The sequence below is a fragment of the Manis javanica genome, chromosome 16 (genome assembly GCF_040802235.1).
Source record: "Manis javanica isolate MJ-LG chromosome 16, MJ_LKY, whole genome shotgun sequence".
Classification (NCBI taxonomy): domain Eukaryota; kingdom Metazoa; phylum Chordata; class Mammalia; order Pholidota; family Manidae; genus Manis; species Manis javanica.
Window position 1 is genome coordinate 32479536 of NC_133171.1, and position 1153433 is coordinate 33632968.

The 1153433-nt window shown below is 36.8% G+C and overlaps 1 protein-coding gene, 2 long non-coding RNA genes and 1 pseudogene across 4 annotated transcripts; 3 read left to right on the top strand and 1 right to left on the bottom strand.

Moving 5' to 3' along the window:
• Window positions 1-231853: 231853 nt before the first annotated feature.
• KHDRBS2 (KH RNA binding domain containing, signal transduction associated 2) lies at window positions 231854-767948 on the top strand. 2 transcript variants are annotated; one of them, XR_005056018.2, is made up of 11 exons: window positions 231854-232170; window positions 332073-332200; window positions 424949-425065; window positions 517137-517283; window positions 588336-588463; window positions 594360-594558; window positions 719290-719372; window positions 747098-747156; window positions 764208-764381; window positions 766309-766368; window positions 766904-767948. XR_005056018.2 is itself a non-coding variant. In XM_036998403.2 (9 exons), exons 1-9 carry the CDS (start codon window positions 232080-232082, stop codon window positions 764303-764305), a joined length of 1050 nt encoding a protein of 349 aa, XP_036854298.2. In that variant the 5' UTR covers window positions 231854-232079; the 3' UTR covers window positions 764306-765399. The 2 variants fall into 2 exon arrangements, 1 of the variants encoding a protein (XP_036854298.2); XM_036998403.2 differs by lacking the exons at window positions 766309-766368; window positions 766904-767948 and having other exon boundaries at window positions 764208-765399.
• Window positions 767949-777596: 9648 nt separating this feature from the next.
• Window positions 777597-786190, top strand: LOC108401666 (uncharacterized). Its single transcript, XR_012126247.1, has 6 exons — window positions 777597-778707; window positions 780084-780166; window positions 782749-782782; window positions 783300-783470; window positions 783547-783633; window positions 785894-786190. It is a non-coding gene; the product is annotated as an uncharacterized lncRNA (long non-coding RNA).
• LOC140846811 (uncharacterized) lies at window positions 785218-787038 on the bottom strand. Its single transcript, XR_012126248.1, has 3 exons — window positions 786956-787038; window positions 786135-786191; window positions 785218-785537 (listed from the first exon to the last, which is right to left on the bottom strand). It is a non-coding gene; the product is annotated as an uncharacterized lncRNA (long non-coding RNA).
• Window positions 787039-1125579: 338541 nt separating this feature from the next.
• Window positions 1125580-1125675, top strand: LOC118968388 (U6 spliceosomal RNA; annotated as a pseudogene).
• Window positions 1125676-1153433: the final 27758 nt, after the last annotated feature.

Below are 1153433 nucleotides of genomic sequence, written 5' to 3' on the forward strand. Positions count from 1 at the left end.
AACAACCACTTGTAACCTGTGAGAAGTATTTTTCAGGATATAGGAAAAAAAAATACTTTGGTTAAAATTTTGAAAATCCTATATATAGGTACTGAAAACTATTTTAAAATAAAAGCCATTCAGAGAGTTCATAGGTGCATTTTTTACATGTTTTATTGAGGTCAAATACACATAAAATGTACAAATCTTAAGTGTACAACTCAAGGAAGTTTTACATATACACCATATTACATGTAAAGTATACTTAATAAAACACTAAAACTTTAGCCCCATGTTATATAACAAAAGAATCTAGCTTTTCTTTGATAAGCAAGAAAAATGGGTGTGGCTAAGCAAATGTATTGCTTTCAGGGATGGCTGGAGGCCAGCTGTGATGGTCAGGTTTACGTGTCAACTTGACTAGGCAACAATGCCAGTTATCACTAAACACTTGTCTACATGTTGCTGTGCAGTTATTTGTAGATATGACTGGCGTTTACAATCAGTGGATTTTTTAAAATTAAAGTATCATTGATATACTCTCTTATGAAGGTTTCACATGAACAACATTGTGGTTTCAAGATTCACCCATATTATCAAGTCCCCACCACCATCCCATTTCAGTCACTGTCTATCAGTGTAGTAAGACGCTATAGAGTCACTACTTGTCTTCTCTGTGCTGTACTGCCATCCCTGTGACCTACTTATATTGTGATTGCTAATTATGGTGCCCCTTAACCCCTTCTCCCTCCCTCCCCATACACCCTTCTCAACCCCTTCCCTTTGGTAACCTCTAATCCCTTCTTGGAATCTGTGAGTCTGCTGCTATTTTGTTCCTTCAGTTTTGCTTTTTTGTTATACTCCGCAAATGAGTGAACTCATTTGGTACTTGTCTTTCTCCACCTGGCTTATTTCATTGAGCATAATACCTTCTAGCTCCACCCATGTTGTTACAAATGGTAGGATTTGTTTTCTTTTAATGGCTGAGTAATATTCCATGTGTGTATGTACCACTTCTTCTTTATCCATTCAATTGCTGATGGACACTTAGGTTACTTCCACATCTTGGCTACTGTAAATAGTGCTACAATAAACACAGGGGTGCGTCTGTCTTTTGAATCAGGGATCGTATTCTTTGGGTAAATTCCTAGCAATGGAATTCCTGGGTCAAATGGTATTTCTAATTTTAGTTTTTTGAGGAACTTCCATATTGTGTTTTGCAATGGTTGAACTAATTTACATTCCTACTAACAGTGTAGGAGGGTGTTCTTTTCTCTGCATCCTCACCAACATTTGTTGCTCCTTGTCTTTTCAATGTTGGCCGTCCTAACTGGTGTGAGGTGATATGTCATTGTGGTTTTAATTTGCATTTCCCTGATAGTTAGCAATGTGTAGCATGTTTTCATGTACCTGTTGGCCATTCGAATTTCTTCTTTGGAGAAGTGTCTGTTCAGATCCTCTGCCCATTTTTTAATTGGGTTGCTTGCATTTGGGGTGTTGAGACATGTGGATTCTTTACATATTTTGGATGTTAATCCCCTGTCAGATATGTCATTTATAAATATATTTTCCCATACTGTAGGATGCCTGTTTGTTCTGCTGATAGTGTCATTTGCTGTACAGAAGCTTTTTAGTTTGATGTAGTCCCATTTGTTCATTTTTGCTTTTGTTTCCCTTGACTGTGGAGATATGTTTATAAAGAAGTTGTTCATGTTTATATTCAAGGAATTTTTGCCTATGTTTCCTTCTAAGAGTTTTATGGTTTCATGACTTACATTCAGGTCTTTGATCCATTTCAAGTTTACTTTTGTGTATGGAGTTAGACAATAATGTGGGCAAATCTGTTGTTCATGTGAAACCTTCATAAGAGAGTATATCAATCCAGTTTTATTCTCTTACCTATAGCTGTCCAGTTTTGCCAATACTAGCTGTTGAAGAGGTTGTCATTTCCCCATTGTATGTCCATGGCTTCTTTATTGTATATTAATTGACCATATGTGATTGGGTTTATATCTGGACTCTGCATTTTGTTCCATTGGTCTAAGGATCTGTTCTTGTGCCAGTACCAAATTGTCTTGATTACTGTGGCTTTGTAGTAGAGCTTGAATTCATAGAGCATAATCCCCCAGCTTTATTCTTCCTTTTCAGGATTGCTTTGGCTATTCAGAGTCTTTTGTAGTTCTGTATGAATTTTAGAAGTATTTGTTCCAATTTGTTGAAGAATGCTGTTGGTATTTTGATAGGAATTGCATTAAATCTGTAGATTGCTTTGGGCAGGATGACCATTTTGGCAATATTAATTCTTCCCATCCTAATTCTTCCCATCCAGGGGATAGATTTCCATTTACTGGTGTTTTCTTTAATTTTTCTCATGAGTGTCTTGTAGTTTTCAGGATATAGATTTTCACCTCCTTGGTTCGGTTTATTCCTAGGTATTTTATTTTTTTTGATTCAATTATAAATGGAGTTATTTTCCTGATTTCTCTTTCTTCTAGTTCATTGTTAGTATATAGGAATGCCACAGATTTCTGTGTATTAATTTTGTATCCTGCAACTTTGCTGAATTCATTTACTAGTTCTAGTGGTTTTGGCGTGTATTCTTTAGGGTTTTTAAATGTATAATATCATGTTATCTGCAGACAGGGACAGTTTAATTTCTTCCTTACCAATCTGAATGACTTTTATTTCTTTGTGTTGTCTGATTGCTGTGGCTAGGACCTCCAGTACTATGTTGAATAAAAGTAGGGAGAGTGGGCATCCTTGTCTTGTTCCTGATCTTAGAGGAAGAGCTTTCAGCTTTTCACTGCTAAGTATAATGTTGGCTGTGGGTTTGTCATATATGGCTTTTATTATGTTGAGGTACGTACCCTCTGTACTCATTTTATTGAGTTTTTATCATGAATGGATGTTGAATTTTGTCAAATACTTTTTGCAGTGTCTATTGAAATGATTATGTGATTTTTGTCATTCTTTTTGTTGATGTGGTGTATGATATTGATTAATTTTATGGATATTGTACCATCCTTGCATCCCTGGGATGAATCCCACTTGGTCATGATGGATGACATTTTTTATGTATTTTTGAATTTGGTTTGCTAATATTCTGCTGAGTATTTTTGCAACTATGTTCATCAGGAATATTGGTCTGTAATTTTCTTTTTTTGTTGTGTCTTTGCCTGGTTTTGGTATTGGAGTGATGCTGGCCTCATAGAATGAGTTTGGAAGCATTCCCTCCTCTTCTATTTTTTGGAAAATTTCAAGAGGATGGGTATTAGGTCTTTTTTAAATGTTTGATAAAATTCAGCAGTGAAACCATCTGGTAACAGGTTTTATTCTTAAGTAGTTTTTGATTACCAATTAAATTTCATTGCTGGTAATTGGTCTGTTCAGATTTTCTGTTTCTTCCTGGGCCAGCCTTGGGAAGCTTATATTTTTCTAGAAAGTTGTCCATTTCTTCTAGCTTATCCTATTTGTTAGCATATAATTTTTCATACTATTCTCTAATAATTCTTTGTATTTCTGTGGTGTCCGTAGTGATTTTTCCTTTTCATTTCTGATTCTGTTTATGTGTGTATATTCTCTTTTTTTCTTGATAAATCTGGCTAGGGTTTTATCTATTTTGTTTATTTTTTCCTAGAATCAGTTCCTGGTTTCATTGGTTCTTTCTATTGTTTTATTCTTCCTAATTTTATTTATTTCTTCTCTGAGCTTTGTTATGTCCCTCCTTCTACTGACTTTGGGCCTCATTTGTTCTTTTTCTAGTTTCATTAATTGTGAGTTTTGACTGTTTATTTGGGATTGTTCTTTTTTGAGGTAAGTCTGTATTGCTATATACTTTCTTCTTAGAACTGGTTTTGCTATATCCCATAAGTTTTGGGATGTTGAGTTATTGTCATTTGTCTCCATACTTTGCTTGCTCTCTGTTTTATTTGGTCCTTGACCCATTATGTAGGAGCATGTTGTTAAGCCTCCATGTGTTTGTGGGCTTTTTTGTTTTCTTTACATAATTTATTTCTAATTTCATACCTTTGTGGTCTGAGAAGCTGATTGGCACAGTTTCAATCTTTCTTAATTTACTGAGGCTCTTTTTGTAGCCTAGTATGTGATCTCCTTAGGAAAATATTCTGTGTACACTTAAGAAGAATGTATAGCTGGCTGCTTTTGGGTGGAGTATTCTGCAGATTTCTGTTAGGTTCATCTGTTCTAATACATTGTTCAGTACCTCTGTCTCTGTGTTTATTTTCTGTCTGGTTGATCTTGATCTGTCTTTTTGTGTGAGTGGTGTGTTGAAGTCTCCTAAAATGAATGCACTGCATTCTATTTTCCCCTTTAAATCTGTTAGTGTTTGTTGCACATATTTTGGTGCTCTTATGTTGGGTACATCGATATTTATAATGGTTATATCCTCTTGTTGGACTGACTCCTTTATCATCATGGAATGTCCTTCTTTGTCTCTTGTTACTTTCTCTGTTGAAGTCTATTTTGTCTGATGTAAGTACTGCTATTCCTGCTTTTTTCTCCCTATTATTTGCATGAAATATCTTTTTCCATCCCTTCACTTTTAGTTTGTGTATGTCTTGGGTTTGAAGAGAGTCTCCTATAGGCATCATATAGATGGTTCTTATTTTTTATCCATTCTCCAACTCTATGTCTTTTGATTGTTGCATGCAATCCATTTATATTTAGTGTGATTATTGATAGATGTGTACTTATTGCTATTGTAGGCTTTAGATTCGTAGTTACCAAAGGTTCAAGGTCAGCTTCCTTGCTATCTGACAGTCTGTCTTAACTCACTTATTATACTATTTCAAACATACTCTAAAGGTTCTTTTTTTACCCCTTCTTCTTCTTCCTCCTCCACTCATTATATATTAGGTGTCATATTCTGCACTCTTTGTGTATCCCTTTACTAACTCTGTGAGTAGTTGATTTAATTTTTTGTTTGTGTAGTAATTAATTGGTCTACTTCCTTTACTGTGGTCTTATTTTCTCTGGTGACATCTATTTAGCCTTAGGAGCACTTCAATCTTGGGCAGCCCCATTAAAATACATTGTAAAGATGGTTTGTGGGTGGTAAATTCCCACATCTTTTGCTTATCTGGAAATTGTGTAATCCCTGCTTCAAATTTAAATGACTTGCTGGGTAGAATATTCTTGGCTGAAAGCCTTTCTGTTTCATTGCATTAAATATATCTTGTCACTTCCTTCTGGTCTGTAAATTTTCTGCTGAGACGTCTGCTGATAGCCTGATAGGGTTTCCTTTGTAAGTGATCTTTTTTCTTTCTCTTGCTGCTTTCAATACTCTCCTTGATCTTTGCCATTTTAATTATTATATGCCTCTGTGTTGTCTTCCTAGGTTCCCCTGTGTTGGGAGATCTCTGCACTTCCATAACTTGAGAGACTGTTTCTTTCCCCAGATTGGGGAAGTTTTCAGCAATTATTTTCTCAAAGATACTTTCTATCCCTTTTTTCTCTCTTCTTATTTGGGTACCCCTATAACGTGAATGTTGTTCCATTTGGACTGGTCACACAGTTCTCATCATTCTTTCATTCTTAAGGATCCTTTTTTCTCTCTCTATGCCTCAACCTCTTTGTTTTCCTGTTCTCTAATTTCTATTTCATTTACCATCTCTCCTACCTGATGTAAACTATTTTTAAATCCCTCCATTTTATGTTTCATTTCAGAAACTGTGTTTTTCAAAGTTTCTATCTCTTTCTTCAAGTCCTCCCTGAGACCTTGAATATTTTTCTATATCTTCATGAGCATGTTTATGATTTTTATTTTGAAATCTTTATCAGGAAGATTGCTGATTTTAGTTTCACTAATCCCTCTTTCTGGAATATTTTCTTGTACTTTTGTTTGGACCATACTCTTCTGTCTCTTTTTTTGTTGTTTTAATGTTTCTTATGTGATAATAGATTTGTGTAGGAGGCACCCTCTGGTGTCCTGAAGCTGTATTCTGTGGAGCTGCCGATGACCTGTAGCAATGGTGAGTCTTGCAGGTGAGCAAAACTGGCTCCTGCTGGGAGGAAAGAGCTCTTTCCTGCCTCCCGGCTGTAGTGCCTACCTCCATTGCTAGGCCTGGTGGGCCCCGCATGCAGGGAGGAGCCTTTGTGTTATGCCCCTGTAGCTGTCATATGCGGGGCCACCCTCTGGCTCTACTGGCACCATGACGGGGGCTGCAGGTGAGTGGGACTGATGCCTGCAGGAAGGATGGAGTGACAGGGTTCCCACTGCAGTGGGGGGCCTTGGGGTTGTGCTGCCAGCCAGGGGAATGGAGTGTCTGAAGTTCCTGAGAGTTCCCAACCTGCTGGGATGAGAGTGCCAGGATGATTTTGTCCACCTGCTCCTTCTCCTGAGCAGCAAGCTCTGTGCAGTCTTTGCCGCTTTAGCACCCCTCTCACTGCTGGGACATCTTTCAAACTGCCTGCCTTTCTTTTGCCCTAGGGATGCCTGTTGTGCATACCTGTTCTCCACAAGTGGCTGGGATCTCAGTTTCTTTGAGTATTCCACTTGTCTTTGCTTTCCAGTCCTACTAATATCCAGAGCACCATGTAATGTGGGTTTGTGCTCCTGGAGTAGATCTCCAGGGCTGGGTGTTCAGTGGTCCTGGGCTTCTACTCCCTCCCTGCTCTGTTTCTCTTCCTCCCACCTGTGAGTTGAGGTTGGGGGAGGACTTGGGTCCCACTGGATCACAGCTTTGCTACTTTACCTTTTTCTGTGAAGACTTCTCTTTTTCCCAGATGCAGGCAGTCTGTTCTGCAATCCTCTGGTCGCTCTTTAGGATTAGTTATATTTTCTGTGTTTTCATGTTCTATGTAGTTTGGGGTGGAGGTTTCTGCCTCACTTCTCACGCTGCCATCTTTCTCCTCCTGCAATCAGTGGATTTTAAATAAAGGAGATTAATTTTAATAATCAGAATGGGCCTCATCCAATCAGTTGTGAGGTCATCGGGAACTGAGGTTTCCTTGAGAAAGTAATTCACCCTGTGAACTTTAGCCTGAGGTAATGAAATCAGGATTTTTGCAGGAGATAGGCTTATGGCAAATTATAAAAGGTGATGCTTCTGCTCCCCAGTAACTTTAATTTCAGATGTCCTTAATGCAGCAGTGGGCTGCTTTCTGACTCTGAGTTCTGGTTACCCTCTCTGTGCAGATTCACTGCATGCCCATTCTCTATTTGCACCTAAGTGGTATGTTTGAAAAGATCGAATCTTAAGACACCTCTCACTGTTCTCTCCTCCTGGGCAATTTACCCATTATTGTGAGAGCATATTGTGAAACCAACTGTAACCACATGTTGGTTTCCAAACTTAGCTTGTCAGCCCAATCCCTTTTCTGAAACATGGATACACATAAATAAATCTCTATCTGATAGCTTGACTTTAATGTCCCCAAGTTGTTTGGGAATTAACATGTACAAATCCCATCTCTTAATGGTTCCCACCAATGGCTGCCACCAACAACTGAGGGTCCTTCATTGTCCAGGAGCCTTCAAAAATCAGAGCAAATGCATATGTGCCAGTAAAAAGGGCATGTTGAAGAATAAGATTTAGAAGAGTTAGCGTTCACCACCTTTAACACTTATTCCTTAGCATGTCTGGGTTGACAACGAGTCCTTTCACTCTGTATATCAGCTTAATTAGCTTCATCATAAAAAATGCAGTACTTTTATTTTTGAGTCCTTGAACATGCTCCCCAAAGTATAGATAATTTAATATTGTATAATGTGTATAGTTATATATACATATAAAATTTAATATAATGTGTATAGTTATACACGGTACAGGAAATAACAGATCAGAATAATGAACACTTTCAAACATTATTTTACTTAATTCTCATAGCAGTTCTCAAAAGAGGTAGTGTTACCCTTATTTTGTAGATATGGCATGTGGGCACAGGAAGATAAAGCATTTCCTCCAAGATCATACAAAGTGTCAGTGAAGATTTAAATATAAATGTGTCTGACTCAAAAGTCCCTGAGTTTTCAACTTCATGAATACAAGAATTGATGTTCCCTTTGCTAATCTACAATTTAAGGGTTATATATTCAAGAATGTCTTAGCTAATTGCGAATTTTGGAAAAATTGTATCTAGTGTTCACATATATTCCTAGAGACTGTAACTTTATATATCTTACTATATAACATAAAATGACACAGATGTGGATTTATTGTAGCAAAAATATTTGTATTCTAACATAGCAACTCTTTTCCACTGTCTTTTTAACTCAGAGTAATATATGATGTCCACACACTACTGTGTGTTTAATATGTCACTTTCCTTTTGACTATTTCTTGTTATTCTGTGTTTTTAGATTCTGTAACCAATTTGTTCTCTTACCCATACTATTTTAAATAAGGTTCTGAATTAGCTCAGGTGAAAATGTTGTTAACTGACTATTAACTTGTTCTTCCACATCATGGCTCAATAAAATATCCTGTGGAGAAGAAATGAGAACAATACTTTTTATTTTTTTTCTTACACACAATTGAAACTCATTCAGTAAGTTTCCTTAATAAAAAGTAGACATTTTCCTCTTACAGTTTTAAAATTAGAAACACCTCAATTCTTAGTATGCAATAAAACTGTCATTATTTCTCTCAATATAGTGCCATTTGCAAAGAGGAAAATTTGAATACTTTGATTTTAAAAAGATGAGGTTTTCTTTTTCCCTCAGGCCATATGCTTTAGGTGTTTCCTGATATCTATTACATCTTCTTTACAGAATTAGATTGTTTATTACTAACCACTTGATAGACTATGCTTTGGGTTGCCAATTGTCCCCATACACTTCTCTCAATCCCAGAGAGCTTTATGTAGCAGCCCCTTGCACACCTATGCACCAACCAAATGTGTCCCCTACCACACCCCCTAACACCAAGTATCTGCTCTCAATTTCTTTTTTCTTAGTGTTCTATTTCGACATTGTATCTGATTCTTCCAAAAGGGTGTTTAATAAGAAGAAAAGAAAACACAAGTTAATGGACCATATATATCAGAAATAAAATAAAATAAAATAAAAAGACCCCAGGCATATGTATCAGAGGATGAAAACATAATCTAGCTTTTTGTATGTGACAGTGGTTTAAAGAGGACATCATTTGTCTTTTCTTTCTTTTTCTAGATGTTAAAGTTTCAACAAGAAATAGTAAAATGTAGGATTATATTCTTTGATGGTTGGATTTGAATCAGGACATGAAAAAAAATTTTTGTATTGCTTTTCACTTAATAATATAAGAATAGCCAACATTGGGAAGACTGTATGCAATTTTTTCAACTAAAGTGAAGTTATACATACCTAAAGTTTATTTGTACTTCTTTTATTCTGTTAACTCTGCCATTGAAGATATATTTTATCCATTATATATATATATTTTTATTTTGCTATCATTAATGTACAATTACGTGAACATTATGGTTACTAGACTCCCCCTATTATAAAGTCCCCACCACATACACCATTGCATTCACTATCCATCAGCGTAGTAAGATGCTATAGAATCACTACTTGTCTTCTCTGTGTTATACTGCCTTCCCTGTGTCCCCCCCCACATTATACATGCTAATCATGATGTCCCTTTCACCCCCCTTGTCCCTCCCTTCCCACCCATTCTCCCCAATCCATTTCCCTTTGGTAACTGTTAGTCCATTCTTGGGTTCTATGAGTCTGCTGCTGTTTTGTTCCTTCAGTTTTCGCTTTGCTCTTATACTCCACAGATGAGTGCAATCATTTGATAGTTGTCTTTCTCCACCTGGCTTATTTCACTGAGCATAATACCCTCTAGCTCCATCCATGTTCTTTCAAATGGTAGGATTTGTTTTCTTCTTATGGCTGAATAGTATTCCAATATGTGTATGTACCACATCTTCTTTATCCACTCATCTCCTTAGGTTGTTTCCGTTTCTTGGCTATTGTAAATAGCACTGCAATAAACCTAGGGGTGCATCTGCCTTTTTCAAACTGGGCTGCTGCATTCTTAGGGTAATTCCAGAAGTGGAATATTCCTGAGTCAAATGGTATTTCTATTTTGACTTTTTTGAGGAACCTCCATAATGCTTTCCACATGGTTGAATTAGTTTACATTCCCACCAGCAGTGTAGGAGGGTGCCCCTTTCTCCACATCCTTGCCAACATTTGTTGTTGTTTGTCTTTTGGATGTTGGCCATCCTAGGTGGTGTAAGGTGATATCTCATTGTGGTTTTAATTTGCATTCCTCTGATAATTAGCGATGTGGAGCATCTTTTCATGTCTCTGTTGGCCATCTGATTTTCTTCTTTGGAGAACTGTCTGTTCAGCTCCTCTGCCCATTTTTTAATTGGCTTATTTGCTTTTTGTTTGTTGAGGTGCATGAGCTCTTTGTATAATTTGGATGTCAACCCCTATTGAATATGTCATTTAAGAATATGTTCTCCCATACTGTAGGATGCCTTTTTGTTCTACTGATGGTGTCCTTTGCTGTACAGAAGCTTTTTAGTTCAATATAGTACCATTTGTTCATTTTTGCTTTTGTTTCTCTTGTCCAGGGAGATATGTTCATGAAGAAGTAGCTCATGTTTATGTCCAAGAGATTTTTGCCTATGTTTTTTTCTAAGAGTTTTATGGTTTCATGACTTAAATTCAGGTCTTTGATCCATTTTGAGTTTACTTTTGTGTATGGGGTTAGACAATAATCCAGTTTCATTCTCTTACATGTAGTTGTCCAGTTTTGCCAACACCAGCTGTTGAAGAGGCTGTCATTTCCCCACTGTATATCCATGGCTCCTTTATTGTATATTAATTGGCCATATATGCTAGGGTTTATATCTGGGCTCTCTATTATATTCCACTGGTCTATGGGTCTGTTTTGTGCCAGAACCAAATTGTCTTGATTACTGTGGCTTTGTAGTAGAGCTTGAAGCCAGGGAGCATAATTCCCCCTGCTTTATTCTTCCTTCTCAGGATTGCTTTGGCTACTCGTGGTCTTTTGTGGTTCCATATGAATTTAAGAACTATTTGCTCTGGTTCATTGAAGAATGCTGTTGGTATTTTGATAGGGATTGCATTGAATCTGTAGATTGCTTTAGGCAGGATGGCCATTTTGACAATGTTAATTCTTCCTATCCATGGGCATGGGATATATTTCCATTTATTGGTAACTTCTTTAATTTATCTCATGAGTGTCTTGCAGTTTTCAGAGAATAGGTCTTTCACTTCCTTGGTTAGGTTTATTCCTAGGTATTTTATTCTTTTTGATGTAATTGTGAATGGAATTGTTCTCTTGATTTCTCTTTCTGCTACTTCATTGTTAGTGTATAGGAATGCAACAGATTTCTGCATATTAATTTTGTATCCTGCAACTTTGCTGAATTCAGATATTAGATCTAGTGGTTTTGGAGTGGATTCCTTATGTTTTTTTTATATACAATATCCTCTCATCTGCCAACAGGGTCAGTTTGACTTCTTCCTTACCAATCCGGATGCCTTTTGTTTCTTTGTGTTGTCTGATTGCCATGGCTAGGACCTCCAGAACTGTGTTGAATTAAAGTGGGGAGAGTGGGCATCCCTGTCTTGTTCCAGATCTTAAAGGAAAAGCTTTCCACCTCTCACTGTTAAGTATGATGTTGGCTGTGGGTTTATCATATATGGCCTTTACTATGTTGAGGTACTTGCCCTCTATACCATTTTGTTGAAAGTTTTTATCATGATGGATGTTGAATTTTGTCAAATGCTTTTTCAGCATCTATGGAGATGATCATGTGATTTTTGTCCTTCTTTTTGTTGATGTGGTGGATGACGTTGATGGATTTTCGAATGTTGTACCATCCTTGCATCCCTGGGATGAATCCCACTTGGTCATGATGGATGATATTTTCAATGTATTTTTGAATTTGGTTTGCTAATATTTTGTTGAGTATTTTTGCATCTATGTTCATCAGGGATATTGGTCTGTAATTTTCCTTTTTTGTGGTGTCTTTACCTGGATTAGAGTGATTTTGGCCTTGTAGAATGAGTTTGGGAGTATTCCCTCCTCTTCTACTTTTTGGAAAACCCAAGGAGGATGGGTATTAGGTTCTCATTAAGTGTTTGATAAAATTCAGCAGTGAAACCATCTGGTCCAGGAGTTTTGTTCTGAGGTAATTTTTGGATTATGAGTTAAATTTTCTTGCTGGTAATTGGTCTGTTCAGATTTTCTGTTTCTTCCTGGATCAGCCTGCCCTGGGAATAAAAAGTTGTCCATTTCTTCTAGGTTATCCAGTTTGTTAGCATATAATTTTTCATAGTATTCTCTCATAATTCGTTGTATTTCTGTGGTGTTCATAGTGATTTTTCCATTCTCATTTCTGATTCTGTTTATGTGTGTGCATTCTCTTTTTTCCTTGATAAGTCTGGCTAGGGGTTTATCTATTTGGTTTATTTTCTCAAAGAACCAGCTCTTGCTTTCATTGATTCTTTTAATTGTTTTCCACTTTCATTAATTGTGAGTTTAGACTGCTCATTTGGGATTCTTCTTCTTTCTTGAGGGAGGCCTGTACTGCAATACACTTCCCTCTTAGCACAGCCTTCATTGCGTCCCACAGATTTTTCATTGTTGAATTATTGTTGTCTTCCATCTCCATATATTGCTTGATCTCTGTTTTTATTTGGTCATTGATTCATTGATTTATTTATTTTTCCTTTTTTTTAATTTTGGTATCATTAATCTACAATTACATGAAGGACATTAAGTTTACTAGGCTCCCCCCTTCACCAAGTCCCCCCCACATCCCCGTTCACAGTCACTGATCATCAACATAGTAAGATGCTGTAAAATCATTACTTGTCACCAAGTTCAGAGTCACTGTCCTTCAACATAGTAAGATGCTGTAAAATCACTACTTCTCTTCTCTGTGTTGCACAGCCCTCCCCACACCCCCCCAGCACTATACATGCTAATTGTAATGGCCCCTTTCTTTTCTTCCCACCCTTATCCCTCCCTTCCCACCCATCCTCTCCAGTCCCTTTCCTTTTGGTAACTATTAGTCCATTCTTGGGTTCTGTGAGTCTGCTGCTGTTTTGTTCCTTCAGTTTTTTCTTTGTTCTTATACTCCACATATGAGTGAAATCATTTGGTACTTGTCTTTCTCTGCCTGGCTTATTTCACTGAGCATAATACCCTCTAGCTCCATCCATGTTGTTGCGAATGGTAGGATTTGTTTTTCTCTTATGGCTGAGTAATATTCCATTGTGTATATGTACCACATCTTCTTTATCCAATCATCTACTGATGGACATTTAGGTTGCTTCCATATTTTGGCTATTGTAAATAGTGCAGCGATAAATATAGGGGTGCATCTGTCTTTTTCAAACTAGAGTGCTGCATTCTTAGGGTAAATTTCCAGAAGTGGAATTCCTGGGTCAAATGATATTTCTATTTTGAGCATTTTGAGGAACCTCCATACTGCTTTCCACAATGGTTGAACTAATTTACATTCCCACCAGCAGTGTAGGAGGGTTCCCTGTTCTCCACAGCCTCGCCAACATTTGTTGTTGTTTGTCTTTTGGATGGTAGCCATCCTTACTGGTGTGAGGTGATATCTCATTGTGGTTTTAATTTGCATTTCTCTGATGACAAGCGATGTGGAGCATCTTTTCATGTGTCTGTTGGCCATCTGAATTTCTTCTTTAGAGAACTGTCTATTCATCTCCTCTGCCCATTTTTTAATTGGATTATTTGCTTTTTGTTTGTTGAGGTGTGTGAGCTCTTTATATATTTTGTATGTCAACCCTTTATCGGATCTGTCATTTTCGTATATATTCTCCAATACAGTAGGATACCTTTTTGTTCTATTGATGGTGTCCTTTGCTGTAAAGAAGCCTTTCAGCTTGATATAGTCTGATTTGTTCATTTTTGCATTTGTTTCCCTTGCCTGGGGAGATATGATCAAGAAGAGGTCACTCATGTTTATGTCTAAGAGATTTTTGTCTATGTTTTTTTCTAAGAGTCTTATGGTTTCATGAGTTACATTCAAGTCTTTGATCCATTTGGAATTTACTTTTGTGTATGGGGTTAGACAGTGATCCAGTTTCATTCGCTTTCATGTAGCTGTCCAGTTTTGCCAGCACCATCTGTTGAAGAGACTGTCATTTCCCCATTGTATGTCCATGGCCCCTTTATCAAATATTAGTTGACCATATATGTTTGGGTTAATGTTTGGAGTCTCTCTTCTGTTCCATTGGTCTGCGGCTCTATTCCTGTGCCAGTACCAAATTGTCTTGATTACTGTGGCTTTGTAGTAGAGCTTGAAGTTGGGGAGTGAGATCACCCCCACTTTATTCTTCCTTCTCAGGATTGCTTTAGCTATTCGGGGTCTTTGGTGTTTCCATATGAATTTTTGAACTATTTGTTCCGGTTCATTGAAGAATGCTGTTGGTAGTTTGATAGGGATTGCATCGAATCTGTATATTGCTTTCGGCAGGATGGCCATTTTGACTATATTAATTCTTCCTAGCCAAGAGCATGGGATGAGTTTCCATTTGTTAGTGACCTCTTTAATTTCTCTTAAGAGTGTCTTGTAGTTTCAGGGTATAGGTCTTTCACTTCCTTGGTTAGGTTTATTCAAATATTTTATTCTTTTTGATGCTATTGTGAATGGAATTGTCTTCCTGATTTCTCTTTCTATCAGTTTATTGTTAGTGTATAGGAAAGCCACAGATTTCTGTGTGTTAATTTTGTATCCTGCAACTTTGTTGAATTCCGATATTAGCTCTAGTAATTTCGGAGTGGAGTCTTTAGGGTTTTTTATGTACAATATCATGCCGTGGCTTGGACCTCCAGTACTATGTTAAATAACAGTGGGGAGAGTGGGCATCCCTGTCTAGTTCCTGATCTCAGAGGAAAAGCTTTCAGCTTCTCACTGTTCAGTATAATGTTGGCTGTGGGTTTATCATATATGGCCTTTATTATGTTGAGGTACATGCCCTCTATACCCATTTTGTTGAGAGTTTTTATCATGAATGGATGTTGAATTTTATTGAATGCTTTTCCAGCATCTATGGAGGTGATCATGTGGTTTTTGTCTTTCTTTTTGTTGATGTGGTGAATGATGTTGATGGATTTTCAAATGTTGTACCATCCTTGCATCCCTGGGATGAATTCCACTTGGTCATGTTGTACGATCCTTTTAATGTATTTTTGAATTTGGTTTGCTAATATTTTGTTGAGTATTTTTGCATCTATATTCATCAGGGATATTAGTCAGTAGTTCTCTTTTTTGTTGGGGTCTTTGCCTGGTTTTGGTATTAGGGTAATGTTGGCGTCATAGAATGAGTTTGGGAGTATTCCCTCCTCTTCTATTTTTTGGAAAACTTTAAGGAGGATGGGTATTATGTCCTCTCTGTATGTCTAATAAAATTCCGAGGTAAATCCATGTGGCCTGGGGGTTTTGTTCTTTGGTAGTTTTTTGATTACCACTTCAATTTCGTTGCTGGAAATTGGTCTGTTTAGATTTTCTGTTTCTTTCTGCGTCAGTCTTGGAAGATTGTATTTTTCTAGGAAGTTGTCCATTTCTCCTACGTTTCCCAGCTTGTTAGCTTATAGGCTTTCATAGTACTCTCTAATAATTCTTTGTATTTCTGTGGGGTCCGTCATGATTTTTCCTTTCTTGTTTCTGATTCTGTTGATTTGTGTTGACTCTCTTTTCCTCTTAATAAGTCTGGCTAGAGGCTTATCTATTTTGTTTATTTTCTCAAAGAACCAGCTTTCAGTTTCATTGATTTTTGCTCTAGTTTTATTCTTCTCAATTTTATTTATTTCTTCTCTGATTTTTATTATGTCCCTCCTTCTGCCTACCTTAGGCCTCATTTCTTCTTTTTCCAATTTCGATAATTGTGACATTAGACCATTCATTTGGGATTGTTCTTCCTTCTTTAAATATGCCTGGATGGCTATATACTTTCTTATTAAGACCGCTTTAGCTTCATCGCACAGAGGTTGGGGCTTTGTGTTGTTGTTGTCATTTGTTTCCATATATTGCTGGATCTCCATTTTGATTTGGTCATTGATCCATTGATTATTTAGGAGCGTGTTGTTAAGCCTCCATGTGTTTGTGAGCCTTTTTGCTTTCTTTGTACAGTTTATTTCTAGTTTTATGCCTTTGTGGTCTGAAAACTTGGTTGGTAGGATTTCAATCTTTTGGAATTTACTGAGGTTCTTTTTGTGGCCTAGTATGTGGTCTATTCTGGAGAATGTTCCATGTGCACTTGAGAAGAATGTGTATCCTGTTGCTTTTGGATGTAGAGTTCTGTAGATGTCTATTAGGTCCATCTGTTCTAGTGTGCTGTTCAGTGCCTCTGTGTCCTTACTTATTTTCTGTCTGGTGGATCTGTCCTTTGGAGTGAGTGGTGTGTTGAAGTCTCCCAGAATGAATGCATTGCATTCTATTTCCTCCTTTAATTCTGTTAGTATTTTTTTCACATATGTTGGTGCTCCTGTATTGTGTGCATATATATTTATAATGGTTATATCCTCTTGTTGGCCTGATCCCTTTATCATTATGTAATGTCCTTCTTTATCTTTTGTTACTTTCTTTATTTTGAAGTCTATTTTGAATACTAGTATTGCAACACCTGCTTTTTTCTCTCTGGTGTTTGCATGAAACATCTTTTTCCATCTCTTGACTTTAAGTCTGTGCATGTCTTTGGGTTTGAGGTGAGTCTCTTGTAAGCAGCATATGGATGGGTCTTGCTTTTTTATCCATTCTATCACTCTGTGTCTTTTCATTCGTGCATCCATTTACATTTAGGGTGATTATTGAAAGGTATGTACTTATTGCCATTGCAGGCTTTAAGTTTGTGGTTACCAAAGGTTCAAGGTTAGTTTCTTTACTATCTTACTCTCTAACTTAACTCGCTTGTTGAGCTATTATAAACACAGTCTGATGATTCTTTATTTCTCTCCCTTCTTATTACTCCTCCCCCTCCCTTCTTCATATGTTGGGTGTTTTGTTCTGTGCTGTTTTTAGGAGTGCTCCCATCTAGAGCAGTCCCTGTAAGATGCCCTGTAGAGGTGGTTTGTGGGAGTCAAATTTCCTCAACTTTTGCTTGTCTGGGAATTGTTTAATCCCTCCTTCATATTTAAATGATAATTGTGCTGGATACAGTAATCTTGGTTCGAGTCCCTTCTGTTTCATTACATTAAGTATATCATGCCATTCTCTTCTGGCCTGTTGGGTTTCTGTTGAGAAGTCTGATGGTAGCCTGATGGGTTTTCCTTTGTAGGTGACCTTTGTGTTTTCCCTGGCTGCCTTTAATACTTTGTCCTTGTCTTTGATCTTTGCCATTTTAATTATTATGTGTCTTGGTGTTGCCCTCCTTGGATCCCTTGTCATGGGAGTTCTGTGTACCTCTGTGGTCTGAGAGGTCATTTCTTCCCCTAGTTTGGGGAAGTTTTCAGGAATTATTTCTTCAAAGACAGTTTCTATCCCCTTTTCTCTCTCTTCTTCTTCTGGTACCCCTATAATGTGAATATTGTTCCATTTCTATTGGTCACACAGTTCTCTTAGAATTCTTTCATTCCTGGAGATCCTTTTATCTCTCTCTGCATCAGCTTCTCTGCGTTCCTGTTCTCTGTTTTCTAGTCCATTAATGGTCTCTTGCATCTCGTCCATTCTGTTTTGAAGTCCTCCCAGAGCTTGTTTTATTTCTGTATTCTCCCTCCTTAGTTCTTGCACATTTCTCTGCAAGTCCATCAGCATGGTTATGACTTTTGTTTTGAATTCTTTTTCAGGAAGACTGGTTAAATCTATCTCCCCAGGTTCCTTCTCAGGGGAAGATGTAGAAGATGTCTGGGTTAGTCTTGTCTGGATCAAATTTTTTTGCCTTTTTATGTTGATAGGTGCAGTGGAGTGCTATTTACATGTCTATCAGCTGGGAGAGTCAAGCCTCTTTCCACTTAACTCCTGTCCTTTCTTTACTGGGACAACTGTGACCCCTAGTGGCTTGTGTTGGGCAATTGCATGTAGACTGGATCCCTGTGTCTTGCCCGGCCGGTATGGGGGAAGCTCCCTTGCTGTGGGCGTGGCCAGCCTTCGGCTGCTGCTCTGCTATGGTGGGTCCCTGGAGGGGTAATGGACAGGGGGCTGTTTGGCTGTTTACCTCCGTGAGGGGTCTCAGTGCTGTTGCCCAGGGGCTTAGTGTCCAGTGTTCCCTGGAATTTCCAGCTGCTGGACTGTGACCCAGGATGCTTCCATCCAGCTGTGGCATCCCTGTCCCTTTAAGACTTTCAAAAAGCACTCGCTTTTCTTTGTCACAGTGGCGCCAGCTTTGGGACCCGCTCAAAGGTCTTGCTGTCCTGTTTCCCTAGTTTCCAGCACTCCATGAAAGCACTGTGTCTGCGCTCTGGTCAGATGGCTGGGGCTGGGTGTTTAGCAGTACTGTGCTCCCTCTCCCTCCCCGCTCTGACTCCTCTCCTCCTGCTGGCAGCTGGGGTGAGGGGTGCTCGGGTCCCGCCGGGCCAGGGCTTGTATCTTACCCCTTTCACCAGGTGCTGGGTTCTCGCAGGTGTGGATGTAGTCTGGCTGTTGTTCTATGTCTTCTGGTCTCTCTTTTAGGATTAGTTGTATTTGTTGTATTTTCAAAAATATATATGTTTTTGGGAGGAGATTCCCACTGTCCTACTCATGCTGCCATCTTCTGATCCATTGATTTTTTAGGAGCATGTTATTAAGTGTCATGTGTGTGGGATTTTTTGTTTTCTTTGTGTATTTTATTTCTAGCTTCACACCTTTGTGATCTAAGAAGCTGGTTGGTACAATTTCAATCTTTTTGAATTGACTGAGTCTGTTTTTGTGGCCTAGTATATGATCTGTTCTTGAAAATGTTCCATGTGCACTTGAGAAGAACGTATATCCTGTTGCTTTTGGATGAAGTGTTCTGTAGATGTCTGTTAGCTCCATCTGTTCTAATATGTTGTTCAGTGCCTCCATCTCTTTACTTATTTTCTGTCTGGTTGATCTGTCCTTTGGAGTGAGTGGTGTGTTGAAGTCTCGTAAAATGAATGCATTTCATTGTATTTCCTCCTTTAATTCTGTTAGTATTTGTTTCACATATGTAGGTGATCCTGTGTTGGGTGCATAGATATTTATAATAGTTATATCCTCTTGTTGGACTGATTTCTTTATCATTATGTAATGTCCTTCTTTGTCTATTGTTACTTTCTTTGTTTTGAAATCTATTTTGTCTGATACAAGTACTGCAACTCCTGCTTTTTTCTCCCTATTAGTTGCATGAAATGTCTTTTTCCATCCCTTCACTTTCAGTCTGTGTATGCCTTTGGGTTTTCAGTGAGTCTCTTGTAGGCAGCATATAGATGGGTCTTGTTTTTTATCCAATCAGTGACTCTATGTCTTTTGATTGGTGCATTCACACATTTACATTTAGGGGAATTATCAGTACATATGTACTTACTGTCATTGCAGGCTTTAGATTCGTGGTTACCAAAGGTTCAAGCATAATTCCCTTACTATGTAACGGTCTAAATTAATGCACTTCATATGCTATTACAAACACATCTAATGGTTCTTTTTTTTCCCTCCTTTTTCTTCCAATTCCATTCTTTATATGTTAGGTATCATATGCTGTACTCTTTGTCTATCCCTTGATTGACTTTGTGGGTAGTTGATTTGATTTTGCATCTGCTTAGTATTTGTTCTACTTTACTGTGGTTTTATTTCCCCTGGTGACATCTATTTAGCCTTAGGAATACTTCCATCTATAGGAGTCCCTCCAAAGTGCTCTGTAGAGGTGGTGTATGGAAGGTAAATTCTCTCAGCTTCTGCTTATCTAAAAATTGTTTAATCCCTCCTTCAAATTTAAATGATAATCTTGCCAGGTAGAGTATTCTTGGTTCAAGACCCTTCTGCTTCATTGCATTAAATATATCATGCCACTCCCTTCTGGCCTGTAAGGTTTCTGTTGAGAAGTCTGATGATAGCCCCCATAGGTTTTTCTTTGTATGTGATCTTTTTTCTCTCTCTAGCTGCTTTTTAAAGTCTGTCTTTATCCTTGATCTTTGCCATTTTAATTACTATATGTCTTGGTGTTGTCTTCCTTGGGTCCCTTGTGTTGGGAGATCTGTGCACTTCCATAGCCTGAGAGACTATCTCCTTCCCCAGATTGGGGAAGTTTTCAGCAATTACCTCCTCAAAGACACTTTCTATCCCTTTTTTTCTCTTCTTCTTCTGGTACCCCTATAATGTGGACATTGTTCCCTTTGGATTGGTCACACAGTTCTCTCAATATTCTTTCATTCTTAGAGATCCTTTTTTCTCTTTGTACCCCAGCTTCTTTGTATTCCTTTTCTCTAATTTCTATCCCATTTACTGTCTCTTCTACTACATTTTATCTGCTTTTAAATCCCTCCATTGTATGTTTCATTTCAGATATGGAATTTCTTAGTGATTGAATCTCTGTCTTAAATTCATCCCTGAGTTCTTGAATATTTTTCTGTACCTCCATGAGCATGTTTATGATTTCTCTTTTAAACTCTCTTTCAGGAAGACTGGTGAATTCAGTTTCATTTGGCCTTTTTTCTCAGTTTGTTATATTTTGGTCTGAACCAGGTTCCATTGACTTTTCATAATTCTATGTGGTGCCCTCTAGTGCCCAGAAGCTCTAGTCTCTGGAGCTGCTCAGCCCCTAGAGTGAGGTTGGGGGTCATAGGGGAGTGGCACTGGTGCCTAGGGGCAGGAAAGAACTGTTTCCTGATTCCCGACTGCAGTACCTGTCTCCAGTATCAGAGCCAGTGGGCCAAGCACACAGGTGTAAGCCTCTGTGCTCGGCATCTCTAGCTGTTGTAGGCAGGGCCTCCTTCCAGCTGGCCTAATGCCAACACAGTGACTGCTGGTTTGTGAGCAGGTGCCGGCAGGAGGAAGGTGCAGCAGGCTGCATGTCACTGTGGGAGGCCTCAGAGCTGAGCAGCCAGCCAGGGGAATGGGGCGCCTGAAGCTCCTCAAAGTTCCCAGCCTGCTGGGCAGAGTGCACCCAGATAGCCTTGTCCACCTATCCCTTCTCCTGCGTAGCATGCTCCATGCAAACGCCGCCTATCCAGCAGCCCTCTCGCTGTTAGGAAGCCTCTCAGACCACCACTTTCCTTTGTCCTAGAGCAGCCTGATGTGTATCCCCTGCTCCACAAATGGCTGGAATCACAGTCTTTCAAGCACTCCACCTGTCCCAGCTTCCCAATCCCGGCAGCCTACAGAGTACTACATAATGTAGGTCTGTGCTCCAAAGCAGACCTCCAGGGCTGGGGGTTCAACAGTCCCAGGCTTCCACCCTCTCCTCATTCCATTTCTCTTCTTCCTGCCGGTGAGCTGGGGTGGGAGAAGGGCTTGTGTCCCACAGGATCAAAGCTTTTGTAATTACCCTGTTTCGTGAGTTCTGCTCTGTTCGTGAAGTCTGTATGCAGTCTGTTGTAGCCTTCATTCCTGTTGCTGTTTTAGGGCTGGTTTTATTAACTGTATCTTCATAGTATATGTGGTTTTGGGAGGAATTCTGTCTCATCTCTCATGCCACCATCTTGAATAGAAATCTATCCCTTATATTTTAAATTGAGCAAAAGAAGCGCATTTCTACATAGATTGCATTGCTATTGAAAGATGTTCTACATGTCACATATTTTAGTGTCTCCCTCTACATTTAAATGCACTCATTCAATCAGAGTCACAGGACTTTTCTACAACAGTCTATTCAAACATTGGTAAAATGAACCTCTAGAAAATGGCACTTTCAGGATGCTATATCATTGGCCTCCATTAAAAATAATTTTCTGTGCATGATGTCAAGAATGAAAAGTGTTGAAAATAAATATAATATGTAATTCTTAGAGTGTTCCACATGTAGAAGGCCTTCTAGTCTCCTCAATTCAGGAAGAATTGATTCCACTTGAAATATTCAGATCCCATATCTCTTTGGCATAGATAATTTGGAAGGTTTTACCATTTTAATAATTGAGTGTCTGTCAATTCAATTAGCCTTGTGGGATTCTGGATCAACCATTTAGACCACACTCCAATTGAATCTGCTAAAATCCTTTTGTGTGTTCAATTCCTAAAGCTCTCTGAATCTTGTCTCTGTACTGTGCTTTATAGCCTGAATAACAGCAACTCTGCTTACTTCCTTCAGGGAAGGTGTTTTAGTGGCTGTGAAATGCTGCCTTGTTTTTAAACGCATAATTATAGGTTTTGCATTTGCCTGAAGATTTTAATAATTTAAAAGATACTTTTCTAGTAATCAAAATGAAATAATTTTTTCCAATAATTACCTCAGTCACTTTTAAAGAGTCAGTGATGAACATATTCATCCTGTGAGATGTAAAAAGGTGATTAAATAGAATTTAGCATTGAATATATTTTTCTCTGCCATCTATGGAAATCACTACTTAAATTCAGTACTTGCGAGAAATCAGTATTTTCTTAATGGAATATAATTAATAGAATCTTTTTCATTTGAGGAAACAAATTGTATTTGAGTTTTTTATTTTCATCATTTATGATTACAAAGTGAGGGAGCTCAAGCAGACATATGCAGAGGTGTGAGGTGTGGAGAATGGATTCCCTTCAAGGCCTGACTTCAGGGCTGCTTCGTAGACTGGACATCATCTCCAAAGAGGCAGAACTCTCTCAGTCTTAATCTGAAGATGGCTCAAGATGCAGAGAGTTTAGTATCATGAGCAGAGCATACTAAGGAATCCCTACAAAAGTTAATACATAGAATTCATTAAGTAGAACTAGATCTTAACTCCTAGACTTCAGCCTTGAGTTAAGACACAGGACTAGTAGATTTTATTACCTTAAATAAGATGATAAAATCAAGGCTTGGAAAATAAGATGATAACATCTCAACCTACAGATTGCTATTTAGATATATCTAGGTAAGAATATAAGTATTTAGAAAGTAAAAAGTATTTAGTCCTTTGGTTCTTTAAACTAAACTAGTGAGAGTGTCTGGAGACAGGCCAGATAAAGAGAATACTAGGTTATTGGTGGTGGATATGAATTAACACAAAGTCTAAGATTAATTTCTTAAGCAACTGTTGGCAGTAAAAATATGCAGGATATCACTCCAGAGCTTAGTGGTCGTGATTGAACAGCCAGATTGCAAATATTTAAATTTGGGTTATTTAATTGTGAGTTTGATTTGGAAATGGAGAAGGCCTGGGCATCATTGGATGTTGTTATAGGAATTTGAAAAAGAAAATATTGGGAGATGAGGCAAGGATGAAAGAGTCTTCCCTACATTGCTATTAACAAAGTCTAAAGATGCACAGGCCAACCCTGTCTGTCAATCAAATTTAGGACTAAAGAGCCTCACAAGATTCTTTTCTTCATATAATGAGGTTTCTCAAATATCTCCTTTTTCTGGGAGTAATTCTAGCTCACCTACAGAACTGCATAAGTCTGCTTTATAAAATCAAACATTAATGAATCCTGATTTCCTCTTCAAATAGACAGGTTTGTAGAATCCAAGACTTCAACATCAACTAGTTGGCATTGGTTAGAAAAAACTGAGCACAGAAATCAAAAGAAATTATTACAACATTGAAAAAGATAATCTAAATGTAAACTCTTTTCAGAGAAGACATTAGCAATGTCTTAAAGCTCTTGGAATTTAGATGTGTGGGCATTTTTATAGGTGAGGAAATTTAAGTCAACGTATGGTTTCTCTGTATTCTTGTTTAATCAATATTCATTTAAATATATTTATGTAGAGCTAATTATGTGTCCAGTACTATACTAGAAACTGATGTACAATGATAATAAAAAATAGTCATACTTTGTGGTTAGGTTAGTAATATTGTACCAATGTTAATTTCCTACTTTTGACAATGGATTCTATTTATTTAAGATATTATTCTTGAGGAAAGCTTCATGAAGGGCACAGGAGAACTCTATACCACTTTTGCAGAGACAAACCATTTTAAAATAAAAGATGATTACAGACAGAAAGACATGGTGGCTGTCCTCACAGATGTTACAATTTACAAAATGGGGTAGGAGTTAAGTAAGCAGTTACAACATTCTCAATTTTAACAGTGCTACAAAGCAGGACAGGCAACTCTAAGAGCCTCAGAGAGATTTACTCTAGTTAGATAACCAGGGAACACTGCCTTATGGAAGTCAAGGCACTGATTGAGAATTAGCTCAGTGATAAGGTGGGGGAGAGCTTAGCAGGCGGGTGGGATAACACATCTCAAAACTGCGGTGTGAGAGATCTTGGAAAGTGGGTGGGGCTTAAAGGAACTCCCAGTCACCCAGAGTACTGGCAGAGTGGGGAGGGATGCTAGATGTAGCTGGGGCACCAGATAATGCAGAACTTGAGGATATGATACAGAGTGGAATCATCATGCATTCTTTTGTATCTGCTTTCTTTCACCCCATATTATGTTTATGATTCACCACATTATTGCATGTAGCGATAGTTCGCTCATTTTCATTATTACAGTTCCATTGTGTGGACATATATTGAGATATCAGTTCTACTCATGATGGAAATTTATGCTGTTTCGATCCACTTACTTTTAAGCACAGGGTACAGCCGTTTTTGGCATTATATTAGTGTATATTATGTTGGGCATATATTAGTAAATTTGGTATTATATGAGGTTCATTTGTGAACTTTTTTGTTTTTACAGTTTTAGCCACAAATGAATTTAATTAAGAACAGTACTTAATATAAATGAAATGAATTTTAACAACATAATTTTACAACAGTTATAATATTCTAAGAACACCAGAGAAAAATAGAAAATTAAGGAATTTCTTAATGATGAAAGAGTTTGAAATATAAGTAGAAACAAAATTTATAGACTGTAGGATAGACACTTAATTACAAATGTTCAAATCAAACATTTCATTTTACACTTTGGTGATTCATGTTTAGGTATAGAATCTCTTAATTACATTTCTTGCATAAAATGGAGAATAAATCCTTTATATGGTTTACAAATAATGCAAGATTTCAAAATTTTTTCTAATAGCTCTCTCATTTTTTTTCTGGAAACTGCTGTGTTTGCCTATTTGCTCTACTGTCCATTCACTGCCCTTCCCCACCTCTGCTCTATTGAAATGTATTGTAGGGAAGGAAATATTTCAGTCTGTGTCCTTTGAGAGCAGGTGTGAAGGAAAGATTGGGTACACAAGAGGTTTTTTGGGGGAAAAGCTGTGAAGGGCAAATGGAAAGGAACCAGAGAAAGTTGGGAGAGTGTTCAGACCAAATTGTGCATCTGACCCCTGGGAAAAAAAGAGAGCAGGAGAGAGACCTGATCAGGTAGAGACTCACAAGATGAGACGGCGTCTGCCAGGACGAGGTGGAGTCTTTGAGCCAAAGCTGCCCATTCAACAGGTTCCAGGTTTGCAGGAATGGGTCTGCTTTAGTCTCCTGTCATCGACAGGGAGCAGCACACATGAAAGGTGGTACAGGGGGGTGGGGTGGGGTCTAGAAGGGCGGCAGCTGGGGCTCTCAGTCACTTATGCTCCCACAGCAGGAGATCTGGATGCAGCATTTTCCTGGCTGCCATAGGCCATCCCTAGAACTACACTCATCTACTTCCACAAACGGGGTTGTCAAGAGCAGCTCCCTGGTGTTTCCGGTGGGCTTCTCTTCCTGAAGAGACTTAGGAGAAAGGGATTGCTGGGATGAACGACTACTGTCATCACTGGAGGTGGTCTCAGAGGACATTGACACACGTCCTCTCACTCCACTACCCACTCTCAATCCCACTAAGCTTTGCTATCACTGGCAGGTCTTGATGGCTTACCTGGTAATGTGATCCAAATGCCATTCCTACAGAGTGAGACCTCGGTAATAACAAGTTTTGCAGGCTGAGGTTTCTGCATGTATCAGATTGCAGTAACAATGTGACAGAGGTTTATCAGGAGGCCTTCTAGTGGGTCACCTGTGATCTGTAACTCCTCGCTGACCCCATTGTATAGCAGCAGCCCTAGCTTCTTTGCTGATTCTTCTTTCATCTGCTAATCCTTGGACATGAGAAATCCAAACAACCCTGGAGGCCCTCTTACCTCTCTGCACAATTCCATGCTGTCCAGCATCTTGGATGCCCCTCCAGTCTTGTAAGTTGCTATAGAACTTGCAGGGCCCTTGTATCCAGAGGGGAGGTTAATCACCACCTGCCTTCTGTTTTGGGGAGTTGGGGGAGGGGAAAGAACATCATTTCCTGGACATAATGAGCCTAGCTGTGTGATCATTGCTTCTACTGTCATCCCCATCTACCTGTCACTGAACTACTTACTGACACCCTTGCTGTGCTCAATGACACGTTTCTGATGGTCTGGGTGAAGTCATGCCCTCTGCCTTCCAGTGGAGCATAAGCCATTGTGGTCTTACCTAATATGTTTACTCTAGCATGCCCTTCTCCTTGGCCCCCCTTACTCCTTCCTTCCCTGTCTTCTAGAACAACTCAGGTATCTCCACCTCAGCACTGGCTCTTGATTCCTCGGGGCTCCTAAAAGCCACCTATCAGCCAGTTTGCCCCCATCCTCTGGAGCAAATACCCTGAGATGTTTTCCTGGTTATTAAGTCCTATGTCCTGAGAACGTGCCAAGTGAATGAATTCTCAGATACCCAGTCTGAGGACCCAGCCCTCCGATCAAGGCTCCTCAGCACTCCCCCGGTTCTTGTCAGTGCATGCTGGGTAGGTCTAGCAGCTGCTTCGGCATATCCTCTTTCCTTTCGTATTGGGCACAGCAACGCCTCAGCAAGGTAATGTAGGGATTTTACAGTAGTTAAATATCTTTCTGCAAGGGGAAACGGTAGGGGCCATTCCTAAATGGGGCCTGCTGTGAGCTTGCAGGAAGCAGGCCTCTGCAGTCTTCCAGCGTGAACGAAGTGCTAACTCTTGTCAGGACAGGGTGAGCTGATTCTGCAAGCTCAGATCCGCAGAGCCTACATGTCGAGGGGCATCCGCATCAATGCCTTTGTCCTTTGTTTTACATTCTCAGGTTTTCCCAGGCCATTTTTTAAGTTACCAAAGACACATAAAGGAGATTTATTAGAGGACGCACCTATAAAGAAGAAAAAGAAGGGAGCAAGAGATGACGCGGAGTGCCGTCAGATGTTAATGCACATTGACCTCTTGAACGCGCAGGAATGTAGAACTGCGGAGCAGTACTAAGAAAGTTTGCCTAGGCCAGTGGGGAGGTCCTTGAACTGCAGCCATGTTTTTAAAAAGTCCCACATCTTGCAGGGATGGGCCTGTATTAGTATCTCTGCTGGGCTAATTGGCTGGGTACAGCCGTCCAGAAATACAGTGTGAAAGTGAGTACAGGTTCAGAAGGGAGGCAGGTGAGGCCATCAGTCGTACTTTTTCCCCCTCAGCAGATTTAGTTGCACTTTAACAAGAACGCCACAGACACATTTCCAGCCTCCCTCTTCAACTGGCTGCCTAGTTAGCCCATGGAAATCACTGGTCGGATATCAGGAGGAGACAGGGAGACGCTCGGGAATTCCTCGGCCTCCCTGTTACTTTTGGCTGACCGACAGCAAGCACAGCTCTTCTGTGGCTTCATCTCTGATGAGATGCCCCTCTGGCTACTGTCCCAGCAGTTTCTGGGCAGCCTCTGCTACGGTTTCAGACAGTGCCTGGGACCTCTGGCTTCTGTGCTCTCAGTTGGCTTCTCTCATTGTCCCTGTCGCTCTTGGGCTGGTGGCAGTTTCCCACTACATCTCTGGATTCAGTCACTGCTCTCTCTTTGGCTTCATAGTTTTTCCATCATCTGAATAATCCATTTCTTTTATTCAATTTTTTTTGATTTATAGTTTAAGTGGTTTCTATTTGTCTTCTTGGCTCCTAACCTATAAAATCAGGATAAATAATGTAAAAGCCCATATCACTTTTATAAAATAATGTCTTTTTTCTTTAGCTCCAGCTTTTTAGAAAAGGCAAAGATTACAGTTTTCTTAGTATACCTTCCTAAGTTAATATATGAAAATTATTATCAATTTTAGGGATAGTCTATTCTCTATAGCTTATATTTCTAATTAACATGTTCATATAAACCACAGCAAAAATTAGTTAAGAAAGAACAAGAAATTACATTCCATAAAACATGTTTAATTGTTAAAAGATATACAGTATTTATACTTAGAGACATAATTCTAATTCTATATGGCTGATTCTGACATTTTAAAAAATGTATTAATTAGTTTAAAACTAAATCAATAGACATATACTGCAAAATAGAAATGTGTATTAATTTGGATATTTTTCTTCTCTACTTATTGAGTTTTCAAACTGATAGGTAAAGGTAATAAAATGCTCAACGATGCATTTAAAATTGTTAATGCCTTTTTAAATGGACTGTCCAAATACAGATTTATCTACCAGATAGATTCATGTTCACCATTTAGACTGAACTATAATGAACACATTTATCTGTATCTTGATCTCTCCTGATACGTTTGACTAGACAAGTAACCTTTCTCAGTGTTCTGATCAGTCTGCATTTCAACCATTATCAGTTAGCAGGACTCGTACAGTCTAACATCATCTCTGATAAAGAGTGCTTTCGATGCACACCAAAGAAAGGGGGAAGAGCTGAAAAGGAAAGTAGAGGTTAGTGGAAATGGAGGTTTTCTTTATAAACCTACTATTTTATATGCAAGGTGGGGGTGAATTATATAAATTTTGGCTTTGCTGTTTAGCTTAACTCTGTGGGCTTGTCTCCTGGACATTGGTATCCCGCTCAGGGGCTACCTCACTAGACATTTTTGGCCATGCCTGAACTCAAGACATAACCAGTCTCCCAGTGGAATTTACAGAGTATGTGGCCCAATGGCACTCTAACTAGAAATTTTTCCACTCATGTCTTTAATAAATTCTCTACTATAAGTAAGCCAGTGCCCAAATGCTTTAAATATTCGGTGCACTGACTGGCTGTCATCTGATGCTTAAATTAGAGGATAAGCATGAAAATGAAGAAGTCTTTGAAGATCTCAGAGAATTTCTAGCTCTAATATTAGTGAAGTCTTCCTGATACATGAGGATTTTAGAACCTCTCGAATTTTTCTTAGATCAAAAAAATCAAACGGGGATACCAATTCCTTTTTATTAGGTTGAACCATGTGAAATTGCTAATATGTCACTATTTTTGACCTAAAAAATAGCAATTTAATGAAGTTCAACAAAATAAGTCCCTAAGAACTGGAACAAGTTCACCTAAGAACATCTTTTGAGCACGGGAGACTTTCACATACATGTGTAGTTACCCGCGCTACTTATAAAATAAAGACAGTCAGCAAATAACTGTAATCTGCCTGCATTCACCTGGATTCTGCAAAATGTCAAACACATTTCCTAAAGCATCAACTTTTTCTCTCTGTTTGCATGGCAATTTTGCAAGGTTTCAAGGTCAATGTGCCTGTAGAAGCGTTAGAGCAAATCCACTTAGGTTTAGAGTCTTTCTTGACTACTTTTTGTGCCGTGCCCAATTATGCAGAAAAAAAATCTGGGTGCTTGTTCCAGTTTTGTACCAACTCATCTTGTAAATTTTAACAAATCACTGCAGAACTATCCTTTGGTTCACCTGGAAGGAAAGGGCATTGACCTGACGATGTCTAAAGTATTTTTCATACTAATAAGTGATCTATTATATGATTTTGTTCTTGAAAACTGGCTTAAATTGGTAAATTGCAACCTGATGCTGCTTCTTGAAACATCCTCTGAACTAAATTCTCAATTTAATTAGGGCACAGTAGTGCTTAATTTTTTTTATCTTTGTCCCACAATCACAGAACCCCTTAATCTGACTTCGTGTTGTTTCTATCATTCATGAAAGGTTTCTTTTGTAAATTTGTAATCCTGCAATGTTTGTTAAAATCATTTTGCTAGTTTTTTATGTGTTAAATAACACATTAAAAATTGCACAATGATTTTAACAAACATTGCAGTTATAAATTTAAGTTAAAGCTGGCTGTTCTTGGTATGTTTTCATATCCCTCTTATTTTCACAGTTCTCTGGGGGGCATGTTCCCACACACAGCCTACATAAACACCATTCATGTGCTCACACATGGCAGAAGACTGAAGATCTGACATTGCCCCCAGTGGGCACTGTCTCGGCACACCAGGACCACAAAGCTGCTTTAGCAGTCCTGCCATGGCTATGAATATACCTGGAAATACAGATTTGCCCATTCCTGCTGTTGTTGCGGAGGCACCCCTGTTGTTGCAGGAGAAAATCACTTTCCCCTCAAACGTTTTATACTAGGCTAGGATGTCCCATTAGCAGAATGTAGCCAGGAGTCAGTTGTGAAGGAATCTGGAATGTGTCATTTACTGGCTGCCCGGCCCATGTTTCGGCAGAAAGTCTGGAAGGATGGGAATGAATCTGAGAGCCACAGAGAAGTGCCTGGTGGTTTGCCTCTAAGCCTCATGAGCATCTCTTCTTGCCATGGCACCACTATTTATCTCCCATGTACGATGTACAAAACCACTTTATGCTTTCACCTAATAAGGAAAGCATTCTTTGTACAAGTTAAGTTGCTCTCATAAATAGGGGAAATATAAGGACCCAGAATTCTCCATGTCCATCTCTGTGGGTTGTTAATTTCTTTTTTAGTTTATCCTCTGTATTTAAACTAAAGACTATATTTTCTTTTCTTCAAATGGTTCCTACCCATACTTGAAATTATTAACTATATAGATGGGTAGGTGCAGAGAGTGAGTGAGATCAAAATGGACATAGACACAAAGATGAAGACCAGAGAGCATAAATACTTAAACACTAAGAGGTATTTACTATCTGTGGCTTGAGACCCATGAAAACTTTTTTCCCCACACACCAGTTTGAGAATCTGCAACAATATAGAACAAAATAAAAAAAAATACACAGGAGCAGATACATGCAGTATTTCTCACACTCTTTGAGAAGGTTCACTGACCTTCTGAAGTCCATCAATCCACTATTTATTTTCTAACAACATTTATTTTCTAACAACAAAACTAAATAAAATGCTCTTAAGAGGAAAAGGAAAGGCAGCTTACCTGGTAATAGGGAAATCTATGCCTCTAGGAAATGAAAACAAGGTCTTTCTAAGATTAAAATGACTACATAATATCAAAACAAGATTATTAAAACAAATTAGTAGATGGTCACTCATTTTGAACCATTTCAGAGGACATAAGATTCTGTTCTTGAATGCTACATCATCTTTGTAACATTGTAAATTTAACTTACTAGGTAATATAAAATGAAACAAATTTTTCAGTCAAAATAATTTATAATAACTCCAAAATCATCCATAAGACATTGTATTTTATTTAGGAAATGGGCTCACTTAAGAAACTCATCGGCATTAAGAATTAGCAAATACAGAGAATCTCTGTTGTCGGAAGAATGAAAGATCGTTTTCTTGTATATGATAACATTTCAGTGATTAATATCTGATATATGTAGAGATATAGTTTCTGTTTTCTTTGAAAATGGAGATCAAGTATTTTTGCTGGAGGAGTTTTCTATCCAATATTTTCACTTTTTTCAGATTCTGTGGGTGGCTTCACAGCCATGTCCATTGCCAGTGATTCTTCAACTATGTACCTTTCATCATCAATCATCAAATAGGGATTGAATTTCTTCAAACTCATAAATATTGTATGTAATTCAATTGACTGGTGATATTGATGCTATTTAAGAATAGTCTATGTTACCAAATTAGCAGAAGAAAGTACTATCTGAAAGTAAGTACCCAAAGAAAAGATAATTGTATGTTACTCATTTGATTTAATATGCAAACTTGAATAAGTTAATTGCATTTTTCTCCTCAGTACTGTTTCCAAGTTATTTTTGGAGGTAGAAAAGAAGATGGTCTCAATAAAACTAAAATGTAGTTTTTATATTAGTTATTATAAATTCATGTACATTTACAATAGTTGTAACTTTAGTCAAATACCCAAAATTCAAATAAGAAAAATACCTAATTCAGACAATGAAATTAATTTATTCTGAACCCAGTTTGATGATTTTATCATTATTAATATTCAGCCTTTTTTCACATTGGGTTCTATATCATATTTTGTTCCCTATTATTTTCTTTTCAGGTACCTGCTTTTAACCAGGGACTAATGTTTTCTCAGGTATCAGCACAGGAGTTGATTGTGTTGATAATAACTTAGTACTTTTCTGGATATCAGTCAGGTACCATACATAATTCAAGAAACAAATCAACTTACAAAACAACAGTATTTGAGAGCCCCCTAATTTCCTATTTTATTTACTACTTTTATCCCTGAGAATTCAGGTTATCTCCTTTAAATTGAGAACTATTGGTTCTATATTTTGATATTAGATACAGAAGCAAAAATGACCCTCTCCTCACTAAATGCCCAACAAATATTTACCAGTGTAAAAATTTGTGAAATCTCTAGTCTGATCGGTAACCTGTTTGAACTCTCCATGCAGGAATGATTTTATAACTTACCTGCACACATATTTATCACCATCTTTCCTTTCTTTGAATTATCTTAGTTGTTCTACTGAAGCTTTAAATCTATCCCATAGATCAGATCTTGCACCATTATTAATATCTTACATAAATTTCTTTTTGATTTGTTGGCCTTTTTTCTCCAACATAATTATAGGCAGGAATATTAGCTGTGTTTTTCAGCAACTTCCTAGAACACTTAAACTATATGTTCTTGTTGAATGAAGCATAAGGGGATAAATTGAGTAAGTAAGCCAAATGCATAATGGATTGTAGATACTTATTCAACCCATATTTATTGAGAACCTACTCTATGTGAGATACTATGCTTTTGATGTAGGTTCAAAGCAGAGTAAACAAAAACATTGACCTCATAGAGCTTACTCTATTGATGTAGACAGGAAATCACACCAAAAGTTAAGATTTGAGGCAATTAGTACTGTGGTAGAGGGAAACTCTACCACAGAAAAAAGGGGAGATTGTGTGAAGGGCAAAGTTAGTGGGAATTTGACAGATGGCATGGGACTAAGAGTCTGGACTTCAGTTACCTTTATTTGTATAAAATAATCTCTAGTTCACTGGTAATAAGTCTCATTCATATACATTATTTTACCAATGTGAAAGAATAATTTATTTGTTGTTAAAGCCATATCTATACTGAATGTAACAACACAGTTAAGGACAATTAGGGAGCTTTTAGATCTTAGTTTTCTTATGAAAAGAAAACGAATAGCTACAATAGGAGTACATTCTTATGTCAAGAGCAGATTTATTTATCAATTTGTTTTTAATCCTATCCACAGAGCAGCACAACCTGTAGGCTCATACCTTCCATTGTAGACATGATTCATTCAAGCAATCCCAATGAGATCAACCTCAGGACTGCTTTATCATCCATGTTCATTTACTCCAAGTGCTAAACTTAAAATGTAATCCAATGTTGTCTTATTTAAAAAGTGCATGTCACATGGTCTTGTGAGTTAGCAAAATTGTGCCGTTTCATTTCAATACTGGCTTAATGTAATTTCTTTATATTAAAACACTACAAAAAATTCTTAATACGTACAATAAACATATGTGATTTCCCTAATATTTGGAAACAAGTTTGAAAATACTTCTGAGCCTCCATTTTGTAGCTCTGATGGCCAGGGTTTTAGAGTTTTAGAATAGATTCTATTACAGTTGTATTTGGGAGATACTGAGTTTGAGCTTAAAGTTTGCTTTTCAGATTTTGTAATGAGTTAGGAAGTACACTCTGATCCATACAACCTTGGCCTCATCAACCTATAACAAAATCAAATTTTGTGATTCCTTCACAAAAACAAGTTATTAAAGCAAGCGCCTTATGCTAGCTGAATGGAAGGGAGTTATCCCAGCTAGGTTCCCAGCTCTGAGGATCACTCCCTCCGTCCTTTGGCCCCCTAGCAGCTGCATCTTACCTGATCGCCCCAGCTGAGGACAGCTCCTTTCCTCTGTATGGTGTCCCCTCGCTGCCCTTACTGCTCGGCAGGACAGGAGCTCAGGAGCTCACAGTGGGGGATGAGGTGCATGGCAATCATCAGTCATCTCAACCTCCTCCTCGCTGCCTCTCTTAACTGCAAGAGACTGGAAAGCTAAAATCTACTTTTCACCCTCCCTTGTAGCCAGAGTTACGGTTGCAGATTAGGGTCTGCCAATTAAATGCATTCCCGGGAGATTAGGCGGCTGGCACAAGGCTGCAGATAGCTGCCGTTGCTGCGGGCACAAGGGTGGTGGAGATGTGGTGCATCCCTGCTGCCGTGTTCCAGCCACCAGCTTAGGGCTGCTCAGAGGCAGGTATGCTGGGTCCCTGCTGCATCAATGAGTATCTGAGCCCCACGGAGGAAGGGGCAGCTTCCAGAGGCCATCCGCCCTCACTGCGCCAGAGGTGGCCACTCTACTGGTAGGCCAGCTAAGCAGTGGGTTTGGGGGTTTACTCCTCAACACTCAGCCTATAGTTCTCAGGACAACTTCCTGCTTTAAATCCGTTTCTCCTTAAAAAAACTCGAATGGCAGCGGTTTCCTGCAGTTGAACTATGACAGATAATCACCAAATATTTTGACTCTCACTCATGGCTGCCCAAACTTGGCTGCTTCAGAGACTTTCTGCCTCATTTCACTGCGTTTGCAGCTGTTGCCATCGTTGATGAATGACGCGCTCATTTAAACAGCCTCATTCCCAAACTGCTTTCATGTGGTGAGGACGAGTTGATTGTCACTCCTGAAATAGTTCTGGGACACTTATAACCAGGAACCTGATAGCTCCAAAATACAGAGAGAGAAGGAAATCTCCTACTTTACCCCCACACTATTCCAAAAACCTCCCTCATTAATTGTTCTAGAAATCACACCTCCTCTAATAGTTGTCAGTGTCAGCATCGATGTCCTTCAGTTGAAACCCAGCGCCCCACTCATTAGCTGTCCTATATCCTCAAGATAATCATGATAGAAACTGACATGTCTATACTTCCTTAATCAAAAGTATCCTTTCTATTTTGTCTCTGTTTGGTTTATAATGCTTAATACTTATCATATCAGAACAAGCTCTAACTATAATATTACACCTGTTGGCAAAATCCTGAGCCAGAAAAAACTTAGTCCTTACTAACACAATAGTGGGTATTTCTTATATACACACTTATTCTTATGTTTTCCAGGATTTAAAAAGCTACCTATTTTCTTAAAGGCCTAAACACATTAGCTAATGCTAAAATCAATTTTTGTTTCTATGAACATTTTCACTTCATGCTTTTAATGAGTTTATTTCTGATAAAATAATGTACTCTCTTTGTGTATGGAATTGGGACTGTGATTTTGACTCCCCAAGGCCCACAAATCATTTAGTTTGCCTAAATTAATATGCTATGTGCTACACTTGAGTGCTTAATATTTTAACTTTATAATGGAATTGTTTTGAAATTTTGTTTTTAATTATTTGGAAATATTCTCTACTCAGACCACAATGATTTCCTTCAAATATCTCTAGTCTACCTATTATTTATTGTGACAGATCACAGGTACTACTTCTCCCACTGGCAGATGGACTCTAATTCCCTTTCCCTTGAAACAGGCTTACCCTAGGACTTGTTTAATAGTATGCCGCAGAAGTAATACCCAGGGCATCTGGGGTAACATCGTAACCAGCTTTGCAGATATTCCTCCCAGACTTTGGCAACACTTCTTTTTGTGTACTTCCTCTTGGAAGCCAGCTGCCATGAAGAAGTGCAGTGACACTATTTTTTTTTCACTATTTTATTGTTAGTAGTTGTTAGTTTTATCAACGATTCTCCTGGGTTTCCAAAATTCACTATTATATCATCTACAAAAGACAGCTGCTGCTTCCTTTTCACCAAATATTTTGCCTCTCATTGACTTATCTTGTTTAATTTCTTTGATGGATTTATATAGTAGAGTGTTGAATAGTAGTAGAGACTCTAATCAGGCTTGCCTTGTTCCTTGTTTTAGTGTTTACGCATTCTATAAGAACTAAGATATTGTCTATTTTCTCCAGTTTTTAAAATTTTTAAATCACGAAGAGGTATTGAATTTTGTTAAAGAGATTTCAGCATCAGTGGAAATACATGATTTTTCTTTGATACATTTTCATGGTTTGTGATATTAAATTATTTCCTAATATTCAACCAAATTTTCTTCAGTGAATAAATCCCACCTGACCACTTGTATTGTCTTCTAAGTGTGCTGTTGGATTCAGATTTGTAATATTTAATCTAGTATTTTTGTATTAATATTTACAAATATGTTTCTATACTTATCAAGTTTAGTTATACAGAATTCATAGAAAGAATTAAGGAGTATAATTTATTATAATTCCCTGGAACCATTTACAGAACATTAGGTCTGTGTATTCTTTAAAGGTTTAATAGAATTGTCTTTTAAAAATATCTGGGTCAGTTGCTCTTTAGGAGGAAGTGAGGCATTTACCAAATTATTTTCTCTATTTTGTCTGTGAAAACCAGTCTGTTCAGACTTTATATAATGAAATCAATTTTGATAATCTGTATTTCTGTAGAAAATTGTCTACTTCAATTTGTTCTCAAATATATTCACGTAGAAGTAAACATGAGTAATCTCTTATGATCCTTTAAATTTCTTCTGTTTCATTGATTCTCTAATCTTCCATTCTCTTAGGTGATTTTCAAACTTTCTCAATAATCCTTACTAAATTGTCATTTTAGTTTAATCTTTTACTTGACTTTGTAATTTAATTTTTTTGGACATAACTTTTCTCTTTTACATTTCTTGACTTCTAACATTTTTATTACTTTTTTGTGTGCATTTCTGTCTCTAGGTTTTAAATTTCTCATTCAACATGGTTTGTCCTACTGACCGATGCTTATTGAGACCTATTATTCAGTTTGGAGTATTGCCCTACAGTTTCTTCTGCTTTGCAGTTGTGTTTCAGAAAAAGAATTTTCAGAAGTCGAGTTTTGTTGGCTTTCATTTCTTGATATTTTTTGTGATAACTCAGTAAGATTTGATGATGAATTTAATTGGGCATGAGGAAAGTTTGAAAGCGTACTTCTGGCTTGAGCAAATATGTCATTGGTAGCAGCTTTGATTATAGGGAGAAAGACTGTAGGAGAAGCATATTTAGGATTGAAGAATTCGGCTTTAATTTTGACATGTTTACTATGCATCCATTTGGAGATGCCAGTTTGACTATTAGGTTTCTCATTCTGAAATTCTGGAACAAAATCAAACTCAGAATTATCTTTTTATGCTCTTTTGTCATTGGTCTTTGAGCTCTTGTTCTGTTAAGTTTTCTAAAATGTAAAATATTCGGGGGAAATTTTAATCTTTGATTTTTTCCCCCTAGATCAATACTTCACTTTTTGTTTAGAAGTCCTATTTCTTCACTGTACTTCCTCCTTACTGTAGTAGGTTTCTACAGTGGCTGCTATGCCTTTTTTTTACATCTTATTCATATTGATATTAAACAGTTTGGTCTAATACAGAGAGTTCAGCTGGAATTACATGTACTTCTGGGTTCTTTGCTGGGGTGACTATTTTAGCTCTCCTGTGCCCAGATACTCTTGTCCTGGTAGGGAATTCAGCCAGTTACCCTGAGGAGGTCACGTGAATTCTGGGGGCACCCATCATTTACCAGCAGACCCTACAGACTCTGTTTTTGTCAATGAAAGTCAGATACTGGTTTTCATTTCTACGTGTAGCCATGCCCTCTATGGCAGTTATTTCTATTTTCATGCCACCATCTTTGGCCTCCTGCCTTTCTAGTCCTCATTTCTGAATCAATCAGAGATGATGCCTAATTACTTACAAATTTGAATATCTACGTGAGAATTTGTTTACTCAGGGTATAGCTTCTGAAGTGGGGTTAGGGGCCTTTAAGAAATAGTGTTACTCCAGAATTTACCTGTTCTTTTCCTGGCTGTCACCTTTAGAGGTGTATGGCATACAGTTAAAATATTTTTCTTGTTTGTTTGTATTTTCTTACTTGATAGTAGATAACTTTTGGTTTAAAATATTTTTAATTTTGCATACTATTAGGTATTTAGGAAGAGAGATTTTGTAATCTGCTATCACTCTATCACCTGTACATGGAAGTCCTAAATTGATGGATTATGTAATGTAAAGGCTGCAAGTCACTTACAAGGGTCTAAAGGACTCAACAGAAAAGACATGGAAGCACTAGGTTAGGCCACTTTTCTTTTTCATTTTCTTAATAATGATTCTGAAATATAACGCAAAAGTCATAACTGAAGGAAGGAAAGAAGCAAGTTCAAGCCACTTTTTGTTTGTTGTAACATTGGAAAAATATATATGCATGATACAAATTTGAACACAAAATAAAAATTTTAATCTAACTGTAAGTCACCTATATTGTGGACATTGAGTTTTAGCCTCTCACAATGAGCATAATACCTCTTTTTTTAATTGATTAAATTTTTTATTAAGGTATCATTGATATACAGTCTTATGAAGGTTTCACAAGAAAAACAATGTGGTTATTACATTTACCTTTATTACAGAGTTCCCACGCCCATACCCCATTGCAGTCACTGTCCATCAATGCAGCAAGATGCCACAGATCCACTGTGTGCCTTCTCTGTGCTGCACTGTTCTCCCCATGACCCCCCATACCATGTGCAACAATCATGATACCCCACAATCCCCTTCGTCCTCCCTCCCCTCCCACCCTCCCTCATCCCTCTCCTACCCCTCCCCTTTCATAACCGCTAGTCCCTCTGTGAGTCTGTGAGTCTGCTGCTGTTTTGTTCCTTCAGTTTTGCTTCATTGTTATACTCCACAAATGAGGGAAATCATTTCATATTTGTCTTTCTCTGCCGGACTTATTTCACTGAGCATAATACCCTCGAGCTCCATCCATGTTGTTGCAAATATATCTCTTATTTTAAAGTGTTTCATGAGAATCAATGCACCAGTGTCTACAGAGTCACCATAAAACTGAATATTTTTATTATTTACTGTGAGTTTGCATTCTTTCCATGCATTCTCAGCTCTTTGGCAATTCTGGTGCATTTCCAGGAATAAAAACTGTACAACCTGGGTATAACTATTTAGAAGCGAAGCCTCATTATTCATAATAAGTAAAAGAAAGCAGATCTCGAAGAAATCGTGGGTATTCCAAAATCCCTCTACAAGCAGACACGACTTGCTATCTTAAAGGATTTTATGTAGGAAAAAACATGAACCAAACAAGCAAACAAAATACCTAATGCATGATGGCAAATCTGTGGCAGCAGGCGCCCCCCTCAGCTGCCCTCTGCTCGTGATGCCCACCGCTGATATACTGTAGTTCTTCATGCTGAACAGAGCTGTGGTCTCAAAATCACTCTTGAAAAAGCGACCTGTTTTCTTTTCCCTCTAATAACTGGTTTGCATAATAACTTGACTGAAGGTGAGCATGCCGGTCGTGCTTGCGATCAGTGGTTCTCAGCGTGCCTGTACGCTGGACGCAGCTGACAGTCACCTAAAAACCACTCTGCGTGTACTCCACCCCCAAGGGATTTGCCCTTGCCCTCGGTGTGGCTTGGGCATCACTATATTTTAGAATTCCCTGGGCCCCGGTTCTAATATGTGGGCTTCCTAGTAGGCACGGACTGTGCATTCAGCCTGGGCTCACCTTCATTCAGGGAGAACTATAGTTCTTTTCCCAGTGCCACCGTGGCTGCCCCTGTAACGCAAAGGCTTTGCGCTCCCCACGAGATGAGGCTCCCGTCAGCAGCCATGGGCTGCCTCGGCTGACGGGAGGAAGCCCACCCACACCTGAGGGGCGCACTGGAGGAGGGTGACTGAAGGTAAACCTCCGTCCTGCTCAGCCTGTGTGCACACTGCTCCTAGAGTGACGTTTTACATTAATCCGTTTGCATTTGTGCCTCTTTACAAACATACATATCCAACTCTTTATTTTAAAAAAGTTTAGAGGTGCCACCTAGTCTGTTTCTTTCATCTTACAGAAAAACATTTTGAAGATCAGAGCAATCGGTGATTTGTGAAAAGTAACAAAGCTTAGCTGAGAATTCAGTGCCCTTTTTCTAACACCCAGGATGGTGGCTTTCTGAGTTAAATATTTCTGAAAACATTCGGTTTCACTGTTTGCTTCCAAATGGTAGAAATAAAAGCATCAGCCACTTTTTTTATGGTCTCATGTGAAGTGCAGAAAAATAGTAACGAACAACATTTTGCTGATTTGACAAGAAGATCCTAAGTAAAAAGTATTACTGTTCAACAGGTTTTTTCTTCCCCTGAAATACTAATTGACTGGCAGTGCTAATGAGATCAGCAAGGATTAATAGCACCCCACCTTACCAATTTCTGCTGTCTCATTTTTTTCTTCTGGAACTCCTGACTTTACTGAGACTCAGTCCTCATTTCTAGTCCATGTTGTCTCATATTATTAAATCATTTACCCTGGCAAGTAGTGATACTATAGCTAATAGTTGGCCAGATGAATTCAACAAAGACTAAAGATAAGATAAATAAAAAAATCATAAAACAAGAACAAACCCAAGCTTAAAGAACTAATAGATGGCACAACTTAATTTTGTATTTTATAGGTATGCAAATCAGAAATATATTTTTATGTAAAACCAAAAACTTTTGAAATAAATACCATAAAATAATGAGTTGATTTTTCAAAAGCCATTGTTGGGAAAAATTTATGAAAGTCAGATTTCCAGTATGACATAACTTACTACTATACTGAATTATATCATCAAGTTTAAATTATATTCATAGGCTAATATCAACAAACAGGAAAAGTTTGACATCAAACAATCAGTGTACGAGGCATTAATGAATGCTAATCTTCTCAAAGATAATCATATTAAAATTGTCATTGTAGTTGTAAATAAGTATTCTGTATATAAATATGCCTCCTGAGCAAGGTTAGAATTCTTGTTTAAAACTGTTTACCATCATTTGAAAACAGTAACTCTGAAATGCAATTCTTCATTATTCTTAAGATGTTTTAAGCCTAGGTTTATTTAGGCTTATTCAGTCACTATTCCAACAGGCAGACAGAATAAGAAAGCATATGTAAAGGACAAGCAAATAACATATAATAACAATAATACACAAAATGTCAAAGCACCTACCTTGGATATTAATTTTTAATGAAGATTGTAGATGAATAGGTAAAAAGAAGAATAAAATGATTAAAATTAGATTATAAAAGAGTATGGATTGCAATAAAATTTCTTGTTGAGAGGTAGTATGGTCTAATCCAAGAAAGATTCAGTCTTCTCATTAGCTAGCTCTATAATCTTAAGCGTGTCTTAATATTTCAGAAATATGTGTGATTTAACAAAGATATAGCTTTCAAAATAAGCCTAATGTGTATGAATTTGCAGGTTAAATAGAAGGACTTCCTATCCCAAATGTTAATATGTAAAGTTATCCCAGTATCTGCTATTTCAAAATGGTGTTTTGGGGGAAGAAGAACTCTCCTCTACACCTTCAAGTTTCTTCTAGTTGGTCTAAGAATCAAATTGATGCAAGACTGACAGGGGGATAAAAACAAAATTTAATTTCTTATGTACGGGGAATCCATAGATATGAGATTCCAAAGACAATAAGGATCACTGAGATATGTATGTCATGCTGAATTAAGGACAAGCCGTAGGGGCCCTAGGCTTCAAAGGAAAAGGAAAGCAATTCACAGCAATATGATAAGTAAATATTTGGCAAACAATGTTCGATGGGTCACACAGAAACAATGGGACATAAAAAGGGATTTTAACAGATTTAGCCTTATTCCTCCCTGTCTGCCACCCCTAGGTTATATGATAATGTATTTATTTATAATGATACCTCCCTTCCTGCAGTAGGTCCTCTAAACTCTTTTTATGCCCTTGTGGGTAGTGGAGAAATTAAGTTTGTTTTGAGCATTTGGGGCCTTAATTGTTTGCAGCTCACAGTAATCTGGCCCCTGTAACGTTTCCTCCTTTGCATTAAATTTTGCCTTATTCTTGGCAACCCTCCTTGAAAAAAAATCTCTGAATAAACAAGGAATTTCGGGGCTGCATTCCACCAAAAAAGAAGCTGGTAGTGATTCCTGGGTGAAAATTTCTTCAAAGAGGACAGAATGAGAATACCATGCCTCCAAAGACAGAAAGGTCTAACAGAGGGAAAAAAATGTGTTATAAAGAAGATGGAGGACATATAAGACATTTATCATAAATTTTCCCAGGACTTATTCATCAGAGATCAATTTTACTTAAGGTAGAGAAAGTCTTTTTCACTATCATTTAGTTTTGGGGTTGTTCTAGATTTGAGTTAAGAAGAAGCCAGATTGCATTCTGAACGTATTATTGGAATTTGTGATATTCAGATATGTTAATGACATTAAAATGAAAGAATTGCATTTCATCTCAAGGAAAGACATATTTAAGAAGGAAATAAAGCATATAAACATATGGACAGATGAAAATAGCAAAAATAGAAAGAGAAAAAATGTCCACACTTTAAGCGTTTTTACTCACCATTTAAAAATCTCCTGCTATTAGTTTTTCTGAGACAATTTTTCACCAGAACAGGATTTCAAAGAGATAAAAGGTCATCCCCTTTGACTATAGCACTGCCAGGCTTATTGAAACACATCTCTTTATTTTAAATGAATTTGTCCTTATGCTTTTTTTAATCTTAAAAGTTTTACAACAGCGTGTCAAAGTAATGTAGTAGCCTCTAAAAAGAATCTGAATCTTGTGCTAGCCAAGTTGTTAAAACAAGAATCTCACCACCGACAGCAGAAGAATTTGAAGTAGAGATGCGGAATGTAGCACTTCTAAAATTCTGAGAAGCACCATAAATGATACATTATTCCAAAAAGAGGACCTCATGAATCGATAAGTTTAGGTTATAATATCTGCTCTATAAGGTCATGTACTGTGAGGTCTACATAAGTAAATATAGCTGAATGACTTAGTTTTAGGACTAGATCATGGAGGTAATAAATACTAATTATACGTATGCACTTTTATATTAGTAAACTTGACCTGGAGAATCCTTTATTACTAGTCTTGGCAATCAATAAAGATGTGGCCAAAACATTACTTTAAACGTTTATTTTTAATGAAGTTTGGTAGATTTAAAAGTAAGAGAAAGAGGATAAGTTAGTGGTCATTTCAACAAAAGTTCACCTTTCAGAGATAGTATGGCCCAATGGAAAGAAAATATGTATCAGCTCTGTCGTTATTTAGCTATGCAGTGTTAGCAAAGCTTCTACTCATGTTAACCACAACATAAACACTCAAAATGATTTAGCACCTCTTGTGACCTCTCACCCTAATAACTTATTTCAAGATTGTTCCTTACCAATCCTAGATTCACTTCATATATTTATTTTATACATATACTAATTTTATTTTATACAGCTAGAAGATGAAATCAGAAGTCCCTGACATCCAAGTCCTCCTCCTTGTAAATACCATCACTGTTGGGTTTGTGTGGGTTTTTCTTTGTTCTTTTTTAGAAATTTTCTGTAGATCAGCATGTGTAGGTATACACACACCCCACATAAACAGACACACATAAATTCATCTAAACAAATAGGGTTGTAATATACATACCGTTTTGTATCATTTGTTAACAACTAACGATTTCTTAACAAGAAGAATTATAAAATGTATTCTAATTGGGGATAAACAGAGGTGAGGCTTAGAACCTCACCCCCCCTGTTTTGAGAGAAATTTCTGCATCCGTGGATGTTTTGTTGCCCTTTTCTAGCTTGGATTAATACTTAGCCCATAGGCACACACCTAATCATCTACATTTGCCCTCTTACAGCACTAAATTATGTTTTCTACCTTTATCTTGCATCTACCACTTCAGCATTTTATTAAAAAAGGAAATAATAATAATAATAAGGGAGAAATGTGGGATTCACATATAAATCAAGTATAAAAATCAAATGAATAATCATATTTGACCTGATTGTTTATAGTTCATGATGTGTAAAAATCAAACAAATAATCATATTTGACCTGATTGTTTGTAGTTCATGATGCATGAAAGTTTCTGTGATATGACTGCCCTTGCACTGTTCACCATGTAAGAATTTATTCACTATGTAAGAACTTGTTCACCATGTAAGAACCTGTTCGTTATGCTTCAGAAGATAGGAGACTCTTGAGAATTAGGCTTGGGGTTGATTAATGATTATACATTGAGTCCCCTATACAGAATTTTATTGTTGTTAACAACCATTTGATCAATAAATATGAGAGATACCCTCACAAAAAAAAAAAGTCAAACAAATAAAATAAAATAAAATGCATTCTACCACGGTCAATCCAGATTTATCTCCTTATTCTTTAATGGCAACTTGGCATGAAGGTGCTACAGCTCTCTTCGCCTTGTTATCACATGACTGGTGCCCTTCTCCTCTAGCCACACCTCCCATGCCACCTCCTCAGAGTCCTTCCTTGACCACCCACCTCCCATAGACCATCCTTCTCCTCTCTCATGCTTATTAATTTTGTTTCCTTCATAGTATTACAAACTGCATATGCATATGAATACAACATGAATGTGTATATTTATTACTCATTCAGTTCCATGCCCCCCAGTAGAATGTAAGCTTTTATTTTGTTCACTTTGAAATAGAATGTTTGAAACTAAACCTGGCCTATATGGACAATAATTATTTATTGAGTAAATGACTGATATAGTCACTTTTTTGTAAGTAGTTATCTCAGGATTACAAGTAATAATGGAAGTAACATCTTTTTATTGTCTTTACAATTCAAATGTACGTGTGAAAAAATCCCCAGGGGTTGATTGGCTGGATTAAAGAAAATGTGCATATTAAAATGTTGATAAGGGTTGCCTTCTGAAATTCACAGCACTATGTCCTCTTGCCAATAGGAAGTGAGAGGAGTGATTTCTCAGTACCTTGAATAAAACTCATTGTTATCAAACAACTTAATCTCTGCCTATCTGATAAATTAAAAATGATATCTCACAGGTTTTTATATTCACATTGCATTTATAATGATAAAATTATACCTCTTACCACATTTTTATTATTTTTCAATGACTTACCTTTTGAGATATTAGTCTTTTTTTCTTAGTAATTTGCAAGAGCTGTTTGTGTATTAAGAAACTTTTCCCTTAGTTAACTAAGTGAATTGATTTTTCTATATTTTCTTTGGCATCTGAAAATTTTCCTATACAGGTGGTTTAAAATTTATGGAGGCAAACTTATCAGTAGTTTCTCAGCTTATTCATTTTCTGTCTTTCATTTTAAATTATTTCATTAGGACCAAAACCAGATCCTGAAATTATTAGGAAAGAATGATACACATAGATTATGAACAAATCCATAATCATGTCCAGGAATAAAAGTCACAAATGTGAAGCCACAAATTAGAAGGAAAATGAGACACAAGTATTAAGCCCTTGGCAGAATGACTCATACTAACATTTAAAACAGTCTTGATTTTTTTCTTGAGAGTGGTTGAAAAACAAGAGAATTAAATTTAGTACTGTCTAGCTTTATTCATTTTTTCATAAATGAAATTACAGACAAGTGTCTGAAGAAAACTTACTATTTCTTGGAGAGACACGTAAGAGAAAAAATAGAACTTAAAGTCGGGCAGAAAAACCTTTTTTTTTGAGAATTCATGTGGCTTAGAAATGGTACAGGTAATACACTCAGAAAGGGTTTAAGTAAGTAGCTTATTTATATCCCAAGTTAATCCACAAAGGATTTAGGATGGCTTGTAAAAACACAGCCAACAAAATGGTAAAACATAAATAAAATATCAGGACTAGGGAAAATATAAGTTAGGATAGAAGAAAAAGACCAAGGGGAAAAGAGAACACAGATAGGAAGACATAAGGTCCAAAATGATTGCTATAATTGAGACATAAATTTGGGTCTGATTTCCCAAAAAGTCAAAGCAAAAAAAAGGAAATGTTGTTAGTTATATAGTTTTCATTATCTGTGAGGAGAAAACTTCCAGGCTTTAGGAGAAACAAAGCTATTCCCAGGCCCCATTTTAAAACGCATGTCTTATGTGGGTAAGCAGCATGTGATTTTTAGTTGCAACTTAAATTGGTAATTGGGAATACAAGTTGCGCGTCACACGTGCCTTTGCCTCCAATACTAGCTGAAAAAGTTAGCCATGGTACGACACGCTACCTCCCACACTCTTCAGTCGGTCATTGACCTGTGTTCACAGCTAGCTTGCTGGGACCCTGGCCAAGCCCAGAGTCTAGTCAGGGACATGGGGTCCCCGGAGAGGAGCAAAGCAAGAAACATAAGGGAGCTTGGAGTTTAAACAAACTGGAAGGAGGAAAGGTTTTGCTTGCAAGGTGGGAATTTGAACTGAATCTGGAGGAATGTACACAAATCTTCAAGGTTAAAGAAAAGGGTAAGGTCATTATCACTAGGAAAGATGATAAAGGTAATTTCAGTACACTTTAAAAGCATGCAACTTCAAATACGTTTATGTTTTGATCCAATAGGTAGAATTAATCTTTTCCATTAGCTTTGTTTTATTCAATAAACTGACAACGTTTCCTAAAGCAAATCTTGGATGAATTGAATTAGGAACATTAAATAGAAAACTGCAACATATAAAATTCTATTTGTATAAAAGTATCTTCATTTTGGTTGACCTTGCCCATGAAGAGATTTAGCTGCTGATAATGAAGACTGATGCTGCAGACACAGAAGCCCCCCATAGAAACTTTCCCGCCATTCTCTGTCAGAGCACCTATTTTCATCATTACGGTTCTGACTCTTATCCTTATTAACTTGTTGATTATCAAGTTCTCCTACATAGTGCACACTCCTGAAGGCAGAACATTGCAGTGGTGTTCAGCATTGCTCAACTAATAGATGTTGATTAAATAGATGGATTCAGAGAGCCGTGATGTAAATTTCTTTTTATTAAGGTATCATTGATATACAATCTTATGCTCAGGTTTCACATGAACAACATTGTGGTTACTACTTTCCCTCCTATTATCCAGTCCCCAGCCCATACCCCATTACAGTCACTGTCCATCAGTGTAGTAAGATGCTGTAGAATCACTACTTGTCTTCCCTGTGCTATACTGCCTTCCCCGTGCTCCCTCCCACTACATTATGTGTGTTAATCATAATGCCCCTTAATCTCTTTCTCCCTCCCTTCCCACCCACCCTACCCAACGCCTTTCCCTTTGGTAACTGTTAGTCCATTCTTGGGTTCTGTGAGTCTACTGCTGTTTTGTTCCCTTAGTTTTTGCTTTGTTATACTCTACAGCATGATGTAAATTTAAGTAGATCATTGTAAGGAGGGACAAGAGGCAAGATTGGAACACAGTACAGAAAGGGAAGATGCCATGTTCCCTGGCAAGGACTTACCACTAAAATGTTATTTTGAGGGGTACTTCCCATATGTGCAATATCATAGATTTCAAACATGTGCATTTCTTTGTTGCCTGTTTAGATTCTCTGATATTGCCCACAACTTAATGTGTTCTTTTTTTAAATTTCAGTAAACATGTTATTGAGAATAACAGATGTACAGAAATGTGCACAGATCCTATGCAATCAACTTGAGGACTTTCCCAAAAGTGGACTCACCCACAGAACCAGCGTGGATCAGGAAACAGAGCGTGACCAGCAGTCCAACAACCCCACCAGACACCTCCAGAATGTGGGTGTATTTTCAATTTCCCAGGGGCAGTTGAATTAGATCTCTTATTCTGTCTCTTACCTTGGTCTGCAGGCACCGTGTGTTTAAGGTGCATGCATGTTGCTGTTCAGATGACCTGTTCAGCCATGGAGACCCAGGACATGATTTTAGAAATTCAGAGCTCTGAATTTGTATGCTGGGGGAAGCTTTTAAACCTGAAACACTCTTTTTTTCTGGTTCCCACATCTCTAGGAATGAATAACAAGAAACTGAAGATAAGTATGTCCTAGTTTGTTGGAAACAACCAAATAAACACATAGCATATTAACCCAGTATTTTCCAGAAGGAGAAAAACAAAAAGAAAAATAAAAAGTAAACTTTGCTACTAGAGATAAGTTGAAAGCTGCAAGATAGATCACAACTTAGGGGAAAAACATGCTTAAACATTGAAATTGTTTAACAGTGTAAGGAAGTCTGTGAAGTAAGTAATGGTTCACAAGTACTAAGCGGAGATCAGATGTCTAGTATTTACACAGGGATGTTTACACAGTCTGATGTGTTGTGTGTTCATGAATTTGGGGGTAGGGGTGAGTGACAAAAAAAATCTATTAATCTATTTGCCAACAAATTGTGACGCATGTATGACAGAGCCAGATTAATATGTGGCAGCTCTCAGAGTCTAAATTAATTTGATTCAAAACCATATATTGATTTTTGTACATTCGTTTTCTCCATTTGTTGCTTACTGGTATGACGAGACATACCAGTGTCATGATTAAAAGTTCACTAGCTTGGCACATGCTCACATCTTTGACTTAAAAGAGGAAAAACATAAACAAGGCCTTGTTACTATTTGTAGTTTAACTTTCAGTGCCTGGCATCCCATGAGTCCTTCAATGTAGGGGAGCAGGTCCCCCGTGGTGTACTGGAAACTTTGCACGTGTCCACACAGACCACATAGGCAACAATTGGCTGCAGTCCAGCCCAAGTCTTTGCAGAATACTCTGAGGTTTCTCTGGAGCAAGGAAAGGTGAGAAATTTGGTGAGGCGTTGCCAAAAAGCCATTTCTCACCCCCCTCCCTATCTTGAGGAAACTGTCACAAGACTGTTTCTATTCCATCTCCCTAGTTCCAGGTGAGCACAAGACTTTCTACCTTCTCCCCCTTTAGGGTATAACCGCAGGCTTTAAGACCCCGTGGCTCAGAGTCGAGACGTGACTCTCCAGCGTCTGGGTGACCGACCACTCACGCATTGTTTTCTGGCCCTTCCAGTTCGGTCTACTCCTGTGGAATGTGAATGCAGGGCGCTGACCCTGTGCTCATCTTGCTGTCGCTGTCTGGGTAAGTAGTCAACTGTCTGAATTCATTTGGGCATCGTCTCCTTACTAGCCAGAGCCACTGGAGTGTGGCAAAGCAAACTAACAGCAGAGATAGTGGCCTGGTCGCCACCGTGTTGCTGCCCAGTGGCTGCTTCTCCCTTAGTATTCTGTATTCAGTAACAGTTACCTTGGCTCCAACCCTTTCCTCCACCTGCTTAGACTTGTTAACCGGCTGTAGACTTTCTGAATGTCATGGAACTTAGACTGGGTGCTCCAACACAGTATCTGTCTCTGATACACTCCCTTTCCACTTGGGCATGACAAGATGGCCCTCTGACCTCGAGCTACAGGTTGGCGGAGAGGTAGGACAGTGTGTGGTGGGAAACTTACTCTTTCTCTGACATGTGTGTTACTGCCTGAGGTACTCATGCATACATGCATGGAGCGGAATTTACCTCTGTATTCCAATCTCAGCTCTACCTTGAATTAAATAAACTCTGCAACTGAGTTTTGTGTACATATAATCCATTGATTCTCTAGTGTCTCTTTGGCATCACACTGAAATGTGCTATACGTTTCAAAGATCTGCCTCTTCTAACAGCATAGTGGTTCTTATGTCTTAACAATTTTTGCAGCACGGGAAAATTATAAATAAAATACAGAGTTTAAATTCTCTGAAAATATATCATACATGCAACTATTCGAGCTTTCAGATCCTGCATTTTGATAAGATCCAAAGACTAGCAAGTCTTCTTAATGAATATTTCATTTTTCTTTTTGAAGTCCGCTGAATGTAAAAAAAAGTATTAAAGATGACCATTTTGCTTCAGTCACTATATTTGTAGTTCATAGCAAAAGAGAAAGGGCAGCATATCATGCCAGACAGGCTGTCCTGGCAGCATCTCAACAGGTGTGAAGAAGAAATATAACGAGAACCTAATACTGTGTTTAGAACTAACAAAATCACCATAGCAACTCTTCTCCAAGAATTTTGTTAAAAATATATATCTCTTACTGATTAAAAGTTATATATGTATATACCTATTTACTGTATATATATATATATATAGATAGGTATGTATATACACACATAATATATAAAGATCATAATCATTCTATCATTAAGTATTTTTAAATGGCTAATTAAATTAAATGATAGATGGTCCATCATTACACAATGTGTATATAAAATACATAATTATATAGAGAAATACGTAATTATATAGAAAATATACATTACATTATTGGCGATAAAGCAAGACACTAAATAAAGTAGGACCCAAATACGTATTCATCCAATCATAGAGACACACAAAGAGAGAGTAAAAGCTGTAAAGGAATTTATCTAGCTGTTACTAGTTGTTAATGCGCTATCATGGGGGGAGTACTAAGAAGTGAATGCTTTTTAAATTTCTTTTCTAATTTTTTCCCAACATGCATGTATTATGCATCTTGGTGACAATACTTTTTTAAATGCACACGCAATAAAATCATTCTTTTCCTCCTTCCCCTCCTCTTTACCTCCTGGATTTCTCCTCCTCTTTCTTCTTTGATATTCTGAGTTGTAACCCACGCGTAGATTCTGGAAACCACCATCCCCAGAGAACACAGAGCAACTCCAACACCCCAAACAATCCCCTTTTTCCTATGCCTTTGCATTCAGCCCCCCTTCCTAACCCCAGTCCCTGGAAACCACTAATCTGTGCTCTGCTCCTATAGTTTTATCTTTTCCAGAATGTCAAACAAATGGGTAAACACCATTTTTATTTCCTCTTCAATGTTTTCTTATTGTTTCAAACTAATAAGGAGGTTTCAGCAGAATTATTTGTCCGCAAAATGATTATTTTCAAAGAGGTGATTCCTGGATTCAGAATTGCTTATCCAATGGTCATGCCTTTTAATTGTTTCATACGTATTTCAAATTGCTTGCCAGGAATTTAGCATCAACCTTTGTCTCTACCACCCATGCACAAGGCTGCCCGTGCTTTGTTACCATGGATTGAAAATATAATAGGCAAAAGTTACATTTTATTCATTTGATTTTGTCTTTTTCATTACCAGGGTGTTGGATTTTATTCAAAGCACATTGTTAGCCACACACTTTTTTTCCCTTTGGTTCATGTCTTTTGCTCACATTTTCTAGGATGTTAGTGATATTTTAAACTATTAACTTGTAGAAATTCTTTAAAAATTAGAGTATTAATCTTTTGCCTGTTTTATTTATTTCAAAATGTTTCCCAGTTTGTCTTTCTATTTTGATTATTATTTTTTTAAATTTATTGAAGCTTTATACGTTTCTTTGTTAAACCTGTTGCTCTCATGCTTTGTAACTACTCCCATTGATTTTATTTTAAGGAAGATCTCTCCTACCTCAAGAATAGTTAAAAATTCATCTCTATTTTTACTTTGCAAAAAATTTTATCTGTTTTCTTTCATCGAAAGCTAAGTTATTAGATTTCTTTCCTTTTGGTTTAGTCAGTGTCCACTTGGTTGCATGTAGATCTATATTTGGAAGCAGGTTAAAGTATCTGATACCCAGTCCTCTGCAATTCACCCTCTGTGCTAATCCAGTTCTTAGGACTGACGAGGAATATAATCCAGTAGTCTTTGTCTGCTACTGTTAACTGCCTTCCCTTTCTCTCCTCTCTTTTTCTGACAAAAAAAAATTCTTTTTTTCCAGACAACCAATGTGTATAGACCTGAATGAAAAACCGTAACTGACTCAAAGTAGTCATGACTATATTAATATATTAATTGATTTCCCAACTTTCCTTGTAAGAGGGTAGCTGTTTGACCCAGTTAGGCTTGTCAGATAAAGTGCAGGATGTCCAATTAACTTTAAATCTTAGGTAAACAGTGACTACTTTTTATGTCCCAAATATTGCATTGGACATACTTATAGTAAACATTTGTTAAAATTTAACTGAAATTCAAATTTAAGTGGTGCTTTATATTTTTATTTGCAAATTCTGATGCAAGCCTACACCCAGTTCTGGCTGATGAAATCTAATGTAAAGTTTGTTGTAAGGATTTCTGGGAAAGGTATTGCTTTCCTAATAAAGGGGTTACATATGATTAGTCCTACCTTTTGCCCACTCTTGAATGCATATGCCATATAAGGCGGTGTTAGTAGCCATTTTGCCATGAGTGTTACCCCACAAGCATTGGGAATGAAAACCACCCACTGAGAGGCAGATTGATAAGGTACCTGAAGCTGGGGCTCTAGCATCAGAGGCACTGGAGACTGACCCCTGAAATTTTTCCTTTATAATAAAAACAACTCTTATTTAATGAAACCACTGTAATTTGGATTTTCTTATATTTTAAGCTGAATGCAGTCCTAATGGTTACATACTGCTTGGAGACTGTTTCTTCTTCTTTATACACCAGAAATTCTTTACTTATAGTCATAATAGAATATTCATTCATTCAGCAATTACATTTTGAGCACTGGCTTCATGTTGGAGAAGCACTGACTTCCTATACCACTCTCCCGGCTCTCTGCCAATTATTTTCCAGTATATGGTGCACAGTATAGAAAGTTGATGGAGTTACTAACATACAAGTTCTTCGAAACCATTATCCACATACCAGATGCAATATTTGGGTCAGGGATCAGAGAACAGAAAATTTATAGTGTATCCTCCTAGTTTTTTCTGACAGTTAGCCTGCTGTTTTGACATGAAGTAAAAAATATGTGGTCTCTGATAATTCACTCAATCCAGTATCTTTGGTCTTATAAGCAGTGAAAATTCTTCCTAGATTCTAGAAAAAGGACATCAGTCTTGGGTTTGGTAGTATGGCTTTTGTAACTCATCATTTTGAGTGTCATCTCACAATTTTAATGGGAATTCAAGATAAACTATCCCAGGGCTTCTTGGTAATGCTATTGAAAACCTGACATTCCTATTCCTGGAAAACTTGACACAATTGTCTTCTAGTCATGACTTGGTTGCTGATAAAGTTTCCATCCATGTCACTGTGAAAGGTAATTCCCTCTAGCAATTGGCACATTTTTCTAGTGCATAGGTTTTGCATCCTGTTGTGAACTGAGGGAAGCTACATAAGAAATCACAAGCCAAACACAGCCAGTTAACTTCAGTCCCAACCAGATAATTTTCCAAAAAGAAATCTAAGCCTTATTTGTTTAATATTTTTAAATGCTGTATTTTAAAGACATTTTTTATCTTAAAAACATACTGGAATGCCACCTACTCTATAAGACAGTAAACTCTTTAGTAACTGAGAACATTAACAGCAAATTAATATAGTGATATTTCTATTACCTGAAAAACTGGTTTCTGAGGAAATCTAATAATTATATGTCATAGATTTGGTGATTGCAAAGGTGTATTTAGCTTTTCAGTGCCTACTCATTAAAAAATTACCTTTTCCAAGTGAGGTTACTCAAGCTTTATTCTGTTAATAGTAGTATACATGATTTAAGAGCATAAGTTATGTAGTTTATATGCTGAAGAGAGCCCTCCAAAAATGTCCATGTCCTAATTCCTAGGACCTGTGAAATCTATCTTACATGGCAACAGAGGCTTGGTGGGTGTGGCTAATAGAGACAGCAAGTGGGGATATCACCCTGGATTATCCAGGTAGGCCTATATAATCACAGGGATCTCTATAAGAGGGAGGCCAGGGCTCAGAGGGACGTAAGGTGATATACAGGATGTGAGATGCTACACCTCTGGCTTTGAAGATGGAGAAGGGGCCCTGGGCCACAGAATGCAGCTCTAAAAGCTTTGAAAAGGGGGCCAACATGGTAACATAGGTTGTTCCAGACTTCACTCTCCCTCGCAAGAAGAACAGCTACCCACTATTCAAGAACAGGGCACCAGTGAGAGGATCCCAGAAGACAGATGAGGCTGAAGCAGCCCCCTGCGCCTCAGAGACCAGACAGAATGCATTAGAAGAATGAGAAAAGCCGCTACACGCTGACAGCATTGCCCCTCCTCCAGGACAGAACCCCATGGAAAGGTCTCCCCAGAGCCTCCATCTCCACACCTCACCTCGGAAAAGAGAATCCAGGGGGTTCAACCAGCCTCCAGCACTTGTGGGTCGTTTTGTGAGGGCCACTACTCAGATCTCACCCCAGAGGTTGCAGGGGAATCAGCAGGGCTCAGACAGTAGGTACATGAATGTGCAGATGAAGGAAGGGGTAGGGACTTGACACAACCAGGGTTCAGACCTTGGCGGAAGAAGTTCACACCCCCAGCGCCCCAGCTGTAATTCCAACCTGCAGCTTTGGGGATGCGCAGAGCCACGTCAGCGATGCGCACTGACCAGGGAACTCAGTGCGCTGCAGAACTGCTTGATTCGGATCCTCAACTGTTTGCCAGCGCTAGAGCCTGGTGTGCAACACGCGCAGGAAGGAGCTGACCGCAGCCCCACCTGCCGTGGAGAGAGTCCCCCAGCCCCATCCGGCCAGAGGAGCTGCTGGGGATGGCTGAAAACCGGGGGTCCAGCGGGGCTCCAGCTGCGAGGCGGGCAGGCAAAGCCAGCACCAGGCGGAGTGGCGTCCCGGGCCACAAGCAAGGGGATTAATCCGGATCCAGCCGACCAGAAAGCCTATGTGGGGAACTGAGGGTTGCCTGGAGCGCCCTGCCCTCCCCCCGCCACCCAGGCGAGGGAGCTGAGACGCAGATCCACGCGCCCTAGCGTCCACCACCACGGCTTTCCCGAACAAAAGCGGAGGGAGTTCATGACCCAACAATAAATACGGAAGTAGTTCTTCGAGTGAAAGTGACAGAATGCTAATTAACATCACAAAAACATAAAAACGTTGCATAAAGCTCACTAGTCACGGTAAATATATTGTCAAAGTTAGAGTCTGTGATTTGGTAAGGGTGGTGCGTAACTTGCAACTCTAGTTTAAAAGTTAAAAAATAAGCATAGTAAAAACAACCATAATGAAAATAATCAATTATAAGTTATGTAATTAAAAAAATTAAATTGTAAAAACAATAATATAAAATGTGAAAGGAAGGAGAAGTAAAAGTATAAAGTCCTGCAATTCTGTATAAGTTATCAGCTTATAATCGTGGGTTATAATTTTAATAAAATTTATGTAAGCCCCCTGGTAACCACGAGGGAAAAACTTGTAGCAATTACATGATGGTCTATACAATGGAATATTATTCAGCCATAAAAGGCAAGAGGAAATCCTACCATTTGGGCAACATGGATGGACCTTGAGGGCATGATGCTCAGTGAATAAGCCAGAGAAAGACAAATATTGTATGATCTCACTTATATGTGGAATCATTAAAAACTCTAAAAACAAACAAACTCATAAAAAAAGAAATCAGACATGTGGTTACCAGAAATTGAAGGGTGGGAGGAGGGGAAATTGGGAATGTGGTCAAAAGGCATAAATGTCCAGTTATGAGATAAATAAGTACCAGGGCTCTAATGTGCAATGTGATGACTGCAGTTAACACGATGTGTTGCATCATCTGCTGTGTGATGTATAGGAAACTTAGGAGCGTAGATACCAGGAGTTCTCATCACAAGGAGAAAATTTTGTTTTCCATTCTTTTTGTCTTTCTCTCCTTAATATTGTATTTATATGAGATGATGGATGATAGCTGTACCTACTACCATTTCAAAATACATGGAACACAAACCATCATGCTGTACACCTTAAACTTATACAGTGATGTATGCCAGTTATTTCTCAATAAAACTGGAAAAAAATAAAAGCTTAAAAAGGCAAAGAAGCTTATTCTGCCCTAGAACCACTGCAGAAGGGGACCACCAGTTTGGCCCAGTGAAACCCCTTTCAGACTTCTTACCTCCAAAACTGTTCGATAACAACTTTGTGTTGTTTTAGCCACTAAATTTGAAGCGGATTTGTTCGTGATTAGTGAGAAATTGCTTCTCTTGTATTTGAATATTTCAAGCAAAAAATGTGTGCTGTGTGATAGAAATAAATCACTGTGGTGGGTATAGAAAAGACACAAGAATGGGAATTAGGTCCAGATATTCATTTAACAAATCCTATAGTACTAAGGAGAAAGAAGTAATAGCAGTAAGGAAACATGACATTATGAGTAAAACTGTCTGATATAATGCTAGTAACATAAACTTTTTAAAGAACTTTTTGTCCAATAAACATCCCACCACTATTTTTCAGCCTCACTTTCTCATTTCTCAGAGTGCTTAGATATCTAATACAATTTAGGTATTCAGGAAACAATTAGCCTTTCAGCCTAGTACAGATTCTGAAGATATTTTGTTTTAAGTAATATATTCTTAGTCTCAAAATAAAGATATTTAAAACCATTTAACTAATGTATCTTGGATATGTTGAATACAACTCAAGTCACATCTTGCTCATTATATATATGAATGGTTTGCACTAGCAGTTATTTCAAAGAGAAATACTACAACTGAAATTAGTGTTGTCAGTATGGTTTATTTACCAGAAGTTTTCAAATTGTTTGTTTTCTCACTGAGTTTACCTCTGGTACAAAATTGTGGAGGGTACATGCCTGCAATCTTTACAACAATCAATTCTAAAAATTACCTTGGAAATTTTCCTATGTATGTTTAAAAATAACCTTCAAATCATACCTTTTGTCACAGTTCTATACCAAATTCTAGAGCAATGGCAAGTTTTGACTGTAAAAGTACTCCAGGCCATCATCAGTGAGATGGAAGAACCTTAAATCCAAACATATTTAGTCCTGACCATCTCGTAAGCTTTCTGTAGTACATGGGGTGCAACATTTTATAATGCAGCTTTAGAATATTTCATGACATTAAATTTTTTACATTTTTTTCATAAAGGATGTTATATCTTTATTAATAGACTTGCTCCTGCATTTTATGAATATATGAAAAATGATGGCATTGTTTATATTATCATTTTACCTTATTAAAACTTAAATATTTGTCTGAGTTTATTTTGGGCCATAAAAAAGATTGAAAAATCCTACTTCACTGAAGAAAATGGGAATATGAGATAGTTTCCAAGTGTTTCTATTACAACTCATATTTCTGAAGAAAGCAAGATTCTTTCTGTTATGATAGTTTCATAAAGCTAACCCAAATAACAGATTGTAAAATCAAAGCAATATTAAAAATGTGCTTGAATGAGAGGTTTTGGATTTTTAAGGATATTATTACAGAGACATAATTTGTTGATGGCATAAGAGTGGCCATTGAGCCATATCATCAGGACATAAACATGATGAACAATTCAACTATTTAAAAATCTTATTTTGACTTCTTTTTAGATTGTATTTCAGCTCTATATTTAACTTTTAGTAACTTTTTTGACTTTGAAAAGATAAAGGTATTGCAAGATATAATGTATAAGACAAAAATAACAAAACTGAATCATTTTCCAATAACTCAAACTCATAATTTAGAGGTAAAATGAATCATATAAACATACATGTGTGGCCTCAATTTTCTACTATCCCAAAGTAATTCACATCAGTTATGATTTCTGTTCAACACTCCTCTTTGCCCAGTCCCTGGTCACTGACCCCTTCCACCCTGTGTGTAAGGTTAGACCACCAGTACTAATTTCAGTCTCTGTCCTTCCTTTAGGCATGGTGATTAGATACGTGGCTGTGGGTTTGGCCAATAGGCCAATCTATCCCAGAGATTTCTATGTTAGAACTGGTGGGGCAGATCTCTATCTTTCTGTTGTTGCAAAACTGTTTGCAATGATAGTTGCCTATTTTCCCCCCAGGTTTATTGAGATACAACTGACATGCAACACTGTAAGTTTAAGGTAGACAATGTAATGATTTGATATATGTATGTATCTCAACATGATTACTATGGTAAAATTAATACATCATCCCCTCACATAATACTATTTGCTTTTTTGTAATGAGACTTTTAGAATTTACTCTCTTAACAGCTTTCAAATATACCATTCACTATTGTTACACCGAGTTACCATGCTGTTACGTTACATCCCCAGATTTCTTATAACTGAAAGTTTGTGTTCTGGGAGTCCACTTCTTTCCCCCATTGCCTTGCCCCTCCTCCTAGAAACCATCTATCTGATCTCCATTTCTATGAGTTTGGTTTTTTATATTTCACATATACTTGAGATCATACAGTATTTGTTTTTCTATGTCTGACTTATTTCACTTAGCATAGTGCCCTCAGGGCCCGTCTACATTGTAGCAAATGAGGTATGATTTCCTCACTCTTTATAATGAAATAATATTTCATTGTATATGTGTACATATATTATGTATAATATGATATGTATGTGTGTGTATTTATATATATACACATATAAAATAAAATATATAACCTCACATTTTCTTTACTGTTCATTCATCAATGGACACTTAGGTTTTTATTTCTTTTTCTTCAGATAGCTGTCAGTTTATAGAAATGAAACTAACTTTCTATGTTGGTTTCGTATCTTGGAAATGTACTGAACTCATTGGTTAGTTCTAACAGTTTTTTGGCAGAAAGTTTAGTATTTTCTATATATAAGATCATGTCTTCTGCAAACAGAGACAATTTTACTTCTTCCTTTCCAATTCATATGCCTTTTATATATTTTTCTTGCCTGATTGCTCTGGCTAGAACTTCCAGTAGCATGTGAATAGGACTGGTGAGAGTGGGCAATCTTGTCTCGTCTTAGAGGACAAGTTTTCAGACTTTCATCACTGAGCTTTATTAGATGTGGGTTTGCCACTTCTGCCCTTTGTTATGTTAAGGTGCATTCCTTCTATGTTTAATTTGTTGAGAGTATTTTTTATCATGAATGGATGCTGAATTTTTATCAAATATTTTCTCTTCAGCTATTGAGATGATCAGATGGGTTTTATCTTTCAGTATATTAATGTACTGTGTATTGATTTGTGTATGCGGAATCGTCCTTGCATCCCAGTGATAAATCCCATTCACCATGGTATATGATCCTTTTAATGAGCTGTTGAATTTGGTTTGCTAATATTTTTGCATCTATGTTCTCGGGGATATTGGCCTTTTCCTATTATTGCAGTTTCCTTGTCTTGCTTTGGTATCAGGGTAATGCTGCCTTCATAAAATGAGTTTGGTAGAGTTCCTTCCTCTTCTATTTTTTGCAAGAGTTCAAAAGGGATTGGCATTAATTCTTCTTTAAATGTTTGGTAGACTTCACCCATGAAGCCATCTGATTCTATGATTTTCTTTGTTTGAAGAGTTTTGATTACTGATTCAATCTCCTTACTTGTCAATGGTCTGTATAAATTTTTTATCTCTTCTTGATTCAGCCTTGGTAATACCTCTAGGATTTATCCATTTCTTCTCCTCGGTTGTCCAATTCACTGGTGTACAGTTGTCTGTAATAGTTTCTTGGGATGCTTTGTATTTCATAGGATGCTTAGGTATTATTGTAATGTCTTCTTTCTCATTTATGATTTTAGTTAATTGGGTCTGTCTAGTTTTGGTTAGTCTAGCTAAAGATATATGCTCTGATTTCTCTTCCAATTATATAGGTGCTTCTGACCATTATCCCTGTTTCATCAAGAAGCTGAAGCTTGAGAATGGAATGAAAATGCAGATTGGTGTAGAGAGGAGAGACTGAGAAAATCCTAATTACATTTGAGTCCCTGGGCCAAACTGCCTCTAACTGAATGTCTGAGGCCATCTTTGAAGAATGTCTGGTCTATAAGGAAAGACATGATGAAGAGAGAAACAATACCTAGATCAGGATCTATAAATAGATCCAATTTTTCATTGCCTTCATTTAAGAAAGGGTGAATGTTTTGCTGTGAATAAATGAAAAATATTAACCAGGACATTATTTGTAATCTGTATTGGAAAAGAGTAGGTGTGTGTGTGTTTGGGGGTGGGCAGGGGTTGGCTATCTACACTGGAATGGAATATAATAGGCATCAATTGATTTTATCTGCATTATGTCCTTCTCTCCTTCCTTTGATAACGGACCCTTATAAGCTGACCTCAGGGTGAGTTAGCTGAAACAAGGACAAAATTCCTGCCTAAGCAGCAGTCTTGCTGTTACTCCAAGGCCAGCACCATCTTGACCTTCCTGTGCTTTAGATACAAAAAAAAATACAGTCTCCTTTAAAACTAACCATGTTTAAACTGAATTTCTGTCATTGGCAGCCAAAGTGTCTGACAGTTGCACCTTCCTACAGTAGTCTTGTTATTCACCCATTTTTACTTTTTTTAAGTCTTCGCACATTAATCACCTTATAGTTTCAATATTTCTGAGATTTAAACCATCTCATTCCCTTAGCCTGATATTCACTTTCTTCAAATATGTATCATTTACCTTAAAACAGCTAAACATCTTAAGATATAATTTTAGTATCAAAATAGCCTGTCTTAAAAAGTTTATTCTGATTCTTGTAGTTACAGATTAACCTCCCTGTTCTTAAAGTGCTGATTTCCTTCAAACTTGGACTTGCAGAATGTGTTCTTCATTATGTGTTTAAATACTTCCCATTCCCCAGAATCCATATCCTAGTTACTTTTACTGAATTCCCTCTCAAAAACATTTCTCAAAATTTTTATTAATACTAAGTTGTGAATAAATGATTGTCAGTGATAGCGTCATTACTAACAGTGATTTTTTTAATATTAAAAATGATCCAAATAATAAGCAGTAGGTTGTTAAGTTCTAGAAATAGGAACTCAGGTATTAAGAAACAATGAAGGTGATTTCATGGACTTTTTATCTCTCATGCCATGCTTGGATTTCTTAACTCACTTCTGTGAAATATACAAATTAAATTGTGTATCATTAGGTAACTTATAACAGCACAGTCTTTAGAATAGCTCAGAGATATCTGAAATATTTGTAGATGATAAAAAATCACAACTGAATCAGTATGTATGGCAACTATCTTATATTCTTAAGGTTATCTTTCTAAAATGCAATCATTGATTTATGATGCTCAACTTTAAGTCTTTAAAGAGGCTTCTGGCTCTAAGATGGAATAACGACACCTCCTGTTTTCCTGTCTGACTCTTAACATGTAACAAGAGGAATGAGAAGAAGTGGAAATCTATCTTACTGACAAGAAAAAGTATGTGTGTGTGTATGTATATATATATGTATATATACAGCTAATATATAAATATATCTATATGCATACACACACAGGCTTCCTATGATAGTAAAAATAATGTGGGAATGAGATTGAATGCCTAAAAATCATGCCTGCAGGTGCAGATTTCAGCCAAAGGTGTTGGAATGCTGGCTTCGTAAATGTCGAGGTAGAGCAGCCAGGTCAGTGATCCTTTACTTGGAAAACTAGATTTGTTTGAATGATGAGAACTAATGCAGAATTGCCCTCACTAGAATTTCATACTATTTCATACTAGAATATATTGCAAGGGGAGCTGAGGTGACTAAAGAAATCCACCATCTTTGCAACTGTATGGCAAAATTCAAGAAAACCTGTGGGTGGGAAGCATTTCATAGTTAAAGACATTTGTTTGTAAGGGAGAAAAGATGCATTATGTACATCCTTAAAATCAAATGTGTGTTCTAACTATATGAAAGTAACCTCTAGAAAAATCAAGTAATACATAACCAACAACATAGTACAGAGCAATGGAGACCACAGAGGTGGAAATTGATGTGTAGACATTTCAACATCACTTAAAGTGGGAAATCAACAGACATTGGTAAAGAAATACAGTAGTTACACTAAATAAATCACAATTATAAAGGGACACAATAACTTTAAAAGGCAAAAACTTAAAATTATCAGAACTAAGCATACACAGTGAAGGAAACACAACTTATTGAGAATGAAAATAAATAATAAAATATGAATGCTAAAGAAATAGCATAAATTAAGATGGCAAAATTAAACCAAGCAGTAATCCCATCTCCATAAATATAAATGAGATTTGCTTACCTATTGCAAGAAAAAAACATGCTTACATTGAATAATGAAGCAGAACCCAACTACATGTTATGTACAGGAGCTATAAAATAAATAGCTCAGGGGGTGGAGCCAAGATGGCAGCGTGAGTAGGACAGTGGGAATCTCCTCCCAAAAACATATCTATTTTTGAAAATACAACAAATACAACTAATCCTAAAAGAGAGACCAGAAGACACAGGACAACAGCCAGACCACATCCACACCTGCAAGAACCCAGCACCTGGTGAAAGGGGTAAGATACAAACCGCAGCCTGTCAGGACACGAGGCCCCTCACCCCAGCTACCGGAGGGAGGAGAGGAGTCAGAGCAGGGAGGGAGAGGGAGCCCAGGACTGCTAAATAGCCAGCCCTAGCCATCCGCACCAGAGCGCAGACACAGTGCATGCGTGGGGTGCTGGAAACTAGGGAAGCAGGACAGTAAGACCTTTGAGTGGGTCCTGAAGCCGGCGCCCCTGTGACAAAGAAAAGCAAGTGCCTTTTGAAAGTCTTAAAGGGACAGGGACCTCACAGCTGGATGGAAGCATCCCGGTTCACAGTCCAGCAGCTGGAAATTCCAGAGAACTCCAGGCACACTAATACCCTGGGCAACAGCTCTGAGACCCCTCATGGAGGTAAACAGCCAAACAGCCCCCTGTCCATTACCCCTCCAGGGACCCACCATAGCAGAGCAGCAGCCTGAGGCTGGCCATGCCCACAGCAAGGGAGCTTCCCCCATACCGGCCGGGCAAGACACAGAGACCCAGTCTGCATGCAATTGCCCAACACAAGCCACTAGGGGTCACAGTTGTCCAAGTAAAGAAAGGAAAGGAGCAAGTGGAAAGTCCTGGCTCTCCCAGCTGACAGATGAGTCAATCGCTCACCATTGCACCTATCAACATGAAAGGCAAGAAAATTTGATCCAGACAAGACTAACCCAGATTTCTTCGACATCTTCTACATCTTCCCCTGAGAAGGAACCTGGGGAGATAGATTTAACCAGTCTTCCTGAAAAAGAATTCAAAACAAAAGTCATAACCATGCTGATGGCCTTGCAGAGAAATATGCAAGAACTAAGGAGGGAGAATACAGAAATAAAACAAGCTTTAGAAGGACTTCAAAACAGAATGGACGAGATGCAAGAGACCATTAATGGACTAGAAAACAGAGAACAGGAATGCAGAGAAGCTGATGCAGAGAGAGATAAAAGGATCTCCAGGAATGAAAGAATTCTAAGAGAACTGTCTGACCAATCAAAACGGAACAATATTCGCATTATAGGAGTATCAGAAGAAGAAGAGAGAGAAAAAAGGATAGAAAGTGTCTTTGAAGAAATAATTCCTGAAAACTTCCCCAAACTAGGGGAAGAAATGACCTCTCAGACCACAGAGGTACACAGAACTCCCATGACAAGGGATCCAAGGAGGGCAACACCAAGACACATAATAATTAAAATGGCAAAGATCAAAGACAAGGACAAAGTATTAAAGGCAGCCAGAGAGAAAAAAAGGTCACCTACAAAGGAAAACCCATCAGGCCAACATCAGACTTCTCGACAGAAACCCTACAGGCCAGAAGAGAATGGCATGATATACTTAATGCAATGAAACACAAGGGCCACAAACCAAGATTACAGTATCCAGCACGATTATCATTTAAATATGAAGGAGGGATTAAACAATTCCCAGACAAGCAAAAGTTGAGGGAATTTGACTCCCACAAACCACCTCTACAGGGCATCTTACAAGGACTGTTCTAGATGGGAGCACTCCTAAAAACAGCACAGAACAAAACACCCAACATATGAAGAAAGGAGGGGGAGGAGGAATAAGAAGGGAGAGAAATAAAGAATCATCAGATTGTGTTTATAATAGCTCAATGAGCGAGTTAAGTTAGAGAGTAAGATAGTAAAGAAACTAACCTTGAACCTTTGGTAACCACAAACTTAAAGCCTGCAATGGCAATAAGTACATACCTTTCAATAATCACCCTAAATGTAAATGGACTGAATGCACCAATGAAAAGACACAGAGTAATAGAATGGATAAAAAAGCAAGACCCATCCATATGCTGCTTACAAGAGACTCACCTCAAACCCAGAGACATGCACAGACTTAAAGTCAAGAGATGGAAAAAGATATTTCATGCAAACACCAGAGAGAAAAAAACAGGTGTTGCAATACTAGTATCAGACAAAATAGACTTCAAAATAAAGAAAGTAACAAAAGATAAAGAAGGACATTACATAATGATAAAGGGAGCAGGCCAACAAGAGGATATAACCATTATAAATATATATGCACCCAATACAGGAGCACCAACATATGTGAAAAAAATACTAACAGAATTAAAGGAGGAAATAGAATGCAATGCATTCATTCTGGGAGACTTCAACACACCACTCACTCCAAAGGACAGATCCACCAGACAGAAAATAAGTAAGGACACAGAGGCACTGAACAACATACTAGAACAGATGGACCTAATAGACATCTATAGAACTCTACATCCAAAAGCAACAGGATACACATTCTTCTCAAGTGCACATGGAACATTCTCCAGGATAGACCACATACTAAGCCACAAAAAGAGCCTCAGTAAATTCCAAAAGATTGAAATCCTACCAACCAACTTTTCAGACCAAAAAGGCATAAAACTAGAAATAAACTGTACAAAGAAAGCAAAAAGGCTCACAAACACATGGAGGCTTAACAACACGCTCCTAAATAATCAATGGATCAATGACCAAATCAAAATGGAGATCCAGCAATATATGGAAACAAATGACAACAACAACACAAAGCCCCAACCTCTGTGGGACGAAGCTAAAGCGGTCTTAAGAAGAAAGTATATAGCAATCCAGGCATATTTAAAGAAGGAAGAACAATCCCAAATGAATGGTCTAATGTCACAATTATTGAAATTGGAAAAAGAAGAAATGAGGCCTAAGGTAGGCAGAAGGAGGGACATAATAAAAATCAGAGAAGAAATAAATAAAATTGAGAAGAATGAAACTAGAGCAAAAATCAATGAAACCAAAAGCTGGTTCTTTGAGAAAATAAACAAAAAAGATAAGCCTCTAGCCAGACTTATTAAGAGGAAAAGAGAGTCAACACAAATCAACAGAATCAGAAACAAGAAAGGAAAAATCATGACGGACCCCACAGAAATACAAAGAATTATTAGAAAGTACTATGAAAACCTATAAGCTAACAAGCTGGGAAACGCAGGAGAAATGGACAACTTCCTAGAAAAATACAATCTTCCAAGACTGACCCAGAAAGAAACAGAAAATCTAAACAGACCAATTTCCAGCAATGAAATTGAAGTGGTAATCAAAAAACTACCAAAGAACAAAATCTCCAGGCCAGATGGATTTACCTCGGAATTTTATTAGACATACAGAGAGGACATAATACCCATCCTCCTTAAAGTTTTCCAAAAAATAGAAGAGGAGGGAATACTCCCAAACTCATTCTATGAAGCCAACATCACCCTAATACCAAAACCAGGCAAAGACCCCAACAAAAAAGAGAACTACTGACTAATATCCCTGATGAACGTAGATGCAAAAATACTCAACAAAATATTAGCAAACCGAATTCAAAAATACATCAAAAGGATCGTACATCATGACCAAGTGGAATTCATCCCAGGGATGCAAGGATGGTACAACATTTGAAAATCCATCAACATCATTCACCACATCAACGAAAAGAAAGACAAAAACCACATGATCATCTCTATAGATGCTGAAAAAGCTTTCGATAAAATTGAACATCCATTCATGATAAAACTCTCAATAAAATGGGTATAGAGGGCAAGTACCTCAACGTAATAAAGGCCATATATGATAAACCCACAGCCAATATCATACTGAACAGCCAGAAGCTGAAAGCATTTCTTCTAAGATCAGGAACAAGACAGGGATGCCCACTCTCTGCATTGTTATTCAACATAGTACTGGAGGTCCTAGCCACAGCAATTAGACAAAACAAAGAAATACAAGGAATTCAGATTGGTAAAGAAGAAGTTAAACTGTCACTATTTGCAGATGACGTGATATTGTACATAAAAAACCCTAAAGACTCCACTCCAAAACTACTAGAGCTAATATCGGAATTCAGCAAAGTTGCAGGATACAAAATTAGCACACAGAAATCTGTGACTTTCCTATACACTAACAATAAACTAATGGAAAGAGATATTAGGAAGACAATTCCATTCACAATTGCATCAAAAAGAATAAAATACCTAGGAATAAACCTAACCAAGGAAGTGAAAGACCTGTACCCTGAAAACTGTAAGACACTCTTAAGAGAAATTAAAGAGGTCACCAACAAATGGAAACTCATCCCATGCTCTTGGCTGGGAAGAATTAATATCATCAAAGTGGCCATCCTGCCCAAAGCAATATACAGATTCAATGCAATCCCTATCAAACTACCAACAGCATTCTTCAATGAACTGGAACAAATAGTTCAAAAATTCATATGGAAACACCAAAGACCCTGAATAGCTAAAGCAATCCTGAGAAGGAAGAATAAAGTGGGGGGATCTCACTCCCCAACTTCAAGCTCTACTTGAACAAAGCTACTGTAATCAAGACAATTTGGTACTGGCACAAGAACAGAGCCACACACCAATGGAACAGAATAGACTCCAAACATTAACCCAAACATATGTGGTCAACTAATATTCGATAAAGGGGCTGTGGACATACAATGGGGAAATGACAGTCTCTTCAACAGATGGTTCTGGCAAAACTGGACAGCTACATGTAAGAGAATGAAACTGGATCACTGTCTAACCCCATACACAAAAGTAAATTCAAAATGTACTTTTTTGACTTTAATGTAAGTCATGAAACCAAAAGACTCTTAGAAAAAAACATAGGCACAAATCTCTTGACATAAACATGAGTGACATCTTCTTGAACATATCTCCCCAGGCAAGGGAAACAAAAGCAAAAATGAACAAATGGGACTATTATCAAGCTGAAAAGCTTCTGTACAGCAAAGAACACCATCTATAGAACAAAAAGGTACCCTACAATATTGGAGAATATATTCGTAAATGACAGATCCGATAAAGGGCTGACATCCAAAATATATAAAGAGCTCACACACCTCAACAAACAAAAAGCAAATAATCCAATTAAAAAATGGGCAGACGAGCTGAATAGACAGTTCTCTAAAGAAGAAATTCAGATGGCCAACAGACACATGAAAAGATGCTCCACATCGCTTGTCATCAGAGAAATCCAAATTAAAACCACAATGAGATATCATCTCACACCAGTAAGGATGGCTACCATCCAAAAGACAAACAACAACAAATGTTGGCGAGGTTGTGGAGAATGGGGAACCCTCTTACATTGCTGGTGGGAATGTAAATTAGTTCAACCATTGTGGAAAGCAGTATGGAGGTTCCTCAAAATGCTCAAAATAGACTTACCATTTGACCCAGGAATTCCAATCCTAGGAATTTACCCCAAGAATGCAGCAGTCCAGTTTGAAAAAGACAGATGCACCCCTATGTTTATCACTGCACTATTTACAATAGCCAAGATATGGAAGCAACCTAAATGTCCATCAGTAGATGAATGGATAAAGAAGATGTGGTACATATACACAATGGAATATTACTCGGCCATAAGAAAAAAGCAAATCCTACCATTTGCAACAACATGGATGGAGCTAGAGGGTATTATGCTCAGTGAAATAAGCCAGGCAGAGAAAGACAAGTACCAAATGATTTTACTCATATGTGGAGTATAAGAACAAAAGAAAACTGAAGGAACAGAACAGCAGCAGAATCACAGAACCCAAGAATGGACTAACAGATACCAAAGGGAAAGGGACTGGAGAGGACGGGTGGGAAGGGAGGGATAAGGGTGGGAATAAAACAAAGGGGGCATTACGATTAGCATGTACAGTGTGTGCGGGGTGGGGGGCACAGGGAGGGCTGTGCAACACAGAGAAGACAAGTAGTGATTTTACAGCGTCTTACTATGTTGATGGACAGTGACTGTGAGCGGGGCTGTGTGGGGGACTTGGTGAAGGGGGGAGCCTAGTAAACATAATGTTCTTCATGTAACTGTAGATTAATGATACCAAAATAAAATTTTAAAAATGTAAAAAAATAAATAAATAAAATAGCTCAGAAGGGTTGAAAGTAAAAGAGCAAACAAAACATTAGAAATTGGAAGCCAAAGATCAGAAATTTCTCAGTATATTAACATCAGATAATACATAATTTTAGTAAAAAAATCTGAAACAAATACTTTATAAAATATTTGACCATATTGCAAATTTTATAATCATGACCTTTATATAAAATAAATGTTTCAAAAATCATAGAGCCAAAATCCATTAATATGGACCCCTCTCAGTCTATAACAGATTGAATTAGGAAAAGACCTACATATTCTTATTGCTGATATTCACATAATTGATAAAGTTCAACTGAACATAGAAGTTACATTTTCCAAATACCTATAAGCAGTTACAGTATTTGACAAAAAGTTCTCAGTAAAGTCAAAACAGTAAAAATACTGGAAACATTATGCTTTGTTTATAATGTAGTAAAACAACAAATTAATCAGAAAAATTACTAAAATAAGCAAGAGCAAATAATTATTGCTTGTATTACTTCTCAACTTCTATCATCTTTATTTCACAGCTTATGTTTTAATATTTAGTTCTTCTTAGGATAAATTCTTACGTGAAAAAGCAAGGGATAGTCTAGTGTTTCATTTTACATGTTTATAATATGCTACCTTGTGTTTTATAAGGGAAGCATAATTATATGCATATCCTTGGATATGCATAATCATGTCTGAAATTATGTATCAAATTATGTATATAATTTTTGGACAATGAACTTTGTGAAATGCAGAAATAGTAGGATGAGACTTACCTTTCTCTTGAATTTTTTATCATTTGTAAAATCTATTACGTATTTAATAAGTTCTAAATGGGTTTGCAAAACTGCTTTGCAGCATATAGATACTCGTTTTAAGTGCAAACAAACATGAGAGGCATACAGCAAAGTATTGGCTGCTGTTATCTCTGTCTAGTGGGATTTCGAATAAAAGTCAATTCTTACTTATATTTTACAATATTTTATTTTTAGCCTAGTATATATATCACAGTTACCTTCCAAAAAACCAACTATAAACATTTTCCATTTTGGAAAAAAGTAGCAAGAGTATACTGAGATGGTGTCCCATAGTCTCTGGGAAAAATTTTAAGTAACTTAGTGCAGCATTCAAGGCCCTTCACAATGCTATCCCATTTTGTGTTCCCAGCATTAGTACCTGCCTTATCTGGTTTGTGCACCCTATCTTTAGGCAGAAATTCATGATTCCAAATTTTCATAATTTATTGATTTTTTTTGCTGCCATTTTTATGCTGCATAGAATAAATGACTTTTCCTAAACTGATTATCAATCCCCTCATTTTTAGAAGTTCATTTAAATTTTACCTTAGTGATATTTACAGGTAAAATTCATCACCACTTCCTCTGATTTTATTTGTAATACTAGAATTAAATCATGCGTCTTATATGATACTGTGTAGTGTGTGTGTGTGTGTGTGTGTGTGTGTGTGTAAGGAGGGTGGGAACGTGCGTGCGCACACATGGGCTTTGCAAAAAAAGTGAATGGTGCAGAGAAGAGGATGTAGTAGAGGAGCCATTAAGTATCCAGAGCGACTTACGAGTGTTAGAGTGAGAGAAGCAGAGAGAGGGAGGAAGGGAGAATGAAGGAAAAAGATACTAAAATTATAAATGATCATTCCTTTGAGGTCTTGTCTTCAACATAATAAAAGAGCTTGAGTTGAGGCTGGAAATATTCAAATTTCAACTTTCCCAACTTGTAAATAATTCTGTTAGCTCCAATAGGTGAGATAGGTGATAACCTGACATTCTGTCAGCCTATCACTGAGTTTGTGACTGTGATTTTGACTAGATTGAAATTATCCTGTGATAATCAGGTCTGGAAATCTAGAGATTGCTTTTAACTAGATCTTATACTTGCTAATACACAGGAATTCAGTCCAAAAGTCCAACTGACCCGTTTTTTATTAAGTCACAATTAATTCTGAAAACTTTGATGAGAATTAGCCTAACAATTGGTTGAGAATGAGTCACATCATTAATTTCTTCATTTTGGCACCAATATTATAAGCATTAAAAAAGATGTCTTAAATTATGGGCTGCTTCAGACCGGATTTAGAAGAATAAAAAACTTTTTCCTGAATTTAGAAGAATAATCTACTTTTAGTCATTCATTTTAGTGCCAAGGTATATTCATATGGCTTCCATAGTGTTCTAATTTTTAAAAACTATATTGCTTCTTTAATTATTAGTCAATAATAACTTTTTTGTTTGGAATTTCTAAGGGTTTTCTGTTTTGAGATATAGTTACATTAAAATAAATAGAGCTGTATTTCTCAAAGAACTGTTTTTTTTTAAATACAAGTTTCAGAATGTTTAGATTATTTTTGAATTCTGAATTAGTTTTTGGCAAAATCTAGCAATATTATGACCCTGTGCAAAATACCTAACTCCCAAGTCTACTCTCAATTAAAATAATAGTATTCACCTCATATGGTTCTTGTTAATGATTTCAAAGTAGATAGTGCAATAATGATTCCCATGTTGAGCTTCTATTCTATTTAACTACTTTTTGGGAGGCAAAAGGATTGTTTTTATTGAAGTATAGTTGACATAAAATCTTATAATAGTTTCAAGTATACAACAACACAGTGGTTCACCAGTTACCCACATTATTAAATCCTCACCCCAATTAGTGGAGTTACTATCTGTCAACAGAGGAAGATGTTGCAGAATCATTGGCTATATTCTCCATGCTGTACTACCACCCCTATGACCAACTTATATTATGATTGAGAATTGTTGTGCCTCTTTATCTCACTCCCCTTCTCCACACTTCCCGGGAACTATGAGCCTACTGCTATTTTGTTCCTTTTGGTTTGTTTTGTTTTTAGATTCCATAAAAAGTGAAATCATATGGTGTTTGTCTTTCTCCACCTGGCTTATTTCACTTAACATGATATCCTGTAGGTCCATCCTTGTTGTCACAAATGGCAGGATTTCTTTCTTTATGGTGGCTGAATAATATTCCATTGTGCATGTGTACCACCTGTTCTTTATCCATACATCTATTGATGGACGCTTTGGCTGCTTCATATCTTGACTATTGTAAACAATGTGACAATAAACAGGGGTGCATATATCTTTTCACATCAGGGATTTTGCTTTCTTTGTGTAAATTCCTATGAGTGGAGTTGCTGGTTCGTATGGTATTTCTATTTTTAGTTTTCTGAGGAATCTCCGTACTGCTCTCCACAGTGACTGCACCAATTTACATTACCATCAACAGTGTAGGAGGATTCCCTTTCTCCACATCCTTACCAACACTTGTTATTTCTTGTCGTTTGGATAGTTGCCATTCTGGCTTGTGTGAGGTGATATTTCTTTGTGGTTTTGATTTGCATTTCCCTGATGATTAGCAATTTGGAAATTTGGAGCATCTTTTCATGTGCCTGTGGGCCATATGTATTTCTTACTTGGAAAAATGTCTGTTCAGGTCCTTTGCTCATTTTTTAACTGGGTTATTCTCTCTCTCTTTTTTTTTTTGCTGTTGAAGTGTATGAGTTCTTTATATATTTTAGATGTTAACCCCTTATCAGATCTTATCAGATAAATCATGTACAAATGTATTATCCCATTCTGTAGATTGCCTTTTTGTCCTGTTGATGGTGTCCTTTGCTGTAGAGAAATTTTTTAGTTTGATGTATTCCCAATTGTTCATTTTTTATTTTGTTACCCTTGCCCAGAGGGATGTATCCAGAAAACTGTCTGGTTTTCCCAACACCAGTTGTTGAAGAGACTACCATTTTCCATTGTGTATTCTTGGCCCCTTTTTCATATATTAATTGACTATATATGCATGGGTTTATATCTGTGCTCTTTATTCTGTTCCATTGATCTATGGATCAGTTCTTGTGCCAGAACCATGCTGTCCTGATTACTGTAGCTTTGTAGTATAGATTGAAGTCAGGGAGCATGATACCCTCAGCTTTGTCCTTTCTCAGCATTTCTTTGGCTATTCAGAGTATTTTGTGGTTCCATATGAAATTTAGGATTATTTGCTCTACTTCACTAAAAAATGCTATTATTTTTATAGGGATTGCATTGAATCTATAAGTTGCTGTGGGCATGATGACCATTTTGACAATATTAATTCTTCTTACCCATGAGCATGGGATGGATTACCAATTATTTGTGTCTTCTTTAATTTCTCTCATCAGTGTCTTATACTTGTCAGAGTACAGGTCTTTCACCTCCTTGGTTGCATTTATTACTAGGTATTTTATTATCTTTGATGCAATTGTAAATGGAAATGCTTTCCTGGTTTCTCTTTCTGCTAGTTCATTGTTAGTATATAGGAATGCAACAGATTTCTGTATATTAATTTTGTATCCTGTGACTGTTGAATCCAGTTATTATTTATAATAGTTTTTTGGTGGAGTCTTTAGGGTTATCTGTATATAGTATCATGTTCTCTGCAAATAGTGACAGTTTTACTTCTTACTTACCAAATTGTATACATTTTGTCTCTTTATCTTGTCTGATGGCCATGGCTAGGAACCGGGAGACAAAAGGATTTACAATTCAATTATTTATTATTTAAATCCTGAAATAAAATCTTGTGGAAAATATTTACAGAAACAGGAGTCAGTGCCTCAAATGGTGACACATGCACAACTGAAAGCAATTTTGATTAATTAGTGAAAGAGCCCTAGTTGTACTTTTGACAATGGTCTAGTGGCTTGTGTGAGACTCATCCTGTTGTACGTAGCAATAAAAACTTGGGGGAAGAAATCTGAAAAAATAATTATTGACAGCACTGGAAAGCACCCTAAATCAGGCTGAACTGGAGGATTGACGGATGGTCCTTGAGAGAGTTTCACTTTATTTGAATTTATGTGGCTTTTCTCTCCATACAATGTGGGGTGCCTAGTAGTAACAGAAAGTCGGAGTCCAACTAGTTTGAAAAGGTAAGAGCAGAGTTCAGGGGTACCAGAGGAATTAAAATATCAAAGGGATACTGGCAGTAGGGGTATCCACAAAGAAGATAGCCCCCAAACCTGTGTACAAGCTTTGCTGCTTTCTTGGCCCTGCTATAAACTCTGCATACATAGAGAAGCATCAGAGGCGCCCTGTAGACAGCAGTAGACGGAAGGTCAAAGCATTGAGCAGAGATGGTAACTGTTTCCTCACTACAGATGAGACAGAGTTTAGAGTTAAGTTCAACTGAATTAGTTTTTGATGTATTTTGAATTATACAAATTATAGCTAAATATGTGCTTGTTAAAAATGTCAAATAGTACAGAAAATATAGAACAGGTCTGCCTCCACTGTAGCCCTGCATCTATATTATTTTCTTCTCCAGATATAAACATTGTTAATATGTTGTTTGTATTTTTCCAGACCTTCAAAATATTACACACTTTTATTCATGAATATATATGTGTATATATTATATACTTCCCCTAGTGAGAACTACTAAATATTATTGTGAAGCTTGCCTTTTTACTTAATAATATACCAATGCCATCCTTATCATAATAATTCCATGTCTATTTGCTTCTCCTTAAACTATTGTTCAGTATCTTATTGTGCATATATAATACTTATGCTATCAGTCCCTACTGAGGGAAGTTTACATTATATACAAGTTTTTCTACTACAAACTTGGATTCACTCTATCTACTTGTTCAGATACCATTGAGTACAGGTGAACTGCAGGGTCAGAGTCTTTCACAGATACTGAAAATCCGACTTCAGTAAGATCGCCGATTTACAATTCTATCATTAGCATCAGAAGTACTGTTTGCCATTCACTTTGAAATACTGAATATTATAGAAATGTTCAGTATCCTAAAAGACCAGAACAATAATATTTGGGGGCACTAATTTACATTTTCCTTTGATGAGTACTTTCATTACCCATTTTTTTCTTTTCTAAGAAATTTTTTTTTGTTTTTATTCTTAGGACATTTTTCTACCATGCTGTTAACTGTTTATATTGATTTTTTAAGAATTTTCCTTACTTAGAATTTATTTTTCCTAAACTATGGGTGTAATCCATGACATTCAATGATAAATAAAACATAAAAGTTTAATATTTATTGATTCGCAGACATTAATAATCATGATAATCTGGCAAATGTAGAGCAGGATTTACTTTCATATCCTTGAACCTAGACACTTGTCTGGGAACACAATAGGCACTGGTAAGGGCCAATGGATGATCTGATCTCTGTAGCAGACAACAAACTTTCTCAGTATGTATGATAATATTTGCGCTTCTTCATGCGCTTGTTTTTTCACTGGGAAGATCACTGATAGATTTATTTATTTACTTACTTACTAGATTACTGGTTTATTTAAAAGGATATAACTCAGCCAGATGGAAGAGACGCAAAGGGCAAGGTATACGGGACATGGCATGGAGCTTCTATGACCTCTCTTACTTTCCAGTATTGCTACTGAGTGTTCACCAAACTGGAAGCTCTAGCTAGGTGGCATCAGACTCACAAAGGGGATCCAGAGCTCAGGAGCTCATCCCTGTTCAGGACCAAGCATGCACATATTCTCACAATTTATTGTAGCAAGTCATCTAACTTTGATTCTAAACAAGTAAAAAATTATACAAAATGAAAAATTACAGAAAAATATGACTCATGAACATAAATGCAAAAATCTTCAAATATTCATATATAGAACTCATCTATGTCTGAAAGAGATAATGTACTATGATAAAGTTCAGTCAACCCAGGAATTCAATAGTTTCATTATAGGAAATTAGCGAATGTCATCCTCATTCTAATAGGCAAATATGATTACTTAAATCTATTTAAAACCTTTGGAACTATTAATGAAATAGCAAAAGCCAACTATCTCCATTTTTATTCAACCTGTAAAGTCTTAGCAATAAAACAAGGAGGAAAAAGAAAGATTAAAATCCAAAGCTGTAATTATTTGCAGATGTTTTGGTTATTTGCATATAAAACACAAGCCTGTAAATAAACTAATAGAATTAAGAAGAAAAACTAGTTATGTTTTTATTTACCAGAATCAAACAGAAATGTAATATGATGTCATGTATAATTGAGTATCTGAGAATAAGTGCAGATTCTACATAAGCATAATTACATTCCTGTGATACTTTAAGGATGTGAAAGAGACTGTCAAAGGTATCATCAGGGAAAGTAGATATGATACCACTGACGTCAGTTATTTAAGTGCATATGATTATAGGTATTTATGTATCTACATAAGACTGTGGTGATTCAGTAAGTTAATGGTTATCTCTGGCTCCTAAATTTCAAGTCATTTTTATTTTCCCATATTACTATGTATTCAATTTTCTCATAAATTTGTTTTTGCTATTTATATAATTAAAATCTAGAAAATGCAGAAAGTAGACATAATATCATTGTTAAAAGCAAAGCTCAAAAAGCCTACAAAGTACTATAAGAATATACTTAATCATCATGTTAGAGTGATTTTTTTTTAAATTAACACAATTAATGTGGTTAAATGGTTGCATATGATAAGCACTGCAGTCCACATCATTCTGAAAATAAATTTGTTCCAAAAAAAGTGAGCTAATGCTCCACATCTTACTATAAAATTGATCTGGTTCAGAAATCACAGCAGAGAATGACATACATTAAGAGGAATATAGCAAAGTCCTTTGTTAGCTGAAAAACATGAGTTCACTGATGAGAGGAGAATGAGCATCAGAACTATTGCGGAAGAAGTGACATTTATGCTGGGACATTGACATAATCTGTGGAGTCATCTGTGAAGAATACATAATTGGTAATTTAGGATCCCGCCGAAGAACAGTACAGAAAGAAGATAGCCAAGCATGGAAACCTAAATAGTCTCAACATAAAGAAGAGCTAAAGAGTTTTATATATAGTTAGAAAAATACTCCTATGGAAGGAAAACATCTTCATTTAACAGAGAGTGGTGTCAGTTGCAGACATAGCAAACTACGGGGCCAAGCCATACTCACTTAAGGATCTGCTGGAAAATTTCCAATGCTACTGCCTTTCACCTAAGCCACTCTGCATGTGTTCATGACAGGCTGAAGTATTCAAGAATTAACACCTCTTCTGGTCCCCCCATTAGCCCCCAGTCAATAACTGTTGGAAGACTGGTGTATAAATAACCCAGTTCTCTCACCCCATGGGTGAATACTTCCAATGTATGTGTTCTGCACTACTTCCCAGTCTCCCCATGTTTCTGCGATCTTGTCACCACAGTGCTAGCTGCTTTAGTAATGGACACTGTTGCCTGCCGTCCCTTCCCCATCTCCGTTCCCTTCGCTCTGCCACCATTTGGTTCACTTGTGCTTGAATCCTCATCTCATGATCGACTTCTGGGTAAACCCAAACCAGAAGGGCAGAGAGTTTACGAATAAACTTTAGGAAAGGTGCAAAAGTTGACAATTCGCCAGTCGTTACTGGCCCCAAGATAACTTTTTCAGATGTCAAATTTTAAGTCTAATGTTGACCTGAAAAAATAGTCAAGTGACTAAGTGGAGAGGAATAGGTAGGGAACACAAGAGGGGATTTTTTTGAAATATCTCTAAGAGAAAGGGGAAAAAAACATTAGGAATCCTTACTTGCCATTTAACACTCTGTGGAATGTCGTAGGCCTTGCTGACCTCCACGGTCGGACCGCCTGCCCCTCCTTTGTACTGTATGTAAATAAGAAAATGTATCCGGTTAGTGACTGAGGCAGCCTTGTATTCAGATACCAGTACCGTAAGCCGGGGAAATGGGCGGGGTGAGGAGACAGTGTGGACATGCAGTGCTGGAAGAAGTCATTCTCAAAGCCTCCACTTCTCTTGGTATTAGAATTGGTGCGTCGGTATTAAAGTGTTCTGTTAATGGAGACTTTTGTATCAGAAACTGTTTTCTAAGCAAGATGATTTTGGCAAGTCACACTTAAATCTGATTGAAATAGTAGCTATGGAAAACTTGAAGAGAAGCAGCTCATCTTTTGGACATAAACTATGTAGTACAGTAGCAGCCCTGTGGTAGGAAGGGGTTGCTACTCAAAATTTAAAAAGCTTTTATTTTTTTAAAAAGACACAGCTATGTTTTAGACTCTTAGAGTAGCAAAGGGAACATTCATAGGAACTGGCTCATTGTATTCATAAATAAATTAACTGGATTCTGTCTTATCTTCCTTTTTATTTTAATTATTTTAGAAAGTCACCTTTATAAATAATGCTATCTTATTTACAGACAAACTGTTTTAAAAATCAGTTTAAGAATTAAAATCCTTAAAGCTTTCTTAGCTTCTGGAAAAAAATGTTTGCTCTGATTCAGAAACCTCTGGTGTTTGGAGTGCAATATCCAGATGTTTGTTCCAAAAAGAATGTATATTTAGGACCTAAAGCTGTTACTGAATTGCGAGACTAGTACTCAGAGTCACTCTCACTAAGTAATGGTCAGTAATTCTTTCTTAATTCAATGATTTACACATGTTGAGATGTACAATTTACACTAAATTCTTAATAGACATGGCTGGATTATTAATTTAATTGTCATTATGGTGAAGTGTCAGGCTTATTTTGTTTACAACTAAGCAAAAATTCTTAGCTTATTTTAATTTAAAGTTAATAATTGGGAATGGAATATTGCAATTAGCTTTAGAATAGCCGATAAATGACCATTTTTTTCCTATGATTGGGTTTAGATCATGATGCCTTCAACTCCCTGTTACCAAAGTAGAGGCCAAGCTTCACTCCCTGCAGCTCCCCATCCTAATGGATCTCCTGGTTCATATTCTTACTATGCTCTGTCAGTTTTGTGATACCCCTTAGGAGGTTTCCAGCAGTCTGCCCTACCTCTCCAAGAGGGAGGATAGCAGTATTCATTAGGAGAGAATCAGACAAAATGGTTATCTGAGCCATTAAAAAAAATGTATATATATATATATATATCCCTTCTTGGGAAATAATACAGTATGATATTGAAAACTACGGTGTCTTGAAGAGCAGCAAAGGTCTCTGTCTTACAGCTTCATACATGCTGCTTGAAAAGAAATTACCTGGAATAACATAATTCATAATCTGTATAATGCAACGCACTGAAGTCATGGCTGGCTCCTGATTCCTCTCCCATATCACTTCTGGAATTGTTGTTCTGGTGTCTGTATTACCTTTTTGATGACTGATGTTTATCCTGGGCAGTCCACTGCTATGAAATCTGGTTGGCTTAACCTTATCCCATCAGCAGCAAATTGGACTCACTGTGTGGGAAATGAGGCTGCACTTAATAGGGGCCTTGGAGGTAAGGAGTCTGCTTTCAAGTATGGCGGAAATAATGTGAGAAAAAATAAGCAGTTTCAAGGTACACTTCAAGAAACTCTGTCCTCTGAAATCCACACGAGGGACTTGCACTCCTGAAAATTGCCTGTCTGGAACAGAGCAGTAGAGCCTCTTAACATTATCCTTTTGAGATACGTAATTGCTGGTTATTGCCCTTGTATAATCACCAGGATTCTCCAGGAGAAAATGAACATTCTACAATCACGCAGCAAGACTAAATGAGGCGGAATATTTTACCTTTATGAACTGAATTTGTTCAAGTAAGTTTTCTCTAAATTCTGGAACTAGCCAAAGAGCAAAATAATATTTTCCATGGTTTCAAACATGACTTCAGAGATGACTAAGTGAGACTTACTTAGAATTGAGCAACATAGCTAAAAACACAAATAGAAGGACGCATTTAAAAGTGGTTTCAGTTCTGGCTCTTAGTTTGGTTTGATGTTGGGGCTGAATTTCAAATGCTTTTAAAGGAGACTTTGGGGTGTGTTTTAAGGGTACAGGAAAGATGAAAATGAAAACAGCAAGAGAAAAGAAACAGATTCCAAAGCAAATGAAATATTCTTGTCACTCTTAAATGTCACTTGACTTCAAAGACCCTCTTTGCTATCATTTAATGACATAGAAAAGAGTGTGTCTTATTAAAATATTACCAGCTTAAGCAGGAATCTTGAGACTCAACAAGAGATCACACTTAAACACATAGCCTAGAGTACAGTGCATTTTATATACTGGCTGATGCCATCTCTTGGCAGTAACAGTCAATCTGAGATTGCTTTAGGAAGAACTATAAAGATGTAAATTACTGAGACCTGATTTGGTCTTATTGCCTTAGCTAAATTCTAACACTTAAAATATATGGCTGCTGGAGCTAATTAATACTGGTTAATTTGCATATTCAAGAGTCTTCCCATAGTACTCCTTTCCTCTCTTAATATGTGATGACTCTTTCAAAGCTCATGAGGCCAGTTAAATAGTGAACTAGATTGAAATATGTGCCTCTTTTAAAAATGTTTCAAATTTTTCTTAAGGACCATATCCCGGTTTGAATTCTATCATACATCCCTTGCTAGTTTTCTGCCCTAATATACAGAAGACAAGGATTATTCAATATCAAATTACACAATTTAAATAGAAAGTAATATCTTAAATTAGCATAATAAAAAGTTTTAGAAGTCATTGTATACTCATAAAATGATTCAATCATGCATTTAAATACTAAAGAAGCAAGCTTAGTATTTATATTTATAAATAGGTCATAATAAAATATCTACCAGATTGATAACACAGCAGAAATAGGATTAAAATAGTTAGACAGTTGAAATAAAGAAAAGATGTTATATACTTGATATCAATATTAATTTTCCCATACTCTTAACAATCTCTGATTTTGTGGTTATTTGGTTTTCCAAATAAATGAGATTTAACAACAGTTAATGTTAAAAGAATGTAAGGCATATTACAAATTATGAAATGATAGTAGCTGCATATGCCATTATATGTTACTCACATAATTCAAGGCATATGTAGACATATATACTCTCCATACAGAAAGAGAACAATGTGATGGTAACTAATATCAAATGCAAAATCTGATAACTCAGACTTAATCTTTCATAATAGTTATTTAACTTTTCTTCATAAAATCCATCAATAATAAGGTTCTTATTTTTTATTTTGAAAACTTGAAAAATCATCTCAGAATTTGTTATTTTACAAAGTTAACATTAGCATTTACCAGAGGACATTGCACCCTTCCTACTAACACCACTTAAGTTTATGTGGACAATTTGAGGACAATGACATTATCAAAGTGTATGTCCATACCGAGTGACTGCTTTGCAAGGAAGAATATGATACCCATAAGAGCATGTAGTCATACATGACCTATAAATGGCTACATTAGAGATAGGTAGCTGAATTTACCTTGATACATAAATCAAACTTCATTTTGATAAAGCAGTTGTGGTACGTATACACAGTGGGATATTATTCAGCCATAAAACAAAAAGAAATACTGTCATTTGCAGCAACAACATGGAAGGACCTAAAGGGTATTATGTTAAGTGAAACAAGCCAGGCAAAGAAAGACAAATACCATTTGGTTTCACTTATATGTGGAATCTAAAACCGAAACAAAACAAAGTGAACAAAATAGAAGTAGACTCAAAGACACTGAAAAGTGACTAGTGGTTACCAGAGAAAAGGAGTGGTGATAGGTGGGTGGAGAGGGGAGGGGGAAAAAGGGGCACAAAAATTCTCATTATAATATAAGTTGGTCAGAGGGACAGTAGCACAGCATACAGAGTATAGCCCATGATTCTGTATCATCTTACCATGTTGGCAGATAATAACTACACTAGTTGGGGTCAGGATTTAATAATGTATCTGACTGTTGAATCACTGTGTTGTATTCTTGAAACCAACATAACATTGTACATCAACTATATTTCCTTTAAAAAAATTAATAAAAAAAGGAAACAAAATGTTAGGAGCTGCTACCTTTGAGCCTGCTCAGCCAAGCTCAGAGATAGCTATTCCCAAAAGCACTCACCCTGCCTGGAGACACGTGCACGGATAGGATATGAATCTTTCATGTCACAGTAATCTTGCACAGGCTCTTATTTTTTCTATTCCTTGACATTTTTGACATTTGCTCAATGGATAGTGAAACTTCTCCAGTGTTCCAGAAATGCAGTATCGTTTCTTCTTTTTGCAGATTAAAAGGCTAAGGACCCTATCAATAAAATGAAAAGACAAGCTACTGAATGGAAGAAAATATTTGCAAGTCATATATCTGATAAAGGGTTAATATCCAAGATGGGTGAAGAACTAATAAAACTCAATAGCAGAAATCCAAACAACCCAATTAAAAAATGGGCAGAGGATCTGAATAGACATTTTTCCAAAGAAGACATATAGCTAGCCAATAGGCTGTAGGGAAAATGGAAGTTACCCTGGCCAGGATCCTCACCTGATCCTAATTTACTCCTCCATTGTGTACATGTGATGATGTAATACTTAGCCTACTGCTCAGGGACATGCCTGAATACCCATTGGTGATAAGCCATTATTGCCTGCTTTGCTATAAAAAGAGCTCCACCAGGTGTTAAGGGCAGAGGGAAGCAGGAGAGGAGGGCAGAGGCTGGAGACAAGGGCAGACCCTGGACCACAGGCAACACCTGGGGCAGAGGCTGAGCCAGAGCTGGGCAGGGTTCTAGTGTCTGACCTGCCACTGTGAAAATAAAGCTTGGTAAAATCCCCTTTTTACCCCCAAATGTTCTGTTGTCATTTTTTGGTCTTACAAAATCCAGACTGAACTTGCCCAGAGCTGAAACCCTCTTTGGCCTGGAGCTACAAGACCCATGGAAAGATGCTAACATCACTTACCATCTAGGAAATGCAATTCAAAACCACAATGAGATACCATTTCATGACAATCACAATAGCGAATTTCAAAAAGACAAGAAATAACAAGTGCTGGTGAGGATGTGGAGAAAAGGGAACCCTCGTGAACTGTTGGTGGGGATATAAATATGTGCAGGCACTATGGAAAATAGTATGGAGATTTCTCAAAAAATTAAAGATAGAACTACCCATATGACCTAGCAATTCCACTTCTAAGTATTTACCTGAAGAAAAAGCAAATGTTAAGTTGTAAAGATAAATGTACCCCCATGTTCATTGCAGTGTTTTTACAATAGCCAAGATATATCCATCAATGGATAATTGCATAAAGAAAATAATATATATGTGTGTGTGTGTATGTGTATATATAGATATATATATATATATATTCCACTTCTACAGAATTTGATCCCTTAGATCTCTGAAAGGCACCAATGAAAGTATATCTCCTAAGTAGCCACTCACAGAGAATTTGATGGATAAATAAATACATACCTTTGAGCACAAGCATCTAGATCTTGCTTTGTAGTATGCAAGCTGATTAACTTAATCAATGGGCTCTGAAATACTTTACACCCCCAAGATAAATTTTCTTCCACTCTTTCTTCATGTGTTCATTTTCCCAAGTAGATGGCCTTAGTCTCCAAGACTATGCCCTTTCCTCCCACCTCGTCTCTGAAAATTTGTCCAGGTCCTTGCTTATACATTTTTTTCCAGAGCTACAACAAAATCTCTAGAAGCCAGAGTGGTAATAGTAAGACTCCCCTGCGGAGGGTGGGGGTGGTGTTGGTGACAGGGATTTGCACAAGAGACAGAAAAGAGACTGGGCAGAGAATAGTCTAACCATGGGAGGAGGGAGAAAGAGGAGAAGCTAGAAATACTAGATTTTAGCAGCATGATGCAGAGGATATTTTTTAAAAAGCTGGGCATATCCAAAAAAGGTTTGGAGTTTGCTTGATAGTAATGTTCGGTGCTAGTTTCTTAGCTTTGATAACAGTACTGTAATTATGTAAGACATTAACATTAAGAGAGAGTGATGTCACTGAGATGGCAGAGTAAGAGACCCAGCCTCCAGCCTCCCACAGAGATCAGCAATCAGGCATCTATCCAAAAGGAAAAAGCAAAAACCTTGGCCTGATCTGTATGTAGCATTTGTCTGGGTAACCCCTCTTTCAAGTCCCTCGTCCACTATTTTGAGTGTCACCCCCTTCTTTGTGTTCTTTGGCATTGTGCTTACATTCTACCCTTTGCATATGTCTGTGTAGTGGGGGAACAGATAACCTCATTTACCCCAGATCACACTGAAATTAAATACAAAGAGTTTTCTCAAAATTAGTTTATTGATAAACATAAAATGATCCCTTTTTGTTGTTGTTTTGGGTTTTTAGTTTTTTTAGACATCTCATATAAAATAATGTTAACATTATCTTAGTCTATGTCTTTAATATATCAGAAAAAATGGACTATATCAATTCTACAATTATAATATCACACTTAGTGTGCATGATTGGTGTATTTTAATAAGGAATAGGCATTTTGAGCAAAGTACCTAGTATTAGCAATCCAATCTTGGGCATAAAGGACTGGATGGAATTGTCTATGACCTGCTGGTATGTGGCTGAGAGCCTATCTAAAGGATGGTTTGAAATTACATTTTGATATTTCATTATAGACACAGAAAAATCCTCATCATTTGTCTTATTCTTGTTCTCGTATTTATTGATACATTTATTCATTCCTTCAATATATGTTTATTGAACATTCAATATGTGCTAGGCACTGTATTAGTTGATGGTTATATGCTGGCTACATAAAATAGTAAAGGTTCTGGTTTTGTGACACTTATAGCCTTTAATTTTGCCATTCATTACAAATGCACTGCCAACAATATATACCAGATGAAGAGAAAGTGAACATTTCTGCTCTAAAATACCATTTACAGGTATATGATACAAAGACATACTAAGTGGTGTCAACACTTAATTGAAGCCAGAAATAAAATTTCCATTCGATTTCTCCAGAAACTTCCACTTAATCTTTATATGAATGGTTTGCCAATCAGACTCTTTATTAGAAAACATATATCTACCTTAAAGCAGAAAGAAACTTGCAGTTCTTAGTAGATATACTAGATCAGGGGAAGTGTAGCCATCTCCTACTTAAAAAGAAAGGAATAAAATAACTATTGTCAAACACTGAGTCAGTGTGCTACCCATTCACATATGCTACCCCATTTCACATAGCAGGCTTGCTATTTATATTCTTACACTTATTTTATAGGCAAGGTTCAAATATTCAGAAAAGATAATATTTTTTTCCAAAGGGCACATATCCAGTAAGTATTAGGCCAGTATTTTAATTCAGGACAATCCTCTTTCAATTACCTAGGCTGCTGTATGATTAACAACTTGAAGGTTGAACACGTTTTCATGTGACCAGTGACGAAGCACCATAAAAAATTCCTTGCTGAAGTGTCTGTACAGTAGTAAACCAGTGCATCAAGGAATTAGGGTGAGAAGGCTTCTTTGCTTTCAAGGAAACCATACTCCACAGTCAGCAACAAAATAAAAAGGGAACAAGAGTCAGTAAGAATGTTTCAGCCCTCAGTAAATAGGACAGTTGAGAAGCAATTCCACAACTGCACAGAATGAATAACATCACTTCATGGAGATGTCAACAGGGAAGATCTAATAGGTGAAGATATGTGTTCATCTGATAGATTCTGAGGACAAGTCGTTGGGAGGATTATTTCAGGAAAATAATACTTTACTGAATGAATTAGTATCAAGATCTGGTCCTCATGCTTCCAGAATTTTTTTGTCAGAATTTAAATCCTCAAACCTGTCCATGAAGTTCCTTATTTCTGCTTTAGAGCACGGATAAACTAGCCCAAGATCAATTTACATCATTTCTATGTTCCTGAAATGTTTTGTGAGAATCTTGAATGGCACCTCTTCCAAAACTATTAAATATCTTTTATTTGAACCTCTAGAATTGACTTGCATATTTGTATATATCTTTCTTAAAATAATTTCAACATTAAACAATTTGTTTTTTAGCTGTCATAAAGGAAAGAGATTAGAAAGCTCTGTACATAATTAAAATATTTTGAGTAATTCAGTAATTTTTGAGGGCCTGTTTTGCACCAGGCTCTGGCATGTACTAGGAGTTCAGAAATGCACAGACATGGTTCCTGCCTTCAGAGAGGAGCAAGCTAAGGGAAATAACACTTCACAACCAGTGTTTAAAAGAATACTTTACAGATGTGTGCCATCTTGCTATATAGTCCAAGACAATCCTTCCAAAACATATGCTGGCTAAATGAATCACATAAATAAATCAGGAAACCCCAAGGCCCTCCCTGTCTTTCTTGCTAGGTGGGATTTTTGAGATTTGTTGAGCATAAAGTTTAATTTAGCTTATATGGGTAGGTAAACATGAATTCAAAACGAAAGCTCCAGGAAAGCAGAGTGCTAACAGGTTGCATCAGCAGTTCTCATTCCTCTGGAGGAACCTGTTGCATAAGCAAAATTTATTGTTCGGTAGAACACTAACATAATGAAAACTGAAATGACAATGAATCAAAAAACTATTGAACTTATGTGTAATGAATAAAAGGCATGCGACACTTCAGCATTGCATACTTAGAGCATAGGTACAGCTGAGAGATAATTGGAGATTATAGGATGGTAAAGCAGCTGCCTTTACAATTGTAGAAGATATTGCTCTACATTTGTAGCTTTTTTATTTAAGCTTTATGTTTCCATGGCAAGAAAGATAGGCATGTTAGTATTTCTTTACAGAAATAATTTTTACAGAAACAAACTAATAAACCAGAAAGTCATTATCAAAAAAAGAAATTCTCTAGAACACTGAAAATACAAATTTAAGTAAGAAAGGTGAAATTTCAGATTAAGTATTTATTCACTTCGATTAATCTTCCTTCCTAATATAATGTGCATATAACAATAAACAGCAACTGTTAGAGCTAATGCATAATTCTATAAATTCTTAAACTCCTTATTTGTTTAAAAAGATGTATAGATGAACTAATTACCTCATCTGTGTCTTTATAATACTCATTAATCCTTAAAATGGAATTCTGGTATAATATTGTAAATATTAGCAATAACATTAGTTATACATCAACAGTAGTTAATCCAAATCTAAGGGGAAATTTCAGATAATGATTTGCAATATGAAAACAAGTGTCAGATCATATATATTTCTTTCTGATTCCAGCTATATAGACACTATGCACTTGCAACTATATTTTTCATCATTATCTTTTTAATCCCTCTAAGGAAAACTTAATGTTTCAAGTCTTTAAGAAAATCATGTTTACTAATTTAAAAATTTTCCCTGGTGGATCCATGAACATACATCTAGGGATTCCATCTAAAGCTTGTGGGTCATTCCTCAATGCAAAAACTATGGCACCTGTGTTGTACCCCGTTTTGGTCATTAGACACACATTCTGAATATATCCACATTTCATCAAGTATATTAATAAAACATGATTTTTAGTTGATGCAGAGACTTTCATTCATTTCTAAGGATATATCACAATTTACTTAACCAATATAAGGTAATGGAACATTTCACATTTTTCTGTTTTTTTATGATAGATCTGCAGTAAATATTTTTGCAAGAATACTTTTGCATGTGAATCCGATTATTTTCTAAGGATCAATAATTAGAATTAAAGTCTGGTTTGCATTTGTGTAATTTGATATTCTAGAACTGACTTTTTTGTTTACTTTCCTTTCTTCATTGCATATTCCTTACTTTCAACCAGAATTAATTTCATCTGACATGTAACCATATTTCGACAACTGTTTAGAAAATGGTTATATTCCCCATCTTTTTAGATTACAAGTTTGTATTTCTGAAATTTTTTTTTAACTCATCTTTCAATTGATTGCACTACATGGATACTACACACCCTAAACCCTTGTTTATGAAGACTGTCTCTCTTTTGGCATCATTACAAGGTAGTTAGGAAAGGATGAATTTGATTGCTTCCACACTAATATGTCTTTTATCTTCTGTTGTTTAATAAAACTAAAACTAAAACTGAGATAAGGTAACATTTTCCTGTAATGAAAAGTTTTGTCTATGCTTATGCCATACGTTTTGTTTTAATTTATAATTGAATAATTTCACCAGGATTTACTTAGGAATTTATACTTTTCTGGACTATATAGTATTTGATTGATTTTTTAGAATTCTTTAAATGTATAAAATTAAGTCTTTAGCACAGAAAAATTGTTTTCTAGTTATCTGAAGTTTTATTTCTATTTCATTTGTCCTCATCTCTTCCTTAAAAATACCCGTTAACACTCTTAGATCCTTTTTATCCCCTTCTTCATAACTATCAACTTTAACTATTTCCATCTATCATTTTCTTTCAATCCTTTGACCAATTTTATTTCCATATAAATATTTGATTTTTTACAGTGTCAATTTTGCCTATATTAGTACAAAAGGGATTGTGTTTTGTACAATTGTAAATTGTCGCTCCTTACAATTTTTCTTATCTCATTCAGCTGTCATCTTAAATGGCATTTTATCTCAGTAGATTTTATCATCCTTCAATTGCATTCTATATAAAATTTGTGTTTTCTTGAATTTGGCAGAGATCACAAAGCTGATAATACTTGAGAAGGATTTCTTGTTTTATTCAATTTTATCCAAACTGTGCTTGTCTTCTATTCCAAATGTTATACTTTTTGTTGATATTTTCCCTCAGAGATCTCTCTTTCCTATTTCCCATGCCTCGAATGATGAAATGTCTATTCACCCTGAATCCTCCCTCAAGCCTCACCCCCGGCCTTGATACTGTAATTTCCTTGAATTCTAAGACTATCCCTCTGCATGTTTTTAGGATCCTCTTTTCATATCTTGAGAAATTTAGATGGTTAATGTAAAATAGGGTCATCAGTTCAAAGAATTCAATATTTTGAGATAAACAGGGCCTTAAGCCAGCAATTCTCTTAGTTTTCTTCCCATTATTAGCTAAACTATGGCTTTCAAATCCACTTGTTCTTTCTGTGTCTGGAATAGAAGACTTGTTCTCTAGAAGACAAAATGATTAACAGTACAATATGACTTTGTAAATTCAACAAATGTTCAGATAACCCCTTTGAGACACTGCTAGAGACTGGGGATTACAGCAGCCAGGACAGTTGGCATGACATTAGCCCTCATGAAGATCATAAAACTTGGTGGACGAAAGTAGATATTAAACAAATCATAACCACAACACTGATAAATGATGTAAAGGGAAAGCATATGGTAACTTGTGATTGTCTAGCAGAAAGAATTGGCCTAAGCTGAGTGATTTTTAAAGCTGAAGAAATAGTTAGGAGTAACTAGGCAAAGGCAATTTGAAAGAAACATCCAGAAAGAGGAAAGTATAGATGTGAAGGCTCCAGAGGGATTTATTTATAGGAATAGTGAGGTCAGAGTGCCTGCAGCATAGCAAGAAACACAGAGACTAGCAGGAAATGAGGCTTAAAAGATATACAGGGAACACACCATGCAGGAATTTGAGGGCACAAAAAAGGCCTGGCTAGCCATGCAAAGAGGTGAGACACTACCTTGTAGGTAGAACTGGGGAATCAATTTTGGTTTTTGTGAATAAACAGATTTATTCAGTAGAACCATGCAGACATACCTTTGGGTTCTAAAACTGCAATATTGGTAATGGTGCTATCCTTTTAAACATTTTTTTTTCCCACATGGATTGGTTGATAAGTTTCTTTACCATTAAAAGAAAAAAGGTTAGCAAGATACGACCATTGTCATTCTGTAAGGAAAATATAGCAAAGTAAGTTAAGTGATTTACCTAAATTTTCATGAAGTAAGCTGACTTGTGCCAAGGAAAAAATTCTGAAATGTCTTAAATTATGTAAAATAAGGGCCAGAGAATGAGGGAATGAGACAAGGGAAGGTCATTAGTCAATAGCTGTGGGCCACGGCTAACCAGAAATTCCACATTCCCTGATTAAGTCACTTCAACAGTCATCTAGAAGGTTCCCAGGACCACTGCATCCCCCTTGCTACTGACCAGTGTCTGCCTGTCATCAACAACCAATACACTAGCCTTCTCTAGGGACTAACCCCCTATCCCCAAACTTCCCCAACTTCACATCCACCCGCCTTCCTTATCTGCAGCCAGTGTGAATTTAGAGAACTTTCTTTCCTTGAGACCCTCATAAATGGGCCCTGTTTCTTGAATCTGGCAGATAGACTGGTTTCTGTTAACTGGCCTTACTGCTGACGGAGCAGAAACTTGCTGGCCAAGGACTCAGTCCTTATATGCATAGCATCTGCAATGTCTGAATAAAAACTTTTTATTTCAGAGATTGCTCGGTCTCTAGAGTTTTTGATTTGTCACATGATAGGTGATTCTTAAATTAATTGTTTTCCATTAGATTACGTTAAAGACTAATATGCAAAAACAAATTTGAAAGATCTCAATAATAAAATGTTTATAGATCTTTATTGTCTCTACCTTGTTTCTTGTTTTATTGGTGATGCAATGTTCCTGTTCCTCATAGTTATTCTCTTACGAGTTCAGAAAGTGGTTTAACCACTTTGTGCCTATTTTCCTTATAAAATAAAGTGGGATAATACTCAGCCCACAAGAGTGACATCAAGACTCGTTAGATGCTGTTTATTAAAAGCTCTGAAATTGGAAGCATTGTATAGTAACTAAGAAAGACTTACTTTACACGGAGTTTGGGGAGCAATAACTACTTAATGATTACAAATTGCCCTGAAATTTGCAGCATAAGGCAAATGGTAATTAAGTGCAGAGGATGTAATAGATGTAAATCCTTTAAATACAGTAATAAATGCCCAATGTGTTATTTATTTCCTATACCTAAAGAAAGTTAAGTATGGGAAAGGCATAGCTTACTACAGCCTTATGCTTTCAGTACTCAGAATATATAAAGAATGAGAGTGAGGAATTCTCCTTCAAAATGATTTTGTGAATGACAAAGACTCTCCTTGACCAACCTTTAGACAGGCTCCTCTGAGCTTTTTTCTTGACTAGGCCTGGGCCCTGTCTTCAGCCTGCCTAGCCCAGTTGTAGCAAGAATTCTGCTTGGTCAGTTTAGCAAGAGTCCCCTTCTCTTAATACCTGAACATTCTCCATCTCTGATCAAATTCCTCATCCCTCACCTGTAGTATCTGACCCCTCCGGCCTGCCATCAACAAGGATCTTGTGAAGTCTGTTTAGCAAGAATCCCCCTGCCTTTGCAGTCTCCCCCTGCCCACCTTCCTCTGCTCTTTGGTTATGAATCCCCAGCTCTCTTGGCTGTATTTGGAGGTGAGCCCATTCTCTCTCCCTTCCTGCAATAGTCTTGACACCAAGTCTTCCTTACTATTTCAATACAGAATAATTTTTTCCTAAAATAAGCAGTTGCCTTTTGGAAACTCTTTCGCTCACTGCTAGTTTTCCACCCTCTCTCTAGAAAATGAGGAGTCCCTAATAATACAAATCATACGATTTAAAATTATAATTTCCTCTATTTTAAATAGCATGGTTTTTATTTACCCTGAAAATTAATTTAATTAGTTAAATATCTAATATAGATACCTTGAGATATATTATGAATGATTTGTGTGTACAATTCAATAATTTGTAGCATGTAAAGCATGAACTACAGAATCTAACCAATGTTACATATATAAAAGTGCTGAAGCCAAATTGAGAAATCGCTTTTTAATGCATATCCTGACTAGTCTTTTATTACTAATCCTATATAGACAAGTTCTGTAAATGTCAAAAATAATATTATTACTGAGTTTGAAAATAGTCACACTTATTTCAACCTTTTACTCACTTAACCATTTATTTATTTATTGACAACTATGTGGAAATATTTTAACATGTAGACACTAATGAAGGGAATTCTTAAAGTTAAAAATCACCTTTTTAAACTTAAAAAATAAAATTTAGTCCATGGATGGAAAACAGTTATTTAAAGTAAAATGGTATTAGATTTTCCCAGACCTCTATGAAGCTCTTTTTCAACTTGAATCTTTTAAATATGTATTTCATTCATGAGGTACAGACAACTGCATGCATATATTTCAGCTGAAGAACAGATAAGCATATCTAAACATTATTTCATTTACCCAACTGTCAACTTACATTTTATTACCAAGTTTTTATCAAATGGCAAGAGTGGCATTTTAACTCTCAGTTGATGAATTATTTAAAACATATTTTTTTTAAGAATTATAATCTTTGGGAATTTTGAAAGTCAATCACCAATAAAATGAAAGAAAGTGACAAGATAATTAAAATCATCCTTTTGATAGATAAATTTATGACCTGACAGATATGTGTCATTTTTCACCAGGAGTTTATTTTGTAGATAGACTCTAAATCTGAAGTCTTTCTATTTATTTTCATGTTCAGTATAAATTCTTTCTAATCGATTCCTTGCATAATTTCTAGTACTCCCCAAAACTGCTACTTCTCCTTCCCCACTCTTATAATGGTCACGTACCTTGTCAAATAAAAAACTCTGGTAAACATTGAGGTGTCCCACAGACGTGGTTCCCTTCAATTCACTTTTTTTGTTACAAATTTGAGGACTTTACCTCAGCCAAACAAAATTATTTGTTACAGGCAAAAATCGATTACATTGTAGGAATATAAAATTATGAATCTACCTTGACTTGTAACTCGAATTAATAATGGCCTCAAACACGTTGCAGACTAGCCCTCTGTGGTCTTTGATTTGAGCTCCCCGGTCTTTGTATTTCCTCACCTCCTTAATCCTTTGCACCTTCGTATCCCCCAAGGATTGTCCTCCAGAATGTGCAGCATTGTGACATGAGGACAACGAACAGAATATATATACTAATTTAAATTTAATTTTGTACATTGTAGGAATAATAGATATAATGTCCATGCTGGGTTATGAGTATAGCCTATCTTTTCAAAAATCTGTGTGTTATCATCCACTGTGATTTATTTTACTACAGTGTGTTTGCACTTATAAAGAATGGCCACTAGAGTTCTGCAAGTGTCCATTGAAGTTTGTGTCCCTGTGCTGTGTGGCTGTTCAATTAGTGATAAAAACAATAAGGCTGATACACCTTTGGAACTTACGGACCACAGCCAGTACAGAAATTCTGAGAATCATTTAAACCATGCATAGTTTTATCTGCTTGTACATGTATGCTTATAACTCTTTCTCTACTCATGCTCTGTACACTCAGAAGATACAGAAATAATTGAAGTCAAGTCAGTGTGTCAGTTAATAAAAATTCATTTCCATTTTGCCATCTTGCCATCAGGATGCCCACATCTTTTAATATGTAGGCTTATTTGAATATTTATACATATCCTTTACATAACATTTCTTAATTTATATGCATTAAGAATATAGGTCATGCTAGAGATGAACTCTGATTATTTTTTCTTTAAAGATATGATTTTTAGTTCCTATATTCATTCATTATATCAATGAATGGATTTTTTTAAAAGTCCTTCTTGTTTGCATGTTTACTAGCTTGAATATTAATGTTCAACTTACCACCTAATGCATTTTTTGTTACTGGAAGTGAGTTCTTTGAGAATCAGGTATATATGAACTTCATATCTATAATGCCTCCTATATATCATTAAAAATAAATATGAATATTAATCATTGAAAAAACAGAAGAATAAAATATATTTCTTAGCAAAATCAAGGAAAGCACTTGCCCTAGCATCTGTGTTTATTGTCTATATTGTTCACTGATATCTGATATTTACACTTGAATAATATTTTACATGAAATGCCTAGTAATATTTTTAATTATAATAAGAAATATATATTAGATCTTCATTCTGGCTTCTTAGGGAAAAGTTTCTTTTGGAGCACAAAGCTCCTAAAGCCCTTGGAATTGCATAGGTGATGGGAATGATAATGTGTCTTTTGTTATGCTAATGAGGCAGCTTTGGTATTGCCTTAAATAGACTAAGGATGCGGACTGATCACTAGAGGAACCAACCCAGTGATTAGGAGGTTGAACTCTGTGTCCTATCTCCCTGACCTTCTGGGAGGGGAGAGGGGCAGGTAGTTGCATCAATAGCCAGGGGTGAATGATTTCATCAGTGGTGACTATGCAGTGAAGCATCAGTAAAATCTCAAAAGGGCAGGTTTCAGAGAACTTCTGGGCTGGTGAACTGGGTTGCAGATTAGGGAGAGTGGCCTGCCTGCAGAGGGCATGGAAGCTTTGCGCCTGTCTGCTTGCCCCGATTTGTGCGTCTCTGCTAGCCTGCTGTTCCTGATGTATCTTTTATAATAAACTGGTAATCTAGTGAGTGGACATGTTTCTTGAGTTCTGTGTGCTGCTCTAGCAAGTTAATCAAACCCAAAGAAGGGATCATGGGCATCTCTGGTCTATAGCCAGTCACTCAGAAGCACAGGTAAAAACCTGGGCATCTGAAACTGTGGGTTGGGAGGCAGTCTTTTAGGATGTTATATCGGGGTAGACAGAGTCAGAATTGAGCTGAATTCTCAGACACGCTGCTGATGTCTGACAGCTACTGAGAGTTTTGTGAAGAGAGCCACCCCCTAAAGTTGGAACTGATCCAAAACCACCACAAATATATTTTATTCCCTTTGATAGGATTTGAAGTATAGGATAATGATATTTTAATTTTAAGTGTAAAGAAAATTAAGGAACAGAATTTACTTCATGTATTAAATTATTGATAGATACTATACCTGAATTCCTGTCTCCCGACTGAGAACTATTTTGATGGTCTTCGTGCTTGTGGTATAGTCTTGAACTTGCTGAAATTTCTTTATTCAGTCAGTTCCTATCAGCAACATGTGATATACTTTAATTGCAATATACCACTACACACTAATTAGAATCAGTTAGCTTCAAATCAATTAAACATATTTTGAATAAGACCAGAAATTAGTATTTTCCTCAAAGACAAATGAGTAAACAAGAAATCACAGTCCTTAAGATCCTACTTCTGTTTATTTCTCTCTGAGAATAACAGCTTGCTCAATGCGAGATGGGACCAGTTGGTGAGATAGGCATTCATCTCCATTAAACTCACTGACTTCCCACTGCTTGCACGTGTCCAGTGTGTTAACCTGTAATTTCAGTCTCATTTTCCATAAGAATCCTTCATCAACAGTATCCCCTAATTCCTTTCTGCCGGCCTCTTTATTCATATGCCCTCTGATTCTGAAATACCCCTTTTCCAAGACTACTCAAATGTCAGCTCATTTGTGATATTCTCCATAAAACCCAAATTGGAAATAACTGTTTCTCACAGGGTTTTGTTTGGAGATTCAATTATATTATTATGGTATATATTTCTCCCTTGTTTTACCATTGGGCTTTTTTCCCCAAATGTATTTCCCTCAGACAATTTGTTAATGGAAATATGTATCCATTCCTTAAGTATTTGATGAATACCTACTGTGTGTGACCTCAGAAGTGTTCTAGGCGCTGAGAATAAAATAGTGAGCAAGACAAAATCCCTGCCTTCATTAATTGTACTAGGATGTAGTTCAGGCAGATCACAAATAGATACAAACATGAATATGTCATTGCAGAAGATACATGAGATGAGAAATGTAAAGGAGGCTGAAAGAAAATAAGGGTGATGAGAAGCTAAGTAAGTAGCTTCTACGGAGAAGACTCCCAGAGATCTGAGCGCGCAGGTGAGGGAGGTAACCCATGACGCCCGAGGAGGGAGCCATCCAGAGGAAATAGCACCTGCAGGCCTAGGTGCACAGTGACCTCTGCAAGGTGAAGGACAGCAAGGGGCTAGCAGCAGGGCTTCATGGGAAAATGGTATCTTAACATCAGGCCTTATCTTCTCTTGCTTTCCTTATCTCATATTGCATTTAAAACCAGAGTTTTACACAGGATAATGGTATATACTCAGTGGTCATGTAATATAGTGATTTAAGGGTAAGCAAAATCTGGGCTTTAATTGGGTTTTATCTCTCTTTATATATTTGTTTAGTGACCTTGAGCAGATTGTATATCCTGAGGTTTTGGTGACTTCCATCAATGTTTTCACTGTCCAGTTGAAAATCTTCCATTAAGATAATTAATTAAGAAAGAAAGAGACAAGTTAAAAAGGTAAGTCCTCATAGAATAAAAATATGTACATTTAGGATAATTAGTTGAGCAGAACTTTTCTACTAAGATAAACATTTCACAGCACATTAATACTCAAAAATCAAAGTTGTTGACTTATTTTAACTGGTGAAACTCCTTAGAGAACCTAGCATCTCTCTCAGCTGAAAATCAGCTCCAACAAAGGCTTTCTTTGCTCCAAAGAACAAAGCTCTCCCCTTCCATCAAGAAAATACCAGTTGTGTTCATCTGGACTCAAATTTCCTTCCAACTTGGTCTGCATTATATTCTGAACTCCACTCTTTGCATTTTCATTCTTAAGACAACTGAAAAGATTAACTCAAATGATATAAACTACCAGTCAACAAACATCATATTTTTCTGTTCAGTTTGCCTATGACTTAAAAATATTTTGAGACAACTAAACAGCTGTAGTCATACTCTTCTATTTTTAATGGGTGGTAAAAATCAGGATCCTTAGGGGAAATAGTTTTCCTAAAATCTGAAAGGTAAGACAATTGCTATCAGTCTACCACATTTGGTTTATTGTTCTCTTTGACACAGAAGAATCTTCTGATAACATCTTATGTCCCACACATAACATGACCTCTCCCTACCTTCCTACATTTATGAATGAAAAATATTGATCATCTTAAATGTGAACTGAAGCAATGTGTTCATTTCTGATACAATCTCCAGAGCTAACTGCACACTTAGTATGCTTGAGAGACCAGGGATAGCTTTACCAGAATATAATAAAATGAATAAAATCATTTTGCTTTTTTTTTTTTTATTTTATTTTTTTATTTATTTTATTTTTTTTTTTTAGGAGAGCAAAGCAGAGGCTTTATTTAGAGAGAAAGCGAGAGGACAGAGCTCCTGGCTCACGCCTGGAGGGGACAAGAGAGCCCCCATTTTGCTTTTTAATACATTTAATTATACCATATGTCCATAAAAATTAATATTGCCTAATTAATTATGAGTTTGGGGATGAATTTCTAATTTCATTTCCTACTAACATCCTCTTTATTTCCCTCCCTTTGTATCTCGTTACCCTGGAAAACATTTCTTTATATCTCTGTGAATCCGATTGTCCTTTGGTACCCTTATGTCCCTTTACCCCTTCTCATCTTTGAAAATTCCTAATGGCATTAATTTCAGAAAGAAAAAAACACATTCTCTGTGAAGTCTTTCTTCACCTCTCCTTCTCCCATTAGAATCAATCAGATATCAATATCTGCAATGTTCCTTATCATTTTTTAGACATATTCTGCTACTCTTTGTGCTGTGATATAGTTACTGGTTTACAGATTACAACCCTTCACTAGACTGCAAAACACTCGAAGCCAGAAACCATGTGTTATTAATTTGTGTAACCCTAGAACTGAACCCAGTGAGGGGCATAGAGTAGGTACAAAGTGTTTATTGGATTAATTCCACCTTAAAAAAGCATAGTATTTCTTTTGGAACAACAGAATTTCTCCTCTGTAAAAGGATTAGTCCCAGCATCTCTATTCTGAAAGAGACAAAACTTACCGATCTACACGGTATTGGCTGATAATTCTGCCCTTCTTCACCTAGAATTTATCTCATCTTTTTACCTCTTTACCATCTGTTTGTAAATATACCTCCACCCACTGAGTCCTAGCACAAAGGCATTCTGCATCATGAAAGAATTTGCTGAGATGGCGGCAATCCTCTCCTGCTGGGAACTCCTGTACCACCTACGTACCTCTCCACTTTGGCAGATATCACACGTGATCTTGTATTATAATTATTTGCATAGAGTAGATCACTCAAAATTTCTAATAGATTGTAAGTCTCTTGAAGTTAGAAACTGTGTCCTACTCTTTTCACATCATCCGTTGCATCCAGCGTGGACATACCCTGGCTTTATTGTGCCTCATTGATTGCGCTTTGCAGATATGGCATTTTTTTACAAATGGAATGTTTATGATAACCCTGTGTTGAACAAGTCTATCGGCACCATTTTCCCAGCAGCACTTGCTCACTTTGAGTCTCTGTGTCATATTTTGGTAATTCTCACAATATTTTAAGTTTCTTTATTATTATATTGCAGTGAAGTATTTTTTTAATAAAGATATGGAAGGGGTTCACAACAAGCCTTCCCAAAATGTGCCGCTTTGTCACGTGGACTGTTTTGAGCTGAAAAAAGGCAATCAAGACCTGCGGACTCAAGAGAAGCTTTTTTCCCTCCTTTAACTACCTAGGAGAATCTAAATTAAGGGTCTTTCCCAGAAATGAGAGTTCATAAGGGAGACAAGTTTTATCTGAGTGGCCCATCTGTGAGGCAGAGCAAATATCTAATTACCAACCCCCTGCTTTTCTTACTGCCCTGTGAATTGCCCTCCTCCCCTTTGAGGCTCAGGCCCTTGCCCCATTCCTTAGCTCAGGATGGCACATTTACCTTATTTTACCTTTCTGTCTTTGAACCTCTCAGTATGTGGGGTTCCCGTATATAAGAAATTAAATTTGATTTTTCTTCTGTTAACCTGTCTCAGGTCTGTTTGAGTCTAAGACCAGTGAGAAGTACCTTGAAGGGTGGAGGAAAATTTTTCCTCCCCAACAGTATGTACAATTATTTTCCATTTTGGACATAATGTGATTGTATACCTAAGAGACTACGATATAGGGCGTAACTCTTATATGCACTGGGAAACCATTCATTGGACTCACCTTATTGTGATATTTGATAATTATGGTGGTCTGGGACCGAACATGCAATATTTCTGAGGTGTGCCTATAAATGCTTTGCATATGGAAGATAATTAACAAACATATCTTGAGTGAATGAGTTAGTGTACTTACTCAAGGACATATTGTAAATAGATATTTACTGCTCTCTGTTTATACCTGTCTTATAAATTAGAAAGTATTTGTCATGGCCACCCCAAAGCTGTGGGAGATAGGTAAATTAGGTTTAGGCGGATATGGGAAAATATTCCCTGGAAGCGGACTACCGCCTGATTTTGCATTGCCCATGAACCAAGAATAGTTTTTACATTTTTTAAAAAGGTTGAAGCATAATCAAAGGAAGAATATTTTATGTCACATGAAAACTACATGAAATTAAAACTTCAGTGTCCATAAATAAAGTTTTCTTGGAATAACAGCCACACCCATTTGTTTAATATTTTGCCTATGGCTTTTTTCATGTTACAATGACAAACGAGTATTTGCAACATGTTTGCCCCATATAGTGAAAGCAGCTTACCAACTGGCCCTTTACAGAAAGAGGTTCATACTCCTTGCATGAAAGACCAGCACCCACCGATAAAGCAAAATTGAAAGTAACCATATTTGCACTCTTCATTCGCAGCAGACTTTTCTAGTTGTTTCTCTTACCTTTCAATAGCGCAATCCTGTATTTTATAGGATTAGAGTTTTTAAATTCCATGTACAGCAGTGGTGTGTAGACTTTGCCTGCAAGGAGTTGAAATGTACATGTATATTAAAATACATTCAAACACACATATGTACAAAATCAATTCAGTGTAGGAACTGGTAGAATCATGGAGCAATTTTTATGCTCAAAACTACTGAGCTGGAATAGTGTATAAAACTAGCACAGATTTAATAATTTTGATTATCTGATAAAGATAAAGGTTAATATTTAAAATATTGAATCTTACTGGTTTCAATTTTAAAAGACTAAAAAGTACTAAGTACTAATGTGTTTATGCTCCCCCTGAATATCACAGCATGTGATTAATTTTGAATGAGAACACGTCTAACTTAAATTACATATGATCATTTTAATTAAAGAAGTCACAAAGAATTTACTGTGCTTCCTAAAATCCAAATTCCTCAATTTGTTTAAAATAACTCATTTTGATTTTTTCATTTCTTTGAGGACAAAGTCAGATAAAAAAAATTCTATTGGTATTAAACAGGAATCTTACAATGAGCTGAATGTGTCCTTTTAAAACAATATGAGGTTAAATAAATGCATTCATTTTAGCTACTTCTTTTCTTTCCCACCACAGGGGTATCTCCCAATAATTTCTTTGCTCAGCAGTCTAGCAGACTCTAAGCAGCTAAATTTATGAAATGAAAGAAAGCACTTAAGCCACAGAGTTGAGTGGGTAATCTTCCTCTTTTAGCAATTACATTGCTAATGCAGTCTCGACTTCCAGTGATGAACTGTTTAACTTTTGCCTAGTTAAGGATTGCATATGTCTTGGTTTTCACAGCTGATGTGGCAGTGAAGGTCTACCATTACTCCATTTGTTGTGTGTGTATTGAATGAAAAGTTTCACCTACATACTCTCCTTAATTGAAATTTTCTGTTGCATTACAATAGGCATCGATTAACGGTAATTATTCCAAAGCTAGTGCACATGGTAATTATCAGTACCACCACTAAATACTTGGCAACATTCAGACCCTCAGCATAATTTTAATTCTATGACACACTGTTAGCTTCCTTTTTGAATTTATGTACACTTCTGACATCCTCACAGTGGCTGTTATACTTGATGCAAACTTTTAGCTGTCAAAAGTCCCTTTGGTGTTCCTTGCCTCAGCTCATCCTGTGATAAAATGCCCTCACCGATTACTTTCCCTTTTATTATGTGAAAACATATGCATCCATTTCCTAAAAATTCCATGCCATCGTACCAATTTTGGCAGGAATTAGAATGATTTATAGGCTATACCTACAATAGGTTAAAAAGCATACATACTCAAATAAAACATGAGTAATCAGAATAATTCTGTAATAATTGATTGGATAATGATGACATACGAAGAACTCCCTGACATTTCTGAGAATTCCCAGGAGCTACCATTAGAATTTTCTCCACATGACTGGTCATCCTTTGTGAAAGTGGTGCCCTTTATTAATTTATGAAGTTTATTTTTTGAGGCATTGTGTTTTAGAATAAAGGAAAATGGGGCCCTAATCAGTCTTATTACCAATTGACTCACTTGGAAAAGCTCTACTCCTTTACCTTTGTCTGACTCTCTCATCTATTTAATGAAGTCAGAAAAAGTATCTATAAGATTTTATCTTATTCTCACTAGTCTCTACATTTGCAGTGGTAGAATTTTGTATATTTTACAATTTAAAAAATACCTAAAGTCAGGATCAGAAACTTCATGTCTTTCTTAAAACTATATTTATCCCATGTTACACTGATTAAATGGCATTATCAAAGAGATGTCTGGCATTATTATAGAAACCCATTCAAATTTTATTTTATCAGACTCATCTTAAGCATAACACATTGAACAAGCATATTCTTTTTCCCAATAAATAAATAAGGAAAACAAAAATTAACCAATCAAAAACAGCAGTCTCTGTAGGAAGAAAACTGAAGCAGAAGGCGAAAGAGAAGACATGGGTAACAACCGAAGAGATTGGTAAACATTTCTCTTCATATCCCCTCACAAATGTTTTAAGACTGTGGACAAAACAGACTGTTGCTTGACACAGAAGCATGAATTACCCAGCTGAGGTAAGCAGAAGAACAGTCCAGCGGAGCTCATCCCAAATCAGGAACCTACAGAATGATGAGCTCAATCAATGGTTGGTGCTTCAAGCAAGTACATTTGGGGAGTGGTTTGTTGCACAGGAAAGGCACAACTGTGACACACTCAGGTCACTACCTATCCTCACTCCCAAGCAGAGCAGGGGCAATAAAGGACACAGGAACGTTCAGCTCATTTACATGGACTCCAGCTAAATAGGGAGCAATACAATAGGTGTGCCTTAACCAAAAAGTCTTAAAGTTTTTATGCTCACTTCAGGTCTGTTTGATTTTATTTTTTTGTTTGTTTAGATCCCAACTGCATGTCTTCATCACCTAATTTACAGTTCTCTGAACAATTTTTTTCCAAACAATATTCTCCACCCCAATTCTGTCTCTATCCCATTTCTTCTTCTAAGTGATTCTCTAGCCATTTTTTTCATCATATTAATCTCATGAGTACCAAAGCCTAATCAGCTGGACATTCTTGAGAAATATGTGTATAATTTGTGTTGAATATCATGACAGAGTTTTTTTTTAACTTGCTTCACTTCAGTCTCTCATGCTGTAAAAAAATTAAATCATTCCTTAGTCTGTTATCAAAATATTATGTGTAGAATATCATTAGTAATCAGTGTGAAAAAGATTATTAAATATGTTTAAATCTTTAGTCAACTGATAAAATGCTAATGTTATGATGTAGTAAATTTCAAAATTGACTTAAGTTTTGTACTTTCCTACTTGGTTCCCTTGATTTATCTAGTCCTATAGTAAGAAATCTCTTTATTCTGCTTTTAAATCTATTTCAACACTTCCTAGAACTTCACTGTCCCATTCGATTATTCTTTTCATAAGTTAATTTCTTCAGATATATTTCTACTATTTGTCATGCTCCATGATAATATTCTAGGTGCTCTGATTGTTTTGAATTTTATAGAACTATAGGACTCAGTGGTACATTTAGGTTCATTACCCTATTCTATTTAATTTTCCATATGTTTGAAGTCCATTATAAAAATATAGGCATTTTATTCACTTTTTACTCAGCCTTTCTTTGCTTATAAAGATGTTACTCTTCCCAGAAAATAATGTACAGTCACCACTCTGTCCCTATGTACCCTCAGTGGCTTTCCTTGAGTTTTGTTTTCTTAAGTTTCTGTACTGATTGCTTATGTCAAGATGACAGGAAAGGAGGAAGGTTAAAAGAATGTATGCTAATAGACTCTGACAAGTTCACAGATCAGAGGGGCTGGAAGAGGGTCATAAATAAACATCTGCACACATTTCTGGTTGGAACTGATACCGTGATTCAAGATTCCAAAGCTGATGGATCTTTTTTACCTTTTTCACTGTTAGTTTCTGCTCATAAATTGAACCCTGAGAACACCATGGTATGAAATCTGCAAGTAGAGATCCTTAAAATGTTTCCTTTGTATAACCCACTTCTGACTAATTCTGTCTTTTACAGATCCCTTTAAACTGAGCCCAAGCCCCAATTTCATGGCTCATGAGAATACAAGGTTCTGCTCACACTTTTTTATCGATTCACACAAATTTCTTGATTTTTCCCCTTTCTTTCTATGTTTCTTCATCTACATGAAATTCTCTTGATTTTACTAAATATCATTCCTTTGGGGATGTTAGCGCTTTTGATAGCTTCCATGAAAATATGTTCTCAGTACACTGACTCTCTTAGTAAATTTTCTGAAGGTTTTGAAATATGCAAGTCTAATTAGAAAGCAAAATAATCTTCTGTCATATTACTGTCTTCACACTCCTTCTCGCTCCACCTCTCCAAAGAGACAAAAAATTGTTTCCTACTGACAAATTATTTCTTCCCACATTCAGGCCCTGGGGACTTATCTTCTGTCTAAGAGGTCTTGCAAATAATTACTTAACCTGATTATACTACCCTATTATACGTAGAAGAAACCTTCTTGGTCAGTTTGACCCAAAGTTACATCAAAATAAATTAGAACAAATTCTGCTGATGCAAAGTAGAAATGCAGAAACAGACTGGTCCTGACATGACCAATGTATGAATTTATCGCTAGTGGGATTGGAGAGAGCATTTAATTAATTCCTCATCATTATTATGAGCAACACAAGGGTTAAAGAAAAAACAGCCTTGCTTATGGCCACAGAATTGGTGACAAAGGCAGAGCTGGAATATACATCTCTGAATGGTGGTCCTAAATGCATAGGTCTACTATGCTGCCTCTAATATCAAAGTCCATATCTTTCTCTCCTTGTGAAAATGCCAGAGTTTAAAAAGAAAAGCAAACTATTTTCTCACTCAAGTACAAAAAGATAAACTTCCCTTGAAGTATGAATTGAATAGCTATTGAGAAACATGGTAAAGTCCAGTTTCAATGGCAGAGATTACAGCTCCTATTCTTTTCAGGCTAGATAGATAATTAGGTTGGTAAGGCCTTGGATAGTGAAATTTGACAGATGGCAGGAGGAAAGATTTGAAAGATGTAATTGAAACTGCAGGTCTTTGGAGATGATGTGCAAAGATTTGTGTGTGTGTGACAGACCAGAATGATTTCTTGATTCAAGGTTATTATCTATACATTAGGATTTATTCAAGATCATAAATGAAAAGAAAATTATGGTAAGGGTGACAGGCATTTTAACCATATTGTCAACTATTATACATGAGTATGTAATCAACAAGTTGAAAAGCCATGTTATTTTAAAACATAAATAACAATTAGAATGAAACAAATCACCTATTCTTATATTTTTATTTCAAGGGGAACATAGGTAGTTTTCAGCCAGCAAATATGTATAACATCCTTAACTCAGGTTTCTTAAATCGTGATACACATCAGAAGCACTTGGAGAGGTTTTTAAAGCACATATGGTTGGTTCCCACTCTAAGTTTACTGCCTCAAAGTATCTGTAAGGTGAAGTCCAAGAATGTCTATTTGAAAATGTTCCCCATGTGAACTTGATGCATGCATCCTTAAATGCAATGTTCATGATATACCTGGTTGCTCTACAGAATAGAGGAGAGATTTCAGGCACCATTCACTCTCTGTTGGTCGCTAGATGACTTTTGGTGTTTATACAGCCACCTCTCTGGGTGGTGAGTGATACAGGGTACATGTCTACTCACAAAGTCAGAGGATTTCTCTGTTGAATTAATTTTTCTTTGTCTTAATATTCTGCAGTTCAGATAACCTGGTTACTCCTTTGTGTTCATTCAGAGTAATCTGATCATTCCAAAGAAGCTTAAATAGAATTTATTGATTGGAGATGCTCAGAAAAATATTCACATAGTGAGGAAATTAATTGATCAAAAAAATGTAATATTAAATATTTAAATATTAAACAAAAGAAACTTACAGAAATGAATTGAAAAGCAACAATGACTTAATTTCATAATATTTCCTGTACTATTAGTACCTATCAAAATGTTGATTGATGTATTTAAAATAGTAGAATGAGTAAAGAAATTATAGTGCAATAAAGTATAATGGTCATTTGGGTCTCCCTAATCTAAATGGGAAAACTATGAAGAATGAGTTTTTAAAAATGGTTTTATTATGTAAAATTACAAAAACACAAAAAATAGAGTACCCATCCTTACTTCCATTACCCAGCTTCAGCAATGATGAAGACTGCCGTTCTTGCATTACCTGAAATTCTATTCACCCCTACCCTTCCACTGAATTTATTATTATATGTTAATGCATTTTTTTAGGTAAAAGGTAGATAATTGTACAAGTCTGGGGGTTCCCAAAACCACGCTCAGGCCCAATAATTTGCTAGAAGGAGTTCTAGATTTCAGAGTGATTATACTCGAGTTATGGTTTATTACAGGGAAAATATATATTAAAAACCAGCCAATGAAAGGGTCTGGGAGGGAGAAGTCCAAATGCAAAACTTCCATTGCTCTCAGTGTGGGACAATACGGAGTACTGTCAGCTTGGGAGCCTCATCTGAGCTTCAGGGTCTAGAGATTTAATTTGGCTTTCATTATATAGTCAAGGTTGACTGATTGATTGACTGTTCAAAGAGCTGTCCTCAAGTCTCCAGCCTCCACCCTAAAGCTCTGGCTATCATATGTCTTGAGAAGCCGACCGTAGTTACCCTGTTGGCATAAACTATGAGTCTCCTTGTTTGCATAACTATCAGTCGTGGTCCAAGGGGCCCACTATGAAGAAGAAAACATTTTGTTATCTGGAAAATCCCAAGGGTTTAAGGTGATCTCCCAGAATCAAGGGGCCAAATGACAGACATCTCTGGGCAAGTCCGAATTTTTCACTATACAAACTGTAATATACCAACCCGAGCTTTCAATTTTGGAAAGTAATTACATACCTGTATAACCCACACAACTGTAACAATACATAAAGCTTACATTTCTCCTGGAAATTCCCTTGATTTCCTTCTCATTCAACTTCACCTCCATTTTGTCTTGCAGAGTTTGTTTTTTTTCTATGTTATATTAGCCTATGGAACACATCAAAATGAAGTCAGGGTAATCTATTTCTAGGTAGGGAGGCCTGACTAAGTTGGGCAATTTCCTTTTGTAGAAGAAAAATATAAAACTTGGTGATATCGTTAAAACAACCATGTCTGAGAAAGAAACAGGCCACAGGGCAATCAACAAACAGAAAGGAGTGTATTCATTTAAAACTGAAAGAGTGGCTCTGAGTTCCTGGCCTTCTGGCCTTCTATTCTGCTTTAACTCAGGATGCAAAACCCCAGCTTAATCAGTGTCTTAATATGTCAGAGTGGGGTTGAGGCTGTGTGTGGAAACCAGCAGCTTTATAACACTAGGTAGTTGATTTCATTTCTGGGTAAGGGGTAAAATTTGCGATTTTCCTGACTAAACGTGGTAGATTCAAAACAGGCAGAGAAAAAAATTCCCCCTCTCCCACACACAAAAATAACAGGAAAAGCAGATTTATAGGCACAGGTTTTAGTCTCCATTTAGGCAAATGAAAGATCGGGGAGAAATTCAACAGAGTTCCTGCAATTTAAAGAGACATCATAGGGTTGACATAATAAACTCTCCACTAAATCCTGGCAGACTGCATCCATGCAAAGAGGAGATCTGAAAGTGCCAGGACAGAAGTGAAAGCACCTGAAACTTGGGAACTTGGAGCATTTTGATGCCGCACCACACAGTGCTTTCTGGACCCCACACTCAGCTGGAGGTGGCAGAAAGTGGAAGTCTTACAGGCTCTGTATGTCTGATCTTAACCTCTTTCCTTATATCCAAATCATTGGCTGACTGGTGAACTAAACTGCACAGAGAAGATCTTCAGTGGATGTGTACATAAGTAAAGAGGATGAACACCCATGAGCACAAACATCGATGGATGACTGTAGACTGTCAAGGGGGTAGTTCTACGGTTAAGTCCAAGGAAGTTAATAAAAATAAAATCGCTTGGAAGAGTAGTATGAAATTCGCTTCTATCTCATTGACAATGCATAGTTTTGAACCGAAAATTAGTAAACATTACACATAAATAGGGAAGTATGACCAAAATTCAGGAAAATAAAAAGCATTCAATAAAAACTGACTGACTGGGCTCCAATGTTGATTTTAACTCACACAAACATGAATTTTAACTCACACAAACAATGAAAAAATCATTGTAAACATGTTCAAAGAATTAAACAAGATGCTAATAATAACATAAAAATGAGAAATAGCCACAGAGAAATGGAAACTATCATAAGAATGACTTGGAAGTCAGAAAGCTGAAAAGTACAATAACTTAAATGGAAAATTTATTAGCTGGGACCTATATAAAACAAGTAGTTTCACTTACGGCTCCAATGTCAGTGAGACATGGATGGATGGATGAAATATAAGCTTCTATTCTTTCTCTGAAGCAAATCTACCATTTCTCTGCCTGCGGCAGCATTCCCTGTGGAAAAACCCTGGTATAATTCCTTATGCTGACATTTGTAATCTCTGGCCCATTTTCTTATGTCTTTGAAAAATAATGCAGTAATAGCTTTAACCTATCTTGTAATTTATTTGGTAAGAATAATGAATTGATCTATACAAAACACTATTAGCATAATGAAGCATATTCATGTTAAGTACTGTAATTAATACTTCTAATTTTGATGAGAATGTGTATAAAAACTAGTAGAAATTTACAGCTCTATAGAAAAATCCTATAGACAAAACTCTCTAATGGCTCATCTTAGTTCAGCAAAGAAAAAATTATTGGCATTTATAACCATTATTTAACAGTATCTTTACTGTACAAAATTCAAGTACTAGGATATTTTAATTTTCTGCTTTTCCTATTCTAGGGTTCCAGGTTCAAGGGTAGGTAGGATAATTTTTAGGCATGGACTAATTTCAAAAATATCATATTATTTGGTCAAAATCACCTTCCTGAATTTTCTAATGCCCCCAAATCTCCCCAAATCTTTCTAGTCATACATGCCAAAGCACATATACAAAGATATATACAAACAATGACTCATTTTACCCTAATGAGCTTTTGAAGATGTCTTTATTAATACAATGCTTTTGGTTCCATTCATTGTTTCTTACAGAACCCCTTTAGTTGAACAGTACTTACAAAATATCTTTTTCATAAAACGAGTTTTAAGGAAGAATTACAGATGCTATTTAAAAATGATAGCATTTCAATCTTAAATACTGGGAAGATGTGTTTCTTTCTTCTCCATAATGAGATTTGAATATAATGACAGGAAGATATAATTTTAAAAGGGATAAACTAATAACAAAAAGAATATCAGAAATATTATTGGGTGAGATTTCTATCAAATTTCTAGCAGAACAAAAGCTGATGGAACAGTGTTGACCGATAAGGCAGAAGGAAAGAAATCTCACGTAGAACAATATGCATAGTGTGATGCATTTCAAGAAGGGACAATTTGTAGCAGTGGCTGCTAATTTTCCCCAATATCTATTCTGACTTCCTTCCTTTTTGTAATTAAAGAACAGTGACATCCAGCCTCCCATTCCTAACAGGGAATATGGCTCAGCTAGATATTACTTATTCTAATTGCCCTAGTAGCTGAATACAATTATGTGGCTAAATTCACACCGGGGAAATGTCAACAGAATTTCATGTATGAAACTTCTGGAGCAAAATCTTAAAAGGAAAGATGATTGTGTCCTTTGTCTTCTTTCCCTTTTTGATTGGCAGGACAAGGACAACAAGCAAAGAGAGTTGCCTTGGCCATAGAGACAGATTCATTACACCAAACATGGTCAATCAGCTAGCTGGAGTCTACAGGTAATGTGGAATAGTCCCGTTTGCCCTGAATTACCCTCCCACTTCTGGTCTTTTATGTCACAAAGAAATTAACTTCTGTTTGATTTAAAGGATTGCATTTTGGAGTCTATTTGTCCAAGCAGTTTGACTTTTATCCTATCCAATAAGTATTATTTTAAAATTTTTAAATAGATAAACAGTCCCCCCTTCCCTACCCCTACAACTCCCCCTTCCTCAATACCCTCATCTGCAGTCTGTTACCTGAAAGGAAAAATGACGTGCTGCTCTCTGAAAATTGAAGCAACTCTTAGGGAAGAAATAAGACCGTTAAGTTTAGGTTTATCCAGGGCAAGATTAAGGATAAGTTGAGTGAGCGTGAAGGTGATCCAGTGAAGCAAGTAGTGGTTTGGGATCCCGTCTTTATTTAAACTACTGACAATTTCCACCATGGATTTATTTGCATTGATTTTGAGTTTTTAAAATATTGCATTAGAACTCTCTTGATGACTGAGTTTTTGTCACCGTTTTAAACTCTGTGCAAAGGCTAGTGCCTCGCTCACCCCGCCGTAGCTCCAGCCAAAGTTTTAGCTACCCAGTGTTCCCTAGAGACCATTTAGATCTCTTCCAGTGTTAACGGCTTACTGACAGCTGCCGTAAGCACATTCTGACAGTAGACAAGCTCCACACAAATGCACAAAGGTACTAATTTCCTCATTCTTTTGTTTTTAATTATTTGTCATTTTTATTTGAATTGAACAAAGATTTTCAAAATCAAATACTACTAAAAAGTTTGTGTCCAGTAATTTTGATAACAATATTTATTTTTTATTTTAGTAGTATCTGTTTATTTATTCAATAATTTATAGAACATTTAGCTCCCAGTACCCATTACCCTGTGTGCTCTACACTACGTTCCAATACTTCCAATATAGTTATATTGTGTCTGCCTTCAAATAGTATTTAATTTGCTTTTACTATGTGAATATCTTTAATAGTACAACAGAATTGTGTGTCTTCTCTTTTTTTAGATAATTTTTTTCTTTCCTTATGTTTATCATTTACATAGTTTTCCTTCCCAATAAATGGTAGATGGAAAAATATTTTTTGAGTCCTTGAATCTGCAAAATATCTTAATTCTACACACATATTTGAATGATGTTCTGAATGGCTAGATTTCTGGACTGTAAATTTTCTTCCAGAAATTTGAAGGCACTGTATCCTACTTTTTTACCCAGATATCTGTTGATAATGAAAATGCCATTCCTATTACTGTTTCTTTTCATATGACACAAACTTTTTTCTTGTTGGAAGCTTTTAGGGGTTCCTATAATGCTGGTGCTATAAAATTTCATGGTGATGTGCCGTTGATGTGGGTCATTTTTCATTATTACCCTGTGTATTTCATGGACACACTTTCAGGTCTGAAAAAAATGTTCTTGAATAATTTCTTATTTTGGGGAGTTTTCCCCACCATTTTCTTATTTGTCTTTTCTATGACAAATATTATGATAGTAAACTTTTTATTTATCCTTTATTTTGTTTCTTTTAATTTTTACAATCGATATCTTTCTTTGGGGAGATTCCTTGGAATTAGTCTTCAAACTCTTCGATTGAATATTTAATTTTTAATATCTCAAGAATAACTTTCAAGATTGTATCCTCACTGTCTTATTGTTCTCATTTTAAAGTATGTTTTTTTCTTAGAGAAGTAGTATTTTTTTGAGGATGTTCTTAGCAGTATCTTTGACATTTTCTTAGCTGTAGGCATTGGATTTATATTTTCTGAGTTTATTTTGTCTTAAAGTTTATTATTACTTCTTCTGTGTTAGAGGATTTTCTGAAATCCTCTGGTTATTCTTGACTCTCTGCTTCATCAGTTATATTTCAGCCCTGTATTTCATCTTTATGCTTCTCTATACTTGATGTTTCCAAGTACAGAACTCTTCTGGTTTGTTTTGCAAGAGAAAAAAACCTCCTGTAGGAACTGAAAATTTCTTTAAAGCCATTTATCTAGATAAAACTAGATTCCTTATTGCTTATTCTTATGCATGAATAGACAAAAAATAATTATCAGACACTGAATGGAAGTCAACAGTATATTCCACTGTGCCTGCTGCTTACTTTTAATATATTTATGCTTGTATATTTAAAGTGGGATTCATGTATACAGCACATGGTTGCATCTTGCTTATTAAATCTGACAACCCCTGTTTTTTTTTTTAAATTTTATTTTGGTATCATTAATCTACAATTACATGAAGAACATTGTTTACTAGGCTCCCCCCTTCACCAAGTCCCCCCCACATACCGGTTCACAGTCACTGTCCATCAACATAGTAAGATGCTAAATCACTACTTGTCTTCTCTGTGTTGCACAGCCCTCCCCGTGCCCCCACCCACACTATACATGTCAATCGTAATGCCCCCTTTCTTTTTTTTCCGCCTTTATCCCTCCCTTCCCACCCATCCTCCCCAGTCCCTTTCCCTTCGGTAATTGTTAGTCCATTCTTGGGTTCTGTGCTTCTGCTGCTGTTTTGTTCCTTCAGTTTTCTTTTGTTCTTATACTCCACATATGAGTGAAATCATTTGGTACTGGTCTTTCTCCACCTGGCTTATTTCACTGAGCATAATACCCTCTAGCTCCATCCATGTTGTTGCGAATGGTAGGATCTGTTATTTTCTTATGGCTGAGTAATATTCCATTGTGTATATGTACCACATCTTCTTTATCCATTCATCTACTGATGGACATTTAGGTTGCTTCCATATCTTGGCTATTGTAAATAGTGCAGTGATAAACATAGGGCTGCATTTGTCTTTTTCAAACTGGAGTGCTCATTCTTGGGGGTAAATTCCTAGAAGTGGAATTCTTGGGTCAAATGGTATTTCTATTTTGAGCATTTTGAGGAACCTCCATACTGCTTTCCACAATGGTTGAACTAATTTACATTCCCAGCAGCAGTGTAGGAGGGTTCCCCTTTCTCCACAACCTCGCCAACATTTGTTGTTGTTTGTCTTTTGGATGGTAGCCATCCTTACTGGTGTGAGATGATATCTCATTGTGGTTTTAATTTGCATTTCTCTAATGACAAGCGATGTGGAGCATCTTTTCATGTGTCTGTTGGCCATCTGAATTTCTTCTTTAGAGAACAGTGTATCCAGCTCCTCTGCCCATTGTTTAATTGGATTATTTGCTTTTGTTTGTTGAGGTGTGTGAGCTCTTTATATATTTTGGATGTCAGCCCTTTATCGGATCTGTCATTTACGAATATATTCTCCCATACTGTAGGATACCTTTTTGTTCTATTGATGGTGTCCTTTGCTGTACAGAAGCTTTTCAACTTGATATAGTCCCATTTGTTCATTTTTGCTTTTGTTTTCCTTGCCCGGGGAGATATGTTCAAGAAGAGGTCACTCATGTTTATGTCAAGAGATTTGTGCCTATGTTTTTTTCTAAGAGTTTTATGGTTTCATGACTTCCATTAAAGTCTTTGATCCATTTTGAATTTACTTTTGTGTATGGGGTTAGACAGTGATCCAGTTTCATTCTCTTACATGTAGCTGTCCAGTTTTGCCAGCACCATCTGCTGAAGAGACTGTCATTTCCCCATTGTATGTCCATGGCCCCTTTATTGAATATTAATTGACCATATATGTTTGGGTTATGTTTGGGGTCTCTCTTCTGTTCCATTGGTCTGTGCCTCTGTTCTTATGCCAGTACCAAATTGCCTTGATTACTGTGGCTTTGTAGTAGAGCTTGAAGTTGGGGAGTGAGATCCCCCCCCACTTTATTCTTCCTTCTCAGGATTGCTTTAGCTATTCGGGGTCTTTGGTGTTTCCATATGAATTTTTGAACTATTTGTTCCAGTTCATTGGTAGTTTGATAGGGATTGCATTGAATCTGTATATTGCTTTGGGCAGGATGGCCATTTTGACGATATTAATTCTTCCTAGCCAAGAGCATGGGATGAGTTTCCATTTGTTAGTGACCTCTTTAATTTCTCTTAAGAGTGTCTTGTAGTTTTCAGGGTACGGGTATTTAACTTCCTTGGTTAGGTTTATTCCTAGGTATTTTATTCTTTTTGATGCTATTATGTATGGAATTGTCTTCCTGATTTCTCTTTCTATTAGTTTATTGTTAGTGTATAGGAAAGCCACAGATTTCTGTGTGTTAATTTTGTATCCTGCAACTTTGCTGAATTCCCATATTAGCTCTAGTAGTCTCGGAGTAGAGTCTTTAGGGTTTTTTATGTACAATATCATGTCATCTGCAAATAGTGACAGTTTAACTTATTCTTTACCAATCTGGATTCCTTGTATTTCTTTGTTTTGTCTAATTGCCATGGCTAGGACCTCCAGTAGTGTGTTGAATAACAGTGGGGAGAGTGGGCATCCCTGTCTTGTTCCCGATCACAGAGGAAAAGCTTTCAGCTTCTCACTGTTTGACAACCCCTTTTTTTAATTCCATGTTTTTAGAGTATGTATATTTAATGTAATTGTCAAAATACTGCTTATTTTCCTTTTTATTTGTCCTGTTTCTTTCTTTCTACTTTTTCTATTCTTTCCTTTTTAAATTAGTTGATTTTTTATGACAAATTTTTTCTCAAATATTGGTTTACTGGTAATACTTTTCTGTAATTTTTAGTGGTTGATCTAGGGTTCACTACAGATGTCTATAACTTATTATAACCTAATTTTAAGGAAAATATCATCATTTTATTATAGTGTAAGCTTTAGAATAAGACAGTTGCATTTCCTTTCTTCCATTTTTTTTGGTTTATGTTGTCAAACATTTTATGCCTATATCTGTTGTAATCCCCATCATAAATTATTATTTTCATTTAAACAATTATAATGCATTTAAAAATATTTTAAAAACTGAGGGTTTTGGTATTGCACACATTCTTACTCTATCTTGTGGTTATTTTTTACTGTAGATTAAAATGTTCATTTGGAAACATATTTCTTTTTTGCCTGGAGAAATTCCCTTAACATTTCTTTAGTACAGCTCTTATGGAAATAACTTCTTATGGTTTTGGTTTTACCAAAAACATTCTTAATTAAGCTTTCATTTTGAAAGATGATTTTGCTGAACGTTCACTTCTGGATTGAAAAGCCTCCTCACTATTATTTTAAGGATATCGATTTTCTTCAATTTCTGGTGAGAAGTCCACTATCGTAATTTTATTGTTGCTATTTTCTTCTGCTAACTTCGAGATTTTCTCTTTGTCTTACGTTTTCGTCAGATTAATGATGATCTTCCTTGATATAATTTTTTGTGTGGGGGGATATATCTTGCTTAGTTCTTTAAGTTTCTTGGGACTTTGGTTTGCTTTCTTCCAACAACTTCAGGAATTCTTGGCTTCATCTCTTCAAATATTTCTTCTGTCTATTCTCATCCACTTCTTCTGGGACTTTAGTTGCATATGTTAGACATTTTGATACAGTTCCAGTTTTGTTCTGTTCTGTTTATCCCTCACTTTTTAGCTCCTTTTTATTTCACTGTAGGTAATTTCCAAATAACTAGAAATGTAAAACATATCAGAGATAAAGAATTACCTAGTATTTCCATGTGAATTTTTGTGTTAATTTGTTATCCACCTTTCCATTAGATATCTTAACAAATGAATCATACAGAATGCTACTTTCATGAGACTTATGCAAAAATATTTTGAAACTTATTTGAAGAAATATAGATATGTGATAAAAACATATCAAAAATATTTAAAGACAACTTCATTTTAAATTAGGCTGATTACTGTAAATGCTACATGATTAAAAGTGTGTCCATCAATAATGATCTAGTCTAAATAATAAATATCATATAAAGTACTATATACTTGGTCTTCTGAACAAGTATATAGAGATATATCAAAAAACAAGTGCCTAACTTTTCAGAGAGGAGCTGGACGCAATTTCATGCAGCAGGAGCTAAAAGATTTAGTTCTGACAAATGGTATATACATTTTCAGGGTAAAAAAAGGAAGATTATTAAAAAGCAAAAGGAACAAGTGGGTAAAAGAAAGGAATTTTAAAGTGTGGGATACATTTATCAGATAATGAAATTTTTAGTGGGTTAGGATATTATATGCCCAATTAATATATCTGAAACATTGAACTGCTCAAAGTTTATTGGGTAAATAAATGGATTAAGGAAAAAAGAGAAGGTGGTAGGAAAGAAGAAAGGAAGGAAATGAGAAGGGAAACAAGGAAGGCCGGCTGGGCTATGCATCTTGAAGAGAGGAATGGAAGTAACAAACAAATACCATAATAGGTAAGCCTACCAGCGACAGGAAGGGAGTGGAGAGATGATAAGGCATTATTTTTTTCTGTGACATAATTGATGGTTAACATAAAAATTAATAGGAAGTTTTTTTCAAGGTTACAGTAAGAATGTCATAAAAACTGTGATAAGTTCAAAGATTTGGGAAATAGCCTTAAAAGCCTTATTGATTCAAATCAGAGAACTCTCCCAAAATACTAGACTCATCAAGCAGTTGATTGGAAGGAAGTGGCATTTAGTATCTGGTTTCAATTTAATGGAAGCAAATGGAAATATGAATTAAAATTATTAGTCTCTTGATTCCTTCAGCTCTCTCAGAGTAATTGGGTGTGTCCACCCTCTGGAGTTCCTGAATTTTCTCTTTCTAATAAAGCTTAAGATATCTGTTATTTCAGTTACTTTCTAAGCTGGACCTGTCACAGTATGATGAGGATAAAGCTGAACAAAGTGTATTTAATATATGCACTTGATAAAATTTCAGAACAAAATTCCTTCAACATTGTTATTTTTCACCAAGGATCAGAAATTATAACCAATTTGTAAACTCACACAAGCAATTAATAGCAGAATCTAGACCACAATCTAGAGCTCTTAACACCCATCTTCCTCCCTTCATCCTCTGAGTGAAAGGGATGCAAATCACTTTCTAGTGAGGTGAAGCTTAATAGGACACAGCTCATGACGAGAAGCTGGGAGAAACTCTTCCAGCTGGAAGGGTATCGTGAAGTGTATGAAGAAGAAAGCCATATACAACTGACTACAGTGTGGGGTGGTAGTGGGGGTTGTGGGAAAGGGGTCATTGTGTACAGATAAATTGCATGCTCAATGCAAGGAAGTTGAGCAATTGAGACAAGACATCAAGTAGTCAAAAATTACACTTCCTATGTGTAAGTAAAGAAGCCTCTCAGATATAAGCGTGAGCACTCATCAACAAAGAAGGTTGACAAGCCCTTTTCCAGCTTCTGGAACACAGAGATTTCAGACAGGTAGGGAATTACGTCAGGTGAGATAGAACCAGAAGACATAAAGCTTAACTGGGGACAGTGGTTTGTCACGAGCATGAAGGAATGAATCTCAGAGCAATAGGAATAAGGAACTTGGATCTGCCCCTAGGAAATATGCTAAATTCTGGAAGTACCAGGCTTCACTGTGAACATTAAGCAGGTATAGTTACTAAGGGAGTAAACCATTCCTACATGCTTGGAGTGCCAGTAGCAGAGACAGTAAGGAAGGGAGAGGAGTAGGGTGGAACTGCCCCAAGGGCAGGAGAAATAATGATACTGTAAAGCATAGGCATGTATTGGAAAGCAGTCTATGTTCTAAGTCACTAATCAGAGGGAGATGTAGCTTGGCCGTGAGTGGAAATACCATACTAATTGTTTTTAAATTAATGAGTCTTTGCTGTTGTATTTAGAGATTAGGGAATTTACACATAAAGAACATCTATACCAAATTTATTAAGTCACCAGTTTTTCCATGAAGTTTCAGTTTAATTACACATATATGAAATTTTTGAAAGATAAGTAAATATCTCCACAGTTCAGAGATTTTCCACTTTTTTAAAATCTTTTTTGGTTTTACTCATAACAGGTCATTATGATGAATTAAAAGTTCACTTAACAATAAAAAGTTTTTATTAAGGAGCAAATTTGGAGCATGTCCATGAAGGGGAGCAGAATATACCACACCAAAATATACCTCTGGTATAAGGAATATCCTGGGCTGATTATTTTTAAGAAACTGCAGACACGAGAGCTCTGAAAACCAAGTAAAGATTACCCTTTTGTAAAAGATATTTTGCATTTATAAGAAAATCTCTATTTATAAGGCGTCTCCCTAGCTGTTAGCAGAAGAGGAAGATGACAAAATAGATACTTTTATTAGTGGAGAAGGCAAAGGCTTAAGTCTGCAAAACAATCATACCTTTGTTATAATACTGTGGTTTTCCCTAGTCACCTCCCATAACTGGCCTTTCTCCCCTCCCCACCCCACCCAACATCATCCTTTTGTCTTTGGCTGAAAATGGCATTTATTTAAGGTGATGGCTTTGGCCAGTTCTCTTGTTAATCCATCTTTTATTACAGGGGGTATATAGCCAACAACTTAGATGTTGAAAATAAATTCAACAGAGTAAATATTAAAGATATTGTTGGCTTGATTCAGTGATTCATGAATCGGGCAGCATTCAATCTAGCATAAAGAAGCTCTGAGGCACCATACAAAAGGGAAGACTTGGAGGCAGAAAGGAGCAAGAATAAGGAAGTTATTCTAGATAGAAAAGGGAGTTGGTTATTGCAAAGTCACTTTCCTTTAGGCGATGGCCGGGGTCTATCAGAAAGATGATCTAACTAGTACTGGTCAGGTGACTCTTGTTTGACTGGTTTAAGATTCCAACTTCTAGAAGAGCCAAAACTGAGTTAAGTCTTGGTTTGGTAACAAGGGACTTAGTATAAGGGACTCTTTGGGGGGGCTGTTTCCTTGTTTTTAACAAAGATAAAAAATGAGCATTTAAACCACTTTGATTTATTTGAGCCATCTGTGTTTTTTTTCTTCTTTTTATTTTTCTTCTGTGGAGGAATCTAAATTTTTATTTTGATAAATATTTTTCTGAATGAATTACTTATCCCCAATGCTGTTTCTTCTGCTTATATAAGATACAATCATATGTCATAGCAAATCAACACTATACATTCTGACATGTTCTGATTAATAATGGGATCTGAGTATTTATAATGAGAAAGAGCTAAGCAGAACTGCAGTTTACTATAAAAGCTTTATGGAAGCAACTACAGTATAGTTGTGTCCCAAGTAACCACTCAGCCTTTTCTAGAATACCCAATTCTCCATGTGAACGAAGAGAAGGGAGTGGACATCTGCTCCCAGTGGCAGGGCTCTTCTTACCAGCAGTTACTTAAAGCAGTGCTTTTTCTGGCACCAGAACTTGTCCTATGCACTTCCACAATGGTCTGTCCATGATTTCTTTGCACTTCCCCTCTTTATTTATTCAAGACCTTTTAATTCACATGAGTCAACAATTTACTATATACTTTTTCATGAATAAGACATGTGTGTGTGTGTGTGTGTGTGTGTGTGTGTGTGTGTGTGTATATATATATATATATATATGGATATATATTCATTCTCAAAATGACTCATGAATCATATCTTGCTATATTTTTACTTTGGAATAATCCCTAGTAACAGTGAAATTAATTTTCTTCTAAAGGGCTACAGGGTTGCAAAACTTTTTGTGTATAGATTATTTCATATCTTATTTTAAGCAAACTTGGAGTTATGAAAGACCTGAACTTCAAATAAGTAATAGAGTTACTTAAATAGAAATTATGTTTATTTGAAGCTTTATTGGAAATTAATTAATCTGATCTTAAAACTTGACTATTCTTTTGTATTTTTAAGTTGACTTTGGCTAATGGTGATGATAAAGCAAAAACTCTGGAATATCCTAAATTAAGCGACGTAAAGGTCAGAGAATGAGGGAGAGAGATAAGGGAAGGTCATTGGCCAAAAGCCATGGGCCATGGCTAACCAGAAGCTCCACATTTCCAAATTAAGTCATTTCAACAATCACCTAGAAGGTCCCCAGGACCATGGCAACCCCTTGCTCCTGACCAGTGTCTGCCCGTCATCAACATCCAACCCACCAGCGTCCTCTAGGGACTAACCCCCTATCCCCAGACTTCCCCCCTTTATAGCCCACCTTCCTTACCTGAAGCCAGAGTGAATTTAGAGAACTTCTTTCTTTGAGACCCCTCATAAATGTGCCCTGTTTCTTGAGTCAGGTGGACAAGTTATTTCTGTTAACTGGCATTGCTGCTGGTGAAGCAGAAATTTTCTGTCCCAGGACTCAGTCCTTACCTGGCTAGCATCTGGAATGGCTCAATAAACTGTTTTATTTCGAATATCTATTCCTAGTATTTTTGATTCATCAGGGATATCATCTAAAATTCTCTGTCAAAGAAAAAAGGCATATGGTTAAACAAATATTTTTTTGCCATCATTTACTTCTGGAACTGTTTAATTTGAAAAGCAAGAGGACTGAATGATATGTGTTTCCTTCATTTAATTTACTTTATATACTCTTGTAACCCATCCAGATATGCATGATCCAAAAATCATGATGTGTGTTTGTGTGTGTGAAGAAGTTAATCTGAAGAAGAGTTTGCAAGAATCAGAATGTACACTTGGAAGAGATTTGTATAGTTTTAGGGACAAAAGTTTTTTTTTTTCCTTAGAAAACAACTTTATTTTTGGTTTACATATGTAATTATTGTTTATAGTATGAATGCTTTCCAAGTTTTTTTATATTATCCCCTGACTCCCACCTGAGTGACCTGTGTTATATTTCACCTGAAAGCAACATAACTAAATGCCTGGTGAATCTTCTGATTCTGATTCTGGGGCTCTTGACATCTCAACCAGGCGATGACGTGGCTGGTGCCATGACCTCAGCAGTACGAGTTCTCAAACAGCCATCTTTCTTCTACCAGTGACAGGCCAGTCATTAAGCCTAAATTATCTGAACATAGGCAGGTATTTCTGAAGTACTTAAATATCCATTATTACAATGACCAAGTTCTTCAGAATAGAGCTGAGGCTAAGAAAAGAAAAATCGCTTCGTGAAGAAGTCAAGGAGAAAAGACTCGCTCCTGAGATGTACATTAAAGGCACTGTTTTTAAATTCTGTGGTCTTACTCTAAGTATCCAGCTGTCTGGCTGAAAACGTAGGGACAAAAGTTTTTCTCTTTTGCTTTGATCTGAATTTTTACAAATGAGAAAATATTACTGGATATAAAACACTGAGAATAATTTACGAAGTATAGATTTCATATAATTTTATCTCCAAATTTAGCAGTTGAGAATTCACATGCAAAATATTGCTCTGCCTTTTTCACTTATGACCTACATTTTTCCTACTTTTAAAGTAGCCTCCCCCCAATAATGTTTTGCATCTTGGAGTGAAATTTTTAAAACTCATATATTTTCTTTCACCTTTTCCTCACCTTTACCCCACCCCATGCTTAATCTCTTCACATCAATATTCTCTTCCAAAGTAGATATTTAGGAAAATAGTTTGCACTAATAATGTAAGATAATTGCTTAGCTTATGGATGTCCTTGTGGAAACATGCCTTGCTTTTGCCAATACACAGTGTGAGAAAGATTATCCCCCTCTGTTCTCACTATGCATTTCTCTGCTCTTAGCACTTTTTATCATTGTGTTACAATAATTGATTTTCTCATCTGTTTTTCTCAACTAGTTTACAAGTTCACTGAAAGAAGTTACTGTTACTTATTCATCTTGGAAGAGTCAGCACAGAGCATTTTGTGTAGTACTGTTCTAAGAACTCAATCCATATTTGAAATAATGAATAAATGAAGGCATAAGTAAATAACATGTTTAAAGAGTTAAAATAATGGAAAGCTACATTTCTTCAGGAAATATATAGGAAGAGAATTTTAAGCACCCATATGTCTATAATTTTTTGCAGAGACAAAAGTGGACTAACTTATGATTCACTCTTAGCTCTTCAGATTTTTCCTGCCTTCACAAAATCTCTTGGAACATGTCATATATTATGGCTTAATACAATGGAAGAATTCCAATCATTGGATTGGTTAGAAAAATGGTGAATAAGTAGATTCCCCTACTGATAGTTCTTGTTAAGATAAATGCATTGCTATATTTTTTGTTCTTTCAGTTTTTTCAGGCTTCTTTTACATCATCATATACAATATAAGACCTGTTTAATCAATGACATGTTTTTAAGGTTCAAGTCAATGGAGAAGCATAAGAAAATCAATTAGTCAGTTTATATTTCATGACTCAGGCTGGAAAACGGTTCTCGTTTACAGCTATTTCTTTATGATGTTAACTAATTGCTACTATGAGAGAGCATGTAACAATTATTTTTGGTTTCTGTCTGTTGATTCCAATAAAATAGAAGTTGAGCACAGTGAAATTTCACCATTTGGTTGTCAAAGCACAGCATAATGTTATTATATAAGCTAAGGTTAATTATGCATTATTTTGAATCAAACACTTAGAGTGGCTAGAATTTAGCTCACAGGCATAGGGATGAATACGTTTGATATTAAAGCACTAAATCATCAGGTAAAGTTCTAAAGCTTTGTTTGCTTGGGTACTTTTAGGGAGTACAGGAGAAATAAGAATAGGTGTGAGATGTTCAAAATACAAACAACTTTGGAACTCACCTCATGTTGACATTTTCACATTCCTGTATGCATTAAGAAACTGTAGTGCATGAATCATGTTCAAGTTATTCTTAATGATTCAGTTAATCTAAATTTTTGAGGGAATAACCAGCTTTGTCATTTTCTGTTTTCACATTTACTGTACTAAAGGATAACACTTTGTAAAAGGATATATTTAATTTAGCATTTTTATATACCTTCAATAATTTTTTCACAAGCTAAAGTCAATGATGTTGAGCAGGAATATTTTTCCTCTACCCTTGAAAGTGTTGGGGCTGATTGACTTTATTTTCCTCCATTCTTGTCCCCACTGCAGCAAAGATTTGAAGGGCAGAGAGACAGTAGTGAAGCAAAGCAAACGTTTTATTTGAGTGCACTCCTAGAGAGGAGCAGGCCTGAGTCCAGGTGGAGAAAGGAAGGTTTGTTTGACTAAAGCAGAGGGGGGAAAAATGGGAGGAGGCATGGGAAGCTCATTGAGCTGCTGCTCGGCATAGGACATAATCTCCTGCCAACTCCTGAAGCCAGTGTCCCCTGGCGTCCAGTGTCTACTTGGGTCTGCACAGCATGGGAACTAAGTCCCTACCACCCCCAGGATTTGGGGGAGCCGCAGAGCACCGGGTGGAGTGAGATAATGTCTTGAGAACTTCCCAAAGGCAAAGAAAAGAGATTACAGGCAGGCTACTCAGGAGCATAATCGTCAGCTGCAGTCCTGTCCAGGTTCACCAGGGAACCTGCAAGCCCCATATCAGAGATCTCAGCAGCCCCTCTACTTACCTGAAGTAGGATGGAGAGAGTGACACACTCATGTGGGCAACCTCAGAGAGGAGGCATGCTTAGAGGTTTGGGGTCTGGATTTTATAGGGTTTTTTTTGGGTAAGGGTCAGCATAAGGTATGATGTATGCAAGAGATTCATAATTCCTTTGGAGTTTTGTTTTAAGAATAGAGTTACTGAGGTGACTAGGTTGGCTTGGGACATAAGCACTCTTTGTCCACTTAGGTTTACTTACACTTCTGAGGTCTGTCTCCTGCCCTGGTTACAAAGTTGCTCAATTAGAGGTTAGAAGAGGAAAAAACAGCATATAGGTTAAGTTAAAGAATAAACTGGGCCTATTAGCAGGCTAAAGTAAATCTTACAATGGCATGATCTAATTGGTACAATGAAGACATGGGCTGTGCTCAGATACTTTTCTTTATCTGGGGAATATCTAGACATTCCAAGTTACTCCTGGCCTTTGGAGCGTCAGCTGATTAACTCATTAACTCTGTCAGTCCTTTCTGGCTTTGTGGTTTTATCTGGTTAACTCTTTGAGACCCTTCTAGTGGACTTTACTGGACTTATTCTCCCTCCACCTACTCATATCTATTTTTCTGTCTAATAAAAGGTTCTTCTGGCTATTCTAAGAATTAAATTGACATGAGACAGTTTAATAGGAGAAATACAAATTTAATTTTGTAGGTACAGGAACTCCACATACATAAGAAGTTCAAAGACAAAAATGTAAATATAAGGTTCAGTATATATGCCATTCTGAGCTAAGGAATGCCTCGGGTGCTAAAGGGGAGGAGGACAACTAGCAGGACGATAAGAAGAGCAGATGTTTGGTGATTAGATATTTGCCCTGCCATACAGACGAGTCACTCAGATAAAATTTATCACTGGCAGTAACTCTTATTCTGGGAAAGACACCTCCCACCCCCCCCAGTTCAGATTCTTCCAGGAAGATAACGAAGGAGAGAAATTTCCTCTTGTGCCCACTGGCTCTTGATTACCTTTAGCTCAAAATTGTCCATATGCCAAAGTGGCACATTTTGGGGATGCCTGTTCTGAACCCCTTCAATCACATACTTAGTTTATGATCATGGGGTTGAAAAGATAGCTAAAAGTAGGGTTTCCAGATAAAATACAAGACACCCATTTAAATTTGATTTTCAGATGAACAATGAGTAATTATTTTAGGATAAGTATGTAATATTTGGGATATACTTAAAAGATTATTGGTCATTTATCTGAAATTCAAGTTTAAGTGGGAATCTTGTATTTTTAATTACTAAATCTGGTAACACTAGCTATAAGAGTTCTCAGGGTAGATTGTAATAAAAAGATTTTTTTCCAGGTATTTTACTCCTTTTAGAGTGTTTACTATATTAAAACTATGAGCATCAATCACCAGTATATTCTTAGTGCTGCCTAAGATTCCATATATGAGAAGCTGTTCATTGGCCTTCAGAATATTTGGAAATTACTGAGTCTTATGGTTAGGCAGGAGGTAAAGAGAAAGACGTGAACTGACAGGGTTAGGTTGTGCAGATACAGCAGTTTGTTTTCCTCTGAGGCAATAGTTTAATGGAATGTGCTGGAAAGATTTGCTGAAATGCTAAAACACCCTTTTTATAGAAATGAGTTTTACTTTACCCCAAAAGAGGTCTTGCTTTTGTCCTTGGCTTCTGGAAGATAATATCTAAACCCTCGGAATGCTACACCTGATCAGAGCATCCTTGTTTGCTTGGAGGCCTTGGGCCAAACAAGTAACAAAATCACAGCAATATAACTTAGGGTGGAAGCTTTGAGCCATATCGAGAACGTGAAGTAGGGTAGCAGCTTTGAGTCATGGGGTGTCAGTTCAACCTTTAAAGGGCTAGAGACTGAGGCAAACCACTTGAATAGTCAATCACTTAGGTGATGGAATCCCAATAAAAACTCCAAACATCACGACTGGGGTGAGCTTTCCTGGGTAGAAGTGCTCCACCTGTGTTTTCACACTTGCTTCCAAGAGGCATTGCAACTGCTTAGGACTCCATGGGGAAAGGACAACTGGAAAGTCTGGGTTTGGAGCCCCCTGGGCTCTGCCCTCGCCTTTCTTCCCTAGGGTGATTTTAATCTGTATCCTTTCTCTGTAATACACTGTAACTCTGAGTACACCATCTTTCAGTGAGTCCTGTGAATCCTTCTAACAAATCATTAAAATAGAGGCTGGTTTGAGAACCCTCTCAGACCTTCAACTGAGAATGGACTTGTGATTCTGCACCCTCAGACTTCATAGTTGGCTAATTCTCATACCCTTCAATCCTGTTTACCAATAAAGTAATATCAATTAAATTGGTAAAAAAAAAACCCCAAAAGAGCAAAAAGGAGTGATCTAATTGTATAATAGTTATATATTGCTGCATGATAATGTAGCTCAAAGTTTTGTGTCTTAAGACATTTTATTGTCTATCAGTTTTGTGAGTTGATCAACTCAGCTAGAAATCTCTGTGTCTCTCTGAGACAGGTTTGGGCTTACCAAGAGCATGGTGGGGTCAAGGTCAGACTTCTTATAATAATCAGACATCACTCCCTGGACAATTGTTCTGAGACCTTAGGACAGCAGCCAGACTTCTTATGACATGGCCTTGAGAGTCACACAGCATCAATTCTTCTGCATTTGGGGTATAAAAAGTTAGTTCATATTGCTAATTCTAGTTCAAAGGGAGTTGCCAATACAGGAATATAAATGCTAGAAGTCATCATCTACTGGGTGACCATTTTTGAAACCATAACAAAGTATTCAGTGTGACATCAGGAAAATGACTATCTACAGTAATTTACAAAATACCAAAATTATTTTAATACAGTTAAAATAAAGATGTTTTCACAAAACAAAAACTGAGAGTGTATGTAACAGATTCTTTAAAAGAAATTTTAGTAAGTACATTGGCCAGAGGAAAATAAACCCAGTTGGAAGTACTGTGATATCAGTTAGAAAGATGAGCAAGAAGATTGATGTTTGTTGCCAAATCAAATAAGCATTGGCTGAGTAAGACAATAATGTCTTATAGGTGAGATTCAAATAACCAAAAAACAAGATAAATATAAATACTGGAAAATATTGGTATGTAATTTGGTACAGGATATTTAGAATTAAAATATTCTAAGGTGATTATACTTTTGTAGAGATGAGAGAGACATTAACTTGAGATATTGATAAGTATGCTTATCTAGGGAATAATCAATCAAAGAGTCAGAGTAACATTTCCAAATAAGTGGAGGAAGAGAAATAGAATTTGAAAATCTACTCAGTTGATCCCACACATGTCAAGGAAAGGAAGAGGCATCCAATTAGGAAGCATAAGCCAGAATAAGAAGGATTGTATTTAAAGCCCAAGTGCACCAGCCAGAAGCAAAGACTTTCAGCCCAGCTATGTGCTGTTTAAAAAAGGTACACATAAAGCTTAAATATACTGAAATATTAATATTTAAAAGATTCAAAATTAAAAATCTTAAAAGGCAAATATAAACAATAAAAAGTATATAACTAACAATCTCAAATATGATAGACTTTAAACAACAGTCATTATAGGGACAAAGTGATCACCAAAATTTTTTTCAAAAATTTCAATTTAACAGAAAGTTATAACAATTCAAAACATGTATCACTCATTAATGCAGCATCACATTATATAGAACAAGGAAAAATATGATAGAATTATGAGGAGAAATAGCTAATTCACCAACATAGTGTGACACTTTAACATACTTGGTAAGCTGCTGATTAAATGGAAAAAAAATTAGTAAGAATTTAGAAAAATTATACAAAATTTGGTAAGAATTTAGAAAAATTATGCAACATAAAACAAGCTTGATCTAATGGACTTATGTAAAATTCCACTAAAAAAGTTGATAATACAAGCTTTTTCAAGAATATACAAAACATTAAGAAAGGTGATTTTTGAAAATACAGATATGATTATTTCAAATTAAATTTAAAAAATATTATTTAGCCAGAATTAGAATGTATAAGTATATAAACATTAAAGTGTGTAGTACTATGATCTCATTTTTTATAACATTAAAAAATTAATACCTCCCATTGGTTGTCTGTGTATCAAGAGAAGAAAAGCATAACTTTAATTATATTCTGAGGATGTAAAGCTTACTAAGATTAAACCAAGTAGGAATTTGTAAAAATCTGGATAAATCAACAGCCATAGAAGACATTGAAAAAGTTATTAAGGAATCACCTCCTAAAATGGCTCTGGGACAGACATTTTTAAGCTTTAATTATTTTAAACTTTCTAGAAATAGAAAATTTACATGTTGTGATATGTGCAATAAAGCATAAAAAGCGGGAATGTTAGGCAACTTGGTGCTAAAACTGACAGTGAGAGCATAAAAATATAAGAGAAACGTAGGTTAATGACAGCAAGTTTCAGGTCTCATTCCAATTCTGATTCATTAGTAGTAGCTGCTGACAGGTATTATGTAAATAATGAATCATTAGCCTCATTTGCTTTCACCAATTATGAACACATGTGGTTCTACAGAGGAAGGCATTTTCCATTCTTTCTATAAATAACTATTTCAAAATAATGTAGATGTAAATTCCTACATAACATCATCAGAATTAATTTCAAGACTATAATAGAAAATAATCAACTTCTGTGATTAAGAAGTGTTCATCCCAGGAATCAAAGAATGGTATTATCTTGGGAAATCTATTAATCTAATTTATCACATCAGTAGATCCAAAAGGGAAAACATCTAAGTCTCTCAAATGATGGTATAAATTTAACAAATATTCCTGGTAAAGAATCTTAAAATAGGAATGGTAGGATCTTTCCTCAATATAATGAAAATTTTCTATCATAAACTAATAGCCAAAATCATATGTTATGGTGTAACTCTGCTGGTATTACCACTATCAGCATTACATTTTATTTGTAGTTGTTTTATTTCATTGTAGAAGTTCTCGCCAATGCAATAGAAAAGAAATGAAATAAAGTGGTTTAACTTTTGGAATTAAAGAAGGTACAAAATTATCATTCAATTAGAAGTTATAATGCAAAATAATTATTTTTGCAAGAGGAATTAAAACATGAATAGCTAACAATAGCCCTAACTATGAATGCTTATAGACTTTTTCCAATTCGGATGTAGGAGGATATGAAAGACATTTGTGTCATGATAACAAGAAAATATGAGCAAGTAACTATACCATTTTCCCTGGCTAGCAGAGAGTAGCAGACAGAAAATTTGAGGAACTTAATTCCAGAGAAAAATAAGCCTCTCTGACATGAGTAATAGCCTATAACTTTCATATGCAGGGAGAGCCTAGGGGTTGAAATAGGTAAATTGAGGAATGGCCCTGCCATAGAGAATCTTTGCAGGGACAAAGAGAACTGAGCTGAGCCTGAGATGAGGCATGGGGAGGTAGAACAGATTAAAATCAGTAAGAGCCCAAATGCCAAAGCAAATCAAATGGCCAGACAATCCTTCCTCTGCCCCACACACTCAGATTTTACCAAGAAAGTGCCCTGGAGGAAGGGTAGGTAGCAGGGACTCATTGCACAGTCCCACACATTGTCCTGGTGCTAGATGCCAAAGCTCGGACAGAACTGAAAGGTAAAGTGGACAAAATATATCTCAAACTGCTGCCCCAGTAGTCCAGCTGATCAAAGAGTAAGACCAGTGCCACATACGGACAAGGTGGTAGAAGTCTGGGCTCGAGCACAGGGAAGCTCATTCCAGGCTCAGCCCGGTTTGGATTGAGGAAGAAGCAAAATGACCAGCTGTCCCCCTGACCACCTGAAAGAGGTCAGGGCTCAGGTTACTTGGGAAATAAAACTAACGAAAAATACGGTTCCAAAATATTGCTACATTGCAAACTGCCTCATATGTTATGGCTTAAAACTACCAATTCTGTTATATCTCACAATATGTTATTATGGTTTACATGGACTGGGCTCTTCAAAAGCATCTTGTAAACAGATAAATGTTTCTTATAAAACAATTTGCAAATAATTTTAGGTTCATGCACAACAATTCAGTGATGATTTTGCTTTTGTAAAAATCTTTCAGAATTCCTAACTTGAATTTTAAAAATCCATTACCAGTGTAAATTAGGAATCTCAACTTGATGAAAAAAAATTGTGTTTTGTTTTCCTGCAAACTGCTACCAGGGAGCTCTCTGTAACTGCCCTTTCTTGTGTTTGGCGTGTCCCTTAATGATATCTTAACCCGAGTCTATAAAATTTTAGTTCCTTTAGTTATGAAAAGAGTCTCCTTTCAGCAATTAAAACTTAGTCTTGTTCATTTAAATACTTAACTTTCACGTTTGATTCAAAGTCCACCAGAATTAATTACAAGTTAAAGGCATGGTGAATCTGAACGCATCCCTGTGCTTTGCAGTGGGGGCAGGTCAGGATGGCTGTGAAAGGACTTCGGGCAGGCTCTGGAGGGAACACACTAGCCCCAAACGAGAGCGCCCGGAGTCTGGGAGAGCCTCTCACTAATCATCAGACTGTCACCGCGAGCATTGTAAACCAAGGTACTTTACAAATGTAACAAGTAAAAACAGAAATTTGAGACAGATGCTATAAAGTTTAGGAAGGACCCAGCAGATAGGAACACACGGTGAGGTGAGTTCCACCAACACAGAGCTAACTTATTCCATCCCCTTGATGGGTTAGAACATGTCATCTGTCTATCGAGGAGAACTAATAAAGATACCCTACCAACAAACAGGTTAGGAATGTTCCTCTGTAAAGCCTTTTGGAATCATAAACTGTAAAAGCAAACTGAATTGCATTTTTTTTACAAAAGGTGTCAAAACACTTCTCCCCATTCCTGGGGCTGTTAGGCTGAGAGCTCCAGCCGCGGGGGCGGGAGAGGACAGCGTCCGCCCTTTCCTACCCTGGTCCTCCCGCTGTTCCGTCTCCTTGTGGCCCAAGCATTTCTTTAGGTGTTTGTTCCTTTTAAAAAGGACGACGTGAGTAGCCCCACACCTTACCTGTCAGAATGGTGACAGTGCTGTGGGGACGTACTTGTCATTGTTTCTCTGCTTAATACCAACAGGCTCTTTGATCTTCCTGTGTTTTGGGTGTCCTAATGCCATCTCCTGCCATGCATCCGCTGGTTCGTCTAGCGACTGGATCCTGCCCGACATGGGAGAGCCACTTGCCTTGCGACCTCCTCCTTCCCCCCACTCCAAGCCTTGCCACAGGCCGTCCACCAAGGTCTTGTGCAGTTGGAGTTCTCTCCCACGAGGTGGCCCTTGCGGAGGTCCTGGCAAGAATGGCACAGGGCTGCAGCCGTCCAAAGGGTCCCGTGGCCCATGGTGAGGCACTTAGCTTTGCCACATTAAATGGAGGGGACCTAGGCTCTAAATTCAGCTCTGCCTCCTGTCTTCTGCCCCCTCGGTGTCCTAGTAACAGAAGAAACCGAGCTGTCCTAATGACTCAACAATTTCCTGATAAGAGGGCATCATTGATTGGAGCGCAGGAAAAGCATGTTTCAGGCACTTCCTAGTGCAGAAGTTTGAAGGAAAAGAGATGAGATGGTTGTTGCTACAGAATACACATTCTTATAAAAGACCACATTTTCTTACCCCTGGGGTACTTGTTACATCTCTTGATAGTTGACCCAAAGAGTTTAAGCTTCCTTCTAATACCAGGGAGCATAACGATTTCATATGAAGATCCAGGTGTTCTTCTGACTCGAGTATTTAGCAACCTTTCTGTATCTCCACTTTAATCACCCATGTTTTGAGTTAGCCACTACCCTGTACCAAACAAAAATAGAAATTTCAATCAGTACCTCACAAGCACGTTTACAAGGGTAGCTATGTGTTGGAGATGTATGAAAAGAGAGATAGGCGATCTATAGGATGTTTGAACCTCTGTAATATATCTCTAAACATAAAGTGTATGCAAACCTGTATCTTAAGAGCATTCTGTATTGTCAGGGGCTGATATAGGTACATTCTACCCAAAGAAATGGATGGCTAATGTTCCTTTAAGGCCATTTTCTGTTGCATAGTTAACATTTCAGCATAAATAAAATATTCGAAGTAGCATGAAAGGTGCAAATTAGGATTGGTAATAGCTCTGGTATCAGATGTATTAATATCATTTTCTGAAGTTATTATCTCATACAAAATTCTCTTGAGAAAGACAAAGAATGAGCTATATAATTACACAAAATATAGGCATGTTACAATTGCTTCCTGTGATGGCTCTTAAAATGATTGCTCTGTGTGTGAATATTTTAGTAGTTGTAACTATCTAATTAGAAATACTTAGGTATAGTAAATTAAAAAGTTTATTCCATTTGCTGTAACTCTTGGATAAATCATGCCAGCAGTTAAGCCAAGGAAAAGTATTCAGAAGTTTAAATCAAACTGAAGGAAAATGTACCATTTTCTGTTTTGCAGTACTTTCTCAACTTCTCTGATTGACATGACCACACCTATGCCTCCAAGGAACAGGGCTGGTTTTCTCACTGTCACAAAGCAAGAGAGTGGTTTTCTGGTAACAACACTAGCATTTCTGCTAAGCTTTAACACCAAATTTGACACAGATGGAACACAATACCCTATAATTTTCCAAAAAGGGGCACCAGAGATGTGATACCATCTTAAATTACTGTCAACTCTATTCCCTGAACTGATGGATTTCTGTTGAGAGAGGCAAAGCTGGAGATGAAATTCTCTCATGATGCTGCATATGGGATCTTTGTCAACACTTGGAATTCTGGGAATTTTCAGTACCCTGATTATCACCATACACCACCCCCAACAAAAAAAGCAAAAACAAACAAAACATAAAGACATTTGAGTATTAAGGAAGGTTTATGTTTCTTTTCTTAGAAAAGAAACTCTACAATCATAATATATATTATTATCAATCACACCTCTATGGTTACAAAGAATATGTAGCTGAAACTCCATTGCAAGGAGATTATTTGATTAATATGTTGAATTCTATATGGCAAATCCTATCTTTGTCTAGTTTATCAATAACTGCAGAGCACATTGTGTCACAGAATTCTGTCCACCACATTACCTCGTAAGGCAAATGGTTTTCCCATTCTATAAAAAAAGGAATCAAGATACACAAATGTTATTACTTGATTTAAGCTCACATTGCTAGTACCTGTTGGGCATGGAACTTGAAATTAGGTCCACTTCAAGATTCATACCTTTGTTTATATGTCTCTACAGCATGGAAGGGGCAAAGGGTGAAGTGGTAAGAGGACATAACTTCTCAAGGTTTCAAGCAAATGCAGGTAGAGGACTTGGATGCTGGAAACATACAGGGCATTGGCTTTGAACATATGTTTTTGAAAACACTGAAATATCATGTGTTGATTTCATATGGAAGCACCTATAAGAATTACTTACCTTCAAAAACAAAGGCAGACAGGTAGGTGCTAGATACACTTTTATTATTAATTGTAGAGAGCAGGAACTGAGCCTGAAATACAATTTAAAGTCAGATTTCAGACATGCACTTCTCTCTTTAAGGACAACTCTTTATTTCTGTTTTGACTTTGCTACTTATGGCCTACAGTGTCTGAGCATAATCTCTCCCACCAAAAAAATCAAAAGAAAATACACTCTGCTGCAGAGACTTGAGGGTTTTTTTCCCTTTAGTTTATTAAGTAATTCAAGTTATATATAGAACTCCAAAAACCAGGCTCTTAGAAGTAGCAAACAGTCTAAACTGGCAAATCGGAAAGGGACATTATGGTTTGATGTACTACATTGGCACTCACAGCCCTGCACTGATTAATGCCGAGGCCAAGATGGAGGAAGATGATCCTGGTCCTAAGTGCTGTTACCAAATATCAGACCAAGAGAGAATAGCTTCGGTGTTTTCAGTGGCCATCTCTTATCTGACCAAGGCGAGTGAGTCCCAACTTTGTGATCTTGAGTCCCAAACCACCACTTGATTTCTCTCTCTCTCTTATTATACTACATGATCAGAATAGAAGACAGATTTTTTTTAAAGTCAATAAAATATAAGCAATAGTGTCAGAGAGGAAATTGGCAACTACTCAGCCATTTTCTTTCGGCCCTGCAATTTTTTTTAAGGGCATCCTCCAATTACAGTATAAAGCCTTACTCTGACTATAAAGCCACATGGTCCTCCCAAAAACAATTCGCCAGGGGCTCCAGATACTGTAATCAGCACCAAATGCTAAGGAAATTGTGTGGTAATGACACCCTGGGAGGTAGTCAATATTCTGACACTAAACAAATGCTCACATCCACTTGGCTTGGTTTAACTCAAGCCAATCACAAGCCCAGCAGGCAGAGACTAGGGCAAATGGTGAGAGGAAGTACATTTTCAGCAACGGATAACCAGGCAATAACAACAGTAGAGAGCAGCAGACTACAGTAGACTGTAGATGAGAAACTCAATTTGATCTGAATTATGTGGCCATTCATGAGGCATATTCATGAGTCACCCTTTGAAGTTCAAACTGCATTAGTCATTTCCATCATTGGCAGCCTCTCTGTGCACAGCTACACCAATGAGTAGACAAGGAGGAGGTAAGGTTTATAAAATAGATGATGACAGTTGTTGAATTATTAAATTTGTGTTCCCATTGGTAAACAGCTATTCTGATGTGGTACCTTTGAAATTACAAATAGACTGTCATTATCATATTGCAACTTGAGGTCATGTTTAAGGCCTAGGCTTCTGTGTGAACATTGAATCAAAGGGAACCTAATAAGCAGTTAACACTTAATGGAAAGTTGGGACTAAGAGCCACATTATATGCTATGATTATCGCATATACTGAATATGCTCATTTTTTGGTGAAACATTGCCTGACCCATGTGACAGCCACATTTTTTAAATAATGGTCCCCTTTTTATTGATGCTATGTTTTCTTTGGATAATTATACGTTTAGTTCTCCTCATTGTAATTTGTGTGAAAATAGTTCTATCAAAGTATTCCAAACACTCTGGTAATAAGTGGTATGCAAATGAACAAAGTAAGAATCAAATAAATAGTTTTAATTAACCTAGTAACAGGAGGAGCCCATGTTGAGTGTTCTGGAAATGCTCAGTTTGACTGGCCAAAAATGTTCCTGTCAATTACTTGAAAAGTGAAACTATAATGGATTTTAAAAATGTATACCATTTAGCCACCATGAAATCCATTATAAAGGAAATTATCATCGAATAATAAAGTTCCCTCGTGCCAATTTTCAAACAATCTCCAACACCTCCCCCTTTCAGAGGCTGTTAGTGTTCTTATTTATATCACCAGACCTTAGTTTTCTTATTCTAGAACTTTATATAAATGCAATTACACAGCATATAATCACTTATGCCTGGCTTCTGTGGCTCAGCGTAATTTCTCATTATCGCCACCAAAGGTGGGAGGAGAGCTGACATACTCACTTCATGAAATTCTGTAGAGTGACCAGCTAGCCAGGTGACACTGTGGATTATGGTAGAATATCATCGCATTTGCTTTACATTTTGTAATTTTCTGACCTAAGGCAAAGCCAAATCTATACAATGAATTGATCTTGAAATCAAGAGAAGTGTTTTTATCATTTAGTAGCTGAATAATGTTGGGCAATGATGTAAATTTGCTACAACTCAGTTTCCTTATGTATAAAATGGAGATAAAAATATACAAGAGACAGTGCTTTAGTAAAAAGTAAATAACAATGCATATCAAAATGCAGGATTTCTGGTTTCTGCTTACCATATAGAAAACAGATAATCTGCAAAAATCATAACTTTTCTTCAAACCATCAGAGATGTCAGATCATAGGGAAACTAACCAGTCTGTAATCCAAGGAAAGGTAGGCATTTTCAAGTAGAGATGGGGTGTGAGCATTGCCTCATGTAGGGCAGACCACAGGAGGAAAATGAAGCTTTCGTACAAGTGGGAAAAATAATTCAGCTAAAACTGTTAATGAATGCAAAAGGCTCTGTATGGGCTAAAGTAAGCATTTAGAAGCTCTGGGAATTGCAGACACATGGGAAGTTTGCAGTAATTCAATGGCTCTTCTACATAGACCTTCCCTGAATGCTCATGAAAAAGTAAGAGCACAGTGATTGACCCAAGAAATCACCTTAAATTTGCAGATTTAGTGGAGAGGAGTGTTTACCACCTGGGGAAAGTCAGGAAACCCCACTTGGATCCTTATTTCCTACAGAATAAAAATCTTCATCTCTTGGGGAAAAGGCAGCAAACACTACTGACCCCAAAACACAGGTAAGGCCCCTTTGTGGCTAAAGAAGGGAAATAAGAAAAATCCCTCTGTTCTTGAGAAAGAGACAAGAAATAGTCCTGAGTACAGATCATTAGAAATTCTCTATAGCAGGAGGATAAACATTATTATTTCCAAAGTCCCATCGTGAAGACATATGGACACAATGTGAAACTTAATGTCACTAAAGTCACACAGCTGATGGAGCAGAAGCAATTAGTTAAGAATTCAGAGGTTACTAGGAACAATTACAAGGGGCCAATTGAAGATGTGAGAAGTAGTATTTTTATAATTTCGTGTGAAGTTATTTTGGGGTATCTAACTTAATTAACTTACTGCTATTTTTAAAGTCATTAATCATCTATAGTCAAGAGAACATTTCAACAGCCTCTGAATCTTGGAATAAACAGAAAGCCTTTTATTAAGCAAAACACTGACATATTTAATACTTTGTTAGTTGATGTTTTGTGAGCAAACTACAGCTCATAGACAAAATCCAGTATATTGCTTGTTTTTGTAATGAGGTTTCACTGGACCACAGCCACACTCATTCATCTACATAGTGTTGGGGGTCTACTTGGCATTACAACAGTAAGAGTTGAATATTTGTGGTAGAGGTTATGTGATCCACAAAACCTGAAATAGAGGCCAACCCCTACCATCGAGGAATAGTTCTATATGTAATTTCTCTATTGAAGAGCATATTTGGTGATATTTTATGATATATGGAATGATGATACAAGAGACAGTATTGCGTGATGGTTGAAAATCTAACTTCTAGAACCAGGTGTCCTAATCGTACTTCCTAGCTCTGTTCATATTAGCTATGTGAACTTCGGCAGATTACTTAGCCTCTGCATCTTTCAAGCTGCCTCTCTATGGATGATGAATAGCGCCTCTTAGAGATATTGTGAGGATTTACTGAGTTAATATATATTAGCTAGTTAGGGCAGCGACTGTCACGTAATGTGCACTAACTGTTAGCTAATATTACCATCAACACCACCACTATCATCGTCATTAGGCATGTGATATTGTCAAGAACATGTCAAATAAAATTGTTTAAATTAAAGGTCTATTCAGGTGTATTACAGAGATGATGATGGAGAGAAGCGGCATAAAATTAACATATTTTTCATTTTGCAAATAATCAATTTAAAATTTACTGTATTTTCTTTTCATTTCATATGCATTTATCTTTTATTTCCTGTTAGCTTTATGGTCTTGCATTACTGGAAAGTTTTTTTTTAGCTCACAAAGTTTTGAGCAGTTCTATGCATGTAGTGGTTATTCAATATTATTGGCTGACCAACAAACAAATGAATAAAGTAATTGTTACCATTTCTAGCACGTAACATTGGAAATGAAGCATCATTCATGTTTAACAGAAAGTTAATTGGAATAACTAGCTGTTTTTGATTAAGCATCTTTTTCAGTTATTTAAATCCTTTGGAAACATTGGATTTGGCTGTGATATAAAGGGATTACTTCTATTGGGGACATGAATTAAGATACATTTGTTTGTGTTTAATTAGATGAGGATCTTTACCAATACTAATTTCACTGAATTCAAATTACAACCCTATTAAAAAGTGCGTGTTGAGTTCTCTTCTTAGAATGCCATTAAACAATGATCATCTCATTGCATCTCTGAAGGATATTTTCTTATCAGTAGAGTTCTTATTTCATTACTAATTAAATAAAATAAAGTAAATACAATAAATTTTCAGAAAGTGCTTTAAAACACTTTGTTAAACATTTTCCTAAATGATAACAAATATCCATTTTATGTTCTTTCTGGTGAGATGAAATAGATGTCTTTACATCCTTCACTTGGTAATTCATCTTCAAAGTTCACAGAAGAGATACTTCAGTAACATATTCTGCAATAGTAGAAGATAGTAACTAGGTGATTCACATACTAATACAAAAACTGCTCATCAGATGAAAATATTCTCCCTCAGTGAAGATTCATCCTGGAATTGTCACCCACATGGGAGCATCATGTGCCTCTTCTCTATATTCCTGTTTGGATAATAAGTATATTCATATTGATATACAACAGTCAACATCACAGAAACATATGTGCTCACTTTTTCGTATGAAACAATTACTCTTTGAAATAATCTTTTGAGAAAACTGGAAGGCATGGAGGTAAATTTATCATTGAGTGTAACATTCTGTGCTAATGAAAACAGTGACCAATGCTTATAGTCTCAAAAATATTTTGTGTTGTAAATCCAGAGACATCTTCAATATTCTGATATCATTTATGATGGAAAAAAGATAGCATATATTAAGCAGACTCTGAGAGTGTGTGGAAATGACTGCTATAAAGATAGAAAGGAGTATATTTTGACAGATGAGAATTCATTATTTGAAAGTACAAAGCAAATGTGTGCGTATGAAAAAAAAACCTGACCAAGGTCTCTTTGAAAGTTTCAAACTATAAAAATGAAGTCTTCAATACATATGAATCAAATGAGCAGAAAATTAACAAGCTAATTCGAAAATAAATTTGGGTTAGAGCTTATTAATTATGGACATTGAAATACTATGTGTTTTTTATCTTATGAAAATATTTCAGCAAAATGCTTTTAATAGAAAAATGATATATGTAAATCATTGCAATGCTTTATTAATTAGAATAAAGGACTGAAGGAGCAACCATTAGTAAAATTGTTAGAATAAAAGCTAAAAATCTATCTCACTATCTTTCCAAACTTTAAGCTTCCTGATAATTTAGGATAATAAATATCCTTATTGTATGTAGTGCATTTTACATATATACATATATACAGAACATATTATATGTGTGTATACATGTTTCATTTAAATGTTTATTTTAAATTTTTAACAAAATTTAAAGATGCATATTCATTTATGTATGTATGTATGCATTACTCTGAGAATTGTGAGGCTCTGTATGATGTAAAGCATAATTTTGTTATTATTATATTAATTATCCATATGGGTATCAGGTCTAACTACACCTATGCCTATGGACATTAGAATTGTCATACTTTTAGTATCTCCATTTCTACAATTTTCTGGAAACAATCTCCATAGCTCCACTTCTTAACTAATTGCCATAAAGCGGCCTTTACCTATCGCCATTGCTCTAATCCCTCAGCCTCTTCTAGACCTTGACTTCTGTCCCTAGAACCTGGATTTCCCCCTTCAGCTTTTTTTCCTTTGATCTTGGGCTGTCAAACATGATCTCAAGACCATGAAATAATCTTTTCTGAGTTGAGGAGAGCCTGCTATTTTCCTAACAATCTTTAAAATAAGGAGTCTACAACTTCTTATTCCATGTTCGCGATGTCTTGACGATCTTCTAAATAACAGAAATAATAATGGAAAGCAGTTCTTTCATGCCCACAATGTACCCGACATAGTTCTAAGGGCTTTACATATATTAAGTCATTTATCCTCACATAAACTTAAAGGTGTTTGGATGGGAGGATTCTCAGGAAAAGGATTAGCTAGTACAAATGGGGGGGGGGGAGTAATTAAGGCTTTTTAATGTGATTCCCTGACCCACTTTTTCAATGAAATTCTTCTATAGTCAATTTCCTTCTCTCATTAACCCAATTCAGTACACGTTTGTAAGCATCTCATTCTTGAGGATCCTGTAAAATGCATATTTGACCCTACTTTCTTCTGACATTCTTTCCTTCCTTTGCTTCACTAATATTGCTTTGATTTAGTCTTTGCCTTCACACTATTTAAGCTCTTCTTATTTTGTCATTATTCTCCACCTCTTGCGCCCCAAATAAGGACATTCTAAAGTTTATGCTTTGACGCATGGATTGAGGCAGACACCTCTCATAAATGCGTCCCATGCCCTCGGCCACCTCTGACTCATGTGTGTTTTGTGGTATCAGTTCAGAGCCACCCTAGACTCATCGTGACTGTCAGTGTCCACTTCAAGTGCCTAATGTCTTTCAGCATTTTGCCTCAGAACATTCTAGCAACTGGACATTTAACTCAGGGAGCAGTCCAGAAATACAGCATGAACTGACCTCCTCCAGGAGCAATCCTCTACCAATGTGAACTGATGGCTAAATGCTCTGGCCTCTGGCTTTTAGGTGGACAGTTCTAGGCAATAATTTTTATGCTTCCTTAAGTCCTGGTGGAACTGAGCCTTATCATTTACAGCAGCAGCTTTGATATGCATCTTTATATTGGCTTTTTTCCCTTCCCTCTCCAACTTTTCCTCCCCTCTCTCTCTTGCTTCGTGGGGTCCTCTTCCAAATAAATGACCTGCATTTAGTCTTTGTCTGTGGTTCTGCTTTCAGGAGAATGCAAACTAAGATAAGCAGATAAATGTTTTCTGACACCTGGCACTTAATAGAATTGAGGGGGTGGCTCTATCTTCAAAGAAAACAATAAAAAATGTTAGTTTTACAAATTTTAAGAAAATATGTGAGCCTGTGAAGATATTCCTAGGGACCTCCTATGGCCCTGGAAAGAGCCCTTGCAAGTGATGGGCCCAGAAACTTAAGCAATACTGACTTCTTGGCATCTGTGGGTACTCTTTGTCCACTACTTTTCTCTCTTGACACTCTCTTCCTCAGCAGTGTTAGCTATTATTTCTATGTGTATTTTATCCAATTCTTAGCTATAGATCTATATAAATAATGCCATGTTGGATACACCATTCTGGGTAATCTTGGGACTTAATGTAATGTGCCCAAATTGAGCACATTTTCTCTTAGCTCCTTTTGTCTGCAATCTTAATATTTGGTCCCTCACTCCTTATATGCAATTATTTTTACAGTATTTTTAAATAACTCATGATTCCCATTTCCAGTCCCATCCTTTCTAATCAAGAATAAGTTCCTGACATGTTTTGTCTTGATTTTTAAATATTCCTGAGCATAGAGTATATTCTAATTGAGGTCACCAGCTGCAATGTCCAACCCACTAATTCAGCCAACACATTGCTTACAAGTATGTATCTTCTGTGTGATTCTGATCATAGCATGCATTTGCTTATATATCTTTAGGTCTTCCCACTGCCTGAATTTAACTATCAATCTCCAATCCTTTCTATCTATCATCTAGCGATCTACTATGCAATGCTGAGCTGGCAGAGAAAGAAGGAAAACATTTCTGAGGCCAGAAACAACAGGGAGGGGTAAAACAAGAAAAGTTTTTGTCCAAGATTGTATGATTGGTAAATAGAAGATGTAGGATTTAATTCAGTCACTCTGACATCAGACAAGTACTCTTCACTCTTATGCCAGTCTACTTTCATAAACTCCAGTGAAAGAGAATTTATTTGGAAGTTATATCTGAAGAAATTATATGAACATAGGATACTGAGAAAAAGGGACAATTATATGAAAGAGAGAATCAACAGTTTCACCATAAGTTATATATCTACATCTTTTTATTTTTACGGATTGATAACTGTTGGGTTTCCTAAATCTGTGAAGTGGTACCTTTCATTAGTTCTGTACAGGAATTTAATGGGTTTGGTGAAGTTAGTGGGGCCAAGGGTAATGGTGCTTGATTCCCATGCGTGGACTCATTATGAAGATAAGATGATTTGCTTTACTACTTGAGTAAGGACTAAAGGAGAGTTACTACTACATTGAAACTGGCCTGACTTCTGGAAATTGCCCTCACAAAATAACTAAAAATTTTCCATGGATCAAAGATGAGTGATGCAGGAAGATAGCCTGAAGTCAGTTTAAATCCTCAAAGAAGGTTGCCAGAGAAGGAATGGGAATCTAAGGAGCAGAGTGAAATTGTTAGAAAGAAGGATCCTGAGAAATTCATGCCCCATATTCCGTTAAGTGCAGTCAAATGTCCCCACTGGGAATCCCACAGATACTTTGGAAGTATGTATGAAAGAAAAAAAATCATCTTTAAACACATAGGAGACCCTGAGAACACAAATCCATCTCAGAAATTTTCCAGTCTGTGTAAGAACGTGCCTTCCCACTTAATTCAACTCCCCCATCCTGATTGCACCTGCTTTATAACCATAATCATCAGGCTTAGAGAGAGAAACAGAGGTAGGATGACACCCTTCTACACCACATCAAGCGGCCAGCAGCAAAGGATATGGAGAGAAAGGAGTGCATTTATCACTAAATGTAAGTCAGAGTTTTGATTATTATTGAGTCTATACATTTTCATAAGTGCTTCGAGATTGTGTTGGGTCCTAAATAACTATAGGTTTTTCCTAGTGCCTAATATTGATTAGAAAAGTCATAGTATACAAATAAAGGGGTTCTGCGCAATGAAACAAAGTCCTTTTGCAAATCAATACTATGAGTTCTTATTCAACATACCAGTTACCTATGAGCAATGGATTCTCAATTTAATAGATTTAACCTTGATATTAAAACACTCATGTATTCAACTGCCTAATCAACACATGCAAGATATGCACATCCCGTGGAAGATAAATTTCTTCCTCCATCTGGAAACAAGTCTTTTTTAAGTATGACTGGACTAATTTTGTCATGTGTTGACCTCTGGACTAATACCATTAGTCAGAAAATGTCAAGTACTGATTTGCTTAAAATTGGAATTCTGTACCTGGAAAAGGGGAAAATATTAACAAGATTGATTATGACTAATTAACAACAGTCCTGAAAGTGAAAAAGGAGCCAGCTTCCAGGGAGTCAGATTGGCTAGTTTGTGAAGAGATAAATATATAAATCAAAACAGCATTATAACATCAGGAGGACTGTTAAGATGGATGCTATGAACTATCAGCGCTCTTTTCCCCTATCTTACGGGTCCATTAAAACTTCTGCCCACTTCTCCTCCAACATCTTTCTCTAATCTAAGTCCTTCTCAGTCTATCCACCATTCATATATTAGTGTAAGCCGCCATCCAGTCTTGCCTTAACCACAATCCTTTGCCTTTTATCTCAAGCTGCTGTCCTCTGTCTTGTTGTTAAATTTACTTATTGTTGTTGCAGCTGTAGGGTCCATTCTTTATGGAAAATGTGTTGTGTGTTGTTACATAAACACTAGGGAGAACTACATTATGTAAATCATCTCTCTTACTCTTCATCTTTACTATATTCTTTACCTTTAATTGTACTGGTTTTCCCACTCCATCCTGACTTTTGGTCATAGCCATACCTAAATACAATGGTGGCTGCTTTCTTTTTATTACCTGTGACTCAAGCCAGCTAGTAGCTGAATAATAGTAAGGGGATCGTGTGGAGGGAAGGCATCTGGGAACAGTTCGGGATTGCTGTTTGGAGAGCTAAGTCTCTGGTGTTCACTATCCTTCAAGACATTCCCCCCCAGGTTGCTGCATAAGGAGTTGGTTAATATGACACATAATAATGCCTCTTAATTCATGGGGACTTTATGTTATGGTAACTGTTTTTTCCCCTCCTTTCTTGCTATTCATTTCTGCAATCTCCTTTGGAAAAATCTGTCTCAGACTGAAAAATCTCATAGGTACTGTAATCTTTTCAGTTCTGATTTCCCTGGCATTTATAATGTGCCACACTAGGCAACACCCATATTTCTTTTATGACCCCCCACCTCTATAAGAAAACCCCTGGACATGTCTTTTAGGAACCTAGTTCATACTTTTAAGGACAGCTTAGTCTTCTTTGCCCTCTCATATCTAAAGAGGTACATGTAAGGTCTTCATGTCATTCTATATTTCAGTTGAAAATCAGAGTCTGACAATTTTTTTATGATTTGAAGTTATCTTTTAATGCTTCATTAAAGGAATATTTCCTTGACTGCATTTTGTTCCTGTGTTTTATAAGAGTCAATGGAAGTAAAGACAGTTAAAATATTCCCATGTTGTCCAGTTTAGACCTGCATTTAGAATTACTTACTAGTACCATTTACTAAGAATCATTTTTACAGTACTGATTTTTTTTAACTAATGTGATTATACCACAATACTTAGGCTTTTACACAATGTATTGTGTTATAATAGGATTATACTATATCCCATTGGAAACAGCTGTGTACCTAACTGCTTTCAAAATCTCAATTCATAAAAAAGCTCATCTTCAGTGTGATTTTCTGTTCTACCAGTAGCACAGTGAAGTGTCTCAAATAAAATACTATCTAGGGAGTTACACTTAAAATTTGGCTTCAAAATCCCATTTTTTTCTTTTTTAAAGGTCTCTCCTTGAAAATGTATTTACTTGGCTAAAATATGACTTGAGATTTACAGCTAATTCATGCAGGGAAGTGTGTAGTCCAGCTTTATAAATATTCAAGACAGTAATAATGGGAAGAAATATAGAGAATACCTTAGATCTTATTAGTGGTCAGTGGTTCTTTTTACATTATGCTGTAGATTAAATTCCTTATAGCAGACATGGAAAAGAAGAAAGCATTTTGCTTTGCAGAAATAAAAAATGAATCCTAGCATTTCCACTTCTACATATTCATGTGCTCCTTGTATTCTCAGGATTTATATTGAGAAAATAATAATCCATTTTTAACACATAGGATATATTTAAATGTTTTGAATATCCATGTTCCATCTGAAAAAACTATCACTCATAGCATTTTTTTGTCCATCCACAATTTCTAAATGTAGTCTCCCAAATAAAATTCTTTGCCATTTAATTTAGATGGCATATATTAGGGCCTTGTTCTATTATGTTTTGTGATTGTTTTTGATATGAATATATTTTTCTCAGTTGGCATTCAAGAGGGATAATTACTCAATTAGCAAAATTACTTTATTATAAGGAAGTCCTGTTACATGGATTCTAGAGGTTCAGAGACTCCAGTATGATTCTTGTTTATTGTTGCTGACATCTATTAGATTGTGGTAACTAAGAAGACTGCATTCCTTTCTGTAAGAGAGAAGTATGCCTGTTTCATGTTTACAGGCTTCAGCCTGCTTACATCTCGGCTTCCGCCCGTTACAAGAACCATCCTATCTCAGATCACTAAAATGCCAGCTGGTTGGCTGGTTGCTATGGTTTCCCAGCAGCCATTGGCTATGCCCTGTTGCTGGAAATTACGCTTAGGCATTCCCTCATAGAAATTCATCTTTGTACCATGATTGGGTTGTTCTCGGTTTTGCATAGAGCAGTGCTCCATTTTTACACTGAGTTGATCTGACTGCAGCAGAATGTAATGTCTCAAAGATTTGGTTGGCTTAGGATTTATGGGGGCTTGTTTTGTTCATGGCAGACACTAGACTGGTACCTCCCTGCTGCTCATGGAGGGAGCAAATGGCATGAACCCTGAATAGGTTTTCATGCCCTCAAGAATCTGCAACGTACTGTTTACCTAAGATGAGTTTCAGTGGTGACACAGCTGTTCGTTTAATCTAAGGGTTGACCCTTTTGTTCACTGTGACATGATGGAAGAATGGCATCTGTGAAAATTTAGGTCTCACAGTCAAATTACAAATTGCCTACTACCACCATTCTATGGGCTATTAGCTTGGGTAGGAGCATTTAGCTCTGTTGGCATCATATTTTGTCAGCTAGTCTTTCTGGGAACATGATGGCTTTCTTTATTTTGTTCTCTATTTCCTGGATGGCATGCTGTTTAATGATATTTGGCCAAAATAGTAAAAGTCAATAATCAATTTTTATTTTTCCATCTCTGATAAAGGTCTCATGCTCTTGTGCTATGATGTGATTTTCTCACTTCAATGGATTTCACACTCATTATTATTATTAACATTACTGAAAAAAAATTACTAAACATTCATTAAAGTCAGATCCTTTGAAAGAGAAGAACAGAATCAAAAGGAAAGATGATAACCTAGATTTTTTTTTACTACTCAAAGTTAATTTTTACTTGATACTTTCAGCAATAGTAAAAAATAAAGAGAAAAAACAGCAAGGACACAGGGAAAATAAATTTAGGCTCAGCAATGGTGTGATTTGTCTAGATAGAACAATTAAATGTTATGTGAAGTTACAAACTCATATACTTGGCATATAAACATTCATATTAAAGTTTTAAAAATGATTTGATTACATCTCTCTCTCAGTGCATCTATCTACAATTCACGCTCAGCCACTCTCTGAGAGTGTCTTTGAATTAAATTTGCATGAGTAGTGTTTTAGATGTGAAGAGACAAAAGTACAGTCCCTATATTTAAGTTGGCCATGTTTAGGGAGTATAACTTCACTTTTGATTAATAAAAAGCTTTAAAAGAATGATCGATTTTGACATAAGTAATTTGAGAGGCCAACCCATAAGCTAGACAATTCATTCTGTTAAAAAAAACACTTGAGAAAGAAGTTAGCAAATATTTACATATTACCTTAAAATTTAAGTTAAATTTAAATACATTCTGTATCTTGGCATCACAAATGTGAGTTTCTATCTAGGTCCATTTGCTAATCAGGGCAAAGAGTTCTCCTGTAATGTTGAAAAAATTGATACTACTATGTTCAAAGATTACTGACTTGTAATCTCTAGATTTTAACCTCTAGAGGATGTTAGTTATAAGGAATAACATTTATTAGGATATTTGCTATGTATAACCATATTTACTCACTTATAGTTTTAAACTATGTTTCTATAAAGGGCTCATTTTCACCATGACCTTGGTGATAAATTAGCTCCATTCAGCTGTAACAAAACCAATCTGTAAAAAAAGACAGCACAGAATTTCTTTCTTGTAAGAACATAACTGAAGTTCTATTCCTCCTCCTAGAATATAATTACGAGTAAAGTTAAAAGGTAAATAAAACAAAGACAGCCTTGAAAATGATACAGACATTCACTTTGTCTTCTAGGATTTTGATAATATTTACTTGGGCAAGCGCGGTAAGAGAACCATCTCCTAGACTCAAAATCAGCCTTGATGTTATTACTGTCAATGAATTCCTGCCCATACGGCTGCTTTTACAATGTACAGCATTCTGTATTATTTTATATGCATTTCCCTGTGGTTGCTGTTTGGAGTCTATGTGGTATATCACACAAAATCTGGAGTCACAAGTACTGGAGTATAGACACATTGTGCCATTTGCTTCCTCTGTGGCCTCTATATGTCACTTCAGTTTTTTGATTCTCTGTTATCTGTAAATTGAAGAAGCATTTTGTGAGAATCACATGGAGGGAAATTTTGACAAAAATTTTAAACCATAAAATAACAACACAAGTGTTAATTGTTAATTAAAGAGTTGTGAAGGCTTATCTCAGATTTCTGAAGATGGCATATATTCTAAGCTTGTAACTGTTTAATGCAAGAACACAAGACCATATTTATTTTACTCTAGATATGAAGAATATTCTCTCAGTACAGAAACTAGGAATTGAGATGAATGAATATTACTATTTTCAGAGAAAAATACTTTCTTTTCCTTCAAAAAATTTCCTTTGTCCATTTGCAAGCCATTTTCTGCTTTTACTTCTAGGCTATCAACATAACTCAATACTTTTGGAATATTTATTGTTTCAACTTAAACACATTTCTCTTCATCAGAGTAATCCATACTCATTACAACAAATATAAATAAATGTGAAAAGCTGAAAAAAGAGCATATCATATTGGAAAGAGTATGGATTAGAGAGTCCAACAGATTTGGACTCATTTCCAGTACTTTTTCTTACTCAGAACTCTGGGAAAGCTGATCATACTACTTTGTGCTGCAATTTGCTAATTATATGATAAGAACAATATTTCTTTTTGCAAGATGTTCTGTGTAAGAGATATGAGCTAATACATGTAAACTGTGTTCCAAGGTGCATGGCACATATGTGCTCAAGAAATGACAGTTTTTTCATTGCAAGACACCCATTCCCATTATTCTTATTTCTTTGTTTAGCATTTTAAAAGTGCTTTTGAGCTATAATAAAATCAGAAAATTTAACTTCTGGAGAAAAAAACAAAGTTTATCTATCCTCCAAACTTTGTTTTCATATTACATGCCTGCTTAGTCTTCTAATTTGCAATTTCATTTAACTTTTGCTTAAATAACAGTTTCCAAGCATTTTTACCTTCTAGATAAACTATTATTTCTTGATTTCATATTGAACATGTGAAGCCCAGAATTATATATATTATACCATAAGTGGCTTGATTCATGAATATTGGAATGGAATTAATCTCTCTCTTTATCTGGACATTATGTTTCTGCTAATAAAACTCCTTTTCGAATTTCACTTTCATCCTTATAACCACATGAGGGTGACTTTTGGTTAAAAGTGAATTCCACTGAAGCACCCTGCCTGCTACCCCTCAAAGACCTGTCAGTCTTCTCTCACCTGATGTCTATGTTTTTAAATTGCAGTGTAAATACAAAATATCATATTTATACTTAATAAGCTTTATCTGCCTTGTTTTCATTTGCTAGTATAGCCTAATTTCATATCCTTTTAATCTGATTTTATCATATATTTTAACAATCCTTTCTGCTTTGGAACATTGACAAATGCTTAATATATCTTCAGAAGTATTTGACTTTTAAAATGTTTAAATGGAATAAAGCCAATATATAATCCTATGACATCCCCCTAGAGCAATTTCTGCAGGTTAACATTAAATTAATAAATACTCATTTTTTGAGAGAGTTGTTCAAACAGCCATTAATCCATACTCTTATAGTATGATCTGGTGTCCATTTCTCTGCTTTATCCATAATGCTACGAAAATATTTTTTGAGCATAAACTAAAATAAAAACATGCTATTTATGAGCAGTCACTTCATCCATTGGTCTAAAGACCCAGTCAGGATGTATAGTAAGCCAATTTAATTTTTACATGATGTCTTTAGCAATGTATATTACATTTGCATTCCTTAACAAATCATTTATATAATAATCTGTTGTGGAATTTTTATCTTGATTTCAAGCATATTGGTTTGATAGGATAAGTTCTAGGGTCCATTATTTTTTCTACTGAAGAGTCCATTTTAATTGCCCCAAGTAGCATATTGTTGTTTTTATTTCACAGAATAATAAACACCTACTATGTGCTGAGCCTAGGGATGATGCAGTATTGAACTAGATAGACTAATTTCCTTTCCTCATAAAATTTATATTACAAGGAGTTACACAATAAATGCATCACCTGTTACATAAACAAAGGACATCTAGAAGGTAGCAGAATGAGAAAAGAAAAGAAAAAAGTAGAGGACTATGACAGAGAACAAAAGAGGCGGTTTTTTTCATAGATAAATGGGTTGACAATGATTAAAATAATATAGTAATATTTTAAATAAAAAAGGACCAGCTAAAGTGAAGAACCAGGAAAAGAATATTCCAGGGAGAGGGAATAATAAAAAGACCCTAGCCAGAAAATAGTTGGTCTTTTCTGGCACGGCATAGAGATCCAGGCAACCCAAGTGTGGTAAACAGGGAAAGAGCTGCCCAAGACAGAGTTGGACATAAAGGCAGGAGTCAGTCAAACCACCAAGGGGACTGAAGCCTTCTGACAAGGAGACTAGATTTTATTGTGCAGCTTGGAATGCCATTGGACTCTCCCTGGGCAATGATATGATCCTCATAGCATTTTGAGGCGATTGTTCTGGTTACTGTGAACAGAGAGGACTGGTAGATTGCATAAGAAAAAAGGAGAAGGGAGACTAGTTAGGAAGATTTGTAGTATTCTAATGAAGACATAATTAAATATTTTAGTTCAGTCTGCCCAAAAAAGTACATGCATCAGTTACAAAATAACTTAATCTTTAAAAATAACTCATAAATATGTTGAATGATCAATAGGCTGAAGGGTTGATTTGCCAAATTTACCAGTTTACTGGAAAACGTTATTTATTCATAAAGCTTAGAGATATTTTGATTGAAATGAATGGTTTTAATAAACTTTGAAGATGTCTGAGATATTTTAGTCAAGCAATTTAAGTTTTGTTATTTTTATATTTAGTTTATTTTTTATTTATATGAGCCATTTCACTCTGGCAAGCCAAAATCTACTGTATTCCCAGTTGCTTTACTTATTCCCTGGTTTGGAAAAGAGAATTTTTTCTGGTATTTTCAATGACAAGTCTTGAGTATATATTGAATACTGGGGCTTTAAAATCTAAGAGTGTTTCTATCTTCCAATAAGTTTACAGTCACAAATTCATCAGTAAGCTCAATCAAATTAATATTTGAGAATTTCTTAAGGACTGATGTAAATTCTTCTTAAAATAGACATTTAAATAAAATTCAACAAATTCACTGCAAAATAACTCAAGTAAGGCGTAATGGTATGAAAACTGTTGTAAATTAATTCATCTTACAGACAATTAAAAACCCTCAAACTTTCTTGAAACCATCCAGGCACAACAGTATGCTAGAAATGACACAAATATTTATTATAAATGTGTTTGAGTAAATTTTCACTTTTGATCATTGGATTTTTATGAACTGGCTCTCCCACAATTGGTTCTACACAAATTTGTTCTTTAAAAAAAACACCCAAAGCTTGGGTACATTGATCATTTGTCTTGAACTGTGATAGTGGCAAGGTAAATAGAGGGGAGTGGGTAGGATACTCTGATTGGAAAGATGACAAGTTTTGATGCTGGGCTGGATTTGAAGGACAGAAGAAAGGAGAGGTAAGTGGTGACTCCCACAGCTTGGGGCTTGAAGACAGGGTGAGTGCTAGCACTATCCACTAGCAGGGAGATTTGTGGTGCAACCATGTTTGCTGGCAAGCGAAAGGCATATGTCCAAATTGATCTTTTTTATCTACTTGGGATGCTAATATAATAACCATGTGAAGATGTCAAGTCGAGCAGGATAGTCCAGCCTGGATCTAACAGGAGAGGACTAATATGGAGATAAAAATTTAAAGGTCTTCAGAGTAGGGAGGGCACTTAAAACCAAGGATGGGAAATGAAGAAAGAGGCACTAGGATTTAACCCTGAGTTTCTTCCACATTTAGATGGTGTGTAGGGGTAACATAACTGGAAAAGAGTTTGAAAGGATTATCCAGTGAGATGTGCTGCTGCTGAAAATAAGAAAATATAATTTTTCAAGAAGGGTACAGTTGTCAAGTGCATTCTATAAAAAATCAGTTTTATCAGTGTCATCACATTTGCTCCTCTGCTCTTTGTTTTACAAATTAATACATACATCAAGATCATGCATACACACATACACCTATGCACACATACATACACACGGCATCTATGAGTGTGAAAAATGTCTATCTTCTGCTTCATTTTAAACTATGAACTCTTTAAGGGCAGGCTCTGTCATTCATTTCTATATGCCTAGCCCAATATCTTTAAAATACAAAGTTCTCAGAAATATTTTTTGAATTGCATCATATCATGTCTGATTTCTAGAACTTCATCTCAGTCACCATCAAGATACAATCAGAACTATTGATGAAACATGTAAGTGCATCTTGCATATCCAAGCCAAAAGCAAGAGTATATATAGTTCAGTCCTTACCAGGGGTTTTAATCTTCACAGCTGAAAGTCAGGTATAACTCTTTTGGTCAAACACACTTTGCTTTTTGTTTATTTGCGAAGTTCTTTCTTTGGCTTTTTATGAACATCTCTTAACATCACGCTGTTAAATCACAAAGGCTGAGCTCATGGCAAAGAGCCATGTCTGCTTGCGAGCCCAGCTCCTGATCTGAAACTGTGCCCCACACCTGTGTGCCAAGACTGATTTTACTCATCTTTGTACATGACATCAAGATCAGCATGCATTTTGAACCATTACTGAAGATTTTGCTATGAAATGTTGGAAGTGTCTGTCTGTGAGAATGACTGGCTTTCTGAAAAGCTCCTCTGCTCATTTGCACACAGGCAAAGGTCACGTGTAAGCTCCTCCACAAAGCTGTAAGGTTGGCATTATGCCATTAGCTGAGTGAAAATCCTAAGAGATTTGTTTATTCCTGAGATTGAAATATTCACTGAAACAATGTAAATGGGAATGAGTTCCATTCTGTGAACTAGCAAAGTGAAATAATAGAAGAATGCAGCCTAGCGTACATGAGAATATTTTTTAAAAAATGAAATAGAGTGCAACTGAGCCTTCAAAATTGGCGAGCATAATCCAAAGGATAAATGTTTAAATTGGCCTTTAACATAAATCTACATATAGTAGATTTTCTAGCATTTCAACCTCATTTTTCAGGGTTAAGTCATCATAAAACCACAGAATATCAGCATTAAGGTGGATGGTCCCATCCTATACTCGAGGAACAATGGGAGAAATCTGCGTTTATACATCAACTTACATTGTTTCTCCACCACACCGCATGCTCCTCAAAGAAGAGATGAAAGCTTTTATCCCAAACTAGTTCAGTGCCTCGAATGTTCCCAATAAAAAATAATATGACTGCTAGATGGTGCTCTGCTTTTAATTATGCTTGAAATCCAGGTAACAACAATAATGCCTCCTTTTTTTTATGTGCTTTTGTCATGTATTATATGACAAATAATTGTGGCATATCAACCTAATATTAAAATTGGTCTCCTAACTACACCCTGGGAGAATTAAGAAATGTGTGTCAGGGGCATATTGTGGAGAATTCAACAATTAACATTTGAAATTGATCCACCATAAGAGCACCCTTTCACATATAGTTATTTTTGAAAGATTTGTACTCTCAATGTTTATTCCGCATCTTTTCCTATGAATTTTGCAAAACAAAAGGAGAGATTCCTTCAAAGCGGACAAAATAGAAACCAACTTTTAGTTTATTATCTTTAAAGTATGAATCACCTATAATAACTGCCATTAGCACTAATGGAAATTTACATGTACTAAATCCTTTCGGTGCCTGGAGAATATACCGATGCTCTTTTAAACTGTCTACTGCTTTTACCCCTGGGTCTCTCAGAAGTGATGAGCCATCAGATACAGTGTTCCTGGAAAGGAACAGGAAGATAATTAGAGTATCTCCAATTTTCTGCCTTTGCATGCAACAGTCTTTTTTTTTCCCCCCCAGAGTACATGCACACATATCAATGTTGCCACAGAATTACACTCCAGTGCTGCTCGGGAAAAAATATACTGGATAAGATGAGAGTTCCTATGGTTATTATTTTGAGAAGCTATAAGAATTTTTTATAATTATAGTTGGTTATATAAATTACAGTTGGATTATAGAAGGTTATCTATATTTTAAGTACATACTATCTGGTTAACTTTAAAATGACCATTTTAGAAAACTGAAAACTCTATACCCATTAAACAACAACTTCCCATTACTACCACCCCCCTAGCAACCAACATTCTACTTTCACACTTTAAAAGAACTAGAACTGTGGGAAATTCATAAACTTCTTTAAGGTTAAGTTTACTCAAGTATAAATGGAGATTTGAAATAGAAACCATCGAACTCCTACTTTGAATAGATGTGTGGCACTGTGTTCATATTGCCTAAAAGTTAGACCTATTTTTCAGTCCTTATATTAGTTTATTATGTTGCTGTCTGTTCAGAAATATTGATATAGTTTAAATTTCCTGACATTTCAGAGTGTGTATTTTCTCCTCAAGAGAGGATTTCAAATGTTCAAGAAATACAAAGATAATTTGCCAGTTTATATATTCCAAGAGAATATAGCATCATATATTTTAATTTTATTAAAGTATCATTGATAGACAATCTTATGATGGTTTCACATTCACATAGACAACACAGTGGTTTCAACATTCACCCATATTATCAAGACCTCACCTCTCCATTGCAGTCACTATCAGTGTAGTAAGATGTTATGAGTCATTAATGCATGCGGTGTGCTGTACTGCCCAACACCTTCCTCTTTGGTAACGACTAGTCCCTTCTCAGTGTCTGTGAGTCTACTGCTCTTTTGTTTGTTCTGCTTTGTTTTTATACTCCACAATTGAATGAAATCATTTGGTATTTGTCTTTCTCCTGACTTATTTCACTGAGCATAATACCCTCTAGCTCCATCCATGTTGTTGCAAATGGTAGGATTTGTTTTCTTCTTATGGCTGAATAGTATTCCATTGTGTATATGTACCACATCTTCTTTATGCATTCATCTACTGATGGACACTTTAGTTGCTCCCATTTCTTGGCTATTGTAAATAGTGCTGCGATAAACATAGAGGTGCATATGTCTTAGGGATCTTGCTTTCTTCAGGTAAGTTCCTAGGAGTGAAATGACTTGGTCAAATGGTATTTGTATTTTTAGCTTTTTGAGGGACCCATATTGCTTTTCACAGGTGTTAAACAAATTTACATTCCTACCAACAGTGTAGGAGGATTCCCTTTCTTCACATCCTCACCAGCATTTGTTGTTTCTTGTCTTTTGGAAAGTGGCCATCCTAACTGGTGGCAGGTGATATCTCGTAATGGTTTTGATTTGCATCTCCCTTATAATTAGCGATGTGAAGCACCTTTTCATGTGCCTGTTGGCCAGCAGTATTTCTTCTTTGGAAGAGTGTCTGTATAGATCCTCTGTGCATTTGTTAATTGGATTATTTGTTTTTTGGGTGGTGAGACACATGAGTTCTTTCTATATTTTGGCTGTTTACCCCTTATTGAACAAATCATTGGCAAATATATTCTCCCGTACTGTAGGATGCCTTTTTGTTCTGCTGATGGTGTCCTTTGCTGTACAGAAGCTTTTTAGTTTGGTGTAGTCCCACTTCTTCATTTTTTATTTTGTTTCCCTTGCCCAAGGAGATGTGTTCAGGAAAAAGTTGCTCATGTTTATATTCAAGACATTTTTGCCTATGTTTTCTTCTAAGAGTTTTATGGTTTCATGACTTACATTCAGGTCTTTGATCCATTTTTAATTTACTTTTTTGTATGGAGTTGGACAGTAATCCAGTTTCATTCTCTTGAATGTAGCTGTCCAGTTTTGCCAACACCAGTTGTTGAAGAGGCTGTCATTTTCCCATTGTATATTCCTGGCTCCTTTATGATATATTAATTGGCCATATATATGTGGGTTTATATTTGGGCTCTCTATTCTGTTCCATTGATCTATGGGTCTGTTCTTGTGCCAGCACCAAATTGTTTTCATTACTGTGGCTTTGTTATAGAGCTTGAAGTCAGAAAGCCTAATCTCCCTCACTTTGCTCTTCTTTCTCAGGATTTCTTTGACTATTCGTGGTCTTCTGTGGTTCCATATGAGTTTTAGAACTATTTATTTTAATTCATTGAATAATGTTGTTGGTATTTTGATGGGGATTGCATTGAATCTGTAGATTGCTTCAGGAAAGATGGCCATTTTAACAATATTAATTCTTCGTATGTGAGCATGGAATGAATTTCCATTTATTGTTGTCTTCTTTAATTTCTTTCATGAGTGTCTTGTAGTTTTCAAAGTATAGGTCTTTCACCTCCTTGGTTAAGTTTATTCCTAGGTATTTTATTCTTTTTGATGCAATTGTAAATGGAGTTGTTTTACTGATTTCTCTTTCTGCTAATTCATTGTTAGTATATAGGATGTAACAGATTTCTGTGTATTAATTTTGTACCTGCAAACTTGTTGAATTCAGTTATTAGTTCTTACAGGGTTTTGGTGGAGTCTTTAGGGTTTTCTATGTATAATATCATGTCATCTGTAAACAGTGACAGTTTAACTTCTTCCTTACAAATTTAGATGGCTTTTATCTCTGTGTTGTCTGACTGCTGTGGCTAGGACCTCCAGGACTATCCTGAATAAAAGTGGTGAGAGTGGATATCCTTGTCTTGTTCCAAATCTTAGAGAAAAGCTTTCAGCTTTCCTATAACATCATATTTTTAATCAATAGTGTTATATATGGGAGTTGGATGATAAGAAGAAAATGGAAATGAGGATATTAGTTAAGGAGCTGTAACAATATTTCAAGTGAGCCTTAAAAAGTCTTGAAAAATATGATATGGAGACATAGGAATATATCTGAAAATTAGAGGAGTAAATTCAACAGGGTCTGTGGACAATTTTACTTGGGAAACAGGAAAGGAGAACTCACTTGGCATATTTGCTATTGTGTCTGATGTGTCTCTCACTTGGTGGTGCTTTTAAGACAGAGAAGAGAGAGTATTAACAGGTTTGGGAGGGATGGAAATGGACTTATTTGTACTCACTGAGTTTGAAGCACTGAAAAATATGTATGGGAAGAGAGGTACAAGGCCTAAAACCTGAGGGAATTTAGGAGCCGGAAAACAAACAGATGTGGGAGGAAAAGCTATCAGTGTGCATGACAGGCAGGAAAAATTAATACAAAAGGGGCAAAGACAAGCCAAGCAGAGATATGCCTAGGACAAAGTTAGGGGGTAACAAAGAGAAACCAGAAGCAAGAGTAACAACTGACAGAGAGGTCCAAGAAGCCTTAGGAGGACGCATTGTCATGCACGACAAAAATAAGAGTTTCAAGACATAAGAAAAAAAAATACGATATATGAAATGAAATGAAGATTAACAAAAGATCTTTGAAAACAATAACCAAAACTCTATAAAGCAGTACAGTAGAGACAGAAGCCAGAATGCATGGAATTTAAAAGTGTCTCACTTATCATATACATTTCCACTTACAGCCACCTTTATCAGTATTTTGGAGACACTGAATAATCCATACCTTAGAGAATATATTAGACACATTTCAAAATTAGGTTTCTTCAAGAAATTGAAATAATCTCTCAGCTTGCTAAAATTTTGTTTGGCAATACAAGGCCCTGTGAATGTTCCATATGTGTACGATCTATTTGCCATGAGTAGCTAAAGTGTGGGTTAGCCACTCAGTTATTTTAGGTAAAACTGGTGTCCGAACTTTACTGGGAATTTTTCCATTTATTAAGGACCATAAGAATATTTAATAATGTGTGTCACATACACACAATTGCTACATACCTTCTGTATTTTGGACTCCTCTTTCTCCAAAATAACCAATTGTAATAAAAATTTGGAAAATAAGCTTGCCAAAATCTCAGATACTATCAGACATAGAGAGGAAGTGGTAGTACCTTGGGTATAAAGAAGAGGATGAGCTGTTTCTTTAAGGGTGAATAGCTGACCAAGTACTGGACTTGTAAGAACACATGGTGAGCAAGATTGTTCTGGGTCTTCATGCAGATTCAGTGCAGCTGTGGGAATTTTAGGGAACAAATGTCACCTATTATATTATCAACACAGAGCAGCCTGGAACTCTCAGATCATCTGGGGTCCTTGCCACATTATCTGGGACTATAATGACCTGGAATGGACCATAATTCACGTTCTGTTTTAGGCCTGACCTGTGCTTATTTTGCATCTTAAGAACAACTGATTACAGGGCTTTGGATCTTTCAGTTCTGAAGTAAGGATTTACTAGTTTTTGGAAAATAATGTAGGCTCAACTTCTTCACTAAAAACTTTCATTGAAAAAATCCTACGGTTAAAGATAAGTTTGTAAAAATTGTGCTTATATTTTAAGTAACAATATCCATGACTAATTAACTATAAAACAAAGATCTGTGAGCATTGTCTGTCTGTTAAGGACGCCAGAACAAAATAATCACCTACTGTTAGCTTAAATAACAGGCAATCCCAAGGATCTTGAATTCCAAACTCACAGTGCCAGCGGGGCTGGCTTCTGGTGACATGACTCTTCCTGGCTTCAGCTGCCTTCTCTCTCTGTCTTCATATGGCCTGTCCTCTGTGCCTCTGGGGGTACAGAGATCTCTGGTGCCTCTCCCTTTTCTTGCAAATACACCAGCCCTATTGAATTAGGGCCCCATTCTTTTGACCTTACTTAACCCTAACAACCTCGTTAAAGGCCCTGTCTCCAAACAGGCAGACTTCATTTTATTGTGCTTTGGAGATACTGCAGTTCTACAAAATGAAGTTTTGTGGCAACCCTGTGCCATACAAGTCTGTCGGCACCGTTTCTCTAACAGCATTTGCTTACTTTGTGTCTCCGTGTCAGATTTTGGTCATTCTCATATGATTTCAACCTTTTTCATTTTTATTGTATTTGTTGTGGTGATCTGTGATCAGTGACTATGACTTGCTGAAGGCTCAGAGGGTGGTTAGCATTTTTTAGCAAGAAAGTATTTTTTATGCCTGTATAGTTACATTCGGGGTTAGGGTTCCTACATGTGAATATTGGAAGACAGAGTTAAGGTCATAACAGATGGGCTCCATCTGAGACAGAACTTCTTTCTGACAGGAATGGAAGGTTTCAAAGATAAGTAAGCTCTCTCCTAGATGACTTGTGAAGTAAAGCTCTGGATAAAAGACAGGCTAACTACCAATTAAAATATATTTATAAAAACGTTCAATTGTCTTGGGCAGGCAGTCACCATACCCGAACTCATCTTTAGTCAAAACATACAAAATTACTGATTTGTATTGATCCTGATAATAGCAATAATATATTGTATACATTTAAATCATAATTATGTGTTAAATAGGGATAGTGGTTGTTAACTTTCAAGTATTGTAATTGAGTCTCCAGCTAAACAATCAGTCAGATAAGAAAAGTCCACGAAGTGGAGTCATAATTCCCTTATATGAATAATGCATTCTCCCCTGATTAGGGATTAATGTTTACTGTATCCCCTTTAAAAGCATCATGGATAGGAAAATTCCTCTATATTTATGTATCAATGGAAATTAATGTGTGATTTTTAATAAGTATTTTAACATTTACTTGTTTATAACACTATTTATTTCCCAAACACCAGATAACTAAAGCCCTTAAAATTAACAAGCTAGAAAATATTTATTTTAAAAGGAATTCCATTTACACATGCACTTTTTTCAAATATGTTTAATGAAAATAAAATGACATTTAAATGCACTGGTAAAGTTTGCAATGAATCTTTTTGTAGAAAAGTCAGTATTCAAAGTGAAAATTCTACAGAGTATCTTGTTTTTAATTCCATTGACTCTAGCAGTTTTCTAATAGCAAAAATTATTTTAAAAATAATATTCAATACTATAAACATATGTTACACAGAGTCATAAAGAGAAACAACAAAATTATCCCTAAGCCCATCAACCAGGAAATCCATATTGATTTGCTAAAATGGAAGTAAAATCCATATAATTTGAAATTAACAAATAATAAATAAAAGCCCATCTATCCCAAACCTGCACCCATTTTTTTTGCTTTTCCAACCATAGCCACATTAAGGATTATTTATGTTATCTTACATTTAAACATAGGAATATATTAATTTAAGTGATACGAAATTGCTGATTGTTGACCAGCAATTTTATGTGACTCAGACTAAATGTGTGATCCTACATCTTGGTTATTTAATCTAATAATATATTTTAGAGATTTTCTATATTAGGAAATATAATACTGCATTTAGATTAAAAATTACTACACAGAGGTAATAAATTTAATTTGATGCTCCTGATGAAAATTTATAGTTTTCATACCACGACATTTATAGATGTATCTCTATATGTATATTTATGGTTAAACTGTTGTGTCAAAATGATGCACATTTAAAATTTTTATAGATAGAATTAAATTACCCCTCAAAATGTTTGTAGTAGTTTACAGTAACACAGACCTACAAAAATACTCCTCCCGTACCATATACCTTTGCCAGAACCAAGTATTGCTTATGATTGATAAAAATTGGTATGCTGTTTCTTTAATTGAGCATTCATCTGTATTCATCTACCATTTGTGTTTCTGTCTCTTGCCTGTACATACACTTTGGTCCTTTCTATTTTCTTATTGGATTTGTGTATCGATTTTCATAACTCCTTGTAAGGCGATTGGTATGCTTTATTTATCTTATAGTTTAAAATTGTTCTGATACTTGTTTTCCACCACTCTCACATCACAAATAAATTTATCCAATTTGCTTTGAGAGGCCCCGGGTTCATTTTTACATTCAAATCTTTGATCCATCTAGAATTTATTTTGATATAGTCCTAGGTTGACATTTAGTTTTATAGTTCTTTTCAAAAAGTCTGTTGTCCCTTCAGTTTTGCTTCATCAGAGGGAAGGGTTACCAAAGGGGAGGGGTGGGAGAGGGTGGGGGGGGCGAGGGAGAATGGGATTGAGGGGTATTATGATTAGTAGACGTGGTTGGAGAGGATCATGGGGAAGACAGTGTAGCACAGAGAAGGCAAACAGTGACTCTGTGGCATCTTACTATGTACTGTTGGACACTTACTGCAATGGGGCATGGGGGGGGACATGATAACATGGGTGAATGTAGTAACCACATTGCTTTTTCATGTGAAACCTTCATAAGAGTGTGTATCAATAATACCTTAAGAAAAAAAGTGTGTTGTCACTGTTGTGAATGGCCCATTATTCTTGTTAGTACGCACTCCCCCAAAGTCTCTCATTATTTTACATAGATTTTCTAATTTGATGATCCTAAGTATCCCAAATAAAGTGGTGTTTCACAAATAATGGTAATTTTGGCAGATGAAACACTGACAGTACAGAAAAGGGATTGGGAGTAAAAAAAATAATAATTGTATTAATTTCCCTATAATCACTGAATTCTCTGGGAGACAAAACTTATAAAAGCATAGTTCTAAAAATGAACTTTTGGAGAATACCAAATGTCAGTTTACATTTGATACTGAAGAAGGTAAAAACAAAGAAGTTTCTTGTAAGGCTGGAAGAGAACCATGGACGTCTGTCATCACCTAAGACAGAGAACTTAAGACAAAGAAAGACATTGAAACTGGTAAGAACAGCAGTTTGGATTCAGTTACATGCACAAAATTAACGTTAGGGAAGATCAACGGTACGAGTAAAGGATGTCTGAGTTTGTACATTTTTCTTTTTAGAAGTTTGAGGAGAAAAGAAAAGAGATAAACAGTACAAATGCTCTTTGAGTCAAGCAATTGAAATTCTTCCCCCAATCAAGTTTTTTAAATACCAAGTTATAAAGATTAAGGGCACTCATTTTGTTATCTGTTAGGTTTCTGCCGTTACATTTATAGGCTGACAAATCTTAGATTTTGATAAAATTCCTTATATCAATAAATATTTTCAGGTACGTATGCCTGTCAGGACCTTTCAGGACATTTCTATATTCTTTGTGGACACTAATGGGCTTTCCCTATTCCGTATGTATGCATACAGACACACACACACACACACACACACACACACACACACACACACACACAACGTCTGTATATATGTGTTTATGTGTATTTATACATAAGCGAATAAACGTCTATATAAATATGTTCCTAGAAGTTCTTCTGGAAAACTTATTTTCCAAGATAATGCAGCATTCGTCTTTTATCCAGAGGAAACTTCAACATCAGAGGTGGCTTTCAAGTAATTATGACAAAGAGTTAAACAAATGTTTCTCTCTTTTTTTGCTATCTTCTGTATTAGGTGGTATTTATTTTACTTTGATTGGCTTTAAACCTGATTTTATTGCTCTGTTTCCTGAATATTTCAAAGTAATTTTCAGAGTCTAACTGAACAAACATATCTTATTAGTCTTTCCCTGAGCTGTAATAATTTAAACCATCTTTTTTATCCTTAAATAAAAAGGGAAATTCAATCTAAAAGAAAACAGCAGCAAGACAAAGGGCCACTGTAGTTTAAGAATCATTTCTCCCAAAATTTGACTGGCATTAATTTGATAAAGAAAAGCAGACAATGAGGAGCTTGGTAGCATTATCCCTTACATTTGATAAAACTTGCCATAAATATTAGCAGTTTCCTGAATTACAATTGCTGTTGCTTTTCAGTCTCCATGGAATATAAATTCTCCATTTGGGGAGCCTGCTTGGTCTGGTTACAGTTTGTGAATCATGAGAAAACAGGGAACATTGACATATCCAGCATATGAACCCTCCGCTTCTCTGCTAATTTCGTATTTGAAAACAAAATATACTACATGCATTCTTGAGTATGTCTTTATATCAATTTTTTGAATGCAAAATAGCTCTACTTTTGGTCTTGTTTAATTTTCATGATATTGGAGTTTTCAAACATAGTAGGATGCTCACCCCCTCTCTCCTGAGGTTGCAGCTTCCACAAGTACAAGCAACTATGTTACAGACCTACTAGAGTGAGCCTGAACTTTCCGAGTTCCCGAGAACATTCACTTGAGAAACTGTATTTCTCAAAATAATTCAGCATTCATCTTTCCTCCAAAGTAAACTTAGATATTCATGGTGGCTTTCAGAGAATGATGACAAAGCGAGTGGGTCTTATTTTTTAGAGAAATACTTCAGCTTAAAAGAGTTCTGCTTATTTTTTAAGAGATGCTGAAAACACATTGCTCTGTTATAACTTTCATGCACCTACTAGGAACTTAATATGCAAGGTCAGGTTTTCATTGATAAGGGATTTCCCACTTTTCATTTCAAAAGTAATTATTAATTTCCATATATGTAATGTTAATATTATAACACTTGTGTTCTCTACTGTAGAGGCAGTTCAGTGTTGGGTTTTTTCATAGATGCCTTTGATTTTGATCTGAAAGAGCTCCTTGCAGCAGAAGCTTAATAATTTAAAAGCACAACCTTGACAAAAATCAAGAAGAAAAATTAAATGAGGAGAGAAGATAAAAGGGTAAAAATAAATAAATGCAGAGTTATACACTTTTCTTAAGTAATCAGCTCTCAGGTGTTCTCGGTTGAAGAAATTATGCCGGGAGTATTAGGGGAACAGTAGATGACATTCCTACAAGTTATAAACTGCGTGTGAAGCAGCGACAGCTGACTGCATAACTGGGCCGTAGATGCCAATGTGTGGATGTGGGAAGTACTGATAATGAGGGCTAGCAAGAGGGGGAAATACTACCTTTCAGGAGTGCTGAATTGTTCAAATTCTTCCTGACAACTTCTATTCATCAATATCCAAACTAAAATCCCATGCTCTTATCTACACTGGCCAAATGGGAAATATTGGCAGTAAGGACTCAAGCCAAGGAAATCCTCCAAATCATGAAGTGAGGGCTGGAAGGCTGTGCCAAGGTAGCTTTTGGGATTCTAGAGAATAATCTTTCAACTCAAATATCTGGCAATCAGGTTAACCCAGCCTTGAGAATGAAGCTCAAAATAAATACTTGGGTTTTCCAGACTACAAAGTTGGTTTGTTTTTTAAATAATGGATAGAATAGGAGAAAATAGATAAAGTGGAAATAGAAAAAGAAATAAGATTAGAGGATATACTCAGAAAAAAAATCCCTTGTAATCGATTATTCAGTCATATGATTCCCATAGTTCTTATATTTAGCAACAAATGAGGCTAAAATCATCATTTCTTGATATATTTTATATTAACAATATTCCTTTTGCTAGTTTGTCTTTCTAAAAATCTAGCAACTAGAGTAAGTTATATCTCTGAGATACTTTCAACTTTTTGAGTTAGCAATCTAAATTTTGTATTCAAGTTCATACTGGTAACCCTTTCTTTCAATAATGTATACAAGCTAACATATTCATATTTTCCAGGAATCAATTCTTATCCTGGAAATATGAAGAGATTAAAAATTGATTCATGACATCATGACATAAGTCTTACACACTGAAGAGAGGATAAAAGAACTAGGACAGGATGAAACTGTATCCTTCTATTAACATTTTTTAAGCATGGATTTTATGCAAGGTAGTTTGCTAGGTTCGATAAAATATAAAAAACATGGCTCTCCTTAAAGAATATTGCCAATGACCTAGTTCTGATGCCCATCAATTCTTACCTGGATTTCTGCAATAATTATACAGCTGTTCTTTCTTCATCCAGATCTTTCTCCTTTAAAGCCACCTGAATTCTCATGTCACACTCTGCTCAAAATATTTCTGTGTCTCTTTTGCTCTAACGTGCTTACCATGGAGACTAAGATTTTCCAACATGTGATTCCAGTCTGGCTCTCTAGCTTTACCCTTACCAATATCCTTCCAAAGTATGCTACACGCACACACCATCAAAATACTCATTCTACAAGAATTTTGTGACTTTGTAGCTATTCTCTTGACCTGCTATATCTCCCCTCTGCATTTTTACTTTTAAATGGTATATGGCAGGCCGCAGGCATGACAGGCAATGAGTAGGTGAAGAGCCAATGGAAAAGTGTTCAAAAACCCCTGTGTTAGCTAACAGGTTTCTCAATGTATCACTGTGGCCCATAGAGAAGGCTGGAGGACGTAGCAAGGAGATGCTGTATCAGCTACTGCAGCCTTAAAACAAAGTTGGTGTCTCCTCGGACTTTAAAATTGTTCCTATGCAGCTTATTTTATTTTTGTTTAATCAAATAAACAAGAGGATTGTTATTTATCAATTCTTTTTTCAGTATAAAGGTCTTTTACTGAGGAGTACTTCACATTTTTTTCAGGAATAAATATATTATAACAATGACTAAATGTCTTTCCCTCTAGGTTGGGCATTACATTAAGGCAGGACCACAACGTAGTTATCTTTGTCTTAATCATAAATACATACTAATTAGATTGAAGGTAATATAAATTGAATTGTTTTCAACACCAATTAGATGGAAAATGCTTCAGAAAGGCTTTTTTTAAAGAAGGAAACCTGAGGTTTGATACACAAATTAGTACAGAAAGTAATAACCCTTTGAGTAATAAATCACTTTGAAGTTTCATGTTTTGTTGGACACATTTTATAATTCTAATTATAAAGGGATTGAAAGAATAATTTCTGATACAATAAAACATTGTCAAAGCAAATGTTGATTCTATAAAGAATGAAGGGGTTATATAATCCTAGTATTTTTGTTTGAATTTTACTGTTAGACCTAACGAATGAGAAATGAGAAAGCACAGGAGCACAGGTGTACGCCAGACTTAAGAAATTATCAGAGTAAGAAAGACCTGTAGTTTATCTAATTAAATGTTACAAATATATTTGATGGCAGGGACATTTGCCTGGAGGGCAGTGTTTTCCAGGAAATCAATATTTAAATATATCTGTTACTTTATTAATTTCTAGTAAGTCATTCATCTATGTATTTTTCAGATTCTCCTTGAACCTCTTTTCAACTTGTATCACAGCTCTAACAGATTCCACATACTGATTCAAATCCAAATAACATTTACCAAGTACCTATGATAAGCCAACCTCTATTCTGAGCAATATATATATAAAGACATAATAACAGCCTCTGTTTTAAAAAAGTTGGCTAAAGTATAAAAGAGCATCATGCTCAGTCAAATTAAGCCAGGGAGAGAAAGATAAATACCATATGATTTCACTTATTTGTGGAATATAAAAACAAAGCAAAACAGAATGAACAAAACAGCAGTAGACACAGAGACACAGAAGTGACTAGTGGTTACCAAGGGGGAGGAGTTGGGGTGCATGGGTGAGGAGGGTAAGGGGGGCAAAGGGGCATAAAAATTCTGTCATAATATAAATTGGTCAGAGGAATGGTAGTACAGCACGGAGAATATAGCCAATGATTCTGTAACACCTTCCTATGTTGGCAGGTAGCTGCATTAGGGGGGCTGAGGATTTTATAACATAGGTAACTGTTGAACCACTGTGTTGTATACTTGAAAGCAATATAAGATTGCATGTCAATGGTACTTCAATTAAAAAAATAAAATAAAGAGATGATGAAACAGTGATAATTTTACACAAAAAGTGCTATAGGAGCCTTGAAGGGGAGCACTTCCTGTAACTGTGCTGGTAGGGGTGGCAATGGCTTTGAGGCAGGACTCAACTGTGAGAAAACCCGAGGCAGAACCAGGCAGCTAGAGGAGAAGGATGGAGGAGGAATTGGAAATGCCGAGCGGAGGAGGAGGAATTAAACGCAGAAAGAAGCATGACTCGGTGGCGCTACAATCCACTGACAGCTCAGGGACGCTGAAACATAAGCCGTTCCCAAACCGACATCGAAGGAATGGCTCGTATTCCTCATGTCTTAGAATTTGTAGAATAAAACTATGGTTGCTTTTTATTTTGATTTAGACATCTTAAAAAAAAATCTGACCTTTTAAGAACAACAGTCATAATAAGTATAGTGATAATGACATATGTAATATTATTATATGATATATCTAGTATGTATATCTATACGTGAATATAGATGTATGCATTAATATATTGCATATAATTAATTATAACATATATATAGATATATAGATAACATGTGTTGAAGGCTTATGTGCCAGATATTACACCAAGTATTTGCACATGTCATCCAATATTATCCTCAAAATCGTGTAATGTTACTAACCCCATTTTATAGAATGAAGAAATAAAAATGAAGGTAAAATGACTTGTCCAAGTCCTTGCTGTTACCGATTATTGGAATCTAGGTAATTTTAGTGGTCTTTGCGGAACACTGTTTCTGAACAAGTTTCTGTATCTGAACCAGTTTTTCTGTATCATTTTGAGGTAGTAATTAACCTTTCACTAATTGCATTTTCAAGCAAAGAACTTTTTAAGTGATGAGTTTTCAGTTCTAAGGAATTGTTTGTCATTTGCTCTGTTCTCCAGAATGATGTGGAATTTTCAGTGGAAAAAATAGCAACCCCATTTGTCACTGATGTTCTTTAAGAATTGCTTTTGCTCCCCAAAGGTCTTTAACTCTCTACCTCACTATTATCACTTTCTAAATAACCATTACCCATTCAGGATTAGATCACAGTTATTATATTTTAAAATCTGTTGTCTCTTCCTTCTTTGAACTGGCAGGCCTCCTCAAAAATAGATGCACTTTTTCTGCTTTTTGAAGGAGATGATGTACCTAGCACTAAGACAACACCAATACTGTGACTTCTTAACCTTGATTAAATTAACTTTCTATTCTGAAACTACTCCATATCATATCTCTCCCTGGAGCTCAGACAAAATTAGTATTAATTTGTTTTATCCTTACCGTGTTTTCTACCTTTAGAAAATTTGAAGTATATTTCTGATAATGACAGAACTGTGTCAACAACTGAAGCAACCGCCCTTTGCTTTGTTACAATTAAATCCCATCCAGACACACCAAAGATTCCTTCATTACTTTTCTCAATGTTTCTCCATTAAATCATTTATTTTATTACATGTGAGGCTTTTACCCTGTGCTGTAGGTTTGTATTATTTCATAAAGTATCTTGCTTTTGACACTTGAAAGTAATTTATTTCTATTATTTTCTTTAACTGTTTGACACAAATCATGGCATCATGCTTTAAAAAAGAAATCCTAGCTGAGCAGATAATATCCAACTTTCCATTTGTCCCTAGCTCAAATCCTTAATATACTGCATTGTTAACCTGAATTACCTTTCTCTTTTGACCAGGGGCTGACAAATGTTAGTGTGAAAAATAATCACTTGAAGAACTATTAAAATGAAAGCTATCTGATTCCAACCTAGGATGCTGGGGTGGGGTTCAAGAACATCTGTAACAAACTGCATTACGTAGTACTCCTGGAGAGGGGTCTTCAGGCCGCACTTAGAGTCACAGCCTAAGCCTGCTGTAAAACACTCATTGTCACAGAGCTAGACTCTTGCTAGGGAAGCTCCTTGACGCACGTTCCCTGGAAGCTCACAGAACTTATTTATGTTTAATTAGCCTTACTGAGGTAAAAGTCTACATACAGTAAAATGCATTCATTATAAGAATATAATTCAAGGGTTTTTAGTAAGTTTATTAAACTGTGTAACCATCATCACACTCCAACTTTAGGACATGTCCATTAGCTCAAAATACTTCCTTAATACTCTTCTGCAGTTTACTTTCTTTTGCCATTTACTTTCTGTCTCTATCATTTACCTTTTCTGGGTATTTCATATAAATGGGATCATTTATGTGGCCTTTTTCATCTGGCTTTTTTCACTTAGGAGAGTGATTTGATTAAGGTCTATCCATGTCATAGTATGAATTAGTGATTCATTCCTTTCCATTAATCAATATTACTCCTTTGTGTGGATTTATCATATTTTAAAGACATCTCTTGACCAGTAGCCAGACATTTGAATTGTTTAAAGTGTTTGGCTATTATGAATAATGCTGCGATAATTTATGTATGAGTCTATATGACATTATGTTTTAATTTTTCTTGGGGACCTTCACAGAATCTGTTTTTAAAAGCAGCTGTCCAATGTTCAAATATTTTATTTCTATTATCAAAATTACATTAAAAATAATTTTTATTCTTCAAAGAGTTCATTTACATGTATTGCTTATGTCCCATTAACTATGTGAACCAAGTACCAGAAATCAATAGTTGTTTAATCCAAGATTTATTCTTCCTTCTTTAAGTAGCAGAATTTTGATATTTGACTGGATACTTGTCACTGAAGCAAAAGACTTCCCAGATTCCATTGCAGTTAAAGGTGGCCTCAGGATGACTTTCCAGCCACAGAGCCCTAACTAGATACACTGTGTGGAATTTCTGGAAAGGCGACGGAGAGCAAGTTTACTTAAGCCTGCAGTGACCGCTATTTGTGGTTACACCTTTCATGTGTCTTTCAATCTTAGATGATGATACAATGTTTGGGATTTCAGCAGTCATCTTGGGCTGTAAAGTAACCTAGAAGTTAGAAGCCAGCTACTTGGATAGAACCAATAATAAATGCTGAGTCCTTTCCAAATTAGAGGGAAGAGCTCCCAAGAACACCGTCACTTCTGACACCAGTTGCAAATTCAGGAATCTCCAAGACCACTCCTAGGTTCAATAATTTGCTAGAAAACTCACAGACCTCCTTGAAAATTCTTGGTTATGGTACATTACTTCAGTTAAAGATTAAAATCAGCCAAGGGAAGAAGGAAGACAGAAGAGAGCAGAGGAGGTTCCAACACAGAGCTTCCAGCTCCCAGCTCCCGGGTTTTTCGTCCTCGTCTGATGGAGTTGCAGAGTTAACTTCCCATCAGCGCTGTGTGACACTTAGCACTGACTACTGCCAACCAGGAAGCTTACCCGAGCCTTGGTGTCCGGAGTTTATAGGCACTTGATCGTGTAAAGCTTGTTGAGCCCTTCAGTCTTCAATTCCTCTGCTAGTCCACCGAGACCATGTGACCCAAAGCCTCATCCTAAATCCCCCTGTACTACATAGTCTGGCTCAAGGTCCCCAGCCTAAATCATATTCTTGGTGTAGCACGAAGCTCTCCAGCTAAATCCCGTTTTCACAGATGATTGGTCCAAGGCCCCAACGTCAACCAAGACATTTTTATCTGGCAGATATTCTACAGGCATATAAGTTACCTCCTAGAAGCCAAAGAGAAAGGCCACACTTCTTTTCGGGTAGGGTTAAATTCTTTATTACAGACTTTACTGTAGTCTCTGATGTCAACTTGAAGCCACAATAATGGACTTAGGCTGCCCATCTCCAGCCTTTCTTAACATGACAGATTTTTATCTTATTTATGCGATTTTGTGGAACAGACTTTTTTTTTTACTGTATTTAGCCAAACATCATCCTAAACAACCAACACGATAATATGTAACATTGGGTAACACAGAGAATAGAGTATACCCTGTAACTTCTTCCTAACAATATATAAAATAAGAAGAATGACTAGTATATAAAAACTATGCTTATCAGAAAATAGGCCATGGTTGTGAGTGCATGAAATTATATAATTATTGGGTAACTATCCAAATGGAAGGCTGTTATATGAAGAAACAACCAAAGAATTGGATAATGACAACATTATAGAAGGGAAACATAAAATGCAGTCATATACACTACAGTAAATAAACACTGATATGATGTAGGTGATAATTTTGAAAGATTTCTCCATGTGAAATGGAATCATCCTTTAACTAAGAGAGAACATTGAAATGGTCCTGCGGTGTGTATGAATTTTAGAGGAGAACAGCCTCTATACTTCTTAAATTCCCAACTACAATGAAAGATGCTATAAAACTGTTCCCCTTCTGTGATTAAGAGTTTCAATATCCAGTGGATTATCATTTCAAACTAAGAAGGAGCAAACTGATGTGTAATAAATATCTGGCCCAGAATATAATGTACAGGATGATAGCATTTACATGCCACAGAAATTTAACAATAACAGTTTGACAAAACAAAAATTTATATTTGTCAGTTATAAGAAATCTGCAAGCAGGCTCTCCAGAGCTGAGTAAATTGCTTATGTAAACAAGCAGGGATTCTGATTAGTCATTCTTCAGGTTCTACTTTCCTAGACATGTGTCTTTTGTCCCAGTGGTTTCGAGATGACCGATGTACCTCTGGGACTTGGTTTATGTCCCACACAGGATGAAAAGAGCAAAGAGCAAAGAGCAAAAGATACATGCTGGCCATGACTTTCCTCTCTATTAGAGAAACTGTGTGTTCTTAGAAGCCCCTTCTCAGTAGACCCTGTTTACATCCTGTTGTGCACAGCAAAGTCTCATATCCACCCTGAACTGCAAGGGATTCTAGAGATGTAAGCATTCTCATGATGCGTATTCCCCTAAACAAAGCCAGCAGACAGAAGATATTAATTAGGAAACAAGCAAAGCCTGTCACAAGAAAGGACAGGGGGCAGATGTACAATCTGGTCTTTGTAAATTTAGAAGATAACCAATAGAAATTATTTTTCATGATGTCATTTTTTTCTATATATTCCCATACATTTTAATAATATCGTGAGTCAAATATGAAATGAACTGAGCTAGGTAAATATTATTTAACCAAAATTTGTTATTTTGTTATTTTTCTTACTGTCTTATAAAGATATAAAAAGAATGTTACAAAAACTATTTTTAATTTTCTTGTAGAACATGTTTTGTCAATGTATGTTGAAAATATCAGTGATGTAGACATAAAGACTCTTATTAAATTTGTTGGTTTCCTTACTTTATTTCAAATAACCTGCTTTTGCTACCAAGATATTTATTTCCAATACTTTGTAACCAAAATTTAGCACAAATATGTCAAAAATATCAGGTTTGTTTATAGATAATTTTTGTGATACTTTGAATAATGTAACAGAATTTACATGAACATCCATAAAATTCCAATTAAGATCTTATTTTCTGGAATGACTTGAGATAAAATGAGAGGGGAAAAAGCCATAACATGTTACATATTCTTCTGCCTGATTTTAATGTCTTCAGGATTTTTGTCGTAAGAGTTGAGGAACCATGACTTAGCTAATGTCCAATTTGGTTTCTATATGCAAGCTTTTCTCTCCAGTATAAGGTAATATAACTTTCATGATTATTAAATTGTAGCATTTTTCTTATTTAATGAAGATACTTTAACCAATGAAATTTTTTCAAAACATTGATGTCACAAATGCTTCTCAAATCTTTGGCATGTTTTCATGACTTAGAAAATAGTGACTGTAAGTAAGTAGTTTCTCTTTTGAAAGCAAATTTTTATTTTCAGGTACTTTTAGACTCATAACCAAGTTGCAAAGGTAGTAAAAATAGTTCCCAGATACCTCACATCTAGTATCACCCATTTTAATGCCTTACATTTCTGTGGTACATTTGTGAGAGCCCAGAAACAATATTGGTACATTACTATTAAATCAATGCCAGACTTGTATTAAGAGTTCATCAGTATTTCCATTAATGTCCTCTTTCTTTTTTAGGATTCAGCTGAAGGCCCCACACTGCATTTAAGTGTTATGTCTCCAGACTCTCTTCGGGTCTATGACATTCTGTCAGGCTTAGCTTGTTTTTTAAGGCTTTGGCTGTTGTGTGGAGCCGTCTGTGTGTCCTATACATTATCTCCAAATCTGAGTTTGTCTGTTGTTTTTCTTAGGCTTAGCCTGGAGTGATAGGGGGAAGAATAACAGAAGGCAAGTGCTTTTCTTGTCATGTCACAATGAGGGTATGTGCTGTGCACATGATATCACTAATGATGCTAAGCTTCATCACTTGATTACCAGAGGGATTGCTAGGTTTCCACATTGTAAAGCTATTAAAAACAATAGCTTTCCTTTCCCTACTCAACTCTTTTGAAAGTGAATCATTAAGTCCAGCCCACCCCTCCTGGGTATGGTGGAGAGGGCAGTATTTATACATATGACTTGGAATTCTTCTGTAAGAGGGATTCATATTTCCTTCCCCATTAATTATTAAATATAAATATTTTCTCAGCAGAATATTTTTCTGCACATTCTGTATTGTGATAACCTTAACAATATGTTAACTTTACAATACTACATGAGGTATTAGAGTTCTCCAGGAAAGCAGAAACAATAGGATATATATATGCGCACACATACATACACAAATCTACATGCATATACACATACACATACCCTCATAAATACACATACATGCATTTATGTATACACACATATACATACATATACACATACAGATACATATATATAAAATAAGAGAGCGTTACTTCAAGGAATTCGATCATGTGATTATGGGACTGGAAAGCCTGAAATAGGACTGAACAGCAGGCTGGAAGTTCTTGGACAGGAGTTGATGGTACACTCTTGAGGCAGAATTTCATCTTTGGGAAATCTTAGTTGTTGCTTTTAAAGTCTTTCAACTGATTGGATGAGGCCCACCCACATTCTCAAGGGTAACGTCCTTTACTTGAGGTCAGCTGACTACAGATGTTAACCAAATTTAAGGAAAACCTCCGCGGTGACACCTAGATCAGTGTGCGTAACTGGGGACTATGTCAAGACCATAAAACCACCCATCACACGTGGACTATGAGTTAAATTTGTGCTCCCACAGAGGAAGGTACTGCTGCAAGTTTTGGGTTTCTTCCTCCAATAAGCTTAAATGAACTTAATTTTCTATCATTTTCTTTTTTAAACAAACAAATAAACCAGTTTAACAAAATGTAGAGCTATCTGACCACCTAGGCAAAGGGGCTTTGATTATTTTCTGAGAAAGGAAAAGAAGTAAAAAGAAAAACTAGTATATCAAAGTCAGAAACAACTGTTCTCTCTTAGCCTAGCATCTCCCAAAGCAGAGCTTGAGACAGCAGCTTGGGGAGCTTAGGTTATTGGGGCGTGTAATCTTAGGATGTAAGAGTGAGGGACAGGTGAGTAAAGAGGAAAGACGTAAAATTATAAGCATGTGTCTGCTGAGGTGGCTTTTGCTCTGAGTGATGGGTACTCAATCCTACAAGACCTTCTGAGGAATCTTATAAAATGCAGCTCAGAATGGACCTCCATTGGTCTAGGATAGCCACCCTGGCCAGCGTCCCTGTGAGTGTCGAGTGTGTTTCTGAGAGACTGAGGCAGGGAGTGAGAAGTCCTGTGCAAGCTCAGGAGAGAGGACCCATCAGGCTGGGTCTGTAGTAAGCAAACAAGCCTCAGGGGTCTGACAGTTGTGGAGCAATGGCTATGGAGAGATGTTGGGTGGACAGGTCATGAAGGGGTAGACAGAGGAGTCCAGACATGCTCCTAGGTTGTGAGGTCATGTTCAATAAAGTCAGCCTCACTGTCTATCTACTTGGAAATCAGTGAAAGCCTGTATCATGAAAAAGATTATTTTTAATATCTCACAAGCAAACACCACAGTTCATCCTAGTTTTGGTAGACTTTTAGGGCCAGAAGAGACACTGAATGCTGGGAGAGATGTATTTTTCAACTGTTAAAAAACTGAAGTCAGTTTCTCCAAGACATGAGTTCATTATTTCAGCCTAGCGTATGGCCTCCCTGTTGAGGTTCCTGACTCCAGGGTCTCTCTCTTCCAATTCCTACTGCATTCTTCTGGCAGACCCATCTGCTCATTCCATTGCTTTTGAACAAATTGATACATCCAGTGTAGTGCTTTTGGGAGCATTAGAGCTAATTTTGAGCATTAACTGCTTTCAGTATTTGGATAATTCCCAGAACTTATTTGTCAACTTCTAGTGTTCCTTTCTCTGAGACATAAACTATTAATTTTATTTCCCTGATACCCTTATTGATAATCGATTCAGTTACAGTACCTCAATACAAGGAAGTTTCAAAACGATTTGCTTTAAAAATTAACTCCTCTTTTTTGGCTTGACATTTTGTCCGTGAGCCATTGGTCATGAATGCATCCTGCTTACTTTACTTCTTTTTAATTCAAGACATTTAGAATTTCACCAAACATTTTCTTTGAATTTCAATGACTATTTTCTCTGACAAATAATACTATAGTGAAAGGATTGTACACATATAGTTGCCAGGAAATAGTAGTTAGAATAAAAAGCCTTGAGTCAGTTTTAAACATTACTGAAAAAGTATAAACTGAAACATATACCTTTCTTATTTGTCCATCTCTTGTTAAGTGGAAAACTTTTTCCTCACTCTATTTTTGTGTTTGTTGACCTCCTGCAGATCTTACCAAAATAAGTCTTCAAATGTTTCCAAGAATTGTCAGCATTTCAGGTAACTGCAGATTAGTAATGACAGCACAATCCATTGTGTACCTACCATGTACCAAATACTGTGCTAAATACTTCACATACAGTAGTTCTCGCAGTCCTTACAAAGACCCAATCAACAGATGAGGGCACTGAGGCTTGTACAGTGACCTAGCTTATCTCAGGCCACAGAGTCAGTAATAAGAGTGCGATAAAGATTCACTTGTCTCCATAATCAACGTGATAGACCAGATTTCAGAGACACTCCAGAAACTTGTACCATCCTACCAATATATTTTCATTCCAGCCTGATACACATCACTTCCTCACTTACTAGTACTTTGGCATTTCTCATACCAGAGCTTCTAAGCTTCACAACTTTGACAAGTAACCTTCCTGTAACCTTCTCACAATCTCATTGTCTCCCTTAACTTAAAGACACATACTGTCTTTCTTTTTACCACCATGGAAAATGTATCTTACCTCCCTAAGTATTAACCCACTGTTTAATACTGCTACCACTATCACCCTGCCACTTCTTTATTGCTTCTGTCTTCTCTAATACACTTTGTTCTGAATCCTTCTCTTTCTCCCCTGTAAGCTTAATTGCTTTATTTTCTAGTTCCTTCTCTTCACATAGAGAAATGCTTAAGTGTCATCTATTCTTTTTTTAATACTACATTTGAAACTGATGGCATTCCTTTAAAAACTTTTGATTATTTTTAGAATTGAGTTAATGGTGAGAAGGAGACTAACCTTTATTTCATTTTTCTATTGAATTATAATGGACATACAATATTTATTAGTTGCAGGGGTATAGCATAGTGATTCAGCATTTTTTTTTGAGAGGGCATCTCTCATATTTATTGGTCAAATGGTTGTTAACAACAATAAAATTCTGTATAGGGGACTCAAACCACAATCATAAATCAACCCCAAGCCTTGTTCTCAATAGTCTCCAATCTTCTGGAGCATAATGAACAAGTTCTTACATGATGAACGAATTCTTACATAGTGAATAAGTTCTTACATGGTGAACAGTGCAAGGGCATTCATCACAGAAACTTTCGGTTTTGATCACACATTATGAACTATAAACAATCAGGTCAAATATGAATATTCGTTTGATTTTTATACTTGATTTATATGTGAATCCCGCATTTCTCCCTTATTATTATTGTTATTATTATTATTATTTTTAATAAAATGCTGAAGTGGTAGGTAGATACAAGATAAAGGTAGAAAACATAGTTTAGTGCTGTAAGAGGGCAAATGTAGATGATCAGGTGTGTGCCTATGGACTAAGTATTAATCCAGGCTAGACAAGGGCAACAAAACATCCACGGATGCAGAAGATTTCTCTCAAAACGGGGGGGTGGGGTTCTAAGCCTCACCTGTGTTGATCCTCAATTTCTCACCTGATGGCCCCCCTGCGACTGTGCCTGTCTTAGGTTGTTCCTCCCTTGAGGAATCTTACCCGTCTCTGGCTAACCAGTCATCTTCTGGGGCCATACAGGGAAATGTAAAGTTGGTAAGTGAGAGAAGACATACTGTTTGAAAAGGTTAGTTTTTTACTTCTTTGCAGATTTATGCCCTGTGGCTTTTATGCCCAGCATTTGTCTTGAGGTATCTTTACTACTTGGAACAATTATGATACTCAGTAATTTCGTTATGAGGCACGAATTCTACTTAAGGGTTGTAATTAGGAAGGAAGAAGAAAAGCTATAGAAGTAGAAGATGGAAGAAAACATGGGAAAATTGATTATTTCTTTGACATATCTTCTTGTAGAGTAACTTAAGTATGTATAGGTTTTAAACTACTAATTAAATTGCGCACACACATTAGCATAATAGGAATACAGCTACATAATGAAAGCAGACCTACAATTACCAGCCATCTCCAGTGAAACCAAGAAAACCAGTTAGGTACCCTAGGCATTTGTGAAAACTTATCAATGATATGATGGATATTGTTTAACTAAATTTGAATAGTTTGAGAAAAGTCAAACAAATTAAAACAACCCATTCCTGTGAACTGTTCACATCCCATATGTTCTTTTACCAGTAGATAGACTGTAGTTGTAATATTTTGGAGCGCTACAACTTGCACTTCTCCTAATTCTTGGTTGAGTTCCAACAGTATAGATCCAGTCAAATTTGTTGTTTTACTGTATGCACAGGCCAGCTTAGATATCTCCTTCCTCATTCCAATGGCAATTCCAGGAACTGGTGGGATGAATTCAGCTACAACTGCAACAGCACCAGGATCTTTGTTGACGTTTTTTGATGATCATCTTCTGGAATGACTCTTCCAGAGAATGTTGATGTTGGAAGTTCTTCTTCATATCGTATCTTAATTCGTTTTCTGGGTAGCCAAATTAGGCTTTGATCCTCTGTATAAACACAAACAAACCCTTTGCCCACACTTTGATATGCCCTTTATATCATTGTGAAGAATTTATTGGAGATCACCACACAGGAAATGCTTTTTTTTTTCTTAAGAGAAAGGAATATTATCAGAAAAATGTACTTCCATAGCTGATCCTCTGACACCCTTTAAATTATCAAAATTAAGGATATTTAAAGCATGCTTTAATCGTTGATTTACAGTTAGTTTTATCCTATCAGGGAGTTATCCCCCTTTTCTTTTCTTTCCATTTTTTTTTTGTTGTTCATCTACAATTACATGAAGAATATTATGTTTACTAGGCTCTCCCAATACCAGGTCCCCCCCCACAACCCCTTTACAGTCACTGTCCATCAGCATAGCAAAATGCTGTAGAATCACTACTTGTCTTCTCTGTGTTGTACAGCCCTCCCCTTTCACCCCCCCCATTATGCATGCTAATCATAATACCCCCTTTCTTCTCCCCCCCCCGATCCCTCCTTACCCACCCATCGTCCCCAGTCCCTTTCCCTTTGATACCTGTTAGTCCATTCTTGGGTTCTGTGATTCTGCTGCTGTTTTGTTCCTTCAGTTTTTCCTTTGTTCTTATACTCCACAGATGAGTGAAATCATTTGGTATTTCTCTTTCTCCGCTTGGCTTATTTCACTGAGCATAATACCCTACAGCTCCATCCATGTTGTTGCAAATGGTAGGATTTGTTTTCTTCTTATGGCTGAATAATATTCCATTGTGTAAATATACCACATCTTCTTTATCCATTCATCTACTGATGGACACTTAAGTTGCTTCCAATTCTTGGCTATTGAAAATAGTGCTCTGATAAACATAAGGGTGCATCTGTCTTTTTCAAACTTGAGTGCTGCGTTCTTAGGGTAAATTCCTAGGAGTGGAATTCCTGGGTCAAATGGTAAGTCTATTTTGAGCATTTTGAGGAACCTCCATACTGCTTTCCACAATGGTTGAACTAATTTACATTCCCTCCAGCAGTGTAGGAGGGTTCCCCTTTCTCCACAACCTCACCAACATCTGTTGTTGTTTGTCTTTTGGATGGTAGCCATCCGTACTGGTGTGAGGTGATACCTCATTGTGGTTTTAATTTGCATTTCTCTGATAATTAGTGATGTGGAGCATCTTTTCATGTGTCAGTTGGCCATCTGTATTTCTTTTTTGGAGAACTGTCTGTTCAGTTCCTCTGCCCATTTTTTAATTGGATTATTTATTTTTTATTTGTTGAGGTGTGTGAGCTCTTCATATATTTTGGACGTCAAGTCTTTATCGGATCTGTCATTTACAAATATATTCTCCCATACTGTAGGGTAACTTTTTATTCTATTGTTGGTATCTTTTGCTGTACAGAAGCTTTTCAGCTTAATATACACCCACTTGTTCATTTTTGCTGTTGTTTTCCTTGCCCAGGGAGATGTGTTCAAGAAGAGGTCACTCATGTTTATGTCTAAGAGGTTTTTGCCTATTTTTTTTTCTAAGAGTTTTATGGTTTCATGACTTACATTCAAGTCTTTGATCCATTTTGAATTTACTTTTGTGTATGGGGTTAGACAATGGTCCAGTTTAATTCTCCTACATGTAGCTGTCCAGTTTTTCCAGCACAATCTGTTGAAGATACTGTTATTTTGCCATTGTATGTCCATGGCTCCTTTATCAAATATTAATTGACCATATATGTTTGGGTTAATGTCTGGAGTCTCTAGTCTGTTCTACTGGTCTGTGGCTCTGTTCTTGTGCCAGTACCAAATTGTCTTGATTACTGTGGCTTTATAGTAGAGCTTGAAGTTGGGGAGTGAGATCCCCCCTACTTTATTCTTCTTTTTCAGGATTGCTTTGGCTATTTGGGGTCTTTGGTGTTTCCGTATGAATTTTTGAATTATTTGTTCCAGTTCTTTGAAGAATGTTGCTGGTAATTTCATCAGCACCAAATCTGTATATTGCTTTGGGCAGGATGGCCATTTTGACGATATTAATTCTTCCTAGCCACGAGCATGGGATGAGTTTCCATTTGTTAGTGTCCCCTTTAATTTCTCTTAAGAGTGACTTGTAGTTTTCAGAGTATAAGTCTTTCACTTCTTTGGTTAGGTTTATTCCTAGGTATTTTATTCTTTTTGATGCAATTGTTTTCCTGATTTGTCTTTCTGTTGGTTCATTGTTACTGTATAGGAAAGCCACAGATTTCTGTGTTAATTTTGTATCCTGCAACTTTGCTGTATTCCGATATCTGTTCTAGTAGTTTTGGGGTGGAGTCTTTAGGGTTTTTTTTATGTACAATATCATGTCATCTGAAAATAGTGACAGTTTACTTTCTTCTTTACCAATCTGGATTCCTTGTATATCTTTGTTTTGTCTGATTGCCATGACAAGGACCCCCAGTACTATGTTAAATAACAGTGGGGAGAGTGGGCATCCCTGTCTGGTTCCCGATCTCAGAGGAAAAGCTTTCAGCTTCTCGCGGTTCACTATAATGTTGGCTGTGGGTTTATCATATATGGCCTTTATTATGTTGAGGTACTTGCTCTCTATACCCATTTTGCTGAGAGTTTTTATCATGAATTAATGTTGAACTTTGTCAAATGCTTTTTCAGCATCTATTGAGATGATCATGTGGTTTTTGTCTTTTTTTTGTTGATGTGGTGGATGATGTTGATGGATTTTCGAATGTTGTACCATCCTTGCATCCCTGGGATGAATCCCACTTGGTCATGCTGTATGATCCTTTTGATATATTTTTGAATTCGGTTTGCTAATATTTTGTTCAGTGTTTTTGTGTCTACATTCATCAGGGATATTGGTCTGTAATTTTCTTTTTTGGTGGGGTCTTTGCCTGGTTTTGGTATTAGTGTGATGTTGGCTTCATAGAATGAGTTTGCGAGTATTCCCTCCTCCTCTATTTTTTGGAACACTTCAAGGAGAATGGGTACTATGTCTTCTCTGTGTGTCTCATAAAATTCCGAGGTAAATCCGTCCAGCCCCGGGGTTTTGTTCTTGGGTAGTTTTTTTTATTACCATTTCAATTTCTTTGCTTGTAATTGGTTTGTTTAACTTTTGTGTTTTTTCCTTGGTCAGTCTTGGAAGGTTGTATTTTTCTAGGAAGTTGTCCATTTCTTCTAGGTTTTCCAGCTTGTTGGCATATAGGTTTTCATAGTCGTCTTTAATAATTCTTTGTATTTCTGTGGAGTCTCTCATGATTTTTCCGTTCTCATTTCTGATTCTGTTGATTTGTGCTGATTCTCTTTTTCTCTTAGTAAGTTTGGCTAGCGGCTTATTTATTTTGTTTATTTTCTCATAGAACCAGTTCCTGGTTTCATTGGTTTTTGCTATTGTTTTATTCTTCTCAATTTTGTTTATTTCTTCTCTGATCTTTATTATGTCCCTCCTTCTGCTGACTTTAGGCCTCATTTGTTCTTTTTCTAGTTTCGATAATTGTGATGTTAGACTATTCATTTGGGCTTGTTCTTCCTTCTTCAAGTGTGCCTGGATCGCTATATACATTCCTCTTAAGACTGCTTTCACTGCGTCCCACAGAAATTGGGTGACTATTGAGAGATATGTACTTATTGCCATTGCAGGCTTTAAATTCGTGGTTACCAAAGGTTCAAGGTTAGCCTCTAGTATCTTACTACCTAACTTAGCTCACTTACTGAGCTGTTATATACACTGTCTGGAGATTCTTTTCTTCTCTCCCTTCTTATTCCTCCTTCTCCATTCTTCTTATGTTGGGTGTTTTGTTCTGTGTTCTTTTTAGGAGTGCTCCCATCTAGAGCATTCCCTGTAAGATGCCCTGTAGAGGTGGTTTGTGGGAGGCAAATTCCCTCAGCTTTTGCTTGTCTGGGAATTGTTTAATCCCGCCATCATATTTAAATGATAATCATGCTGGATACGGTATCCTTGGTTCAAGGCCCTCCTGTTTCATTGTATTAAATATATCATGCCATTCTCTTCTGGCCTGTAAGGTTTCTGTTGAGAAGTCTGATGATAGCCTGATGGGTTTTCCTTTATAGGTGACCTTTTTCTCTCTAGCTGCCTTTAAAACTCTTTCCTTGTCCTTGATCCTTGCCATTTTAACTATTATCTGTCTTGGTGTTATCCTCCTTGGGTCCTTTCTGTTGTGAGTTCTGTGTATTTCTGTGGTCTGTTCAAGTATTTCCTCTCCCATTTTTTGGAAGTTTCCAGCAATTATTTCTTCAAAGACAGTTTCTATCCCTTTTCCTCTCCTTTCTTCTTCTGGTACCCCTATAATGTGGATATTGTTCCTTTTGGATTGGTCACACAGTTCTCTCACTATTGTTTCATTCCTGGAGATCCTTTTATCTCTCTCTATGTCAGCTTCTATGCGTTCCTGTTCTCTGGTTTCTATTCCATCAATGGCCTCTTGCATCTTATCCATTCTGCTTATAAATCCTTCCAGAGTTTGTTTCACTTCTGTAATCTCCTTCCTGACATCTGTGATCTCCCTCAGGACTTCATCCTATTGCTTTTGCATATTTCTCTGCATCTCCATCAGCATGTTTATGATTTTTATTTTGAATTCTTTTTGCAGGAAGTCTGGTTAGGTCTGTCTCCTTCTCTGGTGTTGTCTCTGTGATCTTGGTTTGCCTGTAATTTTGCCTTTTCATGGTTATAGAAATCGTTTGCAGAGCTGGGATGAGTGACGGCTGCAAGTGCTTTCCTTCTTGTTGGTTTGTGGCCTTCCTCTCCTGGGAGAACAGCGACCTCTAGTGGCTTGTGTTGGGCTGCTGTGTGCAGACAGGGTTTCTGCATCCTGCCCGGCTGCTATGGAGTTTATCTCCACTGTTGCTGTGGGTGTAGCCTGGCTCGGGCTGCTGCTCCAAAATGGTGGGGTCACATGGAGGGGGAGTGGCCGGGAGGCTATTTATCTCCATGAGGGGCTTCCGTGCTCCCTGCTGCACAGGGGATTAGAGTGCCCAGAGATCCCTGGATTCTCTACCTCTGTACTAAGTGTCCACCCTGTCCCTTTAAGACTTCCAAAAAGCACTTGCCATAAGAAAACAACAACATCAACAAAAAAATTTAAATAAATAATTACAAAAAAAAAGCTGCTCGCTTTTCTTTGTCCTCAGGCACCAACCTCAGGCACCCGCTCACCCGTCCTGCCGCCCTGTTTCCCTAGTATCCAGCACCCCACGCATACACTGTGTCTGCGCTCTGGTCCGGATGGCTGGGGCTGGGTGTTCAGCAGTCCTGGGCTCCCTCTCCCTCCCCGCTGACTCCTCTCCTCCTGCCAGGAGCTGGGGGGAGGGGTGCTCGGGACCCGCAGGGCTGGGGCTTATATTTTACACCCTTCGCGAGGCACTGGGTTCTTGCAGGTATGGATGTGGTCTGGATGTTGTCCTGTGTCCTCTGGTCTCTATTTTAGGAAGAGTTGTTTTTGTTATATTTTCATAAATATATGTGGTTTTGGGAGGAGATTTCCACTGCTCTACTCACTCTGCCATCTTGGCTCCACCCCCATATTCAGCATTTTTATACATTACAAAATGATCACCGCAATAGGTCTAGAATCATCTGTCAGCATATGTTATTATATTATTCATTATATTTCTTTGCTGTACATTATATCCAGTGATGTATTTTATAATTGAAAGTTTATGTCTCTTAAGACCCCTCACCTATTTTTCCCATCCCCCATATACCACCTTTCCTCTCACACCAGTTTGTTCTCTTTATCTCTGAGTCTATTTCTGTTTTGTTTTGCTGTTCACTTGCCTCGTTTTTTAAATTCTACAGATAAGTGAAAGCAGATGTTATTTGTCTTTTTCTGTTTGACTTACTTCACTTGGCATAACACCCTCTAGGTTCAGCCATGTTGTCAAAGTGGCAAGATTTCATCCTTTTTTCTGGCTGAGTAATATTTCATTATGTATATGTGCCAAATCTTCTTTATCCGTTCACCTATCAGTGGTTACCTAAGTTGCTTCCATATCTTGGCTATTATAAATAATGCTGCAATGAAGATAAGGGTACCCATATCTTTTAGGTGCTCAGAAGTGAAGGAAATAACCATTTGCTGAAAACCATTAGTGCAAGACCCAATACTTAAAGCGCTCCATGTGATTTAACTCTCTGAACAATCCTATCCCATAATATTATAGGTCCAATTTCATACCTGAGGAAACTGGAGTTCAAATGTATTGTCACTCAAAATGGCTACACAGATATATGTAGGGCTTCTTACCTTTGGGACAGACCTGGAAAATGGAAGAACATGGGCTGAGGTGCACTGTACTTCCCATATTTCCATAGTAATTCCAAAATATCCAAGAATTCTAAATTTGAACATGGACTTCCAGGACGTTATGAAAGTAGGAGGATAGGACACATTTATTTAACAATGTACATTTAATTTATAGTACATATGTAGACACAGGGTATGTAGCCTCCACTGTCCTCTTGTTCCAGACCCTTCAGTGTTGGGCTGGGCCCAGTGTGTGTGTGAGAGAGCAGGGGTTGCAGCAGAGACAAGGGTGGGGAGAGGTTGCACAACTGAAATCATATTTACAAACACAGTATGTGAAGACCAGAGGTTAAAGTATTAGGCAGAGAGTCTGGGGGGAATTCCTCCACTCTACGGAGAATGCTTCTCCAAGTTCCTCTGTAAGAACAGACTTGCACCTGAAGCCAAAGATCAGAGATGTCGCAAGGCTGTGTCTAGCTGGGGGTCAGGATACCTGTGAGTCTATGTAGCTGGGGATCAGGGTACCTGTGAGGCTGTATGTAGCTGGGGGTCAGGGTATCTATGAGGCTGTATGTAGCTGAGGATCAGGGTACCTGTGAGGCTGTATGTAGCTGTGGGTCAGGGTACCTGTAAGGCTGTGTCTAGCTGGGGGTCAGGGTACCTGTGAGGCTGCATGTAGCTGGGGGTCAGGGTACCTGTGAGGCTGTATGGAGCTTAGGGCCAGGGTACCTGTGAGGTAGTATGTAGCTGGGGATCAGGGTACCTGTGAGGCTGTATGGAGCTGGGGCTCAGGGTATCCATGAGGCTATATGTAGCTAGGGTTCAGGGTACCTGTGAGGCTGTATGGAGCTGGGGGCCAGGGTACCTGTGAGGCTGTATGTAGCTGGGGGTCAGGGTACCTGTGAGGCTGTATGGAGCTGGGGGCCAGGGTATCTATGAGGCTGTAAAGCTGGGGGCCAGGGTACCTGTTAGGCTGTATATAGCTGGGGTCTGGGTACCTGTGAGTCTGCATGTAGCTGGGGGTCAGGATACCTGTGATGCTGTATGTAGCTGGGGGTCAGGGTACCTGTGAGGCTGTATGTAGCTGGGGGTCAGGGTACCTGTGAGTCTGCATGTAGCTGGGGGTCAGGATACCTGTGATGCTGTATGTAGCTGGGGATCAGGGTACCTGTGAGGCTGTATGTAGCTGGGGGTCAGGGTACCTGTGAAGCTGTATGTAGCTGGGGGTCAGGGTACCTGTGAAGCTGTATGTAGCTGGGGGTCAGGGTACCTGTGAGCCTGTAAAGCTGGGGGCCATGGTACCTGTGATGCTGTATGCAGCTGGGGGTCAGGGTCCCTGTGAGGCTGTATCCTGGGGGTCAGGGTACCTGTGAGGCTGTATGTAGCTGTGGGTCAGGGACCCTGTGAGCCTGTATGTAGCTGGGGGTCAGGGTACCTGTGAGCCTGCATGTAGCTGGGGGTCAGGGACCCTGTGAGCCTGTATGTAGCTGGAGGTCAGGGTCCCTGTGAGGCTGTATGTAGCTGGGGGTCAGGGTACCTGTGAGGCTGTAAAGCTGGGGGCTAGGATACCTGTTAGACTGTATGTAGCTCGGGTCTGGGTACCTGTGAGGCTGCATGTAGCTGGGGGTCAGGGTACCTGTGATGCTGAATGTAGCTGAGGGTCAGGGTCCCTGTGAGGCTGTATGTAGCTGGGGGCCAGGGTACCTGTGAGGCTGCATGTAGCTGAGGGTCAGCATAGCAGGTGACATTGTGCCTCCTCCCACCCTGACAGCGACCGCACACTGTCATCTCAGTCCTCTTTCTTCTGGAACAGTTCTCAGCAGAGCAAGACATTGGCTGACTTCCTTTGGGTTTTTATAAGGAAATGGGGATTCCTGTGGGAAAAAGAAATGAACCCCACCCCATCACAGACAACGTTTGAAGAGAGAATGGTCTCTGGTTGAGAACATAACAGAATGCTTTGTAAGCGCTCATTTCCACTCTATGGGTGTTGGGATGAGCCTTGTGAAGTAAGGGTTTTCACTGACTATTTCCACAGGCCAGGGGTATAACTGAAGGCGTTTAGGGGTGGTAAGGGAAGAGCAGGAACCCCGTTCTCCACTGTAAAAGGAAGTTCAAAATCCACTGTGAATCAGTAGCCTAATCGATTTTGGGTTGTTAGGATATTTCTCATTTTTCAAATATGTTTAGACCAAGGGTCACAGAACAGCAATTCACAGACTGAATTCAGCTTGGTGACATTTTGCTTTCTGTGCACTATGCATTTGTACTTGATGTATTTAGATAAGCATATATTCTCCAGGTCTCCATGTCCTAAAATTCTATGTATTATCTGTTTTATTCTATAGTTATATTACCTAGTTAGCCCTGGAAGCATTTGAATTTGTAGCCCTTGGAAATATTTGTCTCTGGAAATATTTGTTCTTGACAGATGTGGGTTTGTGTGTATGTGTGTATGTCTATGTTTATTCAACAGAAAGAGTTTCAGAAAGGTAAAGAAAAAAGGCAGAGAGAGAAAGAGAGACAAAGTGGCAGAGACAGGGATGCCGAGAAAGAAGGCAAAGTCTAAGCAGACAAATCGAGAGAAATTTATGCAGCCATTGGCTGTAGCATACATGGATATGGACCTCGTAATGGTCCTGATGTAGAGTGCCCACTCTCCCCCTGGGGCCTCTAGGAGACTGGGACCCAGATTATAACTGAATAAGATGCATTAAATGAAACATACTGCTATGGACTGAACTGTGCCCTCCCATTCATACCGGCCCTCACCCCAATATGATTGTGTTTGGCAATAGGGCTTTTAGGAGGTAATAAAGATTGAATGAGGTCATAAAGGTGGGGTCCTAATCTAACAGGATTAGTAGCCTTTTAAGAAGAGAGAGAGACAGCTGTCTTTCTCTGCAAGAGCACAGTGAGGAAAGGCCCTGTGTGGGCCCAGCAGGAAGGCGGCCTCTCCAAGCCAGGAGAAGAGTTGCCACCAGAACCCAACTGTCCCGGTACTTTGAGTCTCATATTTCCAGCCTCTAAGCTGTGAGAAAATACCCTTCTGTTTAAGCCCCCCAAGCTATGATATTTGTTATGGAAGCTCAAGCTGACTAATACACATACTAAAAACAAAGAGGGATGAATTTCACAGTGAGCTCACTCCTGCAATGGTAAAATTTCCTCCCACAGTGATCAGAAAAAGGACATGTTGGAGGGTGCATGTTGAGAACAGGAAACAGAAAATATGGGTGCATCTAACTGTGGGTGCTTTTCTCCTGTGCTTGGGGAAATAGGATTTAGGGCAGTGTTTGAAATCTCTCCACCCCCTTTTTATAATGAAATTACCTATAGTAACCTCATGTCTTAGGTAAACTCTGACTAATGTTGGTCGCTCATACAGAGAATAAACAGAACATATCCTATAGGCTTTTGTTCAGAGAGAGAAGTGGGCTACCAGGAAAGAAAAGGAGAGGGAGACAGACAGACAGACAGACAGATGGTGGGCAGTGAGACCATGGCTCAGCTGGGGGTGGGAGGCAGAGCCTGCGTCGTTGAGGAGCAGCTACACCGCAGGTGAAAAGTCTAATGGAGCCCTTCTCTTTCCCAAGTTAAAAGGGAGAAAGTTCATCTCAATAGAATCCATAGGGTTTGGAGAGACTGAAAATTATGTAAAGTAATATAACATGAACTGATTAGACTCGGACAGAATTATCTTGCAATTTTAACTCCTCAGCTCCTAATTCCCAAACAGAGATGATGTAAAGGCATACCTGGAGTTGCATGTGCTTCTGTCATCTATTTGTGGACTGATAACTGGTCACACCAAGAAGACTGGAAGGGATCTGAAGGCAAACCATCGCAGTCACTCTGCAGTGGCTGGCCCTGGGGACGGCGTGTGGTGATGGTGGTCAGGTGGTTGGGGGTGGGGGGGCTGTTTAAAGGGCCATGTCTCACCTCCCTACCTCAACACTGAAGATTCCAGCATACATCTGAGATGTAAAGGATGGCTCAGCATATAGGTTAACTGCATTCTCAAGTTCCTATTATCGATATATACAATGCATAGTATTAGGAGTAGAAATAAATGGAAACTTTCGTTAGTAAAAGATCTGCATTAATTTGGGGGACGTATCTACTGACACTATGGATGATGTAATGTTAAATCAACATTAGCTACAAAGCAGTGATGAGGTTTCCATGAAAAAATAAATAATACTAATGCTTTGCATTTGTATTATACTTGATAAGACTATCACAGCAATCACATACCTAAGACCCTTTAATTTTCACAATAACCCTGTAATCTAAGCAAAAATAGTTATTACACTGTTTTAGTATTTTTGTACATCAAAGTTTACTAGGCAAATAAGCAAGAACTTATTGAGTACACACCTGCTCTCCATCATATACCACAGCTGTTCCCTGTAGTAGTTGGACCAGGAACGGAGGGAGATGTGCACTGGGCTAGCCAGAGCCCCCAACCTTCACTCCAACTGGCATTTTCTGTTTTCATGGTTTAAAATTCTGTTGAGGCAATAATCTAAGGAAGAGTGCCCTAGGTCAGCTCTCAGAAGTGCCAAATAAATAATCAGAATCTTCTCAGCAATGGAATTCCCTAATGCCTTGTCAAACTGTTTAAAGTCCACAGATACAGTCATCTTTAAGCCATGAGAACAGTTTGAAAGTCAAAATCCAGCATTGATATTAGGCTTTCTGTAACTTAACCAAGACTTACTGAGATTATGGAACTGTCAATGATATATTGAAGTTTAGGGATAGCTTCATGAGGCAGTGTTCATGTAATTAATTAATGTGTATGTGTTTTTTTTAAATCTTTGTTGCTCTTTCACAGTTGGGTATAAATAGGTGAAAATTTCAGCACTCAGTTGTAAGCTTCATTAATAATTAGCTTATCAATAGGTAGATGACAAACTATAGGTGCTATAGTAATTTCTAAATCTGTTCTTGATATAAGTACACTAAATTTATTACATTTTCATAATTTGCCTCTTTTTTCTTTGCCTTCAGACCTGATTGCAACAAACAATATGAATTTAGTATTTTCACTCGGTCATTAGATACTATAAATTAAAATTTTATTTAGCATTTTATTTTAGGGTTGGCTAGTATTTATTATTGACACCACAAACTCCTAGAGACATTTAGGCCATGTACCTATTGTTAATTCCTTAAAAATGGAATGGTTATCTTTGATATATTTCTAGTCTCAGCACTGAATGCATACCTGGCATGTGGGAAGTGTTGAGTAAACGTTTAGTAAATCACACTGGAGACAGTGAATTATCACATTTAAGGTGTTAGAGGTATCACTTTAGATTATAAATATTACAATATTCCAATTAGAAACAAGTCCAGAAACAAAATCAGAGAGTAAGTAATTACTAATGGTTAGTAACATGTAGCTATCTATATATATCTGCAAATCCTTTCCTTTCCTTTAAATTTGAAATTTCAAATCCTATGGAAAAGCTAGGTTTCATTCAACGTTTATTATGTATTGTGTTCCTCAGTGGATGGTGTGTTTCTTAACACTGAGAACTGCGATGGATCTGTGGATACAGATCGGATTTTTCAGAGCTCAAATCCCACAGTAAAATGTATGAAAGTGATCCACTGATCACTCTATAAAATAAATTCACATATGAATTGCACATTAAGTTACAAATCAAAGAAGCCAGGGAATGATATTTGCTTTGTTTCCCCCAGGCCTGGCTTATAATAGGTATTCGATAAATATTTGCAGAATCTTAAAATTATAAGTATTAACACATAATTTTGCAGTTTACATAATCTCCTATAGCAGTATCAAACATAAATCCTAAATTAGAACATTTATTGAGCCATCATCCTGTGTAGAAAATCGAATTGCACACTTGGAGACAAAAGAAATATTTTACAATGATGTTATAATAAAGCACATGAAATTACTTAAAAGTCTTACAGAATGTAAATAGATTATTTTTGTTTTACCCACCTGCAACAGAAGTGGCTAGGAAAAAAAGGTTTTTAGAGACCCAAATTAATAATTTTTGGGTTCCAGGGCTCTATCTGTGCTTATACCCAGTCGCATGCTGTGTGATTTACACTGTTACTTCTGAGGCATTCTTCAGTCAGAATCCAGAAGCCCTTCTCTCTTGTTCTTTTTATTCCTTTTTTCCTTCCTCTCAAATCTCAGGAAGCAGACGGTATGCATAAGGAAAAGCTCGTATGAGGGCAAAGGGTTTCACTTTTTTAAAGTGAACTGAGCAAAATGGTGATTTAGGTCTCCCCTTTTGTGTTTCCTTCTGTGGTTGAAGCTGGACGGCAGCTTCAGACTCTAAACCTGTAGGGAGTCCGCTGCCTAGGGGCTGCCGCCTACCTCAGGCAGAGCAACGCAACAGCTGGCCCCATGCTACTCTTTGACTAAATACCTCACTTCGGGGCTAGGAAGAAAATGAATCACACAGGGATTGAGGAACATAAAAACAAAGTCATAATTCTAGGTGTACCTACATCCCCATATCACACAAATGCTGACTACAATTGCGCAGAACAAAAGTAACAAATTTATTAAATATAAGGAAAATTCTTAACCATGACTGTTTAATATCTCAAGCAAATACCCACTGGACTTGTCAACATCTCTGTTTTTGGTCAGTTTGACTTGAAAATGGCTAAATCAATCTCTTAGAAATACAAAGTCTCCGAATATTCATAATTTTCTTGTGTCTTCTTTTTTTAATTTTAAGCTATCCACCCTCCTGTTAGTGCTTTTGCTTCTCACCCAAGTTGCTAAGATCATTTGCAGCTGGTCTCCATGTTGCCAATTTCTCAAAGTGTCCCAAATACAGTTGACAGAATAGCTTTCTGCAGCATACAGTTTAAGAAACTATGTCCGCCTGTTCCAGAGGCTGCTTCCCAGGCAGAGGCGGGACAAGATGCACAGCCACGTAGCTGGAAGTCCTGAGTAAACACCTCTGGGAACAGAAAAGAACAACCTTTAGACCTGGACAGCTAAAATGCGAAAATACATCATCGTCAAGTGTGGAAGTGATCTGGGAGTTAATTCCTAGAAAGAAGAGTAAGAAATAGGAAACAGGGAAAAAAAATGGGGAAATTCCACTGGGCCCAGGGGGTTTATTTAGATGGATGATTACAAGTTATAGAATACCCTAGGAAAATATTCAGTGTAAGATCAGAGCTTTGGATATAGCACGGTGACAGTTGTGTGAATAGTTTTCCAGTCTAACTCAGGACTTGGTCTGAGTGGCAGGGTGAGGGGAAGCGCATTGGGAGAGTCAGTTCACTGACAGAACATCCACAAGCACAAGGAGAAAAGGTGTCCTCAGTTCCCTCCTTTGCTTTGTGTAAACACGATCCCACAGATGCACGAAGCTGGGCTTTCTCGACATTAAGACTAAAATGAGCTATGCGTGAATAAACTGAAGCAGAAATGGCTGACAATGGTGGCTAAGAAGACCAAAAGGGTTAACTTAATGAAACCTATTGTCAGAAGCACAGTGCAGGAGGAAGCCTTGGGGGATGGCTGAGGGGTGTGGTGTTTCCTTCATTCCTGAAAAGATCATTTATTCTGCCAGGGATTTTCTTCCATCTCCAGAATTCAGTCTGCCTATGCAATTCTAGGATTTATATTTCTCTCCCTCATCTGTAAAATGCATTTTCAACTGCATAATAACTGCTCTACCTGTATGACCTACATGTACCTTGAAATTCGCATGAGCAAACCCAAATTTATTACTTCGGCTCCAAAAGCAGCAACTCCTGGTGATTTGCGTGTTCTGATTAATGGCACCACACCATCTCTGACTTACCCAGAATGAAACCTCTGAGGCATCTTTGACTCCTTCCTACATCCACCTAATAAGTTGAAAATTTCTCAGTTACCTCCAAAACCTCTTTTACTTTCATATTCCGCTTTCTGTTTTCACTTCTGCAACCACCTTTTAGTGAATACTCAATAATAACAATAGCTGTGACTATTTAGTGAGGGCTCACTTACTAGGTGTCAACAGTGCCCTATGGGCCATTCATGACTTACCTTATGCAATCCTCAACAGATCTAAAAAGGAGGTATTACTGTAGTTTCTGTTTTCCAGATAAGGAAAATTATCCTCAAAGACATTTAATTATTTGCTTAAAGCCACCAAACTATTAAACAACGGGGTGGGGCACTGGCACAACAACTGAGCTCTGTAGCCCAGAATGTTAAACATGGTTATCTGCTTTCCATGACACATGTTACTTTTTAAAAGAACAATTTAAATAGACTCCTGCCTGAATCCTGTCCCCTAACAGCTGCTCGCAACACGAATTTATCCTAAACATTGTTGCCAGAAAAATTTTGTGATAATGTGAAATTCCAATTATGTCAGCCCCACATAAAACCCTCAATGGCTGCCCATTGCCAACTCAATTAGATAAAACTCACCTGTTTGTAACTCTAGAACTTTGTTTTAGCCATAATCTAGAGTTTTCACCTTACTACCTTCTATTTTTCCTGTATAATAATTCCTAAGCAATTTCTGTAATTTTTCTGAAATCAAAACTCAGTGCCTTATAGTTCCTTCTACCTTGATTGCCACTGTATTGATTTCCTACTCAATCTTTAAAGATATTTTGAAATAAAGTCTTAATGATTAATATATTCCTGAGAAAAGCTTTGTAGGAGGGCATTGTGTCTCTTGGGCCCTTAGGACCCATTATGTCTCTATGGGTCTCTAGTATTTGGTCTGTATATCACTAAAACCCTTAGCTATGTGCATGGTGATCACCTGTGTGTAGGTACTATTCCATTTATCAGACAGTAAATTCCCCTAACATTGGAACTTGGCCTCACTAGTCATTCCCATTTTTATTTTACACATTGATTAATTACTTAGTTAATTAATTGTATATTGAATTAAACTGAGCTGACCAAAGGGTAAAGGAAAGGTATTTGGTGTGGGAAATAACTGAGCAGAGATGAAGAGAGGCAGTAACAAGGGAAATGGTCGCGTTTGCAGGAGGAGGGAGTCATAAGTGGCACATGGCCTCCAAGGCAGGAAGGGGCAGAGCGGGGACAGAGCCCTGTCCGGTCAGAGTCGTGGGCAATGTCAATTGTAGGCTGGAGGAAAAGTGGAATTAATGGAGAACGTTACCAGGATGATTTGTGACAGTACAAAAGTAATTAGGACAGTGATGTGTTGAGGAAAAAACAGAAATAGGGGAGACTCACACTGGATGGCTTACTTTTATAAATAAATTGCCAACAAAGCCATCTTCTGGAGTTGAAGAAGAAAGAGTAAGTTGACTGAAAAAGAAGGGAACAATTTCACTGTATCTCCTATGGAAAAGGAGATAAGAATCCAAGAAAAGTGAAGTGAATGAAAATATTGATTGGCAGCAATGAGACCCACCTAAAGGAAGGTACCATATTCTAGTAAATCTAGTAATCATGATTCCTTTACTTTTATACACAATGCTTAGATGTTTGGACAATTAAGAAGCTTTGTTATCAAATAACACTATAAAAATTACATAGAAACAGATAATGTTGAATACAGATTTTTAATAAATAGTGTGTTGTGTATGTGTGTTCACACACAGTCAATTTGGCACTCTGTGTTAATTCTTTTAAATTGTGTATTTTATATAAGTAAGATGTATAGATATGTGAATTAAATATATAATATAATTAAATTATATATTATAAACATAACATACACATATACATATTAATTAAATGCCAAATTACAGATGAGAGGAGAAAGTAACCAATAAAATGACACTTCTAATAATGTATTACATTAATATTCAAATGCAGCTGCATGTAATAAAAATAAGTATATTTGACTAGGAAGATAATGATTCAAATTACTCAAAATGTTATAATTTTTCCAGAATAAAAAGCTATCTTCTTACTTAATGATGGCAGATTCCAGCTGAATATGGATCCCTTGTTCATTTTCTATTGTCTAAAGTGTTCCCTGCTTTCAATTTAATGTATGATATTTATATGTGTTTTACTTTGGAAAAAACTTTTTCTATGTTATATGGTTACATCTTTTTTCCTAAGGAATACTCGTCCATACATATAACAAACACTGATTCAAAGGTGCCATTAAGCACTTCTCTTCATCATCAGATAAGCAAGATCTTTATACTATAACATTTATAAAGGCCACTGATATTTGAAATGTGCTCCAGGCTGTCTCTCGGTCCCTGCTTTCCTCCTTCTCACGGCTCTCATCAGATAAACTGCTACTTTGCCCCATCCTATTTTTTTTTTTGCAATAATATATTTTATTAAACCCAATATATCCTATTATAATTTCAAGATGTAATCAATATAAAGTGTTTTCTGTTTTAACATTTTTAAAATTTTCTTTTATGTTGGTATCATTAATATACAATTACGTGAGCAACACTGTGGTTACTAGATTCCCCTCATCCAGTCCCCCCACATACCCCATTACAGTCACTGTCCATCAGTGTAGTAAGTTGCTATAGAGTCACTACTTGTTTTCTCTGTGCTGTACTGTCTTCCTCGTGACTCCCCTACATTATGTTTGCTAATCGTAATGCCCCTTATTCCTCTGCCCAATCCTATTTTTAAGTAGAAAAATTAAGAGGTGTTCTAGTTTTGTAGCTCAGAATATAAAACTAAAATCAGCAGTATGTTAATCCTACTCTGACTTTGGGCCCAAATTCTATTAACTAAGCAGCTGTGCAATTGCTTGTGACCAATTTATTGCCTTCTATTAATATTTCAACCCTGCAATCATATATTGGCACATAACCTATAACAGCTGCTGAACTAAGCCCTCTGGAAACAATGCTCTATGCTATCCCCTGCCCTGAGGAGCAAATAGGAGAGGCTATCTTTCAGGTTTTTTTCAGGGCTCAATACCTGCCTCCATGTTACAAACTTGCTTGCTCCATATACTCCTCAAATCTTGAGAGATCTTGAGTTCCCAATTGAGGTTCTGCAATCCTGCCATCAGATAACCCCTCTACTGGTCGGCCTCAGCGTGCTTCTGCAGTATACTTTTAGAGCCCTCAATGGAATCCTCATCCTAGATAGTCATCCTTGACCATCAAGTGATGTCAGTGTCTTGCCCTCTGTGTTCCCATGGGGTCGAAAGCTCAGCAGTTGTCCAGTAATATCCAATAATTCTAGCAATTTTTTTTGGGACCATCTTTCTAGATATGATTGGCTGGCATATCCTTTTCAATCTTTTTAATATTAGCTTATTTATTTATTTGAATGTAAACTGTTCTACTTACAGAGAGTAATTGAATTTTTCTTTGTTTTTATTCAATCTGACATTCTGTGCCTTTTAATCAAAAGGCTTAATCTATTTATCTTTAATGTTATCAGTGGTGTGTTTGGATTTCCATCTGCATCATGATTTTTGTTCCTCTGATTCTCCTTTTTTTACCCCTTCTTTTCTACAAAGTAGCTTTTGTTAGTGGAACATTTTCATTCCTTTCATGACTTTTTTTTTTTTTGAGAGGGCATCTCTCATATTTATTGATCAAATGGTTGTTAACAACAATAAAATTCTGTATAGGGGAGTCGATGCTCAATGCACAATCATTAATCCACCCCAAGCCTAATTCTCGTCAGTCTCAAATCTTCTGAAGCATAATGAACAAGTTCTTACATGGTGAACACATTCTTACATAGTGAATAAGTTCTTACATGGTGAACAGTACAAGGGCAGTCATCACAGAAACTTTCGGTTTTGATCACGCATTATGAACTATAAACAATCAGGTCAAATATGAATATTTGTTTGATTTTTATACTTGATTTATATGTGGATCCCACATTTCTCCCTTTATTATTATTATTTTTATTTTTAATAAAATGCTGAAGTGGTAGGTAGATGCAAGATAAAGGTAGAAAACATAGTTTAGTGTTGTAAGAGAGCAATTGTAGATGATCAGGTGTGTGCCTGTAGACTAAGTATTAATCCAAGCTAGACAAGGGCATTAAAACATCCACGGATGCAGAAGATTTCTCTCAAAACAGGGGGGTGAGGTTCTAAGCTTCACCACTGTTGATCCCCAATTTCTCACCTGATGGCCCCCCTGCGACTGGGCATGTCTTAGGTTGTTCCTTCCTTGAGGAATCTTACCCAACTCTGGCTAACCAGTCATCTTCCAGAGCCATACAGGGAGATGTAAAGTTGGTAAGTGAGAGAGAAGCCATATTGTTTGAAAAGGTTAGCTTTTTATTTCTTTGCAGAATTATGCCCTGTGGCTTCTATGCCCAGCATTTGTCTTGAGGTATCTTCACCACTTGGAGGAATTATGATACTCGGTAAATTCGATATGAGGCACAAATTCTATTTAAGGGTTGTAATTAGGAAGGAAGAAGAAAACCTATAGAGGTAGCAGATGGAAGAAAACATGGGAGGATTGATTATTTCTTTGACATATCTTCTTGTAGAGTAACTTAAGCATGTATAGGTTTTAAACTACTAATTAAATTGTGCACACACATTAACATAATAGGAATACAGTTACATAACCAAAGCAGATCTATAATTACCAGCCATCTCCAGTGAAGCCAAGAAAACCATTTAGGCACCCTAGGCATTTGTGAAAATTTGTCTATTATGTGATGGATATTGTGCAACTCTACTTGAACAGTCTGAGAGAAATCAGACAAATTAAAACAACCCATTCCTGGGAACTGTTCACATCCCATATGTTCTTTTACCAGTAGATAGTCTGTAGTTGTAAGATTTTGGAGCGCTACAACTTGCACTTCTCCTAATTCTTGGTTGAGTTCCAAAAGTATAGATACAGTCAAATTTGTTGTTTTACTGAAAACACAGACCAGCTTAGATATCTCCTTCTTCATTCCAATGGCAAGTCCAGGAACCGGTGGGATGGATGCAGCTACAACTGCAGCATCACCTGGATCTTTGTTGAGGTTTTTGATGATCATCTTCTGGTATGACTCTTCCAGAGAGTGCTGATGTTGGAAGTTCTTCTTCATATCGTATCTTAGTTCATTTTCTGGGTAGCCAAATTAGGCTTTAATCCTCTGTATAAACACAAACAAACCCTTTGCCAACACTTTGATATGTCCTTTATACCATTGTGTAGAACTTATTGGAGATCACCACACAGGAACTGCTTATTTTTTTTTTTTAAGATAAAGGAATATAATCAGAAAAGTGTACCTCCATAGCCGATCATCTGACACCATTTAAGTGATCAAAATTAAGGATATTTAAAGCATGCATTAATCGTTGATTTACAGTTAGTATCCTACCAAGGAGTAATCCCCCTTTTCTTTCTTTCCTTCTTTTTTTTTTCTTTAATCAACACTTACATGAAGAATATTATGTTTACTAGGCTTTCCCCTATACCAGGTCCCCCCTATAAACCACTTTACAATCACTGTCCATCAGCATAGCAAAATGTTGTACAATCACTACTTGTCTTCTCTGTGTTCTACAGCCCTCCCCTCTCTCCCTTCCTCCATGCATGCTAATCTCAATACCCCCTTTCCTCTCCCCCCCTCCTTATCCCTCTCTACCCACCCATCCACCCCAGTCCCTTTCCCTTTGGTACTTGTTAGTCCATTTTTCGGTTCTGTAATTCTGCTGCTGTTTTGTTCCTTCAGATTTTCCTTTGTTCTTATACTCCACAGATGAGTGAAATCATCTGGTATTTCTCTTTCTCCGCTTGGCTTATTTCACTGAGCATAATACCCTCCAGCTCCATCCATGTTGCTGCAAATGGTAGGATTTGCCCTCTTCTTATGGCTGAGCAGTATTCCATTGTGTATATGTACCATATCTTCTTTATCCATTCATCTACCAAGGGACATTTAGGTGGCTTCCAATTCTTGGCTATTGTAAATAGTACTGCAATAAACATAGGGGTGCATCTGTCTTTCTTAAATTTGATTGCTGTGTTCTTAGGGTAAATTTCTAGGAGTAGAATTCCTGGGTCAAATGGCAGGTCTGTTTTGAGCATTTTGAGGAATCTCCATTCTGCTTTCCACAATGGTTGAACTAATTTACATTCCCACCAGCAGTGTAGGAGGGTTCCCCTTTCTCCACAGCCTCACCAACATTTGTTGTTGTTTGTCTTTTGGATGGCAGCCATCCTTACTGGTGTGAGGTGATATCTCATTGTAGTTTTAATTTGCATTTCTCTGATAATTAGTGATGTGGAGCATCTTTTCATGTGTCTGTTGGCCATCTGTATTTCTTTTTTAGAGAACTGTCTGTTCAGGTCCTCTGCCCATTTTTTAATTGGATTATTTGCTTTTTGTTTGTTGAGGCATGTGAGCTCTTTATATATTTTGGACGTCAAGCCTTTATCAGATCTGTCATTTACAAATATATTCTCCCATACTATAGGGTTCCCTTTTGTTCTATTGATGGTGTCTTTTGCTGTACAGAAACTTTTCAGCTTCGTATAGTCCCTCTTGTTCATTTTTGCTGTTGTTTTCCTTGCCCGGGGAGATATGTTCAAGAAGAAGTCACTCATGTTTATGTCTAAAAGGTTTTTCCCTATGTTTTTTTCTAAGAGTTTTATGGTTTCATGACTTACATTCAGGTCTTTGATCCATTTTGAATTTACTTTTGCATATGTGGTTAGACAATGGGCCAGTTTCATTCTCCTACATGTAGCTGTCCAGTTTTGCCAGCACCATCTGTTGAAGAGACTGTCATTTTGCCATTGTAAGTCCATGACTCCTTTATCAAATATTAATTGACCATATATGTTTGGGTGATAGTCTGGAGTCTCTAGTCTGTTCCACCAGTCTGTGGCTCTGTTCTTGTGCCAGTACCAAATTGTCTTGATTACTATGGCTTTGCAATAGAGCTTGAAGTTGGGGAGTGAGATCCCCCCTACTTTATTTTTCTTTCTCAGGATTGCTTTGGCTATTCGGGGTCTTTGGTGTTTCCATATGAATTTTTGAACTGTTTGTTCCAGTTCTTTGAAGAATGTTGCTGGTAATTTGATAAGGATTGCATCAAATCTATATATTGCTTTGGACAGGATGGCCATTTTGACGATATTAATTCTTCCTAGCCACGAGCATGGGATGCGTTTCCATCTGTTAGTGTCCCCTTTAATTTCTCTTAAGAGTGACTTGTAGTTTTCAGAGTATAAGTCTATCACTTCTTTGGTTAGATTTATTCCTAGGTATTTTATTTTTTTTGATGCAATTGTGAATGGAGTTGTTTTCCTGATTTGTCTTTCTGTTGGTTCATTGTTAGTGTATAGGAAAGCCACAGATTTCTGTGTGTTGATATTGTATCCTGCAACTTTGCTGTATTCCGATATCAGTACTAGTAGTTTTGGGGTGGAGTCTTTAGGGTTTTTTATGTACAATATCATGTCATCTGCAAATAGTGACAGTTTAACTTCTTCTTTACCAGTCTGGATTCCTTGTATTTCTTTGTTTTGTCTGATTGCCGTGGCTAGGACCTCCAGTACTATGTTAAATAACAGTGGGGAGAGTGGGCATCCCTGTCTTGTTCCCGATCTCAGAGGAAAAGCTTTCAGCTTCTTGCTGTTGAATATAATGTTGGCTGTGGGTTTTTCATAGGTGGCCTTTATTATGTAGAGGTACTTGCCCTCTATTCCTATTTTGCTGAGAGTTTTTATCATGAATGGATGTTGAACTTTGTCAAATGCTTTTTCAGCATCTATGGAGATGATCATGTGGTTTTTGTCTTTCTTTTTGTTGATATGGTGGATGATGTTGATGGATTTTCAAATGTTGTACCATCCTTGCATCCCTGGGATGAATCCCACTTGGTCATGCTATATCATCCTTTTGATATGCTGTTGAATTCTGTTTGGTAATATTTTATTGAGTATTTTTGCATCTACATTCATCAGGGATATTGGTCTGTAATTTTCTTTTTTGGTGGGGTCTTTGCCTGGTTTTGGTGTTAGGGTGATGTTGGCCTCATAGAATGAGTTTGGGAGTATTCCCTCCTCTTCTATTTTTTGGAACACTTTAAGGAGAATGGGTATTATGTCTTCTCTGTGTGTCTCATAAAATTCTGAGGTAAATCCGTCCGACCCCGGGGTTTTGTTCTTGGGTAGTTTTTTGATTACCGTTTCAATTTCTTTGCTCGTAATTGGTTTGTTTAACTTTTGTTTCTTCCTTGGTCAGTCTTGGGAGGTTGTATTTTTCTAGGAAGTTGTCCATTTCTTCTAGGTTTTCCAGCTTGTTGGCATATAGGTTTTCATAGTAGTCTTTAATAATTCTTTGTATTTCTGTGGAGTCTGTCGTGATTTTTCCATTCTCATTTCTGATTATGTTGATTTGTGTTGATTCTCTTTTTCTCTTAATAACTTTCGCTGGAGGCTTATCTATTTTGTTTATTTTCTCAAAGAACCAGCTCTTGGTTTTGTTGATTTTTGCTATTGTTTTCTTCTTCTCAATTTTGTTTATTTCTTCTCTGATCTTTATTATGTCCCTCCTTCTGCTGACTTTAGGCCTCATTTGTTCTTTTTCCAGATTTGATAATTGTGATGTTAGATTATTCATTTAGGGTTGTTCTTCCTTCTTCAAGTGTGCCTAGATCGCTATATACTTTGTTCTTAAGACTGCTTTTGCTGTGTCCCACAGAAGTTGGGGCTTTGTGTTGTCATTGTCATTTCTTTTTATATATTCCTTGATCTCTATTTTGATTTGTTCGTTGATCCATTGATTATTCAGAAGCATGTTGTTAAGCCTCCATGTGTTTGTGAGCCTTTTTGTTTTCTTTGTAGAATTTATTTCTAGTTTTTTACCTTTATGGTTGAAAAATTGGTTGGTAGAATTTCAATATTTTGGAATTTACTGAGGCTCTTTTTGTGGGCTAGAATGTGGTCTATTCTGGAGAATGTTCCATGTGCACTTGAGAAGAATGCATATCCTGTTGCTTTTGGATGTAGAGTTCTATAGATGTCTATTAGGTCCATCTGTTCTAGTGTGTTGTTCAGTGCCTGTGTGTCCTTACTTATTTTCTGCCCAGAGGATCTATTCTTTGGGGTGAGTGGTGTGTTGAAGTCTCCTAAAATGAATGCATTGCAGTCTATTTCCCTCTTTATTTCTGTTAGTATTTGTTTCACAAATACTCGTGCTCCTGTGTTGGGGGCATATATATTTAGAATGGTTATATCCTCTCATTGGTCTGAGCCCTTTATCATTATGTAGTGTCCTTCTTTATCTCTTGTTACTTTCTTTGTTTTGAAGTCTATTTTGTCTGATTTTTGTACTGCAACCCCTGCTTTCTTCTCACTGTTGTTTGCCTGAAATATGTTTTTCCATCCCTTGACTTTTAGTCTGTACATGTCTTTAGGTTTGAGATGAGTTTCTTGTAAGCAGCATATAGATGGGTCTTGCTTTTTTATCCATTCTATTACTCTGTGTCTCTTGATTGGTGCTTTAAGTCCATTTACATTTAGGGTGACTATTGAGAAATATGTACTTATTGCCATTGCAGGCTTTAAATTTCTTCAGCTTTTGCTTGTCTGGGAATTGTTTAATCCCTCCATCATATTTAAATGATAATCAAATCATGCTGGATACAGTATCCTTGGTTCCAGGCCCTTCTGTTTCATTGCATTAAATATATCTTGCCATTCTCTTCTGGCCTATAGGGTTTCTGTCACGAAGTCTGATGATAGCCTGATGGGTTTTCCTTATAGGTGACCTTTTTCTCTCTAGCTGCCTTTGAAACTCTTTCCTTGTCCTTGGTCCTTGCCATTTTAATTATTATGGTTCTTGGTGTTGTCCTCCTTGGGTCCTTTCTGTTGGGGGTTCTGTGTATTTCCGTGGTCTGTTCAATTATTTCCTCCCCCAGTTTGGGGAAGTTTTCAGCAATTATTTCTACAAAGACAGTTTCTATCCCTTTTCTTCTCTCTTCTTCTGGTACACCTATAACACGGATATTGTTCCTTTTGGATTGGTCACATAGTTCTCTTAGTATTGTTTCATTCCTGGAGATCCTTTTATCTCTCTCTATGTCAGCTTCTGTACATTCCTGTTCTCTGGTTTCAATTTCTTCAATGGCCTCTTGCATCTTATCCATTCTGCTTATAAATCCTTCCAGAGTTTGATTCACTTCTGTGATCTCCTTCCTGACATCTGTGATCTCCCTCTGGACTTCATCTCATTGTTCTTGCATTTTTCTCTACATCTCTGTCAGCATGTTCATGATTTTTATTTTGAGTTCTTTTTCAGGAAGACTGGTTAGGTCTGTCTCCTTCTCAGGTGTTGACTCTGTGATCTTTGCCTGTAGTTTTTCCTTTTCATGGTGATAGAGATAATTTGTAGAGCTGGTATGAGTGACGGCTGGAAGAGCTTTCCTTCTTGTTGGTTTGTGGCCTTCCTCTCCTGGGAGAAAAGCAACCTCTAGTGGCTTGTGCTGGGCAGCTGTGCGCAGACAGGGCTTCTTCTTCCTGCCCAGCTGCCATGGAGTTTATCTCTGCTGTTGCTGTGGGCGTTGTCTGGCTCGGACTGCTACTCCGAAATGGTGTAGCCCCGTTGGAGGGGAAGCAGCCGGGAGGCTATTTATCTCCGTAATGGGCCTCTGTGCTTCCTGTTGCCCAGGGGGTTAGAGTGCAGAGATCCCCAGATTCCTTGCCTCTGGACTAAGTGTCCTTCCCTGCCCCTTTAAGACTTCCAAAAAGTACTCTCCAAACCAAAACAACAATAGCAACAAAAATAAATAATTAATTAATTAATGAAAAAAAATAATAACTCACAGTTTTCTTTGTTGTCAGGCATTGGTCTCAGGCACCCGCTCACCGGTCTTGCTTCACTGTCTCCCTAGTATTGGGGTCCCTGTCCCTTTAAGACTTCTGCAAAGCACTCGCCAAAAAAAAAAAAAAAATGGCCGCTCCTGTTTCTTTGTTCTCTGGCATCAGCCTCAGGCACCCGCTCACCAGTCCTGCCACCCTGTTTCCCTAGTATCCAGGACCCCATGCATGCACTGTGTCTGCACTCTGGTCTGGATGGCTGGGGCTGGGTGTTCAGCAGTCCTGGGCTCCTCCCTCCCACTCTACCTCCTCTCCTCCCGCCGGGAGCTGGGGGGAGGGTCGCTTGGGTCCCGCCGGGCCAGTTCTTGTATCTTACCCCCTTCGCGAGGTGCTGGCTTCTCGCAGGTGTGGATGTGGTCTGGATGTTGTCCTGTGTCCTCTGGTCTCTATTTTAGGAAGAGTTGTCTTTGTTATATTTTCATAGATATATGTGGTTTTGGGAGGAGATTTTTGCTGCTCTACTCATGCCGTCATGTTGGCTCCACCTCCCTTTCATGACTTTTTAGTTATATTTTTGAGTTACTGTTCTTAGTAGTTACTCTAGGACTTATAATATACTTCTTAACTTATCAGAATGTTCATCAGAATTATATTTAGTTATAGTAAGATGTAGAAAACTTACTCCTACATAACTCAATTTCCTCCTCCTCACTCAATTAATTTCCTATCTATCTACAATTCTCTACAATCTCTACCATCTTTGCATCTGCTAGCGATAAAAATGTTAAACTTTTTTCTTTGCTTGTTTGTTTCATTCTGAAAATATCTGAATTTTACCTTCATTTATTTCATTTTACCTTCCTTCATTTTTGCTAAATAATATCATACTGGATTGAAATTTTTTTTCTTCCATCACTTTAAAGATGTTAAAGGTAACTTTTGGCATCCATTATTTCTTTGGTTGCTTATTCAATATATTGAGCATTCTCTCTCTAGCTGTTTCAAGAGTATGCTCTCATCTTTGATTTTCAGCAATGTGAATATAATATACCCACGTGTGTGCGGCGATGTGCCTCTTAACCTGATCAGGTTTGTGAAATGTCTTGAATCTGTGCGTTGATATCTTTCTCCCTTCAGATTGGATGCTCTTGCCATTATTTATTCAAGTATGGCTTCCATCCAATCCTTTTCCACTTTTCCCTTTGGGATTCCAATGACCTATATCCCAGATCCTATGAGTATGCCCAACATTTTCTCTTATGAGTATATCCCATGTGTCTTTTTTACTTTGTCTTTTTTTTTCCATGCATTTTTTTCTCTGTGCTTCATTTTGGTGTTTTTCTATAGTTCCTATCTTCATGTATATTAATTCTGACTTCTGCTACATCAAGGTTGTAGTGTATCCCACCCTATGATTTTCTGAATTTCTGATATTGTATTTTTGGTGCTAGAATTTCTATTTTATTTTTATTACTCAGCTCTGTTGAACTTTTTGCATCTCATATGTTTTGTCCATATTTTCCTCAATTGTTCTTTTATTTCCACTATTTATAACATATAAATTACTTTGAAAATGCCACTTGCTAAATCCAATATCTGGATTATCTTCAAGTTTATTTTGTCTCTTCATAATTGGACATTTTTTCCTGCTTCTTCAAATACCTAAGTGATTTTTATTATTATGCTGGATGTTTTGGGCAATACCTTAAAGAGTTTTGGGGTTATTTTAATATCAACTCCATAGTATTAATTTTCTTCATGGATGTAGTTACATTGCCTTCAGATCATACCAATTCAGACAAATGGTTGATTTCAAGCTTTATGAAAGAGGGAGAGTTTGGATTTGCACACACTCCTAGAACGTGAGCCTTACTCTTACGGGATAGTCCTCATTTGCATGGTACATAACTTCTTCAGTATCAGCTGAAAGCCTAGGTGTTTGTCAAGGTCTGCCCATTCCAGAAGGGCCTAAACTCCAGTCTGTAGCTCTTCACCACTATGCAGGCTCGGAATCTCTTCCTTGTTTCTTGGTCTTTGGTAGCTGTTCTTTACTAGAGATCCACCTGCATATTCACAGCTTAGATGCCAGCCAAGAACAAAAGGGAGGAGGACATTTTACAGAGATTTTTAGGGCTAGCTTTCCGAGGCTCCTGATACCTGCCCTTAAATCGCTTGGCATCCCTGAACACAATCTCCATCTTTTTCACCCAGAGAACATTGCTGATTTCTCAGGTTCTATTTCCCTTAGCTACAGTTTGTAAGAAATCCTCACAAGGAAATCTAGGAAGTAAGCACCATTAAACATGTGTTATCCTTTACTATCAGGATGAGAACCTCTAATGGCCACTAGATAAATCTTAAACAGTGTCATACATAGGTACAATATATAGCTTGAATTTAGCATTGAATTTAGTTTCAATACTATTTAACATGTCACAGCTATAAATGGAAGTGGTTCTCATTTTTTTCTGGTGTTGGTTTTACTCATTTATTATATTCCCCACAAGGATCTTGCCCCTATCAGGTAATGAGGTACTCCCTCTTCCAAATACTAACTTTCTGAATCACTTTCTATTGCGTGTTGCCAGAACCACTGACATTATATGTTACCTACCTTTTTTCCCCCAGTAAATGCACAAATCTTGTCTTGATATTCACTTTCTCTACTGTTTGGTTCTTCTCACATTATCATTCCCTATCCTACTTAGGTGTCTAAAAATCAGATCCTATTTGCCCTGAATTCCCAAAATATATTATTGATTATTTTCTATGACTTCTGCCTTACAGTGAAAACTTCTTGATATTGTAGAACTTAACTTGCTAGAAAGGATGAACTTGCCTTACATGGAATTGAGCTAATAGCAAAACGCATAACCATTGTTTCCATGGCATAAGTTAAATGCAACATATATTTTAACTTAATTGGTAAGCCATTTAAGTGAAATAGAGGAAATAGGGGTCAGCTTGCTGGGGAATGAGGAATTAGTGGAAAATAAAAAGAATTCAATATAGATAACTCTTTGTAGATGTTGGTCTGTGAAACATAGGAAAGGGGTAAGTCAATAGCTCAAGGATTCAGGCCCTCAAATGATTCCTTTATGATTTTTCCATTCCTTAATTCAATTACTATTTATTGAGTGCCTACTGCATATCAGGCACTGAGACATTATGATGAAAAAGAAATGGACATGAGGACTTGCCCTCATGGAATTTATTTTGAGTGGGAAGAGAAAATAAACAAGTAAGTAGAGCATCAGATGCTCATAAGTGCCATGGAGAAAAATAAAGCAGGAAATGGAAATGGCAAGTAGGGAGGGGTTGTGCAGTTTTCAACAGAGCAATCAAATCAGGGGAGCCCTACTGATGAAGTGACTTTAACCAAGACCTAAAGTAAAGGAGGGCATGAGTCATATTGAGACCTGTTTACTGTTGAACAAATATTTCTGATAAGAAAGAGTCAGTGCCTAGAGAAAAATGAAAGATCCAGGAAAAGTCAGGTAATTGAGAGTGAGGTCCTCAACAAGGTGTAAAGTGATGCATAGTGCAAATCAGGTTAAGCCACTGACCTCAGAGAAGGAGGGGACAATTAAGCATTTATATTTGATTTCATAATATTAGTAACACTTGTAGGCTGCTTCCTATATTCTAAACACTGTCTAGGCTTTTCAACACATTAATTCAGTTACTCACAAAATTGCCTTAATGTAGGAGTTGTTATTCACATTTTATGGTTGAGGAAACTGAGATCCCAAAATGAGCTTGTCCAAGATCACAAGCTAGTAAGTGGTAAAATTAGGTGAAAACCTAGACATTCCAGAAATGATTAAGCTTTTGAGGAAATCTAATATAAAGATGACAGTAATGTTGTGAGGGGTAAAATTTTAGTGAAGAAGGAACTACAGTGGGAAGAGATAATGAAAGGCTAGGCCTTATAAGTACACATCAAATTATCTGTTCCCCTCTAACACAGCAAACAACTTCTACAGCTGTAGACTGATGGAGAGAAATGAAGGGTGTGTTGAACAGTATTTCTGTGTATTTACTTGAGATACAAAAAAAGGCTCAAATATATTCTATGCAACCAAGATTTTTAAATGCTAAGATACTATATAAAGTGTTTCATTGTGTGTATAAAATAAAAAGTGGATAAGAACCTGAATTAGTCAATGGTTCACTAAGCGATAAAGTGAATTAAGTATTGATTCTGAATACTTTAAGAATGAGAGACTAATTCACATCTGAATTTGGCACAAGGTATACCCTACATAAAAAATATTCTTTTATTAAGAGAAATAATATAAAGATTAGTAGAAGGAATTCTTAACTTAATGAGTGCTGAAGTGGCCTCAATTGGTTGAGACCGGAAGTTAGTTCAACACTGTGGAGAAAAGATTACCTAATAAAATAACATTTGAAGGATTAGAAGCTGTCAGAAGAAACTTATGAAAACCAACCAGCTTTACATTTGTATTTTATTATGACATTCTCTTACTTAAGACGGTGACAGTGGTAGAAATCAGAAATGGATCATCTTGAAATCCACATCGAAAAGCTTGAAATTAGAAAATATAAAGTGTGAAATGGAATAATCAGATTTGAATTAGAAAAAAATTCCATTATCTCTAAAGAAGGTGCTAAAACTGGAGGGCCAGGGAAGTATTTAAGAGGTTATAATAAAGGGCAAGGAAACATGGTGACAACATGGATTAAAACAGTGACCAATGGGGAGGAGGCGAAAGCTCAGTAACATATGAAAAGTAGAATCTACAGAATCGGTGGCCAGTTGGAACAAGGATGTGAGGGACCTTGGTTTATACGCCTACAGGTGGAGGAATGCCTAAGCGTATCTTGTGCCGGGTAGCTTCTGTTTCCTTTGCAGATCCACTTTGCTCTGCGCTCTAAGAAGCTGACCTATGCAAACTGTTCCATGCTCTTTGGCTTCTGGCGTAGATTTAGCCTGTAGACAGAAAAAAAGAGGGATGGAAGAGAGTGAGGTCAGTATGTGTCCCTGATCACGCCCATCAGAGCCACCTCAGGTCATGCATCCTCTCAAGAAAGGCTTCTCACCTGGATACTCTACCTCAGGGTTAAAGAAAATACTTTTTGTCCCAGGCTCAAAGGGACTAGAATTAGTAACAGCACTGCTGCTATCAGCCTAGGATTGCTATACTATTTTTTGTGGCCTCCTTGTATACCACCAAACCTCTGTGAATAACCCCTTTGAATATAAACTTTAAAAACATTTTTCTAATTCATTTGCCATCCACTTCTGTTAGGACCCTGATGGAAATAGGAGTGTTCATTTTTTTTTATTTTATAATTTTAATGGTAGAATTCTGCATTCTACCAAGATGGAGAAACAAGAACTAGATTTATCCTCCAACTGAAAAAATAGAAATAGTGGACACCAGATAATAATGGACAGTGATTCCTGAGAGGTAGGAAACAACAAAGGTGAGCGCTGTGGTTACTCCATCACTTTGATGGCTGTGAGGGGGCTTCTAAGCCGATGAGAGCACCCAGCTGGAGGTGGAGCGGACAGTGCAGAGAGATCAGGAAACTGCAGGTCACAAAGCAGGGTGCCGAAGAGGAGAGAGCTGCACACACAGGGTCTCCTTTAAATATTCAACACAAAGCTGATTAGTTCATAGGTGTGAGAAAACTACATGGGACCTGGGGAAAGAACCATCTGGAAGTAGTAAAGGAAACAGTGCTCACTCTTTAGGAGGACCAGGAATAGTGCCTGCTTCACTCAGCCAAACCAAACAACAACAACAACAACAAAACTCATGATTTAAAGAGTATTGGGCAGACCACTCAGGGAATCCCACCCCAGTAATGGAGAATGAGCAGTCTTAGACTTAGTAATGCTCCAGAATCACCTAATAAGTCACAGAAAGAGAGAAAAAATAAGCAGGGAAAGAAGAGGAAGACTATGGAAAAACAGAAATGAACCAGCAAGAAGGTAGATATCAGCCCATATATATTCATGTTTATATTAAATATAAATGGTAATTATTCCAATTGGAATATAGATTTTGTCAGAGAGAGTAAAATAATAAGGCCCACATTCACGCTATCTGTAAGTAAAGCAACTTTAAACTTTAAAAAATGCCAAAAATGAAAGATTGGGAGAAGAAAACCTCATCATTAGAAATTTATAGTAGCAATATTACATAAGATGGAGAAAAAGTATGGAGAGATAAAGAGAATCATTTCATAATGATAAAGGAGTCAACACCAACAGGCTATTAAAATCTTAAATGTGATACACTTAACAACTAAGCTTCAAAGGATCTGAAAAAAATTTTATTGAACTTAAAGAATAAGCAGAAAATTACACAATTTCAACTCTTTTCTACCAACAATTGACAGAAGAAATAGAAAGAACATCAGTTAGATAATACATATGTATATTAGAAATATATATGTATATCACATTTTTCTTCACATTAATCATATGCATCGCCAATATCACATACATATCACACCCCATGTGGCGAAAGAACCATCTGGAAGTATTAAAGGAAACATTGCTCACTATTTAGGAGGGCCAGGAATAGTGCCTGTTTCACTCAGTCAAACCAAAAAACAATTAAAAAAAACAAACTCATGATTTAAAGAATATTGGGTAGACCTCTCAGGGAATCCCACCCCAGTAATGGAGAATGAGTAGTCTTAGACTTAGTAATGTTCAATAACAGCCCAGGGAACATTAGCAGAGATGGATATTATAGTTAGAAATAAGAGGTGTCTCAATAAATTTAATAGAACTTACATGATACTATGTTCCCTATCACAACATAAGTAAATTAGAAATCAACATAAGAAAAATATCACAGTGTCTTCAAATATTTAGAATGTAAATAAGATTTATGAGTAGAAGAATTTTGAAGTAAATTACAAATGATTGGGAGTAAATTAAAATGACAATTCAACAAACAATTCACAAAAATAATATTCAGTAGGATATAGTTAAGGTATAGCTTAGTAAGATTTATGGCTTTTTTCTGTTTATATTAGAAAAAACAAAGCTTTTAAATCAATAAAATGAACAAAAACTTTGAACATACACTTCACAAATGAAGGTGCACACATAGCTGGTAAACATGAAAATGTTCAACCTCATTTTTCATCAAGAAATGTAAATTTAAGTATGTAAGATACACGGCTCTTTTATTAAATGGCTAAGATTGAAAAGAATGACAATATCAAGGGCTGATAAGAATTATATATACCTGGCAGGAATGTAATTTATAAAATTATTTGCCATTTTACTACAGAATTAAATATTTACTTACCACGTTACTGAGAAATTCCACTCTTGGGAATATATCTTGTAGAAATGAAACTATATGTCCACACAAAACTTGTACATGGATCTCATACCAGCTTTATACACAACAATAAAATATTGGAAATATTCCAAGCACCCAGCAACAGGTGAATGGGTAACAAATTTGTGGTATAATGAAATAAGAGCAAAATAAGGAATGAACTACATAAACCTCCAGCATATGAATGAACCTAAAAAATTCTATGTTGATCAGGAGAAACTAAATATATAAATTATATAATATATAATTCAGTATATATAAAATTTTAGAAAAGACAACAAATTCATTAAACTATTCATTCATAATGAGTGGATTTTCTTATATGTAAATTTTATTTCAGTAACATTGATTTAAAACAACAATAAAAATATTAAAATTACATATTTGAAATGCTGAGGGGAAAAAAAAACCCTACCACTATTGAGTACCATATTCACTAAAGTATCTTTTACAAATAAAGTCAAGTAATAAATACACACAACCAATTTGCATTATAAGAAATACTGAGAGAGTTTTTTCAGCTAGAAATAATATCGGTCTATCCAAAAATTTTGAAAAATGTGATTGATAATGTCAATTGATCAGGAAGATATAGATATTATAATCCCAAATTTATATTCTTGCAGTAAATTTAATAAGATATGATTCAAAACATTATTATAAAGGAAAAATTGAACTAGAAATATAAATGTAGTTATCTACAATATTAGTGAAATTTTAACATAACTCTCAAGAGCTGAAATGATAAGAAAAATGTTAATACAAATGATTGAAACAAATTTGACATAATAAAATATTTATAATATATTATTTGCATAATTAGCAAAACACTGAAGCCAACAATGAGAATTCACAAATTTTGTAAGTATATATGGAATCTTACCAAAAAATGTAAGTTAAGTGATAAGGAAAACAGCAATAAATGTCACAGGACTGGATTAACTCAGACTGTGTTTCAATTTTTGGTTTTTGATTTTTCTGGTTTTGTTGAGATATATAATATAACATTCGTGTGCTCACCCATTATTATTTTATTTTTCTCTTGGTGACACTACATTTTTATTCTCCCCTATTATTAGGTCAGACCATGTGGCTGAGTTCTGGGGGTCAAAGGAATGTGGGCAAAGGTGATGTGCCTGATTCCTGAAGCCTCTCTCAAAATCCTCCCCTCTTCTATCTATACTCACAGTGCCCTGTGTGCAGGGGAATTGGGTGAATGAATGGGTTGGAATAAAAAAAAAAGACTACACTATTATGCCAATAATGTTATATAAGTCATTAGTTTAAGCTTTATATTTTCTCTTGATATAAGTATACTTACCTTCCTGCTGTCTTTTAAGTTTGTAGTAATCAGTATTGTATTTTATTTAATGCTTATTCCAGATTACATTTATGTTTATTTTTTTCAATGTTTTATTGTGTTGCATTGTTATTAGTCCTTTTCCTAATAAATATAATAACTACTACTAATAGCTAACAAATATTGAACTCTTACAATTTTCCAGATACTGTCATAATTGTTTAACAATATATTAATTAACCTAAATTTTCACAACACGTGTCTAAGATACATAATATTAGCCCTGCATTGTAGATTAGAAAAGTGAGGCATGTTAAATTTCATTAACTTGACAGAGTTAAACATCCAGTAAGTAGCTGAGCTAGTCCTCAAGCCCTCCCTTAAACACAGGCTTATATTCTCTTATTAAATTACCTTTGCATTCCTAATAATTGATCTCACTTGGTGATCAGAAACTATTTTAATATACTTAGTGTACTTGCTTATATTTTTATATTTTATATTGTATATTATAAACCTATGATTTTTACATATCTTCTAAAATTGTAATTGGGATGTTAAAAATAAAGTTTTGGGTCACTTACCTTAACTTCTCAAATGATAGCAATGCCTTATTCTTTGCTGAAATACATGCTATGGGGTATGAATAAAGCTGCTCCAGAAAGTTGGGCTGAACTTGTCTTCAGGACACTCAGACTGGCAATTTCAGGAGGCAATTCTTTCAATCCTTTTCATTCTTTTCCCTAATTATCGCCTACTCAGATTGTGAAATTTTCTTGTGCCACGTTTGGTAAAATACATTTTCCCATAGAATTATTCTGATCCTATAGTCTTATAACTAGAAAAAGTAGAATTTGTTTGCTGATATTCTAGAAGCTTTCTCTGTGAAGTGAGAAAAAAACTTTTTTTATCTGACCTGTAATTTGACCTTTACTTATTTGAAACAGTATCCAGTGTGAAAGTAGAATTTTCGGTGTTAAGAAATCTTTCATCTGCCTTCATAGGGTAAAGATAATTTATATATTTAAGCCTCCCAGAATAATTGCTCTTCATGTTCTATATTAACACATAAGGACATATTACTGTTTTTCACTGTATTAAATTTTTAACTTTAAAACTGTATGTTACATGTAAAATAATATTCAATTTTAAACTAAAAAATACTTTTTATTGAGTTTTAAAAATGCATTTTTATATTGCAAGTTGGCATATTTTCCTTGGCATGAGAAAGAAAATATATCCAAATGTCAATTAGAAAATTTTCTTTTTAAAATTTCTAATTTAAAACTTAGAACTTAAGTGTCTGTCAAACTTAAATATCTATGATACTTAAAAGGAATGCTTATGTATATTAATTTAACTTTTATAGATGTCTCTCAAAGTTTGTTTCTTTTTCCAACGCATTAAAATATACTAAAAAATACTTATAAACTCTATTCTGATTACTTGAAAAAATACTGTAATTTCTGTTTTGATCAAAATAATCAATTCCAAAAATTGTACTTATTTTAAGAAAAAGTACCTCACCAGACATCAGACCTCCCCCCACACCTCCTCGATCTTAGATTTCCAGTCTCTTGAACTGTGAGTAGTGAATGTTGGCTGCTTAAAAACAGAAGTATTAATAAAATAAATTAATGGAAGAAAACCCAGAAACATGGAGAAAAGTTTTTATTAAGAAAAACATATTATGAGGGCTACAGTTTTTTTAAAGCAAAATTACCGTCAAACAGTGATATAACTTCAAGTTAACCAAAGAAAAAATGTCTGTCTGGAAGTTTGGGGTCCAGACTGCATAAACCAGGGGTTAAATTTGGGAGAGGGTCAGGGTTACTAACCCTTGCTCAAGCTGGAAATGTAGCAACTCCCAGGTGACAAGCCATTAGCCTGCCTGCCTCAGGTATTTATTTCTTCAGCTCCTGACAGGGAGCCAAGCAAGGAACTTGTCCCTCAGGCAATAGGACACAGCAAGGTAGGCTACAGATGGAGAAAGTGTCTGTCCATCATTGAAAGTAGATAGCTTCCTGAGTCAAAAGCGAGGATAGAGTAGGATTAGGGAGGCCTGATGTAGCCCCAACGAAGTTAGGAAGCATCCCTGAGAAGAAAAAATACAGAAGGGGAGGGGGTTGTGTTACTCAAATTGTTCAGTCATCAGCTGAAAAGTCTTCATTTAGATTTAAGAAGGATTGGATGATCGATACACAGTGTTCAGATATGCAAACTGAGTGCAAATTGAAGCCCACTTAGGCTGACAAAGAATTTATTTGTAGACAAAATTATTGTTTATTCTTCTCACACAACCATTAGCAGTGAACCATTGTTGGCAGCCGTGCTCAGAAAATAGCGCCCCATGCAGGGCAGCCGGAAGGCCCCGAACTTCCTAATGACAAATCATCCCACACCACTAAACTACATGCTAATTGCGCCTTGGCATAAGGACCAATGAGACCCACCAAATGGTTATGCTAATAAGGCATATGGAGCCGCACCAACCAGGTCAGAGCATGAGAACTATATAAGCAAGCCTCTCCTTCCCCTCTGGGTCCTGCCCAACTCATTTGTTTCACAAAGAGCTGAAGAATAAAGCTTTCTGCAGAAGAATCCTGCTGTTGTTGCGTGCTGTTCTTGCCGGCGAGGACGGGGCGCGCGACAAGTGGTGCCGAAACCCGGGAACCAGAACATCACCGGCACAGGGAGGACCCTTCAGACATCTGGAGAGGATTCAGAACTGCAGGTCAGAAGAAAGCCCGGAGGGGTAAGTTCCGAGAGGCCCCTGCTTTTTAGGATGATGGTTGATGGTTCTCTGTAAATAAGGAGGCACCATGGGGAATGCACCGTCATTAGTCACGGCGCTGCAGACAGCTCTCAAAGAGCGAAACTTGAAGGTCTCCAGCAAAGTCTTAGGATCTTTTGTGAAGGAGATAGACCGTGTGGCCCCCTGGTTCATTTGTTCAGGGTCCCTCTCAATCCCGAGCTGGGACAAACTGGGGAAAGATCTTGATAGAGAGGAGGAGGAGGGTAGCCTGAGGGGAGGCACCAGGCCCCTCTGGAAACTGATTAGAGCTTGTCTGCAAGATGAGAGATGTGAAAAGGTAATAAAAGAAGGTCAGAGAGCATTGACAGATATCCAAGAGAGCATGTCAGAAACGGAACGGGAAACAGAGAGCGCGCGCGGCCAAAAAAAGGCCACAAAAACGAAGGTAAAGAAACCTCAGAGTGAGGGAGAAAGCCCGCCTAGGGCAAAAGCGAAAGAGCCCCGAGAAGCGAGTGACAATCGCCTCGGAGAAAATAGTAAATACCCCTGGAAAGAGTTGAGGGACCTCCAACTCTCCAATAGGGAATCTGAGGAGGAATTAACGTCCGCAGAGGAAGGGGAAGAAAATAAAACCGCAGAGTGTAGAAGTAAGGGAACCAGCAAAGTTGAAAAGCGGACCAAGGAAAAAATGAAAGCAGGGTGTCCCCCGACGCCCTTTGCCCCGCCACCTTACGTGAGTGGCGCACTCTCCTTTTGCCACCCAGATACTCTTCAGGCAATTAGACAAATGTTTCCTGTATTTGAGGATAACGGTGTACGCTCTCACCAGCCCCTGAGCCATAAACAAGTTAAGGAGTTAGCAGAATCCGTTCGGGCTTATGGAGTCAGTGCTAACTATACCATAGCACAAGTTGAGAGATTAACAGAGACAGCCATGACACCCGCAGACTGGCAATATGTAACTAAGGCATGCCTTTCTAGTATGGGGCAATACATAGAATGGAAGGCATTGTGGCATGATATCAGCATGACCCAGGCACGCGCAAACGCGGCCGAAGGACAGCCTGCATGGTCATATGATATGCTGACGGGCCAAGGACAGTGGGTAGCCGACCAGACCGCCTTCCCCTTACAGGTATATGCACAAATAAACACGTGCGCCGCCAAGGCATGGAAAGCCCTCACCAACAAAGGAGAAGTATCAGGCAATTTGACAAAAATTATTCAGGGGCTGAGCGAGCCATTTTCTGACTTTGTCGCTCGTATGATGGAGGCCGCAGGCAGAATATTTGGAGATCAGGAACAAGCGATGCCCCTGGTAGAGCAATTAGTATTTGAACAATGTACCAAGGAATGCAGACAGGCGATAACACCCTGGAAACAGAAAGGGATACACGCTTGGTTGAAAGCCTGTAGAGAAATAGGAGGGCCACTCACCAACGCGGGCCTAGCCGCAGCCATATTACAGAGCCACAAACAAGCCAGGATCACTAACAGAAGTATTAAATGCTTTCACTAATCTGTCACGAGGCCTGTCCCAGTATCTTTCAGGAAACTGGTCCCAGGACTTTGATGGAGCACTAGAAGAACTGCGGCGAGAAATAATCCACATCAACTCCACCCGTCTAGATATCTCTGTAGCAGAAGGACTCTCTTCCTGGTTCCTCAGAGCTCTCTCCCACGTCAAGGAGTGGGCGGGCATGGCTGGGATGGGCGTGTTCATGCTTGGAGGTCTCATGCTCCTACTCTGGTTGTTATGCAGACTCCGCAATCAACATAAGGACAAGGTGATCCTTGCTCAAGCCCTAATGGCGATAGACATTGGCGCCTCTCCCCAAGTGTGGCTCAATATGCTTAAGAAGGAAGCTCAGCTTTAGCTTGAGGTAGCTCTTGCACCCTGAGCCCATGTGGCACTGCACCAGGCCCGAGTACCTCAATGCTTAATCACAGCTTTCTTTAAGAAGCTCATGGTGCAAGAGGGTTGAGAAAAAGGGTCCAAACCCTTTGTACCAAGCGGTCCCAACGCCAGCCAGAGGATGCGAGGCAAAGCACTGCAAGAGGTCTTGGACCCCTCTGAGAGGCATGCCTGACTGCATAGGGGTAGATGCCCAGAACCCCTCTCCAAAAAGGGGGCATCAGGAAGTATGATGGAGGTCAGGCCTCTGTCTCCGCCTCTGCTGGCAAGTTCCGCCTTGAGCTTCTGTTAGACAAAAAAGGGGGAGATGTTGGCAGCCGTGCTCAGAAAATAGCGCCCCATGCAGGGCAGCCGGAAGGCCCCGAACTTCCTAATGACAAATCATCCCACACCACTAAACTACATGCTAATTGCGCCTTGGCATAAGGACCAATGAGACCCACCAAATGGTTATGCTAATAAGGCATATGGAGCCGCACCAACCAGGTCAGAGCATGAGAACTATATAAGCAAGCCTCTCCTTCCCCTCTGGGTCCTGCCCAACTCATTTGTTTCACAAAGAGCTGAAGAATAAAGCTTTCTGCAGAAGAATCCTGCTGTTGTTGCGTGCTGTTCTTGCCGGCGAGGACGGGGCGCGCGACAAGTGGTGCCGAAACCCGGGAACCAGAACATCACCGGCACAGGGAGGACCCTTCAGACATCTGGAGAGGATTCAGAACTGCAGGTCAGAAGAAAGCCCGGAGGGGTAAGTTCCGAGAGGCCCCTGCTTTTTAGGATGATGGTTGATGGTTCTCTGTAAATAAGGAGGCACCATGGGGAATGCACCGTCATTAGTCACGGCGCTGCAGACAGCTCTCAAAGAGCGAAACTTGAAGGTCTCCAGCAAAGTCTTAGGATCTTTTGTGAAGGAGATAGACCGTGTGGCCCCCTGGTTCATTTGTTCAGGGTCCCTCTCAATCCCGAGCTGGGACAAACTGGGGAAAGATCTTGATAGAGAGGAGGAGGAGGGTAGCCTGAGGGGAGGCACCAGGCCCCTCTGGAAACTGATTAGAGCTTGTCTGCAAGATGAGAGATGTGAAAAGGTAATAAAAGAAGGTCAGAGAGCATTGACAGATATCCAAGAGAGCATGTCAGAAACGGAACGGGAAACAGAGAGCGCGCGCGGCCAAAAAAAGGCCACAAAAACGAAGGTAAAGAAACCTCAGAGTGAGGGAGAAAGCCCGCCTAGGGCAAAAGCGAAAGAGCCCCGAGAAGCGAGTGACAATCGCCTCGGAGAAAATAGTAAATACCCCTGGAAAGAGTTGAGGGACCTCCAACTCTCCAATAGGGAATCTGAGGAGGAATTAACGTCCGCAGAGGAAGGGGAAGAAAATAAAACCGCAGAGTGTAGAAGTAAGGGAACCAGCAAAGTTGAAAAGCGGACCAAGGAAAAAATGAAAGCAGGGTGTCCCCCGACGCCCTTTGCCCCGCCACCTTACGTGAGTGGCGCACTCTCCTTTTGCCACCCAGATACTCTTCAGGCAATTAGACAAATGTTTCCTGTATTTGAGGATAACGGTGTACGCTCTCACCAGCCCCTGAGCCATAAACAAGTTAAGGAGTTAGCAGAATCCGTTCGGGCTTATGGAGTCAGTGCTAACTATACCATAGCACAAGTTGAGAGATTAACAGAGACAGCCATGACACCCGCAGACTGGCAATATGTAACTAAGGCATGCCTTTCTAGTATGGGGCAATACATAGAATGGAAGGCATTGTGGCATGATATCAGCATGACCCAGGCACGCGCAAACGCGGCCGAAGGACAGCCTGCATGGTCATATGATATGCTGACGGGCCAAGGACAGTGGGTAGCCGACCAGACCGCCTTCCCCTTACAGGTATATGCACAAATAAACACGTGCGCCGCCAAGGCATGGAAAGCCCTCACCAACAAAGGAGAAGTATCAGGCAATTTGACAAAAATTATTCAGGGGCTGAGCGAGCCATTTTCTGACTTTGTCGCTCGTATGATGGAGGCCGCAGGCAGAATATTTGGAGATCAGGAACAAGCGATGCCCCTGGTAGAGCAATTAGTATTTGAACAATGTACCAAGGAATGCAGACAGGCGATAACACCCTGGAAACAGAAAGGGATACACGCTTGGTTGAAAGCCTGTAGAGAAATAGGAGGGCCACTCACCAACGCGGGCCTAGCCGCAGCCATATTACAGAGCCACAAACAAGCCAGGATCACTAACAGAAGTATTAAATGCTTTCACTAATCTGTCACGAGGCCTGTCCCAGTATCTTTCAGGAAACTGGTCCCAGGACTTTGATGGAGCACTAGAAGAACTGCGGCGAGAAATAATCCACATCAACTCCACCCGTCTAGATATCTCTGTAGCAGAAGGACTCTCTTCCTGGTTCCTCAGAGCTCTCTCCCACGTCAAGGAGTGGGCGGGCATGGCTGGGATGGGCGTGTTCATGCTTGGAGGTCTCATGCTCCTACTCTGGTTGTTATGCAGACTCCGCAATCAACATAAGGACAAGGTGATCCTTGCTCAAGCCCTAATGGCGATAGACATTGGCGCCTCTCCCCAAGTGTGGCTCAATATGCTTAAGAAGGAAGCTCAGCTTTAGCTTGAGGTAGCTCTTGCACCCTGAGCCCATGTGGCACTGCACCAGGCCCGAGTACCTCAATGCTTAATCACAGCTTTCTTTAAGAAGCTCATGGTGCAAGAGGGTTGAGAAAAAGGGTCCAAACCCTTTGTACCAAGCGGTCCCAACGCCAGCCAGAGGATGCGAGGCAAAGCACTGCAAGAGGTCTTGGACCCCTCTGAGAGGCATGCCTGACTGCATAGGGGTAGATGCCCAGAACCCCTCTCCAAAAAGGGGGCATCAGGAAGTATGATGGAGGTCAGGCCTCTGTCTCCGCCTCTGCTGGCAAGTTCCGCCTTGAGCTTCTGTTAGACAAAAAAGGGGGAGATGTTGGCAGCCGTGCTCAGAAAATAGCGCCCCATGCAGGGCAGCCGGAAGGCCCCGAACTTCCTAATGACAAATCATCCCACACCACTAAACTACATGCTAATTGCGCCTTGGCATAAGGACCAATGAGACCCACCAAATGGTTATGCTAATAAGGCATATGGAGCCGCACCAACCAGGTCAGAGCATGAGAACTATATAAGCAAGCCTCTCCTTCCCCTCTGGGTCCTGCCCAACTCATTTGTTTCACAAAGAGCTGAAGAATAAAGCTTTCTGCAGAAGAATCCTGCTGTTGTTGCGTGCTGTTCTTGCCGGCGAGGACGGGGCGCGCGACAAGTGGTGCCGAAACCCGGGAACCAGAACATCACCGGCACAGGGAGGACCCTTCAGACATCTGGAGAGGATTCAGAACTGCAGGTCAGAAGAAAGCCCGGAGGGGTAAGTTCCGAGAGGCCCCTGCTTTTTAGGATGATGGTTGATGGTTCTCTGTAAATAAGGAGGCACCATGGGGAATGCACCGTCATTAGTCACGGCGCTGCAGACAGCTCTCAAAGAGCGAAACTTGAAGGTCTCCAGCAAAGTCTTAGGATCTTTTGTGAAGGAGATAGACCGTGTGGCCCCCTGGTTCATTTGTTCAGGGTCCCTCTCAATCCCGAGCTGGGACAAACTGGGGAAAGATCTTGATAGAGAGGAGGAGGAGGGTAGCCTGAGGGGAGGCACCAGGCCCCTCTGGAAACTGATTAGAGCTTGTCTGCAAGATGAGAGATGTGAAAAGGTAATAAAAGAAGGTCAGAGAGCATTGACAGATATCCAAGAGAGCATGTCAGAAACGGAACGGGAAACAGAGAGCGCGCGCGGCCAAAAAAAGGCCACAAAAACGAAGGTAAAGAAACCTCAGAGTGAGGGAGAAAGCCCGCCTAGGGCAAAAGCGAAAGAGCCCCGAGAAGCGAGTGACAATCGCCTCGGAGAAAATAGTAAATACCCCTGGAAAGAGTTGAGGGACCTCCAACTCTCCAATAGGGAATCTGAGGAGGAATTAACGTCCGCAGAGGAAGGGGAAGAAAATAAAACCGCAGAGTGTAGAAGTAAGGGAACCAGCAAAGTTGAAAAGCGGACCAAGGAAAAAATGAAAGCAGGGTGTCCCCCGACGCCCTTTGCCCCGCCACCTTACGTGAGTGGCGCACTCTCCTTTTGCCACCCAGATACTCTTCAGGCAATTAGACAAATGTTTCCTGTATTTGAGGATAACGGTGTACGCTCTCACCAGCCCCTGAGCCATAAACAAGTTAAGGAGTTAGCAGAATCCGTTCGGGCTTATGGAGTCAGTGCTAACTATACCATAGCACAAGTTGAGAGATTAACAGAGACAGCCATGACACCCGCAGACTGGCAATATGTAACTAAGGCATGCCTTTCTAGTATGGGGCAATACATAGAATGGAAGGCATTGTGGCATGATATCAGCATGACCCAGGCACGCGCAAACGCGGCCGAAGGACAGCCTGCATGGTCATATGATATGCTGACGGGCCAAGGACAGTGGGTAGCCGACCAGACCGCCTTCCCCTTACAGGTATATGCACAAATAAACACGTGCGCCGCCAAGGCATGGAAAGCCCTCACCAACAAAGGAGAAGTATCAGGCAATTTGACAAAAATTATTCAGGGGCTGAGCGAGCCATTTTCTGACTTTGTCGCTCGTATGATGGAGGCCGCAGGCAGAATATTTGGAGATCAGGAACAAGCGATGCCCCTGGTAGAGCAATTAGTATTTGAACAATGTACCAAGGAATGCAGACAGGCGATAACACCCTGGAAACAGAAAGGGATACACGCTTGGTTGAAAGCCTGTAGAGAAATAGGAGGGCCACTCACCAACGCGGGCCTAGCCGCAGCCATATTACAGAGCCACAAACAAGCCAGGATCACTAACAGAAGTATTAAATGCTTTCACTAATCTGTCACGAGGCCTGTCCCAGTATCTTTCAGGAAACTGGTCCCAGGACTTTGATGGAGCACTAGAAGAACTGCGGCGAGAAATAATCCACATCAACTCCACCCGTCTAGATATCTCTGTAGCAGAAGGACTCTCTTCCTGGTTCCTCAGAGCTCTCTCCCACGTCAAGGAGTGGGCGGGCATGGCTGGGATGGGCGTGTTCATGCTTGGAGGTCTCATGCTCCTACTCTGGTTGTTATGCAGACTCCGCAATCAACATAAGGACAAGGTGATCCTTGCTCAAGCCCTAATGGCGATAGACATTGGCGCCTCTCCCCAAGTGTGGCTCAATATGCTTAAGAAGGAAGCTCAGCTTTAGCTTGAGGTAGCTCTTGCACCCTGAGCCCATGTGGCACTGCACCAGGCCCGAGTACCTCAATGCTTAATCACAGCTTTCTTTAAGAAGCTCATGGTGCAAGAGGGTTGAGAAAAAGGGTCCAAACCCTTTGTACCAAGCGGTCCCAACGCCAGCCAGAGGATGCGAGGCAAAGCACTGCAAGAGGTCTTGGACCCCTCTGAGAGGCATGCCTGACTGCATAGGGGTAGATGCCCAGAACCCCTCTCCAAAAAGGGGGCATCAGGAAGTATGATGGAGGTCAGGCCTCTGTCTCCGCCTCTGCTGGCAAGTTCCGCCTTGAGCTTCTGTTAGACAAAAAAGGGGGAGATGTTGGCAGCCGTGCTCAGAAAATAGCGCCCCATGCAGGGCAGCCGGAAGGCCCCGAACTTCCTAATGACAAATCATCCCACACCACTAAACTACATGCTAATTGCGCCTTGGCATAAGGACCAATGAGACCCACCAAATGGTTATGCTAATAAGGCATATGGAGCCGCACCAACCAGGTCAGAGCATGAGAACTATATAAGCAAGCCTCTCCTTCCCCTCTGGGTCCTGCCCAACTCATTTGTTTCACAAAGAGCTGAAGAATAAAGCTTTCTGCAGAAGAATCCTGCTGTTGTTGCGTGCTGTTCTTGCCGGCGAGGACGGGGCGCGCGACAAACCATATACCAAGGAAGTTCATGAGCAGAGAAGCTTGTTTTTATCGATTTAGAACTAGAGCCCACACATAATGACAGCCTGCACTTGAAACCAGTTATTTGTGTATGTGTCTGTGTGTTACTTTCACAGGGTATGGGACCTCCTTGAGGTAAGAAGCTGTAAATATCTCTTTTGTATCCACTTACCACTTAGTGCTCTCATATAATGAGCTCCCAATGATTGTAAGCACAACATAGTTTATGTTTTTATATAATCTCTTTACATTTGAATCCAATAACTAGGATGAGCAATACGCATGGTTTTGTACTATATAGATAGTGAAATAACTGAACTCTAGGATATTGAGCAATTGATTTACTAAAGAAAAGCAGGGCTTTTTAAAAAGAAGGAATCTGGGGGAAAGAACTCTTTATATCACTAAACTATTATTTTTTCTATAAGAAAGTATTCTAGCCTTCTCCCAGTGGATGCGTTGTAATTTCTCCTTGCTAGAATTGGCAATGTCCTTTTATTTACTCCTCTTACTTCTCATTTAAATATCATGCACTAGACTATCATTCCTGATTTTACTACTTTTTACTGCCTGTGGGCTTTTTTTTCAACCCATTTAAAAGGCATTATGCTTTGATAATGGGCTGTTTGAAAATGAAGCTAAATTATAATTTTTTTAAACTTCAATTTAATCAATGCCAGAGGCTACCCAGAGATACCGGACTTCTCATGAAAAGTTCTGCTCTAGTTGGACTCTCTCTGTATTCTTTATTGGAAGTTTTACAGAGCATATATACATGAATATGTGTGGATAAATATGTAAATATATTTGCAAAAGTAATTTTCATCATTTAACTAATTAGCAATAAGATAGTATCTTGGAATTTGTTTGGCTTTATTTATAGGATGAACAGACAAGAAAGAAGTGATTTTTAACAGTAGGAACACAGGCCTTGGGGTTTGACAGATCTGGCTTGGAATTCTTGTTCTGTTTTTTTTCTAACTGTGTAACCTTGTTGACATTACTTAACTTCTCTGAGTTACCCATCTGGAAAATGATGATGACAAATCCTGAGAGTAAGGACTGAATTAGATAACACTGTGAATCACTAGACTTCAAAAACATTAGTATTCCCCCTAGAGAAAAATGACAGAAGCTACTGGTCTAAGAATAGGTCCTGTTCAGGTTTTTTTCTCCCTCTCTAGAATACATAATGATCAAAAGAAAATGGCATGTTTGTCCAGCAACTTAATCTATTTATGAGTAACATAAAGAAAAAAAGAACTCGGGTTTCAGTGAGAATTTCTAAACTGGCTATAGATCTTCTGGTAAAATTATAATTAACTCTGACTTTTATAGTGAATTTGCCAAATACATTCATTTCAGAAGGTATATATGCATTGCTTGATGGATTTGACATAGATTTAAAACAAATATGATAGACGAACTTAGCGTTTCTGAAGTATATCCAAATGGAGTCTTTCTTTTCCCTCAAATCAGTGCCTCCTCTGCTTGTCCCCATTCAATAGTGATGACGCCATTGTAGAGAAAATGAAAGTTCCTGTGGCCAGGATTCTCTCCTGGCCCTGGGCGGCTTGCTCACTGAACACGTGTGGGCAATATTTACTACTGACTCCAAATAAAGAGCTCTGCCCCATGCTCTGGGCTGCACGGCTGCAGAAGAGCAGAGGCTGGAGTGGTGGCAGCACCAAGGACAGAGACTGAGAGGCTGCGGGGGCAGAGAGGCCCAGAGGCAGAGACAGGCTGGCTGCAGGCAGACTTGCTCTCAGGGGAATGGGATTCTAGCTCTTGACCTGCCACCGTGGGAGTAAAGTTGGGTATGAACATTTTCACCCCAAGAACATTCCATTGTCATTTTTTGGTTTCATGAAATCAAGAGTGAACTTTCCTGGGGCTGAAACCCTCAGGCAAGACAACCATCTACTAAATGGTTGCTCAAGCCACTTGGATTAATTTTTGACATTTCTATTTCCCTCACCCTCCTACATCCAATCTATTGTTATGTCCTTGGTTCTCTACCCCCAAAACATATCTTGAATATATCCTTTTCTCCCTATCCCACTGCCATTATATACAAGCTGCTGTCATTTTTTTAGCTGAACTGTTGCATCAGTCTCCTGTATCAGGCATTGGCTGCAATCACAGGAACACCTAAAGTCACCACTGCTTTAAAAAGTTACTCGTTTCTTTCCTAAAATAAAAGAAATGTAGAGTTAAGTAATCCAGAGCTGGCAAGATGGTTCTAGGAAGCTGTTAGAGAACCATATTCCTTCTGCTCACCACGTAGGTATGATTCTCAAGCTCACGGTCTGTGGTAACTAACTGCAAGAGCTCCAGCCATCACAGGCTGCAGTATGGAGGAAAAAGGGTGGAAGGGTGTGCTACTTCTCCCTAAAGGGGCTGCCTTAAAGTACACAATTTGTGTAACTTTGGCCAGGAATTAATGCCATGGCTCACCAGTTACAAGGGCCCCTGGAAAATAACTTTAATTAGTCAGTGTGACAACTATTAGTTGCCCTTCTCTTTTTATCTGGTTCTTGACTACCTCTCTGCATAATGTTGCAGTATGCTCCCATTATGCCTCCAGTTACCTAAGTATATAGTAAACTGCCTCCCACTCCATAGCCTTAGCACACTGTTTATTCTCTGCTTAGAGGGATCTAATCCTTTCTCCTGGATAATCCTTATCTTTCAAGTTTTATCTTAATATCTCTTCTCTGGATAGATGTTCCAGTCAAAATTACCTTCACCCATCAACCCCCTGTTCCTCTCTTTCAGAGGTCTCAAAGATTCTTTCAGAGGACTCAAAGATTCCCTTCATAGCACTAATTACCACTGACACTTATTTATCTGTTTGTTCTCCTTATTTGATTTCAATCTGTCTACCTTACATACTAGCCTAAAAGTTCTATGAGGGTGGGAACCATATTTCTGTTTTCTCAGTGTACAATGCCTGGTATGTAGTAGATGCTCAATAAATATTAGAAAGAAAAAAAGGAAGGGAAGAAGGAAAGGAGGGATAAAGGAGAGAAGATTTGGAAAGCCCAGTGATGCTAATATCTTTAGTGTTCAGCTGTCATCTTCCTATTAGGCATGTTTCCATTTTCCTTGTCTCAGTTATAGTTCAGAAAAAATACATTGAATTCAACAAATATTAATTGAGTAATTTTGTCTTAAATGTGGAAACAATCAGATTGATCTTAAAATGTTCTCTTCTGAAATAATGTTTGGAAGTCCACATCCATTGGTTTCAGTTCTCAAAATGAGTATGGAATAGAGTGAATCCAGAAGTTTTCAATCAGGTTTAGACATTGCCTCCCAAGAAAATACTCTGAATAGCTTCTGGAATCCTGCTTATGGATAAAGATTAACAGACCTCTCTACAAGACCAGGCACAAAAATGCAGAGATTAAATTCATGGATGCCTTCTAAAGTGCCCCGTCTGCTGCTGTAATTGTTTGTAAGGAAGTAACAATACATTAAAAGGCCTTTTGCCTATATAGTAATGAGTATGACAGAATTTATGTTCTGCTGAATATACAATCACTTATTTTCCCTAGAAATCAATCCAATTGGATTGTGTCCCTGAATACCTTATGAAAGTTTGTCAATCCTAAACATCTCTCTAAAACTTGCTTTGTGTCCAATTGCCAATAGTAATATCTTGTTTTGCCTTTCCCTGAATGACACTTTTACATTCAGTAATGAATATAAAAAACTAATTGAAACCAGTGTTCATCTTGAATAACATCAGACTATTCTCGGTGCTCTTAGCTATGCCACGCTGTGCATTGATTAGTTTTATTTAAAGATTTTTCTGTCACATGATGTTGTACCATTTGGATTTTTCTCTATTTCTTTTTTTTAAATCATTGATCTGGTTTCACTTGTTTTCTTGGTTTGCTTTGTAGAAAATTTAAATTTCCCCTCATTTTACTTTGTACAAGCCATCTTTGAGACTTAGTCCATTTTTCAGACCTTATGCCAAAGAATACTTCATAATCATTGGTGAAATAGTACGCTGCCAATATATTTAGTGGAACTCTTTTATTTTTAATGAAAGGATGTATTAGTATTCATGGGAGAATATTATATATTTTGAGCTCAGTCACATTTCCATTTGGCTGCTTTGTAGGAATGATTTTTCTTTTTATAAAGGATTTATCAGAGAATTTTAAGGAAGCAAAAAGCTTTTGAAAGCCATTGCCTTGACACCAGCAAGTGAGTACATTTTTTATGGAATGGCCATCATCATATATGAAAATTATTTTTACCTAAATAGAATGTGATTCTTCAGTGACTCTAATCACAAAAATGCATACTTAGTAATTCATTTGCCTAAAAATATAGATGTGTATTAGGCAGGATAATACCTCCCAATAAATGTCTACATCCCAATCCCAGGGCCCTGTGAATATGTGAGGGTTGCATTGTGTTAGTGCCATACAGAAGCTGTACCAATATACCACAAACTTAGATCAAACCAATACAATTCTGTTATTTTATAGTTCTGTAGGTCAGAGGAATGAAGTGGGTGCGTAGGGCTGTGATACTTCTGAAGGCTCTAGGGAAAAACCTGTTTCCTATCTTTTTTAGCTTCTAGAGGCCACATTCATTCATTGGCTGATGGCTCCTTCCTTCATTTTCAAAGGCAGCAGAATCACAGCTTCAGTCTCTCTCTCTCTCTCTCTCTCCCCTCTCTTTTTTGCCTTTCCTCTACCTTCCTCTTCATTCATTTCCTCCCCCACTCCTTATTCTTTCTCGCTCTCTTTCTGTTTCTATGTCTGTCTGTCTGTCTGTCTGTCTCTCTCTGTGTATGTATGTGTAATTGTCTCTCACTCTCCTGCCTTAATTTTATAAGGACCCTTATTGGTCCTTTACCTGAGTAATCTAGGATAATCTTCCCTTTGCAAGGTCCTACACTTAATCACTTCTTCAAGGTCTCTTTTGCCATGTAAGGTAACATGTTCACATGTTTTGGGGATGAGGATGTGGACATTTTGTAAGGGGGTTACTTAGCCTACCACAGTTGCAGATGGACTTAAGGTTGCTAATCAGCTGGCTTTAACATAAGGAGGTTGTTCTGGATTATATAAATCAGCCCAATGAAATTATAAGAGCCCTTGAAAGTAGATGGGGTCATAGAAGAACAGGTCAGTGTGATGCAATGTGATAAGGGCACAGTATGCTGTTGCTCTTGTTAAGATGAAGAAGGGGGTCCATGAGACAAGGAATGCATGCATTCTCTGGAAGCTGAAAAAGGCAGATCTCCCATTAGGCAGTACAAAAACATCCCTGACCACACATTGAGTTTAACTTAGAGCCATATGCAACTTCTAACCTATAGAGCTATAATATAACTTTTTACTGTATTAAACCACTGAAGTTGTGGTCGTCTATAACAGCAACAAGAGAAAACTAAAATAGATGTACATTTTTTTAAAACAGAAAACTGGTAAATGATCTCAAAACATTTTTCATGTACTTCATGATACATTTCAAATAATAAATCGGCTCATGGCAGGTATAAACTTACCATGAGGTCATAGTGAAAATATGTTAGTACTTTACTTATTCTTTGGACCACTTGGATAGCTCTGGTATCTGAAAAGAATTTTCCTGAGTTGATGGTTTTGTGTTATAATTATTGTCCTGTTTTGAATAACACAGGTAGAATACAGCAACTACTGTGAGATTCAATGTGTTTGATATTTTTCAGATATATTTAACTAGAAGTTCATAATCTTTGAATAGCTATCAACAATTCCAGGCAATCAGAAAATTTCTACTTTTGTAATTCAATGAAACAGTTATTTTATGAAATAGCTAAATTCAGTTCAAGCACTAGTCTGTAAGCCATGAAAGTACATATATTGACTTTACATGCTTTATTTTGTTACATGCTATATTTTAAATATTCTCCTTATAGTGTTTGGCTTATGTAGTATTTAGCTAATACTAGCACTTAACAAAAATTCCTGACATGGGTGGTATGTTTTATCTTGAAGACAGGTTATTCATGAAGAGATGGCTTTTAAAGTAGCATTGATTATAGGTAACATAAGAGCTATTCACGTTTCCCACAAGTTTAGGAATTCTGTGTGTAACTGTGTTACAGACTACAGTTATGTCATCTGTAACATCATTTGGTTCTCAGGTGCACAGACTCTTGGGCCCAACTACCTGTGTTTGAATATTAATTCTGCTCTGTGTTAACTTTGAGACTCGGGGCAACTTAAATTTCTCATGCCTCAGTTTTTTCTCATTGCAAAAAGGGGAGGCTGGCAATAGTACCCACTTCAAAAAGAATTAAATGGATTCTGGTAGCCAGCCTCAAATATGTCCCTGTAAGATCGATTTCTGACTCCTGGTACTGACACCGTTGTATAGTCCCAGACATTAGCTGCCATCCTGAAGACAGCTCCACGGAGCTCTCAGTCATGACAGACAGAGGCCTCTGGCGAAGAGCGATGTCTTGGTCAGGCCTTCAGGTGGGCATAGCATTCGCCAAAACCATTACTGCAACCTCATGAAAGATCGTAAGCCAGCACCACCCAGCTAAATTGATCCCAGATTCCTGAGTCTCAGAAATTGTATATTGTAGTAGGTATTTATTCTTATAAGCTGCTAAATTCAGTGGTAATTTGTTGTATAATAGATAACTAATACAAAAATTTGTATGTCTGGCATATAGCAAGAATTATATAAATGGCTGATATATATGTATATATGTATTATATGTGCCTTATTTCATCTACCCATACCTAAGGGAATTCCTAAAGTCAGAAAAGAGATGAACCTACTTAATCTGTATGGTGAGTCTCCATGTTCACACAGACTCATTAGTGTCTCTGGTATTTCCTTAGGGCTCTGCCCATGTCTGCTACTTAGAAGTGTTAGGATTACACTTCTAGTCCCTGACCTCTGCCTGCAGAGTTAGATTATGATTGTTTAGGTTGAGCCCACCAGAAAGTGGACAGATGAGGCTGACAGAAAGTTGCACTGAGAAACTAAAAATTAATAAGTAAGAAGGACAAAGTGTTTGTGTGTGCGTGCGTGTGAATGTGGTGAGTGAGTGCATTAAGGATTCAACATTTTGTAAAGAGTGCTTTACTTGACACTCAGGGCAAAATAATTTGAAAATCTATTAATTGAATAGGAAAAGAAGCTTAGGTCCAAACAAAACTAAGTCTCTATTGTGGTGAAATCCCTTTCAAAAATTCTTGGTTGTTGATTTGCTGAATAAGTAACTTTTGTGAAGCTAGGTTTCTAAGGAACTAATATTTAGAAAATACTATGGTCTAAAGTATTTGTCTATTTTCAATTTACAGCAAATCAGGGTTAAATTTGAAAATTATTTATTTTATTTTTCATTTAAATAATGCTGCTCTTAAAGTCTTAAGTTTGCTAGTACAGGATAAACATGACATTACTTTTATTCCTTTAAAATTTACAACTCCCTGGTTAGATTGAGGAGCATATGCTTCTATCTTGCTTGTTTCTCTATTACACTTTTTAAGAAATACATGAAATTTTACAAGCCCTCTCATGTAATTAGTAGGCATAACTTGATATTACATGTGGATGAAGGTAAATTCTTTTTTCCCCCTGTGTGTGTGAATGAGTGCATATGCACACACTAACATAAACCCTTTAAACCAAGTGAAACTCCAATTTTGCTGTATCATTGCTTACTTTCAAAAAAGAGTTGAATGAAATATACAGAACAGCAGTTGACTAGATAAAAACTGAACAGCCTTGTTATCCCTAGAATCTCTTTCAGTAAGTGGAATAAAGATGTATTACATATTTTCAACCTCGAGGTCCTACAGGAGCAATTTTTGCTATTAAACTTTTTAAAAAACATCATTGCATTTGAAAAATTTAATTTCGGCATAACTTATGTAACATAAAATTAACCAATTTGTAGTTAACAATTCAGTGACATTTAGTAGATTCACAATGTTGTATAACCACCACTTTTATTTAGTTCCAAAACATTTTTCTCACTCCAAAAGGACTCCCAATTCTCACCTCCCTCCAAGTCTGGGCAACCCCTACCCCTCCAAGTCTGCATTCTGTCTTTATGAATTTATCTGTTTTATATGTCTATTTCATATAAATTGTTTCATATAATTCATAATTTTTCATCTTTTTTTACTTAGTATAATATTTCCATGTCTGTCTGAGTCATAGCATATATCAGTATCTTACTACTTTTTATGGCTGAATAATATTTCATTGCATGAATATATCACATTTCATTTATCTATGCAATGGATGATGGCCATTTTTGCTATTTACAGCTTTTGGCTATCGTATGTAGTGCTGCAATGAATATATGAGAACAAGTATTTGCTTGAGTATCTGCTATTTTCTATTCCTTTGCTAATATATCTAGGAGTGGAATTGCTAGATTGTATAGTAATTTTAAGCTTACTTTTGAGAAACTGTCAAACTTGTTCCCCTAGCTCCTGCACCATTTTACACTCCCATCAACAATGTATGAGGATTCCAGTTTCTCCACATCATTGTCAAATTTGTTATTTCCTTTAAAAAAAAAAACAATACCCTTCAGAAGAATGTGAAGTTGTACCTCATTGTAATTTTTATTTTTATTTTCCTAATGATTAGTGAAGTTGAGCATCTTTCCCTGTGCTTGTTAGCCATTTGTGTATCTTCTGTAAAGATGTGTCTATTCAAGCCCTTTGCTAGGTTTTGAAATTGGGTTGTCTTTATGTTGTTGAGTCATAAGAGTTCTTTATATATTCTAGATACAAGGCCTATATCAGATATTTGGCTTGCAAATGTTTCCTCCCATTCTATAAGTTGTCTATTTTTTCTTTTTTGATAATTTCCTTTGACACAGGAGTTTTAAGTTTGGATGAAATCTAATTCATCCATTCTTCTCTTTTGTTGCATGTGCTTTTGGTGTCATAACTAAGAATCCATTGTCAATCCAAGGTCATGAAGAGTTATTCCTGTTTCCTTCTAAGAATTTTATGGCTTTAGATCTTAGACTGTTGATCCATTTGGAAATGATTTTTGTATACAATGTAAGACAGGCATCCAACTTCATTCTTTTGCATTTAGATATCCAGTGGTCCCAGCACCATTTGTTGAAAATACTCTTCTTTCCCCTTTAAATATTCTTGATACTCTTTTTTTGAAAATCAATTGGTCATAGATATATGGTTTTTTTTTATGGACTCTTAATTTTATTCCACTATCTATATGTCTATGCTTATCCTAGTACCATACTCTTTTGATTACTGTAGCTTTGTAGTGAGTTTTGAAATTAAGAGTTTGAGTCTTCCAATTCTTTTCTTCTATTTCAATATTGTTTTAGATATTGGGCGTCCTTTGCAATTCTTGGCCTTCCCTTCTTCCATTTGTGAGGATTCAGACTTGCAGTGTTTCAAACACTGACTGTAGGTCAACAAATATCAGTCAGTTTCTCTCTGTCTCTTTCTGCTGCCTTTTAATTATACATTTATATTTATATCAGCTTAAATTCAATATGCTACTTTGAAACCTTTCTAATCAGAAGACACTTTTTCCTGTGTGTGTCACATGATACACACACACACACATAGGAAAAAAGTACATGTATATATTCCAGCTTTGAGTGGTGAATTGGTGAATTTTCAGGCACTGTGGCGTATCAGCATACGGCATACATTTTGGCTCTGAAAACATAACATATGGGGGATTTCTCACTGCACTGCTACTACTCTGGATGTCACCAGAGCCAAGTCCCCATTCCCTTCCTCCTTTCTTTCAATCCTTAAATACGCTATGGAAGTAATAAAAGAAACTGAAACTGACTTCACTTATCTAATTAGTGAAACTAAAATAAATAGAAATATTAAAACAGCACCTTCTGATAGGCTCTTTAGGAGATGAAAATGAGGCAGTCATTATATCAGTCCTGTATTACACTCTGTCCTGGGCACCTAGGCATTAGAAAGCTTAGTAAATATTAACACTTTAAGATTCTACCATCATGACATGAATGATTGGACTGCTATAGTTTTATAAATCCAGGGTTCTATTATGAATGGGTTCCACTGAGTTCTTGGAGTAAGTAGTCAGGCTAGTAAGATATCCTTAAAGTTGGTGAGAACTCTGAAATAGAAACTATGTTTTATTTAATAATATAGTTTGGGTATTTTTTATTAGTCTGCAAAGATAAGCCTGATTAAATGCCCTTTAGCTTGGCCTTTCTTATAAGAGTTTGTGAAAGTATTGAATATACAGTTTGTGCATTAACTAGAGGACATTTTCTCTACTGCCTGCATTTTTCATCCTTTAAAACCAAATTTGCTGGTGCAAAATTTTCCACAATATCCCACTGTTGGAATAATAGTGCAGTAAATGGAATATGATTAAAAAAACTTTCAGGGCTAAAACTCATATTTAAAATGAGATAAAAATTTATCTAATATATAAAAATCAATTCATTGGTGATTTTAGTTATTAATGCCATTAGAAGAAGAGTTAAAGCTTACCAGTTGTTATAATCTATTTATATATAGGCACATGATACTCTCCAACAATCATCCATAGAAGGCTCTCTGTTTGCATTTATGTTTATAAAATGTTTGCATTAATAAGATTACTCTGAGAATATCCACTAAATAGTTGTGGTACCTATAAAATATTTATGTGTGAAATAAATGGAGAACACACAGTGACATAGTCATCTATTGAAAACACATGCGTTTGATGTTGGATCAATGTATGTGTAGGATACTTGGAGAGTTTACCTTTATTCAGCTATATGCTGTTTGGAAATATACAATATTTTGTGAGTCAATTCCAAGCACATCATTTATTAAGTGTCAGTGTAGCTTATATGTTTTTATTTTATTTTATAATGCCTGTTATGTGCTAAATACACAAACTATCTTAAAGGTTGGGTTATGAGTCCCTTTCTTTTAATTTTTGAAAGCTACATAAATACATTTATTTTTCTGCTAGAGTGCCTTTTAAGCATTTGTTGAGAGTTTACCTGAGAAAATAAAATTATAAATCTTTTTTGGTAGTAACTAGGAAAAGTAATATTTAGCTAGCTTCCCATATTTATAATGACCTAGATATTCAGAGACATTGTAGGATACAGTCAGCCCTTGGATAGCTCTCCAAGATATCTTCTTAGTGCACCTTTAATCATGGAAAAGAGGACTGCGAATGGATAATGTAATTGCTGTTGCTGGACATATCAAGAGCTACTGCATCTTTACGATTCATGAAACTGGGTTTGTGCATGTCCCTATCAATACCATATGCTTTTCATATCTTAGTATGCTAGAGAGAAAAATGTGATTGCTATTACTGAGCAATAATTTTTCTAATTTATATTCATTTCAAAATGTTTACAGTTTATTAGCTGTGGCTGGCATCTTATCTACCCTCCCCTGCTAGGAGGCCCTGGCCAACGCTCCAAACGCTGGTAGCATGCTCTTCCTTCCTGCCTCTCTCACAACCCAGGTGCTAAATGCAAGGCCCTTCTACTACTTACTAAACATCCTGCCCTCACTCAACTAAAATAGAATCCTTAATTCTAAACTGTAAACTTCTTCTTTGAAAGTCAGATAAGGGCCAGAAGAGATCGATCATTTGAGAAGCACATCCACAGTGATGACAATTCCCTATGATCTCCCTAAACTTGGAATGGAATCCAAATTATTTTCCATCCACCAAATCTTAGGTAGTTTGTCCCCATCCATCCCATCCCCTCTCCTTGTTTGTCTCATCTCTCCCAGATCACGGCAGTCACATGAACTCGGGTCATTTCCAAGAACAGACCAAGTTCTTTCTGGTAGCTTTTGCAGGGGCAAATTCACCTGGCCGGAGTGCTTTTCTCTGTTCATTTTACACATATGTTCCTTCTTTCCCATTAGATTTTGCTTTAAATGTAAACTGTTTAGCAAGACTGTGTGGCAAAAAAAAAAAAAAAAAAATGGCTCTTCCCTTATATTCTCTTTCTTCACTCCTCGCTTCATTCCCTTTTGGCCTTTATTGCAGCCAGCAATTACCAGTTCTCTCATGTATTTGGCTTGTCTCTCCCCATTAGAAAATGTCTTTGTGATGATAGGGAATGAATGCCTGTTATCTCGTTCACCAATGTTTCTCCAGTTTCTAGCACGGTCCTTAGGTTATTTTCAATATTGAATAAACATTTATTGAATGCATACAAGCATAAATGAATTAAATATTTAATGTACAAAAAGATAGGCTAACAGTACAATCTGGAGCTAAATGGTACTAAATAGACTTGAGTTTTAATCTCAGCTTTAGTGTAAACTAGCTATGAGCTTAAAAATTTGTTTTCGTGTGGTGAGAACTTTGTGTGTGTGTGTGTGTGTGTGTGATGAGAACTTTTAAGATTTATTCTATTAGTAACTTTTAAGTATATGATACATATAGTTAATTATAAGTCACCATGTAGTACATTACATCCCCAGGACTCATGTATTTTATAACTGGAAGTTTGTAAATTTTGACCACCTTCACACATTTTGCCCATATCCCTATTATGGGATATTTTTATAGGCCATGAGTGATAACATTACAGGGAGCAGACCATTTTAAAGTGTTAGATTTTTACATAAGAAAACTCTTGATTAAAAAAGCCCTGAAGAAAAGTGATTTTTTCCCCCCCAACTGTCAAATAACAAAATTATCAATGAGCGGTTGTCTCACAGCTTACTTAGGAACTTTGAATGTTCTACCACATTTGTCAGCCACATATGCCCTCACCATTGGTACCACCGTAGCGTAGACTCCGCTTGTGGGTGGCATGAACATGGCTAGTGTCACATGAGGTCAGATTTGTTCCTTCTGGGTCACTGGACTCCTCGGCCTCTGTCTTGGTTTCTGCACCTATGCCACAGAGAACTCAATGCTTGCACCACCTTTTTCAGAGTGCTTCTGTGAGGACAAATCGAGAAAATGGAATTGAGGGCACATGAAAATTTAAAAACATTATGTAAGCAAAAGATAATCTCCCCACTTTGTCATGAAAAATAAAGATTTGAATACAGTCAGAGAACTTGGAAAAGTTTCAGCAGGCTCTATTTGTAGGAAAGTTAGCGTTGCTTTGCTTCTTCCGCACCGAAAATAGCGGAGGAGAGGTGAATTGGAAAATGGTTTTTTATGAAAAGATACGGTGGAAAGATTGTTTTGTAACATCTGAAGCATGCAAGCTGCATTTTCAGGCCCATTGGTGAGAGAAGGACGGGTACTGCCTTTCCAGCATTGCTGACACCTGGAGGGTTTAACTCTCCTTAAGTAGAGGCGGGAGAGATGCAAGTGGTTGAGCGACAGCATCGGTGAAAGAGACCCACATCTACAATAAGGGGAAAGAGGGAAATTGGAGCCGCTGCGGTTCCCTATTTTCTAGTCTCTTCCTTTTTCACGTGTCTTCCCAATTCCTTCACAAACGGTGGTCAATTGATTATGTTGATTTCCAGTTTTAAAATTCAGCTCCCTTCCTGAACCTTTCCGATAGATAGGGATTGGGGGAGGATGGATGGATGGGAGGGAAATCACTAAGTCAATACGGCAATGATTGTACACTGGAAGCGTGTTGCTGTACGACATCGCCCAGAAGCTGCTTTATTTGTTTATCAATGAACATCCTACTGCGTCCCCGAGATGTAGGTCAGCCGCGGATCACAGGCAGTCTTCGCGGCGTACCCAGACCGGGAGCCCTGCTGATTTCTGCACCCTGGAGTGCGTCTGAGCTGCAGGAGCGAGAGGAGACACCTGTGCCTGAGGGACGCAGGTGAAGTCCCATCAACCTTCCTGAGACTTTTCCCCGGGGCTTTCCCATCCCTCAACCGCTTACGCCTCATCCTCATCTCTCCTGACGTCTGGGACCCGAGCTTCTCTGTTTAACCGGTGCTTTTCCCGCTCTCTCCCCGCTCCGCACCTCAGCTGAGACACAGTGCTCCGCACAACTGGGCATGCCTAATACGCTGGGAAGGCTCGGGCTGCAAGAAGCAAGCATTTGCACCGTCTGCGCTCCCCTCCCCGCTGCAGCTGCCTCCTGCCAGTCAGGCGACCCGACGTGCGGCGAGGCCCAATGAGGGCCCGCGGCCTTCGAGGAGGCCCCGCCTCCCGTGGCACCCTCACCAATGAGGGGATGGCGGAGGTGGGACGCACGCCGGTTCCGCCTCCCCAGTTAAGGCCGCTGGTGGGAGCCGGGGCCCCGCGCGAGTGAGGGACGACGGAAGGGACCGGCCGCCTGGGCGCGGGGCCGCGCAGCCCGACGGCGGGAGTCGCAGACGCGCGCCGCATGGGCCAGTGAGGACGCGCGGAGGCCCCCTCGCCGCGGCGGAGGCGGAGCCGCGCGGGAGCCCGGCGCTGCCCGGCGACCCTGCGTCCGAGCGAGCGGCACCTTGCGCTTCGCCCGGGGCCGGTGCGAAGTCCGCGCTATGGAAGAGGAGAAATACTTGCCTGAGCTGATGGCCGAGAAAGATAGCCTGGATCCATCCTTTGTGCACGCATCGCGCCTTTTGGCGGAAGGTAGGACTTGCCCCCACGGACGGGCACACGCCGCCCGTGTCCCCCGCGGCTCGGCCAGGGGAGTGAAGTTAGGCGGGGACGCCGGTCTCCCTTGCAGGGGAACTGGGAGGACAGAGCCCGTCCCTGGGGCCGGCAGCAGGGGTCCCCCCCTCTACGTCTGAATTTGGGGAAGACCAAAGCTATGAGATCTGATGGCAGTGGTGATGTGACCTGTGAGGACCATTGGCAGAGAAACCGTAAAGTGTAACGCGGTCTGCGGGGATATTTTCACTTCGCTGAGGGAAGAGAAATCAATTTGGAAGTGAATGGTGATCAATGTAGTGTTCTAAGAGCTTAACTACAAATCAGCATTTTCTTCTTTTTTTTTTTTGGTCTACATTTGGGAAGTGATTTTGATACCCTTTTGTCTCATTACTGTCTTTCCTATGCAAAATGTTAGAATTAACCTAGATAAAACTATGCCTTTTCGTCTCCGTTTGTAAATGTGGCAGAGGCTGAAGTGCTTATCAATTTATTTGAAGTGTGATGATTGGGTACACCGTGAGATATTGGTCCCCGGGAACACTCCACAATTGATCAACTGTTTTACCAACTGTGCATTTTCTTTTGTGTACCTGAAATGTTAAAGGAGATTTAATTCCCAGAGAAACATGTATGTCTAGGTTTTTGCGTTGCTTGGAAAGGCTGTTTAGAAACACACACACACACACACACACACACACACACACACACACACACACACACCACAAACTTCTGTGTGAGAGAAACATTAACTAAATTTCTCCATTTGTCTTGAAATAATGCCGTGTACATGCCTTTTTAAAAACAACTTCAGATTTTTTTTTTTATGAATGCTTCATTAGTAATGAATTGCTTCATCATCAAATTGACTACCGTGCAGTTTTGCAGCTGAGGTGGTTATGGACTGACTTGGAGCAAAACTAAAAGTGGTAACTTCTCTTTTATAGTCCTTCAGCATCAAAAGAAATATTTTCTTTTTTTGAGACATAGTTGCACATGGAAGGAAAAAAATGTAATCTTTCATGTATGATTCAAATGGACCACTAAGTTTAAATATTTTATTGATCGATTATTATTTGCAACCACAATAAAGTGTAATGTGTTTTTCTGTTTTTGTGTACTGAGGAATTAAGAAAAGATTTATTGTCAAAATACTGAATGTGTCAAACAACAACTGTTTTGCAAGGAAAAGTTGGTTCTGTAGATTTAGGAAGGTACAGTGCAATTATGCTTACTACTTTCTTGGTTCCTGAATAAAAAAAAGAGTTAAAGTTGAAAAGTAAAGTCAATTAAAAAAATTAAACTCTCCCTCACTTTATTACAAAAATAAAAGTAACTTCATAATAATAACTTCATAACAGTATTGAAAATCAATGAGTTAATACATGCTTAAGATTGCTCAAAATGATTAAAAATGCAATTAAGCCTTCTCAAATAATTTACTTAAATATTATTTTCCAGATAGGTCTTCATTTAACTGATAAAGTCTTTAAAATGAAAACAAAGTTACAAATTGATCATATTCTCTGACTTGCTAATTGGACTACTTAGGACAGCAGTCTCAATGATTAATTCATCAATCATTAATAAAAGTTAGTATACTTTTGAAAACTGCCAAACTAAAGAAATTCTTAATAGAGTGGGTAAGTATTTATGTGAAGCAAAAAACAGACACACAAGGCTGTGCACCTGGTTCCCTAACATTTTACCTTTCCCAGGAACTTGGTTTCTTGATACTTAGGAACATGTTCTGACATACCTTGTAATTTAGTTTTTTCCCAGTAGGGGGAAGCATGTCCTACTTTTGTAAAGAAATGGAAGGAAAAAGCCCCTAAAAAAAGAGAAAAGCATCTCAGTAAGAAACAAAGAGGTCTCCAAATTTCAGGGAAATTCATAATGGGGAAAAGAGAATGGAAGAGGTCGTAATAATCTTGGAGTATACAAAGGGATATGCAAAAAAAAGATGCATGAGGCTTAAATTCCCAGATTGTACCTGAGGCTCCTTACATGTGCTTATTGAAGAGTATAAGGCGAGTATACTTTGGAATCTCCAATAAATCTTCTTGTGCATTTTACATTATATATCTTTCATAATCTTTTCAAAGGTCATTTGCCAAGATTTTCAGGCTTTGTTTCAGATCTCTATAGGAGAGTGTGTTGAGATGATTTTATTTCTCATACCTGGATTGGACTGATTGAAGACAGTGGCTATAAATAAACCTGACATAGATATTCGTTTGGAAAGAAGGTGCACAGTGAAGTACATTTCAGTCAGTAATGTGCAGACAGTCTCAAGACTGAGTGAGTAATAAAAATGATCCAGAGGATTCAGTTCTTCAGAATGATTTTCCGGAAGCTAATATATATAAGGGCAGTGATGTAAAACAATGAACTTGCACGATGATTTATGTTGCTTCCTTGATTGGTGATAGATGCAAATCAATGCTCAGTTGTGACTGTTTCACTTAGAATTGAGGGCCATGGGTTTAGAGTACTAGTTTGTTGGTTATTTTGTTCTTTTCGTTATAGTTTGTCTTATTTCACTTGTTTTTTGCTGTATTTTCAGTAGTGAAAGCTAATGGAGGAGCCCAAACATTTTATGTATTTGATTGTTACTTAGAAGCGATCTTGAATAATATAGTTTGAAGAATGTGTATAATATGTTCGATTGATTAAAATAATATTTCTCCTGTGATTATGATATTGTTTAATTACCCATTTGTTAGGGAAGGTACTCCTGATACGATAAAATAGCAGACTCAGCATGATCCTTAAAGTCCCACTCGGCCTCTGTGTTGTTTGCCAGATGAAATTAAATGAGGTTATTTATATCTGTGTTACTCTGGGAAGTGCATATATCTGTGAATCCAGATACCTGGAGTTTAGTTCCACTTTTGATTAAACTGAGTCTTGGTAAACTTCCCTTCCCTGGGCCCTGTTTCCTTGTCCCTCAAAATTAAGGAGTTTGACCAGATGATCTGTATGTTTCTTTGTAGTCCCAGATGTCATTAGATTTACAGAATCCTCTGGTTGGCAAGATTTCCTCAACTGAATTCTTCACAAATATTGGTAGATTCATCATTGCTTTGGTTGGCTCATATATGATTAAGTCATATAGTGCCAAATATTCCAATACTTCAAATGGTTTCTTAAAAGCTCTAGGTGCTGTTTTCAAATTTTGGTGAAAAGATTGGCCATCCATCTAGGATTGGCCTTCGTGTTTGCACATACGGATTACTTTTAAAACCATGAGAGAAACAGGGTTTTGTATTGATCACAAATGCTGACTTGTAGTGATTTAACTGCATGAAGGTTCTCAGTAAGGGTCATTTTAAAATTTAGAATCACTTGAAAGTTTAGATTGTGTTCTTTAAAATATTTTCTATAAAGCATGCTGAGTTCTTAAGGAAAGGTGTTGGTGTAATCTCTAAAACCAGCTTCTGAGAAAAAAATAGAACTTATGTGAGTTTTTCTTTTATTAATATAATCTCTTTTTTACTCCCAATAAATTTGGGATAATCTTATGTTTCTTAAATAAAAAACAAAAATTGGCAAAAGAACTAAATTATGTATCTTTGATCTGCTATTAGAACACAGTTAAGATTTAATAGAAAAATTATGCTTTTGCAATTAAAACACATGGGACAGAATGTTAACATTTCTGCTTCCTGTAACATATAGACTATGTCATTTTTTAAAATACAAATGGAAGTTATATAAATGTAAAATTTTGCTTTTAAAATTTTCCTTAACACTTTAATGGCATTGTGGACTTGACCTCAACTTGGAGCTTGATTTTTCTAAGAAAAGTAGCACTGCCTTACTTTTTGAATCACTGCTGAGTAGAATTTGAATTCATAAATCAAATTATGAAATAAATTATCTTATGAAAAACTATTTCAACAAGGGTTTTTAAAATACCATATTCCCTATGGTCACTTATCAGTGTTTTACTTGAACTTCATTTGCCCTTTTCCTGTTTCAAGGGCAATTCCAAACCTTGTTAAGCCTCCTCATTAACCCATGTGTCCTTCACTCGTGGCAGCTGATCTCATCCTCTTCTTCAGTGGGAACGATGGATATAATTCTGACATTCTTCAACTTTTTACCGCCTAAAAACTCCCATACTCCTCCTTACTGTCTTGCATTCCAAAAGATGAAATGCTTCCTTTTGTTCAAGGCTGACTTGTTCATCCATATCCTTGACCCTAATGCTCTTCCTGTCGTTACATGCTTTTACCTACAATGTCTTCCCCCTGGTCCACTCTTGTTTCGTGGCAGCCTGTAAACGTGATCCAGTGAATACTTGTTTCACTGTCAAAAGTAATAAAAATAATCTCTCTTGACACTTATCTTCCCTTGTTTCCTTCAAGTTTGTGATTATCTTGGTCATCCTGGCTGCCTCGCTTTCTCAGTTTACCTCTTCAGAACTTCTCAGTCTGGCTTCTTCCTCATCACGGTCCTAAAACCAGCAACCCTCGAGCTCAAATCATCTCATAATTGCCAAGTCCAGTAAAATTTTTCTGACCTCTCATCAGGTCTCTTGGCTGCACTTTCCGCTGTTGATCTTTTTCCAATTTCTTGGTTTCTCCATTGGCTTCCAAGCACTAACAAGCTATTGGTTTTACTCTTCTTTGTATCTTAGCCTCACCATCCTACAACCTCTGCTCCCCACCCCAACACACACACACTGTGCAGTCACAGTGGCTCATTTAAAATCGGAGGCAGACCATGTCACTCTTCAAACAATGTTCTTCTAGAGCAGGCTCCTCTGACACCCTGGTGGCAGAGGGAGGGGATACCCCCTTGATCTTCTGGGTGGAGGTGAAAGCACAAGATCCCCACTAGGCATCCATTAACACCACTCTTGCCAGGAGGGCGAAGAGCACCTTCTTACTGCTGCCTCCCTGGCCTCCAGCGGCACGAGGAACCATAGGCAGGCCTCACTCCTATCGGAGCATGGTGTAAGTTCCCGCAGGGGAGACCACGGACACCACCCTGGCTTGGAGGGAGAAGGGTGCCCACTCATTGCCACCACTATTTATGATGTATACACATTACTAGGAGGTAATAATAACTTATATATTGCTATTCATGAGGGTGGAAGTCCAGCATCTTCACGTGGCCTCCACTGCCACCGGGAAGGCTCCCTGTTGTGGGTGGAAATGAACTATTCCCCCTCCAGTCTTCTCTGTTTCCCCCCAGAGGGGAAAAGAATTCTTCTTTAGGGATGGATGAGATTGAAAGTTTAGCCTCCCTGTTTAACCTTTCTTGGCGGAGGTGAGGATGAGACGCTGGTTTTATTTTGTTGTGTTTACTGTGTTGTTTGACCAGAGGAGGATGTTTGCTGTCTAGAAGTTTGCTGTCTTGCTAGGTTGCCCTCTTTCTAGTCCTTTGGCTTTTTCTGAAGGCTGTTTTGGGTCTGCTTGTGTTGATGTTTCTGGATTACCAGCTTTTCCAGTACCCATTTTGGCACATGTGAGGCGCAAGGAAAACTAGGGCGATCACTGCTGTGTCGCTCCTGCATCTCGCGGTGCCCAGCCGCCTGCCTTCTTCTTTTCACCTTCCACGAAGTCTTCTCTATTTCTTACACCTATACCAGTCCCCGTGCATTTGTGTTTTAATGTATTTCCTTTTCAAATTTTCTTGTGAATGAATGTCAGGCCTTGTACATTCATATTTCATTAACTCGTTTTATTAAAATGAGCATGACCAGGATAAATCCATCTGGATAAGGGGCAGCATATTTTTCTATCTATTTATTGTAGAGAGACTTGGTGACACAGTACCTGAGAGTGGGAACACAATAAGGACTGATTATTGTCCTTAGTGTCTAAGTAAACAATCTAGATTGAAGCTGTTTGTTCCCATAGCAGCTCTAGAAGGGAAGGAAGTTTTAGAGGAGGTTTTTAGAAATCCTTAGAAATAGCTTTATAGTATCACCAGTTTTTATTAAGTACTTATTTATTTGGATACCTTATTTGATCTCCTTTTTTGGTCTGAATATATATTATAAGAAATGTATATTAATTGCCATTATGTTCTGACAATGGCTTGTTTTTTAAAGTTATAAGCAATATAATATCTAACATACCCATTGATTGAAATATGATATCTTTTCTCACAAAAAATGGTGAATTTCCATAAAATATAAGCATGATATAGAAACAGATTTTTCAAAAAGGATGCTGGTTAGTAGCAGACCTCCCAAATGAATGTTGGTGAATAACCTTGTTATATGACTTGTTCGTTTTCTTAAGTGGCAAGCTCGGAAATGATTGCATGTTTTATTTGTTAAAAACTTGAGAAGTCATAGCCAAGCAACCTGCTGCTCAGTCATTATTAACTATTTTGGGAAACAAGTCATCTGTAGCATAACCTCCGTTGCTTACATTTGTGTCGTGGACACTACTTCGAGAAAAACTTGCAGTAGAGAGAGATAATAAACACCTGAGTGACAGAGTTTTAGGCCATGTGCTATAGCTAAAGCTGACAGTTTAGCTGCAGTTTGGGGAATGAATCTCACTGGGCTAGCACTCTCCTACATTTGACTCTATCCTCATGCTTGCCCTTGAAGGTGTGTTGCTAATACCTCTCTGCAGTATGCGCTACAATATATGGAGAAGAGTCTGATGTTTAATTTATTAGGTTTTAAATATCTGTGGGGGATTCACCATATACATAAAGTACATAAAGAACAGTGCAAGGGAAGATCTGCTGGGTTTTACAGGTGATGACATAGGGATTCAGAGGAGGTCATGCCTACTGTGAGTCATGGTAACCATAGATTCAGCAGCAGCAGCAGCATTGTTATTGCTCTCAGCACTTATTGGAAGGTTACTCTTTGTCAGGCACTGTACTAGATGCTTTGCATGCATTATCACACTTAATCTACATGCATTCATCTTATGAGATAGCTATTAGCATTATCTTTGTTTTGGTACTCCCAAAAAGATTTGCAGTAGAGAGAATAAACTCCCGAGAACACCTGAGTGACAATCTTTTAGGATATTTATTATAGAAAAAATTACAGTTTAGCTACAGTTTAATGAAAAAAGGTGAAGAATTAGAGAAATTAATTTATCTCAGGTCATACAGTAAATAAATTGCAAAGCTGAAGCCCAGACTTTCTCGCCCAGAGGCCATGTGTAACCATTAAATCACCATGATGCCTCCTGTGGAGGGGGCAGGATTTCAGTCAGGCTTTGAAGGAAAGTCAAATATTAATACGCAAAGTATGTGTACGAGTTCATGATTGTTGCCATGAACTTCTGAAGTACATTCCTCAGCAAGTATTGGATGAATTATTCCAAATAAGTATAGTATACAAAAGGCAAGTAAATTTACAAATGGGAAATTTATGTAAGTACAGAATTAGGTTGAGGATGATTAAAACAGCCTACATTATCTCAGTGTCTTATATTGACTATTGTTTCTGAGGGAGTTTGGTGATAAAGTCTGGTAAGGACAGGAGAACATTCCATGCCTTTTTTTTTTAATCCAAAAGGGATTGGAAGACTTTGTTCGGCTTGCTGAGGCAATTTCTTTCCATGTTTTTTAAAGAACTGCTTACATTTCCTGAATTCTTCTAGGGAGGAAGAAACAGGTCCTGTGTTGTATCTTAAGCAGGGTTAGTCTTATTTAAAATTTGTAAGTGAGCAGATTTCACATGTGGTCAGAAAGAGATAACGTGGTAACGTGGCTTGATTTAAATGTTATCTGTAGGTTCTAAGGTTTTAGGATGTAATAACTTTGAAACAGATTGGTTGGTAGTATTACACTGTTATCAATTGATTCCCATTTCCTTTAAAAAAGATTAGATTTTACTCTTCTCACAGAAAACAGAATGAATGTGTTTTCTCTAGAGCGTGGTTATTTTTAGCAGATTCATAGAATTGTATGTCAGAAAATGACGCATTTTGACTACAACTCAGGAGAGGGAGCTTCCGTGACAGAAGCTCAGTGAAGAGGCTGGAGGAGAAGAAATTTGTTAATTTTGAGGAGAAGGGGTGACTAAAGTAGTGGCTGCTTTGGCTGAGCATACACTCTGGCTCAGGTCCTTACGTTATATCCACAGAGGCAGGTAATATCGTCCCTGTGTTATGAGAAAAGATAGAGACAGACTGGAGGGTAGCAAAATCAATTTGGATTTTGTAAGTAATGAACCAGAAATTAAGTAAATGTCCAATTATACTGTGAAAGAGTGTCAGAAAGGAACCATTAAACCTTGAAACATTAAACACTATTGAAGAATATTGCTTGTTTAAGGAAATACTAAGATCTTTCTTTGGAAAACTTTGAGAAACATTAAATACCTGTTATGGTAGAATTTATTGTTTCTTTTAAAATACTTGTCTCCAGGAAACTTAAGGAATTTGATTTTTTGGAAATTTTCTTTACATGCAGCAATAACACTCATGTATAAGAGAAGACTATAAAATGCAAGCAGATGAATGAATACCTAATAGAATATACTTTTTATTAGACATTTAGGTAGGTAACTGTTATAAATGAGGAAATGTAAGTGGGTGTTAAATTGAATTAAGGATCATACATGTCTTCAGATAGTCTTAAGTTTTTCTTTTTGGAGGCAAAAACTGGAAGCTGCCTTTTCATCCATCCAAGATCTGGTGGAAGAAGTGATCTTTAAGGAATTGTGTGAAGATGAAATAACAGTTGGTGGCTGAGGCATTTTATCATATGATATTGTTTTGGAATGGACTTTAGGATGGTTAGATGACTTTTTAAAAAAAATTTTTTATTAAGGTGTGATTGATATACACTCTTATGAAGGTTTCACATGAAAAAACAATGTGGTTACTGCATTTACCCATATTATCATGTCCCATCCATACCCCAATGAAGTCACTGTCCTTTAGTGCAGCAAGATGCCACAGATCCACTATGTGCCTTCTCTGTGCTACACTGTTCTCCCCGTGATCCCCACACCATGTGTACTAAATATAACACCCCTCAATCCCCTTCTCCCTCCCTCCCCACCTGCCCTCCCACACCCCTCCCCTTTGGTAACCATTAGTTCATTCTTGGAGTCTCTGAGTCTGCTGCCATTTTGTCCTTCAGTTTTGCTTCATTGTTATACTCCACAAATGAGGGAAATCATTTGGAATTTGTCTTTCTTGGCCTGGCTTATTTCACTGAGCATAATATCCTCCAGCTCCATCCATGTTTTTGCAAATGGTAGGATTTGTTTCTTTCTTATGGCCAAATAGTATTCCACTGTATATATGTACTACACCTTCTTTATCCATTCACCTGCAGATGGACACTTAGGTTGCTTCCATATCTTGGCTATTGTAAAAACTGCTGTGATACACATAGGGGATATATCTTTTTGAATCTGAGAAGTTGTATTCTTTGGGTAAATTCCAGCGAGTGGGACTCCGGGGTCAAATGGTATTTCTATTTTTAGTTTTTTGAGGAACCTCCATTTTGCTTTCCACAATGGTTGAACTAGCTTACATTCCCAACAGCAGTGTAGGAGGGTTCCCCTTTCTCCACATCCTTACCAGCATTTGTTGTTCTTAGTCTTTTTGATGCTGGCCATCCTTAATTGTGTAAGGTGGTATCTCATTGTGGTTTTAATTTCCATTTCCCTGATGGCTAGTGATGTGGAGCATCTTTTCATGTGTCTGTTGGCATCTGAATTTCTTCTTTGGAGAACTATCTCTTCATATCCTCTGCCCATTTGTTAATTGGGTTATTTGCTTTTTGGGTGTTGAGGCATCTAAGTTCTTTATACATTTTGGATGTTAACCCCCTGTCGGATATGTCATTTACAAATATATTCTCCCATACTGTAGGATGCCTTTTTGTTTTGTTGATGATGTCCTTTGCCGTACAAAACCTTTTTAGTTTGATGTAGTCCCATGAGTTCATTTTTGCTTTTGTTTCCCTTTCTCGAGGAGATAGGTTTAGGAAGAAGTTGCTCATGCTTATATTCAGGAGATGTTTGCCTATGTTGTCTTCTAAGAGTTTTATGGTTTCATGACTTACATTCAAGTCTTTAATCCATTTTGAGTGTACTTTTGTGTAAACAATAATCCAGTTTCATTTTCTTGCATGTAGCTGTCCAGTTTTGCCAACACCAGCTGTTGAAGAGGCTGTCATTTCCCCATTGTATGTCCATGGCTCCTTTATCATATATTAATTGACTAGATGACTTATTGCCTTAAATTAGAATTCTGAAATTAGTGAAAGATTGGAAATGATATCATATCCATATTAGGAATATTTGGTGGACTAAAACATTATGGTGATCAAAAGCTATTAATGGCATTAGATGAAATAGTAAGTATTCAGAATGAGTTACAATTAAACCAAAGTGTCTCTTTAAATAAAATGAGTAGAGTATATGTGTGTGTGTATGTGTGTGTGTGTGTGTACATATTAAGTATATACTAGCCATAGTACTCAATGAGAAACAGTACAGACTTGGTGCAGGTGGTTGTGGTTATCTGTGCTCAGTATTACTATCTGAGACCTATGTTTAGGTTGAGGGAGGGCACAAGAGTTAAAGGCAATTAAATAAGCAATTTACATAGGATCTGCTAAATGCAATGGTAAGGAAAACTTGATAATTTAGGAATCCCAAGCAGGTCACTTAAAGAAGTGTACAGACATAATGGAAGGCTTCCATAGGAAGGCACTTGTTAGTTGATATCTAACAAACAAGTAGGATATGGACAGGATTCAGTGAAAAAAGGGCTGCATTCAGAGAGAATTATACATTAATACAGCAAGCAGCATCTCCAAAGCCTGCAAAGACAGAGAACACTTATTTGAATAGATAGAAATTAAGTTTGATATTGTGATTTAGAATAATAAATATATATTTGGTCTTCCTCACTATTTCTGACACAGAGCTCCTAAAACCTTTGGAGTTTCCTGAAGGATGAAAGTAGTAAAGGTTTTAATTAGGGGACTTTTGTATGGTGGGAGCCAGGAGAAACAACCTTTTAATCACTACCTCCAGGGAGGGGAAAGGGGCTTGAGGCTGAATCAGTAGCTAATGGCCAATGATTGAATCAATCATGCCTATGTAATGAAGCCTCCAAGAAAACCTATAAGGACTGGGCTTGAAGAGCTCCTGGGTTCATGAACACATGGAGATTTGGGGAGAGTGGTGAGCTCAGAGGGTGGAAGCTCTGAGCTCCTTTTCCCTCGCCTTGTCCTACATCTCTTTCGTCTGGCTGTTCCTGAGTTATATCCTTGGCAATATACCTAATAAGTAGATGTGTATAATAAACTAATAAGTAAGATGTTTCTGGGAGTTCTGTGAGCCACTCTAGCAAATTAATTGAACCTCAGGAGGCAGTGGAAACCTCTGGTTTATAACCAGTTGGTTAGAAGTACAAGTAACAACCTGGGCTGGCAACTGGCATCTGAAGTTGGAAGAGCACAGTTTTGGAGGATCAAACCTCTTAATCTGTAAAATCTGATATGATTCTGGTTAGTGTTAGAATTGAGCTGAAATCTCAGACACCCTGCTGGTGTTCTTTGGGGAGACTGCACCCCTCCACCCCACAACGTTGGATTTGGGTCCAGGAACCCAAAAGATTAAGTATGCTTGGAAAACACAGTAAAAGAGAAAGCATCAAGAACAGTGGGTCTAAAGAGAATGGTAGAGGCTCACCACACATATCTTGTAAGCAATGTTACAATGTGCAGACTTTATACTAAAATCAACGGTAAAGCATTTAAAGGTTTTAAAAGCCTGCATGTGTGATATCAGAATTTCATTGAAAGTATAATGTGGCTGCTCTATTAAAGAATGGGTTCAACAGAAGTAAGACATAGGCCATTAGGTAGCTAGAGCAGCCGTCCAGGAGAGAAGTTGTGGTGACCTGAATTCAACTTAGGAGTGAAGAAGGGGACACAGCTAAAGTAAATTTAGCAAGTAAAATATAAAGAATCAGCTTGGATAGAGGTGATGAAAAATAAAGGTTGGTCAAGGCTGCTTTCTAGGTTGTTCCTTGGTAATTGGCTTAAGGGTGGTACCTGTTTCTGAGATAGGAATTAAAAGGAGGTTAATGCTGAGTTTAGCTGGATTTGCGTTGGAAGGTGTGTGTGGTGTTAAAGTAAAAATGCAGGTGGAAAGTTGTGTCTGGAGAAAGATATGTGCTGCATGTAATGGCTTAGGTTTCATTAGCATGTGCACAGTAGTTGACCTCCTGAGTAGAAGAGTTTACCCAGGAAGAGTGTACGGCGCGCAACAGGAAAGGGGTCTTAGGATAAAACCCCGAGGAACATCAGCATTTAAGGAAAGACAGAAGAAAAGTGATCCACAAAGCTGACCAAGAGGAGCTTCCTAGAATGTAAGTAGGAAAAGTCAAGTGAGTTCAGTGTCAGGTAAATAGAGTATTTGAAAATGAAATATTCGGTTAATGTTTTCAGGTGCTGCAGACAGGCCAAGACAGACAATTAAAATTTCAAATGGATTTGGCAACAAAGAACAAATTGAGGGAGGAGTTGGAGAAAATCCCAAATTTCTTCAGGTTGAGGAGGTAGTAGTGAGACTATGAAGAGAAGGAGGTTGTAAAACTCCTCCAAGAACTTGGAGTTCATAGAGGAGAGAATTAATTGATTGAAGTGCGTGAAATGATTATATTATAAAAGCAATCACTTTGTTGAACCATAGGAAATGATATTTAATCACTTTGACCTACAAAAACAGCAGTCTTTACCTATGGAAGGGGACAGTAGAATGAAAAAGGCATTTAGATGTAGTTGGTTAACAGCATAGATGCTGGAAATGGACTCTCTAGGTTTCAATTTTGTTCCTATTATTAAAGGTCTGTGTTATTTTGGGTGAGTTACTTTACCCTCTATATTCCTCTTTTCCTCCTGTGTAAAATGAGGACACTGTTAGCTCTAAATTAACAAGATGAAGACAGCTACATATTGTTTCTTTTTCTCACTTCAAATCACAGTGCAGTTCCTAGACTGCTATCATCTCTGCTCTCCATTCCCTCTGCCTCCACCATGGTAACTTAGTGGAACATGGAGCAACCTTATACAAAAGTACATCTTATATCATAAAATTGTAATATTATCCCTGACTCCTAAGACTGTCTTTGAACTTCTGAGTCTTTCTTACCCCAATTCCACCTTTTATGCATCTATTTCTTTGCCAGGCCTTACTGACATGATGGTACATGTGGCTTTGTTGATCATGCCATCTTCTTGATGCATTTTCCCCTCAAATTTGTGATTCTGCAGTTAGTATGGAAATTTAGTGCCTGCATGCTGATCCTCTGTGAAGCTGTGATCCGCAGTGAGCATGAGATGAGTGCCAGAATCTGCTGTACGCTTAGATCCTTACAACTATAGTATAGTAATTTCTCTGTACTGAATGACATTATAGTGTGAAAAGATATATGTATTATCTTTTATAGGTTTGTTTCAGGACTGGAGAAAATATGGACTATGTTGAACCTGAAAGTAGACATGTGCGTGTGCAAAATTTTAATTATATATTTTAAGATTAAACAATATTTTATGAAAGATTTGTTATTGTGTGTGTGTGTGTGTATGGTGTTTCTTACTCTGGAATGAGGTAAAAAACGTTCAAGAGCTACTGTTAGAGTAGAAAGAACATGATAGGTGAAGTCAAATGCCAGTGTTTGAATCCCCAATCTGCTTCTTGGTTGCTTTGTGACTATGGGCAAATTTCTAAATCTTCTTGAGCCTCTGTTTCCTCATCAGTGAAATATGTTTTTGGCAAGTATACCAGAGGTCAACCAATCATCTCGTGAATCCTATGCAAGTGTATGTGTGGTATTTATCCAATGGCAGAAATTAATAAAGATTCTTCTCTTCACTCCACTTTATCTGGTTTTCTTACTTTAAAAAACTGAGGCAAATTTTAAGAAAAATGCAGTGCAGTTTTTAGGTTATACAAATTTATAAGTTTTGATAATTGCATAATGTTGTGTAAGCAGCACTCTTGGCAAGACAGAGAACGTTTCTGTTGGCCCAGAGACTCCTGATACACCCTTCGCATTAATCTCCATTTCCTTTGGCAACCACTATTCTGATTTCTAGCATCACAGATTACTTCGACTGTTCTTCAACTTTATGTAAATGGAATAGTGGGGTATGCACTCTGCCTTCTTAAGTTCAGTATGTTTTGTAAGTTATCATGTTGTTGCATTTATCAATAGTCTTTTTTTTTCTTGCTGAGTCGCAGTGTTCCATTGTATAAATATGCCACTATTGGCTTAGCCAATCTCTTGAGGGTGGACATTTGGGCAATTTTCAGTGTTAGTTTATTATGAATACTTCGCTATGATCATTCATGTACAATTTGCAGACATATTTTTCTTTCCTTGGAGTGGAACTCCTGGGTCTTAGAAAGTATATATGGGTAACATTATATTATATGGGAATGCCAAATCGTTTTCTGAAGTCGTTGTACTATTTTTTTCTCCTCCCAATGAAGCATGAAAACTCTGGTTGTTCCATTTCTTTGCCAACATTAGAAGTTCTGTCTTTTTAATAACAGTCTTCTCGTGGTTTCGAGTGGTAACTTACTTTGGTTTTAATTTGCATTTCCTTGATGATTAATGACACTGAGTGTGTTTTCATGTGCTTTTTGACCATTTTTACATACTCTCTTATTTGAAATACTTGGTTATAATGTTGACAAATTTTTAATTGGATTGTTGGTTTTTTATTGTTCTAGCAGTTATTTGTATGATCTGAACTTGCATCCTTTGTTAAGTGTATGTATTGCAAATATTTTCTCCCAATATGTGGTCTACCTTTTAATTTTCTAAAGTGTCCTTTGAAGAACAGAGCTATTAATTTTTTCTGAAGTCTAATTTATCATTTGTCAGTTTTTTCTTTATACTTAGTGTTGTTTATGTCCTATTTGTGATGTCTTTGCCTACCTCAAGGTCACCAAGTCCTTCTCAATATTTTCTTCTAGGAGCTCTATGATTTTAGCTTTTAGTATAGGCTTATGACCCATCTAGAAGTAATTTTTGTGTATGGTGTTAAGATAGGGTCACAGTTTTTTTCTTTTCTTCTTTTTTTTGGGATTTGAATATGCCGTTGTTCCAGCATCATTTGCTGAAATGGTTTCTGTTTGCTGACTGTCATGTTTAAAGTGTTCAAGGGTACAGGGTATACATGATGAACGTATTGAGTTCAAACAGATAAAATATAGGAATGGGAAGATTAGTGTTTAGGTGTATCTGAACTGTCTTAAAATGTTGACCCTTCATGGGTCTGTTCCCACACAAAAGGAAACAATGACTGCATCAGAATTATCAAGCATGACTTATTTATACTGTGCTTTAAAATTACCTAGATCTGTATTAAATTTTTGCTCTTTTCTCAGAAGTTAGAGCATAATCTTTGGAGAAAAAGTGGATATGCTATTCTTCTTGTAACCAAGGGGACTAGCCATCCAAGAGGACCTGGTTTTTACTGAATCTGACAAGTAAAACATTCCACCAATAAAGAAGTAAGGTATTTGCTGCTATTGAGTAACAACGAAAGCTAGAAAATCCTGGGCACTTGCACTGTACTGAATAGCAAAGTAGGTTCTAGTATCACAAAATAGTAGGGAATAGTAGACACATTAAATATTTCATTAAATAAGACCATATCATTTTAGATAGTCCTTTATATGATTTTCCTGTTTCTTCAAGAAAAAATATACAGAAACCAATATATTGTACCACATTGACAACCCTCTCCTGGGTAAAATAGATATGCCTGCAGATGAACAAAGACCTGCCTCTGCGCCCACAGTGATGGCTCACTTATGTCTACGATCTTCAGTGGCATGTTCACTGGCAGCATTGCTGTCACCCGGAAAGGTGACATAAAGTTTTTGGAACTGCCCAAGGGCATAAGAGACTGGTGAGTTTACACAGGGACCAAAGTGCCGTCACTTAGTAAGCACGCAGGTACTCATCATGTCAACACTAATAACCAAAAAGAAGATTTAGCAATGATCCAGACTGACAGCATACATCAGTGCTGGCATCAGACAAGGAAGTTCTTGGGGGAGTGTGTTAATACGAGCTGGAAGGCTGCTCCCTGAAGGAAAAGTACCGTGTTGTGGGGTTTAGAAAGAGGGATGTGGTAGACGATGTCTGTCTGCATTTGGACAGGAAGAAAAATGGCTTTCGATGCCATCGAGTGATACAGTGTTATGAAGTTCTGAAATGTGTTCCTGTGGGGGTATTTAGAACCTTCTATAGAAAGTTATGAGGAAACAATAAACATTTTGTTTTCCTCAAAAGATATTTATTGATACTTTCTTGGAAATGGAAGTTTTGATTAAACGACCTATGATTATCCATTTTATCTTATATCTTTCCTTTTCCTTTTTCTTTTTACATTCAAGGTGGGAGAGTGGGCATGCTCCAGATATGAGAGCCATTTTATCTCCAATTTTAAAAACTTCATACTATTGAACAATAATTCTTTATGTTATTATGAAGGAAAACTGTTTTTGAAATTTGTATGAACATGAACTGTTAGGATGTGTGCCTTATATTAGAAAGTAGACCATAGACATATATAAATCCCTGGAAGAAAATATGTTTTTACATATGTTTCAATCTTTTTAGTCACTTTGAGATTCACGTTGGGTGAACAGGAGAGAATTAAGTTCTTCATTCATCTAATACTTACCATTAGTAGCTCATTTTGACCACTCCCTATTAGAAATGCAAACATAATTTTAACTTTTTTCTTTAGATGCAACTCACTTTCTAGTCCCTAATAACTGCTGTTGTATAATGGATGTTTTAGAGGATTCTCTACGTTTGTTCTGACCCCTATTCTCTTGGGTCACCAATTCCTTTCTTGGAGCACTGCATTACCAACTCTTGTTCACCTGGCTATTGTCAGATGAACCAGAGCAGCCACCTGACTCTCTCTGGTGAGAAATTGGCATTAAAACTGAGAAGAAGCCAACCAGGTTGGGCTGATTCCTAAAAAGTGTAAACTCTGGAGTGTAGGTCTAATCTTTAGACAGAGCAAAACATATGCACAGAGTGAGGCCAATTATGAGAGAACATTTCCTGAATTTCCTTCCTAAGGCAGTCTTTCAGGGGACCCAGCTGACTTTAGTTCCTTGAGACACCCCAGAGTTTTCACAGATATGCGCCTTTCTGATAATTACTTAAGATGACTCCAATCGATTTATGCAATTTGCCACCACAATATCGTTCACTAAGAGAAAACATTAGATCTGGTCCTAGGAAAATAGCAATCTCTTGTAGTGTTTCAATTTTGGTTCTTCTAAAAGCAGACCCAAGATGAGGATTTGAATGTAGAAATTTATTTGCACTAGCGATAATTGCTAGCACTGAAATGAACTAAAAATGCCTAAGCAACTGTATTAATCTCTTAAGAGTTGGCATTTTTCTTTGTTTGCATGCTAGTAAGTATAACTATAATTATGTATGCATTAAAAATACTTATAGTATGCACTGTTATTTAAAATGTCTCCCTTTCAAAGTCTATTACTCCTAGGAGACAGAAGGACAAAGAATGCAGCTCTTTGGCTGCCCTCTTCTGTGTCGGCATCCTCATTGCTTGTGGTGTGTTCGGATAAGCATGTATTTCAGGTTTGGTCTCTATTCATTTTGGGTGAAATTAAATCCAAACTTACTTAGCAAGAAGCACATAATGTCTGGACAGTTTTCTAGAAGTAGACCCTGAAACAAATATTGGAGCCCAAGTAATTTATTTTGGAGGTGATCTCAATAAATGGGGAAGTTAGACATGAAGGAAAGGCAGCCAACAAAGGAGATTTTGGTTTTCTTTTTTCAAATGAATTACTGGCATAGGCAACTGATGCTGAAGCACCTTGAGTAGTTTTGGGAGCCAGTGTAAAGCGTGTTCAAGCTGAGGGATGAGGGAGCTGGAGTATTTACCCCCAATTCTATTTCCTATTGTTTGATAGTAGCAATTAGCGAGCATTATTTCCTCCACATGTCATGCTCATCATTTGGGGGCAAAAAAGCCTGCTCTGACAGCTGGTGACAACCCTTAGGCTGCTGGGATTTGGGCCAGTGTGTCCTGAAGTGGAAAGGATGGGGAGAGAGAGGCAAGCACAGACCCCGGGATGCATAGGACACGGTGCTGTAGGATTGCTCCAATGCCTTGTTTGGCTGCCCAGGACAGACAGCATGCAAGTGTCCCTTGTGAGTTAGAAGAGAGTCAGCTAGATAGGGATGGGGGTGTTTAGTTTACCCCACCCCTCCAGCCCCCTCAAACAACACGTGGATAACAAGAACTTGTTTCAGAGTACCTCCCTGAAATGTTTCTATATGATTGAACTTCAGAATAATGCTGCTCTTTATTGAACTGAGGCAAAATATTGTAGCTGCCTGATAACAGCCCTCCACATTACAAATCACCACTTGCAAGGTTACAGAAGGTGCCTTTAGAAAAAGCTAAATGAATTACTTCAAATAGTGTGTTTGTATTCAGAAGGGAAATAGCTGGTAGTTTGGGAGTGACAGTCTTCGTTTGGTTTCAAAAGGCCTGTTGCCATGCCCTGACTTTCCCTTTGCTGCTAGAAGCTGAGAGCCTGTGGCGAAGGGGTGAATAGAAGATATTCCTAAAGAGAAAAAGAAATAAGAAAAGAATTTTTGTGAAACAGTCACAAGGTCTCTTGTTGTACTGTTGTGATATTTATAGACTTTCTGGTTGGTTAAACTGAATTTAATTGAAAATACAACATTCAGCTAATTCATTTTCTTAATCCTTCTTCAGTTAGGTGTGTTTTTAAAACTATACCCCATACTTTGAAATCCTTTTTTATGTGCTAACTCTGGAAATGTTTGTTTAACTACTGATGATATGTCTCAAAAAAATACACACACATGTACATGCATACATGGCATATAGGAGAGGTAATACATGGTCACGCACATATACACACACAGGCTTACACACACATGCACATTTTTTACAGTAATCCCATCATTTTCGCTTATCAAGGTGGAAGCTAACTGGAAAAATTGAATTGGAGTTGAGAGGGACAGTCACTTGTTCAGCAAAGGCGGCAGGAAGGAGACTGTTTTCAGTCGTATGGTTTATCTATTGCTTATCATTTGATGACATCCTATGGGCAAAATCAAAGAAGTTCATTTTCTGTCTAGATAATGTTTTAATATATATATTACACCACAGATGCTTTCAGGGATCCCTATTGTCTTACTTAGTTTACTGCACAATGTTTTAAGTAAAACTTTGAGCTTGAAAGCTTACTAAAAAAGATCCTTCTCTTTATTGATACTGCCAAAGTACACATTTTATGTTATTCCTCTGGCTCTATTGTATTTTAGAATTTATTTTCATATTGTATAGTTGGAATTCTTGGTCTGATGAGCCACAGTGTAGGAGTGGGGACCTGAAATACTTCCTATTTAATTGTTAGAAGTGAGATATCTAACATTTGTGGGATTTCTGGAAGACAGCACAGCCTTGAATGACTATCTTTGAGCACCTTTTCAACTAGTAGATTCTATTATTCTAATACAGAATAAGAAACACGTAGATTCAGTAAATGGGATGATAAAGGAAATAATGAGCTAAAAAGTTAGATTTCAAAAAGAAAAGGGTTGAGGAAAAGGCAAGATGACTGATCAGTGAAGTTGGAATTACGTGCTTATAAACCTCTAGAATAACTCTTAATAATTGCAAAGTCAATCTGCTATTACATTTCACAATGTGAAGGAGATAACTTGAAACTGTTAACAGTTCTGTGTGAGTTCGTGCAAGAAGAGGGATCTGTAGGGTTATGAGAGGAGGCAGGCTTCAGTAAAGGAAGAGGGCATAGCTAAGCTATGCCCTTTTGTAATATCAGTGCTCTGAGTGTTGCTTCAAAATGCCACCAAGTTGAATTTGAAGATCTTTATGCAAAGTCTTTCTTCTGAATGACTGTCAGAGCTATATTAGAATATACAGAATCAAAAAGAGTTTATGGATATATTTGTTTTGATCTTAGAGCTTTTGGTGAAGGGGATAAGTAATGAGCATTTTTGGTATGACGTGTCCCTATAGAGAGATCCTGTAACATATATTAAAACATTATCTAGACAGAAAATGAACTGTGTATCAACAAAATATAGTTGATAATGTGTGTTCTTGAAATACTGATCATTGTTATTATTTTTAAAACTGGCATTAAAATGCAGGACATAAAGGGAATAGTAAAGTTACAACCCAGTATTTTATGAAACATATGATTCAATCCCTTATAGTCACTGATTTTCTTTTTTACTACCTGATTTTAGGTAATTATAAAGAGTATGTATTGTTAACATCTATTTCTTCCACTGGATGCCCAATTTAGTTGTCATATTAAGTCAGATTTACTTTAAAAGAGAAGTAACTTCTTATTGATGTTTTCTGATTGCATTGTGTATGCAACTATGTATCTGATTGTGTTTTTTTGAGAGAACAGCTTCCTGTGGTACTTTCATTTGGAAATAGGAGGGACAGTGATGTCTTTGGTTTCCATCCTTACGTACTTACTACATCGTTACTTATATACTTACTACATCAACTAGTGTAGAAAATGAAAACATACAATTCTAAGTTACTAATGAGCTCTTTCTTTGAATGTTCTTAGCACACAGAGTAGTGCAGTGTATGAACATCAACTTTGTTTCGTAATTTTTATGTTTATACTCTTCGTCACACTTGATCTCTTGCTTTTCACTTGCCAGCAAGTTTAAATGTAGACATGATGGACTGTCAGTGTGGCTTAGAGAAAGCTGATCAAGGCACCAGTTTTATGTATATTTGACTTTAGAGAGAACGTTTTCTTTCTAGAGGGTTCAGATCATATTACTGAATTAAAGCAATTTCCGACTTGCACATTTGTGAACAACTCATTGTAGTGCATGGATTAATTAAATGCAACTCTGTGGGTACAGATATCAAACGAGTGAGTAAAGGCCAGTTCACCTCAAGGCTTGGTGCACAATTGTTTAAGTCATTCTATATGAAGTAGTAATTAAGAGAACTTAATATATAGATATTATTTAAAGAAACCCTATTTCTTAAGTAAAAGAAATCATTAATTATGTAACTTGTAAAGAGATGTTCACAGTTTTGTGGTACTGAGTGTGGTTCAGAAAAATATGTATATTTGCAGTGATTTGAGAGCTGAGCTGCAGTAATATTTTAAAATGGTAAAATGTGAAAAAAACTTGGTATTAATGAGTGTCATTGGAATTAAGATATCATCACTCTGCTAAACAAAAATAATGTGTCATTTTCATTGCATTTGACCTTAATCATGTGCAAGTAATATTTGGGTGAGACAACAGGCAGCACATCTTAGTTTTAAAAATAATTTCAAAACATATAGTTGATAATTTGTGTAATGGGAAAAAAATGAGTTGATATAGCAGTAGCTTGCTAGATTCTAAAAAAATCTAGAAGAGGTGCTGGATGTTTAAGCATGAAAAATATTCCACATCTTGTGCCGAATTTTACTTTTATGAGAAATAATTTGTAAAATTACTCTAGAAAGAAAATGGGACTTTTTTTTTTTCCTATGGAAATTGCATAGCACTTGATGTGCTTTTTAAAATTAGGTTGAACAAAATATACTACAAGTCGTGTAGAATATGAAAATATAAAATTATAAGTTACTAATGAGCTCTTTCTTTGAATGTTCTTAGCAAAACATTGTACGGCAGTGTGTGAACGCCAGGTTTATATCATATAATTTTTGTTTATATTCATCTTCACACTTGATCTCATGCTTTTTTGCTTGGCAGCAAGTTTTAAATGTAGGTATGATGGTCTGTCAGTGTGACTTAGGGAAAGCTGATGAAGGCACCAGTGGTATGTGTATTTGATTTTAGACAAAATGTTTTCTTTCTAGAGAAAATTTTAAAATGTTTTTCTATGTATTTGTAGTTTATTTTTCTACTAAGGTTAGTTCATTTTAACAGGGATGTGCATATGCTTATAGGTACTTTTGTATATTAAACATATTCTAAAATTCAACTTAGCAGATGTCCACTGAGTATGACTATGATTCAAGCACTGTGTGAGATGTTAATAAACAAAGATGATAAAAGCAATGCTCACTAAAAGTAAGCTCTTAAACCCCCATGAATTCAGAATTTCAGAGTTTCACTTAGTGCATTAGGTTAGATTCCAGTTGAAGTTTCATGAATTTCGATAGATCTGTGTCAAAGCCTGTATTTCAAATTCTACAGATACTTATTCAGTTTTTAACTTTATATCTACTTTTATTACTTAACTATGTAGATGAACATAAAATGCTTGATTTTGCTGATAGTGATAGAAATGACTAACAGTGACATAACCTCAAATGGTATGGCCGACAGATGTGTTATAACGTAAGTTCACTTGAAATGAATTGCACCTGGTATATACAAAATTGGAATTCTTTTTATAATGTGGTTGGTGAGGATTATAATGTGATTGATTACTGGAAATGCAGAGTAGGCCCTTGAGTCTTCATTTCTGGAGTCTTGTACTGAAAGAGTACTCTATTTCCAGAGGTATTCAGATATTTGCATCTGAATACTGGGGAATATCTCCTGCCACTTCTTGATAGAATAAACAAAAAACTGTAGAGAAGTTGAAATGTGAAACAGTTGAGACTGGAGAAGTTATAAGGAAAAAGTCAAGGAGAAATCTATGCCTTAATAATTTATTCTTTTGGTAAAAAGGAGCAATTATAAGTAAAATAATACTTGCTTAAATCTACTCAACCACTGCTACTTAAATAAATAAGTTTAGCCCATTCATTTGGAATCTCTTCTATTTTTTGTATTAAAAACAAGAAATTGTGGATTAATAAAATGAGTATATCTTTTCAGTAGACTAGAATTAGATATATTGCAAGTAACTAGATTTCAGGAGGAAAGAATTCTGGTTGTGAGAAAAGAAAATAAAGTTCTTAAAATAGAATATGGAAAACAGAGGCTACTCTAACTCTGTTGTGAATTGTTACTAAATTACTTTCTTCTCATAAAAACAGTATTTCTTAATTTTGCCTGGTTCTTAAACATTTATTTAGCTATTTTGCTTACCCATCATAATTAAAGTAAAGGGGATAAAGCAGTAGAAATGGAAAAGCTCAGACCTGGAGCTTCCCATAATCAGTTTTGGTTAAATCCTCCACAGAGAGATTGAAATTGTTCTTAAAGTGATTTTCCCGTAGAATGTAGCTTCAAAACTTGATATGTTTATCCACAGTGTCATAAAAGAGGTCCCTAAGCATTTCAGGTAAAAAGGCTAGACTGATTTCTCTGGACCGGAGAAGATAAGCAAAGATCAAGGACTGCTGGAGAATTGTGCGGAATTTTTATTTTCTTCGAAGCACTAAGGAGTGGCCCACAATCGGTGTGGTTTAGGAAGGGTCAGAAGGCAGCTGCCGCTGTGTTCCATTGGATGGAAATACATACAGCTTAGCTCACACTTCTCTGATAATCAGGTTTCGGTAATGGGATCAAGGGTTGTATTTGATGAGAAAATCATTTTTACCTTTTATGTAGAAATACAATGTATATAAATCTGAGTTTTTATAAGATTAAAGTTCATGTCATTTCTTGAGCCTCAAACAGAGCTTTATATGATACATAGCAGTGTTTGCATCTTCCCGTTAGGCAGCCAAGGTCCATGAGGCTGGGGACTGGCCAAGCTGGGCTTGAACCCCAGACCTTAATTTCAGTGAAGCCTAGGGATTCCATGTACAGCATAACAAGGCCTTCCTGACAGTGAGAGCAGGTGACAAAGTGCACCCTGAATAATGCTGACCGCTAACAACTGCTTCGAGAATTAAACTTCATATGTAACATAATCCTGACATAAATATTGGAATATATACACTGGAAGTTTTTTCTAAATTCTGGAATTAGCCATTATTATTTGAATTATATTTTTAGTCATTCTCAAATTCTTTACAATCATCACTTATTTCCTTTAGAATCAGAAAACTATTCCTAAAAGAAAACTGTGCTCTGCTGTAAATTGGTAATCCAGGGTCTGTTGAAACCCATTTGCCTTCATCTGTTAGAGCACAAAACTGGTTTCTCTCCTGGCTGTGCTCTGGGACCCTAAAGAAGGACGCATTTCCCCATTCCTCATTTTTTCCTATGTGAAGTGAAGGCATTTGCACCTGGTCATGTGAGATATATTCTGTACTAGCACTGGGCACTCTCCAGAACGCAATCTTACCAGAGAAGTCACCCTAATGGGAACTTGAGCAGAGCGGAGCCACCTGCTAAGGGACACTGGTAGGTACACTACTCGATACAGTCAACTAGTTAGACCTGCTTCAGGTCTGAGGCCAAGCCAGTCTCCCCAGGGTTTTACAAGGTAAAACATGTCTTGTTATTAGGTAAAAACTAGAAAATAGATGTGAGTTTATGCTTCCAGGTAAAAAGCAAGGTGCTCCCTCCAGGGCTTTTGTGTTTTAGAAAAGCCCCCCAAAACTAACCACAACAACAACAGAAAGCATTTGAGTGAGAGGTTTGAAACTCTCAAGGTAGTTCAGGGCAAGAGAGAAATAAGTGGCTGAAGGTAGCTGTTCAACTCATTAGCATAAAAAGATGTGAACCTGCTCTTATTTAGTGGAGAAAGGCAGCCAAGGATTGAGGACTATAAACTGCCTAAAGATTTTCTGACACTAAGTATTCGAAGTGAGTTTTCAGAATAAGTATGAGTTATTAAGGGACAAATCAGATTTAGTAATACATGATTCAAATGTCTACTGTAGCAGGGTTAATTGCTTCATGTTTGTATAAAATTAATCTGCTTTCATATTTATTTCAAATATTCTCATCTTTGATAGTTTTAATAAATCCAAACAGATAATACACCACTTGTAGAACAGAAAAGGCAATTAGTGTGTGAAGCATCAGTTATGTGCTCATCAATGCTCTAGTGCTTTACATTCCCTTGAACCCATCTAATAACCCAGTGATGGGGTTGATAAGTGACATAGCAATACTAACCATAATTGGGGTTTTATTGCTTACTGTGTGTCTAGAAGAATGCTAACCTGGAGTGGTTAAGATTGGGATTGGGGATCCAGATAGACTGCTAGTGTTCAAATCCCAGTACTCACATTGTGTTACTTTGGAAAAAGTTTTAGCATTCTGCACATTTCATTTTCTCTTCTGCAAAATGGAAATGACATTTGACCTAAACTTTATGGTAGTTTTGAGAATAGATCCGTATGAATAACTGATAAAGTGCATGGCATGTAGGAAGTGCTTAGTGAAATAGCTGCAGCTGCCCTCTCCTCCCCCACTACCTTATAATTATTCATCTGCACTGCCACCTCAGGCAGAAGATACTATGTCAGCCCCATTTGAGGGCACGGAGAATTAGAGAACAGACATAACTAGCCCAAAGTCAGAGCTTATATGAACCCCAGGTTTTCTGTCCCCATATTCCATATTTTTTCTCCTCCCACGTATTCTGAATGAACAGAAATGACTGTACTGGTCCCCTTCCCCTGACTTCTGGATTATCATTGTTGCCCATCTGGCAGTTTCGGGAGGAAAAAATAAATTCTTCAAAAGTAGATGCAGGCAAGAAACTGGGCCAGACAGTACCAGGTGACTAGGTTCCCTGAGATGACCCAGCCTGGAGTCAGGTACCTGGGTTCCGGTACCCTGTAGGGGCTGCTTAAAAGTCTCAAATTCTTCCTTAGCCCTGAGATGAAGGTTTTTGCTTCGGGTTGGTCTTTTAAATTTGTGTCAGTGCAGTATTTTACTAAAGATTTAGTTTACCAACTTGTCATCTCATTTTTAAGTGCACAGGATGGTTTTACTTGGGATAGTAGAGAAGGATACCGTGTGTTCTCAGAGGGAGCACTATGATATAGGAATAAATTCCAAGAAGGGCTTCATAAAGATTCACAGGCAAACAATGACTATTTCTATAGGATTTTTTTAAAGCATGAGAAATAAGAATAAATGTGGTACTGCATAGTTGTTAAGAGGGTTTAAAAGAGAGCAGGCTTGGCTGGAACAGCCAGGGCTTAACTCCTTTCTCTGCAACTACTACTGGATGCATAGGCTGGTGAACCTGTGTTTCTTAGTGTCTTGTCTGTAAAATGGGCATAACAACAATGTCTACTTCATGATATTGCAACAGGCTGATATTAATTAGAGATTAAAATAATGTTTGTACTCATTTAAAATCAATTTAATTGATATGAAATATCATTGAATATCATTTAATTCAATGGGGGTAGTTGCATTTATTGTCCTCTTACATATCATATGGATCTCTGAATCAAACCAAAACTGCAGACTAGTATTATTAGCATGTTAATCGATTACAAAGAACTCTCTGGGGTACCCTGGGAAAATAGCTGACATTCATTGTGTCTGTGAAAGTGTGTGCTCTAGATTTCCAATTACAGAGGTATGAGGGGACTTTTAGAAGATGATCCATTTGTCAATTGAGAAATGCCTGTTTATTTTTCTCTATTTCTAAAGTGCCACCATGTACAGTGATTATGTTTGCATGGCCCTGAGTGGAGTTTACCTTTGCTTGAATCTCAGGATTAGGTCATGACTCACTACTCAGATATCAGAACTCATGGGGACAATAATAATGATAAATTATCATTACTAACATATTTTTTATTCATTTTGTTATCATTAATCTACAATTACATGAAGAACATTATGTTTACTAGACTCTCCCCTTCAACAAGTTCCCCCCACAAACCCCATTACAGTCACTGTCTATCAGTGTAATACGATGCGTAGAATCACTACTTGTCTTCTCTGTATTGCACATCCTTCCCTATGCCACCCCCACATTTTATATGCTAATCATAAGGCCCCCTTTCTTTCTCCCCACCCTTATCCCTCCCTTCCCACCCTTCCTTCCCAGTCCCTTTCCCTTTGGTAACTGTTAGTCCATTCTTGAATTCTGTGATTCTGCTGCTGTTTTGTTCTTTTGGTTTTTCTTTGTTCTTATACTCCACATATGAGTGAAATCATTTGGTACTTGTCTTTCTCCACCTGGCTTATTTCACTGCGCATCATACCCTCTAGCTCCATCCATGTTGTTGCAAATGGGAGGATCTGTTTTCTTCTTATGGCTGAATAATACTCCATTGTGTATATGTACCACATCTTCTTTATCCATTCATCTACTGATGGACACTTAGGTTGCTTCCAATTCTTGGCTATTGTAAATAGTGCTGCGATAAACATAGGGGTGCATCTGTCTTTTTCAAACTGGGCTGCTGCATTCTTAGGGTAAATTCCTAGAAGTGGAATTCCTGGGTCAAATGGTATTTCTATTTTGATCTTTTGAGGAACCTCCATACTGTTTTCCAAAATGATTGAACTAATTTACATTCCCACCAGCAGTGTAGGAGGGTTCCCCTTTCTCCACAACCTCGCCAACAGTTGTTGTTGTTTGTCTTGTGGATGGCAGCCATCCTTACTGGTGTGAGGTGATATCTCATTGTGGTTTTAATTTGCATTTCTTTAATGTCTAGTGATGTGAGCATCTTTTCATGTGTCTGTTGGCCATCTGAATTTCTTCTTTGGAGAACTGTCTATTCAGCTCCTCTGCCCATTTTTTAATTGGATTATTTGCTTTTTGTTTGTTGAGGTGCATGAACTCTTTATATATTTTGGATGTCAACCCTGTATCGGATCTGTCATTTATGAATATATTCTACCATACTGTAGGGTACCTTTTTGTTCTACTGATGGTGTCCTTTGCTGTACAGAAGCTTTTCAGCTTGATATAGTCCCACTTGTTCATTTTTGCTTTTGTTTCCCTTGCCCAGGGAGATATGTTCATGAAGAAGTCACTCATGTTTATGTTCAAGAGATTTTTGCCTGTTTTTTTCTAAGAGTTTTATGGTTTCATGACTTACATTCAGGTCTTTGATCCATTTCGAATTTACTTTTGTGTATGGGGTTAGACAGTGATCCAGTTTCATTCTCTTACATGTAGCTGTCCAGTTTTGCCAGCACCATCTGTTGAAGAGACTGTCATTTCCCCATTGTATGTCCACGGCCCCTTTATCGAATATTAGTTGACCATATATGTTTGGGTTATGTTTGGAGTCTCTCTTCTGTTCCATTGGTCTGTAGCTCTCTTCTTATGCCAGTACCAAATTGTCTTGATTACTGTGGCTTTGTAGTAGAGCTTGAAGTTGGGGAGTGAGATCCCCCCCACTTTATTCTTCCTTCTCAGGATTGCTTTAGCTATTCGGGGTCTTTGGTGTTTCCATATGAATTTTTGAACTATTTGTTCCAGTTCATTGAAGAATGCTGTTGGTAGTTTGATAGGGATTGCATTGAATCTGTATATTGCTTTGGGCAGAATGGCCATTTTGACTATATTAATTCTTCCTAGCCAAGAGCATGGGATGAGTTTCCATTTGTTAGTGTCCTCTTTAATTTCTCTTAAGTATGTCTTATAGTTTTCAGGGTATAGGTCTTTCACTCATCACTAACATTTTTTAGGCCTTACGATGTGCCATGCATTATCAGTTTAACAATAACCTTATGACAGTATTTTTATCCTTTTATATCCCTCCATAATCCATTCCTTCAGCTGCACTCAGAGGTTTCAGAGCATATTGTTTACCTTCTCCAAACCCTAACCACCCATTGCAGTTAGAATGAAATGCAGCGTCTAAACCGTGGCCTGCTCTGGTGCCCTTGTCTGGCCTTGTCTGTCTTTCTGATCTAATTTCACACTACTTTTGTTCCACTTGCCCATTTTGTTCCGGCTTTCTTGTTGGCTCTTTCTTGTGTTAGGGCCTTTGTATTAAACTGTTTACTTTTCTGGGAAACCATCACCCCCAGAACTTTGAATGGCCCATTCCCTCTCATCATTCTTACCTCAGCTCCGAGCGGCCTTCTGTGGCCAGTTCATCAAGTGGTCATTGTCATCCATTGTCATCTCATTGTCATCTTTTCTTTTATTGAAAACATTTGTCACTGACTTGATTAATTTATGTACATCCTTATTGGCTGTGTCTCCTTTTGGACTCTGTGAAGTCCCTGACCATAGAATCCTTCATCCCTTTGGTTCACTGTACCTAGAAAAGCACTTAGAATATGTTAAGCATTCGAATGTTTGTGGAATGAGCAATTGACCACAGTTGAGAAAGGTTAAAGTGTGTCTTTCATGTTGGAGCTAGTGAAGTGACAGAACTCAGTATATCTGAATGTAAGCTTCCTGCTCTCTCAGGTAGTTGGGCATGAAAAATGCATTAGGAGCAACCTAAAACTATAAAAGCTATATAACAGCTTTTGAACACTTGTTTTATTTTGTCAACCTTTTGTAAGGAAGAAATATCATGTTTTACTTCCCATGCATCTGAGTTTTTGCTAACAGTGATGTTCTAGGTCAGTCATTTCAGTCTCTGTTAAAAGTTGGAATTCTTGCCTGTGCTATTCTGCACATCTGCTGACTAATGAGAGAATTCCCCAAATGCAAGAACTCTGGCTTCTGGTCCCCAAGTCTATGTGTGTGCAGGAACAAAAATCCCCACAGTTATACCAGAAATAGCGAAGTTTTATTATTTCAGAAAAATAATGCTAATTTTAGTAGTTTGTAAGCCCAATGTCCCAGTCATTTAAAATCATTTAAAGATAGGTGGAAGAGCATTTGGGTGTCAGGGTCCCTTGAAAATATAGACTGCAGGGACACAAACTATTATGTATAATTATTATACATATTATACACATTATACATATTCTGCACAAATTATTACAATAACCAATTATTATAAAATACTTTTATTTATAAGAATTACTACAAATCTATTACAGTGATAACAGGATTATTTTTCTTTTATTCTTTCTCCTCTTCCTGTCCCTTCTTCTTCTGTGTGTCAACTTTATTTATTCATATAATAGATCATTTTTTTTAGAAAGGGACCCTGAATGCCAAACAGCTTTCAGATTGTATATTTTGCATTTTTATTTGGGAAAGAGAATGAAATGCAGAGAGAGGTAAAGGGAGAGAGGGGAGTGACAGGGAGAGAGAGGGGGGTTGCCTTAATGGCTTTTCTAATTCTCAAAGCAAAGAGTCCCAGAGAGGCGTCTCACTGACCCAGCTTCAGCTCAACCAGCTCTTTCCTGGGCATGGTCAAGAGGAGAACAAGATAAATATCCCATGGATGTCTGTAATTTTGTGTCAGTGTGAGTAAATTACTTATAATTCACATGTAAACACACACAAGGCGAGAAACCTCCCTTGATTAAAATGTGAAGATAACCTTGAAACCTGAAAGCATTACTGTGTGCCAAACACAATCCTAGAAATGGTGTCAGGGAAATAAAAGAAGAAGATGTTCATTGGCCTCAAAATCTCGTAATGAAATTCGGGATGCATAAAACAACAATTACAAAGCCAGAATGATTTTCTTAATAGAGTATAATGTCATATATGATCTTATGTTAATGTGTGTGTGTATATACGTAGTATATATGTATATACACACATTATACATATTATACACATTATGTATGTTACACACAAATTATTAAAAGAAAATAAAGCAAATAGCAAGAATGCTCTTTTTGAACTGGATTTTAAAGAAATTGAGTATTTTAACTAGAGAGAAGAGGAAGGATATTCTTGCTATTTGTTTTATTTTCTTTTAAGTCATCAAAAGGACTGCCAAACAAGGTTTAAAGTCACTTTAACTTTCTTTATGAAACTTTGGAACAAATTAAAAATCAAATCATAATTAAATATTGAATTGATTCATTGAGAGACTGTTAGACATTATGAGGAATGCAGAGATTTATGGTCCTTTGTCTCAAGGAGTTTATAATCAATTTGATTGAAAAGGACAGAACTGGTAAAAAACAAAAGCCAATTTCTACAATGAAATGTTAATAAGCTATTCAAAGGAATGAGAATACATATACTAGAAGTTGATATTTATTGCTTAATGAATGAAAACACTTGAGTCTGATATAGGAAAAGTTTTATTCAAAGAGGTGAGTTAAAATTATTATTAATGGATGCATAGAAAAGAACAGTGATGTTATTCTGGCTGGATGAAAGCAGAGAGACCCTGAGAGTACAAAGTATTGCTGCAAACTCACTGACCGTGAAATGTTCCTCCTAGAGTAAATCTAGCACTTATAATATTGAGTGGTATCATCAAGCAATGAATATTATCTTTATTGTTTGTCAAAGCCTATTAAAAATATAAAAACCTGAGGGAAAGAACACATTTCTATGAAATTTATTACCCCTTTCCTCTTATAAATTCAGTCAATAAATACTATTATGTGAGGTGCTCTGCGAAGAATGTTCTCCTCCTTGGTAATAGGTAAGCTATTCATTCATGTTCACAAATGTCCCCCTTTGATATATTATAAATGACAATGGGATTGGATTTTAAATTACTTTGAGCATTTTAGTATTCTGTAGGATTCCTATTCATCTCACAACTTTAAATATTGTTTATTCCCTTATCTTTAAAACTACATTTACTGCTTTATTTCTTAACAATTGTGACATTGAAGTAAAAAAGGCACCATGCATGGGTTCAAAAATCATCATCTGTTTTTTGTTATGAAAATGATTTCCATAATGTATGATTACATCAAATGTAAAGAGTTAGGTGTCTGTGTGGGTAAGAGTTTAGTACCTTGGGTTACTGAGTAGGCTTCCTCTAACCCATCGGTAAGGAGAATTGTACTACTTCACGGCCTTCTTCATTTATTAAGATGAAGCTTCCTTGGCTATTTTTACCAACATGATATTCTATTTATTTAATGAAACAGAATTGTTAGAGTAGGAACTTTGTCCTCAGACTCTCTAGGTTTTAATCTTGGTTCTGTCCATTATAAGCTATATGATTTGAGGCGAGGTGTGCTTTAGTTTCCTTATTTGTAAAAAATAGGGTATATATCTCAAGAACAGGTCTTAAGAATTCAATGAGCAAAGCGTTATAAAGTAACTCACATACCACCTGGTAAATGCTTCTTTTGTTAAATTGAAAAAAAAAATGCACAAAGCTACCAAAAGTGTCAGTCCACCTGACATGGCATTCTTTTCAACATTTTATTGTAAAATAATTAAAAATTCACAGAGATGTTGTAAAAATGAAAATAGTGCAGAGAATACCGGGTATATCCTTTATCCAAATTCAAATGTTTTTAACATGCATCATGTCTCTTCGTCCCTAAGCAGTATACTGGGTATTATCTAAGATTTGGGATATTCTCTTCCATAGTTATACTTCAGTTGTCAGCCTTAATAATTTAACTTGGATGCAATACATTTATGTAACCTACCTTTCTTAGGGCACTTGTATCAGATAACACAAAAATGTCCTTTATAGCATTTCTTTCTCCAATGCAGGATCAAACTTGGGATCCTGTACTCCATTGAACAATTACGTATCTTTAGCCTTTTTTATCTAGAACATTTCCATAATCTGTCTTTGCTTTTGACTGACATTTTGAAGAATACAGTACCACTGTCTTCCCCATACACTTTTTAAAATGGAACCTTCCATATTTATGATATGATTAATATTTTTTTGCTCTTGCATCCAGTAAAGCACTCTGTGTGGGTAACTTCAGGATCCCTCTAGATTTAGTATAAATGAATAATTCATTTCTGATACAGTCTTTACTATGATGATTAAAAAAATGTTCATTTTCCAATTCTAGCATTTACCCCATGTTTATTAGCCAGGCTTCATTCTATTGAGAGCCAGACTCTTCTTTTCCTCCCGCCTTCCCTCCCTCCCTTCCTATGTTCCTTCCCTGTATATGGGCTCTACTTTTTTGTAATAAAAGTCTATATTTCCTATAGAATTTCTCATTGGAAGTTTCCTATTTAAATAGAATTACAAGATACTTGTCTAATTACATGTAGATAAATCAAGGCTAGTTGTATTCTGAAATTTGTATATTGTCTGATTTGCAGAGAAATGTCATCAACAGAGGATATTATGTACCTGTGCAAACAAGTCTAAACATGCCTTATAATTACAGTATTTCATCAACAATGGCTGACCTAGAGAAAGTACTTTGTCCTCTTTTACAACTAAACCTTTATTCATCTGACAGGAGAGTCAGTGTTCATTTTACATTACCTGGGGGTGATTTCTGAAGGTTTTTCGGAGAGTAGACCATTGCCCCTGCAACTATTTCCATTTATTATCTCAAGCAATAACAAAAGCACTTAATTTAATTCTGGTCATCAGTACAAGAACAGAGCACTACAGTTAATGAAAGATAATTAAGAGACAACATGTGGATAAAATTGGTGCCTCAGTGGAACTTCTGAACATCTGAGGAAGCTGCCTCTTTAAATGTGTACTTTAATTAAATAAATCTATCATATTAGTTATCTAAAGCAAGGCTTTTTTATGGAAATGTGCAGCATGGAGTTAATCATCAGTAGAGAGTAGAAGAACATTTCCTTTTCATAAACATGAAAGCCACTTTTCTTAATTATTCCACATTGAAAATAAACCCTTTAGAGAAAAATAGAACCTACATATGCAATGTATTGTTTTGCACATGGATAGCAAGATGGCGTTTTCAGTTTGGGTTAAATGTTCACCTGCATCCCATGAACTATAGGGTAGGTGAAGTGAAAATTAAACATTTTGGGGAGTTTTATTTTAATGTATACTTCTTACATTAATAATTGTAAGAGTAATTAGTAATTGTTATCTATTTTTATTCTATATTTATTTTTATTTTCCCAATACTGCATGTTTCCTTTTGAAAAAATAGAGTAGCTATTAACTATATAATTATCTAAAAATGATTTTGGTCCATTAATATGTGTGATTTATCACAAATATCTTGCAGTGTTCAATACATCTTCATATAAATAGATGTTTAAAAAGAACTTTCCCATTAAGGTATGCCCTCAGTACTTTTTAAAATGTACATTATGAAATTTTGAGGGAGGCTTACAGGTGGGAGACATTCCTTAGTGATAAATGGATTTTCTGTAATTTTGATCGTTGGGAGCACAGATAAATGTATAATGACAGATAGAGATATAAATAATCATAGCAGTTAAGTGATAGTGGAGAACACTTACACTGAGAAATTATACACGTTTAGCCTATCAATTACTTTAGAAAATTTTATGGGAATGGCTGAATGGATGTTTAAAGTATCTTTTAAAACAGATTTTTCAGCACTCAGTTACAAAAGATTGATGAGACTCGTTTTTTTTTCTACAAACATTTGTGCTAAATGTACATGGCCCAAATGTAAAAGATTATTTATTCAAAAAGACTACATTTAAGAATGATAGCATTTTAGGTAGTTTTAGTCTGTCTTTCTCTGTCCCAGGTCCTGAATGTAAGCATCCTCATTCTCCCAAATTGAGAGACTTTACTCATCTAAATCAGCATGACTTAGTTCTCTGATGGTGGTTTGCCCCTGTTTGCAGTTGAGTTAATACAGTATGCTTATTTTGTAATTACTTTGTAACATGCTTTTACCTTTGGGGATTTTCTTCCAAGGAAAATCAAGCAATTCAGTTGAGCTCTCTGCACCAGTCATGAAGCTGGAGACATATTGCCATTATAAAGGTGAGGCTAGGTCAGACATCTTGCAGGATCCAAGTTTTAGAAAAAAATTCCCTTTGTTGTATTAATAATTTCATCTAATTCTATTAATTTCCCATGCTCTTGTATTAGTAACTACCTTTCTTTTTTCTGTAGTCACGGAGATAATGGAAGTTAACATAGATACAACCACATTTTATGGTAATTTGATTAAATTTATCTTTTGACTATAAAGTGGAGCTAATGGCTCTAAGGTAGGCAATAACAGAATTGTTAATTTGTGTGTAACTTCTTTCCTGGTTAACAATTCTATCTGAAAATAATTTAGAGACTGATATTTCAAATTGTGTATTTGTTTCAGGCTGGTATTCCATTAAATATAAATATGAAGGGTGACTCATTTTATAACATTTTAGGAAAACTTCATCCCCACTGAAACTTTACTGCCATTTGAAAAATGGAGCTATTCTCTATAGCATCCATCAAATAGAAAATTAATACCAACTTAGTGTTTCTTTATTAACAAGAGGAATGATGCTATTTATTGACTCTATTTATTTAGTAGTATTAGCTGCAGTTTTTTAAGTACTAATTTTGTACCAGTTATTGGGCAAAGTGCTTATATATTTTGTCTCTCTTCATTAGTGGTGATTATCCTGTAAAGCAGGAAATTGCTATTTGCTTTCTTTTACAAATGACAGGTCTGGGGCTTAGAAAACCTAAAGTAAAGAGATAGTGAATGAACGGCAAGCTCTAGAATCCAGGTTTGCCACACCCCAAAAAGGCTATGCTATAACAAATTTTTTTATGCATAATATAATATTCATAAAATATTTAGCACAGTTGATTTCTCTAAGTAAGATATTTGATACAATTTTAGTGTAATTCTGCAAAATCTCTTTTTTGTATAAAGCTAGAAATTTCTTGTTTGTGTTAAATGACTTCACTGTAAACATACATTCTTTTTTGGTATAATCTATAATATCCATGGAAGTAGAACCTAACCTTCCAAATACAATTGTAGCCATAGTGGATCGATTTAAAAATATACCAGAAATGCTCACCACAATCCTACCGTTTACCAGAGTCAGACCTGAAAGGGCTGCTATTTCCTTAAGCATTTTAGAGGAAATCTCTCCCCCTTCTCTCCCAGGAAACAGTTTCTCTATGAATGTGTTTGGGAATTGATCAGATAGCCTTCATCTTTATGAGGAATTGTTGATAAAATTATTTCTGCTAAATCTTCGTGCCTAGGATTCAGTGGTCTACATATTTCCCCAGAAAAACCTAAAGTAATGCACTGCAAGTACATAGTCAGCATTGCCACTTTTTATGACTTGCCTGATAAATTCAGTTTCATTAAAAAAAAAGCTTTATGTGTAATTAGTGTATTTGATTGAAATTGAAATCAGTTGAGGGAGGAATGACAGTATAACATTTTGCTTTACCAAATGAGGGAAAATATTAAAGAAATCAGAAACCCCCAAGATATGCATAGATATATTTCCCTGAAAGCTTCATTAAAGATACATGGGGTTCATTTTTCTTTTCCTACTTTGTCAGCATTTGAAAATGGCTCTATATCTTTCTTTTGAAAGCTGACTTTGATTAAATGCCCTATGTACTATGCACTGAAAAGTTTCTTCCTTTATTTGGTAAAGCAGGATATTTAAAGTTGTATGCTGTAGATTGCAAGAACAAGAACAGAATTCCTGTTACATATCCTTCTAGCCCAGCTGATAAAAAAAATCTGGAAACCACACTTGCAAGATGAACTATAAGCAGTAGAAAAGAGAAGGGAGTGGAGGTTTTCCTTATAAAGATACCTCAGGTTTGTTTTAGCTGAGAAAATATGTTTTCTAAGGTGCAAAATCATGTAACTCCATCTCAGTTGTATAACTTCCTGAATAATTAAGTAAGATCTTTTCCATATCGTGGTACTCCTCAGCCTGGCTATGATTCTTTGTCCTGGTTCTCTGGCTGTTTTAACCTCTCTTGTCCTTTTTTGGAGATAGTTCACTGTAACAGGATCTCCTCATTTTAATATATATTCCTTCATTTTGATGATTTTCTTTCACAGATCAAACAAGGTAAGTGTTAGGTTATGGGGGTTATTATAACACTGGTTTGTGTATATCAATAAATTAATTACATTAAGATTTGTAAATTCTCCAGTTAGAGCATATTTCTAGAAATTCTCAAGATAGGTATTGGCACATGACATCTCTCTATTTGGTATTTATAATATTGACAGACTCTTTTGAAAATGTAAATAGACATGGTCTGAGCTGATTCTTGCCAATAGCTCTTTCAACAATCACATATATTTAGGCCAGAACACTGCTTTCAACTGAAAATACTTAAGTAGAAACAAATAAAATCATATGTCATTACTTGATGTTGAGTTTTCTAAAGATTTTAGCCACAGTTTTGCATTTAGAGAAACTACATTTAAAACAATATTCAATAAAGTCTCTTTTAGAGTAGTGAAACTAAAATTTTCCTTGTTTAACCTGCAGACAGTTACAACATTCAGTTAGAAAATTTTTAAGATCTCTGGGCTGCAGAGATGACAATTATGAGATTAAAATTCTAGAAATTCTAAAATTCTTCTGCTAGAAGCCAGAAAATATGTTTAAAAGTAACAAAGAATAGCAAAAACAGAGAATGCAGCATGCCTCCTGGTATGCCCTCACATGATGAAGAACATTCCTGAATTGCCCTTACCACCTTGTGTTCAGACATCTGTTCATCAGTCTTGAAAACTCCTTCCAGCTGCTTGGATATGTTGGCTGTGTTTTTAGTTCTCTAGTAGATGAGGATCTTGGGAATAAGCTGTAGAACTCATTAAATGCCATAATTCCCATCTCTTCCTGAGCAGAAAGTCACCTGTCCTTCCCTGGTTTGAGTTGAGCATTGGGCTTGCCTGCTCTGTCACTCAGATGACCAAGCCCATGCTGCCGTGGGGTGCAGATATTTATCTGGTTGTCTCTGCCCGTTATGCCCCTACATAGTCACAGGCTGCTCCAGATGCATGTGCTGAAACACAGAAAAGCAAATGCAAACTGAGGTGTCTAACAGGTTATGTTCTTCAGACAGGAGATTTGGCTGCAAGGAGGCTTAGTCCAGAGAGCTGTACCAGAGACCTTTAGAAACAGGTTAAATCTATTGTTTAATCTATTTGTATGTATGAGTGTGCAGTAAGATACTGGGTTGATAGAAGGGCAACTTAATTCACCCACTGGCAAAGAAAGTTGTTGGATATCAGAAAAAAATGCATTTTCTTCTTTATACCTGAGCTATACTTCCCCTGCAGTCCAGCCCATTGTCTTTACTTTATTCTCAAAACAGTTTTTTTTTAAATTGCCACCTACCAAGGCCTCCGTGTTTCCTTTGTCACCTCATAATGCTGACACTTGTTACACTTCCCTCATCTCTTCCTCTACCCTCTTTGTTGTTTATGGCAGACTGACACCAGGAGGAGACGTTGTAGGCCATGGATTTCAACTTCCTTTGACATTCTTTTTAAAAACTATAGTTGCCTAACAATGGAAGGAGCCATTTAACAACAGGCAACCCCATCCAGCTTTCCTTGAACTTATTCCCTTGGTGACTCACGAAGACTTCCCTAACAGAAAAATTTGGAAATATTTGAACTAGTATTTATGCTCGCTGGCAAAACCCACTGCAAGAAACTGATAAAACAAACTGAGCAAAAAGAGAGTAATTTCATGTGTAAATTTAGATGGAAAAACCCTAAATAAACTATTAGCAAACTCAGCCATCTTTTTAAAAGAAGCAGATGACAGGAACAAGTAATGTTTTGTTTCTGTTTTGTTCCAGGAAGGACAGCATGATTCAATAATTGGAAACATGATTCATATAATTTATCACACTAATTGATTAAAAGGGAAAAAGGAAGGCATGAGATGCTCTTGAAAACTACAAAAAAAAAGCATTAAAAAATCTCTAATTCATCTTAGTACCCTGTGCGCAAGATGTTTCCTTTATCTGTTAAAGATTCATGTCTTCCATTTAGTCTGTTGTGTCAAGCTCCTGGCTTCATATATTACATACCCCCTAACCTATCCTCCCAAATGTTTGGTGAGGTCAGCAGTGACATCCTTACTTATGACTAAGTCCCAAAGGATTATGAACAGAGAAGTGGGGTTAGAACCCACAGAGTCTGACTCCAAAGTGCATACTTTCCCTTTAGCCCATTTTTACACTTCTGTTCTTTGTAGTTGAATTGTTTCCTATCCTATTAGAGTGCATTTTCTTTTGGTTTTATTTTTCAAGGAGTTACTATGTCTTGTTTCCAAGTCTATTGAACATTGTGCTCTTTCTTTACACTTAAAAGCAAAGATTAGATGTAAGCAAACCACCCTGGAAGGGTGGACATCTCAGCATAATCACTTCCCACATCTGCACTTGGTTTACAGGCCTGACTAGCCCTGTGATGGTTTTCATTTTAGATTTCTATGTTGAGGTCACTGCATCTTAGTGTATCTACTATATTATAGGAGTAATATTTACATTATAAATTTGAAATTGACCCCCAGGCACATATAGCTTCATCGTGTCAATCTTTATCACAAGGTTCTCTGACTGCTCTAGAAGTACATAGGAACTGCATGTTTCTGGCTTTATAAAATAGTAGATTTTTCATAACAAGTATCCTATTAAGGTGTGTGCGTGTGCTGATTAGTTCTGCCGCAACAACTTGTACCATGCCCAAACAGGTAGCATCACATGTTGTATTTAGGCCACTATGTCACTTCCCATCAATTTCAGACCCAAGGCTAAACTGATGCGAAGCTCACAGGATGGGAAGGCATTTCTGAAAAAATGATCTGAGTACAAACACTGTTTCTTCCGTACCTTTTGTCATTCTGTGAGGTTTATGGTTGTGGGACCTGACAAAGTATGTAAGAGCAAATAGGCATGTCCTGCAGTCATAACATGCAGGCCAGCTTTGGATTGGATTTTAAATTGTGTCGATGCCATAAGGGCAGATGTCTTGAAAGAAACAAGAAAAGCATTGGTTCTGAGAGGGCGCATAGTGTTCAGTTCTCTATTTGTGAAGATGTAATTTATAAAAGAGATGTATTTTTCTTTTTTCTTCAGTGTTACTGAGGTCGACTCTGTTTTGGAATAAAATTTAGTCAGTTGGCTCCTAGAAAAAAGCTCTGTCTAATAAAACCTCTTCTTTGCTGTATTGTCAAAGGGTCTCTTATTTAAATTCAGAAAATAGCTTTCCTCCAAAGTGTTGGTTCTCAAGCAGGTGCTATTTTCCCCAGGGGACATTGGCAATCCTGGAGACTTTTTGCTTGTCACAGAAGGGGGAAGCTACTGGCATCTAGTGGGGAGAGGCCGAGGATGCTGGTAATAAATCTGCACAGCCAGCCACCGTAACAAAGGGTTACCTGCTCCGAAATGTTAGTCGTTGAGAAGCCTTTGCTCAAAAAAGTATATCTTCAATTTTGCTTTCAGTAAGTGGAAAGAAAAGGGTTATTAAGTAAAATGAATAGCTTATTTTAAGATTTTGTTAGGACATTTTTTTATGCACCTATGGCTAAAATTTTTAGCAAGTTAACAGCTCATGCAGCTGGTGAAGAATGGCTGATGTTTGAATGAACTTTGTTAGTTAACCTTGTCTCATTACCTGTTCCTGCCACAATATCTGTATGTAAAAACCCCCAAAATATGTTTTTGTTGGTTGAAGTAAAAAGGAAAAGCACTTAAACTCATTAAAGAAGGACTACAGAGTAGAAGTTTTCAGTTGTCCTATCAAAAATGTAACTTTGGGACGGACTAAATTCCCCGAGGTGGAAATGCTGCGAGCTGACATTTGGGAGATCCTTCCTGAAACACTTCCCAGAACATACCCCTCATCCTACAGAATAGAAGACCAGCAAAGCAAGCCTTCTTTTCAGAGCCAGACCATATATACACCCATTCGTCCTTCTGCTATACTCAGCTCACAAATTTGAGATCCTGTAGAATCATGAGATATACCTTCTTTGTTAACCTTTTTTTGAGCAATAACTGTGTGCCAGGTACCATAACAAGGGTTTTATTATCCCCATTTGCAAATAAAAATTAGGCATATGGTATTTAACTAATTAATCTAAGTTACACTCACAGTTAATGGTGGAAGTGAGATTCAAACCATCTGTTTCTACAACTTGTGCTCTTAACCATGATGGCCTCCTGCCTCTCTGGTTTGTTGCAGATACTCACCTTCAATGCTTTTATTAAGGATAACCGAGCACTGTTAGAAAAAAGATTACAAAAGTATGTGGACTAGTACAGGTGTAAATATATTTTCCAACCCTTGCTGGTTTACTTAATAATCAATTTATTCTGTTTTTCCTCTTATTTTCAGGTGCACTGGTTAGTGCCTTTAGCACTTCCCTAAAGTTTATTTGGAACTTCTTACTTGAAGTATATGACCTTTTACCTTTTGTCATAGAAAAAAAGACACTGTTTTGGGTTTTCTATTAATTCTGGATGAGCACCTCCTTCTGCATCCTTATGTGACATCTACTCTTATCACCACCTTTAGATTTTCCTCATAAGGTTGTTATGAAGATACTGAGAAGGTGATAACATTTATGCTTTAGGGCCCCTCTTTGATATGCTCCCTCCAAAGGCACTTGGAATACCTCTAGACACGCATTCCCATAGTTTTATGAATTATAAGTTTGCCAAAATAAGATGATTTTACTTTATTACTTCAACAATTTTTATTTTGAAATACCTCAAACCTGCAGAAAGGACACAAGAAAAACACCTGTATAGGGAGAAAAAGGCGCTGATCTAAGTAACTTTGGAAATGAGTGCCGTTTATGAAATCAAAGGCAAAGGAACTGAATATAAGCACTGTGTTCTTCTGGTGAAGTCGTGTCCTACAGAGATAAGGGTTGATAATTCTGAAACCACTTCTACATGTACAGTGGACCTGCACCGTGAGGTAGATGGAGGCTGGTAGAGGCCATGCTTCTCATCGTTGGAGTGAGAGGCTGTAGACAAGCAAGGTTAGAAGGCTTGAGTGATCCCTGTGGTAACGGATTCAGGGTGAAATATGAACTCATGTTTAGCATAATTTATATTATATTATACTATATTATTATATTTTTATATATTTATAGATACAGTTTATTGTGTATACATGATTAATGTGCACATGTCTATTTTCTAGAAGCAGTAACACCCCAGAAGCAATAAGCTTACCCTGCATCCAGATCTTGCTTTTGAATAAACTTCTATGATTATGAAAGAAACCAGGGTCCTTGGACAAATTACTGATTACAGAACAGGGGCAGGATATCTACAAGGTGAGCCTGCGCATCTTATAGTGCTAGAAAGTTAATGAAGTTCTTTAAAAATAAAAAAGAAAGTCCACACTGACTGGAATATGTCAGAAGGACATAGAAGCCCACTGAGAACTCACCATGACAAAACTGGAGCAATTTGAGTAAAAAATATAAATAAATAAATAAAGCAGTAGTGGATTACAACTCAAATTATAAAATACATATCCATGGGTCCACACTGATATAAATAATTCATAAATGGAGAACATGCACAAATGTCCTGTACAAGAGAATTCCAAATAATTTCTGTAGAGATTTGCCATCAAGGAGGAAGGAGATGAAGCATAACTGCTCTCTTACTGGGTGTGGGCTGGGCACAGAAACTTCCTTCCAGGGGCCATGGGAAGGGAGGCGAAGGGTAGCTGCACTAAAGAAGCCTGACAGGTGCTACCCCAGATAGGGAATCATGACGCTTGTGATGTCATGTCGACAGTACGTATGCGTATTACAGTGTGATGAGAGGGGCATTTTAACTTTGGTATTCCTCCTAAAATCCCAAGACCCCAGTCTAATCATGGAAAAGCATCAGTCAAATGCCAGTTGAGGGAGACAAAATACCCAGGCAGTCCTCCTGAAAACTGTCAAGGTCATCAACAATAGAGAAAATCAGAGAAAATATCATAGCCAATAGAAGCCTAAGGAGATTGACAGGCTTAATGTAATGTACCATCCTGGGTGGGATCCAGAAACAGAACGAGGACATTAGGCAAAAGGAGGGAAACCAGAATAAAGCATGGCTTTTAGTTAGTAATAATGTGTCTGTTTTGGTTTATTAATTATGATGAATGTACCATACTAATAAATGTAAGATGTTTATGATGGAGAAACTGGGTGTGAAATATATGGCAACTGCCCATGCTATTTCCACAACTTTTCTGCACTAGATCTATTCTAAAATAAAACACTTAGAACGTTTAAAAAAGTACACCTGTCATCTGGATTGATGGCTTGCCATGTAGGTGCTTTAAACGTGTGTGTTACTGTGTATCGTATACATGTTTTTGTGAACTACTTCAGAGTAAGTTACTGACCTCAAGACACTTCACGCCTGCACTGAACACTTCAGCCTGTACCCCTGAGAACAAGGACATTCCACATAACAGGACCACTGCCACACCCGAGAAATTATACATTGAGTCAATAATATTCAATTTGTATAGTCTCTTTAAAAAGAATCAGGATCGAATCAAGGTTCATATGTTGCATTTAGTTAAAATGTCTCTTTAATCCCTTTATTCTGAGTTCCCTTACCTTCTTTGTTCTTCATACCATTGAATTTCTTTTACAGTTCAGCCCACTGATCTTATTATATGTTTACTTACTGATTAATTCAGGTTAAATATTTTGGGCAAAATACTACATAGGTGTAAATTTCCCATGGCAGCACAATAGAAGGCACTATAATTCTGTCTTTTTTTCCCTACATTTAGTGCATTCTTCTGTAACTAAGAGTTTTTGCTTTCCTCCTAAACTGTGTATTTGAGTATTGCTATGATTTCCTGAATAACTTATTTCAATATTTTATACTCCATAACTTTCATTGTTCTTTTTCTATTCAAGTTTTCCCATGTTTGGAAGACATTCGAGACTCACTTTGTACTTTTTTCCACTAGAACTCTGCAATCAAACATTCCACTAAAAATTTTAGAATTTTATCTGATTTATTTTATAAATGAAATCCAGGGTTATGGGTTTATTGTAACTGAGGTGGTTTTTCTTCTGGACTTCTTTTAGGGTGCATGGCTATGAAACACACATATATACATACACTGGTGTACATACACAAATAAGCATTTAAATAATCAACAGATTGTTTTCATACTTGTAATTCAAATCCAATGATTCAGAGTTCTTCCCCATCTCTCCCCATTTCATATATACACCTGCTTCTCCTAAAGTGAAAATTCTGGTTCCCAAAACATCAGTGTATGTAGTCATTTGCTCTAAACTCAAGTATTTCTAACTAGTTGCAGAATTTCTAGATGCCACTATCTACTAATTTAAAAAGGTCAACTAATTAAGTTATGATTGCTTGGCCGTTTTTTTATTCCTTAACTATATCCAATGCAGATGTATGATCAGAGCACTGCATCAAAAGTAACTTGAATTATTTTTGCATGTGTTGTTAAGTTTATGTTATTCATTTGATATACAGTGAGGCACATTTTCTCTTTGTATACAGTTTTAGGTTTTCATTTTTGGTTTATTTGGGTGAGCCATGTAAAACATCTATTCCTGTAGTTTTTTTGTATTTTCAAATATCATCTAAATTGAATCAAAGAGCATATTGCTTTTGGATTCTGGTTTCTTTCATTTAAGAAAATGTATTCATGTTTCATCCATGTTTTGCATAAATTGGTAGTTTGTTCCTTTTTATTGCCAAGTTGTATTCCATGATATGGATGTACCACCGCTTGTTTATTCATTTACGTAGGTTGTTTCTGATTTTTGGCAATTATGAGTAAATCACACAAGATATTTTCTTTAGATGTTATGTGAACATAAGTTTTCACTTCATTTGTGTAGTACCATGTAATGTGATGACTACACTGTATAGTGTGTTTTTAACTTTATAGGAAAATTCCAAACTCTGTCCAGACAGGTTTTTTTTTTATGATTTTATCACCTTATTCATTTTATTCCTTGAATAAATATCCTACAACTATGGCATTTAATGAAATGCTTTTCTTTTTATAAAGTGAGACTATTTTCTGAAAAAATATGGAAGAACTAAAAATAAGACAGAATAAATGACTTTTTTGAGAATCTTTTGAAAATAATTCCACTGAAGTATTAAGTTGGGACTTACAACCAAAAAAATCCTGGTTCTCTTTACTCTAAGGGCAAATATATGACCTTTTTAAAAGTGAGAAAGTCCAGAAAAAAAAAGATAAAGCAAAATGAGAGGGAGATAGAAAAGAGATGCCATTCTGACAATAGGAAATTCTACATTTCTACATGAAATTTGCATTAGATGCCATGTTAGAGAGTGGTGTGAGAACTGGGTTGCATGGCAACAGTTTGGTTTAGATGTGTGCTTTCCTGGGAAACACCAAAATGCGTGTTTTGGGAAGACTTCCTGACTGTGTTAATCTCATACACAAATAGTTTCAGCCTGAACATATTTTAATATGCTGCACTCCATTTTCTCATTTTTGTCTTATGTCTAAGGACAAACTTAGTCTTGGGATCATTGCATAAAACACAGTGGCAGTTCGTCATTTCAATGTTCCCGCAGTGGGTAGGACTGGGGACAGCAATAGCCAGGGCAACACAAATTTAAACAGTAAAATGGGATTTGATCCAGAGGAAACTGATAGATGAGAACTGCGTCAGTCCGTTGGCACAACTAAGGACTCTTAATGAATGAGTATCTAGTGGTATTGAGTGAGATCCTGGTATATAAAGATGCACATTTTCCATTCATAGGCAAAGCTGAACTAGTATGCCAAGTAACGTATCCCAGACTATCTATGTGTGTAAATTAATGTATAGCAAATGAAACTTACATTTAAGAAATTTAGGTAATTTTTAAATGATATTTTTGTCTTATGTATTGATATTTGTGTCTAACCCATCTTATCGTGAGTCTGTTATTCTCTCAGGTTTAACTATTAATGGTTAATGTGCATAAAACCCTTAATTATTAATGTTTTAGCAACCAGTTTATGAGGGGTATACAGTATTTCCTAGATTTTGAGAGTAAATTTAGTTCTTTGGATGTGTTTTTTTCACTTTAATCAGAAAATATTTTGATTAAGTTTTGTATGTATTGCTTTGCGAATTTGACCTCTGATATAATATTGTCTTGAAACTATGTTATATGTTAGAACAATAAATACTTTAGGGTAATGTAAGTTCTATTCAATACATTCAGTGGTTGACTGCACCAATAAGTTAATAGGATGGTAAAGTAGATGAACTTAACTGTATTTTCTTTTTAATAAAGGAAACATTTTTTCCCATATGTAGTACAGCTTGCTTCTCATATCAGATTATATTGTATTTCAAAATATAAGCATTAACATATATAAACTCTATATATGTATGTATCCCTGGGAAATTTTATAGGGCTAGAATTTGAATATATTACAAAAATCACAAATATTTTAAGACCTCATAAATATTTGTGAGTACTGACTAGTGATTTTCCTTTTAGTATCTGTATGATGAACATTGGCTATTTGTTCATATATATTTTGGGAGTCAGCTTTGATTAAAGTTAAGATGTGATTGTAACTCTTTTGTGTCTAAAATGTGTCATTCTAAAAAATATATCATTCTCTTTCAAAAGGATATATTATTGGAAATGCATGATGTTAAAGCTCTCTTTATTTTCTGACAAGATCATTAGGTCATTTAATCATGCTCTTAAATTCTAATGATGAAACTGAGGGTCAGTTTTAATGATTTGTCCAAGGCCATGCAGTTGGGTATTGGTGGGACAAAGATAGAGCTCCATTCCCTTGACATCCATGGCTACTCATTACAATAGATTAGGCTGTGATTTAGTTCTCTGTGATATTTTAAAGACACAGACCCTCAAATATTTGCCAGCCTAAAGTCTCAGGAGGTGATTACAGTAAAAACTATCAATATGCTCTCTCTTCCTCCTTCCTTTCTTTCTTATTTTTCTCCTATCCATTGTTCCTTCCTTCCTTAGTTTTCTTGAGTATGAAGACCCATTTGTTTCAGGAAAAAAAAAAGGTGTTAAGCAATATACATAGTAGACTGGTATTGTAAAATTTAAGCCAGAATTTGTATACATCCTTTGCCCTTGTTTCTCATTGTTTCCTACCATATTTGTAGGTCAGGTCCTTAGAAACTTATGAGTTTCCATATTTTTACCATAGTAAACATTCTTATTTATGTTTCTGGTATTGATGAAGTTCTGATTAGATCTCTTTGTTCTGACCAAGACACTCCACCAGCCCTCATCTTGGTTTTAAAGCAGTGATGGAATGTTAAACTCACCAGATAAGGTGAGCATTTTCCTACTTGTGGCAACAAGTGGTATATTTTTTCCCTTTCATCATCCTGGGCATATTATGAGTGAAATACTTGTGTGATCTTCTCCTTTATTATTGAGGTACAGAGAGTGCTATTGCAATAAGCAATTCATAAAGAAGTCTGATGCATGTATTATGGGGTATTTTTTATGGCATATCAAAAATAATCTGTAATCAATAACTCTTTTGAAAAATGAAAAAAAGTTAGTGGCCTGTGCCAGGACAGTAAATAGTTTTGATGATTACTTGCATTAAGCCAACTCTATAAACAGAGACTAAGGAAAGGCCTTAATAATCATCTAATATTGGCATAAAAAATGGTAGTCTAGGTAGGTAATGTGACTTACCTAAGATAATGTTAGTTTAAAAAATGTTAGGAGAATCAAAATGTTTGATCTGATATTTCTGTAGGTTCCTTAATTATTTTCAAAGTAAGGTATAACAAAGGTTTGTGATACCTTGTTTGTTTTGGGGAAGTAGATGGTGGTGAGGGAGAGAAATAAAATACTTCACCAGTCTTGCCATTTACTTGGTTAAGTTTTAAATGGGTTCAGAATGTTTTTCTATTTTAATCTTTTAAATGAGTGTCACTGAAAACGTTGTACTATTCCATCACATTCTCAGGGGAAATTTTGCATTTCTATTGCCTTCCTTGGGAAGTCATTGGGAATATATTCAGTGAGAAAACACAAGATAAGTGCACATTATATCTGATCCCAGAGGAAATAAATATAATTCTGGGGGCAGAAGATAAAATTAAAAAACAAACAAAATTCTCTGTAATAATTATCCTCAGAATGATTTGAGAAGACAATGTGGCTTCCAGTTTCAGGACTGCTAAAGTAGAGGCAGAATGTAGGCTGGTAAATGGGTAGGTTAGTGGGACCAGTTGGAAAGTGGCAGGTTGTGGTACCAGTTGACTAAACTTGTAAGATCCAAACAATGTAAGAATATCAGAAAGCAATGGAGAGAGAAATATAAAACAGAAGGTGGGGGATGTGAGTTGGAGGCAGAAAAAGAGCGACATTTCTTTAACCATTTACCACCCGATGTATCGAGTTTGTGGTCTTCAAACTGTGAACTTAAAATAGAAACATATCATGTGAGCATTAGTTCAATGTTTTGTTATTTTGACTTGGATCAAAAAAAATGAAAATAAATGGAAACATCTTCAGTTTGTAACATAATAAGCATTCTGTAATTTCATAGAGCAATTTGTGTTAAATCTTTTATTAGGTGTTCATCATTACCAACCAAACTACTTAAAAATGAAGCATTTTAATATTTAGAAAATAATTATTTTTTTAGTTGAAATTCTTATTTGAGTTTTGGTGCAGAAGGAGAACCTCAGGGGCTTTAACCTGACTCAGAAGCTCAGCTTTAATCTTTCTCAAATCTGTTTTAGCCATTAGAGATGGTAATGGATAATGATTTTGTGGTAGTGTTAGAAACTCTACTAGATGATTTATTTTCAAGCACTCCTGTGTACTGGTCACTTCTCACTGCCCAAGACAGGGAATGAGACAGTCAGCATCAGAGAAGCTTTTAGGATTTAATGGCATTAATGCCTATCCTTGCTATTGAATTTGTTTCCACTCCTGCATGGCTATTGAGTTAGACTTTTCAAACTAACACTTCTAACTTTAACACAATATTTCTAAAATGGCATTTCAATTTTTTAAGTTTCAGATTGAGATATGAGGAACATTGGATATAATTCAATGATGTCTTTTTTTTCAGTGTCCCCCATACCTGGCATATGAAAAGTGCTCAGTAAATATTTGTTGACTAAATTAATATATTATTTGATTCATTTGTATTGAACTTTACACGTGCAAGTTACTTAATCTTCACAGAAAATGGGTTGAAGTTAGTAATAAAACTACATTTCACATAGACAGAGGGCATGTGGGAGATTAGATGACTTGCCCATGGTTAACCAACTGGTAAATAGCAGACTGGGACTCCTTTTCCTCCAAACCATAGGTGCTAGCTTAAGAATGGTGGCCTGGAGTTCTAGTATTAATGTTGTTTTTTATCAGTCAAACTATTTTGAGCCAGGCATTTAACTGTATTTTGTGCATTATTTCGTATTCATAAAATCGCAAATTTGGAATCCATACATAATTTCTGAAAAAAACTTATCTGCCTCCAAACTTACATGATTATAATAACTGATAAATCCATCTTTAATCATTCTACAATGTTTAGCTGTATGTGGAGTGAGTCATGATAAAATCTTGTTTAATTCATTGATACATATTCTAAATCCATGGTGAGTTCCTTATATACAAGACACCTATCTCCAACTTACTTTTTAAACTGATGGTCTTTGCCTAACAAAATGTACCAACAGTAGAGAACAACCTTCTCCAATCCTGCAGTTTGCTTTTTGTCGTGGTGGTCTCTTGGTATAACCCTGGACCTCTCGTGCATTCCATGGCTGGAGGTGGACTGATGTATCTGGTTCATGAATGTGTGAGTGCTCCGTTCTGCCCCACCTGGTTCAGCCTGGAAGGCAAGAGCGTCCCCCGAGCACGCATCCGGATCTGTTTCCCCAGGGGCAGACCATTGTAATGCTCTCTGTGGGTTAACCAACATGGTTAGCTCACAGATTCAAACTACATTCTCCAATCTGGCCCCTATCAGTAATAAAGGGGATATTTTTACCTTCATTTATAGTCTTTTTGTTAGTTCTCATCTTGATCATAACTGAGAGTGGAATAAAGGTGCTATTTTTTGAGGATTTCATAGAGGTCCTGATAGCACTTGATTTCCTGATGATTGCAGGCAATTATCAACCTGAAACCTAGTCTGGCCCTATCTCATTTTTATTACTAGGTTTTTAAAACTGTGCTATTCGTAAACCATTTATTAAATTTCTTTCAGGGTTAAAAGCTGAACAGCAGACTATATTGGTTGGGTATGAAAAATTGAATCCAGTTTGTGTAACAGTACCTTTTGGAGAAAACTCTACTGAATTTCCATTTCATACTTTCAAGAGTCTGGAAACATTGAGACAGTAACGGGGTGGAAGGACTGAGGAAGAGACTGCTGGCTGTAGATATTGCCTGCTTATCCATCATGCCTTCTTTCTGTCCAACAGAAGCCAGATTTTGCTCTGGTATCTGAGCCGCCTTCACAAGCTTTGTGCTTCTGAGAAAGGTACCCTCCCTAACCACAAGGGTGGATTCCATTTAATCTCAGTCAACCATATGGCTTTTTCCTAGCAACTCTGTGCAACCTGATATATAGTTAGTCCAGTGAAGCTGAAAGAAAGGACTGTGGTCATGGTTCCAAGAAGGGTTTCTTTCTCTTCCTGTAAGACGTGACAAGGAGCCAGGACTATCACATGTTTCTCTTTGGCTGGGTGGCAGGACAGAGAGAATCACAATCTCTGCAACCAGTTCTAGTTTGTTGGTGGACTCGCTCCCTGATGGCTTGCTTTAATTCTGGGCTTCTTAATATGTCAAATGATCAATTTTCTTATTAGAACCTGTTTGAGTTTGTTTTCTGTTACTGGCAGTTAAAATCAATCTAACATATTCTTGTATGACATTTTGAGAGAAAAAGCTTGAGAATAGAAAACAGTGAACAGAAGAAGATAGGACTCTATTTACTTGGCTCAGTCTATGGAGGTGTGTTTAAGTAAAGTATTAAAGCACAGTACAATCATGTGGTTTCAGGTGTGTGCATGTTACAAATAAGTGTGTGCCAGTTTCACAGGTGTGTGTGTGTGTGTGTGTGTGCTGGTTTGTGTTGTTTCTGTCGGAAAGTGATGGGTACCTTTTTCTGTTTTGGATGTAACTTTGTTAGTGGCAGCTGAAATTAATCCAATGGATCCTTGTAAGACATTTTGAGAGAAAAAGTTTCAGAAGAGAACCCAGTGAACAGAAAATAGGAATCTATTCACCTGGCTCAGTAATCCCATAATTGGGTAATAGCCTGGTCAAAAGAATATAATCATTCCATTCTGCACATAACGGGCTTGGGTTAGATGAGAATCATTCTCAATTACATGCAGGGAGGACAGTTAGACTTATTTTTCAACAGCTATTTATAAAGTGACAATATTTAGCGGACACTTTTTTGAGCACTGCAAGTAGAGGTCTCAGCCAGTCACAGTTCTTTTCTTCATGAAGCTAAAAGTCTAGATACGCACAAATTATCTGATATTATAATGTTACAGAATCAGTGCGGTTCATGTCAGTTTGAAATTTAAGTAAAAAGCAAAGTGTTCTCTCCCTTCGAAGAATATTCATTTGTCCCAATAATTTTTTTTCTAACTAAAAATGATGGTGTAACCCAGCTTCTATAGCATAGCTGCCCTTATAGAATACTGCAAATGAACACATTAGAAAAGCAAATGATTTAAAAACATAAATCTAGGAAACCCTGTATCAGTTCATTGCTATGAAATGTGATAAATTAATGCTTATAAGAACTATTTAATTGGGCTCTGTAAGAATTCATCAGGAGGCAAGACAGATTGGTGTCATGAGCAATCCATCATATCTAGGTAGACCATTTATTCTAACTTATCACAATATAAATGCTTCCAGAAAAAGCAGCTTCTTCAGAAAGCAAAAGCAAAAGGAAAAATGAAAGTTTTGAAGATACTCCTTGGAAATGAAAATGTACTGCGAACAATATTTTATAATTTTTGCCAATTATTTTTCAGGTGCACCTAGATTTGCATGATTTATTATGCTTGATGCAAAGTACTTTTGGTGATTTTATTTTCCTTACTGTGGAATATTCTTGGTGTGTTTGATATTGCTGAGAAGTTTTGTATTTGTGCTTACATTGGGACCTTTCAAACAGTGATTGGACTATGAGGAATGACCGTGAGGCTTGGGCTGTTCTATGTCCCAAAGCATTTGCTTTGACACAACCCTGTCAATTACAGTCACCACACAGTTACATGAGTTGCTGATCACATGGTGAATTAATCAAACCGGTTCCGGCTGTTAACATGTACCTTTGTTAAACTGCTGAGAGTAACAGTATTGTCTGATTTAGTCAAGCTGAAGCATCATAGTTGCTAAATTGATCTTTCCTCCCCCTTACTTTCCAGAAGTTTTGGATGGTAGTGAATTGGATAGGTACATAATATTTAACATTAATTAAAATATAGGATTAGGAATTTCTTTTTAGTGCTAGGAACTGTTCTACCCACTCTCCGCATATGAAATCCTCTTAACTTGCTCTAAAGTAGCAGTGCCAGGATTTGATCACTAGCAGTCTGGCTCTAAATTCTTAGTGACAGCCACCGTGGTGTGATACTGCTACAGTCTGTTCAAAACACTCCTGTTTAAGAGGAAAGATAATTGCCCTCTTATAAACTGGAAATCCCAGCAGAATCTTGTAGTTTTAGGCTTTTAACAATTCACTTACATTTTAATTTTAACAACTTTCTATTTATTTAGAGACTGTGAGCCTCTTAATGGAGAGAGAACACTGCAGAAATTCCATTCTTAGGCATTTTCTGTCTGTCATTTTATTTGTCATTTAATTTTCTGCTAAGTTTCTTCACAATCAGCCAAAAGATATTTCGTGCCATTTTGTGGAATATTTTTGCTTTGATAACTTATAAAAGACTTATAAGTAATTAAAAGGGAAGTTGTGGATAAAGCAAATGAGCCTCTTTAAGGTCTATGTATTGCATATTGAAGGACATACTGTGTTCAGATTTTCAGAAAAAAATTCGTTTGTTCTCCACCGACATGCCAATTTCAGATTCTTGGTCTCTAGACATGTAAAAAGGGAATCTCCAGGTTTCATGATGTTTTATGTTTATAATGCCAATATATAAATATGAAATAATTTGAATATTTAAATCTCTATTTAAATGAATACACCAAATTGACACAGTAACTGTATTTCTTCCACTTGTCAGATATATAATTAAAATATTCTTTCATGGAAGTGTGATTAGTTCACTAAAGTTACATTGAGTCTATAGATGATGAGAATAAGTATATCCCCTACCTTACATTTTAATTTAAATTTTGTTTTTTATTGTAAGGATGGTCTCTGTCCAATCTAGAAAACATGGAAAAACTACAACAGTCCCGTCACACTAAGGTCTGACTGGTCAGAGAACCCTGCTGGACTGGTCATTTAGACCACGATTTCCCAGTGTGGCATTACTGACATTTTGGGCCAGATAATTCATTCTTGGGAGGGACTACCCTGCATATGGCAGGACGTTTAGCAGCTTGCCTGACTTTTATCCTCTAGATTCTGTTAACGTCTCATAATGTTATTAAGGAAAAAAATATCTGGACAGTGTCAAATGTCCCCTGGGGGTAAAATTACCCTCAAGTGAGAATTCCTAATTTAGCCAGTATTTTAGGGAATATGCCAGTTCGGGGTGATGGGCAAGCCACCAAGAAATGTGGTTTTCTTTTATACTGATATATCAGATATGGGTATCTTTGAGCATGCAACTTTTCTTTTTGTTGATATTTGGATAGTGAGTCACTTCATCATTCCATTCACAGCAGTGTAACTCAGTCACAAAATGACATATAAAAGATTTTGCTTAGCTAATTTTGAGAGAGTAACAGCAGAAACCCAAGCCATGCTTCTATTCTTAAACACTACACTCTTAGCCAGTTCATATAAAATGTCAGCGATGGATTGGACTAACACCTGTTTAAATATTGCATAGGCATAAACTCTGAAGTTAGTATGTAAGGAGAAAATGGTTTATGTCAAAATAATTACTGAAATCCATAGGACAGTGTCAGGTTGAAAAATGATAATTCAGTCTCTCAGTAGGTCCTATGTAAGTAGTGTTTCCAACAATGTTAATAAAATTTAGCCATTTCTTCATCAGAATACCAGCTGAAGAAGTGTTTAGGGAGTCATATTCACATGCATACCTTCATCTTTCTCTTACAAACACACACACACACACACACACACACACACACACACACACACACATACGCATGTATACCGTATCTCATGCAGATTTACAAAATACTAATGCTATGAGAAACACATCAAATTCATTTCTGCTACCTGCACACAATTTCAAATTTTGCATTTTTTATTATTCAGTTAAAACATTCTCTAATTTCTGTTGTGATATCTTTGGTCAATAGTTTATGGTATATATTTCCTAATTTCCAATTATGCAAGGATTTCCAGTTACTTTTTGTTTTTAACTGAATTGTGTTATAGTAACAGATACAAACTGAATATTTATTTGTTAAGATTTGTGAAAATTAGTTTTCAGCTCAGTAAAAAGTCAATTTTATAAATTTGTGAGCTCTCAGAGTGTGCTTGAATACCCTATTCTATTAACAACATCAGTAAAAATTAGTGTTCTATATGGTCATAAATTTAAGTTTCTAATTGTTTTGCCCAAAGCACTGATTCCTCTTTCTTTCTGATTGATCTGTCAGTTATTGAGACGTAGAAGTCTAACTCCAACTGTGTTGGTGGATTGTTCTGTTTTCTCTTACATGAAGCACTCTCAGTTTTTGCTTTGTATATGTTGAAGCCCTGAAATTAAATGTTTATTAATTTAGAAGTGTTGTTTCTCCCTAATTAATTAAAATCTTTCATCACAGTGAAGTGACCTTTTAATCTAGTTTGTGAGTGCCTCTTTGATATTAATATGGCCATTCCTGCTTTCTTTTCTTTTAGCGTATGCATAGTATCTCGTTGCATGTACATCCACTTTATTCCCACTGTTTCCTTAATTTATACATTTTTTAAATAAATAGCAAATCATTAGATAATTCTTTCTATTCTAACCATCTTTTTCTTTAAATTGGAGCTTTAATTTCATATCCAAAGTAATCATCGATATGTTATGTCTATGTATATATTTATATGCATATATATATAATAACCAATAAAATCTTGTTAGCATTTTATAAACATGATAAGTCATTTAGTTTCACTATATAGCTACTATTTATATGACTCGGGTTTATCTTTTTACGGTTGTGTTTTCATCTGACATTTGTCTTCTGGAGAGCCGTCTTTTTACTATTTCAGTTGCTTGAGTTTGTTGGTAGAATATTCTCTCAGGTTGGTTTTGACAGATTGTTCTTTATTTCACCCTCATTTTGGAAATATTTATTTCGTATAGAATTCGAGGTTGCTGTTTAATTTCTTTTATATATTTGAAGACATCATTCAGCTTTGTTCTGGTTTGCACTGCTGTGATTGAGAACTTTTCTGTTAGTCTATCTAATGCTCTTCTCCAATAAATTTCTTCTTTCCTGTAACTACTTATAACATATTCTCTTCATCTTTAGTTTTTGCTATTCCCTGTTATCAAAATCAGACATGTGAGTTTGTTTTTATTTATCTTTCTTGGGATTGGTTGGAATATTGAACATGTGCATTGTTATCTTTCATCAGTTTTGGGAACCTCTTAGTATTTCTTCATTTTTTGCATTAACTCCGTTTTCTCTGTTCCTTCCTTCTGGCACGCCAATTAAATTTACATCAGATACTTCTCTCTGCCTACTGTATCTTTTATACCCCTATATATTTCTTTTTTATTTATGCTGCTTTCTGTAGCTCTAAGTTCATTACTTGATCTAGTTATGTTTTCGAAGAGTGTTTTTTGAAGCTTTAAATATTACCAATTCCTTTCTGAATTTTTTAGTTTCACATTTTATCCTCAAATATTGGATGTCAGTCTATTGTTTTATCTCTGTACTTCTTAGGAGTTTGTGCCTGTTTTCTGTTGTTTTGTTCTGTTCATACTGTGTTCTTTATCTGTGTACATGGTTTTCTGTGTTGCTGGACATTGTTCTTAAAAAAATTCCTTGAGGAAAATATTATTTTTCTAGGATGATAATATCTTATTTCAAGGAGGATACAGGATATTCTTTTGCTTTGCCAGGTACCCAGCATACTAGAGATTCAAAAATCACATCAATCGTATTTCAGGACCTGAGGTCTTTCTGGACTTTTCTGATGACTCGCAGCCTGGCTGCCACCCACCAAGGGCTGCTTTCTTTCGGTATATCCTGACTCCGTTTTCCCTTTACAAGTCCTTGCCTCTACATTTCGTCCCTGTAGCCCGAGGGACAGTCAGCATGCTATATGGGCCCTTTGCTCTTTCTTCTGTGTGACAAGTGTCCCAAGGGCCAAGCAAACCCAAATGCTAGACTTACATCTCCAGATGACACTTTTCTCTTGGGTCCTGGCCCAGTAAACTCTTCTTTCTTTCTTGTTAGTCCTTTGTTGTTTTTAACATTTTGTAAGAATTCAATGCAGTAGAAGGATTGGTTCAAATTATCCGGTCTGCCATTTTGAAAACAGAATCCTTCCCTAATCAATAATTAATTTTAAAACTTCATTTACTTAAACTTTCAGGATACTACATTTTGATGCTTTTGGGTTTGATGCTTTATGGTTCTATGTTCCTGTATTTTTCCTTTGGCTTTTGTAAAACAAGTCCTCATGATTATGAAAAGCAAATTGTGTTTCCACGTTACATTTTTAAGAAAATACAATCCATTTTTTAAAGACCCAGGCTGTTTTAATCAAGAGAACAGTTGGTCTTCTAGAAAATATGGTCGAAGTATCAGTTTACTTATGAGCCTATCTCCAAACACTCCAGCTAATTTTTATTCCTTCACTCCCTTGGTGCTTTGCTAGTTCTTCTCATCACATTACATTGTATTGCCAAGTGCATGCCTGGAAACATCCTCAGTAATAAGATGGAATATCATTAATATTTGTATCCACAGTGTCTACCACAGAATCTGAAATGTAGTAAGCCTGCATTAAATGATAACTTTAACATTTAAGTCAGAAATGTTAATTGAGAAAAATCAATACCATTGAATGTATTTGAACATATATCCTTTGCCTACAAAACCCCCGCACTTCTTCTAAGCTTTTATTCCTGCTCCTTTGGATGTAGGGTTGATTGATCAGAAAGAATCTTGTGATTTTATTGTGGGATTTAGGTTTGTGAGAGACTCAGCTTCCTTTTGAAAAAGGCAGAGGGACATTTCTCCTTCTGCGTTATTAAAGCACATATTATTCTCTTTGAATTGATTCAATGTTCAGAACAAATAATATTGTAGTAGAGATATTGAGCATAACAAGAACATAGTCTCAAATCTTGTGCTTTGACACCTTATTTTTTAATCAGATCATCTCTTTTTGAGAAGATAGAAAGACCTTCAGGCCATACAATTTCTGTAGTCTGGTAGTCCATCTGGTCTTGATACTAACCTCTACAACCACTGTTACCATTTTGGGTCCCTGATATCAGTAATAATACCTCGCTCTCCAGTGATTGAAAATTTTGTCCAAGTGCAAACATCAGGCTCTTTAGTCCAGCCAAGAACTAGGCATTCAGGCACTCAGTCTACTCCAGTCTACCCTGTTCTGCTTTAAACTTGCTCTTCTCCCTTGGGAGATGAATTATAAGTGCTGAATAAGAAAAAAGAGAGAGGAAAGAAAAAGAAATATGTTTGAGCTATTTGAAGAAGATGGATCAAATCTTTGTTAAGTGACTTTTTTGCTTTGCTTCCCAAGACCACCATCATTGCAATGAATCGTTATAATGAATCCTGTGGAAGTTCAGTTTCCCAGAGACCTTTGGAATAAATATATTGTAAATGATGAGGGTGTCTTGTTTGGTGCTTTTAGTCCCCCAGCCTTTAAATGGTCTATTGCTTGTGCTTTTGTGGCATATAAGCATTGATGTGTATTTTGTAAGAGTTTTTAGATTTCAGGTTTAAAACAAACAGATTAGATATGCTCTACTGAGATTTTAAAGGTCCACAGAACAAATCATTGTTACTAGTTTTATTTAGAAATATCACTCAACCTGATTCTTGATCATATTATTCAACCCTTTGTTGACTGATTCCAAATTGTCATTGAATATTATATGTAGCAATGTAAACATTTTTATGTACAGTGATTCTACTACCTGAAAGTCAGCTTTATTTAGTTTGTTTTTGTTACATAATGTAAAATTCAAAGGAGTTTTAAGTCAAAATTTTTATAACTCATGTGCAACTTATATAGCTTATGACTAAAGATTAAAATGTTGAATCCAACCACCATAGGATGTGTATGAAAATATTTATTACACTAAAAATGTTAAAAAATTTTAGCAATTATACAAAGTGAAATTTTTCGTTTTTTAGTATTATTTCCAACTGAGAATCAAACATCCTAGAGAGATAGTTTATGGTGTATAAGCCATCATAGAATGTTAAATTCACCTTCAAATGCGTGACTTTGCACAGTGAACATCCTGAGTGGTTTACATTGATTTCGACGTTATCTGTGATTTAAAGATCTCAATTTAGTGAAGATGAAACCCAAACTGTAAAAAACATGAAGCATTTACTCTAGTGAGTTGGGAAAGTTATGCTGAAATTTGTAAACTCAGAATAGCTTGAATAATCTAAGAAAGCTTTATTTTCTAATTTAAATATCCTGTGCATTATTTTCTAAAAGGATATTTCCTTTTTACTCCCTTTGGGGATGGCTTCTTCCCCATACCTATGATTTTGCTTCATGTGGGAGATTCTTCAATGACTTAACACACCAGATGGCTCTTCAGTGTGCGGTCTTGTTTCACTGAGCATAATACCCTCCAGCTCTATCCATGTTGCTGCAAATGGTAGGATTTGCCCTTTTCTTATGGCTGAGTAGTATTCCATTGTGTATATGTACCACATCTTCTTTATCCATTCATCTATCAATGGACATTTAGGTTGCTTCCATTTCTTGGCTATTGTAAATAGTGCTGCGATAAACATAGGGGTGCATCTGTCTTTTTCAAACTGGAGTGCTGCATTCTTAGGGTAAATTCCTAGAAGTGGAATTCCTGGTACAAATGGTAAGTCTAATTTGAGCATTTTGAGGAACCTCCATATCGCTTTCCACAATGGTTGAACTAATTTACATTCCCACCAGCAGTGTAGGAGGGTTCCCCTTTCTCCACAACCTCACCAACATTTGTTGTTGTTTGTCTTTTGGATGGCAGCCATCCTTATGGTGTAAGGTGATATCTCATTGTGGTTTTAATTTGCATTTCTCTGATAACTAGTTATGTGGAGCATCTTTTCATGTGTCTATTGGCTATCTGAATTTCTTCTTTGGAGAACTGTCTTTTCAGCTCCTCTGCCCATTTTTTAATTGGATTATTTGCTTTTTGTTTGTTGAGGAGCGTGAGCTCTTTATACATTTTGGATGTCAAGCCTTTATCGGATCTGTCATTTACGAAAATATTCTCCCATACTGTAGGGTACCTTTATGTTCTATTGATGGTGTCCTTTGCTGTAAAGTAGCTTTTTAGCTTGATATAAACCCAATTGTTCATTTTTGCTTTTTATTTCCTTGCCCGGGGATATATATTCAAGAAGAAGTTGCTAATATTCATGTCCAAGAGAATTTTGCCTATGTTTTTTTCTAAGAGTTTTATGGTTTCATGACTTACATTCAGGTCTTTGATCCATTTTGAATTTACTTTTGTGTATGGGGTTAGATAGTGGTCCAATTTCATTCTCTTACATGTAGCTGTGCAGTTTTGCCAGCACCATCTGTTGAAGAGACTGTCATTTCCCCATTGTATGTCCATGGCTCCTTATCGAATATTAATTGATCATATACATTTGGGTTAATGTCTGGAGTCTCTAATCTATTCCACTGATCTGTGGCTCTGTTCTTGTGCCAGTACCAAATTGTCTTGATTACTATGGCTTTGTTGTAGAGCTTGAAGTTGGGGAGTGAGATCCGCGCCACATTATTCTTCTTTCTCAGGACTGCTTCGGCTATTCGAGGTCTTTGGTGTTTCCATATGAATTTTTGAACTATTTCTTCCAGTTCGTTGAAGAATGTTGTTGGTAATTTGATAGGGATTGCATCAAATCCGTATATTGCTTTGGGCAGGATGGCCATTTTGACGATATAAATTCTTCCTGGCCAAGAGCATGGGATGAGTTTCCATTTGTTAGTGTCCCCTTTAATTTCTCTTAAGAGTGTCTTATAGTTTTCAGAGTATAGGTCTTTCACTTCTTTGGTTAGGTTGATTCCTAGGTATTTTATTCTTCTTCATGAAATTGTGAATAGAATTGTTTTCCTGATTTCTCTTTCTATTGGTTCATTGTTAGTGTATAGGAAAGCCACAGATTTCTGTGTGTTAATTTTGTATCCTGCAACTTTGCTGTATTCTGATATCAGTTCTAGTAGTTTTTTAGTGGAATCTTTAGGGTCTTTTATGTACAATATCATGTCATCTGCAAATAGTGACAGTTTAACTTCTTCTTTACCAATCTGGATTCCTTGTATTTCTTTGTTTTGTCTAATTGCCGTGGCTAGGACCTCCAGTACTATGTTAAATAACAGTGGGGAGAGTGGGCATCCCTGTCTTGTTTCCTATCTCAGAGGAAAAGCTTTCAGCTTCTCGCTGTTCAGTATGATGTTGGCTGTGGGTTTTTCGTATATGGCCTTTATTATGTTGAGGTACTTGCCCTCTGTACCCATTTTGCTGAGAGTCTTTATCATGAATGGATGTTGAATTTTGTCAAATGCTTTTTCAGCATCTATGGAGATGATCATGTGGTTTTTGTCTTTTTTTTGTTGATGTGGTGGATGATGTTGATGGATTTTCGAATGTTGTACCATCCTTGCATCCCTGGGATGAATCCCACTTGGTCATGGTGTATGATCCTTTTGATATATTTTTGAATTCAGTTTGCTATTATTTTATTGAGTATTTTTGCATCTATGTTTATCAGGGATATTGGTCTGTAATTTTCATTTTTGGTGGGGTCTTTGCCTGGTTTTGGTATTAGGGTGATGTTGGCTTCATAGAATGAGTTTGAGAGTATTCCCTCCTCTTCTATTTTTTGGAAAACTTTAAGGAGAATGGGTATTATATCTTCTCTGTATTTCTGATAAAATTCCGAGGTAAATCCATCTGGCCCAGGGTTTTTTTTTCTTGGGTAGTTTTTTGATTACCGCTTCAATTCCTTGCTGGTAATTGGTTTGTTTAGATTTTGTGTTTCTTGCTTGGTCAGTCTTGGAAGGTTGTATTTTTCTAGGAAGTTGTCCATTTCTTCTAGGTTGTCCAGCTTCTTAGCATATAGGTTTTCATAGTAGTTTCTAATAATTCTTTGTATTTCTTTTGGGTCTGTCGTGATGTTTCCTTTCTCATTTCTGATTCTGTTGATGTGTGTTGATTCTCTTTTTCTCTTAATATCTGGCTAGAGGCTTACCTATTTTGTTTATTTTCTCGAAGAACCAGCTCTTGGTTTCATTGATTTTTGCTATTGTTTTACTCTTCTCAATTTTGTTTATTTTTTCTCTGATCTTTATTATGTCCCTCCTTCTGCTGACTTTAGGCCTCATTTGTTCTTCTTTTTCCAGTTTTGAAATTGTGATGTTAGACTATTCATTTGGGTTTGTTCTTCCTTCTTTAAATAGCCCTGGATTGCTATATACTTTCTTCTTAAGACTGCCTTCGCTGCTTCCCACAGAGGTTGGGGCTTTGTGTTGTTGCTCTCATTTATTTCCATATATTTCTGGATGTCCATTTTGATTTGGTCATTGATCCATCGACTATTTAGAAGCATGTTGTTAAACCTCCATGTGTTTTTGAGCCTTTTTGCTTTCTTGGTACAATTTATTTCTAGTTTTATGCCTTTGTGGTCTGAAAGTTGGTTGGTAGGATTTCAATGTTTTGGAATTTACTGAGGCTCTTTTTGTGGCCTAGTATGTGGTCTATTCTGAAGAATGTTCCATGTGCACTTGAGAAGAATGTATATCCTGTTGCTTTTCAGTGTAGAGTTCTATAGATGTCTATTAGGTCCATCTGTTCTAGTGTGTTGTTCAGTGCCTGTGTGTCCTTACTTATTTTCTGTCTGGTGGATCTATCATTTGGAGTGAATGGTGTGTTGAAGTCTCCTAGAATGAATGCATTGCAGTCTATTTCCTCCTTTAGTTCTGTTAGCATTTGTTTCACATATGCTGGTGCTCCTGTGTTGGGTGCATATATATTTAGAATGGTTATATCCTCTTGTTGGACTGAGCCCTTTATCATTATGTAATGTCCTTCTTTATCTCTTGTTACTTTCTTTGTTTTGAAGTCTATTTTGTCTGATACCAGTACTGCAACACCTGACTTTTTCTCCCTATTGTTTGCATGAACTATCTTTTTCCATCCCTTGACTTTATGTCTGTGCATGTCTTTGGGTTTGAGGTGAGTCTCTTGTAAGCAGCATATAGATGGGTCTTCTTTTTTTATCCATTCAGTGACTCTATGTCTTTGATTGGTGCGTTTAGTCCATGTACATTTATGGTGATTATCGATAGGTATGTACTTATTGCCATTTCAGGCTTTAGATTCGTGGTTACCAAAGATTTACTTTCCTTACTATCTAAGAGTCTAACTTAACTCACTTAGTATGTTGTTACAAACACAATCTAAAGGTTCTTTTCTTTTTCTCCTCCTGTTTCTTCCTCCTTCCTTCTTTATATGTTATGTATCAAATTCTATACTTTTTCTCTATCCCTTGATTGACTTTGGGGATAGTCAATTTAACTTTGCATTTGCCTTGCAATCAGCTGCTCCACCCTCCTTACCATGGTTTTACTACCTCTGGTGACAGCTATCCAACCCTAGGAACACTCTCAGCTCTAGAAGTCCCTCCAAAATAGACTGCAGAGATAGTTTGTGGGAGGTAAAATCTCTCAGCTTTTGCTTATCTGGAAATCGTTTAATCCCTTCTTCAAATTTAAATGATAATCTCACCGGATAAAGTAATCTTGGTTCCAGGCCCTTCTGCTTCATGGCATTAAATACATCATGACACTCCCTTCTGGCCTCTAAGGTTTCTGCTGAGAAGTCTGATGTTAGTCTGATGGGCTTTCCTTTGTATGTGATCTTATTTCTGCCTCTGGCTGCTTTTAACAGTCTGTCCTTATCCTTGATCTTTCCCATTTTAATTACTATGTGTCTTGGTGTTGTCTTCCTTGGGTCCCTTGTGTTGGGGGATCTGTGGATCTCTATGGCCTGACAGACTATGTTCTTCCCCAGATTGGGGAAGTTTTCAGCAACTACCTCCTCAAAGACACTTTCTATCCCTTTCTCTCTCTCTTCTTCTTCTGGTATCCCTATAATGAGAATATTGTTCTGCTTGGATTGTTCATACAGTTCTCTCAATATTCTTTCATTTTTAGAGATCCTTTTTTCTCTCTGCCTCAGCTTATTTGTATTCCTCTTCTCTAGTTTCTATTTCATTTATTGTCTCCTCCACTGTATCCAACCTGCTTTTAATACCCTCCATCGTGTTCTTCAATGATTGGATCTCTGACCTGAATTCATTCCTGAGTTCTTGGATGTCTTTCTGTACCTCTATTAGGATGTTGATGATTTTTATTTTGAACTCCCTTTCAGGAAGAGTCACGAGGTCCATATCATTTAAATCTTTCTCTGGAGTTGTATTAACAATTTTACTCTGGACAAGGTTCCTTTGGTGTTTCATGTTTGTATATGGCACCCTCTCATGTCCAGAAGCTCTATTCTGGAGCTGCTGAGCCCCTGAAGCAATGTTGGGGGTTGCAGGGGAGTGGTACTGGTGCCTGGGGGTAGGAAAGAGCTGTTCCCCGCCTCCTGGCTGCTGTGTCTGTCTCCACTGCCTGAGCCAGTGGGCTGGTTACACAGGTATAAGTATTTGTCCCAGAGCAACCAGATATGGATCCCTGCTTTCCATAAGCAGCTGGAATCCAGTCTCCCCAGGAACTCTGCCTGTATTAACTTTCCAACCTGGTCGTCATGTGAGTCTCATGAAAGCACCATGAAATGTACGTTTGTGCTCCCAGCGCAGATCTCTGGAGGTAGGTATTCAGCAGTCCCAGGCCTTCCACTCCCTCCCTCCTCCATTTGTCTTCCTCCTGCTAGTGAGCTGGGGTGGGGGAGGGGCTTGGTCCCGTGGAGCCATGGCTCTGGTACGTTACCCCATTTGCTGAGGTCTGCGCTTTTCTCCAGGTGTGTGCAGTCTGACGCTGTCCTCTTTCCCGTTGCTCTCTCAGGGTTAGTTGTGCCAATTAAATTTTTTAATTGTATCCAGTTTTAGGAGGAAACCTCTGTCTCTTCTCTCACACTGCCATCCTTAATCTCCCTCGATTCTTTGTATTTTTAAAATTCATTTTCTTACACTTTTATCTTGACTTATATGTATATCACTTTCCTGAAGTTATCTGAAAAAATAAACATTGTTAGTGACAAATGAAGAGAAAAGTATTTTGGGGGTTGTTGATGAATGTGATGAAAGCTAGTGGAGTTTGGAAGAAGTGGAACTGAGTGAAATAAGAGCAAATTGATTATTGTGACCTGTTAGGGATGGGAGGAAATTATATGTGAGAAGTACCTATTATCCAGCTCGATTTTGCTATTGTGGGTAAAATCTCTATGTGACACAGACTTGCTAGATGCTGCTCAGCCTACTTCCTCTTTCTGGGCACTCAGAAAAAAGGAAAACAAAACTACCTTTCTAAGTCTCCTTTCAGATAAGCTGCAGTCATGTCTAAGGTTTATTTTCTGTTATCTGAGGAACAATTGGTTTAGTAAGATCTTATTCAGCTATTAGCACAAGTCAGCTTCTAAATGGGTTTATAGTTCCTGTAAATTACTGTTTCTGGGAAGTTTATTCTCCAAAATTTCATATTGCTATAGCTTTCTAGGGTGACTAAATCCCATTATTTAGTGCTAAAATAAGCCCATAATGTATTAAAATTTCATACCTGCATTTATATAATCATGAATGATCTGTTCTAATATGATATATAATTCTTTTCTGCATATGGTGATATAGTATAAAATGCATATAGTGGAGTTCAAAAACAAAGGATGTCAACAGTTACAACAATATTTTGCACAGGGAAGTTTTTTCACGGATGTGTTTTCTGCAACATAAATGAAATCTGAAGTAAACACGTGAAGTATCAAAAGGCATAAAACAGGATTTGAGCATACAGTTAGAAAGACCTGCAAGGTTACAAGACAAGGCTGTCCAGTCTGCCATGGATAAATATCTTGCAGTTTGATAGATATTTTCTAAATACATTTTATATTTAATTAAATGCCAAGGTATTTTATCATCATGTATGTCTCTTGGTCTACTTGAGAAAACAGACACACATATATTAGAATAAGAAGTTTGAAGTATTCATTTTCTATTACAGCAAGGATAATTATTTCCCACATTTATTTCATCTCTGAAATCTTATGACTATACTCTGGCTTTTCTTCACCCTGTGACTCTACTAAATTCATTCTATCAAGGGTCTGTTCTTCCTCTGATATTTTATTTATATAGTATTTCTTTTAATATAATTTGCTTCAGGATAATCATTTGACATATAGAATTCATTAGCTGTTTTTAGTACAGACTCACTGATATTTACAAGAATTCAGGTGTTTCATTCATGACATGTTTGTTTTTCATAGATATCCCAATGTAAGAGATAAATTGAAGTGGATATTTTAGAACTGTGTATTTGCACACATGTGTGTTTAAAGAGGAGGGTTGGGCTTGAAATAGGTATAGCTTTATTTATCTATATTTTGAGTGTTTATTATGGATGGAACTTTGTAGTACATTAAAATATGTAGACAACAACATTTCAAATTTTTCCTGGTAGTCTACACCTAGTCTTCCACCTCTTGCTATATATAGTTTTAATTTTTTATTAAGGTATTATTGATATACACTCTTACGAAGGTTTCACATGAAAAATTACTAAATTTACCCATATTATCAAGTCCCCCCCAAACCCCCCAATGCAGTCACTGTCTATCAGTGTAGTAAGATACCACAGATTCACTTTTTGCCTTCTCAGTGTTACACTGTTTTCCCCGTGACACCCCACACCATGTGTACTAAACATAACACCACTCAATCCCCTTCTCCCTCTCTCCCCAACCACCCTTCTACACCCCTCCCCTGTGGTAACCACTAGTTCCTTCTTGGAGTCTCTGAGTCTGCTGCTGTTTTGTTCCTTCAGTTTTGCTTCATTGTTATACTCCACAAATGAGGGAAATTATTTGGCACTTGTCTTTCTCCACCTGGCTTATTTCACTGAGCATAATTTCCTCCAGCTCCATCCATATTGTTGCAAATAATGGTAGGATTTATTTTCTTCTTTTGGATGAATAATATTCCATTGTGTATATGTACCACATCTTCTTTATCCATTCATCTACTGATGGACACTTAGGTTGCTTCCACATCTTGGCTATTGTAAATAGTGCTGCGATAAACATAGAGGTGCATATGTCTTTTTGAATCTGAGAAGTTGTATTCTAGGGTAAATTCCAAAGAGTGGGATTCTGGGGTCAAATGGTATTTCTATTTTTAGTTTTTTGAGGAGCCTCCATATTGCTTTCCACAATGGTTGAACTAGCTTACGTTCCCACCAGCAGTGTAGGAGGGTTCCCCTTTCTCTGCATCCTCGCAAGCATTGGTTGTTCTTAGTCTTTTCGATGTTGGCCATCCTTACTGGTGTGAGGTGATATCTTATTGTGGTTTTACTTTGCATTTCTCTCATTATTAGTGATGTGGAACATCTTTTCATGTGTCTGTTGGCCATCTGAATTTGTTCTTTGGAGAATTGTCTCTTTATATCCTCTCCCCATTTTTTAATTGTGTTATTTGCTTTTTGGGTGTTGAGGCATGTGAGTTCTTTATATATTTTGGAAGATAAACCCTTGTCAGACATGTCATTTACAAATATATTCTCCCATACTGTCGGATTCCTTTTTGTTCTGTTGATGGTGTCCTTTGCCTTTCAAAAACTTTTTAGTTTGATGTAGTCCCATGGGTTCATTTTTGCTTTTGTTTCCCTTGCTCGAGGAGATGCATTCAGGAAGAAGTTGCTCATGCTTATATTCAGAATATTTTTGCCTATGTTGTCTTCTGAGAGTTTCATGGTTTCATGACTTACATTCAGGTCTTTGATCCATTTCAAGTTTACTTTTGTGTATGGGGTAAACAATCATCCAGTTTCATTCTCTTGCATGTAGCTGTCCAGTTTTGCCAACACCAGTTGTTGAAGCAGCTGTCATATCCCCATTGCATGTCCATGACTCCTGTATCATATATTAGTTGACCATATATGGTTGGGTTTATATCAGGGCTCTCTAGTCTGTTCCATTGGTCTATGGGTCTGTTCTTGTGCCAGGACCAAATTGTCTTGATTACTGTGGTTTTGTAGTAGAGCTTGAAGTTGGGGAGCATAATGCCCCCAACTTTATTACCCCTTCTCAGGATTGCTTTGTCTCTTCAGGGTCTTTTGTGGTTCTATATCGATTTTAGAATGATTTTTCTATAGTTCATTGAAGAATGCTTTTGATATTTTGATAGGAATTGCATTGAATCTGTAGATTGCTTTTTGCAGGATGGCCATTTTGACAATATTAATTTTTTCTATCCATGAGCATGGGGTGTGTTTCCATTTATTGTTATTTTCTTTAATTTCTCTCATGAGTGTCTTGCAGTTTTTAGAGTATAGGTCTTTCACTTCCTTGATTATGTTTCCCTCCTGTATCTTATTTTAGGGTATAGCTCTGGGAGAGTTTCTTAACCTCATCTTTATAATCATTTAAATAAAATCAGTGACTATGTTATTACTGTTTATTGAATCAGAGTGTTAATTTCACCATTGATATTCTGGTTTCTCTGATAAAGTAATTTGTCCTAGGAATAACTTAATTGGAAACAAATGAAAAATTATAACATTTCTAGGGAAAGATAATCTATTTTCTGAGAACTTTAAGAGTAGTAAAATAATACTATTTTAAAAATTTTTCCATAGTGACTAGCATGGGTTAATTGTTTATCAGGAATTTATTCTCTACCCAGATAATTCTTTATAGCATCACCTCTACTTTCTACTGTTCTGCCCAATAAAATTAGGTGACTTGAGATTGTTTGATAATTTTTCTGAAGAGATAAATAATAGCCAAACCATTTTCAATACTTCCTGCTTACGAGACATGAGCTTTACATAGCACTTGGTATAGTATTCTAAATATCTAATGGTAGTGTAGTAGTGAACATGTATGTGTGTGCATACATCTATATACATATGGTGTATGAAAGATCTTATATGATACCTGGAGGAATACTCTGTAAATCACAAAAAATGAAGCTCAGCCACTCTCATAAAATAATATTATCTGCCTCTATCTTAGTATGTCTTTAATTCTTCTCTTCAAATCTCCTTTCCTTTCATGTTTTCCCCTTACCAGAAGGAAGAGTAGTGGGGGTGAGAGATATTGAAAAGCACTTTTCGCTCTTCCTAGTACCATCCTTTTCTAAGAAATCATTTACTACTTCCTCCTGTCAAAAATACAGTATATTTTAAAATAATCTCTGCATGGAATGCTTCTCAAAATATAGAGATGACCTTATATTTAGCCACATGATAATCTGGGGGGGTGACTGATGTCAAAGACAGCTTACCTTTATATAATGTTTAGGTAACAATAGAATTTTGTGAATTCCTTTTAAGTTTCATTGTTTTTTATGTACATCTTTTATTTGTTGCAAAGCTTCCTTGGAGTCTAAAATCTACTTACACAAGAATTTTCACTTTGCCTTCAGGTAGTTTGTCACATAAATTGTTAGTTTTTATGCATTCACCATTAGGGCTAAATAGGTAGCAGAGTTGTAATGTAAGGATACTGGCTCCCAGTTACTGAGCTCAGCTGATAGAGCGAGCAATCTTGCTAATCATATAAACCAAATTGGTCTTTGACTTTGTGGATAAAATAGACATTTACTCTTACCATAATATAAGTTGGTCACAGGGATGGTAGTACAGCATGGAGAATACAGCCAGTGATTCTGCAACATCTTTCTATATTGACAGGTAGTAACTGCACTAGTGGGAGTGAGGATTTAATAATGTGGGTAACTGTTGAACCACTGTGTTATATACTTGAAACCAATATAATATTATATATCAACTACACTTCAATAAAAAAAAATACCTTCTTCTATTCTACCTCTCACATTTGTCAGGAGACTCAAAAAAAGTAGACATTTATGACACATTGTAGGACATATTTCGATAGAAATTACACAATTTGAAATAATTCATTTTGGTATTATAAAGTGCTTGTTTATATATGTACCTATGTGATACTCTTATTTTTGTGTTATTTATGGATGACAGAGTCTTTTAAACATTTTTATTCACTGATGTGTGCCCAGCATATTGAACAATCAGTGTCTATCGCATAATAAACAGTTTTTGTTGGATATGCAAAACCATGTCTGCAGTGTGGATGCACAGATAAAAGACTGGTAACAGCAACTGTGGGATTATTTCATCTTTTATATTCTGCTGTTATCTTACTTGTATGTTACTCTTTTTCTGCCAATAACATTATTATTACATCTATAATATAAATTCTTTATGTATGTGTGGTTAGGCAGATAGATAGATAAATATGGGTAGGTGGAAGTTTTTAGATTTGATTTGTTAAATTGTGCATGTTGCTTATGCCCTGGCTTAGGTGTTTGGACATAGAGAAAATAGAGTAATAGTAGTGTGTTTACATATGAAGGAAGAAAGTCAGTCAGTGGAGAAAAATCCCATCCGTCCATCCATCCGTCCATCCATCCATCCATCCATCCATCCATCCATCCATCCATCCATCCATCCCTCTCTGTGTATCTATGTGCCTATCCACGTAACTATCAATCATCTCTTTCTCTGTATCTATGTATGGATTATAACTCTTTTTACCTCATACTTGAATAAGCATGTAAATATTTTGTATCCTGAAAATATTTTTAAAAGAAACTGGAATGGTTGAGTGATATCTTTAATATAAAAGGATGAAGAAAGGGGATCAGGGGAATTACCATATAATTTTGAGGTATGACAGATTACAAAGTTGAATTATTAGTCAATGTTGTTGTAGGAGTCTGAAGAACAGAGTTTTGGAAAATTTAACAGTAAAATTCCTACTCATTATAAAACCTGGGAAATGGTGTAACAGTATTATAAAATACTATTTACAACTATAATAGATTGTTTGCAGCAGTTCAAAATGTGTAATTGGAATAAGCAAAAGCTCTATATTTAGTGCTGATTTCCTTAAAAGTGAAGTTATTTTCACAGACTGGAAAACTATCTTAAAAAAGAAATATTTATTGCATATACATTTAAGTAACTGTATAGCATTTTGACCCTAATGGTTTAAAGATTATTTTTTGTATAACCATAAGAAAAAATTTCTAAAACCAAGGAGATAAATTACACACCCTTGAAACATTTATATTTTTAATTTTATGAAAGTGTATAACTCTAAAATGTCTAAACATTGCAATTACTGAACGTTAGCTATCTTTTATAAAAAAGTCTCCTCTCCTTATAGCTGAAGGCATTATGCACAAATGACTTTATAATAGTGATTAGTGTTTTTAAGGTCATAAAACAGAATATTTAATTCTTCTAATCCAATTGTTCAAAGCAAAAGTGAAAGCTTGATTCACAAATTAATCTTGTTTTGTTAGAAGCATGTATTTTCCCATGTGTAGCTCATTGTCTCACATCATGTATACTAGCTAGATGTCACTTATGTGATGTCCTAAAGTATCTTGGACATTTTAATATGAACTACATACTGGTGTTCTAAGCATATTTACAAATTCACAACCCTTTCTTACAACTTTCAAAATGTCTTTCAAATGTCTGCCGTATCTGCCACATTTTAATTATACCTTTTCTGTTCTATTTTTGTATAAGCTTCTTTCATCTGTTTATAAAAGCATTAGAATTCTTATCCCTACTCTAAAATCTGTAAATATAAATTCATTGACTTTGTCTTTCCTAGACACACTAGAGGACTTCCCTGTTTGTTAGTCCAAGAGACTGGGCTCAAGCAAGCTCATTTTTAATGCTTAATGTGATAAATACTTGAATTGGCAAATACATGTTCTATTAGAAGAGTAAACTCCTTCAGGACCCATTATTAGAAGCAGCGTTCTTAGACTAATCTTCAGGAACAGTTTCTGTCAATGATTGGTGATGTGTTGTTTATGATAAGTTAGAATTTATACTGATTTGACTGTGCCACAACTTTTTCTCAGTAAAATACACGTTTTCAGAAATACTGTTTGATCTATATTCATAATTGAATTTTCAAGTTTTAACATAATATTATGGTATATATCTTTATTACATTTGCATCAGGTTGTAATGGAATCTTAGGTAAAACATAAGATGTTAAATTTACTTATATATCTAAGAGACCTTTAAATTACCAATATATGAAAAATTCATTTATCAAAATCTAATACTCCATTTTTTGAGAGAAATTTTCATGTTCTGAATCCTTGTTCTAAATTTTTTCCTCAAGATTAAAAGCTTAAGTAGTTGCTTTAATTATTGTACAATTCTTTTTGCCATTGTGTTTTTTTATCTTGTTTGGTAAAATGTAAGAGGACAAAGTAGCTTATAGAATTATGGATGTGGTACCATCTTTATTAGACCTGGGCCAGATGGGCCCTTGCTCTGAGCTTTATGCTTTATGGAAACCCCTTATGATTCTCCTCTGACTGTGCCTTCCCTGTGGACCAAGTAGTCTCATTACAACCAAATTGTTGTGCCCTTGTAGATTCAATGCCCCCAACCCTATTCTCTAGAACGTATTCTGAGCGCCTGAAACCCCTGAATTCCTGTCCAGTTGGCCCCAGACCCACTTGTGCGGTCTACTTAAATATATTCTCAGGTCCATCTTCCTGAGAGCAGACCTCAGTGTTAGTGTATGAAAATCTAGCCTAAAGGTTTCCAAGGAACGGATTTGTGCAGGGGAGGTGGATGACTGAGGCTTGTTGATGTGGGCTGGATGTCTGGCTTTCCAAGCATAGACCATATAACAGTTGTGCAACCTCAGGCCTAAAGAATCCCAAGATGGCTCTGTGAAAGGATGGAGTTTGTGGTGCGGGAAGAATCTCCAGACTAAGTGGGCATGGCCTCTTGCAGGGCTACACAGAGCTGAGAGTGAATCTGCCTCTTCTCGTACCATTCTGTTCTGGCAAGAACTTGGAGGAGTTCTAGACATCTAAGTTCATCAGGCCATTTACCCAATTGGAATTATACTGATGAGGAAGTGATGAGTGCCAGTACCAATATTAAATTGGAAAATCTGTTTGTTATAGTAGAGAAATAGGACTTATTTAGTAGTTTGTTAACTTGGTTTATAACTTTTTTAAATTTAGGGTCTTATGGTATAGGGGCTTTTATATGCACTTCTCTACCAGGCCCTGAAAATGATATAGGAGTTGTTCTAGAGAGAGGATCCAAATTTTATTTTCTAAGAGCAATGTTCACTTTTTATGAAAGTCCTGAGTTTTTGCGATTGTTGTTTTTATTTATAGCATTACAGATCTTAAGGGAATTTTGAGGTCATTTGGTCCCCTGACCCACTTAGAATGGAAAAATCACTTAAGGATGGTGTTTCTTTAATAGATTTCTACAAAATCACTTTGTAGAATCTATGACAGATGCTTATTCTGTCTCTCTTTTAGTATTTCTAGACACAGATGGCTTAGTAACCTACAAAGCACTGCTTGCAATTATTTCACTAATTTAACTTAAAAAAATAATTTCTAATGTTCAGTCCTATTCTTTTTTTCCCTTCCTTGGTTCATATCAAAGGCTCAGTGTCCCTTCTGTCCAGCCGAGGCCAGGAGCCAGTGCTGGGCCATCTTGTCTGCTCTGAGACTTCATTCTGGGGATGAGAATTCACTGAATTTTCCTAGTTAGACTGTGCATATATTATGTATTTTTATACACACCATTCATTTTTACATTCATTCAATGAAGATTTATTGAGTGTCTAATCCCCAAGGGCTTTTTTTATTCCTGAGCTCAGAAAAGATTCTGAGAGTGCTGTCAATATTTCTCAGTATTAATTTTAATTTTATTAGAATAAACAAAGTAAGCTGTGCTTTATAATAAATGTGTTTATTTTCTAGGAGATAACTTTTGTTTGATGACTAAGAAATTTCTCATTCAGACATTGCTTCTTACATTTATTTTATTAAAAACTTAGCTGATTTGGAAGAATAACATGATGATACTGTCTCTTCTAAAGGATTTTGGTGGGAAACAAGGTAGATAAATGTCAAAATATAATTGATATAGAAAATCATGAGGCATCCACACAAAAATACTAGAATAAAAAAGTACAGCAGGGTTGCAGAGTATAAGAATGTACAAAAATAAATTGTATTTCTCTATCAGAGATGGATTGAAAATGAAAATCAAGAAAAAATTCAATTTAAAATATTATCAAAAAGAGTAAATTATTTAAAATGAGTTTAACAAAAGAAGTACGTGGATTGTATGCTGAAAATTATAAAGCATTGCTAAGAGACATTAAACAAGACCTACATAAATGGTAATGCATCGCATGGTCATGATTTGAAAGACTAAGTATTATTAAGAAGACAAAATTCCCTTATGGACCCAAAAAATTCAGTATAATCCCCATCGAAATTATAGCTGCTTTTTTTTTTAAGTTCTGTCCTTTTTTTATTTATTAACATTTTAATGGAAAAGTTTGAACATACAATTATAGCAGTATAATTGCATAATGACCTAGTAGAGAAACTGGTATTATGAACCCATGTACCCAACAATTAGCAAGGTTTTGCTGCATTGGCTCCATCTATCTCTTTTTTTTTCTTTGAGAGGGCATCTCTCATATTTATTGATCAAATGGTTGTTAACAACAATAAAATTCTGTATAGGGGAGTCAATGCTCAATGCACAGTCATTAATCCACCCCCAGCCTAATTCTCGTCAGTCTCCAATCTTCTGAAGCATAACGAACAAGTTCTTACATGGTGAACGAATTCTTACATGGTGAATAAGTTCTTACATGGTGAAGAGTACAAGGGCAGTCATCACAGAAACTTTCGGTTTTGATTACTCATTATGAACTATAAACAATCAGGTCAAATATGAATATTCGTTTGATTTTTATACTTGATTTATATGTGAATCTCACATTTCTCCCTTTATTATTATTATTATTTTTTTTTAAGTAAAATTCTGAAGTGGTAGGTAGATGCAAGATAAAGGTAAAAAACATAGTTTAGTGTTGTAAGAGAGCAAATGTAGATGATCAGGTGTGTGCCTGTAGACTATGTGTTAATCCAAGCTAGACAAGGGCAACAAAACATCCATGGATGCAGAAGATTTCTCTCAAAACAGGGGGGGTGGGGTTCTAAGCCTCACCTCTGTTGATCCCCAATTTCTCACCTGATGGCCCTCCTGCGACAGTGCCTGTCTTAGGTTGTTCCTCTCTTGAGGAATCTTACCCGTCTCTGGCTAACCAGTCATCTTCCGGGGCCGTACAGGGAGATGTAAAGTTGGTAAGTGAGAGAGAAGCCATATTGTTTGAAAAGCTTAGCTTTTTACTTCCTTGCAGATTTATGCCCTGTGGCTTCTATGCCCAGCATTTGTTTTGAGGTATTTTTACCACTTGGAGGAGTTATGATACTCGGTGAATTCGATATGAGGCACGAATTCTATTTAAGGGTTGTAATTAGGAAGGAAGAAGGAAAGATATAGAGGTAGCAGATGGAATAAAACATGGGAAGATTGATTATTTCTTTGACATATCTTCTTGTAGAGTAACTTAAGCATGTATAGGTTTTAAACTCCTAATTAAATTGCACACACACATTAACATGATAGGAATACAGTTACATAACCAAAGCAGATCTATAATTACCAGCTATCTCCAGTGAAGCCAAGAAAACCAGTTAGGCACCCTAGGCATTTGTGAAAATTTGTCTATGATGTAATGGATATTGTCCAACTGTACTTGAACAGTCTGAGAGAAATCAGACAAATTAAAACAACCCATTCCTGGAAACTGTTCACATCCCATATGTTCTTTTAACAGTAGATAGTCTGTAGTTGTAAGATTTTGGAGTGCTACAACTTGCACTTCTCCTAATTCTTGGTTGAGTTCCAACAGTATAGATCCAGTCAAATTTGTTGTTTTACTGAAAGCACAGGCCAGCTTAGATATCTCCTTCTTCATTCCAATGGCAAGTCCAGGAACCGGTGGGATGGATGCAGCTACAACTGCAGCATCGCCTGGATCTTTGTTGAGGTTTTTTGTTGATCATCTTCTGGTATGTCTCTTCCAGAGTGCTGAAGTTGGAAGTTCTTCTTCATATCACATCTTAGTTAATTTTCTGGGTAGCCAAATTAGGCTTTGATCCTCTGTATAAACACAAACAGACCCTTTGCCCACACTTTGTTATGCCCTTTATACCATTGTGTAGAGAAAGGAATATTATCAGAAAAGTGTACATCCATAGCTGATCCTCTGACACCCTTTAAGTGATCAAAATTAAAGATATTTAAACCATGCATTAATCATTGATTTACAGTTAGTTTTATCCTATCAGGGAGTAATCCCGCTTCTCTTTCTTTCTTTTTTCTTTCTTTTTTTTTTGTTATCTTGAATCTACACTTACATGAAGAATATTATGTTTACTAGGCTCTCCCCTATACCGCGTCTCCCCTATAAACCCCTTTACAGTCACTGTCCGTCAGCATAGCAAAATGTTGTAGAATCACTACTTGTCTTCTCTGTCTTGTGTAGCCCTCCTCTTTCTCCCAACCCCCCATGCATGCTAATCTTAATACCCCTCTTCTTCCCCCTCCCCTTATCCCTCCCTACCCACCCATCCTCCCCAGTCCCTTTCCCTTTGGTACCTGTTAGTCCATTCTTGGATTCTGTGATTCCGCTGCTGTTTTGTTCCTTCAGTTTTTCCTTTGTTCTTATACTCCACAGATGAGGGAAATCATTTGGTATTTCTCTTTGTCCGCTTGGCTTATTTCACTGAGCATAATACCCTCCAGCTCCATCCATGTTGCTGCAAATGGTAGGATTTGCCCTCTTCTTTTGGCTGAGTAGTATTCCATTGTGTATATGTACCACATCTTCTTTATCCATTCATCTACTGATGGACATTTAGGTTGCTTCCAATTCTTGGCTATTGTAAATAGTGCTGCGATAAACATAGGGGTGCATCTGTCTTTCTCAAACTTGATTGCTGTGTTCTTAGGGTAAATTCCTAGGAGTGGAATTCCTGGGTCAAATGGTAAGTCTGTTTTGAGCATTTTGATGAACCTCCATACTGCTTTCCACAATGGTTGAACTAATTTACATTCCCACCAGCAGAGTATGAGGGTTCCCCTTTCTCCACAGCCTTGCCAACATTTGTTGTTGTTTGTCTTTTGGATGGCAGCCATCCTTACTGGTGTGAGGTGATACCTCATTGTAGTTTTAATCTGCATTTCTCTGATAATTAGTGATGTGGAGCATCTTTTCATGTGTCTATTGGCTATCTGAATTTCTTCTTTGGAGAACTGTCTTTTCAGCTCCTCTGCCCATTTTTTAATTGGATTATTTGCTTTTTGTTTGTTGAGGAGCGTGAGCTCTTTATACATTTTGGATGTCAAGCCTTTATCGGATCTGTCATTTACGAAAATATTCTCCCATACTGTAGGGTACCTTTATGTTCTATTGATGGTGTCCTTTGCTGTAAAGTAGCTTTTTAGCTTGATATAAACCCAATTGTTCATTTTTGCTGTTGTTTTCCTTGCCCGGGGAGATGTGTTCAAGAAGAAGTCACTCATGTTTATGTCTAAGAGGTTGTTGCCTATGTTTTTTTCCAAGAGTTTAATGGTTTCATGACTTACATTCAAGTCTTTGATCCATTTTGAATTTACTTTTGTATGTGGGGTTAGACAGTGGTCCAGTTTCATTCTCCTACATGTAGCTGTCCAGTTTTGCCAGCACCATCTGTTCAAGAGACTGTCATTTTGCCATTTATGTCCATGGCTCCTTATAAAATATTAATTGACCATATATGTTTGGGTTAATGTCTGGAGTCTCTAGTCTGTTCCACTGGTCTGTAGCTCTGTTCTTGTGCCAGTACCATATTGTCTTGATTACTATGGCTTTATAGTAGAGCTTGAAGTTGGGGCGTGAGATCCCCCATACTTTATTCTTCTTTCTCAGGATTGCTTTGGCTATTCGGGGTCTTTGGTATTTCCATATGAATTTTTGAATTATTTCTTCCAGTTCATTGAAGAATATTGTTGCTAATTTGATAGGGATTGCATCAAATCTGTATATTGCTTTGGACAGGATGGCCATTTTGACAATATTGATTGTTCCTATCCATGAGCATGGGATGAGTTTCCATTTGTTAGTGTCCCCTTTAATTTCTCTTAAGAGTGACTTGTAGTTTTCAGAGTATAGGTTATTCACTTCTTTGGTTAGATTTATTCCTAGGTATTTTATTCTTTTTGATGCAATTGTGAATGGAATTGTATTCCTGATTTCTCTTTCTATTGGTTCATTGTTAGTGTGTAGGAAAGCTACAGATTTCTGTGTGTTAATTTTGTATCCTGCCACTTTGCGGTATTCTGATATCAGTTCTAGTAGTTTTGGGGTAGAGTCTTTAGGACTTTTTATGTACAATATCATGTTGTCTGCAAATAGTGACAGTTTAACTTCTTCTTTACCAATCTGGATTCCTGTATTTGTTCGTTTTGTCTGATTGCCATGGCTAGGACCTCCAGTACTATGTTAAATAGCAGTGGGGAGACTGGGCATCCCTGTGTTGTTTGCGATCTCAGAGGAAAAGCTTTCAGCTTCTCACTGTTCAGTATAATGTTGGCTGTGGGTTTATCATATATGGCCTTTATTATGTTGAGGTACTTGCCCTCTATTCCCATTTTGCTGAGAGTTTTTATCATGAATGGATGTTGAATTTTGTCAAATGCTTTTTCAGCATCTATGGAGATGATCATGTGGTTTTTGTCTTTCTTTTTGTTGATGTGGTAGATGATGTTGATGGATTTTCGAATGTTGTACCATCCTTGCATCCCTGGGATGAATCCCACTTGGTCATTGTGTATGATCCTTTTGAGATACTTTTGAATTTGGTTGGCTAATATTTTGTTGAGTATTTTTGCATCTACGTTCATCAGGGATATTGGACTGTAATTTTCATTTTTTGTGGGGTCTTTGCCTGGTTTTGATATTAGGGTGATGTTGGCTTCATAGAATGAGTTTGGGAGTATTCCCTCCTCTTCTATTTTTGGAAAACTTTAAGCAGAATGGGTATTATGTCTTCTCTGTGTGTTTGTTAAAATTCCGAGGTAAATGCAACAGACCTGGGTGCTTTGTTCTTGGGTAGTTTTTTGATTACCGTTTCAATTTCTTTGCTCGTAATTGGTTTGTTTATCTTTTGTGTTTCTTCCCTGGTCAGTCTTGGAAGGTTGTATTTTTCTAGGAAGTTGTCCATTTCTTCTAGGTTTTCCAGCTTGTTGGCATATAGGTTTTCATAGTAGTCTTTAATAATTCTTTGTATTTCTGTGGAGTCTGTCGTGATTTTTCCATTCTCATTTCTGAATCTGTTGATTTGTGTTGATTCTCTTTTTCTCTTATTAAGTTTGTCTAGAGGCTTATCTATTTTTTTTCTTTTCTCAAAGAACCAGCTCTTGGTTTCATTGATTTTTGCTATTGTTTTATTCTTCTCAATTTAGTTTATTTCTTCTCTGATCTTTATTATGTCCCTCCTTCTGCTGACTTTAGGCCTCATTTGTTCTTCTTTTTCCAGTTTCGATAATTGTGATGTTAGACTATTCATTTGGGATTGTTCTTCTTTCTTTAAGTGTGCCTGGATCACTATATACTTTCCTCTTAGGACTGCTTTCTCTGTGTCCCACAGAAGTTGGGGCTTTGTGTTGTTGTTGTCATTTGTTTCTATATATTCTTTGATCTCTATTTTAATTTGTTCATTGTTCCATTGATTATTTAGGAGCATGTTGTCAAGCCTCCATGTGTTTGTGAGCCTTTTTGTTTTCTTTGTAGAATTTATTTCTACTTTTATACCTTTGTGGTCTGAAAAATTGGTTGGTCGAATTTCAATATGTTGGATTTTTCTGAGGCTCTTTTTGTGGGCTAGTGTGTGGTCTATTCTGGAATATGTTCCATGTGCACTTGAGAAGAATGTATATCCTGTTGCTATTGGATGTAGAGTTCTATAGATGTCTATTAGGTCCGTCTTCTTTACTGTGTTGTTCAGTGCTTCCGTGTCCTTATTTTCTGCCCGGTTGAGCAATCTTTTGGGGTGAGTGGTGTGTCGAAGTCTCCTAAAATGAATGTATTGCAGTCTATTTCCCCCTATAGTTCTGTTAGTTGTTGTTTCACACATATGCTGGTGTGCCTGTGTTGGGTGCATATATATTTAGAATGGTTATATCCTCTTGTTGGACTGAGCCCTTTATCATTATATAGTGTCCTTCTTTATCTCTTGTTACTTTCTTTGTTTTGAAGTCTATTTTGTCTGATCTTAGTACTGCAACCCCTTCTTTCTTCTTGCTGTTGTTTGCCTGAAATATATTTTTCCATCCCTTGACTTTTAGTCTGTACATGTCTTTGGGTTTGAGGTGAGTTTCTTATAAGCAGCATATAGATGGATCTTGCTTTTTTATCCATTCTATTACTCTGTGTCTTTTGATTGGTGCATTCAGTCCATTTACATTTAGGGTGACTATTGAAAGATATGTACTTATTTCCGTTGCAGTCTTTAAATTCGTGGTTACCAAAAGTTTAAGGTTAGCTTCTTTAGTATCTTACCACCTCACTTAGCTCGCTTAGTGAGCTGTTATGTACACTGTCTAGAGATTCTTTTCTTCTCTCCCTTCTTATTCCTCCTCCTCCATTCTTCATATGTTGGGTGTTTTGTTCTGTGCTCTTTCTAGGAGTGCTCCCATCTAGAGCAGTCCCTGTAAGATGCCCTACAGAGGTGGTTTGTGGGAAGCAAATTCCCTCAGCTTTTGCTTGTCTGGGAATTGTTTAATCCCACCATCATATTTAAATCATAGTTGTGCTGGATACAGTATCCTTGGTTCAAGGCCCTCCTGTTTCATTGCATTAAATATATCATGCCATTCTCTTCTGGCCTGTAGGGTTTCTGTCGAGAAGTCTGATGTTAGCCTGATGGATTTTCCTTTATAGGTGACCTTTGTCTCTCTAGCTGCCTTTAAAACTCTTTCCTTGTCCTTGATCTTTGCCATTTTAATTATTATGTGTCTCGGTGTTGTCCTCCTTGGATCCTTTCTGTTGGGGGTTCTGTGTATTTCCATGGTCTGTTTGATTATTTCCTCCCCCACTTTGGGGAAGTTTTCAGCAATTATTTCTTCCCAAATACTTTCCATCCCTTTTCCTCTCTCTTCTTCTTCTGGTACCCCTATAATACTGATATTGTTCCTTTTGGATTGGTCACACATTTCTCTTAATATTGTTTCATTCCTGGAGATCCTTTTATCTCTCTCTATGTCAGCTTCTATGCGTTCCTATTCTCTGGTTTCTATTCCTTCAATGGCCTCTTGCATCTTATCCATTCTGCTTATAAATCCTTTCAGAGTTTTTTTCATTTCTGTGATCTCCTTTCTGACATCTGTGATCTCCCTTTGGACTTCATCCCATTTCTCTTGCGTATTTCTCTGCATCTGTGTCAGCATGTTTATGATTTTTATTTTGAATTCTTTGTCAGGAAGACTGGTTAGTTCTGTCTCCTTCTCTGGTGTCTCTTTGATCTTGGTTTGCCTGTAATTTTGTCTTTTCATGGTGATAGGTATAGTTTACAGAGCTGGGACTAGTCATAGCTGGAAGAACTTCCCTTCTTGTTGGTTTGTGGCCTTCCCATCCTTGGAGAATAGCAACCTCTAGTGGCTTGTGCTGGACAGCTGCACGCAGACTGAGCTTCTGCTTCCTGCCCAGCTGCCATGGAGTTTATCTCTGCTGCTGCTGCTGTGGGCGTGGCCTGGCTCAGGCTGCTGCTCCAAAGTGGTGGAGTTGCGTTGCAGGGGGAGCAACTGGGAGTCTATTTATCTCCGTAAGGGGCCTCCGTGCTCCCTGCAGCTCAGGGGATTAGAGTGCCCAGAGATCCCTGGATTCCCTACCTTTGGACTAAGTGTCCCGCCCTGCCCTTTTAAAACTTCCAAAAGCACCTGCCAGAACAAAACAATGACCGCAAAAAAAAAAAAAAAAAAAGGCCGCTCGTTTTTCTTTATTCTCCGTTGCCAGCCTCGGGCACCTGGTCACCGGACTTGCTGCCCTGTTTCCCTTGTATTGGGGTCCCTATCCCTTTAAGACTTCCAAAAAGCGTTCGCCGAAACAAAACAACAACAACAAAAAAAAAAACAAGAAAGAAAAAAGAAAAAAAGAGAAAAAGGTCACCTCTCGCATTTCTTTTGTTCTCTGGCGCCGGTATCCGATATCTGCTTGCCGGTCTTGCTGCCATGTTTCCCTAGTATTTGGGTCCCTGTCCCTTTAAGACTTTCAAAAAGCACTCACCGCAAGAAAACAACAACAACAAAAAAAAGATGTCTGCTCGCTTTTCTTTTGTTCTCTGGCGCCGGCCTCCTGTACCCACTCACCATTCTTGCTGCCCTGTTTCCCTAGTTTCTGGGGACCCGCGCATGCACTGTGTCTGCGCTCTAGTCCAGATTGCTGGGGCTGCGTGTTCAGCAGTCCTGGGCTCTTTCTCCCTCTCGCTCAGACCTCTCTCCTACCCCCAGGAGCTGGGGGGAGGGGTGCTCGGGTCCCGCCAGACCGGGGCTTGTATCTTACCCCCTTTGCGAGGTGCTGGGTTCTCGCAGGTGTGGATGTGGTCTGGATGTTGTTCTGTGTCCTCTGTTCTCTATTTTAGGAAGAGTTGTCTTTGTTATATTTTCATTGATATATGTGGTTTTGGGAGGAGATTTCCGCTGCTCTACTCATGCCACCATCCTGGCTCTGCCCCTATAGCTGCTTTTTTTGCATAAACTGGCAAACTAATTTATAAATTCATATGGAAATCCAAGGGTCCTAAATAACCAAAACAACCATAAAAAGATAAACAAGTTTGTATTACTCATTTGTCCTGATTTCAAAACTTACTACAAAGCTACAATAATCAAGGCAGTGTAGTATTGACATAAGGATAGATGTCAATCAGTGGAATAAATCTGAAAATGCAGAAATACACCTTCTCATTATAGTCAACTGATTTTTTTGACATGGGTGCCAAGAACATTTAGTGTGAAGCAAATAGTCTTTTCTTAACAAATAATGGTGGGACAGTTGGATGTCCACATGCAACAGAATAAAGTAAGGACCCCATACCTTATACCATATACAAAAATGAATTCAGTGTGGATCAATGAACTTTAAGAGCTGAAATTATAAAATTCTTATGGGAGTAAATCTTTGTGACCATGGGTTCTTCAATATGACACAAAAATTAGATGTCGAAAAGTAAAGATAAATTGGACTACATCAAAATTAAAACTTTTGTGGTACAAATCATACCATCAGAATATCTGTAAAAAGAAAATACACATAATAGGAGGAGATATTTGCAAACTTCTTGTCTGATAAGCATCTTGTATCCCAAAGTATAAAAAACTCTTACAACTCAAAAAAAAAAGCAATTCAGTTAAAAATGTGCAATGGATTTGAGTAGCCATTCCTCCACATTAAAAAATATTCAACATAATTAGTTGTTAAAAATGAAAATCAAATCCATGAGAGTCAACTTCACATACACTACAGAGGCTAACATAAAGACAGACAATAATAAGTGTTGCAGAAGATTTGGATAAATTGGAACCCTCATACATTGCTGGTGGGATTTTAAAGTGATACAGTAACTATGGAAAGCAGTTTGACAGTTCCTCAAAATGCTAAACATGTAGTTACTATATGACTGAGTGAGTCTACTCCTGGGAATCTATCCAGGAGAACTGAAATCATATATCCACAGAAAAATTTGTGCATAGATGCTCAAAACAGTGTTATCTATTTTAGCAAAAAAGTAGAAACAATCTGATGCCTACTGACTGATGAATGGGTAAACAAAATGAGGTATATCCATGCAATGGGATATATTTGGCCATAAGAAGAAGAAATGGACTATACTGATCATGCTACAACATGAATGAACCTCGAAAACATTAGGGTAAGTGAGAGAAGCTTGGTACAACAGGCTATGTATTGTAAAAGTCCATGTGTACGAGAAGTTGAGAATAGGCAAATACAGGATGATAGAAAGCAGTTTAGTGGTTGCCGTAAACTTTGGTGAGGGGAGCATAAGAGCGTAAGGAGTGACTGCTAAAGGGCATGGCATTTTTTTTTTTTTTTTGGTGAATAAGATATTTTAAAATTAGATAGTGGGGATGGTAGCACAATTCTGTTAATATATTTAAAAAACCCCACTGAGCTGTAAATTTTAAAAGTATGAATTTTTTTGGTATGTGAATTATATCTCAATGAAGCTGTTTGTACACATACAAACACAAATCCTCTCAAAAAATGTTAATTCAAGGAATCCCAAGTAACTGTTTATCTGTAAAGTACTGTTTTGATATAGGAATATCTCTTTTGCCTCAGCTGAGATTCAGGAATAAAGATACAAAGTTTCAGCTATTTAAGTAGTCAAGTTAAATCTGTGAACTACTGACAGAAATGTTACCAGGATAGAATGTCTTAGGTTCTTTTTCATCTCTTTTATCTCTTCCTTTAGCTTTAGTGCTAATGGGTTTCCAGTTTAGGACCATAGTGTGAGCATGGGTGTTTCTTGTATCAACTAATAGTCTAGGTAATTTAGTTATTATTACCATTACTTCCAAGACAGCTGTGTGAAGTACTGATATCGTTACCTCCATTTGATAAATGAGGAAAGTAAGGCATGGAGTGGTTAATTAACCCCTGAAGCCACACTCTTAATTATTATAATAATTATAATAATATAGAATCCAAGTTATAGCAGATTGAGAAGATAGGTATATTTTAGCCACCCAAGTTCAATATGGGAATAATAATGAAACATGGACTTGATGTTCTAGGAAGCTGTCAAAATAGTAATACATGGCAGTGAGAAGTTAGAAACTTTTCAACTCTTGTTTATTTCTTCATATCTTTAAAAAAGGAAAGTGTTTCTCTGACAATGTGACCAGGGGAGTGCAAAACAAGTGATAAAGTAGAAAGAAAATAGCAAACAGTTACCCTTTAGTGGGTTCTCCTGAGTGCCTGGTACAGTGTGTTTTTGTTGAGAGAGAGATTGCAAGATCCAAATTTGCACGCCTACAATTGGTTATGTGTTTCCACTGCATGTTCCTGAGTGAGGGATGGAAAGAGTGTTTTCTGGGACTTTGGCACAAAACACTTTCTAGTTTATCATACGATAACTTGTGCCATTTTTGACATCTAGGAATCTTTTTTCCCCAATACTAATTTGAGATTAAAGACAGACTGAGTGTAAATCAGACATTAGCCACTTCCCCTCCTGGCCAGGGACTGAATCCATTCATCAAGGATTTGCTGCTTCAGTGATGAGGAAGGATATAGGAAGATGGACTCAGAAAATAAAACATTTTGCACTACATCTAAAGAAGGGCAACCAAACATGAGCCTTTAGTGTGCATGGCAAGAGGCTTGTTCATAAGGCAAGGCCTGCTCATAAGATGATCATATTAGCTGCATGGTGTTAACTAAAAAGAGGAATGGGAAGAATAAATGGGAGTAGAGCATCGTCTTTAAGGACTATACAAACAACTTCTAATGTGGCCCCTGATCGTTTGACCTTGATTCATTAAAGGAGCTTCCCTCTTTAGAGCTGGGGAAAGATAATGGGAGCAAAAGGAAAAGGTTCATAGAAATCAGCACAAACGCCAACCCCATCATTTATATCCTTCCTGTGTTATTTTCGATACAACCCAACAAAATAGGATATGTATGCATACACACACATATATATATACATACACACAGAGGGAATCTCTTAATTCCTTCTAGTGCAAGTGCCATAATTGATTATTATTTGCATATATTATATTCAGCAAGAACATTGATGCTAAGGAAGATGGACTTCCAATTTATATTAATGTCATTCATAAATACTACGAATGTGTTTACTAAACTCAGTTTGCCCTCAATAGTTTGGCTTATTGAAATACACAAATAAATTAGGAATAGTATGGACAACAATAAAATATGGGTTATTTCACTGTGATATTTGCAATTATTGGTCACTACATAATTAGCCATTGAAGACAGTGTTACTTCTTCTCCCTCCCAATGACTTACACACAGTAGGACACTCTCCATAGCACTGCTGAGAGAATGAAACTATTGGATGAAGAAATTGCACCCTGGAGCATGATGAATGCGAAGCAGGTCACACTCAGTTCTATTTAAATACCTCCTGCTACTGACATATCAGGAATCTTTAATGCCAATGAATAAAAGCTCACCTTTATTCAATTCAGAAAAATCTATTTTTAAACACAAAGAATACCTAATGTAATTAGACTTTTGATCATCTTGAAAATAAATTAGTTCAAATTCAAGCACATCTGGGTGGTATTTCTGTAAAATTTGTCTAAGTGGTGAGTAAATGCCGATTTAGATTCTTATCCCAGTAAAAGTGGTCTCAGAAAAGATTCTTCTACTTTGAACCAAACCAATACAGCTTGAGCTGCTGATTTTAAATGTTATTTTCTTGTATTGGGATAGTATATCTTAAGATACCTTTGTCAAAAACAAAGTCATTTTTTTTCCAAAAGCGTAGAGCTTATGTTTTACTCATACCCTGGAAATATATATACTTAAATATCATTATGAGTAACATCAATAATCACTATAGACTACTCCTGCTTAACATTAGTAATTTATTTTAAAAAAATCAAGTATATTGAATAGAAATGCTATCTGAGAGCATATTTTACATGAAAAACTTACAATGCATTATATGTGAATTCAAAAGCTTCAACCAATTTCTTAAAATATAATAAAAATTACAGCTGAGCAGCAACATATAAGTAACAAGAGATCTTATTTGGTTGTAAAGTGCTTAAAATATCACTTAATGATCCCTGAACAATAAGGCTGTAAAAAAAGTTGCTTTGAATGCTTATCCCTTCTTTTAAATATCACTTTTTAGGCTTTTCAAAGCATGAACATGAGATTAAAATGCCTCCATATTATAAAATGTTGCAGGTACAACATTTTATAATATGTTGTGTTTATAAACAATGTTGTGTTTTGTGTAAATTAACACAAGTTTTTCCATATAAATAACAGTCTAAAACCATTGTATTGAAAGCTCCATCTATTCTATGAAGGTTTGGTATTAAAAATGAAGAAACATTCTTCTAGAAAAAAGTTATTCAGACAGAGAGTATGACAAGTACGCCGAGTTTATACCTGGTCGTCCATTGTAAGGGGTGCTGGGAGTAAAACAAAAATACGTGTGATGTGGTCCCAGCCCTCGAGGAAGTCACAGCTTACTGGTAGGAAACTTTGTAAATAGCACATTACAAAGTGATAAAAGTGCTATATTTCAAGATGTACAAAGTGCTAAGGGAAACCTCAGGTGGGTAATCACTGAAAATGAGTATCCAGACTGGGCCTGCATTGAAGAAGGAGTTATCTTCACTGGTTAGAGGGGGAAGGAAAGATTATGAGCAAAAGCCTAAGTACTTAGAGCACACAGTGCAGGGTACAAGCGAGGTTAGAATGCAGTGTTTGCTTCACGATGGCAAGGTACTAATCTAAAATGTGGCAAGGGGCAAGAAAGGAATGGTTTGTCAATTTTTAGTGACAGGAAAGAAATTAAAACTTTAACCTTCAGACACTAAGATGCAGGTATGGGTCAGAGTAGTGACATTCATTCAACAAAGAAAATCTGAATGCTCAGTACAGACAGGGAATAAACACAATATGTATGTCACATTCCAGTAGAAAAGGGAAATGTGTAATGCTCAAATCTCTGTTTTAAAGACAGCTTGATGGGAAAGGTAAATCATTCATGGGGTCTTTAAGGAAGCTAGTTGAAAGGCTTGTGCCAGGTAAAATGGATGGCAGGGGGGTTGGAGTGGTGGGGAGAACCTGGCGTGGAGAAGCTGGGTTTGAGAGGGACTCCAGAGATGGAGTCAGTAGGACCTGATGCCTACTGCATGTCAAGTGTTCTTGTTTTTCTTGGGTGACTAGGAAGATCATGGTGGAAGGGAATACAGAGACAGGCTTTAGAGTGGAAGTGAACTCAGTTTGAGGGATACTGAATTTCATGTATTTTGGAAGTTTTAGAGTGGAAATGGAGAGTAAGAAGTTGAAGAAGAGATTTAAAAGTCAGGAGGATAGTTTGGGCTTGATATCTGAGAAGATGAAGGATAGCAGGTAAGGATTGTAGGCGTAGGTGAGATCATCTGGAAGTGTGCTTAGCTCCAATCACCTTGAAGAAAGTGGTTTAATTCCAAGGATAGAAAGGGGAAAATGTTATCAGGTTGAAGGGGCTGCAGTACAGGTGGGTATCAAGGAGTTTAGAACAGGGTTCAGGAAGGCAATGAGCCAGAGTTGCTGTAGAAGGAAACTTCATATTCACTGTATCCACACACTCTCCATCTGTTCTCTTATCAATCTACTCCAGCGAGTGTCCTAATTCATCCTTAGAAAGATCACTAGCATCCTTTACCTTGGCAAGCACAGTGGTCAAACTTTTAATTAACAAAACTTCTTGCTGTGATGAGTCAGTTGATTTTTTTCCCCTTCTTAAGGCATTTTCTGAACTTGAATTTTGTGATCTACCCTTGCAGCCCTTTGCTGGTTGCCCCTTACTTCGTTTGTTGAATTGTCCTCTTCTTTTCCTAATTCACTGGGCTCAGCCCTTGGTAATCTTTCTTTCTGCATCCTAATCAACAGCTATGAGTTTGAGCATCACCCATATGCTGATGACTAAGAATTTATATGTGAATTCCCAACATTTTTCCTGGGCCTCAGAATTATATTACTAACCCCCATGCATACATCTCCACTTAGATAGCATCTGAATATAACACAGTTACAACTCATAATTTTCCCTGCCAGACCTGCTCTTCTCCTAATCATTTTCATGTCTGTAAGTGTTGGTACTCTTCATCGACTTAGGCAAAAAGCTGAGAGCCATTGTTGATTCCTCTCTTTTTCTTAGACTTCCATTCCAATCTGTAGCAAACTCGTACCTTCAAAACGATCCAACCAAGTTTTAGCCCTTCACCTCTTAGACCATTCTCTTCATTATTTCCCACCTGATCTAGCGTAACTGCCTCACAGACTGGTCTCCCTGCCCCACCTCTGGCCCTCGTATGTAGGATTGCCAGAATCATCTCTCAAGAGCACAAATTGGATTAAAACTACAGCAAAACTCTTCAAAATCCTTCTATCGCACTTAGAACAAAATAGAAATTCTATGTCATTAGTTGTCTATTGCTGCATAATAAACAAATGACTTCAAAACATAACAGCTTATAATGACAAACATTTATTATTTTCATGGTTTCTACAGGTAAGGTATTTGGGAGAACTAAGGTGGGTGACTGGCTCAGGGTTTCTGGAGAAGTTGTAGTTGTCTGTATGTTTCACTGGGGAAAGAGCATCTCCATCCGAGGTGGCTCCCGTAGATTCAGAATATGGGACTCTCTATAGGGCTAGTTGCTGATCTAAGGGAGAGAGAGAGAGCAAGGAGGAAAGAAATCACAGAGTTTCGTATGACCTGATCTCGGAAGTCATACGCCGTCTCTTCTGCCTTATTTTAATCATTTTTGGTACATCCCCATGCAGACTACAAGGGCTTCACGATATTACCCCTTCTACAACTTCTGCCTCATCTAACCATTTTCTCCCTTATTTACACCATCCTGACAGTTTCTCAGAGAAGCCAAATTCTTTTTAGTCTCAGATGCTTTGCTGTTCCGTCTGCCTGGAAAACTCTATTCCTAGATGTTCGCAAGTTTACACTCTTAATTAACTCAGGTCTCTGATCAAGCCTTACCTTCTCAAAGAGGCCTTTCTTAAATTATTCCTATCTAAAAATCACACCCTTCTCACTATCTTCTGTGCCGTTATGATGTTTGTTTTTCTTCAAAAACATTTATGCCCACACAGATTATATCATCATTTACTTATTCATTTATTTTTTAAGAAAGCAGTAGCTATCATCATTCTTGATGGCAGGTGTTGAATAAATAGTGACAGATATGATAGTATATCAGAAAGTCTATGGTCTTTTTAAGATTAAAACAAATTATTAAGTTTTATTTTACTTTACTTAAAAAGGTTGAGATACCTACAGTCAAATGCACATGTCTTAGTGTACCGCTTGATGACTTTGGACATGTGAATACTCTCATGTAACCATCATCCAGATCAAGATATCAAACATTCTCACTCATTTTTTCCCCTGTCAACTATTTTACCCATCCTCCCGCTCCCTCCCTTATGGCAGCCCCCAATCTGCTCTCTGTGTTTTTGAGTCTATTTCAGTTTTGTTTGCTTTGTTTTTTTACAGTCCACATGTAAGTAAAATCATATGGTATTTTTCCTTCTCTGTCTGACTTAATTCACTTAGCATAATACTCTCTAGGTCCAATCTTAGAAGATTTTATGCATTTCTATGACTAATATTTCATTGTATGTACCACATGTTCTTCATCCATCTTTCGATGGACATTTATGTTGCTTCCAAGGAAATTTGTGATATTAAGAATAAACTAGGAAGCCCTTCGTAAGATTTGATTCCTGTTTTAGGGTAAATCGGTGGATGGATGGAAGGGAACAGAAGAAGCCCAGGATGCTTACATGGCTTGGCCAAGGCCACAGAGTCTGCTAGGACTGAAAGGTAGTACTGACAATACATAATGCTAATAACAGGAATTAAATGATAGTAGTTCACAAAGGAAAAAAGTCTCTGCAGGTTACTCTGTGTAAGTCCATGAGGGAAAGGAACTGTGAGCTGAGCTTTACAGTGGTTGGAATTTGGTTAAGCAGCCAGGACAGGGGAGCAGGGTGTGTGTCAGACAATTTCACAGTTGTAATAGGTTCAGGGTATTAAAAGGAATTAGTAGCGATTAAAATACTTAACTGTCTTATGGTTAGTCTTGTAGAAAACAAATACTTGGATCATTTTTAAATCACATTTACCGGTTTCTATTTCAGTTATCAAAATAATTACTAGTTCAGATATGTAATATTATTTGCAAAATTTTACTACTGATTTGCCATCAGATTTGTCAACCTGCAGTAGTTATTCTACATTTGTAGAAAGGATACTATTATTTCATGTTAAACAACAACTTCCCATTCCTTAAGTGCTTTTGGCATTAGAGCAGTATCCAGTGGATGTTGACCTTGAGCCTGAGAGATCCATTATTCACAACATCAGTTTTGCTAGCATCATTGTCCATACGTAAGGTCACCCACTTATAATTTAAGTGCTGTTTTATAAGAAAATACCCCTTTCATTTTTCTTTGGTAGAAAACACAGGTTTAGGGCATAATTTCCTCTTTTGCTTAGTTAGTTACTAGGCTGAGTTACAGAGGTGAAAATGAGTAAAATAAACCTGCTCAGAGGTGACAATATAGAAGGAGACGTAAAATGTAATATCAAACAGTCTGGTAATTATTTCCAGAGAGGTGTACACAAAATACTAATTCCCATAATGTCATTATTTGATAGATTTATTTTCTTTAAAAAGAAAAAGGAACTGAGGCTAATTAACTTAAAATTATGTAGCAAGTGACAAAGCTGCTTTTACAACCCAGATTTAACCCCCAAAACCACAACACTCAGGGAAATTGTACATTAGTGGAGACTGTTGGCTTAATAATTATTAGTGCAAAAATATTACAAATTTTAAAATAAATTGCTATTTATCACTTACTTCTGAGATGAGTTAAAATAATAAAAGCACATACAAAATAAGGATAGAAATAGTGCAAGATAAAACAAACAGAGCATTGTAAAGAAGGTGAAAAGATTAAGAATTATACCAGAAAACCGTATTCAAGACAAGTTAGAGCTATTTAGAGACACACTTAGCTCCCAGCTTTCTGGAAGATTAAAGCTAAGGCAACACATAAATGTTAATTACTCCCTTCCCAGAATATATTTTCTATAAGGACACATTTCCAAATGGTATTTTAAAAAAAAAGACTGACTCCTTTCTTATCTTTTTTGTTTATATTATTCAATATAAAGCTATACTGAGGACTATTCAAATTTTTAAATCCTTTTTCCCCTACTTTTTCCTCCTTGTATTTATATATTACTTCTCTGCTTTCCTGTTTATTTATTTGAACAGTTGCATAATTGTTACTGACACCACTGGGTTATGATGCTAAAAAACAAATAAACAAAAAAACACAAAAAAACCTGTATGTCAAAGGACCATGAATGTTTCTTCATGCATTCTTTGAGACTGAAATTTGAAATTGTGTATCTTTCTGATCAATGTCTATGAGGTAAAATTTGTCCCGTATATCTTTGTATCATTTTCGTAATGTTTGGTTTATGTTTCTCAACAAATAGTTCTTAATGGTATATTTGCCCATTCATTCTGGAATTAGAATTTGAAATGCTGGAATCCTACTGTATCGTAGTATACTGAGCTCTGAAATTTCACTTGGGAGATTCTAAAAGGAATAAGAAAATTATTTTGCTATTTGAACTCTTTTGTTCTGTTAACACACTAATTATTAAATGTTTAGTTCTGTATTCAAATACAAAGAGCAGAAGGTTTTTTTTTACTCAGAAACTCAAAAGGTAAAAGTTGAAGGTCGAACAAGTAGGGGAACCTTTGTTCAGTTAGATTATGTAAGTGTCTTGTTCATGATCCATTTATAATGAGTTCTAGTCACCAGACCGTGGAGCAGCATGTGTATAATAAAGTCCCTTCTGAAAGTCTCCATAAAGAAAATGAGTTTTTACAACTTCTTAGTGAGTTTTGGTTCTAGATGGGCATAAATTTCAAAACAACTCCATACTGGCATCATTCTTTGTTGTTATATTTAAAGCCCATTTACATTTTATTGATAACTTGTTTTCTTCCCAGAATAATTCCATGTTCTTTGCTTAAATATATTTTATAAGATACTTTGCATAGAGATGTTCTTCTTTATTATATTACATTGAAAATTATTTTCAAAGTCTACTTGGTAATTAAGTGTATCTTGTTTCTTTAAAATTTCCCTTTTACTAGAGTTTATGTTGTGCATATTTTAAGTTTGCCCTTCCTTTTTTCAAAGTTTAGAACTATAATTACCTGGAAGAGTGTGTATTTCACTCTCCATAAGGAAATTCAGGCATAATGAGCTTGATGTACTTTGCTTGACTAAGAGTAGATTTATATTATATAGTGTATAGTTCTAAGAAGATTGGTTATATGATTTCTGGTTAAATAAATCAGTGTACATAGAGGTGATATACTAACTAAAAATGACTAAAATACAAAAAAATAAACAAGCAACAATTAATTGCAGAACTAAAAACTTGATAACTTGATCAGATGAATATTGCAAACACACACACACACACACACACACACACACACATGTGATTAACCTTTTGCTAGAACCATTAATCTAGGGGCTGTTCTTCTATTCTTCATCCTTTTCACTTCCAATACATAGTTAGCATAGCACGTCTTACCTTCAGTATTGATCCTGAGTCTGGTTACTGGTAACTCTTCAACCTCACCTATATAAGCTAAGTTTCCCTCATTCCCCGGCTTTTACTCTTTCCCTTCTATATCTAATCCTGCACACATAAGTAGATTATAATTCATTAGTATTTATTGAATTAATGAAATAAAGTTACTGCTCCAACTCAGTAGCATGATAGGAAAATTGACATACATCATAAAGTCCCTGGATCATGCAAAGTATGGTCTCTTTGAAATGACTGGGAAGTAGTAATTAATTTTAGAAAGATTACTTAAAATATGTAAATGCCCAATTTAAAATTTGATTTTAAGAGAATTCATTTATATTTAAAAACTGATTTTCCCATGGAACCAGATAGTTATAATTTCTGTTTATATATGTGTAATTATATGCCATTTATAATTTAAAAATATGAGCCTCCATAATGTGCCAGTTACAAAAATAAATAAAACCAATATAAAATAACCTCTGTAAAACATTAATGTATAGACACAGACTAACACATTAACATTATAGCTATGAATGATTCTAAAGTCATAAACTAAGTGTATTTGGATGTCAGAAATATGCTAAGTAGCAGTATGTAGGATGCCAGTGTTAAATTCTAAACATACCTAGTTTAGGAAGTATGAATTATTACTACAGAAAAAACTGTATGTGTTAAGAAAGTAACTTGAATATAAAGGTATAAACTCAGATATTCAAATAGAATCCATTTCACTGAAATGAGTTTAATTTTTAAACTTTTGACACCAAATTAACTTGAGATTATAGAATATATTAAACTACAAATATTGGGCAGATGTTAAAAATCCTAAAAAAATTATTATCAAAGTGAAGGGAGCCTTTCTTGATATATAAGAATTAGGTAGTACGATTCTTCAGCCCAGCCAGTTACATTTTCCATTTCCCTAACACAATGCTCCCGTTACTTCAGGGTCACTTTCTGACTCCCTCCTCAGTGAAATTTTGACTGACTCCAGTTCAAAGATTACTTGGTCCTTTTGAGTTTAATATAATAAGAAGAATAGTAATAAAAACAATGATGTTTTTCACTTTTCTAAACACCTTGCTTAGGTTAACTTATTAAATCCTCACAATATATCAAGAGTTCTTTCCTAATTTCTAAGTGTGAACCTGAGGCGGACATGTACAACTTGTATTCTACAGCCTGACTTGTAACCACTGTCTGGAACTAATAATTTTATAGCAATTATTTCTAGGCTGTTGAATCTTGTAGTGTTCTTTGCACCTCACAGTCTCAAAATCAGTCTGTCTGTCTCTCATCTCTTCGTCTTCCACTCTTCTTCCCTCTTCCTCTCTCCCTCAGATCAGAACCTTGGACTAATTATACGCCTCAGTTCATGGCATATCATGTAGTTATTTTATGAAACAGTTGTTGCGTTATAACTTTTTAAAGTTTCTTCAGTTTTACTGCTTTAGTTTTCCTTTTTAAGGAACCCCAGTTACATATATCTTGGTTCTTCTTTGCCTTTCTTCTACATCTGTCATTCTGAACTTTTTAACTTTCTGATTTTATAATAGTTCTTAACCTTTTCTCTATTTCTACTTGTTTTTTTGTCATTAGTATTGTTTGACTCGTAGATAAATCATTTATGAAATAAATTCTATCTTATGAGCTCTGCCAGCTCTCTTTACATGTTCTTCTAATTTGCTTCTTATATAACCTTTTCTGTTTCTGACATATATACTCTTACACTGCTTTTATAGTTTCCTTACTTTCTTTTCTTTCATTTTTAACACATTTTTTCTTATTTTTTAACACTGTATCATGCTATATATTTAATACTGTATTTTTTCCTGCTTTGTTTTATTCTCCCATTTCATTTTCTGAGACTATATGATTTAGTTCATTTCCTTTTTTGTTTTCTATAGTATACTTGTAGGTCATTCAACACAATCTGCTTCTTGTGTTAATGTTTAAAATGATACAGTTTTGCCTGTGCTATTGTAGATTTCTGTCAGACTAGACAGTTTAGCTATGGCACTGTGCTTGCTTATGCACCCTTAGGATTTTTCTTGAGGCAGTTTTCCCACCTCAGGAAGGGACTTTGTCCTTAAAGAAAGAAAATTTTAATTTTTTCCCCTTTGTTTCTGAGATCCTGGAGTGTTTGTGCTACTTTAGTAGCTAGCCCTCTTTCCTCATACATTATATGCTCTCTGTTGTCTACTTCAAAATTACTGGTAAGTTGGAGCATGTGCAGTCTTGTTCCAGTTTTACATGTGTGTTTTGTTTTGTTTTTTTTGCTTTCACATCTTGTTCTAGAATTCTTAAGAATTCTACTTTAAAGATCATTTCTCCTTTTGAAGGTAAATACTTGCTTAGCACTTCTGTCTTCTAAGACTTTTAGAACCATCAGAATTTTCCTTTTTCCATGATCTCCCCATAACTGCTTCCCCTCCCAGGACCCAGCAGAGTTCCTGCTATTGTCAGTGTTTTGAGAAACCTACTTTTATTATAGGGTTCTTGTAGAGCACCTAGATTGTGGGGATATTTTCCCAGTTCAATTTTTTTCTTTTATTATTCTAAGCCCTCTATCTTGTTTCTATAAGAGAATTAGGTGATCAGAAAATAAGCCTTTGAAGGGATATGGAAGTCATAGAAACACTTCTGCTCTGTTTCTGGGAATGTGCCTGGCATATTTTATAGAACAAAATAGCAGGTTTAGTCAAATTAAACATGCATAATTCATGAGCCCAAATCCCACTCTTGTATACACATTCCAAAGAAATTCTCATACATCTCACATATGCAGTGCTGGTAAAAAACATCTCATTTATTTATATCTAACTTTTAACCCAACAACAGAGAATCTATGCCCTTTTCATGTAATATTCAAGAGGCCTGCCCAAAGCATGATCTCTGATAAAGGTACCAAGAACACAACGGGGAAAGGACAGTTTCTTTGACAAATAGTGTTGGAAAAACTGGATATCCATACATGAAAGAATGAAGTTGTTCCTTTGTCTTACACAATACACAATACACAAAGCTTAACTCAAGTGGACAAAGACCTAAATGTAAGATCTGAAACTATGAAGCTTCTCGAAGAAAACGTAGGGGAATATCATCAGGACATTGGATTTGTCAGTGATCTCTTGGATATGACGCCAAAATCAGGCAACTAAAGCTAAAATAAGTGAGACAACAGTAAGCTTTAAAACTGGTGTGCATCAAAGAAACAGTCACCACGGTGTAAAGGCAACCTACGGAGTGGGAGAAGATATTTGCGAATAATAAATCTAATAAAGGGTTAATAATCCAGCATAGATAATGAACTGCTACAACTCATCAACAAAACACATAACCCAATTAAAAATGCGCACAGGACTTGAATAGACAGTTCTCCAAAGAAGATATAGAAGTGGTCAACAAGAAGATGCTCAAGACCAGTAATCATAAGAGAAATTCAGATAAAAACCACAGTGAGATATCTCCTTTAACCCATAGGAAGACTACTACTGAAAGAACAGAAAATATCAAGTATTGGCAAAATGCAAAGAGACTGGAACTCTTGTGCACTATTTTTGAGAATATATAATGGTATAGTCATTGTGGGAAACAATGTGGAGGTTTCTCAAAAAATTGGAAAAGGAATTACCCTATGACCCAGCAGTACATGGGAATATATCCAAAATAATTCAAAGCAGGATCTTGAAGAGATGTTTACACACTCACGTTCACTGGAACATTATTCACAATAACCAAGTCATATGTCCATTGTTGGAAGAAGGGAAAAAGAAAATATGGTATACAAACAAGGGAATATTACACAGACATCGAAAAGGAGGAGGTCCTGCCATCTGCTATAACATAGATGAAGCTCAAGGGCTTTTATGCTAAGTGAAACAAACCATCATAAAAACACATACTGTGTTATTTCACTCATATGGGGTATCTAAAAGTGGTTAAAACCATAGAAACATTAAGTAAAAAGTGGTTGCCAAGGTCTGGAGGAGAGAGCAGGGGAAATGAGTGTTTAATGTGTCTTGAGTATCAGTTTTGCAAGATGAAAAAGTTCTAGATATCTTTTGCACAACAGTGTGAATACACATCATTATTGAACTATACACGTAAATAGGATTAAGATGGTAAATAATGTTATGTGTTTTCTATGACACTAAAAAAATTTACCTTACTAAGTAGCTTCCATCTGATCAAAGCCAATGGGTGAAGTGTTATAAGGTGAATACAGGCATGACCAAAGGTTAACTCTGTTGTAATCACCACATAATCCTAGTAATATGGTGATAACCACCAAAAATAAGTCAGTGAATGCTAAAATAGACTAATGAGTAAATAGATGCATTAACAGATAGTGAAAGAAGAATAAAAAATACTAAAGCCTATGTAGTTTAACATTTTTTCAACAGAAAATAAGCCTGTTCCATATACTGAATATGTTTTCCCAATCGTATGGCAGCCAAACTTACTTTAAAAAGAGACTATGTAGACACATAGAAAGAATGACTTAACACCTCTACACAAAACTGTTCAGGTATTGCTGGATGGTAATGGGTGCCTTCTAATTTTTATGGATAGTTATATTGTCTAAGCATCTCACAATGAGCATGCATTAATTATGAGATATAAAAAAAATAAACTACATTAAAAAAAAAGAGAGGTGCTGTATATATTGCTTTCCCAGGCTTTAAAACCAGGGAAGTTTGTCATCCACCTTTCTGTGACTATGCAGTTGACATATGCAATTACTGAGCTATGTGTCATGTAGATATGTCAGGGAAAACAAGATAACTCCCTGGAAGTATCAGAAGGGCAGAAAATAAATAACAAAATTTAAAAAGAAAGGGCACAAAAAGTATTGGAAATGGTATTTCATTCAGCTCCATTTCTTGATGGAATTTTTTTGGACTTAATCATTAATCATATTTCAAATGTCTAAAAATGCATAGAGTAGTAGTTTTGTAGAGAGAAAATGATGTTAGACAAATTCAGTTTATTTTTATGACAGAGTGACCAGGGAGAAACCCTACGTTTAATAGATTGGAAATTGAGACCAGTATGTCCCCCATTACAATGGCCCCAGCGTGCTAGAAAGTATGATATTAGGTAAGTACATGTACACAAAAGGCAGTGATCAAAAGTTCATTGCCAGTATCAGAGGATATAAAAAATATTCTTTCTTTTCAGTTTTAGAATTCTATGTAATAATTATATGAGGGATTGAAAGGCCTGAGTAGAGAGTACTTCTTGGTTGAAAAGAGTCAGGTAAAGTGACTTGTTAATACTTTGGAGTAGAAAAGTAAAAATCTAGTGCCATCATACCAAGTAGAAATTACAGGCATATTTCATGTACCTTCTTTTCTTATAGCTAAGCTTAGGATAATTGTCTTTAGGGAAATCATAGCATATAAGAAGTGAGTGTAAATGACTGTGTACAAACTATGCAGTGTAGCATTATCTGAGTAAGTAACGCAATCTTACTTCAAGATGATTTTTAAAAAATTCAACTCAGGACAAATATATAATATGCTAAAAGATTACTACCCAGAATGTTACAGGGATTTTATATAAGCCAAGTGAAATCATTTCGGGAAAGATGCTAATTAAAAATAAAATAAAGAACAAAGCTGTTGGAAGCAAGATAGTATCCTCTTAACCTCCACAGTAGTCAGATCTTTAAAAAATAATTGTTCCAAAGTACAATATAAATTAATATGAATTAAGAATTTCTGTCCTTAATAACTATAATCACCTTTCTGTACTTCAAACTAACAGAAACAGAATGTTCTTGTTCTAGCTCTAGAGAAATAAAAAAAAAAAAACCTGTCACATTCACATTCTTAATTTGGTAGTGCTTTGAAATAGTACAATTGGCCAAGAGCAAGGAGGGAAGAAATATTTACAGGTGCTTTTATGGTAATAATAATTGTCCAAGAGGCATACAAGAAATAAAAGAAATGAACTTTTCAAGATTTCTACAAAGTCATCGATTTTACATAGTGAATTCCATGAAGCGACTCTACCTACATACACTTTTCTCACTTTAAGTCCAAGTCAGCACGATTTCTCAGCTACACTGATAGTTTGGTTTCATTGTTCGCTTGCTCTCTGTTAGAATTGGTTTTGTGTACTACCTGTGTTGTTATCTCTACAAATAAAAAGCAAATATTGCTGCCTCCCTTCCCCACTAAAACCACTCCTTGGCTTCCCATGACATTCACAGTAAATGTAGAAAATGTCTTGTGTCCCACAAGGTCTTAGATGGTCAGTCCTATAACCCACCCATCAAACCTCTTCCCAACATTCGCTCTTACTTCACCCATACAAGGCTTCTTTGTTTCTTGGTATTTCAAGAGTATGTCCAGCTGCTTCTCCATCAGATTGTAAAACGAGGCTTCTCGGTCCTCTTAGGGCTTACTCTTTCTCACCATGCAGGGCTCTGCTCAGATTTCACCCTGTATCTGAAGCAGCGGGCCCACTCCTTGACTTTACTCTTCTTTATATTCGTTATAACTTTACTGTATATATTCTTTACCTCCACACGTAAGTGTATTTACGCACACACATTCATTTTTGTAATTGTTTATTTTTTTCCATCACATCATACATTCCATAAATACAGAGACATTTTCTTGTTTTCTCTTCCATCTTTTGTACTAGTAGGAGAGATGCAAAAATATTTGTGAACTAAATTTGATTTCAAAAGGAAAAATATGGATGAATAGTATACATTTACTCAAAAATGTTCATTTTGGGAACATTTTTATAGGGCAAAATTAGGAACTCCTCTTAAACATCTGCACAGATAATTTTGTTGATAAATATAAATAATAGCATTTATAGATATCTATAACTTTCGTGTGACCCCCTTTTTTATTGCTTAGAATGTAAAATAACCTAGTGTTCATCATTACCCTATTTTGGATAATGAATTATTAACATTTTCAAATATTTTTTTCTTAGGGATAATTTCAAGTACAAATAAAACACAGAGCCTTAAAATACATTTTGTTGTATTCATTGCTCCTAGGAAAGTTATATTTGCTTAGATATTTTAAATAGTTAAAGGGCAGTATTTCCCTGTATTTCATTTGAAAATGTTGAAAACTAATTAAATGCATCATTTGTGTCGCAGAAGACATTACATCATCAATTCTCAACTTTAGTTTTAGTTGACAGAGGCCATCTTACATATGGAGCAGCATTCGCACAGCTCTCAACAAGGTGCCATTTCAGTCCATTTATCAAGATTCTTCAAAATCTTATTTAAGATGGAGAGTACTAAGAACAATCAGCATATTTATGAGGGCCTCTCATTTTATTTACTGTTTTCTTCTTGTGAATTTTTTTTCAGAGATTGAAAAATTTCAAGGTTCTGATGGGAAAAAGGAAGATGAGGAGAAGAAATACCTTGATGTTATCAGCAACAAAAACATAAAGCTCTCAGAAAGGGTATTGATCCCCGTCAAACAGTATCCAAAGGTACAACAATATACGCTTTGTTCTCATAGATTTAAGAAAAAAATGATACAAATGAGGTGATATTTTATTCATTGCCTTTCATGCAATCAATATTTAAAGCTTCATTATATTAGTAAATAAAAATATACTGACACAGAAAGGAAAACTCTGAAGGTACGATGATGAGAGTAATTCTCAGTTTAAGGCTGTATAGCATTTTTATTCTGTGAATGTGGGAAACATAAGTAGGTACTGTAATCATTTATTTAACATGTAAATTATTCAACAGTTTGTCCAAATATGCACACCCACTTGCTTATATTTTGGTTCATGTTAAAATGTACATTCTTATTATCAAAGGGAGTAGAATTTTTCATGATACCTAATATATAGCATTAGCCAATCAGCAGGGAATTACTATATCCAGGAAAGCAATATAGTCTGCTTTAGACCCTTGGATTATAACCTCTAGTTTCTCTTTCTTGAATTATAAAATAATTATAAAAATAATTGTGATACTGTTCTCTTGAAAGTATTTTTTCACTAGACATTTTGTTGTCATATGAGATGTGTATCATCAGAATCATGATGATAAAATATAACACACAATGGCATGGTTTCACCAGTTATAATCATGAATTACAACACGTGAAAAGAGTTTCTTTCTATCTTTTTTTTATCTCAAATAAATTGAGCTCAAGGTGGAAACTCAAAGATTCAAGCTGGTAACTTAATTTCTGAAGAGGGAGTCTGAAACAAAGACCATGTAATTATCTTAAGAATAAAGATTAAAGAAATAAATGCTGCAGCTTACCAATTGCCTTCTAATATGATAAATTTTAGTAAATATAATTAAGTAGACTGCTGTGTTTATAATTATTTTAAATAAGGATAAACTGTTACAGCCCACCAAACCATAAAATTTAACTTTCAAAAGATGAGGCTTTGGGTATGCAAGTTTTTTTTGTTGTGTTACTTTTCAGCTAGGTTTATTCTATTGTAAGAAAGGTGCATTCGCTAGATATATACTTTTAATTTAAATTTTGTTAGATTTGCTTTATAATCATGTTTAATGAATATTAAGTTGAACACTCATAGAAATGTACATGAAAATTTTTACATGGTAATGAAATATGGTAGAAATAATGAGGTGGTTTTAAAAATGTGGCTTTTAAAAAAAGAACTTGATTAACCCATTATTATCTAGAGTACAAGTTTCTTCCTCTAGCCCCTGTATTTAAATATTCTATAACTTGACACTTATTTCTCAGAATAACACTTGTTTTTTCTCTGGATATGGGAAAGCCAGTGACAGACTCAATATCTGCTTCCCAGTAAAGGGCAGCTCTTTGTCTCTGACCAAATGAGGGTGGAAAGGGTGAAAGGCATTTAAGTCCTGATGGCTCTTCAAGTGACAGTATGAGTGATTTATGCTGAGTATTACTATATTTGATTCGTAATAGTGAATCTTGAAACAACGTTTCATGGCATCTAATTTTTGTGTGAGGTTTAATTTCATAATTTATAGTAAGATGTTCAAATGACAAAACTGCCTGTTTATATTGAAATAAACCATGTCTCACTGGAAAATTATTGTACCTCTTGAAATTTTTAGAACCACGGAATGCTTAAAGTGGGATGGGAACTAATCTTGAAAATCACAGAATATATAAAACATTATTTTACAGATGAGGTAACTGAGAAATTGGGTATTCCTCAAAGACATATCTTTGTTGTAGATAAAGATACTTAGGGAAGAACCTATTATTTTAGGTTCTTCATTTTTGTGAGCCATTACATTTTTAACTTAACTGATAATGCTCACACATTTGTATTGCTTTTTCATATAAAATGTGGATGAATGTGAAAAATGATAGTTCCTAATTATTATTAGTTTTATGAAACTTTACCAAATAAGAAGTTATGCCTTAGGGAATTCATTTTTAAAGCTGTGAATAGAATGCCAAAGCACTTTATTTTTTAAAGGGATATACATTTTATGCATTCAATTATCACACGTGAGAGGATGCTTGGGGCCTTTTACAGAAAAAGAATACTGAGAAACACAGCAGAATCATCTGTCTAGTTGATGTACATTTGTTTTTGTTTGTTTTTATACAATAATAGTAACATTAAAATCAGCCATTTGAAATGTATTTTATTCCAAAAGTGGTGATTCTCTCCTGCTGAGTGATTACACCCCGCTTCTCACACACAATTCAGTGGGATTGAGTCAAGATCATGATCCCTAAACTTGAGCCGTATTTGATGTACATTTGTGAGCTGTAAAATACATTGGTATGGTGTGATACAGTGAGCTGTTGAACAGAGCACAACAGTATTTATGGATTTAAAGTTTAATCTTTTATAATAAAAAGTGATTTATCCCTCTGGGGGTACATTGGAGAAGACCTGCGCTTCACAACCCCTCTTGGAGCCATCTCCCCCCTTGATACCTGCTGCCTGTGTGAACTGGTGACTGGTGTGGAGATGCCACAGTCCCTCTCCCACAAAGAGCAATAAATAACTATGGGAGTTCTTGAGGAAATGACCTTATCCAGACTTTTCCACATAACCTTTTTGGATGGATTTTGTTTCAATTAGTCTCCAATTTCAAGTTAATTCGCTGACTTTGTTGAGTAATACAAAGAATGAAAGAAATTTAAGATTTCAAATTATATAAAACATAAGAATGCTGTTTAACTACATTCAGACTGATTTATCCAGCTCAAGTGCTTTATGTTTAATTACTTAAGTTGGGGGAAATACGCCATATTAAAGTTATCTTAATGAGTAGTTTTTCTTACTGTTTTTAATATTTTTTTTGTAGGAAGATTGATAAAGAAATAAGCTTTGTTTGCATTGTTTCCATTTGAAAATATTTTAGAATCAGAGCAATTATTTCTTGATTGTTAAGTTTCTAAGGAGGTAACGTGGCAATGTGTGCCTCCGTAATACTAAGAAGACCCAGGAGAGATTGATACACAAAACTCACCGTCTTTTAACATTAACTCTTCCTCTCTAAATCTACACATCCTCTATTTCATAATCCAATGCACATTTTTTTTTCACATTTTAACGTCTCCAACTGGTATGCCTATTATAATCAGAATAATTTTACAGTTGCTGTCAGGCAGGTAGTGGTGATAAACTTGTTTTTGTCTGTAAATTTTGCACGTTATAGCTTCCTCCATGGGGTTGTTTGTAGTTTAAAAAATACATGTATTGAGTTTAGTTGCTGTTTGAAATGTCTTCAGAGATTGCATCGTGGTTTACTGTTGACATGCAATGCTATTACACATACAAAAAGGAAAAGAACCATAGCTTGGCCTATAAATTTGATATTAATTAAGATGATATTTATCCTTGGAAGAATGAGATAAATGCTGTAGTTTCTTGGCTCTCAACAAACAAGTGCCTTAAAGGACATAAGAAACATAGTTAAGTGGGTGAAACTGTATTATATTTTGTTACTGTTACATATGCCAAAGAAATGCCTCTCATAAGCTATAAGAATGAGAGAGCGTTAGATGGGAAGGTGCCCCCTCCATGTGCAGAATCTGCTTGTTGCTACTGTCCGTTTGCCACCTGGGCAATTTAGCCTCTCAACGCCTTTTAAAAATGTCTTTTTGATGTTGCCTTCAGTATTCTCTGAAATATATCAGACCTTTTCTTCAGTTAAATTTGCCCCAGGGCCCACTTTCTATTTCTTGACATGAGTTACTGCCAACTTTTTAAAGTGATAGATCACCAGGAATGTAAATCAGCCCCAAATTTGGCCTCTTTTAAGATCAAACGCACCGCTTTCCCTTGTGATGTCTTTCTAGTCAATTCCTTATGTAGATTAATGCAGAAAATTAAAGTTCCAAAATATGTTAGAAATCACTACACTTGCTTTTTAGTGAATAGCAGTATTTCACCTATTCTGCTCAGTCCCAGAGAGAGGAGCTGCCACCCATGCCCGGTTGGAAGCAGTCCCTGCAACCTGGCATTTCTTCCCAGAGCTTGTTTCCTTTTTCATATTTAGAAAGATGAAAATACAAATCCATTAATGTTTTTTTTAACTTTATAATTAATAAGAGACCATTTAAGAATAGTTAATGGAGACTTAGAATTACTAACTTGGAAACTATGACCACATTTCAAAGACAATATCACCACTTACAATCTGGGAAACACCTCTGTGTTTTTCTAAGCAATGTGGCTTTCTGAAGCTCCTCTGTAGCATCTTAAACCCAGTTTATCTTGACCAGGCAGAGACCATTCCAGAGCATTGCTTTTATTTTTCTAAAGGAAATGAAAGAGAGGATTTGATGGGCTTTGTGATTTCTGTTTCATTTGTATCGATTTCCTAGTCCCACACCTGTGAATCTAAATTTCAGTTGAGAAAATAATATGGCACTTAGATTCCTATTTCCTATGAGAAAGAAAAAAAAATCTCACGACTCTTGTAGACTGCATTCTCTCCAGTCAAATGTCACCAAATGAGCCCTGATTTCTAGCAAAATTTAGAAATTTGCAGTGATATTGTCTAGAACTTGTCTTTTCCAGTGACTTTTAACTAATGCCCGTCCCATGTATTTAGATATTAGTTTTCCATCTGGCACTTAAAATGTTTTTTTTTGTCTGTGTCTCACACTGACCTATGTGTTCCTAATTATCGTTCTGTGTATGTACTGCTTTCCAAATGCCCTCACAAAATATGTCCTCATGCTTCCTGAAATAATCTCTTTTCCTATGTCTAGACCTCTTAGAGGATCTTCAATTTGTTTTAACCTGTTTCCATTCTGCTGGTTACTTCACATTTCCACAGCTGGAAAACTGAAAACGAATTCAAAAGGATCATTAAAGTGCAAGTGCCTTTTGAAATGTACTCAAACTTGACCCTTACTTAAGGGTCCCTCGAGGTCCAAAAGATCTTCCACCTCACATCACTCCCTGTAATCTTGCCATTCTTTATTTGCTTGTTTGCTCATTAGTTTGTGTAATTCAGTGAACCTTCAGAAAGTTTCTCTCCACCCAGTAGAGCACAGATGACCCCGCCTGTTATTTCTTTTGTAGTTGCAGAAATGGCTTTTCATCTAGATAGATCTTTAAGAAACTAAAGAAAGATTTCTTCTTCATACTAAAATGAAAAGGCACTACATTACCAATTGAATGGATTCCTGTATTATTGACTGAAGAATTTACTGAGATTTGGAAGCAAGTAAATCTGATATAATTTCAAGCACTGCATATTATGAGATAAGCAGAAAGCAAACTTATATGGAAAGCGTACAGGAAATAATGTATCCTTTACCTGCTCCAGAAACATCTAGATAAGGGATTAGTGTTACTTGTACTAAGTTAGGGCCTAATGACAGCCAATTTTTTGAAAGAAATCTAGAACCATGTAGAAAAATTCTGAATGAATTTTATTTGCTCTTTCAAATTTAAGTGATTATGAAAAGATATTTCTATTTCTGTAATATTTAGATTTATACCATTTTCTAAGTAATTTCTTTAAAAATATATGGATTTCACAAGGATATCACAAAATAAAACACTGCAAGAGTTAAATTATGAATATCAATGTGAAAACTTAAAAATACTACCAAATGTGTGTACTAGTACTTGTAACACTATTATGCACAATAGCCAAAATGTAGAAACAACCCAAACATTCTCAGTAGGTGAAGGATAAACAAAATCTGGCATATATGTACACTGGAATATCATTTAACCTTAGAAGGCAATGAAATTTGGGTACATGTTACAACATGGATGAATATTGAAAACATCATGCTAAGCAAAATAAACCATACATAAAAGGACAAACATTGTATGATTCCACTTACATGAGGTACTTAGAACAGGCGAATTCATAGACACAGGAAGTGGCGTAGGGGTTACCAGGGGCTGTGGAGAGGGATGAATGGAGAGTCATTGTTTAATGGATATAGAGTTTCTCTCTGGGATAATGAAAAAGTTCTTGAAAGGGATGTGGGAATGGTTGCACATCATCATGAATGTCCTTAATGCCTCCCAATTTCACACTTAAAAATAGTAAATATGTTATATATTTATTTTATCAGAAAAATCATGTTACCAAACTATTACCAAATGTATTTCAATAGCACATTATAGGCAAAATATAATTTATTTTAGGGACACATGACTGGTTGAGTACTTAATGATTTCACTCATATGTAGAGTATATGAACAAAAGAAAACTGAAGGAACAAAACAGTAGCAGAAAAACATAACCCAAGAATAGACTAATAGTTACCAAAGGGAAAGGGACTGGGGAGGACGGGTGGGAAGGGAGGGATAAGGGTGGGAAAAAAAGAAAGGGGCCATTACGATTAGCATGTATAGTGTGGGGGGGGGGGCACGGGGAGGGCTGTGCAACACAGAGAAGACAAGTAGGGATTTTACAGCATCTTACTATGTTGATGGACAGTGACTGTGAACGGGGATGTGGGGGGGACTTGGTGAGGGGAGGAGCCTAGTTAACATAATGTCCTTCATGTAATTGTAGATTAATGATACCAAAATAAAATTTAAAAAAAAAAAGACTGGTTGAGTACTTAAAAATATTTTTAAAAATTTACTATATTTTAGGATTGAATTGGCATTTAATAAAAATCAAATTTCTACTCATAAAATAAGCGAAGACATATATTATAGGTGTGTATTTATAGTAAGTGTGAAGAAATCGTTTATTCAATAAATGTGGAAGAGAGATAAACTAGTGAGGTATTTGGGGCCAAAAGAGAAGAAAAACTAAATCCTTAACAACTCATCTTTTACATTAACATAAATCTCACTGAGTCTAAGATTAGATGAAAAAAAAAAAAAACAGAACAGAGAGTAGAATCAATCATGGCAAATTCACTTCATAGTATTTAATAGAGAGAAAAACATTTTTAAGGAAGACAGGAAATACTGAAGCCAAAAGTAAATGATTAAAATATCTTTTAATGTAAAACTAAGATGCATATACCAGTGAAAACCATGATGATTATCAAAAGTCACAATCAAAATGCCCAACTATAATGACTATTTGAGAAATATTTGAAACACATGACAGAAAGTTCATTTTTTTATAAGTAATGGATCCAGTTTTTCTAATTAAGAAGCCAGTGATATCAACAGCTATCATGCGTGTACTATGTATAGGAAACAGGAAAAGCCTGAACTTATTAGAAAAGTCAAGTTAAGGTGAATTTGAAATACTTCTGTTCTCTATAAGATGGACCAAAAAATTGATTATAACCAGTGGTGTTAGGATGTGGGGGAAAAAATACATTACCTGTTGTTGAGTGCATGGAGATTCAACCATTTTGGGAAATAATTATGCAAAATCAGTGAAAATCACAAAGGCATAGACTTTTGGAAGCAATAAGCTATCTTGAAATTTATTGCACATATATGTACTGTTAAGTGAAAAGTAAAAGATTATAAATAATTTATGCCTCAAGTGTAAAAGGGGTATATTTACATTTACGTATCTATGTACGTTGACAGTAAGTAAAATCGAGTAGGCCTTTTTTATTGCAGGCTCTTTTGTGCTCTTTGAATTAGTTACTATTAACATTCCATTTTCATAATAATAAAGATATTTTTTAAATAGTTTGAACTAATTGAAAACATTCAAAATTGAAAAAATTAATCCTGTTTAGGATTTCTTTTCCCTAGAATACAGGAACAAATAATAAAACTGAGGATTATAGATACTTAAACATATCAGGTTGTGTGCTCTCATCTTCTACTCCATTTAGGAATCATTTCTCTAATATCTGTGATACTCATCAGCCTGAGTATGAATACCTCTAGTGATTAAAAAAAATTTTCACTGCATTTATGAACAGCTAAATGGCTGGATTTAATAATGAGTAGGCAGTGCTGTTAAATTTTTTTTTTCTCTTTGAAATAAGATCTTTATCCCTTAAAGCTGCTGCCTATGGTCCTTGTTTCGCCTGAATTCTTGCTTGGTCTAAATTGAACTCTCATTGATACATTGTCTTTATTTGGCTTCTGGACACCACAGTTAATTTTTATCTCCTGTAACAAAACTGGTTCCCTTTCTCAGCCTCTTCTGCTGACTCCTACAACAGAGCCTCTTCATACAACTTCTCAGGGTTGGAGTTTGCAGGGATTGTCCACGGTGTGCTTCTCTGTCTGCATGCACATTCCCTCGGTCATCACATCCATGGCATGGGTTTATGTGCCATATAAGCTGGTGACCCATCTAAGGCCTCTCTCCAAGATTCAGACAGGGGGTTGCCCACTTGACATAACCCTATGGATGTCTAGTTATCTCAGATTGAGCAACATTCTCCTCATCCCACATATCCTTCACTCGTTGTGGCCACCTCAGTTGTTGCCAATACCATCCTTTTATTTGGTCAGGTCAGAAACTTTGGACTCCTCCTTGACCTTCTGTCACACAGCCAGCCTATCCACCCTGCCTGGCAAACCTGATAGTCTTATCTTCAGAATACATCGAGAATCAGCCACCTCCACTGCTATGACCCTGGCCTAAATCATCATCTTCTCTTACCTGGGTTATTGTGATAGCCTCTTACCTGATCTCCTGGCCACATGCGTCTTCATCTGTCCCTGCCCAAGTACTCATGGTCTCTTTGTTTCTAGTTTTTCTTTCTTCCGTCATACATATCATCTTCTAATATACTTGGAAATTAACTTACATGTTATTTTTATGTCTCCACACTGGAACATAAACTACAAAATTCCAAGTTGTCTTGCCTTTCTTGATCAGTCATGTATCCTAGTCATCTGGGATGCTGAGCACATCGTTAGCTGGCTAATAAATATTTTCTGAATGGATATAGAATAATGAATAACATGGGTTTGAATTGGGTAGGTCCACTTATGCACATATTTTTTTCAATAAACATATTGGAAAATGTTTTGGAGATGTGTGACAATATGAAAAAACACATTTTCTTTTCTTCAGCTCGATGTAAGAATACAGTGTGTAATACACATAGCACAAAATATGTGTCAATCAACTATGCTCTCAGTAATGCTTCTGGTCAACAGTTAAGTAGTTAAGTTTTTGAGGAGTTAAAAGTCACTGGTGGATTTTGGACTGTGTTGGGGGTTGGTGCTCCTAACCTTTGCACTGTTGAAGGTCAACTGTTCACTAAACTCCCCTGACATACTCTCACTGGAGGAAATACAGCTGCTGTAGAACAGATACAGAACAAGAATCTCCCTGTTCTTGCCTCACGCCTCTTCCAGGGGACCTATCACAATCGCAGTTGTGAAATCACAGGTTCCTTTGCAAGAGCCCCGGTGTCACTGTCTTCACTGAAGCCCCAGGGCTACTCTAATCTTGGCAGAGTGAGTCCAAGTACAAGAAGAAAGCAAGTACAGTGAAAATTTTACTCAATTCTTATGCCTGGATAATTGGTTACTTTGCTTAACCAAATTTTCTAATTAAAACGAAGTTAAAAGGTTAACTCAGAAATTACTTTCAACTCATTTCTGAATATCATATTATGGTTTTATTATTTAATTTCCATTTTTAGTAAGTGCAATATATTGAACATTAGTTGACCTTTTATAAAAGAGTCTATGAGGCCTCCATATCATCATTCTGAATATTAATTCCTGCTAATTCATTCAGTTATTCAGGAGGTATTTATTGGAGCTATATGGCAGTTACAGGGTATTTGACTCATAAATGTGAAAATTAAAAAGGTGTTTTCACTGGCCTCAGGAAGTCCTGTAATAAATTTCAGCAGTTGTCCTGACATGGCTTCTTATGAAGATGGATCTAGGAGCTTTGGGATTGTGCTAGTTTGCATAAAAGCCTGAAGTCAGATTGGAAATTTAACAATTTCCCTTAAACTTTAGAGGCTAAAGCATGAAAAAGAGGCAAGGATAAAGAAAAAATAGACCGTTATTTGAAAAACAGAGCTGAGAAGAGAAACAGAGTATTATTTGGGATGTAGAGTTGAGAGGAGTAGAGGGGTAGGTTCAGAGTACCTTACTGTCAAGTCTTCTCATCAGAAAAACTTTAGTTTGTGTGGATGTTTTCATAACCTGGTAATTTTTAGGTCCGGCCTCTTCTCCTGTAGAGTTTCTTTGTTTCTAGAAAAACGACTATAAGAATAGATTAAGCTGTAGAGTTCCTTGAGATGCTAAAGAAAGTTGTGAAGAGACAGTAAATGTAAAGAGAAAATAATAGAATTTTGAACCAGGTAGAGCTGTGTGTGAGTCGTAGCTCTCCTTTCATTCACTGTGGCAAAGTTCTGTGAACACCTTTATTCTCAGGGTTTTTCAGCTGCTGCACAGCGTAATGACATGCTGTGAGGTTTCTTCAGGCATCATGAGAATGTATGTACATGTTTGGCATGATATCAGGACATGGTGTAAGCTTGCTCAAGGGTAATCATTAACTAATTATCAATTTCTTCTTTTTTTCCCACTTAATAACATTCTTTTTGGTGGGGAGGCACCTACCCTGTTACAGGTTCTGTGTATGTGTGATAAAACAGAAAGTTGGAATTATTTCCATAACAGTTTTGTAACACCATTCTTGAAAGGGAGAACAATTAAGACATTAATAAAAATTGGGATAAAATGAATTAAAGACAATAATGATTATATTGGTGGTAATAACATTTCTTTTATTGACTGTTTACTATGCATCAAGCAATTTTTTCTGCAATTTATGCTATTACCTGGTTTAATACACTTAGTATCTCTCTGGAATATGTACTATAAAGAGAGGGAAATTTAGGCACATATTAAATTGCTCAAAGTCACATGGACATACAATGAAGAATCATGACTGAAGAAAAAGAAAAAGCTTAGGCATAAATGTCATCCTCAATATCTACAATGTTTGTTTACAGAGTAAATTTCATCCTTATTTATTAAAGTACAGTTTTAAAGCATTGTTCATGTATTCCCCACCTCCTTATTCTAATGTTTGGAATTTGAGACTGAAATCTGTGAATTGTCATAAGATGAAAAAGGAATATCCTGCATATAATATTAAATCATGAAATCATTACATTTATATAAACCATGTTATTATAATTTTACATATTAGATCTTTGACTCATAGTTACATTACCACTTTGTATTAAGACATATGAGTACATACCCCAGTGTGTTTACTTCCTATGCTCGCATCTGAGGACACATCTCCTAGAGGTAGAAACTAATACTGACGAGAGTTTACTTTTAATTATGTATACTGACTAAGTAAGAGTAAATGTTCTGTGTTTCAGTTAGTTGGATATTAGCTGGAAATTGCAGAACTACTAGCAGTAGTAACTTTGCTTCATTTATATGATAGGCTATGTGATATGAAATGAGAGATCATTATCCATGTTGGGCTTGGCTTTACCTCATTTTTATCTTACTCTTCTTTTAGAGTAAGTCTATTTGACTTAATTTCATGGTGTCATTAAAAGATGCAAAGTTAACTTTTTAGAAGAGTGACTTCCATGGCCAGAAAAGTCTAATAACATATAGTTTTGATATTTGGACTTCAATAGAATTTAACAAAATGCCTCGAAGAATATTTCCCTTTCTATCCTCTATCCTATATTACAATTCAAATAGAATACTACTGCCAGGGCAAAAATGGGATTTACATTTTAAGGTAAAATTTTAATGAGGAAAGCTTAATTTCTGAAGTGGCCAATCCCCATGTGCATTGTTCACCAAATCAAAACCCTCAAAGTTATAACAGTTTTCATCTGTTGGGGCCTAATTTCAATGTCTTGAAATATTTTTGATTTTATAGTTTCATAACAATCATGCAGTGAACTTTATTACCGACAATGATCATGTATCCCCTTAGTCTATCTTGCTGTAAGTCAATCTAAGCCCACCAAACTAGTCAAAGAAATGTTGTATTGTAAGATCCAGTGTAATCTTCAAACATTTTCTCTAAAATTGACTATTAAAATGTAACTTCTTGTTTGATAACAACTATATAGTACAAGATACATAGAGAAGCACACATTTGGTGGAACTTGGAAACATTTTTACATGTTTTATCATTTTTATATTTGCATCACAGATGGTTTGAAATTATTAAAAGCTTCTTTACACACAATGATTATGTACCTAAACTATCAGATATAATTGTATCGATGCCATTACTAAGAATGTTTTATTTTTTAGTATGTATAGAATTGTTTCTGGCTATGTCCTGGGAAATGTATGGGGAAAATGCACTAAATTAACATACCAACTTCTGCTGCCAAAAAATGTATTGTCTAAATAGAGAAATTGCTGCAACCATATTTCACACATGTGAGGAAAAGAGTGAGCTCATTATATACTCCCTAGTTATGATGGGGTTTTTTCCCCACCCACTGCTGATCTTTTCCCACTCCAATCTTTACAAAAATGGAAAGATTATGCAGAAACGATCTCTTTCCCCCTTATTTCCATCCTTTCTTGCAAGTGACTTATGTGAACTTCTGTATTTTTATAAGTTGTGGAAGACAGATCTGGGACTAGCTTATTCCGTGTATTCCAAAAACAACCATAGGAGGAGAGTTGTTCTGGATTATATGAATAGTATTCATGCATTAAAGAAAAATAATAGTTTAGCAATGAAGTTTAATAAAATGATACATGTGTGTTTTGCTACTCTGGAAAGTGTTGGAAACAAGGCCGAACCTAGCGGCCTTCAAGTCTGCGTGTAAGGCAGAAGATGTATGCCTGTGGTCCTGGCCCAAGGGCTTGATACTGCTTTGACCAATCCCTGGTTATTTCATCTCCTGCCATGATCTTCAGAACCACGTATGTGTTCATCTGCACCTTCAGCTGATATCTTTTCTTGATTTCCAGATCTGTGTATTCAGCAGCTCAGTTGACATCTCCATCTGAATGTCCCTGAGGCCATACAAATTCAGCAAGATAAAAACCCTTTCATTAGACTCTGCTCTTACTCTTTGCTCCTGTTTCAGTGACTGTCACGTAATCCTCCTCATTGCAAGCCAGAAATGTGGGTATCACCTTTGACTCTTGACGTTAGTCACCAAATCCTGTGCATTCTTACCTCCTAAACCTAGCTCAGAGCCATCTCCAGCACACTGCCACTCCCTTCTGCCAGGCTGTCATCATTCTCAACATGTGTTTCAACAATAGCCTTCTAATGTGTTTTGCAAAATTCTGTCTTTCTCCTGCTGATCTATTCTTCACAAAGGATCTTGAGTATATGCAAATGCTAGATCTGGGAAAGGCAGGCATAAGGATGGAAAGCATATGATGATGGAAGTTCTTAATGCCTGTTTATTGTGAAATAAAATCTGGTTAGTAATAAAGAAAAGACATGAGGATAGAGTTACAGTTTTTGAGCCCATGCATAATTTCCTTCAATATTCCTCCATTACCTAATCTCCATGATACTTCTTGTGTTATTTGAATAGTTCCACTCTCACCTGAATCCTACCATCAGTTGCTTGCACCTTTCGGTGTATTTGTGGCATGACTGATCCTCAAAACACAGTTTTGTGGCTGTGTAACCATAATCTAAATAAAATATAGGCAGGTGGTCTTGTGCTTTTAAAACAGTGATCCACTTCAGTTGACATTTTCTTCTCTTCATTAGCATTTGTGATTTTCTTACAATTTTATCTTTCTTTGACATCGTTACCAATGAAACCTTAATTCATATTCTGGTTTTCCCCTCCACTTCTTAAGATAGATAGGAGAAACTGAGGGGATTCTAAGAAATGACTCCTTCCACAAAGAGAAAACCAGCAGAGATTGAGAGAGCTTGCAAGTCAGAACCCTGCTTTTTTTAATGTATAACCTAAAAACTAGGGCTTATTTTTTTTTCTATTTTTTAATTAGAATTTGAATTATTCTAGAAGTATTCTGGCTAGATGTCTTATAAATCACTTGGGTGAAATAGTTTTAGGGCTTTTCATTCCTTTTTTCTTTCATCCTCATCTAGGTTGGAGAGTAATGCAACAGACAGAATAAGGCAGAAGAAAATAGGAATGGAAGAGGGGAAGTGTCAAGAGTGAACACAGACAGAATATCTGGGTGATGAAGTGTCCCTGGAGGCCAGGCCTATGCTTTCCGTCCCTATGCCTGCCTTTCCCAGATCTGGCATTTGCACATGCCACAGGCTACCATCTGTAGTACCCTGCCTGACTTACCTGATTTTTTCTTGTCCAGGAAGTTCTGTGGCCATTATACTACGTAGTCATAAAAGATCTGCAAGTGAAACAAAGAAACCAGAAACCAGGATTCTCATAACCCGGACTCCTTAAGAAAGGTCTGTCTTATGACTTCAGGACAGGCAGGTCAGCGAAGGTGTTGATAAAGTAGAATGCCTATGAAAAATGTTTGAGATTTTTGCCTTTAAAGTCATATTAGTAATGCTTTAGGGAAAAAGTCTGGGCGGAGGACTTTCGGTGGTTGCAAAAGAATCTCCCTTTGTCTATATTCATGGTTCAAGAGAACTGAATATAATTTTGCCAGGCATTTAAAAAAAGACAAAAGCCAAAGAGTATTCTTTACAGGTTTAGGGAACAAGAAAAATGTGGGCCTGAGGAAGGAGCGGTGGGACTGACCGAGGCCGCTGTGAGGTCACCGCTACCCTGCCCAGCACAGCGTGATGAAACCACGGCCTCAGGAGAAAGCACTGATCGTCTCCTATTACTGTCTTCCTGTGTTTTAAAATATCAACAAATATAAATACTGCAATGAAAATTTATATCATTTTTCTTTAAATGAGTACTCTTTAAACAATGGAAACCACTGTGCTTAATTATTTTTCTGTGCTTTTTTTTCATACTCTTTAGGCTAAGACCTCTTCTGTTTTCAAGGACTACACATTATGCTTTTTATCACGACACCAATCATAGCACAATGCAAAAAGAAAGTGCTCTTTTGGTATTTGAGATGAAATATGTATGGGCTCAAAAACTGTGACTCTATCCTCATGTTTTTTTCTTTATTACTAACCAGATTTTATTTCACAATAAGCAGGCATGAAGGACTTCCATCATTTTCTCAGCATTAGAATTGTACAAGCAAACTTGGATTTGTAATTTATGCAGCATGTTCTGTTTAAAACACTAAACAGGTTATTCCCTCATGTTCCATTCATTCATTGTTTATGATAATGAATTTGAATCTTGGAAGAAAGTGAAACTAATCCTTGAGACATGACCTTAAAATTGCCAGGTTTAGTGTTTATCCCATTGAGCAAGCTATAAACTCTGAAATAATGTTTTAGAATCCAGGGTTCCCCTTCCCGGTCCTTTATTAACATACATAATCACCAGTGAGGCTCACGTGGGCCCAAAACCCCAGTACTGACAAGTGGGTCCAGGCCTCCGTATCTTTACACTGCTGTGTTCATGGAATCTAAATACGCAGTTTAAAGAGCTTGTAACAGGCAGAAGATATTAACTTGTTTATTTCAGATGTGAGTTAGGTTCCCCGAGGTTGCTTGTCATGCACAAGTTGCTTCTCAGTCATTCCTGAGGAGTAATGCGTGTGTGGGAATGACAGCCACAGAGCAGCCCGTGCAGATGTATGCTCACCGCCTCCACGGAGCAAGCAGGTGGCAAAGGGATAAATGAACTGCACAGAGGAGTTAGTCAGGTCAAGATTTAAATATGGATGTTCTATCACATCTCTAATTACATTTTACTGTCTTCTGTGACATTTCTACATCTTCACCTTTTTAAATAACTGGATTGAGGAGTCTTATCTCACATTAAGAACAGTTCTTTTTGTCTCATTTATATGTTTTCTTGAGAGCCCGTGGATTAAGTAAATAAACTAAGATAGTCAACCTCATTTATCTTAATATGCATAAGAATTAACTCAGTAAATCTTTATTGAATGCCAAAAGCTATGCTAACTGCTTTACTTGTATTGTCTTAGTTTATGCTCACATTAGCCCCTGTGGTATTATTTTTGTTGCCATTTAACAGATGAGGACACTAAGACATAGAAGAAATGTATATTGCTTAATCACATAGCTATCAAGATAGGGATGTAAGTCTCAGACCCAGGCAATTGGCTCCAGGCCACCTACTTACATTAACTACTTATATTAAATACTATTGTACATATTTTTTCTTCTTTGCATGTTTTTACCCATATGATTAATGTTTGCTGCATAAACTATATCTTTTTTTCAGGTACTGCCTTTTGGCTTAATGTATTACATGCCATGTTTATTCAAAATTATACACCAGTGTTGATTGTTAGAATAATCTCCTGACATTTTTTATTTATGCTGCAGTTCTTGAAGGAATGAGTCTGTGTGTGTGTGTGTGCATGTGTGAATGATCCATCTTTCTTCTTGTACTTATAGAGACTAATTCACACTTACTAGAAGTTTGATTATTGTGTTGTCACTTCTTTCAGTGTTTGTTTAGTTAACTTGTGCCTCCAAGATCACTGTCCATTTTAGATTACACAGGATTTGAGAAGACTACATAGCATTTTTCTTTTCTATAATCCTAGAAATATTTTTCTTTTTACTTAAGATAAATTTTCAAGGAAGCACTGTTCACTTAAGAGGAAAATCTCAAATCTAGAAGCAACTCTATCATTTTCAAAAATTTTCAAAAAGCAGCACTTCAGGAATAGTCCCAGAGAGAAAAAGGTGCATTCTGGAACTGTGATGTGAAACATGGAAACAGATGGGTTTTATGTGACAGTATGTGAATCTAATTTGTTTTCTGTGCCAGAAGAAGGAAGGCAGAGTAATAAGTATTAACTTTATAATACGGGCAAGTTCTGACATAGTAAATTCTTATGTCTAATCCAAAGACGAGGAAATGAAGGGTAAGGGAAATTAATGCAATATTTTGCAATTACATCAATAGTATGTGGCTAAGCCAAAATTCGAGGGTCTGTGTCCAGAGTCCGTATGTGCTCCCCAACTCCACCCTGCGGTCTTGTAAGAAAAGACTCAGGTAAAATCCTTGGGGGATATGAAAGTTAAACAGTGAAGCTGAAAGAGAGATTGTCCTGGGAGGGTTGAGATCAAATTAAGATCAAGCATGAAATATAACACAGGGTTATCTTTGGTTTTTAAATATGATAGCGATCTGTCAGTTGCTTGCAAGACTGTAAATTAAAATCATTAACATGTGAATTTGATGTGTCCTTTATACATAGTCATTGGACCGGAGAATATAAAGTCTTTTATGACACAGCCCTAGGCCCGAAAGGACTAACAAACTTCTTGTGGGAAAAACAACTTACACATTGAAGCAAAATATTCGAATAAGTGAACAGAGAGAACTGGCATTTTCAATTTGGGTGCTTTAAAAGTTGTCTATTTGGAAGAAATGTTTTACTAAATAATTCAAATTTCAATCTTTAGTGAAACAGCATTTCTAAAGAAAGGACAACAGTATGGTTTGGTGTTTCAACACTGAAATGTGGCCAATCTGAATTCAAACAGTCACTCTACCACTTACTAGTTGTGTGGATGCAGGCAGTGTACTGTCCTTCCCCTGTGGGTTTTCTGTGGCCATCTCTAGAACGGGGATACAAATAGTACCAGCTTCCCAGGTTTTTCTTGTCTTTTATTTCTTTTTTAAAAAATTAAATGAGGTAATAGTTTCTTGACCCTAGGAAGCAAACTCTCAGTGTGTGCTATTCTAAAGATTTTTTTTTTTTAAATGATCTCTTAAGCATTACCCCTGTATCAACTGCGACGAACCACATGGTGGCAGCAAAAATATTATCAGGGCCGTAAGGAAGCATTTACTCCCCCGAGTGTACGGAATGGAATGTGGCAATAAATGAAACAGCCCAAGTGGTTGGATGCAGTATTTCCTCTTGGCTAGGTGACTTTCTAAGATACCCACTCCCATGCTGATCTGTTTTCACCGTGGGTTTACAGCGAAGAGAGGAAGATTAGTATGAATTCAGGATGCACTGCATGCCAGCCACAAAACTAAATGCTTCCCATCTGTTATTTAATCCTTTTAGCAATTTATGAGGTAGACACTATAACTTCACTTGACATGTTAGAAAGAAAAACTGAATTCAGTTGGGTTAGATAGATTGCTTAACATCTACTGCTAGTACATATTAGATGTAAGAGGCTAGAACACAGCTTTGTCTAACTACAGTTTTCTCAGATGAAGACGCTAGTAAGAGATATCCTTCTATCGCCATGTTTCTCATATGCCTCTAACTAGGGTTATTAAATTTTTGTTTTTTTTTTACCGTGGCTTACTGAGTTCTTACATGCCATACCATAATATACTTGGTTTAAAAGAACTTACATCTGTTGACTTCTTAGAAAGCGCCTATTTGTATTGTATCAGTTAATCATCACAGATATTTTCCATAGCTTAATTTATTTTATAAATATTTGTTGAGCAAACTGCTTTTGTCATGCACTGTGCTAGGCAGTAGAACTACAAACATGAGTAATACTTGTTTTTTAAATGCTCACTTTTCCTTGAAGAGCTTTTAGCTTGAGTAATAGACAGGTAGCAGAGTGTATCAGTACAGTGCGAAGGACCCCAAGGGGTGAACTGCAGGGTGGTTTGGAAGCATGTATGCCAGCCCCTGCCCAAGACTCCATAATCAGGAAAGGTTCATCCAAGGATCTGAAAAAGATTTAAGGCATTTAGGAATTAATTTATAAAGGGGGAAGAACGGTAAAAGGATAGTGATGAAGGGTTAAGATTCTACTGGGGGCTACAAGTGAATACCAAGAAGCCTTTCTATTGCTGTGTTGTTAAGGCAACATTGAGTACAAATGAGAAAATTCTGGGTGTTTACTTTTTACTTTTTTTCCCTCTTGTTTTAGTTCTTATGGTGAACCTTGTGCTTACATATATCATCATGCTTATCACACTGCACTGTAAATCTCTCTTACTGTATATATAGTATCTTGTCTCCAAGACTTGTGAGCTTCTTTAGGCTGAGGACTGCCTTTTATTTCTTTGCTCTTAGTGCTGAACAGAGTGCCAAGCTCATAAAAAGCAGTCAACAAGTGCCTTGGTTTATTAGTTAGTTTATGCCCATATTATGGGTCTTGCTATTTATACTGGTAAATAATAAGAACTAGAGGTTTAGTCTATGGGCAGAGAACAGACCCTTTAAAAAGGTGATACCAGGACTTTGGTATTATTTGTATATTGGCTATAATCAATTAAAATATATAACCAAAGATAATGTACTTACAAACAACTTTTTATTAATTTCTAAAGTCAATTCATGAAGTTAATCTTTTTGGTAAATGTTAACATAAAAATGTATCTTAACCTGTTTGCCATGAATAGTGCTTATGATTTCAGTTTGCTTTATTCAGAACATTTCACGTTTTTGCTATATCCTGTGGAGCATGTTTGTCGTTGTTTCTTTGCCATTATTTCCAAAATGGGTAGCACTTGTGAGAGCTCTGTGTTACTCTTTCATATGCAGACTTTTAGTGCTGAAATGAATTACTTAGTCATTGGCTATTTGGTCTCCTCAGACACCAAATAGAGGAAAAAGCAAAAATCCTTGGTATAAAGAAAAAATGTGTAATCACCATTCTCTCTCACATACATACATAAGAAGACTGTAATGGTTTAATCATTGTATTTATCATCACCTCCAGCCACTGTACTTTCCATATTCCAGGGAACCCTCTTGAATATGTTGGCAATTCCTAGGATTGAGGATTTTTTTCTTTTTTTTGTTATACATCCCTCTTCCAACATACATTAAAAAACAAAATTCAACTGAATATATGTGAAGATCTAATTGGCTTTATTAAGTAATTCAGGCAGCATCCTGTCCAACAAGTAGAGTGATGCTCCTGGGAGTTGTGCAAATTGGAAGATTTTTATGGGAAGGGGGTGGGGCAAGATGTTATTAGCAAAAGAAAAGAAGGGATTGGTTCAGGCAAGGTCTCTTCCCCTTGGTGGGGAAAAGCAGGTGGGGTTTATCATGCAGATGACCTCTTTTTTTGGGAAATGGACAAGGCTCATGTGACAGATTACCTCATTGGTGCTGAACAGAAAATAACTGATTGACTGCTAAAAGGTCACATTCCTGGAATAGGTCGAGACTGCAATTAAGTGCTGGTTTGTGGTCAGTGGGGTGGGGCATATGACTCCTTTTCAGGCTTGTTGTTTCTTTCATAAACACATATTATTGCTGTAAAAGGCCTTTGAATAGCAGCAGCTTCTTTTGTGGTGTCCTGGAAGAGTCACCGCTGCGACCTAACTCAATTTTTAAAAAAAGAGGAAACCCTGATGGAACTGAACAAAGTGAAAACAAGGTCCAATGCCCAGTGACTTATGGGAAGTAGGTGGTTTTCTCTCTCTCTTTTAAAAGATATATTGATAATTCAATTTATAAAATAAGAGAATACTAGCTTACTAAACATATTGCTGTTATTTGTCAGATTTACGGAAACTCTTCTGCTTAGCAGAGCATTTCTGGGAAGAGGTAGGAAAACAACTTGCTTATCTCAGGTGGGCATCTCTGAAGTCTTTGGATCTCTAAGAAGGATCACCCTTGGTAAATGGAGGCAGCACAGCTCAAACTTCTACACTCAAGGGACTACACAACTCTGTAAGCCAGAATGGCTAACGGACACCCAAAATGTAATTTCTGAAAAGAATACAATTTGAGGGCTCCATCAGTGTGTGTATGGTCATATAAATTACCTTTTGTAGCTATCACGTGGTAAGCATTTTTAGTAGTAAGAGATCTAAATAACTGAGTGTAAATGTAACTGCTTGGGGTATGGACTTGGGCATAAAAATGTAGCCTCTTACAATGGGAGTGGCTCATCCCCAGGTTTATTAGGTCGAGGTCGGTGTACCTTTACCAGTGGAGGAGTCCATGGTTATACCATTATATACAAAAAAGATTTTTTGTATCTGCACGTGAGTGCGTCTGCTGATATTTCAAGAAGCTATCATTGTCTTAAGTGTGTAGACTTGCCATTTTTCTTACTCCTTGAATTGGGGTTGGTGTAGAGGAGATAATTTCGCTTCTTGCTCCTGGGGCACAATGCCGCAGTGAGTTCTCTGGCTAATCGGAGTGATCGGTCTGTAACTACGCAAGACAGGTCAAAGTAGGATTTAGGAGACAGCTTTATTTTGGTCACTTTATACATGTGACATGTAAGTGGAGTTCTTCTGCATGAGCTTCTTTTATTTTTATTTTAAGGAAAATAACTTACTATGTGGACAAGAGACCTGAGCAGTAAAATGAAAGCATGGTAGTAGAGAATATGTTTTATAGGAATGGGAATCAAGTTGGTGGAAACTCAGGTAAAGGCCATACTTCCCAGTTGAAAAGTAGGTAAGGGAATTTTTAAACCTTTTAGTTGTCTTTTAAAATCCATCTATAACTTAGTTACTTAAAAGCAAGACTTAATGAAGTAGGGATAGGTGAGAAAAGAGACAGCAACCAGTGAGTTCCTAAATCTTTTCTTCGTTTGTTTAGGAGATTTGGGACACTGGTCGTCCCAGATACAACCTTAGACAACATGCGAGATTGGGGGGAGGTTCTGGAAACAGGAAGGTAGTCAAAACAGTTTAAAAATTTTAGAGGACTTTTTTTTGTTTCTGGAAGGTAGTAATTCATAATAATCAATGGTAGTCTGAGAGTAGTAGGCAAGCAGTTTTACTTCGTAGGTAAAATAAAGATATGAGAGGCTGGAGAAGGAAAGGTAAGTTGGGAAGGGAAAAAAGAGATAACACTAAAGCATAGGTGCTGCAATAGGAGTTTCTTTACTCAAAGGAAACAATGTCTGATGCTATGGGCTGAATTGTGTTCACCGCACATTTATATGTAGAAGCCCTAATCCTCATTTCCCCAGATATGAGTATACTTGGAGACAGGACCCCTAGGTAATTAAGTTAGAGCCATGCTATTCCGGTAGTCCTTAATCCAATCTGACAGGTGTCCTTACAAAAAGAGGAAATTTGAATACACAAAGAGTCACCAGGGATGCACGTACACAGAAGGTAGGTGATTCAAGGACAGAGTGAGAAGTGGCCATCTGCATGCCAAGGAGAGAGTTGTCCAGAAGAAACCCTGACCACCCCTTGATTTTGGACTTCTAGCCTCCAGGACTGTGAGAAAGTGAATTTCTGTTGTTTAAGCCACCCAGTTTGTGGTATTTTGTTATGGAAGTCCTAGAAAACCAATATATATCTCATGTCCATAAAGCAGTTGCATTCAAAAGGAATCAAATACTAATTAGAGTGGAGTGATGATGTTAAAGAGGAGGAGGATGGTTATGGTTGCACAAGTCTATAGAAATGTACTAGAAATTATTGAATGATACATAAAATAATGGGTGGATTTCATAGTATGTAAATACACCTCAACAAAACTGTTTGAAAAAAAGTATAATTAAGAGATCTCTTTCAGAGGATAGAACCAGAGAGATTACTTCCTAACTCATTTTATGAGGCCAGTAGCATCCTAACACCAAAACCAGACAAACATTACAAGAAAACTACAGAGCAATATCTCTCATGGACTTAGATGTAAAATCCTCAACAAATTATTTGCATTTTAAATCCATAGAAGTATGAAAACAATTATACACTATGACCAAGTGGGATTTATGTTAGGCATGCAAGACTGGTTCAGCATTTGAAAAATCAATCAATGTAATGCATTACATCAATAGACTAAAAATTGAAAATTATGTGATTATTACCAATAGAAGTAGAAAGCATTTGACAGAGTCCTGTAACATTCATGATAAAAATTCTCAGTAAACTGGTATAGAGGGGGACTTTCCCAAGTTGATAAAGACTATCTACAAAAAACTTGCAGTTGACGTTGTACTTAATGTTGAGAAACTTGAAGATTTTGCATGATGATTAGGTGTAAGGCAAGGATGTCCCCTTTCACCACTCTTTTTTACAGCGTACTGAAGTCTTTGCTAATGCAAAAAGGCACGAAGAGGAAACAGAAGGTATACACATTGGGAAGGAAATCTTAAAACTGTCTTTATTCACAGATGACATGCTTGACTATATAAAAATGCAAAAGAATTGACAAACATCTCCTGGAACTAATAAGCAGTTATAGGAAGATTGCAGGATTCAAGGATGATATACAAAAATCAATTGCTTTCCTATCTGCCAACAATGAACAAGTAGAATTTGAAATCAAAACCAAAATACCATTTACATTGCCACTCCTCAATGAAATACTTAATGTATAAGTCTAACAAAACATATTCAAGATCTCTGTGATAAAAACTATAAAACTCTGATGAACAAAATTGAAGATTAAGTAACTGGAGAGATATTTGATGTTTGTGGATAGGAATACTCAGTATTTTAAAATGTCAGTTCTTACCAACTTGATCTATAGGTTCCATGCAATCTCAGTGAAAATCCATGCAAGTTATTTTATGGATATTGATGAACTTTTTCTGCAGTGTATATGGAGAGTCACAAGACTCAGAATAGCCAACACAATATTGAAGAAGATCAAAGTTGGAGGAACAATAATGCCTTACTTCAAGACTTACAAAAAACCATAGTAATCAAGACAGTGTGATATTGACAAAAGAATATACAAATAGATAGTGGAAGAGAATAGAGAACCCAAAAGTAGACCCCATAAATATAGTCAACTATTTTTGACAAGAGCAATGGAGCAAAGGTATTTTATTCAACAAATGATGTTAATACAATTGGACATCCTCATTTAAAAAAAATCTGCATTCAGACCTTACACCCTTTATAAAAGTTAACTCAAAATGGATTATAGATCTAAATATAAAACTCAGAACTGTGAAACTCTTAGAAGACAACAAGAGAAAGTATAAATGACCTTGGATATGTTTTAAAAGATGCCAAAGGCATGAACCATAAAAAAAATAATTGATAGCTAGAGGTTATTAAAATGAAAATCTTTTGCTCTGTGAAAGACAATATCAAGAGAATTAGAAGACAAGCCACAGACTGGGAGAAAATATTATAATAGACACATTTGATGTAGAACTCTTTTCCAAAATTTAAAAGGACACCTAAAACTCAACAATAAGAAAACAAACAATCCAATGAAAACATGGACTTAGACCTTAATAGATGACTCACCAGTGAAGATATACAGATGGCAAATAAACATATGAAAAGATGCTCCCTAACATATGTCATCATGGAAAGGCAAATTGAAACTACAATGATATACCACTACACACCTACTAGAATGGCCGAAATCAAGAACACTGACAACACTCAATGCTGGAAAGGATGTGGAGCAACAGAGCTCTTATATCTTGCTAATGGGAATGCAAAAATGGTCCAGCCACTTTGGAAGAGAGTTTGGCAGTTTCTTACAAAATTTAAATATATCTTACCATGTGATCTAGCAAATGTGCTCCTTGATATTTACCCAAAGAAGTTGAAAGCTTATGCCCAGATGAAATCTGCACACAGGTGTTTGTAGCAGCCTTATTCATAATTACTAAAACTTGGAAGTAGCTAAGATATTCTTTATCAGGTGAGTAGGTAAACTGTACTACATCTAGACAATGGCATATTATTCACCACTAAAAAGAAAATGAACTATCAAGATCTGAGACATGGAGGAAGCTTAAATGCACATTAGTAAGTGAAAAAAGCCCATCTGGAAAGGCTTCATACTGTGTGACTCCAACTTTCGGACATCCTGGAAAAGGCAAGACTGTGGAGACAGTAAAAAAGATCAAGGGTTGGGTAGGGAGGGATGAATGCGCAGAGCACAGAGGATTTTTTGGGCAGTGAAAACAGTCTGCATGATACTGTGATGATGGAACCAAGTCATCATACATTTGTCCAAACCCGTAGAATGTACACCAAATGTGAACTATGGAGTTTGGGTGATTATGATCAATCAGCGATGATCAATCATCAATTCTGGTGAGTGATGGTGGTGATGGGGGAGGCTATGCATGTGTGGGGCAGTGGGGATATGGGAAATCTCTCAATATTCCTCCCAATTTTGCTGTCAACCCAAAACTGCTTTAAAAATATTGTCTTTATTAGAAAAGAAAAGGAACAGAGGCTAATTTGTATCTGGCAATATTTTAAATATCTATGCTCTCTTGTAGGTGATTATCTTAGAAATGTGTTCATATATATGGAAACTGCATTCCTGACCCTGTTTATAGTGACAAAATATTGAAAACATCCTAAATGTGCATCAATAGGTATGTGGCAGAAACACTCAAGTGTGCTCACCAATATTATTTTGTTTTTCTCTTGGTCACACTACATTTATTATTCTCCCTATTATTAGGTGGAACCAGGTGACTGACTCTGTGGCAGTGAAAATACTCTGTATGATATTGTAATGAATTGATATGTATCATTATACATTTGTCCAGATCCATAGAACATACAGCACTAATGGTGACCCGTAAGGTGACTATGGATTTTTGGTGATCATGGTGTATCAGTGTAGGTGTATCCTTGGTGAAAAATGTATCATTCTGATGTGATGTTGATAATGGGAAGAGTGTGTGTGTGTGAAGGGAGGGAGTTTATGGGAATTCTCTGTGCCTTCCTCTCAGTTTTATTATAAACGTAATACTGCTCTAAAAATAGTTAAAAGAAAAAAAAAATCCCGTAGTGCTCATGGCATACATTGATGTCCAACTAGAAAGTGGAGAAATAGGCATAGTATGTGTGGAAATTTATGATGTGAAAGTATGGCATGTCAAGTCATTTTTAAGAGAGATTTTATTCAATAAATGATATAATTGCAGTAAAATTAGTTCTTTTGTCCCATACCTTATCCCAATATAACTTAGTATATTGAAAATTTAAATATAAAAAATTGGAATAAATAGGCCTGGATTGAAAGTTCTAATAGAGTGAGGCCTTTCAAAGAATTCTCTGGAGGTCGCGTCTCAAAATAAATAAAAAGAATGAGAATTTCTGCATTAAAATAATAATAATCAACAAAATGGAAATAAAAATATTTTAAATATATATCAGAAACTATTACAAATCTGTAATAAAAAAATGAAATCTGAAGTTGAAAACAAAGAAATATAAACGGATGTAAACTAGATTATGCTACAGGACTAAACAGCTACCTAATAGTCTAATAGCACAGTAAAAGGTTCTTTGTATCACTACTGCATATCTCCTATTGGGAGGCCAGGGCGATCAAGAACCCACACTGACAGAGGTTCCGTGTGACCCACAGTCCCTCCGTCTCCTGCAGCAGGAAGGCAGTGCCGTAAATCACATGCGGACTCTCAAAGTTCTGCCCAGGACTGACCTATTTTTTCTGGGAGAGTTCACTGACCCAAGTACAGCACATAGGCAAGCCTAACTCCCAGGGACTCAGTGAGCCCAGTCTTACCCGGTACTGGAAAGAGGACTGGACTATTTGTTTCTAAACAGCTGTAAGAACGACTACAGGAGCCATACAGACAGTTGAAAAACATACAAGTAACTGAAAATAGATCAAACAAGTGTTCAACCTCATTAATACTGAAACAATGTCAATATTAATATTATAATAAATATATTACTCATTGTAATAATCATTCAGTGTAATTGAATACCCCTATTTGACGTCCCTGGAATTCCAACTTTTCTGTCCATGCTCTCTCCGACATATCATATTACTTGATTATCATGGCCAAGTATATCATTTATATAGACTATGGGCACAAGAAAAATTGATTCCATTGTTTGCTTCTCATCTCTTCTTGCATATCTCAGTTATCTCAAATGACATATGTGTACACTACACTACACAAATATTCTTCCTCCATAATTTATTCTTATTTCTAATTACAGCCTCTCTGTCCTTCCAGGTGTTTGGTCCATATATTTGGATTTTATTTTTGACACTCTTCTTTTAATCCTCACAGTGATTTTACTTCCTCAGTATAGTTGAATTTGCCCATTTTCCTCCACCTATTCTGAGATTTTATTTGTACTAGTCTAGTTTGTATTAATGCAATAGCTGGTCTCCCAGCTTCCAGTCTTGTCCCCTCTTCTCACCCAATTTTTGAACAGCAGTCAGGTGATCTTTCAGAGGAATACATTCAATCATGAATGCTGCTTAAAGCAATTTGGTGGCTTCCTAATGCACTAAGGAAATATCCTTAATGTTTGACTAGGTTTAATACATGGTCTCCCTCCCAAACTTTATGAACATGCTACTGGTTCCCTTATACACTGTTATTCTTGATGCGTTACACATTTTATCCTGCACAGTCTCATCTCAGAGCCTTTACATACCCTGCACCTTCTTACTGAAATATTCTTTTCACTGTTCTTCTCCTATCTAATAATTGCTTATCCTTGAGATACTAGGTTAAATGTTATTTTTGCAAGGCAGCTTTTCTTAAATCCTCCAAAATAGATTAGGCCATATACCTGTCATTCAAAAAAAATTAGAGTAAATTTTGAAGGCTAAAATGATACTGAGATCCAAATAGTTGAGTAAATTAGTAAAGAGCACATAGCTGTTTAACATGAACCCAAGTCCCCTGGAACACAGAAATTACATATCCAGGTATGAAGGGAGCTTGCAAATAAGATTATTGAGCCATTCTCAATATTTGTTGAAGAAAAGAAACATGAGTATTAGGTGGAGTTCTGAGGCATTCAGTGTGGGCAAATTGCCTACTAATTTATATAAAACATTAAAGGATTGAGTTTACAAACTACTCACTGGTTGACTTGCTATCAATCCTGAATGCTATCTTAAAAGAGTTTATTTAAAAAAATATCTATTTTGCTAACATCTAAAACAGGGAAATACATGTGTGGTTGCAGCTATCTAGCTTAGGTCCCCAAATGTCAATCATGTCAAACTAGCATTTTAGGCAAGAAAATATGGTAGACTTAACATTCTTGTCTTTATTAAGGCATTTTGCTAATTCCTTCATGATATGATAGAGGATTGCAGGACATAGGTAAAGTAACTAAGATTGGTGCCTGATTGAAATAATGTGCTAGTTTTAATTGTCAAGTTTGAAAGGCATGTTATGCCATGTGGCAGAATTTGTTCACTACTTTTATCATGGGCTTGGATGAGACACTAAGAGTAGTCTCATCACACTTTGTTGTTTCAAACTGCAAAGGATCGCTGTTGTGTTGAATAACAGATTAAGATGTATATATTTTGCATCTTAAAAAAGGTTAGATTTCAAAAGGGATAAACAATAAGAACATACATTGTTCCTAACCTATATGTCATAAGTACAGTGTATGTAAAGACATAATGTAGGATAGCTTTAAGAGCAGCATGATATTTAGAATAAATGAGTCAGTAATCCTATTCTGCATTACTCAGACTCTTAGAATATTACATTCTGTTCTAATCCGGGCATTCTAAAATAGAGAAAAAAATACCCTGAGATTTATCAAAAGAGAATTACTGTTGTATGATCAAGAGTTGCTCAAAACCACCTCCTATGAAGAAGAGTGTGCAAAACTGGAATTTACATTGGAAAACAGAAGACTCAGGGTAGGGGATTTGCAATCTTCAAACGTTTGAGGTTTATATCTGACGTGGAATAAATAGGTTCTGTAAAGTCCATGTGGTATACCTAAGACTGATGGGTGTTAAATAAAAACATTTTAGCCCAATGCAAATAATGTCAATGATGTTGACTCTTTTTAAACTATTAAATATATACATTAAAACAATTTTCATCGATGTTAAAATAGCTTGTTATAGAAAGAGCAGGTCATATGAATTTATGAGCACAATGTAATAAAAAAAGGCTGAGTAGTCTCTCAGAAAAGGAAAGATTTTGTGGAAGGTGTGGAGATGAATTAGGAATTGCACTCATTAGCTTTATCATAATAACTTAGTACTACAGTGGTGTCACATGAATTTTATCAGAATAATGCAACATCAAGTGTATGCAGAAATTTTGCTAAAGTTTTTGATGCATTTTCCCATAGGTTTAAACCAGAATAAGTTAATGATGTGATAATTAGCTTTATTTAATGCAACCCTGTTTTTAGAGCTTAAGATTTTTATAGATGCTAAAACAAGTGATTATAAAAAATAGTTTCTACCATAATACGTGTGTATGGCACCCTTGTAGCTTAGATCTTGATGAAGTAAAATCAGTTCTTTGTTCTCCATCCTTCTCTGTGTGTATATAACATGTGTGTATATATATACATCAGATATACATATGTGTGTATAATATACAAATAAATATAAAATGTATATGATGTTTTCCTAGACACATTTTACCACCCACTTGTTTGTGCTATGTAGATAATTACAGGACTTCAATGTGTAGTTCTTTCAAATTGTATAAGCATATAGCTGATAGAAGCTTTAGCCTTCATCTAATCCTTCCTAAACTCGTGGACATATTTATCCTGACTTAGAGTAGTCCCATTTCTTCAAATGTTAAAGTTGCTTATTCCATTGTGGCATTGTAGCTGTTTACTTAAAGTTACAGTGCTGCTGACGTTTACTTAAGAATAATTACATTGATTACATTTTTTTATGAAAAAACCCATATTTACATATAAAACAAACACAATAGTTAGATACTTAGAAGAGCTAATCATATCTATGGATGGTAGTATTTAAGAGTTAATTTTACCAAGCATTTATTTGGAATGACAGTATATCATGAGACTTGCGTTCTTTAAAATAATCCGAGTTCTTGTAGTGCCTATGTAGTTTTTGGGTATAGGTTCAATTTATTGGAACCTAAGTCAAATCATAATTTCAGGTCAGTAGAAATAGATATGTTCAGATACGTATTTTTGGATGTTTTAAAATACAAATGGAATTGATTTCGCAATTTCTGACTAAATGCTGAGGTCTACAATGTGAAATTTATATTTCAAGCATGTGAATAAACTAATACCTTGTCAAAAGCACCTATAGTTGACACTGATTATACTCTGTCCAGTATGTGCCAATGTTCTCCTACATGAAGGACCTTTAACCTGCTATTTGAGAGCTTTTTCTCAGTCCAAACACAGGTCCTGTCAGATGTGCCAAGGAATTAATGACTTTGGTTGCAGCCCTTGACCAATGACAGATGGCAATTGGGGATAATTACTTAGTTTCTTCACTAACTGGCTAGATAACCATGAGCAATAGTCTACACTGTCTCAGAGGTACCCAGTGGGATTGAGAGCCACAGCAGCTCACAGAAATAACCTAGTGATTCATAGCTTTTTCTTGGCTGTCTTATTTTCTTTTTCTCACTTCTTCATTTCCCAAGTACTTCCTGGCATCCCTTCCCAGTAAAACACACTAAAGCCTTTATCTTAGAGTCTGCATTAGGGTGATCCAACCTAAGGCAACTGCTTGCTGACCCTCCCAGATGTTCTCATTGAAATCTGTGGTAATCTGCCCAGAGAAATAAGCTGCAAAATTGTACACTCAAGGACTATTAGTCGGTAATCTTTCAGTCCACAAGATACATTTCTACCCATCAGAACACAAATAGAAATCTAAAGCAAAACCTTTGGGTAGGAAGAAGGCAGCAGGTTTCATCCTATCCCAATTTCATATCCACTTTGCATAAACCTTGACCTTTGATAACCAGGAACTTAGGTACAGTTAACCCACTGCTATTTTACAGTATCTTAATGGATTTCCCCACTTGCCTGTTCTCATCAGTATCTTCCTCCTATAATCCCCACAATTTAGTATAATCAGGAAAAAAGTATAGAAGTTCTACAGAAACAGTACAGATGCAAAGAGCCCTAGGACTGATGATTGTCCTATTTCTTTCTCCATTTTTAGTGAGTTAAGATGTCAGCTATTTAAAATACTCAAGTATGTTTCCCACTCCATATATTGTTTAGGAATAAAGCATTAAGAAAGGCAAAACTTTTAGCTCAGGGAAATCACACTAGAAAATATGCCTTAGATAAAAAAGAAATTTAACTTAAAGCCCTGCAGATCAGCTTTCCTGCTAACTTAAGTTCTAGGGGTAGAATAATTTTAGTATCCATGTAAATGATAGGCACCAAAGGAAATCCGCCTACCGTGCATGCAAGCGTGTCCCAGAGTAATGCATGGGATAAAGTAGGTGCTCAGCAAACAATCATATAAATAAGTAAATAAAAACTTACAGATTGCATAGAAAAATATCTAGACTAGATATGATTATCATGAACCCATGATACATGCCTTTAAAAAACTAAAAATGGAGCATTATATTCATCATGTGTAGAAAAATGATATTTTAAAAAAGAGATTTGCTACAGTACAGGAGAAAATTGAGAAGCATCTGCTACACCAAACTTGAACTTCAGTTCTATTAGTTGAGTAAATTGAGGCCATCAGAATTTTAAATCTTTTTTTTTTGTTTGTTTGTTTTCAATTCTCAGCTCATCCTCCAATCTCCTTTAAGTCCTGGTTTTATTAATATTGTTTGTTAATATCACCTTTTCTTTGTACTTTTCCTCTTAGTCAATATAGATATCTAAACCTTTCGCATTCTGAAAAGGATGTATATATCTAGCTGCTGTCTAATATCTTTCCCTTCTTTCTCATTTTAGCTTTACAAAATAATCCTATTCCGTGTTTATTTCTATACTGCCACTAATCTCCAAGTCCACCCCATTCTGGCTTTCATGCTCATTTCTTCATTATTCAAGACTGGTCCACACTCCTGAGTATGTTTATTATCCCTTGATCCTGTGAGTTAATTTTAGTAGCACTAACAATTGGAAAACACTCCATGTATTTCTAAATGTCCCCTGATGTAATGGTGTCTTCCTGATTGTAAATCATTGTTCTTTCAAAAGTGTTTTTTTATTTAAGGGCCTTAGTGGCATTCTAGTTGTAAACACCAACGGAAGTTCTTTCTCTGCTGGACTTTCATTATACATTGTACATAATTAAGTTCATTGTCTTTTTTAAAATGCTTTATTTGCTTCAATTCCAAAGTAGTGAATTCCCCAGTTTCTCCTTCTCTTCTCTGGTTTCCCTTTTTACCATTTTTCCCCTTTGTCTGCCCTGTACTTATCAGTGTTTCTCAGAATTTCATTCTTAATCCACTGCATGTAACACTCTGTCTTAGCGGTCCTTAATGCTTTTGATTTTAATTTGTTCATCTCATTGACAATCTACTGATGACTAAGGACTTTTTGTACCAAGGAGGATGAATGAGTGGTTATGTGTATCACACAAGTACAAGGAATTATATGTTCATTTCAGAGGGTTTATGAATTTTCTGAAGCCCACTAACGGGTAATTAAGAACACCTGATTAACTACACTCTAATTTTCCACTGATAACCCAGAAATTTATATCATTTCTCTCCATCTATGTAACAGAAGTCTCCCAGCTGTCTCAGCCCCTAGTCTTGCCTCCAGAAATGCATCTTCCATTCAGCTGCCAGAATTATTTATCTAAAATGAAAATCCATCTGTAAAATGTAAGGTCCTTCGTGTCACATTGGATGTTTCCCATTATTTGTACGCTACCCATCTCTCCTTCCACATCTCTTGTCATCTGCTTCATATAAATACTTTTCATGGTGTGCTTGCTGTGAGCCAGAAAGTGTATTAATTTTTTCACCTTGTTTATCTCAAATAATTGTATCATTTTTAAAGGGTTGCTAAGGTATTTGGAATTCTTCATGGAAGCAACAGAAAGCTAAGGGCTTAAGTAAAATACGGAAGAAAAGTAATATTAAAGGAAATGATTTCCTGGAAAATTTGTATCTTTGTAACTGTAGAGTAAGATCAATAGACCATGGAGCTTGGTGTGTTTTTTTGTTTTTGTTTTTTGTTTATATCCAGACATTTTAGATACTCTAAATGAATATTTGCAAGTAAGATGAATGGGCAGGGTGAAAAGATAACAGTCGAGAAGGTGAAATCTCTTATGGCAAAGTCAAAAGGCGGAACTGGCATTAGGGGGCCGTAGCAGGGCATAAATTATCTGCAGAGAAGCTGGGTTAATTACTACCAAAGCAGACCTAGTTGATTGTCATTTTAGTGATTTGTTTGACTGACGTCATCTAGTGATTTAAAAGTCACTGACCTTCTCATTGTTCTCATCAGTATCAAACAGCTTGGATGAAGTGTATGTTGTGCTGATGAAAATGCTGTATAATGAGAAAAATGTAGATTGAATCAACATGTAGGAGATGGGGCAATAAATTTTAGTCTCAATGTATTTGTATGTTTCCAGCTTTGTCATTATATATAAATAATGAAAAACTTTTTAACTCAGATTAACAAATTCATTTTTAGAAATTAATATTTATTCCCTCTCTTACCCTCCCACTGGCATCTAATGAAACATTTATTTCTCTGAAAATTTTTGTCAATGGCTCTTTCAAAAGTAATAAAATCTTAAACTAAATGTTTAAAAATACTATTGTTTTCCATTTAGAAAAAAAGTCAAGCCATTTGTTTTCATTTTAGGCTAAAAAGAGCAACATTGTATTTGCTAAGGGAAAAGTGCACAGCAAACAATTACTTATGACTTGCCAGGGGACATTTTATGTACTGTCTTGAAGTAATTTAAAATCTCTATTTTGCACTCTTCCTATAAAAACATGCTGGCAGTTTGATAAGATAAAACGTTAAATACGCAGATTGTTTGTTTTTAACCTTATATTTTGTTGTTATGCCAACACATACAGTTTTTGGTGATACATCTCTGTTTTCCTTAAATTTTCCTAGAGGGAGTCATCTATAAAAGTAATATCTGCAAAGTATAATGTGTCCGTAAAATTCTAGTTCACAGTCAGTTTCACACTGAACCATTTCCAGGTTTAATCAACCTCCTAGATGGTCTTGACAAGCTTCAGTTATTTGTTATTCCTTCTGTTTGGCAACAGAATGCCATTTTAGGATTAGCTGAAAACGCAATATGAGCAACTCATTGTAGAGTCACTTTTTTTTATTAGCTTTTGAATTGGTCACAGTAATAAGAGATACCATCTTTGGTTAAGTTTTGCATAAGTAGAAATGTAGAGGCCCAACTTGCTTTACAAATAACAAGAATTTCACATAAATCACAGTGGATAGTATGATTTTCTCCTGAAATACAGATCCTTTAAAATACCAAATGACTCTTATCAATATTGGTTTTATTGCAGAAGTGGCACTGCATCTTCAAGTTATCTGATTAGTCAAAAGAACAAATGCATTCCAAGACATTACTGTTGAAAAACGGATGCAATTACAGAATAATTGAAGCTTGTCAAGATCACCTAGATGGCTGAAGAGGAGTAAATGATAACCTTTATGCATACAGTATTTGGAATCCAGAAGACAGAAGGTTATTGCGTGGCTTTGCATGCTGTTGCTTTGACTCTTAGTCTTATTCAGAGTGTAGTAATCAATCATGGTTGTGCTTCTAGACAAGAGGATTCAGCCCACAGGTCTACCATTAACACCTGTCAACTATGAGCCTAGGAAACAGGGAACAGGGAATGGGAAAGTGAACCCTGCAGCAGAACAAGCATACAGAGCACCAAACAGAAAGACAGCCCATTGTGAGCTTTTTACTATGATTTGAAGATCTGATGTAATTAAATCTCACTGATTAATAATTAAACCACTTAGAGGAAACTTTGTTTATATAACTTTGGGAACATCAGGATATGAACGCAAACATCTTAAATAATTTATTAAACCTTAGAATTTCTAAAATGGCAGCCTATGAAGTATGTTCAGTCCTCATAGTGTTTAATAATTAATGGGCAGCATTTAAAACCAATGTATTTCACATAGAAAAATCTGTTTAAAAAATTATTTTATGATACAATTAGAAGAGAGGTCTTTATAAGCCTAAGGTCTTTTAGCCTAAGGTGATTACTCAGTTGGTGAGAATAGTGGTTCTTTCCTTTAGATAGGATAGGATGTTCCCCTCCAGTTTACCCAAGTCTCCACCACCCCCTATTATTCACAATAAGGCCAAATATCAAATCTTGTAGTGCTTTTGTTTTTTAATGCCTGGCATTCAATTTTATTATTGTGACCTGAATTGCCTCTGAAGAACTTGAGTTTACAATTCTGCTCTAAATAAAACTGATAATTGAAATTATATACCTAACATGACATCCCTAATAGATGGTCTACTTTAGATGCCAGAACTCATATGAGATGAAACAGTCACAGAATCTGAGAATTACATTGATCTAAGAAAGAGCTGAAAGTCAGTTATCCAGGGACCCAGACCAACAGGAGGGAGTGGGTAGAAGCACATTTCAAACAGGGAGACCAGGCCAGCTTTGCAACTGGTCTTAGTGAGTTTGTACATGTCACCAAAGAGCTACGAGCTTTGCCTTGGTGAACAAACTATAAGACTATATGTCTAAATTGTAGTATTTTGAAGTGCTTGGCAAGCATTTGCCAGGTAGAAGCCAGAAATCTCACATGACTGGCTGTTTACTGTGGTAGAGAGGTCAAGTTCACCACTTACTGGGATTTTAACATTAGGGATGGTCTTTATAATTGGTTTTCTAATGTTTTTTATTTTCATAAGGGGGAAAAAAATCAAAGCCTTAAAGTCATGAGACCTAATTTCAAGAAACCAAATCTGTCATCTGAGCAAAAGCATACACAATTCCTTATGCAATGATCATACAAAATTAAGATAATTTAGAATGAATTATAATGGATAGAAACGTATTTATATAGTAATGGAAGGTTGCTGAATCTTCATAGTAATAATGGGTTCATCATATTTAAAGGAGCTCCTGACTGGGAATCATTTAGTGAAACTGCCTTTTATTAACTATATGATTTAAACAAAACCCTTCATCTACCCTACTTCTATTTTTCATGTGTAAGGTGTTGTCATTAGATCCTTTAGTCCAAGAGTTGACAAATTATGGCCTATGGGCCAAAACATGACCAGTTTGGAAAAGTTTTATTAGAATATAACTGCACTCATTTGGTTATGTATTGTCTACAACTGATTTGTGTTATGACGTAGTTGAGTAGTTTCTAGGGACTCTATAGTCTGAAAAGCCCAAGGTGTTTGCCACCTGGCCCTTTAGAGAAACAAAACATTGGCCCAGGGCTTAGATACTTAACTAATTGTCATGAACAAATCAGACCAAAGCAGGCCATGTTACTCTGGTTCAAAACTATCTGCATTCTCATATTGAGGTGCATAATTTCTGGTCTTGTTGATGAAATTTATGGGAATTCTCTAAAATCTATTACAAGGGAAGATAATAAGAGACCTGGTTTCTTTTTAAACACATTACACTTGATGGCATAATGAAAATACCACTACTGTGTTGTATGCTTTTACTAGGTATCTTTCTGGAAACAGAAACATAATGGTCAGTTGGTTAACATGGTGACAGATTCATCATTTTAATTAATTAATTTTTCATTGAGGTGCTTACAATACAATGCACACATCTTAGTGTACAGCTTGATGAATTTTGACATGCACATATGCTCATGTAACCTTCACCCAGATCATGATATCAAACATTCTAATTTTTCCCCCTTCACCTGTTTCACCCATGCTCCCACCATCTCCCCTATGGCAATCACAAGTCTGTTTTCTGTGTTCATGAGTGTATTTCTGTTTTGTTTGTTTGTTCATTTGTTTTGTTTTTTAGATTCCACATATAAATGAAATCACATGGCATTTGTCTTCTTCTGTCTGACTTATTTAACTTAGTATTGATACCCTCTCGGTCCATCCATGTTGTTGTAAATGACAAGGAGAAATCTGCATTTTAATAATAAGTGCCTTTTTTCTGGAAATAATAATATTAATATGGTTAAAGTAACCTCATTACCTTTATAAATGACCATATAATTAACATGTTTTCTGTTAGCTAATATCTTCATAATAATCATAATGCAGAATATACCATTCTTATCCTCTTTTTACAGATAAAGAAACTGATGAATGGAGAATTTAAGTAACTTGATTAAGATTATATATTTCAGTTCGTTAACTCAAGTATCTGACTATCATCAGCCCATGTCTTTGAAAACCCCAGTACTCAGCTGACGTTTGGGCCATTTTTAGTGGACTGCAGCAGACTACCTATAGGTCTCCAGTTTCACCTCCTCTCAATTTCCTCACTGCCACATGTCTCTAGGTACTTTTTAAAGGGGATGATTCTCCATGATTATGGCTCTAGTAGTTCTGATGCTCTAATGCACCTCCTCATGCCACGGGCTGTGAAAGGAGTACTAATAGCACATTATCTTGTTTCTTTGTTAATTCACAGAGTTCTCTCTCTTCTAGGCATTTTGGAATTTAAAGAAATGACCAGAAACAATGACGCTAGTGTCTTTATATCTAGATTTAATAGTTATGTCCAGACATGTATCCAGTTTTAAAATACACACATGTTCTTTCTGCTGATCACATTAAAAAACTGCCAATTTTTCTGTTTGGAAATATCATATTAAAAATCTACAATATTGATTTCAGGTGGTAATAACAATTTAGGTCTATATTCCTGATTTCTAGAGTAGTGTTTTCTCAAAACTCTAGAATACTCTTCTCCAGTGGAACTTTCTGTGATGACGGGAATACTCTGTCTGCATTAATATGTTGGTCACTTGCCACATGTGGCTATTGAGCCATTGAAATATGGTTAGTGTGACTGAGGAATTGAATATTTAATTAGTTTCCATTAATTTAAGTTTAAATAGTCACATGTGACTAGTCACCATCATAATGGATAGCACAGTTCTAGAAATTGCATTGAACATCATCCTTTGGCCATTGTCTCTTTGGTTGACAGATTTAAAGAATATTTTAAATCTAATCCTTTTTCAGTTTGGAACTGGTTAAGATATTTAAATCATTGAGAGGATTTAGATCTTCTTCATTAATGGCTCTCTTTCTACTATTTAAATTGAACCCAGGGTATCAAAAATCTGATTGTTTTATGTATTCTGTATCTAATGACTTCCTCTTTTTTGTTCTTGTGTTATATTTTTTGTGACTGTCTTTTTTCCACTTTGGAACTTTCTGTGGCTGTGATGGATGCTGTCAGAGTACTCCAATATTTGAGCATTTCTCCATGAGATCATGAGAGTTACCTTTAAGAATGTAGTCCAATGTGTCTTCCAAAAAGTCTTAATCAAGTATATAACATTTGGGGTTTTAATAAAGTTGTAAACATAGGAAATTTAAAACCATCATTTCACACTGTTTTAATCCACAAAATGTAGAAACATGGTTGTTATTTTATCCATCTACAGCAAAACAGAGTAATTTAACAAGACTTGGAATAAACACATTGAATATGTTGCACATTTTTCAGTTGCATCTGATATCCAACTTCGTGAATAAAAAAGGTCCTGTTTATATTGCAGTGATAGTCACACACATCATACTTGTCATGTGTATAAGGAAGTAAGTTATTTCCTAAAACTCTCATGTTACTGCATAGTAATTATAGCATAGAAAGTGATTATAGTCATATTAGGTATATGAACAGAATAACTACTCTGAATTTATGTTTAATTTTATATTAATCTGTTGTCTGAGATGTAGTTTTAAACTGTTGATGTTCTTAATGTGTCCTTACAGTTATTTTCATCTGAAGGACGTTATTAATTCTGTCATACATTTGAATATCTACATTAACTATATATTTGCAAAGATATAAATCTTAAATGTACCAAACTGAATTAAAGAAGTAATGTAGCTCATTCACTGAACAGGTTTGAAAGGCAGTTATTATTTTAAGAGAATGCGATACTTCCACGTTCTCCATAAAAGACAATATGTGAAAGAAATTTGGAGTCTTGGCTCCTAAAAACTTCTCTCCTGTGTTTCCACTAAAATACTTGTTAAAACACATTCCTTCAAAAGAAAATCTTACACAGTGAATATCTGGACTCACGGTCCATCTATATCCAGAATCACAGAGATCTTTATATCAATTATAAGTCCAAAGGAAGTACACTGATAAAACTCAATAAGAGAAATCATTGCAGCAGCCCTGTGACGTAGCTACTGATAACATTCCCACTTAACAGCTGGGGAAATGGCAGCACAGAGGGACTTGCCCAAGGTCCTCCAGGGAGTAGGTGGGAGAGTCATGACTTGAACCTAGTCTGGCTCGTAAGTACGTGCTGTTAACCACAGCTTTATATAAATACTTAACTGCCCCTTCCCTGGAAGAAACTGTATACTAATAGGAGGGTGTAGTTTTGTGAGCATTTAAATGCAGGACACTTGCTAGTTATAGGTTAGACTCATGTAGGTTGATATAAAAGAGTGAAAAAAATGTTGCGAATTTTATAAAAGGGGGGAAGGATGTACGATAAACTGTTTTTAAATGTAATGATTAACTATTTTCAGTGGCTTTTCAGCACAACCCAAAGATGTTGGCAAATCCTAGGCATGTAATAATTGCATGAACTGAATGAATGAGTTATCAATCAATCGATCAATGGGTCATCAGTGAATGAGAGACTTTATAGGGATCATAACCAGAGTGTTCAAGGGATCTTGAAATGTTATAAGGAAACTATAGATGGTAGGCTTGAAAGATAAAGCTTTCTTACTTGTAAAAATCTTTCAGGTAATTGAAAACAGGATAGATTTGTCTTGTATGATTATAGAGGGCAAACGTAACACAAATTAGTAGAAGTTAAAATGCAGCAAATTCTGACACAAAATAAGAAGGAATTAATCTAAGAGTTCTTTCCACTTCTGTCTCAGTTTATGAAATGTGAGAAACCCTAATAAAAAAAATTTCAGTTTTTTCCACATTGCATGTATTTTAAACTATCAATTTGTAACCTGTTAATATATTAGTGAAGTTTTAGGGTAAGGATTCTTTCCAAATTACATGTATTTTAAACTATCAATCTGTAACCTATTAATATATTAGTGAGGTTTTAGGGTAAGGATTTTTCATTTGACCAATTCAGAGATAAAATTGGCTAGTTTTAAGTACTTCATTTTTCTTTCAAATGCTTAAGTATGTGCACAGGGAGTTTAATAATGTTGGAGAACACAGTTACTTTGTAAAACAGTTTGGTAATTTCCTACTACTAAACTAAACTTTTATCATACAATTCAGCAGTCACACATTCCTTAGTACTTACCTAAAGGGGTTGAAAATTTATGTCCACCCAAAAACCTGCACATAGATGTTTATAGCAGCTTTAGTCATAATTGCCAAAATTTAGAAACAACCAAAATACCCTTCAGTAGGGGAATGGATTGATAAACTGCAGTACATCTAGACATTATTGAACATTATTCAGTGTTAAAAAGAAATGAGCTACTCAACCATGAACAAACATGAAAGAAACTTAAATACATATTACTGAGTGAAAGAAGCTAATCTGAAATCTGTATGATTCAACTATATGATTCTGGAAAGAGCAAAAGTATGGAGACAGTGAAAAGATCAATGGTCATTAGGGGTTGTGGAGGACAGGGAAGGATGGAGCGCAGAGGATTTTTTAGGACAGTGAAAATACTCTGTATGATGCTATCATGATGGATACATGTCATTATGTATTTGTCCAAACCCCTAGAATTCACAAGATCCCAAAAAACCAAAATCACCTTGAGAAGAACAAAACTGAAAAACACACTCCCTGAGTGTAAACTGTATTACAAAGCTACGGTAATCACAATAATACAGTATTGGCATAAAAACAGGCACATACTTTGAGGGAAAAGAGTCCAGAAAAAACATGAATATATGATTGATTAATTTATGACAAGGGAGCAAAGAATTTGTAATGGGGAAACAATAGTCTCTTCAATAGGTGGTGTTGGGAAAACTGGATAGTCAAATATGAAAGAATGAAACTGGACCCCTGCCTCACAACATACACAAAAATAAGCTCAAGAATAGAGACTTGAACCTATATGGAATATTAAAAAGCAAGTCAAAGTCATAGAAACAGAGAGGAGAAAAGTGGTTGCCAGGGACTGGTGGGCGAGGAAAATAGGGTGAGTTTGGTAAAGGGTACATACTTTCAGTTCTGAGATGAGTAAGTCTGGGGATCTAATTTAAAACACAGTGACTGTAGTTGATAACACTCTATTATATAATTGAAATTTTTTAAGAGAGTAGAACTGAAATGTTCTTACACTCAAAAAGAGATTAAATAAAATAAAAGCAAATAATGTTGAAGGTTTGTTTTTTGTTTCTTTTCAACCCATGCTCCCAAGGGAGGTTCAATATGTAAATCAAAGTAACATTGGTAGCACATAGAATTATGAATATTTCTATTTTAAAACACTTCTAGCATACACTTAGTCATCGTGTGTATCTTTTGATTCTATTTCTGTGTCTTAGGTTTTGAATCTTTAATTATATCAAGATAAAGAAAGTCCCTCCTTACCATGCCCCTACTCTAATAAGTCCCCGCAAATGACATTTCTCTAGAGTCAAACAGGCCCTAATTGCATGGTAGGCTTTAAAAATGAAGCCTTCACACCTGTAAAAATCTTTCAGATAATTGAAGACAAGGTAGATTTGTCTTGTATGACTCCAGAGGACAAAAGTAGGACAAATTAGTAGAAATTACAACACAGCAAATAGAAGATGAGGGAATCTGTTTAGCTCCATTAAAAATAGAAAACTTTGAGATGTGGGAGAAGAAAAGTCTTTCATAGAAGATATATTCTTCTAAACAAGGAGGCGGAATATGCCAGAGGTCTGTAAATAGTGATTGGTTCATTAAGGTACTTTACAAGGTTACCAGATTCTTTTCCAGATACTGTAGTTTATGTGGACATCACTTTTATTAGACTCAAATATTAGTGCTAAAATTACCTACAGTGGACAATGTTCTTTTGAATTACTGAACATCTACATGTAATACTGAATTGCATGCTCTGATAAAGAGAGAAAGATAAAAGTTCAATCCCTGTTTTAGAGTTGTTAGCTTTCAAACAAGGGAACACTCCTGCAGTATGGTGGCTGCAGAGGCGAACAGGAGGCTGTGGTGAGGAGGAGGTTTCACAAATGATTTCATAATAGAACTGATTCTTAAACTGAGCAGGTTTCTCTAGAATTAAGAAGAGGACATTCCAGGAAAAAAAAAGGAAAGATGTGAATACAGCATGAAAGCGGTTTGTGTAGTAAGAAACTCCAAATGTTTTTGTGGTTCACAGCAGAGTTCAAAGTGGTGTTAGTTGAGAGGAACACTTGGAAGAGTGGTGTGTGGCCCCCAAGTCACAGAAGAGCCATAAGTCCATCTCCAGAAAGCTTGGACTAAATCTTATAGGTGATGCAGAGTCATGGGCAACCCCTATCTTTTAGAAGTTGCAGATTGCTCAAGATTCGTGCTCAGGATTAAGGTTCCAAGTAAACATTTACTGTATGACTTTGAGGTGAACAGGGTCACCCAGGTAGGAGCAGTAGGCTGTGCCCAGATCCCTGGGGTTACCAATGTTTAGACTATCCAGCTCTACCAACAGTCAAGTAAGATGAGAACAGAAACATGCCCATCAAATATAGCAATTTGGAAATCACTTGTAGCCTTTGCCAAGTCAGCTTAAAGACACACACTGAAAAGGGCATGTGCAGGGAGAAAACAATTAATGAATCAGTGTGGTACTGTTTTATCTACCCCACATCTTAGCAAAGCTCAATAGGACACTAGTTTTGCAAAGAACATATGTTGCTTGTTTGGATTTTAATTGACAAATACAAATTTGTCAATAAAACACAACAAATAACAAAAGGAACAGTGCTCATATGTTCAAAGGATCAAGACTACCTGATATTTTCAGGTAGCACCATAGGATTTGCATACCTAACCACAGGCATCTAAAATGCATCATATTGCAAGTTGCTACCTGTGATAAAATTCAGATGTTTTCTTTTGTGACTCCTTAAAAAGTTAAATATAATTTTGAGCAAATATAATTTACTGAGTGGTGTGCAATATTAAAAAAATTATGACTGATAATTCTAAGATATTAGGGGTCTGGCTGTACTGTTTAAAAAAAAGAAGGCAGAATTTAAGGGTATGGGATAAATTTGTAGCTTGTTTTAGAAAACTTGAAAAATACATGATTAGAGCTTATCTGCAAGTAGTTTGATGATGCTGATGAAGCTGACCTTGTTTAAAATGTACACCATTCACCAGTGGTGGACACTGATGTTTTAAGAGCATGAAAAGTAAGGACATATTGACTGTATCAATTAGAGCATGGAAATAGCATCGCAAAATGAGAAATTTGCTAAACAGAAAGAAAAAAGTTTCTCTGGAGTTTTGAAAGTTAGTGTTCCTTTACCAATTGCTTGCAGTAATAAAGCCAATACTTACATAAATAGATATTTTCCCCCTGATTGATTCTCCCATTATTTTATTTTTAGGGAAAGACCATTTCACAGTAAGTTTAACTAAGTTCAGCAAGTTGCTTAAGATTTTGGTGTTTGACTTTCAAGTTACCTGTGCCGTTTGGCTTTAGACCTTGGAAAAGTTGCTTGTCCTCTCTAAGCTTGGATAAAGCTTTATCTGTAAAACTGAGAAAATGTTATCACCAGCCTCCAGCTCCATTCTGCTTCTGACATCAGGACTAGAAAGCTTGGGGTAGCTGGACCATTAGTGTGTAAGGAGCTCAGCAGAATCTAAACATGTTATCTTTCGGCTCTTCTCTATGGCCTCCTTCATGGATACCCTTAATATAAGAATTAAATGTGTTTTATAGTCAAACTCATTATTTCATGAAATAATGTGGACTTTTGAAATAAATCAGACAGCAATCAGAACATTTTTAGAAGTGGAGAACCTACATCTTTTGGTGGATATTTTAATAGAAGGGAGAAACTGGTAAATTAGAATCATTTTAGTTCATTCACCTGATTCTTTATCTGTAAAATGGGCATAAGAAGAGTGTTAATGAGTTAATATAGATAAGATACTAAGAATGATGCTTATTATATGATAATGTTAAATGTAAGCTGCCATTGTCGTTATTGATAATACCAAGATTTACAACTTCTGTCACTCAGATCATAATATAATTAGGTTATGAATAGTATTTATAGATTTATAGTCTTTTGAAATTCTTTATATATTTTATTCTATTTTATACACCTTGTGATTATTATTATTGTCATCTAATTTCTCAAACAAGGAATTAATAAAGTCAGAAAGGTTTAATGAACTCCATATCTCAAAACTATTACAGTATAAAAGTAGGTCACTAAAATATGCTGTTTTTCCTTTAGTTAGCTCAGAATTGAAGAAAAAAGCCCTACTCAATCGTATTATTTATTTCCTCTTACGCAAATTAAATGTTTTGTGCAAGTACCATTTGATTTGGTCACTGACACATTTTACGGGCGCCCTCAATAATTCACCAGAATGGGAGTAATTTTTTAAAAATTTCTTTGCATTTGTTTTTTCCAGCTTTATTGAGATAAAATGCTAAATAACATTGTGTAAGTTTAAGATGTACAACATTTTCATTTGATACACTTATATATTAAGAAATGGTTATCACAGTAGTGTTAGCTGACATTTCCATCACCTCACATAATTACCATTTCTTTTTTGTAGTGAGGACATTTAACATCTATACTTGAATCAACTTTCAAGTATACAATATGGTATTGTTAACTATATTCACCATGCTGTGTATTAAATCCCCAGACCTTATTTGTCTTATAACTGGAAGATTGTGCCCTTTGACCAATGTCACCCCATTTCACCACTACCCATCCCCAGCAACCACCGTCTACCCTTTGCTTTTATTATTTCAGGTTGTGATATCATATAGTACTCATCTTTCTCTGGCTAATCTCACAGAATGCCCTTGGGGTCCATTCGTACTGTCACAAATAGCAGGATTTCCTTCTTTCTCATAGCTGAATAATATTCAATTTTATATACACATACATGTATGTATGTATGTATGTATATGTATGTATGTGTACACACACACACATATATATATATATCTCTCGCACCTTCTTTATCCATTCATTTGTAGATGTTCACTCAGGTTGTTTCTCTCTCTTTGGGTATTACGAATAATGCTGCAGTGAAAATGGGAGTGCAGATATCTCTTCAATATCCTGGTTTCATTTCCTTTGAATATATACACAGAGCAGAATTGCTGGATCATATGTTAGTTCTAATTTTAATTTTTTGAGGAAACTCCATACTGTTTTCCACAGTGGCTGCAACAATTTACTTTTCCACCAGCAAGGACGTTAGTTGCCTTTTCTCCATATTCTTGCCAGCACTGTTATCTTTTGTTTCTTTTTTAATGATAGCCTTTCTAACAGGTTTGATATGGTATCTTACTGTAGTTTTGATTTGCATTTTTCTGATGATTAGTGCTGAAGAGCATCCTTTCATTTACCTGTTGGCCATTTGTATGTATTCTTTGGAAAAATGTCTTTTGGATCCTTTGTCCATTTTTTAAATTGGATTGTTTTTTGCTGTTGGGCTGTGTGAGTTTTATAGATTTTGGATATTAGTGGATATTAATCCTTTAACAGATATATGATTTGCAAGTATTTTCTCCCATTCTGTTTTATTATTTTGTTTATTGTTTCTTTTGCTGTGCAGAAGCCTTTTGGTCTGATATAGTCCCACTTGTTTATTTTTGTTGCCCTGACTTTGGTGTCCAGTCCAAAAAGCCATTGCCAAGGTCGATGAAGTTGTTCACTCCTTCTTTTCTTCTAGGGATTTAATGATTTTAGGTCTTATGTTTAAGCCTTTAATCCTGAGTTATTTTTTTTGATGGTGTTATACAGGGGTCCATTTTCACTCTTTTGTATGTGGTTATTCAGTTTTCCCAGCACCATTTATTGAAAAGACTATCCTTGCCCCATTGAGTATTTCTGACTACCTTGTCAAATATTAGTTAAGCATATATGAGACAGTTTATTTCTGGGCTTTTGATTCTATTCCAGTGGTTTCTCTGTGTATATTATTCCAGTACCATATTCTTTTCATTATTACAGCTTTGTAGTATAGTTTGAAATCAGAAATTGTAATGCCTCCAGCTTTGTTCTTTTTCAGGATTGCTTTGGCTATTTGGGGTCTTTTGTGATTTTGTACAAATTAAAAAAATTTTTTTCTGTTTCTTTGAAATATGCCATGGGATTTTGGTTGGGATTGCATGGAATCTGTAGATTGCTGTAAGTCATATGGGCATTTTAAGAATAATAAATCTTTCATTCCATGAACACAGGATATCTTTCCATTTATTTGCACCTTCATCAATTTCTTTCATCAAAGACTTGTAGTTTTTGGTGTAAAGATCTTTGACCTCCTTGATTAAATTTATTCCTCAGTAGTATATTGTTTTTGATCTACTGTAAACTGATTGTTTATTTCTTTATTTCAGATATGTCATTGATATATAAAAATACAGTTGATCTGTATATTAATTTTGTGTTCTGCAACTTTACTGAATTTGTGGATTAGTTCTAACAGTTTCTTGGTGGAATCTTTCAGATTTTTTATATACTAGATCATATCAATTGTAAGCAAAGATTATTTTAAATCTTCCTTGCTAATTTATTTATTTATTTATTTTTTGAGAGGGCATCTCTCATATTTATTGATCAAATGGTTGTTAACAACAATAAAATTCTGTATAGGGGGGTCAATGCTCAATGCACAGTGATTAATCCATATCAAGCCTAATTCTCGTCAGTCTCCAATCTTCTGAAGCATAATGAACAAGTTCTTACATGGTGAAGGAATTCTTACAAAGTAAATAAATTCTTACATGGTGAACAGTACAAGAGCATTCATCACAGAAACTTTCAGTTTTGATCACACATTATGAACTATAAACAATCAGGTCAAATATGAATATTCATTTGATTTTTATACTTGATTTATATGTGTATCCCACATTTCTCCCTTTATTATTATTATTATTATTTTTTAATAAAATGCTGAAGTAGTAGGTAGATGCAAGATAAAGGTAGAAAACATAGTTTAGTGTTGTAAGAGAGCAATTGTATATGATCATGTGTGTGCCTGTAGACTATGCGCTAATCCGAGCTAGACAAGGGCAATAAAACATCCACGGATGCAGAAGATGTCTCTCAAAACGGGGGGGGGGGTGAGGTTCTACGCTTCACCACTGTTGATCCTCAATTTCTCACCTGATGGCCCCCCTGCGACTGTGCCTGTCTTAGTTGTTCCTCCCTTGAGGAATCTTACCCGTCTCTGGCTAACCAGTCATCTTCCGGGGCCATACAGGGAAATGTAAAGCTGGTAAGTGAGAGAGAAGCTATATTGTTTGAAAAGATTAGCTTTTTACTTCTTTGCAGATTTATGCCCTGTGGCTTCTATGCCCAGCACTTGTCTCGAGGTATCTTTACCACCTGGAGGAATTATGATACTCGGTAAATTCGATATGAGGCACGAATTCTATTTAAGGGTTGTAATTCGGAAGTAAGAAGAAAAGCTATAGAGGTAACATATGGAAGAAAACATGGGAGGATTGATTATTTCTTTGACATATCTTCTTGTATAGTACCTTAAGTATGTATAGGTTTTAAACTACTAACTTGCGCACACATATTAACATAATACTTCCTTGCTAATTTTGATGCCTTTTATCTCATTTTCTTGCCTAATTGCTCAGGCTAGGACTCCAGTACTATGTTGAATAGGAATAGCAAGAGTGAGAGCTGTCTTGTTCCTGATCTTAGAGGAAAATCGTTCAGCTTTTCACTGTTGAGTTTCATGTTAGCTGTAGACTTGTCCTATTTGGCATTTATTATGGTGAGATGTGTTCCCTTTATACCCGTTGAGCATTTTTATCATGAATGGATGTTAAATTTTGTCATGACTTTAGTGCATCTATTGAAATGATCATATGATTTTTTATCCTTAGTTAATGTACTGTATCATATTGATTGCTTTTCAGTGTTGAACCACCCTTGAATACCATGGATAAGTCCTTCTTGATCATGGTGTAGGATCCTTTTAATATAGTGATGAAATTGGTTTGAAAATATTTTTGAGAATTTTTGAGTCTATATTCACCAGGGGAATTGGGCTATAACTTTCTTTTCCTGTAATGTTCTTATCTGGCTGGGTATCATGGTAATGTTGGGCTCATGAAATGAGTTCGGAAGTATCCCTCACTCTTCAAATTTTTGGACGAGTTTGAGAAGACTTGGTATGAATTCTTTTTTAAATGTGTGGTAGAATTCACCGGAGAAATCATCTTGTTCTGGATTTCCTTTGTTAGGAACTTTCAATTACTCATTCAGTCTCCTTACTAGTAATTGGTCTTTCAGAGTTTCTGTTCTTTTGTGATTCAGTCTTGGTAGTTTGTATGTTTCTAGGAATTTACCCGTTTGTTCTAGGTTTATTCATTTTGTTGGTGTATCTTGTTCATAGTAGTCTCATAATCCTTTGTTTTACTGGGGTATCATACTGATGTCTCCTCTCTCATACCTATTCTTATTTATTTCAGTATTCTCCCTTTTTTTCCCCTTAGTCTAGCTAAATATTTATCAATTTTGTTTATCTTTTCAGAAAACCAGCTCTTAGTTTTGTTGATCTTTTCTATTGTTTCTCTGGTATCTATTTCTACTCTGACCTTTGCTATTTCCTTTCTTCTGCTAAATTTTGGGGTGTTTTTTGTTATCCTTTTCCTAGTATCTTGAGATATAAGTTAGGGTTTTCTTTTGGATCTTTCATTTTTCTTCACGTAGGTATTTATTGCTATATACTTCCCTCATATAACTGTTTTTGCTACATCCCAGAGCTTTTGATATGTCGTGTTCACAATGTCACTTGTTCTGAGCTTTTTTTATATTTCCCTTTTGATTTTTTGTGTTAGCCATTGGTTGTTGATGAGTGTGTTATTAATATCCACATATTTTGAATTTTCTAATATTCTGTTATTGATTTCTAGTTCATAGCATTGTGGTCAGAAAGGATACCTGGTATGATTTCAGTTTTCTTAACTAGGCTAAGACTTATTTTGTCTTATTAAATGATCCATCCTTTAGAATGTTCCACGTGGCTTGGCTGGACTTAAGAAGAATGTGTCTTCTGCTGGTGTGGATAAAATGTTCTGTATAAGTCTGTTAGGTCTGCTTGGTCTGAAGTATGGTCAGGTCTGCTGTATCTTTATCTGGGTGATCTATTCACTGCTCAAAGTGGGATATTGAAGTCCCCTGCTGTTATTGTATTCTTGTCTGTTTATCCCTTCAGCTCCATTAGTATTTGGTTAGCATATTTAGGTACTTCAGTGTTGGGTACATATATGTTTATGATTGTTATAGCTTCTTGATGACTGACCCTATTTTCATTACATAATGACCTTCTTTGTCTCTTTGTTACTGTTTTTGGATTAAAGTTTATTTTGTCTGATACAAGTTTAGCTTCCTTTGCTCTGTTTTGGTTTCTACTTGCAGGGACTATCTTTTTCCATTCTTTCACTTTGATCTGATGATGTTCATTAAAATTGAAATGAGTCTCTTGCAGATAGCACATAGTTGTGTCTTGTGTTTTTATCCATCCAGTTATTTACCTGAGAATTCAATCTATTCACATAATTATTGATATGTAAGGACTTGCTAATGCCACCTTGTTTTCTGGCTTTTTTTGTGGATCCCTTGTTCCTTCCTTCCTCTTTTGCTGCCTTTCTTTGTGAATTGATGATTTTCCACATTAGTATGCTTGAATTAGCTTCTATTTATTGTTTGTGTGCCTACTGTGGAGTTTTGCTTTGTGGTTGCCATGAGGCTTATACAAAACATGCATATATAACAGTCTATTTCTTGCTCACAACAACTTAACAGATTGCATACAAAAAATCTACTCTTTTACTTTTCCCTTTATGTTTTTAATGTCACAATTTTCTTTTTTGATATTGTGGTCATTAACAAATTATTATAGCTATAGGTATTTTAAATACTCTTTAACTTGAACCATTATACTAGATTTAAGTGGTTAGCACCACCATATTACAGTATAGAGTATTCTGAATTGAAGTACTCATTTACATTTTATCAGTGTGTTGTCTAATTTTCTATGTTTTCTTGTTGCTAATTGGTTTTTTTTTCACTTCAGCTTGAAGAACTCCTTTCAGCATTTCTTGTAATGCACATCTAGTGATGATGAACCTTCTCAGCTTTTCTTTGTCTGGGAAAGTGTTTATCTCCCCATTTCTGAAGGATAACTTTGCCAGATGGAATATTCTTGATTGACAGTTTTTTCTTTCAGCACTTTGACATTCTCCTGGTCTGTAAGGTTTCTGTTGAGAAATCCACTGATAGCCTTATGTGGACTCCTTTGTAAGTTTTCTTTTCTCTTGCTCTTTTAAGATTCTTTGTGTTTGACTTTTGACAGTTTTAATGTTACTTAATGAGGATCTCTTTAAGTTGATTTCATTTGGTGACCTATGATCTTCATGAGCTTTAATATCTAAATCTCTCCCCAGGTTTGGGAAGTTCTCAACCATTATTTCTTTAAATAATCTAACCCTGCACCTCCACCCCCTGATGTCTTTTCTCCCTCTGGAACTCTGACAATTCGCAGATTGTTGGTATACTGTAGTTCACATAGACTTTCTTCACAATTTCTCATTCTTATTCCTTTATTCTCCTCTGATGGGATAATTCCAAAGTTCCTATCATCAAAGTCAGAATCATTTTTCTGCTTGATGTATTGTGACATCGATATTCTCTATTGCATATTTCATTTCATTCATTGTATTCCTCAACTCCAGAATTCGTTTCATTCATTTTTAAAAATTTCTATCTCTCTGTTAAACTTACTGTTTTGTTCCCATAATGTTTTCCTGATTTCACTGAATTCAAAGATATCTCTTTGCTTTGTTGTAGGTCACTGAGTTTCCTTAAACAATTATCTTGAATTCATTATCAGGTAAACTGCAGATCTCCATGTCTTTTGGATTGGTTACTGGAGGACTTTTGTGGTCCTTTGGTTTTGTCATGTTTTGTTGATTTTTTTCATGTTCCTTGAAGTTTTACATTTGGTGTAGCAGTCACCTCTTCTAATCTTTTTCTATTCTTGGGAGAGAAATATCTTCCATCAGTCCTGCTGTGAATTGAAGGCTTCCTTAGCCTTCTGTGAATACACTGGTACCACTTCTATTGGTCTCTTTTCTGGAAGAATTCTTTAATTTGTATGCCTTTTGATCCTGCAAAATACCAGGCCAGGTACTGACAGCCTCTGTTTTATTTTCCAACATGTGTCGCTAAAGGTCAGGTTTGTGGTCTTTCCCTGGCCTTCAGATTCAGGCTGGCTTTCTGCATGTGTTTACTAGCTATCTGCCAAAGCCCTCTCTCCACCACTATTGGGAGTGGGTACACCGAGCCACGTGGGACAGTCATGTGTGCGGGTAAGGCATGAGAGGGCTAATGGGAGTATCTGTGAATGAGGCTTCCCTAGTAGCCTATGGGCAGACTCTTAATGGAATCTGTGGTGCAGTTGGTAGGCTGCAGGTCCCTTTAGTGCCCTCTGTCTGCCACTTTCCTAACCTTTTCCCACCCCCAATTATACAGCTCATGATTCTTGTCCCTTTAGATGGGGCAAGAGAGAAATGCCTTTTTTAGCAGCATCCTACACAGCTGAAGAATCTGGGTGCTGCACCCACATGCTCACATTTCCTCCTGTGGGAGAAATCATGATGTAAGCAGTTCTCTCTTGGTCCTGAACTCTGCCACCTTGGCAGAGTGATGCAGATAAAGTCACACTGTTCCTTCTACCCTCTCCAATGCAGCAAAATTATATAGTTTTGCTTAAATGGTATACTGGATCTTTTTGCTTAAAGCCCTGGGCTTCCACAAATGGCCTCACATTTGTAGGTGATTGTCTAAGACAGTGTTTTCCAGAGGATCCATGGCTGAGAGCGGCAGAGCCAGTTCATGGGCCATGGCAAAATCCACAGCCATAACTGAGGTCTGTGTCCATACACAGGTGGCTAAGACTCTTCCTGGGTCCCTTGACGTGGCCCTGGGTCACACAGCTTCCTCAGAGGCACTTCTGTCCATGGATGGATGCCAACTTGTTGGTCAGGGTGAATATGGTGAGGGATGTCTTATACAGCCAAGACGCTGCACAGAGTGGGAACCTTGCCATCCTGCCAGCTCCTGAGTCATTACCAACTGTGTAAACTGTAATCATATTAGAGTTCAGGATTTACAAATTCCTTTTTTTGTGAATATATTTTGCCAAATCTCTGATTCTTCTTGCTAAATTGTCAGGTAGCTTTCCTCAATTGATAAATGCAAATTCTACAGATTTTTTTAAGTCTCTAAAGAGAGAGTCAAGTGTCCACAGTATCACGCAGTTATGAGAACAGAAGCTGTGCAATTTTTAAAACAGAGCATTTGGAGAAATGTGAAAGGATGGTAAAGTTTGCTATCTTCCATAAAAAGGACTCACCATGATTTTCTCTGAAAGAGTTTAGAGCAAATCAAAGCAACATTTTAATTTTTTTTCTATATTTAGTATTAAGCCTAGATGTATGTTCCTAAAATCATTTTTCCAAATTAACATCTTGTGGTTCAGTTTCTCTCAGGGATTCATTTTATTTATATATATACCACATTAAATATTATATTCTCATGTGTCAGCAGCGATTCAAATCTGACTGTAACACTGTTTGCCCTTTTTCTTAATTTTAGGCCTTAGTTGCCCTGCATTTTATAGAAGTCAGTATATTCCATGAAACATTTGTTCAAACAGCGCCTGAATACTGTGACATAATGTATACTTAAAGAATATCAATTTCTAATTAGAGAATTCTTCCAGGCTTTAGTATGTAATAGACTAGTCTTTGTGCCAGTGGGCACAATTCCCTTGGATTAAATCCCAAATAGATATTTGAAGTAATCCATCCACCAGACAGCTTCATTTGCTTTAAGCAAATAACCTCAGAACATTTTGAGTGCTATGCTTAGAAATAAATGGTACTTAAAAATAAACTATAGCTAACTGTATAGAAATGTAGGTGGGTGGGTGGATAGATGGATGGATGGGCATAGAGATAGCCATCACAACTTTGGCTTAGTTTAGTTTTTCTGTGAAGTATTTCTACACATATAATAATTCCAGGAATGATCTCTGGATAAAGATAATTTTGATGCACTAGCTGCTCTGTCACTCTAAAAAATGTTTGTATTGCACAATTTTGCTAAAGGCATGGAATCTGCTGAACTTTTTGGTGGACAGTCATTTTTGTTTGTCACTACAATGTAGTCTATATTTGTTACATAAAAATATATAGGAAACTTATAAAGCAATTTAGTAGCTTTATTAGGTGTTAAGATAACTCTTTTCAGTTTTGGAGAGGATTATTGTATAAGATATGGGCTTGATTTTATTACCTTTTTCTATTCTATTTTGCTCTCCTCCTCATGGGAACTCAGTGAACAGATTGGCTGGTGTATAAATCCCAGTGGAGATGCACTATTTGTTCAGTGTTGCCTGAATCTTTTGTACTTAAAGGATTTCTTCTGGTTCTGTTGCTCCACTGTGATATTTTAATATTCTTAGGGTAGAGATATAGATGACACAAGCCGCAAGGATACTCAAACATTAATAATTCGCCCCATCAAAGTTACTCTAATATGTCTATCCCATTAACTGGGGAAATCAGATTTGGGTATTGTAGAATTTTTGTTTCCAACTTTATGAAGAAATGTGGGAAGTGTTAAAGCTAAATTTAGGAGTTTTGGCTCAGTTTAACTACTGACTTTCACATTTATAATAATGATATAATATGTGAGATGAGATTTAACATGAATAATAGGTATTTCCTAAGTAATATTTCTTTTTTTCTATTGAGCCACCTTGCCTTTATTACTTCTCAGGTTTAAACTATATTCTTAATTATTCACATGGCAACTGCAAAATGATTTCTCATAAATCATTGCTTCTAAAAGTATGGTTCCTGGTCCAACAGCATCAGCTTCACCTGGTAACTTACAAAAAAATGCAAATATCTTGTGTACCCCTCAGGCCTCCTGAATCAGAAACTCTGGGGTACACATTCAGAAGTCTGTTTTTTAGCAAACTCTCCAGTCATAGAAAAACAGAAAATATCACTGCTGGTCTGTCTCTGTGCACAACTTCATTAAATCATACTGGAAAAAGGTTGAAATGCATTGATTGAATACATTTAGTACAAATGGTCAAGTGTTATTTTGCACTTGTGTTTTCTCTGCCTTTGTGCTTGGTTGTTATTCTGTTGTTTCAATTATTATGTCCAGTGGTTACTGATTATTTTGGAAAAATTTGCATCAAAACAATATGTATATGCATTAAAAATTTTATATTGTTTAATTATGTAATTTCTAAAAAGAAAAATTAAATAGAAACATATATAATATGTTTACCACTCAGTTATAAATATTTAAATATTGCATTGGGTTTTTGGGAATCATTCTAATTATATTCAAAGTTCATGGATTTATTATTTGATAAGGCTAAAGTATCCTGTGTTTAAAATCTTATTAAGCAATTGCTGTTAGAATACTATGTTTTACTATTATTTTATAAAAGTAGTTGGAAAAATAAGCATAGGCAAAAAAATTTGATTTAGTCATTCTAATTAAAGAATGTTGCTGAGTATCTGAAACGATGACATAACCAGTGCATTTGCTTCATTTCAAGTCTTACTGACTCAGGGAAAAGCTTATATTAATATTAGTAAACTTCGTGGTAGAGTTGTAATGCCTGTGTACACTTTTTGAGGAATGTAAGATTGTGTAATATTAATATGATTGTTTCTTTGGCTTTTCGAAGCTATTTGGAGTGAAGAATGACGCCAAAACAAAGAAAAGTCAGGTGGTGCTTGCATTGAATTTTAGGTCCTTAATGATGAACTTGCATGTGTCAAAATGAATATCCCCTCGGTTTATATGTTCAAAACGCAATTCCTGATCTTCCACCCACTCCTAAATTTCCTTTACTCTTTGTTCTCCCGTTTGCTCAGACCGAAACCACTTCGGTTGCTCTTTGTCTTACACTCCATATTGATCATCCTGCTAAGTCCACCTTTACTACCTATCAAGAATCTGACCACTTGGCCATGGCTGCGGTCCTTGCCAGAGCCTCCACCATCTCTTGCCAGGATTATTATGGTGGCTTCCTAACTCATCTGTTTTCTTATCTCCGTGCACACCTTTGCCTATTCACAGCACAGCAGTCAGCGTAATCTTTTAAAGTGGAGTGTGTCTTTCCTGTGCTCAAAACCTGTGGAGGTTCCCATTTAATTTCATAAAAGCCCGAGACTTCACAATTGCGTAGAAAGCACTATGTAATTAGTTAGATGCTCATTCTCTCCCTTTGAGTCCATTGCCTCAAAAATGGGCTTGTTGGCATTTTGCAGTATGAGACTGGTCATTGCAACGAGGTAGGATGAGACCTTCAGACAGGATTATTTTAGGCATTCATTTGATGATTTTGATTGTGGAAATCTAGGTTTTTGTAACTCGTATGTTTTATTTTCCCTGTATTATAAATAAGTATCAATTATCTGATCAACTACCGAACATTTTAAGCACAAGGCCACATTATGAATGAGCTCTATTTCTCTTCTTGCTGTAAAAATGATTTTAAAATTCCTACTTTTTCAGGCCCTAGAGATAGATTTTCTGCCCGTGAACTTATTAGAGGACTGCTCTGAGTGGTAAGTTTCCATCCTCATCTGTTAGTCATCATAAATATACGTAGCTGTGACAATAACCTCCATCTCTTTCTTTCGTCTACAATTTTTATTTTATTCCTACTACATGACAGGCACTTAGCTAGAGGCTGGGTGAGCAAAATAAGCAAATATCATGCCCTCAGATATTTTATATTCTCATAGGCAGTAATGACAGTAGTCAAGCAGTTACAGAGATATTTAATTATAGTGGTTTTGATGGATTTAATCACAGGGACCTAGTGTTATCTAGAAAGTCAGGTGTAACTTCCATAAGAAGTGAGATGTGTACTGAGGTCTGAAATATGAAAAGGATGTAAGTTTGCAAAGCCTAGGGAGGGGAGGTAGACCGACAGACGCAACAGCGGAGGTTCTGAAACAAGACGGATAGGAACTGGATAAAGGTTAGTTGTGGCTGGAGAGCAAAGAGCAGTGAAGGGTGTTGTGGGAGGCTAGAGACAGATGATGGAGATTACAGGCCACACAGATGAAGGATTGAAGTCTGCATTTTAATCACACGGTTGAAGATTTTTAGCAGGGGAGTGACATGTTATTTATTATTTAAAAATTAGTTACACTGAAAGCCGTGTGTGTTACAGATTTAGAAAGGGAGGGAATGAGTGTGATAAAACTAGCTAGGAGGCCAATTCAGTGTGCCAGCCTAGAGGTGGCAGTTCTTGGCTTTGGGTGGTGACAGTGGAGATGGATAACAATGAAAGGAGCTTAGAGGTGTTTAAGAGATGAAATCAGGAGGATTGAATATTACTGCAGAATGGAGAGGTGTATCAACAGGACTTGCAGGTTTGGGGTTTCACAGCTGCATTGCATGTAGAGTATAGGACCTTTTTCTACAATAGGAAATGTTGGAAAAGAATCATTTCCAGCCGATTGAGTTCTGATTTAGATACAATGATTTTAGACATGTACGAACATTTAGAAGTTGAAAGTTGGAGATAGTCATTGGCAAATGGAAATTCACACATGGAGTTCAGAATAGGTGCCTCTACTAAAGATGAAAATGTGGACTCATCAGCATACAGATAGTAATTAAAGTCATTGGCACAAATGAAATGACTACTACTGAGTGAAAAAAGAGAATGTCTGTACTGTAATATATTCTGTTTTAAATATGGAAACTCTCTAAATACCCCTTTACCAAAATTAGAGGCTTCTTGTATTGATTTACATTCCATTTTGAGTGTGAACTTCTTCTTTCTGATGTTTGTAAATCTGGCCTTTCAAGATAATATCCTATATGAGAAATAGGCATGCACTGAGCGCATTTGTTCTGTTATTATTGATTAGTATAATACGATAACCCTAAGGAGAAATCTTTGAAGAAAGTGTATACATGTTTGTGATATTCAATGACTTTTCCTAGACTTAAAAGGTATGAACAGTAATTAGTATCTGACTAGATGTGTAAAGATGATATAGGCACCTGCTTTTCTAAAATCTTAAATAATTCTCTTTAACTGTCATGGTCTGCGTGAACATTTTTGTTGTAGTTGTTGAGGGGGTGTAGGGGAAAGAGTAAGAGCAGTATAAATAAAGCTGTAATTTTCAGAGGGACAAAACCAAGGTGTGTTTTAGCATATTTTCTTTTGAATTTGAACCTTAACAACTTGACTTGACTCTACTTTGATAAGATGAACAAGTACCCTCTCTACTTTGATAAGTTGAACAGGTACCCTCTCCACCCTATTACCCACAATTCACTATGGATGCCACACATAATACCTTTTCTTGTATTTATATTACATCTTTGTTATTTCGTTGATATAAATTTGGTAGAGGCCTTACTAGACAGTTGTATAAGTGGCCCAGCTCTCTACTGGTTGACACGTCATATACATAAAGTTATTCCATTTATGTTTCCTTTTCATCTGTAGTGATAGCTGGGATGGGTGCCTTGGAGAATTCCAGAGTTTTGTGACCTAAATTAAAGACTCTCAGTCATTCTGTGTAGCTAGGGATTTAGAATCTTTGTAATATGCATGGGTAATTCCTTTCTCTATCTACTTTTATACAGAGTTAGCTGGTCATCTCTTCAGACTTACAGAGGATTCATTTTTATTTTAAATAAGAGAAATGTCAGTCCTATTCTCAGCTATTAGCCCCGTTTAAAAAATGTGGATCTGACCTTAATAGCAAACTAAACTATTGAATTCCAGGTAATTGTCAGATAATTAAACCTCAAACTTACTGATGTTTAATACTATAAAAGCTTAGTTGGGAAAAATTACATTTAGAGAGAATTTCCTAAAGCTATTGATTCATATAGAAACTGAATTTTTGACCTTGGATTTGGTGAAGCCATTTGAAACTTCTATTTTGTATATTATTCTTTCTCTTGACTTTATCTTAAGGCCAAAATCTTTACTTAAGTTCAGGGCAGTTTCTCCACTTATTATTTTTATCCTATTTTATTATACATATTCTTGAAAGTTGCTTCCTACTATTTTTAATAGTTTGTGCCTAATGAACAAAATAAAAGATGGAACATCTTAATTTGTTAGTTGTCTGCAGTTGAATGGGATATACAAATTTTTAACATCAATTATACAAAGATAAATGTTATAAGTGGCTTATTGATTTCTAAATATTAAATAAACTAGTATTATAAAACTCTTCAAGTCTTACCATCATCTCTTTAAAAATTAACCTGATTATTCATAGGGTTTTATAGAAACTAACTCTGAAGAATAGAGGGAAGACAGTGAACATTATTTTTCCTTATCTAGCATTCATATGCCTTACATATGCCTTACAAAACTGTTAATTGATCCTTAAAAAAGAGTTTCTTTTTCAGCAATGGAAATCAAATGATTATGTTACCCTTTCATTGTTCAATGCATTTTTCAGTTTTGCCTATAAATTAGAGTCAGAGAAGGGTGATTATGATAGAGGTAATTCATAGATTCATATCCATTCCAGAGAAAGAAGGTTTTAGGAAAACATGTAATATTTCACTGAAACATTATAAAATATTATATTCCCTCAAATATAAATATGAAATATTATGTTCCCTTGAACCTGGTAGGTAAAGTTTTTTAACTAATTTATTTTATTTTTTTAGAGCAGTTTTAAGTTTGCAGCAAGGTCAAGTAGAAAGTACAGAGTCCCTGTATACCCCCAATCAGGTAGGCCATTTTGATTAACACAAATTATCTATTTTTCCGATAGAGAGGCCAGAGGGGCAATAAAATAAAAGAACAAGCATTAGTTCTTATCATTCCAGTTTCATAAGAAAATTTTTTTGGAATCTAGCAACGTTGCTCTGCGTGATGTTCAGCTCAGTTGTGCCAGTACTTTCTGGAGTCAATGGGAGCTGAGAGAAAACATTTGAAGCTGATCATCTGTTTGGAGATGTTTATGTCCTTAAAGTTATTACCTATTTCCAGGTTGTGTTCATCAAATCATTCTCAAGAATGTGATTATGTAGGGCTCTCTGTGGTTCTCACAGTGTGGTAGATGCCATTTGCAGGAAGTGTGCAGTGGGGTCAAACCAGGGGCAAAACCCAAATCCACTCAGTCTAATTCCTGGGCAATGAGATTGCTGGGAATTGTAAAGGGCTATTTATAGGGTGCACAAACACCCTATAGGGTAAACAAACAAACAAACAAAAAGCCTGGAGAACACATGAAGGAAGACTTTAGGAAATGTGTGATTGGACCTCACTAGAGAGTAGCAATAGTGGCCCTAGCAGGCAGGTAGGGCAGCTTTATGTGTCTTTGCATCGTGCCCTCTAAAACCCAGCTCTGTGCATCCACATAGAGGCTCCTTGATCTAGTGAAGTTTCATCAATATAGAACCTGGATAATAATAATAATTTAAAGTTAATCTGTAATAAGCATTGCTAAGCATTGTTCTTCATGTTTGATGTATCTCATAACAAACCATGGTGTTATTATCCGTCTTGCTTGACCGCTGAAGCAATGGCAGCATAGGGAAGTTAGGTGATTTCTCCAAGGACCCGAGAAGCAGAGCAAGACTGGGCCTAAGTCGTCTGGCTCCAGCATTTATAATTTCCTGCCCCTGATGTGTAAATCTTCTGGTGAAAACTTAGTTATCTATTATTAATTAGTAATTCTGACAGCTCACCTGAAACCATGAATTGCAATTTACGGACTACCGAGAAATTGTAGAAAGACGTAGTTCAGTGAAAAGAAAAAGAAAAATGTCAGCAACTTCCATGACTGGCATCAGTGGCTTATTTAAGTAAATTAGTTAGATAACTTTCTATCAAACACCTAAGGAACTATAGTTTCAAATTGCTATTACTTTTTTTCTTAATAAGTAGCAGCAAGGTCATTAAGTGAAAATTGTTATTTCATGTATTAGAAGAGTATAATTCTTTAATTTGTGTTAAAACATAAGTAAAAAATGTGGAGTACTGTGGTATGTTTATATTATTAGCTGGTATGTGTATGACCCCATGACTCCAGAGGCCAATCTAGCTCTGAGGTTTTATGAACCTACTCATTAGGTCTCCACCTAATGGTATAACTTCAATGTGTTGTTCGGTGAGATCAGGCCTATCACAGTGTTTGTGCCTTTGGAAGGGTGCTGTGCTCTCCAGTGACCCGAGCAGGCACCCAGACGGCGGGGCAGTGATGTTCCCCATGGCAGAGCTGCGGTTGGGCTGCAATGAGGGACGTGACATACTCTGCCATCCCCAATTACTGTGTCACCCTTAGGTCGTGGGAGTGATATTATGCCTGTGGTAACTTTATTTCCCATAGGAGGATCTGCCATTCTAATCCTAATGAGTGGTATTTAAAGAGCTCACTGGTCAGTATTATTTGTGATGCTTGCCAACATCACATGCCTAAATATGCCTTCATAATACAGTGATGTTTCCCGCTTTGTTTGCGTGAGTTTCAAATAAAATTGAAGTCAGTAACATACAACCCTGAGTCTCTGGAGAAAACTTCCTATTAAATGCAGGGTAACATTTGTAGTGCATTTTATTTTAGTGGCTTCTATTTCTTTTAAAATCAGACTCAGATAATAAAAATGGTACTTCTGTTCTCTCCGGCACATAAACATATGCAGGTCTTTTTTTTTGGAGCATCATGCATGACTAGTGCTCAGAAAATGTTAAACAATTTCTTTCCCATTGTCTCAGGGGGTTACTGGCAGATGCAGCATTGCACTGTCACCAGCAGACACAATGTATGCACCAAAAGGGGATTAGCTTTGCCATTAAATTATCTGACAATATAATGCACTTAACAGTGTCAAGCAAAGAGGTGTTGACTAATATATATTAGTTTATCGTGTTTATTACTCTTTCACTTTCTTGAGATAAACAAATAATACTTATCTTTAAAACCAACCACTCTTTGGCCTTAAACCAGCAACTGTGAAAAGTGTAGGATCTCATTGACAATTCCTAACCTTCAAAAGGGATTAATTTCTTGAGTAGAGTCAAGGAGCTCTTTCCTTAAATAGCTTTTATTGATACCCACTCCTGTCCCAAATTATTTTTAAAAGAACTTTCTGTTTCATTTTTGTTTTTGCTGTTGTCTTTGTTCTCCTGCCATTTCTTCACCTCTTACACCATTGTGTACCAGCTCTGGGCATCCCATACATTTACTGAAGCCATTTCTACCTAGAGAAGTTTTCTGCCACAGTCCAAAGCCCAGCATCCTTGTGGGAGGCATTTCCACCCATCTGGATGCCCCTGTCCACATGAAGTCTTTACAGTTCCTTGGCTGCCGCTATTTACCCTACCTCAGAACTTACATCTATGGCTGCAGGATGGCTGTTGCCTAAACCTAGAATTTTTCTAACTTTTACATACCACATTACATAAACACAATCACATAAAGAGTGAAATAAAACATGGATTTCAGAAAATTACATAAAACAAATGCATAGTTTGATTAATTATTGTAAGACTGAAACCTTGTATTTACCACTCAGCTGGAAATAGAATTTTTGCTGAACTCTCTCCGTGTATCCCATTCCAATCAAAACCACTTGCCTCCCACCAAAATTAACCAGCATTCTGACTTTAATAGTAATTTATATTTTACGCAGATCATTTTCTTGCAGTTCTGTAAAATTTTCTCACTCAAATGTGTGTTCTTCAAAGTTAACACCTTGCCCGTTTTTTGTTTCCTTCCCAGCCCTGTCTTTTTCTTACAGTTTAGTTATTGTGGAGGACGGTTGTAGAGTTTCTTACAGGCTAATTTTGTTGCTTGCTTGCATCTAGTATAATCTAACATGTTCCTCTGACCCCTTTATTTTTGCACTTTGGCAGCTAGACCCCATAGACTTTGCAGACTCAGGACTGAGCCGTAGGCGGGGCTGTACCTACTGTGTGGTGGTATGGCTCCCTGTTGTATGATATCAGCATTGTTGATTCCCAGTGCCTGAATCTATTAATTCACTGGGGGATGCAAATTGGTAGTTTATGAAATCTTCCATTGCTCTGTATTTATTCACTGGAGCCTTATTTATTTAACTACTATTTGGCAGGATATATGCTTGCTTCTTTCACTTGACTCCCTATCATTCATCAAAGTTGGCAAATTCATTTATTTTAATGATTCTTGGTGAGTTTGTGGATTAAAATATATTTGAAAGGTTTTAATACATTACAGTTTTAACCTTTGTTAAAGCTCAAGTTATTCCATTTTATGCCATTTGGAATTGTGTTCAGTTTTTAAGTCGATTCCTGAGTTCTTTTCAATCATCTTTGATAACTTCCTCCTTATCTGCTATGGCAAGAATTCCATAGTATTACTGATTTTTCCACCCCCAATATGCTAGTCCAATAAGCTCTGAAGAGGGTGTACAAGGCCACCACCTTGGTGTACCATATGTTGGTCATTTTTTCAGGGACTTTTCAGATGCACTGAACATGGAACAGAGCACAGAGTACTAAGGGATAAACAGGCTCACACATTCCCAGTGATAGATTCAATTAAAACCAGCACGATGGGATTTTTTTCTTAACTTTTCTACATTGCATCTGTACAACATCCACACCACAAACCCTGATTGTCCAGGAGTATCCCTCATGGTAGACAGATTTCAACATGACCCACAATGATGGCACCTTCTGTTATTCAAATTCTTACAGTCTCTGTTTCTTGACTGTGAGACTTGCTTCTAGAATATGGCAAAGGTGATGGGTGTCACATGTGCTGGTTATGCTGTGTAACATAAGGTGCCATCTTGTTGGCAGATTTACTTTCAAGACTCTCTTACTGGCTTCATTAAATAAGTGGCCATGTTGAGGAAACCCTGTGGCAGGGAACTTCTGATGGCCTCTGTCAGCAAGAAAACCTGGAGCTGCCAGTTTTATAGCTGCAAAGAACTGAATGCTGCTGATAATATGGAACTGTATGAAAGAATCCTTCCTAGTAAAGCCTCCCAAGTCAGAACCAGCTATGGCCAATCTTCTAATAGCAGTATCTGAGACCCTAAGCAGAGGATCCAGGTAAGCCATGCCTGGACTTCTGATCCATAGACCCTGGAACAATGTGCACCGCTTTAAGCCACTATGCTTTTGTGGTAATTTGTTACACAGAGATAGAAAATGAATATATCCCCATACTTTGCGTTATCCCAAATTATACACGCAGTAGTCTTAGAATAACAATTTTAATACTCCTCACCAGTATGACTGTTGTGAACAGTGAAAATAAATAAAAAGAAATCATATGCTCTCCCTTATCCACCTTTTAATAGTTGTACGGTACCTACATTGTCAGACTGCAGCCATTATACAGTATACGTCCTAGCTTTTAACTCTGAGGGAAATGTAACTCTTATGTTTTACATGTGACTATGTTTTTTAATACTCACTACCAGTTCTTATTTCAGTGACCCATCACTTATTTTGATTATCCCAAACTGCTTCTCCGTGGGATTCTTCAGGACTTGCGTACATGTTGAGTTCCTAAATGTTGGTAAAGTTCAATTATAGCCTTTTTATGCTTGAAGATTTCACTGGATATGAAACCTTGCTTGTCTCCTATTTTATTTTTCTGAGCATCTTCAATGTGTTAACTATATTTTTTGCTGGTATAAAGTTTTGCTGTTGAAAGCCTGGTGATAATTTTATTTTTTATCCCTTTTAAGTCATTCTTGAGTAGATATCTAAAGGATATTTTTTCCTTTTAACTTAAAGTTCTGTAATTTTATTAGATGTATTTTTCATATTGATTATTTGGGGTCAGTCTTCCCACATGCATGGTAAGCACTTTCAGTGTATAATAGCTACAGTTGATTTTTTTTGATTTCATAAAAGTTTTTTGTAATTAACATTTTTAATATTTATTCCTTTATATTGCTTTGCTTTGCTTCTTCAGGAAACATTATCATTCCATTTGGTTCTTCTTTGCATATTTTCAATATTTATCAATTCCTATAAAATTTTATTTCATCTCATTTTTCAATTATTTCTGACCTATTTTAAATATTTCATTTTCACCTTTGGTTTTTCTTTAGGCATTATCTATTGTACTAATTTGACTTTTTGTTCTTTCTAGATTAGTTTCAATTTACAAGATGATTTTTTTCTTTTGTTCCTAATTCTTTCTTTAGTTTTAAAAGTCTTACCTTTGAATTTTTCTAATTCTGATTTATCTTCACCTCTAATATAACTTTATTAATGCATTTTAGGTTATTTGAAATAGTAAAGTGCAGTTTTGCTATGTTTTGTGGCCATATATTTCTGACCAGCTTTTAATATTTGTAGGAGTCTTATGTAGATCTGTGTTCTCCTTTTGAGTTGTAGGAGATTTGACTTTGATCCTTTTCTGTTACTCATTTATATATGAATTCATATTTTTCTGAACTTTTAGAAAGAAGTATGGTTCATGCTGTTTTCTAAGTTCATAAATTTTCCTACTCTATTTTTCTATTGAGTGAAACAATTTATGATATATTGTTTTTGTGATTTCCTGGCTTTATACCTTCTCTCACTTTTTTTTAACTTTTCTTCCTTCACTTGTATTGTCACTTTGCTGTTCTCATTTCGATTCCACTTTTGGCAACCCTTCCTTGGTGTGATAATCTATCTGCCTTGGGAGGAATCCCTGTCTGGTCAGCTTTGAGAGGCTCTAAGAGCTGCAGTGCTTCTCAGGACTTAACACTGGATGCTTTCTACCCACCCACTACTGGATTGGGGAAAATCCAATATTTTTTTTTCGACTGCCAATCTCAAGTTGGCCTGCCCTGTGAGTACCACTGGACTCTTGGGGGTTCCCCTGTTCTCAGGTTTGTCAGACACCTGCTTCTCCTCTCCAATTCATCCCAAACAGATGCAACAGATGCTGGCACCAGGCAAGTCACCACCATTTGTTTTGTGGTTCTTCGAGAAATCTGGTCCCCTGGTTTCATGATATATGTTTCCTAGGGTAGTTTTGTGTTTGCTGTCTCATTTCACAGTTTGGATTTATCAGTGACCCAAGGAGATTTGAACACTGTGCCACTACCATGCCTCCACCTTCCAAAATTCTCTTCTCGCTTATACCTAAAACCCAAATTTCTCGGTTTTCTCCTACTCGTACTCTGTAACTTCAGATCTCCCACTGATGTTCTCCACTAAACATTTTTTTCAGCTACACCAAATTTTCAAGCCTCTCCTTGCCTTTCAATTTTTAGTGTCTCTAAGTCTTTTCCTACGAAGTCAGATTCCTGGGATTAATCAGTCACTTTGAAACACTCAATGGTGCTGTCATTTCCCTAGTCTCTCATCCTTTTTCTGAACAGTTGCTGGGAACTCCCCTTTTGTATTTTAACTTTCACACTTCTTTACCCTTATACATATATTTATTCATATATATCTGAAGCATCACTAATGCTAAATGGAATTGATCAGCACAACTAGAGCCATAATTCCCAAACTTTTAAAAACATCAAGGGTTGAGTTTTTAATGTGCACTGGCAATTCTTTTATGTATCTCTACTTAGCACCCTTTCAGATTATCCATAGCAAATTCAAATCAACTCCAGTCTTCAAAAGCTCTTTAGCCACTCCTCTCAACCATTAGTAGGTTATATCATGTCTTTTACTAGTTCGCAAGAAAAGTAGACTCCATCAGATACTCTTCCTTATTTCTAACCCTTTTGTTCAAGTTAATTATCTTTTCCTTCCCGTTCCACCCTTTCAGTGCACCCCTTGCATGCATTTTCAACATGCAATAACATTCCATGATCATGCAACCTTCCAGGTAACCCTAACGCTACTTCTCAGCCCGGCCCTGTTTTCCTGTTTGTTTCTCAGCCCATTACCAGGAGGCCATGACCTCTCATCATTCTCCTGAAGATGCGTTCCTCAGTAATCTCCCCGGTTAGTTCTGTGAACTTGGCTCATTCACAGTGCTTTGTATTTAATACATGATTTTATTTCACTTGTCACTTTAAATTCCCTATTTCCATAGGTTCAGTAATTTTAATTGTGAATTAAAACTGGGATTTTCTGTAGCATAGTTTTCTATGACCTTTCCCCTTTTTCGCAAACTCTCTTTGCTTCCTTAGCCCCATTCTTCCCTGCTCCTTTTCAGTTCCCGTTGATGTGGATTCTCTTCCAGTTTGACCCTCCACCCCCCACACTTAGGTGATTCTCAGCCTTCTTTCCTATGTTTATAGTCTCATTCTATGTAGTCTTCCTGGCTCAGCTATTGAATTTTTGCTTTTTTTTCCTGCATCTGCATTCTTCATTGTCTTAATTCAGAATTTCATCTTATCTAGCTAAAACAATTTTACCTAGCAAGCCTCAGGACTTTTTATGTCTCAAATAAATGATTCTTTCCAAAGCATCTTAACATCCTTAACGTGTCAGACATAACAGATCCTTCATCTCGGAATGAGTAGGTTGAGGGGTATTTCTTTAGAGTCCTGAAGAATAGAGTAACATCTGAATTTTAATTTCTAGAAACTTAATACATATGCAGACAATTTTATGATCCTGCTTTATTGGTGGATGGTTGGGTTTCACCTGTATATATTTGACTCTTTTGTTGTAGTGATTTTTATAGGCACCAGTGTTGATTAAATATGATATAAGAATTCACTGGATCACATATCTTTTTTGAAGGAAAGGTAAATAGTTGTAATTTAATTTGTCATGAAAATCATGTTTCTGTAGTGCATAAAATAAATCTAATGAACTATTTAATGGGAGTGCTTTTCTCAGCTGAAGCGTACTTTGAGGAATGTGAGAAATCATGACTATAAATCCACATAATACTTCATTAAGGCTATTTACAGAAAACACACTTTTTATCTTTAATGATGCAATATGAATAATGTCATGTGTTTCTGTTTTTAATCTTTGTTATTAGTTCAGAATAATTGTGTTGATTCCAGAAAAATCTTCAAGGGAGTACTACATCTTTTACTTCTTGTCATTTTAATCATGGCTTGGAGGTAAAACATGAATAGCATTCATATTTCTAGAACTGGAAACTGAGTTCAGATCTGCAGATTCTCTTGACTCTCTATTGTTCCTCTGGGGAAGTGCCGATTTCTACAGGATTCCCTCCCTGGGTATGCACTGCAAAGTGTCATGGCTTCTCTTCACTGTCTCCATCCTGGGAGCTATGCTTTATTCCACCTGGAAACAGGGAGAGTGTCTGTCACCAGCGGTAGAGCTTTAGCAGCATAGCTCTCCACGATCATTGGATAGTGCTGTATCTCCAAAAATCTCTTTAGCTTTTTTTTGTCTTCCTTGAGATCCAGACCCATTAGAGAGCTACTAGGTGTCTGTTTTATTTTTTATTTTTTATTTTTGCTTAGTATTTTTTTTTGGTATCATTAATATACAATCACATGAGCAACATTATGGTTACTAGATTTCCCCCATTATCAAGTCCCCACCACATACCCCATTATAGTCACTGTCCCTCACCATAGTAAGATGTTATAGAGTCACTACTTGTCTTCTCTGTGCTATACTGCCTTCCCCGTGCCCCCACCACCACATCATGTGTGCTAATCATAATGCCCCTTAGTCCCCTTATCCCTTCCTTCCCACCCATCCTCCCCAGTCCCTTTCCCTTTGGTAACTGTTAGTCCATTCTTGGGTTCTGTGATTCTGCTGCTGTTTTGTTCCTTCAGTTTTTGCTTTGTTCTTATGCTCCACAGATCAGTGAAATCATTTGGTACTTGTCTTTTTCCACCTGGCTCATTTCACTGAGCACAATACCCTCTAGCTCCACCCATGTTGTTGCAAATGGTTGGATTTGTTTTCTTCTTATGGCTGAATAATATTCCATTGTGTATATATACCACATCTTCTTTATCCATTCATCTACTGATGGACACTTAGATTGCTTCCATTTCTTGGCTACTGTAAATAGTGCTGCGATAAACACAGGGGTGCATATGTCTTTTTGAAACTGGGATCCTGCATTCTTAGGGTAAATTCCTAGGAGTGGTCTTTAGCTTTTGTATGTGGTCACCTGTTTCTCAAAAAGTAAAAGCCAAGCCATGAAGGTGAGCAGGTGCAAACATTAAATCACCTCCTTCATTTTCTTCCTCTTTTTCACAAATCACTCCCCACACCTTCTTTAGCCAAACATTATGCAAATAGGTAGCAAAGGTAGAGAGGAAGCTTTGCAATCCCCATTGTCTAATATCTCTTTAGATTTGCATCTGATAAGACTGTATGGCCACACAGATATCTAACTGAAGGAGTGCAAGAACAGCATAAAAAATGTTTCTCTTATATCTCTCACTAACATGAAAATTAGGAATGTGCTCCATTTACCATGAAAAGTGGTTCATGATTACATTTAGTATTTCTTCATCTTTTGCGATGGTATCTATTTTGGTCTTCCTAATTGTTTCCAATGGGACTAGTTAAATGTGGCCAAGAAGTGATATGATGTAGTACTTTGGTGATAGACAACCTATCATAAGACTAAAAAATACAAGCCTCTATATATTAATTAGTTTACCAATTAATCTACATTTTTCAAGATTCTTTTGATTACACGTGACAGAGATTCTACCTGGGCTCACTTAATAATAGGTAGATTTAGTAGGAGGATTCTGGGGGTATCTCCCACATTTGAGGGAAGGATTGAATATTCAAATTTTTGGACAGGTAGTATTCAAGCTTGGCCTTAAGAATAACATGTAGGCAGGACTCAAACATCTGAGAGCTCATTATTCATTTCCTACCTCTGTTTTTCTCTAACTTTTAGCTGCATTCTCTCCCATCTACTTCATACATGCAGTAGGAAACATGACTACTCTTAGCTCTAGGTTTCATATTTAGAGATCATACCAGAGAATAGGCTTTCTTGTACAAGTCCAGTTAAAAAAAATCTCAGGAAGAGCCATGACTGGCATGGACTGGGTCATGTGTCTACCACTGTATAATTCAAATGTGCAAAGATTGATATGGTAATGAAAGAATATGAAATAGTTCCCCAAAAAGGTGGTCCAACATAGAATAAAGAGGTAGAAGTGTATTCACTAGACATTCTTCATAGTTATCCCTTTCCTTCCATTTTTTCCAACCCAGGCCAGGACAAAACACACTTCTTATAAATACGCAAAGTTTCAGCAGTGTCTGTTTAATGTGCACTAAGTTGGGTTGTTAACACACACAGATACATGAACATAGGCTGTGTATCAACTCTTTCAATAAACTAAAGGTCTCAGGGTGGGGGAACTTTTCCTTATTTGAAGATTGATTTTAATAATCTTTAGTGATTTGTTTAATAATTTTTCTTAGAGTGGAAATCTGACTGAGCAAGAGTGCAGCTCTAGTCGTAGAATTCCGTTAACTTCCTTCCTCTGTTAACTTCCATTAAATTCCCAATTTTGACTTAGTTGCCTCCCGAAGTACCTGTTTTAATGAAAGTTTACCAATTCCCATTGGTTGTACAATGATTTTTTCATTATAAATTATCAGGTGAATATCCTTTAGTGTTTATGATTTATTGCAATATTGAAATTTAATTTCTTGAGTTATTTCCAATGATGTCAACAGCAGTTTCTATTATTCTTGACATTTTGCTTATATTAGATACTTAAATTTGCTTCTCCATAGATAGAAGGAAAAAAGAATAAGTAAATTTAAATAAATACATGTATATGAACATTTTTTATTTTCTCTTAAAATGTGTATGAAAATTTATAAACATCTAGATCTTAGCAATAAAAACACTGATAGTAGCTACAAATAAGGAGAAATAAATGAAAAAAGTAAGACCCAAAGGAACAATTTATAGTTTTACATTACTAATAATGAAGATATTTATTTGAAGATATGTTTTAACTTGAAAAATGTGTTGAACTGTTTTCTCTTTTTGACAGCATATGTCTTTCAAACATTTGAAATTTACTGTTCAGATACAACTTCAACATACAAGAAAAATATTCTTTCTCATTGTATAATGTTAGGAAAACATTTTAATCCTCTCATTCTTCAAGGATGAAACCTTACTTTTCTCTAGAAACTTTTCCAAACCTCTCCAAGTAGATATGATCTCATTTATGTTCTTCTTTAGTCCCAGAGAACTCTTTTTTTATATCCTTTTTTGACTTTTGTACGGTATTCCTTGGCACATGTCTGGATAAATGTGACATGGCCATCTATTAAGTGGAACCCTTCTTTAAACTTAAGTGAAAAAATACATCAACTTTACATTTGTTCTTCATGACTGTATAGGTCAGATTCTCCAAAGGAAACAGTATTCCCAAAGACAGTAATTGACAAGTTTATTAAAGGGGATATTTAAAAAGCACAGTCAGTGTTCAGGAAAGCTAACAAGGAATGGTGAGATGTCCAGGGATTGTGACCGTGAGGAACCTTTGTACTCCTAAACCTACAGGGCCAAGGAGGGAGAGAGACTTTAAGCTATAGAAAAGGTCGCCAGACAGGAACTGTGTCCTATAATAGAGGAACATACATAGTCGCTGCCAAGCTAATGAGCAGCAAGGAGGGAACCAAGAAAATAAGCCCTCCGATTTCTCTGCTGTTCTCACCCATTACTGGAATTGTCTCTCTTTGGCCAGGCCCAACTAACAGCCAACGGGAAGGAGCATGGAGATTCCAGGTTCCACGGACTTACACAGAGAAGGCAGGGCCGAAGAACAGGAGAGAGAACAGTCAGGGCATCAGAGTGGGCAAATGGCAAATATGCAGAACAGTAGTTAATATACATCTTAGTTCAGTTGTCACAAAACATAACCACAAACATCAGGTCACTGCTTGTTTTATTACGTACTTGATTGAGGAAAACAATATATTGGTGCTACATTATAGGTGTTTTGGCTCATTTATACATCTGTAAAATCCATATGTTACCGCTAAATTAATCCCTATTATTACAGATCATATTTTCTTGAGTCCTTGTGCCTAGACAATAATTGTCCTTGAAATGTTCTTTGGTATTATTCTATCAAAGCTTAGGTATATTACCTAGTAACTCCATGTCTATATTCTTGTCTGTAAAAAAGTACTCCCTCATAGGTTTGGCTTAAGAATTAAAGAAGTTAATGAATATCGGACATTTAACATGGTCACAGCATCTCACAAACATTCAATAAGTATTACTTGTTGTGTTTTTGGCCTACCTTGAGAAATGCTACAGTAAGCTGCCTATGAATCATGTCTTTGGATGTATTACTGCATGTAGTTGAAAATCTATTTATAGTGCCATAAAACGATGTTTTTATATATTTCACAAACACATTTTAAATTTGTATTTATTTATAAATACATATTTTTCATATCAGGAATATTATGAATTTTATAAAAACATCATTCATTTAGCTTTGGCTGAAGAAAGCTCTTAGTCAAATGTGTTTGTGTCTCAGAAACCTCTTTGTATCCCCATACTTATATGTCTACAGGCACTAATTTTTGGTATTTTGTACACTATCTTATTGTATGACTTCTGTTTGTCAAAGTTTCCTTTGTAAAATGAAAGGTTATAAACATATAAATGAACACATCTTCCTGAGACTTGAGTGGTTATATACAAACTTGGGAAGATGATGTCTTATCTTCATCCATCTTAAATTAGACATTAGGGGTACAATTAACACTTTTTGAAATGAGTTGGATATCATTCTGTTAATGACAGTAATTCTATATTTTCCAAATTCCATTGGATGAAGTAAATGGACATGTATATTTGAAGCAGGTTGAATTAAACGTTCACTCCTACTTTATCAGTGAAATTCCTTTTCTTTTGTTTGAAATTGAACAACTGAATCCAGTACCATTTAGAAAATGTTCAAGTGTTGTAACAGTTTTTCTAAAACTAAGCATGAAGTGTTGCATTTTTCTTAGAATTTTCTGCAGTGACAAATATAAAACACAATTTAAATGGTCTGATACGTAATTCTAGGCTATACAGTAGGACTAGATATGTAGTGGCTGCCTACAAGATTTCTAACTTATATTCTAGTGATTATTAATTTCAGTAAAGTCATCCTTTTGTAATGGTCATACTTTACAAGAATGGTTAATATGTTAATCTGTAAATACTAGTATATCAAATCCATAGAAAAATCACTTTTCTTTTAAAATAAGAGAGAAAGAAACAGAGCATACTAAATAAAACATAGTGAAATATATAGCCTTACAAAGAGAAACCCAAAACCTACTTTATGCACAGTGGACAGACAATTATGGATCATGGTGAATTATTGTTTTTCCTTAGTCCATGATTTAAAACAATTGTTTTCAGATATCCTGCCCAGAATTTTACTCGTAGACTTTGCCACATGTATTATCATCACTCTTGCAGGGCAGTTGGGGATGCAATTTGCCTATGGAGAAGTAAGATATTATAATAAAGATTTTGAGAAGAAATCGCCTAAAAATATAACTGGTCTCTCTTCTGTGAGCAAGTCTGCCAACAATGACATACTAAATGTTCCCTTTTAGTAGCAAATGTGAAAAATATTGATTGTCTCTAAAGTATATCATTTGCCATTTTGCATCAAAGCACTTTAAAGCCTTTTAACACCACGGAAGTAGAAACTGAAGTACATTAAATGTACTTTCTGTGGTATAATTTTCTTCATATTAGATCTTACGTATAAAATAATTATTGCATTTCATGCACACTTGCATGAATTTAGTGAATTTTTATTTCAATTCCTGTCATGATTTCTGTGATTTAAATAATCACAAAGAAGTTGTCCTTTTCATGCTGCCTCTGAAAAAGAGTAAATTATAAAATCAGGTGCTTTGCCTTGAAAAGTCAAAAGTAGCCGTTTCATCTTTGTTTTGGGGAAAATTGTTAAAAATTCTCAGCTACCTAGAGATGAAATCATATTTAACTAATCAAAACTATTTACATGTTTAATAACATAAAAATGTTTGAAATAACCCATAAAGCTGTGCACCCCTGATAAATACGTTAAGAACATTGATAAAATAAAAACTACACACACACACATACACACACACACACACACATGCACAAAATAACATTATTTCATATTATTGTTCATTACTGATCAAAGGATCTAAAGCATGGTCAAAACTTTCTAAATTTCTCAATCACTTGGAATTCACATTGAGGTTGTTTTATTTATTCATAAAATGTACCAGGGCATTATGTGGTCAGAGTGAATCACAAAACTGCTGAAGACTATTTTAGGTGATTTTCAAACAAGGTGTCATGTAAATATTCTGAGCAGCATTTATTAAGTTACTTGTTAAAAGCAACAAAAAAAGCCACCATTGTAATTATATAACATTAGCCTTTCAAATGTATGGTAAGGTGTGTTTTCCCTTACACTGTAAATGCAATCAGAAAGACATATGTTCTATCTCTTCCTTTTTTAAATCCAGGAAACACTGTGCCTGTTGCTCTTGTGCATTTCTGATGTATTCCATGCGTGCCCCAATCTCATATTGCCTTGTGACATACTGTCTGTTCTCCCAGATTATCCCTTATTTATCAGTGCATTCCTTCCTTTAAGTTAATTAGTAGAGGACCTACTCTGTGTGGAGCTGCCAGATGTCAAGGTGATCAATTAAGGCAGTGAATCAAGCTGAAGGTAACAATCAGGTCTTTATTGACTTGCTGTGACAATGCAGTCAACAGGTAAAAATTGGCATCCGTCGTCATTCTCAGTGGAATAACCACCAGACAAAGGTTAAATGGATGCAACACAGATGGGGAATTGTCTCCCTGCCAGGGAGCCCCAGTGAAAGACTCCTGCCTACTTGTGGATATAGGAACCTGGGAGAAGGAAAAGAAGAGTGTTTGAGAGTGGAAATGACTGAATCAGACCTGGAAAAAGTGCCTCCTTCAAGACCCCAAAGAAGAAGTTCTCCTTGGAGATTCCTGGGATAGGAATGCAGATGTGCAGATATGCACGTGAGCATGACTGGTCTGGTAGGCCTGAGTCCTCCGCTGCGGCTCCTTCCAATGAGCTGCAGAGCTCTAGCTGTGCACCCTGTTTGGTGTGGGAAGAGCACTTTCTTCACAGGACACCTGCCAGGCAAAACCTTGTATCGCCTTTCGTCAGGTCTGAATGATCAAACACAGGACTTTGGTCTGGAGCTGGACTTCTTGCTATGTGATGTACACAACTAAGAGTAAAAGAACATAACATAGTCATTGTTCTTCTGGAAATCATGTTTTGTCAAATACAACACTTGTTTTATTTTCCAAAGCCAAAAACAGATTCTTTAATTATATACTCTATAACTAATGACAGATGTTCTGCAAGATCTTGAAGTGAACCTTCATTTGCCTTCACCACACATACTCTCAGTCTGAACTCACAATCTGAAACCATAAACCCTACAGGATATCAATCCCCAAAATATACTCAGGGGTAGGAGATATATACACAGTATACTCTTTTGGGGGTGGACACCCTATTCCCATAGGGATTTGGGCTTTTTTCATTCTGATAGCCTTACCTCCATATCCATCTATGATAGTGGGAGTCCTGGGTAACTGCTCAAGGTTACCATGAATCAACATTCAGCCCCTGTGTCCACCAGAGCCAGGACACATTGTATGTTCACTGGGGACCAATGGATAGCTGTTTCAACATGTGGCCTCCGGTCGACCTCAGGGCAGATACCTTGACCTTTCCCTAAGTCAAACCATGTTCCCCAACCACCTTCCTGTGTGGGCTCAAGTGAGGTTGTCTTGCTCTCCAGCAGGAAATCTTGCACACAGGTCAGACTTGTGGCTCTCTCTCTGACCTCTGCCTCTTTGGTCTTAATGGCTGGAACTGCTGCTCTGGTTTCACTGTTGCCATAGCTCTAGTAAGATCCTACTTGACTTCCCATCTGATTTCCTTCCATCTGCTCCTGCCCATATTAAATCAACCCACATCTGGGTCCTCGTAACCTTCATGGGGACCTTTAAATTCTTCTTGTAACAGATCTTATTTCTTTCTGGGTTCTCATTGCTTGAGCCTCTCCTAAGTCTGCTACTGTACGTGTCATCTCACTTATGGGCTGCCCTGAATGAGGGGAAAGAATGGCCACTAGAGTCCCAAAGAGAGATGTGGGAGCCATTTGAAGCACAATATTGCTCATCCCAGTACTGAAAATCTCTTCACTTGGGCCATAATTCTCTGGACTATAGATGGCATTTCTTTTTTTTGGCATTTTCTTTTTTTTTTTAATTAGTTAAGTAATTAATTTATTTTGAAGAACGTTATGTTTACTAGGCTCTCCCCTACCCCGAGTCCCCCCCACAAACACCATTACAGTCACTGTCCATCAGCATAGTAAGATGTTGTAGAATCACTATTTGTCTTCCCTGTGTTGCAAAGCCCTCCCCTTTACCCCACCCACCACATTATACATGCTAATCATTATACCCCCTTTCTTCTTCCCTACCCTTATCCCTCCCTGCCCTCCCATTCTTCCCAGTCTCTTTCCCTTTGGTAACTGTTAGTCCATTCTTGGGTTCTGTGATTCTGCTGCTGTTTTGTTCCTTCAGTTTTTCTTTTGTTCTTATACTCCACAGATGAGTGAAATCATTTGGTATTTGTTTTTCTCTGCTTGGCTTATTTCACTGAGCATAATACCCTCTAGCTCCATCCATGTTGTTGCAAATGGGAGGAGCTGTTTTCTTCTTATGGCTGAATAATACTCCATTGTGTATATGTACCACATCTTCTTTATCCATTCATCTACTGATGGGCACTTAGGTTGCTTCCATTTCGTGGCTATTGTAAATAGTGCTGTGATAAACAGGGGTGCATCTGTCTTTTTCAAACTGGAGTGCTACATCCTTAGGGTAAATTCCTAGAAGTGGAATTCCTGGGTCAAATGGTAAGTCTATTTTGAGCATTTTGAGGAACCTCCATACTGCTTTCCACAATGGTTGAACTAATTTACATTCCCACCAGCAGTGTAGGAGGGTTCCCCTTTCTCCGCAACCTCGCCAACATTTGTTGTTGTTTGTCTTTTGGAGGGTGGCCATCCTTACTGGTGTGAGGTGATATCTCACTGTGGTTTTAATTTGCATTTCTGTGATAACTAGCGATGTGGAGCATCTTTTCATGTGTCTGTTGGCCATCTGAATTTCTTCTTTGGAGAACTGTCTGCTCAGCTCCTCTGCCCATTTTTTAATTGGATTATTTGCTTTTTGTTTGTTGAGGAGCATGAGCTCTTTATATATTTTAGATGTCAAGCATTTATTGGATCTGTCATTTATGAAAATATTCTCCCATACTGTAGGGTACTTTTTGTTCTATTGATGGTGTCCTTTGCTGTACAGAAGCTTTTCAGCTTGATATAGTCCCACTTGTTCATTTTTGCTTTTGTTTTTATTGCCCAGGGAGATATATTCATGAAGAAGTCACTAATGTTCACATCCAAGAGATTTTTGCCTATGTATTTTTCTAAGAGTTTTATGGTTTCATGACTTACATTCAGGTCTTTGATCCATTTTGAATTTACTTTTGTGTATGGGGTTAGACAGTGATCCAGTTTCATTCTCTTACATGTAGCTGTGCAGTTCTGCCAGCACCATCTGTTGAAGAGACTGTCATTTCCCCATTGTATGTCGATGGCTCCTTTATGGAATACTAATTGACCATATATGTTTGGGTTAATGTCTGGAGTCTCTAATCTGTTCCACTGGTCTGTGGCTCTGTTCTTGTGCCAGTACCAAATTGTCTTGATTACTATGGCTTTGTTGTAGAGCATGAAGTTGGGGAGTGAGATACCCGCTACTTTATTCTTCTTTCTCAGGATTGCTGTGGCTATTCGGGGTCTTTGGTTGTTTCCATATGAATTTTTGCACTATTTGTTCCAGTTTGTTGAAGAATGTTCTTGGTAATTTGATAGGGACTGCATCAAATCTCTATATTGCTTTAGGCAGGGTGGCCATTTTGATTATATTAATTCTTCCTGGCCAAGAGCATGGGATGAATTTCCATTTGTTAGTGTCCTCTTTAACTTCTCTTAAAAGTGTCTTATAGTTTTCAGGGTATAGGTCTTTCTCTTCTTTGGTTAGGTTTATTCCTAGGTATTTTATTATTTTTGATGCAATTGCGAATGGAATTGTTTTCCTGATTTCTCTTTCTATTGGCTCATTGTTAGTGTATAGGAAAGCCACATATTTCTGTGTGTTCATTTTGTATCCTGCAACTTTGCTGTATTCCGATATCAGTTCTAGTAGTTTTTTAGTGGAGTCTTTGGGGTATTTTATGTACAATATCCTGTCATCTGCAAATAGTGACAGTTTAACTTCTTCTTTACCAATCTGGATTCCTTGTATTTCTTTGTTTTGTCTAATTGCCATGGCTAGGACCTCCAGTACTATGTTAAATAACAGTGGGGAGAGTGGGCATCCCTGTCTTGTTCCCGATCTCAGAGGAAAAGCTTTCAGCTTCTTGCTGTTCAATATAATGTTGGCTGTGTGTTTTTCACTGATGGCCTTTATTATGTTGAGGTACATGCCCTCTATTACCATTTTGCTGAGAGTTTTTATCATGAATGGATGTTGAATTTTGTCGAATGCCTTTTCAGCATCTATGGAGATGATCATTTGGTTTTTGTCTTTCTTTTTGTTGATGTGGTGGATGATGTTGATGGATTTTCAATTGTTGTACCATCCTTGCATCCCTGGGATGAATCCCACTTGGTCATGGTGTACGATCCTTTTGATATATTTTTGAATTCGGTTTGCTAATATTTTATTGAGTATTTTTGCATCTATGTTCATCAGGGATATTGGTCTGTAATTTTCCTTTTTGGTGGGTCTTTGCCTGGTTTTGGTATTAGGGTGATGTTGGCTTCATAGAACAAGTTTGGGAGTATTCCCTCCTCTTCTATTTTTTGGAAAACGTCAAGGAGAATGGATATTATATCTTCTCTCTGTGTCTGATAAAATTCCGAGGTAAATCCATCTGGCCCTGGGGTTTTTTTCTTGGGTAGTTTTTTGATTACCACTTCAATTTCTTTGCTGGTAATTGGTTTGTTTAGATTCTGTGTTTCTTCCTTGGTCAGTCTTGGAAGGTTGTATTTTTCTAGGAAGTTGTCCATTTCTTCTAGGTTGTCCAGCTTCTTAACATATAGGTTTTCATAGTAGTCTCTAATAATTCTTTGTATTTCTGTTGGGTCAGTTGTGATGTTTCCTTTCTCATTTCTGATTCTGTTGATGTGTGTTGATTCTCTTCTTTCTCTTAGTAAGTCTTGCTAGAGGCTTATCTATTTTGTTTATTTTCTCAAAGAACCAGCTCTTGGTTTCATTGATTTTTTCTATTGTTTTTTTCTTCTCAATTTTGTTTATTTCTTCTCTGATGTTTATTATGTCCCTCTTTCTGCTGACTGTTGGCCTCATTTATTCTTCTTTTTCCAATTTTGATAACTGTGGCATTAGAGTATTCATTTGGGTTTGTTTTTCCTTCTTTAAATATGCTGGGTTTGCTATATACTTTCCTCTTGAGACTGCTTTCACTGCGTCTCACAGAAGTTGAGGCTTTGTGTTGTTTGTTGTCATTTATTTCCATATATTGCTGAATCTCCATTTTAATTTGGTCATTGATCCATTGACTATTTAGGAGCATGTTGTTAAGCCTCCATATGTTTGTGAGCCTTTTTGTTTTCTTTGTAGAATTTATTTCTAGTTTTATACCTTTGTGGTCTGAGAAGTTGGTTGGTAGGATTTCAATCTTTTGGAATTTACTGAGGCTCTTTTTGTGGTCTAGTATGTGGTCTATTCTGGAGAATGTTCCATGTGCACTTGAGAAGAATGTGTATCCTGTTGCTTTTGGATGTAGAGTTCTGTAGATGTCTATTAGGTCCTTCTGTTCTATTGTGTTGTTCAGTGCCTCTGTGTCCTTACTTATTTTCTGTCTGATGGATCTGTCCTTTGGAGTGAATGGTATGTTGAAATCGCCTAAAATTAATGCATTGCAGTCTATTTCCTCCTTTAGTTCTGTTAGTATTTGTTTCACATCTGCTGGTGCTCCTGTGTTGAGTGCATATATTTTTATAATGGTTATATCCTCTTGTTGGACTGAGCCCTTTATCATTATGTAATGTCCTTCTTTATCTCTTGTTACTTTCTTTGTTTTGAAGTCTGTTTTGTCTGATACTAGTACTGCAACTCCTGCTTTTTTCTCCCTATTGTTTGCATGAAATATCTTTTTCCATCCCTTGACTTTTAGTCTGTGCATGTCTTTGGGTTTGAGGTGAGTCTCTTGTAAGCAGCATATAGATGGGTCTTGTTTTTTTATCCATTCAGTGACTCTGTGTCTTTTGATTGGTACATTCAGTCCATTTACATTTAGGGTGATTATCAATAGGTATGTACTTATTGCCATTTCAGGCTTTAGATTCGTGGTTACCAATGGTTCCAGGTTACTTTCCTTACTATCTAAGAGTCTAACTTAACTCACTTAGTATGCTGTTACAAACACCATCTAAAGGTTCTTTTCTATTTCTCCTCCTTTTTCTTCCTCCTTAATTCTTTATATATTAGGTATCAGATTCTATACTTTTTCTCTATCCCTTGATTGGCTTTGGGAATAGTCAATTTAATTTTGCATTTGCCTCGCAATCAGCTGCTCCAACCTCCCTACCATAGTTTTACTACCTCTGGTGACAGCTATCCAACCCTAGGAACACTTCCATCTATAGCAGTCCCTCCAAAATAGACTGCAGAGATGGTTTGTGGGAGGGAAACTCTCTCAGCTTTTGCTTATCTGGATATTGTTTAATCCCTCCTTCAAATTTAAATGATAATCTTGCCAGATAAAGTAACCTTGGTTCCAGGCCCTTCTGCTTCATGGCATTAAATACATCATGCCACTCCCTTCTGGCCTCTAAGGTTTCTGCTGAGAAGTCTGTTGTTAGTCTGATGGGCTTTCCTTTGTATGTTGTCTTATTTCTGCCTCTGGCTGCTTTTAAAAGTCTGTCCTTATCCTTGATCTTTCCCATTTTAATTACTATGTGTCTTGGTGTTGTCTTCTTTGGGTCCCTTGTGTAGGGGGATCTGTGGATCTCCATGGCCTGAGAGACTATCTCCTTCCCCAGATTGGGGAAGTTTTTAGCAACTACCTCCTCAAAGACACTTTCTATCCCTTTTTCTCTCTCTTCTTCTGGTATTCCTATAATGCGAATATTGTTCCGCTTGGATTGGTCACACAGTTCTTTCAATATTCTTTCATTTTTAGAGATCCTTTTTTCTCTTTCTGCCTCAGCTTCTTTGTATTCCTCTTGTCTAGTTTCTATTTCATTTGTTGTCTCCTCCACCGTATCCAACCTGCTTTTAATACCCTCCATCATGTTCTTTAATGATTGGATCTCTGACCAGAATTCATTCCTGAGTTTTTGGATGTCTTTTGTACCTCCATTAGGATGTTGGTCATTTTTATTTTGAACTCCTGTTCAGGAAAAGTCACGAGGTCCATATCATTTAAATCTTTCTCAGGAGTTGTATTAACAATTTTACTCTGGACAAGGTTTCTTTGGCATTTCATGTTTGTATATGGCTCCCTCTAGTGTCCAGAAGCTCTATTCTGGAGCTGCTCAGCCCCTGTCTAGTGTCCAGAAGCTCTATTCTGGAGCTGCTCAGCCCCTGAATCAATGTCGGGGGTCTCAGGGGAGCGGTACTTGTACCTGGGAGGAGGAAGGAGCTGTTCCCCGCCTCCCAGCTGCTGTGCCTGTCTCCACTGCCTGAGCCAGTGGGCCGGTCACACAGATATAAGTATTTGTCCCAGAGCAGGCAGATATGGATCTCTGCTTTCCACAAGCAGCCGGAATCCCAGTCTCCCCAGGAACTCTGCCTGTATTAACTTTCCAACCCGGTAGTCATGCGAGTCTCATGAAAGCACCATGAAATGTAGGTTTGTGCTCCCAGCGCAGATCTCCAGAGCCAGGTATTCAGCACTCCCAGGCCTTCCACTCCCTCCCTGCTCTGTTTGTCTTCCTCCCGCTGGTGAGCTGGGGTGGGGGCGGGGCTCGTGTCCTGCAGAGCCACGGCTCTGGTACTTTACCCTGTTTGCTGAGGCCTGCTCTTTTCTCCAGGTGTGTGCAGTCTGATGCGTCCTCTTTCCAGTTGCTCTCTCAGGATTAGTTGTGCCAATTAAATTTTCTTACTGTATCCAGTTTTAGGAGGAAGCCTCTGTCTCTCCTCTCACGCCGCCATCTTTAATCTTCCAGGGTTTCTTTTTTCTATAGATGGCATTTCTTTTGCCTAGCTCTCGTAATACCTGTTGGAGCTCAGCATTCATCTGTCATCTAACAGGAGAGGATGGTAGATTACCCGGATTGGGCCACACAGCACGAAGTGCCGCCATAAGCCAATTGAGGAGGGAGTGACTCCCTGAGGTCTGATGTGCATTTTGTAATCGCTGCCTCAATAGGTGACATGAATGAGACCATATTGGATACCTGCATATGCAGTGGGCTGCATTTCAGAAGAGTAACTCTTAAGCTGAATGATCCAAAATGTGAGAATAAAGAGAACAGAGTATGGTATTTTTAAACTTTGCCATAACCATATGGATGAGGTACTATTAAACTTGTTATTCTAAGTTAATTGGATGTGTAATTTGGGATTAAGCAAATGAATACATGTAGGATGAATTAATTTTCTATTGCTGTATAACAAATTGCCACAAACAGTAGCTTAAAACAATGTATTTATTATCTATAGTTTCTGTGAGTCAGAATTCCTGGCATGGCTTAAATGAATACTAGCTTTTTATTGTTAGCATTTGGTCAGAGTTTGTGTTTAAGCCTTTTGTACCAGTGAGGATTCAGCCTCTTGTTAATGGGTCTGTGTGTGATTTGGGTAATGCTTTCTAATCTGCCTGTTGTTCTGCTCTGATTGCTCTAGAAAGGTGCAGCCCATGGCATGTTCATAGCCTTCCCAACCTGCAAACTTGATTCTGGTCCTCAATCATAGAGTGGGGTGTTACTACAGGAAAAGTGGGTTCCATATCTAGTTTGAGATCGTTTGGAAGTTCTGCTCAGAGGGAAAGAGGCCTTAAGTACAAAGTGATCTGCAGGCTTCCCTGTGAAGAGGGGTTTTTATTTTGGAACAGAGTGGACAAGTTCATGTTGATGAACATGGGGACCTTGGTGGATAGCAATGAGGAGGCTGATAGCTGTGTGATTAAAAACCAAAAGGCATACCAACCAGAAATTTAATAGACAGGAAAAGGTGGAGAGAACCAAGAAGAACCCTTCTGGGATCACAGTAAATGCCTATATTTAAAAGGAAGAAAGATCTCAAATCAATGTACTAAACTTCTACCTTGAGAAACTAGGGGGGAAAAAAAACCTGAAATGAAAGCAAGTGAAAGAAAGAAAATAATAAAAATTAGAGCAGAAATAAAGAAAATATGGAGTAAAAGAAAAAAAGACAGAGAAAAACACCAAGTTCAAAGTTGTTTCTTTATGTAGATTGGCAAAATTGGCAAACATTTACAGACGGACCATAAAGAGAGTCAAACTACTGAAATAAGGAAAGAAAATGGAGACATCACTACCAACCCCAGAGTATTGAAAAAAAAAAATCATGAAGGAATGTTGTAAACAACTATATGCCAACAAACTAAATTACTTATTTAGGTGAAATGACAAATTCCTAGAAAGATGCAAATTATCAATAAGGGCTCAAGAAGAAATAGAAAATCTGAGTAAAACTATGACAAGTACAGATTAAAATGAGTAATTAAAAAAACAGAGAATATCCCAGATTCAGATTCTTTCCTGTTAAATTTTACCAAACATTCAAAAAAAGAATTAATTCCAACTTTCCTAAACTATTCCAAAGATTAGAAGGGGAGGGGATACTTTGCAACTCATTTTACACAGCAAGTGTTATCCTGATGCCAAAGCAGACAGAGCCAAAGAAAACTACGTATCAGCATCCAGTATGAATGTAGATGCAGAAAATTCACAATGAAGCACTACAAAACAAGGCTGGCAATGCTATATAAAGGATTGAACACCATGAAAAAGCAGGACTTATCCTAGGAATGCAAGTTGGTTAACATCTGTAGATCAGCTAAGGTAACATGCCTTAGCAATGAAATAGGGGACAAAACCCACATGATCATCTCAACAGATGAAGAAGAAGCATTTGACCAAATCCAACACTTGTTCATGATAAAAACAGAAACAAAACAAGAACACGCAACAGACTAGGATTATAAAGGAACCTCCTCAGTCTAAGGGAAGGCATCTGTGAAAAACCAACAGGTAACATCATACTCTATGCAGTGCAATATTATTCAACAACAAAGAGAAAGTACTAATAAAGCATAGATGAACCTCAAGCACGTGCCAAGAGAAGGAAGTCAGTCACTGAAGACCATGTGTTGTGTGACTCCATTTATATGAAATGTGCAGACGAGGCAAGTCTATAGAGACATAGTTGTATAGCTGGATGAAAAACAACCTGCTAGTCTACTTATAGCACCCAGTATTTTAACTAATGTTTGAAGGTGTTTTAATAAGCTGATCAAAAAATTAACTTATTCTTTATTACTGAATTCATATCTAAGGGAATTAAGGCATATCCCTTTAGAATGGATTTTTTGGGACTTTTTTAGAATTTAAATTACACACAATAAGATAGTAAACAATACATAGGTGTTTTTTAAACAACCCGAACTTTAAGAAAACTAGACGCCATCCAGGAAACAGAAATGCAATTGACTATTTAAATACGTTTAATTTGGAAATAAATGTATATTTGAAATGTAAGCTCGATAAGGGCCAAGAAATTTTGTTTTATGTGCTTCTGTATCCTTAGTGTACAGAGCAGAGCCTCTCATAGTGGATTGTCACAAAGCTCTTTTTGAATAATCATGTCTTTATCAAACATAAGCTCATATGTTGATTTCATGACATTGAACAGAGAAGGAAAAGTCATATAAAGACCTGATATCTCATTTGGACAGATAAATGCAATTTACAAGAGACTTAATGGACATTTAAATGAAATATTTACCTTAGAAATCCAATATTCTATATGATGGCACCATTGTGGTTTCAAGATTTAATTTTTTTTCAATATAAGTATACAGTGGACGCTAAGGTGTTATATTCATGATTATTTGAAAGGCCAAAGAAATATCTGTTTAGTATTAAAAATGCAAAGATGTAGATTAAAAAAAGAATTATATACCTGTGTGTCGCTGTACTACACATTTAATCATATGTTTCTACAAATGTGTCTGTTTGATTGTATGGTCTCCAAAACATTTTTACTCAGACAAGGTACGTGCTGAACACATCAGGTATTGGGTTTTAACTGTGGTTATCATTAAGATTAGAGCTGTTTGTTAACGTCGATAGTTTTCACTTAACAATGGTGTTTTAAATCAATCTTTTCAAATAAAAATAACTTTAGCTTGGAGAAGGTGCCCTTGAAGTTGTATAAATAAAGCAAGAATGTGTCTCAGAAGATATTTAAGGATGCTCTACACAGGATGAAATACATTTAAAACATGACCAAAAGCTCTTTAGTTGTCTATGAAAGAAGAATATGATTTACACACACACACACACACACACACACACACACACACACACACACACACGTGCTAAATCATGTAGAAAATTATAGCAGAACAAATGGGACATAAATTGTGTATGCACAGTATTAAAACTCCTGTCCAATCATTTTTATCAGCATATTTGCTAGTTTCTTTGCTATTCCTGTAAAGTACAGGCCATTCTGTAAAATACAGTGTAATTTTTAACATCAACCATGTTACAGTATTTTGAAACATTAAAGACAAATATTAAGCACGAGCTATACCCAATCAACACATTTTAAAGGACCCACACTTTCATACTTGGTATAAATGGATCCTTCTTCTCCAACTCTCTATGCTTGCTTCAAATTCGAGTATTTCCCTCTGAAAATGGGAATCTCAAATGGGATTTTTGAATGTTAGAGTAAGCAAGAGTAATTGCTGTTCACATTTTTGGTAAAATTTTCTATTTAAACTCTTTCAATTCACTTATGTGTTGACTTTTCTGTTTTATTTTGAAGTGTTATGCGAATTCTGAGATTAAATAAATGGTAACGATAGGTACTTTGGCACAGAATCAAAATTCTTCCAAACTGCCAACTCCAGTGAATAATTTGTCTTTCTCACACCCTCGGCTCCCTCCCTCGGTAGCCTCTGCTAGAACCCTTGCTTCCTAATTCCTCTACCCCTTTGCTCACTCCTTCCATTCGTCACACTGCGGTTAGTTAGATGCTTTTAAAGAAAAAGTTAATCATGCCACAGTCACACCCAAGCCACCCCTGCCCATTGCCCATTCAGACCCTCCAGTTCCTTTACAGTACTTTTTACACTGAGACACAAAGTCCAAAAACTTCAGCAGAGTCAGTAAACACCTGAATATTCCTTCTGCATCTCCCCACCAGCGCCGTTTCTCACAACTCCGAAGAATTTGTTTCAGTTTTATCCAACTGGGGTTGCCTATATATACATCATTCCCTCTGCCCGGAGAGCCTCCATCAGAGCTGCTCTCTGCACCCGCCCCGGCTGCCCGTACACCGCATCCCAGCTTCCACGCTGCTCTTCCCAGAAAGGTTTTCTCAGAACTGCGGTTATACGCTCCTGTACATTCCTCAACTTCTCTAGCACGATACGTGGCACATAATTTTCACTTGATACATATTTGTGCATTAAGTGATTTATTCCAAAAAAATCTCCTTTTTTCTGTTTTTCTCATTCCTGTTCCCCCGGAAACTGGGCTTTTGTCCTGCTTCCTTATTCTGTCTTCTAAGTGTCAAGAGTTCCTCAGGCGTTTCCGGGCTTCCCTTTCTTATTCTTCTCCCTGAGCAATTTCAGACGTCAAGCAGCACTCACTCCTCTGTAGAAAATTGCTAGCTAGGCCCGCATCTTCATCTTCTTTCTCTCAGTGTCTATCCACACGTAGCTCCTCGATTTCTCCATTTGGAGGGCACTGCACATCGAATGTGCCCCAAATTTCTCTCTAAAACTTTTGTCCCTGTCTTTCACACTCTTACAAGAGAAACAATGTATTTTCAATCCTCTGGGTACAGAATATGTTGAGATTACTCATTCACTCTATGCCCCTCGTAGCCCCCCAGTTCAGTAAACTGCCAGGTCTTGTCGAGGGGCCACCCCAGCATCCCTCTCATTTTGCGTCCTCTTCTATTTTCTATTTTCCGTGGCCGCCCTTGTGCTTTATGCCCCATTATCATTTATCAGGATGATGCGCAACAACTTTGGATGGGCTTCTCCCTTTTTAATGTCTCCCCATCGCACTGCGTCTTTTCCAATCTCTCTCTTCGGAGCTCTTTTATGTCCCTGGCTTTTCCAGGCCTCGTTCATCATTCAGCAGAGAAGGTCCACCTTCCTCACTTTCCCATGTGGAAACCATTTCTTCTGTTGAATTTTCGTCATGCTTAATGTGTATTTGTGTTATGGCATTTGTCGGTGTCTTTTTTAAAATTTAACAGCCTATTCCCTTTTTTAATATTTAACACTCCCTTTTTCCACGCAGGAGTGTAAGTTTCCTGAAAGACATATTTATATCTCATTCACTTTGTATCCCCCACATATTTCACAAGTTCTAGATGCTAAACCAATGTATTTAGTCATAACTGAATTGATTCAATCCTTGATTGTATATTGATATATTTTTTGAATAAAATTTAGTGTATGATAGCAAATTGATAGTATCTTTAATGGTTAGTAAAGCATTCTTGTTTTTCTTACCTATTTTCTTGACTATCATCATTGTCTGTTTTGTTAAATTGAAAGTAGTTTTCTTAGACGGAGTGCTTTGTAAATTCCAAATGGTGATATTTAATTCTATAAACAAAACTTGATATATTTGGATTTGACTAAAATTCTATTCCCTTGCTCACTGCTGAGATGAGTACCTAAAGTTCTGTCTTTTCTTGCCAGTTTATACAGGAATATTTTTTGATCCACAATGTGGTCTCTGTGCAATCTTCCCAAAATTGCTTTCCTTTGTTTTAATAGCAATAAGCACAAGGGTAGAATACTAAAGGGTGATTTGATGTTGAATTCCTAAAACGAAGAACAGCAGCTCCTATCCTGATTAAGAAGGGGATTCATCCCCAAATCAGGGAAAAGATGGAGATGAAAATAGTGTTCAAATATTAGCAAACGTGAGGACAAGAGGAACTCGAAGGTCAGAAATTGTGGGAGTTCAAGCATATCCAGGGTGGTCCTGGGAAAGAGGAGGAATGATGTGAGGCAGCAGAGGGGCCAGCAGGTCAGAGTCCTCACAAGTGGCCCTAGTGACCAACACTGTCTTTTCATCACAAAACAGGTGAACCTTAGTGCCCCCCAAAACAGAAATTAGACTAGGTAAATTGTGTCTCCTATTTGAGAAGGAACAGAGTTGCTGGGATAGTTTATCAACGTGATCAGAGAAATACCACGTGTAAAAAAAAGGGTGATTTCACACAAGTATTGATGAAATATTGTTAATCAGAGAAATATATTATGTGGAAAGGGTAAAATGGGAAACTCTAAGTAAGACATTTTGGGTTACCTGTGCTTAGATGATGAATTTGTAAATTTTGAAATATATAAGCCCAACATTATTGAAGTTGATTTTTACCTAATTTTAAACTTGTTCTTGGGTTTACTATGTTAAATATGTCTTCAAATATTTTTCTTAAAATGTCCCTAGTTTTATGGGAAGCACTTGCTTTGCCACAAATTATATTTTGTTAATTTACAAATCCATTGAAATGCATTCCTTTTGGTTCATTTTGCTCAACACAATTTAAATATTTGCTTTTAGAAAAATAATTAAAAATATGATCATAATTGCTTAAAAAACGTTTTGCATATAAAAATTATAAAACAATTGTTCAGTGACTTAAGCATAAATGAATTCAACACACACAAATTTAATTTTCTTAAAACCTGGAGATAAAATACTTTCAGATTATTTGAATATATTTGACATACTGAAAACACAGCTGTTCACTCTACCAAGCCTAAGAATCTTAGAGCTTCCCAAATTACTAAATTATGGCTAAATAATGAAGACACTGCTGTATGTTGGAGTTATTTTCTGTGTTTAAAGGGATTTCTTTAAGGAAAAGTTTAGAAACTGATTAATTCTCTGAACTGATAATTCATCTGTCATGATTATATCAATCTACTTTGTTTGAAAGGGGACTGAATGTAGGATGAAACCAGAGGGGAAACATGTCTTATTAGGCCAACTCTTATACTGGCTGTTTTCAGAGTTTATCTTAAAATTAAGTTTCCAAAAACTAAGCACAGCATCAAAAATACATTACCAGCTTCATAATTACATCTGATGTTTTAAAATCTCAAACAGAAATGATAATCAGTTTTTTCGTGAAAAATAAAAATCCTCTTGAGGAGCAAGCAAGAAAGGCTGGAAGCATTCTCTGTGGGCGTGTGAATGCAAGTGCCCTCCTTTGCAGCGGAGACGGGCATATGAGTGCGGCTTGTAAACATTTCTTCTGCCCACCACACACACACTTGCTGTGAGATCATCCTCTAGAGGACTTAGCACAGTGCCTGCCCCATGGGGAGCCTTCGGAAAATACGAATTTTAGCAAGTAATAGTAGCATCTAATTCTAAAAAATAATTCTCTATCATAAATATGAAAATATTAACGATATAAAAATAATAAAAGAGTAATGCTTACCAAAGTCAAACTTCACTATGTGTCAGGCACTATGACAGTATACTGAAACTATAATAATCATGTAGCAAGCATAACATAACAGTCTACATTTATTGAGCACTTACTGTGCATATGTTATTGTCTTTATCATCCCCATTTTATGGATAAGAAGAGTGAAGTTTAGTGTTAGGTTAAGTTAGGTAATACAGCCAGATTTATGCAGCTAGCAACTTTATAGACCCATGCAATTTGACTTCAACACCATGCTCTGAAGAATTATGGCCTAATTATTCACTAATGTGGGAGCATTTTAGTCAACCAAATAATTGGAATAAAAAAAAAAAGTCCTTGGAAGCATTCCACAGTGTTGGCTCCAAAAACTCCAGATATTAGGGAAGAGAGAAAAACACTTAAGTCAACTTAAACTATGATAAATAAGCACTTGTTAGCAAAAGCAGGTGGTAGATGGTGCATGTTTAAATTTCAGAAGCATTGAAAGGAGGACTGCTCACCTAAAATAATGTTGTGTAGTTCATGTTAATCATAAAAGATACTTTCCATCAGCTTGTGAAATTAAATCTCTGATTATATAATATCTTCATTCTGTTGGATGCCTGTGTTCTATTTCAGAGGGTAGAGTTAGTGAAAAAATTCAGAGGGATATTTTTCTTAGCACTTTAAGACAGTTTGTTTTCAGATTGGTCATTCGTTAGAAATAAAGTTACTGTTGAAATAGAAGTGTTGGGAAATGTGTCAAATTAATCATGACAGAGAACAGAAACTTCTGAGGGTAGGGACCATGTATATATTTTGGGGACCATGTATATATTTTGTCAGTAAATTGTCCTCAGTCAGGAATGTGTGAAATGCTCTCTCTTCCCTTCAGTCATTAACCTTCCTAGTGGAGACATCACTTTGAATGCCTTGATACTTTTGTATTCTATATTTTATTACTACTTGGAAAAAGGGCAAAAAAAGTTCTGAGACAGAGTACTAAAGAAAATGTCAGTCAAATTTTATTCCACTGGAATTGTTCTATCTGATTTCTTTTAAAAGTTGTATCATATTTAATGCAGTCAAATAATATGTGTAATTTTCATATGCAGTAAAACAATATTAAAAAATGAACACTTATGAACCCCTAAGTTAAACTAAAGTCTAAAATATTGCCTATTTGTCAACTCCTGTATGTTTCCCTTTGATAATATTTGCTGATATCCATTAAGGTCATGAAGTTTCCCTTGAAATTTTGTATTTATTATTATACCCGTTATTTGAGGATTAGATTGACTATGTATGTATTCATAAGCAAAATATTTTTAAATTTTGTTTGTAGAGTTTTATAAAAACAGTGCCATTTGTCTAGAGCTTGAATTTTTCACTCAAAATATTATTTTTAGGATTTGTTAACAAGATTTCATATGATGGGTAATTCATTTTCACTGCTGCTATTGGTTGGCAATCTTGGGAGTTACCCAGGTGAAATTTGAAAGTGGCCCTTGTATATGAAGGGCAAGGAGAGACCAAAGAACTAGGCCGACTGCCCCAGATTGGTTGGTAAAAAGCAAGGGAACTGATGTCTAAGACTTGTCTTGGGCAGCTGCAATGAGTCTACCTTCATACCTGTCCTCCAGAATTTTAAGAGTTGACAAAGAGGATTTATGGCATCCAATCACCTATTCTGCTCAGATGGTCTCAACAACACATTACTTAAGGATCCTTGAATTGGCTACTACTATGGGAACAGTGGGAAGAATGGAAATTCTAAAGATGGTGAAGGGAGTAAGGAGTGTCTGATTCCCCAGGTCCAGTTTGTAGATCAACCAGCATTTTGATGACCTCCAACCTTTGCATAGATTAGAATGGCATATTTCCTAAAAGTCTAGTGAGATTCCTTTGTACAACAACCTGGGACTAGACATATCATTATGATATTACTTTTTAAAACATATTATGAGTTCTCAACCTTCTGATTTTTTTCCCCACTCTTAATTGAAGTACTATTTACATACGGTAAAATGCACAGATCTTAGGGGTGCAGCTTGCAGTTAAAAAAAATATATACCTATACTGTCAACAAAATAAAAAACAGTCTGTCACCCCAGATGTTTCCTTCATGCCATTTTCCAGCCAGTCCAACCTCAGCCTTCTAGTCTCAACAGGTAACCAGACTTATGAATTATAATGTCATGTATTATTTTTGCTTCTAGAATTTTGTATTAATGGAATTTGACATGATATACTTTTTTGTATCTGGCTTCTTCCAGCATAATGTGATATGCATCCATGCCATTGTGTCAATCAGTGACTAATTCCTATTTATATATAAACTTGGTTATCTTTTCTCCTTGAATGGGTGCTGGTTTATTTCTAGTTTAATCATAGTTGCGAATAACATCTCACAGACATTCATGTGGAAGTCATTTTGTGAATGTGTGCTTTTATTTCTCTCGGTTAAATACTTATGGATAGAATTACTGGATCATAGAAGAGCTCTATGATTAACTTCATAAATAACTGCCAATTTTCTTTCCAAAGTAGTTGTATTATTTTAAATTGCCAACAGTGATTGCTTCAGTAGTTCACATTCTCAACATTTGAGCTGTTTTTTCCCTTTAGCAATTCTGATGTGTGTTTAATTATTTACTTGATGGAGATTTTTATAGATTCTAAATTCTAGTCATTTTTCAGATGTATGTATGGGGAGTATTTTCTCTCAGTCTGTGGCTTAATGAAAAAGTCTATTCAATTTCTTAATGGTTTTTTGATCAGCAAAAGTTTTAGTGAATGCTCTTTGCTTCCCAGTTAAGTAATATTTCCCAGTTTAAGATTGCAAAGACATTCTTCTGTGCTTTCTTCCTAGAATGTTTATAATTTTAGCTTTTATGTTTATATCTATTACAGATCTCAAAATAAGGTTTACCTAACTGTGAAGTAGGACATAAAAAGTTTTCTGTGTTTATTTTGTTTTTGCTTTTTTTGAGGGGAGGGTATATGAATATCTTGTCATTCCAGGGCCATTTGTTAGACTTTTTCAAATCTGTTGTCTTTGGCACTTTTGTTGAAAACCAGTTGACCTTCTAACTGTGTTCTTTCTGAACTTTATACTGTTCCATTTATCTATTTGCCTATAGGTACAACAATCCATGCTCTAGTAGAACACTGAAGAGCTGTAAGAGTAGACATGCTTGACTTCGTCCTGGACTTGGGAAAGCATTCAGTCTTTCACTATTGAGTGTAGTCTGTTTCTTACTGTAGGACCATGGATTTAAAAAACTTGGAAAACTCTGCTTTAGAAAGCAATTACTTAATTTCATTTATCTTTATCCTTCATGTGCACAATATGAAGTATAAATACAGTTTTTGGTGCATTTTCAACCTTTTACAATTTTTAAATTAATCAGTGTATGGGTATCTGAGTCATTTGGTTTGGTAATGTTCCTTTTTCTAGCTGACAGCATATTCTAAAAACTTCTCTTAGTTTACCTGTTTTTAACCATGTTTCAGAATGAATAAATAAATTGAAAGGTCCACCCTGATATTTTTCCAGATTTAGACAAAACTGTTTTCTATATGTGTTCTATCCGTAGTGCTTAAATTCTTGTCTATGTAATCACATCTTTTATTTGCTCCAAGAACAATGCTTTAACATAGAAAACTCTTTAATATTGAAGAAAAATTGAATCTCTTTATTCCTAATCATGAAATTTGGAATAGAATATTATGGATACAGACAATGCTTAATAAACATGAATATTAGATTTCATTTTAAAAATCAATTTAAAATATTACGTTTTGCAATTTTGAAGGTACAAAGTTAAATTTGTTTTTTATTTAATAATCTGATTGGAGATAAAGAGCCTCTAGAAAGTTTGTAAACCATTGTTCTTTTCCCTATTTGTGTATTTGATTATATATTAAATGATATATTCATTATTGATTTTGACATTCCTTTGGAATGAGGCATCCTTTTTCAAATGGATCCTTGATAAGAAGTCTGAAATGGTTTCGTGTGTGTGTGTGTGTGTGTGTGTGTGTGTGTGTGTGTGTGAATGGCATAATTCTCTATTCCAGGTAAAGTTTGAAAAACCCACTCCCATCAGTTATTCTCGGTACACATTATTACTTTTCTCTCCTTTAAAACAAACATTCTATTGATTTTGTTTCTAGTTCAATTTTGTGGGGAAATTGCTCGGACCAAGAGGAAACTCCTTGAAGAGGCTACAGGAAGAAACAGGTGCTAAAATGTCCATCCTGGGCAAAGGATCCATGAGAGATAAAGCAAAGGTACCGGACTTTGAATTTGGTACTTAAACATACAGGAGGTTACCTGTAACAGCCATGGCCAAATTTTACAAGCACATCTGAAGTGTTCTCCATTATTTCCTATGATTTTCACCTTCTGGAGCCATTCTGTCCCACTTTCTGATGTCTCATCCATTTTCATAAAAATCCATTTTTGGTCTTTTTTTCCCCCCAGAACATTGATTTCTCTATTTTTATTCTCATTAGTCCTTTATGTAGGTTGCTGTCAAATCTTACTGCTTTTTCTGTGTTCTCTGTAGGATGTTTCTGTATGTCTATGTTCATTTTCTTACATTCCCTGGCTGGATTCCTTTTCTTTCTTCAACCATATCACCTACTCCCGTCATTGTATTGCTCTCATTTTATCTCTATGCTGTGTTTCACTCTGATACTCCTACCTGACACAATTTAAAATACTTATTTGCAAATCTAAGAGAATTCCATTTATGTTTGGAAATGTTTCAGTGATAATTAAACAACTCACCTGACCCCAAAAGAAAAGTAAAGAAATATTTGAATTTTGATGTCTGAGATGATTCATTTCACAACTGAACTACACAATTTTCCCATCTTGTAAAGTGATAGCAATTTTCTGTGTTTTAGAATTCAGCGTTTTGGGAAAATAACAACCATTCATTGAAGTTTATTCATGAAGGATATTTTAAAATTCATTGAGAAAGGGTGGATGTGTTTTGATAGTATCATTTGGTCAGGCCGTACTCTTTTTATTTGATAGGTTACCATGGAAAATAAAATATTCAAATACTTATTTCTGACTATGGGAATTACTTAGAAAATTATTTAGGAGTTCTGTCTTTCAACTATTAACTTGAAATCTTAAATGAAGAAATTTATAGTGAGAAATGTTACTGAACAGGTGAATATATCATAGGTAACATTTTATCTTGATTGTAGTAAGGCTATGTATGGTGTTTGAGCAAAACACTTCCTATGCGTACTTTTTGGGAATAGATCAATAGTCAATTCTGTGAATTGCAGAAGGGGTGCTTCTTATTACTCTTCTATTTTGAGTAACTTCAGGTTACTATCTACTGTGTGTTCTCTTTCCAATCCTCCTGGCTCTTGTTTCTCTGAGCACATTAGAGGAAATAAAAGGTTTTAAGAGTTATAACACCACTATCTAGTCAAGAGATTAGCTTTTGCCCTCTACCACAAACCCACTGAGATTTTCTATATGTATTAGGGGAGACTGACACATGTAATCTATGTCTATATTTTCATATGTTTTTAAAATATTTGTTTTGTTATGTTCTCCAGAAATCTCATCGTCTTACATTATTAACTTCATATTGTGTACTTTTATACTCTTAATACATTTTTTAAATATTTAACTCAGGCATCATCTTCCAGCAGTATTTTCCCGAACTTCTGTGATTAAAAATTCAGTCTTACCACTTAACGTATTAACATATTTCATTGAAATTTTCTGTTCCTCTCATTAACCTATACACTTCCACAGGCCAGAGGAATGTCCTAGTCAGCTTTGCACACCCAGTACCTCTGTGTAGTTTATCCATATGTTTCAAAGCAAATGGGTGTGTATTTTTCATTCCCATGTATTTTGACTTTTTTTTCCTGTTCATAAAGTTTTAAATTGGATTTGCTTTTCCCTGTGAGCATGGTAGGTGCCAGCCTAAGTATTTGAAAATCTAGTAGGAAACAAATTTGCTTCTATTAAGTTTCCATTAGGTTTAATTTATTGATAGAACCTGTAACTTAAAATCCTATTCCTCACTGATTACTTTTGGGGTGATCTATCATTTTTGTCTGTGCTTTGAGTTCTTTCATTGTTCCTTTATAAAATGAAAGAAATGGAAACATTTAATAACAGTGATAATGTATTGCACTCTAAAATATATTTTATAGAATTTAGAAAAGATTTTAATGGCCAACAGTGCTAGACTCATAGCGGAAATAAAACCACAGACATGGGAATAAAAAATTTTACCTTAGTAAACACTTGTTTAAAATAGACATAAATCCTGGTAAATTATTGATTATTATGCTGTTATTTTGCCTCTCCTCAGTATGACCTGAACAGGAAGATTTTATGTGATTTTAATCTTTTTGCTAGTAAGTAAAACTCATCTGATTCTTCAATGGAAGTATGTAGTGTGTATGTACTTATACAGCCACACAAGCATATATTCATGGATAAATGCAGAGGTATTTGTTAGACATACTATGTGTAGTGCACAGTTCTTGTTCACAGGAATAAATGTGACAAATTTTTTTCCCTCCTGGAATTTACATTCCAGTGGGAGAGACAGAATAAATAAGGGAATAAATACATTTAATACCATCAGGTATTGATAATTGTGATGGATTAAAATAAAACAGAGGACAGGGAAAGGGGTTAATGGTGGTGGAAGCAATAATTGGGTGTGATAATCTAGTAGAACACTGGATAATGAGAAAGAACCAACCAGAGAAAAATCAGAAATAGGAGCGAATACCAAGAATAATGACCCGGAGGGAGAATCCATATCTTTATCTAAAACTGTAATTCTCATGACAACTGTAGCCATATCTGTTTCTGTCTGTATTTATTCCCATACAGCCACTATCTGATTTCTTTGCTCACCTTTATAGCAAAGCTTGCTGAAAATGGTATTTGCAGTCAGTCGCTCTCATCCTTTCGTTATTATTCTCTCCCTCAGCTCCTGTGACTGGGGCTCTTCCTCCAGACCTTGAAGCCCAGGACTTAGTCTTCAGACTTTTCTTTCTTGCATGACCTCATATCATCTACATGCTTCAGAACCCAAAATGTGTATGTCCATCCCCAGTCTCTCCCTAATGTTCTGGATTTATATTTAACTACCTCGTCAACATGTCCTTGTGGAAATCTAATAGTCACTGAAATGGATTATGTCTAAACACATGCATATAAATATATGTATGCCTTTGTTCTCTGTGTGTATATATGTGTATATGTGCATATATGAGTTATATGTGTATTATATATATATAAAATATATTTACATATGTATTTACCTATATAAATACCTACATGTTATTTATATAGTTACCTATATTTAGCAAGTACATGTAAATACATATGCAGACTGTCAGGGGGATAAACCAAAGGACTGAAAGAGTAACAGAGAAAGATTGGCAGATTGAGAGACATACTTTTGCCAACTTTAAGGGCCTCGGTGAATGCATTATGGCCATGACACCTTAAGATTTGGGATACATCTTCTTTTTGTCCTGTGTTTGTTAAACAGGAAATGCAAAGAGCCCATACTCAACTGCATTGTGCTTGGGAACTCAAGCCTACAGAGGTTAGATGTGTTTATTTCAAGTTTCTATCAGCAGACATTGAGGAGATCGACACACAGCCGCAAGTCTGTTTTTCACATTCTGTGCAATAAAAAACTAAATAAAAATACTGAAGCATTGCAAGGCGCTCTTTGGACACCTGCAGGCAAAGTATGGTTCAGCAGCCTCTTGTGCAGTCCTAGAGTCAGGCTCCTGCCTCTTCAGACAAACTCGTTTAATAGCCTCACTTGCAATGACTGGCTTGCCTCACCTTTCTAGGACATAATGCACATTGTCGTCCTGTGCTGAGTACACCATTACGGTGCTACACACAACGCATGTCTTAAACTGGATAATATTTGGATCATTGTGTAAGTCAGGACAAAATAACTGTGCAAAAATATCTCCTATACATTTTCTATGTGCTCAACTGGAGATTAAATATTATGCTGTGTAGGGAATAAATATTAGACATCACTGAAGCCCTCACAAAATTTTTAATTAAACATCCTGATGCGTTTAACACTTTCTTTAAAAAAGTATCAATCATTCAGTTAGTCGTTGGAGAGGATGACATACTCTGTTATTTTTATAAGTGTAAGAATTCTTAATCTTTAGACAAATATGAAGTTTTAGACTTGTTTTTAGATATTATAACATTAACTGCATGATACAGAAAACAGTTCTAGTGGTTAGGGTAGTGAGAGGAGTCTAACAAAGTTAATGTTTTTATTTGGGTTAGTTTGTTTTTGATGGATTTGGGAGAAACATTCCTTTCTATTTAGTTGTACTAAACCAATAGCTCTATAAGCAAAGAAAGAAAATCAAACCCAAATGGCAGTAAAATACAGTAACATCCTAGACAATAACTGTAGACAAGTCCTACCTCATTATTTCATTCCCATATTGGTCAGATCACAGAATACATGGACTCATATTCTGCCAGAAACACTCCAGGAATGATTGAACAGAAGCTAACTTTAAAGTTGTGATGATAAAAGGTATTCCTAGAGACATCCAGGAAGTAAAATATGTTTGCAGTGTTTCAAAATACCTCAGAAAACTAACTGGCAGTTCAGAGATTTCTTTACAGTCTAAGTCCTTCATATGCCATATGGCCAGCTGGTTCTAAATAACCGTGCAGCTGCCAGCTTCCCTAGCAGTTGCTTCTGAGCAATCTTCAGGGGTAACTTACTGTAGCTTGGACGGAGTGTAGCTATTTTTAGTGAGGCTGATATCGGAGATTGTTGAGGGAGAACAGAGGAAGCAATGGTTTTACTCGCTTATCTTTGTAGAGAAGAACAAATGTATTAGCCCCAAGGAAAAAAGGTTCAAGAGGTTAGAGAAAAATCACACCCAGATAAGAGTGAGGGAACAGCAGGAAAGCATGAAGGCATATCTCTTGCATAATTACCCGTTGTTCTCCAGTGGAATTCAAAATTGGCCGTGTAGCAAATAAATTGTGTTGCAGTGAAAGTTGAAGAGACCAGTGTATCATGATATTCATGAGAAATCAGTTTCACATGAGCAACTTCAACCCTTTTCTGGATAAATAGTTTGTCAGCCGCTATAGTGTGCTTTGACATCAGAATTTTAAAAAAAAAGCCATAAATCAATCCAGACTCTTCATAAGCATTTCCATTAATAAGCTTGGTTGAAATTATGGAATGCTGTGGTCTTAAAACAAGCTGGTAATTATATGTTAAAGGTAAAGTGCTGCTTGTGGAGTTTTATTTCACAGTGTTATCATTCCCAAGGCAAGCCTTTGCCTAGTTGATGGGCTAATACCATGTGTAGCTTCTCTCTTATAATATATCTTCAGTATTTGGGGATGGCTGCTTTCATAAAGCCTTTCTGATTTTATGGCATGATTGATTTTCATCAACAATAAAATCAACTAAAAACCTTCAAAGTGATACTGCTTCTTGGTAGGCAGTGTGGGTATGAACCATCCTCTCATTCGGCTCCTGAGCGATGCGTCACATCAAACAGCACGCTTAGTCTCTCAAATCCTGAAGGGCAAGGCCGTGCTTGCTGCTTGTCTGTCAGGCTGGGGTTGCTTACATAGACTCCTGTTTCAACTTTTTAACATCCCCAACAACAAAGCAATTTGTAATCCCACAGAATCAAGAGCCCAGATGCTCTGATTATAAGTTTAGTTATGCCCCTTATACATTGCAAAGTAGATAGATAGCAATAGTTTTTTCTCAACTTCTTTTCTGCAGAAAAGAATACCTATCCTGTCTTGATGTCCAGAGACAGAGGAATGAGCATATACTTGGCTTAATTGTCACTTGGGTTTGTGAAGGACAAGGAGTGTGTCATAAATTACAGAGAGTTGGGATTTTATTTTAGATCTGTTCATGGCATTCTTTTGTTTTTCTGACCTGAATTTTGAGAACGTAGAGGAGCAGCACAAAAGATACCCCCCTGAAAAGAGCAGCTCGTGGGGCAAGGGGCATTGCTTCACAAATATGTATTTTGTGAGGACACAATGAAACCTGTGTTTAATGGTGAACCCCTGTAAGGTGATTTCGACCTGTGATACATTTGGACTCCAAGCGGTCAAACAATTACAATAGTCTTGAGTTGAAGAGTATCATCAATGTATCATGATATTCATGAGAAATCAGTTTCACATGAGCATCTTCAACCCTTTTCTGGATAAATAGTTTGTCAGCCGCTATAGTGTGCTTTGACATCAGAATGAAAAAAAAAAGCCACAAATCAATCCGGACTCTTCATCAGCTTCAGTGACAGAGCGCGGGCTGGCAACGTTTTATGTATTGTAAATCAAAGTTATATATTACTTTAAATCATTCATTTCCTCTAGTCTGATTTTACTCAGAGCTAAACACATTTAATTTTTGGAATTAAGACCTGCTGCAGGAAAGCTTGCAAGAACCTCGTGTCTTAGCCATAAATCAAGGAGTATAGAGAGCAATTTTTTTTTCATGTTACTGGTATAGTCACTTTTCTCCATGGTCTGTCACGTGTTATTTGGACTATACCCTTGTTTCCCATGAGGAGTGACATGAGGGAATCAGAATCAAGACCTCTCATACCATGTTGCAGGAGATTTTTATTTATTAAGCTGTTAAAAAATAGAATGATGAACACATAGAAAGGGACCGGGTATGTCTTGGGTACTTTAAATTCCGCGTCTGTGGCAGTTGACATTTCTTTCCGAGTGAGATGCGTGGGGCCTACTCCTCCTCCCCTGGAATCTGGGTAGTTCTAGTGACTTGCCTGTGGCGAAGGGCGGAGCAGGCGGCCCCCGTCGTTTCTGAGAGGAGCTTAGAAGATGAAAGGCGCCTTCTGCCTCTCCGTAAGAACACTCTCTTGGAGTTCTCTGCTGCTCTGAAAGGATTCTGACACCCCTAAGGCTGTCCCTAGTGAAGAAGCCGAAGTGATAGGGAGAGGCCATGTGCAGGTACCAGTGGGAAGTCCCGTTCAACCCAGGCTTCGAGTCATCCAGTCCAGCAACTGCACATGCAAGTGAAGAACCCTCCAGACATCATCCGTCTCTAGCCGTTTGAATGAGCACAGGTCTCATGAATCCCCTTCTCTGTGGCCCCAGACCTTGGGAACGGGACAGGCTATCCCCATTGTACTCCAGCTAAATCACGCCTCACAGACTCCATGCACGTGATAATGATAATAACATGGTTGTTTCTTTCGGCAGCTAAATTTGTCATGGTTAGTCTGGAACCTATTCCTACTACTTTGTTTATAACATTAAAAGATGCTAATCATTGTCAGCAATTTTCCAAATCACACATTTATTGTCTTGCATTTGTACTGCCCTGTCATGCCAATTACTACAGACTTTGATAATTTCTGGGGTTTTGTGTGGGTTTGTGTGTTTGGTATTTCGATTCTGGGGTTTTTTGTTTTCTTTTGTTTACTTGCAACTTGCTTTGAAACACATGTCGAAGTTTTATTTCAAAGTTATCAGTAAGGAAAAAAAACAAAGTTACCAGTAAGGGAAAAATAAAAGTCTTCCAAAAAAGTCAATCCAAAGATTTCTTCTTGGTAGAGGCATTTTTATGAGAGACCAGACACCAAACATAGAACATTCTACTTAAAAAGTATTAGACTACTCATAAATCTGGTTAAGGTCTTTGTGCCTTTGAATGTCTATCTTAATGTCACAAGATTCTAGGTTAATTGGGTAGGTAATTCTAATTTCTCTGTAAGGCTTCTTAATTTTATTACAACCTGACAAAGCAAGTGCTCTGGCATTTTATTAGAGATCCTAAATGGACCCAGAAGGGGAAGGAAATTGCACCGTCCAGAAACTACTGCCCCAGATCAAGATTGGCATGGTTTTCTTTCTTAGTTCCTCTTTGGCCAAACTGGATCACTGAAGGTTTGTCTTAGCCAAGAAGAGGATCATATGACATTTTGGTGCTGATAACATTAACTGAATGTGTTCCTTTATTAGTCATTTCTTACATTTCTTATAAATGGTGAAATTTAAACATGAGATAAGTTATATAATACATACACCGTCAAGATTACCTCCAGTAGATGTACCCATTGACATTATTTCTTTCTTTACCAGTTTCCTATATTAGGGTAGAATTATCAGCAGAACTTAAGGTGATTGATTTTAGTGATATACAAATATGTTAGTATATTTTATATTACTCAGTGCTACACATATATTGTATATTTAGTTGTCTATCTCACTATTTTAAATATTAATGTTTGCCTCATTTTTTTAAATTGAATTCTATCTTTGCCTTGGCTCCACATTCCAAATGGATATAGACACATATGAATAACCAAAGTAAAGTAATAGATCCATAGGAATAGACCAAATAAATATATTGGGTCTATATAATGATATGTGGGCAATCAAATGATTACATCAAATGATACAGGGGTCCAGTAGACCTATTTAAATATATCACAGCTTTAACAGGAAAATTGGATATTAGAAAAAAAATTCCTGAATAGCTTAATTTTGCTCACTGTAAGAAATAAGACATTTGTAATTTGTGGGTAATTTTAATGTCAAATCAAGTAGGAGTAGTTATTTAGAAGTCAAATACTAATGATATTTACTCTCCTATAAAAAACTTTGATGAAAGGGTGGTTGTGTTTTTTAGAAAGGTGCTGTTAGATGTTTGTTTTAAATCATTGAAACTTGACCCCAATATAAGCCAGTTCTTTGAAGAAAAAGTCAGACATCTTGTTCTAGCACAGCTTGGGGAGTGGAGATACAGTTAAGAGGCTAATGGACCCAGAGTGGGAACGCTGGAGAGAAAAATCCTGCACTTAACTCAAGTGTACTATCAGCACCAATTTAGATTCTGAATCTTATTAGCTGCAGAGATGTTTATTTGACTTAGTATTCCGTTTTCTCCTTACTAGTTTTTTAACTTTGCAAGTCATTCATTCCAAAGTTACATAGCAATCTAGTTTTATCAGCCACAAATAACCTGAATCATTCCTTAGCTGACTAGAGTTGTCATAAACACTTGAAAATTAAGCTCTTGACAACCATTGATACAAAGTAGAAAGCTGTTTCCTGGCTCTAGTTAATGATGCTCAACTGAGCCCAGATAAAGACAGAGAAGTCAACTGCTCTTTGGTGTAACAGGTAACATGGCTGAGTTCACTTTTGCTTTCTGTGTGTATTGGTTCACCAAGAGTAAAATAAAAAATTTTTTAAAAAAGGTAGAAAATGAAATGCCCAGGATAAAAATGAAATTTTACATATTTTGTTATGAACATAATCAGTTGCACCACTTGACTTTTTGTAGCCAGTACAAAGTTTTATACACTTCTAGGGACACCATTCACAAGGCATTCTCTGTGAACTGTGCCCCCCGTTGTCCAATACTGCCTGTCACCAGCACCTGAGCTAGTTCCGGGAGTAAGCACCAAAAGTCAGAACAGGAAACACCTCCATGTCCTTTGTCCTCAATATCTAAATATCATAATCACCTAGACTCCTTATAAATATATTTATTTATAAAATGTTATCTGCAAAGATATTATATATTTTTGTGCAAACTTGAGCATTTGTTTTAATTTTGATATTGCTAACATTTAACTTCTCTCTCTTTTTTTTTTTTTTTGCTTTTTGAAGTGAGGTTTTTGAGATGGGCTGTGAACTGGTACCCAGTATTCTTTCATGTGGTTTACCCCAGATAAAGCCCTAGCCTATATGTGTGTGATTGCTAACATCTGCAATCCTGGCAACACTGTGGTGTTAAAAAAACAAGCTAACAAGATGTGGTCCTTGATTTATAGAATTTGAAATGTCTCCAAAAGCTTTTGTGTTCATATTTCTGCATTTATCATGCCCTGTATTGCTCCTGCCTCTTTGTTAATAGAAGGCTTCTTGTTTTTTCTTCATTTTGCATGTTTTGAATTTTTTTTTATATTTCTATCATTTGGCACTTTTACAGAATCTTTTTTCCAGCTCTTCTTAATTTTCTTCCTCTTCCCTATCTACGTTAAAAAAAACGTAAAGCTAAAATAAATTGAAATCAGAATAGTAGTTTCTGTGCTTGAATCCTGAATGACTCTTATTTCGATCTTGAATATTACTAGAATGTGAGAGATGTTTATTTCCTCAGTAGCATCACTGGTATCATATTTACTTAAATCAAACTCGTCTAAGTCATTAGTCACCCCTACCAACCCAGGAGCATAAGCAATAAAGAATAAGATAGTAAGCCATCAGCTGAATAAAAATATCCTACCATGTGCTGAGTTAGTATTTTCAGGTTTCCAATTCCATATACTTTAGACTAAAAAGTTTTATACACACTTTAGTTATGATAATAATCTAAATCAAAGCATGTGGAAAGTTTTGTTATGATTATCATTTGTCTAACTGTTTTGTTGACAATGCTTTAGCTTTAACATAATAATCTGGGACATAATATTTAGACTAGAGAACCCTTAATATTATGTGGGTGATTGTGGGATGGTGTTCACTTCCTTTGAACTGATGGAAAGAATAAACTACGTGCTTTCATACCATACATATACATATGCAGGGAGCACATTGTCTTCTACAATTTTAAAGTTGACAGAGAAAGTAAAAATATTAGTTTATTTCATTCATTCATTTTTTTTAATGCCTGGTATATAATATAGATTTTTTTTTCACTTTTTTTTTTGAGAGGGCATCTCTCATATTTATTGATCAAATGGTTATTAACAAAAATAAAATTCTGTATAGGGGACTCAAAGCACAATGTACAATCATTAATCACCCCAAGCCTAATTCTCATCAGTCTCCAATCTTCTGAAGCATAATGAACAAGTTCTTACATGGTGAACAAGTTCTCACATAGTGAATAAGTTCTTACATGGTGAACAGTACAAGGGCAGTCATCACAGAAACTTTCAGTTTTGATCACATATTATGAACTATAAACAATCAGGTCAAATATGAATATTCATTTGATTTTTATACTTGATTTATATGTGAATTCCACATTTCTCCCTTATTATTCTTATTTTTAATAAAATGCAGATGTGGTAGGTAGATGCAAGGTAAAAGTAGAAAACATAGTTTAGTGTTGTAAGAGAGCAAATGTAGATGATCAGGTGTGTGCCTGTAGACTATGTGTTAATTCAAGCTAGACAAGGGCAATAAAACAACCACGGATGCAGAAGATTTCTCTCAAAACAGGGGGGGTGAGGTTCTAAGCCTCACCTCTGTTGATCCCCAATTTCTCACCTGATGGCCCCCCTGCGACTGTGCCTGTCTTAGGTTGTTCCTCCCTTGAGGAATCTTACCCGTCTCTAGCTAACCAGTCATCTTCCGGGGCCATACAGGGAAATGTAAAGCTGGTAAGTGAGAGAGAGGCAATATTGTTTGAAAAGGTTAGCTTTTTACTTCTTTTCAGATTTATGCCCTGTGGCTTTTATGCCCAGTATTTGTCTTGATTTATCTTTACCACTTGGAAGAATTATGATACTCGGTAAATTCGATATGAGGCACAAATTCTTTTAAGGGTTGTAATTAGGAAGGAAGAAGAAAAGCTATAGGAGTAGCAAACTGAAGGTAACATGGGAAGATTGATTATTTCTATGACTTATCTTCTTGTAGAGTACCTTAAGCATGTATAGGTTTTAAACTACTAATTAAATTGCATACACACATTAATATAATAGGAATACAGTTACATAACCAAGGCAGACCTATAATTACCAGCCATCTCCAGTGAAACCAAGAAAACGAGTTAGGCACCTTAGGCATTTGTGAAAACTTATCTATGATATGGTGGATATTGTCCAACTGAACTTGAACAGTCTGAGAGAAATCAGACAAATTAAAACAACCCATTCCTGGGGACTGTTCACATCCCATATGTTCTTTTAACAGTAGATAGTCTGTAGTCATAAGATTTTGGAGCACTACAACTTGCACTTCTCCTAATTCTTGATTGAGTTCCCACAGATTAGATCCAGTCAAGTTTGTTGTTTTACTGTATGCACAGGGCAGCTTCGATATCTCCTTCTTCATTCCAATGGCAAGTCCAGGAACCGGTGGGATGAATGCAGCTACAACTGCAGCATCGCCTGGATATTTGTTGAGGTTTTTTGATGATCATCTTCTGGCATGAATCTTCCAGAGAGTGGTGATGTTGGAAGTTCTTCTTCATATTGTATCTTAGTTTATTTTCTGGGTAGCCAAATTAGGCTTTGATCCTCTGTATGAACACAAACAGACCCTTTGCCCACACTTTGATATGCCCTTTATACCATTGTGTAGAACTCATTGGAGGTCACCACACAGGAACTGCTTTTTTTTTTTTTTTAAGAGAAAGGAATATTATCAGAAAAATGTACCTCCATAGCTGATCATCTGACACCCTTTAAGTGATCAAAATTAAGGATATTTAAAGCATGCATTAATCATTGATTTACAGTTAGTTTTATCCTACCAGGGAGTGATACCCCTTTTCTTTCTTTTTTTTCTTTTTGTTATCATTAATCTACACTTACATGAAGAATATTATGTTTACTAGGCTCTCCCCTATACAAGGTCCCCCTATAATCCACTTTACAGTCACTGTCCATCAGCATAGCAAAATCTTGTAGAATCACTAGTTGTCTTCTCTGTGTTGTGCAGCCCTCCCCTTTCTCCCACCCCCCCATTATGCATGCTGATCTTAATACCCCCCTTCTTCTTCCCCCCCACCTTATCCCTCTCTACCCACCCATCCTCCCCAGTCCCTTTCCCTTTGGTACCTGTTAGTCCATTCTTGGGTTCAGTGATTCCACTGCTGCTTTGTTTCTTCAGTTTTTCCATTGTTCTTATACTCCACAGATGAGTGAAATCATTTGGTATTTCTCTTTCTCCGCTTGGCTTATTTCACTGAGCATAATACCCTCTAGCTCCATCCATGTTGCTGCAAATGGTAGATTTGACCTCTTCTTATGGCTGAGTAGTATTCCATTGTGTATATGTACCACATCTTCTTTATCCATTCATCTACCAATGGACATTTAGGTTGCTTCCAATTCTTGGCTATTGTAAATAGTGCTGAAATAAACATAGGGGTGCATCTGTCTTTCTCAAACTTGACTGCTGCATTCTTAGGGTAAATTCCTAGGAGTGGAATTCCTGGGTCAAATGGTAAGTCTGTTTTGAGCATTTTGATGAACCTCCATACTGCTTTCCACAATGGTTGAACTAATTTACATTCCCACCAGCAGTGTAGGAGGGTTCACCTTTCTCCACAGCCTCACCAACATTTGTTGTTGTTTGTCTTTTGGATGGCAGCCATCCTTACTGGTGTGAGGTGATATCTCATTGTAGTTTTAATTTGCATTTCTCTGATAATTAGCAATGTGGAGCATCTTTTCACGTGTCTGTTGGCCATCTTTATTTCTTTTTTGGAAACTGTTCAGTTCCTCTGCCCATTTTTTAATTGGATTATTTGTTTTTTGTTTGTTGAGGCATGTGAGCTCTTTATATATTTTGGACGTCAAGCCGTTATCGGATCTGTCACTTACAAGTATATTCTCCCATACTGTAGGGTTCCTTTTTGTTCTATTGATGGTGTCTTTTGCTGTACAGAAGCTCTTCAGCTTAATATAGTCCCACTTGTTCATTTTTGCTGTTATTTTCCTTGCCCAGGGAGATATGTTCAAGAAAAGGTCACTCATGTTTATGTCTAAAAGGTTTTTGCCTAAGTTTTTTTCTAAGAGTTTTATGGTTTCATGACTTACATTCAGGTCTTTGATCCATTTTGAATTTACTTTTGTGTATGGGGTTAGACAGTGATCCAGTTTCATTCTCTTACATGTAGCTGTCCAGTTTTGCCAGCACCATCTGTTGAAGAGACTGTCATTTCCCCATTGTATGTCCATGGCTCCTTTATCGAATATTAATTGACCATATATGTTTGGGTTCATGTCTGGAGTCCCTAATCTGTTCCACTGGTCTGTGGCTCTGTTCTTGTGCCAGTATCAAATTGTCTTGATTACTATGGCCTTGTAGTAGAGCTTGAAGTTGGGGAGTGAGATCCCCCCTACTTTATTCTTCTTTCTCAGGATTGCTTTGGCTATTCGGGGTCTTTGGTGTTTCCATATGAATTTTTGAATTATTTCTTCCAGTTCATTTAAGAATGTTGCTGGTAATTTGATAGGGATTGCATCAAATCTGTATATTGCTTTGGACAGGATGGCCATTTTGACGATATTAATTCTTCCTAGCCATGAGCATGGGATGAGTTTCCATTTGTTAGTGTCCCCTTTAATTTCTCTTAAGCGTGACTTGTAGTTTTCAGGGTATACGTCTTTCACTTCTTCAGTTAGGATTATTCCTAGGTATTTTATTCTTTTTGATGCAATTGTGAATGGAATTGTTTTCCTTATTTCTCTTTCTATTGGTTCATTGTTAGTGTTTTGGAAAGCCACAGATTTCTGTGTGTTAATTTTGTATCCTGCAACTTTGCTGTATTCCAGTATCAGTTCTAGTAGTTTTGGAGTGGTGTCTTTAGGGTTTTTTATGTACAATATCATGTCATCTGCAAAGAGTGAGTTTAACTTCTTCTTTACCAATCTGGATTCCTTGTATTTCATTGTTTTGTCTGATTGTCATTGCTAGGACCTCCAGTACTATGTTAAATAATAGTGGGGAGAGTGGGCATCCCTGTCTAGTTCCTGATCTCAGAGGAAAAGCTTTCAGCTTTCAGTATAATGTTGGCTGTGGTTTTATCATATATGGCCTTTATTATGTTGAGGTACTTGCCCTCTATTCCCATTTTGCTGTGAGTTTTTACCATGAATGGATGTTGAATTTTGTTCAGTGCTTTTTCAGCATCTATGGAGATGATCATTTCGTTTTTGTCTTTCTTTTTGTTGATGTGGTGGATGATGTTGATGGATTTTCGAATGTTGTACCCTCCTTGCATACCTGGGATGAATTCCACTTGGTCATGCTGTATGATCCTTTTGATATACTGTTGAGTTCTGTTTGCTAATATTTTATTGAGTATTTTTGCATCTACATTTATCAGGGATATTGGTCTGTAATTTCCTTTTTTGGTGGGGTCTTTGCCTGGTTTTAGTATTAGGGTGATGTTGGCTTCATAGAAAGAGTTTGGGAGTATTCCCTCCTCTTCTATTTTTTGGAAAACTTTAAGGAGAATGGGTATTATGTCTTCTCAGTGTGTCTGATAAAATTCCTAGGTAAATCCATCCGGCCCAGGGGTTTTGTTCTTGTGTAGATTTTTTATTACCATTTCAATTTCTTTGCTCATAATTGGTTTGTTTCACTTTTATGTTTCTTCCTTGGTCAGTCTTGGAAGGTTGTATTTTTCTAGGAAGTTGTCCATTTCTTCTAGGTTTTCCAGCTTGTTGGCATATAGGTTTTCATAGTAGTCTTTAATAATTCTTTGTATTTCTGTGGAGTCTGTCATGATTTTTCCGTTCTCATTTCTGATTCTGTTGATTTGTGTTGATTCTCTTTTTCTCTTAGTAAGTTTGGCTAGAGGCTTATCTATTTTGTTTATTTCTTCTCTGATCTTTATTATGTCCCTCCTTCTGCTGACTTTAGGCCTCATTTGTTTGTCTTTTTCCAGTTTTGATAATTGTGATGTTAGACTATTTATTTGGGATTATTCTTCCATCTTCAAGTGTGCCTGGATCGCTATATACTTTCCTCTTAAGACTGCTTTCACTGCGTCCCACAGAGGTTGGGGCTTTGTGTTGTTGTTTTCATTTGTTTCTATATATTCCTTGATCTTTATTTTGATTTGTTCGTTTATCCATTGATTATTTAGAAGCAGGTTGTTAAGCCTCCATGTGTTTGTGAGCCTTTTTGTTTTCTTTGTAGAATTTATTTCTAGTTTTATACCTTTGTGGTGTGAAAAATTGGTTGGTAGAATTTCAATATTTTGGAATTTACTGAGGCTCTTTTTTGTGGGCTAGTATGTGGTCTATTCTGGAGAATGTTCCATGTGCACTTGAGAAGAATGTATATCCTGTTGCTTTTGGATGTAGAGTTCTATAGATGTCTATTAGGTCCATCTGTTCTAGTGTGTTGTTCAGTGCCTCTGTGTGCTTACTTATTTTCTGCCTGGTGGATCTATCTTTTGGGGTGAGTGATGTGTTGAAGTCTCCTATGGTGAATGCATTGCAGTCTATTTCCCCCTTTTGTTCTGTTAGTATTTGTTTCACATATGCTGGTGCTCCTGTATTGGGTGCATATATATTTAGAATGGTTATATCCTCTTTTTTCACTGCGCCCTTTATCATTATGTAGTGTCCTTCTTTATCTCTTGTTACTTTCTTTGTTTTGAAGTCTATTTTGTCTGATATTTTTACTGCCACCCCTGATTTCTTCTCGCTGTTGTTTGCCTGAAATATGTTTTTCCATCCCTTGACTTTTAGTCTGTGCATGTCTTTGGGTTTGAGGTGAGTTTCTTGTAAGCAGCATATAGATGGGTCTTGCTTTTTTATTCATTCTATTACTCTGTGTCTTTTGACTGGTGCATTAAGTCCATTTACATTTAGGGTGACTATTGAGGGATATGTACTTATTGCCACTGCAGGCTTTAAATTCCTGGTTACCAAATCTTCAAGGTTAGCCTCTTTAGTATCTTACTGCCTAACTTAGCTTGCTTATTGAGCTGTTATATACACTGTCTGGAGATTCTTTTTTTCTCTCCCTTCTTATTCCTCCTCCTCCTTTCTTCATATGTTGGGTGTTTTGTTCTGTGCTCTTTTTAGGAGTGCTCCCATCTAGAGCAGTCCCTGTAAGATGCCCTGTAGAGGTGGTTTGTGGGAAGCAAATTCCCTCAGCTTTTGCTTGTCTGGGAATTGTTTAATCCCGCCATCATATTTAAATGATAGTCGTGCTGGATACAGTATCCTTGGTTCAAGGCCCTTCTGTTTCATTGCATTAAATATATCATGCCATTCTCTTCTGGTCTGTAGGGTTTGTGTCAAGAAGTCTGATGATAGCCTGATGGGTTTTCCTTTATAGGTGACCTTTTTCTCTCTAGCTGCCTTTAAAACTCTTTCCTTGTCCTTGATCCTTGCCATTTTAATTATTATGTGTCTTGGTGTTGTCCTCCTTGGGTCCTTTCTGTTGGTGGTTCTGTGTATTTCTGTGGTCTCTTCGATTATTTCCTCCCCCAGTTTGGGGAAGTTTTCAGCAATTATTTCTTCAAAGACAGTTTCTATCCCTTTTTCTCTCTCTTCTTCTGGTACCCCTATAATACAGATATTGTTCCTTTTGGGTTGGTCACACAATTCTCTTAGTATTGTTTCATTCCTGGAGATCCTTTTATCTCTCTCTATGTCAGCTTCTATACATTCCTGTTCTCTGCTTTCTATTCCTTCAATGGCCTCTTGCATCTTATCCATTCTGTGTATAAATCCTTCCAGGGTTTGTTTTACTTCTGTAATCTCCTTCCTGGCATCTGTGGTCTCCCTCCAGACTTCATCCCATTGCTCTTGCATTTTTCTCTGCATCTCCGTCAGCATGTTTATGATTTTTATTTTGAATTCTTTTTCAGGAAGAGTGGTTAGGTCTGTCTCCTTCTCAGGTGTTGACTCTGTGATCTTTGCCTGTAGTTTTTCCTTTTCATGGTGATAGAGATAGTTTGCAGAGCTGGTTCGAGTGACAGCTGGAAGAGCTTTCCTTCTTGTTGGTTTGTGGCCTTCCTCTCCTGGGAGAATAGCGACCTCTAGTGGCTTATGCTTGGCAGCTGTGCGCAGACAGGACTTCTGCTTCCTGCCCGGCTGCCATGGAGTTTATCTCCGCTGTTCTGGTGGGTGTGGCCTTTCTCGGGCTTCTGCTCCAAAATGGTGGAGCCCCGTTGGAGGGGTACCAGCCGGGAGGCTATTTATCCCCGTAAGGGACCTCGGTGCTCCCTGCTGCCCAGGTGGTTAGAGTGCTCAGAGATCCCCAGATCCCCTGCCTCTGGACTAAGTGTCCTGCCTGCCCCTTTAAGACTTCCAAAGAGCACTCACCAAACCAAAACAACACCAAAAAATAAATAAATAAATAAGTAAATAATTTTTAAAAAAATGCATGATATTCTTTGTCCTCAGGCACCAGTCTCAGGCACCTGCTCACTGGTCTTGCTGCCCTGTTTCCCTAGTATTGTGGTCCCTGTCCCTTTAAGACTTCCAAAAACCACTCGCCAAGAAAAAAAGAGGAAAAAAAAATGGCCGCTCCCGTTTCTTTGTTCTCCGGTGTCGGCCTCAGGCATCCACTCACCGGTCCTGCTGCCCTGTTTCCCTAGTATCCAGGTCCCCACACATGCACTGTGTCTGCGCTCTGGTGTGGATGGCTTGGGCTGGGTGTTCAGCAGTCTTGGGCTCCCTCTCCCTCCCTGCTGACTCCTCTCCTCCCACCGGGAACTGGGTGTAGGGGCGCTCGGGTCCCGCCGGGCCGGGGCTTGTATCTTACTCCCTTCACGAGGCGCTGGTTTCTCGCAGGTGTGGATGTGGTCTGGATGTTGTCCTGTGTCCTCTGGTCTCTATTTTAGGAAGAGTTGTCTTTGTTATATTTTCATAGATAAATGTGGTTTTGGGAGGAGAATTCCACTGCTCTACTCATGCCACCATCTTGACTCCTCCTCCTATTTCATTCGTTTTTATAGCTAAAATATATTATTGTCCAAGAGACAGTAATTTGCTGGAGATTACTGGGAAATTGCTAGGAAATATTTAATTATTTGATATAAAAAGAAAACATAAATATAAGGACCAGTTTCATGAAAGTACTGGCTTAAACCAGCAGATTAATTTCAAGGACCCATAAGATTGGAAGAAATAGACTCAAGTAATTTTTTTCCTGATGCTTTTTGAACTGTAAATACCCGAGATTAATAAGTAGAAAATGGACCCAAAGGACTTCACATAACTTAAAATTGCCTATAGGATACAGAAGATTCAGGCTTTTCATCATGATCTGGCCTCTATAAAATTTTCATCTTGTTTAAATGTAGTTTATTTACGAAAAGGTTGTGATCCATCTTCTGTCCCGTTTATCATCGACAGTATGTGCACGGAGGGAAAAAGGGAAGGAACAGCAGCCTGTCCTTTAGAGTGTGACAGATGTCTGCACTTAGTCAGTCAGCAGCTCTAGCCCCATCTCAGGGAAAGACAAGGAGCAGCAGGGGCCCTTCTGGGAAATCTTCCTGTCTTTAGAGCCCAGAGTTGCCTTTTCTGAAGGAAAGAGTTTATCTCCCTTCTTCATCCCTAAGTAGTTTTATAGGCTACAGAACTGATCACAGTCGACTTAACTGTGCAAGTAATAGAGATTTTCTTCCACATTGCTAAAAATCACTTTTAAAATTATAAGCCAATAATCATGGGTTTTATTAGAACTACCAGGGATAGATCATTATATATTTTTTGGCTTACTTTTATTAAATAGGTATTATTTACATATACAAAAGTATATGTAACTGTTTAACTTGTACAAACATATATATTCATGTTTGTACCAGCACAGTCAAGATAAAGAATATTTCTGTCACATCAAGAATTTCTTCTGCGTCCTGCTCTACGTGCTCCCTGGTGATCACTGATTTGCCTTCTGTTGCTACCTTTTAGCCTTCTTCTACAATTTCATAAATTGATTTATACAGGATGTAGACTTGCTCCTGTATTCTTTCACTTAACTTGCTTTTGAGGATTATCCATATCGAATGTGTCAGTAGTCTGTTCTGACATCACTGAGAAGTTATTCATTGTACCGCTATACTACAATTAGTTTATCTGTTCTTCTTTTGATGGTAATTTAGATTGTTTTTAATTTAGACTATTATGAATGAGGCTGCTATGAAGATTCATATGTCAGTCTTTGGATATATGACTTCACAAAAGAGGATTTGGGGATTATTCATCAAAAGTTAAAACACAAGGACATTTATATCATTTTCTCTAATGTAACATTTATCACAGGACTGTATATTTTTTAGAAAGTTAGAAGTACTATGCATTGGTTATATATTTATTCTTTGTTTTTTGGTATGGCTTACTTGATATTAGTAACATCATTAGCTTCATGAAAGTTCTTTTATTAGTTATTCATTTTTCATTCTGCAAATAATCATTTCTAAATTAAGGTTTGGAAGACTGTTTTTCCAGCAGTGCCCTAAATTAGAATACCAGAGTTCAGGAGCAAACTGGAGATTCTGATTTCCTAGGCAGAGAAATTATATTTGTTAGATAAATGAAGCCATCTGCATCAATTTAAATAGTTCTACCAAATTGATTCATGAAGTGTCTAATATTTCCATGTAATTAGCAGTGGCATTTTCAAAACTCTATAACTGAGAGGAAAATTTAACCTTCTCTGAAGAATTGCTCACTCTAGGGTTGTTACTTTAGACAATTATATTGTTCTAAGGGAATACTCACCAAAGAATTATGTCAGACTTTGAACAGATGCTGCAAGATCCCTGTTTTATTGCTGGTGCAGCAGAGTGGTGATATTAAAAGTCTTCATCTCCTCCCTCGCATCTGATGTTAAAGCAGACTTCCCGTTTCTCAGCTCTGACAGTTCAGTGGTGAATCTCCTGTGGCTGTTCCAAAAAATTTTTTGCCTTCCCTTTTCTTTTCTCCTTTACTGTAAAATTGAACTCTGGTTATTAAGTTCAGTGTCTGTCTTTTTTGGGGGAAGTCTAAGAAGTCTTTTTCTCTAAGGGAAGGTGAGGGCTTATTTCAAAAGATAATATCTGCTTTTTTCTCACTCAAAGAATTTTCTTTCTTAGTAAAACATATCTACATACTCACATTAACTTAAAATACCTGAAAATGTAAAATCTCTGTATAATAGTAATAGACTTTTATCTATGTTATTGTAATCCATGACTTCCATATCTCCCAAAATTGCTTTACTAGGAGAAATCCTGGAGATTGATTTACTATGAAAATTCACAAGCTTGTTAATATGCCATACTCTCTTCTATTTTATCTTTGCTGTTTTGATTTCTGATCTTTTTCTCCTTTGTGCTATAGTAGGGGTACTGAATGCAAATGGAGCACTCAGCTATTCTATGTAGTGGAGGATAGACATTCTTCAATAATTAATCTAGAGAATGTTTGGAGTTACAAATTAACTTCTAAACCTAGATATGTTCCCTCATAATGTTACTAATTCACAATTTTTTTTGGCATTGTAGTATACAATAGACATAGTTTATTCAGTTAGAAAATATTTGATACATTCCGTGAAAGAGTTTCCTAAGAAGGATGCTAAATAAATTGGGCATATCTTAAAAGTTATTTCAAGGTTTTCTTCAGTGCTTTATACAATACCCATGTTAAAACAAAAATATCCTCGCCCCAAATGTCAAGTTGGTTATATTAATTTGACAAATAAGTTTTATTTCTACATCTAAAATTTTCTTGCACCTGTTACTTAAATTTGGTTATGAGTTTTTTATATTTTAAACATTATTAAAGTATGTGCTATAAAAATTGTGTTTAGATAATTAGTATATAAACTCTCTAAAATATAAGGGCCTATATTACCCACACTTGGTGGACTGATACTATATGATACTGCAATTTGTGAACATAGGATTGCCTACATCATTGGTTTAAGGATATAATTTGCCAGATCCATCTGCACATGAAAATGCTACCATTTTTATTGTTTGTTCACATAATACAACAAGTCTAGTTGCAGGTCAGAGAACGTAACTTCAAGACATAAGAAAAATAAAAAATTATCACTTCCTAATCTTAGTTATTTTGAAGACATGCTGTTGATAACCTAAAGCCAAAGGTTTTGTGAGTTTTCTCACATGTTGACGAGCAAATTTTCACATTCTGCCAAACCGATTAGTTGAGAGTTGAACTTAATCTATTTAGGCAAGTTATTTGCCAACATCTTTAAGAAAACAAGTTACCAATGAGCATTACTAGTTTGATATTCTACGTGCATACCAGGATACTGACACATTCTGGTATTTTAAAAAAGGGATGCTAAAAATATAGTACTGGAAAATTTGACCAAAGGTTTATGGTGCATGTAAGCATGTATGAAAATTAGTGGCTTTATAGTAAACACGGATTTTCAATTGCATAACAAATGATACACTAACCAGAAAGATCTTATAATTACTATATGTAAGCACAGGGTTCACACAAAATAAGTAGTTCATTTTCAGGTTAACCGAACAATCAACAAAGAGTCAAATCTGTCCAAATATAGATACAGATGACATTCTAAGATATTGGGTTCTCAGATATTTTCATTGAAATACTCTGTCCAAAAGGAATTAATAGCAGCCAAAAATCTTTTCCAGGTTTTGCCATGCTAAGCTCAGTATTGAGGTTTGCAGTTTTGTACTGTTTATTTAAAAATGTACATTGCATTTATGTCCATATGTCTCTGATTATTTAATTTTTAGATAGGTACTTACTGAATACAATTGGCATAACAAATGCAGTGTTGATTGTTCCTATGGTTTTATGAACTTTATAATGTTCTTCAATGCATTCTCCCTACACAGACCACCTACACAGATCCAGCTTTGATCCCTCCCTCATATTGGAAGAGAAAAAATAAGTATACTGTGAGCAACTTATTATCTTTTTTTCTTTTTTTTTTGATAATTATTTTTTTGAAGGGTAGTTGACACACAGTATTACATTAGTTTCAGGTGTACAACACAGTGATTCAACATTTATATATATGATAATTCTAGCTACCAGCTATCACCATACAAAGTTGTTACAATATTTTGACTATATTCCTTATGCTATACATTATATCCCCGTTACTTATTTATTTTACAATTGGAAGTCTGTACTTTTTTTGTGTGTGTGAGGGCATCTCTCCTATTTATTGATCAAATGGTTGTTAACAACAATAAAATTCTATATAGGGGAGTCAATGCTCAATGCACAATCATTAATCCACCCCAAGCCTAATTTTCGTCTGTCTCCAATCTTCTGAAGCATAACGAACAAGTTCTTACATGGGGAACAAATTCTTACATAGTGAATAAGTTACATGGTGAACAGTACAAGGGCATTCATCACAGAAACTTTCAGTTTTGATCATGCATTATGAACTATAAACAGTCAGTTCAAATATGAATATTCGTTTGAGTTTTATACTTGATTTATATGTGGATACCACATTTCTCTCTTTATTATTATTTTTAATAAAATGCTGAAGTGGTAGGTAGATGCAAGGTAAAGGTAGAAAACATAGTTTAGTGTTGTAAGAGAGCAAATGTAGATGATGAGGTGTATGCCTGTAGACTATGTGTTAATCCAAGCTAGACAAGGGCAATAAAACATCCCGGGATGCAGCTGATTTCTCTCAGAACAGGGGGGAAGAGGTACTAAGTCTCACCTCTGTTGATCCCCAATTCCTCACCTGATGGCCCCCCTGCGACTGTGCCTGTCTTAGGTTGTTCCTCCCTTGAGGAATCTTACCCGTCTCTGGCTAACCAGTCATCTTCTGGGGCCACACAGGGAAATGTAAAGTTGGTAAGTGAGAGAGAAGCCTTATTGTTTGAAAAGGTTAGCTTTTTACTTCTTTGCAGATTTATGCCCTGTGGCTTCTATGCCCAGCATTTGTCTTGAGGTATCTTTACCACTTGGAAGAATTGTGATACACGGTAAATTCGATATGAGGCACGAATTCTATTTAGGGGTTGTAATTAGGAAGGAAGAAGAAAAGCTATAGAAGTAGCAGGCGGAAGAAAACCTGGGAAGATTGATTATTTCTTTGACATATCCTCTTGTAGAGTAACTTCAGCATGTATAGGTTTTAAACTGCTAATTAAATTGCACACACACATTAACATAATAGGAATATAGTTACATAACCAAAGCAGACCTATAATTACCAGCCATCTCCAGTGAAACCAAGAAAACCAGTTAGGCACCTTAGGCATTTGTGAAAACTTATCTATGATATGGTGGATATTGTCCAACTGAACTTGAACAGTCTGAGAGAAATCAGACAAATTAAAACAACCCATTCCTGGGGACTGTTCATATCCCATATGTTCTTTTAACAGTAAATAGTCTGTAGTTGTAAGATTTTGGAGCGCTACAATTTGCACTTCTTCTAATTCTTGGTTGAGTTCCAACAGTATAGATTCCATCAAATTTGTTGTTTTACTGTATGCACAGGCCAGCTTAGATATCTTCTTCTTCCTACCCATGGCAAGTCCAGGAACCAGTGGGATGAGTGCATCTACACCTGTAGCAGCACGTGGATCTTTGTTGGGGTTTTTTAATGATCATCTTCTGGCATGAGTCTTCCAGAGAGTGCTAATGTTGGAAGTTCTTTTTCATATCATATCTTAGTTCATTTTCTGGGTAGCCAAATTAGGCTTTGATCCTCTGTATAAACACAAACAGACCCTTTGCCCACACTTTTATATGCCCTTTATACCATTGTGTAGAATTCATTGGAGGTCACCACACAGGAACTGCTTTTTGTTTCCTTTTTGTTATCGTTAATCTACACTTACATGATGAATATTGTGTTTACTAGGCTCTCCCCTATACCAGGTCCCCCCTGTAAACCACTTTACAGTCACTGTCCATCAGCATAGCAAAATGTTGTAGAATCACTACTTGTCTTCTCTGTGTTGTACAGCCCTCCCCCCATGCATGCTAATCTCAACACCCCTTTTCCTCTCCCCCCCTCTTACCCCTCCGTACCCACCCATCCTCCCCAATCCCTTTCCCTTTGGTACTTGTTAGTCCATTTTTCCGTTCTGTAAATCTGATGCTGTTTTATTCCTTCAGTTTTTCCTTTGTTCTTATACTCCACAGATGAGTGAAATCATTTTGTATTTCTCTTTCTCCGCTTGGCTTATTTCACTGAGCATAATACCCTCTAGCTCCATCCATGTTGCTGCAAATGGTAGTATTTGACCTCTTCTTATGGCTGAGTAGTACTCCATTGTGTATTTGTACCACATCTTCTTTATCCATTCATCTATCGATGGACATTTAGGTTGCTTTCAATTCTTGGCTATTGTAAATAGTGCTGCAATAAACATAAGGGTGCATCTGTCTTTCTCAAACGTGATTGCTGCATTCTTAGGGTAAATTCCTAGGAGTGGAATTCCTGGGTCAAATGGTAAGTCTGTTTTGAGCATTTTGATGTACCTCCATACTGCTTTCCACAATGGTTGAACTAATTTACATTCCCCCCAGCAGTGTAGGAGGGTTCACCTTTCTCCACAGCCTCACCAACATTTGTTGTTGTTTGTCTTTTGGATGACAGCCATCCTTACTGGTGTGAGGTGATACCTCATTGTAGTTTTAACTTGCATTTCTCTGATAATTAGCAATGTGGAGCATCTTTTCTTGTGTCTGTTGGCCATCTGTATTTCTTTTCTAGAGAACTGTCTGTTCAGTTCCTCTGCCCATTTTTTAATTGAGTTATTTGTTTTTTGTTTGTTGAGGCATGTGAGCTCTTTATATATTCTGGACATCAAGCCTTTATCGAATCTGTCATTTACAAATATATTCTCCCATACTGTAGGGTTCCTATTTGTTCTATTGATGATGTCTTTTGCTGTACAGAGCTTTTCAGCTAAATATAGTCCCACTTATTCATTTTTTGCTTTTGTTCTTGTTATCTAGGGAGATATATTCATGAAGAAGTCGCTAATGTTCACATCCATGAGATTTTTGCCTATGTTTTTTTCTAAGAGTTTTATAGTTTCATGACTTACATTCAGGTCTTTGATCCATTTTGAATTTACTTTTGTGTATGGGGTTAGACAGTGATCCAGTTTCATTCTCTTACATGTAGCTGTCCAGTTCTTCCGGCACCATCTGTTGAAGAGACTGTCATTTCCCCATTGTATGTCCGTGGCTCCTTTATCGAATATTAATTGACCATATATGTTTGAGTTAATGTCTGGAGTCTCTAATCTGTTCCACTAGTCTGTGGCTCTGTTCATATGCCAGTACCAAATTGTCTTGATTACTATGGCTTTGTAGTAGAGCTTGCAGTTGGGGAGTGAGATCACCTCCACTTTATTGTTTTCTCTCAGGATTGCTTTGGCTATTCGGGGTCTTTGGTGTTTCCATATGAATTTTTGAATTATGTGTTACAGTTCATTGAAGAATGTTGGTGGTAGTTTCATAGGGATTGCATCAAATCTGTATATTGCTTTGGGCAGGATGGCCATTTTGATGATATTAATTCTTCCTAGCCACGAACATGGGATGAGTTTCCATTTGTTAGTGTTCCCTTTAATTTCACTTAAGAGTGTCTTGTAGTTTTCAGAGTATAAGTCTTTCATTTTTTTTGTTAGGTTTATTCCTAGGTATTTTATTTTTTTGATGCAATTGTGAATGGAGTTGTTTTCTTGATTTCTTTTTCTGTTGGTTCATTGTTAGTGTATAGGAAAGCCACAGATTTCTGTGTGTTGATTTTGTATCCTGCAACTTTGCTGTATTCCGATATCAGTTCTAGGAGTTTTGTTGTGAATTCCTTAGGGTATTTTATGTACAGTATCATGTCATCTGCAAATAGTGACAGTTTAACTTCTTCTTTACCAATCTGGATTCCTTGTATTTCTTTGTTTTGTCTAATTGCCATGGCTAGGACCTCCAGTACTATGTTAAATAACAGTGAGGAGAGTGAGCATCCCTGTCTTGTTCCCGATCTCAGAGGAAAAGCTTTCAGCTTCTCCCTGTTCAGTATGATGTTAGCTGTGGGTTTATCATATATGGCCTGTATTATGTTTAGGTACGTGCCCTCTATTCCCATTTTGCTGAGAGTTTTTATCATGAATGGATGTTGAATTTTGTCGAATGCCTTTTCAGCATCTATGGAGATGATCATTTGGTTTTTGTCTTTCTTTTCGTTGATGTGGTGGGTGATGTTGATGGATTTTTGATTGTTGTACCATCCTTGCATCCCTGGGATGAATCCCACTTGGTCATGGAGTACGATCCTTTTGATGTATTTTTGAATTCGGTTTGCTAGTATTTTGTTGAGTATTTTTGCTTCTATGTTCATCAGGGATATTGGTCTGTAGTTTTCTTTTTTGGTGGGGTCTTTGCCTGGTTTTGGTATTAGGATGATTTTAGATTCATAGAGTGAGTTTGGGAGTATCCCATCCTCTTCTATTTTTTGGAAAACTTTAAGGAGAATGGGTATTAGGTCTTCCCTGTATGTCTGATAAAATTCCGAGGTAAATCCATCTGGCCCGGAGGTTTTGTTCCTTGGTAGTTTTTTGATTACCGCTTCAATTTTGTTGCTGGTAATTGGTCTGTTTAGATTTTCTGTTTCTTTCTGTGTCAGTCTTGGAAGGTTATATTTTTCTAGGAAGTTGTCCATTTCTGCTAGGTTTCCCAGTTTGTTAGCATATAGGTTTTCATTGTATTCTCTAATAATTCTTTGTATTTCTGTGGGGTCCATCATGATTTTCCCTTTCTCATTTGTGATACTGATGATTTGTGTTGACTCTCTTTTCCTCTTAATAAGTCTGGCCAGATGCTTATCTATTTTGTTCATTTTCTCGAAGAACCAGCTCTTGGTTTCATTGATTTTTGCTATTGTTTTATTCTTCTCAATTTTATTTATTTCTTCTCTGATCTTTATTATATCCCTCCTTCTGCTGACCTTAGGCCTCATTTGTTCTTCTTTTTCCAATTTTGATAATTGTGACATTAGACCATTTATTTGGGATTGTTCTTCCTTTTTTAAATATGCCTGGATTGCTATATACTTTCCTCTTAGGACTGCTTCTGCTGTGTCCCACAGTAGTTGGGGCTTAGTGTTGTTGTTGTCATTTGTTTCCATATATTGCTGGATCTTCGTTTTGATTTGGTCATTGATCCATTGATTATTTAGGAGCGTGTTGTTAAGCCTCCATGTGTTTGTGAGCCTTTTTCTTTCTTTGTACAGTTTATTTCTCGTTTTATACCTTTGTGGTCTGAAGAGTTGGTTGGTAAAATTTCAATCTTTTGGAATTTACTGATGCTCTTCTTGTGGCCTAGTATGTGATCTATTCTTGAGAATGTTACATGTGCACTTGAGAAGAATGTGTATCCTGTTGCTTTTGGATGTAGAGCTCTGTAGATGTCTATTAGGTCCATCTGTTCCAGTGTGTTGTTCCGTGCTTCTGTATACTTACTTATTTTCTGTCTGGTGGATCTGTCCTTTGGAGTGAGTGGTGTGTTGAAGTCTCCTAGAATGAATGCATTGCATTGTATTTCCTCCTTTAGTTCTGTTAGAATTTGTTTCAGGTATGTTGGTGCTCCTGTATTGGGTGCATATATATTTATAATGGTTATATCCGCTTGGTGGACTGAGCCCTTTATCATTATGTAATGTCCTTCTTTGTCTTTTGTTAATTTCTTTATTTTGAAATCTGTTTTGTCTGATACCAGAATTGCAACACCTGCTTTCTTCTCTTTGTTGTTTGCATGAAATATCTTTTTCCATCCCTTTACTTTAAGTCTGTGCATATTTGGGTTTGAGGTGAGTCTCTTGTAAGCAACATATGGATGGATCTTGCCTTTTTATCCATTCTATTACTCTGTGTCTTTTGATTGGTGCATTCAGTCCATTTACATTTAAGGTGATTATTGAGAGGCATGAACTTATTGCCATTGCAGCCTTTAAGTTTGTAGTTCCCAAAGGTTCAGCATTAGCTTCTTTACTATCTTATGTCTATCTTAACTCGCTTGTTGAGCTATTATAAATGCAATCTGATGATTCTTTATTTCTCTCCCTTCTTATTCCTCCTCCTCCCTTCTTCATATGTTGGGTGTTTTGTTCTGTGCTGTTTTTTAGGAGTACTCCCATCTAGAGCAGTCCCTGTAGGATGCCCTGTAGAGGTGGTTTGTGGGAGGCAAATTCCCTCAACTTTTGCTTGTCTGGGAATTGTTTAATCCCTCCTTCATATTTAAATGATATTCATGCTGGATACAGTAGTCTTGGTTCGAGGCCCTTCTGTTTCATTGCATTAAGTATACCATGCCATTCTCTTCTGGCCTGTAAGGTTTCTGGTGAGAAGTCTGATGATAGCCTGATGGGTTTTCCTTCTTAGGTAACGTTTTTTTTCTCTCTGGCTGCCTTTAATACTTTGTCCTTTTCTTTGATCTTTGCCATTTTAATTATTATGTGTCTTGGTGTTGCCCTCCTTGGATCCCTTGTCATGGGAGTACTGTGTACCTCTGTGGTCTGAGAGGCCATTTCTTCCCCTACTTTGGGGAAGTTTTCGGCAATTATTTCTTCAAAGACACTTTCCCTTTTTCTTTCTCTTCTTCTTCTGGTACCCCTGTAATGCAGATATTGTTCCTTTTTGATTGGTCACTCAGCTCTTTTAGAATTCTTTCATTCCTGGAGATCCTTTTATCTCTCTCTGCCTCAGCTTCTCTGTGTTCCTGTTCTCTGTTTTCTAGTCCATTAATGGTCTCTTGCATCTCGTCCATTCTGTTTTGAAGTCCTTCCAGAGCTTGTTTTTTTTCTGTATTCTCCTTCCTTAGTTCTTGCATATTTCTCTGCAAGTCCATCAGCATGGTTATGACTTTTGTTTTGAATTCTTTTTCAGGAAGACTGGTTAAATCTATCTCCCCAGGTTCCTTCTCAGGGGAAGATGTAGTAGATGCCGAAGCTTGTCTGGGTTAGTCTTGACTGGATCATATTTTTTTGCCTTTTCATGTTGACAGGTGCTATTGACTGTCAGCTGGGAGGGCCAAACTTTTCACTTGCTACTGGCCTTTCTTTACTGGGACAACTGCGACCCCCTAGTGGCTTGTGTTGGGTAATTGCATGTAGACTGGGTCTTTGTGTCTTGCCGGCCAATATGGAGGGATCTCCCTTTCTTTGGGCATGGTCTGCCTTAGGCTGTTTCTCTGCTTTTGCAGCGCCCAGAGGGGTAATGGACCGGGGGGCTGTTTGGCTGTTTACCTTCATGAGGGGTCTCAGAGCTGTTGCCCAGGGGGTTAGTGCACCCCATTTTCCCTCTACTTTCCAGCCACTGGGCTGTGAGCTTTGTTGTTTCTGTCCAGCTGTTATGTCCCTGTCCCTTTAAGACTTTCAAAAAGCGCTCGCTTTTCTTTGTCACAGGGGCATCAGCTTTGGAACCCGCTCAGAGGTCTTGCTGCCCTGTTTCCCTAGTTTCCAGCCCTCCACGCATGCACTGTGTCTGCGCTCCGGTGCGGGTTGCTGGGGCTGTGTGTTTAGCAGTCCTGGGCTCCCTCTCCCTCCCGCTGGGAGCTGGTGGGAGGTGTGCTCGGGTCTCGCTGGGCCGGGGGTTGTATCTTACCGCTTTCACCAGGCGCTGGGCTCTCGCATGTGTGGATGTAGTCTGGCTGTTGTCCTGTGTCTTCTGGTCTCTCTTTTAGGATTATTTGTATTTGTTGTATTTTCAAAAATATATATGTTTTTGGGAGGAGATTCCCACTGTCCTACTCATGCCGCCATGTTGGCTCCACCCCCCATGGGCAACTTATTTTCAAAGTGAATAGTTATTTCTTAAACTCCAGTGCACTAGACCTTTCTGTGGTACCTAGTAGTCTAGATTACTATTTATTTTCATTTAAAAAGTATATTTAGTACTTCTAATATGGAAAGACTTTTCATATGTGCCAGTCAAACAGCAGTTCATTTAAAAGGAGACAAAAGTCCATACCTACACAGGGTTGAAATTATCCTTCAGGTATTGAATATTAAAGGAGCTAAGTAATATATGTAAAGAGAAAATAAAACAGTATTAAAATATAGCAAAAACAAAATATCTGTATTCCAGAAACTAAAGTAACAGTTAAAACCTTCTCACACCCCAAAATGCAAGTGGGTTGAGATAAAACCCAGTAAAACCTACAAGATCCTTGTGCTATCAGCATTTGTGAGGGAAAAGTGGAAAAAGGCAGTGCAGTGTCTGGTGGCACATGAACAGGAAAATCCCCAAATGACAACATTTTGTCAGGTAAATCTCAGAACAGAAGCTGAAATGAGATTTTTTTTTAAGCTCAATTCATTGGTAAAGTCATTGAATCTACTTCAAGATCTGATGATTCTGGAAAAGTCTTGGATCCTGTGAACACTCAAAATTGTAAGACAGAGCCACATAATGAGAGAGGCTCCTGGAAATAGTCCCCAAACTGAACAAGGGAGAAAAAACAGGAGTAAAAATAAATGGAATATTTAATCAGAAAGCAAGAGACTGTATTTTTTATCCTTTGGCAAAAAAACAGAAGAGGTGGTAGTGCTTACTCCACGTACTAAAAAGTAAAAGAAAATCTCATTTCACTTAAAAAGGGGCATAAAAGGATTTGGGCTAAATTTTAAAGGAAGTTATTTTAAGGACAAGATAATGAAACCTCAAAAGGTAAATGAAAACAAAGATGAGCACAAAAAAAACATTATCTTATATTTAATGACAAGCTAAAAAATGAAACAAGTATTAAAATAAACTTGAAAAGACTTAATTGGGGAAAAGTGATTTTAAAGAGAGGTGAAAGGACTTTTAATTATTATTAAGGTATTATTGATATACACTCTTATGAAGGTTTCACATGAAAAAACAATGTGGTTACTACATTCACACATATTATCATGGCCCCACCATACCCCATTGCAGTCATTGCCCATCAGTGAAGTAAGATGCCACAGAGTCACTATTTGCCTACCCAGTGCTACACTGTCTTTTCCAACACCCCTCACACCATGTGTACTAAACTCCTCAATCCCCATCTCCCTCAATCCCCTTCTCTGTCCCTCCCCACCTGCCCTCCCACATCTCTCCCCTTTGGTAACTGCTAATCCCCTCTTGGAGTCTGTGAGTCTGCTGCTGTTTTGTTCCTTCAGTTTTGCTTCGTTGCTATACTCCACAAATGAGGGAAATCATTTGGCACTTGTCTTTCTCTTCCTGGCTTATTTCACTGAGCGTAATATCCTCCAGCTCCAACCATGTTGTTACAAATGGTAGGATTTGCTTTTTTCTTATGACTGAATAGTATTCCATTGTGTATATGTACCACCTCTTCTTTATCCATCTACTGATGGACACTTAGGTTGCTTTCATATCTTGACTATTGCAAATAGTGCTGCGATAAACATAGGGGTGTGTATGTCTTTTTTAATCTGAGAACATGTATTCTTTGGGTAAATTCCTAGGAGTGGGATTACCAGGTCAAATGATATTTCTATTTTTAGGTTTTTGAGGAACCTCCATACTGCTTTCCACAATGATTGAACTAGCTTACATTCCCACCAGTAGTGTAGGAGGGTTCTCCTTTCTCTGCATCCTCACCAGCATTTGTTGTTCTTAGTCTTTTCGATGCTGGCCATCCTTACTGGTGTGAGGTTTTTATTTATATTTCTCTGATAATTAGTGATATGGAGTATCTTTTCATGTGTCTGTTGGCCATCTGAATTTCTTTTTTGGATCATTATCTCTTCATATCCTCTGCGCATTTTTTAATCGGGTTGTTTGCTTTTTTGGGTGTTGAGATGTGTGAGTCTTTATATATTTCAGATGTTAACCCCTTGTTGGATATGTCATTTACAAATATGTTCTCCCATACTGTAGGATGTCTTTTTGTTGTACTTTTTGGTGTCCTTTGCTGTACAGAAGCTTTTTTTTTGATGTAGTCCCATGTGTTCATTTTTTGCTTTTGTTTCCCTTGCTCAAGGAGATGCATTCAGGAAGAAATTGCTCATGTTTATATTCAGGAGATTGCCTATGTTGCCTTCTAAGAGATTTATGGTTCCATGACTTAAATTCAGGTCTTGATCCATTTCGAGTTTACTTTTGTGTATGCGGTTAAACAATGATCCAGTTTCATTCTCTTGCATGTAGCTGTCCAGTTTTGCCACCACCAGCTTTTGAAGAGGCTGTCATTTCCCCATTGTATGTCCATAGTTCCTTTATTGCATACTAATGGACCATATATGGTTGAGTTTATATGTGGCTCTCTAGTCTTTTCCATTGGCCTGTTGTTCTGTTCTTGTGCCAGTACCAAATTGTCTTGATTACTGTGGCTTTGTAGTAGAGCTTGAAGTTAGGGAGCGTAATCCCCCCAGCTGTATTCTTCCTTCTCAGGATTTCTTTGACTATTTGGGGTCTTTTGTGGTTCTGTATGAATTTTAGAATGATTTGCTCTAGTTCATTAAAGAATGATATTGGTATTTTGTTAGAAATTGCATTGAATATGTAGATTGCTTTAGGCAGGATGACCATTTTAACAATAATTCTTCCTGTCCATGAGCATGGAATGTGTTTCCATTTATTGGTATCTTTAATTTCTCTCATGAATTTCTTGTAGTTTCCAGAGTATAGATCTTTCACTTCCTTGGTTAAGTTTATTCCTAGGTATTTTATTCTTTTTGATGCAATTGTGAATGGAATTGTTTTCCTGATTTCTCTTTCTGCTACTTAATTGTTTGTGTATAGGAATGCAACAGATTTCTGTGTATTAATTTTGTATGCTGCAACTTTGCTGAATTCAGATACTAAATCTAGTAGTTTTAGAGTGGATCTTTAGGATTTTTTATATATAATATCATGTCATCTGCAAATAGTGACAGTTTAACATTTTCCTTAACCATCTGGATGCCCTTTATTTCTTTGTGTTGTCTGAATGCCGTGGCAAGGCCCTCCAGAACTATGTTGAATAAAAGTAGAGAGAGTGAGCATCTTGGTCTTATTCCTGATATTAAAGGAAAGGCTTTTAGCTTCTTGCTGTTAAGTATGATGTTGGCTGTGGGTTTGTCATATATGGCCTTTTTAATGTTGCGATACTTCCCCTCTCTATCAATTTTGTTGAGAGTTTTTATCATGAATGGATGTTGAATTCTGTCAAATGCTTTTTCAGCAACTATGGAGATGATCATTTTTGTCCTTCTTTTTGTTGATGTGGTGGATGATGTTGATGGATATTCTAATATTGTACCATCCTTGCATCCCTGGAATAAATCCTACTTGATCATGATGGATGATCTTTTTGATATATTTTTGAATTCAATTTGCTAGCATTTTGTTGAATATTTTTGCATCTATGTTCATCAGGGATATTGGTTTGTAGTTTTCTTTTTTTGTGGTGTCTTTGCCTGGTTTTGGTATTAGAGTGTTGCTGGCCTCATAGAATGAGATTGGGAGTATTCCCTCCTTTTCTACTTTTTGGAAAACTTTAGGGAGGATTGGTATTATGTCTTCACTAACTGATAAAATTCAGCGGTGAAGCCATCTGGTCCAAGAGTTTTGTTCTTAAGTAGTTTTTTGATTACCAATTAAATATCATTGCTGGTAATTGGTCTATTCAGATTTTCTGTTTCTTTCTGGGCCAGTCTTAGAAGGTTGTATTTTTCTAGAAAGTTGTTCATTTCTTCTAGGTTATCCAATTTGTTAGCATATAATTTTTCATAGTATTCTCTAATAATTTTTTGTATTTCTGTGGTGTCTGTAGTGATTCATCCTTTCTCATTTCTGATTCTGTTTATGTGTGTAGACTTTCTTTTTATCTTGATAAGTCTGGCTAGGGGTTTCTCTATTTTGTGTATTTTCTTGAAGAACCAGCTCTTGCTTTCATTGATTCTTTCTTTTGTTTTCTTCTTCATGATTTTATTTATTTCTGCTCTAGTCTTTATTATGTCCCTTCTCCTACTGACTTTTTGCCTTATTTGTTCTTCTTTTTCTAGTTTTGTTAATTGTGATTTTAGACTGTTCATATTGGATTGTTCCCCTTTCCTGAGGTAGGCCAGTATTGCAATATACTTTCCTCTTAGCATGGCCTTCTCTGTGTCCCACAGATTTTGCGTTGTTGAATTATTGTTGTCATTTGTCTCCATATATTTCTTGATCTCTGTGTTTATTTGGTCATTGATCTATTGTTTATTTAGGAGCATGTTGTGAAGCCTCTATGTGTTTGTGGGATTTTTCATTTTCTTTGCATAATTTATTTCTAGTTTCATACTTTTGTGGTCTGAGAATCTGGTTGGTACAATTTCAATCTTTTTGAATTTACTGAGGCTCTTTTTGTAGCCTGGTATATGATCTATTCTTGAAAATGTTCCATGTGCACTTAAGAAGATTGTGTATTCTGCTGCCTTTGAGTGTAGAGCTCTGTAGATGTCTGTTAGGTCCATCTGTTCTAATGTGTTGTTCAGTGCCTCTGTGTCCTTACTTATTTTCTGTCTGGTTGTTCTGGTTTTGGAGTGAGTGGAGTTTTAAAGTCTCCTAGAATGAATGCATTGTATTCTATTTCCCCTTTTAATTTTGCTAGTATTTGTTTCACATATGTAGGTGCTCCTGTGTTGGGTTCGTGGATATTTATAATGGTTGTACGTTCTTGTTGGATTGACCCCTTTATCATTAAGTAATGTCTTTCTGTATCTCTGTAACTTTGTTTTGAAGTCTATTTTGTCTCATACAAGTACTGCAACTCCTGTTTTTTTCTCCCTATTAGTTGCATGAAATATCTTTTTCCATCCCTGCACTTTTAGTCTGTGTATGTCTTTGGGTTTGAAGTGAGTCTCTTGTAGGCAGCATGTAGTTGGGTCTTGTTATTTTATCCATTCAGTGACTCTATGTCTTTCGATGGTTGCATTAAATATATCATGCCGCTCCCTTCTGGGCTGTAAGGTTTCTGCTGAGAAGTCTGATGATAACCTGATGGGTTTTCCTTTGTATATGACATTATTTCTCTCTCTGCCTGCTTTTAATAGTCTGTTCTTATCCTTGATCTTTGCCATTTTAATTATTATAGATCTTGGTGTTGTCTTCCTTGGGTCCCTTGTGTTGGGAGATCTGTGCACCTCCATAGCCTGAGAGATTATTTATTTCCCCAGATTGGGGAAGTTTTCAGGAATTACCTCCTCGAAGATACTCTCTATCACTTTTTCTCTCTCTTCTTCTGCTAGTACTCCTATAATACAAATATTGTTCCATTTGGATTGGTCACACAGTTGTCTCAATATTCTTTCATTCTTACAGATCCTTTTTTCTCTGTGTCCCTCAGCTTCTTTGAATTCCTCTTTTCCAATTTCCATTTTATTTATCCTCTCCTCCATTATATCTAATCTGCTTTTAAAACCTTCCATTGTATCTTTCATTTCTGATACCATGTTCCATAATGATTGGCTCTCTGACCTGAATTAATTCCTGAATTGTTGAATATTTTTCTGTACCTCCATGAGCATGTTTATGATTTTTATTTTGAAACCTCTTTCAGGAGAATTGATGAGATCGGTTTCATTTGACTCTTTTTCTGGTGTATGTAGGATTCTGCTTTGAACCAGATTCCTTTGACATTTCATATTTGTATGTGACACACTCTAGTGCCCAGGAGCTCTACTCTCTGGAGCTGCTCAGCCCCTGGAGCAATGTCGGGGGTCACAGGGGAGTGGTGTTGGTGCTGTGGCTTTCCGGCTGCTATGCCTGTCTCCACTGCAGAACCAGTGGGCCAAGCACACAGGTATAAGCTTCTATGTTTTGCATTTGTAGCTACGTAGGTGGGGATTCCCTCTAATTAGCCTGACACCAGGGCAGTGTTATCTGGTTTACAAGCCACATGTGGGCTCGCTGGAAGGAAGGCATAGCAGGCTGCAGGCTGCATGTCACTGTGGAAATCCTTGGAACTGTGTAGCCAGCCAGGGGGCTGGTGCGCCTGAAGATAATGAAAGTTACCAACGTACTGGGCAGAGTGCACCTGGACAATTTTGTCTACCTGTCCTTTCTCCTGATCAGTAACCTCTGTGTAATCCTTGCCCATTTAGCAGCCTTCTCACTGTTAGGAAGTCTCTTAGACTGCCCGCCATTCTTTTGTCCCAGAGCAGCCGGTTATGAATCCCTATTTTCCACAAGTGTCTGGAATCTCAGTCTCTCCAGGTTTTCTGCCTGCCTTAGCTTTCCAACCCCTGTAATCACCAGAGCACCATGCAATGTTGGTTCGTGCTCCCAGAGAAGATCTCCAGGGCTAGGTGTTCAGCATTCCCAGCCCTCCACTCCGTCCCTCCTCTGTTTCTCTTCCTTCTGCCAGTAAGGTGGGGTGGGGGAAGGGCTTGGATCCTGCCAGGTCATGGCTTTGGTATGTTACCCTGTTCTATGAGGTCTGTTCTTTTCTCCAGGTGTATGCAGTCTGGTGCAGCCTTCTTTCCTGTTACTCTTTGAGGATTAATCATATAAATTATATTTTCATATTATATGCAGTTTTAGGAGCAGGCCTCTGTCTCACCTCTCACGCTGCATCTTTAATCTAAATCCCACTGGTGGATCGACTCTGTGGCATCTTACTACACTTATGGACAGTGACTGCAATGGGGTATGTGGGGGGACTCAATAGAATGGGTGAATGTAGTAACCACATTGTTTTTCATGTGAAACCTTCATAAGAGTGTATATCAATAATACCTTAATAAATATTTTAAAAATTATATTAATAATGAAATCCTCCCAGATGGAAAAGCACCAATATCTTTAAAGGTATTTCATGAAGCATTAAAGCTTAGGAAGGAAGAGGAAACTTCTAAGCAATTGATAATATTAAATTTGAAAAAATAGTGATTGAGGGAAACATGCAGTATTGAAATATGATATCTGAGACAATAAAATTAAAATCATCATTAGCATAGTATTTTATAAGAATTGAATGTCATTGTCAGATTGCCTCTTAGAGAAGGAAACTGGGATGAACACTCATGAAAATTAAATTTCTATTTCACTAAGCACATGAAGTTGACAATATTGACAAATTTTAAAGAAATTAGAAGTGATTTTCTTGTGATTTCTAGATATGAAAATGATTAATCTTCAATAGTTGATCTCTATAAGATAAATTTGTATTTTATTCTTTACTTGCTATTTTGTGACTTTTTTACATGTAGACAAATGAAGAGATTTTTCTTAATTATTTGTACTGTTTATGTATCCCAGGTTTCTATTTGTGTGTTTTGGTACTCACGAGGACCATGATAAATACTTTTAATATACTTTAATGGGGTACTGTTACAAGGAATTTTGTATTGCCACAAAAGAGACAGCATTTACATTAAACTATATTATAAGACTACAATTAAACTGAATGATGAAAAAAATAAAAGCTCAGAGCAGCAGTTCTTTATAGAGCCCAGAAAAAATGAGATTCCTTCATAAACAATTCTAAAAGATGATGAACAGAATTTAGATAACTAAAGAAAGTCATTTTCTTTGTAATATCGCTATTAAAGATTAATGATCCCTTTAAAAGATTGATATGTCTATAAATTATTTTATCTTGATAAATTGCAGTAGTAATGTATTTTTCCTTCACCTTGTATCAACAGTGAATTATTTTAATTTTAAAGTTATTACTTTCAGAAGGTTTAGATATGGCAAAACTGCCATAATTTATTGTTTCTTTAAAAAATTATTTAGAGGAATTTTCATAGTCTGCACTTCAACTACTTTGCATGTGCTTGGAAATAGAAAGGAAAATGATGTTACAAAAATCTAAAATGCATATTTTCCAAGTAAATGTTTAACTGGTGTTAATAAATTGTTAAAAATATTCATGGTGCTCTGCCTTTGACTCTTTATTAAGATCTAGTTCCTTTGTGCTTTACAATCATGGGCCATTACACATTTATTACAGTAATTTAGTATAGGTTTCCAGACCTTGAGAATTATACAAGATGATGGATGGAATGGAAAGTAAATATTATAAATTATGTTTTTAAGTTTTATGAGAATATTAATATTTACTAAAATGTTAATTGAAATTATATACATATATTATTTATCTATGTATTTTTTTACATAAGGAGTGTCTGTTCAGCCAACTATTTTGGCAGAGCTATATGAATTCCATATAAATATTCAATAAATTTCATTCAATAAATTTCAGAAATAATGGTCTAGTGCTTCAAAGATGCAAATAACTACAAGATACTAAAAATGTAATGCTGTAGTTTTAAAGAACAAAGGAATATAGAGTGAAAAAAACTTGTTTTTTTAGCAATATTTACATTTTAGAGTTATTCTTTGCATACTTGAGTAATTTCTAAGTAATTTAAGACTTTCTTACTTATATATGCCAAGAATAATGATTATATCAAATATTCTCAAGTTTATTATGATTACAGTCCTACTCCAATTTCATGCACATTGTAAATATATTGCTGAGTGAAAATTTAGTTAACACAATGGTGCAAAATGTTGTGGAAACCACAAATTTATTTCCTTTGATGGTTTTTGTTTTTTACTTTTTCAGGTAAATGTTTTATAATAAACATAATTTCTCTTTAATAACACTTCAGACCTTTACTTATTTAGTCATTTCCAAAGGAATTAGTCACCGAATTGATAATTCTTGAGTAAAAATATTATTTCCAAAGGAAGTATTCTTTTGGGTCACATTTTTGCAATTAACAAGAAAGAAAAATATCCATAATGTCAATTAAGTATGAAACATGAAGACTGGAAAATCAAAATTGTCTTTATGATCAATTATGATTCTATGTAGAACATCTGTATCCCAAACCCACATTACCTGAAGACCATTTGACTCTGGAACTGCCTGAAGTGTTCTTACTATCAGGCCTTGTTGTTTTGTACCAACTCCACAAAAATATATATAAGCATATGCCCAGATTGTTTCTTGAGGTGGACAGAACTTACTTGATAAATCAATATTGTTTGACAACCTAACACACATTTCAATATACTCAGTTTTCATGAATCCTTACATATGAAATAGTAATTTTTAAAAAAAGTTCTCTTAATCTTAGTTGGACCTCCTGGCTTAATGATGAAATGCAAAATACCCTTTGAAGGTGTTACATATTTTTTATTTTCCAGTTTTCAAGCAAAGCATCCTCCAGTATTTCTAAGGCCATACAGGCCTGCCCTTTAAAATACAAACTTAAATGTTTAATATCTTATTGGAACTTATTCTTGATGATAGCTTCATGTTACTTCATTTCAAAAGCTGCTGCTAGCTTTCTGAGAGCTAGCAACATATTTTTTTAACTACCAAATGACATCCTGAGATGACAGGAAAACAAGAGAAACCAAAGAACTTGAATTCTGAAATAAAGCAAATATTATCTGATACAAGAAATTTTTATACCATGCACAAAACAGGAAGATTACATGGGTGAAGTGACTATCCACAAATTTCTTGGAGTTTATTGAAGTTTGATTATTGCTTATGGTGAATTAGAAAGTAGAAGTTGAGATAGTAACCCACCAAAGAAGATAATAAATTTGGTTAAGATGAAATAGACAATAGAAAAACAAAAATTCTAATGAAAAACTACAACTTAAAGAAACATATAAGTAAAAATTCTGTCTTTTTTTGATATAGCACACAATTCACCTAGAATTAGTTCACCTATTAAGATAACCAATATAATATATTAACTTGTGGTTGCCTAGAAATTGAAATGCAGGTATATAAATATACTCTCCAGAGTTACTATTTTGATACAGACAGATTGATTAACTCAAACTGGACTATAACTTTGGCAAACCTGAGGATTCTGTAGAATATGATAGATTTCTACAGTGGTTGGTTAATTGAACTTTTTTACTTCATGAAGAGAAATTTCTTTTCCAACTCTAATGGGTAATCTGTTTCCAAGGTGAAACCCTAATCATTGTTTTAGAGGTTTTCTAATACCTTTTCGAGCACATGAACAAATTTTGTTTTTTGGCATAGACTATATATGCTTTTCCAAATGTCATTTGTTTCCTTCAATGGCTCACCATCCTTCAGAAGAGGATCTAGTTCTTATTTCCCTTTTACCTATTTAAAAAGGTTTTTTCCCTTCCATAGACTAATTTTGCTTCAGTTCTATCAATAGGACTAAACTGCCTCTTGAAGGTAATGTATGATGTGCTATGTCAATCTATTTTAGAATTTCACTTGCTTATGTCTACATTTTAATCTTTAAAATGAAAGTGTAGTATATCAATGCATTTAGGGTGACATCATTTTTGTGACATTAAAAACTGTGAATGTGCCTTTGGTTGGCAAATCTATTGGTCATGACTCATTAACCTGTCACAGACATGCTATTTCTATAGACAGAGAACCTCACACCTTCTCTATTTTTAGTGCAAATCATAAATTCTTCACTTCTTCAATTTATGTTATTATTAGTCACAAGATACTATTGTTCATAACTAAATTATGAGTTACACAAGGTGCACTTCATATTCATGTGTTGACAAGGTATATTATTATTTTTAAATTAGAGTATTTTAAAGTTTTGGTAATACTGGGGTAAATTGTATATTTTTATAGTATTGTTTTCTTTAATGCTTACATTCTCATAATTTTGGGAAAAAACACATTAGATTTTTTTTACAAATTAATTGGCTTTAGAAGTCAGTGGAAAAATATATGATGTAGTTTTTCTTTTATGAAAGGAAGTTTCCAGAAATGAAAGGTTACCCTTTCGTATCCACATGACTTATTTTTAAATCTAAATTTGGCAATGCTATCAAAATTTCTTCAATTTTCCTGGGCAAATTGAAAGTGACAGATTTCATCTTAAGAATATGATTAAAAGTGGCCAAAAGACAACATAAGTGAATGGTTATCTTGATGAATATAAGCAGTGCTCTGAATTAGACCCTAAATAAGCAATGGCCCAAGAGCTTCCATACCTTCAGCAAGTAGATAAAGTAAATTCTATTAAGTCCACTGGACATAGCCTCTGGCAGTTAAAACAACCTGTAAGTATTAAAAAAAAGGATTTATCGGAAGACAGATATATGTGATCACTTAAGCTTTTATATACACTCCTGAGACCATGACTAAAATAGAGACTAAATATATAGACATAGAGATAGATATACCTCTTCAGTAAAGTCTTTTCAGGCCATTGACCAGAAGCAATGAAAAAAGTTTTTCCAAACAAAATATAATCATATGACCCTTACTATACCACTGTATCAGTTTTATATATTTATCTTTTAGTAATTTTTATGTGATTGTATATACTTAATTAGTGCATATAACAACTTTAATGGAACGAGGGAAAAAGTTAAATAAAGTTTACAAATGGTTTTACTGAGATTATATATGAAAAGATTTAGCTAACAAACAGCATTATAGATAGTAAGATATATTGGTGTGACATGCTCAAGTCATGGAGTGGTATAATTTGAGACTAGACTCTAGTAAGTTAAAGATGTATACTGTATACCCTAAAACAACTAAAAATATATCAAAATAGAGTTACAGCCAATAAGCCAAACAAAGAAATAAGATAGAATCAAAAACAAATATTCCAATAATCCAACTGTAGGAAGAAAAAGAGTAAGAGGAAACAAATGATAGATGGGACAAATAGAAAATGTTTGATCTAGATCTAGCCATATGAATATGCACACTAAATGTAAGTGTTCTACACTGAAGTTAAAAGGCAGAGATTGTCAAATTAGATGAAAACACTAAGTCCCAACTGTATGATGCTAATAAGAAACACACTTTAAATAAAAATCACAAATAGTTAAAAGTAAAAAAAATATGGAGAAAGATATGCTAACATTAAGTAAAAGGAAGCCAGAGTGGCTATATTCATATTAGGTAGCTTAGATTTCAGATAAAACAATATTATCAATGATGAAGATGGTCACTGTTTAATAATAAAGGGTTCAATTCAACAAGAGGACATAATAAATCTAAAGTTTATGCACATAACAACAGATTGAAAATACATAAGGCAAAAACTTCTAGAAGTATAGTGAGAAATAGACAAATCCACACAGTTACAGTTGAGAAATACCATCTTTCAGTACTTTATATAATACGCATACAGTCAATAAGAATATAGAAGAGGTGACAATGTTATCAACCAAATTGACCTAACTAACACTTATAGATTCATTCTCTCTGACCAGCAACAGAATGTACATTTTTCTTTCAAATGCACATAGGACATTTACCAATAAAAAATACACCACATTCTGGGCTATAAAACAATTTTCAATAAACGTATGAAGATTCAAATGTTAAAAGGATATTCTTTGATCAGAATCACATAGGAATTAAGTTAGAAATCAATAATGAAAATTCTTTGGAAAAAGCTCAAAATACTTGACAAATAACATTCCTCTAAATAGCCTATCTTAAAAAGAAAAGGGATTTTAGAAAATATAAAGAGTTAAAATGAATACACAACATATCAGAATGCAAGGGATGCCACTAAATCAATAGACAGAAATTTATAGTGTTAAGCATTTATATTAGAAAAGAAAAAATGTCAAATCAGTGACCTCAGCTTCCACCTTAAAAACTAGAAAAATAAGAACAAATGAAACCAAGATAAAGAAAGGTGTTAATAAAGATAATGGAGAACATCAGTGAAATACAAAACTGAGAAACAATAGAGGATAAAAGAAGAAAGAATAAGCTCTGAGGAAAAAAACAATATAATTTATAAACTTCTAGCCAGACTGTTCAAGAAAAAAGAGAACCAAAAATGATTAATATCAAGAATGAGAGGTGACATTACTGTGGATCCATGACTGTTAAAAAGCCAACAAGAAAATAGTCTGAACAACTTGATGTCGGTAATTTCTATGACTTCAATGAAATAGAAAAATTCCTTAACAGATACAAGCTACTAAAGTTCACTCAACTTTAGTCTTTAGCCCTTTATCAACTAAAAAATTTGACTTTGTACTGAAAAGCCTTCCCTATAAATTCTGTCAAAATGGCTTGACTGATGAATTTTATCAAATAAGGAAAATATAATACCATTTCTACACAAAATCTACCCGAATATTGAAGATGAGAGAATATTTCCCAGTTCATTGTATGAGGCCAGCATTACCCTGATACCAAAACCAGAAAAAGACATCAACAAGAAACATACTGAAAGATTAAAAAAAGGCATAATCGCAATTGATTCATAAAAAACTTTTGACAAAATCCAACACCACTCCTACTAGAGGCAAATTTTTTCGACCATATAAAGGACATCTATGAAAAAAATGGAGTTAACATTGTACTTAATCCTGAAAGACTGAATACTTCCTCTCAAATTTAGGAATAAGATAGGATGTCTGATCCCACTATGTATATTCAACATTGTACAGAAGGTTCTAGCCAATGTAATAGGGCAAGACTATTGAATTAAAGGCACCCAAATGGGAAAGGAAGAAGTGACACTGTCTTTATTCACAGACAATATGATTCACTATAGAAAAATCTACTGGAATGTTAAAAAAAACTAAAATTAATAAAAAAGTTAGCAAGATACAAGATACAAAGATACAAAGTTAAAAGATACAAAATTAATATACAAAAGTCATAGTCTATATTCTTGCAAAAAAAATCCAGATATGTAAATTAGGAAACCATACTATTTATAATAACAGCACAGATAAGAAATACTTATGACTAAATCTGAATAAAAAACTGAAAGAACTGTATATTGAAAATTATATTGCGGAGAGAAGTTAAGAAATATAGAATGTCCTTGGGTAGAAAGGCTCAATTTTGTTAAGATGCCAGCATACCCAAATTAATCTATAGATGAAGCACAATTCCAATCAAAGTCCCGGAATTCTTTCATTGAGGAAAATGATAAACTGATTATGAAATTTATGTGGAAATGCAAAGGACCGAGAAAAGGCAAAGCATATAAGAGAATAAAGTTGGAATGTCAACATTATTTGATTTCAAGGTATATAAATTATACTGATAATGACAATGGGTTTTGGTAGCAAGATTAGAGAAATAGATCATATTTACTATGCAATGCCAAGGGGATATAACCCTGAATTTTAGACCTAACAGATACAAAAACTTAGCTAAACTCTGGATCATTGATAGCATTCTGTTGGCACACACTCCGGAACTAAACAGTCTGACTTCTTATTCCAGATCCCTCACTGATTGACTTTATCGATGGGGGCAGGTCACCAAATATCTCATGTATCAGTTTCTCCATCTGTAAAATGGGACTAATACTATAAGTAAACTCACAGAGTTAATTGAAAATATAAAATGTGTTAATATATATAAAGCATTTGGAAAAGTACTTGGTGCATGATAATCTTCATGTGTTCATTTGTTGCTTTATTACTATTTCTGTTATAATTACTATTAGTTTATATTCAAGAAGAAGGAAGCCAATCTCTCCAAAGATGCCAAGAAACTGATGGACACAAGATTAAGTATACAGAAGAATCAATTATTAATTTGAGATTACTTAAAAATTTCCTCAAAGTATTCTCATTTGTTATTCACTAATTTACATAATAAATGGTACAGATTAAAAGGAGTGTGTTAAAATTCATTTAAATTGTTTTACTCTAATGATCTAATTTTGATTAGTTTATGATCTAACTATGATTACTTTAATAATAGTTTGCTAGGCTACTGAGTTATAACAATTTGACCTTGTGTATATTATTTTTCTAATGTCAACTGTATATATGTTCTTTCTTAACAATGAAAAGAAATTTTATCTCTGACACTAATAAACTTTAAAGATGAAGACACAATAAACTAATTTATGTTAAATAGACAGTAACAAATAACCCATTTTAATATAAATCACAGTTACGTCGTTGAAGATGTTGATCCACCATGGCATTTATTTTCAGTTGTAACTATGATGGTTCTAGTCAAACAGCACTATAATTTGAAATAGATTCACTTTCAGAATAAAATCATACCTTTTCATAACTTACAGTAGGGAAAAATGTTGTAGTATCACACTTAGAAGAACCAAATTGATATGTTAAAAATAGCTATGATTTTCCCCTCTATAATTATATAACTCAGATCACATTAGTGTTGTGAGCATGCTTACATTTGGGAAGTGTTTCTTATTTTGCCGCTTATTTACTTGAAAGGAAAAGGTTATAATGTGAATTCATACTCCAAGTTACTGTTCTAAATTAACTTTAGAGCAGTTAAAAATTCAGTATCTCTGAACACTGAATTATATAAAGCAAATTTCAGTATTGATTTCTATGAATTTTCCTTTTGGTAAAATGAAAAAGATAATCCCGTTTGATAGTGGTTTTCAATTTGTGCCACTCATGTTGATAGACATAGATATCACCTTATCAGAATATAATATTTTTGTATGACATTTTCTTTCATATGATGTTTCCTTTCAGAATTTTTGAAGAGGTTGTTCAGAGACAAAAAATGGGTGTTTTATTTGTTTGCATTTTGAGAATTGATGGAAAAGGTTTACAATTTTTCATATTCACTTTTCAACTACAACATTTTGTGTCTTGGTTAAAATTTGATCATACATGTTTCTTTTGCTATTCCTCTTACAGAACTGTATCATGTTTTGGTGGCACGTCTGCCCATTCTACTTTGCAGTTTCATTAACTCCTGTCTGAAGCAGTTTCACCTTCCTGTAAGGATGCCAGGGCACTACTGGAAATCACCATGTTATGTGACCTTAGGAACAACTTCATCTGGCTGTGGTCCATCAACTGGAAGATTAGAGAGGGGGAGCATAGTCTATATTGTTGACTTTGCTTTTGTGTGTTTTTGGTTCATTAGTTGTACCTTATGAAATGGAAACTAGTGGTAGAAAGTGAAAAGAGATTAGAGCATGAAAATTATTTGATAGAAGAAAAACCAAATTGGTTACATCAACACATAATTGTTTTTGCTTTATTATTTTGTTATGATTTGTTATTTCTTACATATTCTTTGAGTAGTAAAATTTGAGTAGAAGAAACAAAGCCTTAATACATTGTTGGGGTGAGAGACTCTGCCTTAGAAGTAGTAGCATTATACCAAGGCTGACATTTAATGAGTACACAATTATGCCCGCTGTTTATAGCCAGCATGTCTTTGGATTACTCTGTGTCCAGGATTATTTGCTCCGTACACATCACAGATTGCTCATTGCCCATGTTTTACTGGCTCCTAATTATTTTAAATGTCATTCTTAATCAGACATTCCCTGTTAGATAATATATATATGTATATATATGGGCCGTACTTGTCAGTATTTGTGTTTTCATTCTGCGTCTGGCTGCTTGGATTAATGCTTGATCTTAAACATATTTGAAATTCTAAACTTGGTTGAGGGTGTTCAGAGAAGAGGCTAAGGTATCAAAGCATAAATGGCACCATACAGCTTTGCTGATGCTGAGTGAAATTATTGAAATCATCAGAGCAAGGACAATCCTCAGACAGTTCAGCCTTTGCGATTCCAGGGGGAATGCTAACTGGACATAAACTAAAAGAAACTCAGAAATAACATTAAATCCATCGAATTGTCTGCCCGTGGGTAATAGTTCTGACTGTCCTCAGTAGGACTGGGAAATAAGGACTTTCCTTCTGTTTTCAAACATTTTAAATCAAGATAGAATTGTTATTTTGCCATCCATGTGGTCTCCCCTGGGTCTCTCCCCCAAGTACCTGACCATGAATCTGGAGGTGGAGTAGGCAGGTGGAGACACAAAGCTTTCCAGTTTTGTCTGGTGTTGTGGAAATACATCCACGGAGGATCACAGGACCTTTGCATAAGAGGATGATTATGAGCTAGACTGATTGTGATAAGCTGTTGCCAAGAAGGTGGCCTATGTAGTATTAAGGTGGAGTAGAGTGTGAAGATACTGCAGCAGACATTATCCATGCACTAATGTCCCCCTTTTTGTTCTTGTATCTTGTGAAGCTAAGTGGACCAGGAAGTGAGTTTCCAAACTGAGTCCTAGCTCTTTCAAACTATGTGACATTACACATTTTTTTTTTATATCGCTAAGGCTGTGTCTTTTTCTGTAAAATTCAAAATGCAAAAATAGGAAATTCTTCTAACTCTGTAATGTCATATGCACTCTGTGGGTGTATTAATCTATAATTATAGTATCTTTAAATATTGAACTAGTAGAATAATAGCTAATTATGTAATTTAGAAAAATGCAAAAAAGAAGAAAAGAAACACATATGACCCTTTCTGTGGTAGCATCATGCATGTCCAACCCTAAACTCATTTCATGGTTATGATTTGTCATCATAAATGCTTTCTAGTCTTCCTTGAATACATTCTAGGTATGTTTTGCCAAGAAAGAAAACCTCATTAAGAAAACCAAGGTCAGGCAACTGAAGGAGAATAGATTTGCAGATATATCTTTGTATATTATTAAGAATATTTCTAAATGAAATCAGATTCTTGTTTCCTTACAGAATGTGATTTATATAAGTCATTAAATATATGACAGTTTTCTGACTAGCTATCAAAAATGATTATATTCAAATGAAAATATTTCATGTATTGTATGACTAGGCAAAAAAAATCTAACATTTTTCAGTTCAGGAAATTAATACTTTTAGAATCCAAATCAAGTGTTGAATATTAGTTAAGAATGAGAGATTATCCAGTTAATCTTTGTTATGCAGTAAAATTATTTAGATTTCATGTTGCTTAAATTACACTTTTAGATCTTTCATTATCATATGAATTAAATTATCATTTTTTTCCTGTTAAACTCTATCTAGCCGATAATGTTGTAAAATGTGCAAAGGGAATCAGATACAATTTGTTATGTCTAGATCCAGGTAACATAATTGTCATTTAGTTAATCACAAAACAATTTGGAGCTTGCATTTTGACCAAAACAGGATTCCCTTGATAAAACTAATATCTTGACTGAAAGGTTGAATACAAAAAGCCAAGCCAGAAAGAAAACCCCTTTCTATCTCTAGGAGGACAGGATGCAAGATCTCCCAGTACCTTTATCCTCTATTTATGAGAAACAATAAGAAAGAAAAACAAGTATAATTGATTCTTATCAAACATATTTTAAACTAATATACTGAAGACTGAAAAAATATACAGAACCCACTGAGAGCTGACATGCCACCTAAGAATTATATGGAGAAATACGTAATGTGTATTAAGTAAGATATGTTTACAACTAGTATACACAACATGCATTGAATACCATGTTTTAATAATATTTTCTTAGAAATACTAATCATGAGCATCATTCCTGTCTCATTCCAACAATCTACTTAATTTTTCATATCTTTTAATCAAGTCTGCAGAGAGATTCAGACATACATACAGTTTTGTGATCTGGGAAATGATGAAGCTGCCAAATCAAGAGTGGGAAATACTTCTCTTCATGGCTGCTGGCACCTCCCTGGTGTGCTCCTGGTTCTGAGACCTGGCTCTGCCACCTGCTGCGTCAGTGAACTTTGGCAAAGTCTTTAGTATTTTTTGTGTTCTTAAAAATGAGGTATTAACAGACTAGTGTTATAGTGCATGAATGGTGCCCCAGTGTTAGGGGGCGCACTGCTAACAGATGGTCCCAACTTCCCTAAATCATTATAAGGTGTAGACAAGTGAAATTTATGAAGTTACATAGAACAGTGTTTGTCTGAGTGTCTATTCATGATGAAAGTTGTATTGTTATCATTGGTGTTATGATCCTGAGAAATGTGGGCACTGGAGGCATCAGGCCCAGCACACATGGCACCTGCTATCAGAGACAGGGTAGAAAAGACGTCAGGTGGCTACTTGGGTAGCAACTTTGAGCAGAAAGAATGAACTTGTTAGAAATGTGGTCTGTCCCTTGAGACTCTCAGGTATCTCGTAGGTGTTAAGTGTAGGCAAACCAGAGATTTTGCCATCTTGCTGTAAATGTTAAGATTTTTGTAGAACACAGGCTGGAGAAATAATGGCAGACAGCATACACTGGCTCACTCTACCCCCACGTCCATTCCCTTTGGGCTGGAGGCTGAAAAGGCTAACCTGCCTTTTAAAGGTGCTCTTGCAGCCCAGTTCCTCCAGTCACACACATAGGAGCCCTGAGCAGAGGCAGCTGTAGGTGTACGGGTCAGATATTCTGGTGAGAGTGATGGTGACAGACCTGATATTGGGGACTGGGTGTGGAACAGCTTCTGGCAACATTTTGTGGGTGTGATGAGGGCCAAGTGGTGGACAGCAATGGCCGTGTCGCCAGAATAGCCCCACACTGTTGGGTGTCATTCCTGGCTGGTTCTCTAGACCATTTAGAGAACCACTGATATACCTAACTGCTAATGTATCTCTTTGTCAGTAAGCCACCTGGAACTCTGATAATATGTCATCTATCTATCTATCCTGTATAGATAAGGATATGGTTGATTTGACCATTTAAAATTAAGATATGTGTGATAAAAGTCAACTAATATTAACACCTGAATCTGTTAGTGTTGCAATTAGCTTCAATTCATTTCAATTGCATTTAGTATTACTATTTCCTATATGTGGCAATAGTTTTTAAATCAATACAAAACTATCATCCTTGCCCAAACTGACGGTGATATTGAGAAAAGTAATTTCAATCACTGAATGTTTGGATCAGGTGTTTGTTTCTCCTTTAAATAGTTCTATTATGAAGTGAATTATCCAGATTCTTTAAATAGCTGTTTTGACTTGATAACTAACACATACATCTTTAGATGAAAAAACTCACTTATAAGACACCATTTTCTTTGGTCCCCAATTTTCTTTCTCTTGTTGCTTTACTAATATGTTTCCATCCTCTCCCCCCAATTTAAACCCCATTCCTATTCCATCATTACTATATTTTTCCTTGGTTCTATCCACATCTGTGCAAATCTCTGTTCTCTTTTATCCATTAATATTCATCAAATATTTCATTTTTACCTTTTAGTCAATTCCTTATAAAAGTATTAAATAAAATTATTATTAAATAATTATAAATTTTATAGTTTATAAAAATGTTTATTACACTAATCTTTAAAGCTATTCATGAAATAATGTAACAATAATAGTACTAAAATTTATTACATACTGATTATGTATCAGGCACTATGCTAATAAGTGTGTGTGTATAATCTAGTTGTATCCTCACAATCTTATGTGAAAGGTTCCTATTCTACACATGTGAAAACTGAGCCCTAGAAAGGTTAAGAAAGTTAACCAAGGCTACCTACTAGTAAATGTTAAAACAAGTATATTAACCTAGGCAGTATGCTTTAGGACTTTTATCCCATACTGTCTCATTTTTATAATAATAATAGTGTAATACTTGATAATTGGCTTAGCTATGGTTTTAAATTATTCTAAATGCATAATCTTGGGACAATAATAATGATTACAATTTTGATAAAATTTGACTCTTCTATGATTTTTAAATTGTAATAAAGAGGTTAAAGTGCAGAGTATATAATATAAAATTCTGTTTCCATTTGCAGTCTGGTCAAACTGTATTACTAAATTATAATTAATGCATTTGGGGCTTAAACATTGGAAATAATTTAACAAGATTACCAATTATAATTTTTCAAACAGACTGAAAATTATGAACACTCTGTAAATTCTGTTCACGCTTATGACTCAGTAGATACCATATTTCCTGCTTGGCTTGTAGCTTATAGCTTTCGCTACTGGCTGTCTAGAGATATGAATAAAATACTTATAATCTCCCACCCAAGGAAAGGGCATTAGAAATTGTACTAATAAGATTTGCTCCTTAGGTTTGTATTTGAATTCCAAAGAAATTTCATTTTTGCAACCAGACTGTTTCTAAAATGAAGCTATTAAGCTTATAGGAGCATTATTCATGATGGGATCCTCTCTCTTAGGGTCATCTCAGTTCCCAGTCTTTCTTCCAACATCATTCATTTCTTCAGCCAGTATATATTGAGGACTTGTCATATTCCACTAATATTCTAGACTCTAGACACTGGAGATATCACCCAAACAAGACAAACATCTTTCCTACTTTCACCAAACTTTAATTCTGTTTAATGGTAGTGGGAGTTAAAGAACACAGATAAGCAAGCAATAGAGAATCATGTTGTGATGACTGTTGTGGCGGTATCTGAAATAGGGTGGTGGGATGGGAGTGGTTGGTCAGCTGTTCTAGTTAGTAGAGTCAAGAAAGGCCACTCTGAGGTTGTAGCTTTGAAGCTGACATAATAAGCTGAAAAGAGGGACTCAGCCACCTGAGGGTCAGGAGAAGAGCACTACAGGCAGGGGAACAACTAATGCAAAGACCAAAAGTAAGGCACTTACTTGTTGTTTGGACACTGATACTTTCCTTAAATGCAGTGGATAAAGGAGGGAAGGGTCACAAGGTGAGGTCAAGGACATTCGCAAGGATTGAAATCAAGCAGGATGTTTAAGCCAGAAAGAAGAGTTTGGATTTTACTCTTAAGGAAACTGAGAAAAACTTGAAATGAATCTGATTTATATTTAAAAACACTAGTGAAAATTTTTGTGGGTAAACAAGAGTGGAAAAGGATTATTAGGAAACTGCTACCATGGTAAGCAATCGATGGTGAGTTGGAATAGGAGACTTGGAGAGAGAGAGGGGCATGGCCTCTGAATGTGTTTTAAGAACAGAACCTGCAGGGCTTACTGATACACCTGATGTAGATAGTAAGGCAGAGCGAATAATACAGACAGCTTCTGGGTTCTTGGGTAGGTAATGAGAATGAACAATTGCTGTCTGGTAGGGCTATACTGGTAAAGTTTAGTTTGGGTGACCTGCAGGCATCCACATGGATGTGTCAGGAAAGGAGTTGTTATATGAGCTTAAAGATCTGGAGAGATGTCAGTTCCTCAGTTCAAGTCAAGAAACATTTATTAGATGACATTTTCTATGTGCTTATTTTATGGGAGTACCTCCTGCCACTTTCTTCCTTTTTGTTTATGTAAATATTGCCCTAAATCTGTTTCTAGGTCATTTGAAATCTGTACAACTCTTAGAAACAGTTTTAACAGCTTTATTCACTGATCTCATTTTCTCATAGTACATTTAGGAAAGTTTATAATGAAGGAATGCAAATAATACACTAAAACAAATAGTGATAATGATATAGAGTAAACATTTATTGAACACTTAGTTCGTGTCAAGCATTATTACAAGTGCTTTTTGAGAAGTCTGTAAACCAATTTAATGATCCCAACAGATCTAAAAAGAAACTTCTAATAAAAATAGGAAATCAAGACCTTGAAGATAAAGGAGAAAGTGTGGTAGCCAAGATTATTAATGGTATCACTGCCATTGAACCCAGCATGAAACTTGTTTTCTGTAATACATTTAGCATAGTTTTTGTGGTCAAAAAAGAGAAAACACACTAGTTCTTTAAGTGAGAAAAATATTTTCAGAGCACTATATAATGAAAGGACATCCCCACATGGAATGTTACTTAGGGAGTATTATTTTGCATTGCTCATTGATTTTAACATGCATATTTTTCACATTTCCACATCTCTGAAATTGATATAACTATTATAATTACAAAAAGACAACAAGCAGTCATGATGCAACTGTCATTTCCCATGGTCTTCAAAATTTGCAAAATGTATGTTTGGAAGAAAGCCCCGGGGACAACAGTGAAGCATTCTAGTAAGAAATGCTGATTCATGAAATATTCTTGATAGCATGGAGGTCATATTGTGACTTGTGGTGGAACAGGTCCATTGATGGTTTCCAGTTGTTTACCCTTCTCTGTATTCATTCCCTTTACAATGTAATTTCACAGTGCCCACCCATGATGGGTGTGTAGGCCTCCCCACACCTTGGCAATGGACCCTTATTTTGACTAATGGAGAATTAGCACACTTGATGTAAACAAGGCTTGAAAAGGAGCTGTTCTCTTGCGTATATTCCATCAACATGAGAACATTCCTAGGTTAGCTTGTTGGAAAGTGAAACACAGGTGGAGATGAGACACATGGCCACAGCCAACCTCCACTAGTCAACAGCTGGCAAGCCAGCCCTCAGGCAACTAAGTAAAACTAACCAATACCAGCAAAGTCATGTAGCCTGCACCCAGCTGACTTTCAGATGCAAGGGCAATAAAACTCAATACGCCATTGAGTTCTGGCAGTTTGTTACTTAGCAAAAGGCAACTGATACTTATAGAAAAAGAAGAGATATCAATGATTCTGAGTTGAAAGTAATTCCCAAAGTTCATGCTTTGAATGTGAGAAAGTTTAAAGAATGCCCGAACTAACTTACTTTGCTTATATTTCAGTATTTTGCATTTGTGCAAGAGAGATAACAAAATTTTTTAAATCTGCAAATAAGAGTAAAAGCCATGTCAATAATATAAAAATTCTTAGAAAGGAGAAAGCAGTATTTTGAAGTCAAATAAAAGCATCTGTGTTCTTTTTCAATAGTGTATTAAATATAGTTGGGTTTTACTATTATAGTACCCTTACATTACACAAAAATATATGATCATATCATTTCCTTGGTCATTTCTTTCCCTAGAAAGCAAGGGCCACCTCACGTATATCATTGGATTAATCAGATTGGATTGATTGGCCTTGTAATTAGTACATAATTAAGCCAATAAATATTGCCCAGTCTGTGTCTACAGGACAAAAACATTAATTTTTAATTAATTAGCATGTGTTCCTCACTATTACTATCTCTTTTCACATGACCGAATGGAATTCAGTGTTAAAGTAGAAAAGCTATTAATTATTTTATCTGCTTTTAATATAGCAGGATGTATGAGGAATAGAAAGAAGATTTTGAGGGTTGGCTGGAATTAATTATTTCAAGATATTGTTTATTGGATATTCAGTTTTAATGCAAGTAGAAATAAATTTACTTCACATCCGAAAACGAATTAGTTCAAAATGTGATCTATCATAAATTGTCATTGGTTGAACTGCACTAGCCTAATTAATTACTTTTCATTTTCATTTTCACATGCATTGTGTTATTGCTTTGTAATGTTGACTCTAAGCATAGCGTTCATGTTTGTAAATGGTGTCACTTGATTTCTCATGACAGGTTTTGTCAGCATTACAGGAAGAATTATAGACTCCATTTCTACCCAACTCATTCTGCATTCTAGGACCTCTTGGAGTTCAGCATTTGTGATTCTAAACAGATGGCAGAGTGCTTTTAAGATCAGTTCTAATAATTTCCAGCCTGGTTGTACATTTTTAGGGGGAAATGTAAGTTATCAAAATGCTACTATCCTTATATTCCTGTTTATTGTTGAATAATGAGCTCTAGATAAGAAAACACAATGTGAAGACCTGTGTTAGTAAAGCACTTTAAAGTTAGAATCTGTAATGAGAGGAACATGTTTTTGGAATACTAGAGGTGGAATATTTAGACCTCAATTTTCTTTGCTTATAGGTTTCTCTTCATTTTTTTTTAAAGTGATTTTCACAAAAGCAGATGTTTGGATATGCATTGTCTAATTAACAGTTTAAGAAAAAGTTACCACTCTTTCCAAACCATTATCATTCCTTAATGTCTCCATTAAGCCTTGCCCAGCATTCTACCTACTTTGGTTTTTAAATTGTATAAATTGTTGTTTACTTACATACATTGTCACATAGTAGTTTCCTTGTTACAATTTTATTTTGCCACTCAACTGTTGCATATAATATTTTAAGTAAAGCTATGAGCTTCTAGATGACAAGTTTATATTTTAAATGTGTGCGTTCTATAGCAATTCACCCAAAGCAAGAAGCTGTATTTAATGTGTGAAAGTGTATTTAATGTGTGTAAGAATAGAGAGATGTTAACTCCCTTTTTTAGGGTTGGCCTCATGGGGGAGGTGGTTGTTAAATGTTAACTGTGCTGTTGTATTATGGAGGTTTATCATCTCTGTTTTCCCAGGTTGATAATAATTATGATGACATCAACAATTGTAATCAAGTAACTGTATAGGCCATATCCTTTACCATTTTACAAGAAGGCTTTGAGGTGGGAATCCCCTGTTGTACAGTGGAGGAATTTCAGGATTTGGAAATATTGAACAACTGGTCAGATGCTAAATTGTAACTACCAGATGAGAGACCTGGGACTTAAAATCCGACGTGTTTACGTGCAGAGCTCGTTCTTAATCCACTATCATATTGGCATTGAGCCTTCGATGCTAATACAAGTTTGGTAAATCCGAAGGGCAGTTCATTACTTTCCAATGGGAAATTTAAATTTGCAAGTGAAGATTGTCTTACAAACTATTATACTTTAGAAACTTTATGCTTTTGTTTGTATTACTCATTAATGTTGTTTATCAGTATTGCATTTATGTAGTATGTCCATCCTCTCAATGAGAAGGGATATGAGTCTTCAGCAAAATGCTCCATAAAATGTAGATAAAATATTGTCTATTTCACTTAAGGAGGTTCACATTTCATGATTCCGTTCCCTAAATCAGATGTTATACACTATTTAGAAATGGAATTCCTGTCTGCACTGATTATAGTTAAGATTTATAGATTTGTGATAAAAATATTACTATTTAGTGGTAATATATCCTTATGTTGTTTGGGTTTCTTGTAAGTATCACAAAACTGGATTTTTTTTAAAGTCTGACAATTCCTTTGTGCAATTTGGGATTTTATAGTATTTGTGTTCATAGTAAATAGCTCAATTTACTATTGAGCACTACTGTAAATTTTATACACATTTCCTTTACTCTTCACAAAATTTCAATGAGATCATTATATCCTCATTTTCAATAAGCAAATTAATTTAAAATATATAAGGTAAGTTGTTCAAAGTCGTATGGTTAGGAAAAGACAAAAGCCTTTTGTTTGATTATTTTAGGCTTAAAAAAATTCCTCGTAAGTGGCAAAACCTGAAGTATTTCATACTTTTTATTTTACCTTACTGAGGCAGGTTATATGCAGCTAAAATCTATATTTTATTTGCTTTAGGTGACCCTGGATACAAGTAATATTTTGTCCTAAATGAGAACTTTTGTGATGATAGAAATATCGTGTGATATTTCAGTCAGAATGTGTTACTTTTTCAACATTTTTCATTTGAAGAGCTCCATGCCTATAAATTTTTGCAATTGGCAATTTTTAATATACAAAATTAGGAATTCCTTTCTGCCTGGTACTTTCTTTACTTTTGCAGATTCTCTTCACTAGATTTTGTCATTGTACAGTACAGTTAGCACAACATGTATATTGTTGTTTGTTTCTCCAAGCGTCAGATATGCCTTTAAACATATTACACAGGTAAGACATAAAATAACAGTTTTTTGTTTTTTTAATGTATGATATTGAAGGTCTGACCTAGAGAAAAGCTTTGTCCCTGACTAGGCATCTGCTTTTCGGCCATTAAATTTGCTTGCAGTGAATTTTAATTGATATTCCTCAAAGAGTGGGAGATGTGGTGGGAGCTTGCTCCTTCTTAACATAGTTATATATTTTAATGGTTTTCTTCAGAATTTTAATTACACTCTAAGTTTCACTTTCTATTTTTGAGTGGTAATAATTAATTCAGCAAATTAAAATTGCACGAGAATATAAGCATAAATACAAATGTGATCTGTGGCATCAATTTTCATACATCTGATGAGTCGGCTGTGAAGTAAATTCATGTATTTTTAAAAACAGGTAAAGCATATCATGACCAAAAAGGAATCAAATGTGATAAAAAATGAAGTAAACTTTCTCTGGAATTTTAAATAGTGGTGGCATAGTAAAGTGTTCGTGAGGACTGTCCCACAGGAGTAATTATAAAATCTGGACAAAATATTAGAGAAGAGACAATCTAAAGGTGGTGCTAGAAGGTGTCTAAAAACAAGGAGAAGCTGAAGGAGAATTAATTTTCAGGAAGCTGCCACTGGAGGGGAACAGGGTCCTTAGTTTATTGCCTTCTGACTGAGGCTTCCCAGGTCCCACGCTACAGTGGAGGAAATGGCAACAGAGAGCCAGCCTGTCTTATCAGTGAAGCAACGTCTGTTTCGTCTTTTGTATATGTAGAGAGACAAGTTTTATTTTGGTTACCATTACTGTCATAACTTCCTCCATTTTTTTCCTTTTAATGTGATTATATCCGTATGTTGTTTGGGTTTCTTGTTAATATCACAAAACTGGATTTTTTTTTTTAAAGAAAAGCCTGACAACTCCTCTGTTCAATTCGGGATTTTATAGTATTTGTGTTCACTGATTTATTTAGTCCTTCCTACAGTCATTTTTATTGATCTTGGACTATTGAGCTTCATTATACTTCTTGACTTTTTTATGTTCTTTTTAATTCCAATTAGGAATCTGAAAAATTATTTTCCTAAAATATGTTTGAAAAGTATATACTCTGTGTCAAAATGGGTTACCTTTGAAATATTTACTGTATCCACTTAAAGGATAATCAATATTTTAATTAATATTAAACATTAATCAATATTTTAATTCCACTCATAGCAGATAGAAGGGATAAAGGACACTTCAGTATTGCCTGCTAAAGCTATACCTTGTGGGTTCCAGTATTTTAGGTTTGTGTGTGTGTGTGTGTGTCTGTGTGTGTGTGTGTGCGTGTTCAAAACCATCTTTTATGCATTATGTTAATGTTATCATTTTTACGAGAGCCTGTGTTTGATTAGATTTCCCAATATGTTTTCATATTTATTTGCTTATTCTTTGAATCTCTAGCCTTCATTTGGAGATCACCTCCTCCTTTTTGAAGTGTATTTTTTAAGCAATTTCTTTGGAAACTTAGTGTTCATTAACCTGAAAATGTTTAGAATGCCCTCCTTCATGCAAGACAATTTTATCTTCAGTTGTTTTTCCCTTAGAATTTCAAAATTATTCTTGCATTTCCTTCTGGCTTCCACTGATGTTTTAAGAAGTCTGTGCCGGTCTAACTGTAGTTTGTGCACAAATAATCTTTCATTCTGCTCTGGCTACTTTTCAGATCCATTTTTTTTAAATCTCTCCTATAGTTTCACTGCTGTATTCCTAGGTGGCTTTCTTGTATTTATCATAAGTGATTCATCTTGATTCCTGAGTAATTTCTTAGAGATTTTCAACCTTTGGAATGTGTCTTCTGTCTCATTCTCTCTATTTTCTCCTTTGGACATGAAAGTTGGGTATACGTTAGACTTCCTCCTTCTATTCTCCATTTCTCTTAGTCCTGCTTTCACATTTTTCATCTCCTTGAATATCTGTGTTACAATTTGGATAATTTCTTCAGTGTCTACTTATCTCAATCTGTGTCTCATCTTTTTATTAAGATATAATTAACATATGGCATTATGTTAATTTCAGGTATATAACATAATGATTTGGTATTTGGATATCTGTATGTATTGTGAAATGATCACAATAATAAATCAAGTTAATATCATCACCATACATACAGAATTCTTGTGATGAGAACTAAGATCTACTCTTTATGCAACTTTCAAATATGCAATACAGTATTTTTAACTAGAGCCACCCTGCTGTACATTACCTCCCAATGACTTATTTCTTATGTAACTGGAAGTTTGATTCCCTTCACCCATTTTGCACATCCCCCATTCCCACCTCTGTCAGACCAGTCTCTCTGTGTATATATTCCCTGTATATGAGCTTGTCTGTGGGGAGGCAGGAAGGGGGTTAGAATCTTCAGGTAAAGGATCATACAATGTCTGCCTAACTTGGTTCACCGAGCATAATGTCTCCATGGCCCATCCATGTTGTTACACTTGGCAAGATTTCATTCTTTTCTGTGGCTAAATAATATCCCATTGTATAATATACCACATTTTCTTTATCCATTCATACATTAATGGACACTTAGATTGCTTGCATATCTTGGCTACTGTTAATAATCCTGCAAAGAGCATGGGTACATATATCTTTTCAAATTTGTGTTATCATTTTCTTCAGATAACACCCAAAAGTGAAATTACTGGATCATACAGTAATTTTTAATATTTTGTAATTTAATCCTTTTTTTAATATTTTGATTGGACCAACTTACCTTCCCTCCAACAGTGCACAAAGTTTCTCTTTTCTCCGTATGCTCTTTAACACGTTATTTCTTGTCTTCTTTGAAAAAAGCCACAGGTATGAGATGATAGCTCATTATAGTATTGATTTGCATTTTTCTAATGATCAGTGATGTTGAGCACCTTATCATGTGCCTGTTGGCCATCTGTATGTCTCTTAGAAAAATATCTATTCATATCCTCTGACTGCTTTTTAATAAGATAGTTTGTTTGTCTTTAGATATTGAGTTCTACAAGTTCCTTATATATTTTGATATTAACTCCTTATCAGATATTTGACTTACAAATATTTTTTCCCATTCAATAGGTTACCTTTTCCTTTTGTTGATGGTTTCTTTCACTGTGCAGAAGCTTTTAAGAGTGATGTAATTCCACTTGTTTATTTTTGCTTTTGTTTCCTTTGTGTTTGGGGTCCAATCCAAAAAATCATCACTCAGATCAATGTCAAGGAGCTTACTACCCAAATTTCCTTCTATGAATTTAATGTTTCAGGTCTTACATTCAAGTCTTTAATCCATTTTGAGTTAATTTTTATGTATGGTATAAGAAATAATCAAGTTTCTTTCTTTTGCATATGGCTGTAGTTTTCCCAACACCATTTATTGAAGACAGTGTCCTTTTCCCATTGTATATACCTGGATCCTTTTTCATGTATTAGTTGATCTTATATACATGGGTTTATTTCTGAACTTTATTCTGTTTCAGTGATCAATGTGTTCGCTTTACTCCAGTACCATACTATTTTGATTCTATAGTTTTACATACAGTTTGAAGTCAGAAAACATGATACTTCCTGCTTTGTTCTTCTTTCTCAAGATTGCTTTGGCTCTTCAGGGCTTCTTGCCGTTCCATACACATATTAGGATTTTCTGTCCTATTTCGGTGAGAACTACTATTGGAATTTTGATTAGGGATTACATTGAACCTGTAGATTAATGTGGCTGGTATGGATATTTTAACAATATTAATTCTTTCAGTCCATGAATAAGAATGTCTTTCCAACTATTTGTGTCCTTTTCAATTTCTCTCATCAGTACATTATAGTTTTCATGTACAGGTCTGTTCTTATATTTATTTCTAGGTAGGTGTTTTACTCTTTTTGATAAAATTGTGAAAGGGATAGTTCTGTTAATTTCTTTTTCTGGTAGTTTGTTATTAGTGTACAGAAACATGACATATTTCTGTATAATGATTTTGTATTCTATAACTACTGAATTCTTTTATTAGTTCTAAGAGTTTTTTAGTGTATAGTGTTGGAGTCTAGAGTTTTCAATATATATAATGTCATGTCATCTGAAAATAGGCACAGTTTTATCTCTTCCTTTCAAATTTGGATTCCTTTTATATATATTTCTTGCTTAATTGCTCTGGGACTTCTAATACTATGTTGAATAAAAGTGGCAAGAGTGGGCATCCTTGTCTTCATTCTGATCTTAGAAGAAAAGCTTTCAGCTTCCCACCATTGAGGATGATGTTAATTGTGGATTTGTCATATATAACCTTTATTACATTGAGGTATGTTCTCTCTAAGCCTACTTTGTTGAGCATTTTATAAATGAATGTCGAATTTTGTGAAGAACTTTTTCTGCATGTATTGAGATAATTGTTTGATATTTGTCCTTCAATTTGATCCATTTGTGTATGTTGAATCATCTTTGCATCCCTTGAATAAATCCCACTTGATCATGGTGTATGACCTTTTTAATGTATTGTTAAATTCACTATGCTAATCTTTTGTTGGTGATTTTTACATCTGTGTTTATCAGGTATACTGGCCTGTAATTTTCTTTTTTGTAGTGTCCTTTTCTGATTTTGGTATTAGGGTAATGCTGACCTCATAAAATGAGCTTGGAAGTTTTCCCTCTTCTATTTTTTTAGGAGAGTTTGAGAAGTATTTGTATTAATTCTTATTTGAATATTTTGTAGAATTCACCAGAAAAGCTCTCTGGTCCTACATTTTTGTATGTTGGGAGATTTTGATTACAGATCCAGTCTCTTTACTGGTAATCAGTCTTTTAAGATGTATTTCTTTATGATTCAGTCTTAGAAGACTATATGCTTCCAGGAATTTATCCATTTATTGTAGGTTGTACAGTTTGTTGGCAATTATTAATGGTAGTTTCTTATGATCCTTTGTATTTATGTGATATCAGTTGCAATGTCTTCTGTTTCATTTCTGGTTTTATTTGAGTCCCCTTTCTATTTTTCTTGGTGAGTGTAGCTAAAGGTTTGACAATTTTATATTTTCAAAAACCAGCTCTCAGTTTCATTGATCTTTTCTATTGTCTTTTTAGTCTTTATTTCATTTATATATGCTCTGATCTTTGTTATTCCTTTTTCTGATGATTTTAGACTTTGTTCTTTTTCTAGCTCTTTAAGTATAAAGTTAAGTTGTCTACTTGAGATTTTTCTTGTTCCCTGAGGTAGACGTTTATTGCTATGAACTTCCCTTTAAAACTGCTTTTACTGCATTCCACAAGTTTTGGCATATTATATTTCCATTTTCATTTGTCTCAAGGTATTTTTGCATTTCTCTTTTAATTTCTTGGTTGTCCCATTGGTTGCTCAGTAGCATGTTGATTTATCTCCACCTTCTGGGAATTTTCCAGTGTTCTTCCTGTAATTAATTTCTAGCTTCATACCATTGTTGTCAGAAAAGATTCTTGGTATGATTTCAGGCATCTTAAGTGTAAATTAAGACTTATTCTATGGCCCGACATATGATCTACCGTGAGAACTACCCATATGTGCTTGAGAAGAATGTCAGTTCCATTGCTTTCAATTAGAATGTTCTGTATATATCTGTTAAGTCCTTTTGGTCTAACATGTTAGTTAAGGACAATTTTATCCTACTGATTTTCTGTCTGGATGATCCATCCATTGACGTTAATGGAGGATTAAAGTCCCCTAGTATTATTGTATTGCTGTCAGTTTCTCCCTTTAGGTGCTAATATTTGATTTATACATTTAGGTGGTCCTATGTTAGCTACATGAATATTTACAAATGTTATATGTTCTTGTTGGATAGACCCTTTATCATTATGTAATGCTCTTCTTTAACCCTTATTGCAGTTTTTATCTTATTGTAATTTTGAATGATGTAAGTAGAGTTACCCCAACTCATTTTTGCTTTCCATTTGCATAGGGTGTCTTTGTCAAATCCCTTCACTTTCAGTCTCTGTACATCCTTAGGTCTGAAGTGAATCTTTTCTGGGCAGCAAACAGATGGGTCTTGTTTTCTTTTTTAATCCATTCAGCCACTCTGTGTCTCTGACTGGAGAATTTAGTACATTTATATTTAAAGTAAATTATTGATACACATACACACACACACACACACACACACACACACATATAGCTATTTTAATTGTTTTCTGACTATCTTGTAGTTCCTCTTTTTCTTCTCTTTTTCTCTTCATTGCAGTTTGATGATTTTCTTAAGTGGTATGCTTAGATTCCTTTCTCATTATTTTTTGTGTTTCTTCTGTTGGTTTTTGCTTTGTAGTTGCCATGAGGCTCTCCTATAACTGTATTTAAAACCATCTATTTGACACTAATAACAACTTAACTTTGAACACAGTCTTAAGCTCTACATTTCTACTTTTCCCCCATGTTATGGTTTTAATGTCACATTTTACACCTTTTTTCATGTGTATTCCTTGACTAAGTATTGTAGTTACTGTTATTTTTACTACTTTTGTCTTTGTACCTTCATACAAGCTTTATAAATGATTAATCCACTACTTTTACTATATATTTCCTTTGCTGGTGAGATTTTCATGTTTTCTTGTTACTGATTACCCCCCTTTCTTTTCAGTTTAAAGAAGTCCCTCTAATATTTCTTGTAAGGCTTATTTAGTGGTGATGAATTCCTTTAGCTTTTGCTTGTTGGGAAAACTATCTTCTTCAATTCTGAATTATAATTTTTCTGGGTAGAATATACTTGGTTGGAAGTTTTTTTTTCTCTCAGCACTTTGAATATGTTGTGCCACTCCATTCTGGCCTGAAAATTTTCTGCAGAGGATTCTGCTGACAGTCTTATAGGGGTCCCCTTTTATGTAACAGGTTATTTTTCTCTTGCTGCTTTTAAAATTCTCTCATCTTTAACTTTTGATGTTTTAATTATAATGTGTCTTGGTGTGGGTCTCTTTGGATTCATCTTTTTGGAGACTTCCGGGATATCTGTTTCCTTTCCCAGGTTAGGGAAGTTTTTAGCCATTGTTTCTTGAAATAAATTTTCTGTCTCTTTCTCTCATCTCCTTTTAGCACTAATTTAGTTCAAATATTTGTTTGGTTGATATAGTTCCATAAATCCATTAAGGTATGTTCATCTTTTTGTCATTATTTTTTAACTTTTGCTGGTATGATTGGGTTACTTTGCCCTGTCTTTGAGTTCACTGATCCTTTCTTCTGTTTCATTGAGTTTGTTGTTACAGTTCAGTTATTGTAATCTTTATCTTTGTGATTTCTGTGGAAGTTCTCACTGTGTTCATGGATTATTTTCCCAAATCTGGTGAGCATCTTTATGACCATTGCATTGGACTCTTTATCAGGTAAATTACTATCTCCATTTCTTTAAAGCCTTTTTTCTTGAGGCTTATCTTATTATTTTCTTTGGAACTATTCCTTTATTTCTTCATTTTCTTAACTCTGTTTTGGTTTCTATGCATTAGATGAAATAGCCACCTCTCTCAATATTGAATGGTTGGCTTTATGTAGAATATGAAACTTGTCCAATGCTACCCTAGCTCCTAGTTGTCTCTCAAACCTTTGTTATTGTGTGAACAGCCTATTTTATTCTTAATAGCATGCAGCTTTTATGGGTGTGCCAAGACCAGTCAGCACCTCGGAGTGGAGGATCTCAGTCATCATTTAGGCTGATTGGAAGCCAAACATTCAGGCAAAAACAAATACATATAGTCCGGTGAAAACGAGCATGTAAATCCCACTAGCCAGCCAAGCTTTGTAATCTTAAGGCTTCCCTTGGGTGGCAGTTGCAAAAATTGGGGCCCATGCAAGTGTATGAGCATCAATTTTGGAGATACCAATGAGCTGTAGTGAGGTAGAAGGACAGAGGAAAGCTGGTATCCTCCAACCTATGTTCCCTAAGAGCACCTTCATAGCTTCTAGACATGTTCCAAATTTGAAGCCAGCCCCAAGGTTGGAGCCCCAGGACAAATAAGAAGCCCTCTTCTATAGTAAGACTGTGGTGTGTTTCAGTCTGCTGTCTGTGCAGTGCCCTAAGAGTGGTAACTGCCTTGAACTGTATCTCTAATTTTTATAGACCCATGGGAGCTAGGAAGGCAAGGCCCCCAAGCCACTTATGCAATGTGATCAAGGTCTGTTCATTGAGTGTCAGCTCCGTAAACCAATGCACTGTACATAAAAAAAACCCAGGTGCCAAACATGTATAAGACCTCCCATCCAGGGGACACTGAAATGCCAGAGAGGGAGAGTGTGAAGATAGGGCCTGCTCTCTGAGGTCTCAGGAAAGGGTTATAGTCAGCCATTAGATGTGTGTTTAATTAGAAGCCTGCCACTTAGGCTATATCTATCCTGATAAAGTAGCAGGCCTCTTTATTTTTCAACTCCTTGCATGCCTGTGTTACATTTCGGTTAATTCAGTATCTAGTTATCAAGCTGTGACTCATCTTAGATTGGTCCATTAATTGAGTTTTAAATTTCACCAATTTTATTTTTTTATTTCTATTTTGTGGTCTTTAACTCTGCTTTATCATTTTCATTGCTTATTTTTAATTTCCTATCTATGGTTTTCCTTTTCATATTTTACTTTTAGAACATTATAAAATATAGTTATTTTATATTCTTTATTGATAATTTCAAGATATAAAAGCTTTGGTTTATGTGTTTTTTTTCAAATTCACTTGCAACAGCTTATTTTTTAATATTATTAATATTTAATTTAATTTAATTTAATTTAATTGTTGGTCCCTGAAGATTTTCCTTCCTTTCTAGTAAGCCCATAAAATTACTGGGTATTATATCTGTTGCAATTTCTATGAGGACAATTTCTATTTTAGGGAGAGAGTTCTTTAAAATATCTCATCCTTCATGCTGCCAAAGCATATTTGGATAATTCATTCTCATGTTTTTCATAAAATAAGTAAATTTTAGTGTTTACTTTTTATAAAACTAAAGAGTATTGCAGTGGTAGGAATGGTATTAACAAATGACAAGATGAATCGTAACAATAATGCCCATGCACAGAACCTTTATTTTCATATATACCTGATTCTTTCCTTTGAAGTAGCTCTTTCGCAAATGTTACTTTGTTGATTAGGACTTAGAGTGGGTTGAAAACCAATTTGTTGTATTTACAGATATGCCCTACTGATTAATGCCCATTAATGTCAAATTTATGCACCCAAACATTAAAAAATTATAATCAGATTTACAAATCTCTTAAGTGAATTTTGTTAATGAATGGGGATCTTTGCCTAAATTAAAGAAAAAGACCAAAAGAATTCTCAACCATGGAGGTGAAAGATTTTATACTTGAGGTATTTTGGTTTAGCTAATTAAGAATCATATTTTAACTGGAAAACAGCTTTTGTTCTCTTTTTCTACTATATACAATCTATGTAAGTAAAGATTTTATTAACTTAGTTGGAAGTAGCTCTATTTTGTCTTGAGTTCATAATTATTCTATTTTGGTAATGTTGATTTAACTAAAAAATATAACATATTTTTAGGAAGAAATAGCAATATATTCTGCTAATAACATGTTGCAAAAACAACTAGAGTGTTGCAAGTTGGAGAGCTTCAGCAGCATTAATTCAATACCATTTACTGAGTGTTAAGTGCTTTTCTTATTATTGACTTTAAATCATTATTCTCCATTACACCTTACTGCTATAGTTACATGAACATTTTTAATATGACTTTTTTTTTACGGAGAAGTTGGGTCAGAGGGGAATAAGGCTACTACCATAAATGTCATATTATATATAATCAATACTAATAAATATTAATATTAGCTCAGTGTACCAGAATGCCTATTATTTTATTCACTGACAAGATCTGGAAAAATTACTCTTCAGGGATGAATTTAGGTTCAAGTAGTAGGCTATCCTTCATATCATCAAAGTAAGCAAAGTTCTAATAATCGAGGATTATTTTGAATGATACAATGAATAAGACTAGTGACCTAGTAAAACTCTCAAGTGTTCTGTCATTTTAATTTTCTTTTTTTATTACTTCTGTGTTGAGGAATTTCTTTTGTAAAGTGATTTTTTTTGCTGTTATTGTTTTTTTAATAAATTAAAATAATTTCACAAATATTTAGAGGAACTCACTGCTTAAAGACAATGGTATTAATAGACACGGACTGTTATCTTAATTTAAAGTGTGACTATATGCAAAGGAAAATAAATTGAAAAATCAGTTAGAAGAATATATATGTTAGCCAAAATGAAAAGGGATAAGGTTTCGTTAAACATTATGTTTATCTGTGAAAATATTTACATGTGTTAGATTGTAGGAAGTAGCATATATACTAAATTATCAAAATGGTTTTGTTAAAATGCAGGAATTATTGGATTTTAACTGTCTCAATTTTCTAACTTATATAAGAGTTATCTTAAAATTATTTTATGAAATCTCACATATTAATTTAATATATAGGATATACAAATAACCAACAAAATTAAATATTATAAGAAATTTTACATGTGCTGTATTCTCTTTGTTCTATATTTGTGATTAAAGTATATAGGAATAAACAACTTAAATGAGACTTTTATAATAGCCATTTCTAGTCCCTTCTTTGTAATTTTTATTAAATCAGTGAAATTTTAAAATAACTTTAATGATTTTATATTGCTTATTTTTATTTTATAATTTAAATTTTCAGATAATTTATCTTAAAACTAAGTGATAGATTTCATATTTAATAGGTTAAAACAGATGTTTATATAAAAACAAATGTTTTTATAATTATTACAAATACAGTGATTATTACAGATATGAATGGTAGAAAAGAGAGGTATTTATGATATTTAGTTAATAGATTTGAAGATAACATTTTTATCACAAAAATTCCCCAATGCTAACTGAGTAATAATATTTAGGGAAAAAAAATTAGCTGTTATTTTATCCATTATTTCTGGAAATAGCAATGTACCAAGAAAAGTACCTGCATCCAATATAATCATTGGCTTTCACACATGATCCATCTTTAATAATAGAAAATTTTGGAGAATCATGGAAAAAAATATAAAACACTTTCATGAATTAAAAAAAAAAATCCCTATGGTGACTGTGCTCATAATGCCCATAAAGAAAAGTTAATAACAAAACTGAACGTTTCAATAGAATTCACTTTCTGATTACTCAAGGATAGCACTCTATTTGGTAAACACCTTATTGAGATCAGGAACATTACACCTTCTGTGCTTCATCTAAAGTGAATTCAGTGCCATAATGTGCTAAAATTTAATTTCTCTCTGATCTGCTTTGCAAGTCTGCTTGCTTCTTTCAAATAATTCCTCAAATAACCTTCTCTCAGTAAAAGCTGTGCCAGATAATCCACCTCTCTACAATTTAAGGATGAAATAGATGTGTTGGTAGTAAGCACAAAGAAAATTGGAACAAAAATCCAATAACTTTTTTACCTCTGAGATTTGTTCATTCCAGTGTCATTTTAGTTCATCTTCTGTATATGTCATTGTGTTTGCACAGATATTATTCCCTTGGTATTCAACAGATATAAAAAACCATGCGAGCAGAGTCTATGACTGACTCGCATTAACACTCAGAAGTGAATGCACCCATCAACTGCCAAAGGTTCAATCTAATTAAGACTGGTCCCGCTGCCATCACTGAAGCTTGCTTTGTTGTTTAAGTCTTGGTTTTCTAATTTTTTTTCCTACTCACCCTGGGCAATTTCAAGTGCACATTTTTATACTAGTCTCTCAAAAGTACCTATCATTTTGAAAAGTATTTTATTTTTCCTAATATATTTGGTATTTCTAACAATATTGTCACAATAACAGGAGCCCAAATACGTAAAAACCAAGTTATTTAAAGGCCTTCAATTCATATCCTCAACTAAAGAAGTAGATTTCCTTAGCTTTCCTCCATTCATAAATAGTAGTGTGTTACCTACTTAGATGAAACCCTGGGTATATTTGACTGTATTTAAACTTTAAACTTGAGATTATTGACGCATTAACTCCACTAATTAGGCTGAAACCTAATTTGCATGTTCTTTAAGGACTTTGCCCTTGAGTTGCTCATCTAGTTTTACATTTCACTAATCATTTAAATTGTCCTTCTCAAGTAAGGTGACCAAAATACAGTTAGGTACTCCAACAATGTTCCGAATGATGCAAAAAAGAAAGCTTGCTTTTTCAAGAATAATAATCATTCTTCATATGTAAATGTTACTTTCCCAGCCAATATTGCTTTCGTGATTTCTGATTTTTTTTAAGAAGTATTTCTTTGTATGTCAATTGAACATGGTTCTGCTGAATAGTAGATGGACGTAACAGTACCAGTTTTTCATAATAGCTAGATTTATTTTTATTATTGCTACTGAAGGATCATGCTTTCACACTTTTGAATCATTCGAAAAGTATAAAACCTATACTTGACCCTTTACAAGGATGCTAATTAAATCTCACAAATCTGTATGATGATTTAATAATTTCATTTCCCTTTCTATCATTCACGGTCAATACCAAGTCTTTAAAAATAGTCCTTCAATTTAATTTGAGAGCCCACTGTTGCTCATTCTCTTATCTGGTTAGATGCAGTTCAAAACTAAATAAATACATAATATAGTTATATCTACATATATGATAAAGCTATACTTAGGTGAACATATAGTGAATGGAATGAAATGGAGGTAAATTTTGGGGTGGGAAGGGTCAAGAGGAGAAGGGGGCAATTTCAAATGTTCCTAAATTTTTATTTATTTTAGAACCAACGTGGTCTATTTAATATTTGCATGAAATTTGGAAAAGATAAAACAGAAGACATACAAACAAAATATATTTTTAAATGAGCCAAAAAGGAAGATCAAAACAATGCTTTCTAGAACTTGTATAAATGTAGGTTGGTTTAATAAAGAAATTAGTTTTCCATTCTGGGAAAGAAACTCCATCAAATTTGGCATGTTTGGCCCATTTGGTTTTGTTCATAAGACAGAGAAAAATTTCAGTACTATGTAAAACAAAAATATAAATCCTGTAACAAAAAGAAATATTTTTGCTAAACAGAATTAGATGCCACCCAGAAACTTTTGACTAGATCTTTCAGGAGAGTAAGAAATAGCAACAGTATATTATGGGTAAAATTTGTCAGTGAAGATGATTAAAAAATGGTGGATGAAAATACTTATTCACTGAATAATCCAATTGCTTTTCACTCTTTAAAATTGCCCTAATTACACTGCCTTTTTATTTCACTCATGGCCTTTCAGAATATCTTGAAGTTTTCAATGATTCTCCTTCATTCAGGTTTTGAATCAAACCAAGTATTTTTAATTTAAACAAATTTTTTGTTTCTAGCCCCACAACATGCACAAAAATTAAGCTGGTATTAATTTATACCTATAATTCAGTTATAAAATTAATTTTGATTACAGTGTCTCCAGTCTGAGTTACTTTGTCAAACATTAGTAAACAAAACATAATTGATTAAAGTTGATTTTAGGCTCCAACTTCTGCATCCAAAGCTTCTTTCTTAGGCCTTTTTTGTTGGAGCATCTAATGCTTTCTGCATGTGCTACTGGCGTTTGTCTCAGTCATAACTGTGCATGCTTGTTGAAGGGTGCTATTCATCTTTGAAACATGGCAACTGAATGTCACTGGCGCTTATGAAAAGAACATAAAACCTAGACTGGGAGTTATTTTGGAGAAGGCCTAGAGAGAATATTCTTCCAAGTTAGTCATATATCATATACGTTGCCTCTCACTATGCCCTAAAGAGCTTTGTTGAGGATTAGAAGGATTCATAGCTGGTGGAACCCTCAGAGTGCTAACTCAATGGATTGGTATTAAATTTGGAAGAAGGTGTTAAATTGAGGCCAGATCATTTTATCAGTAGACTTAGGTGAGAATGTCAGTACTTTTTTTTAATTAAAGTGTCATTGATACACAATCTTACATTGATTTCAAGTATACAACACAGTGGTTCAAATTACCCATATTATTAAATCCTCACCCTCACTAGGACAGTTACTGTCTTTCAACATAGAAAGATGTTACAGAATCATTGGCTATATTCTCCTTGTGGTATTATCATCCCTGTGAACAACTTACATTATGATTGAGAATTTTCTCTACATGGCTTATTTCACTTAACATAATATCCTGTAGGTCTATCCATGTTGTTGCAAATGGCAGGATTTCTTTCTTTTTTTATGGCTGAATAATATTCCATTGTATGTATGTAATATCCATTCATCTACTGATGGTCACTTTGGTTGTTTCCATATCTTAGCTGTTGTAAATTATAGGACTGTAAATATAGGGTTTCATATCTTTTCAAGTCTGGAATTTTGTTTTCTTTGGATAAATTGCTAGAAATGGAATTACTGGGTCCTTTAGTTTTTTAAGGAACCTCCATACTGCTTTCCATATTGGCTGCACCAACTGACATTCCCACAAACAGTGTAGGAGGGTTGGCATTTCTCCACATCTTCACCAGCATTTATTTCCTACCTTTTAGGTAGTAGTCATTTTAAATGGTGTGAGGTGATATCTCATTGTGGGTTTTATTTGCGTTTCTCTGATGATTAGCGATGTGGAACATCTTTTCATGTTCCTGTTGGCCATCTGTATTTCCTCTTTGGAAACATGCCCATTCATGTCCTCTACCCATTTGGTAATTAGGTTATTTGTTTTATTGGTTTGAGGTGCATAAGCTCTTTATATATTTTGTAAAAATATATACTCTTATTGTATAAATCATTTACGAATATATTCTCCCATACTTAGGTTGTCTTTTTGTTCTGCTGATGGTGTCCTTTGCTGTACAGAACGTTTTTAGTTTGATATAGTCTCAATTGTTCATTTTTTAATTTTGTTTCCCTTGCCCAAGGAGATATGTCCAGGAAAAATTTGCTGATACTTATGTTCAAGAGACTTTTGCCTATGTTTTCTTCTAAGTGTTTTATGGTTTCATGTCTTACATTTAGGTCTTTATTCCATTTTGAGTTTACTGTTGTATATGAAATTAGACAGTAACCCAGTTGCATTCTCATGTATGTAGCTGTCCAGTTTTTCTCAACACAAGATATTGAATAGACTGTCTTTTCCCTGTTGTATATTCATGGCTCCTTTATTATATATTAATTGATGATATATGCATGAGTTTATGTCTGGGCTCTTTATTCTATTGCATTGATGTATGGGTCTGTTCTTATTCCACTACCATACTGTTTTGATTACTGTAGCTTTGTAGTATAGTTTGAAGTCAGGGAGTGTAATATCCCCAGCTTGTTCTTCTTTCTCAGGATTGCTTTGACAAGAATGTCAGTATTATGTTCACCAAATTTGCAAGAGAACTTGGAGAGAAATGTGTGGCACAAACAGGTGTATATAAACGAATAATGGACTGCACTTGATTGATTCTTTCAATATAAAATAAAGCTAAGGTGGCTCATTAGTCCAGTAGGTAGCATGTCAGTCTCATAAAATGTTAATAGCTGATTTCAAAAATGTTACTTATGAGCATTCAGCAATACATATGAGATAAAGTTCTAGAAGCATTTGTTGAATAAAAGTTAAAGAGGACTCAAGGGTGGGGCAGACTATCTCAGCTGGTATTTTTGTACTTTTTCACCCAGAACCAATAGGATGATAATTATTTTCTCTCTATTTTGATAAAATGATACTAAAAATAAAAATTGTACACAGTTTTAAAAGCTACACTTTAAAAGGAATGTTAGCAAAGTAATCAGAATAAGAGTTCAGTATTTTCACAAATCCCTCTCTAGAATTCAAGTGCAAAAACTTTGTATAGCTCAAAATACAAATGATGGAAATGTTTTGGCTTAAAACTATGTGTGTATATACTTATTTATTTAATAATTAAAAGACTGTCATAATGAAATACTAAAGTCTGTGTGATTCAAGAGAGTAAAAGTCACAGTAGGTATAAAATTTAAGTTCTAGATTTCAACATAGTTTAGAAAATTTTATAAGAAATAGGGGTGTCCTGAATGGGAATAAGTTGCTTTTTTTAGAGGAAAAGTATTTCAATTTTGCTGTCTACTAAACCATTCCATGATACAATATAAATCAAAATATCAAGTAAATACCTCATTTTCTAATAAGAAGCTCTAAGAAAAATAAAAAGGTTTTATAAGCAAACTTGGTTATGAAGACATTTAGAAATATAGATATGAGAGCCAAATATCTACTTATAATGTAAAACTAAATTAGTTTACAGAGATAAAACTTAAGTAGTGTTTTTCCTTTCATGTTTCCCTTAGTCTTGATATCAGCATCTTCATTAACCAATATTTGTATCATATAAAAAATTTCCTTACCATATCATCTTCATTCTTATGTAAGTTATTTGTGATACAGCACTTTTTGAATTTCTGAATGACACTCTAATAGGAAATTTCATCCCAAATCACCGATACCCTCTCATAAAGCATTAAAACATTTTTAACATTTGCCCTATAAGCAGATTAGACATGATATTACTACTTTTACAAGTGATCTTTAAAAGACTGTTTACATCTCCAATTGTGAGGTCATATCCCAAGAAATAATTATATTTATGCTCAATTTATTTTTTAATCAATATTATTAGGTGACCAGTAAGTGTCTCAAGCTAACATGCATTGATGGAAGTCTTTTAGACTGATTTATCTTCCATAAACAGTATTTTTTTTAAAAAATGAAGCAATCGACAAAGCCATATGTAATATAGAGTTTGAAAGACATAATTTTAAAGCATCTCTCAACAGAGAGATAATTGGTGGAGAGAGGGTGAGTGGGATAATTAGTAACTCAGTGTAAAACTGGACAGATGAAACAGTTTATGAACTGCCTAAATGAGATTTTTTTTCCTCCAAAACATGGTACTAATGAACATTACCCTTCTCACATATCCTCAAATATCCCTTCCTTGATTACAGAAGTGAAGTCCAGGTCTCCAGTGGTGTGACTGCAGCCTCAGATCTCAGACTCACCCCAGCACTTCCCTCTTTGATCACATTGTGCTCCTGGCACCCTCCTTGCAGCTTTAATGGGGCTTTTGCTCTTCTTACCCCAGTGCATGGGTTCCTTCCTCCGTGACCGTCTAATTCATTGACCCAGCAGTTCTGAGAATGAAAGGAGGGGAGCTGCTGTTAATGACTAGGTGCAGACAGTAGTGTATACCATGACTCTCCAAGGTCACAGGTATAAATGTGATTGCATTCACAATATTCCTCCTTCACCCACCACTTCCTCATTTTCAAGTCCCCAGCCATCTTTCAAAGCCCAGCTGAACCAATACCTCTTGTGCAGTACTTGGTAGGTCATCAAAGTAGACATTAAATGAGTTGAAAAGTAAAGAAAATGTAGTCACTTCTAATAAAATACTTTCCCTAATGTTTTAAAATATTAATTACCAATTTTATGATTTGAAAACCAAACAATTATTACTATTCTAATCCTCTCCATTAATTGCACTTTTTGCACTGTATCTGGCTACTTTCACAACATTCAGGAGCAAAGCGGCCCCATCTGCAAGGAGACAATGTATGCCCATTGGTTTCAGAAACATCTCTCCTGTTTTTAAACTCTTTACCCTGGTCTGCAAAGCTCTGTAATTGCTTACATACATCTCCTTCGGACCTCCTTCCTATTTTTTCCTCTGTGCTCAAGTTACACAGGTTTTCTTTCTGTTCCCCAAACATGCCAAATTTTCCTGCCCGAAGTCGTATTCTCTTATCTCTCACTTTGCCTGTGATACCGCTGCGGCCCGCCCACTCTCCCTCCTGCTCTGGGCACTCAGGCACCTTCTTATCACTCAGCACTAAGCCCACAGGAGGGCCAGACCACCCTCTCCAAAGGAGACGGCCTCTCCTGGATCCTCCCACCCCTCCCCTTTGTTTCTTTATTGCACTTGTGATGTGAAATACATACACATATATATAAATGTCTGCACCCACTTATTATTGGTCTCCTTCCTCTAGAATGTAAGGTCAGTGGGCACACTGGCCTTGGTTACTGCTGTGTCCCCATTGGACCGTTGCTCCCACAGCAGAGGGGCCCAGGAAACATTGCTGAGTAAATACGTATGCCCAGGGATACACTCCCGTAACTTTCCTTCTGAACTCTGTCACTTATCAGAATTTATTATTTGTCGTTGGCTTATCCCGCATAAACAATGAGCTCCCTAAGGTCAGGATCTGCTCCTAAAACTCACAGCACAGAGTCTTTGCATGAAGATGCATTTTAAATATTTATTACCTAAGTAAATTAACATATATATTAGTAACTATTTAGAGCAGTTTTTCCAGTAATAATTTTTCAGAAAAATCCAGTTTGTATCAAAAGGGAAATAATAAATGTTTCTGAAATAAATGGTTAGATTTCCTTTTAACCAGAGTTGACCTCTGGAATAAAAGTAATCTGCTGTCAACCCCGCTGGCCCTGAGAGACTCTGCCTCTCCCAGTGTCTGCTCTTGTCCCGAATGGACTCTTTAAGGTGGGTGGCTATACCCCTGTCCATGTAGAATTCCTTTAACCTTTGAGAACAGGGAACTTCTAATTTATTTGGTACCTTTCCTTTGCTCACTGAGGAGAGGTTCTTTGCACTAAGAGCCACTGTATTCCTGCCAGCTAGTTTCTCTAATAGCTGAGACAGTAAGTAAAGGGCAAAATACCCTGGAGGTCAGAATCTAGCCTCAGGCTGATTGCACTTATTTTTGTGATATGGAATAAGATAAGATTATCAATTGTGGTCTTAGCTGTTATCAATGAGCCAAATGTTTAAGGCAATCCATTTTCTAAACTTTTGTGTGGCTTACTGGAAAAAACATCATTTGTTTCCCTAAAAATTGTGCTGTGGGGCAGCTGTGTGTGGGAGGTCTCTCCCTGCACAGCAGGTTAAACCTCAAACTAGATGGGGGCCAGTTATTGACGCTGAACGAGAGAATTCTCGAGCAGGTCAGTGGAGTGTAGGTAAGGAAGGGATTCATTATAGTGAGAGTAGAAATGAATGGCAGCGGCCTTGCAGGCAGCTGAGAGGAGGAAAATGCATAGGTGCAGAGGGGAAGTTTGCTAAACATTTTCTTGGTATAGGGCAGATCCCGTTGCCATCTCTTAAAGCCAGGGTCACTTAGTGTCCCATATCCACGTAGATCTGCACTGCATGGAGACTGCCTACTACCACCCTGGGATTTGGGGAGCTGCAGAGCACAGGATGGAGTGAGATTATGTTCTGAGAACTTCCCAAAGAAAGGAGATTTCCAGACAGGCTCCTACAGCTGCAGTTCCGCCCGGGTCACTCAGGCGACAGGAACTCACAGGCACAAATCTGAGCTCTTAGCAGCCTCTCCCTACTTATCAGGGGTAAAATGGAGACTTGCAGATAAAATGAAATAGCAAAAAGACAAGCCGCAGTAGGTTGAGCAGTGAGAAAACTTTATTGAAAGGTACACACTTAAAGAGAAAAAAGTGCGGGAGTCCTCAGAGAGGGGGTGTGCTAAAAGACTCGGGTTGCTGTCTTTCAAGCATTTTTCAAAGGGCCAGGAGGTATAGACTTGTAAAGTGGTTTCAAAATGCTTATATCTGGTGAGAGACCTTAAGTCTCTTCTATTAGTCCCCAAGTAATTCTTAGATCAAAAACCACATGCAAAAAATTAACAACACAAGAAATTGGTCAGTTCCTCTACGGGATAGCAGCTTCCTTCTGGGAACATACCAATTCAGACCTCTGCCTGTGCTGCCCCCAGAGTGGGTTGAGTTATTGTATGTTTGCTTAAGAATAAGTTAGGAATTTTGCTTCCTAACTTCCTGGTCTTTAAAGTGGAATCTTAGCTTTAAGATGGAATCCTTCCTGTTCTTACTATACTGTTTATAACTCAGCATTTTTCATCATAGGCAGAAAAACTTAACTATGATGCTTGTCCCCGGTCCCTGCCCTACATCAGTTGGAATGCAGGTGATATTAACCTATTTTGAGGTTTAAATAGATCATAAGTGAGAAAATCCATAGCACACTCTGGGTAGTCAATATATGTTCATTTTTTTCACAGTCTTAATTAGTAGTGTTACCTCAGGGGCAAGAAAGCTGAATATATATTCTTAGATCAAAAACCACATGCAAAGACCTGTACTCTGAAAACTACATGACACTCATGAGGGAAATTAAAGAAAACACCAATAAATGGAAACACATCCCATGCTCATGGATAGGAAGAATTAATATTGTCGAAATGGCCATCCTGCATAAAGCAATCTGTAGATTCAAGGCGATTCCTATAAAAATACCATCAGCATTTTTCAATGAACTAGAGCAAATAGTTCTAAAATTCATATGAAATCACAAAAGACTCCAAACAGCCAAAGCAATCCTGAGAAGGAAGAATAAAGCTGGGGGCATTATGCTCCCCGACTTTAAGCTCTACTACAAAGCCACAGTAATCAAGACAATTTGGTCCTGGCACAAGAACAGAATAGGCCAATGGAACAGACTAGAGAGCCCAGTTATAAACCCACACATATATGCTCAATTAGTATGCGATAAAGGAGTTATGGACATACAGTGGGGAAATGACAGCCTCTTCAACAACTGGTGTTGGCAAAACTGGACAGCTACATGCAAGAGAATGAAACTGGATTATTGTTTAACCCCATACACAAAAGTAAACTCGAAATAGATCAAAGACCTGAATGTAAGTCATGAAACCATAAAACTCTTAGAAGGCAACATAGGCAAAAATCTCCTGAATATAAGCATGAGCAACTTCTTCCTGAATGCATCTCCTTGAGCAAGGGAAACAAAAGCAAAAATGAACTCATGGGACTACATCAAACAAAAAAGCTTCTGTACAGCAAAGGACACCATCAACAGAACAAAAAGACATCCTACACTACAGGAGAATTTATTTGTAAATGACATATCTGACAAGGGGTTAACATCCAAAACGTATAAAGAACTCATATGACTCAACACCCAAAAAGCTAATAACCTGATTAAAAAATGGGTGGAGGATATGAAGAGACAATTCTCCAAAGAAGAAATTCAGATGGCCAACAGACACATGAAAAGATGGTCCACATCACTAGTCATCAGGGAAATGCAAAGTAAAACCACAGTGAGATATCACCTTAAAACAGTAAGGATGGCCAGCATCAAAAAGTCTAAGAACAAAAAATTCTGGTGAGGATGTGGAGAAAGGTGAATCTTCCTATACTGCTGGTGGGAATGTAAGCTAGTTTTACCATTGTGGAAAGGAATATGGAGGTTCCTCAAAAAACTGAAAATAAAAATACTATTTGACCCAGAATCCCCACTCCTTGGAATTTATCCAAGGAACACAATTTCTCAGATTCAAAAATACATATGCACCCCTATGTTTATCACTGCACTATTTACAATAGCCAAGATATGGCATCAACCCAAGTGTCCATCAGTAGATGAATGGATAAAGAAGAGGTGGCACATATACACAATGAAATACTATTCAGCCATAAGAAAGAAACAAATCCTACCATTTGCACCAACATGGATGGAGCTGGAGGATGTTATGCTCAGTGAAATAAGCCAGGCTGAGAAAGACAAGTGCCAAATGATTTCCCTCATTTGTGGAGTATAACAATGAAGCAAAACTGAAGGAACAAAACAGCAGCAGACTCACAGACTCCAAGAAGGGACTAGTGGTTACCAAAGGGGAGGGTTGGGGAGCACGGGTTGGGAGGAAGGGAGATGGGGATTCAGGGGCATTAGGTTTAGTACACATGGTGTGAGGGGTCACGGGGAAGACAGTGTAGCACAGAGAAGGGAAATAGTGAATCTGTGGCATCTTACTACACTGATGGACAGTGACTGCATGTCCATCAGTGAAAGAGGAGCGGAGGGTAGTCATAACCCTCTTGTCCTTGATCTGTGTTCTCCAGATGTTTCCATCACTGCTGACTGCCATAGCCATAGACATGCTTGCTGCTGTGCTAGCAGTGGCAGAGAGTGTACTCTGTTGAGAAGAGTTTGGATTAAAACTTTTAGATTCTATTAATGTTTTTATATTCATCCTCTATCAGTGCTATAGGACAAATACTAGTTCTGATTCCACTTCCCCATCTGTGTATGCAGTATCCAAAATGTTCATTGTCCTGAGGTAGAGACTGAGGGAGTCTATACGCCACGTAAGCATTGGTAGGTAGTGAATAAAGGTTTTCAGATCTTTCATCTTTCATTTTTAGATGCCATGAAAATAACACCTGTCAAGGTTAATGAGGGAAAAGTTCCTCTCCTGGGAAAGATATTTTCTGGGTGATGTGAGCAAGATGTGCATCAACAAATAGTGCCACAAGGAGCCCAAGTCCAGGTCCTTAGCTCGCCCATGCTTACTCCTCCTTATACTTTCTCCAAAAAAGTGAATTCACAGACTTTAAGAAAAGGTTTTGTAAAAGGGCTTTCCATGCTCAAGAGAAGTATTGTCATATTAACTCTAGTATCGTCCAAGTTCAGATTCCTGGTAAACTGTGGCTCTTGAAATTAAGTTGCAGAGCCTGGGAAACAGGAACTAATATGATCTGGAACCCTTTTTATCAAAAGCTAAAAGTGGTATCAATAATATTCTGCTCAGGGTATTTATTGACCTTGAGTCTGTGCTGTAAATTTGGATGCCCTTTCACATGGATACGAAATATATTCTAGTGAGTGGTCAGCCACTTTACAGGTCCTAACAGTGTTTGGTTTTCAGTCTGCTTGCTTTATGAACAGCAAAATGCATTTGTTCAAAGTCAGCCATCCATATCATATCTTGAAGGGCCAGACTGATCTGTCTGCCCCCATTGCATTTCCAGGGGGCAGCGTCCCTACAGCTCTGTGGGAAATTCTTTACTTGTTTTTGCAGCCTTTGTGTTGTTTTTGTTTTCTCCTCCCTGGCAGTGGTCACTCCACTTCAGCACCTGGGTCAGCGCTGTTTGGGTATCCTGTTGCTGTTTCCTGTTCAAACAAGTCTGGTTGCACAAGACATCCTCCCCCAAATTGATATCTCACCTCTAAATTTGCTTTCAGAACCAGGCACTTCGCCTGTTGTTCCCTGCCAACTGGGATTCACTAGTATTTGCTTTTCCATTACTGCTTGGCAGTGAATGCTTGCCCTTTCAGTATCATGAGGCTCAGAAGCAATTCTGGCAATATCTATTAGTTAAAGAAGACCATACCCAGCTCACGATTTGCCTTCTTCACTTTTTAATTGGTTCATAGGTTTCCTTCCAGCGCACCTTTCTTCCTAGGCCATATTCCAAATTCAAAAGATGCCTGTCTCAGGCTTCAGTGAGCCTTTCCATCCTTGAGGTTGCCTCTTGTTCAAAGGGAAAGCAGGATACAGGTACCCTGAGAATCAGCATGCTAAGTAAAGAGATTTATAAAATACTTTGCACCTTTACTCATGTTCTTGCCAAACAGTTTTTGTTTTGCTTATTGCTTTAGTTGCCATATACTCAAACAATTTAGGCCCCCATGAATTCTAGACTACCGAGCCTTCTATACTATTAAGCAGACTTACTTCCAGGTCATCCAGTCATTATATTTCTTGGAAGAACATAGTAAATGCCCTAGTATTTTATAGTGGAATTGTTAACATAATGAATTATCACCTTATTATTTCATCAGCATCAGCATCCATGCCCTGGGAACTCTGCCATCATACAATTCTTAGTGCTTGGGAGGGGTTATTGAGTGCTGTTTATCATTTCTGGAATAGTAAATAAAGTTAGGCATGTAAAGCACTCATACCGCAGGTCCTGGTAAGTACTTACTGATAAATATGTTATCCTTATTTCTAAATTCAAAATTTTTTGGATTAGAAGTCCATTGCCAATAATACTTTTTCCCTTTGTAGATAGTTTTAGAGGCTTGTAAGAGTTAGTTCTTTGTTTGCCTGTTTGCTTTCATTTTACTTGAAGTCCAGAGATTTTCCTGAGGTACACCTCAGTCCAGGTCTTTTTCTCTTCAGTCCAAGATGGAATTAGGTGAGCGCTTCTAATCTGCAAACTCTGAAAACTTTTCTTCTATTGTTTTTGTTTATTTTTGTTCTCTCTTGTATGTTTTCTCCTGTAGAATTCCTGTTGTTTTTACATTAGCATTCCTGGACCTATCCTCCATGTCTCTGACATTTCCTTCATGACTTGACTCTTTTTTTTTAGCTATTCATATACTTTAATTTGCTTTAATTCATATACTTTAATTAATCTTTCCGGACAGAAATTCTGATTTCAATCATTCTCTCCTTAATTCAATCTACTGAATTGTTTCAGTTTTAGTTCCCCTAGAAAAAGACAGTGTGGCAAGATTTAGTTATGGGAAGTTTATTTGGAAGGACATCTCTGGAAACCATAGTGAAGGAGTGAGGAAGTAAAAAAAAAAAGCAAATGAAGGAAACCCATGTAATGTGCCTTCTCAAACAAGTTAGACCTGTGAGCAACCGAAGCTCATCCTGTTGGGGTACTCTGAGAAAGGAGACTGTGCAAGTTACCCCAGCTAACAATTGAGCACTCTGGGGTATTTATAAGGCAACCCTTCCCAATCCCTAGTTGAGAGCTGCTACTAGAAAGGGTTAATTCCTTGTCATTTTCTCCCTGCTACATGCATAAGTAGGGCTGTCTCTCATGGGCAAACCGAACCCTCTGACAAAAAGATCAATAAATGCTGGTTACATGAAGAGTAAAGCAAGGGGATATGAGGAGAATATCAGTGGATATTTCTTTAGAGTATAGATATTTATTTAGAATAGAATAGTAATCAATAGACTACTATTTATTTCAGTGGGTGTTGGGGAAATATAATCAAAAATAAAATCTTCTTCCAGCCAGAACTCCTTCCACAAGAGTAACAGAGAAAAAAGATATTTTTATTATTGAATAATCATTAAGCCAGAAGGTGGTGGACATCACGCACATCCACTAACACATTAAAAAGATAAAGAAATCTCACTTTTACATAGCCTTGCAGATACAACCCATTACACATTTGTTCTCAACATGAACAGTAACTACTCCTTAGGTAGGTCTTTACAGCACCATTTGTCACACCGAGTTCATCCTAACTTTACCTGTTACTGGGGTGACCGTGTGTGTTAGCAAATTGGCTCCATCCAAGGGCAAAATGAACTTCTCTCTTTATGATGGAAGGTAGTTTTGCAACTTGGAGCAAGGCTCCCTCCAAAGTTATACTCTTACTCTCCCACCAAAACTGGGAGACAGGAATGTTGTCAATCCTGATGCTTACATTTCAGAGATGGCTCCCATGTCCTTGAGAAAGACATTTCTAGGTCATAGAGCTGACAAAAAGCCTATCTAGTCTTCAAAAGGATTTATATTCAATTTAAAGAGAATAGAAGTTCCTTATAAATCACAAGTTTTCTAAAGTTAAGAGGTCTGAGATAAAGGAGGAAGAGAAATATCTTCCTATTTTTAACAAGGAGAATTAAGCCTCTTATTTTTTTATTTGTATTTGTTCTTACCTTGGAAATCATGTCTTTCAAGGCCATAATATTTTTGTGCCTGCATTTTATCTCCTCACCTGCTTCCTAAAATGTGTTTATTCAAGTGTGCATCTTTGTCTTCCTGCAATTCAATTGGCATGTATTCAGATGGTCTGCCTGATTTTCCTGTCCATGGCCTGCTCGTACTGTATCTTATTATTTTACTTGTCAGCTTAGATATGGCTGTTGAAATCAAATAGTAATGAAGGCTTCCCATAGTGAGCAGAAGACGGAGGGATTCCCACCGCTGTCAGCCTCTGCTCCCTGGTTTCCCTGATGTCTCCTGGCCTCAGAAGCAAGGCATGCTCAGTGTACCTCTTGGTCTCTTCTCAGCTTTGGAGAGCGAGAGCCAGCATGCCCACATGTCCTTCCCCCACCGTCCACAGATCTCTGGATGACAAGTTCTTCCCAGGGTCCCCTCCCCTCTTTCTTTGTCTCACCCTTGGGCTCCAACACTGTCCTCTGAGTGCTTTCACATTCCCTCGACAGTTACAGCTGCTGAACCTAAACAAAGCCCATTTACATCCAGTTGGATGTGGAAAAGAAAAGGCTAGAGACGTGTGTTTAGATAACTGATTCCCAGATTGTTTTATTCTTACAAAATAACTGTTTGTGAGTATCTTAATTACTAAGCAAATGACTTTTAAATAAACAGTAGATATGTAAGTCTTCCATATGTTAATTCAGAAGGAGGGCCTGTGGGTCTTCCTATAAGCTCCATTTGGTCAAGACTGATTGTCTTCTTTTTCTTGAATAGTGAAATAGTCTTCGATTATGTGGAGACACTCATTTCACTGTTTTGGACAATACTACTTCATAGCTTGAGAAGTTAGACAATTCTTGATGTAACCTGGAGTATATGATTTGATTGTCCCGAATTGAGGTTCATACCCTTAGTAAACCCTCAACCTCCAAACTCAAGCATAAGGAATCTTCTGTTTGACCCCATCTTCTTACCTGGTTTTAAAATCCTGACCACTAAAAAGTATCATCCTTGATTCCTCTGATGCTTCTGGTACTTTGCCTCTAGGTAGTGTTACAATGGTGTGCAGTGGTGAAAAGATTCCTCTCCTCTAGTTGTTTTGAGTATGAATGGCTACAGCCTGGGAGAGGTCTTGACATATTCGACTCACGCGAGCTGGGATTTGTAAGTGAAGGTGACAAGAAGCAGAGGAGCTCTTTAGGATCCAGTCATTACTTCTCTATCATTTTATGAAATCCATTTGCACAAAAAGCTTTTATGTGGATACATTTTGGACAACTAATTTGTACAGCCAGAAAAGAATTTTCACATATGTATATTTAAAAATGCTTTTAAATTGGTGATTCAGGCAAATCCCATTCAGGCCAGGGGATAAATAATGAATGTGTGTTTATTTGAATTCCTTGATGGAGAAAGCTGTGCAGACAATAGACTTATTTCTGAAGAGGATTAATGTTAAAAGAAAGTTCCCTGGGGCATTAAGAGAAAAGCCAGTAAAAAGCACTCTAGTAAATTATAACTCTGAGGATAAAATATGACAGTAATTGTTAAAGTGAAAATCAAAGTATAAAACTTGCATGCACTCTTTATCAGGTGTTTTCAATATTTTTCTTCTTATTATTTAATTTATTCCTGTCACTGAAAGATCTTCACCTGGGAGAACAATTAGGATCTTTGAATACATTAACTCTTTCAGTTCACATATAATTTTGTATATTGTTTTCAACCCTAGATATTTAGCATAATAATATTTAGCAGTAGTTGTATTCAATTAGTGCTTACGATGTTACTGCTGTTATTGCTATCATTATTTTATAGGTCAGGAATTTAGTAGCTCAAAATAGTGACGTCACTTACCCAGTTGTACACATTTTTAAGAGCTGGGGTTTTAACCCTGACCATTGTGAAGAGAGCACGAGCTGTTAACTGCATGATATGTGGCTTTTCAATGTTACATGATCCATGTGACATATTGTAGATTATAGATATATAATTTATTTGAAAGTTAAAATTCAAGAAAGTGCACATTGGTGATGTTAATTTAATATTTCCTTATCTTTCCAAAACAAGTCAAGTTTTTGGCTTAGAGTAATTTCCAAATATAGTTCTCTAAAAATGTTATACATTTAAATTAATAATAAGTAAACTAACATTGAATTAATGCACTCTTGGTAACATCAAAGCAACACTTACTTTGAAATTTTTGTAATTATAGACTTTCAAGTGAATTTTATGTTTATAATAATAAACATCCATTAACATAAGAGTGTGGCTTTGAAATAGAGCAGACCAAATTCAAATGTCTTACTTACTGAATAAATGCAATCAAGTTACTTAGCTCCTCTGAAAGAAAACCTTCAGCTTTTTCTAAACATTTATTGCCAGGCAGTACTTGAAATTTATAAGCTTTACCTCATTTCATCTTTACATTAGAGATCTAAAGCTTTTTTATAAATCAAGAAACTAAATATCAAAAAAATTGGTACCTTTTTTCTATACTATCAATGATAAATATTAGAACTATGAATTCAAATCTGTATCTTCCTGATGAAAATCCTTTTTTACTTACACTGCACCCTGCTTTCAGTGCCAGGTAAGTGTGGCATTACACTTACATAGAGATTACATAATCTCTATGAAGATTAAATGACTAATATATGTAAAATATGCAGAAGCAACCTCATTGTAGATGCTTAGTGATTAACATGAATAGTTGGCATTTTGAATTTTGAATTTTCTTAGGAATATATCTTATTTTTAATATTAAAATTCTAAGTAGTAGGACTGGGATGCCAACATGAAGGAGAGTCGACATGGAGATTCAGGAAATTCTAAAGCTATGAGAACTCTTAGACATCATCGTGTCTAATGTTGCCTATTGTTTGTAGTTTAGTGAACTTGTGGAACAATATTCTCTTACCTGGAATTTTTATACTTAAGCTGGTCTAAGTAGAGCTCAGGTAGGTGAATGGGATGAGGGACAATCCTCATTTTGCCCATGAGCCACCTTTCTGAAACCTTCACGGATCCACATAGCACCGTTTGAAAATTACCTCTGAGGTAATCTCATCTCGTTTTGCAAATTAAGACACTGAGAGCCACAGGAGCAAAATACTTGCTAAAGTTACAATTAGTAGTGGAGCTAAAACATGTGGCATCTTGTAAGTCCTGGTTCAACAACTTCCTTGGACCTGTGGCTACAGAAAAGTGCCTGCAGGAAAGTTTTAATCATTGAGATTTGTCTATGGACTCTAAAAGTTGCTATGACTGATACCTGGATGCAAAGATTAAGCACTGTATTTATACAGCTATTGATTCTAATAAGAACTAGCCTAATTGAATTTAATTAGCCTAATAAGAACTAATTCAACTGCCAGTCCCATTTTCCAGTAAGGTAAAGCCATAGGGGGGACTAGATAGGAGAGGCTGTTTTCAAAAAGTCACTTATTCTAAATACTTAAAGGTTTGCACTGAGGTACTCTTTTGGGCTACAAGCTTTCCTTGTTTTTTTTTTTTATTTACACAGATGGTGCTTACACTCACAGAACAAATATTGATGTGGTACACATTGCAATTGCTTAATTATTTGGTTACAAAATTAATTATCACTGAATATGCATGCATATGATCTATATATTGTTATTCATTTATTATGAGACCTACCAAATATACTAATAATTTGGAGGTATTTTTCCTAAGCTCAAAAGAAAATCATATTAGTAAATATAGTTCATTCTATTCTAATTTCTCAGGACAATAAGTGGTTGATTGAATATTTAGAGAAAACCTTAGCATAAGCCACAGAATGAAGATATGTTTTGATGGTAGAAGAAAAATCAGCATGATTTTCACCCATAAGTAATTCATTCAACAAGAATTTATTGAGATTCTTCCATATGTCCTATAAGATATACCTGTATATGCAAAATAATTTGAGAGATGGGAAAATGATGCTGCAATTGACCTAGGAACAAAGTATTGTGAAAAAATACTACAAAAGCTATTGAGAGTACAGTAAAATTTAACCTACAGGTTATTGGTCTGGAAGTTTTTTTATAACTAAAAAAGTTGAACAGGGAATAAAAATATAATAAAATACAGTAACAATAAAAGATACCACAGATATACAGAAGTTTGGGAACAAATACCACTGATTCCTGGTTTATAAAATTTAGGTGCTGGAAGCTTGACTAGTCATCTTATCTTGGTTACTACCTTAAATATTTTATGGAGGAATAAATATTTGGTAAATCTGATGAGAATAAAGGCTACTTCTTTAGTTAGATGCTTAAGACAATACATATATGCCATCACATATTATGTGTACATGTAGATGAATATGTCAGTGTTGAAAAAATGATGAGAAGGGGTGGGGAATGAGTCAGATAAGGTGAAGAGGTCAAAGAGATCCAAACTTCCTGTTATAAAATAAGTAAGTCATGGGGGTGAAAAGTTCAGCATAGGGAATATAGTCAATAATATTGTAATAAGTTTGTATGTTGGTAGATGGTAACTATAGTCACCATGGTAACCATTTCATGATATATATAATTGCTGAATCACTGTGTTAGAAACCTGAAACTAATTTAATATTATAGGTCAATTTCAATAAAAACATTTTTAAGAAATGATGACTAGGACATTAACTCCGTGACTCGGGTGTTCTCTCTGCCGGTGGTGTTGGTGATGGGGTGACTTCAGAAGGCTCTGGAGAAATATACCAAACTGTGGTGCAGCATAAAGGAGGGATACATGGTCTCCATCGTATTATGCATGATTTATAATCATTCCAACTAGCAAATGATGATCACCACTATGGCTTCTAAGGAAAGCAGGGACAATTAACTGGTGTGCCCTTTATCTCATTGAGCTCCATAATGAGCTGGGCATGTAAACTTGAGAAATAGCATTCAAGAACTAAGTTACTCTGTTTAATAGAGGTGAAAATAATTTGAAATTCCCTAGGAAATTCCAGGTGGGAGGAGAGTGTAATACAAAAATCAGAGATGGAACAGAAAAATAATAAAATTGTGTAGTGAAGCAGGAAGGGCTAGGGATGAGAGAATGAGGATGTTTTGAGTCATCTGTGATGAGATTATTAGCATGAGCACTTTGCTTTGTGCTCTGTCATATTTTAAAAGAAGTCTGTGTCACTCATAAATGACTTTAAAAGTGAATCCTTTAGGGTGTTATAAGAAATTCTGAATTTTATAATAAGATTGGCCTCTGAGAAATCCAGAGACCAAATGGCTGGATTCAGGGGCAGAGCACAAGGAGACCTCTGATCCTGTGTGCTATTTTGAGACATTTGCCTTGAATCACCTGAACTAAGATGAGATGCCCAGCTGTGAGCTGACTTGAGTCCCTACCGCAGGGTGGAATCATGGTCCTAAATATGCTGTCCCACGGTTGGATAAATTGCGTGGGGAAATAGAGACTGACCCTTCATGAGCACAATTGTTTTAGGAATACAACATGAATATCCATGAGAAATTATACAAGCTAATCTGAGCACAACCTTAAAAACTTCATATGAATTCCTTGGTTGGAACTGATGGTTGCAAACAGAGTTGGGGAAAACAGTGTGATGTGAGATCACTAGCATTTTTAAATAAACTTTTCATATGGTAGGAGATGAGTGAAACCCTGAAAATAATAGTTTTCACCCAGCACAGATGGGCACACAGCTCCTAAGGAATAAGAACCTTTTGGGAGAAGGGAAAGAAAATTCCTGGCAGATGTGCTTAGTGAGTAAAGGCCCATAATCTGCTGTCGGCTGCCCTGGAGAGCACAGAGCTACGTGAGACTGGCTACCAGGAAATTGCTGGGAGACCCCTGGGCATAATCTTCCATAAACTAGAGATGTCCATGGGGAAATCTGGATGTATAAAAATGTACTTCCACTCAAGTGCCTATATCAGTGACATACCTATAGTGATTAGGAGCTTGACCTTTTTTCTGAAATTACCTGGATTCCAATCCAGTTCTGTGATTTTTAGTCTGTGTAGCTATGGAGGAGTTTCTCTCACTGTTCCATTGTTCCCTCATCAGTAAAAGGAGAGAAATAACATTATCTAGCATAAAGTATAGTTAAGCAGATAAAATTAGATGATACATGGAAAGTAGTTTACGTACCTATGACTTAAGAAGCAATACAGAATCAGGACCTCTATTCCATTACTATTATTAATGTGAAAAAAAGACTTGAAGAAAATACACTGAAATGTTTAACAGTATACCTTGAAAAAATATTTGTATTTTTTGGTGTTTTCATGTTGTCTTCAATAAACATGCTACTTTAAATTAAGGGGAAAATTTCCTAATTGTCAAATTATCTCCAGGTCAGAAACATTCTTTTACAGAAGATAAAATACAAATGATGATGCCTGAGAAAAAGTTTCCATAAAAATCCTTGTAATGTTCAAATATGTGAACACCATTCAAATTAGACACAGCTTAGAGCTCTGCTATTCTCTATATAAACACTGACATGTTTACTTATGCTTTACCTTAGGGTATAATACATGGGGAGTAGAAAGTTTGGGGATATGTAAAACTAGATTTGATATTCCCTAATGATGTTGCTTAGAGTCTCTTTTGTTTTGCAACTAATAATTTCACTTAAAATAATTAGCTCATGATTCCTTTGTAGTGATAGCTGAATACTATGCATTGTTTTTTGAAGGTCAGTGGTTAAAGTAAGTACCCTCAGTGGAATAAATATACCTTTTTCATGAAAAACTAAATAATATCAACTGAGAGTGCACTCTTCTAAACAGAATTTTGAATCATGTCAAGCAGATTCATCTCGTGTGTCCATCTTATATTCTTGTGATTTACTCCCTGTACCCTTTTCTGTGCCTTTTTTGGCTGGATATTCAGTCTTCTGTAGTCTTGGAGGACTGTAGTAGGAACTATTCATTTCAATTTACACCCAACATTTTTCTAGCATTTCCAATTTTTGGAATCTTTTTCTCTACTCTTCTTGTTATTATGTCCCCTGTTCTTCCTACCTACCAGGGTACTATGGTCTTTATAATAAATATGCAGAAAGATTAATTGGACAGAAGCATGAAAATACTGCTTTCCATTCATAATAAATGTATCAGATAATGCATTTATTGCAAAGATAAACAACTTTTTCCCAAAATTTATTTGAAACTCTTGTTTAAGAAATCCCTCAAGATACTGTATTCAATTACTGTAAACACATATAAGGGATCCCTTACATGTATTTGCACTCATTGAATACACAATACAGGAGAGCTGTGAAGTCTCCATGTATTCAAATGAAACCTGGTGCTTTATGCTTCAATCCAACTTGTGGGGATATCGCATTGTTTTCAAAAGTACAATTTGGACATTCTGGAAAACTATTCACCCCAAGTAGATTTCATAATGGAATGCCATTTTAACTAGCCCTGAATGAGGATGAATGCAAAGACAGTTCACTGTCACCCAGTGTCCTTTCTCACTGTTTCGGTCATAAGTGCAGCCCTCCCATTTTAGGGGTCTCATGGCTGCTCAGTCCGAGACGAGATGCACAGTCTCCATTTGCATCCAAGGCTGCCATGTGAGCGACTGAACTCCTGCCAGAGAGACGTGAGCAGAGATGTAGGAAACCTTTCACAGATGTCCTTGAAAATAAGATTTTTTTCGTCCGTGTTTTCTTTTCCTTTCTGTGGAGTGGAATTCAGAAGTGATCACAGTCTCCTTCCTCAACACACATGAGAGCAACCTCCTGGGGGCAGCTGGTGCTGAGAGCAGGGACCAGGATCCCAGAATGACTGTGCGGGAAGAACCCCCTGCTCTGGGAGCCGCTTACAGCTTGGACTTTCCCGTGAGAGAGAAATAGCTCTTCTACGTGTGCCAGCCCCATTTATTTTGGTCTCTTGCAACAGCCAACAAAATACTACTTGAGGATATAGGAAACAATATTTTTTTATAATAATCAATTTGTATAGCATTTTTTACTGTACAAAACATTCTTCAGTTTCTCAAAACTCACAAAATTCTGTGAAAGAAGCACTATTACCTTAATGTCACAGATGAAGAAGCTAAAGCTTAGGAAAGGTGGCTTTGTCAAATGTCACCCCAATGAATGAGTCTAAATATAAACACTTCTCACGATACAAATCTAGTTTTAACAACAACTGGTAGTAGCTACCATAGACACTGCTTGTTAATGTCTCTTCTCTGTGAGTCTATCAGTACTGCCACTTTACTGAGTCCTGGCTGGAATCCTGACTTAACCTTTGACCTCTAGTAGGTTGCTTACTCTCTAAGGACCTCAGTTTCCTCATCTGCTTATATAAAGGGTGGGCAGACGCGTGTTTTTTAAATAGCAAATTGCATTTACTTATGAACATCATCAGTCTATTGGCTCAACTGCAGAGATACCCAATCAGGCTTATTTTATTTACATAAAATAATCTTTAAAATACATATTAAATTCTTACTGGAATGCCACAACTCATAGTATGCAGGTCTTACACAATTTGGCTAGCAAGTAGTCCTTAGTAATGAGCAGAAAATCAGTTTGGGTTGTATTGAGAAAGGGACAATATCCGGACACCTCTGATTGAACTACCCCAGCACTTAGGCACAAACAACACTGACCCCAGGGTTACAAGCAGCTTGCCTCCCAGCAGAACTCAAAGAGGGAATACATGTTTACTGCACCCTGTGGGTGCATGTATGTTCTGCATCTCTTCTCCAAACTGAGCATTGGACACTAAGAAAAACCCTTTTCAGTGTAAATTCCTACGTAGAGATAAAAAGCATGCTTAGAGAGGTGGACAGTGGGTTCCCTGACTGGAAGGTGCTGCTATTAGAAAGATTGGAGTGGGTGAGAGATGTCTAGGAAAGCAGAAATCAATAGCAAATTTGTTTTTGTTTACCCCATTTAGATCTAGTCATGTTACTTTTCCAATTTAATCCCCATGTTTAACTAAAAATTACTTTTTTATTTTTATCCTTTGAAGTTTAGTGAGACATCTCCTAATTTATTGCAGAGGGGCTCAGGAAAGAAGAAAACATAATTGATATTATTTATGTTAATTCTTTAACCAAATTTTCCTTCCTTGAAATACTAAAAGAATGCAAATCTGGCTGCAGAGAGATCTGTGCTGTAGTCCCAGCTTTGCTGAAACCACGTTAAGTCTTTTAAACCTTATTTTCTAATCTGAAGTATGTGAATAATGTGCAAGGTTATGCGAGATTAGAGATGATATGTGTAAAATACCTAGCACACATTAGCAGAGTATATGGATCATACGCTGATTTGCTGTGCACCTGGGCTAAATTAATCAAGCTTCAGTAATGGCTTGGGTACAGGACTGTGCAACAAGGGATCTAACAGAAGTGTGTTGATGATTAAGCTGAGGATATATGTAGCTCGTGCAGAATCAAAACCAGCATAATGCTTACCCACCATTCCTTAACTTACTCCTATTGGCCCAAATGAGGCAGCAGTGGTAGAGAAGACGTGGTTATGAAGCTTGATCACGGTCTGGACCAGTGGAAACAAAAGCTGGGAGATCCGCCATGGTTTTGCATGCATTAGTGGTGAACTGCTGACCCTTTCACCGCTTCTCAAAAAGTAGCTAGAAAGTCTTTGTTTTTTTAAAGGACAATGATAATCTTTAGTTCATTGTCTGCAAAATATTTTGTCAGACACCAATACAATCCTTTTCTTTGGTGTACACTGAGGAGTTAAAGGCATTCTGTAAACTTTTTTCAGGGGGTTTTAGCATTTTCATTTAGCTGATTAGAATCTGTTATAGATGATAATTATGCCAGGTTTAAAAAAAATTATTCAAACACTCAACAATGATTTTACATCTTTAAATGTCTTATACCAGATTTTTATTCCTCAAAGAGCTTCTGCTTAAAGAAAATTTGCTTAGATTATGCCCTTTTATCATAGTCTCAATAAATGTTAAATCAATGCAAAATGAGTGGATTTGTATTTCTAAAAATAACGTCTTTCACAGGAAGAAGAATTGAGGAAGAGCGGGGAAGCCAAATATGCCCACTTGAGTGATGAGCTTCACGTATTAATTGAAGTGTTTGCTCCGCCTGGGGAAGCTTATTCACGCATGAGTCATGCACTGGAAGAGATTAAAAAGTTCCTGGTTCCCGTAAGTGTTTTTCATTTCTTAAAAGGATGTTTTTCATCAGTTTCTATTAAAAAAATGTGCCTTTGATCGTCACTGACTTTTTAGAAGCAAACGTATATTGCAGACTAATTACTTATAGAGTTGATATGAAAGTAAAATAAAATAGAATACAGAATTAGCATGGAGTCTGGCATGTTGCTACATAATGATGATTTGACAGCATTATTTGTCTTCAGTACGTTACATGCCTTGTACCAGTTCATCCCCATGAAGAATAAGACAATAAACACATAAACACAAATACATAATTGAAGTTGTATATTTTCCCTTTTGTGTTTTAATCACTTTGTATTTGACATGTATTATCTATAATTAATTAATAGAGAAATCATTTGTAGTTAGAGTGGGAGGGGAGAGAGATTAGAAATCTAGTATTTATAAGAAAATAATGGTATTATTTGAAACTATCAAATGTATTTTTATGTGATGGTATGCCTGGTACTGGCTCATTGCAGAATGTAATGTAAAATAATCAATATTAATAGAGCCAGACATTTGTCAACATTAGGCAAAAATTGGAAAAATAAACTCACTGCACTATATGAGAGCAATAAAGAATATTCATTTAGTAAGGTGGTAAATTCAGATTGCATATTGAATAGAATTCTCTGCTGATTTTCTAAGAACCAGAGAAAAGTTGAATGAAGCTTTTATAAAGGTTGACAATTTAGCATTCTAGGAAGAGGTCATTCATACAGAAATCTCGGCATCAGGTTTTGAGCTGGGAATAAGATTTTTGGAAGAGAATGCTGAGTAAAGTTTTCTGGAGTGCCTACACAGAAGTCTTGGGCAGAGAGAGAGAGAGAGAACTAAGATTAATCTATGCAATGGAGAAACACCATAGATTTCCAAACTAAGTAATAAACTCAGAGGAAATGGTAGGTAAAACATTGATTGGCAGTGATTTTGAGAATGGGAGGAAAAAAAACAATTTCAGAATGTTAAAGCATCAAAATCTAACCACATAGCCTATTTATATGCCAGTTTAAAAATTCTATCATGACAAGGTTATAGAATAACCTGTGATTATTCCCTAACTTTATATGCACACAGAATTTCTGCACAATTTATTACCTGGTGCTTATCTGAACCCCTCCTTAAGTAGATCTCATATTTCTGAACAATGAGGATGCTATATTCTTTCTTCCTTGTGTGTGTGAACTAAATCCTGGTGCTATTGGGTAAACAGTTTTACCATGTTTAACTCAGATCAGACTTTTGGTGACACAGAGGTATTGCAAAAGGCTAGGACTACCTGTAGTACTCATTTCATGACAAAAGACAAGTCTTCTAAATTCTCAGAGCTTCAGCCTATTCAGCTTTAATAAGAAGATAATTATAATTGACTGACCTCTATCACAGTTATTGTGAATAGTAAATGGGGTAATAAATATGAAAGGGCATAGAAAGTTATAAAGCACTATATAAATGTAATAATTTTGTATTTGATTTTATTGTTATGGTAGATGGAATCTTAGAGTGACTTTATGAGATGAAATATGTAAGATGAAATACTATTTCATTGCTATCTGTATATTGGGCCTAGGCTGTAAGCTAGGTTAAACTTGCTTTATTATAATTGCCAGTAATCCATATCTCATTTACTCACTTCTTAGACCTAATGATACTTGTAATCACTTCATTTATATCTTCTCCACTGAAATGTGCCCTCTCACAGGGCAGGGCTGGCTGTGTCTCTCTTGTGTTCCAATGTTCAGACTGGCACAGTAAGTGTTTGAAAGTCTGACTGATGGAATGGCGAATAGCCTCAGCAATTATGCAGAAGGATAAAACAGCGATCTTGGTCACTTTTGGGACTAGATCAATGTGCTCTGCAGATCTGGATCCAGATGAACCAAAACCTTGGCCGTGTGACCCGACGCTGCCTCTTGCTGTGCTCCAGACACGCTGGTCGCTCATCCCACACTCCAGGCTCATGTTCATTCTGGGCCTCTGAAGATTCCTCTCTAAAATATCAACACAGCTATCTTCCCGTCATTCAGGTCTTGGCTCAGTGTTAGCCACACAGTCTATAGTAGCCTCCTTACCTTTGTGTAATGCTATTATATTGCGTTGCCAGCATCACTGGCCACCCAATCTAACATGGCAATTTATTGTTCCACCATGCCCTAGACCTCTTCACTTACTTTATTTTCCTCAAAGCTGTTATCACCTTCTGATGTACTCTATTTCTTAACTTAACTTGTTTATTGTTAGCTTCCCTGCTAAAATATAAATGTCATGAGACAGGGATTGCTGTCTAGTTTCACTGTTTTAAATCCCCCATTTTAAACTATGCCCATCACATAAGCACTTAATGAATATTTTTTTGTGAGTGAATGCATGATTGAGTGAATGCACTTTTAAAAAAGAAATAACTTTTCTGGTACCTCTCAATGTCATATTAGCAAATTTTAGAATCAATCAAAGTTCTTCTGTTTAATAGAATTTCCCCATTTGCCTTGCTTGTCTCAGCCTCAAGCAAAGGGTAGCATTTGGCGGCTTCCTCCATCACCAGAAGCCCAAGAGGGATGTATGAACTGCTACTTCTTTATTTAGTATATGAAATCACTTGGTGACCCAGGTTTCTTTTGACATTTGATATTTAAGTCCACAGAAATGCTGAACATATTGAGACATTAACATTAACTAACATTATAGGTGAAGAATTCTAGCCAGTAAGGCACAACTTAGAAGGCTGATGTACAGTAGAACTGGAATTCCGCAGCCTTCTAATTCCTTTCAGAATATAGAGTGTCTGCCCATGGCTAGAACTTCTTCCTCCCCTTCTTCTAAGTTATTCAACATTTACACAACTTGTTGTACGTTCACGGATGATCATCATCGATGACTGACAACTTTAGAACATAATTCCTCAAGAAATGTATAAGTGCTGTAAGATGTTGGAAACAACACAGTTTCAGGTCTTTAAGTAAAATGTTAAAAACAAAAGAGTTATTATTGCCCTCGGGAAAATTTCCAGCTTGCTGCTCTCCATTCAGTCACTATCGCCTTATCAAAATGAGTAGCAGGTCAGTAAAACATCAATAAATCGAACCTTCCTAATTTTAAATCTCTAATGCTTTGAGCAGGTGTTATATTAAAGTTTTCACTGTATTTGCTAATTAGTCTTAAGAACAGATTAGGATTGTTAAATAAAGAACATGACAAATAATGACAAAGGGATATAACATCTTAATGTTTGTCTCAATGTTAATGACCTTCTCTTCCCTTTATAAGCTCTAAAGGGGTAAACAAATACTGTCATTATCATTTTTTATAATATGCCTTTCTTTTTTATTTTAGGCATTAGGGTTGCCACATATGGTCGTGCAGGTTGTGCCTTACACAATGCGAGGGGGCAAGTGACATTCACATCATAGTTTGTGATGACACCTCCTGGTATCCCTGAATACAACTTCCTTTTTCCCAACCCCATCAGCAGATTACCATAAAGTAATAATACTGTATTGTATTTCCTTAATTGACAGACTCTCACCTTCAATTAAATTGAATTAGTAAGTATTTTTAATGGTTAATAAAGAACTCAAGATTGAAACATAATACATTGTCTCATAATTAGAATTTATGAAGGTTCAGTTCAAATCCTGCTCACTGAATCTTCATCCTTTGATAAAAGAGATGAAAAAAGATACTTCCACACACACAGAAATTAGATTTAGGTCCCAGATAAATACTTCACTTTGTTATCACCCCAAGAATTCATTAAGACATCAAAATACTCATTTCTCACAAGCCCCATCATGGCCTCACAAGCCTTCCCAGCACGGAGTCCTCCCGAGCACTGTAATATGATTGGAGTTGACGGAACTTGAAAAGTATTTGTTATGTTCAGGTGAAGTTCCTAATGATCATCATGAGACGTTTGTATCACTTAACGGAAAGATATAATATATATCTCAAATCTTAACAAATAACTCTCTCCTATAGAAAATAAGCCAATCCAGAGGGCCATTCACAACTCCCTGCGATTAGTTCCTCCTGAATGTCAGGAAAGAAGACATACTGTTTGAAGCATTTTTATGCCTTCTATAATAACACCTAAAATGGTGTGAATAAACACATACACACACACCACACACACACACAGATATAAAATTTTACATGAGTATGAAAGTTATATATATGTATACTAACACATGTATATATGCTAACATATACATATTAACAAAAGCTATACATACATACATAAAACATTTATGTTTCATATATGTATGTACTAACATAAATATACTAATATATGTGTATATATACACACACTAAAAATGGACACATACATACAAATATATATAGTATCTTTTACATCTGTGTGTGTGTGTGTGTGTGTGTGTGTGTCCTTTGTTAGTCTGACCAGTGTCACATATAAGACTTTACATCAATTCAGCACAGGAAAAAAATACATCATTCCAGGTTGTTTATTTCTTTCCTGCATTACATTGGATGTATGTCTTGGTGACAGCTGAAATTCTTGAAATGGGGCAGTTAGGGCATATTATATCATTTTGAGTTTGAAATATTGGAAACCTATGTAGGAAACCTACTAAAATTGTAGCTGTGAAGAAAAAGCAAAACCCTTTTCCTCTTGAAGGTAAGCAAATACAGGACATTCTTGCTTTCTACTTCAAAGACTGTAATCCTAGCCCTGAAATTGGAAAATGACACTGATTGCTAACAACAATCATACAGAAAAGTAAGTAGATATAAGGAAAACAGAAAAGAAAAATAGTGCATTTTCAGTCTAGGAGATGGAAAAAGATCTAGACTTCCATGCACTGAAAAAAATATTTTATAAAGTTTTGGAAGATGATAAACATAAGAATGTGTTCCTGAAGTTCATGCTGTAATTTGGTTAAAAAATGAAAATTTGGTCAGTTTTTTATGCAGATAAATATGTAGAGAACCAGTGTGTTGAATAAAACCCACTAGCCAGCCAAACCAACATTGATAAATGACAAGACTGACAAGGTGGGGACTGGCAGGTAATGACTGGCCGATGGCAGTTCACATGCATAGCAATGGCATTTTACAGGTGAGAGAATGATCAATAACAGACTAAAAAACAAAGTTCAAGGCAGAGAGGGAAACGGAATCCCTACTGGATTTCAGTCCTTCATTGTTGTGGTTATTATTAGAATGTTGTCAAGAGTTGCCTTGGATTGCTATCTTCAAAACCAATTAATTCCCTTTTCTTTCCCATAATTAACCATATTCTAATAGTGTGGCAGCTAATAGCAGTAAGGATAAAACCGCATGTATTGTATGTCATTATTACTTGCTCAGAAATGTTTCCTGTATTGCTATATCACTGTGATCAGATTCTGCTTGTATTTGGAGAAATTTATGATCACCTGATATTGAGTATTTCTTCTTAACTGATAAGTTGTAATAGATAATACCAGCATATGACTTAGTAAAAAATTAAAATTGTTACTACCTCTTAGAACTGAAATGATAATATAATTATTATCATATAAGCAATTATGATTTTTTATTACCATCACTATTACTCACACTCAGGGCCACTTTAGCATTGCTAATTGACTGACATAACCTGGAAAACAGCTAAAAAGAAGCAGTGGATGACTATTTGAGAGTGATTTTTCTACAAACCCTAATGCAAATGTCTTTTTATTCCTCACCATTACAGATAATCAAATGTTCACCTCATGAATTTAGGATGAGGATGTAATCATCTGCTTTCTATCTTAAGAAACAATTTATCACTAATTATCTCTGGTCTCATTTGTGCCAGGGTTCTGAATTCTCCAAGGCGACTCTTTTTATGAACTTTTATTGCTTTTAGATGCCCAACATAATTTTCCCATTTCTATCAATACCTTGATTTCATCCTGATGAGTTACTTCTTCCCCATTAACTGATGTTATAATCAAAAGGACTGCTTTTGCAATTCCATATGTAGTCATTAACATGAAGGCTTAGCAGCATCCCTAAAAAAGTTATCTGTGTTGTTAAAAATCTGTAGTTCCATAGGATATAGGTTTTATCTCTAAGCAAGAATCTTACCTCTTAACTGTATCAGATTCTAGTACAAGGAAAGTCTTAGAGGATTAAATAGAAATTTTATATTATATTTAAACGTTCACTGGATGCTAGCCCTGCACTTGTATATAGGCACATAATAAGCATATGCCAACACTGACTTGCAAATACTTTTATTGATGAAAACAACTCAGAATGGCTCATGATTATGAAAGAACTTGGTCCAAAAAAGGAATCAATGAAAAAAAAAAAAGGCTCAATAATCAGAATTGGTTAAATAAAATATAATTTTAACTGAGTAAATAATGTAAATAAGTAAAATAAATGGTGATAATTTATGCAAGGTGAAAAATCTGTTTAAATTCAATTCAACAAATATTTCTGGGCATCAAATATATACCAGGAAGGATTCTAGGAATTTTTGTTACATCAGTCACTGCTTTTATAGAATTTAAGAAACAGAAAACTGTTTTCAAGATTTAAAAGATAAATATTATGGAGAAATAATTTGCAAGATAATTGGAAATGGGAGAACATATTATATAATAAGGACTCTATGGACAATAGTGTTGCCATGCAACACTTATCAAACAAAAAGTGTTATTTCTAGAATCAAGAAAAATCAGCATTGTCTTCCAGGAGGGGTTCAAGATGGCACAGGAAGATCCTGAGCTCACCTCCTCCCAAAAACACAAATTTACAACTATGTATAGAATAATGTTCTCTGGAAAAGACCTGCAAATAGGATAGGTGGAGCCTCCACAACAAAGGATAAAAGGTTAACATTGAAATGGGCGGGGAGACAGAGACAGTCTCGTGGGGAAAAGCTCCACCCCAGGCATGGTGATCCACAATCAGGAGGGAGCTCAAAAATGAAGAACTTTTCTGAGAAGTGAGAGGTCTGTGCTCCACATCAGGCATCCCAATCCCTAGATCATGTGTGGGAGAGACAAGCCCCACAACACCTGGCTTTGAAAACCTATGGAGAGTATGTCCAGGAAACTATAGATGTGTCGCAAAGAGAATCCACTCTTAAGGTGTTCACCCACAAACTCACCCTGAGACCCAGTGCAACAATACCAGTTGGAAACATGCCTGGACTGTGTGAAGGAGACCCAGCTACTAATATTGGAGCATCTGTCAGTGAAGCAAGAATTTGTTGGGACTTTCTCTAGGGACATTGGCAGGCACCATTTTTGCAGTGTCATCCTAAACTTTTAATGCCAGCATGGTTGGTACCATTTGGAACTCTTCTTCTAACCTGTGAGCACAGTAGGGTGTGCCTCACTGAGGGTGCCACACACCCCACACCATAGCCACAGCCTTACCACAGTAGGTGGGCTCACACAGAGGATGCCCTTTAAGGGACTAGCTCTGGTGGCTGGGAGGATAGCATTTCTGAACCTCATGGGACATTTCCTACACAGGTCACTCTGTCAGGACTCAGAGAGGTAGATGATTTACCATAGGAAAAACAGAGTTAGGCAAGATGAGGACCAGAGGAATCTGTTCCAAACAAAAGAATAAGACAAAACTTCAGAAAAGGAAAGTAATGAAATAGAACTGAGCAATCTACCTGATTAAATAATTCAAAATAATGGTCACAAATATGCTCAACAAGCTCAGGAGAAAATGGATGAGCGCAGAAAGAACTACAGCAAAGAGAAAATATAAGAAACTACCAAACAGAAGTTATGGAGCTGAAGAATACAATACTACACTGAAAAAATACTCTATAGGGGCACATTATCAGACTGGTTGAAGCAGAAGAATGGATCAGTGAGATGGAAGACAAAACAATAGAACTCACCCAGACAGAGAAACAAAAACAAAACAGAATTTTAAAAAGTAAGATACCTTAAGGGACCTTAGGGAAAACATCAAGTTGAAGAATATTCACATTTTAGAGGCCCCAGAAGAAGAGAGAGAAAGAGGACCAGAAAACTTATTTGAAGAAATAATGGCTGAAAATTTCCATAATATGGGGAAGTAAATGGACATCCAAGTCTTGGAAGGCCAGAGAGTACCAAGAGATGAACCCAAAGAGACCTTCACCAAGACACATTATAATTAAAATGGTAAAATTTAAATATAAAGAGAGAATTTTGAAAGCATCAAGACCATAACAACTTCTTATCAACAGAGGTCCTGGAAAGCTATCAGCAGATTTTTTAGCAAACACTTTGCAGGTCAGAAGGGGATGGCATAACATATATAAAGTGCTTAAAGGGACAAAAATTAGAACCAAGAATTTTCTACCCTGTAAGGTTATCATTCATATTTGGTGAGAGATTAATAGTTTTCCAGATAAGCAAAAACTAAAGGAGTTATTCACTAGTAAATTGGCCTTATAAGAAATATTATGGGAACTTGTTGAAGCTGAAAAAAATGGCACTAATTAATAACAAGAAATATGTGAAAGTAAAATCCTCACTGGAAAAGGTAAATATATAATAAAGATAGTGGATCAATCACTTATAAAGCAAGTCTTAAGGTTACGAGAAAAAATTAGTAACTAAAATCACTATAATCACTATAATTAACTAAAATCACTATAATTAGTGAAGGATACATAAAATTTTTGAAAATGTAAAATGTGAGATCAAAATATAAAACATGGAGGAGGGGTAAAAATGCAAAGCTTTGGAATGTGTTCAAATTTAAGTTCCCATCAACTTAAAATTGACTCTTATATATGTTGTATGTGAACCTAATGGTAACTACAAAGCAAAATCTTGAAATATATGAATGAAAAAAAAAAGGAGAAAGGAATCTAAGCATAACACTAAAGAAAGCCTTCAAAGTACAGTGGAAGAAAGAAATAGAGGAAGAAAGGCACAGAAAGAACTACAAAAAAAAACAGCCAGAAAACAAATAACAAAATGCAGTAAATACACCTATCAGTGATTACCTAAAATGTAAACTGACTAAATTATTGAATCAAGAGACATAGAGTACCTGGATGAATTTTTTAAAAAAATTATGGACCATCTATATGCTGCCTGCAAGAGACTCCATTCAGAAGAAACACACAGACTGAAAGAGAAGGGAAGGAGAAAGACATTCCATGACAATGGAAATGAAAAGAAAGCTGATGAAGCATACGCATATCAAACAAAATCAACTTTGTAATAAAAGACAAAAAAGGGCATTACATAATGATAAAAGAGTCAGTGCAGCATGAAGATACAATGTTTACAAATATATATACATTCAATACATTCAATATACCAGAATATATTAAGAAAATATTAGCAGTCATAGAGGGAGAAATTAACAGCAATACAGTAATACTAGCAAATTTTAACACCACACTTACTTCAATGGATCGATCATCCAGACAGAAAAATCAGTCATAGGGGAACATCAGCCTTAAGTAACACATTAGACCAGATGGACTTAACAAATATACCCAGAACATTCCAGTCCAAAGCAGAAGAATACACATTCTTCACAAATGCACATGGAGTATTCTCTGGAATAGTTCACATGTTAGGTCACAGAACAAGTCTCAATAAATTCAAGAAATTATGAATGATACCAAGCATCTTTTTTGACCACTATGGTATGAAACCACAAATTAATTACAGGAACCAAACTGGAAAATCCACAAAAATGTGGAGATTAAGCAACACACTACTGAGCAACCAATGGAAAATAAAAAAGAAAATCAAGGAAAAAAAATAAATGCAAACAGAAATATGACATACCAAAATCTATGGGATGTAGCAAAAGTGGTTCTAAAGGGAAGTTCACACCATACTGGCTTACCTCATGAAACAAGAAAAATCCCAAATTAACAGTCTAACTTTACACCTAAAGGCACTATAAAAAGAACAAAAGAATTTCAAAAATAGTAGAGGAAAGAAAGAATAAAGATTTCAGCAGATATACATGAAATAGAGACTAAAAAGATCAATGAAACTAATAGCTGATTCTTTGAAAAAAGACAAATAATATTGACAAACCTTTATCTAGACTAAGCAAGCAAAAAGGGCTTAAAGAAATAAAATCAGAAATGAGAGAGAAGTCCTAACTGACACAACATAAATATAAAGGGTCATAAAAACTGCTATAAACAATTATATGGTAACAGAATTACAAAATTTTGTCTGTATTTTCATAGACAACCTACAAAAATTGAGAAAATGTATAAAAGTAAAAGTCTCACTGGAAAAGGTAAATATATAATAATGATAGTGGATCAATCACTTATAAATCTAGTATGAAGGTTAAAAGAAAAAATTAGTAAAGTTAACTAACTTATAATAATCAGTGAGGGATGCATAAAATTTTTAAAAATGTAAAATGTGATATCAAAATATAAAAGTTAGAGGAGGGGTAAAATGTGCACATTTGTAAAGTATACAAATTTGTTTCCATTTACTTAAAACTGACTCTTACATACATGGGATTATGTGAACCTCACAGTAACTATAAAGCAAAATCTTATAATAAATTGTTTTGTTGTTGGGAAAAACAAACAAAAGTGCAGAACCAGATGTTTTCACTGGTGAATTTTACTAAGCATTCAAAGAAGATTTAATACCTATCCTTCTCAAACTTTTCCAAAAATTTGAAGAGGAGGGAATGCTTCCAGATTTGTTTTATGAGGCTAGTATTGCCCTGATGCCGTTATCAGGAAGGGATACTACAAAAAAGAAAATTACAGGCCAATATACTTGATGAATTTATATGCAAAAATCCTCAGGAAAATATTAGCAAATCAAATTCAACAATACATTAAAAGGATCATATAACATGATCAAGTGAGATTTATTCCAGGGACGCAAGGATGGTTCAACATTCTCAAATCAATCAATAATAGGATATTAATCACATTAATAAAATGAAAGATAAAAATAATGTGATCAATAGATGCAGAGAATGCATTTGACAAAATTCAAAGTCCATTTATAATAAAAATCTATCAGCAAAGTAGGAAAGGGAACATACCTCAACATACTAAAAGCTATAAAAGACAAACCCCAAGCTAAGAGACAAATCCACAGCTAACCCACAGACAAACCAGCAGTGAAAAACTGAAGACTTTTCTTTAAGATCAGAAAAAAAGACAAGGCTTCCCACTCTAACCACTTTTATTCAGCATGGTATTTGAAGTCCTTGAGAGCAAAAAATCAAAAATAAAAAAATAAAAATTATACCAATTAGAAAAGAAGTAAAACTGTCAGTATTTATAGATGATACAAAATATAGAAAACCCCCAAGGTCTCCACCAAAAAACTGTTAGAATTAATAAATGAATTCAATAAAGTTGAGGATGTTACAAAATTAATATACAGAAATCTGTGCCATTTCTGTAAGCTGAACTATCAGAAAGAGAAAATAAGAAAGCAATCCCGTTTACAATTGCATCAAAAGAATAAAATACCTAGAAATACGTTTAACCAAGGAGGTGAAAGACCTGTACACTGAAAACTCTAAGACACTTTTATGAAAGAAATTGAAGAAGACAAATAAATGGAAAGATACTCTGTGCTCATGGTGGATTAGAAGAATTATTATTGTTAAAATGGCCATAGTACCCAAACCAGTCTACAGATTCCTGGCAATCCCTCTCAAAATCCCAACTGCAGAACCAGAAGAAAATATTGTAAAATTTTTATGGGACCATAAAAGATCCCAGAACAGCCAAAGCAATCTTGAGAACGGAGATCAAAGCTGGAAGTATCATGCACCCTGATATCAAACTATACTACAAAGCTATAGTAATGAATCATGGTATTGGCATAAAAATAAGCACACAGACCAATGGAGCAGAACTGAGCTCCCAGAAATAAACTGACAGATACATGGACAATTAATTTATGATGGGGAGCCAAGAACATACATTAGCGAAAGCATAGTTTCTTCAGTAAATGGCGTTAGGAAAAATAGACAGCCACATGCAAAAGAATGAAACTGGACCTCTATCTTATACCATACACAAAAAATTAATTCAAAATGGATTAAAGACTCGAATGTAAGACACAAAACCATAAAATTACCAAAAGAAAACAGGCAATAAGCTTCTTGACATCTTTTAGCAATGTGTTTGTGGTTCTGACTCTAGAGGCTAAGGGAAAAAAAAGTAAAAATAAACAAGTTGGACATCAAACTAAAAAGTTTCTGCACCATGAAGGAAACCATTATCAAAATGAAAAGTTATCTACTGAATGGGAGAAGATATTTGCAAATGGTATATCTGATAAAGGATTAATATCCCAAATAAATAAAGAACTCATACAACTTAACAATTAAAAAATCTGATTAAAAAATGGTCAGAGGATCTGAATACACATTTTTCTAAAGAAGACATATACATAGACAACATGCACAAGAAAAGATGTGCAAAATAACTAATGGTTAGAGAAATGCAAACAAAAACTATAGTCAGATATTACCTCACACCTGTTAGAATGGCTGTTATCAGAAAGAAGAAAAATAACAAGTGTTGATGAGGATGTGGATAAAAGGGAACCTCATACACTGTTAGTGGGAATGTAAATTGGTTCAGCCACTATGGAAAACAGTACGGAGTTTCCTCAAAAAATTAAAAATAGATTTATCATATAATCTAGCTATTCCACTTCTGCATATTTATTTGAAGCATGCAAAAATACTAGTTGGAAAAGATAATATGCACTCCTCTGTACGTTGCAGCATTATTTACAATGGTTAAGATATGAAACAATGTGTCAGTTGACAGATGAACTGATAAAAGACAATGTTTTTTATATATAAATATTTTATTTACATATCTATAAGATGGAATATTAAGCCATAAGGCAGAATGAAATGTTGCCATTTGCAACAGCATGGACCGACCTTGAGGGCATTACCTAAGTGAAATAAATCAGATGGAGAAGACAAATACTATTTGATTTTGTTCATATGTGAATCTAAAAACAAAAACATAGTATTAACAAACAATGGAAAGATAAACTCAGAGATACAGAAAACAGATTGATGGTTACCAGAGGAGGAGAAACTAGGGCAAAATGGGTGAAAGGAGTTGATTGTATGGTGATGGATGATAACTAGACTTTTGTTGGTGATCACTTTGTAATACATACAGATGTTGAATTATAGTGTATACCTGAAACTTACATAATGTTATATGCCAATTTTACCTCAAGAAGAAAAAAAGTCAATTTATGACAAAAGATCATTACCATACAGACCAAGGTATGTTATTCAGTGAAACAGAGAAAATAAGAGAGAGGAGGGATGGTGGAGTTAGCTGCTCAAAGGTGTTGACCCACAGTCAACCAGTCTATTTCATTTTGAAAATTTTTAATAAATTACAAGAAAAACTTAGAAAAACATATTTTGAAACTGATTAGTTCTGCAAAATTATGTATTCCTGAAACGTGTCTTCAACTTCTAGCTGAATAAAACTTTAAAAATTCTTACTTTTAAAACAGCTTATTTTGCAGCTACATAAAATACAATGTGAGCTTATTTTGAATTGCCCTCCTTGATTGACTGGTCTCATTTTACTCCTCTGAAGCTTCTGTCAACAAGCTATAATGGCAAATATATTCTTCCAGACACTATTCAAACTACATATAGAGGCTACTTGGAAGATACATTTTTCTCCCAAGAAATTTATCTTCATCTCATCTCTAGTCATTTTTTGTCCCTTTCTGTCTGCTCCACCCAACTTCTCTACATAGTGTATGTAAGGATGTATATCGAAAAAAGCCCCTTAAAGTGTAAGTAGAAACGGCCTCCTGGATGGTCTGTGCTCAATATGATACAAACAGGAATTGGTTTCATTTCTCTGTAACCGCTGTCATTCTCCCTTTCTTTTTTCTTTTTATAACATTTTATTTTTTATTTTCAAGAGTTTATATTGCTCATATTTCACTAGTTTAAAAAATCTTTTAGAAAACAGTTTATTTGCAAAGTAGATTCTTTCTAACACATTCTTCTAGTTTCTGCAGTAAATGAATAACCAGTAATTTTCTCTGTGTGTTTTATGGCACTGACTTACATTACACTAAATTTTCCAATTATCTGATATTTTAGGTTGTTTTCTATTTCTTATTCATATACCAAAAAATGCATCCATATGCATATTCTCTTTGATACTCTTACTGTCCATCTGGGACAATGTCTTTTTGACATTTTATTTATTTATTTATTTATTTTTTGAGAGGGCATCTCTCATATTTATTGATCATATGGTTGTTAACAACAATAAAATTCTGTATAGGGGACTCAATGCATAATCATTAATCAACCCCAAGCCTAATTCTCAACAGTCTCCAATCTTCTGAAGCATAATGAACAAGTTCTTACATGGTGAACAAGTTCTTACGTAGTGAATAAGTTCTTACACGGTGAACAGTGCAAGGGCAGTCATCACAGAAACTTTTGGTTTTGATCACGCATCATGAACTATAAACAATCAGGTCAATTATGATTGTTCATTTCATTTTTATACTTGATTAATATGTGAATCCCACATTTCTCTATTATTATTATAATTTTTTTAAATAAAATGCTGAAGTGGTAGGTAGATGCAAGATAAAGGTAGAAAACATAGTTTAGTGCTATAAGAGGGCAAATGTAGATGATCAGGTGTGTGCCTATAGACTAAGTATTAATCCAAGCTAGACAAGGGCAATAAAACATCCACGGATGCAGAAGATTTCTCTCAAAACATGGGAGGTGAGTTCTAAGCCTCACCTCTGTTGATCCCCAATTTCTCACCTGATGGCCCCCCTGCGACTGTGCCTGTCTTAGGTTGTTCTTCCCTTGAGGAATCTTACCTGTCTCTGGCTAACCAGTCATCTTTCAGAGCCATACAGGGAAATGTAAAGTTGGTAAGTGAGAGAGAAGCAATATTGTTTGAAAAGGTTAGCTTTTTACTTCTTTTCAGATTTATGCCCTGTGGCTTCTATGCCCTGCATTTGTCTTGAAGTATCTTTACCACTTGGAAGAATTATGATACTCAGTAATTTCAATATGAGGCACGAATTCTACTTAAGGGTTGTAATTAGGAAGGAAGAAGAAAAGCTATAGAAGTAGCAGATGGAAGAAAACATGGGAAGATTGATTATTTCTTTGACATATCTTCTTGTAGTGTAACATAAGCATGTGTAGGTTTTAAACCTCCTACAGAAGTACCTCCTACAGGTGGAAGGCGGATAACTACTATCCTTAATGCGTGCACACATTAACATAATAGGAATACAGCTACATAATCAAAGCAGACCTGCAATTACCAGCCATATCCAGTGAAACAAACAAACAAAAAAAACAGTTAGGCACCCTAGGCATTTGTGAAAACTTATCAGTGATATGATGGATATTGTCTAAACGAATTTGAATATTTTGAGAAAAATCAGACAAATTAAAACAAGACATTCCTGGGAATTGTTCACATCCCATATGTTCTTTTAACAATAGATAGTCTATAGTGGCTAGATTTTGGACTGCTGTAACTTGCACTTCACCTAATTCTTGGTTCAGTTCCAACAGTATAGATCCAGTCAAATTTGTTGTTTTACTATATGCACAGGCCAGCTTAGATATCTCCTTCTTCATTCCAATGGCAAGTCCAGGAACCAGTGGGATGAATGCAGCTACAACTGCAACAGCGCCAGGATCTTTGTTGAAATTTTTTGATGATCATCTTCTGGAATGACTCTTCCAGAGAATGTTGACGTTGGAAGCTCTTCTTCATATCGTATCTTAATTCGTTTTCTGGGTAGCCAAATTAGGCTTTGATCCTCTGTATAAACACAATTCTCCCTTTCTTATTCATTACCAACAGCTTGAGCAAATCACATCATTTCCACTTATTCTCTGATAATAAGAGCCTTAGTTTACACAAGTCAGGTTTTAAGCCCAGTTTATTTCAATTTGTCATTTCAATTTCAAATCCAGTTTGAAGCTCCACTCTCCCTGACTTTACAGAATGGGGAGTAGCAACAGGGAAGGAGGCATGGCCCACTCACTCTCTGCCCTCCACTTTCTCCCCCTCCAGCTTCTCGTGAGTCCAGAGCTTTGTGAGTGGTCTTGGCAGGTTAGGTGGGGGGATGCTAGGACATCAGAGAAAAGGTGGGCTGTACAACTGGTCCTTTAATAATCTCTGGTTAGTTTGCTTGGTCTGAGTCTGTCTCATGTGTTTTCTTCTGATGGGATATATGAGTGATAGACTCGGGGAGCTGTTACCCCTTGTTTTCTGCCTTTCTGCTGAGTGACCTCTGGGAGGAGCCCAGGGTTGTCAGTCTCTTGACGCTATTCTGTTGTCCTCTTGCCTCCAGCGTTGCAGGTAAGATTCGTCCTGGGTGCCCAACTTGTCCTTTCTCTTGGAGAGCTTGTAAGATTCTTTGACCTTGTCCTTAGAGTTCAAGAATTTTACCAGTCTAAGCTCAGGTTTGGCTCTTTACTTATCTGCCCAGCCTGGAACTCTTGAACTCTGTCAATTGGCAGTATTGGTCTTCCTTTCAGAAAAATTCTCTCCATGTTATTATATATTTCCTTTTCTCTATATTTTTCTCCTTTTGTAACTCCTGTTACTTATGGTAAGTCTTCTGGATCTTTTCCAACTGCCTTTTTCTTATGATTTCCATTGCCTTATCATTTTGCCCATGCATTCCAGAGATATCTTCTACAAGGTCTTTCCAGCCACAAAGTCAGGATTTAGCAGTGACGATGCTCTCTGCCATTCCCTCGAATTGTTTGAATGTACATCCTGTAGACAGTGTACTTACTTTTTTATTTCATTAGAAAGTACTATAGCTGTATTGCCTTAGGTGTATTTTCTGTTTTTCTGTCCAGATTTATTTCTATTCTCTCTGACAGCTTTATTTCACAGGGCAAGCTTTTTGACTGCCTCTTTGTCTCCTCTCTGGAAGTTCTTCCCATTTCTTTTTCTTTCTACCTTGATTTAGGGCTATTTTTCAGGTACCTTTAGTGACACTAGTCCTGTGAAGTATGAAAAATATCTTCCCTACATGGACCAGTAATGTAGAACTAGGCAGGTCACCAAAACGTGGTGAGGATCTGAAATATGCCTTGCTGTTTTCCCATGTTCTTGTACATTTTTCGGCTTGAGGGCTCACCCATTCTGGTCCATCTTAGCCTCTTGCTGGCCTGGGAGTAGAGCCATACTCTAATGGATCTGTGACAGCTTTCTGCTTCGATGGAGCACAGATCTTTGCGAGTCAAACTCTTTCCCAAATATCCACGCTACCTTTACCATTCTGGGGTTTTCCAGCACTGGGATTCATGTACTCCCTCAACCCACAGGCACGAAAGGCCATACCCATCAGTTACCTTACCTGGACCTCTTAGAGAACTCAAGGCCCGACATGCACATAAGCATCTGAGGATCCCAGACTTTATTTTACCCAATATATGCTGGTTTCTTAGAGTCGGTAAAGAAACAGAAAAGATGAAAGGAATTGTATTTAGGTCTCTGTTTTCCCAGAATTACTACGGTTTCCACAGTTAGTTTGATAAGTTCTCTTTATATTTACCATGTGGAAGAAAGCATCCAAAGTAACTTTATAAGCATCGGAGGCTCTAAGTGTGAGCACTTGATATCATCTAGCACTTTTAAGATGAGAATTTTGTTTTGTGATAAATCAGAAATTATGTATTTAAAATAAAATAATGAAATATTCCACAGGAGAAAAAGCATAGTATTGCATGAACATGTGTGTCCATACAGACTAGATAAATATACTGTTGTTTCCATATGTTTTATACAGGTGCTGTCAAGTTAGTATGCACAAATACTAATGAAAGGCCTTTCCCTAGGTGAAAATATTGTGATAAATCTATTTGGAACTTCAGAGCTTTCACTTAAGTGATAAATATGTTAATAAAATTTCCTATTTGTTTTCTTAATAGCCAAATCTGAGGATAATTCCCATTTTAGTGAGTTTTTCAATAGAAAAATCTAAAATGCTAATAGCATATTCCTACTCTCCTTGTATGCCTTTTACCTGTAGGGTTTTTTTTTAGGAAAGGTACATTGACATGTATTTAGAATCGATGACCTGCTACACATTCTGGTCAGTGGCTTATAGACATTACCTTTTTTATTCTCACAGCAAGTCTGAGAAGGATACATAATGCTTATTCTATAGATGAACAGATTGAGGCTGAACAAGATCATGTAGCTACTTAGTAGCATAAGTACCTTTAGAAATACATGTAAGCAAGGATGGAGAATCAGTGGAATTCTTTTAAAAGGGAAAGAAGTACCTCCTACAGGTGGAAGGCAGATAACTACTATCCTTAAGCCCATGAATAAGCAGGCTACAGCTAGGACAAGGTTGATTTCAACTAAATGCAAAGTACAGACATCAGCTTATCCCAAAAGCATTTTAAAATGCAAAACCGACCTCCTGGATAAGAAATGAATGAAAGACCACAATAAAATTAATATTTTTTTAAAGAAGTACACTGAATTAGCAAGATTAACAATTTAGCTAATCAGTGCTCAACTTTGGGATACAAGAGTAGGTACCCCAACCAAAATATGGCGAAACACAGATCAAACCTATAAGAATGATAATATCAGCCTTAGCTTCTATGAGCACAGATAGTCTTTTTTTCCAAAAATGTTTTTAGATACTCTGGCACCTAGAATTAAAACCAGTCCATTCTATCACAGAAAACATTTTCTTTGTTAAAGCTTTTATCCCCACACCCATCTAAATACATTCATATAATTGTAGAGCTGGAAGTTGGGAAGAAAATACTTAACTTTTTTGTCAATTCCCTTTAGAATTCTCAGGGTCACGGAGTTTCAAAGAGGGTAGTTGGAAACCACTGATGCAATCCAACAGTCATGTTAGCAGCGAAAACACTAAAGGCCAGAATGGTTGCCTGACCCATCCTAGGTCAGGCGACAACAAAGGAGGAACAGGTCAGATGCCTCCTCATCAGGAAAATATCAGAATACGAAGGCTGAACTGAGATTTCTCACACTCTACTGAGGAGGACTAAGCAAGTCACCTGCAGATGGCAATAGTTGGGTGATTAGCATTACGTTCCTGTGTGCAGTGGGCACCCTGTATGCCTATTTCTTGTCACACAGACAGCTCTGGACTTCCCATTCAGTAATCATTTGCTGAATAAAAGTATTCTTTTTAGTGGTAAAGTAGGTGCACTTTTTCCTGCTCATTCTTATATAGAGTCTGTTCCGCTTAGAGACCTCCTCCTCGTTCACTTCCTTATTCTCATGGTGCAAATGCGTTGTGGCCTTGGTGAACGCACTTTGCCATTACTTGAAACGCAGGTAAGGACTCCGCGACAGGACTTCCATGGTAGGAGTAGAAGCATTAAAATAACATGTTGAAATTATATGCTGCCAGATACTCAGAGGAGCACACTCCCATCTCTACCAGCATGCTGAGGCTGCGTGGTCATTCTCTCAGTTAGTGGCAATGGTCAATGCAACATATTAAAATAGATTTAGGAAGGAGACTGCAGAAGGACCAAGGGGCTAACACAGTAATGAATGTGTATCACTGGTTATTCTGGTAAGAAAAACAAAGTACTATTTGCAGTTACCATTCTGGAACTTCAGAGGTCCTCTTACCTGGGTAATGAATTTATACACTTAACCAGTATTCTACACACTTTGGCGTGGGTTCTGTTTTAGTTAGATGCTTTTGGTTACAATGAAAAATGAGTCAGATGAGATCATAAAAACATGCGGAGGGAAGGGACATTTTATGTGTTTTATGAATGAATAAGTAAATACTTATTTAGAGATATGAATATAAATATATATCATACATTATATATAGAGACAGAGACAGAGAGGAAGAGAGAGAGAGAGAGGGGCAAGGAGGGAGGGAGGGAGTCTGGACACAGATTCTTATGGAAAACAGGAGTACAGGCCTCATCAACAACTGCATCTCGGGTGTCCCAGGCCCAGCAGGGAGTCGGAAAAGCCTCTTGGACATTAAAGCGGTCCACCTCTTCCTGTGTGCCTCTTCACGTCCCCACGCCTTCCCAGCCCTGCTGCCCTTACCTACCACGGCCTCCTCTGCCCTGCTTCACGGCTTCTCCTGGCTCGTGTTTTGTGGCTCCTCCAAACTTTGGTCTGCCAGCAGCACCCCGTGCTCTCCCTCCGGCCCTTAGGTCTCTCCCTGCGGCTCCAGCTCCCACTGCCGCCCTCTGGTCTCATACGTGTCTTTGTATGTGTCTGTAATCCCAGACTCAAGGCACACGGCTTGGAAAACTGGCTTAAATAGTAAAGCACTTTCAAATCCATGTCTGCCTCAGATTTCACTGATCTGCTCTCATAAGGTATTTCTTCACCTTTTTTCTTCCTTCATTTCTTCTTTTTTAAAAATATTTCAGTGGAGGCATTCATCTGTTTGTATCTTATAAACATACAGGGAAGAAATACTCCTCTAGTCTAATAATTCAAACATTATCATTGTAAATTCTTATATATTTTTATATTTTTATGGCTGTAACTGGACAGGATAATTTTTAAATTTCAAAAGAGATAGCACAAGCCTATTTTCCTTTAAAATACATTCCAATTAAAGATATATAATTTTGATCTATCTTTGTTCATAACACTATTCCCATCCATTTAATAAATATATATTGAGAATTGCTTGAAAAATGGCCCAAAAGTATTCTTACTGTTGGTTAAATTAGCTTGATTTTTTTGGAAATTATAAACACATAGATAGATAGATAGATAGATAGATAGATAGATAGATAGATAGATGTCTAACTATGCTATTTATGGAGAAATTTTATGTAAATACAAGATAGGGAGAGTCAAAAAAAATGAAATGATTGAACCCCCTTTTCCTTCAGGTGGTTATTATTGGAGCACTCACCTTATTCCTTTCTCTCATGGATGCTTGGGTCGATATTAAGAATTTAGGGTAGAAAAAGATAAATATGTGAGGTGGTAGATGGAATTAATTCATGGTGGGGGAATCCTTTCACAATGCATACATATATCAAACCATCACATTGTACATTTTGAATATATTATGGTTTATTTGATAAATATGCCTCAATAAAGCTGGATAAAATAAACTTTGTTATTTATAAAACAAAAAAAGTATTGTACCATCACATCATATGACATCACAGGACTTTGACTTCTTAAGATATTGTCATTTTTATTTCCTGCTTCCAGGTACATCACTGATCACTTTAAGATCTCTTTAGAATCAGATGAAAACTCCAGATACCCTGAACAGGAAAATACACAGGAACATTAATATCTTACACAGAAATCCAGGGGATTCACGTTCATGAATCTAAGATTAAGGGCCTTATGTTGGGATCATCAAACTCTTAGTATGGGAGAAGAAACTATAAAAATGCATGACTAAAACTTCATTAAAATGATAAATTTATTCTATATTGGAAAATTAAATAACCTCTGTTGAAAGAACCGGTCATTTTGCCTCAAACTACCTGAAGATAATTATAATGGAAAAATAGTTTTTTTTACAGTTATCTTCTTAAATGAATGAATATTTTATCTTACAAGGAGGTAATTTCACCACCAAACTATAATTCATTACCTTTCAGCATAATTCTTACTTCCAAATTTCACTGTAAGAAGGATACCCGTGCTATATTGATTATAGTACATTTAGAATGTATTTCCTCCAGAGATTTCTTTTCCCTCAAAATCAATCATAAGACTGTCTGATTGAGCAGGAAGATTCTGTATATACTGAATAAATAAGAAGCTTTACTATCTATTGCCAACTTACTCTAAACTTCTTATTTTAGTAATAAAATCAGGAAATGTAGCTCATTATAAAAAAATGTGCACAAGGGTGAAGAAACTAGACTATGGACTATCTCTTACATTTTAGATTAATTTATTGCAGTCATTCAAACTTCAGCTTCTACTTGAAGTGATTCTCTAAACATTATCTGCCAGAATATCAGTACCCCTATTGCTCTGTCCGCCTCTGAGACAATGCCTTAACTTCCTCTAAATTATAACTATCATGTTTTAATGATTCTTTGGGAATCACACTGATTGTATCACATGATAATGGATGAAATGCTTCCCTGTATTGGTGACCAGAGTGATCAGATTTCCTACTACCCCACATGCCAGCCAGTGTGGGAAATATCAATCCTCCCTCACTTTGTTTTCCCACCTGCATGCACTGAACATGGGGTCCTAGGGGAGAAAAAGTAACTGCAGGAAGGAGTTTGATCTCAAAACGAAACCTCTAAATCCCACTGGACTTTCATTATCTGAATGTAAATAATCAAAGATAAGGAAAGAGCAGCAAGCCTCCTGTTCTCTTCCCAGACCTGTGCTGGGACATGCCTGCAGCCCTCTGGAATCCCAGCCTCCTTGGGCAGATGCTTCAAGGAACTGGCCACAGGCACATGGCAAGCAAACCCTCAGGCCTCCCAGAAGGGCATGGAAATCCCTCTGAGCTCCTGTCCTTGATTTCCACATTTTCCCTTAATTTTTTCTATCTCAACTGTAGGAAGCCTACATCAAACTCTTCATTTCCAAACAGCAATAAAACTTCACTTATCCTCCTCATCCAAGTTCTAGGATTAACAAATTCTCCATTATATATACTGATATTCATGAATTACATACACAATGCAATAGAAACATTAAAATAAATATTTTGAGGCATCCAGATGTTTGCCCAAGTATAGAACAAAACAAACATATATGACTAAAGATTTTTTTTATCCTTTCGACAGACTATTTTTGTCTAAACACCTGTGTGGAAATCTGCTTAAATGGTTTTCTTTTGAAGCACATTTCCACCACTGCTGTTTGGCTCATTCATCTGTTATTTATGTTATGACTCGAATTTCACTTTTTTCCAAGTGAAAGCTTTCGTTTCACTTGAAAGCTAGAATAAGACAATGATTGCTTAATTTATTTTCTCAGATTACTCAGTGTCTGTAAATCGCATTAGCTAATTAAATTCCTCCTAAGTTACCTTTTAAAAAATTCAAAAATTTAACTATAACAAGTAATAATAGCCTGTTAATTTCAAGGTGGAAAGAGAACATTTCTTTCAGAAATAGTCAATCTGCTTTCAGGAATTAAAACTTGATCAACATGTTCATTCTGATCTAATAGGCTGGAGAGAAGTATGAATTCACAATGGAAGGGCTCTTTGCACATGTATCTATCCTCTTCTCTCCTTGACTCTCAGCTCCCTGGAGTCAGAAATCAGAGCTAGATTATATTTTATAATCCCTGGAGTCAGAAATCAGAGTTGGATTATACTTTACAATCCCTGTGCTGTCTGACACTACTGTGTAGCACTGTCATCCTCCATCAGTATTGACTGATGGAAGTAGCCTCTTACAATGTGAAAATGTTCAAATGTTTATCTCAAGTTTTGCCTTTGTCAGAAATTCTTCTATAACATTTGTATATGCGATATGCGTGGTTTTCTAAGGAGCAACTTGATCCCTCTGCAGCACCAACTTTAATACAATGAACCCTAAGTGATAGACCTTTAGCTTCACTCTTGATTTTTTTCTATAAGTGAATCCACGTGGCAATGAGCTGCAGTATTCGATATTTTGTATTGCAGTATATTCACAGGGAAAGAAGTACATTTATAGATCTATAGTCTATCTTTGGATATCATTACATTTCATAAAATTAACTGAGAAACAGAATAAATATTGGCCATCCATAGGACACAGAATGAGATTCTTAAAAGCTGGCTTTATTCATGGGAAAACCCATCTAGTCAGGTATAAAGGAAGAAAGAAAATTTCCACAGGCTTATTTTTTAACCTATTTCTAAGAAATTATTCTAATTTATGGATCACAGGTGTGCTTATCAAGGAGAAGCCTATCTCTTGGATTTATCAGGGCCCAGGTACAGGCTTTCACATCCACATGCAGAGGATGAGGGGGACCTGTAAGACTTTACAGGCTCTGTGCCCCAATCAGTCTGCATGAGGGAACATTCTGAATTTAGATCAGGTTCAGAACATCATTTCCCAAAATATCCTGTCAAACATTCCATTCTATAGAACAGTGGTCTGTGGAAAAAGAAAAAAAAATTTTAGAGGGTTCCTGTGCTCAAGTAAGTTTAGAAAATGCTTCCTTCAGTATTTCCTTCTTAGAGATTATAACACGAATTTCCATTTTAAAGGCTCTGAGGGGGCCTAGTAAAGAATCTGAGCTAGCTCTTTAACTCAGGTTTTGCAGTATTTATTTAGCCAAGAATACCTTTGTTTAGGAAGTTATCTCATTCTCAACATAATTTAGAACACGTTATAGCAAGACCTTAGCTTACCGAAAGTGAGTTCCTAAAACAACTTTCCTTATCCTGAAATTTCCGTATTCTCAGGTGTTCTCTTAGATTCTTTAAATGCCATTGTTCATTTTTCAATAATGTAATACATAACACTAAATGCCATAATTTATAATTACCTTGACCATGGCTTCATCTCATCTGAACATAGTCTTAGGTAACTAAATTGACGTGGAATATTCTGTTTTTCCATATATTTAACTGTACCAGTGCCCCGCTTTAAGCATGTTTACTGCCATGTTTTTATTTCTTTATGAAATAGTAACCACTCAAGTGGTGTTTGATAATTAACAAATATGTTGTTACCTTTGTGGGAAATAAGAACAGAATGATTAACAATCTTGCTTAGCACTGAGAGTCATTTCTCTTTAATCATACCTGCCTCCAAAGAACAGACTTCTTCACACATTCGATATCTTTAAATGTCAATTTAAGATATCGACAACCTTTAAAATGTCAATGAGTTTCGTAAGTTGAAAATCTGGCCTTCCAGAGTCAGTATTCTACACAGAGAGCAAGTGGGATGTAGGTTGTACATCTGATTTGTACATCAAGTTGGCATATTATTTTATTGTCATGGTGTAAGAGTTATGTGTCCTAAGTAACTGGCATTACTAGCTAATTTTTGTCACATAGCAAATATGAAAATTGATAATGAAAATTATCATTTTGGGCATATGTCCTCCAACTGTTTTTATCATAATTAATTTATTGGTCATCGTCTAACTATTGAAAGAGCCCCCTACATTCTAAACCTGTTTAAGGTTGGAAAATTTAATGGATCTTCCACAATGTAGTAGGTGTACTTTTATATTAATTAAAAGGTAAAATCCACATGAAAATATGAATAAATAGACACCTTTGAAAAACCTTGACACCTCCCACAAAAAATCTGACCTCCTAAGGTCTGCAGTCTGTGGGTTTGGGAACCACTGCAATGGAGCATAGAATTGGGGTCAGACATGTTATTTTATCTATGTTAGAACAACAGTTACCAGAGAGTAGTCTCGGATATGTCCACAGTTACTGCCTCCTCACAGAGTGATTGAGATGTAAGGTCATGTTTCTACCAAGACAGGCATCCTAGGGAGAAGCTTTGTTTATTTTTCCTGCCATTTATCTTCCCTACCAGTTCTTCTGTAAATCAGTGATAACCAAAACTAGCCCTGTGTCAGTCAGTCCAGCTTTTTTTGAACCTTAACTATAAACTTTCAAAGCTTATGGTTATACCTTTGATTGGCAACACAGTAGACCTGCCCTTCAGATCCTGCCAGAGATTATGAACTCAAATGCTTGGCAACCCAATTGCTATCATAGCAATAGCATAGTTGTGAGACATAATGTTTATTGAAGATGGTCTATAAGATATGCTTGGCTTTGGATCATAAATAAATTCATGAATTACATTTCCTAAAGTATTTCCATGGATCAGAGTTCTTAATAGGTTCTCTGCAAAGAGGAACATGCATGCACACACATGTAATATGTATGCATTTGTGTATGATCACATTTCCCTCCAAAGTAGTATTTTATAAGATAGAATATGTAAAATGTGCTATTGTATTTACTGTATTTATCTATGGACTTCACATAGTCTATTTTAAGCACAGTAGCCAGAATGATCCATTTTAAACTCTAAGCCAGAAAACATTAATCCTGTGCTTGAAGTCCCACAATGGCTCTCTGCTTCAAACTGGAAAAAACGAAAAAACATTTGTAATTGTCTTCAAGACCCTACATGAGTTACCAAACCCACAGTTTCTCTTTGACCTCATGTTCTCTGACTGCCCATCGCTCATTCTGTTCCAGCTACTCTAGCCTCCTCACACTACCTTGAGCCAGCCAGGCTTGGTCCCATTTTAGGACTTTTAGACAAGTTTTTCTCCATATGAAACCCACTTCCCGTGTTTCAAATTTGTAGATTCCTTTACCTCCTGCCAGTCTTTATTCAGATGTCATTTTTTTCCAGTGAATCCTTCCCCAAGTCCTCCTTGAAACTTGACCTTGCCTCACCTGCCAGCACTCCCGGTTTCCCTTACCCTGCTGTATTGTCTTGCCTTTTATATATCACTTGTCACCTTCTAAACCATCACATGATTTGCTTAATTTCAGGTCTATTGTTTACTGTGTGTCTCCTTCTACTAGAATGTGGAATCCAGTGACCTCTGTGTTATTGTTATCGACACTCATTGTAAACCCTCAGCGAACAATTGTCAGATGTATCAGTGAATGCAAGTTTATTGTTGGGCTATTGTCACAGCATAAATACAATGGGCGCCTTCTTGGGAACTGGGAGAATTTCTCTCAGTTTCTCTTTATCCATGACGATGCCCACTCCCAAGTTGTAGATGGACTTGAGTCCAAGAAAGAAATAAAGGAAGGGGAAAAAACATCAACCTCATCACCAGTTCAGTGTTATTTCAAATTTTAGTCATCTTCCCCATCTATATGATATTTTTTACAGTCTTCCAAAACCTGCTTCCTGCATTCAGTGGGAGAAACCGTGTGCTTTGATTACTCCATCCTGCCCTGAACTGGAATCTCTCAATGTGTTCCTTCTACTCTTTACCTCATTAAGATACAGCCTTTGGGCTCAAAATTTAATCTCAAAATAAATTTGTGTAGAGGGAAGAAAATTGGTCAACTTCGTAGAGTAAATTTGTTAAAATGCTTAGAATAGTTTATCTGTAATTGTTTTTTTTTTTCCAGTGGAGACATGCTGCTTCTTGTTGAACTGTGCAGATCTACCTTTCTGATTTATTTTATAAAACCTATCAGTGAAAGCTGGTCATGTTTTTATTGATCTGAGGTCCATTGTGTCTATTGCTCCTGAATTATCCCACTTCATTTGACCACAGTATTGTGGAACACATCAAACCACACATAATTGTGATTACTAACAGTCAGTTGAGCATAAAAACTCGCTGATTTTAATGTAGCTTTTCCGTGTTGCTTCACAAATGTAAATTAGGAAAGCATTTTAATATTCTTACTTGTAATTGTTCCAAAAACTAGTAAGAGGCGATTGTGCTTATCATCTTTTTAATATTCTTTAAACATCTATGATGTAACATTTTTACAATAGTAAGCCATAACCAGTTTCCAGAGGTTCTGCTTTTCCTATTATTCCAGGGCATAAAAATCATCATGATGCTTCAGTTTGATTTTTTTTTTCCAGGGAACATCAGCTCATAACTGTCAAGTTTTTTTTAGCAACTGTGTGTTTAAATTAAGTGTTCTTTTTTAAAAAAAATAGATTCAATGGAAGTGTATCCACATTATTTTGACTCCAAATTTGACTTACATTAAACAGTTAAACTACTTTCGAAATTATAAATATCATCTCCAGGAATGGTGTCGAATTTTATAGGTCCAATGTGTATATAAACATATTCCTCCTCTGTAAATTAGTATTTGAAGCATGAAATAACAATTAGCAAATTGATTGAGTCCAATACTATTAATATTAGTGTGAATATCTACATTAGTGACCTAAAACTTTATGTGGATTATCACGTAAAATATATTAAAATATTTATTGAATCTAGATTGCACTTGAGTGATTCAAAAAGAAAATACAGTTTTATTGTTCCAGAAATTTAATGACTTAATACAAAGAAATGGATTAAACTATCCTTGCAAATAAATGAAAGATACGATGCTAAGTTCCAATTTTCATCTTACCCTGATACAGAATTCAGTTGGTATCTACTGATTACTCTGGACTATGGCAAAAATTCTGGGGTGAACAGGATTTTTGCCATAGTCCAGAGTAATCAGTAGATACCAACTCCACAAATCCTTTCAGGAAGTGGGGAGTTCTTGCTAGCTGTTTCAAATCAAAGAAGGATACAAGTCTGAAGAGATCAGGGGCAGAGGAACTGAAAGATATCCACGGTTGATACAAGTAAGGGTTACCTGTGGCCAGGAAAGATTACTTTGTGACTAAGTGAAAGAGCATAGGTGCTTTAAACCCAGGCAGGGAAGCCGATTTCAGAGTACAGTGGATCAGCTCCAGTAAAAAATAAATGAATACAGTGTCTAAAAGTAGGATGCCCTCTGTGCCCACAGGATCATCACCGAGAACCAAGCAGCCAAGCCAGAAACCTGGAGTGCAGAAAAACATCTGGCAACAAGGGTCAAGAAATTAAGCACTGATTCTAGTCTCTATGTATCACTGACCAATACTGATAGAGTTTTCTAAGACAAGAGACCCTTACATTTGTTTGCTTAAAATGAAATCATAATCAAGTCTTGAGTTGACTGAAAAGGAAAAGGTATATACTTAGCTGGAATCTAGGAGCACAGAGGCAGGGAGTCAAGGAATTCCTGACAGGAGCACTTAAGCATATTTAGCATTTTATTGTAGAGCTCAGATTTGGTTTTTTACTAATCTGTCTGCCATCAAATGCAGGCTTTTGAGATGAATCTAATGCTATATTGCATTTTACCTAACCTGTAACGGTCTTCATGTTTTTGCATGCCCTTGGCAGAGTCTACTTTCTGTTGCATTTTATATTTTACTCTTAGTCCTATTATATAATTAAGAATAGTATAAGTATCACGACTCTAGAATGTTTAATGGCATGCAACCCTTAATTGACTTTCCTATTAACTTTTCCATTTTCCCTGCAGAAATTGTTTCTATCGATATTTTAATTTCATGTGAGTCAAATGACAGAAAGTAAAGAGATTTCAGCAGATGGCTGCCACAAACTATATGCTACATTTTGGAATTGGTCTACAAAACTCTGCAGCTTGGCAGTGTGTGGTGGATCATTTTACTGCCTGTTAATGCCAAAAGAAATCTGGCTGAAATGTGTGTGTTTTTCCATTTAATTTATTCTCTGACTTTATTAAGAGCTACCAAACTTGATTTACTTGTGTCTGATGTATCCATAAAATTTAAATTCAGGAGTTTCACAAGTCAGTGTTTCCCATTTGCATTAACTGAAATTTCATGGCATCTAAGATTAAATCTTTAAAGAAACTACTTATAGCTTTAAATATTCTTTTCCACAGGCAATCCTTAAAGGCAGCTAGTTGAAAAGACTGGAGAGTGAGTTGGCAACTAAGAATATAGTTTTATATTTTAACCCAAATCAATTATTTCCATTCTTAAAGAACTCATCCAATAACTCCTTGTGATGTAGGAGGTAGTGTTTGCTAAGTGTGAAGGTGGAAATGCTCGGTTAGAAGACTGTGGGTATGCAAAACACATGTAAACGCTGTGGACAATAGAGATTAGGCAAAACCTAAAATGACTGAAGAACTAGATGCTGTTGGAGTGGCATCATTTGAGATTATAGGAGTAACATTTACATTGGAGGGCCTCTTGCTGCAGGTTGTCTGTCCCTCTAGCTGTCCATAGCAGCCTGAGTGAGGACACTAAGAAGCAGAGATTTGGACTGACGCAGAGTTGGGTTTGTGTCAGGCTGGTTTGATATAGGGACAAGAGCCAAGAAAACTGAAGGTACTGTCAGGGGCATGGTTTGAATTATAGACCATGGGGGTCAAAGCTCAACAGAGTGGGGAGTGAAGAGGACAGAAGGGCTACAATAAAGAGAATAAATCAGGTAGAAAAGAGTTCTTCTACATTAAAGAAAATAAATCTGTAAAAGAGAGTACACCTGAGGTAGAATAGGAACAAGGATGTAAACAAGGATGGTGGTACTTAAATGGGATATTTTAGATGCAAAGCAGTTCTAGGTAATGCTAACTCAAGAGTATGACCATTAGCGTGGGTCATTGAAGTGGAACTAGAAGTAAATACCACTCTGATGAGAGCTAGGAAAATGGGTGAGATCTTCATATGGCTGTTTAACATATTTTCTATTAATGAGTTGTTTGTTATAATAAACCAAACCTTAAAGTCACAAATGAATGAGGTGACATCTAAACAGCTTACAGACATCATCATATAAAAGCCGAATGTCCTTCTCTTTAAGAATGTAGGCATTTTTTTTACACACCAAACAGGAATTTAGTCTTTCAAAGCAACATTGATGAGGATGGAGGAAACCTGCTCTTCTCTGTGACCTTGACAAATGCAAGATGTACAGAAACAGTCCACCTGATTTCAGAGAAAGGAAAGCCATGCTCCAGATAAGAAGATGTGAACTGCGTCCACCAAGAGATTGAGCAGATAGGGTGTTTTGTTCTATCATAACCTTTGCTATATCATATGAGAAAAGAGAACAGAGTGAAATGGTTCAGGTGTGAATAGAAAGGTCAAAGGCTGGCTTAGGGACTAGAACCTTAAGAACATTATGAGTGAGAGTGGGGGACCTTACAGCAATAAGGGTGATGAAGAGAAGAAATAACACAGACCGAGCGCTTGCTTCTGGTAAGGTGCTGTTCTACCTGACTTAACTCAGACCTCGGAACAATCAGGTGACGTATTATTAACTTTAAAATGTGGTCGAGCTGAGGCACAGAGAGTTTTAGAGACTTTGGACACACCATTAATATGTGAAGAAGCAAATGTGTTTTTTGCAATCAAGCATATAGGGTTATGTGGAGAATAGTGAATTTCCCTGATTCCATGTCTTTCTTTATTATTTATTTATTTTTTAATACTAGCCTTACTAAGCCCTGGTGGGCTTTTCTCTGTGGTGTGTAAGGAGGGCAGAAGGCAGTCGGTGGCGTTCTGTGCTCTGTTCCGTGAGTGCTCACGGCGGCTCCGATAGCGGCTGCAGCAGTGACAAGCCTAGAGAAGCAACGTAAGACATCCTGGTCAGAGGCGTCTGAGGTGACTAAGTAATGAGGCCGCCCCATGATCCATGCAGTCTAGGAGGTAGATGAGACAAGCTGTTTAGATTCCAGTGTTGTCATTGAGTCATACAGTGTTTAGAAGTTTACATCCTATGTTGTTCTCTAAATGTACTAGTTCATGTTACATAGTACACGTCACTAACACAGATTCATGAGGAACAATTACATATAAGGAGAAACATTGCATATACTGGTGTGCTCTGCTTTGAACATAAACTCCAGAGCCAGGCTGCGTGCACTCAAATCCTTGCTCCTGCGCTTCCTGGCTAGGGCTGTGGGCAAACTTAGCTGTTCTGTGCCCCAGTTTCATCATCTGTAAGGCAAGGACAGTGATGGGCTGACCTCATAGGGTCTTTATGAGCATTGAGGTAGGTGTTGGGCACTTAAAAATACTCAATAAATATTAATGATTATTACTTACAATATTATCTATCCACACACACACACACATACACACTAACACTAACCACATACCTATGGGCCAAGTTCTCAGAAATGAAATCTAAGCACCGAAGACGATGCCAGAGCTTGCCAGGTGCTTCAGGAAACAATGACATACCCCTGAAGCATGTTTCTCAGTGCTATGCCTGGTGGCCCTCTGAGATGCCTGTGGAGACTCCCTCTGCCAGAATATTTCTCCGTCCCTATCTGACAGACCTTGATTTTGTGGCAACTTTGTCCTGATGTCTGGTTATTCACTGTGGTGTTTCCATCACCATCTGTTTCCTTTCCCAGCCCATTTTTTTCCCAGTCGAGAAATTTGTCACAGCTCTCCTTTAAGCTGGCTGCTCACAGCTTTCTTTCCTCCACGCTAGCTGCAATGTTAGCCGTAGCGTTACACTTGGGTTTTATTTGCTTGTGGCCCATGCCCTTCCCCTCACTCTTTCTGAGTCAGCCTCTACATTTTTCCTGTGTCAAGCTGCACTTTGTGCCCTCTAAGAAAGGCAGACAGGCCATGGCCCTCTCTCTCTCTCCCATAGTATCAGCAAATGGATTTGATTTCTAGAGCATCTATGGATCATATGCTTTTTGTTTTCCTATGGAGGAATGAATTTCATGGACATGGAGCGCTTGGGTTCTTCCAGTTGTGCGGCTAAGAGCGGTAGATACCGTTGCGGCAGCCTGCTCTTTCAGTTGGCAGGCAGGCATCCTTGTCTGCAGATGTGAAAGCTGCTTTGTCAAAATGCTAGTAATATTAAGTGAAATGCTGCACTTTCTGTCAAAGCTGAGCTGACATAACAAGGGTTTTCCTCAGACAGTCTTAAGTGTTGTAATGATGCTCCTAAATCTACATTTTCCATTTTCAGTTTAGATGCTTTTACGTCAGCCTATATGGGAGCATGTGTGGGGAAGGACGGAAGCAGTTGCAAAAATACCACCATTCCAATCTTTGGTTTTCTAATGCTTATCAATGTATATACCAACGACTTAGTCTAACGTTTAAAACCCATAGCATGGAAAAATCACACTTCATTTGTCAGAGTTACAGTATATGGAATCTAAGTAGTATCACTTAAGTTATGATTTTCTCATCTTTAAAACAGAAATGAGAATAACATCCCTACCTTCCGCTGAGCCATGGTGAATCTCTAGTTACCTAATCTATATGAAAATATTTTGAAGATCCTAGATAAACATAAGTTTTCATGTTTAATGAAACTTTCAGGAATTCTATATATGAGCAGGTTCTTTATTTAACTTGAAGCCAGTGTCATTATTATAGTCACTTTTTTTACACATGTCACCAAGAAGTAACTTATAAAGTCTCTATTTCGAACTAGACATGATCGCTGTATTATGATAACACAGCTCCTCTGGAACTGTGAACTCTGAACACACTTGTGAACAGAGAAGACAGCAGGATATCCACCCAGGTGTTGGGAGTTGAAATGTGCCAAAATGGTCAACAGGGCAACTAAACTGTTTGAAGTATTCATTTTGTTTAGTTTTATTCATGACAATTGCATGTCATGGTGACCGTTTGGGAGCATGTGTAATGCATTTGACATATGAGACTGCGGTAATCATTATGCAATCCTCATAGTTCTGTTTCAGGTATTTATTAATATCCAGGTGGAAAACTTGTACACGGTTTGAGAATACTGTGTGTAGAGTAAGGACATGGGATAATCTATGAGCTCATAAAGACTGGTTTAAATGGTAATTACTAATTCTGAACTTGTGTTCCATACCCTCAGTGCATAGACTTAAAAGTCCAAACTGAGAAAATAAAAATATCATTATGGCAAAGTGACAGAAAAAATAGTAGGTGGAAGGTCCAGGATTGTTCTGTCATTGCAGTCAGCGGAGTATGGACTGCAAAGCCATTTGTCCGGAGTCAGGTCACTCTCAGGGTGCTTCTGACTTGGGTACCTCCAAGTTTGGCTTTTCAATCTAAAGTTTTTTCTGATAAGCTCTCTTAACTTCAACACTTCAAAAATAATTAGTTTAAGTCATCACTCAAAAGCGCTGAATGGAGCAAAGTGCTCTCCTGGGCAGCCTTATATTGGTTGTTAATAAAAATGAACTAGGAAGTGTTGAAGGAGTCATGAGTTTTGCCTCAGTCATGATCATCAAAAATGTGCAGTGTAATTCATGGCAGTTACATCATTGTTCTCCAGTGCAGTGTGTTGGGTATAATTACAGAATTCTGGTAAACAGAATTGGTCTTAAGGAGTGGTTTTCTTTGATTGCACAGATAATGTTTTACTTCACTTTAGCAAGGCTATTCGAACTGCAAAAACTATAATTATAGAACCTCTCTAATGTGTTTTCTGAACTTCTCTGACAGTATAAAAAAAAAAAGTTCCTCAGCAAGAAAATGAGGGATTATTTATGCAGACATTGATGTGGTAAACACCTTTTATTCGCTTCAGGTTAAATTGTGCATTTTAAACGTGGCTGTAAAAAGCTTTGTCAAGGTCACTTTACAGCCCCTAACCCAAGACTGGTGCATCCTATAAAAGTGTTTATAATTTACGCTGTGTGCTGATTTTCTAATCCTGCCTTTGAATGTCTTGAAGTACCTCCCTGCCAGGCTAATACATTTAAAGGAACTGGCTGAGTGAGCAATCAAGACCTATTAGCGTGGCAGGACATTGGACAAGTGCCCTGTATTCTTGGCCATTATGTTGGAAGGCAAGTTTTCAAGCCTCTTAAGAAATGCTTGTGACAAAAACATGTAGCAACAATCCTTGACTATTTCAATACAATAATAGTACAGAAAAGGAGCTGGTTTTTAAAAACTAAAATGTGCTATTTTGTATGTTGATTAAACATTATTGATAGATTGGTAATGTCAACCTGGAAATAGCCACAGCGAGAGGCAAATGAGCATTTATTTGGGATGAAAGACTGGCAGTGCGGAGGGCGCAGGTTCAGGTAGATTCCCAAATAGTGTTCCCACTTACAGGGTGAAAGCACAGGGATTTTTATGAGGAAAGAAAGTAGAAGGGGAGGGGGGGGGCGCAATTACATGAGTTAAGAAAAAAGTTCTCTCTGGGCATTTTAACATACCAAGCTATTCCGAGTTATGCCTTGATGGACCGCTGATACTGTTTTCAGAAAGCCCACGGCCATCAGAGTTGTGATCAGCAAGTCCAATTTCCCGCTAATTTCTCAAGCAATTGCTTAAAACAGTTGTTGTTTTGCACAGTGCAATGATTTTGCCCAGGTTCAAACAGGGCAATGGAAGGCCTTTCTCTGCAATGGCCACTCAACCGCCATTTAAAAATGGCTCCAGACACGTCAGTTTTTCACGATAACTATGAATTATTCAGTCACCCCCTCTCCCTCCCAGTATTTTTGAAAGCCTCTCTAAGTCACTCCGAAGCCCTCTTCTCCAAAGGGATTTACCCTGTTAGCACATGGAGCGGTTGGCCAATTTCAAGTCTGCCCCTTTAGAGCAGCAAAGACACTTTGCCTAAGTTATTGTCTTAGTATGAAAAATCTGCTCCCAATAATAGGTTTATTGGTAACAAAGTTTCTCTCTTACTCATTCTTGCCCAATTTTGAATGATGTTTACTTACTGTTTTATACTTAAACATGAAAGAAACATCGAAGAAACCAAAGAGCAGAAATAGTATGAATTTGCTGCCCATCTCCATTCCATCTTAGCCTCCTGCTTCCCTGGGCCAAAAATTCCAGACATGCATAGCTTACCTGGCATTGTATTGTCACTTCAGTCTCCCCAAATGGGTGCCTGGTAAAATATTCCCTTATCATGAAAATAATATCAGTGAGATTTCATCATTATAAAAATTTCCTGAATTGAGTATGTAGCATATTTAAATTTATTAGGTACCCATAAACAAAGAACAACAACCACACACACACAAATGCAGTGGAATTTAGATTCCTTGCCTTTTCTGAATGGAAGTTTGACATTAAGCCTTACTGCAAGGAAAATCAACATAAAGGAAAAGAAAATTCCACTTAAAATCCTCAAGGGATATCTTGTCTTACACATTCTAAGTCTTGTAAAGACAAATAATCCTACTCCAGGGAGGACAATAGACCAAAACTAGCATTGTATAAAAAAATAAAGACAAAAGAATGTCACAGACAATATACACTTTTCTACCACTCATGTGAAGCATATTAACATGGAATCCAGAATCATGTCAACATCGCTGATTGATGAGGGGGGAACAGACGGTAGCTCTATCAAAAAGAAAAAAAAAGTCTAAGTTTAAAAGAGCGTTGGAACATCTGGAATGTTAACTTTTAGTGAGCATTCTACTCTCTTAATTCAGGAAATTCATTTCCTAGCATCTGTTTCAGAAGGAAGTTGGTGATATCAGTAGTGATTACTCTACGATCATTTACACCCGCATAATATACGGAATTTTCAACCTCAGCACTTACAGCTAAGTAGCAAACCATTCAACTCTTGGAGCTCTGCTGTATCCAAGGGGAGAGAATTGAGATGCAACAGAATAGAATTTTCACACAGTCTTTTCCGACAGTACCTCATCTCTCATCCACAAAGTTTGCCTAAGACACCTGTTCTCTCAGATTCAGGAATTCTCAGTCACACAGCCACCCACCATCCTGTTGATGCTGTTATAAGGCATTTTTTTTTTTTGGAAGAAGTAATAACATGAGCAACAACCACTATTTGATTTCTTCCAGAACTTTCCTTCTGTACAGAACACCATGTTTTAGGATTGAATATTCTGCTAACTCAAGAAATACATTTCATTTCTTTGCAATTAGACTAGCAATCGGTGGTAATACCTATATCTACTTAAGGTTTAAAATGTAAGGTAAAAGAATAGGAGATAAAACAATTTATAGGTGTTTTTACCTCTGGGAAAATATCCTTAAACATGGAAAACATTTATGCCTGAGAATATATATAAGTCAATTGTTGGGCATATGGGTTATTATTTTGAAAGTTGATCTTAACAATTTTATATAAGTACACAAAATCTATCTATCTTGCCTGTAAACATAAATCTATAAATAAAATTACAACCTTAGGGTCATTGGAAATGGTACCATTTGAGTTATGTAATATACATAGAACTGCATAATTGTGAAATATGACCTATAGCTTCCTAACAGACAGATCTCAACCGTTCTATTTGAAAAAAATGTCTTTTACTAGGGGAAGATCATCTATGTGTCCACCTTAAAACAACATGAATTATATAGTGATAGCAGCACAGGAATATTAATCTCTGTGACTTGTTAGGAATATAGGGGACTAATAAACCTCCCTTACTCCTCCTCCAGAGTTCAAAACAGATGGAGAATCAAGACACAAGTCAAAGAACTGCCAGCTTTGTTTAAGATAAATTGAGTGGCTTAAAATCTTCATTTCAAAAGGGCTTGATAATACTCTTAATTAAACAGAAATACCCCCTATTCAGTGGGGCAGAGGGACAATCACATGCTTCCCCCAAGGAAGTCTTCTCTTTGGTTATTTATGGTGTAGGGAGACGAGAATCCTCCTGGAGCAAGGGTGGCTCTCGGAAAAGGTAGGAAAGAAAGGGCTGAGTCAGATAATGTAGTTTCATCTCACAGATCAGCTTAGCCATTGTGTCTCCCAGGAGTGCATGAAAAGACCAGGAGTTTTCTTGCTGAAAGCTTTCCATGTGAAACCCAAAAGGTGGGGCATGAGGACTTTGCTGTACTATTCTTCTTACCACCACCACCACCAAACTAATGCCTGCACCAATGATTTATTATGGCTTATAATATTTGTATGAACACATATATACAAAAATAATGGCCATGCCTTATTTCTAACTTAATCCTCATAATGACACTTCATAGCAAAAATTAGAATCTCTATTTTCCAAAAAAAAAAAAAAAAAATTGGATGACAGAGTTTTAGGAAACTTGTTCAGAGGTAAATGGAGGGTTGGATATGCCAGACTTATCCCTTCTGTTCTGCAATTACCAGGATGACATTTCTGTAACTTGAAGAAATAGCAACCAAATGGCAGAAGTCTAAGTATATTTTTAACATTGACTAAGATTTTCTTCAGCTAAAAGAGAGAACTCTGGATTTTAAATCACCCTGTCAATGCAATCATAATTGATTATAAAAATGTGATGCTATAAAACACATGGATGAAATAATGAATAATTATTAAGAGAAAGTTAGACTCAGAGACCATTTAGTTACATATATCATTTATTTGTACAAATGCCCCAATATTTGTCTTAATATTATGTAACTTGCATTTTTTATAGTCACTGCCTTCTCAGAATAGTTTCTTTCCAAGTATCTTTTCAGTGTAAGATTTAACTAAAATGCCAGCCTTCATAGGCTTTTGTTTCTTAAATATTGTTCTTGGGTGAGATTTTAGAAAATTATTTTCTCTTTATATACTGTTAAGATATCCATACTTACCCATCTACATCTACCCTAGACTTCATTTTCTGATGGTTTTTCATGTGTGTGTAAAGGGCTATGCACCAAGGGTGCAAGGATGCACCTAACTAGCTGCCATATGCCAGTTGTTCTAAAAACTACTATAAGATATGCATTTCATATTGATTCATTATATTCATATGTACAAATGTGAAAAGTTTCATAATACATGTCCTTACTGCTTGTGCTATACACTGAAAATTCACATTTTTCCCCCTTTCATTCTTTATTTAAATGCTTGTCTGGACCCACAAGATTGAATTTTGCTTCACTATTGAAGTGTGACCAACACCATCCCAGAGCACAATTTTTAATCCCTTTGTCCGGACTCTAGGCTACAGAGTCAGATGCTACATTTTTCTGTAGCCGATCTGCTCCTGTTTTGCTCCCTTTTGCCAAAAAAAACTCATCTGTTCCCTCACAATACCTCTACCTCATACTACAGAGCTCAATTCAACAAATACTCAGTGAGCTTTTCACTTGTATTGGGACTGTGCCAGGAACTGGATTTATCAGGTGTCAATGTCTGTGCCCTGGAATTGAGTACTGATTGTACAGTGTTGTTAATAGTGAAATTGGATCACCTTGTGTAGCCTATTCCAAATTATTATTTCAGGGCTGTTGTTCTCTGTTGAGATTTTGCCTGCCAATCTACATTAACTGACACATGAGTACTTATCTTGATTTTGCAAATGTTTCATCATAGTGGTAGGAAATGGACAATTGTCAGCTGTCTAACGTCAATGGGTAACTTGTAGTAGACAAGACTGACATAGTTTTAGCTAGAAGCTTTGGTCAAATCTTCCTTCTTGATTCCTAATGCCTTTAATTTGGCTTAATATGTATTTTTAGAGTGAAAAAAAGAATACAATTTTAAAAGAACGGGTATCTCTTGACCACTTTATCTACATGCCCACCCCAGATGGATTTGCTTTTCTTTTTTTCTCTGTTCTAATACCAGGAAGGCTTGTACCTACCTTCCTTCTAGCCCTCTGCCTTAGGTGGGGTACCTAAATTTGGTAACAGGAAGGATGCAGAAGATGGGAAGAGAGAGTGAGAGGCCTGGATATTTCACCGGTCTGTCCTTGCTTCAGAGCTGTGCATTTAGCAGTGGCTACATCTCCCCAGGACTACACATCCCCTGGGGCATCCCTCCCCGTGGGTCGCAGCACTCCTGCAGCTCTCGGCCCGCCTTGTTCCCTCAGTTCCAGTGATGGTCATGTCTGCCATGTTGCCGCATTCAGGAAGGCTTATCCTCTCCAGCCCACGTGTCTCTGAATTGCCCTTTTATTAAAATCTGTCCATATGAACCATTTGGGTGAATTTTGTATATTTGCTAGGATTTGACTGACATGGTTTTTTTTTTCTCTTTTACTTAAAAATAGATTTAAATAATTTTAGGACAGGCCTGACTTTGATAGAGTCTTCTGCACTATTTGAAAGCAACTGAGAAATAACACGTCCTATGCAAAGGTCTGGTGTCAAACATGATGGCAGCATGGATGATCTGAGATTTTAACTCATTTTGCTTTTAAAAGCCTGTTTTTTCTCATTCCCATTCTATCTTAAAACATGAGAGGAGGAGGAGGAAGATGTAATTCTTAAAAGGTAGATTTGGTGTATTTTCAAATGTGATATTTTTCCATTATGATATTGCCAAAAGAATCTAACCTGAGCGATTAGTATAGTGGACAGCAGAGTGGGTTGCAGTCATAATTAGATGTACAGAAGTGATATACAAACAGGTTTGTAGTGTCCTCTTTTAAACATAATAGAAAGCACTGATTCTGTGATCTGTGTGAAGATTCAGAATTGCATCTGATATCTATACCTGGTCCTTTTATCTAATACCTTTTATAAAAGTACTAGAGTTCATTTCCTAGTACCTTTACAAAAGGATTAGCTGTATCATCTTTCCTCTCTCCTACTTATTTTCTTTCTTGCTGTCTTTCTGTCTCTCTTACTGTGATTTTGTGTACACATACATGTGCTTAAGCTCTTGTGTGTGTGTGTGCACGCATGTCCACACACAGACATAACACACTAATGTGATTTATAAAGGCAGATTTACCAGTTCTTTATTCATTTGGATTGTGGCATTCTGTTTACAATTTTAGTCCTTTTTACTAAGTGGAAAGTTATTTTTTCATGAACGACTGGTTATTCTTAAGGATCATAAATGGATTTTATGTATTGATGTACCTATTCTAGGAATCCTATCTTATATTGTTTTTTCTTGCTTCATGCTTAATAATATCAATTTGTTTTATTTACACCTAACACATTTCTATTTATTTTGAGAAGTGTTATTTGGCTTGATTTTATATAATAGAAAGAAAATTAAAATCAAGGAAAGAGATTTAGACTTAAATCCATGGAAGTTCAATTTCCAGGGAACAGAGAGAAACACATTTCAAAGAAAATGCTTCTAAATGAACAAAATTTTACATGCAGACATTTCTGTGTACACTTGAATATGAAATTCCATCAAAAATAAAGATGTGGTTCAAAATATGTCTTTTGTATCTTGCTACAAAATATAAATAAAGCTTGTAGGAATGAAGGAACTGCTGGGGAAGGGGAATTGGTCATACATTCTCCCTTCTGGTGATTCTCGGCACATTTTTCAACACAGTAAATATTTGAACATAATTATTGCCTTGTGAAAGTATTAAATTTAAAAAAATTTTAACAAAAGACCTTCCAAATAAAGCAATCCTGTTTTATTTTCATGAAATCTATTCACTTTAAAAATGGTTTTAAAGTATTGAGATGTTTAGTGACAGCTCTTTTATATTTAATAAAATATGACGATTTAAAATACACTTCAGGAACACAAGCCTTCTTGTACACATTTCTTATGATCTATATTGTCTCATATAGGTTGTCTAATATAGGTAAGACATCATTTTTGGGACATTCATTTATCAATACACTATTATCAAAGGCCTTTCTATTATATTCTTATATTTCTAATATCAAATCTTATTGCTTCATTCAACCTCATTTATCTGATATTTATCTTTACCTTTGATGAGTAATAGAGTTAATATCATTTACTTCAAGGTAAATTTAAATATTGAATAGAGATTTTTGCTAACCATATGGCTTTGAATTATTAGTTTTGCTTTTAATATCATCCTGAATAGTATCACTTATGATTAGAATATTGATTCTGAGGAAGTTCCAAGGGAAAAAGGAGGGGACTTTATTCTGGATTAAATGTCAGGGGAACAAAATATTCTGCTATCACTTTTTTCCTAGAAACATACTAGAATACTTCTGCATTGATAGAAAAATCTGTAATTTTTTCAGCTACAAAGGCTTCGACAGCTTTTGTCTTCCTTCCAGTATCTAAAGAGCCAGTATGTCCTTTGGCTTCTTCCCAAAGTTTTATAATCAGCTTTGAGAAATTCGACCCATCACATTTGTTCTTCAAAGAAAGGATATTCTTAGAGTCTAAAATCCAGCTTCATTTAAAAGCATAAAGAAACAAAATAAGATGTGAGGAAGATCATTTATAGTCATAACTACTCTGCCTTCCTCTAAGTACCTTAATTTCTAAACATGAGTGGCATTAGTTAGATCACTATAAATCTGTGCATTTTTTACCAACTTCATTCATTCATTCATTCATTCATTCATTCATGTTAAAAGTATTTATTAAGATTCTACTCTGCGCCAGCCATTGGTGTTGAGAAATAGAAAAGCACAAAACTTACAAACATTCCAAAGTTGATAGTACTTGTGTTTAAGCAGTTATGGGGGGATGGACAAGAAAGAGATAGGAAATAAAAATAATTTAGAATTTAACATATGACTAAGAAATTTTAATTTTGATAAAAATTAGAGCATGTGCCACTCATAGAACTAAGTTTAATACTTCAAATTTATTGAACACATGAACATATAAATAATGGCCAGATTAACCCTACTGAGTTTCATAATCTCTATTAGCATCTTGAGCCAGCTAATTCTTTGGTGTGAGGGCCACCCTGTGCATTGGGAGCTATTTAGCAAAATCCTGTACCTCTACCCATTAGATGCCAGTAGTGCACGCTTCCCCACCTCAGTGTGATAATCAGAAATGTCTTCAATGATACATGCCCTCAGGGGAGCAGAAGAGCCCTCAGGTGAAAACCACAGGTAAACATGAGTAAGAGAGCTTTTTTCAGAAGTTGTGTCCAGAAAAAATGCTGCCTCTTTTGAGGAGAACACTTCGTGCATTTTCTTTCTTTGTGCACTGCCAGCTAGAAATCATGGTGCCATTAGATCAACAATTTTCTTTATAAAATTTCCCCATATGTTTCTAGTTCATCCTTTTGCATCTTTTCAAAAGACACTAAATGCAGACAGTAGTGTGTGTAAATACAGTAGGCTGCCTCTATCATTTTCCTCTAGCTTTTCTACTTCCGTTACTAATCTACTAGTCTGATTTATCCTTTTACAATTGAGTTATTGCAATGACTTCCTGCCTCTGGTCTCCCATGCCATGATGTAGGCTAACCTCTTCAGAGCAATGACTTCACAACATCACATTCTTACTTAAAATATGCTGAACAAAGAAAGTTCAAACTCTTAAAAATAAAATACTTCAGAATCTGTTCTAGGTCTTTGCTCTCTAATATAGTTGGTCTGTTCAAGGTGAAGCAGTAATAATCATTATCCTCACATCCATAGCATATCTTGTTTCTTTTGACTGAAACACTTCTCCTAACTCTATGGCTTTCTTAAATCTCTGTGTTTTTGAAACCATTGTTTGCTTATAGCAGTTTTAGGTACACAACAAAATTGAGAAGATACGGAGCTTTCACATATACCCTCTGCCCACCCACATGCCTGGCCTCCCCCACCATCACCATCACTCACCAGAGAGGTACATCCGTTACCAAGGATGAACCTATTTCGATGTATTATAATTACCCAAAGTCTATAGTTTGCCTTTAGGTTGATTCTTGGTGGTGTACATTCTATAGGTTTGCACAAGTGTATGATAGCTACATCCATCATTTTAATATTATCCAGAATATTTTACTGTCCTGTGTGCTCTGCGTATTAATTCTTCTCCCATCCACCCCTGGCAACCACTCATCTTTTTGTTGTCTCCACAGTTTTGCCTTTTCCAGAATGTCCTACAGTGGAAATCATACAGCATGTAGTCTTTTCACTTCATAACATGCATTTAAGTTTCTTCCATGTTTTTCATGGACACTTCATACCTCATTTCCTTTTAGTGATAAATAATATTCTTTTGTTTGAATGTACCACAGTTTATTTATCCATTCACTTACTGAAGGACATCTTATTTGCTCCAAGTTTTGGTGATTATGAATAAAGCAGCTATAAATATCTGTGTGCTGGTTTTCGTGTAATGTTTTTAAATTCCTTTGGATAAATATCAAGGAGTACAATTGTTGGGTTGGACAGTAAGAGTATGTTTGGTTTTGTAAGAAACTGCCAATTTTCTTCCAAAGTGACTATACCATTTAGCATGTTCACCAGCAATACATAAGAGTTCCTGTTGTTCCATGTGATTGCCAGAATTTTAATGATGTCAGTGTTCCAGATTTTTCCATGCTAGTAGGTGTGAAGTAGTATCTCCTTGTTTTAATTTGTATTTTCCTGATGAACTACGATATGGATCATCTTTTCATATGCTTATTTGTCAGCAGTACATCTTCTTTGGTGAGGTTTCTGTTGAGATAGTTGACTGTTAAGCTCTGGCAGCGTGTTTGTGAAGATCTTGTTGAGTGTTAAGATTTCTTTATATATTTTGGATAAGAGTCCTCTATCACCTTTGTCTTTTGCAAATATTTTCTTCCAGTTTTTAGCATGTCTTCTATTATCTTTACTTGGTCTTTTGCAAAGCAGAAGTTTTTAATTTTAATGAAATCCAGCTTACCAAGTTTCTCTTTCATGGTTCATGTCGGGTGTTGTATCTGAAAAGGCATCACTGTGCCCAAGGTCCCGAGGTTTCCTCCAGTGTTATCTTCTAGGAGTTTCATTGTTTGCATTTTACATGTACGTCTCTCACCCATTTTGAGTTTACTTTTATGTAGGATGTAAGGTCTTTGTCTTTCTCTGGATATGGATGTTCAATTCTTCCAACACCATTTGTTGACGAGCCTGCCTTTGCTCCGTTTCTTTGCCTTTACTCCTCTGTCAAAGATCAGTTGGCAGTATGTGTGTAGCTCTGTTTCTGGGGTCTGCATGCTGCTGCATTGATCTGTTTGCCTATTCTGTTGCCCAGCCACACAGTCTTGACTCCTGTAGCTTTACACGTAAGTCCTGAAGTCAGGTAGCATCTGTGCTCCAGCTTTGTTCTTCACTTTCAAAATGGTGTTGACTATTCTGGGTCTTTTCCCTCTCCATATAAACTTTAAAACCATTTTTTCAACATTCTCAGAATAACTTACTGGGATTTTGGTTGAGGTCATAATGGAATCTATAATGGCGTCGATAGATCAAGTTGGGAAGAATTGACATGTTCACCATATTGAGTCTTCCTGTCCATGGCATGCGAGATCTCTACATTTACTTATTTATTCATTGATTTCTTTCATCAGAATTTTATAACTTCACTCATACAACTCTTGTTCGTATTTTGTCACATTTGTACATAAATGTTTCATTTTTGTGGGTGCTAAGATAAATAATACTGTGTTTTTAATTTCAAATTCCATGGGTTCATTGCTAGCATATAGGATAGCATTTGACTTTTGTACATTAATCATGCATCCTGGAACATTGCTATACTTGGTTATTATTTCCAGAAGATTTTTATAAATTCCTTTGGACTTTTTACACAAATGATCATTTGTCTTTGAACAAAGACAGTTTTATTTCTCCTTCCTAATTTGTGTACCTTTTATTTCATTTTCCTGCCTTAATGCATTAACTAGGACTTTAAATGGAATATTGAAGAGGAGTGGTAAGAAGGGACGTCTTTGCCTTGTTACCATCTGAGTGGGAAATGTTTGAGTTTCTCACCATTATCTATGATATTAGCTGTAGGTTTTTTGTATTTTTTGCCAGTTTCAGGAAATTCCACTCTATTCCAAGTTTCCTAGGATTTTTTTCTTTTAATTCATGAGTGAGTATTGGATGTTGTGAAATGTTTTTCTACATCTATTGATATGATCCTTTGGTTTTTATTTATTTTTATTTTTTATTTATTGAGAGGGCATCTCTCATATTTATTGATCAAATGGTTGTTAACAACAATAAAATTCTGTATAGGGGAGTCAATGCTCAATGCACAATAATTAATCCACCCCCAGCCTAAATCTCATCAGTCTCCAATCTTCTGAAGTATAAGGAACAAGTTCTTACATGGAGAACAAATTCTTACATAGTGAATAAGTTCTTACATGGTGAACAGTACAAGGGCAGTCATCACAGAAACTTTCGGTTTTGATCATGCATTATGAACTATAAACAATCTGGTCAAATATGAATATTCGTTTGATTTTTATACTTGATTTATATGTGGATCCCACATTTCTCCCTTTATTATTATTGTTATTTTTATTTTTAATAAAATGCTGAAGTGGTAGGTAGATGCAAGATAAAGGTAGAAAACATAGTTTAGTGTTGTAAGAGAGCAAATGTAGATGATCAGGTGTGTGCCCGTAGACTATGTGTTAATCCAAGCTAGACAAGGGCATTAAAACATCCACGAATGCAGGAGACTTCTCTCAAAACAGGGGGTGTGTGGTTTTTATTTTTCAGTCAGTTTATGTGATGGATTACATTGATTTTCAAATGATGAAAAAACATTGCATACCTGGTAAAAATCCACATTGATTATGGTGTGTAATTCTTTTTATATCTTGTTGGAATCAATTTCTTAATATTTTGTTGAGGATTTCTGCATCTGTGATCATGAGAAATATTGGTCAGCAGCTTTCTTGTCTTGCAGTGTTTTTGTCTGACTTAAACACTTGGCTTCATAGAATGATTTGAGGAATATTCCCCTTTCTATCCTCTCCTCTAAAAAAGATTAGATAGAGAATTGGGTACAAAGCTGTTTCTATACAACCTTAAGAGATGTTTAATTCTGTTTAGAAGTCAGAATAAAGACAATAGGCCTCTTGTATCTAAAAGTTACTAAAGCCAAGCTTCTTTTAGAAATACAGTTACAGGACAAAGGAAGTGGAAAACCTCAGCCTTTTGGCCCAAGGCTGTGAGTACAGAATCAAATGGAAAGCCCGTGTTTTCTAGCTTTAACAAATAAATGTGTGATCTAAATTCTAGCCTTATACAAATACAACAGAAATTCCCAAAGAAGAAGAAAATTGTACCCAAGTTAAAGGAACATAAGCCACATCAGACCCCAGAATAAATCAACAATAAAATATTGCAAAACACAAATATGTCCAGTGACATCATGTAGCAGTCAGAAATAACAGCAGCCAAGGACCCACTGATAGGAGAGGAATCTGAAATATACTTTAAAATAATAATTTTTAAATGGTCAAATAAATAAAAGAAGAAATATGGTTCCCAAGGCAATAAAAAACATGATTTAGAAAAGAGAATGCTTTGCAGAACCCCAAAATTGGAAATCTAAACAACAAAGTAAATTAAAATTCCAAAAAAGAAAACTTAATAAGATAGGTAAAAATTCAATTCAAACTGAGTTCAAATTGAGAATCAGGAAAAAGGGAAAACTTCAGTGTTTGAAAACATATTTTCTGAGAATTCTTTAAACTGAAAGTTAAGTCAAAAAATAATTTAAATTCCTGGAAGGGATAAATTAGACACACCTTTGCCATTCTATAGAATATGAAATGAAAATGATTTTTTTTTAAGTTTTTAGGAAAAAAAAATCACAAAGAAATAAAATTAGAATGAAAATTTTCATAACCAATGCTATATAAAGAACATAAAGGAATAACGTTTTCAAAGTACTGACAGAAAATAATTATTTTCAACTTCCAGGTCAATTCCTGGCTAACTTGTCATTCAATGCATTAGAGAACAATAACGATATTTTTCAGATCTGTAAACAGCAAGCTTACCAGCTACAGACCTTAACTGAAAGAACCAGAAAAGATATACATCAGCCCATCAGAAAATTAATGTAAAAGAAAATAAGGGGATGAAAGACACAAAGATGAACCCCAAATTGAGAGCGCATGATTGTCAAATCTAAATAATTATTGACTTGAAAAAAATAATAGTGAGAGTACATTGGGGGATGGCTAAAATAACATAAACTAAAATGAAATCTAAACAGGGGGTTGCAGTTCCAAATATAAACATCTCAGCCCCTATGGCTAAAGATGTTAATGAATGTTATATCTTGCTGGAACATTTGAAGTTATTTGCATTTTAAAAATATATAGTAGAACATATAGTTTCCAAACTTATGAGGCTGAGTTTTGGGGATGGGAGAGGAGAGAGAAGAAAGAAAATGTGATCAATCTGTTAGAAAGCAAAAAAAATGGGGAGTGGGAAGCAAATAATAAAAGGTCAAAGGTAAAATGTATGTACAAACTATAATTATATGTGTCAATATAGATATTTAAAAACAGTATTGACTGGAAACAAGTTGCTAAAAGAGTAGCAGAATATACAGAACCTCTTGTTTGTGAGTGCATACACAGAAGGTAGAATAGAGATAGAAGAAAAAATTTAAAACATGAATTGGATGAATGCACACCTCAAAGAAGACTTAAAATGGAACTGGTAAATTGGAATTTTCACTTTAATATTATTCTTGTATAGCCTATACAGGGATTAATAATGACAGAATTGTTATTATCTAAAGTTCTCTGTAGTTAAATATTCAGAATGTTAGCTCTCTGAAATTCTCTGTAGTTAAAGTTCGTTGAAATTTAAATTTTATTTTGATTCTAAAAATAGAGATGGGGGTGAGGAACCAATGTTTTCTAGTTCCATCCTTGCCCTAGTAAATGGTTGTTTACCTTACTGGTCCTGAAATTTCATTAATTTTAAGATGAGTAAGTTGCACTAAACCGTCTCACAAGGCTCATTAAATCTTAATACATTGTGCAGAATATGAATAATATTGAGGATATAGCAGCATTGAGCCAAACAATTTCACTCAGGGGAATTTCCTTCCCTTTTGCAGAGTATGTGCATAATTTCTATTATAATACTGGAAAACCTCAGATAATACACTCCGTGACTGTAATTTTATGGGTAATGAAATATTAAATACTCATGCCTACTCTGACAGTTTCCACCACAGAGGAGCAGAGGAATGACCTCCGAGGAGCTCCCTGGTCGGACGGATTATCTCCCTTCCTTGGGTCGCGCCTGCACTTGCTCGCACCTCTTCTCTCTGCGGATCTTCACTCAATCACCTTTTCGATACCCGAACACTTCTCAGCCATTGTCTCCCTCCTACGTTCTCCTTTTGCTAGTTGAGGACAGAATTGATAAGAGTTAAGACTTGTAATGGCAACTGGAGAGAGAAGGATACATAAACTTGATAAACATCTCTTGTTCGAAATCCCTGGCTTTTGCTTAATTCCAGGAGTGGTGACTTCAGGGAACATTTACTGTCTCATGCCCTTCTTAAAGGTCTGTTCATCAACCACAGTCCTCAAGCCTACCCAAATTCTTTCAGTGGAAAAATAAGTCTTAGGAAACAAGAGGAGACAAACAATAGGCCCAGGAGATTACCGAATCTTAGAAGTATTTCTCCATCTTCTGAATCTTTGCCCCGGTACATCGGAGAGAGCTGCTGCATTCCAAGTTTCTATCACCCAACCTGGAATTCTGAGTGCATTTTTTTTCCCATAAAAGTGTAATACAGTCTTTGACAGCTTGAAATTAGATTTCTTTTAGTTTCTAAGATAAAAAACCTTGGCATTCTTAATCAGCTTTCTGTTGTTAATTAAGAAAAACTGACCTTTGAAAGTCAAGACTAAATTTCAATAGGTAGACCCATGCTACACAGGATTACATAATTTATATAGAAAAGAGAGCCTGCCTTTTTAATTAGGTGGGACTTGTTGGGTGTGTGTCTGTCTGTCCTGGAGAAGGGAGAGTGACCTGTGTATACTCTACAGTGTTGTGTAGCAATGTGTGATATCTCACTTGTTCTGTAAGATTCAAGAATTGAATAGTTTGCAATGCTTTCTCAAAAGCATGGAATTCTAATATTTAGAAATTATTTTAAAAAGTGAGGATATAAAACTGCTTAAAATAATCTCGTTAATTTTATCTGAATCTCCATATATATCCATAAGATTTCAAATAAAAATATCTAAGTCCAATATTCGGTTTTTTTTGTTTCATTTGATAGTAGTATTCTTTTAGCCTTTATAAAACTTCTGACCTTTATAAAAACTTGAAGTTTCAGCAGATGACTCTCAGAGGTTTATGGATCTGTGATCATCTACTCTCAATCAACTTCATTTACCCTTATTATGCGATAATGCACAAAAAATCAAGTGATATTTTCTTATAGTTATTTTCAGTGAAGATTCATGTGGATGGTATTTTAGGCACAACTTTTTATATTTTTATTGAAATATCTTTTTGCCATTATAAAGATGTATAGAAATACCTTATTGTTTTTGTGTAATATGATTGAATTCTTCAGTTATTCATATTATTATATAAAATTGAGGAGAGTAAATTTAAAATATGTAAAAGAGTTGCTTGTTTGAAACAAAAATTGTCAGCAGATTATTTCTATTCACTTGAGTCTATATTAATTTTGAATTATCTTTAAGTGCAGAATATATTAGTAGGTTTGACATTGAAATGAAATAAAATTCTACTGAAGTTTGGTAATTTGTTTCCTTGAGACAGCTCTTGAATTAACTTGCTTGAGTTAACTCCCCCTTTGCTTGTTTCCATTATAGTTATCCTTTATATATATATATATATATATATATATATATATATATATATATATATATATATATATAACATTAAATTTAATTACTAGTTATTTTTCTTTAGGGGACTTGTGGAGTCTTGGATCACCTGCAGTTCAGTCAGAAAGTCCATTGACACATGGTGTAAGTTTTTTGAGCATTTCCTATAGGAATTGTCATTTATAAGAATTTGGCCATTTCTCAACACTTTTATTTTCATTGCCTTTGCAAGTAGAAATGGCAAGCTATAGGAAGTTAGATTTGGGGAGCAGAAGGTTATGAAATCAAACAGTCTTGATATTTTATTCAACGAATGAGAAGACCAAGAAAAACCAGAGAGATTACGTGTTTAATGCAAAAAGTTAATGCAAACAGCATCTTCATCCAAACATTTTGAAGCTGGTATATTATCTATTATTTACTAAACATAGATTAACTTTCCTCTGTTTAAGCATTTATTAAAGGACAGTTACATCCTTTTCAGCTTGTTACTTTTTTTGTGTGTCATAGAATTTAGATTCACAGTGTAGATTTGTTGTATTTCATGATATTGTCAAAGAACTTAATACATGAGTCCTGCTAAATTAATCCATTCTGTGTAGGCAATTTTATCTCTCCCAGTGACACATTCCAGGTTGCTAAAATTTTCCCTGTATCTCTGGATTTTTTTCTCCTACGTAGTAAGTTGCATGTGAATGATTGAGGAGGTCTTAATAACCCAAGGTATCCAGATGGTAGAATATGGCCTTTAGGCAGACTCGTATTATAGTGCTATTAAGATGACTAAGTGATGCAAATTAGGTACTGTAATAAAATGTTCCCTAAGCCAAATTCATGCAGGTAGAAAAACTGATGTTAGTTTTTGATTCTGGCCTACACCCACACATGTTAAAGATGGCTGTGAAGAATCAATTCTAAAAAATTTGCTTTTAAGATGTAACTATCAGTAAAATTAGAATCTTCTTCCAAAGTTGTTTTTCTAATAATTACTTGAAAAGACTTTACAATGATCTGATTCAGATAGAACATGACATCAACTGGCACATTTCTTTAACATGTAAGATTTTTAAAACTTAGTTTTAACACCTTTAAGACTAACAAACACAACAGAATATTGCAAAATGATGTATAAGGCTTCCAAGCAATAACAGATATTAAATGGCACTGGCACTTAGAATTTGTATCATGTTCAAAAGATTGATTGAGTGAGGATGGTCAATATACTAGTATTATGGAATATTTTAAAGCTAAATGCCTTCTAGAAATAAACAAGCAAAAAGAATAATGTTGGCCAGTAACTTTAGATTGAGTGTTTAAGTAAAACTATTACAACTATAAATGCAGTAGAACATTACCATTCACTAAAGTATAATGCAATAATAGATGGAAAAAATATGCAAGCACAGAGCTGACATGTGTTATTCTAATAAAATGAGAAACCCCTGAGTTCTGATATCTAATCCCCCATGACTATTTTTCATGGCTTCCCACATTACCATTTGCTTCCACTGTATTTTTCTGGTGACTTTGACAACCACACAGGAGTTAAAACTGCAGTATATTCAACTTTCCAAAGACTGGTATTGTAACCCATTGCCTAATTGGATTCCTCTTTCTTTCAGTCACTGCTAAAGGAAATGCATTTGTTTATTACAGACATAATTTTTTGTGTAATGGTTAAAATTTGATATTTTGTAATAAGTAGTACTATTCACTTTCATATTTCACTACCTACCAGAGAACTACCCATAGTCTTTAAAAAAATGATAACAACAGAAGAGAAAATCTGGCAGAAAATAAATATTATGGCCCATCAAACGATCCTAGTTTTATAATATTTCCAAAACATATCAAATCTATTTTCCAGCTATAAATATTATATAGATCATAAGCTAGATTTTCCTTAAAAATATTAAGTAGGAAAACCAAGCATGATAAAATATAAGGAAATATATATGCCCCATATGAATAATTGTTCTTCCTATGATCCAAAAATATAATAACCTGTATGTAGTCCTCTTTTAAACCTATGCCCTAATAATACCCCACTAAAATGCGTATTTGTTATGTTTATATAATCTTAAAATATACTGGGAAATATATGTAGAGTCAGATTAAATAAAATAGATGAAGTAATCATATGGATATTTGATCCTCATAAATAGCAATACAAATAATTTAGAACCTTAAACACTCATGCTTCAATAGACTGGGAATTTTACAAATAGCAGACTCATGTTTCCTCTTCACTAACCTGTTTCCACACAGCAATTTTATAATTTTATCATGAAAACAGTGTTTTTCTCCTCTGGAGACTGGAGAGTTTACAAATAAGGAGGAGGAGAAAGGAATGATTTCCTCTAGAATTCACTCAGATTTGCTTAACACTTTACACTAAATACATTCCAGGGACTATAATTACTCAGACTGTATAAATTTGAATGTAAAAGCCAAAAAGAATTGCCATATTTTATGCTGAATTTGAATAGACAATCAAAATGTGAATTGATAACACACTTTTCTGTAGGAAACTTTCCTTTTTCTTTGGGAGTTTTTAGCATTTTCTACAATGAGGTAAACACAAGAACACGGTTTAGTCACCATCAAGGAGCGGGTAGAACCTTGTCGGTATTTCCCTTGACAACTGAAAGCACGCCAAGTGCAGGGTGTGTCCAGGACGGGGCAGAACTCAGGGAGGGAAGGTCAACAGTGTCTGTGAAATAAATTCCAATAATTATCTGCTCTCAGAGCCTATTTTATTTGTAGATATGGAGCTATCACATGCTACACTTTTAAAAGCTGATTGAAAAACTCAACTGTAAGATTTAAGATACATTTCTCATCCCTGTTTTCCATTTCTGTGCAACAGATGGACATCATACAGTATTATGCATTACCACATATCTCCATCTATTTATTGTGAATTGTTTTCCAAGTGATAGATTATGAATATGGTCATAGGACTCCCTTGGGCCACCAAATTATTAGGATGTTCAAGGGACAGACTGGGGAGTTTGCAACCCACTCTTTACCTGAGGCACCTAAGGGAATTTTACTTGTGAGATGGGAGAATGTAATTCTATTTATTTAAAAAGACTGAAAAGCCCTAAGATAGTTGACTTGGAGACTTGAAATCCAGTGCTTTGAAACTGATGGAGATTTTTAAAATATATTTTTCCACTTTTATTTCAGATGGAAAAGTAAATCTGTTCCTAGTTACCCCATTTTCATTTGAACCAAAAGTCCTTACAAACATATTCTTAATAATTACAAATAACCAATAAAAATGAATGAATAGTCCTCCCTCAGAAAGGAGACGATCCAAATAGCTTGTTAAAAGGTAATTTGTCATGAGATCAATTTTCTACTCATACAGATGGCAAATAAGAAAAGATGAGGACTTATTAGTAAAGTTGTTAGTAAAGTTGTGGGAAATAATTACTTTAATATCCTGTTGATAGGGCTGTAAATAATACAAACCATTTTAGAAAATCTGGCAGTATGAATTTAAAGCAAAACAAAACACATCATTGGCATAACAATTCTTTTTCAGAAAAATCTAACCTCAGAACAAAAAGGAACCATGTATTAGAATAACAATCGTATTATTGTTGTGGCAAAGCAGTGGAAAACTCTTAAGCACCCATAAATAGAATAGTCAGGTGTATTAGTAAAGTACATGTACACTATGGAAAACTAATTAGCTACTAAAACTAGTCAGTCCTGTTTCACTGACCTCAAGGAATGGCCATGTTATATTGTTGTGCAGTTAAAAGAGAAACTTGCCATGCAACCTGAATAATGTAACAATTTTTTTTTAAGAAATTGAAAAAAGAAAAGAACAACAGAAAAATAAAAGGATAAGCACTATCCTGTTTGTTTTTTTAACTCTCAGGGTATGTTGAAGAGATGTTGTGGAAAGATTATTAACTTCTAAAAAAATTATTCATCTTTGTACCACATGACTTGCTCTACTAAGAAAATATTCCTTTCAAAATTAAAAAGAAATAATAACAACTTAAAATGTCCCAGGAATGTTGCCAACCAGTGTCCAATGTAACTTGCTAAAATATGCACATACATATTGAAGGAAAACCAATAAAGAAGGCCACTTTAATGTGTATGCAATGAAAGTTAGGAGTGAATAGAATATTCTCTTCATGTAGAATCGCATGAGAAATTACTTAGTAGATGAATGATATAAGAACACTGGCTGATAACTACAATTTAACATTTATTTTAAAACTGAGACACGGAAATAACAAGAACTTTTACTACTACTTTAACATATCCTGTAGCTTTTACGCGTGTTGCTCATTGTCCAAGGATATTACCACATAATGTAAAATGAGAGTACTGATTTGAACTTACAATTGAGTCTTTTGTTCTCCTTGTTGGTACATCTTTCCTAATGAATTGAATTTAAAATTTTTGTCTTGAGTCTTTTCTTTTAAACTTTTCTTTGTACTTTTTTATTAAAGTATGTCTGATTTTGAAATGGGTCATGCACCTGGCATCCATCTCCCCTAGCCCCCAAGAACTATTTTGACTTATGTTGACACTTTACTAATTTTTGCTATTATGGAGTGATTTCCATGTGTTTCCTCTTTCATCATAAATGTTTCACTTTACTTTCTTTCCAGTTGCATTTCTATACCACCTTCTTTTAGAAGTCAGTATTTTTTGGTCTTTCTTAGACCTGCATCTCATACTAATGATATTGGAATCACTAAGTCTAAATATGCTCTGGCTGTAGACTTTTTTGAGGATTGGATTTTTTTCCAGGTACACTGTCAAGAAGAGTTTCAGATCTGACTGTTTGTTAAATGTACTGTACAGAAGCAACCCTAAACTGATTTACGGCTATGATTCTTCTTGAATGCATCTAATCAGGGTTTGCTTACAGCACATTCTCATGAAGACCCTAACCTTTCAAGGTTAAATAGCCCAAAATAAGTTTTTTCATATTTCCTAATTTACTGTAGTCCTAAAATTCCCTACCACTTTAGAAAAATGTGAGATAAGATATATTCACATACATTTAACACTTGCGGATTCCCCACATGGCTTGAGTTCTTCTAAGAAATAAAATGAAGTAGGTATAACAGGCTTACCTGATTTCAAATAAGTTGGTATATCAGAATAGGGGCTCCTCTAATCTGCATGGGGAAAATAATAGCTAACACTTATTATGTGCCCGGTGTGTGAGAGACACAATCTTAAGCAATATACATATGTTCATTTATTTAATTCTCCCACCATACTATTTTGTTTATTACTATTTTGTTTATTACTATTACTAATCCCATTTTACAGATAAGAAAACTTAGGCCCTGGAAGGCTCAGTGCATAGATAATAAATGTCAGTGCTTGAGTCTGCCCCAAGCAGTGAGATCACACAGTCACATTCATAATTTGCTACATGACATTGTCATTCCAGAGTCCAATATAGATCATTTTATTTTTGCTCACAGTTTTAAAACTTAACTCTACTGAAAATTGGCATGGCATCTAAAAAATTATGATATAAAATTAACTTAATTGTCCCACTGTATAGCAATGCTAAAATGATGTTTTTATCTCCTTTATGCTCTTGGGGGTTTGTGTCATTATTTTTTTAAGTAGAAATTGATTTTTGTCCTAACTCAAAATACATAAAAATAGATTTTTTTATAACATCTTAAAATTGTAGGAGGGGAGAAAAAGGTACTAAAGTGTTATTTTGGCCCTTTGTCCTCGTGAAACATCCAGTGACAGGGCTCCATGTGGAGAATACAAGACTTACAGCTCCCACAGAGAGGTCTTTTCTTGTTTCTTAAGTAGGGCAGGAATAGTGGTTTGGTAGTTATTCTTTTTAGATTTTAAGTCACAGTGAACATGGCCAGAAATACTTCAAAATCAGGACGAAAGACTTCCTTTTAGATGGGAGACCCTAAATGAAAGATCATGTCATAGTCTTGTTTCAATGAATACAACTTATGCAAAAACTAGCCAGTACCTATGAGCTCAAGAAGTAAAAACAGGTCTTATAAGCTAGCTGGTTTACATGAATAATTTTGACATAACATTTTCATCTGATCACATTGTAAAATTAGATCTTATCAAACTTTGTACAGTCCATTTCCAACATACCAACAAATGACTATGTCATCATTTCTTGCCCATTTTGTTATAATGTGAACTACTCAACCCCGTTTGTCTGTAACCCTCCCCTGACTCCTTTAGATATCTTCTATATTTTTAAAATATGTTTACATAATCACCTGTTTCCTAGAAACCCCAGGCTGCTGTGTTTTCCTTTTCTGTTTACCTGATCCTTGCCCTCAGTTTACATTCTCTATATAACTTTATACAGTCATGTACATATAAGTGTGTACTATACAGACACACAAGCATGTAAATGTACATTTGTGAGAATAATCTGTGGTTATCTAGAGGCTCACAATATAGTTTAAGTTGTCTTAACATCTCCAGAAGTGGAGTCAGTTTTTATTTAACTCCATTGAGAGATAATAAAATAGGTCACAGAGAAGAAAGGTGATTTTTGTAATGTCACACAGGCAGAGTCCAAACTAGAGCTCAGAATTCCTATCTGTAGGCCTAGAAAGCAGTCTATCTAATGTATACCTTTATTTATATCATTTGCTTACCTAGAATCAAACCATTGGTCAAACAGCCAATGCACATACGTTTCTCACACTGTCGAACAAAGACAGCGTGGTGCCCTTTGATTTCTTTCTGTGTTTTCAAAAAGAACTCCAATGATTCAGAAGGATGGCCCCCATACAGCGCATTGTAATGTGCGTAGAGTAAAGGACTTGGAGCTGTGATTCAGAAATCTGCTCTTTTAATTTCAGCATGCTTATTAATTCCCTGATTAGGTCTAGGCTGGCATGAACAAGAGGAAATGAAGAAGGAATAATTTAACTGGGATAAAAATGAGAAATGTAAGGCATTTAAAATGTTTTGTACCACTAAATCCCTGCTTATGACTTGCCTCACATTCATCATTTAACCTCTGAGTCTGTAAGTGGGAGCAACAATCCGCCTCAGTATCATCATTCACCAAGGTGCCGTAAAGATGGATCTGGTCTGTTCGTGATGCATGTAGGGCTCTGTGGAGAAGGACACTGTGTGGAGGAGACTTCAGTAGCCTCCAGCCTCTGGGGATGAGCAAAGAAATACTTGTCTAGCACCATGACTTTTTATGCTTGTGTAAGTTGTTTCAAGTTGATGAAAATCGTCTTTATTTCATAGTAGCATGATATAAAATTTTACCCTGGCTGATTTTTTTTTCAACTTTATGTTTTTACAGCAGTTTTAGGTTCACAACAAAATTGAGCACAAATTATATAGAGTTCCCATATATCCTCACTCCCAGTATGCATAGCTTCCCCCATTATCAACATCCCCTACTGGAGGGGCACTTTTGTTACAACTGATGAACCACATTGACATGTCATTGTCACCTATGGCCTGCAGTTTGCATTAGGGTTCACTCTTGGTGTTGTACATGCTGTGGGTTTTGACCAATGTATAAAGACCTGCGTTGCTTTAAGTTGAATGCCTGTCTTCCCCAGATTTCATATGTTGAAATCCTAATCTTCCGGGTGATGGTTTTAGCGGGGGGAAGACCTTTGAGAGGTGGTCAGATCATGAGGGTGGAGCTTTCATGAATGGGATACAGCCCTCATACAGGAGGGCCCGAGAGATCTGTCACTCCTGCCTTGTGAGCACACAGGTCGTCTGTGAACTAAGAAGCAGGCCCTCACCAGGCCCTGGTCCCCCAGCTCCTTGATCTTGGACTTCCCAGCATCCCAATCTGTGAGAGATCAATTTTTGTTCTTCATAAACCACCCAGTGTAAGGTGTTCTGTTACAGCAGCCTCAACAGACTTAGATATGTAGCCACCAGTACAGTATTACACAGAATAGTTCCACTGCCTTTAAAATCCTCTTTCTTTCACTTACCTAACTCCGCTCGTTCCTCCCTCCTGGCAACCGCTGATCCTTTTTCAGTCTCTGTAGTTTTGCCTTTTCCAGAATATCACATAGCTAGAATCATAGAGTACAGAGCCTTTTCTGATTAGCTTCTTTCACTTTGTAATATGTATTTGTTTCTTCCATGTGTTTTCATGGTTTGATAGCTCATTTCTTTTTAGAGCGGAGTGATATCCCCTTGTCTGCTTGTACCACGGTTTGTTTATCCATTCACCTCCTGGGGGACTTTTTGGCTGTTTCTAAGTTTTGATAATTATGAATAGAACTGCTATAAACATCCATTTGCAAGTTTTTATACTGACCTGAGTTTTCATGTACTTTAGGTAAATACCAAAGAATATGATTGCTGGATTACATGGTAAAAGTATATTTAGTGTTGTAAGAAACTTCCAAAGTGGCTCTACCATTTTGCATTCCCACCAGCAATAAATAGGAGTTCCTGTTGTCCCATAACCTCACCAGCATTTAGTGTTATTGGTGTTCTGAATTTTTACTATTTTAACAAGTGTGTAGACATATCTCCTTGCTGCTTTACTTTGCAATTGCCTAATGGCGTATGATACTGAGCATCTTTTTGTATGCTTATTTGTAAATTATATATATATATTTTTTTGGTGAAGTATGTGTTCATATCTTTCATCCATTTTTTCAATCAAGTTTTTCATTTTCTTATTTTTGAGTTTTAAGAGTCCACTGTATATTTTAGATAGCAGTTCTTTATCACATGTGCCTTTTGCAAATATTTTTTTGCAGTCTGGCTTGTCTCCTCAGTACCTTGAAATCCTGATTGATTCTTTAATTTATCCTAAATAATTCTTCAGAATGTTTATTAGCTTTCCGTTCAGTATTTGCATTTGATTCTGAACATAAACATTTCTTTGCAATGCTTAGTTAAGTGGGACTTGATAATTCTTCCAATATTGATTTGCGTATGTAAATATACAACAATTATATTCTATATAGGGATTAAACAGAGGTTGAGAGATCCAGAAAGTTTGGGTAGCGTCACAAACTCTAGTTGTGTTGCAAATAATTTAGAAGAATAACAAGAGAAATTTGCTGAGAGTTGAACTCTCTGCCTTCATATGCATACCTTCACCTGTGTAAACACCAATAACTTAGAATATAGGCCTCTAAACCAACAAGAGTTTACAAATATCTTTTACCTTTTCAAAACAAGGCTATATGAATATCACTCAGATTGAGTTCTAAGCCTCAAAATGGCTGATCTATAAGCATCAGGCCAATTAAATTTAGAATTAAGTGTGTTTTAGGACCTATGAAAATCCAACCTCCTGGAAGAATGTTTTGTTTGTTCTAAAAGCAAGATCTGGGTATGTATTTCTAATCTATAAATTGCCTGAAGGGTAACAGAGGAAAGAGAACCATAGATCTGCTCTGTACTTACTGAAGCTTTATAAGCAACATCCGTGATAGGGCAGAAGACAGCCAATTAATGGCTTTTGTGGTTTGCTAAATGCCTGAATAAAGTTGAGGTATTTAATAACTACAAAAGCCCTTTACTGCCACTAGAGTCCTAAGATTCCAACTGCAGTTCATATTCTACACCAGCATTAAAGCTGGTACAACAAATCAAAGCGTAAATCTCTTTTTAAAACATTGTTTTTTTCCTCAAGAGGTTTTGTTCGTACTGTTTTTTTAAATCTGTTTATTTTTTATTTTTTGTATCAGTGACTTTGCAGTGAAGAAGTAAGTATAATAAGATGCTTGCAAAACAGAGTCCTTTGACTATGAGTTTTATGAAGAAATTATTATATAGACAAACATACAGCTACATTCTCATGTGTATTTCATTTGTATTTGTGTATGTATTTTGATTCTATGGTAGGAAACTAAAAATTCAGTAGCCAGCCCTCCTTTTGATACCCAGAGCAGCCTTCTTCATAAGAAAGGCTTGTGGAAGCACCTGGGGATTATTTAATTGGGTTATTATGACCACCTTTCCATTTTCCTGCTATGGAAATAAGGCCAGAAATGACCTGTTCAAAGAGAAAAAACTGTTTGGTTTGGTTTTTTAAGCCAAGCTAATTCTGCCTTCATTGTCTCATATCTGGGCTGCTACAAAAGTCTTCCACAGTAACTGGGTTTCTGTAAACTAGATGACATCCTTCCAACTTCAATCTTTCATCCATATTCCTGAGTGAGTGATCCTTCTAAAGCCTGTCCATGGTGATGCCATTTTGTGAGGACTCATTATGTAGAAAACACAAGGCTCCAGCCTCTGAACCTGCATTCTGTCTACACATCCATGTACTGTCCACCTCAGACATGATGCTTTAGAAAAATGGATTATTGAACCTTCAATAACCCTATCAATTTGTTCATGACTTCATGCCTTTATACATGGAAATCTGCCTGGATCTCTTTTTAATCTCAAGCCAACTAACAAATTTCCCCCTCTCTTTTTGATTTCTAGATCATATAAAGGTATTTATTTTCCCTTTTATAATTAACAGACTTTGTCTTCTGTCTTAAAAAAAAAGTTAAGTAGGTTTCTTAAAGATGTGTGGGTCTACCCGTAGCTATCCTGTGCTACCCACATAGGAAAGAATCACGTTACACTTTTAAAAATCCCAATGTAAAAAGGTACCTTGTCTATAAATATTATTTGCCTTCTTTTTTTAAGAATAGAGAGAGAGAAGAGGGAAACTCACACTCATTATCTTTCCCATCTCAGTGTTGATACCACAGTTGACTCAGTTGCATAAATCAAAACTCTAGGAGTCACCTTTGAGTCCACTTTGTTGTATCTAGTCTATCAGCAATCTCTGCCAATTCTACCTCCACATATGTCCACAAATATCCAATGATTCTTCCTGTCCACCCTGTCCATCGTAGTAGCAACAGCTTGTGCATTTACTGCTATGATAGTGTCTTAACCCCCTCCCAGTTTCCATTCAGTTCCAGTTTAGCCCATTTTCCTAATAACACCCTGAACATTCCCTTTAAGATATAAAAGTGGTTGTGTCACTTAAATATTAAGTGTAGTTAAATATTATCTAGGCCATCTATTCTACAGCCCTATCTCATTTTGTTGCATATTGCTTCACTGCACTTCACAGATACTGAAGTATGGGGCAACCCCGTATTGAGCACATCCATCAGCACCATCTTCCAGCTGCATTTGCGCACTTCATGTCTGTGTGTCACATTGTGGTAATTGTCGCAATATTTCAGTTTTTCACTATTATTATGTTTGTTATGGTGATCTGTGGTCGGTGATTAAGGCTGGCTGAATGCTCAGATGGTCACTTGCATATTGTAGCAATAACATATTTTTAAGGCTTTTTTTAGACCTAATGCTATTTCACACTTAATAGACTACAGTATAGTGTAAACATAAATTTATATGCACTGGGAAACCAAAATATTCACTGAACTCACTTTACTGCCCTAGGTCTGTAAGCATAGCCATGGTCTCTGAGGTAGGCCTGCTATAAAACCAAGAAGAGCCAGAATGATCTACCCCCTGCCTACTTCTCTGACCACGTATCACTCACTCTCTTGCTCACTAAATTCTTGATGTATATGTGCTGGAATGTCCTATTGCTTAAGGAGGCTCTGCTCCTTCCTGGCTCATAGCCTTTCCTTTCCAGCTACATGGAAGACCTGTGACCCAGAGCCTCATGTGATGGGCTGCTTTTCGTTCAGGTCTCAGTTCATGTATCACCTCTTCAGAAAGGACTTCTCTAAGTAGTCTCTCAGCCCTGTGGCTCTGCTCCCGGCATGCCACTGCCTGAAAGGAGCATGCTTATTCGTTTGCTTGCTTTGATTGGGCCTACTTCCCCACTTTAGAATATAAGCTCAACGAGGGCTATTTTGTTTGCTGTATTCTCAGCACTTAGAACAGATATATAAGCAAATAAGCAGATTTGTTATATTTGTTACCTACAGTGTTAATATACTTATTGATAATATATTCCTTCACTGAGGAAAACAATTTAAAAAAAGTAGTACAGGCTCCCTTCCTGGCCTTGTTATGTCAGGGTCAACAGAAACCCTTTTTTCTCTTCCCCCAGCTCCAAGTGGTAGGAGCCTGTGCCAGAACCCTAGATCTTTACCACAAAATAAGAATCCCACCTCGGGCAAAGGAGAGACCATTGTGGATAATATTCAGATGTGGCTTGATGCTGCCTTTCATAGGAAAGAAAGGGAAACAAAGCTCCCTTGACTGATCTCCACCTCTTGAGAGCTTATAATTTCTCTTGTGAAAATGAAAGCGAATCAAAGTATAGCCTTCATCACAGAGCATAGAACTAATTTTGATGAATGCTGGAGCATGTTCTTCATAGAACAATTAAATGGTTATTTTATCCAAAGCAGAATTTACAGAATGCATTTTTTAAAAAGTGGGGTGGTGGTTGGGGAAAGTTGGTGACCTGAATGCTAATTCTTGCCACCACTTCTCCCATGTCTTTGATGAAAGGACTTAGCAGACACAAGCTTCTGGTAGGGAAGCTTAATGGTCTGGCCATACCTGGCATTGGTTCCAAGAAGGCAGGCATTACCTTTACTTTGAGATGCAGGGTTAGAGAGGGAAGGAGCTTTAGAAAGTACCATCAATCCCATGGTCACTGAGAGGCTCTGGGGGCTCCCTGCCATGAGCCCCTTCTGTGACATGCAGAATAGGATTGATTCTGACTACCTGCTGTATATTCTTACCATGTGGAGGAAAGAAAGGGGAGCTTCCTGATTCGCTAGAGCTCTTGAGAACTATGGAGGTGGCCTGTGGAATTAGGGAATTCTAGGGAAGCCTGAGAGAGATGTCCCAGCCCCCTTCAGAGGAAGGCCAGCATGCCGGCTGCTCTACATGGGCCCGTGAGAGCAAAGAGAGCAGGTCTTTCTTGCCTGAGGAGTTGCCCCTGACAAAGAAGGTCCAACTCAAAACCCCTGTGACAAATAGGCTCCAACTCAAAATCCACCCCACTGAGAGGCAAATACAATTTATAACTCCCCAAAGGGCCTTGGTAAACTGAGGAAGAGAAATCCAGTTAAACAGTCCAACAGATGGTTCCTACTGAGGCAGAACCCAGGGAAGGAAGAAAAGGAACACACCCGAGTCTCCCATCTCTGAATCGGTGTTCTTTTCACTTTGCGATTCAGATTCATTTCACCAGCCTACTCGGGACATTTCACATCACATTTTGACACATCATTTCTATTTTTTTTTTCAAATACTTATTTGACTGTATTACACTCAGACACCACAAGTCCATTTCTTCAGTTCCTGATCACGGAGCTACGGTTTTTCATCAACTGCTCCCCTGATCCCTTCCTGCGCATCAGTAGCTGGGCCTCTTCACTTACTGGTCTTCACCCTCCCCGGATCCTCCCAGTCCTGCTGGGCTTCGCTCATCTCCTGTGCTAGATTCACCTTTCCCACCTGGCAGGATGATTCTGCTCCCCTCTAATGCACTGTTTGAAAAAGTGACACTCTCATTATTTTCAAGGACCACTCTATTCTAATAAAAGTAACCATTCAGGAAGAATACTTGCAAAGATTTTCTTTTCTAAGATTAATTTTGGAGGGAACTAGAAGCTGCCAGCCCAATAAAAGGATAACTTTTTTTAAAAGGCATGCACAGCCTATTTTATGCTCTTTTCAGAGAGCTTCAAAAAAGTTACCATGACTGAGGAGGTTGTTGTTTTACTTATCAAAAGGTGCATTGGGAAGGAATCATCACAGCATTTCATCTGGGAGAAAACAAATTACTTCTAGGAGAGATTTTCTCATGAGCCAACTAGGTAGCTCTCCTCAGTTAGTACATTTTTTTCTAAAATAGAAATGTAGAGTTTGACTTTTTCTTAATTAACAAAATAAAAAAGTAACAGCCACTAAAACCATTCATATGATATTGGGGACAAATTATTTTTTAAACCCACAGAGGGAATTGAACTTGAATTGTGCACATACTGATTTTGAGCATATTAAGAAGCCTCTGTTCTTGCTGACGTACTGAAATGTTGCTTACATTTCATGAACAAGCATAGGATCTAAGCATCTACATTCACTCAAGTCCCACTGGTTCGGGGCCTTTCTTGTGCTGTCTTCCCACCATCTGCATCAGTGCCTGGCACTTATTTGCTGCTTAAAAATACATCGAGCAAATAAAAGGGCAATTTATTTAAGCAAAACTCCTTTAGACATTTTAAAAAATCTGAGTGGGTAGATACATTAGTATCTAAATATATAAATTTTCCACATCTGGGACAAGGCCTGGGATCACAAGCTTATTTATAAAAAAATCACCCACGTGGGCCATTTCCTATCAGTGCTTCTCATGAGCAGTGTTTGCACCCTCCTCTAAACATAACCCTGTCAGGATGATTTCTTTGTTAAGAAGAATCTGAGCCCATTGGATCAATGTACCAAAAATGATCAGGAATTCTGTGTTAACAGAGTTCATTTTTTTATATTTGTAAATTAAGGTAGATATACCAAAATATTAGCTATTTCAACTTAAAAATGCAGACAAAACTCCTCTACCACATGTACAGTAGGTTGCCAAGAAAATTTGCCGAAGACAAGCCATTTTGACTCTACCTACACAAGTGGAAGTTGGCATTTTTAGAATAACAGCCCAAATCTCTTTATTATTTATTATCTAAATATTTACCTACCATCTTAAATCTAACCTGAGATAGTGGCTGATTTTATAAGCTAGGGTGGATGAAGTTACAACACCAAATACATGAATCCTTTTGGTGCTCATTCAAAAGGTTTCAGCTTCTAGACCTTACATATCAGTGGGTAATATTTACTAAAGCAAAATAAAACAAGATAGAAAATAAGCCTTTCTGATATTCTTGCAGAGCTTCTATATAGAATCTGTAGTTATCTCATTCTTTGGTAATTTTTGTACAGTGTGTAGTATGACTTTAATACTGGGAAAAAAATAGAACATCCTTGAGTAACAGAAATTACGATCACTAGCAGTTCAAGGTCTGCAACATCTTTACTTTGTGACATTTGACGTCCTTTGATGAATAAGCTTTATATAAGCCTTTATCTAGATCTGATGTAGAGTCCTGTACCAAATAGATTCCTAAAAAAATCTTAATTGACTGTTTTTTGACCATGTTTTGTTAATGAGTTTTTCTGGTCCCAAGTCTGGGTTGGTTAAAACTCACCGTGTATTGGATAAGATATGTTATCTAAGAGCTAAGATGTTTTACTAAGTAATATCCAGCACAGTTCTGGTTGCTTCCTGAAATAGCTTCCTACCTGTTCCAACTCAGCTACAGATTTGATATTGGCACAGGACCCACACTTTTTTGTTCATTACTCTGGTGAAAGTGCCCTAACCTAATTGTTTGTAGGAGCTGAGGAAATCCCAGGTCTCTTTGTCTTTGCCCAGGCAGGTTACAGTCTACATTTCATCCTCCCCTGATGTTGTCTGACAGTTTTGGCATTGGTAGAGCCAAATATACATTCACATGTTACTAGTGGTTATAATCACAGTTTCAAATGTGCAGCACCAGGGCCCATCAGAGTCTTGGAGGAAGGAATTTGGCAGGAAAATGGTCCCTCACTGCACCCCCAGGTAGCCCATCTACACCTGTCATTACCTGGCATCTATACACAAGTGAAATAATCTCCCCAATTTGTATTCGGGCAAAATGCCATCGTAACAGATGGACATGAGTGTATGTAACTGGGAAATTATGCATATGCATTAAATAGGTGGACTATGAGCATGAGTCCTTTCTAGGAACATCCAAACATCTGTCTGCTCTGAGCTTTTGTGTGTACTGTTTATACCATGTGCCATCTCAGTGGGAGGGCCTTGTCGGAGGCGCAAAAGGGAGCACTCCTGAATTTCATGGAAATTGTTTCAAAGGGTGAATTTGCCTCACCCTGAGCAAAAGGAATATAACCAATAGAATGGACACCTTTGTCATTATTTCAAGATAACAAACTTTAAAAACTGGTATTGGTAGCAAAACAAAATTTTGGACACTATAGGAAAAATATTAAAATTTGAATCAACTCTATATATGTCTTTATATGATATGCATGTGTTATTTAAGCCTTGGTTGAATGATTAAAGGTTCTCTATTACTTACTTGAATCCCTTCTATCTCAATCCAAAGCTACAGCTTTGGTTAAACCAATCAGCAATGTTAACATAACTTTATAACTTATCTTGCAAGGCAGAAAGTATTTTTCGTTTGTGCCTATTTTATTACCTGTATGTATACCCCAAAGGAGTAAAGCATTCTTTATTACTTGCAGTGTGGATTCCCAGTAATTGGAATCTGATCTAAAATAATACTAAGGTTTATCCATAAGTATTACTTCTATACTTTTTTTTTTTACAAGAACATTGTCTTCATAGTTTGGGTAAGCCTTATTCTTAAAATTCTGGAATATTCCAGTTATGCATACAAACTAAATATATATATTAAGTCATCTTTCATTATTTATTTATTTCTTTTAAATGATTGAAAATTAAGTTTTCCATCTGTTTTAATCCTGAATTATCATGACTTTACCTTTCTTTGTCCTTTATGAATTATTTACATGCTGAGGTGATTATTCATATATCTCTATTTCTCTAAGGCCTTTTGATATTTAAAGAAGTGAAATAATACTAAAATAATATGATAGTATAAACCATCATTATTACTACTTATGAACTTATATTTTTACTTTTCAATAAATATCTGTGTCAGCAAATTGAGTATAAAATATACAAGTGCTATAAAATAGCAATCAATTACTCATATGTACATTGAATGACTCCAGAATCTTAGAACTCAATATTACTCAAGTAAACTAACATGTGATATGTTGATATATTTCTGAGAAGGTAACATTTGCAAGGTAAATTTGGAATATTTTATTTACTTGTATCTTTAAGATTTAATATAACTGAAGCATCAACAATGCATGCAACAATTAAATGTTCACTAGGGTATACTAGTTTCAGCTAGACTTATGTACTAGCTATAAAAGATAAACACAAAGTTAAATCTGTGATTAATAAACGACTGGAAATAAGCACTATAATATAAAATTCCAGATTTGGGGTCTCAGAAAATTATATTTATATTATAAAAACAGTGCACAGGATATATTCACTTTGGAGAATATTTAGAGTTTCAACTATCTTCACATTTGGGCATTTAAAAAACTGTCTTCTGTATTTCTTTGAAGCATGTGGATACTTCATAACCTCAAATACACTAATATATATATTTTGGTTGTCTAATTAGACAAACTTGAGTCTATCAGAAGACCTAGTCACTTAACATTTGATGATCCAAATATTGCAATTGATAAGTCAACTGATTATCTTCCTTGATGTAAATTTGCATTGGAAGTATGATTAGAAAGTTTCCCTCATTACATTAGTTTGCTGTTGGGCGATCTTTGTGCTTCTGTTGTCGCACATACATGCCGTTGACATTCAGATTTACTCCCTCAACCCAGATCTGAATTTCCAAGATAACCCTTCATGTCTCTGGCTTATTAAACTTAAGCTAATCAAACCACATATAAATTCTCCAACTACAAACATTTTCCCTTCCTTCCTTCCTTCCTTCCTTCCTTCCTCTGGTTAACGGTGTCATTATACTTCTAGCCATCTCTGCACCTAAAAGCTCCTTGTGTTCCTACTTTTCCCAGTCATACTATATGCTTCCCACTAGAGCATTCTCAGATATCTTGTGGTTGCTCGATCGTCTTTGCCTTTTACCCCACCGCACGCATACCAACTCTAGCTTTTTCATTGTTGCCACAATTCATCTGTGTCCCCCAAGTTCTTCGAACTCACTGGCCCAAAATATGGCTTGTGATTGTCCATTTCATGATTCTTTCATATTTTCTGATTAAGTGAAGGGTTAAAAAATATTGGCAACATTGTTTATTTTCTTAAAAAATATTACTACCCTTTTTTGGTCATGAGTAATCAGTTTCATGTTTAACCTGTGCATGACTATTTTTAAGTAAGAGAATGGCAAGTACTACAATTTAATCAGAGTATAACGTCTGTTGAAGAGAAGAGGCTCCATCCATCAGCATTAATAATAATAATGGATTTACCAAAGCTCTCAGCTTTGTAATCTTAGGAACTTGATTTTGTCAACACTTCTTAAGTGTTGAAGAAAATGCAAAACTGTCATAATACATGTAAGGATTAGGGAAGTTGCTCTTGTGATAGAAAAATAAAAACAAAGAGGGTGTCAAGGAAGGCTAGAGAGCCCGCACCTTACAGTGTCTGCCCGAAAGGCGAAGTGCAAGGTCCTAGCCTGCTCTGGGGCAGTGACATTACAGGAATCCTTGAAGCTCAGACAGAGGAGTCCTGTGATTTTTCCCAGGAATGGGCCTATTTTAGCATCTCCACCACATTTGCTCATTGGCTAGGAGCCACGCTGAGGTCGCATGACCTAGGGAGCAGCAGGTCTCAGAACACAGCAGCTGGGATTCCTATCTGATGACACCTGTAGTTAGAGATCTGCATTGTCTTGGCCACCACAGCGCTTAAAGATGATCGTATTTCTTAAAACAGAGTGTATCTAGCTAAGCTCGAAACAGTCTTGATTAAACATCAGTAATAGCTGTTTTGCTTACACTAAGAATTAACTTAGACTGCAGTGTCAGAGACTCTGGTTATAAGCTAAACAGATTTTCTCCATGTTGGCAGATTTCTATCTAGGAGCTGAATTCCAATTTGCAGTCATATTGGTGAGCATAGACTCAGAATAGAGACATAAGTCGGCAATTCAAACTTTAATTACACCAGGGTGGGACATCGTTCTATTTGCCTCCATACCAGGGCTACGCCTGCCCCAAGAAACATGCAAATCTCTTCTGAGCCTAAGCACCCTCGGTCTGGACAGGACGGGAGCAAAGCTGCTGAAGTACGCCTCTCGAAGTCTGGTCTCTCAGGTTCCAGGCAGAGCAGTCCCCTCTGTGTTTATTAGCTATTGAACAAAGCAAACCAACAGAAGGTTGGCTTAAAGCACCAATTTGTCATCTATAACTACCAGTTCTGGGGCCAGGTAAGTGATTGTTCTGCTCACCATTAGCCTGACTGGTATTCATGGCATAGGATGGCTTCACTCAAATAGCTGGGGACTCAGATAGGATGGCGGGGAAGGAACGTATGGCCTCTCTCCACATGGCCTTTCACCCTCCGGAAAGCCAGTCCGGGCTTCTTTACCTGGTCTCATAAGGATTCCCAATGACAAGAAAGGGAAGGCCCTGATACGTAAACACTTTTCAAGTCTCTCCTTCTGTCTCCTTCAATGTTTTTTATTGTCCTGTTGACTAAGGCAGATCACAGGGTCAACCCCAGAGTCAGTGTGACGGGATCTGTCTGCAGGTATGGAGGCAGGGAGGCCTGATCTAATCAGGAATGATTCTCTCACACCCTCTGATTAGTATGTTTCTCCTCCTCACCCTCCTATTCTTCTTTAGGATAATACAACAAATGAGACTATTTACAAATTATTGCATTTTCTGATCCAGGCATAACAATATTTACGCTGTAAAGTAAACTTTTACATATATTGAATTCATCTGCAATTTGTTAGTTTTTAATTTTCAGTGTTACCAACAATGAAAATCTGTCTCTTTTTATAACTCATAAGGACCCTGAGAGTCTGTGGGTTTTCCTCAGACAAGAAGCTGTGAAGATTCCCTTTCAAATCAAGATTATACTTGGGAAAATTATGAAAATACTTTTTTCATTTTGATTCAGCTGGTCAGTTCACACAGAAGTAGCAATTCATCACATTCCCTGATCCTAGTAAAATAAGAGACGTGTTTATTATTTAGGGTAGTTATTGCTGGAATGTGAAAATTAAGAGGTAGAAATTGAGTAATATCTGACTTGTTAGAAACAGTTATTTTCTACTGTAAAGCTCTTCTGTCAGCCAACTGTGTTGAGCCCGTTATCACTATAATCAGGCGCTTAAGAGGATAAACATGAAAAAATATGTTAAAAATGAAGTAAATGCTTCGGAGTGACTAGCACTTTTGCTTATAATCCAGGCATATTTGGCAGTATGAGGCAAAGCTGTGCATTAGAAATCCTGTTAGTCTGAATGCATCCTGCCATTTTCTAGACAGAGGAGGTATGGGTGAGGGTACACAGATTTCATTTACCATCACACTAACACATGTATGCAGAGCTAAAGTAGAATCACTGGGTGAGATTACATATCTGTTTTGGGCCTACAATCAGGTCTCAATCATCATTTTTGTTAGCCTGCTCTTTACAGGTATTTCTAGTCACAACCCCCAGACCTCCTCTGGCACTAAAAAATCCACTAGTTAAACATATGCTTGCTTAACATATGTTTCCTGAAAAAAAAAATCAATCAGGTTGGCCATTTGGCAAAAATAAGCAATTACTCAGTTTCATACTGTTCAGGCAGGTGTGCATGTATGTGAGTAAAAGAAGAAACAGTCAGAACTGACGCTCGTGTTTGAAGACAGCATCCGTCTTCAGAGCCTCAGACCTGCTCTTTGGTCCTATTGAAATGACTGGTACATTTCCACGCTGATGAAGGAGAGAGGTAGTGCCTTTGACTTTGACTGAGTCTCTGGTTATTACAGTGAAATTTGGCTTCTGCTATAGTTATTGCTTCCCATCAGCCCAGTGCCAGAACATATAGAAAATTCCTTATTTTTCAACATTGCCCATCAAGTGGCTGGGCTGGTTTGCACAGCTTCCCAGTTGTCTGAACTGTGCTATATTATTTGTACATCTTCATGATTTTAACACAGACCTCCTTCGGGCCTCGAGATTGCTCCCCGTTGGTTTATGCGTCCGGTGCTACTGGAGGGCCATGCCGCCACTCATAAGGTGTGCATATTCATCCCAGGGAAGTTGTAAGCCTTGTGTGAACAGTCATAACCTGGCACATTCCAAGATGTTGTTCGATTGCTCCTTCCTTTTCTGGCTAACACATCGAGTGATATCCGAGAAAATCTCATCTGATTTCCTGCTGAGTACTTTCTTGATAAAAGAAGCAACTTCAATTTCTCTCCATAAAAATAGGAATTTAAAGTATGTACACTTGTACGATCATTTTAGATTTTCATCTGCGAGGCTGAATGAAGCATTTCCGTTCTTACTGTGTTCGCTCGGCTCTAAGGCCCCATGCCCCATTTTAACTGATCAGGCCGTGTTTTTCCTTCCAGGACTACAATGATGAAATTCGTCAGGAACAGCTACGTGAATTATCTTACTTAAATGGCTCAGAGGACTCTGGTCGCGGCAGAGGCATTAGAGGCAGAGGAATCAGAATAGCAACCACAGCTCCTGCAAGGTACATCGGTCCTTACCTTAAATAAATGCACAGCAAACGAGGATGGCCAACCTTCACTCACCTGCTCTGTGTCACGATCATGCTGCCCATAAATAACTTCAACATCAGTAACGACCACCACCCCAAAATAGTAACAATGAACATCTACATAGCACCTGAGAATTTTCATAAATTAATCAAATCCTTTGTAGTAAAGTTGAGTATTATTTACAGGTGAGAAACTGAGGTATAAAAAGGTGTGAGGAATTTGTTGCAGGCTGCACAGGCAGTCTGACTCTAAAATTCAAAGTTTGATCTCTTAAGAACTATCCAAAGAAAGTAAATAGAGCAGACCTGAGACTTCCTACTTTCTGGTTCTGTCTCCCTTCTGAGAGCATATAGATGATACAGTCCTTTGCCTTGAAACAGGATGGCCTTGCATGAAGTGAAAGTTATAAATTTTGCCTGTGCCTTAAATGGCCCTTTAATTGCTAAGTCTTGCCAGGTAGGTTGAAGAGAGAGGCGATGATAGATGATTGCTAGATAGATAGATGGATAGATAGATATCATTCACTTTGCAAAGAAATTGGAATCTTTCTGCATCAGAATTTTTTTGTAAGCTTCTCGATTTCTCAGGATTTCAGTAGAATGCATTGGTTTGCAAAGAGATGAAGCAGTACAAACTCACAGCCCTCATACACAGACTGTGTGATTCAGTTACTCTCTTCACCCTAGTTTAGTTGGCCTTCAAATCTCGAAGGAACATAGATCTAGAATATTATTTCATACACATAGAAATCATCTCAAGATTCCAAGATACTTTGCAGATTCAATTTATTTACTAAAATATGCCCCAAATATCTTCAGCTACCACTGTCAAGAACACTGTTTTAACATTTAAATCATAAACATCTCAATCAGTTTCACACTTATCAGAAAAAAAGTTAAGAATGATAAATTTCCAAGTAAAATACCAAGGTAATTACTATCTAAATATAAGACAGGACAATTCTGGAAATTACATCTGACTAAAGGAAAAAACTTCTGAAAATATTCTAGAGCTTATTCTTACATTTTTATTTATACAAAATTTAAAAAATGGAACTCTCTAAAACTAACTAAGAACATTTGCTTATTGCTAAAAATCATTGCGACATAACATTTTTAATGGACACACTTTTTTATGGAATTAGTCTTTTATAAAACCTTGCATGTTTCTAACCACATCATGATGGGTTTTGAAATGACATCATTGCAGGTAATCTTAAATTAAATAAGTCATATGGTTTACTAATTGTCACTTTTTTAGTTCAAAAAAAATTATCAGTTTTGACAGTTTTATATGGTTTACCCCAAGTATATCTTCAGAATGTCTACAGAGGGAGAGTGTTTTCTATTCTATATTCCTTGGAATTGGGTCCACTTAAAAAAAATAATGCACTAACCTGCTTTTGAGATTAAAAAACCACCATAATAATAGATTTTATTTTGTTATAGTGGTTCTTTAATTTGCCATGCTTGAGTGGACTATATAGGATTTCACTTTCAATAAAAGTTTTATTCTGGAACATTAATCTCTTTAATGATTCAGTAAAGAATAGCATATTATGGGGTAAATTTTTTTCCTTTTTTTTAAATTAAGGTATCATTGATACACACTCGTATGAAGGTGTCACATGAAAAACAATGTGGTTACTACATTCACCCATATTATCAAGTCCCCCCCATACCTCACTGTAGTCACTGTCCCTCAGCATAGTAAGATGCCACAGAGTCACCACTTGTCTTCTCTGTGCTACATTATGGAGTAAATTTTTAAATGTTTTGGAAGAAAAATCTTGATTGAAAGCTTTTGCTTTTTAATATCCCATACAGGTCTGACACTGCCGTGTAAAAAGAAAAAGAAATGAATGTTGAAAAGTAAACCTCACTTCCAGTGCTATATTGGTATCATTAATGTATTGACATTAATGAAAGTAAATGGAACAGAACTCTTGTTTTCTATTTCAAACCACATGATGGAATGTATCTACGACTTAAAAGGAATAAGGAAAGAGCCACACAAAACAGAAAATCATACTGTTCAGAAAGCTCTTGAAAATATGAGTTAATAGATGCTAATTTATTCACATTTATGAATTATGATTTTATTCAGTTATTCAGTTATACTTATATTCTAAAGAAATGATGCCTGGCATATTTTTAAACTTCTATAGTAATTTGTCGAAAATTTCTTTAGTTAAAGGAATTTACATTTCAATAAACATATCCATGAAAAACTATCTAACCTTCCAATAATAATGAATACCAGAGAGCAAAGCATTACATGTATATATTATAATAATTTATTTTACATAATTGAAGAATTTAAAACACTTGGCATCTCTAACACACATCACCACTACATGTTGTATGAGGGCAAACAGAATAAAACATCAGGGGCAGGTTTTGAAAGCTTTTGTTTACTGCGGTAAGAAATAATACATAAAACTAATGGAGTTTATTAAAGAGATGTATAATCATATTGCTTCTAGAAGGGCTACTTCGTCATTGCTGTGGGTGATAGAGAAGCATTAGAGTAATGAGAGATGGTGAGACAGATGCTGACTTACAGCGGGAAAGCCACTGAGAAAAAAAAAACAAATCCATTATCCAAGATAGGCGTGAACACCACTTGGAATGCCGAGTTATAGGATTAGATTAGAGATTAGAATTTATAGGATTGGTGCCCAATTAGATGATGGAGAAAAAGAGTGGCCCAAGACAAGGTTAACTCTCCAATGTGTAGCCTGGTTAGAGATTAATGATACCATAACTAAGATTATGAGAGGGACCAAGTTAAATGAAGAATAAAATTATTGCTATTATTCCTCATAGGTCTGTGGACTGCTGGTGTGACCTTGGGCAGGTGATTTGTACTTTGACTTGGTACTCAACCTTTTAGCTTAGAAATGGTTACATAACAGGCTTGTCAATATTTTAAAAATTAGATGATGCATATAAGGCAGTAGTTCCCAAACCGATCTGCTCCTGGGAATCACTGAGGGCTTCTTGCCTGTGTAAAGACTGTGATTTAATTGGCCTGGGGTATGGTCTGGAACTTGGAATTTTTCAAAGGTCTCCAGGTAACTCTAATATGCAAAACATTAAAGCACACCTGACATAAGGCACATAATCTAGGGTTTGGCATGTGTTAGGAATGAAACAGGGAACATAGCCACCACTAGAGTTAGAGACTGCATGGGTGCCCTCTGATGGGACAGAAATAGGGTTGAGGACAGAGAACGGAGGTAGCCATGTCCCAAGGTGGCCCCAAGAATAGTAGCCAGTGCAGGAGTCTGAAGAGTAAGAAATAGGAAGGAGGAAACAGGGCAAAAAGCAGAGCCGTACAAGTCCAAAAAAGGCGTTTTCCAGATAGTAATCCACAGTGATAAATATATCAGGTGCAGTGGAACAGGGATCGTAAATGAATCTAGCGCATTTGGAAACCTGTAGGCTGGTGAACTCAATCAAAAGTATTTTCAACCAACTGGGGAAGCAATTACTAAATTGCATTCATTCAGTTCAGAAATGAACAAGAGGTGAAGAATTAAGGATGGAAAACATTTAAAGAGTCAGAAAAATAAAGGAAAAAATACAGAGCCGTGGACAGTATGCTAAAATAGCTGATGTGAATCTTGGGTTGAATTGGAGAAGAGAGACATAGGGCTAATATTCCAGGGAAAAGACGTGGTGTAGAGGAGATAATGAGGCGAGTTTGCGAGACAGGTTGGCTAGGACTGGGTTCGGGAGACACTTGATGAAGGAAGGAAATGAGAAATGAGATTTTATGTGAGCACCATATAATTTTAAAGCAGGAAGAATTGTTACAGATTCATACATCTAATTTTACCCATTAGGAAAAAAAAAAAAGCCACCTCAGGCTCAAGGAGCTATACTGCTGTAAGTATAGCCAGAACTTGCAAATATAGTTTAAAGGAGGGGGACATAATTTACTACCACCACACGGACACTTGGGAGAGTGTTAAAATGCTAAACTGAACCGGAAGGTAGGATAACAGCTGTAAATCAGAAGTGTTCCAGACAAACCTGGATGTACGCTCACTGTGCTTACAAGGAAACAGGGAAATGCTTGGAGGCACATGAAAATAAAATTGGTTTTTACATTCCTTTTTTTTATAGATGTGTTCTTATATTATCATGATAATATAGAATATTGTATTCTCAGCTATGTTGTGCTTGAAGCGGGCCCTGGGACTTCTGGCTCTTTCATATCTCACCCCCCCCCACCCCAGTCTAAGAGAGCTTTCTCTATACATTAGACTCATAATACATTCTCTGATAAATTCTCTATTCATCAGTTCTATAATCTATTTAAAACTTCTGAAAGCTTTACCAGCATTATTACTGTTCATTTGTAAAAGCGCATTTTCTGCAAGCAAGAAAGAACCAGCTGACCGCTATTCCTAGCAGAAGGCATGACCTACCTCCCCCATCTGTGCAGAAAGCCAAACTCTGCGATTGTTGACATCCGGAAGATCATCATTTTTCCCAAAGCTTTAGTGTTCCTGCTGAAAGCAGAGCTTTCTGGAGGCCAGCCTTTCAGACATAATAAAAAGTGAAATAACCGCATTTTTGCCCAGACTTCAAACAAACACTCAACGTTTCCAGAAGCCTTGGAATACTGTGAAAGTTGGCAGCAACCATTTGATCTTAAGCTTTTAGTACAAGTTACTTTTGTGTCAAGCACTGCAGTGCAGAAGATTCAGTTAATGCTTTCTATTGCAGAGTCCTAATGTATTTCACTAGCACCAGAGATACCGTGGGAAAGCAAATTACAATCAGGGACTCTACCAGTTCAGGAGGTAATGTGCATGATGAAAAATCAGTGACAATGAGCTGGGTTTCAGGTAACCTCAAGCTTAATCTACTATAAAAAGCAGAATGATATCACTATGCTTAGAGTACATTTTATTAAAGTGTTAAAGTGCAAACAAATTTTTTTGGTTGTTGCTTTGTAAATGACAGTATTGCACATCGCTGTTGATAACCTCCAGCACGGAGGAGACGCTGACATTTAGCAGCTCAGTTTCATAGATGGTCCAGATAATCATACAGGTTCCCTGACTGAAAGTAGAGCATTCCCATGAAACCTTTTATGAGCCAAAATGGTGTGCAGCAAAGAAGCAATTACCATTAATTTATAAGGAAAAAAATTGAGTGTTTCCAGACCCCAAAAATGACCTCTCTTAGGCTTTTCTGATACTGTAGGACACATCTTGCTAGGGGTTGTTCAAAAATCACTCGAGATAAAGCACCGATGCTCACGGACACAGTTCAGAGCTCTGGAGGCCGGATGCTGAGCGTGGTTCCCAGGAAGCAGCTTCGTGGAGCTGGCGCCATGCAAAGCAAACACTGAAACCATTTTGGCTTCTTTTTGCAAAAGCAAAATCCTCTTCCGATTTCTTTAAGCGGGCGCAAGCAGGCTCTAGCAGAGGCCTTTCATAAAAACAAAGTGGCCTGATGCAACTTCCACAAATCAGGGGATACCTGTATATAGACAATGTTCTGATGGGGGTCTTCTCGGCCAATTTGGGTAAAATGGGAATGGATTGGTTTCTGTTTGTTTGGGTTTGGCTTTTTCATTTCAGAAAATATCAAAGTATTCTCACCTGGTTTTAATGATAACTAAGTCATAACCAGTATTTACAAAATTTATTCTCTGGAGGTCAAACTACTTCACATCCTAAAGAATCTGAATTAAACATCAACACTCATGCTCACACTCATGCATGAAGAGATAAACATAGTTTTCTCCCCATCATACACTGGCTGTAAGCTGAGAGCTGTATCTATTTTATAGACCCCCTTCTCCCATCCCCTGTTTCTCACCTGTACCCCTACCTGCTTCTCCTAGGGGCCGCGGGGGAGCCATCCCTCCTCCTCCACCACCGGGACGAGGGGTTCTCACCCCTCGAGGGACCACTGTGACTCGCGGAGCCCTTCCAGTGCCCCCTGTCGCAAGAGGTGTGCCCACCCCTCGAGCCCGGGGGGCACCAGCAGTGCCGGGATACAGGGCACCTCCCCCTCCATCCCATGAAGCTTACGAAGAATATGTAAGTACCCTCGAGAAATCAGTTGTTAGGAAGCGTTAAATTGATTGGGTAACAAGCTGAGCCTCAGAGACATTGAAATACCATGAATATAGCAGATGATGTTTGTAGCGGAAAACGAATGTCGTCTGCAACAGAATTTCAGCAGCGCATTTAAATGACAGTGTTTCGAGAAAAGCTTTCATTTTACAGCTGCCGTGGTGGTTGTTAGTACCAGTTAAATAGCTTCCACTTTTTCAAGAATCAAAGCATTCTGAGATTTTCTTATCTTCAGAAGACTTGATCAGTTTTAAAAAGGAAATAATTATGAGCATGAAGTGAATCATTATATATTCAGGAGAATTTCCTGGGACATGAGAAAGATGGCATGAAACTCAGAAATATTTGACAAATACAATGTGATTATGTTAGAAACTTTGGTAATAATGTAAGAATGTGAGGCTGGTCTTTCAGTTAAATATCCTTGTTCTCTCTCAGTATGAAAGAAATAATTTAAAAAATAGAGAGAGAGAATGAACAGAAGAACTGCAGTGTCTGTAAGCAGCCCCTCCTTTTCCATCCACTATAGTGCTTGATACAGCCTTTGACCTTTCATTGAGGTTGAAATATCACCAGTATTCCACTGGTGACATTCTAGTTCCTGTATGCATTCTCTGCTAGATTGTGAAAATTAAAAGGGACAGTGTCCCGCTCACTTGTGTAACCATAGTTAAGCCCGCTGTAAATGTTAGGTTTAATTGATGCAAGCCAGGCCATCATTCTGTGAAACAGATTCATTTTGCCGTTAACCTCTTCAGCATGCTCACCCTCTGATCAGCCTGTTTGTTTCATTCAACTGCCCACAGACAGGCTGTCCCCTTAAAAGTCCTCTGTGAATGATTACTTGTCGGTAATCTTCAAGGACAGTTACTGTCACAAGCTGGGCACTCAAAACATATAAATGTTTTATGGACTGGTTAACAACCAAGTAAAGCCTAATCTTACAATAAAGTGGACATCACTGATGGGTGTTGCTAAGAATATATTAATGCTTAGATTTTGTTGGCTTTCAGGAATAATGCCACTGCTTAACTATGAGACATTGACTAATATCTGCAAGGATGAAAAAAATTAAGTTCAGAGATCCGTTTCTACTGCAAAAGGGAAAATGTGTTCCTCTAAAGTATTTCTTATAAGACATCAAATATCAATGTTTAAGATCTCAGACAATCTGAATATTGCAGAATCACAAACAGTAACATATTCTGCTCTATAAACATGCCCACAGGTCAGGAAACAAAGAACCTAGTCCTGGGTCTGCCATCTCATCCCTGAGACATGCTGTGTATAAAATAAGGACCTGTTCCATTAATGAACTAAAAATTCACAGCAAGGGTGATGGAATCTTTTTTTTAATCTCTGAGGAACCTTCTAGCTCTACCATCTTTATGTACATTGTCACAATGGTGTTTTTGTTTTCCAAATAGATGCTTAAACAGTCAGATCTTTACTTCAAAAATTGAAAGGGAGAGAAAAGCTGCCAGGTAATAGTGGTCAACATTGTTATTAATTGGGGAATTTACAGGACATATAGGACACCTTGAAAGAGAACAAGATTGGCAAAACATCATAGTCTTTCACGTAGCTACGAAAACTTGCATTCCAATTTATAGTGAATGAATCCCTGGAGTACCAGGCAAACAAGTACAGAAACATGGGCAGAAAGATTATATTCTGAATGAGGAAATCAAGAAGGAGGGTGGTTCTCAGAGTAAGTAGAAGAAATCTTAAAGCCATGCAGTCTGAATGTTTTACTTAGGTTTTAAAGTATCCAGTATCTTTATTCATGTACTGAGCCTCTGTCTTCTTTCAAACACTGTTCTGAAGATCCTAGAGATAGAGCTGTGAACAGAACTGGCCAAATATCTGTTTTCATAAAGCTTACTTAACATTTTAGTGGGAGGAGACAGAAAGGAAACATATATAAATAAATGAATCCAGCAATGCCAGGGAGAGAGAAGTACTGTGGAGAGGGGCAGCAGCAGGGCACAACCCCAAAACGGGCTGTTAGGGAAGGTGTCTGAAGGAGAGATGAGCACATGCCTGAATGAAGCGAGGGTCCAGGCCACGGGATATCTCTTTAGGGAATCCTGGTGAAGGACGCTGCAAGCACACATGCCCGAAATGGAACCTGCTTGTGCTATTTGGGGTTGAGCAAGGAGGACACTACAGCTGGAGCGGAATGTGTCAGGGGAGGTAGGAGAGAAAGTCAAGGGATGGACAGGCCAGTTCCTGCTGCTATTGGGAAGACTGGGACAGGAACATGATATGATCAGTATTATGTTTTAAAAGGTTTGCTCTGCCTGCATGTGGAGAACAGAATATGAGGTGGGGGTGGGCACAAGAGCAGAGACAGGGAGACTGCTGATTAACTCCTTGTAGTATTTCCCCCATGGAGGAGGGTTTGGAGGGGATGCAAAGAGATTTGATTCCGAATGCACTGTGAAAATCATCTGTTAGGACTGGATGATGGAATAGATGTAGGATGGATGAAAAAGGAAAGGAGTAAAAGATCGTTTTTGTGAAGTCAAGGTTAAATTGAACCTTGGAATGAACAGGGGTTAAACTGAGGTGTCATTCATTGAAATCAGAACTGGAGGGTAATGGAAAGTTCAGTGGGAGATCCTATTAAAGATGTTTGGCCTTCAGGAAAATCTGTCGAGTTGCTGGGTGAACAGGACCTGACTTTTAAAACAGCAGTGTCCCGAGATTGGAATTTTAGCGGTGTATTTATAAACACTCTGAGGCTTGGATTTTCCTTTCTGTTTAATGGGGTTACTATTTCAGCCTCACGTGACTGCGCTGAATAAGTATGAATAAACTCAATATGAAATAAGCGTGCAGAAGTACCTAGAACATTACAGTTATTCAATAAAAAGTACCTAGTGTAAGAGCTCATCTTGCATAATATTCCTTAATTTCTGCTGGGGATAAGCTATGGACCCCATTACCTACTTTTAGTGAATTAATTAGGTATCCTTGATTGCAAATAGCAGAAGCTATTTTCTCTTCTTTTATAAATAAATAAATGAGTAAACAAAGAAACAAACCCGGGGACCTTATATGAACATCGGGTCGTGAAGTCCATAATAGGAATGTCATTAGCCTGAAGAAAGATCTGGACTGAGAAACTAGAAAACTATCAAGAATCTCTCCCCATATCTCATTTATGTCCTTTGTAAATATATTTCCATTTCATTTTAACCTATAGACTGGATTTTTTTTTGCTTCTCAGATCAACCCGGCTCCGCCCATGGTGACCTGTGTCCACTCTAGGGCTGCCACGTTTATGTATCCGGGTCTTATCGCCAGCACACGTGAACTGGCTGGCTGTCTCTGTCCTCATCCAGATCCCCAGGTGGGAGCATTAGACTCACCCAGGCTTGTCGGTGTCTAACACTAGTCCGTCAGCCATGGCTGTCAGGCAGGGTTTTCTGGAAATTAGGTCTGGGATCTGCTACTCATCAGCCGTCAGTGGTGAGGAAACAGGAAGAGTGAAGTTTATACAAAATGAATATGGTTACTGGGGACCCAACACACACAGAATAGGGGGAGACACTAGTTTCCAGAGGAGAAGCTATTATAAAGTTGGGAAATATCTCGAAATATATTTATGATAACTCACAGTTGATAACAGGAAAAAATAGATACTTAAAAAAAACTTTTATGCCATATTTTATTAAAACCTGTCAAATGCCGTATTTCAGTTCTTTTTCTTATAAACGATTCAGTGAGTACATACAAAGTTTAATACGTGGCTAATGAGCTGCTGACAGTAATCTTTGAAGTTTCACTACCAAACACAGATTAACACTCGAGCTGCTACTCTGCTCTAATTTTTAAACTATTGATTCCTGTGAGAGTGGTAAGAAAAACAAAAGTTTTAAGTGTCTCAGTAACAAATAATAGCTTCATGCTGAGTTAGGGTGAAAATGTCAAAGGAGTTCTTAACTTTCAGATAAAATTCCTTAGAAAAGGTTTCCTTTATTATAAATGACAGTGTGAGCCACTCACTCTTCAGACTTTTCTTTCTCCCCTGCTAAGTCTCAGCAGTAAGTCTCTGACCATTAGACTGTATATAGGTAATCCAATCCACTCCTCGCACCTCCCCTGACAAGAAGCAGCTTACTGTAAATGAGATTGCTGCTTAAAACCATCATTAGTGTTAGCTGAGTCTAAAAAAAAAATGTGAATTTTAGTTTAATTGTTACAATCCTAATCCGAACTTCAACCATTAAGAAGCTCCTTTCCACTGACCTTCTGCTAAGAGGAGTATATTTACATTTTACAGATTCATCATCATGATTGATGTGGATTTGAGAAATTGAAAAGCAGACTTCAAAAAAACTCCCACACAACAAAAATGAAACTGATCAGCTTTGTCAGTGGATAATTTGTTAGACTAAGTTCTTAGTTTAAGTAAAACTTAAACTTTTAAATATCTACTAGGTAGGTTGCAGTCACCATATATTAATTCACTTAATCTCATGGTAACACTACCAACCAGTTGATGAACTATTTGAGTAGATGAGGAAACTGAAGCTTGGAACTGAGTCTTGCACCCAGCTTTCTGTCCCCGAAGGCTCTGTATCTTTGTCATCGTAAAATATCCTACATAGGATTTGTCTCCCAGAAAACTCACACACATATATACAGATTAGTTGGACTAAATACCTCCCATCCGGGCAACTAGTGGGGGTTTAAATCACCTCAGCAATAATTAGGACATCTCTCAACCCTTCATGAACACTTACAACTATGGAGAACTCAATACTTCCAGAAACTAGGTGCTGGAAATACAAAAGCTGTGGTTGAAGAGACTGCTTCTATTCTCCAAAAGCTGCCTTCTACTGGGAGCAAAAAAGAGTTAGTCTAACAATTAACACAGAATATGTAATTTCGGTAAAGGGCTCTTATCTTCCTCTACACTCTATTAGAAGTGATGTTTGCACTTACCCTCTCCCACTGAAAAGATTCAAACTTTCTAAAGGCAGAAAGTTTTTCTTACATTGATTTTATCTTTGCAGTCATAAGTGAAGTGCCTGGTGGTAGCAATTGAATTGAACCTACTTGGACATTGTTGGAAAGATGTTATACATATGCATATTCACATGCCTATACATATTTAATATAAATACTAAATGAGTGAAAGTACAACATAACATATATTAAGTGTCAAAAGGAGACTATATTTGATGAAGTAAAAAGAATAATCACTGTGGCTGTGGGCATTTTAGGAAACCCCTAAGAGGATAAAGAAAACAAAAGCAGATCCAGAATAAGTATAACTTTGGGAAGTAGACCTAAGAGGTAAGAAGCTCCATGTAAAAAGGGACAGGAAGCAGGAGGCAAGAAGAGGGACTTTTCAAAGCAAATCTAAAGAATCCAGGAGAATCATTTGGGGAAACAGAGATCATTTAAGATAGCAGTGGTAATATACGGGGTTACAAATGACCATAAAGGCTGAGGTTATAACATCACTGATTGTAATAAGTTTTTGAAGATAAACTAAAGTTTGGGGGAATTTCATATTCTCAATTTCATAATTCTCCATTGTTAGTGTAAATTGGAGAACAAAATAAAAAAAGAGAGATGATTTAGGAATCAAGGATGGTGAGTGACTGAGATGTGGCCTTGGCTGTGAGCATAGGAATGGGGTTGAAAGTATCAAGGTCAAAGAAAACACTGAAGATAGAAACAGTAGGGTCTGATGATAAACAGATGTGGGTGGACTAAGGGAATCAAAGCAGTCAAGGTTCACTCAGACGTAGGACTGAATGAGGTGGAAGTCGGGGAGGCTGGAGTTGGGGAGGGGTAGGCAGTGAAGATTTGAAGTTGAGGAAGCTCCTTTCCAAGGCTCTGGGATAAATGTGCTCACAGGATCCTGTCTCTGTTGCATAAGTAAGGTGTTTAACCTGCTGTCAGTTGAGCTCACTTCCCCACCTATCACACTTCCCCTCAGGTCAGGTGGTAGTGTTAGAGTGGGCAAGGCTGTGAGACCCTGCTAAGGGGAGTTTGTGTTGGAGACTGATTTAGTTCAGGTTTTGTGGAATACTTCCATTTGTATAATTTAGGTACGTATTGCTAACATTCTGTTGTAGAAATGATTTCAGGAACTCTCTTTCCATTTCATCTGATGTCATGACACAAGTATTCATGGACGGAGGTCTGACTGCTATTTGATTGTGGACTGGGGCTCTAGTGCTAGAAGTAGGTGGTTAGTGGTGAAGAAACAAGATTTGAATTATGTCAGGCCAGAAATACTCTGTTGAAAAATCTTCCATAATATTCAGCTCAGCTGTGAAAGGAACTATAATGTAACCAGCCATGAGTTGTAAAACTGAAAGAAAATTTTCAAAACTACTACTAATAACAATTTTTTTCTATAACCCATGCTAAAGGGGGAAAATATACTTCCTTTCCTCTCTATAGAATATTATAAAATCATTGTAATATTAAAGGTAATAAAAATTATGCCTTCGAAAAATAAGAAAAAATAGTATAAGGGCATATCAAATAGTTATTAAAAATACAACATTGTTTTCTGGATTGGGGGATATTTGTAGTATTTTCAATTTTAAAATATTTTATACTGGTAGTTATTGCTGTTCTCACTCAAAATAAATATTCACTTTCATGCCTAAATTATATCAATAATTTTGTAACCTTTTTTTAAATGATAAAATGCAAAGTTATGTAATCTTGAGGACCCATGAACTCTGTACCCACCCCTGTAGAGGAGAACAATGGCAACATTTATAGGAAAGAATATAACCTACCAGAGGGACAGAGTAGGGTATTGTTCAAAGAAAAAAACTGACTGTGTAACCTTAGTTTCCTTCCAGTACTGAGAGTCTGTTGCTATGCTGGACTATAGTACAGTTGCTAGTGTTGAAAAATATGCTATTCCTTGTGGAGATGCTTTTATAAAGGTTGTGTGGGAGAATTAAATGGGCAGATAAAGGCACACAGCTTTTGGAGGTGTCCATCAGAGCATCACACCTTACTAAAACATACTGAGAACATAAATATTTGCTTAAATAAACACTCTCTTATAGCTTACATGTTGGCGTAGCAGAAAAACAAAAAACAAATAAAAACCCTCTGGTATACACAAAATTGTTTCTTGTTTCCAAAAACATTGGCCAATTTATTTTTAAATTACTTCATATTTTTCCATCAGTTAATGCCCAGATATCAATAAGGTGTACAGGACCGCGGGAGCGGAGCACCCTGCAAGAACAGATGTCAGGGCGATGCTGCGTGAGAAATTTTGGCCATGTATAATCACCTTTGTTAACCTAATTTATAAAATTCATTTCGACAAAATTTTGAGAAGCTTTTCTTTCCGTGATTCTTAACTAAGCCTATCAGCATTTCAGACCATCCTATCACCGAATTCAGACGCTGAGGCATCTTACCAGTAACAATGAAAGAACTAGAAAATTCACTGGTAAATCAATAGTCCTTAAAATTTCCATAAATGAGTTCAGGCTGCCAGCCTTCAGTTTCATGTGTATGGAACATTTTTTTGACAGGAGAGGGAAATAAGTATTAAATGATAATTGAAATCAATTCTTGTGCCATTTTTGTGGAAGGAAAGATTATGAGCCTGATCTATAATACATTTTGTGGGGAGCTACGTATGGTAGTTTTCTGTGTAATAGCCAAGAGCCTTTGCCCAACAAAGGGAGATTTTTATTAGAGTTTCTAGATTGGATATTTGTATTCCATTAAACATTCTTGTTTGAGTTTCATGCTCTAGTCTCCTATTAGTAGAGGCTAATTTAACAGGATGTATTGTAAGATTTTGTCTTTTGAAATGCAACTAATATTTAAAATAACCAAAACTTGTGAGGTTAGTGAAATATTTTTTGAAACTATAGGATGGGCATACTAGCTCTGTGGTTCAGTTCTCCATAGGAAGTTAGTGGTTTTTAAGCATTATTAAAGTACCAATTTATTTCCCAATTAGCATAAGATGCTGCCTTTTAAAATTGCCTGCATTTTTCTTCTGAAGTCAAAGGCTGAATAAATCATCCTTCTTCTAGCATTATGTCTTAGATTTTCAAATCATTTTAGAACAGATGCAGATTATTCTTTTGGCCACAACACTTAAAATTGTATCCAAACCTGTACCTTATAATTACCAGGATGACTAAATGTCTTTTGTAACACTTACAAGGATGAAAATAGGTTTCCTCTCTGTACCTTTCTGAGATGACTGTAAGCTGATGGAAAATATTATATCATAAAGTATTTTAAAGTTTCCTGTAGGCTCTGCTGTTGTGATCTTTGCAGTGTGTGCTTCAAGGAGGGAGCAGTAACAAACATGCCAAAACCCACCCCTTCAGGCTCAGGAAGTTCTGCCATTATTTTGTTTTTAACATTACTAGTATATTTTACATTATATTACTTTCCATCTTTGGTTCATACATGTAGCCTAATGATTAATGATGAAAGTGAGTTGAGCCTTTATTTCTATAGTATGTTCCTTAAAGGCTCTGATGGATACAAATTAATAGTTTGAATAACATTTTTTTCTTCTCAGTTGATTATGATTTTGATGATCAAATCCCACTGAAAAATTAAGACCCTGTATAGGGCAACGAATCATACTAAAAAATTCTAAAGTCATGTTTCTTTTTTTTGGCTGGTTGAAAAGCATTACTCTGTGTGTTTTGCCAACACTATCCTTATCATTTTCTGGCAAAGAAAACTTAATTAAATACAACTTGCCTTCCTAGATTTCCAGTGGCTTTTGCAAAAAAGATAAATAGAGATGATTAAATAAGGTTGAGTCCTTGTCCATCTTTTGGCCCTCTTCTATGATGGATTCCCCATTAGGGGCAAATAGTGACTGCTAAATCTTTCCATTAGAACATTGTGATTATTTTCTGTGATATGACCTAAAGGCTTTATTTATTGGAAGAGCTGAAAGTTGTTCTTTGCAGTAACTTTTAATAATCTCAATATTTGAACTAAGAAATTTTTCTTTGCTACTGAGGATGGGAAACCATACTTGCCTTCTATGTGCAACCTTATTACATATGAGTTTGGCAAAGGAGGGGCACTGGAAGGACCTCATTTAACCCTTCTGCTGATATTTCTTAACAAAAGAGAGAGTATACGAATAAAGGGCTTTTGATTTTTCCATATTCCTTCATGTGTTCATAATCATTCTTCTGTAGAACCTCTGACTTGTAAACATCCATGTAAAGTCATTTGTTCTCGGTTTCACACTGTCATGGATACGAAAAGAGCTGGATAGCAGCAGATACAACTGCTATCGATGTTGGATAGAAGTTTAGGATGAGAGGACGAGCAATTTTTTCTTCCAGGTGATCTTTTTCTTCTTCTTTTCAACCTCTATGAATAAGGCCAAAAATGTCCCCTTTTTTTCTCTAGCCTTGGTATAAGAAAACTTTTAAAACAACAAACTCACATGATATGAATCATGGAGATTGTGTGCTGTGGAAGAAAAGATATTTGGCCTTTAATATTCTTGCAATTCTTCCTCTGCACAGTAGCGCTAGATGTAACTACTTGAAAACAAAAGCTGATGTCCTCTGCTGTCATTTCAGCCCATGTCATGATTTCTGGTGGTTATTAATATTGTGTATATTTTATTAAATAACACTGCTGGAATTCATGCCTTTGCAGAATAATAAATAACCAGCCAGAATAGTAAGTTGTACCCACCACTGATAAATATACATAGCTGATCTGCTCAAGTAGAGAGCATCATTTGCTGTCCATGTTGACTGGTCAAACCTCAGGTCTGACTGGTTGGGCCTGAGTCATGCTGGCTGTTAAGTGCTGTACCACTTCCACACTGGTGAAATTTGAGTAAAAGTACAATGTAATCATTTTTCACAAATAGACAAATTAAGTCAACTAAGCTTAGAGATTAGGAGGATTCCTTAGCCAAGCCATTGGGGCAGTTATCCAAGCCAAGTGGTTATATTGCACCAATACGTCTTTCGGTCAGACCTTAGAGCTAATGGCACTGAGACTTCAGAATTCCCTGTGCTCTGCCTGTCATCATGCAGAAATTCATCATAGTGTCTTTCCTGAACTCCCCAATGTGTTCCACATCTTTAGAGAGAGTTGAATGTAATCTGATGTGCCTCACCTACCTCACTCCATCATTTATGCATTTTCTCTTGAATGCAAAACATCACCAGGTCGTTTGGGATGCTATAAAGTGTCTTATCCATTCCTCCACCTTATTCTAATGTTGAAGAAATTAAGGTTCAGAGCATAGATGATTGGACTGAAGTCACACACTTGGTAATACCAGTCAGCGGCTTCCTGACTTTCCCTGTAATACTTGTTCTAATGGATATCACCAGGTCATAGAAGGAAAATCACAGAGGTGCTTATTCATGTGTCTTCCAAGTAACTAGACTATGTGCTCCTACCACCTGTGTCGAGCTGCGTTTCAAGCTCTCCTAAAATTTGCAGGCAGCAGGCCCAGAGGAGGACATGTGAAAATGTTCGAGTCCTCACGCCGAGCAGACTTACGGGGAACAAATTTCTCTTGTTATCATGTCTTCCTTCATCAGAAACCTGAAGATCTTCTAGAAGTTATATACACACACACATACTCTCTTATTTATTTAATTATTAACACTCCCAAAGAAATGAATATTTGCCACAAGCAACATATACAAAATATAATAAAAAGGGGGACCCTAGTTTTGCCTTATTTATCGGAATAGTCACTTCTTGAACACAGGATTTATGCAAATCATCTAAGAATATCCTCTTCCCATGTTCTCTCCCACTTTTTTCTAAGACTGCATCCAGCAGTAAAGATTTACGGTTGTGAAGACAGGAGTGTAATTTACTGCAATGTAGCAAACATACCATGGAGGAAGAAAAGTTTTCGGGAGATATCTTTAGGGGATTTAGTAGGTTAAAAAAGTATATACTCATTAAACAAGAACTGATTCCTTCTGTGTTTGAAACCAGGTTTTTAGCAAACGTCTACTTTGTTTAACATTCAAAATCCAAGTTCAGGCATTTTAAGCAATAAACTATAGAGTGGAATTATCCACATACAACTCTAAATATAATCAAACAAAAGCTATTTCACTCCATATCTAGATTTCATTTAAGATTTCTTTTATGTAAGAAAATACACTCTTAAAATGTAAACAACAGTTTTCATATGTAATTCAGGCAGCAAGTATCCTCCCAAATAATATCTCCCAGTTCCTCTTCTTCTGAAAAAGCAATCTCCACTAAAATTTCTTCCCAAGCTGACATTTTTATCCAGCTATCCTCCCCTTTTTCTCTATTCTAAGCTCCTTATAGGGCTATCATAACACTTCAGCTTTCGTCTTCAAAAATATCTTAAACCTTGACTCTTTCTATTGACCTATTCATTCGAGAATCTCCAATTATTTGTGGTCCTTTCCATTCAAACAGTATCTCTCTTATACCCAAGCATCTAAACCATTCAGCAACATTTCCCAAGTTAGATTCCTCTTGGTTTGTCTGTTCATTCAGTTGAACCTCAGTAACCTAAAAGTCATCTTTTGAGTCTTTCTTTGCTTTGTTGCAAATGCTAAGTTCAGATTAGTTTTCCTAAAATGGTAAATTAATCATGTTAATAAGTAAGCTCATAAGACTAAAGTACTTACCTTCATCCCATTATACTGTGTATGTAAAATTAAGAAGTTGGGATTTTAAAATAGCTGCTAAATGTGTTAATATACAAATTTAGGGATTTTAGAATTCTTACTTTGTTAAAATGTATTGTACTATATGATCGATTCAACTTAACATTTACTGAATGCCCAGTCTATATTATGTTAATTTCACAGGAAGAGGCAATGAGAGATAAAGAAAAGCTGGTTACCTTTAACAGGTGTTTATTGTATGTTAGGGCTTTTACATACATCATCCCACAGCAATAATAAAAGGTAAGAAGAAGTGTAACCCTTGTTTTTCCATTAAGGAACTTTGGGATCAAAGAACTAATGACTCCATCAGGCACCTGTCTAATAGCAGAGCCAGACAGGTCTGACTTCCAAGCTAACACCTTGTTGGATATAATGATGTAAAAGGAAAAGCTACTCTCTTTAAAAGGGCAACAGGTAGCATACCTGGACAAAACACAAAGCTCATAGGTTCAAGGTCAAGTATAATTTGTGAGGATGGATTCAAGACTTCACTGTTAGATAAATGCTGATGTTTTCCTGACCTACTTCACAAACTGGGTGTGAAGCAGTTATAACAGCTGCTGGAAATACCATTAAACATATCTGTAATATTTTTTTATTTGTCTTACTTCCATGTGGAAAGGTCAAAGAAATGAATAGTTACAGTACTATTTTATATAATGCAAATATAAAAATTTAGGGAAAACCAACCAATAGTCTTCAGCTCCATAGTAGTCAGAAAAAACTGGGGCAGGTACTCAAGTTGTTTTGAAGTGTAGAATATTAAAAGTAGCAAAAAAATAAAAAATCCAGCATTTGTAATAATAATACTGATAATAGAACCAGCTAATACAATTGAGTACTTATCATGAGCCAGACATTATTCAAAGTTCTTACCTTCACCATTTAATATTTGCAACAACCTTACTGTGTTGATATTATTCCCATTATACAGTTGAAGGAACTGAAGTTTAAAGAGGCTGAGTAGTATGCCAAAGTTACCTAGCCAGTAAGCCACAGAGGTAGTATTTAAGGGCAGTGCCATAGGCTCTAAGCTATAACCATATGGTATTTAACACATGGCAGGCACTTGCCTAAGCACTTTGCATACAGACTCAAGTTACATGTTTGGCTCCTCCATGAGTTAAGTACTATTACTTCCTTAGAAAAGCCTGTGTGCAGAGAGAGATTCAGTAGCTGAGCCAAGATCCAGTGACAAGCAGCAGAACTGGATCCCCAACCAAGCAGACTCGCTCCTATCCAGCACACTCTGCCACCTCTGGGGAAGCTAGCAAACATATCTTTGGACAGGAAGTTGCAAATGATGCCAATAAAAAAGAAATGAGTGAAAGATTTCAACGGATCACCTGGTAAATCGAGGGGGTCTCTAGCGAATAAATAAGAACAAAGACTGTGGTGGGTGGGGAGAAGGCTTGAAAGGTGGATTGGGGCAAGATAACAAAATGAGCTATGGAAAAAGTACTTGCAATAGAATTTAATCATTAATTGTCTTGTTAGTGGGGACAGGTTGAATGTTTCCAGGACATCTAAGAATTAATGTACCTGTACACATCAACAGGGACTGAGGCAGGTAGACCCCAGAGGAAGAAAGCGTTTGACACCAATGGAAGCCTATGTAATAATCTCAACAGGAGTGGGACAGAGAGGAGCGGACACGCTGGTGGACAGTGACTGTGACGGGGCGTGTGGTGGGGACTTGATAATGGAGGGAATCTAGTAACCACAATGGTGCTCATGTGACTGTATATTAATGACACCATAATAAAAAAAGGAAAGAAAAGAGAGGACAATAGGAAACATTATGGAAGACACAGTAAATTAAACTAAACTGCAACTACTTTCAAAATTCCAGTTGTGCAAAATATTTTAAGTAATCAAAAAATAGAATGTTATTCAGTATTATTTCTTACGTTTTGGATTGAAAATAATTTATTCTAGAAGATATTTTATTTAAATTAATTTATGTATGTGGCAATGATTTTTTTCCAGCTTTGCTTACCGACATATAACATGTCTAAGTATAGGGTGTATAATGTGATGATTAGATATGTGTGTATATTGCAAAAGAACTACCACAAGGTTAAGTTACACTCCCATCACCTCACATAATGATGTTTTTTTGTGTATATGGTGTAGTGATAATATTTAAGATCTACTCTCTTAACACTTTCAAGTATGTAATACAGTATTGCCAAATATAATCACCACACTGTGTTATCAGATCCCCAGGTCTTATTTCTGTTACAGGTGGAGACCGTGCTCTTTGACCAATATCTCCCCTTCTCGGTATCATTTTTTCACAACACTTCTTTTTATTGTAAATCTTGTTTTCCAGTTTACATTGTGATAAAAGCTTTAGTTAGGAAACATTTTGGACAGTTGTTTATGAAGACTGAAATCTTTAATAAGATTAAAAAAGATTTAGAAGAGAAAACTATTACTGATTTTTTTTTGCTATAAGTAAAATAATATATCATATAATGAGTACAGGTTTCCTTTCAGCCAAATGCTTGAACCACTTTCTAAAGAGAAGTTTTAAACATAATATCACTATAACACAGTGGTTTTCACACTATTAATTTTTTTTAGAGGCACCCATCTGTTAAAGGCAATTTTAGCCTTTGCTCTAGTTGCATAATAGTGAGAAACAAGATTTTTGTCATGGTTTCCTTAGTACCTTTATCTTAACTACCTGTTAGAAGTCATTTCTCTGTTTTCAGGACCTCTGCAGCCCCTCAGGGGAACAGCGTAGGTCTGGGCGAGCTGTAACCTCCTGAGGGAAGTGACAGGGACAAAATCAAAGGAGGGAAGCGTAAGGCCCAAATGCAGTGCAGCTAATGCAGAAGGAAGAAAGTCCAGGACTTTGTAATTACTGGAAAGAGTCTCTTCCTCTTCCCTGTAGCCTCCCCTGAATTTCCTGTTTGCACTCCTAGGAAAGCACTGAAAAGATACCCTAGAGGAACTGTGGAATTGTCGTCATCCCAACCCTTCTGGCTTTCTGCCTGTCTTCCTGTTCCTTCAGGTCCTTCAGCCAGACTACCACCAGAACACCTAGAGAGGACCTGAGACTGCTGGTCTCGTGCAGGGCTCAGCTGACTTTTCCTGTGGAGGGCCTGAAAGGAAACGTTTTTAGCTTTACGTGAAATGCAGCCTCTCAAAACTCCTGCTCTTTGCTGTTGTAGCGGAAAAGCAGCCATACACAGCACACAAATGAATGAGAGTGACTGTGTTCCAATAATACTTTATTTGCAAAAACAGGTGACAGGGTTATATTTGGCCCATGAACCATACTTGGCCAATCGGTGGCCTAATATGTCGCATCCATCGTATTTCGTATTTATCTTATAACAGATATCAGATTTACACTTACAAGTTATATATTTATGCAAAGGCGGCAAAAAGAAGGCCCTGAAATGTTAGCTTATGTGAATAACCTATGGCTGCTCCTTTTCTTGTAGAAGCTGAGGGCCAAAGAAGAGGGGTAACACGTTACGTAAAACCGTATTGAATTAATGCCATCAGTTCTCAAAGATGGCTGGTTGCACCGAATTCTTTTCATTTCAAGCCCTTCACAGCCTTTTAGTTTCATGATGTGCGTGTGGTGCAGTACATACACTGACAACTTGCTTACGGAAACAGCAGACTACTATTAGAGAAAACAGATCTCACTGTCAGCAGACTTCTGAAGGCTGGGTGATGAAGGCGCTGTGTAGAAGAGCGTTTTGCTAAATGATAAATGAGCCAGGATCCTCATAATGTTTAGAAGAATGTAGGTACAGTAATAGCAATATTCTATACAGCTGCCTACTTCTGATGATAAATTCTTCTGTGTCACCTCCCTGGTAGTGCCATGTCCCTGCCATTTATAATAATCTAGTATTGTAAGCTGCTGTCAGATAAATATTCACACAAGTGTACTACTTGTGTTCTTCTGAAAGAGAACCTGTTAGCCACCATGCTTCAGACAGACTCAGATTTAATGCATCCTTTAAAAAATGTTATTTTCCAGTAAAAATGTTGTGGAAATTGATCTTGTTATAAAATTGAGCACCTTGGATTTGACATTAAGGCCACTTAGAGACTTCAGCAATCAGTAAGGCAGAGAGTGAACAACTGAATTTCAAGGTAATGGTTCGGAGGCCATAAAGTGAGAAATTGGAGCAGGTTACAAAGCCTCATCTTTCAAGTTGGTCATTTATGTGTCAACTACTCCAGCTCTAGGATACTACACGTACACAAACAAATAAATAAATAATGTCTTCCTCTCTGGCATTGGTTTTAAATCTCAGGAGAATAGCCTGAGTCTTTTAAGACTGCCTCCACCTCCCAGAAGGTCAGCTTGAAAATGTCAGAATGATGCAGCAAATGACAAGAAAAGAATATACTAATCTAGTAAGTAAACATAATTAGGTGATTATAGCTAAATTTAAATCTGGAAAGTCATAACCAAATGTGCTGGTTAGACTTCAGAAATGAAGTAATCTAAAGTTAACTATATGGGCACGGAGGTTAAAAGAATTATCACATTGCCAAGAGAGGATGAAAAGTCATATTTGTGTTTGATGCCTGTTAGCAGCTTGATTTTCAGGACATATGTTATAGTCATGACATAATTCAGTAGAAGCATAGATGTAATCCTTCATGGAAATGTGGACAATTCCTTATTCAAGGCTCCTTCTGGACTGTGAAGGACAGGCAGTTATAGAAATGTAATTGCAACCCATTTCTCAGAGTTAAGCCTGAATCAGTCCTGACAGTGTAGATGGTACAATTTCTGAAGAGCTTCACCCACAGGCAAGAATGAGGTCTGAGTGAAACAGATTGAAAAGACTTCCCTTACTGACACCTGTAACATGCATGTATTATACAGCATTTTTGTTTACCTTGGAACTGGGTTTTCATAGGCAAGCTTGACTTCCTGCTTCATTTTCCCTCACATCCTGATTTTATGAACACCAGCTTCAGCCTGATCTGTTTCCTATCCCAGGACATTACGTGCACTTTCGCTGCTTCTTACTTTTACTCTGTATTCTTTCTATCTTTTAAATACACATTTACGCACATTTACATATGATGGGGATCTACTCAACTTTTCAGGTCCCCAGCTCGGAATTCACACCACCATTCCTTAACTAACATCTGACAAAAGCTATGCTTGGTTTAGCGTGTCTTTAATGTAGTTAATTACATACTGCCTGTCTCTTCTGCTAGATTCTGAGCCCCACTGAGGACAGTCCAAGGCTTATTCTCATTTATTTCTTACATTATTTTGCTAATAATAAGTGATCAATAAAAGATCAATGAAGTAAATGACTTTTATCAGTCTAGCCACACAGTTGAAAAGAGATGTAGAACCCCTGTCCTGGGATAGGATATAAGAAATCCCGGGAGGCTTTTGAATTGTGGCATCAGGAGTTGTGACTAGACTTCTGTCCGTACCGATGGTGTTGGGGGTAGCTGTACCATATACGTTTAGGCTAACTAACGTCCACCTGGTTTCCTCACTTGTTCAGATCTCTTTACTCTCATCGCTGAGATCTTCCAGTCACATATAGATGAGGGGCTCACCTTGTCACCTATGTTGAGCTGTGTATTCTTGGAGGACACAACTTTCTTTACCAGGCTCAACACTCTAGTGGAGATCCAAAGAATAAAGAGGCATCTAAGTGAATACTGTCTAGTTACTGACCAAGTAAACAAAGTGTTTGCATGGTAGTAATTGCTGGTGTTGGTGGAGAAGGGGGAATAAAGTGTGCACATTTAGGTAGGAGAGAGCTAAATTACATCAATTAATTCCTGATCTAAATTAGAGACTACTTTTATGCTTGCTCTGCTAGCTACTCTGTTTAATCAGTATGAATTCTTATACAATATTGACAAAAGTTCTAAATGAAGCACTTCATGAGAAAAAGGTGTCCATTATTGGACTTCTTAGATAAATGACTTCTCAGCATTTATTTTTGGTGAAGACATTTATTTTATTATTATTATTTTTTATTGATCATATGTTCTTATTTACTTTCATGTCTCATATATTTTTACTGAAAACTGGACATTTTAAATAACATAATATAATATCTGGAATTCAGACTGGCAATCTGGAATATAATCTGTAAATGAGATTCTCTCCTCAGGGTTCACCATTGCTGTTGCTGTTTGTTATTGCTTGGCCAGTGAATTTTCTGAACAAATTCTATAAAGTCTGTATTCCGTGTTGCATATGAGCACTGAAATCTCTGCCCCACTAGCTTAGTGGTCAGCTAGCAATAGGACTGAGATTTCCTTGGAACCTATAGGTCTTTGCAGAGGACCTCATTGTGTATGTTGGGGTACACTTTCAACACTCAGTCAGGCAGTTAAAAAGTCTTCCTTTGACTTCACTTCCTACTTGCGTAGATCGTCAAGGTCAATCAAACTGAGCTCTTAAAGTCTTTGATGATCATGTGCACGGCCCTAAACATAAGCATAGACCCACATACGCTTGTGGTCCTCTAGGTTCTCAGGATTATGCCCATCTTTCTGCAGCCCCCAAATGTCTGCAGACATTTATGCCCATATTTTCCTCTTTAAGCTCTTTCATTAGTCTTGTTATTTGCCCCGGTGATTATCCAATGACTTAAGCAGCTGTGAAGTTAAACAATTATTTCCAGTGGTTTTTGACAAATGTCCTGGGGAAAAGGTTTTTTTACACTGGATGAACCCTGAGTTAGTCAAATAAAGCCATGAAAATGGGGTCTCCCAGGGAACACCAGATAGGTCAATAGTGACAATTCTTTATGAATGAGGATTTGAAGGAGCTCCCACTCCATTCTGCCCTCCTGCTGACTGCCAGGCTTCTGGTTTTCACTGTGATTGTGAACTATTAATCTTCAAGGCTACCAGGGAGAGTTCTGGAAGCCAGGAAGTCCAAGATCAAGGTGCCAGCAGATTGATCTTCTGGAGAGGGCCCGTTTCTTGGCTTGTAGATGGCCGCTTTCTCACTGTGCCCTCACAGGGTAGAGAGAAAAGGGTGAAGACATTTATTACTGAAGTTATATTCCTGCATCTGTTCAACGAATGTTAGTTACTATTTCTTATCTGACCGTAGTGCTGCAAATGAACTAATTTTATATATTTAATATAAAAACAATATTACATAATCAAAGGCAACTTTTAAAATTAAAAATGCAATAATCCCATCATTCTAACAGTGATGGGATTCCTATTTTTCCTTCTTGGTGTGAAAATGTTCATGTATATGAGCATTTATATCATTAATATGTACAACTTAAAGAATGATAATCATAAAATGAACACACATAAAAATACAGATTAGGAACTAAATCGTTACCAGTCTGAAGCCTCCCATGCCTCCTTTTCCAATCCTATCGCCCATTCAGATATAATATCCTGAACTGAATGGAAATCATCCCCTGGCCTATTTTTTTTTTTTTTTTGCCAGTTCTATATGTATCTGAAAACTATGTATTGTTTAGTTTTGTTTCTTTTCAAACATTTGCAGTAAAAATGACTGCAAATAAAAAGAGACTCAGACTATGCATATTCTTAATTTTAAGGTTTATTCCAGTTGATTGAGGTAGCTGCAGCTTGTTCAGTTCCAATAACAGATAAACCAGAATTCGAGAAATTCATTTTGTTGTGCCTAAACATTTGGATGGTTTCTCTTTCTTTGCTTTTATGAACAACACTGCCAGGAACATGCCTGTGCTTTCTTCCTGGTCCTGGGCCATAGAGAATTAGAATGTTCAACTTTTTGAGATAAATTGTTCTTCCAAGCAGACACATGAAATTACCTAGCATATTATTATAGTCTTTATTACTACACATTCTTGCCAACTGATCAAATACGAAATCAAATTTTATTGTGGTTTTAATTTGCATTTTTATGACTACTAATGAGATTTGTTACATTTTCATATATTTATTGGCTTTTGCTATTTTTTCTTTGGGGAAATGCTTGTATGACTTTTGCCTGTTGGATTGTCTTTTGCCTTTATTTGTAATGGTTCGTTATATGTTCTAAATACAACTTTTATCGTTTATAACATTTATAACTTTTTCACTCTCTTTTGTGATGTTTGGTGAGTATACATTATTCTTTGAATATGGTAGAATTATCCTTTTTCCTTTTACAGAATGTGATTTCTGTGTTTTATATAAGAAGCCCTTTTTTATATAAGAAGCCCTTTCTTATATAAAATCCTTGTATTCTGTGGTAATAAAAATCTTTCCATACATTTTCTTTTAAAAAGGTATTGTTTTTCCTTCTACATGAGTTGATCAGGAATGGATTTTATGTATGGTATGTAAAGATATTTAATTTCATTTATTCCCCCCTCACAGATTGCCAGTTAAATCAATGCAATATGTTACGTAGTCTGTTCTTTGCGTGCAAGTGTGCGTAACAGTTCTTTTATATGTCAGGCTGTGTATAGGTGCTAATCCATTTCCCAGCTTTCTGGTCTCTTTATCTTTCTGCAAACCTATATAACACCAACTGAATTGTCATAGCTCTTTAGTTGAGTTCTGGTATCTAGTCTTGCAGGACCTCTTGCTTCCTTTTCCTCCTCAGACCATCTCAGATTCTTTGGCTCCCGTTTTCCTTCCTATAAAGAACTGGTGTATTATTTGGGAAGTAATTAACAACTTTACGGGACCAAATGCACCACCCTTGTACATGGTCTATGTCTCCATTTATTTAGCTTTCCCTTAATTACCTTCAAAAAGGTTCATGTTTTTCCATGTCTTTTACATTTACTGTCTTTACTATGAAGTACCTAAGTGTGGATTTTTTATTTATTCTGCTTTGGATTTTTAAGGTTTACTAAATTTGTAGGCAAGCATTTATCAATTCTAGGTTTTCTAATTTCCAAAATCTCCTTTTCTCATTCCCTTGGTCATGTCCCTCTCCAACATTGATTCTAATACATTGAACTTTCTCATTCTGTTCTCTATGTCTCTTAAATGCTGTTCCTTATTCCTCTCATTTGAGGGATGTAATTTCTCAGATCTTTCTCCCAGTATACTTTATTTAATCTGATATTTAGTTTATTTATATCTGATCTTTAAAAAAGTCCTATATATCAATTCAATCAAATTCTACTGCCTCCTGCTGCTTCTTACCGATTTCTACCATCGATTCATATAAATGTATTTGAACACACATACATCCTTTCTGTGATTCTGATGTATGCAGTCTTTCTGAATATCATCCTACCCTTTGATGTGTATGTTGATTCATATAGTGGCTTATTCTCTCCTGTGTTTAGTGAAGTGAGAGCTTAGAATCCTTGGAATCACACTGAGGCCTATGTTTAAAGTCCAAAGGCATACACATTGTACCCCCCAGGCTTGTGGGCGCATGCCGAGCAGGACTACCTAACCAGACTTATGGCTTCAGGGACTTTGGGCCAGTTGATACTATGAATAAAGGCCAAATCCCATGTGAATCGGAGTCATTTCTTTACACTTTCACACATAGATAGTGATCCCCTTTCAGGAAAACACTTCCATTTCTTTACTCTGTTAGTTTAATTTTTTTCCTACTTACCCACTATTGTGTCATCTTAAAAAAGTTTCCAACATTGTGTAGGATTTTTTTAACCTAATTTTTACCTTTGTTAAAGGCACTATATTTCCCCTCCCAGGCACATATGCAGCCTATTAAAAGTCAAGCATTAAGCAACATGGGTAAGAGATATTCCAAGAAAAAACTCTGGCCACTGAGATTTTTAAATATTCTGGACTCACTTTCTAATCATTAGAGGCTCCGGAAGAATTCCTTGATTTTTATATTAGCTCATATATATATATATATAATTAAAAAAATATATATATATATATATATTTTTTTTTTGAGAGGGCATCTCTCATATTTATTGATCAAATGGTTGTTAACAACAATAAAATTCAGTATAGGGGGGTCAATGCTCAATGTACAATCATTAATCCATCTCAAGCCTAATTCTCGTCAGTCTCCAATCTTCTGAAGCATAAAGAACAAGTTCTTACATGGTGAACGAATTCTTACAGAGTGAATAAATTCTTACATGGTGAACAGTACAAGGGCATTCATCACAGAAACTTTCGGTTTTGATCATGCAATATGACCTATAAACCATCAGGTCAAATATGAATATTCATTTGATTTTTGTACTTGATTTATATGTTGATCCCATATTTCTCCTATTATTATTATTATTTTTATTTTTAATAAAATGCTGAAGTGGTAGGTAGATGCAAGATAAAGGTAGAAAACATAGTTTAGTGCTGTAAGAAGGCAAATATAGATGATAAGATGATCAGGTGTGTGCCTATGGACTAAGTATTAATCCAGGCTAGACAAGGGCAGCAAGACATCCACGGATGCAGAAGATTTCTCTCAAAGCAGGGGGGGTGAGGTTCTGAGCCTCACCTCTGTTGATCCCCAAATTCTCACCTGATGGCCCCCCTGCGACTGTGCCTGTCTTAGGTTGTTCCTCCCTTGAGGAATCTTACCCGTCTCTGGCTAACCAGTCATCTTCCGGGGCCATACAGGGAAATGTAAAGTTGGTAAGTGAGAGAGAAGCCATATTGTTTGCAAAGGTTAGCTTTTTACTTCTTTGCAGATTTATGCCCTGTGGCTTCTATGCCCAGCACTTGTCTCGAGGTATCTTTACCACCTGGAGGAATTATGATACTCGGTAAATTCGATATGAGGCACGAATTCTATTTAAGGTTTGTAATTAGGAAGGAAGAAGAAAAGCTATAGATGTAGCATATGAAGGAAACTTGGGAGGATTGATTATTTCTTTGACATATCTTCTTGTATAGTACCTTAAGTATGTATAGGTTTTAAACTACTAACTAATTTGCACACACATATTAACATAATAGGAATACGGTGACATAAACAAAGCAAATCTATAATTACCATCCATCTCCAGTGAAGCCAAGAAAACCATTTAGGCACCCTAGGCATTTGTGAAAATTTATCTATGATATGATGGATATTGTCCAACTGTACTTGAACCATCAGACAAATTAAAGCAGCCCATTTCTGGGATCTGTTCACATCCCATATGTTCTTTTAACCATAGATAGTCTATAGTCATGAGATTTTGGGGTGCTACAACTTGCACCCCTCCCAACTCCTGGTTGAGTTCCAACAGTACAGATCCAGTCAAATTCGTTGTCTCACTGTATGCACATGCCAGCCTAGACATCTCCCTCCTCCTTTTTATGGCAAGTCCAGGAGACGGTGGGCTGGATGCAGCCACAACCGCAGCATCGTCCGGATCCCTGTGGAGGCTTTTTGATGATCATCCCCCGGCATGAGTCCTCCAGAGAGTGCTGATGCCGGAAGCTCCTCCTCATATCGTATCTTAGTTCATTTTCTGGGTATCCAAGCTAGGCCTTGATCTTCTGCGTAGAAACAAACAGGCCCTTTGCCCACACTTTGACATGCCCTCTATACCACTGTGCAGAACTCATTGGAGGTCAGCACACAGTAACTGCTTTTTTTTTTTTTTTTTTTAATTAAGAGAAAGGAATATTATCAGAAAAGAGTACCTCCATAGCTGATCATCTGACCCCCTTTAAGTGATCAACATTAAGGATATTTAAAGCATGCGTTGATCTTTGATTTACCAATAGTTTTATCCTGTTAAGGAGTAATCCCCCTTTTCTTTCTTTCTTTCTTTTTTTTTTTAAATTTTTAATCTACACTTACCTGAAGAATACTATGTTTACTATGCTCTCCCCTATATCAGGTCCCCCCTAACAACCACATTACGGTTACTGTCCATCAGCTTAGCAAAATGTGGTAGAGTCACTACTTGTCCTCTCTGTGTTGTGCAGCCCACCCTCCCCTTTCTCCCTCCCCCCCATGCATGCTAATCTTAACACCCCCCTTCTTCTTCCCCCCCCTTATCCCTCCCTGCCCACCCATCCTCCCCAGTTCCTTTCCCTTTGGTACCTGTTAGTCCATTTTTGGGTTCTGTAATTCTGCTGCTGTTTTGTTCCTTCAGTTTTTCCTTTGTTCCTATACTCCTCAGATGAGTGAAATCATTTGGTATTTCTCTTTCTCCACTTGGCTTATTTCACTGAGCATAATACTCTCCAGCTCCATCCATGTTGCTGCAAATGGTTGGATTTTTCCACTTCTTATGGCTGAGTAGTATTCCATTGTGTATATGTACCACATCTTCTTTATCCATTCATCTACAGATGGACATTTAGGTTGCTTCCAATTCTTGGCTATTGTAAATAGTGCTGCGATAAACATAGGAGTGCATCTGTCTTTCTCAAACTTGATTGCTGCGTTCTTAGGGTAAATTCCTAGGAGTGGAATTCCTGGGTCAAATGGTAGGTCTGTTTTGAGCATTTTGATGCACCTCCATACTGCTTTCCACAATGGTTGAACTAATTTACATTCCCACCAGCAGTGTAGGAGGGTTCCCCTTTCTCCACAGCCTCGCCAACATTTGTTGTTGTTTGTCTTCTGGATGGCAGCTATCCTTACTGGTGTGAGGTGATACCTCATTGTAGTTTTAATTTGCATTTCTCTGATAATTAGCGATGTGGAGCATCTTTTCATGTGTCTCTTGGCCATCTGTATTTCTTTTTTGGAGAACTGTCTGTTCAGTTCCTCTGCCCATTTTTTAATTGGGTTATTTGTTTTTTGTTTGTTGAGGCGTGTGAGCTCTTTATATATTCTGGACGTCAAGCCTTTATCAGATCTGTCATTTTCAAATATATTCTCCCATACTGTAGGGTTCCTTTTTGTTCTATTGATGGTGTCTTTCGCTGTACAGAAGCTTTTCAGCTTAATGTAGTCCCACTTGCTCATTTTTGCTGTTGTTTTCCTTGCCCGGGGAGATATGTTCAAGAAGAGATCACTCATGTTTATATCTAAGAGGTTTTTGCCTATGTTTTTTTCCAAGAGTTTAATGGTTTCGTGACTTACATTCAGGTCTTTGATCCATTTTGAGTTTACCTTCGTATATGGGGTTAGACAATGGTCCAGTTTCATTCTCCTACATGTAGCTGTCCAGTTTTGCCAGCACCATCTGTTGAAGAGACTGTCATTTTGCCATTGTATGTCCATGGCTCCTTTATCAAATATTAATTGACCATATATGTTTGGGTTAATTTCTGGGGTCTCTAATCTGTTCCACTGGTCTGTGGCTCTGTTCTTGTGCCAGTACCAAATTGTCTTGATTACTATGGCTTTGTAGTAGAGCTTGAAGTTGGGGAGTGAGATCCCCCCTACTTTATTCTTCTTTTTCAGGATTGCTTTGGCTATTCGGGGTCTTTGGTGTTTCCATATGAATTTTTGAATTATTTGTTCCAATTCATTGAAGAATGTTGCTGGTAATTTGAGAGGGATTGCATCAAATTTGTATATTGCTTTCGGCAGGATGGCCATTTTGACGATATTAATTCTTCCTAGCCATGAGCATGGGATGAGTTTCCATTTATTAGTGTCCCCTTTAATTTCTCTTAAGAGTGACTTGTAGTTTTCAGAGTATAAGTCTTTCACTTCCTTGGTTAGGTTTATTCCTAGGTATTTTATTCTTTTTGATGCAATGGTGAATGGAATTGTTTTCCTGATTTCTCTTTCTATTGATTCGTTGTTAGTGTATAGGAAAGCTACAGATTTCTGTGTGTTGATTTTGTATCCTGCAACTTTGCTGTATTCCGATATTAGTTCTAGTAGTTTTGGAGTGGAGTCTTTAGGGTTTTTTATGTACAGTATCATATCATCTGCAAATAGTGACAGTTTAACCTCTTCTTTACCAATCTGGATTCCTTGTATTTCTTTGTTTTGTCTGATTGCCGTGGCTAGGACCTCCAGTACTATGTTAAATAACAGTGGGGAGAGTGGGCATCCCTGTCTGGTTCCCGATCTCAGTGGAAATGCTTTCAGCTTCTCGCTGTTCAGTATAATGCTGGCTGTGGGTTTATCATATATGGCCTTTATTATGTTGAGGTACTTGCCCTCTATTCCCATTTTGCTGAGAGTTTTTATCATGAATGGATGTTGAATTTTGTCAAATGCTTTTTCAGCATCTATGGAGATGATCATGTGGTTTTTGTCTTTCTTTTTGTTGATGTGGTGGATGATGTTGATGGATTTTCGAATGTTGTACCATCCTTGCTTCCCTGGGATGAACCCCACTTGGTCATGGTGTATGATCCTTTTGATATACTGTTGAATTCTGTTTGCTAATATTTTATTGAGTATTTTTGCATCTACATTCATCAGGGATATTGGTCTGTAATTTTCTTTTTTGGTGGGGTCTTTTCCTGGTTTTGGTATTAGGGTGATGTTGGCTTCATAGAATGAGTTTGGGAGTATTCCCTCTTCTTCTATTTTGTGGAACACTTTAAGGAGAATGGGTATTATGTCTTCTCTGTGTGTCTGATAAAATTCCGAGGTAAATCCGTCCGGCCCCGGGGTTTTGTTCTTGGGTAGTTTTTTGATTACTGTTTCAATTTCTTTGCTTGTAATTGGTTTGTTTAACTTTTGTGTTTCTTCCTTGGTCAGTCTTGGGAGGTTGTATTTTTCTAGGAAGTTGTCCATTTCTTCTAGGTTTTCCAGCTTGTTGGCATATAGGTTTTCATAGTAGTCTTTAATAATTCTTTGTATTTCTGTGGAGTCTGTCGTGATTTTTCCATTCTCATTTCTGATTATGTTGATTTGTGTTGACTCTCTTTTTCTCTTAATAAGTTGGGCTAGAGGCTTATCTATTTTGTTTATTTTCTCAAAGAACCAGCTCTTGGTTTCGTTGATTTTTGCTATTGTTTTATTCTTCTCAATTTTGTTTATTTCTTCTCTGATCTTTATTATGTCCCTCCTTCTGCTGACTTTAGGCCTCATTTGTTCTTCTTTTTCCAGTTTTAATAGTTGTGATGTTAGACTATTCATTTGGGATTGTTCTTCCTTCTTCAAGTGTGCCTGGATTGCTATATACTTTCCTCTTAAGACTGCTTTCGCTGCATCCCACAGAAGTTGGGGCTTAGTGTTGTTGTTGTCATTTGTTTCTATATATTCCTTGATCTCTATTTTGATTTGTTCATTGATCCATTGATTATTTAGTAGCATGTTGTTAAGCCTCCATGTGTTTGTGAGCCTTTTTGTTTTCTTTGTAGAATTTATTTCTACTTTCATACCTTTGTGGTCTGAAAAATTGGTTGGTAGAATTTCAATATTGTGGAATTTACTGAGGCTCTTTTTGTGAGCTAGTATGTGGTCTATTCTGGAGAATGTTCCATGTGCACTTGAGAAGAATGTATATCCTGTTGCTTTTGGATGTAAAGTTCTATAGATGTCTATTAGGTCCATCTGTTCTAGTGTGTTGTTCAGTGCCTGTGTGTCTTTACTTATTTTCTTCCCGGTGGATCTATCCTTTGGGGTGAGTGGTGTGTTGAAGTCTCCTACAATGAATGCATTGCAGTCTATTTCCCTCTTTAGTTCTGTTAGTATTTGCTTCACATATGCTGGTGCTCCTGTATTGGGTGCATATATATTTAGAATGGTTATATCCTCTTGTTGGACTAAGCCCTTTATCATTATGTAGTGGCCTTCTTTATCTCTTGTTACTTTCTTTGTTTTGAAGTCTATTTTGTCTGATATTAGTACTGCAACCCCTGCTTTCTTCTCACTGTTGTTTGCCTGAAATATGTTTTTCCATCCCTTGACTTTTAGTCTATGCTTATCTTTGGGTTTAAGGTGAGTTTCTTGTAAGCAGCATATAGATGGGTCTTGCTTTTTTATCCATTCTATTACTCTATGTCTTTTGATTGGTGCATTAAGTCCATTTACATTTAGGGTGACTATTGAAAGATATGTACTTATTGCCATTGCAGGCTTTAGATTCGTGGTTACCAAAGGTTCAAGGTTAGCTTCTTTAGTATCTTACTGCCTAACTTAGCTCGCTTATTGAGCTGTTATATACACTGTCTGGAGAGTCTTTTCTTCTCTCCCTTCTTATTCCTCCTCCTCCATTCTTCATATGTTGTGTGTTTTGTTCTGTGCTCTTTTTAGGGGTGCTCCCATCTAGAGCAGTCCCTGTAGGATGCCCTGTAGAGGTGGTTTGTGGGAAGCAAATTCCCTCAGCTTTTGCTTGTCTGGGAATTGTTTGATCCCACCATCATATTTAAATGATAGTCGTGCTGGATACAGTATCCTTGGTTCAAGGCCCTTCTGTTTCATTGCATTAAGTATATCATGCCATTCTCTTCTGGCCTGTAGGGTTTCTGTTGAGAAGTCTGATGTTAGCCTGATTGGTTTTCCTTTATAGGTGACCTTTTTCTCTCTAGCTGCCTTTAAAACTCTTTCCTTGTCCTTGATCCTTGCCATTTTAATTATTATGTGTCTTGGTGTTGTCCTCCTTGGATCCTTTCTGTTGGGGGTTCTGTATAATTCCATGGTCTGTTCGATTATTTCCTCCCCCAGTTTGGGGAAGTTTTCAGCAATTATTTCTTCAAAGACACTTTCTATCCCTTTTCCTCTTTCTTCCTCTTCTGGTATCCCTATAATACGAATGTTTTTCCTTTTGTATTGGTCACATATTTCTCTTAGTGTTGTTTCATTCCTGGAGATCCTTTTATCTCTCTCTATGTCAGCTTCTATACGTTCCTGTTCTCTGGCTTCTATTCCTTCAATGGCCTCTTGCATCTTATCCATTCTGCTTATAAATCCTTCCAGGGATTGTTTCACTTCTGTGATCTCTTTCCTGACATCTGTGATCTCCTTCCGGACTTCATCCCACTGCTCTTGCATTTTTCTCTGCATCTCATCCCATTGCTCTTGCATTTTTTTCTGCATCTCTGTCAGCATGTTCATGATTTTTATTTTGAATTCTTTTTCAGGAAGACTAGTTAGGTCTGTCTCCTTCTCAGGTGTTGTCTCTGTGATCTTTGTCTGCCTGTAGTTTTGCCTTTTCATGGTGATAGAGATAGTTTGCAGAGCTGGTACAAGTGACCGCTGGAAGAACTTCCCTTCTTGTTGGTTTGTAGCCTTTTCCTGGGAGAATAGCGACCTCTAGTGGCTTGTGCTGGGCAGCTGTGCGCAGACAGGGCTTCTGCTTCCTGCCCAGTTGCTTTGGGGTTTATCTCCGCTGTTGCTGTGGGCTTGGCCTGGCTGGGGCTGTTCCTCCAAAATGGTGGAGCCCCGTTGGAGGGGGAGCAGCCAGGAGACTATTTATCTCCGTAAGGGGCCTCTGTGCTCCCTGCTGCCCAGGGGGTTAGAGTGCCCAGAGATCCCCAGATTCCCTGCTTCTGGTCTAAGTGACCTGTCCTGCCCCTTTAAGATTTCCAAAAAGCACTCTCCAAACCAAAACAACAGCAGCAACAATGAGAGAGGGAACAGAAACAAAGAGAAAAAAAAAAAAAGGAAAAAAAAGGAAAAAACAAGCGATTTTTTTTTTTTTTTTTTTGTCCTCAGGTGCCGGTCCCAGGCACCCGCTCACTGGTCCTGCTGCCCTGTCTCCCTAGCACCAGGGTCCCTGTCCTTTCAAGGCTTCCAAAAAGCACCCACCCACCGGTCCCGCAGGGAAGGAACGCTCAATATTCTTTGTCCTCAGGCACTGGTCCCACGCACCCGCTCACCAGTCCCGCCGCCCTGCCTCCCTAGCACCGGGGTCCCTGTCCCTTCAAGGCTTCCAAAAAGCACTCGCCAAAAAGAGAGAAAAAAAAGGGGAAAAACGCGCGATTTCTTCCGTCCTCAGGTGCTGGTCTCAGGCACCCACCCACCGGTCCCGCAGGGAAAAACGGGGGATATTCTTTGTCCTCAGGCGCCGGTCCCAGCCACCCGCTCACCAGTCCCGCCACCGTGCCTCCCTAGCACTGGGGTCCCCGTCCCTTCAAGGCTTCCAAAAAGCGCTCGCCAAAAAGAGAAAAAAAAAAAAAAAAAGGGGAAAAACGCTCGACCTCCTCCGTCCTCAGGCACCGGTCTCAGGCACCCGCCCCCAGGTCTCGCAGGGAGAAACGCGGGATATTCTTTGTCCTCCGTCGCCGTTCCCAGGCACCTCCTCACCGGTCCCGCCACCCTGCCTCCCCAGCAACGGGGGCCCGTCCCTCTAAGGCTTCCAAAAAGCGCTTGCCAAAAAAAAAAAAAAAAAAAAAAACCGCTCCGGTTTCTCTCCACCCGCCGGGAGCTGGGGGGAGGGGCGCTCGGGTCCCGCCGGGCCGGGGCTTGTATCTTACCCCCTTCACAAGGCGCTGGGTTCTTGCAGGTGTGGATGTGGTCTGGATGTTGTCCTGTGTCCTGTGGTCTCTATTTTAGGAAGATTTTTCTTTGTTATATTTTCATAGCTCTATGTGTTTTTGGGAGGAGATTTCCACTGCTCTACTCACGCCGCCATCTTGGCTCCGCCTCTTAAAAATATATTTTTTAAAATATATGTTGTCCCTCATTTTTAGGTCTAATATATAAAAAGGCTTTCAGTGAATTTCGAATGCATACTATTTGTGGGAATAACTTTCGTTTTTTTCTCTGTGTTTTTCAGTCTTTATCCACTTCTAGACATAATTTTAAATGCATAAATTATAACATATATGCAACTATATAATGTAAATATTGATCAGATAGATAATACTGCTTATATAGGTTCCTAGAGAATGTGGCCAATATACAACTCTTACATAGAAACGAGCTATTATACATAACATTATAAAGTTAATAATTTAGAGAAGATACATTTGAATATGAAAGCTTATTCCCAGATTTGTACATGTACTGATTTCCTTAGTTACAGACAAAAAAGTAATGGTGGCAAGTTTTTGTTTTTTCTTTTTGTAGACTTCAGAGAAAGGAAAGCAAAATTTTGAACTTTAAGAAATTCATATGGCCAGCATGTTGTAAAATTGATTCAGTAAGATAGGAAGCTATTGTGTCTTTTCCAGCTTTTTTGAGAAATAGTTTATATACATCACTGTTGAAGGCGTACTGCATGATGGTTTGATTTGCATATATTGTGAAATGATTACCACTATAGTTTGGCTAACATCCATGATCTCATATGGATACAGCAAAAGACAATATAGAAGAAAAGAAAAAAGATTTCTCTTTGTGATGAGAATTCCTAGGATTAACTCTCTTAACAGCTATCCTGTGTATCACATAGCAGAGTGAACTATAGTCATCACGTTGTAGGTTACTAATGTACTACTTATTTATCTTGTAACTGGAAGTTGGTGCCTTTTGACCACTTTCCTTCTATTCCCCCTCTCTGATCTAGTAGCCACACATCTGATCTCTTTTTCTATGAGCTTGTTTATTTGTTTATTTATTTATTTATTTAGATTCCACCTATGAGTCAGATCATACAGTATCTGTTTTTCTTCTGTCTGAATTATTGTACCTACCATTATGTCTTCAAGGTCCATCCATGTTGTCCCAAATGGTAGGATTTCCTCATGGCTGAATAATATTCCATTGTGTATGTATATATATATATATACCATAACTTCTTTAACCATTTATCCTTTGATGGACACTTAGCTTGTTTCCATGTCTTCTTGTCTATTTTAAATAATGCTGCTATGAAAATAGGGATGCAGATATCTTTTCAAGTTAGCGTTTTCATATCTTTTGGATACATTCTCAGAAGTGGAGTTACAGGCTCATATGGCAGTTTATTTTTAATTTTCGAGAGACCTCCGTACTACTTTCCATATGGCTGTCCTAGTTTACAATCTGACCAACAGTGCACAAAACTTCCCTTTCCTCCACATCCACACCAGCATTTGTTATCTGTCTTTTTTTATTTGAAGTATAGTTAATATATAATCTTATACTGGATTCAAGTGTGAAAACACCGTGAGTCAACAGTTAATGACATTTTTAAATCCTCACCCCAATTATTGTACTTACTATCTGTCAGCACAGAAAGATGTTACAGAATCATTGGCTCTATTCTCTGTGCCCTGCTATCATCCCCATGACCAATTTACATTATGACTGAGAATTTTGTGCCCCTTTATTCCCCTCATCCTCGGAGTCTACTCACCCCAACCCTTCCCCATTGGTAACCACCAGTCATTTCTCAGTGTCTATAAATCTACTGCTATTTTGTAGGATTTCTCCTTCTTCTAGTTCATTACTAATATGTAGGAATACAACAGATTTCTGTGTATTACTTTTGTGTACAGCAACTTTGCTGAGTACAGTTATTAGTTTTAATAGTCTTTTGGTGGAGTCTTTAGAGTTTTTGTGTGTAGTATCATATCATCTGCAAATATAGACAATTTTGCTTCTTCCTTACTGATTTGGATTCCTTTTATCCCTTTATCTTTTCTTAGTGCCTGGCTAAGACTTCTCATGCTATATTGAATGAAAGTGGTGAGAGTGGACATTCTTGTCTTGTTTATGATTTTAGAAGAAAAGTTTTCAGTGTTTCACCAATGAGTATGATGTTAGATGTGGGTTTGTCATATATGGCCTTTATTATGTTGAGATATGTTCCCTGTAAAACCATTTTTTTGAGAGTTTTTATTGTGAATAGATGTTGAATTTTGTTAAATGCCTTTTCAGCATCTATTTATGTCATATGGTTTTTATCCTTCTTGTTCAGGAGGTATATTTTCTCATCTTTTTTATGTTAGCCATTCTAAAAGGCATGAAGTGATATTTTACTGTGGTTTTACGTTGCAGTTCCCTAATGATCAGTGATGTTGAACATCTTTTCATGTGCCTGTTGGCCTTTTGTATGTCTTATTTGGAAATATGTCTCTTCAAGTCCTTTGCCCATTTGTAAACTGGGTTATTAGATTTTTGCTTTTGAGTTGTATGAGTTTTTTATATTTTTTGGATTATATCTCTTTATCAGATGTATGGTTTTGCAAATATTTTTTCCCAAAAAATTAATTGTTTATAAAGTGAGATGGCCTTGATACCAGATACTGCAATAAATTAAGCAGTATAAGTGTATGCCTTTCCATAACATTTTAAGCGGTTATACTTTTATAAGATTCAAAAATAAATAGCTAAAAATTCAGTTATAAAATAGGTTTTGAAAGTAACCTACAGAAAGATCTTAAATTGAAAAATAATTAATAATCTATAATATGCCAGATATTTCTCAGTTGATAAAAATAAAAAATGAAATAATAAATTTCAATATTGAGTGATATTATGAATAAATTTAGACTTTTTGGATCATAAAGAAACAAAAATGTTCTATTACACTATATTGTGTTTTGTTTATTTTTTTAATTGCATGAAAGGTCCACGGAAGTAAAATACTGTCTTTTGGATACAAATGGCTATTAAACAGAATGCAGAATATGGAGTAGGAATAAGTGCTTTCGAAGTGCTCATTGGGTTGTGACAAAGAGAAAAATCAATGAAATAAGTTTGGTGGGTTTTTTTTGACAGTGTGACTATTTAAATACATGTCATAATGCCAAATATGAATGCAGTTTAAAGTCTTCACAGTGAGTTCATATTACTTTACCTGTAAGTATTTGTTGATTCTAGAATTTTTCAGGTATTATATAATTATAACATAACATGATCTGATATGATATAATATGACATAACAATGTAGATGTAAATAATTCATTTAACAAGTTGAATAGATTCACCATTCACATAGGATTATACCATTTACTCTTAGTGAAAAATCCACATTATATTGTACTCTGTCTTTTAATGGAGGAGGTTATTATATACCATGAATTTCAAAGTATTACAGAGAGCAGGAATTGCCACAAATGATTTATAATCTCATTGGCAATACCCTGCTTGAGGTTTATGAGATCATGTTGTTTGATCAATTCCAAAAGCTACAAGCGGAAGTTCTGTGAATATAAGTCGCTGGGATGCACACTAAGCACAGTATCAGTATGTTACTTAATTGACTTTTTCCTAAGATGCTGTGGCAATTTTCAAAATATGTAATAATTAATTATACTTTCCATTATCTATGGAAAGATTTATTATAGATTTTATCAGAATCCAGAGAAGAATATTTTAAAGAGACATGGAGAGAAAATAAGGCTATAATACATGTCCCTTCCTATCATGAGTGCTAGTTGATCATTTGTGACAATTTTAAAGCAATTGTTATAGTTAAGTTGATGACTTATACAAAAAGGAATGTCATAAAAAAGTCACAGAAATTTTAGAAAAAGCTTTAGTTCTTGTAACCTATATAGTAAAAGATATATTTTGAAATTCTCTTTAGCCAATTTGTATAGCCATTTCATTATGTAAGTTGAAAGAATAAGTCTGCTGTTGTATTCAAGACATCTAGCATACAATTTTCCCTTTGTTTCTGAAATACATAATTTACAAAATTACTGGAACCCATGATTCTAAAAACAAAACAGAACAAAATGGTTGGGGAATGGACTCCCAGGATGGCCAGTTGCTCAATGAAAGTCTATTTAGCACTATTATCATTATTGGTATTACTATATTAGATTATTAGATGTGTCCTAAAGTAAGACTGGAGACATGCTTATCAGCACAATATTTGAAAAAGTCCAGGGACTTTCCTCTTATAATAGTTCTTAAATTCTGGACAGAAAACCTATTTCTTCCAAAATTTCTGCCAACACTCTTTCTTCCGAAGACATCTGCCATCACTGTGGGTAGAAATACAGAAAGATTGGCAACATTTCTGCATTGTGCTGCTGGCCCCACTCTACCTCCAGCAATCCCAGGAGTGTGCCTTGACCTCCTCAGGTACCTGCCAGTCTTGAAACTCACTGCTATGAAGTCTCCCAGAAAATACACCTGTCTACCTAGGGAAAAGTGTGAGAAAAAATATGATGGTTCTAGAAAACAGCATACTAGCTCAATAACCTGGGAAGAAACCTTCTAAATCTATCTTCTTCTGAAAACCTAAGAGGCCAAAGAAACTCTCCAAAATAAATCTCTGAAATAAGAAACACTACACAATTATCTTTCAAAATAAAGCAACCGCAATGTGAGTTATTTATTATACGCCCCAAAATTCTTCTGTGTTCAGGTAATTTTAAGCCATGAAATATTTAAACAGATTCATGAAGATTTGGGGAACTTCATACTCAGTCACCTGCCCTGAGTAAAATAAGTGACTATCACAAATAAGTTGAAAAAGTAAAGGAGGTTTTGTTTCTGCTATTAGCAGAGTAATAAAATAGCCAGCAGTTTTCAGACAAATCAGGGTTATTTGTTCTCCATACTTGTAGTGAAGATTAGACCCTGAAGTGTGAAGACACATAATAGGCGTCCCAGTGTTGATACTGAATGAAATACTAGGGGCACGGAAGAAAAAGCGCAGACAAGTTAAGATACTAAATGGAAAATGAAAACAGTGAAAATTTAACATCAAACATCAGAGATGGGAAAAAAGTAAATGTGGTAAAAACTCACCATCTGTAAGAGAAAGGGGAAAATGGTGAGGTTAGCAGGTGTTGGACAGAATCACAGATGTAACTCCAATTGAAACAAGAATGCTAATAACTCTCTTAGTTTTTGTTCTGACACAATCAGAGCACGAAACAAGTATTTAGGCACAGATAGCTTATTTAAAAGGTCTAGGTTATCCAAGAACAAAATTTAAGTTGTAGGCTGAGTGAAGGAAAAAGCCAGTAAAAGGTGTGTCACTACTGCAGGAAACAGGAGTTCGTGCCCACTGGGGACCCTCTAAAGAGCCACATGGAAGACCCCTCAGAGTTGTCTCATCAGAGGAAAGAGAGGTTGGAACATTTATCTGCTGTTCCCCAGAGCACTGAATGCCCTTGAGTCTCTGGATTCTGCCTGTGTGGACTCAGTGGTGTTTCCCAGGCTGCAGAATAAAACCATAAGAATAAAAACAACCCAAGCATATACTTCTGGCTCTGAACACATATTTAAATTGCAAAAGGAAAGAAGAAAAGAAGGTAAGAATAATATGAATAAAATTCTAAAATAATTAAGAAATTCAAATCAAGATGATATAAGCCAAGGGAGATGTTAATAGAATAAGGACGCAAGAGAAAACTTCATAGAGTACATAGTAAAATTGCTGTGTAGGGAACAAAATTCCAAACCTTGAACTTGGCAACTACATTTAAAATTTGAAGAGTTCTTGAGACTGTAATGGTGAGTCTTCTCTCCAATCACTCTTCTCTGCATCCTTCACGGGAATGGATATTTAACTGTGACCGAACAATCCTAAGTAGAGACTAGATTATAGCAATTCTCTGGACTTCCTTTCAGCCAGGTGGAGACATATCACCAGGTTCCCACAAATGTAGAGTGTTCTCTAGGAGTTTATAAAAACCTTAAAAGACGGTATAAAAGATAGTTTTTCTTTTATTCTCCATTCCTTCAGCCAGTTGTCAGAAAAACAGCTGCAACCCACGTGGACCTTGAGGTCAAAGTCATGCAGGGGAGAAAAGCTGTAATAGAAGGAGCTGACATTTAGAAAACCACATCCACCCTAAACCATTTACCTTGATCTTTAGGCAAAAGAGCAATGAAATTCTACCTTGTTTAAACTACCACTATGGGGTTTTATGTTTCCCACCCCTGGATCTAATCGTACTGGATACAGAGACAAAATTTAGCAAATACAAAACATTGCCACTCTTGCTGCCGATGTGTATCGATCAGCATTTGAGATAGGTGTGTGTGACATGGCTGTATACACACACACAGGTACATACACGTCATTCATACATATGATATATAAAAATATATAGTTGATATATACATTTGATGTAATTTATATGTGTACATTTTTACATCTGAGTATAAAATGATATACATTTTTGATGTACATCAACTTGCCTAATAACCTTTGCTTTTTCTTTTCAATATATTTTTACATTCAGTAAGTTCCAAAATGTCGGCATGATGAAACAAGGAAGGAGACAAGGATTTTATTAATGTTTTAGTTCACTTCCTTCTAGTCTTTTCTAACACCTAGGCTTTGGTTACATAAATGTAATTATGTTTATATAATTTTAAAATTATTTTTATATAGTATTATATAGTCTTAGTACATGCATTTTTAATAGCCATAAGTTTTTGGTAAATACATTTAATGGTTATAAAGTATGAAGTTGGTAAGCAAGGATAGCTCTGTGAGGCAGTGAACTCCGGGAATAGACTGGGGATAGCCTGTACAGCTGCAGCTTAAGCTAGAACTCACCGGAACAGCCTAAGGCCCAAAGAGCAGGGCTACTAAAGCAGAACCCATAGAGAATAGCTGAACCCAAGACCAAGGAAAATACAGATATCAAGTACCACTTCCTTAAAGGCCAGTGTCAGAGCAGTCTGTGATCACCACCAAGAGGTCACACCTCAAGGGCAAGATCCTGACAAACCAATATCCCCAAATATGTGTGTAAATATATGTGGCATGTATGTGTGTGTGTGTGTGTACAAGGATGGGAACAGGACCTTGGGTTCCCTAGGTTGTCCTTGCTTAAATGATTGGGTATGGCAAGCAGAGTTAAGATTACAGTGATCCTTAATAAACCATGGTTGTGTTTGTAGGTGGCTTTTAATTTTTCATTATAAATAATACTTCAATCAAGAAAAGCAAACATAACCCCATACATATACACATACAAAGACACACAGGCTCAACTTTTGAGATTACTTCCATAAATCATTGAAGAGAAATAGAAATTGCTGGGCCAAAGTCTATTTTATGATTTTGCTAAATCTCTTTATGAAATTCTTATTAATCACTTCCCATACAGTTTCTGGTAAATATGGCTGCCCCCAGTAATGTATTTGACCTTTTGTTTTAATCACACTGGGTATTATCAGAAATAATTAAAAGAACAAAGATATTTATTTGATAGGTGATAAAAATAGTGTTATTCTGATTTACATGTCCTTGATTAATACAGAAAGTGGACACTTCCTATAATTATTAATTGCAGTTCTTCAGTAAATTGTATGTGAATATCCTTTGTGTATTTGTCACACACACTACATTCTAACTCACTGATATAGCAATACATAAGGAATAAAACTTAGCCACTATTTCTTCTAAGATATATGTATTAGTTTGCTAAGATTGCCCTAACAAAATGCCACAGTCTGCGTGGCTTAAACAACAGAAATGTGTTTTCTCACAAGACTGAGGCATGTGAGGCTTAGTGTCTTCTGAGGCCTCTCTCCTTGGCTTGCTGATCACCTTCTCATTGTTCCCTGGCTTGGTCACCCCTCAGTCTAGGTGTTGTCTGTATTCTGATCTTTTATTATAAGAGCACCAGCCGTATTGGATTAGGGTCATACACATGACATTATGTGACCTTAAGTACCTCTTCCAAGGTCCTGTCTCCAAGTACAATCACATTCTGAGGTACTAGGCCAGGTGAGGACTTCAAAATAGGAATTTTGTGGAGACACCATTCAGCCCATAACAATATCCAAATGCCATAAAACAGGATTTGCATTGCTTTGAAGCAAGTAGGGTATATTTTTGCTCATTTTTCCAGAAGAGGTTTTTAGGCAAGAAAATGAAATAATTCCATTTTTGAGGGGGTAGTTAATCCCAACAACATTGTAGAGGGTAGGCTGTTTTACAGGAAAAGTGGAACTGAGTGACCAAGCAGAAGGCTGCTGGAAAAGCCTAGGAGAAACCCCGATGCTCAGCCAGGTTGTGGCCAGGGTACTGGGTAAGAGGACCATGCTCGAGGCATTTTCTCTCTTAGACAAGTTGTTGACAACTTCCAGCATGAACAGGCCTGGAGGGCATAACAAAATCCCAATCTGAAATCAGACTAGTACTGAAATTACAATTCAATTTTAATAGCAAAGACTGCATGTTTTAAATAAATTTTGTGTCAAATGACCCTCATGAATGACTTCAAACTTCTCAGAGAACAGATGCCTAAAATCCTTTTTAGAACTGTGAATGGTATAAATTATAAATAAATAGTTTCATGTGGCCTCCTTGGATACTAAATCAACATCACATTGACTAGATAAAGCTGGGAATATTAACAGAAGTCTTCAAGCTGGGATAGACTAATTTTTCATGAGTAATTTTCTCCTTGCTAATTACTCATAATAAATGTAAATGTATTTCCCAGTGGTACAATAAAAATGACTATTTTTTTCCCCGAATACTAGGTACCTATATTTAGTTAAGATATAATAAGAGTGACTTAGGGCTGGTCAAAAATCAGATGCCAAAAAGTTTGTTAAAGTAATAGCTGAGCTGCATTAGAAGTCCACCCTGTGGTTACCAGATTTTGGATGAAGTATTTACATTGGTTTTCTCATTTGTCCCCACAGGGGGGCTATTAAAACGCAGGTCTGTATCTCCATTCCACCTGGTAGGAGACTGAGGTTCTCCATGTTTACCTGAAGATGGAGACTTAATGAACATCAAGACTTAGATGGAACCCAGGTCCCTGGGTGACAAAGCCTGACCCCCACTGCTCTGAGGAGCTTTGCTTATAGAAAGCATTCATACCTAAAAATTCTGTTGCTTTTCAAAGTTCAAACTAACCTGAGATGTTAGTAAGCTAATTTACATTAAGATGGTCCATGGATATTGGTGCTTCCATCATAGTCAGTGAGCCATGGATCCTTTCCCAAGGGCAGCTGTCCAGCGTGCTAGTCCCTGTTTTCCCCATAAGGTTAAGATTAGTTCTAATAAACTTTTAAGGACAAGGAAGCTCTTAAGAGATCTTTATCCACTGTGAAATTCTAAATACTTGATCACGGTCTAGATTCACATGAATAGCATTTTATGAACCTCACTGAAAGCTCCTCTGTGTCTTTGGCAAACAAAGAAACAAACAAAAAAAAACACACCTCATTTCCATAAGAGACATTTCCTTTCAGGGCCATTGAAACCCAAAGTCAGTTCTAAGGATGGTTATATTTTATTAGACTTATCAAGTTAATGGTTAAAATAAGCCCATAATCGATCATATGAAAAAGGATGCTAAATTCTCTTTCAGAGGTCATTAAGGAAATTTTTTTAGTTTGAATAAAATTTATGTACTTCTCGGTTTATTTTTTTAATAGAGGGCAATGTCTCAACATAGCATGACTTTAATTAACATGCAAGCAACATCTACATGAGGTTTAAAAACAGAAATAGTTCTTTTAATAAAGAAAAGTATTACTGTTAAAGTTTAATTTTCAAAGAGGTAAGAGCAATACTCTCAGACAAATGTTGCAGGAATCTGTCAAAGATTCTATTTAACTCATGAATTAATGAGGGAAGCAGTGATATTGTGATCAGTTCAAGAGCATTTAAGAAGTTATTTATAGGCAATTTAACAAAGAAATGTTAAGATAGCATACAAACTGGTTAATTAGATACAAACTGGTTAGTATCTAACAGACCATCAATCGTTATGGTTATCTGTTCCACCAGAAGGAAATTATGGAGAAATAATTTGGGAGATTTCATCTGTACTGGAGAAAAGCTATGAGTTAACAAGCAAAGTCTGGGACCTTTAATGAGGAGTAAGCAGTGAGGTGAACCAAATTCATCCCTAGATAATTCTTGGGAAGTCGTTGCTCCTGTGTGCTACTTAAAGACTGTGTTGCTGATATTTTTGCTTTCCTTCAAAGTTTTGAATGATTTTTATGGCAGCAAAATGTTTAAATTCATATTGTAGATACACATATGTAACTCTTCAAAATTATACATTGTGAATCTGCTTTTCAACTCGGCACAGGTTGAAAAATAACAAATTTATGCTCTCTTCTAATAGCTTACTGTATAAAAAAGAAATGCACAGGTATTTGATGTATTATAAACACAATGAAAGAGATATGGGTGGGTCATGGTAGGATTCTGAGGCGGGAAGGGATTTCAGGTTTCAGTGGTCAAGGAAGTTCCTTAAGAGATGACATGAGCTAAAGTGCACTGAAGAACAGATAAGATATATGAAACTCCTGGAATCCAGTAAAAAGAAAATATTCTGCCATCTCAATTTATAATGTTTTGTGCATTTCCTTCTATCTTCATTTCTGGATAGGGAGTTTTATAATGTTAGTGTTGTACATGCAATATTGTGACTTGCTTGTTCGCTTGCATATATGTTAAGCATTTTTCTATAGGTATGTTAAACTTTAGGAGTTTGGATATAGAGGGAAATAGAGGCAGGATAGTCAATTTCATAAAATGTGGGCTACACACCACCTGTGTTAGGAATAGGACACGTGTTAGAAAGCAGGCTCCTGACCACTTCCACATGACCATCTTGCTTTGTCTTGTACTCGCCGCCCCTGGCATGTAATGATACTCATGCAATTGCTTACTAAAGAGAGCTTTAGTGGCTAGGATGGTAACAGATGATTGGCTGTGGGTTAGCGATTACCAAACGTGTACCAGCCGGTAAACCAATGAGAAGAATGCAAAAGGATCTGACAATACCAATGATTTTTCAGTTTAACAACAATAAAATCAGTTTATAACATTAAGCAGAAGCAATCATTTTTAAAGGCTTCATCAAAAGTTGTGAAATACAGTTAATTACCTTCAGCGCTCTGAAATAACATACCTGTATATGTTAACAACTTACAAATTGTTGAGTAAATAAAATTAAAAGCAAAATCTCCCAATCCAGAAATCCTCTCCACAAACATACTAGAGAAAGAAAACACTTTTATGAGTGAATACTTATTAAACCAGAATGAGATGCACATCACGGGCAATCTACTAAAAGAGAACAAAGACGAAAAGAAATCCCACCCTTGTATACAGCCAAGCAGATACAATCTGTTCCACATATGCTTTCAAGGTAAACAATAACTAGTCTTCAAGTCAGAGGACTTGACAGCACCATTTGTCACACATAGTTCATCCTAATTTTATTTGGTTATTGGAATGACCATCTGTGTAGTTAATTGGCTTTATCCAGAGAGAAGAAAAAAATATTTCTCATATCGTTATGATAGGAGGTAGTTTGCAACATAGGGCAAAGTACCCACCACAGTTAAGTCCTACTGTCCCACAGAAACTAGGAGAGATGGGTGCTATCTCCTTGATGTTTACATCTCCCAGGAATGACTCCCAGGTTCTTGAGGATAACCTGTCTGGCTCATGAAGCTGAAAAAAGGCCTGTCTGGTCTTCAAAGGATTTATGTACACTTCAAAGAAAGTGGAACTGGCCCTTGAACAATGGGGTTTAGAGGCACCAACCACTGCAGTTGAAGACCCGTGTCTAACTTTTAACTCCTCTAAAACTTAACTACTCACAGCTTACGGTTGACCAGAAGTCTTACTGATAACCTAAACAACAGATAATGTTGTGTGTTGCATGTATTATTCTGCATGCTTACAATAAAGTAAGCGAGGGAAGAGAAAATGTTTTTCCACTTGTCACACATCTCTCCCACATTTTCCAATATATCTACTGAGAAAAAATTGTGTTAAGTGGACCTGTGCAGTCAAACCCCTATTGTTCAAGAGTCAACTGTACTTACAATCACATGTTTTCTAAAGTAAATGTGAGAAAATAGGAGGGGAGGGAAATCTCTTCCCTTATTTTTGACAGGGAGAATTTAGCCTCTTATTTTTCAGTTGTGTTTGCCATTACACTGTAGAAGGTAATACTGGGAGAAACAATGTGTAACCTTATAAAACAAATGGAAAAATTAGAACCACTTTTTTCATCCAGGTAAATTTGTGTACTTTGTATTAAATGACCATAATAGATTTTATGTAAAGTGAAATTTTTACTCAGTAAATATTTGAAACTAAGGTACATTTCTCAGAAAAAACTATGATAGTCATTATTTATTTTCTCTCTGTCTCTCTACCTCATAGAAAACCATCATATGTGAATTGCTATAACCATCATTTTACTGGAACAAAATAACATTTTTTTGTATTTTTAAAAAGCATTGAAAGAAACGTTATTATAAATATAATTTTTAAAATGTTTTAATGCAACAAATTACTCAATAATGGTATTATCAGGTAATTTTTTTTTTTGCAAGAGCTTTATCATGTTTTTAGAACCATCAAATTCTGTGTTATTTATTTCTGGAGTCCTTACCTTATGCAACTATTTAAAACCTACAAAGAATGTCTTCTAGTTTTGAAAATTGAATTATAAATCTCTATAATTATTACAGGACTTCTTGGTGGATAGAGAAAATCATTTTTGCAAATGACTCATTATTAGTATTTTTAACTCTAGTTTTTCAGGTGGAAATAAACTCACATAGAGAAATACTTCAAATAGAGAAAATCTCAGCTCAGGCCAGACTTCTCTGACCTCATTGCCAACAGGTAGACACTAACCATATACTATGTAACCGGTCAAGAAGATAGTAACACATGTATGGAACATGTCTATATGACAGAAATTGTAGCCACTTTTGGGTAAAGGAGGGTAGCCACTGTGGTTTGGATTTTCTATTATATTACTTGAGAAATTCACTTGTAAACTGACATATAAATTATTCTCCATGCAGAATGTTATTTGATCAGTAGTCTTAGCTGGTCTGCCTTTGCCTAAGAATGGTAGTTACAGTAACATCAAGGAAATGAAGGGTGTATGATGTCTATGAAACACTGCTGTTCCTTTGAAAGAATGATGGCTAGAGAGGCTTTCTCAGAATTAGTCTCCCCACAACCACTATTGCAGTTAGTTAGAAATACTCGAAAACTCCATTGGCATCAACTCTGATCCTAAAGGTGAATCATAATTAGGAAGCGATGGCCCTGCCATCACAGACGATTGACAAAGTAGAAAAAATGCTTATCATACATGCTTGCCTTCAAAAGCCACAGCTTTGAGATGCTTTTTATTTGTGTGGGCTCATATGTCCATCATACTTCTTTTAAATAGATTCCATAAAAATCAAAATTCCCAATAAAAATATATATGATTTTAAAAATTTAATTAATAAAATCCTATGGTCTAATTTATCCATTGTTAAGTAAAATTTTTCTTTTTCTAAGTTTGTAATATTTATGTAAACCAGTCTGCAAGGCAAAAAAATGTAAAGCAGGAACAATTTCCAAAGTGGGGATATTAAGCTCTGTTGATTAACTTAATTCAGCCCCATTGATTGACTTAATTCAGCCAATATTGACTGGACAGAGACCACATGCAAGGTAAAGTAAAATGCAGGAAATAAGAAGTGAATAAGAGACAAAGAAGGTAACTATTCAAATAACTCAAATAGCAGAACATTAATAAAATGAAAAAGTAATTTCATAGAGAGAGAACTGAGACATCAAGAAGGATATATAAAAGCTGTTACTTCCTTCATTTAACTATAAATTAATTTTTGTGTATTTACTTACTTATGTATTATTTATTGCTTGAGTTTCTACTTTGTGTCAAAGTAGTGTCTTGAGATAGAACTGTATTTCCGCTAGACTTCTAGAAACAAAATCACAAAGTAGCAACAGCAAGATCCTCTTCCTTCAGCCTCCTACCCAAAGGCAATAGCCTAAATCAAAAAACAACTCAGATTTTCAACCAGTGTGAATATCAAAAATGGCTCTCATCATCTAAATCAGAAAAGATTGCCACATTAAGCACATTAATGAAATCCAAACAAAATCCCTATTGAAGATTTAGGGATTTGTTCAATAAAAAGAGAGGTGAAAAATGAAAAATGTGATAGATCAAATAATAATGAAAATATTCTGAAAACTAAATCCTGGGCTTTTTATTAAAAATATAGACTAGTGGTTATTATAACTGAAATACTTCTTAAAAGGAATTAATGCAAATAAGCTTTCTATGAGTTTAGTGGAAAAACAGTGGCCAAACAATATCTAATGTGAGGATGTTAATAATGTGAACTTTTTAAAGATGTCATTCACATGTCATTTGTCCTTTTAAAGAGTAAATTCAGTGGTTTTTAGGGTATTCACAGTTGTGCAACCAACATCACAATCTAATTCCATAATATTTTTATCCCTTTAAAAGGAAACTGCCCATGGCCAGTCACTCACGACCCTTTCTGCTCCCCACCAGCCCCTGGCCAACACCGATCTGCTTTCTGAACCAGGATTTGCTTGTTCCTAAAATTGGAATCATGTCATCTGTAGCCTTTTGTATCTGACTTCTTTCACTTCACACAATGTTTTTAAGGTTCATCCATGTTGTAGCAGGTTTCAGTACTTGTACTGCATTCCTTTTAATGGCTGAACAATATTCTATTGTTTGGATATACTACATTTTGAGTATCCATTCCTCGGTTGATAGAAAGGTGTATTGTTTCCACTTTTTGGCTGTTATGAATAATGCTGCTGTGAACATTTGTATACAAGGTTTTGCAAGGATATATGTTTTCAGTTCTCTTGAGTATATGCCTAGGAGTGGAATTGTGAGGTCATTTTATAACTGAGTTTAACTCTTTGAGGAACTGTTAGTCTGTTTTCCAAAGCAGCTATACCATTTTATGTTACCTCCAGCAGCACGTGAGGGTTCCAGATACACCCCCTCCCTGCCAGCACTTGTTATTATCTGCCTGACATGTACATTTTATTAGCAAATGTAGGCACATACTTAACACTGTTCCTCACTGTGGCCTTTTCAGCTCTTTAGACGTACCAGGTCAATACCAGGAAGTGTTAGATTCTTTCCTTTCTTCACTGTGAAAATTGGGTCACACATGTGAAGGTGACATAGACTATCATTCTTCAAAACAAGTTTTGAATGTGAATGTTTTTGTCTCATTGAATAATGAAAACATGTCCCACACAGCTAGGATGCCAGGCCCTGTCAGCCTACACAGCAGTAACCAGTTACACTCTTCAGTGTATGTGTCACTAGAATGCTGCATAAGTAAGAGCTGTTAGATTCCCAGGCTGAATTGGTGTTCTGACCTTGTTTTCTCATAGGCGGCAGCATGAGGAACCTTCGCGGCTTTCAGATGGGGTAGCTAGGTAAACACTGCTTTCGGTTAAGATCCAGCAGGAAAGCAATACGGCAGCAATTTCAGATGTTGTAGAAGCCAAGAGCACATAGGGTGAGGTGCATTGTCTTTACACAGCTAAGAATATAAAGGAAAGACATTCTTCATCTGCCAGTGCACTGAGGAAAGAACCCAAATGGTTTTAGCATTGTTTAAAGCTCATAAACTGCAATCATAAATCAGCAAATTAGCTAATGGTCGCCTTTGGGTAGTGATACATGATGAAAAACAAATGAGGAAAGGTATTCAAGCATTGCACTTGGTAGCTACTGAAAAAATTAAAGTTCCATCTTCATAAGAAACACTGTTTAAGGAATGTTATAAAGGGTGGTGCCCCGGTAGCAGAACAATTACTGCGTCAAATGAGTGTGGTTTATAATAAATGCTCCCACATCAACTGTGCTGTTCAGTGCTAACTGTTATAAATGGTTCACACTTCCTAGAAAGAGGCAAGTGTGGGCTCATTCGGGAAGAGACAGCCAGTCCTGTCTCAGCAGAGCGCATGGAAAGCACGAGCGTTTAATCCGTAGTACCGAGACCAGGGCCACATCATCAGTGAGGACCTAATAAATGTTTACGAATGAGGTTGCTTATGAAATCAGAGAGTAACATTAATCTTTGTAAAGCCAAATTAATCTTCGGGATCTTGTTTACTCTCTGTATCTACTTTGCTGCTTTATTTTAAGCAGAATGATGACATTCTTAAAGGTTCCATTCTTTGATGTTGGAAAGGTATTCAGGAGGTAGTTTGTAAATATTTCCCCCATGCAAGAAGCACCATTATGGGAGAGCAGGTAAATTTAAAGACATGGAGCCAGTGGAGCCTGGCCTCAAAAGGGCTTACAATCTAGGAACCATACAAAACAATGCTTAGTACATTTATGTTATTACCTATTTGCAGAGTGTTTAAATAGCAGGTGGGGAAAGGGAACTGGGAAAGAATGCTTTAACTGGGATCAGTTGGGTCCAGTTAGCTGCTTGATAGAAGCTACCATTTCTTTTGATTAGTACTAGCAGAGCTCAACTGCCCTGAGATTTTAGCTCCTTAACTTGTTTTAAGAGCCACTATAAGGCTATAAATTCAGATTTATTTTGATAAAAATATTAACTCTCACATTTAATTCCCTATCATAATAGACACACATGAAACAGATGGCCCCCAGCAGCCACTGAGCCCTGTTGCTTATGCAGCATATCTTCATTTCAGTTTATAAAGGTCATTTTCTATGTGATTAGGGAGAGAAAGATGGCAGCTCAGTTAGGGAGCCATTCTGTCTTCCCACAGAGCAACTCGAGAGCTGCTTTTCTTCTTGGTTCCAACTTGGGAGCTTAATGAGCTCGGTCAGGATGCCAACGTTGAGGTCTCACTCTGGGATGAAGCTGGAGCAGAAGCCACCACATATGCCAGCATTACCAGGTGTCACCACACATGCCACTTTGGATGAGAAGGTATCTTCTCCCTCTGGCTCTGGTCACCCACACTTGTTTCTGTCGCTAGCTGCCCAGGACTTCTAAGAGAAAGCCAGCTTAGCATAAGCAAGTTAGAATCAGCTAGCTTTATTTATTCTCACATATTAGCATCCTTCTTGCTGCAGAGGACTGTGAGCTTCAAACTGTCCCCTCCTTTTTCTTTTTCAGTTTTTGTTTCTTTGGGGTAAACCCCTGTCCAAAGAATTGAAAGTACCTTTAACTATCTTTTGTTGTATCAATTATTAAGAAAAATCGCTATTATTTAACAGTACTAGATTATGTGTGACAGCTGAATCTTGGAATATGTGAGCTGCAATGTTGAGAGCAAACAAAATCATATTTATATATTCTATTTTTGCAATGCCAAAGTCATTATTTCTGATGTTTTTAAAAAGCCCCTTGCTACTAGTTTGACATACGCAAATAATATATTAAATATATGCGATTTTAATATCTTTTTCAATGTAAAACCCTTTTTTGTTCAAGTCTTAACCCATTCAAATTGAAAATGATATTGTAACATCATTTGAGAGTTCTTTGAAAATGGCCCTTTCATTTTACCCACATGAGTTTTTGTTTGTATTTGTTTTCTTGCCCTAGTAATAATTGAGGACAAATACCATTATATAAAGATTATAAAATAAAACTGGATAAATTATTTCACTGAAAATATTTTTGCTTAAAATTATTTGCACACACAATGTGTGTATATTTTCATTCTAAAATAAATATTCCATCCAGTGGGAGAAGAAACAAAACAAGCAAAGCGTTAGTCATGAACGTCTACATTTCTTTTCTCCTCCTTCTTATCCTGCACCCTTCCTTCCTTCCTTCAATGTCCATATGATATGCTCACTCCTCCTTTTAGGAAATATTTTTGCTTCTTCCTAATGTAAATCTATCCAAGGACCTGTGTTCTTGATCTTTCACTGACTTTCAATAACTTACTAGCATCAGTTTCTCCTACATTCTTTCCCTTTTTACCTCTTTGCTAGCTTTCTTATTCTACAAATCATTTCAATTTTACTGTCATAGTAAAATCAAAGACATAAAGTTAAAAAAAACTTAGAACGCTTATTAACTTGTCCAATTTCACAGAGAAAATAAATAGCCAAGCTGTAAAAACTAGCCAGCAGTGGACCCTGTCCTTCTGACTGTTAAACATTTTTGCGTCCTTGGATATTAACCTTGGGTTTCACCCTTCCATCCACCTACCTATCTCTTCAGTCATGTATTCACTCACAAATGTTTATTATTTACTGGTTTGCTACTAGCCATGCCCACACTATGGTACATGGTGTTCAACACAAAGCAACTAGAAACATTTATGAAGTAGGGTGAGGCAATAGAGAAATTACATGGATAATCACAGCAATAAATACATAACTATAAATAATAATCCAATTGCTATGGAAGAGAAAGGTATTGCCATGAGATAATATAATGACAATTTTAGATTGGAGGCTCAAGAAGCTTTTATTCTGAGGAGAGAGCTTTAAGATGAGATTTGGAGGATATGAAAAATCAGCCAGTTATAGCAAGGGGAACACTATTCCAGCAAAGACATCTGCAGAATCCCTCATGTGGGCCAAGGGTTGGCCTATTAAAAGGAATCTGGAGTTACGGGAGCTTTGCAAGCCTGGAGGAGAGAGATGAGAAATGACCTGGGGAGGTAGGCAGGACTAGTCAGCAACTTTCACTTATGCTGAGTTTCTGGGTTTTGTTTTTACCTTATGCAATAAGAAATCTTCGAACTCGTAAGCAAGAGAATGTATGAACACATTTGGATTTTTAAAATGTTACCCTCATGGCAGCATAGAAAATGAACTCGAAGTAAGCAGCTGAAAAAATAGATCCTGTTATGAATTGATTATATGAGTCCGAGTGAAAGGTGACAGTGACTTGGCCTGCTGTGGTGATGATGGGATGAAGAAAAGTAGATGGATTCAAGTATATTGTTATTTACAAGCAATCACTGGAGCCTGGGCAAATCATAAATCATTCTGGCTTTAGTGTGTCCTTTATATCTTTACTCAACTCTCCTCTGTATACTTGTTGAAAAAAGAAAAATAAGTTAAAGAGCTTTGATGTCTTAGAAGAGACAATAAGGTACTTTCATTATTCTGTAGATAATTATTTTTGAAGATAACTGCATATAGAAGAACTATTTCCAAGGTTCATGGAGTAATATTAAGAATTATAAAGCATGCCTTTTGCTTATGAGAGGGTTAGTGATATAATGATGTCCTTTCCTCCATTTGTTTTTGTATCTTTGACTTAGGCATTAGTCAAATATTACTGTAATTTAAGTACTTTTTCAGTTTGAACATTTCAGAAATTTTTACATAATGTTTGACAGCATCTGCTTTTTAAAACAACATTGGGTGTGCATCCCCAATTTTTAACTTCACAACACTTTAACCTATATATGGGGGAAGTATTCCATCTCAACACTGAACCGAGACCACCTAATCCCTATGGAAAAAGTCACACATAGGTAGAAAGAATTTGATCAAACTGATGTGTTTCCTTTGTGCCTTTTCTAAATTTTCTCCTTCCCTTTTCTTAGTTTGCTATGTTTAAATTCTTACTGACTCATACCTATATACCAGAAGAGGATCTTTCTGTCATTGTCTAGGATTAATGGGAGTTCTTAGTTACATGTTTTCCCTCCTTGGTCACCTGAAGGGACAACTGCTTTGTACTCCTACAGGTGTCCAGGTTCTTCATCTCCATTTCTGGTTAGGATATTAGGCAAGCGGAAGAGGTTTGCTGAGTTGTTGAATTAGGGTTGTTCCCGAAAATTGGTCAGAATGGGTGTGCATGTTCCTATACATCAAGCGGTGGTCTTCCACAAGCTGTTCATTGGTTGTCTTTTCTGGAAAAACAAGAAACAAAAAATAGTGGTAACTAGTCATTAACTCAGTTTGCATATGGTTCCTAGTGCTGGTGAAAAATGGCAGGTGATTTTGGACCCTTGTAATCATCGAGTCAAGAGACATCCCAGCCGGTGCCACCCTCCTCATTTGTTCTCACCAATCATATAATCAAAACATTGAAGGAAAGAGGAAATAGGGCAGAGGAATTCACTCCAAGTAAATATGTCTGAACGTTTCTATCTCACACCAAGGCTGGGGGCCTTTTTGCTTCATAGTCATGAATCCATTGCCTTGAGATCTGGTTTTACTGTCACTCTTCTCTCCCAAAACAGTAGCTTGCTGTTTGTGCCTAAGGAAGGGATGGTCTCCAGAGTAAAAAATTTGGTGACAATGGATACAGAAAAGCATCAGTATGCTGTGTGAAAATTATATACCACATGCTCCTTATAATGTCACTAGCTACTAAAACATAGAACAGTAATGTACACTTCGAATAGTTATGTGACACTCAAATACTAATGCTGTCTTTAGTTAGTGATAGAATAAAATATCTTCTGATGTATGAATTATATTTTCCAATTGCTTTTTTATTGGAATAGAGTTGATAGACAATATTGGTTTCAGATGAATAGCATAATGACTCAGTGATTATATATATTACTAGATGCTTATGACTCTAAGTATAGTAACCCCCTGTTAGCATCCCAAGATAGTATATTATTATTGATATATTTTATATATTGTATGTTCATTCCTATGACAAACTTATTTTACAGTTTGCAGTTTGTATCTCTTTATCCCCTGCACCTATTTCACCCATCCCCATGCTACCATCCCTATAGTGACCAATAGTCTATTGTCAATGTTTATGGGTCTATTTTTTGTTTGTTTGTTTTGTTTTTTAGATTCCACATATAAGTGAAATCATATGATATTTGTCTTTCTCCGCCTGGCTTATTTCACTCAGCATGATGCCCTCTAGGTCCATCCATGCTATGCAAATGGCAAGATTTCCTTTTTTAAGGCCGAATAATAGTCCATTGTGTATATGTGCCAAATCTTATTTATCCATTCATCTATCAGTGGGTACTTGGGTTGCTTCCATATCTTTGCTGTTGTACATAATGCTTCAGTGAACATAGGTGTGCATATATCTTTTAGAATTAGTGATTTTGTTTTCTTCAGGTAAATTCTCAGAAGTGAAATTACTGAGTCATATGGTATTCCTATTTTTAGTTTTTTGAGAAACCTCCGTATTGTTTTCCCCAGTGGCTGGACCAGTTGACCTTCCTACCAGCAGTGTAAGAGGGTTCCCTTTTTTCCACATCCTTGTCAATATTTGTTACTTCCTATGTTTTGGATGTAGCCTTTCTGACTGGTGGGAAGTAATGCCTCATTGTGGTTTTGATTTGCATGTCCCTGTTGGTTAGTGATGTGGAGCATCATTTCATGTGTCTGTTGGCATCTGTATTTCTTCTTTGGGAAAATGTCTATTCAGGTCCTCTGCCCATTTCTTTGAATTGGGTTATTTGTTGTTCGGTGTTGAGGTGTATGAGTTCTTTATATACTTTGGATATTATCCCCTTATCCCCTTATATATCCCCTTATATATCATTTGCAAATACATTCTTCCATGCTATAGGTTACCTTTTTGTTTTGTTGAGGATTTCCTTTGCTTTATAGAAGCTTTTTAGTTTGATGTAGCTCCACTTGTTTACTTTTGCTTTTGTTTCCCTTGTCCGAGGAGCTGTGCCCAGAAATTTCTCATGCCGATGCTCATGAGATTCTTACCTATGTTTTCTTTACAGAGTTTTATGGTTTCATGTCTCAAATTTAGGCCTTTGATTCACTTAGAGTTTACTTTTGTGTATGATGTAAGACAGTGATCAAGTTTCATTCCCTTACCTGTAGCTGTCCAGTTTTCCCAACACCATTTATTGAAGAGACTGTTTTTTCCCATTGCATATTCTTGGACTCCTTGATGTCATATACTAATTGACCATATATGTGTGGGTTTATTTTTGGGCTCTTTATTCTGTTCCGTTAATCTATGGGTCTGTTCTTGTGCCTCTTACTGCTTTCTAAAAGTTACAGTTCATATTAGCATATCCAAAGATCTATGCAAGTTTAAAAAATAGGAAACTTGCCTTATGTGGAGTCTGTGCACAAGGGAAATCTGGGAATGTATATGGAATGCATGATCAAAGGTTCTTGCATTTAGGGTTAAACCTAGAGTGGTACTCTACATATAGCTTCCTTAGAACAGCTTACTATACATTTAATACCTTTTTTAGATACCATATATACCTGGTCTAGATAGACTGTGTCATGAAATATTGAATTCTGCTAATACTGCCCAATAGATAAGTTCTTAAACTTCAAAAAATTAATTTTCTAATATACAGATGCTTAAAGAAAAAATTACATTCTATCTGCATAATATGATAGAAGAATTTTAAGCCTCTTGTCAACACAAAATAATTGAAGTATAAATACTTTGGTCTCCTAAAAGTAATATTGTGATTATGGCTTACTTAACCTTCATTGTTGTTTAATCTATTGTATGTATGTGTGTATATGTACACATTCCATCTCAAATTTCTATCTAATAGAAATTCTATCTGTAACACTATAAATAGCCACAGCATCATTACCTTTAGCCAATTGACACTTCATCCTCACTAAATAATTGAAGAGAGGTCATAGACATCCGTTTTATTTCTCTAGTTAGTTATAGCACTGATGTCTGAATACAAATCAGATCCATCTGTGGCAGATAACACAAGGCAGTCATAGGATTTTCCACGCTGCAGGCACATTCTCTTATTTATTAGAAGCATTAAAAGTGTGACCCACCTAATTTTATCTGAGCAGATAGATAAGAAAACATGAACATTTTCATAAAGTTAAAAAAAAGGTAGGCTGCCTGAACTTCCTGTCATTTTGTCAGCTTTTCAACTTCATCTATTGATGCATATATTTTTCATATGAAATTTGCCTTATGTGAAATCTGTGTATGAGAGAAATCTGGGAAAGTATCTGGAATAAATGAGTTAAGCTTCCTCTCTTGACTTCCAAAACAGCCGTATGGAGAGAAGAGGGTTTCAGAGAAGTCTGAATCGCCTCTTCACGGCAAATGAAATGGTGACATAGAAGACATGGTACGAGTTGTTATGGGGACGCACATAAATCCCAAGTGTGATTCCATGCAGTAGATGGTGCAAAGGAAACCTAGACTGAGAATTAGAAAACGTTATCACTGCAGCTGTACTTCTCCTGAGGCAGGTGCCTTTGGGTGGGGGGCTTAATCCTCCATGAAACTCAGGATTATCTCTTTAAAAACTAAGGAATGGAGTTTGTCACAGATGGTTTATTAAGTTGTTCACAATCCGTGTTTGTCATCCAGGAAAAAATCCTCCAAATTTTAAAATGATAAAAAAAAAAAACAACAAATTCTCAGTATGTGCTGAAAGGCTGAGGAAATAAACGACAATCACAAGATTTGCAAAATTCATTCATTCATTCATTCATTCATTCATTCATTCATTCATAAGGCTGCAGCATATTCTTAATTGTCTTAGTACCTTAGCTGTTTCTGTTGGAGTTTGTCTTAGAAGAGAATATATATATATATATATAATGTGCAGTGACTTTCAAAGTATTTTTACATCTGTGTTTTTGGAATTTAGAAGTTATGTCCGTACAATATTGTTTTAGCCTTGGAGAGTAATTCAGTCCTCTCAAGGGTTTGGGCAAACATCATGCACATTCTATGTCAAAATAATAAGTCCCTGTCTTTCCACTGTACCCTGTACTGTTTGAATCTATTTCATGTTCATCATCTCAGTAGGTCCTGGCCATGGCACTCTGAGATGGCTGGAGCTAATGGCAGTATCTCTATGCCATCACAGAAAAGAGAAAAATGCAACACCATGATTAACAAGCTGTGTCCAAGGTTCACACATCACAACTGATTAGTAAAAGACCCCTGACACTTACAAAACAACTCCTCTTATACCTCACTGCTATTGTAGTTAAAACATGTTCACAAGAAACAATACAAAATTCTACATATGCATGAAAAAAGAGTGTTTTTAAGGCATCATCTCCATCTGCATTAGTCAAATGTCAGAAGTAGATTTTGGCTGCATCTCTGCACTGTTAAAAGTTCCAAAATTCAAATGATGAACCTCAAGCTTTTCTCACTTTACTGATCAAATTGGCAAATTTAAAAACATGATGAGAGTAAAATTTGTGATAGTGGAAGCATCATTCCGGCAGAAAGAATCCCGCTTTAGTAAAGACCAGATAAGTGCACTTTGCTTCCCTTGCCTTTGCTCAGTGTGGGTGCTTAATGTTTAGAAGAAATAAAGGAAAATAGAAGGAAAGTGAGGGAGAGACAGAGGAAGGAAGAACTGAATTAAATAATTTATAATTTTTCTATCAACAAATCATATATTGTATTTATTAAAATTCTTCAACACCAAGTTTCAATAAACCCTGTGCTAAGTAGATATGACTCCAATTTATCAGTACACATAAAAAGAATTGCACATTTTCTATTGAATTATCTTTTTCAAAACGGATTAAGATTTAATCAAGTTCATTTATTGTCAGCAGGCCCTTCCTTTTGAGAAGAATTGCACGGTAAACACTACAAACTATCAAGAGGGGACAGCTGAGTTTGTGTCTTGTGATTCTCATCTGCTAAGGATGTTGGCAGAGTGACATCTTTGCATTTGCTTAAGTAACAAACATAAATGCAAATACAATTGATGTCCTTAAACCAAAAGGAATTAACTTCTGAGAATATTCTTTACCGCAATTATGACACAGAAAATTAAAACAGAAACAGGACCACCAAAGGTGAAAAAACTCGTCCTGTCTGCTGTTAATTAGTTTTATGATGCTGCATGATTACATGTATGTGTTTTACTTCATTATGTAGTTTGATATGCTGGCTAAACACATTTTTGTTCTTAAATAACAATATTGAAAAAGCTTGGGTTCAAAAAACGCAAATACATTTGGCCATCCAAAACAGTTCTCTTTATTAGATCAGCTCTACCTAAGCATTTCTTTTTTCTAAACTATTAATGTTAGCAATGTATACAGGAATAATAAGAATGATTAAATAAAAGCAAAACAGAAATGCTCCTGAGGTTCATGGAATTATAGGTGAAGGCTTTTTTGCAAGGAAAATGCAAGTAAAATGATGTTTCATTTAGAAAATCTGTCAGATACAGATTAATCATGAGTATTTATCAGATGCTTGTCCATTTCTATGTTGTGTCCATGTGTTGTATGCAAACTTTGGTTGCTGTATAGAAACACTTGTAACAGTCATTTGAAAAAGATTCAAAGGAAGGATAGAGAAAAAGAGGAAGGTGGAAAAGAGAGAAAAACAGAGAGAAAGGGAGGGAGAGAGGGAGGGAGGGTTATTTCTTTTTTATAATCTTGAAGAGATATCAAGTTGCTCAAGGATATTATGTTCTATGAATAGGTTTTCTGAAAAAGTCCAGAAATATATTTTACTGGAGAGAAACTGAACACAAGTTCAGTGTAACCATAGTATTTTGCACACCAAAATGTCTGGAGCTGCACTTGCCCTTGGAAGAGCTTTTCAAGTCATTAAAACCTGTCTTGTTCAACTACCTTGAATGATGAATGATGGATAACTATACGCTGGGGTTTCATTTAATTTGTATCTGGAAGGACTGTCATAGCTCACCACAAAATATCTTCCAAATAAACACCTTGTTGATTGATGTGATGTATCATAAGACAGAAGGTTTTTTGAATTGGAAATATATGATGGAAGTTGAACATATGGCATTATATAGGAAAAGAAACTCTTCCAGAATGTGTGCATGAAATAGCATTTTCAAAGCTATTTCAAAAAATATTACATTTTGGAGATGTTAGCAATTGCCTGGCCTAGAATTTAATCAACAGCAAGAGCTTTGAAAAGACTCCAGGACAAAGAATGTAGGTAATGTGAAAAATGTCACTCAGGCCAGAAAGCATTGCTAACAAATTGTTGTGACTCTGTGCTATGAGAATCATTCATAACAATGTCAATAATAGCTCCACAAACTGTAATTTCTCAGATACCAAGGTATTTCATGTAAACAGCCTGTCCATGTTGTCCTTTAAGCATCTGGTAAGTCCATTGAAATATTAAGAAAAGAGATGGTGCTTTATAGGACAGTGGTAATGAAAAGAAGTTGTCACATGGCAGCTTGTTTGCATAAATGAGAATGAGCAAAAATTGAATGTCTAGTCTAGATATTTGTAACTTATTAAGATATCGACACAATTTAATTTCAATTTACTAACTTTCAATCGCTGTTATTTTTTTTTTTAGAGATAAAAACATGGAACCTAAATCTGATCTTCAGAAGTATTTAGGAATTATATTCTTTACTATAAACTTAAAACCAAAACAGTTGTGATTCAGTCATATGAACCCATTTGGACACAAAAGGCATTGAGCTCTCTTCCCACAGGTCTTTTAGGTCCTAAATATGCAAAGGGTAGGCAGACTGGGGTCCAGTCACCCATCTTTCTCCATTCGGACCATTCTTAATGAGTTGGTTTATCATCAGCTGCTCTAGTTCTTTCAAAGAGCTAGCTGTCAAACATGACATTTCAGTTTTAAATAGGCTTTTACAAAATTTTCTCCTGTACTTCCCCCAGCAATCCTTTGAGGGAAGTATTTTAATCATCTGGTTTGGGGAAAACAAAGTCAGGGCTTCCCCAAGGCAGAAATAGCAGCTGAATTCAGATTTCCTGATGTTGAATTGTCGCCTTTATTCACTTTATCATGTTATTAATACTTTTGAAGCTATTTGAGGATTTGAGACACAGAGAAGGAAGACAAGAGAAAGGAGGCTTTAAATAAGAAGGTATGCAGGCAACACTCCAAATCATGACTTAAGTGGCCTCATTTCTAAAGCCAGCCCTGACTCAAGTAGTTATTCATTATAATACTTAGAAATAATTTAGAATGTTCAATACACTTTATTAGCAAACAAATATATTCACTTCATTTATTTTCCCTCATTATTAGGGTATGTTTACAGTTTATTATCCCTCATTATTACGGTATGTTTGCAGTTTATTATGGTTAATATTGCACTAGGAAATTGTTTTGGAAAATTATATAATTAAATTAATTCCTAAGTTATTCTATATTGGCACCATTGAATAGCTAATTTCATTTGTGTTTGCCAATAAGGAATTTTTTGTTAATAGAATGATATTGTCACTGTACAATTTAAGAAGGAATTTGAGAAATTATGGAGAAATCTACTGGCCATATCATGTACATGTAATGTGTGCTGAACATATTAATCACATTCATAAAAATACAGGAAGCTACCAACTTTTAAGTGAGTGATATTACAAAATTTCTTGCATTATTCAGTTGCTTGGAATTCTATTTTTCTGTGGAAAATGGTATTATAAATATTTACTAGGATATCAGGATGCTCTTCCAAATTCCTTTTAAGTCACAAGATAAATGAAGTATACACAAAAATAATAATAATATTTGGTAGAAACCTGTAAACTATGGGTATATTATAAACCCTAGTGTATACACAAACACACACATTTTTTCTTTATTGCCTTCATGAATCGTGCAATTGGTGATATATTAAGTATAAATATATATGTAAATGTTACTTTTTTATTATTTTGGTTTTTTTAGTCTATAATGTATTAAGATATTAATAACAAACAAGTCATTTGATAATCTTCCAAAATTAAAACAGCACAAAGATACTTCTGGATGTTCTTTATAGCTAAGAATTCCTTTGGTATAAAAACTACTGAATGTGTGATACAAAGGCTTAAGAAGCCTTAATGCTAATAATAGATATAACAAATTTTAAAAAAAGGGAAATCACTGAGCTTCTGACCTGTCCCAGTGTTCAGTGCATTTTTAAGTATATTAAGAAGAAAAAAATGATACGATCCAACTACAGTTTTTCCCAAATTCTTAAATGTATATTTTTCACAATCTTACATCTCTGAAAAAGAGCTACAACTTAGAGCTGAGAATTTAGGGGCGTTTTTTCCCCCCTTCCTTAATGATATACAAAATAATAGCCTATCTTATAACCATCTTAGATTTGATGAGATAAAATGTTATCAGATGTCCAAATGATCCACTTCTCTAATATTATCTTTATTTTAGTATCATAACTATTAAGCCTTGAGAGTGTATTGTTACCGACAAGCAAGCATGTATTTGAACATCTCCTCTACCATGTGGCTGGGAGGTGGCTGGCAAGCTGTAACTGGGACTAGGCCATGAACACACACACACACACAATCAGTGTTACACTAGCAGCTATTTCCAAATTAATGTGAATAGAGAGGAGGGCTATAGACCTCTCTGGAATCAGAAACTAAATAAAAGCCAGGGAGCATGTGCCAAGTTAAAGCCGACAGACTAATGAGAAGAGGCTGGGATGCCAGCCTCTTTGTCAAAAAGAAGAGAAAGGAAAGGGAATTAAAAGCTTCAAAAAATAAATTCTGTACAGGATGCAGAAATCCAGAATCCAAGAATAAATGGAAATATCAATATTCATCTTTCTCCGTCACTTAGGGAAAATTGCAGGTAGCCTCCCCCAGATTTTCTATTGCTCATGATAATTCCTTCCAATTTCTGTTCAGAGTCAGTGAGTTGGGAAGGACGAATTTGGAGATGACTGGGGTAGGCGTTAGGGGAGATCCCTAGTGACTCCTGGATGCATGGGTCTCAGTGTGTCGTTCCGCTACTTCACTCTTTTCTTGCCCCAAACAGGAAAAGGCACAAAACTAACCACTCAAAACCTGACTAGGCTGAGGTGAGTCCGCACTCCTCCAGCCTAAGAACTGCTCCACCCACACAGTACACCCTTCAGCTTCCTGCATTATCTGCCTCAAGAATTTAATTGGAGGTGATGAAGAGCATGTTGTAGTATTTTTCAACATGGCAAATGTTTCATATTCCTTTTCCTTGAAGCTTCACAAGATATTATCTGTACACAGCTAAGACATCCACTGTTTTCATTTTTTTCCAGAATAGATTCAGAGTAGTAGACAACTCGAGTAGGAATGGTAAGACATTCCATTTTACTCATTCTGGAATAATAATGAGTGGGCATAGAAAAGAAAAAGATAAAAAAGGAGATTTTACAATCTGGCTCCTAATTTTTCTACGCTGCTTCCCAGTCGGGCTCATGCAGGCAGCACAGCTGTTGTTCTCTCACTCTGGCTGAACTCTCTGCAAGGCCCCAGACCAGGAGTCCAAGCTTTACCCTGAGCATTTGTATTGCACTAGAAATTGACTATCATGTAGGACTCAAGTTTTAAATTGATACTTGGCTTTTGACTCTTATGAAAATGGTTTGGTACATGAGTTTATGGGGACCATTTTCTACTTTTGGCCTTACCTGTAGTGTAACTGTGTTTCCCTGTTTCCCAGAGTGCTTAATAGACCTGTTGATACATAGTTTTCATAAATATGATTAGTATATTTTGTTTTATTAGATCTTTTTGATTAGTAAGCTTCTTAGGTTTATCTTTCCCTGATTCAGTTTACTTTTCTAAGTAAAGTCAGTAAGAAAGAGAACTACTTACAATCCTCAGGCGTGCTACGCACACACACACACACACACACACACACACAAAATCAGTGTTACACTAACAGCTATTACCAAATTAATGTGAATAGAGAGTAGGGCTATAGACCTCTCTGGAATCAAAAACTAAATAAACTTTCCACAATCGTTTTACTTCCACTTAGTTGTGTCCACAATATATTAATAATCCTAACCCATTACATATTAATGAATATGAATGCTTTCAACACCTAACCCTAAGGTTCATTTATTTATTTGGCAGACGTTTGTGGAGCATCACCTATGTGCCAAGTATACAGTGATTACAAATATAGATAAATGCACATAAGGAAAAATGAAAGATAGCAAAAATAGACAAAGAAAAATAAAGGTCTACATCTGACATCAAAATCTGGCAAGGAGAATTAATACGATAAGTGCTATAACAGAGGCACATCAAAGGGCAGGCAAGGGGCAGAGCAGAATGCAGAGATAAATGAAATTGTGGAAATGATTACTTCCCAGCCACCTGGGAAATATGGACAAGATATGTGGAATAAAGAACCTTTGAGCTAAGACTTGGAGAATGAATAATACTTGTAGCAACTTAATCATCAGTTGTGATGAGCTCTTGATGTCTTCCTGAATGCTAGGAAATGAAAGAAAATTGAAATCAATTAACTATACAAAGAGTAATTAAAGAAAAGTTATAACCCACTCCCACCGCTACATACACACCCAGCCTGGAACCCTCTTTGCTAAACTGGATCAAACATTCAGGTCTTAATCCTGAAGTCACCTCCTCAGAGAAACCGTTGACATTCAAATCTTTATTTGGTCATCTTTTTATACTCTGTATACACCTTTGCTTTAGAGCCTTTGTCAAAATTTGTGGTTAGATGTTGTCTATGTTTATTTGTGCACTGCCTTGACATTAGATGCAGGATCAGATTGTCAAATCGTACCCATTGATGGAAGATTGTACCCAGTATGAATGCCCACACAATCCAAAGGTTCTGGCAAAGGGCAGAGAGTTCTGGAGCTTCAAAAACTTGACTCATGTCCTTCCTTCCCACATCAGACATGTCCCAGAATAATCAGTGATGTCTCTAGGTGAGTCTTCAGGGCTAACTTTCAGAACAGAGAACATTTAAATTATACAATACCGCTATTTTGTATCAGCTGTGAACTGAATTGCATTCCCCCAAAATCCCTGTGTTGAAGCCCTAAGCCCCAGTGTGGTGGTGTTCAGAGATGAGGCCTCCGGAGGCAATTACGTTTAGATGAAGTTGTGAGTGTGGGTCCTGCATGATGGGATTAGTGCCCTTATAAGTTGAGATACCAGAGAGCTTCCTCTCTCCCTTTCTCTGCTCTGTGAAGACACCGTGAGATGGTTCCATATACAATACAGAAGAAGAGCTCTTACTAGGATTAAACCATGCTGCCACCCTAATTGTAGACTTCTAGCCCCCAGTACTGGGAAAAAAATAAATTTCTGCTGTCTAAGCCACCCAATTAATGGTATGTTGTTATGGTAGCCTGAGCAGATAAATACAGCATTCCAGAGAGTTTCCAAGTTACGTGCACTCCCCAAAGATTCTGGTTGTATTAACTTTTGGGATCTTTTACTAGAAACATCCTGCCTAGCACTTTCAATAAAGAAGATCCCTTCCCCCAAGTAAGTGTCACGCATCTGCCTACTTGGAGACCCAGTAGACAAAGGAAATAAACTGGGTTTTCTATCTTCCTCTTTCCCAGAAAGCAGCACAAGGGAGTGAGGGGATCTCTGGCAGGATGCTTTAACACTTTCCTCCCAACTGTGAACTCAATGAGGACAGGGACTTGGCCCATTTTGTTCACCAGTGTTTGTCCAGCACTTTGCACATTGCCTAGCATATAACTAGTGAGAGGATCAGTAAATATTAATGGTGCCTGTTCACTGCTGTGTAAAACTATATTTGTCTGTGAAGCCCCAAGAAGTATACTCTATTTCTAGTACTTGGTGATTCAGTTCATCATGGAACTGGCTGTCCTGTTTCCTAATGAAGTAAACAGTTGGTTTAATTTTATGTAATCTAAACTATCTCCTTGCTGAAATTATATTCTTATAGATTTAGGTAATTGAAGAAAAGAACAGAGGCTTCAATGCCTTCTAGCTAGCAGTTATTTTTCTATATAGTTTTACAATGGGCTCATTTTTAATACTACATTGGGCTCTGCCACACTCTAGAACAATTATGAAAATATTTGGTTTTCAAAATACTTGCCAAATTTTATGTTAAGGGTTTGTAAGGAAGTAGAAATAATCTCTCCAGAGAATCACTAATTTTATGCAAATAAGCATTTTCATGGCAGATGGGAACAATGAATTGTCCTATTATCTTGAAAACTCAGCATGAGTGTCATGAGAGGCCAGAAGATCAAATTTATAACTAATTAATAAAGAGTACCTGTATGGGTCATTGCAGCAATGACCAGGTGGCACACTCACCGATGCAATTCAAGAGAGCTCAGCGAAAGGACAGTCTGCCTAGGTGAAAGGATGCTGAAGCAGCCCGGGACAAGTGACAGCAGGAAGCGCCTTTAAAACTCCATCCTGAAGACACCTTTTCGGAATCAACGCAGGCAGCCATGGCATGGGGAAAGGGCTCTCCCCAGGAGCCACTGTCAAACGTTGGTACAGCAGAGGAGAACAGACGTGGTTTGGAGGATAAAATGTCTCCCTTTCTCCTCCTGTTCTCCATTCTCCTGCCAGTACCTCCCCTTGGCTCAACCCAAGAGAAAGCCAGGTGTGCATTACAGCCCACAGAGGTCAGCCTCCCTAGGGCACAGGTAGAATGGACGAGGCCAAAGAAGAGATGTGGGAAGGCAAGCAGAAAATAACCATCAGAAAACCCTTAAAAATGCCACAATTCTTTATATGAAGAGCAGGGCCAGTGTGTGAAAACAAGTTAGGGAAAAAGCAGCACATTTGGAAAACCCCTTCTTTCATTGTTTGCAATCCAGAAGTCGTCTTGCCTATTCTGTCAGGTTAAGGATGTCCTATCTCCTGTTTCTGGAAGGAAAAGGAATCTTTCAAGTGCAGACATCCTGATCTTAAAAGTGCTGACATCACCGTTTCTTAAAAATGTTATTTCATAATCAGTTTTATCATGCTTAGTACATGAAAGATGATGCTCTTAATTTTTTTACAAATACTGACACTTAACTTAATTCTCATCTAGTGACAAGAGGTGGACTCTGTTCTCATCATCCTCATTAAATATTGAGCACACCAAGATCAAAAGAAGACAGCTGGTTTCCCTCGGTGTACACGGGCAGGTGGTGGTGGAGCCGCCGTGGGGACTCAGCCTCTTGGGCTGCCGTGTTCGTACTCTTAGCATCTGCAGAACACCACTTCCTTTATGGGAGATTTGTTGCATGGCCAAATGCCCAACACAAATAAACTTTCAGTGGTGACTTGTCAACAGATTAGAGATGATAATATTTTGCCCATGAGTTTTCGCAACCCTCTTTACTATATTAACATATCTGTAAGACCCTTAAAGAAGATTCGTTTTCTGTTCACAGTCCAACCTACTAAAAAAACTATTCAAGGTAATTTCGGTATAAGTACATACAGATTGGGGTACTATTTGTCAGAGCTAGAGATTTGAAAGCATATTAGAGGAGTAAGTGTGATTAGATGCAGAATTATGACAGCTGTTGTTGTGACCCAATCCCACATGTATAGATAGCATCAGTCCCAAAGACTCAAAATGTATTTCCCAATATGTAAACATTATTTAACTTGGTAATTCATTTGCTTTCCTAAGAAAGAAAATATATACATAGTCAGATGAGAATTCTTTGACAAACCTAATTTTTCAAGACCTCGATGACATTTTATAAAAATGCCCCTTTAACATAAATAGATTCTATTTTCAGAACCTAAATTTATCCTCTTCCACATGCTTTTGTCTAATGAAATAATTTATCCCTTGATTTCAACTAAAATAAAATGAAAATTAAAGTGAATACTGAATTAAATTTTTAGTAAAAAGATGAGTCTCTATGAAACTTTTCTAGATAAGAACTGAGATTATAGATTTAAAACCCACAGCACAATTAATCTGCCCAGTTTAATATTGGCAAAGTGGACAATAAGCCGTTTGAATGACATGACTATGATTAATGAATTAATCTCATTAGAAAAATATGTAGTAAGTTTTATTTTTAGAAGTTTAGGTTTCCAGTAAAGGTCTGGCAGTCACTTGTAGACAATGTAACTCAATTTGGACCACATCCTAGTATCACCTAAAACAAACAAATGATTTGATGCCATATTATTAAAACTTAAAACAAATCTCCTTCCTATTTATATGTGTTGTGTGTATTTTCAAGGTACCTTAATTTTCCTGATGTATTTGAAAGCGAAAGTTGCAAAGTACAGGTTTTCCAATGCACAGATTCTAGTACAAAATAGAGTCCTGTGCTTTCAACAGATTTTTTTTATTGAAGTATCATTGATATACAATCCTATATTAGTTTTAAATATACAACGGAATGGTTCAATAGTTATCCACATTGTTAAATTCTCACCCCAACTTGCTTAGTTACTGTCTACATAGAAAAATGTTACAGAATCTCTGGCTATATTCTCCAAGCTATACTACTATCCCTGAGACCAGCTTATATTATGATTGAGAATTTTTGTGCCCCTTTGTCCCCCTCTCCCATGGTAACAGCTAGTCACTTCTCAGTGTCTGTGAGTCTATTGCTATTTTGTTCATTTTGATCTGTTTTTAGATTCCACAGAGAAGTGAAATCATATGGAATTTATCTTTCTCCACTTGGCTTATTTCACTTAGCATACCTTCTGAGTCCATCCATGTTGCAAATGGCAGGGTTTATTTCATTTTTAGGGCTGAATAATATTCCACTGTGTATATATACTACTTCTTTACCCATTCAGCTATTGATGAACACTTAGGTTGCTTTCTTGTCTTGGCTCTTGCAAAAAGTGTGGTGATAAACATAGAGGTGCATGTATCTTTTCCAATCAGAGATTTTGTTTTCTTTGGGTAAATTTCTGAAAGTGGAATTACTGGGTCACATCGTATTTCTATTTTTAGGTTTTGAGGAACCTCCATACTGCTCTCCACAGTGGCTACACCAATTTACATTCCCACCAACAGTGTAGGAGGGTTCTCTTTTCTCCACATCCTCACCAACACTTGTTATTTCTTGTCTTTTGCATAGTAGCCAGTCTAACTGTTGTGAGGTGTTACCTCACTATGGTTTGATTGGCATTTTCCTCATGATTAGTGATGTGAAGCATCCTTTTGTGTACCTGTTGGCCATCTATATTTCTTTGGGAAAATGTCTGTTCTCTACCCATTTTTTAATTAGTTTACTTGGGGGTTTTTTGGTATTGAACTTTATATATTTTCAATGTTAACCGCTTGTCTAATAAATCAATCATGAATATATTCTCCCATACTGTAGGCTACTTTTTTGTTTTGTTGATGGTATCCTTTGCTGTACAGAAGATTTTTAGTTTAATGTAGTCCTACTTGTTCATTTTTTATTTTGTTTTCCTTGCCCAGGGAGATGTGTCCAGAAAGAAAAACTGCTCATGCTATGTTCAAGAGATTTTTGCCTGTGTTTTCTTCTAAGAGTTTTATGTTTATATGTGTTACATCTATGTCTTTGATCCATTTTGAGTTTATTTTTGTGTATGGAGTTAGACAGTAATCCAGTTTCATTCTCTTTCATGAACCTGTCCAGTTTTCCCAACACCAGTTATTGAAGAGGCTGTCTGTTTCTCATTGTATATTCATGGGTCCTTTATCATATATTAATTGATCATACATGCAGGGGTTTATATATGGGCTATGAGTCTGTTCTTGTGCCAGTACCATTGATCTATGAGTCTTTTCTTGTGCCAGTACCATACTGCTTTGATTACTGTAGCTTTGAAGTATAGCTGCTTTCAATTGGCTGACTACACAGCATGAATAAAAATAGGAGCACAAGCTTTACTCGACTCAGTGAGTTGTTGACCACTAACCCAGGTGCTTGATGATCTTAAAATACTCTTCAAACTTTTAAAGTCATGCATCTCTTGTATTATTAAAATAAAGAGAAAAAAAATCTTGTCTTCTGGGAAAACTGTGAAGATAAAACTAAGCACTTTTTCATATCACCAAATTCATAAAGGATTGATAATAAACATTTCTGCACTTTTTAAATTGGATTACAGATCTGATATTTTGGAGCATGGTATTTCAGGCACTGCTTCTTTATTAAGAGACATACATACATGTTTTCTCAGCTCTTTGTCTTTCAGTTTTAATTTTGTAATTTCTAGATTTTGTAGTAGCCACACATTTTTGAGAACTATGAATCTGAGTAACCTGTACTTCCAACATAGTCATACAAACCACATATAAATACTCAGGAGGTAAACTGCACTCACAACAAAGTGAATATTCATAGATACTTCTGATAGGAAAAGAAATAATGGAAAACCATTTTAATGCACTTACCAGTAATGAGTAAAATCATTAATAGAGTTGCTAGTTTTGCTTATAATGTGCATCAGATTCTAAGAGAAATAGCCCATGTTTAGGATAACATTCTGGAAAAGATAACCTGTTTCTGAGTTTTTTCACTTGGGGCGTTGTGCTGTTATCTGTAACCATCACACAAGTTCTACCAATCTCTACCTCCAGAAATGAGGATTTTCTGAAGAATAGCAATGCTTCTGTACAAAAGATGGAACCCACATACTTTAGCATAACAATGTATCTAAAATATTTTTAGCTTAAAATAAAAATTATGTACAATGCTTTAAAAAATCCCAATATAAACTCCTAATTTCTCCTCCCTAAAAAGCTGGTCCTTGTGAGAGCTAAAAGATGGCAGCAATGTGGTCTGTGTCTCACCAGTCCTACCTTCTTGACTGTGGCAGACGTGGCTAACCCATCCTCATAGCCCCTTGCTTCTGAGTCATCAGAGGCTTAGAATCTACCTTAACTCAGTAAACCCAGAGAACAACACCTATCAGTTAGAATGAACACAATATTCATTATTCAGGACATATATGTTATTCTAAGCATCATGTCAGGCACTGAAGAGACAATAGTAAAAAATAAATAAATAGGACTGGTGCCTCTTCTTGTAGAGCTGATCAACTGGTGGAATAAGGAGTCACAAAAACAGCTCATTATAGTAAACTGTTTCAACAATTGCAGTGAAAATAATACAGGCTCTCATGGGTACAGAGAAAGGAGATTTTTATCTTTTTGTAAAGGGATGAGAAATAAAGAATATTATAGGCAAAGAGTAAATGCCATTTTGCAATTTGGAGAATAAATATAGAATCTGAGAGAGGGAGAAATCTCTATAAGACCACATTGCTGGTACACTCATGTAACTGAACAGAAAAGTATGAAGTGTGGAGTGGAAATAGATTAGCCTTTAGAGCAGTTAATCTAGGGCCGTTTAAAAAAGAAAGTTTTAGAATATTTTAAGAAGTTAGACATTATCCTAAGAAGAATGGAAAACCATTAAAGGATTTTAGATATTTTAAAAAAAAGACTTACGACTTTCATTATGGAGAATTAGGGAAGGAGAAGATGGGAGAGGGAAACTGCATTAGAAAGCAGAAGTACCGATCAAAGTGAGAGAAAATGTTGATCTCATATAAGGCCAGTGGTACTGGAGATGAAAAGACGTGCAGAGATTCAGGAGACAACAGAGGATAAATTTCATAGGACTCAGTGGTCGACTGGATGTGGGAAAGGAGAAGGACAGAGGGTCCAAGGATGATGCATAGTTTTCTAATTTGAGAAACTGGGTAAATGTTGGTGTCATTCACTGGCATAGGCTACACAGGATGAAGAACAAAAATGGGGAAGTAAGATGACTTCAGTTTTAGATAGACTCATTTGGAGGAGACTAGAGGACAGCCGAGAAGAGACAGTTAACTGGCAGTGGGAGGTATAGGTCTAAAGTTCATCGGAAGAAGCTGGTTTCGGACCATATAATTGGGATTTATCTATAGAGATGGTTACTAAAGTCATTTACATTAATGAGGCAGTATTGGCTTTGAGAATATTTTAAGAAATGAGAAAACAGGTAAGAGCTTCAAATAATAAAAACATTCAAGGGAATTCTTGAAAACTCTTTGGATACTTATACATTGGGCCAACTGCGTCTACTGACTTCTTAAATGGAGAAACTTTTAGCTGGGTGAGCTTCCTAGCAGGGTCAAGCCTTAGACTACTCTAGTCCCCTGTAAAACCCAGACTTGGTTAAAGTGAATTCTTTCTCTGTCAGGAATCCCCTTCCTTGGTGTTGCACAGTGTGTTTCTAGTATTATATAAAGATAAAGAGACTGTTCGGATAGAAAAAAATTTTAAAAAAGACTTAGAGATATGATACTTGACAATAACAGAAGCAGTCTATAGGACATCTAAAACCTAGCTAAAAGGAATTTGTTTTTTCCATGGCTTTTAAGTGGAAAAAAAAAGTCTTTCCAGTAGTAAAATGAGCTCCTGCCTCCCATCACTATAGCAACTTATACAGAGACAGTAGGAGCACAATCAAGGAGAGGTGGAAAGACTAAGTTTGCCGATAGAACCTTCACCTTCATTTCAGAGATAGCTGATCTTAGAACTATCATCTTACCTTTTGTATGCTGCAAGCATTTTGGGTCATGAATCCCTGTCTATTAGCATTTGAAAGTTTCTAGTGGGTCTGGTGAGTCCCCACTTATATTGTTGCATCCACTAATGAGACAATACAATTACCAATTAAAGAAAGCAGTTATTCTCAAATTTTACCAAAAATAAGAATCATTTGGAGAATTATTAAGACTGTAGCTTTCCAAGCCCTAAATCTAGACTTCCTGATTTAAGAAGTCCTGTTAGGGCCTACATTTTTATATTGTTTAAATAGCATGCCAGTAGATTCTGACAGGTCAACATTCTGAAAAACCTCTGAAATAGGGAAAACTGAAAGGCAAATATTTCACAGCAGACGTGATTGAAATGACTGAGGGATGGACTTGTTTAATTGATAAGGAAATAGGTCTCTACTGGTACTCAATCTTAGGAACCTAGGGGTAAAGAAATTATCATTTTAACAGGTTTAAATCAAGATTTCATGAGCTTAAGTAGTCAGTCTATAGAGATATCCCAATTCTGAGTAAAATTCTCCTTATATAATAATTAGGAATCTATTGAGTTCCATCATGGTTGTTATTACAGACTTGAGAGGAAGGAATGGTAGAATTTTGTAGCTGTCCACATAGTACTTTGCTTCTTCCAGTTATCTGGTGTTTACTGCCATTTCATTTATCTCCAAAAAGCTGTTATGAAAAACCACAGCTCTAGTAAATAGTTTTATTAAATGTCTTGTACATGCATAGAGGAAGCCGTAAGAAATGAGATACTTTCTGCATAAACGGGTTGTAAAACTTTGAGATACACAGATTTCCATCAAACGATTACTGATAGCAAATGTGACAATCAGAGAGTTCCTAAGGGTAAAAATTATTCCAGACAGGAAGCATGGGCTGGTTTGAGCCTCCAAATAGTTTGTCTATCATCAAGCCTACATTGATTTTTCAGAATTAAGCTCTCCCCAAAATCCAGATTGATTCATCTAACTTCCTGCTTAGAATAGTTAGAGTTTCTGTTCTATGACCTCTGGCCCTGTCAAACCTTTCCTTTTTCTTTATCCAGTATTCTTCCTCTTTCCTGTAGTACCTGGAGCACAAAACATGGAGAATCATTCTACATTTCCCAGTTTTTTCAATTCCTACATCAAATCCATCACAAAGTTATGTTAGTTACACTTACAAAACATATCCCAAACCTCCCCATTTACAGTGTGGCCCGATCTGAGCCATCGGAATCTCTTGCCTGGAATTTCATGAGTCTTTTAATGGCTTTTCACTCCTAACATCCTCCAATAATCCATTATTTTCCAGCAGCAGGAATCCCTTTCTCAAATGTAAATCAGATATCACTCAACTGCTTATAACTCTTCAAAATGTCTTCCCATTGCAATTGGATGAAGCAAACAAAAAATGCAGTCTCCTTCCACAGGAAACCAAGGCCTCTTGTTACCTTTCCTAGCACACCTTCGTTAATTCTCTTTCTTGCTCAGCCCATTAGGTGTATGTGTGTTGAGAGCGCGTCTCTGGTGACATGTTATCTAGGCTTGCATGTAGCTTTACCACTTTCTAGCCCGGACAATTGAATGCACCTTCCTGTGCTTCACCTGAAAATAAATCATCAAACGGAATGTGGTTCAGAGGGCATTTGGAGATGCATATTGAAAAGCTCGTGTTTGTTCATTCTTCAGGACTTCGGCACCTACTATTGCCTTTACCAGCACCGCTCCTTCCTAGAGCCTGGCTTGGCCATCTCCTTCTTCTCAGCTGGTCTCAGTTGGAGGTCAGCTGCTCAGACACATCTTCCCACATATTCCTATTGCAGCTATTCCCGAGTATCTCCTAACTTCAGCAATTGGCATGTCCATTTGTTTATTTCACTGTATTTCTTCACTTAAGTTCTAGGAGCGTGAAGAATTGCTTTCTCTATTATTGATCACAGTATCTATAAGCAGGAATCACATATGCCGTAAAGTCCTATTTGGAATAAAGGAGGGGGTTTGTGGGTAGCACTTTATCTCAGGAAAAGCAGTGCTCCCCGTTTACTAATCAATAGGCCAAGCAGCAGAATGTTGTGAGCGATTCCTCCAGAGCCTCCTAAGTCTAGAAGGAGAGTAAAACTGGGTTTTTAGATCCACAAAGTGAACAAAAAACACAGTGTTGATATTATTTATAGATATTTCTGTATCCAGCATAATAAATGGGCAGAGAAGGGACCTATCAAACCCAGAATTTGGATCTCTCTCAGCAAGGAGGGTGGGGTTAAAATAGGAACAAACTGAGCTCTAGAATTTTATTTTCCTACGTTACAGCATATTAAATAATATTTGGCAGAAATTAATATGAATTTTTTTAATTTAAATTTTCCATTAAAATTGGACGGAAGAAAACTCTTTCTTCACCCCTTTATTAGCTTATGACCTCTTTTGGCCTCATCACTCACATTCATTTCCCTAAGATCATTTGTCTGAATGAAATCATTATTTTATATGATACAAATGAAGTACTGCCTGCCTTACAAAAGGGCTAAATGTTTTTCAAATAGTAAGAAACTATAGCTAAAATAAGCATCTTTAAAAGAAAAAGATATTGCGGGAAAATTATGAGAGAAGAGAGAAATTTAAAGGAACTAGTTAATTCAATTATGCACCAAATTTACTATTGAGGATATTATAGATTTTCCCAAAAGTTTTGGGCATCTGTAAAGAATTCATACTAACAGATGTGAGTATGTGCATTTCTTTGATCTATTCATCAGACTACTGGCACATCATCCTAAGACAACAATTGCTAAAAGAAACAAGAATAAAAAAAACATTGTTAGAGGGAGACAAGACTGGGTGGTATAATCTTTTATGCTTTTTTTGTTCATTTTGTGGATCTAAACACCCAGTTTTACTCTCCTTCTAGACTTAGGAGGCTCTGGAGGAATTGCTCACACTAACCAAACCCACAAGAAGTGTATGCTTATAGTAAAAATGTCACTTTTGCGGTTTACGAAAAGAGGCACCCATTTCCAGGGACCTTCATGTTACCACCATTGTCTGGTGTCAAAACTGGTGAACATGGCACAGCAACAAAGGAAGGTATATAATCTCGAAGTGTATGTGGTCTATAGACTCGATAAAACCGTACGAATTCACTCTAGCTCAAACCAAACGCACCCATCCAGAGACGGTGCCCTCCATCCCCCGGATGCCGACCCCTCCGTCTCTCAGGAGCGGTGCACAGCTCAGTTCCCCGCATCTTACTACAGGGGCTTCCGCTTTTTTGTCCTTCCCCTTATCGTCATCTCATGCTGTTATAAGTACTCCCAATAACCCCTTAGGTGTCCCTAGTACCCTTCTTTCTTTCATCCTTTGTTGGCTCCCTGACCCTTCTGTGGCCTTCTGTCCCTTTCTTTTACTTCATCATGCTTCCCTTGTCTAATATTCTGATTTTAAAAACGGAAAGGTATTTTTTTTTAAACCAGGCAGCAAAGTGTCCTTTCTGGATTGGAAATGATGTGAAGAACTAATAGAGCTGCATCTTACTTATCACAGAAGATCTTATCTTGGCAAGACAAATATGAAATAGCAAATAAATTCTTATTGTATATTATGTGGCATTTGTAGGAATTTCCCCTCTGATTCAAGTCTCTGGATTTTGAGATGGGCCATAGGGGTTGTGTATTAAAAAAGAAATCGATGCCTTTAACATGTGGAAGTTGTCAATCAAAATATAGAACTCCACATAGACAGCCTTGGGCATATCAGCACCCCAATTATGGAAAGTCAGGCTCGTCACCAATGTTTTAACACTTGATTTATTTCCTGTCCAATTTGTTCAATAGAGCCAGAGTTAATTGGCTTTCTAAATGAGTGTTAAAAATATAAAGATCTAGCTTCATTAAGTGGAGGCTATTCTCATTATGCACCAGTGACTTGTTTAAGTCTATGTAAAGGTTAGTAGGGTGAGGTTTCAGGGCACTGTGTACAAAACCATAGCTTTGACTAAGTACTAATATGGCTAATAACTAATAAATATGGAAAGCCAGAGTTGCTGGTAAAAAGAGAGATTTTATGAATTGAACTTTTTCCCAAACTGAATTCATATACTAAACAGACTATCTAAAAATATAGTATTCTCTTTTTCAAATCAAATGCATTTTATTTTTCTTCCAGAAGTATTTAGATTTGTCCTATAGCAAAAAAAAAAAAAAAAAAAAAGAATAAAAAGTGTTTTAAAAAGCCTGTGTATGTACCATGGATATTTAGCATACTGTGAGCTTTTTAATATAGTGCTTAGCATTTCTATAATTGCCATTCTTTTCGATAGAGCAGTGCATTTACTGTGATATTTTGATACTGTACTTAACAAATGGAAAAGTAAACAAAGAAAGCTAATGTCTACTGGAATAGTTTTGGACTTCTCCACAGGCACAAGAAAATCATAAACCAGTGATTTTCAGCTTACTTTCCAAAAAAAGTGATATTTTTTTTATGCAACTCGAACACCATCAACCAGTAATGCTGGTTTTCAGTCCGGTTAAATGTACTTCGCAAGAAATATCATCATCCTCTTACAGTAGAGGCATCAATTTGGGGGAGCATTTGCATTCTTTTAGAGAAACAAGATAACTCAGGTTGTGTTTGGGCAATATTTTTCAGAAAAGCTGCATATTTCCCACAAGAATAAGTGCTGACTTCATACCCCTGTGCCTCAACTTTTGGCAACCATTTGCATGTTCATTGTTTCTGGAGACCATGGCAGAAATATCACTGGTAAATTGTCTTCAGTAGAAACACTGAAATTGAAATCTTCTCACTGCTAGCTCTATCAATTGTAGAAGCTACATGGTTTAATTTAGGAGGCTTCCATAGATTGAAGAGAATATTTTGCACATAAAAATATTAAGATTAAGAAATTTCACGTGGGAGGATTCTATATGTCACCTCATGTGGATATGGTGAGTGAATTTTGTTTTTTACATGTCATGGCATTCTACATTTTAGTAGATTTATTCTCTGAGAGTAAACTAGTCTTTCTTTAGCACATTTGACTGTTAAAATTAATATCACTGTTATATTCGTTTCCTAAGACTGTGGTTACAAAGTATTACAAACTGGTCAGCTTAAAATGATAGAAACTTATTTCCCCATAGTTCTGGAAGCTAGAAGTCTGAAATCCAGGGTCAGCAGCGCTGCACTCCCTCTGAGAGGTTAGGGAGAATCCTTCCTTGTTTCTCCCTGGCTTCCGGTGTTAGCTCTGAATCGTCGGCATCCCTTGGCTTGCCGATGCATCTCTTCAATCTCTTCCTCTCTGGAGACTGGATTTTCCTTGTGTGTCTGTCTTTACATGGCATTTTCTTCTCGTATGAGGACACAGACCACATTGGATTAGGGCCGCCCTGATGACTTCATCTTCCCTTGATTGCATCTGCCAAAAACCTGATTCTGCAATAAAGGCACATTTACAGGTTCCAGGTAGTTAGAATTCCAACATACCTAAGAAGAAACAATTCAACCCAGCACAGCTCTTAATGTGGAAGTGCTTTCTAAATCAGAAACATTACATGTATTTATTTAACTCAAATTCATTTGTTGTCTTGGCAAGTGATGAGAAGTTCTGAGAGATGTAATCATTCTTTCGTCTTGGATTTATCAGGGGGTGAGGGTGAGGTTGGGTTCACTAAGGAAGTTTCTGTATTGATGAGACGTCTGTTTAGTTGAAGAACGTGGTTCAGAAATCTTTCCCATAGTGAAGTCTGTCTTGCTAATTGATTCTTTTTTACTATTAACAAATATTCTAGTAGAACACGTTTAAAAATACCTCCAGCAGGGTTTTTGAATGCACTGGTTATTATCAACATAGGGTTTTATGGGTGAAATTCATGGACAAGTTATACAAAGCCAAGAAGTTATGTAACCTGGCCAAGGAGAGTAGAGTCCCCCAAAATGAAAGTAAACTGGTCTTTCTAGTAGAGTCCAAAGAATCCGGGCTCATTTACTTGATTGAGCAAGAGCAAAAAAATTTTTACTGTCAATTCGGGGATAGAAGTGTTCATGGAGAGCAAGTCCATATGAGCCTGCTCATAATATCCAAGGTCACGGACTTGAAAACTCTGGGACCTTACTTTCTCTAATATCTGTGGCCATTGGACCTAAAGATAATACCAACCAGCCTCCTCTTACAAATGCAAAGTCTAGGCCACTGTAAATGTATGAATAGATCAGCAAGAACCCATAACCTTTGCTAAAACCTCAAGTTAAAGTATACACGTAGGTGCTTATGGGCAAGAAATGGTATTCGGAGGGATAGAACATTTTTATCTTCACCATGTGATTCATGCTCACTCCCCATCGCAGTCTTTTGAACCCAAACAAACTGTTATAATTCCAAATTTTAGTAATGGCTACACCTTCTGAGCATCATACATTGCAGTCTATAAGAGTGTTTATTTTCTTTAGCCTATGGACTGGCTTGTAGTCATTTATTTTAATTTCAATCATGGTAGATTATTATCTTATATTACTAGAGAAGGCAGCGTCAGCTCAAAAGCACAGTTTTTGCTGAATAACTAAACAACTTCTTTACCTTGAAGAATCCATTGGACTTATTTTTGCCTCTGCAAAGAATCATAGAAATTCTTATTTGAATGGAACTTGAAGGTCAGCTAGTATAAATTTTCAGCCGGGTCTCCATAAAGGAACAAATTCAGTACTTTCTTTCTTTAATCTTGACGGAGTTCAACCAGACTAAACCCAGGACTGAATCCTTTGTTACTGATGTGGGGGTATGAGTGAGATGGGATAGTCCAGAAGATTCTGCACAGCACTGGGAAGTGAGGGAAACAGTAAGCAATAATGAGGGGATAGTGCCAGGTATGTGGACAGTACCACCTTTGTGAACTGGGACGTCACCGAGAAGGAAAGAAATCTTTCTTTTACTATAGTTAACTACTGTCTAGTTCCTTCCAGAGCATGAGTTAATTTCATTCAACCTGTATGGGACTTGACTACATTGATATTGATGAAGTAAAAGCAGTTCTGTTAGTAGCAGATAATGAGCAGGGAAGTGAGCATTCAAATACCGCTTTGCAAGATTATACTGTGATCTGCAAAACAGATAAATTGTACCACATCATGATATGCAAGACAGACTATCTAACATCAAACTCTTTTAGTATCGGCTCATTCAGACTTATAAGATCTGAAAACTACAGCAAACAATAACTCCTCACAGATTCATTTGGTTCCAGCTATTCCTTAGTTAACAAATTCTGGACCAATCCCTCCCAGCTCAGTGGTCTGCCTAGTTATGGGGTCCTCCCTGCAACAAGCTAATAAACCCAATTTTGTTGGACTCTAGTTGGGTTCCTGGTGGTCAGTGGGATTTAGTAACATCCGTAGAATAATTATAAGCACAGTATTTTCACTTAGTCTCCTATCTGAGTAGTAAGTACCTGACTCATTGACTCAACTAACCATTAATTTCTCATGTTGGATCATCTTGCTTTTTCTCCTCTATGTCATTCTTAAAATACTGTAATGCTTTTCTGTTTAAAGGCCTGCATTTGGTTTCAGATTTTATTTTCTTGCAGTTTTATTTTTCCCTTATTTCCTTTTCCATTAAATTTGATTTTCAGTGGAATTCACCCAAACACATTTACATGCACACATGATATTTGATGGTGGATTCCAAATTTTTTATGGGGGACATAAACCCTATTGCTTGCAAACTATGTTAGATTTTGAGGAGTTCTCCAAATCAAACAATGGACGCCTTCAAATAACTTGAAATACGGTGATCATAAAGTATATGTGAAAAGATATAATATATGTATAAAAAAGTGAAAATATGCTAAGGTCAGGGATGAGTATATTAGAAAAATATGTAAATGCTCATATCTCTACTCTCAAGTTATAGTTTCCTAATAATATTCTTTTTATTTTTGTTTCCTTATAAGGAGATTGCATCACATTACAGGTGTATTTATTCTGTTTTTCCAAAGTGGCAATTCATTTTATATTTTATTTTTATTGATAATGTTATTGACATGAAATACATTATGGATCTTTGTGATGTTAACAGTTTCCTTAGTAAAAAATATTCAAATACATTAGCCACTAAATTATAAACTAGCTAATTGATGGGCATTAATATTTATATTATTATAATACATTTATACAAATTCTGCCACTTACTGCTGACTTTGAGTAAGTTACTTAGTATTAATGGGCTTTAGTTTCCCCATGGGTTGTTAGAAAGATTAAATCAGATGACTTGTGTAAAATTCTTCATGAAGGGTCTGATATTTAGTAAGCTTTGTCTTTATAGTGAGATTTATAACACGTTTTTTATCACGAACCATGTACCAAGCAATGTATCAAGCACTAGGAAGGCAAAGAAGTTTAGGACACTTTTTATTAATGAACAATTCATGGCTTAATAATCCAGAGGACACAGAATCACATGGGTTATTTTATAAAGTTCTGAAAGGCTGGCTTGTCTTTATAGTTGGAAAGATATAAGAGATCAAATGCTTTCTTTGCAGGATCCTTTAAGTAGGATTTGAATTACAGCCTACATTTCTGTATTCCAATCAGTGCAATTATAACTAAAGAAAGTAAGATATTTTAGGACTTGAAATGAGGTAAGAGATTGATTAGAGGAACATGAAAAAAATATTCAGACTGCCACTTCACATATTTTTAGTTTGTTTGTTTGTTTTAGTTACATTCAAAATTTTTTCTCTGGGTATATATATATGGGTTAAAGCAATGCATGCATTCCTCCAGGAGGAAGAAAGGAAGAAAAAAGAAAATTAAATGGAATCTAATTAAATTTGTCATGAGAATGTGTTTCAAGCAAGGCAAGGGCAATTAGTTGTTGTGGTTATAAAGGAAGGTAAACTCTCTAGCTTTAGCATGAGGCCCAGCAGTACAAGCAGGAAGAAAAGCTGATTCATACAAAATCACAAAGATGCAAAGATTTGTTCTATCCTCTGAGACAGGAAGAGAGGGACTTTATTGCCTTTTGAGAATAATAGTTAGAAGGGCTAACAACTTCTTTTACATCCCTGTGTAAAAGACATAGAGGCATTTTAATCCAGGAACTAAAAGGCAATTCATTCAATGGTATTGAAACTGGAGTAAGAAAACATAACCCAAGTTGTACATGGAGAAACTTCAGATTTGATCATGGGCTGAATATAAATCTCAAAGGAGTGAAAGTTGGAGTTTTGTGACATTTAGGTATCTGAACTGATAGAACTATAAAAGGCAATGAAAAAAATGTTAAATGGATTCTCCCCCTGTACCCCCAAAGCACCTTGGTTTGTTGCACGTCAGATCATAATGCATCATTTTACTACTCTTTCTGGCTTATAAGAGGCAGCTTATTGTATTCCTGGACAATTTCTAAATGTTTTAGAAGGATTTGGTTTCTAAGTCAGTATTTTTTGCCACGTTTCGATATGCTTTCTAAGTTTTTAATAAATAGTACCTGTTCAATAATCTATCCAAAAATCTTTTATGTATGTGAATGTTCATATTGTTTTAACATGCGTTTTCTTGAGCTCCTATGACATGTGCTGTAGATTTTTCTCCTATAATATATTACAAAATTATCTTTCCCTTACAGATCTTTCTTTACAATGATAAACTAAAAATATGCAAAGACTGATGCATGAGGATTTCCCCAATGATTTACACAGCTAAAATCCTAGTTATCATATAAAAATTGCTGCAATATTTATTTATTCATAGCCTTGAAGTGATTGAAAAGAAGAGGCTATCAGAGTAGGGTCTTGATGAGAATGTGTCAAAGATGCTCCATCACATTTGTCAGATGATTTTTTGAGGCTGACATTCTCTGGGCATGAAAGTTTAACCTGACATTGGTTTGCAAAGCTTAATAAAAAATTTTGCAAACCACATTAATTTAGATATCAATAAAACACTGGCTTTAGGTTTCTTTATTGATTTGACATCAGCTCAGAAGAAAACGGAAGTTTGAAGGTCAATGTTTTCTTAAGATATTTTTCAGGAACCTATTCTATTAGCTGGCTCAGGCATTAGAACAGCTAAGCATTTCAGGCTTATGCGTAGTAACACCCTTTTGCATGAAAAGTTGCCTAAGTTTCTAGCTATCCAAATGTCAAAGCATATACTTGGGCAGTAAACTAATTGTTAGCAAACCTCATTAAGAATTCTGGATGCAGTAATAGCTTTTCTTCAATTGCCACTGCCTTTAATGAGAAGCAGAACAACAGAAGCCACATTACTGGTCTGACAATTTGTCCTATTGATTTATTATGCCTGTTCTGCCACCAGCTACATGAAGGGACTACAAAACATTGGTTGATATTAGTACCTTTTGTTCTGCAAATATAATGAAAGGTAACTGGTGCTTAAATATGACACCATTGCTTGGTGATTTACCTTTTCTCCAGTGGAGTCCACTATCTACAATTTAGGTAAGAAATTTGTATTCAGGAATTCATTATTACAAATCAGTTTTATTTCATTCCTGAAAATGAAGAAAGAGGTGGTACATTTAACCAGTTGCTTTAAAGGCATTTTTATGCCAAGTTTAATTAAATTTTATTTAATTTTCTACTTTTTTCTTCCCTTCATCTTTTTAGAGGAGAGGAATTTGTGGGTTGTTTCAATCTATATAGATATCACCAAAAGAAGGGAAAAAAAGAAAAATATAATTTAATTTAGAAAAACAGCTAAAAATGTCTGAAATAACAATCTGGATATTTTTTCACATTCCTGTAATCTCTTATCTCATTTCAAAGTCTAAAATGCCCCATTTTTCCTTTAGTTACAGTTCCTCTGACTGTAGCCATGACTCCTTTGGTGCCATTTTTTCGGAGCTACATTTAGTAGAAAATAGATCATGTCACTGAGAGAAATCACATTTGCCCTTTGGTCAATACTTCAGAAACCTAATGCTGAAGCTCAATTTCATTGTAATTACACTGACTTCTAGTAAAAAAAACTTGCTTAATGAAACTAGAGCCAGAATTCTCGATTTATAGCCTGTCATCATGTAAAATCTCAGTTTTATATTTTGTTTTAGGGCCCATTCAACTACTCCAAATTCGTATTAATGGATTAATTTCCATTTCTGTATCTCTCCAGTAAATATAACGTGGAAGCTCGGTACTTCATAGAATTGTCCCTGGAAATAATTCTACCCTTAAATATTTAAGATGAATCCGTTTTATAGATTTAAACTACTAATGGTAGTTGAGTTCATGCTCTGACATTTTATTGGATGCATATACTTAAAATCTTGAAGTAAATAAATTTGCCAGTGGGAATATTCCTTCTCAAATAAGATGCCCACCAAGAGATGAGATGATGCCTACTGGGTAAGCAGTTGCTTTATTTGAGGGACTGAATGGGAATTCAATTTGTTCTTCAGATTTCCCTTTAGCATGACAGTTGATTTAATATTGTTATCCAGCAGGGGTCTTCTGGCTCAATTATTTATAGTAATGTGTGGTACCTTATTCACAGAGTAGAAATATGTTTCACTAAGAGGGGATATTTTGCAGGAATGTAGAGTACTTTAATCCTGAAGAAATGATTTGACATGGAAAGTAAGTGAATTATGTTAATTTAGAAAGTTAGAACTGCTAGGCTCTAGTTACTATAGTTTCTGTAGACATTAACCCTTCCTTTAAAGTAACAAAAGACTAAGCAAAACTGGTAAACTGGATTGAACTGACTTTTGAGGTTCAAACAATGGTAACATAGAAAGAACATTTCTATTTGGGAAATAGTACATATGTCAAAATATAAATTTTAAAATAGGTCAGATATAGGAACTGTACATCCATTTGAAACTGAATCCATTGATCTTCTATAGAAAAGACATTGCTATTATCTATTACTGCGTAACAAATCACCCCCACATCTTGTGGCTTAAAACAATAACAGCTGTTTTATTATCTCTCAGGGGTTTGGGGGTCAGGAATTTGGGAATGGCTTGGCTAGGCAGTCTCTCATGTGACTGACTTCTGGTGGGGACTGGAGCTGGAGTGGGGGGGATGCTGCAGACCCTGCGACCTTCCTCAGCGTCTCTCCATCTTCACTTAGACTCAGGGCCTCTCCATGTGGTCTCTCTTCTTATGAATTAATTAGGGCTTGCTCACATCCTGGTGGCTCCAGAATGTCAGACTGCTTGCCTGGCAGCTCAGGGCCCCAAAGGTGAGTAGGCCAACAGAGGATCGGGTGAATTATAACCTGACCTTGAGAGTTACACAGTGTAATTTCTAACAGTCCTAAAACCCTGTTCCAATTTAAGAAAAAGGAGTCTAGAGCTCACACCCGGAGGGGAAGTGTGTCAATAATACATTGCAAGAAAAACAGCTGATATGAAATATCATTGCTGACATCTTTGGGAAATAAATTCTGCTGTAGCCTCAGCAGTCAGAGCCTAGTCTCTGAAGCCTGACCTCTCAGGGTTATATCCCAGGGCTACGACTAACTGTGTGTGTGACCACGCACACAGATTGTTGAACTACTCTGTGTCGAAGTTCTTATCACTGAAACAGGGATAATAGCTATGCCTGATCCACAGATTATAAAGATTATGTGATATGATATGTGTAGAAGTGCCATGAGCAGTGTCTGGCATATACTAAGTATGATTAAGTGTCTTGCATTATAAGTATTCAATTGCATTTGTCCAAGTAAGCTTGAAAGTATACGAACATATATGAGTCGGTGGGATTCTTGATAACAGGTTGTGAATCTAAATTATCACCAGGGTCAAAGGGCTTTTAATATTTTTTTTCTTGCAAGGATACCCCTGGGCATTCAGTCCCTCTGTGGAAGGGGTACTGCGAGCAGCCTTGATTCTTAGGCTTCTGAATAAACATTATAACCATAGGCAACTGGGCTGCCTGTGAAAGAGTTGTGTCTGTATCTACAAACAAAGGACAAACTGTTCTGTTCCCAATTCCCAGGTGCATAATTAAATTCATTATAAGGAGGAGGAGGAGAAAGGAGGCAGCACGATTCAGAAAATACATTTTGAATCTGTAAAAACAAAGTCAAGATTTAAGCTAAGTCAGTGTCAAAAAAGCTCAGGTCAAGAAACCTCTCTCATTTCCCTTCTTTTATCCTTATAAATTTTTGAGATAAACACACACACACACACACACACACACACACACACACACACACACACACACTTTATCCATCTGCTACTAATCCTTCATCCCAAGACGGATAGGTCGGAGACAGGCTGGTAGTTCTCCTTAAGCTTCTCTTATATGACCTATCCAGGCCTTAGCTGAGGAGATAGGTCTTCCAATGAACAGGTGAGGAAAAGATGGCTATAAAGTGCACCTGGAGAAATGTATAATACATAAAGTACTGAAGAAAGGACACTTACTTTGATGTTGCTGGAGAACTCCCTACCTCACCCCAAATAAAATTTGGAGCATTTTCTAAATACTGCCTTTTGCTCTTATGGACATAAGGATCATTTCAGACTCCTTTTTCTGTGTTTGGAACAAGACCTAGGATGCAAATATTACAATTTCTGTGCACAGGTTAGTAGGTAAGAATTCATAGTCATAACATCAAAAGTAAAAGCATAATACGAAAACATCTTCACAGTACTAAAGTTCTGTGTTTTGCATTATCAACCATAGTGATACATGGCAAATAGCAAAACAGGCAAAATTCTTAAGTTTAACTTTCCTTATCTAAAATGTATTTAATGATGTCACCATTTTATTGGTTAGGAGAATTTTATCAGTTTTCAATTTTGGCATGACATATTTACTAGCTCCAAACAATAACGTTCTATCTCCCAGTTCTGTAGGTCAGAAGTCTTGATGGGCTGAACCAGGTTTTCTGCTCAGGGTCCCACAAGTCTGAAACCATGTGATCAGCCAGGCTCTGACCTCATCTGAAGCTTGGGGTCCTGCTTCAAGCTCATGTGGAAGAATTAAGTTTCTCATCTTAGTGGACTCTGAGGCCCTTGATCCCTTGCTGGTTGTTAGCCAGGGGTCACTCAGAGCCTGAAGACCATCCACTTCCTTGCCAGGTGGCCTCTTCAAAACCCACAATAACATGCGGAATTCTTCTGCTTTGAATCTCTTGAACTTCCTGTGCCTCTTGATCTCTGGCTATAATCAGATTTAAAGGACTTGTATAATTAATTCAGACCCACCTTAGTAATGCCTCTCTCTTAAGCTAAACTGATTTTGAGACCTTAATTACATTACCAGAATCTCTTCATAATAGTACCAGGTTAGTGGTACCAGTGACTGGATAATGAGCAAAGTTTTCTGTAACCAACATCCAGGAATCTTAGGGGCCATGTTCAAATTCTACGTCCTATGAAGATCAAATAGGATCATGGATATAAAGCTATAAAGCCATTTTAGCACAGCTCAGGAACATACGAACGTTCAGGTGTATTTGTTACCATATCACTTCTGGTGTCATAATTATCATCATAAACAGAAGAAGAGGAGCAGTGACACTTTAAAGTTTTGGCTAAAATGCAGCCAAATTGAATAAAACCAAAGAGCTACTCATTGCTGTTCTTTCTCTATCAGACATAATGTCTGTGAATTACCAATTTAAGTACAGAAATGTGTCAGCAGGTATAGTTTCATTGGGCATTGCCTTAAATAATGCTCCATCATCAGTGGTCAGTACATGTGCCATCACCTCCTCTAGAAAGCTGGGCCTGACGCCATTTCCTCATTTCTTACATCCACGCTTAATTAGGGAACTCTCAAACTCTTTTATGGCAGTCTGCTCTCCAAAGAGTATTTGGATTTCTTAAGGATAAAAAATAATGCATTTCATTCCCAAGAAATGTCCTGACACAAAAATGATGTTCTGAAACTATTTATTAAATAAAAAATAGTTGATGGAAACTTGAGAAAACCTTTGCTTTCATATAACACATGCTACCTAAAATTAAAGCAAGGGAAAAAACCCTGTTGATTCAGTGTAATATACAAAATATGTAAAGGAATTCGAATTGTGGCAGAAGTGGGAATAGCTGTTGTTATTGCTCCTGTCATCATCCTCACACAGGCGCACTCTGCAGACAGGTACCTGACGTGAAAGAAATCCAGCATATGCGCCCAGGATGTCCCCACAGACAGAGCACAGAACGTGGGAGCTGATGGCGCTGAGATACACACGAAAGCAATCTGCGTCAGGAGGAAGGCCACAGGCACAGGTGTTTAGAAGCAGGGGTGCTGTCGGGGTGGGACTGGCAAGAACATGATGCGGCCCCCAATCCTAAAGAGAGAGATTATAGATAGAAAACTGAAAGAGGAACTCGGGGAAGGGCAAACAAATTGAAGAATTGGTTTCCATTCCAGGCTGTGGAATGGAAATGCTTAGGCCAGAAACAAGGGTGGATACATGCAGGCTGTGTCCTCCACCGACACACAGGATGCGCCCCGTATCAGAAGAGAAGTAGATCCAGCCGTTAAGCTGAGAAAGATCCAGGTCAGGAGGCCCTGCAGACAGCCCATCGGAATAAGACTGTGCGTGTGTGGGTTAAAGGAGGCAAGTGCGGTTAGTCCCGCCTGCACTGCTGCCCAGCTCCTCTGCAGGGCAGAGCCAAGGCGACTGGGGGTGTGGTGATTCTGGGGTGCTTGTGGCATCTGCTTTGCTCTGGGGTGACGAAGTGGGGAGCCAGGAAGCAGCAGGAAGGAGCTGTTGTGATCCCTCCATTGAAGCATCTTGTAATGGGGACGGAAACTGCCTTTAGAGCTTATTTTTAGGCAGGAGCACCTGACTTTCTATTCTAAGAATACAATATGTAGCAGCGTGCAGTCCATTGGTAGAGGATTTGAATGACAAAAACATGACATGAACTTCTTAATCATTCCCTTTGTAAAAGTGTTGCCAAGATGAATCAGAGACCAAGAACTCTGATTTTTACTCAAAGGATAGAAAATTTGGAGACACTATGATAAGTTCAAGCAGCATCATTACAATTCTGAATTTGAGCTTAGGATATAAAAAAACAATTCCTTTTGCAGTCTTTCTTTTAGGCATAGTGTAGAAGAAATCTTGTTATTAGAGATACGTGTGTGCATATATACACTAGCATACACATAATTTAGATATTCATGTTTTGGTTAATACACAAAAGCTGTGACTTTGTAATGTTCACATCAATAATCGATAGTCATAAGTACCATTTTAAAGGCACTGTTGAGTGCCTTCAAAGAAATTTTGAAATAATATAGAACAAACAAAAGGTTCCAAATGGAAATCATGAATTTCAGGAATAAATAAGAAATACCATCCATAAATTATAAAATATTGAAAGTAGAAGGAGGTGGATATAGAAAGATACAGTAAGGGTTACACCTGAAACCCTTCTTTACTGCCCATCTAGCTTTTCTTCTTCTGAACATTATATTAGTACAATCTATGACTGAAGGAATGTAGCATATGGAGAAATTCAGAGTCATAGTAGTGTTGATAAGGGTTTTGGTTTTATATGTCAAGAGATTTATTTGAGAAACTGTAATTGGAAGAGAATTAACAGAAAAGAGAATCTACCAGAAGAGGTTTCCTGATTATGTGCTTTAAAAAACTTTGATTTCATATTAGAAATTCTAAGTCTACTTTGTTTCAGAAAGGTATCATAATGATGGTAGTATATCTTGATTATTTTTTGAAGATATACATTATTCACAAAATCATGAACTAAGCAAAGGAAAAAGACTTAGCTTAGACAAAAGAATATATATATTTTTTTAGATTACAGCAGTAGGAATCTGCATTGAAAAGCCCTCAAGATATTCAAAATGATGAAAAGAGAGGAAAAAAGGACACTTATATAGCTTATGTCTGTGCCTGCTTATGTCCCTGACTGCCTGTTTAATGCTTTTAAAAAAAGTATAATGTCTTAGATATCTTGGGGACAAAAACTGCATTAAAAACTTGTAATTCATGATGGATGCAGCAAAGCCTAGTAAAAGAATGCCAACCCTTAATAGAAAATGTTTCAAGTCCAGACTAATTTTTCACTTGTTCTTTTAACTCCATTTTTGATTGCTGTCAAATATTCCACAAAATATTGAGGTAAGGTGTTAGCTTTCATCATCAGTTCTTTAATTTTATATTCATTTTCAGTGAAATGTAATTTAACATTATAATCATATAGCTGTTTGCTTAAAGAATGAAATATATTGAACAACTTTTTATCTTATGTATTTTAATATGTCTGTATGCTATATATATATACAGTAGCATAAAAATGTATAGGGTTCTTTGTTTAAGAGAAAACTACAGAATGATAACTGGAAAACATACAAAGTACAGTTTGAAATTCTATCTTTTAAATATTAAATAAGCTAAAATGCCTCATTACCTAAGACATTAACATGATAAGAAAGAAAAGATAATTATTTGCTTTTATGACGACCATAAAATTTACAATTTGGAACTCATTCTAATATCATAAAAATTCTATAGATTTTTTAGATTAACAGACAGTACAAAATGCATTTGTACTGAAAAACATTTGCTTTGTACTTACAAACTAACTATAGTATTCTTTAACCAAACTAAGCATAACTAATTACTCTTTTCTAATGATGTGACATGGCTATAAACAAATTTCATTGGTACAAAATTTGGGCTTGTATCCTCTCTGCCGCCTTGGCATTAAGAGCACAGATTAGGTAGCTTCTTGCTCAACATTAAGATGAAATAATTCACATTATAGAGGTTCCTTGTTTCTGCACTTGTCACTCATACACAGAGTGAGCTGTGCACGTAGGCTGGTAACAGTGTGATATGGACGCATCAAAATGGCCCACAGGAGAGGGAAATCAGCATCACGGCGGCAGAAGACATCCCTCGTTTTTATCTCCCCCTTTTTTTAACAACAAAATAGATATCCACCGACAAATCAAAGGAGCCTTTGGGTGTATGGAGGGATGTAGCACCATATGCCGAGGTACCTGGGGGGAGGCTCACCACCTGCGCATCCAGTAACAGGCAGACAGACCTCAGAACAAGCTGCGGAGCCAGGGAGACAGTGAACATGCCCAGATCCCCCTCCCTGGTTGGGAAAACAGTCCGGAGAGTGCTGACCTGGGCAGGTGCCCACACCTGAGAAAGACTTTGCAGAGGCCCAGCCTTCCCTCAGGGAGAGTCCGGCAGCCATTGAAGGAGAAAAAATACAAGTTTAGTCACGGGGGTGCAGCAGGAAGAGAAACTTTCCAAGTGCCACCCTTCCCCCCAAGGAAACACTGCACGTGGCTGCCCTACCCAACAACAGCCACCTCTCTTGCGGGGAAAGGGAGAGCGTTGAGTGATCATCTAGCTAGTCCGGTCATGAGGGACGCAGCTGGAGAAACCCAGTTCTCTCCGTCAGCACCCGGAGTACTAAGGTGGGACCTCTGTGACTGGGGAGGGGGGAGATCCGAACGAGACAGGTAAGGGACTTGGTTCCTGCTGTCTGTGCTCAGCAGGAAGTCCACTCACTGGCTCTGGGTGCACCACACCCAGGCCCCTCAGCCCTGTGGGCAAGGCCTCAGGGCTAAACCCATACTTCCCCCTCTTCTGCAGCTGCCTTCTAGCGTGTGCTGCAGCAGGAGAGCTCCTGTAGACAGTGCTCAGAAAGCAGGCCAAAGTCTGTGGACAGGGAAGAAAACACCGATTTGAGTTATAGTACCACCTTCTGAAAATCAGAGAGATTTACAGGAGGCAGTCTGGTGGCTTACGAGAACCAGGTGAGACACAAAAGTTTGAGTCATGCCACACGAGGAAGCAAGTGCAGTGGGCCTGCTGTACTGATACAAAGATAGAGAAAACCAAAGCAGTGAAAACACTGTTGGGCAGAATACCCCCTGGAAGGCAACTCCAAAGGCAGGCAGAAACAGAGGGAGAAGGAAACAATAGAGATACAAAACAGTAAGATGGCATGAGGCCGTCCTCATAAACCAATAATAACTCTAAATGTACATGGCTTGAATTCACCAATCAAAAGACAGAGTGGCCGGTGGATTAAAAGCAGGACCCATCTATAAGCTGCCTGTAAAAGATTCACTTCAGCTTTAAAGACACACTTGAGCATAAAAAGAATGGGTGAAAAATGATAGTCCATGCACATAGAAACCAAAGAGAAAGTAGGGATAACTGTATTTGTATCAGGCAAAATGGACCTTAAACCAAAAATGTTAACAAGTCTTTATATAGCGATAAAGGCGTCAATCTATCAAAAAGATATAAAAGTCATAAATATTTATAGCTCTGAGTATATGCAGTTCCCATGAGTTATTATCTGTAAATGTTTGGAAGCGACTTAATCTTGTGGGTTGATACACCTTCACGTGTTTTTTGTGTTGAGTTTCTGCTGGACTGCAAGCCATTTCCGTTCATTTTCTTTCCCCAGCATTTCTGAATAGTGAGCCCTTCAATACTTTGAGAACGTCTTTTCTAATGTGTACGTAAGAGGACTTATATATACATAATTAGGTAGTACAGAAAATATGCAAACACAAACATTAAATATTTTTCTTAATTCTAGCAGAACTTGTCAGATTCACCAGAATTCTCTGATTAGTCTTCAAGGACATATATTTTTTTTAATCACGTATGTGTGTTTACAGCAACTGCCCAAAACTTGTAAAGAACTACTTTGCTCGGTACTTTATAAGGAAATTTTAGCTATATTTGAAATTACCAGTGATTTCATAATTTGCAAAGCTTCCACCATTCTGATTCCATGGTTTTTATATCATTTGATGAAGTTTCAAATATTTTCTAAGGTAAAAACACTTTTTCCAACACATGTTTGATGTATTAGTTCAAGTAAAAAGCTTTTACATTTAACTGATCCATTTTAAATTTGATACTCTATAAAAGTTGTCTACCACTAAAATGTACAGTTGCTCCAACAGCTTAGAATACAGATACTTAACATGCCATTGAATACATCATTTTCCTTTCTGGAGAAAAGAACTTATTTTATAATTAGGAAGTTATCATTAATGTCCAGGGCTTTGGAGCCAATCTGGGTTTTGTTTGCTGGGCTCTGCCACTTCCTCTGTGATCCCAGGCATACTGCTGGATCACTAAGCCAGGTCTCCCCCCAAGTGAAACGGTTAATAATGGTACCTCCCAGGGTTATTGAGGTCATCAAACAACATACTATATAAAATTTTTGACATAGTGCTCAGCACACAATGAGGGCTCAGTACATTGAGCTATTAATGTAGCATATAAATATTTCAGTTTGTCTCAGTACTGCCAAAACCCTCTAGGCCTTGATTATTCTTGTTTTGTAAGTTCGTCATACTGGTTTATATATTTAACACATTTTTAACCAAAGACATACCAAATCTGTGTCACTATCTTGGGAGAATGCCCAATGTGAGTTATGAAGCGATACTGAATCATCATCGCTGAGGCGAATTGCCATTGCCCATCTCCATGTGAGCTGTTTTATTATAATATATGGCAGTAACCCCCTCACAATGCAAAGGTTAAATTGCAGTTGTTGATGATTATCATATCTTTATGAGGTAACATTGGGAAAAAAACAGTGTGAGTGCATTAGGAACACAAATATTGTATGCATTATAACCATTAAAAAATTGATAGATTGTGGCATCTGTTGCAATTTGCAAACAGGTTGACATTTCTGAACCAAGTTAAAAATTAGGAAATATTTTTAACATACTGAAAGATATGTCAAAAATAGAGCATACCTCCATGGATTCACCAACTAATATTAATGTTTTGCAGTATTTAATTTAAGTGATGTGTTTTAAAGAAATAAAGTGTTACAGTTTGTTAACACTCCCTTTCCATGTCTCTTTATCCTGACCTCCCCTCTTAGAGGAAGTTTATGTAAGTTGGTGAGTTCCTGTTTACATTCTTATACTTGCACTGCATTTATATGCGTCCATAAATATAGTATTCCTTAGTAATTTATGCATGACATATCTTACTTTTAAAAACCCTAAAATACATTGACATATATTATAACATATACAGTGTCATATGCAATGATATATATTATCCTATATTTACTTCTTCAATTTTTTACATTTCACTTTTTAGATCTAGAATCTTTTTATGAAATCTATTCGCAAATGTGGTATAGTAGATTCCATATTTTACATTTTTCCTTATTAAGCTTCTGTCCCAACACATTTATTAAGCAGACTATTGTTTCACCAATGTTTATAATGTCTACACCGTCATATGCTAAGTTCACATATATGCATGCATCTGTTTCTTAGCTTTCTTTCCTTTTGTTTTTATCCCTATATAAAATTCAAAGCTATCAATCACCGAAGCTTCATAGTAAGTCTTGAAATTAAGTGGAGAAAACCCTACACTACTCTTCATAATCTTCAAAATTTCTTGATTTTTATTGGCTGTTGACACTTCCATATCAGTTTCCACATGTACACACACATACACACAGACCTTTTAGAATTTTTATTGAAATTGCATCATATTTATAGGTTAATTTGGAAGGGCTGTCATCTTGATAATATGGAGTCTTCTTATTCAAGAACATGATGTATTTCTTTCAGAATATTCTATACTAAAGTCACACTTACTCTTAGCTAATTTATAGATCTGGGGAGAGTATTTTAAAAATTCTATTACATTTTTTAATTAGTTTTCATTCTGACTTTTCTTCAGCAACAATGGAAGTAAGGTGACAGGAATGATGCTCTCAAAGTACCCAAAGTAAAAAATTGTCCATCTAGAACTGTATGCCCAGCATATGACATGAAGTTTCAAACTCGGTATTTTAAATGCGAGAGTCAAATTATCAAAGGAAAGCTAATCAATAGATCCACCAGCAGATCTCATTAAAGAAATTTTGAAATAATATAGAACAAAAGATTCCAAATGGAAACTATGAATTTCAAGAATGAATAAAAAATACTAGAATATGTTTAAAAAGTAGACAAAGCATATTAACTCTGTAATGCAAAATAATGTCTCACATGATTAAAAATAATATAAAGTTTAAATATAAGTATAAATTTGTAATATATGTGTAATATAATATATATACATATATATATATATGTGTGTGTAGCAAATCCATCAGAACAGGAGACAGTGGATGGAACTGAAGTACTCTAATGTCCTATTTTTGAAAAGGGTCATACAGACTAATTAACTTTAAACTTTGGTAAGTTAAGTATGCTAACTATGAAAAATGAATGTCTTTAAGAAGTTAGAGAGGCAAATAAAGAATAGAAGAGGTTCAATTTCCAAACCAGTAGAGTGTAAAACATGGAATGCGGGACAAAAATCTCTAACAGTTTGTAGAAGAGAAAAAAAAAATGAAACATGAAGGACACATCAAGAAACAAGGCAGAATAGTAGGAATTAATCCAAATATAACTGCTATAATTACAAATGGACTAAATTAAATACAGATATTATAATGTAAAAGAATGGAAATATATATCAGGTCATGTTTTAAAGAAGAAAACATTTAGTTATGTTAATATCTGAATAGAATGACAGTAAGGCAAAAAGAAAAAAAACTATAGACAGAAGATAACTTCAAATGCTTAAAGTTTCATTCAGTACATCTGGAGGTTGTAATGATTTTAAATTTTTTGCACTGCACTCAGCAACTCAGATTACATTCTTTTCAGGCAGATGAGGTGATTTAGGGAAATTTGTCATAAAAAGACTAAAGTAAACCCATCCTATTTCAAAGAACTCTGAGCATACAGAGGATTTTCTCTGACATCAGTGTATTTAATCTACCAAACAGTAAGAAACATAATTTAAATAGCCAGTACTTTAAGGAAGAAATCATGATGAATACTAGAAAATATTTATAATTCAATGATAATGAAAATGGTACAGATTAAAACTTGATATTGTAATTAAAGCAGTATTTAGAAATAAATTAAGAGCCTTAAAAACATATTAGTAAAGGACATAGGCTAAAATTTAATGGACCAAGCAGACTTTTAAGAAACAAAGAGAAGGAAAAACAAAATGTTATGTGTACCCCCCAAAAAAAGTAGAAGAATAATAACAAATTTATGAAATAGAAACATTCCAGAGACAGACCCAAAAGGAAGAAAAAACTAAAGGTTGATTTTTTAAGTAATTAATTTGCAAGCTTCTAACTTAAATAATCAAGAAAAAGAAAACTCCCCAAATACCAAAACTCACAAAAGAGGCCAAACTATGGAATATCAAATAAAAGGAGTATATTTTCACACCAGTAGATGTGAAATTTTAGCTTAAACTGACAAATTCCCACAGAAATATAACATGAGAAATGGTTCAAGAACTAAAAGTGAAAATGGCCCTAAACCATTAAACAGATATTGTAAATCATTACCAGTATTTTCTACTCAGAAGATTTCCTACTCTAATGGCTTTACTGGTGCATTATATAAATATATATTCAAGGAACAGAAGCTAATGTTTACAGAAATGATCCCAGAACCTAAAAATCTCTAAACTATTCAAGAATTCCTTTTTTGAAACTGCATAACTTGAATGGGAGATTACTGAACACCATCACGGTGAACAACAGATGCAAAAAGCCCTAAATGAAATACTAGTAAACTTATCCAGCCATGATACTGGTAATTTAACAAAAGAAAATACACCATGGACAAATGAGGGTTGTTGCAAGAACATAAGGTAATTTCAAATTCAGTAAGTGAACTGAACAGATTAGAGAAAATTCAAATGATTCACTCAGAGTTATTTTGAGGACCAGGTGGAATAATGCAGGTGAAGAATTTTTGTTTAAGTCGAACTGTCGTTAAAGGATTATTCTTGCTGGTTCAGGCTGCAGTTGGCTGCCTCTGCTTTTATTTTTTAAAAACTCACCAAGTAAGATATATAATGAGAGCTTCCATTAATTTCTTCAGCATTTGCTGCCTTCCATTGCACTCCCTTACACATCTTTCAAGTCTAATGGGTTAGAAATCTTGGTGAAACCAAAGGGCAAATGCTTCAAAATAAGAAGAGGAAAGACAGCAGAGCATCTAATGAGGAAATCCTGGTAGTATTTTACTTTTACGAGGATTTGTATTTTATTTCTAATAAAAACATCTTTTGACAAGCATCCTTCATGTGGAAATTGCATCACTCATTTTGGTCAGCACAATGTGTATAGTCTTGTTCTGGATATAAAATGCCATTGATTTTACAAGGGGCTATATGCATGAATCCATTCAGCAGGACCCAAACCAGTATGGATAATCAGTAATTATTTATACTCCTTCTTTTCTAAAATATCATTTACCAAGGATTTCAACTGACTTTACAATAATAATCTCATAAAAAGTTTACAATTCCTGATTAACAGTGGGATTTCCCATTTTGTCGCATCAAAGCAGATGATTATGAAAGTATTTTGTTGGCTACCTTTTTGTTTTATCAGTCTCCTCTCTTTGGATTTTGAAAATCAATGTGTTCCCATTGCCTGCTTTTTTAACTATGCTTTTGTTTCAACTGAACAGTGTTCTTGAGATATGCAGCAATTTTCTTTTCCTATTCCTTCCTTATTCCCTATGACTGTTCTACTATCTAATGTCTCCCTTGGAGTTTGGTCAAGACTGTGATTTCAGAAGAAAAGGATTAATTTAGCAGTTAGGCAGATCATTTCTTTTGCTGCTTATGAACTGTAGGACTTTGAGCACATGAGGAAAATAAGTTTGTTTCCTTGCAAAAGTAAGCATACATGGGGCCTTCCCTGGATACATGCGACATATATGTTCTTAGGTCGGTTCTCACCAGTTACCACTCTGAATGTGATCATGCACCCATTAAAGGTACTGCATTTGCTAACTAAAGTCTGACACTCTCACCCTAAAGAAATATCTTAGAAATTATTCTCTAGGTCACAAGACATTGAGGAGCAAAGAAATTATAGCAAACCAGCACCATTCCCATAACAGCGGTCCTACAGCCTGGCCTAGGTGCACCAAATTAGAATGTTAGAAACATAATTTACATGGTCTGTAATTTATTTGATTCTTCTGAGTTTTCTTTTAGCCTATCTCCACATAAAGTTTCTCAAAGCATATGCTACCTGCCTGTACAGATAGTTCCTTTCAAAATACTAACACTACATTTTCCCTCTGTCCATGCTTGCATGCTTAGCAATTTCACTTCTTAAATGTTCCCCTGTTCTTTCATATTTATTAAGAAATTTGTTGTATAAATCTGACTTTTCCTTCCCTGCCAGTTGCTCCAGCAACTTTAATTTTTCACTGCACCTGTGCTGTATTCCTACCTCCCTCAATCTTAAACCCTCGAGGTTTGCCTTTTCAGTTTATCTTTGTAAACGGCTAATATCTGGGCATATTCTGCATACATAGGATTTTCAACAAACATTAATGACTAAATACGTAACTTTTCAAGATGAGTTACTACTACTATCTTGTTAATACTTATTGAAGACTACTAGATGCCCAGCACTGTTCTGTTTATATAAATTATAAGATAACCACTCTAATCATAACCATTTTGCAGATGAGAAGTCTGAGGTAGACAGAGGTTAAGAACTTGCCTCAGAGATTGGAACCCAAGATTTTGAGCTGAGAAACCCCAACTCTTAACTGCAGTTTACTGCATTGATAATTTACCTTTATCACTTTAGATGTATCTTGGATTTAATATGTAAAAATGAAGTTTAAGGGAAACGTTTGTGTGCATTTTTCCAAACATTATGATATATGATTTCTGTAAATGTAAATCTATGAACCTATCACTTCTTAGGAATGGTGTATTTTATATAAACTCTGGTCAATTTGATTTTTGTAAAGCATCTAGTTGAACACTACTCTGCTGGAATCAGTATGTTAGCTTAAGAGAAAAAAAAGACTTGGAAGTTTTAAGTTTAAATTAAATTATCCTATATGAATTTAGTCTACAACAGAGTTTCACTTAATTAGATATGTGCTGTCTGTCTTTGAGAACAAGGGAATATTATATTTGCATAAAATATGCAAAACTCTTTTACAAAAGCCAAATAGAAATATGTGTGCGATACTACATAAATATCTCACAATTAGATGTCAAATGTATACCAACAAAGTATTCACACTGGTATTTTGCATGATAAAACAAAATAACATTTGAGATACAGCTGGAAAAAACCCATCCTCCCACTCTCATTAAGATGCAATGGTGTTAAGTACATGATTTGTTGGAACTGACAATAAGCCTAGAAATAATAACCACTCAAATCTCATCTAACAGCTTTAAGTAATAGGAGTTTTCAGTAATTTGTGTTCCTCAGTATTTCTTTCTTTAGCTGTAGATGACATAGACTACAGTCAAAAACAACCAGTGGCTGAGTTTCTCTTTCCTAACAACATCTAATATAGGATTTTTTGTTTTTAATAACTTATGAGATCACCTGTATCTATAAAGAGAAGCTACTCAAATTTTTGGCCAACCCTGATTTGGAACACACATAGAAAAAAATTACTTCCAAAAAATGTACTCATATAATTTCACTAAAATATAGTAGTTAGATAGTAGATTAGAGTGTCTCTAACAATGGTATGTTATGACACATTGTGCACTCTAATGTGTTATTCAGAACTACATGTAAAAGAACTTTTTCGAAGCACAGAGTTTTTGAGAGACTTACTTTGTAGCTTTCCTGAGCTGAGCTGAGATTATGGTAAACCCTTATTGCTTAAAATCCAGTCTACTTTTAAAAACTAACACTTTTACAGTAAAAATAGCATTGCAGTATCATTTCCAAAGAAGAAAAAAATAACTTTTCCCAAATGAATCTGATTGGAAGAAAGCTGAAAATATGCAATTACTCAAATTGGCATTGGGCTGGAATATAGATTAAGACCTTGACTTCAGTGAGGAATACCAGAACTGTTTGACTGATAATACAAACTAACACAACTTAATAAGAGGAAGGATAAAGTGCTTAATATTATGTCTTTGACATATTTCAAATAAGAAGCATAAAGCTGAGTAATCACTGTCTACAGAAAGTAAGTCCATGGTTTCCATCTGCAGTGAAAAATCACAAGAGTTAAAATGTGTAAATTATTCACTGTCTGTAATAGCACCTGTCATACAATATTCTCAAAAATTACAAGAAGATTGAGACTGTGATCATGGTAAAGTCATAAATAATTTCACTCATAATTTCATACTAAATAGAAATGAACAGTTTTTGGCAATAAATTTTATTTCTAGAAATTTGTCCAAAGGAGATAATAAGAGAAGAGGTTGAAGATTTATATGCACAGATGTTAATTACAGCATTATTTATAATAGCCGAATGTTAAAAACAAACTAAATGCCTAAAAAAAAGGGACCTGGTAAAATAAATCATCATACATTCCTAACTATATCATAATTCTATGCATCAAAACAGTATACTTCAGGAATATTTAAGAATAAGGAGAATAGCATCTTTGATATAATCATATATGTAGCTATGATATGTAATATACATTATATATTTACTTATATATATATAATACTGCTAATTAAAAATGCATTTTGATTTATGTAAAGGAAAATGTGGGGAAATAAATGGGTTTGACATTTTTTATTGGGATTATTTTTGGATTATGGAATTAAGGAAAACCAAACCCTATTCCTGTGCTAAATAATTCTGTGACTGAGACAAAGACTATGTTTATATATGTGGTCTCTTAGTTTGATTTTACCCAAAAACCTGATGATCAGGAAAACAGATGTAATTTGTGGTTGTATTTGCCTGAATAAGTTCAACTAAGTAAAAATGGAGGGAAAAAAGAAACAGGTTCACTACATCGAACAATGGAAGCTCATTCCATACTATCACTATTTTTATATAATTAAAAATACATAGTTTTTGACCTTTTTACTGTGGAAGCTGAGATAGGTAACTTTTTTTTTAATGTTCTAAAGTAATTTCAATATAGGCAATGTTTGTAAATTTACACAAAAAAGTAAGAAGCTAAAAACAAAGGCATCCAAGTCCATCAGGAAATGGCCTCATGTTTCCCTGAAGAATTTCCTCATGGTATAAGCTTTTATAAAAACATTTAATGAGAAGAAAGAGCTTAATATGGATGTGCCAGACATGGGAATTAGGATTTGAGTCATTTGCTGCATTTTTTTAAATGTATTATCAAAAAGAATATTTCATATGTTTACTTTTTTTAATGCCACATTCTGTCTCAAAGAATTGGGAGTTGGTTACACAAACATGAATACCACCAAAGAGTAAAATTAATGTTGAGGAAAACTAATAAAATAAAAATACAGTGAAGAAATGAATGCTAGAGTTTAATTAGTCCGTAGAAAGGTAAACCACCTAGTTCTATCCGGTTTCTAGAGCTGGGTGTCTCTCAGCTTAAAGCATTGAGAAAAGCAGGGTCTATCTCAAGGGCTGGCAGTATCCAAAAATATACAAGTAAGAAACTAAATGATTCTAGTTCTTTCTCTTTGGGTTGGAATGCATAATTATAAAAAAAAAATCCCTATACAGATCACAAAGAATGTTATTTTTATAGTTTTGTCTTTCCAATTTTTGTATATATACATATATACATACATTTTATTTTTCCAAAAAGGAATCCTATTGTACTTTCACCCTAGTATATTTGTGGGATAGAATTCAATACATAGTTACTAGACTAAGCACAATATTACATTTTGATAAATGTGTCCAATTTACTCTTCAAAATGCTTATACAAATTTGTACTCCTATAATCAAAGAACAGGAATGTTACTTTTCCTACATTGTGAATGGTAATAGCTGTTTGCATTTTTGGTTGAAGTGAGAGAACAACAACAGAAAAGGCTCATTTTATAAAATTTGCCTTTCTTTGAATAATACATTCTGAAGAGCATGTCTTACACTCTTCTTCCATTTTTTTGAATTTTCTTTGCCTATTTATGCATATGTTTTTAAAAAATAAATTTTATACTACCTTAAAAATCTTAATATTGGTAATGATTAAAAAATGAAACACTAACATTCCTGTATGGGTACATATGCATGTGTAGTGTTCTGTTAATAAAATTTTTATTACTTTGAACCTTGTGAAACTGCCATTTTCATAGGTAAAAAAGTCAATAGATATTGTCCACTTAATATGGTTCAACTTAATATTTTTACCAGAAGTTATTGAAGACTGTTAAACTGAAACAATTCATATTTATGCATTTAATTATATTAAAATTCACACCAGGTATTACTTGAAGAATGTTCTAGAAACCATGTTAATGTGTAGATTAAATCAATTTGTAAAACAAAATTGTTATGCAATAAAAGGAATCATATTGTGGGAAAAACACTCATATTTTGAACTATTTCTCACAAATACTATACTCTTACTGTGGATATTTTTTAATTTGCTACTTCAAAATAATTGAAAAGAAATAATCCTCATAAAATTACTTAATGACAAAGTGCATTTCTTGACAGAATCATTAAGTGAAATAAATGTTTTTAAAAGTTATTATTTGAATACTATAATAATTAAAGTAAGAAATACTTTTCAGATTCTTAAGGGAGAAGCTATACCCCAGAACATGAAGCTAAGATCACTAAAACACTAAAAATCTTCAGGGATATATCTGTATTTTCAAATGAAATTATTTATATTCTAATAAATTTCTGAAGCCTAGAATGTGTCCTGAGTTTAACTGAATGCAGTTATTCAGGCCAGTACTCAAATCCTGATTAAATATAGTTCTATTTCATGGATAAAAATGTACTGAGGCTACACACTTATTTATATGAGTTTAAACAGGGGAAAGGAAATACCCATTTGGAAAGAGTCTGACACTAACCAAGGAAGGTTTAGTAGGAAAGGAGCGGTGGATCGGTGGTGAGCCAGAGCCTTGGGAAATATGGTTAATAAGTATTACTTGGGAAATAAGTAAGTGGAACCAAATGGCTAAGGATCTGAAATCAAAGCAGAAGGATTTATCCTTCAGTCCGTAGGCAATCTGTTCTTTTTTACATATTGTCCTTTAATTGACTGAACAAAGAAATCAAAAACATAATCTAATGCCACTTGCCATTCGTGGTGGAGGGTGACCCTTAGGACTGGCTGTGGAGTGAACGGAGGAAGACATGGGACAGTAACCATGGCAGAGCGGCTGTGTGTCCCAGCCGGGGGAGTCACCTGCGCGGTGCCTAACTTTAGAAAACTGCCCTTTGTGCTCTGACGTGGCACCTCTCTTTGTAGAATCCGCACTTTCTCTTTATTTTAATGCCCATTTTACTTATAATACTGTCCTCGGTAAGTCACGTTTACTATGCCTTCTGTTTGAAGAGATACATAGTACCTGACTTCGCTGTTGGATTAATCACTGTGTGGTCTTGGGTAAATTATCATCACCTCTCCACATTTCTTCAGCTGCAATTTAAGGGAAGAAGTATTTGTCTCATCAGGTTATGATGGGGGGATTACACCTGAGGGGTAGGATGGGAAAGCCCTTCTCACAGTCCTGGGCATAATAGGCAAGTCAACCCAAGTGCCTTAGTGCCAGATACTATTAGTCCATGCAGTTAACTAAATCCTCAAAATTCTAGCCTTTAAAGCTGCTATTAATATAGCTTAGTACTTGTTCATTGTCTCAAAGATATACTCTTGGAAATAATTTTTAAAAGAATATGGTGGCTGATAGAAGATTTAAATTTTGCCATCTTCCTTTTGACAGCTGCGTGATTTATTTCATACCCTTTATATTAGAGTGCTGAATCCTGGAAAGACACCAAACACATGTTGTTGTGCTCTTTCCCAAAATAAAGAGGGTATTTCCTTCGAGGTTTCTATCACCAGAGAACACAGGCATCCTAGGTAATTTTTCCCCCCTCCGCACATGGATCTCTCTGGATGCTCTCATTGTGTCACTTTATAATTCCACTCTGTTTTTTCCCAAATGAGTAAGTAATAGTTAGAGGGATATTTTTAAATCTTTTCCCATGGTTTCTTGGCATTCTCTGCTTCAGTGTTTATTTACAAATGAGAAACAAAATAACTTCATTATTCTTTTTCTGTATTGGCAACAGCTTCTAGCAACTGCTGCTATTTGTCAGTGGGTTAACAGCATAGCATGGCAAAATGCATTTTTGTCCTCCTTTATTCAGGTCCTCTTCTAAAAATAAAACTGGACATTTAGATTTTATCAAGCACACGTAATTTTTAATTCATAATATTAGGGGACTGCCACTTAACATCAGCATAAAATGTAATAGATCAAAGTGTAATAACAATGGTTGTGTGCAGCATACCCTATGAAAATACATCTCTGTTAAGTAAAAATCACTAAATACAACTGAGGAAAGGCTAAAATTCAGAGAGGGTCAACAATATTCTTTCACTTTCAGGGGAAAATGATACAGATACACTTTGAATCATAAAGGAAGTTTTGTCCCTTCTAAATTCTGTTAGTTGAATGAAATTTTAAAACCAGCGGATTTGCCATTTTAAGTTCTCTGTACTCTTTGACACCTGAGAAATAACTTTTGTAATTTAAACAATTACTTCTAACAGCTCTGTTTTACTAATCTATATTTAACCTAGATTTTATAAAATTTAATTTAATGTAGGTTGTAAGTTTTTGAAAAATTTTTAGAAAAAACAAATCAAGGCAGAGCTGGAATACGATGTAGAAATATGAACCAAAAGATAGTCCCTATCCACCCAGTTGAGCATAGAAATTAAAATATCCACTTGTTTTGGAAGGATAATCATAAAATGATGTAAGGTTTCCATGTAAGTCTAAAAAGTGGTGAGTGAGGACCCCACATACATTTTAAAAATTGTGATACGGTATTGTTACTGATTTGATTTCAGTACTGTACGACTCTTATGTGCTTTCACTGTGTAAAAAAAGAGTCCCTTAAATTTTTTTTTTATTTTAGAAACTTGCCCTATTTTCAACTCTTGAAAGAACTGTTGTTCTCATATTTGAACCAGGTCAGAAATACATGTTTCCTGCTGTGCAGCACAAACCTTCTAGGAAATCTTGGCCTCCCATTATACGCGTCTCTTCCGTCTCTGTCCAGACAGTGCTCCAAATACCCCCAATGAGATCTGGAGGACCTACATAGGCTGCCCCCCACGGGGCAGCACTCAGAGATGCAAGAGTGTTAGGAATCAAAACGTTAATGCCTAAGTATTTGTTTATTCATGTAATTGTTTACCCAACAGATATTTTTGTCAAGCCAACTGTGCCAGGGGTGGAAGGGTACACGAGTGAACAAAACCAGCACCGCTGCCACAGTGCCACCCCATTCCGTGCCCTCTCCCCACTTCCGGGGGCCCTCTGATTTCTCTGCTCAGCTGCGGGGCTTTGTTTTGCTCTTGACTGAGGTCACGGGTGAGGAACACTGGGGGAGTTGACATATATGCTGGATATCAGAAAGATCTCAGATAGGAGAGAGAACTTGAGCTCCTCGTGAAAGAGTAGACAGGATAGACCCCAAAGGCGGAATATGACGTGAGGAGGTGAGATTTGAAAAGCCAAGGGAGAGAAGGTGCAAGAATTGCCTGCCTCCACCCTCATCCCCACTTTAGGCTGGAGCGTTTGAGAAGTTGAGAAGCAGGAGGCAAAGTCAGGCAAAGTCAGGCCGGCTTACTCCGTAAGCCTTTAAGCAGAGAGGCAGGTGCAAAGAGCGGGGGCGCCCTTATGCTCTGTTAGAGCCCTTTGCTCCCTGTTCGTGAGACTTCTCAGTGCTGTTCAGGGCTATTGGCATAGGGCTCCGGCTTCCTCCTCTGTGACACCAGCTGAGACTGAGCTGCTCTGGTATGTTTGAGATACATGAGTCCATAGATGACTCTTCCCAGGACAAAAAAACTGGGGGAAGAAAAGTGACCAGTTTCTCCACAGCTAAACCTGAGAAATGGTTATGGGGAAGTTGTGCAGGATTTCATTTTTCTGGGGCATTTCCCAAAATTGCTCAATTTCTTTCATTCTTATGGATTATGTCCTTGATTTATGTTAGGTTGGACACTCACTGTTTGAAACAGAATCAGTGAAAATTATCCCTTTGCCGGTTAAATCGTTTTGTGTTGGCATCTACAAATTACTCATTGGCAATGAAAAATACCGAGAGTTTTCATTCCTGTGTTTCTCCCCTTAGACCATGATATTTTTTGATAGTATATTTATATTATTTGATATTATAACTGAACTTATATTTTTGTTAATAATATAACAGATAGTACAGCGAAGGTTTTTGAAAACTAAAGGGATAATACTAAAGGAAAAATTAGGTTTTGTGTAATTTTGTGATTCCAACACATCTGTGTTTATGTGTACAGATTAACTCAAATCTTCCCCACCATAAAGACACAATGTATATATTAGCATCATCATTTTCCAAAATGGAGAGATGTTAAAGCCAAAATTCAAATAATGGTTCATCTGGTTTCAAATATCATAGTTTTCTAATTCATCGCACTCGTCTCCCAAACCTGCATATGTAATGGCAACTCCACTTAATTCATATGTATTTACTTCATAGAATTTCCATCAGAAGACTTAACAAAATGCTAGGTGATCTTTATTTGACATTTATGATGTCAGTCTCTGGATAAATATTACCAAATACCTTAATATACTAATTTGCAATTCTGTTTTATAAATATTCAGGGACATATTAGTAGGTGTGCACACAATGTTGCAGATTAAAATGAACCATTAAAATTTCATAAACTAATAATACCAGCATATTATTATTCTAATAGATGATACAAATACTGTGTGCAACTGGCTCAAAATCAAACAGGTGTTTATAAGAATTGCTAAGCAGACATGTACTTGTTTTCTAAAATATGTAATAGTCAGAAGTGTCAGTTAAATTCAAACCCAACCACCTTGATTAATTCCAAAAGAGGCCAGCCTCTGTGACTGACATCTTTCTCTAATCTGCATCATTAGAATTTTGCAGTCATTACTTCTCTTCACTGACCATACATTTTCAAGCTGAAAAATAGTTTATCTCGAAAGTCTTACATAAAAGACAACAGAAATACCTGTTCCTAATAGAAATATGAAACTGCTCCACCAAAAATACAATTAGGGAAAATATTCTGAGAGCAAAGCTGCTGCAAATTTCATTTCAGTATCTTTCAATCCCAACTATTTGACTGAATCTCACAACTAATGTATATTTAATAAGTAACGTACATTTAAAACAACAATAAACCTTGCCACTCAATTATTGAAGAAATTTTCAAAACTACTCAAACATGTCTTTATGGCATTTCCCAAAATGTCATATAACAGGTCTGTTTGTATTGTATCTGTCAACATATTTAGGTTTTATACTTAATGTGAAGGTACTCTGCCAAATTACTCGTTCTCTATACATTTCTGTGACTGTTTATTTCCATTTCAAATAAGTTAAAACCAGGAGTGTCATGAAATATTCCTAAAATGTATGCTTTTCGATTTTGTTGGTAATGACTTTTCTTTTAGAAACTGTCCTCTCCAGAGCATCACTAGTTTACTAGTGTCAAAAGCAGTTTGGGGCCTTATTCTTTGTTATTTCCACCTTTGTTTGCAAACCTTCTCTAAGGGAACAAAACAAATGCTTTTCAAAAACCAATTATAAATTTATTGAATTTCTCTCACCTATAATAACTTGAGAATGTTTAGCCTTGTATAATTGAATTTCCCAATTAAAAATAATTCATCATGGATTTTAAATAACTCACCTTTTTTTTTTGATAAAGTTCAACATGAAGACTTTTTTTTTAAATTTAAGTGCATGTTACTATCTCAAGTTATTTCCAAATAAGTGAAGTATAAGCGAGCTGAATTCTTCCTCCACTAAATCAAGTTTGCCATTTAGTGCCTGCCCAAAGCCTCAGACCTTTAAAAAAGTTGGGTCAGGCTTAAAAGACAGCATGTTCCAGGTAAAGACAAAGTGAATTAAAGCTGAAACACCAAACCTTTGCACACGTTCTGGTCCCTTTCAGCTGCTAGTATTCATTTAATTTTTGTTGATGAGCCAAATGCTGCCATGGTGATGGCCGTCGATTGTATCACCTGGCCTGCTCACCATAACTTGAGGCCAAAATGTGCTCCCTGGGAAAGCGAAAGAGCTCTTGGTTTTCCAAACAGGTTGATGTTGTACTGATGCCAAGGAATGAGTTACCTATTGGGAGCAAGCATCTTAGTGAACTTGACTTCATCTGTACTTGGAGAGCTGGCTAGCTCTCAGGGTACACCTAAAATCTAGCAGACTAAACAATTCTTACACCCCTCCAGAAACCTAAAGAAAAGAGAATAAGAACAATAAATCAATTTTACTAATATTTTCATAATATTTTAAATTATACAATGCAAGAAAGTAGAGAATTATTATTAAAACATTTTTTGGTGATGCATTTAGAAGAGTATTGTATGAGAGAAATGGACATTGCATTTTAACTCTAGTGTTTTTAAGGAGCCAATAAAGAACAGAGTCACACAAAATGATGGATCAGCAATACGGGAGTGTAATGCTTTGGGGCAGCAGCGTTAGAGCCACGGCTTGGTATTCATCATAGTTATCAAGTGCTAATCTTCATATAAAGTAGAAACCTAGTGGAGAATGTTGTGTTTTCTCTTTTGAACAAAGAAATAGTGACTATGCTCTTACGCTTTCTCCCCTGAATTCTCTGAGAGAATTGGAGTCCTTGGAATATCAAACTAACTCTGTAGAAATCATTGTTTCCTTAATACTTTAAATAGTTGCTAAGGAAACACTATTACACACAAACTGAGCTTTTATTTTAGCCATATCACAATCATTTATTTAGAGCCAATATGATTACATCCATTTTATAGATAAATATAACCCACCTACCACAATTTGATTAAATAATATGCTTAAAGTCATACAATAAGACTGAGTTTCATGTTGGACTTTAGTTATGTAAAAGATATTAACCCTCAAGGGCCATATTTGATACATTTATAAAATGGGATAGGCACTTAGGGAGGCCATTTCCCCTGCTTCCAAGTCATGGAAAGTACCATGTACCACATTTAAGAAATCCCTACTTGCAGCTTTATTTACTTGTTCAAAGTCAGCAAACATTTATCAGATCCTTAATAAATACAAGCACTGTGCTAATGAGGGGGGCAGATATTAAGATGGAAACCCACAAGGAATCTCCCTGCCAAAGACTCATGATCTGGTGGAACAGAGAGAGACAAGACTTCACTTACAAGCAGAACATAAGTTCAGATAACAAATGCTTCTGGCCAAATGGAGTAAACCTGAACTGGATTTACTCTTTCACCTAAAACAACACAAAATATATGAAATAGCAGTTATATGACCCTGGACCTCAGGCACTGAGGTACAGTGACCTCTGAGAGATGGTGAAGAAATGAGACTGGCTGTGCAATGACCCCAAATGACCAAGCTTCCAGGTTGTGATACAGTGAGGAGTGTCCCAGGGGGGCTCAGCAAAATCCCTGAACTGCGGAAACATAGCTGAGAGTCCAGGGAGGCTAAGGCACCTAGACATTGTAAGAGGACTGAACAGGAGAGAGAGATGCACGTAGAGCAAATTCTAGAATCTGCAGGATATTGATAACCACATGTGTGTGAATGAACATTTGAGTTTGGAGAAAAGATTACCACCTCAAAGGATCAACAGTAACAATGTCCAGCATTTACACAGGACTAAGAAAAGGGCCTGTTCCCAATTTTCTCACTGGCAAAGCATCATTTAAATCATTGTTCATTAAAACATTTATTATTTTTAAAACATTTTTTTGTGATGCATTTAGAAGAGTACCGTATGAGAGAAATTGAGTAGAATATATACAAAGGTCTTATTTAGTAGTGGGAATAATGAGCCCCAAGATGAGCACCGCTTTGATCACACCTAAAAAATATTGGAAGCAAAGCTGGAAAGAGAAATTGGTTTCCATATACTTATACTGCATCCCAGATGCAAAGCTTTAGAATATTTATACGAAAATAAAATTTTCCAACACTGAAAAAAGGGTAAAATTCACAATGTATGGTGTCCAGTCAGAAACACTAGGCATGCAAAGAAGTAGGCAAGGTGACACCCAATAGAGAATCGATCAAAATGTACCCAAAACTGACACAGATGTTAGCATTAGTAAACTAGGATACTAACACAGTTGTTATCACTATATTCTAGTTGTTCAAAATGTAAGAGACATGGAAGATATTTTTAAAAAGACAAAAATTGAGCTTCTAAAAACAATAAATACAGTATGTAAGATGAAAAAATCTGGATGATTGATAACAGATAAAGCATTAAACAAAAGATAACTGAACTTGGAGACTAGTGAACAATACAGTCTATCCGGAGTAAAGCACACAGAGAAAATTAAAATAGAGCACAGAGAGCTGTGGGGCGATTTCAAGAAGCCAAGTATAAAGTAGTGGGGGGAAAAAGGGAACTACAGAAAAATATTTGGAAAAGATTTTACTTGGAATTTCTCAATTTTCATGAAAACTGTTTAAACCGACACATCTAGGAAGCACAATACACCCTAAGCACAAGAATCATGGAGAAAACTATTATACGATGCATCACGATCAAACTGATCAAACCAGCAATAAAGAGAAAATCCAAAACATGGTCAGAGAAAAAGGAGACATTATGTACAGGGGTACAAAGATAAGAGTAATGACAGATTTCTTATAAGAAATGGTGCCTGCAAAAAGATAATGGAGCAGTTTTTAAAGTACTAAGAGAAAAGGAAAACAAATCTGTCAGCTTGGAATCCTAAACCTAGAAAGAAAGAAAAAAAACTTTCAAAAATGGAGATGAAATAAACACTTCTTTGGACATACAGAAGCTGAAATAATTTATCAGCAACAGACTCGAACTACAAAAAATATTTCAGGTGGTTCATTAGGCAGAGGTAACATTGTCATAATAGATGAAAATTGGGATCTACTCAAAAGAATGAAGAGTACTGGAAATAGTAACTACATGAGTAAGTATCTAAGATTGTTTTCTTTAATATTCATATCTAAAAAAATAATTGACTGATTAAAAGATATATAAAAGTAATTGTACAACAATAGCATAACAGTACAAGAGAGAAATGGATATAAGATTCCTAAACATTAAGTGAAGTGTTATAATATCACATGAAGACAAAGACTGTGACAACCTAAAGATTTATAATAGAAATTACATCACCATAATAACACAACAAAGAGATACAAATTATAAGGTAACAAAGGAGCTAAAATTGAATGGCAAAAAAATAATTGACTTAATCTAAGAGAAGTCAGAAAAGAGGAAAAAAGGGAACAGGATAAATGGGACAAAATGAAAACAGATAGCAAATGACAGTTTTAAACCTAACCAGATCAATAATCACATGAAATTTAAGTGTTTCTAAATGTGCCAATTAAAAGGTAGAGAGAGCCACACCAAACAATCTAAAAAGGTCCAACTGTATGCGGTAATCATACTTTAAATATAAAGATAAAAATGTTAAATATAAGATGTAAAAATATATGCCATTCTAACACTAATAAAGAAATGGTTGATAGGGAGTATGTGAAAAAATTGGAACCATCATATATTTTTATGGGAATGTAAATTGGAGCATTCATACTGGAAAACAATTTGATATTTCCATAGAATGCTAACCATAGAGTTATCATATGATCTGGCATTTCCATATTCCTTGGAATATACAAGAGAAATGAAAACATATGTCCACACAAAAATTGTACCCAATTATATGTGCAGCATTATTCATAATAACCAAGAAGTAGAAACAACCCAAATACTCATCATCTGATGAATGATGGACAAAATGTAGTATATCCACATGATGCAATATTATTTGGCAATACAAAGTAATGAAGGACTGATACATGCTATAGCATGGATGATACTCAGAAACATTATGCTAAATGCAAGAAGCCAATTACAAAAGATGTATGGTCCTACCAATATAAAATATCTAAAATAAGAAATTTTATAGAGACAGAAATTAGATTGATTTTTGCCTAGACTAAGTAAGGAATTTGCAGGGGTGGGATAAATGGAGAGTGACTATTAATAAGCACAAGGTTTTTGGGGCTGAATGATGAAAATCTAAAAATTAGGTTATGATGATAGTTGCATGACTCATTAATATACTAAAACACAGTTAAGTTTGTACTTTAAACGTATGAACTTTATGTTTGTAAATAATATCTCAAAAAAGCTGGCTAAAAACCTGGAGTGGCTATGTTAATATTAAAGTGATTTTTCAGAGCACCATACTAATAGGGATAAAGAAGATAATATCATTATGATTAAGTGGCCAATTAGCAGTAACATACATCACAAAACAACAATTATAAATATTTAATCCCCCCAAAATAGTGCTTTGAATACTTTAAGCAAAGCTGATAGAATTGAAATGACAAGTGGATAAGTCAACAATTAGAGTGAGAATTTCAATACTTCTCTCAATAACTGACAGAACAGGTAAACAGAAAATCAGCAAGGCTATAGAAGACTGAAACACTGTCAACTCAGCGTAACTGATATTCGGAAAACACTCCACCCAACAGCAGCCAAATACATTCGTTCTTCTCAAGTGCACATGGAGGCGACTAGCAGAAAAACAGATATACCCAACAGACTGCTACTCAGCATTAAGAAAGAATGAAATCTGATGAAAGCCAAAACATGGATGAATCTCAAAATAATTTTGCTAAGAGAAAGAAGGTAAATGAAAAATAATACACACTGTAGGATTCCATGTATATAAGATTCTAGAAAATGCAAACTAACCTATCGTAATAGAAAACAGAGCAGTGGGTTACCTGGGGACAAAGGCTAGTAATTTCATCACTTAACTGTGGTGGTAGTTTCTCTGCTGCATACCTATTACACGCCAAATTACGGGCTTGAAAAATGGCGGTTTACCATGTTTTAATTACAATTGAAGGAAGCAGTTAAAAATTCAAATAGCAAGATCTAGGAGAGACATGGAGGACAGATAATTATTTAATAACCATCATTTTTTAAGGGTCTCACATTTCAATAAAATGGATTACTGTTTATTTCTTGATCAGCATTTCAGATATGACTTATTGGTTAATCAATGGTGTCCAGAGCCAATTATACATCAACTTTGACATAAAAAGCCATAATGTACTTGACATATAGTAAGCACTCTGTGATTATTTAATGAATGAAAATTAGCACCTAATTCAATTAGTATATTCACAAATCTGTTGTACCTGTCCAAACTATGTGTCTGTTTAGAAAATGGGTCATTTCATAGAATTTCCCTGCAAAAAGCCACTGTAATAGGCTAGTCAATATTGATGCCTATATGTTAAGGACTATAATTATATTAATATGTCACCCTTGCCAGTACCCTCCCTTAGAGCAATATGATCATCAGAAGATGCTGCTTAAGTAATTCAAAAGTGAAAGGCAAGTCCAGTGTCCCAATCATATGATGCTGGGGGTCTCTACCTCCCCACATTGGACCCGTACATCTTTGTTGGGCCCGCCTCCCATTCAGCTAATTATTAAAGTAAATTTTTAAAGAGAATCTACTGATTTTTATGCACATACTCAAGTAAACAGCCTCAGGTGCTTCCCGGGTTCTCTTGGAAGTTAAATTTTCTTACAGCTGCTGGGTTTTGTGGGTGGAAGCGGTGGTTAGACTTGTTTTGGTGGCTCTTTGGGTTCATGAGGAACTTTCATCCATAGGCCTCCAAAGCAGTGGTTCCCAAACCTGGCTTTTTGTTACTATAATCTGGGGAGTTTTAAGAATTTCCCAACACTTAGTCCCCAGTGTAGACCAATTAAATCAGAACCTTGGGAGGGGGTCAAGGCAAAATACCACAATTTTAAAAAATTATTTCTTATCTCTAAAGCTTTTCCTCAAAAGATGCTTTATAACCATCCTCTATTGGTGCTCTGTTTTCACACATCCTCAAACATAAAAGCAGTACCTTACGCACAGGGTAACATACCCATCCATACATGTCCAACTATTCAGAGAAGAGAGTGCCTGAAAGTGACCTTTGCAAAATTCCATGAAATATTAACTTGTTACATGTAAAACAGATAAGCATATCATTTGAGGGCAGATATTATTATTATAGTAGATTCTATTGTACACTTGATACTGATATCAAAATAGTAATGAAAATGTCTAGAGGAAGAAGTTGACATTGAAAATGTTCCATCTGTTAACTCTGAGGTGAAACACAATGCTGTCATTTCCATTTTAGCAGAGTAATACACTGGCCTTCAAAGTTATAGTTTAAAAAACATTCCCTTAAACTCACACTTATTTGGGACTGATTTCTCTATGCATTCCCAACTTTTTCTTGCTTCTGTTGTCTCTTGGCTTCTATACCCATCCACAGTCCGTAAGAGCTTCCACATTCAACACAGCAGTTCCTTCCAATAACCAATGTCAAGATTTGTACAAACCATGAGCAGAGTCTTGTGTAAGAAACTGCATCAAGTTAAGGCGGATGCAATGAGGCATTAAGATATAGTCCATACTTGCAGGATAGTTACTTCTATGAGTTCATAAAATCCTACACTTTTGTGGCTCTAAATGTAGTCCAGGTTTATATCCCTCAGTTCCCAAACTTATATCTCAATTTAGAAAGTAGCAGAAGTTACAGGAAGTAATAGTAGGCTCACCTGCTCACTTACTGGACATTACATCTACTGCACACAGAGGACTGAGCCCTGGTGAGTTCTCGAAGCTGTCATGTTCTCTCGTCCCATGCATGAATAATGAAACAGGCCATCGATGCATTTTCTGTGGCCCCCACCGGAAGCCCCAGATCAGGTGTTTTGTTTTAATGCAGACAGCTTCTAGCTTCTCAGCTTGCTGAGAATTCCAGTTAAATTGCTGCCTTTTTTATTCCTCCACATCTGTGATTTTACCTGTGGCTACTGTAATAAATGCCCACAAATTTGGTAGTTTACCACAATAGTACTTTATTCTCTCCCAGTTCTAGAGGTAGAAGTCCTAAATAAAGGTGTTGGCAGGGCTGCATTCCCTCTAGAACTTCTGGAGAGGGTCTTCCCTTGCTTTTTCCAGCTTCTGGTGGCTGCCAGCCCTCCTAGGCTTGTGACTGCATCACTACAGTCTGCCCTCGTGGCCACACTGTCTTCTCCTGTGTGTGTGTAAATCCCTCTTTGCCATATTAAGGACGTAGTGATGGTGTTTAGAACCCACACAGATTACAGCAGATAATTCCATCAGCGCAAGATCCATAATTACATCTGCAAAATCTTTTTCCCAATAAAGTTGCATTTATAGATTCCTAGGATGAAGACAGAGATGTATCGTTGGGAGTCATTTATCAGTCTTCTGCACTGTTTTACAACACACATTCATTGCAGGGGTGGGTAACAGATTTGAAACTTTTTCTGCATGTCTGCCATATCCCCACCCTCCTTCTAGCTCCTTACTTTCTTCTCTCTCCATAAAACTTTGGGAAGAAGATAAAAATCCCAATACTACCCAAATATAAGCAAAAGACCCACAATTTGCTCGGCATAACTGTTTATGGCTGTCATAGTGGGGCTGACCATGAGTTACAGTCTTTTTTTTTTCTGCTTAAAAAAAGACGTTTATATCCATTCTACTAGGCAATTATGTTTACTTGTCCAAAATATCATGCTCTCCTTTCTGACAAGTGCTGATTATATCATTTGGGAGTTGCCAAATCATTCCAGTCATAATCTCATAGCCCCCAGCAATAACGATGAGTACAAAGAGAAGCATGTGATCCATGCCAGTCAGAGTTCTCCTTTAGGAGCTTGAACACTAGAGCTGATGGAGGGACTTTTTCTCTCTTTCGCTGGCCACTGAATACTGTGACTACAGAGCAGCTGGTGGCCATGTCCTCTGCCAAGTGGAGGTATCCAAAAGATGAAGAGAGGTGAGAAATTGGAAAAGCAGAGCAGAGAAGAAAAGAGAGGGGGAGAGAGTAAGGAAGAACAATGGATGGTGTGTTGACTGCATTTCTAGAGCTGTCTTCCCTTCCTTTCTGTGAACTACCAAGTCCAATATAGTTCTAGCCAGTTTTCTGACACCTAAGTGTCATAAATAGAATACCCGTGAATAAAACACCCAGTGAAAGAGGTTAGGCTCCAGCAAATTCTACAAGTCTTCTTTTAAATTTCTGTTACTATATTCTAATCCAGAATACATTTTCTCCTTCAAACAGTGCTATGAGCCTGTCCCACCAGAAAGCCTACCCTGACTACCTTATTAAAATATACACACTCGCTGCCCTGGCTCCAAAGGCTTGGATCTATTTTCTTCCATAATACATATCTTCATATAGCATGATATATACTCAGTTGAATCATTTCGTTTATTCCCTGTCTCCACTTTAAACCACCAACTAGAACGTCATCTCAGTACATGGAGAGATTTCTGCCTTATTTATTCCTTTATTACAGTCACTGGACTGGCGCCTGCCACCTTGCAGGCGCTCCAAATATATTTGTCCAGTGAAATAATTAGGTTTTCAGCTTGCTAAGGTTTGTAATCAAAATGATAATATTAGAGAAAGCTAATGGAAAGAATGTTTAAAACTAATGCAGTTAACATATTGTGTTGCCTAATATTTTAGTTGTAATTGTTTTGGATATTTAGGCTTATGAAAAAGCAGATAAGGATTTAGAATCCGAACAAGCTAGGTCAAATCTGGACTGCCATTGATTAATCTGTGAAGTCTTAAGCAGGTTTCTGAAACCCTATGAACCTTCCTCTTTTCACCTATAACATGGGAAAAGCAATCCTTGCAGAACAACCTAAGTGCTATTAATGCACTGAGTGGGAGTCTCTAATCTCTGAGTACTCTGGCTTCTCTACTCTCTGACTAGACGTGGCCAAAACTCCATCCCTAGACTCTTGATGTTTTGGGGCCTTTCCACCCTCTCCTGTGATGTCTGGTGTTTACTTCCTATTATGGCCTGAATTGTATCCCCATCCTCCCAGATTCTTATGTTGAAGCCCTAATGCCCAGTTGCTTAGAATCTGACTGTATCTGAAGACAGAGCCATGCAAAAGGTAATTAATTTAAAAGGGGATTAATAGGTTATGCCTTAATCCAGTATGACTGCCATCCTTATAAGAAGAGGGAACTAGGACCCAGAGAGACATGAGGCAAGTATACAAGAGTATGTACACACAGGGCAAAGACCACGTGAGGAAGACACAATGAGAAGGTAGCCGTACAAGCCAAGGACAGAAACTTCAGTAAAAACCAAACCTGCTGAGCTTGGACATCTAGCCTCCAGAACTGTAAGAAAATTACTTTCTATTGTTTAAACCACCTAGTCTGTGGTATTTTGTTATGGCAGCTTTAGCAAACTAATACCCTTCCACAAGGTCCTTCTGCCACCGGGTTCCTCTGTCAGAGTTTGCCAATTTGGTCAATCCCTAGAATTGAATTAGCAGCTCCTGCAGCTTTTCCAAGGGGCATTCAGCACTTACTCAGCATTCAGGTATTATATTTATTGACCAAAATTTGATGTCGTCCATCATGAACAGCCTTGTGTCATTTAGCTGATGGCCCTGCCCTCTCTTCTCTGAGCATCTTTTCCTTCTCTGTGTCCAATATAATGTTCTGAGCTCCTGCCATTGGACAGACCCTGCTGTGAATGACCCCCTGATAAGTTTATTTCATACCAAATTCATACTGTTTCTGCCATAAATAGACCCTACTGACAGATGGGTTATCCCCAGCTCCCTGGAGCTCAGGTGACTGAAAGTGCACACCCAATATCCCTTATGTAGGGATCAATGTGTAGAAGCTATTTATAATTACAACACTTAGAAAACAGAATATAAGTTTTGAAAACATACATAGTGGAAAATGCAGGGTTATTCAAGAACTTCAGAAGTTGAGCCTTGTGTCCTTTAGGTAGCTAGGATTTTACTTTAGAAGTAATACAATAGTATATTCAGTTGTAAAATGGGGATGATAAAGTAGCAGCCTCCTAACAATAAGTAGAATAATCTGTCTAAAGTGTATAGCACCCAGAATATGTCACTCCAAATTACTTTACTATACTACTATGATATATTGTAATATAAAATTTTATATTTGTATATTCTTGGCTGTGGTAATAATAGCAATGACAAAATTACTATCATTGTTTACTTTGTTCTTCATATAGACAGATCATAACACCATTTATATACAAGGCCACTCAAGGTAAAATCAGAACTGGAAAGAACTAGAACATTTGTCAAATTTGACTATCCCTGTGATGATTTACTGCTTCCTAATAAAGAACTAGGGTTCTTTTCTTTCTTTTTTCTTCTTTTGGTCACAAATGAGGAGAGGCAGTTATTGTTTTATTTTACTCCCTGCTAAACAAGGAATCTATGAGAAAGAGAAATGGAAAGGAGACATAGACTCGGGAAATGCCATGGTCCTGGCACACTTGCTGTCCCGAGAAGCGGGGTAGAGACAGTGAGCAGAGCACGGAAGGCGAATCAGGTAGTCGGACGGGGGTAGCTACCTACCTGCCTGCGCGTGAGAGTCAAGAGCCAAGAATGTATAGCAAGTATAGCAAGAAAAGTGGACATTCAGAAAGACGAAGCCCACTATGTGCTGCGTGGCCAGAAGCAGCTTTAAGAGGTTGAACAGAAATCCACCCAGAAAGGGCCTGAACCCCGTTCACCGGCTTACTTTTCCCCCTGTTCTCTCTAAGACCAATTCTTACATAAGCCTCACCACCGTCAATCTGCTGCTTTCAGTTCTGTTAGCATTTGCCATCGAAACAGAAGTTAACCCTTTATTTCTAGGCCTCAGATTTGAGCGTATCACAGACGTTAAAATGACCTTTCATCTCTTCGGATGCTCTTTTCACTTCCTGTGTTCTTCTTCCTGTATTTAAGATCCTCTTTGGGCCAAGAATGTCATTTTGTTGTTGTTCTCTAAAATAATGGATAATATCACACATGAAGTGTTTCTAGTGTCTTCTACCCTCTTCCACACAGTAATCTTATACATGCTTAAAATAACTTATCATCAATTTGGTGTTGAAAGCCTCAAGCATAAAACCCAAAGGTCATTCTACAAGTTTCTAAAGAAATAAGGAATATGATAGAACTGACAACATAAAATTCTGCTTTAAAATAGCAGTCTTTAAATCATCAAAGATTCAGACATATGGGTCTATTTTTTTCTCTCTTTTGTGGAGTCTTTAAAATGATTATAAGAAAGGCTAAGCACAGAGTCAGAAAACGTTTTGCATTTTCCCCAAGTTCATTGCTCTTTGCTGTTCTTTGGATATTTACATATTGAAATGTTCTCAGAACCATTACAGATAAATATGTCATTAATGGTTTTTTCATTTCATTTTTGAATACTCCCAAAGAAGTTAAGTCTATAGAAAATGCCCTCTAAGTTCCCAGTCCATCTCATCCACTGGAAAGTAAAATCACTCAAAATCACAAAAAAAGTCAAAGGTAATTCTGCAATGAGACAGGAGAAGTTGAAGAGGGAGTGGATGGCAGATTCAAAAGACATGTTTTTTTTGTTTTTATTGCTTTCAAGTTGTTATCATTTATAAAATCTAAGTCCTTTGGCTTTTATCCCTTTATGGTTAAGTTTGAACTGAAAGTGAAAACAGAAATTAGTAAGTTTCTGGGCAGCTCTATATTTCATATCTATTTTTTCACTACAGCTTCAGGGTCCAATGTGGTAGCAAGTAGCCACATATGGCTACTTAAATTTAAAATTAAATTAATTAAAATTTAAATAACATTTAAAATTCAGTTCCTCACTCACAGTAGCCACATTTATGTGCTCAGTAGTTACGGCTGACTAGTGACGACCATAGGGGGAAGCACAGAGCATAGAATACTTCCATCATCACAGAAAGATCTGCTGAACAGTACAGAACCAGTATTTATGAAGTCTCCGAGTACGACATACAGGAGGAATTCTCACATTATAAGCCAACACAATGTTACATTTGGAAAGAAATTAATCATCACAGAGAAAAATGAAGAGTTAATAGGGTAATGTAACAATTTTTTTTTTGATCCTTGGATAGAAATTTGAGTCTCTCTATGACGAACTGACATTTTTAGACAAATGGCTGCATCTGGTAGTTACCATTGAACATGTGAAAATGTTTAATGAAACAGAATGTGCTACACCATTATCTGAAACATTTTTAGACTGAAGCTTCACATACAACTAGTTTGGTTGCAGTGAAGATGAAGGGCTCCTGGTTGCTCAGCCCGCCTCCAAGACAGCCCGGGGTCACCAGCCCCAAGGAGATCCTGAGCCCTCTTTAAGCAAAACAAAACAGAAACAGAAATAAAAAAATGAACTCCTGACCAGAGGAGTGCAGAGTAGTTGAAAATGTAGAATATTAGTGATCAGAATTAAACCTAATTCAGCAAAGGCCCCTCCCTATTCCAACTGTCAAAATAAATACTTTATTATTAATAATTTCATTAAGTTGAATATTCACATTTTTTTCTACGTGAAAATAAGCACTGCTGAAACAGAAAACATACGAGAAAAATAAAACTGTGAATGGTGTCACAACTAAGAACAGGATCACGTTTTAGAAAACAACTCATGTCTTTCACTTCCAAGTATCATAAGGTTAAAGATGAATAAAAGGTCATTGTCATACCTTAATATAGTTCTAATCATAGGAATAGCAAAGGTATTAGAACTGCCTTTCAGGATAATAATTTCTGTTTTTATGGTACCATGTAACAGGGGAAAAAAATCACCATAAAAACGAAGATTACTTACCTGGTTTATATGAAACTATTTCATTTTGATATGCATTTGCATGATGAATAACTTAGTAGAAAGAGATAGTTGCATAAAAAGTACCAAAATTGCTTTATTTATGAATGTAAAGTAAAATTCTTAAATTGCTTGTAGTTGAAAAAATACTACTAAAGATCAGAACTCAAATGCTTTGGGGGAAGAAATATTTAAAATACTACATTTTAATTTTAAATTATTTATTTTTAAAAGTTAAATAGATACATCATGCCGTCATAATCTGTGTTACCAGCTATAAAATCCTTGTTTAAATGACCAAAACTGCTCAGTGAAATAATCCAGGCAAGAAAGACAAACGTGTATGATTTCACTTATTTGCGGAATATAAAAACAAAGCAAAACAAAATGAACAGAGCATCAGTAGCCTCACAGACCCTGAGAAGCCTAGTGGTTACCATAGGGGAGGGGTTTTAGATTCCGGTTTTGTTATTGGTTTATTTTTTTTAATCCCCTGCCATACAGGTTAAACCAGATCATTTGAATCAGATCAGCTACCATATTTTTAGCAGCTTTTTAGGCGTTGGTTTCTTATAGCCTAAAATAGCAAAATAAAAGACAGAACAGCAGCCTCAAGGCACTATATAGATTATTAGAGGTAAAAACAAACTTTAAAACCAAAAAAGAACACTCTCCCCTTCTGTGACCAACCCACTGGATTTCTATGATCCAAAATATATTAAGATATAACAATACTCTTCTATTCATCTTTAGCTTTCTGGTACTTCTGAGTGAAAATGAGTTGATTGCTCAAACTTGATCCTTTCTTGGTCATAACAGCATTTACCATCTTTATCTGTTTGTTTTTCCATTGAGTGAGTTAGAAGGTTTTAGAGACCTATACCTCGGCTCTCTTCTGGAGCAGTAATGATGCCTACAAGGTGGATAGCGCTATTAAAATCCTTTCTATTTTATAAGAAACTCAACTATACAAGCATCAAACAGGGAATGTATGATAAAAATATAGGGAGATATTCACATAAAAATAAAACTTTTAAGAACTGAAACTTGAGAAAGTACAAAAAAATCCATGATTAAGCAGATATAATAAGCATGGATCATTTATATCCTGAGGGAACACTGACTATTAAAACATTGGCATTTCATGTTTAGTTTTTATTTTAATAGTATTTCATGATTTTTTTAAATTTGAATTAATAACATTAAGTGCTTTTGTAGTAACAGGAGTTCATATATGCAGTGGACATGCTATATACATTTCATGGTTTGACTAAGTTAGAAAAGAAATGTGTTTATAAGAATGAACCACACTTCATAAAGAACGCCAAATGTCAAGTTCCTATCTGACCTGTTAGTTACATTCAATAACATTAAAGGGCAGCATTTGCAAATTGCTTCTGTACCTAGTATTTTATTGCTTAGTGCCGAATTTATGATCTTGACCCTCACAATTAAATTACTTAATTTTGGAATATTTTATGTTTCTTGATTGTATGCTTGACTTTATTTTCTTTTTCTCTCAATTGTATTCGAAAATTCCACATTATTTCCTTTTAATATCCACTGACCTTTAACAGAAAATAAAACCAAAAATGAGAATAATGACCAAATGCAAAATCTGTCACCAATGCCTATTAAATTTAAAAGCCTTCTAAGAAAGTGTGGGTATATAGTAGAGTCAGGATGACATTTCATATCATTTAAATTGCCAAATGAGCTTCTTCTGGAAGCCACACTAACTTACTAGCATCACAAGACATTTTTGCTTCTCTCCCGTTGATAAAAACCATGTCAGTTTTATAGTTTCTAATATTAGTATTAGGTTGAACTATAGCAAATTGCCAACATTTGACCATTTTTGACCTATAAAATGACAATTTCATGCGATGCAACTTAACTTTTTAAATAGGTAAATTCATTACAACTACCATTAGACAAACTGTCAGTAACATAATATAATATTTTGGAAACATATATATTTTCCAAAGTATGTGGTGAGAGATATTCAAAACTATTTTGTATGGCTATTCCCTTTTCTGAGTTACAAGAAATCTTCAAAAGCTCTATAAATGAGAGCTGATTAGAAAAAACTCTATATCTAGAGGAAATTTAATATGTATATTGTCTATGTTCCCATTTTTGTCAAAACTTTTGATTTGGTGTCTGTGCGGCAATAATGTACACATGATACAGTATAGCCAGAGATGCTCACAGATCAATGTTAAGAAACTACATTGGATGGGGATTTTACAACAGGCGCTTCAAGAACTAACATCTTTTTATAAACTCAGGACTGATTTCCCTTTTAGACTGGAGTCATCTTGTAAAAATCATCATGATACACTGGATCCTTCAACAACTCTGATTTAAATTTTGCAGGTCCACTTACATGCAGATTTTTTTCAATAAAATATTGGAAAAAATTTTGGACATCTGCAATAATTCAAAAAAATTTTCTTTCTTTAGTTTACTTTATTGTAAGAATACATATATGTAATACATATAACATACACAGTGTGTGTTAATGAACTGTGGTATCAGTGGGCTTCTGGTAAATAGGAGGCTATTAGTAGCTAAGTTTTGGGGAGTAAAATGGATTTTTGACTTGCAGGGGTTGGTACCCCTGTCCCCTGCATTGTTCAAAGGCTAGCAATTTATTACAGCTAATGCTTGTACCTTCATTTCCTAGTGCAATAAAGACCAATTAAAGAGAGGAAGTGGGGCTTATAACACTGTGCTATGTTGAGCATGGTGTCCCTAAGCTTCTCTCCTCAGTAAACACTGAACAATGGCTGTTCATCTGTCATCTCTCTGTTGATGACTTCCAGATCTTTAGCTTAGACTGGATAAGCCTCAAGTCCCTTTATCTGATTGCCTAAAACCATCTCTCCATGGCATCAGGTTATCTTCTATTCTTTCTTCCAGGAGAACTCTTAATCCTCTTTGGAAGAAAATGCCATTAGCCAAAACCTTCACAGGTTTCCCTAAACAATATTGAGAGTTCAGTGAAAAACTTCAAGGCATGTTATAAACAGTATCAACCCCACAAAAACCAAGAGGGAAAAGTAAACCCACCAATGATTCAGATGTTGGAGTTGTCATTCTGTGTTTTACAATGGTAGCTATGATCATATGTTCAAGAAAGTAGAGGGAAAAATAAAGCCTAGTCCCAAAAGTTTAAATTTTTTTTTTAAGAATCAAAAGGAAGTTACAAAACGCAAATCTATATTTTGTTATTCCATTGCGAGAAACTTTTCCATGGCTTCCTTACCTACAGGATTATAGATGAACTCCTTACCGTGTCCTAAGATGCACTTCAGACCTGACTCCTATCTACTTCTTTAGCCCAACTGCCCCCATTTCTTCTGCATTTCATGCTTTAGTTAAATCCAACCACTTGCAGTTCACCAAACACAGTGCCTTCTTTCACGTTGCCATACATTCACGTTTGATGTTCTTGGATATTAGAATGGTCTCATGCTACCCATTTGCCACCTGTGGATAAATATGTATTTATCCACAAATAACCATCTCAAATAAGACCTTTCCTGAAAAATTCTCCCGCAAACCCTAAGACAGATTTAGGCATTCCTTCCAATATGCTCCCATAGCACCTATTACTCTGTTGAAACACTTTCCACTCTGGTATTTCAATAGTTCATACATTTGTTGGACCTCTAGTAGGCCAAGAGCTGAATTGTTCTGGTTCATGAGATCCTTTGTAAGATTTTTAGGCGTTCTTTGAATTGGTTTTTAAACACAATCATTATTAAAAATTAAATTATATAAACTTAAAATTCAATAAATTATATTAAAGACAAAGATAGTTGATATTTAAAACTCATTATTATATAATTAATTATTTTATTACAATCTGTTCTAGGTTATTTATGTCCTTTGTATCTCTATGGTAGAAATAATTATAATAGCGTGCTACTGTTTATCTCTTCACAAATCTGTTTTTAAGGATGTCATACTGGTAGCTTGAAATCAGCCATGGTAAGAATATTTACACCACAGATACTGGCAAATGCTAAAAACCAGGATCTGATCTTTTGTGACATTGATTATGTAAAATTAAATAAACTAGGGAGAAAGTATTAATGCAGATTTAACTTAAACATGCATTGTCTATACCCTTTACAACGTGACTAGAACACAAAATTAAATATATATTCTAGTATGTTAAAATGATTGTCCAGTTCAGAACAGAGTTGCTCACATCACTGTCAAAGGAGTAAAGTTCCAACATACATATCTAAGATGCCTCTTTTATTTTATTTGCCAACATGAATGAAAATTTCAAATGACATTCATATCAGAATTATACATATTCATTAATACAGGGTTATCTTTTTTGCTGAATTAAATGGTAATCAAGTATTTATCTGTGCTGTAATTTGTTGTGATATTGTAACAATAGTTTTTTAAAAGCTGATAATGGGTTTTGCAAGAGATATGAAGTACACTGAAGTTGTATGTGTTTAAAATTTAAAATCAATGATATATTTTATCTGTAAATTGTGTGCTATAAATTTTATTTTTACTATAAATTAAATATAAGATTTATCCGCAGTACACTCATAGATACTGAGAAACGACTAGTAGTTACCATGGGGGGTGTTGGAATAATTCAGTGGGGAGGGTAAAGGAGATAAACAGGCACAGAAATTCCCAATCATAATATAAATTGGCCACAGGGATAGTAATACAGCATGAAAATTATAGTCAATGATTTTGTAACATCCTACTATGTTTACAGATAGTAACCATACTAGTGGAGGTGAGGATTTAATGGTAGGGGTAACTGCTGAACCACTGTGTTGTATATTTGAAACCAATATAAAATTATATATCAAAGATACTTCAATTAAAAAAAAAAAGAAAGTGTAGGAGCCAGAATTCAAACCTAAATTATCTGACAGTGTTAACCACTATGCATTATTGCCTCATATACAGTATCATAGCATCAAGTAAAATATATGTAATTTCCATGTTTCTGTATATATTAGTAGAAAAAGGACAAGAAGAAAACACACTAAAGTATTAATGAGTACTACTTCCGGGTAATGGGTTTGTGAGTGATTTTATACTATTTTTTCCTACTTTTCTCCATTTGAAAAATTTTCTAAAATGGGTGTATGTTATGCAGATCATCAGAGATAATTTTTTCAAGGAACTAGAGCTACTCTTGGGACACTGTGCCTAGATTCTAGTGTCAAGAAAGCAAAATAAAAAAAAGCATTGATCTTGAAAATATATACATATATATGTATATATATGTAAGATTTTAAGTATAAATTAAATTTACACATTTTGAAAATGTATATATATTTTATTTTTATTTGTAAATTGTGTGCTTTCTATCAGTAAAACGTATAAGGAAATTACGTGTATGCACACACACACACTATACAAACATGCATATGATTTTTTCTTGGAGAGGCTTCTGTTAAACATTTATCACAATACCACAGGCTGAGAACCTCTCAAAGACAAGAATTATGTCTTGTTCTTATATCTCTAATGCCTGGATAATAGGTCTTTTCGGTGGTTGACATAAAGTCCGGTGAATTACTATTATTTTAAGCTTATGTATACAGCCAATATCATTTAGATTTGAAAACCCCAAATTGGTGCAGAAATCATTGTTCAAGAAAAGAGTATTTAAATCAAAATGACCTCCTTAAGTGGAAAAATTAATAGGCCTATTAAGGCAGGCTCTGCGTGTTTCCGCTATGGGAAATTCCAGCTGTGATGTTAACTCGTGTTCCACCGACCGGAGATGAAGCCTTGGGCTGAGAATAGAATGCTTAAACTTCACCTGTGAACCTTCTGTCTACATCTAAATAGTGGTTAATGTGTGTGTTTTGTTGGGGGGTGAGGGGTGGTGTAGGTTTGTAACCAAAGTTGAATACTTTATAGAAGGGTGGGAAGATGAAATTATAAAATTATTCCATTAAGTAAAATAATAATATTAATAATAATAGTTACCACATAGGACAAAAAGATAAAATTAATGCACCAATCTAGAAGATCTGATATCTCACTAGTAAGAGTTCTAGAAAGAAAGAAGCACGGTGACATTTCCCAGGAACGGAAGATACAAACTTCCAGATTGAAAGAGCTCATGGAGCACCTAAGCAGAGTGAATGAAAAGAAACACAGACATAGGCACAGCATTGTGAAATTTCAAAACACCAGAGATAAAATTTGCAAAAGCATCCAGAAAAGGAAAAAAAAAGTGAAAACAAAACTAGGTCACATACAAGTAGCAGGAATTTTCAGCACCAGCATATAGTGGTAGAAAACATTGAATCAAACCTTAAAAATTCTGATTGAAAATCATTTTGCAGCCTAAACTTCTGTACTCAGTAAATCAATCCAGTGTGGGACTAGAACTTAAAAGTTTACGGTCAGCTACATGTTCAACAGAGTATCACAGATGCAGTATTCTTTCAAAAAATACTGAATCAGAATATAACTATGAGAATAATCAGACAGATTCAAAATGTGGGACAGTTTATAAGACAACTGATCTAGACTACTCCAAAAGGCAGTGTGACTGTAAGCAGTAAAGGCTGGAGGATTGTATTCTGCAAAAAAATTAAGCAGATATAATGACCAAATGCAATTCACAAACCCTGCTTGGGTTTGACCTTTTAAAAGGTACTGTAAAAGGTATGCTTTTGACAGTTGCAGACATTTTACTATGAACTTCACAGTAAATGATATTATGGAATTATTGTGAGGTTTTTATTGTTGCTGATGTAACAGTATTGAATTTGTGTAGAATATCCTTATATTCAGGAGATGCAAGCTGAAGTCCTTAGGGATGAAGTATCAGCTTTCTGGAATGGGCTTGCAAATGGTTTAGAGAAAAATGTACATAGAAAGTGAGATACAAATGGGACAAAAATGTCAACAATTGGCATACCTAGATAAGCAGATGAGTGTTCATTGTACTATTATTTTAACTTTTCTGTATAATTAAATCTTTTCACCCAAAAAACAGAAACAAAAAGGAGGAAGTATAAAACTAAAAGGAGAGAAAAAGAGAGGGAGAAAGAATGTAATTATTCTCTCCAATATACCTCTTAGTAGAGGTTATTGAAAGAGAGGTTTCAGGGAGAAAAGAGAGCCAGCAGGAAAGGAAACTCGGTGAAAGTGAATTCAACACAAACGGTGGTGTGGGGGAGGCTTCGGAAAACGTCTCTGCCTTTAGCCCCGTCAGTCTGGACCCGTCAGGCTGGGCAGTGATCTGGTCTGGCAGGAGGTGGTTTCTGTGTAACACAAGGAAATAATTGATTATATGAAGTTTTTGAATATTTAGAAATATTATTGCTAGTTTACTGTAACTACTGTGACAAGTGAAGATGAGTAATTCTAAATATATAGAAAACCAAGAAACTAAAAAGAAGAACGAGCAATTACTAAATTTAGGAGAATAAAAACAGAATTGTATTAACCTATTTGGATCATTAGTGAGTAATAATTATTTATCATTACTTAATAATAATGTAGATACTGACTAACAAAAATTAGGATGAGATTATGGGACTATATTAGGAAAACAAGTTTAGAGAAAGATACAGAGAGGAGTCTGTAATAGAACTAAATCCTTAACAACCTGAATGGCTAGTAAGTAGAAAACGATCAAAATTCATAAATCAAGCAGCATTAATTTAACTATATTACTTCATAACAAAAACTTTAACACTAAAATAACAGGTGAAAAGGCTAAAAGAGAACTAGAAGTAGGACAAGATAAGGAACTGCTGCTTTTTGGACATGAGCCCTTTTTTATTTTCTATGGAATTAAAAAATTTTTTAATATTCTAAAGCTAATTTCAGGGTATAAAAATATGTGCAGATTATTTTTTTAAAGTACTGTTAGCATACTGAAAAGATCAAGTGGAGAAAGCACCCCATACCACAGAGGAAAAAATATGGTGACATGGAAATCATGAATGGGAAAGAAAAAGAAATTTAAGTCAGGCTGAGAAAACCTCACATGGAAGTAACGGCGTTATACGGAGGGTAAACCCAGAGGCGCACAGCTGCTAGCTTGCTTTACGATTCGGTAATGACATCTCTGCCTGAGCTTTGTCAGCATTAATTTCGTCAGGTAATGAAACTGCACAGAACATTATTTTATTGATGAGATTTAAAAACCATAGAATACTCTACAAAATAAAAGGTTTTCATTTCACTTCTTTCTCCCTCCTTCCCAATGCCCTTCTTTCCTGCCTCCCTTTCTTCTTTATTCTCCCTTCCCTTACTTCTTTTCTTTACTTTTCTCTTTTTGCAAAGACCACATCTTTTTTATTTTACTGGAAGTTGACCATATTCTAAGGATCCTCAATGTTATGGTTTCTGTATTTATTATGATTATTATTAGGGAAAGAAAAAAGAAATCTCCCACTGAGGTTGTAACAAATATGTCAGCACCACCATTAGGTTTTCACAGTTGTTTTTATCTACCCATAATATTTTCCCCCCAAAGAGTATTTTTAATTTCTTAAATTGTCTTCATTAGTGTCATTCAAAATTCTCAACAAACCCTAGAGTAGGTATTGCTACTCTAATGATACACCGAGTTTAATTATTAAAAGGTAATATGTGATCCATGAAATATTATTCAAAGTTATGTGGAAATTGTTAATCTAGTAAAAGCTGATGCAGAGAAACTAACCAAACATAAAAACTAAAGTATATAAAATCTCACTAAGCAAAATCAGAGCAAAGTTAATCCAACTGATTGCTAATAGGTCTTTCTACCACTTTCTGCCTCAGGGGTATGATGATAGCTACGGGGGTGAATATGAGGAGCAGACCTATGACACCTACGATGACAGCTATACCACCCAGACGCAAAGGTAAGGCGTTTCCTGTCGAAAGCGCCCATCTCGGGATTCCTTCTAATCCTGCTGTTTTGTTTCTTGTATCTGTTATCAGTTATATTATGTGAGAGTTTCTCGCAGTGATTTTTCTCCTTTGTCTTTTTCAATTATTGAGTTGCTTACTAGGCTGTGAGACGTAAAATAATAAATAGCCTTATGATTGCTGATAATGAAAGAGTGTGTTATCTTAAGACTAGATGCTTATCATACCCCATAAACTAATTAAACAGACTTGTATTTAACAAAATACTGTTATTTTTAGAGATTATTTTAGTGAATTCATCATCACCACAACAGTGAAAGCAAGACTCTTACACAATGGAGCTTTTTCCTCTTAAAATGTAATTTTCGTTAGTGAAACAAAAGATAAGGAGATGTTATTAATGCTCTGAAGAGAAGGAAATTCATAAAACATGTTATAGAATCAACAATTCCTATCTTGATGGATCTCTAAGTGACTGTGGATTATATCTCTTTAAATTGACTCAAAATTTCAGATCTCAATGAATTTTTTACTTTCTTAAAGTCGTGTTTTTTGTGGTATTTTATATATATGTATATAGTAAAATTTCCCATTTAAGTTACAGTTGTATGAGTTTGGATAATACAAACTATCATGTAATCACCACCAAAATTAAGATATAGAGCATTTTAGTCAGTCCAAAATGTTTCCTTTTGCACTTTATAGATAACAATTCCCCTGCCCAGGCCCTGGAAAACACAGTTTTTTGTCATTACAGTTTTGCCTTTTCTAGAATGTCATCTAAGTAGAAGCAATACAATATTTAGCCTTTTCAGTCTGGCTTCTTTACTAGATGTAATGCACTTGATATTTATTTATTCATGTTAATGTGCACCCATGTTTAATTCCTTCTTATTACTGTGTTATGTTTCATTGTAAGGATGTACATTAGTTTCTTTGTCCACGCTGAAGGCTTTTTGGGTTTCTACTTATTTTGCAGTTAAGAATAAAATGGTATAGAACAAATGCATTCTTAGAAAAATCAATCACCTCAATTTTTTTCTGTAAAATGTTATAATATACAGAATACAGCATTGACCATTTATTGATCAAGTTTGTGGATAGCCAAAAAGATTTGGATGTTTTATTAAGTAATAAGTGGAGGAGAGGAGGTGACAAAGAGGAAAAACAACTTTAAGATCGTTATGCAGTAGAAGAAATCTACATGTACTGCATAACCATGCATTTTTCATGGCCCAAGGGACAGCACAGTGAAAGGGGTAAAAGGAAATTCTCTTTAGAGATAATAATATAAACAATTAGGAAGAAGATGAGTGAACTGATACCTTTAAGCTAATCATAACTTAAGATATCATAATGGAGATGGCCACCTTCAACTCCGAGTAACAGGTTAATTTGCAGTAGGTTACGTAGAAAGTCATCATGAGTCAAAAGAGTTTCTGCTTCAGGTAATATCTTAATTGTCCCCATTACACATTGGAACACAGTACGGTTCTTTGGGATGGGGGAAAGTTTCGTATCACAAACATACTGAACAGAATACTGAATGCAAATTGCTACATATTTAAAACATCTGCTGATATTTTCATTCAAATTTCTAGTTCATCATTGTATAATAGTACCTATAAACTAGTGATAATAAAGCTCTGTAAGTTGTTTCAGAAACTACTAGGTAGAAAACATAATTACCACCCATTGCATATGCAACAAGAATAGAGTAAAATAACAATGTTTTGATGCTGTTCTGTAGAGCTACATTCAGCTTGTGGAGATCTGGGGATAATTTTCTGAAACATAGGAGCCGCTACTTCTTTCTTTTGTGAGATTCAAATGGACTTAAGTGACTCTAAAGATAAGGAAGAACAAATCAGGAATTAGGATAATTTATTTTTGAATATTTGAAAAGTGAATGCTAGAATAATTGAACATAGCTTATAAGCGAATATATTTTTTAGAAGTTATAAAATAATTTTGGAAAAACATTCTCTTGTTTTAACAAAGCATAATGTATATGTAAACAAATATTTTCTATGTATTTCTGCTACCTTGTCTTTACCCTCTCCTCCACATTCCATTTTCTGTGGCTAAAATTCTTCCCATTCTCCTTGGCCCAGCTCAAAAGCCAACTCTCCCAAAAAATCTTTCCTTAGTCCTTTATTTGGGAAAAATCTGCTTCTGCCCTGAATTCTAATAGCTCCACACCTATACTTCCCTATGGCACTTTTTTCCTCTGCCTTACACTGGGATCATGGGTGTGCCCACATCTCTTACCACTCTTGCCCAGAATCCTGGTCTGATACACCCTCAGGTCCCTCTCACTATCTGTTATCGAGTTTTTCATAGGGTATATGCTGAATAAATGATTGTTGAATACATGAATATCAGGCCTAATATGAACCTACACTATGAAGACACAAAATAAGAGCCTCATCTCTCAAGGAGAACACAATATTTAGAATTAAAAGTACCATATTTACTGAGAACATCCTTATATATTTCTGTCTTAGTGCTAAACCAGGAAGGATAAAGAAAGCAGGACATGAAATTAGTTACAGTGATACTGATATTCTTTATTACAATGATTAAAAAATACTTATTTTAGCCAAAACATATCCTCAATTCTAGTATAGTGTCTGGAACACTAGAGGTTCTGAAGTAAAGATTTGTTGAATAAATGAATGAAAAAATAAATGACTACATTAATGAATGAATAAAATTAACACTTATTTCAGAAAACTCCATGAGGGAGAATTTTAAAATATAATAACAATTTGTATTAGAAATGGATAAACACTGAGATGTATTTCATGATATATTAAATTCCTCACTTCAGATTATTTCTATTGATCCAACAATGACCATGGAAGGTAAGATTAATAGTTCAGCTAAATAAGCACATATTAAATGATTATGTGTGCCAGAAAGTATACTCTCCATACAGTGACAGTAGTTAATCTTTAATTTTTAAATATGTTTTAGTATTTGCTCCCAATAATTTGTTTGCAGAGTCATTTTCAACATGTGTATATATTTAAACAAATATATTATAAGTGAAACAATTATGTAATAATCAAGGATTAGGAATTAGAAGGGAAAGAGTTCATTTGCTACAAGAATCAGTCTGGAACTGTTTGTTTTGCAAACAGGTGGATTTTTAACTGGATTTTTAAAAGTATGACTTGAGTTTATGGAGGGAAACAGAAAATTTCTAAAGTGGAATAAAGTGAAACATATGGGCAATATACCTTCTCCATCATTTACAAAAAATATGAATATTATGTTGGCATTGTCTTGGTCAAAACAGAAGAAATGCTGATTTAGACTTTTGAAAATAAAACAGCAGATTATGTGTGACTTGGCAGTACTGAAATAAATGCACAATTTTTAGATAAAATGGTCTTTAATTGACTAGTCAGAATAGGTGATTACAGAATTTGTGGAGATTATAAAGTAGAATCTGGCAGGTGCCTGAGTAGAATGATTGTATCATCGTCAACAGAGAGTCTGAGGGAAGTTCATGAGGTCACAGCCCTACAAAGGTTCACCTGAAGTTCGGAAGCTGTAACAACTTTAATTAATCCCCAGTGTCTTGTAAGGTGTCATTAGTTCTCCAAAACTTCAAATGGATCAGAAGAGGGACTTCACTAAAGATACTTTAGGAGGCAGCTCAGCTAAGTGACATATTAAGGGCTGGTGAAGATGACAACCATATGAGGGGCCTCTGACAGTCTTTCTCTCTTGCTCTGTGTCTATGAGGATAAAGAGCAAAGAAATGGATTGTTGAGTTTATTATACAAGCTTCAAGTTGCAGAACTAGTATTGTAGTTTCCAGGGAACTCAATTCCTTAAAATCTTTGGCTCCAGACAAGTTACATCCTGTAATTAACACCTTTAATTTGGAAACAAATATCAAATTCTGTTCATGTTCTGAAACCCAATTTTTTATGCACTTCTCAAAGTCTTTAAAATTTTCAGAGATCAATGCTCTGAAATCATGTAAATTTACAAGGTTTTACCAACCAATTTATTTTTCCCAATGCCCAAATTGAAGCAAGAATCTATAGCAAACCAAAGCATATATTGAGAAAAAAAGTAACTTTTGGGTACTTAGATACACATTTCTATTCCAATTTTGATTTTTCTATTCTAACAGCAATTTAATTTGGATGTGGAATGTTCAGCATTTATAAATTTCCTATGTTATTTGGTGTTGTAGGCAAAATATCATAACAGAAGCCTTTACTTTCCTTAAACATGAATCAGGTGAGAAACTCAATACAACCTAGGAAAAGAATCCTCTTTTTCTGTAGATAATGAAAGAACTGCTAGGAGAGCAAAGGTATATCACCCTCTGATATGTAAGTCAGTAGTTTCCAAAGTTTCCTAGAATGAAGACACTTTTTGAATATCTTAACTGTCAGAGTCTACATAGTAGAGAGGAAAAGTGAGACTTCAATTAGGATGATCTGAGGACTGTTTGATAAAGGAACTATTTTCAGTGGCAGGGTGTAGGGAAAACCACAAAGGAAAATGCCTCCCCCTGGGGCTAGTACACCCGTGTCAAGGTGTTCATGACCAAAACCAGGAACGAAAGGAGGACAGAGAAAGCTGTTGCAGAGGCAGCTTTTGCTTCAGACCAGCAGCCGTGGCCATCCCACAAAGAGGAAGTTCAGGAAGTCAGGACCCTGATCCCACTCTGCCCCTCCTTCCAATCTCCTGCCTTTGCTTCCATTCCCTGAACCCCTTATGAGTCAGAGGACCAGCAGCCAAGTAGATGTAGTGGCCATGAGGTCAATCCCAGAGTGCAGAGCAGACTGGAGGGAAGGATGCAAGTGGGAGGGCGAATGGAAGAGATCCGACACAACACCCCAAAACGGTGTCACACCCCCAACAACCTAGTAAGGGTACATATCAGTGTCAGTTGCTTGAAGGTACAATGACATGAAATTGCTAAGGAAACAGTGATGCTTTTAAGTGACTTTGTATTTTATCAGTGGGAAAGCATCTGAATACTGAAACAAAGGCAGACTACAGAGTGATCATACAAATAGACATGTGGTGGACAGATGGGTTCTGGAATCCTACCTTGCACAACTCCTCAGCCCCACCAGCATCTCAGAGCCCCCAAAATGGAACCACTGCTCAGTTGTTCACAGGCTGCTTGGAATGGATGGCTCATCAAAACCTACTCATTTTGTGCGAGCTGCCAAGCCAATTGTTTATGTCATTTTATCTCATTTAATCCTTGGAACATGTGAGGCAGAGAAAAAGGAAGTCTAAACATGTAAAGTGACTTTCTCAAGTTCACTCAAGTAGTAAATGTTGGATTCAAAATCATGTCTGCTAACTTCAGAGGCCTTAGTCATGAAGACTAATGAATATTGTCCAGAAATCTAAACTGATTCATTGATTCAACAGACTTCTGTTATATACCTGAAAAGGCTGGAGAGAATATGCATATAATATAATAAGAAGTATATGTTGTGAGTTATTTACATGCTCTTCAAAAAGGTTCTGACCGAAGGATACTTCTAAGCAAGAAAAAAAGAAATTATTTACCTATGAATTATTGCTTTTGGGCTATAAATTTACTGTGAGCCCTTGCATTTGATACTATGAGCATACAAAAATCTACAGCATAAGGCACTGCAGTTCCCCAGTAACTTAATAATTACAATATTAAGTATATAATGGCTTGTCCTATTCATTTAAGTGGCACTATATGCTATAAAGTGACTACTCGCATTTAGTAATTCAATTCTCTTCTGTTCCAAACTATAGTCAATGATGAGATTGAATTTACAGGTTATTGGATTTGAGATATTTTCCCATAGTTATTCTACAAATTAGTTGTATTTTCATTCCATCTACAGACCTCTGCGTGCATGAACCTTGGATTTGTTATTGTTAGAATTTACCTCAACCAGATGAGAATCCAGGATTTTTTGTTCTCATCTGCTATGTATAAAAAAATTGTATAAATTTGAGGCATGAAGGATAATTGCTGTTAGTTTTAGGAAAAAAAAACAATGTGCTTACTCAAATTATTCATTGTCTATTTCTTGTATTTCTTGATTCTTTTATTACTTTAAGGTTCAGTTCAGTACTTGCCCAAGTCATTAGTTTGTATTTTAAAATATATAGTCAAGGCAGGGATTAAAGATGGTGGTGTGAGAGGAGAGACAGAGGCTTCCTCCCAAAACTGGATACAATTAGAAAATTTAATTGGTGCAACTAATCCTGAGAGAGAAACAGGAAAGAGGACAGCGTCAGACTGCACACACCTGGAGAAAAGAGGAGACCTCACCAAACGGGGTACCAGTACCGCTCCCTACGACCCCCGACATTGCTTCAAGGGCTGAGCAGCTCCAGAATAGGGCTTCTGGACAATAGAGGGCGCCATATACAAACATGAAACGCCAAAGGAACCTTGTCCACAGTAAAATTATTAATACAACTCCTGAGAAAGATTTAAATGATATTGACTTCGTGACTCTTCCTGAATGGGAGTTCAAAAAAAAAATCATCAACATTCTATTGGAGGTACGGAAAGACATCCAAGAACTCAGGAATGAATTCAGGTTGGAGATCCAATCGTTGAAGAGCACAATGGAGGATATTAAAAGCAGGTTGGATATGGTGGAGGAGACAATAAATGAAATAGAAACTACAGAAGAGGAATGCAAAGAAGCTGAGACACAGAGAGAAAAAAGGATCTCAAAAAATGGAAAAATATTGAGAGAACTGTGTGACCAATCCAAGTGGAACAATATTCACATTATAGGGATACCGGAAGAAGAAGAGAGAGAGAAAGGGATAGAAAGTGTCTTTGAGGAGGTAGTTGCTGAAAACTTCCCCTATCTGGAGAAGGAGATAGTCTCTCAGGCCATGGAGATCCACCGATCTCCTAACACAAGGGACGCAAGGAAGACAACACCAAGACACATAGTAATTAAAATGGGAAAGATCAAGGATAAGGACAGACAGTTAAAAGCAGCCAGAGGCAGAAATAAGATCACATACAAAGGAAAGCCCAGCAGGCTAACATCAGACTTCTCCGCAGAAACTTTACAGGCCAGAGGGAGTGGCATGATGTATTTAATGCCATGAAGCAGAAGGGCCTGGAACCAAGATTACTTTATCTGGCAAGATTATCATTTAAATTTGAAGGAGGGATTAAACAATATCCAGATAAGCAAAAGCTGAGAGAGTTTATCTCCCACAAACCATCTCTGCAGTCTATTTTGGAGGGACTGCTATAGATGGAAGTGTTCCTAGGGTTGGATAGCTGTCCCCAGAGGTAGTAAAACCATGGTAGGGAGGGTGGAGAAGCTGATTGCAAGGCAAATGCAAAATTAAATTGACTATCCCCAAAAGTCAATCAAGGGATAGACAAAAAGTACAGAATTTGATACCTAATATATAAAGAATGAAGGAGGAAGAAAAAGGAGGAGAAACAGAGAAGAGCCTTTAGATTGTGTTTGTAACAGCATACTAAGTGAGTTAAGTTAGACTCTTAGATAGTAAGGAAAGTAACCTGGAACCTTTGGTAACCACAAATCTAAACCCTGAAATGGTAATAAGTACATACCTATTGATAATCACCCTAAATGTAAATGGACTGAATGCACCAATCAAAAGACATAGAGTCACTGAATGGATAAAAAAACAAGACCCAGCTATATGCTGCTTACAAGAGACCCACCTCAAACCCAAAGACATGCATAGACTAAAAGTCAAGGGATATAAAAAGATTCTTCATGCAAACAAGAGGGAGAAAAAAACAGGTGTTGCAGTACTAGAATCAGACAAAACAGACTTCAAAACAAAGAAAGTAACAAGAGATAAAGAAGGATATTACATAAGATAAAGGGCTCAGTCCAACAATGGGATATAACCATTATAAATATACATGCACCCAACACAGGAGCACCAGCATATGTGAAACAGATAGTAACAGAACTAAAGGAGGAAATAGAATGCAATGCATTCATTTTAGGAGACTTCAACACACCATTCACTCTAAAGGACAGATCTACCAAACAGAAAATAAGTAAGGACATGGAGGCACTGAACAACACACTAGAACAGATGAACCAAATAGACATCTATAGAACTCTACACCCAAAAGCAGCAGGGTACACATTCTTCTCAAGTGCACATGGAACGTTCTCCAGAATAGACCACATACTAGGCCACAAAAAAGAGCCTGAGTAAATTCCAAAAGATTTAAATTCTACCAACCAACTTTTCAGACCACAAAGGTATAAAACTAGAAATAAATTGTACAAAGAAAGCAAAAAGGCTCACAAACACATGGAGGTTTAACAACACGCTTCTAAATAGTCAATGGATCAATGACCAAATTAAAATGGAGATTCACTAATATATGGAAACAAATGACAACAATAACACAAAGCCCCAACTTCTGTGGGATGCAGTGAAAGCAGTCTTAAGAGGAAAGTATATAGCAATCCAGGCATATTTAAAGAAGGAAGAACAAACCCAAATGAATACTATAATATCACAATTATCAAAATTGGAAAAAGAAGAACAAATGACACCTAAAGTCAGCAGAAGGAGGGACATAATAAAGATCAGAAAAGAAATAAACAAAATTGAGAAGAGTAAAACAATAGAAAAAATCAATGAAACCAAGAGTTGGTTCTTTGAGAAAATAAACAAAATAGATAAGCCTCTACCCAGACTTATTAAGAGAAAAAGAGTAAACACACATCAACAGAATCAGAAACGAGAAAGGAAACATCACGACGGACCCAACAGAAATACAAAGAATTATTAGAGACTACTATGAAAACCTATATGCTAACAAGCTGAGAAAACTAGAAGAAATGAACAACTTCCTAGAAAATGCAACCTTCCAAGAATGCCCAAGGAAGAAACACAAAAGTTAAACAAACCAATTATGAGCAAAGAAATTGAAACGGTAATCATAAAACTACCCAAGAACAAAGCAACAGGGCCAGATGGATTTACCTCGGAATTTTATCAGACATACAGAGAAGACATAATACCCATTCTCCTTAAAGTTTTCCAAAAAATAGAAGGCGAGGGAATACACCCAAACTCATTCTATGAAGCCAACATCACCCTAATATCAAAACCAGGCAAAGACTCCACCAAAAAAGAAAATTACAGACCAATATCCCTGATTAATGTAGATGCAAAATACTCAATAAAATATTAGCAAACCAAATTCAAAAATATATCAAAAGGATCATACACCACGACCAAGTGGGATTCATCCCAGGGATGCAAGGATGGTACAACATTCGAAAATCCATCAACATCATCCACCACATCAACAAAAAGAAAGACAAAAACCACATGATCATCTCCATGGATGCTGAAAAAGCATTTGACAAAATTCAACATCTATTCATGATAAAAACTCTCAGCAAAATGGGTATAGAGGGCAAGTACCTCAACATAATAAAGTCTATATATGATAAACCCACAGCCAACACCATACTGAACAGCGAGAAGCTGAAAGCTTTTCCTCTGAGATCAGGAACAAGACAGGGATGCCCACTCTCCCCACTGTTATTTAACATAGTACTGGAGGTCCTAGCCATGGCAATTAGACAAAACAAAGAAATACAAGGAATCCAGATTGGTAAAGAAGAAGTTAAACTGTCACTATTTACAGATGACATGATATTGTACATAAAAAACTCTAAAGACTCCACTCCAAAACTACTAGAGCTGATATCGGAATACAGCAAAGTTGCAGAATACAAAATTAACACACAGAAATCTGTGGCTTTCCTATACACAAACAATGAACTAATAGAAAGAGAAATCAGGAAAACAATTCCATTCACAATTGCATCAAAAATAATAAAATACCTAGGAATAAACCTAACCAAAGAAGTGAAAGACCTACACCCTGAAAACTATAAGACACTCTTAAGAGAAATTAAAGAGGACACTAACAAATGGAAACTCACCCCATGCTCATGACTAGGAAGAATTTATATCGTCAAAATGGCCATCCTGCCCAAAGCAATATACAGATTTGATGCAATCCCTATCAAATTACCAACAACATTTTTCAACGAACTGGAGCAAATAGTTCAAAAATTCATATGAAAACACCAAAGCCCCCAAATAGCCAATGCAATCCTGAGAAAGAAGAATAAAGTGGCAGGGATCTCACTCCCGAACTTCAAGCTGTACTACAAAGCCATAGTAATCAAGACGATTTGGTACTGGCACAAGAACAGAGCCACAGACCAGTGGAACAGATTAGAGACTCCAGACATTAACCCAAATGTATATGGTCAATTAATATTTGATAAAGGAGCCGTGGACATACAGTGGGGAAATGACAGTCTCTTCAACAGATGGTGCTGGCAAAACTGGACAGCTACATGTAAGAGAATGAAACTGGATCACTGTCTAACCCCATACACAAAATAAATTCAAAATGGATCAAAGACCTGAATGTAAGTCATGAAACCATAAAACTCTTAGAAAAAAGCATAGGCAAAAATCTCTTGGACATAAATATAAGTGACTTCTTCATAAACATATCTCCCCAGACAAGGAAAACAAAAGCAAAAATGAACAAGTGGGACTATATCAAGCTGAAAAGCTTCTATACAGCAAAGGAAACCATCAATAGAACAAAAAGGTACCCTACAGTATGGGAGAATATTTTCATAAATGACAGATCTGATAAAGGCTTGACATACGAAATATATAAAGAGCTCATGCACCTAAACAAACAAAAAACAAATAGTCCAATTAAAAAATGGACAGAGGAGCTGAACAGACAGTTCTCCAAAGAAGAAATTCAGATGGCCAACAGACACATGAAAAGATGCTCCACATTGCTAGTTATCAGAGAAATGCAAATTAAAACCACAATGAGATATCACCTCACACCAGTAAGGATGGCTACCATCCAGAAGACAAACAACAACAAATGTTGGCGAGGCTGTGGAGAAAGGGGAACCCTCCTACACTGCTGGTGTGAATGTAAATTAGTTCAACCATTGTGGAAAGCAATATGGAGGTTTCTCATAATGCTCAAAATAGACTTAGCATTTGACCCATGAATTCCACTTCTACGAATTTACCCTAAGGATGCAGCACTCCAGTTTGAAAAAGACAGATGCATCCCTATGTTTATCACAGCACTATTTACAATAGCCAAGAAATGGAATCAACCTAAGTGTCCATCAGTAGATGAATGGGTTAAGAAGATGTGGTACATATACACAATGGAATATTATTCAGCCATAAGAAGAAAACAGATCCTACCATTTGCAGCAACATGGATGGAGCTAGAGGGTATTATGCTCAGTGAAATAAGCCAAGTGGAGAAAGACAAATACCAAATGATTTCACTCATCTGTGGAGTATAAGAACAAAGGAAAAACTGAAGGAACAAAACAGCAGCAGAAGCACAGAATCCAAGAATGGACTAACAGTTTCCAAAGGGAAAGAGACTGAGGAGAATGGGAGGGTAGGGAGGGAGAAGGGTGGGGAAGAAGAAAGGGGATATTATGATTATCAGGTATAATGTGGGGGGTTGGGGAAGGGGGAGGGCTGTGCAACACAGAGGAGACAAGTAGTGATTCTACAACATCTTACTATGCTGATGGACAGTGACTGTAATGGGGTTTGTGGGGGGACTTGGGGTAGGGGAGAGCCTAGTAATCATAATGTTTTTCATGTAATTGTAGATTAATGATAACAAAATATATATATATATATAGTCAATATATATATATATATATAGTTAAGTACGTTGTATAAGACTATGGTAAGAATAGTTAGACAAACAATTTCCTTAGTCATTTGAATGATGAATCTCCCAAGAGAACCTAAAGAGGTGCTCCAGGCAGTAACCTAAACCTGTCTGATCATTCATGGAGATCAGGACATATCAGCATGTCATCAGCTCATGCTCATGTAGCTTAGTTTGGAAACCAGAGACACCCTCAACAGGAAAATACTAGGCAAACCATATGCAATCAGAGCTTCAAAAATGGGAAGCGTTAGATCATCTTACACTCTTGGAGAACCTGATGTGTTGCAAAAAGCCCAGTTAAAGGCCAGTTAAAGAACCTAAAGTGGAATTCTGGTCCTAAAAGATAGATAAATTATGCTTAACTCCATCAAAAGAAAGAAACATATTTAACAGATAATTAATTGACAGACTTAAACAGTCAAGAATGTTCATGAATGTGTATATTTTGTCAAGGTATAACAATAAGGGGTGGTGGAGACTGTGGCAAACTGCAAAGTATGTACTCTATCTAAAGCAACTATGTTCTATTCAACTTTATTGTGGCCATATAGTTCACATAGAATAAAAGAATAGATGCTTTCATCCTCCAAGAAAATCTGGAAATCTACCTTTTTTCATTACTATTGCTGCATAACGAGTCATCCCAAAAGCAAGTTGTATAAAATAACCATCTTTGTGATGCTCTACTTTGCTTGAGGATTTTGTGCATCAGGAATCTTAACAAGGCATATAGAGGAGGCTTGTTTCTGCTGTCCTCTGGGGCCTCAGCTGGGACCCCTAGGGGGCTGGATTCATTTGCAGATTTTTCTTTCATATACTAGCAGGGGACACTGGATGTCAGCTGATGGCTTAATCGGGGCTGTGGTTCGGAATGCTGACCCAGTACTCCAGGCCACTCCGCGTGGCTTCCTCGTAGCATGTCGGCTCAGAGCACCAGATAGGAGTATCCTGAAGAAGGAAACAGAAGTTGCACTGCCTGTCATGACTTAGCCTCATTCTGTTAGTTATAAGTGAGTCATGAATCCAACTGAGTTCAGGAGAAAGGGTATTAGACCTTACCACTCACTGGGGGACTGGCATGGTTCAAGGACAGAAAGTTTTGTTGTGGCCATTTTTGGGAAATACAATTTGCCGTATCAGTTTTTCAGTGCAATATCCTGATTTTTAGGTGCTGGCAAATAAGTTTTTTAAATTAAACACTTCTGAGTTTAAACCAAACCTTTCTACCCATAGCCAAAACCATTGTTTTCTAAATTCTGCTCTACACGAAATAATCAAGATAGGTAAGCCAGTATCCAGAAAATGTTCTCAGGGGTATGGTAATAATTAAGTCCTTCAGAAAAGCTATTTGAGGGCACTGTATGGCCTGTGAAGGATAATTCAGGGTAGACTATTTGGAGACAACTAGGGTAGAAGACAGGCATGCAAATAACCCCTTGTATGTGATGAGTACTATGCTAGGAGGATGTGCAAGAGGATTTGAGAGAACATAGGAGGCCATCAAGTGGAGGTTAAAAGAAAGTACTAGAAGGCTTCTCAAAAAAACTGATGGCAAGCCTCAGTTTGACTGGGTAAATATTGAATTTAGCCAGGCAAGGGTATCATCTTGAGCAAAGACATAAGAATATGATTCATGACTAAAGAACTACATAACCGTCAGGTGGATGAGATTGTGAAATACTTGGGAGTGGTAGAATATTTAGTTGCCATGATGAGAAGGGAACAGGAAAGCCTGGATCTAGCACTCAGAAACCAGAAGGCTGAGGTTGATGACACATCTAGAAGTTGGTAAAGTCAAATTCATCTTTGGAGAAAATCATGATCATTATTTCTCTGCATCAGGCTGATCCGGTCATGTGAGCTCAGTAAGCTCTCCACGAGTTGCTGTTCCGTCCATTACTGAACAATCTTTCAGTCCTTTCTCTGGTGTCTTAGTCAATTTCCACTTAAAAATCCCTCCAGGTCTCGTTTTTTTGCACTTGCACACTGGAAATGAGAGGAAAGGAGATATTTGTCTTGTAAAGCCTAGGGTCAAGATAGAAAATATGGATCTTTATTATCTTTAAACTGTAAAGTGGGAAAACCAAAAACAAGACACTTTAGATCCTGGGCAAACCTCAGAAAAGGAAATAAGATTTATCTCAGATGCCTGTGGTATAATAATATTATCTAAAATATAGATATTATTAATTTGCCATGATTAGATTTTCCTTTATAATAACCTCAACATCTCATTTTACTGTTTCATTAAGTTAATAATTATGAAGGGCTTGCTGTTTTCTAGGTGTTAGAAATAGAATAATGAAAAATACTGTGCAGTCAAATACAAGCTCACAATTCTATAGTTACAATACTATGGCCCAGGTGTTTCATACTGTTTATATATTTAAAAGGCAATGCAATACATATATTATGTATTGCATATCACCCCAGTGGCATCTCGTCCAAAAATATATATTAATATTATTGTATTCAAATATATGAGTAACTAAGCAGGATGTAAATGCTATAAATAGCTTATCACTTGAGGTCAGAATTCTGTTGCCTAATGACTTCAGACATGCAATTTAAGAAGAAATGTTTGGTTTCAGAGTTTTTGGCCTTGGAATGCAAGTATAAGCACTTGTGGGCTTACATTCCATAATATTCAGCAAGATTGAATTGTAGAGGTGTGTGAAAGAAGCAGGAGAGGTCTGAAGGGCGAGGCAGGAAACACTAACCATCGCTAAAGGAAATACATTTCTAATAATAATAATAACAACCACAATACAGAACAGTCACTGTGTGCAGATGCCTAAAGTAGGCACTTTATAAACATGAGTAGTTTTATCCTCATATTGCAAATAAAGAAACTTGGATTAGAATGTTTACATTGCCCGGGACTGTATAGTTTAAAAGGTAAAAGTTCCAAGCTATGAACTGATTCCTATCCAATTCTAAGGACTGGGCCTTTTTGTACTAATACCACGTCACTTCCCAAACACCTTAGTCCATTTTTTAATACCTCAGCTTATTAGGAAACTCTTAAATGGAAGTAACATCTCCATTTATATGCACTGATCACTAACTGGCTTTGTGAAGCTACACATAATAAATCTGGTTTTGTCCATGTGTCAGTCTTTCTATATCAAGATAACGTCCCTCTATCCATGTGCAATCCAGAGTGTGACAGAGAACATTCGTGGCTACAGTTCTTCACCCACCCGACTCTGTGTTCATGCCATTTGCTGTGTGATTTTTCAGACCCTCTCTAAAAAGGGGCAGGGTGTATTTTCCTGACTCCTGATATTATTACATATCTTCATTTCAACTAATTAGATGTCACTTCTAAGCCCCTGCACATCAAGAGGACTGTGTGTTTCCCATGGGCCCTCTTGCTGTTCCCATGAGAAGAGCTTCCCCCAGTTGCTGTTGCACCCTTAGTCTGGGCCCCCACATGAACCCATGGGAGGCCCAACCTCAGGGAGGCCCAGCCCAGCCTGGAACAGAGCCTCAACGAGCCCTGCCTGGATCAGCAAACCTCCAGCCAAACCACAACACAGGATGCTTATCATTGTATGACGCTAATATTTTGGGCTTGTTTGTGAAGCAGTATTACTGTACCAGTAATGGGCTTGTTTGTGAAGCAGTATTACTGTACCAGTAACAGGCCAGTATCCAAGGTAAATCAACACAGAAACATGGTTTTCCTTAACTGCTCTTAGTATATCCTGACTCCTATTTCACCAGATGCCCTCCTTGTTCTCCCATAAAACCATTCAAGTTGTCCGAGTGTCCTTCTTAAAGTGCAGCACAATGACCTTGAGATACATCATATCAGATGACAGTTGACTGGTGCAAAGAATGGTCTTATTAGATCCTGTGTTTCTTGCTTTAAAGCCCTTCAGCATCATCTGACCATTTTTGGGTTGTGACTATGACACATTACTGGGTTTTATTGAATTTGTTTTCAACTGAAAACTTAGGTTTTTTTCTAAGTAAATTGCTGTCAAGCTAGTTCTAACACCAGCCTGCAAATTTGCCATTGATTTTTTTTTTTGAACCCAAACACAGAAATGCACATTTATCTCTGTGACATTTCACCTTGTTTAGGCCTTCTGTTGTTGATTTCAAGATACTTTTTTTGAATACTAATTCTTAAAACCGGCATATCAGTTACACTTCTTAGCACACTTTATTTTTCTTTATTAAATACTTAGCAAAAAAATTTTGGGGGGGAAATAGTATCAAGGACAAAGTGCAGTAGCAGTCTTTAAATTGACATTGACCACTAATTAAAATCCCATGAGAATGGTTGTAAACATAGCCACAAATCTACATGGCTGTAACTGTCAGGCAGCTTACAAATTATTCACAAAGAAATTATGCAGTATTTTAAAGTAGTCATTCATTTATTCAACAACCATTCATTAAATATCCCTGTTCTGGGTCTGTGTATTCAAAACAAATAAGGCACAAGTCCAGACATTGATTTATTTACAATTAGTGTACTTTTTTTTTTTTTTTTTTTTTTACCAAGTATGACCCTGACTTCTGCATTAAAGACACCTGCAAATAAAATTGCAGATTTCTGGACCCCTGCTGAGGTAATCTGATTCAGAATCTCAAGAATGGGGGCTTAGGAATCCACATATTTCACCCAGTATCCTTGTGATGCTTATTCATACTGGATATTAAGAACATTGTGCTAGAGGAAAGGAGAGAAATTTTGAAAAAGAATTCTAGACAGTGAGAGCTGCTCGACATGAAGATATGGGTGAGGACTTACAGAAGGCGAGTAGGAGAGGCAGCCACCTTGCCTGCGACGTCAGATAAAGCTTTAGTAAGAGGCTGACCTTGGAGCTGGGTCTCAGGAGGAGGATGAATACCTTCGGAGGTGAGGAAAGAGAGGAAATTCCATCTCGATGGATAATCCCCACTTGGCGTGGAGTCCAGAAAGGATTTGTGACTTTGGAAGACACCCCACCATGTCACGCTGGAGGATAAGGTCCTAAGGGAATGACAGGCATGAGGCTGCATAGATCATTAGAACACAGATACAAAAGGGACGTGTGTGTTGTTGTAAGGAATTACCTCCCACAGTCTGAGGATTAGAGAACAGGGAGACCTGAAAATACCCGGTTACAGCAAAGCATGTCACCTTGGTGGTGCACAGACTCAGGGCCTCACCCGACTTGTGATGCTCTGAGAGTATCTGGATGTGTGGCCTTGTTTCCTCACGTAAAGAAAAACCTTGTCCAAATGGAATCACTGTTACCAACTCATATATTCTTTCCCCATACTTTGTTTTATTTACTTAAATTTGCAAAGTCTGGGGCATGAAAATGACCCTTGAGTAAGTAAAAGTGGCTCTGGAACCCTATAGTCAGGTGTGACTGCATTTGTGACTCTAATGGGGAAGAATATAAATCACCATTAACACACAGCCATAGTGCAGCTTGCACAGGTGAGTTCAGTCTCAGAGTCAACTAGATTAAAGTAATTGAAATAATTAGAAATTATGCTGTTTACAGCACTGAAATCTTACTGATATTCATGAATTATGATTTAGCCAAAGAAATCTGTGTATACAGTTAGAATTATGTCCGTTTCAAACTAGGGTTCAATAGCTTCTGTGTATTTGTACCAAAAGCATGCAACAGTTCATTTAATAATGTCATGTACCACTGAGCCTAATTAATCAGTCAGTTGAAAGTCTTATAGAAAATAATTGCTATGTTCTAATGATAATTCCACACAACAAAACAGAAGATTAATGTTTTTGTTATAAAACTGCTCACCCCTCATTTATGTAATACAGGGTGAAAGTAAGCAAAAAAAGACAAGCTAAATTGGAAAAAAATGACTAAAGAATGATTAAAATGGTCTCTATGAAAAGAGACCCTTTGCAGAAATGTATGCTCAGGGTAGGACCAGAAAACAAAAGCATATCTAAATGTATTTTCTTTCATTTGGAGCATAGGGTTGCTCTCCCAAAACATCCATTTTCTATAAAGGGTATCATTGCAGAGCTGATCATAATTCTACACTAGATGCCTTATATAGATCATCTATCTTGATCCTTAATCTCTGAGCAGAACAAATATGTTACTTTCCTCATGAATAATCAGCCTATATTTCATCCTGTGAACATTAAATACCATCTGCTGAAACTTAAGCAGGCATGTATGGTTATTTCATGTTTCAGAAAATTTTTAAGAATGTGAAATCTCCATCAGCATTGCAACCTTTATGAATATAAAAAGAGCAGCTTTATGTCCATGCCTTCATTAACTGGACCATCACCCACTATTCATATTTATTGGGTGCCTGCTATGTACTAGGCACTTCTGGGTTATCTTGGGTCAGCTGGTTAACACTTGAGGTAGAGATCATTACTGCCACATTAAAGGTGAGGAAGTTGGAGTTCAGAGAGATTAAATGATTTCTCCAAGATGGCACATACTCAATAAAAATGGAAAATAGCAACTCCCAGTTTTAAGTTAAAATACCTGTTCATCTGCATTCTGTGTATCATTTTTAGAAGAAACACTGATTTTCCTCCACATGGATCAAAGAATGGGGACCTCTGCTGTTATCCAACTTGAGCGTGTGGAGTTTTCTTACTCATAATGAGTTACCTTTGAGTGGGAAATTTACGTCTTTGACTTTCTCAAAACTGCCAGGAAAAACAACTGCAGAGGATGGTTGCATTATCCATCTATCCATCTACCTTTTTGTAATGTATTTAGTATGTTAGTTAATTTTGGAAGACACAAATTTGTGTTACTGAACTTAGACCCAATGGCTGCTCTAATGTATGGCTGCTGTATAACTCAGCCTTCTGTGCCAGCACTACTGATTGAACACAGTGAATAAAGAAATAAATAACATAATAATAAAATTTCAAAAACATTTGAAAACTATGCAATCTTGATGGAATTTCAAGAATAACTTAGAAATATATCAAAAGCATTGATCTTTTCCCTTGTCAAAAATCTGTGAAAATTACTGATATTGGGGAATAGAAAGGGGTATTTACATTTTAGTTGAAGCAGTTACATTCAAAAAGGAACATATTTCATTAACTATTTTTGAGCACACACACACACACAAAATGATTGACATATTTCAATTTTTGAACAATAATAGATTATTAAAATAAAAGATTTTTAAAATTATTTTGATTATTTCTAAAATTTATGGAGAAGAATTTAAGGGTTTGATATGGTTTACTTTAATACCAAGTTTTTATTTACTAACAATATAAATGCCAAGTTAGTGAACTCTCAGCAAAGCAAATGATCAGAAAGGTTAACTTGTATGTTTTAATTCTACAGTTAGCCTCAAAATAAAGGTCAATCTCTAGAAGGAATAATTCTTGAATGGAAAGTGAAATGTAAAATATGTCCACATAGGGGTAGTTAAATAATGTAAGCTATACACTTTTAATCTTTAAATCTTATTAATTCCAATGGTATTGTACCTATTGTTATAATTAAAAATATGAGAGTAAGAATTTTAAACTATATGTATATGGATTCACTCATAATTAGCAGTTATATATGTTTTATTTCCCATGCTTTCTCTTTATGACTGGGTGTATCGTAATTGTGTTTTATATCCATCTGTTTTAATAATTCAGAGTATTTCATTTCTAAACTCCTGAAATTAATTGGTAGCAGCCTGATTAATATTATGAGTTTTTACTTCTGTCTTCTTATAGTGTTAATCATGGCAGCTGATTCAAAAACCACCACTCACTGTACAATGTAGTTATCAAAATTCATGCACATTTGGTTGCTTTTCAAAGTATACCTGTTTTGCACTCATTCATCTACACCCTAGATTTACAGCTTAGTTAAACAGCACTTTCATGGAATGTTATCAAATTTAACAGAAGGATTTGATCGTCATATAAATGGATATAGAATATAGAAATAAAGGAAGTTCCAATTTACAATGTAAGGGTGGGAGCTGAGCTAAAATTTATGTTTACATGACAAATATTTCTGGAAGCACAGTATAAATACACAACATAGCAAGGTTTCAGTGTAAATGCTAGAACAAATTTTAAGCATACCCAGCTACTTCAGTGCTGAAAGTAGCTGGGTAATTGCAAATCCTTCATGCTGATACATTAATCAAGTACCTTTGTTTCTTCTTCTACAATACTTCTATCTTTGACTTTTCAATTAAGGAAGTAATTAATGAAGCGTTAGTTGAAATTCACTCTCATCTACGTCCTACACACAATCTTCAGCTTAGTCAAGTGTTAGAGAAAGGTTGAAATGCAGGACAACATGGCATAATCAAATGCACCTGGAACTATGAATGTGGGCGCTTTACTCTTAGGAGGGCCACAAAAAGCTGTGCTGTATTTGTAAAGCATTGACCTCTGGTAATGTTTATATCCTATCAAAGTAAGCAGTTGAAAAATTAAGCAAACTGTTGATTTTTAACAAATTGAATTCTCTTTTTTCCCCCCCACTTTACACCAGTCTAAACTGCTTAGTTATATGAACCTGCAGAACAGTTCTCATCTGTATCAACTGCCAGCAGCTCTGGGTGTCCAAAAAATTTCCTTCTCATGTTTGGTTAGTCTCGCTGACTTCTGAACAAGTCTGTTCCACCATCACTGTGGTCTCTCCCACCACATGAACACGAGCACCAAGTGACAGGTAGTGAAGCACTGTTAGAAATGTGTGACTATGTCACAGGTATGTTCACAAAGAACTTGCTTGGAAAAGTAACTTGCTTATGATGAAGGTATTACTTAGTTTCCTAGAAACCAAATTTCATCCTAATTCTTTTTTTCTGTTCTGTTCATTTCCATTTAATGAGTTGTCTCAGTAAACTGCTAACATAGTCTATTTAGGGTAAAATGCTCCTCTGCCCACCAAAAAAGAACTGAAAATTTCCATCTCTGAATTTTTCTAGTTTTGCAATTGACCACTAATAAATTTCTGATATTTTCCTGCCTTCTTTACTCCACTTACGTATTTGTTAATTTTTCCAGATATTCATGTGTCTAAGATCTTGATGTCAAAAATGCCAAAGTGTTATGTGGAATTTTAGTGATAATTTGATATTATTTAATGAGTCAGTTCAGCTAACATGTTATATTTTGATTTGATATATGATGCCAGTCCTAGGAAAATTATATCTGCTATAACCACCAGAGTAATTAAATTCCAAATCAGCAGTAATTGTCATAATTTTAATTAACACTTCCATAATTGTGACAGTGTGTTTAGAAACCTTGATAGATAAGTTTTTTTAAATATAAGATAGGATAATATTGAATTCAAAATTAAACTTTCAGGTTGCATTTATACTGAAATCATTTGTACACTTTCACTCATATTTCAAAATCATTACACAACATGATACATGAAACAAATGTAATAAATAGGGGCTCTCTGAAATAATGATGAAAAGCATACAGCAATACCATAGTCGACTTTCTCTAGCCAAGTAATACGTGTTTTTGAAGTTGAAAAATAATATAAAAATGTAAAAATCACACATGCATTAGTCAGTTACATTATTTTTAAGCTTTTAATCTGAATTTCATCCATGTCAGAAAATAGATGAGTTTTTCTCTTTTGCTATTCCCATGCTGTCAGTATAAGGGGATATCTCTTTTGAAGCATACAAAAAGCTTTATAATAATATTTGTTGCAAAACGTTCTAAGATTATTCATGTTCAAATACAGTCATCCTTTCTTTGAACTCTTATTCAATCATTTATTCATTCAATGAATATTTACTGAATGCCTATTAATCTTCAAGGGATTGCTTTAGTTTCCATCTATATTATTTTGAGTACAGGCTGAAGTTGCATAACAATATCCACAAATCAGTGGCTCAAACAAGAGAAAAACTTATCTCCCCCACAGACAACAGATGAGATAAAGTAGGTGGGCTCTACTCCATGACACCATTCAGAGTTCCAGGCTAATGGGATGCCATCTGTGATAGTCAGTTTGGGTTGCTATAGCATCTGCAAGCCAAAAGGGAGTTCTTACCAGAACCTAACCATGCCTGCACCTTGATCTGGGACTCCCAGCCTCCAGAATCCTAGGAAATAAGTTTCTGTCTTGTATCCTCACATGGCAAAAAGAGGAAAAAGAGAGCTCTCTGGGGTCCCTTTAAGGGCACTAATCCCATTCGTGAAGGTTCCACTCTCATGGTCTAATTACCTCCTGTAGCTCCAGGGGAAGGGTGTTCCCAGCCTGAGATGAGTCCCCCTATGAAACCAGCGAAACCTAAACAAGTCAAGGGAAAGGGTAGATTGGGAGAAACTATTTTCTATTGCTCACAGCATGCTTGAATTCACTAGCTAAGCCTGGCCCCATCTGTCTCCTTTGACCACCACATATGCTCTCTCCTTTCTCCCTGGTCCCTGCTAGCCAAGCCCACGTGGCGCTCTGTGTCTCTGCCACCTGGTGCACCCTCTATTTCCTGCCTGCCCCTTCTTGGAGGAACTCCATTGGTGGATCCTTGGTGACTGACCGGCAGGCACCAGACCAATTACGTACCAGGAACAAAGGGGAGGAGAGAATGGCCTTTTTCCTCACCACCCCTTAACCTAGATCATAGAGAAGCTCTACAGTGGTAAACACCTATTGATATGTAAATGAACTAAGGCTAGGTGGAAGATTCTGGAAATTCTGCGATTTACCCCACACCTCCCAATACCATCACAATCGGGGGTAAAGATTTCAACATATGAATTTTGGGAGACATGAAGTTTCAGTCATTGCACCATCATTAACATGAGTCTTCCAAATCGACTCCAGTCATTGACATTTCCAGCCAGTTACATAGAGATTGAAAAGAAGTAGAGGACAGGGAATTTTATTTTATGCAAATCATGAAGAATTTGTACTTATCACTTTGTACATAGCCATACTCAAATGTAAGGGAGACTAGGAAATGTAGTCTTCAGATGGTCAGTCTCTCTTATGGAAGAAGAAGTGAATAGATTTTGGAAAGGAGCAGCTATAAATCTTCCATGGCCTCCCCATCTAGTCATCCAAATACAAGTGAATACCCTTCTTCTCATTAAAGCAAAAACAAAACAAATAAACAAATAAAAAAGAGGCCTACTTCATGCCTGACAGAGAAAATCCAAGTTCAATTCCAATTACTGAAATCAGCTCAAAATCCAGAATTGCTGGGAAATATGCAGATGTCTACAGTAGGTCTTGATATGGTTCTTTGAAGCCTGGCAACCTATAAAATAGTAGAGTATCGTTCCTGCTCTCAAGCTTCCTCCCCATACAAAATGCCCAATATAAAGTGGTGGGGAAGGAACAGAATAACTACAATAGAAACTTTCATGGGAAACACTGAAGGTTCCATAGCACCTTCTGCCAAGCAGAGATTAAAAGACACTGAGGCAAACAGCACTGAGGTGAGTTTTTTGGTTAGTGCATCTGGCAACCTTGCTTCTCTTGACTAGAAGGTTATTCCTTATCCTGATGGATAAATGGCCTTATCCATGGCCATATGTGAATTGTGAAAGTAGAGCTTGCCCTCAGTGGGGACATGACAGCTTCGCAGCATGCCTCTTGTGCATGCTTAGGGAACTGAGGATTGTTCCAGGGGTCATTTACGGTAGAAAAGTCTAATGGGAAGATGTGAAGGCATCTTTGCACAACACTCACCATCTCTTGTTATTGGGGCACGGAAACAGTTGACTTTTCCAATCCTGGCAAACCCCAAATTTCTGAACCCTCTCTTATTTTAAATTGTAGAACACACACACAAAATTAGGCAGAGATAATTTCCCTAAGCAAGATTCTATTCACTTCTGTTTCTTCTGGAAAAATGGCCCATTCTTACCTGAGCTCAGTATCTTCTGTAAACTTCTAAAAGCAGCAAGGATTGTCCAGCTTTTACTCATAGTGCCAAAATGTACATGGTGGCCACCTTTTCACTGGCAGTGGCACAGCAAGGGTCAGCAGCTTTCCACCCTACAGCATTTTTGCCTTCCTTCCACTCTCCATGCTTCCACTAAGCTAGTGTCCTATATTTGGGGATTTTAATGGCAGTTCCATACTTCTACATACGGACTTCAGTATTCAACTAAATTATTGTAACAGAGATATGCAAAATTCAGGGGCTCTAACAAGATTTGAAAAATTACCTTTTTCTCCTAACAATCTCTGAGGTAGGCGTGGTGTAGAATGAGTCTGCTCCAGCGTGATCATTCAGAGACGGAAGTCCCTCCCATGTCACAGCTCATGACTTTCAAGATACTGCCGTTATTTACATGGTAGAGTCCAGATCATCACCTTGAGTGCATTCTACCAGCTGAGGAGATGACAGTGCACAAGTCCCAAGATTAGGAGCTTGTTCTCAAATTGGAAATGACCTCAAGGTTGCCACCCTCACTTCTGTGCACATCCCATGTTTCCTGACTTGGACACAGGGGCACATCTGTCTGCAAGGATGGCTACGGAGCATATCCACTTGCTGCACAGCTATTAGTCCATGTGAGATATTTTCCTATAGAAGAAATGAGAATAAGTGATGAGAACAATAAGCAAAGGAATGAATCTCAGAGTCTGTTAAGATTATTATGATATGTTTCCTTTAGTTTGGATTATCCATTACTTTGCAGATATACATTCTGCTGTCCCCTTTTTAGCTTTCTAAGAGCTAAAATTTCCTGATGTGTGTATCATTTACGACAGTAACTGCAGCTTCTTTGTCAGGGTCCCTCTCACGACTGTTCATTTTCCTTCTCTTCACCAATTAAAATTTTAAATGAAACCAGTGAGAAACATATTAATGCCACTAGATAGTGTTTGGTGCTCCTGGCCTTCACACAGCACACAAATCAAGCTTACTCACAGAAAAAATATCGATTGTGTCAAAGGCAGAGGGGATGCTGTAAGTGCCCTCATGTTTCTCTCCATCCTTATAAATGGGAATGCTGCTTGTTAAATCATATTCTCATGAGCGCCACTGCTTGATCATCCGGGGAGTCAATATAACAACTCTCAGGAATTTGCTGCACATATGTGAGGATTCTCGGTTGGGTTGGACCATTTCTATTAAGTTGAGTATAGGAAACAAGAGATAAACATCTAGCCACCAGCCAGTGGCTTCAGACTGGCTTTAGTCATTAGAAGGATGAGCAAAAAAGCCTATTACCGTGCATTTTTTTCCCAGATAGTTTGTATCTAAATACCTTGGGCAATGAAGCCTGGGCTAGATAACCTTGTTTTTGTTTTCTGTTTTTACCCAGCTACTTGACACTAAAATTGAATTAGTACCTTATTAATTGCTTCCCAGAAAGATAAATATAGCCAAACTTCTCTCTGTCTCTCTTTTCATTTCTAATATATAGACTCCTTTTCCTTTAGGCTTCTCTTTCCTCACTGTCAGTGAACTCTCAAGTATTTAATAAAATGAAGTCTATAGGATCATCTTGAGAAGTAATGACAACTACCTAATTTTAAGCCTTTCGTCTTCCTTTCCAACCTAACCCTCTGACATCTATTGCCCCTTCAGCCCTTATACAATTTGGTATTGATATTAAGCTATTTTCTTGCCACACCTTTACATACTAAAAAAAAGGTGCAATCTTGAGATAAGCTATAAATATATAAATTTTATACCTATAAATATATATATAAATTTATAAATTAAGATCCTGGCAGGACTTTAAATAAGGAGGTTTCTTTGAGGGAAAAATATAATTTATCATCAATATTTATAAATCCTTAAGATGAAAATATGCATTCATCATTTAAGTACTAAGCTAAGTAAAAATAATTTCTACTTTTTGTATAGTATCTTTAAAAATTATGACTTGATTACACTAGGCTACTCATGTAAATGGTGTTTAATCTGAGTATGAGCAATTCACTGTTTTATTCCATAAATACTTATTGAGCAGCTATCATGCGCCAAACATTGTTCTAGGTAAATCAGCCTGAACAATGAGAGCAAATGAGACCAAGCCCTGTACCAAGGAGCTTTTACATTCTAAAAGTGGGAGACAGCCAAGAAGTTAATAAACAAGTGTACATTCCAGGGGTTACATAATATGCACAGTGGTGATTTATAAATGCAAAGATGAGCAAAGCAGGGTAAGATTGAGTGCACGCTAGTTTACATAGATCAGTGAGAGAAACCTCTCATCAGAAAATTTGAGTCAGTTCTGAAAGAATGAAAAAAGGGACAGTTGAATATTTAGGAAAAGCATGTTCCAGGTAGTTGAAATAGCAAACATTGAAGTCTGGAGACAGTAATCATAGTGTTTTGTCATGGTTAGGGAATGGTTAGGAGACCAACGCCCCCCTTCTAAGTAGAGTAAGCAAAGGGGAAAGTAGTAGCAGATGAGGACTAAGAAATACTGAGGGGTCAAATTGTGGAGACAAAATGAGAGGTTTTAGATTCTTTCCTTAATGATATGTGAAGTTATTGATTGATTTTGAACAGAGAACTAGTATGATCTAACTTCATTGAGAATTACTTTGACTGCTATGTGGAAAATAAAAACAGAGACCAGTTAGAAAGACATCATCTGTGTTTGTGTAAGTGAGAGATGGTGACAACTTTAGCCATAGTCATACCTATGGAGATGTTTAGAACATTCAACTTCTGGGTAGATTTTCAAGTATAAGTGAAAGAATTTGCTGTTGGATTGAATATTAGATAAGAGAGACAGGAAAGGACTCCACCATTTATAAAGATAGGAAGAATTTAAAAGAAACAGGACTGAGTTGTAAAGAAAATCAAATTTTTATATGTGAACATGTTAAGTTTGACATCCAAACAGAAGTATACAATAAGCAACTGGATATATGAGACAGGGAGGAGGTAAGGCTGGATGTAAAATTTGGAAGTCTTCAGATTAGAGATGGTATGAAGGCTGCGGAATCGGATGAGATTGCCGAGGGAGTCAGTGGGAGTAGAAAAGAGCAGGTCTACTACCTGCGCTCAGTGGCCAGGATAATAAGTACCAGTAAAGAATGAGGAACTGAAGTGAGCTAAGAGGACATCTGAGAAACAAGTTAAGTGTTTGAAGGAGCAGGAAATGATTAGCTGTGTTAAATGGTACAAACCTAAAATGAGGACCAAGTCTTAACTATTGGATTTGCAAATGTCGAGATATTGACGGTGAAGACAACAGCCTGATTGGAATGTCTTCAAAATCATAGGGAAAGAGAGGTGGTAAACAAGTACACAAAGAATCTGCCTCTTTTCAATAAACTTTGCTGTAAAAGGATTCAGAAAGGGATGGTCGCTAGAAGGAGGCATGAGAATAGTGAAGGCTTTTTGAGGATAGAGACATATAAGATGCTTGGGTGCTAATGGGAACAGTGCCTTAAAGAAGGAAACTTGCTGCAGGACAAAGTGATGACATTTTTAATGGGAAAAGACTAAGTATGTTGAGTGACAAAGGGTATTTCTCAATTATTGAAATGTAGAAGCATCTAGTAAAATACTAAGTGAAAAGAAGTAGCTTATATATTTGAGAAGTGCATGGATATGCTGTGGAAGGGCTACAGTGAAGTATAAATTTAAGTTCAGTGTTCAGAAGTGAAGATGCAATTGTTGCATTTCTCTTAAGGTAACAGCATTGAAGCCATACATGATTGACCAGATTGTCATCTTATATAAGACTATTTTTTTGGAAATAGACCTATTATAACTCTCTTCTTTATAGATTTTGAAGTATAATACTTGCATTTAGGGGAAATGTGATTTATAAAATTGGAAGATAAAGAAGTACTGAGCCAGCATGAGAAATCATAGCATTCCTTGTCAATAACCTGTATTTTTCTTTCTGAGTATTTCTTTAGGTTTGTGTTTTATGCCTAGAGGGTCTTGTATATTACCTTGCACACATTTTGCTTTCAAATTCCATGAGTTTCTGGGTTGATTTTTTCTGATTATAGTAACATTGATTGCTGTCTAAATCTGTTGCAGTGTGCCTGAATACTATGACTGTGGTCATGGAGTAAGTGAGGATACCTATGACAGCTACGGTAAGACCTTTTCTTTACTAAAACTGTGAAATCAGAGCATCCATCAGTCACTGACAACTCAGAAATTACTTCTCTCTTTCTCCCCCCAGTTTTTACAGAAGTCCAGACTAAATTGATTTATGTAATTCCAGAGTGAGAATTGACGTACAGAGCCAGTGCCAGAAAATTGTACAGATCAATTCTGATCAAAATTTCAAAAGCAATTAATCACAATCATAGATCATTTTCAACAGCAACTGTGAACATTCTGGATAGTGTTTCATATATTTCACTGTGTCCATTGTCTAGGTCATTGATTGGATGATAATGCTGTGTCTTCCTTGCTGTCGCAAAAATCATCAGAGTTAAATTATTTTAAAACTATTAAGGGCAGAAACTGCAGGTTTCAATGTATTTTTTTTTATAGTGTAACTAGTTCTTTAAACTGCCAAATAATGTTTGGCTCTTAAGAATTAATAGCCAGTCTATAAGATGAATTAATTTCAAAACTACATTGTTTAATTAAAATACCACTTAAAATTAATTATAATTCAGTTCAGTAAGATTTATTGAGTGTCTGTGATATATAATAGATAGATTCTGGTTCCTTAAAACACCTATGCACATCACCAGTTGACCACTTTGAGAAATAACGCTCAGTTAAATGTTTCCAGTCCCAGATTTTTATTAAAATAATACCAAGGCCACTCTGTTCCTCTTCATGGGGAGATGGTGAATGCTGCCTGTATGTGCGGCTCCACATGATGAAGGCGTGTGCTCCGTCTGGATGAAGAAGGGGAGGTCCAGGTGTCACTAGGAGAGGAGGAATCGCACTCCCTTGGAACCAGAGCCACCAAATCGACTCACTTCTCTGGGTAGAATATCATGAGGCTGAGCTCAGAGGTATAAACAGAAATAAAAAATCACCACCACAATGGCTGCCATTCATAAGATAATTACTTACATATATTTTCTCATTTATTTCTTTGTGATAAAGAGGAATATTAAGAGTTTTTAATCTCCTTTTTATAATGAGGGGACTGAACAACAGAGGTTAAATCAAGGTGAGAGTACCAGATGTGAGGCCAAACTTCTGATAGACTCATCAGTGTTTGGGGTGCTATGAATTGCTACCGCACATGGACTACCTATTACGACTCTGTACCGAGCCATTGAGAATGACGACTAGAGATTACGGAAATAACCCTCATTAAGCATTCTATGGATATCTGTATAATCTAATCCCCGTTAGACTCATGCAGTATACGGGAAAAAAAGGATCTGGGACTTGAAACCTGAGTTTGTTTTGATGGAAGGATATTTCACTTAGTGAGATTTCTCTGCATCCTGACAGATGCTGTCCCACTAATCTAAGGGGAGGAAGGTCCCCAACAGTATTTTATAGGAAAAAGATAATTAATCCCAAATGATCATTAGGCTCACCTTCCTCCTCTGGATTCTTCAGCACCAGATTGACCTAACCTTCTGCTGCTGTGAGAGATAGGGATGTTCTCCAAAACAACCTAAAACTATTTTCAGAAGTTATTTCACAGAAAAAAAGAGGTAATGGACAAACTTACAGAGGTCTGGCTCAACTGGTGAGCTGCCATGGAAAATGCAGCTTTCATTTTGTACTCTATATTTTTCTCTCATTGGAAGGAGGGAGTCAAAGGCATTATATGGTGTTTGACGTGAACAATAGCATCCACAGCTGCAGCCTTCTCCAAAGCCACATCAGGTGGGTGGGTAGCCAGGCTGAGCCTAGAGATTGCCTAGTATCCCAGAGCATCTGCAGTGAACACCGCGGCATTCTCTACATTCGACGTGGCAATAAATATATCTCCATGTTCCAAGCACATTCTTAATCACATAAGAATCAAGCCACACGCTTTGTGTGGCTAATTACTGAGGATGATAGATAATAAGACACAACATGGTCTCTTCTTTAATTCACTCAACTTTGTACACAGAGGTATTGCTGGGCTCTGGGAATATGACAGTATACACAATAGACATTGAGTTTCCCTGGTTCCTGTTGTCTACTGCTGAGAGATGTATGGCTACAAGTAAACAATTGTACCAGATCATAAACCATGCAATACAAATAGAAGGTCAGAGAACATTGCTCATGTAACAAATATTTATTTAATGTCTAACATGTTCTCAGTTCTAGAGATACTACAGTGAACAACCTCTTGAAGCTTACATGCTAATGACAGGATATACTATTATTTATAAATCACTCTTTTTAAAATGGAATTTTCATCTGCAAAATACAGTCATGTATTTTATACTTGGCACATCAATTTGAGTAAAATCACATCTATGAGCCTTCCTTTACAGAATTACATGCCCTGAAATTAGTGACAGGGATGACTTTGATGATACCAGCTGTGTAGTTATAAGAGATAAGATTTCTGTTCCTCAATCATTCGCATTTAAAATGTCAGTACCAGGTAAGGCAACAGAGGAAAGGGTGTGAATGTAAACAATTACTTCTCAGAACTTCTAGTGGAGGTACAGGAGCCAGGATCAGAAGACATGCTCACCTCTGTAACCTATGGATTCTGACGCTGCTTTTTGTCGTTTGGTTCTTCTGGTTCAGCATAGTCCAGAGACAACACCCTTTGCTTTAGAAGCCACACCTGCCCATAAGCACTAGATTCAATTCTGGGTCAAACTACAATTTACCAACAAGCAATTTCCTGCACAGAAAGCAGTTACCCTCTTTTTAATAGATATTTGTAACAAAGTAATGAGGAAAATGCAGAAAGTGATTTGAGTGGACAGAGTAAGAAAGATCTCAGGCAGGAATTTTTGTTTAATATGTTTTCTTTAGCTATTTTGTTAACTCATATTTCAGCCAGATCAGCCATATTCTTCATACTGAAAGATTAGATACACACATGCCTAAAAATAGAGTGCTTCTCAGGCCGTGACCTTTTCTTTGGATGGTAGGATCTGTTGTCATTTTCTGACATTATTAAGCAAGCATTAGTTCCAGAATACACTTCCTGTTCAAGGTGTTTTTACTCTTTGAAAATGTGGACATGTCAACTCTTTATGCATTCTGATTTGGGAAGCGCATCGTGATTTTCATGCCAGAAGGATAATTATTCAGGACAGACTTTATTGACTTATTTTGTTGGGGTCAGGAAATGATATTCCAGGGCCCAAGGCAAAGAAATCTAGCCAGCGCATTGCGACCTTTCTGCATGACGCAGATCCCATGGAAAATGATACACGTGCACAGTGGAGTCGAAGAAGGCTGCTCACAAGCCAGGATTCCAGCAGCTCCCATCCCACTGTCCCATAATCCCCTCGGCTCACTGTGACCCATCAGTGGTACACATTAGGTGACAGAATAGGGGTCAGGGAATTCTGAATAAAAGCACCTATGTTTTAAATGATGCACATGTCACATTAATTTTATATTTTTATGTTTTTTATTCATTCATTTTTAGATTTTTAATTTATTTATTTTAAAATTATTTATGATTAAACAGGTGTTTAGAAATCTAAGCAGATGCCTAGGTCCGATTAATTTTAAAAATGTTATTTTTTTCTTACACTAAAAATAATACACATTTTTAAATAAAGTTTAGGTTAAAAAAAAGAAGGAAATTTAAATCACCCTGAACTACACTAATGTAGTTCTTCATTCTTTTTGTTACATACTGTAGCTATTTTGTAATCCATCATGATACACATTTTATTTAAGAGAACACACAGACTGCTTTATAAAAATTATTTTAAGATTTTCCTATCATAAAAAAGGGTTTTTTTTTTTAGCTCTTAATCATTAGGATTATACCTTGACAAAATTCATTTTCACAAGTGCTTTCAGACTTAAGCATTATTATGTTCAGCTAAAAGGGGACACTCCATTGGTATAACCAGGAAATAAAGAAAATACTTGCAAGTCAATCCATATGGTTATGGAATTTAGATCTTGAGACTTCTCATGCTCCCATATCTTAATATAGACAATGGAGGAACGACGAGGTCAAATGATGAAAAGCAGTAAGAACCCAGCATCGTAACTTTGAAGCCTAATTACATTAATATGCAGCATATGCCTCAGGTTTTGGCATTAGGTTATTATGCTGAGGGAGGTTCAAGTACAGGATTCTTGCTAATACGTTGCTCATCCCACCATATCCAAATGGGCAGATGATAAAATTTAAATACACATGTGGAACAGGGATCTGAGGACACACTCATGTAAAACAGAGACTGATGTGCTTTCATTAATTTTTCTTACCTCACATATTAGAATCCATTTATAGCTTATCTTGGATGAACTGTGGCACAGTCTTTTAAATCGATGACATTTATTCCAAAATGTAAATCTTGTATCTCTCCAAGTACTCATTCGCTTCCATTCTGAGTTAGTAATTCCTTCCTGTTACATTGTGGTTGTATCGCGGGTACCGATACTAAACCCCAGCGCAATGCCTGTCTTGTTATAAAATGAACAGCCCCAATTCCAGTTGCCTGGCAACAGTCAGTTGTTAGCAGCCTCTCAAGTCAGTTGCCCCAGACTCCCTTCTGTCCTGCTCACATGGGTGGAAAGAACTTGGGGCAAGCAAAGGTCAGGAGAGGAAAAAGAAATGCTCTCCAAAATAATTGAGTCCTGTATGCAAGATTCACAGATAGAATCTCATTGAGGATTCCTTGAAAAATGGTTTGAAATAAACCACAAGAAGTAAAAATCCAATCATTCAGTGTGACACTCACTTAGAATCTTCATACATTGTGTTTTGTGTACCACCAGACTGAAATTTTACTTGTCCCTTTTAGCCCGTAATTCATGTTGAGTAGCAAATATGTTGACTTCAGAGAAAATCATGTATCGTTTTGGGCTTCATTGCAATTAAATTATTCAAGACATCTGCATACAATTTAATATTAAATATTAAACTATTTGTCTTGCAGCAATGTAAATATAAAATTTTAAATATTAAATCTTTAAATAAATATTAATGTTAAAATACAATGTTTATTTTATTTTTACATTATTTAATACTTAATGCATTAATATTTATTAAATATTTCATTGATGTTAAATAATTATTAAATTAATATTTAAATATTAAATTTCTGATAGCTTGGTTTTATTTTTAGTACATGAATACTTCACTTACAGGAATTCCAAATCAGTTTCTGCATTTTAAGAATATTTCCTAATTCATCAGAGTCACTATAATTGTTCTGGATAAGTTTGAATAGCTTATAATTCAATAAGGGTGCATTTTAAATTCAGTGCATAGAACAGCTTGGCTAAGCAGTGCTTCACATAAGAAAAACCCTCGAAATTCTCTCTGAGACTGACAGCTAAGAATGGACAGCAATATTCTCTTCTCAGAGAAAAGAACTGTTTATTAAAATTACTTAATGTACGAACTGAAAAGCTAATTATGCATCTATTCTTTAGTGGCATTTTAGATGACAGCTGTGGGGAAGCAAGGAGGATAATATTAATACACTCTCTTGAAATGAATGAAAGCAAAAAGAGTTTTTGTGCCATATTCTCAGGCGTTTGAGTACCTCACTTCAAGACGATTGCAGAACAAAAATGTATGCATTCTGTGTTGAGGAACTGGATGATTATTCTCCTAGTGTGAAAATAGGACCTGCTCTGATTAATCTGTGAAAACAGCAAAGGAAAATGAAGCTAACTGGCAATCATGTCAGCCATGTGATTTAAGAACAAAGGCTGTCCATTTTTAATAGTAAATAGAAATATAAATTTAAGGAAATTGACTTTACAAGTGAAGATGAGTTTTCTTATTATGGGCAAGGATTTTATCAGTCGTTTTAAAAACTAATGTATACAAACAATTAATTTCTCCTAGGATTTATTAGTATTGGAGCTGTTACGATAGGCAATTGAGAAAAATATCACTGTGATTCATTCAATTTAACTTTAAATATGGATTTTTAAACTTTATTTTCAGCTGGTAGGACAATAGAATTGTGCTTCTAAAGTATTTTAAAATTCAGTTGTAAAATCACCTTAAGCAGCAGCTAATTTTCTATGCAATGAGTACATATTTAATATAACTAGTCTTGACAATAAATGTGGATTATGTTGGCAAGAAATAATAAAAAAGTACACCACTAATTCATTGCTTGCATTGCTAATTTTAAATTAGATGTATTTACAGTTTTCATTTTGTTTTGAATTATGCACTTCTGAATTCAACAGTTTTAGGCAACACTGGAACCTACTTTTCAGTACTTTAGATCAGAGATTCTTAACCTCAGTTACACATTTTAGAATCACCTGGTGAATTCTGAAAAACTACCCATGTCCAGTAACCACCCCAGATCAGCTCTACTGTAATCATTAGATAAGACCTGGACATCAGTTTAAAACCTTCCTAGGTGGTCGGTCCTCCTGAAAGCTAAGATTGAGAATAAATTTCACTTAAGATACATACATGAGAAAATGATGAAGAGATGAAGAGTAGTCTATGATGTTATTGTAAATACTCAAAACTATGCCTGGAATTTACAATTTTGAAAGTCACACACAAGGTATATACAGGCCACTTTTAGAACAGCAGGGATTTTATAACCAAATATCATGTCCTACAATGAGACATTTAAAATTCACTTTATAAAGAGTGTAAGTTTAAATAATGGAAAATAAAACTTCATCCCCTTTTGGACAACTGTGTGTTGAACAGTTAAATCAAAACTTTGACTTTGTCTAAAATGTACTCAACAGGTAGAGTCCACAAAAAATTATAGACCATATGTATCTAACAACTCTCTTACTGAGACAATAAAACAAGCCCTAGGAATGTTCTTTTATCACTTTGTTTTTTGTCAAGTTAATGGTGCAATCATTTTAACTGGGGTGGAGGGAGAGTTGAGCAATTTATTGTCAGAATCTTGAGGTGAACAGATCTTGTCAAAAAAGCATATTCAATATGATACAGATTTATATTCAGAATGTGCAAAAAAGGAACTGTTTTGAAACACAAAGTGCAAAATGCAGAATATAAAGCTCAGAAAACATTTTCTTGCCCACATGAAAATACAGCAGCTAAAAATATATATATATATGTGTATATATATATATATATATATATATATATATCCAAGAGACATGCCACCTTAGGGGGTCTTTACAGAATTTCTAGAGTTTGAGAAGAATTTTATGTTTATTAAATGAGGGCATGGATTAAAAATAGACTAAGATACATTGTTCTGAGATGAATGTGCTATACCCATTTATCAAAACGTCATAATTTATTGAACGACTCAGTGGGAACTGATATATATGGATTGCTGAAAAAGTATCCCAGCTGAAAATATAATTATTGATGACTTATAATCGATATCTTTTCATATTGAACAAATTACTTAATCATATTTGTACCTTGTCAAACCTTTAGCTCAGCTGGTAACAAGATGTGCCAGGAAAAACAAACGCAGAAACAAAGCTACAGTAGTGAGGACAGTCTCAGAGCCGGCAGTTGTCCTGGAAGGTCTCAGGAGAAGTCCCGTATTCAGGAGAATGCAGCAGGCAGGCAATAGCCTGATACCCCAGGAAGCTTTTGGAATTTGGAGGCTCCAGCAAGGATAGCAGGGATAAGTCCAACCATGGACAAAGGGCTAATAAGATTCAGGCTGCTGAGAAAACCAGGGACCGCAAACCAGTGACTAGGGTGGGTGCCAAGTTAGACCAAACTTCACAAGTTAAGGGCACAGTTCTTCACAAAACTGCCCTCACTTTACCCCCAGACTCCCCTCACTTCTGAGCAGCTGGCAACAAATTTGGAGGTTTCCATTACCCCCTCAGGTTTGATAATTCGCCAGAATGACTCACAAAACTAAGAAAAGTGCTATATTTACAAGTAGTTTTTTTTATAGCAAAGAAAAAGAAAAAACCAGGCAAAGGGAGACACAGGGCAAGGTCAGGGAACATCCCAAAGATAAAGCTTTCAGAATCTTCAGGGCTGCATTATCCTCCTGGCACAATGATGTGTAACAACGCACAAGGTACTGCCAGCCAGAAAAGCTTGTGCACACCTCAGTGTCCAGAGTTGGTGTTAGTTTCATTGAGAAGGCATTACTGCTTGAACCATCTCCATCTCCAGCCCCCTCTCCTCTCCAGGTTGGGCTGACATCACCTGGGCAAAACCTAAACCCTCTGATCTCATAGTTGGTCTTTCTGGCATGACCACCCGCATCCTGAGTCATCTCGTCAACATAAACTAGCAGGTGTGGTCGGAGGAACACATCATGAGTTAACGCTCCAGTTACTCCAGTAAATTGCAGAGTTTAGAGGGCACCTCACAGTATCCAAGGGCAAAGGCGAGCCAAAATCTCTGTCACACAGACAATGAGATGAACACCGGCGTGGGAAGGACGGCAGAGGCATGCTGAGGCGAGGCAGAGAGATGGAATTGGTCAAAAGGCCAGGCCAATGCTTGCTGAGCTTACAGCCTAATTTTCTGTAACTCCTGTAACTTGACGTTCGTTGGTGGATACACTCGGGGTTCATTTCTGTTGTCAGTGACAGATGTGGGGGGAGTAAGGCAGTCAATTAACTACAAATTCAGTCTCTCTGTGTATTAAACCATAACACCAAGACTACCTTCTTGACTGAACTAAAGACAATATTGGAATTATTTGAGAATTATTAAATATTATTTATATCATTCTTATTCTTTCCTCCACTGTTTCTCATAAACTCCTTATGCACATTTTAAATATATGGCTGAATTCCACAGGCTTTTCATTGATTCAGGATTTTATTTGACAATAGTGGAGTGTTTTTTAAACTGGAGTCAGAAAACATTTTTACATTATGTCCAATTATCACTTCACCATTATTATTCTGTACCTACCATTTTGCAAATCCTTTCTGTAACTAGATTCTTTATCTCCTTTTTACTTAGATAAGCCCTTAACTTCAAAGGGAGAAGACAGATGTACCCTTATTTTAAAAAACTGAGTCTTTTTATTCAACAGCTGCAAGATAGTATACAACAAGAGTCACAAATAAGTTTAAATTTTAACTCATAGGTAATGTCAGTCATCAATGGATGATAATTACAAATGAAATAGTACACACAGCATTAAGTTATTATTAAATACAATAATGTATAAAATGTGTAGGAAAGGAGCTAATCAGAGTGGACAATTTAAAAACCACCACCACCACCACCAAGGAGTGTTATACTCATCAAAGAATATTTGAATTCCAGGGATTGTTCCTCACATTCCAAGTCATGGTGGTCTTGCCCAGGGACATAGAAGCCTGTAAAATCACTCACTGCAAAAGCCACACTACTTGAAATGCTATTCTTGGTGTAGCCTCTACTTTGTTGAACTTTTTTTTTTATCCTCCTGGAGGTCATAATTAGAAACGGCAGAAATTCAAATAAGCTGAGCCACAGAAAATAAAATTGTGAAATGATGCTAGAATTTAGAAATTAGGTATATACCCAAAGTAAATTTGGGAGTACTAAACAAGGAAATGTATAAAAATGAAGAAAGGTTAAGAAAAATGGCCCTAGGATTTCCATACCATATGAAAAAATAAACTGGAAGAGGATTTAATTCCCAGGTTATAAAACCCAGCCATGGCCACAGACCCACATCCCACTGAGCCAAATTACTGTTAATGGAGAAATTTCAAGCACCAACTAGCTGGGCTCCAGGTGTATTTCAGAATTTCACCCTCAAAAATGTCTATAATTAACCCATCACAGATTACTCATCTATTTATCAAGTGTCTCCCCTAATTTACCCATTCATATTTTCAGCATGTACCACACTTTGAACAGTCATATTTGTCGTTTATGTCAAGTTTGGACTTCAGAGTTGTTATCTGTTTCATGCGTCAGGTAAACAATTGGAAGCACTTACTTTTCAAAAGCCACATAGGGACTTGAATTATAAGCACTGCTTCGAAGACTGAAATGAATCTTACTGCTTTTGAGGAAAATGTTGGGATTTAGGACAAGTTCCCAAGTAGGCAAAAGCAGGCCTTCAAAAATCCCAAAACCCAGCCCATCTCCGGTTTGTGGGATCACTACCAGAAATTATCATCATCATTCTTAAGATGAGTCAAAAAAAAAGCAACCAAAAAAAGATACTCTGTAAACATTTACTAATTGTTAAGGAAAATGTAAGCTGTTTTCGTAACATATTAAGCGAAGTGAAATCATTCATTTGCCAAAATTTAACAGGTATCTAAAGTTTGGGTCTTATGCACGTGAAGCCTTAAATTGGTCTGTTCTACTAATTCCTTCCCTTAATTGTCTATTTTCATGCAAGAATAAGACTACTTTCCTTTTGAGAGAGGATTGTAAAACCTTAACCTTGCCAACAACACTCGCTGTGTTTCAAGACCCAAGACATTTTTTCAGTGACTACAGCAGAGTACTTGTTCTAGATAATCACCAAAGTCAACAACTCCAGTTGTCTAAAATGAAGTCAGGGGTCAGATCATGTTAGGGCTTGCACGGAATTCCTTGCTAAGGAATTTGGACTTGATCTTGAGTGTGCTGCAAGGGCAGTTGGATAAGCTTAATCAGTTGTACTTGGAAAGTTCCTCTGAATAGAAGGTACAGGAGAATAGGGAGTGTATACACACACACACACACACACACACACACACACACACAAATAGGGATGTGTGTATATACACATACACATACATATAATAATACATTATACTATTCCAAGGGTTACTTTTTTCTAACAAGGAACATCTAATTAAAAATTGGACACACTGATAAAAGCTGCAAATGCTTCCCAGCAGCTGAGTGGATTTCCTGGGAGCCCAACTGATGGTGAACTGAAAGGTAACTTTTCTTGGAACATCATTCACTGTGTTCACCTGTAAGAACAGATGCTGGCCATCTGTATTTCTCCTTTGGTACTATTCCATTTTGCCCTCTGCAGTTTAAAACAATAAACTCTGCACTTACAAATAGTGGCGGTACAAATTGTGTGGATGAAATGGTTGAGCCACTAGGTTCCAACATTCCATTAAGATTGTAAAATGCTCAGAGCAGAGCAGATAACCCCGCCTCCCCTTTGCATGAGTGAACACCTCGATCTGCCCCTTAACAAAGAGTTCAAGCAGCCAGCGTTCCGCTTAACAAAATTCAAGCTACCATCTCACCCATGTTTGTAATTGTTTGTTTGTTATTAGAACCACCAATTATTATACAATCCAAGGGGATTAAAAGAAATTAAGTCTTACTTTCTAGGCAAGAAAAGGAAAGGAAAAAGGGAGTGGAAGTCAGCAGCTTCTTTCAGATGAAAAGGGTGGTGGAAAGATGATGAGATAATTATAAATAAAAATTGAGTCTCCCCAGCAACTGTACTTTCTGAGCTATAGTTTCCCATTCTTAAAAGGAAGACAACATTTGCACTGACCTACCCAGAAAATCCAGAGTATTTGTTAACAATATACATAAAATGCCTAATCCTGTGTGGATGTGATGGTAGTAAGTAGCTCCATTTTTTAAAATAGGATAGGTATTTAAAAATTAAGTGAAGAAAATGGACATTATTATTATTATAGTGAGTTACAACAAAACATCTAACCTGACACATATCTTTGGGATTAAATTCCTATGAAACAAGATATAAGTATATACTTGAATGATGCTTTTAAATAGAATGATATTCCTCAGAGAGATCAACAATTTGACACCTACAAATGGAGTAGGTCAGAACCAGGGTGAATTTTAACCAACCTTGCTGTAATGTTCTTATGTGATTGGAAAACTAGACACTAGAGGCTTGTAATAATAGAGATTAATTAGGATTTCTTACTTTAGTTGCGGTTTTCGCATATTGGTTTACAATGTACCATATAGAAACAGCAGGACCAGTCCTTTCATGTTGTGAGTTAAAAAATGTTTTTGAGATTCTTTTTCACTTCTCAGAAATATAAATAGCTAGCTCTGGAGGTCTCGGAGAGTGCGAGCATAGAGCTGTGCACTCAGTAGTCCCAAGACATCCTATATCCTTTCTAACTGATCGCTAACATTAATGTACTCTGAAGGTGGCATTTAAACCTACTTCCAGAAAGAAAAACATTAAAAGTTTCCTTTCCAGGCACTTAAATAATGCTTACTTCCCTAAATTAGCGCCTTGTTCCTATGTTTCATTTTCGCCCCAAGGACCTCAATGTTTATAGTATCTTTGGAACTATAGTTTTGTGAATTAGGAACCATCAAGACCATTCTTTCCCAGTCTGCACCCCAACGTAGCTGGTCCCACAGCTGGAGTGAGAGCATGAGAAATGCACACCACTTCATGGGGCTGATGCTGCTGAGAGCAGAGTATTTGAGATGCAGGAGCTCTTGAAGCCACTAGAGTAGCATTTAATGCAGCAGAGGAGTTACCTGGGTCATCGACACCCCTTCATCACAGTAAAATGTTCCTCAACGATACTTATCAGCATGTAATGGACATACACTCTGCGGAATTCTGTAAAAGCTAACTCAACTTGGTAAAAAAAAAATCTGAGAGATAAAAACAGAAGTGGAGTCATTTTTAAAAGAAATATTGATACATTGCAAATATCCACAGCACTGTGACCGAATTGCTAACTGTATGTTTCTGAATAAGAGACCTGTTTTACTTACTCTGCATAACTCATTTAAAATTCCTTTTTCACTTACTAACATATCAACATGTAGCTTACAAATATTTATGGTGTCCTTACTATGGGTCTGTCTGCCACCATTGGTCTCTCCTCTCATAGATTTTAGAATCCAGATTAAGAAATAAGGCCAGCTGATATAAAATAATTAATACAGAAGAGTCTTTAAAGACAGGGAGTTCTCTTAACTAGGTAAAACAGCACCTGAATTCTTAGTTAAGCTGTACATTTGCTCAGAAAATTACTTCTTCGAGATAATTAAATGTTAGAGATCAATCCAAGTTCACTTGAATGACAGAAGTTGGTAGCTCCGTCCTTTATGCTTCTCCCTGGACTTTCTTCACGTATCAATTATAATTGTATGATAATCTGTGAAAGTTCATGTTAGTTTTCCTTTGTGTTAGTTTGGGCCCCTTAAGTCACCTTAAACCATCCCTATATGCAGGGCTTAGTACAATGACTGGCACATAGGAGACCTTCATTATAGAAAAGAAAAAAATATATATATATTTGGTGCTTTATTGGGCCCCTCCCTCCTTATTTCATATACTATCTGGTGCCTTAAAATCTGTACTGGGGAGCCTAGAAATGGTGGGAATTTGATCAAGTCACCCAAGCTCTGTTTCTCATGCCCTCATTTGCTATTTCCAGATCCCAAATTCTGTAAACCATTCCAGTAACTTTGACATGGCAGACAGCTATTTTCTACCTTCTCCAAGGATGAATTTACCATCTATTTGCTCATTCACATGCAGTCTAACTAGTGCTTCTCACGTGACAATGCTCCTAATCTTGAGAGCCTCTTAACTCTTACTTCCTCTGTCATTTTCCAAAAGCACACACACAGAAAAAGGATTCTAAATTTCATTGTCTGCCATGATTTGTTTAAATGACATTCTGGACCACATCATGGGAATAGAACAATTGTCCAGGACTCCAAAATTTGTATGAAGCTGTAAAATATTTTAAATTTACCTTGTCTGAAGAATAATCAAAACCCAAAAAGACAGACAAATCCTAACTCCATTCCTGGACATTTATAACGTCCAATTTTACAGATTTCCCATCATGATGAGACAGGAACCATGCTTTTCGGCAGAGTAGTAGGCTGAGGGCCTCCAGAAAAGAGCAAAGCAAGATAATTACAGCCTGAAGAATGTAAGAATGTGCAAAGGAGTCCCTATCGAAACTCTGTGTTAAGCATTACACAAAGTCAGAGTCATGCTAATTCTCTAGGGTAAAGATACCAAACTAGAAATACAAAGATTCTTCAGTGAAATCAGTTAAAGTTCAAAAGGCCAGGAGCAGCCTGGAATGTTTGTTCCTCAGATAAGGAAAAGTATCTCAGCATAGCCCATGCCTTCACTGTGTCAATTAGGTCATGACATTGTAAAATTTATCTTAGCCTGCTAAAAGGCCCAGCTTATTTTTAACTTTACCTATATGCTATTTTTCCTTCTCTAACCTTAATCAAGTAATCTGCAACCTGGGCAAAAGATTAATTTGGTAAGCAAGTGCAGCTATAAACAGCCCAAGAAGTTAAGAAGTAAGATTCTTAAACACACTCTTTAGTAAAAAGACAACAGCCCAACCCACCTTGGGGGCAGGGCAGGCAGTCTTAGTTGATATGCTCCCAGAGGGAAGCTGCTATCCTGAGAAGGAATCAGAGCAGCAAATTTCTTCTGTTACTCATAAAAAATGAGCATTCTGGGACCACTCAACATGTCTGCACCCCTATCCCTTTACCCCCATTCTTGAAAATCCTCAACTGCCTCTAAATCCCCTAGACAACACACCACCAAGGGCTCTCTTGTCCCTTCCTCTCACTTTATTTCTTTGTAAAAGCCTCTTCCTGGCTCTCCTACCTTGAGTGTTTGCTAAGTTCATTCTTCTACTCCGTGAACAAGAACCTGATATCAATTAAACCCTTATAATGATTTATCTCTTCTTATATTTGGGTCTTTTCCATGTGCAAGATTCCACGATAGACTCACATTTGAATCTCTTTGGATTCCTAAGAACCATGTCTATCTCTGATACTTACAGTGAAGAAATCCAAGGGCCCCGATAAGCAATGAGAGGCCTGGCTGACCATATAAGGCTCAGTGACACACTGTATATAACAAAGGAAAGTATTCATTGAGTCACTGCTCTCCACTCCAGATTCCAAAAACCATAACTTCACTGAAAGAAACGGACTTGTATTATCATGTGGTGATTGTAAACACTTGTATATATATCAACATTCTGATAATAGGAAATATGTAGACCAAGGAAATTTGGCACAAATAGAAATATACTTTTCCTGATCTCACTTCACAACTATTACTGAAAACATGAAATAAGTAAAATAAATCCTTGATTTGTTCTGGTAATGGTAAGCAATGTTTAAAAAATCTGAAATTCACTTTTCACCTGGGTGGGAAGTTATTTTGGCTACCTCTCTGGTTACAGATATTGTGAACCAACAGTACTTCACATTTTCCTAGCCTTCAGTAAGGAGGAAAGAACATCTTAATTCTCATGCACACAGAGAATTAAAGAAGAGCACATTTTTGGGCAATGAAACAAGTTCTTACACTTTTTTGAAATGGGGTCCACTATGGTTGTTTCACTGAATCCAGTAGTAAAATACTTTGGGCACTTAGCTAATTAACCCTTTAGAGTAAGAAGCCTATCTTTAAAACAAATATATAAGGTTTTTAGAGCTTTTAAAATTAATTACAGAGCTTTTAAAATTAACATCAAATTTCTTCAACTTGCTTGTTACTGTTTTTAAGGTTGTCATTGGAAACTGTTTCTGCCACAATTCCTACAAGTACTCATTCATTCATCTTTTCATTAATGCAGTCCTTCATTGTATTTGAGCCCTAGCAGGCACTGTATTTTTTGTTTTAGTTTGTCTTTTTTTAGGCACTGGAAATTTAGCACTGAACAGTGACACTCCCCATTTGAATCTGAGGCAATAGTCAGGAAATGAAAGGTTTAGCCCATTAAATAACTTCTCTAGAGCTTCAGAAAAGGTCAGGTACAGCCCGGTCAATGAGCTCTTACTAAACAATCATGTGGTCAGTAGCAAGTACCTGGGATTGTGCCAGTTCAAATCTTCTGACAAGTCTGGGGGTAGAAGTGGCAGATTCTGCTGTCACTCTGCTCATGGTTGTTCAACAGTTTTGCAGAATCTACCATTAACAGTCAGCATCTGAGAAAGGATCCGGTACATCCACTCCCTGGGACAACTTGAAACCTATGTTATCTCAGCTTATAAAGCCCAAGAATCAGACTGCAGTCCAGGGGTCTCTAACACTCCAGAACAAATGAAGTAAAATGTGGTACATCCTTCTATTAAAAACAATAATAAAACAGGATGGATTTTCCAGCTGATATGTCCAATACCACCAGCTGTTAAAAGCAACTATCAATGTCAGCATGTCCCTTTCTAGTAATCTCTTTTCCAAGTCTGTGCTTCCTCCCACCACAGCCCCGTGCATGAAATCTGCTCCCTACTGAATTCTGATTGAAGACCCAGAACACTTAGTTTCGGGAGTCACATGAGAAGCCACCATAAACCCATATTAAGACCCTGGCCCTTTGAAGGAGGGCCACATTGCCCTTCTGGATACATAGACTTTACAAAGGCTATTTTCCACAGTATTCAAAGGCTCCATGGCTTGGGTGTTGCTTTTTCGTTAGGTTCCAAAACACTGAGGTTCCTAGAAATCTGATTAATTGGGAAATGAGTTTTCCTAATGTACTAATACCTCTTTACTTTCCAAGTTGTTCATTTGAAAAGACTGATATGAGACTTTTTCTTCATTCATTTTACTGCTTAAATGTACTCCATATCCTGCTTGTATCTCACGAACTTTGTCCAGGACAGTTTAGCACTATGGATCTCAACCCGAAACCATATAAGGAACATCTAGGGAAGCATCGGAAAATACCAAATCCTAGGTCCCACCTGTAGTTTTCTAATCATTTCACTTGGGAGACAGAGAACAGCCAATTTTTGTTTTTGTTTTGTTTTAAGGCTCCCATGTGGTTCTCAAGTCAATCAAGGGCTAAGAACCACTGGTCTCCTATATCCAATTTCTGCCTAAAGGAGTAAATGAGGAGTGGTTTACACTGGTTCTCCTGTTTCTATTTTGTGACACAAAACATTTACAGAAATATGGAGTTAACCCAAGGACTTTGACTTTCTTTTCTTTGAACAATGTCCTCAAAGTTTAATTCCAAGTGGCTGCATTTCAGAATATGTACTTTTTGGAGATGATGTCCCTGTGGTAAAGGTAGTAAGGCTTTTTTAGCCCTCAGTGTTGAGATGTTTTTATTCGATTTATCTCAGTCAACTCTTGCAGCTTAAATGACTGTTTTTGAAAACTGCAAAGCCACGTGCATGTTACCGTCTCTCTCTTGTTCCCAGCACCAGAAGAATGGGTCACGACCCGCTCCAGCCTCAAGGCGCCACCGCCAAGGGCAGCCAGAGGAGCATACAGGGAGCACCCCTATGGTAGATATTGAAGGTCCTCCTCACCCGTGACCTCACCTCAAAGACAGTCGATAGCCAGTGGTCTCCACATAAACAGCAAAAAGACAAGTAATAGTCCTTTTTTTTTTCTATTCTAGGGATAACTGCTCATGATTACTCCAATATATCTCTTGTATTTCCCCCCATACTGTTGGCGTGACCTTGACACTAGTATAATTTTACAACACGGACTAAAAAAGACATTGGCAAGCACTGTCTATAAACCATTCAGTAGGATGATATTCTCTCGGTTGTTTTCATTGTTGTGTGTAATATTTTTTTCTTCTTTCTTTTTTTTCCAAGTAAGAGCATGAATCTGTTAAAAGATTTTGAGTCTCGATCAACTAGCAAAAGCTTTGTTTAGGGTTGATAAAAGACTGTAATATGATTTTTGAACTAGCTGATAATAAAGTTGTAGATAAGATGTTTTAACCTGTCTTTTAATATCTGTTAGTTAGACAAAGATGTTCGATATTAAGTTTGTAAATTTAATTTTAAATGCTGTTTTAATGGAGTTGAAAACAAGCAGCTACTGTATGTATGTAGCTAACTGAATTTGTTCAGTGTTTTAACCTGTATTTGTTAAAAAAGAAAAAAAACACACACATAAAGTTCCATGTGTAAGCTTCTCTAAATAGGAACCACAATTTGTCAAATATGTTTGCCATAATTTGTCAATAAAGCTGAAAACTTTTGTAAAAACTAAATTTGGAATTACTTGTTTTCTAGCTTTAAATGCCTGCTTTATTTCTTCTTCAAGAGATGCCTAAAATGTTTTCTATTTAAAAATTACAAAAATGAACCCAAGCCTGTTTTAAGATATTTGTGTAATACTTAAAAAAGTGTATTAATAACTTATGGTTGTTAAATAATTTAAAAGTTAACAAACTAAACTGTTACATGAATCATGGTTAGTAAACACTAATGTATAACATGTTAATGGAACAAAGTGGATTTAGAATAATAAATGGATTTTAAACTATCCTCTAAGCTTTATCTTGCTAAACACAAATTCTGATTGACTTGTTTGCATAGCATGACTCTCGTGAGAAAGAGTAATGGAGTATAAAGAGGTAAGATTACCACTTACCACTGTCTAAATGCCTAGTTCTTCAACCTTTGAGTTTCCCCGCACATTAAATATCCCATCCAACATGTAAGCATTGCGTAGATTCACTTTATTGTTTTCACTCAAAGGAGTGCGTGGACTTCATTTGCGTAGTTTATAACAATTTGTTTTGACAAACAAATCATCAGTGTCACTGGCCAGTTGTTGCTATTCAACCTCAAAAACTTTATTTGTAATTTTCAGTGCTAAATATCACCGCCCTTGAAGGCAGTTTAGAGGGCTGATATTTCTTTTGAGACTATCAGACTTGATGGCTGATGATTATTAAGGAAATATGTCGCAGGACTCAAAGGATGACTAAACGTTAAACAGGTAACACTAACAGTAACTCTGTAATTTTGCCTATGCAACAGGAATGTTAAATATTCTCAGTTATTAAGTTCCTGATAGTTAAAAAAGTAAACCTACAAAAACATAACAAATAGGTCTATAGGATATTAAAACAACTAATTAACATTAACTAGAGGCACCAAAATTATTTGACAATATATAACCCTCAAGGTAATAAACAGATCTAAAATTAACAATAATAGTAATGCAACTCTTGCTAACATCAAATGTAATCTAAATTTTGGTGGAAAAAGAAAGTGAAAGACTCGATGCTAGGGATGAATCCCAAAACTGTGGATCTTTTAAATACAATTTTTTTGTTTATGGTGGCTTTTTGTCGATGTGATTGGTTTACTTTTTTGCTGCTAACCAGCTTAGGCATATTGCTGTTCAGTTTTTGCAGCTGGAGTTGCATGCTAATAGTTTTATGAAGTGTGTGTCTGTCATCAGTTAAAACTATAAATATTTTGCCTTTTACAAAATGCTGATGAGTTATATTTAATTTTCTTTCTTTGTTATTCTTTCTCACTATTTCAGGTACCCACAAGCAAAGAGCACATAATTGAATAGCAGATGTGATGGGCTAAGGATAGAGAGGTAAGCTTATTTTTTATCTTCCCTGAAATAAATAGATATTTTTTACCAACATGAAGCCATGACAGTGAGCTACAACACCAAATGCCACGTGTTGAAATACTGAAAAGGTTTAGACTGTTGTCAAGAAAGTGAGTTATTCTTATCTTCTTTGAAATAAAGTGATCTAATTTGGTATTTGCCTGGCAAGGGTTTCTGAGCTTATGCAGAAGCTTGTCAAATTAAATGTGAATTAGCAGTTAATTGTCAGCCTTTTTCTTTGCTAGGAACTACTACATATTGCCTCTCCTTAATTGTGCAAAAAGAATATTAACACTTTTACTCTGCATATATAAGAGAGGAAATCATAATTGTTGGCTGAGGAGGAGGGGATGGAGAAGGGAACCTCATACCCAACCCCTCGCCCACTCCCTTTCAATGATATAATGCTTATTAACATTAATGCTTATGTAGTCCAGTAAAATAACTGAGATTACTGTACATCCCCCACCGGATTTATCAATAAACTTCTTGTTTTTCATCTTCCTATTTGATGCAGCAAATATTTACTCAGTACAAAGCACTATTGGAATTTGAAACTTGATATCTGTGCTCAAGGAGTTGAAAACTTTAACCAATAAGTCTCAGGCTGAAATTGAATGCAAAGGCAGTTTTGAGATGCACAGACTGACCTGATGCTCAGAGAAGTGAAACGGCCTTGCCGCAACATCTGAAACAGGGGTAAAACCCAGGTTTTCTTCTTCTGGGTCTGGTCCTTTTTTACTACACATATATCTGTAACACAGGGTAACCTCACACAAGTGCCAGAGTCTGAAGCCTGGAGACAACTGGTGACGGGAGGGAGGGCACAGCCCAGGGGACCCGTGGAGACAGAGAGGTAGGCTGCTCACGAGGAGGGAGGGAGCGCCCTCCCCCACCCACAAAGGGAACAGGCTGGGTCAGTTCGCAGAGTCCAGAAAGTGTTTGAGAGGAAAGCAGCAGGTCAGCAGGTCCTGAGGGCCCGGTTCATGAAGGCGCAGAGCCCAAGCAGCGCCTCGGAATGGGGGGGTGACTCAGGTCACAGTTGTCCCTGAGCGCTACGTTAAATTGTTTGGATGTTATGGGGAAAATAAAAAGAAGACACTGTTGGTTCGAAGTAACAGATCAGAGCTATTATTCTAAAGGAAACTATCCCAAGAAAGCAGGGCAAAACTCACAGTTAGTCAGTTTTATAATTACCAAGGGCCTCTTCATCTGAGGCTTTTCTAAAATTCAAACTGTTAAAATAACTATTTAATACTAAATGTGCTTTGGCTAATCTAGTCCCTTTGTTAAGACGTGAAATAGAATTAAAAGTTACAGAGGATGCAGTTATGAGATTTTACTTATCAGTAGGAGTCTACATCTGATTTGACTCGTAAAAAATATTGTTTTTATAAAACAAGCACAGAAGCAATCTCTAATTCAGCTATTCTGTGTACTGTTCTCCTTGGATCCTTTCCAGACATAGGCTTGGTGTTGTAAAGCGATGAAAGAGGAGCCAGCCACAGTTTATTACTATTTTGATATATTGATCAATATGCTTTTGTGTCCATTGTAATTATTTCATTCTTGCTGTTGTTACTTTATAAACCTGTGGCTTTCTCACTGGTCAGACGGGATCACCGAGTACATTAACTGGAGCAGGGTTGCCACCACAGAAACACCAGGGCTGAACAACAGACCATTCTTGACTGCTAAAATTAAATGTAAGCATTCTTAAAGCCCAAACACACGGATGGGTGAGAAAGGGAATTTTGAGTTTCAAAAACCTGCATTTCGAGTAGGCTTTAAGTGGGACATAAAGTTTATGTGTTAATAGAAGACGTAAAAGACTCCCACCCAAATAAATAAATAAACAAAAGACTCCCATCCACCTGCCTCCATGTGTCTGTGAGATGATAGATCCAGGCTGAGAAGAAAGCGCAAGCAGCAGTAATATCTAAGCTAATATTGTGAGATATTAGCGTGGCCTTGAGAACAGTCCTGTGCACAACATCATTTATCCAGTAAAAGCCTCAACGGGTTGGGAGCACAGAGGGCACCTTTGTCCAAAGTGGAGCCTGGGGAGGCAGCGGGTTCTCCGAGTTCCCCGACACTGGTGTGTTCCAGGTGCCATCCGGCAGGAGAGCGTTCCTACAGAATGATTCTCCAGGTCCGCACGAGGGGAGCCGCTGTGGCAGGGAGAGCCGCACGCACAGCTGCCTGTCCAGGAGGGCAGGGGGTCTGCAGTAGTATGAGCGTGCACCGACACTGACCAGGACGCCATGTGCCAGTGGACACTTATGTGGAAAGGTGAGCCGATCAGCTGCCCCCCGCCCTCAGCACCTCCAGGATGTAAATCTAACCCAGGAAAAAGAGGGAAAAAATAAAGCCCTGAGTTGGCAGAAGAACTCCTGACTAAAGTTAATCTGAACTGGCTGAGATTATTTTTCTCCACTTGGCAGTCTGAGGACTTCAGAGTGAAATCAAGTGGAGGTATAGAAAACTGTAATTATATCTACATTGCAGTCATTTAATGCATGCTTTCCCTGACTCCCAGTAATTAGATGCAAATACAGCAGGTTTCTCTGGCGACAGGGAATGAGAATTTCCTTAAATTAGTGGATAGAATGGGGAATAGAATAGTGGATAGAATTCTGATAGAATGAAAACTGTCCGGAGTGGCCCTGACGAACATCTGCCCGTCGGAAGGTGCCTTCTCCTCATGCCAGGGTCAGACAGCGACACTGGCTCCCACCTCCCTCCCTTCATGACGTCATGTGTTGCTTTCACTAACTGCAAAGTGCTTGTTCCCAAATATGGCAGAAGAGGTACCTTGCCAGTTCCACAGCCACTGTCTGTGCAAACATTCTCATGTCTGACATTCACCTTGTGCAAAGCATAATTTGCATGGCAAATTAAGGTTTTTAAATTACAGTGCATTCCGTCTAAGTGTAGTTTGAAGTTATCCATGTGCATGTTCCATATGTTTGTTCAGATACTGCTGTTAACTCTTGGTATACTGATAGCCTTTTGACAACTGGGAACTCACCAACACACCAAAACTAGTGAGCTTAGGCACTAAAAAAAGTATTTTAAATAGGAATAATAACCTTAATAAGTAAGACAGTCTTTATGCCTGCTAATATTTATACAACAAAAAGTTTTTCAATACTAAGTACGATTAAATCAGAATTAATTTGATGCCATTTTAGAGACCAAATAGTGCTTTTAGGTCTTATTTATAATACTTTCAATATGTTAATGGAACTAAGGCCATTTAGCTTAACAATTAAAGCACTAATAGTTTTAAAATAAATGTGCCACAGAATGACATACTTAAAGTTTCATTAACTCTTTTGAAGCCAATAGTTTTTAAGCTATATTATTAAAATTTTACTGTTATGCCTATAGTTCTTCACTGAAAAATACATAGTCGGGTATTTTGAAAACCTCAAATGCCCCTTAAACATATAACACTTTACATAACATTCTCTTTCATTCTATGTCTATGTTTCTTGATTAATGTAGTAGAGGAGCTTGTAATTTGTTTTTTCTTAGGACATAGAGAACAGGGATCAGGACACGAGTTGGCTGAATATAAAATATCAGTTTCAGTATCAAATGAGTTTCAGTGTTTACTGGAAACTCCATCTGTTTGCCACTCTTAAAATTTCCATGCGCAGTTTTAAATTTTTACTGCAAAACATTATGTAGCTCATGATTGAAAATATCCAATCATATAATAATTTGCAAGCTAAATTGGTTACATGATTTATATTCAGTGTGTGGGTATAGTATTAATAGCAATAATAATAATAATAATGTGTTTTCTGAGCATACCTGCTAGGCAAGGAACTGAACTTTTCACATAAAATCTTACATGAAAGATCTATAATCCTTACAACAAGCTTGGAAAGGATGTACAATTAACCCCATTAGACAGATGAGGAAGTAGACGTCTGGAGGTTTAACTAATGTCACACTGCTAACATACAGCAAAGCTAGTATTTAAAGTTTGATAACCCACACATTTTCCAGAAGGCTATAGTGATTCCCAACTTTGAATGAATTTGATTAAAGGGGAATCTAAAACCTCAAGTAGTTTTAGCATAATTTCTATTCTGTAGCCATATGAGGAATATTGACTTAAAAAAATAAGATATGATACTGTATTTTAAGGTGAAGGGCATCCTTACTTTGAACTTCCTCAAATGTGTTCATTCTTTCAGAAGTTCTGATTCCATAACAGAAAATTGTAGATGAAGGTATCCCACATTTGTTTTAAATCATGACTAGTCCTTTGTAGCTAAAATGAACTCATTTATAATATAAATTATTTTGACCTTAAAAAAACACATGATTAAATAAGCATGAAAGCAATTTCAGGCTTTTATTCTTCAATCTTAGATCAGAACTTTACTTTAAAGTACAAGAGTCAATTTTAAACCAGAAATATCTTTGAATAAGCCATGCAGTCATGTGTTAACACAAAGTGAAGGTACCACTCAATGTCACATATTTTAAAACAAAGCATTTCCAGTTGCCAATATAATGTATAGCGTTTGTCTGGACATTCTAGTTTCCTATTTAAAATACCCAACTTAACAATAAGATATCTGTTCTTTTTGACTGACATGCACCAGTCTTCCATACCCATTTATAGAGATTAATTTCCTAGTCTCATTACACAGCATTTATTAATTGGTACTGCAAAGATTATTTAAGTGGGGGAAAGGTCACTCTATTTGATAGGCTGTTTTATGTCCCAGTCTCTTACACTTTATTGTGAGAGTAGCTGAGGAAACAGGAGAAGAAGTTGTCTGATCCATACACTACGGGATGCCTTAATGACGGCCAGTTTATCTGCCTTTACCAAAAAAATGTACAGAAGGAGCCATCTTAAAAATTGTTAATGAATTACTAAACACTAATTTTGTTCAAGCTTCTATCCCTACCAGGATTCATGCTTCACAGTGGGATACTGTAGATGATCTATTTCCAAGGGAAGCTTGGAGACTCTTAGATCCTCTTCTAGAACCTCTTTGGAAGCAAACGTCACTACTAGACACAGGTTTGCAATCACCTTGATGCCTCCCGAAATGACTTGTATCTGGAGGAAGATGTTTCCTTCCCTCTGTCTCATTTTCTGTCTATCCAGACCCAAGTATATCATATTTCCTATATTCTAACCTCATAGCCTGTCTTTTTATGAGGACATTTCTCAGCTTCTCTGATTCCACCTTGTCCTTCCCTTCCAATGTCTTCTGTCACTTTCCCAACTGCACATGGGACATGAGAAGACAAAAGGAAGGCAACTGATGACCTAGGGGGAGGGGAGTATGTCCAATGTGTTCAACAGAGCCAGTTTTTATTGTCTTTAAACAGGGAAGAGTATTTTACATATTGCATAAAGGTAATCTTTCCAATGGAATTAGTGCTGAATTTTTAAACTGCTTTCCCTTCAATCTTCCTGTTGGAGGTTTAAGAATATAAAATTACTGAGCAGCAGATAATCATTTAGAACTAATATTAGGTATGTTGTATGCTTTCTGTAAGGCAGCAAGTTTTAAAATAAGTAATACCACATTCTATCAGAGAAACTTCTCTGGAATTACTTTATTATTGATAATCTCAAAGTACAGCCTGGTCTAACTTCTCAAAGTTCTTTTATTCATTCCTAGTAAGCAAGTCATTCAGGTATAAATAATGGTTGTCTTAGAATATGGCAGAATTGCCAGTAAATTGGTATTTCTTTCCTGTTTTTTTTTTTTTGGAGGTGTTCCTTTTTTTATTTAATACTCTCTTTTTTTTCAAATAAGTAATCAGTACTCAGGGTTAAAAAATTAGAATGTGTAATGTAAATATGTAATGTAAAAATTGAAAGTCTCTAGTCCTAATCCCGAGAGGCTAGTATGTTTAGTCTGTTAATGGAATTGCTTATATTCGTTCTGATTTTCTTTCTCTTCCTTTCCTTCTTCCTCCATTCCTCAGCTGCTTATTACTTATTTAATCACTTGAAATTGGATTCTGCTGTATACATATATGCAATTTTAATTTTCAGAAGTGAGCTGAATTTTGTGAAAAAGTGAGTTAATACCCATTTCCATAAAGTTGGCTTGTGTGGGGGGGAGAGTATTAAAGTTGTATTAGTACACTATGAAACTTTAATCCACAGACATGCTTTAGAGTATAAGTGAAGTTACTTTAACTTTTCAAGGTTCAGTTTTCTTATAAGTAAAAGGGGATAATACTATAGATATAGCACCTACTCATAGCTTTGTGAGGTACGTAAAGTAAAATCATACAGGTGTGTGTAAATGCTCCCTAAATTTAGTTAATATTCCCCAAAAAATATTTTTCCTTGACTGAAAATTTTACCTTTAAGATATCTTCATGGTGCATATAAAATGTGTAAATGAAAGCTACATTAATCCATACATATATTTATATTATCCAAATCAATTTGCAGCTTAGATATTTAAAACATATTCCTTACTAAAATATTTAGCTAATGTAGGCTCTAGAATACAATTGTAAAAATGTTCATTATATTCATAAGCAAACATATTAGGTATCTTCATAACAAGGATTGTAAGATATCTTTATACATAAGAATCTTATAATAATGTTGCACATATATTGCTCACACTACAGTAAGGTAAAAATGAAAGTGAGACGAGTGATAATTTGGTGCAGTTGTCTCTAATAATAATAATAATGTGAAGAAAAAGGCATTTTCATTGAACGAAATGCATATTACATGTTAAGTGCTGTATTTATTTTTGGAATGACATCATTTTTTTTCAACATTCCTATAAATTCTAGGATGTGTTATTTTCTAAATAAGAAAACTGAGTCTGAGAGAGAAGTCAACACCCATGGTCACACCGCTGGGCAGTGGGGTAGACTCAGAACCCAGGCGTCACAGGCAGAGACTTCACCCCATAACCCCTGCCCCCACTTGCCACCTCTGACTCTGAGGACGTTTTGGAGTAAACTAAATTTGAGAGGAAACCAAGTATGATATTTTCAAGCTAGTAAATTCATTCTTCAAGCTAGTTCAAAGGGAGTTAGAAGAAATTTCTCTTACTATGAGTATGGCCAAGACTAGTATTAACTTTAAAGTCTATGACAAATTTCTGAACACCTCTCTCTGTATACAGGTAGACCAAAATATTTGGAATATCTTCTTTCCCTGGATTATCTAAGTCAGTCTTCCACAATAACCCTCAAGTCTGTATATGTTGTGCCTGACTATATTTATTTGCCCATCTTTCTACTGATTAAGTGGAAGCAAGGTAAATCTGAGTATGGAATTTAGTCTTCACAGAGGTTGAGAGATCCTAAATAACAAAATAACATAAAACTCTAATGAAAATTGAAAATAAACAACTGGAAAAATATATTTCTAGAATAATAGTAATGGTTACTTATTTGTTTCTAATGTCATGCTCTATTGTATTGATTTGTTCTGATGTGTATGATCGCAAAAATGAAATGGAGTTTTCCTTTACTATATCTTATCCTATATAGATGATAAACACCATAATGAAGTTGAACATAAGAATAAGAAAAAACATAGATTTAGAAAAATAAAGGAATGTAGCTGACGGCTGAGAAGGATCCCTTAGAAGTGCTAAGATAAAACAGTTAACAACATGAAAAAGCAGTAAGACCACTCCCCATATCCTTCAAGGAATGCAATGTCTGAGATCCAAAATTTCCCATAAATCACTATCATGTGCAACTTATCACATAAGGCAGTTACTGTAGAAATTAAAAATATGGTTTCCCATTAAATACAGAACGTTCCACCACTGAATATATCTGAAACTTCTGTTACTTCTCTCAGGATAGTTATTCATATGCTTTCCCTCCACCTGAACCAGATTTTTCTTATCATTTCAGAAAATTTCTGTGTCCAAGGTTGAAAAAGGAACAAAAATTTGCACCCATCTCTCATGGTGTATGTTAATTCCAATTTGTGCTTTTAGAAAATTACAAATTACTGCATATCCCAAAGCTTCAGATTGTTTAGATATTAAAAAATAGGAGTACTAAATCTGTGAATTCTGAGGGTGATCCCAAGTAGTATTTATCACACTGCTTTATAATTGTATTGATGTTTGAGAGATGATGTCCTCCAATCATATTTAAGAATCCTGTATTTTGGTATTCTATATACTGTGAGTAAAAAACAGACCCTCTTCGGAGTATTAACTCTGTAAAGGCTCTCAACAAGAATTTATTGTTTATGTGTTGCATTTAGATTATTCAGATGATGTCTAAGATAGAATTACATAAGAGGTAATTATTAATAAGAAAACTGGGTGATGGCTCAGAAGAAGACTGTTAATTCTCTCAGGATTTAAGTCCAAGATGTTTGTTTATATTAAGCAATATACCTAGTTTCCATCACTAATTCTACCAGTTCATTATGTCACTCAAGGAAAGACTTTAACCTGCAAATGAGACTAGAAAAGAAAAGAAAGCCTGTGGCTAAATGAAATAGGTTCAAAGGAATGTGGCCTTATGACAACTTGGAGCTAAAAAAATATTCAGTGGATGCCAAATATTTTGCTGAGCTAAATTCACTGCTAATTGTCACATAAGGAAAATTATCATTAAGCAACACCATGTTGGGAAAGAACAACCAGGCTTTTACCTTTCTGTAACAAGAACTGGAGCCCTCTTGGAAAGGCATAGAGGTTTTTATTTTAACTAGTATTTTGGTCCAGACTGCTGGGAGACATTTATCAAAATAACTTAATGAACAAATATGTCAATTTGCCTCCATCTTTTTCTAATCTTACATTTCTTAGGTATTATTTGTGATTATGTAAATTATATATAAAATGCCAATATTGCATATGAGATTGTATGTTCTCATATATGGATTACCTGTTTATGCCTTGACACTTCAATGAACTTTTACCGTAATACTGTTTTTAATTATCACAACAGGTCCATGAAGAAACCAGGGCAAATTTTCTTAACCTCATTTTAAAGGGTTTAAAAATTTCACAGGGTTAAGAGGTTTGTCCAAAAACCACTTGAATTCTAAATTGTGGGATTTGGGCTGGGCCATTAACCTCTCCAAAACAACTACTCATCTTGTTTTTGTAAGTGGTAGGAAAAATAATCAATGCTGTATAAGAGAGAACCCTGTTTCTCTGCAGCAATTATTAAACATCTCTTAATAAAACACATTCCTACAGTATGGAACATATAAACCTATAAACATTTTACCTCTCTCAATTTATTCATAACCTTAATAATTTAGAGGCCCCCTATATTTAATACTCTTTAAAAAAACCATATTGGTGTTAGATGCAGAAAAAATTACTCAAAATTGAGAGCCTAATGCTTACAAAAGTATACACTGAATTTTTAATATCTCAAGTAATAATTATTCTGATTTTAGCTGGAAGAGAATGGAATTGAAATTAATTTCAAGTGTAAAACACTAAGAAATGAATGAAAGCACTCTAATTTGATTTATGTCTATTGCAATCTATTTTTTCAGTATCTATGATTGTAAGAACATCAGAAGAAAAAACTGAGTGATCATCTGACTACTATGAAAAAAATAGCATAACTTTGGCCATCATTTGTCTATACTTACACTAGTCCATCTTTTAAAAAAAGAAGTACTTTCTAACTATTGGATAATTAGGAGTTTTAGATGTCTGTGAATTTCAAAATGTAATTTTGGCACAGTTTGCAAAAGTCAAGAAAAGTGACTGCAATACCCAAATTTTAAATCAAGCACCCTGTTTTAAAAGAAAAGGTCCTGGAAGATTTAAGTCTAAATTAAACAGATCAGCAGTTGATCCTGATTTAATTTACTAATCAATTTCATTTAGCCATGGAGAGATTTAGGCTTCCTCCTTAAGAGTGTTACCTGGAAGGATTCTGCTATTTGATCCTATTTATCTTTGTTTACCTTTATTGTTAAAGTACATTGTAAGGACCTAGAAAAGCCTATTTGTCACAAACCCACTGTTAAAGAAATGCATGGCTAATCAATGCAGATTTCACTGTTTTACAATTAATATGCTGTATTACACTGTAGCTCCTTTCCCACTATAAAAACAGCATACTTGAGAGAGTATTAGGCTACTGTTTTCAGGTCAAACCTCATTCCTGAATCTGACACCAGTGCCTGCATTTTGGCTCCTGTGATCAGATAAGCTGAAGTGTGCTCTCCATGTCAGGGTGACTGCTGAGATCAGAGAATGCACTTTTTTATTAAGCTTATGTGACTACTTAAAATATTAGGGCTCACTAAATAAATAAGATACAGCACCTTAAATTGCGAATAGTAAAACAAATACCTATATTTGGTGATGAGATGATCCTGGCTGCCTCCCCCACCCCCACCCCCAATGTAGGGGAAGGAAGGGTCTAGAAATGCAGTATAAATAAGAGATGAGTTTAATGATGTCTATGATATCCAGAAAAAAATGCAGTACGATTTCAACATGCTACAGAATGTTTCTAGAGCATGTATTTACATATTAAAGTAAATGATTTGGTAACAATATTTGGTAAACATCAAATTGGGCATTATTCCTCCTCTTCTGAGGTTGGATTTGTTTTTAGCAACATTAAAATATATTATAAATACTTATTTCATTTGTTTTCTAATTAGACTTCATTATTACTGCAGAAATGCATCTTATTAACATTAAATGATTGTAAGTACACTCATCAATTTTATAGACATTAAATCTATATGTAGGAGTCTTACATACAAATGACACATACCCCAGTTCTCAAATAATTTCTATGTATAATATTTATATTCTCAATAGGACTATAGACATCAAAATATAATAATTAACTTATCTGATTATTAGTTCCTAAATAGAGCAGTTGTTCCACTTATCTTTAATTGCCTTCAATGTACAAATAGACGGGAAAACAGAATTTGAGAACAAAAATTTCAGAACAAGGGACAGTCTATTAATTTGTCAATGACTACGTATTATGATGGAATTAAATTTCAAACTCAAATTATTGGTGTACAAAATAAACTGAATGATCTTTATAAATTAAAAAAATAAAACAAAAAAGGTTTTGCTTATATTGTATAGAATATCGATTTCACAATATCTTTAATGCTGAGTGTACTTATTCCTTCCAAAGATATTCACATCTTACCAGAACTTAAATGATTGAATAAAATTCTTATTTCAGACTTCAATGGAATTTCTGTAAATTTCCTGTTTTTCATATTGTATGGTCTTCCCAGACCTCCAATTTTATTGATTTCGACAGTTTTGAAAGTGTATTTTTCCCATTTTAAATCAGTGAAGTTTAGAAATAAATATTATCTATCAAACTGAAAGTCAGTCCAAAATTAGCCAACAGTCTGTCAACTCTTGCTTGTATCTGTGTATGTGGAGCATGTAAGCATTACTTCTAAGTGATGTCATTCCTCTCACATTTCCAATACACCCTTATAATGGAGTTAGAAAAATGTATGCCACACAAAACACGTCATCCAATAGTTCTGACTGCACTTAACACCAATGATTTATGTCTTATATACCATAATAACACCCTAAGCTTATTCCCAATATTCTATTTCCTATTTTCCTCTAATATTTGACATATGAAAATCAGCTATAAAATAACTGGGGAAACATACTATATGCGTTTTTAATTAGAAGCAGAATTGAGGATTTGTTACTTCAGTCCTAATCAATTAGTCTACCAAATACCCCCGAACGCCTTCAAATTTTTATGTTGTATGTTACTTGCTTAATAGCTTCAAAAATAAACTGGACATGAATTAGAAAATCAATTAGCACCATGATATGCAGGATTAGAAAAAGTATATCCAGTTAAGTTGCAGTGAATTTGGTTTTAATATGAAGGAATGATACATTCAAAAATTATAATAAAAGGAAGTCAATTTCTTTGCAAAAATGTTTCTGAATGTGTTGTAACACTCTGCAGCCACTTTTATTTATTACAAGTGACAAAACTGTGAGGCTAAACTAATCAAATTCAAATCAATTCAACTACATACCTTTCGGTGAAACAGCGTTTAAGAAACACAAAATGAACTTAAAAATGAAAGGCTGCATTGCCTTTAAATTAAAAGCAGGGAATCTTTAAACTTTAACCAAGCAGGTGGTAAGTTTGTCCTTTCTCAGTTGTGAACTTAGTGGGAAATTATCAAGGACATTTGATGTCTCTTAAGCTTTTTATCTCATTTGTCCCTGTTTGTAAACTTCACGTTGATATGATAAACCTCTGGACAGAAAGAAAAGAAGAGGACAGCAACAATTCTACTGAAATACATACATCAGTATTTGCAAATACCAGGTATGGTGTTAAAAGCTACTTAATTTCCAAAAGGAAATGTCCAATATCTCCCATTTCATCAGTTCTTATTATTTTTTCTTTCTTTCTTTTTCCTGAGACTAATAGTGCTCAACTAATCTGGGACAATAAAGAAACCAATAATTAATTATCCTAGTGTTGGAGACATCAGGGCTTTTACATTAGAATTAAAATTTGTGAGTGAATATAACCCTGCCATATCCAAATAACTACAAAAGTCAGAAAAGATTTTTTTCTCATAAATTCAAAATGGCAGAAATTCAGTGAAAATATATTTTCAGTAATTTTACAGAACTTCTACCAAAGCAATAGTGTTGAATGAATACACCCAGTCAACTGGTGCTTTCTGCTAGGTCTTACATAAGGGAAGTAGAAACATCAGATATGTAGTTAATGAGTTAAGAAAACAATTGAAATACAAAACTGAGCCTTTCTAGTACAATAAACCAAGTCTCACCTTTTGACTTGGTCTGACCTGGGCGTTTCTATTCTAATCCTATGTTGATCTTCAGATTGAAGGCAGTAAATTCAAGGTACCTAGATCACTTCCTTCCAAACTTTGATTTTTCTGTCAGTCTTAACAGGAGAGTAGATTTAGAATATCCCCTATCCCTATGCATCCCCTATACCTGATAGTTTGAGCTACAAAAAGAACCCTGATAATTTTTTATAATAGTTGAGATTCCATTAAACTTAGTTCTCAAATAGCTTCTTAGAGTTTATTCATCAAATAATTCAGGGTGTAAAAGTAGCCCACAAACATTAATTGAACAGCCATTAAGCAGTATGACTGTTTGTTTTTGGTTGATAGAGGACATAAAGCTTCATACCCTGTGGTGGAAAACAATTAGGTCTTATGATGAACATGCCATTAAATATACTACTACCAGACTTAGACCAGTTTCCGTTTACCAAATAGCAGTCAGCTGTAGTCACACTACAGCTCAAGTTATACTACTGCTCGAGTTATACTGCTGCTCGAGTTATAGCAAGTCATATTTTTACTGCCGTGGCTTAGCTGCTTATAAATATTGTAGAGTGTCTCATGCCTTATGCTAATGGCAATGACTAATGGTTGTCATTATCTTCATTCAATCTCATAAAAAACTTCCTCAGGAGAGACTGTTCATAGCTAGAACGCTGCTTAAAGTTAAACTGTTTTCCTGAAACACAGAATGTAAAAGGCACTTAAGTACAAGGTTGGATGGATAATTTATTTTGTTTTGAGTGTATTTGACAACTGCTATTGTTAAATTTGTCATGAACTGAATTGATATCCTATATGGGAATGCCTTATAGATGCCTATATAGGTGGTTGCATAATGCTTTAAATTTGTTCTGCTCATCTGGGACTATAGGTGAAGACGTATGATAGAAAAACCAAAAGCTGGAATAAATCTGACACTGACTGTTTGGAGGTTCAATGTTTTTAACAATGGAGGTGAGTCCCTCATCTATTTGTGACTTTTTTTATGCACTCAGCTTACAAGACAGGTCCAGAACATTTCCTTATGGGCCCAAAAAGGATGCCTGCCCGGATGCAGCAGCTCTTTGTATCTGATAGAACCTAGCTGGGATGTCAAACTAATGTCAAGTGAGAAACTTTTTTTTTACCTTTTTCCAAGTTGTCTACAAATTATTTATTTACTTTCTACTTTATTCATTAGACCTTGATCAAAAACTTGTTCTTTCCCTAATAAAACTAGAGTATTTTTATTTTATTTTATATATTTATTTTTTTATGTGAATTCTTCTTTTTTCTTTTTTCTCTTTTGGTATAATTAATATACAATTAAATGAGCAACATTACAGTTACCAGATTACCCCCTTATCAAGTCCTCCCCATATACCCCATTACAGTCACTGTCCATCAGCGTAGTAAGATGCTATAGAGTCACTACTTGTATTCTCTGTCCTATACTGCCTTCCCTGTGCCCCCACCCCCATGTTATGTGTGCTAATCGTAATGCCCCTTATTCACCTTATCCCTCCCTTCCCACCCATTCTCCCCTGTCCCTTTCCCTTTGGTAACAAGTGAGAAAGTTTTTAAGGTTTATTCTCCATGGCACCAGCACTGCGGTGAGGTGTTGAATCTCATGTGCACATGATGTTCTTCTGCCTTATATCATCAGAACTTGAGGTTATGGATTTCTGTATTACAAAGTAAACAAGAAAACATCAATTAATAAGGAACTATATTTTATTGAGAGAATGTGATAAACACACTATTTCTGATAGCGAGGGGACATACAGGCCATGTTCCTGAGGAGAGGAAATGTCACCCAGCACACATGGTAGGTCCTTGCGAGCCTTTATCTAAGGAGCCATTGTAGCCGTCTTTCTCAATATCACTTTTTTGTACTACAGGGAAAGTTCAGTTTTACCAATGAGGGGGCTGTTATGTAGTGTGCTTCCAGGAGATGTTTGTAGGATGAAGTGGGGCGGAATGGAGCAGAGTGGAACAGAATAATTACTGGTTCCCTCCTAAAATTCTGATTCATTCTAAAACAAAAGCAGAAATAAATGTATGACTGGGTAAGTGGTCAGTGACATGCATGATTCAAAAGAGAGGTTTCAGTTTGTGTCTTTATACACACATATGAAAAATTAATTTATTTAGAGATTGCATATTACAGTGTACATGTCTATTTAATGAGACAGGAATTTATATTAGAGATTTCAGAAAGTTTCTCTTGAAAGTACTTTGAATAAAAATTTTTTAGAAATAAAAGTGCATTTCCCAGGACCTGGTCAGAGAGATTTGGGCGAAGACTTTGGCTAAGCTATAAGTACTATAGAAACATCATGCCTCAGAGGAGTTTGGAAGAAGGCAACCCCATTCTTTGTGGCCCATCTTGAATCAGACCCATTCATAGAATCTTTCCAAAGAGCTCCATGTAAATTCCCTTGTACAGTGTAACACTCCCTTGATAATTTGCTTTCAGTTAGAAACTATATTATAGATACGATGACCATGCACCCTGGTCATATTTATTAATTAATAGCACCACCTTTCACTCTCAGACCTGCCCCAGTAGGGATGACAAATTATGGCAACTTAACCTATAAATAATAATGAAATTTTAATAATAGTAAAATAACCTTTATGGGAAGGTTGCTATTTGCCAGAGGCTTTGAAATGGTTTCCTGTATAATGAATTCTTCACAATAACCCAATGAGGGAGATATTTCATTGCCCCAACATCACAGTTGAGGAAACAAATTAAATAGTATGGCCTCTTCTCATAGTGGGCAGGCCTGAAACCAGGCAAGGGTCTGACCCCAAATTCTTGGGAGCACAGGGCCTTCCCTAACCACTCCTGCTTATGTAACTGTCACACATTAAGCACTTATTAAAGGCATGCACTTTACAACACATTCCAGAGGATAACAAACTATCTTCTTATTAGCAAATAAGACCAGCAGGTCAATATGATTAACTGCATTTAACTTAATACATTCAAAGATTATCAATAGTTCTAATTTGTTATTCTTCCTTGCTGTTAAGACTTCATAAGGGCGGTGCATTTTAAGAGGCAGAAAAAGAGCAGTGAATTGAAGTTAAAGTCAGCTGGGTTGTGGTTCTGGATATTGCTTTTACTGTATTAGTGATAATAACAATGATTTGGTAAGTGACTAGTTTTTGCCAGAAGTTTTCCCTGTGTTCTCTCGCTGACCCTTAAAACAGTTCTGTGCGGCAGAACCTTTGACCCATTACGTGTGTATGAATTGAATTAGCTATTAGCCTTTTATTGGTTCAGAGGTTAAAATGAAGATTGGGGGATTAAATTATTGCAGCAGACCTCCCCAACTCTGATATCCTATGACTAAATTAGAAGTCCCTCCAAATAACTGATTATTAGGATGTAACCGGTGAAATCTGGATGCTAAGGACAATTCTTAGGGGGCACAGAGCCTTCCCTAATCACTCCTATTTAGGTTAATTATCATACATTGAGTGCTTATTAAGGGCATGTGCTTTACAGACTTTTATCTTTTCTTTTGTTTTTCTCCTCACCAAAGGCCAAACAGAGAAAACAATTTGGATTTGATCAATGTAAGTTTAACTCCACTCTGCTAGAATTTGCATCCCTCTCTGAAGCTCTTTAGGAATTGCCTTATTTAGGAACCTTTCTGAAAAGCAGTATTAAGTAAAGAATCAATAATATTTGTTCATAATCAGATTTTTTCCACCATTTAAAGCATAAGAGTAGAAAAACAGATTTGACAGTATTATATAGAGGTTGCTGAAAGGAAATTGCTTTGTCATTTTTTTCAAACAAGAAGTGTAGAAATTCCAGTCCTGAGTTAAGTTCTATGTGCTGAGGAGAGCAAAGTAAATATAAGTCTGTGGCTATACAGTTCACTCAGGAATATAAGAAAATATATGCACAAGTACAGGTTATGTGCTGTTAAGATGCCAAATCGTATAGTATAACTTGACCAGTGGTTCTTCACTAGGAGTGTGTTACATGTGCTGTGGTTTAAAAATGCAGATGCCAGTACCATACTTGCATTGACCAAATAAATTTCTGAGGTTGAGCCTGGAAATGTGTATTTTTTAAACTCCACAGGTGATTCAGAAGTACACCATGAATAACAACCACTGGATTAAAATATATGTGGAACATAATGATATGTTAATTATGCAGAGTAAAAAAGAATTGGTTGATTTGGGCTGGAATTTTTAAAGATGACTTCATAGAAGAGATGTGATTTGAATGAAGGTCAGATACGGACAGAAGGTAGGTGAAACAGAACTTTTTTGCTTTTTAGCTCAAAATAAAATTTTGCCTTTAAAGTTTTTTTCCTGCATTCCAGATTCCTGTTGGATTGATCTGCAATTAATAATAAAACTGCTGACAATAAATACCTGGAAATGTTCAGATACCTTCTGCTATATCTATGGTATGTCTCCATGAAACTCAAGTCTTATTTGAAAGCTTGTGTATTATGATAGATTAACATTAGTTACCTGCAACAAAGAATTTTGATGACAATTAGTAAATGCAATTTAGACTGTAAACTGCCAAGGATAGGATCTGTATTTTATTAAAATTTGGATTCTTAGATCTTTAGCATAGGAATTGGCATCTAGAATATGCATAACACATACTTGTTTGTTGAATGAATGAGACATTTGGACTTACTTGGTTTATTTATTGTGGGGCAGATTTCAGTGGTCTCCCTTTGAAGGGTCAAGTATTTTATCTATGATGGTTTGGGTTTATTTGTTTCTTGGTCCAGAAGCAATGAGTTGGCAAAGACTTTCAAGAGTTGGTAGCTTATAAGAGCACACTTTTAGGGTTTTTTTTTCTTTCCCAACAAATAAAACTGAAGGGAAAGAAAAAACGTGGAAAAGGCAAAGGAGTCACAAACCTTGTAATGGGTGGGAGGTTCTCCCTTCAGGGGTACCCGAGTGGGAGGTTCTCCCTCCAGGGGTGTGCCCAGAGCAGCGGGCTCAACCCCTCTTCTCAGACCAGCCTCCCCACAGGGAGGAAAACAAAGTCTTCAAAGCTGGAGGTGGGAAGGAGCAGGCCTCCCCAAGCTTCCCCAAGCTCCTTCCACTGACAGGGTTTTTTTACAGAACAGGGCTGTTTGGCCCGTGTTTCGGTTTGGATGGTTAACAGAGTTTTAAAAGACATGACTGCCAAGAAGTCTTACTACATCTCCCCAGTACCAATCAAGGGAAGCTTCCTCAGCATTTTGTTGTAGTGGAAAAAAATGTCAGCAGATAGATTCCTCTAGTGGAATTTTATAGTGCTGTGTAAACAGTTTCATAAGGGGAAATAATCAGAAGAAAAAAGAATACAGAGAATACACAGAAAACAAAACATAGGTGTGCAAAGTGTATGGGGGGCTGACCACAGAAATCTTCAAATGTATTATTCTGTGTTTGGGAGAATAAAAGAGGAAGTGGAAGGCACCGTATAGTGTTTGTGGACATTATTTATAAACCAGTTTTAGTGTGAGACAGCTGTGATAACAAAGACAGACATTTATTTTGGCAGTAGAGAAGGGGAAGGTGGGACCCAGAAGAGGTTGCTGGGCAGAAGTAACAGTTAGAGTAATGGAAGCCTGTGAGCTCAGCCTTGGGGCCGCTCTAGGGAAGGCCCAGTGGTCTGTCCCCACTGTTTCCGGATCAGTTAACATGGCTCTCGGAGAGAGGGACTACACAATGACTGCTTAGAAGACTACTGAATGAACTCTTGAGGTGACTACATTCTTTAACAGACACATGGAATTCCTACTTGGACCCAAACCCAAGACCTCCAAATTGCTAACTGGAATCTTAGTATTGGCTGGGAAATAACCTAAGTGACTCTGGTTGGGAAGTTTCTGGTACCTGGCTCAAGGCACATCTACTGGCCATCGTATGAGCTGCTGCCCTTCGGTGACCTCCCCTCTCTTTCCCCTGTTGCGTGACCACCTCAGCCGGGAGAGCCTGGCTACCATCAGCAAAAAACACACCAAAATGAACAGGGTTACTTTATTCTTCATAAACAGTGATTGAGCATGAACATATCTAAGACAATTTAATTCACACTGAGTTTCATATGCAGCTGAAAACAAAACGAATTTGGGTTTTTGGAATATTTCAAGAGTGGGTCATTGCATCCATGGCATACGTGTCATCTTGAATGCAAGAGTGATGTGCTGGCCCCACAGGCTCACAAGATCCATATGCATGCATCTCTTCTCAACGAAGCATTCATGGCTTTCATTTTGTGGCTTGAAGTGGACTCCAGTGGGGACTATTTATACCATGGAAATTGTCAGATGCTACATTTTAGTCCAGTCCCTTCCGGTTGCTATATTAAAAAGAAAAAAAAATACAGACTGGGTGGCTTGTTAACAAAAGAAATGTATGTCAGGCTGCAAGTCTGAGATAAGGGGCCAGAATGGTTGGGGAGGGCCCTCTCCCGGGCCACAGACCTCCCCGTGTCCTCACATGGTGGAAGGGTGAGGGAGCTCTGTGGAATCTATTGTAAGGACAGTGATCCCATTCATGAGGTCTCCACCTTCGGGACCCGGTCACCTCCCAAAGTCCCCACCTACTAACACCATCACCTGGGCCCAGGGCTTCCAGTGTGTGAATTTAGGGGGAACACACACACATTCAGACCAGAGCGTGGTACAAACAAGGGCTTCTTTTGTTCTTTTGCAGAGAGCTGGTGAGCCAGTTTACCAGCGCACCAAGTTACATGCACCTTAGAAGAGACCCAATGAAAATGTAAGTCTCTCCAATTAAGACCATTGCTTCCTGGGTAAATATTTAAAGAAGACACTGCTTAAGAGAGGTGATATTTTATTAGACTGATTAGGCTCAAATCTCTTAGTGGCTGTCAGTTAACCTTCCTCTCTCCCTTAGTCTCCCTGTCCTTAAAATAGAGTATAATAATACTTACTTCACTATATTATTCTGATGATTAACTGAGTTCCTTCAAGTGATACGCTTGAAAAACCTGGCAAAGGGAAAGTGCTCAATTAAGTATTTTCTATTACTAGCAACAGATGAGACTATATGGGTTTTTTCTTTTTTTTTTTACAGTCTTCTCCTAAAAGACTGCCTGATTTCAGTGTTATTTTACTTGTTGAGCTTTTACATCTTCTAGAAGCCCATACTCAACTTCCACAAGTTCTGTGAAGATCCATTAAATGAAAGCACATCAAATCACTTTTTGAAATGCATAACGCACTATGTAAATGAAAGGTGGAATAATTATATTCAAGGCATCATCTTGAATTTTGTTTATACTGCATCTTTGAAATGAGCATCAGATTTTTCTCTAGGCAGTTACTGCTCCTACAGAAACAAACACAGATGGTGCCCAAACCTCCTACTGAATAGTTTTAGGCAATGGCATTTATCAAAATACTGCAGGTCACTAAATGTACAAAGACTCAAAACACACCCCACATCTCAGGGTCAGGCCAGCATAGAAATTTAGGCAAATAAGCCTTTGTTTGATAATGCAAGGATTTCCTGATTCATAGAATGCACAGGCACAACAAACAGAAAATCGGACGTGTAGGCTAAATTTTACAAAATAGGATATTTAAATGTATTTTCTTTTAGAAAAAAACAATAGGTTTGTCCATTCTGATGAGCGTTTCCAGCCAAATTAAAACTAATTCTGGGGGTGTGCATGCAGATGTTCCCGTTTTACGCTGACCTGGCCACACAAAGCAGAGAAAGAGGGAAAACATTTAAAGTGAATTTTCTTACACTCAAACCTTGTAAGAATCCTGTCTTCGGAATGCAGGCCTCCGTTTTCAGCAAGATATCCTGTGACTGTAACCTGTGCCGGTTCTGTAACTTAACTCTCTGAAGCTGGGCTTTGCCCTTGCGTCCATTCGTTGCCCTACCCTGGCTCCATCGGGAGAGGAAATCCTGACCCCTGAGCCTTCCCTTCCCCGAAGCTGCGTCAGTTGCCTTACAGCTGGCTTCCCACCGTGGCGGTTTGGGAGGGGCACTGGCAGAAGACGTGAGATGAGGTCAAGGAAGGAGCCGGGCATGCATTTCTCCCAACTTGCAGTTTGTCTCCTGCGCGGTGCCAGGCAGCAGCTCCGCCTCTTCCGTGCTCCACCTCCGGACCCCGAGGGCTGCCGCGGTTCCGGGGCTCCCCTGGTTCCCCAAGGCTCCTGGGCTACAGCAGCTCCTCTCTGCCCTCGGGGCCCTCCAGTCTGGGGTTGGGTATAGCTTGCTCCTGTTGCTAAATCTGGGATGCCTCGCTTCTCTTTCCTCGCCCGTGCTGTGCTGTGATCAATGCCCTGCGTTGGAGTCCTCCCTTTAGGTATTCCAGGTGAATTCTGGATTGACCTTAAATGACCCAAGATCCAACACAGGCCACCTGCGCAGCTGGATTCGTAGGTAAGTGACCCTGTTGGAAGGGCCATTCCTCTGTCCTCATCATGCGCTCTCAGAGGTCCTTCCGGAGCGCGAACTCCTGCAACCGCGGTCCCCTTCGCCGCTGTTCCGTCTAGTTAAATGATGATTCTTCCTCTGTGCTGTGTCCCTGAGACGAAGGCTGGGGGAAAAAAAGCATTTTTCTTTGTTTCTACTGACGCTAGTGTCACAAGACTCTCAGCCTTTACACTTGGTTGTTAGCCAAGCGTGACCCCTTCTGCAGGCCACACCCCTCAAATCCTTACAAGTGGTGGTTCTGTCCAGTGTGAATACTCTTCCTGGAAGTCAATGGACGACAGCAGATGATCTGATCTGATCTGTTCCGTAGACGATTCCCACATATGTGAATGACACGATTGGAATAGGGATCTGTGAGCTGTTACCATTCTAAAATTCTATCCCTGTTTTCTTTCCAAGGTAGGAAATTTGGGCCACAAAACAACTCCATATCTTAAAACAGTGTTAAAGAATTTTACTTAGTGCTATAAATACACTCTTAAACCAAAAATATAAAACTAGGGTTGTACATCCCATGCAATTGTTAAACTTACTTCGGACTTCGAACATGGAAACACACATTGATGCTGAGTTTCAAACAATAATATTTTATAAATGCTTATCACATGTTTCCTGCCCTCTAGCCCACTGCAGTTAGTTACCCATGGTGCTCGCCCTTCCTGAAATGATCCTCTTTCTCCCTCTGTTTTTTTTTTTTTTGTTAGGTTATGAATCAATCAAATAACCATCTCTCCAGGAGCGTTCTCTGAACTTCTCTACTCTTTATCTGGATGCCACCACTTGTCCCCTGTCCATGCCCCCATACCGCACAGTTGAAATATGTCTCTCTCTGTCTCACGTTATCCTTGAAGCCCCAAAAGGAAAGAACTAGGTTTCATCTTTGCAGGTTTTCATCCTGGAGCTCCATAACTTCCTCGGCACAGAGGAATCGTTCAAAATACATTTGTTGAACTGTTTCTAAAAACACTCTGAAAGTGCCAAGGCCTCTCTTAATGAACAAAAAATGATATTAGAATTATGGAATGTAGGGTTTGTTTTTTTGTTTTTGTTTTTCTTTCTGTACTGGGGATATTTTACTAAGAAACATGTAACATACACTGGTTAATTCACAAAATGTCTAGTCTTTGTGCCCCTCACATAGAAGTACTTGTATTTTGTTGAACAACATTGATAAATAGGAAAACAGCCACACAAGAGGAGCAGTGAGACTTCAACGGGTTGAGCACAAAGCTCCTTAAATATTCATTTTTTGTTTATTCTCCTTCATTAGAAGTTGCATCCTCTTTCTGGGTTAGTCTTCCTAAATAGAAGCCCTTATTTGTAATGTCCATGCAAATAGATTCCCACTGCCTCCACCAACAATTAAGTAAATGCCCTGTGTCTTCCTCACTTCTTTTGAAAAGGATGCGCCCACCCATGCTCTGTTTATTCCACGTACCGTGGCTCTCTTTGCACATTTCAGTCCATTGCCTCCAGTGTCATTTCTCATGCATCTGTTTATTCTACCCAATTAGACACAAGAGTTTTGCAGTGAGAGGTCCTTTTTCTTTTATATCTCCTCACAGCATGTTCACAACAGAGTTTTGTGAGCTAAATGTCCTCCGGATTTCACCAATGTCTGTGCTAGGATTGTTTGTGTCAGCAAATGAACATATTGCTGTGCTCACTCTGGTTGGACCCAGGGATATTTGGTCGCACACACAGGACACGCTCTGCGGGGCATTAGGGGTAAGAAGGGGGACTCAGTGTGGCCCTTCTGGGAGTTCCCACCACTGACAATTACTGATTGTTCATTTCTTTCATAACACTGGGGTATTTTCTAACTATGAACATATCATGGAAAGTATATGTAAAATAAGCACATAAAATAAATAAGGAGGTCAAATTTATGCAAATATGTAAAATATGCTGTAGATATAAAGTGTATTTATGTAGCTGTATAAATAATATATACAAAATCACTCATATGTGTAAGCCGACATGTATGTGTGTCTTATGTTTCCATTTTCTCTTTTCCTCCACAGATTTTCTTCTCCACAGTGGGCTTTGCCACTTAACCCCCAAGCCTCGTACAGAGCCTGGTCAACAGGAGGTATGCAGAAAAATCCGTGGAATCAGTGTGAGTGATTAAAGCTAGGAGAGCAAAGAATTCTTTCTAATCTCCATCAAACCTTAAGTTTTCCTGACCAAAGAGTGAAGAGAGGAGAAACAGAGAAAGGAAGGAGTCAGCTCTTCTCTGCACTGCAGACGTTCATAATTAATAATGCCTCCTTCCCAGTGTGTTCTTACCCTGAGCGGGCAGGAAGCCACGAAGGGCTCTGCTCACCACGCTTGGTGCAATCTGCTCCTCAAAACTATAAACGCTTTAGTAACAGGTTAATGATTTCCAAATAGTGTGGCAGAAAACTAACTGGGCATTCCTACATTTAGTGTTGCAACCTTCTCTTTCTTCTCCATGAACACAATCCTGATATCTTTAGAATACATCCTCTGTGTACAATTCTATGTACATTCCCTTCTCCTCAATAAAAATTCTGATCACTAAAAAGAAAGGCTAGAACTTAATTAGAGGAGTAGGCAGTGGTGTGTGAGGGCTGACAGCAGGCTGCCTGGATCCAGTCCCAACTCCATGGTCTTCTGTCGTATCACCTTGCTTGCTACCATTTCTTCCAGTGGAGATGATAATACCTGAGTTAGTACCTGACTCACAGGGCCTCTTAGTGGAGTCAGTGAGTTAAAACACATAAAGCCCTTTGACTAACGCCTGGTGTATAATAAATGTTCACTTTATCATATTCTTATTCTTTGTATTTCTATTTTTGCCACCATCTCCAAATCAAGGCAGGTTTACTTCCAATACAGAATGTAAAATTCCATTAAGACTGAGCAAAGGAGAAAACAGTGAATGCCACATAAGCAGTACTTAGTATGAAAGGGAAAGCATCAGAAATGGAAAAGGCATGGTAGAAAGTCAGAATTCTAAGATTTTGTTATGTCCTCTTGCTAAAGAGTTTTTCTTCTATTCTTACTTCTGCTAGAAGGTTTTCTTTCCTATACCTTTTAAATACCAAATGATGAAGACTGCTCCTTTTTTATCTTCCTTGGCCTAAAAAAATTGGTGAATAGCCGTTTACAATCTACTTTTTAATAATCTCCAGCCTTGCTAGGGAAACACAAGTGACTTAACTCAGGGATTTTCAAGACTGTTCATTGTAAACAGCAATTCGCCAATTTTTTTAGGCCAAGGAAGATACATATTCCCCACAGTTATTTAATTCCTTTGCCTCATCAAGAAAGGTATAAATTTTCTGTATTGTTTAACTGCATAACATAATGTGATAACACTGTTAGCCTTAAAAAAAAAGAGAAAAAACCTTCCTCACCTGCACATTTGCCTGCTTATTTGCTCTGTATGAGTATATATATTTCATTAGCAAGTCTTTATTTAGTTTCTATTATGTGCTAGGCACTACATGAGAGGCTGGGTAAAAAAAACAAACACCACAAACCAGAACAAAAGAGAGGTGAACAAGACAAAGTCTGTTTTCATGAAGCCTGCAGTCTACGGAGGGTTTGAAACAATAAACAAAACGCATAATATCACAACCATGAACTGAGATAGCTGTCATGCCAGAAATAAATGCAAAGCTTGAGACAGAGTAAAGAAGGTGGTTGGTGGGGAGGGGGGCGGCTATGTTAGGCCAGGTATAGAAGGCCTCTCTGAGGAAGTGACATTTAAGCAACGCCTGAGGGGGAAAAAAGGAAACAGCCTCTCCAGCTGCTGGGATAGGAGCACCTTCCATGCAGAACGAACAGCAGTTCAGAGGTCGTGGCATGGAAAAGATCATGTGCCGGGCACTGGGTCCGTAACTGGACCCTGGTGAGCAGGGAGGGAGGGGAGTGGTGGGAGAGGAGCTTGGAGGAGCACGTGTTGGTCACGTCCCACAGGGTTTTCTGATTTGGATATTCTCCATCTGGAGTCAGACACTTGCAAGGTAGCTAAACAAGGGGCTGCCACATCATGATGTGCGTTTCAGGAGATGACCCTGGTTGCTCTATGGAGAACTTGTGGAAAGGAAATGTGAGTCAAATAAGAAGACAACCTAGCAGAGTATGAGCGATCGAAGTGAGAGAGATCTGCAGCTTTGCATACTGGCAGTGGTAGCACAGAGACGCGGGTGTGAGAGATGCTTTTAGGAGTCAGAGATGACAAAATGTGGTGATGGCTTGGACTGGAAAGAGAGGAACCACGTATGACTCTGAGATCTGTGCCTCAAATATTGGATGCTGGTTCTGTTTACTGAGAAAGTTGGACTGGAGAGGCACCAGGCGTTCTGTCTTAATCGGGTTACTTTCATGATGCTTATCTGACCCCCCCATGGAGATGTTAAATAAGCATTTGATGTAAAGCTGTTACATAAATGAACCAAAGATGGCCTGTGTGTATTGGCCCCTAGGTCATTTATTTCTTCACTACAGGCTGAGACCCATGACCTCAAAAGCCCACCAGGGATAAAATCAAATTTTGATACCTCCATCTATTTTTAAAATAGACCAAACAAGCAGATTTTTTTTTAGCCATTTAGAGCAGACCTGTGTTGCATATTTCTGCAAAAATTTCACCCCATATCTGTTAGCAGTAAGGCCTGAACCATAGACCCCAAGCCAGTGCTGCCCCTCTGAACTCTCTGACCCAGAGACCACCTGCCGTGCTACTGAGCGCTGCCTCCACACGGAAGTCCCCTCTGGTGCCCCTCTCCCAGGGGTCCCTTGCCCCTGCCCTTCCGAGCAGCAGCCTGGCCATGCGGGACTGTCCCTGTGAACCTGTCAAAGCAACTCCCAGAAAGGTGTGTGTGCGCTACTGCCACCTTGTGGTCGGATCTTTTTCCTTAATCGGCAGAAAAATCCTTGGAACCCCCTGCAGAGACCTGCCCTCAGATGTCTAGCTGGAAATCACTAGCGTAGGGCTGGCATTAAGGCCAGCAGAACCAAAGACACCACTTCAGGAGGAATGTGTAGCAATAAGACAGGAGGATCTGGGAATAAATCTGAGCTCTAGGAAGGAGGAAAAACATGTCAATATGACCAACTGGTTGATGCACACTCAGATGTTATTCTGCTACTCGGGCCAGACACTGGCTCCTTGAGGACAGACCCTGCCCCCTACCCTGCGAAGCCCAGCTGTGTTAGAATGACTGCTCTCTTACTTGTCCTTGTGGTGTTTCTATATTATTGCAATACCACATATTATTGGAAGTATCTGGTTATTATGGGTCTGTCTCCACATGCGTCCATCTGCAAATTCCAGGAACCTGCCACCGCAACTGACATGAACTGCTACATGAAGATTTTCTGAGTGGCTGACAGAACCATAAATGAGTGGCACTATCTAACTGTCAGCAGGAGCACAGAAAAGGGGGGTGCTGGTAAGGTGCTGACAGGACTCCGAGTGACTGGGGAACATTAGGAAAGTTTTTGTTTTCACGGTGATAGTATTACCATCCATTTCTCTTTCTCCATCTGAAGTTGGATTCTCCTCTCACCCTAGATAAAGACACTAGGATATTGGACTCTAATGTTTTGTGCCATGGGTACTATATGTACAGATAATGGAATAATGTGAACATATTTCAAGTAATTGGGAAGGCAGCTAGTTCCACAGAAATGCAACATGGCATAATACCAAAGATCATTTAAAAGTATATCTTACAATATTATATTAATTTGGTTTTGCTTCTTTACTGTACAAGAAACTTAAAATTTTTTTTAAAATGGCATTTTAAATCAAGCTGTGTAAGATGTGAATCTGAATTGCCTCTGAGGCAATTTTCTCTTCTTAATTAGAATCCCTTTTGGTGATTTCAGTATTGTTATCTTTCGATACACATTTCAGGGAGCAAGGCTGGCCTAAGAATATTAGGAATGTGTTAGATCATTGATTCCATATTTTTTTTCACTTAAATACATATTCATGATTCACAATTTGGTCTTTGAAAACAAGAAAATAACGAATATTAGAGTAGCCTATAACCTCTACATCAAAACATTTAATGACCAAGCATAAGTATTCATAAGTACTTCCTTGCAAAAAATAATAGAGAAATGCATAAAAGAACTTGGAGGCTAATTAAGTAATATAAACATATATCCACAAAAGGTCTATAGATATATGGTGGTAAAAATATACTCTGCTTCCTTAACTATGAAACAAAATCAGCTGTAAGACATTCTTCATGGAAGCTTTACAATGTAAAAGATAAATAACCGGCAACTTTTAAGATATTGATCATGAGAAGCATCCTGATTTCAAAATTAGAAAATTTAATGCGTTTGCAACTGATTTTTAAAAACCCAGTGTGTTGCTGATAACTGAACTGAATTCATTTCTATGGAAGAGAGGAATCATTAACAAATTTTTAGGATTCTGCCTTTATGTTATGTAATTATCTATGATTATATATAACTGCAGATAATTACATATTAACTTACATAAACACATGTCTTATTCACTTACTGATATCTGTGTGTGAAAATACTGACTGAGGTTAGTCCCTCCTCTGATATGAAACAAGTAAAATTATAGACCTATGTATGAAAATTCCACACACCAATTTATTATTGTTACTATGAGTAAACATGTTTTCATAATGTCTTACCATTTACAGAATGCTTTTGAAATCATTTCTGTGATGTTATCCTTAGATCCATAACAGGAGAGATTATAAAGACAATAGGTGTTGCACATTTAAATACATACTGGATGTATTCATTTCTACTTGTTCTTTCCTGATGAAAGTTAGATACAAAAGAGTCCAGATACCCAATAAATCTTTCTGGTTATATAAGTGAAGTGTATTTTTCTGGAAGGTGAAGATGGTGTATGGTTGCCAAGGAACCTCAGGGAATTTTCTGAACATATACACAAGCCAAAATACGAAGGCTATCTTCTTCACAACTTTATGAGTTCATGAGACCACAATAACCTTCTAACAAATGGACAGACCAGTAATATGTATTGAGGCATATCTCTGTAGTTCCCAAGTGCCTACCAAAAATAATGCCTATATAATCTTCTTTGTTTTCTTATGTAATGAATTATCCTTTAGAAGTGAGAAAGAGTTCATGTACTTCTTTAAACCCAGAGAAAGCAACACGGAAGAAAAAAGGGAGCTGTTTTTTCAGGGATAGACACACACTATGCATATTAAGGCCCCGCCTGCTTCTCTAGGTCAGGACAGGCCCAAAACACAAATAAGGCATTTGCTGCTCTAGAAAATTTAGAGTTCATTGTAGGAAAAAATACCTCCATTTATATGCTTATTTACATAACATTCCTGTGCCTGGAAACCACCCAAAGGAAAGATCGCCACTGTGTGAAAATGTGAATGTTTCCTGGCTGGCCGACAGAAATTGTTCAAGATCATGTCATTCCTGGGTGACTGAACACGGTTCTAAGCACTGTGCATGGCCTGACTCCTTTAATCCTCTCAACAACCTTATGAAGAGGTTTGATGCTATCTCTGTTTTACAGACAAGACTGAGACTGGGGCTCAGAGAGATCAAATAACTTTCCATGATCATACACCTTGCAATTGTTAAACTGAGTAAAAACACAGGAAACCGTTGGAGGCACAAATGCGTGTGTGTTTATTGGAAAGAAGGTGAGGGATGCTACCACCACCACAGCCCACCTCCATGGGAAATTGGGGGTGAGGGTATCAAAAGTTACGTGAAGAAAAGAAAGGTGATCCATTGTCAGATGAACTAGAAACATAAAGTTGAACATTTTTTTCTGACAAAGGTATCTAAACCTTAATGTACTGTTCTCCCTCCGTCACCAGGAACGCATGTAGTTTCCCAACAAATCTGACCACCAATCTCCCTTCTGCCGCCTTGCACGTACATTAGCATATTATGGGGACAGCATTCCAGAAAACGCTTTGGAAAAATACTAACCTGGCATATCCTAATGCTATTCATCACCTACACCAAAGTGCAACAGACCACTCAAAGCATCATGTTTGTCCTTCATGAAAATGTTCCTGTTGTCCTCATCCCCAGAAGAAATGTCATTTACCACATTTTGAAATTTCTGATAGACAGCAGTAGTTAGTTGACATGTATAGGCTATAACTAGGGAATTTAAAAACATACATACATGTATATGCATGTGTATATGTATACATACCAGAACACACACACACACACATGCACACACACACACACCAGAATTTACCCATTCAAATGAGCTCTCTGTTAAGCGGCGACCATGGGGAACCATGCACCACCCAGATAATGTGTTTAATTCCTTTTTGAAGTTGGTTTTAAAGAACTTCATTTTAAGCATCCTCCTGATGGTCTCATCTTTTCAGGACTGAGGAGTTTCTGGAAGGAACCAAAACTATTTGGAGCAAATTGTAATTGAGAATATCAAATAATGAAGTTGATTTTCTTGTGAGACTTAGAAATTGGTTCTGAGAACAATTACAAAAGTGAATTAGAATACCTATGTGAGGCTATATGGCATTTTTAAATAAACACATTGATGACATGCCTACCTTGGGGAAGTAAATGCAACTTGTTAAATGAGAGGATATATATTAAATGCCTTCAAGCAAATTAAATATGTGAACTTCTTGGGTATAAAACAATAGGTAACAAAGGAAATAATGAAAATTAAAAAGTGAGTGTCCCGACTCACAGGTAAAAACAACAAATAAAAAACTTCACTGCAAATAACAAAAAAGAAGCTTCTATTATTCAAGTAGAGGAAGGAAAGTATCTTCTGCTTGAGTCTGTGTCTTTGTTAGTCTCTTGAGGTATTGACTTAGTTATATTTGTTGAACTCTAAGTCTTTCCAGACACACTTAACAGAAAAGTGACTGGGTTTGACTTCAAGCAGACCTGGATTTCAATCATACAAATGCGTACAGACAAGTGACCTAATCTCTCCAAGTCTCAGTTTCCTCATCTAGGAAGTTACTGAATTGAGAGGATTAAATGCAACAGTACAAAGAAAGCACTTAACCTAATGCCTGGCACAGGCCCCATACTGAGGATCATTTACTTGATAACTAGAATTTAAACATCGTAAGTGTTTTACATTTGTGAAAGCACTGCTCTGCTTTGATCTCTATCTTTGCATAGAACTTTTATTATTACTTCTTCCAGCCCTTTAAGAAATGTTTACTAACATCCTTAGCAGAGACCATTGTGCCAGAAACTGGGGACACAAAGATGAAAGAGATAAGATCTATTCTCCAAAGTTTAGGGTTGATTGGAGATGTGAAGCTCACACCATATTGAGAGAAAATATCCTCAGGAAGATACATTTCCTCATGAAGAGCTGTGGAACCTTAGACAGGAAGAGGCTGATCCTGACGGGGACCAGGAAAGACTTCAGGCAAAGAAGAACTGGAGGGGTCTCAAGTGGAAATGAATGGAACAGAGATGCCTTAAATAACAGGAAAGGAAAAAGCCGAGGACCCACAAATACAGGATATTTTCAAGCAAGTGTAATTGGTTCTGTGGGTTTATATTTTTAAGTCTTTAAAAGGAGTCACACTTAGAATGCAGACTTCAAACAGATTTGTGAGGCCTGAAATGCTGAGTGAACAAAAAATAGACTTCATTGGATAGGCAATGGTGAGCCATTGAAAGCTTTTGACATGAGAGTTCTGTGGTAAGTGTGGTAAGTGTCATATTCTACAAAACCGAACCTGGTAGCACCTGAGAGTGTGTGAGGGAGAGGAGAAGATTGGGAGCAGAAAGACCAGCAGGAAAGCCGTTGCAGTAACCCACAGGAAGGTGGAGGTGCACCTCCACACGGAAGGAGGGGCATAAGGGTGGTTGAAAGCTGAGAGGGTAAAGGACTTCTTTGGAAGTTATGTTTCTTTATCAAGGACAAGAACATAACTTAAATTTTATGATTTGGGAAAGTAGTTTTGGGTATGATTATGGAGACAACCAAGGTTAGAGGCTTGAACCATCACCCAGAGAGTCATAAAGAGGAGCAACAAAGAAGGAGAGGAAGGAATGAATGTGAGAGAGAGACTTGCCAACAGCAAGTCTAGCGTAAATCACAAGTATGTGTGTTTTCTGTCTTTGCCATCTTTCTTTAGCATTTGCTGCTTGGTCATGTCCACAGTCTCTGTATCAACTTACCTGATCCTGGAATGTCCCTTCAAAGGAAAGTTTTCTTCACATTGTTTTCTTCCATGGCATTGAAGATGAGTGGATTCAGGTCAGCTAGCAAAGAAAAAAAAAATTCTTTGCTTTTTAAAAAGCTTTTGGTCATTCTCGTGATAAAAGAGTCAGTAATTTAGGGTCAGTGGCTGGCTATTGTATTGATACTAACCTTCTTCAAGCCGGACAGTTATGAATAATAAAAATGGGTCCTTAGGGAAAGGTAAAAAGCCAGACTCACTGAGCACTAGTCTTCTGTGACATGCAAGAGACCAGGACATTGTACAACTAATGTAATGTTTTCACATGTTGAATTGGTTCTTAACTGTTGGGTTAAACACTGTAAAATGGAAATGTATTCAAGTTACTAGTGTCTCTTATACTTAATGCTTAAATGACCAAAAGATTACTCTCCTACTGTAAGAATGACTGAAAGGTTTTTCTCCTATAGCACTTTATGTATATTTGAACTTACATGGAAATTTTTAAACTTACACTGAAGAGATATAGTATAATGAACACTGTCCTTCTTCAGTAATAATCAATATTTTGCCAAATGTTGCAACTTTTTAATTACCTCACTTTTTTTATTATTGGAATATTTTATTGGAATTTTGGGGGGGAATATTTTAAATCAAATATCAAATGTCATTTGTAAATTATTCAGTATGTACTTCTAACTGATGAGAATTCTTTTTGACAGAATGAGCATGCTTTTGTCATACCAGAGATCCTATATATCATCAGGTACCCATTCCATATATGATTTTCTCCAAATGTGTCAAAGATGCTCCTTTAGAACTGGTTGGTTCAACTCAGTACCCAAAGAAGGTCCACACATTGTTTTTTGTTATTTTGTCTGTAACAGTCCTCCCTGCACATTTTCTTGACATCCGTTTATTGGATAAATAAATTTCACTCCATATTTTATAACCAGGTTACCTACTATTTTCTACCTCTAAAGCAAAATGATATTTCATTCAACATGTATTCAGCTACTGCATAATGAACAATTACTATGTATAGGACAGTGTACAGGTGCTGAGTGTAATTCAAAGATCTCTGTAAATTATGGTCCCTACAACAAGGACTTTATAATCTGAAGGAAAACTTAAAAAAATAATGCACAAATACAATGACAACATGTTGGAAGTTAATTACATGGGATAAGATGCTGTAGTTTAAAGGCAGAGGCATGGTTTAGAAGATGAAGGGAGTGTGTTCAGAGAAGTTGGCATGTGGCACAGCTGGTTTAGAGTGAAGAGCAATTCAAGAGGCAGTTGGGTTTTAAAAGGAGTAAAAGAGAAGATTTTGATTGAAAAAAGAAAAAAGATAAACCTTAGAGGTGAAGGAAGTAAGAGATACAATCAAGGAATTGTAAATGAAATAACTCAGCTGAGGCAGAACATTTGTGAGAGAGATACAGGCACATGGAGGGAAGATTTGAGACGTTCTTGAATTATAGGCTAAATAGCTTGAATTTGTCCTCCAGAGTGGGGAGCCATTAGATCCATTCATTTTCTAAATACTGGAGACTGTTGGACATGACGTAAACACAGATATTCCACTAGTAAGCAAAATGCATCAGCTCATTGCATTAAAAAAAACCTTTAAAAATAGTTTATGTATTCCAATAGCAATCATTTTCAAATATTCATAGCAAGTTGGCAAGATAATTTACTGTTTTATCTTGCCCAACAGTTATATGCCCCACTTAAAGGAACACAAACAAATTGAAACTGATTTCACTAACATGCACTACCAGCAATTTAGAGACCTTCCTAAGGCAAGGATTAATTGTGGCACAATCTTAAACAATAATAGCAACTCAACAAGTCTACCATAGGAGAGCGAGAAGACAATTCTCTTGAAGATAACTATGCTAGCCCCGCAAACCTCAGACTCCCCACTTTTCATCCTACTGTGAAAATAAAGAGAAGTTTGTAATTTTTTTTTGCCTACCAATAATAAATATATATTGACCCATAAATTCTCTTTATCAGTATACTGGTAACTTAATTGATTCTCATCATTAGAAGACCCCTACATGATAGCTGAATTACCAAAGCCTTCAAAGAAAAATGATACACATTGACTTAATATAATATGATTGGTAAGGATTTTCTTCTTGCATGCTTTCTCTTTAACAAAGAGTGATCCAGGTATTATGTATCATACAAATGTTTATACATTTTTGAGTGCCCACAGATAATGGAGTTTGTGTTAGATGTTTGAGGGAATAAAATTGTATGTAATATATGGCCCTGGTATTCCAGAGGCTTATATTCTATTCTAGAGGCTTATGTTCTAGTGTGAATTATTAAATATTACATACAGAAGTACAGCACTGAAATAGAGGCATCAAATTGGGTTAAGCCAGGGTTTTTCAACACCAGCACTTGGTTCAGTTCATTCTTAGTGGTGTGGAGCCATCCTACATATTACAGGATGTTTAGCAGCATCCCTGACCTCTACCTCCTAAATGCCAAAGGAACCTTCTCAGTTGTGACAGCCAAAAATATTTACAGATATTAACAAGCGTCCCCGGTGGACTGGGTGAAATATCACTCAAAGTTTTGAACCACTATATTAGAAGGAAAGTCCTATGTGCATTTTGCTAGTGAAGATAACTTCTGATTGAGGAAATAAGGGAAGTCAGTAGAAGGGAGGGTAGCTGATATGAGTCAGCCAAAAAGAGGAGAGCATTTCAGGAGTAGAGAAGGTCATGAGAAAGTGGCAAACCTGGAGATGGAAAACCAAGAGGGTAAGTATAAAGCATTTTCAAGAGTCACATAGCGTTCGGTGTTCAGGAGGCAGTTGGTGGAGAAAAACTAATACAGTAAAAAACCATCAAATTAGGGAGCTCTGTGAATATAAAGACAATGTTTTTTATTTTGCAGGGATGTCATTTGAACATATAAGTGAAATGAATAAAACATCTTGGAAATGTTAATATGGCAGTTCTGGGTAGAATGATTTGGGCGAAAGAGAGTCCATTTTGAGTCTGGGGCTCAGTTAGGGACATAATATGGCGTAAGTTGGAGAAGGCATCTGAGGGAGATGGGTTTCCCATCGTGGGATGGAAGGGAACTAGCGAGAAAGCAAGCTCAAAACTTGCTTCTATATTTTATCTCGTAAACTGTTGTCGAAAATTTTTTCTCATAATAGGGTTGAGACTTCACGATACAGCTGATTGGCAGATGTGCCCAGGTTCTCTGGGACTCCACGAAGTCGAAGGTTCATGGAAGTTCTGATGCTGCGGAGTTGTGAAGAAAAATATGATAGTATTCTCAAAAATAACCCTCCAGTGACATAGAAACAATGAATCTAGGCATTTAAATAATTTTGTTGAAGAAAAGTATTCAGTTTAAATTATTCCAAGGCCTGGCACAGAAAAAGCGTTCACTACTTGTTTGCTGAATGAAGATCTCTAAAATTAGTATTTATCCACAGTAGGGTTCTTATCATACAAGCAGGCTTCTGAAAGTCTCACCTCTCTCATGCCTTTTGAGAGTTTTGATCTAAGGTTATTTTCATGTGCTCATTTGCAACATGAAATATTAGGACAAGACATAATTGAATGTCATGTGATATGCAACTATAATACTGGAACCTCTGAAGACCCCACCTAAGGTTAAAATGTGTAAATTGATTCTTGACCAGTAAGTACACTGTTCATTTGCTCTGAAAAGATTACCTGTCTCTAACAGTAACCTGTCATGGACAGAGAATATGGCATTAAAAATAGGGAGAAAAGGAAGCACTTCCCAGTCCATCACCACCACCCCTTCATCCCCATATTTTCTTCCATTCTCCCCTAGTGCACCTCTGACTTAGATCTAAGAAAGACAAATGTTCTGAAATACAGACACCTGCTATTCTTTTTTTGCCAATGGGCTCATATGTTTATTTTAGAAATTCTTAAACTTAAATTTTAAAGATTATGACACCAAAAAATTAAAATGCATGTTTTGAAAAATATAGAACCAGTGAAGTCATAAGAGATGAACTGGATAGGAAGAAATGAGAGCTTCAGGAAGTTGACAGAAAAAATTTAATCTCAGGCACAAGAATTTTGATTTTGTTAAATAAGCAAACTCAAGTTTCATAAGCAGGGAATTAACTATTGGTGGAAATTCAAGAGAGGGTTTTTTTTTCCCCTGGCAGCTAGATATATAATAGATTATAATTGGAAGAAACTTGAATAAGTGAGGCGAGTTAAGAGGCTGATGCAATAATCCAGATGTTGTTCATTTATCAAAAGCAATTTATAAGTAGCCACAGTATTAGTGGTACTTTATTTGATACAAATTAATGCTTACTTGAACTAGGGCAGTGACTGCCAAAATGGAAATGATCCTACTGAATATTAATAAAATGATTAAACCAGCTCAGTGCCCATTTTTTCTTGAGGCCTTTATTCCTCCATTTACCAGATTTTACATATTTGAAACGGATCTACAGTCTGGGGATGCTTTCCTAAAATAAATTGCATTAAGAATCATGGACAGAATTTTGCTAATAGTTACCTATCAACTACTTGTCAGTCTGCACCATGACAGCCTTTTCTGAGTTGGGCAGCACCAGGTTGTAAAGATGAGAAGGAGAAAGACGGAGGGGAGCTCTAAAACCCCCACCAGGTTTTCTCAAAGGCTCTGTTCCTGTCAGTCACCAGAGAATTGAAATCCATCCCAGTCCTACAAGAATGCTTTTAGTGAGTTGTGTGTGTGTTCATTAAAATAAATGAATGAACCAAATGGCCACCATTATTGATCATTTCTGCCCTTGTGACTTTAGCCTGGCAGTGGTTTCAAGGGCCTCAAAAGCTATTTCCAATTTTATTTCTTAATTTGATCTGCAGCATCATGCATGCAACTCACTTTAGTCACATCCGATCTGTTCCATCAGGCCATTGGGAGGGATTGTTAATGAATAAAAGAACTGGATTTGAAAGCCTTTTTTAATCCTTCTGTATAATTTAAAGTTTATATTGAACTAAATAAAAAGATTGTTAGTAAACTCAGTTTTAGTCCCACTTCTGACTTTGGCTTAAAGCATGGATCTAAAAAAAATCTGAAAGACCCAAGAAATCTAAAAATGTGATTGAGAAGTGAAATCTCTCAGTCATTCTCATATCTTATCAACATAATGTCTGCCACTGGAATTTTTATTTTAAACTAATATTACTAACAAACTGTTTTTTCATGTTATAAAAATGTTATGTGATATAAATGAGTTTTATGAGGTTACTTTTTGAAAGGATAAGATATTTAAACATAATCAGTAATGATTTTCACCTATTTTAAACACCTAATTAATATAAAAATATCTCAGTCTGTATGTTAATATAAAATTTATTTTTATAAAGAATTGTCCACGGACTCCAGTTTTTGCTTCCTCATTCTTACATTCAGCAAATGATTTTAAATAAATCTCTTATGTGTTAAATGCAGTACAAGGTACTGGGCACATAAGGGTGTCTAAGACTGAGCTCCCAATTTTCAAGTAAGGAGTTGACAGCCTAGTAGAAGGGAGACAATTAAACTGTAACATGCAGAAAAATGTAAAAACTTCTACCATGGGGATGAGCCCTTAGGACAATAATCAAGTTAGAATAGGAGTTTTATATTGTAATGTTGTTTACTCTTTTTCTAGTATATTTAACATCATGAACAAAATCTCAGAAATTTTATATGAAAATGGCAATGTGAACAAGTGGCTTGTATAGACTATTCAACATCCTCACAGTATCTAAAGGGCTTGAATGGATCTACAGTAACTACTAGTTTCCTTGATATAAATTCATCAAATATTTTCCATATGCTGACATTCCTAGGAAATCCTTTAAAACCCCCATGTTTTATTTTGGATGCATCTTTCTGAGTTACAATTCTTAGCTTTTTCCTCCCTCTCTTTCTCCCAGTTTTCCCCTAAATAAGTAAGTCTAGAAGCAGTTCTTTCCTTGGCTGGTAAATATGATTTATCTGCTTTTGGAAGGAAAAAAAAAGAAACACTGAAAAATCTGTGGTGCATTTTCTGCTTCAGTAAATGGGTCACACTTTGTCAAATTCTGAATATATTAAGCTTTTGTGAAGTTCTGTTTTTCTCAAATACTAGGTTGCTGCACTGGATATCAAAGGGTAATTTATTTTGTTCTAAGGTAGGCTTTTACTCGGTTCATTTTTTCTTTTTTTATCTCAAATCATGAATACTTCAAAAAAGATAAGTCAGAGACAAATGAGAATATTTAAAGAAGGAAAATATTAGTTTTCATTTATATTTGTGAAATTGCCTGCTGCCCTTCATACATGGGGATGATTGTTGAGAACTCAGATCTGTAAGATATCTGCTGTGTTAATTTTCTTGTGGCAGTGATAAATTTGAGGCGATCATCCCTTAGAAAAATGGCCCTGTCAGAAAGTAGCTTCTATCAACAGGGAGGTCAAAATTTGCCATCCTTACAGGAACTGAGCCTAGAGACAGGCTACATATAAACGAGGGTAGAAAATATATATAATCAAGGATACGCCATTCACAATCTCTTGCCTAAATGGTTTTCCTTTGGTCTGAACATTTACTTTTTGGTTCTAAACTATTTTTCAAAATTGTTTATGCTGTAACCTTGTTCGGGTGCACTAATGTCATTCCATTAAACTTGCCAACTAAAATGCTGAAGTGTGATATGTAAGTAGTCTAATTCAAGAAATATTTTTGTTCTAGTACAACAGCTAGTATAACGTATGGAATATCGTGAGTGCTCATTAAGTATTTTCTTTCTCCAGTTCTCTGTGAGATTTATCAGATAAATTATTTTGAGTTGGCTTCATTTTCACACTAGGACTATCCTAGGTGTCATGTAATACTTTTTTTTCCCTAAAGATCATTTGGTATTAAAATACTACTTACCAATTGCTAGATATTTTTTAATTTAACTCAGAAATTCTTGACCATACTCACTTATTTCATGCCAGTGTTTTCACAATAGTTATTCCTGTTTTCTTTTAGAACCTTTTCATAACGCTGGGGAACCAACAGCAGAACTGAGAAAGGAATGAATGGCATGTCAGTGACACTAACACCCACATCTGGGAACCCACTTCCACCTTTTCTCTGTGTATCTGCCTCCATGTCTCTTTCAAATCTCAGAATTTCATGTCTCAGAGTTTCAGAGTCTTTGAGCCAGTTATCATTTGGGTACCTTTGTCAATTGATGGCTTTCTTCTCTCACCTAGTTTCAAACAAATGATCATTCCTAAGAAAAAAAAACCTCTGAGACAAATTCAGAATGCAGACTCACATCTGACAATCTGTGCTTTCCCCAAACCACCATCCTAGATTCAGGTCCCCTTTGCCTCACATTTAAGTCGTTGACAAAACAAATTACTAGCTTACCTCTGCCTCCTGTCGCCTCGCACCGGATTGCCCCACCAACAGGAAGCCTTAGAAGCATGTCTGCCAAATTACTGCTCCCCACCGAAAACTTAAATGATCTCCCATTTCTATCAAATCAAGATTCCCCAGCTTGACATCCAAGGCCCAATACTAACTCATCTTTCAATAATACTGATATATTTACTTGTAACAATTCAACAGAGAGCCCTGTGCACAAAGGCCCAAGCACATATTCGATATTTAAACTTGGCTCAGCCCAACTTTTTAGAAAATATTTTCTGACCCCTCCCCCTTGTCCCTAATGTGGGTTAGGTACACCTCCCTTCCCGGAGTACCTCCAGAAAATCCATCAGAGAATGGAGCATACTCTATTGTCATTTTTTACTCATTTGTCTGTACCCTCCCACTAGGATGCAAATTTCTTAGAGGCAGAAACATGTCTTATTCATCTTCATAGCTCTAATATCTACCAAAGTGTTCCCATGTAGAACATTCTCAAAAATGACAGTTGAATGAATGACTTTTCCTGAAACAGACATTGTGTTTCTGATGTCAAAAACTTACTGATGTATGTCTCACTGATATAAAATGTTGTCTTTCCCTCTTTCTCTTTCTTTATCTTTCTCCCACCTCCTAAACTTAGAGCAAATTTAACTCCTTTGGAAATAGATGTTCAACAAAGAAAAAGATGTATGACTTGGGGCTCCCAACACGAAATTTAAAATAATTTGTTTTTAAAATAATATTGCCTCTCACTATGGAGTCCAAAGAGTCACAGAATCAAAAAATCAAACAGGCAGTATATGCAGAATCCTGACATAAGCTTCATCACTCAACTCAGAAGCATGCATCAAACTCCAAGAAGTCGTTCTTTGGGACAGTTTATATCCCCCAATAACAGAACCCCTCTTGGTGACATGATGAAATCTGTTCCCTGCTCACCACTCTCACCACTATCTCCTGATCCCTCTCTTCTTTGGCCCAATGTCCAAGGACCTGTAAAACAAAAAACCTGCTCCATTGGTACCTATTCTACACTTCCTCATTTCAGGCATCATTTCAGAATTTGCTTTGCTCTGTAAGTATACACCACATTGTTGCCATAATACAACACTTTAGTGCATGCAAAACATTTCCCAAGAAGTTTTTCTCAATCATGTACCTCTGGTTTGGTTCCAGGTACTTTTCTCCAAAGACAATCCGATTCACCATGGAGGACATGGGAAGGTCCCGTAGTCAGAGCTGGGCTCCTTCACCAGAAAGCAGTCATGCAACTGCTTTTGTTTCACCTTTCATTCCTGAAATCAACTTTGGTCCAAGAATGATCTTCAGTTACCAGACCATATCATACATCTATAAAATTTGAAAATAAACAGGTGTTTAAAGTATGTGTATGTCTGTATTTCTACGAGTCTGATTTCTGATCAGCTCAATATAATGCTTAACAACTTATTCAAGAGGCAGGAATAAGAAAGTAAAATAACTGAACTTTTTAATCACCATCTCATTTTATTATATATATATGCACACACCATTATATCAGCACCTAGCTTTGCTATCCCTTTGGGTTGACAGGAATTAATTTTAAAATTTCCTACTGAGTGTTTTCAAATGTGTATTGACCCACAAACCTGTAAGTGGTTGAAAGTATTATTTGAGAGAAACCGTTAACTCTGGTGTAAGAATATGGAACCACTACGAGATTATATTTGACAAAGCAGGGTCTGTAAAAATGTATTTTCATTGACAGTAAGTAAAAATAATGTGGAATCTTACAAGGGAAATTTGAAATTTATTATATAATACTTTTCAGAGAAGTAAGTTTTCACTATCCCCTTTATCTATATTTCCAAACACATTCATCTTTATTCACAGATTAGATGTGCTGTACTTTAAAATTCAGCTTTGAAACAACCTAGTTTTTCAGTAGTATTTATCGATCAGTCTCAAACATATAAACCTCTTTAAAATAAATGTGGACCTAATACCCCAGAACCCATTTGTTTCTAAAAAGGTTTAGCAAACCCCTGCAGTCACTTCTAGGATTTGATTTTTTTTTTTTAAGGTTGTATTTTCTCACAAAAAGGCCATTTCTTTCCAAGGCATGCTTTTATTAAATGAATGCGGAATTGTGAATTCTTCTTGATTAGTGAAAATAGAGTCTTGTTCTTCTTCTATTTGCCACAAAATAAGAAACTGAAAGAATGTCAGCATTTAGTCTTCAATTATACATAGGCGCACAGATAGTGCAATAAAATATGCCAAATTAAGGATTGCAAAGTAGCCTAAAAACATTGCTTAAATAATATTTGGGGCATGTTTCCTTCCCTGTTTGGAAACAGAGCTACCCTGTTAGGCTTGTAAGTATATTTTTTGCTTGGTTCCATGGTGGAAAATGTAGGCCTCTCTTGACTTTGGGGAAGCAGGAAAGAAAAGTTTGGACTAGAACAAATAAAAGAAAGATCACACCTGCCCTATTGAATGACAGAAAATAAGTATCAGTTTCTCTATAATTCCAGCTATAAGCAGGACAGTCCGGGCAATATTACCTCTAAAATTTTAAAGGTACTTAATTATTGAGTTGCTTAGTACTGCTTCAGAATTAGTAGCTAATGTATTTTCCCCATTTTCATTATTTTTACAGATCAGACTTGACTGCTTGTACTGATCATACAGAATAAAAGGAAATCTATAAAAAGGCTGAAAAGTTTACACATCTTTTATGTATGTAAGTCCTTGAGATTGCAAAAAATATATATATTTGCCTGATTTCAAAAGACCACAGTGCATTTTTCAAAAGAACCTGGGATAATCAAAAAATAAGTAAAAATCCCGGGTGGTCTAGATGAAGACCCAAATGAGAACCACATACAATGCATACAGTGTGCAAACAGTATGTGCTGAGAGAATTCAGTGGTGACAACAATCCCTGAGGAAGGGAGAAGTCTAAGAAGGCTCATTGAATCTGAGCTTGACAAGAGGGAAACGGTGCATTTCAGACATGCTGTTGGCCCAGTGGAATGAAAATGGACCGATATCGGGAAAGTAGTAAGTAAAGTAGTTGGTTTGGGACAAAGGATTCATTTATGGAAATACGAGAAGATAGAGTTGAAGAGATGTGTAGGAACCACCTCGTGGGGTTCCTTCGAGCTAAGGAGTTGGGACAGCAGGAGACATTTATTCACCAAATCAGTGAGGGGCTGCTATCTGAGAGGTGTTGCAGTGGGCACTAAACAGACATCTCTGAGAAAGGCATCTGAGCTTCAGGGGAGGTTAAGGAAGTAAATTAGATGGAACGATACAGAAGAGACTGCAATGAGGATAGACCTGTTTGAGTTGTTTTGAAACAGACCAGGCAAAAAGGGACACGCCTGTGACAGTGGGACAAGGTCTCAAAGAGCGCATGTGGGAGATGTTCTGAAGGATGAAGAAATTGGACTGAATGGATGATAATGTGGGAAGGGAAAGAGAAAGTCAGCAGCTAATCTAGATGGCTATTGGATTGGAGGGCTTATACTTTAGAATTTAAACAGTGCACAATGCAGTTCTGGCACTCACAGTCCAACATAGGTCAAACGTCACAGCTTAAGGGCCTGGTGCCCCACAGCACTGCCCTCGCTTCAGATTCCAGCCACAAACTCTAGGGTTTCCAGGCCACCCACGCTAGGGACCAACTAGCTACAAATGTGAAAGTTCCCACTATCTTTGATTTGATAATTCACTGGAATGACTCACAGAATTCAGGAAAGTGCTGAAGTTTTACTATAAAGGATAAAAATCAGAACCAGTCAAATGACGAAATATATAGGGAAATATCTGGGTGCCAAACATGAATCTTCTATGTCCTCAAGATGTGTCATCCTCTCAGCATATAGATCTGTCACCCCAGCCAGGAAGCTGAGCTGAGTATCACTATACAGAATTTTTACTGGTGTGTCATTACATAGGCATGACTGATCGAATCATTGGCTGTGAAATTGAGCTTGAACTCCAGCTCCTTTCCCTTCTGCAGAGGTCAGGCCAATATCACAGGACTCCGATTCCCAAGCCTCTATTCACATGACTGGACTTTCTGACTTGGCCAGCCCCCATCCTGACTCATCCTGGTAATATGAACTACCTAGAGGCACCCCATGAGTCATCTCACTAGCATAAATTCAGGTGTGACCCAAGAAGCCCACCATAAGTAATAAATATATTCTTATCACTTGGAAATCCAAAGATTTAGTGGATACTTCCAGAGGACCAGAGACAAAGGCCAGCCAAATTCTTTACTGCTCAACAGAATGAACTTGAATTAATTCTAGGATCTTTTAGGTAGACTCTCCAGCGGACAGTTGAAATTCTAACACAAGCTGGAAGGAGAAAAAAGAATTCAAAAGACATGACTTTGGCCCCAAAGTGAAAGGTGACATCATATAGCTCAGGGTTCACAGCTACCCAACAAGGGGTGCAGTTGAGGGCCAAGTCCTTGACCAGAAGATATGCATGAAAGAGCCACCCAACCACATACAGAATATCTTTCTGAAGAAATCAACACTTAGCATGATGCTAATAGTAGCTTGAATAGAAACAATTTTTTTGCATCTTCTCTCTTAACCAGATGTCTAAAATTCATATCTTTTGTAGGTATACAAAACAATCCTTAAAGAAAATGGGATCTAAAAAATATATAAAATCAAACTTGACATGGCAGTGACTTAAATATCTCATTGTTAGACAAATGTAAACAGGATGAGGTCAGCATTATTAATTCTCCCTTTATTTTGTATAAACTTAGCTGTAATTACTCTATTTTGACATGTTCTCATTTCGATTCATTGTCACAAATTCCTGTAGTTGGCAGCTAAGAAGTTGAAGACCCTCCATCCCACCTGCAACAATACCTGCATGTATTTGCCTTTGAGGATGATTTTATCCAAATGAAAAATAGCACCTTTTTTTTATTTGTTAAGAGTGGACCAACTGAAAACTATGCAAAATATTTTTTTACTTAGACAATTATTATTCAGCTTTTGAATGATCAGAGTTGAATTCTAGAAAGACTATGCCTTACTTTAAAATATGATATCCATAAACAGAAAACAGATATGTTGTAATATATACTATATTTGAATTTTGCCTCTATATGTTTCTATAATAGATTATGGACATATGGCAAAGAGAATAGATGAATATTGCTGTTGTTCCAAATTAATAAATACAGTACAATTCTTTGTTTACATAATTAGACTTACTTGCATTCAAAATATTCATAGTTCCAACTGTCAGAAAACGGCTTAAAAATAAACAGTTTCTATGACATATTTAAAACACATGCTGACTGATAAGGACTTAAAAATATATTTTTGAGTGCTTAATTTGAATCAAGATGATTAGAACTTCCATCGGCAGTTTTATTCCTGTGAGAAGTAGATGCTAGATGCCAAAACAGAATTAGATGTGTAAACGCTTTGCTGGGAGAAAGGCCTGCAAAGGACAAAGGGAAGGGGAACAGTAAAAGCCTTGAGATTCTGGTGCAGGCCTAACACCTGTGCAGGAGAGAAGGAAGGAGGAAAGGATGAGTATGGGAGGGGTACTGTGCCAAAGCAAAATTTCCCCAGAAGCAGAGTTCTGCACCTGGCCAGAACTGCCTGGGTCCAGTACCTCTGCTGTGCTCAGTTGCAGGCTGGGGGCGGTCCAGGGAAAGGATGGGCTTTACATGAGCACTGCAGTTGATCCGGCAGTGTAGCAGCTAGAGGCTACTTGCCAACTATTCTTCCTGCAACAGGTTTTCTAGAAGGGCTATGTGAGTGGTGCACTTCCACGGCCACCACAGTCCGCCCCTCGTATGGCTCATAAAGTCTCTCTTCCACAGTTTTGAGGAAGTAGCCCCACATTCCTGTGGATCTCACTTCCTGGGAGAAATTTTAAAGGTGGGACATAAGCAGGAAAATTCTAGCCCTGTCTCTGCAGTTAGTCTTTGAGTGGTAACTGTAGATCCTGCTGGTGTACCTGGAGATGTAACCCCAAACTCATTCCTGATGCATCTGAGCCCACCATGCCTTTCTCAAACTAGGATTGCCGCATATGTCCACTCACTATGAAAATTGAACAAGGGAGTATCAGAACATGATATCAAAGTGGATCATCTGGTTCCACACATATTCCTCCTTTCGTCCCCACGTGCATGCACATGTGCGCGCGCGCGCGCACACACACACACACACACACACCACCACCACCACCACCATAAGAAAGCACCCATACCTCACTCGGGAAAATCAGATTTACTTCCTTCTGCCAAGAAGGTGATTCCTCTCCTTATCTACTGTTTGCTGGACACAAACTGTCTGAACTTCCCAGGTGGCGACTGTGCCGTTTAGTTGAACGGGATCTCTGTTGTGGTCATTAGGAGTAGTGTTAGATGTTAAGCGGCACCGCTCCTTTTTCAACCCTTTGGTTCTTGGGCCCATATGAGTTTCCTATGCAGACCTATGACTTGATATGTATATTACGTCCTGAAGTACAGCAGTTCATCTTCAAACAGTATTGCCATCAGGCTGGCATTCCATTAGAAGGGCACTCCAGGATTTTGTGACACCAGCTATTTCTGGAAAGTGTGGTATGTGACTCAATTAGTGGGACCTGTGGTCATGGGTTCATTCTGGCTCCACATTTATTGTGGTACAGCGTTATGACAGATTCGCTGTCTGTGGGTGGGACTTTTAGTAAACCCTCAGATAGTGGGGCTAACTGAAGCTCTGTGGGAAGGGAAGTCAAGCCCAAATTGTACCCATACTGGTAATAGGTATCTATCACTGTGATAGTGGACTCCTGGCCCTTTTCAGAATGGAGAAACCCCAGTGTAACTGAATTGTTCACAAATGTTCACATGGTGTCTGTTGCTAGAAGGGTGAGCCTCCAGAGGTGGCAGAAGCAGGGCCGCCTTGCTAAGTGGGAGTCCATGCTGCAGGGCCTGTGCACTGCTTTCATCTGTGCCACCGTGACTACTCTGTTCATGTGTCTGTTATGCCAGTTGTTGGATGTTTGATGACAAAAGCTGAGCTAAAGTATTAGCCAAATCATTTTGTCTACTTAATTATTCAGAACCTTTGCAGTGGAAGATGGTTTCTTGTTAGCATTGATTTATGACACAAAAATCTTCAAACATTGTCCTCTACCATGTCTTTCCAGGTCTGTTCTACTCCAGACCACCCGTGACTTCACTACTCTGAACTCTTTCTTTCCCAGTCGTATATGTTTTCATCTCAGGCTACACTTCCTTCCCCACAAAGTAGATAACCATGATGTCTACTTGCTGCTCATCCCATTAGGATATATTTCCTCTCCACTGAATTTCTTCACAGAATATCAATTTTTGGCTTCTATCTACATATCCAATTGACCACAAGCCAAACTCAGACTTTTATTCCTCCTTCAGCTGGTTGTATGGAGCCCCCATCAGGCCCCAGGTGAAAGCTGGTGGGGGGACACTAGCCCGGCTGCGGCCTGTGTCACAGTGGTTTGGGCCGCCTGCGTATGCATCACACTCATGCTCTCCGGTCTTGCTCAGGGTCATCCAGGATATACTGTGTCCGTCTTATGATGGAATGCTGATGGACCTGTTCACCGTTATGACTCGGTGGGTCCAACAGAGCCCAGCAGTGAGTGTAGCTCAGAATAAGGGATAGTTCTGAGTGGCATGGTCACTTGTTACCCATGGACAGAAGTTCTGCCTCTACCAGGGCTCAGTAACATAGCAGGAGTAGGTTCTCAGAAGGCACATACTCCTTTGCTTCAGATGGCAGCCTCTTGCTCCAGAACCCCAAGGACCAATGTTGTAACTTTCCCACTAGGGTTTATAGACTCTACACTGCATACTACCCACCACCGACATCTCCTACACCGTTAGATCTGCCACAAACATCGGGAGAAACTTTATAGGCTCTACTTGTCACTTTGCTGCAGCACCACCCTTCCTGTCTGACCCCCCATCTCTTTAGTTGGTGGGTTTCATATTAGCAGATTTGTTCAGGTCCCAGAACTGAGCAAGAGATCATGACTTTTTATGGGTGGGACTGTGTTCGGACCCACACTTACTCATATTTACCACCTTCTGTGTATATATGTTAAACTGCTCCCTTATTGGCTGCCCATCTATTTTGTCCATAGAGATGCCATCTCCCAACTCCCTGCAAGTCCAGTCCCCATGGATGCCCCTCCATGCTTCAGTCATGATCTGTGACTGTGATCCCCTCGCTTCAGGCAATTAAGCACCTCCCAATGGGCTCCGTTACTTCAGGTCCCACTGTTCCCTTTACTGTTCCTGAACCCCATCCTCTGAGTACTTCTCCCACTGTCTCCAGCCTGCAGAGAAGAGCCATCACTGAAGTTCTTAGTGACACTGAGGCCCCTACCATGGGCATATTCATTTTTTTTTCTTTGCAAGGGTTTTTTTTAGAGCAGTTTTAGGTTCACAAGAATACTGAGAGGAAAGTTCAGAGATTTTCCATACACTCTCTGCCCCCACAATGCATATCCTCTCCAATTACCAACATCACTCACCAGAATGATACATTGGCTACCAAGGATGAACCTGTTTTGACACATCATAATTACCTACCATGGACACATTCTTGATGATCTTAATGAACGGTGTGTCCTCCAGGCTCTTCCATGGAACATAACCCTCTGGTCTTCTGGTCTCATGTAATATATCCATTCTAGCATGCTCAGTTCTCTGAGTTTTTTTACTCTTTTCTCCACTATCTACCAGGGAAACCTGGGCAAATCCACTGTGGCACTGGCCCTCATGTTCTCCAGGCTTCTGAGATCCACTCTAATACTGACTTTGCTGCACCCCTTAGGGCTCTTGTGATAGTGTTAAATCCTGTTTCAAGAAAAGATACCCAAGGTAATGAATTCTGGCATATTCAGACTTACATTCTGGCCTACTTCATCAAGCAACCTCAAAATCGGTCTTAGGGACATTCCCTTGGACCCAGCTCGCACATGCTAACTAACTTTCACAGCTCATTTGGATATAATCTCTTTCTTCTATTATCATGCTCAGCTCATCTCCAACCAGGTCATATTGAGATTTAACCCTAGTCATTGGCCTAGTGGCCAGGAGAGCAGCAGCTCTTGAAAGGGCACCTGTTGCCTTGCAGTGGGGAGAGACCTTTCCAGTGTCCTTATTGATGGGGGATATGCTGTGCCTTAAGAGAAAGGGGCAGTTTGTCATGAAGGAAGAGCCAAGCATCACAACTCCATGGCTACCACTCCATGCCTAATTTATTTAATCGTTAAGAGGTAAATATTGTTGTTTCCACTTAGCAATGGTGAAATTCAGCTCAGAGATATTGACTAACTTTACAGAACCACACATTTTTCACACAGCAGAGCTGCAATGTTAATTCAAGACAGTCTGCTTCCAGAAGCCATGTTGTTTCTCCAGGAAGAAACCACAGCTGTTAATGATGTAACCCTGGGTCAGCACAGGAACTTTGGAGAGAACATATACTGTGTTAAATGTATAAAATAAAAATAAGAAAAATATCAAAAGATTCCTTATCTAAATTACTAATGAAATAAACCATTTGAATCTATTTGTTTAAAGAGCCATGGTAGAATAAATGAGAAATTTAAAAAAGAATTACAAAAATAGGTGAGAAGGAATGAGTGAAAAGGGTAGGAATAGAAGCAAACTTCTCAAGGTACAAATTTTCACAGTTTTGACTTTTGAAACATAATTATATTGTGTATTTTTAAGACAGAAAATAATTCAGGCAAATAAAAACAGCACGTACAGTTTGGTGGAGACATAGCCAGAGGCAGGGGCATGGTTTTGGCATGCAGTTTTCTAAGTGATTCATAATTCTTCTATTTTTTTATCCTTATAACAAAACTTGCATAAATGATTCCATAGTAAACATACTGGAGCTCTTCATGTAAAATGACTGATTAAAATTTCAATCGCAATTTTTTAAAATCACAAATTGACAAAATTTAGCTCCTCACTCAGCACTATAAATGAAAAAGATGACTGAGTTCCTTAAGGACAGAGGAAATGTCTTGTTCAATGTGCTGCTGAAAATGAAAGGCAGTAAAACAAAACAAACAAAACCTCTGCCTTCGTGGAGCTTATGTTCTACTCAGAAAAACTAACAATAAACACAGAAACATACAAACAAATAAGTTAAGCCATTACAGAAAAAGATATATCTGTGAAAAAAATTAGGGTCCCCTATACAGATGTCGGCCCATGACTGCTTAAAGGCTATATCTTCTTGAGTGGCTAGGTGTGCCCCCAAAGGCTTATCCACATTAAGACTAGAAATTGTTTAACAGAAAAATGTCATCAAAGTTAAAGTATTTTCAAAATTCTTCAAAATAAATCTTTCCTAAAAATTAGCCATGTTATGCATGTGCCCTAAAGAATCTTCCATGTATAATGGTAGACTGAATTCTAGAACTTCTAGGTAACTAGAGGACTGGCATGTCAGAGAAAGCCATTTCCCAGGGGCATGGTGCCAGGTGCAGCTGGATTCAAAATACTGTCTCACAAATGGCGAATCATTAGTTTGATTAATTCAGGAACATCTATAGGAAATACTTACCTTCAAAAATGTTATAATTATTAATAGTACATTATTACTTATTACTGTGGTGTTCTGCTCAGCTTCAAATTCTTCCCAATTTCAAAAACTCATCTGTATCCAAGTGGAGAAAAATTTGATATGAAACTTTATGAAAATCATGGAAACAATAAGGAGTCAATGGCAAATTGATTTAAAGCAGTGCTAAATTTCCTTAGAAAAGAAGACAATCTGGGGGGAAAGTTAGGATTTATTGCTTATTTTTTAAACTTTAATCTTACCTGGTATTCTTGAAAATCTAAGGTTAGGCAACATGATAAAATTCTCTGTTTCTAGGGAATATGTGAAAATTAATGATTACCTAGTGTCTAGACATAGGAAAATACTTCATACCAATTCAATTTTATTTGTGCTTTTATAAGTTATTAGCATTCATTTGGATACAGTTTTTTGTTAAATTACTTTACTTAATGAGGTGTGCTATGAACATGATATTGCTGACATTAGATACTCAAAATACATAAAAAATTGGAGTCTTCTTCAGTTAATAAGCTTTCAGAACAAAATAAATTAACATTCTTAATTTGTATTTTTAATATTTAATTCTAATCACATACGCTGGCTGCCTAACATCAAAGTAAACATGGTGTGTAAGATATTATAATGTTATAAAGCATTGCTGCAAAAAATATTTAGAGGTAATTACTTTAATAGTAGGTAGTATTTTACAAAGGAGATCATCAAAATAAGATGATGGCTGAGATAATGAAATAATCTGGATCTAAGCATAGCTGTCCTTCAGAATCAATATCCAGAATATAAGCAGACAGACAGTCCATTGATCATTGAAAAGATGGAAATGAGTCAATTTTTCATGCATCATCTTTAAGTTCCAGGTGCAGTGAGACTACAGTTTAACATGTGACATGGAACTAGTTTTACTGTTTCTAAGTTTAAGACAAACCCAACAATTAGTTATATCTAAATAGATAAATTATATTTTTAAATCCCAATAATCCAGTTATTTCTGATGAAAATATTTAATTGCTTTGCATCTGCATCAGCATCTTCATTCCTCTTGTTTGGAAATTAGTGTCAATTGGTACTACGTGTGGTTATAATCTCTTTCCTATTTTCTGCGTAATATCCTTTTCCCTGAGACTGAAAACAGTCATCATGACATGGAAGGTTTCAGCAGGTTTAGATCTAGCCTAACAAAAGAGAGGTTTTCTTGAATGTTTTGAAAGTTCTTCTACTTACGTTGGTAAGTCAGGGTAGAAAGCTCCACTGGAGAAGGCGGAGATCCGGTCTATTCTACGCCTGCATTCATGGGCTAAGCAGGATCTGCAAGACACTTGACTTCTGTGAGGCTCAATCTTTTCATTAATATGCCTTTCAGTATGGTTGTTAGGATCATCAAGCAGAAGGAAATAAGATAACAGGTGACACTCTACACATTTAATATATGTAAGTATATTATTTATATTTGCCTTAGCAAATGCCAAAGATCCATTCTAGTAAATCAGCCAAATTAATTAAATGGCCTGATCAACTACAAATATTACAAAAATAGTTTAGACTATGAATGGTTTAGAATGAAGTAGCCTTTTGTACATATTCTCTCATTTCTTAACTAAAGTGTTGTCATGATGTTCTTACTACAGAATCATCACATTCCATTTTTCTAGCTAACTACCAATAATCCTTCCCTCAGCCTACGCACATGGCCATTGGGAGTTCAAGATGAAGTACTACAATAGTAGTATAATACCGTGTGTCCTAATGTTCCAGAAAGGCATGCAAATGGGGGGGCTTTCATGTATTTTAAAGCAAATAGTAAGTGTGTTCACATTTTTTAAGTCATAAACCTTTGGCACCTCGAACTCTCACCCTCATCCTGTCCATTTATACTCAGATGTTTCTGCTACTAGTTCAGGGGATACATTTGTCTATGTTCAACTCCTTTCAGGAAAGAAACGTCATTTTGAGACAACCATAATCTATCCAACTCGGGATTCTGTCTCTTAACAGAAATAAAAAGTGACATTTGGAGAAAAAAAAATGATGGTTATTTTTTTTAATACTATTCCTGGAACAACCCTACATGTCCTTTTCATAGACTTTTATGGATTGGTCAACTTCGAACTTATCCAAATGACATTATAAACTCTTATAAAGATGGAAAAACCAAGCTGAACAGATGTGGACTATTTCTCAGATTTCTTTCTTTGGTAGGTAGTGTGTATAGAATATTATCAATCAATAACATCTCGGGATTCAGTGACAGCCAAAGAAAAAGAAGAGGGTATCTGACTGTAGGGATGGAAACAGTGTGGAGAAGTAACGTGGTTGCTCATTTCTTCATTTGTTTTTGCTTCCGATTTTTAATGTTTTTAAACTTTGAATGCTATCTATCTGCAGTATCTCAAATAATATGAGCAAAGAAGGTGGTTCAACAGAGTCTTTGCTAGATACAATTCACCAAATAATAATACATACTAAACGCCTACTATGAGCCATGTATTGTTATCTCCAGTAGCTTATTAAATCTTGATATTAAGTATATGGAATATTATTGTTGTTGCTGTTATTCCCATTTTGATAATGAAAACACTGTGGTCCCTCTAACATAACATGTTCAAGTTCACAGAGCTTGTATGTCACAGGACTAAGGTCCAAACCCAGGTCACACTGCCTCTGGAGCTTCAACCCTTATCACCAATGCAAAATCCAGAGTTCATGATTTATTTAAAAGGAAACAACACAAAATTTTCCACTGTACTATTTGAAGACAGTAAAGGAATTTGACGCTCATAATGATCCATCTCTTTAGAAGGAAAGTGTTAATGGACTGCGTGGACCCCACCTCACCATTCCTCTTGCCTGGATGCAGCCCAGAATATCATTAAAATAACTTCGGTCCTGCCCTGAAAGACCAAACAGGAAGGTACCGAAAAGATGAAACTACTACAATTCCACAGATTAAACCATTATATTTAATCAGAGGAAAAAAGATAAAAATTCCTGTATCTTGCAGTGAATTGAGATCATCACACCAGGAAATCTTGGGAAGCATTATTATCCTTAGCAAGGAAATTGAGACAAATAGCAGATTGTAGATCTATTCTGATAATCATGGCAGGCGAATTAACAGCTGAGTCAGCCTGATTATTTATGTAAGCAATAGATATGCTTGTCTGCTTCCCACCTACCATTCCCCACAACTATAGGAGATTGTAGGAAAGAGGCCTAAACAAACACGGTCTAAACAAACACAGAGAACTGGCTTCGAGTCCTGACTTTACACTCCACGTGGGATTGTGGGCAAGTCATCATTTGGGAGCCTCAGTCTCTGTGTCTAAAATGGAGTTCATGGCACTGCTGAAGAAGTGAATGAAAACATGTATCTTAAAGTGTCAACACCATTTCTGGGTTAAGATCCTCCATATGTGAATCAAAATAAATTGAAGTATAAATTGCCTTTACTATTTTCGGTCAAGGTGATGAATGAGCCATAAGGGAGGCCAGTTCATCTAGGAAAGGAGGAGATGACCCAAAACATCATGTGGTGAATTGCTTGGGTAGGAGAAGCCCAAATATTACTATTTGTTTGTTTGTAAGTTCAAGGGAAGAGGGAAAGAGTTGTTTATTCCATGGGTCTCTCTCTCTGGGCTGCCGAACATCCTCTGGTGTAACTGTTTGGTCTGCCTTGCAATAGCTCCCCTTTAATTCTCTGAGACACAAATGTGCATTATCTGGTACAGTTAATATTGACCAGAGTCAAAGGACAGCTTTATTTAGAGTTACATACATGAAAAAAATAAACAGTGAGGCTTTCCCAGCAAAAGCAAGATTACAGTGACTGTACAAAAATAATAGTGAGAAGTGGATGTAAGAAAAACACAGAGAAAGGTGGACAAGTGAGAAATGCTTTAGCCCGACAGGCATGAGGCCTGATCCCTCATCTAAGCCCTGTAATAGCTGGTGGTGAGCTTGCACAACTAAGGTAATCCCTCTGGGCCACAGCGGGAAAAGGAACGAAGCCCACTCTCCAGGTCAAGTCCCAGGGTCTCAAGCTCCCTGTGATTCTATTAACTTCTGACTGTAAGAAGCTGTTGTAAAATTTAATGTTACTGAACATAGACACTGAGTCACTTAAATATATCCAGGAAACATTTACTGAGCAACTGTTAAGTGCCAGACACCATTTCAGGAAAGGGTTATAGCAGGAAATAAGTCAAGGTTCCTGATCTCATGAAAATTCTAGAGGAAGAAACCATAAAAACAAACAATAAACAAATAGATAAAATGCTACATCTTAGATTGCTTTAGACGGCTTTACCTATGGGGAGGGGATAATGTGGTGGTAACTATAATATTAGGTCCAGAAAAGTGGAAAGAATGGGAAATTCTGAGCACTGGAGGGTGATGGGAACATGCGACTCTTCCTGGAGGTGCTCTGCGGGACCACACACGGGTTTCCCTGCTCTGCGATATGCGGTGATGCTGGCGGCTCTTCTCCTCACTCTGAGAGCCCCGTATCTAGTGAGCTGAGGGATATGAACGCGTTTCCAGGACATGTATGGCTCACACTAGTGGCAGAATCATCTCTCAGCCTCATGCTCACCTCTTACCCTCTCTCCCACCCATCCCTGTTTTATTCACCTATCCATTCAATCATCTATGAAAACAAATGATTCACTGAGCCCCTCTATGTATCAGATACTGTGCTACCTTCTAGGTCATTTTGCAGTGTCCTCAAGGTGTTCATGAAACAGTTGTAGAAACAGAGATAAGTAACTACTGGAGGTCCTAAGAGCCAAAATAAATCTCTAAGAAACCACTAGGTGAACACAGCAGGGAGCCCTCTTTTCCTTTCTCCATAATTGGAATCCTCCTTACATCTTGGCTGAGGTGCGGGTTACAGGGATATGAATCATTTTTCCTGATTATCATAGTTAAACATGTTTTAGAAAAAAAAAAAGAATGTGTCCTCATCTGACACACTCCTACATTCAAGACCATTTTGAAAGATTTCAGGATGTTTCCTGAACCCACCTGGAAATTTACCAATGTGACAGAGGAACAAAAAAGAAAAAAGGACATTTCAGGGGCATGACACTGTCCTCACCTCAAGTAGCTGAGAAGGTACTAACTACGGGGCAGTCAGGCACAGCTGGGTCTGCACACTGGGCTGACTCACTATTGGTCAGCGACATGGGACAAGGTCCTAAACCTTCTCAGCCTCAGTTTTCTTGTCTATAAATTAATAGGACTTTAAAAGGATGTGTATAGAGTGCTTGGCACAGTGTGAGAAACTCAGTGCTCAATAAATAATACATACTCATTACTACTTATTGAGCAACTCTTTGCCAGGCACTATGTTAGCATGTGGAGGCATTATCTTGTTTACCTGCCCCCAGCCATGCCAGAAGTAGATGTGATTAGGCCGTTGAGAAAACTGAGGCTTACAGAGTTTCAACAGCTTAGTACCACAAACACAGCAATACTGAGCTGGTTAGGAAAAGATGTTAAATCCCACATGCATTCTGTTCCCTCCCAAAAAAACCCCATTCCCTATCAAAAAGTCACTGCTTAGCCTTTACAGTCATCTTTCAACTCCACTCTTATAATAAGACCTGTGGTCAAAGCTAAAATATGAGAAATAATATACACTTTGGAGAATCTAGGAAAAGTGTCCTCATTAGCCTAATCAGGAGAGCAACTGAGAGAGTTTGAATAGACAGTGAGCATATATTATGTGCTTTCTCTCTGGAAAATTTTGGAAAACAAAACACATAGAAAATCCTCAAGATGTTTTTTAAGATTTTTTTTTTCCCCAGTCCTTTATTTTGCATATGACCCTGACAGGACAGATGTTACCTATGTTCATGTATCTAATTTATATACATACATACACATAGACACATTTGGTATGATCTGATTCTATAAGCTCTCTCCAATATGGTTGATGTGGTAAACTGTTCCTGAATAAAGAATGGTACCAAAAAATGCTTTCAAAAATAGAATAAAATGAGTGTATATAGGACTCCCTGGCTGAATAAATTCTACCATGTGTGTGAACTCCTTACACATGAAACTGCTACTTCTAATAAGACTAGGAGTCACCACAAATTAAAAGAAAAGTAACAACAGAGTGAAAAATACAAAGTTTCATTCTAGATGCTCCCCAGGCATCGTTAACTATTCCATCCCTTTGCTCTCAAATCCTTGTTCTTATCTCTGTGAAGGTATTTTCTTCAGCCTTTTCTTGACAAATGGTTCCAACTGTGTTTCCTTCCAAAGATTATGATTTTTTTTTTCTCAAAAGGTGAGTGCATGCCTCTCTTCCCTGGACGTTCTATACCAAGACATAGAAGAGTTGCAGTGAATATTACGCTCTCAAATTAAGTTGGTAAATGGATGGATGGATGGAAGAATGAGTGAACATTAGAGAAAATTCAAGATATACAATAACATATGCCCTGTTCCCAATTGTCTGATTTTTATATAGGATTTACATGTGCTTGATTATTTTGATTGGCACTTAGTTTATTTTGTTTGAAAACAGAATCATAGTAACCCATTTATATGTTATTTAAAAAATACTGTTCCGAGGGAAAGAAAAACTGCAGGTATCATGGATATGCCGAATATATAACCAGCCAGTTTCTATTCTCACAATCAAAGGGATAAGCAAGGGGTCTTCTTCGGGGTGGGGGCCTATTGTTTAGTACTCCCAGAGTGATCCTTAGAATGTTAACAGGAATTATTAAGGGGTAAGGATAAATTCTGCTATCATGGTGGCTTCCAAATATGTCCTCAATTCTTTGATACTCTTTTCCTCAAAAAATAGAAACAAACTCCTCTCCCCATGAGTATGGGTTGTACTTAGTGACTTGTTTTTTGTAATGCACAACTTCCCAATAAAGGTTATAAATGGCATTACCATGAGAAAAGGAGGGAGGGGCATCGGGTTTCCTCCTTGCTGTCTCGCTAGGATGATTCACCCTGGGAGAAGCCAGCAGCCGGGTCATGAGGTCATTCGAGCAGCGCTCTGGAGAGGTTTACCCGGTTGGGAACTGAGGCATCCTGCCAACAAGTGGCTGAGCCCTCTTGGAAGCTGATTCTTCTGGGCCAGTGAGGTCTTCGGGTGACTGCAGCCTCAGCCCACATCTTGACTGCAAACTCTCACCCAGAAACTACCCAGCTAAGTCACCCTCAAATTCCTGCCCCAGAGAGACGTGTTGATTTAAGCTGCTGAGTTTGGGGACTGTTTGTTACAAAGCAACAGAAAACTAATGAAATTGTTAAATATATCAAATAAAACCTTTTTTAAGCCACACTAGATATGTATTCTTTCTTTCCTAAAAGTTTAATGTGTGAACTACTAATAGGAAAATGTACATCTGTTGTTTTTCAAAATTTCTGTTTAACACTTTTGAACTGGAATGTCCTGGAAGATTGGTCTTTCTCAGAACATATTCTAAGAAAAACGAAAGCATATTTGCTCTACTCTCAATGTTAGAACTGACTGCTTAGAGATTCACAAGCTTTCTTCTGGCTTTTAAGGGTTATTCACATGTCACCTGCCTAGAATAGCCAAAACTAATTCAACAAATAATTCAGTAATTCTCTTCTAGTTTTCACTAACCAAGTTTCAAAACCTACCTAAAACCAGCGACTACATGGCTTTAGGGAATATTGGAAGAGCATACAGACTTTACAAATGATAATTACGAAGCCAATAGTCTGTGTAATGAAAATGTTTTAAAAATCTGAAATCAAATATAATTGTGACAACATGAAAATGATATGCATTAGAAACAATCATGGAAGGTATTCACAAACTTTATTAATAGCTACATAAGAGCAGTATGTGGAGCAAATATACATATTCTTTCTGTTTTGCTTTTAAAACTGCCTTTAATGTTTCTATAAGAATTTTAAGCTTTAAGAATAATTTTGGTTTTAGAAGAAAAATACATTTCTCAATAAGCTCTGAGACGATTCTGGCATCACCTCTCAGAGGATACCACTAATAATATGTATGCATATGTGTGTGTATTATATAATGTATATGCTATGTATGTACATAATATATATGTAATATGTGCATGTATACACATGGGTACACACACACATATATGGAAGGGGAGTAAGGGTGAAGAGGGGGTTGGTTGCTTGAGGTGCATAAGCTGTAGTTCAGCAAAGATACCATCCTGACCGATGTCCCAGCTGACACCAGTGTGTTATGTGCAAAGAGTTTGAGTCTTTAACAGTGGGATATGGTGCAGAGATAAGTTTATTTGACTCCAAAATTCTTTTAATTCAGAGTAGCTCAAGAATTTATTTCCTCAGATAATACTTTGGGAAAAGATGCACCAAAGAGAGAAGACTCTGATGGTCTCCTGGGGGACAGTAAGCTCGGCTTGTGTCCAGTAGACAAAAGCCAGACGTTGCCATGGGTCTGGTGATGAGTTCTCAGTAGTCAGAGCTTTCTGCAGTACATGCTTCATGCCAAAACATGCTGCAACACGGTGCTCTATATTTAGTCTATTTTTTTCCACCATTACAACATAATTTTAAGATTCCAGTCCCCCAGGCTTACGATCAGAATAACTAACCCAGGAATATTAAAACTGGATTATGAAAAATATTATTAGGTTAAACTGCTGGGTTTCCTCAGTGAATATTTGTTTCTATTGTGGTCGTTATTCTGTTATTTTCAGTCAATGATTCTTGGCCAAACAACACTTTGCCCACATACAGAAGAAGGCACAGCCAATGAGAGGTTTTTCTGCTACCACAGTGGGACTATTTTTGAGCAGCTAAACACTTAGGAATTTGAAAGGACATCGTTAAGGTGGCCTGGATGACATGGGACCAGAGCACCTTCCATTTCCAGGGTTGGGAGGTCTGGCTTCCTTAACTCTTTCCTACTCACCTTATAGCTTGTTGTCAAATTATATCCAAATTAAAAAGGGTACTTCTGCATAAATTTGAGTGATATGCCTAGTTGAGGGGGCTTTTCAGGTTGCACTAGCCTAAGAAACTTGTTAACTAAGAAAATTAAAAGTTACTATGGATTATAAAATTAAGAAAAAAATCTTACTAGAACTTAGCTGCTAGAACACATATTCATTCTCAGCTAGAGGAGAATATTCAGGTGTTGTCCCAAGATAGGCAAGTTGTCTCCCAAGAGGTGTCCCCGGTGACTCTCTTCTTTGAGAAACTAGAAAGTCATGTCTAAAATTATCTGATGCCTCTAACTACAACCAGGAAATTAACCAGGTATCTGTAAAATCTCAGTATCTATTTTTTTTAAATATTGCATTTAGGCATAATTGTGGAGATTTTCAATTTAAATCACAGTGATCCATCAATGATCACTCTCACATCCTCACATCACACCCATCATAGGGGTTGTTAAAGAAGTTTTAGGTCTTCCTAAATTTGTGAAAACTCAGAAAAATGGAAAGTGAAGAGAAAGAGAGAAGGGAATACAAAGCAAGTAGCAGCAGCTGCCCTGAATGCCCTCTGTGACTTCTTGTTGCTTTTAGAGTTATTGACACAATTACTTATATTTCCATACAGCTTTATAATTTATAAAGCATGCACAAATAGTTGTCATGTGAATTATAATTGCATGATGCATTGAAAACCCTAATAAATGGACACTTAGCTAAGTGGCAATGCAAATAAAAGCTTCCCAACTAATGTTTCATCAGCTTGCTTGATGGCAGTAGAGAGCACCCTTCTCTTTTTTACCATGGTGTCTGGCTCAGAATATGCTCTTGATAAATATCTGTAGATTAAGTTAACTAGAAGTTGATGACAGTGGATGAAAGCAGTCCATTGTCTGAAATATAATTTCTTAAATATTGACTTGAATGCAAGAATGAGAAAGATGTCTACAATTAATTTTCTAAGCACCTGTAACTAGACAGTGACACCAATTTCTAGAAAGAAGAGAATGGTCATTGAAAATGACACGTGTGCATGGGACAGTGGCAGGGCAGCTGGAAGAGAGCTATAGTCGGAGAAAAGGACAGGGACAGTTTAGTACTAAGATACGTACTGTAATCAATGACATTTTGAGAATTAACCAGCCCATTGTTCTGACACAGTAAAAGAACCATAATCTGTTAAATACAATTCATCATCCACTTGGCCTCACCTGTAACTAACTAAGTATTAGTAACCGTATTAAACTGACCCCACATTGAGAAAGATAGGGGCATCCATGACGACCTTAGGGACATATCTTAATATCTAAAAGTAAAAACAAAACAAAACTAAGTTTTCCATAAGCAAACAAAAATAAGGATAAAATGCAGGATCAAGCTAGACTGATGTAAGGTGATGATTAAGCCTGAATATTGCCACTGGTCTGGGGACATATTCTGATAGTTGGCTTTGCCACAAAAATCCATTTGTAGAGAGAGAGATAAAAATGCTATCTTTCCATAGTCTCCCGAGCACCAGCTGACTTTCAAACAGCCAGTTGTGGCTGATTTCTCATTAGGAGGCTGGCTGTTGGGAGAGGTATGAGCCGCATGCAGTGTGGGGAGGCAGGAGGGAGTACTGTCAGCTTCCCTGACACTGGGAGAGCAGTAAGTGCTAAGCAAAGAGAATACAAATGGCAAGGAGGAAGTGAAATGAGCAGATGTGCAGCTAGATTAGCCAGGAGGTTATCTTTACGTACACAGAAGCTTGAACAGGTTTTCTTATTAGCTAGGTCTCAAGAAGTGCAGAAACCCTACTTGTGCTATATTAACACCAAGAGGAATTTATTGACCAAACTCAAATCCTCCCAGACTAGAACCCCAAGCAGGAAAAAGGCTCCTCTTTCTAAATGTCATAGATTGATATCCAGAAAACTCCTGATTCCTCTTTTGAACTATGTCCAGCCTGTACTAGTCACTCCACCAAGAATGTTGAATTCTTTGATTAGCCAAGTGAGCACAGATGGATTGAACATTGTCATGAGAGACATCAAGACCACACAGAGAGTCAGAGAGTTCTCCTAAGGAGGGTGTGAGCCAGTCCCAGAAGTTGGCAACCACTCCCAAGGGCAATGGGTCTGCTTCATAAAGAAGGGAAATGGGAAACTGCACTGAGCAGGAAGAGAAATCACTACCACAGGGACAATAGACTGATCCTGGGATACATACACGTGTGGAGACACATGCTCCTTGAAGCCTTTCAACAAACAAAGCATTTCCCCAATTAATAACAGCAGGATGCTTTTATTGTAAGTAACAAATATCCAAACCAAACTAGCTTAGAAAATAAAGGAAGTTAAAAACTCCAAAGGTTTTGGTGTCTTCTGAAAAGACTAGACTTGAAAGTTTAGACAAAGTGGTCGTGACCTATATTCTGGTTCTTCATTGTTCAGCTCTTTCTCCGTGTTGGCTGTGATATGAACAAGCTTCACATGTCCCAAAACGGCTACAGATGGAGCTCAGGGTGTCATGCCTTCTCAGAAATAAATCTTTCACTAATTTCTAAATAAGAGACATGGGGTGGAGTTTGAATCAGTTAGGATTTTTTTTCTCCCCCGTATCCGAAGAACCACTGAAATCAGGAAAATGGAACCATGGTAATCATTTTAAGCTTGAGCCCCCAGCATCATCCCTCAAGCATGGACTATGAGGAAAGAATCTCCAAGCAAATGTCAGAGTGCCACCCCCAAAGGAAGAAGAAATAGATGTCGGGTGGGCAAAAGTAGCAAATGTCCCCCACAAAAATATGAACATAATTTCTTTGAAGATTCAAGAACACTTCAAGGCTTTATAATATTTCTGGTCCTCATGGTGATTATTAATTATTACAAGGTATGGTTGCGTATATGTGGTCTGCAAAAGATCTTGCAAACCATATTTTCTAAGAGAACAAGAGATTCAGAAAGGTGAAATGACTTTTCTACAGCTACAGTTAGCATGTTCTAGAATTATAATTTTTGTCAAAGTTTTCTTGTATTTCCTTCCCATAATCATGAAGACAGCACCATGGAATCATTACTGCTTGAATTTTGTGACAGTATAAAATGCTTCATTATTGGATGAAGGCTTATAAAATGATGGAGTACCATTTTTCTCTATTTTATGTTTTCTTAAAAGCCTTCTTAAAAATATCACAGTTTTGTCTGGTGGTTTCTCTAGTTTTGATGGACCACTTTTTATCACCCTTATGCACTGAGTGAAAAAGATGGTCCCAGGAACAAATTTGCAATGACTTTTAAGTAAAAATGATTTGTTATGTGTACAACATTGTGTTAGAGTTGTTTTGCTGCAGCTCTTTTGTTTGCTCCACAAACTCACATCAATTATAATTTCTACATTATATTGCTTATTTGCTGATTATAAGAGTACAAGAACAATTTCCAAGAAAATTTATAATTTTGGTATAAATTTACACAGCAACAGAGGAAAAATCCTAAGCATAAATGTAAACATAAAGAGCACATTTTCAGCAGAATTACAAAGTTGGCTTTAAAGGTTTCATAAAAAGAAACCACAGCTGAGAGAAAATTTTATATTGTGATCTCTGGTACCAATACGTATTCCCAATACTCTCTTTTGGATTTTCTTCACACGGAGTCATGAAACAAGCCTGAAGGAGGTTTCTTTACTTGAGAAAAACAAACAGGAAGCACATATTCACACTGATGGCATATTCCTATTGTAATGATCACAAATGTCTTTTGTGAGACAGTGCATTTGTTTACCCACCTACTCTTCCAAATATTCCTGAAATAATAGATGCACAAATCCTTAACAAAATGACAACAGGTCAAATCCAGCAATACACAAGATAGACTTCATACTGAATGGGATCTACCACACAAGTGTAAGATTAGCGTAACATACATAAAACAGTCAATGTAGTTCATCACATTAGCAGATTGCAACAGAAAAGTCATACAATTATCATATTGTAATGAATTATTTTGATAAACACCTGTTTATATTAAAACTCTTGACAAACTAGGAGTAGCAGAAAACTAAACTTAGAGGTTATCCATGAAAACTTAGAGCTAATATGATACTTAATAGTGAAAGACTGAATGTTGATTCCCTAAAACCAGTAACAATACAAGGATATCTGCTCTCATCGTGTCTATTCAACATTATACTGGAGTGTTAGCTAGTGTAATAGAATAAGAAAAGATAATAACAGACATGAAGATTGGAAAAGATGCAATAAAATTATCTTATTTGTCATGCAAATGGCATGAATGTGTTATTTAGAAAGTCCCAAAAAATGTACAAGAAAAGTACTAAAACTCATAAGCAAATTAGAAATGTCACAGAATACAGAATAAATTTACAAAATCAATTGTACTTATATATACTAGCAATGAAAACTTTGTAGACAAAATTAAAAAATATTATCTGCAATAGCATTTAAAACATTACATACTTACATATAAATTGAACAAATGATATATAAGATATCTACACTGAACACTATAAAACATCTCTGAATTAAAGAAGACTTAAGTAAATGAGAAATGCACTATATTTATAGACTGGAAGACTCAATATTGTTAAGATATTAACTTAACCTAAGTTGATCCATATATTCAGTATAACTTAAAAATACTAACAGGATCCTTTCCAGAAATTTAAAGGCTTAAATTTATTTTGAAAGGAGAAAGAACTAGAATAGGTACAATTACAAAAAAGAGCACAAAATTAAAGGACCTAAACTAGCTGAATTCAGACTTACTATAAACATATAGTAATCAAATAAATGTGGCCTTAGGATAGACAAAATAAGGCCAATGAAACAAAACAGAATAAGAAATAGAATTACACATATCTGATCAAATAATTTCAATGATATCAAAGTAATTCAATGAGGGAAATGAAGATCTCTTAAATAATACTGAAATTAGATATCCATTAAAAATCTAATTTTATTCATAATATTCATATTTTTTATTCATAATATGAATAAACTAGCCACAAACTAGAAACAGCCCAAATATCATCAAAGTTAGAGTGGATAAATGAACTTAATTATTGTCATTCAATGGAATACTACTCAGCAATAAAAAAGAAATTAATAACTCACACACACAATAACCTAAATTATCTCAAATATATTTTCCTGAATGAAAGAAACCAGACCAAAAATACATACAATTTGGCCTCATGAAATTCCAGAATAGATAAAACTAACCAATGGTGATAGAAATCAGATCAGTGATTACTTCTCAGAGACAGGGGCTCACTGAAAAAAATGCATGAAGGAATTTTGTGAGATAATGGAAAATAACTGAGTCCATGCAACCTATTCTCATATGAGAAAGAGAAAGTGTGTAAATGTGGCTAAATATTAACAAAGAGTGAGTCCAATGAGGGACATAGGAAGTTCAAATTAGTATTCTCACAACTCTTCTGTAGCTTGAAATTTAAGAAAAAAATTTTTTTAAGAAAGTAACTAATTTTATTCAATCCTCATTCCACAAAGGATTTGAAAAGACTTCTAGCAAGAACATATGCAAACTTATAACTGTGCGGCAAACGTGCAATAAATTATAAATTAAAATGTAAATTGAGGTCTAAACAGGACCAAGAAAAGATGATTACAAATATACACCCATATGTATATATGAACTTTACATTTATCTTTGCACTTCCAAAAAGACCACATAATTACTGAGTCATATAATTATCATAAGAAATAAGAAATGTATCTTTGTTCAGTTGTGAATGTTATGCTAGACTTATTAAGATGTAAAAAGAAGCTGTTTTTCCTCCTTTCCTGAATTCTGGAGCATTTTATATGATTTAGGAATTTTGTTCTTTAATGTTGACTGCCTATTAGACCACCTCTTCTGTGAATCATTTTATTAGTGATACTATGAACACTATTTTAGTTAATTGCTTAATGGTCTATTTGGGCATTATACTGTATTCTGAGTGAATTTAGGTCACTTACATTTTCCCAGAAATATGTATTTTATTTTTAATATCTGCTGTATCTATTTGTGTATCATTGTTTTCTTCTTTCTTTTTCTGCACTGGCCTTCTAGATATTTTTCATTTATTATTTTCTAAAACAACAAAAACAAAAAATAAGCAAAAATCTCTGAATTGTTCTACCTTAATATCTGGTCCATGAAAAATCATGATTTTCTGCTTTCATGCTTCCTGTTTTCCTCCATATACTGTTCTTATGTTTGGTTTTCTTGATCTAACTTTTAAAGCTTAATGCCTAGCTCATTTATTTTCACTCTTTATTTTCACTTTTTCCCTTTTAATATAAAAGCTTGTTAGGTAATGAATTTGCTACTGATTCAATAAATGTTTCATTTGGTTTTTACTTATGTAAGTTCTACCATTGACTATCTTATTTAAAAAATCAATATTCCTTTTTTTTAAAATGTCCGAGTTTGGGGACATTTTCCCCTGTACCTTTGTTATTCATGTATAGATTTAGAATTAGAGAATGTGATTGCTACAATATCTAATCTTCCTTTTATCTTGCATTTTAAAGGATGTTTTGGAAGATATTCCAAAGGACATTTGAAAATAACGGTTTTTTTTTTTTGGATGTAAAACTTTCCACATGTCTCTTTAATCAGCCTTGTTATTATGCATTTCAATATATTCTAGTTTAGTTGAGCTGTCATAAAAAGAGAGTATTACATTCAGATTTTCCAGGTCAATTACATGTCTGTTATGCTTGTTTTTATATATTTTTATCATGTTTTGTTTCATCCACTAAGTTTATAGGCTTTATGTCTTTGCTACTCATCCTGAATGCTTCTGGCATTTAATTCAAATTTGACATTAATTTTGCCATTTTGGTTATCATTCATCTATTTGGCTATATGTTATCTATAATTACAGTTGCTGGTATCAGAAACAGAGATTAAATGAGATAAATCAAAAAAGAAACATTTGTTAAGTTATCTTGAAGTCCCTCAAAGAAGGACTGAACCACCAAGCCACAAAAGCGGGAGAAACTAAACTTCCCTTTTTGATGGCATAGAACAAGAACAGATGCAGAGAGAAGACTATGGCGTATCACTCGGAAAATCCATGCTCAAGAGCTTGACTGAGGCGGAGACTTGGTAATGGGAATGAGTGGAAAATGGGGGTTATGAAGTCAGTCTTTGAGACTCAGGCTGAGACTTGTTACAGGCTTGTGGCAGCTTTCACAAGGAAAGACTACTTGGTTCCCCAGCGTCTCTGCACTTGACCCACACAAGTTTGCTGACGGTCTTGGTCTGGTATTCGCAGTTTGTCTAGGAGGAAGGACCGGTGTTTCCAAACACTGAGTCCAAATGGTCTACCCTTCATTAACGAGGCTGGTTGCGCTGAGGGCAGAGTTCCATGAGCTGGGCACAGAAGTACATTCTGAACAAGGTAAGGCAAAGGGCTGAGGTCCCCAGCCATGGAAAAAATAGTTCTCCCTCTATGGCCCGTCCGGAGCCTGTGCTCGCCCCTTCCTAGTCTCATTCCCAACCTCATCTTACTCTACATTTACATTCAGCACAGGTGGCCCAGCCCCGTCCCCCGGAGGCAGGGACTGACTAAAACTAATACTGTTTGACGTGATGTCACACTCTGTGCTTGTTTAACTAGGGATAAAACTGTTACCGACCTTCCTCCCAGGCTGAGGGGAAATTATTAGTAATATGTAAATTCCACGAAAAGTACAAGGTGTTCCATGCTAATGGAAAGTACTAGCTAAATGCTGAAGAGAAAAGAAAAAAATCCTCTTCTCTTTGCCCTCAATAAACGGGAACCTCCTTTATTTAATTGGTAAGGGTAGTTTCATTGTCCAAGCCTCTGACTATAATAGCTTTACTGCCCACAAACCTGTAAAAAAGATAATTTTATCACATTTAAAATATCTTATCACTACAACTATGACACAGATGCAGTGAAGCAGCCACACTTCTTATTTGATGAATCCAATTTGGTTTTTATAAGGCAAATTTTTACTGGCAGATAAAAGCACCCTCAGATGAACTGTAGAATGCAAGGGCAGTGGTATCTGGAATGCTTCATCTGATTGAAAGCTTTGCTGCTCTGGTGATACAAGTAGCTGACCTAATAAACCAGACACTTCCGAAACTCATTCTATAAAAGTCAGGGCTTTTACAGCCACACTGCCTGTTCAATTCCAAATGCAATCATGATATGCAATTATCACTACAATCGCTGACACATATATTTTTGACTACTGTCTATTTTTCAGAGAGATCACTCTGAATTCTTAGGTGAAAATGAGCAACTAATACTTCAGACATTTGACAAAATGTTGATTCAATATGGGATTAATTAACTCTAAACGCTTTTTTCCCTTGTGACCTGCATCTCTGCCTACCTCCACAATCTTCCTATGTTTAATTCCATGTGAGGAACCTTTACATTCAGCCTTTTTGTTCCAGGAGCCCAATGTCATCTGCCTCCTGACTTCAGGCTAATGGCTCACAGATCAAAAATACATATTTGTCCCATAAAATAATAAGTGAAGTTTTACTAATGAAGACAGACTTTCCTTCATAAGCAGTTCTCAAATGTTTGCCTATTATGTTTGATGACATTAATTTTGCTATCAAGCTTACTTTGGTGAAATAATATTGAATTGAAAATTATGGGAGAAATATTCTCAATCCTTGACTGGAATTTTTACAACTCCCATGTTTGTCATGTTAATATTGTATAAACAAAAAGAAAGATTTTAGCTGGCCTAGAAGTAATACTCTCAAGTGTTAATAGATATTTTACTATTTCTAAAGTCTATCCTTAATTATATGAAACATACATATTGTGTAAGAAGCATTTAAGTTACTAGTATAATTCTGATTTTAGTATTACTAATGCATATGGTATAGTCCGGTTAAAAGGTCATACTTTTGGCAGAGCCAAGATGGCGGTGTGAGTAGAGCAGTAGAAATCTCCTCCCAAAACCACATGTATTTTTGAAAATACAACAAATACAACTCTCCCTAAAAGAGAGACCAGAAGACACAGGACAACATCCAGACCACATCCACACCTGCGAGAACCCAGCACCTCACAAAGTGGGTAAGATACAAGCCCCAGCCCAGTGGGACCCGAGCGCCCCTCACCCCAGGTCCCGGCCAGAGGAGAGGAGTCAGAGCAGGGAAGGGGAGGGACCAGGACTGCTGAACACCCAGCCCCAGCCATCCAGACCCCTGGGGACAAAGAATAGCCAGCGCTTTTTGAAAGTCTTAAAGGGACAGGGACCTCACAGTGGGACGGAAGTGTCCCGGGACACTTAGCCCAGCAGCTGGGAATCCCCGGGAACTCTGGGCACCTGAACCCACTGTGCAGCAGGGCGGCTCAGAAGCCCCTCATGGAGATAAACAGCCTCCAGGCCATTCCCCTTCCAACGCGGCTCTGCCATATCAGAGCAGCAGCCCGAGGCAGGCCACACCCACAGCAACTGCGGAGCTAAACTCCATAGCGGCCTGGCAACAATCAGAGGCCCCATCTGCATGCAGCAGCCCAGCAAAAGCCACTAGAGGTCACTGTTCTCCCAGGAGAAGAAGGCCACAAACCAACAAGGGACGTTCTCCCAGCCATCACTCGCCCCAACTCCGCAAACTATCTCTATTGCCATGAAAATGCAGAATCTAAGACAGAAAAAAATCACAGAGTCAACACCTGAGAAGGAGATAGACCTAACCAGTCTTCCTGAAAAAGAATTCAAAATAAAAATCACAAACATGCAGACAGAGCTGCAGAGAAATATACAAGAGCTAAGGGATGACATCCGGAGAGAGATTACAGAAGTGAAACAATCTCTGGAAGCATTTATAAGCAGAATGGATAAGATGCAAGAGACCATTGATGGAATAGAAACCAGAGAACAGGAACGCATAGAAGCTGATGCAGAGAGAGAGAAAAGGATCTCCAGGAATGGAACAATATTAAGAGAACTGTGTGACCAATCCAAAAGGAACAATATCCACATTATAGGGGTACCAGAAGAAGAAGAGAGAGAAAAAGGGATAGAAAGTATCTTTGAAGAAATAATTGCTGAAAACTTCTCCAAACTGGGGGAGAAAATAGTTGCTCAGAATATGAAAGTACACAGAACTCCCAACAGAAAAGACCCAAAGAGGACAACACCAAGACACATAATAATTAAAATGGCAAAGATTGAGGACAAGGACAGAGTAATAAAGGCAGCCACAGAGAGAAAAAAGGTCACCTACAAATGAAAACCCATCAGGCTATCATCAGACTTCTGAACAGAAACCTTACAGGCCAGAAGAGAATGGCATGATATACTTAATGCAATGAAACAGAAGTGCCTCGAACCAAGACTACTGTATCCAGCACAATTATCATTTAAATATGAAGGAGGGATTAAACAATTCCAAGACAAGCAAAAGTTGAGGGAATTTGCCTCCCACAAACCACCTCTACAGGGCATCTTACAGGGACTGCTCTAGATGGGAGCACTCCTAAAAAGAGCACAGAACAAAACACACAATATATGAAGAATGGAGGAGGAGGAATAAAAAGGAGAGAAATAATTACCAGGCTGTGTTTATAATAGCTCAGTAAGTGAGTTAAGTTAGACAGTAATGTAGTAAAGAAGCTAACCTTGAACCTTTGGTAACCACGAATCTAAAGCCTGAAATGGCAATAAGCACATACCTTTCAATAATCACCCTAAATATAAATGGACTGAATGCACCAATCAAAAGACACAGAGTAATAAAATAGATAAAAAAGCAAGACCCATCTATATGCTGCTTACAAGAGACTCACCTCAAACCCAAAGACATGCACAGATTAAAAGTCCAGGGATGGAAAAAGATATTTCAGGCAAACAATAGGGAGAAAAAAGCAGGTGTTGCAATACTAGTATCAGACAAAATAGACTTCAAAACAAAGAAAGTAATAAGAGATAAAGAAGGACATTACATAATGATAAAGGGCTCAGTCCAACAAGAGGATATAATCATTATAAATATATATGCACCCAATACAGGAGCACCAATATATGTGAAACAAATACTAACAGAATTAAAGGAGGGAATAGAAGGCAATGCATTCCTTTTGGGAGACTTTAACACACCACTCATTCCAAAGGACAGATTCACCAGATAGAAAATAAGTAAGGACACCAAGGCACTGAACAACATGCTAGATTAGATGGACCTAATAGACATCTATAGAACTATACATCCTAAAGCAACAGGATACACATTCTTCTCAAGTGCACATGGATAGACAACATACTAGCCACAAAAAGAGCCTCAGTAAATTCCAAAAGATTGAAGTCCTACCAACCAACTTTTCAGACCACAAAGGTATAAAACTAGAAATAAATTGCACAAAGAAAGCAAAAAGCCCCACAAACACATGGAGGATTAACAACATGCTTCTAAATAATCAATGGATCAACGACCAAATTAAAATGGATATCCAGCAATATATGGAAACAAATGACAACAACAACACAAAGCCCCAACTTCTGTGGGACGCAGCTAAAGCAGTCTTAAGAGGAAAGTATATAGCAATCCAGGCATATTTAAAGAAGGAAAAACAATCCCCAATGAATAGTCTAATGTCACAATTATCAAAATTGGAAAAAGAAGAACAAATGAGGCCTTAGGTCAGCAGACCGAGGGACATAATAAAGATCAAAGAAGAAATAAATAAAATTGAGAAGAATAAAACAATAGAAAAAATCAATGAAACCAAGAGCTGGTTCTTCGAGAAAATAAACAAAATAGATAAGCTGCTAGCCAGACTTATTAAGAGAAAAAGAGAATCAACACACATCAACAGAATCAGAAACGAGGAAGGAAAAATCACGACAGACCCCACAGAAATACAAAGAATTATTAGAGAATACTATGAAAACCTATATGCTAACAAGCTGGAAAACCTAGGAGAAATGGACAACTTCCTAGAAAAATATAACCTTCCAAGACTGACCCAGAAAGAAACAGAAAATCTAAACAGACCAATTACCAGCAATGAAATTGAAGTGGTAATCAAAAAACTACCCAAGAACAAAACCCCGGGCCAGATGGATTTACTTTGGAATTTTATCAGATACAGAGAAGACATAATACCCATTCTCCCTAAAGTTGTCCACAAAATAGAAGAGGAGGAAATACTCCCAAACTCATTCTATGAAGCCAACATCACCCTAATACCAAAACCAGGCAAAGACCTCACCAAAAAAGAAAACTATAGACCAATATCCCTGATGAACGTAGATGCAAAAATACTCAACAAAATATTAGCAAACCGAATTCAAAAATACATCAAGAGGATCATACACCATGACCAAGTGGGATTCATCCCAGGGATGCAAGGATGGTACAACATTCGAAAAACCATCAATATCATCCACCACATCAACAAAAAGAAAGACAAAAATCACATGATCATCTCCGTAGATGCTGAAAAAGCATTCGACAAAATTCAACATCCATTCATGATAAAAACTCTCAACAAAATGGGTTTGGAGGGCAAGTATCTCAACATAATAAAGGCCATATATGATAAACCCACAGCTAACATCAATACTGAACAGTGAGAGGCTGCAAGCTTTTCCTCTGAGATCAGGAACAAGACAGGGATGCCCACTCTCCCCACTGTTATTCAACGTAGTACTGGAGGTCCTAGCCATGGCAATTACACAAAACAAAGAAATACAAGGAATCCAGATTGCTAAAGAAGAAGTCAAACTGTCATTATTTGCAGATGACATGATATTGTACATATAAAACCCTAAAAACTCCACTCCAAAACTACTAGAACTAATATCGGAATTCAGCAAAGTTGTAGGATACAAAATTAACACACAGAAATCTGTGGCTTTCCTATACACCAACAATGAACTAATAGAAAGAGAAATCAGGAGAACAATTCCATTCACAATAGCACCAAAAAGAATAAAATACCTAGGAATAAACCTAACCAAGGAAGTGAAAGACCTATACCCTGAAAACTACAAGACACTCTTCAGAGAAATTAAAGAGGAAACTAACAAATGGAAACTCATCCCATGCTCCTGGCTAGGAAGAATTAATATCGGCAAAATGGCCATCCTGCCCAAAGCAATATACAGATTCGATGCAATCACTCTCAAATTACCAACAGCATTCTTCAATGTACTGGAACAAATAGTTCAAAAATTCATATGGAACCACCGAAGACCCCAAATAGCCAAAGCAATCCTGAGAAGGAAGAATAAAGTGGGGGGGGATCTCGCTCCCCAACCTCAAGCTCTACTACAAAGCCACCGTAATCAAGACAATCTGGTATTGGCACAAGAACAGAGCCACAGACCAGTGGAACAGAATAGAGACTCCAAACATTAACCCAAACATATATGGCCAATTAAAATACGATAAAGGAGCCATGGACATACAATGCGGAAATGACAGTCTCTTCAACAGATGGTGCTAGCAAAACTGGACAGCTACATGTAAGAGAATGAAACTGGATCACTGTCTAACCCCATACACAAAAGTAAATTCGAAATGGATCAAAGACCTGAATGTAAGTCATGAAACCATAAAACTCTTAGAAAAAACATAGGCAAAAATCTCATGGACATAAACATGAGTGACTTCTTCATGAACGTATCTCCCCGGGCAAGGGAAACAAAAGCAAAAATGAACAAGTGGAACTATATCAAGAAAAAGCTTCTGTACAGCAAAGGACACCATCAATAGAACAAAAAGGTATCCTATAGTATGGGAGAATATATTCATAAATGACAGATCTGGTAAAGGGCTGACATCCAAAATAAATAAAGAGCTCACACACCTCAACAAACAAAAAACAAATAATCCAATTTAAAAATGGGCAGAGGAGCTGAATAGACAGTTCCCTAAAGAAGAAATTCAGATGGCCAACAGACACATGAAAAGATGCTCCACATGGGTAGTCATCAGAGAAATGCAAATTAAAACCACAATGAGATATCACCTCACACCAGTAAGGATCGCCATCATCGAATAGACAATCAACAACAAATGTTGGCAAGGCTGTGGAGAAAGGGGAAGCCTCCTACACTGCTGGTAGGAATGTAAATTAGTTCAACCATGGTGGAAAGCAGTATGGAGGTTCCTCAAAATGCTCAAAATAGAAATACCATTTGACCCAGGAATTTCACTTTTAGGAATTTACCCTAAGAATGCAGCACTCCAGTTTGAAAAAGACAGATGCACCCCTATGTTTATCACAGCACTATTTACAATAGCCAAGAAATGGAAGCAACCTAAATGTCCATCAGTAGATGAATGGATGAAGAATATGTGGTACATATACGCAATGGAATATTACTCAGCCATAGGAAAAAAACAGATTCTACCATTTGCAGCAACATGGATGGAGCTAGAGGGTATTATGCTCAGTGAAATAAACCAGGCAGAGAACAACAAGTACCAAATGATTTCACTCATATGTGGAGTATAAGAACAAAGGAAAACTGAAGGAACAAAACAGCAGCAGAATCATAGAACCCAAGAATGGACTAACAGTTACCAAAGGGAAAGAAACTGGGGAGGATGGGTGGTAAGGGAGGGATAAGGGTGGGGAAAAAGAAAGGGGGCATTACAATTAGCATGTATAGTGTTGGGGGGGCACAGGGAGGGCTGTACAACACAGAGAAGACAAGTAGTGATTTTACAGCATCTTACTATGCTGATGAACAGTGACTGTGAAGAGGTATGTGGGGGGACTTGGTGAAGGGGGGAACCTAGTAAACATAATGTTCTTCATGTAATTGTAGATTAATGATACCAAAAAAAAAATTCATACTTTTGGAAAATAAGTTTTCTGGGAAAAAAATGCTCCTATCAGTCACATACAATCTTTCGAAGTCCTATAAAATGTTTTGTTTTTGTTTTTCTTTTTGTTTTTCCTCAAAATGTAAAGTCTGAAGTCAGGCAGGGGAAAATGGTTTGCTGGTGTTGGATCAGGGACCCAACTGATCGCTGATTTCTCTGACATTTTCTGGGCCTTTCCCTCATTGTCACAAGATGGCTGTTGTGGGTCAATGTTTATTCCTCCAGCTGAGGATGAGAACTCAGGTACTTAGTTCATACAACCATTACAGTGCAGGCAGGCAAGAATGGGGGACTGGCTGGAGTACCTGGTGCTTACCCAACCTGAATTGCCTACCCTAGTAATAAGTCAAATCACTACTTTAAACAAAAACTAGTTAGAAGAAGCAATGGAAGAAAAATGCCATATTTACAAAAGTAATGTGACCATAAACTAGGAATAAACTTAGGGAAAAGTATGCAAAACTAAATAAAGAACATTTAAAACACTATCAAAAAACATAAAGGAACAACTGATCAAATTAAAAAGGCTTACTATGGTTTGGCTAGAACGACTCAGTATCTTACAGCTACCAATTCTTTCAAAGATGATCTATGAATCTAACATGATCCTAACTAGATATATATATATATATTTTTTTTTGTAATTGACAAGCTGTTTCTAAATTCTACATAGAAAAATAAATAAGCAAAATTAAAGAATTTCTGAAAAACTAAGAACAAAGTTGAATTAATTCTAGCCAATCTTACTGTATTTTAGTTATTTAAATTAAATCCATGTGGAACTGGCTCATGAATAGACAGCAATTCAACTATAAGGGAGCCAAAAATGCATGCTGAAATTTAGGATATTACAAATATTATTCAGTAAATGATGTTAAGGCAATTAGACAGTTATGACTGCTTGTGTGGGATGGATGATGGTAAGAACGCTGACTCTATAGTTCGTATTTTACTCAAAAATAAATTGTAGACCAGAAAAACACAAAAATACTAGGAAAAATTTGATGGCTTTAAAAAATCTGAGTGTTGGAGGTCATCGTAAGTGGAACACAAATACCAGATGCCATACAAAAAAAAAAAAAGACTGTCAAATTTGATTACATGGTATTCCATGGGAGTAGCAACAGGGAACAGATTCATCCTCACACCTGAAAAACTAGACACAACATATGAAACAACAGGTAAGCATCCTGGGTGCTAGAATCTGGCAACACAATGATGCCTATGAAATAGGAAACAAGCCAGGCACACCAGAGGTTCTTCAAAGGTGAAATTAGTGTTTTTAACTGACTGAAAATTAGAATATAGCCCATCATATTTTGTGTGAGGCTGCTAAGTGCGTAGAGGGATTATAAAGGACCATGAGGGAACTTCTAGGGTGATGAACATGCTCACTATCTTGACTGAAGTGATGGGTGTCACGGGTATATTCATATATTAAAATTCATCAAATTGTACAGTTTAAAGATGCGCAGTTTTTTATGGCAATCATACCTCAATAGAGCCATGATAAAAACACATTTTTTAACTATATAATTTTTTTAAATGGCCTTAGAAAAACTTACCATAAACAAATTTAGAGAAACTCCAAATTTTTAAAAAATATACGTAACTCATATCATAATCATGGTCTAAGCTCCTTAATATATAAAGAGCTACCATAAATTAATAAGAAAACACAATCAATAGAAAAGGAAAAAATGTACAAATAGATGGTGCAAAGAACAATAAATAAATATGGATGGGTTAAACTTATGAAAATAGGATCAACCTCCCTCACAAGAGAAAAATACAAATTAAGAATACAAGGCATTACAATCAGAAAGTTGGATGGTCCTTGTGTTGATGAGGATATGGGAACAGGAGGGTTCATATACTGCTGTTTATTATGGAAGTGTCATTGATACAACTCTTTGGAGAGCAATTTGCCTACAGTCAATAAATTTTTTAATTTTGCCATGGGAACTATATATATATATATATATATATATATATATATATATATATATATATATATATATATATATATATATTACATATATGTATATATTTATGTTATATATGTATATATTATATAAACCTTATATACTCACATATGCCTAGAATATGGCTGTGATAATATGTTATATATATATATAAAATATAATGTATAAGTTATATGTGTATTTATATATATGAATATATGTGTAAAGTACATAAGTGTAATTACATAATATATACATTATTATTTTATACATGTATATGTTACATAAACCTTAAATGCCTAGAATATGGCTGTGATGATAATCTATAGATTGCTAAGAGACAGAACTGTGCACTATTGAAAACTTGAATTTTTTGCAATTTGTGTGTATTACTTATTCAAAAAGTGTGTTAAAGAATTGTTTTTTTGAATCTTCTGGGTTTTTTTAAGTAAATTTAAACTATGTGGGAGCAATTTATTAGTTTACATAGCAAATGATATTTTGTTCTGTACATCACCAAATTGTTTAACATACTAAGTATTAATAAAAGTTACAATGATAAAAACAAAAACAATGGGCCAGTATAAAATGCAAGTTTAGCAATTAGCCTCATCTCATATTCATACTGGAAAAAGGAGAGTCATTTTATGTCACAAAGAAAAGTAATTATCTTTTATTAAAAGGACTGTAACCACAAGTATCCACAAATATGACTGAAAATACAGAAAATAATTTGAGCTTCAGAAATGGACAGAGAGAGGAATTTGTATAAAAGTGTGCCTTAAGCTTCTAAGCAAAGATATTGAGTGACATAGAAAACCATACTAAAAATTTCATCAGTACCAAGTGAGTTCTTTCATCTTGGTGTCTTAACTACCAACTATAGTAACAGAAATACAGTGGAGAAATTTTTGTTTTATGGCCAGGTTAGTAAGACTGAGTGAAAAAAACTTTTATATTATTTATAGATCCAGGGTCATGTTTTTTCTTAAGTATGTTAAGCTACTATTAGCTTCTGAAACCTTTTTACTTTAATTTTTTAAGTTTAATTTGGTCTTGCCACCAAATATATTACCCTTCTACTGGAAGTCAGGAGTAGTCCAGATTCTGCATGATTGCATGTATCTCTTAAAATGTCTTCCCCACTTTGATTCACCTATTTGAATCCTACCACTTGAAAGGATCTGTTGTGTGCCAGGCAACAGGCTAGGAACTGGGAGGATTTTAGCAAAATTCCGATGAGATGATTCTCGTACACTGTTGCCTGGGCCCTGTCACCCTCTCTTTCGTTAGCCTGACAACCGCTGAAGCCATCTAGACTTGGAGGACTGCCACTCTCTAGAAGATGAGACTTCATGAGCCACCAACAAACAGAATTGGAAGTGAGAGAGCAAAACTCAGGGGCCCAGAAGTAAATAACATCCCATGCTTGCCTCCCATGCTATCAGGGGTGCAGGGTGGACCACCTTGTTTATGGATTTCATGGAGAATTACAAACAGCTTTTATCCATTTCTCCCTTCTCTGCTCCCCCTATCCAGAGTACTGATTTTATGGTGAGACCGAAGAATTGGGGAACTGGAATTGGGTACTAGCTTTATACCTGAGCTGTTAAGAGAGCCCAGTGAAGGAACACTCGAGAAGTGGCTCCTTAACACTTGCTTTGGATTGCATTAAGAGAGAGAGAAAGTGGGGAGTTGGTAAGGACAAAGATTTTTTTCTAACTGCCTAGCCCTGTTCCCTAAGTAATCCAAGCAGAATTCTGAGCGGGGGTCCCAGTCGTGGAATTAGAGTGTGCACTTGGCCTAAACAACCCTTTTATTATTTCTTTTAGAACATGGCTGGGCCAAGGTTACATATATTTAAATCCCAGCCCTGTCTTTCTGTTACCCGTCCCTTTTCCCCCAGGCTTCAGATTGTGCTTTCCTGCCTCCATATGTATTTATCTAAAAGTTAGTTGTACAATTTAAAAGTTTCATGTGGAGCACAGTGAGCTCTCCAAAGGACAGGTGTTATATCAATTCAAAAATGAGTAAATATTTGATGATCCACATGTAGTTTGTCAGCAGTGCTCCTGTCAGCAGGAATGAAATAAACAAGCTCGGGAACCAATTGAGCCAAAGGGGCGGCTACCAGTCACATTACAAATATGTAGGACTCAAGTCAGCAATAATTACATCATCTTCTATCACATCCTTAGTTTTCTGCTTTCCCCATTTCTTTCTGTTTAAGCAGCTCCTTTGAGCAAGAGACATGCACGCTTTGATTGTCAGTGTGCACACTCTCAATTCTGTTTCCAGTGCAATTGCTGTACAGCAATTCACACCAGGGGAAAGAACATCCATCTTCTCTTCTTTCTGATGGAAAAAGAGTTTTATTACGCTCCGTGTTGCCATTGAAAGTCAAGACTACAATTTATATGCTTTGTGCCTCCAAATCTCGTGGCCTTCTCTCTCCCTATTGGCACATTAAATTCTGCAGGATGGAAAAAAAATGTAAGTTATAGCTGAATTTCTATTAGCACAAAGAATTTTCCTCTACTTCCAGGTTTTGAGGGTATATAAATGGAACGATAAGCGTAGCCACCGTGTAAAATGATATAGATGTTCGCATACAGAAAAGTGTATGGCAATACTTTTTTATTCACCTGTGTCAGAACTGGGTTACAATAGCAGGAGAAAGGTTGCAGGAGATGCTATTTTATTAACTAAAAAGTTGTGAAGGGAGGAGCAACTCCACCCACTCTATGATTAATGTGGATTCTCAGAAGGGCTGTGCCACGGGCATTTGGGGTACTGTGTGGGAGCATGAGAGGTTCACTATGATGTGATACAGTCCAGGGGCTAGATGAGAGTAAGTCAGTAAAATACACCAATACTCTATTTTGAAGCCAACCATGAATCAGAAACTAGTCTGGCAGATGGAAACCATGATGATGCAAAAGAATTAGATAAAGTGAGATCTTAAAACTTCAGATAGATAATCAATGACCAGAGTATTTACAAGACTCCAAAGACAAAGAAGGCAGTAAACCAGATATGAAGACCTTTAAGATTGAGGTGACACTTGACATTGTCAAAGGAGTTTTTATGCCCTGTATGCAAAAGTTGAAACAAATTCCCAGGTATGGGTGAAAATTAGGGATCCAAGTAAGAATCTGTGGGTAGAATCATTAAAATAAAGCAAAACGAAATAAGCAAACTAAGGAAAAGAAGCCTTCACATTTATTGAGTGCTTATGTGCCAGCCACAGTTCAAACTGCTTTATTTAGACTATGTCTATTGAACAAGTTTAAATATATTGGATATAATCAGAGTGCAACTTTATTTTTTATTCCCTCTCTCCAAAAAATTGTACTGGATTTCTGCCTCTCCTCCAGAAGAAAACATGGGTAGACATTATGACTTTTCTGTCACTGACATTATAAAGCCCTGTGCTCTTTTTACATTACAAACACATTCTCAGGTTAGTAAATTAAAAAATTCCCCTCTTCCATGTAATAATCAAATTTCCCAACTTGATAGAAGAGAAAGGTAAGCTCTTATAGGAACAAATTTTACATAATCTTCTCTTGCTTTGTGGGCCTACTGGGTTCCCACCCCTGTCCCTTCTCTCACAGGACACCACTGGTCACTCCCAAAGCTTCCTGGCCTCCTGGAAAATGGACTCCTTTTAAAGATCACTTCCTCCCTCCTCATAACTTATGAATCCTATAGGCCTTATTCAGCTTCTCCCACGTTGAGGCCTGATGGACACAGCTCGTCTCTGTGGACACAGCTAGTCCACAGGAAGCATGCATTTATTTCTAGAACAAGTGTTGGAAATGTGGAAGCGCAGGGCAAAGCCAGGGAGTTCAGTGTGACTTCACTCTGCCACCAGGTTCACCAGATTTCGAGGGGAGGGACAGGATGCCATATTGTATCCTCCAGGTTAGAGGACAAATAGTAAGCTCTCTGAATTTTATGAGTAAAACCTCTCCCCTGACCACAGGGAACTGTAGAAATGTCCACACTCATACTTCAGCATAGTGGTGAAGGGCAGATAAAGGACAGCAGCTGCTCTCCTGAAGGAGATTCTGCTCACAAATATCCTAATCTCCAATAAGTTGACTCTTATATGTTTAGGATATGTCATCATCTAATCTAATTCGAAATTCTACAGAATGCTTTGCCTTACAAAGTCACTTGAGCATCTCTTTTATCTCTTGGTGCCTAACATGAGATTCCCAATGTGATACCCTGCCCCCCAGTTAGTACTTCCTTTAGTCTTCACCTTGTCCTGTGGGTACTTTTATCTCCATTCTGAGAGATCAGGAAGCTGCGGTTAAGTAACTTGCCCAAGTCATGAAGTTAGTAAATTGTATGGCTAAATTCAAACTCGGGCAGTTTGTCTCTAAAACTAGTGTTCTTAAATACCATCCTGTCTCCCAAGTATCTCACTGAAAGACAAAGTTGGTACAAGAAAGTATCAGAGTCCCTCTGATGTCATTTTTGAAAAAACAAAACTTTCCTACATCATCCTTAGCATTGACCCGAGGCACTGACCATTTTAAGAAGGAATTAGTTGAGATCTGGAGCACGGGACCATGCCTAGTTCTGTCAGCTAACAGATGACAGAAGGGAATTCTGGCTAAACTTAGGTGTCATTACGCTAGCATTTCTACCTCCTCCATAGCCTTGACATTTTTTTTACATTCTGCAACTGTTGATTCATTCTTTCCTGTTTTTCTCAGCTTGTATAAGTAAAAATCTTTACCTGGCTTTTGACCACAGTATTTCTGTTTGTATTCCTCCTGTTTAAAACATGACTCAGGGGCAACAAGCGACCTAGAACTGGCCCCATAAAGAGCCAATGGAAAATCAGCTTACTTTTGCCCACCCCAGACAAGTAGAATGGGTTAATAATCATCCAGTCTTGGCTGATTAAGAATTATTATATTTCTGATTATGAAGATCAGTAGAGCTAGAAACTATTCTAAAATGGAAAATCATATTCTTTCAGAATATGTATGTGGATTTGAATGACCAAGTCAAGTAAAATGAATTGGAATCAGAGATATGGTGCATATCTCTGGAATATGCTTTACTGGAATATTGCTTTGCATTAAATCTTTTTTGGAAACTCAATCACATTTTTATATAGCTGACCCTTGAAAAATGCAGAGATTAGGGGCACTGGGGCTCCCTTCCATGTTGAAAAGCCACATGTAACTTGTGACCCCCTCAAAATTTAAGTACTAATAGTCTATTGCATATAAAATGGGTAAATGAACTTCAGGTGCAAAGAGAGTAGAAAAACAGAAGGGAAATGGGAGGGTTGTAGGGTCCAATAGAAAAAAACGAGCAAGCAGAGAATGAATTAGCTGCTTTACTCCCTGCTGGGGCCGACTCCTGCCTGCAGGTGAGTCAAGCAGGTATTGGAAGGGGCACAATTGGCAGTAGCAAAGGTTTCCCACCTCCTTTCTCTGAGTTGCACAACCTGGGCCTCAGCTCCGCCGTCCCTCCCAGATTCCAGTATTTCTCTGTAGTCCAGATAGTGGCCGTTTAGCTGACGAGAACATGGTGCTAATAACCCCAAGTTTGTCAGTTTGATCCTGTACAGTTTTTCTTTTCCATTTCTATCAGCCACCTCACCCATGGAATCTGCTGCCTTATATCCAATTATAGACACTATGTAGTTACTGAAAAAAACCCATGTAATAAGTGGACCCACAAAGTTCAAACCCATGTTATTCAAGGGTCAACTGTACTCTAAAAAATGTTTTAGTCTTTTGTATTAATACTAACAAAGAAAATGTCAAATATTATATATAACATTTAGGGAAACAGGCCTATTTCCATATCATTAGGTTTCACATATTATAGTTACCAAAATGAAATGTTATTTTGCACATTCTATTCCAAATCATTAATAATATAATAACTAAAATTAGTTTAGGGCATTTAAAAATTTTATAGGAAATGGTGATTTTATTTATATCCCACAAAACAAGTATCTCATCATAAGTTCCATTATATTTTACATTGTTGTAATAAATGTATTTTATCACACTCCAATTGAATATTGCTATATTCTATTGCTAGACCTGTGATTAATAAGATAATTTATTCTTGGTCTGAATTTCCATTATCATATCAGGTTTAAAAAAAAGTTAATGTACTAGTGTACGTTACTGCGACTTTATAGACTAGAAAGAAGAAAAAAGAGCAGGAGAAAGAATACACGTTTAATGTGTGAGACAGAGAGGAGAGGAGTCTCAGCCATATTTCACATTTTTCTCTAGGAATAAATCAGCCTTAACATCCTCCTCAACTTGACTGAACTTTAGACAGGCTTCTTTCATTGTAGGCCCCTGACCTCCCTTTTCTAAGGGTATTTACTTTAGAAAACTTGCAATTCTAATTTCTTTATCCTTTTGAGATATAAATCTTCTACGATGTAGAAATATCTTTCTCAAGGACCTGGAAGTCAGCCCTTTGAAATATAATCATGAAAGAGGGTAAGTCTCCTCTCTTCCAGTCTCCATGGGAGGGTAGGAGTCTAATGGGAGACTCAACAAGCCACAATTAGCAAACATACATGACCTAATCACGTTCATCAGGCCTCCCCCCATTTAAAAATCCTAGTATTGAAAAATTCTCCCTTCTTTGGTTTTAAAGGAATTGAGTCCATTATCTCTTCTCTGTTGCAATAGTCTTAAATAAAGTCTTCCTTGCCTATTTAACTGATTCTTTCTACTCCTCTTTTACATTTGCCATCACTCTAACTTTGTTGTTCACATCTTCAACGCAGACTCTAACAAGTGAGTGTCAGGGCTCATTAAATCCCCCCACCCCCACCCCCGAGCTGTAGCTCCTTAGACCCCTGAATAATTTACCTAAGATGCAGTTTGACTGGCTCAAAGAATCAGGACATTTTTTTGACTGTATGATATCCCTCAGAGGCAAGCCTGACCCAAAAAAGGAAAACATCATGGGTAACTGAGAGCCATAAGAAGGTATAAACTTTTATACATACACTGTATAAAACATTTTATACAACAGTCTCCTAAACTTGCTGGGCTTATCTCCATCTCCACAGCCTCCTTTTCCCCTAATAAACAGAACAAAAGAGACAGGTCTAGATATTTATTTATTTTGACTTAAATTTTTCTTCTCTCCGTTATTCCAGGATAGCAATACTATCTCAGTTTTCAGGAATCAATGTCAGTTTTAAGCTTTGGAAGAAACCATATCACTCGTATTTTTCATAAAGGAGGGAGGTACTCATTAGAGAGATATAAAATGCTATAGACAAGCAATTATTTGGGACAACAGAAGGAACAAAGGAAAGCCATTATGTAAATGTAAGCCATTTAAAGTCAGTCTCGCCCAGAACAGATAATGTAAATCACTAGTTTGTATACCAAGATAGGTTGAAAAATTATTTCTAGATTTTTTTCTCAGTTCATTCTAATTCTGTTTAAACATTGAATTCTTTGAAGGACAGGGACCATATCTTCTACTTTATAGTTTTCAGAACACTTGGCAAAGGCATATGGCAGGTACTTAATACAGTGCCCATTAAATTGAATTTAAATGAATTCTGTTTATTAAAGCTAGACAGGCGGAAGGGCTAATGAGCGCTTTTTACGATTTTGACAAAAATTTGTTTTGTACTTGGTTGAAGTATTTAACACAGACTCCTTGTTCTTCTACAAAGTGATGATTTCGTAGCAGTCGTCACAGAGGTAGAAACAAATCCTTTTACTCACCCTGACTTTAATAAATACCACATGGGAAATAAGATGGACTACTTACTCTAACAGACCAGCCAAGGGCATAATCAGACTTCCATTCCTCTACAAACACGTGTTCCAAAACTTAAACAGGCAGTAGTGGAGAAGCAAGCCCTTCATTTACGTGCAAATGATCTTCAAAATGCTGTTTCACATGCTGCAATGAGATCCTTCGGTTCAAGTTAACTATTCCAGTCCTTCGTAGGCTCTAACAGACACTCTTAATATATTTTCTATTACTAGTCTCAGGAATAATAGCTTTAGAATCTAATTTTAAAGGAATTTTTCAGGACATATTTTGTCTGAACAGTACAACTGCAAGTCTAGAAGGAAGCTTTTTTGGGAGCAAAATAGGGCTGTGGCTTAGATGACTCTTGATGCCTGTAAATCCATATTCTATTGACCGTGACTCTTATTTAGAATACCTGTACTTTTCTTCCGTTTGTTAATAAGTTAAATTGATCCTTTCGGTGCTAATATTAATAGACTAAAGGTCAGCAATATTGGTTAAAATTCAACCCAATATTAGCAATTAACACTTACACCTTAAAATTAAAATCTTAGAACTTCAGAAGTTATTCTTTTTCTACCAAAAATTGCAGAAGTTTATAAATACCTTCTAACTAAGAAATGTAAAGAAGATGGGATTTCACAGATGCATTTTCAAAACACATTCTCATTGAAAATAGAACCTCCTAAGGTCTCTATATTTGAACAAGTTGTCTAGTAGGTATGAGGAGTCAATATGGCAAGAGCAATGAAATGCAATTGACAAAGTAGTGACTTTTAAAACTGCATTTGTAGCAATTTCAGACAGAACCTAAGAACACTAAATAGTTATTATTGACAAGAAAGTGACCAGTCTGACATCAACTGGTGTTAAGAGAAAGATTTCTGGGGAACCAGTGTTGGGGAAATGTAATTAAAAGCAAAATCTTCTCCCAATCTTGAAACCCTTCCCACAAAGGTAGGAGAAAAAGAAAACACTCCTATTAGTGAAAAAGCATTAAACCAGAATGTGATGTGCATCAAGGACAATCTGCTGGGAGGGCAAAGGCAGATATAAGTTTTACCCTTTGATAGAGCCAAGCAGATACAACCTATTACACACATTTTCAAAGTAGACAGTAACTAATCCTCAAGTAAGAGGGCTTGACAGCACCATTTGTCATGCATAGTTCATCCTAACTTTACCTGGTAGTTGGGGTGGCCACCTGTGTTAATTGGCTTTATCCAGAGGAAAACCACACTTCTATTATTTTCGTGACAGGAGTAGCTTTGCAATTTAGGGCAAGTATACACCAAAGTTAGACTTTTATCCTCCCACAGAACCTGAGAGACATGTGGGTGCTATCTCCCTAGATATTTACTGTTCAAAGAGATGTTTCTTAGGTTCTTGAAAATTGACATTTCTAGGTCATAAAGCTGACAGAAGGCCTATCTTTTCTAAAGGACTTATTTACATTTTAAAGAGAGGAGATGGTACTTACAAAGCTTTTCTAAAATACGAGTTCTAAAAAAAAAAAAAGAAGGGGGGGAAATCTCTTTCCTTACTTTCAACAGCCAGAATTAAGCCTCTTATTTTGAATTTGTAGTTGTCCGGACACCAGAAACAGATCTATGAACCAGCCATCAGTTACAAATCAGCCTGCGAAGAGATCCCTGAAAGGTCACAGTACAGGCATTGCCTCGGTCACCCTCGGCTGCTTGATCCACTAAACACCAAAGGAGTTAGGATTGAATTCCTTCCCTGTTTCTGCCTCTCAATCGAAGGTAGTCTCTGGTCTTGCTTGAAGTCAGGATAAACCTGACACATCTTCCCAAACTGTGGTTTTATCTAGAAGATCTGAAGAGAACTTTTTTAAATCTGAGTTCTTTTCTCCCTATGTACAAGACACATCAACTGAATACACCATGTTAGATAATGTTAGAGAAATTTCATGTTTGTATGACATTAACAATTTCAGGATTTCTTTATAATTGGTTAAAACACCAATTTGAACATTTTGTTTAGTTTATAAGGATTGTATCTGTGAAGATGTTATGTAAAGTCTTTAGCTATGAAATAATTGGGGTGCTGTATTGGCAAGAAGTGAGTTTTTGCTGGTGTAACTTGGTATTTAAGGGACCACAGTGGGTAGGGGTCAGTAAGGCAACACTCAGATGCACACTACAAAGACCACACCTCTAGTAGGCAAAATAGTAGACTGGAGCATGAATCAACACCTTTGTTTTCACCAAATCAACTGGCAACTTCAGCAGTGCATAAATAACCACCTTAACTCAGAGCCCCACAGAACTGTAATATCATAAGTGGACATTGCGCTGCTTTTGATTGTAAAATCCTTTATTAACCACTTATCATTTTTGTTAGTCACTTACCTTTTTTTATTTTTTAGTCACCATTTTTAAGTGAAAAGTATTTTGCTTCAAGGCTAATGTAGTAATAAACAAAACCAAAAGACAAGCAGTTTCTTATTTAAAATGCTTATTCCTGGGATTAAGCAAGATGGCATATAACATGAAAATACAGCAAATACAACTAATCCTGAAAGAGCAACTGGAAAGAAGATTGCAACAGATGGCCTACATCTGGGGGAAAAAGGAAGACGTTGGTGGGGGATTGGGGAAAAGGGTAAAGTAGCAAAGCTGCAATCCAGCAGGATTCAAGACCTCCTGCCACTCCAGCTCACCAGCAGGAGGAAGAGAAACAGAGCAGGGAGGGAGTAGAAGCCCAGGACTACTAAATACCCACCCCTGAAGATCTCCTCTGGGAGTATGACACCACATTACATGGTGCCTTGGAGACTATAGGGGTTAGAAAGCAAAGAAAGGTGGAATACTCATAGAGACTGAAATTTCAGCTGCTTGTGGAGAACAGATACACAGAACCAGCCACTTTGGGACAAAAGAAAAGCAGGCACTTTAAAAGACTTCCCAACAGTGAGAGCGCTGCTAAAGGGGCAAGGATTACACAGAGCTTGCTGTTCAGAAGAAAAGACAGGTGGACAAAATCGTGCCAACACACTCATCACAGCAGGTTGGGAACTTCCAGAAGTTTCATGTGCTGGCTGGCAATGCAGAGGCAAGACCCACCCACCACTATAGGCAGCCTGCTGCTCCTTCCTCCTGGCCAGAATCAGTTTGCAAGCCTGCTGCCCCTGCCATTGCACCAGGACAGCCAGAGGGAGGCCCCGCCTACAGCAGCTACAGGAGCGTAGCATAGAAGCTCATCCCTGGCACTTAACACACTGGCACTGGCAGTGGAGGCAGGCATTGCAGCCAGGAAGCAGGAAAGAGCTCTTTCCTCCTGGCTGGCACAAGCACTGTGAACTTGTGATCCCCACCATCACACCAGGGGCTGAACAGCTCCAGAGAGTAGAGCTTCTGGCACTAGAGGGCGCCATTGACAAAAAGTTATTATTCCATAGTAATCATTAGGAATATGAAACGGCAAAAGAACCTGGTACAAACCAAAATCCCTCAAACATCAGAAAAAGGACTAAGTGAAACTGAAATCACCAATCTTCCTAATGAATATTTCAAAATAAAAATAATAAACATGCTTATGGAGGTATAAAAAAATAGACAAGACCTCAGGGAGGACTTCAAGAAAGAGATAGAAACTTTGAAAAACATAGTATCTGAAATAAAACCCACAATGGAAGGATTTAAAAGATTAGATGAGGTAGAGAAGATGGTAAATGAAATAGAAATTAGAGAATAGCAATAAAAAGAAGCTGAGGCACAGAGAGGAAAAATGATCTCTAGGAATTAAAGAATATTGAAAGAACTGTGTGACCAATTCAAATGGAATGATATTCACATTATATGAGTACCAGAACAAGAAGAGAGAAAGAAAGAGACAGAAAGTCTCTTTGAGGAAATAACTGCAGAAAACCCCCAATCTGGGGAAGGAAATAGTCTCTCAGGCCATGGAGGTGCACAGATCTCCCAACACAAGGGACCCAAGGAAGACAACACTAAGACATATAATATTAAAAAGGCAAAGATCAAGGACAAGGCTGGAGTATTAAAAGCAGCTAGAGAGAGAATAAAAGAACACCTACCTACAAAGGAAAATCCATCAGGCTATCATCAGACTTGTCAGCAGAAACATTACAGGCCAGAAGGGATTGGCATGATATATTTAATGAAATGAAACAGAAGGGCCTCCAACCAAGAATACTCTATGCAGAAAGATTATCATTTAAATGTTAAGGAAGGATTAAGCAATTTCCAGATAAAAAAAAGTTTAGGGAATTTACCTCCCACAAACCACCTCTACAGTGTATTTTGAAGAGACTGCTATAGCTGCAAGTACTCCTAAGGCTAAATAGCTGTCACTAGAGAAAATAAAACCACAGTAAAGGAAATGGAATAATTAATAACTAAATAAGCAAAATTAAATCAACTACCCACAAAGTCAGTCAAGGGATACACAAAGAGTACAGAATATAACACCTAACATATAAAGAGTGAAAGAGGAATAAAAAAAAGGGGAGGAAAAAGGAGGAAAAAAAAAAGAACCTTTAGATTGTGTTTGTAAGAGCATAATAAGTGAGTTAACTTAGATTGTTAGATAGTAAAGAAGCTTCCCTTGAACCTTTGGTAACCACAGGTTCTGAAGCCTGCAATGGCAGTAAATACATATCTATTGATAATCACTTTAAATGTAAATGGATTGAATGCACCAATGAAAAGACATAGAATTACAGAATGGATTAAAAAACATGACCCATTTAATAGGCTGCCTATAAGAGACCTACTTCAAATGCATAATATATACACAGACTAAAAGTGAAGGCATGGAAAAAGGTATTTCATGAAAATAATAGGGAGAAAAAACAACAGGAGTTGCAGTAATTATATCAGACAAAACAGACTTCAAAACAAAGAAAGTAACAAGAGACAAAAAGGACATTGCCTAATGATAAAAGGATCAGTACAACAAGCAGATATAACAGTTATAAATATCTTTGAACTCAATATAGGAACACCTAAATATGTGAAAAAAATACTAACAGAATTAAATGGGGAAATAGAATGCAATGCATTCATTTTAGCAGACTTCAACACACCACTCACTCCAAAGAACAGATCAACCAGACAGAAAATAAGGAAGGAGACAGAGGCACTAAACCACACATTAAAACAGATGGACCTAACAGATATCTACAGAGCACTCCACCCAAAAGCAGCAGGATACACATTTTTGTCAAGTGCACATGGAACATTTTCCAGAATAGATCATATACTAGGACACAAAATGAGCCTCAGTAAATTCAGAAGGATTTAAACGGTACTAACCAGCTTCTCAGACCACAAAGGGGTGAAACCAGGAATAAACTGTGCAAAGAAATGAAAAAGCCCAAAACACACAAAGACTTAACAACATGATCCTAAATAATCAATGGGTCAATGACAAAATTAAAACAGAAATCAAGCAATATAAGGAGATAAATGAAAACAACAACCCAAAACCTCAAAATTGGTGGGATTCTGCAAAGGTGGTTCTAAGAGGAAAGTACATAGGATTACAGACTTAACTCAAGAAAGGAGAACAATTCCATATCAACAGTCTAAACTCGCAATTAATAAAACTACAAAACGAAGAATAAATGAGGCCCAAAGTCAGCAGAAGGAGGGATATAATAAAGATCAGAGAAGAAATAAATAAAATTGAGAAGAATAAAATAATAGAAAAAATCAATGAAAACGGGCACTGTTTCTTCAAGAAAATTAACAAAATAGATAAGCCCTTAGCCAGACTTATCAAGAAAAAGAGTCTACACACATAAACAGAATCAGAAATGAGAAAGGAAAAAATCACTATGGACACCACAGAAATACAAACAATTTTTAGAGAATACTCTGAAAAATTATATGCTAAAAAATTGGATATTCTAGAAGAAATGGACAACTTTCTAATATAACCTTCCAAGACAACAAAGAAAGAAAAATCTGAACAGACCAGTTATCAACAATGAAATTGAATCAGTTATCAAAAAAACTACCCAAGAATGAAACTCCTAGACCAGATGGCTTCACAGCTGTATTTAGAGAAGACCTAATACTCATCCTCCTTAAGGTTTTCCAAAAAGCAGAAGAGGAGAGAATACTTCCAAAATCATTCTATGAAGCCAGCATCACTCTAATCCAAAACCAGGCAAAGACATCACAAAAAAAGAAAATTACAGACCAATATTCCTGATGAACATGCATGCAAAAGTATTCAACAAAATATTAGCAAATTGAATTCAAAAAACATCAAAGAGATCATACATCATGATCAAGTGAGATTTATTCCAGGAATACAAGGATGGTTCAATTTCCGAAAATCCATCAACATCATCCTCTATATCAACAAAAAGAAGGACAAAAATCACATGATCATCTCCAGAGATGCTGAAAAAGCACTTAACCATTCAGCATCCATTCCTAATAAATAATCTCAACAAAATGGGTATAGAGGGCAAGTACTTCAACATAATAAAGCACATAAAAGACAAACTCATAGACAACATCATACTTAACAGTGAAAGCTGAAAGGTTTTCCTCTAAGATAGGGAACAAGACAAGGATGCCCACTCTCCCCACTTTTATTCAACATAATACTGGAGGTCCTAGCCACAGCAATCAGACAACACAAAGAAATAAAAGGCATCCAGATTGGCAAGGAAGAAGTTAAACTGTCACTGTTTGCAGATGACATGATATTAAACATAAAAAACCTGAAGAATCCACTCCAAAACTACTAGAATTTATGTCTAAATTCAGCAAAGTTGCAGGATACAAAATTAATACACATAAAAATGTTGTATTCCTATATACTAACAATGAACTAGCAGCAAGAGAAATCAGGAAAACAATTCCATTCACAAACAAAAATAATAAAATACCTAGGAATAAATCTAATAAAAGAAGTGAAAGACCTACACCCTGAAAACTACAAGACACTCTTGGGAGAAATTAAAGAAGACACCAATAAATGGAAATACATCCCATGCTCATGAGTAGGAAGAATTAATATTGACAAAATGGCCATCCTGCCTAAGTAATCTACAGATTCAATGTAATCCCTATCAAAATACCAACAGCATTCTTCAATGAACTTGAACAAATAGTTCTAAAATTCATATGGAACCACAAAAGACCCTGAATAGCCAAAGCAATCCTGAGAAGGAAGAATAAAGCCAGGGGGATTATGCTCCCCAAATTCAAGCTCTACTGAAAAGCTACAGTAATCAAGAGAATTTTGTACTGGCACAAAAATAGACCCATAGATCAATGGAACAGAATACAGAGCCCAAATATAAAGCCACATATATGTGGCCAATTAATATATGATAAAGAAGCCATGGATATAGAATGGAGAAATCAACCTCTTCAATAACTGGGGTTGGCAAAACTGGATAGCTATATGTAAGAGAATGAAACTGGATTATTGTCTAACTCATACACAAAAGTAAACTTGAAATGGATAAAAGACCTGAATGTAAGTCATGAAACCATAAAGCTCATAGACGAAAACATAGGCAAAAGTCTCTTGAATATAAACAGGGGCAGTTTTTTCCTGAACACATCTCAGGCAAGGGAAACAAAAGCAAAAATTAGCAAATGGGACTACACCAAACTAAAAAGCAACTGTATAGCAAAGGAGACCATCAGCAGAACAAAAAGACATCCCACAGTATGGGAGAATATATTCATAAACAACATATCTGATAAGGGGTTAACATCTAAAATATATAAAGAATTCACATGCCTCAACACCGAAAAAACAAATAACCTGATTGAAAAATGGGCAGAGGATCTGAAAACACATTTCTCCAAAGAAGAAATTCAGATGGCCAATAGGCACTCCAAAGAAGAAGATGCTCCACAGCACTAATTATCAGGGAAATGTGAATTAAATGCTGGTGAGGATGCAGAGACAGGGGAACCTGCCTATACTGTTGGTGGGAATGTAAATTAGTTCAACCACTGTGGAAAGCAATATGGAGGTTCCTCAGAAAACTAAAAATAGAAATATCATTTGACTGGGGAATTCTACTCCTAGGAATTTACCTGAAGAAAACAAGATCACAGACCTTTATGTTTATTGCAGCACTATTTACAATAGCAAGATATGGAAGCAACCTAAGTGTCCATCAGTAGATAAATAGATACTGATGAGGTACACATACACAATGGTATATTATTCAGCCATAAGAAGAAAACAAATCCTACCATTTGCAACAATGTGGATGGAGTTAGAGGGTATTATGTTCAGTGAAATAAGCCAGGTGGACAAAGACAAATACCAAATGATTTCACTCATTTGTAGAGTATAATAACAAAGCAAAACTGAAGAAACAGAACAGAAGCAGACTCACAAACTCCAAGAAGAGACTACAGGTTACCAAAGGGAAGGGGTTTGGGAGGGTGTGTGGGGAGGGAGGGCAAAGGGGATTAAGGGACATTATGATTAGCACACATAATGTAGGTTGGTGGGGAAGGCAGTATAGCACAGAGAAGACAAGTAGTGACTCCATAGCATCTTACTACACTGATGGACAGTGACTGCAATGTGGTGTTGGGGGGGAGACTTGTTAATATGGGTGAATGTAATAACCACAATGTTGCTCATGTGAAACCTTTGAGATTGTATGTCAATGATATCTTAATACAAATAAATAAATAAATAAATAAATAAATAAATAAGCAAATAAATAAGTAAATAAATAATATGTGTATTCCTCTCCCAACTGTGTTTATTTGGGGAAGGTTGTAGGATGGAATTTTGATACACTCTTTTAGTTCTTGATTCTCTGGGTACGGTTGAATGATTGACACTCCAGAGATTTCCTACACACTCCACCAGATAAGAAGTTAGTTTCTTGTGGAAATTTGAGATGAAAGCTGCACAATGGCTGGTTCACTGTTTTTAGTGCTTTTGTGGGACTGTAAGTCATATAAGAAGTGATAGTCAGGACCTAGACCATCATTCCCAGATGCTTTATCCTTTCCTAGGATGAGTTTCATCTTCTCAGTTTTCTTGAAGGAGGCTCCCAAACCTCACTCTTGGTATTCTGGATGCGCTGCTTCAGCACATGTTTTGACAAAGTATTTCAGGTAGCAGGCAGGTGGGAAAGAGGAGATTGTAGTATGTACTATTTTTAATTAATGCCCCTCTTTCTCATTTCTAGTATAAATTTATTGCTAATTTTCACATACCTACATCAATTCATAGTAAAAATATATATATTTCCAGCATATTGTAAATGTTGTGTTAGGAAGAAGAATGTGATAAATTGAAAACCTTCCATTATGGATGTTTGTGTCCTCCCCAAATTCATATGCTGAAACCCTAATCATCAGTGTGGCTGTATTTGGGGATGGGGCTTCTAAGAAAGTGATAAAGGTTAAATAAGGTCATAAGTGTCAGGTCCTGATCTGATAGGATTATTGGCCTTATAAGAAAGACTCCCATTAATTACTGATAACTGTTTATATTACAGTATATATTTATACCAGTTGTATTACCCCCACTAATTATATTACTATAATTGACCTTATAATAAAGACAGCTTGCTGTCCCTCAACGCATACTCACCAAAGAAGGCCATGTGAGCCCACAGAGAAAGTGGCAGCCATTTGTGGCCCAAGCAGGGGAACTTGCCACAGAAACCAACCAGGCTGGCATCCTGGCCTTGGACGTCCAGCCTTCAGAACTGTGAGAATACACATTTCTGTTGTTTAAGTCATCCAGTCTGTGGTATTTTGTTACAGCCCAAGCTGACTAATATGCTCTCTATAATGTTCATACTTTGAACAAACATATAATGGTATATGGCATTGGGCTGAAAGGTTAAATCTGTTATATCTCCAAGTTAACCTGAGGAAGTTGATGATGAGAAGTCTTCTGATGGAAGTTTTCTGGTGAAATTTTAAACATATTAATATTATGATATCAATTACATTTTGAATTTTATCTAATAAGTGGAACATACATATTTCATATGTCAAATGTTATGAAATACATTCATGAAATAGAATGCAAAACTGAATGAAACTTTAAATAGCTTTTTAAATAGGTTATTGTACTAGCCTACTTTGTATCTATGTCTTCAAGGCTCACCTGAGATTATGTATTCATATTCTGCTTTTACTTGAGAACAGGTTTGAGCAAATTGCCATATATATTTATCCTTACATTCTTCTTCATTTAATGGATGTAGATTTAACTTTAAATTAGTTATTTATAATACTTCATGTGATTTATTTCATAGTGTAATCTCCTGACCTTTGTTCAATCTTCTTGCTGTCTTCATACAGGTAAAAAACAAACATTTCAGTAATCCTTAAAGATATGTAATTAAACATGATGGACCTAGCTGACAGATTTAACCACCATTCTAGCATGCAGGATAAGTAGACTACTTAAGGAAAGAAGGTGCTGTCAGCAGGGTGCCCAGTGAAGCACGTTTGCTCTTGGCTTTGCAGTGACTCTCACTCCCTGGTTTGCACCACTTGCAGAGTTTTTAAAACACTGGCACATGGAAACAAAATTAGGTTAAACTAGAGTCTCTGGGGAAAGGATCCAATCCTAGGCTTTCTTAAAGCTTCCTGGATAATTCTCACATGCAGCCAGGGTGAGATCACCTGCCTCACAGGGACTTGTTTAAACTCTTATAAATGTGTTAATTTTGTAAGTATTCTTCTTCCCCCAGAAAATGTCAACTTTCTCTATCAAACTCCTGAATTATATGATAGTATATTATGTTAGCCTTTAGAGCCAAGGGGTTAACGATGATTCACAGAATTCAGAGGAAAACATTTGAACACTTTACTAATTCAGTAACATAAAAGTGAATTTCCAACCCAGAAAAAAATATATGTACCAAATCACTGATCATTCCACAGAGAAAAGGATTTATACATCAATATTTTCAAGCAGACAGAAATCTAATAGGAACTAAGGTGATGGATCTGATGCTTCAAAATAAAACAGAAATTCTATGTTTTAAAGAAAATGTTACTAGGAAAAATGCACAGAGACCTCCCAGCATTTAAAAAGAGACTTAACTTCACACAGGCAAAGCCAGGATGGTGGCGTGAGTGGAGCAGTGGAAATATCCTCCCCAAACCACATATATCTATAAAAAGTATAACAAAGACAACTCTTCCTAAAATAGAGACCAGAGGACACAGGACAACATCCAGACTACATCCACACCTGCAAGAACCCAGCGCCTCGTGAAGGGGGTAAGATACAAGCCCTGGCCCAGCGGGACCCGAGCACCCCTCCCCCCGGCCCCTGGTGGGTGGAGAGGAGTCAGCAGGGAGGGAGAGAGAGCCCAGGACTGCTGAACACCCAGCCCCAGGATTCCGGACCAGAGCGCTGACACAGTGCATGTGTGGGGTCCTGTACACTAGGGAAACAGGGCGGCAGGACCGGTGAGTGGATGCCTGAGGCTGATGCTGGAGAACAAACAAACGGGAGCGGTTTTTTTTTTTTTTGTCAAGTGCTTTTTGGAAGCCTTAAAGGGACAGGGACCCCAATACTAGGGAAACAGGGTAGCAAGACCGGTGAGTGGGTGCCTGAGAGTGGCGCCTGAGGACAAAGAAAATCACGCGTTTTTCCCTTTTTTTTTCTCTCTTTCATTGTTGCTGTTGTTGTTTTGGTTTGGAGAGTGCTTTTTGGAAGTCTTAAAGGGGCAGGACAGGACACTTAGCCCAGAGGCAGGGAATCTGGGGATCTCTGGGCACTCTAACCCCCTGGGCAACAGGGAGCACAGAGGCCCCTTACAGAGATAAATAGCCTTCCGGCCGCTCCCCCTCCAACAGGGCTCCACCATTTTGGAGGAACAGCCCCAGCCAGGCCACGCCCACAGCAACAGCAGAGATAAACTCCAAAACAACCGGGCAGGTAGCTGAAGCCCTGTCTGCGCACAGCTGCCAAGCATAAGCCACTAGAGGTCGCTATTGTCCCAGGAGAGGTAGGCCACAAACCAACAAGAAGGAAAGCTCTCCCAGCTGTCACTCGTACCAGCTCTACAAACTATCTCTATCACCATGAAAAGGCAAAACTACAGGCAGACAAAGATCACAGAGACAACACCTGAGAAGGAGACAGACCTAACCAGTCTTCCTGAAAAAGATTTCAAAATAAAAATCATGAACATGCTGACAGAGACGCAGAGAAAAATGCAAGAGCAATGGGATGAGATGCAGAGAAAAATGCAAGAGCTCTGGGATGAAGTTCAGAGGGAGATCACAGATGTCAGGAAGGAGATCACAGAAGTGAAACAAACCCTGGAAGGATTTATAAGCAGAATGGATGAGATGCAAGAGGTCATTGAAGGAATAGAAACCAGAGAACAGGAATGTATAGAAGCTGACATAGAGAGAGATAAAAGGATCTCCAGGAACGAAACAACACTAAGACAATTATGTGACCAATCCAAAAGGAATAATATTCGTATTATAGGGGTACCAGAAGAAGAAGAAAGAGGAAACGGGATAGAAAGTCTCTTTGAAGAAATAATTGCTGAAAACTTCCCCAAACTGGGGGAGGAAATAATCGAACAGACCACGGAAATACACAGAACACTCAACAGAAAGGATCCAAGGAAGACAACACCAAGACACATAATAATTAAAATGGCAAGGATCAAGGACAAGGAAAGAGTTTTAAAGGCAGCTAGAGAGAAAAAGGTCACCTATAAAGTAAAACCCATCAGGCTAACATCAGACTTCTCGACAGAAACCCTACAGGCCAGAAGGAATGGCATGATATATTTAATGCAATGAAACAGAAGGGCCTTGAACCAAGGATAGTGTATCCAGCATGACTATCATTTAAATATGATGGCGGGATTAAACAATTTCTAGACAAGCAAAAGCTGAGGGAATTTGCTTCCCACAAACCACCTCTACAGGGCATCCTACAGGGACTGCTCTAGAGGGGAGCACTCCTAGAAAGAGCACAGAACAAGATACCCAACATATGAAGAATGGAGGAGGAATAAGAAGGGAGAGAAGAAAAGAATCTCCAGACAGTGTATATAACAGCTCAATAAGCAAGCTAAGTTAGGTAGTAAGATACTAAAGAAGCTAACCTTGAACCTTTGGTAACCACAAATCTAAAGCCTGCAATGGCAATAAGTACATATCTCTCAATAGTCACCCTAAATGTAAATGGACTTAATGCACCAATCAAACGACACAGAGTAATAGAATGGATAAAAAAGCAAGACCCATCTATATGCTGCTTACAAGAAACTCACCTCAAACCCAAAGACAAGCACAGACTAAAAGTCAAGGGATGGAAAAATATATTTCAGGCAAATAACCGTGAGAAGAAAGCAGGGGTTGCAGTACTAATATCAGACAAAATAGACTTCAAAACAAAGAAAGTAACAAGAGATAAATAAGGACACTACATAATGATAAAGGGCTTAGTCCAACAAGAGGATATAACCATTCTAAATATATATGCACCCAACACAGGAGCACCAGCATTTGTGAAACAAATACTAACAGAACTAAAGAGGGAAATAGACTGCAATGCATTCATTTTAGGAGACTTCAACACACCACTCACCCTAAAGGATAGATCTACCGGGCAGAAAATAAGTAAGGACACACAGGCACTGAACAACACCCTAGAACAGATGGGCCTAATAGACATCTATAGAACTCTACATCCAAAAGCAACAGGATATACATTCTTCTCAAGTGCACATGGAACATTCTCCAGAATAGACCACATACTAGCTCACAAAAAGAGCCTCAGTAAATTCCAAAATATTGAAATTCTACCAACCAATTTTTCAGACCACAAAGGTATAAAACTAGAGATAAATACTACAAAGAAAACAAAAAGGCTCACAAACACATGGAGGCTTAACAACATGCTTCTAAATAATCAATGGATAAATGAACAAATCAAAATAGAGATCAAGGAATATATAGAAACAAATGACAACAACAACAAAAAGCCCCAACTTCTGCGGGACGCAGCGAAAGCAGTCTTAAGAGGAAAGTATATAGCGATCCAGGCACACTTGAAGAAGGAAGAACAATCCCAAATGAATAGTCTAACATCACAATTATCAAAACTGGAAAAGGAGGAACAAATGAGGCCTAAAGTCAGCAGAAGGAGGGACATAATAAAGATCAGAGAAGAAATAAACAAAATTGAGAAGAATAAAACAATAGCAAAAATCAATGAAACCAAGAGCTGGTTCTTTGAGAAAATAAACAAAATAGATAAGCCTCTAGCCAAACTTATTAAGAGAAAAAGAGAATCAACACAAATCAACAGCATCAGAAATGAGAACGGAATAATCATGACAGACTCCACAGAAATACAAAGAATTATTAAAGACTACTATGAAAACCTATATGCCAACAAGCTGGAAAACCTAGAATAAATGGACAACTTCCTAGAAAAATACAATCTCCCAAGACTGACCAAGGAAGAAACACAAAAGTTAAACAAACCAATTACGAGCAAAGAAATTGAAACGGTAATCAAAAAACTACCCAAGAACAAAAGCCCGGGGCTGGACGGATTTACCATGGAATTTTATCAGACACACAGAGAAGACATAATACCCATTCTCCTTAAAGTGTTCCAAAAAATAGAAGAGGCGGGAATATTCCCAAACTCATTCTATGAAGCCAACATCACCCTAATACCAAAACCAGGCAAAGATCCCACCAAAAAAGAAAATTACAGACCAATATCCCTGATGAACATAGATGCAAAAATATTCAATAAAATATTAGCAAACAAAATTCAACAGTATATCAAAAGGATCATACACCATGACCAAGTGGGATTCATCTCAGGGACGCAAGGGTGGTACAACATTCGAAAATCCATCAACATCATCCACCACATCAACAAAAAGAAAGACAAAAACCACATGATCATCTCCGTAGATGCTTAAAAAGCATTTGACAAAATTCAACATCCATTCATGATAAAAACTTTCAGCAAAATGGGAATAGATGGCAAGTACCTCAACATAATAAAGGCCATATATGATAAACCCACAGCCAACATTATACTGAACAGTGAGAAGCTGAAAGTATTTCCTCTGAGATGGGGAACCAGACAGGGATGCCCACTCTCCCCACTGTTATTTAACATAGTACTGGAGGTCCTAGCCACGGCAATCAGACAAAACAAAGAAATACAAGGAATCCAGATTGGTAAAGAAGAAGTTAAACTGTCACTATTTGCAGATGTTATGATACTGTACATGAAAAACCCTAAAGACTCCGCTCCAAAACTACTAGAACTGATATCGGAATTCAGCAAAGTTGCAGGATACAAAATTAACACACAGAAATCTGTAGCTTTCCTATACACTAACAATGAACCAATAGAAAAAGAAATCAGGAAAACAATTCCATTCACAATTGCATCAAAAAGAATAAAATACCTAGGAATAAATCTAACCAAAGAAGTGAAAGACCTATACCCTGAAAACTACAAGTCACTCTTAAGAGAAATTAAAGGGGACACTACCAAATGGAAACTCGTACCATGCTCATGGCTAGGAAGAATTAATATCATCAAAATGGCCATGCTGCCCAAAGCAATATACAGATTTGATGCAATCCCTATGAAACTACCAGCAACATTCTTCAATGAACTGGAACAAATAATTCAAAAATTCATATGGAAACACCAAAGACCCCAAATAGCCAAAGCAATCGTGAAAAAGAAGAATAAAGTAGGGGGGATCTCACTCCCCAACTTCAGGCTCTACTACAAAGCCATAGTAATCAAGACAATTTGGTACTGGCACAAGAACAGAGCCACAGACCAGTGGAACAGATTAGAGACTCCAGAAATTAACCCAAACATATATGGTCAATTAATATTCGATAAAGGAGCCGTGGACATACAATGGGGAAATGACAGTCTCTTCAACAGATGGTGCTGGCAAAACTGGACAGCTACATGTAAGAGAATGAAATGGGATCACTGTCTAACCCCATACACAAAAGTAAATTCAAAATGGATCAAAGACCTGAATGTAAGTCATGAAACCATTAAACTCTTGGAAAAAAACATAGGCAAACACCTCTTAGATGTAAACATGAGTGACCTCTTCTTGAACATATCTCCCAGGGCAAGGAAAACAACAGCAAAAATGAGCAAGTGGGACTACATTAAGCTGAAAAGCTTCTGTACAGCGAAAGACAGCATCAATAGAACAAAAAGGAACCCTACAGTATGGGAGAATATATTTGAAAATGACAGATCCGATAAAGGCTTGACATCCAGAATATATAAAGAGCTCACACACCTCAGCAAACAAAAATCAAATAATCCAATTAAAAAATAGGCAGAGGAACTGAACAGACAGTTCTCGAAAAAAGAAAAACAGATGGCCAACAGACACATGAAAAGATGCTCCACATCGCTAATTATCAGTGAAATGCAAATCAAAACTACAATGAGGTATCACCTCACACCAGTAAGGAAGGCTGCCATCCAAAAGACAAACAACAACAAATGTTGGTGAGGCTGTGGAGAAAGGGGAACCCTCCTACACTGCTGGTGGGAATGTAAATTAGTCCAACCATTGTGGAAAGCAGTATGGAGGTTCATCAAAATGCTCAAAACAGACCTACCATTTGACCCAGGAATTCCACTCCTAGGAATTTACCCTAAGAATGCAGCAATCAAGTTTGAGAAAGACAGATGCACCCCTATGTTTATCACAGCACTATTTACAATATCCAAAAATTGGAAGCAACCTAAATGTCCATTGGTAGATAAATGGATAAAGAAGAAGTGGTACATATACACAATGGAATACTACTCAGCCATAAAAAGAGGGAAAATCCTACCATTTGCAGCAACATGGATGCAACTGGAAAGTATTATGCTCAGTGAAATAAGCCAAGCGGAGAAAGAGAAATACCAAATGATTTCACTCATATGAGGAGTATAAGAACAAAGGAAAAACTGAAGGAACAAAACAGCAGTAGAATTACAGAATCCAAAAATGGACTAACAGGTACCAAAGGGAAAGGAACTAGGGAGGATGGGTGGGCAGGGAGGGATAAGGTGGGGAAGAAGAAAGGGGGTATTAAGATTAGCATGCATGGGGGGGAGGGAGAAAGTGGAGGGAGGGCTGTACAACACAGAGAGGACAAGTAGTGATTCTACAACATTTTGCTATGCTGATGGACAGTGACTGCAATGTGGTTTTTAGGGGGGACATGGTATAGGGGAGAGCATAGTAAACATAGTATTCTTCATGTAAGTGTAAATTAAAGATTAAAGAAAAAAAAAGAAAGGAAGAAAGAAAAGTGGGATTACTCCTTGATAGGATAAAACTATTGGTAAATCAAAGATTAACGCATGCTTTAAATATCCTTAATTTTGATCACTTAAAGGGTGTCAGATGATTGGCTCTGGAGGTACTTTTTTCTGATAATATTCCTATATCTTAATAAAAATAAAAAATAAAAAATAAAAAAAAGCAGTTCCTGTGTGCTGACCTCCAATGAGTTCTACACAGTAGTATAGAGGGCATGTCAAAGTGTGGGCAGAGGGTCTGTTTGTTTCTATGCAGAAGATCAAGGCCTAGCTTGGCTACCCAGAAAATGAACTAAGATACGATATGAGGAGGAGCTTCCGGCATCAGCACTCTCTGGAGGACTCGTGCCGGGGGATGATCATCAAAAAGCCTCCACAGGGATCCGGGCGATGCTGCGGTTGTGGCTGCGTCCATCCCACTGTTTCTGGACTTGCCACTGGAATGAGGAGGGAGATGTCTAGGCTGGCATGTGCATACAGTGAGACAACGAATTTGACCAGATCTGTACTGTTGGAACTCAACCAGGAGTTGGGAGGGGTGCAAGGTGTAGCACTCCAAAATCTTACGACTATAGACTATCTACGGTTAAAAGAACATATGGGATGTGAACAGATCCCAGAAATGGGCTGCTTTAATTTGTCTGATTTCTCTCAGACTGTTCAAGTTCAGTTGGACAATATCCATCATATCATACACAAATTCTCACAAATGCCTAGGGTGCCTAACTGGTTTTCTTGGCTTCACTGGAGATGGCTGGTAATTACAGATTTGCTTAGTTTATGTCACTGTATTCCTAATATGTTAATATGTGTGCACAAGTTAGTTAGTAGTTTAAAACCTATACATGCTTAAGGTACTCTACAAGAAGATATGTCAAAGAAATAATCAATCCTCCCATGTTTTCTTCCATATGCTACCTCTATAGCTTTTCTTCTTCCTTCCTAATTACAACCCTTAAATAGAATTCATGCCTCATATTGAATTTACCGAGCATCATTAATTCCTCCAGGTGGTAAAGATACCTCGAGACAAGGGCTGGGCATAGAAGCCACAGGGCATAAATCTGCAAAGAAGTAAAAAGCTACCCTTTTCAAACAATATGGCTTCTCTCTCACTTACCAACTTTACATCTCCCTGTATGGCCCTGGAAGATGACTGGTTAGCCAGAGACGGGTAAGATTCCTCAAGGGAGGAACAACCTAAGACAGGCACAGTCGCAGGGGGGCCATCAGGTGAGAAATTGGGGATCAACAGTGGTGAGGCTTAGAACTTCACCCCCCCTGTTCTGAGAGAAAGCTTCTGCATCCGTGGATGTTTTATTGCCCTTGTCTAGCTTGGATTAACACATAGTCTACAGGCACACACCTGATCATCTACAATTGCTCTCTTACAACACTAAAGTATGTTTTCTAACTTTATCTTGCATCTACCTACCACTTCAGCATTTTATTAAAAATAAAAATAATAATAATAATAAAGGGAGAAATGTGGGATCCACATATAAATCAAGTATAAAAATCAAACAAATATTCATATCTGACCTGATTGTTTATAATTCATAATGCGTGATCAAAACCGAAAGTTTCTGTGATGACTGCCCTTGTACTGTTCACCATGTAAGAACTTATTCACTATGTAAGAATTCGTTCACCATGTAAGAACTTGTTCGTTATGCTTCAGAAGATTGGAGACTGACGAGAATTAGGCTTGAGATGGATTAATGGTTGTGCATTGAGCATTGACCCCCCTATACAGAATTTTATTGTTGTTAACAACCATTTGATCAATAAATATGAGAGATGCCCTCTCAAAAAAAAAAAGTCACTAAAATTAAACTCACCTGATTCTTTTAACTTAAAAAAAAAAAAGACAACAACAGTGCAGAAGTCATTACACAATGAGGTATTAATGAGCTGTTCCTTTATGTGCAAGAAAACAGATTTGCTCTTAATAAACTATAAAGAGTATTATTCAAACCTATCAATAGCATGGGCTACTATATAAAGCAATAATTAAGAAATACCATATTAGTTAAGCCTTCTAAAAAACAACTAAACATTTTAGAGGAATGGCTTTGCCATGTGTGTGCCGTGTGTGGGTCCCAGAGGAAAAGCTGATTTAAAGTTTTACCGACACACGCTCTGACCCTTTTTCCAAGGCTCACCAGAGTCTGGGGTCGAGACTCACGCGTTACCTCCAGCACCCTGCTCATTTTAAATGAAGATTCAGAGATGGCTAGTTCCAAGGAGACCATCAGCGTGGTTCAGAACTGATATGAACCTATATTACTACTTATTTTTATAGGTCATTAAACTTAACAAATTATTTTTGCTCTAAAAAAAAGAGAGATTTAACTTCAATTAAGTAGGAAAAAATAAAATTAAGCACAAACTAAGAAACAAGGTAGACAGACTATTTTGGCTAACCTGAAACACAACACATTTTATGAATGGTGTATTTCTATACAAACCATTTGCCAATACTAGGCAGCAAGCTAAGATCACTAGGGCTCAAATTACCTTAAACCATTGCTCACAACCCTTATGTCCATAGGAATCACCCAGGGATCTCATTAAAATGCAGATTTTGATGAAGTCTGGGGGAAAGCCTGAAATTCTGCATTTCTAACAAGCTCCCAGGAAATATGAAAGTTGCAGTCTAAGAACTACACTTTGAGTAGCAAGGCAAGCTAGCCATCTTCAAAGTTCTCACAGAGAGAGTGATCCAGATAACAGTAAAATTTAAAATCCAAAGTGCATTAGGTGAATTTGGCTTTTACAGAGCACAGAACATTGATACCTTTTACAGCTTTGCGCAATGCCGGAATGGTCTGCACACCCCACCGAGGAACGCCTTGCTCTGTCCAATAAACCAACTCCCCTAAACATTACTTACATTTTCCACTCTGTGAGCTTTGCAAACTGCCTGTAAATTTTGTGGTGAATGTATGTATCTGCCTCCCACACCATTAATCTGTATATTCCAAGTTTTCAGTTAGAAGTTATCCTTGGAAAAGATAAAATACCATATATTAAATGATAAGCACTTTAGTGGGAGGTCCTGAAATAAATTCATAATATCACATTGTAGAAGATTTTGAGTCTTTAGTAGCATAAAATTAAGAGAAAAGTGCTATCTTTGATATCTCAGTAATTTTATTGTTTGCATACTACTACATTGGGTATATCTATTAATGTGCGAAACAATTATAAACTCATGAATTATCTGTAAATAATATATGTAGGCATATACATGTAGATGATTAAATGTTTATACATTAATGCAGCACCTACATGTATGAATGATTGTGTGTGTGTGTTTGTCGCCTGCTGGAATTTCCAAGCATTTTTAGGTCAGAAACAGCGAGTTAGCTAGGCTTAACTTTGTATGTTTCTTACTTTTTTTCTAAATAATATTTTATATGCTCATGATTATTTGAAATTTCTTAAGTCCTTATACACTCTATATTCTCATTTTATTTCCTCAACAACCTTGTGTGTAGGGGGACGTGTCAGTTTTAATTCCCTCTTCCTCTTTATCAGGAACTCTAATCTTATTCAAGCTAGCACTATGACAGTTCGAAAATTTTTCCCAGCCTCCTTTGCAGCTAGAAGTAGCCACATCATGTGAGTATGATCTATATCATTAAGGTGTGAGTGGAAGTCAGCTGGGGATTCTGGAAAAGTCTGGAATGCTTATGTAAACTTGTTTCTTTGTCTTTTTTTCCTTCTTCCTGCCTAATATATGATTGTTTTAAGTAAAGGTACAGCAATTATCTTGCAAACATGAGAGAAAACCCAGAAATACAGAGATCTTTCCCTCAACATTCTTGGCTTATCCTTTGAGGCCTTATGTGATTAAAACATTACACCCTCTTTTTTTTTTTTTACACGTTGCCAAACATATTTCCCAAAGGAAATAGAAAGTATTATGAATTCACTTACGTTGATAAGGAAGTTGAGGCGTTTCTTTTACAGCTATATAACTAGTACAGGTACACCTCAAATGAGAGACATTAAAGAGCAAAAATCAGCCCAGTATACTTGGAAAGCACATGTAGTAAATACATGGCATAGAGAATTTGTTAACCTTCACTTGGATCTGTTCATGAAATAAAACTAATTTCCACAACTTTTCTGCTCTCTTTTCTTTTGCTTTTTTTAAAAGGGCAGAATTAGACCAGAGATTCCTGACATACCTAGTTGGTCATGGCGGGCCCTCGCTTTCCAATCAGTATTTCTGGCCACTTTTCTCTTAGACCATTTGGCTTTCTTTAAACTTACATAAACTTTCATGCCATTGAGAGTTTTGTTACGCAGGTCTTTCTTATGTTTCAAAACCCTATTATTCATTATCATGACTTAGTTTGAGCATCACCAGCTTGGGGAAATCTTTACAGTCTCCCTCAGTTTTTACACCTCTGTTATAGGAACTATCTCCAGGTGTTTCCTATATGTCAGTTGTGGAGTTATTGACCTTTGGCTTCTTAGATGCCTGATTACTTTATAATGATTTCATAACGCCAATGCTAACGCATACCTAGCACATCTAAGATGTTTAATAAACATTCATTATGTTTTCATGGAGAAAAGGAATTCCAGAATTAAAAATAATATTGCTTTCATGGTCTTATATTTCGCTAATCAGTGTTTCTAAACTGTAGGTCATGAAATCAGTTTAGTAGGACATGAATGGCACTTTACAAAATTAAACAGAATAGAAAATAGAATAGACTACAAATATCAGAGTATATCACAAAGTAATGAACATATTCATTCATGTATCCATTCAGCAAATATTTGTTGAGACCCTACTCTGTTCTCCGCACTGACTTATGTGAGACCCTACTCTGTTCTCCATACTGACTTATGTGAGCATGAATATACTGGGTCATATAAAATGTATTTTATTTGTGGTTTCAGTCACAATTATTTCAAATATCTGAGATCCCTTCCTGTCAAGCCACTTCTTATGGCATATCCCCTGCAACCCTTAGTAGTAGTATATTCCTCATCCCACAGACGTTGGGTTAGACCGCATGATTTGATTGGTCAATTAACTAAGAAGGGAAGTGATGTGTGATCTTCCAAGCAGATTTAAAAGCTATCTTACCCTTTTACCTCTGTTCTTTTTCCTTTCATAAGTTTGATAATATACTGATAGAATGTGACCTATCATCCTGAGTCTTGGAGTGAAAATGGCAGAGAGCAGAACTGTAGTCAATCCCCAATGAGCATATAATAGCAACAAAAAACAATGCTTTTTTTTCTAACAAAGACAGAGCCTTGAGAGTCCTTTGTTACCATAACCTAACTTGAACTATTATTTGTTGGACATATATTGAGCAAGAATTCCTTGGTTTAAGGGTAAAACTGTATAAGTGTAATTTCATGAAGAAAAAAGCAGGAATATTATTCCCAGGACATGGCATAAATAGTCTCCAGCAAAGAAAACTCAGTTATAAGGAATAAGATCTATATAAATGTGTATGTGAGGGTGTGACAAGCAGTCACAAGCATATATTATTATCACCAATGATAATTATGGAAATGTGCAAATAAACAAGGTGAGAAAAAAAAGTCCTAAAATTGGCAACTGTTTGTATATTAAAATTCAAAATAAAGATATTTATATGAACACCTTGCCATCTTTGACTACTTACCTTTGAGCACAAGTTACAGGTATACCTTGGGAATTTGGAGTTCCGTCCCAGACCACTGCAGTGAAGCGGCTGTGGCAACAGAGAAAGTCAAATGAATTTTTTGGTTATCTAGTACATATAAGAGTCAATTTGTAACAAAATGCAATTTGGGAAGCGTAATAAAGCAAAGCACAATAAAACAAGGTATGCCTGTATCATGCATATCATTAGAAATATGTCAGACTAACTTTGTTGTTTTATTTGATTACCAAAATAAACTCTGAATGTGCACAATCAGCTTTCATAGTTTCTGGCTTACACTGCCTGTTCTTATGGTTACAATATAAGAAAAAGGAATCATACAGAATAAATTGTCAGACCTGAAGATTTCCTCTTAATATACAAAGGCCTATATTTCTTTTCTTTTGAAACTAGTAGTATTTGTCTACTTAAAAGGTGTACTGAGCCAACTTTTTCAACCTGACAGGTCTCCAAATTGGCATGATATAAGAATTCAGTTAATGAAATTTAAAGCAGCCTCATTTTCATCCTTTTTTTAAGCACAACTATGTATTAGAAATCTGGCAGAGGCTTCTGTCAAATTGAACTATTGAACTCCAGGCAGTAAAAGTCCTCCCACCCCCACCCCCAAGCAAGAGATTTAAATCATTTTCAAAGTTAATTTCCTGCTCCCAGATGGAGAACAAATCTAATCAGGTTTACTTCATTCTTTGGATGAACAGGAAAATGTCACTTGCATACTCAAAAAGGAAAAAGAAAATCTCAGAGAAGGCACATCACAGCAAAAAAAGAAGGTGTTTCTAGAAAGAAAGTGTGGGGTCATCTCGAATCTGAAGCAGATCTGAACTTAATCTGGACAAATCTCCAAGCTTACTTCCAATTTAGTTCAGCTCAGAGATTGTGGCTGTTTACACATGAAATATACACACATGACTTTAAAATGGTTCACCTTAAAGGAGAAAAAATAGTTTCTAGTCTGAGGAAGTGATCTCAGTAAACCACCTGAGCTTCATCTGTGAAATGACCTTAGAGCCTTTCAAAGTCTTGTGGATGTAGGGAAATATTGCTCTTTATCAGCTCTAGCTTAAAAATAAGATAGGATGAGTTAACATTTGAATCACAGAATAATTGGACTATAGAAAAAGTAAAATCACTATTCTTGTTCTTAATCTAAGAGCTGTTGGATTCTGTTTAAAGATTTGTTGTCATGTAACTGTTAGAAAAGACGCACATCTGCTGTCAGGCAGACATTGAGTGCCTATGTCTGTCAGTTGTGTTCTTTCTTGGTAACAAAACATCCTCAGCCAAGAAGCAGGTATATCATTAGATCTTCACAAGTCCAGTTAAAACTAGGCTTCCCTCATTCCCCTACCACATATGGCTTTGCTTGGCTTCCAGTGAAACACAAAGTGGTAGGTTGCAATCTAAAATGGCAGACATTTTCTTAAGTGATCTATTTAACTACCTCTGTTTGAAGGACAGATTCCTCCTGACATTAACAATGCAAAGAAATATTTTCTGAACAAATTGCAATGGGCTTGATTATATTCATCTTTTCTTATGAATAGAAAGCAGAAAAACAGTTAATGCTTCAAACTGATGGCAAAGAAAAGACCTTTGGACTTTATAAAGGAGGATTTCAGTCACCCTTTGCTTTAAATGTCAGTTCAAGTTGTGGGATTCCAATTTATTGTTTAAAGGAAGTCTGTTTGTCGTAATCCAAAACATGTCCAGACAATTAGAAGTAAATTGTCTGTGTCAGATGAGCAGAGTATTCAAAATCAATAACATATAAATGGATGGATTAAAAAGAGGGCAAAGGATTCTATTTCCTCTTTGGAGACACAGATTCTGCTCAGTCCTAACAAGGTAGGTTTTAGGCAGGACCACGAGCCAGTCAGTGCCACAAGCACTTCTGCTGGAGCAAGAACACCAAAGCAGAAAGAGGGGGACTTAAGCAGGCGTTCTGGAGAACCAACCACATCCTGGGCCAGGCAGGGGATGAAGCCCTTTTGCCTGTAAAGCCTCATTTTGTCCTTATTGCAATCTCCATCAGACAAAATTCTGGGAAGAGTGGCTCGGGGGTCGTCAAATAATGAACCGTGAATGTAGCCCAGTTCCACGCTAAAAAGTAGTCCTACTTTGTATATGGTACTGTAACTTTTATAGGAAGACTAAAATAGAACATTGGTTGTTCCAGAAGCAGTCGAAAGCACAGAAATGGATCAAACATACTGAAAAGTTTAATCATGAAAAATATGTGCCCAGACATATGCATGTTCGTTAGCACTATAAATTAACTAGTAAACTTGACTCCCTGTGCTTGGGGTTCTAATTCTATATTTGCCTTAGATTATGATAACTCTTCTAATTTTTTGGCTGCCAAGTAAGCTATTAATAGCCATCTACTTCATACAAACTATTTATAGCAATACATACAAACAAAGTCTGATAAAAGTTCTTTCACCTTTTACACTTTTTTTTTACTGACCATAAGGGTACAAGATTTTGAAGGTATAAAGATGCAAAAATACTGACACTAGTTCTTTATTAGTTATTAGAGTGGAGGCCCTTTACAACATCAGGGTGGTCTCACTATGTGTATTATTTAACAATTTTACTGTGTGTAGTTCGAGATTAATATTTGGCCTTGTCTACAGCCATGGAATCAAAATTTATTTAAATGGATATCATTTCAACTAAAGAAACTCTCAAGATACCTGAAATTTGGCACAGGCATTGCTACAAGTAGAATCCAGACATTAACCATAACTAATAATAAGAAATAAGGAAAATATTTTTCAAGCAGACCCTTAACATCCCAATGGGCACATTCCAAACCCTTTGCAAATGCTCTGGCCCCACTGACTTGGGCAGCATACATCTTTTTTGTGTGTTGGGAGATCCTATGTCTTGCACAGTCCTGCACAGTACACAACGTCTGCTTCTGGCATTATCCTGGGGCCTCCAAACACAGAAGGCAGGAGCCCACCCCCCTGTGTGACTAGAAACACCTGCAGACAGTGCCAAGTTGCCCTCACTTGACAACCACCACTCTGTATGTTTGAATATCAGTCTTTAAAATCATGAATGACTTTTGTGGATCCAGCAATGAGTAGAAAATAGGCAGTCCATTTTGAAATTCCTAAAAGGTTGTATTCAGCCACTTTTAAGGAAATCACTTACATTCATCCAGAAGATAGAGTAGATATGACTCAACTTTTCCCTTTGAAATCATTTTTAAGATTCTAATTCCCATGTACTCTATGTTATTCAATTATACTCAGAGAGCAAACTTATTTATCTGAGAAATCATGAATGACAAATTACTGGATGTATCCAAGGTATTAAAGATGATGCCAGCCTGTGTTGCTTAGAGGTCACGGATATATCCAAACCATGCCTCACTGCTCGACCGAGTCAGTAGGCACACAGACCCTTTCCGTTTCCGCTTGCCGTGGTGGGAGGGTTGGCTTTTATCCTCATGCCTTGTCAAAAGATGGTTGTTGCAACAGGTCCACAAAGAAGGAAGCAGGACAGAGGCCAGGCTCTGTGGGGTTATTCTGGACACATCTGCCCGCTTTTACAAGGTAATTAAATGCCTTCTCAGGAACCTCATCAGAAAACTTCTGCTTAGACCTTACGGGCCTAACTTGGGTCCTCTGGCTTCCCTGGCTGCCCAGGGATACTGGGAAATTAAGAAGGACTGAGAAACAGGACTGTCATTACTGCCTAAGACTAATCATGGCCCAATACCTGGGGTGCACACATTACCACTTTGATTCCAATCCAATTTCTATTAGGAAGAAGGAGAAAATTTGTAGCTCTAAGCTTCACGTGATAACAATAACAACCAAGAATAATAATGGCAGTATTAGAAGGTATGTACTGAGTGTTTATTGTGTGACAGTCATTCCTCTAACAGAAGTTTAAATTAGGTTCTATTATGACCTTCATTTTATGAATGAGGATGGCAGAGCCCTTTGTGGAGGAACTTGCCCATGGTTTCAAAACAGGCCTACTGATAATTCTTTGGATCTCTGCTGAGCAAAGGGTGCTTTTATGAACAACTAGCTTTGGTGCTTTATCACTAATGGATTTCTCCCTTGTTACTTATCTGTAAATAAACTGCTAAATAACATTTACATAAGTGGGGATATTCTCTGCTTTTTTAATTAATAAAAATAGGTGATATGTGCCAGAAAAAGAGATGAGAAGAATATATCTAAGAAGCCAACAAATAATGCCTAGTTACAATATAAAGGCACATACATGTTTTACTATTATTATTTGGAAATAATTTTGGAGTTTTTTTATTCAATGGACTAAAGCAGGAAAAACTATATTAGTTCTCCTTAAACATTAGCATCTTAGGCTGGTGTACCCAGCTGGAAAACTGCTAAATTATACTTCATGCATATAATTAGTTGGTGATCAAATATGAAACAAGTAATAGCCACCATGTGTGTCACTGCAGTAATCCAAAATGTTATGAAGAAAATTCATCTGAATCTTAGGGGGAAAAAAAACACACCATAAATGCAAGAGAAAGAAATAAAAAATTCTTGCAGCAGAGAACACTGGACTGGAGTAAAAGATCTTTGTGAAATGAAAATATCTTGCCAAAATGAGGAGACCTAGCTCAGGATTCAATTCTATTCTGATAGCAGAGCTATTAATAGAAAATCAATTTTGCCAATGGGAAATGTAAGATGATTAATTTAAAAGAGTTAAGTGCAACATCCTTGCCATAGATGAGGGAGTTGGGAGGATGGGTGACTTAGCGAGGGAATGAAAACATTAGGGAGAATGTTTGATACCCTGATCGGGCAATGGCTACACGAGAGTATATACACATGTCAAAATTCATCAAGCTGTACACTAAGATCTGTGCATTTTATTGTATGTACCTCAATATAAAAATAATAACAATAAAATAAATGCACCATCTTATACTTAGAAAGAAAAAATCAAACAAAGCAACACACAAAATCTTGAATACGTGGGATTAGAATGGGTGGCTGGACTGAGACCAGCAGGAAAGCCAGTCATAAGGAAGTCAGGAACTTTCACTCGCAGCTCTTACCAGCCAACAGAGTGAAGAGGTGTGAAATAAGCTGGTGACACTGCGTGTTTCGTGGGACCCAGTGCTAAATGAAAACGGGAGACCCCTTATGCAAAAAGCAGGAAACAGTGACATAAGAGGTATTTAAAATTTTTTTCCTTCCTTCTCCGTCATGACTTGTCATAGTGTCTTGTTGCCTTTTAAATCTTTTGGTTTGTTCTTAAATGGCATTCTAAGTAAAGAAAAATTAGAAATTTTCATTATGGGTGTGAGTTTTAACGTTCAACTTTAATTATGGGGTGCTGGTTTTAGTTGCAAATATCAGACTGTTGAATTCATATGCAGAGTCACCAAAAGTACACAACTGTGGTTCAGTTCCTACCTGTGTATGTATGTTGTTCTTATCAGATAACACAAACACTATATAGAATGAAGTCAACTGTTTTAATCTTAATTCTCGATATGCACATATTCTAATAACACTTTCTCCCTGAGGCTTCCTGGAGAGTAAGGAAGGATTGAAAGGAAAAGGATCTAGGGGTTGCTCTTTGATTCACTTTTCTTCTATGTCATTTTTATCATAGGTGGTTGGCTAATATAGGAAAGGATATGGCTTTGTTTTGCAGTTATTGGTGTTTCTTAGCCTGCCATTTGCCTCTGGTTCAAACAGTAAGTGTGGCTGCCGAGGACTTCCCGTGCCCCCACTTACTAAGTTGTCGATGGAACATGTTTACCTTGCACTCGTCTTGAGTTCCTCTGAACTTCTGTGCATCCTCAAACCACAGGAATTCTGTGCTAATGGGCATCACAAACACCCTGCAGTGGGGTAGCAATGGATGGTGGATGCACATTTTGCCAGAAATGTATCTCCTCTATTGATGCACATGCTCCCTTGTCCTGTCAGACTCACAAAACACATATACAAAGATATAGTTTTTAAGAATTTCAAGACATTCTCACCAGAGCAATAAATCAAATGTGGGACTAAGCCAGTCCAACAGCATAGGTCACATGTCCCTAAAGCCAGCTTTGATGACTAGTTTATGTGTGTGTGTGCATGTTGGTGTTTAACTTGAGGTATATACAATAAAATGCATAAATCTTAATGTAAGGCTTGGTGAACTTTGGCATGTGTATACATTCATGTAATCTTCACCCAGATAAAGATATCAAACATCTTCACTGAATTTTCCCTCTTCGCCTATCTAACACCCCCACAATCCATCCCCTATGACCACCAGTGTTCTCTGTGCCTATGAGTCTATTTCTGTTTTATTTGTTCATTCATTTGTTTTGCTTTTTAGAGTCCACATGTAAGTGAAATCATGTATTTTTCTTTCTCTCTCTGACATATTTCACTTAGCATAATACACTCTAGGTCAATCCATGTTGTTGCAAATAACAAGATTTCATTCTTTTTATGGCTGAGTAGTATTCCATTGAATACATGTACCATATCTTCTTGATCCATTCATCTAGCAATGGACACTTAGATTGCTATCTTGGCTATTGTAAATATTGCTGCAGTAAGCATTGGAGAACATGCATCTCTTTGAATTAGTGATTTAGTTTTCTTTAGGTAAATTTCCATAAGTGGAATTACTGGGTTGTATGGTATTTTTATCTTTAATATTTTTGAGGAACCTCCCCAAGTAATGAACTAACAAAAAGTAAAATCGAGATAAAAATCCTATTCTAAAATTGCATCAAAAAGAAAAAGATACCTAGAATAAATCTAAGCAAGGAGGTGAAAGACCTATACTCTAAAAACTGTAAGACACTCATGAAAGAAATTGAAGATGACACAAAAAATGGAAAGATATTGCATACTCATGGATGAGAAAACTTAATATTGTTGAAATGGGTGTACTACTCAACACAGTCACAGATTCAATGCAATCCTTATCAAAATACCAATGACATTCTCCACAAAACTAGAGCAAATAATCCTAAAATTTGTATGGAACCACAAAGATTCCAAATAGCCAAAGCAATCTTGAAAAAGAAGAACAAAGCTAGGGTTATCATGCTCCCTGACTTCAAGTTACACTACACAGCTACAGTAATTAAAACAGTAGGGTATTGACACAATAATAGATAGATAGATCAATAGAACATAATAGGAAGCCAAGAAATTGACCTATAAGGTAATTTATCTATGACAAAAGATCCAAGAATATACAATGTAGGAAAAGACAGTCTCTTCAATAAACGGTGTTGGGAAAACTGGACACCTATATGCAAAACAATGAAACTGAATCTCTCTCTTGTACCATACACAAAAATAAACTTAAAATGAATTAAAAACCTAAATATAAAACCTGGAACCTTAAAAGTCATACAAGAAAACATAGGCAGTAAACTGAAACATCAGCACTGGTCATTTTTTTCTAGGTATGTCTCCCCAGGCAAGGTAAAAAAAGCAAAAATAAACAAGTGGGAATATATCAAACTAAAAAACTTCTTCACAGGCAAGGAAACCTTCAACAAAACAAAAAGGCAATCTACTAAATGGGAGACTACATTTGCAAATGATATATCTAATAAGCGGCCAATATCCAAAATATAAACAACTCACACAACTCCACACCAAAAAAACAAATAATCTGAATTTTTTTTAAATGAACTTTTTAAATAGTGTTCAGCTCAAGTAACAAAATAAGTGACTTAAGCCTCTTTGGATTATAATAATTTTATTTGAAAGCTTTTAATACCTTTTGAATGTTAACAGTCTAGATTCTTAACTGGAGGCCTTAGCTTGAAGCCATTTTTTTCCCTTAAGGTGACTTTGCAAATGTCACCTTAAGATGACATGCAGAGTAATTTAAGTGAGAAGAATTATTATTTTCTGAAAATGGTGAGTAGGAGTCAGGGAGTGGGGTTCAGAGTTGTGCCTTATATTCTTCTAATTTTAAGGCTTTCTACTTTTTCAATTCTACTTTTCAATATCATGTCTATCACTGTGTGTTTAAAAGTATCATTCACCATGATAATCTTCTGAAATGTATATGGTATCAGTGTCCAAAGCTCATGAAAGAGCCGGGATTATAACTCAAAATGCTTTATTTTCCTTTTTGTCTGTTGCCACTGGTAACATGCTCTATGAGGACAACTATTCCAATAATGATAAAGAAATTCTGAATCATTTATGAAGAGTAGCGGTTATCATATGAAGAGAATCATTTACGAAGAGTGCCTTTGGGTAGAATACATGTAAGTCAATTGATTGGTTTCCATAGCATTATTTAAAATTTAAAATTATTAGTAATTTAAAAATTATATTCCTGCTTTCTGTTCCAATTGCAGCCGCATTAATCAATAGAATACCTATATAGAAAATTTTTCTCCCATTGTCACCACTTCCTCCCTGGGGAGGCACTAATTAGAGAAAATAGCTAAAATTTTTAAGGATCATTACCCACAGTGTTTCAGTGAATCTAGAAGGTTTTCCCTGCTTCTGAAAGTGGCAATGAGATGGAAGTCACAAGGGAGAAAAATGGCTCTATGGCTTTTATTCAGGGATGGTTGTGAATCTTTTACCTTACAAATAAAACACTAAACTAAAAAAAAAGTCACTGTGGATATTGGAATATTGAATATGTGTCACTCAGAACTCTATAAGCAGTATGCAAATGTAAAAAAAGATTAGAAAGTTACCTGTTTTCAGTATTAATGTCTAAGCATATCTAGAGTCATTCTTCATTTAACTAATGACAAATGTTAGAAATAGCACATGAAAATTTGTAATGTAATTAGCACATGAAAATGGATTTGTCATTCCCATGGACACTTATATCCGATGGGAGGACATGACATACGCCACATAAAGAGAAGATCCAGGGTTTGGAAAGAATAGGAACCACTGTCAGCATAAATTAATTCCAAATCTTTTTAATCTTCGGGCCACCCTTGCTTGGAATAGGAATTCATCTTCCCTTCCCACCATGCCGATTAGAGACAAAATCCTTGGGACTAGAAAGTTAAGGTGAAACTAAAAGCCAACTACCAGTCATGGTCCTCCAGTGAAAAAGAACCAATAGTAGACTACATGATTTATTTTAAGGAATTAGCTCACGGAATTGTGGGCTGGCAAGTTCAAAATCTGCCGGACAGACCAGCAGGATGGAAACAGGCAAGAACTTACGCTGCCATCTTGAGCCTGAAATTTGTAGGGCAGGTTGGCAGGCTGGAAATGTAGGCAGGATTTCTATGTTAGTCTTGGGGCATATAATTCCTACTTTTTCAAGCAATTTTTTCTCTTAAGGATGTCAACTGGTTGGATGAGGCTCAATAATTACATTACTGAATGGTAATCTCATTCAAAGTCAACTGACTGTGGATGTTAACCACATCTACAAAATATTTTCACAGCACAACACCTAGATTTATATTTGAGTTACTACTAAATTGATACATAAAATTAACCATCATACCAACTTAAGAGAAAGAAGCTTATGGTTTATGAAAATGATGCACTAGACCTGGTGTTGGGGCAGCATAACTTCAAGAATGAAGACAAAACTAGGCAGTCCTATTACCCCCAGTTCTTTCACAGATTCAACATGGTGTCATTTGAAACAAAAATGGAAACAATTAAATTGAAAAATAGCACATCACCTAGAATTTAGTAAATGCAGAAAGTATATGTAAGAATCATCAGTTGGTCATTTTATCATTTTTTTAAATAATATTTTTATTTAGGTATAACTCACATACATGATTATATTAGTTTCAGGTATACAACATAATGATTCAGTATTTGTATATATTGCAGAATGATCACAATGTCTAGTAAACATTCATCTCCATACATAGTTACAGACTTTTTTCCTGTGATGAGAAATTTTTTTCTTTTTTGAGAGGGCATCTCTCATATTTATTGATCAAATGGTTGTTAACAACAATAAAATTCTGTATAGGGGACTCAATGCACAATCATTAATCAACCCCAAGCCTAGTTCTCAACAGTCTCCAGTCTTCTGGAGCATAATGAACAAGTTCTTACATGGTGAACAAATTCTTAGATAGTGAATAAGTTCTTACATGGTGAACAGTGCAAGGGCAGTCATCACAGAAACTTTCGGTTTTGATCACGCATTATGAACTATAAACAATCAGGTCAAATATGAATATTCATTGGATTTTTATACTTGATTTATATGTGAATCCCACATTTCTCCCTTATTATTATTGTTATTATTATTATTATTATTATTTTTAATAAAATGCTGAAGTGGTAGGTAGATGCAAGATAAAGGTAGAAAACATAGTTTAGTGCTGTAAGAGGGCAAATGTAGATGATCAGGTGTGTGCCTATGCACTAAGTATTAATCCAGGCTAGACAAGGGCAACAAAACATCCACGGATGCAGAAGATTTCTCTCAAAACAGGGGGGTGGGGGTTCTAAGCCTCACCTCTGTTGATCCCCAATTTCTCACCTGATGGCCCCCCTGCGACTGTGCCTGTCTTAGGTTGTTCCTCCCTTGAGGAATCTTACCCGTCTCTGGCTAACCAGTCATCTTCCGGGGCCATACAGGGAAATGTAAAGTTGGTAACTGAGAGAGAAGCCATATTGTTTGCAAAGGTTAGCTTTTTACTTCTTTGCAGATTTATGCCCTGTGGCTTCTATGCCCAGTATTTGTCTTGAGGTATCTTTACCGCTTGGAAGAATTATGATACTCAGTAATATAGTTATGAGGCACGAATTCTACTTAAGGGTTGTAATTAGGAAGGAAGAAGAAAAGCTATAGAAGTAGCAGACGGAAGAAAACATGGGAAGATTGATTATTTCTTTGACATACCTTCTTGTAGAGTAACATAAGCATGTATAGGTTTTAAACTACTAATCAAATTGCATATACACATTAACGTAATAGGAATACAGTTACATAACCAAAGCAGACCTACAATTACCAGCCGTCTCCAGTGAAACCAAGAAAACCAGTTAGGCACCCTAGGCATTTGTGAAAACTTATCAATGATATGATAGATATTGTCTAACTGAATTTGAATAGTTTGAGAAAAATCAGACAAATTAAAACAACACATTCCTGGGAACAGTTCACCTCCCATATGTTTTTTTAACAGTAGATAGTCTGTAGTTGTAAGATTTTGGAGCACTGCAACTTGCACTTCTCCTAATTCTTGGTTGAGTTCTGACAGTATAGATCCAGTCAAATTTGTTGTTTTACTGTATGCACAGGCCAGCTTAGATATCTCCTCCTTCATTCCAATGGCAAGTCCAGGAACTGGTGGGATGAATGCAGCTACAACTGCAACAATGCCAGGATCTTTGTTGAAGTTTTTTGATGTTCATCTTCTGGAATGACTCTTCCAGAGAATGTTGATGCTGGAAGTTCTTCTTCATATAGTATCTTAATTCGTTTTCTGGGTAGCCAAATTAGGCTTTGATCCTCTGTATAAACAGAAACAAACCCTTTGCCCACACTTTGATATGCCCTTTATATCATTGTGAAGAACTTATTGGAGATCACCACACAGGAACTGCTTTTTTTTTTTTTAAGAGAAAGGAATATTATCAGAAAAATGTACTTCCTTTGGTGATCATCTGACACCCTTTAAAGGATCAAAATTAAGGATATTTAAAGCATGCTTTAATCTTTGATTTACAGTTAGTTTAATCCTATCAGGGAGTAATCCCCCTTATCTTTCTTTTTTTTTGTTATCATCAATCTACAATTACATGAAGAATATTATGTTTACTAGGCTCCCCCCTATACCAGGTCCCCCCCCATAAACCCCTTTACAGTTACTGCTGTGATGAGAAATTTTAAGATTTACTCTTAGCAACCTTATATGTAATACAGTATTATTAACTATAGTCACCATGGTGTACATTACATCTGCAGGACCTATTATTTTATAATGGGAAGTTTGCACCTTTTGACCACCTTCAGGTATTCTGCCTACTCCCCATCCCCACCTCTGGCAACCACCAGTGTTTTCTGTATCTACAAGATTGGTTTTTGTTATTGTTTAGATTCCACATATAAGTGAAATCATGTGATATATGCCTTTCTCTGTCTGACTTACTTCACTAAGCATAATGCCCTCAACATCCATCCATATTGGTGAGAAAGATGTCATTCTTTTTTATGGTTCAGTAATATTCCATTGTATTTATGTAACACATTTTCTTTATCCATTCATCCATTGGTAGACACTTAGGTCATTTCTGTACCTTGGCTATTGTAAATAATACAATAATGATCATGGCATGCATATATCTTTTTGAGTTAGTGCTTTCATTTTCTTCAAATAAATACACAGAAATGGAGTTGCTGGGTCATATGGTAATGCTATTTTTTATTTTTGGGGGAACTTCCAATATTGTTTTCCTTAATGGCTGCACCAATTTACATTCCCACCAGTGGTGCACATCCTTACCAGCTTGCCATTTCTCCACATCCTCACCAATACTCACTACTTCTTGTGTTTTGGATAACAGCCATTCTATCAAGTGTGAGGTAATATCTCCTTGTGGTTTTGAGTTGCATTTCCCTGGTGATTAGTGATTTAAGCAATTTTTCATGTACCTGTTGGTCATCTTTGTGCTTTTGATGGAAAAATGTCTATTCACATCCTCTTTCCATCTTTTAATTGGATTGTTTGGTTTTTTGTATTGAGTTGTATGCATTCTTTATATATTTTGGATATTAACCTCTTATCAGATATATGATTTGCAAATATTTTCCCCCATTCAGCAGGTTACCTTTTCATTTTGTTGGTGGTTTCCTTCACTATGCAGACACTCTTTAGTTTACATAGTCCCACTTGTTTACTTTTGCTTTTTTCCTTAGCTTTTGGTGTCAAATCCAAAAAATCATCACCAAGACTGAGGTCAAGGAGCTTACCACCTATCTTTTCTTCAAGGAATTTTATAATTCCAGGTCTTAAATGCAACTCTTCAATCCAGTTTGAGCTAATTTTTGTGTACAATGTAAGAAAGTGGTCCAGTCTCACTCTTTGGCATATTGCTGTCCAGTTTTTCCAACCATCTATCGCAGAGACTGTCCATTCCCCATTGTATATTCTTGGCTCCTTCACTGTAAACTAACTGAACAGACATACATGGGTTAATTTCTGGGCTCTCTATTTGGTGCCATTGGCCTGTGTGTCAGTTTTTATAGCAGTTGGCCATTTTAAGTCTGGGTCAGCCTTTGGGATATCTAGGAAGTAATAATATGCAGTTGGATACATAACTCCAGAGTTTGTGCCAAGATGTTACTTTAGTCAGACCAGCTTCCTCCAAGATTTGGACTACGTAATATGGAATATAGAAAGTATAATTTTGTTATAATCGGGGAATAATGGAGCTAACATACATAGGAAAGTAGAGATGACTATGTCAGCTGGGGTTCTAGAACAGAGCATACAAGAAAAGAACAAGACTGGGGAGCTGCTGGGAACACTATCATCCTCACCCTTCTATCTGCCTGTCTCTTGTATTCATTAGCCCAACGACTGGGGCCCTGCTCCTTTAAATCTCTGTCTCTCTGTCCCTTCTGCCACTACGAAAATAATTATTCTCAAACAAAAAGGTCCCCATGTCGTTCTTCAGTTTAAAATCCACCAATAACTAACCATAATTCTCTTCCAAATTTCATAACATGTGAAGCTTATGGCTGTCAGAGCCCTGTTTCCTTATATGACTTAATTTTGGGGCATTTTTCTCACCTTTTGCATTCTATTTTAATACGTATTGAATCCACTTTAATTTCTGCAAATATGCCTTGTCTTTTTGCCTCTGGACCTTTGACGATTCTCGTGTTTCTTTCTGGCTATTCCAATGCCTCCCTAAAGCTAAACTGCGTAAGGACTTAAACCATCTCTTACTTCTCTCTGTGTCTATGGTGTCTCGCATAGCACAAGGCACATACAGGCACATACTAGCTGCCCTCCCTTTCAGATGCCAGATTCTTCAAGCAGCATCAGAAGTCACTTCTATTTCACGTTTACGCTTCTCACTATGTCGTTGGCAAAGTACTTTATACTTGATTTCCTCAATAAATTCTTGCTGAATTCAGTGGAAGGAGTGATAGAGCCGTAAACCCCTATAATCATTTAAAATAGAGAAATTATATTCCAAGTGTTACAAAATGGGTATAAATGAGCCATATGTGTTGATTATATATGGAAACTGAATAAGCTATAAAGCGCACATATGGAAGAACACGACTCTACTGTATTACCCAATGTGTGTCATGTAAAACTAATATGCTAGCAATAAATGTTAATTAAACATTCAGTTAACAATTTGCTTGTCCTTTGGAAACTCAGAATTATTTGAAAGGGAATATTTTGGTCTCTTAAAAGCACTTTCCTAGTAAATTTAAATAGATACTTTTTTCTCTCCATTAATTTCTTTAAAGTATACAGAGGCCAGCAAAATTAGTCTATTAACCTCAAAGTTTGGCTCTTTCAGTTCATAAAGACACTTTGCATAGTATTTAGAGGAGCCCACATATGACCTATACTGCTTTCTTTCCAAAGGCTTTGTGTCCTTTCGCTCTCCATCTGGTTAAATGCACACACATGTGCACATATGACGCAGATCAGTTATTCCAGTGCATTTGTTTTGGGGGAGTTTCAGGTCCACCTCCCTAGTGATTTTATGTCTGGGGATCCTAGAGCTGTCCAGGTCACCCATAAGGTCCTCAGCATGCCACAGAGATCTCATTTAGAGCAAGTCTGCAGACTCTTTGGGGTCAGGAATGACCTATCTCGTACGCTGTCCTCTCTAATGTCTGGTATGAATTAGGATACATATAGTACCTGCTTAATAAACAGTTGCTTACTGGGAAAAGGGAGTATGGATTTATGAAGGTGATAACATATGTATTTCCTAGTATTATGAGTAACTCTCAAAGATACTTCGAAGAATAAAGATTATGCCACTTAGTCACAAGCAAAACAAAACCAAACCTGTGTTTGCACTAACCCTGCAGTACTTTGGGATGACCTAAGCCAGATACAAATAGCATTCACCATATGGCGACAGAATCCCATTACCCACATGGTACCTGTGGAAAATGGATAGGAAAGAAAAACTATACAGTGACATGCACTTTCTTGCATCAATTCTAAGATACGTATTTTTCCATAATTCAACATCTCTAAAAGAAGAGCTCATTTTCAAATCAATGACATTCATTGAAATCAAAAGGATAAGAAGGAATGGAAATTTGCTCCCTATTAGCTGAGAACATCAAGGAAGGAAACCTCAGAAGAAACTGCTCAAAGTCATTACATAGGCAGATAATTTTACAACTTTTTGGAGGGACAGAGCCCCTCTGACAACAAGCAACAAAAATTCTGAGAATGGCAAGCAGCCTCAAGCATTTCAACATGTGAGTTTTCATCAAGTAGAATGTTTGCCCTGAGCAAGCCGAGGAGCCCTGTGGTTTACCTGGGCACCAGGGGTTTTTCTCAGTAACTTTGCTTTAAATCAGGGAAAGTAGAAATTTTCCAGCTGGTAAGAATTAGGTTGGGGAAAGTGTTACAACAACAGGAGACTCAGGATATTTCAGGAAAGTATGGTTTTCAACATCTTACCGCCATCCTCAAACAGGTGGCCACGATGACAGATGCCACAGGCTGCACGTGAGCAGATCTGGTCATCGTTGTTCATATTGTCATTTCGTTGAGTTACGTTCGTACTACAGATGTCACGTGTAATTTACCAGTTAAAATATCTTTAAGAATTACATTATGATTCCGCGCAGAAGTGAAATGTTGTGTGTTCAGGAAGATACAGAAACGATGCATCAGGACATATATCTAATAGTCTAGAGGCAAATTTCCATCCTAAAAGGAAGGAACGCTATTATTTATTTTCTTGGACAGCAAAACCAAGGCGATTTTTTGGTGCTAAAGAAGAAAGGCCCTACAAGAAGATAAAGATTACCTGTTACAAAGATTATTTATGTGTTCTCTGCTTTGCTTCTATCAACCAATAACGTGCCATGCAAGAAAGCGCCAGTAACAAATTTAGCAGAACAGATGTGAGTAGCTTGTGAGAAAATCCCAGAGTCTAGAGTGGAGCACTTTTCAAAGAAATGCTGCGTCACTCTGCTCTTGAGGGTTCAGAGGAGCATATTTTGTGACAAAACACAGATCAAAACAGAGATCAACAAATCAATCAGAGGGATGCAGAGAAGTTGAACTCTAAATCTGAAATGCTTTATAAATTTGTGAAGCAATTCATTTTTCTCCAATTTTAACATACCTATAAATATCATGAATGCTAAAAAACCTACAAGAAAAATATCTTTCAAAATCTTTGTAAGCATTAGGTCACATTTCTAAGAGAGAAAGTATTATGTCACAGTTTAAGGGGAAGCATGTGTTTTTCTTTGGGAGTCATAGTGGTATCTTACATTAATAAACTTACATTCTATTTTATTTACATGCTGGCTGGATGCTGAACTATTTGGAAATCTTGGGGTTACGGTGGGAAAGGTAAGGGTTCATCAGAAATACAGAATGTAACTTTGGTGGTAAGAAGAAAGACTAAATTGAAAAGACTGAATGACATTGAAAAGAAGTGTCTCATGTGACCTAAAAATAAAATGACTCTCATTAATATAGTTAAATAAACAGGACAAACTGATCCCTGAAGCACTTCCATTTTTGGAGTTCAGCCCTGGATGCCATTTGCCCTTGTCTGAAAAACAGCCTATTTTAGAGTTCATTCTCTTCTGTGGGGCTTTGCAGCAAGACAGGAGACAGAGAGAGAGGCAAGCACATACCTGGGCAGCTGGATGACCTGACCAGCCCTCATGCCCCTTAGAGCAGTCGCTGCGGCCATGTTATGGCCTCTCCCATTTGAATGGCAATGTCGCTGTTCTGTCCTCACACTCAGCCCGGGATAGTGCTGGATTTAGGGGGGAGCGGACGTCATCTGGTGCTGGCGATGTGTACCATTCTGGCGGACCATTCATTTTCAAGTGCCAGAATATGTCCGTTGCAGTGATTTTAGACCCTGGCCAATACCTACAAGAGCATTTCACGGGGCTCCCAAATTAAAGTAGGCTGGCTTTCACGACTCCACATTCTTCATTTCCTTTTGGGTCACCACCCCCTCTGGCATCAGTCTAGCTCTGGGTGATTCAGGCAATGAGGCTTCCATTTCTTCCCCTGGGAAACTAATATACAGTCTAATAGACTGCTAGGAAATTGTTTTTGATATTCAGCCTGCATTTTCTTTTCCCTAATTGCATCCCATTACCACATTCTAAACAATTTTTCTTTGTCCTTTATACCCTACAGATTCTTGTCTAGGACCATTTCAATTTAGCCAAGCTTTCCAAACGGAATTGTTTTGTTCTTTGTTTCTACTGAAAGTCAAACTCTCCTGTTTCTAGTTTATTTGCCTGATATTCTGCAAACTCCCCAGCCGCTGACCGTTACTGTGAAAGCCGGAAGACCTCTATTTACTCAGGATGGTCTGACCAGACAAGCACAGGAAATAGTATTGCCTCCCTATTTTGAATGCAAAAACTCAGTTAATATTATGTTGGCTGCATATTACTATTCCAATTTATTTCTAACCAGAAAGCCCTCTGTCTACATCTTTTCCATCTACATATACATTTTTAAAATTCACATTATTCAAATTATCTGCCCCTAATATATGTTTTGATTTCTCTTATGCAGTTTTTACCTTGCATGATATTGTTTTGTGTCCCTGCATGTGTTTTAATAGACTACAGTCTACCAGTAAATACCAAATAAGTAACAACTTAGCCCAATTTTATAGTGTAAACAGCCTGTAAAGACTAAAACTGCACTCTAAAAGAAACAACACTAATCTCAAAGTTTCTTATATCAAAATTTAATGTAACCCTTTTTGATGTCTATAATCATTTTCACATCTATTACTTTAGTTAACTCAGATCTTAACACTACAATTGATTTCCATGATTTCTTTGAGGCCCAAGAGTTACTAAGTAGCGATGTGGACATTCTCACACACACACACACACACACACACGCACACACACACACACACACTCCTGGAAGCAAATAAAGTGCTCTTTTCACAACATCTCACTTTTTAATAATGCATTAAATATTATTTATGGGAGACTTAACTTGAATTTTGGGCACCATAAATAATGGGATACCTTAAAATAGTTCTAGATTTCAGTCACCCTCTAAAATTAAAAGGGGGAAAAAAAAACTAATGAAAAAGACTCATCCACTGCAGGAAAAAAATGCCCCAAGGGAAGGCTTGTTATCTGTTGTTAATAGAACTATGGTTTCTACAGAACCTCATTAAGAAGAGAGGGGACACCTTTGACAAATCTGCCACCTACTAAATAGTATTGCAAGGTGTCAGAGATAAATGTGTTCTGGTTACTGAAGGATGATAGTCTGACTTAAGTCTAGGAAAATTGTCATATAAAGAGTATTTTTGTCTTTGAATATGTAACTTTGCTTATAGTACTGGCTGCAGCATTTACAGTGCAAGGCTTCCCGCCACACTTTCCCCAGTCTTTGTGATTACCTTTCTTGCATAGCAGTGGAAAAGAAGACTAGAAGGAAAATCCTGTGGGCCACATCCCCTAGGATGCTCTGAGAGCCTTAAAGCAGCACCTTGCAACCAGATGAAGCATTGGGGTCCTTGACAGGAGAGCTTTCATTCATTTGACTTTCCTTGGAGGACTGTAAATAGTCTTGTAGCCTCATAAGGGAATATTTCAGTTTAAAAAAAAAACATTTTTATTTTCTCCCTCTTTTGGCATCTGCACATGCTGTTATAATACATCTTGATGGTGAGCAACTTTGCTTCATGCCTGTTTGGAGGACTATAAAGATTTTGAAAAAAAATTAAAATTATTCTATTATAATTTTTGATAATTTTTTGACATTTCAAATTAAATGGATATACATGGCAAATTTTGATCTTGGGTAAGAGAATTGATGAGTAAAATGTTAAATGATGGCACCAAACTTGCACAAACTCAACTGTATGGGTCAAAGAGAAGAGAGAATGAGAAAGAGAAACCAAATTGTGTTGCTGACTTTTCTGCTCATCACGGTGATCAGAATATGGAGGTCTGGATATGTCTTTCTCTGAGTTTTCTCTCAGAGAAAGCTAACGCCTCTCAGAGCAAGGGCACCTCTGTGCCAAATGTTACACAAAGGTTTGTACCTCTTGGTCCTACCTGTCCCATCAGCTGGGGCTCCATTTATAGCAAAATTCCTCAAAAGAGTGGCCTTTCCACGCAAATTCAATCATTTTCCTCAAATTCTACCTTCTAATATTTTGCTTTGAATTTATTTTAGGCTTACTTACAGAACAGATGTAAGAATAGTACAAAGAGGTTCTGTGTACCCTTCATCCAGATTCCTGTCACCGTATCATTTGTGCTACTGTTTCTCTCTTACTCTCATAGATACATATTATGTTTGGCAGAACTATTTGAAATGTCCCTTTAACAGCTAAATATTTCAGTGCGTATTTCAGTTCTTACATAACTACAGTTCAATGATCAAAATCAGAAAATCAATACTGATAGAATACTATTATCATATAATTGACTGATCCTATTTCTCTTTTGCCACTTGCTTCAAAAGTATCCCTTAGAGCAAATGCTAATGTTAATAATTCTGGTCAAGAATGGAAGCCACTGGGTTTTTTTTTTCTTTGTAATTTCAATTTCCAACTGTTTGTTGCTAGTAATAGAAAAATAATAGATCTTGTATCCTGCAACCATTCTAAACTCTCTTACTTGTTCTAATATTTTTGTATGTTCTATGATACTTTTTATGTAAATGATCATTTTATGTTTGAATAAAACCGTGCTCCTTACTGCTTTCCTGAGGGATGCTTTTTCTTTTTCTTGCCTTATTGCACTGACTAACTAGCACCTTTAGGACAGTGTTGAATGAAACTATTGAGAATGTACATCCTTGTCTTGTTCTAGTTCTTAGGAGAAAAGTAAGTAGTCTTTCATCCTTAAGTATGATGTTACCTGTAACTTTAAATTGGACATCATTTTCAGGATGTGGAAATTCCCTTCTGTAGTGGGTTGAACGGAGGACCCCTAAAAGATATGCTTATGTTCAAATACTTGGCAACTGTGAGTGTTATCCTATTTGGAGTAAAGGTCTTTGCAGATATGCCAGTTAAGGATCTTGAGATAAAAGTATTGTGGATTACTCAGATGGGCCCTAAATCTAATTAGAAGTGCTTTAAAGAGATTGAAAAGAAGATACAGACACACAGAGGAGAAGGCAAAGTAAAGATGGAGGCAGAGATTAGACAGGTGAACCAAGAAAACCAAGGAATGCTAATAGCCAGCAGCAGCTGGAAGAGGAAGGGAAAGGTTCTCCCCTAGAGCCTTCAAGGGGGTGCAGCCCTCACTGACACCTCGCTTTTAGACTTCTGACCTCCAGAAGTATGAGGTAGTATATTTTTGTTGTTTTAGGCCATCCACTTACTCACATGCGCACATGTGCACACTATTTTTGTTTGTTTTGAGAGGGTTTTTTCAGGGTGAGAGCTTTGGGGTGGGGAATGCTGTGTGTGTGTGTGTGTGTGTGTGTGTGTGTGTGTGTGTGTGTGTGTCTGTGTGTGTCTGTGTGTCTGTGTGTCTGTGAATCAGGATCCAAACTATATCTTCTCAGCGTGGTTGTATATCTTATAAATAATGTGGTCATATGATCTATAAGCCTACCTCAAATATTTCTGAGAGCAAAAAGAGAGTAAGAATAATAAATACACTGGGATAACAAGAAAAAAAACATGACTGTCCCAGCCAACTAGAATATATGCTCATAATGCTCTTGAGTCATTTCAGAGTTGCTTTTAAGCCAGAAGATGACCGTCACCATCTTTTTTTTTTTTTCATGTCATTGGAGAAATTGGATTTTTCCGATTGAATGTTCCCATTCTTTATTTCATTGATTGCTTCCTGTGGGTGTCACTTAACTTGTTCCTGTACCCCCTATGCTTCCAAGAGACCGAAAATATGATCTAAAGATTAGATTCACATTTTGTGTATGTGCATTTGTTTGTGTGATAAGAACACTTCATAAATGTGCTCTGTTCTTCATATTGCATCATATAGGGAAGTACATGGTGTCTAAGCATCTTACAATGAGTGAAAATAAAGTTGATCAATGGTGACAGATAGATCTCTTATTGAAAAGTTCCCCTTAAACTTTCACGTAATAGCTTTACCATCCATTAATGAACACTGTCTGAATCATTTCATTAGAGATCACAAAAATGTTTTTTTTATTAATTTTCTAATTCTATTACTCCTTTTGTACACCTTAGCTAGAAAGCTTATACATTGAAGGACTTACCTACTAAGTCTACTTAGTTACCCTGAAATACAAGTTTTGCTATAAAGACAGGGTAACTGCCCCTCCCTTCTTTCTTTCCTTCCTTCTTTTTTTTTATTAATTATCAACTTTCAGGTTAGGAAGTGGGGTTTTGGTTACTTCCAATGAGGTACAGACAGTCCCCAACTTACAATGGTTTGACTTATGATTTTATAACTTTCCCATGGTGTGAAAACAATACATTCAGTAGAAACTGTACTTTGAATTTTGAATTTTGATCTTGTCCTGGGCTAGTTATATGCAGTATGATACTCTTTGCAACACTGGGCAAGCGTAGTGAGTCACAGCTCCCAGTCAGCCATGTGGTCACAAAGGTGAACAACCCAGACACTTACAAACATTGTGTACCCATACAACCATTCTTTAATGACATTTTTTCACTTTCAGTACAGCATTCAATCAATTACATGAGATACTCAGCACTATTTTAAAATAGGCTTTATGTTACATGACTGCCCAACTACAGGCTAACATAAGCATTCTGATCATATTTAAGGTAGGCTAGACTAAGCTATGATGTTCCTTAGATTAGGTGTGCTAAGTGCATTTTTTTAGTTTTGACATTTTCAACTTAGGATGGGTTTATCAGGACATAACTTCATTTTAAGTTAAGGAAGTTCTGTGCAATATTTTGACTCTGCTTTTTCTTCGTATGTTTTAATATATTAATTGGGTTTTTTAATACAGTCAATGTATTTTAAATAGCTTGTAGACATTACTCATTATGATGTTTCTCTATCCTTCCTTTTTATTTTTAATATTTATTAATCATTTGCTTATGTTTGTCTTCTATTAAAGCAATATAATTAAGTATTACTTTGTTGGTCAACCTAAAATTCTGTTTTTAATAAGTAAGTTAGCCAATTTGAATTTATTGATATGAAAAACATATGTGTGTGTATGTATAGACTACCTTTTATACTTCAATTTTCATTTAAAATATTTTACGTTATTTTGTGGTTCTTACTATTGCTCATTAAATTCACATTTCTCTATTCTACACCCTATTTTCTACACTACTCTTTTCTGTGTGTGCAACTGTGTGTTTTGTATTTCTTCTCTTTTAATGTCCATTACTAAGATGTCATTCTTTTCATTTTTCTGTTTCATTACTAATTCCTTTCTGTTCTCTTTTCAGATTCTATTATACTCTAGCTCTTACTTCAAAGCTTTTATATTACTGATTTATGCTTTTTCTGGAAAGCTTTGATCATTTTCTTAATTTTCTGGAGTAAGAGTATGGTTTTCTAAAATCTAAGAGTATGGGTTTTATCTTCTTAGGGGCTATATTTATCTGATGTGCTCTCATCTGTTGAAACGTTAATTAAATGTTATGTCTTGTAATTTATATGGGATTTGATTGTATGTAATTTTTTTTCTGTGTTTTAATGAAGGTTTTTTGTGGGTTTTTTTTTTTTTGACTCTTAGGAGAGAGAATATTCCTACATAGGGGCCAGAGAAAACCCAGAGTAGTTCCACAAATTCATGGCTCAAGAGCTCCTTGCTCTGTTGTTACTGTGATGTATTCAGAAAAATAGCTCCTTTTTCTTTTCCCTGTTTCTTTATTTGGAGGCCAAGAGTGATTCAGAAAGTGCTCCTGACTCTGTCTCTGACTGGTCCGGAGCTTTACAGCCTTTCACATCAGAGTCCTTATGTTCAAAAATTACGTTTGTGGTTATGGTATATCCTGAAGTATTTATCTTCTGGTCCCTTCTCGAGGGTCCAATGTGCTCAATTCAGATTCTGCTCTCGGTAGTCTCTTCTTTAGTTTCTTCTCTATGCTTCTAAAAGGGATCATTTGTTGACTACTTTAGAGATTCTTCAGGGTTTAAGCTGCTTCACTACTGTGTGAGAAAGAAAGTGCCTGGTGATTTCTTACAGTTTTTCCCCTTTGTGCAGTTTAGATTCTGTAAAATGTTTTGATTCATTGGTTCTTTCTCTGCCCAGCTTCCTGTGTTGAGTGTTACCTGAAGCACCGTGTTCTGAGGTTTGTGGGAACTCAGGTCATCTGAGAGTAGGAATCTTAGAATGTTACAAAACTAGTTAGCTTGACTGGTTTTATAAGATTTTTCTAAAAAAATGTAACGACTGTCATATTTGTCAGCAAAGAATGCTTTTTAAATTTAATAATTTATGCTTTTAAATTGAAATGATGTGGTTGACCCACAAAAGGATTTAATAATGAAGTCAGGAAAACTTACATTCTGAATTGAAAATTGATAAAAATAAATTCATAATATTTAAAATTAGTTGTTTAATTCAATCAAAATATAATTTGTTTGTTAACACCTATATATAAGAGTTAATGAAAAATAAAATTTCCATAAGCCAGAGTCCAAACTTTCAAATTGCTTATATTTTAGGAGGGTGTGGAAATAATAATAATATATGTAAAGAGATATGTTATTAAAGATAATTTTTAATTATATTTCAATTAATTAGTAATATCCTATGTAGGAGAGAATTAATCTGACAAAAGGAAGAAGAAATAAGTAGGATTTCACTATAACCTTGAAAATGAGTAGAATGCCTGAATTTGTGGTTTTGCGGATGTGGGAAGCGAGAGTAGGAATCTTAAAATGTGCAAAGGCAAAGAGAAGAAAATATAAGATGCCTGGAATTCTTGAGTACTAGTTATATGTAGATATCTCAGAGAGTGGCCCTTTAAAAGTGTATTCCAGGTAGCTCAGACCAAGATAACTTTCAAAAAATGGTACCCTCTTCACTTACATTATGTGAGAATGGGGGTTTGTCTAAGGCCCATTTGATTGGACAACCCTCAGTTAGAGGGGGTGTCAATATATTATTAGGTATTGAGAAAACTTACAAATGTACTAATAGAGATTTGTTTTAGAGATGACAAAAGTAAACCATTGTGAATTTCAGAGCTGTCATCAATCACTCTTTTTCTATATCTCTTTTGACGAGTAAACAGACCAATTAAGCATAGTTATCCTCAACTTTAAATACCACTTATTTATTAAATAAATATTTACTGAACTCTCATTATTTCTAAGCCACGTGCTGTGTGGCTGATATTTTTCCTGCAAACTTTCCTTCCTTTCCAGTTCTTATAACAGTGGTTCTTAACCTTAGCCACACATTAGAACTAGGGATCTTTAAAACAAAAGCTGATGCTTAGGACCCCTCTCTACCAGTTAAATCAGAACTCTTAGGGGTGGTGGTCCAGGTTTGAGTATTTATAGTTTCCCAAGATGACACTAATGGGAAGCCAGGGTTGAGAGCTACCGTCTTAAAGGACAGACACAGAAGGAAAGGGGAGAGTTTACTCTAGGTAAATCATTAATTTTTGGGAGCTATTATCAGTATTGGTATTTGTGCTGTTTTTCTTCAAATGCATTTCTTCAGCTAACCGTGGTGCAGTTTCTGAAGTAGCCAGTTTGGTATAGGAATGCAGTCTGCAGTCATAGAACAGGATCAAGATCATTGGTTCCACCCTCGGCCTCCTTAGCCAACAAATCTGACTGGTAACAAAGCTGGACAAAGCCCCGCTTTAGTTCACAGTGCTAATGAGACCATGGGCACAATCTTAAGACAGGACTAGTGACTTAATTCTATCCCATGGCCACAGAATGTTCCCCAACATTCAAAATGTTTTTTCTTGGCCGTAATGAATCCTGGGTAATGAGCAGGGACAGACAACAGCAAATCTATCGTTACTGGTGAAAGCATGTTCAGTTATTAGTCAAGAACATGATGTTCATCTCTGAGAAACAATGCAAACTGAAAAGATGCTAACAGGTAAGGTGTATTCACTGTGAGAAAGAATCAGTATGAATAATCTCTAAATCAGCCCAGGCAGTTAGGAAATACAATCCCTCCGCAGTTTCCTACTCACAGCATCACGCACCAATCAGCAGCATTAACTTCACGAGGGAGTTGGTTAGAAATGTAGAACTTCAGATCCCAATGCAGACTGACTGGGCCAGACTCTGATTTTAGCAGGACCCCCTGGGGAATTGCCTGCACATTGAAGTTTGAGAAACAACGGGCTAGACCCATAATTTGCAGCAGCATCTCTTATATCAATGACATCATCTCTAAGACCATTAAATTGTTTTAGTAAGATAAAATAAATATATTCCTGGAACAACACAGTCAACTTTTTTCACTTGCTTAGAGTATGATAACATTCATGAAAAATAAATAAAACTAAAAATGGATTACCATTTTTTAATTCATTATCCTCTTTCTGTGAGCCCTGTTATCTCTTACACTACAGATGTGTGTTCCAGTTGTTATTTATGCACCAGCCTTCCTTTGGATCTATCAAGAACTTTTTAAAACCTCAAATCTGTTTTCTCCTAATACCACAAGACTTTAGAAAACAATTGTCAGATGCCTTAGTTTAATCTTACTACTTAATTCCTTTAAGTATCTACATAGACTTCAGAGCCATTCCATTGACAACTATGTTTTACTTAACACACAGCTATCGAGTGAGCCATCAGGTGTGATTCCCCCTTTATTGGAGGGGCTCCAATTACTTCCTTTTTCATTCACTCATACTGGTTTTCTTATTAAAAATTACATAAGGAAAGCAGCACTGTATCTCAAATATTTCCAAATTCAAATGGGATATATATGGTACTTTCAGTAACTATTTTCTAGCATATTTGTGTAAAAAATAATATCCTACAGAGTGATATCAACAGCTTTTTCTTAGACAAGATGAGATTTCTGAAAGTTGACTCTCATTTCTCATCAGATCAGGTGATGATGCAGAGAGCAAAGCTCTGTCGTTAAGCTCTTGTAATGCGTCAGTTCACGCTCTTCCATTAGCGAGCTCTCAGGACATTACAATGTCTTCTCTCACATGTCTTGTAAACAGGCGTGTTTAGCTCTTCCCCGGAACAATATCTGTCAAAGCTATCATCCAACCCAGACCTCTGACTAGAATTCACCCCTATTTTGTCACTTTAATATTTCTATATATTTAGATAACAATCAGTTATATTCTCTCTCTTCTCCCCCTCAATTTGTTAGCTTTGTTTTGGGGTAACTATTTTTGTACCACAGAGACTTATCATCCAGTAATCAGCTGGAAGAATAGATGAGAAAGGGCATTTTAGAAAAGGGCGTGGCAGTGACCTTCTTTATTCTAAACTCCTTTGGTGAATTCGCAGTTCTCACTCGCCCTTTCAGCAGCATTTAATGCACATCACAATTTCCCTCTTCCTGAAATACCTTCTTCCCTTTCATGAGGCCCCGTCTTGGGACTCTGCCTTCCTCACCTGTTGCTCCTCCTGGTACCATGACTAATTTCTCCCCACCCCCCTTACCCTGACGTTTTGAGGGGCCCTGACTTAGTGCTCCGAGCTCCTCTCTTCTCTGTCAGCATATCTCAGGAGAGCTCATCTAGCTTCATGCCCAATGCCTTCTCCATGCAGAAGACCCCCGATACACTCTCAGCCCTCACTGCTCCCATCTCTAAGCTCTTGCAGCAAATTTTCAATTCAAACTCTCCAGTTTTAGGACTGATAGCTTTCTCAAAACTAACATATCCAAAATCAGACTTTTCTTGCCCCTCCACAAGCATATACCTGCTCTCTCTCCTCCCAAAGTTCCTTATCTCAGCACGTGTAAACTCCACGCTTACAAAAATCTCGGAGATATCCTCTTGAACATAACCTACATCCTCCAATCCATTAACAAATCCTGTCACATTTGCTTTTGAAATTGATAACGAACCCTCATCACTTCTCCCTCTTAACAGCTACCACTTCTACTCAAGGTGACACTATTTCCCACCAGGTTCATTGCTGGAGCTTTCTAAATGTTCTGCCCTGCTTCTAGCTTCACTTCCTAAGTATTTCGCCTAAAAAACCAGAGATGTCCCTTTCCAGCACAAGTCAATCTTGTCGCTTCTCTTTCCTGCCTCACACAGAGTAGATGCAAAGTCCTTATGATAATCTAAACATCCGTCTCCAGTGAAGTCCCTACTCTCTTTGCAACTTCCTACCGTATCACTGCCTGCTCCTCGCGTTCCCAGCCAGCCTTCTGGCTTCTTGCTGTGCCCAAAACGTGCCAGGCAGGCTTCAGTCTCAGCACTTGCGTGCCATTCCCTCTGCCTGAATGCTCTTGGCTGGCTGCCGTACTTTATTTAGGTCTACATTAAAATACCATGTTTTCAGAGAGAGCTAGTTTGACCAGCTCCTTTCTTACCACCAATCTCTCTGCATCCTCTTACCCTGATTTGTTTTTCTTCTTAGCCCTTATGATGACTGATAGTTTTTGTCTGTAGTTGCTTATTGTCCATATTCCCACCAGAATGCAAAGACAGAGGTGTCATGTCATATTCACTACTATATCCTGGTGTCTAGAATCTTAGAATTATAGACATTCAATAAATGCAGTGTGAAGGAAAACCTGAACAGATAAATGTAGAGAGTGCATGCAGAGGCCCTTTCTGAGAGGTACACATAGTCTTTGAGGTATGGGAATAGCCTACAAAGCTGCCTCTGACCAGCGGTTTTCTGTAAATATGGTTGTGGTCATTGAGTTTCTTTGAAAATGTAATTCAGTAATGTTGGAAGTACACTGTTATAGTTTGTAATATAGTGACATCTGAATGTAGGCTAAAACAACTTTAGAAACCACCGATTATAAAAACATCTATTAAGTTTCTTCTTTGCATGAGGCACTATTATTACAGTCAGGGAACGTGATATCATCCGACAACAATTTTGGAAAGGCCATGCGCTGAGGGCTACCTAGGATAATGTAGAGTTTATATATGGCTTCACTCTATATTTCTTTGCCTTGCCTGGCTAAATCCCAGTCTGATTCACTCCCACAAGCAATGAGATAAGGAACCTAAGTGTGGTAGAGGTCAAAGCTGGAGGCAAGGCTGGAGTCTTCTTAAAAGAGCTGCTATTTCCAGCCTGAGAGTGAAATCCCTACAATTTTAGAGCAAAAGGCAGTCCTCTGAGGCTGGGTAACACATGTACCAGTACCATTTGCTTAACGACACAATAGACACTCTGCCACTGCATTTTTATATATCTCTGCTCTGTCCCACTATACTGCAAACTCTGGGAGGGCAGGTGTCAAGCACGGTAACTATATAATACAGCACTCAATATATTCTTGTAGCTTGATTGAATTAGGGACTAGACAAAATAACAGAATATATTAGTAGAGCCATAAACAACATCTTGAGATGATAATCACCGTAAGACATAAAACTTCCTCCCATTATTTAGAATCTCTCATGATCATCTCTTCCCCATGGAAGTGAAAATCTTTATAGATTTGAAAAGGCAAAGAAGACTGAACTAGAATGCTTTTTTTAAATCCAAGTATTAAAATAAGCCAAAAACATGCGTCTGTCAAAATGACAGGTTGGATATGGACTTCAAATAATACCGTGTTCTCATTTTTCTCCAAACACCATCCTCCCACTTCAGACTTTCCGTGAACCAAAGTCTAGGATGCAAAGTGGCTCATTCATATTTTAATTTAGCCAAAGAGAATGTGAACTTAATCTAAAACTTCCCATATAGTTGTGTTATGAATTCAAAACAGCAGCTCCATAATTTATAGGATGGTGGGACGTATTTTCAAAACAACCTGGTATGACTAATGAAACAGTGTATCACAGTTCAGCAGCTGAATAGGTAATATAGCTACAGGGCTTGATTTCTAAATCACTGAACTCATCATGAGTAGATAGGAGAGCCTGCATCCCTCTGTGATAAAAATAAAGAAGGATCACATGACACGAACTCCAATAGCGTTAATGGTGAATAGCATGTACCAAATATGCATTAAGTTTGAAAATAGATACAAGAAACTATTTCTGCATTTTCATATATGGCAAATATTACCAGGGACAGATTCAATTTAAACAAAATAATGATGATAATAATAATGGCTATCATTAATTGAGCACTTCCTAGGTGCCAGGTACTATTTAGAGAATTAACAAATATCTACTCTAGTACTCAAAAACTAACAGCAAGGTATTGCTAGCTCCTAGCTCCATTCTAGACTGAAGAAACTTCCTCTTTTCATCCAACTGACCTCCTAGTTGACTAGTTCCTCTTGCATTCACCCATACTCGTGTTTATCTTCAGTCTCACTCTTATAATTAGATTCATGACTTTTTTTCTAGCCTTACAAACATTTTCTAATTTCTGCCTCTGGTTCTTAATTTACCTCCTCTCCCTGGCAATTGATCCCCAAGTCCTTTCAGGATAGTAAGTGTTATACTTGAGGAACCACCATTAACTTCATCTTGCAACAGAGAATTTTTAAACTAACCCCAGTTGGAAGGATGATAATTTTTTAATCTAAAATGAGGAGACGCATAAATTAAGAAGACTTACCCAGCTAGGACACATATCAGGACACATGAAATACAACAAATGCTCTCTGCTCCCCAGCCAGCCCTCATCATCAGTCCAGAATCTGCATAAACAAATACCCAGATCTATCAAGCAAACACTCTGAAAAGCCCTGAAGAGATAAATATTAGAATTAATTTGTGGTCCCAGTTAGATCACATAGGAAAGATAACTTAATGAATAAGCATAAGATGTCATTAGGTAAATCAAATAATTTAACCCACCTTGATGGGGACCTTATAATCTTTCCTACGAACAGTAACATTCTAATGTTTGAAGCTTCCCTAACATGGTGTTGGCCAGCATCTGAGGATGCTAGTGAGAGAACTTGCAAACAAGGTTGCTTAAGCATGTCTTGTAGAATCCTATGCTCTAACTGGGCAGAAAGGAATCACTACTTAATCAATGACAGAATAAGCGTTTTTTGCAAAATATCTCCTCTTGCTTACACATGGAAAATGTCTGTTCATTTGAGAGAAAATCTAAAAAAAGCTCTGTTTCCTAGAGTGTTCACCTTTGACCAGAAGGAGCATATATATTGTTAAAGAACAACAAATAGTAAAATCATTTTTATTAACCATGATTCTCATTAAATTTCTTTGCCCAAGCCCTGCAAATCACAGCCAAGTCAACAGAATCCAAGTTCAGAAAGCAGAGTATGTATCTAGAGAAGAAATGTTAAAGATGCATAAATCACAAGATGTTCATAGCAGAAAAAGGATCCAAGTAGGGGTATTGAATTAAAAACTAGATTTAGAAGATGTCTGTTTTCTATAACCAATTAACACTTTTATGAGCCAGTGGAGAGGTTAAAAGACTCATAGTAGTAGGCTGTCTGTAATAAATTCAGCCTTAAATGATAAACGGGGAAAATGAAAAGGAAAATTGAATAGTTTGCCTTTCAAATTTTATGGCCATGATTAAAAAATGTTTTCTTGTAATGAGACTAAAATAAAAAGTGCTAGATTTACAGGATCCAAAGGTTCTACTAAAGGAAATAACAATAGTAAAATACCAGGTACCAGGCACTATGCATGACTCTTTCCATTCATCATCTCCTAATAATGGGCACATAGGCTGAGGCAGCATTTCTGTGTTCACTCAGACATGAGACAACAGACATTTGCTGAGGTTAAGTAATTTGTTTCCTCAGTCACAGATCTGGCCAAACTTCAGGCCCATAAAATCTGATTCCTGAGATTTGTCTCATAAATACATAGATATTCTACCTCAAAGTAGATCAAGAAAGCAGTTTGATAACAATATACAAATATTTTTGAAAGGATACTTACAATTTCTTCACCTGAAGTGGATGCACTAATTATCTGGGGCTATAACATATTTGGATACTGCTTTGAGTACATAGCATTTTTTGTGAACAACATAAATAATAGTCAATACCAATTAAATACTTATTATGTGCATAGTAGTCATCTAAGGGCTTTGTATGGATGAGTCATTTGGACCTCACACAGCTCTCTAAGGTGGGCGTGATTGTCATTCTCTTTTTATAGATGAGAAAGGAAATTGAGCCTCAGTTGCACTGGATCTACTTCAAGGGCTCAGTAGCTGCATTTGGCCAGTGGCTACCAATGGACAGCACAGCTCGAGATCCGTTAGAGTTCAGCCTTTCTCTTATAGAAACCAAGATACAAGCTGTTATCAAGATAATCATCCTCAAACTCCATTTTTATAGCATAGTTCCTCTATTCAATCATCTCCACTAGCCTTCTAAGCAAATTAGTATATAAATTCTGGAAATGATGTATAAAACGAACATAAGAAGACTCTGATAGTTGGCCAGAAAAATACAGACAAGCTATGAACCTCAGGACCTGTGGAACAACAGAGTAGTGATTCCCTGGGTTTTCCTCTTAGCTTATATATCCCAGACTTGGAAATGAAGAAGTTAGCAACCCAGGAACACCCATGAGTTTAGAAGAAGAAGAAGAAAAAAAAAGTAAAAAAAACCAACAAAAACAAAAACCTGTTCTTTCTAGTCAAAGAACTAGGAAAGGGGCAACCCAACTAGACCGTATGTTTTTAGACAATAATTACTCTAATCAATCCAAAAAACACAGAAAACACTGTACGTCCACCCCCACCTGTGCCAGTGAAGTCTGAGTGGTGACCCGTGACTTTAACTCTTACTAGACCCTAATGAAGCACCCCAAACCTCCTTCCAGGCTGGTGTCAGAGAGACCCAGAGAACTGGAAACTTCCTTCTCATGAGACAGTAACAAGGCATGGAGACTATATGAGGAGCCTTCTACCCTCATCTGACTGTAATAAGATGCACATCTGTTTTCCCATTGGGGTGATATCAGTAGTCTAATGGAGAATCAGGACTTTCCACATCACCCAGTACTAATAAGGCCACCCTTCATCCTCTATCCCACTTTCCCCAGTGCGGTGACAGCAGTTGCCATTTGGGAAGCAGTAACAAGACATTCCTAAGTCTCCAAGTCAAGGAGAAATCAGTGGAGACTAGTGGGACACCCGGAGTTCCCTCTCCCCTCAGCAATAATGAGGAAGCCCCACCACACACGCACAAAGAGGACAATGGGAGACATGGCAATGTTTTATTCTCATCTGGCAATAACAAAGGCAGCACACACCCTCTTCCCCTCAGAACAAGGTTAGAAGAAACCAGCTAAAGCAGGAGGTTTAAATAAGAACTAGCATCTCATAATAAAACAAGAAATGTCCAGTCAAAACAAAAATCTGTCATACCAAAAATCAAGAAGATTTCAAGTTGAATGGAAAAATATAATCATAGACGCCAATACAAGATGATCGAGATGTAAGAATTTTTTGGTATAGAAAAGCATTCATCATAAAAATGCTTCAATAAGCAATTATGAACATGCTTGGAATAAAAAAAATTGAAACTCTTAGCTAAGAAACAGAAAGTCTCTGAAAATAAATGACCTAACAAAGAACCAAATAGACATTTCAGAACTTAAAAACATATAACTGAAATTTAAAAACAAACAAACAAAACCTCAATGGATGGGTTCAGGAGAAGAATGAAGGGGGAAGAGGAAAGAATCAGTAAACTTGAAGTTAGAGAAATTAGCCAATCCAAAAAATGAAGAGAAAGTAGGTTGAAAAGAAAAAGAATAGATTGTCAGGGACCTGTGTTATCGAATTTCCAGAAGGGCAGGAGAAGACAGCGGGGCTGAAAATTTATTGAATAAAATATAGCTGAAAACCTTTCAAATTTGGCAAAAGACATACACCTAGAGATTCAAGAAGCTGAGCAAATGTCAAACAGGAAAAACTCCAAGAAATTCACACCAAGATAAATCATAGTCAATCTTCTGAAAACTAAAGACAAACATTTGGAAGCAGAGAGGGAGAACCTTTTCTAAAGTGGAAAGCACTTTGAACGACAAGGGATTTCTCATCAGAAACCATGGAGGTCAGGAAAAGTGGAACATTTTTTAAGGCTGTGGGAAGAATGAATTGCGAACCTTAAGTCCTTAAATCCTATATCCAGCCAGCATATCCTTTAGGAATGAGAAGAAATGAAGGCACATTGAGATGAAGGAAAATTGAATGGGTTTGTCATCAACTGAATTGCTCTAAAAGAATGGCTACAGAAAGCTTTTTAAGCAGAAGGAAACAATTGAAAAAAAGGAATCTTGGGGCACCAGGAAGGAAAAAAGAACAGAGTGAGCAAAAAATACGAGTAGCTTAAGTAGACTTTCCTTCTCCTCTTGAGGATTATCCTTTTTTGTTCCTCTTAATTATGTTCAAGAGTTAGAGTAAATATTGTTAACACTATGAGATGTGATTCCTAATTCATGAGGTGGAAATGTTTAAGGAATTATAGATGGAGAAGGATAATAAGACGTACATGAGGTTTCTACCCCTCACTTGACTTGGTAAAGTCACAACACTACGTCAAGATAGAGGCCACCAAAAATAACAGACATCTGAAATATCACAGCCAATAGAAGCCTAAAGAGATATGGGAAATAACTGCAATGTGGTATCTTGGGTGGCATTCTGGAATAGAAAAAGGTCATTAGGTAAAAACTAAAGATATGTTTATGAACTATTGACTTCAGTTAATAATTATGAACCAACACTGATTCATTAATTTCAACAAATGCAGCATACTAAATTAAAATGTTAGTAATAGGAGAAACTGTATGTGGGGCATATATGGGAATTCCCTGTATTATATGCTCAAAATTTTATATAAATCTAAAACTATTCCAAAAAATAAGTCCATTAATTTAGAAAAAAATTAGTGACAACACCCAGTGCTGGAGAGGTTGTGGAGAAACCGGATCACTCATACATTGCGATGTGAATGTAATATGGGAGAGCCACTCTGTAAAACAGTTTGGCAGTTTCTTAAAAAATGAAAGAGGCAACCATAATACAATCCAATAGTTGCACTCAGGCATTTATACCAGACAGATAAAAACCCATGTTCACACAAACACCTGCGCGCTAAGACTCATATGAGCTTTATTCATAATGGCTAAAAACTGGTAACAACCAAATGTCCTTCAGCGGGTGAACTGTTAAACCAGCTGTAACACATGGAATGCTACTCAGCAATAAAAAGGATGTGATAAATCTCAAGAAAATTATGCTGAATGATAAAATACAACCCTAAAAGGTTAAAGATTACAATTCCATTTGTGTAATGTTCTTGCAATGAAAATTATAGAAATAGAGAACAGATTTCATGGTTGCCAGGGGTTCAGGTAGAGGTGAGGGTGGGAGAGAAATGTCATTGGTTATTAAAGGACACCAGGAGGGATTCTCGTAGTGATGAAAACGTCCTGAATCTTGAGTGTGTCACTGCCCAAATCCTGGTTGTGGTGTTGCACAATAGTCCTGGAAGATGTCACCATTAGGGGGAATGGGTCAGGGTACACAGGATCTCTGCGCGGTTCCTTACAACTATATGTGAACCTACAATTATCTCAAAATAAAAGGTATCATTTAAAAAAATATATATGGAAGGGGTTCCTATCTTTCCATCACCCCTTAAGCTTATATGAACATGAGCATTTTAGAAAAGTTTTTCAGAAAATATATTTTATAGTGCATGAAGAGAGTGATAATTCATACTACATTTAAAAATAATTGATTAAACAGGCTATACTAAGATTATTAACTGCTTCACAGCTGAGAATCAAACTCACAGCAAGCCATAAACACCATTCCTCACCACACACGCTGGGTGGTGCCCCTTGACTCCTGATTTTACAAGTGATCAACCCTCAAAACACACATAAAGGTTAAAATTGAAAGAGATTTAAAAGGCCATCTAGATAAAATTTCTCATATAAGAGATAAGGATCCATAGGCCAAGAGTGTTTAAGTGGGGTCCCAAGGTCCCATGACTAATTTGAGGCACAGCTCTGTCTGGGACCCCAGACTCTTAGTTCCAAGACAACTGCTCTCACACTCTGTTTGGAAATTTTTATGTCTCTAATAAACCGTCCATATTTGAACCACAAAAATAACTGTGTTTTATGAAGGTGGCTTGCTTGTAGGTCTACGTAATTGTGGAAATCTGTAAGAATTTTCTCATTAATAATTGAAGGAAAAGGGACTGTGTATGGAAAGAGCATAAAATTATAAGAAGGACAAAGTTGGGTTAGTGGTGACATTCAAGTATAAATTGAACAGTGTGGAACCTGGAAATGGGCATGCAGAATTCTAAGATTGATTTTCAGTGGCCTTAAAATATAGGATGGAGCCAGGTAAGTACAAGTAACCATGCTAAAGGGCACATTATTTTATTGATCTTCAAAACTGATTCCAAATTTTCTATACACCATTAAATTATGGGTATTTAAGTATAACTCAGATATAACTTGGCTCTTTCTGCCACTGCTGGGGCCAGTTATGTACATTGCTACATTTAAAAAGTCCTGCTCTAAAAGCATTTCTTTGCAGAAATCTTAGAGAAACTAAAGCCACAAAAATCTTTGAGAAACAAAGGAACACCTGACACTTCACATTTTCTACTTGTCTCTGATACTTGAGGTGTCTCAACCCTTCAGAACTGCCATATTTCTCTGTGATATTCAATGTCTGCTTCCTGTCTCTATTTCTCTGTTACCTTATTTCTGCCTCTTGCTTGCTTTCACTGTCCCTGTTTTTATCTCTCTCCCCTTCTTGTCCTCTCTCTCTCCTGCCCTCTCTCCCATACCTTCTTTCCTCCTCCTTTTCCCTCTCTCTCTCTCTCTCTTTCTCTCTCTCTCTCTCTCTCTCTCCACCATCTATTACCTTCCCAAAGCCCACCCCCTCTTCCTTTGCATAATTTTCTGCTCTTACCTCTCTTTTACCAAGGTGTATACTTCTGGACTTCTGAAATACACAATTTTCCACCTTGTAACAAAAGAAAACTTCAAAATCAAATCAATAATTAATTGATTTGAGTAAAAGCACAACTATAGGATAATAGAAGTGTAAATTGGCTTTGCTTTCTGGCTCACTGCGTGTCTTTCAATTAGAAACCAGATAATGACGTACTGCGTATTTATGCAGTGAAGCCCGGTGCACAGGTTACCGGAAGCACCAGATGGCAGGCACACATCTTGGTCTTACAGACACAGTAATGGCCACTGACTCACAACCTTAGCACCCTAGGTAGAAAATGCCTTTGCTTCTTGCTTTTAATATTTTTTCTTGCTACAAACAGTATAGTTTAGGACCTCCACATTTAAAATAGTAGTATATTAAGAAGCTTGTCCCCCCTCCCAACATACAATTACATCAGAACTTCAGGATTACGGGGTTTCCCAATGACAGGACTCGCACGCCATGAGTAATTTGATTCATGGTGATTTGAGGTTTGGAACATAGCAAATGAAACATTTCCTTTAAAATAAATGGCTACCAGCATAGGGTGAAATGTTCTGTAAATTCAATAGAGAGAGCAAATTGAGTGGAGTGTGATGGTTGAAGGGAGCTTTACCCACGGACAGGAAAGGGTCCAGTAGATCCCACCACCTCTGTCTGTGCATAGCAGGCAATCCCTTCTAAATCCAGTTTTCCTCCTCATGGAAACTCGCTAGGGAGGACTGGCTGTCTCCTCGATTTGCTGATCATCAGGGGAAGGCGAGGGCACTACGGCAGTGCAGGGGGGAAGGGAAGGGCAGCTGGAACTTAAGAGAAAGGATACGAGCTGTGGTCACCTACCTCTTTTCATTCATTTATTTTAAGTTTGAAATTAACCAAAAAGTTACAAAGCCACACCAGAGCTCTGCCTTGGCGGGTGGTGCAACAGGAAACCTAAGATCATGTTCGTGAGGATCCCCTCTTCCCACTCGGTCCCACTCCCATCAGTCTCCCTCCAGCGTCTTCCGCTTCACCTGCTCACCCTGCACTGTAGGAACACACTTGTCACCTTAGTTACTCTGTTTTTCCCTCAGAAACTTTTCCCTATCCCATCGTTACATATGCATGGAAATTTCTGATTCTTGGCAACTCATAATTTGCTTAACAAGTTTAGAAGATACAGAGTTAATGGTAGGATTCATCAGCATTACTTGCAACATTTTGAAAATGTTGTTACCCTTTAAACTTCATCTTCAACAACAGAATAACTTACATTGGTGTTTCTCAATTTTAGCGCTACTGATAATTCTTTGCAGTGGGGGCAGTCCTGTGCATTGTAGGAATTTTAGCAGAATCTCTGGCCTGTACCCACTAGATGCCAATAGTCTCCCCTAGTTGTGACAAACCAAATTTCCTCTCAATACTGTAAAATATACCTGGTAGGCACAAATCACCACTGGTGGAGAACCACTGGTTTAAAAAATGATTATGAAGGTGAGGATGAGGTGAGAATGACAATAGCCTTATCATGTGCTAGAGACTTCTAAGTCCTTTAAGTGCACATTATCTGATTCACCCCTCCAACATGGTTTTTAACTTTCTGGGAGATGTGTAGACTTATGCTGTTTAGAAATCCAAGAGCTGAACTTCAACTTGAACTTCAATGTATTCAGATGAACTCAGAAGTCTTTCATTGTCATTGTCATTATATAAACTATTTAAAAGGTCGTTATTGTTTATATAGTTTTCCTTTAAAGGAGATAACAATATTTTTGTATATATGTCTGTGTATGTCACTATACATGTATTTTTTCTATTGTCTTCTTGTCAAAAAAACTATCCATTGAAAAAGTAGAAAATAAACTTGGGGAAATATTTCCTCTGTATAGATGTCAAAGTTTGGATAAGTGATAGGAGTATCTGAATTTATCATTCATCCAATACTCTGAAAATATTATAGATCATTAGAAAAGAATCACATCTAACAGACTTTCTCAAAATATAAAGCAGCTGTACAATGATGATAAATACAGATGCACTTTGGGTTTTTAAATAATGAAGATGATTGGGGTTGCTGGTTTTTCAATAATGATGCATTTCTTTTAACCATGTATTGATTCTAAATATTCTGGTCTATAGGGAAATTTATCATCAAAAGGTAAAATGGATAATCACCAAATGATGGTACTATTTTTTTCTCAGCTTATAGAAGTGTTTGAACAAACTAGCCATAACGTTTAATATTATATCTGATATGTATTTAAAGGGAAGTGTTCTGAAACAGTAACAATGTTTTAGTATAGAAAGTGCCCAAAACCTGGCACTTCAATTATTTCATCAAAATGCCTTGAAGAATGTTGGGATTAATTCATTCAAGTAACATTTCCTTATATTGAGTTTGGAGAGTTTTTTGGCTTTGTATTGCATTTTTGATATTTTTAATTGAAATACAGTTGATATACAATATAATGTTGGTTTCAGGGGTATAACGTAGTGATTTGACAATTACATGCATTACTAAATTCACCATGATACATATAGTTACCATCTGTCAACATAAAAAGATATTACAATATTATTGACTATATTCCCTATGCTGTACTGTCATCCTGTGACTAATAATTGGATGTTTGTGCCTCTTTAGTCCCTTCATGTATTTCACACAACCCTGTAGCCCCCCTCTTCTATGGCAACCACCGTCTGTCCTCTGTGTGTTTATGAGTTTATTTCTGTTTTGTTTGTTCATTTGTGGCTTTTTTTTCCTTTTATAGATTCCACATATAAATGAGATCATATGATATTTGTCTTTCTCTGATTTATTTCACTTAGCAAAATACCCTCTAGGTCCATCCATGTTGTTGCAAATGGCAAGAGTTCATTCTTAGTCCACTGCATCTATGTACCATATTGTCTTTATCCATTCATTAATCAATGGACAATCAGATTGCTTCCCTGTCTTTGCTATCATAAATAATGCAACATTAAACATAGGAATGCATATATCTTTTCAACTAGTGATTTTTTTTTTCTTCAGGTAAATTCCCAAAACTGGAATTACTGGGTCATCAGCTATTTCTATTTTTAGGTTTTTGATAAACCATTCTAATTGGCTGCACCAATTTACAATCCCACCAACAGTGTACAAGGGTTCCTTTTTCTCCACATCCTCACCTCACTTGCTGTTTCACGTCTTGTTGATATTAGCCATTCTGACTGGTATGAGGTGATATTTCACTGCGGTTTTGCTTTGCATGTCCCTAACTAGTAATGTTGAGCATCTTTCCATGTGTCTGTTGACTATCTGCATGTCTTCTTTAGAGAAATGTCTATTCAGGGCCTCACCCATTTTTTAATTGGATTTTGTTGCTGTTGTTATTGAGTCATATGAGTTCTTTATATATTTTGGAAATTAGCCTCTTATCAAATACATCATTTATAAATATCCTCTCCCTTTTAGTAGGTTGCCTTTTAGTTTTATTGATGGTTTTCTTTACTGTGAAGAAGCTTTTTAGTTTGATGTAGTCTCACTTGTTTATTTTTGCTTTTGTTTCCCTTGCCTGGGAAGATATATCCAGAAAAAAAAATTTTAATGATTATGTTCAAGAGTTTACTACCTATGTTTTCTTTTAGGAGTTTTATGGTTTCAGGTATTATATTTAGATCTATATCCATGTTTAATTTATATTTTTGTATGGTGTGAGATAGTGAAACAGTTTCATTCTTTGCAGGTACCTGCCCCAGTTTTCCCAACACAATTTATTGAAGAGACTGTCTTTTCCCCAGTGTATATTCTTAGCTCCTTTTGTCACAGATTAATTGGCATATTTGTGTGGACTTATTTCTGGGCTCTCCATTCTGTTGCATTGTCTTATGTGATTATTTTTGTGCCAGCACCATGCTGTTTTATTTCTGTAGCTTTGTAGTATAAGTTGAAATCAGAGCACATGATACCTCCAGCTTTGTTTTGGCTTCTCAAGATTGCCTTGGCTATTTGGGGCATTTTATGGTTCTATAGAAATTTTAGGATCATTTGATATAGTTCTGTGAAAAACATCATTGGCATTTTGATAGGGATTACATTAGATCTGTAGATTGTTTTTGGTAGTATTGACATCTTAACAATATTAGGACTTCCAATCCACAAATATGGGATGTCATTCCATTTATATCTTCTTTAATTTCCTCCTGTTTATTCTCTCAAAGGTATCAGGCCTGTATTACAGTCTACTGGTTTCCCCTCCCTACTCCTCCTCTCTCTCTCTCTTTGTCCTTTACCTGCATTGCACTCAATAAATCTCTTGCACTAGAATCTTGTCTCAGAGTTTTCTTCTCAGAGTATTGAACTGAAATTGTACCTCACTCAGAAGTAGGAAAAAATTGTAAATTTCCTTGGACCAATATAATTTTCCTCGTAAGTCCTTGACTCTCACTTCCTACCTTACCAGGGGTGGGGACTTAAACTTTTAAGTCTCTTTTATTTTGAATATTCACTCTCCTTTAAGTGTAAGGTCCCAATGGGGCTCATTAAACTAATATCTTATAGAACATTCAGTCTTTCTAGGTAAGAAAGAATTCCATACCATCTCTCTTCTCCCAAATGATACTGCCTGCATGTGTGAGGACTCCACTGTCCTCATGGAGATAATGATAATGGTGACAGTAGAATGCACAGAAGTAAATAGAGTAGTAGTGTTAGTAGCTAACATTTATTCAAAGCTTTTTATAAGCCAAGAAATATTATGACTGATTTTATCCTTATAAAGTCCCCAAGAGATACATCCTCCATGAATGAGGCTGTTCAGTGTCCTTTTACAAATTAGAAAAGGTGGACTTTTTCACAAACACTTTATTTCCACATGTAAAGAAAGTGTTGCTTTATGTTGATTTCCTTAAAATAAGACATTTTACTGCCATCTGCTGGGAAATTTTTGTTGAAATAAATATGCAAACTATGTTTATCATAATGTGAATGAAGTCTTGCTAGATGAGGCACCCTCATGCAGTAGACAACCTGTATAACTGTACATGGCAATCTTGAGCTGAAGACTACTGTCTCCTAACAAAGTGTTTGCTTTCTCCTACTACTGTGGCTGCAATGGTGGTAGAGTGCTGGGTAATGTGATTTATAAGTACAAGAAATGAAAAACACATAATAATTATAGTTGTTTCAAAATATTATGCCAATTATGTATGCTTAATTAACTTATTGCTTATGACTCTGAGTATGGCTAAATAAAGCAGCTTCATATTTACTAGCTATTCTGCACACTAGAAAAGGTTTCACTTAAATGAGCACTTGCATTACAGCACATTTAAATAAAGTTAGATTAGTTCCCAAACTGAAAATATGATGAGTTCTATTTTCTCAGAATTAATAAAGAGTAGAATGAGGTAGCCAACTTACTGTTAGTTAACAAATATTACCATATGCACTGTACAAGAATCACCAGTTTAAAAAGAAATTTAACACAAGAAGTATATTAGACATAACTTAACTCATTGCTTATGCTTCAGAAGGTACTTCAATATCTTGTAGTGCCTAAAGTCATGTTTATATGCATAAATTATAATTATAACTCAAGTACTATGTTTCAGTTTTATGGCTATTACAGACTGTATTGCAAAAATTCATAGGTTGAAGCCCTAATCCCTAGTGTGACTGTGAGATAGAGTTTTTAGGGGTAATTAAAATTAAAAGTGGTTGTAAGGGTGGGGTCCTAATCCAACAGGATTGGCTGCCTTGTAAGAAGAGAAAGAGAGAGATCTGTGAGTGCACAAAGCAGGGATTATGTGAACACACAGTGCGAAGGTCGCCATCTGCTACCCAAAGAGAAATCCCTCGCCAGACATCAGCCCTGCTGACACTTGCTCTCGTATTTCAAGTCTCCAGAACTGGAGAAAATTAACTTCCATTGCTTAAGCTAGCCAGTTGATGGTACTTTGTTATGGCAACCCAAGAAGACAAACGCAATGGCTAGTTAAATTTTGAATCAATAAGATTTTTACTATTCACTGCATGGAGCAAAAAAATTCAAAAATTTCTATTTTTATTGGGATAGGTAGTTAGATACTTGAGGTGGCTAAAGCTCAAATTTAAAAGAATTTTCAGTTTCAACAAATGTTTTAGCATTACGTTCCAGGTAAATATGTGGTATAAATGGAAATATCAAGATGCCTGTTTTTGTCAACTAATTTTTCTAAGACTCTATGTATCAAATCTATCTTATATCACAACTCAAATTTGTAGAAAATATATTTCTATAGGGCAAATCTGGCCTTTCCCCAAGATCCTGATCTGCTGACTAATAGAAACGAATGAACAATAAATAACAAACCAATTAAACTTAATAGATTTAAAGCTACATTATTTGGTCTAATGTATGTTAGTCTTTTTGATAATTACCCCTCTCTGTTCCTATTCTTCTTCTTAAGATGTTATTCAAGTATGTGACGGAAGAGGAGTGTGGCGCGCATGTCTTCACGGTGTGAGGTAGAAGATGGTCTGCAGCTTTGTAGGGTTCCTGAGTGTACGCTGGCCAACATGTCCAGGTCACCGAGGCGACGTCCACTGACTGCCAAGGGAGTGGATGCCCTGTTGGCCTCCTACCCTGAGATTTTCAGCTGACTACTCATGGTTGTCCTCTTGACTCGGACAAGGCTCCTGGTGGTGCTCCCTGTTGAACCTGACCTCACCTGGATTTCTGTCATCTGCTTGGACCCCCACTCACATTCAGCTCAAGGCATCCTTCTGTGCCACCCTACAGGGTTGCTCTGCAGTAACACACTTCCCTCCTCTGTCAAGTCTCCTGGCTAGATGCTCAGTTACTTCTGGGTCCATTCAAAGCCATACAGAAGCCAGGGCAGCTCAGGAAAGCTCGACTTCAGGGCTTCCATATTTCCAACCTTTCTGGTATACTAATTCTATGTGATGCAGCTGTGTTCCAAATTGCTGACTGCAAAATGGACTATTCAGAGTCCCCAACAGGAAGCAGGAGGGCAAGAATTGTTTTCCTCTGAAGAACAAAGCTCAGAGAAGCAAAAAAATATATCTATCTAGAAATCAGCTCATTTTGCATTTCTAATTCTCTTTCTCCTTGTGCTTACAATTCCCTCAGAGTCAGAAAGCGAAGAGATGTCCTCCTTTTCCTGATCTTTATCTATTTTATTGAAAACTAAAAGATGTCACTTGCCAGGCCCATCCCTTGATAAACTGAATGGGAGTTAAAGACATTTAGACAATCCTTCCTCAAATGAAAAGTTTGATATAAAACCTATTGTTTTATTGAGAACTCATATTTTTTAATGTCAGAAAGTGAATATAACTAAATTTTAATCTTTGAATTCTTTCTGTAACTCATATTTTTAATGTCAGAAACTGAATATGACTTAATTTTAATCTTTGAATTCTTTCTGTAATTTACTCTAATGTTTCCCTAAACCAGGAATGCCTCGTAGAATCTAGAATGAAGATCATGTATTTAGAAAGCAAATGAAGTAAGCAATTTTCCTCCCCCAAAAATGTTGTGTAGGTTTCTTCACAACAGCCAAGAAAAAATAGCTTAGTCATGTGTATGCAAGTAAATGAACATGCACGTGTGTGTTGATATTCATCAAGAGGGGGACCCAAGCATTAAATTTATTTTGAAAACTCCCATAGCTAATTATGATGTATAGTTAGGGTGGAGAGTCTTAGCTGTATGTGTACATAAAGAAATACAATATTGGTGGTTAAAAGGTAATATCTTGTGTCTTCTGAAAAGCAGTTCATCTTTAAGGGCCTTCCAGTTCATATTTAGGATGTATTTTCACCAGTTAACACAGTATTACTTTCATTCACATGAATAAATGGTGACTACACCAAATGCCTCTAATTGAATATTATCCAGATCCAGCACCAGATTTCATAATAGACAGCCTTAGCCCACGTGGCGGAAGAAAGAATCGCCTAGAAGTTTCCACCATTCCCAAACTTCATGAAGATTTCAAAGGCATATAATTCAAAGCAGAATCTAAATATCTAGTAAAAACTCTCACTGTATGATTAGTCTGGATTAAAAGTCTGCGCTTCTCCTGTTTCTTCATCATCCTGTATTCATACCCTCATTAGTAATCCCAGGCACTTCACTGTTATTGACAAAACACACTTAAAATTACACTCAAAATATTTTGTTGCATGAATTAAGTTTTTGCACTGCACATATTCATGCATGGAGACCACACAAATGATGGAGAAATGAAGACTGTGTAGCAGTACTGAGGCCCGGGACTGAGATGCTGGGCAAATCCCACGGTCAGTTCGCACGACGTACGCAAACTGCAGCACAAATGCTGCTCCCATGTACTTAGTCATCCCTTCCCCAGAAGAAACTCTAAACCAAAATCTAAAGCGTATGGGAACTGTGGGAACTCACCGTAATTCAAGAGCTCGGTTCTTCTATACTGTAAGAAACCCAATGCATTTTCCCTGAATGACCTTTATGCTTCCACATCGCTTTAACTCTTTCTCAAAAGTGAAAAAGTCAACATCAGGATGGAAAAGAAGAGGCTAAGAAGCATGTAATTCTGCTCATAGGGGATTTTTACAGGCCTCACTGGAATTAATTACTGAAAACTTGCACATGTAGTAATTTTATGCATTTCACCACCATCTGCAGATGCATTATTTTCATTCAGAACTAGTATAATTTGGTAAAATTGAAATTGTTAGGAATCTGAAGAAAGCTAAAATCTTTGCATCTTTGTTTATACTAAACAATCATATGAGGAAGTTACCTTTTATAGAATACCGTTCAAAAAATAAAAAATACTCACTGATTATCTTTAAGGTATATATTGAGAAAAAATATAAACCACAAATTCAAAATGTTAACCTTAGCCTCAGAGGTTATTTAACCTAACTTCAGTTTCTTGTCCATAATGATGCATTCCTGCTGTAGTAAGTCTTCAAAATTCTATAGATTCATAAAGCTTTACACAGCTTGCAAAGTTTGTACCACTTCCATCCACATTAACAATCCCCAGCCTCTGCTCACATAATCAGGTCCATAGAAAACAAGCATCCTCTAGGTGTACACACAGTTTGCTCCCCAGAGGCTGATAAAAAACTAATCAAAAGAGAGTATGAAGTGGGGTGTATCACCCTTTCCTCTAGCTCCCTGCCTGGTCCTTATTAGTTTTTCTTTCTCACCCTTTTGTGGGCCTGTCCTCATTTATTTGAGGCCTTAGGCATAGGGATCAGTACTTTAGCTTTTCATGACTGGTTTAAATATATAGGTGAACGCTGCTAGACAGACCACTATGCTAAGATCTGAACTTATCAGACTGTGGACTGGTAGATTCCTTGATTTAACAAACGCTGAGACTATCAGAATTAATTTAAGATCAAGGACACTGCATCGTATTACAAGCCCCTCTACAAGGATTTTGAGTCATCAGTGAGAGAGCCAGGGGACGTCTCTTACATGGGACATAAAATACCTGTGCTGCATTCATGCTCTTAAGATTGCCCATGGCAGAGAAGTCGAGGTGCGGCAGGGCAATGTGCTCACTCCCGTTCCTGGTGTAAGAAGCACATGTGCAAATGCATCTGAAGAATGGGGTACACATTCCAACCCTCAATCGCAGAAGGTGTTTTCATTATATTAAATTAGCAATATTCATTGCTTTAACAGGAATCAACAATTGCAGGCAGAGATACACATTTTGAAAGTTTGAAAATATGTACCCTGAGAACTCATCTTTAAAAGTACAAATGGGTGATTTGTTTTTTCATTATTTCAAATGTGTCTTTTTTCTTTTACATGTGTATTCTCATCTGGAATGATATACCCGCTTTCATACCATATGGAATGAACTGCTAGAGAAGCAACAATATTTGGCTCTTACCTCCCCGCCCCCTCTTTTATTGAAACAGTGCCGTAAGACTCACCACAGAAGTTACATGAGCCATTTCTTCATGGCAAGGAGAGAGAGTTGTGACACAAAATTAAAGTATTGGTTTTGGAAATAAACCAATAAAAAAATTTTATTTACAAAAAAAATAAAATTTTTGTAAAAGACTATAACTTCCTCACTATTTATATGGCTAATGCCTTTCCAATCATTTTAATTAAATAAATCTCACTCTGAAAGCATAAAGGTGATAGCAGAACAAATTCTGGGGCTCTGTCTATAATTTAGTCCCACAGGCAAAGTAATGCATAGCTATTTTAATGCCATTCTTAGTAAAAGAAAGTCATGTTATTTCAGACATTTATTTTACTGACATTTATGGTTGGAAATTTCACCTAGAAACCTTAGGAATGTGAAAACGTAATAAGTCATCCATTTCTCTTTCTGGTACAGATCATTAGATCTTTATCTTATTCTTTCACACGTCCACACTGAAATGGCGTCTTTGTACTTTCTAAACAAAGTGGTAAGATTGAAAGAAACAAAATCAAGAGGCTCAAGAGACCAATTCACAACGGGAGCTGATGTAATCGTCCAGCACTAAATGCTGCTACTGAACTAACTTGACACAATTTAACACTGATTTTGACATCAGGAGACTAAAGCTCATGAAATATTTTATCCTTTAAGAAGAAATCTACACTTTGCTGAGAAACAGTTTGATTTTTTTTTAATCAATGCCTTATTGATTCATCTTTTTGTAAATTGTAAACTATGGCTATAGATATTGATTACAGATTTCCATTAGTATGTTTTGACTTACGGTCTTTTTTTTTTTTCAACATCTGAAGATCAACTAGCAGGCCACATTTTGAAATAAAAATGTTTCATATATGCAAAAATGCAATTAAAAAATACTCATGTACATGAGGAGAATATTTATCTCCCTTTTCTGTCTTTAAAATGTATCATTGGGGTTTTATAAGTGTAAAAATACACTTCCCATTAAATGCAGCAAATCATCCCTCTTTCTTATCTCCAGAGTTCCATGAAAATGAAAGTAAAGGACTAAGACAGATATAAAGCCTCAAGGATGAGAGAATAGGAGAGGCAGCATGAAATGTCAAGAAAATCTTGGAAGTTGGAAAAAGGAGAGATAACTGCGACAGCAAAGTGAAGGTCGTTGCAAACCACGGGCTGGAAGGAAAAGCCCACGAGTGAGCCAAGCTCCTGACCCACCTGCCGGTTCAGAACCCCAAGAAGGCAGGGCTGGGGGTGCTGCCGACGCCACAGAAGGAGAGAGTGAGACGGGGCGGGAAGGAGCAGGAATGACCTCAAGGGCTTCCCAGCCCTCTCCTTGACCTCCCCGAGGAAATGGCTTCTTCTCTCCCACACTATACAAAGGACACCGGAGGATCCTCCTTCTGGATGAATTGAGGAATACAGGTGACAGACTGAGAGAAAAATCAGGGCTGAAAACCTGAGACTCGGCAGGTGACTGTATGCCTGAGAACCCTACCACCTTCCCAACCCTGATGTGGGCCTTCCCTTAAAACAGCAGAAGGGAGGACCATTTTCCAGAAGAACTGAAAAATCCCAGAAAGAAACATAGATAACGGGACTTGAAAATAATTAAAGGTCAAAATCTGGCAATTCGACAACATTGCTCCCAGGAAGTCTCCAGTGCCATGTGCTTTCCAGGCGCACACTACAACCAGCTTCTTAGAGTCCCACTCACAGACATCCAAGAATATTAAACATTTGAGGAAAGCTCCTAGATGAAGGACATACACCAAAATGAACAAAAAAAGAGGGTGGGGAGGTAATATAGGACTACTGAAACAATAGAGTGAATAAATCAGGAGAAATTAGTCAAAAATAAAAGTAACTTTCCAAAACATAAAACACTACATATATGCAGCATAAATGGGATGATATTCAAAATGAACTATTTTATAAGCACAGAGGAAATATGGTTAATATTCAATAGAAGGATTAGAAGACAAAGGGTTGCCCACTGAGTGTTCACACAAGTATAAAAAGACTGACCTCAGGGAATATACTGCAATTTCAGAGCACCAGGGATAAAGGAAACTCCAGTAGGAAATTATATTTAGCCCAAATTTATGCAGATAAACTGTTAATCAAGTCTGAGGGCAAAATAAAAATGCTTTTAGACATGAAATGCCTCTCATGCACCCTTTCAGTGAGCCACATCAAATCTAAAATGTAAAACCAATAAAGAGAAATAATAGAATCTAGGAAACTAGGGCTTCAAAAAGGAAAGGTGAAGGGAATTCTCAGGACCATGTAAAGAAAAGCCAAGGTGTAAAACAGCCCTAGAACAGCCGAGGTGTAGATTAGCTAGTTTGGTAGATGACATTTGAGAAAGACAGGGCTAGAAACACCCTACCTTCTCCCTTCCTTCTGGCCTCCTGCCTTCTTTCAGTATCTCCCATTGTCCAAATACAGCTGGAAGCCAGTGACAGAGCACTAGGGGAAACACCATCTACAGGGATCGGCTCCACCTGTTAGAACAGAGGAAGAAAGCGGAAGAAACTGATCTAAAAGCAAATAGGTCAAATCTTGGATCAGACATTAAATGAAAGATGCTTTATAAAGATTTGGTATCTTCCTTGTGATGAATGAAGTATCCATATATTTTTCCTGAAGCTCTTAAAAATGTCAAAGTAGTAAAATTAATTTTAAAAACATCATTCTCCTATTTGATGTGATATAAAGCACAAATCAGAACTCTGGCATAAATCTTAGAGCTTATGTCTAGGGAGAAAATTTTGTATCAATTACCTTCTATGCACAAAGAATAAAATTTTTCTATCTTGTGGTTTGGATACAAATAAACATGTGTAACTCTTAAATATGTATCTATCTTGATTGAGTCACTCATTTGCGTATTCAGATCTTTATGAGAACTTCCAATGGGGAGAAACAACACACATGTAACCTGAGGTAAAAGGAAATGGAAACGGCTCTGGGAAAACATGGGCAGCAGTATAGAATAACGGTCAAGAGTTTGGGTCTGAAATCAGGTGCGTGTGGGTTAGAAGTGTAGCCCACTCCCTATTCACTGTGATGCTGAAACAGTTTCTGAACCCTGGCAGCCTTCCATTTAAAATGAGGTAATCATATTTGCCTCACAGGGCTGTTACAAGCACTAAGCTGGAGAATTTATGTCTCACATTTAGTGGAGCAGTTAATTTAGTCACCCTTTAGGTGTATTTCTTAAGTAGACTGTTTTTATTCAGTAATCTGTACTGCTCAGTTGTATTAAACATATTAAAATAATAGAGAGTGGACCCTCAATAAATATCGACTATTACTATTACTATTTCAAAAACGAATAAGAATTTTAAAGGGAACAGGACTTATACTCAGTTTCAATGTACCCAGAAAGTAGTAAGTAGGAAGACCAGGAAAGTCTGCACAGGGGACAGAATTTGGGCTAAAGTTTGAAAGACAGGCAGGATTTGGCTATATATACATAGAGAGAGAAAGAGGGACAGAGGGAAGCATGTGAGCAAAGACGTAAATGTGGACGTGTGGACACGTTGGGTGTCACAGGCAGATGTCAAGTGGGTACATTTGGAACAGAACAGCTAGTGGTGATGAGGAACTATTAGAGTCGAATATGAAAAGTACTGTAATTTTAGAACCAAAAAGTCATCAAGAACTGGCTATAAAGTCTGGGCTTTTAGAAAGCAAACAGGTGCTGATATCTAAAACTGGGCCATAACAGCATCAGTTGAAAGTATGAATTGTAATGGGAAAAAGAAAATTAATGCCAGGAGAAATAATGAGGAGTTGAGTTAATAAATTCTGTTCATATGCCCAGAGTCCTGTTCTTCTTCAGTAGAGGTAGTAGCACCATGGACCACACCTGGAATTCCAGAGGAGTGGCACCCACAGGTGAGCAGACATTATCCATCTGATGTGTTGTTTCCTGATAGTCCGTATTACAACTTCAGACCCCTACTTTTCTCTCAGAGAAATCATTTGGCCATTTTGTTTCTAACATTATTGTTATTATGCTTTTAAATTTAATCTAGATCTCACTTCACAGAGCATCAGCCTACTCACAGGTCAATTCTAAAGCAGAAGAGGGTTATCACAAGTTTGCTTAAAATCTGATGAAATTCCAAAAAGCTAACGTGCTCAGAATGAACTTTCTGATTGTGACTTACAGGGATTCTTCTAAGTCTTTAAGAGCACCGGAAGCCTCAACCTCGCTTTTCCGGTGTTTACTTGATATATGGGATGTACGTATAGATAGGCTAGAACAAAGAGATTCAAAAAGAATAAGTAAGGATATTTTTTTCATAAGATGCAATAAAAATATCCTTCTTTTTATAATTGAAGGATCTAGATGGGACTTATCTTTACATATGGTTAAGACAGCCATGGCACCGCAGGAGAATCAGTGGAAGTTGACTTATGTTTTACAGAAAGCATAGATCAAATCCTTTGCCCCAAACACTGCAATGTTCACATATATTTGACATAGCATTCAACATACTGATGTTTAATTTTTGTCTGCCTTTTTTAACTAAATTTTGATCTCTGAAAACCACATATATCAAACTGTATCATATTCTTTGTCTGCTTTTGCTTTGTTTTCTGATCAAGTGCCTAATGAATACCTACAAAACAATGGGTATTAGTGTTTGATGAATAAGTGAATGGAATATTAGGTTTGTTTTAATTCCTTTAGATTTCCTGTACTTGTTTGTTTCATTGACTTTTCACTGCAGATTTTAATTATCTTTTCTAGATGTGTCTTTATTAAACACTGACTCAAAATATTTTTGGAAGAAAATGAGGTAGGAATGATACATTACACATTAATGCTGATTCCCAAGGCAGTTTCACATACGGAAGGGCTGAAAAACCTGGAAATGTTTCTACGTAATGAGGCAAATTTTACAACATGTCTATCAGTGATAAGAATGATAGGAATGAGGCTTTACCAAAAGAGAGAATTCAGTTCAATTGGATGAGAGAAGTTGGTACAATTGGGGCTTTTGTTTGTTTGTTTGTTCTTAGCCTGACCCTGTTTTTATGGATTTTGATGCTGCCTACAGAACTGGGGAAGAAAATCTGTAGCTGAAAAACAGACATTCCTTGATAACAATGAGATGACTCTGCCGACAGAGTCATAATATTTTGCCCTGGGTTGTCATATTTTCTAAGGAATCCATTTACTAAAAATCAGGAGATAATAGTTACTACAATGATATTATGCTGAATGAGATATTAGAGAAATTAAAAGGAAATTCTACAAAAAAAAAAAACTAACAGGTAAAAACATACCATTAAGATACAGGTAGAAATATATATGAAGCAGAATGCTGTGTTACTTCTGGAAAAAAATCTGAATACCTGAGAAAAAAACATAAGGACCTGGAGGTCATTTGGTTAGTGAAATAATAAAATCAGATGCAAAGGAGACGTACAAAGGGGGAAGGTAAGACGAGGGTGATTGTGAGACGGGAGCGAGGCCTTTGGACAGGTTACAGAGGAAGCCAGTCACTGCGACCAAGACAGATTCAGATGGAACCCAGGGAGAAATATGAGGACCCAGAAAAGGAGACCTTGGAAAGGAGTATATTTGTGTGATTAATAGAGAAAGGTTAGCATCAGTGAGAGAAAGGGCTGTGGATAAAGATACATACCATTTAGGAAGGTCACTTTTTTTTTCCCACCAGATGACTGGGAAATCTTAGCCTTGGTTAGATTTGACAAAATGACAATTTTCAAGCATATCAAAAAGGAGAAACTAAAATCAGATAAATTTTAAAGCCTCATTTTGGAAATAATTAGACAAATCTGTATGTTCAAATGTGAAAGGTATGGTATGTGCTGTCTTTTAGCTCAAACCTAATCAGTAGTTTATATAAAATATACTTTAATATCAAGATAAAAAAATATTAACTAGACTGTAAATACCTCAAACAGAATGAGTACTTCTGTTTTGTTTTTATATTTCTCATATCCCAGAAACCTTTGAGAATCCTGCCGTTGTAGGCAAGGATGATGCCAGGGGCCATTTGCCATGTGACCATGTATCCTTTTCCTGTGCAGTAATAGGCTGTGCAACCTCTTGCTAAAATTCCTACAGTGTGATAACCACAAAGCCTTCAATGCTTAATTCCAAAAAATATTTATTCCATGTTTCAACAAAAGAAATAAGTGAAAGTATGACACATCCGACAAAAGCTGTATACTTTTCTCTGTGTCCTGAAAGCATCTCTTGGCTCCTACACTGTTGTATGCCTGTTAGGGAGGGGAAGCCACTCCTAAAGGAGAAGAGAAACATGGGATTCGTTTGTGAACATTTTCATCATCCGGGCCATAGAGTCGGCTCATTTTGCCCTTTGGCAGCCATGACCACATCATTTCTAAAACTTTGATCTCTTTAACCACTCTCCTTTAAAACAGCAGAGGGAAGCAGCATAGTGTCCACCAGAAGTACTTTTATACAAGAGATCGACCTCATCAGCAGAAGGCTGAAACACCAGTGAGGGCAATACAGTCTATGATTTATTCAGTATTATTCTGAGTAAAATAAAACAACATTGTTGAACAATCTTTTAGGTCCTTACTATTCTTAAGTATTACAAATACAGAAGCTCAGGCCTGTCCCAGACCTACTACATTAACATTTTTATTGTAACAAGATCTCCAGGTGATCACTATGCACATTAAAATCTGAGAAACCCTGTTTTGTCTCTTTGAATTCTGAATAATTGCTTAGAAAAGTGAACAAAATCACTTGGGTAGGGAAGAGAAGCAATTCTCTCTTAATCTTTGTTCAATATTTCCCCATCCACAGCAACACAGTGCGTAGGTCCACACAGTAGATGCTCACTAAACACAATTCAATGCACCAGACCTTGAGTTACCACCTACCGTGGTTCCTGACCCACCCAGGGTTACTCAGGCTACTTACAAAGAAAGGATGGCTTCTTAAAGCATTTCTGTGGCTTATAAAATATTCATCTACCATGTCTCTCCACCCTTGGATTATACATGGTTATTCACAGAAATTCTTTATGATACTTTCAGGGGACAGTAAAAACACCCATTTGTTTAAACTGTCTTATATCAAGATTTCACTGGATATAGTTATGTTTTAGGAGATATGATTTGAGCTGCAGTACATCTGATTTTGTAAAACAGCATTTTAATGAGGTTTTATTATTTCTGGAAAGTATAGAGGAAGCCATATATAAAAAAGGGGCAAGAAAGCATGATTAAATAAGTAACTGAAAACACCAGTTAAATAAAAAAAGAAGTTGAAAAATATTGTGGGGGGTGGAGCCAAGATGGCAGCATGAGTAGAGCAGCAGAAATCTCCTCCCAAGACCACATATATCTATGAAAATATAACAAAGACAACTCTTCCTAGAATAAAGACCAGAGGACACAGGACAACATCCAGACCACATCCACACCTGCGAGAACCCAGCGCCTTGCAAAAGAGGTAAGATACAAGCCCCGGCCCGGCGGGACCCGAGCTCCCCTCCCCCCAGGTACTGGCAGGAGGAGAGGAGTCAGAGCGGCAGGGAGAGGGAGCCTTGGACTGCTGAACACACAGCCCCAGCCATCTGGACCAGAGCGCAGACACAGTGCATGCACGGGGCCCTGGATACTAGGGAAACAGGGCAGCAAGACTGATGAGTGGGTGCCGGAGGCCAGCGCCGGAGGACAAAAGAAAAGTGAGTGGCCATTTTTTTGTTGTTGTTGCAGTTGTTGTTGTTTTGTTGTGGTGAGTGCTTTTTGGAAGTCTTAAAGGGACATGGACCCCAATACTAGGGAAACAGGGCAGGAAGAACGGCAAGCAGGTATAGAAGGCCAGCACTGGAGAACAAAAGAAAAGTGAGCAAGCGGCCATTTTACTTTTTTGTTGTTGTTGTTGTTGTTGTTGTTTTGTTTTGGCGAGTGCTTTATGGAAGTCTGAAAGGGATAGGGACCCCAATACTAGGGAAACAGGGCAGCAAACCAGTGAGCGGCTGACTGAGGCCAGCGCCGGAGAATAAAGAAAAACAAGCAGCCATTTTTTTTTTTTTTTTTTTTTTGTGATCATTGTTTCGTTTTGGTGGGTGCTTTTTGGAAGTCTTAAAGGGGCAGGGTGGGACACTTAGTCCAGAGGTAGGGAATCTGGGGATCTCTGGGCACTCTAATCCCCTGGGCTGCAGGGAACAAGGAGGCCCCTTATGGAGATAAACGGCCTCCCGGCCGCTCCCCATTCAATGCAACTCCACCACTTTGGAGCAGCAGACCGAGCCAGGTCACTCCCACAGCAACAATGGAGATAAACTCCATAGCAGCTGGGCAGGAAGCAGAAGCCCTGTCTGCGCACAGCTACCCAGCACAAGCCACTAGAGGATGCTGTTCTCCCAGGAGAGGAAGGCCACAAACCAACAAGAAGGGAAGTTCTTCCAGCCATCACTCATCCCAGCTCTGCAAACTATTCATATCATCATGAAAAGACAAAATTACAGGCAAACCAAGATCACAGAGACACCAGGGAAGGAGACAGACCTAACCAGTCTTCCTGACAAAGAACTCAAAATAAAACTCATAAACATGCTGACAGAGATGCAGAGAAATACACAAGAGAAATGGGATTAAGTCCAGAGGGAGATCACAGATGCCAGAAAGGACAATACAGAAATGAAACAAACTCTGGAAGGATTTATAAGCAGAATGGATAAGATTCAAAAGGCCGTTGATGGAATTGAAACCAGAGAAGAAGAACGCATAGAAGCTGACATAGAGAGAGATAAAAGGATCTCCAGGAATGAAACAATATTAAGAGAATTGTGTGACCAATCCAAAAGAAACAATATCCGTATTACAGGGGTACCAGAAGAAGAAGAGAGAGGAAAAGGGACGGAAAGTATCTTGGAAGAAATAATTGCTGAAAACTTCCCCAAACTGGGGGAGGAAATAATCAAACAGACCATGGAAATACACAGAACCCCCAACAGAAAGGATCTAAGGAGGACAACACCAAGACAAATAATAATTAAAATGGCAAAGATCAAAGACAAGGAAAGAGTTTTAAAGGCAGCTAGAGAGAAAAAGGTCACTGATAAAGGAAAACCCATCAGGCTATCATCAGACTTCTCGACAGAAACCCTACAGGTCAGAAGAGAATGGCATGATATACTTAATGCAATGAAACAGAAGGGCCTTGAACCAAGGATACTGTATCCAGCACGACTATCATTTAAATATGATGGTGGGATTAAACAATTCCCAGACAAGCAAAAGCTGAGGGAATTTGCTTCCCACAAACCACCTCTACAGGGCATCCTACAGGGACTGCTCTAGATGGGAGCACTCCTAGAAAGAGCACAGAACAAAACACCCAACATATGAAGAATGGAGGAGGAGGAATAATAAGGGACAGAAGAAAAGAATCTCCAGACAGTGTATATAACAGCTCAATAAATGAGCTAAGTTAGGCAGTAAGACACTAAAGAGGCTAACCTTGAGCCTTTGGTAACCATGAATGTAAAGCCTGCAATGGCAATAAGTACATATCTTTCAATAGTCACCCTAAATGGAAATGAACCGAATGCACCAATCAAAAGACACAGAGTAATAGAATGGATAAAAAAGCAAGACCCATCTATATGCTGCTTACAAGAAACTCACCTCAAACCCAAAGACATTTACACACTAAAAGTCAAGGGATGGAAAAACATACTTCAGGCAAACAACAGCGAGAAGAAATCAGGGGTTGCAGTACTAATATCAGACAAAATAGACTTCAAAACAAAGAAAGTAACAAGAGATAAAGAAGGACACTACATAATGATAAAGGGCTCAGTCCAACAAGAGGATATAACCATTCTAAATATATATATATATGCACCCAACACAGGAGCACCAACATATGTGAAACAAATACTAACAGAACTAAAGAGGGAAATAGACTGCAATGCATTCATTTTAGGAGACTTCAACACACCACTCACCCCAAAGGATAGATCCACCAGGCAGAAAATAAGTAAGGACATGGAAGCACTGAATAACACAGAAGAGCAGATGGACCTAATAGACATCTATACAACTCTACATCCAAAAGCAACAGGATATACATTCTTCTCAAGTGCACATGGAACATTCTCCAGAATAGACCACATACTAGCTCACAAAAAGAGCCTCAGCAAAATCCAAAATACTGAAATTCTACCAACCAATTTTTCAGACCACAGAGGTATAAAACTAGAAATAAATTCTACAGAGAAAACAAAAAGGCTCACAAACACATGGAGGCTTAACAACATGCTCCTAAATAATCAATGGATCAATGAACAAATTAAAATAGAGATCAAGGAATATATAGAAACAAATGACAACAATAACACAAAAACACAAAGCCCCAACTTCTGTGGGACGCAGTGAAAACAGTCTTAAGAGGAAAGTATATAGCGATCCAGGCACACTTGAAGAAGTAAGAACAATCCCAAATGAATAGTCTAACATCACAATTATCAAAACTGGAAAAGGAGGAACCAATGAGGCCTAAAGTCAGCAGAAGGAGGGACATAATAAAGATCAGAGAAGAAATAAACAAAATTGAGAAGAATAAAACAATAGCAAAAATCAATGAAACCAAGAGCTGGTTCTTTGAGAAAATAAACAAAATAGATAAGCCTCTAGCCAAACTTATTAAGAGAAAAAGAGAATCAACACAAATCAACATAATCAGAAATGAGAATGGAAAAATCACGACAGACTCCACAGAAATACAAAGAATTCTTAAAGACTACTATGAAAACCTATATGCCAACAATCTGGAAAACCTAAAAGAAATGAACAACTTCCTAGAAAAATACAACCTTTCAAGACTGACCAAGGAAGAAACACAAAATCTAAACAAACCAATTATGAGCAAAGAAATTGAAACAGTAATCATAAAACTACACAAGAACAAAACACCAGAGCCAGATGGATTTACCTCAGAATTTTATCAGACACACAGAGAAGACATAATACCCATTCTCCTTAAAGTTTTCCAAAAAATAGAAGAGCAGGGAATACTCCCAAACTCATTCTATGAAGCCAACATCACCCTAATACCAAAACCAGGCAAAGACCCCACCAAAAAAGAAAATTACAGACCAACATCCCTGATGAATATAGATGCAAAAATACTTAATAAAATATTAGCAAAATGAATTCAAACGTATATCAAAAGGATCATACACCATGACCAAGTGGGATTCATCCGAGGGATGCAAGGATGGTACAACATTCGAAAATCCATCAAAATCATCCACCACATCAACAAAAAGAAAGACAAAAACCACATGATCATCTCCATAGATGCTGAAAAAGCATTTGACAAAATTCAACATCCATTCATGATAAAAACTCTCAGCAAAATGGGAATAGAGGGCAAGTACCTCAACATAATAAAGGCTATATATCATAAACCCACCACCAACATTATACTGAACAGCGAGAAGCTGAAAGCTTTTCCTCTGAGATCGGGAACTAGGTAGGGATGCCCACTCTCCCCACTGCTATTTAACATAGTACTGGAGGTCCTAGCCACAGCAATCAGACAAAACAAAGAAATACAAGGAATCCAGATTGGTAAAGAAGAAGTTAAACTGTCACTATTTGCGGACGACATGATATTGTACATAAAAAACCCTAAAGACTCCACCCCAAAACTACTAGAACTGATATCAGAATACAGCAAAGTTGCAGAATACAAAATTAACACTCAGAAATCTGTAGCCTTCCTATACACTAACAATGAACCAATAGAAAGAGAAATCAGGAAAACAATTCCATTCACAATTGCATCAAAAAGAATAAAATACTTAGCAATAAATCTAACCAAAGAAGTGAATGACCTATACTCTGAAAACTACAAGTCACTCTTAAGAGAAATTAAAGGGGACACTAACAAATGGAAACTCATCCCATGCTCATGGCTAGGAAGAATTAATATATTCAAAATGGCCATCCTGCCCAAAGCAATATACAGATTTGATGCAATCCCTATCAAATTACCAGCAACATTCTTCAAAGAACTGGAACAAATAATTCAAAAATTCATATGAAAACACCAAAGACCTCAAATAGCCAAAGCAATCCTGAGAAAGAAGAATAAAGTAGGGGGGATCTCACTCCCCAACTTCAAGCTCTATGATAAAGCCATAGTGATCGAGACAATTTGGTACTGGCACAAGAACAGAGCCACAGACCAGTGGAACAGACTAGAAACTCCAGACATTAACCCAAACATATATGGTCAATTAATATTTGATAAAGGAGCCATGGACATACAATGGGGAAATGACAGTCTCTTCAACAGATGGTGCTGGCAAAACTGGACAGCTACATGTAGGAGAATGAAACTGGACCATTGTCTAACCCATACACAAAAGTAAATTCAAAATGGATCAAAGACCTGAATGTAAGTCATGAAACCATTAAACTCATGGAAAAAAACATAGGCAAAAACCTCTTAGACGTAAACATGAGTGACCTCTTCTTGAACATATCTCCCAGGGCAAGGAAAACAACAGCAAAAATGAACAAGTGGGACTATATTAAGCTGAAAAACTTCTGTACAGCAATAGAACAAAAAGGAAAGGCTTGACGTCCAGAATATATAAAGAGCTCACACGCCTCAACAAACAAAAATCAAATAATCCAATTAAAAAATGGGCAGAGGAACTGAACAGACAGTACTCCAGAAAAGAAATACAGATGGCCAACAGACACATGAAAGATGTTCCACATCGCTAATTATTAGAGAAATGCAAATTAAAACTACAATGAGGTATCACCTCACACCAGTAAAGATGGCTGCCATCCAAAGGACAAACAACAACAAATGCTGGCAAGGCTGTGGAGAAAGGGGAACTCTCCTACACTGCTGGTGGGAATGTAAATTAGTCCAACCATTGTGGAAAGCAGTATGGAGGTTCATCAAAATGCTCAAAACAGACTTACCATTTGACCCAGGAATTCCACTCCTAGGAGTTTACCCTAAGAACGCAGCACTCCAGTTTTAGAAAGACAGATGCACCCCTATGTTTACCGCAGCACTATTTACAATAGCCAAGAATTGTAAGCGACCTAAATGTCCATCAGTAGATAAATGGATAAAGAAAATGTGGTACATATACACAATGGAATACTACTCAGCCATAAGAAGAGGGCAAATCCTACCATTTGCAGCAACATGGATGGAGCTGGAGAGTATTATGCTCAGTGAAATAAGCCAAGAGGAGAAAGAGAAATACCAAATGATTTCACTCCTCTGTGGAATATAAAAGCAAAGGAAAAACTGAAGGAACAAAATAGCACCGGAATCACAGAACCCAAGAATGGACTAACGGGTACCAAAGGGAAAGGGACTGTTGAGAATGGGTGGGTAGGGAGGGATAAGGGGGGGGAGAAAAAGGGGGGTATTAAGATTAGCATGCATGGGGGGTTGGGAGAAAGGGGAGGGCTGTACAACACAGAGAAGACAAGCAGTGATTTTACAACATTTTGCTATGCTGATGGACAGTGACTGTAATGTGGTTTTTGGCGGGGACGTGGTATAGGGACAGCATAGTAAACATAATATTCTTCATGTAAGTGTAGATTAAAGATAACAAAAAAAAAAAGAAAGAAAGAAAGAAAAGGGAGATTACTCCCTGATAGGATAAAACTAACTGTAAATCAACAATTAAAGCATGCTTTAAATATCCTTAATTTTGATCACTTAAAGGGTGTCAGATGATTGGCTATGGAGGTACACTTTTCTGATAATATTCCTTTCTCTTAAAAAAAAAAAGCATTTCCTGTGTGTTGACCTCCAATGAGTTCTACACAATGGTAAAAAGGGCATATCAAAGTGTGGGCAAAGGGTCTGTTTGTGTTTATACAGAGGATCAAAGCCTAATTTGGTTACCCTGCAAATGAACTAAGATACAATATGAAGAAGAACTTCCAATATCAGCACTCTCTGGAAGAGTCATACCAGAAGATGATCATCAAAAAAACCCCAACAAAGATCCACGCGCTGCTACAGCTGTATATGCACTCATCCCAGTGGTTCCTGGACACGCCATTGGAATGAAGAAGGAGATATCTAAGCTAGCCTGTGCTTTCAGTAAAACAACAAATTTGACTGGATCTACACTGTTGGAACTCAACCAAAATTTAGGAGAAGTGCCAGTTGTAGTGCTCCAAAATCTTACAACTACAGACTATCTACTGTTAAAAGAACATATGGGATGTGAACAGTTCCCAGAAATGGGTTGCTTTAATTTGTCTGATTTCTCTCAGACTGTTCAAGTTCAGTTGGACAATATCCATCATCTCATAGACAAATTTTCACAAATGCCTAGGATGCCTAACTGGTCTTCTTGGCTTCCCTGGAGATGGCTGGTAATTATAGATCTGCTTTGGTTATGTAACTGTATTCCTATTATGTTAATGTGTGTGCACAATTTAATTAGTAGTTTAAAACCTATACATGCTTACGTTACTCTACAAGAAGATATGTCAAAGAAATAATCAATCCTCCCATGTTTTCTTCCATCTGCTACCTCTATAGCTTTTCTTCTTCCTTCCTAATTACAACCCTTAAATAGAATTCATGCCTCATATCGAATTTACCGAGTATCATAATTCTTCCAAGTAGTAAAGATACCTCAAGACAAATGCTGGGCATAGAAGCCACAGGGCATAAATCTGCAAAGAAGTAAAAAGCTAACCTTTTCAAACAATATGGCTTCTCTCTCACTTACCATCTTTACATCTCCCTGTATAGCCCCAGAAGATGACTGGTTAGCCAGAGATGGGTAAGATTCCTCAAGTGAGGAACAATCTAAGACAGGCACAGTCGCAGGGGGGCCATCAGGTGAGAAATTGGGGATCAACAGAGGTGAGGCTTAGAACCTCACCCCCCCTCTTTTGAGAGAAATCTTCTGCATCCATGGATGTTTTATTGCCCTTGTCTAGCTTGGATTAACACATAGTCTACAGGCACACACCTGATTATCTATATTTGCTCTCTTACAACACTAAACTATGTTTTCTACCTTTATCTTGCATCTACCTACCACTTCAGCATTTTATTAAAAAAATAATAATAATAATATTAAAGGGAGAAATGTGGGATCCACATATAAATGAAGTATAAAAACCAAACGAATATTCATGTTTGACCTGATTGTTTATAGCTCATAATGCGTGATCAAAACCAAAAGTTTCTGTGATGACTGCCCTTGTACTGTTCACCATGTAAGAACTTACTCACTATGTAAGAATTTGCTCACCATGTAAGAACTTGTTCGTTATGCTTCAGAAGATTGGAGACTGACGAGAATTAGGCTTGGGGTGGATTAATGATTGTGCATTGAGCATCGACTCCCCTATACAGAATTTTATTTTTGTTAACAATCATTTGATCAATAAATATGAGAGATGCCCTCTCAAAAAAAAAAAATGGAACAAGGAGCTATACCTTCTAGTTTTACCAGGGACAGTAAATGAGATAACACAATAAAGTACTGAGAGTAGGGCCTGGTTAATAGTAAGGGTTCAATACATGTTAGCTTGTACTGCAAATATGGTTGAGAACTAGTAACCAGATTTCCACTGATGTGACATAGTATGAAATACATTTTTAAAATGCCTGGGACAATATTTACATTATATAAAAGAATTACAGTATTTGTCCAGTTGCTGAATTGCAGTGCCTTTGAGGTGGTATATTCTGTTCTCCTTCAGTGCTATAAATTTTCTACAGAAGCTATGGTATCTAAGTATCAAAGTATCTAAGAGGCCAGAATTCCTTTGAATGCATTTAGGAGATCCTTACAGGAGGAATCGATAGACATTATATCCTTATTTCTCTCAGCCAATTTTTAAAAATCTGAATTGCAGTGAATTCAAGATCACACTTCATTTAAGTAACTGAAGTTCACATAGTCCATCGGTCATTTGAACATAGAATTATATACTTTATTGGTCAGGAAAATTTTAAATAGGACAGCCATTCTCTAGTAAAAATGAGGGGTCTAGTAAGCTATATCACCTTTACTAAAAAAGAGAACCAAGGTAGTAGACAGGGCAGAACACATAAATGAATAGGGCCAGAATTTGCCTCATAAAACAATTAAGATTTCATCTCTGGGGGTCCAGGACAGGCCACCTCAAAACATGCTGCAATCACATCATGATGATTTTGAATTACAATTACTTAAATAACAGCTAGTGCAAAAACACTGACTTTTCTTTCTCTCCAGAAAGGAGGAAATAAATCTCCCATGTGAAATGTATCCACCTTGCACCAGAAGGTAGAGCCATCCTTATTGTCAGAGACAGGGAATTCAGGGTCAAAGAAGCCTATATACACAAACCTTGTTACTTTTACTAATTTACTACCCTAACCCAAATTCTTTCTAGAATTCCTTACTAATTGAAGGTCCCAAACATAAATTTCCTTTGTCCTGTCAATTTCTCACATATTTATAACTCTTTGTCTAAAGTGTGTAAAAGCTGCCTGTCTTGGTCATTTATTTGGTTCTCAATTTTATTATTGAGCCTCCATGTGCATGTAATTAAATTTGGTTTGTTCCTCGTATTAAAAAAAAAATATTGTGATACTTACCAGCATATTTAGACATGCAAATTACAGAAAGTTCATGTATATTGAACAAATCTGGTTGGCATTAACTTGCTACTAGTGTTCATAAAGCAGGCATTTTGATTAACAACAAACATAGTTATAATGCACTAAATCTAACTATTTAGATTATTTTCCCAATACAAAGTTAATGAAAGATTTTATTTTATGGCATATTGTTATACAAAAACTACACTATCTTCCTTAAGAGTGAGATGGTTACATTTAAGCATTGTATGAAATAATTTATCTCATATTCTGGCTTTTTTAGAAGCAGGCAATATTAGTATCTTCTTAGCATCATCATTTCTAATATGACACTGTCAGTCTAAGTGATGATGCACATCAAATACTAGAAATAAATAAAAGCAAGTAATCATGCAAAAGTCAACAGCATTAAACATGTAAATGCCAGAAAACTAGAAGCTTCTAATATAAATTAATTGGAAAGGGGATTGCAACTTAACAGATTAATTGCTAACCCACTGCATTGACTCATTGAGCAATCCCACAGAATTAGAACTTATGGGATGTCAGTTATTTCATAAAAGGATTTATGCTAACATTTTAGAATAAGTTTCAGTATGGATTATGTCCAAGAAGAGAGACTGGTATTTCAGTAGCCAGAAGACTCTATCTCAAGAAAGAACTTCCAGCCCCAGAATTCCCCATTCCTACCCCCTTGAATCTCCTTTCCTGAGAAATCTATGGTAATATAGTTTACTCTGAGCTTTTCAGAAGTAAGTAATAATCTTACTGAAAAGTTAAGAAGCCAGAGGATTCTTTAGAGAATTACTATGTCCTCCAGAGAATTCCTGAAGTATACACAAATCTTTTGGGCACTCAATATACATGTGTGAGAAGTTACTATTATTGACTTGTTCTTAATAAGATTGAACACCATTAAATAACACCTTAGAATTTAGCAAGGACAACTTCATTTTCTTAGTGAGGTAGTTGAAATGTTATTGATTTTTTAGTTTTGTTTTCCTTGAAAAGGTACATTGCTGAAAATATTCTTTATAGAGAAGCAATGTTAAACTGAAAACATAATAGAAGCACTCCTAGGGACTTATAAACACGTATTTATACAGGATTTTGAATGCTATATATGCTTAAGGGTTAATTTTTATATTGAATCCTGTAAAGCAGTGATCAAATAATTGAAAATAAATGACAATTCAGATGCATTAGATATTCCCATACACACATAATTCTTAAAGATTGTTGTAAGATAAGGGAAATGAGATGGTTCTACCAGTTTGGCACTTTAAAAGTCATCACAAGGGGACAAAATTTAACATTTAAAAAAATTATTGTCATTAAGTTACTGACAGGAATAAACATAAGAGGAATAGAATAGAGTAAAACAAGATTCAGAACCAACAGTGTATGAGAATTGAGTATATCATAAAGATAGCATTTCAAATTAATGGGAACCAGATTATTTAGTAAATCATGTTATCTATCTGTGTATAAAGGAAAAGTACACTATAAAAATGTATTACTGGCAGATTAAAGATATAATGTATAAAGTATAAATAATTACAATTAAATAAAGATTGAGTAGTTTCAAAAATTAAACCTGAGGTGGGAACAGTTTTCTCAGCTAGGCATGAAGCCCAAAAGTGATGAAATATTTTGACAGATCTACACAAATTTTACTTCCTATAATTTAAAGCTAACTCATGGTAATAATAAATAAGTAAAACAAAAATATCATTTAAATCAATGCACTAAGAGAAAATATTTGCAATACATGTAACAAGCATTTAATATCTCAAACATATTAAGAACTCCCATTTATAAAGAAGAAAAGAAAACACTGCAACAGAATAGAACGAATCATGGATAAGAACAGATTCACAGAGGAAAAGCATAGTAATGGCCAGATTTTCAAATAGTTGTTCACGCTGATGGTTACATGAGTGCATACACATATCAAAATTCATCAAGCTGTACACTAAGATTTGTATGTACCTCAAAAAATAAATAGAGAAAAGAATAAAAGTTGTTCACCCTTACATTTAATTAAGGAAATGAAAGTTGAGACTCCATGTAAATTTCATTTTAAACCTATTCTATTAATAAAGTTTCAAATGGTACACTATTGCTAAAAGTCTAAATTGGAACAATCTCTTCTGGATGATAACTTAACAATATCTATTAGTATTTTTTAAATGTGATGATCAGTAAATACACATTTAAGATTTAGCCTACAAAGTGGAAAGAGCAATACGCAAGGATGTATAAGGATATTCAATGCATTATTGTTCTCAATTTTTAAAAATTGGAAAAATATATACAGTTATACAAGGATAGTTGAATAAATAGGTTACATTCACATGATCATAATATCATAGAGCCACCAGAAAGAATGAGCTACTGATTCATAAAAAGAAATCCATGATTGAATTTATGGTAGTTGGAAACAGTAGGTTCATACATAAAAATAAGTGTGCTTTTATATTGAATGTATAAATTAACTGTTTAATTATTATCTTAATATGTATGTATCTGTATTAGAAGTAAAAAACTCTCTTTTATTGGTAGTTCCTTCTAAAAGAGAGGATTGGAAGGAAAGAATGAGGGAGGAGGATTCAGATTAGCTTTAAGTGGTAAAATTATGGGGAGATTGTCACTGTTTTGCCAAATTTCACATTACGGAAACTAACAAATTTTTAAGTGTCTAGCAATGAAATTTATTTTTCTTTGAAAACAATATATTACATCAAACAAATTTATACCTTCTCAGTATGAAGAGAACTGTCTACTTTTAAAGAAAGTTTACTGATTTGTCTTGAAAAGAAACAGTAAATGTAAAGATCCTTTAAAATGGGATCTTTATAAACATGTTCTTTCCAGAAAAAAGCATGTAAAAGCTAAAAAGCTTCTTTGATTCTCCTTCTGCTTGGGCTTTTGGGATCTAACCTCTTAAAAGTTCACACCAGCATATGCCACCCAGTGATATATTAATGAAGGTATTGATGCAATGGAAAGACTGAAAACAAATACAAAAATAATTTTTCTTGAATACAGTAGATTCCCATAAAATAAACAACTATTCCATTTTATGAGTAACAATTTAAGGCCCTATACCTCTAAGAATAATACAGTTATCCAATGTAGAAGGACTGATTTACATTCTTAATTGTTTCTTCTTCATTCTCTAAACTACCTGTATGTTAGGATATGGACACATTTCTTGAATACGGTTGAATGGTGAGCAGCATCCTCAGCTGTTCCTAGTTCGCCTTATCACAGTGCTTCTCAGACATCAGCATGCCTCAGTGTCACCCGGAAGGCATGTTGAACAGGCTGCTGGACCACATCCCCCGTGTTTCTTACTCAGTAGGTGACAGTTTGCATATTCACAAATTCCAAGGAGATGCTGTTGCTACTGATCCAAGGATCACATGTGAGAACCACTGTCTCATGGTGCTACAGAAACCGGAAAGCAAAAACTCTGTTTTCTAGATTTCCTTGCAGCTAAGGATCTGAACGTGACTCTGGTTTTCTCAATTAGATGCCATCGCCTCTGATTCTGAGAATGAACAAAAGGCAGAAGCAAATTCCATGTCTTTTGGCTGCTTTCTGCTGGCAAACAAATATACAGAGAACTGAGATTTTCTACAGCAACATTCCTGTGTCCAGCTTCTAACAGAAGTGGCATCTGGGGACTGAGAGCCCTTTGTGGTGGCGGTAGCAGTGGCAGTAGCCACAGACGTGGCCCGACTTCAGCTTCCTATTCCCTGGAATGCAGCTTCAGCCCTGAGAGTCCTACAATGGCCCCCCAAGTCCTGGACTTCTGACTTGGCTGTGGTGGCAGCTCTCCTGGTAAGTCAATGCCATGTGTTTTGGGAGTCACACTTAAAGGCCCTGTGTAATCCCTGCTTCGTCCAGCCCTTCTGACAAGTTCATAAGCACTTAATTATCTTTCCCCTTAAAATTCCTAGAGTGGTTTCTATTTCCTGTGGTGAACCCCGAATCACCAGAACATGTAAAGATGTTAAGGAAAGTTTCAAAGTTAGGAAATTTCATCTGTGACTCAATCCTGTAAAACCATGAGCAAATTTCATAGTTAGTTTTTATAAATTGACATGTCTCAGACTAAAAACAGCTTGCCATACTACCTAACAGGAAGGCCAACATATTTGAAATAATAAAAGAAATTTCTCCAAATCCTGAATAGACTCCAGTTTGGAAGCTCACTACTTACGGAATACATGTCCTCAAATGATAAAATATTAGAGCTGGAAATTACCTGTTACCCAGTCTGATTGTTCTTCCTGCTACGGCTGCCATCGAATAACAGAAGAGAATGCGGAAACTCAGAAGCCTTAAATGACAGCCTACACTTGAGTCCAGGACTTCAAACCTAATTCCTAACAATTAATAATAGGTGAAGTGGGTTACCTGGCTTACTGCCAGAAATAGTTACTACCTTATATACCAAAACATATACCTAATGTCTTTATGTTGATATGTTTTTCGGACCTTAGGACATTCTGGTATATAGCATAAGCCAAAGTGTGTTGTATCAGGTGATAGGACTAGACTGCATGGAAAACCGTAATTATAGGAACTTACAGCTTATGGTATTTCTATGCATAAGCTCAAATGATTCTTTTTATTTCCCCAAATAATTATTTCCACAATCCTATGGACAGTAGTTACACCAGACTGAAATTCAGTTTACATCCTGTATCTACTTAGTAATTGAGGCCCCAAATGAATTTGACTCACACCAAAAAGTCTGTTGAGCTTCTTGGAAGAAAGGTATCCTATAAGACAGTTATGGCTCCAGGAGGAAGAGTGTTCCCAGCTTGGGGCGAGTCCCCTATGAAACCAATGAAACTGAGATAAGTCCAGGTAAAGGGCAGATTGGGAGAAAGGCTTGGTTGGGAGAAAGGCTTTTATTCCTTACAGTCACTAGCCAGGCTTAGCACTGTCTGTCTCCTCCAGCCGCGGCTCATGCTCTGCCACCACAGCATGCTCTCTACTTCCTGCCTAACCCTTCCGGGAGGAATTCCATGAGCAAGTCCTTGATGGGGAGGAGAGAAGGGCTGTTTTCTCTCCACCCCTCATCCCAGATCAATGGGAGACTCTGCAGTAGTAAACACCTATTGATATGTAAATGAACTAAGACCAGGTGGGAGATTCTGAAAATTCTGCCATTTACCCTGCAGTGGTCACAGTGATGCAAGTTTATTTTTACACTGTCTTTCATATATTGAGGGAAAAAATAGCTATCCTAAATCTTTGGAATCCACCTAGAAAAAATTTCTGAAATACTAAATTGAGTTCATTGAATCAGTGTAGTTAGTGTCTATAAGATACCCGTGGGCTCAGAAATTATGTGCTCAGGAGAGAAAGCATACTTCAAGAAATCAGGGTTTTGTTCTCCAGGAAACAGTAAAGGTGGTAATCAAAATGAAATAAAGGCACCCAATGAAGTTTCCCATAGGTAAAACTGTTTCCTAAGTGGATGTTTGATTGCTCTCAGCTTCTCCTTTTATGTTCATCCTTCTACCACAAAGCCCGTTCTCTATGGCATTTCATAAGGTTTCTAATGATTTATTGTAAGAGACAGGAGTCTAGAGGGGAGATACAGAGAAATAGTGCATTTTTTTCTTATGTAGGAATATTGGACAGAACAAATTTTTAAATTATTGTCCCGTTACTTTTATTTGGACAAAAAAAAATGCATTTTCCCCACAGTATCTCTGGTTATCTTAAATCTGTGTGCTTATCTTTAAACTTGAGTGTTATTAGTATGTGGATTATTATAGGCAGACTGAAAAGATGGCACTTTATTTAGAAATATTCTTATTTTACTTTCACCTTTTTCATTGCCCCAGAGGCCCTCCTGCAGGGTCACTGTGAGGGACGTTGTTATCATTGGCCTTTACTCAAATCAACCTCCCTCTCTTTGGCTTTATTAACACTCGACTACTCATTGTGGCTGATTTTACCTACATGTTCGAAGAAAGGTCATTTAGTAAACAATTCATACTAAGGTCTGAATAACTAATATCTCCCCTACATTTCTACTTTAAATAAGTCACTTACCAACCAGATGAGTTTCTAAATTGTGAAATTTTAATCTGAAGGGAAAGACTGAAATTTTATTGCAAATGTAAGTTTCTCTCTAATCTGATAAGGGGAAAAATTTACCCAACCATAATCACCACAGTGTATATAACTGTGCTTCTTAAAAACTATTTTTTGTTCAAAATGTATAAACAATAAATTAAATCAACTTCAAGCAATGACAACTGACAACCGGCTTAACAGTATTAACAGCCTTTATGGTTGTTTACCAGCCATGTGAGGCAAGCATTAAACATCATTTTAACAAACATTAACTCTCAATGATGACCCCAAATAATTTCTTGCATTGCCTACCATTGGAAAAGAAATAGTAAAATCTAAGGCTAGTTATCATCTTTAAATAAAAAAACCAAAGTTGAGCCTCACTTGCTTCCATCTAGTCTGGGAGGCTAATGAACACTAACACACCCTCCTTTCCAGATTTCTGTGGAGTAGGTTATGTGACCTTAGAGAAATGTAGGCCTTTAATCTGACAAAGTTATTGTATATGATGGAGATAGCTTGAGGTTTTGCTCTGTGGGGCTTTTTCTTTCTCAAAATCTGAACTCATTTCTTTTTGGAGGTCAGAGTATTCACTAAGGAATCCTTAGATAATATTCTTTGGGATTGTAGTGATGCTGGCAACCTAAGTCTAACAGATCACATAACACAGAGTATTAAATACATTATATATGTAACCTGGACATAGCTGAAGTACTAGATATTCTAGCCATTGAATACTTTAACATTCAAATGAAATGTGTATAAAACCAACAGGAGGATTTATGCACTGGCTTCTGATCCTGCCACCCAGCCTCTCTCTCTGTCCAAAACAGGCAACTGCTGCTTTTCTCTGGGTCTTCCCAATCCTGAAAAGCACCTTTATGTAGCCATTCCCCAAATAACTGTGCCCCTGGTCAGACTGTCACTGCATTCTGAGGAGTTTCCAAGAGAGGATGGGCCGGGGAGAGCAGACCAATAATCTACACAATCAACAGTTTATCAGGGATAATCAGACTCTCATGTTTATGCCATCCTCAGCCATGCTCACTTGCAATCACCTGGCACAACCTTCTGGCCTCCTTTGCTGGGTGCTGGTCTCCTTCCTCCTTCCTTTCAGTGGCTGCTTCCCTCTCCCATACCGCACTCTCAACCTGTTGTCAGGAAATTCAAAAAGTCTCATTTCACTATGAAGAGCATTTTAATGTTTGCTTCTCTCTGCCTTCAGCCTTCCCAGCTATGTCTAAGGACCATTTTTCACAAGCAAATATGTCATCAATGCACTTTGCAAACAAAAAATGTCAACTTGAGAAAAATTATTCCATTTCTTTAAGTTACAGAAGCAATTATCTATATTTTCTCTTCAATATGTGCACATAAATATATTTGCAAATACATTGATAGATACATATGTATGTTTAAACTGTAATAACTGAATTTGGCTTAGGTTTAATACAGGAAGTTATTGTGCACAAGCCAAATAATATTTAATTAAACTTATTTATAAATGTACACATCCACAGGTTTGGCCGCTTCTTTGCTATGATAGCTTCACCTTGTATCAGTAGAAAAATGATTAAGGATCTGTTCTCAGTGGTGTACCCATAAATATATATGCTACTAATAGAAAATAATGTTTACTATGCTGTGAGATAAATTCTACAGGTAAACCTGAAAGAAAACTCAATAAATAATTTTGAACTTTAGCTTATGATTAAATGTCAGGACTAACTCAGTGAGTTGTATTTGAGGTAGTGGTCAAGGAAAAATTCTAGAAATACTTTCAGTGTATGTTCTTTCCCACATAACTGAGCAACACCCATTGCTTCTGTGTCTGTAATAAATGGAAAAAAAGAGAAATATAAAAAATTACTGAGGGTAAATATGAAAGTACATATTTTACCAGAAGAAGTTTTATGCCATGGAACTTAAGGCCCAAAATTACAGTGGAGATACTTAGAATCTTAATTATCCCTTCCTTCATTGATGATTACTTATCAATGCAAATAGCAAAGAAAAAATGATTTTAATTAATGTGCATATTAAAGGGAGGAAAAACTATGCTATCATGACTGATGTTCTCTGTAAGAATAATTGCCTCATTAACCTTACAGTATCAAGTCCACCTCATTATGAGGGTCAAATAAATGGATTTATATGTTTCGGAGGAGCAGATAATTTTATATAAAGTACTGAAAGTGATACCAATTCATATGTGCAGATACAAAATTAAAGGACAGACCTAAAAATTAAAATAGAGTCATAAAATATAACACATACAATTGCAATCTTTCACTTTATTCATGCAAAGATAGCATGATGTCTCAGGGTAGGTTTTCAAGTAGACTCTTTAATCAACCAACATAAACAATATGCATTCTAGGAATAAAATATGATCCAAGCAGAAAGTGTTTTCTCTACACAAGACTTTAAAAGTATGAGGGCACAAGTCCTAAAGAGGAGTTTAGAACATAACATGAGATATAAGCATGACTCTGGTTATACAAAAATTAAGCAGTGTGCTATTTTTAGGACATCAAGAAGGGTCAAAATTCCTGACCTGTGTTAAATGAGCATATCAATATTGTTTCCCCAAATTTTTAGAATTATCTTTCCCATTCATGTCAACTCTGTGCAACAAATTGAACATGAATGAGAAATGTTTCACTGTAACTGGACTCCCACATTCATAGAAATTGCTAAAAGATAAGGAACCACTGATATAGTTTTAAAAATCTGGGATGCTGATTAAACCTTCTGGATCTTTAAAGGACTGTAAAATAACCAACTCAAATACTAACATTTATCATAATTCAAAACTCTATGACAGCTTTAGTCATTATAATAAAACAAGACAAACATGCATCTCTGCTTACATCAAGGTATTATTAAGTCTGAATGAAAAAGTATCTTCCCATAGTTGGATTATTTTTGTTATACTTACATAAGTTTTTAGTTTTAGAGTACTTTTTTACAGAAAAGTTGCAAGGGTAGTACAGAGTTCTCAGATGCCCTTTACTCAGTTTTTCATATTATTAACATCTTTTATTGGTATGGTACATTTGTCACAACTAATAAGCCAAAACTGATATATTATTATTAACTCAAGTCTACCCCTTTATTCAATCTCATTACTTTCTACCTAATGACCATTTTCTATTCCTGGAACCCACTCAGGATACCACGTTACATTTAGTTGTCATGTCTCCTTAGTCTTCTCTCAGCCATGACAGTTTCTCAGACTTTCATTGCTTAAAACCTTGGTAGTTTGGCAAAGTATTGATTATACAGTTTGTGGAATGCCCCTCAGTTTGGGTTTGCATGATGCGTCCTCATGATTAGAATGGGGTACGGGTTTAGAGGAAAGTAAAGTGCCATTTTCAACCCATCCAGGGTACAGGTAACCAACATAACCATTGATGTTGACCTAGATTATGTGGCTATGGTAAGGTCTGTCATTTTTCTCCACTGAAAAGCCTGTAGTGAATTTTTAATAAACATCAGTATGTCAAGACTAGAGTTTCCTTCTCTTGGACACAGGACACACACTCCGCTGCCTAATAGGGGTTAGGACTGTTTCTGCCTGGAGGCAGAGTTAAGAGAAGTCTCAAATTCTCTTCCAACACTAGAGCTCAAAACTCCTATTCTCCCTATATTTTCTCTTCTTAATAGAAGCTGAGTAACTTCAATCTCTATGTTGCAAAGAAATTGATGGATGATCCTAAACACATCTTAAGGCCAACACTAATTGAGATCCCATACTGATAGTGTTTGGATCAGATTGAATTGACTTTACTTTTTAAACTTGGAATGATTTCTGGATTTCAACAGCATTTTTACATTGAAAGGGTTATGACACAGATAAAATGTGTAACTTACAAATGGTAGTCTGCAAGCTCCAAACACATCAGTAAGAGAAAAATAAAGCAGTGGACAAGAAGTAAAGTTGCAGGAAAGAATTGTGGCAGCCTGGAGTAGGGAGCTATGTATGTGTGGGGTATGGAAAGAGTTGTCAGAAACTTATTTGCAAATACATCAAAGTCAGGGTCTCACAAACATTAAAGTTCTCCAGACTTAGTAAGTGAACTGAAGATTGCTTTTAACTTATATTATTGCACCAGTTTAAAAGTTCCTTGGATTCAGAGGCTTAGAGTTTAATAAGGACAAGGAAAGACCAAATAAACGCATGATTCTAAGAAGAGCTATTACACTCATCTGACAAGAGCAATAGGTCCAGATTGGTTCTATGCAGGTGCTAAAGCATTAATACATTTCAGAAAGAAAGACAAACTAGATTAAAGGGCAATATAAGAAATCTTTGGAAAGTTTTGTTTCTCCAAAACCCTCAGATGCCATATACTTGCTAGGTGATGCTTTACACACACACACACACACACACACACACACACACAATTAGAATTTGTATTCTTTATTAATACACTCCACTGTTGTTTGTTGGTGGAATTTGTAGGAGTGTATGTGGTGTGTGTATGTACTTCACTTAGAAAACAGGTGCCAATACCTCTTAGCAGTAACTGAGGAAAAATAAAACAGCAGCACACATGAGAAAGAACAGCCTGATTTCTCCAACAACACAAAGCTAAAGTGAGTCAGAGATGACCTTAACTGAGATGAGCTTATAGCTATCTGACATTTCCCAGTCAAGTCAATAGAATAGGAAATAAGAACAAAAGGTTAGAAAAATAAGAAAACTCTGTTTCCTTGGCCAGTTATTGGTTATTATAGGGTAATCATATAAGAACCAATGAAGACCAAAGCTAAATGTAATACCACATAACCTGGTCAGCATAGATTGGAGGTTAAAATCATGACCATCTAATGTGGGGGTTTGGACCCCAGTTCTGCCACTTCTTCAGGTTTATGCCCCATGTGTTCCTCATTTCATTGTAAAATAAGGATCATAAATAGAACTTATACCACAGTCATAACGTAGTTGTGAGAATTAAATGATTTAATATCTGTGGTATATATAAGAGGAACTCTGACATGTAGTAACAACCACATAAGTGTTCATTGTAATTATTATTATTATTTCTTACAGCAACTAAGAGTAGTACCCTGTAGCTGCTCTATGTAAGCACTCTGAAATTTAGTAAACATACATTTGAATTCTTATCAACTATGAGCAGACCTAGGCAAGTCATTCATCCTGAGTCTATTTTCTCAAATTTAAAATACACCTTCTCAGGAATAAATAAAACCATGTAAATGTAATCCTTAAGACACTAGCTTACTCATTAAAAATCAAGTGAAAAGAGGTTATCTTACTAGAAAGTGACAGATCTTAGCCCTAACTATGAAAGAAAGCGGAGGGTCCCAAAAATGTATGGAGAGAGCACACTGCACTCCTTCTTTTAAAGGCACAGAAAATGTTGCTTATTGGTGTTTCTAAACAGTATTTTATGACTTGTTCTTTACTCCAGAAGAGGGGCACTAGATTGTCTAGCAGTTTTACTTTCCCAGTTTTGGGTGATGGGGCCTGCATGCAAAATAAAAAATTAAATCATAGGAAATTACTTGTACACTTCATGCTCTAAATATATTAATGTGCAATAGTTAAAAATCACTAGATTTATCTCAATCTCAAAGTTGCTTCTCAGTAGTATATCTTGTCTTTACAACTGTAGATTAAGCTATTTGTAGAAAGAAGATGTGACTATATCATAAAAACTATTATGTTCTCATTCCTACTAAATCAGTACATATATCATTGATAGATACATGGTAAGGCCTTATTAGATAAAAATATCAGAAAGTTTTAGGTGGATTGCAAAGCTTGATTATAGAAGGATACATAGATACACTAGGAGGAATAGCAGGAAAGCAACTACATAAAGGTATTAAACAGGATTTTTAAGTGAAAAAGAGTAAGCTTTTAGACAAGATGGAAAAATAAGGACCAGATATACTCTCATATGTGAGACAACCAAAAAAGGATAAACCATATGAAGCAATGATTTACAAGCAACTCAGGATAGTGGACCCTGATGGATGGGAAACAAATAAGGAGACTCCTACAATTACCTAACCTTGCCAGAATTTCCAGATTATGGTATATGGAAGGGGGAACACAAGTAGAACCAAATGGACTCCCTGATGTGAGGAGATGGAGCCGAAAGACTAAGAAGGCCAAAGATGCTCTGTCCAAAGTGTTCTCCAGAAAGAGTTCCAGAAAGACATCTGCATAGAGAGAATTCTAGAGATCTTCAGAGTGTTTGATTACTGATTATTACATGCATGTAAAAAAACTAAGGCTAGGGAAAGAAACATGCAAGATGTCTAGAGGTAACAATGCCTAATGTTCACATACAGCCTGGAACAGTATTTGTTTCTAATAGTTAAATGAGATAAACAACATAATTCAAGGAACACTGCATAGAATACACAGAAGGAGCTAGACTCAGTAGTGGGAATAACTAGCCCCGGACTGAGTACTTCTCCAGACCCATCTAACAAATCATAAAAGCAGAGACAAAATGATCAAATAAGTTCCAAGTAACTTCATTCTAGGACAAAGTCCAAGAATATTTAGGGGAATACAAATACACTCAAATCCCAACAAAATAAAATTCGTAAGTCTGGAATTCTACCCAAAATTACCAGGAGTTCAATGAAGTAAGAAAATACAATCCATGTTGAGGAAAAAAAATCAGCCTTAAAACTGAACCACAATTGAAATATGCTAGAATTAATATTCAAGGACATTAATAAAACATTCCATATTTGTAAGTAGAGACATGGGTGATATGAAAAAGTCCAAAATCAAACTAATAAAGTTAAAAACTACAATGTGGAAAGTGAAAAACACACTAGATGGGATTAATAGCAGAATAGATATTACAGAAGAAAAGATTAACAAAGTTGAAGAGATAGTAATAAAAGTTATCCAAAATGTAACACAAAGAAAAAAACAGAATAAAAAAAGTAAAAGGAGTATATAGTATTATTCAAATAGCCTAAAATACAGCAATAACAGGAGGGCCTAAAGGATGAAAATGTTGAAAAAATAGCAGCCAGTATTTTCCTAAATTTGGTGAAAATTATACACAGATCTAAGAAGCTTAACAAACCCCAAGCATAAGAAATATGAAAAAAACATACCAACACATATCTAACGCAAACTGCTCAAAACCAATGATAAAGATAAAATCTTAAAAGCCACAAGAGAAAAAAAGCACATTGACTATAAAGGCTCAAAGATAAAGATAACAGCAGACTTCTTTTTAAAACAATGCAAGTAAAAAGATACTGGAGCAACACCTTTAAAGTAAAAAAGAAAAAAAAGTCTGTCAACCTAGAATTATATATTCAGTGAAAATACCTTTTCACAAATGAAAGCAAAATACTTTGATACCTTTTCAGGCATATAAAAGCTGAATGAATTCATTAACAGCAGACTGGCAATAAAACAAATCTTAAAGGAACTCCTATGGTATAACAAAATTATTGTAATTGGAAATGTGATCTATACACAGAGATGAAGGTCACTGGCAATACTGATCATAAATATATGTATATATTTTTTTCTTATTAATCAAAAAATACATATAATTTTTCCTTATTAATTAAATCTCCTTAAAAGATAGCCATTAAAAATAATAATAATGTATTTTAGAAGTTAAAATACAAGTAAAAGTAGAATATATAGCAACAACAGTACAAAGGCTAGGAAGAGAAAACCTTGTAAGATTCTTATTCTATTAGGAAAGTGGCATAATTTCACACAAAGATTAACTGTGCTAAAAGATGTGCAATATAAATCCTGAAGAGACCACGAAAAGAGTCATAGCTAATAAAATAACAAAGAGATAATAAGTGAGTTCATAAAAAAGTCACAAAAAGAGGGAAAAGGGGAAAGAACAGAAGGAACAAAGAAAGGGCAATAACAAGACAGCAGATTTAAATATAACCATTATAGTAATCCAGTTTATATATAAATAGTCTACATAGCCCAATTAAAAGGCAGATTGCCATATAGGACAAAAAAAGCAAGAACCAAGTCTATGCTATATACATGAATCACTTTATGTATTAAGATACAAATAGGTCAAAACTAAAATGATGGAAAATATATATCATGCTAATAGCAATCAGAAGATGGCTTACAAATAAAATCAGCAAAATAGCAGAGTGAGTAATGAACTTCAAAAGTCCATTAAAGCAACAAAAGAGTTGACAAAACTGTTAAAATCCACTTGTCTAGATTTCTGGAATTTCACCAAAAGCCTTCATCAACCAAGGGAATGATTAATCATGAAAAACTAGCTAAATCTTGCAAGAAGAGTTATTAGCTTTATGATTCCCTCTACCACTGCCTAACTTGGTAATGGCACTGAAGAAAACTGCTCATATTCCCAGTGCAAATAAATGCCCATATTAGAGGGAGCAGACTGGACCTCATTTGCAAAGAATTACGGTTGTTTGTTTTGACCTATCAGGTGGCTCCCTGAAGGACCAGCTGAAATATCTTGGCTTTACTCTCACCTAACTTGGAACTCTCTTAGTTCTGAGTTGGCTACACAAGGGCGTCTGTCAAAAACACTTACATGCAAGTGTATTCGTCTAAGCCACTGCTGTTTGGGGCAATGGAAAAGAGTTGAGGCAAATGGCAGACTAAACAAAAGCTCGGGAGGGAAGTCTGGGAAGTAAGATGCTCAGGGGAATAAGGGCTTTGAAAGCCCTGATATGCTATTGGGAATCTAGAAACCCATGCATATGCCCAAGATGGTGTGCATGCTCAGGAAAGACCTGAGAGGGCCCTCAGGCCTCACCTCAGACTAACTTTCAGAGTCTCCACAAGCAAGAAATGAACACTCAGGAGAGCTGGAAGCTGTTTAGATGCATGTGGAAGTCACGCTCCAAAACAGACACACCGAGCCCATGTGCCACATAGTCCATCTGCAAAGAGGGTGGAGTTTTTTGTTTCAGAAGTTCAAGAAAACCTCCGTCCAGTCACTAGATGATCACTAAACTAGTGGAAGAGATTTCAGTGGCTATACGTGACTAAGAATACAGACTTTACAAAATTGGTTGAAAAAAATCACTAGACATAACACTACTACAACCAACAAAACAAACCCTGGGGAAATGGATATCTGCTTTCCTGAGTTAGATGAAATACCTAAACCAAAGAGCTAAAAAATACAAAACTCTGAAGAAATCATAAGTGTAAATCTTCATAACCTTGGCTTAGGCAATAATTCCTTAACATGACAACAAAAGCACAATCAACAAAAGTAAATATAAATTGGACTTCATGAAAATTAAAACTTTTCTGTATCAAAGGGCAGTATCAACAAAAAGACAACCCACTGAATATGAGAAAATATTTGCAAATCATATATGTGATAAGTATTTAGAATACACAACATATAAACAACATTCACTAACAAACCACAAAAGGATAAATGACCTGATTAAAAAATGGGCAAAGGACTTGAGTAGACATTTCTCGAGTGAAGATACACAAATGGCCAACAAACACATGAAAGGGTGCTCAATATCATTAGCAGTTAGGGAAATCAAAAACACACCCCCTAGGATGAATATGATATCTTTCAGTGGAAAATAACAAGTGTTGATAAAGATGAGGAGAAACTGGAACCCTTATACATTACCAGGGGGAATGAAAATGGTGTGGCTTCTGTAGAAATCAGTTTGGCAGTTCCTAAAAAAGTTAAACATAGAATTACCATGTGAGTCAGCAATTCTACTCCTAGATGTCTACCCAAGAGCATTGAAAACATGTGCATATAAAAACTGGTGTGTTGAATCTTCCTTTGTTGACAGATAGTAACTGTACTAATGGGGGTGAAGATTTAATAATACGGGTAACTGCTGAACCACTGTGCTATACACTTGAAACTAATACATCAGTGATACTTCAATTAAAAAAAACACTAAAAAATAAAACTTGTACATTGATATCCACAGCAGCATTATTCATTGTACCACATTCTTGTTTACTCATTAGCTAAAGAGAAAGAAAAACTGAGGAGGTCCTACAGGAACACAAAGCCAGAGGCTGTCAGCTAGAGACACGGCTCCTCACTAGGCAACAGTGTCAGAATGGGGATCTGAGAGGGGCATCTCTCTTTCTGCCACAGTTGAATCTTTATGTCTCATTCTTTTTTTAAATGCCACTGACTTATTGAAGTACTGGATCAAAGTTCCTATAGACTGTCCTATATTCTGGTTTTGTCTGCTTCCTCTACTTGTGGTATTTTTAACTTTTTTTTCTTATTCCTCATATTTCTTATGAACCAGAAATTACCTAAGAAAGCTTGGTTGGACCAAAGTTCAACACTATCGGCAAAAAGACTCCATAGGTGCTGCTTAAAACTCAAATTGTATCCGAATGTTAGGAAACAAATCCTTGTAAAGTAACCTATCAACTTTTTATTTCATGCAGTGATGGGGATTATAGCATTAGGAACTGCACAATCATGATTTTATATTTCTAACATTTCATCTACATTTACTAGTATAGATTCTTCTGTAAATAACTCTTATCAGTATGAGCTACTTTGGTTACCTTACAATGCAAAAAAAGGGAAAACAAAGTAAATGCTTAATTGTTTCCCTTCAAATTGCCAATTTACATAATAAGGGTTATGTCTTAATTACTTCCTGTGATTGATGAGCTATTGGGCTTTATTTTGTGTTTTCATTTATATTGTTTTTGGTTTTCTCCTTTTTGTGTAACATGAACTCACAGGTTTTGTTTTGACCAATATTTGAGAACAGAATTCATTGAATAAGAAGACATCATTTAGGTACAAAATTCAAATCATCCATTCGTTCTAAGTTACTCTCTGTTGATATTTTGATGAAAGTAATAAAGTCTCTTGCCCCTCAGAATTATTAAATACACAGATAAACATTTAATCCTTATCCTCATATTAACATTAAGAACTACTGTTGTAAATAATCTTTATTATCTTTAAAACAGTACATTCTCTTGGCCATGGTACAATATATGTTGAATTATAATGCTCCCAATTCCTCCAGTGGAGAACTGCCCCCATTCTTTTGCGTGTTTTTTCTAACTTTTCATTTTGAAATAAATTGAGGTTCACAAAACATTGAAAAAAAAAGACAGAATTTCTGAATACCTGTTCCGACTTCCTTAGAACAAAGACTTGTAGCTATTTTGGACAATGTGCCAACCTTGAGGAGTGACATCACTAATTAAGGATAGTTGAGTAAAAGACTGAAGGAACCTATAGAGCTGGCAAACCAGCTATCTTGTGTAGCCACTATTTTAGGGCTTTCTGTTACATACAGGCTAATTGCTCCTTAACTATTAGCTAAGCCTCATATCCCTTCCCCAATACAGTCATTACCACAACAGTCTGCAGTACATTGTTTTCCAGCACATTCGTCCTTTCCATGTTGGACTATTCTATAATATTGCTGGGAAGGAATTATGTTTTGAAATATGGCTTCTGGATATTCATAGTAAGCAGGCACTGAAACTTTCATACACATTTATGCAGTTTACACTTTCTAAATCCAGTGCATAGGTAATGGTAGTAACTTTACGTTGACTGTATGTAATTACTATCCCAAGGCTCCTTTGAACCAGAATACCTATCTTTTGCCTTGAAATCAGATGTGTTTTGACTATTCAGTAGCTCTCTACTTAATCAAAATGCATCATGAGTTGTCTATATAATAATTGTAATCATTTCATCATTACTATAAGGTCTTAAACTAGACAGGATGGAAATTATTGCAATTTAATAACTATTACTAAGAAATATCACAATTATTTTCTCCTGGTCTCAAGGATGGCAGGTTATATGACCAGGATTGTAAGATAGAGTTTCAGGCTTCTGTTCTATAAGTCTAAATTTTAATATACATCAGAATAAACATCTACATATAATAAAGACCCATATGGGATATTTTTAAAAAAACCTTGCATTTTAACACATGATGATTTTCAAGTCCTTTAAATCACATTATTTCAGTATTTAATATATTATTTATTTATTTGTACTATATCATTTTTAATTAAAAAATAGGAGTGAAGTTTTTAATATATATTAGGCATCATCTCTATAATAGCAAAGAAATCATATACTTCAACTTAATCTACATTCTGAATGGTTACTAAGCATGAAGTCATATTATTTTTTATGTTTGTAGCCAAATTAATTTTGTGATTTTCCCATTTCTCTGTAACTGATATGATAATATTAGTTATTCCATAGAAAATTTCTATATCATGAAGGCAACATAATTTGAACAAGAATTACTGTGGTTTGTATTTACTTTTTACTTCCTATTACAATTCATAAGTCACACAAAACGTTTAAAATATATTCTATTTGGTTAATTTGTAAAAGCTGTTTAGCCAAGTATCCAAGGTAACTATAATAATCACATGACAGTGTTTTCACTAACACAAAAAAAAGGTAGGTTGTTTTTATTATAACAAGACACACATATAATCAAAATATTCTGTGATTAAACCCAAATTTGTATGTTTACTAGGAGACGAGATAATTACCCTAGAATTGCCATGGAAACGAGGACATTTTAAGACAGCTTCATTGAATCATTATGACCGTTTATGTTACCATTTCTCTGTTTCAAATTTACTCCTATAGAAACATTGCTAGACTTCTTAAATAATTCACAAATTATTACATAGTTACTACCTTACATTTGGTTTCCAGAAATGTAAAGCTCATGTCTGCAAAAAAATATTTCTAAGCATTTTTTTCTCATTTACCATGTGCTTGGCAATGCAGTAAGGACATTACTAGCATTTACAAATAGAAGTATATAATGTAGAATACACGTGATTTTCCTCATTTGTCGGTTTTTCCTAAAAAAATTTCTTTTAGTCACTTTGATCTACATGTGACAACACAGCTTGACTGATAAATTAACTGTGTTTTGTTTTCATTATTGTGAGCTCAGCATAAAATAAAATTTAAAAAAGTGAGACGTTTTTTCCATCCTCATTCCTTCAAAATGAGGAGCCAGGGTTTTGGGTCTTAGAGATCTAGGTTTCCCTTGCTCCAGAGTAAAGAACTTTGTTTTTATAAATATAGGATTCAGAAGGCATTATGAAATAGAAGTGAGTAAGGATACTTAACGCTAAAGGAGTGGAAGTAAATCTCCACAGAGAGGGTTGGGTTTCTGACACCATCAGCATCCACTCTCCATGAAGTATCTTAGAGGTTTCTGAGTCTCTGCACAGTGGGACTGTGTGTAAGTCTGGCACTAGCGAGCATGTTCTGGAACCATGAAAGAACTCCTGTATCAAAATCAGACAATGATGAAGTAGTCACTGCCACCAATGAAGCTTTCTCTCAAATGTATCACACAGGCTGAGGAAGGGGAGAAAGCAGACTTAGTCCACCAGAGCTACACGGTCTTACATGGTGGCCATGACCCACATGGGCCTGTTTAAATTTATACTTAAATAGACTAAAATTAAATGAAATGAATTTATCCTTATTCATACCAGCCACACTTCCTGATTACAAACTATTTTACAAAGCTACAGTAAAATAAGATGATAAGGGCACATTATGGACTACTATATGCCAACAAATTAGATAAATTAAATAAAATGGAAATGTTCTTAGAAACATACAAAGTACCAAAACTGACTCAAAGAAATAGAAAATTCAATTAAACCTATATATCAAGTTACTAATCAAAACACCACAAAGAAAAGTCCAGGAACAGATGGCTTAACTGATGAAATCTACCAGACATTTAAAGAATAATTAATTAACACAAACCTTCACAAACTCTTTCAAAAAACATAAGGGAGGGGGGACTTCCCAACTCATCTCATGAGTCCAGTATTACACTGATACCAAAACCATATAAAGACATCATAAGAAAGGAAAACATTACTCAGCTGCAAAAAGGAATGAAATACTGATACAAGCTACAATGTGTGGATAAACCTTGAAAACATTATGCTAAGTAAAGGAAACTGGTCACAAAAGACTACATGTTGTACAATCCATTTATATGAAATGTCCAGAATATGTAAATCCATAGTGACATAAAGTAGATTAGTGGTAGCCAGTGGTTAGCTGATTGTGGAATGTGGAGGGAATGCTAACGGACATAGAGTTACCTTTGGAGTAATAAAAACACCAGAAGTAAGTAGTGGCAATGTAGGAACATACTGAATATACTAAAAAACTACTGAGTTCTATGTCTTAAAGGCATGTAAATTTCTTTTAATAAAGATATTTTACAAAAAATCCACATGGAAAACTATAAGTGAAATTAGACATACATAAGTTGAGAAGTATTATACGTTCATGGATTGGAAAACATCATATCGAATGTGAGTGAATTCTCTTCAAATATGTCTTCAGGCTCAATGCAATCCCCATCAGTTATAAGTTTATTCTAAAATTGATATAGAAATGCAAATGTCCAAGAAGAAATAAGACATTCTCGAGGTAGATACAGAAGACAGTTATATTTTATTACACAGGAAGATTATTATAAAACTGTATTAATTAAGGCATCGTGGTGTTGGCATAAGGCTAGACAAAGAGACATGCCACTGTTGCAGAGGCCCCAGCCAGCACAGGATGCAGTAATGTTCCCAAAGAATTTAAGTGGAGGGATAACAGCAATCATAGGATATCAAATCATAACTGAGAAAGGACACCTGAATCAGACAGCAAGACCTCCAACTCTCTGCCCACTAGCTGCACAGAATCCCCCAGAGATTGCATTATCCTCACAATAACATGACATATACATAACATATGAAATATGTTTATACTTTTTAAAACTCTTGAACTGCAATTATTACATCAGGGCATGTATTCCTTAGAGGCACTTAGAAAGGAAATATGGTGAGCTGAGTGATATCTAGTGACTGAGAATGCAACATGTGTTAGCATGGTTTCTCTTTAGTGTTAGCAACTCCCAGAAGGCCTAGCCTTCTAACCTAATTTAAGCAGGAATGAGCTGTACCTCTTGGGACACTTCAGGCCCTCCAGCTATAAGTTTGCACATTGTTGAAATGTGCAGCTCCAGTACACAGGAAAAAATACTCCATCCTTGGCCTAGGATGAGCCCTTATATTTTATGTCTTCTGCCTGACTAGATACTACATACTGCAAACTCCTGTGTCAGATTACTGCTTTCACTCAACCTCTTGCCTGATAATAGTCAGTATTTGCTTATTTTGCCTGTAAATCTATCTTGAACTTGACCATAAGCCTTTGATAACAAGGAATTGATACTTAACATCAATTCCTTTATTTGGAAATGGATATAAAAATGTGTCGTGCAAATTGTAATCATCAAGTGAGTATGTAGCTACGTTTTGTGAAGTGTTTTCAATTATCAAGTAAAATTTCTGTATTAATTAAAGTTGGACAACTGCTATAACAAACAAACTCTAAACAAAACAATTTTATTTCTCACTTAAGTAACAGATGGGTTCAGTTGGTGAGGGAAGGGGGTCTGCTGCAGTATTCAGGGACCCAGGTTGCTGCCATTTCTTTCATCAGTGAGTGGCTTCCTGAGCTGTCCTAGGTATTGGCATTTCACTGGCAAATGGTGAATAAGCACTGGGGAATCACTTAGGAGTTTTTTAGGGACTGGGCCTAGAAATGGCACTCATTACTTCCATGGGTCTCCACGGACTCACCTTGGTCACATGGCTACACCTAACAGAAAGGAAGGCTGGGAAATGTAGTTTTCTTGCATGCCCAGGAAGCACTTTGACAATGGGCTAGCACCACAGTATTAAAACTCTCTATTTCCCTCATCACTCTGGGTATTCCTTTTTATATGCAATCATTGAATTTGCATTCAGTTAATTCAGAGAATAAGACCAAGTTAATATGAATACACTGTTTGAAAACCAAAAGTAACCTGCCTGCCAAATAGCTTGGCTCAAACAGAAAATGAAAATGGAATCCTAAGAAAAGGGTTGGAAGTTGTTATCTGTCACGGGGTGGTAAGCAGGCAGGGGTGGGGCAGGAGGGAAGAAGTCTGCAGATCAGCCTGGGGGAGGGAGGAGAACTATGGCAACACATATTTGAAAACCAGACACCCAGAAATAGCTTAGAGTACCAGTGAGTAAGTGAAAATAAAAGCAGTGGACTTCAGAAAAAAGCAAACAAAAACTTGAAAAACAAAGCTATGAGTACTCTAAAACAACAACAAAACCAACCAAATCAAAAACAATGCTTTCCTTGCCAAGGGCCATAGTTTTCCCAACTAAACGATCCTCAGGAGCCACCTCTTCAGTGTATGTGTGTGTGGAGGGGATGGGGGGGAGAGTGCTACCTTATGTCTAAGAGGTAACAAAAGAGTTTTCAGAAATTATCTTAAAAACAGTTTTTTTTCAGGATTTCAACCATGTGATAAGCTAAACGCATGTTTACAAGACCAGACCTGTGTTAATGCTACACTTCTTGCCCCTTCTTTGGAAGGATGTAGGTAGAAATTTCAGACCATCCAGATAAAATACCCAGGTTTTATTCTAAGCTTGATTAAAGAAAGGGTAGTCAGTACACAGCCTTATACCTTAGAGCCACATGAATGGTAGCACGCCGAGAAGGGGAGTGAAGTAAATGGGAGTCAGGTAACAGGGATCCAGTCCTACTTCTGGCATTCAATAATTGTATAAAATCGAACACTTCCCCATGTCTTCTCTCATTTTTAAGATGAAGGACAAGGAAACACTTCTTTCTTCAGGGCTTACAAAGTATCAAGTACCTTAATTACACAATCATATTAGGTATCTCAAACAATACATATTTTTGATGTCCCACATCACTTTTCCTTTCTCTGATTTCTTCCACAGCTTTCTTTGGTGGACAGTTTTATTTGCACCAAGAGGTTTTTCATGTCTCTACTATTCTGCATCCACAGATTCAAGAGCCAGCTGCAAGCTTCTGCAAGAACACCCCTGATGTGGGGATGTTAACGTCCTTGGGAACAGCTCTCAATCAGCGGGGGACAAATGCCCCAGCCTCCTATTCTTCGCAGCTACATTTCTGGGAGATATCCTAAATTCCTCTCAAAATCCCTGGTGTAATCAAAACCCTGCAACCTAGAATAGCAAACTCAATGATAAACTACTACACTGCTGGCTTTCCCTCCTTCCAAGTCCCACTGTCCCTACTTTTTTATTCCTGCATCCTGGGATCATGTCCCAAATAAGCTACCTACACCCAACCTCTTGACTCAGGCTCTACCTTTGAAAGAAGCCACACTAAAGACAGTATGTGAAGAATTATATTTTTTCTACGGAAACTGACACTCAAAGTCACATAGCCAGTAAATGATGGAGCCATAATGGCAGTTAGTTTGCCATGATAACAAATCTTATGCTCTGATGCAGTACACTCCACATGATCTGAGTTTCTTTTCAGTTCTAATAATCTCTGAACCTATGTCTATTCATATCCATTATTTTTTCTCTATTGCATTATGATTTCAATATCATCAGACATTTCATGAGCAGCTACTACCACAACAGATCTTAATAGTGAAACAAAAAACAAAAAAACACACACCTATATTCTTAATATACCCACTATTTAAAAGAGAAGACAGAGAAACACTAAAAGCAACAAAAGCAAAAATGAACAAGTGGGACTGAATTAAACTAAAAAGTCTCTGCACAGCAAAGGACACCATCAATAAAAGGAAAAGACAACCTACTGAATGGAAGAAAATATTTGAAAATCACATATGTGATAAGGGGTTAATATCCAAATATGTAAATAACTCATACAACTCAATAACAAACACATACAAAAAAACAAGCAGTCCTATTAAAAAAATGGACAGAAGATCTGAACAGACATTTTTCCAAAGAAGACATACAGAGGGCCGACAGACACATGAAAAGAAGCTCAACATTACTAAGCATCAGGGAAATGCAAATCAAAACCCCAATGAGATACCACTTCACACCTCTTAGAATGGCTATTATCAAAAAACAAGAAATAAGAAATGTTGGAAAGGATGTGGAGAAAAGGGTACCTTGTGCATTGCTGGTGGGAATGTAAATTGGTGCAGCCGCTATGGAAAACAGTGTAGAGGCTCCTCAAAAAATTAAGAACAGAACTACCATGTAATCCAGCCATTCCACTTCTGGGTATTTATCCAAAGAAAATGAAAACATTAACTTGAAAAGATACATTCACACCTGTGTTCATTGCAGCATTTTTTACAACAGATAAAATATGGAAACAGACTAAATTTCCACATGGATGAATATATACAGATACACACACACTATGGAATACTATTCAACCGTAAGGAATGAAATCTTGCCATTTGACACAAATGGATGAACATTGAGGGCATTATGCTAAAAGAAATAAGTCAGAGAGAGAAAGACAAATACCATATGATCTCACTCATATGAGGAATTTAAAACAAAAACAAAAAAAAATGAAGCCCAAAGAAACAGAGAACAGATTGGTGATTGTCAGAGGTGGGAGTGGAGGTGGGGAAAATAGGTGAAGGAAATCAAAAGCTACAGACTTCCAGTTATAAAATTAATAAGTTTTGTGGTTGTAATGTAGAGCATGGTGGCTATAGTTCATACAGTACTGCATATCTGCAAGTTGCCAAGAGAGTAAGTCTTAAACATTATTATCACAAGAAAAAAAATTTTTTGTCACTATGTAGATGACAGGTCTTAAGTAGACTTGCTGTGGTGATTATTTCACAATGTATACCAATATCAAATCATTATGTTGTCCTCCTAAAACTAATACAATATATGTCAATTAAACCTCAATTTTTTAAAAAAAGAAAAAAATCCAAGACAGAGGTGTACCATTATATTTGAATATTCTACAGCAATTTCGAGCGCCTATTTTAAAAATATTTTTTGCACTAGCCGGCTGGGACAGAGCCTCCATTCTCAGAGTTCTCAGCAACAACAAAAGGGTAACAGATCCCTTTAAGCTGAAAGTAGATATCTTAACCTTTTCCCCTGATGTCAACAGCCAAAAATTATATTGGATATGAAACCCTCCTAGATTTACACCCTGTCTTTAAACACTGACCTTGCCCCAACTATTATCTGTGCCTTTCTTTTCTATCTCTGCTCCTTACTGAGAGAGGAAGGGACACAAGGAAAGTATCACCAATGCCATTTTATTTCAGGAAACATGGTGTTTGTGAAATATCATTTGAAACACTCAAATCTCAATCAAGTCTAATTTCTCACTGCCATAATCAGCCTGATGGTGTTGTTGGAAAGCCCATGTATCATTTTCTGAAACAGTGAAAATAAAAATACCCATCATCAGAACCACTTCTGATTCATGTTAAAATATGTGACCACTCAGAGACCAGATCCCATTTATTTCAATGTTGTTTCTCTGATGTAAAATACTATATTGGGTTTGTTTACATGTGTGTATACTAATATTTATGAGTTATTTTCAAGTGAGGTTATTGGGAAAATAATAAGCTTCATGACCTTAATATTTATTACCACAAGCCATGAAGGATGGTCTTACATGTATTGATCTTAGCACACGTAGGCATCACTTATCTATATCTAAATTGCCTACTTATTGCATTCCTAAGTATGTTTTTCAAATGGATATATATTATTTTACACACTCATTTTGTTTCATATTTCAGCCTTGTTACAGTCATCTCTGACTTTCAAACATTATCAACTATTGATCATCTGGTTGTTACCATAATTCTTGGTAATTTTATGTTTCTTTGTCAAACTATCATCCCCTTCTCAATGGAGGTTATTAAAGTCTACAAAACCATTATTTTCCTGGATAAAATTTCAAAGTCCCTCTGTTTGTGGCCCCCTTTTGGCTATGAGTGTTTCTGGCTTCCTTGAAGTGGCAATAGCTCGAGGAATGTGGCTTGCAGACAAGGAGAAGCTGTTCCTTAGCGAGCCACATGATACCTCTGGCAGGTTATTTTGTTGAGAACTTTTATTTATTGAATCATTAGCTGAGAAAATAACGTTCTCTTACACAATGAGTTCTCCTTTCTGTTTTTTGCTTGTCTCTAACCAGGAATTAAAGTGGCAAGTGGAACTAAAGCATAGAGGCATCCCTCATTTTCTCAGGTTTCACTTTATCTCATTATTTGTATATTTGTCGTGGTGATCCATGATCAGCGAGCGATCAGAGTTCTCTGAAAGCTCTGATGATAATTTCCATTTTGAGCACTAAAATATTTTTAAGTTCAGGTTATGTACATTTTTGTTTTAGACATAATGCTGTTGCACATTTAGGCTACAGCATCATGTAAACATAATTTTTATGTGCAATGGGAAACCAAAAAATCCATTGACTGGCTTTATTGCAATACTGGCTTTATTGTGATGGTCTAGAACTGAACCCACATTATCTCGGATACTTTATCTTGTCTGTATAAAAGACAACAATAATATGATATTCCCCATATTTCATGTGTTTATACCCATCCAACTTCCAAAATGATTTCATGAACTCACAATAAAAGCAGAAGGTGCAGAGGATATTGAAAATAAGGATGAAAGATGGACCAAAAATCATACAGATATGGAAATATTTTCATGTACCAAGAATGAGAATGGGTATATGTCAAATCCTTATCTTAAACATCTAGAGAAGCTCAAAAACTCGAATTAGATTCTGAAACACGTATCCTAAAGTCAAATCACTACCACACATAACTGGCACAGCTGACTGGTTAGCAATGGATCAGAATATAACTGCAGTCAGAAACTAATCTACCGCAGAGAAACCTGGCACTGTTTGAGATCTGTGGGTTGAGAAAGGAAAACAGGCAATATTATGAAAGCAGAAACAGCCAAGGGGAATGAACCTGGGGAGCAAACTGCAAGGAGCCCCTCCTACCCAGAAAGGTATATATTCCCTTTCCTCTCACATGCGCAGTGCTTGATGTTTTTCTTAATGCTGCAGTAGGAGGTGGAGTTCCACAATAGAGGTTCATTGAGATTAATGTGCACCACCTTGACATGCAAATAATTAAGGAGAGCTAAATAATTATCAGTCGTTCAATCTGCCTCATTTCTTGACATGTGTTCAAAATACAATTTCATGTTTTCTAATAGAGACATGAATCTGAAAGGTGCGAGTGGTAGCAGTAAAGTAAGAAAACTGCTTTGAAGTAATTTCAGAACACACCTCAGTTTCCTTGACTCCTTGACTCAACCCAGCATATTACGTCAGAGCATTCCAGAATGGCCCTGGCCATGTTATTGGTTGTCTTTAAACAAAAACCAAAATAAGTCAATGAATACACATACATTCATATATGTAATAAGTCACTGTTTTCTGGTATGAATTCGAATCATCTGTAATCTGGCCTCATAAACCAACATTCTGGTTATTTATCTCCCGTCAGCCTCCATCATCCACACTATACCAGTGATTTCAGATCATGCTACTACAGTTTACACAGGCACACTTGGCAATATAGCAGGGTCAGTTCCAGACAGCTACAATAAACTGAATACTGCAATAAAGCAAGTCAAGTGAATTGTTTAGTTTCCCAGTTACATGTAACAGTTATATTTTCACTACACTGTAGTTTATTATGTATGCATTACCATTATGCCTACAAACAATGTATATCTCAAAGCAAATATACTTGAATGCTAAAAAATGCTCACCATCATCTGAGCTTACAGCAAGTCATAATCTTTTTGCCAGTGTCTTGCCTTGATATTGATGGCTGCTGACTGATTAGGGTGGTAGAAGCTGAAGGGCAGGGGGTGCGTGCTGTGGCAATTTCTTAAAATAAGAGCACAATACAGTTTGCTGTATCAATTGATTCTTCACGTTCATGAACAATTTCTCTGTATCATGGGATGCTGCTTGATAGCATTTCATCCTCAGTAGGCCTTCTTTCAGAATTGGAGTCAATTCTCTCAACCACTATTTCATCAGGCAAATTGGTGTAATATTCTAATCTCTTGTCATTTCAGTATCTTCACAGAATCTTTACCGGGAATAGATTCCATTTCAAGAAACTTATATCTCTAGAAATAAGATCTTCTGGACACCTTGTCTGCAGCTCCTGTATCAACATTTGCTGCTTCACCTGCACTTTTTGTTAATGGAGATGGTTTCTTTCCTTAAACCTCGTGAACCAACCTCTGCTAGCTTCAGACTTTTCTTTTAGAGCTTCTTCACCTTTCTCAGCCTTCATAGAACTGAAGAGAATTAGGGCCTTGCTCTGGATTAGGCTTCGGCTTAAGGGAGTGTTGTGGCTGGTTTGACCTTCTTTCCAGACCACTCAAACTTTCTCTGTATCAGCATTAAGGCTGCTTCGCTTTCTTATCATTTGTGTATTCACTGGAGTAGCACTTCTCCTTTCCTTCAAGAACTTTCCTTTGCATTCACAACTTAGCTAAGTGTTTGGCACAAGAGGCAGAGAACTTCCAGCCTGTCTCAGCTTTCTATACACCTTCCTCATTAAGCTTAATCATTTCTAGCTTTCGATTTAAAATGAGAGACATGCAACTTCTTCCTTTCGCAGAATCCTTAGAGGCCACCATGGGTTTATTAATTTGCCTAATTTCAATATTGTGTCTCTGGGAAAGGAAGGCCTAAGGAGAAGGAGAGAGACGGGAATGACCAGTCCGTGGAGCAGCCAGAATGCACAACATTAATCGATTAAATTCGCTACTTTTGTAATGGTCTTGGTTCACGGTGCCCCAAAACAATTACAATAGAAACATCAAAGATCACTAATCACAAATCACCATAGGAAATATAATAATAATCGAAAACTGAAATACTGCAATTACCGATATGTGACACACAGACATGAAGTGAGTAAATGCTGTTGGGAAAATGGCAACAAGGGACTTGCTCTACTGACAGTAGCCACAAACCTTTAATTTGTAAAAAAAAATGTAGTATCTGTCAAGTGTGATAAAACAAAGCACAATAAAATGAAGTATGCCTGTAGCATTCCTGATTTTTCTTTGGCTCTTTTGTTTGTTTTGTTACAAATGCTTCTATGTGAGTTTTGTTGGGGAAAATATCCTGTAAGTAGAATGGTTGGGTAAAAGGCTGTGAGCATTTTTAAAATTTGAATAATGCTGTTAATTAACCAAAAAGAATGTCGCATCAGTTTGCATGTTCACCAACCCTTTATGAGAGTAACACTAAAGCTCTTTTAATAAGACCTTCATTTTTCTGTGAATTGCTTGTTCTTATGTTTTGCTGATTTTCTCCTATAATGTCTATGGTCTTACTAATATATGTGAACTCTTGGAACACCACAAAACATAGTCCTTTGATTATAATATGGTCGTGGCAATTTCATAAGAACTAGGGAGGAAAATATCCCAGAATTTGGGGCCAACATGACAAAGAGTGTAAGGAGGAGTGTTCTGGCAGGTGTCCGGGATTCCAGGGTCTGATGAACGACCCTGGACATTCAGACGATGGATGTGGGTGGGCACAGCAAGACAAGGAAGTGACGATAGCAGAATCTCTAGGGAGGATCGCATAGAAGTGATTCATATTGCATCGATTCACCAGACCAAATTTACATCGGACAAATTTGACCTTGAGAAACAAACCCAGAGATTGTTGCAGTGTTGCTTAACTTTAAATGTTCTAGTCTGTCCGCTCTTTGAACGTATTTAGTCTGTTTATGTGAACTAATTCAAGAGGAGGCAGAATACGCCCCTACATATGGTACCATTGGTGGAGGCAAAATATTACATTTCTATATGGGATAATTCCCCAGAGAGAGCAGAATTCACTGGATTAAAACATTCGCTTTAACAAAACATTTTTAAGACTAGGCCTGTTCCATAACTAATGCCGTATCTATACGCATTAGTTAATTACTTTCCCCAAACTGTTTTTTCTTGTGTTTGCTTGGACCAGGACTACTGCTAATGAATTGAACAATAGGAGACCTTATTTAATGCAATATATGGACTCTTTAATATGGTTGGTAATAGGCCAAACAGCCGTTATAATTACAGACATATGAGGTGTACAAGCAATGATACACTAATTGCCTATGCAAATTCATGTAAACTACTATAGAATGATCTGATTAAGAGTGCACACAAGCAAGACTAAGTGAAGACATATTCTGTCCAGCTCTTCAACAGCCTTACCTAGTGGTTTCAGTTCATAAAATGAAACTAAGTAGTTTTTCTAGCAAGAAAAACAATATGATGCAAATTATTCATCACATGCTTTCTGTGCATATTATGGCACATAGGGCCAGCTATATTAATTTATATCTGAATGCATTTTTCAAAAATTTAATTCTGTTTATGGCAAAGATGATCCATGATTTTTATTACCATTTTGAACCTTAAATTATGAGAAACTTCTAACATAGCAAAATGATTGGTTGAAATTAATCATTTCTTCAGATATAAGTAATAAATAGTAATACAAATGGGAGATAACTTACTAAAATAATCCCTGTGAAAACTCTACTTCGTCTTAGGTCTTAGTTAACTTGCACTAAGAACTAGAACTAGAACATTCTTATAACGAGCTCAACTTAGCCCGTATTGTGATGTTAACTATTTCTTATGACATTCAAGGTGTCCATCAAGATATGTTTAACCACTTGGTCGCAGGGAGATAGTTTCTAAATAAAATGAAATAAAAACTCCTTGGTCTGTCTACCTGGCAGATTTCTTCATTCTCATCTTTTCATTTGGTCTCTAGCACATTCTTTTCCCTTTGCTTGAGGTACTCTTCCCCCTCTTCCTAGATTAACTTTCCTTATTCTTTAGATACCAAATGAAACATCACCTCCTCCGGAAAATCCTCCCTGACCCCACCAGGACTGAATTAAACATCCACTCCATATGCTTTCTCACCTCTATCCTAGCATTTAATGCACGGCACGTGTTCGCTTCTTTGTCTCTTTCACTAGTCTGTGAGCTCCTTGAGGACACGATCTCTGCTAACCACATAGCAGGTCCTCAATAAATAACTACTGGAAGAATAAATAAATATCATGAAGATAAAAAATTAACTAGACCTGTGCTGTTCACCACCACAAATATGAAAATTTCCTGATACACTGAAACAGAAAAGAAATCTTTCAGTAGGAAATATTTTAAAGTAACCATCAAGGATGACAAATTAATGAGTAATTAAAGGAAGAGAACTCAGGCATACATATTTGAAGGGAGGGATCAAGCAGATGGATTACATCCCCATCCTCACTTTAGAGAAGAAAACCTTTGGCTCCAGATATTTAAGGGTCTTTTCTGTCAAACGATTTATGTGATGGGATAATTCTACCAGCCTGAAATTTTGAGTGGTATTAACCAAAGAGAAGACAAATGTCTTGGTTCTGTCATAGTGAAAAGATCAAGATTGCTGGGAAAACTAATACAAATGTTCCAGGCTTCCTCTCCTCATGCAATTTCTCTAAGATGCCATTGAGTGAGAGCGCTCACAAGGGGACAGCGAGGGGGAGAACAAGAGCAAAACACCTCGGGTGATTAGGTCAGTGATGCTGACCGACCACTATTCATGATGTTAAATTAACCTGTTGTTCTACTCTAGACATGAACTGAATATTCCTTCAACTAGTTTTGGCATTTCAAGGCAATTGAAACATCACATATAAAGCTCTGCTTGATTAGCCCATGATCATAACTAGAAATTGAAGGTGCTAGCTCATCTAAAGAATGCAATTTATATGTGAAAAATTGGACTGTTTTCCTACATCAGAAAACTTTGAATTTGTAGCACAGAAAAAAAACGATGAATACCCTACTCTTGCCCACTTTTAATAGTATGTATTTTTGGTTTACCTGGGCTTATATAAAGGAATTTTTTAGAACAATCATATCATCACTCTTAGAGGTCTTCCTTCTATTCTCCCATCAATATGTGCACATGACTCTCCTTTATGCCCACGGGAATATTTCTGTTTATTTATTTCTTAAACAATGATGGATGAAGCAACAAAGACCAGCCCATGTAATCATCAGGATATGAATGACTTTCAGCTCCTATTACTACAAACCAAGCGTGATTCAATGAAATTCACTCTGAAAGGCCAGCAGTTCTTAGCTTTGGAAACACGGAATTCCTCAAGTCTGAGTTTCACAACTCCTCAGAAATGGCCTCCATTTTAAACAATACTTCACTACTAAAAAGGTTGTGCTCACCTGGTAGCAAAACAAAAAGCGATAAAAACAAAAAGTTTTCAGAGCATATAGTTGGAGAAATCATATAACTTATTTTTTCAGATGGTCTATCTATAGCAACTTCAGACAAAAGTTTCCACTGCAATATTTCAGTAATTTCAACACTGTAGAAATCTATGCATGAATGAACAAAAATAAAACAGCATTTTCTTCTAATGGCATTAATTTAACTGTTTTGAGCTAAAAACAGTTTAGGATGTGACTCATACATTCAGGTTTTTTGCAATCCTGAACATAGATAACAGTAAAGTTCAGAAAGATCATTGCTTCCAAGTCCGACAGTTCTTTTAAGATTTCTCAAAAGTCTAATGTCACCCACTGAAGCAAGGTTATTCTTTATATATTCACAATGTGTAGTCAATTCCCAACATAAGTTCAATGTGTGCAAAGTCCCATTTCAGGAATAAGATATTTGCACAGATAGGCAAATAACAGAAATAATGTCCTTTAATTATTCAATTTTACAATTGTAATGGTCTTTTGCAGGTGGTGGAAGGAAAAAAGAACAAACACTGATTTAGCACCAATTATTTCTAAGCACCACATTAAGCATTTAACATGGTTATTTCATTTTCCTCTTAGAACTTTTTGAATCAAACATTAATAGTCCATTTTTTAAGATATTGAAACTGATATCATTTAATTAATATGTCCAGTGTCCCACAGGTGATATTCAAACTTAGGTCTGACTGGCTCTTATTGAAGCCCATACATGCTCTCTTTACCATACATGCTGCCACCTAAATGTCTAGTAAGTAATATTGTTCATGCCATTCTTTCAAAATGATCCTTCAGAATGAGGAAAGTATCACTTCATAAATTTAAAGAGTGATGCCACATGTTCTAATTAAAATGCACATTGAAAACCATTATGGGTATACTTATTCTTTGTTGAATTAGTAAGTGTTCGAAATCCAACCAAATCCTGGAGGAGAGTAGTAGCTTCCTTCATTGTGTTTACAGAACGCTCATAACTCTTATTTTAAGGAACCTCTAATTTCTGTTCATCTTCATTAATGTTGTTCTAAATGCATGTACTAGATTCTCTAGATCAGAGACAGATTTCTATTCACTCACAGCAAACAGTACTGGTACAATTCTTATCCCTGAGGTGATGCTTTGAAAGTCAGATCAAACATCTCATACAAACGAGTCTGTGCTGTAGGTAAGAAATAGTTGCAAAATAAAGAAAAGCTGACCACCAAGCTAGGGACCACCAAAAAGATTTCTAAGGCCTAAGTGTTTAAAGCTTCAACTCTGGGAATTTCAGAATGGTCACCCTTGAAAACTTCAACTTTCTAAGTCTGTAATAGTATCTGTTAATTAAAACCAGGTTAAAAGCTAAATAAAGTGTGTGTCACTACATCTGTCCACCGCTGCTGTCCAGATTCCTGCTCAAGGACGTAAAATAAGATAAGCAGAAATGTTTGCCCTTCCCCTTAATACTCTTTGATGCCATATGTATATGGACCCCAACCATTTTCTAACATCACATTTTTTATATAAATGGAACGTACCCTTTGAAATTCTGCCTTTCTTGCCTGTCTCCTAAAGGACATAAAAACCCTTGTATGACTTGCGTTTCTTGAAACATTTCTTCTATCCATGCGAGTTAATGTTTCTGGGCTTATAAATCTTAGTCATGCTGGAATTAAATTCCATCTTAATTTCAAGGTGACTTTAATGAATTTTTTATTGACATAGTTAAAAAAAACTTTCCTCTAATTTATATGGATATGCTGCCTCCTCCCCTTGGGAGAGACTCTCGGAAAGAGTCTTGGAAAGAGACAAGAGGAGAAATCCTGGATTCTAACTCTAACCTTTGGTATGTAAATATATCCCTTCACTAGCCAGATAAGCCCAGAATCCCCAGCTTTACATTACAGAGATGTCTCCAAAGTCCCAGGCCTCATCTTTCCTTGAAATATAAACACAAACCTCTTGGAGTTAGGTCAATCTGTCTGGAATTTCCACTACCTTTTCAGCTGTAAATTTCCTTCCATAGCTTGGTCTTGCAAGGTCTCAAGTTTTAGCAAAATTTGTTTAGAATGCTCCCCACTGTATGAGAACACATAATACTTTCTCTACACAAAATTTTCTCTATTACAAATTTCACATTTGTTAATGAATTTCTTTTCCTCTATGTAATGAGAACTTCAAAAGGAAAAAAAGGGCCTTAGCTCTGTGTCCCCAGAGCCTAGAACAGTACTTGGTACATAGTAATATGCTTCATAAACAAGGTAATCTTATTTCCTGGTTTGTCTGGCACAGCCCCAGCTTACTCTTTCTAAGAAAGAAAACAGACAAACAAACAAAACCCCAGAAACAGCCTCATAAATACAGAGAACAAACTGGTAGTTGGCAAAGAGGAGATGGGTGGGAAGTTAGGTGAAATACGTGAAGGGGACAAAGAGATACAAACTCCCGGTTATAAATAAGTCACAGGGATGAAATGTACCCCGTGGGGAATATAGCCAATAATTTGTAATAACTAGGTATGGTGACAGAGGGTAACTAGACTTATCAGGATGAACATTTTGTAATGTATGTATGTCAAATCACTATGTCAAATACCTGACACTATTATAATATCATGTCAACTACAATTTGAAAAACAGAGAGAACTCTGGAGAGAGAAAGAGATGTATCTCCCCAATTCCATTTGTTTACATTCTGGGGTAGTAAATTATAACTTTCTTCTCCTCTTACATAGATGATTCGTTTACCTTGTCCACAAAAATCTTTCTCCTAAGGGAAAGATTGTCAGACCTACCAGCTACCCTATGTAAGTTCCAAATGTCCTATTTCAGGATTCCTCTCCTATGATGCAAATCTGACTCTCACCTCACAGCCTGCATGGATTTGGGACATAAGACTAGTGTAAGATGTTCTGTGAGCAAAAGTGCTATCCTTTGATGCAGAGGGCTCATGCCTCTGCAGCATGCTAAGACATTAGCCTCCAAGTAAGGTAACAGGCCAGCAGACCCTTCCGAGTTTCACACTTAATTTGTTATTAAGCATTTAATCTAAAATGTTATAAAGTGCTCTAAAGGAAAAGGCCTGGTCCCTGACCACTAAGAATCTATAGTCTAGTGAGGGAAACAGACCTACACTAACAAACAGGGAGGGAAATATGGTGTGTGCTATGGTTAAAACTGGACTGTGGAAAAAAAATGCAGAAAAAAAGAGATCAGTTGCTATTCAGAGGACTTAGTCAGGGCTTCCTGGAGAGGGGAAACGGAGGCTGGACAGCCAAGGATGGTTCAGAGAGGTTCAGTGTTTTGCACAAAGCCACAAAGAGGTAGTCTGAGTTAATACTCTTATTTTTTCTCTCAGTGAATTATTATTTATATCAATGAAATTTCACTGTTGATTAATAAAGAGGGTGAGAATGTAAAAGTGAGTCAAGTAAATCTTGTTTCAGACAAACATAGTTTGGAGTCCATGCTATTTGATGGTACACTCATATCTTAACTCAAATATTTTAATTTTAATAACTGTGCAAACTGTTAGCCCTCATAATTTATCATTTTGTATATATAGTTCTACATGTTACATTTATGGGCTGTTTACATACATTCTGAGAAATATATATCATTGATTTGTATACAGTGGAACAATTGCACAACACTTGGGAAATAATTTGTATTTTAAACATAAGTTTAAAAGATAGGCATATCTCAAATAGTTAAATCCCCCAAAACTTCTATATTTCAAAAAAAAATCTTAAAGTGCAAGAAAATTGAGCCATGGTTTCAGATATGAAAGGCTAATTAAAATTTTCATTACATTGAGATTATTATATATTAACTGGACAAGGAAACTGTTTCATACATATTGAGAGAGAAATGGATAATAAATTCAGATGAGCAAGTGTAGCATGGAACAACCAGAATGAAATCATTGAAATAATAAAAATCTGATGTGCATGAAAAAAATTAATGCCTGTCTTGGCTAAGATATTTATTACATTTTATTTTCCAGCTACAGAAAAACTATTGCTGAACAACTCTCAATTTAAATCCAATTATTGTGAAATACCACTATATAGATACTATGTAAAGTTTTATAAGTAAATTAAATTTTTTGTAAGGGTCACATTGAATCACTGATATTTCAAATACAAATTACATTAATGTGATGGTTAATTTTATGTGTCAACATTACTAGGCCAAGGGATGCCCAGATATCTGGTTAAACATTATTTCCATGTCTGTCTGTGAGGGGTGTTTCTGGAAGAAATTAGCATTTGAATTAACGGTCTGAGTAGATAGCCAAATGGCCCTCCCCAGTGTGGATGGACACCATCCAATCTGAACAGAATAGAATCTTGGAACCTAGGTCTAAAAAATCCAATATATATTGCTCTGGTATGTTATCTTATAAAATGGTGGAGCTTTACAGCATTATCTATAATACTTTTTAGCTATCAAGTATTTCATTTTTCAGAATTCCAGTTATCTTTTCCATTGAAATAAAATGTCTGTCATGAGTAGAGTGTACTCTTAGGTACATAATTATACTCTCCATGTCAACTTTTCATGGCAAAATCAGATAAGCAATCTTTGTGACATGGATAGCTACTCACATTCATGTTTTATCAGGGTGATTCAATATTATCTGGGTGACGATACTAGCTACACTTTGTCAGTGACCTAAGGGTGAGAGAAAACAAAAAGAATGAAAAGCAATATCCTTTGAAACACTGATAAATCTTAGTAATATCAATGGCAAGAAGACGGTCAAATAAAATGAAGGACAGACCAGTCTCCATGGTTTCTTCTCCTAAAGCAGAGAAATTACTTATCTGAAAACAAGAGGCAATTGTCAGGGAACATCAGAAAAATATTAACATTTTATAAACCCAGAAAGGGAGTAAAAAAGGAATCAAATGGCTGAAAGAAAGAAAAGAAGGAAGAAAAGGAGAAAGGGATGAAAGAAGAAGGATAAAGGAAGGAAAGAGGGAAGGATGGAGCTCCTCCTGGTTCTTCCATTACATTAAGGAAAACCCTGTTTTCACATTTTAAACCTGAGCAGGACAGGTCCATTTAGTTTCAGGTTGATGTTTATCATCTCATACATTCAGGCCAATGTCTTTCCTGATCTGAATGCTGCTAGAATATGTGGAATTTCCCATGGCTTCCACTCCAACCACCCCTCTCCATGGTCCTCACCTGTGCAAGTCACACAAAGTAAGCTAACCCTGTTTCTTCCACATCTCTTTGACAAGCAGGAACAGCAGTGATGAATAACTTTTTAGTAATCAAATTATAACAAAAAATATAAATTAAAAATTATAACAAAATGAAATAATAAATAAAGCAAAATAATTTGGGGGATACATTTTTCCTTCTCAGTCTACATTATTACTGGGAACCAATCAATGCTTATGTGAAATGATGTAGCATAAATCTATCTTACAAAGCTCTATTGTCTACTTTATCCCTGTTTAAAGAACGACTTCCTTGAACACATCTGCATATACTGGTGATTCCTTCATTTAAAATACATTTAATCATCTACCAAATATTTAGCATACCAAGGCACTTGCCCAATAAAAAAATGTGTATCACATTAAATCACATTAAATATGGTTTTTTAATCTCTAAGACTTATTAAAATAAGGAAGAAATAATCAGATAGAGCCTAGTAACTGTGTTGAGGTAGGAATACTTCGTATGAAAGAATCTTTTCATGCTTAGGCTAACTCACCATTCAAGTTAAGCAATGGTTGGATAACATATGTTTTCTAAGTGCTTTCTTGTGCATTATTGAGACAGGGACCTTGGGATTAGCAGAGTAGGGTGAGGGCCTCTGAAGAAAAAGCAGAGCAAGATAATTACCATCAGAACAATGTAGCAATGTGCAAAGAAGTCCCTATTGAAACTCTGTGATAAGCATTAGGCAAAGTCAGAGTCACACTAATTCTCTAAGGTAGAGATACCAGACTGGGAATATACACATCTTCAGTGAGATCAGTTAAAACTCAAAAGGCCAGCAGCAACTTAGCCTGGCATGTTTGAGTGTCCTGCAGATAAAGAAAAGTGTCTCAGCATAACCCGTGACTTCACTATAAAATTTACCTTAGCCTGCTAAAAGGCCCAGCTTATTTTAACAGTACCTATGTGCTATATTTCCTTCTCTGATCCTAACCAAGTAATCTGCAACCTAGGAAAAAGACTAATTCAGGAAGCAAGCCCAATTTTAAACAGCCCAAGAGGTTAAGAAGTAAGATTCTTAACTTACTTCAGCAAACAGGCAACAACCCAGTCCACCTTGAGGGCAGGGGAGGCGGTCTTAACTGACCTGCTCCCAGAGGGAAACTGCTATCTTGAAAGAATCAGAGCTGAAAATCTCCTCTGTTACTCATGAAGAATGAGCATTCTGGGACCACTCAACAAGTCTGCACCCCTAACCCTTTACCCTCATTACTGAAAATCCTCAACCGCACATAAAACCCCTAGACAATGAGCCAAACATGGACTCTCTTGTCCCCTCCTGGCGTGAGCGGAGCTCTGTCCTCTCACTTTATCTCTAAATAAAAGCCTACCTTGAGTGTTTGTGAAGCTCATTCTTCGGCTTCATGAACAAGAACCCCGGCATCATTATCTAATTTAACCGCAAGAAACAGTACATAGGGAAGGTTTTATTGCTGCTGTTCATAGACGAGGAAAATGAGAAAATCAGACAGGCCTTGTAATTGTTTATGATCACACAGAAAACCTGGGGCAGCAGTGAGACAAGAAGCCAAGCCCTCTTGACTACATATGCCCATTCCCTTTCCCACTACCCAACACTATTTTGTTTTTGTTCTGTGCAGAATCTTCATTCAACCTGGTGGCATTGAAACAATGTAACAAAATAATAAAATAAAGGTTAAATTTTTCCTTACCACTACAGTGCTTGAAAGAGAAGTCTTAGACATTCAAATACCCAGTTAACATTAAGGTAATGAACTGGACTTTCATTAAATCTTCCTTTAGTGAAAACATTAAGCAGTCATTCTCATCCACAGATTGAAAATGGATAATTCATCACCTAATAATTAAAGAATATCATTTCTACTGTGTTCAGGATAATGGACATATTAAGTAATTGTGATGGTGATACGGTGTTTTGACCAAAGTCAAATAAAGCAAGAACCTGAGTATATTTATGAAGGGTCCCCACCAGTAAGATGGCGAACTTCCGGCTTCTTTTCGGGGTCCTCGGTTCCCGCCGGCGCCACCTGAAGCCCAATCACCTCTCGCCCCCCTCCCAATCCCAGCACCTAGCCAACAGCCAACAGCCCCGTAGAAGTAACACCACAATCACCCTATGCCCCATCCTATATAACCCAGTACCTTTCCCTAATAAAGCAGAACTCTCCGGTGAATTGCTGTTGTGTGTCGCTCCTTTCCTTTCATTGGTGCCGAAACCTGGGAGACGGGACACCCCAACTGGGCCCCGTCTTCCCCCAACACCAGCAGCAGCTTGCCCTCATCCTCTTTTTCTGGCGCTGGCTCATCACACTCACCACTCCTCTCTGGCCTTTAGGTAAGTTCCCCCCACCCCCCGGGGTGGGCCACTCTTCCCTGAGCTATCGCAGTGCCATTGACCGTGATCGTCCGGCAAGGCCCTGACGCTCGGGGACGAGGAGGGAACGCTCCCCGCCTCAGGCCTTCACGGCTGCGGCGGACCCTCAGGCCCCTCCTCCAAAAGCCATAAACCCCCGCCTCAGCTGAAACTTTTTAAGCAAAATTTCCCCGGGGTGGGCCACTCTTCTCCGAGCTATCGCAGTGCCATTGACCGTGATCATCCGGCAAGGCCCTGACGCTCGGGGACGAGGAGGGAACGCTCTCCGCCTCAGGCCTTCACGGCTGCGGCGGACCCTCAGGCCCCTCCCCTGACAGCCATAAATCCCTGCCTCAGGCCTTCACGGCTGCAGCGGACCCTCAGGCCCCTCCTCCAAAAGCCATAAACCCCCACCTCAGGCCTTCACAGCTGCAGCAGACTCTCAGCACCCCCCCCAACAGCCATAAATGAGGTGACTCCTTTGCGGATGAGAACGCTCCCTTTCCTGCCCCCTCCTCCTTCTGTTCCATCCGCCGAAACCTGTTCGGTCTGCCGAAAACGCCTAGCGCTAGGTACCTCGTGACTCCGGCACTCTGCCTTCTTAGGGAAGTCTGGGTGACAACCCACACTTCCCAAGAAATTCCGACTCGTATACGAGTTTCCGCAGACCACCAAGGATCATCGGGGACGCCCTTTGTCTCCTTGTGGTCTGCTTCCAGTCCGAGGATCCCCGTTAGTCTTCCCCTGTTTGTCTCCTTCTCTGTCCTTTAGCCATTTTGTCTCCTTGTGGTCTGCCTCCAGTCCGAGGATCTCCGTTTGTCTTCCCCTGTTTGTCTCCTTCTCTGTCCTTTAGCCATGGGAGCCTCCTCATCCCTCCCTGAAAGTTCACCTCTTGAATGCCTGCTTAAGCATCTAGCTACCCTCTCCCTGACGCCTGATATAAAACCAAAACTTCTCCGTAAATATTGCTCCCAAGATTGGCCGACATACCCCCTAGACAATAACAACCAATGGCCCGCAGGGGGAACTCTTGATCCTAACATCACTCGCAATCTCTTTAACTACTGCCAGCGCCTGAAAAAATGGAAGGAGATTCCCTATATCGAAGCTTTTCGCCTCCTAGCTCAAAATCCCAGCCTCTGCACCACCTGCTCCCCACCCCAAGTTCTCCTAGCCTGCAAGCCGTCTCCCTCCCCTCCACACACTCCCAGTCCCTCTTCAATTACCTTTGACCCGGCCGACGAGCCTCCGCCATACAGACTTCCCCCTTCGGCCCCTCCCCCTCCTACAACCCCTCCACCCTCCACCGCCGCTGCCGCCTCTTTCCCCATGGCAGAAGCCTCCCGTCCTCTCCCTTTCCCTTCTTCTCCTACAACAGCCCCTCCCCCTTCCTCTACCGCCGCCACCGCTGCCACTTTCCCCGCGGCAGAAGCTTCCCATCCTCTCCCTTCCCCTTCTTCTCCTACAACAGCCCCTACCCCTTCCTCTACCGCCGCCACCGCTGCCGCTTTCCCCGGCAGAAGCTTCCCATCCTCTCCCTTCCCCTTCTTCTCCTACAACAGCCCCTACCCCTTCCTCTACGGCCGCCACCGCTGCCACTTTCCCCGGCAGAAGCTTCCCATCCTCTCCCTTCCCCTTCTCCTCCTACAACAGCATCTCCCCCTTCCTCTACCGCCGCCACCGCTGCCTCTTTCCCCGCGGCAGAAGCTTCCCATCCTCTCCCTTCCCCTTCTTCTCCTACAACCCCCCCTCCCCCTTCCTCTATCGCGGCCGCGCCTCCACCCCCGCAGAAGCCTCCCATCCTCTCCCTTCCCCCTCCTCCACCATCTCCTCCTGCACCTCACCACCTCCTCCTCCGTCCCCCTCACCTTCCCCCCTCCCGCAAATCGAGCCTGAGCCTTTCAGCCCCCCTCTAACTAAGTTCCAAGAGCCTCGTCCGTCTTTGCCCCCTCAGATTCGGTCCCGAGAGCCTCCCAAAATTATCGCGGCTTTGCCCCCATTACCTGTTTCCCCTGCACAGACTGAGCCAGAACCCTTCAGTCCCCCTCAGACTCGGTCCCGAGGGCCTCCCAAAATTATCGCCCCGCTCCGGGAGGTAGCAGGATCCGAAGGCATCTTGCACGTTCACGTCCCTTTCTCCTTAGGAGATTTAGCCCAACTAGAGAAACGCCTAGGTTCCTTTTCCACTGATCCCACGACCTACATCAGGGAGTTTCAATGGACCCTCCAGTCTTACAGCCTCACGCATCATGAGATTTTCATGCTCCTGGCCAATACTCTCCTCCCTGAGGAGTGTAGACGAGCTTGGAACTTCGCCCAAATGCATGCTACTGAAACCCACAGGACTGACCCCACCTGTCCCCCTGGTCCCACTGCTGTCCCCGAACAAGACCCACACTGGGATTATAACACCGCTGTGGGTCTCCACTCTCGAGATATTTTTGCCTCCTGCTTAATAGCAGGTCTAAAAAAGGCAGCTCGTAAAGTAGTCAATTTTCAAAAGCTCCAAGACATAATTCAAAAGAGAGACGAAACCCCCTCCGAGTTCTTAGATAGACTCACTCAAGCCCTATTACAGTATACCAGCCTGGACCCAGAAACACCTGAAGGAAGACAGGTCCTTATGACATACTTCCTAACTCAAAGCTACCCCGACATTAAAGCTAAACTCAAAAAGTTAGAACAGGGCCCCGCTACCCCACAGACTGAGATCCTAACAATGGCCTTTAAAGTCTTCCATAACCGGGAGGAGGAGAAAGAACGCCGTAAACAAAAAGCTGATCAGGCCAATTTCCAGATGTTGGCCCAGCTGATAAAACCACAACCTGGGCGCCCCTCTACAGACAAGCCCCCCCCAGGAGCTTGTTTCAAGTGTGGAAAAGAGGGACATTGGTCAAGGGCGTGCCCCTCCCCCAGATCTCCTACCACCCCATGCCCCAGATGCCACAAAAAGGGCCACTGGGGGTCTGATTGCCCAACCACCCAAAGGGGAGGCTGGACGAACAACCCCCATCCTAAGCCCACCGTAGTGGGGCTGGCAGAAGAAGATTGACGGGGCCTGGGGGCTTCTCGCCCGACCATTTCCATCACCAAACAGGAGCCCAGGGTTACTTTAACAGTAGACGGTCGCCCCATCTCCTTCCTCCTAGATACAGGAGCCACCTTCTCAGTCTTGCGAGAATACCAGGGCCCTACCATGCCAGCCATTACTCCTATAGTCGGGGTAGGAGGTAAACAGATTTTCCCATTAAAACCCCCCCCTTTTATGCACAATCCTAGACAGTCCCATACCTTTCTCCCACTCCTTCCTAGTTATGCCCCAGTGTCCCATCCCTTTACTAGGACGGGACATCCTTTCCCTCCTCCACGTTTCCATAACTATATCCAATCCCACAGCCCCCAGTACTCCCTTTCTGATGGCCCTCATAGGCGACAACCCCCCTCTACCCAATGAAAGCTCCAGTTCTGCCCTTATACACCCTGTAAATCCCAAAGTTTGGGACATTACAAGCCCCTCTGTGGCCCTATGTCCCCCTGCCTCTATCAAATTACATGACCCCTCTCAGTCTATCTGTCAGGCCCAATACCCCCTAACCACTTCAGCCCTCATAGGCCTCCAACCCATCATTCAAGATCTCTTAAACAAAAACTACCTCAGACCCACTCACTCCCCATTTAATACCCCCATATTAGCTGTTAAAAAAAACAACGGATCTTTCCACCTTGTCCAAGACCTTCGCCTCATCAACATAGCCGTTGTCCCTATCCATCCCTTAGTTCCAAATCCATACACCCTTTTATCGCAGATCCCTGCTTCTGCATCCCACTTCTCAGTCCTAGATCTCAAGGACACATTTTTTTCTATTCCTCTAGACCCCTCCTCCCAAGATTTTTTTGCCTTCACCTGGACGGACCCATACACCAGACATTCTGTACAGCTTACTTGGACAGTTTTACCACAAGGCTTCTGAGATAGTCCCCATATTTTTGGACAAGTCCTAGCTCAAGACCTCAAACAGTTTCACCATGATCACCCCGAGTCCACTTTATTACAATATGTAGATGATCTTCTGCTCTGCAGTCCCTCGTGGGAACAGTCTCAACTTGACACTGCGTCTCTACTTAACCTTCTAGCTTCCAGAGGTTACCGAGTATCCCCTGTCAAAGCTCAAATCTCTTCCCCTTCTGTCACTTACCTTGGATTCCTTCTGTCTCAGCAAAGAAAGTCCATTACCTTAGACAGAAAACGACTCCTCTCTGACCTGCCCGTTCCCAAAACCAAGACAGAAATCCTTTCCTTTCTAGGCTTGGCTGGGTATTTTAGAGCGTGGATCCCTAACTTCTCCCTGTTGGCAAGACCCCTATACGACCTCAGCAAGGGCCCCCCTGAAGAACCATTATCATCCTCACCCCGACACTCCTTCATTAAGTTCCGTCAAGCTCTTGTAGAAGCTCCAGCTCTCCATCTACCTGATTTGTCAAAACCCTTCTCATTATACATTCATGAGAGGTCCAGTCAAGCTCTAGGAGTCCTAGGCCAATATTATGGCCCATCCTTTGCCCCAGTAGCTTATCTCTCCAAGCAATTAGACCCCACAGTTCGGGGATGGGCCCCCTGCCTACGGGCATTAGCCGCTGGACAGCTCTTGCAGAAAGAAGCTCATAAACTAACATTCGGAGAGCCCCTTACCATTCTGTCCCCACATCACCTAAAAGATCTCTTAACCTACAAAAGTTTACAGACTCTCCCCCCCTCCAGACTCCTGACCTTACTGTCCTCTTTCCTCCAAAATCCAAACATTTCTTTCCTCCCCTGCCCGCCCCTAAATCTGGCCACTCTTCTTCCTCTGCCCTCCTCTCCTCATACTCCCTCGCATGATTGCCTGGAAGCCCTTCACAACTTCCTTCCGTGCCACTCCACGACCTCCAAAGGAGCCCTCTCACACTCCGACCTCATCTGGTTTACTGATGGGTCCTCCTTTAAACATGAGGGCATCCACTACTCAGGATATGCAGTAGTCTCCCTCGAAGATGTCATTGAAGCACGAGCCCTACCCCCTGGTACAACCAATCAGCAGGCTGAACTCATTGCAGCCACCAGAGCTTGCACTCTGGCCCGGGACATGTCTCTCACATTGTACACTGACTCCAAGTACGTATTCCACATTCTCTTGTCCCACGCAGCAGTATGGAAAGAACGAGGCCTCCTCACCACAAAAGGGAATTCCATAACTAATTCAGCCTTAATTACTAAACTTTTAGAGGTTTCACAACTCCCACACCGACTAGGCATAGTCCACTGCAAATCACATCAAAAAGATGACTCCCCCATTGCAAGAGGTAACAACAAGGCCGACAGAGTAGCCCGGTCAGTTGCCCTATCAGAAAACGCACCAGACAACAATCCATCTGCCCTTGCAGTTTTAGCCTTATCACAAGATGCCCTCTGCTCTCAGGACAAAGAGTCTCTCTTCCGCCTCTTACATGACCTGTTCCATCCCAGCCCCCAATCCTTAATCCATTTTTTACAATCTTTTTTTCCTCTCTCTCCTGAAGACAAAACCCTACTTAACCAAATCACCTGCAAGTGCACCATCTGCCAACGCACTAACCCTAATACCCCCCTCAAAGCCCGACCCTTCCAGGCTCATCAAGCAAGGGGTAATGTCCCCGCTGCAGATTGGCAAATAGACTTCACTAACATGCCCCCTGTACGACGTACCAGATACCTACTCGTGCTAGTAGATACATTTTCAGGATGGGTCGAAGCTTTCCCCACCACTAACAAACGAGCATCCGTAGTTGCCTCTATCCTCCTCACCCAGATCTTTCCTAGGTTCGGGATGCCCACTTCCCTCCAATCAGATAACGGCCCTGAGTTCACTGCCCAAATTATCCAGAACCTCTCCAAGTCGCTCTCGCTCCCCTGGCATTTACATTGTCCTTATCGACCACAAGCTTCAGGAAAAGTAGAAAGAGCCAATAGGACTCTAAAAGACATCCTGACCAAACTATCTCTAGAACTACACCTTGACTGGGTTCGCTTACTTCCCTTAGCTCTACTCCGCATTCGAGCCCTCCCAAAGAAACCTTCCTTCTTGTCACCCTTTGAGATCATGTACAGCTGCCCGATTCTACCCCCGGGGCTCCCTTCCCACAAAGGACCAATTCCTCCCAATATAGCCCTTCCACTACTCTCTCTCCTTCGCACTGAATTGTGGAAATATCAGGATTGGCTCCTTCCTGATCCATCCGCCTCCCAAAATCCTCCTGTCTTACAGCCCGGCCAACTAGTGTTTTATAAGCCATCAGAGGATCAGCCCTCTCTCACCCCAAAATGGGAAGGTCCACACCCAGTTATTCTCTGCACCCCCTCGGCCGCCAAGCTCTCACTGCCTGATAACTCTGTCACCCCTTGGATTCATATCTCCAGGTTGAAACCAGATACCCAAGACTCACCTTCTCTGGACACCCAAGACCCATCAGTCACAATCCAGAGTCCTTCGGATACAGCCCAAGACACTGTCTACTCTACCACACCTCATCCCTCTGATCCCTTGAAGCTCCGCATCTCCCGTGCACCCTCTTTGCCATCCATACCTGAATCATGACTTTTTCCTCCTTTACTGCTCTCTCGCTTTTTTCCCTCATTCCTATTGTCTTCCCTGCCGCCCCACCCTCCTTTGTATGGCGATTCAAAGTCAAGCAGACTTACACACAGCATCAAACAAAAGTTACTGCCCTCATTGCCACATCAGACTGCCCTCTGAAAGGCTGCTCTGAGCCTTTGTACCTCCACTTTCCTCCCTCCACTGAAGTATTCATTTACAGCTACCCTTATTCTCCCTACCTCTGCTTCCTCTATGACCAAAGACAAGCCTATTGCAGGCGATGGCAAGACACCTACGGGGGATGCCCCTACTGGTCTTGTGCCATTCACTACATAGGTAACTTCCAGTACCCACAGTATTACTCCTCCAACCGTTTCATGAAATATCCCAACGGCTCATTCTCCTTATCAATCCCAGATCCCTGGGACTCTCGATGGGCTGCTGGAGTAACAGCCTCAGTTTACTACAAGGGGTCCTCGACCCCCCATGGTACCCTTCATATCTCTCGAGAGTATGTTCCCTCTCGCTCCCAGATCTCTCAAGTTGCATCAGATATCAGACATTCCGAAAAAGTCATTATCCAAACTCTTGACGGCGCCTCTTCATCTTCTTATCCCCACCCCTCTTCCCATTTCTCCTACTCTTCATTACAGCTCATTCAGGACACCACCATCTTTCTCAACCACACCCTCAACACCGCCAATTGTTTCTTGTGCGCATCACTACAGTGCCCACTGCTGGCCGCCGTGCCCCTTAATATTTCCAACTACTCCTTCCATGCAGAAGGACAACCCCTCCGTCCCCTGGCAGACATACCCCTGTGGGAACCAGAATACCCAGATAATCTCACCATCCACCACTGTGTAGGCCCAACTCCACCCCCCTCCAGTGCACTTCACTGCCTCTCTATCTACACCCCTACCTCCGGCTCTAAGACTTTTACACAACCGGGACACTTCTTTTGGTGTAATGGCAGCCTTTTCAACTCACTACCTCTCAACTCCGATACACCCTGCATTCTCGTCACCCTAATCCCACAGTTTACACTTTACAGCATGGCAGAATTCCTTGAGCTCCAACCTCCCTTGCACTCGCGCACAAAAAGGGCTGCTTTCCTTCCCATCATGGTCGGTATCTCTTTAATCACCTCAGCCATTGGGGTGGGGTTTTCGGGAGGAGCCTTGGGTCACTCTCTATGGGCAGTTAGAGATCTCGACGCCAAACTTGAGGGAGCCCTGACATCCACTGCCGATTCCCTAGCCTCTCTCCAAAGACAGGTCACTTCGCTAGCTAAAGTCACCCTTCAAAACCGGCGGGCCCTAGATCTGCTTACAGCCGAGAAGGGCGGCACCTGCGTCTTCCTCCAAGAAGAGTGCTGCTATTACATCAACGAATCCGGCATTGTAGAAACTGACATCACCAAACTCACCGACCTTGCCTCCAGCCTCCACTCTGCTTCCAATTCCAACCCATTCTCTTCAATACTAACAAACCCCCTCCTCACCTGGCTCTGGCCCATTGCAGGCCCCATAATAATCATTCTTCTCGTCTGTCTCTTCTTACCCTGTATAATAAAGTTCATCAAATCCCAAGTCAGAAAAATCTCTAATCAAGCTTTCAACCAGCTTTTACTCAGCAACTACCAGCTTCTGGCCACGGAAGACCCCTCACCCTCACGTGACCTCCTCACCACATGCTGAGATGGACCCCTCTCTCCGCTGGAAACTGTTCCTGGAAACAACAGCCGCAGACGCCTGGCTCCTGACACCCATATCCTCTTGGCACCATTGGAATCAACAGGTCCTCAACCTACGGTTACAGGGAACCTTCATTGATTTCCAACCTGAAGAAGTCCACATCTACTCATCCTTACTGTGGGGAGTCCTATCAACCCTTTCCTCCCAATCCTCAAACCCTCACTCCCTTCTCCGCCCCTGTTCAGCAGGAAGCAGTCAGAGAGAAAACAACGTCCACAAACCCATAAAGGAGAAAGGGGGGAATGAAGGGTCCCCACCAGTAAGATGGCGAACTTCCGGCTTCTTTTCGGGGTCCTCGGTTCCCGCCGGCGCCACCTGAAGCCCAATCACCTCTCGCCCCCCTCCCAATCCCAGCACCTAGCCAACAGCCACCAGCCCCGTAGAAGTAACACCACAATCACCCTATGCCCCATCCTATATAACCCAGTACCTTTCCCTAATAAAGTGGAACTCTCCGGTGAATTGCTGTTGTGTGTCGCTCCTTTCCTTTCAATTTATGGTATAAATTATCAATTAAAAGTAAGTGTAAGTTGATAGTCATTATTATATCTTATAATTGACTATGAATACTTAAAGTTTATAAGGGTCATATTAGTCAGAAAACACACATTTATTTCTACCTACTTTTTTATTCTGATTCCTCCACCAAATATTACTCTAAGGTCATTACAGATACTGATAGAATGCAGTGAACAATGAAAAACCTTACTTAGCAAGTTCATTTTTCTCAATGCCATGCTGACATAAGGTAATATTCACATTTTTCAATTAACAGAGGATGTCGATTTTTTAAGTTTGCTATAGAGAAATTTACTGCCTGTAAAACTGAAACAAATGAAAACTGTATAGAGAAAAGTCTGCCTCAGCGAACAGTGACAAAGAAAAGAAAGCAAAACTCCTAACTTGCTTTTACCTCGTCTATTATCTTTCAAAATTCCAGGGCCTGACTGCCTTATACCTTCTGCAAGATGTGCCGATGTGAAAACCTGCAGGATCCCAGGGCTGCTACCTGTCAGGGCTTGGATGTAAGTCAGCTGCAGGTTCTTCCCTTGAGCATTAGCACAAGAATGACTTGACTTATGTATTTTCAATGGATGCAAATGTCAACCTTATCACCAAGGAAGACATATGGTACCCAATTCTAAATGCCGAGTTCTGTATCATAATGAGTTCAAATCTCCCGCTGCGATCAGAGCTTGGTTCAGGGAACGGCTGAGGTCCGCAAGCCGAGAAGGTTGCTTCAGCGCTGCACGCAGCCCCTGGACCTGCCCGGAAATGTCAGTTTTCAGGACATGTCTTTGCAAGTTACTTTAACAAAAGTGTGCAACTAAAATAAAAAGCAGAGACAGGGGAGGAAAATCATTGCAACTGTTCTTTGGCAAAAAAATCATATAATGCAGGGTCATCTGGTTAATGTAAAATTGCTGCCTTCTTTTTTCCACACATTTCTTTGAAATATGCAGGGGGAAAATCCCTGTATGTAAATTGTAATGAACATAATCACCACTGGATTTCAGCTGTGGTGCTTGGATAGCTACTGGGGTTGTTCGGTTCCACAGGGGTGCTAAAGGGGCCTGAGGCTTTCTTCCTGCACAGACCACCTATGAGCAAACTTGGTTGAAATTCCCACTTCTGCCCTGAAGTCCATCTAAACTGTCTTGTTCCAAAAATCACAATCCCCATTTTATTAGTTTGCTCAGGCCGCCGTAAGAAAATACCACAGGCAGGTGGCTAAAACAACAGGAATTTATTTTCTCAGGTCCAGAGGGTGGAAGTCCAAAACCAACACATGGGCAGGTTTGGTTTTCCCGATGCCTCTGCTCTTGGCTTGCAGATGACCACGTTCCTCGCTGGGCGCCCACGTGGCCTCTCCTCTGGGCGTGCACCTGTCGGGTGTCTGTCGGCCTGAACTTCCTCTTATAAGGACACCAGTCTGCCTGGGTTAGGGCCCACTCCACAGATCTCATTTGAACTTAATCACCTCTTTACAGACACTTTGTCCAAATAAAGTCAAATTCTGAGATACTAGGGGTTAGGATATCAACATACGCATTTTGAGAGGATACAATTCAGCCCGTGAACACGCAGCATGTGTCGTTACAAACTGGCCGACTCACAAGTAGCAGTCACGCTCCATCTGCAGGTTTGCAAATCATGTTGCTGTTTTCATTTCAAGTACTGAGAAACTCGGAGATCTAGTCAGGGCCCTTGAACCAGTTTGCTGATACAATTATGTCTCCTTATTTTCTATGTCTACATTTTTATCTAGGATTTTTTTTTATTAAGGTATCATTGATATACACTCTCATGAAGGTTTCACCTGAAAAAAAGTGTGGTTACTACATTCACCCATATTATCGAGTCCCCCCCCATACTCCACTGCAGTCACTGCCATCAGTGTCAGTGTAGTAAAATGCCACAGAGTCACTACTTGCCTTCTCTGTGCTACACTGTCTTTCCCATGATTCCCCACACCATGTGTACTAAACATAATACCCCTCAATCCCCATCTCCCTCAATCCCCTTCTCCCTCCCTCCCCACCCGCTCTCCCCTACCCCTCCCCCTTTGGTAACAGCTAGTCCTTTTTCGGGTTCTGTGAGTCTGCTGCTGTTTGGTTCCTTCAGTTTTGCTTTGTTCTTATACTCCACAAATGAGTGAAATCAATTGGTATTTGTCTTTCTCTGCCTGACTTACTTCATGAGCATAACACCCCGTGCTCCATCCGTGTTGTTGCAAATGGTAGGATTTCTTTCTTTCTTATGGCTGAATAGTATTCCATTGTGTATATGTACCACATCTTCCTTATCTAGGATTTTTATTATAATATACCTATTGCATAATGTCCCTAGTTAGCAGATACTGAGGCATGGCAGAGCTACTCTGTGTTTACAATCTAGCTTTACCCATTGTGTACTGAGTGATCCTGGCAAGTCTCTATGCTTCAGTTTCATCATCTGTAAAATGGGTATAATAAAAGTATCTAATTTGCAGAGTTGTTGTCCCTGTTGAATGAGTTCATACATATAAAGCTTGTCGTACCAGACACATTATAGGCTTATGTAAGTAATTGTTATATGTAAGCTAATTTTATGCAACATACTTGTATAATATGATTTTTTAAGTGTATGAATAATGGACAAGCAGTATATTTTAAGAATACCATCTGAAACAGATTATAAATGCAGAATTTATATTCACCAATTTTTAAATCTTATAGTTTATAAAATGCCATCCTCATGCTTCAGCTCCATTTCCTTAGAATTTCCTGTTTCATCACTTCATTTAGGATAAATGTGCATTCTTTCACTTATTCCTAGAAGCTCACTTGCTGTTCTACTTTATCTTTCCAACTCCTTCTCCAAGGCCACTACAGAACCTGCCCCTAACTCAACAAATGTCATGTTATCTATGTTTCATGTATGGAAACGCGAGCTTGAGAAACATGCTGCCGTTACTCTCTCATCGCCAGCAGGTTCCATTCCTCCTGCCTGATGTCCTACACTTAGCTGTTAGTATCTAAGATGACGTACATACTTCAGGATCTGTTTTTCAGTTCACTTCGGGCTACTCAGGTCTGTGTCTATGGAGAAGATCTCCAGACTTTGGTAGGATTTTCTTTCATCATTGCCGACTCCAGCCGTTCTTCTCTGTTCCTGGGGTTGTGCTTCCTTCATAAAGCAAGCAGCCCAGACTGCAGACTACAATTTTCAGAACAAGACAGAGATTGTAATAGATTCAGTGCAATTCACTCCTGTACTGTTGATTACGGCCCCTTCCAATTTGTAACCTGCCTCCTATTTTGCTGAGAACAGAAAATCAGAAAAGTCCCTCCTTGTCTTCCCAGCATCAAAACCGCCAGGCTGCATCTGTGCCCAGGTCTTCTGCTCCACTTCTGATACAATAAGCCCTCACTGCTCCCTCTAGAAGCCCTCCCCTGGTGTACCGGATCCCCCAGTGCCACCTACTCAAGGGCTTTGATCCTCCAGTGGTATCCTCCCCATGTCATCGTTCCTTCCCTCTCCACTGGATCATTCTTATCAACAAAGCATAAAACCAAAATCCTTCTCTTTTTCCCGAATCATTGTCCAGTCAATGCCTTGTTTCCCTGATACTCTCTGTAGCCAAATCACTTTTAAGGATTTGTCTGTAATCACTTTCTCACCTCCCATTTTCTCTGGAATCCATTCTGTCAAGAATTCAGCCTCACCAAAAACCTGAGACTGATCCTCTGACAGACAACAATGACCACTCGGTTGTCATTTCCAGAGATGAGTGCCCAGGCTTCTTTCTTGACCTCTCAGTAGCACTGGACATGACTGACCGCTGCCTTCTCTTGGAACTTTTCTTTACTTGGCCTGTGCAGCATGAACACCCTAAAACTATCACTGGCTTTAGGATAAGGAAATAAGTTCTTTGCACGAGACATATAAACACAAAGTCTGCATTTTTTTGCCCTGTTTGACTTCAGCCAAATTACTAGACCTCTGTGAGCCTCAATCTTCACATTTCTATAAAACAGGAATAATGACACCTCTCTCCTCGAATGTAGTAATTATTCAAGACAGTGTTATGACACCTCAGCTTAATTTCTGGCACGTGATAGGTACCCAATAAATGAAAATATTATCATTCACACTACTATTGCCTTGTTTGCCTCCTACTTCCACACTTCTGCTTATGTCTTTGCATCTGTGCAGTAAGCTTTCTCTCTCCAACTTCTGTAACCTGTGGAAATCCTACCATTATGTTGATACCTACCTCCAATCTACTGTCTTCCATGAAGCCTTCCCCACATGCTTCTGAAGGAGAATGACCCTCCTAAGAACCCTTAGTCACTTATTTTATCTATGATTCCTACAGCATCTACATTATATCTCTGCTATTCATAAACATGTTTTATTTCTCTTACTAGTTTTAGTTTCCAGCGAGCAGGACCAGTTTCATAGAAGAAAATCAGCTAAAAAAATCTTCGTAGGTTTCATAATTCGTTATGTCTCAGGTTTGGAAAAAAATGGAAATATCTGGCTAATATTGCAATATTACATAACCAAGGGACTATGAAAAAAATTGAGCTTAAAAACAAACTATACAACAGTCAGTGTTTCTAGCAAAATCAAATACTTGAAACATCCATATATGTCTGTAAAGGTCTTCGTGTCTCTTCTCTGCACTCTCCCCATGTAACTGACTCTTGCTTATCCAAGTTAAAGGAGTGGAGCTGGTGGCCCATGGATGTGAGGCCACATGGGAAGGTGGACCAGGGTGCTCCCTGAAACGTGCCTGCCCTCCATGCAGTAGTCCTGTCCCTCTTTGTGGTCAGAGTGGACTTTGTGAATTTTCAAACAGTCTCGCTAATGGTAGTACCATAAATACTTTTTATCTACAGTAAAGATGTGTGGACTCTTGGGTATGTTTGGCCTTGACAGCTAAAACACTGTTTCCTTTTCATCTTTGCTTGGCCAGTGCCGTCTGTTCACAGTCCCGTTACCTAAGTGAGGAGTGGTATTAGTCTGATCCTTCTTCTTTCTCTTCAAGTTGTGTTTGTGCTTGATTCTCTGTGAAGTTCATAACAAAGAACTTTCACAGTCATTAGAAAGTTATCATAAACAGTTCTTTCTTTTTAAGAAAGCAGTTATGTCTATATATGTGCTGATGTTATGCAATATACACAATATTGTATAAGTAAAAAAAAAGCAATAGGCCAAAGAACCAAAAATATGTGCTCCCATATGTGTACAAAAGGGATATGTATGGAGTACATAAATATACATGTGTGTGTGTGTATCTGTGTATATATATATATATATATATATATATATATATATATATATATATATTTAGATGTCTACTTTCTTCCCTATGCATAGATTATCTTTTAAAGAATTCAGGAGAAATTGATAGTGACTGCCTCTCAGTGTGGTTTGAAAGTCTAAGAATGAACCTTATTTTCACCATATGTTCCTTATTCTGATGAGCTGTCAACAATGTACAGGCATTATGTTTCAGTCAACAAAAATCTTGTTAAGAATAAAAAGATGTATAACATTACGTTAGTTGAGACTTCGGGCAGATCTAAACCAAATGGCGAGCAGGAATGGGCATGAGGCGGCGGTGCCTGGGGCCCACCTAGAGCACCGGGAGACTCCCCAGCTGTAGACCAACCGCCAGAGCCTAACCTCGGTCAGCCTGCAGACTCTGGGCTCCAGACAAGTTCAAAAGCTGCCTCTCAAAGTCTTTCCCACTTCTATAACCTACTTTTTTTTTCTGCCAATAATATTCTTTCTTCACATTTCCATATGTTTGGTAATAGAGTAGATTGTTTGCAATCTACATGATAGATTGTTTCCAAAGATGGCCACCAACATTTCTTCTGGTACGTGTACACAACTACTAGTTCCCCCCCTTTTAAGAAAGGCCTCTCTTCTGACCAATATAATGTAGCAGGAGTGAGACTTTGCCAGGTCTTGGCCTGGCAGTTTCCACTTTCATCACCTCTGAATCCAGCAACTATATAAGAAAAGTGAGATTGCCCTGCTAGAGAAAGCAGTCATGAGGTGAGGGGAGGGTGTGGAGGATGAGACGCTATGAAGGGTGACAGGAAAGGCCAGCCACCTCCAACCACCCCAGCTAGGGTGGCAGCCGTGGGAATGAAGATGCCCTGGGGTCCCCTAGTCCCAGTAAAAAGACCCTGGCCGACATCAGCTGAAGTATAAACAAGCCATCCCCATGGATCCCTGCCCCAAATGCAGGCCAAGAGTTGTGATCTGTAAGCCCTTACGTTTTATGCATGATGCTCTCAAATGGAAATGATGCAAACTCTCCTCCCCTGTAGAATCCGGCAGCATTTCCTCACTTTTCTTGTGGCACATCACTTTCTACAGACGAAACTCCACAGAACATCCTTGAGTGGAATTTACTCTTATTTGTCTTTGTAGTTCCCAGCCAGGACAAAGGTTTATGCATGACTGATTGTGTTTATGCCGATCACACACATGAACTCTATACAATACAGTTAAATAGGGACAGTTTCCTCCCTCACCCAAAGTAACCAACATCTCTTCAGCACTCCGAGTACCGCCGCATCAACCAGCTCTGCCCAGGACGGCGCTGAGCTGTTCCTAGTATCCGTGTTTGCTGCCTAACAGCTTATCAAGATACAATCAACTGTCAGAATACATTTATTTTTGGTTTACCTTCCTATGGGTGCATTTTAAAGTAAGATCACTGTTCTGAGGTCCATTTTCCACTTTTTCACAGAAAAATGGATACTTTTTTCTCTCAACAAAAGCAACATGATGGCAGCAGCTCACGTTGGCCCCCGGGAGAGTCTCAGTACATGCCACAGCATGGCGTTGGCCTTGCGGCATGGAGTAAATAAAATGCAGGCTATTCAGGGGCAAGGAAGCAAGAAAAATATGGGGGAAGCATGGGCAAAAGATGAAATACTGCAGAAAATTCCAGGGAGGATTGCCCGACGCCAGTCTGATGAGTCCAAGAAAAAGAGCAAGAGCCCAGCAGGGGGGAATGCAGTCCGAGGGGAGCGCAGGGCCAGAGGGAGGGTGTCCTTCAAGGCTGTGCCATCTGTCAGGGGAAAGGTGTGGGAAGCAGGGGATGAGCCCTGGCAGCAAGCTACCAGGATCCTCGTAAGTGAAGGCAGGTCAAAGCCAGCCACCTGGTCACAGACCTGGATTTTCCCCAAATGACAAGGTCTTTAGGTGAAGACACACTTGACAGGCTGCTGTCTTCTTTGGAAAAGGAGTAAGAGGTCAAAAATTCAGCAAGCGAGCTTTAGAAGAAAACCTTCAAAATAGAAAGTCTTTGTATCAAACTCCATGTCCCTCAGCCCTTCTGGCACGGAGGAACAGAATACTACTTTTGAGTATTTCCATTTGTGATGAAAGTAATTATCACTCATTGTTGATGATTAAATTGGCCTAATAGGCAGATGATATCTTATTTTTTAGATGAGGAAACTGAGGTTATAAGAAAGGGAGTCACTTGCCTGGGATTTGAACACAAAACCCAGGCGCATCCCAGCATAGCTCCACCTCCCTGAGGACTGCTGCTCTGCAGGACCAGGCTCCAAGGTACCAGGGTGAGGAAACCTCAGGAAGCAGAAGAGGGACTGTCATTGGCAGTTTTGTTAAGCCTGGGGCCGGGACTGGCACCTCCATCAATATCGAATATTCACTGCAGAAATAGGTGAGATGTACCATGGCTAAAATGATGGGCTTTAAATTTAAGAGAGAAGAGAGAAAACTGTAACACTGTGAACCTGAAAAACAGCGTCATCAAGAGAAACATGGCTGCTGAAAAACACACACATGCAAATAAACCATTTCTTACATCTGCTTACAGACAAGTTCTGGATATAGAACTAGAAATGTGTGACCGATGTCTTTACATAGACTGAATGTGCACCACCCTCCTCCCTACCCCCCACAAATTCATTTGTTGAAGCTCTAACTCCCAGTGTAGCTGTATTTGGAGGCAGGGAATCCGAGGAAGCAATTAAACTTAAATGAAGTCGTAAGGATGGGCTACTGATCTGATAGGATTAATGCACTTTTAAGAAGACACACCAGAGAGCTCCCTCTCTCCTTCTCTGCATGCTAAAGAAGAAGTTCTATGAGCAAGAAGACACAGCAAGACGGCAACTGCCTACGAGCCAAGAGAAGAGACCTCAGCATGGAACTTACCTTGCCAGCACCTTGATCTTGGACTTCCCAGGCTTCAGAACCCTGAGAAATAAATTTCTGTTGCTTATACCACCCAGTCTACGGTAACTGTTACAGCAGCCAGAGCTGATTCATACATTCCTCATGTCCCAGAGCAGGGAGAAATTTAAAGAACTTGTTTAATTAATGCAAAGGTGCCTTGTATACATCAAACTGTTAATTTTAAAGTTCCCAACTTGAAACTGGTATGCAGTAATGTGGACAAGTCTTTTTAAAATATGGATGCTCTTTCTCTGATTGACACAGTATAGTGTTATGGGCCTTCAAAAAGAACTCATCTTCATTTGTTGTGACCTATTTGCACTCCTTCAGGAACCCCCTCAACATTAACTTCTCGAATGTTTAAGAGCTTGGACTTAGGAGGAAGAACTAGCGTTCTAATCATTGCTCTTTCACTGGCAGCACTGCGCAAGTTCCCTGACTCTGCTAAGACTTCGTTTCCGTGTGTTTAAAAAGATACTGAACTCACGTGTTTGCAATGTTGCCGTTCCTTCTTCTACTCCTACTCTTACTACTGCCTCTGCTGCTCCAACAAGAATAACTATATAATATACCACATACTGAGTGTTTACTATGTGCTGGGCAATACGTTAACTGCTTCATTTACACTCTGGCTTATCTGAATACCAACTTTTCAGAGGTAGTTATGTGTATCCCTCCATTTAGAAGCTAAGTAATTGAAATAATGCAACTAGTAAGCAGCTTTTTTCTTCCATCTGTGCATGTGTCCAGGAAATGGATGCTTCGTGCCTTTACTGGTTAACTCTGGGAAAAAGAGATACCTCCCTGGTCACATGGGCTGCCTAGGCATATGTCCAGGGGTAAGTCAACAGGCACACATGCGTAAGTTACTCTCTTAACTATATGGTGGTTACTTACTAATGGGGAAAAACATTGAAAATGCAACTCTGAATGTACCCAAAATACTGACTTAATTTTCCATTCATGGTACTTCTAAAACAGCAGTATAGTTAAACTTGAACTATAGGAGAATAAACCATTCCCCAAAGCCATAATTTTTACTGAGTGGTCTGGAACTATTCACCATCTAAAACTATTCGAAAGTAAAATCAGTCTGAAATTTGTCACCTGAAAAGAAATTATTTCTTAATTTCTGGAGATTAGCTAATGCAGCTGTTCTGACAATGTCATTTGAATATTTGAAAATGTATTATGGAGAACAGTAGCCCCCCCCCCCATAAATTGTTTCCAAACAAATTAGTCCAAAAGCCATTAATGCACCAGCTGCTGCAATTAACCAATATTTCTAACTTGCTGATTTGGCACTGGAATAAGGGAGAAAGACAGGGAAGCTGAGAATACTTGTGGAGAATACTGTAGAGATAAAGCTCAATTTCAAAATCCAGGGTAACAGAAAGAAGAACCAATTTACACCACTCTGTAAGTAAACACAGACCACGCATACCTCCAAGGTGACTGTGTGTTTACATTTGTTATTCAGAATGGCTGAGACGTGAGAACACACACGGGGTCTGTGCCCAGCACATCACAACGGGTTTGCCTTGTTAATCAGTGCAGGTGACTGGAATGTTCCATGATGTTTCAAACCATAAATCTGCTGCATGGAAACACTTTCTTGCGTCTCTCTCTCACAGGCTCTCCCAGTCTGTATCTCCCTGCAAAAGGATCTGTTTTGCACTTCTGGATGGCTAAGCCCCTGTAAGCATGTACTGCATTTTGTTGTTGAGTATTGCATTTCTCCCGTTTGAACTCATGTTCTGCTAAGAATTGCAGCTAGACCTACATGTGTAGAGATTAAAGGTAGGTCTGCTGCGGCTTCTGGACATTAAACGGCCAGCATTGTAACATGACTCAAGTAAATTGCATGGTGCTGGGTCTCTCTTTTTTTTTTATTTTCCTTCGTTTCAAAAAACCCTTCGTTATCATTCTTGCTGTGATTGCTCCCCTCCCCACACCTCTCCCCCGCCCTGGGCATGCTGGATACCCATCAGAAGTGATAAACACCACATCCCCTGAGAATTAAGTGTTCTGATCCGTAGCGCAGGGATGGGTGGGAAGCACATATAAGAGGGGAGACGCGAAGGAACACGGAGAGGACAGGGAAAGAAGGGAAATTTGAATGGACCAACTGAACACTTTAGGAAAGGTCACATATATTTCCTGACAGATAGGGGTTGTTGGCAGAAACAGTTCTGCCCTGAGTCACAAAATCTGATCATAAGCATGATCTGAATTCGATGCATTTTCTCCATATTAAAGGAAATTTCCTGTGGAGATTGAGCCTTTGCTGAAGAGAAAAAAAAACAATGCTAAAAATGCAGCTGTTTCAGTCGGATATGATTTATCACTTAGCTTCAAGAAAAGGAGGCCCGAGTGACAAAAAAAAATGTAAAGAAACCTTATTCTGACACAATTTTTGGAACCTTGAGGCTGAACCACAGAATCAGTGAGGTTGCTCCCTAATGAGGTCCCTGGTGTCACTGAACTTGAACTTGTGTCTCTTCTCAGAAATCTTCACATTCTGTTTCTCAGACAAAATAGAGTGCAGGATATGTCGCTCTGTGGACTTTTCAGCTGAACAAAAAAAACTGTTTCTGGGGATCCAGTAGAAATTCTAAAACTGTGAAGGCAACATATATTCTCCTACTGTAGAAGTTCCCAGAGTTTAAACTCTTTCCAATTGGCACCCAATTGGCAGGAAACCAATTTGCAGTCATGGAATTAAAGCTGCTTATAGAAATCAATTTTTTCCTTATATTTCTAAAATCTTCTCTTTTTTGTGTGCTCTGGATTTTCTCTAACCCTGGTTAGTTTCTCCATTTTTCATACTCTTCAAGGAGCTCAGGGAATTCTAGCTTCAACTGTTTATACACCAGCTGCTCCAGTTACTTTGTGTCCATTTCCACACAGGCAAGAGGGAGATTAAGCTCCATTCAAGCCGGCCTCCTCCTGGGCTCACCTGCTCTATGAATCCTTCATGGTGACCCTACATGGCTCGGGAATGCACAGAGGTCTCAGAACTGGTTCTTCCTTTATCCAGCCATATAGATCTGATACCCTTAGAACAAAATTGCATAGGCCTGCGTGGAATCTCCAGGCTGTGAGTGCAAACATTAACATGATTTCAGAATCAGCTATTGCCTCAGTTTCCCTTAGGAGAGTAGTTTCTTGGAGACCAATCAAAAACAACTTGAAGAGAGAAAGATGAAGGCAAACAAATGTAGTATTTTATTAGCATCTCCCCATGCATATATACTTAGCCAAAATGGATTCCAACCTAGTAAAGAACAGTGGCCTATACGGTCAGGTCTTATCAACCCTGAGAAATGATCTACCTTTTTCTCAAAAGCCAGCAGCTTCCAAGGTCCTGCATATTCCTCACGGCCTCATTTCCAGTTTCCCAAATGTATTTAAGGCTATTGCAGTAGGTAAGAACCACTGTGTTCTGCAAATGCTGATTACTACCTTGACTACGGAAAGCCAGTCACCCATCCTGGAACCCCTCCCTTCTTTGTCAACCATCACAAACGTTGGTCCAAGGCTCTCTGTTGGTAGCAGTTGGTACCTACAGCTGTAGGACTGGAAAAAGTACAAGAGTGGCAGTGCCAGAAATGTATCTGCCACAGATTCTAAAACTCTTCAAAGGAAGTGACTTTCCTGCTAGGCTTCTGTTTTTTTAAGTTAATTAAATATGCATTCTAATGAATGGAGGCCTAGAGAGAAGTTTCCTTAAACTGCGGTCCCATGGTCATAAAGACTATTATGTGGGTATGCTGGTGAATCACACATTCTAGCTATTATGGGAAGAGTACTTTATTAAAGTCAGGCTATTTTCTCCATTCATCTTTTTAAAAAATTGTACTTAGCCAATTTCTCTACAAGGATTCATTTTTAAGCCTAACAGAAGCTGTTGAGATATCATTTACAGTACCATTTAAGTGCTCGCTGCTGAATCTGTAGCCTTTGAAAATATACTGACTTATGGCTCTGTCAAAGATGCGCATCCCAGCCAAAGGGCAGAAGTGGGAGGGAGCCCGGGGAAAGGCAGCAAAGTACCCCATTTATATTCATTTGTTTGTCTCCACTTAAGTTGATCTTAATGTCAGAGTTTGCTTACACTTTTCAAACTATGTAGCATATTTCAAAGAGACGGACTCAATTTTTGAGTCAAACAACAGCTAATGGCATCAGAGATGTCTGCAACCACAGAGGAAATACAGAGAGAGGACAAAACACAAGTTAAACGTTGGCATAAACAGCCAGATGGAAATGAGATTTCAAATGGTCCCCTTACTACCTGGGACTCACTCAGCACTGTGTATTTTTAGGACACTTTCTAATCATTAAAATCACACAGCACTATCATCTCTACTACACATGCTCATCAGTTAATAAGAAACTGAAATATTAAATAATTTGCTGGAGGCTACTTTGCAAGACAGTTCAAAGATATGAATAGCCCTATTCAGAGGAGAACTAAAACATTCTGTTCATTTTTAGGAACTTGGAATTCATGAACTACCTATGATTTTGAAACTGGGGTTTAGGGAGTCTAAAGAAAGTTTGGTTTTGAACTAAAGCTGAATGAGACAGAAGCATGACCTTCCTTATTTACCAGTATGCCATGAGCACCTAGCATAACGTCAGGTCACTGAATGAAATAAAAAATGAATCAGTCCATTAATCAATCAATAACATATGGATATTTTGACATACAGAAATGTGCTGACCATATTCAGCTAGAGCTTTAAGTAAGAATCTAGGAAAGTAGGAGAATGTGTTCTACTGAATCTTGCTTTTTGTATCTGTGTTGAAAACAGAGGGAGGAGAATACTTCTGAAGTGGCAGCATGCATGGGAGAAAGGATAAGGTGCATATGGATTAAAAGCCACAAGACTTTATAAGCAGGCTTTACTGTGTAACCTCTGGAAAAGGGTAACCCTTTCAAGTTTCAGGCCCTGGGAGACAGAACAACCAGGGTAAAGCAAGAATAATCAGCAGAGTGAAGGAGAATTGGGGAAAGTGGTCTTGAGACAGCCAAGCTCCTTCAAGCCATTACTGTGGTTGAAGTTTGGGTCTTTCTGTAAACTTAGAGAATGGTGAATTCGTTTCAGAGCCGACTGAACTGCCTTTCTTATCTGCCCTCCCGGTTGTGGGCAAAGGAGAGAGAAGCTGAAGAGCCTGGTTCTCGGTGGTAAAGGACAAGAGACAGAAGCTGGAAAGGGGTGAAGATGAAAATGGAGGAGCACAAGAAGGAGAAAACAGGGGCACCAAGGAGAAGGAAAGAACTAGAAATAGAAATAACTGAAGCTTATTTCAAAAACTAGAAAAAGCTGAATTTCCAATAGAATAAGGGTTGCATATATTTTCATGTAAATTTTATATATTCTCACCATGGCATATTATGCAACTACTAAAATAATAGTTGCCACAGTTGCCTGGAGGGATTTCCATGAGTTATCGAAAGACATTTAGATTGGATTCTTGATATCTGTGGGTTATAGGATCCTTAGAGAATCTGATGGAAGCAATAAATACTTTTTATTATACCTAAAATAAAAAAATGTAGGTACAGAAAAAATGTACCTAAAACTATCCGGCGTGCTATTTCAGTTTCAAGCACCATCCTAAAGTCACCCTTGCAGGGAACCAGGACTTCTGCATCGGCTGTATACTAAGACCCCTCCATCTCTAACAGCTATGATCCTATTGAATATACTGCCAAATCTGATGGCATTTCTGAAATGTCTTGAAGTCACACATATTACAAGGTGTTATTCCTTTTAAAATGACAACACAGAATTATTTTTTCTGTCTTAGTTGGCTTGCCAAAGCAAAGTCTAGAGATTTTATAAATATACTCTAAGCTATAGAAATAAGGAGTCAAATATGTTCAAATTCCTAAATCATCATGGAATGGTGATTGACAGTGAAGAGACTATGGTCAGATGGCATGAGTTTGAATCCCAGTGTACCCACGATATGACCTTTGATAACTTACTACTCTGTGCCTCATTCTCCTCATCTGGAAAATGGAAATAATAATAGAACCTATTTCAAGGACTAAATGAGTTGTAATTACTCAATGTGCCTATATACATCAAACACTTAGAACAATATGTGATATATTCTGAATTCTCAGTACATTAGATTAAGCATCATCATTATCCTTGTTTTGCTATGTTAGGAATAAACACCTGAGCCCCATGCAGGGAAAGATGCCACATAAGGTTCCCTGCTTCACCTCTCAGCCAACATCTGATAGCTCAGCACGCTGACTCCAAAGTGCTCCAAAGGTCCGGCCAGAAATTCCTGCAGTCCCTGCCTAAATTAGGAGTTTGAGTACCACACTCACTACCCCTAGTCTCTAAGCTACTGTGAAGCCTGACTTGGAGCAAGCTGAGGCGGTAGTAACCGTGTCCTTGTCCATGCTGCCCTACAGCATCATCCACGAGTCTAATTAGTGTCAGTTTAGCCACCCTATATATCACTTTAAAAACACAGAGTAAATGAACTTGGTACATTTCTAAGTGTGCACAGTAATTACTGCTCCACTACCTACTTTACATTAGAGCAGTTTTAGTTACTTACTGGGATTTAGGACAGCCCAGAATTCATTTCACAGTTGGAGGGATAACATAATGTCTAACACTCAGAAGGTGTAAGACACTGTGAATATTGTCTTCACTCTAATAGCGCCAACCCCTGGAACTGGAGCACATGATCAAAGCATTAAGTCATTTTCTGAAATCCTGCTGCTACTAGCTGACTCCACAAACATTCACTTCGCTTTATTCTCCCTGGGCTTGCCACTCTGTGGTTGTAAACAGACACCAATTGAAGCTACATTAACTCTTTCAGCTACATGCCCCACTCCTGCCACTGAATAGAAGGCATAAAAGCTGCAATTTACTAAATAGAGTTGGATTATTCTCAACATTATTCTTGCAAAATGATAGTAAACCTTAAAGGATTTCAAAAATTGTAACTACAAAGAGGAGTATGAGAAAATTATGACACTTAGAATGTCTGTTAACTGTAAGAGCAGATCCTGATTCTATACAAGCTGTGTAGCAAAACATGTAAAAATAACCATGTGAAAGAGTTTATGAATAGAAGACTCAAACGGCTCTAGTTGGTAATCAATTTATTCAACTTTTCTTCAAACCAAACTTGCCAGTTTCTATTCTATTACTCTTAAATATGAATGAAGTATTAACCCTAGCATTCAATTCCAAGTGACACAGATAGGCAGGTGTGAAAATTAGCAGAAAGAGTCAAACACTCAACAAGTATATATAAGCTAAATAATGAATTGGTGAGACAAAAGCAGAGAAACATTCTTATGGGAAATCAAAAAAATGCTCTTATGATTGTTGTTATACCTTTTTGAATGTTACCACTTGAACCTTTGGAAATAATTACATCCCATGTTCCTAATTTCTAGCTACATAATTTGGCCAATTTTGTGGTGTTTGAAAGACCTTCATTTATTAGCATCTTTGAAATTTCATTAGATGCTTTTATAGTCTCTCCCAGGTCATTAATAAAGGCATTCTAGGAGGCCAGTCATCTGATCTCACAATAACTACTTCCTCCAGCCTCAATAGAGGGTTATTTATCAACAATCTTTGTGGTCTTTTGATCCTCTTTCATAGGAGTTTTTAATCCCTAGTAACTTTTGAACACAATGAAACCTAGACAAATTTCAAATAGAGTAGTTTATCTCAGTTTAAAATAGACTTTTAAATTGCCAAATTTTGTGGTTTCATTGATCTTTCCCATCTTTCCTCAAGATAGCTCTATAAAAAAAGATTGAGTATTCTGTTACTATCAAACCAAAAAGTATCTAATGACAACAGAAGAGAATATTAGACTATAGCCAGTTAGTCTGAGGTTTTATATTTCATTGGTTTCCCAAGGTCAAGTCATTCAAACTGCTCACAAATACTGGGGTTTTCTTTCAGACTTAAGTTTTGCTAAAATATTATCATATTTTAATTATTTCTGTGGTAGGCATAGTTTTTAAGATGAAAGAATACATGAGTGAAAAAATAATATTGCCTGCAGAAAATGGCATGGCTGAAATAGTTACCTTTCCTAGTATGTGGCACATTGTAGTCACTCATTGAGTTTCTTAAGCAAAGTAGATCTTTTCAATGTGGTTATTAGGCTATAGCATGTTAACACTACCCTGTACTTAGATATTATGTTAATTAATTTGGGACATTATTATGAGTTAGACAGAGTACATAGTCGGAACAGTCTCCAGAAGATGACCCTCACACTAGCCACAAGTCTGGGAGTCCCAGGCCCACCCTCAATTCAGACCAGTACGCTGTAAATTTGAGGGTTCTTGTGATCACTTTCACATTTGATGATTCACTAGAACAACTCCCAGAACTCAGGAAAGCACTATACTTAATGATTACAGTTTTATTACAGTAAAAGGATACAAATCAGAATCAGCCAAAGGGCAGAATATGGGAGAGGTCCGAACATGAATTTTCAGGGCATCATCTCCAGCGGAGTCCTGGATGGTGTTCCCTGCCTCTGGATGTCATATGGGGAATACACAGTACTGCCAAGCAGGCAAGATCACCTGAGCCTTTGGAGTCTGGCATTTTTATTCCAACTGATCACATACTGCCCACATAGCCGACCTCTAGTCACCAGCCCTTCCTTCCTGCAGATTCAGACTCTATAGTCACCAGTTCCTACTGAGGTTAGTTCCAAAGACCTCCATCAGAACATCAGAAATCACATTGTTAGACTGACAGGTGGCAAAGCCCTCAGGCAAACAAAGACACTTATCAGACAGGACATTCCAGGGGCCTAGAAATTACCTCCCAGCAGCCGAGGGAGAAAGTCAAATCTCTACTTGGGTAAAGTTCATTATATAGACATCTTTATTTCCTAATGGGATGTTGGATATTGGATAGGAAAAGGATGCTAGAATAAGGACTTGCAAGTAAATCTTCCCCCAATATTCAATAATTGCATGCATAGGGTAGCATATCCCATTTTAGCCAAAGTTCATGTCAAAAAGCATAAAGGATAATAAGTAGCAAAATCTATTATAATTTGTGTAAAAAAAATGAAGCATATGATTAAAATGAAAGGTGTCAAGGGAAATTGATCCTGAGAAGAAAAAAATTAAATGGTGAGTATAAAAATTATTCTCATAAACCAAAATTAATTTTACCTAGCAGCTATTAGTGGATTTATGCATATCACACACTTTGCAAGTTATTTCTAATACTTACCAATATGAGAAACAGAATTTCAGGGCACTAAGTAGGAAAAAGAAGATGGGCCCATGTGAGAATAAAGCTATGACTTAGGTTTTCCAACCAAATGATTATTACAGAATCACAAATGTGTGAATAACAAAAAAAAAGAATTCAAGTTCATTTGGAAATTAGTATATTCCTCAAGTGAAAAGATGACTTGACATTTGAATAGTCCTAAAAGATGTAATGCAACCTCAACTCAGACACTACTTTTAAAATACATAAAGCAATAATTTTTTTTTGATTAACTAAGAACTGAATGACCTTCAGGCCAAATTTGAACCACATAACTTTCTCAAGACCTTGACAATATGCAATATGTAATTGTACAAATTTCTGAATAAAACAAAAGCAAAACTCTTAGATTAGACAAAAAGTAGGTGAATATTAAATAAACTATCTGAAACAGAATTAAACCTTTGGAACAAACCTCATATGAAAGAATATTAAACATTTAATTTTTAGCATTATTTCTTTAACAAAAATTTTATAAAAACACATCTCAGATACTCTTAAAAAAACAAAATAAGAACAATAAATGAAATAAATGTTGAATTGATATTTTAATATATTGAGGAACCTAAGCAACACTAACATATCTTTTATTAAAAGTGCAAGTGTTCAAATAACTTATGCACTTTAAATAATTTTCTCAAACTTAATCCAAGAAAGTTTTGACAGTTAGAAAATATTTCATAGCCTAGGTAAAGTCAACCTAGAAATGTCAGCAATGAAATTTAACAAATATATTTTTTGGCTTAAAGATGTTTTCACATGATAAATGTTCCCTCTGGTCTTATTTACAGTAAAAGGATACTGAGAAACTGGTATCATTTTATGAGCTTATCTCTTATGTGGCACGAACCATAAAGTTCTCCTACAGCTTGAAAGAAAATCTGATTCTGCTTAAGCCAAACATCCTGCCACTCCCCACCTCATCCTCCCAAAGGTACTCAAAAGAGTTTTAAAAGCTCAAGAATGATTAATAAATTTTAAGATACACCATGTTCCTGGAAACAAAGACTCGGTACTATGAATCACTCCAATTCTCCATAAGCTAACCTATGAACTAAATGCAATTCCATTTAAAATTCCATTTGACCTTTTTTTATAAACTTATGAATTTTGCAATTCTTTTTATAGAGGAATCAGGAAATTTTTTAAAAATTAGAATTATGATGAAAGAGGATAAGCCATATTGATAGCAAATCATTTTATAATGAACACAAATTCACTTTAGAATAAAAATCTCAATAAAGACAATTCTTTAGGAAAAGAATCTATGTCCTATATTTGAAATTTTTCTCCACAAATTAATTATTAGGAAAGAATGAACTCTACAAAATTGGTTATAAAGATGGCAATTTATTTTTATTAAAAAAACAAGTTTTACTTGCCCTCTGGACTGCATAGAAGTCTAGAACTTCTGTATAGAAGAAGCTATTTCTTAGGTACTAGAAATGTTCCCTCATTTATGTTGAGATATATAAGTAATTAAAATTATCTTTCCATACTCACCTCAAACTTTCCTCCACTAGAAAATTCTGATATTCCCCTCATACTGTACAGAATCATCCACTCTGTCCTTTTGTGCCCTAGTGAAGTCCTTATATAATTAGATTACCTATTGCTGTTATTTTTGGTGCAGGGAAGTTTATATTATAATTGACAGTAAGACTGTAAATTGTATCTGTCCTTTTGGAAACCAATTGGCAGCATCTATTAGAATTTTAAATTTTGATGCAATTATATCACTTCAGTCTGTAAATCTGGCAGACCTCATATACACTGACACTGTATATACTCAAGCAGGTTAAACATTGTTCTAGTGGCAAAAACTAGAAATAAGCTAAAGTTTCCAGTAGAATGAGAGTTGAATATATTTTCATATAAATTTTATATATTCCCACCATGGCATTTTATGCAATTATTAGAATAATAGTTGCCATAGTTTCCTGGAGAGATTTCCATGAGGATAGGATGACTGAAAAAAAGGAGGAAGCAGAAAAATGAATGTAATATAATCTTATTTTTGCAAAGCAAAGACAAAAATATATCAGTGTCCACTACATGTACATATATTCTATGAATATCTAAACATACAGAAAATCACTGAACACTACACAACTGGCTGTGAACACGTTACTAGAGACAGAGGCTGTGGGGAGGGGGAAAGGCAAATAAGCAAAAATGAAGACTGCACTTAAAATAAACCTTAGTCTGTTGATGTAATGAACTTCACTGACAAATTTTCCACAGTCAAATTGTCACTGAATTCCTGTGATGTCCTATAAATAATATCTTATGATTGTTCTATAGTACCAAATCCAGTTTTCTGGTATTTTATTAGTTGTACATCTTTTTCATAAAGTGAGATTGCTTTATAAAAGTGCTGTCCAATAAAAATGTGTGAGCCACATACAGAAACTTTTTTAGTAGCCAGATAAAGGACTAAACAAGTGATGTTAATTTTAATAACATAGTTGACCCTCCAACCTGAAATGTTATATAAACGTAATAATATATTAACATGTAATCAATAAAAACATTAATGAGATATTTCATTCTGTGTTAAGTCTTCTAAATCTGTATGTATTTATACTACAGCATGTCTCAGTTCAGATGTGAATATTTTATCAAACATTTATCTATATTTAGATTTCACAAAACTTACAGTTGAAAAGGCAGATTCATATAACCAAGTCATTCCAAGTGTACTTACTCTTCCAATAATTGAACTGTGTCAGTTTTTAAATTTTTAATTAATCAGAATTAAAGAAAATTAAAAATTCAGTTCCTTAGTAGCACTAGACACATTTCAAGTGTTCCATAGACATACATATTGAACTGAGCAGGAGAAGTCTATACACTTATTTTCCTTTATTGTCTTATTCTACTGGTTTATCAAAGTTTTCTAGTCTCACAAAACTATGTGATTTTATGGCTTTTCCTGTCATTGAAACAATTTTAACAAGATTGTTACTACCTATACCTTGAAAAATTTCACAATGTTCCTGAAGATAGTCAAGATCAGTGTCTTCTGCTTGGAGGTTAGGAGATGAGGGTGAAATAAGTTATTAAATATCAATCCCATTTTAATAAGGGTAATTGTTTCAGGAATTTTTCATCTCATCTTGAATTAGCTGTGGTCATTGACAAGTGTGGATTTGTTCACAAATTCTGTATATGATCATTAATATGCTAATAAATACCTAGGTTCTTAATGTTGTGTTTTTTCCCTATCCCTCTATGATGCTATATTATCAACTTTATACTGCATTTCCAATACAGAATGTGTGTGTGTGTGATTAGCTGTTACATTTGGTACATACAGATTTATAACTATTCTATCTTCTTTTTTATAATTTCTCCTCCTTTTTTAAATTTGTATTTGCTTGAAATACCTATATTCTCAGTAGGATTTAAACATGGATCTACTACATGAAGCTTTTAAAAAATATTATTTTTTTCAAACATATTACCAGTGTATAAAAAATAACTTATGGTCACTTCTGTTCTGTGTAAAAAGTGGCATATTTTTTATTTTCTCATTTTACTATGTGATCATTGGTGTATTTCATTCTTTATATCTTTTCATTTTCCTTATTTTTGGATGTTTTAATCAAGATTATTTTTCCCTTTTTATCTTGAAGGTTTTTCTGCCCTTTACTTTAGCTGTTATCTTTCCTTTTCCAAAGTGTGTGTGTGTGTGTGTGTGTGTGCATATATACTATTACTAAGAGGTATTATTTTTGTCTTATTTCTAATTCAGATACTAATCCTAATGCTCTACTGCTCTAACCTTTAGTAGTCTAAACTTTAGCGTTTCAGCATTTAATGTAATCTTTTATTTTGGCATTCTAAAAAAACTCTGAACATATTTGGATACTTGTATTTCTAGTTATAGCTTAAAACACTATTATCTTTTATTTTTAATTATTTCACTATCAATAAAATTTTATGGTTTCACATCACTCATTTACTAATAAAAAACATGTTGATCCTTTGCTTCATGTAAGTCTTAAATTGCTGAAATAAATTATACTTTTTCATGGCATATTATTATTTAAACACACTGCAGAAATTGATCTTCAAACACAAACATGTCTTCTTCAAAATACATAGCTAAAAGTGAACACAGTATACTTTATAAGCTTAATGACTTTATCATTATCAAAATGAAAGAAAAAAGCTCAAAATAAATGAACCATATAGGAAACTTATAAAATTAAGAAATAGAAATAAAATAAAAGTTGAAACCAATGATTTACTAATAAAAGACAGCAGAAAAGTCTAATAAACCATTAAATTAGTTTTCAGACAAAACCAGCTTAAATAAATTAATGAATAAATAGATTAAATACATTGTGCCAAGCCATATAAAAGAAAACTGAAGTTGAGAAAAACTAAACAGCATTAGTAATGAGAGATATAACAAATAAATAATATTTAATGAATGATAAAACAACATTATATCAATCTCTTTGACACTATACTACAATTTTTTCATATTTTACTAGAAAAATGTTTGGTTTTTGTGGCAGAGACAATGCTATGTATTCACCAAAACACATTTTTTTTCTCCTGGACAAATAGCTGGATTATATTTCCAACCTCCCTGGAGTTAGGTTGGTTTTGTCACAGAAAGCTGGCCAATGAAAAATAGATGGAAATAAAGTCACATCACTCCCAGGTTTGCTCCTAAAATCTCCCACACAATTTCCCAAGTTCTCTGTCTTCCAGTGCCTGTCTGACGGATGAAGAAGAATCAGATGGGGGCCGCCCCCCACCACCCCGAGACTTTTAAAGAAAGATGAAGAGGCTACGGATAGTAGTAGCCTAGAGCCATAAATGAGTGAAACAGAGCCCTTCTACTTATTTGCGTTAGGCTGTGAAATAAGAAGTCATAGCCTTTTGTTGTTCAGTAACTGAGATTTTGAGGTTGTTTTTTTATAGCTTTAGCTTACCTTCACAAACCATACACTTTATTGTGCAGTAAATCATAGAAAACTGAATCAAGAAACAATGTTCAAAGCTTTACAATGAATAAATACAGCATGTATATTGTATAAATAATGCAAAATTCATACGTTTAGCAAACATACAGTATTTTTGAGAAATAATTGAGAATGTGAATCATTCAGATTCACAGATTAACAAAGACATTAGAAAACTGATTCTACTAATTATCTCTGAATGGAAAAAAATGTTATTCCTCATTTTTTTTAAGTAAAGGGATGAGGTAAAGAAAGGAAGAAATGAAGACTTGAATCAGCATTTTATAAAATAACTTTGCAGCCAACATGAATTACAGCAATTTTATTCTTAGATCAAAGGAGCAGCTGTCTGCAAGATTTCTATCGCCATATTACCACACTGCCTGGTAGACTCCTACCACCCTGCCTGTCCTAAGTACTCTTTCTCTTTCTGCTATATTGGAATAAGAGTTTTTTCCACTCCCAATAAAGATTATATATCCTCTGCTACCCTTTTTTAAATTACAGCAATTCTTACCCATTTTGCCATCTAAATCTGTCCATTTCCCTCCTGTAAGTACATCAACTGCAGTCTTGTTCAAGGTACCATTTCTCCCCTGAACTGCCTCAGTGGCCCTTACTGAGTCTGTCTGGAGCCACTAAAGTCCCTTCCAGCTTATTTTTTTATGTTTCAGGTAAAATGGTCTTTTTAAGCAGGTTATCTGGTTATCAGATCATGGTACCCTGACATTCTCATATGCCTTCCCCAACCCTTCCCAAGCTACCTATTGCCCTTTAGATGACAAAATTCTAAATAGTTCATCAGACTTCACATGGACAGGTTTGATTTGCTTGGTTTTTAAGTTTTTCCCCTTGCCTATAATGTGCTCCTCTTCCCTTTTCACCCAAAGGTTAAGTTCCTTAAATATTAACTTAATTATCACTTTCTCAAGGAAGCCTTTCCTGATCTCTGGGACTAGCCCCAGTTTCCCCACAGTGAGTCCATGCATAGTGTGGGCTTTTACTTCACTGCAGAGGTCACAGCTGTCTATTTACATGTGCTTGGAAATTATTTAATCTGTATCTGAAGCCTGTTGGCTGTAAACTTTATGAGGAAAGACTTTTTTTCGGGGGGTGGTCATATTTTTGTGATTGGTGCCCAGTACTTGGTGGTTAAGCAATAATAGTGGTTGAATGAATGAGTGAACCCTAATTCTTGATTTCAAAATCATCCACAGATTACCCATAATCCTGGATGTAAGCTGTGGTAACAAAAGACTGCTGGTGACAGAAAGGAAAGCAGAAGGGGGACCATCCTGATCAAAGCAGTGCGCAGCTTGGGTCTCCAAATGAGGATTGCAAATCTCACCGTCCCATCAAAGACACCAGCACCATCAAAGATGATCGGTTCTCTCAGCTTTTGATCTTAACTCCCAATTACCCTTCCTATTTAAAAGCCCTAATTTACGTAAAGTCTTTTAAAATGTATATAAATAGTTCTACACAGAAAACAACCACCTACATCAGATTGTCTTTTCTTACAAGTTTTAAGTGAGTAAAACATAATTCCAGGTTTTGCTTTATACTATTTTCTTCTCAAAGTTCCACAAGATACATATTAGGGTCACTGTTTTCATGAGGAAACAAAAGTTAGATGCTTTACATAAGCTGTACAAAGCCATTCAGATAATTGGAAGTGAATCTCTTAAGTCCAAAGACTCACCTTTTCACTGAATTGCTGTTACTCAACCTCTGGAGTTCCCCTAAAACTGTAGGAGAACCATCTGCTTGCCTAGCAGATGCAGTGGTAGAGGAAAAGCTAAGAGACTGTTCTGTACTATGGTTAAGGAAAAGAGCGAATACAATTCTTCACTGGAGAAACAGGTAATGGTATAAAACTCAGGGAAGATTTATATAACCAGAGGCTGGCTAGAACTTAATTCCCACCTTTCATTTCTCTGCCCTCTCCCACCTTTTATTAGAGACCCATAGTAACTTGAATCCTGGCAGGCATAGAATGGGAAAAGCTGTGTTCCTATTATTTCAAGGGTGATTTCCAAACATTTTCCTTTTGAAATATCATTATTCATAGTGACTAAGGTCTTACACAATTTGGAAAGATAATCAGGTATGGAATATTGACTTTAAAAGATTTTATTGTCTTGTCCCAAAAGTTAACTATCATCAAAAATATTTCATCTGCTGAAAATACTTGAAAAAGTCAACATTTTAAGCAACTGACTTAATTAAAAAATATTTTAAAGCACAATCCACCAAGAACTTCAAAAGGTGTTGAATGTCTGAAAGTATTTGAAATTTAGAGCCAGATTTCTTAGATAAGGCATCAGCTCCCCAACTTGTTTAGAACACATTTCCTTTTTTATTATTAGCAATAAACTCAGAAATTACTGTTACTTTTTGAATTCAAGAAAAATATCTATACATCTGAACCTACAATTTATTCTCTTATCAATTTAATTTTTTTAATGTATAGGGTTGTCATAACATCCAGCAAAAGGCAAATGTAAATACTCATGTGAAAGAATTGTTGCTCTTAAGAATTTTTGTTCCAAAATCAATTATGTTAGAATATGTATATTAGCTTGAAGTACTTTAAAATCGGCAGCTTATGATTATGTTCAAAACAGAAATATATTAGACCAAATTTTTTATTACATTAGATATTTTCTCAGTGATTATTTTCTCTCCCTATCACCAATGATACTTTAACACCTAAGGATTCTATTCACGTAATCTCGTCAGTGGGATATCTAAAACTTTTTCCAAGAGATTTAAAATATTTATGTATCTTAGTTTATGTGTGCTTCCTCTTTTTAAGAGAAAGTTGTACACAAAGATGCTGTGCACAATTCAGACTTTTTTGTTGACCATGTTTTTATGTGCTATGTATTTTCGCTACTACTCTTATGTCACTTCTTAATTTTCCTCCACAGATTATAATATCTACATGATTGTGAGTTGGGGAGAGATGGATTAAAAAGTCATGTCTATGTATTTCTTTGTCTCTTCAGTATGTGGCAAAATGTGTTTGCATAGTACCAACTCACATTTTGCTAACTAAATTAATAAATCAAATGTAACCATTGTATTTTCATCCTGTATTTTTGTTTAAAATTCTGAGTTAGATCATGTCAAAAGAATCCCTTATTTAGTAAGATCTCTCTGATCACTTAGCACCTTTTCGCAATGTTTTTTTCAGTGTTCCAATGAACACCTTACATTTCTTAGATCATAATATCATTAGTAACAATGGTATCGCTTCTTTGAAACTTTATTTGGAAAATTTTTTCAATAATTAAATTATCCTAACTTCTGTCACCTTCAAAATTATCTAATTTTCTGAAACTGATAACAGTAACCCAAATGCCATAAAGTAGAAAGATTTGAATATTAATGTATCTTAAATACCTAAAGATAAAACCAACCCACACTTACTTAATTTTGACTTCCAGCGTTCCCTACAAGACAGCTAAACCATAAAGGATAAAACCTGTTTTTACAAAGCCACCCTTGATTTCTAAAGTCTCTCAAGACAAGTTTAAGAGCCAAGACAAACCAATTGCTTTGTTTCTGGCCAACTGAGCAGCAATAACCAGAGGATGGTCATTAATCATCAACAAATTACAAAGAAATCACCATTCGAAGTCAAAGGTAAAATCAATTACAGTGACAATTAAAGTACTCAAATATCAAGCTCGAAGCCCCGGTGGTTAACAGAGAGCCTAATACTACCTTCAGGGGAATTCAAGCATAGAATTTTCCATAATGCTGAAATACAAAACCAGATTTAATGAAAGGATGTACGGCAATAATTTACAGGGTAAGGTGGGGGAAAAGCCTCCAATGGCCTTAAAGTTGATGGTGATTTGACCCCCTGTTTTGTCAATCAGTCACTTGTCCCATAGAAAGTAGTGGCAAGCACCACTGAGGACAGTGCTTTCGCTGCCAGCACATCTTTGTGAAGAAAATTCCGGGCATTCTGGTCCTGATGTTGGCATCCAGCACCAAGACTCAAACAAAATAACAGTTTGCACAGGGTTACAGGAGGAAAGGACAATCTTGTCACTTTATGCTGCCAACTGTATTTTTGAACTATTTGCTGACCTTCAGATGAAATCACCCAAGTCCAGGGAGTTACAGGGTTTGACAGACCTGAATGTTTTCTGAGCTATATTATCTTGTTATTCACATTTCTCGGGCAGTCAACCAACAAGAATATCTCTTCTAAGATTCTGAAATAAGGTAAAACTTCCCCCAATAAGTTCAGTTGAAAAGAAGGGGCACTTGTATCTGAGGCCCTAGTTGTTTAGGAGCAGGTTAGTCATATTCAGTTTAACACAGCCAAAAGATGCCGCCGCGTCTCTCCCATTTAATCCCTATGTAAACCTTTTCTGGAAAGAAAGAAATTTTCAGTAGCATTCGGGAAGATTTTCATACTAGACACAGATTTGGTAAGAAAAAATTAAAATCACTGTGTTTTAATTCCAGTCTTATTTGTTGAGTGATCCTGAATAGTCATTCAACTTGTCTTCTTGTACATTTTTTATCTCTAACATGGAAAAAAATAATTTTTGTATATTATGCAGGGAAGTTGGATAGATATTTGATTCTGGAAATGCTCTTAAGATAATGGAAAAATACTATACAAATCAAATATATAGTAGGTGTAAACTTACTTAACTATATTAGTAATATAGTAATACCAAGTTTCCAAATTATCAATAGCCATTAGTTACACATGACTCAAAAAATCTTTTTCACTTTCTTGACAGGGTGGTGGCTGTCATCATTTTAATCTGCTTTACATGGTGAAGGCTCATTCCATGGATAAAATTCCCTTTAAAGGCAAACCTATTGATATATTTGGTTTACTGAGAACTTAGTAATGACCCTGATATTCTCAGTTTCTACTGCATCACTGACTCAGCAGTTTTGCCAGTACCCAAAAATCTCAACACTCCCTCAGCTGTGTTCACCCAGTGCAGCAGTGGTTCTGCTGAATGATGAATCTCTCCCGTCTTGCCAGTTTCCATCCTTTTTGTTTTTTGCCCTAGGAAGTAACTAACATTATAATAATGCTGTCACAGATACAAACCTGAGGCTCAGAGAGGCCACGGTCTTGCACAAGGCCGTTCACCTCGTGTCACAGGAATATATGGAACTCAAGTCTAACTCTAAAACTCGTTTTCTTTCTTCTACATGAACATTTCTCATAGTGAGAATGAAAAATAATCACCTTTAGGTTTCTACCAGGAAACATTAACTTTGTCGGTTAATAATAACTCTCAAGATCTGTCCACACTTCGAAAGGCCAATCTGATACCGATCTAAAACTTGTTTTATTCAATCTGCAAATACACTGAACATAAAATTACCTCCCTACACAGTCTTCCAAATAGGCGGTCTACAAAAAGAAGGGGATATAAACATACCTTTCAGTCATCTAATAGCTACTGATTAGTTACTAAGTATCAGGCAGTGTTTTAGGCACAGGGGATACAGCAGTGAACAAAACAGAAAACCTCTGCCCTCTGTGAGGCTTACATTATAACAGCAAAAGTCAATAAGTAATAAACAAAAAATAAGTGAATTAGACATGTGTTGAAAGATGATAGATGCTGTAGAATAAGGAAAAGTTGATCAAGGCAAAGAGGCTTGGGAGGAGAGGGGAGGTAGCAGAGAAAGGGCCCGATGCAGCATTCTTAGGTCAGAGGCAGGAAGGCAGGTAGTGGAGGTGGGATCAGAGAAGCAACAGGGAGAGCAGATCGCACCAGGCCTCACAGACTTGGGATTTCGCTCTTAGGTAAGTGGCAAGCCATTGCAGGACTATGAGCAGAAAAGAGACATAATCTGACTTACATTTCTCATGACTATTCTTGCATTTGTGTTGAGAATGGATGGAGGGGAAGCAAAGGCAATACAGGGAGAAAGTATATGAAAATAGGTCAGAGACTGCTGACAGTAGTCCAGGAGACAGGGTGACAGTGGCTTACACCAGAGGGTAGTAGTAGAGATGGCAAAGGGTACTTGGATTTTGAGGTCATGTCAAGGGAATTTCCTGATGGCTTGGATATGGAAATAGATCAGAGACTGCTGACAGTAGTCCAGGAGACAGAGTGATGCTGGCTCACACCAGAGGGTAGTAGTAGAGATGGCAAAGGGTACTTGGATTTTGAAGTCCTTTCAATGGAATTTCCTGATGGATTGGATATGGAAAGCAAGAAAAACACCCAGAGGATGACTCCAGGGTTTGACCTGATCAGTAGGGAGGACAGAGTGCCATTAATGAGATGGGTAAGGATACATGTAGACCAGTCCTGGAGGGTAGATGAGGACCCCAATTTTAAATTTAACTTCCAAGAGGAGGAATTAAATTGACTTGTATATACAATTCAAGAGTTCTGAAGCAAGATCTGGGCTGGAGATAGAAATCTGTGAGTTACCAGCACATACATGGTATTTAAAACCATGACCCTGAGTGAAATCATGAAGGGAGTGAGGACTCATAGAAAATGAGAAACTCCTTTGTCATTATATTTACAGGAAGAATCTTACCTCCTTTTGATAGAGAAAAACCAAGACAGTGTTTTGTTCTATTGAATAAAGTGAAAGTTTAGTAATTGGGGCTTTATATGTGATTATTTCTAATTTTCCTTTCCTACTTCATTTCTAGATTTCACAGTCACTCTTGTTCAATGACATATCACCTCCTAATTCCTCATAGACACTGTAAGTCAACACCAATGAACTAATGTATTAGTAGCATTCTTACAGTGAAAATACAAAAAAGATCATTTCCAAAATTTGGATCTCTATTTTATAGATGCTATTAATACCCAATGGAAGTATTTCTAGGCATTTAGTTTCTCTGCCTATAAGAAAAATCCCATAATAAGAAATTGAAACATAATAAAATTGAACTTTAAGGAATATCCTTTTACTTTCTGGTAAGGGAGAAAAACTAATGGTGATTTAAACATCTTAATATAAAAAAAGGCCAGAGCTTTTAAACATGCAAATTGAAAGTGAAATGTAGAGTAAATGCTAATACCTCACTTTTTTCCCAGACAAGCACTTTCTCCCATATTCATTTTTAATGTCAGAGAATTCACAGAACTAAGATCTTTCCTCTAAACCTCTAGAGCTTGCCTGAGAAAGTAATTATGTAGGTATCTGTCAAAAACTGAACTAATAGTCTCAGGAATTTAAGTTCATATATACAATCTAGTTACACAGATTTCACCATCCCTCTGCTGTACCCTTCCCGGGGTCAAACAGTCTAGCCAATTCTGGACCTTTATTCCTTTAAAGACCTGACAGAGTTGGGGCAAATTATAAAACCCCTTAAAAGTAAAGGCACAATGAATAGGCATGTAAGTGCGTAGCTAGTAGGTATATAAGCTGATTCAAGGTCTATGGAGAGAAAACTGGCAGTGAAGTCTTGGAGCTAGTGGCCTCTGGTCCCTGCAGAGCTCTGTTTACTCCGACCCAGCTCCTATCCCACTGTCCGGGGCTGATTCTGACTATGTCTAGGGATGAATGAGAAGATGAATGGGATAGAATGGATGTAGGTGGAGGCCAGTTTGTCTTTCCATCAAGCCATGATTTTTCCAACTCCAGCTACCGATTTTTTCTAATTCTAACGCATAGATTTTTCTTTTAGTAATGGTATATATCAGTCAGGCCCCTGAAGGAAAAAGATGGCATATTCAAACAAGATAATTTGAGGGGAGTTTAATAAAGGAATATTTAGAAACCACATGGGCTGTGGGTTTTATTGGAGTAATTAACACCCTAGCCTCACTTTCTTCCCACCTTTTTATTTCTCGCCAGTGCCTCCCTTTGCTAAAACCAAACTGAAGCCAGGAGAAGGGAGCCCCTGGTACAAAGCAAACGGGTTAGCTGCCTGGAAAAGACTGGCTATGTAATTTGCAGAGTCCTGTGCAAAATGAAGGGCCCCTTTTTTGAAAAACATGTTAAGAATTTCAACACAGTGACAGCAGAGCATTAAACTGAGTGTAGGGCCCTTCTGAGCATGGGCTGCTGTGCAACTGCATGAGTCACATGCTCATGAAGCCAGGTTGTCCCCAAGACCCACAGAAAAATGCATAAAGATACCGAGGAACCTGAAGGGTAAGTGAAAATACCCAGTGCACCTTAGTTGGGTTACTTAAATATCCAAAACCACAGTTTCCTTGTCTGGAAAGTAGGGATGACAGTAGGATTTCACATTGTTATTCTGAGAATTAAATGAGATGGTGCATGCAATTTGCTCAGGCCAGTGGCTGACAAAGAAAAAGTAGTCCAAAAATATCAGTTACTGCTATTAACATTAACATTACTAATTTAATATATCAATATGAAGAACAATAAATCCATATATAGTTGCACTTGGGTAAGTTATGCCATTTCCACTGTTTCAGAAAAATTCTTGTTTGAAATTTTTTTTCTGGTAACTTACTGTATTTACAAAATTTTGAAGAATCTCTGAATGTACAACTGGTAAATATACATGCTAAAAATGAATGTTTTCTAGTACTATGACCATCTTCTAAAACTGAGGGTATAGCAGTGTATTATACAAAGATCATAACCTCTTTTTTATAGTAATTGGTGACTGAAATTGGATAAACTTCCCTTCTTTCTCCTCTTACCAAATTCTCTTTTTGTGAAGTCTACAAAAACTTCTCCTTTCTAAACTATATTTTTTCTCATCTCTCCATCCTAACTGATCTCCTCCCTTGGCGATCCTCAAGGTCTCAGTTTTGCACTGTGCATTTTCCAGAGGTATTAAGTCTGGCCGTGCGTGCTCCTAGATGTGTACAGCAAAGAAAAGGAATTCTAGAGCCACATAGGCCTCAGTTAGAATTCTGCTTTTGCTGATTACCAGTTGTTCAGATATAGACTGAAGTTCATGTTCTCCATCTATAACACAGGAATTCTTGAGAATCAAATTCTTTATATTGAGCACAAAGCCTGAGACATATGAGATACTGAATACACATTCTTCTTCCGTCCTTCGTTTTAGTCTTTCTAATTTTATTTTAAACTTCTAGAGGGCACAGTAATTTGCCTTGCATATCTTTATGCCATTTAACTTAGATTTTCAAGAAATGCTGTCTTTAATAGTAATATATAAAAAATGTAAATAGCATCATTTTTCACCTTTATTAAATGAGTAAAATGAGACATGATAAAGTAATGTTGAACAGGTAATAAGGAACTATGGGTACAGTTTTATTTCTGCCACTGACTGAATGTCACATGGCAACTCTAGTTGTAGTTGATTTTTATGTAGTGACATAAAAATCAATTTCTGAATTTACTTTTACCTACAAAGTAGGAGATCTATTCAGTTACTTTCCCCAGTAAAAATAAGTGACAATAGTGAGAAAGCATAGTAATTTTATTTTCTGATACAGGTATCGCAAAAAAGAATGAACTGTGCCATAGCAAACACTGGTTTACCAAATTAATTCTGGCTTAACTCAAGCTACTGTAAAATTGTAATTATTCAGAATCATTAAGAAACTACTCTGCATAGAAAATGCTCAAAAGAACAAAGTGTTTGACCCACTTAGGGCCTTTTAGGCAAGAGTTAAAATATTTTCTAAAAATGCATTTATTATTGTATAATATTTAACCTTTTCTAGATGATTCAGGGTGTGACAGCAAGCTTCCATGATTGTTCATGCTGTGAGTACATGTGCTCTTGGGGTATAAAAGATCATGAGGTCCTTCTGTCCTGTATGAGAGAGCCCAGTTAGTTTTTAGAGTGTGTGTGTGTGAGTGTGAGTGTGTGTGTGTGTGTGTGTGTGAGTGTGTGTGTGTGTGTGTGAGTGTGTGTGTGTGTGTGTGTGTGTGAGTGTGTGTGAGTGTGTGTGTGAGTGTGTGTGTGTGTGAGTGTGTGTGTGTGTGTGAGTGTGTGTGTGAGTGTGTGTGTGTGAGTGTGTGTGTGTGAGTGTGTGTGTGTGTGTGAGTGTGTGTGTGTGTGTGTGTGAGTGTGTGTGTGTGAGTGTGTGTGTGTGTGAGTGTGTGTGTGTGTGAGTGTGTGTGTGTGTGTGAGTGTGTGTGTGTGTGTGTGAGTGTGTGTGTGAGTGTGTGTGTGTGAGAGTGTGTGTGTGTGTGTGTGAGTGTGTGTGTGTGTGTGAGTGTGTGTGTGTGTGTGTGAGTGTGTGTGAGTGTGTGTCTGAGTGTGTGTGAGTGTGAGTGTGTGTGTGTGAGTGTGTGTGTGTGAGTGTGTGTGAGTGTGTGTGTGAGTGTGTGTGAGTGTGTGTGTGTGTGAGTGTGTGTGTGTGCGAGTGTGTGGGTGTGTGTGAGTGTGTGTGTGTGTGAGTGTGTGTGTGTGTGTGAGTGTGTGTGTGTGAGTGTGTGTGAGTGTGTGTGTGAGTGTGTGTGAGTGTGTGTGTGTGTGAGTGTGTGTGTGTGTGTGTGTGAGTGTGTGTGAGTGTGTGTGTGTGTGTGAGTGTGTGTGTGTGTGTGTGAGTGTGTGTGTGTGAGTGTGTGTGTGTGTGTGTGTGAGTGTGTGTGTGTGTGTGTGAGTGTGTGTGTGTGAGAGTGTGTGTGTGTGTGTGTGAGTGTGTGTGTGTGTGAGTGTGTGTGAGTGTGTGTGTGTGTGAGTGTGTGTGTGTGAGTGTGTGTGTATAAGTGTGTGAGTGTGTGTGTGTGAGTGTGTGCATGTGTGTGTGTGTGTCTGTGTGTGAGAGTGTGTGTGTGAGTGTGTGTGTGAGTGTGTGAGTGTGTGTGTATGTGTGTGAGTGTGTGTGTGTGAGTGTGTGTGAGTGAGTGAGTGTGTGTGTGTGAGTGTATGTGTGAGTGTGTGTGTGTGTGTGTGTGTGTGAGTGTGTGTGTGTGAGTGTGTGTGTGTGAGTGTGTGTGAGTGTGTGTGTGAGTGTGTGTGAGTGTGTGTGTGTGAGCGTGTGTGTGAGTGTGTGTGTGTGTGTGTGTGTGTGAGTGTGTGTGTGTGTGTGAGTGTGTGTGTGTGTGTGAGTGTGTGAGTGTGTGTGAGTGTGTGTGTGTGTGTGTGTGTGAGTGTGTGTGTGTTCTGGAGGACAGAGATCTCCTGTCTTACTGCTATGTTGCCTCTTCTTTCTGTCTGTCTGTCTGCTTGTAGCAAGTAACTCACAACTTGTAAGACTCTCCCAATAGCAAAGTATCCAGGCTTTAGTACTATTTTTCATTTGTTTTGGCTGTTTTTAAATTATTTCCTTTCTTATTCTCAGGCCATATGCTGCACATTTAAAAATCTTGATATGGTATACACTGAAACTGAATTAGTTTTAAGGACTTTAATGATCTATCCCAAAGACTGTGTTTTCTTTAAAAAAATTAAAACAAAGCAAGGGAACATTTCAAGTAAAAATAAGAAAATCCTGCTACAACACCAATATAGTTTTAACATATGGTTTCTCTCTCCAACTTAGATCTCTGAATAATAAATGCATGGTCTTTAAAAGACTGAGCAAAAATAATTGATGATTACATGCAAGAGAATGAAACTGGATCACTGTCTAACCCCATACACAAAGGTAAACTCAAAATGGATCAAAGACCTGAATGTAAGTCTTGAAACCATAAAACTCTTAGAAGACAACATAGGCAAAAATCTCTTGAATATAAACATGAGGAACTTTTTCCTGAATGCATCTCCTCAGGCAAGGGAAATAAAATCAAAAATGAACAAATGGGACTACGTCATGCTAAAAAGCTTCTTATACAGCAAAGGACCCCATCAGCAGAACAAAAAGGCATCCCACAGATGGGAGAATATATTTGTAAATAACATATCTGACAAGGTGTTAACATCCAAAATATATAAGGAACTCACATGCCTCAACACCCAAAAACCAATAACCCTATTAAATAATGGGCGGAGGATATGAACAGACACTTTTCCAAAGAAGAAATTCAGATGGCGAAGAGGCACAAGAAAAGATGCTCCACATCACTAATTATCAGGGAAATGCAAATTAAAACCACAATGAGATATCACCTCACACCAGTTAGGATGGCCAGCATGGAAAAGGCAAACAACAAATGCTGGTGAGGATGCGGAGAAAGGGGAACCCTCCTACACTGCTGGTGGGAATGTAAGCTAGTTCAACCATTGTGGAAAGCAGCATGGAGGTTCCTTAAAATACTTAAAATAGAAATACCCTTTGACCTAGGAATTCCACTCCTAGGAATTTACCCTAAGAATGCAGGATCCCAGTTTCAAAAAGACATATGCACCCCTATGTTTATTGCAGCACTATTTACAATAGCCAAGAAATAGAAGCAACCTAAGTGTCCATCAGTAGATGAATGGATAAATAAGATTTGGTACATATACAAAATGGAATATTATTCAGTCAGAAGAAGAAAACAAATCTGACCATTTGCAACAACATGGATGGAGCTAGAGGGTATTGTGCTCAGTGAAATAAGCCAGGCGGAGAGAGACAAGTACCAAATGATTTCACTCATCTGTGGAGTATAAGAACAAAGGAAAAACTGAAGGAACAAAACAGCAGCAGACTCACAGAACCCGAGAATGGACTAATAGTTGTCAAACGGAAAGGGTCTGGGGGGGGGGGGGGGAAGGGAGGGAGAAGGGGACTAAGGGGCATTAGGATTAGCACACATAATGTAGGGGAGGAGCACCGGGAAGGCAGTGTAGCACAGAGAAGACAAGCAGTGACTCTACAGCATCTTACTGCGCTGATGGACAGTGACTGTAATGGGGTGTGTGGTGACTTGATAATGGGGGGAATCTAGTAACCACAATGTTGCTCATTTAATTGTATATTAATGATACCAAAATTTTAAAAATTGCCAATAGAACAGCTCAAAAACTGGAAAAAAAAGAATTGGTGATTACAAAGCATAAAGATAAATATACTCAGGTATTGAATTATATATCACTTCACTTTTACTATCTTCCATGCAGTAACTAAGCTTACTTGAGAATTCCTCGGTGAAACAGGGACTTGCTACTTCATTCTTGGGAGCTCTTTGGAAGAGAAAACAGTCTGCTCTCGTGTACTATCTGATTTTTAAAATTGTGCGTTACAAGAATTTTACATTATGGAAGTTCTTTTTCCTTTTCCTTTTTCCTGGCAGTCTTACAGTAGCCCTAATATATTATACCTGATTCTTTTCACTGTTGTGAGTCAAGATCACTCCATAAAGAATCTGCATTGCTGGCCTACAAAAAGTTGAAGGTGATTGCCGTCACCTTGAATAATTCTACACATTTCTCTCTCTTCAGAAAAAAAATAATGAAGTCACAGTGACCTTATTTTTCACTACTCTACTAAAGATTAATACTGTACTCTGAAATTCTTGAGTAAACCCATTTTCTAAGGTGAGTTTGCCTTGTTAAAACAAAGAAGAAAATAAACACCCTCCCACCCTCCCACTCCTGGCGAGGTCCAGATGGATAAACGTAAGAAAGGAGCCCTCAGCCTCTGCAGCAGAGCATGGGCACCTCCAAGGGGAGGTGGAGAGGCAGATGGCTAGACTGGCTTCATGTCTCAGAAACATGTGCTGCTGGAGTTAAACGGGGTGGTGTTCCCTAAGAGGCCACTTTTGTTTTTAGGCACTTGGAATTTTTCTCAAACCTCTCAGCAATTTCCATAGCTGTTTTCATCTTATCTTGCTCATTTTTTATTGCATTTTACCTAAGCTTGACTGTTTCGTGCTCACCCAAAATCTTGTACATCAGTCCTTCTGCAGACCTCAGAGCCTGCAATTGCCATCAGTCAGTGTCCCACGCCAATGCCATGCTGCGCAGGGAGCACATATTTTCACAGTATGTAAAATACAGCACAGTCCAGGCTATTTTCATCCATTCCCAGAGCTGCTACGCTGACCCAGGCCCTTACGTTGTTTTTCCCTGAAACTTTCCAGTTGCTCTCCCTCTCTCCAACCTAGATTAGCCTCTACTATCAGGTACATAGTTACTCTCTTCCATAAGCATTAGCGTCACTGTATGACTTACCTACTCAAAAAATATGTACCCACAGAACCCAAGAATGGACTAACAGTTACCAAAGGGAAAGGGACTGGGGAGGATGGGTGGGAAGGGAGGGATAAGGGGAGGGGGGAAGAAAGGGGGCATTACGATTAGCATGTATAGTGTGGTGGCAGGCACGGGGACGGCTGTGCAACACAGAGAAGACAAGTAGTGATTCTACAGCATCTTACTACGCTGATGGACAGTGACTGTTATGGGGGTTGGGGGGGGGACTTGGTGAAGGGGAGAGCCTAGTAAACATAATGTTTCTCATGTAATTGTAGATTAATTATATCAAAAAAAAGAAAATGTGTACCCAATTCAGAAAAGTTCAATAAATAAATGCTATGTCCCAGGCACTATGTCAAGCATACAAATTAATTACAATAAAACTTTGAAGTATATTAAGTAAGAGCTGTTTGTTCAAAACACTAGTGCAGCATAGCAGTGGGGACCCAGCCGAATTCGGAGAGAGAAAGACAGGTAACACCTGCATTTTAAGGGTGGTAGTAGTTTGGGCCAAAACTGTCAAGATCTGAGCCTGCCTACTTTCCAGCCTCTGCTCCTATGTGACCTTTCTGCGCATCCTATGTTCAGACAGTATCAAGCCGTTAACACTTCTGAGCACACATCTGCTCTCTCATACCTCCAATTCCTTGTGGAAGGGCTCTTCTCTCTACTTTTAACTTCCTTTCCTGTCCTTCCTCTTTTATTTCTCCTCAAGCCTACTTTTCCCCCAAGGTTATACTGATATGTAACCACCAGGATGATACGCCTGATATAAAAGCTTATCAAGCTGGGATAAAAACTCAAAATGGATCAAAGACGGAAACATAAGACCTAAAACTATAAGACTCTTAGAGGAAAACATAAGGGAAGCTTCAGAATATTATATTTGTCAATAATCTCTTGGATATGAAACCAGAAACACAGTTTCACTTTGCAAGATGAAAAGAGTTCTGGAAAAAAGATGATGGTGATGGTTGTACAATAACATGAAAATACTTAATATCACTAAACTGTACACATAGGAATGATTATGATAGAAAACTCTATGCTGTGTGTGTTTACCACAATTAGAAAAAAATTTAAAGTCAGTCCTATTGAACGAAGTATCTTTTGATTCTGCTTAAGTCAGCAATTCTCAAACTTTTTAGTCTGAGAACCCCTTTATACTCCTAAACATTAATGAGGGTCCCAAAGAACTTTGGTTTATATGGATTATGTCCATCATTGCTTATTTTGTGAGACATTAAAACTGAAAAAAATTAAAATATTTATTAACTCATTTAAAAAATAATAAACCTATTATTTTCAAGCATAACACATTTCATGAAAATTAGGTATATTTTCCCATACATAAGCAAGTTAGTGGCATTGCTTTACATTTTAAGAGATCTCTTTAATATCTGGCTAAATAGAAGACAGATGCACCTTGATATCTGCTTTTACATTCAATTTGTTGGAATATCTTATTTTGGTTGAAGTATATGAAGAAATTCTAGCCTCATACAATTATATAGTTGGAAAGGAGGAATAAAAAGTCCTTTGAAATAAGCTTGGATATTGTTCTTTTGACACTACACTCAACTAGTAGTTTCTTAGTTGCAACATGAAATCTGAAACAATACCAATTAACTTTTTATGTTGTTACAGTAAGTCTATTAGTCCATTTTGTGCTTTGGGTAGCTCTTTTACCCATACATTGTAATATCATGCACTTCTCATTCAGAAAATATTGGTTCACTGATGTATCACCGAGCTCTTTTAAATGTTCACATAGTTTATTACTCAATATTTAAAAAATACATTCATTAATACCACCAATGATCCCATCAAAAAGTCTTTAAGTGTTTGGAAATTTGATACAGATTTTACAAAATTCTAATTTTTACTTGAAAACTCATTTTATCATTAGCAACAAATACTATCAGGGGTGTTCCCTGAACTGACAGGTTCACTTTGTTTAAATTTGAGAAAATGTCTGCCAAATACCCAAGTTCAAATAACTGTAGTTTGCCTGCCATTATTTCATGTAGAAAATTGTATTCTATAAAACAGAGGCTGGTTCGGCTGGCAACTCAATCACTTGAATTCCTTTCCTCTAAACAACTACCACACTTGGAATGTAGATATGTGGCAGAAGTGTTTTATTCCTGTTTCCCATTCTGCCACACAGAATATTAAAAAGATGTATACTAACAGGTCAGCACTTAGCAAATGCAGTAATTTTTATTGCTTCACTAAGAGCATTATTTAATGAAGAATATTTTTAATATGAAAACATTTTTTAATGTCCTAAAGAATGCAGTAACTATTTGCACTCTTGGGTGCCACTTGCCTTTATTCATACTAACGTGGTAGTAGTTTTTGCTTTTGCACCATCAGTATAAATGTCAATAGAGTAGAAAAGACAAATAAATACTAATATTTTTAAGACCTCACAAACTTTCTGAAAGGGTCTTAGAGACCTCCAGAGGTGTGCTGTCCATACTTTGAAAACCACTGGCTTACACAATCCAGGAACTTTTAGAACTTCTTAATATCAAACTGAACTCAGAATTCAAAATCGTTGACCTTTCAAGTAGAAGACAAAAATTAAATCATTCAGGTCCCTTCTTTTACATGAGAAGAAATGGAAAGTCATGAAAGAGGAAACAGCAGCCTCATCACCAGCTAATATTAGAACCGGGACTGCATGACGTGAGTGTATCGAGTGATATTTTTACTCTTGTAGTTTAGGACAACTGTCCAACATCACAAAGAAAACCATTCAAGAGCGTAGTTCTTTCTAAAGCCATTTGGTAACGTGGGATTATAAACCTACCAGATTTACTTTGTATTTCCATTTACTGGTGAGGCCAGCTATGGCTGTGAAGTCCAATTTCTAAACCATTGTCTGTCATCCACATATAAAGAGATAAAAGGATAAGTAACATGAAAACCTTTAAATTGATCATTATCAAGGAGAACAATGGGCAGACCACTCAGACAGTCAGAGAAGACATCTCTGAGGAGATGATACCTGATTTGAGCCTAAATGACTAGTCAGTGTCAGGCACAGCACGATCACAGCAAGAATGTCTGACAGACAGAAGGGCAAGTCCCAAGGACAGGAAGCAGGTTCGAGCTCAGACTACCTGAAAAACTGAAGGCTGAGCAATGTTGTTGGACACAGATGATAAAGGGGGAAGCAGAACACGTTGAGATTAGAGAGGGGTACTCAGGGCCCAGTTTATGTGCCATGGGAAAGAGTTTAAACTTTATTCTAAGTGCAACAGCATGCTATCACAGTATTGTAAGTGAGACAATGAAATGATGTATTTAAAATAGGATCTAGAAGGCAAAGATATCACTCTAAATATGATCTACCTTTTTCCAGAAGAGTAAAAACCTGGATCTGGTAAGCATGAAGGTATAGGGTTAGAATACATTAGGCAATATGACCACCCTCTTTAATGTGTGTGGTAGGTTGAATAATGTCCCCCCAAGATGTCTGTATTCTAATCTCTGGCACCTGTGAATATGTTTTGTTATAGCAAAAGAGACTTCACAGATATAATTAAGTCTAAAGACCTTAAAAGAGATTATCCTAGATGAACTACATAAACTACAGCTCTGTAAAGTAGGTCTTACTAGTTTTAAGGATGAGGAAACTGAAGCTCAAAGACATTGAGAAACTTGCCTAAATTTATACAGCATAAGCTGTGCTCTAGGAATTTGGCTTCAGAATTTGTGCTCCTAGTAATTGTTATAAGCAAGGGTTAAAGATCTAGAAATAATTAACTGCCCTATTTTTAAAAATGAAAAAAAAATAGAAGTAGGAGGCTGAAATTACAATAACTGAAAGTAAAAACTCAATGGTCTGTTAAACTGCAGGTAAGACACAGCTGAAGAGAGAATTGAGTCCTGTAAAATAGCTAAAATCATGAATCAGGTTGCATTAGAGAAAAATAAGGAAATGGAATTCAAGTTTAAGCTCCATGGAAGAACAGATAATAAGATTTCCTTGTCTAGGAGCAGTCTCAGAAGGAGAGAATAAAGAAAGTGAAAGAAAAACACTATTCAAAGAGGTAACAGCTGGGATTGGTCAGGACAAATAAAAGAAGTTAATCAACAGATTCTGGAAGCACCTAAAATCTCAAACTTCTGTTTGTATTAGTACAAATAGACAATGAGAATGACAAATGCTTGACTATTAAGATAGAGGAAGGACAAAGGACAATGATGGGTTTATTATAGTTTTCTCTGTTATTTTGTATATGCTTGAATATTTCCATAATGAAATAAAAACATTTGGAAACATTATATTGTTTGATTAATTAACAAAAAATCTCCTGAAAGCACCAAGAGAAATAGACTGATAAAGTGGACAATGATCAGACTGAGGGCTAATTTCTCAACAGCAAGATCAAAGGTCAAACGTGATACAATGATACATTCAAATTATTGAAACAAAATAATGCTCATCCAAAAGAGGGTTTGTCAATCTCATGATACTATAGAGACAAAAATTAGAGGTTAGGGCTCATCAAGAAGAAGCCCTGGTTTATGTAGCCTTCAAATGTAACCCCTAATGGGCTACTACACCTTAGAAAACCAGAATTAGAAGCCTTACAAAGATTAAAACTCAGCATTGACTCAAATCCTCTAATATCTGTTTGGAGTCAATTGCTTTGCCCTTATGCTAATTGCCAAAATAAAGGTCAATTTCTCCTGTGGTAAGACAAGGCCATCCACAGCCTCTCTAGTTTTCATACAAAATACACATCATTCAGTTAAAAATTACCAGGCATAGGCAGAGAAAAACAAGTACCAAATGATTTCCCTCATTTGTGGAGTAAAACAATGAAGCAAAACTGAAGGAACAAAACAGCAGCAGACTCACAGACTCTAAGAAGGGACTAGTGGTGACCAAAGGGGAGGGGTGTGGGAGGGTGGGTGGGGAGGGAGGGAGGGAGAAGGGGATTGAGGGGTATTATGATTGGTACACATGGTGTGTTTGGGGTCACGGGGGAGACAGTGTAGCACAGAGAAGACAAATAGTGACTCTGTGGCATCTTACTACACTGTTAGTCAGTGACTGCAATGGGGTATGGAGTGGGGGGGACTCGATAATACGGGTGAACATAGTAACCACATTGTTTTTCATGTGAAACCGTCATAAGAGTGTATATCAATAGTACCTTAATTTAAAAAATTGTGAAAAAAAAGAGAGACACATGCAGTAGAAAATGCCAGGTGAAGAAGGTTAGAGTGATGCATGTGTAAGTCAGGAGCACCAAGGATTGCTGGCACCCCGAAGCTAGAAGAGAGGCATGGAAAAAATCCTCCCTAGAGCCCATAAAAGGAACAAACCCTGCTGACTCCTCAATTTTGGACACTTTTGGCCTCCAGAACTGTAACAGAATAAATTTCTATTATTTGAAAAAAAAAAAAATTACCAGGCATGCCAGGAGACAAAATCAAAGTTACCAAACATGGACTTCATTGTAAACATGATCAAGTCATGAAATATGATTTCTTTAAATGTACAAAATAAAAATATATACCAAGGAACTGAAATCATAAGAAAAGAAATACTGCAATTCCTAGAACTGAAAAATATTATCAAAATAAGACCTCAGTAGGCATATTCATATACAAAACATCCAACATATAGTGTAGTGAAAAGGGAAAGTTGAAGACCACTTATAAAGTGATACCTTAAAAATTTTAGGAGTTATTTACCCTACAGAGGGGACCCGGGGAGAAGCTAAGAGGAAGGAATAAAGCTTAGTTACTTTTAAACCTTTAAACCCTTTTCTACTGCTTGATTTTTTCACTCGTGAACCAGTATCACTTCTATAAAATAAATTTATTAAAATTGAATAAATACATAAAATAAACACATGTTTATTAAAACTACATAGCTGGAGGGGAAAATATACCTTCCCTCATAATGACAACTCTCGGAGACAGTAACAGTTAACACAGTTTTCTTCCAGCGTTTGGCCATGCAGGCTTTTATTAGTTACGATCCTGTGGTGTGGGAGGGAGAACACCAGGCTGGGTCCTCCGAATTCCTGCGCCTCCGGTGCACACACCCTTTATAATTCCCTGCTCTTGAGTCTGGGAAGGGCCCTTACGAACATGACCGGGTAGTTGCTCTCTTGGTTACGTCGTGTATGTAAGACTCCATCTGAGCAGACAGCAGAGGGATTCTCCCACCAGCTTTGAAAAAGTCAACACCGGATTATGAGATGACCACAGGTTAAGGCCTGAGGGCGCCCCTCTGGCTGCTGAGAGCGAGTCATGGCCAACCGCCTACAAGACAACGAACTTACCCTAGAACTGCGAGGAACTGAATTCAGCCACTAACCAGAGCTTGGAAGAAACCCTGAACCTTAGTCAACACCTTGATCTAGTCTGGTGAGAAAAGAGGCCTCAGAAATCTATGCCCAGACTCCAGTGGAAACTCCGGGATACTGAATTTATGTTGTTTCTAGCTGCTGTATTTGTGGTAATGTGTTACCTAGCAAGCATATATATATATATATGTATATATATATATATATACATATATATATATATGCATATATATAAAATATAAAAGTATCATGAATTGATTATGTAATAAGTACATGAGAAATGTAGAAAATTTGCAAATATAGAAAGTATAATGAACACTGAGAAGGCAACTGGACCCAGATAATCACACTTGATATTTTGTTTAGTTTCCTAGAGTTTTATTTAATCTATAAATATTTTACTATGTATCTTTAAAAGATGTCATCTTAAAAAAAAATGACCTCAATACAATTATCCCACTGTGATGTTAGCCCTATACGTCAGCTTGGCTAGGATATACTCCCCAGTTATTCAATCAAATACTAATTGAGGTTTGGCTGTGAAGGTATTCAGTAGATGTGGTTAACATCTAAAAGCTGTTAAACAATCAAGTAAAGATTATCTTTGATAATCTGGGTGGGTCTCATCCAAATAGTTGAAAGGCTTTAAGGGTTTCTCAGAAGAAGAGCCTCTGTCTCAGACTGAAACAGAAGCTTCTGCCCTAGTTTTCTGCTGGCCCTACAAATTTCAGACTTGCCAGACCCCACAATTTTGTAAGCTAATTCCTTGAAATAAATTGTGTGTGTGTGTGTGTGTGTGTGTGTGTGTGTGTGTGTGGTAGGATCTCACTATTCAAAATATGAATTTTTTTTTAATTTGCTTACTTACTAATATATATTTATAATCTCAAAATCAATACACATGGCCCTCCCATGGTCATTCCTGGATATGTGCAGAATGGTAAAAAAATCGAATCACCAGATGCACAGGTTCCCAGTTGAGCTCGAACAAGGAAATGTTCTGCCTTGTTGTTTTAGCTTCCATCCTCCAAACAAATATCCTCCTCACAATCTACTTAGCGTCATTTTTTATTTGTGCATTTTTGTGCATGTGGTTGGTAATTTTGCTGTTTAAAATGGCCTCTAAGCATAGAGCCAAAATGCTCTCTAGTGTTCTAAGCACAAAGAGGCTGTGATGCAGTTACAGAGAAAACGTGTGTTAGATAAGCTTTGTTCAGGCTTGAGTTATAGTGCTATTGATGGTGACTTCAGTGTTAATGAATCAACAATATATATTAAATAAAATGCCCTTAGCAGAAACACACACAAAACAAGAATTGATTTGTTGACCGAAATGTTGTAACTAGGGGCCTGCAGGAACTACCCTGAATTTTCCCTTAGAGAAATGGAGTATGGTTCATTATTCTCTAATTCAGTGTCCATACAGACCCTATGGAACATAACTACAGTGAATAATGAGAATCAATTGTGTGTGTATATGTGTGTGTGGGGGGGGTGTGCGTGTGCGTGTGCAAGTGCACACAGGTGTGTATAAAATCCTACTGATTCTGCTTGTCCTAGAGAACCCTAACACACTCAGCACCCATTTCCTGGGAGATCCTGGGCTGTATGCTAAAAATCACTGCCAAGAATAAGGTGCTGGAACAAAGAAGAGTATCCTGTATTCCTCTAGAATAAGAGCTGACAAACTGTAGCCACTATTTGTTTTTATACATAAAGTTATATTAGAACACAGACACACCCATCAATTTATGTACTGTCTGAGGCTGCTTGTGTGCTACAATGGCAGAACTGAGAAATTATAAAAGTGAACATATTTACTATGTGTCCCTTTATGGAAAAAATTTGCTGATTCCAGCACTAGAATATTAGAGCACATAAAAATGCAGATAAATGTATGTTCTGAACTTGATAACAAAACTATCTGTTGTTAGGTGGTTTATTAATCTTTCAATTAAAAAATGGCTCAGTTGATTTGGGGTTATTTTTATTCTTTTCAAAGATACATAAACTTATTACTAATTTTTTTTGGTAATGGATATGGTCATTATATTGCTTTATGTAGTTCAAATTTTACAGAAAGAGAAAAGCAGTATAAAAAGGCTCCTGAAAATTTCCCAGGGGGGTTACTTGCTTATCCATAGTTAAGTGTAGTACCACCATTTTCAGTGGCCAACAATGAAGATACAAAATTTTAACTGAACTGTGCATTGAAAGCTATGTCTCAAGAAACACCCTTTCTGGTACTGAGAAAGTAATAGAAACAAATGTGTTAACAGCTGAAAGAGGTATGCAATGCACAATTTTCACTTCCAGTTTGCAGAAGCTAAAAATCTTGTAATCCAAATGCATTCCAGTATTTGCTTCTCCAATTAGGGCTAACTGCTGCAACTTTAGGAGGCCTTCAGAATCTTAGTCACTTAAAACAATTAAAGTTTACTTCTCATTATTGTAAAGCTTGATGCAGTGTAGGCAGCCCTCCTCCATCTTTAGCTCTGCCATCTGGAACATGGAGCCTTGTGATGGTAACAGAAGAGAAGAAAATGATGGAGGGAACACACTGGCTCTTACATGTATCTTCCCAGAAGTGACACATCACTGCCACTCACAATCCATTGATGAAGACTAACCGCGAGGCAGGAAGGGACCTGAACCAAGGAGCTCGGGGACTCCTCACTGCACACTAACTGCCACAGGAACCAAAGCAAGTAAGGGGTGAGCCACAGGTCCCTTTGACAGTATTCTTCATCATTTTGAGTCATTCCCTTGTTCAGCTTCACTGTACCTAAAGCAAAATTATGCAATATGGATCAAAAGTAATTCACTGTATGGGTCTTTACATAGCTGAGATTGATTTTTCTCAATTAATTCAACAAATATTTTTAAGTGTTTATTTTAGGCCATTCATTGTTTTATGTGCTGAGTAAAATGAATAGATTTCTACACTAAAGACATATTCTTGCAGGAGAGACAAAAAAAAAGAATAGAGTAAGTAAAGATTCAATATGTTTAAAGTGACAACTATAGAAAAATAAAAAGCAAAGCAGTATGGTCAGAGTATTGGGATTGCAGGCTAAGCATTGTTTAGTTACCAGTCCTGCTACAATAAGTTACCACAAACTTAGTAACTTAAAACAACACAAATGTATTATCTTAGAGTTTGTAGATCAGAAGCCCAAATGGTTCTCACTGGTCCAAAATCAAGGTTTGAGAAGGTCTCTGTTCCTTCAAAAGGCTCTCAGGGGACAATCTGTTTCCTCTGTCACCTTCTAGAAACTGCCTGCAGTCTTTGACTCATGGCTGCATCACTCATACTTTTGTCTGTGTCACCGGTTGACTTTACACAAAGGAATAGTAACTTTCTCTTATCTTCATAATAGGAATAGGTAATTTTAAAACTTGGAGCAAGGTGTTTCCTGAAGAAGGTAGGCTCCTACCCTCCCACACAGACCCGAAGTTAGAGGTGCTATCTTCCTTGACAGCACGAAGAGAATTGAAGACAAGGCTCCCAGGTCCTAGAGAAAGACACTCCTAAATTACAAAACTGGCAAGAAGCTTTTAAAAGATTTACGTCTCAAAGAGGCAGAAAAAGGATTTATAGTAACAGGTTTTCTAAAGTAGGTGGTCTAAGAAATGAGAGGTGGGGAATTTTATTGTTCCTAAAATAAAGAAGAATCCTGTCTAAAGTTTAATCTGAAGTTTTTACTGAAATAAGGCTATTTCAGTAAAATAAGCAAAACAATGGTAGTTTGAGCCAGACTGGTAGCCATGGAGGTGGTGAAGAGGACATTGATTCTAGATATATTTTCAAGGTAGAGCCAAAGAATTTGCTGAGGGATTGGACGCGCGGTTCCAGAGAAGAAGGGGAGTCAAGGATAATGCCGAGAACATTCTACACACATCCTCCCATGAGAACAACCATGCTGCTTGGGGCTGTGTGCCTGGGTAAGGTGTCATCCTCTCTGAAAGGAGGCTCATAATCATAAGGAGGAAATAAAATAATGCTTCAAAGTGCTGAACAGTGTCTATAACTTATAATTAGTCAATAATATCTTTGGTAAATTCTGTAGAAGTCATTCCATTATCTTTTGACAGTGTCACAGAGGAAATATCTGATGCTTATACCTTTTCATGTAATCTGCTGGAGTTTGGTAGGAACATTTCTGGAATCTCAAAAAATATTCAGTAGGTAAGCTGATGTTTTTTTCAGTATGTTTCTATTTTATTTGCTTCCTCCTGAACCATGAGATGTGTTCCTCTTTGCTTTCTCAATTGCATAGTTAGTACAGGAAAAATGTATGTGATTTTATATTTATTTATTATATTTATTTTTTAGAAATATGAAACATCTCCAGTACATCTCTTCATCCAATTTATCCTCTCTTACTTTATTTTGTGTTTGTCTTATTCCCTTCCTTTGGGAAATCCTCAATTTTATCCTTCGGATCAGTAATTGATTTAATTTTCCATTGTCACTCTTCTCTTTTATTACTTCACTGCTACAGCATTTTAAAATTTTTGAAATCATTCCTTACCTTTCAGCCTAAATTTTTCTCTAATCCTATTATCTTGTTTTCTCAGCACATTTCTCTGTTTCATAGAAAACATGGTTCTTACATCATTTAGAAAATGGCAAAGAGTTCTCTTCAAGGTTGCTTGAATTCTGAAATAAATCCATAGCTGAGATTCATTTTTCTCTTGCATCTTCAAGACGATGTTCCGTTTCCCAAGTGTTGTAGTACTCTTCAGAGTCTACTTGTTGACTGTTTTTTGTTCATTCCTTCTTATAGAGGGAAAGAGCTCTCTTCACTTTGTGTTTCCCAACCCTATAATCCCGGGATAATTTGCATTCACGTTGAGTGCTACTCAGACCTCATCAAATCTGAAGTCAAAGAACAGGATACTGTTCTCATCTATTAGCCCAAATCCCATGGACTGGCAAGCTTGCTTTCAGTGTAACAGTGTTGTGTAGTGACGGATTCCCTCCTAATCCCAGTGTCCTACTCTTCAAAATGCTAAAACACATCCTGGGACCCATAATGGGCCAGCACCTTTAAGCACTTTGCTTATAAGAACTTACAAACTGAGATGCAGTGTTCCATGCCCAGATGTCTCATTTACTTTATCCCCAGGGTTTTTTGTTTTTGTTTTTGTTTTTATTTTTGTTTTTAGGATTTTAGTTTCTGAACACATGTATTAGGAGTATTGGTGGAGATGCAACATTTCATTGTATGTCATTCAAGAAATATTATGGGACATTGAGAAAGACTGATCGGGATCTGACGGCCATTTTTGGGACCAGTATTCTTAGGCCTAATGTTTGCCTTGGAGCCGCGTGGAGTTGTTTCCGCTCCTATTTGCAGCTTCTTTCTGGTCATCTCCTCTCGCACCCACCTGGACCACAGTCCATGCCAGATGTTTCAGCCTCTGTGTGGGAGGCTCCTTATCTTTTTTAGCAACAGTGTTTCTTTCACAAGTGTTGCCAGAATTCAGTTTGAAAACAATTTACGTCTCTGTTCATCCTCTAGCACTTATCCTGAATTGCAGGCTTTTGAGCAAAAAAAGTAAAACGATAAAATGTGTGTTTCAAAAGATTAGTCTGGTGGTATGCAGGGTGGGGAATTGAAGTCTGCAGTGATTTAGGCACTAATGGGGATGGAAAGGGGAAGACAAATAAATATAAAATATATTTCAAAAGACCAATTTTCTTAATAAAAGTAAATAATGATAAAACATGAATAAATGATACAGTCAAGTAAATCTTTTAAATAATAAAATAGAAAGACTAAGAAAAGTAAAATACATAAAAATGAGAATACAGTACCAAAAAAAAAACCAAAATGGAGTCAGTGACGAAAAAAGCAACCATCATCTAAAGATATTTTGAAGTAAAAGACAGCATTTAGGTAAGAATAAATGGCATTCTTGTCACTGAAAACTGATTGAGGGAGCAATTCTGCTAGAGAATATGAAGAAAAGCAGGACTGAATCAGCTGAGAACAGATAACATAGTCACGTGGAGAGAAACCCATGAAATATGATCAAAAGTATTGGTTTTTACCTCACATTGAAGCTGACCCATTTTTTAACCTCAGCCAAGTCATTTAATCTCTCTGAGTTTCAGTTTTTCCTTCTCTGTAAAGTGAGGTTAAGATACTAAATTGCAATTTGGAGCCAGTGACTCTAGAAGACAGGGTTGAAAAAACTAGACAAGGGTGAATCTAATGCTGTAACGGGAAAGAGAAGACAGACGCAGGAACGGAAAACCCCACTGATTCCCTCAGTAAATTAAACCCTCGTCTTCCAGGGCTGACGGAAATGAGAGACTATCCCCCTAGAAAAGCACAGCTGCTCCACAAATCCCTGATTCCTGTTTCCGGGGGCTGGGATGGTAGAGGATTTACCAGGGGATGAGACTCTCCCAGGTAAGAGTCAGAGGTATTTGGCCAGCTATTCATTCCCACGTGGATATTCCCTTCCCAATGCTAATCACAGATTCTCAGCATGCAGTTACATGAAGGGACTCTGTGGTTTTCCCTATACTTCTGCTCCTTCCCTTTGAGCCATCACTGTCTTGAGGAAATCTACCATTTGAATGCTGCAGAATGGTGGCCTATGACACAGCTAAGACTCAAGAGCCATTTTCCCTGCCTTCCAGGAGTTCAGACGCTAAGAGAGGAGATGATGTTTGCTCTAGTTAAGAACAAGAAATTACATATCGGGGCTTTGAATAAAATATTTAAGCAGGTATTAAAGTGTGGCTAATAGTTGAATTACAAAACTACCACTTACTGCATCTACCATTTGTTTCAAAATGTTTGTTTTTGCCATCCTGACCTATCCTGCAGTTCATTTTCCAATCACAGCCTCATAATCTACTACCAATGATGCTAAATGTATGACTCTGCTTGCACAGTACATGTCCACCCACAGTACACATTCTGAGAACTATGTTTTCATATAATCCAATAAACCTCCTTCTCAGGGATATTTACTATAATACCAAGTTATAATATTGAACATTCTTCAATGACAATAATTACATGTTACTTTATTGAGTGCACTGAATCTCCCTTACCATAATACCCTTCAGCAGGAATTATAAAAAAGAAATTTCAAGGAAAGGAATCATATTTTCTTTAGGCTCATGATAATAATTTTATAAATATGATTACTTAAACTGAGAATATCCAATTGCATTACTCATGTTATTTAGCAAAAAGTTGTGGAAAAGAAATGATGGAATTGATAGGGTATTACCTGATACAACAGAATTATTAGGTAGTAAAGTCACTGATATTTTAGTTCAAAATAAAATATACAAGATCCTCCCAGTACATCCTAAGTATAAGTGAAACACTTCAGAAGGTGAATCATTTGACCAATTATTGCACAAACATTAAATATAAAACTCGAACATAACTTATTGATGCAGTTACCGTATGTCTTCAAATAACATATATGTAAGAGTAATTTTTTAAATTGGAAAAATATAAAATATCCATTAACTATCTAGAGAAACAAGGGCATTCTTATTTTAGAAGCAATAGAAAGTCATGAAAAAATGAAAATATATGACATTTAAACAATCTAACAAAATAAGCAAAATTGAACTTAGAAAGCAAGCAAAAATTAGGAAAATTATCTCCATAATACATTTATACTAGTTACAATATAAACAGGCACAATTTTAATATTAGTAGTTCCTAACCTTCATTTTCATGAACTGCATTGAGAGTTGACTGAAAGCTAGTATTTCCCAACTAAAACCAAACAGAACAAAACAAAATACTCATATTAAAAAGTAGTATATAATATCATGATAATACTATAAGGGTTCTGAAACTGCTAAAATCCCATGATCTGCATTCACAAGAACCTAGTCTCTGCAGCACATAACCATATATGTTTTTAAAGTATATATTTTTATATAAGACCTCAAATACATGACCCAAGGCCATGAATACAGGAGGTGTTTCAATATGGGAGGTGTAGGAAGATCCTGAACTCACCTCGTCCTACAGACACAACAGAACAGCTAGAAATGCAACAATTTGGTCTGAAAAAGACCTGAGAACTCACTGAACAGCTTCTCCATAACGAGGGTAACAGGGCCACCCTGAGATGGGCAGGCAGGGCAGAGGGGCACTCTTGCCAAACACCCATCTCCAGCACGGCAGCCCGCAACGGGGAGGGATCTCACTAAGCAGAAGCTTCTCCCTGAGGAGTGAGGAGCCTGGGCTCCACATAAGGTGCACGGACCCCTGAAACCTGCGCCAGAGACAAGAGTCTGCAAAACAAGTGGCTTTGAAAACCTGTGGGGCTTGCATCCAGGCCAACCATGAGCTGTAAGGACTGGAGATTCTGACGTGGAAGGGCTCACAGGTAGATTCATCTTCCTAGAGATCTAGCACAAAAGCAGCAGTTTGAAAAGCTCATCTTAAAACTTTGGCTGGAGAAGCAGGAGACTGTTAGAACTCTCTTCAGGGATGGAGGCTCCGGCAGGCACCATTTCTTTGCGCCCTCCCCTACCTTGCCTGCGCTAGAGTGGACAGACTTCATTGTCACACTGGCCCTCTCGTCTGCCAGTGCTTGGGAGGACTACCCATCCTCAGCCGCACGCACAGCACAACCGAAGCCAGCAACTGAGTGCACCACCCCCACGCTGCTCCTGTGTTTCAGCCACGCGGGGCATTCTGCTGGAACACTGGCCCTGGTGTCGAGGAGGGACTGTGTTTCTAGACCCACAATGTCTGCAACTATCAGAGAGAATGGGAAAGCTACCACTCCCAGGGCACTGCACAAAGAGCAGACCAAAGCTCACCCCACGCTTCCATGAAAGAGGTCTGTTTGTCCTGGAGCTTCAGCCTGACGGCCAGGCTCCAGGCTTACCACACATCTAGAGACTGTGTAGATGTACTCAGTGAATTTAAGTTGGAGAATGTGAATTCTGCACTCTCCCTTGGCCTCACTACAGCTCACCAGTACCTAACAGAAAGGAGTTCATAAACTCATCTAGAGCACAGATTTATGCAACTGTTGCCAAAGGCACACCTCCAGATTGCCTGGGTTGGATAGCTAGCAGGGTTTATGATTGTGGTCCCACATGATTGTATGTATTTCCATACCTTAGCAGGTGCAGCAAGAAGGCTTAGCTTCCATCAGCCTGAAACTCGGTGCTGACTAAGATCCCGCCCTCTGGAATGCGCATAGGTCTTGGCACACCCTCAATAACTGGTCCCTTCAAGAATAAGGCAGGTTGCTTAGACATCACAAAGGTTTAAGGGAAAATCAAGAGATAAGACAAGATTAAACAACAAGATTTCTCTCCTCTATAAGGCCACTCCTTCAAGACTGAGAGAGATAGTGTTTTGTATAATACATAGAAACAAACACAGAGAGTCAAGCAAAATGAGGAAACAGAGAAATATGTTCCAGATTAAATAAGAGATAAGATAAATATATAATAAATAAGATAATGTGAAATAAATAATAATAAATAAAACATCAGAGAACATCTTCAGCAAACAGAGGTAAGTAAATGACCTGACAGTTCAAAGTAATGATCACAGATGATCACCACAGGAGAAGAATGGATGAACACAGTGAGAAGTCCAAAGAGATGGAAGAAAGTGCCAAACAGAAGTTACAGAGCTGAAGAACACCACAGTAAGTGAACTAAAAAAATAAACCAGAAGGGTTCAACAGCAGACAAGCAAAGAATCAGTAAGCTAGAAATCAGGGTAGTAGAACTCACCAAAACAGAGCAACTAAAAGGAAAAAATAATTTTTAAAAGTGAAGATAGCTCAACAGACCTGTGAGACGTATCAAACAGAGTAACACAACATTATAGGGATTTCAGAAGGAGAAGAGAAAGAGAAAGGGACAGCAAACTTATTTTTAAAAAATAGTGGTCAAGAACTTCCCTGACCTGGGGAAGGAAATAGACATCCAGATACAGAAAGACTAGAAAGTTCCAAAAAAATGAATCCAAAGAAACCCACATCAAGACACATTATAATTAAAACATCAAAAATTAAAGAATCTTAAAAGCAGCAAGAGAGAAAAAAGTTGGTGCACACGAGAGAACACACATAAAACTATCAGCAGATCTCTAAGGAGAAACTTTACAGGCTAAAGGACAATGGCATGATGAAATAGTCCCCTACCCATGGTTTTGCTTTCCAGAGTATTGTCGAGGGTCAGTTGTAGCCTGACACTATGGCACAATGCCTGTCATTCATCTCACTTCACCTGATCATGTGGGCATTTTGTCATCTCACTTTATCACAAGAAGAAGAAATTGAATAAGTACATGTATTATATCATGAAAACACAATTTTATTTGTGTTTTCCTCTCCTGTGCAAACTTCAAAGTGCTACATCCAAGATACTGAGCAACATCTTAATTCAAAACTAAGACTTCCTCTCCTCAAATATAAGGTGATGTTATTTTCCTCATGCTGTAGAAAAGGCTGTTTCTTCTTCCTTCTCGTTCCTTTTCTTCTGGACCTCCTCCTCTGTTCACCAGCCGCCCATCAAGGGAGGTAAAGAAGTAAACAGACGGCACACGTGATTTACACTCTCACAAACCAGACTACTGTTTACATCTGCCTCTTCCTTTTCTAGGCATTTTCCTCAACCTTCTGTCCAGACTTCCCATTACATGGGCCATGATTTCAGCTGGCCTCACCTCTAGTCTAGTCTTTGGAAAAAACAAAATCTCACTTTTGAGGTCTTCTTGCCGTCTGAGGTGGGAATTAAAACATAGTAAGCCAGTTTTCTCTCCTACATGATCTATGTTCGACCTACTGTAAACAAGCATTCTCACATCCTGTGACCCACCAAATGAAGAGAGCACAGTTTCCTCTCAAGTGTAGAACACATTTACTGTGATATTGCTGAGTCCAGAAGTTATGAAACCAGTTTGCACATTTTTTTTTTGTAAATCTGCTCTTTGATTTGGCACATCTTTCAGTATGCAGAATCTATAATATTCTGGTACCTTACTAGAAACTGCAAATTTTTCATTTTGTCTTTTTTAAATTGAGGAGCAAACTACTTAGAGGAAAAATGTGTAATCATTACGTGTAAAGCTCAGTGCATTTTTACCTATTTGTACACTCATATAAACATCATGTACATCATGATACAAAACATTCCCATCACTCCAGGAAGTTTTCTCATGCCCTTTCCCTGTCTATACTGTGCCCCAGTGGTAACCACTATTCTGATTTCTATTCCCATAGGTTAGTCTTGCCTATTCTTAGTTTCATATAAATGTAGACATATGTATATATTTGTTTATATCCAGATTCTTTTGCTCAGCAAAATGTATTAAAGACTTATTAATTTTTTGCATGTATCAGTATTATGTTCCTTTTGTTGCTGAGTACTATTCCAGAGTACTGAATACACTGCAATTTATCAATCCGTTCTCATGATAAACATTTGATTGTTTACCATTTAGGATTTTGCCCTTTAAAATGTTTGGTACTTTTGCTAAAAATCAAATGATACTACATGTGTCTCTTTCTGGACTCTGTTTCAATGAATTATTTTTCTATCCTTTCCCAAAAACACTTTTGTCTTAATTACTAAAACTTTGTGGTAAACCTTGAAATGTGTTAGTGCATGTATTCTAATTTTCTTCAGGATTGTCTTATTTGTTCAAGGCCCTTTGCTTTTCTATATCAATTCAGAGGTCATCTTGTCAGTTTCTACAAGAAAGACTTCTGAGTTTTTATTGTGACAGCACTGAATATATAAATCAATTTGGAGTGAATTAATACCCATAATGGTATCAAGGCTGTAATCTCTGAATATGGTATATCTTTCGTTTAGATCCTTAATTTCTCTCAGAAATGGTTTATAGCTTCCAGTGTCTCTACTTCGTAGTAGCTTCCTAAATGTCTACCATAGGTGGTTTTAAAATACATCCACAGATTCTCTGGTGATCCTCACTTCAAGAGGTCAGAATTAATTCCCCTCCCCTTGAGTGTGGTCTAGAGTTGCTTCTCATGGATCAAGTATGAGAGAAGGAGTGTGTAACTTCTGCAACTAGGAAACAAAATTCACCTTGCAGCTCTTTTCTTGGAACTTTTGGGTCACTTGCTCTGGGGAAAGCCAGCTTACACGTCTTGAAGACATCCAAGCAGCCCTACGAATGGGTGCCATGACACAAAACCAAGGCCCACTGACAGCTGCAGCAAGGAATTGATGCCTCCTGCCAACAGCCATGTGAAAGAGCCATCTTGGAAATGGACCCTACAGCCACAGCCAAGCCTTCAAATGCCCATGGCTCTGACCTAGCTTGACTGCAACCTTATGAAAGACCTTGAGCCAGAACCACACAGCAAACCACTTCTGAATTCCTGACCCAAAGAAACTCGAAAATAATAAAAGTCTGTGCTTTCGGCTGCTAACGTGTTATACAGTAACTTGTTACACAATTGATAACAAATACACCATGTATAAAAACGAAATTTTGTGAGGGGGAGGGTTTGAAATATTTAAACATTCATAGGCATTAGTTATCTGGTTGGTGGTGTGACAATAAAGGAAAACCTCACTGACATGGTGACAAGGGGCCAGCAGGGGCACTCTCGTGTCCTACCACTCCTCCCCAATTGTAGACCTGGCCAGAAGAGTCAGATACCTTGCAAGTCCATACTGTTTTAGCTACGTTATTACTCAGCCAGAGGAAGCAAGGTTTCCATCTTGTGCGTCCCTCAAAAGCCCAGCCAATGAGAAACTGTCACAACTCAGCCAATGAGAAGCCATGATACATGGACTCCCCAGTTCACTCCAATAGATTTTTTGCTTAGAACAGACCTCCCAACCCAGCCTTTTCCTCTGTAAAGTAATTGTCATCTCTTTGTACTTCAGACATGCCTATGGTTTTACTGTAGTTTGCTAGTCCTAAATTGTAATTCTCTGCTATTCCCAAATAAACCATTTTTGCAGGTGAAATAGCTAACTGCTTTATTTTTAAGGCTAACAGTGGGAAGATGAACCATTTAAATATGTTTTATGTTTCTATCTGCTAAAAGTACATAATAAATAAAATGGAAAAATATACCATGACACATAGTCCTAAGAATTCTACTACTACTAATCAAGGAAGTTATTTTTCAAGCAAGAAAATTATAAACTATTATTGGTCTTTATCACAGTATTTCTGTTAGTGTTGCTATTATTAGGTCAAATTTTCGACAAAAATAAAGTGAATAGTTGCATGTTTTAAATGTTAATAGGCCCTTAGTGAACAATCATACATATCAGATGTTATTGCGATTTTTATATTATGTAGGTTTTTCTTGACTTAGGGAGCAAGAAATTTTGTCTTTACAGTTGTCCTAAAATACATGGTAGGCATGTATATATACATGTAGGCAAAATATAATACAAATACATACTATCTGATATGTGAAGGCAACATAGGGTATAAAAAATAACATGTAGTCATTTGCCTTGTGGATCTATATAGTACATGGGGTATGTTTGTCTAAAATTGACTTTTTATATCTAATTCTGTATATGTGTGTGTGTGTGTGTGTGTGTGTGTGTGTGTGTGTATAATTTTTCACTATTATTTCAAATCCATCTAAGCTTTGTAACACAGTAGGTATTGGAGGAAACTGGAAGAAAATACTGAATGACTTAGATCAAATTGTCCCAGATTTAGTAGGCAATCTGTAAATAGGATGACTATATAATTTATCATTCATTCTAAGACACTTTTGAGAGTGAAAGAGAATGATAGTAATAATTCAGCTAAAACAAAAGGCCTGAACTGGACTCTGCTGGGAAAACCAGGACATATTATTACCCTGCTTTTCAATCTGAAATAATATTTACCCAGAAAGTAAGAAAATCTTATTTTTATTACCTCTCCTCTTAAAACTCCTGGTAACTCATATCTTAAGACCATTTCTACAAATCTTTTAATAGAATTTGGTCCATCATATTTAGATTTGCCAATTGTAGTACACTTTTAATGAGACTGATCTTTTTAGTGTGGTTATGAACAAGATAACTGTCATCAAAATTAAGTACAGCCCATTTTGAAAATGAAACTTCTACAATTTTTTCAGCATTTTTAAAAGCTAATATCCCTGCCAGTGAAAGTAATACTGAAGACTGATATAGCATTTGAAAAGTCTAACTATAGTTGTTAAATGCCATGAAATCTGAGTGAGGGATATGAGTAATCTTGTGAATGCAGATGCTGTAAATGTGATAGAACTCAAGTGAAAAGTTAGAAAAATGAATGGTACATCAGCAGAAAGCCAAATTCAAAGACAGATGTGATTATCACTAATATACACACCACACACACACACAAACAGACATCACTGAGTTTCCTGTAGAAAGTACTATTTAAAATGCCACCTGGTATAGATAAGGTACGGTGGATAAAATTGCAATATTTCCAGAATCTCTTGCCTGCCATTAGTGCATCTCCATATCAAATAGGTGTCTCCAAGGGGTGGAGAGAAGTAGTCCATCTCCATACCAATAGGTGATTATAAGGGTGAGCAAGGGCATATCTGGACCAGAAAGGAGAAGTTGGGTGAAGTCCCTTTTTGCAGCCAGGTCTTGAGAGACATGGGCAAGTAGAACTAGATGACTGTTTATCAGCAATAAACAGGCTTCTCCCACTTTATTTCTCCCTTTGACTGATTTAGGCTTCAAAGGTAATTTGCCCCAGGCTGGGAATGTATTTTCACTCCCGAGTAACAAGCACAATTTCATTTCATTATCTGAGAAACTTTTTAGTCTAACATTTTTTTGAACTGTTTAAATTAGTCTAATTGTCTACTATTTAGGGTGAGTTTCATTCAATTTAATTCTTTTTTGAAAATCTGTAGTTTCTTTTTTATACTTAGCAACTTAAAACATTTTGAAACTATTTAAAAACTATCCTTGAAGAGCTGTGATAGCTTCCAATTATTGGTTGCATTGAGATGCTTTGTAGGTTACATTTAGGACTATTTTAGTTTACTGCCAGTTCCTAGTGGGGCAGTGGAATTTGAAAATGAAGATTAAATCTGAAAATATCATGGCAGAAGTACTCCTCCTTTCAGGAAAGCAGCTCAAATCTCCATCAATGGGAAACTGACAATGGTTAAAAAGGTGATTATTGAGGGCAGGTTTGGTTGTGTTCAAGGATTTTATTTTTCTTATTTCATCCAGAATCAGGCTAAATCAATCTCAGAAAGAATCTACTTCCTATTTCCTTCAAATATAAAACTCATTATGAAGTGACATTTCAGTCCTCCAACTGGATTACTGAAGCTGTTAAAGATGGCTCACCCTTTCTGCTGGAAATTGGATAGGAAGCAGAGACAGTGCTTCCCAAAGTATTTTCCACAGGATACTGGTTGCTTAAAATGCTTGATGAAAAAAATGAGTGTCACATTTGGGAAATAATTGCATATCCCAACTTTCTCTAAGAGATTTACTTTGTAAGTGCCTCTAAAACTGTGCCTCAAGGAAACCTGTTTCACTTTGCTTAGTCCTGTGTTTCCCAAATTTATTTGACCAAACAGTGCCTATTCTAGGTTTTGTGGGGCCTAAAAATTTACTATTTGGGAGCTGTCTTTATGAAATAAATAAATAAATAAATAAATAAATAAATAAATAAATAAATAAATAAATAAATAAATAAATAAATAAATAAATAAATATAAAGTGATAAAAGCATTAAAGATGGCAGCGTGAGAGGAGAGACAGGGGCTTCCTCCTAAAACCGGATACAATTCGAAAATTTAATTGGCTCAAATAATCCTGAGAGAGCAACAGGAAAGAGGACATGTCAGACTGCACACACCTGGAGAAAAGAGCAGACCTCAGCAAATGGGGTAACATACCAGAGCTGTGGTTCCATGGGACCTGAGCCCCTCCCCCACCCCAGCTCACCAGTAGGAGGAAGAGAAACGGAGCAGGGAGGGAGTGGAAGGCCTGGTACTGCTGAATACCTAGCTCTGGAGATCTGCGCTGGGAGCACAAACCTACATTTCATGGTGCTTTCATGAGACTCGCATGACTACCGGGTTGGAAAGTTAATACTGGCAGAGTTCCTGGGGAGACTGGGATTCCGGCTGCTTGTGGAAAGCAGGGATCCATATCTGCCTGCTCTGGGACAAAAACTTAAACCTGTGCAACTGGCCCACTGGCTCAGGCAGTGGAGAGAGGTACAGCAGCCAGGAGGCGGGGAACAGCTCTTTCCTACCCCCAGGCACCACTATCGCTCCCCTGCGACCCCTGACATTGCTTCAGGGGCTCAGCAGCTCCAGAATAGAGCTTCTGGACACTAGAGGACACTAGCTCTAGAATAGAGCTTCTGGACATACACAAACATGAAATGCCAAAGGAGCCTTGTCCAGAGTAAAATTGTTAATACAACTCCCGGAAAGATTTAAATGATAAAGACCTCGTGAATCTTCCTGAAAGGGAGTTAAAAATAAAAATCATCAACATCCTAATGGAGATACAGAAAAACATCCAAGAACTCAGGAATGAATTCAGGTCAGAGATCCAATCATTGAAGAGCATGATGGATGATATTAAAAGCAGGTTGGATACGGTGGAGGAGACAATTAATGAAATAGAAACTAGAGAAGAGGAATACAAAGAAGCTGAGGCACAGAGAGAAAAAAGAATCTCTAAAAATGAAAGAATATTGAGAGAACTGTGTGACCAATCCAAGCGGAACAATATTTACATTATAGGGATACCAGAAGAAGAAGAGAGAGAGAAAGGGATAGAAAGTGTCTTTGAGGAGGTAGTTGCTGAAAACTTCCCCAATCTGGGGAAGGACATAGTCTGTCAGGCCACAGAGATCCACAGATCCGCTACACAAGGGACCCAAGGAAGACAACACCAAGACACATAGTAATTAAAATGGGAAAGATCAAGGATAAGGACAGACTGTTCAAAGCAGCCAGAGGCAGAAATAAGATCACATACAAAGGAAAGCCCATCAGATTAACATCAGACTTCTCAGCAGAAACCTTACAGGCCAGAAGGGAGTGGCATGATGTATTTAACGCTATGAAGCAGAAGGGCCTGGAACCAAGATTACTTTATCCGGCAAGATTATCATTTAAATTTGAAGAAGGGATTAAACAATTTCCAGGTAAGCAAAAGCTGAGAGAGTTTAACTCCCACAAACCATCTCTGCAGTCTATTTTGGAGGGACTACTATAGATGGAAGTGTTCCTAGGGTTGGATAGCTGTCACCAGAGGTAGTAAAACCATGGTAGGGAAGGTGGAGCAGCTGATTGCAAGGCAAATGCAAAAATTGACTATCCCCAAAGTCAATCAAGGGATAGACAAAAAGTACAGAATTTGATACCTAATATATAAAGAATGAAGGAGAAAGAAAAAGGAGGAGAAATAGAAAAGAACCTTTAGATTGTGTTTGTAACAGCATACTAAGTGAGTTAGGTTAGACTCTTAGATAGTAAGGAAAGTAACCTGGAACCTTTGGTAACCACGAATCTAAAGCCTGAAATGGCAATAAGTACATACCTATCGATAATCATCCTAAATGTAAATGGACTGAATGCACGTATTGAAAGACACAGAGTAATAGAATGGATAAAAAAGCAAGACCCATCTATATGCTGCTCAGAAGGAACTCACCTCAAACCCAAAGACATGCACAGACTAAAAGTCAAGGGATGGAAAAACATATTTCAGGCAAACAACAGAGAGAAGAAAGCAGGGGTTGCAGTACTAATATCAGACAAAATAGAATTCAAAACAAAGAAAGTAACAAGAGATAAAGAAGGACACTACATAATGATAAAGGGCTCAGTCCAACAAGAGGACATAACCATTATAAATATATATGCACCCAACACAGGAGCACCAGCATATGTGAAACAAATACTAACAGAACTAAAGGAGGAAATAGACTGCAATGCATTCATTTTAGGGGACTTCAACACACCATTCACTCCAAAGGACAGATCAACCAGCACCAGACAGAAAATAAGTACGGACACAGAGGCACTGAACAACACACTAGAACAGATGGACCGAACAGACATCTATAGAACTCTACACCTAAAAGCAACAGGATACACATTCTTCTCAAGTGCACATGGAACATTCCCCATAATAGACCACATACTAGGCCACAAAAAGAGCCTTAGTAATTCAAAAAGATTGAAATCCTACCAACCAACTTTTGAGAAAGTTATAAAATGTATAAAACTAGAAATGAATTGTACCAAGAAAGCAAAAAGGCACACAAACACATGGAGGCTTAACAACATGCTTCTAAATAATCAATGGATCAACAACCAAATTAAAATGGAGATCCAGCAATATATGGAAATAAATGACTACAACAACACAAAGCCCCAACTTCTGTGGGACACACCAAAAGCAGATGTAAGAGGAAAGTATATAGCAATCCAGGCATATTTAAAGAAGGAAGAACAATCCCAAATGAATAGTCTAACATCACAATTATCAAAATTGGAAAAAGAAGAACAAATGAGGCCTAAAGTCAGCAGAAGGAGGGACATAATAAAGATCAGAGAAGAAATAACCAAAATTGAGAAGAATAAAACAATAAAAAAAATCAATGAAACCAAGAGCTGGTTCTTTGAGAAAATAAACAAAATAGATAAGCCTCTAGCCAGACTTATTAAGAGAAAAAGAGAATCAACACACATCAACAGAATCAGAAACAAGAAAGGAAACATCATGACGGACCCAACAGAAATACAAAGAATTATTAGAGACACTATGAAAACCTATATGCTAAGAAGCTAGAAAACCTAGAAGAAATGGACAACTTCCTAGAAAAATACAACCTTCCAAGACTGACCAAGGAAGAAACACAAAATCTAAACAAACCAATTACCAGCAAATAAATTGAAGCGGTAATCAAAAAACTACCCAAGAAAAAAACCCCTGGGCCAGATGGATTTACCTCGGAATTTTATCAGACATACAGAGAAGATATAATACACATTCTCCTTAAAGTTTTCCAAAAAATAGAAGAGGAGGGAATACTCCCAAACTCATTCTATGAAGCCAACATCACCCTAATACCAAAACCAGGCAAAGACCCCACCAAAAATGAAAATTGCAGACCAATATCCCTGGTGAACATAGATGCAAAAATACTCAATATAACATTAGCAAACCGAATTCTAAAATATACCAAAAGGATCATACACCATGACCAAGTGGTGCAAGGATGGTACAACATTCGAAAATCCATCAACATCATCAACCACATCAACAAAAAGAAAGACAAAAACCACATGATCATCTCCATAGATGCTGAAAAAGCATTTGACAAAATTCAACATCCATTCATGATAAAAACTCTCAGCAAAATGGGTATAGAGGGCAAGTACCTCAACATAATAAAGGCCATATATGATAAACCCACAGCCAACATCATACTGAATGGCGAGAAGCTGAAAGCTTTTCCTCTGAGATCGGGAACAAGACAGGGATGCCCACTCTCCCCACTGTTATTTAACATAGTACTGGAGGTCCTAGCCATGGCAATTAGACAAAACAAAGAAATACAAGGAATCCAGATTGGTAAAGAAGAAGTTAAACTGTCACCATTTGCAGATGACATAATATTGTACATAAAAAACCCTAAAGACTCCACTCTAAAACTACTAGAACTGATATCGGAATACAGCAAAGTTGCAGGATACAAAATTAACACACAGAAATCTGTGGCTTTCCTATACACTAACAATGAACCAATAGAAAGAGAAATCAGGAAAACAATTCCATTCACAATTGCATCAAAAAGAATAAAATACCTAGGAATAAATCTAACCAAAGAAGTGAAAGACCTATACCCTGAAAACTACAAGTCACTCTTAAGAGAAATTAAAGGGGACACTAACAAATGGAAACTCGTACCATGCTCATGGCTAGGAAGAATTAATATCATCAAAATGGCCATCCTGCCCAAAGCAATATACAGATTTGATGCAATCCCTATGAAACTACCAGCAACATTCTTCAATGAACTGGAACAAATAATTCAAAAATTCATATGGAAACACCAAAGACCCCAAATAGCCAAAGCAATCCTGAAAAAGAAGAATAAAGTAGGGGGGATCTCACTCCCCAACTTCAGGCTCTACTACAAAGCCATAGTAATCAAGACAATTTGGTACTGGCACAAGAACAGAGCCACAGACCAGTGGAACAGATTAGAGACTCCAGAAATTAACCCAAACATATATGGTCAATTAATATTCGATAAAGGAGCCGTGGACATACAATGGGGAAATGACAGTCTCTTCAACAGATGGTGCTGGCAAAACTAGACAGCTACATGTAAGAGAATGAAACTGGATCACTGTCTAACCCCATACACAAAAGCAAATTCAAAATGGATCAAAGACCTGAATGTAAGTCATGAAACCATAAAACTCTTAGAAAAAAACATAGGCAAAAATCTCTTGGACATAAACATGAGTGACTTCTTCATGAATATATTTCCCCAGGCAAGGAAAACAAAAGCAAAAATGAACAAGTGGGACTATATCAAGCTGAAAAGCTTCTGTACAGCAAAGGATACCATCAATAGAACAAAAAGGTACCCTACAGTATGGGAGAATATATTCGTAAATGACAGATCCAAAATATATAAAGAGCTAACACAGCTCAACAAATGAAAAGCAAATAATCCAATTAGAAAATGGGGCAGAGGAGCTGAACAGACAGTTCTCCAAAGAAGAAATTCAGATGGCCAACAGACACATGAAAAGATGCTCCACATCGTTAGTTATCAGAGAAATGCAAATTAAAACCACAATGAGTTATCACCTCACACCAGAGGAGGATGGCTACCATCCAAAAGACAAACAACAACAAATGTTGGTGAGGTTGTGGAGAAAGGGGAACCCTCCTACACTGCTGGTGGGAATGTAAATTAGTTCAACCATTGTGGAAAGCAATATGGAGGTTCCTCAAAATGCTCAAAATAGACTTACCATTTGACCCAGGAATTCCACTTCTAGGAATTTACCCTAAGGATACAGCACTCCAGTTTGAAAAAGACAGATGCACCCCTATGTTTATCGCTGCACTATTTACAACAGCCAAGAAATGGAAGCAACCTAAGTGTCCATCAGTAGATGAATGGATAAAGAAGATGTGGTACATATACACAATGGAATATTATTCAGCCATAAGAAGAAAACAAATCCTACCATTTGCAACAACATGGATGGAGCTAGAGGGTATTATGCTCAGTGAAATAAGCCAAGCAGAGAAAGACAAATACCAAATGATTTCACTCATCTGTGGAGTGTAAGAACAAAAGAAAAACTGAAGGAACAAAACAGCAGCAGACTCACAGAACCCAAGAATGGACTAACAGTTACTAAAGGGAAAGAGACTGGGGAGAATGTGGGTAGGGAGGGATAAAGGGGGGGAAGAGGAAAGGGGGTATTATGATTAGCATGTATAATGTGGGGGTGGGGTAAAGGGGAGGGCTTTGCAACAGAGAAGACAAGTAGTGATTCTACAACATCTTACTATGCTGATGGACAGTGACTGTAATGGGCTTTGTGGGGGGAACTTGGGGTAGGGGAGAGCCTAGTAAACATAATGTTCTTCATGTAATTGTAGGTTAATGATAACAAAATAAAAATTTTTTTAAATAAATAAATAAACAAATATAAAGTTAGGAACATAGTACTTATTAATTAATAAATCACTTTAAAGTTCTTAGAGATTTGTGTCTCTTTTCTTCTGAGTTCTCTGTGGGTAACATACCATGAATGCTTCCTTAGAAATATTCCTGGTGGTCACTTTTTTCTTCTCCCAACTAGTACACGCTACAACTCAACAGCTCCCAGTATTGCTGCAGGTGTGTACAAATGAGGGGCCCTGAAGCTTAAGCTTCATTACCTTAATAGTAAACTGAACTCTGTGACAAGGTAATTAAATTAAGCTCCTGGACCAATTACAAAATTTGTTGGGTGGAGAAAGGTTGCTTCTCACACAAATAATACCCTTAGGTACTAGTAGGATGTCCCTGACAAATAAAAAAAACTCTACAGACCAAGAGATCTCTGAAATAAAACGGTTTATTGAGCCGTTTCAGATGAGCCAGAATACAGACAGTCCTGGGACAGGAAGTTTCTGCATCACCAGTAGCAAGGCCAGTTAACAGAAACAACTTGCCTGCCAGACTCAAGACACGGCACATTTACAAGGGGTCTCAAGGAAAGAAAGTTCTCTAAATTCACACTGGCTGCATATAAGGAAGGTGAATTGACGCTGAAGTGGGGGAAAGTCTAGGGATATGTGGTGAGGCAATCGAGAAGGCTCATGGGTTGGTTGTTGATGATGGTCAGACACTGGTCTTGAGCAAAGGGGACTCAGTGGTCCTGGGGACCTTCTAGATGATTACTGAAAGGACTTCATCCAGGAACATGGAGTTTCGGGTTATCTATGGCCCTCAGCTATTGACAGATAACTTTCCCTTGTCTCTCTCCCCTGTAGGGACCAGGGGAAGGCTGCCCAAGACGTGCCATTGTGACAAGCAGATTATTGAGGGATGAAACCATCAAGGCCCAAAAGACTCAGAAAGAAATTTTGACTTTCCACCCACTGACTACATTAAAAATAATTTTAGATAGAGGACATGCTCCCAGAAGAGAATTATCACCTTAGATGGCTATATTATAAGGTAAACTAGGTGTGGTAGACAGGGAGGGATGTGGCTAAGGTTGTTTAAAATTTCTCTTTGTGCCCCCTCGTTGTTTCTGTGTGGCCCAGCAAACATTTATTTATCAAACATTTACTCTTTTCATATTCCTGTGAATTAGTTCCCTTTTCCTTTGAAGTGTCAGACCCCTACCACCTTTTCCTTGGTGCAGGATGACATATATGGTGCCTCAGTCTCCCTGTTTTGGGAACCCACATCTGTCTCTGAAAACTCTATGAACATAGTTAAACTTAGGTTTTTTCCTCCAATTAATCTTCCTCATCTCAATCTGATTTCCAGACCAGCAAGAAGAACCTCAAGGGGTTGAGGAAATTTCTTCCTCCCCAACACCCTCATCTCTAGGCCTTAATGTCACTTAATTTAGGACATTTCACAATTTTTGCCTTGTCATTCCAGAATTCAACTCATTTGCAACACTGTTCTACCCATGTTCTAGCATCAGATTCTACAGGTTAAGGGTTCAGTCCTACAAGACTGCCCCACCTGGCACTGCCCCACCTGACTTCCGGTGCCAGGGGCAAGCTCAGGCTGTTAACTGTGCCTCTGATAAACTGGCTAATAAATCAGAGGTTCTATGATGATCTACTTAGATTTGATTAATTTGTTAAAGTGGCTTGCCAAATTCAGAAAAACTTTCTACTCACTAGATTAGCAGTTCATTATAAAATAGCTCAGGCACAGCCAGATGGGAAAATGTACATGGCATGGCAAGAAGAAAGAGCACGGAGCTTCCATGCATTTTACAGGCATGGTAACTCTCCCCAGTCTTTCATTCACCAGTCCAGAAGCTCTCTGAGCCTTCTCCTTTTGGGTTTTAGGGAGGGTTCATTACATTGACTGACTGATTAAATAATGGGCCATTGGCAACATCCTGCCCCTTTCCCCTCCATGGAGATTGAGGGTAGGCATGGGATTGAAAGGGACCACCCCCTGGTCACAGGACTCCTGCCCCTGGCAACCAGCCCTTATTCTTAGGTTACCTAAGGGCTTATCAAGAATCATCTCACTAACGTAAGATACCTTTCCTGCTCTTAGCAAAGGAAATTCCAAGGATTATAAAAAGGAGTTAGATGCCAGGAATGGGTCAAAGACCAAGTATTATAAATCACAATATCACAGTAACCCTTTTAATCTGGATGAAATAAAGTTTTGGGAGAGCATGCTCTAGAAAATGCCAAAATATTGAGTCTGATCTGGTTCCATGCCTTACAGAATTGAAGCCAAATCTTTACAGTATAACCGATGGCTATCATGCTATCAAGAAAATTAATTTGGGGAAGGGAGATAGGGAGTGCCAAAGAGGGGACAGCAATTGAACAAGGAGAAGGCCTTACTGAGAAAGTGAATTTGCAGAGAGGTCTGAGCAACATGAGGAAGCCCCGCAAGATGAGTTCGGAAAGAAAAATGTTCTGCTCAGCTGAGGAGTCCTGCTATAACGGGGGAACAGATGAATGGGACAGTAGGTGGAGCAGCATGAATGCTTTTCATTTAGATGGAAGGAACTGAGGTAAGCAGGAACATGGGACAAGCATCATGATTAATTTTTCCCGCCTATGATGAGAAATACCAAATATAAATAGTATAGTAAGAACAGGAGGGACTCCACCTTAAGTCTAAGATTCCATTTTTAAAACCAGGGAGTTAGGAGGTAAGATTCCTAACCTATTTTATGGTAATTAGTCAACAACTAACCCTATCCTAAGGCAGGGCAAGGAGTCCTACATGGCATGTTTCCACTGCCTGAGGGTAACCACTGTCTTGGATAAGAACAGTATCAATAAATTCCTTGTGTTAAGTTTATCGTACAAAACATCTGGAGGAATGAGTATGGATGTTGATATAATGTCTCTCACTAGGATAGACATCATGAGACCAGATGTCAAGCCTACGCCTCCTGGCCCTTTACCCCATTCTTTGAAATCCTTAAGACCCAATCCTAATCCTTTACATGTGCCTCTTCTCTGGGGTGGCCTGCATTCCCCTTTCTTTGAGTGTGTACTTTGCCTTGAAAAAAGCCCTCCCACAGCTCAATTTATTGTATTTTGTCTCTGCACTCTTCCAGTGGTGTCTTTATTACTTCACTATTTCATTCATTTCCTAGATGTAGGCACTAGTCTTCTCTCTCTGTTCTACTCCAGACAAGTAGGGAAGGGCTACTGAGATGTCAGATTTGGGCCTGCAAGTTCCTGTTGCCTGGGTGATCTGGTCGGGACTGCAGCCTATGATTGTGCTCTTTAGTAGCCTGTCCAAAATCTTTCTTTGTGTATGGAAAATGGAACTTTCTGACAAGGATTCCTGCCTGGCTTCAATAGCACCCATTGTATATATATTAAGAGCCTGTTTGCACATTTATGGGATGTTTACCATCAAGAGAACTGATGGTCAGTCACTGGAGTACCAGCCTAGGAGATGGGGGAGAGGAAACACCCATTCTCTCCTCCCCTCAGGTCCTGGTACATAATTGGTCAGGCATCTGACAGGTACCAGAAACCCATCTGCAGAGTTCCACCAGGTACTGGGCAGGGGGAAGTAGGGGCACAGCTGGGAGGGCAGGGAGGGCCATGCTCCTGTGAACTCAGCCTGAGCATGGAGGCAGGGGGCATAGAGCATGGCTAGGGAGAGAGGGCCCTAAAGAGAGGATGAGGCCTACAGCCATGAGAATGAACCCCTTTAATCCCCACCTTCTTGCCTTTGCCTTTATTACTGAATTCACAGTGAACTTTCCCTGGGCAGGGAACCCCTCCTTCCCAGAGCAATACTTTGCCTTTGAGACGTTCTCAGAACATAATCTCAGTCCACATAGTGCTCTGTGGCTCCCCCAAATCCTGGGGTAGCAGGGGATTTAGCTCCCACACTGTGCAGATTCAAGTGGACACTGGACACCAGGTGACCCTGGCTTCAGGAGTTGGCAAGGGATCTGCCCCATGCCGAGCAGGAGTTCAGTGAGCTTCCCTTTCCTGCCTCTGCTCTTCCTTGCTCTCTGCTGCCTGCACGGTTGCTGCCGTTCACTGCTACTCTCCCTTTAATGACTTCCTTCCTTACCTACACTCATCTGACCCATTCGTGAGTTCTTTCTCCTTCAGAGTCAAGAAGCCTCCCCATCTAGATTGAGGTTTTACCTAGTGTGCAGGGAGAGACCTCCCCAGACACAGCTGCCCAACAACAAAATTACAACTTGTTTCCATACTGATGGGACTGTTCTGGTAGTGAAGGGGCAACATGTGACGCAGTAGATAGGGGGAAATTGCTGGAAGGCACTGCCACTGCTTCAAAAGAGTTTGAAGGCCTAGAAATCATACATTCTTTTTAATTTGGGATTAAACTTTAATTATTTTTTTCTGTTCTTTTTTATTTAAAAGAAGGTGTTTCCCTATCACAAAAATTAGATAAACATACCACCCCCAGCAGTGAAGTCTGTACGGTTACATAGATGGTGGAGAGTTCACTAGGTAATTCCCAAGTCCCAAAGGTCCTAAAGGAGGAAGAGAAAGGAAAATAAACAATACTCAAAGACTTTGGGGAGAGACATCACATGATAGTTTCTGTCCTCTCGTTATCAGCGGCAGATTATTTCAGCCAGATCAAGTACAATTACATTTCCTGGCAAACAGAAACTGAGAGAATTCATTGCCAATATTAAATGTGCTTCTAAAGACTTCACTATAAGTGTGTCCTTACAGTATAGAAAAAATTGATTGCACTTTTTTCTGTAGTTAATGTCCTATTGCACTCTATAGAGCAACATATTCTTCTTTATGCTTTAAAAGTATTCTAAAAGAAATTCTTTAGGCAGAAGGAACATGATCCCAGACAAGAACATAGAGTAGCTTAAAAAACTGAAAAGTAAAATAAAAGGTACATATGTAGGTAAATCTAAATGAATACCAAAATAATTACAGTTTTTATTTATACATATGTATATTAAAAGCAATTTAACATTATATAAATATCAATACTGTACTTATATATAATATGAAGGTATAAAATAAACTATAGTTTCCTTGATTTTGGTACACATAAAGAAATAAAACATATGTCAGAAATAACAAAAAAAATGGGAGATGGTAAATGAAGTTCAAGTGTTCTCAGGGCCTAGCACTCTCTGGAAAGCAGCAGAGAGCGAGTGGGGCTTTACCAAAATGAGGATTAACACAAGCAAGAGAAAACGATGGGATGCAGGGAACAGGATTAAATAGAGAAGGAAACTGGAAGGACACAGGAAGATGCTGAAGGTTTACTGCCGGATGAGATCTATACATCTTCAATGGCAAACAACTAACCCCACACTGCTGAACAGCCAGGACAGTGTGGTGTGCGCACACAGTGCTCCATCTCAGATACCGGCCCTGAGAGGATCATAAGCATTTAGAGTTATGGAGGCAAATACCAAAAGGATTAGCTAAATGATTTGAAGGAGAAAAGAGTATAGCAGGACAAAGGACTATTATTTCAGTAACAAGCCATACATACATGTGATCACATATATACATCATGCATACCCAGTGAACGTGCGAGACTTCGGAAGACTAGGCATCACCACTGAGGGGTATAAAAGAAGACTTGATAAAATACAGAGCCTTATATTCTTGTTGAATGAGAAAAAGCAATAGGAAAAATTATTCATCCTTAAATTTTTTGCAATTTTAATCAAAACTCTTAGGTCATTTAAAAATTTTGAATAAATTATTTTCAATTGTATCCATAAGGATAATTATGAAATAACAGACACAAACAATTTGAAAACTAGGGGCAGTAAAGGATATTTTCCCAACAGATATGGAGATGGAAAAAAAAGTACTAGGAATTAAAACACTATTGTACTAGTGCATATAGATTAAAAAAGATAAAAAGATGCTAGGAAAACATACATGTAGTAAAATTCAGCGATGCTCAACTAGTGAAACAATAATAAGCAGTGCTGGGAGAACTAACTATCCATTAGGAGAAAAATTGGTTGGAAAACATTGTATCATCTGACATCAAATTGAATATCAAATGAATTAAATAATTATATGTGAAAAAAAAAAGCAATACTATAATATTATCTAGGTATGTAATTTTATAACCCTGAGGTAAGGAGGATTTGCTAAGAATGATCCTAAATTCAAATACTTTAAGTAAAAATGCTTACAGAGTTGGCTACTTTAGAATTTTAAGAAGCATGAACAAGATTAAAATCCAAACAAAATGATATTTATAAATTTTGTAACGAATACTTTAGATCAATGTCCAATATTTCTTATATTCAACATATAAATCAACAAACTAATAAAGGAAATATTCCCATGTGTGCAAAGAGTAAGAAAAGGCTGAAATAAAAATAGCAGTAAAAATAAAATTATATACAACTTTACTAGTAAGCAATGCTAATTTAAGTAATGGTGAAATCAGATGAAGAATATCAAAAAGTTTAATATTGGTGGATGTTGATAATGATGCATGGAAATAGGAAATATCATACATTATTGTTGAAAGTATAAATCAATAAACATTTCTGGAGAAAAATCTGTATATAATTCAAATTTTCACTTACAGATAACTTTAGGTGTAGAATTACATTTTTAGGAAATTGTTATAAGGAAGTAAAAGGTAAACTCCATAAATATATACAAACTAGGATATTTTGGTACCACTATTTACTATAGTGAAAAATTCGAAACTATCCAAAAATCTAGCAATAAATGTATAGTATGATAAATTTTATAACACAGAGCAGTTATAAATGATAATATAAATCTTTTATTTATTACCACAGAGAGATGTCCACAATATATTATTAAGGAAAAATTCAGGTTAAAATTTGTAAATCTATGCTGGTGTGTGAAGACATGTGAATGCCATTATTTCTCTCAGTAATAAAGTGACACATTTATTTCTTCTATCAACTATAGACAATAAGACAATACCTCTTGGCTGCCTATCTTATTATAAAGGTATATACTGCCTTTCCTTCACATTTCCCCATTTTCCAACTCCTCACCTCTGTTACCTGTATTTTACTTTTATTAACATTGACAGAATTTATGTTCTGTTTTGTAACTACAATCCATTATCCTACATTTTGTCTTCACTGAAAAACAATAATGCTTGTATTATTCTGTAGTTTGTAATTACAGGCTCTGCTGTGAACAATAATTCAAAATCAAAAACTGCAAACACTATAGTATTGTTTTTCCTGGAGTATCTAGTGTCTTCTTAAATTGCCTCTTTTTTTCCTTGGACCATTATTATATGCTTAGTCTCTTTGGAGACAGTCCCTTACATCAATGCTTGTAGAAACTCCTCTCTTCCCTCCCCACACAGAATTCTCTGCTGGCATCTTTGGCCCTTGTACCCCACCCTGGATAGCTGCCCTCCACACTTGCCAAAACGCGCTCTTCCTGGAACTTCAGTCCCCGCTCTTCTGGATTACATCACCTTTTTCTGGATGTCATTATCTTTTCTTTACTTGCTCTTTTTTTGGAATATGTCTTCTATTAACTTCCTAAGAAAAGGTGCTTAGCAAATAAAGTTTAAGGACCTTTGAATGTATGTTCTTATTCAGCTCTCAGATTTTATTTTTTCTTTGTGTATATTTTTTTCATTCCTTCATAATTTTGAAAGCATATTTATTGAGAAAATAAATATACAAATGGACAATGACCAGACCAAGACCAATATAAACACAGAACCCTGACCAACAACCTACAGCAACCAGCCTATTATCTATACTAGTTAGCCCAGGAAGTCAGCCTATCTACAATTCCTTCACTTGTAGGAAATCAAATCACCAGATCCAACAAACAATCCAGGAAGATCAGACAATAAACTCCGGCCCCAAATGGCCAGAACTTAATTAATAACTTAAAATTTCTCTAGTTTTTGTTCCCAATTTCAATTTGGTACCAACCAAGGAAAGCCAAATATGCACCCCTAACCAATCACAATGGATGCCTGGCTTCTAGTCAACCTATGTACAGCTTCCGCATGTTGACAGCCTCCAATCAAAGCACACACCTGAAGCCTTCCCTTTATTCTACTATAAAGCTTTCCCACTTCTCTGTCTGTCTTTGAGTTTCTGCCAAAATCAAGTGATAGTGGCTGACTTCCTTGCTACAGAAAGCTCTGAATAAACAGCCTTATCTTATTCTCCTCCAGGTCTTTATTTCTGCATTACATATAGGCTTCTAGAAAACAAGGCTGCTAAGAAGCCTGGTCGCTGTGACTTAAAATAAATAAATAATAGCTTCATTATAATATAATTCACAAATATTATACAATTCATCCACTTCAAGTATAGAATTCAGTGGCTTTTAGTACAGTCATAGGGTTGTGCAACCATCTTAGAATAGTAGAATATTTTCATCTCCCTAAAAGAAACCTATACCTTCTAAACAGTCACTCCCCTTTTTTCCCCAACCCTCACATCCCTAGGCAACCACTAACCTATTTTCTATCTCTATATAGATTTCCCTATTCTGTTATATCATCTACAGGGGAATCTTAAATATGTGTTCTTTTTGTGACTGACTTCCTTCATTTAGCATATTTCCAAGGTTCGTCCATGTTGTAACATCTATCAGCACTTTTGTTTTGCTATGGCCAGATAGTATTCCACTGTAAGGATACACTACATTCCATGGATTATACAAAGCTTCCACTTTGGGGCTATTATGAATAATACCATTATGAACATTTATGCACAATTTTTAGTGCAGATATTTCTTTTCATTTCTCTTGGCTATATACATAGGAATGTAATTACTTGGTCATATATATGGTAACTCCATGTTTAACCTTTTGAGAAACTATGAGACAGCTTTCTAGAGTGGTATACCATTCTACATTCCCGCCAGCAATAAATGAGTGTTTTAATTCATCCACATTCTCACCAACATTTGCTATTATGTCTTTCTGATCACAGACCTCCTAGTGGGTATTAAGGGGTAGCCCCATGTGGTTTGAATTTGGATTTCCCTGCTAGCTAATAACATTGAGCATCTTTTCAGGTGCTTATTGTCATTTGTTTATCTTTTGGGGAGAACTGTTTGTTTAAATCCTTTGTCCATTTTTTGATTGGGTTATTTGTCTTTTTATTGTTGAGCTGTAAGGTGCGCTGTTTTTAACTTTGTATTTTCCTTTCTGAAAACTTTAGCATTTTGTCTTTATCTCTGATATTCTGAATTTTCACAATAACACAAGTATCTTTTGCTCCACTCTGCCACACACATGGGAAGACTCCTACTTCAGCTCAGGTTGCCTCTTTTCATTATTCTTTGATGACTTATTGCCCTGTTTTCTCTTGCAGCAACTTCCATTATTTGGGTAGCAAACCTATGGTTAATCTCTCTTTAATTTTAATGATCATATTTTACTTATTATTTGTTTTTGTTCTATTTCTAGGAGATTTGCTTAATTTTTTTTCTCTACTCTTCTCCTGATTTTTTCATTGGTTACATTTTTATGCATTCCTTTGTTTTACAGCATATTGTTCTTGCTTAATAAATATATCTCTCAAAAGATACTAAGTATAGAGGGAATTGTAAAGTCATTTCCTGTTTCCTGGATTAACTCTTCCCTCTCTGGCCACTGTTGCTAATTATCAATCTTGCTCATTCTCTTTGTCATTCCTCAAATTGATAACTGGTTTGAATTTAAAATTAAGACAGTAGAAAATCTAGCTGAGGCCTTTGTATTGATGGACAAGATGTTACTAACCTGCAGGTTTCATCTTATGTTCAGCCAGTAACAAACCAGTCATTAAGAATGGCTGAAATGAAGTCTCCACTCTCGGACGCCAGTTCCCATATAAACCATCCTAGCTTTACCAAACAGTCCTTTTCATTCCTGTAGAGAACAAGTCTCCTCTTTTTTTTATTGTGGTAAATACATATAACATAAAATTTACCATTTTAGCAATTTTTAATTGTACAGATCAGTGGCATTAAGTACATTCATACTGTTGTGCAGCCATCACCACCACCCCTCTCTAGAACTTTTCATCATCCCACACGGAAACTCTGTACCCGTTAAACACGAACCTGCCACTCCCCATTTCCCTAGCCCCCGTTAACAGCTATTCTACTTTCTGTGTCCATTTTTATTTACTTTTTACTTTTTGTTCGGAGGCATTTTTTGGATTTGAGTTTTGTGTTTGAAAGAAAAAGATATGTGGGAAATGAACATTACCCACCTGCAGGCTTTCTATTACCCTATACCCCATAAAAACTTTGTTTTTAAGGTTGCACTCACTTCTGACTACTCTAATTTGGATATTCCAAGCTGCATATAACCCCCAGGGCTTGTAAGGGAAGGCTGCTCTGATTTGGTCCCCTCTTTGGGCATTTTCTAAGCTGTGGATTCCTCCATCATTCTGAACCAGTCTCTAACTCTTCACCCACTCTTATTATATTTAACCAGAATGGTAACAGATTTATAACTGAAACTGGTATCAAAATACAAAGAAGTATTTTTTAAAAATTTCAGAGAGGTATGAAAATTCAGCATGTGGAACATACTTTAATGCAATTTTTTATAAACAAGTTTAAGCCCAAACAACTGAACATAGGTCTTCATAGCACAGATACAGGTTGCTTTAAAATAAGCTCTCTTTGTGACTCGCATATTTAAATCCTTTAGTAATTCTTTACTATTGAAGTCTCAGCAAAGTAGCATCCTGTCATTAAGTGGGCATTTGCTATGGATTCAAGAACAGTAATGAAAAAACGGATTCCCCTTGTTCATGATGATTATTGTATGTAGCACAAGTGAGATCTTATAGACTAGTGATTGGAATATGGTCTATGAAGTACAGAAGACTTATTTTAAGTTTAGCTTTGGGCATTTATTGACTTGGGAATTTTCTCAACATCTCAAGTTTTCTTCATCTGTAAATGGGTTTAAAATAATAACTATTCGTAGGACATCTATGAAGAACAGACGAAGCAAGTAGGTGTTACCTATACAATAGGTGTTAAGTAAATATTCGCCATTGCTATTCAGAGTTGCAGTCCAGTATCATCACTCTATGTTAAGTTAGGACACTCGGTCTACCAGCAGCGACCTTGGACATGTCGCTCAAGATCTCTGTGCCTTGTTCCTTCATCTCTAAAATCAAGATGATGCTGAGCCTAGATTAAAGGGTAATTTCTGGATTGAATACAATAGAAACATAGGGTTTAAAACAATGCTTTTATTATCATCACCTGCATCATTATTACACACTTATTTGGTCTCTCTAAAGCAGACCACGTCATTGTACCTAATGCCTACAGAGTCACTGGGAAAAGCTGGATCCAAACATTATTTTGTCATTGTACCACCTCATCACTCAGTCTCTTCCCTGGCTCTTTCTTCCTCCATCCCACCTCAAAATATTTAAAAAATCCCTTTTACCTTTACATTTTGAACCAATACTGAATTTAGGATATTCCATACTTGAATCATTGCTAATGACATAATCCAGTTGTCCTTTAAAAACAACTGAAATCTATAAAACACTGTTTCAATTTTAACTTCTGTGCTTTTCCATTTCACTGAATTGAAGCACGCCTTTCCTGAACTGCTGCCATATTAATTTTTTTTCCTTCAGTAACAAGTAAAAGTGTTAAACTTCACTGCAATTGCCTTTAAGAGCTTTCTAACATTTTATCTTAACAACTTAATATAAAAAAAAATCTTTATTTCCACTGTAGGGTTTTTCTTACTAGTGCAAACACAGTTCAGTTTAATGGAAATTGAGTTATCTAGGGTAAGTTGCACTGGCTTCCAGCCAAAATGGACAAACAAACTCAAATTTTACCCTAAGTCAGGATTTTTTTTTCAATCTGCTTGCTTGGAAGGTCTATTTTGATTACAGTACTGGCTATCATATAAGATGATATTCTTACTTTTGTTTTCAAAGTATGTGCCTTTGTACCTGCAATTTCCTTTTCCTGGGCTGCCTACCCACACGTCTATCTTACAGACCCCTATTCATTGTCCAGAACCAGCTCACTCACGTCTGGTGTTTCTCTTCAAATTACTGAGTCCCATTTAGTCACACACTCTTCTTGGCTCCCTCAGAACTTCCTTTCCACCTCTGATGGCCCTTGCCACTTGATACAGAAATTGTTAAAGACCAATCCCACCCACTGGCCTGAGCCTCATGAATGGAAGCCAATGTGGGGTTCCCCACTATATCGCCAATATTTTATGATCACTAAATGTCTATTGGAAAAGGACTTAATAAATAGTTCCACTGGAGAGCATCAGCTACTTTCTTTTGCTCAGCATCTCCTCTTTTGGGAGAACCTTGCTCAGACTCATACGTGTCCTGTTCCCATGAGTGATACAAACTTTGGTTCTAAAGATGGAGGTGTGGCCCAGTACCACACAATCAGAGAACTCCAAGTACTCTACCCCACTGGCCACTGTAATTAAATCAGTGTTATACATACGACTCAGTCTGGGCCAAAGAAGGCGGGCCTGGGACTTCTTCAGGGAGAACTTAGAGAGACGTGCTTTCTTTTCTTTTGGACCACTAAATATAAGAACAATGTAAGCCTGGAGCTTAATGATGGCCATCTTTGCCAGCACATAGGGAGCACTTACCAGGATGAATTAATCCAGAAAAAAATAAGAGCCAAGTGATGGCTCAAGACAAACCTCTCCTGACATAATGTGAGCCTCAGCTCTAAATAATACCTGGAGTTCATACCCCTCCTTTCCCATTAACATGAGGTTTTATGTTTTCTTAAGCTAGATTGTCATTTCTGCATTTCTGTCATTGGAATAAAAAATTCCTGAAAAACACAGTTACTTTTTCAAACAAGGGCATGAATTTTTAAAACCATGGCCTGAAACAACACTGTTATTGACCACACAAGTATCCAACTTATATCTTTGAGTTTAGTAGCATGCTGTTGTAAATAATAAGCTAATTCATCAGCAACCATTTTTACAAGAACAAATACAATACAAAAAAAAAATTTCCTCTTTTTGAAATCCTCTGACAAAGTTCTCCTATTAGATTAAAAAGTATTTGCTCATATGCAGCAACAAAGATATTGTGATTTTTCTTATTGTTAAGTTGATTAGTGAAAGCAAGCAAATGAAAAATAAAACTACATCAATTAAAGTATTTTTAGAAGATAACTATTTATTCCTGTCAAGGTTTTTGCCCCAGCTATTGCACAAGGAGGCATGGAATTTTGGATATTTGATAACATCAACATAAACCATGCTTACATGCTGAAACCTATCATAAAGATCTACTGCACACATCCTTGAACTTTAATATGCATAGGAATCATCTGAAAGTATTTGTTAAAAATTAGAATTCAAAGGGTACCATTCCAAAAGTTTTGATTCATTATACCAGGGAAGGGCCAGGAATCTAAATTTCAAACAGGCACCTTAGGTTAGTGTGAATTAAATGGTACCTTGCTTGCTGAGGTAGTGGGACTCATAAAAGATGATAACCTCAGAGCTGACTCCTTCTTTACAAGGTGAGAAATGAAACTACCTTTCACATAAGGAAATATTAAGAAGAGAATATGTTAGAATTTAGTGCATTGTTTTCTTGTATTCCATAAGACAAAAGACACTGAAGACCTCTTTTGACCAGAAAAATACAAAGCCCCAATTCTATTCCTTTTTTATTCAGGAACTAGTTTTTTTCTTTATTTCTTACTAAATGGGACATGAGAAATTGCTTAGAAATAACATGGCTTCCTGAACCTTGTATCTAAGGCATAAAATTTGGTACATTCTTAGAAACATAAAATGTTAGATTTCAAAGGAACCTTCCAGGTCATTTAACACAACCATTATCAGATGTTGGACTCTTTTCTACACAGTTGCCTAAAAATGGTCATTCAATCTCTGCTTGAACACTTCCAGTGACCCAGAACTCATTACTTCATAAGAAAGCATTTTTTTTGCTCTTACAGTAAAAAAGTTTGTATTTGTTTGTTGGTTGATTGGTGATTGACTGGTTTTTCCCTTCCACAAGGCTAAAATCTGTATCCCAATATAGGATTTTCATTAGTTTAAGGTCTGCTTGCTCTGTTGACACACACAAAAAATACAGCTATCCTATAGGAAGGGTTTATAATTTGAAAAGTTATCAGGAGACCCCCTAAATCCTTTCCTTTACAGGCTAAACAACCAGTTTCTTCAGCTATTTCTTCTCTGTCTCAGTTCCTAGAGACTTTTCGTACCTGATAACCTTCTTTCCTACTTGTTCAGTTTGTCCACCGAGTTAGAGAATTTAAGGAATAGAGTAAAGAGGTTATTTTAATTTTCCACAACTAGTTTACATGGTTAGTTAAAGCTCCTTTTAACATCCCATTATACCTGTTAACACATCATGCTCTCAGCAGAGAATAAAGTTCCATTTAACTGAAAGCAGTAAACAAAAGGGAAAGTGGTAATCCTAGCTGCTCTTACCCAACCCTTCAGGCTTATGCCTGAGTGAGGACGCCAGGGGCCAAGTGTTCTCTCATTTGAGGTGATGTGTGCGCTCGTAGTGACTACCTTTGACCCAGAATTTGTCTCTTCTTGGGCCCCAGCTTCCGGGTGCTTGTTTAAAAGGCAGAAGCAGAGAGGTGGAGCTGGATGTTGCCACATTCAGTCTCCCACAGTCTGGGCCCATTCCTCTCACACAGGTTGCACCCTTTCTATGCCACTGCTGCCTCGAGCACACCCACCTATTCCTCCTTACTGGAGGCTCACCTATACGATGACGCCAGAAGTGGATACCTACTTCCCACTGTACTGTCTACTTTCTCATTTGAGCAGGTCACTAATTTGCATTAGATCAATTTGTATCTTACCCAAGGAAATAATTTTAATAGTAGGAAGGGAGCCTTTTGGGGATCCATAGTTGCTGTCTGAAACCAGATTGTTATTTTTGTTTTCATTTTGTTTTATTTTAATACTTGACATGTGAAAACAAATTTGACAGTCTGTTTTCCTTTCTTCCTCCCCCAAGGTATAGGAGTTATAAAAAAGCCCCAACTCCCTTATGTTAAAAATTCATGCCTTAGATTTGCTTCATAGGCTGCAAAAAACTTCCACGAGCCCTCAGAGTAGGCTTCCAGTTTGGCAAAGTTGATGGCATCTAGTACATAAGCGGAGAGTTGGGCCTTTACCAACAAAAATATTTACATGATGTAAAGTGATAAGTGCTATAAGACAAATACAGGTAAAGTATTTGGGGAATATAGATAAAGAAGAAAATTTGTCAGGATTAATTAAGGAAATGCTTGAGATACAAAGCACGGGAAAGACCTTCCAGGAAAAGAGGATTCTGTGAGAGGAAAATGGGGAAGCGAGCCCAGGATGTTGGCTTTATCCGTGAATTAATACTGGAAATAAACAAATAAAGTATTAATGCCAAAAAAAAAATTAGTCAAGAAATAACTCACGGATCCTGTATATTACTTTTTGAAATGATTCACCAGAAATGCTGTTAAAAGATGTACTAAATTATTCCTATTATTTGTGATAAAATCAATAATTCATAATGCAAATGAACTACTCTTCTTTTAACTAAAGGGGCCTAAGAGAAAACACTACTACACTACTTTTAGGAGCTGTATAATGCTACCACTAATTTGCCCATACTAAAATAGCCTGATTTTGACTAAGCAGATAAGATAAAGTATAATGCAGAAGAAATATAAAACTACCAAGTACATATTATATGACTCTTATAAAGTTTATAAGCACGTTTATGCCTTAATTACTAATATTCTCAAATTGTATTGCACATGAAAAATTCTTAACACTACATGGATAATTATTACCACCACTTACTACATTGCTGACTAAGCATTCACTCTATGCCTGCACTTATATGTATGTGCACACAAAACACAGATCTATCATATTATTTGGCTAACAGGTAAAGCATGCAAGCATGCTAACATCTAGTGGGATAATTACTGACAACTAGACATTGGCTGTTTAGGATTTACTGGTCTAAAAATAACAGTTTAATTCTTCTTCCCACAGCTTCAGTGAAAATGTCTTACATTATATTAGTTCCAATAATGAATAAAAATCACAAACTTGTTTTATACTTGTGCCTTTTTATCTACTCTTTTCTTTATATTGGCCATAAAAATCTACCAACTTGAAAATCTAGGACTTATCTAAAATAAGGTTGTGTACCAAAAGTAATGGTAAGAGTTAGGATTTATTGAGTATTGAGTATGTGTTAGGCACTGTTCAATGTAGTTTATATTTTTACTCACTAGTCCTTTTAATAGTCCTTCAAAGTAGGCAACTTAATTATCCCATTTTTGGGAAACTGACATATGGAAAGTTCAGTTAATTTGCCCACAGTCATGTAGCCAATAAGTGATAAACATTTTAGCTATATAATAGTAACTACTACACTATGTTGTCACCATATGTATATATGTACATATAAAGTAATAAAATACATTAAGATTAGCATCTCTAATCACTGCTATATATCTGCCAACAAATAGGGTCAAGAAGTGAAATCATATTTAAGAGAGGAAGTTTTAGAATAAATTACATTGTTAGAGGCCACCATTTTGTTCTTCATTATGTAAATTCTTTCATCTTTTAATCACCAGCATTAAGCACAGAACATGAACATATAGTTGGCACAGTAAGTAGATGTTGAATAAATGAAGTTAACAAAAATCAGAAAATGCCTGCTTAGATTTCTGTATCCAAACTAGAAACACACTAGTTTATGTTTTTGGTGGAAGGGGGCCATGTAACACATGTTGCAGATTCAGACTTAAATTTGAGATCTAGATATGAAGAACACTTGTTAGATTTATAACCTGAGACAGCTTACTTAAGACTCTTTAAACCATATCTGCTTTATCTTTAAAGTCACAGTAATTACAACTGACACAAAAGTGTTGATTTGAGCATTAATTTTGGTAAAGTATTTAGGAGATTCTGGCATAATTGTTATATTATCATGGCCTGTGTAGATAGGCGTCATATACTTCTGCCTGCCTCTCCAGCTGTAGGGGATTTCCTAAGTCGCTCCATGTCTAATTGCCCCAACCAAACAAGCCAATATTCATTTCCTTTCTTTATGCTGAAGTGGTATTTATAAACTTGAAATATGAGAAGAAACCAAGCCATACAAATAGTGGGGGAACAGAGTGGTTCATTAGAAAGAATGGAAGAGCAAATGCCAGAAGGCAGAACATTTTAAGCAATGTTATGGTGAAAAGGACTTAGGATTCTTTTCCCGATAAGAAAACATCTTGATAAACCAGCACAGGTTCTGGGGCAGGAGGGACTGTAAAAAAGTAGGCACAGTCCATATACAGAGTGACTGATGGAGTATGGGAACTTACCCATCTGAATAATCATCTTTGAGTGAAACAGAAGTTGTGATATTGGAACCATAGAGAAAAAAAAAGAAATCCTAGCACACCACTTAGGTTTGCAATGAGGAATATTCCCATAGTCCACAATACAAAGGTCGAATACCAATTTTCAACTTTGAGGACCAATCAATAACAAAATATGGAAATCTTGTCGTTACCAAAGAGCAAACATTTTCAAACTTGCCAGTTTAAAAGGAAAACTAGATTGACAGGAGCAGGAAGTAGAGGCAGGAAACAGAGGGAAAAGAACAGGTAGGGACACTAATTTTCTCAGCTCTCAAACTGAGATGTCCTGAGACACTGATTTAATGTTATGGTAAAACACTATGGCCCCATGTTAATGGGATAAGAGGCAGAGGTTAAATATAGCACATTATTATGTCTATTACTTATTGCATAGGTAAACAGCTGAGGAACTAAAACAGCAGTATTAAGATAAAGTAAGGGGACAGGAAGGTGAACTAAATCTGATGTATTATTACGGGAAGTTGACAGTAATGTCTACAGTTAAGAAATGAAAGAAAAGCGAAAGTGCAGACATACTGAAGAGATACTGAGGGCTTGGTTCCAGACTACCTTCATAAAGTGCATATCACAATAAGGCAAGTCTCACATGAATTTTTTTGGTTTCCCAATGCATATACAGTTAGGTTTACACTGTACTGTAGTCTAAAGTGTGCAACAGCATCATGTCTAAAAAAAAAAAAGGCACATTCTTTCATTAAAAATAGTTTCTTGCTAATAAGCCAGGCGGAGAAAGACAAGTACCAAATGATTTCACTCATATGCGGAGTATAAGAGCAAAGAAAAACTGAAGGAACAAAACAGCAGCAGAATCACAGAATCCACAAATGGACTAACGGTTACCAAAGGGAAAGGGACTGGGGAGCATGGGTGGGAAGGTAGGGATAAGGGGGGGGGGAAGAAAGGGGGCCTTACGATTAGCATGTATAATGTGGAGGGAGTACGAGGAGGGCTGTGCAACACAGAGAAGACCAGTAGTGATTTTACAGCATCTTACTACGCTGATGGACAGTGACTGTGAAGGGGTATGTGGGGGGGGACTTGGTGAAGGGGGGAGCCTAGTAAACAATATGTTCTTCATGTAATTGTAGATTAATAATACCAAAATAAAATTTAAAAAATCGTTTCTCGCTAAAAAATGCTAAGCATCATCTGAGCTTTCAGGGAGTCATCATCACCGATCACCATAACAAATACAATAATAATGAAAACGCTTGAAATATTGCAAGAATTACCAAAATGTGACACAGAGACACAAAGTGAACAAATGCTGCTAGAAAAATAGTGCTGATAGACTTGTTTGGCACAGGACTGCCACACAATCTAAGTTTATAAAAACAGAATTATCTGCAAAGCATGATAAAGTGAAGTGCAATAAAATGACGTACGTGTGTAAACTGTACGGGGAATGGAGGGAACCATGTGGCCTTTGCCCCTGGGAGCAGGCCTGGGTGGGAATGAGTGGGAACGAGTACATTGAGAGCCTGCTGTGCTCCATAACCAGTCCTTCTGTGCCATTTTATTTCCAATCATGTGCGTGTATAATTTAGATAATATAAATATTTAGATACTATAAATAATGGAAATACTGAAATCTGCTGTGTGGAGCCAATGTTTCTTGGTACCAAAACTGAAATGATTTATACAATTGTTTATGCTGTTGAAAAGAGCAACAAACACACAAGGCAACTTTTTGGGTATTTCCAATTTATTTTGAAAAGCATTCTTCAAATGTGACTGTTCCTTCCCTGGGGGTTTAAATTTGAATAAAATATAAAATGAATAGTCATAGTTCAGAAAAAGAGGTTATGTCTCAGGGGTTCCCATGTCTCATGAGTTGCTTTTCTTTTTTTAAATAATCATTCAGCTTTGGCTTAACATCAGACTTTTTTCTCATGGGTTATCACTACAAAGGATTCACAGAATAGCTATGCTTATAAATGCACCTAAGGGGAGTTACCTGGTACAAAAAAGAAAACTAACAGTTCCAAACAAGCAATGTACAGAAAGAATGCACAAAAGGTAGATTAGGGGACTCCAAAGGGGAATTCCTGTTAGGTGTCTGGCATGGGCAGCAGCAAAGATGATTTCCGTTATCAAGTAGAATACAGAACCATACCTAAGATGGTTTGAGCATTAAAAATGAAGTCTTATTACTTTTTAGCTCAGGTTTTTATTCTTTTTTTGGCTAAATCTATGGAAGCAAAGAGACTTAAGAAGCTTAAAATCTGCTTCACCTTAGTTACTTCACACACATTTTCTTTGAAACACTGGACTTTTTTCCCAAATCTTCTTTTCATTTCTTTCCCTGTTAAAACCATTCTTTAGATAAAGCCATTAGACTTTATAAAACTCTGTATATATATATACACAACTTAAGCACTAAAGCCAGTACCCAGTAACTGACACTAATTTACATGAAGTCACATGAATTTACATGAATTCTGCCTCAGCAATTTGAACAGCAGCACTGGAGGGTCTTAGTTTTCAGGATATTTGAATCAACTTCATTTTACATGGTGTATGCAATTATGCAACTAAAGTCAGAATCATGGTTGAATCTTGAAATCTATAAATGATCTTCCTCATTGAACAAAACTGTCTGATTTTCATCAGATGACTTAATCATCCCTGCGGATCTGAATTTACTTCTGAGTCTCTCTCAACAGAAATCTCATTATAAATAAGGATCTAGCCATTCAGTAGGTATAGTTAGAGGTAAGGTTAAGGGAGCTGGAGAGGCTACTTCCTTCTATCCAAACCAGAGATCAGTAACTTGATAAAATCCAACCGAATATATGTGTCCTTAGTTTCTGCTCATAAAATCTACAGACTCCCAGGATGTTCAATAGTCTTTATGATTTTCTTAGATATCTTTTTTTTAGGGTAGAGCTTTTTAATTAACTGTGTGTTTATGAGAAAAACAAATGAATTAAATGATACAAATAGTATCAATTGTTAGAAAAAAATCCTCCAAACTACATGTAAGAGAAATCAATGAGAATTGACACCTGTTATAATAAATAGAAAAGTGGACTGGCAATTATTTTCAAACAATGGTGTCAGACTTTTTTTCTTATATAGGAATCACCACTTTAATAATTTATAGCTATCATTTTATTCAAAATTATATTCTCTTAAATTCTCTATATCAGCACAATATGGGATTCTAAATTTTCATCTAAAGCAATTTTTCATTATTGTATAGTATACTAACCAATTGGAAAATTGTATCTTTTTCATTTTGAAGTTGTCTATTTTTTTAGTTTAGTAATACAAGCATTCATACCTTAAAGTACATATCTTTGCCAAAGACATTTTTATTTCAACTCAGTTTAGCAAACATCCTGTAGCTACTACAAACTGGAGCGGTTTTAAGCATGGAACTTTCAAACACGAAGTAAAGAAATGCAAGAAAGTTGAGAAACATTTTTCTCATATATATTTAAGAGCAAAACATTTCAGGAGAACAATTTTGAGATTGTGTATTAAAAATTTTAGAACTCCGATCCAGCAATTCCATAAGTTTAGCTTAACAGAAGGGGCAATGCATGCACAAAATATTCATTATATGACATATTTGTAATTTCCCCCTTAAATGCAAATATCTACATCTATCTATCTATCCATCTATTTAGCTACATGTTTATTTTGCTACTCTCTTCACTTTGGAGCAATTTATGTAATATGGCTGTAAAAGAGAAATTTACTGAAAAAGTGGTTTATAGAATTATTTAAAAGATTGCCTCAGAGAATTACTGGGGAGAAATTCCGAAAGCCTCTGTAAAGAAAAGAAAAAGGTCATAGAAGAAAAGAGGAAAATATCACTATCATTAGGAAATAGAAAAAAAAATCCTCCCTCACATCCCCCACTGACAGATGAGCTCTAGAATTCACAGTATGTAAGTGGCTATGTCAGCACTGAAGCTTACAGGTCACAAAATCACACAAAAGACAACAGCTCCAGGGATTACAATATAAATGTTAAGAACACATGCTTCAGTTTCCAGAAATTCCAAAAGAAAAGACTTTCCCACATATTCAGGGCTAATAACCAAGTTTTAAGGAAGTGGTTGGCATCTTGATATATCTACCAGAGAACATTTTCTTTTCATTTTAAGTGTAATACTATAAAACTTGTAAGAGCACCTATCCATTTATTTTAAATATTCTCAAGAGTGTTGGGTTAGGTAGGGAACAGTAATAGGAGAGGGTCAATAGGATGAAAGGATCCGAATGACACAATTCAATAGGTCAATTATGCTTGTCAAAACCCGAAGAACTACAGACTAAAATGGGTGAATTTTGCAGTACATACATTAACCTCAATAAACTTGGCTTATAAGATAAATAACTCAATCATTTAGGAGTAACCTGCTTAAGAATCCATCAAATTCCTTAAAATTCTAGTTGTTCAATTAACTAGGGTTAAAGTTAAATTCAGAGTAAGTGTGAAGAAATATATTTTAAACCTAGATTTTGACATTCATATTTTCTAACCAGACTGTTCTGTTTTGGATTGTGGGGTATTATCCTTGTCTAACTAAAGCAAAGACAAGAGATCATGGAACACCAGAGACCAATGTGAAGGACAACAGCTGTCCTGGATACACATGGCTTTTTTAGTTTTCTGTCTGGGTTCTCATGGAACCAGTTGAACTTCTTGCTCTTGAGTTCCATGAAATACTTATGAATGCTGGTATGAGTCACCTTCCTCCATTACTTTAACCAGCTACAGTGGGTTTCAGATGCATGAAGTAACCCCAAATAAGGAGAGCTATTTAGGTTGTTTCCAATTTTTCACTAAACTAAAAATATATGTAAAAAAAGAAAAAAATATATATGTATGTATATACATTTAAAAAGATGATACGTGCACGGGAAAAAAACTAGCGACAGTGTCTGATATGTTGATCCCGGTGAACGTTATATGACTATATATACATGTCAAGATTCATCGAGCTATACACTAAGATCTGTGCATTTTATTCTGTGAACCTCAATAAAAATGTTTTTAATTAAAAAATATTTAATTAAAAAAAAGAGAGACTCTGTATTTAAAAAGTCTATACCATTTAAGCTTTTCATATCTATTAATAAACTGATTATCAGGAAAGTTGCCAACAAAATTACAATATTACAGAATGTACCAGTGTTCATTCTACCACATCATCTCTAACACTGAGTATTAAGACTTAAAACTTGGCTCATCTAAGTTATAAAAAAATGGTACCTCATTGTAAGAGTTTGCATTTCTACAAAAGTAAAGCTAGATATTATCACACAATGATATTTTTACATATATTAGAATCTACTCTTTGCCTATTGTGAACCATAAATCTGTTGATTTTTGTGTACAGAGTATTACTTATATTGTAGTTTTATAACATGCTTTCCTATATAGTAAATGCTCACTACATTTGCAAAATTGTGATGGCCAGTATCATGATTTTATTTTCCAAGTTGAACTTCAGATGAATCTTAAAATTACTCCGTGTAGCTTCAAAAAACAATAATGAGGTTCTAAGTCTGGGGGGAAACTATGCTTGCAGCCCAGGGTAAATAAACCTCTGAACCAAAATCAGTCAAAGGGAGAAATAAAGTGGGAGAAACCCGTTTATTACCAACAAGCAGTCGTCTACTTCCGCTCGCCCCCCATCTCTAACAACCCGGCTGCCAAGGTCCCACAAACCTCTCAGGTCCCAGTGTGCACTAGTTCCCCACCCACCTTGATATCACCTATTGATAGGGAGATGGACTACTTCTCTCTATCCCTTGGACACACCTATTGATGTGGAGGTGCACTAAGGCCAGGCAAGAGATTCTGGAAATATTGAAATGTTTACCCACAGAGCTTTAGAATGTAATTACATTAAGCATACAAATTAAATTGGGAATTATTCAGTTGTATTCTAGAGCCACCTATTAAGAGTTTGGGAAATCAATTGTTAAATAATTCAGGAATTTTTCTAGGTGGTTTTGAACTCTTGGTATCTAGAAATCAGACATGGTGACAGTTTTTACACCATGGAAATCAGCAAATGCTCCTATCATGGCTGACCCACTCTGACCTCATAGAAAGCTGATTTACAAATACACTACTGGAACAGCTTATGATATTTAGTATTTTGTGCAATATTACATATTGTGTATCTTATTTTAGATATTTCAGCAAAGCTTTTTAGTTGGATTTATTTTGGTCCTAAACAATATTCTTACATAGTTTATAATTTATTAACTATTGGAAATGGGCTTTTCTCTTCTATTAAAGTTGACAAACAACAAAAAAATGACCTTTTGCATTTTTTTTTCCATCTGGATGATACATTGATTTTTCTTATTACTTCTAGTAGGTATTCTAATCATTCTCTTGTGTTTCTTAGCTAGAACATTAAATCATATGCAAATTATGGTAATTAAATATTTTATTTTCCCAAAGACATACTTCTTTGTAGTATTATATTTATTGAATATTTGTAACCTGTTGTCAGTGATGTTTGATGTTACTATGGTAATATTTAGGGACACCACAAATTGTGCCCTTAAAGATGGCAAGCTTAATCGGTAAATGTTGTGTGTGTTCTTGAAACTGCTTTCAAGTGTGAGCCCTTGAAACTGCTCCATGGACTGGACATCCCCCTTCCTCTCCTAGGCCTCTCTGTATCCCAAGATACAACAATATTGAAATCAGGAGAATTAATAACCCTAAAATGGCCTCAGAGTGTTCAAGTGAAAGCAAGATTCTATAGCTGTGGCAAACTTCACTGTGGCCCTACTTTAAGAAATTGCCACGGCCATCCCCAACTTTCAAGCGACCACCACCCTATCAGTCAGCAGCCATCAACACCGAGGCAAGACCCTCACCCAACAAAAACATGATGACCTGCTAAAGCTCAGCTTAGCATTTCTTAGCAGTAAAGTATTTTTTAATGAAGCCATGTACATCATATTTTTAGACATAATGCTATTGCACACTTAACAGACTAAGGCATAATATTAATGTAACTTTCATATGCACCAGAAAACCAAAAAAAACACATTTGACTCATTTTATTGTCGTATTTGCTTGATTGTGGTGGTCAGGAACCGAACCTGTAATAGGTCCAGGCCTATAATTGCTTTATTTCTCATTCAACTGCCTAGAATTTCTGGAAATGGGGAAAATAATATAAGTAGAGGGCATACTTCCCCTCTTCCTGCTTTTGGTTTGTCATTGTTTGCTATGATACTCATTTTTAGGTTGAAATAGATCCTCTTTATCATATTTCTACTTCTAGTTTCATGTTGTAGTATTACTTGTGAGTGGTGGTGGATTCAGTGTTAGTGGTGGTGATTTTTTTGTATTTTTCATAGTTGTTGTTTTCCATCAGAAATAGGTTCTGGGAATCTTTAGACTGTTCTGGGGCCAAATTTCCTGGGTTCATGTCCTGGGTTTGCTATTAGTTGCACAGACTTGGGTAAGTTGTTTAAATTATCTGTACTTCAGTTTTTTTTTTTCATAAAATGAGGATACTTATTTTTTGATAGGTTGGTGAGAATTCAATGACCTAATGGGTATATGGCACTTGAAACAGTGCGTGGCAGTTTAAGCACTCAGTGTAAGTTAGAAATTATTATAACTTAATAAAGTTAGTAATTACTGTTAATATCTTCTGGGAACCTTCTAAAATTATCATTTTTTTCCTTTAATATATTGAAATTATGTGTTATTTTAGCACTGTCCTTACATTCATGGGACAAAACATACGAAGTTGTGTCCATTTACTTTAAGAGCCAGTGGAACTCCTTTGCTGACCAACTTTTAAAGTTTTCTTTCCAAAAATAAATCATTCTATAGTTGGGGGAAGCTCAAATACTGATATTAATGTTCTTTGGGTTCATTATAAAATGTAGCTGGAAAATTTACAGATTTTTCTATATTCTGAAGCTATTTACATGGCATATATTATCTTTTTCATTCTAATGTCATGTATTTGAGAGATTTTGTCCTTTTTCTTGATCAAACTTCTTAAAGTTGTATATATGTTATAAGATTTATTTCAAGTAAAAATCCCTTATAATTATCATTTTAACTCTTTTGCTTTTTTCTACTTTATTAATGTCTATGTTTGTTTTTTATCACACCCTTCTTTCATCTTCCCACTGGCTTGTTCCTCCACTTCTTATGTCTTTACCTGAATGCTCAGTTCATTTACTTTCATACTTTCTTGTTTAGTAACAAAGCATGATTTATTGCATCTTTAAAATGCATATTGAATGACCTGAGTCATTTTTCATTTGTAATTCAGAAAATTAAATCCACCAGTGATAAATAGTATATCATGAAAAGTCCTGTCATTATCTTCCACCTAAACACCTATGATGTGAATGTTCACTGTAAACTTTTAAAGACCCGGATATACCCCAAACTGAAAGAAAACAACATGGACTCCAAGGGGCAAAGAAATAAACAAATTGTGGTGTGTCCATACTATGGAACATTGTTCAAAAAGAATAAGCTGCTAATTCATGCAGCAACATAGATAAATGCTATATGCTATTGTTTAAATGCACACTGCGTAAGTAGGGTGAAGTTTCAGAAGGGTATATACTCTCTGATACCATTTATATGAAATTCTGACAAAGACAAAATTACAGAGACAGAAACATATCAGTGGCTGTCAGGCACTTGAGGACGTTAACCAGGTGAAGCACAGGAGACTGCTGAGGGCCCCGAAGCTTTTCTCTGCAGTACTGCCATGGCGGGTACATGGCACTGCATTTATCGAAACTCCTAGAGCGTTACCGTACAAAGAGTAATGGGGACAAAACAATACAGCTGTATTAGCACTTCATTAAATTGAAAGTTTGATGCATGTATCTTTTAACTCAAACAATCATCATTCAGAATCTCTGTTATTGAGTTTTGTTTGCTTCATCTGTGGAAGGGAGTGGAAAAATGCAAAATGCAGAGTATTAGAACCCAGACTCCAGAACCAGACAGCTTGGATTTGAAACCCAGTTCTGCTCCTTCCTAGTTATCTAATCCGTGGCGTGGTACTTTAAATCACTAACACTGTTACCTTCCCTATAAAATGAGAAAAGTTGTATCTGCAGCAGCACTGTTGGAGGAGTAAATATTAATGCATATGAAACATAGTGTCATGCTCAATACACTACGTGTTCTTTTTTTCACAGTAACTGTGCTTTTTATTTCTCCTTTTATACCTAAGTTTGGATTTTTAGATGTATGTATCTTTTTCTGTACACTTAAGTACACATCCATAACTTTATTGTGCATTATACTTTACATTAATATTGTATTTTAAATCTCTTTTGTTTGAAACTAATGTCACATTTGCTTTATTTTTGTTTTCCTCATAAATCTTTACCCATCCTTATTTTTTTAATCTTAAAATTTTTTTACTGTTTCATTTTGAATTTTTCTCTTGGCATCATTTAGCCAATAGGTATCCAGAAGCAGGAAATGGAGAGAATAAAAGCAAAGAAAGAAAAAACTAGTAGAAGAAATACTAAAATAGTTAAAGAAATGCTGTATACAAGTTTTTAGACTGAAAACTCTCCAGAACAATGAATAAGAAAAGGACCACATCTAAAAGTGTCCTTGTACCATTTAGAATCTCAATGACCAAGTCCTAATGCTTTCAAGGAGGAAAAAAAATCTACCGCAAAGAAATAGGTATCACTTTAACATAACAGATACCATTAGTAAACTGGACTTCAGAAAACAATGGAGCAATAGTTCTCAAGTTCTGAGGGAAAATAAATTGGGTCCTAAAATTCAATCTGTAGGTATATCCATGACATTAAGTGAAAAATAAAAACATTTCAAGCACAAGTACTCAGGGTTGACCTTCCACTCCAACCCCTGACGCCTACTCTTTCTTAGGAAGTTATCTGAAGATATTCAGAAGCAAAAGGAAGGGCTACACCAAAGAAAAGCTAAGTAGAATTAAGGAAAGAGTGGGCTCACTCCTGGGAGAAGTGAGGGAAAGTTCTACATGACAAGGAGCCAAGAAGAGCTGAGCAACCACACAGAGAGCAGCAAGAAACTAAAAGGCTCTGCAGTATGTCTGCAGGAAGCAATGGAGAATCCTTACAATTGCTAGTACGATCAAAATGGTTAAAAAATAAAGGAACTAAGGTTATACTTACAAGCTGCCGAGAGTAAATCTTTAAAAAACCGTGTTAACTATGCGAGGTGACAGGTGTTTTAATTATCTTGATCTTGGTATCGTTCTACCATGCACATGTATATCGAACCATCACGCTGTACACTTATATACATGCAATTATATTCATCAATTGTTCCTCAACAAAGTTTTAAAAAATTAAAATTTAAAATGAAAATAAATAAAAGACTTTGAAAAGACGAAGGCTTTTTTCACTCCATACTAGCCGTCTTATTCTTCAAGAGTTAGGACGTGTGTCACTTTAAGAAAGAAATGGTTCTATACCGAACAAAATTTACAGTGTAAATAATGTAGTCGCTGTTTACGGGTCAGCTTTCAGGAATAAAACTATGAATAAAATATAGTCGACTTACTTTCTCCTTACCTCTTTCTGCATTCCTACTGGTTAAATAAACAGCTGCGTGAATTGAAATTTTAAAACTTTGCTTTACCATTTCACTTAATAATGTGCATTTAAGATTCCTCCATGTCTTTTCATGCCTCATTTTAGCACTAAGTAGATGCTGTCTGGACATTACACAGTGTATTTATCTACTCATCTACTGAAGGACCTCCTGGTTGCTTCCAAGTTTAAGCAATTATAAATAGTTGCTATAAACATCTACATGCAGGTTTTTGTGTGGACATAAGTTTTCAACTCCTTTGGGTAAATACTAAGGAGTGCAATTGCTGAAAAGCCTAGATACTATATGATTCCAACTATACAACATTCTCGAAAAAGAATAACTGTGGAGAACAGTAAAAAAGATCAGCGGTGGCCAAGGTTGGTGGAGGGGAGGGATGAACAGGTAGAACACAGAGGATTTTTAGGGCCATAAAATACTCTGTGTGATACTACAGTGAGGGTTACATGTCAACATACATTTGTTCAAATCCATGCCATATAAAACACCAAGAGTGAGCCCTAATGCAAACTGTGAACTTTGGGTGATTATGACGTGCCAGTGTAGGCTCATCAATTGTAACAAATGTACCAGTCTAGTGGCGGATGTATGTGTCGGGGCAGAGAGTATGTGGAAGACCTTTGTACCTTAATCTTAATTTTGCTAGGAACCTAAAACTGCTCTAAAAAAAAATAAAATTTAAAAAAACAACTCTGCCTCATCATTGTAAAGATTAAATGAAATGATATGTGCAAAGTACCTCACTGTTTAAATAATAAGAGCTACTATGTTCTTTGTGTTGAATTTTAAGGAAAATAGAGATGAGTTAAGAAGATGGACATGTACACAAATAATTACATGTGGCAACAGGGGGAGGAGGCATGTAGAACACAGAGTAGAAGCACAAACTGGGAGGGGGCTGCCCTGCCCGAAGCCTCACAGAAGAGGTTCCATTTCAAAGCAGTTCCCATGAAAGTCAGAACGAGACAGAAATCCAGTGAGTGGGCATGACAGGTGGGAAGGTGGGGATGAATGAAGAATATAGCAGTCATAGTGAAACCTTGATGGTAACTTAACACCAGCAAATAATGAGCCATTCCACATCTATTTCACAGTAATACTGAACCACTATGGTATGGTTAAAATGCATAATTCGGTATTTTCTGAGACTCAGGTACATTTACATGCATATCTTCAAAAATAAAAAGATTTCTGGTATTACCAGAAGCCCAAACACTTTCTACAATCAGCCCCAAATTTGCTTTTCCTATATTGTTCTGTAATTCCCATATATAAACAACCTAGGCTCTTACCCATTTCCCCCACAAAACATCTCATACTTTTCCCACAAATAGAATTTTTCTCTTGTCATTCTTCCACACATGATTTTCATAGACTGTACCTTCTTCTCAATAAAGTCTACATATCCTTCCATGTCTGTCTTTAATCTGTTTCTCATAACGTCTTCTCAGTCCAACTGAGCTCTCCATGATCTCAACTAAGTCGCCTTAATTTTTAACCACGAATTCAGTAAACAATAGACTTGATCATTTCAACATATCACTATTTGTTATTTTTCCCATTGTATTTTTAACTTATTACTCAGTTAGTAACTGATAGATTGCACTTATTTTCTACTATTCCTGTCACAAATTATCACCAACTTGGCAGTTTAAAACAACAAAAATTTATCTTACAGTCCTATCAGTCAGAAGTATTACACAGGTCTCGTTAGATAAAAAAGGTATTACCTGGGCTGCATTCCTTTCTAGAGGCTATAAAGAAGAACCCATGTCCTTATTCATTTGATATTAGTTGACAGAATTCAGTTCCTTGTGGTTGTAGGACTGAGATTCTTGCTGTCTATCAACTGAGGTCTATAGCCAGCTTCTAGAGGCCGCCCACACTCCTTGATGGTCCCCTTCCTCAACTTCAAGGCCCAGCCATCATGAGTTGAACCTTCTCATGCTTCAAAATCTCCTTCCATCTTACCTCTTGACGCAGTCAGAAAAACTGCCTGCTTTTAAATACTGATGTAATTAGAATTCCATAACCTTAGTCACATCTGCAAAGTCCCTTTTGCAGTGTGAGGTAATATATTCACAAGTTCCAGGAATTAAGAGTTTGGATATCTCAGCGACATGGGAGAGTGCTATTCTGTCTTCAATGAGATGAGATTAAACTGTAGCCTCACATCATCCAGTATTTCACACAGGGTGTTACATGTTGTATGTAAACTATACAATATTTATTAAACATTGTATATAGACTATGCTATAGGCAATACCATTCTATACAATAGACTCTTTGAGATCCATGCAATTGTTAATACAGGGCCATACACATTGTACATGTTCAGTTCACATTTCTGGATTATTTAGAATGTTATTATGAAAGAATTTTCCATCATATTGTTTTGTTCAAATACTCTCCTTGTTTTCCTCATTGACTCTGGCAAAAAATACTACTACGTACTTGAGAGAAAATGTAAATAAATAGTCCTATAATTTTTAGAGCATTGTCAACCTGATGCTGTCACAACTGCTCTATCCCTCTATACTTTGTCATTTAAAATAACTCCTCTATTTTTCCTTCTTTGAGCAATATTTGCAGTCTCTTCTTCATTTTCTTTTTCTAATAAACTGTTATCCTTGTCTTTCATCCCTCCCTATGACCCTTTGCAACTTACTCTTTATGAGAGATTTCAATTCTTGGTAGAAAGCTCATATGGATACCAAGGAGTTAACAATAGAGTGCCATTTGCTGCATCAATTTGATCTGAACACAAGGATAATGTTCCCAGCCGTGGCATCTGGCTCCTTTGCAATTTCATAAGAGAATGCCAGCCGTTATTGTGGAGTTCTGGGCTCGTCGCAAGGATTAAGCTGTTGTGCAGCTGTTTCTGCCACCTCACTGCTGTAGAATACAAGGTGGTTTTCAATTTTCCCTCCAATTCCTGTTTTTCTCTCTATTCATATTTTGTTGAAATACCTAGGAGATTTGTGTCCAGGTGAAGTCTGCATTCCAAAACATGCCTTCAGAGATGGAGAAAACATGTACCATATTCACTTTCAATAGCATTTCAATATGATCTCAATATCATATTCCTTCACAAATAAAAAAAGATTTTAGTGCTTTTGTTCAAGCATTTTTTTATGTTCAAGCATAGCTTTTTAATAGGAAGCAAACAAAATTAAAATGAGTGCATTCCTCTGTGAAATAATTTTTTTAAATACACAAGTTACTTGTTTAAGTAACTTTTCTAATCTGTTGTTACTGTAGCACATAAAATAGAAAGTGTTTCTTAAGAGAGTGTATTTGGTGAATGTTCTCTAGAATTCTTTTGCTAACTACTGCTATTAAATTTCTAACTAGCCATCAGTGTTGAAAGGATTGATCTAGTGTATTCATTTTCAACTTAATTCTAATGTTCTCTAAACAACCTCATCCCTTCTGATAGTATAACGGCTCAGAATAAGACATACCATAGAATTATAGATTGTATAAAACTGTGATGGAACTCAGAAATTACTTGATGCTTCCATTTATTTTACAGATGACATAACTGAGAGACAGTGAAGTTAAACAATATGCCTAAAGTCACACAAATCACTAGTGACAGCACCAAGCCCAGAACTCAGGCCTTAAGTCCCAGTCCAGTGCATTTTCTATAATCCATCACCGCTCGCCCTCACCCAAGTCCCCAATCCCTGGCTCTTAGTTCTATTCTTTTGTCTGAAACTGACCTTTTACCTGTGACCCACTCCCACTGCATATCTACTACCTTCTAAAAGCATGTTCCTCACAGGCTTTGCTTTCCCTCTATTCTTTTATTTTTTTTCTCCCTCTATTCTGTTTCTGCCTCTTAGCCTTCAGCTCCCCCACCTGATTCTAAAATGACTCTTCAGACACAATGGCCTATTCAAACCTTTTATGGAGAATGCTCTCCTGTTATTGGGGAGGTGAAACAACAATTAATAGATGCCCATCTACTAAATGATGAGAAAAAAAAGCACTTATGGGACTCAGAAAGTTCAGGAATTAAGATAAAACATCCTATCTATGCATCTTGAGATTCAGGTTCTCTTAAAACAAGAAAAGGATGTTATATATGTAGAATTTCTCATCCCACCCTGGGAAGGCTGCATATGAGTAATTTCTCCCTCCATTCTGCATTCCCCCCTCAACCCCAGATGATTCAAGTCCAGCCTTGACTCTGAATGCCAACTTGATTCTTCTCTTTGTAATAGGTTATTATTACCAATGACTATGCAATGGGTTTAACTAGTTCTACACCTCACTCTCCTGTTCAGAATACACCACCTCCCATTTCCATTTCTTCAGCCTTATTAATAGAAATCAGTTTGCATTTGATTTATAAGGTGATTTTTTTCATTAGGTAGCAGGGAACAAAACAAACATATTTCTCTGTAGGTTTAGGTGTCACGAAAGAAACTAGGTCAGAGTCCATCGAAGCGTGGCCCAGCCCCACAAACAGGATGTATGTCAAGAAACTTCAGAGCAAAGGCATTCACACTCCTCAGCTCCCTGAGGCTCTAGTTATAAGGGAAGGACCGTGCACTTCTGAACAAGAGAAGAATGATATTTCTTGATACGGTTGTAAACAGAGTAGTTAATAACTGAAAGGTAACCTGAGATTTCTGCTGAAAATAACAGAGTAATATTTTTGCTAATGGAGAAGCTATTTGTCTCTAAATATGGAAAAGATGAGAGCAAATATTGATATAACCAGAATTCTCAATAAGAAATAAGCACAATTCAAAATAAGAAATAAGAAGAAAAATAATGCATTTTAGTTAACAAGATTATGTTAACGGGCAAGAAGAGTTAATATATATTAAGGTTTAAGCAGATGGCATTGGAGGAAAGTTAACTAAAGCTTGTATCATCTTCACTTGCTAAGAGTTTATGATCTACAACCGTAGTGTCAAAAGCATAAACTTAACAAAGTCAGGGAGATTTTTATAAATAATAGTTTCATTTGTTTTACTATTTGGAAATATTTTCAAGTCCTACTGAAGTGTTGTTGAATTCTCTCAGGAACAGAGTGAAGGAACAGAGAGGACAGTTGAGAATAAGAATCTATGTACTGATAAGATTGACAGAACGTCAGCGTATGCTGTTGCAACTTTCTCAGAGTTAAGGCCTGACAAAATAAAGCATGTCATCCAGTGATGCATGCCTGGAGACCAGTTCAAACTTCTCTTCTTCCTGAATATGCATCATTATCCTAGAATTGGAGCTAATTTGAAGCCAGCAGTAGAGACATGTGTCCCTCTAGGCATAAACCTGAAGTGGCCTGAGAGCCCAAACTGGCCGGCAGACTCTCACGCTCCCAAACAGCTTCCAAGCATGGACTCCTTCTGGGCCAGATCTGTTCTCTGTGATTTATACCAGAATCAGTCTGATTTTTTGGAGGCCAATGATACAATGATTTTTCTTTTAGCCTAAACAGGGTTTCTCTGTAGATTAAGTTTCCGCAAAGGGACATATTTCATGTATTTTTTAGTATCAGAAAAGAATAATTACAATGAAACTCTGTAGCCTAAATCTAAATAAACATGTAGTTCAACTGATTATTATTACATCAAACTTCACTAGGGACTTAAAAATTGGAGTGGACCTCTCTTTCTAATCAGTACATTTGGATCTGTTGGGCAGTCCCTTAGTATGAGGTCGGGTGGCTGGGTCCTCACTTGCCAGCATGCAGGCTGCATTTCAGAAAAATCTTCTTTCATAGGAAAATAAGTGAGAAAATTATATAGGGAAAGCTGACCGAGAAATCTGTAAATAAATGCAAGAAATCTGGAACTGAAAATAAAGTGGAAAAAATGGAAACCTCGCTGTCTCAAAGGGCAGAATTTGAACCAAGATAAGTCAGCATTCAGATCTTTCCTCCTATGTAAAGTGTTAAATAAAAACCACTTCTGTTTTGTCGCTTATTGTTGGAAACTGACCTTTAAAATAAATGTAAAAGTCACCCTTATGTTCGTTTTTTTCTTTGTAGCAAGCTCAATCTATTTTTTTAAACAAATAACATTTAGGGTATTCAAAGTGTACATTGTGGTGATTTGACATACATTGTGAAAGGATTCCGATCCTCTCCTTAACACATCTACCTCCTACCATGTCTAATTTTTTGTTGTTGCAGAAAACAAACATTTAAGTTCTATTCTCTTTGCAAATTTCAATTATATAACACAATGTTATCAACTAGAGCAACCATGTTTTTTTACATTAAATTCTCAGAGTTTACTCATCTTATAGCTGAAAATTTATGCCCTTTCACCAACTTCTCCCTATTTCCCTTACACAGCAGCCCTTGGCAACCACTTTGATACTATGTTTCTATGAGTTTGACTTCTTTTTAGATTCCACATAAAAGTGATGCCATGCACTTGTCTTTCTCTGTGTGATTTATTTCACTTAGCATAATGCCCTCAAGGTCCATCCATGTTGTTGAAAATGGCAGGATATCCTTCTTTCTCATGGTGAATAATATTGCACTGTGTGTGTGTACACACACACACACTCACACACATATATATATATATAAAACACAATTTCATCTACTCATCCATTGATACACATTTACGCTGTTTCCATATCTTGGATATTGTGGCTAATGCCACAATGAACATATGAATGCACAATGTCTTCAATATTTCCTCTGGCTATATACCCAGAAGTAGAACTGTTGGATCATCACCTTATTTTAGCCTTATTTTTAATTTTTTGAGGAACTTCCACACTATTTTCCATAGCAGATGCACCAATTACACTCCACTGATAGTACACCAGGGTTCCCTTCTCTCCCTATCCTCACCAACACTTGTTATCTCTTTTCTTCTTGATTATAGCCATTCTAATAGGTGTGAGGGTGTGAGGTGATATCTCATTAAGGTTCTGATTTGCATTTCCTTGATGACAGTGATTTTGAGTACCTTTCATCTACCAGTTGGCCACTTTGAAAAGACACCTATTCAGATCATCCATTTTTTTAATTGGACTTTTTTTAAGGTGTATGAGTTCTTTATATATTTTGGATATTAATCCCTTATCAGATATATGATTTGCAAATATTTTTTCCCATTCAGTAGTTTGCCATTTCATCTTTTTTAATGGTTTCCTTTGCTGCACAGAAGCTTTTTAGTTTGATGTAGTCCCACTTGTTTATTTTTGTTTTCATTGCCTTGGCTTTTGGTGTCAAATCCAAAAAAGATCATTACTAAAACTGATGCCAAGAAGTTTACTGCCTGTATTTTCTTCTAGGAGTTTTAGGCTTCAGATTTTAGGTTAAATTCTTTAATTCACTTGAAGTTGATTTTTTGTGTATGGTGTAAAATGGTGGTCCAGTTTCATTCTTTTCCATATAGTTATACAGTTTTTCCAGCACCCTTTATTGAAGAAACTATTTTCTCCTCATTATATAATCTTGACTCTTTGTCATAAATTAATTGACCACATGTGCTTAGGTTTATTTCTGGGTACTCGGTTCTGTACCAATGATCTCTGTGTATGTTTTTATGTCAATAATATGCTGTTTTGATTACTACTGCTTTGTAACATAGTTTAAAATCAGGAAGCATGATGCCTCCAGCTTTGTTCTTCTCAAGATTGCTTTGGCTATTCAGGGTCTGTTTGTTCCATTTATGTGCAAAATGCTACTGGAATTTTGAAAGGGGTTACCTTGAGTATGCATATTACCTTGAGTAGTATGGACATTTAAACAAAATTAATTTTTCCAATCATGATCACAAAATCTCTTTTCATTTATTTGAGTCTTCAGTTTCTTTCATCAATGTCTTATAGTTGCAACGTATAAGTCTTTCATCTCCTTGGTTACATTTATGACTAGATATTTTATTCTTTTTGATGAAATTATACATGAGATTGTTTTCTTAATTTCTCTTTGATAGTTCATTATCAGTTTATACAAACAGCTGATTTTGGTATATTGATTTTGTATCCTGCAACTTTACTAAATTCACTTAGTTCTAACAGTTTTTTTGGTGAAGTCTTTAGGATTTTCTATATATCACATATCACCTGCAAATACAGTTTTACTTCTTCTCTTCCTCTTTGGAATGCCTTTTATTTCTTTTTCTTGCCTAATTGCTCTAGCTAGGGCTTCCAGTACTATGTTGAAAAAAAGTGGTAAGTGGTAAGAATGGGCATCCTTGTCTTGTAAACCCAGTCCTTAAACGGAACATCCACTCCATTTCATTTCATCTGATATTTAGGCCTACTCCCAGTATATGAAATACTCTCAGAATATGAAATGCAGATAAGATTTGAGTAATGATAGCCTAGACAGCAACTAATAATAGATCCACTGAGTATTACAAACAGATGCCTATCATATTAAAATAGAAATGTACCATAACTTCTAGTAGATCTTAGGAAGTTAAGCACAGTCCTTAGTGTTTTTCACAAATCACAAGACTGCAAAAATACTTTCTTGAAATATGAACTGTGTAAAATGAACTGTTCTGGTCTGAGAGTCAAAGCCATTTGCTTAGGTTGAGCAAAACTATCACATGAGCCAAGATACAATTTGTCCAACCATTTTCAGAAGCACATTTAAATATCCTAATGTCCCTATGGATTTTTTTCCCTTCCAGTGAATTAGATCCATGTTAATGGAAGCCATTAAATCTACTTTAGTTGAATCTCTTAAGTGAGTTTCTTCAAGTTGTTTCTTTTTCAGATGCCTTTTGAGATTTTTTATTTGTTCCATCAGAGTCACTTTGAATTAAAGCCTTTGCTGCCCTGTGAAATGTGCAATAAAACCAAAATACATAACAATATTTAGAGGTTAAGTGGATATGATCTGTGGGCTGACCATGTACAGCATTGTATGAAAATGCAGGCTGATGCAATGTCTAATCTGCTGTGACATTCATGTTTTAAGCGGTGCTCAAGGAGATGGAAGGATTGGCTCTACATACATCCCAACGTGCACTGACTGGTCTTCTGTCTGTTAACTTGCTAATGAACCATGATTGAGTAAAGTAATGAAGAGTTTACAGAGAGCCCCAGGAAACCAATTTCCAATTTTGCAACCAGCAGGCTTTAACTTCATTGCAGCCTTGGCTAATTTTGTCTGGAAGCAGAGTTGGATACTAAATATCATCCTTGCCTTGTGACTCAGACTTTTCTAATCCCCACATACTTGCCCACTAATGAATGTTCTTCATAAGATTCATTTTACTTCTTTCCTTAGTTGTTATAAATAGGCTGAGCAGCTAAAAATTATTACAATGAAAAATGAAATTATAACCACCTTGAAAATTAGAAACATCGGAGAGACTTGATCTTATGTCTCACCTATGTAAGGCAGGAAACTACATGTAAGGGCATTGTCTAATAATTATGATAAAATTAATAAAAAATTTTAAAATAATTATATAGTATTTATTTCTACCATTTAAAGATGATTTTAATGTCAGTGTGTACCAGTTCATTCATTACAATTTTTTACTTATAGTAAACTGCAATCTATTGTTTTTAAAACATCTATATATATTCAACAAAACTTCTGAAAAATAAGCATGAAACTTTGAACAAATTGGAGTTGCTGACTGTCAAAAATGTATAGTTGATAGCAATACCCTTCACATGGTAACACACATAAATGTTCCTGGCTGTAAGTTCAGACACTGGGATATACTTGTGTGGTATTGACTAGTCAGTCTATTTAAGAAACATTTGGTTCCATATAAATATTTGGTAAATGTGAACACATCCCTCTCTAACTCAAGGAAATTATCCTCTTTTTTTTTTCCTTTGCTTATTACAGAAGCACCAAAGTACAATTTATTTCTACATACACTCCTCAAATTGTGCTCTCATTTAAAGTAGAGTGGGAGAAAACCCTTTTAGACCTGACTTTAATGACTCAAAGAAGGAAGAGTTAAGGAAGATAAAGGAAAAACAGAGCACGTTAATGCGAGGGTGGTAAAGATGTAAGTCAGTATTCATCGATAATCACCAGGTGAGGTGAATGGAGCAGGTTTCCTTCAGAGAAAGCTAAAAATCTTTTAACTGGAAGGCATAGTAAAGAATAGGAATAATTTCTCCTTTTATTCTCACTTCCATTAACTCCTACCTTTAAAAGTATCTGTAAATGATCACTCATCATTAAGAGTCCCTTCTGGTTAAATACATCAAAGAAATTGGAGTCTGTCAATAGCTTTTCAAGATGTGAGCTACGCTACTCAATTAGGGAAAAAAAAGAAAAGAACAAGGCTCATTTTTTTTCTTTTCATTTTAGAGGTGTCGAAAGTAAAACGCATCATCCAGATGAAAATGACTCTCGCCACTCTGACTATAACATTGTTATCCCTGAGCTCCTTTTCCACTTGTTCCAGCTGAGCGAAGACTGCAGGCTCCTTGGGGATAAAAATCTAAACGCTTCAATGGCACTGAAAGATCCACATGCCCATCAGCATTAGTGAGGCCGGACATTTATTTTGTGTTTTCCTTGTTTGGGTACGGGTGCCTATTTTAAATTATAATACACAAGAAGGCAAAGTATGCAAACCTCAAAGCCTATGTATTTTCAATAACCTTTCACAAATTTTCAATTCTTTTTTGCTTTCACAGTTCCATGCATGTCCAGGATTCAGCCTAATAAATGCTGACACTCTTGGCCCAGTTTAATTACCAATGAGCAAGTTTTGTGAAAACCCAGTAGGAGCAGTGAAGCAGGGCCCTGTAGTGCTCCAAGCGAGCTACTGCCAGTCAAGGACCTGGGTCCAGCCTTCAAAGCAACCCCGGGTAAGATATTCTGGCAAGGCCCCTGCTGGCATGACATTAATGTTGAAAGTGCTTTTCATTTGCTCCACAATAACTGCCTACACATCTTATAATAATTTCAGTATTTTAAATTTGGAAACCTTTCTAGAGTTTGAAAATGCTTTTCGTACATCACCTCACACAACTTAAGGCAAGCATGTCTGTCTGTTTTTGACATAAGAGGAAACTGAGGCTCAAGAAAGAAAATGGATTTAATCAAAACCATGAAGCTGGAAAGACTCAAAGCCTGGATTTGAATGCAGATTTTCCAGCTCCAAGATCTTTTCTGCAAGAGCAGCCTAGAACGTTCAATCACAGGTACCTACGACTGTGGCTATTATACATAAAAGTGGTAGTCATAGGGGCATGCTGTATCCCTGGCAGCTCTACTGTTGTTCTATCACCTTGCACAGGATGTTAGTGGCACAAAGGTTATAATAAATGTTTACTGAATGAGCTGCAGTACATGAATACAGCAAACTGCCTTGGTGTTTTATAATACCCTTTCTCTTATCAGGTAACATGACACTCCAAATAGATGTCAATAAAACCATGACTATTATAAACTGTTCTTAAACTCGCCCAGCTCTAATTATAAATGTGGCATGGATGACTTCGTTTCTCACATGAGAGGCAGACAGGTTGCTAACAATTAATATTTCTTATTACAAAACATCATATCAGCCACAATAAAGTGAGAGAATGATGTCAGAATGAAAAACCACCCCAAAAGTGAGCAATATATTCAAAAGTGATGATGTTAATTCAATACTATTTCCTGATAAGGACAAATTCAATCCCCAATCAAAACATCATCATAGCTTTTCCCAACATTTAGTGCCATGAACCTGCATCTTCATCTCACTCCTCAACACATGGATAAGTAAGGAAAGGATGCTGATACAGCTCAGTAATATAAATGGCAAGGGAATTATTACATTTTAACTAGCAACAACACATGCACACTGTATGGTTGGTGATATTTTAGGTATTTATTGCATTAAGATAAGTAGAGTTGGAGGGGCGGAGCCAGGATGGTGGCGTGAGTAGAGCAGTGGAAATCTCCTCCCAAAACCACATAGATCTATGAAAATATAACAAAGAAAACTCTTCCTAAAATAGAGACCAGAGGACACAGGACAACATCCAGACCACATCCACACCTGCAAGAACCCAGCGCCTCACAAAGGGGGTAAGATACAAGCCCCGGCCCGGCAGGAACCGAGCGCCCCTCCCCCCGGCTCCTGGCGGGTGGAAAGAAACCAGAGCGGTTTTTTTTTTCTTTGGCGAGTGCTTTTTGGAAGCCTTGGGGGGACAGGGACCCCAATGCCAGTGAGACAGGGCAGTGGGACCGGTGGGCAGGTGCCTGAGACCGGCGCCTGAGGACAAATCGTGCATTTTTCCCAGTACTGGGGAAGCAGGGCGGCAGGACCAGTGAGCGGGTGCCTGAGACCTGCGCCTGGGGACAGGGAAAATCACACTTTTCCCTTTTTTTTTTGGCGAGTGCTTTTTGGAAGCCTTAAGGGGACAGGGACCTCAATGCCAGGGAGGCAGGGCGGCGGGACCGGTAGGCAGGTGCCTGACACCGGCGCCTGAGGACGGAGAAAATCATGCGTTTTTCCCTTTTTTTTTCTTTTTGGCGAGTGCTTTTTGGAAGCCTTAAAGGGACAGGGACCCCAATACCAGGGAAACAGGACAGCAAGACTGGTGAGCAGGTGCCTGAGACCGGCACCTGGGGACAAAGAAAATCACGCATTTTTCCCAATACTAGGGAGGCAGGGCGGCAGGACCGGTGGGCGGGTGCCTGGGGCCGGTGCCTGAGGACAAAGAATATCATGCGTTTTTCCCTTTTTTTTTCTTTTTTTTGGCGAGTGCTTTTTGGAAGCCTTAAAGGGACAGGGACCCCAATACCAGGGAAACAGGACAGCAAGACTGGTGAGCAGGTGCCTGAGACCTGCACCTGGGGACAAAGAAAATCACACATTTTTCCCAATACTAGAGAGGCAGGGCGGCAGGACTGGTGGGCAGGTGCCTGGGGCCGGTGCCTGAGGACAAAGAATATCATGCGTTTTTCCCTTTTTTTTTCTTTTTTTTGGCGAGTGCTTTTTGGAAGCCTTAAAGGGACAGGGACCCCAATACCAGGGAAACAGGACAGCAAGACTGGTGAGCAGGTGCCTGAGACCGGTACCTGGGGACAAAGAAAATCACGCATTTTTCCCAATACTAGGGAGGCAGGGCGGCAGGACCGGTGGGCAGGTGCCTGGGGCCGGTGCCTGAGGACAAAGAATATCATGCGTTTTTTCCTTTTTTTTTCTTTTTTTTGGAGTGCTTTTTGGAAGCCTTAAAAGGACAGGGACCCCAATGCCAGGGAGGTGAGGCGGCAGGACCGGTGAGTGGGTGCCTGAGACCAGCGCCTGAGGACAAAGAAAATCATGCATTTTTCCCTTTTTTTTTTGGCGAATGCTTTCTGGAGGCCTTGGAGGGATGGGGACACCAGTCCTAGGGAGGCAGGGCAGCGGGACCAGTGAGCGGGTGCCTGGGACCGGCGCCTGAGGACAAACAATATCGCACATTTTCCCCTTTTTTTTTTTTTTTGGTGGGTGCTTTTTGGAAGCCTTGAAGGGACAGGAACCCCGGTGCTAGGGAGGCAGGGTGGCAGGACCGGTGAGCAGGTGCCTGGGACCAGCGCCTGAGGATAAAGAAAATCGTGCGTTTTTTACTTTTTTTTTTTTTATGCCCTCTTTCATTGTTGCTGTTGTTGTTTTGGTTTGGAGAGTGCTTTTTGGAAGTCTTAAAGGGGCAGGACAGGACACTTAGCCCAGAGGCAGGGAATCTGGGGATCTCTGGGCACTCTAACCCCCTGGGCAACAGGGAGCACAGAGGCCCCTTACGGAGATAAATAGCCTCCCAGCCGCTCCCCCTACAACGGGGCTCCACCACTTTGGAGCACCAGCCCAAGCCAGGCCACGCCCACAGTAACAGCAGGGATAAACTCCATAGCAAACGGGCAGGTAGCAGAAGCCCTGTCTGCGCACAGCTGACAAGCATAGGCCACTAGAGGTCGCTATTCTCCCAGGAGAGGAAGCCCACAAACCAACAAGAAGGAAAGCTCTCCCAGCTGTCACTTGTACCAGCTATGCAAACTATCTCTATCACCATGAAAAGGCAAAACTACAGGCAGACAAAGATCACAGAGACAACACCTGAGAAGGAGACAGACCTAACCAGTCCTCCTGAAAAAGAATTCAAAATAAAAATCATGAACATGCTGACAGAGATGCAGAGAAAAATGCAAGAGCAATGGAATGAGATGCAGAGAAAAATGCAAGAGCAATGGGATGAAGTCCAGAGGGAGATCACAGATGTCAAGAAGGAGATCACAGAAGTGAAACAAACCCTGGAAGGATTTATAAGCAGAATGGAAAAGATGCAAGAGGCCATTCAAGGAATAGAAACCAGAGAACAGGAACGTATAGAAGCTGACATAAAGAGAGATAAAAGGATCTCCAGGAACGAAACAACACTTAGAGAACTATGTGACCAAGCCAAAAGGAATAATATTCGTATTATAGGGGTACCAGAAGAAGAAAAAAGAGGAAAAGGGATAGAAAGTCTCTTTGAAGAAATTATTGCTGAAAACTTCCCCAAACTGGGGGAGGAAATAATTGAACAGACCACGGAAATACACATAACCCCCAACAGAAAGGATCCAAGGAAGACAACACCAAGACACATAATAATTAAAATGGCAAGGATCAAGGACAAGGAAAGAGTTTTAAAGGCAGCTAGAGAGAAAAAGGTCACCTATAAAGGAAAACCCATCAGGCTAACATCAGACTTCTAGACAGAAACCCTACAGGCCAGAAGAGAATGGCATGATATATTTAATGCAATGAAACAGAAGGGCCTTGAACCAAGGATACTGTATCCAGCACGACTATCATTTAAATATGATGGCGGGATTAAACAATTTCCAGACAAGCAAAAGCTGAGGGAATTTGCTTCCCACAAACCACCTCTACAGGGCATCCTACAGGGACTGCTCTAGAGGGGAGCACTCCTAGAAAGAGCACAGAACAAGATACCCAACATATGAAGAATGGAGGAGGAATAAGAAGGGAGAGAAGAAAAGAATCTCCAGACAGTGTATATAACAGCTCAATAAGCGAGCTAAGTTAGGCAGTAAGATACTAAAGAAGCTAACCTTGAACCTTTGGTAACCACAAATCTAAAGCCTGCAATGGCAATAAGTACATATCTCTCAATAGTCACCCTAAATGTAAATGGACTTAATGCACCAATCAAACGACACAGAGTAATAGAATGGATAAAAAAGCAAGACCCATCTATATGCTGCTTACAAGAAACTCACCTCAAACCCAAAGACAAGCACAGACTAAAAGTCAAGGGATGGAAAAATATATTTCAGGCAAATAACCGTGAGAAGAAAGCAGGGGTTGCAGTACTAATATCAGACAAAATAGACTTCAAAACAAAGAAAGTAACAAGAGATAAAGAAGGACACTACATAATGATAAAGGGCTCAGTCCAACAAGAGGATATAACCATTCTAAATATATATGCACCCAACACAGGAGCACCAGCATTTGTGAAACAAATACTAACAGAACTAAAGAGGGAAATAGACTGCAATGCATTCATTGTAGGAGACTTCAACACACCACTCACCCCAAAGGATAGATCCACCAGGCAGAAAATAAGTAAGGACACACAGGCATTGAACAACACACTAGAACAGATGGACCTAACAGACATCTATAGAACTCTACATCCAAAAGCAACAGGATATACATTTTTCTCAAGTGCACATGGAACATTCTCCAGAATAGACCACATACTAGCTCACAAAAAGAGCCTCAGCAAATTCCAAAATATTGAAATTCCACCAACCAATTTTTCAGACCACAAAGGTATAAAACTAGAAATAAATTCTACAAAGAAAACAAAAAGGCTCACAAACACATGGAGGCTTAACAACATGCTTCTAAATAATCAATGGATCAATGAACAAATCAAAATAGAGATCAAGGAATATATAGAAACAAATGACAACACAAAGCCCCAACTTCTGTGGGATGCAGCGAAAGCAGTCTTAAGAGGAAAGTATATAGCAATCCAGGCACACTTGAAGAAGGAAGAACAATCCCAAATGAATAGTCTGACATCACAATTATCGAAACTGGAAAAAGAAGAACAAATGAGGCCTAAAGTCAGCAGAAGGAGGGACATAATAAAGATCAGAGAAGAAATAAACAAAATTGAGAAGAATAAAACAATAGCAAAAATCAATGAAACCAAGAGCTGGTTCTTTGAGAAAATAAACAAAATAGATAAGCCTCTAGTCAAACTTATTAAGAGAAAAAGAGAATCAACACAAATCAACAGAATAAGAAATGAGAATGGAAAAATCACGACAGACTCCACAGAAATACAAAGAATTATTAAAGACTACTATGAAAACCTATATGCCAACAAGCTGGAAAACCTAGAAGAAATGGACAACTTCCTAGAAAAATACAACCTTCCAAGACTGACCAAGGAAGAAACACAAAATCTAAACAAACCAATTACGAGGAAAGAAATTGAAACGGCAATCAAAAAACTACCCAAGAACAAAACCCCGGGGCCGGACGGATTTACCTCGTAATTTTATCAGACACAGAGAAGACATAATAGCCATTCTCCTTAAAGTGTTCCAAAAAATAGAAGAAGAGGGAATACTCCCAAACTCATTCTATGAAGCCAACATCACCCTAATACCAAAACCAGGCAAAGACCCCGCCAAAAAAGAAAATTACAGACCAATATCCCTGATGAATGTAGATGCAAAAATACTCAATAAAATCTTAGATAAGTAGAGTTGGATTTAGAACATGCGGTATTCATAAAAAAGCACTGAACAAGCATATTCCCTATGCCAGAGAGGAAGGGAGAATGAAGATACAAACACAGGCTGTATTCACCTGAACACACGCATCCTTATGTGATTTCTAAGTCAAAGCATGGGTGTGTAGGTGGCACTAGAGGGAGTGAAAGAAATATGCAGTGGGTGAAGACATGGATGGTGGCCTCTCCTCTGTCCTGCAGCACTGATTCAGCAGCTCGGTGTTTGGTTGATGTAGTGGCATCTTAAGTTAGAGCCCTCATCCACACATCCACGGAATTCACATGCTTAGGGCAAGCCACTAAAGTCTCTTACTTCCACTCAACTACAGCACCAAAAATACAAGCTCTTGCATGAGGTTGAATGATGATTCAGTCATGGAGAAAGAACAGAATCATGGCTTCTTTCTTAGCTCTGAAGAATTACTCCAAAATACTAAGTATGCTAATACAGAGCTATGAAAATAATTTCAGTCAGACCCTCAGACATTCACACATAAAATATTTTTAACTCATTGGTGAAATTAACATGAATCACTACTAAAATGCACACTTGGCAAGATAAAGGTCAAGGAGATGAGGGGTAAAGTGCATTTCTAGGTAAACACCACATATTACAAACATTTGTAAAAGAAGGTCGACATAACCCTTTTGGCCCACTGAAACTGAACAAAGACACAAATATTCATGACTTTAGGTTTTTGGTTTTTTTCACGCCGTGGGCTATTTTTACATAATTTCTAAAGCACATGTTTGGTTCACAAATCCTCTGCTGCTAATTGAAAATGTACTTTGAAGGAAATGCATCAGTGAAACACTTTATTCATTTCCAGTAACAGATTCAATGACATTTGCAGAAACAGCTCTCCCTTATCTACATTATATTACTTGGTAAATTTAGCAGAAAGAAGGGGATGGAAAAATATGAAAACACAAAATGTGAAAATAATGAAACTTTAATGTGGCACAAAAACTGTGACAGATGTAAAGCCACAAGAGTCATTCAGTTCTTCCCAGTCCATCTCTTTTTATCTCCCTCATCCCTGCACTATCAATTATTCCTAATGTTGTTCCTTTTTCCTGTTAGAGTCATGGAGCAATAACTTACACAACTTGCTTGTTATCTTTCCATCTAAACCAATATCTGGCACTACAAGTATGACCCTCAAATCATGTGCTATGGAATTTCTCTAAGTGAAGAAAAGTATAGTAATTCTATCAGACATGTTTTTAGTCATTACAGCTACTAGAGTGTTTATTCTTACATTCATCTAAAAGAGAACTAATGTTATATTTTGCTACAGTCAGGTAACTGACTCATCATAAATCTGTCCATTGTTTCTCAGACTCACAACATACTGCAATAAGAGCAATATTGGTCCTTTTAGCATGGATCAATGCATATGAAAAGAGCCTATGCTTTGCTCATTTGTCATTCTCAACTATACCCACCTAAATACATTATAATAAAATTATACTGGAATCGCCTGATGCTATCAGCTTTATTTAAAGTAATAAGAACCACTAGGTCTTTAGGACCCACTTTTAAACTGTGATAGCTGACAAGGGTGCTCATTCACCCACAGCAATACTTAAAGCCATTAGCTTAAACTGTACATAAAGAAAAAAAAATGCCTTACATTAAAAGCCTCTGTTCTTTGGAAGATTCTTAATGCCACTATCCTGCTTTCTCCTACCACAAATATGACTCCTAGTCTTACAGAATCACAAGAAAAGTCTAGGAAGGGGTAGTAAAGATGGGTGGTTGGTAGTTACATGCCATTAAATAACGATAATATCCAGTTCTACTCTCTAGTGGGCCTGGGACCTGGGAAGAGGCACAGAGCAGTAGAGGATGAGCACCTAGAAGGAGCAACGGATGGTGAATAAGGAATATCAGGTGCTTCCTTTATTTATATCGTTTCTTTGGACACAATAATAACTGGAAAATAAACTTCCTGCAAGAGTTAAAAGCTTTACAACCCTCCAAATTTTAGGATCACCACAGGAGGTGGAATAGCTGAGTAGTTGAGAACATATGGGGCCTTGGACTTGATCCTGGTTCTGGCATACACCTACTGCGACTTTAGGAAAACTACTTAAATTCTCTCACAATATGTACAGTGGAGTCACGCCTCACATGAAGGAGTAAGATTCTAAAATCAGAGGCAAAAATTCTTGATTGTAAAAATTACCCTTGGAAATCCTAGTGTAGTTTTCTGTCTCGTGTTTTATAAGTTATTTCCATGAATTATTCAAGGATATTGACTAAGTCTTCTGGCATATGAAATAATCATGCTTCCCTTTTTTGTCAATGATCAGGAATTCTTAAAATTACTTACACACGTTTCTCATACCTTTTGACACTTTTTCAGATGCTTTCAAGCAGTGTATAAATTCAGACTTGCACAACTTCACAGGGAAGAATTCTACCACCATGGTCATAATTTTTTTCCCCTACAGAAGGGCACAGATTTGAATTTCTTCCTTAGTAAAACTCCTTTGGTTGCACATAGCCAATAGAAACTCACAAAAATTACTTAAACAAAGGGAAATTGGTTATAAGCATACAGGAATAGCTTATGGAGCTCATGGATAGAGGGCTCTCATAACAGTCTGGAACCAGTGACTGCACAGTCTTAGAAAACAAAATTCCTCTCTCTGACTTGTTGGGACTTCATGAACTTGCATTTGCTTCTCTCTGGATAATCTGTCCATTTGTTCTCTCTGAAAACTAGATCCCCTTCTTTCTGAGGAGATTGTAGACCAGCATTTCCACAAAATGAAAAACTCAGCCAATGAAGTCTGCAGTTGACTATGGCTCAAAACCTCCAGTAATAGGAAAGAGAATCTTATTAACCGAACCTTGGCTCAAAGTGGAGGTGGGCGGGGGGGCGGGGAATCAAGAGATGGAAAAATGGCTGCAAATGTTCAGTTGCATAGAGGAGAAAGAATTTTTAAAGAAAAGGATTGTGGGTTAGGTAGAGTCCACCAAATATCAAAAAAATGTGTTTTTTTTCCAAAATAAAATCAACAGCAGACATTTGTATATGGATTATGTAAGAATTCTTAGAAGAAAATTTCTCTATGATTAACTAGCAAAGACAAGGTAAACCAGATGATCACAAGGGAAACATTGTGAGGTACTTAGAAATTAAGGGATAAAGATTTAGCTTTGTAATTCCTTTAAAAACAATCACCCAAGGGCAATTTTTATACCTTGTATCCAAGTATCAGAACATCTGAGAAAAAAAATACATTTTAAATTATCTAAATGGCTGCTTGAGAAACTTCCTCTGAGGTGCTGTTCAAATACAGCCTGATTTTGTTTATGCTTATATAACCTGGTATAATTTTTGCTAATGACAATATTGGTTTTAAAACCCAAAGCAGTCAATCAGAAATAACAGCCTGCTTTTGAAACAAAATATGAATCTTTAAAAATCCCAAATGTATAATAATAAGTTGCCTACTGTGCCTGCAGAAAAATATTTCATTTTGATATATAGTCACAAGAATGTAAGACTGCATTCTTTTTGGGTTTATGACAACAGTTTTTTTACCTTGTGATGGGCTGCTGAATGTCTAGAAATTACATTTTCATATAAATTGAATTTTTCAAAAAAAATCACATGATTTATCCTGTTTAAGCAAATCAAGAAAACACTAGAATATTCTATTCAGTGTATGCATTAGGTTCATTCCCTCTAGTCACTAACATTTGCAGAACTTACTTAAACAGTTACTATTTTCCCAATAACAAATACCTAAATATAAGAAAAACTGATAAAATATGCCATTAACACTTATCCATCCATGGCTGTGAAAAGTGCGGAGAATACTGTAAATGTTTTGATAGGACAGGTAATGTTTCATTGAAGTTTATAACAACACTTTAGTGGTGAATTTTGAAATTATGTTTACTCCTACAATTGTTTACTTTGAGTATCTGTGTTGGTTTCATAGAACATTCACTATATTTGCATAATACTCTATGGAAACATTTCATTCCTTTGTTTCTGTCTGTGATGAGAACTGAATAAAAATCATGAATGATCTGTAAGACCTCCTAATAGAAGTAGTTGCTATGATTTAAATAGAGTTTATTACATGCTATTCATAACAAGCTCTTTATATTTCATCCTCCTAAAAATTGTATGAAGTAAATACTTTATTATCCCAATTTTAAAGATGAGAAAAATGAGGCTTATTTGGAGAAGCACCATGACTAAGGTCTCATAGCTAATAACCGTAGCACCGGAATCTGACCCACATGTGTGGGAATCTGATGCTTACGTAGTAATCTATTACATTATAATTTAATGGATCCTACAAATGGGTTTTATTAGGTGAATGATTATCCTTGGGTTAATTGGGCTCTAGAAATAATGCTTTTGGTATTATTTGGCAGGTGACAACGTTTCTTAACAAGATTAGAATTTCACTTGTAAAGCAGAATTTGTCTGAGGTAAAGTCGTTCTTTGATCAATGAGAATCTGTTATCAGATTATCTTTTCCCTTAAGGTTGTGCTTCATTCTTTGCTTCCAAAACCTAGAATCCACCTAAGTGGGGAGGGGGGTGCAATAATAGTCCTCCCAGTAGAAGCCAATCAAGGCAGATCCTCGCTGCCTTAACTCTGCCCTTCATTGATCAGGACACACTCCCCGGACTCCTGACCGAGGCATCCAAATCTAATTCAGCCCAACTCACAAAGCCAAGTGACAACATTTCCAACATTTCAAACCCTCAACTTCATTCTAACTCTGATTATTTCATATAATATGGGGATAAATTTAAGAGAATTTTGAACAGAAATATTTACTTCATATTTTTGTGGCTATTAATTCAGTTCCTGGGTGGACATCAAGCACTTGCAATCTAGAATATCTGTTTGTAATTCCTTGATTTTTTTTCTAAAGCCTAATGTATCTTCATTTTAATAGAAAACTTGAATCTTAATGAAGCAGATAGAATGACCTCTTCTTAAGCACAGACAAAATATTCACACCATATTGTCAACTGACCTAGTTACCATCTTCTTATCCTTCAAAGACTAATTTCCTGCCAATTTGGATTAAATTTCTATTGCATAATTACCAAGAATCTCAGGAATCTCTATACCCTTTGCAATCTTAATCAGACCTTTAATTCTGCTTAATAACTTTCTGGTCCACAAGGACTGAAATAAGGGATGTCTGCCCTACATCCTGAGAACTTTGAACTTGTTTCCCTGATGTACCAGTGAGTGATTTGTTATATCAGAACACTTTGATCTCTGTATTTTCATGATCCCATAGAACTTCTCAGTTTTGCAAATCAAGAATGGGCATTTGTGACAGGCAGATACTAATGATACAGCATAGCTGTTTGAGTTTTTCTCCTACACCAAGCCATAGCTAGATTTATTAATTCATGAATCCTTTACTGTTTCTTAAACAAATATACATTGATCAAAGCACAATGTTGAAAGCCAGAAAAGGATAAAATCAGTGAATGTGGAAAGATAGAATGAGCCATTTTTCCTCTTTATTTTACAATCATCTTCTAACTAGACTTTCCATATCCATTCTTGCTTTCCTACAGGTTTACAGGAAATGTTTCCTACAGTGTTTGTGAGCCAGTCTTTTCTGCAACACAGGACACAAAAATCATTATGTTTCTTTTATTCTACACCTAGTGTGCCAATAATCACTGCAGCCTGAACAATTCATTTTCATAATTCAGCTAAAGGAAAATAAGACTTTTCAAGCTATTGACCATAGTGTTTGGATTTCCCCACATTATTATTTTTTACTGTGCCATAATTGTGGTTTTGAGTCAAAAGGAAGCATTATCATATCACAAGACACCTGGGGCAGGGTGGTTAGTTGGTGGAAAGCAATCACTGTCTAGGAATATCTGCAGACAGATGATAAGAAGCCAGCCCTAGGTTGTGGTCAGCATCAAAGCAATGGAGAGAGCAATTCAGGACTATAGGCACTAAACCATAACACAAAGCCTCAGAACTGAGGAATATGTAATGGAGAAGAGATGTAATTAAGAACAGCTGGGGCCAGGGAGGGAGCTTTGATTTTACATAAGAACCCAATGATCACCACTGTGTGTCATATTCCAGGTATGGTTAGCTGAACAGGGGAGCCTGGGATCAGTAATAAGAGCTAAGGGGTCAGTTCCATATTCTCATAGTCTTGTACAATGAGGAAAGATAAGTCCTTAATAAGGAGGGTAAAACATTGTGCCTTGTCTTTCATATCTCCTAGAACATGCAGCTGTATGTCAATTCTAAGTACTAATGAGAAAATCCATTATAAAGTTCTCATCTCAAGAATACGTGTGGACCAGAAAATACTGATACAGCAGATCTGAGATTTTTAGAAAATGCCTCAGATTTTAGAAATCACCCATAGGTGTGGATAAGCAATGATAAGAAACACCTAATCTAAATCTTACACAAATTCAAATGCAGAAAAATGCACATAACTGTGAATCTACACAAAGTTTGCAAATTTCACTTGTAACATTATGGTTCACAAACCCAATTGTCCCCAAATCTGCCACTTTAGGTTGTCTGTATTCTTACTGAAGAATGTTGTTAATTCCTGAAAAGCAAGCACTGTTATTATTAGTAAGTTAGATCATGCTAGAGACCAAGGAATTCTGGCAGCCACAACGAACTTAAAAAGGCAAGCCACACTCTCCCCTGGAGCCTCATGAGGAAGTACAGCCTTGAATTGGTCCTATGAAACTGATTTTAGACTTCCGGCCTCCAGAACAAATAGGGAATAAATTTCTGTTGTTTTTAAACCATAAATCTGTGCTAAATAGCAGCCACAGAAAGCTATTACAGAAAGTTAGAGTTGTGCCATGATTTCCATGAGGTAAGAATTAACCAGTTGCATGGGGGCCACCCTTTTGTCATCTAGAAAGGAAAGTGTCCTCTCTTATGGCCAGTAAGTCAGTATTCTTACAAACCTAAATCAGGACACCCAAGAACTCTTTGTGCATTTGTTCATATTTTTGTACTAAGTTCATTAGAAAACAATCACAATTATTTGAGAGTTCAAACTATAGGAACATCCCTTCAAGAAAGTATTTAAACCCTAGAAAGCAGTTAAAACTCTCATTTAAATTATCTAATAATTTACTGTAATACCTCATAAACATCACAGCCCCTGAGAAACATGGCTGCAAAGGCTGTAAAATGATTTAATGATTTTAAGTCTTTCCACAAACTTGTCACAAACAGATATTACAAAGAAATAAACCAATTAAAGATAAGACCCCTGCCCTCAGTTCAATGCAGCAGAATTGGGAGCAATGGACCTGTAAGGCACTAGTCCTTGTACTGAGGTAAACGACAGCTGAGGTGAGACACAGTGAAAGGGGCCCTCTTCACAGACTGATGCTGCTGGAACTGCATTATACGTATCTTGATGACATACCGATGATGATTTGAGACAACCTTATCCTATCCTCAGGATGGAAGAGATGATTCTTGGAGTCTTGAACATCACATTCACTGGGAACTAGATCCATCACAGGAAATAAAACCTATACTGAGAGGCATCTCCCCTCAACCTGGAGGTGGAGGAAAGGGAATCAGCAAATTGTTATCACTGCATTTGCTGATTTTTACTGGAATAACAGGCCTAATCTTATTTAAAGTGCCTGCATAAATCTTGCTCAATTTGATTTCAATGTAATGGGTCCTAAGAAAAACCCATTACATTGGTAAGTTGGTCCAGAAACAATCTGTAACATAAAAACATCTCACCACAGAAAGTGTCTTGGTTGTCTTTGACTGAGTCCAGAATCACACCCCTCTCTTCATTATTTTTACTTGGACATAGTATCGCTCAAAGCGATGCTTACCATGAAGCATTTTTTCTCAATTCTTACCATAGCTAACATACTCCTCAGGCGGTGGCTCTTAAGGTAATTCATGTAGCCAATACCTACTTTTCACTATTAATGGTAAGTTGAAAGAAAGACTTGGAAAGGCAGAGACAATGTATGTCTTAGAGAACAGAGACCCTAACACCCCATACAGTTCTTCCTAATAGACAATTACTTAAGATAAAACACAGTGCAATTGACAGGAAAATCACTTCTTGGTCTCGTCTGTTTCCCCTTTGAACAGTTGGATCTAGTTGTTCTGAGAGATGACTCATCAATAGTTTCATTTTTTTCTTATACTAATGTAATAGCTTGACCATGGCACCAGTGGAAATTATAACCTGAGTTACTTACAAGCTATCAGCAGGAAAAAAACTAACCCTTTAAAGAAGCTGAAAACTCTTCTTCAAAGTTTATTAGCACTAGGGCGAGGACTTTTTACCAATTGCCTGTTCATCCAAATATCCCACTTAAAAAAGGCAATAATAAAACCATTCTTGAATATGAGAAATGTGTCCAAGGAGAAACATCATAGCTGACTGTTAATCTTTCTTATCATAAAACACACGAGTATTTATTTATAGGCTTATTACTAGCTCTGTGTGTTATAGTCAACATTTGTGTTTAGTGACCTAAAAAGGAATTTATTTTAAGTTTAATTGTGATAGATGTTAACAGTTGTGGAATTGCAAGACCATGTTTGGGTGTTTCAGAAGGACAGTTTCAGCTCATACACCCTTGTCCAGAGAAGGTCCTCCTATATGAAGAAAAGTAATTCTTGGCTGAGTGAACTGTTTCAAGTAAGACGCACATGGTGTGGAGAGGAAGGAAGGAATGCCCCCACCCCACCAGCCAAGGAAGAATGCCATCTAGTGCCCGAAGAGGTGACAGATATCAGTTCATCTAGTGTCTTAGCACGTGTAAACACGGCAAACATTACAAAGGTGGTGACACTTGTCGTTGCCATGTATTCAGTGTTTCAAATATACTGGGGCCCCTGGGATCCAAAGCAACAAAGAGAGGTGCACCCTTGAATATAACCTACTAATAACAGAAGTCTGGAGCAGTTGACGACCAGAGAACGAGGGAAGGTGGATTTTCCTACTGACTGAGGAGTTCTAGCTGTGGAAAATTCAAGGAAAACTGAAACTCCTTAAATAGAGCTGGTATTAGAGGCAAATAACAACAAAATAAAACCAGGAAATGAACTAAGGTGATGATTAAGAATTAAACTGCCTGGGAGGAGGTTCAGCTAAGGGAAAACCTATTTTCAGTAGTTTTATCTCTGTGTCAAAAATTACTTGCAATAGGAAGGGGCTGTACCGTGCTGTGGAAAGGTCTTGGGAATATGCGAGAATGGAAGAACCAGGACAAATATTTTGGCTCAGAGGCTTAGGGACTGAGTAACAGTGAAGCAATCCCCGTAAATGAAGAGATTAGGTGTATAAAAAGTTCTCACAGTCTGCTGCTAAGATGATCTGCACTCCCCCACCACGCACATACACACACACACACACTCCCCACACATACATATTTTGCAGCAGAATAAGAAGCCTGAACACAGGTTCAACTGCCAACAAAAGGGAAGAAAAATATGAAATATTTTTATACTGGAAAATTGCCTAGTAAGTTCTCCTTTACTTATTGTCTTTTACTTTTCACCACCACACTATGGGATCATTATAATTCTTGTTTACAAAGCAAAACCATAAAAGGGGCTCAAGATCACCTAGGCAATAAGTCCCCACTAGAATTTGAGGTAGGTCTGGGCTACCTCGTCGGACTCCTCAGAAAAGGACACATGCAGCACTTAAACTTGCATGTCTTGCAATATTACTGCCACGTTGAGATTACACAGTTAATGGTAAAAGGATTTCACAAAAGTTTCAAATTCTTTGTTTTAGACTTGCTAAATTCTGGCATAGGATTTCTCAGTCTTTAAATTGCTAGTAAGGTTTCAATTTGAAATACCAACATCCTTTCACCAACTCTGAGGTTGAAGGTTAAAGGCGTTGTATTGGTGAGGATGTTTTTACTTTCAAGTGATGAGCTACTCGGTCGAGCTTAAGCCTAAACAGAATATTTGCAGAGTGAAAAAGACGAGGAGTGGATCTGATTCACATAGTGGACCAAGGACTCAAATGCCATTTAGATGCTCTCTTTTTGTCTATACATTTCATCTCTGTTTCTCTCAGGGCCAGTGGTCACCAGAGGTGACCAGTGACTGGAGGGATCTCCAAGCTAACAGCTTACTGATGTTGAACAAGAGAAATTTAAAAATAAAAATAAGAGTTCTTTCTCACATTTGTAAAATTCACAGGCAATATTGATCCCATTTTGACGACCTTGTGGATTCCACAGTCACCTGTGGACTGGGAAGAGGCATTCTGACTGGCCGAGCCGTTCAGCGGCAGCCGGGAGTGGAGCCCACTTCTGCAACAAGGAGGACCACATATTCATGACCACCTGGGCAGTTATCTTGACAAGCAACATCAACCAAGTTGGGTCTACTACAAACACACTGAATGAGAGCTTTATTTCAGAACTACATGCCAGACATGCTAATGAGGATTCAGAGACAAGGTCTTAGTAAACACATTGGGACGTATTTGGAAGAACAGCAAGTGCCAACTAACTTTAGTAACTCGAAGTTGCCCAAGAAAGAGTGTTTGGAAGATGTCTTTTGTAAAGGTGATTTCACTAAAAATAAAAGAGGAGTGACTCATGAAAGTGTTTGGGACACTTTGTACTTGAAAGTCGAGTGAAAAGATGCACTGAACAACTGTAAATGCAGCCCGTGCTTTTGTCCCAGTTTTCACCTCTTTTAAATGAAAGAGCATAGGATTAGCAGTTGATAAAGCAGCTGAAACACAAAACATGCCTGTAAAATGCTGTCAGACTAAGATGCCACTGGTAGTAAATTCTCTGAAAGGGCAGGTAATTAAATCACTGGAGCCAAAGAATTCAGAAAATAGCTATCATACATTGAATTGTGAAAGGATAGAAAAGTCTATAGTAAATGGCCATTGAAAATATGTGGAGTAATACCTAAGGAGATATTAAACAGCCATATTTTGAAATTAAATGAAATCATAAAGGAAATGGTTAAATAAAACTTGAATGTAAATATTACCTATCATTATTCCATAAACTGTGCTAAATGCTTCATATGTTTTCCCATTTAATCTCCACAATCGGCCTATGTGGTCGATCCTATTATTATTACCCATTTTAGAGGAAATTAAGTACAATGGGGCTGGCTTGTTACACTGTGAGTAAATGGCACAGCCAGGACTTGAACCAGACTGACTCTCATCTCTATACTTTTGACACTATCCTATAGAAAGCATAATTAAGGAAAAATGTATCGATATAATAAAGTGAGCAAAAAATGCATTACTCCTCTCTTTCTGTCTCTGTGCCCACTCCTCATCCTGGACTATTAAGAGAATAAAACCTCACTGAATCTGATATTCTAAGTGATTTCCTTTAGCCTGAACTAGCACACACTGGGGGACTAAGCAGTCTGTCTAATAAGGAAGTTAGACGACATATTTTCTCCTTCCCTGAGGTAACTCCCAACACCAGGTGAGAACCACAGTTCCAGGAGCATCTCTCTAAAACAAGGTAGATTCTCTGTTATCAGCTCTGTTCTGGATAGCTCGGTAGCCCTGGCTTCCTCTCTCTCCGCCCAAGACGTATTCCTCAAAGGGACCAGAATCTTCAAGCTTCCTGTACCTTCTCACCAACAAAACTTGCTCTCATAAAGTATAAGCCAATTGATACTAACACATAAGGAAATAATAGGCTTAAATCTTGATTAAAAAATAATCTGAAGTCAAAGAAATGACTCCAAAGTAACAGAATATTAAAAGAAAAAAACTTGAATCAAAGAAATGATTCCTAAGTAACAGAATGATCACATTAATGAGCTGGCAGGAGAAGGATTTGGGAGCTGGTGGGGAGGGGAAAAATGAGAGTAGGGCAGGAAGGAAACCAGAGACCTTTATAATACTCCTAAAATCCATCTTCACAGTTGCTGTGACTACATGTGGTTCGTGGAAATGGTGCAGCTACGTAAAAGGACTCAGGCAAAGAATTAGGACTGAAATAACGTTTGCAGAGATTTCCAAACAGCATATAAAAAGCCAAGGACTGAAATATTTTAATACAAGCCTATTGGTCATATATATTTCAATGGAATAGTCTTGCAATTAATTAAGTGTTCAAGCATATTTGTTGAGCAGAGGAATTAAGAAAAATGAACTCTTAGAGATGAAAATACTGCTGAGGGCATTGTTAAAATAGCAAAGACTGAAGGGTGATCACTGGTGTCCACAACTTCTTGACCTTCCTGGCACAGAGTTGCAGCAAATAAAAACTGACCCCTCCACAGGGTGCAGTGCCTTCCCAGTAAGGCCTCCTTGAGGTGAAATTCACTGAGGCTCTGATAGATGTGGAGCCATTTGGCTTTGTATGCATTTATAAACAGAATTAATGGTTCTGGAATTACTTTCTGTAGGTGGGGGTGCTCGTTATTATAGGGCTCTTCACTAGTGAGATGTATATGCACATACATATAGCTCATAAGTAGAATCTAAGAATTTACTGGACCAGGAAAAAAAAGAAAAGGAAATAGAATGAAGCTTGCATATATCTCTACCCAGAACGATAAATAATGATGCACTAATCCTGAGAACTACCAATAAAAAGCCATTAGAACTCAACAGCAAGGCCAATGTGCTTTGATAGAGTGATAAAAATGCAAATCTGTAGTTGCCTATAAAAACAGAGGTGGAAAAAAGTCAAATCTCTTAGACAAGCTCTATTCCCACATGTAAGAGAAGCAAAGAGCAAAGAAGCAGATATCTCAGAAGTCTGAGACATGTCAGCGATCCCAATGTTAAAATTGGAATGGAGGTTATGATTTCATGTGATGCTGAGGAACTGCAGAGTTGTGAGAGAATTTATAAAAATGCTAATACAACTGAATTTAGAAGCCTGTATGAATTTCAGAGGAAAAATATATTTGGATACTAACTGTCCACACAAATCCCTCATGATTCACTTGTGATTGCTTTGAACTTTTTCTCCAACTAGGACTTTCTGATATTTTTCGAACTTCAGGTCTTTGAAGTATACCTTTGATTCTCCTAAGCTGAAGCAGGGTGAGATGTTTTGAGACCTTTAAACTTTCAGCAGAATGTCCTGACGTACTTCAGAAGTTTGGAAAGGAAATTGCATTACTATAATCAAAGACTTTTAAAAATAACTAATGGGTTTCAGATACTAATATCCTGTATCATTCATCCAGGTAATTGCTAACTGACCAGAAATCAAAGCCAGTCCACCAAAGAGCTTTAAAACTTAATGGAACAAAGGATTTGCAGAAGAGCGCTGTAGTAAGTTAGGGGATCAGGGCTCAAATTTCAGCCCTTCAAGTAACCAGCTCTGTGACTTGTACAGATTTGCATAGGTGACTCAGCTCTCTAGACAGCACCTTTCCCTCATTAAAAAGGGGCTCAACTGAGCAGCTGAGTTATAGCCCTCAACAGGTCAAGCATGCCCTCAAAGGCATCTGGGAAACTTGTGGAGATGGTTCAGTTGCCATGGTGACTGTCAGATGCTACTGGCACTTGGACCAGAAACCCTGCAATGCTCAGGACAGTTCTACACCATGAAGAGTGTTTCCACACCCTACAAGATTTTCAAATGTTCCACCAGACATTATCTATGTGCAAAAACTGTTTTTTTGCTTACATTTTGTTTATATTTATCTGATCCTAGAGCCTGTTTTAGATAATACTAATAATGGATACATACATACGTGTGTGTGTGTGTGTGTGTGTGTGTGTGTGTGTGTGTGTGTGTGTGTGTGTGTGTGTTGGGAACAGTTCTCTGATAAACTTCCACCTCTTTTCTTCTATTTTCTTGATCACATTATTTTATTTCAAAATCTGTATCTAACAGCTGTGCTATCACTTGTGAGTCTATTTCCACTGTCTATTTTTCTTCTGGTCCCATTTGTCAGTATGCCTGATATGACATAAGGTTGAAAGTCTTTAGAGAGTCTGAATGATGCTATTTTCCTCCAGAGATGATTTATTTTAACATTTGGCTAGGATTTAAACTAGGTATCAAATTTATTCAAAGCTGGGTTTCAGTTTTTATAAGATCCAGTATTATTTCTGTTATTTCTAGAAAAGAGCCCTTTCAAGGTCCCAACTGAGAGGCTGAGCCCCACCTCTTTGGCAGGCCCTGAGCTCTAATTTCTGTCCCCCAGGCACCACTCCCAAAGTCCTGCTGAATTTCTCAGCATACTGGCAGCCGGTTTCTGCTCAGCTTTTTAGCCTCTCACTATTCACTGCTTGTGAGCTAGCCAATATCTTGAGGGGGGAAGAATGTGTTCCCTTCTCCCCGGGATTTTGGCTCCTTCAATCCTGGCTGCCGTGATGACTCTATGATGCTTTTGAACATTTTTTTTTGTCCCCATCCAGCTTTTATGAGGAGTTTTCAACTGCCACAGTTTAGTCAGTCATAGCTGAAGTGAAGGCCTGGCACAGTTTTAAAATACACCAAAGTTTCTAAGAATACAATTGTTGTGTAAGTTGAGGATCATTACACTTTGTTGTATTCAGAAATTTATGAAAGTAGAAAATCACATTACTAATGACATCAGTGGAACTTGAGCCACCAATACTAGACATTTTTACATGAGTCTACATTTAGTCCAATTGCATTCCTGATGGTTCTGGGTGTCATTATACTTAGCTAGTGTTTATTCCAAAATGTTAAATAGAAAGAAAATGTTTCTTCCTTAAACCCAAAGGCATTCATTATAAATAGGTATGAGTATCTAAGCACACTGTTTTATATTCTAGTATAATTGTTCCTGAGTTCTACGGGTTGAAAAGGAGGTAATGGTATCTTAAACCCTCTCTCCCCATCCTCTGCACCCCCAGCTCCCATGCTTGTTCAGCTTTAGAAATTCATAGGTTCTTGTAATGCTATTTAACCTGAATATAGAAGGGAAGTCTCTTCCCTTGTCCTGCATTGTCTAGAGTTAAGACCCTCACCTGAAAGAGCAGGCCAACCCGAACTGCTTTGGATGGCAGACATTGGAGGGAGAGTTGCAGTGGCACATTCTGCATGCCCAAGGTTAGGATGCAAGGAGAAAGGTGCTGAGTTCTATTTTGGGTTGGAGGAATGCATCTAGGCTCAAGACATTCGAACAGTACTTGGCTCAGGAAAACTTCTTACCAGGGCAAGAATGTACAGCGCATGCCCCTTAGGAGCAGGAACTAAGAAGATGAATGTCCATTCAAGCCAGAAAGTATGTCCCCACTTCAGAGAAGAGTAAAGGGCTAGAGGTCTGGGAAAGGTTTGGGGAGGGTGGGTGGAAGAATTCTGTGAAGCTCACCAAAGCATCCTCTGAGAAGAACCAGCATTTGAACACCTTCCACAGTGAGGGCCTCAAGGTCAGCCTCTCATGACAACAATCGATTGAGGTCCTGCCCTTTTCCTCTGGTTCTTCCTCCCTGCCTGGTCCCCAAGCCACAGTTAACAAGTGGTGAAGAAGCAGGACAAAAATCAGTGACAGAACAGGCCCTGCCTTGCCCCCAGACCCCCCGCTGCAGGCCATGGGCCCTGGCTTAGGTCTAAGCTGGGGTTGGGGTTTACCATGGTGAACACAAGGCGAGAAGCTTTAAACTGCACATGGAATGAATTCTTTTTCTTAATTTGGATTACACAGGACTACTACTTTTTACTACTTCAAAAGAGCTATTCTGCATTTCAAAGTGACTAAAAAGCTAAGAAATTTGCCAGATATCTCATTTATGGCCTTGAAAGGAGTTCCCAACCATGTGGATCTAAAGACAGTGGTGGAGAAAATAAAGTTATTTCCCCAATGTGAGTTATTTCCCCAATATTGAGTTGAGCCCCAGCATACCAGATATAATTTGTCTGGCTATTTTGAAAAATGGCAAATGTTAGCAAAGTCAGAATTCTTCATGTCATTCAATATATTAGATAAGGTCAATGAACTTGGTGTTTGAAAGGATCTTGACCATACAAATAAATTTTTTACAATAATTTAAACAGGATAAACAATATTCTAAGAACTAAGGTTTAAGTAGTTGTTTAAATATTTATTCTCTCCCCATAAATTTAAAAAAATATGCCATGCTTATGAGTGTTCAGAAATCACAAGAGTGGTAAAATAGCATTAAAATTATAGCTACAGGAGAATCATTCTTATAATGCAAAGAAGCAATCATAGGCTGAATGCTGAATTATTCCTACCTCCAAAGGAATTGGAGTTGTCAGTGACAATCCTTTCATGATAAGCCATAAAAGTTTCCTATACATAGAGCGTCACAGATGCATAAACATCAAATCATGTGATAAAATGACCTCAAAACACCAGCCTTGCTGTGAACACATTAAAGAAATTCTTATTGTCTCTCTCAAGCAGGATGCAAGATAAGCACCAAAATTACTTTGTTTGTATATGAGGTAATGAAACTTTTAAATTCAAATATCCAGTGAAATGCCAAGTTGAAATATAACTTTCATACCAAGTCAAGAATTTGAATGCATGTATCTATCTGTTTTAACAGAATGATGACTCAAACTGACATCCCCTGTCATAACATTCTTTGAAAATAGAGTAAAATGCCATTAGAAAGTGTCTTGCTATCTCACAGATTCAGTTGTTCTTCAGATTTCATCACATCCCCTGTGTATTCAAGGATACAGAGTGCATCAACTCACCATAAACATGTCAGCTAACATCATTAGTCCTGGAGTATGGCATCAGTGGCAAAGAGTGTATCTCTGCAGGAGACCAGATGCAGCTGAAAATAAAACAGTGACAGATTGGAATGAAAAAAATAAAGATATTAGAAAAAGAGGAGAACCATTAACAATAATCAACTAGCCTAAAATTAAAATAAATGTAAATATATAAGCTCCACACTTCTTACCAAATAGCAATATCCAAAAACTTTGGGAAAATATGAGCATTGAAACTGTGGTAAAAACAGATTCTGTTAGCCACTGAAAATCTTATTACGCAATCTTTTTATTTGAAAAAAAATTATTAATTCATATGCTAACATTAGGGAACTTAAAATAATAGAAATGTGAAGCTGGGGAAACTGAAACTGTAATTATATTCAAAGAGTTTTTTATGTTTATTTCAAATATACTACAGTTTTTCTTTGTATGATGACATGGAATGATTTAGAAGAATAAGCTTTATAAACTGGAAGAAAATATAAAAACAAGATGGAGATTATCCTTTAATCTTATTATTTTGCAAATAAAGAACCTGAAGCCAAAAGTGAGATTCCCTGGGTCACACAGTTAATAGCAGTTATCCATTAATTGAATTGACTTATTCATCACATATTTGAGTGTCTACTAAGTTTAAGGCAATACCATAAAAACTGTGACAAATACCAAGATGATAAAAACCCAGCCCAGCCTTATAAGACTTAGGGACAAGGAGCAGAAATTAGTCATCTCCCCACATAACTAGGATAACACTTGTTACCAAGTAGGGTCAACTAGAATGTATAGAGTATCTTAAAGGAGAGTAGAACTATGGAAAAATCAGAAACAAGCAAAAACTTCAGAAGAGACAAATCTGTGATTGGGTGGTGGAGGTTGGGAAGGCTAGGAGAGAAAAAAAGCATGAGCAGTGGGTACCCCAGGAGATTAATTTGGCTTAGTTTGGTTGGATCAACAAGGTACATGAGAAAGCTGGGGAATTAGACTGAGATCATATCATGAAAAGTCCATAGGACCCTGCAAAGCAGGGCTGAATATTTTGTTCAAAAATGAGGATCCAGGAAAGATTGTCAGCCAAGGGAGAAACATAATCATGTGGAAGGTGCTGGGTCTAGCAGCAGAATATCAGGTGGTTTGGACAGTCAAGATCTGGAACAGAAGGTTGTTGCAAAAGCCCAAGTGAAATAATGCACGGTAAGGGTCCCTTAGCTGCACATGCCTGCGGCTGAATTCAGGAAGAGAGCTGGGGGAGCAGTCTCAGCTGGTGTCAGTGATTGGAAAAGGGTCTGCGGGAGGAAAAAGTGGGTCTGTGAGAGAAGGAGGACTTCAGCCTGGACCACACCAATGGCAGGCTCCCCACCTGACCTCAGGTGTTAGGTCTCTAAAGCCCAGGTCTCTTTCCCCTTTCCCCTATATCACCCTGTCTTTCCTAAGAGTTAATTAGGAAATCATTCATTCCCTAATAGTTAACCACAACTTATTTGTTCTCAGCTATGGATTAGAAACTAGATCTTGCATGTCTTTCATGGTCTTTATTAAAGTAATTTATATATTTTTAGTGAACAACAGTAATTTCATTTTATAACAATGATAGTTTTAGTATTACTTTATATAATAACAAACATTTACATAGTGCTTATAATGTCCCATGTATTGTTCTGGGTACTTTAATTTTCATGGCAATTAATATCCCCCATTTTACAGACCAACAAACTGAGGCCCGGGGAGATTAAATAATCTACCTAAGGACACACAGTAAGTGCCTGGGAGAGTTGAGTTCATACCGAAGGCAGGCTGGATTCAGACTCCATGCCTTCAGCCGCTGCACATGCTGCCTTTCAGAACCACCCCCAGATGCTGCTCCCAGCTCTGCCCTCCTACCTTCTCTAATGGCCTAAGGAGGTTGTGATATTGCTCTCTTCTCAAACTAAGATGCAGAAAGTTAATTAGGCTTTTTCCTCCTCTTTCTCTCTACAGGAAGCCTGCAAAGCCCGTCTCTTCAAATGCTACATTTCAATCACACATGCGAAAGAGGTCAAGTAATGAAGGGTTAAGGGAATATAAGTAAAGGCTGTTTCCAAAAATCCTCTTCTCTTCAAGTGATTAATGCACCTTAAATATTTTTTATTCTTGTTTGTCTTAACATAGTTCATTTCTAATGATTCATTTCCTCTTACCCCCATTTATGCAAGACAATAATATTTGGGGTTTCTATGCTCTACAACATACTCTCTTTTAATTTCATTTTCCTCTCCTGCCAATATTCAAAAGATCTTTACTTAAAAGTAGTAGCATCAAGTGCCTTTAATTAACTCCACACCAACTTTGGAGTGAATGTCATATATTTAAATTTCATTATGTTCTCTTGTGGTTTGCACAGTAAAGGTGGGGCTACTAAAAACAGCAAGCTCATTGACAAAGATACATTATTTAAAATCTATTGAAAACCATACTGACATGATTGACTATGGGTTATTTGATTTTACATACTGCATATGTCAGAGAGCTTCTTAAATCATCCCTAGAGCTGCTATAATTCCACAGTGGGGAAGAGCCTCATCTTCCAGGACAGGAGTAATTGCTTCTCTACCTTCCAAATCTCCATGCTACAACAGGAGATTAAATTGAACTTTTGAAACAAGTAGCCCATAACAGACTTATCAGTAGTTGAGCCCTATTTCTACTTTTTTTTTTTCCTATTCAACACAAGCTCATCGTTCTTACGCTGGTGTGGTGATGCAGGATTAATAGTGCGAGCGTCCTGCCAATCAGTGTTCTTAATCTTCCTTTTCTCCTGAAAAGGTTTCCTTAGCTATCTTGCTCTGTTTTTCTTAGGTACCAAAGTTTTAGAAGTCACGATAGTAGATTACATTTGTAAGTGCTGTAAAATACTAAAACCCGTCCACAGTATAATTATAAATACTCACGGGGAGGACAGGTAAGTGAGAACATCATTCTGAGCCCAGTGCCTCTTGCACTGACTGCGGACCATCTGCAAAGTAGACCCACAAAGCACAGTAATTAGCAGTTGAGAGCACCTTACATGCACTAATCATTTAATCCAATCACCTCCCTATGGGGAATACTTAATGATTTGCTGACCTTAAGATAAGAAGATTGCCCCACTGAGCCCCACACACCTCCCCGAGTGCAGGCCAGGAGCTGTTTTGCTAGTAGCAAGAAAGAAGCTGATCCTCTCTTTCTCACCTGAGCCCTTTATGACCAACACAGCATCAGCTGATGAGAGGGAGGACCGCAGATGCAGGCCTCGGCTAGAGATAAGGCCAGGACAATGGACAGCATTGGGAAGGAAGACAGTGCTGCTGGTTTCATTAACTCTGTGCACTAATCAGCTTAGCTACTATGCCAAAGAGATGAGTGTGGATGCTTTTCTGTAATGAGTAAAGCTATAAAATTAGCTTAATCCGGTTAACAGTCAGGTGCCTGCTAATCTCACCTTCTCAAACTTTTCTGGCATGGACTGAATGTGAGAAATTTTAACTGGCATCAATAGACATGGAGAAAACCCATCCTTTGGCTGCTGACTAAAGTTCACAGACATTGATTAAATAGGTAGATACATGCAGAACAAGAAAGAAGAAGGAAAGAAAGTCTACAAACAGAAAAGGGGACTGGGAAAACAAACTCACAGAAGAGGGGAGACAAAACCGCAAGTGTGCAAGACATAGAATGGTATGTTCACGTGGAAAGGAAAATGAGAAAATTATTTTAAGCTAGATGTTATAAAAACTAGCTTACCTGGAAAACTTCTATACACGTAGGATGTCCCTATCACCAAAACTTTTGCCAGAAAACTGAGACACTATTAATAGTTAGGACAAGAACTATCACTGAATCTATTAGCCTAGGTGACTAGAATGAATGTTCATCCTACATATAGCTGTGAGAAATGGGTAAGCACAGAATACTCATATTTAGAAACATTACCTCTGATTAATCACCTGTGGTTGATTTTATGTGTCACCTTGACTGGGCCACAGGGTGCCCAGATACTCGGCCAAACATTATTCTGAGTATCTCTGTGAGGGTGGTTTTAGATGAGTTTAACATTTAAATCAGTTGACTGAGGAAAACAGAGTGCCTTCCCTAAGGCAGGTGGGCCTCATTCAGTCAGTGGAAGGACTGAACAAACAAAAAAGCTGACCCTCCCATAGATAAAAGGGAACTCCTGCTGCCTGGCTGCCTTGAGCAAAGACATCACTCTTTTTCAGTCTTTGGTCTCAAACTGAGACATCAGCTCTTCCAGGTCTCAGGACTGCCAGTCTTTGGACTGGAACATGCACCATTGTGTATCCTGGTTTGCAGGCCCTCAGACCCAGGCTGGAGCTGAACCATCAGCTCTCATGGGTCTCCAGTTTGCTGACTCACCCTGCAGATCGTGGGACTTGTCAGCATCTATAGTGACATGAGCCAATTCCTTATAATTAAGTCTCTTTAAAAAAGAAATCATATATATATATATATATATATATATATATATATATATATATATATATATAAAGAGATGTATTTATGTCTCCTATGTTGTTTCTCCAGAGAACCCTGTCTTGCCAATGGGTTTCAGCCACGGGCAAGTTCACTATAGATTCAATGTGACCAAAGAAATTGACAGCAAAATGTTCTTGGGGTGAAAGAGTTATACCCAACTTTATTTCCAGCTGGCAGGTCAGTCACTAGAATCCCGTTCACTCACAGCGAGTCTGCATGCAGCAAGCCAGTCTCTGCCTCTGGGCCCCTCTGTCCACACAGCCGTCCTCTGGGCCCTTCTGTCCACACAGCCATCCTGCTCAGCCATCCTCTGGGCCTCTCTGCACAGTTGTCCTGCCCAGCCTTCCTCTGGGCCTCTGTCCTCGGCACTGCCACCACTCCAGCCTCTACTCTGCTCTCCTGCAGCCTTGCAGCCCTGCCAGAGCACTGGGCAGAGCTCTTTATATAGAGTCAAATTGCCCACAGGTGTGCAGTGAGATAGCCAACCAGGGCCAGGTGAGAATCCTGGCCACAGGAACTCTCATTTTATCCACAACCCTAATATATTACTTATAACTTACTCATTACTTATAAATGAGTAATCATAAGAGAAACAAATCATGTCTCAAATAATTTTTATAAGGTTAGCCCTCCTACAGGGGACTTTTACCTTCTTCCTGGGTAGAAAAAGCCATCACTAAAGGTTACTGTGACTTAGTCAAGATAAATAAGCCTGAGACTTAGGAAAATATGGGTATAGGGAAAAAGAGATAAAGGTGGATTCCTAATTTATTATATTCTTATATATCATATTTCCTATGTGGATACTGAAGTGTTTAATGTCATCCACAAGAATAAACAACTGATCCAAAAGCATCTCCTGTGCCCTGCTCCTGTCCTTGCTGCATGCTCAGAACTTCTCAAGTCTCAGGAGGCAGGTAAGAGGGGAGGCTGAATCAAAGGAACAGTATTAGGGCCTGGGTCACCCCAGGAGAAAGGAAACCAAGAGAATGAGAAAAAATGCAGACTGTGGAGGAGCCAAAATCCTAATATTGAAGACTTGCTGCAAATTTAAAGGGAAGCCAAGGCTGAGGTGAAGCCAGCATGGATAGCCAGCCATGCAGGAAAGCTTCTAAGGAGGCGTGAGCCAGATGAACACCTCCAATGTGAGATGGATTCAGTGGGTATGGAGCATGGGTTTGTGGAAGACTAAGAATGCATCTTCACCTTCCTGTACCAGAAATTTCCTGCAACCTACCTGCCAGAGTTTGGGAGATAACAGTGCTCAGTGCTCAAGAACCAGGGAGTTAATTGGACCTGGGTGCAAATTCTGATTCTGCAACTCCTTCACTGTGTGATCTTGAATAAAGTGGTTTAATCTCCCTCAACCTCTATTTCCCAGTATGCAAAATGGGTATGATGCTATTAGGTACTATCTCTATTAAAGAAAGCATTGCCTGCTCTCCTTTAAAAGGCCAGTATCCCCGATATGGATGAGGAGGAATGGATGTCACTTTGAGTCACTAACTCCTTAGGGTTGCTTTACTTCGCTTTCTATTCCATTAGGAGAGAATAGGGAAGATGAGAGAACTGGTGTGTTTGGGTTTGTGGGAAGAAGGGTGGATTTAACAGGAGGAAAAGATACAGAAAACTCTCAGGAGAAGGATACTGATTTCATACACTACTAACTTAAACAATTTTCCTTTAATCCAGCCCTATTTGCCAAAACACCCAGTGGGCAACAAATATTGACTAACTGACTTGGGTGCAAGCTTTTTCTGAACAAAGAATCCTCGGTAAAATTAAGGACAATAGTTCTGACCAAGAACTAATCGTGAAATCCTGACCCTTGGCCTTCAGGGCTGGGTCTCATTCACAGAGTCCTACAACCGAGATTACCCACCACTTTTATGCACTTGAAGGGCAGAGAGCCATGTTTTCTGTCCGCCGAACTAGAATTCTGTATTGCTTCAGAACATCCTCCTTCCTAAGGAGCATTTGAATATTGATTATCATTATTGTATTTTATCATGTGCCCTCAAGGACAACAACCTTTCCACTCTTCATTTCTTAATAAAGATTTTTATTTACAGTAATACCCTTCAGATTTCTGGCACACTCACCCCTTTATTGAAAGGCCAATCTTAATCTATTATTGTATGACCGTAAGTGGTTTCATTTCCCTGAAGTGGAATGCTGCTTGCTTTAAATGTGGGGTTGAACATGTAAGGTACTTAGAAAGTTTAATTTAAAAGTCTTAGATAAATAGTTTCTGGAATGAGCTATTTGTATCCTGAACTGTCCTTAAAGATGACCTGTCATAAGTTCATCCAATATTTCATTTTATGTCGTAAGTTCCATTAAATTTTTATAAGAAACTGATAAACACTGCTAATGTCACTTCCCTTTCAAAAGGATACCTAAACCATAAACAAAGTTTCCGTCTTGCAAAGTCTTACTCAAAAGTAGATTTTCTATCAGTGTCCATCACAAAAATCAGGCCTGTTTTTTTTTTGTGGAAATACAAAAGTAACTGTAGAATTAGCCTACCAAGACCTTGGTCCATTCTATTTAATATTCAAGTCACTGATAATGAACCAATTAGTAGGTAATTCAGGAAAGCCTGAATTTTACATATTAAGGTTATATTTTAATGTGAAACTATAAGAAATAAACTATTGGTTAAAACTGATTATTATAGAATAATCTGCTATGCTAATTATCTTTAAAGACTGTAAGGAAAATAATCCAAAGAAGTATATTATCTGTCCTCATGTAACTCAGGCATAAATTTCTTTTAAAACCTAGGAAAAATGTAGTGCATTCGTTATCTCTATCTGTGGTCTAGATGTTAAAGCCTATCAAATCTGGTCATCCAATCAGGTTCCAAGAAAGCTTACAGCTGTGTGGCTTAAACAAATGAATGACCTGTCTAGCCAAAGTTAGATTTATGGACTCAAGGAAAGGGCTCACTGTTCATGGCATGGGAAAATCACTCGGGATTGGAAAGACCATGATTTCCTGGGAAATCTATGTCCATAAGCATGGGGAAAGCACTGCTTGGCTCAAGGTCATAGATGCTCCTAAATACACAAGAAACCTAATCTAAGCTCTTCCTGGTAGCTGCATATTTAAGTGATTTCAGTAAAATTAAAAGTATCTTTATTGCCTAAAATATGAATGAGATGGAAATTATTTCATTTTCTGTGATCAATTTTGATTATATATGTTATATGTGTGTGTATACATATATATATATATATTTTTTTTTTTTAATTTCTGACCTGGAAGGGGAAATTGGATAATGAAAAAACAGGTGAGCTAAATGGGAAAATATGAAAAGGAAGGACAAGACCAAAGAAAACAATTGGTCAGAACACTGGTAGAAGAGGTAAGCACTGTCATGGGCAGTGGGAAACATCCGGGATGTCATCTCAGGAGATTTGATTCCACTCCCAACTTCGGTACAGTGGTTAAATGACAATGAGTTCTATTGTCATTAGTCACAAAAGGTGGGGTTTGAATGACATCAACTTCCAAAAATATCTCTAATTCTAATCACTATGATTCTAAGAGTGAAAAATATATCTATATATATGTAAGTGTATGTATGTGTTTATATTTACATATATGTTATACATATATATTATTAAAATAGTTTAAAACATTGTTGTGGTTGACTCCCTCTTACTTGGAAGCTCCAGAAACATAGAGGACAAATCATATAGCCTCCCACCCAAAACAGGACTTGTATGATTTCAATGACCACTGACTTTTATCAATACCAATACCTATTTGAACAAAAAAGAGACCCTGAAAAGGATCTAAATATCACATAGAACTTAATGTCTTGAGTTCTATTTGTAGCAATGCCACCAGTTTGGATTTATAGCATGCCTTTTCAAAGCACTTTCATTTACTTTCTCATTTTTCTTTCCAATATTCCTGTGATAATTTTAGAAGATAAGATTTTAAAAATTGTTCTTATTTTATAAATGGGGAAGTAAGGCAGAGTGTAAGAGATTTATTCAATCATAAACAACTAGTGCAAGATAAAAGCTACACTTGGCTTCCAATTTATAGTGTGGTGCTCTGTTTTACAAATGGTAATAAAATCTTAATATTTCTCTATGGATTATCATGCTATTAACCATACACAGTTCTTAGAGCATTAGTTGAAACGTTTGTTTGAAGTGTCTTGAACAAGATCACACAACTATTAAGTGGATAGGATCTAAGCCAATATCTCATTTTAAGACTACCAGTTATTCCAGAAAGTATTTTATCTCCATGGTTGAATTAGGTCCAATATATTAATGTTTCTTTTTTGTATTATTAAATGCATCTTTCCCAAATGAGTCAGACTATTTTACGTAGAGATGGAGCACTGCACAGTAGTTAAAAACGTTGGCTCTGGAACTGGATGGCATCATTTACTAGTCATCGGTCCTTGCTTTAATAATTTAACTTATTTGTACCTAAATTTTAGCACCTACCTCATGGTGTTGTTAATACAAATAAATTGATCATATTAGTTTCTGGCACATATGAAGTCATTGATAAATTAGTCACATCAAACCAGTTGACTGTGAATAAACCCTGGAAGACAGCAACTGTCTATGCCACATACACCCACAGCTTGTTTTCACCTAACCATTTCGGGTACTATGATAAAGGGGAGAGAGCTAATTGCTCTCAAAAAGCAGCTCACGTCTTCCTTTTTTGCTGTTTAATGAAATCGTGAATAGCTCAGTTTTTAGAGAAGATTCCCTAAACTCCCTAAAGATAAACTATTATTCATGGTAACTAGCAAAACATAGACAATTTAGAGGTATACTGTATCCTCATTTCTCCTGAGTCACAGCAGGAGCTTCCATAACTCACAGTAAAGATACAGGTGAATCATTAATTAGGGTAAACAACTGGTATTCTGCGAGGTGTTATGGACCATCAAGATTCAGAACTGACATCAAATACTAAAAGCCTAAGCCCTCTGTTTAAGTGGCTTAGTTTCTCTCAACCACAGGAGACACAGGAATATTTAAGAAGTGTTATGTTAACGATGTTAAGGATAGCAAGGGTAATGTAATCCAATGCTGGATTGACTGAGTGGTGTTCCTGTTGTCTATGTGCACAGTTAGAGCTCTACCTTTGTTATTGGAATATATTGTTAGAAATCTGAAATTGCAGTTCATAACTGCAACTCTCTACACAGTTGCCCCTATTAATTTAATTATGCCATTTTTTATTTCATAGGTTTTCCTTAAACACACGATTATCAGGTTGTAGCAGAACAGTCTGCACAGGATTAATGTCACAGAAAGGTGATAGATACTTAGAAAGCATGAAAAAAGCAGATAGGCAAATGCTAAAAATGGCCAGAGTGTTCCTACTAGAATTGAATTTGTTGTAGAAGAGAGAAATAGAGGAAGGAAGGAAAGAATGAACCAATGAATGAGTAACAAACCAGAGAGATAAGGACAGAAGGAGGGAAGGAGCAAGGAAGGGGAAAGAAAATTATCAGACCCCATATTTTTATTTTATTATTAAATATATATTAATAATTAGCTATTAGTTATATCTACTAATTTTAAATATAGACAGTAGAACAGTGAGTTAAATAAATTATAGTAAACCCAATGGATGGAATATTAACATTAATATAATGGTTTTTGAGTGTACTCAATGCATATTTGAAGTATATTTCATGTAATAGAAAACTACTCATGATAACATTAAGTGCAAAAGCAAAATACATAAATCTATGTTTATAGAAGATATGTCACATATAGTATAAAATTGTATTTAAATTATATATACATAGGAAAGGTAAGAAAGACATATGCCAAAATGCTGATAATTCCTATGTGATGATATCATAGATGATGTTTATTTGCTACTTATAATTTTCTAAATTAATACATCTTATTTTTATAACCAAAACATGTTTTAAATCATTAGTACTTTTTAAAATGCATGGAAGAAAAGTGATCTAAATGATTAGATTATAAATGTCATGATTAGATCATTTTCCTCCACAAATAATATTTTTATTGAAAAAAAATTTTTTAATTCTACATTCCTTGAAAAAGTATCAGATTTTTTAATTAACAACTAACTTTTCACATAAGTTATTCTTATTAACTCTATTCAGTACTTATACAATAAGCTGTTACTCCGGATCATCAGAAAACATGGAAGGAAAAATTACATCAATGACCTTGTTTGCTATCAAGAGGGCAAAACTTAAGTAAATTAAACATTTATATTCCTACCACAACATTTTTACGAAAGTTTTCAAGGTTTTTCGAACTTGATCAAATGGCTTTACTCTCATCTCTCTAAATTCAAAATTGTCAGCACTGAAGAGAAGACATGTGTGTGTTACTACTAGAATTACATTTAGTCGTGAAATTTTTCAAATTTTTAAAATTAAAGTATATTCAAAACAGTGCATGCCTTTGTACATTCTTAAAAGTATTTTAATGTAAAAAAATAATATTTCTTTGATGTAACACCATGGCTTCCTAAAAAAATCAAAAATACTATTTGAGATGTATTAAGGGTAGTAACTGGAAGGCTGTAAGATTGAGGAATCTTGATTTATGAATGTAAAAGGGTGAACAAAAGAGAAAACATGGAAGGAAAAATTACAGAAAGAATAAATATCTTATATGTGCAACACAGCCTTTTTTTCCATCCTCTTGACATGACCACGTAGGTGATTTTCAACCAGGTTCTTTCTCTATGTTCTCCTGCATGAATTTTATACATACACAGGTACACACACACATATATGAGGCATTAATTTAACTCTTACATGAATTATATACATATGTTATATATGTATATATATATATATATATGAGTTTATTATGTATATAGAAGTTAATGGGGGGAAGAACATAGAGAAAGAAAATCCCCTACGTGGTCATATGCCAAGAGGGTGAAAAAGAAAGGTGGCCATTGCACTAAAGTGTCAACGTCTGAGAAATAGAAACACATTTGAACACTAGCACTTCGTTCCTACACTGACTCTGTGGAGCTAAAGTAAATTACGGCGTGGTGTCTATGCATTGTCTTTCTGGGGGACAGTGGGGGACAAAGGATAAGAGACTTAAGAATTCTATAGTCCGTATCCGAGAAAAGCAAGCAAAGGCATTTAATCACAGAGAATGTCTTTGGGAACTCCTCTGGCCTTGCCTGTTATTTTTAACTTGGGCTGTTCCTTTTTTCTCCTCATTAAGGGGTTTAATTTTTCAATTTGTAGCACTATTGGTATAAAGCATGCCTCATTAGCTTGTGGGAGGCAGCTAGTCTTCATTAATTCAGTTCTCACATCATTTGCTTTGCACACAGTCATAATTAGCTTCCAAATAACTTAGGTAACTTCAGTAGATTTATGCCTATCATTTTACTCCATATTTGCTTCTTTGCTCCCTTTTTTGATATTCTATAGAAGATAAAATTTAAAAGGACAAAGCTTTGGGGAGTGATTTGATGTTAAAATTTTTGGCATTCAGTTGTCTTACATGACTGATGCACAAGAATGATGGTGTTTTAGTTATTTTCTTACCTTGGAAACTGAAATAAAGGCAAATGATTTTAAAAAGAAACCTATGTTGAAAAATATTTTAAACACCAAGTTCAGACAAGGAAGATATCCAAGCTTCATACCATTTTGGGACCCTGTATTTATTGCTTCAATCTATATAGAACACATTAATGTTATATTTTGGAAATACTGTTTTCATATGGAACTTAGACTACATCAACAAAATCAAGGCCACCTGTTGATACTGATGTTGTGTAAACTGAAAACAAAAAACAATCACAGTGGTTTTCAGCTCCTTCCATGCAGAGATAGAATCTATTTCTCTTTATCCTGAATCTGGGCTTAGCCATGTGACTTCTTTGGCCAAAAAACTTTAGCAAACATGAGAAAAACAGGAAGAAAGTTCCTACACTGGAGCATGCCCTTTCCAGTTGCTTTCAGAACTCTGTGAAGAAGTCTAAGCTGGAGGGTAGAGGTACGTGACCCACTGACTGGTCACCCAAGCCTGCTGCCATGCTTGTGAGCAAAGCCATCTGGAATCGGCCAGATCCCAACCTACCTGCCAGTTGACTGTAGCCATAGGAAGGAACTCAGGTGTGACCATCAGGAGAACTGCCCAACTGAGCCTATCCTAAACTTTCGATCCACAGAACTGTGAGTGAATAAGCTAAGTATGTCTTTTTAAACACTAGGCTTAAAACTTTGGGGTTATCTGTAATGCAGCAAAGTCTACTGATAAGTTGATATTTTTAGAAGTATCAAAATAAACCTCAAAGCCTCTCCCTAATAATAACCATAGTTTTATAATGAATCAATGAATATATTGGTTAAAATTGCCATGGTAGCTGCCCTGTGATACAATTTGAATAAGCCAACCACAAAGCAACTAAATTATACTCATTAGATACCCATGGAATATTCAATATAATAAATACATTAATAAATAGAGAGTAAGTAAAAAACCAAATATGGCCACTACACTAGAGAGGTTTACACTGCAAAACTTCAGAAAAAGTTTCACTACTGCATAAAAATACTATCAAGAAATCTTACCTAACTCCATCAGAAAGAAACAAGAGTAAGCAATATGTTTGACATCATAAACTCCGTATAATAAAGTTTCTTCTCTTTACCCATAGGTGAGTCTCTGAGGTCTTCATTTAGAATAAATTAATGCATAACTCTAATAAATTGGACCATCCTGTTTACAAGAAAAAAGTCAGATGAAGACATCAAGTTAGAAAGAAAATTGCTTACAGACAGGCACACTGACACCAAAGAACTTTGATAAACAAAGGAATTGATAGAAAACATATAAATAACATATCTATTAACTCAAGGAGCTAGAGGGTATTATGCTCAGTGAAATAAGCAAGGCAGAGAAAGACAAATACCAAATGATTTCATTCATCCATGGAGAATAAGGACAAAGCAAAACCTGAAGGAACAAAATAGCAGCAGACTCACAGAACCCAAGAATGGACTAACAGTTGACAAAGGGAAAGGGACTGGAGAGGGTGGGTGGGAAGGTAGGGAGAAGGGGAATAAGGGGCATTATGATTAGCACACATAACATGTGGGGGGCACAGGGAAGGCGGTACAGCACAGAGAAAATAAGTAGTGACTCTATAGCATCTTCCTACACTGACGGACAGTGACTGTAATGGGGTATGTGGGGGGGACTTGATAATGGGGGAAATCTGATAACCACAGTGTTGCTCATGTGACTGTATATTAATAATACCAAAATAAAATAATAATAAATAAATAAATAACATATCCAATAACTCAATAAGCAAGACATCTGAGATAATGGAAAAGCCCTATCTATCCTCCTAAATGGTTCCCGGTGCATCATATACACATTGCACTAGTTCATGTTCCCTGGGATAACTTCAGTCTTCAAAAAACTGTTAAACTGTTTTGAGTACATGCTGTGTAAAGGTCCTCACCAATTAAAAAATAAATAAACAATCCAATAGAGAAACAGGCAAAAACTTCAATAGACTTTTCTCCAAAGAAGATATAAAAATGGTCAATAAGTACAGTAAGAGACAACCAATATAACTAGAAAAATAGAAAATTAAACCATAATAAGATGTCACTTCAAACCCAGTAGAATGTCTATTATCCAAAGAACAGACAATAACAAGTGTTGACAAGAATATGGAGAAAATGAAACTCTTCTATATGGCTGGTGGGAATGTGAAATGGTGCAACCATTGTAGAAGACAGAATGACAGTTCCTCAACACATTAATCATAGAATGATTTACAATTCCACTTCAAGCATATACACAAAAGAACTGAAAGAAGGGACTCAAACAAATATGCAAACACCAGAGTTAATAGCTGCATTATTCACAATAGCCAAAACGTGAAAACAACCCAGTTGCCCATCAACAGATAAATGGACAAACAAAATGGAGTCCATACATACAATGTAATATTATTCGGTCTTAAAAAGCAATGACATTCTGATACTTGCCACAAAAAGACAGACCTTGAAAACTTTTTGCTAAAAAATACACTAGACACCAAAGTACAAAGATTATATGATTCCATTTATATGAAGTACATAGAATAGTAAAATTCATAGAGAAAGAAAGTAGAATAGTGGTCCCCAGGGCTGAGGGAGGGGTAGGCAGTTACTGTTCAATGGGCGTAGAGTTTCAGTTTGGGATGATGAAAACTTCTAGAGATGGATAGTGTAAGAATGTGAATGTACTTAATACCACAGAATTGTACATTCAGAAATGGTAAGAGGTAAATTTTATGTTATATATATTTTGCCACAATATAAAAAAAGTCAAGGGTCAGTTAGTTGTATATATAAAAATCACTGGTAAAAAGTACCAGAGATAATTATTTGGCAAGTTTTCATATAACTTGGATTGGAAGCTTCAATGCAAAGAAATACCTGACTGATCCCTGAAGGGTGGGTGGGGAAGGAGAAGCATGCCGGATGAGGGGAACTGTGTGCAGAGAGGCAGAGAGGCAGGAATAAACAGCCACAACAAAAGTCCTTCTTCCTGGAGTGAGAAGATACACAAAAAGGGCTATTGGTGGGTGGGAAAAAGGTTCTTGTTATAAAGAGCTGTCAAGGCTAAGAAAGAAATCAGGAGATGATATAAATAACCAACCTACTGAAATTTTCTTTTGTTGATGAAGGGAATGATGTGATTGTCAAGGGAAATAATCCTCGCAATATAATGCACATCTAATGGAAGGGGGGAAATCTGTCAGAGACACCTGCTAGGTGTTGCTCAGTGATCCTTGCATGAGGTGATTAGGACCCAAGCTAGACATGTGGTGTTTGGAAGGTAAGAGAAATGAGAACCATAGAAAACATTTCAGAAGAAAATTGAGGAGTTGGAGATCTACTGGAGTTAAAAATAAAAATATTTTATCCCACATCATATGCAGTAGGAAGCCTAAGTATAGAATTATGATTCGAAGACAATATAATTTTAATTCTGGAATATTGAGTAGAAAAAAGCACACAGAGCAGAAATTAAAGCCAAGACTCTGCTGTTTACAAGAAGCAATGCAAGAAGGAAGGAGAACTCCTGATAGCCAGATGCTGGGAAACACCATATCTCACTTCCTTGACACATCAGTATTAGGGCTTGTTTTATCCACTCTTTACAGATGAAAAAACTGAGACTAAAAGAAAACAAATGACTTGTTCAATATCTTTCGGTCAATAAGTGGAAAAGCATACTCTTATTTTAGTAGTGAAAGAATGCAGATGAAATAAATATCTCTTCATGCTCGCTTTGGCAGCTAAAATTGGAACGATACAGAGAAGATTAGCAGGGCCCCTAAAAAATAAATAAATAAATAAATAAATAAATATCTCTTCAAAATATATTTTGGACAAGATGGACATTTTTCTCAGCTATATGGCTCGAAATCACTATAAAACAGAGCAGCAGCATAAACCCTAACCAAATAAAATATATTAATATTGAATCTCAACATCCCATACTTACACCAATAGTGTTCTCTAATCTGCAGTTTGTTTGAAGTACTAAAGTCAAATAACTTAGTATAGGGTACATTGAAAATAAGCCATTGTTAGCTAACGTATCTCTAATTTTCTGCATAGTATACTAAAATGAAATGTGCTTTAGTTTAATGCTGTGTGCTAGTACTAAATAAATATAGAATTACAATCCTAATTTTACTATCAAATAAGTTATCTGATAATTTAATATGTAATTCTTAAATTCTGAAACTGAGTGTAATTTTTCTCACTAAATACAGATGATTTATAGGTTGTGTTTTAATAATGTAGACTAATTGCTTCTGAAAGACATGTTCCCCCTCATTCCTTGTCTAATTATTAAACTCATTAATATTCACAAAGATATTCAGAAGTATTATGATGAACCCAGACTGTGGAAACAAAACTATATTAGTGAATATCAGATGTTGATGGGGTTTTTTTTGTAATTAGAAGCACCCTTTTTTAAAAAGGATAATCACAGTGATTTTGAAACTCCATAAATAAAGATACTATGGATGTCTTCAGATGTAGAGAGAAAAGAAGCTGTACTGACAATACATATCCAAAATTCACTCAGTCACTGACCCTACCGATTCATGCAGGAAAGACTCCAGTCCCCAAACGGGTCCCCAGCTCAAGTATTTCTGGGAGTCCCTCAAAGGGAAAGAACAAATCTACTATGTTATCTGTTCCCATCTTTTCCTTCTGGAAGTTGCCTTCCTATATGAAAACCGCTAGTCACTGCCATTGCTACATGGGCCCTGTAAAACGTCTGTGCCCACGTCAAGACACCACCTCGTGTTCCCAGCGTAGTCCATCTCTGAAGAGTCAGAGCTTTGCCATCACTGTCTGAGGCTGGAAAGAAGTCCCTCCCGCATGCTCTGTACAATGCTCTCACTGTCTTTGGAGCAGCCTAGCTGCTTTCACAAGAATCATGCAAAATATCATGGCAATTCTCATGAAAGTAGCTGCTTCAGCTTTTTCCTCTACTTTGCTCTATCAGGGCTCAAAAATCTGTATGGGCTGTAGCTATTCTGCTCCCTTTTGTCCATATTTCTCCCACTTCACCCCCAGTGCTCCTTAAAGAAAACCTCAGGCATATCAGCGTATGCTAACAGATGTCCTCACGGGTCACTCGCACACTGGCTTAGCAAACAGTAAGACTCTTATATTCAATTTGAGCTCAGCTAGGATCCACTTTAAATTGGTCATGGATGGAAAGTATTTTTTTAATCATTTAAATGTAACAAAACAAATATTCAAACCATAAATAGAAGCATGGTTTTATAACATGCTAGTACCTGCCAACATCAAGGGATTAAATATTAGCCAGAAATACTTTCTCTTTGTATGCATTCTTATCAACTAAAAGAAAATGAACCACTGCCTGAAATCACCTGAAGAAGGGCTACTGGCTATTTCAAAAGCACCGTCTGGTAGTGATTAGCTGACATACTTTAATAAGCCTTCTTTATTCTTTGAATTTGGCATTCCCTCCCTGCTTGGTTAGTTGGTCTCATATAAATCCTCTTTGCTTTCGATTTACTTTCTGAGCATATGCTTGTTACTTTGTGTAAGAATCCTAAAGCTTTTAGATGTGCTTTGGGGATAAAATACAAAAAAAGTCATTATTTCTTTTAAATCCTTTTTTAAAAGACCAAGGTAATTTGAAATAGAAAGAGGTCTTTTACTATGAGGAAAATTATGAAATTATTAAAGTGAGCTGCAGTATAAATATGCATACATGCATGTATAGAAACAACCAAATAAAAGCTTAAAATATAAACTCAAAAATTTTTGTAGCCATATAGATTTCCATACACACACATACTCAAATTCAACAGGGGTAAGAGGTTTTCTCAAGTGTATGTTTTACAACAATAGAGTTTACATACAGTTTCAAAATTAAAGATAGTCACATTTTTTTTTCTCATTTGGATTAATGGACTCAGTATCAAAAGTTAAAATATGAGCATTTTTCACTAATTCGGTCCATTCAAATATCTAAACATATATTGCTACAAGGATTTAATAACCTATCCTCTAAATTAAAACAGTTATAAAAGAGAGTAGAAAGTAAATACTGCTCTAGGAAAAAAAAAGAGGTTCTTTTTAAAGAAAAAAATTATAAGATTTAAGATGTATAAGAAAAGCAGACTATTGGCCTGTTTATTTGAGATGAGTTTCAAAGAAGAGGGAAAAATGATATGACTTGTCAAGTCCAAAATTCTAGAACCAAAAGGAAATGGGGCTTACAGTCATATGCTCATCAAAACTGACCAAAATGCTGTATGTAAAAATAAAATGATAGCATTTCAACGGAACTGTTTACTAGGGAATATGTTATCAACACTGGAAGTCAATACACTGTTTAAGGCATCATGATAAACATCAGAGAAGATAAAGTGTGGTTACGGAAATACTAAAAATTAAAGAAATTTTAAATGCATTTAAAAAATAGATTCTCCTGAAAATTCTGAACCAAAAGGAAAAAGGAAAATATTGAGGGAAAGTGACAGAGATGCCCCACTGTCCTCTCTCAGGAAAGAGACAATACATCGTGGGGCTGCACCAGAGCAGAGCTGACAATAGGCAGTGGTCCCTTTACCACCAGTAACTTCGAGAATTGGGCATAAACAATTATTCCCACTCCGCACGGAAAAACTAATTAATGTATGGTCAACAAAACAAAAATTAATTGAAAGCATGCCAGTCTTTACTGAGTCTGCTGAGAAAAGGCCAAAGAATAACACACTTCCCTAATGTTCATCAAAACATCTTTAGTGACCCTCTCAGCATCACTACCCCCATCCATGCTCTCCCAGTGGACAACACTGGCTTCCTGAAACTTCCCTTTTCCCACTCTGAGCTCCCACTCCTCCAACATCCCGAAGAACTTTCAAAAGGTGCTCTCAGCACCTCAGTCCTCCCCACTTCATGCCTTCCACCCTTATGCCATGACACACTATCACTTCTCCCAGACATGACCACAAGGATTTCTGGATGGAACCCACAGGGAAAACCATCAGAGAAAGCCAGATTTCTTCCCTCCACCATACTACCACTCCTTGCTGCACATGGAGAGACGCCGAGGAAATAGAGTTGTTCGCTTCCCTTAACGGCCTTCATTGTGAGAAAGTCACATGAAGAATTCATATGGATTATTTTTCTCGTCTCAGAATCAGACCTCTGTACTGAATTATAACAAAAGTGCTCAAAAGAGACCCCCAGTATTTGGTTGTAGGGAACCCTTCTCTCCTCCGTTTCTATATATGCTTGATGATGTCTGAAATCAGGGGACTGAGGCTGGGAAAGGTCTTTCTTTTGAGAATGAAAATTAACATGCATGTGCTTGGTTTAGTGAAGCTAATTCCAAGTCAGGCAGGCAACCGGAATCTACGACAAATTCTAGAACCGAACCTAGTTCTATAGGATAGAATGTAGAAGAAGGTGTGTCACAAGAAAGCCTAATGTGTTACCTACCTAAAAGGAAGCAGTCTCTGTATTATATATATATATATATATATATATATATATATATATATATATATATATATAAAGTGGGAAGGAATTCAGAAAATGGATTATTGGAGAGTAGGAAACAATCTTCACAGGATTCATGACACTGACCGGAAAATGCACGTTACCTGGAATCTCTCTAGACAAAAAGAATCTATACCAAGATGTTCCTGTTATATTCAGCTAGAGCTGCACACAACTTTATTTGAATGATTTATGAAGATTTGTTGCTATTTTTAAACATAGACTTTGCTATAAATAACTTTGCTTTAACAGAATTCAATCAAAATATCACCATATTTATACACACAAACACATACACACAGTTGTTAATCAAGTCTTAATCTCTGTAAGCCTGAAACTTGGGAATGAGGGTGAGAGGTGAGGTACCGACCCAGATGAAGCTAAAATAACAAACTGGGACTGAGACACAAACTGCTCCCATCCATAAATTTCTTAGTAACTAAATGAACATACATGTACCCTTCTGAATTGTTCAGTGAGCAGACAGATGATATTCTGATATTCTTTAAAATATTCTTTAAAACTTAAAAGAAGCAGTATACTTCTTTCTTGTATAAAAAGCTCAACTATTAGCTGGTCATGTAAAAAGTACAGTTTTCACATATACAATATTCCAATAAAACTTAAATGATGCTTCTAAATATAATGATTCTGTATGATTTCACCTCCATGAGGCTCATCTAAGTATTTCTTCTGGTCCAGGGGTTGTCAACATGGAAATTTTGCCCCATAAGGGGGACATGGAACCATGCCTGGACACATTTTTCATTTGTCAAGTGGAGAATGTTACTAGCATATAGTAGGCAGAAGGCAGTGATGCCACTAAACATTCTGAGAAGGTGGAGGAAAACCTGAGAAAGGTGAGAGAAAGAAAATAATATTTCATTAAACATTTATTTAATGCTAGGCATTGTGCTGAGGAAAAAAATGAATGAAAAAAATGAGTAGGATGTTATCTCCTTTCTGAGTAACCCACCCAGGCAAGCCAAGGGACAGCCCATGGATGCCACGAGCAGGTTTTCTCAGAGAGAGAGAGGACTGGAGGCAGAGGCGGCTGAGAGGCTTTAGCACATTCCACACCCCTCGTCTTCACCCCACCTGAACTTCTGCCTTTTTATAGCGACTGTCACACTAAGCCACTCACAGAGGGGCCTAGTCCGTATTCCTCAGGAACCAAGAAGGTCAGCTTGGTTAAAAGGCTGAGAATCATTGATAGATTCAGAAAAGAACAGGATAAGCACTGACCAACCTTCTTTTTTAAAAAAAAAAAGATGCCGTTGAAGTAAAGGAGTATTTCTCAGAGCACTACAAATTTCGTCTTTAAGTAGAAATAGATTTAGAGTCTTATGACTGTGGTGTTTTATACAATATTGCTAAAAATAAAGTGGTTCTCAAACGTGTCAATATCAGAATGACCTGGGGGACTTGGTAAAAGTACAAAGGCCTAGGTCTTGTCCTACTCGTCAAAGAAAAAATGTACTGGACGCTTGTTAAAAACACCAAGACAATTTTATGTGGGCTACTGCAGTAGGGGAAAAAGATTTCAGTACAGGAATAAGCTCAACTCTGCTTTGGTAGGAGGGAAGATGGGAGGATTTTTAAGTGCTAAGATGAGCTCGTGGAAAAGTACTGAAGGATATTAGGGGTAAATTGATCAGCGTGATTACAGCATCTGTGTTTGCTGTGTGTTATTGAAAGTAGGCTCCTACCCTCCCGCAGAGACTGGGAGACAAGGGTACTGTCTTCCTTTATTACATTTCAAGACGATGGCTCTCAGGTTCTTGAGAAAGACATTAATGGGCTGTAAAAATGGCAAGAGGCTGGGAGAAGCTGTATATCTCAGAGAGGCAGAGAAAGAATTTACAATTGCAAGTTTGCTAAAGTAAATGCCGTAAGAGAAGGAAAAGCAGGGGCCAAAAGTCAAGAAGCCTGTCTAAAGTTTAGTCACACTGAGGGGAAATGTTAAGTCCATCTTGGTCAAACCTCCATGAGCTTCATTAGTTCTACAGGTAATAATCTAATAGTTACTCAAGTTTGGAAGCCACTGCTTTGAAATATTAGAAAAACTCTCCATTTTTTTATTTTTAAATAAAAATAAATACTTTTGAAATCTTTAGAAAAACAGCCCCAATTAAATTAGACGGATGTTGGCAAAAGAGCATAATCGTATCTATTTGACTTTCATTTGTGCTGTAGTAATGAATTCTCCCCTTATTCTCTGATAGCAAAATAAATGTAAATTTATGTGAGATTAAAAATAAAAAAAATCCTCAAATGTAGGGTTTCCAGATAAAATGCAGGGCACATGGAACATACTCGTTTTCTGAAATGCAAATTGAATTGGGGGCCATTTCTTTTCATTTGACAAATCTGCCCACCCTGCGATGGGGATCATGCTTATTTTCCCCCCTAACAACATTCAGGAAGTTCCTAATTAAAAACCTTAAAGCTATTGCCTCAGTATTTTCATGGAGAAGAAGGTTTTTAAATGAGTCAAGAGGGCTAGGAGTCTTCAGCCTTCAAGTACAGTAACCTCTTAGGAACTGCCATTTTCTGAACATCCATTCTTCACAATTCAGCTGGTTTAACAATGCAGGCTCTTGATGTGCCTGGGGTTCGGTGTCTCTCTCAACCATTGTTTGCGAGGCAAACCTCTGCAGCCTGGGGAGCCGTGATTTGTTGAAGCCACTTATTATCTTTTAAATGTGAGGAGCTCAGCAGGTCGAAATATAAATGTTTTTTTAGCCAGGTTCAAAGAACATGAACAAACTACAAAGGAGATAATCAAATGCCATCCAAATCGCAAAGCCATAGGTTCCAGACCCACCAGATTTTAGTTTTGTGAATATTTTATCAACCATTTGAACAAGTGAGAGTGGCTGACCTGCTTGGCATACTTATCAAAGTGATCTGTTGTTATCCTGTAATGACAAAAGTGGGTCTGCGTGACAATTTAACAGCAAAAGCCATTTCTTTCAATTTTATCCTTTAAAAAACTGCCAGGTAATTAACTTCACAGCAGTTTTGTTGGCAAAGTAATACTACAGATAAAATGAACCATTCATTAATAATTGACCATAAAAACTGTAGTTAAATACTGTTGAGCTAATATAATCACTAACAGAAGAAGAGAGAACAGAATAACTGTGAGAGGTCAGAATGAAGAAAGCAGTCACTGGGGTGTTCCAGCCCCAAAGAACTAACATATGAGAGAAAACAGGACAGAGCAGCAACAAGAGGAAAAGCATTATTTACAATACCTGTATTTTCATAGACTTATAAATAAACAATTGATAATAATGTTCAAGGTCCAACATGAATTGCCTTTTAAAAGACACTCAGAAGTCTTTCATTTGTGTGAAGACTAGAATAAGAGGATGCACACACATGATAAATAACCAAAAACCTATCACAGCACATGATGAAATACCCAATTAAGCCACTGATTACTATTCATCAAAGCAAGCAGTTTATTTCCACTTTGAGGCCTCTGTCTTGTCCGTTTTACTGTCCTTTAACTAAATGCTACTAACAATGACTACTTTACTGCTAGTGTGATGGCTGGGATTTTTTCACCATAAATAACCTTCTAAATAACTTTGGCAAAAAAATACTTTGAGTTAAAAGGAATCCTTAGACAAATAAAGCCTTTCATCTATAAAATATCTATAATTCCTTTTATGCAGGAAACAAAACAATTTCCTCTTCTTCAAATGGATGTATATCTCAGCTTCAGTATCTAGGTTATCCATGCAATTGAGCAAAAGCAGGGAGTGGACAAACCGTCCTTACTCTAATGATAATGGCTTAGCTTTTACACTTGTATGTTGTTAAAATTATGCATGTTTATATTGCTTTGATCTAAGATTGCTATATAACATCAAGTCCTTACTACTGACAATTAAAAATTTTTGAGGGTAAATAATTAAACGTCTATTTTTGTAATGGGGAGACCCAGATACTAAACTGGATACAAAATTGCTATGGGCAAAGTTCAGAAATAGGAAATAAATTTTTCCATGTTAACCTGTTCTAAGCAGCACACCACATTATAGTCCAGGGAATTATTTTTAATAAATTCTCAAAACAAAAAAATCATGATGTTGCAGAAAAAGGATATAGGACAACAATAGAGTCATAAACAAAAATCTCCACTGCAAAAGACTTTTGTTGCACCTATGGTGACATTAGAACACCAACAGTCTGTTTTGAACTGGTCCATAATTTCTGATGCAATTCAGAAATAATTGCTAATGTGCTTCTTAATGTGCAATTTTTCAGAGCCATAAACCTTAAAATTCACTCTGGAAATATTGACACTCTTTATTTTAAAACTTGAGAAATACCTGGCATCTTTTCTAAATGTTCTTGTTCAAAGACAAACCACTCTCTGGATCTGTAAGAGAAAGAGAGATGATTTGGTCCATCACACAAAGACCCAAAGGGGCGGGAGAGGAGGAGAAAAAGGCAGATAAAGATGAGTATTTGGTGCCACCCATCAATACACAAGAAACTATATTTTTCTGACTCAATATTTTAATTGCCTTCTATTCAAAAATAATAAGAATAATATGTAACTGGCTTCAGTCAAATATAGCTCAGTTATTTGGCTTTAGAGTGAGAAAAATCACCTCATTTTTAAAGCCAAAATGTAATATATTTATGAAGAATGATTTCAGATGGATAGCTTAATGCACAAAATCTGGAAAATATTTGATTATGGATAGTCTATAAGGTTGTATTTAAAGAACTCTAACACTATACATCATGGCACATTCTTTTTTTCCTGTTTAACAAGTTTGGAGTCCTTTACACAAATCTGGGAATCTCTAGGCTAGATTTACAAGTCTTTTTAACAAATATTGGCTATGATAATGCTATTATGTGCAAAACCTGGAAAAATCATACTGATCAAATTTGAAATAAATTTCTAGTATAAATACTGAAGTAAAATATTTTATAAATGACTTGACTACCCCTTTCCAGTCCAATCAGCTGTAATTTACTCAAATGGACCGAGAAGCACACTGTTACACCTGTTAAAAAGAAAGACACAGGTCCAACCTGATGTTGCTCTGCCAGGCCAGGTCATGAAACCAGTTTAATACCTCACCGAACTGCAGTTTCAGCCTCCCTAAGAAATGCAGTCAGCCAGGAATTTTCTGGTCAGCATCAATACAATAGTCTGCTACGTGAGCCCTCTCCATCCACAATGAGGTAATCCACCTCATTGAGACCTTTTTGTCCCCAAATGAAGGTGACCTCATCCCAAATAATCCTTTTCTCTGTTTATGACAATCCTGGTCCTGCGTCTTAGCATACAAATATGTATAGCATGACCTCTTAGGACACGAACTAGATGTATCCATGCCACACTGCTTGAGGTACTGCTAAATGTAACCTCTGTTCTGCACATATCCCCTGCTATACAGAAAAGGCATTTAAGTTGTCTCCAAACAAAGGGGCTTTGGAGCAGTTTACCCAGACTCTCCTGGGTTATTATCCTTGGTAAAACTATGAATAAACTATCTTTCTTAAACACAACACCAGTGATTTCAGTGAACATCACTGGCTTCAACCACCAGGACAAACCAGTGACCTCTAGGGATTCAAGGCTCCTTCTACTCCGGGCTTCTTCAATCTCTAGGTTGGCTGATGGCTGAAAGTACTAGGCAATTGCCTTCTTACTTCTGGTCCTCATGCTGCAGCTGCACACAGGAATATGAGAAGCATGCATTAAAGTTATCTTGTATTATAACAACCCTTAATCTGAGCATCTGAGCACCCTCCACACACACACACACACACAAAACACACACACAACACACACACACAGGTGCGCAGGTGTGCATGCAGATCCATATGTTCTGTCCCTGTAGAAGGCTTAGGCATATTTCCTGCCTCCCTAGCTATCAGCCTTTCACATTAGAATAAAGAATTTGGGGTTTTACGACTTAATATCTTTAGCTAGGTATAGACCCCCAAAAGGCCAGGGTCTCCCTAATGAGTCTGGCCCTGTCTCACTATCCCATATCAGCTCAGATCCACCTCAAAATAGGATTCCTGAAAGGTTTGTTTGTAGCTAGATAATTACATGTAGAAAGGTTCATAGACATGTCCATTGTCTTGTGTAGATCTGAAGAGAGAGAGGTCTCCAACTTTTTTTATGCTATTATTTTGAGAGTATAAGAATCTTTGCAAATACTTACTTTAACTCATAAATGATTCTCTGGAAAGATGTTTTATCTCTAAATACCGCTCTACTTTGGGTCACTTATCCACATTGTTTCATCAAGGCTTAATGGCTTAATAATGCCACTATTTAACAAAGATTACTCAAATTATTCTGTTCTTAATATTAATTAATAAGGTCCTTAACTCCAGTTACATATTATTTTAGGTTTCAGATGAATCCTTTATATTGTGGTATGCCTGGAATATCTATCACATATTAGTGATTCTAAAACCTAGCTTTCGCTATAAACATATGAATGTATATGCTAACTCAAATATTGTCCCTTTTTATCTTTTTAGATAATTGTAATCTGGATAATAGGTTATGCATTGATTTCTAAAAACTTAGCTTACAAAAGATGATAAATTTCTTGAAAGTTTTCATGTGATTAAAATAATTAATAAAAACATATTTTCCAGTCTAGTGAATTAAAGTTTGAGATGTATTGTTCTACATCAAATCATTGAAATAAATAGGTTTTGAGTTGTTTTGGGTTAAATTGGCCAAGATTCCACATTAGTATATTTTTTCCCAACATAATATGCTGTCCATCAGGCTAAAATTACTTTTTAAAGTTACATATAATGTTATAAAATAGAGAAAGAACAAATGAGTGCTTTCACTGCCTTAGGACATTTTTCACATTGCCAGAGAAATAGACAATTGACTTTTGTGGCTGAGTCAGGATAAAAGGATACAAATAAAAAAGAATAATTCCTATTTCCTCACCTGTCCAGAGTTCTGTATAATTTAGCTACAATGGCCTATTGATAAAACATGCTACCTCTGTAAAGGCTTAATGAAAATTAGTTTTATTTGATTTTTATGGCCTAAAAATAAAGTGGCCTGGTGCACATATTAATATTTTAAACAGAATTATATGCTATGTGTTTACAAACAAATTATATATTCACTGTGAGACATGCTAGATTTACTTTTGTATCTCCAACATCTACAATGTTTATGATGTATCAGGTACTCAATGAAGGTAAAATGAATTGACATTAAAAAAAAGTTAGGAAGGAAGAGGAAGGAAAAGAATGAAAGGAGGGAAAGATACCTGTCTGGGCAGATGATATGCACTCATGCAGCAAAGTAGTCAAAATACGCATGCAGCAATATAATTTTTTGTACAAGAGCTGAAACATATTCCAGAAGCTTCTGAAAAGCCAAAAACTAATTTGTTTTCAAACATTCACATGGGAGACATGTTTTAGGAAATAAATACAGCCTCATCATACTCAAGAAGGAAGGTATAATGAAAGGAGGACAGAGCCCAGGGTGCTGATTATCTCAGGTGCCCTTCCTTGCTGATTCACTGAGGTGCCATGGAAATACCTTTGGAAGCAGCCTGCCTGTTCAGGGCACAGTTACTGCTCTGACACTCAGTCATCGAGCGGAGAGAACAAAATAAAATACAGAAAGTAAGATGATAAAAAATAATTTTTAGGTAAAATATGTATTTTTGTTCATGTCTCATTAATTTCTACAAATCATTAATATCTGGACAACAGCAGGTTACATGGAATTCCACTATAAACGTTCACTGCCAAAAATAGTACCTGTCAGTGTCTGTAAGATCATTAGGTTCTGACACTATGCCGAATAAATTTTAGGTGACAAAAATCCCACAATACAGCCCTAGTAAAAAGGAGAGGAAATATGTGATGGTGTAAAATTGATCTACTTTTTGTTATCGTCAGGAAAAAATATATAATTTTTTCTGATTAAGAAGTGATCCATGATTCCTAACATAAAATAGATAAGACTTATATTACCAATAAACAACAGAAATGTCCAACACTAGGACTGTGGGTTTCTGGGAAGGTGGGAGTCGCTGTTTTCCTGTCCTGCTGAAGTCAGTGCAACTACTGATCACAACCCGCAGGGGGGCAGCCGCTGCCTTCCTCCCTCCCCCACCCCATAGCCTGTACCGCGTACCAGCAGCCAGAGACTGAACAGCATGCTGCCACCACGTGGAACACAACTGCCAGGGGAAAACATGACTATGGAACCAAAGAGCAAGAAGCAGACATAAGAAGACTGAAATTCAGTATGACAAAATACTTTCTAAAAATAACGATTTGCAAGTTAAAAAATCAGTAAATTAAGAAAAGAATGAACTTTTTTGTGGCTGTTTTTAATCTCTGGGACAAATAATTCAGGTCCTAAAAGGACAAACGTCTAAAAACAAGTATCTTCAGGGAAACAGTAAGGAATTCAAGTGCATATCAGAACGGATAGGTCGCACAGAAAGGGTAAAATGGAATGTGATGAGGACACAGATAGTAGACAAAATTTCTCTGAGCTGAAAAAAAGCTTGAGTCCCTAATTAAAAGGGGCCACCAAATTGCTGAAATGTTTGACACACACTTAAGCACATCCTGGTACAATGACCAATTTTTTTTATTAAATGATTCAAATTTTCAAAAATGAAGGAAAAATGTCTTACAATCTCCTAGGCAGAGGGTATGTGACTCCTTACAGTAAAAAGTAAACCATACCCAAAGTATAACAGGTACTTCAAGATAGGGGACGGTGAAAAGCAAAGGGAACACCAGGAAAGGGGCAGGGGGACCCTTATATAACCAGATAGTTTTCAAGTGAAAGACAAATAATAGTAAGTCACTAAATGTACTGAGTAGTATCACTAAAACTTCAGAATTAGGTCTCATCTGTACAATTATACCCCTTTGTATACATGCTGGGTTTACACCAGCCTCATGGACTTATACTACTGGTCTAATCTGAGCCTTCACCCAGGGCTCGGATCTGCACACTCTGAACCACTGTCCTTTAGAGAATCTGAAGGCACTGATTCCATGCCAGGTTAAGTTAAAATGGATGGTCAGTGAAAGAAAGACAAACCTCAGCTCCTATCTACTTTTTGAGATTGAGATTAAGTACAGCTCTTCCTTGATTGGACTTGAGATCTCACTGTTACATACATTGCATAATAATTGACCATTTAGGGCATATGTTGTCCCCAGATATATCTCTCCTTTTTAAAAACAAGGGAAAAAGGGGGAGCAATTAAAATATTTGGTAACGTAACAAAAAGATGCACATGTTACAAGAAACAGAAATATATATCTTCTTCATGTCTTCAATTTTTTTATGTAAATGACTACAAAAAGAGGACACCAAAGATAAACTGATTTAAAAAAGCATAATCACAAAGCATGTATTTATAAAATATAAACTGGTAAAAAAGATAAATGCATAAACATAAAGTCAAAAAACAAAACAAAAAGCTAAGCTGAAAAGCTATCTTGTTGACAGGTACAAGAGCTAGATGCAATAAAGATTTTAAAGACACACAACCATAGTCATTGAATTTAAACTGAAGGTCTTAAAAGCACTGAAGATCAGCATCAATACTGCAGAAATCTAATTGGAAAAAAACTTTAGAATTTTACCTATAATGCAAAAAGAATAATTAAGAGATAAAACTCATAAGATAAAATAGTAAATTTGTAGAAAAGTGTCTATTACATATAATTGGAGCTACTAAAGAGGGGAAAAGAATAAACAGAAGCAAGAGTACAAAAAGTTGTAGTACAAGAAAAGTTACCTGAACTTAGAAAGCACATGTGAATCTACAAATTAAAACTAATTTATCATAATTAAAGCAAAAACAATGAATACAGGCCAACATTGGGACATATCTTGGTAAATGTTTCAATTTTAAGAATAATGATTCATACGTACCCAATGAGGAAGAGAGAACAGATTTCACGTTAAAAGAAAAAAGAAGGGAAAATCAAGCCATCTGCATTAAAGAGCAAGACACATGAAGCAATACTTACAGAATTTTGAGTGAAAAAAGTTAAACCCAAGAGGTCTGTACTTAACTCTGCTGGCATTCATATCTGAAGTCAAAAACATGTATTCTTCAGTCACACTGTAGACTCAGAAAATATTCTACCATGCATACCACATCAATTTCAATATATTAAAAAGTAAAGCATACAACACTGAAAATCTAAAGGTACCAGAATAAAATGTTAGTTGCCATTATTATTTTGATCTCATGATAAGGAAGACATTTTAAGCATAAACATAAAGGCAGAAAACATAAAAAAAGAGGATGATAGATTTTACTTGCAAAAATTAACTCATACACTTAAAAATTAAAAGCCAAAAAAGGCAAATAAACTGAAAAAATTAAGATATTATATATATGTCTCCATGCATAAGACAGCTAGAGGGCTCACCCAGTAGTGTGAAGAATAACCCAGTAAGAAAAATAGGTAAAAATATGACCAAGGAAGTGATTAAAAGAAAACTTTAAATGAATTACACGTGAAAAAATGAAATGATCAACCCTGCTTTTATGCAAAAAAAATATGAATTAAGACTAATGGCAATTATATTTTATTGACAATGTTGACTAGGGTACTGGGGAATGACACTTTCATATAGTACCATGCAATATAACTTGGCACAACTTTCCTGGAGAGCTTTTTGGCAACATATACTATTATCTTTAAAATATGTGCACAATTTAACAGAGCAATTGCAATTTCAGAAATCAAGTGTTGCTTATAGTTGTCCAAAGTGTGATTGCCAGAGAAGACCAACAGTACTTGGTTGTTTAAACAGATCACCATGCATCCAGCAAATGGAATACCACACATCCCCTAAAAATATAGTAGGAGAATATTTAAACCCATGAGATATTGAATAAATATTTAGTAAGTTAATGAATAAATGGTAAATTGATTCAGTGTAAAACAGTAGAATACAGATCATTAGTAATTTCATTTAAATTGCCAATATATATGTAGAATATGAATTGAAAAAGATCTATGCCAAAATATTTATCATGACTATCTTTGAGTAATGGACTTACTGGTGATTTCTGTGGTCTTCACTATGCTTTCATGACATTTCCAGAATTATTACAGTAAGTATCCATGAACTAACTGATGTAATAGAAAAAAATTTACATAAAAAGATTTTATGTAAACTACTGGGCACAGAGTAAGAAATTGATAAATTTTAGCTATTTTAAAGCATTAAATAAAATATAAAAATGAAGTAATCATTTCTGTCTTTAATGATAAATATTTACTGAGCACCTACTTGCTATATTAAACCTTGTAATATTATTTTAGAGTCCTTTTGCTATTGCATAGAATTATTAAACTACATGGGAATTGTTAGTGCTCAGTATTGAAAACCACCATACCAGAGTTTTTTAAGAACTTGGATGCCAGATCATTTATTGGGATACTTCTAGGACATACTATAGTACCTGGTTCTAACACATAAGGGTGACTAACTGATATTATTTTAAAAGAACTGATATGCATAACAAAATTATCACAGTCATATGATACACAGGAATTGATTTTTGCATAAATTATCACCTTAAACCAAACGAGATGAAGCCTTTATTATAAGAAATTGTAAAAGCTATCAACTAGAGATTAGGAGAGGACAGAGTGAGAACTTCCTTGCTTTCTGTGAAGAGCTGAACACCCTCCAAATTCATGCTTTCTGTATATTATGACCATTGCTTCCCTATCTTGAAACCACTTACTTTCTAAGGGTGAGCCTGCAATTCAATTATTCATGTGTGTTCTGCGGGTTGTAATCCAACTTCCTAGGCAGAACTGGCATAAAAATAATTCGTTTTACAGAGCAAGGAAGATCTAGTACTAAAATTATACAGTCGCAATAAGAGCAATCAGAGGGCTCACAAAAGCCAAGCATACATCAGACATGATATAGAACATGAAATCAGCCCCACTTTGACAGATTTATCTAAATCTCACAGACAAGACAAATGAAAAGGAAGAGTAAGGAAAAATTGTAAGAAGAAACTGAATATCCATCAAGGAAAAATATCTGGAAATAGGTACATGTGGTTAAAATAAACAGATAATAGTCTTGCAGTACCACAAAAACATATCTTACCATCCTTGTTTGTGAGCTCATACCATTACATCAAAATTGATATGATCTGCTTTCCCATCCAAGGCTGATGTCTGCCCACACTGTGCTGTTAGCCTGGAGGCACTGCAGGAACTCAGGGAATGTCAGACAGGATAAATGCATCTGTCAAGAAAAAAAGAAAAATCCCATTTTTCTCCCCATCTCCTGAGCTTGAAATTTAAAGTAAGTAGTCTTCATTCATCTGCATGGTGACCTCATTACCGTATGTATCCTACTATCCTATAATGTGTATGTTTCAAGATACACTCTTAGACCAGCATATAACCTCTGACCTGAGCCAATGACATACAAACACAAAATGTTTAACATAACAACCAAATGTCACTTTGTGTGGGCAAATCATATAAAATCTGATGATATTTATAATCATTTATCTACTAAAATTATGAATTGTGATTTTTTATGAAAACATGTACTTCTATTTACAATAAGAAATGTGATTTTATTAAGTAAAAGTTGTTACTATCTATAACCCTATGTCATTAAATCCATAGATAAAAACCTAATAGACCCCTTATTTGAGCTACATTTGTCCAAATCAGATACCCATGGATAGCACAATAAATGTAATATTTGTAGGGCTTTTTATAATTAAAAATGAAATCGATCATCAAATGTCATGAACATTTGGATTTCAATAATACAATATATAAAAAATAAAATAAGTATACATGTGATTAAAAGTAGAAAAGAAATATGCACCCAATTTTAATTGTTAATATGTAAGAATAGTGCAATTATAGTCAGTCTGTTCTTTTCCAAACTTAAGTTGCTGTCATCTTACTGTTTTTTGAGTAGCAATAACAATGATAATAATAGTAATAATGGAGGGGTGGGAAAAAGATGGTGGCATGAGAACTGAAGCAGAAACCTTCACCCAAAACCATATAAAACACAGAAACAGAGTAAATACAACTAATCCTGAAAAAGTGACCCTGAGACTGCAGAACAGACTGCCTACATCTAGAAAAAAGAGAACACCTCACAGAAAAGGGTAAAAGAGGACACAAGCCCTCCCCCTACCCCAGCACACAGGTAGGAGGAAGAGAAATGGAGTGAGGAGGGAGTGGAAGCCCAAGACTGCTGAACACCCAACTGTGGAGATCTGCTTCAGAAGCATGAACCCACATTACATGATGCTCTGGAGATTATTGGGGTTGGAAAGCAAAGACGAGTGGAATACTGGGAAAGACTGAAATTCCAGCTGCTTGTGGAGAGTAAGTATGCAAATTTGGCCCCCTGGGACAAAAGAAATGCAGGCAGTTTGAAATACTTCCCAGCAGCAAAAGGTGTGCTAAAGGGGCAAAGATTATACAGAGCTGGCTGCTCAGCAAAAAGAGCAGGTGGACAAAATCAGCCCAGCACAATCAGCCCAGCAGGTTTGGAACTCTCAGGAGCTTCAGATGCTCCACCCCCCAGGCTTGTAACACACCTCAAAACCTTCCTATGTAGGTACTCAGCCTGCCACTCCTTCCTCCCTGCAGATAACAGTCCCACAAAACTGCTGCCCCTGCCATTGCACCAGGCCAGCCAGTGGGTGGCCCTCCTACTGCAGCTACAGGGGCATAACACAGAGGCACCTCCCTGCCTGCTTGGCCTACTGAACCTGCCAGTGGAGGCAAGCACTAGAGCAGGGAAAGCAGGAAAGAAGCTCTTTCCTCCTGGCAGATGCCAGTTCTGCTAGCCTGCAACCCTCACCATTGCTACAGGTGCTAAGCAGCTCCAGAGAGTAGAGCTTCTGGGCACTAGAGGGCACCACCTACCCAAAGTTATTATTCCATAGGAATTACTAGAAAAATGAAATGGCAAAAAAAATGTTTAACAAACAAAAATTCAGATGGCAGAAGGATGGCTAAGTGAAACTGAAATCACAAATCTTCTTGATAAGGGTTTCAAAATAAAAATCATAAACATACTAACAGAGCTACAGAAAAATATTCAAGATCTCAGGGAGGACTTTAAGAAAGAATAATTGAAAAATACAGTATCTGAAATGAAATACAATGGAGGGTTTAAAAGTACATTAGATGAGGTAGAGGAGATGGTAAAAGAAATAGAAATTAGAGAACAGGAGAACAAAGAAGCTGAGGCAGAGAGAGAAAAAAGGATCTCTAGGAAGGAAAGAATAAATGAGAACAGTGCAACCAATCCAAACAGAACAATATTCACATTATAGGGGCACCAAAAGAAGATGAGAGGAAAAAAGGGAAAGAAAGTCTCTTTGAGGAAATAACTGTGGAAAACTTTCCCAATCTGGAGGAGGAAATAGTCTCTCAGGCCACAGAAGTGCACAGATCTCCCAACAGAAGGAACCACAGGAAGACAAAACCAAGACATATAATAATTAAAATGGCAAAGATCAAGGACAAGGAGAGAGTATTGAAAGCAGCCAGAGAGAGAAAAAAGATCACTTATAAAGGAAAGCTCATCAGGCTATCATCAAACTTCTCAGCAGAAACTTTACAGGCCAGAAAGGAGTGGCATGGTGTATTTAATGCAATGAAACAGAAGAGCCTCTTACCAAGAACACTCCACTGGTAAGATTATCATTTAAATTTGAAACATACATTAAACAATTTCCAGATAAGCAAAAGTTGAGGGAATTTACCTCCCACAAGTCATCTCTAGTGTATTTCAAAGCTAAGGCTAAATAGATTTCACCAGAGAAAAAAAAAACCATAGTAAAGGAAGTAGACCAATTAATTACTAACTAAATGCAAAATTAAATCAACTATTCACAAAATTAGTCAAAGGTTACACAAAGAATATGACACCTAACATATAAAGAGTGGAGGAGGAAGAAGAAGGAGAAGGGGAAAAAAGGAACCTTTATATTGTGTTTGAAATAGCATAATAAGTGAGTTAAGTGAGAATATTACATAGTAAGGAAACTGCCTTGAACCTTTGGTAACCACAAATCTAAAGTCTGCAATGTAAAGTCTACATATTAAATATAAATACACTGAATGCACAATTAAAAGACATAGAGTTACAAAATGGATAAAAAAAACAACAAGACACATCTATATGCTGCCTATAAGAGACTTGCTTTGAGACCAAAGAAATACACAGAATAAAAGTGAAGGGATGGAAAAAGATATTTCATACAACTAATAGGGAGAAAAAAAGCAAGAGTAGGAGTACTTGTATCAGACAAAATTGACTTCAAAACAAAGAACGTAACAAGAGACAAAGAGGGACATTACATAATGATATAGGGGTCAGTCCAACAGGAGGATATAACCATTATAAGTATCTATGCATCCAACATAGGAGCACCTACATGTGTGAAACAAATACAAAGAATTAAAGGGGGAAATAGAATGCAATGTATTCATCTTAGGTAATTCAACACAACACTCACCCCAAAGGACAGATCAACCAGACAGAAAATAAGTAAGGACACAGAGGCACTGAACCACACATTAGATCAGATGGATCTAACAGTCATCTACAGAACACTCCAACCAAAAGCAACAGGATACACATTCTTCTCAACTGCACATGGAACATTTTCAAGAATAGATCATGTACTGGGCCACAAAAAGAGACTCAGTACATTCAAAAACATTGAAATTGTGCCAATCAGCTTCTCAGACCACAAAGGCATGAAACCAGAAATAAATTGTGCAAAGAAAACAAAAAATCCCACATGGAGGCTTAACAATGTGCTCCTAAACAATCAATGGATCAATGACCAAATAAAAATAGAGATCAAGCAATATACAGAGACAAATGGAAACAAAAACTCAACACACCAAAACATGTAGGATACAGCAAAGGCAGTTCTAAGAGTAAAGTATATAGCAAAACAGGCTTGCCTCAAAAAAGAAGAACAATCCCAAATGAACAGTCTAAACTCACAATTAATTAAACTAGAAAAAGAAGAACAAATGAGGCCCAAAGTCAGTAGAAGGATGGACATAATAAAGAAGAGAGAACAAATAAATAAAATTGAGAAGAATAAAACAATACAAAGAATCAATGAAACCAAGAGCTGGTTTTTCAATAAATTAAACAAAATAGATAAACTCCTAGCCAGACTTATCAAGAAAAAAAAGAGTCTACACACATAAACAGAATCAGAAATGAGAATGGAAAAATCACTATTCATAAATCACAATACATAAATAAAAAGAATTATTAGAGAATACTATGACTATGAAAAATTATATGCTAACAAATTTGATAACCTGGAAGAAATGGAAAACTTTCTAGAAAAATACAACCTGCCAAGACTGACCCAGGAAGAAACCAAAAATATGAACAGACCAAATACAGCAATGAAATTGAATTGGTAATCAAAAAACTCCCTAAGAATAAAAGTCCTATACCAGATAGCTTCACCGCTGAATTTTATCAGACACTTAGAGACCTAATACCACCTTCCTTAAAGTTTTTGAAAAAATAGAAGAGGAGGGAATATGTTCAAACTCATTCTATGAGGCCAGCATCACTCTAATATCAAAACCAGGCAGACACCACAAAAAAAGAAAATTACAGACCAATATCCCTGATGAACATAGATACAAAAATACTCAACAAAATATTAGGAAACCAAATTCAAAAATACATCAAAAAGATCATCCATCACAATCAAGTGGGATTTATTCCAGGGATGCAAGCATGGTACAATATTCAAAAATCCATCATCATCCACTAAATCAACAAAAAGAAGGACAAAAATCACATGATCATCTCAATAGATACTGAAAAAGCACTTGACAAAATTCAACATCCATTCCTAATAAACACTCTCAACAAAATAGGTATAGAGGGCAAGTACCTCAACATAACAAAGCACATAAAAGATAAACCCACAGCCAACATCACACTTAACAGCAAAAAGTTGAAAGCTTTTCCTCTAACATCAGGAACAAGACAACGATGCCCACTCTCCCCACTTTTATTCAACATAGTACTGGAAGTCCTAGCCATGGCAATAAGACAACACAAAGAAATAAAAGGCATCCAGATTGGTAAGGAAGAAGTTCAACTGTCCCTGTTTGCAGATGACATGATATTGTACATAGAAAACCCTAAAGAATCCACTCCAAAACTACCAGAACTAATAATTGAATTCAGCAAAGTTTCAGGAAACCAAATTAATACACGAAAACCTATTGCATTCCTATTTACTAATGATGAACTAGCAGAAAGAGAAATAAGGAAAACAATTCCATTTACAATTGCATCAAAAAGAATAAAATACCTAGGAATAAACCTAGTTGAGGAGGTGAAAGACCTATACCCTGAAAACTACACTCATGAGAGAATCAAAGAGGCCACCAATAAATGGAAATACATTCCATGCTCATGGTTAGGTAGAATTAATATTGTCAAAATGGCCATCCTGCCTAAAGCAATCTACAAATTCAATGCAATTCCTATCAAAATACCAAAAGCATTCTTCAATGAAGTAGAACAAGTAGTTCTAAAATTCATTTGGAACCACAAAAGACACCAAATAGCCAAAGCAATCCTGAGAAGGAAGAACAGCACTGGGGGGATTATGCTCCCCAACTTTGAGCTCTACTACAAAGCCACAGTAATCAAAACAATTTGGTACTAGCACAAGAAGAGACCCACAGATCAATGGAACAGAATAGAGAGCACAGATATAAACCCACACATATATGGCCAATTAATATATGATAAAGGAGCCATGGATGTACAATGTGGAAATGACAACCTCTTCAACAACTGGTGTTGGCAAAACTGGATAGCTACATGTAAGAGAATGAAACTGGATTATTGTCTTCACTCCATATACAAAAGTATATTTGAATTGGATAAAAGAACTAAATGTAAGGTCATGAAACCATAAAACTCATTGAAGAAAACACAGACAAAAATCTCTTGAATATAAACATGAGCAATTTTTTCCTGAGCACATCTTCTTGGGCAAGGGAAATAAAAGTAAAAATGAACAAGTGGGACTACATCAAGCCAAAAAATTTTCAGTACAGCAAAGGACACCATCAGTAGAACAAAAAGGCATGCTACAGTATAGGAGAATATATTTGTAAACAACTTAAGCAATAAGGGGTTAACATCTAAAATATATCAAGAACTCACACATCTCAATACCCTAAAACCAAATAACCTGATTAAAAAATGAGCAGAGGATCTGAACAGACACTTAGATAAAGAAATTTGAATGGACAACAGGCACATAAAAAGATGCTCTACGTCACTAATCATCAGGAAAATGCAAACTAAAATGACAATGAGATAACACTTCACACCAGTTAGGATGACCAACATCCAACAGACAAGAAACAAACAAATGATCGCAAGGATGTGGAGAAAGGGAAACCCTCCTACACTATTGGTGGGAAATAATTAGTTCAACCATTGTGGAAAGCAATATGGGGTTTCCTCAAAAAACTAAAAGTAAAATACAATTTGACCCAGGAATTCCACTCCGAAGAATTTACCTGAAGAAAACAAGATCCCTGATTCAAAAAGACATATGCACCCCTATGTTTAACACAGCACTATTTACAATAGCCAAGAAATGGAAACAACCAAAGTGTCCATCAGTAGTCACTCATTGTAGTCACTGTCCATCAGCATAGTGAGCAGCTATAGAATCGTTACTTGTCTTCTCCATTTTGTACTGCCTTCCCAGTGACCTACCAATGTTGTGATTGCTAATTATAGTGCTCCTTAATCCCCTTCTCTCTCTCTCCCCACCCTCCTCAGTTCCTACCCTTTCATAACCACTAGATGGAGACATACAAAATGGAGAATACACGAATGGATACAGAAGATGCGGTACATATACACAGTGGAATAGTATTCCGTCATAAGAAGAAAACAAATCCTACCATTGCGACATGGAGCTAGAGGGTATTATGCTCAGTGAAATAAGCCAGGCAGAGAAAGACAAGTACCAAATGATTTCACTCATTTATGGAGTATAACAACAAAGCAAAACTGAAAGAACAAAACAGCAGCAGACTCACAGACTCCAAGAAGGAACTAGTGGTTCCTGCTGATGGACAGTGACTGTAATGGGGTATGTGGTCGGGACTTGATAATAGGGGAGTCTAGTAACCATAATGTTGTTCATGTAATTATACATTAATGATACATTAATGATACATTAATGATAATTTTTTAAAATTAAAAAAAATTAAAAATTAAAAATAAATTAAAAAAAAAAACTAACAAGAAATCCCCAGGACCTATACCAAGAAAACTACACAACTTTATTTGAAAAGATTGATAAGACTTGAACAAATGGACAGAGATAACCATGTTCTTAAATGAAAAAGTGAATATTAACAAATACTTCAAATCTCCCCTAAATTATTGTATAAACTTAGAAAATGATTTTGAGGCTTAGCTGAAAGATTAAATGACCCAGAGAAAAATAGGCGAGAACAATTAGAATGCAAAATAATCAGGAAAAGTGTTAACTACCGGATATTAAAATATATAATCAAATTCTGATAAATTAAGAGCAAATTAATGAACCTGCCTACCATGCTCTCAATTTCCTATCACTTGAAGTATTTAACTAAGAGGTGTACTAGGAAGGATATAATAAAGAGCATCTCCTTACTGTACCATAAGCTGTTGTATATCATGTCTAAGTTTCCTTCAACTCTAAAATTCTGTGCCTCTATGCATTAACAATGATGATGGATCAGATACCTTTGACATATTATTTTGTAGGGGGACCCTTATAATTCGCCTCAAGTCAAAAAAGGTAGACCACTGCTGAGCCTCCCTGACAGTAACTAATGTGCCCCAACACAGCATAAAATGCAACCTTCCCATCCCGAGGGGGTGCCCCAACCTGCTCGTAACAGCCAGAGATCTAGAGCACCAGTCTATTTCCTCCAAGGCTCCCACTCTCTATTATAGTCTGGGGATCCCTAATTGCTCATAAATATTTGGGGAGGGTAGAAGTCAGGCCTCCCAAGTTCAATCCAGTTCCTTCTTGATTGAATGTTCTAAATGTTCAGAAGAAACCTAGTAAATTCGGTCTGAAGCACAGAATCCAGGAAATGTCTTCAGCTCACTTGTCAGGTATGGGTGCTGAGATGTTGGCCACCCTCACAGTGGTGAATCTTTGAGGACAGCTGCCCAAGTCCCTTCTGTTATAATTCATTCAAATCTGTCATCTAAAAGGTATGAGCCAGCAGCGACAGGGAGAGCAGTTACAGACAAAGGCTCCACGGAGGTGACATCCTACCACACCGAAAAGCAGTTCCTGAAGGGTGGGCCCAGCAGGCAATGGCACAGGCTGTCTCGTACTCGGAGCCACTACGGACGCTGAGACAGCTCTCTCCAGCAGGATCTGAGACGAAGGCACGTACCCGGTGTCATGCTCAGAAATGGAACCCACCCTCTCACCCTACAAGATGGAAGTGCTGGCCCTGCTGATGTTAGCCTTTCAGTTGATCTCCTGGAGATGCGAGCCAGCCCCCAGACCCCTGGTCCCACACACTGCGCGGTATCTTCCACCTCAGAGTTCCAAAGCCTCACCTCCCCTAACTGCCTAGGTGAGCCACACTTCACTCCAGTTCCGGAAAGTCCTTTCTTCCAGAACAGCCAGGGCTGCTTCTCCCTCTAAGTGATTATAAGATGTCCTCCACCTATCATCTTAAAGGAGACAATACTCCAAGAATCCACCCGATTTTCAAGTTCCCAATTTTATCATGGTACAGAGGGAACTTTTGTCACTGAAGAAAATAAAACTAATACAAATTTAATCCCTGGGAGGATTTCCACTTTCATCTCCTACTAAATCCATTACCATTCCAGAAGAACTTGTCAGAATTTCAAACTCCTGGACCTCAATCCAGATCTACTGAATCAAACACTTTGGGGATGGAGTCCAGGAACAGACATCTTTTAATGAGTTCCCCCAAGGAGTACTTAGGTATTAAAGTTTGAGAATCATTACTGTAAGCTTTAATTGCTATTACCCTTGTCTCTTTTTCATTTCATCAGCACAAAACAATACTACATAATTTCAGTTACACTTTCTATTTATGCGGCTTCAACAAGACCACCTTATCTAACTTGAAAGAAGGGGAAGGAATAGAAAGACAGACAGCATAAATGATGGCAGTGCTGGTAGAGACAGCTGTCATAAAGGGGAACAGCAAGTTACGGACCTTGCGACCAAAAAGGAAAGTCAGCACCAAGAAGAAAGGAAGGAACATGTATCCATAAACTGTAGACGCAAAGTAGCCTCTTTACATCAATCCCTTCACCTCTGCAAGCACAGAGAAAAGCTCTGCATTTCCTGCTCCCACTTCCATGCACACCCTCTTCATTAATTCATCCATTTAGTAGGTTATGCCAGCTACTCATTTCATATTCTGCATAACAAAACACACAAGGTCATTATCACTATGGAACTCACTTATCTAGATAAGCATTAAACAAGCAAACACAATTCAAAATGTGCAATAACTTCTAAAAGGAAAACAGTGGATATGAAAAAAGAGAATATGAAAAAAAAGAGAATTAATGGGAAAGTGCAGGAGAAGGCCTCCTTAACAAACTGACCTTTAGAAAGAGCTGTTAGATTACAGTGAAAGCGAGAAGGGGGTGTGGAGGCAGGGGCTCAGGGTGTTGAGGGAGAGGGATGCCTGCAGAAATTAAAGCAAGTGCAAAGGCCCTGAGATGGAAATGAGCTTAGTGCTTGAGCATCTGTGAGATGGACAGGGTAGTAGAGAAAATGAGCAAGGTGAAGGATGGAGAGAAATAACGCTGAGTAAATACCTAGAGATCAAATCATGCATTGTCAGACTATTGAGTTTTATTTTATGTACCACTAAAAGCCATTAAAAGGTTTTAAGCCAGGGAGGGCAGTTCATCTTTTCCTTTTTTAAAGATCACTCCAGTTGCTATGTAAAAAATGGATGGAGGTAGCCAAGAAAGGAAATAAGATGCGCATTCTAGGCAAAAGATGATGGTGGTTTTTAAAAGGGTGTTTTCTTATGTGTAAAGCTGGGAAGGAGGATGATGCCAATTACTAAATGGAAATATAGCAAAATTGAGGGATGAGACTCAGGAGTTCAGTCTTGAACACATTATACGTGAGATGCTTGAGAAAAATATGAAAAATGTAGGCAGTGTAATATAAGCATCAGGAGCATGAGACTGTGGACTGAGCTGGAATATGAATTTGAGTCTTTTACCTAAAAGTGAAAGCTATGGAAATTAATGATATTACCAAAGGAGGGAGTGTACAGCTAAAGAAAAATAAATAAAGCACACTAAGATGGAGCACTGGTAACACTACTACTGTATTTCTGTGGACAAATAACCACTCCTATGTAACCAGCCCCAAAGAAGTCACATCAGTGAGCAATGCCAAGTGCAGTAAACCAAATGAGAAAATTGAGAGCCCTGCTGTGGGACAAACTATAAACCTTTCAGTTGCATGTCCCATACTATTAGCAGATACATTTACATTCTACATGCACCATAACCCAGTGATGTATTCAAGAAGAATTTATCAGGTACTGACTGATTATCATGTATGACATATACTAGGTCATCACAGAGTGCAAAGTTAAGAGCTGTGACCTTGGTGCCAGGCAGCAGGATGTCAGACTCCAAATGTCTCTGCTCGGCAAGTAGAAGACTGACTCCTCCCATCTCCCACTTCGAACTAAGTAAGATCCCAGGAAGGCTTGGCAATTCTGGGGTGGGGAAACCTCAAGAAGAAGATGCTGGATTTAGGCTGATGGAGCAGAAGGGTACCCAAATGAGATATTTATCATAAATGTACCCAGAGCTGATAGAGGGAATCACAGGAGTTAAATATTTGGATGATACAGTCGAGTACAACTTAACAAGTCTTTTTCGCTCATTACTAATGTCTCTCAATCTGTTCTATTATATCTCTCGTCCCTGTTGGTGGGTTACAGTGGAGGCAAGCTCCTATTTTACACACAGTGGGACAGAGTGTTTCCTGGTGCCCGGGGCTGACATGCAGGAGGTACACAGAGAGCCCTCCTAATTGGACCCTGTGCCTTGAGAACTGCCTGCCAGGATAAGGCCACAGCATCACGCAGAAGCTGCATGGCGCGTATGGAAACAGGAAGTCGGGGTCTTGCCTTCGAGGCTAACAAATCTCTTCAAATAAATAAATCCTTTCTCTGATCAGTCTAGCCTGCACATCTTTTCTTATATGTGTCCTTTATGTCCCAATACAGCTTTGGTCACTTTTTAGTTAATCACTCCATTTAGAATGTTTGGGATCTTGTCACCTATTATTTTCGACATTGAACATCCACCACGACTCCTAGACACCAAGATCCTAACCCTAAACAAGTCTTTTGTCACAGATAATACCTCCATTTTCCAAATGAGAAAACTTAGGCTTGTATATACAATGTATATATTTGTATATACAATGTATACAAAGTGTATGTTTTATCTTATGTGCATGATTTCTGAGATTTAAGTGTCTTTCCCAAGGTACAGAGAAGCAGAGTGGGATTTGCTCCAAGTCATTTTAAATCCTTAAGTTGTTTGAATTGCACTTCAATCATCCGTGTTTAGTAAATCTAGCCAGTTATGATTTAGAACCTACCCACTATATGAATCAGTTAATTTTCATATAATATATCAAAGCAGTTAAATTTTTGCACCCAGGGCATGGATTAGAACCATGTTTTAAAACTACAGATGCCAAAACTCCGATCCCAGAACTCTGATTCAAAAGCCTGAGACAATTTGTTAATCTATACCTACGTTGATTTTTAATGTGAAAACTCCCGAGTTAAACTTTCACCTTGTATTTACTATGTTATTTGAAATTGTTTTAGAGTCTACCAGGGCTGTAAAGAAACCTGCAAACCTAGAAATAGAAGCAGATAAAGGATATTT

Coding starts and splice junctions, on each gene's coding strand:
- KHDRBS2 (XM_036998403.2), top strand. CDS start 232,080: ATGGAAGAGGAGAAATACTTGCCTGAGCTGATGGCCGAGAAAGATAGC. Junction 517,284..588,335: donor TTAAAAAGTTCCTGGTTCCC/GTAAGTGTTTTT, acceptor TTTTCCTTCCAG/GACTACAATGATGAAATTCG. Junction 719,373..747,097: donor TATACCACCCAGACGCAAAG/GTAAGGCGTTTC, acceptor AATCTGTTGCAG/TGTGCCTGAATACTATGACT.